We start from the raw sequence: 1,153,433 nt of genomic DNA, 5'->3' as shown, positions 1-1,153,433 counted from the left end.
CACTGTGAATATCTGAAAATACCGTGTTTTCCAAGAGACCTAGCTTAGAAATTATATCAGGCAAAGGATCATTCTTTGAAACAGGAGAGAACATCACAATTTCTAGCAATTATAACAGAAGTTATTGCTTTCTCTTCCCTGTCCGTGCGGTGATGGCATTCATTGTGGGAGATAGTGACGGGTGGCATTCCCATTGAAGGCAGAAGCAGAGATAGCGATGTCTCGACATATCTTGTTTTCGGGGCAGAGTAACGCATGTACTACTGAAAGTACAGATGTAGCTCTTTGAGCTGAAGATATTAGATGCTATCTGGTTCTCATGTATGTCTTTCTAAAAGTTGTTGTTGCACTTATTGTTAACTCATAAATACTGTGTTCCAAAGGAGGCCAGCAACAGTTTTCAACCAGATGAAATTCTAACCACCATATACAGATAATCAAACGATTTCAACAGATGGAATTATGCCCTTGCTGTGCCGTTGTTGTTCTGCTTCATTGTATGCTTCAGTGAGCTTTCGAGTTGATACAGTAGACTAAAGAGCAAACACTGGTTTCAAGAACGCTGGAGTCTTTTGGGTAGTGTGCTTCACCTGACACACCAAAGGATCTATATGTGACTTCACCGTTCACAGTGGTTTCCTATGTTGTTTCTTGGTAATTCATTGTCAATATCTGAAAATACCGTGTTTTCCAAGAGACCTAGCTTAGAAATTATATCAGGCAAAGGATCATTCTTTGAAACAGGAGAGAACATCACAATTTCTAGCAATTATAACAGAAGTTATTGCTTTCTCTTCCCTGTCCATGCGGTGATGGCATTCATTGTGGGAGATAGTGACGGGTGGCATTCCCATTGAAGGCAGAAGCAGAGATAGCGATGTCTCGACATATCTTGTTTTCGGGGCAGAGTAACGCATGTACTACTGAAAGTACAGATGTAGCTCTTTGAACTGAAGATATTAGATGCTATCTGGTTCTCATGTATGTCTTTCTAAAAGTTGTTGTTGCACTTATTGTTAACTCATAAAGACTGTGTTCCGAAGGAGGCCAGCAACAGTTTTCAACCAGATGAAATTCTAACCACCATATACAGATAATCAAACGATTTCAACAGATGGAATTATGCCCTTGCAGTGCCGTTGTTGTTCTGCTTCATTGTATGCTTCAGTGAGCTTTCGAGTTGATACAGTAGACTAAAGAGCAAACACTGGTTTCAAGAACGCTGGAGTCTTTTGGGTAGTGTGCTTCACCTGACACACCAAAGGATCTATATGTGACTTCACCGTTCACAGTGGTTTCCTATGTTGTTTCTTGGTAATTCACTGTGAATATCTGAAAATACCGTGTTTTCCAAGAGACCTAGCTTAGAAATTATATCAGGCAAAGGATCATTCTTTGAAACAGGAGAGAACATCACAATTTCTAGCAATTATAACAGAAGTTATTGCTTTCTCTTCCCTGTCCGTGCGGTGATGGCATTCATTGTGGGAGATAGTGACGGGTGGCATTCCCATTGAAGGCAGAAGCAGCGATAGCGATGTCTCGACATATCTTGTTTTCGGGGCAGAGTAACGCATGTACTACTGAAAGTACAGATGTAGCTCTTTGAGCTGAAGATATTAGATGCTATCTGGTTCTCATGTATGTCTTTCTAAAAGTTGTTGTTGCACTTATTGTTAACTCATAAATACTGTGTTCCAAAAGAGGCCAGCAACAGTTTTCAACCAGATGAAATTCTAACCACCATATACAGATAATCAAACGATTTCAACAGATGGAATTATGCCCTTGCTGTGCCGTTGTTGTTCTGCTTCATTGTATGCTTCAGTGAGCTTTCGAGTTGATACAGTAGACTAAAGAGCAAACACTGGTTTCAAGAACGCTGGAGTCTTTTGGGTAGTGTGCTTCACCTGACACACCAAAGGATCTATATGTGACTTCACCGTTCACAGTGGTTTCCTATGTTGTTTCTTGGTAATTCATTGTCAATATCTGAAAATACCGTGTTTTCCAAGAGACCTAGCTTAGAAATTATATCAGGCAAAGGATCATTCTTTGAAACAGGAGAGAACATCACAATTTCTAGCAATTATAACAGAAGTTATTGCTTTCTCTTCCCTGTCCATGCGGTGATGGCATTCATTGTGGGATATAGTGACGGGTGGCATTCCCATTGAAGGCAGAAGCAGAGATAGCGATGTCTCGACATATCTTGTTTTCGGGGCAGAGTAACGCATGTACTACTGAAAGTACAGATGTAGCTCTTTGAACTGAAGATATTAGATGCTATCTGGTTCTCATGTATGTCTTTCTAAAAGTTGTTGTTGCACTTATTGTTAACTCATAAAGACTGTGTTCCGAAGGAGGCCAGCAACAGTTTTCAACCAGATGAAATTCTAACCACCATATACAGATAATCAAACGATTTCAACAGATGGAATTATGCCCTTGCAGTGCCGTTGTTGTTCTGCTTCATTGTATGCTTCAGTGAGCTTTCGAGTTGATACAGTAGACTAAAGAGCAAACACTGGTTTCAAGAACGCTGGAGTCTTTTGGGTAGTGTGCTTCACCTGACACACCAAAGGATCTATATGTGACTTCACCGTTCACAGTGGTTTCCTATGTTGTTTCTTGGTAATTCACTGTGAATATCTGAAAATACCGTGTTTTCCAAGAGACCTAGCTTAGAAATTATATCAGGCAAAGGATCATTCTTTGAAACAGGAGAGAACATCACAATTTCTAGCAATTATAACAGAAGTTATTGCTTTCTCTTCCCTGTCCGTGCGGTGATGGCATTCATTGTGGGAGATAGTGACGGGTGGCATTCCCATTGAAGGCAGAAGCAGCGATAGCGATGTCTCGACATATCTTGTTTTCGGGGCAGAGTAACGCATGTACTACTGAAAGTACAGATGTAGCTCTTTGAGCTGAAGATATTAGATGCTATCTGGTTCTCATGTATGTCTTTCTAAAAGTTGTTGTTGCACTTATTGTTAACTCATAAATACTGTGTTCCAAAGGAGGCCAGCAACAGTTTTCAACCAGATGAAATTCTAACCACCATATACAGATAATCAAACGATTTCAACAGATGGAATTATGCCCTTGCTGTGCCGTTGTTGTTCTGCTTCATTGTATGCTTCAGTGAGCTTTCGAGTTGATACAGTAGACTAAAGAGCAAACACTGGTTTCAAGAACGCTGGAGTCTTTTGGGTAGTGTGCTTCACCTGACACACCAAAGGATCTATATGTGACTTCACCGTTCACAGTGGTTTCCTATGTTGTTTCTTGGTAATTCACTGTGAATATCTGAAAATACCGTGTTTTCCAAGAGACCTAGCTTAGAAATTATATCAGGCAAAGGATCATTCTTTGAAACAGGAGAGAACATCACAATTTCTAGCAATTATAACAGAAGTTATTGCTTTCTCTTCCCTGTCCGTGCGGTGATGGCATTCATTGTGGGAGATAGTGACGGGTGACATTCCCATTGAAGGCAGAAGCAGAGATAGCGATGTCTCGACATATCTTGTTTTCGGGGCAGAGTAACGCATGTACTACTGAAAGTACAGATGTAGCTCTTTGAGCTGAAGATATTAGATGCTATCTGGTTCTCATGTATGTCTTTCTAAAAGTTGTTGTTGCACTTATTGTTAACTCATAAATACTGTGTTCCAAAGGAGGCCAGCAACAGTTTTCAACCAGATGAAATTCTAACCACCATATACAGATAATAAAACGATTTCAACAGATGGAATTATGCCCTTGCTGTGCCGTTGTTGTTCTGCTTCATTGTATGCTTCAGTGAGCTTTCGAGTTGATACAGTAGACTAAAGAGCAAACACTGGTTTCAAGAACGCTGGAGTCTTTTGGGTAGTGTGCTTCACCTGACACACCAAAGGATCTATATGTGACTTCACCGTTCACAGTGGTTTCCTATGTTGTTTCTTGGTAATTCACTGTCAATATCTGAAAATACCGTGTTTTCAAAGAGACCTAGCTTAGAAATTATATCAGGCAAAGGATCATTCTTTGAAACAGGAGAGAACATCACAATTTCTAGCAATTATAACAGAAGTTATTGCTTTCTCTTCCCTGTCCGTGCGGTGATGGCATTCATTGTGGGAGATAGTGACGGGTGGCATTCCCATTGAAGGCAGAAGCAGAGATAGCGATGTCTCGACATATCTTGTTTTCGGGGCAGAGTAACGCATGTACTACTGAAAGTACAGATGTAGCTCTTTGAACTGAAGATATTAGATGCTATCTGGTTCTCATGTATGTCTTTCTAAAAGTTGTTGTTGCACTTATTGTTAACTCATAAAGACTGTGTTCCGAAGGAGGCCAGCAACAGTTTTCAACCAGATGAAATTCTAACCACCATATACAGATAATCAAACGATTTCAACAGATGGAATTATGCCCTTGCTGTGCCGTTGTTGTTCTGCTTCATTGTATGCTTCAGTGAGCTTTCGAGTTGATACAGTAGACTAAAGAGCAAACACTGGTTTCAAGAACGCTGGAGACTTTTGGGTAGTGTGCTTCACCTGACACACCAAAGGATCTATATGTGACTTCACCGTTCACAGTGGTTTCCTATGATGTTTCTTGGTAATTCACTGTGAATATCTGAAAATACCGTGTTTTCAAAGAGACCTAGCTTAGAAATTATATCAGGCAAAGGATCAATCTTTGAAACAGGAGAGAACATCACAATTTCTAGCAATTATTACAGAAGTTATTGCTTTCTCTTCCCTGTCCGTGCGGTGATGGCATTCATTGTGGGAGATAGTGACGGGTGGCATTCCCATTGAACGCAGAAGCAGAGATAGCGATGTCTCGACATATCTTGTTTTCGGGGCAGAGTAACGAATGTACTACTGAAAGTACAGAAGTAGCTCTTTGAACTGAAGATATTAGATGCTATCTGGTTCTCATGTATGTCTTTCTAAAAGTGGTTGTTGCACTTATTTTTAACTCATAATGACTGTGTTCCGAAGGAGGCCAGCAACAGTTTTCAACCAGATGAAATTCTAACCACCATATACAGATAATCAAACGATTTCAACAGATGGAATTATGCCCTTGCAGTGCCGTTGTTGTTCTGCTTCATTGTATGCTTCAGTGAGCTTTCGAGTTGATACAGTAGACTAAAGAGCAAACACTGGTTTCAAGAACGCTGGAGTCTTTTGGGTAGTGTGCTTCACCTGACACACCAAAGGATCTATATGTGACTTCACCGTTCACAGTGGTTTCCTATGTTGTTTCTTGGTAATTCATTGTCAATATCTGAAAATACCGTGTTTTCCAAGAGACCTAGCTTAGAAATTATATCAGGCAAAGGATCATTCTTTGAAACAGGAGAGAACATCACAATTTCTAGCAATTATAACAGAAGTTATTGCTTTCTCTTCCCTGTCCATGCGGTGATGGCATTCATTGTGGGAGATAGTGACGGGTGGCATTCCCATTGAAGGCAGAAGCAGAGATAGCGATGTCTCGACATATCTTGTTTTCGGGGCAGAGTAACGCATGTACTACTGAAAGTACAGATGTAGCTCTTTGAACTGAAGATATTAGATGCTATCTGGTTCTCATGTATGTCTTTCTAAAAGTTGTTGTTGCACTTATTGTTAACTCATAAAGACTGTGTTCCGAAGGAGGCCAGCAACAGTTTTCAACCAGATGAAATTCTAACCACCATATACAGATAATCAAACGATTTCAACAGATGGAATTATGCCCTTGCAGTGCCGTTGTTGTTCTGCTTCATTGTATGCTTCAGTGAGCTTTCGAGTTGATACAGTAGACTAAAGAGCAAACACTGGTTTCAAGAACGCTGGAGTCTTTTGGGTAGTGTGCTTCACCTGACACACCAAAGGATCTATATGTGACTTCACCGTTCACAGTGGTTTCCTATGTTGTTTCTTGGTAATTCACTGTGAATATCTGAAAATACCGTGTTTTCCAAGAGACCTAGCTTAGAAATTATATCAGGCAAAGGATCATTCTTTGAAACAGGAGAGAACATCACAATTTCTAGCAATTATAACAGAAGTTATTGCTTTCTCTTCCCTGTCCGTGCGGTGATGGCATTCATTGTGGGAGATAGTGACGGGTGACATTCCCATTGAAGGCAGAAGCAGAGATAGCGATGTCTCGACATATCTTGTTTTCGGGGCAGAGTAACGCATGTACTACTGAAAGTACAGATGTAGCTCTTTGAGCTGAAGATATTAGATGCTATCTGGTTCTCATGTATGTCTTTCTAAAAGTTGTTGTTGCACTTATTGTTAACTCATAAATACTGTGTTCCAAAGGAGGCCAGCAACAGTTTTCAACCAGATGAAATTCTAACCACCATATACAGATAATAAAACGATTTCAACAGATGGAATTATGCCCTTGCTGTGCCGTTGTTGTTCTGCTTCATTGTATGCTTCAGTGAGCTTTCGAGTTGATACAGTAGACTAAAGAGCAAACACTGGTTTCAAGAACGCTGGAGTCTTTTGGGTAGTGTGCTTCACCTGACACACCAAAGGATCTATATGTGACTTCACCGTTCACAGTGGTTTCCTATGTTGTTTCTTGGTAATTCACTGTCAATATCTGAAAATACCGTGTTTTCAAAGAGACCTAGCTTAGAAATTATATCAGGCAAAGGATCATTCTTTGAAACAGGAGAGAACATCACAATTTCTAGCAATTATAACAGAAGTTATTGCTTTCTCTTCCCTGTCCGTGCGGTGATGGCATTCATTGTGGGAGATAGTGACGGGTGGCATTCCCATTGAAGGCAGAAGCAGAGATAGCGATGTCTCGACATATCTTGTTTTCGGGGCAGAGTAACGCATGTACTACTGAAAGTACAGATGTAGCTCTTTGAACTGAAGATATTAGATGCTATCTGGTTCTCATGTATGTCTTTCTAAAAGTTGTTGTTGCACTTATTGTTAACTCATAAAGACTGTGTTCCGAAGGAGGCCAGCAACAGTTTTCAACCAGATGAAATTCTAACCACCATATACAGATAATCAAACGATTTCAACAGATGGAATTATGCCCTTGCTGTGCCGTTGTTGTTCTGCTTCATTGTATGCTTCAGTGAGCTTTCGAGTTGATACAGTAGACTAAAGAGCAAACACTGGTTTCAAGAACGCTGGAGACTTTTGGGTAGTGTGCTTCACCTGACACACCAAAGGATCTATATGTGACTTCACCGTTCACAGTGGTTTCCTATGATGTTTCTTGGTAATTCACTGTGAATATCTGAAAATACCGTGTTTTCAAAGAGACCTAGCTTAGAAATTATATCAGGCAAAGGATCAATCTTTGAAACAGGAGAGAACATCACAATTTCTAGCAATTATTACAGAAGTTATTGCTTTCTCTTCCCTGTCCGTGCGGTGATGGCATTCATTGTGGGAGATAGTGACGGGTGGCATTCCCATTGAACGCAGAAGCAGAGATAGCGATGTCTCGACATATTTTGTTTTCGGGGCAGAGTAACGAATGTACTACTGAAAGTACAGAAGTAGCTCTTTGAACTGAAGATATTAGATGCTATCTGGTTCTCATGTATGTCTTTCTAAAAGTGGTTGTTGCACTTATTTTTAACTCATAATGACTGTGTTCCGAAGGAGGCCAGCAACAGTTTTCAACCAGATGAAATTCTAACCACCATATACAGATAATCAAACGATTTCAACAGATGGAATTATGCCCTTGCAGTGCCGTTGTTGTTCTGCTTCATTGTATGCTTCAGTGAGCTTTCGAGTTGATACAGTAGACTAAAGAGCAAACACTGGTTTCAAGAACGCTGGAGTCTTTTGGGTAGTGTGCTTCACCTGACACACCAAAGGATCTATATGTGACTTCACCGTTCACAGTGGTTTCCTATGTTGTTTCTTGGTAATTCATTGTCAATATCTGAAAATACCGTGTTTTCCAAGAGACCTAGCTTAGAAATTATATCAGGCAAAGGATCATTCTTTGAAACAGGAGAGAACATCACAATTTCTAGCAATTATAACAGAAGTTATTGCTTTCTCTTCCCTGTCCATGCGGTGATGGCATTCATTGTGGGAGATAGTGACGGGTGGCATTCCCATTGAAGGCAGAAGCAGAGATAGCGATGTCTCGACATATCTTGTTTTCGGGGCAGAGTAACGCATGTACTACTGAAAGTACAGATGTAGCTCTTTGAACTGAAGATATTAGATGCTATCTGGTTCTCATGTATGTCTTTCTAAAAGTTGTTGTTGCACTTATTGTTAACTCATAAAGACTGTGTTCCGAAGGAGGCCAGCAACAGTTTTCAACCAGATGAAATTCTAACCACCATATACAGATAATCAAACGATTTCAACAGATGGAATTATGCCCTTGCAGTGCCGTTGTTGTTCTGCTTCATTGTATGCTTCAGTGAGCTTTCGAGTTGATACAGTAGACTAAAGAGCAAACACTGGTTTCAAGAACGCTGGAGTCTTTTGGGTAGTGTGCTTCACCTGACACACCAAAGGATCTATATGTGACTTCACCGTTCACAGTGGTTTCCTATGTTGTTTCTTGGTAATTCACTGTGAATATCTGAAAATACCGTGTTTTCCAAGAGACCTAGCTTAGAAATTATATCAGGCAAAGGATCATTCTTTGAAACAGGAGAGAACATCACAATTTCTAGCAATTATAACAGAAGTTATTGCTTTCTCTTCCCTGTCCGTGCGGTGATGGCATTCATTGTGGGAGATAGTGACGGGTGGCATTCCCATTGAAGGCAGAAGCAGCGATAGCGATGTCTCGACATATCTTGTTTTCGGGGCAGAGTAACGCATGTACTACTGAAAGTACAGATGTAGCTCTTTGAGCTGAAGATATTAGATGCTATCTGGTTCTCATGTATGTCTTTCTAAAAGTTGTTGTTGCACTTATTGTTAACTCATAAATACTGTGTTCCAAAGGAGGCCAGCAACAGTTTTCAACCAGATGAAATTCTAACCACCATATACAGATAATCAAACGATTTCAACAGATGGAATTATGCCCTTGCTGTGCCGTTGTTGTTCTGCTTCATTGTATGCTTCAGTGAGCTTTCGAGTTGATACAGTAGACTAAAGAGCAAACACTGGTTTCAAGAACGCTGGAGTCTTTTGGGTAGTGTGCTTCACCTGACACACCAAAGGATCTATATGTGACTTCACCGTTCACAGTGGTTTCCTATGTTGTTTCTTGGTAATTCACTGTCAATATCTGAAAATACCGTGTTTTCCAAGAGACCTAGCTTAGAAATTATATCAGGCAAAGGATCATTCTTTGAAACAGGAGAGAACATCACAATTTCTAGCAATTATAACAGAAGTTATTGCTTTCTCTTCCCTGTCCGTGCGGTGATGGCATTCATTGTGGGAGATAGTGACGGGTGACATTCCCATTGAAGGCAGAAGCAGAGATAGCGATGTCTCGACATATCTTGTTTTCGGGGAAGAGTAACGCATGTACTACTGAAAGTACAGATGTAGCTCTTTGAACTGAAGATATTAGATGCTATCTGGTTCTCATGTATGTCTTTCTAAAAGTTGTTGTTGCACTTATTGTTAACTCATAAAGACTGTGTTCCGAAGGAGGCCAGCAACAGTTTTCAACCAGATGAAATTCTAACCACCATATACAGATAATCAAACGATTTCAACAGATGGAATTATACCCTTGCTGTGCCGTTGTTGTTCTGCTTCATTGTATGCTTCAGTGAGCTTTCGAGTTGATACAGTAGACTAAAGAGCAAACACTGGTTTCAAGAACGCTGGAGTCTTTTGGGTAGTGTGCTTCACCTGACACACCAAAGGATCTATATGTGACTTCACCGTTCACAGTGGTTTCCTATGTTGTTTCTTGGTAATTCACTGTGAATATCTGAAAATACCGTGTTTTCAAAGAGACCTAGCTTAGAAATTATATCAGGCAAAGGATCATTCTTTGAAACAGGAGAGAACATCACAATTTCTAGCAATTATAACAGAAGTTATTGCTTTCCCTTCACTGTCCGTGCGGTGATGGCATTCATTGTGGGAGATAGTTACCGGTGGCATTGCCATTGAATGCAGAAGCAGAGATAGCGATGTCTGGACCTATCTTGTTTTCCGTGCAGAGTAACGCATGTACTTCTGATAGAACAGATGTAGCTCTTTGAACTGAAGATATTAGATGCTATCTGGTTCTCATGTATGTCTTTCTAAAAGTTGTTGTTGCACTTATTGTTAACTCATAAATACTGTGTTCCAAAGGAGGCCAGCAACAGTTTTCAACCAGATGAAATTCTAACCACCATATACAGATAATCAAACGATTTCAACAGATGGAATTATGCCCTTGCAGTGCCGTTGTTGTTCTGCTTCATTGTATGCTTCAGTGAGCTTTCGAGTTGATACAGTAGACTAAAGAGCAAACACTGGTTTCAAGAACGCTGGAGCCTTTTGGGTAGTGTGCTTCACCTGACACACCAAAGGATCTATATGTGACTTCACCGTTCACAGTGGTTTCCTATGTTGTTTCTTGGTAATTCACTGTGAATATCTGAAAATACCGTGTTTTCAAAGAGACCTAGCTTAGAAATTATATCAGGCAAAGGATCATTCTTTGAAACAGGAGAGAACATCACAATTTCTAGCAATTATAACAGAAGTTATTGCTTTCCCTTCACTGTCCGTGCGGTGATGGCATTCATTGTGGGAGATAGTTACCGGTGGCATTGCCATTGAATGCAGAAGCAGAGATAGCGATGTCTGGACATATCTTGTTTTCCGTGCAGAGTAACGCATGTACTTCTCATAGAACAGATATAGCTCTTTGAACTGAAGATATTAGATGCTATCTGGTTCTCATGTATGTCTTTCTAAAAGTTGTTGTTGCACTTATTGTTAACTCATAAATACTGTGTTCCGAAGGAGGCCAGCAACAGTTTTCAACCAGATGAAATTCTAACCTCCATATACAGATAATCAAACGATTTCAACAGATGGAATTATGCCCTTGCAGTGCCGTTGTTGTTCTGCTTCATTGTATGCTTCAGTGAGCTTTCGAGTAGATACAGTAGACTAAAGAGCAAACACTGGTTTCAAGAACGCTGGAGTCTTTTGGGTAGTGTGCTTCACCTGACACACCAAAGGATCTATATGTGACTTCACCGTTCACAGTGGTTTCCTATGTTGTTTCTTGGTAATTCACTGTGAATATCTGAAAATACCGTGTTTTCCAAGAGACCTAGCTTAGAAATTATATCAGGCAAAGGATCATTCTTTGAAACAGGAGAGAACATCACAATTTCTAGCAATTATAACAGAAGTTATTGCTTTCTCTTCCCTGTCCGTGCGGTGATGGCATTCATTGTGGGAGATAGTGACGGGTGGCATTCCCATTGAAGGCAGAAGCAGAGATAGCGATGTCTCGACATATCTTGTTTTCGGGGTAGAGTAACGCATGTACTACTGAAAGTACAGATGTAGCTCTTTGAACTGAAGATATTAGATGCTATCTGGTTCTCATGTATGTCTTTCTAAAAGTTGTTGTTGCACTTATTGTTAACTCATAAAGACTGTGTTCCGAAGGAGGCCAGCAACAGTTTTCAACCAGATGAATTTCTAACCACCATATACAGATAATAAAACGATTTCAACAGATGGAATTATGCCCTTGCTGTGCCGTTGTTGTTCTGCTTCATTGTATGCTTCAGTGAGCTTTCGAGTAGATACAGTAGACTAAAGAGCAAACACTGGTTTCAAGAACGCTGGAGTCTTTTGGGTATTGTGCTTCACCTGACACACCAAAGGATCTATATGTGACTTCACCGTTCACAGTGGTTTCCTATGTTGTTTCTTGGTAATTCACTGTGAATATCTGAAAATACCGTGTTTTCAAAGAGACCTAGCTTAGAAATTATATCAGGCAAAGGATCATTCTTTGAAACAGGAGAGAACATCACAATTTCTAGCAATTATAACAGAAGTTATTGCTTTCTCTTCCCTGTCCGTGCGGTGATGGCATTCATTGTGGGAGATAGTGACGGGTGGCATTCCCATTGAAGGCAGAAGCAGAGATAGCGATGTCTCGACATATCTTGTTTTCGGGGTAGAGTAACGCATGTACTACTGAAAGTACAGATGTAGCTCTTTGAACTGAAGATATTAGATGCTATCTGGTTCTCATGTATGTCTTTCTAAAAGTTGTTGTTGCACTTATTGTTAACTCATAAAGACTGTGTTCCGAAGGAGGCCAGCAACAGTTTTCAACCAGATGAAATTCTAACCTCCATATACAGATAATCAAACGATTTCAACAGATGGAATTATGCCCTTGCAGTGCCGTTGTTGTTCTGCTTCATTGTATGCTTCAGTGAGCTTTCGAGTAGATACAGTAGACTAAAGAGCAAACACTGGTTTCAAGAACGCTGGAGTCTTTTGGGTAGTGTCCTTCACCTGACACACCAAAGGATCTATATGTGACTTCACCGTTCACAGTGGTTTCCTATGTTGTTTCTTGGTAATTCACTGTGAATATCTGAAAATACCGTGTTTTCAAAGAGACCTAGCTTAGAAATTATATCAGGCAAAGGATCATTCTTTGAAACAGGAGAGAACATCACAATTTCTAGCAATTATAACAGAAGTTATTGCTTTCTCTTCCCTGTCCGTGCGGTGATGACATTCATTGTGGGAGATAGTGACGGGTGGCATTCCCATTGAAGGCAGAAGCAGAGATAGCGATGTCTCGACATATCTTGTTTTCGGGGTAGAGTAACGCATGTACTACTGAAAGTACAGATGTAGCTCTTTGAACTAAAGATATTAGATGCTATCTGGTTCTCATGTATGTCTTTCTAAAAGTTGTTGTTGCACTTATTGTTAACTCATAAAGACTGTGTTCCGAAGGAGGCCAGCAACAGTTTTCAACCAGATGAAATTCTAACCACCATATACAGATAATCAAACGATTTCAACAGATGGAATTATGCCCTTGCAGTGCCGTTGTTGTTCTGCTTCATTGTATGCTTCAGTGAGCTTTCGAGTAGATACAGTAGACTAAAGAGCAAACACTGGTTTCAAGAACGCTGGAGTCTTTTGGGTAGTGTGCTTCACCTGACACACCAAAGGATCTATATGTGACTTCACCGTTCACAGTGGTTTCCTATGTTGTTTCTTGGTAATTCACTGTGAATATCTGAAAATACCGTGTTTTCAAAGAGACCTAGCTTAGAAATTATATCAGGCAAAGGATCATTCTTTGAAACAGGAGAGAACATCACAATTTCTAGCAATTATAACAGAAGTTATTGCTTTCCCTTCACTGTCCGTGCGGTGATGGCATTCATTGTGGGAGATAGTTACCGGTTGCATTGCCATTGAATGCAGAAGCAGAGATAGCGATGTCTGGACATATCTTGTTTTCCGTGCAGAGTAACGCATGTACTTCTGATAGAACAGATGTAGCTCTTTGAACTGAAGATATTAGATGCTATCTGGTTCTCATGTATGTCTTTCTAAAAGTTGTTGTTGCACTTATTGTTAACTCATAAATACTGTGTTCCAAAGGAGGCCAGCAACAGTTTTCAACCAGATGAAATTCTAACCTCCATATACAGATAATCAAACGATTTCAACAGATGGAATTATGCCCTTGCAGTGCCGTTGTTGTTCTGCTTCATTGTATGCTTCAGTGAGCTTTCGAGTTGATACAGTAGACTAAAGAGCAAACACTGGTTTCAAGAACGCTGGAGTCTTTTGGGTAGTGTGCTTCACCTGACACACCAAAGGATCTATATGTGACTTCACCGTTCACAGTGGTTTCCTATGTTGTTTCTTGGTAATTCACTGTGAATATCTGAAAATACCGTGTTTTCAAAGAGACCTAGCTTAGAAATTATATCAGGCAAAGGATCATTCTTTGAAACAGGAGAGAACATCACAATTTCTAGCAATTATAACAGAAGTTATTGCTTTCCCTTCACTGTCCGTGCGGTGATGGCATTCATTGTGGGAGATAGTTACCGGTGGCATTGCCATTGAATGCAGAAGCAGAGATAGCGATGTCTGGACATATCTTGTTTTCCGTGCAGAGTAACGCATGTACTTCTGATAGAACAGATGTAGCTCTTTGAACTGAAGATATTAGATGCTATCTGGTTCTCATGTATGTCTTTCTAAAAGTTGTTGTTGCACTTATTGTTAACTCATAAAGACTGTGTTCCGAAGGAGGCCAGCAACAGTTTTCAACCAGATGAAATTCTAACCACCATATACAGATAATCAAACGATTTCAACAGATGGAATTATGCCCTTGCTGTGCCGTTGTTGTTCTGCTTCATTGTATGCTTCAGTGAGCTTTCGAGTTGATACAGTAGACTAAAGAGCAAACACTGGTTTCAAGAACGCTGGAGTCTTTTGGGTAGTGTGCTTCACCTGACACAACAAAGGATCTATATGTGACTTCACCGTTCACAGTGGTTTCCTATGTTGTTTCTTGGTAATTCACTGTGAATATCTGAAAATACCGTGTTTTCAAAGAGACCTAGCTTAGAAATTATATCAGACAAAGGATCAATCTTTGAAACAGGAGAGAACATCACAATTTCTAGCAATTATAACAGAAGTTATTGCTTTCTCTTCCCTGTCCGTGCGGTGATGGCATTCATTGTGGGAGATAGTGACGGGTGGCATTCCCATTGAAGGCAGAAGCAGAGATAGCGATGTCTCGACATATCTTGTTTTCGGGGCAGAGTAACGCATGTACAACTGAAAGTACAGATGTAGCTCTTTGAACTGAAGATATTAGATGCTATCTGGTTCTCATGTATGTCTTTCTAAAAGTTGTTGTTGCACTTATTGTTAACTCATAAAGACTGTGTTCCGAAGGAGGCCAGCAACAGTTTTCAACCAGATGAAATTCTAACCACCATATACAGATAATCAAACGATTTCAACAGATGGAATTATGCCCTTGCAGTGCCGTTGTTGTTCTGCTTCATTGTATGCTTCAGTGACCTTTCGAGTTGATACAGTAGACTAAAGAGCAAACACTGGTTTCAAGAACGCTGGAGTCTTTTGGGTAGTGTGCTTCACCTGACACACCAAAGGATCTATATGTCACTTCACCGTTCACAGTGGTTTCCTATGTTGTTTCTTGGTAATTCACTGTGAATATCTGAATATACCGTGTTTTCAAAGAGACCTAGCTTAGAAATTATATCAGGCAAAGGATCATTCTTTGAAACAGGAGAGAACATCACAATTTCTAGCAATTATAACAGAAGTTATTGCTTTCCCTTCACTGTCCGTGCGGAGATGTCATTAATTGTGGGAGATAGTTACCGGTGGCATTGCCATTGAATGCAGAAGCAGAGATAGCGATGTCTGGACATATCTTGTTTTCCTTGCAGAGTAACGCATGTACTTCTGATAGAACAGATGTAGCTCTTTGAACTGAAGATATTAGATGCTATCTGGTTCTCATGTATGTCTTTCTAAAAGTTGTTGTTGCACTTATTGTTAACTCATAAAGACTGTGTTCCGAAGGAGGCCAGCAACAGTTTTCAACCAGATGAAATTCTAACCACCATATACAGATAATCAAACGATTTCAACAGATGGAATTATGCCCTTGCTGTGCCGTTGTTGTTCTGCTTCATTGTATGCTTCAGTGAGCTTTCGAGTTGATACAGTAGACTAAAAAGCAAACACTGGTTTCAAGAACGCTGGAGTCTTTTGGGTAGTGTGCTTCACCTGACACACCAAAGGATCTATATGTCACTTCACCGTTCACAGTGGTTTCCTATGTTGTTTCTTGGTAATTCACTGTGAATATCTGAAAATACCGTGTTTTCCAAGAGACCTAGCTTAGAAATTATATCAGGCAAAGGATCAATCTTTGAAACAGGAGAGAACATCACAATTTCTAGCAATTATAACAGAAGTTATTGCTTTCTCTTCCCTGTCCGTGCGGTGATGGCATTCATTGTGGGAGATAGTGACGGGTGGCATTCCCATTGAAGGCAGAAGCAGAGATAGCGATGTCTCGACATATCTTGTTTTCGGGGCAGAGTAACGCATGTACTACTGAAAGTACAGATGTAGCTCTTTGAACTGAAGATATTAGATGCTATCTGGTTCTCATGTATGTCTTTCTAAAAGTTGTTGTTGCACTTATTGTTAACTGATAAAGACTATGTTCCGAAGGAGGCCAGCAACAGTTTTCAACCAGATGAAATTCTAACCACCGTATACAGATAATCAAACGATTTCAACAGATGGAATTATGCCCTTGCAGTGCCGTTTTTGTTCTGCTTCATTGTATGCTTCAGTGAGCTTTCGAGTTGATACAGTAGACTAAAGAGCAAACACTGGTTTCAAGAACGCTGGAGTCTTTTGGGTAGTGTGCTTCACCTGACACACCAAAGAATCTATATGTGACTTCACCGTTCACAGTGGTTTCCTATGTTGTTTCTTGGTAATTTACTGTGAATATCTGAAAATACCGTGTTTTCAAAGAGACCTAGCTTAGAAATTATATCAGGCAAAGGATCATTCTTTGAAACAGGAGAGAACATCACAATTTCTAGCAATTATAACAGAAGTTATTGCTTTCTCTTCCCTGTCCGTGCGGTGATGGCATTCATTGTGGGAGATAGTGACGGGTGGCATTCCCATTGAAGGCAGAAGCAGAGATAGCGATGTCTCGACATATCTTGTTTTCGGGGCAGAGTAACGCATGTACAACTGAAAGTACAGATGTAGCTCTTTGAACTGAAGATATTAGATGCTATCTGGTTCTCATGTATGTCTTTCTAAAAGTTGTTGTTGCACTTATTGTTAACTCATAAAGACTGTGTTCCGAAGGAGGCCAGCAACAGTTTTCAACCAGATGAAATTCTAACCACCATATACAGATAATCAAACGATTTCAACAGATGGAATTATGCCCTTGCTGTGCCGTTGTTGTTCTGCTTCATTGTATGCTTCAGTGAGCTTTCGAGTTGATACAGTAGACTAAAGAGCAAACACTGGTTTCAAGAACGCTGGAGTCTTTTGGGTAGTGTGCTTCACCTGACACACCAAAGGATCTATATGTGACTTCACCGTTCACAGTGGTTTCCTATGTTGTTTCTTGGTAATTCACTGTGAATATCTGAAAATACCGTGTTTTCAAAGAGACCTAGCTTAGAAATTATATCAGGCAAAGGATCATTCTTTGAAACAGGAGAGAACATCACAATTTCTAGCAATTATAACAGAAGTTATTGCTTTCCCTTCACTGTCCGTGCGGTGATGGCATTCATTGTGGGAGATAGTTACCGGTGGCATTGCCATTGAATGCAGAAGCAGAGATAGCGATGTCTGGACATATCTTGTTTTCCGTGCAGAGTAACGCATGTACTTCTGATAGAACAGATGTAGCTCTTTGAACTGAAGATATTAGATGCTATCTGGTTCTCATGTATGTCTTTCTAAAAGTTGTTGTTGCACTTATTGTTAACTCATAAATACTGTGTTCCAAAGGAGGCCAGCAACAGTTTTCAACCAGATGAAATTCTAACCACCATATACAGATAATCAAACGATTTCAACAGATGGAATTATGCCCTTGCAGTGCCGTTGTTGTTCTGCTTCATTGTATGCTTCAGTGAGCTTTCGAGTTGATACAGTAGACTAAAGAGCAAACACTGGTTTCAAGAACGCTGGAGCCTTTTGGGTAGTGTGCTTCACCTGACACACCAAAGGATCTATATGTGACTTCACCGTTCACAGTGGTTTCCTATGTTGTTTCTTGGTAATTCACTGTGAATATCTGAAAATACCGTGTTTTCAAAGAGACCTAGCTTAGAAATTATATCAGGCAAAGGATCATTCTTTGAAACAGGAGAGAACATCACAATTTCTAGCAATTATAACAGAAGTTATTGCTTTCCCTTCACTGTCCGTGCGGTGATGGCATTCATTGTGGGAGATAGTTACCGGTGGCATTGCCATTGAATGCAGAAGCAGAGATAGCGATGTCTGGACATATCTTGTTTTCCGTGCAGAGTAACGCATGTACTTCTCATAGAACAGATATAGCTCTTTGAACTGAAGATATTAGATGCTATCTGGTTCTCATGTATGTCTTTCTAAAAGTTGTTGTTGCACTTATTGTTAACTCATAAATACTGTGTTCCGAAGGAGGCCAGCAACAGTTTTCAACCAGATGAAATTCTAACCTCCATATACAGATAATCAAACGATTTCAACAGATGGAATTATGCCCTTGCAGTGCCGTTGTTGTTCTGCTTCATTGTATGCTTCAGTGAGCTTTCGAGTAGATCCAGTAGACTAAAGAGCAAACACTGGTTTCAAGAACGCTGGAGTCTTTTGGGTAGTGTGCTTCACCTGACACACCAAAGGATCTATATGTGACTTCACCGTTCACAGTGGTTTCCTATGTTGTTTCTTGGTAATTCACTGTGAATATCTGAAAATACCGTGTTTTCCAAGAGACCTAGCTTAGAAATTATATCAGGCAAAGGATCATTCTTTGAAACAGGAGAGAACATCACAATTTCTAGCAATTATAACAGAAGTTATTGCTTTCTCTTCCCTGTCCGTGCGGTGATGGCATTCATGGTGGGAGATAGTGACGGGTGGCATTCCCATTGAAGGCAGAAGCAGAGATAGCGATGTCTCGACATATCTTGTTTTCGGGGCAGAGTAACGCATGTACTACTGAAAGTACAGATGTAGCTCTTTGAGCTGAAGATATTAGATGCTATCTGGTTCTCATGTATGTCTTTCTAAAAGTTGTTGTTGCACTTATTGTTAACTCATAAAGACTGTGTTCCGAAGGAGGCCAGCAACAGTTTTCAACCAGATGAATTTCTAACCACCATATACAGATAATCAAACGATTTCAACAGATGGAATTATGCCCTTGCTGTGCCGTTGTTGTTCTGCTTCATTGTATGCTTCAGTGAGCTTTCGAGTAGATACAGTAGACTAAAGAGCAAACACTGGTTTCAAGAACGCTGGAGTCTTTTGGGTATTGTGCTTCACCTGACACACCAAAGGATCTATATGTGACTTCACCGTTCACAGTGGTTTCCTATGTTGTTTCTTGGTAATTCACTGTGAATATCTGAAAATACCGTGTTTTCAAAGAGACCTAGCTTAGAAATTATATCAGGCAAAGGATCATTCTTTGAAACAGGAGAGAACATCACAATTTCTAGCAATTATAACAGAAGTTATTGCTTTCTCTTCCCTGTCCGTGCGGTGATGACATTCATTGTGGGAGATAGTGACGGGTGGCATTCCCATTGAAGGCAGAAGCAGAGATAGCGATGTCTCGACATATCTTGTTTTCGGGGTAGAGTAACGCATGTACTACTGAAAGTACAGATGTAGCTCTTTGAACTAAAGATATTAGATGCTATCTGGTTCTCATGTATGTCTTTCTAAAAGTTGTTGTTGCACTTATTGTTAACTCATAAAGACTGTGTTCCGAAGGAGGCCAGCAACAGTTTTCAACCAGATGAAATTCTAACCACCATATACAGATAATCAAACGATTTCAACAGATGGAATTATGCCCTTGCAGTGCCGTTGTTGTTCTGCTTCATTGTATGCTTCAGTGAGCTTTCGAGTAGATACAGTAGACTAAAGAGCAAACACTGGTTTCAAGAACGCTGGAGTCTTTTGGGTAGTGTGCTTCACCTGACACACCAAAGGATCTATATGTGACTTCACCGTTCACAGTGGTTTCCTATGTTGTTTCTTGGTAATTCACTGTGAATATCTGAAAATACCGTGTTTTCAAAGAGACCTAGCTTAGAAATTATATCAGGCAAAGGATCATTCTTTGAAACAGGAGAGAACATCACAATTTCTAGCAATTATAACAGAAGTTATTGCTTTCCCTTCACTGTCCGTGCGGTGATGGCATTCATTGTGGGAGATAGTTACCGGTGGCATTGCCATTGAATGCAGAAGCAGAGATAGCGATGTCTGGACATATCTTGTTTTCCGTGCAGAGTAACGCATGTACTTCTGATAGAACAGATGTAGCTCTTTGAACTGAAGATATTAGTTGCTATCTGGTTCTCATGTATGTCTTTCTAAAAGTTGTTGTTGCACTTATTGTTAACTCATAAATACTGTGTTCCAAAGGAGGCCAGCAACAGTTTTCAACCAGATGAAATTCTAACCTCCATATACAGATAATCAAACGATTTCAACAGATGGAATTATGCCCTTGCAGTGCCGTTGTTGTTCTGCTTCATTGTATGCTTCAGTGAGCTTTCGAGTTGATACAGTAGACTAAAGAGCAAACACTGGTTTCAAGAACGCTGGAGTCTTTTGGGTAGTGTGCTTCACCTGACACACCAAAGGATCTATATGTGACTTCACCGTTCACAGTGGTTTCCTATGTTGTTTCTTGGTAATTCACTGTGAATATCTGAAAATACCGTGTTTTCAAAGAGACCTAGCTTAGAAATTATATCAGGCAAAGGATCATTCTTTGAAACAGGAGAGAACATCACAATTTCTAGCAATTATAACAGAAGTTATTGCTTTCCCTTTACTGTCCGTGCGGTGATGGCATTCATTGTGGGAGATAGTTACCGGTGGCATTGCCATTGAATGCAGAAGCAGAGATAGCGATGTCTGGACATATCTTGTTTTCCGTGCAGAGTAACGCATGTACTTCTGATAGAACAGATGTAGCTCTTTGAACTGAAGATATTAGATGCTATCTGGTTCTCATGTATGTCTTTCTAAAAGTTGTTGTTGCACTTATTGTTAACTCATAAAGACTGTGTTCCGAAGGAGGCCAGCAACAGTTTTCAACCAGATGAAATTCTAACCACCATATACAGATAATCAAACGATTTCAACAGATGGAATTATGCCCTTGCTGTGCCGTTGTTGTTCTGCTTCATTGTATGCTTCAGTGAGCTTTCGAGTTGATACAGTAGACTAAAGAGCAAACACTGGTTTCAAGAACGCTGGAGTCTTTTGGGTAGTGTGCTTCACCTGACACAACAAAGGATCTATATGTGACTTCACCGTTCACAGTGGTTTCCTATGTTGTTTCTTGGTAATTCACTGTGAATATCTGAAAATACCGTGTTTTCCAAGAGACCTAGCTTAGAAATTATATCAGGCAAAGGATCATTCTTTGAAACAGGAGAGAACATCACAATTTCTAGCAATTATAACAGAAGTTATTGCTTTCCCTTCACTGTCCGTGCGGAGATGTCATTAATTGTGGGAGATAGTTACCGGTGGCATTGCCATTGAATGCAGAAGCAGAGATAGCGATGTCTGGACATATCTTGTTTTCCTTGCAGAGTAACGCATGTACTTCTGATAGAACAGATGTAGCTCTTTGAACTGAAGATATTAGATGCTATCTGGTTCTCATGTATGTCTTTCTAAAAGTTGTTGTTGCACTTATTGTTAACTCATAAAGACTGTGTTCCGAAGGAGGCCAGCAACAGTTTTCAACCAGATGAAATTCTAACCACCATATACAGATAATCAAACGATTTCAACAGATGGAATTATGCCCTTGCTGTGCCGTTGTTGTTCTGCTTCATTGTATGCTTCAGTGAGCTTTCGAGTTGATACAGTAGACTAAAAAGCAAACACTGGTTTCAAGAACGCTGGAGTCTTTTGGGTAGTGTGCTTCACCTGACACACCAAAGGATCTATATGTCACTTCACCGTTCACAGTGGTTTCCTATGTTGTTTCTTGGTAATTCACTGTGAATATCTGAAAATACCGTGTTTTCCAAGAGACCTAGCTTAGAAATTATATCAGGCAAAGGATCAATCTTTGAAACAGGAGAGAACATCACAATTTCTAGCAATTATAACAGAAGTTATTGCTTTCTCTTCCCTGTCCGTGCGGTGATGGCATTCATTGTGGGAGATAGTGACGGGTGGCATTCCCATTGAAGGCAGAAGCAGAGATAGCGATGTCTCGACATATCTTGTTTTCGGGGCAGAGTAACGCATGTACTACTGAAAGTACAGATGTAGCTCTTTGAACTGAAGATATTAGATGCTATCTGGTTCTCATGTATGTCTTTCTAAAAGTTGTTGTTGCACTTATTGTTAACTGATAAAGACTATGTTCCGAAGGAGGCCAGCAACAGTTTTCAACCAGATGAAATTCTAACCACCGTATACAGATAATCAAACGATTTCAACAGATGGAATTATGCCCTTGCAGTGCCGTTTTTGTTCTGCTTCATTGTATGCTTCAGTGAGCTTTCGAGTTGATACAGTAGACTAAAGAGCAAACACTGGTTTCAAGAACGCTGGAGTCTTTTGGGTAGTGTGCTTCACCTGACACACCAAAGAATCTATATGTGACTTCACCGTTCACAGTGGTTTCCTATGTTGTTTCTTGGTAATTTACTGTGAATATCTGAAAATACCGTGTTTTCAAAGAGACCTAGCTTAGAAATTATATCAGGCAAAGGATCATTCTTTGAAACAGGAGAGAACATCACAATTTCTAGCAATTATAACAGAAGTTATTGCTTTCTCTTCCCTGTCCGTGCGGTGATGGCATTCATTGTGGGAGATAGTGACGGGTGGCATTCCCATTGAAGGCAGAAGCAGAGATAGCGATGTCTCGACATATCTTGTTTTCGGGGCAGAGTAACGCATGTACAACTGAAAGTACAGATGTAGCTCTTTGAACTGAAGATATTAGATGCTATCTGGTTCTCATGTATGTCTTTCTAAAAGTTGTTGTTGCACTTATTGTTAACTCATAAAGACTGTGTTCCGAAGGAGGCCAGCAACAGTTTTCAACCAGATGAAATTCTAACCACCATATACAGATAATCAAACGATTTCAACAGATGGAATTATGCCCTTGCTGTGCCGTTGTTGTTCTGCTTCATTGTATGCTTCAGTGAGCTTTCGAGTTGATACAGTAGACTAAAGAGCAAACACTGGTTTCAAGAACGCTGGAGTCTTTTGGGTAGTGTGCTTCACCTGACACACCAAAGGATCTATATGTGACTTCACCGTTCACAGTGGTTTCCTATGTTGTTTCTTGGTAATTCACTGTGAATATCTGAAAATACCGTGTTTTCAAAGAGACCTAGCTTAGAAATTATATCAGGCAAAGGATCATTCTTTGAAACAGGAGAGAACATCACAATTTCTAGCAATTATAACAGAAGTTATTGCTTTCCCTTCACTGTCCGTGCGGTGATGGCATTCATTGTGGGAGATAGTTACCGGTGGCATTGCCATTGAATGCAGAAGCAGAGATAGCGATGTCTGGACATATCTTGTTTTCCGTGCAGAGTAACGCATGTACTTCTGATAGAACAGATGTAGCTCTTTGAACTGAAGATATTAGATGCTATCTGGTTCTCATGTATGTCTTTCTAAAAGTTGTTGTTGCACTTATTGTTAACTCATAAATACTGTGTTCCAAAGGAGGCCAGCAACAGTTTTCAACCAGATGAAATTCTAACCACCATATACAGATAATCAAACGATTTCAACAGATGGAATTATGCCCTTGCAGTGCCGTTGTTGTTCTGCTTCATTGTATGCTTCAGTGAGCTTTCGAGTTGATACAGTAGACTAAAGAGCAAACACTGGTTTCAAGAACGCTGGAGCCTTTTGGGTAGTGTGCTTCACCTGACACACCAAAGGATCTATATGTGACTTCACCGTTCACAGTGGTTTCCTATGTTGTTTCTTGGTAATTCACTGTGAATATCTGAAAATACCGTGTTTTCAAAGAGACCTAGCTTAGAAATTATATCAGGCAAAGGATCATTCTTTGAAACAGGAGAGAACATCACAATTTCTAGCAATTATAACAGAAGTTATTGCTTTCCCTTCACTGTCCGTGCGGTGATGGCATTCATTGTGGGAGATAGTTACCGGTGGCATTGCCATTGAATGCAGAAGCAGAGATAGCGATGTCTGGACATATCTTGTTTTCCGTGCAGAGTAACGCATGTACTTCTCATAGAACAGATATAGCTCTTTGAACTGAAGATATTAGATGCTATCTGGTTCTCATGTATGTCTTTCTAAAAGTTGTTGTTGCACTTATTGTTAACTCATAAATACTGTGTTCCGAAGGAGGCCAGCAACAGTTTTCAACCAGATGAAATTCTAACCTCCATATACAGATAATCAAACGATTTCAACAGATGGAATTATGCCCTTGCAGTGCCGTTGTTGTTCTGCTTCATTGTATGCTTCAGTGAGCTTTCGAGTAGATCCAGTAGACTAAAGAGCAAACACTGGTTTCAAGAACGCTGGAGTCTTTTGGGTAGTGTGCTTCACCTGACACACCAAAGTATCTATATGTGACTTCACCGTTCACAGTGGTTTCCTATGTTGTTTCTTGGTAATTCACTGTGAATATCTGAAAATACCGTGTTTTCCAAGAGACCTAGCTTAGAAATTATATCAGGCAAAGGATCATTCTTTGAAACAGGAGAGAACATCACAATTTCTAGCAATTATAACAGAAGTTATTGCTTTCTCTTCCCTGTCCGTGCGGTGATGGCATTCATTGTGGGAGATAGTGACGGGTGGCATTCCCATTGAAGGCACAAGCAGAGATAGCGATGTCTCGACATATCTTGTTTTCGGGGTAGAGTAACGCATGTACTACTGAAAGTACAGATGTAGCTCTTTGAACTGAAGATATTAGATGCTATCTGGTTCTCATGTATGTCTTTCTAAAAGTTGTTGTTGCACTTATTGTTAACTCATAAAGACTGTGTTCCGAAGGAGGCCAGCAACAGTTTTCAACCAGATGAATTTCTAACCACCATATACAGATAATAAAACGATTTCAACAGATGGAATTATGCCCTTGCTGTGCCGTTGTTGTTCTGCTTCATTGTATGCTTCAGTGAGCTTTCGAGTAGATACAGTAGACTAAAGAGCAAACACTGGTTTCAAGAACGCTGGAGTCTTTTGGGTATTGTGCTTCACCTGACACACCAAAGGATCTATATGTGACTTCACCGTTCACAGTGGTTTCCTATGTTGTTTCTTGGTAATTCACTGTGAATATCTGAAAATACCGTGTTTTCAAAGAGACCTAGCTTAGAAATTATATCAGGCAAAGGATCATTCTTTGAAACAGGAGAGAACATCACAATTTCTAGCAATTATAACAGAAGTTATTGCTTTCTCTTCCCTGTCCGTGCGGTGATGGCATTCATTGTGGGAGATAGTGACGGGTGGCATTCCCATTGAAGGCAGAAGCAGAGATAGCGATGTCTCGACATATCTTGTTTTCGGGGTAGAGTAACGCATGTACTACTGAAAGTACAGATGTAGCTCTTTGAACTGAAGATATTAGATGCTATCTGGTTCTCATGTATGTCTTTCTAAAAGTTGTTGTTGCACTTATTGTTAACTCATAAAGACTGTGTTCCGAAGGAGGCCAGCAACAGTTTTCAACCAGATGAATTTCTAACCACCATATACAGATAATAACACGATTTCAACAGATGGAATTATGCCCTTGCAGTGCCGTTGTTGTTCTGCTTCATTGTATGCTTCAGTGAGCTTTCGAGTAGATACAGTAGACTAAAGAGCAAACACTGGTTTCAAGAACGCTGGAGTCTTTTGGGTAGTGTGCTTCACCTGACACACCAAAGGATCTATATGTGACTTCACCGTTCACAGTGGTTTCCTATGTTGTTTCTTGGTAATTCACTGTCAATATCTGAAAATACCGTGTTTTCAAAGAGACCTAGCTTAGAAATTATATCAGGCAAAGGATCATTCTTTGAAACAGGAGAGAACATCACAATTTCTAGCAATTATAACAGAAGTTATTGCTTTCTCTTCCCTGTCCGTGCGGTGATGACATTCATTGTGGGAGATAGTGACGGGTGGCATTCCCATTGAAGGCAGAAGCAGAGATAGCGATGTCTCGACATATCTTGTTTTCGGGGTAGAGTAACGCATGTACTACTGAAAGTACAGATGTAGCTCTTTGAACTAAAGATATTAGATGCTATCTGGTTCTCATGTATGTCTTTCTAAAAGTTGTTGTTGCACTTATTGTTAACTCATAAAGACTGTGTTCCGAAGGAGGCCAGCAACAGTTTTCAACCAGATGAAATTCTAACCACCATATACAGATAATCAAACGATTTCAACAGATGGAATTATGCCCTTGCTGTGCCGTTGTTGTTCTGCTTCATTGTATGCTTCAGTGAGCTTTCGAGTTGATACAGTAGACTAAAGAGCAAACACTGGTTTCAAGAACGCTGGAGTCTTTTGGGTAGTGTGCTTCACCTGACACACCAAAGGATCTATATGTGACTTCACCGTTCACAGTGGTTTCCTATGTTGTTTCTTGTTAATTCACTGTGAATACCTGAAAATACCGTGTTTTCAAAGAGACCTAGCTTAGAAATTATATCAGGCAAAGGATCATTCTTTGAAACAGGAGAGAACATCACAATTTCTAGCAATTATAACAGAAGTTATTGCTTTCTCTTCCCTGTCCGTTCGGTGATGGCATTCATTGTGGGAGATAGTAACCGGTGGCATTGCCATTGAATGCAGAAGCAGAGATAGCGATGTCTGGACATATCTTGTTTTCCGTGCAGAGTAACGCATGTACTTCTGATAGAACAGATGTAGCTCTTTGAACTGAAGATATTAGATGCTATCTGGTTCTCATGTATGTCTTTCTAAAAGTTGTTGTTGCACTTATTGTTAACTCATAAAGACTGTGTTCCGAAGGAGGCCAGCAACAGTTTTCAACCAGATGAATTTCTAACCACCATATACAGATAATAACACGATTTCAACAGATGGAATTATGCCCTTGCAGTGCCGTTTTTGTTCTGCTTCATTGTATGCTTCAGTGAGCTTTCGAGTAGATACAGTAGACTAAAGAGCAAACACTGGTTTCAAGAACGCTGGAGTCTTTTGGGTAGTGTGCTTCACCTGACACACCAAAGGATCTATATGTGACTTCACCGTTCACAGTGGTTTCCTATGTTGTTTCTTGGTAATTCACTGTCAATATCTGAAAATACCGTGTTTTCAAAGAGACCTAGCTTAGAAATTATATCAGGCAAAGGATCATTCTTTGAAACAGGAGAGAACATCACAATTTCTAGCAATTATAACAGAAGTTATTGCTTTCTCTTCCCTGTCCGTGCGGTGATGACATTCATTGTGGGAGATAGTGACGGGTGGCATTCCCATTGAAGGCAGAAGCAGAGATAGCGATGTCTCGACATATCTTGTTTTCGGGGTAGAGTAACGCATGTACTACTGAAAGTACAGATGTAGCTCTTTGAACTAAAGATATTAGATGCTATCTGGTTCTCATGTATGTCTTTCTAAAAGTTGTTGTTGCACTTATTGTTAACTCATAAAGACTGTGTTCCGAAGGAGGCCAGCAACAGTTTTCAACCAGATGAAATTCTAACCACCATATACAGATAATCAAACGATTTCAACAGATGGAATTATGCCCTTGCTGTGCCGTTGTTGTTCTGCTTCATTGTATGCTTCAGTGAGCTTTCGAGTTGATACAGTAGACTAAAGAGCAAACACTGGTTTCAAGAACGCTGGAGTCTTTTGGGTAGTGTGCTTCACCTGACACACCAAAGGATCTATATGTGACTTCACCGTTCACAGTGGTTTCCTATGTTGTTTCTTGTTAATTCACTGTGAATACCTGAAAATACCGTGTTTTCAAAGAGACCTAGCTTAGAAATTATATCAGGCAAAGGATCATTCTTTGAAACAGGAGAGAACATCACAATTTCTAGCAATTATAACAGAAGTTATTGCTTTCTCTTCCCTGTCCGTTCGGTGATGGCATTCATTGTGGGAGATAGTAACCGGTGGCATTGCCATTGAATGCAGAAGCAGAGATAGCGATGTCTGGACATATCTTGTTTTCCGTGCAGAGTAACGCATGTACTTCTGATAGAACAGATGTAGCTCTTTGAACTGAAGATATTAGATGCTATCTGGTTCTCATGTATGTCTTTCTAAAAGTTGTTGTTGCACTTATTGTTAACTCATAAAGACTGTGTTCCGAAGGAGGCCAGCAACAGTTTTCAACCAGATGAAATTCTAACCTCCATATACAGATAATCAAACGATTTCAACAGATGGAATTATGCCCTTGCAGTGCCGTTGTTGTTCTGCTTCATTGTATGCTTCAGTGAGCTTTCGAGTAGATACAGTAGACTAAAGAGCAAACACTGGTTTCAAGAACGCTGGAGTCTTTTGGGTAGTGTCCTTCACCTGACACACCAAAGGATCTATATGTGACTTCACCGTTCACAGTGGTTTCCTATGTTGTTTCTTGGTAATTCACTGTGAATATCTGAAAATACCGTGTTTTCAAAGAGACCTAGCTTAGAAATTATATCAGGCAAAGGATCATTCTTTGAAACAGGAGAGAACATCACAATTTCTAGCAATTATAACAGAAGTTATTGCTTTCTCTTCCCTGTCCGTGCGGTGATGACATTCATTGTGGGAGATAGTGACGGGTGGCATTCCCATTGAAGGCAGAAGCAGAGATAGCGATGTCTCGACATATCTTGTTTTCGGGGTAGAGTAACGCATGTACTACTGAAAGTACAGATGTAGCTCTTTGAACTAAAGATATTAGATGCTATCTGGTTCTCATGTATGTCTTTCTAAAAGTTGTTGTTGCACTTATTGTTAACTCATAAAGACTGTGTTCCGAAGGAGGCCAGCAACAGTTTTCAACCAGATGAAATTCTAACCACCATATACAGATAATCAAACGATTTCAACAGATGGAATTATGCCCTTGCAGTGCCGTTGTTGTTCTGCTTCATTGTATGCTTCAGTGAGCTTTCGAGTAGATACAGTAGACTAAAGAGCAAACACTGGTTTCAAGAACGCTGGAGTCTTTTGGGTAGTGTGCTTCACCTGACACACCAAAGGATCTATATGTGACTTCACCGTTCACAGTGGTTTCCTATGTTGTTTCTTGGTAATTCACTGTGAATATCTGAAAATACCGTGTTTTCAAAGAGACCTAGCTTAGAAATTATATCAGGCAAAGGATCATTCTTTGAAACAGGAGAGAACATCACAATTTCTAGCAATTATAACAGAAGTTATTGCTTTCCCTTCACTGTCCGTGCGGTGATGGCATTCATTGTGGGAGATAGTTACCGGTGGCATTGCCATTGAATGCAGAAGCAGAGATAGCGATGTCTGGACATATCTTGTTTTCCGTGCAGAGTAACGCATGTACTTCTGATAGAACAGATGTAGCTCTTTGAACTGAAGATATTAGATGCTATCTGGTTCTCATGTATGTCTTTCTAAAAGTTGTTGTTGCACTTATTGTTAACTCATAAATACTGTGTTCCAAAGGAGGCCAGCAACAGTTTTCAACCAGATGAAATTCTAACCTCCATATACAGATAATCAAACGATTTCAACAGATGGAATTATGCCCTTGCAGTGCCGTTGTTGTTCTGCTTCATTGTATGCTTCAGTGAGCTTTCGAGTTGATACAGTAGACTAAAGAGCAAACACTGGTTTCAAGAACGCTGGAGTCTTTTGGGTAGTGTGCTTCACCTCACACACCAAAGGATCTATATGTGACTTCACCGTTCACAGTGGTTTCCTATGTTGTTTCTTGGTAATTCACTGTGAATATCTGAAAATACCGTGTTTTCAAAGAGACCTAGCTTAGAAATTATATCAGGCAAAGGATCATTCTTTGAAACAGGAGAGAACATCACAATTTCTAGCAATTATAACAGAAGTTATTGCTTTCCCTTCACTGTCCGTGCGGTGATGGCATTCATTGTGGGAGATAGTTACCGGTGGCATTGCCATTGAATGCAGAAGCAGAGATAGCGATGTCTGGACATATCTTGTTTTCCGTGCAGAGTAACGCATGTACTTCTGATAGAACAGATGTAGCTCTTTGAACTGAAGATATTAGATGCTATCTGGTTCTCATGTATGTCTTTCTAAAAGTTGTTGTTGCACTTATTGTTAACTCATAAAGACTGTGTTCCGAAGGAGGCCAGCAACAGTTTTCAACCAGATGAAATTCTAACCACCATATACAGATAATCAAACGATTTCAACAGATGGAATTATGCCCTTGCTGTGCCGTTGTTGTTCTGCTTCATTGTATGCTTCAGTGAGCTTTCGAGTTGATACAGTAGACTAAAGAGCAAACACTGGTTTCAAGAACGCTGGAGTCTTTTGGGTAGTGTGCTTCACCTGACACAACAAAGGATCTATATGTGACTTCACCGTTCACAGTGGTTTCCTATGTTGTTTCTTGGTAATTCACTGTGAATATCTGAAAATACCGTGTTTTCAAAGAGACCTAGCTTAGAAATTATATCAGACAAAGGATCAATCTTTGAAACAGGAGAGAACATCACAATTTCTAGCAATTATAACAGAAGTTATTGCTTTCTCTTCCCTGTCCGTGCGGTGATGGCATTCATTGTGGGAGATAGTGACGGGTGGCATTCCCATTGAAGGCAGAAGCAGAGATAGCGATGTCTCGACATATCTTGTTTTCGGGGCAGAGTAACGCATGTACAACTGAAAGTACAGATGTAGCTCTTTGAACTGAAGATATTAGATGCTATCTGGTTCTCATGTATGTCTTTCTAAAAGTTGTTGTTGCACTTATTGTTAACTCATAAAGACTGTGTTCCGAAGGAGGCCAGCAACAGTTTTCAACCAGATGAAATTCTAACCACCATATACAGATAATCAAACGATTTCAACAGATGGAATTATGCCCTTGCAGTGCCGTTGTTGTTCTGCTTCATTGTATGCTTCAGTGACCTTTCGAGTTGATACAGTAGACTAAAGAGCAAACACTGGTTTCAAGAACGCTGGAGTCTTTTGGGTAGTGTGCTTCACCTGACACACCAAAGGATCTATATGTCACTTCACCGTTCACAGTGGTTTCCTATTTTGTTTCTTGGTAATTCACTGTGAATATCTGAATATACCGTGTTTTCAAAGAGACCTAGCTTAGAAATTATATCAGGCAAAGGATCATTCTTTGAAACAGGAGAGAACATCACAATTTCTAGCAATTATAACAGAAGTTATTGCTTTCCCTTCACTGTCGTGCGGAGATGTCATTAATTCTGGGAGATAGTTACCGGTGGCATTGCCATTGAATGCAGAAGCAGAGATAGCGATGTCTGGACATATCTTGTTTTCCTTGCAGAGTAACGCATGTACTTCTGATAGAACAGATGTAGCTCTTTGAACTGAAGATATTAGATGCTATCTGGTTCTCATGTATGTCTTTCTAAAAGTTGTTGTTGCACTTATTGTTAACTCATAAAGACTGTGTTCCGAAGGAGGCCAGCAACAGTTTTCAACCAGATGAAATTCTAACCACCATATACAGATAATCAAACGATTTCAACAGATGGAATTATGCCCTTGCTGTGCCGTTGTTGTTCTGCTTCATTGTATGCTTCAGTGAGCTTTCGAGTTGATACAGTAGACTAAAAAGCAAACACTGGTTTCAAGAACGCTGGAGTCTTTTGGGTAGTGTGCTTCACCTGACACACCAAAGGATCTATATGTCACTTCACCGTTCACAGTGGTTTCCTATGTTGTTTCTTGGTAATTCACTGTGAATATCTGAAAATACCGTGTTTTCCAAGAGACCTAGCTTAGAAATTATATCAGGCAAAGGATCAATCTTTGAAACAGGAGAGAACATCACAATTTCTAGCAATTATAACAGAAGTTATTGCTTTCTCTTCCCTGTCCGTGCGGTGATGGCATTCATTGTGGGAGATAGTGACGGGTGGCATTCCCATTGAAGGCAGAAGCAGAGATAGCGATGTCTCGACATATCTTGTTTTCGGGGCAGAGTAACGCATGTACTACTGAAAGTACAGATGTAGCTCTTTGAACTGAAGATATTAGATGCTATCTGGTTCTCATGTATGTCTTTCTAAAAGTTGTTGTTGCACTTATTGTTAACTGATAAAGACTATGTTCCGAAGGAGGCCAGCAACAGTTTTCAACCAGATGAAATTCTAACCACCGTATACAGATAATCAAACGATTTCAACAGATGGAATTATGCCCTTGCAGTGCCGTTTTTGTTCTGCTTCATTGTATGCTTCAGTGAGCTTTCGAGTTGATACAGTAGACTAAAGAGCAAACACTGGTTTCAAGAACGCTGGAGTCTTTTGGGTAGTGTGCTTCACCTGACACACCAAAGGATCTATATGTGACTTCACCGTTCACAGTGGTTTCCTATGTTGTTTCTTGGTAATTTACTGTGAATATCTGAAAATACCGTGTTTTCAAAGAGACCTAGCTTAGAAATTATATCAGGCAAAGGATCATTCTTTGAAACAGGAGAGAACATCACAATTTCTAGCAATTATAACAGAAGTTATTGCTTTCTCTTCCCTGTCCGTGCGGTGATGGCATTCATTGTGGGAGATAGTGACGGGTGGCATTCCCATTGAAGGCAGAAGCAGAGATAGCGATGTCTCGACATATCTTGTTTTCGGGGCAGAGTAACGCATGTACTACTGAAAGTACAGATGTAGCTCTTTGAACTGAAGATATTAGATGCTATCTGGTTCTCATGTATGTCTTTCTAAAAGTTGTTGTTGCACTTATTGTTAACTCATAAAGACTGTGTTCCGAAGGAGGCCAGCAACAGTTTTCAACCAGATGAAATTCTAACCACCATATACAGATAATCAAATGATTTCAACAGATGGAATTATGCCCTTGCAGTGCCGTTGTTGTTCTGCTTCATTGTATGCTTCAGTGAGCTTTCGAGTTGATACAGTAGACTAAAGAGCAAACACTGGTTTCAAGAACTCTGGAGTCTTTTGGGTAGTGTGCTTCACCTGACACACCAAAGGATCTATATGTGACTTCACCGTTCACAGTGGTTTCCTATGTTGTTTCTTGGTAATTTACTGTGAATATCTGAAAATACCGTGTTTTCAAAGAGACCTAGCTTAGAAATTATATCAGGCAAAGGATCATTCTTTGAAACAGGAGAGAACGTCACAATTTCTAGCAATTATAACAGAAGTTATTGCTTTCCCTTCACTGTCCGGGCGGTCATGGCATTCATTGTGGGAGATAGTTACCGGTGGCATTGCCATTGAATGCAGAAGAAGAGATAGCGATGTCTGGACATATCTTGTTTTCCGTGAAGAGTAACGCATGTACTTCTGATAGAACAGATGTAGCTCTTTGAACTGAAGATATTAGATGCTATCTGGTTCTCATGTATGTCTTTCTAAAAGTTGTTGTTGCACTTATTGTTAACTCATAAAGACTGTGTTCCGAAGGAGGCCAGCAACAGTTTTCAACCAGATGAAATTCTAACCACCATATACAGATAATCAAACGATTTCAACAGATGGAATTATGCCCTTGCTGTGCCGTTGTTGTTCTGCTTCATTGTATGCTTCAGTGAGCTTTCGAGTTGGTACAGTAGACTAAAGAGCAAACACTGGTTTCAAGAACGCTGGAGTCTTTTGGGTAGTGTGCTTCACCTGACACACCAAAGGATCTATATGTCACTTCACCGTTCACAGTGGTTTCCTATGTTGTTTCTTGGTAATTCACTGTGAATATCTGAAAATACCGTGTTTTCCAAGAGACCTAGCTTAGAAATTATATCAGGCAAAGGATCAATCTTTGAAACAGTAGAGAACATCACAATTTCTAGCAATTATAACAGAAGTTATTGCTTTCTATTCCCTCTCCGTGCGGTGATGGCATTCATTGTGGGAGATAGTGACAGGTGGCATTCCCATTGAAGGCAGAAGCAGAGATAGCGATGTCTCGACATATCTTGTTTTCGGGGCAGAGTAACGCATGTACTACTGAAAGTACAGATGTAGCTCTTTGAACTGAAGATATTAGATGCTATCTGGTTCTCATGTATGTCTTTCTAAAAGTTGTTGTTGCACTTATTGTTAACTCATAAATACTGTGTTCCAAAGGAGGCCAGCAACAGTTTTCAACCAGATGAAATTCTAACCTCCATATACAGATAAACAAACGATTTCAACAGATGGAATTATGCCCTTGCAGTGCCGTTGTTGTTCTGCTTCATTGTATGCTTCAGTGAGCTTTCGAGTTGATACAGTAGACTAAAGAGCAAACACTGGTTTCAAGAACGCTGGAGTCTTTTGGGTAGTGTGCTTCACCTGACACACCAAAGGATCTATATGTGACTTCACCGTTCACAGTGGTTTCCTATGTTGTTTCTTGGTAATTCACTGTGAATATCTGAATATACCGTGTTTTCAAAGAGACCTAGCTTAGAAATTATATCAGGCAAAGGATCATTCTTTGAAACAGGAGAGAACATCACAATTTCTAGCAATTATAACAGAAGTTATTGCTTTCCCTTCACTGTCCGTGCGGAGATGTCATTAATTGTGGGAGATAGTTACCGGTGGCATTGCCATTGAATGCAGAAGCAGAGATAGCGATGTCTGGACATATCTTGTTTTCCTTGCAGAGTAACGCATGTACTTCTGATAGAACAGATGTAGCTCTTTGAACTGAAGATATTAGATGCTATCTGGTTCTCATGTATGTCTTTCTAAAAGTTGTTGTTGCACTTATTGTTAACTCATAAAGACTGTGTTCCGAAGGAGGCCAGCAACAGTTTTCAACCAGATGAAATTCTAACCACCATATACAGATAATCAAACGATTTCAACAGATGGAATTATGCCCTTGCAGTGCCGTTGTTGTTCTGCTTCATTGTATGCTTCAGTGAGCTTTCGAGTTGATACAGTAGACTAAAGAGCAAACACTGGTTTCAAGAACGCTGGAGTCTTTTGGGTAGTGTGCTTCACCTCACACACCAAAGGATCTATATGTGACTTCACCGTTCACAGTGGTTTCCTATGTTGTTTCTTGGTAATTCACTGTGAATATCTGAAAATACCGTGTTTTCAAAGAGACCTAGCTTAGAAATTATATCAGGCAAAGGATCATTCTTTGAAACAGGAGAGAACATCACAATTTCTAGCAATTATAACAGAAGTTATTGCTTTCCCTTCACTGTCCGTGCGGTGATGGCATTCATTGTGGGAGATAGTTACCGGTGGCATTGCCATTGAATGCAGAAGCAGAGATAGCGATGTCTGGACATATCTTGTTTTCCGTGCAGAGTAACGCATGTACTTCTGATAGAACAGATGTAGCTCTTTGAACTGAAGATATTAGATGCTATCTGGTTCTCATGTATGTCTTTCTAAAAGTTGTTGTTGCACTTATTGTTAACTCATAAAGACTGTGTTCCGAAGGAGGCCAGCAACAGTTTTCAACCAGATGAAATTCTAACCACCATATACAGATAATCAAACGATTTCAACAGATGGAATTATGCCCTTGCTGTGCCGTTGTTGTTCTGCTTCATTGTATGCTTCAGTGAGCTTTCGAGTTGATACAGTAGACTAAAGAGCAAACACTGGTTTCAAGAACGCTGGAGTCTTTTGGGTAGTGTGCTTCACCTGACACAACAAAGGATCTATATGTGACTTCACCGTTCACAGTGGTTTCCTATGTTGTTTCTTGGTAATTCACTGTGAATATCTGAAAATACCGTGTTTTCAAAGAGACCTAGCTTAGAAATTATATCAGACAAAGGATCAATCTTTGAAACAGGAGAGAACATCACAATTTCTAGCAATTATAACAGAAGTTATTGCTTTCTCTTCCCTGTCCGTGCGGTGATGGCATTCATTGTGGGAGATAGTGACGGGTGGCATTCCCATTGAAGGCAGAAGCAGAGATAGCGATGTCTCGACATATCTTGTTTTCGGGGCAGAGTAACGCATGTACAACTGAAAGTACAGATGTAGCTCTTTGAACTGAAGATATTAGATGCTATCTGGTTCTCATGTATGTCTTTCTAAAAGTTGTTGTTGCACTTATTGTTAACTCATAAAGACTGTGTTCCGAAGGAGGCCAGCAACAGTTTTCAACCAGATGAAATTCTAACCACCATATACAGATAATCAAACGATTTCAACAGATGGAATTATGCCCTTGCAGTGCCGTTGTTGTTCTGCTTCATTGTATGCTTCAGTGACCTTTCGAGTTGATACAGTAGACTAAAGAGCAAACACTGGTTTCAAGAACGCTGGAGTCTTTTGGGTAGTGTGCTTCACCTGACACACCAAAGGATCTATATGTCACTTCACCGTTCACAGTGGTTTCCTATGTTGTTTCTTGGTAATTCACTGTGAATATCTGAATATACCGTGTTTTCAAAGAGACCTAGCTTAGAAATTATATCAGGCAAAGGATCATTCTTTGAAACAGGAGAGAACATCACAATTTCTAGCAATTATAACAGAAGTTATTGCTTTCCCTTCACTGTCGTGCGGAGATGTCATTAATTCTGGGAGATAGTTACCGGTGGCATTGCCATTGAATGCAGAAGCAGAGATAGCGATGTCTGGACATATCTTGTTTTCCTTGCAGAGTAACGCATGTACTTCTGATAGAACAGATGTAGCTCTTTGAACTGAAGATATTAGATGCTATCTGGTTCTCATGTATGTCTTTCTAAAAGTTGTTGTTGCACTTATTGTTAACTCATAAAGACTGTGTTCCGAAGGAGGCCAGCAACAGTTTTCAACCAGATGAAATTCTAACCACCATATACAGATAATCAAACGATTTCAACAGATGGAATTATGCCCTTGCTGTGCCGTTGTTGTTCTGCTTCATTGTATGCTTCAGTGAGCTTTCGAGTTGATACAGTAGACTAAAAAGCAAACACTGGTTTCAAGAACGCTGGAGTCTTTTGGGTAGTGTGCTTCACCTGACACACCAAAGGATCTATATGTCACTTCACCGTTCACAGTGGTTTCCTATGTTGTTTCTTGGTAATTCACTGTGAATATCTGAAAATACCGTGTTTTCCAAGAGACCTAGCTTAGAAATTATATCAGGCAAAGGATCAATCTTTGAAACAGGAGAGAACATCACAATTTCTAGCAATTATAACAGAAGTTATTGCTTTCTCTTCCCTGTCCGTGCGGTGATGGCATTCATTGTGGGAGATAGTGACGGGTGGCATTCCCATTGAAGGCAGAAGCAGAGATAGCGATGTCTCGACATATCTTGTTTTCGGGGCAGAGTAACGCATGTACTACTGAAAGTACAGATGTAGCTCTTTGAACTGAAGATATTAGATGCTATCTGGTTCTCATGTATGTCTTTCTAAAAGTTGTTGTTGCACTTATTGTTAACTGATAAAGACTATGTTCCGAAGGAGGCCAGCAACAGTTTTCAACCAGATGAAATTCTAACCACCGTATACAGATAATCAAACGATTTCAACAGATGGAATTATGCCCTTGCAGTGCCGTTTTTGTTCTGCTTCATTGTATGCTTCAGTGAGCTTTCGAGTTGATACAGTAGACTAAAGAGCAAACACTGGTTTCAAGAACGCTGGAGTCTTTTGGGTAGTGTGCTTCACCTGACACACCAAAGAATCTATATGTGACTTCACCGTTCACAGTGGTTTCCTATGTTGTTTCTTGGTAATTTACTGTGAATATCTGAAAATACCGTGTTTTCAAAGAGACCTAGCTTAGAAATTATATCAGGCAAAGGATCATTCTTTGAAACAGGAGAGAACATCACAATTTCTAGCAATTATAACAGAAGTTATTGCTTTCTCTTCCCTGTCCGTGCGGTGATGGCATTCATTGTGGGAGATAGTGACGGGTGGCATTCCCATTGAAGGCAGAAGCAGAGATAGCGATGTCTCGACATATCTTGTTTTCGGGGCAGAGTAACGCATGTACTACTGAAAGTACAGATGTAGCTCTTTGAACTGAAGATATTAGATGCTATCTGGTTCTCATGTATGTCTTTCTAAAAGTTGTTGTTGCACTTATTGTTAACTCATAAAGACTGTGTTCCGAAGGAGGCCAGCAACAGTTTTCAACCAGATGAAATTCTAACCACCATATACAGATAATCAAATGATTTCAACAGATGGAATTATGCCCTTGCAGTGCCGTTGTTGTTCTGCTTCATTGTATGCTTCAGTGAGCTTTCGAGTTGATACAGTAGACTAAAGAGCAAACACTGGTTTCAAGAACTCTGGAGTCTTTTGGGTAGTGTGCTTCACCTGACACACCAAAGGATCTATATGTGACTTCACCGTTCACAGTGGTTTCCTATGTTGTTTCTTGGTAATTTACTGTGAATATCTGAAAATACCGTGTTTTCAAAGAGACCTAGCTTAGAAATTATATCAGGCAAAGGATCATTCTTTGAAACAGGAGAGAACGTCACAATTTCTAGCAATTATAACAGAAGTTATTGCTTTCCCTTCACTGTCCGGGCGGTCATGGCATTCATTGTGGGAGATAGTTACCGGTGGCATTGCCATTGAATGCAGAAGAAGAGATAGCGATGTCTGGACATATCTTGTTTTCCGTGAAGAGTAACGCATGTACTTCTGATAGAACAGATGTAGCTCTTTGAACTGAAGATATTAGATGCTATCTGGTTCTCATGTATGTCTTTCTAAAAGTTGTTGTTGCACTTATTGTTAACTCATAAAGACTGTGTTCCGAAGGAGGCCAGCAACAGTTTTCAACCAGATGAAATTCTAACCACCATATACAGATAATCAAACGATTTCAACAGATGGAATTATGCCCTTGCTGTGCCGTTGTTGTTCTGCTTCATTGTATGCTTCAGTGAGCTTTCGAGTTGGTACAGTAGACTAAAGAGCAAACACTGGTTTCAAGAACGCTGGAGTCTTTTGGGTAGTGTGCTTCACCTGACACACCAAAGGATCTATATGTCACTTCACCGTTCACAGTGGTTTCCTATGTTGTTTCTTGGTAATTCACTGTGAATATCTGAAAATACCGTGTTTTCCAAGAGACCTAGCTTAGAAATTATATCAGGCAAAGGATCAATCTTTGAAACAGTAGAGAACATCACAATTTCTAGCAATTATAACAGAAGTTATTGCTTTCTATTCCCTCTCCGTGCGGTGATGGCATTCATTGTGGGAGATAGTGACAGGTGGCATTCCCATTGAAGGCAGAAGCAGAGATAGCGATGTCTCGACATATCTTGTTTTCGGGGCAGAGTAACGCATGTACTTCTGATAGAACAGATGTAGCTCTTTGAACTGAAGATATTAGATGCTATCTGGTTCTCATGTATGTCTTTCTAAAAGTTGTTGTTGCACTTATTGTTAACTCATAAAGACTGTGTTCCGAAGGAGGCCAGCAACAGTTTTCAACCAGATGAAATTCTAACCACCATATACAGATAATCAAACGATTTCAACAGATGGAATTATGCCCTTGCTGTGCCGTTGTTGTTCTGCTTCATTGTATGCTTCAGTGAGCTTTCGAGTTGATACAGTAGACTAAAAAGCAAACACTGGTTTCAAGAACGCTGGAGTCTTTTGGGTAGTGTGCTTCACCTGACACACCAAAGGATCTATATGTCACTTCACCGTTCACAGTGGTTTCCTATGTTGTTTCTTGGTAATTCACTGTGAATATCTGAAAATACCGTGTTTTCCAAGAGACCTAGCTTAGAAATTATATCAGGCAAAGGATCAATCTTTGAAACAGGAGAGAACATCACAATTTCTAGCAATTATAACAGAAGTTATTGCTTTCTCTTCCCTGTCCGTGCGGTGATGGCATTCATTGTGGGAGATAGTGACGGGTGGCATTCCCATTGAAGGCAGAAGCAGAGATAGCGATGTCTCGACATATCTTGTTTTCGGGGCAGAGTAACGCATGTACTACTGAAAGTACAGATGTAGCTCTTTGAACTGAAGATATTAGATGCTATCTGGTTCTCATGTATGTCTTTCTAAAAGTTGTTGTTGCACTTATTGTTAACTGATAAAGACTATGTTCCGAAGGAGGCCAGCAACAGTTTTCAACCAGATGAAATTCTAACCACCGTATACAGATAATCAAACGATTTCAACAGATGGAATTATGCCCTTGCAGTGCCGTTTTTGTTCTGCTTCATTGTATGCTTCAGTGAGCTTTCGAGTTGATACAGTAGACTAAAGAGCAAACACTGGTTTCAAGAACGCTGGAGTCTTTTGGGTAGTGTGCTTCACCTGACACACCAAAGAATCTATATGTGACTTCACCGTTCACAGTGGTTTCCTATGTTGTTTCTTGGTAATTTACTGTGAATATCTGAAAATACCGTGTTTTCAAAGAGACCTAGCTTAGAAATTATATCAGGCAAAGGATCATTCTTTGAAACAGGAGAGAACATCACAATTTCTAGCAATTATAACAGAAGTTATTGCTTTCTCTTCCCTGTCCGTGCGGTGATGGCATTCATTGTGGGAGATAGTGACGGGTGGCATTCCCATTGAAGGCAGAAGCAGAGATAGCGATGTCTCGACATATCTTGTTTTCGGGGCAGAGTAACGCATGTACTACTGAAAGTACAGATGTAGCTCTTTGAACTGAAGATATTAGATGCTATCTGGTTCTCATGTATGTCTTTCTAAAAGTTGTTGTTGCACTTATTGTTAACTCATAAAGACTGTGTTCCGAAGGAGGCCAGCAACAGTTTTCAACCAGATGAAATTCTAACCACCATATACAGATAATCAAATGATTTCAACAGATGGAATTATGCCCTTGCAGTGCCGTTGTTGTTCTGCTTCATTGTATGCTTCAGTGAGCTTTCGAGTTGATACAGTAGACTAAAGAGCAAACACTGGTTTCAAGAACTCTGGAGTCTTTTGGGTAGTGTGCTTCACCTGACACACCAAAGGATCTATATGTGACTTCACCGTTCACAGTGGTTTCCTATGTTGTTTCTTGGTAATTTACTGTGAATATCTGAAAATACCGTGTTTTCAAAGAGACCTAGCTTAGAAATTATATCAGGCAAAGGATCATTCTTTGAAACAGGAGAGAACGTCACAATTTCTAGCAATTATAACAGAAGTTATTGCTTTCCCTTCACTGTCCGGGCGGTCATGGCATTCATTGTGGGAGATAGTTACCGGTGGCATTGCCATTGAATGCAGAAGAAGAGATAGCGATGTCTGGACATATCTTGTTTTCCGTGAAGAGTAACGCATGTACTTCTGATAGAACAGATGTAGCTCTTTGAACTGAAGATATTAGATGCTATCTGGTTCTCATGTATGTCTTTCTAAAAGTTGTTGTTGCACTTATTGTTAACTCATAAAGACTGTGTTCCGAAGGAGGCCAGCAACAGTTTTCAACCAGATGAAATTCTAACCACCATATACAGATAATCAAACGATTTCAACAGATGGAATTATGCCCTTGCTGTGCCGTTGTTGTTCTGCTTCATTGTATGCTTCAGTGAGCTTTCGAGTTGGTACAGTAGACTAAAGAGCAAACACTGGTTTCAAGAACGCTGGAGTCTTTTGGGTAGTGTGCTTCACCTGACACACCAAAGGATCTATATGTCACTTCACCGTTCACAGTGGTTTCCTATGTTGTTTCTTGGTAATTCACTGTGAATATCTGAAAATACCGTGTTTTCCAAGAGACCTAGCTTAGAAATTATATCAGGCAAAGGATCAATCTTTGAAACAGTAGAGAACATCACAATTTCTAGCAATTATAACAGAAGTTATTGCTTTCTATTCCCTCTCCGTGCGGTGATGGCATTCATTGTGGGAGATAGTGACAGGTGGCATTCCCATTGAAGGCAGAAGCAGAGATAGCGATGTCTCGACATATCTTGTTTTCGGGGCAGAGTAACGCATGTACTACTGAAAGTACAGATGTAGCTCTTTGAACTGAAGATATTAGATGCTATCTGGTTCTCATGTATGTCTTTCTAAAAGTTGTTGTTGCACTTATTGTTAACTCATAAATACTGTGTTCCAAAGGAGGCCAGCAACAGTTTTCAACCAGATGAAATTCTAACCTCCATATACAGATAAACAAACGATTTCAACAGATGGAATTATGCCCTTGCAGTGCCGTTGTTGTTCTGCTTCATTGTATGCTTCAGTGAGCTTTCGAGTTGATACAGTAGACTAAAGAGCAAACACTGGTTTCAAGAACGCTGGAGTCTTTTGGGTAGTGTGCTTCACCTGACACACCAAAGGATCTATATGTGACTTCACCGTTCACAGTGGTTTCCTATGTTGTTTCTTGGTAATTCACTGTGAATATCTGAATATACCGTGTTTTCAAAGAGACCTAGCTTAGAAATTATATCAGGCAAAGGATCATTCTTTGAAACAGGAGAGAACATCACAATTTCTAGCAATTATAACAGAAGTTATTGCTTTCCCTTCACTGTCCGTGCGGAGATGTCATTAATTGTGGGAGATAGTTACCGGTGGCATTGCCATTGAATGCAGAAGCAGAGATAGCGATGTCTGGACATATCTTGTTTTCCTTGCAGAGTAACGCATGTACTTCTGATAGAACAGATGTAGCTCTTTGAACTGAAGATATTAGATGCTATCTGGTTCTCATGTATGTCTTTCTAAAAGTTGTTGTTGCACTTATTGTTAACTCATAAAGACTGTGTTCCGAAGGAGGCCAGCAACAGTTTTCAACCAGATGAAATTCTAACCACCATATACAGATAATCAAACGATTTCAACAGATGGAATTATGCCCTTGCTGTGCCGTTGTTGTTCTGCTTCATTGTATGCTTCAGTGAGCTTTCGAGTTGATACAGTAGACTAAAAAGCAAACACTGGTTTCAAGAACGCTGGAGTCTTTTGGGTAGTGTGCTTCACCTGACACACCAAAGGATCTATATGTCACTTCACCGTTCACAGTGGTTTCCTATGTTGTTTCTTGGTAATTCACTGTGAATATCTGAAAATACCGTGTTTTCCAAGAGACCTAGCTTAGAAATTATATCAGGCAAAGGATCAATCTTTGAAACAGGAGAGAACATCACAATTTCTAGCAATTATAACAGAAGTTATTGCTTTCTCTTCCCTGTCCGTGCGGTGATGGCATTCATTGTGGGAGATAGTGACGGGTGGCATTCCCATTGAAGGCAGAAGCAGAGATAGCGATGTCTCGACATATCTTGTTTTCGGGGCAGAGTAACGCATGTACTACTGAAAGTACAGATGTAGCTCTTTGAACTGAAGATATTAGATGCTATCTGGTTCTCATGTATGTCTTTCTAAAAGTTGTTGTTGCACTTATTGTTAACTGATAAAGACTATGTTCCGAAGGAGGCCAGCAACAGTTTTCAACCAGATGAAATTCTAACCACCGTATACAGATAATCAAACGATTTCAACAGATGGAATTATGCCCTTGCAGTGCCGTTTTTGTTCTGCTTCATTGTATGCTTCAGTGAGCTTTCGAGTTGATACAGTAGACTAAAGAGCAAACACTGGTTTCAAGAACGCTGGAGTCTTTTGGGTAGTGTGCTTCACCTGACACACCAAAGAATCTATATGTGACTTCACCGTTCACAGTGGTTTCCTATGTTGTTTCTTGGTAATTTACTGTGAATATCTGAAAATACCGTGTTTTCAAAGAGACCTAGCTTAGAAATTATATCAGGCAAAGGATCATTCTTTGAAACAGGAGAGAACATCACAATTTCTAGCAATTATAACAGAAGTTATTGCTTTCTCTTCCCTGTCCGTGCGGTGATGGCATTCATTGTGGGAGATAGTGACGGGTGGCATTCCCATTGAAGGCAGAAGCAGAGATAGCGATGTCTCGACATATCTTGTTTTCGGGGCAGAGTAACGCATGTACTACTGAAAGTACAGATGTAGCTCTTTGAACTGAAGATATTAGATGCTATCTGGTTCTCATGTATGTCTTTCTAAAAGTTGTTGTTGCACTTATTGTTAACTCATAAAGACTGTGTTCCGAAGGAGGCCAGCAACAGTTTTCAACCAGATGAAATTCTAACCACCATATACAGATAATCAAATGATTTCAACAGATGGAATTATGCCCTTGCAGTGCCGTTGTTGTTCTGCTTCATTGTATGCTTCAGTGAGCTTTCGAGTTGATACAGTAGACTAAAGAGCAAACACTGGTTTCAAGAACTCTGGAGTCTTTTGGGTAGTGTGCTTCACCTGACACACCAAAGGATCTATATGTGACTTCACCGTTCACAGTGGTTTCCTATGTTGTTTCTTGGTAATTTACTGTGAATATCTGAAAATACCGTGTTTTCAAAGAGACCTAGCTTAGAAATTATATCAGGCAAAGGATCATTCTTTGAAACAGGAGAGAACGTCACAATTTCTAGCAATTATAACAGAAGTTATTGCTTTCCCTTCACTGTCCGGGCGGTCATGGCATTCATTGTGGGAGATAGTTACCGGTGGCATTGCCATTGAATGCAGAAGAAGAGATAGCGATGTCTGGACATATCTTGTTTTCCGTGAAGAGTAACGCATGTACTTCTGATAGAACAGATGTAGCTCTTTGAACTGAAGATATTAGATGCTATCTGGTTCTCATGTATGTCTTTCTAAAAGTTGTTGTTGCACTTATTGTTAACTCATAAAGACTGTGTTCCGAAGGAGGCCAGCAACAGTTTTCAACCAGATGAAATTCTAACCACCATATACAGATAATCAAACGATTTCAACAGATGGAATTATGCCCTTGCTGTGCCGTTGTTGTTCTGCTTCATTGTATGCTTCAGTGAGCTTTCGAGTTGGTACAGTAGACTAAAGAGCAAACACTGGTTTCAAGAACGCTGGAGTCTTTTGGGTAGTGTGCTTCACCTGACACACCAAAGGATCTATATGTCACTTCACCGTTCACAGTGGTTTCCTATGTTGTTTCTTGGTAATTCACTGTGAATATCTGAAAATACCGTGTTTTCCAAGAGACCTAGCTTAGAAATTATATCAGGCAAAGGATCAATCTTTGAAACAGTAGAGAACATCACAATTTCTAGCAATTATAACAGAAGTTATTGCTTTCTATTCCCTCTCCGTGCGGTGATGGCATTCATTGTGGGAGATAGTGACAGGTGGCATTCCCATTGAAGGCAGAAGCAGAGATAGCGATGTCTCGACATATCTTGTTTTCGGGGCAGAGTAACGCATGTACTACTGAAAGTACAGATGTAGCTCTTTGAACTGAAGATATTAGATGCTATCTGGTTCTCATGTATGTCTTTCTAAAAGTTGTTGTTGCACTTATTGTTAACTCATAAATACTGTGTTCCAAAGGAGGCCAGCAACAGTTTTCAACCAGATGAAATTCTAACCTCCATATACAGATAAACAAACGATTTCAACAGATGGAATTATGCCCTTGCAGTGCCGTTGTTGTTCTGCTTCATTGTATGCTTCAGTGAGCTTTCGAGTTGATACAGTAGACTAAAGAGCAAACACTGGTTTCAAGAACGCTGGAGTCTTTTGGGTAGTGTGCTTCACCTGACACACCAAAGGATCTATATGTGACTTCACCGTTCACAGTGGTTTCCTATGTTGTTTCTTGGTAATTCACTGTGAATATCTGAAAATACCGTGTTTTCAAAGAGACCTAGCTTAGAAATTATATCAGGCAAAGGATCATTCTTTGAAACAGGAGAGAACATCACAATTTCTAGCAATTATAACAGAAGTTATTGCTTTCCCTTCACTGTCCGTGCGGTGATGGCATTCATTGTGGGAGATAGTTACCGGTGGCATTGCCATTGAATGCAGAAGCAGAGATAGCGATGTCTGGACATATCTGGTTTTCCGTGCAGAGTAACGCATGTACTTCTGATAGAACAGATGTAGCTCTTTGAACTGAAGATATTAGATGCTATCTGGTTCTCATGTATGTCTTTCTAAAAGTTGTTGTTGCACTTATTGTTAACTCATAAAGACTGTGTTCCGAAGGAGGCCAGCAACAGTTTTCAACCAGATGAAATTCTAACCACCATATACAGATAATCAAACGATTTCAACAGATGGAATTATGCCCTTGCTGTGCCGTTGTTGTTCTGCTTCATTGTATGCTTCAGTGAGCTTTCGAGTTGATACAGTAGACTAAAAAGCAAACACTGGTTTCAAGAACGCTGGAGTCTTTTGGGTAGTGTGCTTCACCTGACACACCAAAGGATCTATATGTCACTTCACCGTTCACAGTGGTTTCCTATGTTGTTTCTTGGTAATTCACTGTGAATATCTGAAAATACCGTGTTTTCCAAGAGACCTAGCTTAGAAATTATATCAGGCAAAGGATCAATCTTTGAAACAGGAGAGAACATCACAATTTCTAGCAATTATAACAGAAGTTATTGCTTTCTCTTCCCTGTCCGTGCGGTGATGGCATTCATTGTGGGAGATAGTGACGGGTGGCATTCCCATTGAAGGCAGAAGCAGAGATAGCGATGTCTCGACATATCTTGTTTTCGGGGCAGAGTAACGCATGTACTACTGAAAGTACAGATGTAGCTCTTTGAACTGAAGATATTAGATGCTATCTGGTTCTCATGTATGTCTTTCTAAAAGTTGTTGTTGCACTTATTGTTAACTGATAAAGACTATGTTCCGAAGGAGGCCAGCAACAGTTTTCAACCAGATGAAATTCTAACCACCGTATACAGATAATCAAACGATTTCAACAGATGGAATTATGCCCTTGCAGTGCCGTTTTTGTTCTGCTTCATTGTATGCTTCAGTGAGCTTTCGAGTTGATACAGTAGACTAAAGAGCAAACACTGGTTTCAAGAACGCTGGAGTCTTTTGCGTAGTGTGCTTCACCTGACACACCAAAGAATCTATATGTGACTTCACCGTTCACAGTGGTTTCCTATGTTGTTTCTTGGTAATTTACTGTGAATATCTGAAAATACCGTGTTTTCAAAGAGACCTAGCTTAGAAATTATATCAGGCAAAGGATCATTCTTTGAAACAGGAGAGAACATCACAATTTCTAGCAATTATAACAGAAGTTATTGCTTTCTCTTCCCTGTCCGTGCGGTGATGGCATTCATTGTGGGAGATAGTGACGGGTGGCATTCCCATTGAAGGCAGAAGCAGAGATAGCGATGTCTCGACATATCTTGTTTTCGGGGCAGAGTAACGCATGTACTACTGAAAGTACAGATGTAGCTCTTTGAACTGAAGATATTAGATGCTATCTGGTTCTCATGTATGTCTTTCTAAAAGTTGTTGTTGCACTTATTGTTAACTCATAAAGACTGTGTTCCGAAGGAGGCCAGCAACAGTTTTCAACCAGATGAAATTCTAACCACCATATACAGATAATCAAACGATTTCAACAGATGGAATTATGCCCTTGCAGTGCCGTTGTTGTTCTGCTTCATTGTATGCTTCAGTGAGCTTTCGAGTTGATACAGTAGACTAAAGAGCAAACACTGGTTTCAAGAACGCTGGAGTCTTTTGGGTAGTGTGCTTCACCTGACACACCAAAGGATCTATATGTGACTTCACCGTTCACAGTGGTTTCCTATGTTGTTTCTTGGTAATTTACTGTGAATATCTGAAAATACCGTGTTTTCAAAGAGACCTAGCTTAGAAATTATATCAGGCAAAGGATCATTCTTTGAAACAGGAGAGAACGTCACAATTTCTAGCAATTATAACAGAAGTTATTGCTTTCCCTTCACTGTCCGGGCGGTCATGGCATTCATTGTGGGAGATAGTTACCGGTGGCATTGCCATTGAATGCAGAAGAAGAGATAGCGATGTCTGGACATATCTTGTTTTCCGTGAAGAGTAACGCATGTACTTCTGATAGAACAGATGTAGCTCTTTGAACTGAAGATATTAGATGCTATCTGGTTCTCATGTATATCTTTCTAAAAGTTGTTGTTGCACTTATTGTTAACTCATAAAGACTGTGTTCCGAAGGAGGCCAGCAACAGTTTTCAACCAGATGAAATTCTAACCACCATATACAGATAATCAAACGATTTCAACAGATGGAATTATGCCCTTGCTGTGCCGTTGTTGTTCTGCTTCATTGTATGCTTCAGTGAGCTTTCGAGTTGATACAGTAGACTAAAGAGCAAACACTGGTTTCAAGAACGCTGGAGTCTTTTGGGTAGTGTGCTTCACCTGACACACCAAAGGATCTATATGTCACTTCACCGTTCACAGTGGTTTCCTATGTTGTTTCTTGGTAATTCACTGTGAATATCTGAAAATACCGTGTTTTCCAAGAGACCTAGCTTAGAAATTATATCAGGCAAAGGATCAATCTTTGAAACAGGAGAGAACATCACAATTTCTAGCAATTATAACAGAAGTTATTGCTTTCTATTCCCTCTCCGTGCGGTGATGGCATTCATTGTGGGAGATAGTGACAGGTGGCATTCCCATTGAAAGCAGAAGCAGAGATAGCGATGTCTCGACATATCTTGTTTTCGGGGCAGAGTAACGCATGTACTACTGAAAGTACAGATGTAGCTCTTTGAACTGAAGATATTAGATGCTATCTGGTTCTCATGTATGTCTTTCTAAAAGTTGTTGTTGCACTTATTGTTAACTCATAAATACTGTGTTCCAAAGGAGGCCAGCAACAGTTTTCAACCAGATGAAATTCTAACCTCCATATACAGATAATCAAACGATTTCAACAGATGGAATTATGCCCTTGCAGTGCCGTTGTTGTTCTGCTTCATTGTATGCTTCAGTGAGCTTTCGAGTTGATACAGTAGACTAAAGAGCAAACACTGGTTTCAAGAACGCTGGAGTCTTTTGGGTAGTGTGCTTCACCTGACACACCAAAGGATCTATATGTGACTTCACCGTTCACAGTGGTTTCCTATGTTGTTTCTTGGTAATTCACTGTGAATATCTGAAAATACCGTGTTTTCAAAGAGACCTAGCTTAGAAATTATATCAGGCAAAGGATCATTCTTTGAAACAGGAGAGAACATCACAATTTCTAGCAATTATAACAGAAGTTATTGCTTTCCCTTCACTGTCCGTGCGGTGATGGCATTCATTGTGGGAGATAGTTACCGGTGGCATTGCCATTGAATGCAGAAGCAGAGATAGCGATGTCTGGACATATCTTGTTTTCCGTGAAGAGTAACGCATGTACTTCTGATAGAACAGATGTAGCTCTTTGAACTGAAGATATTAGATGCTATCTGGTTCTCATGTATGTCTTTCTAAAAGTTGTTGTTGCACTTATTGTTAACTCATAAAGACTGTGTTCCGAAGGAGGCCAGCAACAGTTTTCAAGCAGATGAAATTCTAACCACCATATACAGATAATCAAACGATTTCAACAGATGGAATTATGCCCTTGCTGTGCCGTTGTTGTTCTGCTTCATTGTATGCTTCAGTGAGCTTTCGAGTTGATACAGTAGACTAAAGAGCAAACACTGGTTTCAAGAACGCTGGAGTCTTTTGGGTAGTGTGCTTCACCTCACACAACAAAGGATCTATATGTGACTTCACCGTTCACAGTGGTTTCCTATGTTGTTTCTTGGTAATTCACTGTGAATATCTTAAAATACCGTGTTTTCAAAGAGACCTAGCTTAGAAATTATATCAGACAAAGGATCAATCTTTGAAACAGGAGAGAACATCACAATTTCTAGCAATTATAACAGAAGTTATTGCTTTCTCTTCCCTGTCCGTGCGGTGATGGCATTCATTGTGGGAGATAGTGACCGGTGGCATTCCCATTGAAGGCAGAAGCAGAGATAGCGATGTCTCGACATATCTTGTTTTCGGGGCAGAGTAACGCATGTACAACTGAAAGTACAGATGTAGCTCTTTGAACTGAAGATATTAGATGCTATCTGGTTCTCATGTATGTCTTTCTAAAAGTTGTTGTTGCACTTATTGTTAACTCATAAAGACTGTGTTCCGAAGGAGGCCAGCAACAGTTTTCAACCAGATGAAATTCTAACCACCATATACAGATAATCAAACGATTTCAACAGATGGAATTATGCCCTTGCAGTGCCGTTGTTGTTCTGCTTCATTGTATGCTTCAGTGACCTTTCGAGTTGATACAGTAGACTAAAGAGCAAACACTGGTTTCAAGAACGCTGGAGTCTTTTGGGTAGTGTGCTTCACCTGACACACCAAAGGATCTATATGTCACTTCACCGTTCACAGTGGTTTCCTATGTTGTTTCTTGGTAATTCACTGTGAATATCTGAATATACCGTGTTTTCAAAGAGACCTAGCTTAGAAATTATATCAGGCAAAGGATCATTCTTTGAAACAGGAGAGAACATCACAATTTCTAGCAATTATAACAGAAGTTATTGCTTTCCCTTCACTGTCCGTGCGGAGATGTCATTAATTGTGGGAGATAGTTACCGGTGGCATTGCCATTGAATGCAGAAGCAGAGATAGCGATGTCTGGACATATCTTGTTTTCCTTGCAGAGTAACGCATGTACTTCTGATAGAACAGATGTAGCTCTTTGAACTGAAGATATTAGATGCTATCTGGTTCTCATGTATGTCTTTCTAAAAGTTGTTGTTGCACTTATTGTTAACTCATAAAGACTGTGTTCCGAAGGAGGCCAGCAACAGTTTTCAACCAGATGAAATTCTAACCACCATATACAGATAATCAAACGATTTCAACAGATGGAATTATGCCCTTGCTGTGCCGTTGTTGTTCTGCTTCATTGTATGCTTCAGTGAGCTTTCGAGTTGATACAGTAGACTAAAAAGCAAACACTGGTTTCAAGAACGCTGGAGTCTTTTGGGTAGTGTGCTTCACCTGACACACCAAAGGATCTATATGTCACTTCACCGTTCACAGTGGTTTCCTATGTTGTTTCTTGGTAATTCACTGTGAATATCTGAAAATACCGTGTTTTCCAAGAGACCTAGCTTAGAAATTATATCAGGCAAAGGATCAATCTTTGAAACAGGAGAGAACATCACAATTTCTAGCAATTATAACAGAAGTTATTGCTTTCTCTTCCCTGTCCGTGCGGTGATGGCATTCATTGTGGGAGATAGTGACGGGTGGCATTCCCATTGAAGGCAGAAGCAGAGATAGCGATGTCTCGACATATCTTGTTTTCGGGGCAGAGTAACGCATGTACTACTGAAAGTACAGATGTAGCTCTTTGAACTGAAGATATTAGATGCTATCTGGTTCTCATGTATGTCTTTCTAAAAGTTGTTGTTGCACTTATTGTTAACTGATAAAGACTATGTTCCGAAGGAGGCCAGCAACAGTTTTCAACCAGATGAAATTCTAACCACCGTATACAGATAATCAAACGATTTCAACAGATGGAATTATGCCCTTGCAGTGCCGTTGTTGTTCTGCTTCATTGTATGCTTCAGTGAGCTTTCGAGTTGATACAGTAGACTAAAGAGCAAACACTGGTTTCAAGAACGCTGGAGTCTTTTGGGTAGTGTGCTTCACCTGACACACCAAAGAATCTATATGTGACTTCACCGTTCACAGTGGTTTCCTATGTTGTTTCTTGGTAATTTACTGTGAATATCTGAAAATACCGTGTTTTCAAAGAGACCTAGCTTAGAAATTATATCAGGCAAAGGATCATTCTTTGAAACAGGAGAGAACATCACAATTTCTAGCAATTATAACAGAAGTTATTGCTTTCTCTTCCCTGTCCGTGCGGTGATGGCATTCATTGTGGGAGATAGTGACGGGTGGCATTCCCATTGAAGGCAGAAGCAGAGATAGCGATGTCTCGACATATCTTGTTTTCGGGGCAGAGTAACGCATGTACTACTGAAAGTACAGATGTAGCTCTTTGAACTGAAGATATTAGATGCTATCTGGTTCTCATGTATGTCTTTCTAAAAGTTGTTGTTGCACTTATTGTTAACTCATAAAGACTGTGTTCCGAAGGAGGCCAGCAACAGTTTTCAACCAGATGAAATTCTAACCACCATATACAGATAATCAAACGATTTCAACAGATGGAATTATGCCCTTGCAGTGCCGTTGTTGTTCTGCTTCATTGTATGCTTCAGTGAGCTTTCGAGTTGATACAGTAGACTAAAGAGCAAACACTGGTTTCAAGAACGCTGGAGTCTTTTGGGTAGTGTGCTTCACCTGACACACCAAAGGATCTATATGTGACTTCACCGTTCACAGTGGTTTCCTATGTTGTTTCTTGGTAATTTACTGTGAATATCTGAAAATACCGTGTTTTCAAAGAGACCTAGCTTAGAAATTATATCAGGCAAAGGATCATTCTTTGAAACAGGAGAGAACGTCACAATTTCTAGCAATTATAACAGAAGTTATTGCTTTCCCTTCACTGTCCGGGCGGTCATGGCATTCATTGTGGGAGATAGTTACCGGTGGCATTGCCATTGAATGCAGAAGAAGAGATAGCGATGTCTGGACATATCTTGTTTTCCGTGAAGAGTAACGCATGTACTTCTGATAGAACAGATGTAGCTCTTTGAACTGAAGATATTAGATGCTATCTGGTTCTCATGTATGTCTTTCTAAAAGTTGTTGTTGCACTTATTGTTAACTCATAAATACTGTGTTCCAAAGGAGGCCAGCAACAGTTTTCAACCAGATGAAATTCTAACCTCCATATACAGATAATCAAACGATTTCAACAGATGGAATTATGCCCTTGCAGTGCCGTTGTTGTTCTGCTTCATTGTATGCTTCAGTGAGCTTTCGAGTTGATACAGTAGACTAAAGAGCAAACACTGGTTTCAAGAACGCTGGAGTCTTTTGGGTAGTGTGCTTCACCTGACACACCAAAGGATCTATATGTGACTTCACCGTTCACAGTGGTTTCCTATGTTGTTTCTTGGTAATTCACTGTGAATATCTGAAAATACCGTGTTTTCAAAGAGACCTAGCTTAGAAATTATATCAGGCAAAGGATCATTCTTTGAAACAGGAGAGAACATCACAATTTCTAGCAATTATAACAGAAGTTATTGCTTTCCCTTCACTGTCCGTGCGGTGATGGCATTCATTGTGGGAGATAGTTACCGGTGGCATTGCCATTGAATGCAGAAGCAGAGATAGCGATGTCTGGACATATCTTGTTTTCCGTGAAGAGTAACGCATGTACTTCTGATAGAACAGATGTAGCTCTTTGAACTGAAGATATTAGATGCTATCTGGTTCTCATGTATGTCTTTCTAAAAGTTGTTGTTGCACTTATTGTTAACTCATAAAGACTGTGTTCCGAAGGAGGCCAGCAACAGTTTTCAAGCAGATGAAATTCTAACCACCATATACAGATAATCAAACGATTTCAACAGATGGAATTATGCCCTTGCTGTGCCGTTGTTGTTCTGCTTCATTGTATGCTTCAGTGAGCTTTCGAGTTGATACAGTAGACTAAAGAGCAAACACTGGTTTCAAGAACGCTGGAGTCTTTTGGGTAGTGTGCTTCACCTCACACAACAAAGGATCTATATGTGACTTCACCGTTCACAGTGGTTTCCTATGTTGTTTCTTGGTAATTCACTGTGAATATCTTAAAATACCGTGTTTTCAAAGAGACCTAGCTTAGAAATTATATCAGACAAAGGATCAATCTTTGAAACAGGAGAGAACATCACAATTTCTAGCAATTATAACAGAAGTTATTGCTTTCTCTTCCCTGTCCGTGCGGTGATGGCATTCATTGTGGGAGATAGTGACCGGTGGCATTCCCATTGAAGGCAGAAGCAGAGATAGCGATGTCTCGACATATCTTGTTTTCGGGGCAGAGTAACGCATGTACAACTGAAAGTACAGATGTAGCTCTTTGAACTGAAGATATTAGATGCTATCTGGTTCTCATGTATGTCTTTCTAAAAGTTGTTGTTGCACTTATTGTTAACTCATAAAGACTGTGTTCCGAAGGAGGCCAGCAACAGTTTTCAACCAGATGAAATTCTAACCACCATATACAGATAATCAAACGATTTCAACAGATGGAATTATGCCCTTGCAGTGCCGTTGTTGTTCTGCTTCATTGTATGCTTCAGTGACCTTTCGAGTTGATACAGTAGACTAAAGAGCAAACACTGGTTTCAAGAACGCTGGAGTCTTTTGGGTAGTGTGCTTCACCTGACACACCAAAGGATCTATATGTCACTTCACCGTTCACAGTGGTTTCCTATGTTGTTTCTTGGTAATTCACTGTGAATATCTGAATATACCGTGTTTTCAAAGAGACCTAGCTTAGAAATTATATCAGGCAAAGGATCATTCTTTGAAACAGGAGAGAACATCACAATTTCTAGCAATTATAACAGAAGTTATTGCTTTCCCTTCACTGTCCGTGCGGAGATGTCATTAATTGTGGGAGATAGTTACCGGTGGCATTGCCATTGAATGCAGAAGCAGAGATAGCGATGTCTGGACATATCTTGTTTTCCTTGCAGAGTAACGCATGTACTTCTGATAGAACAGATGTAGCTCTTTGAACTGAAGATATTAGATGCTATCTGGTTCTCATGTATGTCTTTCTAAAAGTTGTTGTTGCACTTATTGTTAACTCATAAAGACTGTGTTCCGAAGGAGGCCAGCAACAGTTTTCAACCAGATGAAATTCTAACCACCATATACAGATAATCAAACGATTTCAACAGATGGAATTATGCCCTTGCTGTGCCGTTGTTGTTCTGCTTCATTGTATGCTTCAGTGAGCTTTCGAGTTGATACAGTAGACTAAAAAGCAAACACTGGTTTCAAGAACGCTGGAGTCTTTTGGGTAGTGTGCTTCACCTGACACACCAAAGGATCTATATGTCACTTCACCGTTCACAGTGGTTTCCTATGTTGTTTCTTGGTAATTCACTGTGAATATCTGAAAATACCGTGTTTTCCAAGAGACCTAGCTTAGAAATTATATCAGGCAAAGGATCAATCTTTGAAACAGGAGAGAACATCACAATTTCTAGCAATTATAACAGAAGTTATTGCTTTCTCTTCCCTGTCCGTGCGGTGATGGCATTCATTGTGGGAGATAGTGACGGGTGGCATTCCCATTGAAGGCAGAAGCAGAGATAGCGATGTCTCGACATATCTTGTTTTCGGGGCAGAGTAACGCATGTACTACTGAAAGTACAGATGTAGCTCTTTGAACTGAAGATATTAGATGCTATCTGGTTCTCATGTATTTCTTTCTAAAAGTTGTTGTTGCACTTATTGTTAACTGATAAAGACTATGTTCCGAAGGAGGCCAGCAACAGTTTTCAACCAGATGAAATTCTAACCACCGTATACAGATAATCAAACGATTTCAACAGATGGAATTATGCCCTTGCAGTGCCGTTGTTGTTCTGCTTCATTGTATGCTTCAGTGAGCTTTCGAGTTGATACAGTAGACTAAAGAGCAAACACTGGTTTCAAGAACGCTGGAGTCTTTTGGGTAGTGTGCTTCACCTGACACACCAAAGAATCTATATGTGACTTCACCGTTCACAGTGGTTTCCTATGTTGTTTCTTGGTAATTTACTGTGAATATCTGAAAATACCGTGTTTTCAAAGAGACCTAGCTTAGAAATTATATCAGGCAAAGGATCATTCTTTGAAACAGGAGAGAACATCACAATTTCTAGCAATTATAACAGAAGTTATTGCTTTCTCTTCCCTGTCCGTGCGGTGATGGCATTCATTGTGGGAGATAGTGACGGGTGGCATTCCCATTGAAGGCAGAAGCAGAGATAGCGATGTCTCGACATATCTTGTTTTCGGGGCAGAGTAACGCATGTACTACTGAAAGTACAGATGTAGCTCTTTGAACTGAAGATATTAGATGCTATCTGGTTCTCATGTATGTCTTTCTAAAAGTTGTTGTTGCACTTATTGTTAACTCATAAAGACTGTGTTCCGAAGGAGGCCAGCAACAGTTTTCAACCAGATGAAATTCTAACCACCATATACAGATAATCAAACGATTTCAACAGATGGAATTATGCCCTTGCAGTGCCGTTGTTGTTCTGCTTCATTGTATGCTTCAGTGAGCTTTCGAGTTGATACAGTAGACTAAAGAGCAAACACTGGTTTCAAGAACGCTGGAGTCTTTTGGGTAGTGTGCTTCACCTGACACACCAAAGGATCTATATGTGACTTCACCGTTCACAGTGGTTTCCTATGTTGTTTCTTGGTAATTTACTGTGAATATCTGAAAATACCGTGTTTTCAAAGAGACCTAGCTTAGAAATTATATCAGGCAAAGGATCATTCTTTGAAACAGGAGAGAACGTCACAATTTCTAGCAATTATAACAGAAGTTATTGCTTTCCCTTCACTGTCCGGGCGGTCATGGCATTCATTGTGGGAGATAGTTACCGGTGGCATTGCCATTGAATGCAGAAGAAGAGATAGCGATGTCTGGACATATCTTGTTTTCCGTGAAGAGTAACGCATGTACTTCTGATAGAACAGATGTAGCTCTTTGAACTGAAGATATTAGATGCTATCTGGTTCTCATGTATGTCTTTCTAAAAGTTGTTGTTGCACTTATTGTTAACTCATAAAGACTGTGTTCCGAAGGAGGCCAGCAACAGTTTTCAACCAGATGAAATTCTAACCACCATATACAGATAATCAAACGATTTCAACAGATGGAATTATGCCCTTGCTGTGCCGTTGTTGTTCTGCTTCATTGTATGCTTCAGTGAGCTTTCGAGTTGATACAGTAGACTAAAGAGCAAACACTGGTTTCAAGAACGCTGGAGTCTTTTGGGTAGTGTGCTTCACCTGACACACCAAAGGATCTATATGTCACTTCACCGTTCACAGTGGTTTCCTATGTTGTTTCTTGGTAATTCACTGTGAATATCTGAAAATACCGTGTTTTCCAAGAGACCTAGCTTAGAAATTATATCAGGCAAAGGATCAATCTTTGAAACAGGAGAGAACATCACAATTTCTAGCAATTATAACAGAAGTTATTGCTTTCTATTCCCTCTCCGTGCGGTGATGGCATTCATTGTGGGAGATAGTGACAGGTGGCATTCCCATTGAAGGCAGAAGCAGAGATAGCGATGTCTCGACATATCTTGTTTTCGGGGCAGAGTAACGCATGTACTACTGAAAGTACAGATGTAGCTCTTTGAACTGAAGATATTAGATGCTATCTGGTTCTCATGTATGTCTTTCTAAAAGTTGTTGTTGCACTTATTGTTAACTCATAAAGACTGTGTTCCGAAGGAGGCCAGCAACAGTTTTCAACCAGATGAAATTCTAACCACCATATACAGATAATCAAACGATTTCAACAGATAGAATTATGCCCTTGCAGTGCCGTTGTTGTTCTGCTTCATTGTATGCTTCAGTGAGCTTTCGAGTTGATACAGTAGACTAAAGAGCAAACACTGGTTTCAAGAACGCTGGAGTCTTTTGGGTAGTGTGCTTCACCTGACACACCAAAGGATCTATATGTGACTTCACCGTTCACAGTGGTTTCCTATGTTGTTTCTTGGTAATTCACTGTGAATATCTGAAAATACCGTGTTTTCCAAGAGACCTAGCTTAGAAATTATATCACGCAAAGGATCATTCTTTGAAACAGGAGAGAACATCACAATTTCTAGCAATTATAACAGAAGTTATTGCTTTCCCTTCTCTCTCCGTGCGGTGATGGCGTTCATTGTGGGAGATAGTTACCCGTGGCATTGCCATTGAATGCAGAAGCAGAGATAGCGATGTCTGGACATATCTTGTTTTCCGTGCAGAGTAACGCATGTACTTCTGATAGAACAGATGTAGCTCTTTGAACTGAAGATATTAGATGCTATCTGGTTCTCATGTATGTCTTTCTAAAAGTTGTTGTTGCACTTATTGTTAACTGATAAAGACTATGTTCCGAAGGAGGCCAGCAACAGTTTTCAACCAGATGAAATTCTAACCACCATATACAGATAATCAAACGATTTCAACAGATGGAATTATGCCCTTGCAGTGCCGTTGTTGTTCTGCTTCATTGTATGCTTCAGTGAGCTTTTGAGTTGATACAGTAGACTAAAAAGCAAACACTGGTTTCAAGAACGCTGGAGTCTTTTGGGTAGTGTGCTTCACCTGACACACCAAAGGATCTATATGTCACTTCACCGTTCACAGTGGTTTCCTATGTTGTTTCTTGGTAATTCACTGTGAATATCTGAAAATACCGTGTTTTCCAAGAGACCTAGCTTAGAAATTATATCAGGCAAAGGATCAATCTTTCAAACAGGAGAGAACATCACAATTTCTAGCAATTATAACAGAAGTTATTGCTTTCTCTTCCCTGTCCGTGCGGTGATGGCATTCATTGTGGGAGATAGTGACGGGTGGCATTCCCATTGAAGGCAGAAGCAGAGATAGCGATGTCTCGACATATCTTGTTTTCGGGGCAGAGTAACGCATGTACTACTGAAAGTACAGATGTAGCTCTTTGAACTGAAGATATTAGATGCTATCTGGTTCTCATGTATGTCTTTCTAAAAGTTGTTGTTGCACTTATTGTTAACTGATAAAGACTATGTTCCGAAGGAGGCCAGCAACAGTTTTCAACCAGATGAAATTCTAACCACCGTATACAGATAATCAAACGATTTCAACAGATGGAATTATGCCCTTGCAGTGCCGTTGTTGTTCTGCTTCATTGTATGCTTCAGTGAGCTTTCGAGTTGATACAGTAGACTAAAGAGCAAACACTGGTTTCAAGAACGCTGGAGTCTTTTGGGTAGTGTGCTTCACCTGACACACCAAAGAATCTATATGTGACTTCACCGTTCACAGTGGTTTCCTATGTTGTTTCTTGGTAATTTACTGTGAATATCTGAAAATACCGTGTTTTCAAAGAGACATAGCTTAGAAATTATATCAGGCAAAGGATCATTCTTTGAAACAGGAGAGAACATCACAATTTCTAGCAATTATAACAGAAGTTATTGCTTTCTCTTCCCTGTCCGTGCGGTGATGGCATTCATTGTGGGAGATAGTGACGGGTGGCATTCCCATTGAAGGCAGAAGCAGAGATAGCGATGTCTCGACATATCTTGTTTTCGGGGCAGAGTAACGCATGTACTACTGAAAGTACAGATGTAGCTCTTTGAACTGAAGATATTAGATGCTATCTGGTTCTCATGTATGTCTTTCTAAAAGTTGTTGTTGCACTTATTGTTAACTCATAAAGACTGTGTTCCGAAGGAGGCCAGCAACAGTTTTCAACCAGATGAAATTCTAACCACCATATACAGATAATCAAACGATTTCAACAGATGGAATTATGCCCTTGCAGTGCCGTTGTTGTTCTGCTTCATTGTATGCTTCAGTGAGCTTTCGAGTTGATACAGTAGACTAAAGAGCAAACACTGGTTTCAAGAACGCTGGAGTCTTTTGGGTAGTGTGCTTCACCTGACACACCAAAGGATCTATATGTGACTTCACCGTTCACAGTGGTTTCCTATGTTGTTTCTTGGTAATTTACTGTGAATATCTGAAAATACCGTGTTTTCAAAGAGACCTAGCTTAGAAATTATATCAGGCAAAGGATCATTCTTTGAAACAGGAGAGAACGTCACAATTTCTAGCAATTATAACAGAAGTTATTGCTTTCCCTTCACTGTCCGGGCGGTCATGGCATTCATTGTGGGAGATAGTTACCGGTGGCATTGCCATTGAATGCAGAAGAAGAGATAGCGATGTCTGGACATATCTTGTTTTCCGTGAAGAGTAACGCATGTACTTCTGATAGAACAGATGTAGCTCTTTGAACTGAAGATATGAGATGCTATCTGGTTCTCATGTATGTCTTTCTAAAAGTTGTTGTTGCACTTATTGTTAACTCATAAAGACTGTGTTCCGAAGGAGGCCAGCAACAGTTTTCAACCAGATGAAATTCTAACCACCATATACAGATAATCAAACGATTTCAACAGATGGAATTATGCCCTTGCTGTGCCGTTGTTGTTCTGCTTCATTGTATGCTTCAGTGAGCTTTCGAGTTGATACAGTAGACTAAAGAGCAAACACTGGTTTCAAGAACGCTGGAGTCTTTTGGGTAGTGTGCTTCACCTGACACACCAAAGGATCTATATGTCACTTCACCGTTCACAGTGGTTTCCTATGTTGTTTCTTGGTAATTCACTGTGAATATCTGAAAATACCGTGTTTTCCAAGAGACCTAGCTTAGAAATTATATCAGGCAAAGGATCAATCTTTGAAACAGGAGAGAACATCACAATTTCTAGCAATTATAACAGAAGTTATTGCTTTCTATTCCCTCTCCGTGCGGTGATGGCATTCATTGTGGGAGATAGTGACAGGTGGCATTCCCATTGAAGGCAGAAGCAGAGATAGCGATGTCTCGACATATCTTGTTTTCGGGGCAGAGTAACGCATGTACTACTGAAAGTACAGATGTAGCTCTTTGAACTGAAGATATTAGATGCTATCTGGTTCTCATGTATGTCTTTCTAAAAGTTGTTGTTGCACTTATTGTTAACTCATAAAGACTGTGTTCCGAAGGAGGCCAGCAACAGTTTTCAACCAGATGAAATTCTAACCACCATATACAGATAATCAAACGATTTCAACAGATAGAATTATGCCCTTGCAGTGCCGTTGTTGTTCTGCTTCATTGTATGCTTCAGTGAGCTTTCGAGTTGATACAGTAGACTAAAGAGCAAACACTGGTTTCAAGAACGCTGGAGTCTTTTGGGTAGTGTGCTTCACCTGACACACCAAAGGATCTATATGTCACTTCACCGTTCACAGTGGTTTCCTATGTTGTTTCTTGGTAATTCACTGTGAATATCTGAAAATACCGTGTTTTCCAAGAGACCTAGCTTAGAAATTATATCACGCAAAGGATCATTCTTTGAAACAGGAGAGAACATCACAATTTCTTGCAATTATAACAGAAGTTATTGCTTTCCCTTCTCTCTCCGTGCGGTGATGGCGTTCATTGTGGGAGATAGTTACCCGTGGCATTGCCATTGAATGCAGAAGCAGAGATAGCGATGTCTGGACATATCTTGTTTTCCGTGCAGAGTAACGCATGTACTTCTGATAGAACAGATGTAGCTCTTTGAACTGAAGATATTAGATGCTATCTGGTTCTCATGTATGTCTTTCTAAAAGTTGTTGTTGCACTTATTGTTAACTGATAAAGACTATGTTCCGAAGGAGGCCAGCAACAGTTTTCAACCAGATGAAATTCTAACCACCATATACAGATAATCAAACGATTTCAACAGATGGAATTATTCCCTTGCAGTGTCGTTGTTGTTCTGCTTCATTGTATGCTTCAGTGAGCTTTCGAGTAGATACAGTAGACTAAAGAGCAAACATTGGTTTCAAGAACGCTGGAGACTTTTGGGTAGTGTGCTTCACCTGACACACCAAAGGATCTATATGTGACTTCACCGTTCACAGTGGTTTCCTATGTTGTTTCTTGGTAATTCACTGTGAATATCTTAAAATACCGTGTTTTCAAAGAGACCTAGCTTAGAAATTATATCAGACAAAGGATCAATCTTTGAAACAGGAGAGAACATCACAATTTCTAGCAATTATAACAGAAGTTATTGCTTTCTCTTCCCTGTCCGTGCGGTGATGGCATTCATTGTGGGAGAGAGTGACGGGTGGCATTCCCATTGAAGGCAGAAGCAGAGATAGCGATGTCTCGACATATCTTGTTTTCGGGGCAGAGTAACGCATGTACAACTGAAAGTACAGATGTAGCTCTTTGAACTGAAGATATTAGATGCTATCTGGTTCTCATGTATGTCTTTCTAAAAGTTGTTGTTGCACTTATTGTTAACTCATAAAGACTGTGTTCCGAAGGAGGCCAGCAACAGTTTTCAACCAGATGAAATTCTAACCACCATATACAGATAATCAAACGATTTCAACAGATGGAATTATGCCCTTGCAGTGCCGTTGTTGTTCTGCTTCATTGTATGCTTCAGTGACCTTTCGAGTTGATACAGTAGACTAAAGAGCAAACACTGGTTTCAAGAACGCTGGAGTCTTTTGGGTAGTGTGCTTCACCTGACACACCAAAGGATCTATATGTCACTTCACCGTTCACAGTGGTTTCCTATGTTGTTTCTTGGTAATTCACTGTGAATATCTGAATATACCGTGTTTTCAAAGAGACCTAGCTTAGAAATTATATCAGGCAAAGGATCATTCTTTGAAACAGGAGAGAACATCACAATTTCTAGCAATTATAACAGAAGTTATTGCTTTCCCTTCACTGTCCGTGCGGAGATGTCATTAATTGTGGGAGATAGTTACCGGTGGCATTGCCATTGAATGCAGAAGCAGAGATAGCGATGTCTGGACATATCTTGTTTTCCGTGAAGAGTAACGCATGTACTTCTGATAGAACAGATGTAGCTCTTTGAACTGAAGATATTAGATGCTATCTGGTTCTCATGTATGTCTTTCTAAAAGTTGTTGTTGCACTTATTGTTAACTCATAAAGACTGTGTTCCGAAGGAGGCCAGCAACAGTTTTCAACCAGATGAAATTCTAACCACAATATACAGATAATCAAACGATTTCAACAGATGGAATTATGCCCTTGCTGTGCCGTTGTTGTTCTGCTTCATTGTATGCTTCAGTGAGCTTTCGAGTTGATACAGTAGACTAAAAAGCAAACACTGGTTTCAAGAACGCTGGAGTCTTTTGGGTAGTGTGCTTCACCTGACACACCAAAGGATCTATATGTCACTTCACCGTTCACAGTGGTTTCCTATGTTGTTTCTTGGTAATTCACTGTGAATATCTGAAAATACCGTGTTTTCCAAGAGACCTAGCTTAGAAATTATATCAGGCAAAGGATCAATCTTTGAAACAGGAGAGAACATCACAATTTCTAGCAATTATAACAGAAGTTATTGCTTTCTCTTCCCTGTCCGTGCGGTGATGGCATTCATTGTGGGAGATAGTGACGGGTGGCATTCCCATTGAAGGCAGAAGCAGAGATAGCGATGTCTCGACATATCTTGTTTTCGGGGCAGAGTAACGCATGTACTACTGAAAGTACAGATGTAGCTCTTTGAACTGAAGATATTAGATGCTATCTGGTTCTCATGTATGTCTTTCTAAAAGTTGTTGTTGCACTTATTGTTAACTCATAAAGACTGTGTTCCGAAGGAGGCCAGCAACAGTTTTCAACCAGATGAAATTCTAACCACCATATACAGATAATCAAACGATTTCAACAGATGGAATTATGCCCTTGCAGTGCCGTTGTTGTTCTGCTTCATTGTATGCTTCAGTGAGCTTTCGAGTTGATACAGTAGACTAAAGAGCAAACACTGGTTTCAAGAACGCTGGAGTCTTTTGGGTAGTGTGCTTCACCTGACACACCAAAGGATCTATATGTGACTTCACCGTTCACAGTGGTTTCCTATGTTGTTTCTTGGTAATTTACTGTGAATATCTGAAAATACCGTGTTTTCAAAGAGACCTAGCTTAGAAATTATATCAGGCAAAGGATCATTCTTTGAAACAGGAGAGAACGTCACAATTTCTAGCAATTATAACAGAAGTTATTGCTTTCCCTTCACTGTCCGGGCGGTCATGGCATTCATTGTGGGAGATAGTTACCGGTGGCATTGCCATTGAATGCAGAAGAAGAGATAGCGATGTCTGGACATATCTTGTTTTCCGTGAAGAGTAACGCATGTACTTCTGATAGAACAGATGTAGCTCTTTGAACTGAAGATATGAGATGCTATCTGGTTCTCATGTATGTCTTTCTAAAAGTTGTTGTTGCACTTATTGTTAACTCATAAAGACTGTGTTCCGAAGGAGGCCAGCAACAGTTTTCAACCAGATGAAATTCTAACCACCATATACAGATAATCAAACGATTTCAACAGATGGAATTATGCCCTTGCTGTGCCGTTGTTGTTCTGCTTCATTGTATGCTTCAGTGAGCTTTCGAGTTGATACAGTAGACTAAAGAGCAAACACTGGTTTCAAGAACGCTGGAGTCTTTTGGGTAGTGTGCTTCACCTGACACACCAAAGGATCTATATGTCACTTCACCGTTCACAGTGGTTTCCTATGTTGTTTCTTGGTAATTCACTGTGAATATCTGAAAATACCGTGTTTTCCAAGAGACCTAGCTTAGAAATTATATCACGCAAAGGATCAATCTTTGAAACAGGAGAGAACATCACAATTTCTTGCAATTATAACAGAAGTTATTGCTTTCCCTTCTCTCTCCGTTCGGTGATGGCGTTCATTGTGGGAGATAGTTACCCGTGGCATTGCCATTGAATGCAGAAGCAGAGATAGCGATGTCTGGACATATCTTGTTTTCCGTGCAGAGTAACGCATGTACTTCTGATAGAACAGATGTAGCTCTTTGAACTGAAGATATTAGATGCTATCTGGTTCTCATGTATGTCTTTCTAAAAGTTGTTGTTGCACTTATTGTTAACTGATAAAGACTATGTTCCGAAGGAGGCCAGCAACAGTTTTCAACCAGATGAAATTCTAACCACCATATACAGATAATCAAACGATTTCAACAGATGGAATTATTCCCTTGCAGTGTCGTTGTTGTTCTGCTTCATTGTATGCTTCAGTGAGCTTTCGAGTAGATACAGTAGACTAAAGAGCAAACATTGGTTTCAAGAACGCTGGAGACTTTTGGGTAGTGTGCTTCACCTGACACACCAAAGGATCTATATGTGACTTCACCGTTCACAGTGGTTTCCTATGTTGTTTCTTGGTAATTCACTGTGAATATCTTAAAATACCGTGTTTTCAAAGAGACCTAGCTTAGAAATTATATCAGACAAAGGATCAATCTTTGAAACAGGAGAGAACATCACAATTTCTAGCAATTATAACAGAAGTTATTGCTTTCTCTTCCCTGTCCGTGCGGTGATGGCATTCATTGTGGGAGAGAGTGACGGGTGGCATTCCCATTGAAGGCAGAAGCAGAGATAGCGATGTCTCGACATATCTTGTTTTCGGGGCAGAGTAACGCATGTACAACTGAAAGTACAGATGTAGCTCTTTGAACTGAAGATATTAGATGCTATCTGGTTCTCATGTATGTCTTTCTAAAAGTTGTTGTTGCACTTATTGTTAACTCATAAAGACTGTGTTCCGAAGGAGGCCAGCAACAGTTTTCAACCAGATGAAATTCTAACCACCATATACAGATAATCAAACGATTTCAACAGATGGAATTATGCCCTTGCAGTGCCGTTGTTGTTCTGCTTCATTGTATGCTTCAGTGACCTTTCGAGTTGATACAGTAGACTAAAGAGCAAACACTGGTTTCAAGAACGCTGGAGTCTTTTGGGTAGTGTGCTTCACCTGACACACCAAAGGATCTATATGTCACTTCACCGTTCACAGTGGTTTCCTATGTTGTTTCTTGGTAATTCACTGTGAATATCTGAATATACCGTGTTTTCAAAGAGACCTAGCTTAGAAATTATATCAGGCAAAGGATCATTCTTTGAAACAGGAGAGAACATCACAATTTCTAGCAATTATAACAGAAGTTATTGCTTTCCCTTCACTGTCCGTGCGGAGATGTCATTAATTGTGGGAGATAGTTACCGGTGGCATTGCCATTGAATGCAGAAGCAGAGATAGCGATGTCTGGACATATCTTGTTTTCCTTTCAGAGTAACGCATGTACTTCTGATAGAACAGATGTAGCTCTTTGAACTGAAGATATTAGATGCTATCTGGTTCTCATGTATGTCTTTCTAAAAGTTGTTGTTGCACTTATTGTTAACTCATAAAGACTGTGTTCCGAAGGAGGCCAGCAACAGTTTTCAACCAGATGAAATTCTAACCACAATATACAGATAATCAAACGATTTCAACAGATGGAATTATGCCCTTGCTGTGCCGTTGTTGTTCTGCTTCATTGTATGCTTCAGTGAGCTTTCGAGTTGATACAGTAGACTAAAAAGCAAACACTGGTTTCAAGAACGCTGGAGTCTTTTGGGTAGTGTGCTTCACCTGACACACCAAAGGATCTATATGTCACTTCACCGTTCACAGTGGTTTCCTATGTTGTTTCTTGGTAATTCACTGTGAATATCTGAAAATACCGTGTTTTCCAAGAGACCTAGCTTAGAAATTATATCAGGCAAAGGATCAATCTTTGAAACAGGAGAGAACATCACAATTTCTAGCAATTATAACAGAAGTTATTGCTTTCTCTTCCCTGTCCGTGCGGTGATGGCATTCATTGTGGGAGATAGTGACGGGTGGCATTCCCATTGAAGGCAGAAGCAGAGATAGCGATGTCTCGACATATCTTGTTTTCGGGGCAGAGTAACGCATGTACTACTGAAAGTACAGATGTAGCTCTTTGAACTGAAGATATTAGATGCTATCTGGTTCTCATGTATGTCTTTCTAAAAGTTGTTGTTGCACTTATTGTTAACTGATAAAGACTATGTTCCGAAGGAGGCCAGCAACAGTTTTCAACCAGATGAAATTCTAACCAACGTATACAGATAATCAAACGATTTCAACAGATGGAATTATGCCCTTGCAGTGCCGTTGTTGTTCTGCTTCATTGTATGCTTCAGTGAGCTTTCGAGTTGATACAGTAGACTAAAGAGCAAACACTGGTTTCAAGAACGCTGGAGTCTTTTGGGTAGTGTGCTTCACCTGACACACCAAAGGATCTATATGTGACTTCACCGTTCACAGTGGTTTCCTATGTTGTTTCTTGGTAATTTACTGTGAATATCTGAAAATACCGTGTTTTCAAAGAGACCTAGCTTAGAAATTATATCAGGCAAAGGATCATTCTTTGAAACAGGAGAGAACGTCACAATTTCTAGCAATTATAACAGAAGTTATTGCTTTCCCTTCACTGTCCGGGCGGTCATGGCATTCATTGTGGGAGATAGTTACCGGTGGCATTGCCATTGAATGCAGAAGAAGAGATAGCGATGTCTGGACATATCTTGTTTTCCGTGAAGAGTAACGCATGTACTTCTGATAGAACAGATGTAGCTCTTTGAACTGAAGATATTAGATGCTATCTGGTTCTCATGTATGTCTTTCTAAAAGTTGTTGTTGCACTTATTGTTAACTCATAAAGACTGTGTTCCGAAGGAGGCCAGCAACAGTTTTCAACCAGATGAAATTCTAACCACCATATACAGATAATCAAACGATTTCAACAGATGGAATTATGCCCTTGCTGTGCCGTTGTTGTTCTGCTTCATTGTATGCTTCAGTGAGCTTTCGAGTTGATACAGTAGACTAAAGAGCAAACACTGGTTTCAAGAACGCTGGAGTCTTTTGGGTAGTGTGCTTCACCTGACACACCAAAGGATCTATATGTCACTTCACCGTTCACAGTGGTTTCCTATGTTGTTTCTTGGTAATTCACTGTGAATATCTGAAAATACCGTGTTTTCCAAGAGACCTAGCTTAGAAATTATATCAGGCAAAGGATCAATCTTTGAAACAGGAGAGAACATCACAATTTCTAGCAATTATAACAGAAGTTATTGCTTTCTATTCCCTCTCCGTGCGGTGATGGCATTCATTGTGGGAGATAGTGACAGGTGGCATTCCCATTGAAGGCAGAAGCAGAGATAGCGATGTCTCGACATATCTTGTTTTCGGGGCAGAGTAACGCATGTACTACTGAAAGTACAGATGTAGCTCTTTGAACTGAAGATATTAGATGCTATCTGGTTCTCATGTATGTCTTTCTAAAAGTTGTTGTTGCACTTATTGTTAACTCATAAAGACTGTGTTCCGAAGGAGGCCAGCAACAGTTTTCAACCAGATGAAATTCTAACCACCATATACAGATAATCAAACGATTTCAACAGATAGAATTATGCCCTTGCAGTGCCGTTGTTGTTCTGCTTCATTGTATGCTTCAGTGAGCTTTCGAGTTGATACAGTAGACTAAAGAGCAAACACTGGTTTCAAGAACGCTGGAGTCTTTTGGGTAGTGTGCTTCACCTGACACACCAAAGGATCTATATGTCACTTCACCGTTCACAGTGGTTTCCTATGTTGTTTCTTGGTAATTCACTGTGAATATCTGAAAATACCGTGTTTTCCAAGAGACCTAGCTTAGAAATTATATCACGCAAAGGATCATTCTTTGAAACAGGAGAGAACATCACAATTTCTTGCAATTATAACAGAAGTTATTGCTTTCCCTTCTCTCTCCGTGCGGTGATGGCGTTCATTGTGGGAGATAGTTACCGTGGCATTGCCATTGAATGCAGAAGCAGAGATAGCGATGTCTGGACATATCTTGTTTTCCGTGCAGAGTAACGCATGTACTTCTGATAGAACAGATGTAGCTCTTTGAACTGAAGATATTAGATGCTATCTGGTTCTCATGTATGTCTTTCTAAAAGTTGTTGTTGCACTTATTGTTAACTGATAAAGACTATGTTCCGAAGGAGGCCAGCAACAGTTTTCAACCAGATGAAATTCTAACCACCATATACAGATAATCAAACGATTTCAACAGATGGAATTATGCCCTTGCAGTGTCGTTGTTGTTCTGCTTCATTGTATGCTTCAGTGAGCTTTCGAGTTGATACAGTAGACTAAAGAGCAAACACTGGTTTCAAGAACGCTGGAGTCTTTTGGGTAGTGTGCTTCACCTGACACACCAAAGGATCTATATGTGACTTCACGGTTCACAGTGGTTTCCTATGTTGTTTCTTGGTAATTCACTGTGAATATCTGAAAATACCGTGTTTTCCAAGAGACCTAGCTTAGAAATTATATCAGGCAAAGGATCATTCTTTGAAACAGGAGAGAACATCACAATTTCTAGCAATTATAACAGAAGTTATTGCTTTCTCTTCCCTGTCCGTGCGGTGATGGCATTCATTGTGGGAGATAGTGACGGGTGGCATTCCCATTGAAGGCAGAAGCAGAGATAGCGATGTCTCGACATATCTTGTTTTCGGGGCAGAGTAACGCATGTACTACTGAAAGTACAGATGTAGCTCTTTGAACTGAAGATATTAGATGCTATCTGGTTCTCATGTATGTCTTTCTAAAAGTTGTTGTTGCACTTATTGTTAACTCATAAATACTGTGTTCCGAAGGAGGCCAGCAACAGTTTTCAACCAGATGAAATTCTAACCACCATATACAGATAATCAAACGATTTCAAAAGATGGAATTATGCCCTTGCAGTGCCGTTGTTGTTCTGCTTCATTGTATGCTTCAGTGAGCTTTCGAGTAGATACAGTAGACTAAAGAGCAAACATTGGTTTCAAGAACGCTGGAGACTTTTGGGTAGTGTGCTTCACCTGACACACCAAAGGATCTATATGTGACTTCACCGTTCACAGTGGTTTCCTATGTTGTTTCTTGGTAATTCACTGTGAATATCTTAAAATACCGTGTTTTCAAAGAGACCTAGCTTAGAAATTATATCAGACAAAGGATCAATTTTTGAAACAGGAGAGAACATCACAATATCTAGCAATTATAACAGAAGTTATTGCTTTCTCTTCCCTGTCCGTGCGGTGATGGCATTCATTGTGGGAGATAGTGACGGGTGGCATTCCCATTGAAGGCAGAAGCAGAGATAGCGATGTCTCGACATATCTTGTTTTCGGGGCAGAGTAACGCATGTACAACTGAAAGTACAGATGTAGCTCTTTGAACTGAAGATATTAGATGCTATCTGGTTCTCATGTATGTCTTTCTAAAAGTTGTTGTTGCACTTATTGTTAACTCATAAAGACTGTGTTCCGAAGGAGGCCAGCAACAGTTTTCAACCAGATGAAATTCTAACCACCATATACAGATAATCAAACGATTTCAACAGATGGAATTATGCCCTTGCAGTGCCGTTGTTGTTCTGCTTCATTGTATGCTTCAGTGACCTTTCGAGTTGATACAGTAGACTAAAGAGCAAACACTGGTTTCAAGAACGCTGGAGTCTTTTGGGTAGTGTGCTTCACCTGACACACCAAAGGATCTATATGTCACTTCACCGTTCACAGTGGTTTCCTATGTTGTTTCTTGGTAATTCACTGTGAATATCTGAATATACCGTGTTTTCAAAGAGACCTAGCTTAGAAATTATATCAGGCAAAGGATCATTCTTTGAAACAGGAGAGAACATTACAATTTCTAGCAATTATAACAGAAGTTATTGCTTTCCCTTCACTGTCCGTGCGGAGATGTCATTAATTGTGGGAGATAGTTACCGGTGGCATTGCCATTGAATGCAGAAGCAGAGATAGCGATGTCTGGACATATCTTGTTTTCCTTGCAGAGTAACGCATGTACTTCTGATAGAACAGATGTAGCTCTTTGAACTGAAGATATTAGATGCTATCTGGTTCTCATGTATGTCTTTCTAAAAGTTGTTGTTGCACTTATTGTTAACTCATAAAGACTGTGTTCCGAAGGAGGCCAGCAACAGTTTTCAACCAGATGAAATTCTAACCACCATATACAGATAATCAAACGATTTCAACAGATGGAATTATGCCCTTGCTGTGCCGTTGTTGTTCTGCTTCATTGTATGCTTCAGTGAGCTTTCGAGTTGATACAGTAGACTAAAGAGCAAACACTGGTTTCAAGAACGCTGGAGTCTTTTGGGTAGTGTGCTTCACCTGACACACCAAAGGATCTATATGTCACTTCACCGTTCACAGTGGTTTCCTATGTTGTTTCTTGGTAATTCACTGTGAATATCTGAAAATACCGTGTTTTCCAAGAGACCTAGCTTAGAAATTATATCACGCAAAGGATCATTCTTTGAAACAGGAGAGAACATCACAATTTCTTGCAATTATAACAGAAGTTATTGCTTTCCCTTCTCTCTCCGTGCGGTGATGGCGTTCATTGTGGGAGATAGTTACCGTGGCATTGCCATTGAATGCAGAAGCAGAGATAGCGATGTCTGGACATATCTTGTTTTCCGTGCAGAGTAACGCATGTACTTCTGATAGAACAGATGTAGCTCTTTGAACTGAAGATATTAGATGCTATCTGGTTCTCATGTATGTCTTTCTAAAAGTTGTTGTTGCACTTATTGTTAACTGATAAAGACTATGTTCCGAAGGAGGCCAGCAACAGTTTTCAACCAGATGAAATTCTAACCACCATATACAGATAATCAAACGATTTCAACAGATGGAATTATGCCCTTGCAGTGTCGTTGTTGTTCTGCTTCATTGTATGCTTCAGTGAGCTTTCGAGTTGATACAGTAGACTAAAGAGCAAACACTGGTTTCAAGAACGCTGGAGTCTTTTGGGTAGTGTGCTTCACCTGACACACCAAAGGATCTATATGTGACTTCACGGTTCACAGTGGTTTCCTATGTTGTTTCTTGGTAATTCACTGTGAATATCTGAAAATACCGTGTTTTCCAAGAGACCTAGCTTAGAAATTATATCAGGCAAAGGATCATTCTTTGAAACAGGAGAGAACATCACAATTTCTAGCAATTATAACAGAAGTTATTGCTTTCTCTTCCCTGTCCGTGCGGTGATGGCATTCATTGTGGGAGATAGTGACGGGTGGCATTCCCATTGAAGGCAGAAGCAGAGATAGCGATGTCTCGACATATCTTGTTTTCGGGGCAGAGTAACGCATGTACTACTGAAAGTACAGATGTAGCTCTTTGAACTGAAGATATTAGATGCTATCTGGTTCTCATGTATGTCTTTCTAAAAGTTGTTGTTGCACTTATTGTTAACTCATAAATACTGTGTTCCGAAGGAGGCCAGCAACAGTTTTCAACCAGATGAAATTCTAACCACCATATACAGATAATCAAACGATTTCAAAAGATGGAATTATGCCCTTGCAGTGCCGTTGTTGTTCTGCTTCATTGTATGCTTCAGTGAGCTTTCGAGTAGATACAGTAGACTAAAGAGCAAACATTGGTTTCAAGAACGCTGGAGACTTTTGGGTAGTGTGCTTCACCTGACACACCAAAGGATCTATATGTGACTTCACCGTTCACAGTGGTTTCCTATGTTGTTTCTTGGTAATTCACTGTGAATATCTTAAAATACCGTGTTTTCAAAGAGACCTAGCTTAGAAATTATATCAGACAAAGGATCAATTTTTGAAACAGGAGAGAACATCACAATATCTAGCAATTATAACAGAAGTTATTGCTTTCTCTTCCCTGTCCGTGCGGTGATGGCATTCATTGTGGGAGATAGTGACGGGTGGCATTCCCATTGAAGGCAGAAGCAGAGATAGCGATGTCTCGACATATCTTGTTTTCGGGGCAGAGTAACGCATGTACAACTGAAAGTACAGATGTAGCTCTTTGAACTGAAGATATTAGATGCTATCTGGTTCTCATGTATGTCTTTCTAAAAGTTGTTGTTGCACTTATTGTTAACTCATAAAGACTGTGTTCCGAAGGAGGCCAGCAACAGTTTTCAACCAGATGAAATTCTAACCACCATATACAGATAATCAAACGATTTCAACAGATGGAATTATGCCCTTGCAGTGCCGTTGTTGTTCTGCTTCATTGTATGCTTCAGTGACCTTTCGAGTTGATACAGTAGACTAAAGAGCAAACACTGGTTTCAAGAACGCTGGAGTCTTTTGGGTAGTGTGCTTCACCTGACACACCAAAGGATCTATATGTCACTTCACCGTTCACAGTGGTTTCCTATGTTGTTTCTTGGTAATTCACTGTGAATATCTGAATATACCGTGTTTTCAAAGAGACCTAGCTTAGAAATTATATCAGGCAAAGGATCATTCTTTGAAACAGGAGAGAACATTACAATTTCTAGCAATTATAACAGAAGTTATTGCTTTCCCTTCACTGTCCGTGCGGAGATGTCATTAATTGTGGGAGATAGTTACCGGTGGCATTGCCATTGAATGCAGAAGCAGAGATAGCGATGTCTGGACATATCTTGTTTTCCTTGCAGAGTAACGCATGTACTTCTGATAGAACAGATGTAGCTCTTTGAACTGAAGATATTAGATGCTATCTGGTTCTCATGTATGTCTTTCTAAAAGTTGTTGTTGCACTTATTGTTAACTCATAAAGACTGTGTTCCGAAGGAGGCCAGCAACAGTTTTCAACCAGATGAAATTCTAACCACCATATACAGATAATCAAACGATTTCAACAGATGGAATTATGCCCTTGCTGTGCCGTTGTTGTTCTGCTTCATTGTATGCTTCAGTGAGCTTTCGAGTTGATACAGTAGACTAAAGAGCAAACACTGGTTTCAAGAACGCTGGAGTCTTTTGGGTAGTGTGCTTCACCTGACACACCAAAGGATCTATATGTCACTTCACCGTTCACAGTGGTTTCCTATGTTGTTTCTTGGTAATTCACTGTGAATATCTGAAAATACCGTGTTTTCAAAGAGACCTAGCTTAGAAATTATATCAGGCAAAGGATCAATCTTTGAAACAGGAGAGAACATCACAATTTCTAGCAATTATAACAGAAGTTATTGCTTTCTCTTCCCTGTCCGTGCGGTGATGGCATTCATTGTGGGAGATAGTGACGGGTGGCATTCCCATTGAAGGCAGAAGCAGAGATAGCGATGTCTCGACATATCTTGTTTTCGGGGCAGAGTAACGCATGTACTACTGAAAGTACAGATGTAGCTCTTTGAACTGAAGATATTAGATGCTATCTGGTTCTCATGTATGTCTTTCTAAAAGTTGTTGTTGCACTTATTGTTAACTGATAAAGACTATGTTCCGAAGGAGGCCAGCAACAGTTTTCAACCAGATGAAATTCTAACCACCGTATACAGATAATCAAACGATTTCAACAGATGGAATTATGCCCTTGCAGTGCCGTTGTTGTTCTGCTTCATTGTATGCTTCAGTGAGCTTTCGAGTTGATACAGTAGACTAAAGAGCAAACACTGGTTTCAAGAACGCTGGAGTCTTTTGGGTAGTGTGCTTCACCTGACACACCAAAGAATCTATATGTGACTTCACCGTTCACAGTGGTTTCCTATGTTGTTTCTTGGTAATTTACTGTGAATATCTGAAAATACCGTGTTTTCAAAGAGACCTAGCTTAGAAATTATATCAGGCAAAGGATCATTCTTTGAAACAGGAGAGAACATCACAATTTCTAGCAATTATAACAGAAGTTATTGCTTTCTCTTCCCTGTCCGTGCGGTGATGGCATTCATTGTGGGAGATAGTGACGGGTGGCATTCCCATTGAAGGCAGAAGCAGAGATAGCGATGTCTCGACATATCTTGTTTTCGGGGCAGAGTAACGCATGTACTACTGAAAGTACAGATGTAGCTCTTTGAACTGAAGATATTAGATGCTATCTGGTTCTCATGTATGTCTTTCTAAAAGTTGTTGTTGCACTTATTGTTAACTCATAAAGACTGTGTTCCGAAGGAGGCCAGCAACAGTTTTCAACCAGATGAAATTCTAACCACCATATACAGATAATCAAACGATTTCAACAGATGGAATTATGCCCTTGCAGTGCCGTTGTTGTTCTGCTTCATTGTATGCTTCAGTGAGCTTTCGAGTTGATACAGTAGACTAAAGAGCAAACACTGGTTTCAAGAACGCTGGAGTCTTTTGGGTAGTGTGCTTCACCTGACACACCAAAGGATCTATATGTGACTTCACCGTTCACAGTGGTTTCCTATGTTGTTTCTTGGTAATTTACTGTGAATATCTGAAAATACCGTGTTTTCAAAGAGACCTAGCTTAGAAATTATATCAGGCAAAGGATCATTCTTTGAAACAGGAGAGAACGTCACAATTTCTAGCAATTATAACAGAAGTTATTGCTTTCCCTTCACTGTCCGGGCGGTCATGGCATTCATTGTGGGAGATAGTTACCGGTGGCATTGCCATTGAATGCAGAAGAAGAGATAGCGATGTCTGGACATATCTTGTTTTCCGTGAAGAGTAACGCATGTACTTCTGATAGAACAGATGTAGCTCTTTGAACTGAAGATATTAGATGCTATCTGGTTCTCATGTATGTCTTTCTAAAAGTTGTTGTTGCACTTATTGTTAACTCATAAAGACTGTGTTCCGAAGGAGGCCAGCAACAGTTTTCAACCAGATGAAATTCTAACCACCATATACAGATAATCAAACGATTTCAACAGATGGAATTATGCCCTTGCTGTGCCGTTGTTGTTCTGCTTCATTGTATGCTTCAGTGAGCTTTCGAGTTGATACAGTAGACTAAAGAGCAAACACTGGTTTCAAGAACGCTGGAGTCTTTTGGGTAGTGTGCTTCACCTGACACACCAAAGGATCTATATGTCACTTCACCGTTCACAGTGGTTTCCTATGTTGTTTCTTGGTAATTCACTGTGAATATCTGAAAATACCGTGTTTTCCAAGAGACCTAGCTTAGAAATTATATCAGGCAAAGGATCAATCTTTGAAACAGGAGAGAACATCACAATTTCTAGCAATTATAACAGAAGTTATTGCTTTCTATTCCCTCTCCGTGCGGTGATGGCATTCATTGTGGGAGATAGTGACAGGTGGCATTCCCATTGAAGGCAGAAGCAGAGATAGCGATGTCTCGACATATCTTGTTTTCGGGGCAGAGTAACGCATGTACTACTGAAAGTACAGATGTAGCTCTTTGAACTGAAGATATTAGATGCTATCTGGTTCTCATGTATGTCTTTCTAAAAGTTGTTGTTGCACTTATTGTTAACTCATAAAGACTGTGTTCCGAAGGAGGCCAGCAACAGTTTTCAACCAGATGAAATTCTAACCACCATATACAGATAATCAAACGATTTCAACAGATAGAATTATGCCCTTGCAGTGCCGTTGTTGTTCTGCTTCATTGTATGCTTCAGTGAGCTTTCGAGTTGATACAGTAGACTAAAGAGCAAACACTGGTTTCAAGAACGCTGGAGTCTTTTGGGTAGTGTGCTTCACCTGACACACCAAAGGATCTATATGTGACTTCACCGTTCACAGTGGTTTCCTATGTTGTTTCTTGGTAATTCACTGTGAATATCTGAAAATACCGTGTTTTCCAAGAGACCTAGCTTAGAAATTATATCACGCAAAGGATCATTCTTTGAAACAGGAGAGAACATCACAATTTCTAGCAATTATAACAGAAGTTATTGCTTTCCCTTCTCTCTCCGTGCGGTGATGGCGTTCATTGTGGGAGATAGTTACCCGTGGCATTGCCATTGAATGCAGAAGCAGAGATAGCGATGTCTGGACATATCTTGTTTTCCGTGCAGAGTAACGCATGTACTTCTGATAGAACAGATGTAGCTCTTTGAACTGAAGATATTAGATGCTATCTGGTTCTCATGTATGTCTTTCTAAAAGTTGTTGTTGCACTTATTGTTAACTGATAAAGACTATGTTCCGAAGGAGGCCAGCAACAGTTTTCAACCAGATGAAATTCTAACCACCATATACAGATAATCAAACGATTTCAACAGATGGAATTATGCCCTTGCTGTGCCGTTGTTGTTCTGCTTCATTGTATGCTTCAGTGAGCTTTCGAGTTGATACAGTAGACTAAAGAGCAAACACTGGTTTCAAGAACGCTGGAGTCTTTTGGGTAGTGTGCTTCACCTGACACACCAAAGGATCTATATGTGACTTCACCGTTCACAGTGGTTTCCTATGTTGTTTCTTGGTAATTCACTGTGAATATCTGAAAATACCGTGTTTTCCAAGAGACCTAGCTTAGAAATTATATCACGCAAAGGATCATTCTTTGAAACAGGAGAGAACATCACAATTTCTAGCAATTATAACAGAAGTTATTGCTTTCTCTTCCCTGTCCGTGCGGTGATGGCATTCATTGTGGGAGATAGTGACGGGTGGCATTCCCATTGAAGGCAGAAGCAGAGATAGCGATGTCTCGACATATCTTGTTTTCGGGGCAGAGTAACGCATGTACTACTGAAAGTACAGATGTAGCTCTTTGAACTGAAGATATTAGATGCTATCTGGTTCTCATGTATGTCTTTCTAAAAGTTGTTGTTGCACTTATTGTTAACTCATAAAGACTGTGTTCCGAAGGAGGCCAGCAACAGTTTTCAACCAGATGAAATTCTAACCACCATATACAGATAATCAAACGATTTCAACAGATGGAATTATGCCCTTGCAGTGCCGTTGTTGTTCTGCTTCATTGTATGCTTCAGTGAGCTTTCGAGTTGATACAGTAGACTAAAGAGCAAACACTGGTTTCAAGAACGCTGGAGTCTTTTGGGTAGTGTGCTTCACCTGACACACCAAAGGATCTATATGTGACTTCACCGTTCACAGTGGTTTCCTATGTTGTTTCTTGGTAATTTACTGTGAATATCTGAAAATACCGTGTTTTCAAAGAGACCTAGCTTAGAAATTATATCAGGCAAAGGATCATTCTTTGAAACAGGAGAGAACGTCACAATTTCTAGCAATTATAACAGAAGTTATTGGTTTCCCTTCACTGTCCGGGCGGTCATGGCATTCATTGTGGGAGATAGTTACCGGTGGCATTGCCATTGAATGCAGAAGAAGAGATAGCGATGTCTGGACATATCTTGTTTTCCGTGAAGAGTAACGCATGTACTTCTGATAGAACAGATGTAGCTCTTTGAACTGAAGATATTAGATGCTATCTGGTTCTCATGTATGTCTTTCTAAAAGTTGTTGTTGCACTTATTGTTAACTCATAAAGACTGTGTTCCGAAGGAGGCCAGCAACAGTTTTCAACCAGATGAAATTCTAACCACCATATACAGATAATCAAACGATTTCAACAGATGGAATTATGCCCTTGCTGTGCCGTTGTTGTTCTGCTTCATTGTATGCTTCAGTGAGCTTTCGAGTTGATACAGTAGACTAAAGAGCAAACACTGGTTTCAAGAACGCTGGAGTCTTTTGGGTAGTGTGCTTCACCTGACACACCAAAGGATCTATATGTCACTTCACCGTTCACAGTGGTTTCCTATGTTGTTTCTTGGTAATTCACTGTGAATATCTGAAAATACCGTGTTTTCCAAGAGACCTAGCTTAGAAATTATATCAGGCAAAGGATCAATCTTTGAAACAGGAGAGAACATCACAATTTCTAGCAATTATAACAGAAGTTATTGCTTTCTATTCCCTCTCCGTGCGGTGATGGCATTCATTGTGGGAGATAGTGACAGGTGGCATTCCCATTGAAGGCAGAAGCAGAGATAGCGATGTCTCGACATATCTTGTTTTCGGGGCAGAGTAACGCATGTACTACTGAAAGTACAGATGTAGCTCTTTGAACTGAAGATATTAGATGCTATCTGGTTCTCATGTATGTCTTTCTAAAAGTTGTTGTTGCACTTATTGTTAACTCATAAAGACTGTGTTCCGAAGGAGGCCAGCAACAGTTTTCAACCAGATGAAATTCTAACCACCATATACAGATAATCAAACGATTTCAACAGATAGAATTATGCCCTTGCAGTGCCGTTGTTGTTCTGCTTCATTGTATGCTTCAGTGAGCTTTCGAGTTGATACAGTAGACTAAAGAGCAAACACTGGTTTCAAGAACGCTGGAGTCTTTTGGGTAGTGTGCTTCACCTGACACACCAAAGGATCTATATGTGACTTCACCGTTCACAGTGGTTTCCTATGTTGTTTCTTGGTAATTCACTGTGAATATCTGAAAATACCGTGTTTTCCAAGAGACCTAGCTTAGAAATTATATCACGCAAAGGATCATTCTTTGAAACAGGAGAGAACATCACAATTTCTTGCAATTATAACAGAAGTTATTGCTTTCCCTTCTCTCTCCGTGCGGTGATGGCATTCATTGTGGGAGATAGTTACCCGTGGCATTGCCATTGAATGCAGAAGCAGAGATAGCGATGTCTGGACATATCTTGTTTTCCGTGCAGAGTAACGCATGTACTTCTGATAGAACACATGTAGCTCTTTGAACTGAAGATATTAGATGCTATCTGGTTCTCATGTATGTCTTTCTAAAAGTTGTTGTTGCACTTATTGTTAACTGATAAAGACTATGTTCCGAAGGAGGCCAGCAACAGTTTTCAACCAGATGAAATTCTAACCACCGTATACAGATAATCAAACGATTTCAACAGATGGAATTATGCCCTTGCTGTGCCGTTGTTGTTCTGCTTCATTGTATGCTTCAGTGAGCTTTCGAGTTGATACAGTAGACTAAAAAGCAAACACTGGTTTCAAGAACGCTGGAGTCTTTTGGGTAGTGGGCTTCACCTGACACACCAAAGGATCTATATGTCACTTCACCGTTCACAGTGGTTTCCTATGTTGTTTCTTGGTAATTCACTGTGAATATCTGAAAATACCGTGTTTTCCAAGAGACCTAGCTTAGAAATTATATCAGGCAAAGGATCAATCTTTGAAACAGGAGAGAACATCACAATTTCTAGCAATTATAACAGAAGTTATTGCTTTCTCTTCCCTGTCCGTGCGGTGATGGCATTCATTGTGGGAGATAGTGACGGGTGGCATTCCCATTGAAGGCAGAAGCAGAGATAGCGATGTCTCGACATATCTTGTTTTCGGGGCAGAGTAACGCATGTACTACTGAAAGTACAGATGTAGCTCTTTGAACTGAAGATATTAGATGCTATCTGGTTCTCATGTATGTCTTTCTAAAAGTTGTTGTTGCACTTATTGTTAACTGATAAAGACTATGTTCCGAAGGAGGCCAGCAACAGTTTTCAACCAGATGAAATTCTAACCACCGTATACAGATAATCAAACGATTTCAACAGATGGAATTATGCCCTTGCAGTGCCGTTGTTGTTCTGCTTCATTGTATGCTTCAGTGAGCTTTCGAGTTGATACAGTAGACTAAAGAGCAAACACTGGTTTCAAGAACGCTGGAGTCTTTTGGGTAGTGTGCTTCACCTGACACACCAAAGAATCTATATGTGACTTCACCGTTCACAGTGGTTTCCTATGTTGTTTCTTGGTAATTTACTGTGAATATCTGAAAATACCGTGTTTTCAAAGAGACCTAGCTTAGAAATTATATCAGGCAAAGGACCATTCTTTGAAACAGGAGAGAACATCACAATTTCTAGCAATTATAACAGAAGTTATTGCTTTCTCTTCCCTGTCCGTGCGGTGATGGCATTCATTGTGGGAGATAGTGACGGGTGGCATTCCCATTGAAGGCAGAAGCAGAGATAGCGATGTCTCGACATATCTTGTTTTCGGGGCAGAGTAACGCATGTACTACTGAAAGTACAGATGTAGCTCTTTGAACTGAAGATATTAGATGCTATCTGGTTCTCATGTATGTCTTTCTAAAAGTTGTTGTTGCACTTATTGTTAACTCATAAATACTGTGTTCCGAAGGAGGCCAGCAACAGTTTTCAACCAGATGAAATTCTAACCACCATATACAGATAATCAAACGATTTCAACAGATGGAATTATGCCCTTGCAGTGCCGTTGTTGTTCTGCTTCATTGTATGCTTCAGTGAGCTTTCGAGTTGATACAGTAGACTAAAGAGCAAACACTGGTTTCAAGAACGCTGGAGTCTTTTGGGTAGTGTGCTTCACCTGACACACCAAAGGATCTATATGTGACTTCACCGTTCACAGTGGTTTCCTATGTTGTTTCTTGGTAATTTACTGTGAATATCTGAAAATACCGTGTTTTCAAAGAGACCTAGCTTAGAAATTATATCAGGCAAAGGATCATTCTTTGAAACAGGAGAGAACGTCACAATTTCTAGCAATTATAACAGAAGTTATTGCTTTCCCTTCACTGTCCGTGCGGTGATGGCATTCATTGTGGGAGATAGTGACGGGTGGCATTCCCATTGAAGGCAGAAGCAGAGATAGCGATGTCTCGACATATCTTGTTTTCGGGGCAGAGTAACGCATGTACTACTGAAAGTACAGATGTAGCTCTTTGAACTGAAGATATTAGATGCTATCTGGTTCTCATGTATGTCTTTCTAAAAGTTGTTGTTGCACTTATTGTTAACTCATAAAGACTGTGTTCCGAAGGAGGCCAGCAACAGTTTTCAACCAGATGAAATTCTAACCACCATATACAGATAATCAAACGATTTCAACAGATGGAATTATGCCCTTGCAGTGCCGTTGTTGTTCTGCTTCATTGTATGCTTCAGTGAGCTTTCGAGTTGATACAGTAGACTAAAGAGCAAACACTGGTTTCAAGAACGCTGGAGTCTTTTGGGTAGTGTGCTTCACCTGACACACCAAAGGATCTATATGTGACTTCACCGTTCACAGTGGTTTCCTATGTTGTTTCTTGGTAATTTACTGTGAATATCTGAAAATACCGTGTTTTCAAAGAGACCTAGCTTAGAAATTATATCAGGCAAAGGATCATTCTTTGAAACAGGAGAGAACGTCACAATTTCTAGCAATTATAACAGAAGTTATTGCTTTCCCTTCACTGTCCGGGCGGTCATGGCATTCATTGTGGGAGATAGTTACCGGTGGCATTGCCATTGAATGCAGAAGAAGAGATAGCGATGTCTGGACATATCTTGTTTTCCGTGAAGAGTAACGCATGTACTTCTGATAGAACAGATGTAGCTCTTTGAACTGAAGATATTAGATGCTATCTGGTTCTCATGTATGTCTTTCTAAAAGTTGTTGTTGCACTTATTGTTAACTCATAAAGACTGTGTTCCGAAGGAGGCCAGCAACAGTTTTCAACCAGATGAAATTCTAACCACCATATACAGATAATCAAACGATTTCAACAGATGGAATTATGCCCTTGCTGTGCCGTTGTTGTTCTGCTTCATTGTATGCTTCAGTGAGCTTTCGAGTTGATACAGTAGACTAAAGAGCAAACACTGGTTTCAAGAACGCTGGAGTCTTTTGGGTAGTGTGCTTCACCTGACACACCAAAGGATCTATATGTCACTTCACCGTTCACAGTGGTTTCCTATGTTGTTTCTTGGTAATTCACTGTGAATATCTGAAAATACCGTGTTTTCCAAGAGACCTAGCTTAGAAATTATATCAGGCAAAGGATCAATCTTTGAAACAGGAGAGAACATCACAATTTCTAGCAATTATAACAGAAGTTATTGCTTTCTATTCCCTCTCCGTGCGGTGATGGCATTCATTGTGGGAGATAGTGACAGGTGGCATTCCCATTGAAGGCAGAAGCAGAGATAGCGATGTCTCGACATATCTTGTTTTCGGGGCAGAGTAACGCATGTACTACTGAAAGTACAGATGTAGCTCTTTGAACTGAAGATATTAGATGCTATCTGGTTCTCATGTATGTCTTTCTAAAAGTTGTTGTTGCACTTATTGTTAACTCATAAAGACTGTGTTCCGAAGGAGGCCAGCAACAGTTTTCAACCAGATGAAATTCTAACCACCATATACAGATAATCAAACGATTTCAACAGATAGAATTATGCCCTTGCAGTGCCGTTGTTGTTCTGCTTCATTGTATGCTTCAGTGAGCTTTCGAGTTGATACAGTAGACTAAAGAGCAAACACTGGTTTCAAGAACGCTGGAGTCTTTTGGGTAGTGTGCTTCACCTGACACACCAAAGGATCTATATGTGACTTCACCGTTCACAGTGGTTTCCTATGTTGTTTCTTGGTAATTCACTGTGAATATCTGAAAATACCGTGTTTTCCAAGAGACCTAGCTTAGAAATTATATCACGCAAAGGATCATTCTTTGAAACAGGAGAGAACATCACAATTTCTTGCAATTATAACAGAAGTTATTGCTTTCCCTTCTCTCTCCGTGCGGTGATGGCATTCATTGTGGGAGATAGTTACCCGTGGCATTGCCATTGAATGCAGAAGCAGAGATAGCGATGTCTGGACATATCTTGTTTTCCGTGCAGAGTAACGCATGTACTTCTGATAGAACACATGTAGCTCTTTGAACTGAAGATATTAGATGCTATCTGGTTCTCATGTATGTCTTTCTAAAAGTTGTTGTTGCACTTATTGTTAACTCATAAAGACTGTGTTCCGAAGGAGGCCAGCAACAGTTTTCAACCAGATGAAATTCTAACCACCATATACAGATAATCAAACGATTTCAACAGATGGAATTATGCACTTGCTGTGCCATTGTTGTTCTGCTCTATTATATGCTTCAGTGATCTTTCGAGTTGATACAGTAGACTAAAGAGCAAACACTGGTTTCAAGAACGCTGGAGTCTTTTGGGTAGTGTGCTTCACCTGACACACCAAAGGATCTATATGTGACTTCACCGTTCACAGTGGTTTCCTATGTTGTTTCTTGGTAATTCACTGTGAATATCTGAAAATACCGTGTTTTTAAAGAGACCTAGCTTAGAAATTATATCAGGCAAAGGATAATTCTTTGAAACAGGAGAGAACGTCACAATTTCTAGCAATTATAACAGAAGTTATTGCTTTCCCTTCACTGTCCGGGCGGTCATGGCATTCATTGTGGGAGATAGTTACCGGTGGCATTGCCATTGAATGCAGAAGCAGAGATAGCGATTTCTGGACATATCTTGTTTTCCGTGCACAGTAACGCATGTACTTCTGATAGAACAGATGTAGCTCTTTGAACTGAAGATATTAGATGCTATCTGGTTCTCATGTATGTCTTTCTAAAAGTTGTTGTTGCACTTATTGTTAACTGATAAAGACTGTGTTCCGAAGGAGGCCAGCAACAGTTTTCAACCAGATGAAATTCTAACCACCATATACAGATAATCAAACGATTTCAACAAATGGAATTATGCCCTTGCTGTGCCGTTGTTGTTATGCTTCATTGTATGCTTCAGTGAGCTTTCGAGTTGATACAGTAGACTAAAAAGCAAACACTGGTTTCAAGAACGCTGGAGTCTTTTGGGTAGTGTGCTTCACCTGACACACCAAAGTATCTATATGTCACTTCACCGTTCACAGTGGTTTCCTATGTTGTTTCTTGGTAATTCACTGTGAATATCTGAAAATACCGTGTTTTCCAAGAGACCTAGCTTAGAAATTATATCAGGCAAAGGATCAATCTTTGAAACAGGAGAGAACATCACAATTTCTAGCAATTATAACAGAAGTTATTGCTTTCTCTTCCCTGTCCGTGCGGTGATGGCATTCATTGTGGGAGATAGTGACGGGTGGCATTCCCATTGAAGGCAGAAGCAGAGATAGCGATGTCTCGACATATCTTGTTTTCGGGGCAGAGTAACGCATGTACTACTGAAAGTACAGATGTAGCTCTTTGAACTGAAGATATTAGATGCTATCTGGTTCTCATGTATGTCTTTCTAAAAGTTGTTGTTGCACTTATTGTTAACTGATAAAGACTATGTTCCGAAGGAGGCCAGCAACAGTTTTCAACCAGATGAAATTCTAACCACCGTATACAGATAATCAAACGATTTCAACAGATGGAATTATGCCCTTGCAGTGCCGTTGTTGTTCTGCTTCATTGTATGCTTCAGTGAGCTTTCGAGTTGATACAGTAGACTAAAGAGCAAACACTGGTTTCAAGAACGCTGGAGTCTTTTGGGTAGTGTGCTTCACCTGACACACCAAAGAATCTATATGTGACTTCACCGTTCACAGTGGTTTCCTATGTTGTTTCTTGGTAATTTACTGTGAATATCTGAAAATACCGTGTTTTCAAAGAGACCTAGCTTAGAAATTATATCAGGCAAAGGATCATTCTTTGAAACAGGAGAGAACATCACAATTTCTAGCAATTATAACAGAAGTTATTGCTTTCTCTTCCCTGTCCGTGCGGTGATGGCATTCATTGTGGGAGATAGTGACGGGTGGCATTCCCATTGAAGGCAGAAGCAGAGATAGCGATGTCTCGACATATCTTGTTTTCGGGGCAGAGTAACGCATGTACTACTGAAAGTACAGATGTAGCTCTTTGAACTGAAGATATTAGATGCTATCTGGTTCTCATGTATGTCTTTCTAAAAGTTGTTGTTGCACTTATTGTTAACTCATAAAGACTGTGTTCCGAAGGAGGCCAGCAACAGTTTTCAACCAGATGAAATTCTAACCACCATATACAGATAATCAAACGATTTCAACAGATGGAATTATGCCCTTGCAGTGCCGTTGTTGTTCTGCTTCATTGTATGCTTCAGTGAGCTTTCGAGTTGATACAGTAGACTAAAGAGCAAACACTGGTTTCAAGAACGCTGGAGTCTTTTGGGTAGTGTGCTTCACCTGACACACCAAAGGATCTATATGTGACTTCACCGTTCACAGTGGTTTCCTATGTTGTTTCTTGGTAATTTACTGTGAATATCTGAAAATACCGTGTTTTCAAAGAGACCTAGCTTAGAAATTATATCAGGCAAAGGATCATTCTTTGAAACAGGAGAGAACGTCACAATTTCTAGCAATTATAACAAAAGTTATTGCTTTCCCTTCACTGTCCGGGCGGTCATGGCATTCATTGTGGGAGATAGTTACCGGTGGCATTGCCATTGAATGCAGAAGAAGAGATAGCGATGTCTGGACATATCTTGTTTTCCGTGAAGAGTAACGCATGTACTTCTGATAGAACAGATGTAGCTCTTTGAACTGAAGATATTAGATGCTATCTGGTTCTCATGTATGTCTTTCTAAAAGTTGTTGTTGCACTTATTGTTAACTCATAAAGACTGTGTTCCGAAGGAGGCCAGCAACAGTTTTCAACCAGATGAAATTCTAACCACCATATACAGATAATCAAACGATTTCAACAGATGGAATTATGCCCTTGCTGTGCCGTTGTTGTTCTGCTTCATTGTATGCTTCAGTGAGCTTTCGAGTTGATACAGTAGACTAAAGAGCAAACACTGGTTTCAAGAACGCTGGAGTCTTTTGGGTAGTGTGCTTCACCTGACACACCAAAGGATCTATATGTCACTTCACCGTTCACAGTGGTTTCCTATGTTGTTTCTTGGTAATTCACTGTGAATATCTGAAAATACCGTGTTTTCCAAGAGACCTAGCTTAGAAATTATATCAGGCAAAGGATCAATCTTTGAAACAGGAGAGAACATCACAATTTCTAGCAATTATAACAGAAGTTATTGCTTTCTCTTCCCTGTCCGTGCGGTGATGGCATTCATTGTGGGAGATAGTGACAGGTGGCATTCCCATTGAAGGCAGAAGCAGAGATAGCGATGTCTCGACATATCTTGTTTTCGGGGCAGAGTAACGCATGTACTACTGAAAGTACAGATGTAGCTCTTTGAACTGAAGATATTAGATGCTATCTGGTTCTCATGTATGTCTTTCTAAAAGTTGTTGTTGCACTTATTGTTAACTCATAAAGACTGTGTTCCGAAGGAGGCCAGCAACAGTTTTCAACCAGATGAAATTCTAACCACCATATACAGATAATCAAACGATTTCAACAGATGGAATTATGCCCTTGCAGTGCCGTTGTTGTTCTGCTTCATTGTATGCTTCAGTGAGCTTTCGAGTTGATACAGTAGACTAAAGAGCAAACACTGGTTTCAAGAACGCTGGAGTCTTTTGGGTAGTGTGCTTCACCTGACACACCAAAGGATCTATATGTGACTTCACCGTTCACAGTGGTTTCCTATGTTGTTTCTTGGTAATTTACTGTGAATATCTGAAAATACCGTGTTTTCAAAGAGACCTAGCTTAGAAATTATATCAGGCAAAGGATCATTCTTTGAAACAGGAGAGAACGTCACAATTTCTAGCAATTATAACAGAAGTTATTGCTTTCCCTTCACTGTCCGTGCGGTGATGGCATTCATTGTGGGAGATAGTGACGGGTGGCATTCCCATTGAAGGCAGAAGCAGAGATAGCGATGTCTCGACATATCTTGTTTTCGGGGCAGAGTAACGCATGTACTACTGAAAGTACAGATGTAGCTCTTTGAACTGAAGATATTAGATGCTATCTGGTTCTCATGTATGTCTTTCTAAAAGTTGTTGTTGCACTTATTGTTAACTCATAAAGACTGTGTTCCGAAGGAGGCCAGCAACAGTTTTCAACCAGATGAAATTCTAACCACCATATACAGATAATCAAACGATTTCAACAGATGGAATTATGCCCTTGCAGTGCCGTTGTTGTTCTGCTTCATTGTATGCTTCAGTGAGCTTTCGAGTTGATACAGTAGACTAAAGAGCAAACACTGGTTTCAAGAACGCTGGAGTCTTTTGGGTAGTGTGCTTCACCTGACACACCAAAGGATCTATATGTGACTTCACCGTTCACAGTGGTTTCCTATGTTGTTTCTTGGTAATTTACTGTGAATATCTGAAAATACCGTGTTTTCAAAGAGACCTAGCTTAGAAATTATATCAGGCAAAGGATCATTCTTTGAAACAGGAGAGAACGTCACAATTTCTAGCAATTATAACAGAAGTTATTGCTTTCCCTTCACTGTCCGGGCGGTCATGGCATTCATTGTGGGAGATAGTTACCGGTGGCATTGCCATTGAATGCAGAAGAAGAGACAGCGATGTCTGGACATATCTTGTTTTCCGTGAAGAGTAACGCATGTACTTCTGATAGAACAGATGTAGCTCTTTGAACTGAAGATATTAGATGCTATCTGGTTCTCATGTATGTCTTTCTAAAAGTTGTTGTTGCACTTATTGTTAACTCATAAAGACTGTGTTCCGAAGGAGGCCAGCAACAGTTTTCAACCAGATGAAATTCTAACCACCATATACAGATAATCAAACGATTTCAACAGATGGAATTATGCCCTTGCAGTGCCGTTGTTGTTCTGCTTCATTGTATGCTTCAGTGAGCTTTCGAGTTGATACAGTAGACTAAAGAGCAAACACTGGTTTCAAGAACGCTGGAGTCTTTTGGGTAGTGTGCTTCACCTGACACACCAAAGGATCTATATGTGACTTCACCGTTCACAGTGGTTTCCTATGTTGTTTCTTGGTAATTCACTGTGAATATCTGAAAATACCGTGTTTTCCAAGAGACCTAGCTTAGAAATTATATCAGGCAAAGGATCAATCTTTGAAACAGGAGAGAACATCACAATTTCTAGCAATTATAACAGAAGTTATTGCTTTCTATTCCCTCTCCGTGCGGTGATGGCATTCATTGTGGGAGATAGTGACAGGTGGCATTCCCATTGAAGGCAGAAGCAGAGATAGCGATGTCTCGACATATCTTGTTTTCGGGGCAGAGTAACGCATGTACTACTGAAAGTACAGATGTAGCTCTTTGAACTGAAGATATTAGATGCTATCTGGTTCTCATGTATGTCTTTCTAAAAGTTGTTGTTGCACTTATTGTTAACTCATAAAGACTGTGTTCCGAAGGAGGCCAGCAACAGTTTTCAACCAGATGAAATTCTAACCACCATATACAGATAATCAAACGATTTCAACAGATAGAATTATGCCCTTGCAGTGCCGTTGTTGTTCTGCTTCATTGTATGCTTCAGTGAGCTTTCGAGTTGATACAGTAGACTAAAGAGCAAACACTGGTTTCAAGAACGCTGGAGTCTTTTGGGTAGTGTGCTTCACCTGACACACCAAAGGATCTATATGTGACTTCACCGTTCACAGTGGTTTCCTATGTTGTTTCTTGGTAATTCACTGTGAATATCTGAAAATACCGTGTTTTCCAAGAGACCTAGCTTAGAAATTATATCACGCAAAGGATCATTCTTTGAAACAGGAGAGAACATCACAATTTCTTGCAATTATAACAGAAGTTATTGCTTTCCCTTCTCTCTCCGTGCGGTGATGGCATTCATTGTGGGAGATAGTTACCCGTGGCATTGCCATTGAATGCAGAAGCAGAGATAGCGATGTCTGGACATATCTTGTTTTCCGTGCAGAGTAACGCATGTACTTCTGATAGAACACATGTAGCTCTTTGAACTGAAGATATTAGATGCTATCTGGTTCTCATGTATGTCTTTCTAAAAGTTGTTGTTGCACTTATTGTTAACTCATAAAGACTGTGTTCCGAAGGAGGCCAGCAACAGTTTTCAACCAGATGAAATTCTAACCACCATATACAGATAATCAAACGATTTCAACAGATGGAATTATGCACTTGCTGTGCCATTGTTGTTCTGCTCTATTATATGCTTCAGTGATCTTTCGAGTTGATACAGTAGACTAAAGAGCAAACACTGGTTTCAAGAACGCTGGAGTCTTTTGGGTAGTGTGCTTCACCTGACACACCAAAGGATCTATATGTGACTTCACCGTTCACAGTGGTTTCCTATGTTGTTTCTTGGTAATTCACTGTGAATATCTGAAAATACCGTGTTTTCAAAGAGACCTAGCTTAGAAATTATATCAGGCAAAGGATAATTCTTTGAAACAGGAGAGAACGTCACAATTTCTAGCAATTATAACAGAAGTTATTGCTTTCCCTTCACTGTCCGGGCGGTCATGGCATTCATTGTGGGAGATAGTTACCGGTGGCATTGCCATTGAATGCAGAAGCAGAGATAGCGATGTCTGGACATATCTTGTTTTCCGTGCAGAGTAACGCATGTACTTCTGATAGAACAGATGTAGCTCTTTGAACTGAAGATATTAGATGCTATCTGGTTCTCATGTATGTCTTTCTAAAAGTTGTTGTTGCACTTATTGTTAACTGATAAAGACTGTGTTCCGAAGGAGGCCAGCAACAGTTTTCAACCAGATGAAATTCTAACCACCATATACAGATAATCAAACGATTTCAACAAATGGAATTATGCCCTTGCTGTGCCGTTGTTGTTATGCTTCATTGTATGCTTCAGTGAGCTTTCGAGTTGATACAGTAGACTAAAAAGCAAACACTGGTTTCAAGAACGCTGGAGTCTTTTGGGTAGTGTGCTTCACCTGACACACCAAAGTATCTATATGTCACTTCACCGTTCACAGTGGTTTCCTATGTTGTTTCTTGGTAATTCACTGTGAATATCTGAAAATACCGTGTTTTCCAAGAGACCTAGCTTAGAAATTATATCAGGCAAAGGATCAATCTTTGAAACAGGAGAGAACATCACAATTTCTAGCAATTATAACAGAAGTTATTGCTTTCTCTTCCCTGTCCGTGCGGTGATGGCATTCATTGTGGGAGATAGTGACGGGTGGCATTCCCATTGAAGGCAGAAGCAGAGATAGCGATGTCTCGACATATCTTGTTTTCGGGGCAGAGTAACGCATGTACTACTGAAAGTACAGATGTAGCTCTTTGAACTGAAGATATTAGATGCTATCTGGTTCTCATGTATGTCTTTCTAAAAGTTGTTGTTGCACTTATTGTTAACTGATAAAGACTATGTTCCGAAGGAGGCCAGCAACAGTTTTCAACCAGATGAAATTCTAACCACCGTATACAGATAATCAAACGATTTCAACAGATGGAATTATGCCCTTGCAGTGCCGTTGTTGTTCTGCTTCATTGTATGCTTCAGTGAGCTTTCGAGTTGATACAGTAGACTAAAGAGCAAACACTGGTTTCAAGAACGCTGGAGTCTTTTGGGTAGTGTGCTTCACCTGACACACCAAAGAATCTATATGTGACTTCACCGTTCACAGTGGTTTCCTATGTTGTTTCTTGGTAATTTACTGTGAATATCTGAAAATACCGTGTTTTCAAAGAGACCTAGCTTAGAAATTATATCAGGCAAAGGATCATTCTTTGAAACAGGAGAGAACATCACAATTTCTAGCAATTATAACAGAAGTTATTGCTTTCTCTTCCCTGTCCGTGCGGTGATGGCATTCATTGTGGGAGATAGTGACGGGTGGCATTCCCATTGAAGGCAGAAGCAGAGATAGCGATGTCTCGACATATCTTGTTTTCGGGGCAGAGTAACGCATGTACTACTGAAAGTACAGATGTAGCTCTTTGAACTGAAGATATTAGATGCTATCTGGTTCTCATGTATGTCTTTCTAAAAGTTGTTGTTGCACTTATTGTTAACTCATAAAGACTGTGTTCCGAAGGAGGCCAGCAACAGTTTTCAACCAGATGAAATTCTAACCACCATATACAGATAATCAAACGATTTCAACAGATGGAATTATGCCCTTGCAGTGCCGTTGTTGTTCTGCTTCATTGTATGCTTCAGTGAGCTTTCGAGTTGATACAGTAGACTAAAGAGCAAACACTGGTTTCAAGAACGCTGGAGTCTTTTGGGTAGTGTGCTTCACCTGACACACCAAAGGATCTATATGTGACTTCACCGTTCACAGTGGTTTCCTATGTTGTTTCTTGGTAATTTACTGTGAATATCTGAAAATACCGTGTTTTCAAAGAGACCTAGCTTAGAAATTATATCAGGCAAAGGATCATTCTTTGAAACAGGAGAGAACGTCACAATTTCTAGCAATTATAACAAAAGTTATTGCTTTCCCTTCACTGTCCGGGCGGTCATGGCATTCATTGTGGGAGATAGTTACCGGTGGCATTGCCATTGAATGCAGAAGAAGAGATAGCGATGTCTGGACATATCTTGTTTTCCGTGAAGAGTAACGCATGTACTTCTGATAGAACAGATGTAGCTCTTTGAACTGAAGATATTAGATGCTATCTGGTTCTCATGTATGTCTTTCTAAAAGTTGTTGTTGCACTTATTGTTAACTCATAAAGACTGTGTTCCGAAGGAGGCCAGCAACAGTTTTCAACCAGATGAAATTCTAACCACCATATACAGATAATCAAACGATTTCAACAGATGGAATTATGCCCTTGCTGTGCCGTTGTTGTTCTGCTTCATTGTATGCTTCAGTGAGCTTTCGAGTTGATACAGTAGACTAAAGAGCAAACACTGGTTTCAAGAACGCTGGAGTCTTTTGGGTAGTGTGCTTCACCTGACACACCAAAGGATCTATATGTCACTTCACCGTTCACAGTGGTTTCCTATGTTGTTTCTTGGTAATTCACTGTGAATATCTGAAAATACCGTGTTTTCCAAGAGACCTAGCTTAGAAATTATATCAGGCAAAGGATCAATCTTTGAAACAGGAGAGAACATCACAATTTCTAGCAATTATAACAGAAGTTATTGCTTTCTATTCCCTCTCCGTGCGGTGATGGCATTCATTGTGGGAGATAGTGACAGGTGGCATTCCCATTGAAGGCAGAAGCAGAGATAGCGATGTCTCGACATATCTTGTTTTCGGGGCAGAGTAACGCATGTACTACTGAAAGTACAGATGTAGCTCTTTGAACTGAAGATATTAGATGCTATCTGGTTCTCATGTATGTCTTTCTAAAAGTTGTTGTTGCACTTATTGTTAACTCATAAAGACTGTGTTCCGAAGGAGGCCAGCAACAGTTTTCAACCAGATGAAATTCTAACCACCATATACAGATAATCAAACGATTTCAACAGATAGAATTATGCCCTTGCAGTGCCGTTGTTGTTCTGCTTCATTGTATGCTTCAGTGAGCTTTCGAGTTGATACAGTAGACTAAAGAGCAAACACTGGTTTCAAGAACGCTGGAGTCTTTTGGGTAGTGTGCTTCACCTGACACACCAAAGGATCTATATGTGACTTCACCGTTCACAGTGGTTTCCTATGTTGTTTCTTGGTAATTCACTGTGAATATCTGAAAATACCGTGTTTTCCAAGAGACCTAGCTTAGAAATTATATCACGCAAAGGATCATTCTTTGAAACAGGAGAGAACATCACAATTTCTTGCAATTATAACAGAAGTTATTGCTTTCCCTTCTCTCTCCGTGCGGTGATGGCATTCATTGTGGGAGATAGTTACCCGTGGCATTGCCATTGAATGCAGAAGCAGAGATAGCGATGTCTGGACATATCTTGTTTTCCGTGCAGAGTAACGCATGTACTTCTGATAGAACAGATGTAGCTCTTTGAACTGAAGATATTAGATGCTATCTGGTTCTCATGTATGTCTTTCTAAAAGTTGTTGTTGCACTTATTGTTAACTGATAAAGACTATGTTCCGAAGGAGGCCAGCAACAGTTTTCAACCAGATGAAATTCTAACCACCATATACAGATAATCAAACGATTTCAACAGATGGAATTATGCCCTTGCAGTGCCGTTGTTGTTCTGCTTCATTGTATGCTTCAGTGAGCTTTTGAGTTGATACAGTAGACTAAAGAGCAAACACTGGTTTCAAGAACGCTGGAGTCTTTTGGGTAGTGTGCTTCACCTGACACACCAAAGGATCTATATGTGACTTCACCGTTCACAGTGGTTTCCTATGTTGTTTCTTGGTAATTCACTGTGAATATCTGAAAATACCGTGTTTTCAAAGAGACCTAGCTTAGAAATTATATCAGGCAAAGGATCATTCTTTGAAACAGGAGAGAACATCACAATTTCTAGCAATTATAACAGAAGTTATTGCTTTCTCTTCCCTGTCCGTGCGGTGATGGCATTCATTGTGGGAGATAGTGACGGGTGGCATTCCCATTGAAGGCAGAAGCAGAGATAGCGATGTCTCGACATATCTTGTTTTCGGGGCAGAGTAACGCATGTACTACTGAAAGTACAGATGTAGCTCTTTGAACTGAAGATATTAGATGCTATCTGGTTCTCATGTATGTCTTTCTAAAAGTTGTTGTTGCACTTATTGTTAACTCATAAATACTGTGTTCCGAAGGAGGCCAGCAACAGTTTTCAACCAGATGAAATTCTAACCACCATATACAGATAATCAAACGATTTCAAAAGATGGAATTATGCCCTTGCAGTGCCGTTGTTGTTCTGCTTCATTGTATGCTTCAGTGAGCTTTCGAGTAGATACAGTAGACTAAAGAGCAAACATTGGTTTCAAGAACGCTGGAGACTTTTGGGTAGTGTGCTTCACCTGACACACCAAAGGATCTATATGTGACTTCACCGTTCACAGTGGTTTCCTATGTTGTTTCTTGGTAATTCACTGTGAATATCTGAAAATACCGTGTTTTCAAAGAGACCTAGCTTAGAAATTATATCAGGCAAAGGATCATTCTTTGAAACAGGAGAGAACATCACAATTTCTAGCAATTATAACAGAAGTTATTGCTTTCTATTCCCTGTCCGTGCGGTGATGGCATTCATTGTGGGAGATAGTGACGGGTGGCATTCACATTGAAGGCAGAAGCAGAGATAGCGGTGTCTCGACATATCTTGTTTTCGGGGCAGAGTAACGCATGTACTACTGAAAGTACAGATGTAGCTCTTTGAACTGAAGATATTAGATGCTATCTGGTTCTCATGTATGTCTTTCTAAAAGTTGTTGTTGCACTTATTGTTAACTCATAAAGACTGTGTTCCGAAGGAGGCCAGCAACAGTTTTCAACCAGATGAAATTCTAACCACCATATACAGATAATCAAACGATTTCAACAGATGGAATTATGCACTTGCTGTGCCATTGTTGTTCTGCTCTATTATATGCTTCAGTGATCTTTCGAGTTGATACAGTAGACTAAAGAGCAAACACTGGTTTCAAGAACGCTGGAGTCTTTTGGGTAGTGTGCTTCACCTGACACACCAAAGGATCTATATGTGACTTCACCGTTCACAGTGGTTTCCTATGTTGTTTCTTGGTAATTCACTGTGAATATCTGAAAATACCGTGTTTTCAAAGAGACCTAGCTTAGAAATTATATCAGGCAACGGATAATTCTTTGAAACAGGAGAGAACGTCACAATTTCTAGCAATTATAACAGAAGTTATTGCTTTCCCTTCACTGTCCGGGCGGTCATGGCATTCATTGTGGGAGATAGTTACCGGTGGCATTGCCATTGAATGCAGAAGCAGAGATAGCGATGTCTGGACATATCTTGTTTTCCGTGCAGAGTAACGCATGTACTTCTGATAGAACAGATGTAGCTCTTTGAACTGAAGATATTAGATGCTATCTGGTTCTCATGTATGTCTTTCTAAAAGTTGTTGTTGCACTTATTGTTAACTGATAAAGACTGTGTTCCGAAGGAGGCCAGCAACAGTTTTCAACCAGATGAAATTCTAACCACCATATACAGATAATCAAACGATTTCAACAGATGGAATTATGCCCTTGCTGTGCCGTTGTTGTTCTGCTTCATTGTATGCTTCAGTGAGCTTTCGAGTTGATACAGTAGACTAAAGAGCAAACACTGGTTTCAAGAACGCTGGAGTCTTTTGGGTAGTGTGCTTCACCTGACACACCAAAGGATCTATATGTCACTTCACCGTTCACAGTGGTTTCCTATGTTGTTTCTTGGTAATTCACTGTGAGTATCTGAAAATACCGTGTTTTCAAAGAGACCTAGCTTAGAAATTATATCAGGCAAAGGATCATTCTTTGAAACAGGAGAGAACATCACAATTTCTAGCAATTATAACAGAAGTTATTGCTTTCTATTCCCTCTCCGTGCGGTGATGGCATTCATTGTGGGAGATAGTGACAGGTGGCATTCCCATTGAAGGCAGAAGCAGAGATAGCGATGTCTCGACATATCTTGTTTTCGGGGCAGAGTAACGCATGTACTACTGAAAGTACAGATGTAGCTCTTTGAACTGAAGATATTAGATGCTATCTGGTTCTCATGTATGTCTTTCTAAAAGTTGTTGTTGCACTTATTGTTAACTCATAAAGACTGTGTTCCGAAGGAGGCCAGCAACAGTTTTCAACCAGATGAAATTCTAACCACCATATACAGATAATCAAACGATTTCAACAGATAGAATTATGCCCTTGCAGTGCCGTTGTTGTTCTGCTTCATTGTATGCTTCAGTGAGCTTTCGAGTTGATACAGTAGACTAAAGAGCAAACACTGGTTTCAAAAACGCTGGAGTCTTTTGGGTACTGTGCTTCACCTGACACACCAAAGGATCTATATGTGACTTCACCGTTCACAGTGGTTTCCTATGTTGTTTCTTGGTAATTCACTGTGAATATCTGAAAATACCGTGTTTTCCAAGAGACCTAGCTTAGAAATTATATCACGCAAAGGATCATTCTTTGAAACAGGAGAGAACATCACAATTTCTTGCAATTATAACAGAAGTTATTGCTTTCCCTTCTCTCTCCGTGCGGTGATGGCATTCATTGTGGGAGATAGTTACCCGTGGCATTGCCATTGAATGCAGAAGCAGAGATAGCGATGTCTGGACATATCTTGTTTTCCGTGCAGAGTAACGCATGTACTTCTGATAGAACAGATGTAGCTCTTTGAACTGAAGATATTAGATGCTATCTGGTTCTCATGTATGTCTTTCTAAAAGTTGTTGTTGCACTTATTGTTAACTGATAAAGACTATGTTCCGAAGGAGGCCAGCAACAGTTTTCAACCAGATGAAATTCTAACCACCATATACAGATAATCAAACGATTTCAACAGATGGAATTATGCCTTTGCAGTGCCGTTGTTGTTCTGCTTCATTGTATGCTTCAGTGAGCTTTTGAGTTGATACAGTAGACTAAAGAGCAAACACTGGTTTCAAGAACGCTGGAGTCTTTTGGGTAGTGTGCTTCACCTGACACACCAAAGGATCTATATGTGACTTCACCGTTCACAGTGGTTTCCTATGTTGTTTCTTGGTAATTCACTGTGAATATCTGAAAATACCGTGTTTTCAAAGAGACCTAGCTTAGAAATTATATCAGGCAAAGGATCATTCTTTGAAACAGGAGAGAACATCACAATTTCTAGCAATTATAACAGAAGTTATTGCTTTCTCTTCCCTGTCCGTGCGGTGATGGCATTCATTGTGGGAGATAGTGACGGGTGGCATTCCCATTGAAGGCAGAAGCAGAGATAGCGATGTCTCGACATATCTTGTTTTCGGGGCAGAGTAACGCATGTACTACTGAAAGTACAGATGTAGCTCTTTGAACTGAAGATATTAGATGCTATCTGGTTCTCATGTATGTCTTTCTAAAAGTTGTTGTTGCACTTATTGTTAACTCATAAATACTGTGTTCCGAAGGAGGCCAGCAACAGTTTTCAACCAGATGAAATTCTAACCACCATATACAGATAATCAAACGATTTCAAAAGATGGAATTATGCCCTTGCAGTGCCGTTGTTGTTCTGCTTCATTGTATGCTTCAGTGAGCTTTCGAGTAGATACAGTAGACTAAAGAGCAAACATTGGTTTCAAGAACGCTGGAGACTTTTGGGTAGTGTGCTTCACCTGACACACCAAAGGATCTATATGTGACTTCACCGTTCACAGTGGTTTCCTATGTTGTTTCTTGGTAATTCACTGTGAATATCTGAAAATACCGTGTTTTCAAAGAGACCTAGCTTAGAAATTATATCAGGCAAAGGATCATTCTTTGAAACAGGAGAGAACATCACAATTTCTAGCAATTATAACAGAAGTTATTGCTTTCTATTCCCTGTCCGTGCGGTGATGGCATTCATTGTGGGAGATAGTGACGGGTGGCATTCACATTGAAGGCAGAAGCAGAGATAGCGGTGTCTCGACATATCTTGTTTTCGGGGCAGAGTAACGCATGTACTACTGAAAGTACAGATGTAGCTCTTTGAACTGAAGATATTAGATGCTATCTGGTTCTCATGTATGTCTTTCTAAAAGTTGTTGTTGCACTTATTGTTAACTCATAAAGACTGTGTTCCGAAGGAGGCCAGCAACAGTTTTCAACCAGATGAAATTCTAACCACCATATACAGATAATCAAACGATTTCAACAGATGGAATTATGCACTTGCTGTGCCATTGTTGTTCTGCTCTATTATATGCTTCAGTGATCTTTCGAGTTGATACAGTAGACTAAAGAGCAAACACTGGTTTCAAGAACGCTGGAGTCTTTTGGGTAGTGTGCTTCACCTGACACACCAAAGGATCTATATGTGACTTCACCGTTCACAGTGGTTTCCTATGTTGTTTCTTGGTAATTCACTGTGAATATCTGAAAATACCGTGTTTTCAAAGAGACCTAGCTTAGAAATTATATCAGGCAAAGGATAATTCTTTGAAACAGGAGAGAACGTCACAATTTCTAGCAATTATAACAGAAGTTATTGCTTTCCCTTCACTGTCCGGGCGGTCATGGCATTCATTGTGGGAGATAGTTACCGGTGGCATTGCCATTGAATGCAGAAGCAGAGATAGCGATGTCTGGACATATCTTGTTTTCCGTGCAGAGTAACGCATGTACTTCTGATAGAACAGATGTAGCTCTTTGAACTGAAGATATTAGATGCTATCTGGTTCTCATGTATGTCTTTCTAAAAGTTGTTGTTGCACTTATTGTTAACTGATAAAGACTGTGTTCCGAAGGAGGCCAGCAACAGTTTTCAACCAGATGAAATTCTAACCACCATATACAGATAATCAAACGATTTCAACAGATGGAATTATGCCCTTGCTGTGCCGTTGTTGTTCTGCTTCATTGTATGCTTCAGTGAGCTTTCGAGTTGATACAGTAGACTAAAGAGCAAACACTGGTTTCAAGAACGCTGGAGTCTTTTGGGTAGTGTGCTTCACCTGACACACCAAAGGATCTATATGTCACTTCACCGTTCACAGTGGTTTCCTATGTTGTTTCTTGGTAATTCACTGTGAGTATCTGAAAATACCGTGTTTTCAAAGAGACCTAGCTTAGAAATTATATCAGGCAAAGGATCATTCTTTGAAACAGGAGAGAACATCACAATTTCTAGCAATTATAACAGAAGTTATTGCTTTCCCTTCACTGTCTGTGCGGTGATGGCATTCATTGTGCGAGATAGTTACCGGTGGCATTGCCATTGAATGCAGAAGCAGAGATAGCGATGTCTGGACATATCTTGTTTTTCGTGCAGAGTAACGCATGTACTTCTGATAGAACAGATGTAGCTCTTTGAACTGAAGATATTAGATGCTATCTGATTCTCATGTATGTCTTTCTAAAAGTTGTTGTTGCACTTATTGTTAACTCATAAAGACTGTGTTCCGAAGGAGGCCAGCAACAGTTTTCAACCAGATGAAATTCTAACCACCATATACAGATAATCAAACGATTTCAACAGATGGAATTATGCCCTTGCAGAGCCGTTGTTGTTCTGCTTCATTGTATGCTTCAGTGAGCTTTCGAGTAGATACAGTAGACTAAAGAGCAAACACTGGTTTCAAGAACGCTGGAGTCTTTTGGGTAGTGTGCTTCACCTGACACACCAAAGGATCTATATGTGACTTCACCGTTCACAGTGGTTTCCTATGTTGTTTCTTGGTAATTCACTGTGAATATCTGAAAATACCGTGTTTTCCAAGAGACCTAGCTTAGAAATTATATCAGGCAAAGGATCATTCTTTGAAACAGGAGAGAACATCACAATTTCTAGCAATTATAACAGAAGTTATTGCTTTCCCTTCACTGTCCGTGTGGTGATGGCATTCATTGTGGGAGATAGTTACCGGTGGCATTGCCATTGAATGCAGAAGCAGAGATAGCGATGTCTGGACATATCTTGTTTTCGGGGCAGAGTAACGCATGTACTACTGAAAGTACAGATGTAGGTCTTTGAACTGAAGATATTAGATGCTATCTGGTTCTCATGTATGTCTTTCTAAAAGTTGTTGTTGCACTTATTGTTAACTCATAAAGACTGTGTTCCGAAGGAGGCCAGCAACAGTTTTCAACCAGATGAAATTCTAACCACCATATACAGATAATCAAACGATTTCAACAGATGGAATTATGCACTTGCTGTGCCGTTGTTGTTCTGCTTCATTATATGCTTCAGTGAGCTTTTGAGTTGATACAGTAGACTAAAGAGCAAACAATGGTTTCAAGAACGCTGGAGTCTTTTGGGTAGTGTGCTTCACCTGACACACCAAAGGATCTATATGTGACTTCACCGTTCACAGTGGTTTCCTTTGTTGTTTCTTGGTAATTCACTGTGAATATCTGAAAATACCGTGTTTTCCAAGAGACCTAGCTTAGAAATTATATCAGGCAAAGGATCAATCTTTGAAACAGGAGAGAACATCACAATTTCTAGCAATTATAACAGAAGTTATTGCTTTCTCTTCCCTGTCCGTGCGGTGATGGCATTCATTGTGGGAGATAGTGACGGGTGGCATTCCCATTGAAGGCAGAAGCAGAGATAGCGATGTCTCGACATATCTTGTTTTCGGGGCAGAGTAACGCATGTACTACTGAAAGTACAGATGTAGCTCTTTGAACTGAAGATATTAGATGCTATCTGGTTCTCATGTATGTCTTTCTAAAAGTTGTTGTTGCACTTATTGTTAACTGATAAAGACTGTGTTCCGAAGGAGGCCAGCAACAGTTTTCAACCAGATGAAATTCTAACCACCATATACAGATAATCAAACGATTTCAACAGATGGAATTATGCCCTTGCTGTGCCGTTGTTGTTCTGCTTCATTGTATGCTTCAGTGAGCTTTCGAGTTGATACAGTAGACTAAAGAGCAAACACTGGTTTCAAGAACGCTGGAGTCTTTTGGGTAGTGTGCTTCACCTGACACACCAAAGGATCTATATGTGACTTCACCGTTCACAGTGGTTTCCTATGTTGTTTCTTGTTAATTCACTGTGAATATCTGAAAATACCGTGTTTTCAAAGAGACCTAGATTAGAAATTATATCAGGCAAAGGATCATTCTTTCAAACAGGAGAGAACATCACAATTTCTAGCAATTATAACAGAAGTTATTGCTTTCCCTTCACTGTCCGTGCGGTGATGGCATTCATTGTGGTAGATAGTTACCGGTGGCATTGCCATTGAATGCAGAAGCAGAGATAGCGATGTCTGGACATATCTTGTTTTCCGTGCAGAGTAACGCATGTACTTCTGATAGAACAGATGTAGCTCTTTGAACTGAAGATATTAGATGCTATCTGGTTCTCATGTATGTCTTTCTAAAAGTTGTTGTTGCACTTATTGTTAACTCATAAGTACTGTGTTCCGAAGGAGGCCAGCAACAGTTTTCAACCAGATGAAATTCTAACCTCCATATACAGATAATCAAACGATTTCAACAGATGGAATTATGCCCTTGCAGTGCCGTTGTTGTTCTGCTTCATTGTATGCTTCAGTGAGCTTTCGAGTAGATACAGTAGACTAAAGAGCAAACACTGGTTTCAAGAACGCTGGAGTCTTTTGGGTAGTGTGCTTCACCTGACACACCAAAGGATCTATATGTGACTTCACCGTTCACAGTGGTTTCCTATGTTGTTTCTTGGTAATTCACTGTGAATATCTGAAAATACCGTGTTTTCAAAGAGACCTAGCTTAGAAATTATATCAGGCAAAGGATCATTCTTTGAAACAGGAGAGAACATCACAATTTCTAGCAATTATAACAGAAGTTATTGCTTTCTCTTCCCTGTCCGTGCGGTGATGGCATTCATTATGGGAGATAGTGACGGGTGGCATTCCCATTGAAGGCAGAAGCAGAGATAGCGATGTCTCGACATATCTTGTTTATGGGGTAGAGTAACGCATGTACTACTGAAAGTACAGATGTAGCTCTTTGAACTGAAGATATGAGATGCTATCTGGTTCTCATGTATGTCTTTCTAAAAGTTGTTGTTGCACTTATTGTTAACTCATAAATACTGTGTTCCAAAGGAGGCCAGCAACAGTTTTCAACCAGATGAAATTCTAACCACCATATACAGATAATCAAACGATTTCAACAGATGGAATTATGCCCTTGCCGTGCCGTTGTTGTTCTGCTTCATTGTATGCTTCAGTGAGCTTTCGAGTTGATACAGTAGACTAAAGAGCAAACACTGGTTTCAAGAACGCTGGAGTCTTTTGGGTAGTGTGCTTCACCTGACACACCAAAGGATCTATATGTGACTTCACCGTTCACAGTGGTTTCCTATGTTGTTTCTTGTTAATTCACTGTCAATATCTGAAAATACCGTGTTTTCCAAGAGACCTAGCTTAGAAATTATATCAGGCAAAGGATCATTCTTTGAAACAGGAGAGAACATCACAATTTCTAGCAATTATAACAGCAGTTATTGCTTTCTCTTCCCTGTCCGTGCGGTGATGGCATTCATTGTGGGAGATAGTGACGGGTGGCATTCCCATTGAAGGCAGAATCAGAGATAGCGATGTCTCGACATATCTTGTTTTCGGGGCAGAGTAACGCATGTACTACTGAAAGTACAGATGTAGCTCTTTGAGCTGAAGATATTAGATGCTATCTGGTTCTCATGTATGTCTTTCTAAAAGTTGTTGTTGCACTTATTGTTAACTCATAAAGACTGTGTTCCGAAGGAGGCCAGCAACAGTTTTCAACCAGATGAAATTCTAACCACCATATACAGATAATCAAACGATTTCAACAGATGGAATTATGCCCTTGCTGTGCCGTTGTTGTTCTGCTTCATTGTATGCTTCAGTGAGCTTTCGAGTTGATACAGTAGACTAAAGAGCAAACACTGGTTTCAAGAACGCTGGAGTCTTTTGGGTAGTGTGCTTCACCTGACACACCAAAGGATCTATATGTGACTTCACCGTTCCCAGTGGTTTCCTATGTTGTTTCTTGGTAATTCACTGTGAATATCTGAAAATACCGTGTTTTCAAAGAGACCTAGCTTAGAAATTATATCAGGCAAAGGATCAATCTTTGAAACAGGAGAGAACATCACAATTTCTAGCAATTATAACAGAAGTTATTGCTTTCTCTTCCCTGTCCGTGCGGTGATGGCATTCATTGTGGGAGATAGTGACGGGTGGCATTCCCATTGAAGGCAGAAGCAGAGATAGCGATGTCTCGACATATCTTGTTTTCGGGGTAGAGTAACGCATGTACTACTGAAAGTACAGATGTAGCTCTTTGAACTGAAGATATTAGATGCTATCTGGTTCTCATGTATGTCTTTCTAAAAGTTGTTGTTGCACTTATTGTTAACTCATAAAGACTGTGTTCCGAAGGAGGCCAGCAACAGTTTTCAACCAGATGAAATTCTAACCACCATATACAGATAATCAAACGATTTCAACAGATGGAATTATGCCCTTGCTGTGCCGTTGTTGTTCTGCTTCATTGTATGCTTCAGTGAGCTTTCGAGTTGATACAGTAGACTAAAGAGCAAACACTGGTTTCAAGAACGCTGGAGTCTTTTGTGTAGTGTGCTTCACCTGACACACCAAAGGATCTATATGTGACTTCACCGTTCCCAGTGGTTTCCTATGTTGTTTCTTGGTAATTCACTGTGAAACTCTGAAAATACCGTGTTTTCAAAGAGACCTAGCTTAGAAATTATATCAGGCAAAGGATCATTCTTTGAAACAGGAGAGAACATCACAATTTCTAGCAATTATAACAGAAGTTATTGCTTTCTCTTCCCTGTCCGTGCGGTGATGGCATTCATTGTGGGAGATAGTGACCGCTGGCATTTCCATTGAAGGCAGAATCAGAGATAGCGATGTCTGGACATATCTTGTTTACCGTGCAGAGTAACGCATGTACTACTGAAAGTACAGATGTAGCTCTTTGAACTGAAGATATTAGATGCTATCTGGTTCTCATGTATGTCTTTCTAAAAGTTGTTGTTGCACTTATTGTTAACTCATAAAGACTGTGTTCCGAAGGAGGCCAGCAACAGTTTTCAACCAGATGAAATTCTAACCACCATATACAGATAATCAAACGATTTCAACAGATGGAATTATGCCCTTGCTGTGCCGTTGTTGTTCTGCTTCATTGTATGCTTCAGTGAGCTTTCGAGTTGATACAGTAGACTAAAGAGCAAACACTGGTTTCAAGAACGCTGGAGTCTTTTGGGTAGTGTGCTTCACCTGACACACCAAAGGATCTATATGTGACTTCACCGTTCCCAGTGGTTTCCTATGTTGTTTCTTGGTAATTCACTGTGAAACTCTGAAAATACCGTGTTTTCAAAGAGACCTAGCTTAGAAATTATATCAGGCAAAGGATCATTCTTTGAAACAGGAGAGAACATCACAATTTCTAGCAATTATAACAGCAGTTATTGCTTTCTCTTCCCTGTCCGTGCGGTGATGGCATTCATTGTGGGAGATAGTGACGGGTGGCATTCCCATTGAAGGCAGAATCAGAGATAGCGATGTCTCGACATATCTTGTTTTCGGGGCAGAGTAACGCATGTACTACTGAAAGTACAGATGTAGCTCTTTGAGCTGAAGATATTAGATGCTATCTGGTTCTCATGTATGTCTTTCTAAAAGTTGTTGTTGCACTTATTGTTAACTCATAAAGACTGTGTTCCGAAGGAGGCCAGCAACAGTTTTCAACCAGATGAAATTCTAACCACCATATACAGATAATCAAACGATTTCAACAGATGGAATTATGCCCTTGCTGTGCCGTTGTTGTTCTGCTTCATTGTATGCTTCAGTGAGCTTTCGAGTTGATACAGTAGACTAAAGAGCAAACACTGGTTTCAAGAACGCTGGAGTCTTTTGGGTAGTGTGCTTCACCTGACACACCAAAGGATCTATATGTGACTTCACCGTTCCCAGTGGTTTCCTATGTTGTTTCTTGGTAATTCACTGTGAATATCTGAAAATACCGTGTTTTCAAAGAGACCTAGCTTAGAAATTATATCAGGCAAAGGATCAATCTTTGAAACAGGAGAGAACATCACAATTTCTAGCAATTATAACAGAAGTTATTGCTTTCTCTTCCCTGTCCGTGCGGTGATGGCATTCATTGTGGGAGATAGTGACGGGTGGCATTCCCATTGAAGGCAGAAGCAGAGATAGCGATGTCTCGACATATCTTGTTTTCGGGGTAGAGTAACGCATGTACTACTGAAAGTACAGATGTAGCTCTTTGAACTGAAGATATTAGATGCTATCTGGTTCTCATGTATGTCTTTCTAAAAGTTGTTGTTGCACTTATTGTTAACTCATAAAGACTGTGTTCCGAAGGAGGCCAGCAACAGTTTTCAACCAGATGAAATTCTAACCACCATATACAGATAATCAAACGATTTCAACAGATGGAATTATGCCCTTGCTGTGCCGTTGTTGTTCTGCTTCATTGTATGCTTCAGTGAGCTTTCGAGTTGATACAGTAGACTAAAGAGCAAACACTGGTTTCAAGAACGCTGGAGTCTTTTGTGTAGTGTGCTTCACCTGACACACCAAAGGATCTATATGTGACTTCACCGTTCCCAGTGGTTTCCTATGTTGTTTCTTGGTAATTCACTGTGAAACTCTGAAAATACCGTGTTTTCAAAGAGACCTAGCTTAGAAATTATATCAGGCAAAGGATCATTCTTTGAAACAGGAGAGAACATCACAATTTCTAGCAATTATAACAGAAGTTATTGCTTTCTCTTCCCTGTCCGTGCGGTGATGGCATTCATTGTGGGAGATAGTGACCGCTGGCATTTCCATTGAAGGCAGAATCAGAGATAGCGATGTCTGGACATATCTTGTTTACCGTGCAGAGTAACGCATGTACTACTGAAAGTACAGATGTAGCTCTTTGAACTGAAGATATTAGATGCTATCTGGTTCTCATGTATGTCTTTCTAAAAGTTGTTGTTGCACTTATTGTTAACTCATAAAGACTGTGTTCCGAAGGAGGCCAGCAACAGTTTTCAACCAGATGAAATTCTAACCACCATATACAGATAATCAAACGATTTCAACAGATGGAATTATGCCCTTGCTGTGCCGTTGTTGTTCTGCTTCATTGTATGCTTCAGTGAGCTTTCGAGTTGATACAGTAGACTAAAGAGCAAACACTGGTTTCAAGAACGCTGGAGTCTTTTGGGTAGTGTGCTTCACCTGACACACCAAAGGATCTATATGTGACTTCACCGTTCCCAGTGGTTTCCTATGTTGTTTCTTGGTAATTCACTGTGAAACTCTGAAAATACCGTGTTTTCAAAGAGACCTAGCTTAGAAATTATATCAGGCAAAGCATCATTCTTTGAAACAGGAGAGAACATCACAATTTCTAGCAATTATAACAGAAGTTATTGCTTTCTCTTCCCTGTCCGTGCGGTGATGGCATTCATTGTGGGAGATAGTGACCGCTGGCATTTCCATTGAAGGCAAAATCAGAGATAGCGATGTCTGGACATATCTTGTTTACCGTGCAGAGTAACGCATGTACTACTGAAAGTACAGATGTAGCTCTTTGAACTGAAGATATTAGATGCTATCTGGTTCTCATGTATGTCTTTCTAAAACTTGTTGTTGCACTTATTGTTAACTCATAAAGACTGTGTTCCGAAGGAGGCCAGCAACAGTTTTCAACCAGATGAAATTCTAACCACCATATACAGATAATCAAACGATTTCAACAGCTGGAATTATGCCCTTGCTGTGCCGTTGTTGTTCTGCTTCATTGTATGCTTCAGTGAGCTTTCGAGTTGATACAGTAGACTAAAGAGCAAACACTGGTTTCAAGAACGCTGGAGTATTTTGGGTAGTGTGCTTCACCTGACACACCAAAGGATCTATAAGTGACTTCACCGTTCCCAGTGGTTTCCTATGTTGTTTCTTGGTAATTCACTGTGAAACTCTGAAAATACCGTGTTTTCAAAGAGACCTAGCTTAGAAATTATATCAGGCAAAGCATCATTCTTTGAAACAGGAGAGAACATCACAATTTCTAGCAATTATAACAGAAGTTATTGCTTTCTCTTCCCTGTCCGTGCGGTGATGGCATTCATTGTGGGAGATAGTGACCGGTGGCATTGCCTTGAAGGCAGAATCAGAGATAGCGATGTCTCGACATATCTTGTTTTCCGTGCAGAGTAACGCATGTACTACTGAAAGTACAGATGTAGCTCTTTGAACTGAAGATATTAGATGCTATCTGGTTCTCATGTATGTCTCTCTAAAAGTTGTTGTTGAACTTATTGTTAACTCATAAAGACTGTGTTCCGAAGGAGGCCAGCAACAGTTTTCAACCAGATGAAATTCTAACCACCATATACAGATAATCAAACGATTTCAACAGATGGAATTATGCCCTTGCTGTGCCGTTGTTGTTCTGCTTCATTGTATGCTTCAGTGAGCTTTCGAGTTGATACAGTAGACTAAAGAGCAAACACTGGTTTCAAGAACGCTGGAGTCTTTTGGGTAGTGTGCTTCACCTGACACACCAAAGGATCTATATGTGACTTCACCGTTCCCAGTGGTTTCCTATGTTGTTTCTTGGTAATTCACTGTGAAACTCTGAAAATACCGTGTTTTCAAAGAGACCTAGCTTAGAAATTATATCAGGCAAAGCATCATTCTTTGAAACAGGAGAGAACATCACAATTTCTAGCAATTATAACAGAAGTTATTGCTTTCTCTTCCCTGTCCGTGCGGTGATGGCATTCATTGTGGGAGATAGTGACCGCTGGCATTTCCATTGAAGGCAGAATCAGAGATAGCGATGTCTGGACATATCTTGTTTACCGTGCAGAGTAACGCATGTACTACTGAAAGTACAGATGTAGCTCTTTGAACTGAAGATATTAGATGCTATCTGGTTCTCATGTATGTCTTTCTAAAAGTTGTTGTTGCACTTATTGTTAACTCATAAAGACTGTGTTCCGAAGGAGGCCAGCAACAGTTTTCAACCAGATGAAATTCTAACCACCATATACAGATAATCAAACGATTTCAACAGATGGAATTATGCCCTTGTTGTGCCGTTGTTGTTCTGCTTCATTGTATGCTTCAGTGAGCTTTCGAGTTGATACAGTAGACTAAAGAGCAAACACTGGTTTCAAGAACGCTGGAGTATTTTGGGTAGTGTGCTTCACCTGACACACCAAAGGATCTATAAGTGACTTCACCGTTCCCAGTGGTTTCCTATGTTGTTTCTTGGTAATTCACTGTGAAACTCTGAAAATACCGTGTTTTCAAAGAGACCTAGCTTAGAAATTATATCAGGCAAAGCATAATTCTTTGAAACAGGAGAGAACATCACAATTTCTAGCAATTATAACAGAAGTTATTGCTTTCTCTTCCCTGTCCGTGCGGTGATGGCATTCATTGTGGGAGATAGTGACCGCTGGCATTGCCATTGAAGGCAGAATCAGAGATAGCGATGTCTGGACATATCTTGTTTACCGTGCAGAGTAACGCATGTACTACTGAAAGTACAGATGTAGCTCTTTGAACTGAAGATATTAGATGCTATCTGGTTCTCATGTATGTCTTTCTAAAAGTTGTTGTTGCACTTATTGTTAACTCATAAAGTCTGTGTTCCGAAGGAGGCCAGCAACAGTTTTCAACCAGAAGAAATTCTAACCACCATATATAGATAATCAAACGATTTCAACAGATGGAATTATGCCCTTGCTGTGCCGTTGTTGTTCTGCTTCATTGTATGCTTCAGTGAGCTTTCGAGTTGATACAGTAGACTAAAGAGCAAACACTGGTTTCAAGAACGCTGGAGTCTTTTGGGTAGTGTGTTTCACCTGACACACCAAAGGATCTATATGTGACTTCACCGTTCCCAGTGGTTTCCTATGTTGTTTCTTGGTAATTCACTGTGAAACTCTGAAAATACCGTGTTTTCAAAGAGACCTAGCTTAGAAATTATATCAGGCAAAGGATCATTCTTTGAAACAGGAGAGAACATCACAATTTCTAGCAATTATAACAGAAGTTATTGCTTTCTCTTCCCTGTCCGTGCGGTGATGGCATTCATTGTGGGAGATAGTGACCGCTGGCATTGCCTTGAAGGCAGAATCAGAGATAGCGATGTCTCGACATATCTTGTTTTCCGTGCAGAGTAACGCATGTACTACTGAAAGTACAGATGTAGCTCTTTGAACTGAAGATATTAGATGCTATCTGGTTCTCATGTATGTCTTTCTAAAAGTTGTTGTTGCACTTATTGTTAACTCATAACGTCTGTGTTCCGAAGGAGGCCAGCAACAGTTTTCAACCAGAAGAAATTCTAACCACCATATATAGATAATCAAACGATTTCAACAGATGGAATTATGCCCTTGCTGTGCCGTTGTTGTTCTGCTTCATTGTATGCTTCAGTGAGCTTTCGAGTTGATACAGTAGACTAAAGAGCAAACACTGGTTTCAAGAACGCTGGAGTCTTCTGGGTAGTGTGCTTCACCTGACACACCAAAGGATCTATATGTGACTTCACCGTTCCCAGTGGTTTCCTATGTTGTTTCTTGGTAATTCACTGTGAAACTCTGAAAATACCGTGTTTTCAAAGAGACCTAGCTTAGAAATTATATCAGGCAAAGCATCATTCTTTGAAACAGGAGAGAACATCACAATTTCTAGCAATTATAACAGAAGTTATTGCTTTCCCTTCCCTGTCCGTGCGGTGATGGCATTCATTGTGGGAGATAGTGACCGGTGGCATTGCCATTGAAGGCAGAATCAGAGATAGCGATGTCTCGACATATCTTGTTTTCCGTGCAGAGTAACGCATGTACTACTGAAAGTACAGATGTAGCTTTTTGAACTGAAGATATTAGATGCTATCTGGTTTTCATGTATGTCTTTCTAAAAGTTGTTGTTGCACTTATTGTTAACTCATAAAGACTGTGTTCCGAAGGAGGCCAGCAACAGTTTTCAACCAGAAGAAATTCTAACCACCATATACAGATAATCAAACGATTTCAACAGATGGAATTATGCCCTTGCTGTGCCGTTGTTGTTCTGCTTCATTGTATGCTTCAGTGAGATTTAGAGTTGATACAGTAGACTAAAGAGCAAACACTGGTTTCAAGTACGCTGGAGTCTTTTGGGTAGTGTGTTTCACCTGACACACCAAAGGATCTATATGTGACTTCACCGTTCCCAGTGGTTTCCTATGTTGTTTCTTGGTAATTCACTGTGAAACTCTGAAAATACCGTGTTTTCAAAGAGACCTAGCTTAGAAATTATATCAGGCAAAGCACCATTCTTTGAAACAGGAGAGAACATCACAATTTCTAGCAATTATAACAGAAGTTATTGCTTTCTCTTCCCTGTCCGTGCGGTGATGGCATTCATTGTGGGAGATAGTGACGGGTGGCATTCCCATTGAAGGCAGAAGCAGAGATAGCGATGTCTCGACATATCTTGTTTTCGGGGCAGAGTAACGCATGTACTACTGAAAGTACAGATGTAGCTCTTTGAACTGAAGATATTAGATGCTATCTGGTTCTCATGTATGTCTTTCTAAAAGTTGTTGTTGCACTTATTGTTAACTGATAAAGACTATGTTCCGAAGGAGGCCAGCAACAGTTTTCAACCAGATGAAATTCTAACCACCGTATACAGATAATCAAACGATTTCAACAGATGGAATTATGCCCTTGCAGTGCCGTTGTTGTTCTGCTTCATTGTATGCTTCAGTGAGCTTTCGAGTTGATACAGTAGACTAAAGAGCAAACACTGGTTTCAAGAACGCTGGAGTCTTTTGGGTAGTGTGCTTCACCTGACACACCAAAGAATCTATATGTGACTTCACCGTTCACAGTGGTTTCCTATGTTGTTTCTTGGTAATTTACTGTGAATATCTGAAAATACCGTGTTTTCAAAGAGACCTAGCTTAGAAATTATATCAGGCAAAGGATCATTCTTTGAAACAGGAGAGAACATCACAATTTCTAGCAATTATAACAGAAGTTATTGCTTTCTCTTCCCTGTCCGTGCGGTGATGGCATTCATTGTGGGAGATATTGACCGCTGGCATTTCCATTGAAGGCAGAATCAGAGATAGCGATGTCTGGACATATCTTGTTTACCGTGCAGAGTAACGCATGTACTACTGAAAGTACAGATGTAGCTCTTTGAACTGAAGATATTAGATGCTATCTGGTTCTCATGTATGTCTTTCTAAAAGTTGTTGTTGCACTTATTGTTAACTCATAAAGACTGTGTTCCGAAGGAGGCCAGCAACAGTTTTCAACCAGATGAAATTCTAACCACCATATACAGATAATCAAACGATTTCAACAGATGGAATTATGCCCTTGTTGTGCCGTTGTTGTTCTGCTTCATTGTATGCTTCAGTGAGCTTTCGAGTTGATACAGTAGACTAAAGAGCAAACACTGGTTTCAAGAACGCTGGAGTCTTTTGGGTAGTGTGCTTCACCTGACACACCAAAGGATCTATATGTGACTTCACCGTTCCCAGTGGTTTCCTATGTTGTTTCTTGGTAATTCACTGTGAAACTCTGAAAATACCGTGTTTTCAAAGAGACCTAGCTTAGAAATTATATCAGGCAAAGCATCATTCTTTGAAACAGGAGAGAACATCACAATTTCTAGCAATTATAACAGAAGTTATTGCTTTCTCTTCCCTGTCCGTGCGGTGATGGCATTCATTGTGGGAGATAGTGACCGCTGGCATTGCCATTGAAGGCAGAATCAGAGATAGCGATGTCTGGACATATCTTGTTTACCGTGCAGAGTAACGCATGTACTACTGAAAGTACAGATGTAGCTCTTTGAACTGAAGATATTAGATGCTATCTGGTTCTCATGTATGTCTTTCTAAAAGTTGTTGTTGCACTTATTGTTAACTCATAAAGACTGTGTTCCGAAGGAGGCCAGCAACAGTTTTCAACCAGATGAAATTCTAACCACCATATACAGATAATCAAACGATTTCAACAGATGGAATTATGCCCTTGTTGTGCCGTTGTTGTTCTGCTTCATTGTATGCTTCAGTGAGCTTTCGAGTTGATACAGTAGACTAAAGAGCAAACACTGGTTTCAAGAACGCTGGAGTATTTTGGGTAGTGTGCTTCACCTGACACACCAAAGGATCTATAAGTGACTTCACCGTTCCCAGTGGTTTCCTATGTTGTTTCTTGGTAATTCACTGTGAAACTCTGAAAATACCGTGTTTTCAAAGAGACCTAGCTTAGAAATTATATCAGGCAAAGCATAATTCTTTGAAACAGGAGAGAACATCACAATTTCTAGCAATTATAACAGAAGTTATTGCTTTCTCTTCCCTGTCCGTGCGGTGATGGCATTCATTGTGGGAGATAGTGACCGCTGGCATTGCCATTGAAGGCAGAATCAGAGATAGCGATGTCTGGACATATCTTGTTTACCGTGCAGAGTAACGCATGTACTACTGAAAGTACAGATGTAGCTCTTTGAACTGAAGATATTAGATGCTATCTGGTTCTCATGTATGTCTTTCTAAAAGTTGTTGTTGCACTTATTGTTAACTCATAAAGTCTGTGTTCCGAAGGAGGCCAGCAACAGTTTTCAACCAGAAGAAATTCTAACCACCATATATAGATAATCAAACGATTTCAACAGATGGAATTATGCCCTTGCTGTGCCGTTGTTGTTCTGCTTCATTGTATGCTTCAGTGAGCTTTCGAGTTGATACAGTAGACTAAAGAGCAAACACTGGTTTCAAGAACGCTGGAGTCTTTTGGGTAGTGTGTTTCACCTGACACACCAAAGGATCTATATGTGACTTCACCGTTCCCAGTGGTTTCCTATGTTGTTTCTTGGTAATTCACTGTGAAACTCTGAAAATACCGTGTTTTCAAAGAGACCTAGCTTAGAAATTATATCAGGCAAAGGATCATTCTTTGAAACAGGAGAGAACATCACAATTTCTAGCAATTATAACAGAAGTTATTGCTTTCTCTTCCCTGTCCGTGCGGTGATGGCATTCATTGTGGGAGATAGTGACCGCTGGCATTGCCTTGAAGGCAGAATCAGAGATAGCGATGTCTCGACATATCTTGTTTTCCGTGCAGAGTAACGCATGTACTACTGAAAGTACAGATGTAGCTCTTTGAACTGAAGATATTAGATGCTATCTGGTTCTCATGTATGTCTTTCTAAAAGTTGTTGTTGCACTTATTGTTAACTCATAAAGACTGTGTTCCGAAGGAGGCCAGCAATAGTTTTCAACCAGATGAAATTCTAACCACCATATACAGATAATCAAACGATTTCAACAGATGGAATTATGCCCTTGCTGTGCCGTTGTTGTTCTGCTTCATTGTATGCTTCAGTGAGCTTTCGAGTTGATACAGTAGACTAAAGAGCAAACACTGGTTTCAAGAACGCTGGAGTCTTTTGGGTAGTGTGCTTCACCTGACACACCAAAGGATCTATATGTGACTTCACCGTTCCCAGTGGTTTCCTATGTTGTTTCTTGGTAATTCACTGTGAAACTCTGAAAATACCGTGTTTTCAAAGAGACCTAGCTTAGAAATTATATCAGGCAAAGCATCATTCTTTGAAACAGGAGAGAACATCACAATTTCTAGCAATTATAACAGAAGTTATTGCTTTCTCTTCCCTGTCCGTGCGGTGATGGCATTCATTGTGGGAGATAGTGACCGCTGGCATTTCCATTGAAGGCAGAATCAGAGATAGCGATGTCTGGACATATCTTGTTTACCGTGCAGAGTAACGCATGTACTACTGAAAGTACAGATGTAGCTCTTTGAACTGAAGATATTAGATGCTATCTGGTTCTCATGTATGTCTTTCTAAAAGTTGTTGTTGCACTTATTGTTAACTCATAAAGACTGTGTTCCGAAGGAGGCCAGCAACAGTTTTCAACCAGATGAAATTCTAACCACCATATACAGATAATCAAACGATTTCAACAGATGGAATTATGCCCTTGTTGTGCCGTTGTTGTTCTGCTTCATTGTATGCTTCAGTGAGCTTTCGAGTTGATACAGTAGACTAAAGAGCAAACACTGGTTTCAAGAACGCTGGAGTATTTTGGGTAGTGTGCTTCACCTGACACACCAAAGGATCTATAAGTGACTTCACCGTTCCCAGTGGTTTCCTATGTTGTTTCTTGGTAATTCACTGTGAAACTCTGAAAATACCGTGTTTTCAAAGAGACCTAGCTTAGAAATTATATCAGGCAAAGCATAATTCTTTGAAACAGGAGAGAACATCACAATTTCTAGCAATTATAACAGAAGTTATTGCTTTCTCTTCCCTGTCCGTGCGGTGATGGCATTCATTGTGGGAGATAGTGACCGCTGGCATTGCCATTGAAGGCAGAATCAGAGATAGCGATGTCTGGACATATCTTGTTTACCGTGCAGAGTAACGCATGTACTACTGAAAGTACAGATGTAGCTCTTTGAACTGAAGATATTAGATGCTATCTGGTTCTCATGTATGTCTTTCTAAAAGTTGTTGTTGCACTTATTGTTAACTCATAAAGTCTGTGTTCCGAAGGAGGCCAGCAACAGTTTTCAACCAGAAGAAATTCTAACCACCATATATAGATAATCAAACGATTTCAACAGATGGAATTATGCCCTTGCTGTGCCGTTGTTGTTCTGCTTCATTGTATGCTTCAGTGAGCTTTCGAGTTGATACAGTAGACTAAAGAGCAAACACTGGTTTCAAGAACGCTGGAGTCTTTTGGGTAGTGTGTTTCACCTGACACACCAAAGGATCTATATGTGACTTCACCGTTCCCAGTGGTTTCCTATGTTGTTTCTTGGTAATTCACTGTGAAACTCTGAAAATACCGTGTTTTCAAAGAGACCTAGCTTAGAAATTATATCAGGCAAAGGATCATTCTTTGAAACAGGAGAGAACATCACAATTTCTAGCAATTATAACAGAAGTTATTGCTTTCTCTTCCCTGTCCGTGCGGTGATGGCATTCATTGTGGGAGATAGTGACCGCTGGCATTGCCTTGAAGGCAGAATCAGAGATAGCGATGTCTCGACATATCTTGTTTTCTGTGCAGAGTAACGCATGTACTACTGAAAGTACAGATGTAGCTCTTTGAACTGAAGATATTAGATGCTATCTGGTTCTCATGTATGTCTTTCTAAAAGTTGTTGTTGCACTTATTGTTAACTCATAAAGACTGTGTTCCGAAGGAGGCCAGCAACAGTTTTCAACCAGATGAAATTCTAACCACCATATACAGATAATCAAACGATTTCAACAGCTGGAATTATGCCCTTGCTGTGCCGTTGTTGTTCTGCTTCATTGTATGCTTCAGTGAGCTTTCGAGTTGATACAGTAGACTAAAGAGCAAACACTGGTTTCAAGAACGCTGGAGTCTTTTGGGTAGTGTGCTTCACCTGACACACCAAAGGATCTATATGTGACTTCACCGTTCCCAGTGGTTTCCTATGTTGTTTCTTGGTAATTCACTGTGAAACTCTGAAAATACCGTGTTTTCAAAGAGACCTAGCTTAGAAATTATATCAGGCAAAGCATCATTCTTTGAAACAGGAGAGAACATCACAATTTCTAGCAATTATAACAGAAGTTATTGCTTTCTCTTCCCTGTCCGTGCGGTGATGGCATTCATTGTGGGAGATAGTGACCGCTGGCATTTCCATTGAAGGCAAATCAGAGATAGCGATGTCTGGACATATCTTGTTTACCGTGCAGAGTAACGCATGTACTACTGAAAGTACAGATGTAGCTCTTTGATCTGAAGATATTAGATGCTATCTGGTTCTCATGTATGTCTTTCTAAAAGTTGTTGTTGCACTTATTGTTAACTCATAAAGACTGTGTTCCGAAGGAGGCCAGCAACAGTTTTCAACCAGATGAAATTCTAACCACCATATACAGATAATCAAACGATTTCAACAGATGGAATTATGCCCTTGCTGTGCCGTTGTTGTTCTGCTTCATTGTATGCTTCAGTGAGCTTTCGAGTTGATACAGTAGACTAAAGAGCAAACACTGGTTTCAAGAACGCTGGAGTATTTTGGGTAGTGAGCTTCACCTGACACACCAAAGGATCTATAAGTGACTTCACCGTTCCCATTGGTTTCCTATGTTGTTTCTTGGTAATTCACTGTGAAACTCTGAAAATACCGTGTTTTCAAAGAGACCTAGCTTAGAAATTATATCAGGCAAAGCATCATTCTTTGAAACAGGAGAGAACATCACAATTTCTAGCAATTATAACAGAAGGTATTGCTTTCTCTTCCCTGTCCGTGCGGTGATGGCATTCATTGTGGGAGATAGTGACCGCTGGCATTGCCATTGAAGGCAGAATCAGAGATAGCGATGTCTGGACATATCTTGTTTACCGTGCAGAGTAACGCATGTACTACTGAAAGTACAGATGTAGCTCTTTGAACTGAAGATATTAGATGCTATCTGGTTCTCATGTATGTCTTTCTAAAAGTTGTTGTTGCACTTATTGTTAACTCATAACGTCTGTGTTCCGAAGGAGGCCAGCAACAGTTTTCAACCAGAAGAAATTCTAACCACCATATATAGATAATCAAACGATTTCAACAGATGGAATTATGCCCTTGCTGTGCCGTTGTTGTTCTGCTTCATTGTATGCTTCAGTGAGCTTTCGAGTTGATACAGTAGACTAAAGAGCAAACACTGGTTTCAAGAACGCTGGAGTCTTTTGGGTAGTGTGCTTCACCTGACACACCAAAGGATCTATATGTGACTTCACCGTTCCCAGTGGTTTCCTATGTTGTTTCTTGGTAATTCACTGTGAAACTCTGAAAATACCGTGTTTTCAAAGAGACCTAGCTTAGAAATTATATCAGGCAAAGCATCATTCTTTGAAACAGGAGAGAACATCACAATTTCTAGCAATTATAACAGAAGTTATTGCTTTCCCTTCCCTGTCCGTGCGGTGATGGCATTCATTGTGGGAGATAGTGACCGGTGGCATTGCCATTGAAGGCAGAATCAGAGATAGCGATGTCTCGACATATCTTGTTTTCCGTGCAGAGTAACGCATGTACTACTGAAAGTACAGATGTAGCTTTTTGAACTGAAGATATTAGATGCTATCTGGTTTTCATGTATGTCTTTCTAAAAGTTGTTGTTGCACTTATTGTTAACTCATAAAGACTGTGTTCCGAAGGAGGCCAGCAACAGTTTTCAACCAGAAGAAATTCTAACCACCATATACAGATAATCAAACGATTTCAACAGATGGAATTATGCCCTTGCTGTGCCGTTGTTGTTCTGCTTCATTGTATGCTTCAGTGAGATTTAGAGTTGATACAGTAGACTAAAGAGCAAACACTGGTTTCAAGTACGCTGGAGTCTTTTGGGTAGTGTGTTTCACCTGACACACCAAAGGATCTATATGTGACTTCACCGTTCCCAGTGGTTTCCTATGTTGTTTCTTGGTAATTCACTGTGAAACTCTGAAAATACCGTGTTTTCAAAGAGACCTAGCTTAGAAATTATATCAGGCAAAGCACCATTCTTTGAAACAGGAGAGAACATCACAATTTCTAGCAATTATAACAGAAGTTATTGCTTTCTCTTCCCTGTCCGTGCGGTGATGGCATTCATTGTGGGAGATAGTGACGGGTGGCATTCCCATTGAAGGCAGAAGCAGAGATAGCGATGTCTCGACATATCTTGTTTTCGGGGCAGAGTAACGCATGTACTACTGAAAGTACAGATGTAGCTCTTTGAACTGAAGATATTAGATGCTATCTGGTTCTCATGTATGTCTTTCTAAAAGTTGTTGTTGCACTTATTGTTAACTGATAAAGACTATGTTCCGAAGGAGGCCAGCAACAGTTTTCAACCAGATGAAATTCTAACCACCGTATACAGATAATCAAACGATTTCAACAGATGGAATTATGCCCTTGCAGTGCCGTTGTTGTTCTGCTTCATTGTATGCTTCAGTGAGCTTTCGAGTTGATACAGTAGACTAAAGAGCAAACACTGGTTTCAAGAACGCTGGAGTCTTTTGGGTAGTGTGCTTCACCTGACACACCAAAGAATCTATATGTGACTTCACCGTTCACAGTGGTTTCCTATGTTGTTTCTTGGTAATTTACTGTGAATATCTGAAAATACCGTGTTTTCAAAGAGACCTAGCTTAGAAATTATATCAGGCAAAGGATCATTCTTTGAAACAGGAGAGAACATCACAATTTCTAGCAATTATAACAGAAGTTATTGCTTTCTCTTCCCTGTCCGTGCGGTGATGGCATTCATTGTGGGAGATAGTGACGGGTGGCATTCCCATTGAAGGCAGAAGCAGAGATAGCGATGTCTCGACATATCTTGTTTTCGGGGCAGAGTAACGCATGTACTACTGAAAGTACAGATGTAGCTCTTTGAACTGAAGATATTAGATGCTATCTGGTTCTCATGTATGTCTTTCTAAAAGTTGTTGTTGCACTTATTGTTAACTCATAAAGACTGTGTTCCGAAGGAGGCCAGCAACAGTTTTCAACCAGATGAAATTCTAACCACCATATACAGATAATCAAACGATTTCAACAGATGGAATTATGCCCTTGCAGTGCCGTTGTTGTTCTGCTTCATTGTATGCTTCAGTGAGCTTTCGAGTTGATACAGTAGACTAAAGAGCAAACACTGGTTTCAAGAACGCTGGAGTCTTTTGGGTAGTGTGCTTCACCTGACACACCAAATGATCTATATGTGACTTCACCGTTCACAGTGGTTTCCTATGTTGTTTCTTGGTAATTCACTGTGAAACTCTGAAAATACCGTGTTTTCAAAGAGACCTAGCTTAGAAATTATATCAGGCAAAGCATCATTCTTTGAAACAGGAGAGAACATCACAATTTCTAGCAATTATAACAGAAGTTATTGCTTTCTCTTCCCTGTCCGTGCGGTGATGGCATTCATTGTGGGAGATAGTGACCGCTGGCATTTCCATTGAAGGCAGAATCAGAGATAGCGATGTCTGGACATATCTTGTTTACCGTGCAGAGTAACGCATGTACTACTGAAAGTACAGATGTAGCTCTTTGAACTGAAGATATTAGATGCTATCTGGTTCTCATGTATGTCTTTCTAAAAGTTGTTGTTGCACTTATTGTTAACTCATAAAGACTGTGTTCCGAAGGAGGCCAGCAACAGTTTTCAACCAGATGAAATTCTAACCACCATATACAGATAATCAAACGATTTCAACAGATGGAATTATGCCCTTGTTGTGCCGTTGTTGTTCTGCTTCATTGTATGCTTCAGTGAGCTTTCGAGTTGATACAGTAGACTAAAGAGCAAACACTGGTTTCAAGAACGCTGGAGTCTTTTGGGTAGTGTGCTTCACCTGACACACCAAAGGATCTATATGTGACTTCACCGTTCCCAGTGGTTTCCTATGTTGTTTCTTGGTAATTCACTGTGAAACTCTGAAAATACCGTGTTTTCAAAGAGACCTAGCTTAGAAATTATATCAGGCAAAGCATCATTCTTTGAAACAGGAGAGAACATCACAATTTCTAGCAATTATAACAGAAGTTATTGCTTTCTCTTCCCTGTCCGTGCGGTGATGGCATTCATTGTGGGAGATAGTGACCGCTGGCATTGCCATTGAAGGCAGAATCAGAGATAGCGATGTCTGGACATATCTTGTTTACCGTGCAGAGTAACGCATGTACTACTGAAAGTACAGATGTAGCTCTTTGAACTGAAGATATTAGATGCTATCTGGTTCTCATGTATGTCTTTCTAAAAGTTGTTGTTGCACTTATTGTTAACTCATAAAGACTGTGTTCCGAAGGAGGCCAGCAACAGTTTTCAACCAGATGAAATTCTAACCACCATATACAGATAATCAAACGATTTCAACAGATGGAATTATGCCCTTGTTGTGCCGTTGTTGTTCTGCTTCATTGTATGCTTCAGTGAGCTTTCGAGTTGATACAGTAGACTAAAGAGCAAACACTGGTTTCAAGAACGCTGGAGTATTTTGGGTAGTGTGCTTCACCTGACACACCAAAGGATCTATAAGTGACTTCACCGTTCCCAGTGGTTTCCTATGTTGTTTCTTGGTAATTCACTGTGAAACTCTGAAAATACCGTGTTTTCAAAGAGACCTAGCTTAGAAATTATATCAGGCAAAGCATAATTCTTTGAAACAGGAGAGAACATCACAATTTCTAGCAATTATAACAGAAGTTATTGCTTTCTCTTCCCTGTCCGTGCGGTGATGGCATTCATTGTGGGAGATAGTGACCGCTGGCATTGCCATTGAAGGCAGAATCAGAGATAGCGATGTCTGGACATATCTTGTTTACCGTGCAGAGTAACGCATGTACTACTGAAAGTACAGATGTAGCTCTTTGAACTGAAGATATTAGATGCTATCTGGTTCTCATGTATGTCTTTCTAAAAGTTGTTGTTGCACTTATTGTTAACTCATAAAGTCTGTGTTCCGAAGGAGGCCAGCAACAGTTTTCAACCAGAAGAAATTCTAACCACCATATATAGATAATCAAACGATTTCAACAGATGGAATTATGCCCTTGCTGTGCCGTTGTTGTTCTGCTTCATTGTATGCTTCAGTGAGCTTTCGAGTTGATACAGTAGACTAAAGAGCAAACACTGGTTTCAAGAACGCTGGAGTCTTTTGGGTAGTGTGTTTCACCTGACACACCAAAGGATCTATATGTGACTTCACCGTTCCCAGTGGTTTCCTATGTTGTTTCTTGGTAATTCACTGTGAAACTCTGAAAATACCGTGTTTTCAAAGAGACCTAGCTTAGAAATTATATCAGGCAAAGGATCATTCTTTGAAACAGGAGAGAACATCACAATTTCTAGCAATTATAACAGAAGTTATTGCTTTCTCTTCCCTGTCCGTGCGGTGATGGCATTCATTGTGGGAGATAGTGACCGCTGGCATTGCCTTGAAGGCAGAATCAGAGATAGCGATGTCTGGACATATCTTGTTTACCGTGCAGAGTAACGCATGTACTACTGAAAGTACAGATGTAGCTCTTTGAACTGAAGATATTAGATGCTATCTGGTTCTCATGTATGTCTTTCTAAAAGTTGTTGTTGCACTTATTGTTAACTCATAAAGACTGTGTTCCGAAGGAGGCCAGCAACAGTTTTCAACCAGATGAAATTCTAACCACCATATACAGATAATCAAACGATTTCAACAGCTGGAATTATGCCCTTGCTGTGCCGTTGTTGTTCTGCTTCATTGTATGCTTCAGTGAGCTTTCGAGTTGATACAGTAGACTAAAGAGCAAACACTGGTTTCAAGAACGCTGGAGTCTTTTGGGTAGTGTGCTTCACCTGACACACCAAAGGATCTATATGTGACTTCACCGTTCCCAGTGGTTTCCTATGTTGTTTCTTGGTAATTCACTGTGAAACTCTGAAAATACCGTGTTTTCAAAGAGACCTAGCTTAGAAATTATATCAGGCAAAGCATCATTCTTTGAAACAGGAGAGAACATCACAATTTCTAGCAATTATAACAGAAGTTATTGCTTTCTCTTCCCTGTCCGTGCGGTGATGGCATTCATTGTGGGAGATAGTGACCGCTGGCATTTCCATTGAAGGCAAATCAGAGATAGCGATGTCTGGACATATCTTGTTTACCGTGCAGAGTAACGCATGTACTACTGAAAGTACAGATGTAGCTCTTTGATCTGAAGATATTAGATGCTATCTGGTTCTCATGTATGTCTTTCTAAAAGTTGTTGTTGCACTTATTGTTAACTCATAAAGACTGTGTTCCGAAGGAGGCCAGCAACAGTTTTCAACCAGATGAAATTCTAACCACCATATACAGATAATCAAACGATTTCAACAGCTGGAATTATGCCCTTGCTGTGCCGTTGTTGTTCTGCTTCATTGTATGCTTCAGTGAGCTTTCGAGTTGATACAGTAGACTAAAGAGCAAACACTGGTTTCAAGAACGCTGGAGTCTTTTGGGTAGTGTGCTTCACCTGACACACCAAAGGATCTATATGTGACTTCACCGTTCCCAGTGTTTTCCTATGTTGTTTCTTGGTAATTCACTGTGAAACTCTGAAAATACCGTGTTTTCCAAGAGACCTAGCTTAGAAATTATATCAGGCAAAGCATCATTCTTTGAAACAGGAGAGAACATCACAATTTCTAGCAATTATAACAGAAGTTATTGCTTTCTCTTCCCTGTCCGTGCGGTGATGGCATTCATTGTGGGAGATAGTGACCGCTGGCATTTCCATTGAAGGCAAATCAGAGATAGCGATGTCTGGACATATCTTGTTTACCGTGCAGAGTAACGCATGTACTACTGAAAGTACAGATGTAGCTCTTTGATCTGAAGATATTAGATGCTATCTGGTTCTCATGTATGTCTTTCTAAAAGTTGTTGTTGCACTTATTGTTAACTCATAAAGACTGTGTTCCGAAGGAGGCCAGCAACAGTTTTCAACCAGATGAAATTCTAACCACCATATACAGATAATCAAACGATTTCAACAGATGGAATTATGCCCTTGCTGTGCCGTTGTTGTTCTGCTTCATTGTATGCTTCAGTGAGCTTTCGAGTTGATACAGTAGACTAAAGAGCAAACACTGGTTTCAAGAACGCTGGAGTATTTTGGGTAGTGAGCTTCACCTGACACACCAAAGGATCTATAAGTGACTTCACCGTTCCCATTGGTTTCCTATGTTGTTTCTTGGTAATTCACTGTGAAACTCTGAAAATACCGTGTTTTCAAAGAGACCTAGCTTAGAAATTATATCAGGCAAAGCATCATTCTTTGAAACAGGAGAGAACATCACAATTTCTAGCAATTATAACAGAAGGTATTGCTTTCTCTTCCCTGTCCGTGCGGTGATGGCATTCATTGTGGGAGATAGTGACCGCTGGCATTGCCATTGAAGGCAGAATCAGAGATAGCGATGTCTCGACATATCTTGTTTTCCGTGCAGAGTAACGCATGTACTACTGAAAGTACAGATGTAGCTTTTTGAACTGAAGATATTAGATGCTATCTGGTTTTCATGTATGTCTTTCTAAAAGTTGTTGTTGCACTTATTGTTAACTCATAAAGACTGTGTTCCGAAGGAGGCCAGCAACAGTTTTCAACCAGATGAAATTCTAACCACCATATACAGATAATCAAACGATTTCAACAGATGGAATTATGCCCTTGCTGTGCCGTTGTTGTTCTGCTTCATTGTATGCTTCAGTGAGATTTAGAGTTGATACAGTAGACTAAAGAGCAAACACTGGTTTCAAGTACGCTGGAGTCTTTTGGGTAGTGTGTTTCACCTGACACACCAAAGGATCTATATGTGACTTCACCGTTCCCAGTGGTTTCCTATGTTGTTTCTTGGTAATTCACTGTGAAACTCTGAAAATACCGTGTTTTCAAAGAGACCTAGCTTAGAAATTATATCAGGCAAAGCACCATTCTTTGAAACAGGAGAGAACATCACAATTTCTAGCAATTATAACAGAAGTTATTGCTTTCTCTTCCCTGTCCGTGCGGTGATGGCATTCATTGTGGGAGATAGTGACCGGTGGCATTGCCTTGAAGGCAGAATCAGAGATAGCGATGTCTCGACATATCTTGTTTTCTGTGCAGAGTAACGCATGTACTACTGAAAGTACAGATGTAGCTCTTTGAACTGAAGATATTAGATGCTATCTGGTTCTCATGTATGTCTTTCTAAAAGTTGTTGTTGCACTTATTGTTAACTCATAAAGACTGTGTTCCGAAGGAGGCCAGCAACAGTTTTCAACCAGATGAAATTCTAACCACCATATACAGATAATCAAACGATTTCAACAGATGGAATTATGCCCTTGCTGTGCCGTTGTTGTTCTGCTTCATTGTGTGCTTCAGTGAGCTTTCGAGTTGATACAGTAGACTAAAGAGCAAACACTGGTTTCAAGAACGCTGGAGTCTTTTGGGTAGTGTGCTTCACCTGACACACCAAAGGACCTATATGTGACTTCACCGTTCCCAATGGTTTCCTATGTTGTTTCTTGGTAATTCACTGTGAAACTCTGAAAATACCGTGTTTTCAAAGAGACCTAGCTTAGAAATTATATCAGGCAAAGCATCATTCTTTGAAACAGGAGAGAACATCACAATTTCTAGCAATTATAACAGAAGTTATTGCTTTCTCTTCCCTGTCCGTGCGGTGATGGCATTCATTGTGGGAGATAGTGACCCGTGGCATTGCCATTGAAGGCACAATCAGAGATAGCGATGTCTCGACATATCTTGTTTTCTGTGCAGAGTAACGCATATACTACTGAAAGTACAGATGTAGCTCTTTGAACTGAAGATATTAGATGCTATCTGGTTCTCATGTATGTCTTTCTAAAAGTTGTTGTTGCACTTATTGTTAACTCATAAAGACTGTGTTCCGAAGGAGGCCAGCAACAGTTTTCAATCAGATGAAATTCTAACCACCATATACAGATAATCAAACGATTTCAACAGATGGAATTATGCCCTTGCTGTGCCGTTGTTGTTCTGCTTCATTGTATGCTTCAGTGAGCTTTCGAGTTGATACAGTAGACTAAAGAGCAAACACTGGTTTCAAGAACGCTGGAATCTTTTGGGTAGTGTGTTTCACCTGACACACCAAAGGATCTATATGTGACTTCACCGTTCCCAGAGGTTTCCTATGTTGTTTCTTGGTAATTCACTGTGAAACTCTGAAAATACCGTGTTTTCAAAGAGACCTAGCTTAGAAATTATATCAGGCAAAGGATCATTCTTTGAAACAGGAGAGAACATCACAATTTCTAGCAATTATAACAGAAGTTATTGCTTTCTCTTCCCTGTCCGTGCGGTGATGGCATTCATTGTGGGAGATAGTGACCGGTGGCATTGCCATTGAAGGCAGAATCAGAGATAGCGATGTCTGGACATATCTTGTTTTCCGTGCAGAGTAACGTATGTACTACTGAAAGTACAGATGTAGCTCTTTGAACTGAAGATATGAGATGCTATCTGGTTCTCATGTATGTCTTTCTAAAAGTTGTTGTTGCACTTATTGTTAACTCATAAAGACTGTGTTCCGAAGGAGGCCAGCAACAGTTTTCAACCAGATGAAATTCTAACCACCATATACAGATAATCAAACGATTTCAACAGATGGAATTATGCCCTTGCTGTGCCGTTGTTGTTCTGCTTCATTGTATGCTTCAGTGAGCTTTCGAGTTGATACAGTAGACTAAAGAGCAAACACTGGTTTCAAGAACGCTGGAGTCTTTTGGGTAGTGTGCTTCACCTGACACACCAAAGGATCTATATGTGACTTCACCGTTCCCAGTGGTTTCCTATGTTTTTTCTTGGTAATTCACTGTGAAACTCTGAAAATACCGTGTTTTCAAAGAGACCTAGCTTAGAATTTATATCAGGCAAAGCATCATTCTTTGAAACAGGAGAGAACATCACAATTTCTAGCAATTATAACAGAAGTTATTGCTTTCTCTTCCCTGTCCGTGCGGTGATGGCATTCATTGTGGGAGATAGTGACCCGTGGAATTGCCATTGAAGGCAGAATCAGAGATAGCGATGTCTGGACATATCTTGTTTTCCTTGCAGAGTAACGCATGTACTACTGAAAGTACAGATGTAGCTCTTTGAACTGAAGATATTAGATGCTATCTGGTTCTCATGTATGTCTTTCTAAAAGTTGTTGTTGCACTTATTGTTAACTCATAAAGACTGTGTTCCGAAGGAGGCCAGCAACAGTTTTCAACCAGATGAAATTCTAACCACCATATACAGATAATCAAACGATTTCAACAGATGGAATTATGCCCTTGCTGTGCCGTTGTTGTTCTGCTTCATTGTATGCTTCAGTGAGCTTTCGAGTTGATACAGTAGACTAAAGAGCAAACACTGGTTTCAAGAACGCTGGAGTCTTTTGGGTAGTGTGTTTCACCTGACACACCAAAGGATCTATATGTGACTTCACCGTTCCCAGTGGTTTCCTATGTTGTTTCCTGGTAATTCACTGTGAAACTCTGAAAATACCGTGTTTTCAAAGAGACCTAGCTTAGAAATTTTATCAGGCAAAGCACCATTCTTTGAAACAGGAGAGAACATCACAATTTCTAGCAATTATAACAGAAGTTATTGCTTTCTCTTCCCTGTCCGTGCGGTGATGGCATTCATTGTGGGAGATAGTGACCGGTGGCATTGCCTTGAAGGCAGAATCAGAGATAGCGATGTCTCGACATATCTTGTTTTCCGTGCAGAGTAACGCATGTACTACTGAAAGTACAGATGTAGCTCTTTGAACTGAAGATATTAGATGCTATCTGGTTCTCATGTATGTCTTTCTAAAAGTTGTTGTTGCACTTATTGTTAACTCATAAAGACTGTGTTCCGAAGGAGGCCAGCAACAGTTTTCAACCAGATGAAATTCTAACCACCATATACAGATAATCAAACGATTTCAACAGATGGAATTATGCCCTTGCTGTGCCGTTGTTGTTCTGCTTCATTGTGTGCTTCAGTGAGCTTTCGAGTTGATACAGTAGACTAAAGAGCAAACACTGGTTTCAAGAACGCTGGAGTCTTTTGGGTAGTGTGCTTCACCTGACACACCAAATGACCTATATGTGACTTCACCGTTCCCAGTGGTTTCCTATGTTGTTTCTTGGTAATTCACTGTGAAACTCTGAAAATACCGTGTTTTCAAAGAGACCTAGCTTAGAAATTATATCAGGCAAAGCATCATTCTTTGAAACAGGAGAGAACATCACAATTTCTAGCAATTATAACAGAAGTTATTGCTTTCTCTTCCCTGTCCGTGCGGTGATGGCATTCATTGTGGGAGATAGTGACCGGTGGCATTGCCATTGAAGGCAGAATCAGAGATAGCGATGTCTGGACATATCTTGTTTTCCGTGCAGAGTAACACATGTACTACTGAAAGTACAGATGTAGCTCTTTGAACTGAAGATATTAGATGCTATCTGGTTCTCATGTATGTCTTTCTAAAAGTTGTTGTTGCACTTATTGTTAACTCATAAAGTCTGTGTTCAGAAGGAGGCCAGCAACAGTTTTCAACCAGAAGAAATTCTAACCACCATATATAGATAATCAAACGATTTCAACAGATGGAATTATGCCCTTGCTGTGCCGTTGTTGTTCTGCTTCATTGTATGCTTCAGTGAGCTTTCGAGTTGATACAGTAGACTAAAGAGCAAACACTGGTTTCAAGAACGCTGGAGTCTTTTGGGTAGTGTGCTTCACCTGACACACCAAAGGATCTATATGTGACTTCACCGTTCCCAGTGGTTTCCTATGTTGTTTCTTGGTAATTCACTGTGAAACTCTGAAAATACCGTGTTTTCAAAGAGTCCTAGCTTAGAAATTATATCAGGCAAAGGATCATTCTTTGAAACAGGAGAGAACATCACAATTTCTAGCAATTATAACAGAAGTTATTGCTTTCTCTTCCCTGTCCGTGCGGTGATGGTATTCATTGTGGGAGATAGTGACCGGTGGCATTGCCATTGAAGGCAGAATCAGAGATAGCGATGTCTGGACATATCTTGTTTTCCGTGCAGAGTAACGTATGTACTACTGAAAGTACAGATGTAGCTCTTTGAACTGAAGATATGAGATGCTATCTGGTTCTCATGTATGTCTTTCTAAAAGTTGTTGTTGCACTTATTGTTAACTCATAAAGACTGTGTTCCGAAGGAGGCCAGCAACAGTTTTCAACCAGATGAAATTCTAACCACCATATACAGATAATCAAACGATTTCAACAGATGGAATTATGCCCTTGCTGTGCCGTTGTTGTTCTGCTTCATTGTATGCTTCAGTGAGCTTTCGAGTTGATACAGTAGACTAAAGAGCAAACACTGGTTTCAAGAACGCTGGAGTCTTTTGGGTAGTGTGCTTCACCTGACACACCAAAGGATCTATATGTGACTTCACCGTTCCCAGTGGTTTCCTATGTTGTTTCTTGGTAATTCACTGTGAAACTCTGAAAATACCGTGTTTTCAAAGAGACCTAGCTTAGAATTTATATCAGGCAAAGCATCATTCTTTGAAACAGGAGAGAACATCACAATTTCTAGCAATTATAACAGAAGTTATTGCTTTCTCTTCCCTGTCCGTGCAGTGATGGCATTCATTGTGGGAGATAGTGACCGGTGGCATTGCCATTGAAGGCAGAATCAGAGATAGCGATGTCTGGATATATCTTGTTTTCCGTGCAGAGTAACGCATGTTCTACTGAAAGTACAGATGTAGCTCTTTGAACTGAAGATATTAGATGCTATCTGGTTCTCATGTATGTCTTTCTAAAAGTTGTTGTTGCACTTATTGTTAACTCATAAAGACTGTGTTCCAAAGGAGGCCAGCAACAGTTTTCAACCAGATGAAATTCTAACCACCATATACAGATAATCAAACGATTTCAACAGATGGAATTATGCCCTTGCTGTGCCGTTGTTGTTCTGCTTCATTGTATGCTTCAGTGAGCTTTCGAGTTGATACAGTAGACTAAAGAGCAAACACTGGTTTCAAGAACGCTGGAGTCTTTTGGGTAGTGTGTTTCACCTGACACACCAAAGGATCTATATGTGACTTCACCGTTCCCAGTGGTTTCCTATGTTGTTTCTTGGTAATTCACTGTGAAACTCTGAAAATACCGTGTTTTCAAAGAGACCTAGCTTAGAAATTATATCAGGCAAAGCACCATTCTTTGAAACAGGAGAGAACATCACAATTTCTAGCAATTATAACAGAAGTTATTGCTTTCTCTTCCCTGTCCGTGCGGTGATGGCATTCATTGTGGGAGATAGTGACCGGTGGCATTGCCTTGAAGGCAGAATCAGAGATAGCGATGTCTCGACATATCTTGTTTTCCGTCCAGAGTAACGCATGTACTACTGAAAGTACAGATGTAGCTCTTTGAACTGAAGATATTAGATGCTATCTGGTTCTCATGTATGTCTTTCTAAAAGTTGTTGTTGCACTTATTGTTAACTCATAAAGACTGTGTTCCGAAGGAGGCCAGCAACAGTTTTCAACCAGATGAAATTCTAACCACCATATACAGATAATCAAACGATTTCAACAGATGGAATTATGCCCTTGCTGTGCCGTTGTTGTTCTGCTTCATTGTGTGCTTCAGTGAGCTTTCGAGTTGATACAGTAGACTAAAGAGCAAACACTGGTTTCAAGAACGCTGGAGTCTTTTGGGTAGTGTGCTTCACCTGACACACCAAATGACCTATATGTGACTTCACCGTTCCCAGTGGTTTCCTATGTTGTTTCTTGGTAATTCACTGTGAAACTCTGAAAATACCGTGTTTTCAAAGAGACCTAGCTTAGAAATTATATCAGGCAAAGCATCATTCTTTGAAACAGGAGAGAACATCACAATTTCTAGCAATTATAACAGAAGTTATTGCTTTCTCTTCCCTGTCCGTGCGGTGATGGCATTCATTGTGGGAGATAGTGACCGGTGGCATTGCCATTGAAGGCAGAATCAGAGATAGCGATGTCTCGACATATCTTGTTTTCCGTGCAGAGTAACACATGTACTACTGAAAGTACAGATGTAGCTCTTTGAACTGAAGATATTAGATGCTATCTGGTTCTCATGTATGTCTTTCTAAAAGTTGTTGTTGCACTTATTGTTAACTCATAAAGTCTGTGTTCAGAAGGAGGCCAGCAACAGTTTTCAACCAGAAGAAATTCTAACCACCATATATAGATAATCAAACGATTTCAACAGATGGAATTATGCACTTGCTGTGCCGTTGTTGTTCTGCTTCATTGTATGCTTCAGTGAGCTTTCGAGTTGATACAGTAGACTAAAGAGCAAACACTGGTTTCAAGAACGCTGGAGTCTTTTGGGTAGTGTGCTTCACCTGACACACCAAAGGATCTATATGTGACTTCACCGTTCACAGTGGTTTCCTATGTTGTTTCTTGGTAATTCACTGTGAAACTCTGAAAATACCGTGTTTTCAAAGAGACCTAGCTTAGAATTTATATCAGGCAAAGCATCATTCTTTGAAACAGGAGAGAACATCACAATTTCTAGCAATTATAACAGAAGTTATTGCTTTCTCTTCCCTGTCCGTGCGGTGATGGCATTCATTGTGGGAGATAGTGACCGGTGGCATTGCCATTGAAGGCAGAATCAGAGATAGCGATGTCTGGACATATCTTGTTTTCCGTGCAGTGTAACGCATGTTCTACTGAAAGTACAGATGTAGCTCTTTGAACTGAAGATATTAGATGCTATCTGGTTCTCATGTATGTCTTTCTAAAAGTTGTTGTTGCACTTATTGTTAACTCATAAAGTCTGTGTTCCGAAGGAGGCCAGCAACAGTTTTCAACCAGAAGAAATTCTAACCACCATATATAGATAATCAAACGATTTCAACAGATGGAATTATGCCCTTGCTGTGCCGTTGTTGTTCTGCTTCATTGTATGCTTCAGTGAGCTTTCGAGTTGATACAGTAGACTAAAGAGCAAACACTGGTTTCAAGAACGCTGGAGTCTTTTGGGTAGTGTGCTTCACCTGACACACCAAAGGATCTATATGTGACTTCACCGTTCCCAGTGGTTTCCTATGTTGTTTCTTGGTAATTCACTGTGAAACTCTGAAAATACCGTGTTTTCAAAGAGACCTAGCTTAGAAATTATATCAGGCAAAGCATCATTCTTTGAAACAGGAGAGAACATCACAATTTCTAGCAATTATAACAGAAGTTATTGCTTTCTCTTCCCTGTCCGTGCGGTGATGGCATTCATTGTGGGAGATAGTGACCGCTGGCATTGCCATTGAAGGCAGAATCAGAGATAGCGATGTCTGGACATATCTTGTTTACCGTGCAGAGTAACGCATGTACTACTGAAAGTACAGATGTAGCTCTTTGAACTGAAGATATTAGATGCTATCTGGTTCTCATGTATGTCTTTCTAAAAGTTGTTGTTGCACTTATTGTTAACTCATAAAGACTGTGTTCCGAAGGAGGCCAGCAACAGTTTTCAACCAGATGAAATTCTAACCACCATATACAGATAATCAAACGATTTCAACAGATGGAATTATGCCCTTGTTGTGCCGTTGTTGTTCTGCTTCATTGTATGCTTCAGTGAGCTTTCGAGTTGATACAGTAGACTAAAGAGCAAACACTGGTTTCAAGAACGCTGGAGTATTTTGGGTAGTGTGCTTCACCTGACACACCAAAGGATCTATAAGTGACTTCACCGTTCCCAGTGGTTTCCTATGTTGTTTCTTGGTAATTCACTGTGAAACTCTGAAAATACCGTGTTTTCAAAGAGACCTAGCTTAGAAATTATATCAGGCAAAGCATAATTCTTTGAAACAGGAGAGAACATCACAATTTCTAGCAATTATAACAGAAGTTATTGCTTTCTCTTCCCTGTCCGTGCGGTGATGGCATTCATTGTGGGAGATAGTGACCGCTGGCATTGCCATTGAAGGCAGAATCAGAGATAGCGATGTCTGGACATATCTTGTTTACCGTGCAGAGTAACGCATGTACTACTGAAAGTACAGATGTAGCTCTTTGAACTGAAGATATTAGATGCTATCTGGTTCTCATGTATGTCTTTCTAAAAGTTGTTGTTGCACTTATTGTTAACTCATAAAGTCTGTGTTCCGAAGGAGGCCAGCAACAGTTTTCAACCAGAAGAAATTCTAACCACCATATATAGATAATCAAACGATTTCAACAGATGGAATTATGCCCTTGCTGTGCCGTTGTTGTTCTGCTTCATTGTATGCTTCAGTGAGCTTTCGAGTTGATACAGTAGACTAAAGAGCAAACACTGGTTTCAAGAACGCTGGAGTCTTTTGGGTAGTGTGTTTCACCTGACACACCAAAGGATCTATATGTGACTTCACCGTTCCCAGTGGTTTCCTATGTTGTTTCTTGGTAATTCACTGTGAAACTCTGAAAATACCGTGTTTTCAAAGAGACCTAGCTTAGAAATTATATCAGGCAAAGGATCATTCTTTGAAACAGGAGAGAACATCACAATTTCTAGCAATTATAACAGAAGTTATTGCTTTCTCTTCCCTGTCCGTGCGGTGATGGCATTCATTGTGGGAGATAGTGACCGCTGGCATTGCCTTGAAGGCAGAATCAGAGATAGCGATGTCTCGACATATCTTGTTTTCCGTGCAGAGTAACGCATGTACTACTGAAAGTACAGATGTAGCTCTTTGAACTGAAGATATTAGATGCTATCTGGTTCTCATGTATGTCTTTCTAAAAGTTGTTGTTGCACTTATTGTTAACTCATAAAGACTGTGTTCCGAAGGAGGCCAGCAACAGTTTTCAACCAGATGAAATTCTAACCACCATATACAGATAATCAAACGATTTCAACAGCTGGAATTATGCCCTTGCTGTGCCGTTGTTGTTCTGCTTCATTGTATGCTTCAGTGAGCTTTCGAGTTGATACAGTAGACTAAAGAGCAAACACTGGTTTCAAGAACGCTGGAGTCTTTTGGGTAGTGTGCTTCACCTGACACACCAAAGGATCTATATGTGACTTCACCGTTCCCAGTGTTTTCCTATGTTGTTTCTTGGTAATTCACTGTGAAACTCTGAAAATACCGTGTTTTCCAAGAGACCTAGCTTAGAAATTATATCAGGCAAAGCATCATTCTTTGAAACAGGAGAGAACATCACAATTTCTAGCAATTATAACAGAAGTTATTGCTTTCTCTTCCCTGTCCGTGCGGTGATGGCATTCATTGTGGGAGATAGTGACCGCTGGCATTTCCATTGAAGGCAAATCAGAGATAGCGATGTCTGGACATATCTTGTTTACCGTGCAGAGTAACGCATGTACTACTGAAAGTACAGATGTAGCTCTTTGATCTGAAGATATTAGATGCTATCTGGTTCTCATGTATGTCTTTCTAAAAGTTGTTGTTGCACTTATTGTTAACTCATAAAGACTGTGTTCCGAAGGAGGCCAGCAACAGTTTTCAACCAGATGAAATTCTAACCACCATATACAGATAATCAAACGATTTCAACAGATGGAATTATGCCCTTGCTGTGCCGTTGTTGTTCTGCTTCATTGTATGCTTCAGTGAGCTTTCGAGTTGATACAGTAGACTAAAGAGCAAACACTGGTTTCAAGAACGCTGGAGTATTTTGGGTAGTGAGCTTCACCTGACACACCAAAGGATCTATAAGTGACTTCACCGTTCCCATTGGTTTCCTATGTTGTTTCTTGGTAATTCACTGTGAAACTCTGAAAATACAGTGTTTTCAAAGAGACCTAGCTTAGAAATTATATCAGGCAAAGCATCATTCTTTGAAACAGGAGAGAACATCACAATTTCTAGCAATTATAACAGAAGGTATTGCTTTCTCTTCCCTGTCCGTGCGGTGATGGCATTCATTGTGGGAGATAGTGACCGCTGGCATTGCCATTGAAGGCAGAATCAGAGATAGCGATGTCTCGACATATCTTGTTTTCCGTGCAGAGTAACGCATGTACTACTGAAAGTACAGATGTAGCTTTTTGAACTGAAGATATTAGATGCTATCTGGTTTTCATGTATGTCTTTCTAAAAGTTGTTGTTGCACTTATTGTTAACTCATAAAGACTGTGTTCCGAAGGAGGCCAGCAACAGTTTTCAACCAGATGAAATTCTAACCACCATATACAGATAATCAAACGATTTCAACAGATGGAATTATGCCCTTGCTGTGCCGTTGTTGTTCTGCTTCATTGTATGCTTCAGTGAGATTTAGAGTTGATACAGTAGACTAAAGAGCAAACACTGGTTTCAAGTACGCTGGAGTCTTTTGGGTAGTGTGTTTCACCTGACACACCAAAGGATCTATATGTGACTTCACCGTTCCCAGTGGTTTCCTATGTTGTTTCTTGGTAATTCACTGTGAAACTCTGAAAATACCGTGTTTTCAAAGAGACCTAGCTTAGAAATTATATCAGGCAAAGCACCATTCTTTGAAACAGGAGAGAACATCACAATTTCTAGCAATTATAACAGAAGTTATTGCTTTCTCTTCCCTGTCCGTGCGGTGATGGCATTCATTGTGGGAGATAGTGACCGGTGGCATTGCCTTGAAGGCAGAATCAGAGATAGCGATGTCTCGACATATCTTGTTTTCTGTGCAGAGTAACGCATGTACTACTGAAAGTACAGATGTAGCTCTTTGAACTGAAGATATTAGATGCTATCTGGTTCTCATGTATGTCTTTCTAAAAGTTGTTGTTGCACTTATTGTTAACTCATAAAGACTGTGTTCCGAAGGAGGCCAGCAACAGTTTTCAACCAGATGAAATTCTAACCACCATATACAGATAATCAAACGATTTCAACAGATGGAATTATGCCCTTGCTGTGCCGTTGTTGTTCTGCTTCATTGTGTGCTTCAGTGAGCTTTCGAGTTGATACAGTAGACTAAAGAGCAAACACTGGTTTCAAGAACGCTGGAGTCTTTTGGGTAGTGTGCTTCACCTGACACACCAAAGGACCTATATGTGACTTCACCGTTCCCAATGGTTTCCTATGTTGTTTCTTGGTAATTCACTGTGAAACTCTGAAAATACCGTGTTTTCAAAGAGACCTAGCTTAGAAATTATATCAGGCAAAGCATCATTCTTTGAAACAGGAGAGAACATCACAATTTCTAGCAATTATAACAGAAGTTATTGCTTTCTCTTCCCTGTCCGTGCGGTGATGGCATTCATTGTGGGAGATAGTGACCGGTGGCATTGCCATTGAAGGCAGAATCAGAGATAGCGATGTCTGGACATATCTTGTTTTCCGTGCAGAGTAACACATGTACTACTGAAAGTACAGATGTAGCTCTTTGAACTGAAGATATTAGATGCTATCTGGTTCTCATGTATGTCTTTCTAAAAGTTGTTGTTGCACTTATTGTTAACTCATAAAGTCTGTGTTCAGAAGGAGGCCAGCAACAGTTTTCAACCAGAAGAAATTCTAACCACCATATATAGATAATCAAACGATTTCAACAGATGGAATTATGCCCTTGCTGTGCCGTTGTTGTTCTGCTTCATTGTATGCTTCAGTGAGCTTTCGAGTTGATACAGTAGACTAAAGAGCAAACACTGGTTTCAAGAACGCTGGAGTCTTTTGGGTAGTGTGCTTCACCTGACACACCAAAGGATCTATATGTGACTTCACCGTTCCCAGTGGTTTCCTATGTTGTTTCTTGGTAATTCACTGTGAAACTCTGAAAATACCGTGTTTTCAAAGAGTCCTAGCTTAGAAATTATATCAGGCAAAGGATCATTCTTTGAAACAGGAGAGAACATCACAATTTCTAGCAATTATAACAGAAGTTATTGCTTTCTCTTCCCTGTCCGTGCGGTGATGGTATTCATTGTGGGAGATAGTGACCGGTGGCATTGCCATTGAAGGCAGAATCAGAGATAGCGATGTCTGGACATATCTTGTTTTCCGTGCAGAGTAACGTATGTACTACTGAAAGTACAGATGTAGCTCTTTGAACTGAAGATATGAGATGCTATCTGGTTCTCATGTATGTCTTTCTAAAAGTTGTTGTTGCACTTATTGTTAACTCATAAAGACTGTGTTCCGAAGGAGGCCAGCAACAGTTTTCAACCAGATGAAATTCTAACCACCATATACAGATAATCAAACGATTTCAACAGATGGAATTATGCCCTTGCTGTGCCGTTGTTGTTCTGCTTCATTGTATGCTTCAGTGAGCTTTCGAGTTGATACAGTAGACTAAAGAGCAAACACTGGTTTCAAGAACGCTGGAGTCTTTTGGGTAGTGTGCTTCACCTGACACACCAAAGGATCTATATGTGACTTCACCGTTCCCAGTGGTTTCCTATGTTGTTTCTTGGTAATTCACTGTGAAACTCTGAAAATACCGTGTTTTCAAAGAGACCTAGCTTAGAATTTATATCAGGCAAAGCATCATTCTTTGAAACAGGAGAGAACATCACAATTTCTAGCAATTATAACAGAAGTTATTGCTTTCTCTTCCCTGTCCGTGCAGTGATGGCATTCATTGTGGGAGATAGTGACCGGTGGCATTGCCATTGAAGGCAGAATCAGAGATAGCGATGTCTGGATATATCTTGTTTTCCGTGCAGAGTAACGCATGTTCTACTGAAAGTACAGATGTAGCTCTTTGAACTGAAGATATTAGATGCTATCTGGTTCTCATGTATGTCTTTCTAAAAGTTGTTGTTGCACTTATTGTTAACTCATAAAGACTGTGTTCCAAAGGAGGCCAGCAACAGTTTTCAACCAGATGAAATTCTAACCACCATATACAGATAATCAAACGATTTCAACAGATGGAATTATGCCCTTGCTGTGCCGTTGTTGTTCTGCTTCATTGTATGCTTCAGTGAGCTTTCGAGTTGATACAGTAGACTAAAGAGCAAACACTGGTTTCAAGAACGCTGGAGTCTTTTGGGTAGTGTGTTTCACCTGACACACCAAAGGATCTATATGTGACTTCACCGTTCCCAGTGGTTTCCTATGTTGTTTCTTGGTAATTCACTGTGAAACTCTGAAAATACCGTGTTTTCAAAGAGACCTAGCTTAGAAATTATATCAGGCAAAGCACCATTCTTTGAAACAGGAGAGAACATCACAATTTCTAGCAATTATAACAGAAGTTATTGCTTTCTCTTCCCTGTCCGTGCGGTGATGGCATTCATTGTGGGAGATAGTGACCGGTGGCATTGCCTTGAAGGCAGAATCAGAGATAGCGATGTCTCGACATATCTTGTTTTCCGTCCAGAGTAACGCATGTACTACTGAAAGTACAGATGTAGCTCTTTGAACTGAAGATATTAGATGCTATCTGGTTCTCATGTATGTCTTTCTAAAAGTTGTTGTTGCACTTATTGTTAACTCATAAAGACTGTGTTCCGAAGGAGGCCAGCAACAGTTTTCAACCAGATGAAATTCTAACCACCATATACAGATAATCAAACGATTTCAACAGATGGAATTATGCCCTTGCTGTGCCGTTGTTGTTCTGCTTCATTGTGTGCTTCAGTGAGCTTTCGAGTTGATACAGTAGACTAAAGAGCAAACACTGGTTTCAAGAACGCTGGAGTCTTTTGGGTAGTGTGCTTCACCTGACACACCAAATGACCTATATGTGACTTCACCGTTCCCAGTGGTTTCCTATGTTGTTTCTTGGTAATTCACTGTGAAACTCTGAAAATACCGTGTTTTCAAAGAGACCTAGCTTAGAAATTATATCAGGCAAAGCATCATTCTTTGAAACAGGAGAGAACATCACAATTTCTAGCAATTATAACAGAAGTTATTGCTTTCTCTTCCCTGTCCGTGCGGTGATGGCATTCATTGTGGGAGATAGTGACCGGTGGCATTGCCATTGAAGGCAGAATCAGAGATAGCGATGTCTCGACATATCTTGTTTTCCGTGCAGAGTAACACATGTACTACTGAAAGTACAGATGTAGCTCTTTGAACTGAAGATATTAGATGCTATCTGGTTCTCATGTATGTCTTTCTAAAAGTTGTTGTTGCACTTATTGTTAACTCATAAAGTCTGTGTTCAGAAGGAGGCCAGCAACAGTTTTCAACCAGAAGAAATTCTAACCACCATATATAGAAAATCAAACGATTTCAACAGATGGAATTATGCACTTGCTGTGCCGTTGTTGTTCTGCTTCATTGTATGCTTCAGTGAGCTTTCGAGTTGATACAGTAGACTAAAGAGCAAACACTGGTTTCAAGAACGCTGGAGTCTTTTGGGTAGTGTGCTTCACCTGACACACCAAAGGATCTATATGTGACTTCACCGTTCACAGTGGTTTCCTATGTTGTTTCTTGGTAATTCACTGTGAAACTCTGAAAATACCGTGTTTTCAAAGAGACCTAGCTTAGAATTTATATCAGGCAAAGCATCATTCTTTGAAACAGGAGAGAACATCACAATTTCTAGCAATTATAACAGAAGTTATTGCTTTCTCTTCCCTGTCCGTGCAGTGATGGCATTCATTGTGGGAGATAGTGACCGGTGGCATTGCCATTGAAGGCAGAATCAGAGATAGCGATGTCTGGATATATCTTGTTTTCCGTGCAGAGTAACGCATGTTCTACTGAAAGTACAGATGTAGCTCTTTGAACTGAAGATATTAGATGCTATCTGGTTCTCATGTATGTCTTTCTAAAAGTTGTTGTTGCACTTATTGTTAACTCATAAAGACTGTGTTCCAAAGGAGGCCAGCAACAGTTTTCAACCAGATGAAATTCTAACCACCATATACAGATAATCAAACGATTTCAACAGATGGAATTATGCCCTTGCTGTGCCGTTGTTGTTCTGCTTCATTGTATGCTTCAGTGAGCTTTCGAGTTGATACAGTAGACTAAAGAGCAAACACTGGTTTCAAGAACGCTGGAGTCTTTTGGGTAGTGTGTTTCACCTGACACACCAAAGGATCTATATGTGACTTCACCGTTCCCAGTGGTTTCCTATGTTGTTTCTTGGTAATTCACTGTGAAACTCTGAAAATACCGTGTTTTCAAAGAGACCTAGCTTAGAAATTATATCAGGCAAAGCACCATTCTTTGAAACAGGAGAGAACATCACAATTTCTAGCAATTATAACAGAAGTTATTGCTTTCTCTTCCCTGTCCGTGCGGTGATGGCATTCATTGTGGGAGATAGTGACCGGTGGCATTGCCTTGAAGGCAGAATCAGAGATAGCGATGTCTCGACATATCTTGTTTTCCGTCCAGAGTAACGCATGTACTACTGAAAGTACAGATGTAGCTCTTTGAACTGAAGATATTAGATGCTATCTGGTTCTCATGTATGTCTTTCTAAAAGTTGTTGTTGCACTTATTGTTAACTCATAAAGACTGTGTTCCGAAGGAGGCCAGCAACAGTTTTCAACCAGATGAAATTCTAACCACCATATACAGATAATCAAACGATTTCAACAGATGGAATTATGCCCTTGCTGTGCCGTTGTTGTTCTGCTTCATTGTGTGCTTCAGTGAGCTTTCGAGTTGATACAGTAGACTAAAGAGCAAACACTGGTTTCAAGAACGCTGGAGTCTTTTGGGTAGTGTGCTTCACCTGACACACCAAATGACCTATATGTGACTTCACCGTTCCCAGTGGTTTCCTATGTTGTTTCTTGGTAATTCACTGTGAAACTCTGAAAATACCGTGTTTTCAAAGAGACCTAGCTTAGAAATTATATCAGGCAAAGCATCATTCTTTGAAACAGGAGAGAACATCACAATTTCTAGCAATTATAACAGAAGTTATTGCTTTCTCTTCCCTGTCCGTGCGGTGATGGCATTCATTGTGGGAGATAGTGACCGGTGGCATTGCCATTGAAGGCAGAATCAGAGATAGCGATGTCTCGACATATCTTGTTTTCCGTGCAGAGTAACACATGTACTACTGAAAGTACAGATGTAGCTCTTTGAACTGAAGATATTAGATGCTATCTGGTTCTCATGTATGTCTTTCTAAAAGTTGTTGTTGCACTTATTGTTAACTCATAAAGTCTGTGTTCAGAAGGAGGCCAGCAACAGTTTTCAACCAGAAGAAATTCTAACCACCATATATAGAAAATCAAACGATTTCAACAGATGGAATTATGCACTTGCTGTGCCGTTGTTGTTCTGCTTCATTGTATGCTTCAGTGAGCTTTCGAGTTGATACAGTAGACTAAAGAGCAAACACTGGTTTCAAGAACGCTGGAGTCTTTTGGGTAGTGTGCTTCACCTGACACACCAAAGGATCTATATGTGACTTCACCGTTCACAGTGGTTTCCTATGTTGTTTCTTGGTAATTCACTGTGAAACTCTGAAAATACCGTGTTTTCAAAGAGACCTAGCTTAGAATTTATATCAGGCAAAGCATCATTCTTTGAAACAGGAGAGAACATCACAATTTCTAGCAATTATAACAGAAGTTATTGCTTTCTCTTCCCTGTCCGTGCGGTGATGGCATTCATTGTGGGAGATAGTGACCGGTGGCATTGCCATTGAAGGCAGAATCAGAGATAGCGATGTCTGGACATATCTTGTTTTCCGTGCAGTGTAACGCATGTTCTACTGAAAGTACAGATGTAGCTCTTTGAACTGAAGATATTAGATGCTATCTGGTTCTCATGTATGTCTTTCTAAAAGTTGTTGTTGCACTTATTGTTAACTCATAAAGTCTGTGTTCCGAAGGAGGCCAGCAACAGTTTTCAACCAGAAGAAATTCTAACCACCATATATAGATAATCAAACGATTTCAACAGATGGAATTATGCCCTTGCTGTGCCGTTGTTGTTCTGCTTCATTGTATGCTTCAGTGAGCTTTCGAGTTGATACAGTAGACTAAAGAGCAAACACTGGTTTCAAGAACGCTGGAGTCTTTTGGGTAGTGTGCATCACCTGACACACCAAAGGATCTATATGTGACTTCACCGTTCCCAGTGGTTTCCTATGTTGTTTCTTGGTAATTCACTGTGAAACTCTGAAAATACCGTGTTTTCAAAGAGTCCTAGCTTAGAAATTATATCAGGCAAAGGATCATTCTTTGAAACAGGAGAGAACATCACAATTTCTAGCAATTATAACAGAAGTTATTGCTTTCTCTTCCCTGTCCGTGCGGTGATGGTATTCATTGTGGGAGATAGTGACCGCTGGCATTGCCATTGAAGGCAGAATCAGAGATAGCGATGTCTGGACATATCTTGTTTTCTGTGCAGAGTAACGCATGTTCTACTGAAAGTACAGATGTAGCTCTTTGAACTGAAGATATTAGATGCTACCTGGTTCTCATGTATGTCTTTCTAAAAGTTGTTGTTGCACTTATTGTTAACTCATAAAGACTGTGTTCCGAAGGAGGCCAGCAACAGTTTTCAACCAGATGAAATTCTAACCACCATATACAGATAATCAAACGATTTCAACAGATGGAATTATGCCCTTGCTGTGCCGTTGTTGTTCTGCTTCATTGTATGCTTCAGTGAGCTTTCGAGTTGATACAGTAGACTAAAGAGCAAACACTGGTTTCAAGAACGCTGGAGTCTTTTGGGTAGTGTGTTTCACCTGACACACCAAAGGATCTATATGTGACTTCACCGTTCCCAGTGGTTTCCTATTTTGTTTCTTGGTAATTCACTGTGAAACTCTGAAAATACCGTGTTTTCAAAGAGACCTAGCTTAGAAATTATATCAGGCAAAGCACCATTCTTTGAAACAGGAGAGAACATCACAATTTCTAGCAATTATAACAGAAGTTATTGCTTTCTCTTCCCTGTCCGTGCGGTGATGGCATTCATTGTGGGAGATAGTGACCGGTGGCATTGCCTTGAAGGCAGAATCAGAGATAGCGATGTCTCGACATATCTTGTTTTCCGTGCAGAGTAACACATGTACTACTGAAAGTACAGATGTAGCTCTTTGAACTGAAGATATTAGATGCTATCTGGTTCTCATGTATGTCTTTCTAAAAGTTGTTGTTGCACTTATTGTTAACTCATAAAGACTGTGTTCCGAAGGAGGCCAGCAACAGTTTTCAACCAGATGAAATTCTAACCACCATATACAGATAATCAAACGATTTCAACAGATGGAATTATGCCCTTGCTGTGCCGTTGTTGTTCTGCTTCATTGTGTGCTTCAGTGAGCTTTCGAGTTGATACAGTAGACTAAAGAGCAAACACTGGTTTCAAGAACGCTGGAGTCTTTTGGGTAGTGTGCTTCACCTGACACACCAAAGGACCTATATGTGACTTCACCGTTCCCAGTGGTTTCCTATGTTGTTTCTTGGTAATTCACTGTGAAACTCTGAAAATACCGTGTTTTCAAAGAGACCTAGCTTAGAAATTATATCAGGTAAAGGATCATTCTTTGAAACAGGAGAGAACATCACAATTTCTAGCAATTATAACAGAAGTTATTGCTTTCTCTTCCCTGTCCGTGCGGTGATGGCATTCATTGTGGGAGATAGTGACCGCTGGCATTGCCATTGAAGGCAGAATCAGAGATAGCGATGTCTGGACATATCTTGTTTTCCGTGCAGAGTAACACATGTACTACTGAAAGTACAGATGTAGCTCTTTGAACTGAAGATATTAGATGCTATCTGGTTCTCATGTATGTCTTTCTAAAAGTTGTTGTTGCACTTATTGTTAACTCATAAAGACTGTGTTCCGAAGGAGGCCAGCAACAGTTTTCAACCAGATGAAATTCTAACCACCATATACAGATAATCAAACGATTTCAACAGATGGAATTATGCCCTTGCTGTGCCGTTGTTGTTCTGCTTCATTGTATGCTTCAGTGAGCTTTCGAGTTGATACAGTAGACTAAAGAGCAAACACTGGTTTCAAGAACGCTGGAGTCTTTTGGGTAGTGTGCTTCACCTGACACACCAAAGGATCTATATGTGACTTCACCGTTCCCAGTGGTTTCCTATGTTGTTTCTTGGTAATTCACTGTGAAACTCTGAAAATACCGTGTTTTCCAAGAGACCTAGCTTAGAATTTATATCAGGCAAAGCATCATTCTTTGAAACAGGAGAGAACATCACAATTTCTAGCAATTATAACAGAAGTTATTGCTTTCTCTTCCCTGTCCGTGCGGTGATGGCATTCATTGTGGGAGATAGTGACCGGTGGCATTGCCTTGAAGGCAGAATCAGAGATAGCGATGTCTCGACATATCTTGTTTTCCGTGCAGAGTAACGCATGTACTACTGAAAGTACAGATGTAGCTCTTTGAACTGAAGATATTAGATGCTATCTGGTTCTCATGTATGTCTTTCTAAAAGTTGTTGTTGCACTTATTGTTAACTCATAAAGACTGTGTTCCGAAGGAGGCCAGCAACAGTTTTCAACCAGATGAAATTCTAACCACCATATACAGATAATCAAACGATTTCAACAGATGGAATTATGCCCTTGCTGTGCCGTTGTTGTTCTGCTTCATTGTATGCTTCAGTGAGCTTTCGAGTTGATACAGTAGACTAAAGAGCAAACACTGGTTTCAAGAACGCTGGAGTCTTTTGGGTAGTGTGCTTCACCTGACACACCAAATGACCTATATGTGACTTCACCGTTCCCAGTGGTTTCCTATGTTGTTTCTTGGTAATTCACTGTGAAACTCTGAAAATACCGTGTTTTCAAAGAGACCTAGCTTAGAAATTATATCAGGCAAAGCATCATTCTTTGAAACAGGAGAGAACATCACAATTTCTAGCAATTATAACAGAAGTTATTGCTTTCTCTTCCCTGTCCGTGCGGTGATGGCATTCATTGTGGGAGATAGTGACCGGTGGCATTGCCATTGAAGGCAGAATCAGAGATAGCGATGTCTGGACATATCTTGTTTTCCGTGCAGAGTAACACATGTACTACTGAAAGTACAGATGTAGCTCTTTGAACTGAAGATATTAGATGCTATCTGGTTCTCATGTATGTCTTTCTAAAAGTTGTTGTTGCACTTATTGTTAACTCATAAAGTCTGTGTTCCGAAGGAGGCCAGCAACAGTTTTCAACCAGAAGAATTTCTAACCACCATATATAGATAATCAAACGATTTCAACAGATGGAATTATGCCCTTGCTGTGCCGTTGTTGTTCTGCTTCATTGTATGCTTCAGTGAGCTTTCGAGTTGATACAGTAGACTAAAGAGCAAACACTGGTTTCAAGAACGCTGGAGTCTTTTGGGTAGTGTGCTTCACCTGACACACCAAAGGATCTATATGTGACTTCACCGTTCCCAGTGGTTTCCTATGTTGTTTCTTGGTAATTCACTGTGAAACTCTGAAAATACCGTGTTTTCAAAGAGACCTAGCTTAGAAATTATATCAGGCAAAGGATCATTCTTTGAAACAGGAGAGAACATCACAATTTCTAGCAATTATAACAGAAGTTATTGCTTTCTCTTCCCTGTCCGTGCGGTGATGGTATTCATTGTGGGAGATAGTGACCGGTGGCATTGCCATTGAAGGCAGAATCAGAGATAGCGATGTCTGGACATATCTTGTTTTCCGTGCAGAGTAACGTATGTACTACTGAAAGTACAGATGTAGCTCTTTGAACTGAAGATATGAGATGCTATCTGGTTCTCATGTATGTCTTTCTAAAAGTTGTTGTTGCACTTATTGTTAACTCATAAAGACTGTGTTCCGAAGGAGGCCAGCAACAGTTTTCAACCAGATGAAATTCTAACCACCATATACAGATAATCAAACGATTTCAACAGATGGAATTATGCCCTTGCTGTGCCGTTGTTGTTCTGCTTCATTGTATGCTTCAGTGAGCTTTCGAGTTGATACAGTAGACTAAAGAGCAAACACTGGTTTCAAGAACGCTGGAGTCTTTTGGGTAGTGTGCTTCACCTGACACACCAAAGGATCTATATGTGACTTCACCGTTCACAGTGGTTTCCTATGTTGTTTCTTGGTAATTCACTGTGAAACTCTGAAAATACCGTGTTTTCAAAGAGACCTAGCTTAGAATTTATATCAGGCAAAGCATCATTCTTTGAAACAGGAGAGAACATCACAATTTCTAGCAATTATAACAGAAGTTATTGCTTTCTCTTCCCTGTCCGTGCGGTGATGGCATTCATTGTGGGAGATAGTGACCGCTGGCATTGCCATTGAAGGCAGAATCAGAGATAGCGATGTCTGGACATATCTTGTTTTCCGTGCAGAGTAACGCATGTTCTACTGAAAGTACAGATGTAGCTCTTTGAACTGAAGATATTAGATGCTATCTGGTTCTCATGTATGTCTTTCTAAAAGTTGTTGTTGCACTTATTGTTAACTCATAAAGACTGTGTTCCGAAGGAGGCCAGCAACAGTTTTCAACCAGATGAAATTCTAACCACCATATACAGATAATCAAACGATTTCAACAGATGGAATTATGCCCTTGCTGTGCCGTTGTTGTTCTGCTTCATTGTATGCTTCAGTGAGCTTTCGAGTTGATACAGTAGACTAAAGAGCAAACACTGGTTTCAAGAACGCTGGAGTCTTTTGGGTAGTGTGTTTCACCTGACACACCAAAGGATCTATATGTGACTTCACCGTTCCCAGTGGTTTCCTATGTTGTTTCTTGGTAATTCACTGTGAAACTCTGAAAATACCGTGTTTTCAAAGAGACCTAGCTTAGAAATTATATCAGGCCAAGCATCATTCTTTGAAACAGGAGAGAACATCACAATTTCTAGCAATTATAACAGAAGTTATTGCTTTCTCTTCCCTTTCCGTTCGGTGATAGCATTCATTGTGGGAGATAGTGACCGGTGGCATTGCCATTGAAGGCAGAATCAGAGATAGCGATGTCTCGACATATCTTGTTTTCCGTGCAGAGTAACGCATGTACTACTGAAAGTACAGATGTAGCTTTTTGAACTGAAGATATTAGATGCTATCTGGTTATCATGTATGTCTTTCTAAAAGTTGTTGTTGCACTTATTGTTAACTCATAAAGACTGTGTTCCGAAGGAGGCCAGCAACAGTTTTCAACCAGATGAAATTCTAACCACCATATACAGATAATCAAACGATTTCAACAGATGGAATTATGCCCTTGCTGTGCCGTTGTTGTTCTGCTTCATTGTGTGCTTCAGTGAGCTTTCGAGTTGATACAGTAGACTAAAGAGCAAACACTGGTTTCAAGAACGCTGGAGTCTTTTGGGTAGTGTGCTTCACCTGACACACCAAAGGATCTATATGTGACTTCACCGTTCACAGTGGTTTCCTATGTTGTTTCTTGGTAATTCACTGTGAAACTCTGAAAATACCGTGTTTTCAAAGAGACCTAGCTTAGAAATTATATCAGGCAAAGCATCATTCTTTGAAACAGGAGAGAACATCACAATTTCTAGCAATTATAACAGAAGTTATTGCTTTCTCTTCCTTGTCCGTGCGGTGATGGCATTCATTGTGGGAGATAGTGACCGCTGGCATTGCCATTGAAGGCAGAATCAGAGATAGCGATGTCTGGACATATCTTGTTTTCCGTGCAGAGTAACGTATGTTCTACTGAAAGTACAGATGTAGCTCTTTGAACTGAAGATATTAGATGCTATCTGGTTCTCATGTATGTCTTTCTAAAAGTTGTTGTTGCACTTATTGTTAACTCATAAAGACTGTGTTCCGAAGGAGGCCAGCAACAGTTTTCAAGCAGATGAAATTCTAACCACCATATACAGATAATCAAACGATTTCAACAGATGGAATTATGCCCTTGCTGTGCCGTTGTTGTTCTGCTTCATTGTGTGCTTCAGTGAGCTTTCGAGTTGATACAGTAGACTAAAGAGCAAACACTGGTTTCAAGAACGCTGGAGTCTTTTGGGTAGTGTGCTTCACCTGACACACCAAAGGACCTATATGTGACTTCACCGTTCCCAGTGGTTTCCTATGTTGTTTCTTGGTAATTCACTGTGAAACTCTGAAAATACCGTGTTTTCAAAGAGACCTAGCTTAGAAATTATATCAGGCAAAGCATCATTCTTTGAAACAGGAGAGAACATCACAATTTCTAGCAATTATAACAGAAGTTATTGCTTTCTCTTCCCTGTCCGTGCGGTGATGGCATTCATTGTGGGAGATAGTGACCGCTGGCATTGCCATTGAAGGCAGAATCAGAGATAGCGATGTCTGGACATATCTTGTTTACCGTGCAGAGTAACGCATGTACTACTGAAAGTACAGATGTAGCTCTTTGAACTGAAGATATTAGATGCTATCTGGTTCTCATGTATGTCTTTCTAAAAGTTGTTGTTGCACTTATTGTTAACTCATAAAGACTGTGTTCCGAAGGAGGCCAGCAACAGTTTTCAAGCAGATGAAATTCTAACCACCATATACAGATAATCAAACGATTTCAACAGATGGAATTATGCCCTTGCTGTGCCGTTGTTGTTCTGCTTCATTGTATGCTTCAGTGAGCTTTCGAGTTGATACAGTAGACTAAAGAGCAAACACTGGTTTCAAGAACGCTGGAGTCTTTTGGGTAGTGTGCTTCACCTGACACACCAAAGGATCTATATGTGACTTCACCGTTCCCAGTGGTTTCCTACGTTGTTTCTTAGTAATTCACTGTGAAACTCTGAAAATACCGTGTTTTCAAAGAGACCCAGCTTAGAAATTATATCAGGCCAAGCATCATTCTTTGAAACAGGAGAGAACATCACAATTTCTAGCAATTATAACAGAAGTTATTGCTTTCTCTTCCCTTTCCGTTCGGTGATAGCATTCATTGTGGGAGATAGTGACCGGTGGCATTGCCATTGAAGGCAGAATCAGAGATAGCGATGTCTCGACATATCTTGTTTTCCGTGCAGAGTAACGCATGTACTACTGAAAGTACAGATGTAGCTTTTTGAACTGAAGATATTAGATGCTATCTGGTTATCATGTATGTCTTTCTAAAAGTTGTTGTTGCACTTATTGTTAACTCATAAAGACTGTGTTCCGAAGGAGGCCAGCAACAGTTTTCAACCAGAAGAATTTCTAACCACCATATATAGATAATCAAACGATTTCAACAGATGGAATTATGCCCTTGCTGTGCCGTTGTTGTTCTGCTTCATTGTATGCTTCAGTGAGCTTTCGAGTTGATACAGTAGACTAAAGAGCAAACACTGGTTTCAAGAACGCTGGAGTCTTTTGGGTAGTGTGCTTCACCTGACACACCAAAGGATCTATATGTGACTTCACCGTTCCCAGTGGTTTCCTATGTTGTTTCTTGGTAATTCACTGTGAAACTCTGAAAATACCGTGTTTTCAAAGAGACCTAGCTTAGAAATTATATCAGGCAAAGGATCATTCTTTGAAACAGGAGAGAACATCACAATTTCTAGCAATTATAACAGAAGTTATTGCTTTCTCTTCCCTGTCCGTGCGGTGATGGTATTCATTGTGGGAGATAGTGACCGGTGGCATTGCCATTGAAGGCAGAATCAGAGATAGCGATGTCTGGACATATCTTGTTTTCCGTGCAGAGTAACGTATGTACTACTGAAAGTACAGATGTAGCTCTTTGAACTGAAGATATGAGATGCTATCTGGTTCTCATGTATGTCTTTCTAAAAGTTGTTGTTGCACTTATTGTTAACTCATAAAGACTGTGTTCCGAAGGAGGCCAGCAACAGTTTTCAACCAGATGAAATTCTAACCACCATATACAGATAATCAAACGATTTCAACAGATGGAATTATGCCCTTGCTGTGCCGTTGTTGTTCTGCTTCATTGTATGCTTCAGTGAGCTTTCGAGTTGATACAGTAGACTAAAGAGCAAACACTGGTTTCAAGAACGCTGGAGTCTTTTGGGTAGTGTGCTTCACCTGACACACCAAAGGATCTATATGTGACTTCACCGTTCACAGTGGTTTCCTATGTTGTTTCTTGGTAATTCACTGTGAAACTCTGAAAATACCGTGTTTTCAAAGAGACCTAGCTTAGAATTTATATCAGGCAAAGCATCATTCTTTGAAACAGGAGAGAACATCACAATTTCTAGCAATTATAACAGAAGTTATTGCTTTCTCTTCCCTGTCCGTGCGGTGATGGCATTCATTGTGGGAGATAGTGACCGCTGGCATTGCCATTGAAGGCAGAATCAGAGATAGCGATGTCTGGACATATCTTGTTTTCCGTGCAGAGTAACGCATGTTCTACTGAAAGTACAGATGTAGCTCTTTGAACTGAAGATATTAGATGCTATCTGGTTCTCATGTATGTCTTTCTAAAAGTTGTTGTTGCACTTATTGTTAACTCATAAAGACTGTGTTCCGAAGGAGGCCAGCAACAGTTTTCAACCAGATGAAATTCTAACCACCATATACAGATAATCAAACGATTTCAACAGATGGAATTATGCCCTTGCTGTGCCGTTGTTGTTCTGCTTCATTGTATGCTTCAGTGAGCTTTCGAGTTGATACAGTAGACTAAAGAGCAAACACTGGTTTCAAGAACGCTGGAGTCTTTTGGGTAGTGTGTTTCACCTGACACACCAAAGGATCTATATGTGACTTCACCGTTCCCAGTGGTTTCCTATGTTGTTTCTTGGTAATTCACTGTGAAACTCTGAAAATACCGTGTTTTCAAAGAGACCTAGCTTAGAAATTATATCAGGCCAAGCATCATTCTTTGAAACAGGAGAGAACATCACAATTTCTAGCAATTATAACAGAAGTTATTGCTTTCTCTTCCCTTTCCGTTCGGTGATAGCATTCATTGTGGGAGATAGTGACCGGTGGCATTGCCATTGAAGGCAGAATCAGAGATAGCGATGTCTCGACATATCTTGTTTTCCGTGCAGAGTAACGCATGTACTACTGAAAGTACAGATGTAGCTTTTTGAACTGAAGATATTAGATGCTATCTGGTTATCATGTATGTCTTTCTAAAAGTTGTTGTTGCACTTATTGTTAACTCATAAAGACTGTGTTCCGAAGGAGGCCAGCAACAGTTTTCAACCAGATGAAATTCTAACCACCATATACAGATAATCAAACGATTTCAACAGATGGAATTATGCCCTTGCTGTGCCGTTGTTGTTCTGCTTCATTGTGTGCTTCAGTGAGCTTTCGAGTTGATACAGTAGACTAAAGAGCAAACACTGGTTTCAAGAACGCTGGAGTCTTTTGGGTAGTGTGCTTCACCTGACACACCAAAGGATCTATATGTGACTTCACCGTTCACAGTGGTTTCCTATGTTGTTTCTTGGTAATTCACTGTGAAACTCTGAAAATACCGTGTTTTCAAAGAGACCTAGCTTAGAAATTATATCAGGCAAAGCATCATTCTTTGAAACAGGAGAGAACATCACAATTTCTAGCAATTATAACAGAAGTTATTGCTTTCTCTTCCTTGTCCGTGCGGTGATGGCATTCATTGTGGGAGATAGTGACCGCTGGCATTGCCATTGAAGGCAGAATCAGAGATAGCGATGTCTGGACATATCTTGTTTTCCGTGCAGAGTAACGCATGTTCTACTGAAAGTACAGATGTAGCTCTTTGAACTGAAGATATTAGATGCTATCTGGTTCTCATGTATGTCTTTCTAAAAGTTGTTGTTGCACTTATTGTTAACTCATAAAGACTGTGTTCCGAAGGAGGCCAGCAACAGTTTTCAAGCAGATGAAATTCTAACCACCATATACAGATAATCAAACGATTTCAACAGATGGAATTATGCCCTTGCTGTGCCGTTGTTGTTCTGCTTCATTGTGTGCTTCAGTGAGCTTTCGAGTTGATACAGTAGACTAAAGAGCAAACACTGGTTTCAAGAACGCTGGAGTCTTTTGGGTAGTGTGCTTCACCTGACACACCAAAGGACCTATATGTGACTTCACCGTTCCCAGTGGTTTCCTATGTTGTTTCTTGGTAATTCACTGTGAAACTCTGAAAATACCGTGTTTTCAAAGAGACCTAGCTTAGAAATTATATCAGGCAAAGCATCATTCTTTGAAACAGGAGAGAACATCACAATTTCTAGCAATTATAACAGAAGTTATTGCTTTCTCTTCCCTGTCCGTGCGGTGATGGCATTCATTGTGGGAGATAGTGACCGCTGGCATTTCCATTGAAGGCAGAATCAGAGATAGCGATGTCTGGACATATCTTGTTTACCGTGCAGAGTAACGCATGTACTACTGAAAGTACAGATGTAGCTCTTTGAACTGAAGATATTAGATGCTATCTGGTTCTCATGTATGTCTTTCTAAAAGTTGTTGTTGCACTTATTGTTAACTCATAAAGACTGTGTTCCGAAGGAGGCCAGCAACAGTTTTCAAGCAGATGAAATTCTAACCACCATATACAGATAATCAAACGATTTCAACAGATGGAATTATGCCCTTGCTGTGCCGTTGTTGTTCTGCTTCATTGTATGCTTCAGTGAGCTTTCGAGTTGATACAGTAGACTAAAGAGCAAACACTGGTTTCAAGAACGCTGGAGTCTTTTGGGTAGTGTGCTTCACCTGACACACCAAAGGATCTATATGTGACTTCACCGTTCCCAGTGGTTTCCTACGTTGTTTCTTAGTAATTCACTGTGAAACTCTGAAAATACCGTGTTTTCAAAGAGACCCAGCTTAGAAATTATATCAGGCCAAGCATCATTCTTTGAAACAGGAGAGAACATCACAATTTCTAGCAATTATAACAGAAGTTATTGCTTTCTCTTCCCTTTCCGTTCGGTGATAGCATTCATTGTGGGAGATAGTGACCGGTGGCATTGCCATTGAAGGCAGAATCAGAGATAGCGATGTCTCGACATATCTTGTTTTCCGTGCAGAGTAACGCATGTACTACTGAAAGTACAGATGTAGCTTTTTGAACTGAAGATATTAGATGCTATCTGGTTATCATGTATGTCTTTCTAAAAGTTGTTGTTGCACTTATTGTTAACTCATAAAGACTGTGTTCCGAAGGAGGCCAGCAACAGTTTTCAACCAGATGAAATTCTAACCACCATATACAGATAATCAAACGATTTCAACAGATGGAATTATGCCCTTGCTGTGCCGTTGTTGTTCTGCTTCATTGTGTGCTTCAGTGAGCTTTCGAGTTGATACAGTAGACTAAAGAGCAAACACTGGTTTCAAGAACGCTGGAGTCTTTTGGGTAGTGTGCTTCACCTGACACACCAAAGGATCTATATGTGACTTCACCGTTCACAGTGGTTTCCTATGTTGTTTCTTGGTAATTCACTGTGAAACTCTGAAAATACCGTGTTTTCAAAGAGACCTAGCTTAGAAATTATATCAGGCAAAGCATCATTCTTTGAAACAGGAGAGAACATCACAATTTCTAGCAATTATAACAGAAGTTATTGCTTTCTCTTCCCTGTCCGTGCGGTGATGGCATTCATTGTGGGAGATAGTGACCGCTGGCATTGCCATTGAAGGCAGAATCAGAGATAGCGATGTCTGGACATATCTTGTTTACCGTGCAGAGTAACGCAAGTACTACTGAAAGTACAGATGTAGCTCTTTGAACTGAAGATATTAGATGCTATCTGGTTCTCATGTATGTCTTTCTAAAAGTTGTTGTTGCACTTATTGTTAACTCATAAAGACTGTGTTCCGAAGGAGGCCAGCAACAGTTTTCAAGCAGATGAAATTCTAACCACCATATACAGATAATCAAACGATTTCAACAGATGGAATTATGCCCTTGCTGTGCCGTTGTTGTTCTGCTTCATTGTATGCTTCAGTGAGCTTTCGAGTTGATACAGTAGACTAAAGAGCAAACACTGGTTTCAAGAACGCTGGAGTCTTTTGGGTAGTGTGCTTCACCTGACACACCAAAGGATCTATATGTGACTTCACCGTTCCCAGTGGTTTCCTACGTTGTTTCTTAGTAATTCACTGTGAAACTCTGAAAATACCGTGTTTTCAAAGAGACCCAGCTTAGAAATTATATCAGGCCAAGCATCATTCTTTGAAACAGGAGAGAACATCACAATTTCTAGCAATTATAACAGAAGTTATTGCTTTCTCTTCCCTTTCCGTTCGGTGATAGCATTCATTGTGGGAGATAGTGACCGGTGGCATTGCCATTGAAGGCAGAATCAGAGATAGCGATGTCTCGACATATCTTGTTTTCCGTGCAGAGTAACGCATGTACTACTGAAAGTACAGATGTAGCTTTTTGAACTGAAGATATTAGATGCTATCTGGTTATCATGTATGTCTTTCTAAAAGTTGTTGTTGCACTTATTGTTAACTCATAAAGACTGTGTTCCGAAGGAGGCCAGCAACAGTTTTCAACCAGATGAAATTCTAACCACCATATACAGATAATCAAACGATTTCAACAGATGGAATTATGCCCTTGCTGTGCCGTTGTTGTTCTGCTTCATTGTGTGCTTCAGTGAGCTTTCGAGTTGATACAGTAGACTAAAGAGCAAACACTGGTTTCAAGAACGCTGGAGTCTTTTGGGTAGTGTGCTTCACCTGACACACCAAAGGATCTATATGTGACTTCACCGTTCACAGTGGTTTCCTATGTTGTTTCTTGGTAATTCACTGTGAAACTCTGAAAATACCGTGTTTTCAAAGAGACCTAGCTTAGAAATTATATCAGGCAAAGCATCATTCTTTGAAACAGGAGAGAACATCACAATTTCTAGCAATTATAACAGAAGTTATTGCTTTCTCTTCCCTGTCCGTGCGGTGATGGCATTCATTGTGGGAGATAGTGACCGCTGGCATTGCCATTGAAGGCAGAATCAGAGATAGCGATGTCTGGACATATCTTGTTTACCGTGCAGAGTAACGCATGTACTACTGAAAGTACAGATGTAGCTCTTTGAACTGAAGATATTAGATGCTATCTGGTTCTCATGTATGTCTTTCTAAAAGTTGTTGTTGCACTTATTGTTAACTCATAAAGACTGTGTTCCGAAGGAGGCCAGCAACAGTTTTCAAGCAGATGAAATTCTAACCACCATATACAGATAATCAAACGATTTCAACAGATGGAATTATGCCCTTGCTGTGCCGTTGTTGTTCTGCTTCATTGTATGCTTCAGTGAGCTTTCGAGTTGATACAGTAGACTAAAGAGCAAACACTGGTTTCAAGAACGCTGGAGTCTTTTGGGTAGTGTGCTTCACCTGACACACCAAAGGATCTATATGTGACTTCACCGTTCCCAGTGGTTTCCTACGTTGTTTCTTAGTAATTCACTGTGAAACTCTGAAAATACCGTGTTTTCAAAGAGACCCAGCTTAGAAATTATATCAGGCCAAGCATCATTCTTTGAAACAGGAGAGAACATCACAATTTCTAGCAATTATAACAGAAGTTATTGCTTTCTCTTCCCTGTCCGTGCGGTGATGGCATTCATTGTGGGAGATAGTGACCGGTGGCATTGCCATTGAAGGCAGAATCAGAGATAGGGATGTCTGGACATATCTTGTTTTCCGTGCAGAGTAACGCATGTTCTACTGAAAGTACAGATGTAGCTCTTTGAACTGAAGATATTAGATGCTATCTGGTTCTCATGTATGTCTTTCTAAAAGTTGTTGTTGCACTTATTGTTAACTCATAAAGTCTGTGTTCCGAAGGAGGCCAGCAACAGTTTTCAACCAGAAGAAATTCTAACCACCATATATAGATAATCAAACGATTTCAACAGATGGAATTATGCCCTTGCTGTGCCGTTGTTGTTCTGCTTCATTGTATGCTTCAGTGAGCTTTCGAGTTGATACAGTAGACTAAAGAGCAAACACTGGTTTAAAGAACGCTGGAGTCTTTTGGGTAGTGTGCATCACCTGACACACCAAAGGATCTATATGTGACTTCACCGTTCCCAGTGGTTTCCTATGTTTTTTCTTGGTAATTCACTATGAAACTCTGAAAATACCGTGTTTTCAAAGAGACCTAGCTTAGAATTTATATCAGGCAAAGCATCATTCTTTGAAACAGGAGAGAACATCACAATTTCTAGCAATTATAACAGAAGTTATTGCTTTCTCTTCCTTGTCCGTGCGGTGATGGCATTCATTGTGGGAGATAGTGACCGCTGGCATTGCCATTGAAGGCAGAATCAGAGATAGCGATGTCTGGACATATCTTGTTTTCCGTGCAGAGTAACGCATGTTCTACTGAAAGTACAGATGTAGCTCTTTGAACTGAAGATATTAGATGCTATCTGGTTCTCATGTATGTCTTTCTAAAAGTTGTTGTTGCACTTATTGTTAACTCATAAAGACTGTGTTCCGAAGGAGGCCAGCAACAGTTTTCAAGCAGATGAAATTCTAACCACCATATACAGATAATCAAACGATTTCAACAGATGGAATTATGCCCTTGCTGTGCCGTTGTTGTTCTGCTTCATTGTGTGCTTCAGTGAGCTTTCGAGTTGATACAGTAGACTAAAGAGCAAACACTGGTTTCAAGAACGCTGGAGTCTTTTGGGTAGTGTGCTTCACCTGACACACCAAAGGACCTATATGTGACTTCACCGTTCCCAGTGGTTTCCTATGTTGTTTCTTGGTAATTCACTGTGAAACTCTGAAAATACCGTGTTTTCAAAGAGACCTAGCTTAGAAATTATATCAGGCAAAGCATCATTCTTTGAAACAGGAGAGAACATCACAATTTCTAGCAATTATAACAGAAGTTATTGCTTTCTCTTCCCTGTCCGTGCGGTGATGGCATTCATTGTGGGAGATAGTGACCGCTGGCATTGCCATTGAAGGCAGAATCAGAGATAGCGATGTCTGGACATATCTTGTTTACCGTGCAGAGTAACGCATGTACTACTGAAAGTACAGATGTAGCTCTTTGAACTGAAGATATTAGATGCTATCTGGTTCTCATGTATGTCTTTCTAAAAGTTGTTGTTGCACTTATTGTTAACTCATAAAGACTGTGTTCCGAAGGAGGCCAGCAACAGTTTTCAAGCAGATGAAATTCTAACCACCATATACAGATAATCAAACGATTTCAACAGATGGAATTATGCCCTTGCTGTGCCGTTGTTGTTCTGCTTCATTGTATGCTTCAGTGAGCTTTCGAGTTGATACAGTAGACTAAAGAGCAAACACTGGTTTCAAGAACGCTGGAGTCTTTTGGGTAGTGTGCTTCACCTGACACACCAAAGGATCTATATGTGACTTCACCGTTCCCAGTGGTTTCCTACGTTGTTTCTTAGTAATTCACTGTGAAACTCTGAAAATACCGTGTTTTCAAAGAGACCCAGCTTAGAAATTATATCAGGCCAAGCATCATTCTTTGAAACAGGAGAGAACATCACAATTTCTAGCAATTATAACAGAAGTTATTGCTTTCTCTTCCCTTTCCGTTCGGTGATAGCATTCATTGTGGGAGATAGTGACCGGTGGCATTGCCATTGAAGGCAGAATCAGAGATAGCGATGTCTCGACATATCTTGTTTTCCGTGCAGAGTAACGCATGTACTACTGAAAGTACAGATGTAGCTTTTTGAACTGAAGATATTAGATGCTATCTGGTTATCATGTATGTCTTTCTAAAAGTTGTTGTTGCACTTATTGTTAACTCATAAAGACTGTGTTCCGAAGGAGGCCAGCAACAGTTTTCAACCAGATGAAATTCTAACCACCATATACAGATAATCAAACGATTTCAACAGATGGAATTATGCCCTTGCTGTGCCGTTGTTGTTCTGCTTCATTGTGTGCTTCAGTGAGCTTTCGAGTTGATACAGTAGACTAAAGAGCAAACACTGGTTTCAAGAACGCTGGAGTCTTTTGGGTAGTGTGCTTCACCTGACACACCAAAGGATCTATATGTGACTTCACCGTTCACAGTGGTTTCCTATGTTGTTTCTTGGTAATTCACTGTGAAACTCTGAAAATACCGTGTTTTCAAAGAGACCTAGCTTAGAAATTATATCAGGCAAAGCATCATTCTTTGAAACAGGAGAGAACATCACAATTTCTAGCAATTATAACAGAAGTTATTGCTTTCTCTTCCCTGTCCGTGCGGTGATGGCATTCATTGTGGGAGATAGTGACCGCTGGCATTGCCATTGAAGGCAGAATCAGAGATAGCGATGTCTGGACATATCTTGTTTACCGTGCAGAGTAACGCATGTACTACTGAAAGTACAGATGTAGCTCTTTGAACTGAAGATATTAGATGCTATCTGGTTCTCATGTATGTCTTTCTAAAAGTTGTTGTTGCACTTATTGTTAACTCATAAAGACTGTGTTCCGAAGGAGGCCAGCAACAGTTTTCAAGCAGATGAAATTCTAACCACCATATACAGATAATCAAACGATTTCAACAGATGGAATTATGCCCTTGCTGTGCCGTTGTTGTTCTGCTTCATTGTATGCTTCAGTGAGCTTTCGAGTTGATACAGTAGACTAAAGAGCAAACACTGGTTTCAAGAACGCTGGAGTCTTTTGGGTAGTGTGCTTCACCTGACACACCAAAGGATCTATATGTGACTTCACCGTTCCCAGTGGTTTCCTACGTTGTTTCTTAGTAATTCACTGTGAAACTCTGAAAATACCGTGTTTTCAAAGAGACCCAGCTTAGAAATTATATCAGGCCAAGCATCATTCTTTGAAACAGGAGAGAACATCACAATTTCTAGCAATTATAACAGAAGTTATTGCTTTCTCTTCCCTGTCCGTGCGGTGATGGCATTCATTGTGGGAGATAGTGACCGGTGGCATTGCCATTGAAGGCAGAATCAGAGATAGCGATGTCTGGACATATCTTGTTTTCCGTGCAGAGTAACGCATGTTCTACTGAAAGTACAGATGTAGCTCTTTGAACTGAAGATATTAGATGCTATCTGGTTCTCATGTATGTCTTTCTAAAAGTTGTTGTTGCACTTATTGTTAACTCATAAAGTCTGTGTTCCGAAGGAGGCCAGCAACAGTTTTCAACCAGAAGAAATTCTAACCACCATATATAGATAATCAAACGATTTCAACAGATGGAATTATGCCCTTGCTGTGCCGTTGTTGTTCTGCTTCATTGTATGCTTCAGTGAGCTTTCGAGTTGATACAGTAGACTAAAGAGCAAACACTGGTTTAAAGAACGCTGGAGTCTTTTGGGTAGTGTGCATCACCTGACACACCAAAGGATCTATATGTGACTTCACCGTTCCCAGTGGTTTCCTATGTTTTTTCTTGGTAATTCACTATGAAACTCTGAAAATACCGTGTTTTCAAAGAGACCTAGCTTAGAATTTATATCAGGCAAAGCATCATTCTTTGAAACAGGAGAGAACATCACAATTTCTAGCAATTATAACAGAAGTTATTGCTTTCTCTTCCTTGTCCGTGCGGTGATGGCATTCATTGTGGGAGATAGTGACCGCTGGCATTGCCATTGAAGGCAGAATCAGAGATAGCGATGTCTGGACATATCTTGTTTTCCGTGCAGAGTAACGCATGTTCTACTGAAAGTACAGATGTAGCTCTTTGAACTGAAGATATTAGATGCTATCTGGTTCTCATGTATGTCTTTCTAAAAGTTGTTGTTGCACTTATTGTTAACTCATAAAGACTGTGTTCCGAAGGAGGCCAGCAACAGTTTTCAAGCAGATGAAATTCTAACCACCATATACAGATAATCAAACGATTTCAACAGATGGAATTATGCCCTTGCTGTGCCGTTGTTGTTCTGCTTCATTGTGTGCTTCAGTGAGCTTTCGAGTTGATACAGTAGACTAAAGAGCAAACACTGGTTTCAAGAACGCTGGAGTCTTTTGGGTAGTGTGCTTCACCTGACACACCAAAGGACCTATATGTGACTTCACCGTTCCCAGTGGTTTCCTATGTTGTTTCTTGGTAATTCACTGTGAAACTCTGAAAATACCGTGTTTTCAAAGAGACCTAGCTTAGAAATTATATCAGGCAAAGCATCATTCTTTGAAACAGGAGAGAACATCACAATTTCTAGCAATTATAACAGAAGTTATTGCTTTCTCTTCCCTGTCCGTGCGGTGATGGCATTCATTGTGGGAGATAGTGACCGCTGGCATTGCCATTGAAGGCAGAATCAGAGATAGCGATGTCTGGACATATCTTGTTTACCGTGCAGAGTAACGCATGTACTACTGAAAGTACAGATGTAGCTCTTTGAACTGAAGATATTAGATGCTATCTGGTTCTCATGTATGTCTTTCTAAAAGTTGTTGTTGCACTTATTGTTAACTCATAAAGACTGTGTTCCGAAGGAGGCCAGCAACAGTTTTCAAGCAGATGAAATTCTAACCACCATATACAGATAATCAAACGATTTCAACAGATGGAATTATGCCCTTGCTGTGCCGTTGTTGTTCTGCTTCATTGTATGCTTCAGTGAGCTTTCGAGTTGATACAGTAGACTAAAGAGCAAACACTGGTTTCAAGAACGCTGGAGTCTTTTGGGTAGTGTGCTTCACCTGACACACCAAAGGATCTATATGTGACTTCACCGTTCCCAGTGGTTTCCTACGTTGTTTCTTAGTAATTCACTGTGAAACTCTGAAAATACCGTGTTTTCAAAGAGACCCAGCTTAGAAATTATATCAGGCCAAGCATCATTCTTTGAAACAGGAGAGAACATCACAATTTCTAGCAATTATAACAGAAGTTATTGCTTTCTCTTCCCTTTCCGTTCGGTGATAGCATTCATTGTGGGAGATAGTGACCGGTGGCATTGCCATTGAAGGCAGAATCAGAGATAGCGATGTCTCGACATATCTTGTTTTCCGTGCAGAGTAACGCATGTACTACTGAAAGTACAGATGTAGCTTTTTGAACTGAAGATATTAGATGCTATCTGGTTATCATGTATGTCTTTCTAAAAGTTGTTGTTGCACTTATTGTTAACTCATAAAGACTGTGTTCCGAAGGAGGCCAGCAACAGTTTTCAACCAGATGAAATTCTAACCACCATATACAGATAATCAAACGATTTCAACAGATGGAATTATGCCCTTGCTGTGCCGTTGTTGTTCTGCTTCATTGTGTGCTTCAGTGAGCTTTCGAGTTGATACAGTAGACTAAAGAGCAAACACTGGTTTCAAGAACGCTGGAGTCTTTTGGGTAGTGTGCTTCACCTGACACACCAAAGGATCTATATGTGACTTCACCGTTCACAGTGGTTTCCTATGTTGTTTCTTGGTAATTCACTGTGAAACTCTGAAAATACCGTGTTTTCAAAGAGACCTAGCTTAGAATTTATATCAGGCAAAGCATCATTCTTTGAAACAGGAGAGAACATCACAATTTCTAGCAATTATAACAGAAGTTATTGCTTTCTCTTCCCTGTCCGTGCGGTGATGGCATTCATTGTGGGAGATAGTGACCGGTGGCATTGCCATTGAAGGCAGAATCAGAGATAGCGATGTCTGGACATATCTTGTTTTCCGTGCAGAGTAACGCATGTTCTACTGAAAGTACAGATGTAGCTCTTTGAACTGAAGATATTAGATGCTATCTGGTTCTCATGTATGTCTTTCTAAAAGTTGTTGTTGCACTTATTGTTAACTCATAAAGTCTGTGTTCCGAAGGAGGCCAGCAACAGTTTTCAACCAGAAGAAATTCTAACCACCATATATAGATAATCAAACGATTTCAACAGATGGAATTATGCCCTTGCTGTGCCGTTGTTGTTCTGCTTCATTGTATGCTTCAGTGAGCTTTCGAGTTGATACAGTAGACTAAAGAGCAAACACTGGTTTAAAGAACGCTGGAGTCTTTTGGGTAGTGTGCATCACCTGACACACCAAAGGATCTATATGTGACTTCACCGTTCCCAGTGGTTTCCTATGTTTTTTCTTGGTAATTCACTATGAAACTCTGAAAATACCGTGTTTTCAAAGAGACCTAGCTTAGAATTTATATCAGGCAAAGCATCATTCTTTGAAACAGGAGAGAACATCACAATTTCTAGCAATTATAACAGAAGTTATTGCTTTCTCTTCCCTGTCCGTGCGGTGATGGCATTCATTGTGGGAGATAGTGACCGCTGGCATTGCCATTGAAGGCAGAATCAGAGATAGCGATGTCTGGACATATCTTGTTTTCCGTGCAGAGTAACGCATGTTCTACTGAAAGTACAGATGTAGCTCTTTGAACTGAAGATATTAGATGCTATCTGGTTCTCATGTATGTCTTTCTAAAAGTTGTTGTTGCACTTATTGTTAACTCATAAAGACTGTGTTCCGAAGGAGGCCAGCAACAGTTTTCAACCAGATGAAATTCTAACCACCATATACAGATAATCAAACGATTTCAACAGATGGAATTATGCCCTTGCTGTGCCGTTGTTGTTCTGCTTCATTGTATGCTTCAGTGAGCTTTCGAGTTGATACAGTAGACTAAAGAGCAAACACTGGTTTCAAGAACGCTGGAGTCTTTTGGGTAGTGTGCTTCACCTGACACACCAAAGGACCTATATGTGACTTCACCGTTCCCAGTGGTTTCCTATGTTGTTTCTTGGTAATTCACTGTGAAACTCTGAAAATACCGTGTTTTCAAAGAGACCTAGCTTAGAAATTATATCAGGCAAAGGATCATTCTTTGAAACAGGAGAGAACATCACAATTTCTAGCAATTATAACAGAAGTTATTGCTTTCTCTTCCCTGTCCGTGCGGTGATGGCATTCATTGTGGGAGATAGTGACCGGTGGCATTGCCATTGAAGGCAGAATCAGAGATAGCGATGTCTGGACATATCTTGTTTTCCGTGCAGAGTAACGCATGTTCTACTGAAAGTACAGATGTAGCTCTTTGAACTGAAGATATTAGATGCTATCTGGTTCTCATGTATGTCTTTCTAAAAGTTGTTGTTGCACTTATTGTTAACTCATAAAGTCTGTGTTCCGAAGGAGGCCAGCAACAGTTTTCAACCAGAAGAAATTCTAACCACCATATATAGATAATCAAACGATTTCAACAGATGGAATTATGCCCTTGCTGTGCCGTTGTTGTTCTGCTTCATTGTATGCTTCAGTGAGCTTTCGAGTTGATACAGTAGACTAAAGAGCAAACACTGGTTTAAAGAACGCTGGAGTCTTTTGGGTAGTGTGCATCACCTGACACACCAAAGGATCTATATGTGACTTCACCGTTCCCAGTGGTTTCCTATGTTTTTTCTTGGTAATTCACTATGAAACTCTGAAAATACCGTGTTTTCAAAGAGACCTAGCTTAGAATTTATATCAGGCAAAGCATCATTCTTTGAAACAGGAGAGAACATCACAATTTCTAGCAATTATAACAGAAGTTATTGCTTTCTCTTCCCTGTCCGTGCGGTGATGGCATTCATTGTGGGAGATAGTGACCGCTGGCATTGCCATTGAAGGCAGAATCAGAGATAGCGATGTCTGGACATATCTTGTTTTCCGTGCAGAGTAACGCATGTTCTACTGAAAGTACAGATGTAGCTCTTTGAACTGAAGATATTAGATGCTATCTGGTTCTCATGTATGTCTTTCTAAAAGTTGTTGTTGCACTTATTGTTAACTCATAAAGACTGTGTTCCGAAGGAGGCCAGCAACAGTTTTCAACCAGATGAAATTCTAACCACCATATACAGATAATCAAACGATTTCAACAGATGGAATTATGCCCTTGCTGTGCCGTTGTTGTTCTGCTTCATTGTATGCTTCAGTGAGCTTTCGAGTTGATACAGTAGACTAAAGAGCAAACACTGGTTTCAAGAACGCTGGAGTCTTTTGGGTAGTGTGCTTCACCTGACACACCAAAGGACCTATATGTGACTTCACCGTTCCCAGTGGTTTCCTATGTTGTTTCTTGGTAATTCACTGTGAAACTCTGAAAATACCGTGTTTTCAAAGAGACCTAGCTTAGAAATTATATCAGGCAAAGGATCATTCTTTGAAACAGGAGAGAACATCACAATTTCTAGCAATTATAACAGAAGTTATTGCTTTCTCTTCACTGTCCGTGCGGTGATGGTATTCATTGTGGGAGATTGTGACCGGTGGCATTGCCATTGAAGGCAGAATCAGAGATAGCGATGTCTGGACATATCTTGTTTTCCGTGCAGAGTAACGTATGTACTACTGAAAGTACAGATGTAGCTCTTTGAACTGAAGATATGAGATGCTATCTGGTTCTCATGTATGTCTTTCTAAAAGTTGTTGTTGCACTTATTGTTAACTCATAAAGACTGTGTTCCGAAGGAGGCCAGCAACAGTTTTCAACCAGATGAAATTGTAACCACCATATACAGATAATCAAACGATTTCAACAGATGGAATTATGCCCTTGCTGTGCCGTTGTTGTTCTGCTTCATTGTATGCTTCAGTGAGCTTTCGAGTTGATACAGTAGAGTAAAGAGCAAACACTGGTTTCAAGAACGCTGGAGTCTTTTGGGTAGTGTGCTTCACCTGACACACCAAAGGATCTATATGTGACTTCACCGTTCCCAGTGGTTTCCTATGTTGTTTCTTGGTAATTCACTGTGAAACTCTGAAAATACCGTGTTTTCAAAGAGACCTAGCTTAGAAATTATATCAGGCAAAGCATCATTCTTTGAAACAGGAGAGAACATCACAATTTCTAGCAATTATAACAGAAGTTATTGCTTTCTCTTCCCTGTCCGTGCGGTGATGGCATTCATTGTGGGAGATAGTGACCGCTGGCATTGCCATTGAAGGCAGAATCAGAGATAGCGATGTCTGGACATATCTTGTTTACCGTGCAGAGTAACGCATGTACTACTGAAAGTACAGATGTAGCTCTTTGAACTGAAGATATTAGATGCTATCTGGTTCTCATGTATTTCTTTCTAAAAGTTGTTGTTGCACTTATTGTTAACTCATAAAGACTGTGTTCCGAAGGAGGCCAGCAACAGTTTTCAAGCAGATGAAATTCTAACCACCATATACAGATAATCAAACGATTTCAACAGATGGAATTATGCCCTTGCTGTGCCGTTGTTTTTCTGCTTCATTGTATGCTTCAGTGAGCTTTCGAGTTGATACAGTAGACTAAAGAGCAAACACTGGTTTCAAGAACGCTGGAGTCTTTTGGGTAGTGTGCTTCACCTGACACACCAAAGGACCTATATGTGACTTCACCGTTCCCAGTGGTTTCCTACGTTGTTTCTTGGTAATTCACTGTGAAACTCTGAAAATACCGTGTTTTCAAAGAGACCTAGCTTAGAAAATATATCAGGCAAAGGATCATTCTTTGAAACAGGAGAGAACATCACAATTTCTAGCAATTATAACAGAAGTTATTGCTTTCTCTTCCCTGTCCGTGCGGTGATGGTATTCATTGTGGGAGATTGTGACCGGTGGCATTGCCATTGAAGGCAGAATCAGAGATAGCTATGTCTGGACATATCTTGTTTTCCGTACAGAGTAACGTATGTACTACTGAAAGTACAGATGTAGCTCTTTGAACTGAAGATATGAGATGCTATCTGGTTCTCATGTATGTCTTTCTAAAAGTTGTTGTTGCACTTATTGTTAACTCATAAAGACTGTGTTCCGAAGGAGGCCAGCAACAGTTTTCAACCAGATGAAATTCTAACCACCATATACAGATAATCAAACGATTTCAACAGATGGAATTATGCCCTTGCTGTGCCGTTGTTGTTCTGCTTCATTGTATGCTTCAGTGAGCTTTCGAGTTGATACAGTAGACTAAAGAGCAAACACTGGTTTCAAGAACGCTGGAGTCTTTTGGGTAGTGTGCTTCACCTGACACACCAAAGGATCTATATGTGACTTCACCGTTCCCAGTGGTTTCCTATGTTGTTTCTTGGTAATTCACTGTGAAACTCTGAAAATACCGTGTTTTCAAAGAGACCTAGCTTAGAAATTATATCAGGCAAAGCATCAGTCTTTGAAACAGGAGAGAACATCACAATTTCTAGCAATTATAACAGAAGTTATTGCTTTCTCTTCCCTGTCCGTGCGGTGATGGCATTCATTGTGGGAGATAGTGACCGCTGGCATTGCCATTGAAGGCAGAATCAGAGATAGCGATGTCTGGACATATCTTGTTTACCGTGCAGAGTAACGCATGTACTACTGAAAGTACAGATGTAGCTCTTTGAACTGAAGATATTAGATGCTATCTGGTTCTCATGTATGTCTTTCTAAAAGTTGTTGTTGCACTTATTGTTAACTCATAAAGACTGTGTTCCGAAGGAGGCCAGCAACAGTTTTCAAGCAGATGAAATTCTAACCACCATATACAGATAATCAAACGATTTCAACAGATGGAATTATGCCCTTGCTGTGCCGTTGTTGTTCTGCTTCATTGTATGCTTCAGTGAGCTTTCGAGTTGATACAGTAGACTAAAGAGCAAACACTGGTTTCAAGAACGCTGGAGTCTTTTGGGTAGTGTGCTTCACCTGACACACCAAAGGATCTATAAGTGACTTCACCGTTCCCAGTGGTTTCCTATGTTGTTTCTTGGTAATTCACTGTGAAACTCTGAAAATACCGTGTTTTCAAAGAGACCTAGCTTAGAAATTATATCAGGCAAAGCATCATTCTTTGAAACAGGAGAGAACATCACAATTTCTAGCAATTATAACAGAAGTTATTGCTTTCTCTTCCCTGTCCGTGCGGTGATGGCATTCATTGTGGGAGATAGTGACCGCTGGCATTGCCATTGAAGGCAGAATCAGAGATAGCGATGTCTGGACATATCTTGTTTACCGTGCAGAGTAACGCATGTACTACTGAAAGTACAGATGTAGCTCTTTGAACTGAAGATATTAGATGCTATCTGGTTCTCATGTATGTCTTTCTAAAAGTTGTTGTTGCACTTATTGTTAACTCATAAAGACTGTGTTCCGAAGGAGGCCAGCAACAGTTTTCAACCAGATGAAATTCTAACCACCATATACAGATAATCAAACGATTTCAACAGATGGAATTATGCCCTTGCTGTGCCGTTGTTGTTCTGCTTCATTGTATGCTTCAGTGAGCTTTCGAGTTGATACAGTAGACTAAAGAGCAAACACTGGTTTCAAGAACGCTGGAGTCTTTTGGGTAGTGTGCTTCACCTGACACACCAAAGGATCTATATGTGACTTCACCGTTCCCAGTGGTTTCCTATGTTGTTTCTTGGTAATTCACTGTGAAACTCTGAAAATACCGTGTTTTCAAAGAGACCTAGCTTAGAAATTATATCAGGCAAAGCATCAGTCTTTGAAACAGGAGAGAACATCACAATTTCTAGCAATTATAACAGAAGTTATTGCTTTCTCTTCCCTGTCCGTGCGGTGATGGCATTCATTGTGGGAGATAGTGACCGCTGGCATTGCCATTGAAGGCAGAATCAGAGATAGCGATGTCTGGACATATCTTGTTTACCGTGCAGAGTAACGCATGTACTACTGAAAGTACAGATGTAGCTCTTTGAACTGAAGATATTAGATGCTATCTGGTTCTCATGTATGTCTTTCTAAAAGTTGTTGTTGCACTTATTGTTAACTCATAAAGACTGTGTTCCGAAGGAGGCCAGCAACAGTTTTCAAGCAGATGAAATTCTAACCACCATATACAGATAATCAAACGATTTCAACAGATGGAATTATGCCCTTGCTGTGCCGTTGTTGTTCTGCTTCATTGTATGCTTCAGTGAGCTTTCGAGTTGATACAGTAGACTAAAGAGCAAACACTGGTTTCAAGAACGCTGGAGTCTTTTGGGTAGTGTGCTTCACCTGACACACCAAAGGATCTATAAGTGACTTCACCGTTCCCAGTGGTTTCCTATGTTGTTTCTTGGTAATTCACTGTGAAACTCTGAAAATACCGTGTTTTCAAAGAGACCTAGCTTAGAAATTATATCAGGCAAAGCATCATTCTTTGAAACAGGAGAGAACATCACAATTTCTAGCAATTATAACAGAAGTTATTGCTTTCTCTTCCCTGTCCGTGCGGTGATGGCATTCATTGTGGGAGATAGTGACCGCTGGCATTGCCATTGAAGGCAGAATCAGAGATAGCGATGTCTGGACATATCTTGTTTTCCGTGCAGAGTAACGTATGTACTACTGAAAGTACAGATGTAGCTCTTTGAACTGAAGATATTAGATGCTATCTGGTTCTCATGTATGTCTTTCTAAAAGTTGTTGTTGCACTTATTGTTAACTCATAAAGACTGTGTTCCGAAGGAGGCCAGCAACAGTTTTCAACCAGATGAAATTCTAACCACCATATACAGATAATCAAACGATTTCAACAGATGGAATTATGCCCTTGCTGTGCCGTTGTTGTTCTGCTTCATTGTATGCTTCAGTGAGCTTTCGAGTTGATACAGTAGACTAAAGAGCAAACACTGGTTTCAAGAACGCTGGAGTCTTTTGGGTAGTGTGCTTCACCTGACACACCAAAGGATCTATATGTGACTTCACCGTTCACAGTGGTTTCCTATGTTGTTTCTTGGTAATTCACTGTGAAACTCTGAAAATACCGTGTTTTCAAAGAGACCTAGCTTAGAAATTATATCAGGCAAAGCATCATTCTTTGAAACAGGAGAGAACATCACAATTTCTAGCAATTATAACAGAAGTTATTGCTTTCTCTTCCCTGTCCGTGCGGTGATGGCATTCATTGTGGGAGATAGTGACCGCTGGCATTGCCATTGAAGGCAGAATCAGAGATAGCGATGTCTGGACATATCTTGTTTACCATGCAGAGTAACGCATGTACTACTGAAAGTACAGATGTAGCTCTTTGAACTGAAGATATTAGATGCTATCTGGTTCTCATGTATGTCTTTCTAAAAGTTGTTGTTGCACTGATTGTTAACTCATAAAGACTGTGTTCCGAAGGAGGCCAGCAACAGTTTTCAACCAGATGAAATTCTAACCACCATATACAGATAATCAAACGATTTCAACAGATGGAATTAGGCCCTTGCTGTGCCGTTGTTGTTCTGCTTCATTGTATGCTTCAGTGAGCTTTCGAGTTGATACAGTAGACTAAAGAGCAAACACTGGTTTCAAGAACGCTGGAGTCTTTTGGGTAGTGTGCTTCACCTGACACACCAAAGGATCTATAAGTGACTTCACCGTTCCCAGTGGTTTCCTATGTTGTTTCTTGGTAATTCACTGTGAAACTCTGAAAATACCGTGTTTTCAAAGAGACCTAGCTTAGAAATTATATCAGGCAAAGGATCATTCTTTGAAACAGGAGAGAACATCACAATTTCTAGCAATTATAACAGAAGTTATTGCTTTCTCTTCCCTGTCCGTGCGGTGATGGTATTCATTGTGGGAGATAGTAACCGGTGGCATTGCCATTGAAGGCAGAAGCAGAGATAGCGATGTCTCGACATATCTTGTTTTCCATGCAGAGTAACGTATGTACTACTGAAAGTACAGATGTAGCTCTTTGAACTGAAGATATGAGATGCTATCTGGTTCTCATGTATGTCTTTCTAAAAGTTGATGTTGCACTTATTGTTAACTCATAAAGACTGTGTTCCGAAGAAGGCCAGCAACAGTTTTCAACCAGATGAAATTCTAACCACCATATACAGATAATCAAACGATTTCAACAGATGGAATTATGCCCTTGCTGTGCCGTTGTTGTTCTGCTTCATTGTATGCTTCAGTGAGCTTTCGAGTTGATACAGTAGACTAAAGAGCAAACACTGGTTTCAAGAACGCTGGAGTCTTTTGGGTAGTGTGCTTCACCTGACACACCAAAGGACCTATATGTGACTTCACCGTTCCCAGTGGTTTCCTATGTTTTTTCTTGGTAATTCACTGTGAAACTCTGAAAATACCGTGTTTTCAAAGAGACCTAGCTTAGAAATTATATCAGGCAAAGGATCATTCTTTGAAACAGGAGAGAACATCACAATTTCTAGCAATTATAACAGAAGTTATTGCTTTCTCTTCACTGTCCGTGCGGTGATGGTATTCATTGTGGGAGATTGTGACCGGTGGCATTGCCATTGAAGGCAGAATCAGAGATAGCGATGTCTGGACATATCTTGTTTTCCGTGCAGAGTAACTTATGTACTACTGAAAGTACAGATGTAGCTCTTTGAACTGAAGATATGAGATGCTATCTGGTTCTCATGTATGTCTTTCTAAAAGTTGTTGTTGCACTTATTGTTAACTCATAAAGACTGTGTTCCGAAGGAGGCCAGCAACAGTTTTCAAGCAGATGAAATTCTAACCACCATATACAGATAATCAAACGATTTCAACAGATGGAATTATGCCCTTGCTGTGCCGTTGTTGTTCTGCTTCATTGTATGCTTCAGTGAGCTTTCGAGTTGATACAGTAGACTAAAGAGCAAACACTGGTTTCAAGAACGCTGGAGTCTTTTGGGTAGTGTGCTTCACCTGACACACCAAAGGCCCTATATGTGACTTCACCGTTCCCAGTGGTTTCCTATGTTGTTTCTTGGTAATTCACTGTGAAACTCTGAAAATACCGTGTTTTCAAAGAGACCTAGCTTAGAAATTATATCAGGCAAAGGATCATTCTTTGAAACAGGAGAGAACATCACAATTTCTAGCAATTATAACAGAAGTTATTGCTTTCTCTTCACTGTCCGTGCGGTGATGGTATTCATTGTGGGAGATTGTGACCGGTGGCATTGCCATTGAAGGCAGAATCAGAGATAGCGATGTCTGGACATATCTTGTTTTCCGTGCAGAGTAACGTATGTACTACTGAAAGTACAGATGTAGCTCTTTGAACTGAAGATATGAGATGCTATCTGGTTCTCATGTATGTCTTTCTAAAAGTTGTTGTTGCACTTATTGTTAACTCATAAAGACTGTGTTCCGAAGGAGGCCAGCAACAGTTTTCAACCAGATGAAATTCTAACCACCATATACAGATAATCAAACGATTTCAACAGATGGAATTATGCCCTTGCTGTGCCGTTGTTGTTCTGCTTCATTGTATGCTTCAGTGAGCTTTCGAGTTGATACAGTAGACTAAAGAGCAAACACTGGTTTCAAGAACGCTGGAGTCTTTTGGGTAGTGTGCTTCACCTGACACACCAAAGGATCTATATGTGACTTCACCGTTCCCAGTGGTTTCCTATGTTGTTTCTTGGTAATTCACTGTGAAACTCTGAAAATACCGTGTTTTCAAAGAGACCTAGCTTAGAAATTATATCAGGCAAAGCATCAGTCTTTGAAACAGGAGAGAACATCACAATTTCTAGCAATTATAACAGAAGTTATTGCTTTCTCTTCCCTGTCCGTGCGGTGATGGCATTCATTGTGGGAGATAGTGACCGCTGGCATTGCCATTGAAGGCAGAATCAGAGATAGCGATGTCTGGACATATCTTGTTTACCGTGCAGAGTAACGCATGTACTACTGAAAGTACAGATGTAACTCTTTGAACTGAAGATATTAGATGCTATCTGGTTCTCATGTATGTCTTTCTAAAAGTTGTTGTTGCACTTATTGTTAACTCATAAAGACTGTGTTCCGAAGGAGGCCAGCAACAGTTTTCAAGCAGATGAAATTCTAACCACCATATACAGATAATCAAACGATTTCAACAGATGGAATTATGCCCTTGCTGTGCCGTTGTTGTTCTGCTTCATTGTATGCTTCAGTGAGCTTTCGAGTTGATACAGTAGACTAAAGAGCAAACACTGGTTTCAAGAACGCTGGAGTCTTTTGGGTAGTGTGCTTCACCTGACACACCAAAGGATCTATAAGTGACTTCACCGTTCCCAGTGGTTTCCTATGTTGTTTCTTGGTAATTCACTGTGAAACTCTGAAAATACCGTGTTTTCAAAGAGACCTAGCTTAGAAATTATATCAGGCAAAGCATCATTCTTTGAAACAGGAGAGAACATCACAATTTCTAGCAATTATAACAGAAGTTATTGCTTTCTCTTCCCTGTCCGTGCGGTGATGGCATTCATTGTGGGAGATAGTGACCGCTGGCATTGCCATTGAAGGCAGAATCAGAGATAGCGATGTCTGGACATATCTTGTTTACCGTGCAGAGTAACGCATGTACTACTGAAAGTACAGATGTAGCTCTTTGAACTGAAGATATTAGATGCTATCTGGTTCTCATGTATGTCTTTCTAAAAGTTGTTGTTGCACTTATTGTTAACTCATAAAGACTGTGTTCCGAAGGAGGCCAGCAACAGTTTTCAAGCAGATGAAATTCTAACCACCATATACAGATAATCAAACGATTTCCACAGATGGAATTATGCCCTTGCTGTGCCGTTGTTGTTCTGCTTCATTGTATGCTTCAGTGAGCTTTCGAGTTGATACAGTAGACTAAAGAGCAAACACTGGTTTCAAGAACGCTGGAGTCTTTTGGGTAGTGTGCTTCACCTGACACACCAAAGGATCTATAAGTGACTTCACCGTTCCCAGTGGTTTCCTATGTTGTTTCTTGGTAATTCACTGTGAAACTCTGAAAATACCGTGTTTTCACAGAGACCTAGCTTAGAAATTATATCAGGCAAAGCATCATTCTTTGAAACAGGAGAGAACATCACAATTTCTAGCAATTATAACAGAAGTTATTGCTTTCTCTTCCCTGTCCGTGCGGTGATGGCATTCATTGTGGGAGATAGTGACCGCTGGCATTGCCATTGAAGGCAGAATCAGAGATAGCGATGTCTGGACATATCTTGTTTACCGTGCAGAGTAACGCATGTACTACTGAAAGTACAGATGTAGCTCTTTGAACTGAAGATATTAGATGCTATCTGGTTCTCATGTATGTCTTTCTAAAAGTTGTTGTTGCACTTATTGTTAACTCATAAAGACTGTGTTCCGAAGGAGGCCAGCAACAGTTTTCAACCAGATGAAATTCTAACCACCATATACAGATAATCAAACGATTTCAACAGATGGAATTAGGCCCTTGCTGTGCCGTTGTTGTTCTGCTTCATTGTATGCTTCAGTGAGCTTTCGAGTTGATACAGTAGACTAAAGAGCAAACACTGGTTTCAAGAACGCTGGAGTCTTTTGGGTAGTGTGCTTCACCTGACACACCAAAGGATCTATAAGTGACTTCACCGTTCCCAGTGGTTTCCTATGTTGTTTCTTGGTAATTCACTGTGAAACTCTGAAAATACCGTGTTTTCAAAGAGACCTAGCTTAGAAATTATATCAGGCAAAGGATCATTCTTTGAAACAGGAGAGAACATCACAATTTCTAGCAATTATAACAGAAGTTATTGCTTTCTCTTCCCTGTCCGTGCGGTGATGGTATTCATTGTGGGAGATAGTGACCGGTGGCATTGCCATTGAAGGCAGAAGCAGAGATAGCGATGTCTCGACATATCTTGTTTTCCATGCAGAGTAACGTATGTACTACTGAAAGTACAGATGTAGCTCTTTGAACTGAAGATATGAGATGCTATCTGGTTCTCATGTATGTCTTTCTAAAAGTTGATGTTGCACTTATTGTTAACTCATAAAGACTGTGTTCCGAAGAAGGCCAGCAACAGTTTTCAACCAGATGAAATTCTAACCACCATATACAGATAATCAAACGATTTCAACAGATGGAATTATGCCCTTGCTGTGCCGTTGTTGTTCTGCTTCATTGTATGCTTCAGTGAGCTTTCGAGTTGATACAGTAGACTAAAGAGCAAACACTGGTTTCAAGAACGCTGGAGTCTTTTGGGTAGTGTGCTTCACCTGACACACCAAAGGATCTATATGTGACTTCACCGTTACCAGTGGTTTCCTACGTTGTTTCTTAGTAATTCACTGTGAAACTCTGAAAATACCGTGTTTTCAAAGAGACCCAGCTTAGAAATTATATCAGGCAAAGCATCATTCTTTGAAACAGGAGAGAACATCACAATTTCTAGCAATTATAACAGAAGTTATTGCTTTCTCTTCCCTTTCCCTTCGGTGATAGCATTCATTGTGGGAGATAGTGACCGGTGGCATTGCCATTGAAGGCAGAATCAGAGATAGCGATGTCTCGACATATCTTGTTTTCCGTGCAGAGTAACGCATGTACTACTGAAAGTACAGATGTAGCTTTTTGAACTGAAGATATTAGATGCTATCTGGTTCTCATGTATGTCTTTCTAAAAGTTGTTGTTGCACTTATTGTTAACTCATAAAGACTGTGTTCCGAAGGAGGCCAGCAACAGTTTTCAACCAGATGAAATTCTAACCACCATATACAGATAATCAAACGATTTCAACAGATGGAATTAGGCCCTTGCTGTGCCGTTGTTGTTCTGCTTCATTGTATGCTTCAGTGAGCTTTCGAGTTGATACAGTAGACTAAAGAGCAAACACTGGTTTCAAGAACGCTGGAGTCTTTTGGGTAGTGTGTTTCACCTGACACACCAAAGGATCTATATGTGACTTCACCGTTCCCAGTGGTTTCCTATGTTGTTTCTTGGTAATTCACTGTGAAACTCTGAAAATACCGTGTTTTCAAAGAGACCTAGCTTAGAAATTATATCAGGCAAAGCACCATTCTTTGAAACAGGAGAGAACATCACAATTTCTAGCAATTATAACAGAAGTTATTGCTTTCTCTTCCCTCTCCGTGCGGTGATGGCATTCATTGTGGGAGATAGTGACCGGTGGCATTGCCTTGAAGGCAGAATCAGAGATAGCGATGTCTCGACATATCTTGTTTTCCGTGCAGAGTAACGCATGTACTACTGAAAGTACAGATGTAGCTCTTTGAACTGAAGATATTAGATGCTATCTGGTTCTCATGTATGTCTTTCTAAAAGTTGTTGTTGCACTTATTGTTAACTCATAAAGACTGTGTTCCGAAGGAGGCCAGCAACAGTTTTCAACCAGATGAAATTCTAACCACCATATACAGATAATCAAACGATTTCAACAGATGGAATTATGCCCTTGCAGTGCCGTTGTTGTTCTGCTTCATTGTGTGCTTCAGTGAGCTTTCGAGTTGATACAGTAGACTAAAGAGCAAACACTGGTTTCAAGAACGCTGGAGTCTTTTGGGTAGTGTGCTTCACCTGACACACCAAAGGATCTATATGTGACTTCACCGTTCCCAGTGGTTTCCTATGTTGTTTCTTGGTAATTCACTGTGAAACTCTGAAAATACCGTGTTTTCAAAGAGACCTAGCTTAGAAATTATATCAGGCAAAGCATCATTCTTTGAAACAGGAGAGAACATCACAATTTCTAGCAATTATAACAGAAGTTATTGCTTTCTCTTCCCTTTCCGTTCGGTGATAGCATTCATTGTGGGAGATAGTGACCGGTGGCATTGCCATTGAAGGCAGAATCAGAGATAGCGATGTCTCGACATATCTTGTTTTCCGTGCAGAGTAACGCATGTACTACTGAAAGTACAGATGTAGCTTTTTGAACTGAAGATATTAGATGCTATCTGGTTCTCATGTATGTCTTTCTAAAAGTTGTTGTTGCACTTATTGTTAACTCATAAAGACTGTGTTCGAAGGAGGCCAGCAACAGTTTTCAACCAGATGAAATTCTAACCACCATATACAGATAATCAAACGATTTCAACAGATGGAATTAGGCCCTTGCTGTGCCGTTGTTGTTCTGCTTCATTGTATGCTTCAGTGAGCTTTCGAGTTGATACAGTAGACTAAAGAGCAAACACTGGTTTCAAGAACGCTGGAGTCTTTTGGGTAGTGTGTTTCACCTGACACACCAAAGGATCTATATGTGACTTCACCGTTCCCAGTGGTTTCCTATGTTGTTTCTTGGTAATTCACTGTGAAACTCTGAAAATACCGTGTTTTCAAAGAGACCTAGCTTAGAAATTATATCAGGCAAAGCACCATTCTTTGAAACAGGAGAGAACATCACAATTTCTAGCAATTATAACAGAAGTTATTGCTTTCTCTTCCCTGTCCGTGCGGTGATGGCATTCATTGTGGGAGATAGTGACCGTTGGCATTGCCTTGAAGGCAGAATCAGAGATAGCGATGTCTCGACATATCTTGTTTTCCGTGCAGAGTAACGCATGTACTACTGAAAGTACAGATGTAGCTCTTTGAACTGAAGATATTAGATGCTATCTGGTTCTCATGTATGTCTTTCTAAAAGTTGTTGTTGCACTTATTGTTAACTCATAAAGACTGTGTTCCGAAGGAGGCCAGCAACAGTTTTCAACCAGATGAAATTCTAACCACCATATACAGATAATCAAACGATTTCAACAGATGGAATTATGCCCTTGCTGTGCCGTTGTTGTTCTGCTTCATTGTATGCTTCAGTGAGCTTTCGAGTTGATACAGTAGACTAAAGAGCAAACACTGGTTTCAAGAACGCTGGAATCTTTTGGGTAGTGTGTTTCACCTGACACACCAAAGGATCTATATGTGACTTCACCGTTCCCAGTGGTTTCCTATGTTGTTTCTTCGTAATTCACTGTGAAACTCTGAAAATACCGTGTTTTCAAAGAGACCTAGCTTAGAAATTATATCAGGCAAAGGATCATTCTTTGAAACAGGAGAGAACATCACAATTTCTAGCAATTATAACAGAAGTTATTGCTTTCTCTTCCCTGTCCGTGCGGTGATGGTATTCATTGTGGGAGATAGTGACCGGTGGCATTGCCATTGAAGGCAGAATCAGAGATAGCGATGTCTGGACATATCTTGTTTTCCGTGCAGAGTAACGTATGTACTACTGAAAGTACAGATGTAGCTCTTTGAACTGAAGATATTAGATGCTATCTGGTTCTCATGTATGTCTTTCTAAAAGTTGTTGTTGCACTTATTGTTAACTCATAAAGTCTGTGTTCAGATGGAGGCCAGCAACAGTTTTCAACCAGAAGAAATTCTAACCACCATATATAGATAATCAAACGATTTCAACAGATGGAATTATGCCCTTGCTGTGCCGTTGTTGTTCTGCTTCATTGTATGCTTCAGTGAGCTTTCCAGTTGATACAGTAGACTAAAGAGCAAACACTGGTTTCAAGAACGCTGGAGTCTTTTGGGTAGTGTGCTTCACCTGACACACCAAAGGATCTATATGTGACTTCACCGTTCCCAGTGGTTTCCTATGTTGTTTCTTGGTAATTCACTGTGAAACTCTGAAAATACCGTGTTTTCAAAGAGACCTAGCTTAGAAATTATATCAGGCAAAGCACCATTCTTTGAAACAGGAGAGAACATCACAATTTCTAGCAATTATAACAGAAGTTATTGCTTTCTCTTCCCTGTCCGTGCGGTGATGGCATTCATTGTGGGAGATAGTGACCGGTGGCATTGCCTTGAAGGCAGAATCAGAGATAGCGATGTCTCGACATATCTTGTTTTCCGTGCAGAGTAACGCATGTACTACTGAAAGTACAGATGTAGCTCTTTGAACTGAAGATATTAGATGCTATCTGGTTCTCATGTATGTCTTTCTAAAAGTTGTTGTTGCACTTATTGTTAACTCATAAAGACTGTGTTCCGAAGGAGGCCAGCAACAGTTTTCAACCAGATGAAATTCTAACCACCATATACAGATAATCAAACGATTTCAACAGATGGAATTATGCCCTTGCTGTGCCGTTGTTGTTCTGCTTCATTGTGTGCTTCAGTGAGCTTTCGAGTTGATACAGTAGACTAAAGAGCAAACACTGGTTTCAAGAACGCTGGAGTCTTTTGGGTAGTGTGCTTCACCTGACACACCAAAGGACCTATATGTGACTTCACCGTTCCCAGTGGTTTCCTATGTTGTTTCTTGGTAATTCACTGTGAAACTCTGAAAATACCGTGTTTTCAAAGAGACCTAGCTTAGAAATTATATCAGGCAAAGCATCATTCTTTGAAACAGGAGAGAACATCACAATTTCTAGCAATTATAACAGAAGTTATTGCTTTCTCTTCCCTGTCCGTGCGGTGATGGCATTCATTGTGGGAGATAGTGACCCGTGGCATTGCCATTGAAGGCAGAATCAGAGATAGCGATGTCTGGACATATCTTGTTTTCCGTGCAGAGTAACGCATGTACTACTGAAAGTACAGATGCAGCTTTTTGAACTGAAGATATTAGATGCTATCTGGTTCTCATGTATGTCTTTCTAAAAGTTGTTGTTGCACTTATTGTTAACTCATAAAGACTGTGTACGAAGGAGGCCAGCAACAGTTTTCAACCAGATGAAATTCTAACCACCATATACAGATAATCAAACGATTTCAACAGATGGAATTAGGCCCTTGCTGTGCCGTTGTTGTTCTGCTTCATTGTATGCTTCAGTGAGCTTTCGAGTTGATACAGTAGACTAAAGAGCAAACACTGGTTTCAAGAACGCTGGAGTCTTTTGGGTAGTGTGTTTCACCTGACACACCAAAGGATCTATATGTGACTTCACCGTTCCCAGTGGTTTCCTATGTTGTTTCTTGGTAATTCACTGTGAAACTCTGAAAATACCGTGTTTTCAAAGAGACCTAGCTTAGAAATTATATCAGGCAAAGCACCATTCTTTGAAACAGGAGAGAACATCACAATTTCTAGCAATTATAACAGAAGTTATTGCTTTCTCTTCCCTGTCCGTGCGGTGATGGCATTCATTGTGGGAGATAGTGACCGGTGGCATTGCCTTGAAGGCAGAATCAGAGATAGCGATGTCTGGACATATCTTGTTTTCCCTGCAGAGTAACGCATGTACTACTGAAAGTACAGATGTAGCTCTTTGAACTGAAGATATTAGATGCTATCTGGTTCTCATGTATGTCTTTCTAAAAGTTGTTGTTGCACTTATTGTTAACTCATAAAGACTGTGTTCCGAAGGAGGCCAGCAACAGTTTTCAACCAGATGAAATTCTAACCACCATATACAGATAATCAAACGATTTCAACAGATGGAATTATGCCCTTGCTGTGCCGTTGTTGTTCTGCTTCATTGTATGCTTCAGTGAGCTTTCGAGTTGATACAGTAGACTAAAGAGCAAACACTGGTTTCAAGAACGCTGGAATCTTTTGGGTAGTGTGTTTCACCTGACACACCAAAGGATCTATATGTGACTTCACCGTTCCCAGTGGTTTCCTATGTTGTTTCTTCGTAATTCACTGTGAAACTCTGAAAATACCGTGTTTTCAAAGAGACCTAGCTTAGAAATTATATCAGGCAAAGGATCATTCTTTGAAACAGGAGAGAACATCACAATTTCTAGCAATTATAACAGAAGTTATTGCTTTCTCTTCCCTGTCCGTGCGGTGATGGTATTCATTGTGGGAGATAGTGACCGGTGGCATTGCCATTGAAGGCAGAATCAGAGATAGCGATGTCTGGACATATCTTGTTTACCGTGCAGAGTAACGCATGTACTACTGAAAGTACAGATGTAGCTCTTTGAACTGAAGATATTAGATGCTATCTGGTTCTCATGTATGTCTTTCTAAAAGTTGTTGTTGCACTTATTGTTAACTCATAAAGACTGTGTTCCGAAGGAGGCCAGCAACAGTTTTCAAGCAGATGAAATTCTAACCACCATATACAGATAATCAAACGATTTCAACAGATGGAATTATGCCCTTGCTGTGCCGTTGTTGTTCTGCTTCATTGTATGCTTCAGTGAGCTTTCGAGTTGATACAGTAGACTAAAGAGCAAACACTGGTTTCAAGAACGCTGGAGTCTTTTGGGTAGTGTGCTTCACCTGACACACCAAAGGATCTATAAGTGACTTCACCGTTCCCAGTGGTTTCCTATGTTGTTTCTTGGTAATTCACTGTGAAACTCTGAAAATACCGTGTTTTCAAAGAGACCTAGCTTAGAAATTATATCAGGCAAAGCATCATTCTTTGAAACAGGAGAGAACATCACAATTTCTAGCAATTATAACAGAAGGTATTGCTTTCTCTTCCCTGTCCGTGCGGTGATGGCATTCATTGTGGGAGATAGTGACCGCTGGCATTGCCATTGAAGGCAGAATCAGAGATAGCGATGTCTGGACATATCTTGTTTACCGTGCAGAGTAACACATGTACTACTGAAAGTACAGATGTAGCTCTTTGAACTGAAGATATTAGATGCTATCTGGTTCTCATGTATGTCTTTCTAAAAGTTGTTGTTGCACTTATTGTTAACTCATAAAGTCTGTGTTCAGATGGAGGCCAGCAACAGTTTTCAACCAGAAGAAATTCTAACCACCATATATAGATAATCAAACGATTTCAACAGATGGAATTATGCCCTTGCTGTGCCGTTGTTGTTCTGCTTCATTGTATGCTTCAGTGAGCTTTCGAGTTGATACAGTAGACTAAAGAGCAAACACTGGTTTCAAGAACGCTGGATTCTTTTGGGTAGTGTGCTTCACCTGACACACCAAAGGATCTATATGTGACTTCACCGTTCCCAGTGGTTTCCTATGTTGTTTCTTGGTAATTCACTGTGAAACTCTGAAAATACCGTGTTTTCAAAGAGACCTAGCTTAGAAATTATATCAGGCAAAGCATCAGTCTTTGAAACAGGAGAGAACATCACAATTTCTAGCAATTATAACAGAAGGTATTGCTTTCTCTTCCCTGTCCGTGCGGTGATGGCATTCATTGTGGGAGATAGTGACCGCTGGCATTGCCATTGAAGGCAGAATCAGAGATAGCGATGTCTGGACATATCTTGTTTACCGTGCAGAGTAACACATGTACTACTGAAAGTACAGATGTAGCTCTTTGAACTGAAGATATTAGATGCTATCTGGTTCTCATGTATGTCTTTCTAAAAGTTGTTGTTGCACTTATTGTTAACTCATAAAGTCTGTGTTCAGATGGAGGCCAGCAACAGTTTTCAACCAGATGAAATTCTAACCACCATATACAGATAATCAAACGATTTCAACAGATGGAATTATGCCCTTGCTGTGCCGTTGTTGTTCTGCTTCATTGTATGCTTCAGTGAGCTTTCGAGTTGATACAGTAGACTAAAGAGCAAACACTGGTTTCAAGAACGCTGGAATCTTTTGGGTAGTGTGTTTCACCTGACACACCAAAGGATCTATATGTGACTTCACCGTTCCCAGTGGTTTCCTATGTTGTTTCTTCGTAATTCACTGTGAAACTCTGAAAATACCGTGTTTTCAAAGAGACCTAGCTTAGAAATTATATCAGGCAAAGGATCATTCTTTGAAACAGGAGAGAACATCACAATTTCTAGCAATTATAACAGAAGTTATTGCTTTCTCTTCCCTGTCCGTGCGGTGATGGTATTCATTGTGGGAGATAGTGACCGGTGGCATTGCCATTGAAGGCAGAATCAGAGATAGCGATGTCTGGACATATCTTGTTTACCGTGCAGAGTAACGCATGTACTACTGAAAGTACAGATGTAGCTCTTTGAACTGAAGATATTAGATGCTATCTGGTTCTCATGTATGTCTTTCTAAAAGTTGTTGTTGCACTTATTGTTAACTCATAAAGACTGTGTTCCGAAGGAGGCCAGCAACAGTTTTCAAGCAGATGAAATTCTAACCACCATATACAGATAATCAAACGATTTCAACAGATGGAATTATGCCCTTGCTGTGCCGTTGTTGTTCTGCTTCATTGTATGCTTCAGTGAGCTTTCGAGTTGATACAGTAGACTAAAGAGCAAACACTGGTTTCAAGAACGCTGGAGTCTTTTGGGTAGTGTGCTTCACCTGACACACCAAAGGATCTATAAGTGACTTCACCGTTCCCAGTGGTTTCCTATGTTGTTTCTTGGTAATTCACTGTGAAACTCTGAAAATACCGTGTTTTCAAAGAGACCTAGCTTAGAAATTATATCAGGCAAAGCATCATTCTTTGAAACAGGAGAGAACATCACAATTTCTAGCAATTATAACAGAAGGTATTGCTTTCTCTTCCCTGTCCGTGCGGTGATGGCATTCATTGTGGGAGATAGTGACCGCTGGCATTGCCATTGAAGGCAGAATCAGAGATAGCGATGTCTGGACATATCTTGTTTACCGTGCAGAGTAACACATGTACTACTGAAAGTACAGATGTAGCTCTTTGAACTGAAGATATTAGATGCTATCTGGTTCTCATGTATGTCTTTCTAAAAGTTGTTGTTGCACTTATTGTTAACTCATAAAGTCTGTGTTCAGATGGAGGCCAGCAACAGTTTTCAACCAGAAGAAATTCTAACCACCATATATAGATAATCAAACGATTTCAACAGATGGAATTATGCCCTTGCTGTGCCGTTGTTGTTCTGCTTCATTGTATGCTTCAGTGAGCTTTCGAGTTGATACAGTAGACTAAAGAGCAAACACTGGTTTCAAGAACGCTGGATTCTTTTGGGTAGTGTGCTTCACCTGACACACCAAAGGATCTATATGTGACTTCACCGTTCCCAGTGGTTTCCTATGTTGTTTCTTGGTAATTCACTGTGAAACTCTGAAAATACCGTGTTTTCAAAGAGACCTAGCTTAGAAATTATATCAGGCAAAGCATCATTCTTTGAAACAGGAGAGAACATCACAATTTCTAGCAATTATAACAGAAGGTATTGCTTTCTCTTCCCTGTCCGTGCGGTGATGGCATTCATTGTGGGAGATAGTGACCGCTGGCATTGCCATTGAAGGCAGAATCAGAGATAGCGATGTCTGGACATATCTTGTTTACCGTGCAGAGTAACACATGTACTACTGAAAGTACAGATGTAGCTCTTTGAACTGAAGATATTAGATGCTATCTGGTTCTCATGTATGTCTTTCTAAAAGTTGTTGTTGCACTTATTGTTAACTCATAAAGTCTGTGTTCAGATGGAGGCCAGCAACAGTTTTCAACCAGATGAAATTCTAACCACCATATACAGATAATCAAACGATTTCAACAGATGGAATTATGCCCTTGCTGTGCCGTTGTTGTTCTGCTTCATTGTATGCTTCAGTGAGCTTTCGAGTTGATACAGTAGACTAAAGAGCAAACACTGGTTTCAAGAACGCTGGAATCTTTTGGGTAGTGTGTTTCACCTGACACACCAAAGGATCTATATGTGACTTCACCGTTCCCAGTGGTTTCCTATGTTGTTTCTTCGTAATTCACTGTGAAACTCTGAAAATACCGTGTTTTCAAAGAGACCTAGCTTAGAAATTATATCAGGCAAAGGATCATTCTTTGAAACAGGAGAGAACATCACAATTTCTAGCAATTATAACAGAAGTTATTGCTTTCTCTTCCCTGTCCGTGCGGTGATGGTATTCATTGTGGGAGATAGTGACCGGTGGCATTGCCATTGAAGGCAGAATCAGAGATAGCGATGTCTGGACATATCTTGTTTACCGTGCAGAGTAACGCATGTACTACTGAAAGTACAGATGTAGCTCTTTGAACTGAAGATATTAGATGCTATCTGGTTCTCATGTATGTCTTTCTAAAAGTTGTTGTTGCACTTATTGTTAACTCATAAAGACTGTGTTCCGAAGGAGGCCAGCAACAGTTTTCAAGCAGATGAAATTCTAACCACCATATACAGATAATCAAACGATTTCAACAGATGGAATTATGCCCTTGCTGTGCCGTTGTTGTTCTGCTTCATTGTATGCTTCAGTGAGCTTTCGAGTTGATACAGTAGACTAAAGAGCAAACACTGGTTTCAAGAACGCTGGAGTCTTTTGGGTAGTGTGCTTCACCTGACACACCAAAGGATCTATAAGTGACTTCACCGTTCCCAGTGGTTTCCTATGTTGTTTCTTGGTAATTCACTGTGAAACTCTGAAAATACCGTGTTTTCAAAGAGACCTAGCTTAGAAATTATATCAGGCAAAGCATCATTCTTTGAAACAGGAGAGAACATCACAATTTCTAGCAATTATAACAGAAGGTATTGCTTTCTCTTCCCTGTCCGTGCGGTGATGGCATTCATTGTGGGAGATAGTGACCGCTGGCATTGCCATTGAAGGCAGAATCAGAGATAGCGATGTCTGGACATATCTTGTTTACCGTGCAGAGTAACACATGTACTACTGAAAGTACAGATGTAGCTCTTTGAACTGAAGATATTAGATGCTATCTGGTTCTCATGTATGTCTTTCTAAAAGTTGTTGTTGCACTTATTGTTAACTCATAAAGTCTGTGTTCAGATGGAGGCCAGCAACAGTTTTCAACCAGAAGAAATTCTAACCACCATATATAGATAATCAAACGATTTCAACAGATGGAATTATGCCCTTGCTGTGCTGTTGTTGTTCTGCTTCATTGTATGCTTCAGTGAGCTTTCGAGTTGATACAGTAGACTAAAGAGCAAACACTGGTTTCAAGAACGCTGGAGTCTTTTGGGTAGTGTGCTTCACCTGACACACCAAAGGATCTATATGTGACTTCACCGTTCCCAGTGGTTTCCTATGTTGTTTCTTGGTAATTCACTGTGAAACTCTGAAAATACCGTGTTTTCAAAGAGACCTAGCTTAGAAATTATATCAGGCAAAGCATCATTCTTTGAAACAGGAGAGAACATCACAATTTCTAGCAATTATAACAGAAGGTATTGCTTTCTCTTCCCTGTCCGTGCGGTGATGGCATTCATTGTGGGAGATAGTGACCGCTGGCATTGCCATTGAAGGCAGAATCAGAGATAGCGATGTCTGGACATATCTTGTTTACCGTGCAGAGTAACACATGTACTACTGAAAGTACAGATGTAGCTCTTTGAACTGAAGATATTAGATGCTATCTGGTTCTCATGTATGTCTTTCTAAAAGTTGTTGTTGCACTTATTGTTAACTCATAAAGTCTGTGTTCAGATGGAGGCCAGCAACAGTTTTCAACCAGATGAAATTCTAACCACCATATACAGATAATCAAACGATTTCAACAGATGGAATTATGCCCTTGCTGTGCCGTTGTTGTTGTGCTTCATTGTATGCTTCAGTGAGCTTTCGAGTTGATACAGTAGACTAAAGAGCAAACACTGGTTTCAAGAACGCTGGAGTCTTTTGGGTAGTGTGTTTCACCTGACACACCAAAGGATCTATATGTGACTTCACCGTTCCCAGTGGTTTCCTATGTTGTTTCTTGGTAATTCACTGTGAAACTCTGAAAATACCGTGTTTTCAAAGAGACCTAGCTTAGAAATTATATCAGGCAAAGCATCAGTCTTTGAAACAGGAGAGAACATCACAATTTCTAGCAATTATAACAGAAGTTATTGCTTTCTCTTCCCTGTCCGTGCGGTGATGGCATTCATTGTGGGAGATAGTGACCCGTGGCATTGCCATTGAAGGCAGAATCAGAGATAGCGATGTCTCGACATATCTTGTTTTCCGTGCAGAGTAACGCATGTACAACTGAAAGTACAGATGTAGCTCTTTGAACTGAAGATATTAGATGCTATCTGGTTCTCATGTATGTCTTTCTAAAAGTTGTTGTTGCACTTATTGTTAACTCATAAAGACTGTGTTCCGAAGGAGGCCAGCAACAGTTTTCAACCAGATGAAATTCTAACCACCATATACAGATAATCAAACGATTTCAACAGATGGAATTATGCCCTTGCTGTGCCGTTGTTGTTCTGCTTCATTGTGTGCTTCAGTGAGCTTTCGAGTTGATACAGTAGACTAAAGAGCAAACACTGGTTTCAAGAACGCTGGAGTCTTTTGGGTAGTGTGCTTCACCTGACACACCAAAGGACCTATATGTGACTTCACCGTTCCCAGTGGTTTCCTATGTTGTTTCTTGGTAATTCACTGTGAAACTCTGAAAATACCGTGTTTTCAAAGAGACCTAGCTTAGAAATTATATCAGGCAAAGCATCATTCTTTGAAACAGGAGAGAACATCACAATTTCTAGCAATTATAACAGAAGGTATTGCTTTCTCTTCCCTGTCCGTGCGGTGATGGCATTCATTGTGGGAGATAGTGACCGCTGGCATTGCCATTGAAGGCAGAATCAGAGATAGCGATGTCTGGACATATCTTGTTTACCGTGCAGAGTAACACATGTACTACTGAAAGTACAGATGTAGCTCTTTGAACTGAAGATATTAGATGCTATCTGGTTCTCATGTATGTCTTTCTAAAAGTTGTTGTTGCACTTATTGTTAACTCATAAAGTCTGTGTTCAGATGGAGGCCAGCAACAGTTTTCAACCAGATGAAATTCTAACCACCATATACAGATAATCAAACGATTTCAACAGATGGAATTATGCCCTTGCTGTGCCGTTGTTGTTCTGCTTCATTGTATGCTTCAGTGAGCTTTCGAGTTGATACAGTAGACTAAAGAGCAAACACTGGTTTCAAGAACGCTGGAATCTTTTGGGTAGTGTGTTTCACCTGACACACCAAAGGATCTATATGTGACTTCACCGTTCCCAGTGGTTTCCTATGTTGTTTCTTCGTAATTCACTGTGAAACTCTGAAAATACCGTGTTTTCAAAGAGACCTAGCTTAGAAATTATATCAGGCAAAGGATCATTCTTTGAAACAGGAGAGAACATCACAATTTCTAGCAATTATAACAGAAGTTATTGCTTTCTCTTCCCTGTCCGTGCGGTGATGGTATTCATTGTGGGAGATAGTGACCGGTGGCATTGCCATTGAAGGCAGAATCAGAGATAGCGATGTCTGGACATATCTTGTTTACCGTGCAGAGTAACGCATGTACTACTGAAAGTACAGATGTAGCTCTTTGAACTGAAGATATTAGATGCTATCTGGTTCTCATGTATGTCTTTCTAAAAGTTGTTGTTGCACTTATTGTTAACTCATAAAGACTGTGTTCCGAAGGAGGCCAGCAACAGTTTTCAAGCAGATGAAATTCTAACCACCATATACAGATAATCAAACGATTTCAACAGATGGAATTATGCCCTTGCTGTGCCGTTGTTGTTCTGCTTCATTGTATGCTTCAGTGAGCTTTCGAGTTGATACAGTAGACTAAAGAGCAAACACTGGTTTCAAGAACGCTGGAGTCTTTTGGGTAGTGTGCTTCACCTGACACACCAAAGGATCTATAAGTGACTTCACCGTTCCCAGTGGTTTCCTATGTTGTTTCTTGGTAATTCACTGTGAAACTCTGAAAATACCGTGTTTTCAAAGAGACCTAGCTTAGAAATTATATCAGGCAAAGCATCATTCTTTGAAACAGGAGAGAACATCACAATTTCTAGCAATTATAACAGAAGGTATTGCTTTCTCTTCCCTGTCCGTGCGGTGATGGCATTCATTGTGGGAGATAGTGACCGCTGGCATTGCCATTGAAGGCAGAATCAGAGATAGCGATGTCTGGACATATCTTGTTTACCGTGCAGAGTAACACATGTACTACTGAAAGTACAGATGTAGCTCTTTGAACTGAAGATATTAGATGCTATCTGGTTCTCATGTATGTCTTTCTAAAAGTTGTTGTTGCACTTATTGTTAACTCATAAAGTCTGTGTTCAGATGGAGGCCAGCAACAGTTTTCAACCAGAAGAAATTCTAACCACCATATATAGATAATCAAACGATTTCAACAGATGGAATTATGCCCTTGCTGTGCCGTTGTTGTTCTGCTTCATTGTATGCTTCAGTGAGCTTTCGAGTTGATACAGTAGACTAAAGAGCAAACACTGGTTTCAAGAACGCTGGATTCTTTTGGGTAGTGTGCTTCACCTGACACACCAAAGGATCTATATGTGACTTCACCGTTCCCAGTGGTTTCCTATGTTGTTTCTTGGTAATTCACTGTGAAACTCTGAAAATACCGTGTTTTCAAAGAGACCTAGCTTAGAAATTATATCAGGCAAAGCATCATTCTTTGAAACAGGAGAGAACATCACAATTTCTAGCAATTATAACAGAAGGTATTGCTTTCTCTTCCCTGTCCGTGCGGTGATGGCATTCATTGTGGGAGATAGTGACCGCTGGCATTGCCATTGAAGGCAGAATCAGAGATAGCGATGTCTGGACATATCTTGTTTACCGTGCAGAGTAACACATGTACTACTGAAAGTACAGATGTAGCTCTTTGAACTGAAGATATTAGATGCTATCTGGTTCTCATGTATGTCTTTCTAAAAGTTGTTGTTGCACTTATTGTTAACTCATAAAGTCTGTGTTCAGATGGAGGCCAGCAACAGTTTTCAACCAGATGAAATTCTAACCACCATATACAGATAATCAAACGATTTCAACAGATGGAATTATGCCCTTGCTGTGCCGTTGTTGTTCTGCTTCATTGTATGCTTCAGTGAGCTTTCGAGTTGATACAGTAGACTAAAGAGCAAACACTGGTTTCAAGAACGCTGGAATCTTTTGGGTAGTGTGTTTCACCTGACACACCAAAGGATCTATATGTGACTTCACCGTTCCCAGTGGTTTCCTATGTTGTTTCTTCGTAATTCACTGTGAAACTCTGAAAATACCGTGTTTTCAAAGAGACCTAGCTTAGAAATTATATCAGGCAAAGGATCATTCTTTGAAACAGGAGAGAACATCACAATTTCTAGCAATTATAACAGAAGTTATTGCTTTCTCTTCCCTGTCCGTGCGGTGATGGTATTCATTGTGGGAGATAGTGACCGGTGGCATTGCCATTGAAGGCAGAATCAGAGATAGCGATGTCTGGACATATCTTGTTTACCGTGCAGAGTAACGCATGTACTACTGAAAGTACAGATGTAGCTCTTTGAACTGAAGATATTAGATGCTATCTGGTTCTCATGTATGTCTTTCTAAAAGTTGTTGTTGCACTTATTGTTAACTCATAAAGACTGTGTTCCGAAGGAGGCCAGCAACAGTTTTCAAGCAGATGAAATTCTAACCACCATATACAGATAATCAAACGATTTCAACAGATGGAATTATGCCCTTGCTGTGCCGTTGTTGTTCTGCTTCATTGTATGCTTCAGTGAGCTTTCGAGTTGATACAGTAGACTAAAGAGCAAACACTGGTTTCAAGAACGCTGGAGTCTTTTGGGTAGTGTGCTTCACCTGACACACCAAAGGTTCTATAAGTGACTTCACCGTTCCCAGTGGTTTCCTATGTTGTTTCTTGGTAATTCACTGTGAAACTCTGAAAATACCGTGTTTTCAAAGAGACCTAGCTTAGAAATTATATCAGGCAAAGCATCATTCTTTGAAACAGGAGAGAACATCACAATTTCTAGCAATTATAACAGAAGGTATTGCTTTCTCTTCCCTGTCCGTGCGGTGATGGCATTCATTGTGGGAGATAGTGACCGCTGGCATTGCCATTGAAGGCAGAATCAGAGATAGCGATGTCTGGACATATCTTGTTTACCGTGCAGAGTAACACATGTACTACTGAAAGTACAGATGTAGCTCTTTGAACTGAAGATATTAGATGCTATCTGGTTCTCATGTATGTCTTTCTAAAAGTTGTTGTTGCACTTATTGTTAACTCATAAAGTCTGTGTTCAGATGGAGGCCAGCAACAGTTTTCAACCAGAAGAAATTCTAACCACCATATATAGATAATCAAACGATTTCAACAGATGGAATTATGCCCTTGCTGTGCTGTTGTTGTTCTGCTTCATTGTATGCTTCAGTGAGCTTTCGAGTTGATACAGTAGACTAAAGAGCAAACACTGGTTTCAAGAACGCTGGAGTCTTTTGGGTAGTGTGCTTCACCTGACACACCAAAGGATCTATATGTGACTTCACCGTTCCCAGTGGTTTCCTATGTTGTTTCTTGGTAATTCACTGTGAAACTCTGAAAATACCGTGTTTTCAAAGAGACCTAGCTTAGAAATTATATCAGGCAAAGCATCATTCTTTGAAACAGGAGAGAACATCACAATTTCTAGCAATTATAACAGAAGGTATTGCTTTCTCTTCCCTGTCCGTGCGGTGATGGCATTCATTGTGGGAGATAGTGACCGCTGGCATTGCCATTGAAGGCAGAATCAGAGATAGCGATGTCTGGACATATCTTGTTTACCGTGCAGAGTAACACATGTACTACTGAAAGTACAGATGTAGCTCTTTGAACTGAAGATATTAGATGCTATCTGGTTCTCATGTATGTCTTTCTAAAAGTTGTTGTTGCACTTATTGTTAACTCATAAAGTCTGTGTTCAGATGGAGGCCAGCAACAGTTTTCAACCAGATGAAATTCTAACCACCATATACAGATAATCAAACGATTTCAACAGATGGAATTATGCCCTTGCTGTGCCGTTGTTGTTGTGCTTCATTGTATGCTTCAGTGAGCTTTCGAGTTGATACAGTAGACTAAAGAGCAAACACTGGTTTCAAGAACGCTGGAGTCTTTTGGGTAGTGTGTTTCACCTGACACACCAAAGGATCTATATGTGACTTCACCGTTCCCAGTGGTTTCCTATGTTGTTTCTTGGTAATTCACTGTGAAACTCTGAAAATACCGTGTTTTCAAAGAGACCTAGCTTAGAAATTATATCAGGCAAAGCATCAGTCTTTGAAACAGGAGAGAACATCACAATTTCTAGCAATTATAACAGAAGTTATTGCTTTCTCTTCCCTGTCCGTGCGGTGATGGCATTCATTGTGGGAGATAGTGACCCGTGGCATTGCCATTGAAGGCAGAATCAGAGATAGCGATGTCTCGACATATCTTGTTTTCCGTGCAGAGTAACGCATGTACAACTGAAAGTACAGATGTAGCTCTTTGAACTGAAGATATTAGATGCTATCTGGTTCTCATGTATGTCTTTCTAAAAGTTGTTGTTGCACTTATTGTTAACTCATAAAGACTGTGTTCCGAAGGAGGCCAGCAACAGTTTTCAACCAGATGAAATTCTAACCACCATATACAGATAATCAAACGATTTCAACAGATGGAATTATGCCCTTGCTGTGCCGTTGTTGTTCTGCTTCATTGTGTGCTTCAGTGAGCTTTCGAGTTGATACAGTAGACTAAAGAGCAAACACTGGTTTCAAGAACGCTGGAGTCTTTTGGGTAGTGTGCTTCACCTGACACACCAAAGGACCTATATGTGACTTCACCGTTCCCAGTGGTTTCCTATGTTGTTTCTTGGTAATTCACTGTGAAACTCTGAAAATACCGTGTTTTCAAAGAGACCTAGCTTAGAAATTATATCAGGCAAAGCATCAGTCTTTGAAACAGGAGAGAACATCACAATTTCTAGCAATTATAACAGAAGTTATTGCTTTCTCTTCCCTGTCCGTGCGGTGATGGCATTCATTGTGGGAGATAGTGACCCGTGGCATTGCCATTGAAGGCAGAATCAGAGATAGCGATGTCTCGACATATCTTGTTTTCCGTGCAGAGTAACGCATGTACTACTGAAAGTACAGATGTAGCTCTTTGAACTGAAGATATTAGATGCTATCTGGTTCTCATGTATGTCTTTCTAAAAGTTGTTGTTGCACTTATTGTTAACTCATAAAGACTGTGTTCCGAAGGAGGCCAGCAACAGTTTTCAACCAGATGAAATTCTAACCACCATATACAGATAATCAAACGATTTCAACAGATGGAATTATGCCCTTGCTGTGCCGTTGTTGTTCTGCTTCATTGTGTGCTTCAGTGAGCTTTCGAGTTGATACAGTAGACTAAAGAGCAAACACTGGTTTCAAGAACGCTGGAGTCTTTTGGGTAGTGTGCTTCACCTGACACACCAAAGGACCTATATGTGACTTCACCGTTCCCAGTGGTTTCCTATGTTGTTTCTTGGTAATTCACTGTGAAACTCTGAAAATACCGTGTTTTCAAAGAGACCTAGCTTAGAAATTATATCAGGCAAAGCATCAGTCTTTGAAACAGGAGAGAACATCACAATTTCTAGCAATTATAACAGAAGTTATTGCTTTCTCTTCCCTGTCCGTGCGGTGATGGCATTCATTGTGGGAGATAGTGACCCGTGGCATTGCCATTGAAGGCAGAATCAGAGATAGCGATGTCTCGACATATCTTGTTTTCCGTGCAGAGTAACGCATGTACTACTGAAAGTACAGATGTAGCTCTTTGAACTGAAGATATTAGATGCTATCTGGTTCTCATGTATGTCTTTCTAAAAGTTGTTGTTGCACTTATTGTTAACTCATAAAGACTGTGTTCCGAAGGAGGCCAGCAACAGTTTTCAACCAGATGAAATTCTAACCACCATATACAGATAATCAAACGATTTCAACAGATGGAATTATGCCCTTGCTGTGCCGTTGTTGTTCTGCTTCATTGTATGCTTCAGTGAGCTTTCGAGTTGATACAGTAGACTAAAGAGCAAACACTGGTTTCAAGAACGCTGGAGTCTTTTGGGTAGTGTGCTTCACCTGACACACCAAAGGATCTATATGTGACTTCACCGTTCCCAGTGGTTTCCTATGTTGTTTCTTGGTAATTCACTGTGAAACTCTGAAAATACCGTGTTTTCAAAGAGACCTAGCTTAGAAATTATATCAGGCAAAGCATCATTCTTTGAAACAGGAGAGAACATCACAATTTCTAGCAATTATAACAGAAGTTATTGCTTTCTCTTCCCTGTCCGTGCGGTGATGGCATTCATTGTGGGAGATAGTGACCCGTGGCATTGCCATTGAAGGCACAATCAGAGATAGCGATGTCTCGACATATCTTGTTTTCCGTGCAGAGTAACGCATGTACTACTGAAAGTACAGATGTAGCTCTTTGAACTGAAGATATTAGATGCTATCTGGTTCTCATGTATGTCTTTCTAAAAGTTGTTGTTGCACTTATTGTTAACTCATAAAGACTGTGTTCCGAAGGAGGCCAGCAACAGTTTTCAACCAGATGAAATTGTAACCACCATATACAGATAATCAAACGATTTCAACAGATGGAATTATGCCCTTGCTGTGCCGTTGTTGTTCTGCTTCATTGTATGCTTCAGTGAGCTTTCGAGTTGATACAGTAGACTAAAGAGCAAACACTGGTTTCAAGAACGCTGGAGTTTTTTGGGTAGTGTGCTTCACCTGACACACCAAAGGATCTATATGTGACTTCACCGTTCCCAGTGGTTTCCTATGTTGTTTCTTGGTAATTCACTGTGAAACTCTGAAAATACCGTGTTTTCAAAGAGACCTAGCTTAGAAATTATATCAGGCAAAGCATCATTCTTTGAAACAGGAGAGAACATCACAATTTCTAGCAATTATAACAGAAGTTATTGCTTTCTCTTCCCTGTCCGTGCGGTGATGGTATTCATTGTGGGAGATAGTGACCGGTGGCATTGCCATTGAAGGCAGAATCAGAGATAGCGATGTCTGGACATATCTTGTTTTCCGTGCAGAGTAACGTATGTACTACTGAAAGTACAGATGTAGCTCTTTGAACTGAAGATATGAGATGCTATCTGGTTCTCATGTATGTCTTTCTAAAAGTTGTTGTTGCACTTATTGTTAACTCATAAAGACTGTGTTCCGAAGGAGGCCAGCAACAGTTTTCAAGCAGATGAAATTCTAACCACCATATACAGATAATCAAACGATTTCAACAGATGGAATTATGCCCTTGCTGTGCCGTTGTTGTTCTGCTTCATTGTATGCTTCAGTGAGCTTTCGAGTTGATACAGTAGACTAAAGAGCAAACACTGGTTTCAAGAACGCTGGAGTCTTTTGGGTAGTGTGCTTCACCTGACACACCAAAGGATCTATATGTGACTTCACCGTTCCCAGTGGTTTCCTATGTTGTTTCTTCGTAATTCACTGTGAAACTCTGAAAATACCTTGTTTTCAAAGAGACCTTGCTTAGAAATTATATCAGGCAAAGAATCATTCTTTGAAACAGGAGAGAACATCACAATTTCTAGCATTATAACAGAAGTTATTGCTTTCTCTTCCCTGTCCGTGCGGTGATGGTATTCATTGTGGGAGACAGTGACCGGTGGCATTGCCATTGAAGGCAGAATCAGAGATAGCGATGTCTGGACATATCTTGTTTTCCATGCAGAGTAACGTATGTACTACTGAAAGTACAGATGTAGCTCTTTGAACTGAAGATATGAGATGCTATCTGGTTCTCATGTATGTCTTTCTAAAAGTTGATGTTGCACTTATTGTTAACTCATAAAGACTGTGTTCCGAAGGAGGCCAGCAACAGTTTTCAACCAGATGAAATTCTAACCACCATATACAGATAATCAAACGATTTCAACAGATGGAATTATGCCCTTGCTGTGCCGTTGTTGTTCTGCTTCATTGTATGCTTCAGTGAGCTTTCGAGTTGATACAGTAGACTAAAGAGCAAACACTGGTTTCAAGAACGCTGGAGTCTTTTGGGTAGTGTGCTTCACCTGACACACCAAAGGACCTATATGTGACTTCACCGTTCCCAGTGGTTTCCTATGTTGTTTCTTGGTAATTCACTGTGAAACTCTGAAAATACCGTGTTTTCAAAGAGACCTAGCTTAGAAATTATATCAGGCAAAGCATCAGTCTTTGAAACAGGAGAGAACATCACAATTTCTAGCAATTATAACAGAAGTTATTGCTTTCTCTTCCCTGTCCGTGCGGTGATGGCATTCATTGTGGGAGATAGTGACCCGTGGCATTGCCATTGAAGGCAGAATCAGAGATAGCGATGTCTCGACATATCTTGTTTTCCGTGCAGAGTAACGCATGTACAACTGAAAGTACAGATGTAGCTCTTTGAACTGAAGATATTAGATGCTATCTGGTTCTCATGTATGTCTTTCTAAAAGTTGTTGTTGCACTTATTGTTAACTCATAAAGACTGTGTTCCGAAGGAGGCCAGCAACAGTTTTCAACCAGATGAAATTGTAACCACCATATACAGATAATCAAACGATTTCAACAGATGGAATTATGCCCTTGCTGTGCCGTTGTTGTTCTGCTTCATTGTATGCTTCAGTGAGCTTTCGAGTTGATACAGTAGACTAAAGAGCAAACACTGGTTTCAAGAACGCTGGAGTCTTTTGGGTAGTGTGCTTCACCTGACACACCAAAGGATCTATATGTGACTTCACCGTTCCCAGTGGTTTCCTATGTTGTTTCTTGGTAATTCACTGTGAAACTCTGAAAATACCGTGTTTTCAAAGAGACCTAGCTTAGAAATTATATCAGGCAAAGCATCATTCTTTGAAACAGGAGAGAACATCACAATTTCTAGCAATTATAACAGAAGTTATTGCTTTCTCTTCCCTGTCCGTGCGGTGATGGCATTCATTGTGGGAGATAGTGACCCGTGGCATTGCCATTGAAGGCAGAATCAGAGATAGCGATGTCTCGACATATCTTGTTTTCCGTGCAAAGTAACGCATGTACTACTGAAAGTACAGATGTAGCTCTTTGAACTGAAGATATTAGATGCTATCTGGTTCTCATGTATGTCTTTCTAAAAGTCCTTGTTGCACTTATTGTTAACTCATAAAGACTGTGTTCCGAAGGAGGCCAGCAACAGTTTTCAACCAGATGAAATTGTAACCACCATATACAGATAATCAAACGATTTCAACAGATGGAATTATGCCCTTGCTGTGCCGTTGTTGTTCTGCTTCATTGTATGCTTCAGTGAGCTTTCGAGTTGATACAGTAGACTAAAGAGCAAACACTGGTTTCAAGAACGCTGGAGTTTTTTGGGTAGTGTGCTTCACCTGACACACCAAAGGATCTATATGTGACTTCACCGTTCCCAGTGGTTTCCTATGTTGTTTCTTGGTAATTCACTGTGAAACTCTGAAAATACCGTGTTTTCAAGAGACCTAGCTTAGAAATTATATCAGGCAAAGCATCATTCTTTGAAACAGGAGAGAACATCACAATTTCTAGCAATTATAACAGAAGTTATTGCTTTCTCTTCCCTGTCCGTGCGGTGATGGTATTCATTGTGGGAGATAGTGACCGGTGGCATTGCCATTGAAGGCAGAATCAGAGATAGCGATGTCTGGACATATCTTGTTTTCCGTGCAGAGTAACGTATGTACTACTGAAAGTACAGATGTAGCTCTTTGAACTGAAGATATGAGATGCTATCTGGTTCTCATGTATGTCTTTCTAAAAGTTGTTGTTGCACTTATTGTTAACTCATAAAGACTGTGTTCCGAAGGAGGCCAGCAACAGTTTTCAACCAGATGAAATTCTAACCACCATATACAGATAATCAAACGATTTCAACAGATGGAATTATGCCCTTGCTGTGCCGTTGTTGTTCTGCTTCATTGTGTGCTTCAGTGAGCTTTCGAGTTGATACAGTAGACTAAAGAGCAAACACTGGTTTCAAGAACGCTGGAGTCTTTTGGGTAGTGTGCTTCACCTGACACACCAAAGGACCTATATGTGACTTCACCGTTCCCAGTGGTTTCCTATGTTGTTTCTTGGTAATTCACTGTGAAACTCTGAAAATACCGTGTTTTCAAAGAGACCTAGCTTAGAAATTATATCAGGCAAAGCATCAGTCTTTGAAACAGGAGAGAACATCACAATTTCTAGCAATTATAACAGAAGTTATTGCTTTCTCTTCCCTGTCCGTGCGGTGATGGCATTCATTGTGGGAGATAGTGACCCGTGGCATTGCCATTGAAGGCAGAATCAGAGATAGCGATGTCTCGACATATCTTGTTTTCCGTGCAGAGTAACGCATGTACTACTGAAAGTACAGATGTAGCTCTTTGAACTGAAGATATTAGATGCTATCTGGTTCTCATGTATGTCTTTCTAAAAGTTGTTGTTGCACTTATTGTTAACTCATAAAGACTGTGTTCCGAAGGAGGCCAGCAACAGTTTTCAACCAGATGAAATTGTAACCACCATATACAGATAATCAAACGATTTCAACAGATGGAATTATGCCCTTGCTGTGCCGTTGTTGTTCTGCTTCATTGTATGCTTCAGTGAGCTTTCGAGTTGATACAGTAGACTAAAGAGCAAACACTGGTTTCAAGAACGCTGGAGTCTTTTGGGTAGTGTGCTTCACCTGACACACCAAAGGATCTATATGTGACTTCACCGTTCCCAGTGGTTTCCTATGTTGTTTCTTGGTAATTCACTGTGAAACTCTGAAAATACCGTGTTTTCAAAGAGACCTAGCTTAGAAATTATATCAGGCAAAGCATCATTCTTTGAAACAGGAGAGAACATCACAATTTCTAGCAATTATAACAGAAGTTATTGCTTTCTCTTCCCTGTCCGTGCGGTGATGGCATTCATTGTGGGAGATAGTGACCCGTGGCATTGCCATTGAAGGCAGAATCAGAGATAGCGATGTCTCGACATATCTTGTTTTCCGTGCAGAGTAACGCATGTACTACTGAAAGTACAGATGTAGCTCTTTGAACTGAAGATATTAGATGCTATCTGGTTCTCATGTATGTCTTTCTAAAAGTTGTTGTTGCACTTATTGTTAACTCATAAAGACTGTGTTCCGAAGGAGGCCAGCAACAGTTTTCAACCAGATGAAATTGTAACCACCATATACAGATAATCAAACGATTTCAACAGATGGAATTATGCCCTTGCTGTGCCGTTGTTGTTCTGCTTCATTGTATGCTTCAGTGAGCTTTCGAGTTGATACAGTAGACTAAAGAGCAAACACTGGTTTCAAGAACGCTGGAGTTTTTTGGGTAGTGTGCTTCACCTGACACACCAAAGGATCTATATGTGACTTCACCGTTCCCAGTGGTTTCCTATGTTGTTTCTTGGTAATTCACTGTGAAACTCTGAAAATACCGTGTTTTCAAAGAGACCTAGCTTAGAAATTATATCAGGCAAAGCATCATTCTTTGAAACAGGAGAGAACATCACAATTTCTAGCAATTATAACAGAAGTTATTGCTTTCTCTTCCCTGTCCGTGCGGTGATGGTATTCATTGTGGGAGATAGTGACCGGTGGCATTGCCATTGAAGGCAGAATCAGAGATAGCGATGTCTGGACATATCTTGTTTTCCGTGCAGAGTAACGTATGTACTACTGAAAGTACAGATGTAGCTCTTTGAACTGAAGATATGAGATGCTATCTGGTTCTCATGTATGTCTTTCTAAAAGTTGTTGTTGCACTTATTGTTAACTCATAAAAACTGTGTTCCGAAGGAGGCCAGCAACAGTTTTCAACCAGATGAAATTCTAACCACCATATACAGATAATCAAACGATTTCAACAGATGGAATTATGCCCTTGCTGTGCCGTTGTTGTTCTGCTTCATTGTATGCTTCAGTGAGCTTTCGAGTTGATACAGTAGACTAAAGAGCAAACACTGGTTTCAAGAACGCTGGAGTCTTTTGGGTAGTGTGCTTCACCTGACACACCAAAGGATCTATATGTGACTTCACCGTTCCCAGTGGTTTCCTATGTTGTTTCTTGGTAATTCACTGTGAAACTCTGAAAATACCGTGTTTTCAAAGAGACCTTGCTTAGAAATTATATCAGGCAAAGAATCATTCTTTGAAACAGGAGAGAACATCACAATTTCTAGCATTATAACAGAAGTTATTGCTTTCTCTTCCCTGTCCGTGCGGTGATGGTATTCATTGTGGGAGACAGTGACCGGTGGCATTGCCATTGAAGGCAGAATCAGAGATAGCGATGTCTGGACATATCTTGTTTTCCATGCAGAGTAACGTATGTACTACTGAAAGTACAGATGTAGCTCTTTGAACTGAAGATATGAGATGCTATCTGGTTCTCATGTATGTCTTTCTAAAAGTTGATGTTGCACTTATTGTTAACTCATAAAGACTGTGTTCCGAAGGAGGCCAGCAACAGTTTTCAACCAGATGAAATTCTAACCACCATATACAGATAATCAAACGATTTCAACAGATGGAATTATGCCCTTGCTGTGCCGTTGTTGTTCTGCTTCATTGTATGCTTCAGTGAGCTTTCGAGTTGATACAGTAGACTAAAGAGCAAACACTGGTTTCAAGAACGCTGGAGTCTTTTGGGTAGTGTGCTTCACCTGACACACCAAAGGATCTATATGTGACTTCACCGTTCCCAGTGGTTTCCTACGTTGTTTCTTAGTAATTCACTGTGAAACTCTGAAAATAGCGTGTTTTCAAAGAGACCCAGCTTAGAAATTATATCAGGCAAAGCATCATTCTTTGAAACAGGAGAGAACATCACAATTTCTAGCAATTATAACAGAAGTTATTGCTTTCTCTTCACTGTCCGTTCGGTGATGGTATTCATTGTGGGAGATTGTGACCGGTGGCATTGCCATTGAAGGCAGAATCAGAGATAGCGATGTCTGGACATATCTTGTTTTCCGTGCAGAGTAACGTATGTACTACTGAAAGTACAGATGTAGCTCTTTGAACTGAAGATATGAGATGCTATCTGGTTCTCATGTATGTCTTTCTAAAAGTTGTTGTTGCACTTATTGTTAACTCATAAAGACTGTGTTCCGAAGGAGGCCAGCAACAGTTTTCAACCAGATGAAATTCTAACCACCATATACAGATAATCAAACGATTTCAACAGATGGAATTATGCCCTTGCTGTGCCGTTGTTGTTCTGCTTCATTGTATGCTTCAGTGAGCTTTCGAGTTGATACAGTAGACTAAAGAGCAAACACTGGTTTCAAGAACGCTGGAGTCTTTTGGGTAGTGTGCTTCACCTGACACACCAAAGGATCTATATGTGACTTCACCGTTCACAGTGGTTTCCTATGTTGTTTCTTGGTAATTCACTGTGAAACTCTGAAAATACCGTGTTTTCAAAGAGACCTAGCTTAGAAATTATATCAGGCAAAGCATCAGTCTTTGAAACAGGAGAGAACATCACAATTTCTAGCAATTATAACAGAAGTTATTGCTTTCTCTTCCCTGTCCGTGCGGTGATGGCATTCATTGTGGGAGATAGTGACCGCTGGCATTGCCATTGAAGGCAGAATCAGAGATAGCGATGTCTGGACATATCTTGTTTACCGTGCAGAGTAACGCATGTACTACTGAAAGTACAGATGTAGCTCTTTGAACTGAAGATATTAGATGCTATCTGGTTCTCATGTATGTCTTTCTAAAAGTTGTTGTTGCACTTATTGTTAACTCATAAAGACTGTGTTCCGAAGGAGGCCAGCAACAGTTTTCAACCAGATGAAATTCTAACCACCATATACAGATAATCAAACGATTTCCACAGATGGAATTATGCCCTTGCTGTGCCGTTGTTGTTCTGCTTCATTGTATGCTTCAGTGAGCTTTCGAGTTGATACAGTAGACTAAAGAGCAAACACTGGTTTCAAGAACGCTGGAGTCTTTTGGGTAGTGTGCTTCACCTGACACACCAAAGGATCTATAAGTGACTTCACCGTTCCCAGTGGTTTCCTATGTTGTTTCTTGGTAATTCACTGTGAAACTCTGAAAATACCGTGTTTTCAAAGAGACCTAGCTTAGAAATTATATCAGGCAAAGCATCATTCTTTGAAACAGGAGAGAACATCACAATTTCTAGCAATTATAACAGAAGTTATTGCTTTCTCTTCCCTGTCCGTGCGGTGATGGCATTCATTGTGGGAGATAGTGACCGCTGGCATTGCCATTGAAGGCAGAATCAGAGATAGCGATGTCTGGACATATCTTGTTTTCCGTGCAGAGTAACGTATGTACTACTGAAAGTACAGATGTAGCTCTTTGAACTGAAGATATGAGATGCTATCTGGTTCTCATGTATGTCTTTCTAAAAGTTGTTGTTGCACTTATTGTTAACTCATAAAGACTGTGTTCCGAAGGAGGCCAGCAACAGTTTTCAACCAGATGAAATTCTAACCACCATATACAGATAATCAAACGATTTCAACAGATGGAATTATGCCCTTGCAGTGCCGTTGTTGTTCTCCTTCATTGTATGCTTCAGTGAGCTTTCGAGTTGATACAGTAGACTAAAGAGCAAACACTGGTTTCAAGAACGCTGGAGTCTTTTGGGTAGTGTGCTTCACCTGACACACCAAAGGATCTATATGTGACTTCACCGTTCCCAGTGGTTTCCTATGTTGTTTCTTGGTAATTCACTGTGAAACTCTGAAAATACCGTGTTTTCAAAGAGACCTAGCTTAGAAATTATATCAGGCAAAGCATCATTCTTTGAAACAGGAGAGAACATCACAATTTCTAGCAATTATAACAGAAGTTATTGCTTTCTCTTCCCTGTCCGTGCGGTGATGGCATTCATTGTGGGAGATAGTGACCGCTGGCATTGCCATTGAAGGCAGAATCAGAGATAGCGATGTCTGGACATATCTTGTTTTCCATGCAGAGTAACGTATGTACTACTGAAAGTACAGATGTAGCTCTTTGAACTGAAGATATGAGATGCTATCTGGTTCTCATGTATGTCTTTCTAAAAGTTGATGTTGCACTTATTGTTAACTCATAAAGACTGTGTTCCGAAGGAGGCCAGCAACAGTTTTCAACCAGATGAAATTCTAACCACCATATACAGATAATCAAACGATTTCAACAGATGGAATTATGCCCTTGCTGTGCCGTTGTTGTTCTGCTTCATTGTATGCTTCAGTGAGCTTTCGAGTTGATACAGTAGACTAAAGAGCAAACACTGGTTTCAAGAACGCTGGAGTCTTTTGGGTAGTGTGCTTCACCTGACACACCAAAGGATCTATATGTGACTTCACCGTTCCCAGTGGTTTCCTACGTTGTTTCTTAGTAATTCACTGTGAAACTCTGAAAATAGCGTGTTTTCAAAGAGACCCAGCTTAGAAATTATATCAGGCAAAGCATCATTCTTTGAAACAGGAGAGAACATCACAATTTCTAGCAATTATAACAGAAGTTATTGCTTTCTCTTCCCTTTCCGTTCGGTGATAGCATTCATTGTGGGAGATAGTGACCGGTGGCATTGCCACTGAAGGCAGAATCAGAGATAGCGATGTCTCGACATATCTTGTTTTCCGTGCAGAGTAACGCATGTACTACTGAAAGTACAGATGTAGCTTTTTGAACTGAAGATATTAGATGCTATCTGGTTCTCATGTATGTCTTTCTAAAAGTTGTTGTTGCACTTATTGTTAACTCATAAAGACTGTGTTCGAAGGAGGCCAGCAACAGTTTTCAACCAGATGAAATTCTAACCACCATATACAGATAATCAAACGATTTCAACAGATGGAATTAGGCCCTTGCTGTGCCGTTGTTGTTCTGCTTCATTGTATGCTTCAGTGAGCTTTCGAGTTGATACAGTAGACTAAAGAGCAAACACTGGTTTCAAGAACGCTGGAGTCTTTTGGGTAGTGTGTTTCACCTGACACACCAAAGAATCTATATGTGACTTCACCGTTCCCAGTGGTTTCCTATGTTGTTTCTTGGTAATTCACTGTGAAACTCTGAAAATACCGTGTTTTCAAAGAGACCTAGCTTAGAAATTATATCAGGCAAAGCACCATTCTTTGAAACAGGAGAGAACATCACAATTTCTAGCAATTATAACAGAAGTTATTGCTTTCTCTTCCCTGTCCGTGCGGTGATGGTATTCATTGTGGGAGATAGTGACCGGTGGCATTGCCATTGAAGGCAGAATCAGAGATAGCGATGTCTGGACATATCTTGTTTTCCGTGCAGAGTAACATATGTACTACTGAATGTACATATGTAGCTCTTTGAACTGAAGATATGAGATGCTATCTGGTTCTCATGTATGTCTTTCTAAAAGTTGTTGTTGCACTTATTGTTAACTCATAAAGACTGTGTTCCGAAGGAGGCCAGCAACAGTTTTCAACCAGACGAAATTCTAACCACCATATACAGATAATCAAACGATTTCAACAGATGGAATTATGCCCTTGCTGTGCCGTTGTTGTTCTGCTTCATTGTATGCTTCAGTGAGCTTTCGAGTTGATACAGTAGACTAAAGAGCAAACACTGGTTTTAAGAACGCTGGAGTCTTTTGGGTAGTGTGCTTCACCTGACACACCAAAGGATCTATATGTGACTTCACCGTTCCCAGTGGTTTCCTATGGTGTTTCTTGGTAATTCACTGTGAAACTCTGAAAATACCGTGTTTTCAAAGAGACCTAGCTTAGAAATTATATCAGGCAAAGCATCATTCTTTGAAACAGGAGAGAACATCACAATTTCTAGCAATTATAACAGAAGTTATTGCTTTCTCTTCCCTGTCCGTGCGGTGATGGCATTCATTGTGGGAGATAGTGACCGCTGGCATTGCCATTGAAGGCAGAATCAGAGATAGCGATGTCTGGACATATCTTGTTTACCGTGCAGAGTAACGCATGTACTACTGAAAGTACAGATGTAGCTCTTTGAACTGAAGATATTAGATGCTATCTGGTTCTCATGTATGTCTTTCTAAAAGTTGTTGTTGCACTTATTGTTAACTCATAAAGACTGTGTTCCGAAGGAGGCCAGCAACAGTTTTCAAGCAGATGAAATTCTAACCACCATATACAGATAATCAAACGATTTCAACAGATGGAATTATGCCCTTGCTGTGCCGTTGTTGTTCTGCTTCATTGTATGCTTCAGTGAGCTTTCGAGTTGATACAGTAGACTAAAGAGCAAACACTGGTTTCAAGAACGCTGGAGTCTTTTGGGTAGTGTGCTTCACCTGACACACCAAAGGATCTATAAGTGACTTCAACGTTCCCAGTGGTTTCCTATGTTGTTTCTTGGTAATTCACTGTGAAACTCTGAAAATACCGTGTTTTCAAAGAGACCTAGCTTAGAAATTATATCAGGCAAAGCATCATTCTTTGAAACAGGAGAGAACATCACAATTTCTAGCAATTATAACAGAAGTTATTGCTTTCTCTTCCCTGTCCGTGCGGTGATGGCATTCATTGTGGGAGATAGTGACCGCTGGCATTGCCATTGAAGGCAGAATCAGAGATAGCGATGTCTGGACATATCTTGTTTACCGTGCAGAGTAACACATGTACTACTGAAAGTACAGATGTAGCTCTTTGAACTGAAGATATTAGATGCTATCTGGTTCTCATGTATGTCTTTCTAAAAGTTGTTGTTGCACTTATTGTTAACTCATAAAGACTGTGTTCCGAAGGAGGCCAGCAACAGTTTTCAACCAGATGAAATTCTAACCACCATATACAGATAATCAAACGATTTCAACAGATGGAATTATGCCCTTGCTGTGCCGTTGTTGTTCTGCTTCATTGTATGCTTCAGTGAGCTTTCGAGTTGATACAGTAGACTAAAGAGCAAACACTGGTTTCAAGAACGCTGGAGTCTTTTGGGTAGTGTGCTTCACCTGACACACCAAAGGATCTATATGTGACTTCACCGTTCCCAGTGGTTTCCTATGTTGTTTCTTGGTAATTCACTGTGAAACTCTGAAAATACCGTGTTTTCAAAGAGACCTTGCTTAGAAATTATATCAGGCAAAGAATCATTCTTTGAAACAGGAGAGAACATCACAATTTCTAGCATTATAACAGAAGTTATTGCTTTCTCTTCCCTGTCCGTGCGGTGATGGTATTCATTGTGGGAGACAGTGACCGGTGGCATTGCCATTGAAGGCAGAATCAGAGATAGCGATGTCTGGACATATCTTGTTTTCCATGCAGAGTAACGTATGTACTACTGAAAGTACAGATGTAGCTCTTTGAACTGAAGATATGAGATGCTATCTGGTTCTCATGTATGTCTTTCTAAAAGTTGATGTTGCACTTATTGTTAACTCATAAAGACTGTGTTCCGAAGGAGGCCAGCAACAGTTTTCAACCAGATGAAATTCTAACCACCATATACAGATAATCAAACGATTTCAACAGATGGAATTATGCCCTTGCTGTGCCGTTGTTGTTCTGCTTCATTGTATGCTTCAGTGAGCTTTCGAGTTGATACAGTAGACTAAAGAGCAAACACTGGTTTCAAGAACGCTGGAGTCTTTTGGGTAGTGTGCTTCACCTGACACACCAAAGGATCTATATGTGACTTCACCGTTCCCAGTGGTTTCCTACGTTGTTTCTTAGTAATTCACTGTGAAACTCTGAAAATAGCGTGTTTTCAAAGAGACCCAGCTTAGAAATTATATCAGGCAAAGCATCATTCTTTGAAACAGGAGAGAACATCACAATTTCTAGCAATTATAACAGAAGTTATTGCTTTCTCTTCACTGTCCGTGCGGTGATGGTATTCATTGTGGGAGATTGTGACCGGTGGCATTGCCATTGAAGGCAGAATCAGAGATAGCGATGTCTGGACATATCTTGTTTTCCGTGCAGAGTAACGTATGTACTACTGAAAGTACAGATGTAGCTCTTTGAACTGAAGATATGAGATGCTATCTGGTTCTCATGTATGTCTTTCTAAAAGTTGTTGTTGCACTTATTGTTAACTCATAAAGACTGTGTTCCGAAGGAGGCCAGCAACAGTTTTCAACCAGATGAAATTCTAACCACCATATACAGATAATCAAACGATTTCAACAGATGGAATTATGCCCTTGCTGTGCCGTTGTTGTTCTGCTTCATTGTATGCTTCAGTGAGCTTTCGAGTTGATACAGTAGACTAAAGAGCAAACACTGGTTTCAAGAACGCTGGAGTCTTTTGGGTAGTGTGCTTCACCTGACACACCAAAGGATCTATATGTGACTTCACCGTTCCCAGTGGTTTCCTATGTTGTTTCTTGGTAATTCACTGTGAAACTCTGAAAATACCGTGTTTTCAAAGAGACCTAGCTTAGAAATTATATCAGGCAAAGCATCAGTCTTTGAAACAGGAGAGAACATCACAATTTCTAGCAATTATAACAGAAGTTATTGCTTTCTCTTCCCTGTCCGTGCGGTGATGGCATTCATTGTGGGAGATAGTGACCGCTGGCATTGCCATTGAAGGCAGAATCAGAGATAGCGATGTCTGGACATATCTTGTTTACCGTGCAGAGTAACGCATGTACTACTGAAAGTACAGATGTAGCTCTTTGAACTGAAGATATTAGATGCTATCTGGTTCTCATGTATGTCTTTCTAAAAGTTGTTGTTGCACTTATTGTTAACTCATAAAGACTGTGTTCCGAAGGAGGCCAGCAACAGTTTTCAACCAGATGAAATTCTAACCACCATATACAGATAATCAAACGATTTCCACAGATGGAATTATGCCCTTGCTGTGCCGTTGTTGTTCTGCTTCATTGTATGCTTCAGTGAGCTTTCGAGTTGATACAGTAGACTAAAGAGCAAACACTGGTTTCAAGAACGCTGGAGTCTTTTGGGTAGTGTGCTTCACCTGACACACCAAAGGATCTATAAGTGACTTCACCGTTCCCAGTGGTTTCCTATGTTGTTTCTTGGTAATTCACTGTGAAACTCTGAAAATACCGTGTTTTCAAAGAGACCTAGCTTAGAAATTATATCAGGCAAAGCATCATTCTTTGAAACAGGAGAGAACATCACAATTTCTAGCAATTATAACAGAAGTTATTGCTTTCTCTTCCCTGTCCGTGCGGTGATGGCATTCATTGTGGGAGATAGTGACCGCTGGCATTGCCATTGAAGGCAGAATCAGAGATAGCGATGTCTGGACATATCTTGTTTTCCGTGCAGAGTAACGTATGTACTACTGAAAGTACAGATGTAGCTCTTTGAACTGAAGATATGAGATGCTATCTGGTTCTCATGTATGTCTTTCTAAAAGTTGTTGTTGCACTTATTGTTAACTCATAAAGACTGTGTTCCGAAGGAGGCCAGCAACAGTTTTCAACCAGATGAAATTCTAACCACCATATACAGATAATCAAACGATTTCAACAGATGGAATTATGCCCTTGCAGTGCCGTTGTTGTTCTGCTTCATTGTATGCTTCAGTGAGCTTTCGAGTTGATACAGTAGACTAAAGAGCAAACACTGGTTTCAAGAACGCTGGAGTCTTTTGGGTAGTGTGCTTCACCTGACACACCAAAGGATCTATATGTGACTTCACCGTTCCCAGTGGTTTCCTATGTTGTTTCTTGGTAATTCACTGTGAAACTCTGAAAATACCGTGTTTTCAAAGAGACCTAGCTTAGAAATTATATCAGGCAAAGCATCATTCTTTGAAACAGGAGAGAACATCACAATTTCTAGCAATTATAACAGAAGTTATTGCTTTCTCTTCCCTGTCCGTGCGGTGATGGCATTCATTGTGGGAGATAGTGACCGCTGGCATTGCCATTGAAGGCAGAATCAGAGATAGCGATGTCTGGACATATCTTGTTTTCCATGCAGAGTAACGTATGTACTACTGAAAGTACAGATGTAGCTCTTTGAACTGAAGATATGAGATGCTATCTGGTTCTCATGTATGTCTTTCTAAAAGTTGATGTTGCACTTATTGTTAACTCATAAAGACTGTGTTCCGAAGGAGGCCAGCAACAGTTTTCAACCAGATGAAATTCTAACCACCATATACAGATAATCAAACGATTTCAACAGATGGAATTATGCCCTTGCTGTGCCGTTGTTGTTCTGCTTCATTGTATGCTTCAGTGAGCTTTCGAGTTGATACAGTAGACTAAAGAGCAAACACTGGTTTTAAGAACGCTGGAGTCTTTTGGGTAGTGTGCTTCACCTGACACACCAAAGGATCTATATGTGACTTCACCGTTCCCAGTGGTTTCCTACGTTGTTTCTTAGTAATTCACTGTGAAACTCTGAAAATAGCGTGTTTTCAAAGAGACCCAGCTTAGAAATTATATCAGGCAAAGCATCATTCTTTGAAACAGGAGAGAACATCACAATTTCTAGCAATTATAACAGAAGTTATTGCTTTCTCTTCCCTTTCCGTTCGGTGATAGCATTCATTGTGGGAGATAGTGACCGGTGGCATTGCCACTGAAGGCAGAATCAGAGATAGCGATGTCTCGACATATCTTGTTTTCCGTGCAGAGTAACGCATGTACTACTGAAAGTACAGATGTAGCTTTTTGAACTGAAGATATTAGATGCTATCTGGTTCTCATGTATGTCTTTCTAAAAGTTGTTGTTGCACTTATTGTTAACTCATAAAGACTGTGTTCGAAGGAGGCCAGCAACAGTTTTCAACCAGATGAAATTCTAACCACCATATACAGATAATCAAACGATTTCAACAGATGGAATTAGGCCCTTGCTGTGCCGTTGTTGTTCTGCTTCATTGTATGCTTCAGTGAGCTTTCGAGTTGATACAGTAGACTAAAGAGCAAACACTGGTTTCAAGAACGCTGGAGTCTTTTGGGTAGTGTGTTTCACCTGACACACCAAAGAATCTATATGTGACTTCACCGTTCCCAGTGGTTTCCTATGTTGTTTCTTGGTAATTCACTGTGAAACTCTGAAAATACCGTGTTTTCAAAGAGACCTAGCTTAGAAATTATATCAGGCAAAGCACCATTCTTTGAAACAGGAGAGAACATCACAATTTCTAGCAATTATAACAGAAGTTATTGCTTTCTCTTCCCTGTCCGTGCGGTGATGGTATTCATTGTGGGAGATAGTGACCGGTGGCATTGCCATTGAAGGCAGAATCAGAGATAGCGATGTCTGGACATATCTTGTTTTCCGTGCAGAGTAACGTATGTACTACTGAATGTACATATGTAGCTCTTTGAACTGAAGATATGAGATGCTATCTGGTTCTCATGTATGTCTTTCTAAAAGTTGTTGTTGCACTTATTGTTAACTCATAAAGACTGTGTTCCGAAGGAGGCCAGCAACAGTTTTCAACCAGACGAAATTCTAACCACCATATACAGATAATCAAACGATTTCAACAGATGGAATTATGCCCTTGCTGTGCCGTTGTTGTTCTGCTTCATTGTATGCTTCAGTGAGCTTTCGAGTTGATACAGTAGACTAAAGAGCAAACACTGGTTTTAAGAACGCTGGAGTCTTTTGGGTAGTGTGCTTCACCTGACACACCAAAGGATCTATATGTGACTTCACCGTTCCCAGTGGTTTCCTATGGTGTTTCTTGGTAATTCACTGTGAAACTCTGAAAATACCGTGTTTTCAAAGAGACCTAGCTTAGAAATTATATCAGGCAAAGCATCATTCTTTGAAACAGGAGAGAACATCACAATTTCTAGCAATTATAACAGAAGTTATTGCTTTCTCTTCCCTGTCCGTGCGGTGATGGCATTCATTGTGGGAGATAGTGACCGCTGGCATTGCCATTGAAGGCAGAATCAGAGATAGCGATGTCTGGACATATCTTGTTTACCGTGCAGAGTAACGCATGTACTACTGAAAGTACAGATGTAGCTCTTTGAACTGAAGATATTAGATGCTATCTGGTTCTCATGTATGTCTTTCTAAAAGTTGTTGTTGCACTTATTGTTAACTCATAAAGACTGTGTTCCGAAGGAGGCCAGCAACAGTTTTCAAGCAGATGAAATTCTAACCACCATATACAGATAATCAAACGATTTCAACAGATGGAATTATGCCCTTGCTGTGCCGTTGTTGTTCTGCTTCATTTTATGCTTCAGTGAGCTTTCGAGTTGATACAGTAGACTAAAGAGCAAACACTGGTTTCAAGAACGCTGGAGTCTTTTGGGTAGTGTGCTTCACCTGACACACCAAAGGATCTATAAGTGACTTCAACGTTCCCAGTGGTTTCCTATGTTGTTTCTTGGTAATTCACTGTGAAACTCTGAAAATACCGTGTTTTCAAAGAGACCTAGCTTAGAAATTATATCAGGCAAAGCATCATTCTTTGAAACAGGAGAGAACATCACAATTTCTAGCAATTATAACAGAAGTTATTGCTTTCTCTTCCCTGTCCGTGCGGTGATGGCATTCATTGTGGGAGATAGTGACCGCTGGCATTGCCATTGAAGGCAGAATCAGAGATAGCGATGTCTGGACATATCTTGTTTACCGTGCAGAGTAACACATGTACTACTGAAAGTACAGATGTAGCTCTTTGAACTGAAGATATTAGATGCTATCTGGTTCTCATGTATGTCTTTCTAAAAGTTGTTGTTGCACTTATTGTTAACTCATAAAGTCTGTGTTCAGATGGAGGCCATCAACAGTTTTCAACCAGAAGAAATTCTAACCACCATATATAGATAATCAAACGATTTCAACAGATGGAATTATGCCCTTGCTGTGCCGTTGTTGTTCTGCTTCATTGTATGCTTCAGTGAGCTTTCGAGTTGATACAGTAGACTAAAGAGCAAACACTGGTTTCAAGAACGCTGGAGTCTTTTGGGTAGTGTGCTTCACCTGACACACCAAAGGATCTATATGTGACTTCACTGTTCCCAGTTGTTTCCTATGTTTTTTCTTGGTAATTCACTGTGAAACTCTGAAAATACCGTGTTTTCAAAGAGACCTAGCTTAGAAATTATATCAGGCAAAGCACCATTCTTTGAAACAGGAGAGAACATCACAATTTCTAGCAATTATAACAGAAGTTATTGCTTTCTCTTCCCTGTCCGTGCGGTGATGGCATTCATTGTGGGAGATAGAGACCGGTGGCATTGCCTTGAAGGCAGAATCAGAGATAGCGATGTCTCGACATATCTTGTTTTCCCTGCAGAGTAACGCATGTACTACTGAAAGTACAGATGTAGCTCTTTGAACTGAAGATATTAGATGCTATCTGGTTCTCATGTATGTCTTTCTAAAAGTTGTTGTTGCACTTATTGTTAACTCATAAAGACTGTGTTCCGAAGGAGGCCAGCAACAGTTTTCAACCAGATGAAATTCTAACCACCATATACAGATAATCAAACGATTTCAACAGATGGAATTATGCCCTTGCTGTGCCGTTGTTGTTCTGCTTCATTGTGTGCTTCAGTGAGCTTTCGAGTTGATACAGTAGACTAAAGAGCAAACACTGGTTTCAAGAACGCTGGAGTCTTTTGGGTAGTGTGCTTCACCTGACACACCAAAGGACCTATATGTGACTTCACCGTTCCCAGTGGTTTCCTATGTTGTTTCTTGGTAATTCACTCTGAAACTCTGAAAATACCGTGTTTTCAAAGAGACCTAGCTTAGAAATTATATCAGGCAAAGCATCATTCTTTGAAACAGGAGAGAACATCACAATTTCTAGCAATTATAACAGAAGTTATTGCTTTCTCTTCCCTGTCCGTGCGGTGATGGCATTCATTGTGGGAGATAGTGACCCGTGGCATTGCCATTGAAGGCAGAATCAGAGATAGCGATGTCTCGACATATCTTGTTTTCCGTGCAGAGTAACGCATGTACTACTGAAAGTACAGATGTAGCTCTTTGAACTGAAGATATTAGATGCTATCTGGTTCTCATGTATGTCTTTCTAAAAGTTGTTGTTGCACTTATTGTTAACTCATAAAGACTGTGTTCCGAAGGAGGCCAGCAACAGTTTTCAACCAGATGAAATTGTAACCACCATATACAGATAATCAAACGATTTCAACAGATGGAATTATGCCCTTGCTGTGCCGTTGTTGTTCTGCTTCATTGTATGCTTCAGTGAGCTTTCGAGTTGATACAGTAGACTAAAGAGCAAACACTGGTTTCAAGAACGCTGGAGTCTTTTGGGTAGTGTGCTTCACCTGACACACCAAAGGATCTATATGTGACTTCACCGTTCCCAGTGGTTTCCTATGTTGTTTCTTGGTAATTCACTGTGAAACTCTGAAAATACCGTGTTTTCAAAGAGACCTAGCTTAGAAATTATATCAGGCAAAGCATCATTCTTTGAAACAGGAGAGAACATCACAATTTCTAGCAATTATAACAGAAGTTATTGCTTTCTCTTCCCTGTCCGTGCGGTGATGGTATTCATTGTGGGAGATAGTGACCGGTGGCATTGCCATTGAAGGCAGAATCAGAGATAGCGATGTCTGGACATATCTTGTTTTCCGTGCAGAGTAACGTATGTACTACTGAAAATACAGATGTAGCTCTTTGAACTGAAGATATGAGATGCTATCTGGTTCTCATGTATGTCTTTCTAAAAGTTGTTGTTGCACTTATTGTTAACTCATAAAGACTGTGTTCCGAAGGAGGCCAGCAACAGTTTTCAACCAGATGAAATTCTAACCACCATATACAGATAATCAAACGATTTCAACAGATGGAATTATGCCCTTGCTGTGCCGTTGTTGTTCTGCTTCATTGTATGCTTCAGTGAGCTTTCGAGTTGATACAGTAGACTAAAGAGCAAACACTGGTTTCAAGAACGCTGGAGTCTTTTGGGTAGTGTGCTTCACCTGACACACCAAAGGATCTATATGTGACTTCACCGTTCCCAGTGGTTTCCTATGTTGTTTCTTGGTAATTCACTGTGAAACTCTGAAAATACCGTGTTTTCAAAGAGACCTAGCTTAGAAATTATATCAGGCAAAGAATCATTCTTTGAAACAGGAGAGAACATCACAATTTCTAGCAATTATAACAGAAGTTATTGCTTTCTCTTCCCTGTCCGTGCGGTGATGGTATTCATTGTGGGAGACAGTGACCGGTGGCATTGCCATTGAAGGCAGAATCAGAGATAGCGATGTCTGGACATATCTTGTTTTCCATGCAGAGTAACGTATGTACTACTGAAAGTACAGATGTAGCTCTTTGAACTGAAGATATGAGATGCTATCTGGTTCTCATGTATGTCTTTCTAAAAGTTGATGTTGCACTTATTGTTAACTCATAAAGACTGTGTTCCGAAGGAGGCCAGCAACAGTTTTCAACCAGATGAAATTCTAACCACCATATACAGATAATCAAACGATTTCAACAGATGGAATTATGCCCTTGCTGTGCCGTTGTTGTTCTGCTTCATTGTATGCTTCAGTGAGCTTTCGAGTTGATACAGTAGACTAAAGAGCAAACACTGGTTTCAAGAACGCTGGAGTCTTTTGGGTAGTGTGCTTCACCTGACACACCAAAGGATCTATATGTGACTTCACCGTTCCCAGTGGTTTCCTACGTTGTTTCTTAGTAATTCACTGTGAAACTCTGAAAATAGCGTGTTTTCAAAGAGACCCAGCTTAGAAATTATATCAGGCAAAGCATCATTCTTTGAAACAGGAGAGAACATCACAATTTCTAGCAATTATAACAGAAGTTATTGCTTTCTCTTCCCTTTCCGTTCGGTGATAGCATTCATTGTGGGAGATAGTGACCGGTGGCATTGCCACTGAAGGCAGAATCAGAGATAGCGATGTCTCGACATATCTTGTTTTCCGTGCAGAGTAACGCATGTACTACTGAAAGTACAGATGTAGCTCTTTGAACTGAAGATATTAGATGCTATCTGGTTCTCATGTATGTCTTTCTAAAAGTTGTTGTTGCACTTATTGTTAACTCATAAAGACTGTGTTCGAAGGAGGCCAGCAACAGTTTTCAACCAGATGAAATTCTAACCACCATATACAGATAATCAAACGATTTCAACAGATGGAATTAGGCCCTTGCTGTGCCGTTGTTGTTCTGCTTCATTGTATGCTTCAGTGAGCTTTCGAGTTGATACAGTAGACTAAAGAGCAAACACTGGTTTCAAGAACGCTGGAGTCTTTTGGGTAGTGTGTTTCACCTGACACACCAAAGGATCTATATGTGACTTCACCGTTCCCAGTGGTTTCCTATGTTGTTTCTTGGTAATTCACTGTGAAACTCTGAAAATACCGTGTTTTCAAAGAGACCTAGCTTAGAAATTATATCAGGCAAAGCACCATTCTTTGAAACAGGAGAGAACATCACAATTTCTAGCAATTATAACAGAAGTTATTGCTTTCTCTTCCCTGTCCGTGCGGTGATGGCATTCATTGTGGGAGATAGTGACCGGTGGCATTGCCTTGAAGGCAGAATCAGAGATAGCGATGTCTCGACATATCTTGTTTTCCCTGCAGAGTAACGCATGTACTACTGAAAGTACAGATGTAGCTCTTTGAACTGAAGATATTAGATGCTATCTGGTTCTCATGTATGTCTTTCTAAAAGTTGTTGTTGCACTTATTGTTAACTCATAAAGACTGTGTTCCGAAGGAGGCCAGCAACAGTTTTCAACCAGATGAAATTCTAACCACCATATACAGATAATCAAACGATTTCAACAGATGGAATTATGCCCTTGCTGTGCCGTTGTTGTTCTGCTTCATTGTGTGCTTCAGTGAGCTTTCGAGTTGATACAGTAGACTAAAGAGCAAACACTGGTTTCAAGAACGCTGGAGTCTTTTGGGTAGTGTGCTTCACCTGACACACCAAAGGACCTATATGTGACTTCACCGTTCCCAGTGGTTTCCTATGTTGTTTCTTGGTAATTCACTGTGAAACTCTGAAAATACCGTGTTTTCAAAGAGACCTAGCTTAGAAATTATATCAGGCAAAGCATCATTCTTTGAAACAGGAGAGAACATCACAATTTCTAGCAATTATAACAGAAGTTATTGCTTTCTCTTCCCTGTCCGTGCGGTGATGGCATTCATTGTGGGGGATAGTGACCCGTGGCATTGCCATTGAAGGCAGAATCAGAGATAGCGATGTCTCGACATATCTTGTTTTCCGTGCAGAGTAACGCATGTACTACTGAAAGTACAGATGTAGCACTTTGAACTGAAGATATGAGATGCTATCTGGTTCTCATGTATGTCTTTCTAAAAGTTGTTGTTGCACTTATTGTTAACTCATAAAGACTGTGTTCCGAAGGAGGCCAGCAACAGTTTTCAACCAGATGAAATTGTAACCACCATATACAGATAATCAAACGATTTCAACAGATGGAATTATGCCCTTGCTGTGCCGTTGTTGTTCTGCTTCATTGTATGCTTCAGTGAGCTTTCGAGTTGATACAGTAGACTAAAGAGCAAACACTGGTTTCAAGAACGCTGGAGTCTTTTGGGTAGTGTGCTTCACCTGACACACCAAAGGATCTATATGTGACTTCACCGTTCCCAGTGGTTTCCTATGTTGTTTCTTGGTAATTCACTGTGAAACTCTGAAAATACCGTGTTTTCAAAGAGACCTAGCTTAGAAATTATATCAGGCAAAGCATCATTCTTTGAAACAGGAGAGAACATCACAATTTCTAGCAATTATAACAGAAGTTATTGCTTTCTCTTCCCTGTCCGTGCGGTGATGGTATTCATTGTGGGAGATAGTGACCGGTGGCATTGCCATTGAAGGCAGAATCAGAGATAGCGATGTCTGGACATATCTTGTTTTCCGTGCAGAGTAACGTATGTACTACTGAAAGTACAGATGTAGCTCTTTGAACTGAAGATATGAGATGCTATCTGGTTCTCATGTATGTCTTTCTAAAAGTTGTTGTTGCACTTATTGTTAACTCATAAAGACTGTGTTCCGAAGGAGGCCAGCAACAGTTTTCAACCAGATGAAATTCTAACCACCATATACAGATAATCAAACGATTTCAACAGATGGAATTATGCCCTTGCTGTGCCGTTGTTGTTCTGCTTCATTGTATGCTTCAGTGAGCTTTCGAGTTGATACAGTAGACTAAAGAGCAAACACTGGTTTCAAGAACGCTGGAGTCTTTTGGGTAGTGTGCTTCACCTGACACACCAAAGGATCTATATGTGACTTCACCGTTCCCAGTGGTTTCCTATGTTGTTTCTTGGTAATTCACTGTGAAACTCTGAAAATACCGTGTTTTCAAAGAGACCTAGCTTAGAAATTATATCAGGCAAAGAATCATTCTTTGAAACAGGAGAGAACATCACAATTTCTAGCAATTATAACAGAAGTTATTGCTTTCTCTTCCCTGTCCGTGCGGTGATGGTATTCATTGTGGGAGACAGTGACCGGTGGCATTGCCATTGAAGGCAGAATCAGAGATAGCGATGTCTGGACATATCTTGTTTTCCATGCAGAGTAACGTATGTACTACTGAAAGTACAGATGTAGCTCTTTGAACTGAAGATATGAGATGCTATCTGGTTCTCATGTATGTCTTTCTAAAAGTTGATGTTGCACTTATTGTTAACTCATAAAGACTGTGTTCCGAAGGAGGCCAGCAACAGTTTTCAACCAGATGAAATTCTAACCACCATATACAGATAATCAAACGATTTCAACAGATGGAATTATGCCCTTGCTGTGCCGTTGTTGTTCTGCTTCATTGTATGCTTCAGTGAGCTTTCGAGTTGATACAGTAGACTAAAGAGCAAACACTGGTTTCAAGAACGCTGGAGTCTTTTGGGTAGTGTGCTTCACCTGACACACCAAAGGATCTATATGTGACTTCACCGTTCCCAGTGGTTTCCTACGTTGTTTCTTAGTAATTCACTGTGAAACTCTGAAAATAGCGTGTTTTCAAAGAGACCCAGCTTAGAAATTATATCAGGCAAAGCATCATTCTTTGAAACAGGAGAGAACATCACAATTTCTAGCAATTATAACAGAAGTTATTGCTTTCTCTTCCCTGTCCGTGCGGTGATGGCATTCATTGTGGGAGATAGTGACCCGTGGCATTGCCATTGAAGGCAGAATCAGAGATAGCGATGTCTCGACATATCTTGTTTTCCGTGCAGAGTAACGCATGTACTACTGAAAGTACAGATGTAGCTCTTTGAACTGAAGATATTAGATGCTATCTGGTTCTCATGTATGTCTTTCTAAAAGTTGTTGTTGCACTTATTGTTAACTCATAAAGACTGTGTTCCGAAGGAGGCCAGCAACAGTTTTCAACCAGATGAAATTGTAACCACCATATACAGATAATCAAACGATTTCAACAGATGGAATTATGCCCTTGCTGTGCCGTTGTTGTTCTGCTTCATTGTATGCTTCAGTGAGCTTTCGAGTTGATACAGTAGACTAAAGAGCAAACACTGGTTTCAAGAACGCTGGAGTCTTTTGGGTAGTGTGCTTCACCTGACACACCAAAGGATCTATATGTGACTTCACCGTTCCCAGTGGTTTCCTATGTTGTTTCTTGGTAATTCACTGTGAAACTCTGAAAATACCGTGTTTTCAAAGAGACCTAGCTTAGAAATTATATCAGGCAAAGCATCATTCTTTGAAACAGGAGAGAACATCACAATTTCTAGCAATTATAACAGAAGTTATTGCTTTCTCTTCCCTGTCCGTGCGGTGATGGTATTCATTGTGGGAGATAGTGACCGGTGGCATTGCCATTGAAGGCAGAATCAGAGATAGCGATGTCTGGACATATCTTGTTTTCCGTGCAGAGTAACGTATGTACTACTGAAAGTACAGATGTAGCTCTTTGAACTGAAGATATGAGATGCTATCTGGTTCTCATGTATGTCTTTCTAAAAGTTGTTGTTGCACTTATTGTTAACTCATAAAGACTGTGTTCCGAAGGAGGCCAGCAACAGTTTTCAACCAGATGAAATTCTAACCACCATATACAGATAATCAAACGATTTCAACAGATGGAATTATGCCCTTGCTGTGCCGTTGTTGTTCTGCTTCATTGTATGCTTCAGTGAGCTTTCGAGTTGATACAGTAGACTAAAGAGCAAACACTGGTTTCAAGAACGCTGGAGTCTTTTGGGTAGTGTGCTTCACCTGACACACCAAAGGATCTATATGTGACTTCACCGTTCCCAGTGGTTTCCTATGTTGTTTCTTGGTAATTCACTGTTAAACTCTGAAAATACCGTGTTTTCAAAGAGACCTAGCTTAGAAATTATATCAGGCAAAGAATCATTCTTTGAAACAGGAGAGAACATCACAATTTCTAGCAATTATAACAGAAGTTATTGCTTTCTCTTCCCTGTCCGTGCGGTGATGGTATTCATTGTGGGAGACAGTGACCGGTGGCATTGCCATTGAAGGCAGAATCAGAGATAGCGATGTCTGGACATATCTTGTTTTCCATGCAGAGTAACGTATGTACTACTGAAAGTACAGATGTAGCTCTTTGAACTGAAGATATGAGATGCTATCTGGTTCTCATGTATGTCTTTCTAAAAGTTGATGTTGCACTTATTGTTAACTCATAAAGACTGTGTTCCGAAGGAGGCCAGCAACAGTTTTCAACCAGATGAAATTCTAACCACCATATACAGATAATCAAACGATTTCAACAGATGGAATTATGCCCTTGCTGTGCCGTTGTTGTTCTGCTTCATTGTATGCTTCAGTGAGCTTTCGAGTTGATACAGTAGACTAAAGAGCAAACACTGGTTTCAAGAACGCTGGAGTCTTTTGGGTAGTGTGCTTCACCTGACACACCAAAGGATCTATATGTGACTTCACCGTTCCCAGTGGTTTCCTCTGTTGTTTCTTAGTAATTCACTGTGAAACTCTGAAAATAGCGTGTTTTCAAAGAGACCCAGCTTAGAAATTATATCAGGCAAAGCATCATTCTTTGAAACAGGAGAGAACATCACAATTTCTAGCAATTATAACAGAAGTTATTGCTTTCTCTTCCCTTTCCGTTCGGTGATAGCATTCATTGTGGGAGATAGTGACCGGTGGCATTGCCACTGAAGGCAGAATCAGAGATAGCGATGTCTCGACATATCTTGTTTTCCGTGCAGAGTAACGCATGTACTACTGAAAGTACAGATGTAGCTTTTTGAACTGAAGATATTAGATGCTATCTGGTTCTCATGTATGTCTTTCTAAAAGTTGTTGTTGCACTTATTGTTAACTCATAAAGACTGTGTTCGAAGGAGGCCAGCAACAGTTTTCAACCAGATGAAATTCTAACCACCATATACAGATAATCAAACGATTTCAACAGATGGAATTAGGCCCTTGCTGTGCCGTTGTTGTTCTGCTTCATTGTATGCTTCAGTGAGCTTTCGAGTTGATACAGTAGACTAAAGAGCAAACACTGGTTTCAAGAACGCTGGAGTCTTTTGGGTAGTGTGTTTCACCTGACACACCAAAGGATCTATATGTGACTTCACCGTTCCCAGTGGTTTCCTATGTTGTTTCTTGGTAATTCACTGTGAAACTCTGAAAATACCGTGTTTTCAAAGAGACCTAGCTCAGAAATTATATCAGGCAAAGCACCATTCTTTGAAACAGGAGAGAACATCACAATTTCTAGCAATTATAACAGAAGTTATTGCTTTCTCTTCCCTGTCCGTGCGGTGATGGCATTCATTGTGGGAGATAGTGACCGGTGGCATTGCCTTGAAGGCAGAATCAGAGATAGCGATGTCTCGACATATCTTGTTTTCCGTGCAGAGTAACGCATGTACTACTGAAAGTACAGATGTAGCTCTTTGAACTGAAGATATTAGATGCTATCTGGTTCTCATGTATGTCTTTCTAAAAGTTGTTGTTGCACTTATTGTTAACTCATAAAGACTGTGTTCCGAAGGAGGCCAGCAACAGTTTTCAACCAGATGAAATTCTAACCACCATATACAGATAATCAAACGATTTCAACAGATGGAATTATGCCCTTGCTGTGCAGTTGTTGTTCTGCTTCATTGTATGCTTCAGTGAGCTTTCGAGTTGATACAGTAGACTAAAGAGCAAACACTGGTTTCAAGAACGCTGGAATCTTTTGGGTAGTGTGTTTCACCTGACACACCAAAGGATCTATATGTGACTTCACCGTTCCCAGTGGTTTCCTATGTTGTTTCTTGGTAATTCACTGTGAAACTCTGAAAATACCGTGTTTTCAAAGAGACCTAGCTTAGAAATTATATCAGGCAAAGGATCATTCTTTGAAACAGGAGAGAACATCACAATTTCTAGCAATTATAACAGAAGTTATTGCTTTCTCTTCCCTGTCCGTGCGGTGATGGTATTCATTGTGGGAGATAGTGACCGGTGGCATTGCCATTGAAGGCAGAATCAGAGATAGCGATGTCTGGACATATCTTGTTTTCCGTGCAGATTAACGTATGTACGACTGAAAGTACAGATGTAGCTCTTTGAACTGAAGATATGAGATGCTATCTGGTTCTCATGTATGTCTTTCTAAAAGTTGTTGTTGCACTTATTGTTAACTCATAAAGACTGTGTTCCGAAGGAGGCCAGCAACAGTTTTCAACCAGATGAAATTCTAACCACCATATACAGATAATCAAACGATTTCAACAGATGGAATTATGCCCTTGCTGTGCCGTCGTTGTTCTGCTTCATTGTATGCTTCAGTGAGCTTTCGAGTTGATACAGTAGACTAAAGAGCAAACACTGGTTTTAAGAACGCTGGAGTCTTTTGGGTAGTGTGCTTCACCTGACACACCAAAGGATCTATATGTGACTTCACCGTTCCCAGTGGTTTCCTATGTTGTTTCTTGGTAATTCACTGTGAAACTCTGAAAATACCGTGTTTTCAAAGAGACCTAGCTTAGAAATTATATCAGGCAAAGCATCATTCTTTGAAACAGGAGAGAACATCACAATTTCTAGCAATTATAACAGAAGTTATTGCTTTCTCTTCCCTGTCCGTGCGGTGATGGCATTCATTGTGGTAGATAGTGACCGCTGGCATTGCCATTGAAGGCAGAATCAGAGATAGCGATGACTGGACATATCTTGTTTACCGTGCAGAGTAACGCATGTACTACTGAAAGTACAGATGTAGCTCTTTGAACTGAAGATATTAGATGCTATCTGGTTCTCATGTATGTCTTTCTAAAAGTTGTTGTTGCACTTATTGTTAACTCATAAAGACTGTGTTCCGAAGGAGGCCAGCAACAGTTTTCAAGCAGATGAAATTCTAACCACCATATACAGATAATCAAACGATTTCAACAGATGGAATTATGCCCTTGCTGTGCCGTTGTTGTTCTGCTTCATTGTATGCTTCAGTGAGCTTTCGAGTTGATACAGTAGACTAAAGAGCAAACACTGGTTTCAAGAACGCTGGAGTCTTTTGGGTAGTGTGCTTCACCTGACACACCAAAGGATCTATAAGTGACTTCACCGTTCCCAGTGGTTTCCTATGTTGTTTCTTGGTAATTCACTGTGAAACTCTGAAAATACCGTGTTTTCAAAGAGACCTAGCTTAGAAATTATATCAGGCAAAGCATCATTCTTTGAAACAGGAGAGAACATCACAATTTCTAGCAATTATAACAGAAGGTATTGCTTTCTCTTCCCTGTCCGTGCGGTGATGGCATTCATTGTGGGAGATAGTGACCGCTGGCATTGCCATTGAAGGCAGAATCAGAGATAGCGATGTCTGGACATATCTTGTTTACCGTGCAGAGTAACACATGTACTACTGAAAGTACAGATGTAGCTCTTTGAACTGAAGATATTAGATGCTATCTGGTTCTCATGTATGTCTTTCTAAAAGTTGTTGTTGCACTTATTGTTAACTCATAAAGTCTGTGTTCAGATGGAGGCCAGCAACAGTTTTCAACCAGAAGAAATTCTAACCACCATATACAGATAATCAAACGATTTCAACAGATGGAATTATGCCCTTGCTGTGCCGTTGTTGTTCTGCTTCATTGTATGCTTCAGTGAGCTTTCGAGTTGATACAGTAGACTAAAGAGCAAACACTGGTTTCAAGAACGCTGGAGTCTTTTGGGTAGTGTGCTTCACCTGACACACCAAAGGATCTATATGTGACTTCACCGTTCCCAGTGGTTTCCTATGTTTTTTCTTGGTAATTCACTGTGAAACTCTGAAAATACCGTGTTTTCAAAGAGACCTAGCTTAGAATTTATATCAGGCAAAGCATCATTCTTTGAAACAGGAGAGAACATCACAATTTCTAGCAATTCTAACAGAAGTTATTGCTTTCTCTTCCCTGTCCGTGTGGTGATGGCATTCATTGTGGGAGATAGTGACCGGTGGCATTGCCATTGAAGGCAGAATCAGAGATAGCGATGTCTGGACATATCTTGTTTTCCGTGCAGAGTAACGCATGTTCTACTGAAAGTACAGATGTAGCTCTTTGAACTGAAGATATTAGATGCTATCTGGTTCTCATGTATGTCTTTCTAAAAGTTGTTGTTGCACTTATTGTTAACTCATAAAGACTGTGTTCCGAAGGAGGCCAGCAACAGTTTTCAACCAGATGAAATTCTAACCACCATATACAGATAATCAAACGATTTCAACAGATGGAATTATGCCCTTGCTGTGCCGTTGTTGTTCTGCTTCATTGTATGCTTCAGTGAGCTTTCGAGTTGATACAGTAGACTAAAGAGCAAACACTGGTTTCAAGAACGCTGGAGTCTTTTGGGTAGTGTGTTTCACCTGACACACCAAAGGATCTATATGTGACTTCACCGTTCCCAGTGGTTTCCTATGTTGTTTCTTGGTAATTCACTGTGAAACTCTGAAAATACCGTGTTTTCAAAGAGACCTAGCTTAGAAATTATATCAGGCAAAGCATCATTCTTTGAAACAGGAGAGAACATCACAATTTCTAGCAATTATAACAGAAGTTATTGCTTTCTCTTCCCTGTCCGTGCGGTGATGGCATTCATTGTGGGAGATAGTGACCGGTGGCATTGCCTTGAAGGCAGAATCAGAGATAGCGATGTCTCGACATATCTTGTTTTCCGTGCAGAGTAACGCATGTACTACTGAAAGTACAGATGTAGCTCTTTGAACTGAAGATATTAGATGCTATCTGGTTCTCATGTATGTCTTTCTAAAAGTTGTTGTTGCACTTATTGTTAACTCATAAAGACTGTGTTCCGAAGGAGGCCAGCAACAGTTTTCAACCAGATGAAATTCTAACCACCATATACAGATAATCAAACGATTTCAACAGATGGAATTATGCCCTTGCTGTGCCGTTGTTGTTCTGCTTCATTGTGTGCTTCAGTGAGCTTTCGAGTTGATACAGTAGACTAAAGAGCAAACACTAGTTTCAAGAACGCTGGAGTCTTTTGGGTAGTGTGCTTCACCTGACACACCAAAGGACCTATATGTGACTTCACCGTTCCCAGTGGTTTCCTATGTTGTTTCTTGGTAATTCACTGTGAAACTCTGAAAATACCGTGTTTTCAAAGAGACCTAGCTTAGAAATTATATCAGGCAAAGCATCATTCTTTGAAACAGGAGAGAACATCACAATTTCTAGCAATTATAACAGAAGTTATTGCTTTCTCTTCCCTGTCCGTGCGGTGATGGCATTCATTGTGGGAGATAGTGACCCGTGGCATTGCCATTGAAGGCAGAATCAGAGATAGCGATGTCTCGACATATCTTGTTTTCCGTGCAGAGTAACGCATGTACTACTGAAAGTACAGATGTAGCTCTTTGAACTGAAGATATTAGATGCTATCTGGTTCTCATGTATGTCTTTCTAAAAGTTGTTGTTGCACTTATTGTTAACTCATAAAGACTGTGTTCCGAAGGAGGCCAGCAACAGTTTTCAACCAGATGAAATTGTAACCACCATATACAGATAATCAAACGATTTCAACAGATGGAATTATGCCCTTGCTGTGCCGTTGTTGTTCTGCTTCATTGTATGCTTCAGTGAGCTTTCGAGTTGATACAGTAGACTAAAGAGCAAACACTGGTTTCAAGAACGCTGGAGTCTTTTGGGTAGTGTGCTTCACCTGACACACCAAAGGATCTATATGTGACTTCACCGTTCCCAGTGGTTTCCTATGTTGTTTCTTGGTAATTCACTGTGAAACTCTGAAAATACCGTGTTTTCAAAGAGACCTAGCTTAGAAATTATATCAGGCAAAGAATCATTCTTTGAAACAGGAGAGAACATCACAATTTCTAGCAATTATAACAGAAGTTATTGCTTTCTCTTCCCTGTCCGTGCGGTGATGGTATTCATTGTGGGAGACAGTGACCGGTGGCATTGCCATTGAAGGCAGAATCAGAGATAGCGATGTCTGGACATATCTTGCTTTCCGTGCAGAGTAACGTATGTACTACTGAAAGTACAGATGTAGCTCTTTGAACTGAAGATATGAGATGCTATCTGGTTCTCATGTATGTCTTTCTAAAAGTTGTTGTTGCACTTATTGTTAACTCATAAAGACTGTGTTCCGAAGGAGGCCAGCAACAGTTTTCAACCAGATGAAATTCTAACCACCATATACAGATAATCAAACGATTTCAACAAATGGAATTATGCCCTTGCTGTGCCGTTGTTGTTCTGCTTCATTGTATGCTTCAGTGAGCTTTCGAGTTGATACAGTAGACTAAAGAGCAAACACTGGTTTCAAGAACGCTGGAGTCTTTTGGGTAGTGTGCTTCACCTGACACACCAAAGGATCTATATGTGACTTCACCGTTCCCAGTGGTTTCCTATGTTGTTTCTTGGTAATTCACTGTGAAACTCTGAAAATACCGTGTTTTCAAAGAGACCTAGCTTAGAAATTATATCAGGCAAAGCACCATTCTTTGAAACAGGAGAGAACATCACAATTTCTAGCAATTATAACAGAAGTTATTGCTTTCTCTTCCCTGTCCGTGCGGTGATGGTATTCATTGTGGGAGACAGTGACCGGTGGCATTGCCATTGAAGGCAGAATCAGAGATAGCGATGTCTGGACATATCTTGTTTTCCATGCAGAGTAACGTATGTACTACTGAAAGTACAGATGTAGCTCTTTGAACTGAAGATATGAGATGCTATCTGGTTCTCATGTATGTCTTTCTAAAAGTTGATGTTGCACTTATTGTTAACTCATAAAGACTCTGTTCCGAAGGAGGCCAGCAACAGTTTTCAACCAGATGAAATTCTAACCACCATATACAGATAATCAAACGATTTCAACAGATGGAATTATGCCCTTGCTGTGCCGTTGTTGTTCTGCTTCATTGTATGCTTCAGTGAGCTTTCGAGTTGATACAGTAGACTAAAGAGCAAACACTGGTTTCAAGAACGCTGGAATCTTTTGGGTAGTGTGTTTCACCTGACACACCAAAGGATCTATATGTGACTTCACCGTTCCCAGTGGTTTCCTATGTTGTTTCTTGGTAATTCACTGTGAAACTCTGAAAATACCGTGTTTTCAAAGAGACCTAGCTTAGAAATTATATCAGGCAAAGGATCATTCTTTGAAACAGGAGAGAACATCACAATTTCTAGCAATTATAACAGAAGTTATTGCTTTCTCTTCCCTGTCCGTGCGGTGATGGTATTCATTGTGGGAGATAGTGACCGGTGGCATTGCCATTGAAGGCAGAATCAGAGATAGCGATGTCTGGACATATCTTGTTTTCCGTGCAGAGTAACGTATGTACGACTGAAAGTACAGATGTAGCTCTTTGAACTGAAGATATGAGATGCTATCTGGTTCTCATGTATGTCTTTCTAAAAGTTGTTGTTGCACTTATTGTTAACTCATAAAGACTGTGTTCCGAAGGAGGCCAGCAACAGTTTTCAACCAGATGAAATTCTAACCACCATATACAGATAATCAAACGATTTCAACAGATGGAATTATGCCCTTGCTGTGCCGTCGTTGTTCTGCTTCATTGTATGCTTCAGTGAGCTTTCGAGTTGATACAGTAGACTAAAGAGCAAACACTGGTTTTAAGAACGCTGGAGTCTTTTGGGTAGTGTGCTTCACCTGACACACCAAAGGATCTATATGTGACTTCACCGTTCCCAGTGGTTTCCTATGTTGTTTCTTGGTAATTCACTGTGAAACTCTGAAAATACCGTGTTTTCAAAGAGACCTAGCTTAGAAATTATATCAGGCAAAGCACCATTCTTTGAAACAGGAGAGAACATCACAATTTCTAGCAATTATAACAGAAGTTATTGCTTTCTCTTCCCTGTCCGTGCGGTGATGGCATTCATTGTGGGAGATAGTGACCGTTGGCATTGCCTTGAAGGCAGAATCAGAGATAGCGATGTCTCGACATATCTTGTTTTCCGTGCAGAGTAACGCATGTACTACTAAAAGTACAGATGTAGCTCTTTGAACTGAAGATATTAGATGCTATCTGGTTCTCATGTATGTCTTTCTAAAAGTTGTTGTTGCACTTATTGTTAACTCATAAAGACTGTGTTCCGAAGGAGGCCAGCAACAGTTTTCAACCAGATGAAATTCTAACCACCATATACAGATAATCAAACGATTTCAACAGATGGAATTATGCCCTTGCTGTGCCGTTGTTGTTCTGCTTCATTGTATGCTTCAGTGAGCTTTCGAGTTGATACAGTAGACTAAAGAGCAAACACTGGTTTCAAGAACGCTGGAATCTTTTGGGTAGTGTGTTTCACCTGACACACCAAAGGATCTATATGTGACTTCACCGTTCCCAGTGGTTTCCTATGTTGTTTCTTGGTAATTCACTGTGAAACTCTGAAAATACCGTGTTTTCAAAGAGACCTAGCTTAGAAATTATATCAGGCAAAGGATCATTCTTTGAAACAGGAGAGAACATCACAATTTCTAGCAATTATAACAGAAGTTATTGCTTTCTCTTCCCTGTCCGTGCGGTGATGGTATTCATTGTGGGAGATAGTGACCGGTGGCATTGCCATTGAAGGCAGAATCAGAGATAGCGATGTCTGGACATATCTTGTTTTCCGTGCAGAGTAACCTATGTACGACTGAAAGTACAGATGTAGCTCTTTGAACTGAAGATATGAGATGCTATCTGGTTCTCATGTATGTCTTTCTAAAAGTTGTTGTTGCACTTATTGTTAACTCATAAAGACTGTGTTCCGAAGGAGGCCAGCAACAGTTTTCAACCAGATGAAATTCTAACCACCATATACAGATAATCAAACGATTTCAACAGATGGAATTATGCCCTTGCTGTGCCGTCGTTGTTCTGCTTCATTGTATGCTTCAGTGAGCTTTCGAGTTGATACAGTAGACTAAAGAGCAAACACTGGTTTCAAGAACGCTGGAGTCTTTTGGGTAGTGTGCTTCACCTGACACACCAAAGGATCTATATGTGACTTCACCGTTCCCAGTGGTTTCCTATGTTTTTTCTTGGTAATTCACTGTGAAACTCTGAAAATACCGTGTTTTCAAAGAGACCTAGCTTAGAATTTATATCAGGCAAAGCATCATTCTTTGAAACAGGAGAGAACATCACAATTTCTAGCAATTATAACAGAAGTTATTGCTTTCTCTTCCCTGTCCGTGTGGTGATGGCATTCATTGTGGGAGATAGTGACCGGTGGCATTGCCATTGAAGGCAGAATCAGAGATAGCGATGTCTGGACATATCTTGTTTTCCGTGCAGAGTAACGCATGTTCTACTGAAAGTACAGATGTAGCTCTTTGAACTGAAGATATTAGATGCTATCTGGTTCTCATGTATGTCTTTCTAAAAGTTGTTGTTGCACTTATTGTTAACTCATAAAGACTGTGTTCCGAAGGAGGCCAGCAACAGTTTTCAACCAGATGAAATTCTAACCACCATATACAGATAATCAAACGATTTCAACAGATGGAATTATGCCCTTGCTGTGCCGTTGTTGTTCTGCTTCATTGTGTGCTTCAGTGAGCTTTCGAGTTGATACAGTAGACTAAAGAGCAAACACTGGTTTCAAGAACGCTGGAGTCTTTTGGGTAGTGTGCTTCACCTGACACACCAAAGGACCTATATGTGACTTCACCGTTCCCAGTGGTTTCCTATGTTGTTTCTTGGTAATTCACTGTGAAACTCTGAAAATACCGTGTTTTCAAAGAGACCTAGCTTAGAAATTATATCAGGCAAAGCATCATTCTTTGAAACAGGAGAGAACATCACAATTTCTAGCAATTATAACAGAAGTTATTGCTTTCTCTTCCCTGTCCGTGCGGTGATGGCATTCATTGTGGGAGATAGTGACCCGTGGCATTGCCATTGAAGGCACAATCAGAGATAGCGATGTCTCGACATATCTTGTTTTCCGTGCAGAGTAACGCATGTACTACTGAAAGTACAGATGTAGCTCTTTGAACTGAAGATATTAGATGCTATCTGGTTCTCATGTATGTCTTTCTAAAAGTTGTTGTTGCACTTATTGTTAACTCATAAAGACTGTGTTCCGAAGGAGGCCAGCAACAGTTTTCAAGCAGATGAAATTGTAACCACCATATACAGATAATCAAACGATTTCAACAGATGGAATTATGCCCTTGCTGTGCCGTTGTTGTTCTGCTTCATTGTATGCTTCAGTGAGCTTTCGAGTTGATACAGTAGACTAAAGAGCAAACACTGGTTTCAAGAACGCTGGAGTCTTTTGGGTAGTGTGCTTCACCTGACACACCAAAGGATCTATATGTGACTTCACCGTTCCCAGTGGTTTCCTATGTTGTTTCTTGGTAATTCACTGTGAAACTCTGAAAATACCGTGTTTTCAAAGAGACCTAGCTTAGAAATTATATCAGGCAAAGCATCATTCTTTGAAACAGGAGAGAACATCACAATTTCTAGCAATTATAACAGAAGTTATTGCTTTCTCTTCCCTGTCCGTGCGGTGATGGCATTCATTGTGGGAGATAGTGACCCGTGGCATTGCCATTGAAGGCAGAATCAGAGATAGCGATGTCTCGACATATCTTGTTTTCCGTGCAGAGTAACGCATGTACTACTGAAAGTACAGATGTAGCTCTTTGAACTGAAGATATTAGATGCTATCTGGTTCTCATGTATGTCTTTCTAAAAGTTGTTGTTGCACTTATTGTTAACTCATAAAGACTGTGTTCCGAAGGAGGCCAGCAACAGTTTTCAACCAGATGAAATTGTAACCACCATATACAGATAATCAAACGATTTCAACAGATGGAATTATGCCCTTGCTGTGCCGTTGTTGTTCTGCTTCATTGTATGCTTCAGTGAGCTTTCGAGTTGATACAGTAGACTAAAGAGCAAACACTGGTTTCAAGAACGCTGGAGTCTTTTGGGTAGTGTGCTTCACCTGACACACCAAAGGATCTATATGTGACTTCACCGTTCCCAGTGGTTTCCTATGTTGTTTCTTGGTAATTCACTGTGAAACTCTGAAAATACCGTGTTTTCAAAGAGACCTAGCTTAGAAATTATATCAGGCAAAGCATCATTCTTTGAAACAGGAGAGAACATCACAATTTCTAGCAATTATAACAGAAGTTATTGCTTTCTCTTCCCTGTCCGTGCGGTGATGGCATTCATTGTGGGAGATAGTGACCCGTGGCATTGCCATTGAAGGCAGAATCAGAGATAGCGATGTCTCGACATATCTTGTTTTCCGTGCAGAGTAACGCATGTACTACTGAAAGTACAGATGTAGCTCTTTGAACTGAAGATATTAGATGCTATCTGGTTCTCATGTATGTCTTTCTAAAAGTTGTTGTTGCACTTATTGTTAACTCATAAAGACTGTGTTCCGAAGGAGGCCAGCAACAGTTTTCAAGCAGATGAAATTGTAACCACCATATACAGATAATCAAACGATTTCAACAGATGGAATTATGCCCTTGCTGTGCCGTTGTTGTTCTGCTTCATTGTATGCTTCAGTGAGCTTTCGAGTTGATACAGTAGACTAAAGAGCAAACACTGGTTTCAAGAACGCTGGAGTCTTTTGGGTAGTGTGCTTCACCTGACACACCAAAGGATCTATATGTGACTTCACCGTTCCCAGTGGTTTCCTATGTTGTTTCTTGGTAATTCACTGTGAAACTCTGAAAATACCGTGTTTTCAAAGAGACCTAGCTTAGAAATTATATCAGGCAAAGCATCATTCTTTGAAACAGGAGAGAACATCACAATTTCTAGCAATTATAACAGAAGTTATTGCTTTCTCTTCCCTGTCCGTGCGGTGATGGCATTCATTGTGGGAGATAGTGACCCGTGGCATTGCCATTGAAGGCAGAATCAGAGATAGCGATGTCTCGACATATCTTGTTTTCCGTGCAGAGTAACGCATGTACTACTGAAAGTACAGATGTAGCTCTTTGAACTGAAGATATTAGATGCTATCTGGTTCTCATGTATGTCTTTCTAAAAGTTGTTGTTGCACTTATTGTTAACTCATAAAAACTGTGTTCCGAAGGAGGCCAGCAACAGTTTTCAACCAGATGAAATTGTAACCACCATATACAGATAATCAAACGATTTCAACAGATGGAATTATGCCCTTGCTGTGCCGTTGTTGTTCTGCTTCATTGTATGCTTCAGTGAGCTTTCGAGTTGATACAGTAGACTAAAGAGCAAACACTGGTTTCAAGAACGCTGGAGTCTTTTGGGTAGTGTGCTTCACCTGACACACCAAAGGATCTATATGTGACTTCACCGTTCCCAGTGGTTTCCTATGTTGTTTCTTGGTAATTCACTGTGAAACTCTGAAAATACCGTGTTTTCAAAGAGACCTAGCTTAGAAATTATATCAGGCAAAGCATCATTCTTTGAAACAGGAGAGAACATCACAATTTCTAGCAATTATAACAGAAGTTATTGCTTTCTCTTCCCTGTCCGTGCGGTGATGGCATTCATTGTGGGAGATAGTGACCCGTGGCATTGCCATTGAAGGCAGAATCAGAGATAGCGATGTCTCGACATATCTTGTTTTCCGTGCAGAGTAACGCATGTACTACTGAAAGTACAGATGTAGCTCTTTGAACTGAAGATATTAGATGCTATCTGGTTCTCATGTATGTCTTTCTAAAAGTTGTTGTTGCACTTATTGTTAACTCATAAAGACTGTGTTCCGAAGGAGGCCAGCAACAGTTTTCAACCAGATGAAATTGTAACCACCATATACAGATAATCAAACGATTTCAACAGATGGAATTATGCCCTTGCTGTGCCGTTGTTGTTCTGCTTCATTGTATGCTTCAGTGAGCTTTCGAGTTGATACAGTAGACTAAAGAGCAAACACTGGTTTCAAGAACGCTGGAGTCTTTTGGGTAGTGTGCTTCACCTGACACACCAAAGGATCTATATGTGACTTCACCGTTCCCAGTGGTTTCCTATGTTGTTTCTTGGTAATTCACTGTGAAACTCTGAAAATACCGTGTTTTCAAAGAGACCTAGCTTAGAAATTATATCAGGCAAAGCATCATTCTTTGAAACAGGAGAGAACATCACAATTTCTAGCAATTATAACAGAAGTTATTGCTTTCTCTTCCCTGTCCGTGCGGTGATGGTATTCATTGTGGGAGATAGTGACCGGTGGCATTGCCATTGAAGGCAGAATCAGAGATAGCGATGTCTGGACATATCTTGTTTTCCGTGCAGAGTAACGTATGTACTACTGAAAGTACAGATGTAGCTCTTTGAACTGAAGATATGAGATGCTATCTGGTTCTCATGTATGTCTTTCTAAAAGTTGTTGTTGCACTTATTGTTAACTCATAAAGACTGTGTTCCGAAGGAGGCCAGCAACAGTTTTCAACCAGATGAAATTCTAACCACCATATACAGATAATCAAACGATTTCAACAGATGGAATTATGCCCTTGCTGTGCCGTTGTTGTTCTGCTTCATTGTATGCTTCAGTGAGCTTTCGAGTTGATACAGTAGACTAAAGAGCAAACACTGGTTTCAAGAACGCTGGAGTCTTTTGGGTAGTGTGCTTCACCTGACACACCAAAGGATCTATATGTGACTTCACCGTTCCCAGTGGTTTCCTATGTTGTTTCTTGGTAATTCACTGTGAATATCTGAAAATACCGTGTTTTCAAAGAGACCTAGCTTAGAAATTATATCAGGCAAAGAATCATTCTTTGAAACAGGAGAGAACATCACAATTTCTAGCAATTATAACAGAAGTTATTGCTTTCTCTTCACTGTCCGTGCGGTGATGGTATTCATTGTGGGAGACAGTGACCGGTGGCATTGCCATTGAAGGCAGAATCAGAGATAGCGATGTCTGGACATATCTTGTTTTCCATGCAGAGTAACGTATGTACTACTGAAAGTACAGATGTAGCTCTTTGAACTGAAGATATGAGATGCTATCTGGTTCTCATGTATGTCTTTCTAAAAGTTGATGTTGCACTTATTGTTAACTCATAAAGACTGTGTTCCGAAGGAGGCCAGCAACAGTTTTCAACCAGATGAAATTCTAACCACCATATACAGATAATCAAACGATTTCAACAGATGGAATTATGCCCTTGCTGTGCCGTTGTTGTTCTGCTTCATTGTATGCTTCAGTGAGCTTTCGAGTTGATACAGTAGACTAAAGAGCAAACACTGGTTTTAAGAACGCTGGAGTCTTTTGGGTAGTGTGCTTCACCTGACACACCAAAGGATCTATATGTGACTTCACCGTTCCCAGTGGTTTCCTACGTTGTTTCTTAGTAATTCACTGTGAAACTCTGAAAATAGCGTGTTTTCAAAGAGACCCAGCTTAGAAATTATATCAGGCAAAGCATCATTCTTTGAAACAGGAGAGAACATCACAATTTCTAGCAATTATAACAGAAGTTATTGCTTTCTCTTCCCTTTCCGTTCGGTGATAGCATTCATTGTGGGAGATAGTGACCGGTGGCATTGCCATTGAAGGCAGAATCAGAGATAGCGATGTCTCGACATATCTTGTTTTCCGTGCAGAGTAACGCATGTACTACTGAAAGTACAGATGTAGCTTTTTGAACTGAAGATATTAGATGCTATCTGGTTCTCATGTATGTCTTTCTAAAAGTTGTTGTTGCACTTATTGTTAACTCATAAAGACTGTGTTCCGAAGGAGGCCAGCAACAGTTTTCAACCAGATGAAATTCTAACCACCATATACAGATAATCAAACGATTTCAACAGATGGAATTATGCCCTTGCTTTGCCGTTGTTGTTCTGCTTCATTGTATGCTTCAGTGAGCTTTCGAGTTGATACAGTAGACTAAAGAGCAAACACTGGTTTCAAGAACGCTGGAGTCTTTTGGGTAGTGTGCTTCACCTGACACACCAAAGGATCTATAAGTGACTTCACCGTTCCCAGTGGTTTCCTATGTTGTTTCTTGGTAATTCACTGTGAAACTCTGAAAATACCGTGTTTTCAAAGAGACCTAGCTTAGAAATTATATCAGGCAAAGCATCATTCTTTGAAACAGGAGAGAACATCACAATTTCTAGCAATTATAACAGAAGTTATTGCTTTCTCTTCCCTGTCCGTGCGGTGATGGCATTCATTGTGGGAGATAGTGACCCGTGGCATTGCCATTGAAGGCAGAATCAGAGATAGCGATGTCTCGACATATCTTGTTTTCCGTGCAGAGTAACGCATGTACTACTGAAAGTACAGATGTAGCTCTTTGAACTGAAGATATTAGATGCTATCTGGTTCTCATGTATGTCTTTCTAAAAGTTGTTGTTGCACTTATTGTTAACTCATAAAGACTGTGTTCCGAAGGAGGCCAGCAACAGTTTTCAACCAGATGAAATTCTAACCACCATATACAGATAATCAAACGATTTCAACAGATGGAATTATGCCCTTGCTGTGCCGTTGTTGTTCTGCTTCATTGTATGCTTCAGTGAGCTTTCGAGTTGATACAGTAGACTAAAGAGCAAACACTGGTTTCAAGAACGCTGGAGTCTTTTGGGTAGTGTGCTTCACCTGACACACCAAAGGATCTATATGTGACTTCACCGTTCCCAGTGGTTTCCTATGTTGTTTCTTGGTAATTCACTGTGAAACTCTGAAAATACCGTGTTTTCAAAGAGACCTAGCTTAGAAATTATATCAGGCAAAGCATCATTCTTTGAAACAGGAGAGAACATCACAATTTCTAGCAATTATAACAGAAGTTATTGCTTTCTCTTCCCTGTCCGTGCGGTGATGGTATTCATTGTGGGAGACAGTGACCGGTGGCATTGCCATTGAAGGCAGAATCAGAGATAGCGATGTCTGGACATATCTTGTTTTCCATGCAGAGTAACGTATGTACTACTGAAAGTACAGATGTAGCTCTTTGAACTGAAGATATGAGATGCTATCTGGTTCTCATGTATGTCTTTCTAAAAGTTGATGTTGCACTTATTGTTAACTCATAAAGACTGTGTTCCGAAGGAGGCCAGCAACAGTTTTCAACCAGATGAAATTCTAACCACCATATACAGATAATCAAACGATTTCAACAGATGGAATTATGCCCTTGCTGTGCCGTTGTTGTTCTGCTTCATTGTATGCTTCAGTGAGCTTTCGAGTTGATACAGTAGACTAAAGAGCAAACACTGGTTTCAAGAACGCTGGAGTCTTTTGGGTAGTGTGCTTCACCTGACACACCAAAGGATCTATATGTGACTTCACCGTTCCCAGTGGTTTCCTACGTTGTTTCTTAGTAATTCACTGTGAAACTCTGAAAATAGCGTGTTTTCAAAGAGACCCAGCTTAGAAATTATATCAGGCAAAGCATCATTCTTTGAAACAGGAGAGAACATCACAATTTCTAGCAATTATAACAGAAGTTATTGCTTTCTCTTCCCTTTCCGTTCGGTGATAGCATTCATTGTGGGAGATAGTGACCGGTGGCATTGCCATTGAAGGCAGAATCAGAGATAGCGATGTCTCGACATATCTTGTTTTCCGTGCAGAGTAACGCATGTACTACTGAAAGTACAGATGTAGCTTTTTGAACTGAAGATATTAGATGCTATCTGGTTCTCATGTATGTCTTTCTAAAAGTTGTTGTTGCACTTATTGTTAACTCATAAAGACTGTGTTCGAAGGAGGCCAGCAACAGTTTTCAACCAGATGAAATTCTAACCACCATATACAGATAATCAAACGATTTCAACAGATGGAATTATGCCCTTGCTGTGCCGTTGTTGTTCTGCTTCATTGTATGCTTCAGTGAGCTTTCGAGTTGATACAGTAGACTAAAGAGCAAACACTGGTTTCAAGAACGCTGGAGTCTTTTGGGTAGTGTGTTTCACCTGACACACCAAAGGATCTATATGTGACTTCACCGTTCCCAGTGGTTTCCTATGTTGTTTCTTGGTAATTCACTGTGAAACTCTGAAAATACCGTGTTTTCAAAGAGACCTAGCTTAGAAATTATATCAGGCAAAGCACCATTCTTTGAAACAGGAGAGAACATCACAATTTCTAGCAATTATAACAGAAGTTATTGCTTTCTCTTCCCTGTCCGTGCGGTGATGGCATTCATTGTGGGAGATAGTGACCGTTGGCATTGCCTTGAAGGCAGAATCAGAGATAGCGATGTCTCGACATATCTTGTTTTCCGTGCAGAGTAACGTATGTACGACTGAAAGTACAGATGTAGCTCTTTGAACTGAAGATATGAGATGCTATCTGGTTCTCATGTATGTCTTTCTAAAAGTTGTTGTTGCACTTATTGTTAACTCATAAAGACTGTGTTCCGAAGGAGGCCAGCAACAGTTTTCAACCAGATGAAATTCTAACCACCATATACAGATAATCAAACGATTTCAACAGATGGAATTATGCCCTTGCTGTGCCGTTGTTGTTCTGCTTCATTGTATGCTTCAGTGAGCTTTCGAGTTGATACAGTAGACTAAAGAGCAAACACTGGTTTCAAGAACGCTGGAGTCTTTTGGGTAGTGTGCTTCACCTGACACACCAAAGGATCTATATGTGACTTCACCGTTCCCAGTGGTTTCCTATGTTGTTTCTTGGTAATTCACTGTGAAACTCTGAAAATACCGTGTTTTCAAAGAGACCTAGCTTAGAAATTATATCAGGCAAAGCATCATTCTTTGAAACAGGAGAGAACATCACAATTTCTAGCAATTATAACAGAAGTTATTGCTTTCTCTTCCCTGTCCGTGCGGTGATGGCATTCATTGTGGGAGATAGTGACCCGTGGCATTGCCATTGAAGGCAGAATCAGAGATAGCGATGTCTCGACATATCTTGTTTTCCGTGCAGAGTAACGCATGTACTACTGAAAGTACAGATGTAGCTCTTTGAACTGAAGATATTAGATGCTATCTGGTTCTCATGTATGTCTTTCTAAAAGTTGTTGTTGCACTTATTGTTAACTCATAAAGACTGTGTTCCGAAGGAGGCCAGCAACAGTTTTCAACCAGATGAAATTCTAACCACCATATACAGATAATCAAACGATTTCAACAGATGGAATTATGCCCTTGCTGTGCCGTTGTTGTTCTGCTTCATTGTGTGCTTCAGTGAGCTTTCGAGTTGATACAGTAGACTAAAGAGCAAACACTGGTTTCAAGAACGCTGGAGTCTTTTGGGTAGTGTGCTTCACCTGACACACCAAAGGATCTATATGTGACTTCACCGTTCCCAGTGGTTTCCTATGTTGTTTCTTGGTAATTCACTGTGAAACTCTGAAAATACCGTGTTTTCAAAGAGACCTAGCTTAGAAATTATATCAGGCAAAGCATCATTCTTTGAAACAGGAGAGAACATCACAATTTCTAGCAATTATAACAGAAGTTATTGCTTTCTCTTCCCTGTCCGTGCGGTGATGGTATTCATTGTGGGAGATAGTGACCGGTGGCATTGCCATTGAAGGCAGAATCAGAGATAGCGATGTCTGGACATATCTTGTTTTCCGTGCAGAGTAACGTATGTACTACTGAAAGTACAGATGTAGCTCTTTGAACTGAAGATATGAGATGCTATCTGGTTCTCATGTATGTCTTTCTAAAAGTTGTTGTTGCACTTATTGTTAACTCATAAAGACTGTGTTCCGAAGGAGGCCAGCAACAGTTTTCAACCAGATGAAATTCTAACCACCATATACAGATAATCAAACGATTTCAACAGATGGAATTATGCCCTTGCTGTGCCGTTGTTGTTCTGCTTCATTGTATGCTTCAGTGAGCTTTCGAGTTGATACAGTAGACTAAAGAGCAAACACTGGTTTCAAGAACGCTGGAGTCTTTTGGGTAGTGTGCTTCACCTGACACACCAAAGGATCTATATGTGACTTCACCGTTCCCAGTGGTTTCCTATGTTGTTTCTTGGTAATTCACTGTGAAACTCTGAAAATACCGTGTTTTCAAAGAGACCTAGCTTAGAAATTATATCAGGCAAAGAATCATTCTTTGAAACAGGAGAGAACATCACAATTTCTAGCAATTATAACAGAAGTTATTGCTTTCTCTTCCCTGTCCGTGCGGTGATGGTATTCATTGTGGGAGACAGTGACCGGTGGCATTGCCATTGAAGGCAGAATCAGAGATAGCGATGTCTGGACATATCTTGTTTTCCATGCAGAGTAACGTATGTACTACTGAAAGTACAGATGTAGCTCTTTGAACTGAAGATATGAGATGCTATCTGGTTCTCATGTATGTCTTTCTAAAAGTTGATGTTGCACTTATTGTTAACTCATAAAGACTGTGTTCCGAAGGAGGCCAGCAACAGTTTTCAACCAGATGAAATTCTAACCACCATATACAGATAATCAAACGATTTCAACGGATGGAATTATGCCCTTGCTGTGCCGTTGTTGTTCTGCTTCATTGTATGCTTCAGTGAGCTTTCGAGTTGATACAGTAGACTAAAGAGCAAACACTGGTTTCAAGAACGCTGGAGTCTTTTGGGTAGTGTGCTTCACCTGACACACCAAAGGATCTATATGTGACTTCACCGTTCCCAGTGGTTTCCTACGTTGTTTCTTAGTAATTCACTGTGAAACTCTGAAAATAGCGTGTTTTCAAAGAGACCCAGCTTAGAAATTATATCAGGCAAAGCATCATTCTTTGAAACAGGAGAGAACATCACAATTTCTAGCAATTATAACAGAAGTTATTGCTTTCTCTTCCCTTTCCGTTCGGTGATAGCATTCATTGTGGGAGATAGTGACCGGTGGCATTGCCATTGAAGGCAGAATCAGAGATAGCGATGTCTCGACATATCTTGTTTTCCGTGCAGAGTAACGCATGTACTACTGAAAGTACAGATGTAGCTTTTTGAACTGAAGATATTAGATGCTATCTGGTTCTCATGTATGTCTTTCTAAAAGTTGTTGTTGCACTTATTGTTAACTCATAAAGACTGTGTTCGAAGGAGGCCAGCAACAGTTTTCAACCAGATGAAATTCTAACCACCATATACAGATAATCAAACGATTTCAACAGATGGAATTATGCCCTTGCTGTGCCGTTGTTGTTCTGCTTCATTGTATGCTTCAGTGAGCTTTCGAGTTGATACAGTAGACTAAAGAGCAAACACTGGTTTCAAGAACGCTGGAGTCTTTTGGGTAGTGTGTTTCACCTGACACACCAAAGGATCTATATGTGACTTCACCGTTCCCAGTGGTTTCCTATGTTGTTTCTTGGTAATTCACTGTGAAACTCTGAAAATACCGTGTTTTCAAAGAGACCTAGCTTAGAAATTATATCAGGCAAAGCACCATTCTTTGAAACAGGAGAGAACATCACAATTTCTAGCAATTATAACAGAAGTTATTGCTTTCTCTTCCCTGTCCGTGCGGTGATGGCATTCATTGTGGGAGATAGTGACCGTTGGCATTGCCTTGAAGGCAGAATCAGAGATAGCGATGTCTCGACATATCTTGTTTTCCGTGCAGAGTAACGTATGTACGACTGAAAGTACAGATGTAGCTCTTTGAACTGAAGATATGAGATGCTATCTGGTTCTCATGTATGTCTTTCTAAAAGTTGTTGTTGCACTTATTGTTAACTCATAAAGACTGTGTTCCGAAGGAGGCCAGCAACAGTTTTCAACCAGATGAAATTCTAACCACCATATACAGATAATCAAACGATTTCAACAGATGGAATTATGCCCTTGCTGTGCCGTTGTTGTTCTGCTTCATTGTATGCTTCAGTGAGCTTTCGAGTTGATACAGTAGACTAAAGAGCAAACACTGGTTTCAAGAACGCTGGAGTCTTTTGGGTAGTGTGCTTCACCTGACACACCAAAGGATCTATATGTGACTTCACCGTTCCCAGTGGTTTCCTATGTTGTTTCTTGGTAATTCACTGTGAAACTCTGAAAATACCGTGTTTTCAAAGAGACCTAGCTTAGAAATTATATCAGGCAAAGCATCATTCTTTGAAACAGGAGAGAACATCACAATTTCTAGCAATTATAACAGAAGTTATTGCTTTCTCTTCCCTGTCCGTGCGGTGATGGCATTCATTGTGGGAGATAGTGACCCGTGGCATTGCCATTGAAGGCAGAATCAGAGATAGCGATGTCTCGACATATCTTGTTTTCCGTGCAGAGTAACGCATGTACTACTGAAAGTACAGATGTAGCTCTTTGAACTGAAGATATTAGATGCTATCTGGTTCTCATGTATGTCTTTCTAAAAGTTGTTGTTGCACTTATTGTTAACTCATAAAGACTGTGTTCCGAAGGAGGCCAGCAACAGTTTTCAACCAGATGAAATTGTAACCACCATATACAGATAATCAAACGATTTCAACAGATGGAATTATGCCCTTGCTGTGCCGTTGTTGTTCTGCTTCATTGTGTGCTTCAGTGAGCTTTCGAGTTGATACAGTAGACTAAAGAGCAAACACTGGTTTCAAGAACGCTGGAGTCTTTTGGGTAGTGTGCTTCACCTGACACACCAAAGGATCTATATGTGACTTCACCGTTCCCAGTGGTTTCCTATGTTGTTTCTTGGTAATTCACTGTGAAACTCTGAAAATACCGTGTTTTCAAAGAGACCTAGCTTAGAAATTATATCAGGCAAAGCATCATTCTTTGAAACAGGAGAGAACATCACAATTTCTAGCAATTATAACAGAAGTTATTGCTTTCTCTTCCCTGTCCGTGCGGTGATGGTATTCATTGTGGGAGATAGTGACCGGTGGCATTGCCATTGAAGGCAGAATCAGAGATAGCGATGTCTGGACATATCTTGTTTTCCGTGCAGAGTAACGTATGTACTACTGAAAGTACAGATGTAGCTCTTTGAACTGAAGATATGAGATGCTATCTGGTTCTCATGTATGTCTTTCTAAAAGTTGTTGTTGCACTTATTGTTAACTCATAAAGACTGTGTTCCGAAGGAGGCCAGCAACAGTTTTCAACCAGATGAAATTCTAACCACCATATACAGATAATCAAACGATTTCAACAGATGGAATTATGCCCTTGCTGTGCCGTTGTTGTTCTGCTTCATTGTATGCTTCAGTGAGCTTTCGAGTTGATACAGTAGACTAAAGAGCAAACACTGGTTTCAAGAACGCTGGAGTCTTTTGGGTAGTGTGCTTCACCTGACACACCAAAGGATCTATATGTGACTTCACCGTTCCCAGTGGTTTCCTATGTTGTTTCTTGGTAATTCACTGTGAAACTCTGAAAATACCGTGTTTTCAAAGAGACCTAGCTTAGAAATTATATCAGGCAAAGAATCATTCTTTGAAACAGGAGAGAACATCACAATTTCTAGCAATTATAACAGAAGTTATTGCTTTCTCTTCCCTGTCCGTGCGGTGATGGTATTCATTGTGGGAGACAGTGACCGGTGGCATTGCCATTGAAGGCAGAATCAGAGATAGCGATGTCTGGACATATCTTGTTTTCCATGCAGAGTAACGTATGTACTACTGAAAGTACAGATGTAGCTCTTTGAACTGAAGATATGAGATGCTATCTGGTTCTCATGTATGTCTTTCTAAAAGTTGATGTTGCACTTATTGTTAACTCATAAAGACTGTGTTCCGAAGGAGGCCAGCAACAGTTTTCAACCAGATGAAATTCTAACCACCATATACAGATAATCAAACGATTTCAACAGATGGAATTATGCCCTTGCTGTGCCGTTGTTGTTCTGCTTCATTGTATGCTTCAGTGAGCTTTCGAGTTGATACAGTAGACTAAAGAGCAAACACTGGTTTCAAGAACGCTGGAGTCTTTTGGGTAGTGTGCTTCAGCTGACACACCAAAGGATCTATATGTGACTTCACCGTTCCCAGTGGTTTCCTACGTTGTTTCTTAGTAATTCACTGTGAAACTCTGAAAATAGCGTGTTTTCAAAGAGACCCAGCTTAGAAATTATATCAGGCAAAGCATCATTCTTTGAAACAGGAGAGAACATCACAATTTCTAGCAATTATAACAGAAGTTATTGCTTTCTCTTCCCTTTCCGTTCGGTGATAGCATTCATTGTGGGAGATAGTGACCGGTGGCATTGCCATTGAAGGCAGAATCAGAGATAGCGATGTCTCGACATATCTTGTTTTCCGTGCAGAGTAACGCATGTACTACTGAAAGTACAGATGTAGCTTTTTGAACTGAAGATATTAGATGCTATCTGGTTCTCATGTATGTCTTTCTAAAAGTTGTTGTTGCACTTATTGTTAACTCATAAAGACTGTGTTCGAAGGAGGCCAGCAACAGTTTTCAACCAGATGAAATTCTAACCACCATATACAGATAATCAAACGATTTCAACAGATGGAATTAGGCCCTTGCTGTGCCGTTGTTGTTCTGCTTCATTGTATGCTTCAGTGAGCTTTCGAGTTGATACAGTAGACTAAAGAGCAAACACTGGTTTCAAGAACGCTGGAGTCTTTTGGGTAGTGTGTTTCACCTGACACACCAAAGGATCTATATGTGACTTCACCGTTCCCAGTGGTTTCCTATGTTGTTTCTTGGTAATTCACTGTGAAACTCTGAAAATACCGTGTTTTCAAAGAGACCTAGCTTAGAAATTATATCAGGCAAAGCACCATTCTTTGAAACAGGAGAGAACATCACAATTTCTAGCAATTATAACAGAAGTTATTGCTTTCTCTTCCCTGTCCGTGCGGTGATGGCATTCATTGTGGGAGATAGTGACCGTTGGCATTGCCTTGAAGGCAGAATCAGAGATAGCGATGTCTCGACATATCTTGTTTTCCGTGCAGAGTAACGTATGTACGACTGAAAGTACAGATGTAGCTCTTTGAACTGAAGATATGAGATGCTATCTGGTTCTCATGTATGTCTTTCTAAAAGTTGTTGTTGCACTTATTGTTAACTCATAAAGACTGTGTTCCGAAGGAGGCCAGCAACAGTTTTCAACCAGATGAAATTCTAACCACCATATACAGATAATCAAACGATTTCAACAGATGGAATTATGCCCTTGCTGTGCCGTTGTTGTTCTGCTTCATTGTATGCTTCAGTGAGCTTTCGAGTTGATACAGTAGACTAAAGAGCAAACACTGGTTTCAAGAACGCTGGAGTCTTTTGGGTAGTGTGCTTCACCTGACACACCAAAGGATCTATATGTGACTTCACCGTTCCCAGTGGTTTCCTATGTTGTTTCTTGGTAATTCACTGTGAAACTCTGAAAATACCGTGTTTTCAAAGAGACCTAGCTTAGAAATTATATCAGGCAAAGCATCATTCTTTGAAACAGGAGAGAACATCACAATTTCTAGCAATTATAACAGAAGTTATTGCTTTCTCTTCCCTGTCCGTGCGGTGATGGCATTCATTGTGGGAGATAGTGACCCGTGGCATTGCCATTGAAGGCAGAATCAGAGATAGCGATGTCTCGACATATCTTGTTTTCCGTGCAGAGTAACGCATGTACTACTGAAAGTACAGATGTAGCTCTTTGAACTGAAGATATTAGATGCTATCTGGTTCTCATGTATGTCTTTCTAAAAGTTGTTGTTGCACTTATTGTTAACTCATAAAGACTGTGTTCCGAAGGAGGCCAGCAACAGTTTTCAACCAGATGAAATTCTAACCACCATATACAGATAATCAAACGATTTCAACAGATGGAATTATGCCCTTGCTGTGCCGTTGTTGTTCTGCTTCATTGTGTGCTTCAGTGAGCTTTCGAGTTGATACAGTAGACTAAAGAGCAAACACTGGTTTCAAGAACGCTGGAGTCTTTTGGGTAGTGTGCTTCACCTGACACACCAAAGGATCTATATGTGACTTCACCGTTCCCAGTGGTTTCCTATGTTGTTTCTTGGTAATTCACTGTGAAACTCTGAAAATACCGTGTTTTCAAAGAGACCTAGCTTAGAAATTATATCAGGCAAAGCATCATTCTTTGAAACAGGAGAGAACATCACAATTTCTAGCAATTATAACAGAAGTTATTGCTTTCTCTTCCCTGTCCGTGCGGTGATGGTATTCATTGTGGGAGATAGTGACCGGTGGCATTGCCATTGAAGGCAGAATCAGAGATAGCGATGTCTGGACATATCTTGTTTTCCGTGCAGAGTAACGTATGTACTACTGAAAGTACAGATGTAGCTCTTTGAACTGAAGATATGAGATGCTATCTGGTTCTCATGTATGTCTTTCTAAAAGTTGTTGTTGCACTTATTGTTAACTCATAAAGACTGTGTTCCGAAGGAGGCCAGCAACAGTTTTCAACCAGATGAAATTCTAACCACCATATACAGATAATCAAACGATTTCAACAGATGGAATTATGCCCTTGCTGTGCCGTTGTTGTTCTGCTTCATTGTATGCTTCAGTGAGCTTTCGAGTTGATACAGTAGACTAAAGAGCAAACACTGGTTTCAAGAACGCTGGAGTCTTTTGGGTAGTGTGCTTCACCTGACACACCAAAGGATCTATATGTGACTTCACCGTTCCCAGTGGTTTCCTATGTTGTTTCTTGGTAATTCACTGTGAAACTCTGAAAATACCGTGTTTTCAAAGAGACCTAGCTTAGAAATTATATCAGGCAAAGAATCATTCTTTGAAACAGGAGAGAACATCACAATTTCTAGCAATTATAACAGAAGTTATTGCTTTCTCTTCCCTGTCCGTGCGGTGATGGTATTCATTGTGGGAGACAGTGACCGGTGGCATTGCCATTGAAGGCAGAATCAGAGATAGCGATGTCTGGACATATCTTGTTTTCCATGCAGAGTAACGTATGTACTACTGAAAGTACAGATGTAGCTCTTTGAACTGAAGATATGAGATGCTATCTGGTTCTCATGTATGTCTTTCTAAAAGTTGATGTTGCACTTATTGTTAACTCATAAAGACTGTGTTCCGAAGGAGGCCAGCAACAGTTTTCAACCAGATGAAATTCTAACCACCATATACAGATAATCAAACGATTTCAACAGATGGAATTATGCCCTTGCTGTGCCGTTGTTGTTCTGCTTCATTGTATGCTTCAGTGAGCTTTCGAGTTGATACAGTAGACTAAAGAGCAAACACTGGTTTCAAGAACGCTGGAGTCTTTTGGGTAGTGTGCTTCACCTGACACACCAAAGGATCTATATGTGACTTCACCGTTCCCAGTGGTTTCCTACGTTGTTTCTTAGTAATTCACTGTGAAACTCTGAAAATAGCGTGTTTTCAAAGAGACCCAGCTTAGAAATTATATCAGGCAAAGCATCATTCTTTGAAACAGGAGAGAACATCACAATTTCTAGCAATTATAACAGAAGTTATTGCTTTCTCTTCCCTTTCCGTTCGGTGATAGCATTCATTGTGGGAGATAGTGACCGGTGGCATTGCCATTGAAGGCAGAATCAGAGATAGCGATGTCTCGACATATCTTGTTTTCCGTGCAGAGTAACGCATGTACTACTGAAAGTACAGATGTAGCTTTTTGAACTGAAGATATTAGATGCTATCTGGTTCTCATGTATGTCTTTCTAAAAGTTGTTGTTGCACTTATTGTTAACTCATAAAGACTGTGTTCGAAGGAGGCCAGCAACAGTTTTCAACCAGATGAAATTCTAACCACCATATACAGATAATCAAACGATTTCAACAGATGGAATTATGCCCTTGCTGTGCCGTTGTTGTTCTGCTTCATTGTATGCTTCAGTGAGCTTTCGAGTTGATACAGTAGACTAAAGAGCAAACACTGGTTTCAAGAACGCTGGAGTCTTTTGGGTAGTGTGTTTCACCTGACACACCAAAGGATCTATATGTGACTTCACCGTTCCCAGTGGTTTCCTATGTTGTTTCTTGGTAATTCACTGTGAAACTCTGAAAATACCGTGTTTTCAAAGAGACCTAGCTTAGAAATTATATCAGGCAAAGCACCATTCTTTGAAACAGGAGAGAACATCACAATTTCTAGCAATTATAACAGAAGTTATTGCTTTCTCTTCCCTGTCCGTGCGGTGATGGCATTCATTGTGGGAGATAGTGACCGTTGGCATTGCCTTGAAGGCAGAATCAGAGATAGCGATGTCTCGACATATCTTGTTTTCCGTGCAGAGTAACGTATGTACGACTGAAAGTACAGATGTAGCTCTTTGAACTGAAGATATGAGATGCTATCTGGTTCTCATGTATGTCTTTCTAAAAGTTGTTGTTGCACTTATTGTTAACTCATAAAGACTGTGTTCCGAAGGAGGCCAGCAACAGTTTTCAACCAGATGAAATTCTAACCACCATATACAGATAATCAAACGATTTCAACAGATGGAATTATGCCCTTGCTGTGCCGTTGTTGTTCTGCTTCATTGTGTGCTTCAGTGAGCTTTCGAGTTGATACAGTAGACTAAAGAGCAAACACTGGTTTCAAGAACGCTGGAGTCTTTTGGGTAGTGTGCTTCACCTGACACACCAAAGGATCTATATGTGACTTCACCGTTCCCAGTGGTTTCCTATGTTGTTTCTTGGTAATTCACTGTGAAACTCTGAAAATACCGTGTTTTCAAAGAGACCTAGCTTAGAAATTATATCAGGCAAAGAATCATTCTTTGAAACAGGAGAGAACATCACAATTTCTAGCAATTATAACAGAAGTTATTGCTTTCTCTTCCCTGTCCGTGCGGTGATGGTATTCATTGTGGGAGACAGTGACCGGTGGCATTGCCATTGAAGGCAGAATCAGAGATAGCGATGTCTGGACATATCTTGTTTTCCATGCAGAGTAACGTATGTACTACTGAAAGTACAGATGTAGCTCTTTGAACTGAAGATATGAGATGCTATCTGGTTCTCATGTATGTCTTTCTAAAAGTTGATGTTGCACTTATTGTTAACTCATAAAGACTGTGTTCCGAAGGAGGCCAGCAACAGTTTTCAACCAGATGAAATTCTAACCACCATATACAGATAATCAAACGATTTCAACAGATGGAATTATGCCCTTGCTGTGCCGTTGTTGTTCTGCTTCATTGTATGCTTCAGTGAGCTTTCGAGTTGATACAGTAGACTAAAGAGCAAACACTGGTTTCAAGAACGCTGGAGTCTTTTGGGTAGTGTGCTTCACCTGACACACCAAAGGATCTATATGTGACTTCACCGTTCCCAGTGGTTTCCTACGTTGTTTCTTAGTAATTCACTGTGAAACTCTGAAAATAGCGTGTTTTCAAAGAGACCCAGCTTAGAAATTATATCAGGCAAAGCATCATTCTTTGAAACAGGAGAGAACATCACAATTTCTAGCAATTATAACAGAAGTTATTGCTTTCTCTTCCCTTTCCGTTCGGTGATAGCATTCATTGTGGGAGATAGTGACCGGTGGCATTGCCATTGAAGGCAGAATCAGAGATAGCGATGTCTCGACATATCTTGTTTTCCGTGCAGAGTAACGCATGTACTACTGAAAGTACAGATGTAGCTTTTTGAACTGAAGATATTAGATGCTATCTGGTTCTCATGTATGTCTTTCTAAAAGTTGTTGTTGCACTTATTGTTAACTCATAAAGACTGTGTTCGAAGGAGGCCAGCAACAGTTTTCAACCAGATGAAATTCTAACCACCATATACAGATAATCAAACGATTTCAACAGATGGAATTATGCCCTTGCTGTGCCGTTGTTGTTCTGCTTCATTGTATGCTTCAGTGAGCTTTCGAGTTGATACAGTAGACTAAAGAGCAAACACTGGTTTCAAGAACGCTGGAGTCTTTTGGGTAGTGTGTTTCACCTGACACACCAAAGGATCTATATGTGACTTCACCGTTCCCAGTGGTTTCCTATGTTGTTTCTTGGTAATTCACTGTGAAACTCTGAAAATACCGTGTTTTCAAAGAGACCTAGCTTAGAAATTATATCAGGCAAAGCACCATTCTTTGAAACAGGAGAGAACATCACAATTTCTAGCAATTATAACAGAAGTTATTGCTTTCTCTTCCCTGTCCGTGCGGTGATGGCATTCATTGTGGGAGATAGTGACCGTTGGCATTGCCTTGAAGGCAGAATCAGAGATAGCGATGTCTCGACATATCTTGTTTTCCGTGCAGAGTAACGTATGTACGACTGAAAGTACAGATGTAGCTCTTTGAACTGAAGATATGAGATGCTATCTGGTTCTCATGTATGTCTTTCTAAAAGTTGTTGTTGCACTTATTGTTAACTCATAAAGACTGTGTTCCGAAGGAGGCCAGCAACAGTTTTCAACCAGATGAAATTCTAACCACCATATACAGATAATCAAACGATTTCAACAGATGGAATTATGCCCTTGCTGTGCCGTTGTTGTTCTGCTTCATTGTGTGCTTCAGTGAGCTTTCGAGTTGATACAGTAGACTAAAGAGCAAACACTGGTTTCAAGAACGCTGGAGTCTTTTGGGTAGTGTGCTTCACCTGACACACCAAAGGATCTATATGTGACTTCACCGTTCCCAGTGGTTTCCTATGTTGTTTCTTGGTAATTCACTGTGAAACTCTGAAAATACCGTGTTTTCAAAGAGACCTAGCTTAGAAATTATATCAGGCAAAGCATCATTCTTTGAAACAGGAGAGAACATCACAATTTCTAGCAATTATAACAGAAGTTATTGCTTTCTCTTCCCTGTCCGTGCGGTGATGGTATTCATTGTGGGAGATAGTGACCGGTGGCATTGCCATTGAAGGCAGAATCAGAGATAGCGATGTCTGGACATATCTTGTTTTCCGTGCAGAGTAACGTATGTACTACTGAAAGTACAGATGTAGCTCTTTGAACTGAAGATATGAGATGCTATCTGGTTCTCATGTATGTCTTTCTAAAAGTTGTTGTTGCACTTATTGTTAACTCATAAAGACTGTGTTCCGAAGGAGGCCAGCAACAGTTTTCAACCAGATGAAATTCTAACCACCATATACAGATAATCAAACGATTTCAACACATGGAATTATGCCCTTGCTGTGCCGTTGTTGTTCTGCTTCATTGTATGCTTCAGTGAGCTTTCGAGTTGATACAGTAGACTAAAGAGCAAACACTGGTTTCAAGAACGCTGGAGTCTTTTGGGTAGTGTGCTTCACCTGACACACCAAAGGATCTATATGTGACTTCACCGTTCCCAGTGGTTTCCTATGTTGTTTCTTGGTAATTCACTGTGAAACTCTGAAAATACCGTGTTTTCAAAGAGACCTAGCTTAGAAATTATATCAGGCAAAGAATCATTCTTTGAAACAGGAGAGAACATCACAATTTCTAGCAATTATAACAGAAGTTATTGCTTTCTCTTCCCTGTCCGTGCGGTGATGGTATTCATTGTGGGAGACAGTGACCGGTGGCATTGCCATTGAAGGCAGAATCAGAGATAGCGATGTCTGGACATATCTTGTTTTCCATGCAGAGTAACGTATGTACTACTGAAAGTACAGATGTAGCTCTTTGAACTGAAGATATGAGATGCTATCTGGTTCTCATGTATGTCTTTCTAAAAGTTGATGTTGCACTTATTGTTAACTCATAAAGACTGTGTTCCGAAGGAGGCCAGCAACAGTTTTCAACCAGATGAAATTCTAACCACCATATACAGATAATCAAACGATTTCAACAGATGGAATTATGCCCTTGCTGTGCCGTTGTTGTTCTGCTTCATTGTATGCTTCAGTGAGCTTTCGAGTTGATACAGTAGACTAAAGAGCAAACACTGGTTTCAAGAACGCTGGAGTCTTTTGGGTAGTGTGCTTCAGCTGACACACCAAAGGATCTATATGTGACTTCACCGTTCCCAGTGGTTTCCTACGTTGTTTCTTAGTAATTCACTGTGAAACTCTGAAAATAGCGTGTTTTCAAAGAGACCCAGCTTAGAAATTATATCAGGCAAAGCATCATTCTTTGAAACAGGAGAGAACATCACAATTTCTAGCAATTATAACAGAAGTTATTGCTTTCTCTTCCCTTTCCGTTCGGTGATAGCATTCATTGTGGGAGATAGTGACCGGTGGCATTGCCATTGAAGGCAGAATCAGAGATAGCGATGTCTCGACATATCTTGTTTTCCGTGCAGAGTAACGCATGTACTACTGAAAGTACAGATGTAGCTTTTTGAACTGAAGATATTAGATGCTATCTGGTTCTCATGTATGTCTTTCTAAAAGTTGTTGTTGCACTTATTGTTAACTCATAAAGACTGTGTTCGAAGGAGGCCAGCAACAGTTTTCAACCAGATGAAATTCTAACCACCATATACAGATAATCAAACGATTTCAACAGATGGAATTAGGCCCTTGCTGTGCCGTTGTTGTTCTGCTTCATTGTATGCTTCAGTGAGCTTTCGAGTTGATACAGTAGACTAAAGAGCAAACACTGGTTTCAAGAACGCTGGAGTCTTTTGGGTAGTGTGTTTCACCTGACACACCAAAGGATCTATATGTGACTTCACCGTTCCCAGTGGTTTCCTATGTTGTTTCTTGGTAATTCACTGTGAAACTCTGAAAATACCGTGTTTTCAAAGAGACCTAGCTTAGAAATTATATCAGGCAAAGCACCATTCTTTGAAACAGGAGAGAACATCACAATTTCTAGCAATTATAACAGAAGTTATTGCTTTCTCTTCCCTGTCCGTGCGGTGATGGCATTCATTGTGGGAGATAGTGACCGTTGGCATTGCCTTGAAGGCAGAATCAGAGATAGCGATGTCTCGACATATCTTGTTTTCCGTGCAGAGTAACGTATGTACGACTGAAAGTACAGATGTAGCTCTTTGAACTGAAGATATGAGATGCTATCTGGTTCTCATGTATGTCTTTCTAAAAGTTGTTGTTGCACTTATTGTTAACTCATAAAGACTGTGTTCCGAAGGAGGCCAGCAACAGTTTTCAACCAGATGAAATTCTAACCACCATATACAGATAATCAAACGATTTCAACAGATGGAATTATGCCCTTGCTGTGCCGTCGTTGTTCTGCTTCATTGTATGCTTCAGTGAGCTTTCGAGTTGATACAGTAGACTAAAGAGCAAACACTGGTTTTAAGAACGCTGGAGTCTTTTGGGTAGTGTGCTTCACCTGACACACCAAAGGATCTATATGTGACTTCACCGTTCCCAGTGGTTTCCTATGTTGTTTCTTGGTAATTCACTGTGAAACTCTGAAAATACCGTGTTTTCAAAGAGACCTAGCTTAGAAATTATATCAGGCAAAGCATCATTCTTTGAAACAGGAGAGAACATCACAATTTCTAGCAATTATAACAGAAGTTATTGCTTTCTCTTCCCTGTCCGTGCGGTGATGGCATTCATTGTGGGAGATAGTGACCGCTGGCATTGCCATTGAAGGCAGAATCAGAGATAGCGATGACTGGACATATCTTGTTTACCGTGCAGAGTAACGCATGTACTACTGAAAGTACAGATGTAGCTCTTTGAACTGAAGATATGAGATGCTATCTGGTTCTCATGTATGTCTTTCTAAAAGTTGTTGTTGCACTTATTGTTAACTCATAAAGACTGTGTTCCGAAGGAGGCCAGCAACAGTTTTCAACCAGATGAAATTCTAACCACCATATACAGATAATCAAACGATTTCAACAGATGGAATTATGCCCTTGCTGTGCCGTTGTTGTTCTGCTTCATTGTATGCTTCAGTGAGCTTTCGAGTTGATACAGTAGACTAAAGAGCAAACACTGGTTTCAAGAACGCTGGAGTCTTTTGGGTAGTGTGTTTCACCTGACACACCAAAGGATCTATAAGTGACTTCACCGTTCCCAGTGGTTTCCTATGTTGTTTCTTGGTAATTCACTGTGAAACTCTGAAAATACCGTGTTTTCAAAGAGACCTAGCTTAGAAATTATATCAGGCAAAGCATCATTCTTTGAAACAGGAGAGAACATCACAATTTCTAGCAATTATAACAGAAGGTATTGCTTTCTCTTCCCTGTCCGTGCGGTGATGGCATTCATTGTGGGAGATAGTGACCGCTGGCATTGCCATTGAAGGCAGAATCAGAGATAGCGATGTCTGGACATATCTTGTTTACCGTGCAGAGTAACACATGTACTACTGAAAGTACAGATGTAGCTCTTTGAACTGAAGATATTAGATGCTATCTGGTTCTCATGTATGTCTTTCTAAAAGTTGTTGTTGCACTTATTGTTAACTCATAAAGTCTGTGTTCAGATGGAGGCCAGCAACAGTTTTCAACCAGATGAAATTCTAACCACCATATATAGATAATCAAACGATTTCAACAGATGGAATTATGCCCTTGCTGTGCCCTTGTTGTTCTGCTTCATTGTATGCTTCAGTGAGCTTTCGAGTTGATACAGTAGACTAAAGAGCAAACACTGGTTTCAAGAACGCTGGAGTCTTTTGGGTAGTGTGCTTCACCTGACACACCAAAGGATCTATATGTGACTTCACCGTTCCCAGTGGTTTCCTATGTTTTTTCTTGGTAATTCACTGTGAAACTCTGAAAATACCGTGTTTTCAAAGAGACCTAGCTTAGAATTTATATCAGGCAAAGCATCATTCTTTGAAACAGGAGAGAACATCACAATTTCTAGCAATTATAACAGAAGTTATTGCTTTCTCTTCCCTGTCCGTGCGGTGATGGCATTCATTGTGGGAGATAGTGACCCGTGGCATTGCCATTGAAGGCAGAATCAGAGATAGCGATGTCTCGACATATCTTGTTTTCCGTGCAGAGTAACGCATGTACTACTGAAAGTACAGATGTAGCTCTTTGAACTGAAGATATTAGATGCTATCTGGTTCTCATGTATGTCTTTCTAAAAGTTGTTGTTGCACTTATTGTTAACTCATAAAGACTGTGTTCCGAAGGAGGCCAGCAACAGTTTTCAACCAGATGAAATTGTAACCACCATATACAGATAAACAAACGATTTCAACAGATGGAATTATGCCCTTGCTGTGCCGTTGTTGTTCTGCTTCATTGTATGCTTCAGTGAGCTTTCGAGTTGATACAGTAGACTAAAGAGCAAACACTGGTTTCAAGAACGCTGGAGTCTTTTGGGTAGTGTGCTTCACCTGACACACCAAAGGATCTATATGTGACTTCACCGTTCCCAGTGGTTTCCTATGTTGTTTCTTGGTAATTCACTGTGAAACTCTGAAAATACCGTGTTTTCAAAGAGACCTAGCTTAGAAATTATATCAGGCAAAGCATCATTCTTTGAAACAGGAGAGAACATCACAATTTCTAGCAATTATAACAGAAGTTATTGCTTTCTCTTCCCTGTCCGTGCGGTGATGGTATTCATTGTGGGAGATAGTGACCGGTGGCATTGCCATTGAAGGCAGAATCAGAGATAGCGATGTCTGGACATATCTTGTTTTCCGTGCAGAGTAACGTATGTACTACTGAAAGTACAGATGTAGCTCTTTGAACTGAAGATATGAGATGCTATCTGGTTCTCATGTATGTCTTTCTAAAAGTTGTTGTTGCACTTATTGTTAACTCATAAAGACTGTGTTCCGAAGGAGGCCAGCAACAGTTTTCAACCAGATGAAATTCTAACCACCATATACAGATAATCAAACGATTTCAACAGATGGAATTATGCCCTTGCTGTGCCGTTGTTGTTCTGCTTCATTGTATGCTTCAGTGAGCTTTCGAGTTGATACAGTAGACTAAAGAGCAAACACTGGTTTCAAGAACGCTGGAGTCTTTTGGGTAGTGTGCTTCACCTGACACACCAAAGGATCTATATGTGACTTCACCGTTCCCAGTGGTTTCCTATGTTGTTTCTTGGTAATTCACTGTGAAACTCTGAAAATACCGTGTTTTCAAAGAGACCTAGCTTAGAAATTATATCAGGCAAAGGATCATTCTTTGAAACAGGAGAGAACATCACAATTTCTAGCAATTATAACAGAAGTTATTGCTTTCTCTTCCCTGTCCGTGCGGTGATGGTATTCATTGTGGGAGATAGTGACCGGTGGCATTGCCATTGAAGGCAGAATCAGAGATAGCGATGTCTGGACATATCTTGTTTTCCATGCAGAGTAACGTATGTACTACAGAAAGTACAGATGTAGCTCTTTGAACTGAAGATATGAGATGCTATCTGGTTCTCATGTATGTCTTTCTAAAAGTTGTTGTTGCACTTATTGTTAACTCATAAAGACTGTGTTCCGAAGGAGGCCAGCAACAGTTTTCAACCAGATGAAATTCTAACCACCATATACAGATAATCAAACGATTTCAACAGATGGAATTATGCCCTTGCTGTGCCGTTGTTGTTCTGCTTCATTGTATGCTTCAGTGAGCTTTCGAGTTGATACAGTAGACTAAAGAGCAAACACTGGTTTCAAGAACGCTGGAGTCTTTTGGGTAGTGTTCTTCACCTGACACACCAAAGGATCTATATGTGACTTCACCGTTCCCAGTGGTTTCCTACGTTGTTTCTTGGTAATTCACTGTGAAACTCTGAAAATACCGTGTTTTCAAAGAGACCTAGCTTAGAAATTATATCAGGCAAAGCATCATTCTTTGAAACAGGAGAGAACATCACAATTTCTAGCAATTATAACAGAAGTTATTGCTTTCTCTTCCCTTTCCGTTCGGTGATAGCATTCATTGTGGGAGATAGTGACCGGTGGCATTGCCATTGAAGGCAGAATCAGAGATAGCGATGTCTCGACATATCTTGTTTTCCGTGCAGAGTAACGCATGTACTACTGAAAGTACAGATGTAGCTCTTTGAACTGAAGATATTAGATGCTATCTGGTTCTCATGTATGTCTTTCTAAAAGTTGTTGTTGCACTTATTGTTAACTCATAAAGACTGTGTTCCGAAGGAGGCCAGCAACAGTTTTCAACCAGATGAAATTCTAACCACCATATACAGATAATCAAACGATTTCAACAGATGGAATTATGCCCTTGCTGTGCCGTTGTTGTTGTGCTTCATTGTATGCTTCAGTGAGCTTTCGAGTTGAAACAGTAGACTAAAGAGCAAACACTGGTTTAAAGAACGCTGGAGTCTTTTGGGTAGTGTGTTTCACCTGACACACCAAAGGATCTATATGTGACTTCACCGTTCCCAGTGGTTTCCTATGTTGTTTCTTGGTAATTCACTGTGAAACTCTGAAAATACCGTGTTTTCAAAGAGACCTAGCTTAGAAATTATATCAGGCAAAGCACCATTCTTTGAAACAGGAGAGAACATCACAATTTCTAGCAATTATAACAGAAGTTATTGCTTTCTCTTCCCTGTCCGTGCGGTGATGGCATTCATTGTGGGAGATAGTGACCCGTGGCATTGCCATTGAAGGCACAATCAGAGATAGCGATGTCTCGACATATCTTGTTTTCCGTGCAGAGTAACGCATGTACTACTGAAAGTACAGATGTAGCTCTTTGAACTGAAGATATTAGATGCTATCTGGTTCTCATATATGTCTTTCTAAAAGTTGTTGTTGCACTTATTGTTAACTCATAAAGACTGTGTTCCGAAGGAGGCCAGCAACAGTTTTCAAGCAGATGAAATTCTAACCACCATATACAGATAATCAAACGATTTCAACAGATGGAATTATGCCCTTGCTGTGCCGTTGTTGTTCTGCTTCATTGTATGCTTCAGTGAGCTTTCGAGTTGATACAGTAGACTAAAGAGCAAACACTGGTTTCAAGAACGCTGGAGTCTTTTGGGTAGTGTGCTTCACCTGACACACCAAAGGATCTATATGTGACTTCACCGTTCCCAGTGGTTTCCTATGTTGTTTCTTGGTAATTCACTGTGAAACTCTGAAAATACCGTGTTTTCAAAGAGACCTAGCTTAGAAATTATATCAGGCAAAGGATCATTCTTTGAAACAGGAGAGAACATCACAATATCTAGCAATTATAACAGAAGTTATTGCTTTCTCTTCCCTGTCCGTGCGGTGATGGTATTCATTGTGGGAGATAGTGACCGGTGGCATTGCCATTGAAGGCAGAATCAGAGATAGCGATGTCTGGACATATCTTGTTTTCCATGCAGAGTAACGTATGTACTACAGAAAGTACAGATGTAGCTCTTTGAACTGAAGATATGAGATGCTATCTGGTTCTCATGTATGTCTTTCTAAAAGTTGTTGTTGCACTTATTGTTAACTCATAAAGACTGTGTTCCGAAGGAGGCCAGCAACAGTTTTCAACCAGATGAAATTCTAACCACCATATACAGATAATCAAACGATTTCAACAGATGGAATTATGCCCTTGCTGTGCCGTTGTTGTTCTGCTTCATTGTATGCTTCAGTGAGCTTTCGAGTTGATACAGTAGACTAAAGAGCAAACACTGGTTTCAAGAACGCTGGAGTCTTTTGGGTAGTGTGCTTCACCTGACACACCAAAGGATCTATATGTGACTTCACCATTCCCAGTGGTTTCCTACGTTGTTTCTTGGTAATTCACTGTGAAACTCTGAAAATACCGTGTTTTCAAAGAGACCTAGCTTAGAAATTATATCAGGCAAAGCATCATTCTTTGAAACAGGAGAGAACATCACAATTTCTAGCAATTATAACAGAAGTTATTGCTTTCTCTTCCCTTTCCGTTCGGTGATAGCATTCATTGTGGGAGATAGTGACCGGTGGCATTGCCATTGAAGGCAGAATCAGAGATAGCGATGTCTCGACATATCTTGTTTTCCGTGCAGAGTAACGCATGTACTACTGAAAGTACAGATGTAGCTCTTTGAACTGAAGATATTAGATGCTATCTGGTTCTCATGTATGTCTTTCTAAAAGTTGTTGTTGCACTTATTGTTAACTCATAAAGACTGTGTTCCGAAGGAGGCCAGGAACAGTTTTCAACCAGATGAAATTCTAACCACCATATACAGATAATCAAACGATTTCAACAGATGGAATTATGCCCTTGCTGTGCCGTTGTTGTTCTGCTTCATTGTATGCTTCAGTGAGCTTTCGAGTTGAAACAGTAGACTAAAGAGCAAACACTGGTTTAAAGAACGCTGGAGTCTTTTGGGTAGTGTGTTTCACCTGACACACCAAAGGATCTATATGTGACTTCACCGTTCCCAGTGGTTTCCTATGTTGTTTCTTGGTAATTCACTGTGAAACTCTGAAAATACCGTGTTTTCAAAGAGACCTAGCTTAGAAATTATATCAGGCAAAGCACCATTCTTTGAAACAGGAGAGAACATCACAATTTCTAGCAATTATAACAGAAGTTATTGCTTTCTCTTCCCTGTCCGTGCGGTGATGGCATTCATTGTGGGAGATAGTGACCCGTGGCATTGCCATTGAAGGCACAATCAGAGATAGCGATGTCTCGACATATCTTGTTTTCCGTGCAGAGTAACGCATGTACTACTGAAAGTACAGATGTAGCTCTTTGAACTGAAGATATTAGATGCTATCTGGTTCTCATGTATGTCTTTCTAAAAGTTGTTGTTGCACTTATTGTTAACTCATAAAGACTGTGTTCCGAAGGAGGCCAGCAACAGTTTTCAAGCAGATGAAATTCTAACCACCATATACAGATAATCAAACGATTTCAACAGATGGAATTATGCCCTTGCTGTGCCGTTGTTGTTCTGCTTCATTGTATGCTTCAGTGAGCTTTCGAGTTGATACAGTAGACTAAAGAGCAAACACTGGTTTCAAGAACGCTGGAGTCTTTTGGGTAGTGTGCTTCACCTGACACACCAAAGGATCTATAAGTGACTTCACCGTTCCCAGTGGTTTCCTATGTTGTTTCTTGGTAATTCACTGTGAAACTCTGAAAATACCGTGTTTTCAAAGAGACCTAGCTTAGAATTTATATCAGGCAAAGCATCATTCTTTGAAACAGGAGAGAACATCACAATTTCTAGCAATTATAACAGAAGTTATTGCTTTCTCTTCCCTTTCCGTTCGGTGATAGCATTCATTGTGGGAGATAGTGACCGGTGGCATTGCCATTGAAGGCAGAATCAGAGATAGCGATGTCTCGACATATCTTGTTTTCCGTGCAGAGTAACGCATGTACTACTGAAAGTACAGATGTAGCTCTTTGAACTGAAGATATTAGATGCTATCTGGTTCTCATGTATGTCTTTCTAAAAGTTGTTGTTGCACTTATTGTTAACTCATAAAGACTGTGTTCTGAAGGAGGCCAGCAACAGTTTTCAACCAGATGAAATTCTAACCACCATATACAGATAATCAAACGATTTCAACAGATGGAATTATGCCCTTGCTGTGCCGTTGTTGTTCTGCTTCATTGTATACTTCAGTGAGATTTAGAGTTGATACAGTAGACTAAAGAGCAAACACTGGTTTCAAGAACGCTGGAGTCTTTTGGGTAGTGTGTTTCACCTGACACACCAAAGGATCTATATGTGACTTCACCGTTCCCAGTGGTTTCCTATGTTTTTTCTTGGTAATTCACTGTGAAACTCTGAAAATACCGTGTTTTCAAAGAGACCTAGCTTAGAATTTATATCACGCAAAGCATCATTCTTTGAAACAGGAGAGAACATCACAATTTCTAGCAATTATAACAGAAGTTATTGCTTTCTCTTCCCTGTCCGTGCGGTGATGGCATTCATTATGGGAGATAGTGACCGGTGGCATTGCCATTGAAGGCAGAATCAGAGATAGCGATGTCTGGACATATCTTGTTTTCCGTGCAGAGTAACGCATGTTCTACTGAAAGTACAGATTTAGCTCTTTGAACTGAAGATATTAGATGCTATCTGGTTCTCATGTATGTCTTTCTAAAAGTTGTTGTTGCACTTATTGTTAACTCATAAAGACTGTGTTCCGAAGGAGGCCAGCAACAGTTTTCAACCAGATGAAATTCTAACCACCATATACAGATAATCAAACGATTTCAACAGATGGAATTATGCCCTTGCTGTGCCGTTGTTGTTGTGCTTCATTGTATGCTTCAGTGAGCTTTCGAGTTGAAACAGTAGACTAAAGAGCAAACACTGGTTTAAAGAACGCTGGAGTCTTTTGGGTAGTGTGTTTCACCTGACACACCAAAGGATCTATATGTGACTTCACCGTTCCCAGTGGTTTCCTATGTTGTTTCTTGGTAATTCACTGTGAAACTCTGAAAATACCGTGTTTTCAAAGAGACCTAGCTTAGAAATTATATCAGGCAAAGCACCATTCTTTGAAACAGGAGAGAACATCACAATTTCTAGCAATTATAACAGAAGTTATTGCTTTCTCTTCCCTGTCCGTGCGGTGATGGCATTCATTGTGGGAGATAGTGACCCGTGGCATTGCCATTGAAGGCACAATCAGAGATAGCGATGTCTGGACATATCTTGTTTACCGTGCAGAGTAACGCATGTACTACTGAAAGTACAGATGTAGCTCTTTGAACTGAAGATATTAGATGCTATCTGGTTCTCATGTATGTCTTTCTAAAAGTTGTTGTTGCACTTATTGTTAACTCATAAAGACTGTGTTCCGAAGGAGGCCAGCAACAGTTTTCAACCAGATGAAATTCTAACCACCATATACAGATAATCAAACGATTTCAACAGATGGAATTATGCCCTTGCTGTGCCGTTGTTGTTCTGCTTCATTGTATGCTTCAGTGAGCTTTCGAGTTGATACAGTAGACTAAAGAGCAAACACTGGTTTCAAGAACGCTGGAGTCTTTTGGGTAGTGTGCTTCACCTGACACACCAAAGGATCTATAAGTGACTTCACCGTTCCCAGTGGTTTCCTATGTTGTTTCTTGGTAATTCACTGTGAAACTCTGAAAATACCGTGTTTTCAAAGAGACCTAGCTTAGAAATTATATCAGGCAAAGCATCATTCTTTGAAACAGGAGAGAACATCACAATTTCTAGCAATTATAACAGAAGTTATTGCTTTCTCTTCCCTGTCCGTGCGGTGATGGCATTCATTGTGGGAGATAGTGACCGCTGGCATTGCCATTGAAGGCAGAATCAGAGATAGCGATGTCTGGACATATCTTGTTTACCGTGCAGAGTAACACATGTACTACTGAAAGTACAGATGTAGCTCTTTGAACTGAAGATATTAGATGCTATCTGGTTCTCATGTATGTCTTTCTAAAAGTTGTTGTTGCACTTATTGTTAACTCATAAAGTCTGTGTTCAGATGGAGGCCAGCAACAGTTTGCAACCAGAAGAAATTCTAACCACCATATATAGATAATCAAACGATTTCAACAGATGGAATTATGCCCTTGCTGTGCCGTTGTTGTTCTGCTTCATTGTATGCTTCAGTGAGCTTTCGAGTTGATACAGTAGACTAAAGAGCAAACACTGGTTTCAAGAACGCTGGAGTCTTTTGGGTAGTGTGCTTCACCTGACACACCAAAGGATCTATATGTGACTTCACCGTTCCCAGTGGTTTCCTATGTTTTTTCTTGGTAATTCACTGTGAAACTCTGAAAATACCGTGTTTTCAAAGAGACCTAGCTTAGAATTTATATCAGGCAAAGCATCATTCTTTGAAACAGGAGAGAACATCACAATTTCTAGCAATTATAACAAAAGTTATTGCTTTCTCTTCCCTGTCCGTGTGGTGATGGCATTCATTGTGGGAGATAGTGACCGGTGGCATTGCCATTGAAGGCAGAATCAGAGATAGCGATGTCTGGACATATCTTGTTTTCCGTGCAGAGTAACGCATGTTCTACTGAAAGTACAGATGTAGCTCTTTGAACTGAAGATATTAGATGCTATCTGGTTCTCATGTATGTCTTTCTAAAAGTTGTTGTTGCACTTATTGTTAACTCATAAAGACTGTGTTCCGAAGGAGGCCAGCAACAGTTTTCAACCAGATGAAATTCTAACCACCATATACAGATAATCAAACGATTTCAACAGATGGTATTATGCCCTTGCTGTGCCGTTGTTGTTCTGCTTCATTGTATGCTTCAGTGAGCTTTCGAGTTGATACAGTAGACTAAAGAGCAAACACTGGTTTCAAGAACGCTGGAGTCTTTTGGGTAGTGTGTTTCACCTGACACACCAAAGGATCTATATGTGACTTCACCGTTCCCAGTGGTTTCCTATGTTGTTTCTTGGTAATTCACTGTGAAACTCTGAAAATACCGTGTTTTCAAAGAGACCTAGGTTAGAAATTATATCAGGCAAAGCATCATTCTTTGAAACAGGAGAGAACATCACAATTTCTAGCAATTATAACAGAAGTTATTGCTTTCTCTTCCCTGTCCGTGCGGTGATGGCATTCATTGTGGGAGATAGTGACCGGTGGCATTGCCTTGAAGGCAGAATCAGAGATAGCGATGTCTCGACATATCTTGTTTTCCGTGCAGAGTAACGCATGTACTACTGAAAGTACAGATGTAGCTCTTTGAACTGAAGATATTAGATGCTATCTGGTTCTCATGTATGTCTTTCTAAAAGTTGTTGTTGCACTGATTGTTAACTCATAAAGACTGTGTTCCGAAGGAGGCCAGCAACAGTTTTCAACCAGATGAAATTCTAACCACCATATACAGATAATCAAACGATTTCAACAGATGGAATTATGCCCTTGCTGTGCCGTTGTTGTTCTGCTTCATTGTGTGCTTCAGTGAGCTTTCGAGTTGATACAGTAGACTAAAGAGCAAACACTGGTTTGAAGAACGCTGGAGTCTTTTGGGTAGTGTGCTTCACCTGACACACCAAAGGACCTATATGTGACTTCACCGTTCCCAGTGGTTTCCTACGTTGTTTCTTAGTAATTCACTGTGAAACTCTGAAAATAGCGTGTTTTCAAAGAGACCCAGCTTAGAAATTATATCAGGCAAAGCATCATTCTTTGAAACAGGAGAGAACATCACAATTTCTAGCAATTATAACAGAAGTTATTGCTTTCTCTTCCCTTTCCGTTCGGTGATAGCATTCATTGTGGGAGATAGTGACCGGTGGCATTGCCATTGAAGGCAGAATCAGAGATAGCGATGTCTCGACATATCTTGTTTTCCGTGCAGAGTAACGCATGTACTACTGAAAGTACAGATGTAGCTTTTTGAACTGAAGATATTAGATGCTATCTGGTTCTCATGTATGTCTTTCTAAAAGTTGTTGTTGCACTTATTGTTAACTCATAAAGACTGTGTTCGAAGGAGGCCAGCAACAGTTTTCAACCAGATGAAATTCTAACCACCATATACAGATAATCAAACGATTTCAACAGATGGAATTAGGCCCTTGCTGTGCCGTTGTTGTTCTGCTTCATTGTATGCTTCAGTGAGCTTTCGAGTTGATACAGTAGACTAAAGAGCAAACACTGGTTTCAAGAACGCTGGAGTCTTTTGGGTAGTGTGTTTCACCTGACACACCAAAGGATCTATATGTGACTTCACCGTTCCCAGTGGTTTCCTATGTTGTTTCTTGGTAATTCACTGTGAAACTCTGAAAATACCGTGTTTTCAAAGAGACCTAGCTTAGAAATTATATCAGGCAAAGCACCATTCTTTGAAACAGGAGAGAACATCACAATTTCTAGCAATTATAACAGAAGTTATTGCTTTCTCTTCCCTGTCCGTGCGGTGATGGCATTCATTGTGGGAGATAGTGACCGTTGGCATTGCCTTGAAGGCAGAATCAGAGATAGCGATGTCTCGACATATCTTGTTTTCCGTGCAGAGTAACGTATGTACGACTGAAAGTACAGATGTAGCTCTTTGAACTGAAGATATGAGATGCTATCTGGTTCTCATGTATGTCTTTCTAAAAGTTGTTGTTGCACTTATTGTTAACTCATAAAGACTGTGTTCCGAAGGAGGCCAGCAACAGTTTTCAACCAGATGAAATTCTAACCACCATATACAGATAATCAAACGATTTCAACAGATGGAATTATGCCCTTGCTGTGCCGTCGTTGTTCTGCTTCATTGTATGCTTCAGTGAGCTTTCGAGTTGATACAGTAGACTAAAGAGCAAACACTGGTTTTAAGAACGCTGGAGTCTTTTGGGTAGTGTGCTTCACCTGACACACCAAAGGATCTATATGTGACTTCACCGTTCCCAGTGGTTTCCTATGTTGTTTCTTGGTAATTCACTGTGAAACTCTGAAAATACCGTGTTTTCAAAGAGACCTAGCTTAGAAATTATATCAGGCAAAGCATCATTCTTTGAAACAGGAGAGAACATCACAATTTCTAGCAATTATAACAGAAGTTATTGCTTTCTCTTCCCTGTCCGTGCGGTGATGGCATTCATTGTGGGAGATAGTGACCGCTGGCATTGCCATTGAAGGCAGAATCAGAGATAGCGATGACTGGACATATCTTGTTTACCGTGCAGAGTAACGCATGTACTACTGAAAGTACAGATGTAGCTCTTTGAACTGAAGATATGAGATGCTATCTGGTTCTCATGTATGTCTTTCTAAAAGTTGTTGTTGCACTTATTGTTAACTCATAAAGACTGTGTTCCGAAGGAGGCCAGCAACAGTTTTCAACCAGATGAAATTCTAACCACCATATACAGATAATCAAACGATTTCAACAGATGGAATTATGCCCTTGCTGTGCCGTTGTTGTTCTGCTTCATTGTATGCTTCAGTGAGCTTTCGAGTTGATACAGTAGACTAAAGAGCAAACACTGGTTTCAAGAACGCTGGAGTCTTTTGGGTAGTGTGTTTCACCTGACACACCAAAGGATCTATAAGTGACTTCACCGTTCCCAGTGGTTTCCTATGTTGTTTCTTGGTAATTCACTGTGAAACTCTGAAAATACCGTGTTTTCAAAGAGACCTAGCTTAGAAATTATATCAGGCAAAGCATCATTCTTTGAAACAGGAGAGAACATCACAATTTCTAGCAATTATAACAGAAGGTATTGCTTTCTCTTCCCTGTCCGTGCGGTGATGGCATTCATTGTGGGAGATAGTGACCGCTGGCATTGCCATTGAAGGCAGAATCAGAGATAGCGATGTCTGGACATATCTTGTTTACCGTGCAGAGTAACACATGTACTACTGAAAGTACAGATGTAGCTCTTTGAACTGAAGATATTAGATGCTATCTGGTTCTCATGTATGTCTTTCTAAAAGTTGTTGTTGCACTTATTGTTAACTCATAAAGTCTGTGTTCAGATGGAGGCCAGCAACAGTTTTCAACCAGATGAAATTCTAACCACCATATATAGATAATCAAACGATTTCAACAGATGGAATTATGCCCTTGCTGTGCCCTTGTTGTTCTGCTTCATTGTATGCTTCAGTGAGCTTTCGAGTTGATACAGTAGACTAAAGAGCAAACACTGGTTTCAAGAACGCTGGAGTCTTTTGGGTAGTGTGCTTCACCTGACACACCAAAGGATCTATATGTGACTTCACCGTTCCCAGTGGTTTCCTATGTTTTTTCTTGGTAATTCACTGTGAAACTCTGAAAATACCGTGTTTTCAAAGAGACCTAGCTTAGAATTTATATCAGGCAAAGCATCATTCTTTGAAACAGGAGAGAACATCACAATTTCTAGCAATTATAACAGAAGTTATTGCTTTCTCTTCCCTGTCCGTGCGGTGATGGCATTCATTGTGGGAGATAGTGACCCGTGGCATTGCCATTGAAGGCAGAATCAGAGATAGCGATGTCTCGACATATCTTGTTTTCCGTGCAGAGTAACGCATGTACTACTGAAAGTACAGATGTAGCTCTTTGAACTGAAGATATTAGATGCTATCTGGTTCTCATGTATGTCTTTCTAAAAGTTGTTGTTGCACTTATTGTTAACTCATAAAGACTGTGTTCCGAAGGAGGCCAGCAACAGTTTTCAACCAGATGAAATTGTAACCACCATATACAGATAAACAAACGATTTCAACAGATGGAATTATGCCCTTGCTGTGCCGTTGTTGTTCTGCTTCATTGTATGCTTCAGTGAGCTTTCGAGTTGATACAGTAGACTAAAGAGCAAACACTGGTTTCAAGAACGCTGGAGTCTTTTGGGTAGTGTGCTTCACCTGACACACCAAAGGATCTATATGTGACTTCACCGTTCCCAGTGGTTTCCTATGTTGTTTCTTGGTAATTCACTGTGAAACTCTGAAAATACCGTGTTTTCAAAGAGACCTAGCTTAGAAATTATATCAGGCAAAGCATCATTCTTTGAAACAGGAGAGAACATCACAATTTCTAGCAATTATAACAGAAGTTATTGCTTTCTCTTCCCTGTCCGTGCGGTGATGGTATTCATTGTGGGAGATAGTGACCGGTGGCATTGCCATTGAAGGCAGAATCAGAGATAGCGATGTCTGGACATATCTTGTTTTCCGTGCAGAGTAACGTATGTACTACTGAAAGTACAGATGTAGCTCTTTGAACTGAAGATATGAGATGCTATCTGGTTCTCATGTATGTCTTTCTAAAAGTTGTTGTTGCACTTATTGTTAACTCATAAAGACTGTGTTCCGAAGGAGGCCAGCAACAGTTTTCAACCAGATGAAATTCTAACCACCATATACAGATAATCAAACGATTTCAACAGATGGAATTATGCCCTTGCTGTGCCGTTGTTGTTCTGCTTCATTGTATGCTTCAGTGAGCTTTCGAGTTGATACAGTAGACTAAAGAGCAAACACTGGTTTCAAGAACGCTGGAGTCTTTTGGGTAGTGTGCTTCACCTGACACACCAAAGGATCTATATGTGACTTCACCGTTCCCAGTGGTTTCCTATGTTGTTTCTTGGTAATTCACTGTGAAACTCTGAAAATACCGTGTTTTCAAAGAGACCTAGCTTAGAAATTATATCAGGCAAAGGATCATTCTTTGAAACAGGAGAGAACATCACAATTTCTAGCAATTATAACAGAAGTTATTGCTTTCTCTTCCCTGTCCGTGCGGTGATGGTATTCATTGTGGGAGATAGTGACCGGTGGCATTGCCATTGAAGGCAGAATCAGAGATAGCGATGTCTGGACATATCTTGTTTTCCATGCAGAGTAACGTATGTACTACAGAAAGTACAGATGTAGCTCTTTGAACTGAAGATATGAGATGCTATCTGGTTCTCATGTATGTCTTTCTAAAAGTTGTTGTTGCACTTATTGTTAACTCATAAAGACTGTGTTCCGAAGGAGGCCAGCAACAGTTTTCAACCAGATGAAATTCTAACCACCATATACAGATAATCAAACGATTTCAACAGATGGAATTATGCCCTTGCTGTGCCGTTGTTGTTCTGCTTCATTGTATGCTTCAGTGAGCTTTCGAGTTGATACAGTAGACTAAAGAGCAAACACTGGTTTCAAGAACGCTGGAGTCTTTTGGGTAGTGTTCTTCACCTGACACACCAAAGGATCTATATGTGACTTCACCGTTCCCAGTGGTTTCCTACGTTGTTTCTTGGTAATTCACTGTGAAACTCTGAAAATACCGTGTTTTCAAAGAGACCTAGCTTAGAAATTATATCAGGCAAAGCATCATTCTTTGAAACAGGAGAGAACATCACAATTTCTAGCAATTATAACAGAAGTTATTGCTTTCTCTTCCCTTTCCGTTCGGTGATAGCATTCATTGTGGGAGATAGTGACCGGTGGCATTGCCATTGAAGGCAGAATCAGAGATAGCGATGTCTCGACATATCTTGTTTTCCGTGCAGAGTAACGCATGTACTACTGAAAGTACAGATGTAGCTCTTTGAACTGAAGATATTAGATGCTATCTGGTTCTCATGTATGTCTTTCTAAAAGTTGTTGTTGCACTTATTGTTAACTCATAAAGACTGTGTTCCGAAGGAGGCCAGCAACAGTTTTCAACCAGATGAAATTCTAACCACCATATACAGATAATCAAACGATTTCAACAGATGGAATTATGCCCTTGCTGTGCCGTTGTTGTTGTGCTTCATTGTATGCTTCAGTGAGCTTTCGAGTTGAAACAGTAGACTAAAGAGCAAACACTGGTTTAAAGAACGCTGGAGTCTTTTGGGTAGTGTGTTTCACCTGACACACCAAAGGATCTATATGTGACTTCACCGTTCCCAGTGGTTTCCTATGTTGTTTCTTGGTAATTCACTGTGAAACTCTGAAAATACCGTGTTTTCAAAGAGACCTAGCTTAGAAATTATATCAGGCAAAGCACCATTCTTTGAAACAGGAGAGAACATCACAATTTCTAGCAATTATAACAGAAGTTATTGCTTTCTCTTCCCTGTCCGTGCGGTGATGGCATTCATTGTGGGAGATAGTGACCCGTGGCATTGCCATTGAAGGCACAATCAGAGATAGCGATGTCTCGACATATCTTGTTTTCCGTGCAGAGTAACGCATGTACTACTGAAAGTACAGATGTAGCTCTTTGAACTGAAGATATTAGATGCTATCTGGTTCTCATATATGTCTTTCTAAAAGTTGTTGTTGCACTTATTGTTAACTCATAAAGACTGTGTTCCGAAGGAGGCCAGCAACAGTTTTCAAGCAGATGAAATTCTAACCACCATATACAGATAATCAAACGATTTCAACAGATGGAATTATGCCCTTGCTGTGCCGTTGTTGTTCTGCTTCATTGTATGCTTCAGTGAGCTTTCGAGTTGATACAGTAGACTAAAGAGCAAACACTGGTTTCAAGAACGCTGGAGTCTTTTGGGTAGTGTGCTTCACCTGACACACCAAAGGATCTATATGTGACTTCACCGTTCCCAGTGGTTTCCTATGTTGTTTCTTGGTAATTCACTGTGAAACTCTGAAAATACCGTGTTTTCAAAGAGACCTAGCTTAGAAATTATATCAGGCAAAGGATCATTCTTTGAAACAGGAGAGAACATCACAATATCTAGCAATTATAACAGAAGTTATTGCTTTCTCTTCCCTGTCCGTGCGGTGATGGTATTCATTGTGGGAGATAGTGACCGGTGGCATTGCCATTGAAGGCAGAATCAGAGATAGCGATGTCTGGACATATCTTGTTTTCCATGCAGAGTAACGTATGTACTACAGAAAGTACAGATGTAGCTCTTTGAACTGAAGATATGAGATGCTATCTGGTTCTCATGTATGTCTTTCTAAAAGTTGTTGTTGCACTTATTGTTAACTCATAAAGACTGTGTTCCGAAGGAGGCCAGCAACAGTTTTCAACCAGATGAAATTCTAACCACCATATACAGATAATCAAACGATTTCAACAGATGGAATTATGCCCTTGCTGTGCCGTTGTTGTTCTGCTTCATTGTATGCTTCAGTGAGCTTTCGAGTTGATACAGTAGACTAAAGAGCAAACACTGGTTTCAAGAACGCTGGAGTCTTTTGGGTAGTGTGCTTCACCTGACACACCAAAGGATCTATATGTGACTTCACCATTCCCAGTGGTTTCCTACGTTGTTTCTTGGTAATTCACTGTGAAACTCTGAAAATACCGTGTTTTCAAAGAGACCTAGCTTAGAAATTATATCAGGCAAAGCATCATTCTTTGAAACAGGAGAGAACATCACAATTTCTAGCAATTATAACAGAAGTTATTGCTTTCTCTTCCCTTTCCGTTCGGTGATAGCATTCATTGTGGGAGATAGTGACCGGTGGCATTGCCATTGAAGGCAGAATCAGAGATAGCGATGTCTCGACATATCTTGTTTTCCGTGCAGAGTAACGCATGTACTACTGAAAGTACAGATGTAGCTCTTTGAACTGAAGATATTAGATGCTATCTGGTTCTCATGTATGTCTTTCTAAAAGTTGTTGTTGCACTTATTGTTAACTCATAAAGACTGTGTTCCGAAGGAGGCCAGGAACAGTTTTCAACCAGATGAAATTCTAACCACCATATACAGATAATCAAACGATTTCAACAGATGGAATTATGCCCTTGCTGTGCCGTTGTTGTTCTGCTTCATTGTATGCTTCAGTGAGCTTTCGAGTTGAAACAGTAGACTAAAGAGCAAACACTGGTTTAAAGAACGCTGGAGTCTTTTGGGTAGTGTGTTTCACCTGACACACCAAAGGATCTATATGTGACTTCACCGTTCCCAGTGGTTTCCTATGTTGTTTCTTGGTAATTCACTGTGAAACTCTGAAAATACCGTGTTTTCAAAGAGACCTAGCTTAGAAATTATATCAGGCAAAGCACCATTCTTTGAAACAGGAGAGAACATCACAATTTCTAGCAATTATAACAGAAGTTATTGCTTTCTCTTCCCTGTCCGTGCGGTGATGGCATTCATTGTGGGAGATAGTGACCCGTGGCATTGCCATTGAAGGCACAATCAGAGATAGCGATGTCTCGACATATCTTGTTTTCCGTGCAGAGTAACGCATGTACTACTGAAAGTACAGATGTAGCTCTTTGAACTGAAGATATTAGATGCTATCTGGTTCTCATGTATGTCTTTCTAAAAGTTGTTGTTGCACTTATTGTTAACTCATAAAGACTGTGTTCCGAAGGAGGCCAGCAACAGTTTTCAAGCAGATGAAATTCTAACCACCATATACAGATAATCAAACGATTTCAACAGATGGAATTATGCCCTTGCTGTGCCGTTGTTGTTCTGCTTCATTGTATGCTTCAGTGAGCTTTCGAGTTGATACAGTAGACTAAAGAGCAAACACTGGTTTCAAGAACGCTGGAGTCTTTTGGGTAGTGTGCTTCACCTGACACACCAAAGGATCTATAAGTGACTTCACCGTTCCCAGTGGTTTCCTATGTTGTTTCTTGGTAATTCACTGTGAAACTCTGAAAATACCGTGTTTTCAAAGAGACCTAGCTTAGAATTTATATCAGGCAAAGCATCATTCTTTGAAACAGGAGAGAACATCACAATTTCTAGCAATTATAACAGAAGTTATTGCTTTCTCTTCCCTTTCCGTTCGGTGATAGCATTCATTGTGGGAGATAGTGACCGGTGGCATTGCCATTGAAGGCAGAATCAGAGATAGCGATGTCTCGACATATCTTGTTTTCCGTGCAGAGTAACGCATGTACTACTGAAAGTACAGATGTAGCTCTTTGAACTGAAGATATTAGATGCTATCTGGTTCTCATGTATGTCTTTCTAAAAGTTGTTGTTGCACTTATTGTTAACTCATAAAGACTGTGTTCTGAAGGAGGCCAGCAACAGTTTTCAACCAGATGAAATTCTAACCACCATATACAGATAATCAAACGATTTCAACAGATGGAATTATGCCCTTGCTGTGCCGTTGTTGTTCTGCTTCATTGTATACTTCAGTGAGATTTAGAGTTGATACAGTAGACTAAAGAGCAAACACTGGTTTCAAGAACGCTGGAGTCTTTTGGGTAGTGTGTTTCACCTGACACACCAAAGGATCTATATGTGACTTCACCGTTCCCAGTGGTTTCCTATGTTTTTTCTTGGTAATTCACTGTGAAACTCTGAAAATACCGTGTTTTCAAAGAGACCTAGCTTAGAATTTATATCACGCAAAGCATCATTCTTTGAAACAGGAGAGAACATCACAATTTCTAGCAATTATAACAGAAGTTATTGCTTTCTCTTCCCTGTCCGTGCGGTGATGGCATTCATTATGGGAGATAGTGACCGGTGGCATTGCCATTGAAGGCAGAATCAGAGATAGCGATGTCTGGACATATCTTGTTTTCCGTGCAGAGTAACGCATGTTCTACTGAAAGTACAGATTTAGCTCTTTGAACTGAAGATATTAGATGCTATCTGGTTCTCATGTATGTCTTTCTAAAAGTTGTTGTTGCACTTATTGTTAACTCATAAAGACTGTGTTCCGAAGGAGGCCAGCAACAGTTTTCAACCAGATGAAATTCTAACCACCATATACAGATAATCAAACGATTTCAACAGATGGAATTATGCCCTTGCTGTGCCGTTGTTGTTGTGCTTCATTGTATGCTTCAGTGAGCTTTCGAGTTGAAACAGTAGACTAAAGAGCAAACACTGGTTTAAAGAACGCTGGAGTCTTTTGGGTAGTGTGTTTCACCTGACACACCAAAGGATCTATATGTGACTTCACCGTTCCCAGTGGTTTCCTATGTTGTTTCTTGGTAATTCACTGTGAAACTCTGAAAATACCGTGTTTTCAAAGAGACCTAGCTTAGAAATTATATCAGGCAAAGCACCATTCTTTGAAACAGGAGAGAACATCACAATTTCTAGCAATTATAACAGAAGTTATTGCTTTCTCTTCCCTGTCCGTGCGGTGATGGCATTCATTGTGGGAGATAGTGACCCGTGGCATTGCCATTGAAGGCACAATCAGAGATAGCGATGTCTGGACATATCTTGTTTACCGTGCAGAGTAACGCATGTACTACTGAAAGTACAGATGTAGCTCTTTGAACTGAAGATATTAGATGCTATCTGGTTCTCATGTATGTCTTTCTAAAAGTTGTTGTTGCACTTATTGTTAACTCATAAAGACTGTGTTCCGAAGGAGGCCAGCAACAGTTTTCAACCAGATGAAATTCTAACCACCATATACAGATAATCAAACGATTTCAACAGATGGAATTATGCCCTTGCTGTGCCGTTGTTGTTCTGCTTCATTGTATGCTTCAGTGAGCTTTCGAGTTGATACAGTAGACTAAAGAGCAAACACTGGTTTCAAGAACGCTGGAGTCTTTTGGGTAGTGTGCTTCACCTGACACACCAAAGGATCTATAAGTGACTTCACCGTTCCCAGTGGTTTCCTATGTTGTTTCTTGGTAATTCACTGTGAAACTCTGAAAATACCGTGTTTTCAAAGAGACCTAGCTTAGAAATTATATCAGGCAAAGCATCATTCTTTGAAACAGGAGAGAACATCACAATTTCTAGCAATTATAACAGAAGTTATTGCTTTCTCTTCCCTGTCCGTGCGGTGATGGCATTCATTGTGGGAGATAGTGACCGCTGGCATTGCCATTGAAGGCAGAATCAGAGATAGCGATGTCTGGACATATCTTGTTTACCGTGCAGAGTAACACATGTACTACTGAAAGTACAGATGTAGCTCTTTGAACTGAAGATATTAGATGCTATCTGGTTCTCATGTATGTCTTTCTAAAAGTTGTTGTTGCACTTATTGTTAACTCATAAAGTCTGTGTTCAGATGGAGGCCAGCAACAGTTTGCAACCAGAAGAAATTCTAACCACCATATATAGATAATCAAACGATTTCAACAGATGGAATTATGCCCTTGCTGTGCCGTTGTTGTTCTGCTTCATTGTATGCTTCAGTGAGCTTTCGAGTTGATACAGTAGACTAAAGAGCAAACACTGGTTTCAAGAACGCTGGAGTCTTTTGGGTAGTGTGCTTCACCTGACACACCAAAGGATCTATATGTGACTTCACCGTTCCCAGTGGTTTCCTATGTTTTTTCTTGGTAATTCACTGTGAAACTCTGAAAATACCGTGTTTTCAAAGAGACCTAGCTTAGAATTTATATCAGGCAAAGCATCATTCTTTGAAACAGGAGAGAACATCACAATTTCTAGCAATTATAACAAAAGTTATTGCTTTCTCTTCCCTGTCCGTGTGGTGATGGCATTCATTGTGGGAGATAGTGACCGGTGGCATTGCCATTGAAGGCAGAATCAGAGATAGCGATGTCTGGACATATCTTGTTTTCCGTGCAGAGTAACGCATGTTCTACTGAAAGTACAGATGTAGCTCTTTGAACTGAAGATATTAGATGCTATCTGGTTCTCATGTATGTCTTTCTAAAAGTTGTTGTTGCACTTATTGTTAACTCATAAAGACTGTGTTCCGAAGGAGGCCAGCAACAGTTTTCAACCAGATGAAATTCTAACCACCATATACAGATAATCAAACGATTTCAACAGATGGTATTATGCCCTTGCTGTGCCGTTGTTGTTCTGCTTCATTGTATGCTTCAGTGAGCTTTCGAGTTGATACAGTAGACTAAAGAGCAAACACTGGTTTCAAGAACGCTGGAGTCTTTTGGGTAGTGTGTTTCACCTGACACACCAAAGGATCTATATGTGACTTCACCGTTCCCAGTGGTTTCCTATGTTGTTTCTTGGTAATTCACTGTGAAACTCTGAAAATACCGTGTTTTCAAAGAGACCTAGCTTAGAAATTATATCAGGCAAAGCATCATTCTTTGAAACAGGAGAGAACATCACAATTTCTAGCAATTATAACAGAAGTTATTGCTTTCTCTTCCCTGTCCGTGCGGTGATGGCATTCATTGTGGGAGATAGTGACCGGTGGCATTGCCTTGAAGGCAGAATCAGAGATAGCGATGTCTCGACATATCTTGTTTTCCGTGCAGAGTAACGCATGTACTACTGAAAGTACAGATGTAGCTCTTTGAACTGAAGATATTAGATGCTATCTGGTTCTCATGTATGTCTTTCTAAAAGTTGTTGTTGCACTGATTGTTAACTCATAAAGACTGTGTTCCGAAGGAGGCCAGCAACAGTTTTCAACCAGATGAAATTCTAACCACCATATACAGATAATCAAACGATTTCAACAGATGGAATTATGCCCTTGCTGTGCCGTTGTTGTTCTGCTTCATTGTGTGCTTCAGTGAGCTTTCGAGTTGATACAGTAGACTAAAGAGCAAACACTGGTTTGAAGAACGCTGGAGTCTTTTGGGTAGTGTGCTTCACCTGACACACCAAAGGACCTATATGTGACTTCACCGTTCCCAGTGGTTTCCTATGTTGTTTCTTGGTAATTCACTGTGAAACTCTGAAAATACCGTGTTTTCAAATAGACCTAGCTTAGAAATTATATCAGGCAAAGGATCATTCTTTGAAACAGGAGAGAACATCACAATTTCTAGCAATTATAACAGAAGTTATTGCTTTCTCTTCCCTGTCCGTGCGGTGATGGTATTCATTGTGGGAGATAGTTACCGGTGGCATTGCCATTGAAGGCAGAATCAGAGATAGCGATGTCTGGACATATCTTGTTTTCCATGCAGAGTAACGTATGTACTACAGAAAGTACAGATGTAGCTCTTTGAACTGAAGATATGAGATGCTATCTGGTTCTCATGTATGTCTTTCTAAAAGTTGTTGTTGCACTTATTGTTAACTCATAAAGACTGTGTTCCGAAGGAGGCCAGCAACAGTTTTCAACCAGATGAAATTCTAACCACCATATACAGATAATCAAACGATTTCAACAGATGGAATTATGCCCTTGCTGTGCCGTTGTTGTTCTGCTTCATTGTATGCTTCAGTGAGCTTTCGAGTTGATACAGTAGACTAAAGAGCAAACACTGGTTTCAAGAACGCTGGAGTCTTTTGGGTAGTGTGCTTCACCTGACACACCAAAGGATCTATATGTGACTTCACCGTTCCCAGTGGTTTCCTACGTTGTTTCTTGGTAATTCACTGTGAAACTCTGAAAATACCGTGTTTTCAAAGAGACCTAGCTTAGAAATTATATCAGGCAAAGCATCATTCTTTGAAACAGGAGAGAACATCACAATTTCTAGCAATTATAACAGAAGTTATTGCTTTCTCTTCCCTTTCCGTTCGGTGATAGCATTCATTGTGGGAGATAGTGACCGGTGGCATTGCCATTGAAGGCAGAATCAGAGATAGCGATGTCTCGACATATCTTGTTTTCCGTGCAGAGTAACGCATGTACTACTGAAAGTACAGATGTAGCTCTTTGAACTGAAGATATTAGATGCTATCTGGTTCTCATGTATGTCTTTCTAAAAGTTGTTGTTGCACTTATTGTTAACTCATAAAGACTGTGTTCCGAAGGAGGCCAGCAACAGTTTTCAACCAGATGAAATTCTAACCACCATATACAGATAATCAAACGATTTCAACAGATGGAATTATGCCCTTGCTGTGCCGTTGTTGTTCTGCTTCATTGTATGCTTCAGTGAGCTTTCGAGTTGATACAGTAGACTAAAGAGCAAACACTGGTTTCAAGAACGCTGGAGTCTTTTGGGTAGTGTGCTTCACCTGACACACCAAAGGATCTATATGTGACTTCACCGTTCCCAGTGGTTTCCTATGTTGTTTCTTGGTAATTCACTGTGAAACTCTGAAAATACCGTGTTTTCAAATAGACCTAGCTTAGAAATTATATCAGGCAAAGGATCATTCTTTGAAACAGGAGAGAACATCACAATTTCTAGCAATTATAACAGAAGTTATTGCTTTCTCTTCCCTGTCCGTGCGGTGATGGTATTCATTGTGGGAGATAGTGACCGGTGGCATTGCCATTGAAGGCAGAATCAGAGATAGCGATGTCTGGACATATCTTGTTTTCCATGCAGAGTAACGTATGTACTACAGAAAGTACAGATATAGCTCTTTGAACTGAAGATATGAGATGCTATCTGGTTCTCATGTATGTCTTTCTAAAAGTTGTTGTTGCACTTATTGTTAACTCATAAAGACTGTGTTCCGAAGGAGGCCAGCAACAGTTTTCAACCAGATGAAATTCTAACCACCATATACAGATAATCAAACGATTTCAACAGATGGAATTATGCCCTTGCTGTGCCGTTGTTGTTCTGCTTCATTGTATGCTTCAGTGAGCTTTCGAGTTGATACAGTAGACTAAAGAGCAAACACTGGTTTCAAGAACGCTGGAGTCTTTTGGGTAGTGTGCTTCACCTGACACACCAAAAGATCTATATGTGACTTCACCGTTCCCAGTGGTTTCCTACGTTGTTTCTTGGTAATTCACTGTGAAACTCTGAAAATACCGTGTTTTCAAAGAGACCTAGCTTAGAAATTATATCAGGCAAAGCATCATTCTTTGAAACAGGAGAGAACATCACAATTTCTAGCAATTATAACAGAAGTTATTGCTTTCTCTTCCCTTTCCGTTCGGTGATAGCATTCATTGTGGGAGATAGTGACCGGTGGCATTGCCATTGAAGGCAGAATCAGAGATAGCGATGTCTCGACATATCTTGTTTTCCGTGCAGAGTAACGCATGTACTACTGAAAGTACAGATGTAGCTCTTTGAACTGAAGATATTAGATGCTATCTGGTTCTCATGTATGTCTTTCTAAAAGTTGTTGTTGCACTTATTGTTAACTCATAAAGACTGTGTTCCGAAGGAGGCCAGCAACAGTTTTCAAGCAGATGAAATTCTAACCACCATATACAGATAATCAAACGATTTCAACAGATGGAATTATGCCCTTGCTGTGCCGTTGTTGTTCTGCTTCATTGTATGCTTCAGTGAGCTTTCGAGTTGATACAGTAGACTAAAGAGCAAACACTGGTTTCAAGAACGCTGGAGTCTTTTGGGTAGTGTGCTTCACCTGACACACCAAAGGATCTATATGTGACTTCACCGTTCCCAGTGGTTTCCTCTGTTGTTTCTTGGTAATTCACTGTGAAACTCTGAAAATACCGTGTTTTCAAAGAGACCTAGCTTAGAAATTATATCAGGCAAAGCATCATTCTTTGAAACAGGAGAGAACATCACAATTTCTAGCAATTATAACAGAAGTTATTGCTTTCTCTTCCCTGTCCGTGCGGTGATGGTATTCATTGTGGGAGATAGTGACCGGTGGCATTGCCATTGAAGGCAGAATCAGAGATAGCGATGTCTGGACATATCTTGTTTTCCGTGCAGAGTAACGTATGTACTACTGTAAGTACAGATGTAGCTCTTTGAACTGAAGATATGAGATGCTATCTGGTTCTCATGTATGTCTTTCTAAAAGTTGTTGTTGCACTTATTGTTAACTCATAAAGACTGTGTTCCGAAGGAGGCCAGGAACAGTTTTCAACCAGATGAAATTCTAACCACCATATACAGATAATCAAACGATTTCAACAGATGGAATTATGCCCTTGCTGTGCCGTTGTTGTTGTGCTTCATTGTATGCTTCAGTGAGCTTTCGAGTTGAAACAGTAGACTAAAGAGCAAACACTGGTTTAAAGAACGCTGGAGTCTTTTGGGTAGTGTGTTTCACCTGACACACCAAAGGATCTATATGTGACTTCACCGTTCCCAGTGGTTTCCTATGTTGTTTCTTGGTAATTCACTGTGAAACTCTGAAAATACCGTGTTTTCAAAGAGACCTAGCTTAGAAATTATATCAGGCAAAGCACCATTCTTTGAAACAGGAGAGAACATCACAATTTCTAGCAATTATAACAGAAGTTATTGCTTTCTCTTCCCTGTCCGTGCGGTGATGGCATTCATTGTGGGAGATAGTGACCCGTGGCATTGCCATTGAAGGCACAATCAGAGATAGCGATGTCTCGACATATCTTGTTTTCCGTGCAGAGTAACGCATGTACTACTGAAAGTACAGATGTAGCTCTTTGAACTGAAGATATTAGATGCTATCTGGTTCTCATGTATGTCTTTCTAAAAGTTGTTGTTGCACTTATTGTTAACTCATAAAGACTGTGTTCCGAAGGAGGCCAGCAACAGTTTTCAAGCAGATGAAATTCTAACCACCATATACAGATAATCAAACGATTTCAACAGATGGAATTATGCCCTTGCTGTGCCGTTGTTGTTCTGCTTCATTGTATGCTTCAGTGAGCTTTCGAGTTGATACAGTAGACTAAAGAGCAAACACTGGTTTCAAGAACGCTGGAGTCTTTTGGGTAGTGTGCTTCACCTGACACACCAAAGGATCTATAAGTGACTTCACCGTTCCCAGTGGTTTCCTATGTTGTTTCTTGGTAATTCACTGTGAAACTCTGAAAATACCGTGTTTTCAAAGAGACCTAGCTTAGAAATTATATCAGGCAAAGCATCATTCTTTGAAACAGGAGAGAACATCACAATTTCTAGCAATTATAACAGAAGTTATTGCTTTCTCTTCCCTTTCCGTTCGGTGATAGCATTCATTGTGGGAGATAGTGACCGGTGGCATTGCCATTGAAGGCAGAATCAGAGATAGCGATGTCTCGACATATCTTGTTTTCCGTGCAGAGTAACGCATGTACTACTGAAAGTACAGATGTAGCTCTTTGAACTGAAGATATTAGATGCTATCTGGTTCTCATGTATGTCTTTCTAAAAGTTGTTGTTGCACTTATTGTTAACTCATAAAGACTGTGTTCTGAAGGAGGCCAGCAACAGTTTTCAACCAGATGAAATTCTAACCACCATATACAGATAATCAAACGATTTCAACAGATGGAATTATGCCCTTGCTGTGCCGTTGTTGTTCTGCTTCATTGTATACTTCAGTGAGATTTAGAGTTGATACAGTAGACTAAAGAGCAAACACTGGTTTCAAGAACGCGGGAGTCTTTTGGGTAGTGTGTTTCACCTGACACACCAAAGGATCTATATGTGACTTCACCGTTCCCAGTGGTTTCCTATGTTTTTTCTTGGTAATTCACTGTGAAACTCTGAAAATACCGTGTTTTCAAAGAGACCTAGCTTAGAATTTATATCACGCAAAGCATCATTCTTTGAAACAGGAGAGAACATCACAATTTCTAGCAATTATAACAGAAGTTATTGCTTTCTCTTCCCTGTCCGTGCGGTGATGGCATTCATTATGGGAGATAGTGACCGGTGGCATTGCCATTGAAGGCAGAATCAGAGATAGCGATGTCTGGACATATCTTGTTTTCCGTGCAGAGTAACGCATGTTCTACTGAAAGTACAGATTTAGCTCTTTGAACTGAAGATATTAGATGCTATCTGGTTCTCATGTATGTCTTTCTAAAAGTTGTTGTTGCACTTATTGTTAACTCATAAAGACTGTGTTCCGAAGGAGGCCAGCAACAGTTTTCAACCAGATGAAATTCTAACCACCATATACAGATAATCAAACGATTTCAACAGATGGAATTATGCCCTTGCTGTGCCGTTGTTGTTGTGCTTCATTGTATGCTTCAGTGAGCTTTCGAGTTGAAACAGTAGACTAAAGAGCAAACACTGGTTTAAAGAACGCTGGAGTCTTTTGGGTAGTGTGTTTCACCTGACACACCAAAGGATCTATATGTGACTTCACCGTTCCCAGTGGTTTCCTATGTTGTTTCTTGGTAATTCACTGTGAAACTCTGAAAATACCGTGTTTTCAAAGAGACCTAGCTTAGAAATTATATCAGGCAAAGCACCATTCTTTGAAACAGGAGAGAACATCACAATTTCTAGCAATTATAACAGAAGTTATTGCTTTCTCTTCCCTGTCCGTGCGGTGATGGCATTCATTGTGGGAGATAGTGACCCGTGGCATTGCCATTGAAGGCACAATCAGAGATAGCGATGTCTCGACATATCTTGTTTACCGTGCAGAGTAACGCATGTACTACTGAAAGTACAGATGTAGCTCTTTGAACTGAAGATATTAGATGCTATCTGGTTCTCATGTATGTCTTTCTAAAAGTTGTTGTTGCACTTATTGTTAACTCATAAAGACTGTGTTCCGAAGGAGGCCAGCAACAGTTTTCAACCAGATGAAATTCTAACCACCATATACAGATAATCAAACGATTTCAACAGATGGAATTATGCCCTTGCTGTGCCGTTGTTGTTCTGCTTCATTGTATGCTTCAGTGAGCTTTCGAGTTGATACAGTAGACTAAAGAGCAAACACTGGTTTCAAGAACGCTGGAGTCTTTTGGGTAGTGTGCTTCACCTGACACACCAAAGGATCTATAAGTGACTTCACCGTTCCCAGAGGTTTCCTATGTTGTTTCTTGGTAATTCACTGTGAAACTCTGAAAATACCGTGTTTTCAAAGAGACCTAGCTTAGAAATTATATCAGGCAAAGCACCATTCTTTGAAACAGGAGAGAACATCACAATTTCTAGCAATTATAACAGAAGTTATTGCTTTCTCTTCCCTGTCCGTGCGGTGATGGCATTCATTGTGGGAGATAGTGACCCGTGGCATTGCCATTGAAGGCACAATCAGAGATAGCGATGTCTCGACATATCTTGTTTTCCGTGCAGAGTAACGCATGTACTACTGAAAGTACAGATGTAGCTCTTTGAACTGAAGATATTAGATGCTATCTGGTTCTCATGTATGTCTTTCTAAAAGTTGTTGTTGCACTTATTGTTAACTCATAAAGACTGTGTTCCGAAGGAGGCCAGCAACAGTTTTCAAGCAGATGAAATTCTAACCACCATATACAGATAATCAAACGATTTCAACAGATGGAATTATGCCCTTGCTGTGCCGTTGTTGTTCTGCTTCATTGTATGCTTCAGTGAGCTTTCGAGTTGATACAGTAGACTAAAGAGCAAACACTGGTTTCAAGAACGCTGGAGTCTTTTGGGTAGTGTGCTTCACCTGACACACCAAAGGATCTATAAGTGACTTCACCGTTCCCAGTGGTTTCCTATGTTGTTTCTTGGTAATTCACTGTGAAACTCTGAAAATACCGTGTTTTCAAAGAGACCTAGCTTAGAAATTATATCAGGCAAAGCATCATTCTTTGAAACAGGAGAGAACATCACAATTTCTAGCAATTATAACAGAAGTTATTGCTTTCTCTTCCCTTTCCGTTCGGTGATAGCATTCATTGTGGGAGATAGTGACCGGTGGCATTGCCATTGAAGGCAGAATCAGAGATAGCGATGTCTCGACATATCTTGTTTTCCGTGCAGAGTAACGCATGTACTACTGAAAGTACAGATGTAGCTCTTTGAACTGAAGATATTAGATGCTATCTGGTTCTCATGTATGTCTTTCTAAAAGTTGTTGTTGCACTTATTGTTAACTCATAAAGACTGTGTTCTGAAGGAGGCCAGCAACAGTTTTCAACCAGATGAAATTCTAACCACCATATACAGATAATCAAACGATTTCAACAGATGGAATTATGCCCTTGCTGTGCCGTTGTTGTTCTGCTTCATTGTATACTTCAGTGAGATTTAGAGTTGATACAGTAGACTAAAGAGCAAACACTGGTTTCAAGAACGCTGGAGTCTTTTGGGTAGTGTGTTTCACCTGACACACCAAAGGATCTATATGTGACTTCACCGTTCCCAGTGGTTTCCTATGTTTTTTCTTGGTAATTCACTGTGAAACTCTGAAAATACCGTGTTTTCAAAGAGACCTAGCTTAGAATTTATATCACGCAAAGCATCATTCTTTGAAACAGGAGAGAACATCACAATTTCTAGCAATTAAAACAGAAGTTATTGCTTTCTCTTCCCTGTCCGTGCGGTGATGGCATTCATTATGGGAGATAGTGACCGGTGGCATTGCCATTGAAGGCAGAATCAGAGATAGCGATGTCTGGACATATCTTGTTTTCCGTGCAGAGTAACGCATGTTCTACTGAAAGTACAGATTTAGCTCTTTGAACTGAAGATATTAGATGCTATCTGGTTCTCATGTATGTCTTTCTAAAAGTTGTTGTTGCACTTATTGTTAACTCATAAAGACTGTGTTCCGAAGGAGGCCAGCAACAGTTTTCAACCAGATGAAATTCTAACCACCATATACAGATAATCAAACGATTTCAACAGATGGAATTATGCCCTTGCTGTGCCGTTGTTGTTGTGCTTCATTGTATGCTTCAGTGAGCTTTCGAGTTGAAACAGTAGACTAAAGAGCAAACACTGGTTTAAAGAACGCTGGAGTCTTTTGGGTAGTGTGTTTCACCTGACACACCAAAGGATCTATATGTGACTTCACCGTTCCCAGTGGTTTCCTATGTTGTTTCTTGGTAATTCACTGTGAAACTCTGAAAATACCGTGTTTTCAAAGAGACCTAGCTTAGAAATTATATCAGGCAAAGCACCATTCTTTGAAACAGGAGAGAACATCACAATTTCTAGCAATTATAACAGAAGTTATTGCTTTCTCTTCCCTGTCCGTGCGGTGATGGCATTCATTGTGGGAGATAGTGACCCGTGGCATTGCCATTGAAGGCACAATCAGAGATAGCGATGTCTCGACATATCTTGTTTACCGTGCAGAGTAACGCATGTACTACTGAAAGTACAGATGTAGCTCTTTGAACTGAAGATATTAGATGCTATCTGGTTCTCATGTATGTCTTTCTAAAAGTTGTTGTTGCACTTATTGTTAACTCATAAAGACTGTGTTCCGAAGGAGGCCAGCAACAGTTTTCAACCAGATGAAATTCTAACCACCATATACAGATAATCAAACGATTTCAACAGATGGAATTATGCCCTTGCTGTGCCGTTGTTGTTCTGCTTCATTGTATGCTTCAGTGAGCTTTCGAGTTGATACAGTAGACTAAAGAGCAAACACTGGTTTCAAGAACGCTGGAGTCTTTTGGGTAGTGTGCTTCACCTGACACACCAAAGGATCTATAAGTGACTTCACCGTTCCCAGAGGTTTCCTATGTTGTTTCTTGGTAATTCACTGTGAAACTCTGAAAATACCGTGTTTTCAAAGAGACCTAGCTTAGAAATTATATCAGGCAAAGCATCATTCTTTGAAACAGGAGAGAACATCACAATTTCTAGCAATTATAACAGAAGTTATTGCTTTCTCTTCCCTGTCCGTGCGGTGATGGCATTCATTGTGGGAGATAGTGACCGCTGGCATTGCCATTGAAGGCAGAATCAGAGATAGCGATGTCTGGACATATCTTGTTTACCGTGCAGAGTAACACATGTACTACTGAAAGTACAGATGTAGCTCTTTGAACTGAAGATATTAGATGCTATCTGGTTCTCATGTATGTCTTTCTAAAAGTTGTTGTTGCACTTATTGTTAACTCATAAAGTCTGTGTTCAGATGGAGGCCAGCAACAGTTTTCAACCAGAAGAAATTCTAACCACCATATATAGATAATCAAACGATTTCAACAGATGGAATTATGCCCTTGCTGTGCCGTTGTTGTTCTGCTTCATTGTATGCTTCAGTGAGCTTTCGAGTTGATACAGTAGACTAAAGAGCAAACACTGGTTTCAAGAACGCTGGAGTCTTTTGGGTAGTGTGCTTCACCTGACACACCAAAGGATCTATATGTGACTTCACCGTTCCCAGTGGTTTCCTATGTTGTTTCTTGGTAATTCACTGTGAAACTCTGAAAATACCGTGTTTTCAAAGAGACCTAGCTTAGAATTTATATCAGGCAAAGCATCATTCTTTGAAACAGGAGAGAACATCACAATTTCTAGCAATTATAACAGAAGTTATTGCTTTCTCTTCCCTGTCCGTGTGGTGATGGCATTCATTGTGGGAGATAGTGACCGGTGGCATTGCCATTGAAGGCAGAATCAGAGATAGCGATGTCTGGACATATCTTGTTTTCCGTGCAGAGTAACGCATGTTCTACTGAAAGTACAGATGTAGCTCTTTGAACTGAAGATATTAGATGCTATCTGGTTCTCATGTATGTCTTTCTAAAAGTTGTTGTTGCACTTATTGTTAACTCATAAAGACTGTGTTCCGAAGGAGGCCAGCAACAGTTTTCAACCAGATGAAATTCTAACCACCATATACAGATAATCAAACGATTTCAACAGATGGAATTATGCCCTTGCTGTGCCGTTGTTGTTCTGCTTCATTGTATGCTTCAGTGAGCTTTCGAGTTGATACAGTAGACTAAAGAGCAAACACTGGTTTCAAGAACGCTGGAGTCTTTTGGGTAGTGTGTTTCACCTGACACACCAAAGGATCTATATGTGACTTCACCGTTCCCAGTGGTTTCCTATGTTGTTTCTTGGTAATTCACTGTGAAACTCTGAAAATACCGTGTTTTCAAAGAGACCTAGCTTAGAAATTATATCAGGCAAAGCATCATTCTTTGAAACAGGAGAGAACATCACAATTTCTAGCAATTATAACAGAAGTTATTGCTTTCTCTTCCCTGTCCGTGCGGTGATGGCATTCATTGTGGGAGATAGTGACCGGTGGCATTGCCTTGAAGGCAGAATCAGAGATAGCGATGTCTCGACATATCTTGTTTTCCGTGCAGAGTAACGCATGTACTACTGAAAGTACAGATGTAGCTCTTTGAACTGAAGATATTAGATGCTATCTGGTTCTCATGTATGTCTTTCTAAAAGTTGTTGTTGCACTGATTGTTAACTCATAAAGACTGTGTTCCGAAGGAGGCCAGCAACAGTTTTCAACCAGATGAAATTCTAACCACCATATACAGATAATCAAACGATTTCAACAGATGGAATTATGCCCTTGCTGTGCCGTTGTTGTTCTGCTTCATTGTGTGCTTCAGTGAGCTTTCGAGTTGATACAGTAGACTAAAGAGCAAACACTGGTTTCAAGAACGCTGGAGTCTTTTGGGTAGTGTGCTTCACCTGACACACCAAAGGATCTATATGTGACTTCACCGTTCCCAGTGGTTTCCTATGTTGTTTCTTGGTAATTCACTGTGAAACTCTGAAAATACCGTGTTTTCAAAGAGACCTAGCTTAGAAATTATATCAGGCAAAGCATCATTCTTTGAAACAGGAGAGAACATCACAATTTCTAGCAATTATAACAGAAGTTATTGCTTTCTCTTCCCTGTCCGTGCGGTGATGGCATTCATTGTGGGAGATAGTGACCCGTGGCATTGCCATTGAAGGCAGAATCAGAGATAGCGATGTCTCGACATATCTTGTTTTCCGTGCAGAGTAACGCATGTACTACTGAAAGTACAGATGTAGCTCTTTGAACTGAAGATATGAGATGCTATCTGGTTCTCATGTATGTCTTTCTAAAAGTTGTTGTTGCACTTATTGTTAACTCATAAAGACTGTGTTCCGAAGGAGGCCAGCAACAGTTTTCAACCAGATGAAATTCTAACCACCATATACAGATAATCAAACGATTTCAAGAGATGGAATTACGCCCTTGCTGTGCCGTTGTTGTTCTGCTTCATTGTATGCTTCAGTGAGCTTTCGAGTTGATACAGTAGACTAAAGAGCAAACACTGGTTTCAAGAACGCTGGAGTCTTTTGGGTAGTGTGCTTCACCTGACACACCAAAGGATCTATAAGTGACTTCACCGTTCCCAGTGGTTTCCTATGTTGTTTCTTGGTAATTCACTGTGAAACTCTGAAAATACCGTGTTTTCAAATAGACCTAGCTTAGAAATTATATCAGGCAAAGGATCATTCTTTGAAACAGGAGAGAACATCACAATTTCTAGCAATTATAACAGAAGTTATTGCTTTCTCTTCCCTGTCCGTGCGGTGATGGTATTCATTGTGGGAGATAGTTACCGGTGGCATTGCCATTGAAGGCAGAATCAGAGATAGCGATGTCTGGACATATCTTGTTTTCCATGCAGAGTAACGTATGTACTACAGAAAGTACAGATGTAGCTCTTTGAACTGAAGATATGAGATGCTATCTGGTTCTCATGTATGTCTTTCTAAAAGTTGTTGTTGCACTTATTGTTAACTCATAAAGACTGTGTTCCGAAGGAGGCCAGCAACAGTTTTCAACCAGATGAAATTCTAACCACCATATACAGATAATCAAACGATTTCAACAGATGGAATTATGCCCTTGCTGTGCCGTTGTTGTTCTGCTTCATTGTATGCTTCAGTGAGCTTTCGAGTTGATACAGTAGACTAAAGAGCAAACACTGGTTTCAAGAACGCTGGAGTCTTTTGGGTAGTGTGCTTCACCTGACACACCAAAGGATCTATATGTGACTTCACCGTTCCCAGTGGTTTCCTACGTTGTTTCTTGGTAATTCACTGTGAAACTCTGAAAATACCGTGTTTTCAAAGAGACCTAGCTTAGAAATTATATCAGGCAAAGCATCATTCTTTGAAACAGGAGAGAACATCACAATTTCTAGCAATTATAACAGAAGTTATTGCTTTCTCTTCCCTTTCCGTTCGGTGATAGCATTCATTGTGGGAGATAGTGACCGGTGGCATTGCCATTGAAGGCAGAATCAGAGATAGCGATGTCTCGACATATCTTTTTTTCCGTGCAGAGTAACGCATGTACTACTGAAAGTACAGATGTAGCTCTTTGAACTGAAGATATTAGATGCTATCTGGTTCTCATGTATGTCTTTCTAAAAGTTGTTGTTGCACTTATTGTTAACTCATAAAGACTGTGTTCCGAAGGAGGCCAGCAACAGTTTTCAACCAGATGAAATTCTAACCACCATATACAGATAATCAAACGATTTCAACAGATGGAATTATGCCCTTGCTGTGCCGTTGTTGTTCTGCTTCATTGTATGCTTCAGTGAGCTTTCGAGTTGATACAGTAGACTAAAGAGCAAACACTGGTTTCAAGAACGCTGGAGTCTTTTGGGTAGTGTGCTTCACCTGACACACCAAAGGATCTATATGTGACTTCACCGTTCCCAGTGGTTTCCTATGTTGTTTCTTGGTAATTCACTGTGAAACTCTGAAAATACCGTGTTTTCAAAGAGACCTAGCTTAGAAATTATATCAGGCAAAGCATCATTCTTTGAAACAGGAGAGAACATCACAATTTCTAGCAATTATAACAGAAGTTATTGCTTTCTCTTCCCTGTCCGTGCGGTGATGGCATTCATTGTGGGAGATAGTGACCCGTGGCATTGCCATTGAAGGCAGAATCAGAGATAGCGATGTCTCGACATATCTTGTTTTCCGTGCAGAGTAACGCATGTACTACTGAAAGTACAGATGTAGCTCTTTGAACTGAAGATATGAGATGCTATCTGGTTCTCATGTATGTCTTTCTAAAAGTTGTTGTTGCACTTATTGTTAACTCATAAAGACTGTGTTCCGAAGGAGGCCAGCAACAGTTTTCAACCAGATGAAATTCTAACCACCATATACAGATAATCAAACGATTTCAAGAGATGGAATTACGCCCTTGCTGTGCCGTTGTTGTTCTGCTTCATTGTATGCTTCAGTGAGCTTTCGAGTTGATACAGTAGACTAAAGAGCAAACACTGGTTTCAAGAACGCTGGAGTCTTTTGGGTAGTGTGCTTCACCTGACACACCAAAGGATCTATAAGTGACTTCACCGTTCCCAGTGGTTTCCTATGTTGTTTCTTGGTAATTCACTGTGAAACTCTGAAAATACCGTGTTTTCAAATAGACCTAGCTTAGAAATTATATCAGGCAAAGGATCATTCTTTGAAACAGGAGAGAACATCACAATTTCTAGCAATTATAACAGAAGTTATTGCTTTCTCTTCCCTGTCCGTGCGGTGATGGTATTCATTGTGGGAGATAGTTACCGGTGGCATTGCCATTGAAGGCAGAATCAGAGATAGCGATGTCTGGACATATCTTGTTTTCCATGCAGAGTAACGTATGTACTACAGAAAGTACAGATGTAGCTCTTTGAACTGAAGATATGAGATGCTATCTGGTTCTCATGTATGTCTTTCTAAAAGTTGTTGTTGCACTTATTGTTAACTCATAAAGACTGTGTTCCGAAGGAGGCCAGCAACAGTTTTCAACCAGATGAAATTCTAACCACCATATACAGATAATCAAACGATTTCAACAGATGGAATTATGCCCTTGCTGTGCCGTTGTTGTTCTGCTTCATTGTATGCTTCAGTGAGCTTTCGAGTTGATACAGTAGACTAAAGAGCAAACACTGGTTTCAAGAACGCTGGAGTCTTTTGGGTAGTGTGCTTCACCTGACACACCAAAGGATCTATATGTGACTTCACCGTTCCCAGTGGTTTCCTACGTTGTTTCTTGGTAATTCACTGTGAAACTCTGAAAATACCGTGTTTTCAAAGAGACCTAGCTTAGAAATTATATCAGGCAAAGCATCATTCTTTGAAACAGGAGAGAACATCACAATTTCTAGCAATTATAACAGAAGTTATTGCTTTCTCTTCCCTTTCCGTTCGGTGATAGCATTCATTGTGGGAGATAGTGACCGGTGGCATTGCCATTGAAGGCAGAATCAGAGATAGCGATGTCTCGACATATCTTTTTTTCCGTGCAGAGTAACGCATGTACTACTGAAAGTACAGATGTAGCTCTTTGAACTGAAGATATTAGATGCTATCTGGTTCTCATGTATGTCTTTCTAAAAGTTGTTGTTGCACTTATTGTTAACTCATAAAGACTGTGTTCCGAAGGAGGCCAGCAACAGTTTTCAACCAGATGAAATTCTAACCACCATATACAGATAATCAAACGATTTCAACAGATGGAATTATGCCCTTGCTGTGCCGTTGTTGTTCTGCTTCATTGTATGCTTCAGTGAGCTTTCGAGTTGATACAGTAGACTAAAGAGCAAACACTGGTTTCAAGAACGCTGGAGTCTTTTGGGTAGTGTGCTTCACCTGACACACCAAAGGATCTATATGTGACTTCACCGTTCCCAGTGGTTTCCTATGTTGTTTCTTGGTAATTCACTGTGAAACTCTGAAAATACCGTGTTTTCAAAGAGACCTAGCTTAGAAATTATATCAGGCAAAGCATCATTCTTTGAAACAGGAGAGAACATCACAATTTCTAGCAATTATAACAGAAGTTATTGCTTTCTCTTCCCTGTCCGTGCGGTGATGGTATTCATTGTGGGAGATAGTGACCGGTGGCATTGCCATTGAAGGCAGAATCAGAGATAGCGATGTCTGGACATATCTTGTTTTCCATGCAGAGTAACGTATGTACTACAGAAAGTACAGATATAGCTCTTTGAACTGAAGATATGAGATGCTATCTGGTTCTCATGTATGTCTTTCTAAAAGTTGTTGTTGCACTTATTGTTAACTCATAAAGACTGTGTTCCGAAGGAGGCCAGCAACAGTTTTCAACCAGATGAAATTCTAACCACCATATACAGATAATCAAACGATTTCAACAGATGGAATTATGCCCTTGCTGTGCCGTTGTTGTTCTGCTTCATTGTATGCTTCAGTGAGCTTTCGAGTTGATACAGTAGACTAAAGAGCAAACACTGGTTTCAAGAACGCTGGAGTCTTTTGGGTAGTGTGCTTCACCTGACACACCAAAAGATCTATATGTGACTTCACCGTTCCCAGTGGTTTCCTACGTTGTTTCTTGGTAATTCACTGTGAAACTCTGAAAATACCGTGTTTTCAAAGAGACCTAGCTTAGAAATTATATCAGGCAAAGCATCATTCTTTGAAACAGGAGAGAACATCACAATTTCTAGCAATTATAACAGAAGTTATTGCTTTCTCTTCCCTTTCCGTTCGGTGATAGCATTCATTGTGGGAGATAGTGACCGGTGGCATTGCCATTGAAGGCAGAATCAGAGATAGCGATGTCTCGACATATCTTGTTTTCCGTGCAGAGTAACGCATGTACTACTGAAAGTACAGATGTAGCTCTTTGAACTGAAGATATTAGATGCTATCTGGTTCTCATGTATGTCTTTCTAAAAGTTGTTGTTGCACTTATTGTTAACTCATAAAGACTGTGTTCCGAAGGAGGCCAGCAACAGTTTTCAACCAGATGAAATTCTAACCACCATATACAGATAATCAAACGATTTCAACAGATGGAATTATGCCCTTGCTGTGCCGTTGTTGTTCTGCTTCATTGTATGCTTCAGTGAGCTTTCGAGTTGATACAGTAGACTAAAGAGCAAACACTGGTTTCAAGAACGCTGGAGTCTTTTGGGTAGTGTGCTTCACCTGACACACCAAAGGATCTATATGTGACTTCACCGTTCCCAGTGGTTTCCTCTGTTGTTTCTTGGTAATTCACTGTGAAACTCTGAAAATACCGTGTTTTCAAAGAGACCTAGCTTAGAAATTATATCAGGCAAAGGATCATTCTTTGAAACAGGAGAGAACATCACAATTTCTAGCAATTATAACAGAAGTTATTGCTTTCTCTTCCCTGTCCGTGCGGTGATGGCATTCATTGTGGGAGATAGTGACCGGTGGCATTGCCATTGAAGGCACAATCAGAGATAGCGATGTCTCGACATATCTTGTTTTCCGTGCAGAGTAACGCATGTACTACTGAAAGTACAGATGTAGCTCTTTGAACTGAAGATATTAGATGCTATCTGGTTCTCATGTATGTCTTTCTAAAAGTTGTTGTTGCACTTATTGTTAACTCATAAAGACTGTGTTCCGAAGGAGGCCAGCAACAGTTTTCAACCAGATGAAATTCTAACCACCATATACAGATAATCAAACGATTTCAACAGATGGAATTATGCCCTTGCTGTGCCGTTGTTGTTCTGCTTCATTGTATGCTTCAGTGAGCTTTCGAGTTGATACAGTAGACTAAAGAGCAAACACTGGTTTCAAGAACGCTGGAGTCTTTTGGGTAGTGTGCTTCACCTGACACACCAAAGGACCTATATGTGACTTCACCGTTCCCAGTGGTTTCCTACGTTGTTTCTTGGTAATTCACTGTGAAACTCTGAAAATACCGTGTTTTCAAAGAGACCTAGCTTAGAAATTATATCAGGCAAAGCATCATTCTTTGAAACAGGAGAGAACATCACAATTTCTAGCAATTATAACAGAAGTTATTGCTTTCTCTTCCCTTTCCGTTCGGTGATAGCATTCATTGTGGGAGATAGTGACCGGTGGCATTGCCATTGAAGGCAGAATCAGAGATAGCGATGTCTCGACATATCTTGTTTTCCGTGCAGAGTAACGCATGTACTACTGAAAGTACAGATGTAGCTCTTTGAACTGAAGATATTAGATGCTATCTGGTTCTCATGTATGTCTTTCTAAAAGTTGTTGTTGCACTTATTGTTAACTCATAAAGACTGTGTTCCGAAGGAGGCCAGGAACAGTTTTCAACCAGATGAAATTCTAACCACCATATACAGATAATCAAACGATTTCAACAGATGGAATTATGCCCTTGCTGTGCCGTTGTTGTTGTGCTTCATTGTATGCTTCAGTGAGCTTTCGAGTTGAAACAGTAGACTAAAGAGCAAACACTGGTTTAAAGAACGCTGGAGTCTTTTGGGTAGTGTGTTTCACCTGACACACCAAAGGATCTATATGTGACTTCACCGTTCCCAGTGGTTTCCTATGTTGTTTCTTGGTAATTCACTGTGAAACTCTGAAAATACCGTGTTTTCAAAGAGACCTAGCTTAGAAATTATATCAGGCAAAGCACCATTCTTTGAAACAGGAGAGAACATCACAATTTCTAGCAATTATAACAGAAGTTATTGCTTTCTCTTCCCTGTCCGTGCGGTGATGGCATTCATTGTGGGAGATAGTGACCCGTGGCATTGCCATTGAAGGCACAATCAGAGATAGCGATGTCTCGACATATCTTGTTTTCCGTGCAGAGTAACGCATGTACTACTGAAAGTACAGATGTAGCTCTTTGAACTGAAGATATTAGATGCTATCTGGTTCTCATGTATGTCTTTCTAAAAGTTGTTGTTGCACTTATTGTTAACTCATAAAGACTGTGTTCCGAAGGAGGCCAGCAACAGTTTTCAACCAGATGAAATTCTAACCACCATATACAGATAATCAAACGATTTCAACAGATGGAATTATGCCCTTGCTGTGCCGTTGTTGTTCTGCTTCATTGTATGCTTCAGTGAGCTTTCGAGTTGATACAGTAGACTAAAGAGCAAACACTGGTTTCAAGAACGCTGGAGTCTTTTGGGTAGTGTGCTTCACCTGACACACCAAAGGATCTATAAGTGACTTCACCGTTCCCAGTGGTTTCCTATGTTGTTTCTTGGTAATTCACTGTGAAACTCTGAAAATACCGTGTTTTCAAAGAGACCTAGCTTAGAAATTATATCAGGCAAAGCATCATTCTTTGAAACAGGAGAGAACATCACAATTTCTAGCAATTATAACAGAAGTTATTGCTTTCTCTTCCCTTTCCGTTCGGTGATAGCATTCATTGTGGGAGATAGTGACCGGTGGCATTGCCATTGAAGGCAGAATCAGAGATAACGATGTCTCGACATATCTTGTTTTCCGTGCAGAGTAACGCATGTACTACTGAAAGTACAGATGTAGCTCTTTGAACTGAAGATATTAGATGCTATCTGGTTCTCATGTATGTCTTTCTAAAAGTTGTTGTTGCACTTATTGTTAACTCATAAAGACTGTGTTCTGAAGGAGGCCAGCAACAGTTTTCAACCAGATGAAATTCTAACCACCATATACAGATAATCAAACGATTTCAACAGATGGAATTATGCCCTTGCTGTGCCGTTGTTGTTCTGCTTCATTGTATACTTCAGTGAGATTTAGAGTTGATACAGTAGACTAAAGAGCAAACACTGGTTTCAAGAACGCTGGAGTCTTTTGGGTAGTGTGTTTCACCTGACACACCAAAGGATCTATATGTGACTTCACCGTTCCCAGTGGTTTCCTATGTTTTTTCTTGGTAATTCACTGTGAAACTCTGAAAATACCGTGTTTTCAAAGAGACCTAGCTTAGAATTTATATCACGCAAAGCATCATTCTTTGAAACAGGAGAGAACATCACAATTTCTAGCAATTATAACAGAAGTTATTGCTTTCTCTTCCCTGTCCGTGCGGTGATGGCATTCATTATGGGAGATAGTGACCGGTGGCATTGCCATTGAAGGCAGAATCAGAGATAGCGATGTCTGGACATATCTTGTTTTCCGTGCAGAGTAACGCATGTTCTACTGAAAGTACAGATTTAGCTCTTTGAACTGAAGATATTAGATGCTATCTGGTTCTCATGTATGTCTTTCTAAAAGTTGTTGTTGCACTTATTGTTAACTCATAAAGACTGTGTTCCGAAGGAGGCCAGCAACAGTTTTCAACCAGATGAAATTCTAACCACCATATACAGATAATCAAACGATTTCAACAGATGGAATTATGCCCTTGCTGTGCCGTTGTTGTTGTGCTTCATTGTATGCTTCAGTGAGCTTTCGAGTTGAAACAGTAGACTAAAGAGCAAACACTGGTTTAAAGAACGCTGGAGTCTTTTGGGTAGTGTGTTTCACCTGACACACCAAAGGATCTATATGTGACTTCACCGTTCCCAGTGGTTTCCTATGTTGTTTCTTGGTAATTCACTGTGAAACTCTGAAAATACCGTGTTTTCAAAGAGACCTAGCTTAGAATTTATATCACGCAAAGCATCATTCTTTGAAACAGGAGAGAACATCACAATTTCTAGCAATTATAACAGAAGTTATTGCTTTCTCTTCCCTGTCCGTGCGGTGATGGCATTCATTGTGGGAGATAGTGACCGGTGGCATTGCCATTGAAGGCACAATCAGAGATAGCGATGTCTCGACATATCTTGTTTTCCGTGCAGAGTAACGCATGTACTACTGAAAGTACAGATGTAGCTCTTTGAACTGAAGATATTAGATGCTATCTGGTTCTCATGTATGTCTTTCTAAAAGTTGTTGTTGCACTTATTGTTAACTCATAAAGACTGTGTTCCGAAGGAGGCCAGCAACAGTTTTCAAGCAGATGAAATTCTAACCACCATATACAGATAATCAAACGATTTCAACAGATGGAATTATGCCCTTGCTGTGCCGTTGTTGTTCTGCTTCATTGTATGCTTCAGTGAACTTTCGAGTTGATACAGTAGACTAAAGAGCAAACACTGGTTTCAAGAACGCTGGAGTCTTTTGGGTAGTGTGCTTCACCTGACACACCAAAGGATCTATAAGTGACTTCACCGTTCCCAGTGGTTTCCTATGTTGTTTCTTGGTAATTCACTGTGAAACTCTGAAAATACCGTGTTTTCAAAGAGACCTAGCTTAGAAATTATATCAGGCAAAGCATCATTCTTTGAAACAGGAGAGAACATCACAATTTCTAGCAATTATAACAGAAGTTATTGCTTTCTCTTCCCTGTCCGTGCGGTGATGGCATTCATTGTGGGAGATAGTGACCGCTGGCATTGCCATTGAAGGCAGAATCAGAGATAGCGATGTCTGGACATATCTTGTTTACCGTTCAGAGTAACGCATGTACTACTGAAAGTACAGATGTAGCTCTTTGAACTGAAGATATTAGATGCTATCTGGTTCTCATGTATGTCTTTCTAAAAGTTGTTGTTGCACTTATTGTTAACTCATAAAGACTGTGTTCCGAAGGAGGCCAGCAACAGTTTTCAACCAGATGAAATTCTAACCACCATATACAGATAATCAAACGATTTCAACAGATGGAATTATGCCCTTGCTGTGCCGTTGTTGTTCTGCTTCATTGTATACTTCAGTGAGATTTAGAGTTGATACAGTAGACTAAAGAGCAAACACTGGTTTCAAGAACGCTGGAGTCTTTTGGGTAGTGTGTTTCACCTGACACACCAAAGGATCTATATGTGACTTCACCGTTCCCAGTGGTTTCCTATGTTTTTTCTTGGTAATTCACTGTGAAACTCTGAAAATACCGTGTTTTCAAAGAGACCTAGCTTAGAATTTATATCACGGAAAGCATCATTCTTTGAAACAGGAGAGAACATCACAATTTCTAGCAATTATAACAGAAGTTATTGCTTTCTCTTCCCTGTCCGTGCGGTGATGGCATTCATTGTGGGAGATAGTGACCGGTGGCATTGCCATTGAAGGCACAATCAGAGATAGCGATGTCTCGACATATCTTGTTTTCCGTGCAGAGTAACGCATGTACTACTGAAAGTACAGATGTAGCTCTTTGAACTGAAGATATTAGATGCTATCTGGTTCTCATGTATGTCTTTCTAAAAGTTGTTGTTGCACTTATTGTTAACTCATAAAGACTGTGTTCCGAAGGAGGCCAGCAACAGTTTTCAACCAGATGAAATTCTAACCACCATATACAGATAATCAAACGATTTCAACAGATGGAATTATGCCCTTGCTGTGCCGTTGTTGTTCTGCTTCATTGTATGCTTCAGTGAGCTTTCGAGTTGATACAGTAGACTAAAGAGCAAACACTGGTTTCAAGAACGCTGGAGTCTTTTGGGTAGTGTGCTTCACCTGACACACCAAAGGATCTATATGTGACTTCACCGTTCCCAGTGGTTTCCTATGTTGTTTCTTGGTAATTCACTGTGAAACTCTGAAAATACCGTGTTTTCAAAGAGACCTAGCTTAGAAATTATATCAGGCAAAGCATCATTCTTTGAAACAGGAGAGAACATCACAATTTCTAGCAATTATAACAGAAGTTATTGCTTTCTCTTCCCTTTACGTTCGGTGATAGCATTCATTGTGGGAGATAGTGACCGGTGGCATTGCCATTGAAGGCAGAATCAGAGATAGCGATGTCTCGACATATCTTGTTTTCCGTGCAGAGTAACGCATGTACTACTGAAAGTACAGATGTAGCTCTTTGAACTGAAGATATTAGATGCTATCTGGTTCTCATGTATGTCTTTCTAAAAGTTGTTGTTGCACTTAATGTTAACTCATAAAGACTGTGTTCCGAAGGAGGCCAGGAACAGTTTTCAACCAGATGAAATTCTAACCACCATATACAGATAATCAAACGATTTCAACAGATGGAATTATGCCCTTGCTGTGCCGTTGTTGTTGTGCTTCATTGTATGCTTCAGTGAGCTTTCGAGTTGAAACAGTAGACTAAAGAGCAAACACTGGTTTAAAGAACGCTGGAGTCTTTTGGGTAGTGTGTTTCACCTGACACACCAAAGGATCTATATGTGACTTCACCGTTCCCAGTGGTTTCCTATGTTGTTTCTTGGTAATTCACTGTGAAACTCTGAAAATACCGTGTTTTCAAAGAGACCTAGCTTAGAAATTATATCAGGCAAAGCACCATTCTTTGAAACAGGAGAGAACATCACAATTTCTAGCAATTATAACAGAAGTTATTGCTTTCTCTTCCCTGTCCGTGCGGTGATGGCATTCATTGTGGGAGATAGTGACCCGTGGCATTGCCATTGAAGGCACAATCAGAGATAGCGATGTCTCGACATATCTTGTTTTCCGTGCAGAGTAACGCATGTACTACTGAAAGTACAGATGTAGCTCTTTGAACTGAAGATATTAGATGCTATCTGGTTCTCATGTATGTCTTTCTAAAAGTTGTTGTTGCACTTATTGTTAACTCATAAAGACTGTGTTCTGAAGGAGGCCAGCAACAGTTTTCAACCAGATGAAATTCTAACCACCATATACAGATAATCAAACGATTTCAACAGATGGAATTATGCCCTTGCTGTGCCGTTGTTGTTCTGCTTCATTGTATACTTCAGTGAGATTTAGAGTTGATACAGTAGACTAAAGAGCAAACACTGGTTTCAAGAACGCTGGAGTCTTTTGGGTAGTGTGTTTCACCTGACACACCAAAGGATCTATAAGTGACTTCACCGTTCCCAGTGGTTTCCTATGTTGTTTCTTGGTAATTCACTGTGAAACTCTGAAAATACCGTGTTTTCAAAGAGACCTAGCTTAGAAATTATATCAGGCAAAGCATCATTCTTTGAAACAGGAGAGAACATCACAATTTCTAGCAATTATAACAGAAGTTATTGCTTTCTCTTCCCTTTCCGTTCGGTGATAGCATTCATTGTGGGAGATAGTGACCGGTGGCATTGCCATTGAAGGCAGAATCAGAGATAGCGATGTCTGGACATATCTTGTTTTCCGTGCAGAGTAACGCATGTTCTACTGAAAGTACAGATTTAGCTCTTTGAACTGAAGATATTAGATGCTATCTGGTTCTCATGTATGTCTTTCTAAAAGTTGTTGTTGCACTTATTGTTAACTCATAAAGACTGTGTTCCGAAGGAGGCCAGCAACAGTTTTCAACCAGATGAAATTCTAACCACCATATACAGATAATCAAACGATTTCAACAGATGGAATTATGCCCTTGCTGTGCCGTTGTTGTTGTGCTTCATTGTATGCTTCAGTGAGCTTTCGAGTTGAAACAGTAGACTAAAGAGCAAACACTGGTTTAAAGAACGCTGGAGTCTTTTGGGTAGTGTGTTTCACCTGACACACCAAAGGATCTATATGTGACTTCACCGTTCCCAGTGGTTTCCTATGTTGTTTCTTGGTAATTCACTGTGAAACTCTGAAAATACCGTGTTTTCAAAGAGACCTAGCTTAGAAATTATATCAGGCAAAGCACCATTCTTTGAAACAGGGGAGAACATCACAATTTCTAGCAATTATAACAGAAGTTATTGCTTTCTCTTCCCTGTCCGTGCGGTGATGGCATTCATTGTGGGAGATAGTGACCCGTGGCATTGCCATTGAAGGCACAATCAGAGATAGCGATGTCTCGACATATCTTGTTTACCGTGCAGAGTAACGCATGTACTACTGAAAGTACAGATGTAGCTCTTTGAACTGAAGATATTAGATGCTATCTGGTTCTCATGTATGTCTTTCTAAAAGTTGTTGTTGCACTTATTGTTAACTCATAAAGACTGTGTTCCGAAGGAGGCCAGCAACAGTTTTCAAGCAGATGAAATTCTAACCACCATATACAGATAATCAAACGATTTCAACAGATGGAATTATGCCCTTGCTGTGCCGTTGTTGTTCTGCTTCATTGTATGCTTCAGTGAGCTTTCGAGTTGATACAGTAGACTAAAGAGCAAACACTGGTTTCAAGAACGCTGGAGTCTTTTGGGTAGTGTGCTTCACCTGACACACCAAAGGATCTATAAGTGACTTCACCGTTCCCAGTGGTTTCCTATGTTGTTTCTTGGTAATTCACTGTGAAACTCTGAAAATACCGTGTTTTCAAAGAGACCTAGCTTAGAAATTATATCAGGCAAAGCATCATTCTTTGAAACAGGAGAGAACATCACAATTTCTAGCAATTATAACAGAAGTTATTGCTTTCTCTTCCCTGTCCGTGCGGTGATGGCATTCATTGTGGGAGATAGTGACCGCTGGCATTGCCATTGAAGGCAGAATCAGAGATAGCGATGTCTGGACATATCTTGTTTACCGTGCAGAGTAACACATGTACTACTGAAAGTACAGATGTAGCTCTTTGAACTGAAGATATTAGATGCTATCTGGTTCTCATGTATGTCTTTCTAAAAGTTGTTGTTGCACTTATTGTTAACTCATAAAGTCTGTGTTCAGATGGAGGCCAGCAACAGTTTTCAACCAGAAGAAATTCTAACCACCATATATAGATAATCAAACGATTTCAACAGATGGAATTATGCCCTTGCTGTGCCGTTGTTTTTCTGCTTCATTGTATGCTTCAGTGAGCTTTCGAGTTGATACAGTAGACTAAAGAGCAAACACTGGTTTCAAGAACGCTGGAGTCTTTTGGGTAGTGTGCTTCACCTGACACACCAAAGGATCTATATGTGACTTCACCGTTCCCAGTGGTTTCCTATGTTTTTTCTTGGTAATTCACTGTGAAACTCTGAAAATACCGTGTTTTCAAAGAGACCTAGCTTAGAATTTATATCAGGCAAAGCATCATTCTTTGAAACAGGAGAGAACATCACAATTTCTAGCAATTATAACAGAAGTTATTGCTTTCTCTTCCCTGTCCGTGCGGTGATGGCATTCATTGTGGGAGATAGTGACCGGTGGCATTGCCATTGAAGGCAGAATCAGAGATAGCGATGTCTGGACATATCTTGTTTTCCGTGCAGAGTAACGCATGTTCTACTGAAAGTACAGATGTAGCTCTTTGAACTGAAGATATTAGATGCTATCTGGTTCTCATGTATGTCTTTCTAAAAGTTGTTGTTGCACTTATTGTTAACTCATAAAGACTGTGTTCCGAAGGAGGCCAGCAACAGTTTTCAACCAGATGAAATTCTAACCACCATATACAGATAATCAAACGATTTCAACAGATGGAATTATGCCCTTGCTGTGCCGTTGTTGTTCTGCTTCATTGTATGCTTCAGTGAGCTTTCGAGTTGATACAGTAGACTAAAGAGCAAACACTGGTTTCAAGAACGCTGGAGTCTTTTGGGTAGTGTGTTTCACCTGACACACCAAAGGATCTATATGTGACTTCACCGTTCCCAGTGGTTTCCTATGTTGTTTCTTGGTAATTCACTGTGAAACTCTGAAAATACCGTGTTTTCAAAGAGACCTAGCTTAGAAATTATATCAGGCAAAGCATCATTCTTTGAAACAGGAGAGAACATCACAATTTCTAGCAATTATAACAGAAGTTATTGCTTTCTCTTCCCTGTCCGTGCGGTGATGGCATTCATTGTGGGAGATAGTGACCGGTGGCATTGCCTTGAAGGCAGAATCAGAGATAGCGATGTCTCGACATATCTTGTTTTCCGTGCAGAGTAACGCATGTACTACTGAAAGTACAGATGTAGCTCTTTGAACTGAAGATATTAGATGCTATCTGGTTCTCATGTATGTCTTTCTAAAAGTTGTTGTTGCACTGATTGTTAACTCATAAAGACTGTGTTCCGAAGGAGGCCAGCAACAGTTTTCAACCAGATGAAATTCTAACCACCATATACAGATAATCAAACGATTTCAACAGATGGAATTATGCCCTTGCTGTGCCGTTGTTGTTCTGCTTCATTGTGTGCTTCAGTGAGCTTTCGAGTTGATACAGTAGACTAAAGAGCAAACACTGGTTTCAAGAACGCTGGAGTCTTTTGGGTAGAGTGCTTCACCTGACACACCAAAGGACCTATATGTGACTTCACCGTTCCCAGTGGTTTCCTATGTTGTTTCTTGGTAATTCACTGTGAAACTCTGAAAATACCGTGTTTTCAAAGAGACCTAGCTTAGAAATTATATCAGGCAAAGCATCATTCTTTGAAACAGGAGAGAACATCACAATTTCTAGCAATTATAACAGAAGTTATTGCTTTCTCTTCCCTGTCCGTGCGGTGATGGCATTCATTGTGGGAGATAGTGACCCGTGGCATTGCCATTGAAGGCAGAATCAGAGATAGCGATGTCTCGACATATCTTGTTTTCCGTGCAGAGTAACGCATGTACTACTGAAAGTACAGATGTAGCTCTTTGAACTGAAGATATGAGATGCTATCTGGTTCTCATGTATGTCTTTCTAAAAGTTGTTGTTGCACTTATTGTTAACTCATAAAGACTGTGTTCCGAAGGAGGCCAGCAACAGTTTTCAACCAGATGAAATTCTAACCACCATATACAGATAATCAAACGATTTCAACAGATGGAATTACGCCCTTGCTGTGCCGTTGTTGTTCTGCTTCATTGTATGCTTCAGTGAGCTTTCGAGTTGATACAGTAGACTAAAGAGCAAACACTGGTTTCAAGAACGCTGGAGTCTTTTGGGTAGTGTGCTTCACCTGACACACCAAAGGATCTATAAGTGACTTCACCGTTCCCAGTGGTTTCCTATGTTGTTTCTTGGTAATTCACTGTGAAAATCTGAAAATACCGTGTTTTCAAATAGACCTAGCTTAGAAATTATATCAGGCAAAGGATCATTCTTTGAAACAGGAGAGAACATCACAATTTCTAGCAATTATAACAGAAGTTATTGCTTTCTCTTCCCTGTCCGTGCGGTGATGGTATTCATTGTGGGAGATAGTTACCGGTGGCATTGCCATTGAAGGCAGAATCAGAGATAGCGATGTCTGGACATATCTTGTTTTCCATGCAGAGTAACGTATGTACTACAGAAAGTACAGATGTAGCTCTTTGAACTGAAGATATGAGATGCTATCTGGTTCTCATGTATGTCTTTCTAAAAGTTGTTGTTGCACTTATTGTTAACTCATAAAGACTGTGTTCCGAAGGAGGCCAGCAACAGTTTTCAACCAGATGAAATTCTAACCACCATATACAGATAATCAAACGATTTCAACAGATGGAATTATGCCCTTGCTGTGCCGTTGTTGTTCTGCTTCATTGTATGCTTCAGTGAGCTTTCGAGTTGATACAGTAGACTAAAGAGCAAACACTGGTTTCAAGAACGCTGGAGTCTTTTGGGTAGTGTGCTTCACCTGACACACCAAAGGATCTATATGTGACTTCACCGTTCCCAGTGGTTTCCTACGTTGTTTCTTGGTAATTCACTGTGAAACTCTGAAAATACCGTGTTTTCAAAGAGACCTAGCTTAGAAATTATATCAGGCAAAGCATCATTCTTTGAAACAGGAGAGAACATCACAATTTCTAGCAATTATAACAGAAGTTATTGCTTTCTCTTCCCTTTCCGTTCGGTGATAGCATTCATTGTGGGAGATAGTGACCGGTGGCATTGCCATTGAAGGCAGAATCAGAGATAGCGATGTCTCGACATATCTTGTTTTCCGTGCAGAGTAACGCATGTACTACTGAAAGTACAGATGTAGCTCTTTGAACTGAAGATATTAGATGCTATCTGGTTCTCATGTATGTCTTTCTAAAAGTTGTTGTTGCACTTATTGTTAACTCATAAAGACTGTGTTCCGAAGGAGGCCAGCAACAGTTTTCAACCAGATGAAATTCTAACCACCATATACAGATAATCAAACGATTTCAACAGATGGAATTATGCCCTTGCTGTGCCGTTGTTGTTCTGCTTCATTGTATGCTTCAGTGAGCTTTCGAGTTGATACAGTAGACTAAAGAGCAAACACTGGTTTCAAGAACGCTGGAGTCTTTTGGGTAGTGTGCTTCACCTGACACACCAAAGGATCTATATGTGACTTCACCGTTCCCAGTGGTTTCCTATGTTGTTTCTTGGTAATTCACTGTGAAACTCTGAAAATACCGTGTTTTCAAATAGACCTAGCTTAGAAATTATATCAGGCAAAGGATCATTCTTTGAAACAGGAGAGAACATCACAATTTCTAGCAATTATAACAGAAGTTATTGCTTTCTCTTCCCTGTCCGTGCGGTGATGGTATTCATTGTGGGAGATAGTGACCGGTGGCATTGCCATTGAAGGCAGAATCAGAGATAGCGATGTCTGGACATATCTTGTTTTCCATGCAGAGTAACGTATGTACTACAGAAAGTACAGATATAGCTCTTTGAACTGAAGATATGAGATGCTATCTGGTTCTCATGTATGTCTTTCTAAAAGTTGTTGTTGCACTTATTGTTAACTCATAAAGACTGTGTTCCGAAGGAGGCCAGCAACAGTTTTCAACCAGATGAAATTCTAACCACCATATACAGATAATCAAACGATTTCAACAGATGGAATTATGCCCTTGCTGTGCCGTTGTTGTTCTGCTTCATTGTATGCTTCAGTGAGCTTTCGAGTTGATACAGTAGACTAAAGAGCAAACACTGGTTTCAAGAACGCTGGAGTCTTTTGGGTAGTGTGCTTCACCTGACACACCAAAGGATCTATATGTGACTTCACCGTTCCCAGTGGTTTCCTACGTTGTTTCTTGGTAATTCACTGTGAAACTCTGAAAATACCGTGTTTTCAAAGAGACCTAGCTTAGAAATTATATCAGGCAAAGCATCATTCTTTGAAACAGGAGAGAACATCACAATTTCTAGCAATTATAACAGAAGTTATTGCTTTCTCTTCCCTTTCCGTTCGGTGATAGCATTCATTGTGGGAGATAGTGACCGGTGGCATTGCCATTGAAGGCAGAATCAGAGATAGCGATGTCTCGACATATCTTGTTTTCCGTGCAGAGTAACGCATGTACTACTGAAAGTACAGATGTAGCTCTTTGAACTGAAGATATTAGATGCTATCTGGTTCTCATGTATGTCTTTCTAAAAGTTGTTGTTGCACTTATTGTTAACTCATAAAGACTGTGTTCCGAAGGAGGCCAGCAACAGTTTTCAACCAGATGAAATTCTAACCACCATATACAGATAATCAAACGATTTCAACAGATGGAATTATGCCCTTGCTGTGCCGTTGTTGTTCTGCTTCATTGTATGCTTCAGTGAGCTTTCGAGTTGATACAGTAGACTAAAGAGCAAACACTGGTTTCAAGAACGCTGGAGTCTTTTGGGTAGTGTGCTTCACCTGACACACCAAAGGATCTATATGTGACTTCACCGTTCCCAGTGGTTTCCTATGTTGTTTCTTGGTAATTCACTGTGAAACTCTGAAAATACCGTGTTTTCAAAGAGACCTAGCTTAGAAATTATATCAGGCAAAGCATCATTCTTTGAAACAGGAGAGAACATCACAATTTCTAGCAATTATAACAGAAGTTATTGCTTTCTCTTCCCTGTCCGTGCGGTGATGGTATTCATTGTGGGAGATAGTGACCGGTGGCATTGCCATTGAAGGCAGAATCAGAGATAGCGATGTCTGGACATATCTTGTTTTCCGTGCAGAGTAACGTATGTACTACTGTAAGTACAGATGTAGCTCTTTGAACTGAAGATATGAGATGCTATCTGGTTCTCATGTATGTCTTTCTAAAAGTTGTTGTTGCACTTATTGTTAACTCATAAAGACTGTGTTCCGAAGGAGGCCAGCAACAGTTTTCAACCAGATGAAATTCTAACCACCATATACAGATAATCAAACGATTTCAACAGATGGAATTATGCCCTTGCTGTGCCGTTGTTGTTCTGCTTCATTGTATGCTTCAGTGAGCTTTCAAGTTGATACAGTAGACTAAAGAGCAAACACTGGTTTCAAGAACGCTGGAGTCTTTTGGGTAGTGTGCTTCACCTGACACACCAAAGGATCTATAAGTGACTTCACCGTTCCCAGTGGTTTCCTATGTTGTTTCTTGGTAATTCACTGTGAAACTCTGAAAATACCGTGTTTTCAAAGAGACCTAGCTTAGAATTTATATCAGGCAAAGCATCATTCTTTGAAACAGGAGAGAACATCACAATTTCTAGCAATTATAACAGAAGTTATTGCTTTCTCTTCCCTGTCCGTGCGGTGATGGCATTCATTGTGGGAGATAGTGACCGGTGGCATTGCCATTGAAGGCACAATCAGAGATAGCGATGTCTCGACATATCTTGTTTTCCGTGCAGAGTAACGCATGTACTACTGAAAGTACAGATGTAGCTCTTTGAACTGAAGATATTAGATGCTATCTGGTTCTCATGTATGTCTTTCTAAAAGTTGTTGTTGCACTTATTGTTAACTCATAAAGACTGTGTTCCGAAGGAGTCCAGCAACAGTTTTCAAGCAGATGAAATTCTAACCACCATATACAGATAATCAAACGATTTCAACAGATGGAATTATGCCCTTGCTGTGCCGTTGTTGTTCTGCTTCATTGTATGCTTCAGTGAACTTTCGAGTTGATACAGTAGACTAAAGAGCAAACACTGGTTTCAAGAACGCTGGAGTCTTTTGGGTAGTGTGCTTCACCTGACACACCAAAGGATCTATAAGTGACTTCACCGTTCCCAGTGGTTTCCTATGTTGTTTCTTGGTAATTCACTGTGAAACTCTGAAAATACGGTGTTTTCAAAGAGACCTAGCTTAGAAATTATATCAGGCAAAGCATCATTCTTTGAAACAGGAGAGAACATCACAATTTCTAGCAATTATAACAGAAGTTATTGCTTTCTCTTCCCTGTCCGTGCGGTGATGGCATTCATTGTGGGAGATAGTGACCGCTGGCATTGCCATTGAAGGCAGAATCAGAGATAGCGATGTCTGGACATATCTTGTTTACCGTTCAGAGTAACGCATGTACTACTGAAAGTACAGATGTAGCTCTTTGAACTGAAGATATTAGATGCTATCTGGTTCTCATGTATGTCTTTCTAAAAGTTGTTGTTGCACTTATTGTTAACTCATAAAGACTGTGTTCCGAAGGAGGCCAGCAACAGTTTTCAACCAGATGAAATTCTAACCACCATATACAGATAATCAAACGATTTCAACAGATGGAATTATGCCCTTGCTGTGCCGTTGTTGTTCTGCTTCATTGTATACTTCAGTGAGATTTAGAGTTGATACAGTAGACTAAAGAGCAAACACTGGTTTCAAGAACGCTGGAGTCTTTTGGGTAGTGTGTTTCACCTGACACACCAAAGGATCTATATGTGACTTCACCGTTCCCAGTGGTTTCCTATGTTTTTTCTTGGTAATTCACTGTGAAACTCTGAAAATACCGTGTTTTCAAAGAGACCTAGCTTAGAATTTATATCACGCAAAGCATCATTCTTTGAAACAGGAGAGAACATCACAATTTCTAGCAATTATAACAGAAGTTATTGCTTTCTCTTCCCTGTCCGTGCGGTGATGGCATTCATTGTGGGAGATAGTGACCGGTGGCATTGCCATTGAAGGCACAATCAGAGATAGCGATGTCTCGACATATCTTGTTTTCCGTGCAGAGTAACGCATGTACTACTGAAAGTACAGATGTAGCTCTTTGAACTGAAGATATTAGATGCTATCTGGTTCTCATGTATGTCTTTCTAAAAGTTGTTGTTGCACTTATTGTTAACTCATAAAGACTGTGTTCCGAAGGAGGCCAGCAACAGTTTTCAACCAGATGAAATTCTAACCACCATATACAGATAATCAAACGATTTCAACAGATGGAATTATGCCCTTGCTGTGCCGTTGTTGTTCTGCTTCATTGTATGCTTCAGTGAGCTTTCGAGTTGATACAGTAGACTAAAGAGCAAACACTGGTTTCAAGAACGCTGGAGTCTTTTGGGTAGTGTGCTTCACCTGACACACCAAAGGATCTATATGTGACTTCACCGTTCCCAGTGGTTTCCTACGTTGTTTCTTGGTAATTCACTGTGAAACTCTGAAAATACCGTGTTTTCAAAGAGACCTAGCTTAGAAATTATATCAGGCAAAGCATCATTCTTTGAAACAGGAGAGAACATCACAATTTCTAGCAATTATAACAGAAGTTATTGCTTTCTCTTCCCTTTCCGTTCGGTGATAGCATTCATTGTGGGAGATAGTGACCGGTGGCATTGCCATTGAAGGCAGAATCAGAGATAGCGATGTCTCGACATATCTTGTTTTCCGTGCAGAGTAACGCATGTACTACTGAAAGTACAGATGTAGCTCTTTGAACTGAAGATATTAGATGCTATCTGGTTCTCATGTATGTCTTTCTAAAAGTTGTTGTTGCACTTATTGTTAACTCATAAAGACTGTGTTCCGAAGGAGGCCAGGAACAGTTTTCAACCAGATGAAATTCTAACCACCATATACAGATAATCAAACGATTTCAACAGATGGAATTATGCCCTTGCTGTGCCGTTGTTGTTGTGCTTCATTGTATGCTTCAGTGAGCTTTCGAGTTGAAACAGTAGACTAAAGAGCAAACACTGGTTTAAAGAACGCTGGAGTCTTTTGGGTAGTGTGTTTCACCTGACACACCAAAGGATCTATATGTGACTTCACCGTTCCCAGTGGTTTCCTATGTTGTTTCTTGGTAATTCACTGTGAAACTCTGAAAATACCGTGTTTTCAAAGAGACCTAGCTTAGAAATTATATCAGGCAAAGCACCATTCTTTGAAACAGGAGAGAACATCACAATTTCTAGCAATTATAACAGAAGTTATTGCTTTCTCTTCCCTGTCCGTGCGGTGATGGCATTCATTGTGGGAGATAGTGACCCGTGGCATTGCCATTGAAGGCACAATCAGAGATAGCGATGTCTCGACATATCTTGTTTTCCGTGCAGAGTAACGCATGTACTACTGAAAGTACAGATGTAGCTCTTTGAACTGAAGATATTAGATGCTATCTGGTTCTCATGTATGTCTTTCTAAAAGTTGTTGTTGCACTTATTGTTAACTCATAAAGACTGTGTTCCGAAGGAGGCCAGCAACAGTTTTCAAGCAGATGAAATTCTAACCACCATATACAGATAATCAAACGATTTCAACAGATGGAATTATGCCCTTGCTGTGCCGTTGTTGTTCTGCTTCATTGTATGCTTCAGTGAGCTTTCGAGTTGATACAGTAGACTAAAGAGCAAACACTGGTTTCAAGAACGCTGGAGTCTTTTGGGTAGTGTGCTTCACCTGACACACCAAAGGATCTATAAGTGACTTCACCGTTCCCAGTGGTTTCCTATGTTGTTTCTTGGTAATTCACTGTGAAACTCTGAAAATACCGTGTTTTCAAAGAGACCTAGCTTAGAAATTATATCAGGCAAAGCATCATTCTTTGAAACAGGAGAGAACATCACAATTTCTAGTAATTATAACAGAAGTTATTGCTTTCTCTTCCCTTTCCGTTCGGTGATAGCATTCATTGTGGGAGATAGTGACCGGTGGCATTGCCATTGAAGGCAGAATCAGAGATAGCGATGTCTCGACATATCTTGTTTTCCGTGCAGAGTAACGCATGTACTACTGAAAGTACAGATGTAGCTCTTTGAACTGAAGATATTAGATGCTATCTGGTTCTCATGTATGTCTTTCTAAAAGTTGTTGTTGCACTTATTGTTAACTCATAAAGACTGTGTTCTGAAGGAGGCCAGCAACAGTTTTCAACCAGATGAAATTCTAACCACCATATACAGATAATCAAACGATTTCAACAGATGGAATTATGCCCTTGCTGTGCCGTTGTTGTTCTGCTTCATTGTATACTTCAGTGAGATTTAGAGTTGATACAGTAGACTAAAGAGCAAACACTGGTTTCAAGAACGCTGGAGTCTTTTGGGTAGTGTGTTTCACCTGACACACCAAAGGATCTATATGTGACTTCACCGTTCCCAGTGGTTTCCTATGTTTTTTCTTGGTAATTCACTGTGAAACTCTGAAAATACCGTGTTTTCAAAGAGACCTAGCTTAGAATTTATATCACGCAAAGCATCATTCTTTGAAACAGGAGAGAACATCACAATTTCTAGCAATTATAACAGAAGTTATTGCTTTCTCTTCCCTGTCCGTGCGGTGATGGCATTCATTATGGGAGATAGTGACCGGTGGCATTGCCATTGAAGGCAGAATCAGAGATAGCGATGTCTGGACATATCTTGTTTTCCGTGCAGAGTAACGCATGTTCTACTGAAAGTACAGATTTAGCTCTTTGAACTGAAGATATTAGATGCTATCTGGTTCTCATGTATGTCTTTCTAAAAGTTGTTGTTGCACTTATTGTTAACTCATAAAGACTGTGTTCCGAAGGAGGCCAGCAACAGTTTTCAACCAGATGAAATTCTAACCACCATATACAGATAATCAAACGATTTCAACAGATGGAATTATGCCCTTGCTGTGCCGTTGTTGTTGTGCTTCATTGTATGCTTCAGTGAGCTTTCGAGTTGAAACAGTAGACTAAAGAGCAAACACTGGTTTAAAGAACGCTGGAGTCTTTTGGGTAGTGTGTTTCACCTGACACACCAAAGGATCTATATGTGACTTCACCGTTCCCAGTGGTTTCCTATGTTGTTTCTTGGTAATTCACTGTGAAACTCTGAAAATACCGTGTTTTCAAAGAGACCTAGCTTAGAAATTATATCAGGCAAAGCACCATTCTTTGAAACAGGAGAGAACATCACAATTTCTAGCAATTATAACAGAAGTTATTGCTTTCTCTTCCCTGTCCGTGCGGTGATGGCATTCATTGTGGGAGATAGTGACCCGTGGCATTGCCATTGAAGGCACAATCAGAGATAGCGATGTCTCGACATATCTTGTTTACCGTGCAGAGTAACGCATGTACTACTGAAAGTACAGATGTAGCTCTTTGAACTGAAGATATTAGATGCTATCTGGTTCTCATGTATGTCTTTCTAAAAGTTGTTGTTGCACTTATTGTTAACTCATAAAGACTGTGTTCCGAAGGAGGCCAGCAACAGTTTTCAAGCAGATGAAATTCTAACCACCATATACAGATAATCAAACGATTTCAACAGATGGAATTATGCCCTTGCTGTGCCGTTGTTGTTCTGCTTCATTGTATGCTTCAGTGAGCTTTCGAGTTGATACAGTAGACTAAAGAGCAAACACTGGTTTCAAGAACGCTGGAATCTTTTGGGTAGTGTGCTTCACCTGACACACCAAAGGATCTATAAGTGACTTCACCGTTCCCAGTGGTTTCCTATGTTGTTTCTTGGTAATTCACTGTGAAACACTGAAAATACCGTGTTTTCAAAGAGACCTAGCTTAGAAATTATATCAGGAAAGCATCATTCTTTGAAACAGGAGAGAACATCACAATTTCTAGCAATTATAACAGAAGTTATTGCTTTCTCTTCCCTGTCCGTGCGGTGATGGCATTCATTGTGGGAGATAGTGACCGCTGGCATTGCCATTGAAGGCAGAATCAGAGATAGCGATGTCTGGACATATCTTGTTTACCGTGCAGAGTAACACATGTACTACTGAAAGTACAGATGTAGCTCTTTGAACTGAAGATATTAGATGCTATCTGGTTCTCATGTATGTCTTTCTAAAAGTTGTTGTTGCACTTATTGTTAACTCATAAAGTCTGTGTTCAGATGGAGGCCAGCAACAGTTTTCAACCAGAAGAAATTCTAACCACCATATATAGATAATCAAACGATTTCAGCAGATGGAATTATGCCCTTGCTGTGCCGTTGTTGTTCTGCTTCATTGTATGCTTCAGTGAGCTTTCGAGTTGATACAGTAGACTAAAGAGCAAACACTGGTTTCAAGAACGCTGGAGTCTTTTGGGTAGTGTGCTTCACCTGACACACCAAAGGATCTATATGTGACTTCACCGTTCCCAGTGGTTTCCTATGTTTTTTCTTGGTAATTCACTGTGAAACTCTGAAAATACCGTGTTTTCAAAGAGACCTAGCTTAGAATTTATATCAGGCAAAGCATCATTCTTTGAAACAGGAGAGAACATCACAATTTCTAGCAATTATAACAGAAGTTATTGCTTTCTCTTCCCTGTCCGTGTGGTGATGGCATTCATTGTGGGAGATAGTGACCGGTGGCATTGCCATTGAAGGCAGAATCAGAGATAGCGATGTCTGGACATATCTTGTTTTCCGTGCAGAGTAACGCATGTTCTACTGAAAGTACAGATGTAGCTCTTTGAACTGAAGATATTAGATGCTATCTGGTTCTCATGTATGTCTTTCTAAAAGTTGTTGTTGCACTTATTGTTAACTCATAAAGACTGTGTTCCGAAGGAGGCCAGCAACAGTTTTCAACCAGATGAAATTCTAACCACCATATACAGATAATCAAACGATTTCAACAGATGGAATTATGCCCTTGCTGTGCCGTTGTTGTTCTGCTTCATTGTATGCTTCAGTGAGCTTTCGAGTTGATACAGTAGACTAAAGAGCAAACACTGGTTTCAAGAACGCTGGAGTCTTTTGGGTAGTGTGTTTCACCTGACACACCAAAGGATCTATATGTGACTTCACCGTTCCCAGTGGTTTCCTATGTTGTTTCTTGGTAATTCACTGTGAAACTCTGAAAATACCGTGTTTTCAAAGAGACCTAGCTTAGAAATTATATCAGGCAAAGCATCATTCTTTGAAACAGGAGAGAACATCACAATTTCTAGCAATTATAACAGAAGTTATTGCTTTCTCTTCCCTGTCCGTGCGGTGATGGCATTCATTGTGGGAGATAGTGACCGGTGGCATTGCCTTGAAGGCAGAATCAGAGATAGCGATGTCTCGACATATCTTGTTTTCCGTGCAGAGTAACGCATGTACTACTGAAAGTACAGATGTAGCTCTTTGAACTGAAGATATTAGATGCTATCTGGTTCTCATGTATGTCTTTCTAAAAGTTGTTGTTGCACTGATTGTTAACTCATAAAGACTGTGTTCCGAAGGAGGCCAGCAACAGTTTTCAACCAGATGAAATTCTAACCACCATATACAGATAATCAAACGATTTCAACAGATGGAATTATGCCCTTGCTGTGCCGTTGTTGTTCTGCTTCATTGTGTGCTTCAGTGAGCTTTCGAGTTGATACAGTAGACTAAAGAGCAAACACTGGTTTCAAGAACGCTGGAGTCTTTTGGGTAGTGTGCTTCACCTGACACACCAAAGGACCTATATGTGACTTCACCGTTCCCAGTGGTTTCCTATGTTGTTTCTTGGTAATTCACTGTGAAACTCTGAAAATACCGTGTTTTCAAAGAGACCTAGCTTAGAAATTATATCAGGCAAAGCATCATTCTTTGAAACAGGAGAGAACATCACAATTTCTAGCAATTATAACAGAAGTTATTGCTTTCTCTTCCCTGTCCGTGCGGTGATGGCATTCATTGTGGGAGATAGTGACCCGTGGCATTGCCATTGAAGGCAGAATCAGAGATAGCGATGTCTCGACATATCTTGTTTTCCGTGCAGAGTAACGCATGTACTACTGAAAGTACAGATGTAGCTCTTTGAACTGAAGATATGAGATGCTATCTGGTTCTCATGTATGTCTTTCTAAAAGTTGTTGTTGCACTTATTGTTAACTCATAAAGACTGTGTTCCGAAGGAGGCCAGCAACAGTTTTCAACCAGATGAAATTCTAACCACCATATACAGATAATCAAACGATTTCAACAGATGGAATTACGCCCTTGCTGTGCCGTTGTTGTTCTGCTTCATTGTATGCTTCAGTGAGCTTTCGAGTTGATACAGTAGACTAAAGAGCAAACACTGGTTTCAAGAACGCTGGAGTCTTTTGGGTAGTGTGCTTCACCTGACACACCAAAGGATCTATAAGTGACTTCACCGTTCCCAGTGGTTTCCTCTGTTGTTTCTTGGTAATTCACTGTGAAACTCTGAAAATACCGTGTTTTCAAATAGACCTAGCTTAGAAATTATATCAGGCAAAGGATCATTCTTTGAAACAGGAGAGAACATCACAATTTCTAGCAATTATAACAGAAGTTATTGCTTTCTCTTCCCTGTCCGTGCGGTGATGGTATTCATTGTGGGAGATAGTTACCGGTGGCATTGCCATTGAAGGCAGAATCAGAGATAGCGATGTCTGGACATATCTTGTTTTCCATGCAGAGTAACGTATGTACTACAGAAAGTACAGATGTAGCTCTTTGAACTGAAGATATGAGATGCTATCTGGTTCTCATGTATGTCTTTCTAAAAGTTGTTGTTGCACTTATTGTTAACTCATAAAGACTGTGTTCCGAAGGAGGCCAGCAACAGTTTTCAACCAGATGAAATTCTAACCACCATATACAGATAATCAAACGATTTCAACAGATGGAATTATGCCCTTGCTGTGCCGTTGTTGTTCTGCTTCATTGTATGCTTCAGTGAGCTTTCGAGTTGATACAGTAGACTAAAGAGCAAACACTGGTTTCAAGAACGCTGGAGTCTTTTGGGTAGTGTGCTTCACCTGACACACCAAAGGATCTATATGTGACTTCACCGTTCCCAGTGGTTTCCTACGTTGTTTCTTGGTAATTCACTGTGAAACTCTGAAAATACCGTGTTTTCAAAGAGACCTAGCTTAGAAATTATATCAGGCAAAGCATCATTCTTTGAAACAGGAGAGAACATCACAATTTCTAGCAATTATAACAGAAGTTATTGCTTTCTCTTCCCTGTCCGTGCGGTGATGGCATTCATTGTGGGAGATAGTGACCGGTGGCATTGCCATTGAAGGCAGAATCAGAGATAGCGATGTCTGGACATATCTTGTTTTCCGTGCAGAGTAACGCATGTTCTACTGAAAGTACAGATGTAGCTCTTTGAACTGAAGATATTAGATGCTATCTGGTTCTCATGTATGTCTTTCTAAAAGTTGTTGTTGCACTTATTGTTAACTCATAAAGACTGTGTTCCGAAGGAGGCCAGCAACAGTTTACAACCAGATGAAATTCTAACCACCATATACAGATAATCAAACGATTTCAACAGATGGAATTATGCCCTTGCTGTGCCGTTGTTGTTGTGCTTCATTGTATGCTTCAGTGAGCTTTCGAGTTGAAACAGTAGACTAAAGAGCAAACACTGGTTTAAAGAACGCTGGAGTCTTTTGGGTAGTGTGTTTCACCTGACACACCAAAGGATCTATATGTGACTTCACCGTTCCCAGTGGTTTCCTATGTTGTTTCTTGGTAATTCACTGTGAAACTCTGAAAATACCGTGTTTTCAAAGAGACCTAGCTTAGAAATTATATCAGGCAAAGCACCATTCTTTGAAACAGGAGAGAACATCACAATTTCTAGCAATTATAACAGAAGTTATTGCTTTCTCTTCCCTGTCCGTGCGGTGATGGCATTCATTGTGGGAGATAGTGACCCGTGGCATTGCCATTGAAGTCACAATCAGAGATAGCGATGTCTCGACATATCTTGTTTTCCGTGCAGAGTAACGCATGTACTACTGAAAGTACAGATGTAGCTCTTTGAACTGAAGATATTAGATGCTATCTGGTTCTCATGTATGTCTTTCTAAAAGTTGTTGTTGCACTTATTGTTAACTCATAAAGACTGTGTTCCGAAGGAGGCCAGCAACAGTTTTCAACCAGATGAAATTCTAACCACCATATACAGATAATCAAACGATTTCAACAGATGGAATTATGCCCTTGCTGTGCCGTTGTTGTTCTGCTTCATTGTATGCTTCAGTGAACTTTCGAGTTGATACAGTAGACTAAAGAGCAAACACTGGTTTCAAGAACGCTGGAGTCTTTTGGGTAGTGTGCTTCACCTGACACACCAAAGGATCTATATGTGACTTCACCGTTCCCAGTGGTTTCCTATGTTGTTTCTTGGTAATTCACTGTGAAACTCTGAAAATACCGTGTTTTCTAAGAGACCTAGCTTAGAAATTATATCAGGCAAAGGATCATTCTTTGAAACAGGAGAGAACATCACAATTTCTAGCAATTATAACAGAAGTTATTGCTTTCTCTTCCCTGTCCGTGCGGTGATGGTATTCATTGTGGGAGATAGTGACCGGTGGCATTGCCATTGAAGGCAGAATCAGAGATAGTGATGTCTGGACATATCTTGTTTTCCGTGCAGAGTAACGTATGTACTACTGAAAGTACAGATGTAGCTCTTTGAACTGAAGATATGAGATGCTATCTGGTTCTCATGTATGTCTTTCTAAAAGTTGTTGTTGCACTTATTGTTAACTCATAAAGACTGTGTTCCGAAGGAGGCCTGCAAGTTTTCAACCAGATGAAATTCTAACGACCATATACAGATAATCAAACGATTTCAACAGATGGAATTATGCCCTTGCTGTGCCGTTGTTGTTCTGCTTCATTGTATGCTTCAGTGAGATTTCGAGTTGATACAGTAGACTAAAGAGCAAACACTGGTTTCAAGAACGCTGGAGTCTTTTGGGTAGTGTGTTTCACCTGACACACCAAAGGATCTATATGTGACTTCACCGTTCCCAGTGGTTTCCTATGTTGTTTCTTGGTAATTCACTGTGAAACTCTGAAAATACCGTGTTTTCAAATAGACCTAGCTTAGAAATTATATAAGGCAAAGGATCATTCTTTGAAACAGGAGAGAACATCACAATTTCTAGCAATTATAACAGAAGTTATTGCTTTCTCTTCCCTGTCCGTTCGGTGATGGTATTCATTGTGGGAGATAGTGACCGGTGGCATTGCCATTGAAGGCAGAATCAGAGATAGAGATGTCTGGACATATCTTGTTTTCCATGCAGAGTAACGTATGTACTACTGAAAGTACAGATGTAGCTCTTTGAACTGAAGATATGAGATGCTATCTGGTTCTCATGTATGTCTTTCTAAAAGTTGTTGTTGCACTTATTGTTAACTCATAAAGACTGTGTTCCGAAGGAGGCCAGCAACAGTTTTCAACCAGATGAAATTCTAACCACCATATACAGATAATCAAACGATTTCAACAGATGGAATTATGCCCTTGCTGTGCCGTTGTTGTTCTGCTTCATTGTATGCTTCAGTGAGATTTCGAGTTGATACAGTAGACTAAAGAGCAAACACTGGTTTCAAGAACGCTGGAGTCTTTTGGGTAGTGTGCTTCACCTGACACACCAAAGGATCTATATGTGACTTCACCGTTCCCAGTGGTTTCCTACGTTGTTTCTTGGTAATTCACTGTGAAACTCTGAAAATACCGTGTTTTCAAAGAGACCTAGCTTAGAAATTATATCAGGCAAAGCATCATTCTTTGAAACAGGAGAGAACATCACAATTTCTAGCAATTATAACAGAAGTTATTGCTTTCTCTTCCCTTTCCGTTCGGTGATATCATTCATTGTGGGAGATAGTGACCGGTGGCATTGCCATTGAAGGCAGAATCAGAGATAGCGATGTCTCGACATATCTTGTTTTCCGTGCAGAGTAACGCATGTACTACTGAAAGTACAGATGTAGCTCTTTGAACTGAAGATATTAGATGCTATCTGGTTCTCATGTATGTCTTTCTAAAAGTTGTTGTTGCACTTATTGTTAACTCATAAAGACTGTGTTCCGAAGGAGGCCAGCAACAGTTTTCAACCAGATGAAATTCTAACCACCATATACAGATAATCAAACGATTTCAACAGATGGAATTATGCCCTTGCTGTGCCGTTGTTGTTCTGCTTCATTGTATGCTTCAGTGAGCTTTCGAGTTGATACAGTAGACTAAAGAGCAAACACTGGTTTAAAGAACGCTGGAGTCTTTTGGGTAGTGTGCTTCACCTGACACACCAAAGGATCTATATGTGACTTCACCGTTCCCAGTGGTTTCCTATGTTGTTTCTTGGTAATTCACTGTGAAACTCTGAAAATACCGTGTTTTCAAAGAGACCTAGCTTAGAAATTATATCAGGCAAAGCACCATTCTTTGAAACAGGAGAGAACATCACAATTTCTAGCAATTATAACAGAAGTTATTGCTTTCTCTTCCCTGTCCGTGCGGTGATGGCATTCATTGTGGGAGATAGTGACCGCTGGCATTGCCATTGAAGGCAGAATCAGAGATAGCGATGTCTGGACATATCTTGTTTACCGTGCAGAGTAACGCATGTACTACTGAAAGTACAGATGTAGCTCTTTGAACTGAAGATATTAGATGCTATCTGGTTCTCATGTATGTCTTTCTAAAAGTTGTTGTTGCACTTATTGTTAACTCATAAAGACTGTGTTCCGAAGGAGGCCAGCAACAGTTTTCAAGCAGATGAAATTCTAACCACCATATACAGATAATCAAACGATTTCAACAGATGGAATTATGCCCTTGCTGTGCCGTTGTTGTTCTGCTTCATAGTATGCTTCAGTGAGCTTTCGAGTTGATACAGTAGACTAAAGAGCAAACACTGGTTTCAAGAACGCTGGAGTCTTTTGGGTAGTGTGCTTCACCTGACACACCAAAGGATCTATAAGTGACTTCACCGTTCCCAGTGGTTTCCTATGTTGTTTCTTGGTAATTCACTGTGAATATCTGAAAATACCGTGTTTTCAAAGAGACCTAGCTTAGAAATTATATCAGGCAAAGCATCATTCTTTGAAACAGGAGAGAACATCACAATTTCTAGCAATTATAACAGAAGTTATTGCTTTCTCTTCCCTGTCCGTGCGGTGATGGCATTCATTGTGGGAGATAGTGACCGCTGGCATTGCCATTGAAGGCAGAATCAGAGATAGCGATGTCTGGACATATCTTGATTACCGTGCAGAGTAACACATGTACTACTGAAAGTACAGATGTAGCTCTTTGAACTGAAGATATGAGATGCTATCTGGTTCTCATGTATGTCTTTCTAAAAGTTGTTGTTGCACTTATTGTTAACTCATAAAGACTGTGTTCCGAAGGAGGCCAGCAACAGTTTTCAACCAGATGAAATTCTAACCACCATATACAGATAATCAAACGATTTCAACAGATGGAATTATGCCCTTGCTGTGCCGTTGTTGTTCTGCTTCATTGTATACTTCAGTGAGATTTAGAGTTGATACAGTAGACTAAAGAGCAAACACTGGTTTCAAGAACGCTGGAGTCTTTTGGGTAGTGTGTTTCACCTGACACACCAAAGGATCTATATGTGACTTCACCGTTCCCAGTGGTTTCCTATGTTTTTTCTTGGTAATTCACTGTGAAACTCTGAAAATACCGTGTTTTCAAAGAGACCTAGCTTAGAATTTATATCACGCAAAGCATCATTCTTTGAAACAGGAGAGAACATCACAATTTCTAGCAATTATAACAGAAGTTATTGCTTTCTCTTCCCTGTCCGTGCGGTGATGGCATTCATTGTGGGAGATAGTGACCGGTGGCATTGCCATTGAAGGCACAATCAGAGATAGCGATGTCTCGACATATCTTGTTTTCCGTGCAGAGTAACGCATGTACTACTGAAAGTACAGATGTAGCTCTTTGAACTGAAGATATTAGATGCTATCTGGTTCTCATGTATGTCTTTCTAAAAGTTGTTGTTGCACTTATTGTTAACTCATAAAGACTGTGTTCCGAAGGAGTCCAGCAACAGTTTTCAAGCAGATGAAATTCTAACCACCATATACAGATAATCAAACGATTTCAACAGATGGAATTATGCCCTTGCTGTGCCGTTGTTGTTCTGCTTCATTGTATGCTTCAGTGAACTTTCGAGTTGATACAGTAGACTAAAGAGCAAACACTGGTTTCAAGAACGCTGGAGTCTTTTGGGTAGTGTGCTTCACCTGACACACCAAAGGATCTATAAGTGACTTCACCGTTCCCAGTGGTTTCCTATGTTGTTTCTTGGTAATTCACTGTGAAACTCTGAAAATACGGTGTTTTCAAAGAGACCTAGCTTAGAAATTATATCAGGCAAAGCATCATTCTTTGAAACAGGAGAGAACATCACAATTTCTAGCAATTATAACAGAAGTTATTGCTTTCTCTTCCCTGTCCGTGCGGTGATGGCATTCATTGTGGGAGATAGTGACCGCTGGCATTGCCATTGAAGGCAGAATCAGAGATAGCGATGTCTGGACATATCTTGTTTACCGTTCAGAGTAACGCATGTACTACTGAAAGTACAGATGTAGCTCTTTGAACTGAAGATATTAGATGCTATCTGGTTCTCATGTATGTCTTTCTAAAAGTTGTTGTTGCACTTATTGTTAACTCATAAAGACTGTGTTCCGAAGGAGGCCAGCAACAGTTTTCAACCAGATGAAATTCTAACCACCATATACAGATAATCAAACGATTTCAACAGATGGAATTATGCCCTTGCTGTGCCGTTGTTGTTCTGCTTCATTGTATACTTCAGTGAGATTTAGAGTTGATACAGTAGACTAAAGAGCAAACACTGGTTTCAAGAACGCTGGAGTCTTTTGGGTAGTGTGTTTCACCTGACACACCAAAGGATCTATATGTGACTTCACCGTTCCCAGTGGTTTCCTATGTTTTTTCTTGGTAATTCACTGTGAAACTCTGAAAATACCGTGTTTTCAAAGAGACCTAGCTTAGAATTTATATCACGCAAAGCATCATTCTTTGAAACAGGAGAGAACATCACAATTTCTAGCAATTATAACAGAAGTTATTGCTTTCTCTTCCCTGTCCGTGCGGTGATGGCATTCATTGTGGGAGATAGTGACCGGTGGCATTGCCATTGAAGGCACAATCAGAGATAGCGATGTCTCGACATATCTTGTTTTCCGTGCAGAGTAACGCATGTACTACTGAAAGTACAGATGTAGCTCTTTGAACTGAAGATATTAGATGCTATCTGGTTCTCATGTATGTCTTTCTAAAAGTTGTTGTTGCACTTATTGTTAACTCATAAAGACTGTGTTCCGAAGGAGGCCAGCAACAGTTTTCAACCAGATGAAATTCTAACCACCATATACAGATAATCAAACGATTTCAACAGATGGAATTATGCCCTTGCTGTGCCGTTGTTGTTCTGCTTCATTGTATGCTTCAGTGAGCTTTCGAGTTGATACAGTAGACTAAAGAGCAAACACTGGTTTCAAGAACGCTGGAGTCTTTTGGGTAGTGTGCTTCACCTGACACACCAAAGGATCTATATGTGACTTCACCGTTCCCAGTGGTTTCCTATGTTGTTTCTTGGTAATTCACTGTGAAACTCTGAAAATACCGTGTTTTCTAAGAGACCTAGCTTAGAAATTATATCAGGCAAAGGATCATTCTTTGAAACAGGAGAGAACATCACAATTTCTAGCAATTATAACAGAAGTTATTGCTTTCTCTTCCCTGTCCGTGCGGTGATGGTATTCATTGTGGGAGATAGTGACCGGTGGCATTGCCATTGAAGGCAGAATCAGAGATAGTGATGTCTGGACATATCTTGTTTTCCGTGCAGAGTAACGTATGTACTACTGAAAGTACAGATGTAGCTCTTTGAACTGAAGATATGAGATGCTATCTGGTTCTCATGTATGTCTTTCTAAAAGTTGTTGTTGCACTTATTGTTAACTCATAAAGACTGTGTTCCGAAGGAGGCCTGCAAGTTTTCAACCAGATGAAATTCTAACGACCATATACAGATAATCAAACGATTTCAACAGATGGAATTATGCCCTTGCTGTGCCGTTGTTGTTCTGCTTCATTGTATGCTTCAGTGAGATTTCGAGTTGATACAGTAGACTAAAGAGCAAACACTGGTTTCAAGAACGCTGGAGTCTTTTGGGTAGTGTGTTTCACCTGACACACCAAAGGATCTATATGTGACTTCACCGTTCCCAGTGGTTTCCTATGTTGTTTCTTGGTAATTCACTGTGAAACTCTGAAAATACCGTGTTTTCAAATAGACCTAGCTTAGAAATTATATAAGGCAAAGGATCATTCTTTGAAACAGGAGAGAACATCACAATTTCTAGCAATTATAACAGAAGTTATTGCTTTCTCTTCCCTGTCCGTTCGGTGATGGTATTCATTGTGGGAGATAGTGACCGGTGGCATTGCCATTGAAGGCAGAATCAGAGATAGCGATGTCTGGACATATCTTGTTTTCCATGCAGAGTAACGTATGTACTACTGAAAGTACAGATGTAGCTCTTTGAACTGAAGATATGAGATGCTATCTGGTTCTCATGTATGTCTTTCTAAAAGTTGTTGTTGCACTTATTGTTAACTCATAAAGACTGTGTTCCGAAGGAGGCCAGCAACAGTTTTCAACCAGATGAAATTCTAACCACCATATACAGATAATCAAACGATTTCAACAGATGGAATTATGCCCTTGCTGTGCCGTTGTTGTTCTGCTTCATTGTATGCTTCAGTGAGATTTCGAGTTGATACAGTAGACTAAAGAGCAAACACTGGTTTCAAGAACGCTGGAGTCTTTTGGGTAGTGTGCTTCACCTGACACACCAAAGGATCTATATGTGACTTCACCGTTCCCAGTGGTTTCCTACGTTGTTTCTTGGTAATTCACTGTGAAACTCTGAAAATACCGTGTTTTCAAAGAGACCTAGCTTAGAAATTATATCAGGCAAAGCATCATTCTTTGAAACAGGAGAGAACATCACAATTTCTAGCAATTATAACAGAAGTTATTGCTTTCTCTTCCCTTTCCGTTCGGTGATATCATTCATTGTGGGAGATAGTGACCGGTGGCATTGCCATTGAAGGCAGAATCAGAGATAGCGATGTCTCGACATATCTTGTTTTCCGTGCAGAGTAACGCATGTACTACTGAAAGTACAGATGTAGCTCTTTGAACTGAAGATATTAGATGCTATCTGGTTCTCATGTATGTCTTTCTAAAAGTTGTTGTTGCACTTATTGTTAACTCATAAAGACTGTGTTCCGAAGGAGGCCAGCAACAGTTTTCAACCAGATGAAATTCTAACCACCATATACAGATAATCAAACGATTTCAACAGATGGAATTATGCCCTTGCTGTGCCGTTGTTGTTCTGCTTCATTGTATGCTTCAGTGAGCTTTCGAGTTGATACAGTAGACTAAAGAGCAAACACTGGTTTAAAGAACGCTGGAGTCTTTTGGGTAGTGTGCTTCACCTGACACACCAAAGGATCTATATGTGACTTCACCGTTCCCAGTGGTTTCCTATGTTGTTTCTTGGTAATTCACTGTGAAACTCTGAAAATACCGTGTTTTCAAAGAGACCTAGCTTAGAAATTATATCAGGCAAAGCACCATTCTTTGAAACAGGAGAGAACATCACAATTTCTAGCAATTATAACAGAAGTTATTGCTTTCTCTTCCCTGTCCGTGCGGTGATGGCATTCATTGTGGGAGATAGTGACCGCTGGCATTGCCATTGAAGGCAGAATCAGAGATAGCGATGTCTGGACATATCTTGTTTACCGTGCAGAGTAACGCATGTACTACTGAAAGTACAGATGTAGCTCTTTGAACTGAAGATATTAGATGCTATCTGGTTCTCATGTATGTCTTTCTAAAAGTTGTTGTTGCACTTATTGTTAACTCATAAAGACTGTGTTCCGAAGGAGGCCAGCAACAGTTTTCAAGCAGATGAAATTCTAACCACCATATACAGATAATCAAACGATTTCAACAGATGGAATTATGCCCTTGCTGTGCCGTTGTTGTTCTGCTTCATAGTATGCTTCAGTGAGCTTTCGAGTTGATACAGTAGACTAAAGAGCAAACACTGGTTTCAAGAACGCTGGAGTCTTTTGGGTAGTGTGCTTCACCTGACACACCAAAGGATCTATAAGTGACTTCACCGTTCCCAGTGGTTTCCTATGTTGTTTCTTGGTAATTCACTGTGAATATCTGAAAATACCGTGTTTTCAAAGAGACCTAGCTTAGAAATTATATCAGGCAAAGCATCATTCTTTGAAACAGGAGAGAACATCACAATTTCTAGCAATTATAACAGAAGTTATTGCTTTCTCTTCCCTGTCCGTGCGGTGATGGCATTCATTGTGGGAGATAGTGACCGCTGGCATTGCCATTGAAGGCAGAATCAGAGATAGCGATGTCTGGACATATCTTGATTACCGTGCAGAGTAACACATGTACTACTGAAAGTACAGATGTAGCTCTTTGAACTGAAGATATTAGATGCTATCTGGTTCTCATGTATGTCTTTCTAAAAGTTGTTGTTGCACTTATTGTTAACTCATAAAGACTGTGTTCCGAAGGAGGCCAGCAACAGTTTTCAACCAGATGAAATTCTAACCACCATATACAGATAATCAAACGATTTCAACAGATGGAATTATGCCCTTGCTGTGCCGTTGTTGTTCTGCTTCATTGTATACTTCAGTGAGATTTAGAGTTGATACAGTAGACTAAAGAGCAAACACTGGTTTCAAGAACGCTGGAGTCTTTTGGGTAGTGTGTTTCACCTGACACACCAAAGGATCTATATGTGACTTCACCGTTCCCAGTGGTTTCCTATGTTTTTTCTTGGTAATTCACTGTGAAACTCTGAAAATACCGTGTTTTCAAAGAGACCTAGCTTAGAATTTATATCACGCAAAGCATCATTCTTTGAAACAGGAGAGAACATCACAATTTCTAGCAATTATAACAGAAGTTATTGCTTTCTCTTCCCTGTCCGTGCGGTGATGGCATTCATTGTGGGAGATAGTGACCGGTGGCATTGCCATTGAAGGCACAATCAGAGATAGCGATGTCTCGACATATCTTGTTTTCCGTGCAGAGTAACGCATGTACTACTGAAAGTACAGATGTAGCTCTTTGAACTGAAGATATTAGATGCTATCTGGTTCTCATGTATGTCTTTCTAAAAGTTGTTGTTGCACTTATTGTTAACTCATAAAGACTGTGTTCCGAAGGAGTCCAGCAACAGTTTTCAAGCAGATGAAATTCTAACCACCATATACAGATAATCAAACGATTTCAACAGATGGAATTATGCCCTTGCTGTGCCGTTGTTGTTCTGCTTCATTGTATGCTTCAGTGAACTTTCGAGTTGATACAGTAGACTAAAGAGCAAACACTGGTTTCAAGAACGCTGGAGTCTTTTGGGTAGTGTGCTTCACCTGACACACCAAAGGATCTATAAGTGACTTCACCGTTCCCAGTGGTTTCCTATGTTGTTTCTTGGTAATTCACTGTGAAACTCTGAAAATACGGTGTTTTCAAAGAGACCTAGCTTAGAAATTATATCAGGCAAAGCATCATTCTTTGAAACAGGAGAGAACATCACAATTTCTAGCAATTATAACAGAAGTTATTGCTTTCTCTTCCCTGTCCGTGCGGTGATGGCATTCATTGTGGGAGATAGTGACCGCTGGCATTGCCATTGAAGGCAGAATCAGAGATAGCGATGTCTGGACATATCTTGTTTACCGTTCAGAGTAACGCATGTACTACTGAAAGTACAGATGTAGCTCTTTGAACTGAAGATATTAGATGCTATCTGGTTCTCATGTATGTCTTTCTAAAAGTTGTTGTTGCACTTATTGTTAACTCATAAAGACTGTGTTCCGAAGGAGGCCAGCAACAGTTTTCAACCAGATGAAATTCTAACCACCATATACAGATAATCAAACGATTTCAACAGATGGAATTATGCCCTTGCTGTGCCGTTGTTGTTCTGCTTCATTGTATACTTCAGTGAGATTTAGAGTTGATACAGTAGACTAAAGAGCAAACACTGGTTTCAAGAACGCTGGAGTCTTTTGGGTAGTGTGTTTCACCTGACACACCAAAGGATCTATATGTGACTTCACCGTTCCCAGTGGTTTCCTATGTTTTTTCTTGGTAATTCACTGTGAAACTCTGAAAATACCGTGTTTTCAAAGAGACCTAGCTTAGAATTTATATCACGCAAAGCATCATTCTTTGAAACAGGAGAGAACATCACAATTTCTAGCAATTATAACAGAAGTTATTGCTTTCTCTTCCCTGTCCGTGCGGTGATGGCATTCATTGTGGGAGATAGTGACCGGTGGCATTGCCATTGAAGGCACAATCAGAGATAGCGATGTCTCGACATATCTTGTTTTCCGTGCAGAGTAACGCATGTACTACTGAAAGTACAGATGTAGCTCTTTGAACTGAAGATATTAGATGCTATCTGGTTCTCATGTATGTCTTTCTAAAAGTTGTTGTTGCACTTATTGTTAACTCATAAAGACTGTGTTCCGAAGGAGGCCAGCAACAGTTTTCAACCAGATGAAATTCTAACCACCATATACAGATAATCAAACGATTTCAACAGATGGAATTATGCCCTTGCTGTGCCGTTGTTGTTCTGCTTCATTGTATGCTTCAGTGAGCTTTCGAGTTGATACAGTAGACTAAAGAGCAAACACTGGTTTCAAGAACGCTGGAGTCTTTTGGGTAGTGTGCTTCACCTGACACACCAAAGGATCTATATGTGACTTCACCGTTCCCAGTGGTTTCCTACGTTGTTTCTTGGTAATTCACTGTGAAACTCTGAAAATACCGTGTTTTCAAAGAGACCTAGCTTAGAAATTATATCAGGCAAAGCATCATTCTTTGAAACAGGAGAGAACATCACAATTTCTAGCAATTATAACAGAAGTTATTGCTTTCTCTTCCCTTTCCGTTCGGTGATAGCATTCATTGTGGGAGATAGTGACCGGTGGCATTGCCATTGAAGGCAGAATCAGAGATAGCGATGTCTCGACATATCTTGTTTTCCGTGCAGAGTAACGCATGTACTACTGAAAGTACAGATGTAGCTCTTTGAACTGAAGATATTAGATGCTATCTGGTTCTCATGTATGTCTTTCTAAAAGTTGTTGTTGCACTTATTGTTAACTCATAAAGACTGTGTTCCGAAGGAGGCCAGCAACAGTTTTCAACCAGATGAAATTCTAACCACCATATACAGATAATCAAACGATTTCAACAGATGGAATTATGCCCTTGCTGTGCCGTTGTTGTTGTGCTTCATTGTATGCTTCAGTGAGCTTTCGAGTTGAAACAGTAGACTAAAGAGCAAACACTGGTTTAAAGAACGCTGGAGTCTTTTGGGTAGTGTGTTTCACCTGACACACCAAAGGATCTATATGTGACTTCACCGTTCCCAGTGGTTTCCTATGTTGTTTCTTGGTAATTCACTGTGAAACTCTGAAAATACCGTGTTTTCAAAGAGACCTAGCTTAGAAATTATATCAGGCAAAGCACCATTCTTTGAAACAGGAGAGAACATCACAATTTCTAGCAATTATAACAGAAGTTATTGCTTTCTCTTCCCTGTCCGTGCGGTGATGGCATTCATTGTGGGAGATAGTGACCCGTGGCATTGCCATTGAAGGCACAATCAGAGATAGCGATGTCTCGACATATCTTGTTTTCCGTGCAGAGTAACGCATGTACTACTGAAAGTACAGATGTAGCTCTTTGAACTGAAGATATGAGATGCTATCTGGTTCTCATGTATGTCTTTCTAAAAGTTGTTGTTGCACTTATTGTTAACTCATAAAGACTGTGTTCCGAAGGAGGCCAGCAACAGTTTTCAACCAGATGAAATTCTAACCACCATATACAGATAATCAAACGATTTCAACAGATGGAATTATGCCCTTGCTGTGCCGTTGTTGTTCTGCTTCATTGTATGCTTCAGTGAGCTTTCGAGTTGATACAGTAGACTAAAGAGCAAACACTGGTTTCAAGAACGCTGGAGTCTTTTGGGTAGTGTGCTTCACCTGACACACCAAAGGATCTATAAGTGACTTCACCGTTCCCAGTGGTTTCCTATGTTGTTTCTTGGTAATTCACTGTGAAACTCTGAAAATACCGTGTTTTCAAAGAGACCTAGCTTAGAAATTATATCAGGCAAAGCATCATTCTTTGAAACAGGAGAGAACATCACAATTTCTAGCAATTATAACAGAAGTTATTGCTTTCTCTTCCCTTTCCGTTCGGTGATAGCATTCATTGTGGGAGATAGTGACCGGTGGCATTGCCATTGAAGGCAGAATCAGAGATAGCGATGTCTCGACATATCTTGTTTTCCGTGCAGAGTAACGCATGTACTACTGAAAGTACAGATGTAGCTCTTTGAACTGAAGATATTAGATGCTATCTGGTTCTCATGTATGTCTTTCTAAAAGTTGTTGTTGCACTTATTGTTAACTCATAAAGACTGTGTTCTGAAGGAGGCCAGCAACAGTTTTCAACCAGATGAAATTCTAACCACCATATACAGATAATCAAACGATTTCAACAGATGGAATTATGCCCTTGCTGTGCCGTTGTTGTTCTGCTTCATTGTATACTTCAGTGAGATTTAGAGTTGATACAGTAGACTAAAGAGCAAACACTGGTTTCAAGAACGCTGGAGTCTTTTGGGTAGTGTGTTTCACCTGACACACCAAAGGATCTATATGTGACTTCACCGTTCCCAGTGGTTTCCTATGTTTTTTCTTGGTAATTCACTGTGAAACTCTGAAAATACCGTGTTTTCAAAGAGACCTAGCTTAGAATTTATATCACGCAAAGCATCATTCTTTGAAACAGGAGAGAACATCACAATTTCTAGCAATTATAACAGAAGTTATTGCTTTCTCTTCCCTGTCCGTGCGGTGATGGCATTCATTATGGGAGATAGTGACCGGTGGCATTGCCATTGAAGGCAGAATCAGAGATAGCGATGTCTGGACATATCTTGTTTTCCGTGCAGAGTAACGCATGTTCTACTGAAAGTACAGATTTAGCTCTTTGAACTGAAGATATTAGATGCTATCTGGTTCTCATGTATGTCTTTCTAAAAGTTGTTGTTGCACTTATTGTTAACTCATAAAGACTGTGTTCCGAAGGAGGCCAGCAACAGTTTTCAACCAGATGAAATTCTAACCACCATATACAGATAATCAAACGATTTCAACAGATGGAATTATGCCCTTGCTGTGCCGTTGTTGTTGTGCTTCATTGTATGCTTCAGTGAGCTTTCGAGTTGAAACAGTAGACTAAAGAGCAAACACTGGTTTAAAGAACGCTGGAGTCTTTTGGGTAGTGTGTTTCACCTGACACACCAAAGGATCTATATGTGACTTCACCGTTCCCAGTGGTTTCCTATGTTGTTTCTTGGTAATTCACTGTGAAACTCTGAAAATACCGTGTTTTCAAAGAGACCTAGCTTAGAAATTATATCAGGCAAAGCACCATTCTTTGAAACAGGGGAGAACATCACAATTTCTAGCAATTATAACAGAAGTTATTGCTTTCTCTTCCCTGTCCGTGCGGTGATGGCATTCATTGTGGGAGATAGTGACCCGTGGCATTGCCATTGAAGGCACAATCAGAGATAGCGATGTCTCGACATATCTTGTTTACCGTGCAGAGTAACGCATGTACTACTGAAAGTACAGATGTAGCTCTTTGAACTGAAGATATTAGATGCTATCTGGTTCTCATGTATGTCTTTCTAAAAGTTGTTGTTGCACTTATTGTTAACTCATAAAGACTGTGTTCCGAAGGAGGCCAGCAACAGTTTTCAAGCAGATGAAATTCTAACCACCATATACAGATAATCAAACGATTTCAACAGATGGAATTATGCCCTTGCTGTGCCGTTGTTGTTCTGCTTCATTGTATGCTTCAGTGAGCTTTCGAGTTGATACAGTAGACTAAAGAGCAAACACTGGTTTCAAGAACGCTGGAATCTTTTGGGTAGTGTGCTTCACCTGACACACCAAAGGATCTATAAGTGACTTCACCGTTCCCAGTGGTTTCCTATGTTGTTTCTTGGTAATTCACTGTGAAACTCTGAAAATACCGTGTTTTCAAAGAGACCTAGCTTAGAAATTATATCAGGAAAGCATCATTCTTTGAAACAGGAGAGAACATCACAATTTCTAGCAATTATAACAGAAGTTATTGCTTTCTCTTCCCTGTCCGTGCGGTGATGGCATTCATTGTGGGAGATAGTGACCGCTGGCATTGCCATTGAAGGCAGAATCAGAGATAGCGATGTCTGGACATATCTTGTTTACCGTGCAGAGTAACACATGTACTACTGAAAGTACAGATGTAGCTCTTTGAACTGAAGATATTAGATGCTATCTGGTTCTCATGTATGTCTTTCTAAAAGTTGTTGTTGCACTTATTGTTAACTCATAAAGTCTGTGTTCAGATGGAGGCCAGCAACAGTTTTCAACCAGAAGAAATTCTAACCACCATATATAGATAATCAAACGATTTCAACAGATGGAATTATGCCCTTGCTGTGCCGTTGTTGTTCTGCTTCATTGTATGCTTCAGTGAGCTTTCGAGTTGATACAGTAGACTAAAGAGCAAACACTGGTTTCAAGAACGCTGGAGTCTTTTGGGTAGTGTGCTTCACCTGACACACCAAAGGATCTATATGTGACTTCACCGTTCCCAGTGGTTTCCTATGTTTTTTCTTGGTAATTCACTGTGAAACTCTGAAAATACCGTGTTTTCAAAGAGACCTAGCTTAGAATTTATATCAGGCAAAGCATCATTCTTTGAAACAGGAGAGAACATCACAATTTCTAGCAATTATAACAGAAGTTATTGCTTTCTCTTCCCTGTCCGTGTGGTGATGGCATTCATTGTGGGAGATAGTGACCGGTGGCATTGCCATTGAAGGCAGAATCAGAGATAGCGATGTCTGGACATATCTTGTTTTCCGTGCAGAGTAACGCATGTTCTACTGAAAGTACAGATGTAGCTCTTTGAACTGAAGATATTAGATGCTATCTGGTTCTCATGTATGTCTTTCTAAAAGTTGTTGTTGCACTTATTGTTAACTCATAAAGACTGTGTTCCGAAGGAGGCCAGCAACAGTTTTCAACCAGATGAAATTCTAACCACCATATACAGATAATCAAACGATTTCAACAGATGGAATTATGCCCTTGCTGTGCCGTTGTTGTTCTGCTTCATTGTATGCTTCAGTGAGCTTTCGAGTTGATACAGTAGACTAAAGAGCAAACACTGGTTTCAAGAACGCTGGAGTCTTTTGGGTAGTGTGTTTCACCTGACACACCAAAGGATCTATATGTGACTTCACCGTTCCCAGTGGTTTCCTATGTTGTTTCTTGGTAATTCACTGTGAAACTCTGAAAATACCGTGTTTTCAAAGAGACCTAGCTTAGAAATTATATCAGGCAAAGCATCATTCTTTGAAACAGGAGAGAACATCACAATTTCTAGCAATTATAACAGAAGTTATTGCTTTCTCTTCCCTGTCCGTGCGGTGATGGCATTCATTGTGGGAGATAGTGACCGGTGGCATTGCCTTGAAGGCAGAATCAGAGATAGCGATGTCTCGACATATCTTGTTTTCCGTGCAGAGTAACGCATGTACTACTGAAAGTACAGATGTAGCTCTTTGAACTGAAGATATTAGATGCTATCTGGTTCTCATGTATGTCTTTCTAAAAGTTGTTGTTGCACTGATTGTTAACTCATAAAGACTGTGTTCCGAAGGAGGCCAGCAACAGTTTTCAACCAGATGAAATTCTAACCACCATATACAGATAATCAAACGATTTCAACAGATGGAATTATGCCCTTGCTGTGCCGTTGTTGTTCTGCTTCATTGTGTGCTTCAGTGAGCTTTCGAGTTGATACAGTAGACTAAAGAGCAAACACTGGTTTCAAGAACGCTGGAGTCTTTTGGGTAGTGTGCTTCACCTGACACACCAAAGGATCTATAAGTGACTTCACCGTTCCCAGTGGTTTCCTATGTTGTTTCTTGGTAATTCACTGTGAAACTCTGAAAATACCGTGTTTTCAAATAGACCTAGCTTAGAAATTATATCAGGCAAAGGATCATTCTTTGAAACAGGAGAGAACATCACAATTTCTAGCAATTATAACAGAAGTTATTGCTTTCTCTTCCCTGTCCGTGCGGTGATGGTATTCATTGTGGGAGATAGTTACCGGTGGCATTGCCATTGAAGGCAGAATCAGAGATAGCGATGTCTGGACATATCTTGTTTTCCATGCAGAGTAACGTATGTACTACAGAAAGTACAGATGTAGCTCTTTGAACTGAAGATATGAGATGCTATCTGGTTCTCATGTATGTCTTTCTAAAAGTTGTTGTTGCACTTATTGTTAACTCATAAAGACTGTGTTCCGAAGGAGGCCAGCAACAGTTTTCAACCAGATGAAATTCTAACCACCATATACAGATAATCAAACGATTTCAACAGATGGAATTATGCCCTTGCTGTGCCGTTGTTGTTCTGCTTCATTGTATGCTTCAGTGAGCTTTCGAGTTGATACAGTAGACTAAAGAGCAAACACTGGTTTCAAGAACGCTGGAGTCTTTTGGGTAGTGTGCTTCACCTGACACACCAAAGGATCTATATGTGACTTCACCGTTCCCAGTGGTTTCCTACGTTGTTTCTTGGTAATTCACTGTGAAACTCTGAAAATACCGTGTTTTCAAAGAGACCTAGCTTAGAAATTATATCAGGCAAAGCATCATTCTTTGAAACAGGAGAGAACATCACAATTTCTAGCAATTATAACAGAAGTTATTGCTTTCTCTTCCCTGTCCGTGCGGTGATGGCATTCATTGTGGGAGATAGTGACCGGTGGCATTGCCATTGAAGGCAGAATCAGAGATAGCGATGTCTGGACATATCTTGTTTTCCGTGCAGAGTAACGCATGTTCTACTGAAAGTACAGATGTAGCTCTTTGAACTGAAGATATTAGATGCTATCTGGTTCTCATGTATGTCTTTCTAAAAGTTGTTGTTGCACTTATTGTTAACTCATAAAGACTGTGTTCCGAAGGAGGCCAGCAACAGTTTACAACCAGATGAAATTCTAACCACCATATACAGATAATCAAACGATTTCAACAGATGGAATTATGCCCTTGCTGTGCCGTTGTTGTTGTGCTTCATTGTATGCTTCAGTGAGCTTTCGAGTTGAAACAGTAGACTAAAGAGCAAACACTGGTTTAAAGAACGCTGGAGTCTTTTGGGTAGTGTGTTTCACCTGACACACCAAAGGATCTATATGTGACTTCACCGTTCCCAGTGGTTTCCTATGTTGTTTCTTGGTAATTCACTGTGAAACTCTGAAAATACCGTGTTTTCAAAGAGACCTAGCTTAGAAATTATATCAGGCAAAGCACCATTCTTTGAAACAGGAGAGAACATCACAATTTCTAGCAATTATAACAGAAGTTATTGCTTTCTCTTCCCTGTCCGTGCGGTGATGGCATTCATTGTGGGAGATAGTGACCCGTGGCATTGCCATTGAAGGCACAATCAGAGATAGCGATGTCTCGACATATCTTGTTTTCCGTGCAGAGTAACGCATGTACTACTGAAAGTACAGATGTAGCTCTTTGAACTGAAGATATTAGATGCTATCTGGTTCTCATGTATGTCTTTCTAAAAGTTGTTGTTGCACTTATTGTTAACTCATAAAGACTGTGTTCCGAAGGAGGCCAGCAACAGTTTTCAACCAGATGAAATTCTAACCACCATATACAGATAATCAAACGATTTCAACAGATGGAATTATGCCCTTGCTGTGCCGTTGTTGTTCTGCTTCATTGTATGCTTCAGTGAACTTTCGAGTTGATACAGTAGACTAAAGAGCAAACACTGGTTTCAAGAACGCTGGAGTCTTTTGGGTAGTGTGCTTCACCTGACACACCAAAGGATCTATATGTGACTTCACCGTTCCCAGTGGTTTCCTATGTTGTTTCTTGGTAATTCACTGTGAAACTCTGAAAATACCGTGTTTTCTAAGAGACCTAGCTTAGAAATTATATCAGGCAAAGGATCATTCTTTGAAACAGGAGAGAACATCACAATTTCTAGCAATTATAACAGAAGTTATTGCTTTCTCTTCCCTGTCCGTGCGGTGATGGTATTCATTGTGGGAGATAGTGACCGGTGGCATTGCCATTGAAGGCAGAATCAGAGATAGTGATGTCTGGACATATCTTGTTTTCCGTGCAGAGTAACGTATGTACTACTGAAAGTACAGATGTAGCTCTTTGAACTGAAGATATGAGATGCTATCTGGTTCTCATGTATGTCTTTCTAAAAGTTGTTGTTGCACTTATTGTTAACTCATAAAGACTGTGTTCCGAAGGAGGCCTGCAAGTTTTCAACCAGATGAAATTCTAACGACCATATACAGATAATCAAACGATTTCAACAGATGGAATTATGCCCTTGCTGTGCCGTTGTTGTTCTGCTTCATTGTATGCTTCAGTGAGCTTTCGAGTTGATACAGTAGACTAAAGAGCAAACACTGGTTTAAAGAACGCTGGAGTCTTTTGGGTAGTGTGCTTCACCTGACACACCAAAGGATCTATATGTGACTTCACCGTTCCCAGTGGTTTCCTATGTTGTTTCTTGGTAATTCACTGTGAAACTCTGAAAATACCGTGTTTTCAAAGAGACCTAGCTTAGAAATTATATCAGGCAAAGCACCATTCTTTGAAACAGGAGAGAACATCACAATTTCTAGCAATTATAACAGAAGTTATTGCTTTCTCTTCCCTGTCCGTGCGGTGATGGCATTCATTGTGGGAGATAGTGACCGCTGGCATTGCCATTGAAGGCAGAATCAGAGATAGCGATGTCTGGACATATCTTGTTTACCGTGCAGAGTAACGCATGTACTACTGAAAGTACAGATGTAGCTCTTTGAACTGAAGATATTAGATGCTATCTGGTTCTCATGTATGTCTTTCTAAAAGTTGTTGTTGCACTTATTGTTAACTCATAAAGACTGTGTTCCGAAGGAGGCCAGCAACAGTTTTCAACCAGATGAAATTCTAACCACCATATACAGATAATCAAACGATTTCAACAGATGGAATTATGCCCTTGCTGTGCCGTTGTTGTTCTGCTTCATAGTATGCTTCAGTGAGCTTTCGAGTTGATACAGTAGACTAAAGAGCAAACACTGGTTTCAAGAACGCTGGAGTCTTTTGGGTAGTGTGCTTCACCTGACACACCAAAGGATCTATAAGTGACTTCACCGTTCCCAGTGGTTTCCTATGTTGTTTCTTGGTAATTCACTGTGAATATCTGAAAATACCGTGTTTTCAAAGAGACCTAGCTTAGAAATTATATCAGGCAAAGCATCATTCTTTGAAACAGGAGAGAACATCACAATTTCTAGCAATTATAACAGAAGTTATTGCTTTCTCTTCCCTGTCCGTGCGGTGATGGCATTCATTGTGGGAGATAGTGACCGCTGGCATTGCCATTGAAGGCAGAATCAGAGATAGCGATGTCTGGACATATCTTGATTACCGTGCAGAGTAACACATGTACTACTGAAAGTACAGATGTAGCTCTTTGAACTGAAGATATTAGATGCTATCTGGTTCTCATGTATGTCTTTCTAAAAGTTGTTGTTGCACTTATTGTTAACTCATAAAGTCTGTTTTCAGATGGAGGCCAGCAACAGTTTTCAACCAGAAGAAATTCTAACCATCATATATAGATAATCAAACGATTTCAAGAGATGGAATTATGCCCTTGCTGTGCCGTTGTTGTTCTGCTTCATTGTATGCTTCAGTGAGCTTTCGAGTTGATACAGTAGACTAAAGAGCAAACACTGGTTTCAAGAACGCTGGAGTCTTTTGGGTAGTGTGCTTCACCTGACACACCAAAGGATCTATATGTGACTTCACCGTTCCCAGTGGTTTCCTATGTTTTTTCTTGGTAATTCACTGTGAAACTCTGAAAATACCGTGTTTTCAAAGAGACCTAGCTTAGAAATTATATCAGGCAAAGCATCATTCTTTGAAACAGGAGAGAACATCACAATTTCTAGCAATTATAACAGAAGTTATTGCTTTCTCTTCCCTGTCCGTGCAGTGATGGCATTCATTGTGGGAGATAGTGACCGGTGGCATTGCCATTGAAGGCAGAATCAGAGATAGCGATGTCTGGACATATCTTGTTTTCCGTGCAGAGTAACGCATGTTCTACTGAAAGTACAGATGTAGCTCTTTGAACTGAAGATATTAGATGCTATCTGGTTCTCATGTATGTCTTTCTAAAAGTTGTTGTTGCACTTATTGTTAACTCATAAAGACTGTGTTCCGAAGGAGGCCAGCAACAGTTTTCAACCAGATGAAATTGTAAAAACCATATACAGATAATCAAACGATTTCAACAGATGGAATTATGCCCTTGCTGTGCCGTTGTTGTTCTGCTTCATTGTATGCTTCAGTGAGCTTTCGAGTTGATACAGTAGACTAAAGAGCAAACACTGGTTTCAAGAACGCTGGAGTCTTTTGGGTAGTGTGTTTCACCTGACACACCAAAGGATCTATATGTGACTTCACCGTTCCCAGTGGTTTCCTATGTTGTTTCTTGGTAATTCACTGTGAAACTCTGAAAATACCGTGTTTTCAAAGAGACCTAGCTTAGAAATTATATCAGGCAAAGCACCATTCTTTGAAACAGGAGAGAACATCACAATTTCTAGCAATTATAACAGAAGTTATTGCTTTCTCTTCCCTGTCCTTGCGGTGATGGCATTCATTGTGGGAGATAGTGACCGGTGGCATTGCCTTGAAGGCAGAATCAGAGATAGCGATGTCTCGACATATCTTGTTTTCCGTGCAGAGTAACGCATGTACTACTGAAAGTACAGATGTAGCTCTTTAAACTGAAGATATTAGATGCTATCTGGTTCTCATGTATGTCTTTCTAAAAGTTTTTGTTGCACTTATTGTTAACTCATAAAGACTGTGTTCCGAAGGAGGCCAGCAACAGTTTTCAACCAGATGAAATTCTAACCACCATATACAGATAATCAAACGATTTCAACAGATGGAATTATGCCCTTGCTGTGCCGTTGTTGTTCTGCTTCATTGTATACTTCAGTGAGATTTAGAGTTGATACAGTAGACTAAAGAGCAAACACTGGTTTCAAGAACGCTGGAGTCTTTTGGGTAGTGTGTTTCACCTGACACACCAAAGGATCTATATGTGACTTCACCGTTCCCAGTGGTTTCCTATGTTTTTTCTTGGTAATTCACTGTGAAACTCTGAAAATACCGTGTTTTCAAAGAGACCTAGCTTAGAATTTATATCACGCAAAGCATCATTCTTTGAAACAGGAGAGAACATCACAATTTCTAGCAATTATAACAGAAGTTATTGCTTTCTCTTCCCTGTCCGTGCGGTGATGGCATTCATTGTGGGAGATAGTGACCGGTGGCATTGCCATTGAAGGCAGAATCAGAGATAGCGATGTCTGGACATATCTTGTTTTCCGTGCAGAGTAACGCATGTTCTACTGAAAGTACAGATGTAGCTCTTTGAACTGAAGATATTAGATGCTATCTGGTTCTCATGTATGTCTTTCTAAAAGTTGTTGTTGCACTTATTGTTAACTCATAAAGACTGTGTTCCGAAGGAGGCCAGCAACAGTTTTCAACCAGATGAAATTCTAACCACCATATACAGATAATCAAACGATTTCAACAGATGGAATTATGCCCTTGCTGTGCCGTTGTTGTTGTGCTTCATTGTATGCTTCAGTGAGCTTTCGAGTTGATACAGTAGACTAAAGAGCAAACACTGGTTTAAAGAACGCTGGAGTCTTTTGGGTAGTGTGTTTCACCTGACACACCAAAGGATCTATATGTGACTTCACCGTTCCCAGTGGTTTCCTATGTTGTTTCTTGGTAATTCACTGTGAAACTCTGAAAATACCGTGTTTTCAAAGAGACCTAGCTTAGAAATTATATCAGGCAAAGCACCATTCTTTGAAACAGGAGAGAACATCACAATTTCTAGCAATTATAACAGAAGTTATTGCTTTCTCTTCCCTGTCCGTGCGGTGATGGTATTCATTTTGGGAGATAGTGACCGGTGGCATTGCCATTGAAGGCAGAATCAGAGATAGCGATGTCTGGACATATCTTGTTTTCCATGAAGAGTGACGTATGTACTACAGAAAGTACAGATGTAGCTCTTTGAACTGAAGATATGAGATGCTATCTGGTTCTCATGTATGTCTTTCTAAAAGTTGTTGTTGCACTTATTGTTAACTCATAAAGACTGTGTTCCGAAGGAGGCCAGCAACAGTTTTCAACCAGATGAAATTCTAACCACCATATACAGATAATCAAACGATTTCAACAGATGGAATTATGCCCTTGCTGTGCCGTTGTTGTTCTGCTTCATTGTATGCTTCAGTGAGCTTTCGAGTTGATACAGTAGACTAAAGAGCAAACACTGGTTTCAAGAACGCTGGAGTCTTTTGGGTAGTGTGCTTCACCTGACACACCAAAGGATCTATATGTGACTTCACCGTTCCCAGTGGTTTCCTACGTTGTTTCTTGGTAATTCACTGTGAAACTCTGAAAATACCGTGTTTTCAAAGAGACCTAGCTTAGAAATTATATCAGGCAAAGCATCATTCTTTGAAACAGGAGAGAACATCACAATTTCTAGCAATTATAACAGAAGTTATTGCTTTCTCTTCCCTTTCCGTTCGGTGATAGCATTCATTGTGGGAGATAGTGACCGGTGGCATTGCCATTGAAGGCAGAATCAGAGATAGCGATGTCTCGACATATCTTGTTTTCCGTGCAGAGTAACGCATGTACTACTGAAAGTACAGATGTAGCTCTTTGAACTGAAGATATTAGATGCTATCTGGTTCTCATGTATGTCTTTCTAAAAGTTGTTGTTGCACTTATTGTTAACTCATAAAGACTGTGTTCCGAAGGAGGCCAGCAACAGTTTTCAACCAGATGAAATTCTAACCACCATATACAGATAATCAAACGATTTCAACAGATGGAATTATGCCCTTGCTGTGCCGTTGTTGTTCTGCTTCATTGTATACTTCAGTGAGATTTAGAGTTGATACAGTAGACTAAAGAGCAAACACTGGTTTCAAGAACGCTGGAGTCTTTTGGGTAGTGTGTTTCACCTGACACACCAAAGGATCTATATGTGACTTCACCGTTCCCAGTGGTTTCCTATGTTTTTTCTTGGTAATTCACTGTGAAACTCTGAAAATACCGTGTTTTCAAAGAGACCTAGCTTAGAATTTATATCACGCAAAGCATCATTCTTTGAAACAGGAGAGAACATCACAATTTCTAGCAATTATAACAGAAGTTATTGCTTTCTCTTCCCTGTCCGTGCGGTGATGGCATTCATTGTGGGAGATAGTGACCGGTGGCATTGCCATTGAAGGCAGAATCAGAGATAGCGATGTCTGGACATATCTTGTTTTCCGTGCAGAGTAACGCATGTTCTACTGAAAGTACAGATGTAGCTCTTTGAACTGAAGATATTAGATGCTATCTGGTTCTCATGTATGTCTTTCTAAAAGTTGTTGTTGCACTTATTGTTAACTCATAAAGACTGTGTTCCGAAGGAGGCCAGCAACAGTTTTCAACCAGATGAAATTCTAACCACCATATACAGATAATCAAACGATTTCAACAGATGGAATTATGCCCTTGCTGTGCCGTTGTTGTTCTGCTTCATTGTATGCTTCAGTGAGCTTTCGAGTTGATACAGTAGACTAAAGAGCAAACACTGGTTTAAAGAACGCTGGAGTCTTTTGGGTAGTGTGTTTCACCTGACACACCAAAGGATCTATATGTGACTTCACCGTTCCCAGTGGTTTCCTATGTTGTTTCTTGGTAATTCACTGTGAAACTCTGAAAATACCGTGTTTTCAAAGAGACCTAGCTTAGAAATTATATCAGGCAAAGCACCATTCTTTGAAACAGGAGAGAACATCACAATTTCTAGCAATTATAACAGAAGTTATTGCTTTCTCTTCCGTGTCCGTGCGGTGATGGCATTCATTGTGGGAGATAGTGACCCGTGGCATTGCCATTGAAGGCACAATCAGAGATAGCGATGTCTCGACATATCTTGTTTTCCGTGCAGAGTAACGCATGTACTACTGAAAGTACAGATGTAGCTCTTTGAACTGAAGATATTAGATGCTATCTGGTTCTCATGTATGTCTTTCTAAAAGTTGTTGTTGCACTTATTGTTAACTCATAAAGACTGTGTTCCGAAGGAGGCCAGCAACAGTTTTCAACCAGATGAAATTCTAACCACCATATACAGATAATCAAACGATTTCAACAGATGGAATTATGCCCTTGCTGTGCCGTTGTTGTTCTGCTTCATTGTATACTTCAGTGAGATTTAGAGTTGATACAGTAGACTAAAGAGCAAACACTGGTTTCAAGAACGCTGGAGTCTTTTGGGTAGTGTGCTACACCTGACACACCAAAGGATCTATATGTGACTTCACCGTTCCCAGTGGTTTCCTACGTTGTTTCTTGGTAATTCACTGTGAAACTCTGAAAATACCGTGTTTTCAAAGAGACCTAGCTTAGAAATTATATCAGGCAAAGCATCATTCTTTGAAACAGGAGAGAACATCACAATTTCTAGCAATTATAACAGAAGTTATTGCTTTCTCTTCCCTTTCCGTTCGGTGATAGCATTCATTGTGGGAGATAGTGACCGGTGGCATTGCCATTGAAGGCAGAATCAGAGATAGCGATGTCTCGACATATCTTGTTTTCCGTGCAGAGTAACGCATGTACTACTGAAAGTACAGATGTAGCTCTTTGAACTGAAGATATTAGATGCTATCTGGTTCTCATGTATGTCTTTCTAAAAGTTGTTGTTGCACTTATTGTTAACTCATAAAGACTGTGTTCCGAAGGAGGCCAGCAACAGTTTTCAACCAGATGAAATTCTAACCACCATATACAGATAATCAAACGATTTCAACAGATGGAATTATGCCCTTGCTGTGCCGTTGTTGTTCTGCTTCATTGTATACTTCAGTGAGATTTAGAGTTGATACAGTAGACTAAAGAGCAAACACTGGTTTCAAGAACGCTGGAGTCTTTTGGGTAGTGTGTTTCACCTGACACACCAAAGGATCTATATGTGACTTCACCGTTCCCAGTGGTTTCCTATGTTGTTTCTTGGTAATTCACTGTGAAACTCTGAAAATACCGTGTTTTCAAAGAGACCTATCTTAGAAATTATATCAGGCAAAGCACCATTCTTTGAAACAGGAGAGAACATCACAATTTCTAGCAATTATAACAGAAATTATTGCTTTCTCTTCCCTGTCCGTGCGGTGATGGCATTCATTGTTGGATATAGTGACCGGTGGCATTGCCTTGAAGGCAGAATCAAAGATAGCGATGTCTCGACATATCTTGTTTTCCGTGCAGAGTAACGCATGTACTACTGAAAGTACAGATGTAGCTCTTTGAACTGAAGATATTAGATGCTATCTGGTTCTCATGTATGTCTTTCTAAAAGTTGTTGTTGCACTTATTGTTAACTCATAAAGACTGTGTTCCGAAGGAGGCCAGCAACAGTTTTCAAGCAGATGAAATTCTAACCACCATATACAGATAATCAAACGATTTCAACAGATGGAATTATGCCCTTGCTGTGCCGTTGTTGTTCTGCTTCATTGTATGCTTCAGTGAGCTTTCGAGTTGATACAGTAGACTAAAGAGCAAACACTGGTTTCAAGAACGCTGGAGTCTTTTGGGTAGTGTGCTTCACCTGACACACCAAAGGATCTATAAGTGACATCACCGTTCCCAGTGGTTTCCTATGTTGTTTCTTGGTAATTCACTGTGAAACTCTGAAAATACCGTGTTTTCAAAGAGACCTAGCTTAGAAATTATATCAGGCAAAGCATCATTCTTTGAAACAGGAGAGAACATCACAATTTCTAGCAATTATAACAGAAGTTATTGCTTTCTCTTCCCTGTCCGTGCGGTGATGGCATTCATTGTGGGAGATAGTGACCCGTGGCATTGCCATTGAAGGCAGAATCAGAGATAGCGATGTCTCGACATATCTTGTTTTCCGTGCAGAGTAACGCATGTACTACTGAAAGTACAGATGTAGCTCTTTGAACTGAAGATATTAGATGCTATCTGGTTCTCATGTATGTCTTTCTAAAAGTTGTTGTTGCACTTATTGTTAACTCATAAAGACTGTGTTCCGAAGGAGGCCAGCAACAGTTTTCAACCAGATGAAATTCTAACCACCATATACAGATAATCAAACGATTTCAACAGATGGAATTATGCCCTTGCTGTGCCTTTGTTGTTCTGCTTCATTGTATGCTTCAGTGAGCTTTCGAGTTGATACAGTAGACTAAAGAGCAAACACTGGTTTCAAGAACGCTGGAGTCTTTTGGGTAGTGTGCTTCACCTGACACACCAAAGGATCTATATGTGACTTCACCGTTCCCAGTGGTTTCCTATGTTGTTTCTTGGTAATTCACTGTGAAACTCTGAAAATACCGTGTTTTCAAAGAGACCTAGCTTAGAAATTATATCAGGCAAAGCACCATTCTTTGAAACAGGAGAGAACATCACAATTTCTAGCAATTATAACAGAAGTTATTGCTTTCTCTTCCCTGTCCGTGCAGTGATGGCATTCATTGTGGGAGATAGTGACCGGTGGCATTGCCTTGAAGGCAGAATCAGAGATAGCGATGTCTCGACATATCTTGTTTTCCGTGCAGAGTAACGCATGTACTACTGAAAGTACAGATGTAGCTCTTTGAACTGAAGATATTAGATGCTATCTGGTTCTCATGTATGTCTTTCTAAAAGTTGTTGTTGCACTTATTGTTAACTCATAAAGACTGTGTTCCGAAGGAGGCCAGCAACAGTTTTCAACCAGATGAAATTCTAACCACCATATACAGATAATCAAACGATTTCAACAGATGGAATTATGCCCTTGCTGTGCCGTTGTTGTTCTGCTTCATTGTGTGCTTCAGTGAGCTTTCGAGTTGATACAGTAGACTAAAGAGCAAACACTGGTTTAAAGAACGCTGGAGTCTTTTGGGTAGTGTGCTTCACCTGACACACCAAAGGACCTATATGTGACTTCACCGTTCCCAGTGGTTTCCTATGTTGTTTCTTGGTAATTCACTGTGAAACTCTGAAAATACCGTGTTTTCAAAGAGACCTAGCTTAGAAATTATATCAGGCAAAGGATCATTCTTTGAAACAGGAGAGAACATCACAATTTCTAGCAATTATAACAGAAGTTATTGCTTTCTCTTCCCTGTCCGTGCGGTGATGGCATTCATTGTGGGAGATAGTGACCCGTGGCATTGCCATTGAAGGCAGAATCAGAGATAGCGATGTCTCGACATATCTTGTTTTCCGTGCAGAGTAACACATGTACTACTGAAAGTACAGATGTAGCTCTTTGAACTGAAGATATTAGATGCTATCTGGTTCTCATGTATGTCTTTCTAAAAGTTGTTGTTGCACTTATTTTTAACTCATAAAGTCTGTGTTCAGAAGGAGGCCAGCAACAGTTTTCAACCAGAAGAAATTCTAACCACCATATATAGATAATCAAACGATTTCAACAGATGGAATTATGCCCTTGCTGTGCCGTTGTTGTTCTGCTTCATTGTATGCTTCAGTGAGCTTTCGAGTTGATACAGTAGACTAAAGAGCAAACACTGGTTTCAAGAACGATGGAGTCTTTTGGGTAGTGTGCTTCACCTGACACACCAAAGGATCTATATGTGACTTCACCGTTCCCAGTGGTTTCCTATGTTGTTTCTTGGTAATTCACTGTGAAACTCTGAAAATACCGTGTTTTCAAAGAGACCTAGCTTAGAAATTATATCAGGCAAAGGATCATTCTTTGAAACAGGAGAGAACATCACAATTTCTAGCAATTATAACAGAAGTTATTGCTTTCTCTTCCCTGTCCGTGTGGTGATGGTATTCATTGTGGGAGATAGTGACCGGTGGCATTGCCATTGAAGGCAGAATCAGAGATAGCGATGTCTGGACATATCTTGTTTTCCATGCAGAGTAACGTATGTACTACTGAGAGTACAGATGTAGCTCTTTGAACAGAAGATATGAGATGCTATCTGGTTCTCATGTATGTCTTTCTAAAAGTTGATGTTGCACTTATTGTTAACTCATAAAGACTGTGTTCCGAAGGAGGCCAGCAACAGTTTTCAACCAGATGAAATTCTAACCACCATATACAGATAATCAAACGATTTCAACAGATGGAATTATGCCCTTGCTGTGCCGTTGTTGTTCTGCTTCATTGTATGCTTCAGTGAGCTTTCGAGTTGATACAGTAGACTAAAGAGCAAACACTGGTTTCAAGAACGCTGGAGTCTTTTGGGTAGTGTGCTTCACCTGACACACCAAAGGATCTATATGTGACTTCACCGTTCCCAGTGGTTTCCTACGTTGTTTCTTAGTAATTCACTGTGAAACTCTGAAAATACCGTGTTTTCAAAGAGACCCAGCTTAGAAATTATATCAGGCCAAGCATCATTCTTTGAAACAGGAGAGAACATCACAATTTCTAGCAATTATAACAGAAGTTATTGCTTTCTCTTCCCTTTCCGTTCGGTGATAGCATTCATTGTGGGAGATAGTGACCGGTGGCATTGCCATTGAAGGCAGAATCAGAGATAGCGATGTCTCGACATATCTTGTTTTCCGTGCAGAGTAACGCATGTACTACTGAAAGTACAGATGTAGCTTTTTGAACTGAAGATATTAGATGCTATCTGGTTCTCATGTATGTCTTTCTAAAAGTTGTTGTTGCACTTATTGTTAACTCATAAAGACTGTGTTCCGAAGGAGGCCAGCAACAGTTTTCAACCAGATGAAATTCTAACCACCATATACAGATAATCAAACGATTTCAACAGATGGAATTATGCCCTTGCTGTGCCGTTGTTGTTCTGCTTCATTGTGTGCTTCAGTGAGCTTTCGAGTTGATACAGTAGACTAAAGAGCAAACACTGGTTTCAAGAACGCTGGAGTCTTTTGGGTAGTGTGCTTCACCTGACACACCAAAGGACCTATATGTGACTTCACCGTTCCCAATGGTTTCCTATGTTGTTTCTTGGTAATTCACTGTGAAACTCTGAAAATACCGTGTTTTCAAAGAGACCTAGCTTAGAAATTATATCAGGCAAAGCATCATTCTTTGAAACAGGAGAGAACATCACAATTTCTAGCAATTATAACAGAAGTTATTGCTTTCTCTTCCCTGTCCGTGCGGTGATGGCATTCATTGTGGGAGATAGTGACCCGTGGCATTGCCATTGAAGGCACAATCAGAGATAGCGATGTCTCGACATATCTTGTTTTCCGTGCAGAGTAACGCATGTACTACTGAAAGTACAGATGTAGCTCTTTGAACTGAAGATATTAGATGCTATCTGGTTCTCATGTATGTCTTTCTAAAAGTTGTTGTTGCACTTATTGTTAACTCATAAAGACTGTGTTCCGAAGGAGGCCAGCAACAGTTTTCAACCAGATGAAATTCTAACCACCATATACAGATAATCAAACGATTTCAACAGATGGAATTATGCCCTTGCTGTGCCGTTGTTGTTCTGCTTCATTGTATGCTTCAGTGAGCTTTCGAGTTGATACAGTAGACTAAAGAGCAAACACTGGTTTCAAGAACGCTGGAATCTTTTGGGTAGTGTGTTTCACCTGACACACCAAAGGATCTATATGTGACTTCACCGTTCCCAGTGGTTTCCTATGTTGTTTCTTGGTAATTCACTGTGAAACTCTGAAAATACCGTGTTTTCAAAGAGACCTAGCTTAGAAATTATATCAGGCAAAGCATCATTCTTTGAAACAGGAGAGAACATCACAATTTCTAGCAATTATAACAGAAGTTATTGCTTTCTCTTCCCTGTCCGTGCGGTGATGGCATTCATTGTGGGAGATAGTGACCGCTGGCATTGCCATTGAAGGCACAATCAGAGATAGCGATGTCTGGACATATCTTGTTTACCGTGCAGAGTAACGCATGTACTACTGAAAGTACAGATGTAGCTCTTTGAAGTGAAGATATTAGATGCTATCTGGTTCTCATGTATGTCTTTCTAAAAGTTGTTGTTGCACTTATTGTTAACTCATAAAGACTGTGTTCCGAAGGAGGCCAGCAACAGTTTTCAACCAGATGAAATTCTAACCACCATATACAGATAATCAAACGATTTCAACAGATGGAATTATGCCCTTGCTGTGCCGTTGTTGTTCTGCTTCATTGTATGCTTCAGTGAGCTTTCGAGTTGATACAGTAGACTAAAGAGCAAACACTGGTTTCAAGAACGCTGGAGTCTTTTGGGTAGTGTGCTTCACCTGACACACCAAAGGATCTATATGTGACTTCACCGTTCCCAGTGGTTTCCTATGTTGTTTCTTGGTAATTCACTGTGAAACTCTGAAAATACCGTGTTTTCAAAGAGACCTAGCTTAGAAATTATATCAGGCAAAGCATCATTCTTTGAAACAGGAGAGAACATCACAATTTCTAGCAATTATAACAGAAGTTATTGCTTTCTCTTCCCTGTCCGTGCGGTGATGGCATTCATTGTGGGAGATAGTGACCGCTGGCATTGCCATTGAAGGCAGAATCAGAGATAGCGATGTCTGGACATATCCTGTTTACCGTGCAGAGTAAAGCATGTACTACTGAAAGTACAGATGTAGCTCTTTGAACTGAAGATATTAGATGCTATCTGGTTCTCATGTATGTCTTTCTAAAAGTTGTTGTTGCACTTATTGTTAACTCATAAAGACTGTGTTCCGAAGGAGGCCAGCAACAGTTTTCAACCAGATGAAATTCTAACCACCATATACAGATAATCAAACGATTTCAACAGATGGAATTATGCCCTTGCTGTGCCGTTGTTGTTCTGCTTCATTGTATGCTTCAGTGAGCTTTTGAGTTGATACAGTAGACTAAAGAGCAAACACTGGTTTCAAGAACGCTGGAGTCTTTTGGGTAGTGTGCTTCACCTGACACACCAAAGGACCTATATGTGACTTCACCGTTCCCAGTGGTTTCCTATGTTGTTTCTTGGTAATTCACTGTGAAACTCTGAAAATACCGTGTTTTCAAAGAGACCTAGCTTAGAAATTATATCAGGCAAAGGATCATTCTTTGAAACAGGAGAGAACATCACAATTTCTAGCAATTATAACAGAAGTTATTGCTTTCTCTTCCCTGTCCGTGTGGTGATGGTATTCATTGTGGGAGATAGTGACCGGTGGCATTGCCATTGAAGGCAGAATCAGAGATAGCGATGTCTGGACATATCTTGTTTTCCATGCAGAGTAACGTATGTACTACTGAGAGTACAGATGTAGCTCTTTGAACAGAAGATATGAGATGCTATCTGGTTCTCATGTATATCTTTCTAAAAGTTGATGTTGCACTTATTGTTAACTCATAAAGACTGTGTTCCGAAGGAGGCCAGCAACAGTTTTCAACCAGATGAAATTCTAACCACCATATACAGATAATCAAACGATTTCAACAGATGGAATTATGCCCTTGCTGTGCCGTTGTTGTTCTGCTTCATTGTATGCTTCAGTGAGCTTTCGAGTTGATACAGTAGACTAAAGAGCAAACACTGGTTTCAAGAACGCTGGAGTCTTTTGGGTAGTGTGCTTCACCTGACACACCAAAGGATCTATATGTGACTTCACCGTTCCCAGTGGTTTCCTACGTTGTTTCTTAGTAATTCACTGTGAAACTCTGAAAATACCGTGTTTTCAAAGAGACCCAGCTTAGAAATTATATCAGGCCAAGCATCATTCTTTGAAACAGGAGAGAACATCACAATTTCTAGCAATTATAACAGAAGTTATTGCTTTCTCTTCCCTTTCCGTTCGGTGATAGCATTCATTGTGGGAGATAGTGACCGGTGGCATTGCCATTGAAGGCAGAATCAGAGATAGCGATGTCTCGACATATCTTGTTTTCCGTGCAGAGTAACGCATGTACTACTGAAAGTACAGATGTAGCTTTTTGAACTGAAGATATTAGATGCTATCTGGTTCTCATGTATGTCTTTCTAAAAGTTGTTGTTGCACTTATTGTTAACTCATAAAGACTGTGTTCCGAAGGAGGCCAGCAACAGTTTTCAACCAGATGAAATTCTAACCACCATATACAGATAATCAAACGATTTCAACAGATGGAATTATGCCCTTGCTGTGCCGTTGTTGTTCTGCTTCATTGTGTGCTTCAGTGAGCTTTCGAGTTGATACAGTAGACTAAAGAGCAAACACTGGTTTCAAGAACGCTGGAGTCTTTTGGGTAGTGTGCTTCACCTGACACACCAAAGGACCTATATGTGACTTCACCGTTCCCAATGGTTTCCTATGTTGTTTCTTGGTAATTCACTGTGAAACTCTGAAAATACCGTGTTTTCAAAGAGACCTAGCTTAGAAATTATATCAGGCAAAGCATCATTCTTTGAAACAGGAGAGAACATCACAATTTCTAGCAATTATAACAGAAGTTATTGCTTTCTCTTCCCTGTCCGTGCGGTGATGGCATTCATTGTGGGAGATAGTGACCCGTGGCATTGCCATTGAAGGCACAATCAGAGATAGCGATGTCTCGACATATCTTGTTTTCCGTGCAGAGTAACGCATGTACTACTGAAAGTACAGATGTAGCTCTTTGAACTGAAGATATTAGATGCTATCTGGTTCTCATGTATGTCTTTCTAAAAGTTGTTGTTGCACTTATTGTTAACTCATAAAGACTGTGTTCCGAAGGAGGCCAGCAACAGTTTTCAACCAGATGAAATTCTAACCACCATATACAGATAATCAAACGATTTCAACAGATGGAATTATGCCCTTGCTGTGCCGTTGTTGTTCTGCTTCATTGTATGCTTCAGTGAGCTTTCGAGTTGATACAGTAGACTAAAGAGCAAACACTGGTTTCAAGAACGCTGGAATCTTTTGGGTAGTGTGTTTCACCTGACACACCAAAGGATCTATATGTGACTTCACCGTTCCCAGTGGTTTCCTATGTTGTTTCTTGGTAATTCACTGTGAAACTCTGAAAATACCGTGTTTTCAAAGAGACCTAGCTTAGAAATTATATCAGGCAAAGCATCATTCTTTGAAACAGGAGAGAACATCACAATTTCTAGCAATTATAACAGAAGTTATTGCTTTCTCTTCCCTGTCCGTGCGGTGATGGCATTCATTGTGGGAGATAGTGACCGCTGGCATTGCCATTGAAGGCACAATCAGAGATAGCGATGTCTGGACATATCTTGTTTACCGTGCAGAGTAACGCATGTACTACTGAAAGTACAGATGTAGCTCTTTGAACTGAAGATATGAGATGCTATCTGGTTCTCATGTATGTCTTTCTAAAAGTTGTTGTTGCACTTATTGTTAACTCATAAAGACTGTGTTCCGAAGGAGGCCAGCAACAGTTTTCAACCAGATGAAATTCTAACCACCATATACAGATAATCAAACGATTTCAACAGATGGAATTATGCCCTTGCTGTGCCGTTGTTGTTCTGCTTCATTGTATGCTTCAGTGAGCTTTCGAGTTGATACAGTAGACTAAAGAGCAAACACTGGTTTCAAGAACGCTGGAGTCTTTTGGGTAGTGTGCTTCACCTGACACACCAAAGGATCTATATGTGACTTCACCGTTCCCAGTGGTTTCCTATGTTGTTTCTTGGTAATTCACTGTGAAACTCTGAAAATACCGTGTTTTCAAAGAGACCTAGCTTAGAAATTATATCAGGCAAAGCATCATTCTTTGAAACAGGAGAGAACATCACAATTTCTAGCAATTATAACAGAAGTTATTGCTTTCTCTTCCCTGTCCGTGCGGTGTTGGCATTCATTGTGGGAGATAGTGACCGCTGGCATTGCCATTGAAGGCAGAATCAGAGATAGCGATGTCTGGACATATCCTGTTTACCGTGCAGAGTAACGCATGTACTACTGAAAGTACAGATGTAGCTCTTTGAACTGAAGATATTAGATGCTATCTGGTTCTCATGTATGTCTTTCTAAAAGTTGTTGTTGCACTTATTGTTAACTCATAAAGACTGTGTTCCGAAGGAGGCCAGCAACAGTTTTCAACCAGATGAAATTCTAACCACCATATACAGATAATCAAACGATTTCAACAGATGGAATTATGCCCTTGCTGTGCCGTTGTTGTTCTGCTTCATTGTATGCTTCAGTGAGCTTTTGAGTTGATACAGTAGACTAAAGAGCAAACACTGGTTTCAAGAACGCTGGAGTCTTTTGGGTAGTGTGCTTCACCTGACACACCAAAGGACCTATATGTGACTTCACCGTTCCCAGTGGTTTCCTATGTTGTTTCTTGGTAATTCACTGTGAAACTCTGAAAATACCGTGTTTTCAAAGAGACCTAGCTTAGAAATTATATCAGGCAAAGGATCATTCTTTGAAACAGGAGAGAACATCACAATTTCTAGCAATTATAACAGAAGTTATTGCTTTCTCTTCCCTGTCCGTGCGGTGATGGTATTCATTGTGGGAGATTGTGACCGGTGGCATTGCCATTGAAGGCAGAATCAGAGATAGCGATGTCTGGACATATCTTGTTTTCCGTGCAGAGTAACGTATGTACTACTGAAAGTACAGATGTAGCTCTTTGAACTGAAGATATGAGATGCTATCTGGTTCTCATGTATGTCTTTCTAAAAGTTGTTGTTGCACTTATTGTTAACTCATAAAGACTGTGTTCCGAAGGAGGCCAGCAACAGTTTTCAACCAGATGAAATTCTAACCACCATATACAGATAATCAAACGATTTCAACAGATGGAATTATGCCCTTGCTGTGCCGTTGTTGTTCTGCTTCATTGTATGCTTCAGTGAGCTTTCGAGTTGATACAGTAGACTAAAGAGCAAACACTGGTTTCAAGAACGCTGGAGTCTTTTGGGTAGTGTGCTTCACCTGACACACCAAAGGATCTATATGTGACTTCACCGTTCCCAGTGGTTTCCTATGTTGTTTCTTGGTAATTCACTGTGAAACTCTGAAAATACCGTGTTTTCAAAGAGACCTAGCTTAGAAATTATATCAGGCAAAGCATCATTCTTTGAAACAGGAGAGAACATCACAATTTCTAGCAATTATAACAGAAGTTATTGCTTTCTCTTCCCTGTCCGTGCGGTGATGGCATTCATTGTGGGAGATAGTGACCGCTGGCATTGCCATTGAAGGCAGAATCAGAGATAGCGATGTCTGGACATATCTTGTTTACCGTGCAGAGTAACGCATGTACTACTGAAAGTACAGATGTAGCTCTTTGAACTGAAGATATTAGATGCTATCTGGTTCTCATGTATGTCTTTCTAAAAGTTGTTGTTGCACTTATTGTTAACTCATAAAGACTGTGTTCCGAAGGAGGCCAGCAACAGTTTTCAACCAGATGAAATTCTAACCACCATATACAGATAATCAAACGATTTCCACAGATGGAATTAGGCCCTTGCTGTGCCGTTGTTGTTCTGCTTCATTGTATGCTTCAGTGAGCTTTCGAGTTGATACAGTAGACTAAAGAGCAAACACTGGTTTCAAGAACGCTGGAGTCTTTTGGGTAGTGTGCTTCACCTGACACACCAAAGGATCTATAAGTGACTTCACCGTTCCCAGTGGTTTCCTATGTTGTTTCTTGGTAATTCACTGTGAAACTCTGAAAATACCGTGTTTTCAAAGAGACCTAGCTTAGAAATTATATCAGGCAAAGCATCATTCTTTGAAACAGGAGAGAACATCACAATTTCTAGCAATTATAACAGAAGTTATTGCTTTCTCTTCCCTGTCCGTGCGGTGATGGCATTCATTGTGGGAGATAGTGACCGGTGGCATTGCCATTGAAGGCAGAATCAGAGATAGCGATGTCTGGACATATCTTGTTTTCCGTGCAGAGTAACGTATGTACTACTGAAAGTACAGATGTAGCTCTTTGAACTGAAGATATGAGATGCTATCTGGTTCTCATGTATGTCTTTCTAAAAGTTGTTGTTGCACTTATTGTTAACTCATAAAGACTGTGTTCCGAAGGAGGCCAGCAACAGTTTTCAAACAGATGAAATTCTAACCACCATATACAGATAATCAAACGATTTCAACAGATGGAATTATGCCCTTGCTGTGCCGTTGTTGTTCTGCTTCATTGTATGCTTCAGTGAGCTTTCGAGTTGATACAGTAGACTAAAGAGCAAACACTGGTTTCAAGAACGCTGGAGTCTTTTGGGTAGTGTGCTTCACCTGACACACCAAAGGATCTATATGTGACTTCACCGTTCCCAGTGGTTTCCTATGTTGTTTCTTGATAATTCACTGTGAAACTCTGAAAATACCGTGTTTTCAAAGAGACCTAGCTTAGAAATTATATCAGGCAAAGCATCATTCTTTGAAACAGGAGAGAACATCACAATTTCTAGCAATTATAACAGAAGTTATTGCTTTCTCTTCCCTGTCCGTGCGGTGATGGCATTCATTGTGGGAGATAGTGACCGCTGGCATTGCCATTGAAGGCAGAATCAGAGATAGCGATGTCTGGACATATCTTGTTTACCGTGCAGAGTAACGCATGTACTACTGAAAGTACAGATGTAGCTCTTTGAACTGAAGATATTAGATGCTATCTGGTTCTCATGTATGTCTTTCTAAAAGTTGTTGTTGCACTTATTGTTAACTCATAAAGACTGTGTTCCGAAGGAGGCCAGCAACAGTTTTCAACCAGATGAAATTCTAACCACCATATACAGATAATCAAACGATTTCCACAGATGGAATTAGGCCCTTGCTGTGCCGTTGTTGTTCTGCTTCATTGTATGCTTCAGTGAGCTTTCGAGTTGATACAGTAGACTAAAGAGCAAACACTGGTTTCAAGAACGCTGGAGTCTTTTGGGTAGTGTGCTTCACCTGACACACCAAAGGATCTATAAGTGACTTCACCGTTCCCAGTGGTTTCCTATGTTGTTTCTTGGTAATTCACTGTGAAACTCTGAAAATACCGTGTTTTCAAAGAGACCTAGCTTAGAAATTATATCAGGCAAAGCATCATTCTTTGAAACAGGAGAGAACATCACAATTTCTAGCAATTATAACAGAAGTTATTGCTTTCTCTTCCCTGTCCGTGCGGTGATGGCATTCATTGTGGGAGATAGTGACCGCTGGCATTGCCATTGAAGGCAGAATCAGAGATAGCGATGTCTGGACATATCTTGTTTTCCGTGCAGAGTAACGTATGTACTACTGAAAGTACAGATGTAGCTCTTTGAACTGAAGATATGAGATGCTATCTGGTTCTCATGTATGTCTTTCTAAAAGTTGTTGTTGCACTTATTGTTAACTCATAAAGACTGTGTTCCGAAGGAGGCCAGCAACAGTTTTCAACCAGATGAAATTCTAACCACCATATACAGATAATCAAACGATTTCAACAGATGGAATTATGCCCTTGCTGTGCCGTTGTTGTTCTGCTTCATTGTATGCTTCAGTGAGCTTTCGAGTTGATACAGTAGACTAAAGAGCAAACACTGGTTTCAAGAACGCTGGAGTCTTTTGGGTAGTGTGCTTCACCTGACACACCAAAGGATCTATATGTGACTTCACCGTTCCCAGTGGTTTCCTATGTTGTTTCTTGGTAATTCACTGTGAAACTGAAAATACCGTGTTTTCAAAGAGACCTAGCTTAGAAATTATATCAGGCAAAGCATCATTCTTTGAAACAGGAGAGAACATCACAATTTCTAGCAATTATAACAGAAGTTATTGCTTTCTCTTCCCTGTCCGTGCGGTGATGGCATTCATTGTGGGAGATAGTGACCGCTGGCATTGCCATTGAAGGCAGAATCAGAGATAGCGATGTCTGGACATATCTTGTTTACCGTGCAGAGTAACGCATGTACTACTGAAAGTACAGATGTAGCTCTTTGAAGTGAAGATATTAGATGCTATCTGGTTCTCATGTATGTCTTTCTAAAAGTTGTTGTTGCACTTATTGTTAACTCATAAAGACTGTGTTCCGAAGGAGGCCAGCAACAGTTTTCAACCAGATGAAATTCTAACCACCATATACAGATAATCAAACGATTTCCACAGATGGAATTATGCCCTTGCTGTGCCGTTGTTGTTCTGCTTCATTGTATGCTTCAGTGAGCTTTCGAGTTGATACAGTAGACTAAAGAGCAAACACTGGTTTCAAGAACGCTGGAGTCTTTTGGGTAGTGTGCTTCACCTGACACACCAAAGGATCTATAAGTGACTTCACCGTTCCCAGTGGTTTCCTATGTTGTTTCTTGGTAATTCACTGTGAAACTCTGAAAATACCGTGTTTTCAAAGAGACCTAGCTTAGAAATTATATCAGGCAAAGCATCATTCTTTGAAACAGGAGAGAACATCACAATTTCTAGCAATTATAACAGAAGTTATTGCTTTCTCTTCCCTGTCCATGCGGTGATGGCATTCATTGTGGGAGATAGTGACCGCTGGCATTGCCATTGAAGGCAGAATCAGAGATAGCGATGTCTGGACATATCTTGTTTTCCGTGCAGAGTAACGTATGTACTACTGAAAGTACAGATGTAGCTCTTTGAACTGAAGATATGAGATGCTATCTGGTTCTCATGTATGTCTTTCTAAAAGTTGTTGTTGCACTTATTGTTAACTCATAAAGACTGTGTTCCGAAGGAGGCCAGCAACAGTTTTCAACCAGATGAAATTCTAACCACCATATACAGATAATCAAACGATTTCAACAGATGGAATTATGCCCTTGCTGTGCCGTTGTTGTTCTGCTTCATTGTATGCTTCAGTGAGCTTTCGAGTTGATACAGTAGACTAAAGAGCAAACACTGGTTTCAAGAACGCTGGAGTCTTTTGGGTAGTGTGCTTCACCTGACACACCAAAGGATCTATATGTGACTTCACCGTTCCCAGTGGTTTCCTATGTTGTTTCTTGGTAATTCACTGTGAAACTCAGAAAATACCGTGTTTTCAAAGAGACCTAGCTCAGAAATTATATCAGGCAAAGCATCATTCTTTGAAACAGGAGAGAACATCACAATTTCTAGCAATTATAACAGAAGTTATTGCTTTCTCTTCCCTGTCCGTGCGGTGATGGCATTCATTGTGGGAGATAGTGACCGCTGGCATTGCCATTGAAGGCAGAATCAGAGATAGCGATGTCTGGACATATCTTGTTTACCGTGCAGAGTAACGCATGTACTACTGAAAGTACAGATGTAGCTCTTTGAAGTGAAGATATTAGATGCTATCTGGTTCTCATGTATGTCTTTCTAAAAGTTGTTGTTGCACTTATTGTTAACTCATAAAGACTGTGTTCCGAAGGAGGCCAGCAACAGTTTTCAACCAGATGAAATTCTAACCACCATATACAGATAATCAAACGATTTCCACAGATGGAATTATGCCCTTGCTGTGCCGTTGTTGTTCTGCTTCATTGTATGCTTCAGTGAGCTTTCGAGTTGATACAGTAGACTAAAGAGCAAACACTGGTTTCAAGAACGCTGGAGTCTTTTGGGTAGTGTGCTTCACCTGACACACCAAAGGATCTATAAGTGACTTCACCGTTCCCAGTGGTTTCCTATGTTGTTTCTTGGTAATTCACTGTGAAACTCTGAAAATACCGTGTTTTCAAAGAGACCTAGCTTAGAAATTATATCAGGCAAAGCATCATTCTTTGAAACAGGAGAGAACATCACAATTTCTAGCAATTATAACAGAAGTTATTGCTTTCTCTTCCCTGTCCGTGCGGTGATGGCATTCATTGTGGGAGATAGTGACCGCTGGCATTGCCATTGAAGGCAGAATCAGAGATAGCGATGTCTGGACATATCTTGTTTTCCGTGCAGAGTAACGTATGTACTACTGAAAGTACAGATGTAGCTCTTTGAACTGAAGATATGAGATGCTATCTGGTTCTCATGTATGTCTTTCTAAAAGTTGTTGTTGCACTTATTGTTAACTCATAAAGACTGTGTTCCGAAGGAGGCCAGCAACAGTTTTCAACCAGATGAAATTCTAACCACCATATACAGATAATCAAACGATTTCAACAGATGGAATTATGCCCTTGCTGTGCCGTTGTTGTTCTGCTTCATTGTATGCTTCAGTGAGCTTTCGAGTTGATACAGTAGACTAAAGAGCAAACACTGGTTTCAAGAACGCTGGAGTCTTTTGGGTAGTGTGCTTCACCTGACACACCAAAGGATCTATATGTGACTTCACCGTTCACAGTGGTTTCCTATGTTGTTTCTTGGTAATTCACTGTGAAACTCTGAAAATACCGTGTTTTCAAAGAGACCTAGCTTAGAAATTATATCAGGCAAAGCATCATTCTTTGAAACAGGAGAGAACATCACAATTTCTAGCAATTATAACAGAAGTTATTGCTTTCTCTTCCCTGTCCGTGCGGTGATGGCATTCATTGTGGGAGATAGTGACCGCTGGCATTGCCATTGAAGGCAGAATCAGAGATAGCGATGTCTGGACATATCTTGTTTACCGTGCAGAGTAACGCATGTACTACTGAAAGTACAGATGTAGCTCTTTGAACTGAAGATATTAGATGCTATCTGGTTCTCATGTATGTCTTTCTAAAAGTTGTTGTTGCACTTATTGTTAACTCATAAAGACTGTGTTCCGAAGGAGGCCAGCAACAGTTTTCAACCAGATGAAATTCTAACCACCATATACAGATAATCAAACGATTTCAACAGATGGAATTAGGCCCTTGCTGTGCCGTTGTTGTTCTGCTTCATTGTATGCTTCAGTGAGCTTTCGAGTTGATACAGTAGACTAAAGAGCAAACACTGGTTTCAAGAACGCTGGAGTCTTTTGGGTAGTGTGCTTCACCTGACACACCAAAGGATCTATAAGTGACTTCACCGTTCCCAGTGGTTTCCTATGTTGTTTCTTGGTAATTCACTGTGAAACTCTGAAAATACCGTGTTTTCAAAGAGACCTAGCTTAGAAATTATATCAGGCAAAGGATCATTCTTTGAAACAGGAGAGAACATCACAATTTCTAGCAATTATAACAGAAGTTATTGCTTTCTCTTCCCTGTCCGTGCGGTGATGGTATTCATTGTGGGAGATAGTGACCGGTGGCATTGCCATTGAAGGCAGAAGCAGAGATAGCGATGTCTCGACATATCTTGTTTTCCATGCAGAGTAACCTATGTACTACTGAAAGTACAGATGTAGCTCTTTGAACTGAAGATATGAGATGCTATCTGGTTCTCATGTATGTCTTTCTAAAAGTTGATGTTGCACTTATTGTTAACTCATAAAGACTGTGTTCCGAAGGAGGCCAGCAACAGTTTTCAAGCAGATGAAATTCTAACCACCATATACAGATAATCAAACGATTTCAACAGATGGAATTATGCCCTTGCTGTGCCGTTGTTGTTCTGCTTCATTGTGTGCTTCAGTGAGCTTTCGAGTTGATACAGTAGACTAAAGAGCAAACACTGGTTTCAAGAACGCTGGAGTCTTTTGGGTAGTGTGCTTCACCTGACACACCAAAGGACCTATATGTGACTTCACCGTTCCCAATGGTTTCCTATGTTGTTTCTTGGTAATTCACTGTGAAACTCTGAAAATACCGTGTTTTCAAAGAGACCTAGCTTAGAAATTATATCAGGCAAAGCATCATTCTTTGAAACAGGAGAGAACATCACAATTTCTAGCAATTATAACAGAAGTTATTGCTTTCTCTTCCCTGTCCGTGCGGTGATGGCATTCATTGTGGGAGATAGTGACCCGTGGCATTGCCATTGAAGGCACAATCCGAGATAGCGATGTCCCGACATATCTTGTTTTCCGTGCAGAGTAACGCATGTACTACTGAAAGTACAGATGTAGCTCTTTGAACTGAAGATATTAGATGCTATCTGGTTCTCATGTATGTCTTTCTAAAAGTTGTTGTTGCACTTATTGTTAACTCATAAAGACTGTGTTCCGAAGGAGGCCAGCAACAGTTTTCAACCAGATGAAATTCTAACCACCATATACAGATAATCAAACGATTTCAACAGATGGAATTAGGCCCTTGCTGTGCCGTTGTTGTTCTGCTTCATTGTATGCTTCAGTGAGCTTTCGAGTTGATACAGTAGACTAAAGAGCAAACACTGGTTTCAAGAACGCTGGAATCTTTTGGGTAGTGTGCTTCACCTGACACACCAAAGGATCTATATGTGACTTCACCGTTCCCAGTGGTTTCCTATGTTGTTTCTTGGTAATTCACTGTGAAACTCTGAAAATACCGTGTTTTCAAAGAGACCTAGCTTAGAAATTATATCAGGCAAAGCATCATTCTTTGAAACAGGAGAGAACATCACAATTTCTAGCAATTATAACAGAAGTTATTGCTTTCTCTTCCCTGTCCGTGCGGTGATGGTATTCATTGTGGGAGATAGTGACCGGTGGCATTGCCATTGAAGGCAGAATCAGAGATAGCGATGTCTGGACATATCTTGTTTTCCGTGCAGAGTAACGTATGTACTACTGAAAGTACAGATGTAGCTCTTTGAACTGAAGATATGAGATGCTATCTGGTTCTCATGTATGTCTTTCTAAAAGTTGTTGTTGCACTTATTGTTAACTCATAAAGACTGTGTTCCGAAGGAGCCCAGCAACAGTTTTCAACCAGATGAAATTCTAACCACCATATACAGATAATCAAACGATTTCAACAGATGGAATTATGCCCTTGCTGTGCCGTTGTTGTTCTGCTTCATTGTATGCTTCAGTGAGCTTTCGAGTTGATACAGTAGACTAAAGAGCAAACACTGGTTTCAAGAACGCTGGAGTCTTTTGGGTAGTGTGCTTCACCTGACACACCAAAGGATCTATATGTGACTTCACCGTTCCCAGTGGTTTCCTATGTTGTTTCTTGGTAATTCACTGTGAAACTCTGAAAATACCGTGTTTTCAAAGAGACCTAGCTTAGAAATTATATCAGGCAAAGAATCATTCTTTGAAACAGGAGAGAACATCACAATTTCTAGCAATTATAACAGAAGTTATTGCTTTCTCTTCCCTGTCCGTGCGGTGATGGTATTCATTGTGGGAGACAGTGACCGGTGGCATTGCCATTGAAGGCAGAATCAGAGATAGCGATGTCTGGACATATCTTGTTTTCCATGCAGAGTAACGTATGTACTACTGAAAGTACAGATGTAGCTCTTTGAACTGAAGATATGAGATGCTATCTGGTTCTCATGTATGTCTTTCTAAAAGTTGATGTTGCACTTATTGTTAACTCATAAAGACTGTGTTCCGAAGGAGGCCAGCAACAGTTTTCAACCAGATGAAATTCTAACCACCATATACAGATAATCAAACGATTTCAACAGATGGAATTATGCCCTTGCTGTGCCGTTGTTGTTCTGCTTCATTGTATGCTTCAGTGAGCTTTCGAGTTGATACAGTAGACTAAAGAGCAAACACTGGTTTCAAGAACGCTGGAGTCTTTTGGGTAGTGTGCTTCACCTGACACACCAAAGGATCTATATGTGACTTCACCGTTCCCAGTGGTTTCCTACGTTGTTTCTTAGTAATTCACTGTGAAACTCTGAAAATACCGTGTTTTCAAAGAGACCCAGCTTAGAAATTATATCAGGCAAAGCATCATTCTTTGAAACAGGAGAGAACATCACAATTTCTAGCAATTATAACAGAAGTTATTGCTTTCTCTTCCCTTTCCGTTCGGTGATAGCATTCATTGTGGGAGATAGTGACCGGTGGCATTGCCATTGAAGGCAGAATCAGAGATAGCGATGTCTCGACATATCTTGTTTTCCGTGCAGAGTAACGCATGTACTACTGAAAGTACAGATGTAGCTTTTTGAACTGAAGATATTAGATGCTATCTGGTTCTCATGTATGTCTTTCTAAAAGTTGTTGTTGCACTTATTGTTAACTCATAAAGACTGTGTTCGAAGGAGGCCAGCAACAGTTTTCAACCAGATGAAATTCTAACCACCATATACAGATAATCAAACGATTTCAACAGATGGAATTAGGCCCTTGCTGTGCCGTTGTTGTTCTGCTTCATTGTATGCTTCAGTGAGCTTTCGAGTTGATACAGTAGACTAAAGAGCAAACACTGGTTTCAAGAACGCTGGAGTCTTTTGGGTAGTGTGTTTCACCTGACACACCAAAGGATCTATATGTGACTTCACCGTTCCCAGTGGTTTCCTATGTTGTTTCTTGGTAATTCACTGTGAAACTCTGAAAATACCGTGTTTTCAAAGAGACCTAGCTTAGAAATTATATCAGGCAAAGCACCATTCTTTGAAACAGGAGAGAACATCACAATTTCTAGCAATTATAACAGAAGTTATTGCTTTCTCTTCCCTGTCCGTGCGGTGATGGCATTCATTGTTGGAGATAGTGACCGGTGGCATTGCCTTGAAGGCAGAATCAGAGATAGCGATGTCTCGACATATCTTGTTTTCCGTGCAGAGTAACGCATGTACTACTGAAAGTACAGATGTACCTCTTTGAACTGAAGATATTAGATGCTATCTGGTTCTCATGTATGTCTTTCTAAAAGTTGTTGTTGCACTTATTGTTAACTCATAAAGACTGTGTTCCGAAGGAGGCCAGCAACAGTTTTCAACCAGATGAAATTCTAACCACCATATACAGATAATCAAACGATTTCAACAGATGGAATTATGCCCTTGCTGTGCCGTTGTTGTTCTGCTTCATTGTATGCTTCAGTGAGCTTTCGAGTTGATACAGTAGACTAAAGAGCAAACACTGGTTTCAAGAACGCTGGAATCTTTTGGGTAGTGTGTTTCACCTGACACACCAAAGGATCTATATGTGACTTCACCGTTCCCAGTGGTTTCCTATGTTGTTTCTTGGTAATTCACTGTGAAACTCTGAAAATACCGTGTTTTCAAAGAGACCTAGCTTAGAAATTATATCAGGCAAAGGATCATTCTTTGAAACAGGAGAGAACATCACAATTTCTAGCAATTATAACAGAAGTTATTGCTTTCTCTTCCCTGTCCGTGCGGTGATGGTATTCATTGTGGGAGATAGTGACCGGTGGCATTGCCATTGAAGGCAGAATCAGAGATAGCGATGTCTGGACATATCTTGTTTTCCGTGCAGAGTAACGTATGTACTACTGAAAGTACAGATGTAGCTCTTTGAACTGAAGATATGAGATGCTATCTGGTTCTCATGTATGTCTTTCTAAAAGTTGTTGTTGCACTTATTGTTAACTCATAAAGACTGTGTTCCGAAGGAGGCCAGCAACAGTTTTCAACCAGATGAAATTCTAACGACCATATACAGATAATCAAACGATTTCAACAGATGGAATTATGCCCTTGCTGTGCCGTTGTTGTTCTGCTTCATTGTATGCTTCAGTGAGCTTTCGAGTTGATACAGTAGACTAAAGAGCAAACACTGGTTTTAAGAACGCTGGAGTCTTTTGGGTAGTGTGCTTCACCTGACACACCAAAGGATCTATATGTGACTTCACCGTTCCCAGTGGTTTCCTATGGTGTTTCTTGGTAATTCACTGTGAAACTCTGAAAATACCGTGTTTTCAAAGAGACCTAGCTTAGAAATTATATCAGGCAAAGCATCATTCTTTGAAACAGGAGAGAACATCACAATTTCTAGCAATTATAACAGAAGTTATTGCTTTCTCTTCCCTGTCCGTGCGGTGATGGCATTCATTGTGGGAGATAGTGACCGCTGGCATTGCCATTGAAGGCAGAATCAGAGATAGCGATGTCTGGACATATCTTGTTTACCGTGCAGAGTAACGCATGTACTACTGAAAGTACAGATGTAGCTCTTTGAACTGAAGATATTAGATGCTATCTGGTTCTCATGTATGTCTTTCTAAAAGTTGTTGTTGCACTTATTGTTAACTCATAAAGACTGTGTTCCGAAGGAGGCCAGCAACAGTTTTCAAGCAGATGAAATTCTAACCACCATATACAGATAATCAAACGATTTCAACAGATGGAATTATGCCCTTGCTGTGCCGTTGTTGTTGTGCTTCATTGTATGCTTCAGTGAGCTTTCGAGTTGATACAGTAGACTAAAGAGCAAACACTGGTTTCAAGAACGCTGGAGTCTTTTGGGTAGTGTGCTTCACCTGACACACCAAAGGATCTATAAGTGACTTCACCGTTCCCAGTGGTTTCCTATGTTGTTTCTTGGTAATTCACTGTGAAACTCTGAAAATACCGTGTTTTCAAAGAGACCTAGCTTAGAAATTATATCAGGCAAAGCATCATTCTTTGAAACAGGAGAGAACATCACAATTTCTAGCAATTATAACAGAAGTTATTGCTTTCTCTTCCCTGTCCGTGCGGTGATGGCATTCATTGTGGGAGATAGTGACCGCTGGCATTGCCATTGAAGGCAGAATCAGAGATAGCGATGTCTGGACATATCTTGTTTACCGTGCAGAGTAACACATGTACTACTGAAAGTACAGATGTAGCTCTTTGAACTGAAGATATTAGATGCTATCTGGTTCTCATGTATGTCTTTCTAAAAGTTGTTGTTGCACTTATTGTTAACTCATAAAGTCTGTGTTCAGATGGAGGCCAGCAACAGTTTTCAACCAGAAGAAATTCTAACCACCATATATAGATAATCAAACGATTTCAACAGATGGAATTATGCCCTTGCTGTGCCGTTGTTGTTCTGCTTCATTGTATGCTTCAGTGAGCTTTCGAGTTGATACAGTAGACTAAAGAGCAAACACTGGTTTCAAGAACGCTGGAGTCTTTTGGGTAGTGTGCTTCACCTGACACACCAAAGGATCTATATGTGACTTCACCGTTCCCAGTGGTTTCCTATGTTTTTTCTTGGTAATTCACTGTGAAACTCTGAAAATACCGTGTTTTCAAAGAGACCTAGCTTAGAATTTATATCAGGCAAAGCATCATTCTTTGAAACAGGAGAGAACATCACAATTTCTAGCAATTATAACAGAAGTTATTGCTTTCTCTTCCCTGTCCGTGCGGTGATGGCATTCATTGTGGGAGATAGTGACCGGTGGCATTGCCATTGAAGGCAGAATCAGAGATAGCGATGTCTGGACATATCTTGTTTTCCGTGCAGAGTAACGCATGTACTACTGAAAGTACAGATGTAGCTCTTTGAACTGAAGATATTAGATGCTATCTGGTTCTCATGTATGTCTTTCTAAAAGTTGTTGTTGCACTTATTGTTAACTCATAAAGACTGTGTTCCGAAGGAGGCCAGCAACAGTTTTCAACCAGATGAAATTCTAACCACCATATACAGATAATCAAACGATTTCAACAGATGGAATTATGCCCTTGCTGTGCCGTTGTTGTTGTGCTTCATTGTATGCTTCAGTGAGCTTTCGAGTTGATACAGTATACTAAAGAGCAAACACTGGTTTCAAGAACGCTGGAGTCTTTTGGGTAGTGTGTTTCACCTGACACACCAAAGGATCTATATGTGACTTCACCGTTCCCAGTGGTTTCCTATGTTGTTTCTTGGTAATTCACTGTGAAACTCTGAAAATACCGTGTTTTCAAAGAGACCTAGCTTAGAAATTATATCAGGCAAAGCACCATTCTTTGAAACAGGAGAGAACATCACAATTTCTAGCAATTATAACAGAAGTTATTGCTTTCTCTTCCCTGTCCGTGCGGTGATGGCATTCATTGTGGGAGATAGTGACCGGTGGCATTGCCTTGAAGGCAGAATCAGAGATAGCGATGTCTCGACATATCTTGTTTTCCCTGCAGAGTAACGCATGTACTACTGAAAGTACAGATGTAGCTCTTTGAACTGAAGATATTAGATGCTATCTGGTTCTCATGTATGTCTTTCTAAAAGTTGTTGTTGCACTTATTGTTAACTCATAAAGACTGTGTTCCGAAGGAGGCCAGCAACAGTTTTCAACCAGATGAAATTCTAACCACCATATACAGATAATCAAACGATTTCAACAGATGGAATTATGCCCTTGCTGTGCCGTTGTTGTTCTGCTTCATTGTATGCTTCAGTGAGCTTTCGAGTTGATACAGTAGACTAAAGAGCAAACACTGGTTTCAAGAACGCTGGAGTCTTTTGGGTAGTGTGCTTCACCTGACACACCAAAGGACCTATATGTGACTTCACCGTTCCCAGTGGTTTCCTATGTTGTTTCTTGGTAATTCACTGTGAAACTCTGAAAATACCGTGTTTTCAAAGAGACCTAGCTTAGAAATTATATTAGGCAAAGCATCATTCTTTGAAACAGGAGAGAACATCACAATTTCTAGCAATTATAACAGAAGTTATTGCTTTCTCTTCCCTGTCCGTGCGGTGATGGTATTCATTGTGGGAGACAGTGACCGGTGGCATTGCCATTGAAGGCAGAATCAGAGATAGCGATGTCTGGACATATCTTGTTTTCCATGCAGAGTAACGTATGTACTACTGAAAGTACAGATGTAGCTCTTTGAACTGAAGATATGAGATGCTATCTGGTTCTCATGTATGTCTTTCTAAAAGTTGATGTTGCACTTATTGTTAACTCATAAAGACTGTGTTCCGAAGGAGGCCAGCAACAGTTTTCAACCAGATGAAATTCTAACCACCATATACAGATAATCAAACGATTTCAACAGATGGAATTATGCCCTTGCTGTGCCGTTGTTGTTCTGCTTCATTGTATGCTTCAGTGAGCTTTCGAGTTGATACAGTAGACTAAAGAGCAAACACTGGTTTCAAGAACGCTGGAGTCTTTTGGGTAGTGTGCTTCACCTGACACACCAAAGGATCTATATGTGACTTCACCGTTCCCAGTGGTTTCCTACGTTGTTTCTTAGTAATTCACTGTGAAACTCTGAAAATAGCGTGTTTTCAAAGAGACCCAGCTTAGAAATTATATCAGGCAAAGCATCATTCTTTGAAACAGGAGAGAACATCACAATTTCTAGCAATTATAACAGAAGTTATTGCTTTCTCTTCCCTTTCCGTTCGGTGATAGCATTCATTGTGGGAGATAGTGACCGGTGGCATTGCCATTGAAGGCAGAATCAGAGATAGCGATGTCTCGACATATCTTGTTTTCCGTGCAGAGTAACGCATGTACTACTGAAAGTACAGATGTAGCTTTTTGAACTGAAGATATTAGATGCTATCTGGTTCTCATGCATGTCTTTCTAAAAGTTGTTGTTGCACTTATTGTTAACTCATAAAGACTGTGTTCGAAGGAGGCCAGCAACAGTTTTCAACCAGATGAAATTCTAACCACCATATACAGATAATCAAACGATTTCAACAGATGGAATTAGGCCCTTGCTGTGCCTTTGTTGTTCTGCTTCATTGTATGCTTCAGTGAGCTTTCGAGTTGATACAGTAGACTAAAGAGCAAACACTGGTTTCAAGAACGCTGGAGTCTTTTGGGTAGTGTGTTTCACCTGACACACCAAAGGATCTATATGTGACTTCACCGTTCCCAGTGGTTTCCTATGTTGTTTCTTGGTAATTCACTGTGAAACTCTGAAAATACCGTGTTTTCAAAGAGACCTAGCTTAGAAATTATATCAGGCAAAGCACCATTCTTTGAAACAGGAGAGAACATCACAATTTCTAGCAATTATAACAGAAGTTATTGCTTTCTCTTCCCTGTCCGTTCGGTGATGGCATTCATTGTGGGAGATAGTGACCGTTGGCATTGCCTTGAAGGCAGAATCAGAGATAGCGATGTCTCGACATATCTTGTTTTCCGTGCAGAGTAACGCATGTACTACTGAAAGTACAGATGTAGCTCTTTGAACTGAAGATATTAGATGCTATCTGGTTCTCATGTATGTCTTTCTAAAAGTTGTTGTTGCACTTATTGTTAACTCATAAAGACTGTGTTCCGAAGGAGGCCAGCAACAGTTTTCAACCAGATGAAATTCAAACCACCATATACAGATAATCAAACGATTTCAACAGATGGAATTATGCCCTTGCTGTGCCGTTGTTGTTCTGCTTCATTGTATGCTTCAGTGAGCTTTCGAGTTGATACAGTAGACTAAAGAGCAAACACTGGTTTCAAGAACGCTGGAATCTTTTGGGTAGTGTGTTTCACCTGACACACCAAAGGATCTATATGTGACTTCACCATTCCCAGTGGTTTCCTATGTTGTTTCTTGGTAATTCACTGTGAAACTCTGAAAATACCGTGTTTTCAAAGAGACCTAGCTTAGAAATTATATCAGGCAAAGGATCATTCTTTGAAACAGGAGAGAACATCACAATTTCTAGCAATTATAACAGAAGTTATTGCTTTCTCTTCCCTGTCCGTGCGGTGATGGTATTCATTGTGGGAGATAGTGACCGGTGGCATTGCCATTGAAGGCAGAATCAGAGATAGCGATGTCTGGACATATCTTGTTTTCCGTGCAGAGTAACGTATGTACGACTGAAAGTACAGATGTAGCTCTTTGAACTGAAGATATGAGATGCTATCTGGTTCTCATGTATGTCTTTCTAAAAGTTGTTGTTGCACTTATTGTTAACTCATAAAGACTGTGTTCCGAAGGAGGCCAGCAACAGTTTTCAACCAGATGAAATTCTAACCACCATATACAGATAATCAAACGATTTCAACAGATGGAATTATGCCCTTGCTGTGCCGTCGTTGTTCTGCTTCATTGTATGCTTCAGTGAGCTTTCGAGTTGATACAGTAGACTAAAGAGCAAACACTGGTTTTAAGAACGCTGGAGTCTTTTGGGTAGTGTGCTTCACCTGACACACCAAAGGATCTATATGTGACTTCACCGTTCCCAGTGGTTTCCTATGTTGTTTCTTGGTAATTCACTGTGAAACTCTGAAAATACCGTGTTTTCAAAGAGACCTAGCTTAGAAATTATATCAGGCAAAGCATCATTCTTTGAAACAGGAGAGAACATCACAATTTCTAGCAATTATAACAGAAGTTATTGCTTTCTCTTCCCTGTCCGTGCGGTGATGGCATTCATTGTGGGAGACAGTGACCGCTGGCATTGCCATTGAAGGCAGAATCAGAGATAGCGATGACTGGACATATCTTGTTTACCGTGCAGAGTAACGCATGTACTACTGAAAGTACAGATGTAGCTCTTTGAACTGAAGATATTAGATGCTATCTGGTTCTCATGTATGTCTTTCTAAAAGTTGTTGTTGCACTTATTGTTAACTCATAAAGACTGTGTTCCGAAGGACGCCAGCAACAGTTTTCAAGCAGATGAAATTCTAACCACCATATACAGATAATCAAACGATTTCAACAGATGGAATTATGCCCTTGCTGTGCCGTTGTTGTTCTGGTTCATTGTATGCTTCAGTGAGCTTTCGAGTTGATACAGTAGACTAAAGAGCAAACACTGGTTTCAAGAACGCTGGAGTCTTTTGGGTAGTGTGCTTCACCTGACACACCAAAGGATCTATAAGTGACTTCACCGTTCCCAGTGGTTTCCTATGTTGTTTCTTGGTAATTCACTGTGAAACTCTGAAAATACCGTGTTTTCAAAGAGACCTAGCTTAGAAATTATATCAGGCAAAGCATCATTCTTTGAAACAGGAGAGAACATCACAATTTCTAGCAATTATAACAGAAGTTATTGCTTTCTCTTCCCTGTCCGTGCGGTGATGGCATTCATTGTGGGAGATAGTGACCGCTGGCATTGCCATTGAAGGCAGAATCAGAGATAGCGATGTCTGGACATATCTTGTTTACCGTGCAGAGTAACACATGTACTACTGAAAGTACAGATGTAGCTCTTTGAACTGAAGATATTAGATGCTATCTGGTTCTCATGTATGTCTTTCTAAAAGTTGTTGTTGCACTTATTGTTAACTCATAAAGTCTGTGTTCAGATGGAGGCCAGCAACAGTTTTCAACCAGAAGAAATTCTAACCACCATATATAGATAATCAAACGATTTCAACAGATGGAATTATGCCCTTGCTGTGCCGTTGTTGTTCTGCTTCATTGTATGCTTCAGTGAGCTTTCGAGTTGATACAGTAGACTAAAGAGCAAACACTGGTTTCAAGAACGCTGGAGTCTTTTGGGTAGTGTGCTTCACCTGACACACCAAAGGATCTATATGTGACTTCACCGTTCCCAGTGGTTTCCTATGTTGTTTCTTGGTAATTCACTGTGAAACTCTGAAAATACCGTGTTTTCAAAGAGACCTAGCTTAGAATTTATATCACGCAAAGCATCATTCTTTGAAACAGGAGAGAACATCACAATTTCTAGCAATTATAACAGAAGTTATTGCTTTCTCTTCCCTGTCCGTGCGGTGATGGCATTCATTGTGGGAGATAGTGACCGGTGGCATTGCCATTGAAGGCAGAATCAGAGATAGCGATGTCTGGACATATCTTGTTTTCCGTGCAGAGTAACGTATGTACTACTGAAAGTACAGATGTAGCTCTTTGAACTGAAGATATGAGATGCTATCTGGTTCTCATGTATGTCTTTCTAAAAGTTGTTGTTGCACTTATTGTTAACTCATAAAGACTGTGTTCTGAAGGAGGCCAGCAACAGTTTTCAACCAGATGAAATTCTAAACACCATATACAGATAATCAAACGATTTCAACAGATGGAATTATGCCCTTGCTGTGCCGTTGTTGTTCTGCTTCATTGTATGCTTCAGTGAGCTTTCGAGTTGATACAGTAGACTAAAGAGCAAACACTGGTTTCAAGAACGCTGGAGTCTTTTGGGTAGTGTGCTTCACCTGACACACCAAAGGATTTATAAGTGACTTCACCGTTCCCAGTGGTTTCCTATGTTGTTTCTTGGTAATTCACTGTGAAACTCTGAAAATACCGTGTTTTCAAAGAGACCTAGCTTAGAAATTATATCAGGCAAAGGATCATTCTTTGAAACAGGAGAGAACATCACAATTTCTAGCAATTATAACAGAAGTTATTGCTTTCTCTTCCCTGTCCGTGCGGTGATGGTATTCATTGTGGGAGATAGTGACCGGTGGCATTGCCATTGAAGGCAGAATCAGAGATAGCGATGTCTGGACATATCTTGTTTTCCATGCAGAGTAACGTATGTACTACAGAAAGTACAGATGTAGCTCTTTGAACTGAAGATATGAGATGCTATCTGGTTCTCATGTATGTCTTTCTAAAAGTTGTTGTTGCACTTATTGTTAACTCATAAAGACTGTGTTCCGAAGGAGGCCAGCAACAGTTTTCAACCAGATGAAATTCTAACCACCATATACAGATAATCAAACGATTTCAACAGATGGAATTATGCCCTTGCTGTGCCGTTGTTGTTCTGCTTCATTGTATACTTCAGTGAGATTTAGAGTTGATACAGTAGACTAAAGAGCAAACACTGGTTTCAAGAACGCTGGAGTCTTTTGGGTAGTGTGTTTCACCTGACACACCAAAGGATCTATATGTGACTTCACCGTTCCCAGTGGTTTCCTATGTTTTTTCTTGGTAATTCACTGTGAAACTCTGAAAATACCGTGTTTTCAAAGAGACCTAGCTTAGAATTTATATCACGCAAAGCATCATTCTTTGAAACTGGAGAGAACATCACAATTTCTAGCAATTATAACAGAAGTTATTGCTTTCTCTTCCCTGTCCGTGCGGTGATGGCATTCATTGTGGGAGATAGTGACCGGTGGCATTGCCATTGAAGGCAGAATCAGAGATAGCGATGTCTGGACATATCTTGTTTTCCGTGCAGAGTAACGCATGTTCTACTGAAAGTACAGATGTAGCTCTTTGAACTGAAGATATTAGATGCTATCTGGTTCTCATGTATGTCTTTCTAAAAGTTGTTGTTGCACTTATTGTTAACTCATAAAGACTGTGTTCCGAAGGAGGCCAGCAACAGTTTTCAACCAGATGAAATTCTAACCACCATATACAGATAATCAAACGATTTCAACAGATGGAATTATGCCCTTGCTGTGCCGTTGTTGTTCTGCTTCATTGTATGCTTCAGTGAGCTTTCGAGTTGAAACAGTAGACTAAAGAGCAAACACTGGTTTAAAGAACGCTGGAGTCTTTTGGGTAGTGTGTTTCACCTGACACACCAAAGGATCTATATGTGACTTCACCGTTCCCAGTGGTTTCCTATGTTGTTTCTTGGTAATTCACTGTGAAACTCTGAAAATACCGTGTTTTCAAAGAGACCTAGCTTAGAAATTATATCAGGCAAAGCACCATTCTTTGAAACAGGAGAGAACATCACAATTTCTAGCAATTATAACAGAAGTTATTGCTTTCTCTTCCCTGTCCGTGCGGTGATGGCATTCATTGTGGGAGATAGTGACCGGTGGCATTGCCATTGAAGGCACAATCAGAGATAGCGATGTCTCGACATATCTTGTTTTCCGTGCAGAGTAACGCATGTACTACTGAAAGTACAGATGTAGCTCTTTGAACTGAAGATATTAGATGCTATCTGGTTCTCATGTATGTCTTTCTAAAAGTTGTTGTTGCACTTATTGTTAACTCATAAAGACTGTGTTCCGAAGGAGGCCAGCAACAGTTTTCAACCAGATGAAATTCTAACCACCATATACAGATAATCAAACGATTTCAACAGATGGAATTATGCCCTTGCTGTGCCGTTGTTGTTCTGCTTCATTGTATGCTTCAGTGAGCTTTCGAGTTGATACAGTAGACTAAAGAGCAAACACTGGTTTCAAGAACGCTGGAGTCTTTTGGGTAGTGTGCTTCACCTGACACACCAAAGGATCTATATGTGACTTCACCGTTCCCAGTGGTTTCCTATGTTGTTTCTTGGTAATTCACTGTGAAACTCTGAAAATACCGTGTTTTCAAAGAGACCTAGCTTAGAATTTATATCACGCAAAGCATCATTCTTTGAAACAGGAGAGAACATCACAATTTCTAGCAATTATAACAGAAGTTATTGCTTTCTCTTCCCTGTCCGTGCGGTGATGGCATTCATTGTGGGAGATAGTGACCGGTGGCATTGCCATTGAAGGCAGAATCAGAGATAGCGATGTCTGGACATATCTTGTTTTCCGTGCAGAGTAACGTATGTACTACTGAAAGTACAGATGTAGCTCTTTGAACTGAAGATATGAGATGCTATCTGGTTCTCATGTATGTCTTTCTAAAAGTTGTTGTTGCACTTATTGTTAACTCATAAAGACTGTGTTCTGAAGGAGGCCAGCAACAGTTTTCAACCAGATGAAATTCTAAACACCATATACAGATAATCAAACGATTTCAACAGATGGAATTATGCCCTTGCTGTGCCGTTGTTGTTCTGCTTCATTGTATGCTTCAGTGAGCTTTCGAGTTGATACAGTAGACTAAAGAGCAAACACTGGTTTCAAGAACGCTGGAGTCTTTTGGGTAGTGTGCTTCACCTGACACACCAAAGGATTTATAAGTGACTTCACCGTTCCCAGTGGTTTCCTATGTTGTTTCTTGGTAATTCACTGTGAAACTCTGAAAATACCGTGTTTTCAAAGAGACCTAGCTTAGAAATTATATCAGGCAAAGGATCATTCTTTGAAACAGGAGAGAACATCACAATTTCTAGCAATTATAACAGAAGTTATTGCTTTCTCTTCCCTGTCCGTGCGGTGATGGTATTCATTGTGGGAGATAGTGACCGGTGGCATTGCCATTGAAGGCAGAATCAGAGATAGCGATGTCTGGACATATCTTGTTTTCCATGCAGAGTAACGTATGTACTACAGAAAGTACAGATGTAGCTCTTTGAACTGAAGATATGAGATGCTATCTGGTTCTCATGTATGTCTTTCTAAAAGTTGTTGTTGCACTTATTGTTAACTCATAAAGACTGTGTTCCAAAGGAGGCCAGCAACAGTTTTCAACCAGATGAAATTCTAACCACCATATACAGATAATCAAACGATTTCAACAGATGGAATTATGCCCTTGCTGTGCCGTTGTTGTTCTGCTTCATTGTATACTTCAGTGAGATTTAGAGTTGATACAGTAGACTAAAGAGCAAACACTGGTTTCAAGAACGCTGGAGTCTTTTGAGTAGTGTGTTTCACCTGACACACCAAAGGATCTATATGTGACTTCACCGTTCCCAGTGGTTTCCTATGTTTTTTCTTGGTAATTCACTGTGAAACTCTGAAAATACCGTGTTTTCAAAGAGACCTAGCTTAGAATTTATATCACGCAAAGCATCATTCTTTGAAACAGGAGAGAACATCACAATTTCTAGCAATTATAACAGAAGTTATTGCTTTCTCTTCCCTGTCCGTGCGGTGATGGCATTCATTGTGGGAGATAGTGACCGGTGGCATTGCCATTGAAGGCAGAATCAGAGATAGCGATGTCTGGACATATCTTGTTTTCCGTGCAGAGTAACGCATGTTCTACTGAAAGTACAGATGTAGCTCTTTGAACTGAAGATATTAGATGCTATCTGGTTCTCATGTATGTCTTTCTAAAAGTTGTTGTTGCACTTATTGTTAACTCATAAAGACTGTGTTCCGAAGGAGGCCAGCAACAGTTTTCAACCAGATGAAATTCTAACCACCATATACAGATAATCAAACGATTTCAACAGATGGAATTATGCCCTTGCTGTGCCGTTGTTGTTCTGCTTCATTGTATGCTTCAGTGAGCTTTCGAGTTGAAACAGTAGACTAAAGAGCAAACACTGGTTTAAAGAACGCTGGAGTCTTTTGGGTAGTGTGTTTCACCTGACACACCAAAGGATCTATATGTGACTTCACCGTTCCCAGTGGTTTCCTATGTTGTTTCTTGGTAATTCACTGTGAAACTCTGAAAATACCGTGTTTTCAAAGAGACCTAGCTTAGAAATTATATCAGGCAAAGCACCATTCTTTGAAACAGGAGAGAACATCACAATTTCTAGCAATTATAACAGAAGTTATTGCTTTCTCTTCCCTGTCCGTGCGGTGATGGCATTCATTGTGGGAGATAGTGACCGGTGGCATTGCCATTGAAGGCACAATCAGAGATAGCGATGTCTCGACATATCTTGTTTTCCGTGCAGAGTAACGCATGTACTACTGAAAGTACAGATGTAGCTCTTTGAACTGAAGATATTAGATGCTATCTGGTTCTCATGTATGTCTTTCTAAAAGTTGTTGTTGCACTTATTGTTAACTCATAAAGACTGTGTTCCGAAGGAGGCCAGCAACAGTTTTCAACCAGATGAAATTCTAACCACCATATACAGATAATCAAACGATTTCAACAGATGGAATTATGCCCTTGCTGTGCCGTTGTTGTTCTGCTTCATTGTATGCTTCAGTGAGCTTTCGAGTTGATACAGTAGACTAAAGAGCAAACACTGGTTTCAAGAACGCTGGAGTCTTTTGGGTAGTGTGCTTCACCTGACACACCAAAGGATCTATAAGTGACTTCACCGTTCCCAGTGGTTTCCTATGTTGTTTCTTGGTAATTCACTGTGAAACTCTGAAAATACTGTGTTTTCAAAGAGACCTAGCTTAGAATTTATATCAGGCAAAGCATCATTCTTTGAAACAGGAGAGAACATCACAATTTCTAGCAATTATAACAGAAGTTATTGCTTTCTCTTCCCTGTCCGTGTGGTGATGGCATTCATTGTGGGAGATAGTGACCGGTGGCATTGCCATTGAAGGCAGAATCAGAGATAGCGATGTCTGGACATATCTTGTTTTCCGTGCAGAGTAACGCATGTTCTACTGAAAGTACAGATGTAGCTCTTTGAACTGAAGATATTAGATGCTATCTGGTTCTCATGTACGTCTTTCTAAAAGTTGTTGTTGCACTTATTGTTAACTCATAAAGACTGTGTTCCGAAGGAGGCCAGCAACAGTTTTCAACCAGATGAAATTCTAACCACCATATACAGATAATCAAACGATTTCAACAGATGGAATTATGCCCTTGCTGTGCCGTTGTTGTTCTGCTTCATTGTGTGCTTCAGTGAGCTTTCGAGTTGATACAGTAGACTAAAGAGCAAACACTGGTTTCAAGAACGCTGGAGTCTTTTGGGTAGTGTGTTTCACCTGACACACCAAAGGATCTATATGTGACTTCACCGTTCCCAGTGGTTTCCTATGTTGTTTCTTGGTAATTCACTGTGAAACTCTGAAAATACCGTGTTTTCAAAGAGACCTAGCTTAGAAATTATATCAGGCAAAGCATCATTCTTTGAAACAGGAGAGAACATCACAATTTCTAGCAATTATAACAGAAGTTATTGCTTTCTCTTCCCTGTCCGTGCGGTGATGGCATTCATTGTGGGAGATAGTGACCGGTGGCATTGCCTTGAAGGCAGAATCAGAGATAGCGATGTCTCGACATATCTTGTTTTCCGTGCAGAGTAACGCATGTACTACTGAAAGTACAGATGTAGCTCTTTGAACTGAAGATATTAGATGCTATCTGGTTCTCATGTATGTCTTTCTAAAAGTTGTTGTTGCACTTATTGTTAACTCATAAAGACTGTGTTCCGAAGGAGGCCAGCAACAGTTTTCAACCAGATGAAATTCTAACCACCATATACAGATAATCAAACGATTTCAACAGATGGAATTATGCCCTTGCTGTGCCGTTGTTGTTCTGCTTCATTGTGTGCTTCAGTGAGCTTTCGAGTTGATACAGTAGACTAAAGAGCAAACACTGGTTTCAAGAACGCTGGAGTCTTTTGGGTAGTGTGCTTCACCTGACACACCAAAGGACCTATATGTGACTTCACCGTTCCCAGTGGTTTCCTATGTTGTTTCTTGGTAATTCACTGTGAAACTCTGAAAATACCGTGTTTTCAAAGAGACCTAGCTTAGAATTTATATCAGGCAAAGCATCATTCTTTGAAACAGGAGAGAACATCACAATTTCTAGCAATTATAACAGAAGTTATTGCTTTCTCTTCCCTGTCCGTGCGGTGATGGTATTCATTGTGGGAGATAGTGACCGGTGGCATTGCCATTGAAGGCAGAATCAGAGATAGCGATGTCTGGACATATCTTGTTTTCCATGCAGAGTAACGTATGTACTACAGAAAGTACAGATGTAGCTCTTTGAACTGAAGATATTAGATGCTATCTGGTTCTCATGTACGTCTTTCTAAAAGTTGTTGTTGCACTTATTGTTAACTCATAAAGACTGTGTTCCGAAGGAGGCCAGCAACAGTTTTCAACCAGATGAAATTCTAACCACCATATACAGATAATCAAACGATTTCAACAGATGGAATTATGCCCTTGCTGTGCCGTTGTTGTTCTGCTTCATTGTATGCTTCAGTGAGCTTTCGAGTTGATACAGTAGACTAAAGAGCAAACACTGGTTTCAAGAACGCTGGAGTCTTTTGGGTAGTGTGTTTCACCTGACACACCAAAGGATCTATATGTGTCTTCACCGTTCCCAGTGGTTTCCTATGTTGTTTCTTGGTAATTCACTGTGAAACTCTGAAAATACCGTGTTTTCAAAGAGACCTAGCTTAGAAATTATATCAGGCAAAGCATCATTCTTTGAAACAGGAGAGAACATCACAATTTCTAGCAATTATAACAGAAGTTATTGCTTTCTCTTCCCTGTCCGTGCGGTGATGGCATTCATTGTGGGAGATAGTGACCGTTGGCATTGCCTTGAAGGCAGAATCAGAGATAGCGATGTCTCGACATATCTTGTTTTCCGTGCAGAGTAACGCATGTACTACTGAAAGTACAGATGTAGCTCTTTGAACTGAAGATATTAGATGCTATCTGGTTCTCATGTATGTCTTTCTAAAAGTTGTTGTTGCACTTATTGTTAACTCATAAAGACTGTGTTCCGAAGGAGGCCAGCAACAGTTTTCAACCAGATGAAATTCTAACCACCATATACAGATAATCAAACGATTTCAACAGATGGAATTATGCCCTTGCTGTGCCGTTGTTGTTCTGCTTCATTGTGTGCTTCAGTGAGCTTTCGAGTTGATACAGTAGACTAAAGAGCAAACACTGGTTTCAAGAACGCTGGAGTCTTTTGGGTAGTGTGCTTCACCTGACACACCAAAGGACCTATATGTGACTTCACCGTTCCCAGTGGTTTCCTATGTTGTTTCTTGGTAATTCACTGTGAAACTCTGAAAATACCGTGTTTTCAAAGAGACCTAGCTTAGAAATTATATCAGGCAAAGCATCATTCTTTGAAACAGGAGAGAACATCACAATTTCTAGCAATTATAACAGAAGTTATTGCTTTCTCTTCCCTGTCCGTGCGGTGATGGCATTCATTGTGGGAGATAGTGACCCGTGGCATTGCCATTGAAGGCAGAATCAGAGATAGCGATGTCTCGACATATCTTGTTTTCCGTGCAGAGTAACGCATGTACTACTGAAAGTACAGATGTAGCTCTTTGAACTGAAGATATTAGATGCTATCTGGTTCTCATGTATGTCTTTCTAAAAGTTGTTGTTGCACTTATTGTTAACTCATAAAGACTGTGTTCCGAAGGAGGCCAGCAACAGTTTTCAACCAGATGAAATTGTAACCACCATATACAGATAATCAAACGATTTCAACAGATGGAATTATGCCCTTGCTGTGCCGTTGTTGTTCTGCCTCATTGTATGCTTCAGTGAGCTTTCGAGTTGATACAGTAGACTAAAGAGCAAACACTGGTTTCAAGAACGCTGGAGTCTTTTGGGTAGTGTGCTTCACCTGACACACCAAAGGATCTATATGTGACTTCACCGTTCCCAGTGGTTTCCTATGTTGTTTCTTGGTAATTCACTGTGAAACTCTGAAAATACCGTGTTTTCAAAGAGACCTAGCTTAGAAATTATATCAGGCAAAGCATCATTCTTTGAAACAGGAGAGAACATCACAATTTCTAGCAATTATAACAGAAGTTATTGCTTTCTCTTCCCTGTCCGTGCGGTGATGGTATTCATTGTGGGAGATAGTGACCGGTGGCATTGCCATTGAAGGCAGAATCAGAGATAGCGATGTCTGGACATATCTTGTTTTCCATGCAGAGTAACGTATGTACTACAGAAAGTACAGATGTAGCTCTTTGAACTGAAGATATTAGATGCTATCTGGTTCTCATGTACGTCTTTCTAAAAGTTGTTGTTGCACTTATTGTTAACTCATAAAGACTGTGTTCCGAAGGAGGCCAGCAACAGTTTTCAACCAGATGAAATTCTAACCACCATATACAGATAATCAAACGATTTCAACAGATGGAATTATGCCCTTGCTGTGCCGTTGTTGTTCTGCTTCATTGTATGCTTCAGTGAGCTTTCGAGTTGATACAGTAGACTAAAGAGCAAACACTGGTTTCAAGAACGCTGGAGTCTTTTGGGTAGTGTGCTTCACCTGACACACCAAAGGATCTATATGTGACTTCACCGTTCCCAGTGGTTTCCTACGTTGTTTCTTGGTAATTCACTGTGAAACTCTGAAAATACCGTGTTTTGAAAGAGACCTAGCTTAGAAATTATATCAGGGAAAGCATCATTCTTTGAAACAGGAGAGAACATCACAATTTCTAGCAATTATAACAGAAGTTATTGCTTTCTCTTCCCTTTCCGTTCGGTGATAGCATTCATTGTGGGAGATAGTGACCGGTGGCATTGCCATTGAAGGCAGAATCAGAGATAGCGATGTCTCGACATATCTTGTTTTCCGTGCAGAGTAACGCATGTACTACTGAAAGTACAGATGTAGCTCTTTGAACTGAAGATATTAGATGCTATCTGGTTCTCATGTATGTCTTTCTAAAAGTTGTTGTTGCACTTATTGTTAACTCATAAAGACTGTGTTCCGAAGGAGGCCAGCAACAGTTTTCAACCAGATGAAATTCTAACCACCATATACAGATAATCAAACGATTTCAACAGATGGAATTATGCCCTTGCTGTGCCGTTGTTGTTCTGCTTCATTGTATACTTCAGTGAGATTTAGAGTTGATACAGTAGACTAAAGAGCAAACACTGGTTTCAAGAACGCTGGAGTCTTTTGGGTAGTGTGTTTCACCTGACACACCAAAGGATCTATATGTGACTTCACCGTTCCCAGTGGTTTCCTATGTTTTTTCTTGGTAATTCACTGTGAAACTCTGAAAATACCGTGTTTTCAAAGAGACCTAGCTTAGAATTTATATCAGGCAAAGCATCATTCTTTGAAACAGGAGAGAACATCACAATTTCTAGCAATTATAACAGAAGTTATTGCTTTCTCTTCCCTGTCCGTGCGGTGATGGCATTCATTGTGGGAGATAGTGACCGGTGGCATTGCCATTGAAGGCAGAATCAGAGATAGCGATGTCTGGACATATCTTGTTTTCCGTGCAGAGTAACGTATGTACTACTGAAAGTACAGATGTAGCTCTTTGAACTGAAGATATGAGATGCTATCTGGTTCTCATGTATGTCTTTCTAAAAGTTGTTGTTGCACTTATTGTTAACTCATAAAGACTGTGTTCTGAAGGAGGCCAGCAACAGTTTTCAACCAGATGAAATTCTAAACACCATATACAGATAATCAAACGATTTCAACAGATGGAATTATGCCCTTGCTGTGCCGTTGTTGTTCTGCTTCATTGTATGCTTCAGTGAGCTTTCGAGTTGATACAGTAGACTAAAGAGCAAACACTGGTTTCAAGAACGCTGGAGTCTTTTGGGTAGTGTGCTTCACCTGACACACCAAAGGATTTATAAGTGACTTCACCGTTCCCAGTGGTTTCCTATGTTGTTTCTTGGTAATTCACTGTGAAACTCTGAAAATACCGTGTTTTCAAAGAGACCTAGCTTAGAAATTATATCAGGCAAAGGATCATTCTTTGAAACAGGAGAGAACATCACAATTTCTAGCAATTATAACAGAAGTTATTGCTTTCTCTTCCCTGTCCGTGCGGTGATGGTATTCATTGTGGGAGATAGTGACCGGTGGCATTGCCATTGAAGGCAGAATCAGAGATAGCGATGTCTGGACATATCTTGTTTTCCATGCAGAGTAACGTATGTACTACAGAAAGTACAGATGTAGCTCTTTGAACTGAAGATATGAGATGCTATCTGGTTCTCATGTATGTCTTTCTAAAAGTTGTTGTTGCACTTATTGTTAACTCATAAAGACTGTGTTCCGAAGGAGGCCAGCAACAGTTTTCAACCAGATGAAATTCTAACCACCATATACAGATAATCAAACGATTTCAACAGATGGAATTATGCCCTTGCTGTGCCGTTGTTGTTCTGCTTCATTGTATACTTCAGTGAGATTTAGAGTTGATACAGTAGACTAAAGAGCAAACACTGGTTTCAAGAACGCTGGAGTCTTTTGGGTAGTGTGTTTCACCTGACACACCAAAGGATCTATATGTGACTTCACCGTTCCCAGTGGTTTCCTATGTTTTTTCTTGGTAATTCACTGTGAAACTCTGAAAATACCGTGTTTTCAAAGAGACCTAGCTTAGAATTTATATCACGCAAAGCATCATTCTTTGAAACAGGAGAGAACATCACAATTTCTAGCAATTATAACAGAAGTTATTGCTTTCTCTTCCCTGTCCGTGCGGTGATGGCATTCATTGTGGGAGATAGTGACCGGTGGCATTGCCATTGAAGGCAGAATCAGAGATAGCGATGTCTGGACATATCTTGTTTTCCGTGCAGAGTAACGCATGTTCTACTGAAAGTACAGATGTAGCTCTTTGAACTGAAGATATTAGATGCTATCTGGTTCTCATGTATGTCTTTCTAAAAGTTGTTGTTGCACTTATTGTTAACTCATAAAGACTGTGTTCCGAAGGAGGCCAGCAACAGTTTTCAACCAGATGAAATTCTAACCACCATATACAGATAATCAAACGATTTCAACAGATGGAATTATGCCCTTGCTGTGCCGTTGTTGTTCTGCTTCATTGTATGCTTCAGTGAGCTTTCGAGTTGAAACAGTAGACTAAAGAGCAAACACTGGTTTAAAGAACGCTGGAGTCTTTTGGGTAGTGTGTTTCACCTGACACACCAAAGGATCTATATGTGACTTCACCGTTCCCAGTGGTTTCCTATGTTGTTTCTTGGTAATTCACTGTGAAACTCTGAAAATACCGTGTTTTCAAAGAGACCTAGCTTAGAAATTATATCAGGCAAAGCACCATTCTTTGAAACAGGAGAGAACATCACAATTTCTAGCAATTATAACAGAAGTTATTGCTTTCTCTTCCCTGTCCGTGCGGTGATGGCATTCATTGTGGGAGATAGTGACCCGTGGCATTGCCATTGAAGGCACAATCAGAGATAGCGATGTCTCGACATATCTTGTTTTCCGTGCAGAGTAACGCATGTACTACTGAAAGTACAGATGTAGCTCTTTGAACTGAAGATATTAGATGCTATCTGGTTCTCATGTATGTCTTTCTAAAAGTTGTTGTTGCACTTATTGTTAACTCATAAAGACTGTGTTCCGAAGGAGGCCAGCAACAGTTTTCAACCAGATGAAATTCTAACCACCATATACAGATAATCAAACGATTTCAACAGATGGAATTATGCCCTTGCTGTGCCGTTGTTGTTCTGCTTCATTGTATGCTTCAGTGAGCTTTCGAGTTGATACAGTAGACTAAAGAGCAAACACTGGTTTCAAGAACGCTGGAGTCTTTTGGGTAGTGTGCTTCACCTGACACACCAAAGGATCTATAAGTGACTTCACCGTTCCCAGTGGTTTCCTATGTTGTTTCTTGGTAATTCACTGTGAAACTCTGAAAATACCGTGTTTTCAAAGAGACCTAGCTTAGAAATTATATCAGGCAAAGCATCATTCTTTGAAACAGGAGAGAACATCACAATTTCTAGCAATTATAACAGAAGTTATTGCTTTCTCTTCCCTGTCCGTGCGGTGATGGCATTCATTGTGGGAGATAGTGACGGGTGGCATTCCCATTGAAGGCAGAATCAGAGATAGCGATGTCTGGACATATCTTGTTTACCGTGCAGAGTAACACATGTACTACTGAAAGTACAGATGTAGCTCTTTGACCTGAAGATATTAGATGCTATCTGGTTCTCATGTATGTCTTTCTAAAAGTTGTTGTTGCACTTATTGTTAACTCATAAAGTCTGTGTTCAGATGGAGGCCAGCAACAGTTTTGAACCAGAAGAAATTCTAACCACCATATATAGATAATCAAACGATTTCAACAGATGGAATTATGCCCTTGCTGTGCCGTTGTTGTTCTGCTTCATTGTATGCTTCAGTGAGCTTTCGAGTTGATACAGTAGACTAAAGAGCAAACACTGGTTTCAAGAACGCTGGAGTCTTTTGGGTAGTGTGCTTCACCTGACACACCAAAGGATCTATATGTGACTTCACCGTTCCCAGTGGTTTCCTATGTTTTTTCTTGGTAATTCACTGTGAAACTCTGAAAATACCGTGTTTTCAAAGAGACCTAGCTTAGAATTTATATCAGGCAAAGCATCATTCTTTGAAACAGGAGAGAACATCACAATTTCTAGCAATTATAACAGAAGTTATTGCTTTCTCTTCCCTGTCCGTGTGGTGATGGCATTCATTGTGGGAGATAGTGACCGGTGGCATTGCCATTGAAGGCAGAATCAGAGATAGCGATGTCTGGACATATCTTGTTTTCCGTGCAGAGTAACGCATGTTCTACTGAAAGTACAGATGTAGCTCTTTGAACTGAAGATATTAGATGCTATCTGGTTCTCATGTACGTCTTTCTAAAAGTTGTTGTTGCACTTATTGTTAACTCATAAAGACTGTGTTCCGAAGGAGGCCAGCAACAGTTTTCAAACAGATGAAATTCTAACCACCATATACAGATAATCAAACGATTTCAACAGATGGAATTATGCCCTTGCTGTGCCGTTGTTGTTCTGCTTCATTGTGTGCTTCAGTGAGCTTTCGAGTTGATACAGTAGACTAAAGAGCAAACACTGGTTTCAAGAACGCTGGAGTCTTTTGGGTAGTGTGTTTCACCTGACACACCAAAGGATCTATATGTGACTTCACCGTTCCCAGTGGTTTCCTATGTTGTTTCTTGGTAATTCACTGTGAAACTCTGAAAATACCGTGTTTTCAAAGAGACCTAGCTTAGAAATTATATCAGGCAAAGCATCATTCTTTGAAACAGGAGAGAACATCACAATTTCTAGCAATTATAACAGAAGTTATTGCTTTCTCTTCCCTGTCCGTGCGGTGATGGCATTCATTGTGGGAGATAGTGACCGGTGGCATTGCCTTGAAGGCAGAATCAGAGATAGCGATGTCTCGACATATCTTGTTTTCCGTGCAGAGTAACGCATGTACTACTGAAAGTACAGATGTAGCTCTTTGAACTGAAGATATTAGATGCTATCTGGTTCTCATGTATGTCTTTCTAAAAGTTGTTGTTGCACTTATTGTTAACTCATAAAGACTGTGTTCCGAAGGAGGCCAGCAACAGTTTTCAACCAGATGAAATTCTAACCACCATATACAGATAATCAAACGATTTCAACAGATGGAATTATGCCCTTGCTGTGCCGTTGTTGTTCTGCTTCATTGTGTGCTTCAGTGAGCTTTCGAGTTGATACAGTAGACTAAAGAGCAAACACTGGTTTCAAGAACGCTGGAGTCTTTTGGGTAGTGTGCTTCACCTGACACACCAAAGGACCTATATGTGACTTCACCGTTCCCAGTGGTTTCCTATGTTGTTTCTTGGTAATTCACTGTGAAACTCTGAAAATACCGTGTTTTCAAAGAGACCTAGCTTAGAAATTATATCAGGCAAAGCATCATTCTTTGAAACAGGAGAGAACATCACAATTTCTAGCAATTATAACAGAAGTTATTGCTTTCTCTTCCCTGTCCGTGCGGTGATGGTATTCATTGTGGGAGATAGTGACCGGTGGCATTGCCATTGAAGGCAGAATCAGAGATAGCGATGTCTGGACATATCTTGTTTTCCGTGCAGAGTAACGTATGTACTACTGAAAGTACAGATGTAGCTCTTTGAACTGAAGATATGAGATGCTATCTGGTTCTCATGTATGTCTTTCTAAAAGTTGTTGTTGCACTTATTGTTAACTCATAAAGACTGTGTTCCGAAGGAGGCCAGCAACAGTTTTCAACCAGATGAAATTCTAACCACCATATACAGATAATCAAACGATTTCAACAGATGGAATTATGCCCTTGCTGTGCCGTTGTTGTTCTGCTTCATTGTATGCTTCAGTGAGCTTTCGAGTTGATACAGTAGACTAAAGAGCAAACACTGGTTTCAAGAACGCTGGAGTCTTTTGGGTAGTGTGCTTCACCTGACACACCAAAGGATCTATAAGTGACTTCACCGTTCCCATTGGTTTCCTATGTTGTTTCTTGGTAATTCACTGTGAAACTCTGAAAATACCGTGTTTTCAAAGAGACCTAGCTTAGAAATTATATCAGGCAAAGGATCATTCTTTGAAACAGGAGAGAACATCACAATTTCTAGCAATTATAACAGAAGTTATTGCTTTCTCTTCCATGTCCGTGCGGTGATGGTATTCATTGTGGGAGATAGTGACCGGTGGCATTGCCATTGAAGGCAGAATCAGAGATAGCGATGTCTGGACATATCTTGTTTTCCATGCAGAGTAACGTATGTACTACAGAAAGTACAGATGTAGCTCTTTGAACTGAAGATATTAGATGCTATCTGGTTCTCATGTATGTCTTTCTAAAAGTTGTTGTTGCACTTATTGTTAACTCATAAAGTCTGTGTTCATAAGGAGGCCAGCAACAGTTTTCAACCAGAAGAAATTCTAACGACCATATACAGATAATCAAACGATTTCAACAGATGGAATTATGCCCTTGCTGTGCCGTTGTTGTTCTGCTTCATTGTATGCTTCAGTGAGCTTTCGAGTTGATACAGTAGACTAAAGAGCAAACACTGGTTTCAAGAACGCTGGAGTCTTTTGGGTAGTGTGCTTCACCTGACACACCAAAGGATCTATATGTGACTTCACCGTTCCCAGTGGTTTCCTACGTTGTTTCTTGGTAATTCACTGTGAAACTCTGAAAATACCGTGTTTTCAAAGAGACCTAGCTTAGAAATTATATCAGGCAAAGCATCATTCTTTGAAACAGGAGAGAACATCACAATTTCTAGCAATTATAACAGAAGTTATTGCTTTCTCTTCCCTTTCCGTTCGGTGATAGCATTCATTGTGGGAGATAGTGACCGGTGGCATTGCCTTTGAAGGCAGAATCAGAGATAGCGATGTCTCGACATATCTTGTTTTCCGTGCAGAGTAACGCATGTACTACTGAAAGTACAGATGTAGCTCTTTGAACTGAAGATATTAGATGCTATCTGGTTCTCATGTATGTCTTTCTAAAAGTTGTTGTTGCACTTATTGTTAACTCATAAAGACTGTGTTCCGAAGGAGGCCAGCAACAGTTTTCAACCAGATGAAATTCTAACCACCATATACAGATAATCAAACGATTTCAACAGATGGAATTATGCCCTTGCTGTGCCGTTGTTGTTCTGCTTCATTTTATACTTCAGTGAGATTTAGAGTTGATACAGTAGACTAAAGAGCAAACACTGGTTTCAAGAACGCTGGAGTCTTTTGGGTAGTGTGTTTCACCTGACACACCAAAGGATCTATATGTGACTTCACCGTTCCCAGTGGTTTCCTATGTTTTTTCTTGGTAATTCACTGTGAAACTCTGAAAATACCGTGTTTTCAAAGAGACCTAGCTTAGAATTTATATCACGCAAAGCATCATTCTTTGAAACAGGAGAGAACATCACAATTTCTAGCAATTATAACAGAAGTTATTGCTTTCTCTTCCCTGTCCGTGCGGTGATGGCATTCATTGTGGGAGATAGTGACCGGTGGCATTGCCATTGAAGGCAGAATCAGAGATAGCGATGTCTGGACATATCTTGTTTTCCGTGCAGAGTAACGTATGTACTACTGAAAGTACAGATGTAGCTCTTTGAACTGAAGATATGAGATGCTATCTGGTTCTCATGTATGTCTTTCTAAAAGTTGTTGTTGCACTTATTGTTAACTCATAAAGACTGTGTTCCGAAGGAGGCCAGCAACAGTTTTCAACCAGATGAAATTCTAACCACCATATACAGATAATCAAACGATTTCAACAGATGGAATTATGCCCTTGCTGTGCCGTTGTTGTTCTGCTTCATTGTATGCTTCAGTGAGCTTTCGAGTTGATACAGTAGACTAAAGAGCAAACACTGGTTTCAAGAACGCTGGAGTCTTTTGGGTAGTGTGCTTCACCTGACACACCAAAGGATCTATAAGTGACTTCACCGTTCCCAGTGGTTTCCTATGTTGTTTCTTGGTAATTCACTGTGAAACTCTGAAAATACCGTGTTTTCAAAGAGACCTAGCTTAGAAATTATATCAGGCAAAGCATCATTCTTTGAAACAGGAGAGAACATCACAATTTCTAGCAATTATAACAGAAGTTATTGCTTTCTCTTCCCTGTCCGTGCGGTGATGGCATTCATTGTGGGAGATAGTGACCGCTGGCATTGCCATTGAAGGCAGAATCAGAGATAGCGATGTCCGGACATATCTTGTTTACCGTGCAGAGTAACACATGTACTACTGAAAGTACAGATGTAGCTCTTTGAACTGAAGATATTAGATGCTATCTGGTTCTCATGTATGTCTTTCTAAAAGTTGTTGTTGCACTTATTGTTAACTCATAAAGTCTGTGTTCATAAGGAGGCCAGCAACAGTTTTCAACCAGAAGAAATTCTAACGACCATATACAGATAATCAAACGATTTCAACAGATGGAATTATGCCCTTGCTGTGCCATTGTTGTTCTGCTTCATTGTATACTTCAGTGAGATTTAGAGTTGATACAGTAGACTAAAGAGCAAACACTGGTTTCAAGAACGCTGGAGTCTTTTGGGTAGTGTGTTTCACCTGACACACCAAAGGATCTATATGTGACTTCACCGTTCCCAGTGGTTTCCTATGTTGTTTCTTGGTAATTCACTGTGAAACTCTGAAAATACCGTGTTTTCAAATAGACCTAGCTTAGAAATTATATCAGGCAAAGGATCATTCTTTGAAACAGGAGAGAACATCACAATTTCTAGCAATTATAACAGAAGTTATTGCTTTCTCTTCCCTGTCCGTGCGGTGATGGTATTCATTGTGGGAGATAGTGACCGGTGGCATTGCCATTGAAGGCAGAATCAGAGATAGCGATGTCTGGACATATCTTGTTTTCCATGCAGAGTAACGTATGTACTACAGAAAGTACAGATGTAGCTCTTTGAACTGAAGATATGAGATGCTATCTGGTTCTCATGTATGTCTTTCTAAAAGTTGTTGTTGCACTTATTGTTATCTCATAAAGACTGTGTTCCGAAGGAGGCCAGCAACAGTTTTCAACCAGATGAAATTCTAACCACCATATACAGATAATCAAACGATTTCAACAGATGGAATTATGCCCTTGCTGTGCCGTTGTTGTTCTGCTTCATTGTATGCTTCAGTGAGCTTTCGAGTTGATACAGTAGACTAAAGAGCAAACACTGGTTTCAAGAACGCTGGAGTCTTTTGGGTAGTGTGTTTCACCTGACACACCAAAGGATCTATATGTGACTTCACCGTTCCCAGTGGTTTCCTATGTTTTTTCTTGGTAATTCACTGTGAAACTCTGAAAATACCGTGTTTTCAAAGAGACCTAGCTTAGAAATTATATCAGGCAAAGCATCATTCTTTGAAACAGGAGAGAACATCACAATTTCTAGCAATTATAACAGAATTTATTGCTTTCTCTTCCCTGTCCGTGCCGTGATGGCATTCATTGTGGGAGATAGTGACCGCTGGCATTGCCATTGAAGGCAGAATCAGAGATAGCGATGTCTGGACATATCTTGTTTTCCGTGCAGAGTAACGCATGTTCTACTGAAAGTACAGATGTAGCTCTTTGAACTGAAGATATTAGATGCTATCTGGTTCTCATGTATGTCTTTCTAAAAGTTGTTGTTGCACTTATTGTTAACTCATAAAGACTGTGTTCCGAAGGAGGCCAGCAACAGTTTTCAACCAGATGAAATTCTAACCACCATATACAGATAATCAAACGATTTCAACAGATGGAATTATGCCCTTGCTGTGCCGTTGTTGTTCTGCTTCATTGTATGCTTCAGTGAGCTTTCGAGTTGATACAGTAGACTAAAGAGCAAACACTGGTTTCAAGAACGCTGGAATCTTTTGGGTAGTGTGTTTCACCTGACACACCAAAGGATCTATATGTGACTTCACCGTTCCCAGTGGTTTCCTATGTTGTTTCTTGGTAATTCACTGTGAAACTCTGAAAATACCGTGTTTTCAAAGAGACCTATCTTAGAAATTATATCAGGCAAAGCACCATTCTTTGAAACAGGAGAGAACATCACAATTTCTAGCAATTATAACAGAAATTATTGCTTTCTCTTCCCTGTCCGTGCGGTGATGGCATTCATTGTTGGATATAGTGACCGGTGGCATTGCCTTGAAGGCAGAATCAAAGATAGCGATGTCTCGACATATCTTGTTTTCCGTGCAGAGTAACGCATGTACTACTGAAAGTACAGATGTAGCTCTTTGAACTGAAGATATTAGATGCTATCTGGTTCTCATGTATGTCTTTCTAAAAGTTGTTGTTGCACTTATTGTTAACTCATAAAGACTGTGTTCCGAAGGAGGCCAGCAACAGTTTTCAACCAGATGAAATTCTAACCACCATATACAGATAATCAAACGATTTCAACAGATGGAATTATGCCCTTGCTGTGCCGTTGTTGTTCTGCTTCATTGTATGCTTCAGTGAGCTTTCGAGTTGATACAGTAGACTAAAGAGCAAACACTGGTTTCAAGAACGCTGGAGTCTTTTGGGTAGTGTGCTTCACCTGACACACCAAAGGATCTATAAGTGACTTCACCGTTCCCAGTGGTTTCCTATGTTGTTTCTTGGTAATTCACTGTGAAACTCTGAAAATACCGTGTTTTCAAAGAGACCTAGCTTAGAAATTATATCAGGCAAAGCATCATTCTTTGAAACAGGAGAGAACATCACAATTTCTAGCAATTATAACAGAAGTTATTGCTTTCTCTTCCCTGTCCGTGCGGTGATGGCATTCATTGTGGGAGATAGTGACCGCTGGCATTGCCATTGAAGGCAGAATCAGAGATAGCGATGTCTGGACATATCTTGTTTACCGTGCAGAGTAACACATGTACTACTGAAAGTACAGATGTAGCTCTTTGAACTGAAGATATTAGATGCTATCTGGTTCTCATGTATGTCTTTCTAAAAGTTGTTGTTGCACTTATTGTTAACTCATAAAGTCTGTGTTCATAAGGAGGCCAGCAACAGTTTTCAACCAGAAGAAATTCTAACGACCATATACAGATAATCAAACGATTTCAACAGATGGAATTATGCCCTTGCTGTGCCGTTGTTGTTCTGCTTCATTGTATACTTCAGTGAGATTTAGAGTTGATACAGTAGACTAAAGAGCAAACACTGGTTTCAAGAACGCTGGAGTCTTTTGGGTAGTGTGTTTCACCTGACACACCAAAGGATCTATATGTGACTTCACCGTTCCCAGTGGTTTCCTATGTTGTTTCTTGGTAATTCACTGTGAAACTCTGAAAATACCGTGTTTTCAAATAGACCTAGCTTAGAAATTATATCAGGCAAAGGATCATTCTTTGAAACAGGAGAGAACATCACAATTTCTAGCAATTATAACAGAAGTTATTGCTTTCTCTTCCCTGTCCGTGCGGTGATGGTATTCATTGTGGGAGATAGTGACCGGTGGCATTGCCATTGAAGGCAGAATCAGAGATAGCGATGTCTGGACATATCTTGTTTTCCATGCAGAGTAACGTATGTACTACAGAAAGTACAGATGTAGCTCTTTGAACTGAAGATATGAGATGCTATCTGGTTCTCATGTATGTCTTTCTAAAAGTTGTTGTTGCACTTATTGTTAACTCATAAAGACTGTGTTCCGAAGGAGGCCAGCAACAGTTTTCAACCAGATGAAATTCTAACCACCATATACAGATAATCAAACGATTTCAACAGATGGAATTATGCCCTTGCTGTGCCGTTGTTGTTCTGCTTCATTGTATGCTTCAGTGAGCTTTCGAGTTGATACAGTAGACTAAAGAGCAAACACTGGTTTCAAGAACGCTGGAGTCTTTTGGGTAGTGTGTTTCACCTGACACACCAAAGGATCTATATGTGACTTCACCGTTCCCAGTGGTTTCCTATGTTTTTTCTTGGTAATTCACTGTGAAACTCTGAAAATACCGTGTTTTCAAAGAGACCTAGCTTAGAAATTATATCAGGCAAAGCATCATTCTTTGAAACAGGAGAGAACATCACAATTTCTAGCAATTATAACAGAATTTATTGCTTTCTCTTCCCTGTCCGTGCCGTGATGGCATTCATTGTGGGAGATAGTGACCGCTGGCATTGCCATTGAAGGCAGAATCAGAGATAGCGATGTCTGGACATATCTTGTTTTCCGTGCAGAGTAACGCATGTTCTACTGAAAGTACAGATGTAGCTCTTTGAACTGAAGATATTAGATGCTATCTGGTTCTCATGTATGTCTTTCTAAAAGTTGTTGTTGCACTTATTGTTAACTCATAAAGACTGTGTTCCGAAGGAGGCCAGCAACAGTTTTCAACCAGATGAAATTCTAACCACCATATACAGATAATCAAACGATTTCAACAGATGGAATTATGCCCTTGCTGTGCCGTTGTTGTTCTGCTTCATTGTATGCTTCAGTGAGCTTTCGAGTTGATACAGTAGACTAAAGAGCAAACACTGGTTTCAAGAACGCTGGAATCTTTTGGGTAGTGTGTTTCACCTGACACACCAAAGGATCTATATGTGACTTCACCGTTCCCAGTGGTTTCCTATGTTGTTTCTTGGTAATTCACTGTGAAACTCTGAAAATACCGTGTTTTCAAAGAGACCTATCTTAGAAATTATATCAGGCAAAGCACCATTCTTTGAAACAGGAGAGAACATCACAATTTCTAGCAATTATAACAGAAATTATTGCTTTCTCTTCCCTGTCCGTGCGGTGATGGCATTCATTGTTGGATATAGTGACCGGTGGCATTGCCTTGAAGGCAGAATCAAAGATAGCGATGTCTCGACATATCTTGTTTTCCGTGCAGAGTAACGCATGTACTACTGAAAGTACAGATGTAGCTCTTTGAACTGAAGATATTAGATGCTATCTGGTTCTCATGTATGTCTTTCTAAAAGTTGTTGTTGCACTTATTGTTAACTCATAAAGACTGTGTTCCGAAGGAGGCCAGCAACAGTTTTCAACCAGATGAAATTCTAACCACCATATACAGATAATCAAACGATTTCAACAGATGGAATTATGCCCTTGCTGTGCCGTTGTTGTTCTGCTTCATTGTATGCTTCAGTGAGCTTTCGAGTTGATACAGTAGACTAAAGAGCAAACACTGGTTTCAAGAACGCTGGAGTCTTTTGGGTAGTGTGCTTCACCTGACACACCAAAGGATCTATAAGTGACTTCACCGTTCCCAGTGGTTTCCTATGTTGTTTCTTGGTAATTCACTGTGAAACTCTGAAAATACCGTGTTTTCAAAGAGACCTAGCTTAGAAATTATATCAGGCAAAGCATCATTCTTTGAAACAGGAGAGAACATCACAATTTCTAGCAATTATAACAGAAGTTATTGCTTTCTCTTCCCTGTCCGTGCGGTGATGGCATTCATTGTGGGAGATAGTGACCGCTGGCATTGCCATTGAAGGCAGAATCAGAGATAGCGATGTCTGGACATATCTTGTTTACCGTGCAGAGTAACACATGTACTACTGAAAGTACAGATGTAGCTCTTTGAACTGAAGATATTAGATGCTATCTGGTTCTCATGTATGTCTTTCTAAAAGTTGTTGTTGCACTTATTGTTAACTCATAAAGTCTGTGTTCATAAGGAGGCCAGCAACAGTTTTCAACCAGAAGAAATTCTAACCACCATATATAGATAATCAAACGATTTCAACAGATGGAATTATGCCCTTGCTGTGCCGTTGTTGTTCTGCTTCATTGTATGCTTCAGTGAACTTTCGAGTTGATACAGTAGACTAAAGAGCAAACACTGGTTTCAAGAACGCTGGAGTCTTTTGGGTAGTGTGCTTCACCTGACACACCAAAGGATCTATATGTGACTTCACCGTTCCCAGTGGTTTCCTATGTTGTTTCTTGGTAATTCACTGTGAAACTCTGAAAATACCGTGTTTTCTAAGAGACCTAGCTTAGAAATTATATCAGGCAAAGGATCATTCTTTGAAACAGGAGAGAACATCACAATTTCTAGCAATTATAACAGAAGTTATTGCTTTCTCTTCCCTGTCCGTGCGGTGATGGTATTCATTGTGGGAGATAGTGACCGGTGGCATTGCCATTGAAGGCAGAATCAGAGATAGTGATGTCTGGACATATCTTGTTTTCCGTGCAGAGTAACGTATGTACTACTGAAAGTACAGATGTAGCTCTTTGAACTGAAGATATGAGATGCTATCTGGTTCTCATGTATGTCTTTCTAAAAGTTGTTGTTGCACTTATTGTTAACTCATAAAGACTGTGTTCCGAAGGAGGCCTGCAAGTTTTCAACCAGATGAAATTCTAACGACCATATACAGATAATCAAACGATTTCAACAGATGGAATTATGCCCTTGCTGTGCCGTTGTTGTTCTGCTTCATTGTATGCTTCAGTGAGATTTCGAGTTGATACAGTAGACTAAAGAGCAAACACTGGTTTCAAGAACGCTGGAGTCTTTTGGGTAGTGTGTTTCACCTGACACACCAAAGGATCTATATGTGTCTTCACCGTTCCCAGTGGTTTCCTATGTTGTTTCTTGGTAATTCACTGTGAAACTCTGAAAATACCGTGTTTTCAAATAGACCTAGCTTAGAAATTATATCAGGCAAAGGATCATTCTTTGAAACAGGAGAGAACATCACAATTTCTAGCAATTATAACAGAAGTTATTGCTTTCTCTTCCCTGTCCGTGCGGTGATGGTATTCATTGTGGGAGATAGTGACCGGTGGCATTGCCATTGAAGGCAGAATCAGAGATAGCGATGTCTGGACATATCTTGTTTTCCATGCAGAGTAACGTATGTACTACTGAAAGTACAGATGTAGCTCTTTGAACTGAAGATATGAGATGCTATCTGGTTCTCATGTATGTCTTTCTAAAAGTTGTTGTTGCACTTATTGTTAACTCATAAAGACTGTGTTCCGAAGGAGGCCAGCAACAGTTTTCAACCAGATGAAATTCTAACCACCATATACAGATAATCAAACGATTTCAACAGATGGAATTATGCCCTTGCTGTGCCGTTGTTGTTCTGCTTCATTGTATGCTTCAGTGAGCTTTCGAGTTGATACAGTAGACTAAAGAGCAAACACTGGTTTCAAGAACGCTGGAGTCTTTTGGGTAGTGTGCTTCACCTGACACACCAAAGGATCTATATGTGACTTCACCGTTCCCAGTGGTTTCCTACGTTGTTTCTTGGTAATTCACTGTGAAACTCTGAAAATACCGTGTTTTCAAAGAGACCTAGCTTAGAAATTATATCAGGCAAAGCATCATTCTTTGAAACATGAGAGAACATCACAATTTCTAGCAATTATAACAGAAGTTATTGCTTTCTCTTCCCTTTCCGTTCGGTGATAGCATTCATTGTGGGAGATAGTGACCGGTGGCATTGCCTTTGAAGGCAGAATCAGAGATAGCGATGTCTCGACATATCTTGTTTTCCGTGCAGAGTAACGCATGTACTACTGAAAGTACAGATGTAGCTCTTTGAACTGAAGATATTAGATGCTATCTGGTTCTCATGTATGTCTTTCTAAAAGTTGTTGTTGCACTTATTGTTAACTCATAAAGACTGTGTTCCGAAGGAGGCCAGCAACAGTTTTCAACCAGATGAAATTCTAACCACCATATACAGATAATCAAACGATTTCAACAGATGGAATTATGCCCTTGCTGTGCCGTTGTTGTTCTGCTTCATTGTATACTTCAGTGAGATTTAGAGTTGATACAGTAGACTAAAGAGCAAACACTGGTTTCAAGAACGCTGGAGTCTTTTGGGTAGTGTGTTTCACCTGACACACCAAAGGATCTATATGTGACTTCACCGTTCCCAGTGGTTTCCTATGTTTTTTCTTGGTAATTCACTGTGAAACTCTGAAAATACCGTGTTTTCAAAGAGACCTAGCTTAGAAATTATATCAGGCAAAGCATCATTCTTTGAAACAGGAGAGAACATCACAATTTCTAGCAATTATAACAGAAGTTATTGCTTTCTCTTCCCTGTCCGTGCCGTGATGGCATTCATTGTGGGAGATAGTGACCGCTGGCATTGCCATTGAAGGCAGAATCAGAGATAGCGATGTCTGGACATATCTTGTTTTCCGTGCAGAGTAACGCATGTTCTACTGAAAGTACAGATGTAGCTCTTTGAACTGAAGATATTAGATGCTATCTGGTTCTCATGTATGTCTTTCTAAAAGTTGTTGTTGCACTTATTGTTAACTCATAAAGACTGTGTTCCGAAGGAGGCCAGCAACAGTTTTCAACCTGATGAAATTCTAACCACCATATACAGATAATCAAACGATTTCAACAGATGGAATTATGCCCTTGCTGTGCCGTTGTTGTTCTGCTTCATTGTATGCTTCAGTGAGATTTCGAGTTGATACAGTAGACTAAAGAGCAAACACTGGTTTCAAGAACGCTGGAGTCTTTTGGGTAGTGTGTTTCACCTGACACACCAAAGGATCTATATGTGTCTTCACCGTTCCCAGTGGTTTCCTATGTTGTTTCTTGGTAATTCACTGTGAAACTCTGAAAATACCGTGTTTTCAAATAGACCTAGCTTAGAAATTATATCAGGCAAAGGATCATTCTTTGAAACAGGAGAGAACATCACAATTTCTAGCAATTATAACAGAAGTTATTGCTTTCTCTTCCCTGTCCGTGCGGTGATGGTATTCATTGTGGGAGATAGTGACCGGTGGCATTGCCATTGAAGGCAGAATCAGAGATAGCGATGTCTGGACATATCTTGTTTTCCATGCAGAGTAACGTATGTACTACTGAAAGTACAGATGTAGCTCTTTGAACTGAAGATATGAGATGCTATCTGGTTCTCATGTATGTCTTTCTAAAAGTTGTTGTTGCACTTATTGTTAACTCATAAAGACTGTGTTCCGAAGGAGGCCAGCAACAGTTTTCAACCAGATGAAATTCTAACCACCATATACAGATAATCAAACGATTTCAACAGATGGAATTATGCCCTTGCTGTGCCGTTGTTGTTCTGCTTCATTGTATGCTTCAGTGAGCTTTCGAGTTGATACAGTAGACTAAAGAGCAAACACTGGTTTCAAGAACGCTGGAGTCTTTTGGGTAGTGTGCTTCACCTGACACACCAAAGGATCTATATGTGACTTCACCGTTCCCAGTGGTTTCCTACGTTGTTTCTTGGTAATTCACTGTGAAACTCTGAAAATACCGTGTTTTCAAAGAGACCTAGCTTAGAAATTATATCAGGCAAAGCATCATTCTTTGAAACATGAGAGAACATCACAATTTCTAGCAATTATAACAGAAGTTATTGCTTTCTCTTCCCTTTCCGTTCGGTGATAGCATTCATTGTGGGAGATAGTGACCGGTGGCATTGCCTTTGAAGGCAGAATCAGAGATAGCGATGTCTCGACATATCTTGTTTTCCGTGCAGAGTAACGCATGTACTACTGAAAGTACAGATGTAGCTCTTTGAACTGAAGATATTAGATGCTATCTGGTTCTCATGTATGTCTTTCTAAAAGTTGTTGTTGCACTTATTGTTAACTCATAAAGACTGTGTTCCGAAGGAGGCCAGCAACAGTTTTCAACCAGATGAAATTCTAACCACCATATACAGATAATCAAACGATTTCAACAGATGGAATTATGCCCTTGCTGTGCCGTTGTTGTTCTGCTTCATTGTATACTTCAGTGAGATTTAGAGTTGATACAGTAGACTAAAGAGCAAACACTGGTTTCAAGAACGCTGGAGTCTTTTGGGTAGTGTGTTTCACCTGACACACCAAAGGATCTATATGTGACTTCACCGTTCCCAGTGGTTTCCTATGTTTTTTCTTGGTAATTCACTGTGAAACTCTGAAAATACCGTGTTTTCAAAGAGACCTAGCTTAGAAATTATATCAGGCAAAGCATCATTCTTTGAAACAGGAGAGAACATCACAATTTCTAGCAATTATAACAGAAGTTATTGCTTTCTCTTCCCTGTCCGTGCCGTGATGGCATTCATTGTGGGAGATAGTGACCGCTGGCATTGCCATTGAAGGCAGAATCAGAGATAGCGATGTCTGGACATATCTTGTTTTCCGTGCAGAGTAACGCATGTTCTACTGAAAGTACAGATGTAGCTCTTTGAACTGAAGATATTAGATGCTATCTGGTTCTCATGTATGTCTTTCTAAAAGTTGTTGTTGCACTTATTGTTAACTCATAAAGACTGTGTTCCGAAGGAGGCCAGCAACAGTTTTCAACCTGATGAAATTCTAACCACCATATACAGATAATCAAACGATTTCAACAGATGGAATTATGCCCTTGCTGTGCCGTTGTTGTTGTGCTTCATTGTATGCTTCAGTGAGCTTTCGAGTTGAAACAGTAGACTAAAGAGCAAACACTGGTTTCAAGAACGCTGGAGTCTTTTGGGTAGTGTGCTTCACCTGACACACCAAAGGATCTATAAGTGACTTCACCGTTCCCAGTGGTTTCCTATGTTGTTTCTTGGTAATTCACTGTGAAACTCTGAAAATACCGTGTTTTCAAAGAGACCTAGCTTAGAAATTATATCAGGCAAAGCATCATTCTTTGAAACAGGAGAGAACATCACAATTTCTAGCAATTATAACAGAAGTTATTGCTTTCTCTTCCCTGTCCGTGCGGTGATGGCATTCATTGTGGGAGATAGTGACCGCTGGCATTGCCATTGAAGGCAGAATCAGAGATAGCGATGTCTGGACATATCTTGTTTACCGTGCAGAGTAACACATGTACTACTGAAAGTACAGATGTAGCTCTTTGAACTGAAGATATTAGATGCTATCTGGTTCTCATGTATGTCTTTCTAAAAGTTGTTGTTGCACTTATTGTTAACTCATAAAGTCTGTGTTCATAAGGAGGCCAGCAACAGTTTTCAACCAGAAGAAATTCTAACCACCATATATAGATAATCAAACGATTTCAACAGATGGAATTATGCCCTTGCTGTGCCGTTGTTGTTCTGCTTCATTGTATGCTTCAGTGAACTTTCGAGTTGATACAGTAGACTAAAGAGCAAACACTGGTTTCAAGAACGCTGGAGTCTTTTGGGTAGTGTGCTTCACCTGACACACCAAAGGATCTATATGTGACTTCACCGTTCCCAGTGGTTTCCTATGTTGTTTCTTGGTAATTCACTGTGAAACTCTGAAAATACCGTGTTTTCTAAGAGACCTAGCTTAGAAATTATATCAGGCAAAGGATCATTCTTTGAAACAGGAGAGAACATCACAATTTCTAGCAATTATAACAGAAGTTATTGCTTTCTCTTCCCTGTCCGTGCGGTGATGGTATTCATTGTGGGAGATAGTGACCGGTGGCATTGCCATTGAAGGCAGAATCAGAGATAGTGATGTCTGGACATATCTTGTTTTCCGTGCAGAGTAACGTATGTACTACTGAAAGTACAGATGTAGCTCTTTGAACTGAAGATATGAGATGCTATCTGGTTCTCATGTATGTCTTTCTAAAAGTTGTTGTTGCACTTATTGTTAACTCATAAAGACTGTGTTCCGAAGGAGGCCTGCAAGTTTTCAACCAGATGAAATTCTAACGACCATATACAGATAATCAAACGATTTCAACAGATGGAATTATGCCCTTGCTGTGCCGTTGTTGTTCTGCTTCATTGTATGCTTCAGTGAGATTTCGAGTTGATACAGTAGACTAAAGAGCAAACACTGGTTTCAAGAACGCTGGAGTCTTTTGGGTAGTGTGTTTCACCTGACACACCAAAGGATCTATATGTGACTTCACCGTTCCCAGTGGTTTCCTATGTTGTTTCTTGGTAATTCACTGTGAAACTCTGAAAATACCGTGTTTTCAAATAGACCTAGCTTAGAAATTATATCAGGCAAAGGATCATTCTTTGAAACAGGAGAGAACATCACAATTTCTAGCAATTATAACAGAAGTTATTGCTTTCTCTTCCCTGTCCGTGCGGTGATGGTATTCATTGTGGGAGATAGTGACCGGTGGCATTGCCATTGAAGGCAGAATCAGAGATAGCGATGTCTGGACATATCTTGTTTTCCATGCAGAGTAACGTATGTACTACTGAAAGTACAGATGTAGCTCTTTGAACTGAAGATATGAGATGCTATCTGGTTCTCATGTATGTCTTTCTAAAAGTTGTTGTTGCACTTATTGTTAACTCATAAAGACTGTGTTCCGAAGGAGGCCAGCAACAGTTTTCAACCAGATGAAATTCTAACCACCATATACAGATAATCAAACGATTTCAACAGATGGAATTATGCCCTTGCTGTGCCGTTGTTGTTCTGCTTCATTGTATGCTTCAGTTAGCTTTCGAGTTGATACAGTAGACTAAAGAGCAAACACTGGTTTCAAGAACGCTGGAGTCTTTTGGGTAGTGTGCTTCACCTGACACACCAAAGGATCTATATGTGACTTCACCGTTCCCAGTGGTTTCCTACGTTGTTTCTTGGTAATTCACTGTGAAACTCTGAAAATACCGTGTTTTCAAAGAGACCTAGCTTAGAAATTATATCAGGCAAAGCATCATTCTTTGAAACAGGAGAGAACATCACAATTTCTAGCAATTATAACAGAAGTTATTGCTTTCTCTTCCCTTTCCGTTCGGTGATAGCATTCATTGTGGGAGATAGTGACCGGTGGCATTGCCATTGAAGGCAGAATCAGAGATAGCGATGTCTCGACATATCTTGTTTTCCGTGCAGAGTAACGCATGTACTACTGAAAGTACAGATGTAGCTCTTTGAACTGAAGATATTAGATGCTATCTGGTTCTCATGTATGTCTTTCTAAAAGTTGTTGTTGCACTTATTGTTAACTCATAAAGACTGTGTTCCGAAGGAGGCCAGCAACAGTTTTCAACCAGATGAAATTCTAACCACCATATACAGATAATCAAACGATTTCAACAGATGGAATTATGCCCTTGCTGTGCCGTTGTTGTTCTGCTTCATTGTATACTTCAGTGAGATTTAGAGTTGATACAGTAGACTAAAGAGCAAACACTGGTTTCAAGAACGCTGGAGTCTTTTGGGTAGTGTGTTTCACCTGACACACCAAAGGATCTATATGTGACTTCACCGTTCCCAGTGGTTTCCTATGTTTTTTCTTGGTAATTCACTGTGAAACTCTGAAAATACCGTGTTTTCAAAGAGACCTAGCTTAGAATTTATATCACGCAAAGCATCATTCTTTGAAACAGGAGAGAACATCACAATTTCTAGCAATTATAACAGAAGTTATTGCTTTCTCTTCCCTGTCCGTGCGGTGATGGCATTCATTGTGGGAGATAGTGACCGGTGGCATTGCCATTGAAGGCAGAATCAGAGATAGCGATGTCTGGACATATCTTGTTTTCCGTGCAGAGTAACGCATGTTCTACTGAAAGTACAGATGTAGCTCTTTGAACTGAAGATATTAGATGCTATCTGGTTCTCATGTATGTCTTTCTAAAAGTTGTTGTTGCACTTATTGTTAACTCATAAAGACTGTGTTCCGAAGGAGGCCAGCAACAGTTTTCAACCAGATGAAATTCTAACCACCATATACAGATAATCAAACGATTTCAACAGATGGAATTATGCCCTTGCTGTGCCGTTGTTGTTCTGCTTCATTGTATGCTTCAGTGAGCTTTCGAGTTGAAACAGTAGACTAAAGAGCAAACACTGGTTTAAAGAACGCTGGAGTCTTTTGGGTAGTGTGTTTCACCTGACACACCAAAGGATCTATATGTGACTTCACCGTTCCCAGTGGTTTCCTATGTTGTTTCTTGGTAATTCACTGTGAAACTCTGAAAATACCGTGTTTTCAAAGAGACCTACCTTAGAAATTATATCAGGCAAAGCACCATTCTTTGAAACAGGAGAGAACATCACAATTTCTAGCAATTATAACAGAAGTTATTGCTTTCTCTTCCCTGTCCGTGCGGTGATGGCATTCATTGTGGGAGATAGTGACCCGTGGCATTGCCATTGAAGGCACAATCAGAGATAGCGATGTCTCGACATATCTTGTTTTCCGTGCAGAGTAACGCATGTACTACTGAAAGTACAGATGTAGCTCTTTGAACTGAAGATATTAGATGCTATCTGGTTCTCATGTATGTCTTTCTAAAAGTTGTTGTTGCACTTATTGTTAACTCATAAAGACTGTGTTCCGAAGGAGGCCAGCAACAGTTTTCAACCAGATGAAATTCTAACCACCATATACAGATAATCAAACGATTTCAACAGATGGAATTATGCCCTTGCTGTGCCGTTGTTGTTCTGCTTCATTGTATGCTTCAGTGAGCTTTCGAGTTGATACAGTAGACTAAAGAGCAAACACTGGTTTCAAGAACGCTGGAGTCTTTTGGGTAGTGTGCTTCACCTGACACACCAAAGGATCTATAAGTGACTTCACCGTTCCCAGTGGTTTCCTATGTTGTTTCTTGGTAATTCACTGTGAAACTCTGAAAATACCGTGTTTTCAAAGAGACCTAGCTTAGAAATTATATCAGGCAAAGCATCATTCTTTGAAACAGGAGAGAACATCACAATTTCTAGCAATTATAACAGAAGTTATTGCTTTCTCTTCCCTGTCCGTGCGGTGATGGCATTCATTGTGGGAGATAGTGACGGGTGGCATTCCCATTGAAGGCAGAATCAGAGATAGCGATGTCTGGACATATCTTGTTTACCGTGCAGAGTAACACATGTACTACTGAAAGTACAGATGTAGCTCTTTGACCTGAAGATATTAGATGCTATCTGGTTCTCATGTATGTCTTTCTAAAAGTTGTTGTTGCACTTATTGTTAACTCATAAAGTCTGTGTTCAGATGGAGGCCAGCAACAGTTTTGAACCAGAAGAAATTCTAACCACCATATATAGATAATCAAACGATTTCAACAGATGGAATTATGCCCTTGCTGTGCCGTTGTTGTTCTGCTTCATTGTATGCTTCAGTGAGCTTTCGAGTTGATACAGTAGACTAAAGAGCAAACACTGGTTTCAAGAACGCTGGAGTCTTTTGGGTAGTGTGCTTCACCTGACACACCAAAGGATCTATATGTGACTTCACCGTTCCCAGTGGTTTCCTATGTTTTTTCTTGGTAATTCACTGTGAAACTCTGAAAATACCGTGTTTTCAAAGAGACGTAGCTTAGAATTTATATCAGGCAAAGCATCATTCTTTGAAACAGGAGAGAACATCACAATTTCTAGCAATTATAACAGAAGTTATTGCTTTCTCTTCCCTGTCCGTGTGGTGATGGCATTCATTGTGGGAGATAGTGACCGGTGGCATTGCCATTGAAGGCAGAATCAGAGATAGCGATGTCTGGACATATCTTGTTTTCCGTGCAGAGTAACGCATGTTCTACTGAAAGTACAGATGTAGCTCTTTGAACTGAAGATATTAGATGTTATCTGGTTCTCATGTACGTCTTTCTAAAAGTTGTTGTTGCACTTATTGTTAACTCATAAAGACTGTGTTCCGAAGGAGGCCAGCAACAGTTTTCAAACAGATGAAATTCTAACCACCATATACAGATAATCAAACGATTTCAACAGATGGAATTATGCCCTTGCTGTGCCGTTGTTGTTCTGCTTCATTGTGTGCTTCAGTGAGCTTTCGAGTTGATACAGTAGACTAAAGAGCAAACACTGGTTTCAAGAACGCTGGAGTCTTTTGGGTAGTGTGTTTCACCTGACACACCAAAGGATCTATATGTGACTTCACCGTTCCCAGTGGTTTCCTATGTTGTTTCTTGGTAATTCACTGTGAAACTCTGAAAATACCGTGTTTTCAAAGAGACCTAGCTTAGAAATTATATCAGGCAAAGCATCATTCTTTGAAACAGGAGAGAACATCACAATTTCTAGCAATTATAACAGAAGTTATTGCTTTCTCTTCCCTGTCCGTGCGGTGATGGCATTCATTGTGGGAGATAGTGACCGGTGGCATTGCCTTGAAGGCAGAATCAGAGATAGCGATGTCTCGACATATCTTGTTTTCCGTGCAGAGTAACGCATGTACTACTGAAAGTACAGATGTAGCTCTTTGAACTGAAGATATTAGATGCTATCTGGTTCTCATGTATGTCTTTCTAAAAGTTGTTGTTGCACTTATTGTTAACTCATAAAGACTGTGTTCCGAAGGAGGCCAGCAACAGTTTTCAACCAGATGAAATTCTAACCACCATATACAGATAATCAAACGATTTCAACAGATGGAATTATGCCCTTGCTGTGCCGTTGTTGTTCTGCTTCATTGTGTGCTTCAGTGAGCTTTCGAGTTGATACAGTAGACTAAAGAGCAAACACTGGTTTCAAGAACGCTGGAGTCTTTTGGGTAGTGTGCTTCACCTGACACACCAAAGGACCTATATGTGACTTCACCGTTCCCAGTGGTTTCCTATGTTGTTTCTTGGTAATTCACTGTGAAACTCTGAAAATACCGTGTTTTCAAAGAGACCTAGCTTAGAAATTATATCAGGCAAAGCATCATTCTTTGAAACAGGAGAGAACATCACAATTTCTAGCAATTATAACAGAAGTTATTGCTTTCTCTTCCCTGTCCGTGCGGTGATGGTATTCATTGTGGGAGATAGTGACCGGTGGCATTGCCATTGAAGGCAGAATCAGAGATAGCGATGTCTGGACATATCTTGTTTTCCGTGCAGAGTAACGTATGTACTACTGAAAGTACAGATGTAGCTCTTTGAACTGAAGATATGAGATGCTATCTGGTTCTCATGTATGTCTTTCTAAAAGTTGTTGTTGCACTTATTGTTAACTCATAAAGACTGTGTTCCGAAGGAGGCCAGCAACAGTTTTCAACCAGATGAAATTCTAACCACCATATACAGATAATCAAACGATTTCAACAGATGGAATTATGCCCTTGCTGTGCCGTTGTTGTTCTGCTTCATTGTATGCTTCAGTGAGCTTTCGAGTTGATACAGTAGACTAAAGAGCAAACACTGGTTTCAAGAACGCTGGAGTCTTTTGGGTAGTGTGCTTCACCTGACACACCAAAGGATCTATAAGTGACTTCACCGTTCCCATTGGTTTCCTATGTTGTTTCTTGGTAATTCACTGTGAAACTCTGAAAATACCGTGTTTTCAAAGAGACCTAGCTTAGAAATTATATCAGGCAAAGGATCATTCTTTGAAACAGGAGAGAACATCACAATTTCTAGCAATTATAACAGAAGTTATTGCTTTCTCTTCCATGTCCGTGCGGTGATGGTATTCATTGTGGGAGATAGTGACCGGTGGCATTGCCATTGAAGGCAGAATCAGAGATAGCGATGTCTGGACATATCTTGTTTTCCATGCAGAGTAACGTATGTACTACAGAAAGTACAGATGTAGCTCTTTGAACTGAAGATATTAGATGCTATCTGGTTCTCATGTATGTCTTTCTAAAAGTTGTTGTTGCACTTATTGTTAACTCATAAAGTCTGTGTTCATAAGGAGGCCAGCAACAGTTTTCAACCAGAAGAAATTCTAACGACCATATACAGATAATCAAACGATTTCAACAGATGGAATTATGCCCTTGCTGTGCCGTTGTTGTTCTGCTTCATTGTATACTTCAGTGAGATTTCGAGTTGATACAGTAGACTAAAGAGCAAACACTGGTTTCAAGAACGCTGGAGTCTTTTGGGTAGTGTGTTTCACCTGACACACCAAAGGATCTATATGTGACTTCACCGTTCCCAGTGGTTTCCTATGTTGTTTCTTGGTAATTCACTGTGAAACTCTGAAAATACCGTGTTTTCAAATAGACCTAGCTTAGAAATTATATCAGGCAAAGGATCATTCTTTGAAACAGGAGAGAACATCACAATTTCTAGCAATTATAACAGAAGTTATTGCTTTCTCTTCCCTGTCCGTGCGGTGATGGTATTCATTGTGGGAGATAGTGACCGGTGGCATTGCCATTGAAGGCAGAATCAGAGATAGCGATGTCTGGACATATCTTGTTTTCCATGCAGAGTAACGTATGTACTACAGAAAGTACAGATGTAGCTCTTTGAACTGAAGATATGAGATGCTATCTGGTTCTCATGTATGTCTTTCTAAAAGTTGTTGTTGCACTTATTGTTAACTCATAAAGACTGTGTTCCGAAGGAGGCCAGCAACAGTTTTCAACCAGATGAAATTCTAACCACCATATACAGATAATCAAACGATTTCAACAGATGGAATTATGCCCTTGCTGTGCCGTTGTTGTTCTGCTTCATTGTATGCTTCAGTGAGCTTTCGAGTTGATACAGTAGACTAAAGAGCAAACACTGGTTTCAAGAACGCTGGAGTCTTTTGGGTAGTGTGCTTCACCTGACACACCAAAGGATCTATATGTGACTTCACCGTTCCCAGTGGTTTCCTACGTTGTTTCTTGGTAATTCACTGTGAAACTCTGAAAATACCGTGTTTTCAAAGAGACCTAGCTTAGAAATTATATCAGGCAAAGCATCATTCTTTGAAACAGGAGAGAACATCACAATTTCTAGCAATTATAACAGAAGTTATTGCTTTCTCTTCCCTTTCCGTTCGGTGATAGCATTCATTGTGGGAGATAGTGACCGGTGGCATTGCCTTTGAAGGCAGAATCAGAGATAGCGATGTCTCGACATATCTTGTTTTCCGTGCAGAGTAACGCATGTACTACTGAAAGTACAGATGTAGCTCTTTGAACTGAAGATATTAGATGCTATCTGGTTCTCATGTATGTCTTTCTAAAAGTTGTTGTTGCACTTATTGTTAACTCATAAAGACTGTGTTCCGAAGGAGGCCAGCAACAGTTTTCAACCAGATGAAATTCTAACCACCATATACAGATAATCAAACGATTTCAACAGATGGAATTATGCCCTTGCTGTGCCGTTGTTGTTCTGCTTCATTGTATACTTCAGTGAGATTTAGAGTTGATACAGTAGACTAAAGAGCAAACACTGGTTTCAAGAACGCTGGAGTCTTTTGGGTAGTGTGTTTCACCTGACACACCAAAGGATCTATATGTGACTTCACCGTTCCCAGTGGTTTCCTATGTTTTTTCTTGGTAATTCACTGTGAAACTCTGAAAATACCGTGTTTTCAAAGAGACCTAGCTTAGAATTTATATCACGCAAAGCATCATTCTTTGAAACAGGAGAGAACATCACAATTTCTAGCAATTATAACAGAAGTTATTGCTTTCTCTTCCCTGTCCGTGCGGTGATGGCATTCATTGTGGGAGATAGTGACCGGTGGCATTGCCATTGAAGGCAGAATCAGAGATAGCGATGTCTGGACATATCTTGTTTTCCGTGCAGAGTAACGTATGTACTACTGAAAGTACAGATGTAGCTCTTTGAACTGAAGATATGAGATGCTATCTGGTTCTCATGTATGTCTTTCTAAAAGTTGTTGTTGCACTTATTGTTAACTCATAAAGACTGTGTTCCGAAGGAGGCCAGCAACAGTTTTCAACCAGATGAAATTCTAACCACCATATACAGATAATCAAACGATTTCAACAGATGGAATTATGCCCTTGCTGTGCCGTTGTTGTTCTGCTTCATTGTATGCTTCAGTGAGCTTTCGAGTTGATACAGTAGACTAAAGAGCAAACACTGGTTTCAAGAACGCTGGAGTCTTTTGGGTAGTGTGCTTCACCTGACACACCAAAGGATCTATAAGTGACTTCACCGTTCCCAGTGGTTTCCTATGTTGTTTCTTGGTAATTCACTGTGAAACTCTGAAAATACCGTGTTTTCAAAGAGACCTAGCTTAGAAATTATATCAGGCAAAGCATCATTCTTTGAAACAGGAGAGAACATCACAATTTCTAGCAATTATAACAGAAGTTATTGCTTTCTCTTCCCTGTCCGTGCGGTGATGGCATTCATTGTGGGAGATAGTGACCGCTGGCATTGCCATTGAAGGCAGAATCAGAGATAGCGATGTCTGGACATATCTTGTTTACCGTGCAGAGTAACACATGTACTACTGAAAGTACAGATGTAGCTCTTTGAACTGAAGATATTAGATGCTATCTGGTTCTCATGTATGTCTTTCTAAAAGTTGTTGTTGCACTTATTGTTAACTCATAAAGTCTGTGTTCATAAGGAGGCCAGCAACAGTTTTCAACCAGAAGAAATTCTAACGACCATATACAGATAATCAAACGATTTCAACAGATGGAATTATGCCCTTGCTGTGCCGTTGTTGTTCTGCTTCATTGTATACTTCAGTGAGATTTAGAGTTGATACAGTAGACTAAAGAGCAAACACTGGTTTCAAGAACGCTGGAGTCTTTTGGGTAGTGTGTTTCACCTGACACACCAAAGGATCTATATGTGACTTCACCGTTCCCAGTGGTTTCCTATGTTGTTTCTTGGTAATTCACTGTGAAACTCTGAAAATACCGTGTTTTCAAATAGACCTAGCTTAGAAATTATATCAGGCAAAGGATCATTCTTTGAAACAGGAGAGAACATCACAATTTCTAGCAATTATAACAGAAGTTATTGCTTTCTCTTCCCTGTCCGTGCGGTGATGGTATTCATTGTGGGAGATAGTGACCGGTGGCATTGCCATTGAAGGCAGAATCAGAGATAGCGATGTCTGGACATATCTTGTTTTCCATGCAGAGTAACGTATGTACTACAGAAAGTACAGATGTAGCTCTTTGAACTGAAGATATGAGATGCTATCTGGTTCTCATGTATGTCTTTCTAAAAGTTGTTGTTGCACTTATTGTTAACTCATAAAGACTGTGTTCCGAAGGAGGCCAGCAACAGTTTTCAACCAGATGAAATTCTAACCACCATATACAGATAATCAAACGATTTCAACAGATGGAATTATGCCCTTGCTGTGCCGTTGTTGTTCTGCTTCATTGTATGCTTCAGTGAGCTTTCGAGTTGATACAGTAGACTAAAGAGCAAACACTGGTTTCAAGAACGCTGGAGTCTTTTGGGTAGTGTGTTTCACCTGACACACCAAAGGATCTATATGTGACTTCACCGTTCCCAGTGGTTTCCTATGTTTTTTCTTGGTAATTCACTGTGAAACTCTGAAAATACCGTGTTTTCAAAGAGACCTAGCTTAGAAATTATATCAGGCAAAGCATCATTCTTTGAAACAGGAGAGAACATCACAATTTCTAGCAATTATAACAGAATTTATTGCTTTCTCTTCCCTGTCCGTGCCGTGATGGCATTCATTGTGGGAGATAGTGACCGCTGGCATTGCCATTGAAGGCAGAATCAGAGATAGCGATGTCTGGACATATCTTGTTTTCCGTGCAGAGTAACGCATGTTCTACTGAAAGTACAGATGTAGCTCTTTGAACTGAAGATATTAGATGCTATCTGGTTCTCATGTATGTCTTTCTAAAAGTTGTTGTTGCACTTATTGTTAACTCATAAAGACTGTGTTCCGAAGGAGGCCAGCAACAGTTTTCAACCAGATGAAATTCTAACCACCATATACAGATAATCAAACGATTTCAACAGATGGAATTATGCCCTTGCTGTGCCGTTGTTGTTCTGCTTCATTGTATGCTTCAGTGAGCTTTCGAGTTGATACAGTAGACTAAAGAGCAAACACTGGTTTCAAGAACGCTGGAATCTTTTGGGTAGTGTGTTTCACCTGACACACCAAAGGATCTATATGTGACTTCACCGTTCCCAGTGGTTTCCTATGTTGTTTCTTGGTAATTCACTGTGAAACTCTGAAAATACCGTGTTTTCAAAGAGACCTATCTTAGAAATTATATCAGGCAAAGCACCATTCTTTGAAACAGGAGAGAACATCACAATTTCTAGCAATTATAACAGAAATTATTGCTTTCTCTTCCCTGTCCGTGCGGTGATGGCATTCATTGTTGGATATAGTGACCGGTGGCATTGCCTTGAAGGCAGAATCAAAGATAGCGATGTCTCGACATATCTTGTTTTCCGTGCAGAGTAACGCATGTACTACTGAAAGTACAGATGTAGCTCTTTGAACTGAAGATATTAGATGCTATCTGGTTCTCATGTATGTCTTTCTAAAAGTTGTTGTTGCACTTATTGTTAACTCATAAAGACTGTGTTCCGAAGGAGGCCAGCAACAGTTTTCAACCAGATGAAATTCTAACCACCATATACAGATAATCAAACGATTTCAACAGATGGAATTATGCCCTTGCTGTGCCGTTGTTGTTCTGCTTCATTGTATGCTTCAGTGAGCTTTCGAGTTGATACAGTAGACTAAAGAGCAAACACTGGTTTCAAGAACGCTGGAGTCTTTTGGGTAGTGTGCTTCACCTGACACACCAAAGGATCTATAAGTGACTTCACCGTTCCCAGTGGTTTCCTATGTTGTTTCTTGGTAATTCACTGTGAAACTCTGAAAATACCGTGTTTTCAAAGAGACCTAGCTTAGAAATTATATCAGGCAAAGCATCATTCTTTGAAACAGGAGAGAACATCACAATTTCTAGCAATTATAACAGAAGTTATTGCTTTCTCTTCCCTGTCCATGCGGTGATGGCATTCATTGTGGGAGATAGTGACCGCTGGCATTGCCATTGAAGGCAGAATCAGAGATAGCGATGTCTGGACATATCTTGTTTACCGTGCAGAGTAACACATGTACTACTTAAAGTACAGATGTAGCTCTTTGAACTGAAGATATTAGATGCTATCTGGTTCTCATGTATGTCTTTCTAAAAGTTGTTGTTGCACTTATTGTTAACTCATAAAGTCTGTGTTCATAAGGAGGCCAGCAACAGTTTTCAACCAGAAGAAATTCTAACCACCATATATAGATAATCAAACGATTTCAACAGATGGAATTATGCCCTTGCTGTGCCGTTGTTGTTCTGCTTCATTGTATGCTTCAGTGAACTTTCGAGTTGATACAGTAGACTAAAGAGCAAACACTGGTTTCAAGAACGCTGGAGTCTTTTGGGTAGTGTGCTTCACCTGACACACCAAAGGATCTATATGTGACTTCACCGTTCCCAGTGGTTTCCTATGTTGTTTCTTGGTAATTCACTGTGAAACTCTGAAAATACCGTGTTTTCTAAGAGACCTAGCTTAGAAATTATATCAGGCAAAGGATCATTCTTTGAAACAGGAGAGAACATCACAATTTCTAGCAATTATAACAGAAGTTATTGCTTTCTCTTCCCTGTCCGTGCGGTGATGGTATTCATTGTGGGAGATAGTGACCGGTGGCATTGCCATTGAAGGCAGAATCAGAGATAGTGATGTCTGGACATATCTTGTTTTCCGTGCAGAGTAACGTATGTACTACTGAAAGTACAGATGTAGCTCTTTGAACTGAAGATATGAGATGCTATCTGGTTCTCATGTATGTCTTTCTAAAAGTTGTTGTTGCACTTATTGTTAACTCATAAAGACTGTGTTCCGAAGGAGGCCTGCAAGTTTTCAACCAGATGAAATTCTAACGACCATATACAGATAATCAAACGATTTCAACAGATGGAATTATGCCCTTGCTGTGCCGTTGTTGTTCTGCTTCATTGTATGCTTCAGTGAGATTTCGAGTTGATACAGTAGACTAAAGAGCAAACACTGGTTTCAAGAACGCTGGAGTCTTTTGGGTAGTGTGTTTCACCTGACACACCAAAGGATCTATATGTGTCTTCACCGTTCCCAGTGGTTTCCTATGTTGTTTCTTGGTAATTCACTGTGAAACTCTGAAAATACCGTGTTTTCAAATAGACCTAGCTTAGAAATTATATCAGGCAAAGGATCATTCTTTGAAACAGGAGAGAACATCACAATTTCTAGCAATTATAACAGAAGTTATTGCTTTCTCTTCCCTGTCCGTGCGGTGATGGTATTCATTGTGGGAGATAGTGACCGGTGGCATTGCCATTGAAGGCAGAATCAGAGATAGCGATGTCTGGACATATCTTGTTTTCCATGCAGAGTAACGTATGTACTACTGAAAGTACAGATGTAGCTCTTTGAACTGAAGATATGAGATGCTATCTGGTTCTCATGTATGTCTTTCTAAAAGTTGTTGTTGCACTTATTGTTAACTCATAAAGACTGTGTTCCGAAGGAGGCCAGCAACAGTTTTCAACCAGATGAAATTCTAACCACCATATACAGATAATCAAACGATTTCAACAGATGGAATTATGCCCTTGCTGTGCCGTTGTTGTTCTGCTTCATTGTATGCTTCAGTGAGCTTTCGAGTTGATACAGTAGACTAAAGAGCAAACACTGGTTTCAAGAACGCTGGAGTCTTTTGGGTAGTGTGCTTCACCTGACACACCAAAGGATCTATATGTGACTTCACCGTTCCCAGTGGTTTCCTACGTTGTTTCTTGGTAATTCACTGTGAAACTCTGAAAATACCGTGTTTTCAAAGAGACCTAGCTTAGAAATTATATCAGGCAAAGCATCATTCTTTGAAACATGAGAGAACATCACAATTTCTAGCAATTATAACAGAAGTTATTGCTTTCTCTTCCCTTTCCGTTCGGTGATAGCATTCATTGTGGGAGATAGTGACCGGTGGCATTGCCTTTGAAGGCAGAATCAGAGATAGCGATGTCTCGACATATCTTGTTTTTCGTGCAGAGTAACGCATGTACTACTGAAAGTACAGATGTAGCTCTTTGAACTGAAGATATTAGATGCTATCTGGTTCTCATGTATGTCTTTCTAAAAGTTGTTGTTGCACTTATTGTTAACTCATAAAGACTGTGTTCCGAAGGAGGCCAGCAACAGTTTTCAACCAGATGAAATTCTAACCACCATATACAGATAATCAAACGATTTCAACAGATGGAATTATGCCCTTGCTGTGCCGTTGTTGTTCTGCTTCATTGTATACTTCAGTGAGATTTAGAGTTGATACAGTAGACTAAAGAGCAAACACTGGTTTCAAGAACGCTGGAGTCTTTTGGGTAGTGTGTTTCACCTGACACACCAAAGGATCTATATGTGACTTCACCGTTCCCAGTGGTTTCCTATGTTTTTTCTTGGTAATTCACTGTGAAACTCTGAAAATACCGTGTTTTCAAAGAGACCTAGCTTAGAAATTATATCAGGCAAAGCATCATTCTTTGAAACAGGAGAGAACATCACAATTTCTAGCAATTATAACAGAAGTTATTGCTTTCTCTTCCCTGTCCGTGCCGTGATGGCATTCATTGTGGGAGATAGTGACCGCTGGCATTGCCATTGAAGGCAGAATCAGAGATAGCGATGTCTGGACATATCTTGTTTTCCGTGCAGAGTAACGCATGTTCTACTGAAAGTACAGATGTAGCTCTTTGAACTGAAGATATTAGATGCTATCTGGTTCTCATGTATGTCTTTCTAAAAGTTGTTGTTGCACTTATTGTTAACTCATAAAGACTGTGTTCCGAAGGAGGCCAGCAACAGTTTTCAACCTGATGAAATTCTAACCACCATATACAGATAATCAAACGATTTCAACAGATGGAATTATGCCCTTGCTGTGCCGTTGTTGTTGTGCTTCATTGTATGCTTCAGTGAGCTTTCGAGTTGAAACAGTAGACTAAAGAGCAAACACTGGTTTCAAGAACGCTGGAGTCTTTTGGGTAGTGTGCTTCACCTGACACACCAAAGGATCTATAAGTGACTTCACCGTTCCCAGTGGTTTCCTATGTTGTTTCTTGGTAATTCACTGTGAAACTCTGAAAATACCGTGTTTTCAAAGAGACCTAGCTTAGAAATTATATCAGGCAAAGCATCATTCTTTGAAACAGGAGAGAACATCACAATTTCTAGCAATTATAACAGAAGTTATTGCTTTCTCTTCCCTGTCCGTGCGGTGATGGCATTCATTGTGGGAGATAGTGACCGCTGGCATTGCCATTGAAGGCAGAATCAGAGATAGCGATGTCTGGACATATCTTGTTTACCGTGCAGAGTAACACATGTACTACTGAAAGTACAGATGTAGCTCTTTGAACTGAAGATATTAGATGCTATCTGGTTCTCATGTATGTCTTTCTAAAAGTTGTTGTTGCACTTATTGTTAACTCATAAAGTCTGTGTTCATAAGGAGGCCAGCAACAGTTTTCAACCAGAAGAAATTCTAACCACCATATATAGATAATCAAACGATTTCAACAGATGGAATTATGCCCTTGCTGTGCCGTTGTTGTTCTGCTTCATTGTATGCTTCAGTGAACTTTCGAGTTGATACAGTAGACTAAAGAGCAAACACTGGTTTCAAGAACGCTGGAGTCTTTTGGGTAGTGTGCTTCACCTGACACACCAAAGGATGTATATGTGACTTCACCGTTCCCAGTGGTTTCCTATGTTGTTTCTTGGTAATTCACTGTGAAACTCTGAAAATACCGTGTTTTCTAAGAGACCTAGCTTAGAAATTATATCAGGCAAAGGATCATTCTTTGAAACAGGAGAGAACATCACAATTTCTAGCAATTATATCAGAAGTTATTGCTTTCTCTTCCCTGTCCGTGCGGTGATGGTATTCATTGTGGGAGATAGTGACCGGTGGCATTGCCATTGAAGGCAGAATCAGAGATAGTGATGTCTGGACATATCTTGTTTTCCGTGCAGAGTAACGTATGTACTACTGAAAGTACAGATGTAGCTCTTTGAACTGAAGATATGAGATGCTATCTGGTTCTCATGTATGTCTTTCTAAAAGTTGTTGTTGCACTTATTGTTAACTCATAAAGACTGTGTTCCGAAGGAGGCCTGCAAGTTTTCAACCAGATGAAATTCTAACGACCATATACAGATAATCAAACGATTTCAACAGATGGAATTATGCCCTTGCTGTGCCGTTGTTGTTCTGCTTCATTGTATGCTTCAGTGAGATTTCGAGTTGATACAGTAGACTAAAGAGCAAACACTGGTTTCAAGAACGCTGGAGTCTTTTGGGTAGTGTGTTTCACCTGACACACCAAAGGATCTATATGTGACTTCACCGTTCCCAGTGGTTTCCTATGTTGTTTCTTGGTAATTCACTGTGAAACTCTGAAAATACCGTGTTTTCAAATAGACCTAGCTTAGAAATTATATCAGGCAAAGGATCATTCTTTGAAACAGGAGAGAACATCACAATTTCTAGCAATTATAACAGAAGTTATTGCTTTCTCTTCCCTGTCCGTGCGGTGATGGTATTCATTGTGGGAGATAGTGACCGGTGGCATTGCCATTGAAGGCAGAATCAGAGATAGCGATGTCTGGACATATCTTGTTTTCCATGCAGAGTAACGTATGTACTACTGAAAGTACAGATGTAGCTCTTTGAACTGAAGATATGAGATGCTATCTGGTTCTCATGTATGTCTTTCTAAAAGTTGTTGTTGCACTTATTGTTAACTCATAAAGACTGTGTTCCGAAGGAGGCCAGCAACAGTTTTCAACCAGATGAAATTCTAACCACCATATACAGATAATCAAACGATTTCAACAGATGGAATTATGCCCTTGCTGTGCCGTTGTTGTTCTGCTTCATTGTATGCTTCAGTGAGCTTTCGAGTTGATACAGTAGACTAAAGAGCAAACACTGGTTTCAAGAACGCTGGAGTCTTTTGGGTAGTGTGCTTCACCTTACACACCAAAGGATCTATATGTGACTTCACCGTTCCCAGTGGTTTCCTACGTTGTTTCTTGGTAATTCACTGTGAAACTCTGAAAATACCGTGTTTTCAAAGAGACCTAGCTTAGAAATTATATCAGGCAAAGCATCATTCTTTGAAACAGGAGAGAACATCACAATTTCTAGCAATTATAACAGAAGTTATTGCTTTCTCTTCCCTTTCCGTTCGGTGATAGCATTCATTGTGGGAGATAGTGACCGGTGGCATTGCCTTTGAAGGCAGAATCAGAGATAGCGATGTCTCGACATATCTTGTTTTCCGTGCAGAGTAACGCATGTACTACTGAAAGTACAGATGTAGCTCTTTGAACTGAAGATATTAGATGCTATCTGGTTCTCATGTATGTCTTTCTAAAAGTTGTTGTTGCACTTATTGTTAACTCATAAAGACTGTGTTCCGAAGGAGGCCAGCAACAGTTTTCAACCAGATGAAATTCTAACCACCATATACAGATAATCAAACGATTTCAACAGATGGAATTATGCCCTTGCTGTGCCGTTGTTGTTCTGCTTCATTGTATACTTCAGTGAGATTTAGAGTTGATACAGTAGACTAAAGAGCAAACACTGGTTTCAAGAACGCTGGAGTCTTTTGGGTAGTGTGTTTCACCTGACACACCAAAGGATCTATATGTGACTTCACCGTTCCCAGTGGTTTCCTATGTTGTTTCTTGGTAATTCACTGTGAAACTCTGAAAATACCGTGTTTTCAAAGAGACCTAGCTTAGAAATTATATCAGGCAAAGCACCATTCTTTGAAACAGGAGAGAACATCACAATTTCTAGCAATTATAACAGAAGTTATTGCTTTCTCTTCCCTGTCCGTGCGGTGATGGCATTCATTGTGGGAGATAGTGACCGGTGGCATTGCCTTTGAAGGCAGAATCAGAGATAGCGATGTCTCGACATATCTTGTTTTCCGTGCAGAGTAACGCATGTACTACTGAAAGTACAGATGTAGCTCTTTGAACTGAAGATATTAGATGCTATCTGGTTCTCATGTATGTCTTTCTAAAAGTTGTTGTTGCACTAATTGTTAACTCATAAAGACTGTGTTCCGAAGGAGGCCAGCAACAGTTTTCAACCAGATGAAATTCTAACCACCATATACAGATAATCAAACGATTTCAACAGATGGAATTATGCCCTTGCTGTGCCGTTGTTGTTCTGCTTCATTGTATGCTTCAGTGAGCTTTCGAGTTGATACAGTAGACTAAAGAGCAAACACTGGTTTCAAGAACGCTGGAATCTTTTGGGTAGTGTGTTTCACCTGACACACCAAAGGATCTATATGTGACTTCACCGTTCCCAGTGGTTTCCTATGTTGTTTCTTGGTAATTCACTGTGAAACTCTGAAAATACCGTGTTTTCAAAGAGACCTACCTTAGAAATTATATCAGGCAAAGCACCATTCTTTGAAACAGGAGAGAACATCACAATTTCTAGCAATTATAACAGAAATTATTGCTTTCTCTTCCCTGTCCGTGCGGTGATGGCATTCATTGTTGGATATAGTGACCGGTGGCATTGCCTTGAAGGCAGAATCAAAGATAGCGATGTCTCGACATATCTTGTTTTCCGTGCAGAGTAACGCATGTACTACTGAAAGTACAGATGTAGCTCTTTGAACTGAAGATATTAGATGCTATCTGGTTCTCATGTATGTCTTTCTAAAAGTTGTTGTTGCACTTATTGTTAACTCATAAAGACTGTGTTCCGAAGGAGGCCAGCAACAGTTTTCAACCAGATGAAATTCTAACCACCATATACAGATAATCAAACGATTTCAACAGATGGAATTATGCCCTTGCTGTGCCGTTGTTGTTCTGCTTCATTGTATGCTTCAGTGAGATTTCGAGTTGATACAGTAGACTAAAGAGCAAACACTGGTTTCAAGAACGCTGGAGTCTTTTGGGTAGTGTGTTTCACCTGACACACCAAAGGATCTATATGTGACTTCACCGTTCCCAGTGGTTTCCTATGTTGTTTCTTGGTAATTCACTGTGAAACTCTGAAAATACCGTGTTTTCAAATAGACCTAGCTTAGAAATTATATCAGGCAAAGGATCATTCTTTGAAACAGGAGAGAACATCACAATTTCTAGCAATTATAACAGAAGTTATTGCTTTCTCTTCCCTGTCCGTGCGGTGATGGTATTCATTGTGGGAGATAGTGACCGGTGGCATTGCCATTGAAGGCAGAATCAGAGATAGCGATGTCTGGACATATCTTGTTTTCCATGCAGAGTAACGTATGTACTACTGAAAGTACAGATGTAGCTCTTTGAACTGAAGATATGAGATGCTATCTGGTTCTCATGTATGTCTTTCTAAAAGTTGTTGTTGCACTTATTGTTAACTCATAAAGACTGTGTTCCGAAGGAGGCCAGCAACAGTTTTCAACCAGATGAAATTCTAACCACCATATAGAGATAATCAAACGATTTCAACAGATGGAATTATGCCCTTGCTGTGCCGTTGTTGTTCTGCTTCATTGTATGCTTCAGTGAGCTTCCGAGTTGATACAGTAGACTAAAGAGCAAACACTGGTTTCAAGAACGCTGGAGTCTTTTGGGTAGTGTGCTTCACCTGACACACCAAAGGATCTATATGTGACTTCACCGTTCCCAGTGGTTTCCTACGTTGTTTCTTGGTAATTCACTGTGAAACTCTGAAAATACCGTGTTTTCAAAGAGACCTAGCTTAGAAATTATATCAGGCAAAGCATCATTCTTTGAAACAGGAGAGAACATCACAATTTCTAGCAATTATAACAGAAGTTATTGCTTTCTCTTCCCTTTCCGTTCGGTGATAGCATTCATTGTGGGAGATAGTGACCGGTGGCATTGCCTTTGAAGGCAGAATCAGAGATAGCGATGTCTCGACATATCTTGTTTTCCGTGCAGAGTAACGCATGTACTACTGAAAGTACAGATGTAGCTCTTTGAACTGAAGATATTAGATGCTATCTGGTTCTCATGTATGTCTTTCTAAAAGTTGTTGTTGCACTTATTGTTAACTCATAAAGACTGTGTTCCGAAGGAGGCCAGCAACAGTTTTCAACCAGATGAAATTCTAACCACCATATACAGATAATCAAACGATTTCAACAGATGGAATTATGCCCTTGCTGTGCCGTTGTTGTTCTGCTTCATTGTACACTTCAGTGAGATTTAGAGTTGATACAGTAGACTAAAGAGCAAACACTGGTTTCAAGAACGCTGGAGTCTTTTGGGTAGTGTGTTTCACCTGACACACCAAAGGATCTATATGTGACTTCACCGTTCCCAGTGGTTTCCTATGTTTTTTCTTGGTAATTCACTGTGAAACTCTGAAAATACCGTGTTTTCAAAGAGACCTAGCTTAGAAATTATATCAGGCAAAGCATCATTCTTTGAAACAGGAGAGAACATCACAATTTCTAGCAATTATAACAGAAGTTATTGCTTTCTCTTCCCTGTCCGTGCCGTGATGGCATTCATTGTGGGAGATAGTGACCGCTGGCATTGCCATTGAAGGCAGAATCAGAGATAGCGATGTCTGGACATATCTTGTTTTCCGTGCAGAGTAACGCATGTTCTCCTGAAAGTACAGATGTAGCTCTTTGAACTGAAGATATTAGATGCTATCTGGTTCTCATGTATGTCTTTCTAAAAGTTGTTGTTGCACTTATTGTTAACTCATAAAGACTGTGTTCCGAAGGAGGCCAGCAACAGTTTTCAACCAGATGAAATTCTAACCACCATATACAGATAATCAAACGATTTCAACAGATGGAATTATGCCCTTGCTGTGCCGTTGTTGTTGTGCTTCATTGTATGCTTCAGTGAGCTTTCGAGTTGAAACAGTAGACTAAAGAGCAAACACTGGTTTAAAGAACGCTGGAGTCTTTTGGGTAGTGTGTTTCACCTGACACACCAAAGGATCTATATGTGACTTCACCGTTCCCAGTGGTTTCCTATGTTGTTTCTTGGTAATTCACTGTGAAACTCTGAAAATACCGTGTTTTCAAAGAGACCTAGCTTAGAAATTATATCAGGCAAAGCACCATTCTTTGAAACAGGAGAGAACATCACAATTTCTAGCAATTATAACAGAAGTTATTGCTTTCTCTTCCCTGTCCGTGCGGTGATGGCATTCATTGTGGGAGATAGTGACCGGTGGCATTGCCTTTGAAGGCAGAATCAGAGATAGCGATGTCTCGACATATCTTGTTTTCCGTGCAGAGTAACGCATGTACTACTGAAAGTACAGATGTAGCTCTTTGAACTGAAGATATTAGATGCTATCTGGTTCTCATGTATGTCTTTCTAAAAGTTGTTGTTGCACTTATTGTTAACTCATAAAGACTGTGTTCCGAAGGAGGCCAGCAACAGTTTTCAACCAGATGAAATTCTAACCACCATATACAGATAATCAAACGATTTCAACAGATGGAATTATGCCCTTGCTGTGCCGTTGTTGTTCTGCTTCATTGTATGCTTCAGTGAGCTTTCGAGTTGATACAGTAGACTAAAGAGCAAACACTGGTTTCAAGAACGCTGGAATCTTTTGGGTAGTGTGTTTCACCTGACACACCAAAGGATCTATATGTGACTTCACCGTTCCCAGTGGTTTCCTATGTTGTTTCTTGGTAATTCACTGTGAAACTCTGAAAATACCGTGTTTTCAAAGAGACCTATCTTAGAAATTATATCAGGCAAAGCACCATTCTTTGAAACAGGAGAGAACATCACAATTTCTAGCAATTATAACAGAAATTATTGCTTTCTCTTCCCTGTCCGTGCGGTGATGGCATTCATTGTTGGATATAGTGACCGGTGGCATTGCCTTGAAGGCAGAATCAAAGATAGCGATGTCTCGACATATCTTGTTTTCCGTGCAGAGTAACGCATGTACTACTGAAAGTACAGATGTAGCTCTTTGAACTGAAGATATTAGATGCTATCTGGTTCTCATGTATGTCTTTCTAAAAGTTGTTGTTGCACTTATTGTTAACTCATAAAGACTGTGTTCCGAAGGAGGCCAGCAACAGTTTTCAACCAGATGAAATTCTAACCACCATATACAGATAATCAAACGATTTCAACAGATGGAATTATGCCCTTGCTGTGCCGTTGTTGTTCTGCTTCATTGTATGCTTCAGTGAGCTTTCGAGTTGATACAGTAGACTAAAGAGCAAACACTGGTTTCAAGAACGCTGGAGTCTTTTGGGTAGTGTGCTTCACCTGACACACCAAAGGATCTATAAGTGACTTCACCGTTCCCAGTGGTTTCCTATGTTGTTTCTTGGTAATTCACTGTTAAACTCTGAAAATACCGTGTTTTCAAAGAGACCTAGCTTAGAAATTATATCAGGCAAAGCATCATTCTTTGAAACAGGAGAGAACATCACAATTTCTAGCAATTATAACAGAAGTTATTGCTTTCTCTTCCCTGTCCGTGCGGTGATGGCATTCATTGTGGGAGATAGTGACCGCTGGCATTGCCATTGAAGGCAGAATCAGAGATAGCGATGTCTGGACATATCTTGTTTACCGTACAGAGTAACACATGTACTACTGAAAGTACAGATGTAGCTCTTTGAACTGAAGATATTAGATGCTATCTGGTTCTCATGTATGTCTTTCTAAAAGTTGTTGTTGCACTTATTGTTAACTCATAAAGTCTGTGTTCATAAGGAGGCCAGCAACAGTTTTCAAACAGAAGAAATTCTAACCACCATATATAGATAATCAAACGATTTCAACAGATGGAATTATGCCCTTGCTGTGCCGTTGTTGTTCTGCTTCATTGTATGCTTCAGTGAACTTTCGAGTTGATACAGTAGACTAAAGAGCAAACACTGGTTTCAAGAATGCTGGAGTCTTTTGGGTAGTGTGCTTCACCTGACACACCAAAGGATCTATATGTGACTTCACCGTTCCCAGTGGTTTCCTACGTTGTTTCTTGGTAATTCACTGTGAAACTCTGAAAATACCGTGTTTTCAAAGAGACCTAGCTTAGAAATTATATCAGGCAAAGCATCATTCTTTGAAACAGGAGAGAACATCACAATTTCTAGCAATTATAACAGAAGTTATTGCTTTCTCTTCCCTTTCCGTTCGGTGATAGCATTCATTGTGGGAGATAGTGACCGGTGGCATTGCCTTTGAAGGCAGAATCAGAGATAGCGATGTCTCGACATATCTTGTTTTCCGTGCAGAGTAACGCATGTACTACTGAAAGTACAGATGTAGCTCTTTGAACTGAAGATATTAGATGCTATCTGGTTCTCATGTATGTCTTTCTAAAAGTTGTTGTTGCACTTATTGTTAACTCATAAAGACTGTGTTCCGAAGGAGGCCAGCAACAGTTTTCAACCAGATGAAATTCTAACCACCATATACAGATAATCAAACGATTTCAACAGATGGAATTATGCCCTTGCTGTGCCGTTGTTGTTCTGCTTCATTGTACACTTCAGTGAGATTTAGAGTTGATACAGTAGACTAAAGAGCAAACACTGGTTTCAAGAACGCTGGAGTCTTTTGGGTAGTGTGTTTCACCTGACACACCAAAGGATCTATATGTGACTTCACCGTTCCCAGTGGTTTCCTATGTTGTTTCTTGGTAATTCACTGTGAAACTCTGAAAATACCGTGTTTTCAAAGAGACCTATCTTAGAAATTATATCAGGCAAAGCACCATTCTTTGAAACAGGAGAGAACATCACAATTTCTAGCAATTATAACAGAAATTATTGCTTTCTCTTCCCTGTCCGTGCGGTGATGGCATTCATTGTTGGATATAGTGACCGGTGGCATTGCCTTGAAGGCAGAATCAAAGATAGCGATGTCTCGACATATCTTGTTTTCCGTGCAGAGTAACGCATGTACTACTGAAAGTACAGATGTAGCTCTTTGAACTGAAGATATTAGATGCTATCTGGTTCTCATGTATGTCTTTCTAAAAGTTGTTGTTGCACTTATTGTTAACTCATAAAGACTGTGTTCCGAAGGAGGCCAGCAACAGTTTTCAACCAGATGAAATTCTAACCACCATATACAGATAATCAAACGATTTCAACAGATGGAATTATGCCCTTGCTGTGCCGTTGTTGTTCTGCTTCATTGTATGCTTCAGTGAGCTTTCGAGTTGATACAGTAGACTAAAGAGCAAACACTGGTTTCAAGAACGCTGGAGTCTTTTGGGTAGTGTGCTTCACCTGACACACCAAAGGATCTATAAGTGACTTCACCGTTCCCAGTGGTTTCCTATGTTGTTTCTTGGTAATTCACTGTTAAACTCTGAAAATACCGTGTTTTCAAAGAGACCTAGCTTAGAAATTATATCAGGCAAAGCATCATTCTTTGAAACAGGAGAGAACATCACAATTTCTAGCAATTATAACAGAAGTTATTGCTTTCTCTTCCCTGTCCGTGCGGTGATGGCATTCATTGTGGGAGATAGTGACCGCTGGCATTGCCATTGAAGGCAGAATCAGAGATAGCGATGTCTGGACATATCTTGTTTACCGTACAGAGTAACACATGTACTACTGAAAGTACAGATGTAGCTCTTTGAACTGAAGATATTAGATGCTATCTGGTTCTCATGTATGTCTTTCTAAAAGTTGTTGTTGCACTTATTGTTAACTCATAAAGTCTGTGTTCATAAGGAGGCCAGCAACAGTTTTCAAACAGAAGAAATTCTAACCACCATATATAGATAATCAAACGATTTCAACAGATGGAATTATGCCCTTGCTGTGCCGTTGTTGTTCTGCTTCATTGTATGCTTCAGTGAACTTTCGAGTTGATACAGTAGACTAAAGAGCAAACACTGGTTTCAAGAATGCTGGAGTCTTTTGGGTAGTGTGCTTCACCTGACACACCAAAGGATCTATATGTGACTTCACCGTTCCCAGTGGTTTCCTACGTTGTTTCTTGGTAATTCACTGTGAAACTCTGAAAATACCGTGTTTTCAAAGAGACCTAGCTTAGAAATTATATCAGGCAAAGCATCATTCTTTGAAACAGGAGAGAACATCACAATTTCTAGCAATTATAACAGAAGTTATTGCTTTCTCTTCCCTTTCCGTTCGGTGATAGCATTCATTGTGGGAGATAGTGACCGGTGGCATTGCCTTTGAAGGCAGAATCAGAGATAGCGATGTCTCGACATATCTTGTTTTCCGTGCAGAGTAACGCATGTACTACTGAAAGTACAGATGTAGCTCTTTGAACTGAAGATATTAGATGCTATCTGGTTCTCATGTATGTCTTTCTAAAAGTTGTTGTTGCACTTATTGTTAACTCATAAAGACTGTGTTCCGAAGGAGGCCAGCAACAGTTTTCAACCAGATGAAATTCTAACCACCATATACAGATAATCAAACGATTTCAACAGATGGAATTATGCCCTTGCTGTGCCGTTGTTGTTCTGCTTCATTGTACACTTCAGTGAGATTTAGAGTTGATACAGTAGACTAAAGAGCAAACACTGGTTTCAAGAACGCTGGAGTCTTTTGGGTAGTGTGTTTCACCTGACACACCAAAGGATCTATATGTGACTTCACCGTTCCCAGTGGTTTCCTATGTTTTTTCTTGGTAATTCACTGTGAAACTCTGAAAATACCGTGTTTTCAAAGAGACCTAGCTTAGAAATTATATCAGGCAAAGCATCATTCTTTGAAACAGGAGAGAACATCACAATTTCTAGCAATTATAACAGAAGTTATTGCTTTCTCTTCCCTGTCCGTGCCGTGATGGCATTCATTGTGGGAGATAGTGACCGCTGGCATTGCCATTGAAGGCAGAATCAGAGATAGCGATGTCTGGACATATCTTGTTTTCCGTGCAGAGTAACGCATGTTCTCCTGAAAGTACAGATGTAGCTCTTTGAACTGAAGATATTAGATGCTATCTGGTTCTCATGTATGTCTTTCTAAAAGTTGTTGTTGCACTTATTGTTAACTCATAAAGACTGTGTTCCGAAGGAGGCCAGCAACAGTTTTCAACCAGATGAAATTCTAACCACCATATACAGATAATCAAACGATTTCAACAGATGGAATTATGCCCTTGCTGTGCCGTTGTTGTTGTGCTTCATTGTATGCTTCAGTGAGCTTTCGAGTTGAAACAGTAGACTAAAGAGCAAACACTGGTTTAAAGAACGCTGGAGTCTTTTGGGTAGTGTGTTTCACCTGACACACCAAAGGATCTATATGTGACTTCACCGTTCCCAGTGGTTTCCTATGTTGTTTCTTGGTAATTCACTGTGAAACTCTGAAAATACCGTGTTTTCAAAGAGACCTAGCTTAGAAATTATATCAGGCAAAGCACCATTCTTTGAAACAGGAGAGAACATCACAATTTCTAGCAATTATAACAGAAGTTATTGCTTTCTCTTCCCTGTCCGTGCGGTGATGGCATTCATTGTGGGAGATAGTGACCGGTGGCATTGCCTTTGAAGGCAGAATCAGAGATAGCGATGTCTCGACATATCTTGTTTTCCGTGCAGAGTAACGCATGTACTACTGAAAGTACAGATGTAGCTCTTTGAACTGAAGATATGAGATGCTATCTGGTTCTCATGTATGTCTTTCTAAAAGTTGTTGTTGCACTTATTGTTAACTCATAAAGACTGTGTTCCGAAGGAGGCCAGCAACAGTTTTCAACCAGATGAAATTCTAACCACCATATACAGATAATCAAACGATTTCAACAGATGGAATTATGCCCTTGCTGTGCCGTTGTTGTTCTGCTTCATTGTATGCTTCAGTGAGCTTTCGAGTTGATACAGTAGACTAAAGAGCAAACACTGGTTTCAAGAACGCTGGAATCTTTTGGGTAGTGTGTTTCACCTGACACACCAAAGGATCTATATGTGACTTCACCGTTCCCAGTGGTTTCCTATGTTGTTTCTTGGTAATTCACTGTGAAACTCTGAAAATACCGTGTTTTCAAAGAGACCTATCTTAGAAATTATATCAGGCAAAGCACCATTCTTTGAAACAGGAGAGAACATCACAATTTCTAGCAATTATAACAGAAATTATTGCTTTCTCTTCCCTGTCCGTGCGGTGATGGCATTCATTGTTGGATATAGTGACCGGTGGCATTGCCTTGAAGGCAGAATCAAAGATAGCGATGTCTCGACATATCTTGTTTTCCGTGCAGAGTAACGCATGTACTACTGAAAGTACAGATGTAGCTCTTTGAACTGAAGATATTAGATGCTATCTGGTTCTCATGTATGTCTTTCTAAAAGTTGTTGTTGCACTTATTGTTAACTCATAAAGACTGTGTTCCGAAGGAGGCCAGCAACAGTTTTCAACCAGATGAAATTCTAACCACCATATACAGATAATCAAACGATTTCAACAGATGGAATTATGCCCTTGCTGTGCCGTTGTTGTTCTGCTTCATTGTATGCTTCAGTGAGCTTTCGAGTTGATACAGTAGACTAAAGAGCAAACACTGGTTTCAAGAACGCTGGAGTCTTTTGGGTAGTGTGCTTCACCTGACACACCAAAGGATCTATAAGTGACTTCACCGTTCCCAGTGGTTTCCTATGTTGTTTCTTGGTAATTCACTGTTAAACTCTGAAAATACCGTGTTTTCAAAGAGACCTAGCTTAGAAATTATATCAGGCAAAGCATCATTCTTTGAAACAGGAGAGAACATCACAATTTCTAGCAATTATAACAGAAGTTATTGCTTTCTCTTCCCTGTCCGTGCGGTGATGGCATTCATTGTGGGAGATAGTGACCGCTGGCATTGCCATTGAAGGCAGAATCAGAGATAGCGATGTCTGGACATATCTTGTTTACCGTACAGAGTAACACATGTACTACTGAAAGTACAGATGTAGCTCTTTGAACTGAAGATATTAGATGCTATCTGGTTCTCATGTATGTCTTTCTAAAAGTTGTTGTTGCACTTATTGTTAACTCATAAAGTCTGTGTTCATAAGGAGGCCAGCAACAGTTTTCAAACAGAAGAAATTCTAACCACCATATATAGATAATCAAACGATTTCAACAGATGGAATTATGCCCTTGCTGTGCCGTTGTTGTTCTGCTTCATTGTATGCTTCAGTGAACTTTCGAGTTGATACAGTAGACTAAAGAGCAAACACTGGTTTCAAGAATGCTGGAGTCTTTTGGGTAGTGTGCTTCACCTGACACACCAAAGGATCTATATGTGACTTCACCGTTCCCAGTGGTTTCCTACGTTGTTTCTTGGTAATTCACTGTGAAACTCTGAAAATACCGTGTTTTCAAAGAGACCTAGCTTAGAAATTATATCAGGCAAAGCATCATTCTTTGAAACAGGAGAGAACATCACAATTTCTAGCAATTATAACAGAAGTTATTGCTTTCTCTTCCCTTTCCGTTCGGTGATAGCATTCATTGTGGGAGATAGTGACCGGTGGCATTGCCTTTGAAGGCAGAATCAGAGATAGCGATGTCTCGACATATCTTGTTTTCCGTGCAGAGTAACGCATGTACTACTGAAAGTACAGATGTAGCTCTTTGAACTGAAGATATTAGATGCTATCTGGTTCTCATGTATGTCTTTCTAAAAGTTGTTGTTGCACTTATTGTTAACTCATAAAGACTGTGTTCCGAAGGAGGCCAGCAACAGTTTTCAACCAGATGAAATTCTAACCACCATATACAGATAATCAAACGATTTCAACAGATGGAATTATGCCCTTGCTGTGCCGTTGTTGTTCTGCTTCATTGTACACTTCAGTGAGATTTAGAGTTGATACAGTAGACTAAAGAGCAAACACTGGTTTCAAGAACGCTGGAGTCTTTTGGGTAGTGTGTTTCACCTGACACACCAAAGGATCTATATGTGACTTCACCGTTCCCAGTGGTTTCCTATGTTTTTTCTTGGTAATTCACTGTGAAACTCTGAAAATACCGTGTTTTCAAAGAGACCTAGCTTAGAAATTATATCAGGCAAAGCATCATTCTTTGAAACAGGAGAGAACATCACAATTTCTAGCAATTATAACAGAAGTTATTGCTTTCTCTTCCCTGTCCGTGCCGTGATGGCATTCATTGTGGGAGATAGTGACCGCTGGCATTGCCATTGAAGGCAGAATCAGAGATAGCGATGTCTGGACATATCTTGTTTTCCGTGCAGAGTAACGCATGTTCTACTGAAAGTACAGATGTAGCTCTTTGAACTGAAGATATTAGATGCTATCTGGTTCTCATGTATGTCTTTCTAAAAGTTGTTGTTGCACTTATTGTTAACTCATAAAGACTGTGTTCCGAAGGAGGCCAGCAACAGTTTTCAACCAGATGAAATTCTAACCACCATATACAGATAATCAAACGATTTCAACAGATGGAATTATGCCCTTGCTGTGCCGTTGTTGTTGTGCTTCATTGTATGCTTCAGTGAGCTTTCGAGTTGAAACAGTAGACTAAAGAGCAAACACTGGTTTAAAGAACGCTGGAGTCTTTTGGGTAGTGTGTTTCACCTGACACACCAAAGGATCTATATGTGACTTCACCGTTCCCAGTGGTTTCCTATGTTGTTTCTTGGTAATTCACTGTGAAACTCTGAAAATACCGTGTTTTCAAAGAGACCTAGCTTAGAAATTATATCAGGCAAAGCACCATTCTTTGAAACAGGAGAGAACATCACAATTTCTAGCAATTATAACAGAAGTTATTGCTTTCTCTTCCCTGTCCGTGCGGTGATGGCATTCATTGTGGGAGATAGTGACCGGTGGCATTGCCTTTGAAGGCAGAATCAGAGATAGCGATGTCTCGACATATCTTGTTTTCCGTGCAGAGTAACGCATGTACTACTGAAAGTACAGATGTAGCTCTTTGAACTGAAGATATGAGATGCTATCTGGTTCTCATGTATGTCTTTCTAAAAGTTGTTGTTGCACTTATTGTTAACTCATAAAGACTGTGTTCCGAAGGAGGCCAGCAACAGTTTTCAACCAGATGAAATTCTAACCACCATATACAGATAATCAAACGATTTCAACAGATGGAATTATGCCCTTGCTGTGCCGTTGTTGTTCTGCTTCATTGTATGCTTCAGTGAGCTTTCGAGTTGATACAGTAGACTAAAGAGCAAACACTGGTTTCAAGAACGCTGGAATCTTTTGGGTAGTGTGTTTCACCTGACACACCAAAGGATCTATATGTGACTTCACCGTTCCCAGTGGTTTCCTATGTTGTTTCTTGGTAATTCACTGTGAAACTCTGAAAATACCGTGTTTTCAAAGAGACCTATCTTAGAAATTATATCAGGCAAAGCACCATTCTTTGAAACAGGAGAGAACATCACAATTTCTAGCAATTATAACAGAAATTATTGCTTTCTCTTCCCTGTCCGTGCGGTGATGGCATTCATTGTTGGATATAGTGACCGGTGGCATTGCCTTGAAGGCAGAATCAAAGATAGCGATGTCTCGACATATCTTGTTTTCCGTGCAGAGTAACGCATGTACTACTGAAAGTACAGATGTAGCTCTTTGAACTGAAGATATTAGATGCTATCTGGTTCTCATGTATGTCTTTCTAAAAGTTGTTGTTGCACTTATTGTTAACTCATAAAGACTGTGTTCCGAAGGAGGCCAGCAACAGTTTTCAACCAGATGAAATTCTAACCACCATATACAGATAATCAAACGATTTCAACAGATGGAATTATGCCCTTGCTGTGCCGTTGTTGTTCTGCTTCATTGTATGCTTCAGTGAGCTTTCGAGTTGATACAGTAGACTAAAGAGCAAACACTGGTTTCAAGAACGCTGGAGTCTTTTGGGTAGTGTGCTTCACCTGACACACCAAAGGATCTATAAGTGACTTCACCGTTCCCAGTGGTTTCCTATGTTTTTTCTTGGTAATTCACTGTGAAACTCTGAAAATACCGTGTTTTCAAAGAGACCTAGCTTAGAAATTATATCAGGCAAAGCATCATTCTTTGAAACAGGAGAGAACATCACAATTTCTAGCAATTATAACAGAAGTTATTGCTTTCTCTTCCCTGTCCGTGCCGTGATGGCATTCATTGTGGGAGATAGTGACCGCTGGCATTGCCATTGAAGGCAGAATCAGAGATAGCGATGTCTGGACATATCTTGTTTTCCGTGCAGAGTAACGCATGTTCTCCTGAAAGTACAGATGTAGCTCTTTGAACTGAAGATATTAGATGCTATCTGGTTCTCATGTATGTCTTTCTAAAAGTTGTTGTTGCACTTATTGTTAACTCATAAAGACTGTGTTCCGAAGGAGGCCAGCAACAGTTTTCAACCAGATGAAATTCTAACCACCATATACAGATAATCAAACGATTTCAACAGATGGAATTATGCCCTTGCTGTGCCGTTGTTGTTGTGCTTCATTGTATGCTTCAGTGAGCTTTCGAGTTGAAACAGTAGACTAAAGAGCAAACACTGGTTTAAAGAACGCTGGAGTCTTTTGGGTAGTGTGTTTCACCTGACACACCAAAGGATCTATATGTGACTTCACCGTTCCCAGTGGTTTCCTATGTTGTTTCTTGGTAATTCACTGTGAAACTCTGAAAATACCGTGTTTTCAAAGAGACCTAGCTTAGAAATTATATCAGGCAAAGCAGCATTCTTTGAAACAGGAGAGAACATCACAATTTCTAGCAATTATAACAGAAGTTATTGCTTTCTCTTCCCTGTCCGTGCGGTGATGGCATTCATTGTGGGAGATAGTGACCGGTGGCATTGCCTTTGAAGGCAGAATCAGAGATAGCGATGTCTCGACATATCTTGTTTTCCGTGCAGAGTAACGCATGTACTACTGAAAGTACAGATGTAGCTCTTTGAACTGAAGATATGAGATGCTATCTGGTTCTCATGTATGTCTTTCTAAAAGTTGTTGTTGCACTTATTGTTAACTCATAAAGACTGTGTTCCGAAGGAGGCCAGCAACAGTTTTCAACCAGATGAAATTCTAACCACCATATACAGATAATCAAACGATTTCAACAGATGGAATTATGCCCTTGCTGTGCCGTTGTTGTTCTGCTTCATTGTATGCTTCAGTGAGCTTTCGAGTTGATACAGTAGACTAAAGAGCAAACACTGGTTTCAAGAACGCTGGAATCTTTTGGGTAGTGTGTTTCACCTGACACACCAAAGGATCTATATGTGACTTCACCGTTCCCAGTGGTTTCCTATGTTGTTTCTTGGTAATTCACTGTGAAACTCTGAAAATACCGTGTTTTCAAAGAGACCTATCTTAGAAATTATATCAGGCAAAGCACCATTCTTTGAAACAGGAGAGAACATCACAATTTCTAGCAATTATAACAGAAATTATTGCTTTCTCTTCCCTGTCCGTGCGGTGATGGCATTCATTGTTGGATATAGTGACCGGTGGCATTGCCTTGAAGGCAGAATCAAAGATAGCGATGTCTCGACATATCTTGTTTTCCGTGCAGAGTAACGCATGTACTACTGAAAGTACAGATGTAGCTCTTTGAACTGAAGATATTAGATGCTATCTGGTTCTCATGTATGTCTTTCTAAAAGTTGTTGTTGCACTTATTGTTAACTCATAAAGACTGTGTTCCGAAGGAGGCCAGCAACAGTTTTCAACCAGATGAAATTCTAACCACCATATACAGATAATCAAACGATTTCAACAGATGGAATTATGCCCTTGCTGTGCCGTTGTTGTTCTGCTTCATTGTATGCTTCAGTGAGCTTTCGAGTTGATACAGTAGACTAAAGAGCAAACACTGGTTTCAAGAACGCTGGAGTCTTTTGGGTAGTGTGCTTCACCTGACACACCAAAGGATCTATAAGTGACTTCACCGTTCCCAGTGGTTTCCTATGTTGTTTCTTGGTAATTCACTGTTAAACTCTGAAAATACCGTGTTTTCAAAGAGACCTAGCTTAGAAATTATATCAGGCAAAGCATCATTCTTTGAAACAGGAGAGAACATCACAATTTCTAGCAATTATAACAGAAGTTATTGCTTTCTCTTCCCTGTCCGTGCGGTGATGGCATTCATTGTGGGAGATAGTGACCGCTGGCATTGCCATTGAAGGCAGAATCAGAGATAGCGATGTCTGGACATATCTTGTTTACCGTACAGAGTAACACATGTACTACTGAAAGTACAGATGTAGCTCTTTGAACTGAAGATATTAGATGCTATCTGGTTCTCATGTATGTCTTTCTAAAAGTTGTTGTTGCACTTATTGTTAACTCATAAAGTCTGTGTTCATAAGGAGGCCAGCAACAGTTTTCAAACAGAAGAAATTCTAACCACCATATATAGATAATCAAACGATTTCAACAGATGGAATTATGCCCTTGCTGTGCCGTTGTTGTTCTGCTTCATTGTATGCTTCAGTGAACTTTCGAGTTGATACAGTAGACTAAAGAGCAAACACTGGTTTCAAGAATGCTGGAGTCTTTTGGGTAGTGTGCTTCACCTGACACACCAAAGGATCTATATGTGACTTCACCGTTCCCAGTGGTTTCCTACGTTGTTTCTTGGTAATTCACTGTGAAACTCTGAAAATACCGTGTTTTCAAAGAGACCTAGCTTAGAAATTATATCAGGCAAAGCATCATTCTTTGAAACAGGAGAGAACATCACAATTTCTAGCAATTATAACAGAAGTTATTGCTTTCTCTTCCCTTTCCGTTCGGTGATAGCATTCATTGTGGGAGATAGTGACCGGTGGCATTGCCTTTGAAGGCAGAATCAGAGATAGCGATGTCTCGACATATCTTGTTTTCCGTGCAGAGTAACGCATGTACTACTGAAAGTACAGATGTAGCTCTTTGAACTGAAGATATTAGATGCTATCTGGTTCTCATGTATGTCTTTCTAAAAGTTGTTGTTGCACTTATTGTTAACTCATAAAGACTGTGTTCCGAAGGAGGCCAGCAACAGTTTTCAACCAGATGAAATTCTAACCACCATATACAGATAATCAAACGATTTCAACAGATGGAATTATGCCCTTGCTGTGCCGTTGTTGTTCTGCTTCATTGTACACTTCAGTGAGATTTAGAGTTGATACAGTAGACTAAAGAGCAAACACTGGTTTCAAGAACGCTGGAGTCTTTTGGGTAGTGTGTTTCACCTGACACACCAAAGGATCTATATGTGACTTCACCGTTCCCAGTGGTTTCCTATGTTTTTTCTTGGTAATTCACTGTGAAACTCTGAAAATACCGTGTTTTCAAAGAGACCTAGCTTAGAAATTATATCAGGCAAAGCATCATTCTTTGAAACAGGAGAGAACATCACAATTTCTAGCAATTATAACAGAAGTTATTGCTTTCTCTTCCCTGTCCGTGCCGTGATGGCATTCATTGTGGGAGATAGTGACCGCTGGCATTGCCATTGAAGGCAGAATCAGAGATAGCGATGTCTGGACATATCTTGTTTTCCGTGCAGAGTAACGCATGTTCTACTGAAAGTACAGATGTAGCTCTTTGAACTGAAGATATTAGATGCTATCTGGTTCTCATGTATGTCTTTCTAAAAGTTGTTGTTGCACTTATTGTTAACTCATAAAGACTGTGTTCCGAAGGAGGCCAGCAACAGTTTTCAACCAGATGAAATTCTAACCACCATATACAGATAATCAAACGATTTCAACAGATGGAATTATGCCCTTGCTGTGCCGTTGTTGTTGTGCTTCATTGTATGCTTCAGTGAGCTTTCGAGTTGAAACAGTAGACTAAAGAGCAAACACTGGTTTAAAGAACGCTGGAGTCTTTTGGGTAGTGTGTTTCACCTGACACACCAAAGGATCTATATGTGACTTCACCGTTCCCAGTGGTTTCCTATGTTGTTTCTTGGTAATTCACTGTGAAACTCTGAAAATACCGTGTTTTCAAAGAGACCTAGCTTAGAAATTATATCAGGCAAAGCACCATTCTTTGAAACAGGAGAGAACATCACAATTTCTAGCAATTATAACAGAAGTTATTGCTTTCTCTTCCCTGTCCGTGCGGTGATGGCATTCATTGTGGGAGATAGTGACCGGTGGCATTGCCTTTGAAGGCAGAATCAGAGATAGCGATGTCTCGACATATCTTGTTTTCCGTGCAGAGTAACGCATGTACTACTGAAAGTACAGATGTAGCTCTTTGAACTGAAGATATGAGATGCTATCTGGTTCTCATGTATGTCTTTCTAAAAGTTGTTGTTGCACTTATTGTTAACTCATAAAGACTGTGTTCCGAAGGAGGCCAGCAACAGTTTTCAACCAGATGAAATTCTAACCACCATATACAGATAATCAAACGATTTCAACAGATGGAATTATGCCCTTGCTGTGCCGTTGTTGTTCTGCTTCATTGTATGCTTCAGTGAGCTTTCGAGTTGATACAGTAGACTAAAGAGCAAACACTGGTTTCAAGAACGCTGGAATCTTTTGGGTAGTGTGTTTCACCTGACACACCAAAGGATCTATATGTGACTTCACCGTTCCCAGTGGTTTCCTATGTTGTTTCTTGGTAATTCACTGTGAAACTCTGAAAATACCGTGTTTTCAAAGAGACCTATCTTAGAAATTATATCAGGCAAAGCACCATTCTTTGAAACAGGAGAGAACATCACAATTTCTAGCAATTATAACAGAAATTATTGCTTTCTCTTCCCTGTCCGTGCGGTGATGGCATTCATTGTTGGATATAGTGACCGGTGGCATTGCCTTGAAGGCAGAATCAAAGATAGCGATGTCTCGACATATCTTGTTTTCCGTGCAGAGTAACGCATGTACTACTGAAAGTACAGATGTAGCTCTTTGAACTGAAGATATTAGATGCTATCTGGTTCTCATGTATGTCTTTCTAAAAGTTGTTGTTGCACTTATTGTTAACTCATAAAGACTGTGTTCCGAAGGAGGCCAGCAACAGTTTTCAACCAGATGAAATTCTAACCACCATATACAGATAATCAAACGATTTCAACAGATGGAATTATGCCCTTGCTGTGCCGTTGTTGTTCTGCTTCATTGTATGCTTCAGTGAGCTTTCGAGTTGATACAGTAGACTAAAGAGCAAACACTGGTTTCAAGAACGCTGGAGTCTTTTGGGTAGTGTGCTTCACCTGACACACCAAAGGATCTATAAGTGACTTCACCGTTCCCAGTGGTTTCCTATGTTTTTTCTTGGTAATTCACTGTGAAACTCTGAAAATACCGTGTTTTCAAAGAGACCTAGCTTAGAAATTATATCAGGCAAAGCATCATTCTTTGAAACAGGAGAGAACATCACAATTTCTAGCAATTATAACAGAAGTTATTGCTTTCTCTTCCCTGTCCGTGCGGTGATGGCATTCATTGTGGGAGATAGTGACCGCTGGCATTGCCATTGAAGGCAGAATCAGAGATAGCGATGTCTGGACATATCTTGTTTTCCGTGCAGAGTAACGCATGTACTACTGAAAGTACAGATGTAGCTCTTTGAACTGAAGATATTAGATGCTATCTGGTTCTCATGTATGTCTTTCTAAAAGTTGTTGTTGCACTTATTGTTAACTCATAAAGTCTGTGTTCATAAGGAGGCCAGCAACAGTTTTCAAACAGAAGAAATTCTAACCACCATATATAGATAATCAAACGATTTCAACAGATGGAATTATGCCCTTGCTGTGCCGTTGTTGTTCTGCTTCATTGTATGCTTCAGTGAGCTTTCGAGTTGATACAGTAGACTAAAGAGCAAACACTGGTTTCAAGAACGCTGGAGTCTTTTGGGTAGTGTGCTTCACCTGACACACCAAAGGATCTATATGTGACTTCACCGTTCCCAGTGGTTTCCTATGTTGTTTCTTGGTAATTCACTGTGAAACTCTGAAAATACCGTGTTTTCTAAGAGACCTAGCTTAGAAATTATATCAGGCAAAGGATCATTCTTTGAAACAGGAGAGAACATCACAATTTCTAGCAATTATAACAGAAGTTATTGCTTTCTCTTCCCTGTCCGTGCGGTGATGGTATTCATTGTGGGAGATAGTGACCGGTGGCATTGCCATTGAAGGCAGAATCAGAGATAGTGATGTCTGGACATATCTTGTTTTCCGTGCAGAGTAACGTATGTACTACTGAAAGTACAGATGTAGCTCTTTGAACTGAAGATATGAGATGCTATCTGGTTCTCATGTATGTCTTTCTAAAAGTTGTTGTTGCACTTATTGTTAACTCATAAAGACTGTGTTCCGAAGGAGGCCTGCAAGTTTTCAACCAGATGAAATTCTAACGACCATATACAGATAATCAAACGATTTCAACAGATGGAATTATGCCCTTGCTGTGCCGTTGTTGTTCTGCTTCATTGTATGCTTCAGTGAGATTTCTAGTTGATACAGTAGACTAAAGAGCAAACACTGGTTTCAAGAACGCTGGAGTCTTTTGGGTAGTGTGTTTCACCTGACACACCAAAGGATCTATATGTGACTTCACCGTTCCCAGTGGTTTCCTATGTTGTTTCTTGGTAATTCACTGTGAAACTCTGAAAATACCGTGTTTTCAAATAGACCTAGCTTAGAAATTATATCAGGCAAAGGATCATTCTTTGAAACAGGAGAGAACATCACAATTTCTAGCAATTATAACAGAAGTTATTGCTTTCTCTTCCCTGTCCGTGCGGTGATGGTATTCATTGTGGGAGATAGTGACCGGTGGCATTGCCATTGAAGGCAGAATCAGAGATAGCGATGTCTGGACATATCTTGTTTTCCATGCAGAGTAACGTATGTACTACTGAAAGTACAGATGTAGCTCTTTGAACTGAAGATATGAGATGCTATCTGGTTCTCATGTATGTCTTTCTAAAAGTTGTTGTTGCACTTATTGTTAACTCATAAAGACTGTGTTCCGAAGGAGGCCAGCAACAGTTTTCAACCAGATGAAATTCTAACCACCATATACAGATAATCAAACGATTTCAACAGATGGAATTATGCCCTTGCTGTGCCGTTGTTGTTCTGCTTCATTGTATGCTTCAGTGAGCTTTCGAGTTGATACAGTAGACTAAAGAGCAAACACTGGTTTCAAGAACGCTGGAGTCTTTTGGGTAGTGTGCTTCACCTGACACACCAAAGGATCTATATGTGACTTCACCGTTCCCAGTGGTTTCCTACGTTGTTTCTTGGTAATTCACTGTGAAACTCTGAAAATACCGTGTTTTCAAAGAGACCTAGCTTAGAAATTATATCAGGCAAAGCATCATTCTTTGAAACAGGAGAGAACATCACAATTTCTAGCAATTATAACAGAAGTTATTGCTTTCTCTTCCCTTTCCGTTCGGTGATATCATTCATTGTGGGAGATAGTGACCGGTGGCATTGCCATTGAAGGCAGAATCAGAGATAGCGATGTCTGGACATATCTTGTTTTCCGTGCAGAGTAACGCATGTACTACTGAAAGTACAGATGTAGCTCTTTGAACTGAAGATATTAGATGCTATCTGGTTCTCATGTATGTCTTTCTAAAAGTTGTTGTTGCACTTATTGTTAACTCATAAAGACTGTGTTCCGAAGGAGGCCTGCAAGTTTTCAACCAGATGAAATTCTAACCACCATATACAGATAATCAAACGATTTCAACAGATGGAATTATGCCCTTGCTGTGCCGTTGTTGTTCTGCTTCATTGTATGCTTCAGTGAGATTTCTAGTTGATACAGTAGACTAAAGAGCAAACACTGGTTTCAAGAACGCTGGAGTCTTTTGGGTAGTGTGTTTCACCTGACACACCAAAGGATCTATATGTGACTTCACCGTTCCCAGTGGTTTCCTATGTTGTTTCTTGGTAATTCACTGTGAAACTCTGAAAATACCGTGTTTTCAAATAGACCTAGCTTAGAAATTATATCAGGCAAAGGATCATTCTTTGAAACAGGAGAGAACATCACAATTTCTAGCAATTATAACAGAAGTTATTGCTTTCTCTTCCCTGTCCGTGCGGTGATGGTATTCATTGTGGGAGATAGTGACCGGTGGCATTGCCATTGAAGGCAGAATCAGAGATAGCGATGTCTGGACATATCTTGTTTTCCATGCAGAGTAACGTATGTACTACTGAAAGTACAGATGTAGCTCTTTGAACTGAAGATATGAGATGCTATCTGGTTCTCATGTATGTCTTTCTAAAAGTTGTTGTTGCACTTATTGTTAACTCATAAAGACTGTGTTCCGAAGGAGGCCAGCAACAGTTTTCAACCAGATGAAATTCTAACCACCATATACAGATAATCAAACGATTTCAACAGATGGAATTATGCCCTTGCTGTGCCGTTGTTGTTCTGCTTCATTGTATGCTTCAGTGAGCTTTCGAGTTGATACAGTAGACTAAAGAGCAAACACTGGTTTCAAGAACGCTGGAGTCTTTTGGGTAGTGTGCTTCACCTGACACACCAAAGGATCTATATGTGACTTCACCGTTCCCAGTGGTTTCCTACGTTGTTTCTTGGTAATTCACTGTGAAACTCTGAAAATACCGTGTTTTCAAAGAGACCTAGCTTAGAAATTATATCAGGCAAAGCATCATTCTTTGAAACAGGAGAGAACATCACAATTTCTAGCAATTATAACAGAAGTTATTGCTTTCTCTTCCCTTTCCGTTCGGTGATATCATTCATTGTGGGAGATAGTGACCGGTGGCATTGCCATTGAAGGCAGAATCAGAGATAGCGATGTCTCGACATATCTTGTTTTCCGTGCAGAGTAACGCATGTACTACTGAAAGTACAGATGTAGCTCTTTGAACTGAAGATATTAGATGCTATCTGGTTCTCATGTATGTCTTTCTAAAAGTTGTTGTTGCACTTATTGTTAACTCATAAAGACTGTGTTCCGAAGGAGGCCAGCAACAGTTTTCAACCAGATGAAATTCTAACCACCATATACAGATAATCAAACGATTTCAACAGATGGAATTATGCCCTTGCTGTGCCGTTGTTGTTCTGCTTCATTGTATGCTTCAGTGAGCTTTCGAGTTGATACAGTAGACTAAAGAGCAAACACTGGTTTCAAGAACGCTGGAGTCTTTTGGGTAGTGTGCTTCACCTGACACACCAAAGGATCTATAAGTGACTTCACCGTTCCCAGTGGTTTCCTATGTTTTTTCTTGGTAATTCACTGTGAAACTCTGAAAATACCGTGTTTTCAAAGAGACCTAGCTTAGAAATTATATCAGGCAAAGCATCATTCTTTGAAACAGGAGAGAACATCACAATTTCTAGCAATTATAACAGAAGTTATTGCTTTCTCTTCCCTGTCCGTGCGGTGATGGCATTCATTGTGGGAGATAGTGACCGCTGGCATTGCCATTGAAGGCAGAATCAGAGATAGCGATGTCTGGACATATCTTGTTTACCGTGCAGAGTAACACATGTACTACTGAAAGTACAGATGTAGCTCTTTGAACTGAAGATATTAGATGCTATCTGGTTCTCATGTATGTCTTTCTAAAAGTTGTTGTTGCACTTATTGTTAACTCATAAAGTCTGTGTTCATAAGGAGGCCAGCAACAGTTTTCAAACAGAAGAAATTCTAACCACCATATATAGATAATCAAACGATTTCAACAGATGGAATTATGCCCTTGCTGTGCCGTTGTTGTTCTGCTTCATTGTATGCTTCAGTGAGCTTTCGAGTTGATACAGTAGACTAAAGAGCAAACACTGGTTTCAAGAACGCTGGAGTCTTTTGGGTAGTGTGCTTCACCTGACACACCAAAGGATCTATATGTGACTTCACCGTTCCCAGTGGTTTCCTATGTTGTTTCTTGGTAATTCACTGTGAAACTCTGAAAATACCGTGTTTTCTAAGAGACCTAGCTTAGAAATTATATCAGGCAAAGGATCATTCTTTGAAACAGGAGAGAACATCACAATTTCTAGCAATTATAACAGAAGTTATTGCTTTCTCTTCCCTGTCCGTGCGGTGATGGTATTCATTGTGGGAGATAGTGACCGGTGGCATTGCCATTGAAGGCAGAATCAGAGATAGTGATGTCTGGACATATCTTGTTTTCCGTGCAGAGTAACGTATGTACTACTGAAAGTACAGATGTAGCTCTTTGAACTGAAGATATGAGATGCTATCTGGTTCTCATGTATGTCTTTCTAAAAGTTGTTGTTGCACTTATTGTTAACTCATAAAGACTGTGTTCCGAAGGAGGCCTGCAAGTTTTCAACCAGATGAAATTCTAACGACCATATACAGATAATCAAACGATTTCAACAGATGGAATTATGCCCTTGCTGTGCCGTTGTTGTTCTGCTTCATTGTATGCTTCAGTGAGATTTCTAGTTGATACAGTAGACTAAAGAGCAAACACTGGTTTCAAGAACGCTGGAGTCTTTTGGGTAGTGTGTTTCACCTGACACACCAAAGGATCTATATGTGACTTCACCGTTCCCAGTGGTTTCCTATGTTGTTTCTTGGTAATTCACTGTGAAACTCTGAAAATACCGTGTTTTCAAATAGACCTAGCTTAGAAATTATATCAGGCAAAGGATCATTCTTTGAAACAGGAGAGAACATCACAATTTCTAGCAATTATAACAGAAGTTATTGCTTTCTCTTCCCTGTCCGTGCGGTGATGGTATTCATTGTGGGAGATAGTGACCGGTGGCATTGCCATTGAAGGCAGAATCAGAGATAGCGATGTCTGGACATATCTTGTTTTCCATGCAGAGTAACGTATGTACTACTGAAAGTACAGATGTAGCTCTTTGAACTGAAGATATGAGATGCTATCTGGTTCTCATGTATGTCTTTCTAAAAGTTGTTGTTGCACTTATTGTTAACTCATAAAGACTGTGTTCCGAAGGAGGCCAGCAACAGTTTTCAACCAGATGAAATTCTAACCACCATATACAGATAATCAAACGATTTCAACAGATGGAATTATGCCCTTGCTGTGCCGTTGTTGTTCTGCTTCATTGTATGCTTCAGTGAGCTTTCGAGTTGATACAGTAGACTAAAGAGCAAACACTGGTTTCAAGAACGCTGGAGTCTTTTGGGTAGTGTGCTTCACCTGACACACCAAAGGATCTATATGTGACTTCACCGTTCCCAGTGGTTTCCTACGTTGTTTCTTGGTAATTCACTGTGAAACTCTGAAAATACCGTGTTTTCAAAGAGACCTAGCTTAGAAATTATATCAGGCAAAGCATCATTCTTTGAAACAGGAGAGAACATCACAATTTCTAGCAATTATAACAGAAGTTATTGCTTTCTCTTCCCTTTCCGTTCGGTGATATCATTCATTGTGGGAGATAGTGACCGGTGGCATTGCCATTGAAGGCAGAATCAGAGATAGCGATGTCTGGACATATCTTGTTTTCCGTGCAGAGTAACGCATGTACTACTGAAAGTACAGATGTAGCTCTTTGAACTGAAGATATTAGATGCTATCTGGTTCTCATGTATGTCTTTCTAAAAGTTGTTGTTGCACTTATTGTTAACTCATAAAGACTGTGTTCCGAAGGAGGCCTGCAAGTTTTCAACCAGATGAAATTCTAACCACCATATACAGATAATCAAACGATTTCAACAGATGGAATTATGCCCTTGCTGTGCCGTTGTTGTTCTGCTTCATTGTATGCTTCAGTGAGATTTCTAGTTGATACAGTAGACTAAAGAGCAAACACTGGTTTCAAGAACGCTGGAGTCTTTTGGGTAGTGTGTTTCACCTGACACACCAAAGGATCTATATGTGACTTCACCGTTCCCAGTGGTTTCCTATGTTGTTTCTTGGTAATTCACTGTGAAACTCTGAAAATACCGTGTTTTCAAATAGACCTAGCTTAGAAATTATATCAGGCAAAGGATCATTCTTTGAAACAGGAGAGAACATCACAATTTCTAGCAATTATAACAGAAGTTATTGCTTTCTCTTCCCTGTCCGTGCGGTGATGGTATTCATTGTGGGAGATAGTGACCGGTGGCATTGCCATTGAAGGCAGAATCAGAGATAGCGATGTCTGGACATATCTTGTTTTCCATGCAGAGTAACGTATGTACTACTGAAAGTACAGATGTAGCTCTTTGAACTGAAGATATGAGATGCTATCTGGTTCTCATGTATGTCTTTCTAAAAGTTGTTGTTGCACTTATTGTTAACTCATAAAGACTGTGTTCCGAAGGAGGCCAGCAACAGTTTTCAACCAGATGAAATTCTAACCACCATATACAGATAATCAAACGATTTCAACAGATGGAATTATGCCCTTGCTGTGCCGTTGTTGTTCTGCTTCATTGTATGCTTCAGTGAGCTTTCGAGTTGATACAGTAGACTAAAGAGCAAACACTGGTTTCAAGAACGCTGGAGTCTTTTGGGTAGTGTGCTTCACCTGACACACCAAAGGATCTATATGTGACTTCACCGTTCCCAGTGGTTTCCTACGTTGTTTCTTGGTAATTCACTGTGAAACTCTGAAAATACCGTGTTTTCAAAGAGACCTAGCTTAGAAATTATATCAGGCAAAGCATCATTCTTTGAAACAGGAGAGAACATCACAATTTCTAGCAATTATAACAGAAGTTATTGCTTTCTCTTCCCTTTCCGTTCGGTGATATCATTCATTGTGGGAGATAGTGACCGGTGGCATTGCCATTGAAGGCAGAATCAGAGATAGCGATGTCTGGACATATCTTGTTTTCCGTGCAGAGTAACGCATGTACTACTGAAAGTACAGATGTAGCTCTTTGAACTGAAGATATTAGATGCTATCTGGTTCTCATGTATGTCTTTCTAAAAGTTGTTGTTGCACTTATTGTTAACTCATAAAGACTGTGTTCCGAAGGAGGCCAGCAACAGTTTTCAACCAGATGAAATTCTAACCACCATATACAGATAATCAAACGATTTCAACAGATGGAATTATGCCCTTGCTGTGCCGTTGTTGTTCTGCTTCATTGTATGCTTCAGTGAGCTTTCGAGTTGATACAGTAGACTAAAGAGCAAACACTGGTTTCAAGAACGCTGGAGTCTTTTGGGTAGTGTGCTTCACCTGACACACCAAAGATCTATATGTGACTTCACCGTTCCCAGTGGTTTCCTATGTTGTTTCTTGGTAATTCACTGTGAAACTCTGAAAATACCGTGTTTTCAAAGAGACCTAGCTTAGAAATTATATCAGGCAAAGCATCATTCTTTGAAACAGGAGAGAACATCACAATTTCTAGCAATTATAACAGAAGTTATTGCTTTCTCTTCCCTGTCCGTGCGGTGATGGCATTCATTGTGGGAGATAGTGACCGCTGGCATTGCCATTGAAGGCAGAATCAGAGATAGCGATGTCTGGACATATCTTGTTTACCGTGCAGAGTAACACATGTACTACTGAAAGTACAGATGTAGCTCTTTGAACTGAAGATATTAGATGCTATCTGGTTCTCATGTATGTCTTTCTAAAAGTTGTTGTTGCACTTATTGTTAACTCATAAAGTCTGTGTTCATAAGGAGGCCAGCAACAGTTTTCAACCAGAAGAAATTCTAACCACCATATATAGATAATCAAACGATTTCAACAGATGGAATTATGCCCTTGCTGTGCCGTTGTTGTTCTGCTTCATTGTATGCTTCAGTGAACTTTCGAGTTGATACAGTAGACTAAAGAGCAAACACTGGTTTCAAGAACGCTGGAGTCTTTTGGGTAGTGTGCTTCACCTGACACACCAAAGGATCTATATGTGACTTCACCGTTCCCACTGGTTTCCTATGTTGTTTCTTGGTAATTCACTGTGAAACTCTGAAAATACCGTGTTTTCTAAGAGACCTAGCTTAGAAATTATATCAGGCAAAGGATCATTCTTTGAAACAGGAGAGAACATCACAATTTCTAGCAATTATAACAGAAGTTATTGCTTTCTCTTCCCTGTCCGTGCGGTGATGGTATTCATTGTGGGAGATAGTGACCGGTGGCATTGCCATTGAAGGCAGAATCAGAGATAGTGATGTCTGGACATATCTTGTTTTCCGTGCAGAGTAACGTATGTACTACTGAAAGTACAGATGTAGCTCTTTGAACTGAAGATATGAGATGCTATCTGGTTCTCATGTATGTCTTTCTAAAAGTTGTTGTTGCACTTATTGTTAACTCATAAAGACTGTGTTCCGAAGGAGGCCTGCAAGTTTTCAACCAGATGAAATTCTAACGACCATATACAGATAATCAAACGATTTCAACAGATGGAATTATGCCCTTGCTGTGCCGTTGTTGTTCTGCTTCATTGTATGCTTCAGTGAGATTTCGAGTTGATACAGTAGACTAAAGAGCAAACACTGGTTTCAAGAACGCTGGAGTCTTTTGGGTAGTGTGTTTCACCTGACACACCAAAGGATCTATATGTGACTTCACCGTTCCCAGTGGTTTCCTATGTTGTTTCTTGGTAATTCACTGTGAAACTCTGAAAATACCGTGTTTTCAAATAGACCTAGCTTAGAAATTATATCAGGCAAAGGATCATTCTTTGAAACAGGAGAGAACATCACAATTTCTAGCAATTATAACAGAAGTTATTGCTTTCTCTTCCCTGTCCGTGCGGTGATGGTATTCATTGTGGGAGATAGTGACCGGTGGCATTGCCATTGAAGGCAGAATCAGAGATAGCGATGTCTGGACATATCTTGTTTTCCATGCAGAGTAACGTATGTACTACTGAAAGTACAGATGTAGCTCTTTGAACTGAAGATATGAGATGCTATCTGGTTCTCATGTATGTCTTTCTAAAAGTTGTTGTTGCACTTATTGTTAACTCATAAAGACTGTGTTCCGAAGGAGGCCAGCAACAGTTTTCAACCAGATGAAATTCTAACCACCATATACAGATAATCAAACGATTTCAACAGATGGAATTATGCCCTTGCTGTGCCGTTGTTGTTCTGCTTCATTGTATGCTTCAGTGAGCTTTCGAGTTGAAACAGTAGACTAAAGAGCAAACACTGGTTTCAAGAACGCTGGAGTCTTTTGGGTAGTGTGCTTCACCTGACACACCAAAGGATCTATATGTGACTTCACCGTTCCCAGTGGTTTCCTACGTTGTTTCTTGGTAATTCACTGTGAAACTCTGAAAATACCGTGTTTTCAAAGAGACCTAGCTTAGAAATTATATCAGGCAAAGCATCATTCTTTGAAACAGGAGAGAACATCACAATTTCTAGCAATTATAACAGAAGTTATTGCTTTCTCTTCCCTTTCCGTTCGGTGATATCATTCATTGTGGGAGATAGTGACCGGTGGCATTGCCATTGAAGGCAGAATCAGAGATAGCGATGTCTCGACATATCTTGTTTTCCGTGCAGAGTAACGCATGTACTACTGAAAGTACAGATGTAGCTCTTTGAACTGAAGATATTAGATGCTATCTGGTTCTCATGTATGTCTTTCTAAAAGTTGTTGTTGCACTTATTGTTAACTCATAAAGACTGTGTTCCGAAGGAGGCCAGCAACAGTTTTCAACCAGATGAAATTCTAACCACCATATACAGATAATCAAACGATTTCAACAGATGGAATTATGCCCTTGCTGTGCCGTTGTTGTTCTGCTTCATTGTATGCTTCAGTGAGCTTTCGAGTTGATACAGTAGACTAAAGAGCAAACACTGGTTTCAAGAACGCTGGAGTCTTTTGGGTAGTGTGCTTCACCTGACACACCAAAGGACCTATATGTGACTTCACCGTTCCCAGTGGTTTCCTATGTTGTTTCTTGGTAATTCACTGTGAAACTCTGAAAATACCGTGTTTTCAAAGAGACCTAGCTTAGAAATTATATCAGGCAAAGCATCATTCTTTGAAACAGGAGAGAACATCACAATTTCTAGCAATTATAACAGAAGTTATTGCTTTCTCTTCCCTGTCCGTGCGGTGATGGCATTCATTGTGGGAGATAGTGACCGGTGGCATTGCCATTGAAGGCAGAATCAGAGATAGCGATGTCTGGACATATCTTGTTTACCGTGCAGAGTAACGCATGTACTACTGAAAGTACAGATGTAGCTCTTTGAACTGAAGATATGAGATGCTATCTGGTTCTCATGTATGTCTTTCTAAAAGTTGTTGTTGCACTTATTGTTAACTCATAAAGACTGTGTTCCGAAGGAGGCCAGCAACAGTTTTCAACCAGATGAAATTCTAACCACCATATACAGATAATCAAATGATTTCAACAGATGGAATTATGCCCTTGCTGTGCCGTTGTTGTTCTGCTTCATTGTATGCTTCAGTGAGCTTTCGAGTTGATACAGTAGACTAAAGAGCAAACACTGGTTTCAAGAACGCTGGAGTCTTTTGGGTAGTGTGCTTCACCTGAAACACCAAAGGATCTATAAGTGACTTCACCGTTCCCAGTGGTTTCCTATGTTTTTTCTTGGTAATTCACTGTGAAACTCTGAAAATACCGTGTTTTCAAAGAGACCTAGCTTAGAATTTATATCACGCAAAGCATCATTCTTTGAAACAGGAGAGAACATCACAATTTCTAGCAATTATAACAGAAGTTATTGCTTTCTCTTCCCTGTCCGTGCGGTGATGGCATTCATTGTGGGAGATAGTGACCGGTGGCATTGCCTTGAAGGCAGAATCAGAGATAGCGATGTCTCGACATATCTTGTTTTCCGTGCAGAGTAACGCATGTACTACTGAAAGTACAGATGTAGCTCTTTGAACTGAAGATATTAGATGCTATCTGGTTCTCATGTATGTCTTTCTAAAAGTTGTTGTTGCACTTATTGTTAACTCATAAAGACTGTGTTCCGAAGGAGGCCAGCAACAGTTTTCAACCAGATGAAATTCTAACCACCATATACAGATAATCAAACGATTTCAACAGATGGAATTATGCCCTTGCTGTGCCGTTGTTGTTCTGCTTCATTGTATGCTTCAGTGAGCTTTCGAGTTGATACAGTAGACTAAAGAGCAAACACTGGTTTCAAGAACGCTGGAGTCTTTTGGGTAGTGTGTTTCACCTGACACACCAAAGGATCTATATGTGACTTCACCGTTCCCAGTGGTTTCCTATGTTGTTTCTTGGTAATTCACTGTGAAACTCTGAAAATACCGTGTTTTCAAATAGACCTAGCTTAGAAATTATATCAGGCAAAGGATCATTCTTTGAAACAGGAGAGAACATCACAATTTCTAGCAATTATAACAGAAGTTATTGCTTTCTCTTCCCTGTCCGTGCGGTGATGGTATTCATTGTGGGAGATAGTGACCGGTGGCATTGCCATTGAAGGCAGAATCAGAGATAGCGATGTCTGGACATATCTTGTTTTCCATGCAGAGTAACGTATGTACTACTGAAAGTACAGATGTAGCTCTTTGAACTGAAGATATGAGATGCTATCTGGTTCTCATGTATGTCTTTCTAAAAGTTGTTGTTGCACTTATTGTTAACTCATAAAGACTGTGTTCCGAAGGAGGCCAGCAACAGTTTTCAACCAGATGAAATTCTAACCACCATATACAGATAATCAAACGATTTCAACAGATGGAATTATGCCCTTGCTGTGCCGTTGTTGTTCTGCTTCATTGTATGCTTCAGTGAGCTTTCGAGTTGAAACAGTAGACTAAAGAGCAAACACTGGTTTCAAGAACGCTGGAGTCTTTTGGGTAGTGTGCTTCACCTGACACACCAAAGGATCTATATGTGACTTCACCGTTCCCAGTGGTTTCCTACGTTGTTTCTTGGTAATTCACTGTGAAACTCTGAAAATACCGTGTTTTCAAAGAGACCTAGCTTAGAAATTATATCAGGCAAAGCATCATTCTTTGAAACAGGAGAGAACATCACAATTTCTAGCAATTATAACAGAAGTTATTGCTTTCTCTTCCCTTTCCGTTCGGTGATATCATTCATTGTGGGAGATAGTGACCGGTGGCATTGCCATTGAAGGCAGAATCAGAGATAGCGATGTCTCGACATATCTTGTTTTCCGTGCAGAGTAACGCATGTACTACTGAAAGTACAGATGTAGCTCTTTGAACTGAAGATATTAGATGCTATCTGGTTCTCATGTATGTCTTTCTAAAAGTTGTTGTTGCACTTATTGTTAACTCATAAAGACTGTGTTCCGAAGGAGGCCAGCAACAGTTTTCAACCAGATGAAATTCTAACCACCATATACAGATAATCAAACGATTTCAACAGATGGAATTATGCCCTTGCTGTGCCGTTGTTGTTCTGCTTCATTGTATGCTTCAGTGAGCTTTCGAGTTGATACAGTAGACTAAAGAGCAAACACTGGTTTCAAGAACGCTGGAGTCTTTTGGGTAGTGTGCTTCACCTGACACACCAAAGGACCTATATGTGACTTCACCGTTCCCAGTGGTTTCCTATGTTGTTTCTTGGTAATTCACTGTGAAACTCTGAAAATACCGTGTTTTCAAAGAGACCTAGCTTAGAAATTATATCAGGCAAAGCATCATTCTTTGAAACAGGAGAGAACATCACAATTTCTAGCAATTATAACAGAAGTTATTGCTTTCTCTTCCCTGTCCGTGCGGTGATGGCATTCATTGTGGGAGATAGTGACCGGTGGCATTGCCATTGAAGGCAGAATCAGAGATAGCGATGTCTGGACATATCTTGTTTACCGTGCAGAGTAACGCATGTACTACTGAAAGTACAGATGTAGCTCTTTGAACTGAAGATATGAGATGCTATCTGGTTCTCATGTATGTCTTTCTAAAAGTTGTTGTTGCACTTATTGTTAACTCATAAAGACTGTGTTCCGAAGGAGGCCAGCAACAGTTTTCAACCAGATGAAATTCTAACCACCATATACAGATAATCAAATGATTTCAACAGATGGAATTATGCCCTTGCTGTGCCGTTGTTGTTCTGCTTCATTGTATGCTTCAGTGAGCTTTCGAGTTGATACAGTAGACTAAAGAGCAAACACTGGTTTCAAGAACGCTGGAGTCTTTTGGGTAGTGTGCTTCACCTGAAACACCAAAGGATCTATAAGTGACTTCACCGTTCCCAGTGGTTTCCTATGTTTTTTCTTGGTAATTCACTGTGAAACTCTGAAAATACCGTGTTTTCAAAGAGACCTAGCTTAGAATTTATATCACGCAAAGCATCATTCTTTGAAACAGGAGAGAACATCACAATTTCTAGCAATTATAACAGAAGTTATTGCTTTCTCTTCCCTGTCCGTGCGGTGATGGCATTCATTGTGGGAGATAGTGACCGGTGGCATTGCCTTGAAGGCAGAATCAGAGATAGCGATGTCTCGACATATCTTGTTTTCCGTGCAGAGTAACGCATGTACTACTGAAAGTACAGATGTAGCTCTTTGAACTGAAGATATTAGATGCTATCTGGTTCTCATGTATGTCTTTCTAAAAGTTGTTGTTGCACTTATTGTTAACTCATAAAGACTGTGTTCCGAAGGAGGCCAGCAACAGTTTTCAACCAGATGAAATTCTAACCACCATATACAGATAATCAAACGATTTCAACAGATGGAATTATGCCCTTGCTGTGCCGTTGTTGTTCTGCTTCATTGTATGCTTCAGTGAGCTTTCGAGTTGATACAGTAGACTAAAGAGCAAACACTGGTTTCAAGAACGCTGGAGTCTTTTGGGTAGTGTGCTTCACCTGACACACCAAAGGACCTATATGTGACTTCACCGTTCCCAGTGGTTTCCTATGTTGTTTCTTGGTAATTCACTGTGAAACTCTGAAAATACCGTGTTTTCAAAGAGACCTAGCTTAGAAATTATATCAGGCAAAGCATCATTCTTTGAAACAGGAGAGAACATCACAATTTCTAGCAATTATAACAGAAGTTATTGCTTTCTCTTCCCTGTCCGTGCGGTGATGGCATTCATTGTGGGAGATAGTGACCCGTGGCATTGCCATTGAAGGCACAATCAGAGATAGCGATGTCTCGACATATCTTGTTTTCCGTGCATTGTAACGCATGTACTACTGAAAGTACAGATGTAGCTCTTTGAACTGAAGATATTAGATGCTATCTGGTTCTCATGTATGTCTTTCTAAAAGTTGTTGTTGCACTTATTGTTAACTCATAAAGACTGTGTTCCGAAGGAGGCCAGCAACAGTTTTCAACCAGATGAAATTCTAACCACCATATACAGATAATCAAACGATTTCAACAGATGGAATTATGCCCTTGCTGTGCCGTTGTTGTTCTGCTTCATTGTATGCTTCAGTGAGATTTCGAGTTGATACAGTAGACTAAAGAGCAAACACTGGTTTCAAGAACGCTGGAGTCTTTTGGGTAGTGTGCTTCACCTGACACACCAAAGGATCTATATGTGACTTCACCGTTCCCAGTGGTTTCCTATGTTGTTTCTTGGTAATTCACTGTGAAACTCTGAAAATACCGTGTTTTCCAAGAGACCTAGCTTAGAAATTATATCAGGCAAAGGATCATTCTTTGAAACAGGAGAGAACATCACAATTTCTAGCAATTATAACAGAAGTTATTGCTTTCTCTTCCCTGTCCGTGCGGTGATGGTATTCATTGTGGGAGATAGTGACCGGTGGCATTGCCATTGAAGGCAGAATCAGAGATAGCGATGTCTGGACATATCTTGTTTTCCGTGCAGAGTAACGTATGTACTACTGAAAGTACAGATGTAGCTCTTTGAACTGAAGATATGAGATGCTATCTGGTTCTCATGTATGTCTTTCTAAAAGTTGTTGTTGCACTTATTGTTAACTCATAAAGACTGTGTTCCGAAGGAGGCCAGCAACAGTTTTCAACCAGATGAAATTCTAACCACCATATACAGATAATCAAACGATTTCAACAGATGGAATTATGCCCTTGCTGTGCCGTTGTTGTTCTGCTTCATTGTATGCTTCAGTGAGCTTTCGAGTTGATACAGTAGACTAAAGAGCAAACACTGGTTTCAAGAACGCTGGAGTCTTTTGGGTAGTGTGCTTCACCTGACACACCAAAGGATCTATATGTGACTTCACCGTTCCCAGTGGTTTCCTACGTTGTTTCTTGGTAATTCACTGTGAAACTCTGAAAATACCGTGTTTTCAAAGAGACCTAGCTTATAAATTATATCAGGCAAAGCATCATTCTTTGAAACAGGAGAGAACATCACAATTTCTAGCAATTATAACAGAAGTTATTGCTTTCTCTTCCCTTTCCGTTCGGTGATAGCATTCATTGTGGGAGATAGTGACCGGTGGCATTGCCATTGAAGGCAGAATCAGAGATAGCGATGTCTCGACATATCTTGTTTTCCGTGCAGAGTAACGCATGTACTACTGAAAGTACAGATGTAGCTCTTTGAACTGAAGATATTAGATGCTATCTGGTTCTCATGTATGTCTTTCTAAAAGTTGTTGTTGCACTTATTGTTAACTCATAAAGACTGTGTTCCGAAGGAGGCCAGCAACAGTTTTCAACCAGATGAAATTCTAACCACCATATACAGATAATCAAACGATTTCAACAGATGGAATTATGCCCTTGCTGTGCCGTTGTTGTTCTGCTTCATTGTATACTTCAGTGAGATTTAGAGTTGATACAGTAGACTAAAGAGCAAACACTGGTTTCAAGAACGCTGGAGTCTTTTGGGTAGTGTGTTTCACCTGACACACCAAAGGATCTATATGTGACTTCACCGTTCCCAGTGGTTTCCTATGTTTTTTCTTGGTAATTCACTGTGAAACTCTGAAAATACCGTGTTTTCAAAGAGACCTAGCTTAGAATTTATATCACGCAAAGCATCATTCTTTGAAACAGGAGAGAACATCACAATTTCTAGCAATTATAACAGAAGTTATTGCTTTCTCTTCCCTGTCCGTGCGGTGATGGCATTCATTGTGGGAGATAGTGACCGGTGGCATTGCCATTGAAGGCAGAATCAGAGATAGCGATGTCTGGACATATCTTGTTTTCCGTGCAGAGTAACGCATGTTCTACTGAAAGTACAGATGTAGCTCTTTGAACTGAAGATATTAGATGCTATCTGGTTCTCATGTATGTCTTTCTAAAAGTTGTTGTTGCACTTATTGTTAACTCATAAAGACTGTGTTCCGAAGGAGGCCAGCAACAGTTTTCAACCAGATGAAATTCTAACCACCATATACAGATAATCAAACGATTTCAACAGATGGAATTATGCCCTTGCTGTGCCGTTGTTGTTGTGCTTCATTGTATGCTTCAGTGAGCTTTCGAGTTGATACAGTAGACTAAAGAGCAAACACTGGTTTAAAGAACGCTGGAGTCTTTTGGGTAGTGTGTTTCACCTGACACACCAAAGGATCTATATGTGACTTCACCGTTCCCAGTGGTTTCCTATGTTGTTTCTTGGTAATTCACTGTGAAACTCTGAAAATACCGTGTTTTCAAAGAGACCTAGCTTAGAAATTATATCAGGCAAAGCACCATTCTTTGAAACAGGAGAGAACATCACAATTTCTAGCAATTATAACAGAAGTTATTGCTTTCTCTTCCCTGTCCGTGCGGTGATGGCATTCATTGTGGGAGATAGTGACCCATGGCATTGCCATTGAAGGCACAATCAGAGATAGCGATGTCTCGACATATCTTGTTTTCCGTGCAGAGTAACGCATGTACTACTGAAAGTACAGATGTAGCTCTTTGAACTGAAGATATTAGATGCTATCTGGTTCTCATGTATGTCTTTCTAAAAGTTGTTGTTGCACTTATTGTTAACTCATAAAGACTGTGTTCCGAAGGAGGCCAGCAACAGTTTTCAACCAGATGAAATTCTAACCACCATATACAGATAATCAAACGATTTCAACAGATGGAATTATGCCCTTGCTGTGCCGTTGTTGTTCTGCTTCATTGTATGCTTCAGTGAGCTTTCGAGTTGATACAGTAGACTAAAGAGCAAACACTGGTTGCAAGAACGCTGGAGTCTTTTGGGTAGTGTGTTTCACCTGACACACCAAAGGATCTATATGTGACTTCACCGTTCCCAGTGGTTTCCTATGTTGTTTCTTGGTAATTCACTGTGAAACTCTGAAAATAAAGTGTTTTCAAATAGACCTAGCTTAGAAATTATATCAGGCAAAGGATCATTCTTTGAAACAGGAGAGAACATCACAATTTCTAGCAATTATAACAGAAGTTATTGCTTTCTCTTCCCTGTCCGTGCGGTGATGGTATTCATTGTGGGAGATAGTGACCGGTGGCATTGCCATTGAAGGCAGAATCAGAGATAGCGATGTCTGGACATATCTTGTTTTCCATGCAGAGTAACGTATGTACTACTGAAAGTACAGATGTAGCTCTTTGAACTGAAGATATGAGATGCTATCTGGTTCTCATGTATGTCTTTCTAAAAGTTGTTGTTGCACTTATTGTTAACTCATAAAGACTGTGTTCCGAAGGAGGCCAGCAACAGTTTTCAACCAGATGAAATTCTAACCACCATATACAGATAATCAAACGATTTCAACAGATGGAATTATGCCCTTGCTGTGCCGTTGTTGTTCTGCTTCATTGTATGCTTCAGTGAGCTTTCGAGTTGATACAGTAGACTAAAGAGCAAACACTGGTTTCAAGAACGCTGGAGTCTTTTGGGTAGTGTGCTTCACCTGACACACCAAAGGATCTATATGTGACTTCACCGTTCCCAGTGGTTTCCTACGTTGTTTCTTGGTAATTCACTGTGAAACTCTGAAAATACCGTGTTTTCAAAGAGACCTAGCTTATAAATTATATCAGGCAAAGCATCATTCTTTGAAACAGGAGAGAACATCACAATTTCTAGCAATTATAACAGAAGTTATTGCTTTCTCTTCCCTTTCCGTTCGGTGATAGCATTCATTGTGGGAGATAGTGACCGGTGGCATTGCCATTGAAGGCAGAATCAGAGATAGCGATGTCTCGACATATCTTGTTTTCCGTGCAGAGTAACGCATGTACTACTGAAAGTACAGATGTAGCTCTTTGAACTGAAGATATTAGATGCTATCTGGTTCTCATGTATGTCTTTCTAAAAGTTGTTGTTGCACTTATTGTTAACTCATAAAGACTGTGTTCCGAAGGAGGCCAGCAACAGTTTTCAACCAGATGAAATTCTAACCACCATATACAGATAATCAAACGATATCAACAGATGGAATTATGCCCTTGCTGTGCCGTTGTTGTTCTGCTTCATTGTATACTTCAGTGAGATTTAGAGTTGATACAGTAGACTAAAGAGCAAACACTGGTTTCAAGAACGCTGGAGTCTTTTGGGTAGTGTGCTTCACCTGACACACCAAAGGATCTATATGTGACTTCACCGTTCCCAGTGGTTTCCTATGTTTTTTCTTGGTAATTCACTGTGAAACTCTGAAAATACCGTGTTTTCAAAGAGACCTAGCTTAGAAATTATATCAGGCAAAGCATCATTCTTTGAAACAGGAGAGAACATCACAATTTCTAGCAATTATAACAGAAGTTATTGCTTTCTCTTCCCTGTCCGTGCGGTGATGGCATTCATTGTGGGAGATAGTGACCGGTGGCATTGCCTTGAAGGGAGAATCAGAGATAGCGATGTCTCGACATATCTTGTTTTCCGTGCAGAGTAACGCATGTACTACTGAAAGTACAGATGTAGCTCTTTGAACTGAAGATATTAGATGCTATCTGGTTCTCATGTATGTCTTTCTAAAAGTTGTTGTTGCACTTATTGTTAACTCATAAAGTCTGTGTTCATAAGGAGGCCAGCAACAGTTTTCAACCAGAAGAAATTCTAACCACCATACATAGATAATCAAACGATTTCAACAGATGGAATTATGCCCTTGCTGTGCCGTTGTTGTTCTGCTTCATTGTATGCTTCAGTGAGCTTTCGAGTTGATACAGTAGACTAAAGAGCAAACACTGGTTTCAAGAACGCTGGAGTCTTTTGGGTAGTGTGCTTCACCTGACACACCAAAGGATCTATATGTGACTTCACCGTTCCCAGTGGTTTCCTACGTTGTTTCTTGGTAATTCACTGTGAAACTCTGAAAATACCGTGTTTTCTAAGAGACCTAGCTTAGAAATTATATCAGGCAAAGGATCATTCTTTGAAACAGGAGATAACATCACAATTTCTAGCAATTATAACAGAAGTTATTGCTTTCTCTTCCCTGTCCGTGCGGTGATGGTATTCATTGTGGGAGATAGTGACCGGTGGCATTGCCATTGAAGGCAGAATCAGAGATAGTGATGTCTGGACATATCTTGTTTTCCGTGCAGAGTAACGTATGTACTACTGAAAGTACAGATGTAGCTCTTTGAACTGAAGATATGAGATGCTATCTGGTTCTCATGTATGTCTTTCTAAAAGTTGTTGTTGCACTTATTGTTAACTCATAAAGACTGTGTTCCGAAGGAGGCCAGCAAGTTTTCAACCAGATGAAATTCTAACGACCATATACAGATAATCAAACGATTTCAACAGATGGAATTATGCCCTTGCTGTGCCGTTGTTGTTCTGCTTCATTGTATGCTTCAGTGAGATTTCGAGTTGATACAGTAGACTAAAGAGCAAACACTGGTTTCAAGAACGCTGGAGACTTTTGGGTAGTGTGTTTCACCTGACACACCAAAGGATCTATATGTGACTTCACCGTTCCCAGTGGTTTCCTATGTTGTTTCTTGGTAATTCACTGTGAAACTCTGAAAATAACGTGTTTTCAAATAGACCTAGCTTAGAAATTATATCAGGCAAAGGATCATTCTTTGAAACAGGAGAGAACATCACAATTTCTAGCAATTATAACAGAAGTTATTGCTTTCTCTTCCCTGTCCGTGCGGTGATGGTATTCATTGTGGGAGATAGTGACCGGTGGCATTGCCATTGAAGGCAGAATCAGAGATAGCGATGTCTGGACATATCTTGTTTTCCATGCAGAGTAACGTATGTACTACTGAAAGTACAGATGTAGCTCTTTGAACTGAAGATATGAGATTCTATCTGGTTCTCATGTATGTCTTTCTAAAAGTTGTTGTTGCACTTATTGTTAACTCATAAAGACTGTGTTCCGAAGGAGGCCAGCAACAGTTTTCAACCAGATGAAATTCTAACCACCATATACAGATAATCAAACGATTTCAACAGATGGAATTATGCCCTTGCTGTGCCGTTGTTGTTCTGCTTCATTGTATGCTTCAGTGAGCTTTCGAGTTGATACAGTAGACTAAAGAGCAAACACTGGTTTCAAGAACGCTGGAGTCTTTTCGGTAGTGTGCTTCACCTGACACACCAAAGGATCTATATGTGACTTCACCGTTCCCAGTGGTTTCCTACGTTGTTTCTTGGTAATTCACTGTGAAACTCTGAAAATACCATGTTTTCAAAGAGACCTAGCTTATAAATTATATCAGGCAAAGCATCATTCTTTGAAACAGGAGAGAACATCACAATTTCTAGCAATTATAACAGAAGTTATTGCTTTCTCTTCCCTTTCCGTTCGGTGATAGCATTCATTGTGGGAGATAGTGACCGGTGGCATTGCCATTGAAGGCAGAATCAGAGATAGCGATGTCTCGACATATCTTGTTTTCCGTGCAGAGTAACGCATTTACTACTGAAAGTACAGATGTAGCTCTTTGAACTGAAGATATTAGATGCTATCTGGTTCTCATGTATGTCTTTCTAAAAGTTGTTGTTGCACTTATTGTTAACTCATAAAGACTGTGTTCCGAAGGAGGCCAGCAACAGTTTTCAACCAGATGAAATTCTAACGACCATATACAGATAATCAAACGATTTCAACAGATGGAATTATGCCCTTGCTGTGCCGTTGTTGTTCTGCTTCATTGTATGCTTCAGTGAGATTTCGAGTTGATACAGTAGACTAAAGAGCAAACACTGGTTTCAAGAACGCTGGAGTCTTTTGGGTAGTGTGTTTCACCTGACACACCAAAGGATCTATATGTGACTTCACCGTTCCCAGTGGTTTCCTATGTTGTTTCTTGGTAATTCACTGTGAAACTCTGAAAATAAAGTGTTTTCAAATAGACCTAGCTTAGAAATTATATCAGGCAAAGGATCATTCTTTGAAACAGGAGAGAATATCACAATTTCTAGCAATTATAACAGAAGTTATTGCTTTCTCTTCCCTGTCCGTGCGGTGATGGTATTCATTGTGGGAGATAGTGACCGGTGGCATTGCCATTGAAGGCAGAATCAGAGATAGCGATGTCTGGACATATCTTGTTTTCCATGCAGAGTAACGTATGTACTACTGAAAGTACAGATGTAGCTCTTTGAACTGAAGATATGAGATGCTATCTGGTTCTCATGTATGTCTTTCTAAAAGTTGTTGTTGCACTTATTGTTAACTCATAAAGACTGTGTTCCGAAGGAGGCCAGCAACAGTTTTCAACCAGATGAAATTCTAACCACCATATACAGATAATCAAACGATTTCAACAGATGGAATTATGCCCTTGCTGTGCCGTTGTTGTTCTGCTTCATTGTATGCTTCAGTGAGCTTTCGAGTTGATACAGTAGACTAAAGAGCAAACACTGGTTTCAAGAACGCTGGAGTCTTTTGGGTAGTGTGCTTCACCTGACACACCAAAGGATCTATATGTGACTTCACCGTTCCCAGTGGTTTCCTACGTTGTTTCTTGGTAATTCACTGTCAAACTCTGAAAATACCATGTTTTCAAAGAGACCTAGCTTATAAATTATATCAGGCAAAGCATCATTCTTTGAAACAGGAGAGAACATCACAATTTCTAGCAATTATAACAGAAGTTATTGCTTTCTCTTCCCTTTCCGTTCGGTGATAGCATTCATTGTGGGAGATAGTGACCGGTGGCATTGCCATTGAAGGCAGAATCAGAGATAGCGATGTCTCGACATATCTTGTTTTCCGTGCAGAGTAACGCATTTACTACTGAAAGTACAGATGTAGCTCTTTGAACTGAAGATATTAGATGCTATCTGGTTCTCATGTATGTCTTTCTAAAAGTTGTTGTTGCACTTATTGTTAACTCATAAAGACTGTGTTCCGAAGGAGGCCAGCAACAGTTTTCAACCAGATGAAATTCTAACCACCATATACAGATAATCAAACGATTTCAACAGATGGAATTATGCCCTTGCTGTGCCGTTGTTGTTCTGCTTCATTGTATACTTCAGTGAGATTTAGAGTTGATACAGTAGACTAAAGAGCAAACACTGGTTTCAAGAACGCTGGAGTCTTTTGGGTAGTGTGCTTCACCTGACACACCAAAGGATCTATATGTGACTTCACCGTTCCCAGTGGTTTCCTATGTTTTTTCTTGGTAATTCACTGTGAAACTCTGAAAATACCGTGTTTTCAAAGAGACCTAGCTTAGAAATTATATCAGGCAAAGGATCATTCTTTGAAACAGGAGAGAACATCACAATTTCTAGCAATTATAACAGAAGTTATTGCTTTCTCTTCCCTGTCCGTGCGGTGATGGCATTCATTGTGGGAGATAGTGACCGGTGGCATTGCCTTGAAGGGAGAATCAGAGATAGCGATGTCTCGACATATCTTGTTTTCCGTGCAGAGTAACGCATGTACTACTGAAAGTACAGATGTAGCTCTTTGAACTGAAGATATTAGATGCTATCTGGTTCTCATGTATGTCTTTCTAAAAGTTGTTGTTGCACTTATTGTTAACTCATAAAGACTGTGTTCCGAAGGAGGCCAGCAACAGTTTTCAACCAGATGAAATTCTAACCACCATATACAGATAATCAAACGATTTCAACAGATGGAATTATGCCCTTGCTGTGCCGTTGTTGTTCTGCTTCATTGTGTGCTTCAGTGAGCTTTCGAGTTGATACAGTAGACTAAAGAGCAAACACTGGTTTCAAGAACGCTGGAGTCTTTTGGGTAGTGTGCTTCACCTGACACACCAAAGGACCTATATGTGACTTCACCGTTCCCAGTGGTTTCCTATGTTGTTTCTTGGTAATTCACTGTGAAACTCTGAAAATACCGTGTTTTCAAAGAGACCTAGCTTAGAAATTATATCAGGCAAAGCATCATTCTTTGAAACAGGAGAGAACATCACAATTTCTAGCAATTATAACAGAAGTTATTGCTTTCTCTTCCCTGTCCTTGCGGTGATGGCATTCATTGTGGGAGATAGTGACCCGTGGCATTGCCATTGAAGGCACAATCAGAGATAGCGATGTCTCGACATATCTTGTTTTCCGTGCAGAGTAACGCATGTACTACTGAAAGTACAGATGTAGCTCTTTGAACTGAAGATATTAGATGCTATCTGGTTCTCATGTATGTCTTTCTAAAAGTTGTTGTTGCACTTATTGTTAACTCATAAAGACTGTGTTCCGAAGGAGGCCAGCAACAGTTTTCAACCAGATGAAATTCTAACCACCATATACAGATAATCAAACGATTTCAACAGATGGAATTATGCCCTTGCTGTGCCGTTGTTGTTCTGCTTCATTGTATGCTTCAGTGAGCTTTCGAGTTGATACAGTAGACTAAAGAGCAAACACTGGTTTCAAGAACGCTGGAGTCTTTTGGGTAGTGTGTTTCACCTGACACACCAAAGGATCTATATGTGACTTCACCGTTCCCAGTGGTTTCCTATGTTGTTTCTTGGTAATTCACTGTGAAACTCTGAAAATACCGTGTTTTCAAAGAGACCTATCTTAGAAATTATATCAGGCAAAGCACCATTCTTTGAAACAGGAGAGAACATCACAATTTCTAGCAATTATAACAGAAGTTATTGCTTTCTCTTCCCTGTCCGTGCGGTGATGGCATTCATTGTGGGAGATAGTGACCGCTGGCATTGCCATTGAAGGCAGAATCAGAGATAGCGATGTCTGGACATATCTTGTTTACCGTGCAGAGTAACGCATGTACTACTGAAAGTACAGATGTAGCTCTTTGAACTGAAAATATGAGATGCTATCTGTTTCTCTTGTATGTCTTTCTAAAAGTTGTTGTTGCACTTATTGTTAACTCATAAAGACTGTGTTCCGAAGGAGGCCAGCAAGTTTTCAACCAGATGAAATTCTAACCACCATATACAGATAATCAAACGATTTCAACAGATGGAATTATGCCCTTGCTGTGCCGTTGTTGTTCTGCTTCATTGTTTGCTTCAGTGAGCTTTCGAGTTGATACAGTAGACTAAAGAGCAAACACTGGTTTCAAGAACGCTGGAGTCTTTTGGGTAGTGTGCTTCACCTGACACACCAAAGGATCTATATGTGACTTCACCGTTCCCAGTGGTTTCCTACGTTGTTTCTTGGTAATTCACTGTGAAACTCTGAAAATACCGTGTTTTCAAAGAGACCTAGCTTAGAAATTATATCAGGCAAAGCATCATTCTTTGAAACAGGAGAGAACATCACAATTTCTAGCAATTATAAGAGAAGTTATTGCTTTCTCTTCCCTTTCCGTTCGGTGATAGCATTCATTGTGGGAGATAGTTTCCGGTGGCATTGCCATTGAAGGCAGAATCAGAGATAGCGATGTCTCGACATATCTTGTTTTCCATGCAGAGTAACGCATGTACTACTGAAAGTACAGATGTAGCTCTTTGAACTGAAGATATTAGATGCTATCTGGTTCTCATGTATGTCTTTCTAAAAGTTGTTGTTGCACTTATTGTTAACTCATAAAGACTGTGTTCCAAAGGAGGCCAGCAACAGTTTTCAACCAGATGAAAATCTAACCGCCATATACAGATAATCAAACGATTTCAACAGATGGAATTATGCCCTTGCTGTGCCGTTGTTGTTCTGCTTCATTTTGTGCTTCAGTGAGCTTTCGAGTTGATACAGTAGACTAAAGAGCAAACACTGGTTTCAAGAACGCTGGAGTCTTTTGGGTAGTGTGCTTCACCTGACACACCAAAGGACCTATATGTGACTTCACCGTTCCCAGTGGTTTCCTATGTTGTTTCTTGGTAATTCACTGTGAAACTCTGAAAATACCGTGTTTTCAAAGAGACCTAGCTTAGAAATTATATCAGGCAAAGCATCATTCTTTGAAACAGGAGAGAACATCACAATTTCTAGCAATTATAACAGAAGTTATTGCTTTCTCTTCCCTGTCCGTGCGGTGATGGCATTCATTGTGGGAGATAGTGACCCGTGGCATTGCCATTGAAGGCACAATCAGAGATAGCGATGTCTCGACATATCTTGTTTTCCGTGCAGAGTAACGCATGTACTACTGAAAGTACAGATGTAGCTCTTTGAACTGAAGATATTAGATGCTATCTGGTTCTCATGTATGTCTTTCTAAAAGTTGTTGTTGCACTTATTGTTAACTCATAAAGACTGTGTTCCGAAGGAGGCCAGCAACAGTTTTCAACCAGATGAAATTCTAACCGCCATATACAGATAATCAAACGATTTCAACAGATGGAATTATGCCCTTGCTGTGCCGTTGTTGTTCTGCTTCATTGTATGCTTCAGTGAGCTTTCGAGTTGATACAGTAGACTAAAGAGCAAACACTGGTTTCAAGAACGCTGGAGTCTTTTGGGTAGTGTGCTTCACCTGACACACCAAAGGATCTATAAGTGACTTCACCGTTCCCAGTGGTTTCCTATGTTGTTTCTTGGTAATTCACTGTGAAACTCTGAAAATACCGTGTTTTCAAAGAGACCTAGCTTAGAAATTATATCAGGCAAAGCATCATTCTTTGAAACAGGAGAGAACATCACAATTTCTAGCAATTATAACAGAAGTTATTGCTTTCTCTTCCCTGTCCGTGCGGTGATGGCATTCATTGTGGGAGATAGTGACCGCTGGCATTGCCATTGAAGGCAGAATCAGAGATAGCGATGTCTGGACATATCTTGTTTACCGTGCAGAGTAAAGCATGTACTACTGAAAGTACAGATGTAGCTCTTTGAACTGAAAATATGAGATGCTATCTGGTTCTCTTGTATGTCTTTCTAAAAGTTGTTGTTGCACTTATTGTTGACTCATAAAGACTGTGTTCCGAAGGAAGCCAGCAAGTTTTCAACCAGATGAAATTCTAACCACCATATACAGATAATCAAACGATTTCAACAGATGGAATTATGCCCTTGCTGTGCCGTTGTTGTTCTGCTTCATTGTATGCTTCAGTGAGCTTTCAAGTTGATACAGTAGACTAAAGAGCAAACACTGGTTTCAAGAACGCTGGAGTCTTTTGGGTAGTGTGCTTCACCTGACACACCAAAGGATCTATATGTGACTTCACCGTTCCCAGTGGTTTCCTACGTTGTTTCTTGGTAATTCACTGTGAAACTCTGAAAATACCGTGTTTTCAAAGAGACCTAGCTTAGAAATTATATCAGGCAAAGCATCATTCTTTGAAACAGGAGAGAACATCACAATTTCTAGCAATTATAAGAGAAGTTATTGCTTTCTCTTCCCTTTCCGTTCGGTGATAGCATTCATTGTGGGAGATAGTTTCCGGTGGCATTGCCATTGAAGGCAGAATCAGAGATAGCGATGTCTCGACATATCTTGTTTTCCATGCAGAGTAACGCATGTACTACTGAAAGTACAGATGTAGCTCTTTGAACTGAAGATATTAGATGCTATCTGGTTCTCATGTATGTCTTTCTAAAAGTTGTTGTTGCACTTATTGTTAACTCATAAAGACTGTGTTCCGAAGGAGGCCAGCAACAGTTTTCAACCAGATGAAATTCTAACCACCATATACAGATAATCAAACGATTTCAACAGATGGAATTATGCCCTTGCTGTGCCGTTGTTGTTCTGCTTCATTGTATGCTTCAGTGAGCTTTCGAGTTGATACAGTAGACTAAAGAGCAAACACTGGTTTAAAGAACGCTGGAGTCTTTGGGGTAGTGTGTTTCACCTGACACACCAAAGGATCTATATGTGACTTCACCGTTCCCAGTGGTTTCCTATGTTGTTTCTTGGTAATTCACTGTGAAACTCTGAAAATACCGTGTTTTCAAAGAGACCTAGCTTAGAAATTATATCAGGCAAAGCATCATTCTTTGAAACAGGAGAGAACATCACAATTTCTAGCAATTATAACAGAAGTTATTGCTTTCTCTTCCCTGTCCGTGCGGTGATGGCATTCATTGTGGGAGATAGTGACCCGTGGCATTGCCATTGAAGGCAGAATCAGAGATAGCGATGTCTCGACATATCTTGTTTTCCGTGCAGAGTAACGCATGTACTACTGAAAGTACAGATGTAGCTCTTTGAACTGAAGATATTAGATGCTATCTGGTTCTCATGTATGTCTTTCTAAAAGTTGTTGTTGCACTTATTGTTAACTCATAAAGACTGTGTTCCGAAGGAGGCCAGCAACAGTTTTCAACCAGATGAAATTCTAACCACCATATACAGATAATCAAACGATTTCAACAGATGGAATTATGCCCTTGCTGTGCCGTTGTTGTTCTGCTTCATTGTGTGCTTCAGTGAGCTTTCGAGTTGATACAGTAGACTAAAGAGCAAACACTGGTTTCAAGAACGCTGGAGTCTTTTGGGTAGTGTGCTTCACCTGACACACCAAAGGACCTATATGTGACTTCACCGTTCCCAGTGGTTTCCTATGTTGTTTCTTGGTAATTCACTGTGAAACTCTGAAAATACCGTGTTTTCAAAGAGACCTAGCTTAGAAATTATATCAGGCAAAGCATCATTCTTTGAAACAGGAGAGAACATCACAATTTCTAGCAATTATAACAGAAGTTATTGCTTTCTCTTCCCTGTCCGTGCGGTGATGGCATTCATTGTGGGAGATAGTGACCCGTGGCATTGCCATTGAAGGCAGAATCAGAGATAGCGATGTCTCGACATATCTTGTTTTCCGTGCAGAGTAACGCATGTACTACTGAAAGTACAGATGTAGCTCTTTGAACTGAAGATATTAGATGCTATCTGGTTCTCATGTATGTCTTTCTAAAAGTTGTTGTTGCACTTATTGTTAACTCATAAAGACTGTGTTCCGAAGGAGGCCAGCAACAGTTTTCAACCAGATGAAATTCTAACCACCATATACAGATAATCAAACGATTTCAACAGATGGAATTATGCCCTTGCTGTGCCGTTGTTGTTCTGCTTCATTGTGTGCTTCAGTGAGCTTTCGAGTTGATACAGTAGACTAAAGAGCAAACACTGGTTTCAAGAACGCTGGAGTCTTTTGGGTAGTGTGCTTCACCTGACACACCAAAGGACCTATATGTGACTTCACCGTTCCCAGTGGTTTCCTATGTTGTTTCTTGGTAATTCACTGTGAAACTCTGAAAATACCGTGTTTTCAAAGAGACCTAGCTTAGAAATTATATCAGGCAAAGCATCATTCTTTGAAACAGGAGAGAACATCACAATTTCTAGCAATTATAACAGAAGTTATTGCTTTCTCTTCCCTGTCCGTGCGGTGATGGCATTCATTGTGGGAGATAGTGACCCGTGGCATTGCCATTAAAGGCACAATCAGAGATAGGGATGTCTCGACATATCTTGTTTTCCGTGCAGAGTAACGCATGTACTACTGAAAGTACAGATGTAGCTCTTTGAACTGAAGATATTAGATGCTATCTGGTTCTCATGTATGTCTTTCTAAAAGTTGTTGTTGCACTTATTGTTAACTCATAAAGACTGTGTTCCAAAGGAGGCCAGCAACAGTTTTCAACCAGATGAAATTCTAACCGCCATATACAGATAATCAAACGATTTCAACAGATGGAATTATGCCCTTGCTGTGCCGTTGTTGTTCTGCTTCATTGTATGCTTCAGTGAGCTTTCGAGTTGATACAGTAGACTAAAGAGCAAACACTGGTTTCAAGAACGCTGGAGTCTTTTGGGTAGTGTGCTTCACCTGACACACCAAAGGATCTATAAGTGACTTCACCGTTCCCAGTGGTTTCCTATGTTGTTTCTTGGTAATTCACTGTGAAACTCTGAAAATACCGTGTTTTCAAAGAGACCTAGCTTAGAAATTATATCAGGCAAAGCATCATTCTTTGAAACAGGAGAGAACATCACAATTTCTAGCAATTATAACAGAAGTTATTGCTTTCTCTTCCCTGTCCGTGCGGTGATGGCATTCATTGTGGGAGATAGTGACCCGTGGCATTGCCATTGAAGGCAGAATCAGAGATAGCGATGTCTCGACATATCTTGTTTTCCGTGCAGAGTAACGCATGTACTACTGAAAGTACAGATGTAGCTCTTTGAACTGAAGATATTAGATGCTATCTGGTTCTCATGTATGTCTTTCTAAAAGTTGTTGTTGCACTTATTGTTAACTCATAAAGACTGTGTTCCGAAGGAGGCCAGCAACAGTTTTCAACCAGATGAAATTCTAACCACCATATACAGATAATCAAACGATTTCAACAGATGGAATTATGCCCTTGCTGTGCCGTTGTTGTTCTGCTTCATTGTGTGCTTCAGTGAGCTTTCGAGTTGATACAGTAGACTAAAGAGCAAACACTGGTTTCAAGAACGCTGGAGTCTTTTGGGTAGTGTGCTTCACCTGACACACCAAAGGACCTATATGTGACTTCACCGTTCCCAGTGGTTTCCTATGTTGTTTCTTGGTAATTCACTGTGAAACTCTGAAAATACCGTGTTTTCAAAGAGACCTAGCTTAGAAATTATATCAGGCAAAGCATCATTCTTTGAAACAGGAGAGAACATCACAATTTCTAGCAATTATAACAGAAGTTATTGCTTTCTCTTCCCTGTCCGTGCGGTGATGGCATTCATTGTGGGAGATAGTGACCCGTGGCATTGCCATTGAAGGCAGAATCAGAGATAGCGATGTCTCGACATATCTTGTTTTCCGTGCAGAGTAACGCATGTACTACTGAAAGTACAGATGTAGCTCTTTGAACTGAAGATATTAGATGCTATCTGGTTCTCATGTATGTCTTTCTAAAAGTTGTTGTTGCACTTATTGTTAACTCATAAAGACTGTGTTCCGAAGGAGGCCAGCAACAGTTTTCAACCAGATGAAATTCTAACCACCATATACAGATAATCAAACGATTTCAACAGATGGAATTATGCCCTTGCTGTGCCGTTGTTGTTCTGCTTCATTGTGTGCTTCAGTGAGCTTTCGAGTTGATACAGTAGACTAAAGAGCAAACACTGGTTTCAAGAACGCTGGAGTCTTTTGGGTAGTGTGCTTCACCTGACACACCAAAGGACCTATATGTGACTTCACCGTTCCCAGTGGTTTCCTATGTTGTTTCTTGGTAATTCACTGTGAAACTCTGAAAATACCGTGTTTTCAAAGAGACCTAGCTTAGAAATTATATCAGGCAAAGCATCATTCTTTGAAACAGGAGAGAACATCACAATTTCTAGCAATTATAACAGAAGTTATTGCTTTCTCTTCCCTGTCCGTGCGGTGATGGCATTCATTGTGGGAGATAGTGACCCGTGGCATTGCCATTAAAGGCACAATCAGAGATAGGGATGTCTCGACATATCTTGTTTTCCGTGCAGAGTAACGCATGTACTACTGAAAGTACAGATGTAGCTCTTTGAACTGAAGATATTAGATGCTATCTGGTTCTCATGTATGTCTTTCTAAAAGTTGTTGTTGCACTTATTGTTAACTCATAAAGACTGTGTTCCAAAGGAGGCCAGCAACAGTTTTCAACCAGATGAAATTCTAACCGCCATATACAGATAATCAAACGATTTCAACAGATGGAATTATGCCCTTGCTGTGCCGTTGTTGTTCTGCTTCATTGTATGCTTCAGTGAGCTTTCGAGTTGATACAGTAGACTAAAGAGCAAACACTGGTTTCAAGAACGCTGGAGTCTTTTGGGTAGTGTGCTTCACCTGACACACCAAAGGATCTATAAGTGACTTCACCGTTCCCAGTGGTTTCCTATGTTGTTTCTTGGTAATTCACTGTGAAACTCTGAAAATACCGTGTTTTCAAAGAGACCTAGCTTAGAAATTATATCAGGCAAAGCATCATTCTTTGAAACAGGAGAGAACATCACAATTTCTAGCAATTATAACAGAAGTTATTGCTTTCTCTTCCCTGTCCGTGCGGTGATGGCATTCATTGTGGGAGATAGTGACCGCTGGCATTGCCATTGAAGGCAGAATCAGAGATAGCGATGTCTGGACATATCTTGTTTACCGTGCAGAGTAAAGCATGTACTACTGAAAGTACAGATGTAGGTCTTTGAACTGAAAATATGAGATGCTATCTGGTTCTCTTGTATGTCTTTCTAAAAGTTGTTGTTGCACTTATTGTTAACTCATAAAGACTGTGTTCCGAAGGAGGCCAGCAAGTTTTCAACCAGATGAAATTCAACCCACCATATACAGATAATCAAACGATTTCAACAGATGGAATTATGCCCTTGCTGTGCCGTTGTTGTTCTGCTTCATTGTATGCTTCAGTGAGCTTTCGAGTTGATACAGTAGACTAAAGAGCAAACACTGGTTTCAAGAACGCTGGAGTCTTTTGGGTAGTGTGCTTCACCTGACACACCAAAGGATCTATATGTGACTTCACCGTTCCCAGTGGTTTCCTACGTTGTTTCTTGGTAATTCACTGTGAAACTCTGAAAATACCGTGTTTTCAAAGAGACCTAGCTTAGAAATTATATCAGGCAAAGCATCATTCTTTGAAACAGGAGAGAACATCACAATTTCTAGCAATTATAAGAGAAGTTATTGCTTTCTCTTCCCTTTCCGTTCGGTGATAGCATTCATTGTGGGAGATAGTTTCCGGTGGCATTGCCATTGAAGGCAGAATCAGAGATAGCGATGTCTCGACATATCTTGTTTTCCATGCAGAGTAACGCATGTACTACTGAAAGTACAGATGTAGCTCTTTGAACTGAAGATATTAGATGCTATCTGGTTCTCATGTATGTCTTTCTAAAAGTTGTTGTTGCACTTATTGTTAACTCATAAAGACTGTGTTCCGAAGGAGGCCAGCAACAGTTTTCAACCAGATGAAATTCTAACCACCATATACAGATAATCAAACGATTTCAACAGATGGAATTATGCCCTTGCTGTGCCGTTGTTGTTCTGCTTCATTGTATGCTTCAGTGAGCTTTCGAGTTGATACAGTAGACTAAAGAGCAAACACTGGTTTCAAGAACGCTGGAGTCTTTTGGGTAGTGTGTTTCACCTGACACACCAAAGGATCTATATGTGACTTCACCGTTCCCAGTGGTTTCCTATGTTGTTTCTTGGTAATTCACTGTGAAACTCTGAAAATACCGTGTTTTCAAAGAGACCTAGCTTAGAAATTATATCAGGCAAAGCATCATTCTTTGAAACAGGAGAGAACATCACAATTTCTAGCAATTATAACAGAAGTTATTGCTTTCTCTTCCCTGTCCGTGCGGTGATGGCATTCATTGTGGGAGATAGTGACCCGTGGCATTGCCATTGAAGGCAGAATCAGAGATAGCGATGTCTGGACATATCTTGTTTTCCGTGCAGAGTAACGCATGTACTACTGAAAGTACAGATGTAGCTCTTTGAACTGAAGATATTAGATGCTATCTGGTTCTCATGTATGTCTTTCTAAAAGTTGTTGTTGCACTTATTGTTAACTCATAAAGACTGTGTTCCGAAGGAGGCCAGCAACAGTTTTCAACCAGATGAAATTCTAACCACCATATACAGATAATCAAACGATTTCAACAGATGGAATTATGCCCTTGCTGTGCCGTTGTTGTTCTGCTTCATTGTGTGCTTCAGTGAGCTTTCGAGTTGATACAGTAGACTAAAGAGCAAACACTGGTTTCAAGAACGCTGGAGTCTTTTGGGTAGTGTGCTTCACCTGACACACCAAAGGACCTATATGTGACTTCACCGTTCCCAGTGGTTTCCTATGTTGTTTCTTGGTAATTCACTGTGAAACTCTGAAAATACCGTGTTTTCAAAGAGACCTAGCTTAGAAATTATATCAGGCAAAGCATCATTCTTTGAAACAGGAGAGAACATCACAATTTCTAGCAATTATAACAGAAGTTATTGCTTTCTCTTCCCTGTCCGTGCGGTGATGGCATTCATTGTGGGAGATAGTGACCCGTGGCATTGCCATTGAAGGCACAATCAGAGATAGGGATGTCTCGACATATCTTGTTTTCCGTGCAGAGTAACGCATGTACTACTGAAAGTACAGATGTAGCTCTTTGAACTGAAGATATTAGATGCTATCTGGTTCTCATGTATGTCTTTCTAAAAGTTGTTGTTGCACTTATTGTTAACTCATAAAGACTGTGTTCCAAAGGAGGCCAGCAACAGTTTTCAACCAGATGAAATTCTAACCGCCATATACAGATAATCAAACGATTTCAACAGATGGAATTATGCCCTTGCTGTGCCGTTGTTGTTCTGCTTCATTGTATGCTTCAGTGAGCTTTCGAGTTGATACAGTAGACTAAAGAGCAAACACTGGTTTCAAGAACGCTGGAGTCTTTTGGGTAGTGTGTTTCACCTGACACACCAAAGGATCTATATGTGACTTCACCGTTCCCAGTGGTTTCCTATGTTGTTTCTTGGTAATTCACTGTGAAACTCTGAAAATACCGTGTTTTCAAAGAGACCTAGCTTAGAAATTATATCAGGCAAAGGATCATTCTTTGAAACAGGAGAGAACATCACAATTTCTAGCAATTATAACAGAAGTTATTGCTTTCTCTTCCCTGTCCGTGCGGTGATGGTATTCATTGTGGGAGATAGTGACCGGTGGCATTGCGATTGAAGGCAGAATCAGAGATAGCGATGTCTGGACATATCTTGTTTTCCATGCAGAGTAACGTATGTACTACTGAAAGTACAGATGTAGCTCTTTGAACTGAAGATATGAGATGCTATCTGGTTCTCATGTATGTCTTTCTAAAAGTTGTTGTTGCACTTATTGTTAACTCATAAAGACTGTGTTCCGAAGGAGGCCAGCAACAGTTTTCAACCAGATGAAATTCTAACCACCATATACAGATAATCAAACGATTTCAACAGATGGAATTAGGCCCTTGCTGTGCCGTTGTTGTTCTGCTTCATTGTATGCTTCAGTGAGCTTTCGAGTTGAAACAGTAGACTAAAGAGCAAACACTGGTTTCAAGAACGCTGGAGTCTTTTGGGTAGTGTGCTTCACCTGACACACCAAAGGATCTATATGTGACTTCACCGTTCCCAGTGGTTTCCTACGTTGTTTCTTGGTAATTCACTGTGAAACTCTGAAAATACCGTGTTTTCAAAGAGACCTAGCTTAGAAATTATATCAGGCAAAGCATCATTCTTTGAAACAGGAGAGAACATCACAATTTCTAGCAATTATAACAGAAGTTATTGCTTTCTCTTCCCTGTCCGTGCGGTGATGGCATTCATTGTGGGAGATAGTGACCCGTGGCATTGCCATTGAAGGCAGAATCAGAGATAGCGATGTCTCGACATATCTTGTTTTCCGTGCAGAGTAACGCATGTACTACTGAAAGTACAGATGTAGCTCTTTGAACTGAAGATATTAGATGCTATCTGGTTCTCATGTATGTCTTTCTAAAAGTTGTTGTTGCACTTATTGTTAACTCATAAAGACTGTGTTCCGAAGGAGGCCAGCAACAGTTTTCAACCAGATGAAATTCTAACCACCATATACAGATAATCAAACGATTTCAACAGATGGAATTATGCCCTTGCTGTGCCGTTGTTGTTCTGCTTCATTGTGTGCTTCAGTGAGCTTTCGAGTTGATACAGTAGACTAAAGAGCAAACACTGGTTTCAAGAACGCTGGAGTCTTTTGGGTAGTGTGCTTCACCTGACACACCAAAGGACCTATATGTGACTTCACCGTTCCCAGTGGTTTCCTATGTTGTTTCTTGGTAATTCACTGTGAAACTCTGAAAATACCGTGTTTTCAAAGAGACCTAGCTTAGAAATTATATCAGGCAAAGCATCATTCTTTGAAACAGGAGAGAACATCACAATTTCTAGCAATTATAACAGAAGTTATTGCTTTCTCTTCCCTGTCCGTGCGGTGATGGCATTCATTGTGGGAGATAGTGACCCGTGGCATTGCCATTGAAGGCACAATCAGAGATAGGGATGTCTCGACATATCTTGTTTTCCGTGCAGAGTAACGCATGTACTACTGAAAGTACAGATGTAGCTCTTTGAACTGAAGATATTAGATGCTATCTGGTTCTCATGTATGTCTTTCTAAAAGTTGTTGTTGCACTTATTGTTAACTCATAAAGACTGTGTTCCAAAGGAGGCCAGCAACAGTTTTCAACCAGATGAAATTCTAACCGCCATATACAGATAATCAAACGATTTCAACAGATGGAATTATGCCCTTGCTGTGCCGTTGTTGTTCTGCTTCATTGTATGCTTCAGTGAGCTTTCGAGTTGATACAGTAGACTAAAGAGCAAACACTGGTTTCAAGAACGCTGGAGTCTTTTGGGTAGTGTGCTTCACCTGACACACCAAAGGATCTATAAGTGACTTCACCGTTCCCAGTGGTTTCCTATGTTGTTTCTTGGTAATTCACTGTGAAACTCTGAAAATACCGTGTTTTCAAAGAGACCTAGCTTAGAAATTATATCAGGCAAAGCATCATTCTTTGAAACAGGAGAGAACATCACAATTTCTAGCAATTATAACAGAAGTTATTGCTTTCTCTTCCCTGTCCGTGCGGTGATGGCATTCATTGTGGGAGATAGTGACCGCTGGCATTGCCATTGAAGGCAGAATCAGAGATAGCGATGTCTGGACATATCTTGTTTACCGTGCAGAGTAAAGCATGTACTACTGAAAGTACAGATGTAGGTCTTTGAACTGAAAATATGAGATGCTATCTGGTTCTCTTGTATGTCTTTCTAAAAGTTGTTGTTGCACTTATTGTTAACTCATAAAGACTGTGTTCCGAAGGAGGCCAGCAAGTTTTCAACCAGATGAAATTCAACCCACCATATACAGATAATCAAACGATTTCAACAGATGGAATTATGCCCTTGCTGTGCCGTTGTTGTTCTGCTTCATTGTATGCTTCAGTGAGCTTTCGAGTTGATACAGTAGACTAAAGAGCAAACACTGGTTTCAAGAACGCTGGAGTCTTTTGGGTAGTGTGCTTCACCTGACACACCAAAGGATCTATATGTGACTTCACCGTTCCCAGTGGTTTCCTACGTTGTTTCTTGGTAATTCACTGTGAAACTCTGAAAATACCGTGTTTTCAAAGAGACCTAGCTTAGAAATTATATCAGGCAAAGCATCATTCTTTGAAACAGGAGAGAACATCACAATTTCTAGCAATTATAAGAGAAGTTATTGCTTTCTCTTCCCTTTCCGTTCGGTGATAGCATTCATTGTGGGAGATAGTTTCCGGTGGCATTGCCATTGAAGGCAGAATCAGAGATAGCGATGTCTCGACATATCTTGTTTTCCATGCAGAGTAACGCATGTACTACTGAAAGTACAGATGTAGCTCTTTGAACTGAAGATATTAGATGCTATCTGGTTCTCATGTATGTCTTTCTAAAAGTTGTTGTTGCACTTATTGTTAACTCATAAAGACTGTGTTCCGAAGGAGGCCAGCAACAGTTTTCAACCAGATGAAATTCTAACCACCATATACAGATAATCAAACGATTTCAACAGATGGAATTATGCCCTTGCTGTGCCGTTGTTGTTCTGCTTCATTGTATGCTTCAGTGAGCTTTCGAGTTGATACAGTAGACTAAAGAGCAAACACTGGTTTAAAGAACGCTGGAGTCTTTGGGGTAGTGTGTTTCACCTGACACACCAAAGGATCTATATGTGACTTCACCGTTCCCAGTGGTTTCCTATGTTGTTTCTTGGTAATTCACTGTGAAACTCTGAAAATACCGTGTTTTCAAAGAGACCTAGCTTAGAAATTATATCAGGCAAAGCATCATTCTTTGAAACAGGAGAGAACATCACAATTTCTAGCAATTATAACAGAAGTTATTGCTTTCTCTTCCCTGTCCGTGCGGTGATGGCATTCATTGTGGGAGATAGTGACCCGTGGCATTGCCATTGAAGGCAGAATCAGAGATAGCGATGTCTCGACATATCTTGTTTTCCGTGCAGAGTAACGCATGTACTACTGAAAGTACAGATGTAGCTCTTTGAACTGAAGATATTAGATGCTATCTGGTTCTCATGTATGTCTTTCTAAAAGTTGTTGTTGCACTTATTGTTAACTCATAAAGACTGTGTTCCGAAGGAGGCCAGCAACAGTTTTCAACCAGATGAAATTCTAACCACCATATACAGATAATCAAACGATTTCAACAGATGGAATTATGCCCTTGCTGTGCCGTTGTTGTTCTGCTTCATTGTGTGCTTCAGTGAGCTTTCGAGTTGATACAGTAGACTAAAGAGCAAACACTGGTTTCAAGAACGCTGGAGTCTTTTGGGTAGTGTGCTTCACCTGACACACCAAAGGACCTATATGTGACTTCACCGTTCCCAGTGGTTTCCTATGTTGTTTCTTGGTAATTCACTGTGAAACTCTGAAAATACCGTGTTTTCAAAGAGACCTAGCTTAGAAATTATATCAGGCAAAGCATCATTCTTTGAAACAGGAGAGAACATCACAATTTCTAGCAATTATAACAGAAGTTATTGCTTTCTCTTCCCTGTCCGTGCGGTGATGGCATTCATTGTGGGAGATAGTGACCCGTGGCATTGCCATTGAAGGCAGAATCAGAGATAGCGATGTCTCGACATATCTTGTTTTCCGTGCATTGTAACGCATGTACTACTGAAAGTACAGATGTAGCTCTTTGAACTGAAGATATTAGATGCTATCTGGTTCTCATGTATGTCTTTCTAAAAGTTGTTGTTGCACTTATTGTTAACTCATAAAGACTGTGTTCCGAAGGAGGCCAGCAACAGTTTTCAACCAGATGAAATTCTAACCACCATATACAGATAATCAAACGATTTCAACAGATGGAATTATGCCCTTGCTGTGCCGTTGTTGTTCTGCTTCATTGTGTGCTTCAGTGAGCTTTCGAGTTGATACAGTAGACTAAAGAGCAAACACTGGTTTCAAGAACGCTGGAGTCTTTTGGGTAGTGTGCTTCACCTGACACACCAAAGGACCTATATGTGACTTCACCGTTCCCAGTGGTTTCCTATGTTGTTTCTTGGTAATTCACTGTGAAACTCTGAAAATACCGTGTTTTCAAAGAGACCTAGCTTAGAAATTATATCAGGCAAAGCATCATTCTTTGAAACAGGAGAGAACATCACAATTTCTAGCAATTATAACAGAAGTTATTGCTTTCTCTTCCCTGTCCGTGCGGTGATGGCATTCATTGTGGGAGATAGTGACCCGTGGCATTGCCATTGAAGGCACAATCAGAGATAGGGATGTCTCGACATATCTTGTTTTCCGTGCAGAGTAACGCATGTACTACTGAAAGTACAGATGTAGCTCTTTGAACTGAAGATATTAGATGCTATCTGGTTCTCATGTATGTCTTTCTAAAAGTTGTTGTTGCACTTATTGTTAACTCATAAAGACTGTGTTCCAAAGGAGGCCAGCAACAGTTTTCAACCAGATGAAATTCTAACCGCCATATACAGATAATCAAACGATTTCAACAGATGGAATTATGCCCTTGCTGTGCCGTTGTTGTTCTGCTTCATTGTATGCTTCAGTGAGCTTTCGAGTTGATACAGTAGACTAAAGAGCAAACACTGGTTTCAAGAACGCTGGAGTCTTTTGGGTAGTGTGCTTCACCTGACACACCAAAGGATCTATAAGTGACTTCACCGTTCCCAGTGGTTTCCTATGTTGTTTCTTGGTAATTCACTGTGAAACTCTGAAAATACCGTGTTTTCAAAGAGACCTAGCTTAGAAATTATATCAGGCAAAGCATCATTCTTTGAAACAGGAGAGAACATCACAATTTCTAGCAATTATAACAGAAGTTATTGCTTTCTCTTCCCTGTCCGTGCGGTGATGGCATTCATTGTGGGAGATAGTGACCGCTGGCATTGCCATTGAAGGCAGAATCAGAGATAGCGATGTCTGGACATATCTTGTTTACCGTGCAGAGTAAAGCATGTACTACTGAAAGTACAGATGTAGGTCTTTGAACTGAAAATATGAGATGCTATCTGGTTCTCTTGTATGTCTTTCTAAAAGTTGTTGTTGCACTTATTGTTAACTCATAAAGACTGTGTTCCGAAGGAGGCCAGCAAGTTTTCAACCAGATGAAATTCAACCCACCATATACAGATAATCAAACGATTTCAACAGATGGAATTATGCCCTTGCTGTGCCGTTGTTGTTCTGCTTCATTGTATGCTTCAGTGAGCTTTCGAGTTGATACAGTAGACTAAAGAGCAAACACTGGTTTCAAGAACGCTGGAGTCTTTTGGGTAGTGTGCTTCACCTGACACACCAAAGGATCTATATGTGACTTCACCGTTCCCAGTGGTTTCCTACGTTGTTTCTTGGTAATTCACTGTGAAACTCTGAAAATACCGTGTTTTCAAAGAGACCTAGCTTAGAAATTATATCAGGCAAAGCATCATTCTTTGAAACAGGAGAGAACATCACAATTTCTAGCAATTATAAGAGAAGTTATTGCTTTCTCTTCCCTTTCCGTTCGGTGATAGCATTCATTGTGGGAGATAGTTTCCGGTGGCATTGCCATTGAAGGCAGAATCAGAGATAGCGATGTCTCGACATATCTTGTTTTCCATGCAGAGTAACGCATGTACTACTGAAAGTACAGATGTAGCTCTTTGAACTGAAGATATTAGATGCTATCTGGTTCTCATGTATGTCTTTCTAAAAGTTGTTGTTGCACTTATTGTTAACTCATAAAGACTGTGTTCCGAAGGAGGCCAGCAACAGTTTTCAACCAGATGAAATTCTAACCACCATATACAGATAATCAAACGATTTCAACAGATGGAATTATGCCCTTGCTGTGCCGTTGTTGTTCTGCTTCATTGTATGCTTCAGTGAGCTTTCGAGTTGATACAGTAGACTAAAGAGCAAACACTGGTTTAAAGAACGCTGGAGTCTTTTGGGTAGTGTGTTTCACCTGACACACCAAAGGATCTATATGTGACTTCACCGTTCCCAGTGGTTTCCTATGTTGTTTCTTGGTAATTCACTGTGAAACTCTGAAAATACCGTGTTTTCAAAGAGACCTAGCTTAGAAATTATATCAGGCAAAGCATCATTCTTTGAAACAGGAGAGAACATCACAATTTCTAGCAATTATAACAGAAGTTATTGCTTTCTCTTCCCTGTCCGTGCGGTGATGGTATTCATTGTGGGAGATAGTGACCGGTGGCATTGCGATTGAAGGCAGAATCAGAGATAGCGATGTCTGGACATATCTTGTTTTCCATGCAGAGTAACGTATGTACTACTGAAAGTACAGATGTAGCTCTTTGAACTGAAGATATGAGATGCTATCTGGTTCTCATGTATGTCTTTCTAAAAGTTGTTGTTGCACTTATTGTTAACTCATAAAGACTGTGTTCCGAAGGAGGCCAGCAACAGTTTTCAACCAGATGAAATTCTAACCACCATATACAGATAATCAAACGATTTCAACAGATGGAATTAGGCCCTTGCTGTGCCGTTGTTGTTCTGCTTCATTGTATGCTTCAGTGAGCTTTCGAGTTGAAACAGTAGACTAAAGAGCAAACACTGGTTTCAAGAACGCTGGAGTCTTTTGGGTAGTGTGCTTCACCTGACACACCAAAGGATCTATATGTGACTTCACCGTTCCCAGTGGTTTCCTACGTTGTTTCTTGGTAATTCACTGTGAAACTCTGAAAATACCGTGTTTTCAAAGAGACCTAGCTTAGAAATTATATCAGGCAAAGCATCATTCTTTGAAACAGGAGAGAACATCACAATTTCTAGCAATTATAACAGAAGTTATTGCTTTCTCTTCCCTGTCCGTGCGGTGATGGCATTCATTGTGGGAGATAGTGACCCGTGGCATTGCCATTGAAGGCAGAATCAGAGATAGCGATGTCTCGACATATCTTGTTTTCCGTGCAGAGTAACGCATGTACTACTGAAAGTACAGATGTAGCTCTTTGAACTGAAGATATTAGATGCTATCTGGTTCTCATGTATGTCTTTCTAAAAGTTGTTGTTGCACTTATTGTTAACTCATAAAGACTGTGTTCCGAAGGAGGCCAGCAACAGTTTTCAACCAGATGAAATTCTAACCACCATATACAGATAATCAAACGATTTCAACAGATGGAATTATGCCCTTGCTGTGCCGTTGTTGTTCTGCTTCATTGTGTGCTTCAGTGAGCTTTCGAGTTGATACAGTAGACTAAAGAGCAAACACTGGTTTCAAGAACGCTGGAGTCTTTTGGGTAGTGTGCTTCACCTGACACACCAAAGGACCTATATGTGACTTCACCGTTCCCAGTGGTTTCCTATGTTGTTTCTTGGTAATTCACTGTGAAACTCTGAAAATACCGTGTTTTCAAAGAGACCTAGCTTAGAAATTATATCAGGCAAAGCATCATTCTTTGAAACAGGAGAGAACATCACAATTTCTAGCAATTATAACAGAAGTTATTGCTTTCTCTTCCCTGTCCGTGCGGTGATGGCATTCATTGTGGGAGATAGTGACCCGTGGCATTGCCATTGAAGGCACAATCAGAGATAGGGATGTCTCGACATATCTTGTTTTCCGTGCAGAGTAACGCATGTACTACTGAAAGTACAGATGTAGCTCTTTGAACTGAAGATATTAGATGCTATCTGGTTCTCATGTATGTCTTTCTAAAAGTTGTTGTTGCACTTATTGTTAACTCATAAAGACTGTGTTCCAAAGGAGGCCAGCAACAGTTTTCAACCAGATGAAATTCTAACCGCCATATACAGATAATCAAACGATTTCAACAGATGGAATTATGCCCTTGCTGTGCCGTTGTTGTTCTGCTTCATTGTATGCTTCAGTGAGCTTTCGAGTTGATACAGTAGACTAAAGAGCAAACACTGGTTTCAAGAACGCTGGAGTCTTTTGGGTAGTGTGCTTCACCTGACACACCAAAGGATCTATAAGTGACTTCACCGTTCCCAGTGGTTTCCTATGTTGTTTCTTGGTAATTCACTGTGAAACTCTGAAAATACCGTGTTTTCAAAGAGACCTAGCTTAGAAATTATATCAGGCAAAGCATCATTCTTTGAAACAGGAGAGAACATCACAATTTCTAGCAATTATAACAGAAGTTATTGCTTTCTCTTCCCTGTCCGTGCGGTGATGGCATTCATTGTGGGAGATAGTGACCGCTGGCATTGCCATTGAAGGCAGAATCAGAGATAGCGATGTCTGGACATATCTTGTTTACCGTGCAGAGTAAAGCATGTACTACTGAAAGTACAGATGTAGGTCTTTGAACTGAAAATATGAGATGCTATCTGGTTCTCTTGTATGTCTTTCTAAAAGTTGTTGTTGCACTTATTGTTAACTCATAAAGACTGTGTTCCGAAGGAGGCCAGCAAGTTTTCAACCAGATGAAATTCAACCCACCATATACAGATAATCAAACGATTTCAACAGATGGAATTATGCCCTTGCTGTGCCGTTGTTGTTCTGCTTCATTGTATGCTTCAGTGAGCTTTCGAGTTGATACAGTAGACTAAAGAGCAAACACTGGTTTCAAGAACGCTGGAGTCTTTTGGGTAGTGTGCTTCACCTGACACACCAAAGGATCTATATGTGACTTCACCGTTCCCAGTGGTTTCCTACGTTGTTTCTTGGTAATTCACTGTGAAACTCTGAAAATACCGTGTTTTCAAAGAGACCTAGCTTAGAAATTATATCAGGCAAAGCATCATTCTTTGAAACAGGAGAGAACATCACAATTTCTAGCAATTATAAGAGAAGTTATTGCTTTCTCTTCCCTTTCCGTTCGGTGATAGCATTCATTGTGGGAGATAGTTTCCGGTGGCATTGCCATTGAAGGCAGAATCAGAGATAGCGATGTCTCGACATATCTTGTTTTCCATGCAGAGTAACGCATGTACTACTGAAAGTACAGATGTAGCTCTTTGAACTGAAGATATTAGATGCTATCTGGTTCTCATGTATGTCTTTCTAAAAGTTGTTGTTGCACTTATTGTTAACTCATAAAGACTGTGTTCCGAAGGAGGCCAGCAACAGTTTTCAACCAGATGAAATTCTAACCACCATATACAGATAATCAAACGATTTCAACAGATGGAATTATGCCCTTGCTGTGCCGTTGTTGTTCTGCTTCATTGTATGCTTCAGTGAGCTTTCGAGTTGATACAGTAGACTAAAGAGCAAACACTGGTTTAAAGAACGCTGGAGTCTTTGGGGTAGTGTGTTTCACCTGACACACCAAAGGATCTATATGTGACTTCACCGTTCCCAGTGGTTTCCTATGTTGTTTCTTGGTAATTCACTGTGAAACTCTGAAAATACCGTGTTTTCAAAGAGACCTAGCTTAGAAATTATATCAGGCAAAGCATCATTCTTTGAAACAGGAGAGAACATCACAATTTCTAGCAATTATAACAGAAGTTATTGCTTTCTCTTCCCTGTCCGTGCGGTGATGGCATTCATTGTGGGAGATAGTGACCCGTGGCATTGCCATTGAAGGCAGAATCAGAGATAGCGATGTCTCGACATATCTTGTTTTCCGTGCAGAGTAACGCATGTACTACTGAAAGTACAGATGTAGCTCTTTGAACTGAAGATATTAGATGCTATCTGGTTCTCATGTATGTCTTTCTAAAAGTTGTTGTTGCACTTATTGTTAACTCATAAAGACTGTGTTCCGAAGGAGGCCAGCAACAGTTTTCAACCAGATGAAATTCTAACCACCATATACAGATAATCAAACGATTTCAACAGATGGAATTATGCCCTTGCTGTGCCGTTGTTGTTCTGCTTCATTGTGTGCTTCAGTGAGCTTTCGAGTTGATACAGTAGACTAAAGAGCAAACACTGGTTTCAAGAACGCTGGAGTCTTTTGGGTAGTGTGCTTCACCTGACACACCAAAGGACCTATATGTGACTTCACCGTTCCCAGTGGTTTCCTATGTTGTTTCTTGGTAATTCACTGTGAAACTCTGAAAATACCGTGTTTTCAAAGAGACCTAGCTTAGAAATTATATCAGGCAAAGCATCATTCTTTGAAACAGGAGAGAACATCACAATTTCTAGCAATTATAACAGAAGTTATTGCTTTCTCTTCCCTGTCCGTGCGGTGATGGCATTCATTGTGGGAGATAGTGACCCGTGGCATTGCCATTGAAGGCAGAATCAGAGATAGCGATGTCTCGACATATCTTGTTTTCCGTGCAGAGTAACGCATGTACTACTGAAAGTACAGATGTAGCTCTTTGAACTGAAGATATTAGATGCTATCTGGTTCTCATGTATGTCTTTCTAAAAGTTGTTGTTGCACTTATTGTTAACTCATAAAGACTGTGTTCCGAAGGAGGCCAGCAACAGTTTTCAACCAGATGAAATTCTAACCACCATATACAGATAATCAAACGATTTCAACAGATGGAATTATGCCCTTGCTGTGCCGTTGTTGTTCTGCTTCATTGTGTGCTTCAGTGAGCTTTCGAGTTGATACAGTAGACTAAAGAGCAAACACTGGTTTCAAGAACGCTGGAGTCTTTTGGGTAGTGTGCTTCACCTGACACACCAAAGGACCTATATGTGACTTCACCGTTCCCAGTGGTTTCCTATGTTGTTTCTTGGTAATTCACTGTGAAACTCTGAAAATACCGTGTTTTCAAAGAGACCTAGCTTAGAAATTATATCAGGCAAAGCATCATTCTTTGAAACAGGAGAGAACATCACAATTTCTAGCAATTATAACAGAAGTTATTGCTTTCTCTTCCCTGTCCGTGCGGTGATGGCATTCATTGTGGGAGATAGTGACCCGTGGCATTGCCATTGAAGGCACAATCAGAGATAGGGATGTCTCGACATATCTTGTTTTCCGTGCAGAGTAACGCATGTACTACTGAAAGTACAGATGTAGCTCTTTGAACTGAAGATATTAGATGCTATCTGGTTCTCATGTATGTCTTTCTAAAAGTTGTTGTTGCACTTATTGTTAACTCATAAAGACTGTGTTCCAAAGGAGGCCAGCAACAGTTTTCAACCAGATGAAATTCTAACCGCCATATACAGATAATCAAACGATTTCAACAGATGGAATTATGCCCTTGCTGTGCCGTTGTTGTTCTGCTTCATTGTATGCTTCAGTGAGCTTTCGAGTTGATACAGTAGACTAAAGAGCAAACACTGGTTTCAAGAACGCTGGAGTCTTTTGGGTAGTGTGCTTCACCTGACACACCAAAGGATCTATAAGTGACTTCACCGTTCCCAGTGGTTTCCTATGTTGTTTCTTGGTAATTCACTGTGAAACTCTGAAAATACCGTGTTTTCAAAGAGACCTAGCTTAGAAATTATATCAGGCAAAGCATCATTCTTTGAAACAGGAGAGAACATCACAATTTCTAGCAATTATAACAGAAGTTATTGCTTTCTCTTCCCTGTCCGTGCGGTGATGGCATTCATTGTGGGAGATAGTGACCGCTGGCATTGCCATTGAAGGCAGAATCAGAGATAGCGATGTCTGGACATATCTTGTTTACCGTGCAGAGTAAAGCATGTACTACTGAAAGTACAGATCTAGGTCTTTGAACTGAAAATATGAGATGCTATCTGGTTCTCTTGTATGTCTTTCTAAAAGTTGTTGTTGCACTTATTGTTAACTCATAAAGACTGTGTTCCGAAGGAGGCCAGCAAGTTTTCAACCAGATGAAATTCAACCCACCATATACAGATAATCAAACGATTTCAACAGATGGAATTATGCCCTTGCTGTGCCGTTGTTGTTCTGCTTCATTGTATGCTTCAGTGAGCTTTCGAGTTGATACAGTAGACTAAAGAGCAAACACTGGTTTCAAGAACGCTGGAGTCTTTTGGGTAGTGTGCTTCACCTGACACACCAAAGGATCTATATGTGACTTCACCGTTCCCAGTGGTTTCCTACGTTGTTTCTTGGTAATTCACTGTGAAACTCTGAAAATACCGTGTTTTCAAAGAGACCTAGCTTAGAAATTATATCAGGCAAAGCATCATTCTTTGAAACAGGAGAGAACATCACAATTTCTAGCAATTATAAGAGAAGTTATTGCTTTCTCTTCCCTTTCCGTTCGGTGATAGCATTCATTGTGGGAGATAGTTTCCGGTGGCATTGCCATTGAAGGCAGAATCAGAGATAGCGATGTCTCGACATATCTTGTTTTCCATGCAGAGTAACGCATGTACTACTGAAAGTACAGATGTAGCTCTTTGAACTGAAGATATTAGATGCTATCTGGTTCTCATGTATGTCTTTCTAAAAGTTGTTGTTGCACTTATTGTTAACTCATAAAGACTGTGTTCCGAAGGAGGCCAGCAACAGTTTTCAACCAGATGAAATTCTAACCACCATATACAGATAATCAAACGATTTCAACAGATGGAATTATGCCCTTGCTGTGCCGTTGTTGTTCTGCTTCATTGTATGCTTCAGTGAGCTTTCGAGTTGATACAGTAGACTAAAGAGCAAACACTGGTTTAAAGAACGCTGGAGTCTTTGGGGTAGTGTGTTTCACCTGACACACCAAAGGATCTATATGTGACTTCACCGTTCCCAGTGGTTTCCTATGTTGTTTCTTGGTAATTCACTGTGAAACTCTGAAAATACCGTGTTTTCAAAGAGACCTAGCTTAGAAATTATATCAGGCAAAGCATCATTCTTTGAAACAGGAGAGAACATCACAATTTCTAGCAATTATAACAGAAGTTATTGCTTTCTCTTCCCTGTCCGTGCGGTGATGGCATTCATTGTGGGAGATAGTGACCCGTGGCATTGCCATTGAAGGCAGAATCAGAGATAGCGATGTCTCGACATATCTTGTTTTCCGTGCAGAGTAACGCATGTACTACTGAAAGTACAGATGTAGCTCTTTGAACTGAAGATATTAGATGCTATCTGGTTCTCATGTATGTCTTTCTAAAAGTTGTTGTTGCACTTATTGTTAACTCATAAAGACTGTGTTCCGAAGGAGGCCAGCAACAGTTTTCAACCAGATGAAATTCTAACCACCATATACAGATAATCAAACGATTTCAACAGATGGAATTATGCCCTTGCTGTGCCGTTGTTGTTCTGCTTCATTGTGTGCTTCAGTGAGCTTTCGAGTTGATACAGTAGACTAAAGAGCAAACACTGGTTTCAAGAACGCTGGAGTCTTTTGGGTAGTGTGCTTCACCTGACACACCAAAGGACCTATATGTGACTTCACCGTTCCCAGTGGTTTCCTATGTTGTTTCTTGGTAATTCACTGTGAAACTCTGAAAATACCGTGTTTTCAAAGAGACCTAGCTTAGAAATTATATCAGGCAAAGCATCATTCTTTGAAACAGGAGAGAACATCACAATTTCTAGCAATTATAACAGAAGTTATTGCTTTCTCTTCCCTGTCCGTGCGGTGATGGCATTCATTGTGGGAGATAGTGACCCGTGGCATTGCCATTGAAGGCACAATCAGAGATAGGGATGTCTCGACATATCTTGTTTTCCGTGCAGAGTAACGCATGTACTACTGAAAGTACAGATGTAGCTCTTTGAACTGAAGATATTAGATGCTATCTGGTTCTCATGTATGTCTTTCTAAAAGTTGTTGTTGCACTTATTGTTAACTCATAAAGACTGTGTTCCAAAGGAGGCCAGCAACAGTTTTCAACCAGATGAAATTCTAACCGCCATATACAGATAATCAAACGATTTCAACAGATGGAATTATGCCCTTGCTGTGCCGTTGTTGTTCTGCTTCATTGTATGCTTCAGTGAGCTTTCGAGTTGATACAGTAGACTAAAGAGCAAACACTGGTTTCAAGAACGCTGGAGTCTTTTGGGTAGTGTGTTTCACCTGACACACCAAAGGATCTATATGTGACTTCACCGTTCCCAGTGGTTTCCTATGTTGTTTCTTGGTAATTCACTGTGAAACTCTGAAAATACCGTGTTTTCAAAGAGACCTAGCTTAGAAATTATATCAGGCAAAGCATCATTCTTTGAAACAGGAGAGAACATCACAATTTCTAGCAATTATAACAGAAGTTATTGCTTTCTCTTCCCTGTCCGTGCGGTGATGGCATTCATTGTGGGAGATAGTGACCCGTGGCATTGCCATTGAAGGCAGAATCAGAGATAGCGATGTCTCGACATATCTTGTTTTCCGTGCAGAGTAACGCATGTACTACTGAAAGTACAGATGTAGCTCTTTGAACTGAAGATATTAGATGCTATCTGGTTCTCATGTATGTCTTTCTAAAAGTTGTTGTTGCACTTATTGTTAACTCATAAAGACTGTGTTCCGAAGGAGGCCAGCAACAGTTTTCAACCAGATGAAATTCTAACCACCATATACAGATAATCAAACGATTTCAACAGATGGAATTATGCCCTTGCTGTGCCGTTGTTGTTCTGCTTCATTGTGTGCTTCAGTGAGCTTTCGAGTTGATACAGTAGACTAAAGAGCAAACACTGGTTTCAAGAACGCTGGAGTCTTTTGGGTAGTGTGCTTCACCTGACACACCAAAGGACCTATATGTGACTTCACCGTTCCCAGTGGTTTCCTATGTTGTTTCTTGGTAATTCACTGTGAAACTCTGAAAATACCGTGTTTTCAAAGAGACCTAGCTTAGAAATTATATCAGGCAAAGCATCATTCTTTGAAACAGGAGAGAGCATCACAATTTCTAGCAATTATAACAGAAGTTATTGCTTTCTCTTCCCTGTCCGTGCGGTGATGGCATTCATTGTGGGAGATAGTGACCCGTGGCATTGCCATTGAAGGCACAATCAGAGATAGGGATGTCTCGACATATCTTGTTTTCCGTGCAGAGTAACGCATGTACTACTGAAAGTACAGATGTAGCTCTTTGAACTGAAGATATTAGATGCTATCTGGTTCTCATGTATGTCTTTCTAAAAGTTGTTGTTGCACTTATTGTTAACTCATAAAGACTGTGTTCCAAAGGAGGCCAGCAACAGTTTTCAACCAGATGAAATTCTAACCGCCATATACAGATAATCAAACGATTTCAACAGATGGAATTATGCCCTTGCTGTGCCGTTGTTGTTCTGCTTCATTGTATGCTTCAGTGAGCTTTCGAGTTGATACAGTAGACTAAAGAGCAAACACTGGTTTCAAGAACGCTGGAGTCTTTTGGGTAGTGTGTTTCACCTGACACACCAAAGGATCTATATGTGACTTCACCGTTCCCAGTGGTTTCCTATGTTGTTTCTTGGTAATTCACTGTGAAACTCTGAAAATACCGTGTTTTCAAAGAGACCTAGCTTAGAAATTATATCAGGCAAAGCATCATTCTTTGAAACAGGAGAGAACATCACAATTTCTAGCAATTATAACAGAAGTTATTGCTTTCTCTTCCCTGTCCGTGCGGTGATGGTATTCATTGTGGGAGATAGTGACCGGTGGCATTGCGATTGAAGGCAGAATCAGAGATAGCGATGTCTGGACATATCTTGTTTTCCATGCAGAGTAACGTATGTACTACTGAAAGTACAGATGTAGCTCTTTGAACTGAAGATATGAGATGCTATCTGGTTCTCATGTATGTCTTTCTAAAAGTTGTTGTTGCACTTATTGTTAACTCATAAAGACTGTGTTCCGAAGGAGGCCAGCAACAGTTTTCAACCAGATGAAATTCTAACCACCATATACAGATAATCAAACGATTTCAACAGATGGAATTATGCCCTTGCTGTGCCGTTGTTGTTCTGCTTCATTGTATGCTTCAGTGAGCTTTCGAGTTGAAACAGTAGACTAAAGAGCAAACACTGGTTTCAAGAACGCTGGAGTCTTTTGGGTAGTGTGCTTCACCTGACACACCAAAGGATCTATATGTGACTTCACCGTTCCCAGTGGTTTCCTACGTTGTTTCTTGGTAATTCACTGTGAAACTCTGAAAATACCGTGTTTTCAAAGAGACCTAGCTTAGAAATTATATCAGGCAAAGCATCATTCTTTGAAACAGGAGAGAACATCACAATTTCTAGCAATTATAACAGAAGTTATTGCTTTCTCTTCCCTTTCCGTTCGGTGATAGCATTCATTGTGGGAGATAGTGACCAGTGGCATTGCCATTGAAGGCAGAATCAGAGATAGCGATGTCTCGACATATCTTGTTTTCCGTGCAGAGTAACGCATGTACTACTGAAAGTACAGATGTAGCTCTTTGAACTGAAGATATTAGATGCTATCTGGTTCTCATGTATGTCTTTCTAAAAGTTGTTGTTGCACTTATTGTTAACTCATAAAGACTGTGTTCCGAAGGAGGCCAGCAACAGTTTTCAACCAGATGAAATTCTAACCACCATATACAGATAATCAAACGATTTCAACAGATGGAATTATGCCCTTGCTGTGCCGTTGTTGTTCTGCTTCATTGTATACTTCAGTGAGATTTAGAGTTGATACAGTAGACTAAAGAGCAAACACTGGTTTCAAGAACGCTGGAGTCTTTTGGGTAGTGTGTTTCACCTGACACACCAAAGGATCTATATGTGACTTCACCGTTCCCAGTGGTTTCCTATGTTGTTTCTTGGTAATTCACTGTGAAACTCTGAAAATACCGTGTTTTCAAAGAGACCTAGCTTAGAATTTATATCAGGCAAAGCATCATTCTTTGAAACAGGAGAGAACATCACAATTTCTAGCAATTATAACAGAAGTTATTGCTTTCTCTTCCCTGTCCGTGCGGTGATGGCATTCATTGTGGGAGATAGTGACCGGTGGCATTGCCATTGAAGGCAGAATCAGAGATAGCGATGTCTGGACATATCTTGTTTTCCGTGCAGAGTAACGCATGTTCTACTGAAAGTACAGATGTAGCTCTTTGAACTGAAGATATTAGATGCTATCTGGTTCTCATGTATGTCTTTCTAAAAGTTGTTGTTGCACTTATTGTTAACTCATAAAGACTGTGTTCCGAAGGAGGCCAGCAACAGTTTTCAACCAGATGAAATTCTAACCACCATATACAGATAATCAAACGATTTCAACAGATGGAATTATGCCCTTGCTGTGCCGTTGTTGTTCTGCTTCATTGTATGCTTCAGTGAGCTTTCGAGTTGATACAGTAGACTAAAGAGCAAACACTGGTTTAAAGAACGCTGGAGTCTTTGGGGTAGTGTGTTTCACCTGACACACCAAAGGATCTATATGTGACTTCACCGTTCCCAGTGGTTTCCTATGTTGTTTCTTGGTAATTCACTGTGAAACTCTGAAAATACCGTGTTTTCAAAGAGACCTAGCTTAGAAATTATATCAGGCAAAGCATCATTCTTTGAAACAGGAGAGAACATCACAATTTCTAGCAATTATAACAGAAGTTATTGCTTTCTCTTCCCTGTCCGTGCGGTGATGGCATTCATTGTGGGAGATAGTGACCCGTGGCATTGCCATTGAAGGCAGAATCAGAGATAGCGATGTCTCGACATATCTTGTTTTCCGTGCAGAGTAACGCATGTACTACTGAAAGTACAGATGTAGCTCTTTGAACTGAAGATATTAGATGCTATCTGGTTCTCATGTATGTCTTTCTAAAAGTTGTTGTTGCACTTATTGTTAACTCATAAAGACTGTGTTCCGAAGGAGGCCAGCAACAGTTTTCAACCAGATGAAATTCTAACCACCATATACAGATAATCAAACGATTTCAACAGATGGAATTATGCCCTTGCTGTGCCGTTGTTGTTCTGCTTCATTGTGTGCTTCAGTGAGCTTTCGAGTTGATACAGTAGACTAAAGAGCAAACACTGGTTTCAAGAACGCTGGAGTCTTTTGGGTAGTGTGCTTCACCCTACACACCAAAGGACCTATATGTGACTTCACCGTTCCCAGTGGTTTCCTATGTTGTTTCTTGGTAATTCACTGTGAAACTCTGAAAATACCGTGTTTTCAAAGAGACCTAGCTTAGAAATTATATCAGGCAAAGCATCATTCTTTGAAACAGGAGAGAACATCACAATTTCTAGCAATTATAACAGAAGTTATTGCTTTCTCTTCCCTGTCCGTGCGGTGATGGCATTCATTGTGGGAGATAGTGACCCGTGGCATTGCCATTGAAGGCACAATCAGAGATAGGGATGTCTCGACATATCTTGTTTTCCGTGCAGAGTAACGCATGTACTACTGAAAGTACAGATGTAGCTCTTTGAACTGAAGATATTAGATGCTATCTGGTTCTCATGTATGTCTTTCTAAAAGTTGTTGTTGCACTTATTGTTAACTCATAAAGACTGTGTTCCAAAGGAGGCCAGCAACAGTTTTCAACCAGATGAAATTCTAACCGCCATATACAGATAATCAAACGATTTCAACAGATGGAATTATGCCCTTGCTGTGCCGTTGTTGTTCTGCTTCATTGTATGCTTCAGTGAGCTTTCGAGTTGATACAGTAGACTAAAGAGCAAACACTGGTTTCAAGAACGCTGGAGTCTTTTGGGTAGTGTGTTTCACCTGACACACCAAAGGATCTATATGTGACTTCACCGTTCCCAGTGGTTTCCTATGTTGTTTCTTGGTAATTCACTGTGAAACTCTGAAAATACCGTGTTTTCAAAGAGACCTAGCTTAGAAATTATATCAGGCAAAGGATCATTCTTTGAAACAGGAGAGAACATCACAATTTCTAGCAATTATAACAGAAGTTATTGCTTTCTCTTCCCTGTCCGTGCGGTGATGGTATTCATTGTGGGAGATAGTGACCGGTGGCATTGCGATTGAAGGCAGAATCAGAGATAGCGATGTCTGGACATATCTTGTTTTCCATGCAGAGTAACGTATGTATTACTGAAAGTACAGATGTAGCTCTTTGAACTGAAGATATGAGATGCTATCTGGTTCTCATGTATGTCTTTCTAAAAGTTGTTGTTGCACTTATTGTTAACTCATAAAGACTGTGTTCCGAAGGAGGCCAGCAACAGTTTTCAACCAGATGAAATTCTAACCACCATATACAGATAATCAAACGATTTCAACAGATGGAATTAGGCCCTTGCTGTGCCGTTGTTGTTCTGCTTCATTGTATGCTTCAGTGAGCTTTCGAGTTGAAACAGTAGACTAAAGAGCAAACACTGGTTTCAAGAACGCTGGAGTCTTTTGGGTAGTGTGCTTCACCTGACACACCAAAGGATCTATATGTGACTTCACCGTTCCCAGTGGTTTCCTACGTTGTTTCTTGGTAATTCACTGTGAAACTCTGAAAATACCGTGTTTTGAAAGAGACCTAGCTTAGAAATTATATCAGGCAAAGCATCATTCTTTGAAACAGGAGAGAACATCACAATTTCTAGCAATTATAACAGAAGTTATTGCTTTCTCTTCCCTTTCCGTTCGGTGATAGCATTCATTGTGGGAGATAGTGACCCGTGGCATTGCCATTGAAGGCAGAATCAGAGATAGCGATGTCTCGACATATCTTGTTTTCCGTGCAGAGTAACGCATGTACTACTGAAAGTACAGATGTAGCTCTTTGAACTGAAGATATTAGATGCTATCTGGTTCTCATGTATGTCTTTCTAAAAGTTGTTGTTGCACTTATTGTTAACTCATAAAGACTGTGTTCCAAAGGAGGCCAGCAACAGTTTTCAACCAGATGAAATTCTAACCACCATATACAGATAATCAAACGATTGCAACAGATGGAATTATGCCCTTGCTGTGCCGTTGTTGTTCTGCTTCATTGTATACTTCAGTGAGATTTAGAGTTGATACAGTAGACTAAAGAGCAAACACTGGTTTCAAGAACGCTGGAGTCTTTTGGGTAGTGTGTTTCACCTGACACACCAAAGGATCTATATGTGACTTCACCGTTCCCAGTGGTTTCCTATGTTGTTTCTTGGTAATTCACTGTGAAACTCTGAAAATACCGTGTTTTCAAAGAGACCTAGCTTAGAATTTATATCAGGCAAAGCATCATTCTTTGAAACAGGAGAGAACATCACAATTTCTAGCAATTATAACAGAAGTTATTGCTTTCTCTTCCCTGTCCGTGCGGTGATGGCATTCATTGTGGGAGATAGTGACCGGTGGCATTGCCATTGAAGGCAGAATCAGAGATAGCGATGTCTGGACATATCTTGTTTTCCGTGCAGAGTAACGCATGTTCTACTGAAAGTACAGATGTAGCTCTTTGAACTGAAGATATTAGATGCTATCTGGTTCTCATGTATGTCTTTCTAAAAGTTGTTGTTGCACTTATTGTTAACTCATAAAGACTGTGTTCCGAAGGAGGCCAGCAACAGTTTTCAACCAGATGAAATTCTAACCACCATATACAGATAATCAAACGATTTCAACAGATGGAATTATGCCCTTGCTGTGCCGTTGTTGTTCTGCTTCATTGTATGCTTCAGTGAGCTTTCGAGTTGATACAGTAGACTAAAGAGCAAACACTGGTTTCAAGAACGCTGGAGTCTTTTGGGTAGTGTGTTTCACCTGACACACCAAAGGATCTATATGTGACTTCACCGTTCCCAGTGGTTTCCTATGTTGTTTCTTGGTAATTCACTGTGAAACTCTGAAAATACCGTGTTTTCAAAGAGACCTAGCTTAGAAATTATATCAGGCAAAGCACCATTCTTTGAAACAGGAGAGAACATCACAATTTCTAGCAATTATAACAGAAGTTATTGCTTTCTCTTCCCTGTCCGTGCGGTGATGGCATTCATTGTGGGAGATAGTGACCGGTGGCATTGCCTTGAAGGCAGAATCAGAGATAGCGATGTCTCGACATATCTTGTTTTCCGTGCAGAGTAACGCATGTACTACTGAAAGTACAGATGTAGCTCTTTGAACTGAAGATATTAGATGCTATCTGGTTCTCATGTATGTCTTTCTAAAAGTTGTTGTTGCACTTATTGTTAACTCATAAAGACTGTGTTCCGAAGGAGGCCAGCAACAGTTTTCAACCAGATGAAATTCTAACCACCATATACAGATAATCAAACGATTTCAACAGATGGAATTATGCCCTTGCTGTGCCGTTGTTGTACTGCTTCATTGTGTGCTTCAGTGAGCTTTCGAGTTGATACAGTAGACTAAAGAGCAAACACTGGTTTCAAGAACGCTGGAGTCTTTTGGGTAGTGTGCTTCACCTGACACACCAAAGGACCTATATGTGACTTCACCGTTCCCAGTGGTTTCCTACGTTGTTTCTTGGTAATTCACTGTGAAACTCTGAAAATACCGTGTTTTCAAAGAGACCTAGCTTAGAAATTATATCAGGCAAAGCATCATTCTTTGAAACAGGAGAGAACATCACAATTTCTAGCAATTATAACAGAAGTTATTGCTTTCTCTTCCCTGTCCGTGCGGTGATGGCATTCATTGTGGGAGATAGTGACCGGTGGCATTGCCATTGAAGGCACAATCAGAGATAGCGATGTCTCGACATATCTTGTTTTCCATGCATTGTAACGCATGTACTACTGAAAGTACAGATGTAGCTCTTTGAACTGAAGATATTAGATGCTATCTGGTTCTCATGTACGTCTTTCTAAAAGTTGTTGTTGCACTTATTGTTAACTCATAAAGACTGTGATCCGAAGGAGGCCAGCAACAGTTTTCAACCAGATGAAATTCTAACCACCATATACAGATAATCAAACGATTTCAACAGATGGAATTATGCCCTTGCTGTGCCGTTGTTGTTCTGCTTCATTGTATGCTTCAGTGAGCTTTCGAGTTGATACAGTAGACTAAAGAGCAAACACTGGTTTCAAGAACGCTGGAGTCTTTTGGGTAGTGTGGTTCACCTGACACACCAAAGGATCTTTATGTGACTTCACCGTTCCCAGTGCTTTCCTATGTTGTTTCTTGGTAATTCACTGTGAAACTCTGAAAATACCGTGTTTTCAAAGAGACCTAGCTTAGAAATTATATCAGGCAAAGCATCATTCTTTGAAACAGGAGAGAACATCACAATTTCTAGCAATTATAACAGAAATTATTGCTTTCTCTTCCCTGTCTGTGTGGTGATGGCATTCATTGTGGGAGATAGTGACCGCTGGCATTGCCTTTGAAGGCAGAATCAGAGATAGCGATGTCTGGACATATCTTGTTTACCGTGCAGAGTAAAGCATGTACTACTGAAAGTACAGATGTAGGTCTTTGAACTGAAAATATGAGATGCTATCTGGTTCTCTTGTATGTCTTTCTAAAAGTTGTTGTTGCACTTATTGTTAACTCATAAAGACTGTGTTCCGAAGGAGGCCAGCAAGTTTTCAACCAGATGAAATTCAACCCACCATATACAGATAATCAAACGATTTCAACAGATGGAATTATGCCCTTGCTGTGCCGTTGTTGTTCTGCTTCATTGTATGCTTCAGTGAGCTTTCGAGTTGATACAGTAGACTAAAGAGCAAACACTGGTTTCAAGAACGCTGGAGTCTTTTGGGTAGTGTGCTTCACCTGACACACCAAAGGATCTATATGTGACTTCACCGTTCCCAGTGGTTTCCTACGTTGTTTCTTGGTAATTCACTGTGAAACTCTGAAAATACCGTGTTTTCAAAGAGACCTAGCTTAGAAATTATATCAGGCAAAGCATCATTCTTTGAAACAGGAGAGAACATCACAATTTCTAGCAATTATAAGAGAAGTTATTGCTTTCTCTTCCCTTTCCGTTCGGTGATAGCATTCATTGTGGGAGATAGTTTCCGGTGGCATTGCCATTGAAGGCAGAATCAGAGATAGCGATGTCTCGACATATCTTGTTTTCCATGCAGAGTAACGCATGTACTACTGAAAGTACAGATGTAGCTCTTTGAACTGAAGATATTAGATGCTATCTGGTTCTCATGTATGTCTTTCTAAAAGTTGTTGTTGCACTTATTGTTAACTCATAAAGACTGTGTTCCGAAGGAGGCCAGCAACAGTTTTCAACCAGATGAAATTCTAACCACCATATACAGATAATCAAACGATTTCAACAGATGGAATTATGCCCTTGCTGTGCCGTTGTTGTTCTGCTTCATTGTATGCTTCAGTGAGCTTTCGAGTTGATACAGTAGACTAAAGAGCAAACACTGGTTTCAAGAACGCTGGAGTCTTTGGGGTAGTGTGTTTCACCTGACACACCAAAGGATCTATATGTGACTTCACCGTTCCCAGTGGTTTCCTATGTTGTTTCTTGGTAATTCACTGTGAAACTCTGAAAATACCGTGTTTTCAAAGAGACCTAGCTTAGAAATTATATCAGGCAAAGCATCATTCTTTGAAACAGGAGAGAACATCACAATTTCTAGCAATTATAACAGAAGTTATTGCTTTCTCTTCCCTGTCCGTGCGGTGATGGCATTCATTGTGGGAGATAGTGACCCGTGGCATTGCCATTGAAGGCAGAATCAGAGATAGCGATGTCTCGACATATCTTGTTTTCCGTGCAGAGTAACGCATGTACTACTGAAAGTACAGATGTAGCTCTTTGAACTGAAGATATTAGATGCTATCTGGTTCTCATGTATGTCTTTCTAAAAGTTGTTGTTGCACTTATTGTTAACTCATAAAGACTGTGTTCCGAAGGAGGCCAGCAACAGTTTTCAACCAGATGAAATTCTAACCACCATATACAGATAATCAAACGATTTCAACAGATGGAATTATGCCCTTGCTGTGCCGTTGTTGTTCTGCTTCATTGTGTGCTTCAGTGAGCTTTCGAGTTGATACAGTAGACTAAAGAGCAAACACTGGTTTCAAGAACGCTGGAGTCTTTTGGGTAGTGTGCTTCACCTGACACACCAAAGGACCTATATGTGACTTCACCGTTCCCAGTGGTTTCCTATGTTGTTTCTTGGTAATTCACTGTGAAACTCTGAAAATACCGTGTTTTCAAAGAGACCTAGCTTAGAAATTATATCAGGCAAAGCATCATTCTTTGAAACAGGAGAGAACATCACAATTTCTAGCAATTATAACAGAAGTTATTGCTTTCTCTTCCCTGTCCGTGCGGTGATGGCATTCATTGTGGGAGATAGTGACCCGTGGCATTGCCATTGAAGGCACAATCAGAGATAGGGATGTCTCGACATATCTTGTTTTCCGTGCAGAGTAACGCATGTACTACTGAAAGTACAGATGTAGCTCTTTGAACTGAAGATATTAGATGCTATCTGGTTCTCATGTATGTCTTTCTAAAAGTTGTTGTTGCACTTATTGTTAACTCATAAAGACTGTGTTCCAAAGGAGGCCAGCAACAGTTTTCAACCAGATGAAATTCTAACCGCCATATACAGATAATCAAACGATTTCAACAGATGGAATTATGCCCTTGCTGTGCCGTTGTTGTTCTGCTTCATTGTATGCTTCAGTGAGCTTTCGAGTTGATACAGTAGACTAAAGAGCAAACACTGGTTTCAAGAACGCTGGAGTCTTTTGGGTAGTGTGTTTCACCTGACACACCAAAGGATCTATATGTGACTTCACCGTTCCCAGTGGTTTCCTATGTTGTTTCTTGGTAATTCACTCTGAAACTCTGAAAATACCGTGTTTTCAAAGAGACCTAGCTTAGAAATTATATCAGGCAAAGGATCATTCTTTGAAACAGGAGAGAACATCACAATTTCTAGCAATTATAACAGAAGTTATTGCTTTCTCTTCCCTGTCCGTGCGGTGATGGTATTCATTGTGGGAGATAGTGACCGGCGGCATTGCGATTGAAGGCAGAATCAGAGATAGCGATGTCTGGACATATCTTGTTTTCCATGCAGAGTAACGTATGTACTACTGAAAGTACAGATGTAGCTCTTTGAACTGAAGATATGAGATGCTATCTGGTTCTCATGTATGTCTTTCTAAAAGTTGTTGTTGCACTTATTGTTAACTCATAAAGACTGTGTTCCGAAGGAGGCCAGCAACAGTTTTCAACCAGATGAAATTCTAACCACCATATACAGATAATCAAACGATTTCAACAGATGGAATTAGGCCCTTGCTGTGCCGTTGTTGTTCTGCTTCATTGTATGCTTCAGTGAGCTTTCGAGTTGAAACAGTAGACTAAAGAGCAAACACTGGTTTCAAGAACGCTGGAGTCTTTTGGGTAGTGTGCTTCACCTGACACACCAAAGGATCTATATGTGACTTCACCGTTCCCAGTGGTTTCCTACGTTGTTTCTTGGTAATTCACTGTGAAACTCTGAAAATACCGTGTTTTCAAAGAGACCTAGCTTAGAAATTATATCAGGCAAAGCATCATTCTTTGAAACAGGAGAGAACATCACAATTTCTAGCAATTATAACAGAAGTTATTGCTTTCTCTTCCCTTTCCGTTCGGTGATAGCATTCATTGTGGGAGATAGTGACCAGTGGCATTGCCATTGAAGGCAGAATCAGAGATAGCGATGTCTCGACATATCTTGTTTTCCGTGCAGAGTAACGCATGTACTACTGAAAGTACAGATGTAGCTCTTTGAACTGAAGATATTAGATGCTATCTGGTTCTCATGTATGTCTTTCTAAAAGTTGTTGTTGCACTTATTGTTAACTCATAAAGACTGTGTTCCGAAGGAGGCCAGCAACAGTTTTCAACCAGATGAAATTCTAACCACCATATACAGATAATCAAACGATTTCAACAGATGGAATTATGCCCTTGCTGTGCCGTTGTTGTTCTGCTTCATTGTATACTTCAGTGAGATTTAGAGTTGATACAGTAGACTAAAGAGCAAACACTGGTTTCAAGAACGCTGGAGTCTTTTGGGTAGTGTGTTTCACCTGACACACCAAAGGATCTATATGTGACTTCACCGTTCCCAGTGGTTTCCTATGTTGTTTCTTGGTAATTCACTGTGAAACTCTGAAAATACCGTGTTTTCAAAGAGACCTAGCTTAGAATTTATATCAGGCAAAGCATCATTCTTTGAAACAGGAGAGAACATCACAATTTCTAGCAATTATAACAGAAGTTATTGCTTTCTCTTCCCTGTCCGTGCGGTGATGGCATTCATTGTGGGAGATAGTGACCGGTGGCATTGCCATTGAAGGCAGAATCAGAGATAGCGATGTCTGGACATATCTTGTTTTCCGTGCAGAGTAACGCATGTTCTACTGAAAGTACAGATGTAGCTCTTTGAACTGAAGATATTAGATGCTATCTGGTTCTCATGTATGTCTTTCTAAAAGTTGTTGTTGCACTTATTGTTAACTCATAAAGACTGTGTTCCGAAGGAGGCCAGCAACAGTTTTCAACCAGATGAAATTCTAACCACCATATACAGATAATCAAACGATTTCAACAGATGGAATTATGCCCTTGCTGTGCCGTTGTTGTTCTGCTTCATTGTATGCTTCAGTGAGCTTTCGAGTTGATACAGTAGACTAAAGAGCAAACACTGGTTTCAAGAACGCTGGAGTCTTTTGGGTAGTGTGTTTCACCTGACACACCAAAGGATCTATATGTGACTTCACCGTTCCCAGTGGTTTCCTATGTTGTTTCTTGGTAATTCACTGTGAAACTCTGAAAATACCGTGTTTTCAAAGAGACCTAGCTTAGAAATTATATCAGGCAAAGCACCATTCTTTGAAACAGGAGAGAACATCACAATTTCTAGCAATTATAACAGAAGTTATTGCTTTCTCTTCCCTGTCCGTGCGGTGATGGCATTCATTGTGGGAGATAGTGACCGGTGGCATTGCCTTGAAGGCAGAATCAGAGATAGCGATGTCTCGACATATCTTGTTTTCCGTGCAGAGTAACGCATGTACTACTGAAAGTACAGATGTAGCTCTTTGAACTGAAGATATTAGATGCTATCTGGTTCTCATGTATGTCTTTCTAAAAGTTGTTGTTGCACTTATTGTTAACTCATAAAGACTGTGTTCCGAAGGAGGCCAGCAACAGTTTTCAACCAGATGAAATTCTAACCACCATATACAGATAATCAAACGATTTCAACAGATGGAATTATGCCCTTGCTGTGCCGTTGTTGTACTGCTTCATTGTGTGCTTCAGTGAGCTTTCGAGTTGATACAGTAGACTAAAGAGCAAACACTGGTTTCAAGAACGCTGGAGTCTTTTGGGTAGTGTGCTTCACCTGACACACCAAAGGACCTATATGTGACTTCACCGTTCCCAGTGGTTTCCTACGTTGTTTCTTGGTAATTCACTGTGAAACTCTGAAAATACCGTGTTTTCAAAGAGACCTAGCTTAGAAATTATATCAGGCAAAGCATCATTCTTTGAAACAGGAGAGAACATCACAATTTCTAGCAATTATAACAGAAGTTATTGCTTTCTCTTCCCTGTCCGTGCGGTGATGGCATTCATTGTGGGAGATAGTGACCGGTGGCATTGCCATTGAAGGCACAATCAGAGATAGCGATGTCTCGACATATCTTGTTTTCCATGCATTGTAACGCATGTGCTACTGAAAGTACAGATGTAGCTCTTTGAACTGAAGATATTAGATGCTATCTGGTTCTCATGTACGTCTTTATAAAAGTTGTTGTTGCACTTATTGTTAACTCATAAAGACTGTGATCCGAAGGAGGCCAGCAACAGTTTTCAACCAGATGAAATTCTAACCACCATATACAGATAATCAAACGATTTCAACAGATGGAATTATGCCCTTGCTGTGCCGTTGTTGTTCTGCTTCATTGTATGCTTCAGTGAGCTTTCGAGTTGATACAGTAGACTAAAGAGCAAACACTGGTTTCAAGAACGCTGGAGTCTTTTGGGTAGTGTGGTTCACCTGACACACCAAAGGATCTTTATGTGACTTCACCGTTCCCAGTGCTTTCCTATGTTGTTTCTTGGTAATTCACTGTGAAACTCTGAAAATACCGTGTTTTCAAAGAGACCTAGCTTAGAAATTATATCAGGCAAAGCATCATTCTTTGAAACAGGAGAGAACATCACAATTTCTAGCAATTATAACAGAAATTATTGCTTTCTCTTCCCTGTCTGTGTGGTGATGGCATTCATTGTGGGAGATAGTGACCGCTGGCATTGCCTTTGAAGGCAGAATCAGAGATAGCGATGTCTGGACATATCTTGTTTACCATGCAGAGTAACGCATGTACTACTGAAAGTACAGATGTAGCTCTTTGAACTGAAGATATTAGATGCTATCTGGTTCTCATGTATGTCTTTCTAAAAGTTGTTGTTGCACTTATTGTTAACTCATAAAGACTGTGTTCCGAAGGAGTCCGGCAACAGTTTTCAACCAGATGAAATTCTAACCACCATATACAGATAATCAAACGATTTCAACAGATGGAATTATGCCCTTGCTGTGCCGTTGTTGTTCTGCTTCATTATATGCTTCAGTGAGCTTTCGAGTTGATACAGTAGACTAAAGAGCAAACACTGGTTTCAAGAACGCTGGAGTCTTTTGGGTAGTGTGCTTCACCTGACACACCAAAGGATCTATAAGTGACTTCACCGTTCCCAGTGGTTTCCTATGTTGTTTCTTGGTAATTCACTGTGAAACTCTGAAAATACCGTGTTTTCAAAGAGACCTAGCTTAGAAATTATATCAGGCAAAGCATCATTCTTTGAAACAGGAGAGAACATCACAATTTCTAGCAATTATAACAGAAGTTATTGCTTTCTCTTCCCTGTCCGTGCGGTGATGGCATTCATTGTGGGAGATAGTGACCGCTGGCATTGCCATTGAAGGCACAATCAGAGATAGCGATGTCTCGACATATCTTGTTTTCCGTGCAGAGTAACGCATGTACTACTGAAAGTACAGATGTAGCTCTTTGAACTGAAGATATTAGATGCTATCTGGTTCTCATGTATGTCTTTCTAAAAGTTGTTGTTGCACTTATTGTTAACTCATAAAGACTGTGTTCCGAAGGAGGCCAGCAACAGTTTTCAACCAGATGAAATTCTAACCACCATATACAGATAATCAAACGATTTCAACAGATGGAATTATGCCCTTGCTGTGCCGTTGTTGTTCTGCTTCATTGTATGCTTCAGTGAGCTTTCGAGTTGATACAGTAGACTAAAGAGCAAACACTGGTTTCAAGAACGCTGGAGTCTTTTGGGTAGTGTGCTTCACCTGACACACCAAAGGATCTATATGTGACTTCACCGTTCCCAGTGGTTTCCTATGTTGTTTCTTGGTAATTCACTGTGAAACTCTGAAAATACCGTGTTTTCAAAGAGACCTAGCTTAGAAATTATATCAGGCAAAGCACCATTCTTTGAAACAGGAGAGAACATCACAATTTCTAGCAATTATAACAGAAGTTATTGCTTTCTCTTCCCTGTCCGTGCGGTGATGGCATTCATTGTGGGAGATAGTGACCGGTGGCATTGCCTTGAAGGCAGAATCAGAGATAGCGATGTCTCGACATATCTTGTTTTCCGTGCAGAGTAACGCATGTACTACTGAAAGTACAGATGTAGCTCTTTGAACTGAAGATATTAGATGCTATCTGGTTCTCATGTATGTCTTTCTAAAAGTTGTTGTTGCACTTATTGTTAACTCATAAAGACTGTGTTCCAAAGGAGGCCAGCAACAGTTTTCAACCAGATGAAATTCTAACCGCCATATACAGATAATCAAACGATTTGAACAGATGGAATTATGCCCTTGCTGTGCCGTTGTTGTTCTGCTTCATTGTATGCTTCAGTGAGCTTTCGAGTTGATACAGTAGACTAAAGAGCAAACACTGGTTTCAAGAACGCTGGAGTCTTTTGGGTAGTGTGTTTCACCTGACACACCAAAGGATCTATATGTGATTTCACCGTTCCCAGTGGTTTCCTATGTTGTTTCTTGGTTATTCACTGTGAAACTCTGAAAATACCGTGTTTTCAAAGAGACCTAGCTTAGAAATTATATCAGGCAAAGCATCATTCTTTGAAACAGGAGAGAACATCACAATTTCTAGCAATTATAACAGAAGTTATTGCTTTCTCTTCCCTGTCCGTGCGGTGATGGCATTCATTGTGGGAGATAGTGACCCGTGGCATTGCCATTGAAGGCACAATCAGAGATAGCGATGTCTCGACATATCTTGTTTTCCGTGCAGAGTAACGCATGTACTACTGAAAGTACAGATGTAGCTCTTTGAACTGAAGATATGAGATGCTATCTGGTTCTCATGTATGTCTTTCTAAAAGTTGTTGTTGCACTTATTGTTAACTCATAAAGACTGTGTTCCGAAGGAGGCCAGCAACAGTTTTCAACCAGATGAAATTCTAACCACCATATACAGATAATCAAACGATTTCAACAGATGGAATTATGCCCTTGCTGTGCCGTTGTTGTTCTGCTTCATTGTATGCTTCAGTGAGCTTTCGAGTTGATACAGTAGACTAAAGAGCAAACACTGGTTTCAAGAACGCTGGAGTCTTTTGGGTAGTGTGCTTCACCTGACACACCAAAGGATCTATATGTGACTTCACCGTTCCCAGTGGTTTCCTACGTTGTTTCTTGGTAATTCACTGTGAAACTCTGAAAATACCGTGTTTTCAAAGAGACCTAGCTTAGAAATTATATCAGGCAAAGGATCATTCTTTGAAACAGGAGAGAACATCACAATTTCTAGCAATTATAACAGAAGTTATTGCTTTCTCTTCCCTTTCCGTTCGGTGATAGCATTCATTGTGGGAGATAGTGACCGGTGGCATTGCCATTGAAGGCAGAATCAGAGATAGCGATGTCTCGACATATCTTGTTTTCCGTGCAGAGTAACGCATGTACTACTGAAAGTACAGATGTAGCTCTTTGAACTGAAGATATTAGATGCTATCTTGTTCTCATGTATGTCTTTCTAAAAGTTGTTGTTGCACTTATTGTTAACTCATAAAGACTGTGTTCCGAAGGAGGCCAGCAACAGTTTTCAACCAGATGAAATTCTAACCACCATATACAGATAATCAAACGATTTCAACATATGGAATTATGCCCTTGCTGTGCCGTTGTTGTTCTGCTTCATTGTATGCTTCAGTGAGCTTTCGAGTTGATACAGTAGACTAAAGAGCAAACACTGGTTTCAAGAACGCTGGAGTCTTTTGGGTAGTGTGTTTCACCTGACACACCAAAGGATCTATATGTGACTTCACCGTTCCCAGTGGTTTCCTATGTTGTTTCTTGGTAATTCACTGTGAAACTCTGAAAATACCGTGTTTTCAAAGAGACCTAGCTTAGAAATTATATCAGGCAAAGCACAATTCTTTGAAACAGGAGAGAACCTCACAATTTCTAACAATTATAACAGAAGTTATTGCTTTCTCTTCCCTGTCCGTGCGGTGATGGCATTCATTGTGGGAGATAGTGACCGGTGGCATTGCCTTGAAGGCAGAATCAGAGATAGCGATGTCTCGACATATCTTGTTTTCCGTGCAGAGTAACGCATGTACTACTGAAAGTACAGATGTAGCTCTTTGAACTGAAGATATTAGATGCTATCTGGTTCTCATGTATGTCTTTCTAAAAGTTGTTGTTGCACTTATTGTTAACTCATAAAGACTGTGTTCCGAAGGAGGCCAGCAACAGTTTTCAACCAGATGAAATTCTAACCACCATATACAGATAATCAAACGATTTCAACAGATGGAATTATGCCCTTGCTGTGCCGTTGTTGTACTGCTTCATTGTGTGCTTCAGTGAGCTTTCGAGTTGATACAGTAGACTAAAGAGCAAACACTGGTTTCAAGAACGCTGGAGTCTTTTGGGTAGTGTGCTTCACCTGACACACCAAAGGACCTATATGTGACTTCACCGTTCCCAGTGGTTTCCTATGTTGTTTCTTGGTAATTCACTGTGAAACTCTGAAAATACCGTGTTGCCAAAGAGACCTAGCTTAGAAATTATATCAGGCAAAGCATCATTCTTTGAAACAGGAGAGAACATCACAATTTCTAGCAATTATAACAGAAGTTATTGCTTTCTCTTCCCTGTCCGTGCGGTGATGGCATTCATTGTGGGAGATAGTGACCGCTGGTATTGCCATTGAAGGCACAATCAGAGATAGCGATGTCTCGACATATCTTGTTTTCCGTGCAGAGTAACGCATGTACTACTGAAAGTACAGATGTAGCTCTTTGAACTGAAGATATTAGATGCTATCTGGTTCTCATGTATGTCTTTCTAAAAGTTGTTGTTGCACTTATTGTTAACTCATAAAGACTGTGTTCCGAAGGAGGCCAGCAACAGTTTTCAACCAGATGAAATTCTAACCACCATATACAGATAATCAAACGATTTCAACAGATGGAATTATGCCCTTGCTGTGCCGTTGTTGTTCTGCTTCATTGTATGCTTCAGTGAGCTTTCGAGTTGATACAGTAGACTAAAGAGCAAACACTGGTTTCAAGAACGCTGGAGTCTTTTGGGTAGTGTGCTTCACCTGACACACCAAAGGATCTATATGTGACTTCACCGTTCCCAGTGGTTTCCTATGTTGTTTCTTGGTAATTCACTGTGAAACTCTGAAAATACCGTGTTTTCAAAGAGACCTAGCTTAGAAATTATATCAGGCAAAGCACCATTCTTTGAAACAGGAGAGAACATCACAATTTCTAGCAATTATAACAGAAGTTATTGCTTTCTCTTCCCTGTCCGTGCGGTGATGGCATTCATTGTGGGAGATAGTGACCGGTGGCATTGCCTTGAAGGCAGAATCAGAGATAGCGATGTCTCGACATATCTTGTTTTCCATGCAGAGTAACGCATGTACTACTGAAAGTACAGATGTAGCTCTTTGAACTGAAGATATTAGATGCTATCTGGTTCTCATGTATGTCTTTCTAAAAGTTGTTGTTGCACTTATTGTTAACTCATAAAGACTGTGTTCCAAAGGAGGCCAGCAACAGTTTTCAACCAGATGAAATTCTAACCGCCATATACAGATAATCAAACGATTTCAACAGATGGAATTATGCCCTTGCTGTGCCGTTGTTGTTCTGCTTCATTGTATGCTTCAGTGAGCTTTCGAGTTGATACAGTAGACTAAAGAGCAAACACTGGTTTCAAGAACGCTGGAGTCTTTTGGGTAGTGTGTTTCACCTGACACACCAAAGGATCTATATGTGACTTCACCGTTCCCAGTGGTTTCCTATGTTGTTTCTTGGTTATTCACTGTGAAACTCTGAAAATACCGTGTTTTCAAAGAGACCTTGCTTAGAAATTATATCAGGCAAAGGATCATTCTTTGAAACAGGAGAGAACATCACAATTTCTAGCAATTATAACAGAAGTTATTGCTTTCTCTTCCCTGTCCGTGCGGTGATGGTATTCATTGTGGGAGATAGTGACCGGTGGCATTGCCATTGAAGGCAGAATCAGAGATAGCGATGTCTGGACATATCTTGTTTTCCATGCAGAGTAACGTATGTACTACTGAAAGTACAGATGTAGCTCTTTGAACTGAAGATATGAGATGCTATCTGGTTCTCATGTATGTCTTTCTAAAAGTTGTTGTTGCACTTATTGTTAACTCATAAAGACTGTGTTCCGAAGGAGGCCAGCAACAGTTTTCAACCAGATGAAATTCTAACCACCATATACAGATAATCAAACGATTTCAACAGATGGAATTATGCCCTTGCTGTGCCGTTGTTGTTCTGCTTCATTGTATGCTTCAGTGAGCTTTCGAGTTGATACAGTAGACTAAAGAGCAAACACTGGTTTCAAGAACGCTGGAGTCTTTTGGGTAGTGTGCTTCACCTGACACACCAAAGGATCTATATGTGACTTCACCGTTCCCAGTGGTTTCCTATGTTGTTTCTTGGTAATTCACTGTGAAACTCTGAAAATACCGTGTTTTCAAAGAGACCTAGCTTAGAAATTATATCAGGCAAAGCACCATTCTTTGAAACAGGAGAGAACATCACAATTTCTAGCAATTATAACAGAAGTTATTGCTTTCTCTTCCCTGTCCGTGCGGTGATGGCATTCATTGTGGGAGATAGTGACCGGTGGCATTGCCTTGAAGGCAGAATCAGAGATAGCGATGTCTCGACATATCTTGTTTTCCGTGCAGAGTAACGCATGTACTACTGAAAGTACAGATGTAGCTCTTTGAACTGAAGATATTAGATGCTATCTGGTTCTCATGTATGTCTTTCTAAAAGTTGTTGTTGCACTTATTGTTAACTCATAAAGACTGTGTTCCAAAGGAGGCCAGCAACAGTTTTCAACCAGATGAAATTCTAACCGCCATATACAGATAATCAAACGATTTGAACAGATGGAATTATGCCCTTGCTGTGCCGTTGTTGTTCTGCTTCATTGTATGCTTCAGTGAGCTTTCGAGTTGATACAGTAGACTAAAGAGCAAACACTGGTTTCAAGAACGCTGGAGTCTTTTGGGTAGTGTGTTTCACCTGACACACCAAAGGATCTATATGTGATTTCACCGTTCCCAGTGGTTTCCTATGTTGTTTCTTGGTTATTCACTGTGAAACTCTGAAAATACCGTGTTTTCAAAGAGACCTAGCTTAGAAATTATATCAGGCAAAGCATCATTCTTTGAAACAGGAGAGAACATCACAATTTCTAGCAATTATAACAGAAGTTATTGCTTTCTCTTCCCTGTCCGTGCGGTGATGGCATTCATTGTGGGAGATAGTGACCCGTGGCATTGCCATTGAAGGCACAATCAGAGATAGCGATGTCTCGACATATCTTGTTTTCCGTGCAGAGTAACGCATGTACTACTGAAAGTACAGATGTAGCTCTTTGAACTGAAGATATGAGATGCTATCTGGTTCTCATGTATGTCTTTCTAAAAGTTGTTGTTGCACTTATTGTTAACTCATAAAGACTGTGTTCCGAAGGAGGCCAGCAACAGTTTTCAACCAGATGAAATTCTAACCACCATATACAGATAATCAAACGATTTCAACAGATGGAATTATGCCCTTGCTGTGCCGTTGTTGTTCTGCTTCATTGTATGCTTCAGTGAGCTTTCGAGTTGATACAGTAGACTAAAGAGCAAACACTGGTTTCAAGAACGCTGGAGTCTTTTGGGTAGTGTGCTTCACCTGACACACCAAAGGATCTATATGTGACTTCACCGTTCCCAGTGGTTTCCTACGTTGTTTCTTGGTAATTCACTGTGAAACTCTGAAAATACCGTGTTTTCAAAGAGACCTAGCTTAGAAATTATATCAGGCAAAGCATCATTCTTTGAAACAGGAGAGAACATCACAATTTCTAGCAATTATAACAGAAGTTATTGCTTTCTCTTCCCTTTCCGTTCGGTGATAGCATTCATTGTGGGAGATAGTGACCGGTGGCATTGCCATTGAAGGCAGAATCAGAGATAGCGATGTCTCGACATATCTTGTTTTCCGTGCAGAGTAACGCATGTACTACTGAAAGTACAGATGTAGCTCTTTGAACTGAAGATATTAGATGCTATCTTGTTCTCATGTATGTCTTTCTAAAAGTTGTTGTTGCACTTATTGTTAACTCATAAAGACTGTGTTCCGAAGGAGGCCAGCAACAGTTTTCAACCAGATGAAATTCTAACCACCATATACAGATAATCAAACGATTTCAACATATGGAATTATGCCCTTGCTGTGCCGTTGTTGTTCTGCTTCATTGTATGCTTCAGTGAGCTTTCGAGTTGATACAGTAGACTAAAGAGCAAACACTGGTTTCAAGAACGCTGGAGTCTTTTGGGTAGTGTGTTTCACCTGACACACCAAAGGATCTATATGTGACTTCACCGTTCCCAGTGGTTTCCTATGTTGTTTCTTGGTAATTCACTGTGAAACTCTGAAAATACCGTGTTTTCAAAGAGACCTAGCTTAGAAATTATATCAGGCAAAGCACAATTCTTTGAAACAGGAGAGAACCTCACAATTTCTAACAATTATAACAGAAGTTATTGCTTTCTCTTCCCTGTCCGTGCGGTGATGGCATTCATTGTGGGAGATAGTGACCGGTGGCATTGCCTTGAAGGCAGAATCAGAGATAGCGATGTCTCGACATATCTTGTTTTCCGTGCAGAGTAACGCATGTACTACTGAAAGTACAGATGTAGCTCTTTGAACTGAAGATATTAGATGCTATCTGGTTCTCATGTATGTCTTTCTAAAAGTTGTTGTTGCACTTATTGTTAACTCATAAAGACTGTGTTCCGAAGGAGGCCAGCAACAGTTTTCAACCAGATGAAATTCTAACCACCATATACAGATAATCAAACGATTTCAACAGATGGAATTATGCCCTTGCTGTGCCGTTGTTGTACTGCTTCATTGTGTGCTTCAGTGAGCTTTCGAGTTGATACAGTAGACTAAAGAGCAAACACTGGTTTCAAGAACGCTGGAGTCTTTTGGGTAGTGTGCTTCACCTGACACACCAAAGGACCTATATGTGACTTCACCGTTCCCAGTGGTTTCCTATGTTGTTTCTTGGTAATTCACTGTGAAACTCTGAAAATACCGTGTTGCCAAAGAGACCTAGCTTAGAAATTATATCAGGCAAAGCATCATTCTTTGAAACAGGAGAGAACATCACAATTTCTAGCAATTATAACAGAAGTTATTGCTTTCTCTTCCCTGTCCGTGCGGTGATGGCATTCATTGTGGGAGATAGTGACCGCTGGTATTGCCATTGAAGGCACAATCAGAGATAGCGATGTCTCGACATATCTTGTTTTCCGTGCAGAGTAACGCATGTACTACTGAAAGTACAGATGTAGCTCTTTGAACTGAAGATATTAGATGCTATCTGGTTCTCATGTATGTCTTTCTAAAAGTTGTTGTTGCACTTATTGTTAACTCATAAAGACTGTGTTCCGAAGGAGGCCAGCAACAGTTTTCAACCAGATGAAATTCTAACCACCATATACAGATAATCAAACGATTTCAACAGATGGAATTATGCCCTTGCTGTGCCGTTGTTGTTCTGCTTCATTGTATGCTTCAGTGAGCTTTCGAGTTGATACAGTAGACTAAAGAGCAAACACTGGTTTCAAGAACGCTGGAGTCTTTTGGGTAGTGTGCTTCACCTGACACACCAAAGGATCTATATGTGACTTCACCGTTCCCAGTGGTTTCCTATGTTGTTTCTTGGTAATTCACTGTGAAACTCTGAAAATACCGTGTTTTCAAAGAGAGCTAGCTTAGAAATTATATCAGGCAAAGCACCATTCTTTGAAACAGGAGAGAACATCACAATTTCTAGCAATTATAACAGAAGTTATTGCTTTCTCTTCCCTGTCCGTGCGGTGATGGCATTCATTGTGGGAGATAGTGACCGGTGGCATTGCCTTGAAGGCAGAATCAGAGATAGCGATGTCTCGACATATCTTGTTTTCCATGCAGAGTAACGCATGTACTACTGAAAGTACAGATGTAGCTCTTTGAACTGAAGATATTAGATGCTATCTGGTTCTCATGTATGTCTTTCTAAAAGTTGTTGTTGCACTTATTGTTAACTCATAAAGACTGTGTTCCAAAGGAGGCCAGCAACAGTTTTCAACCAGATGAAATTCTAACCGCCATATACAGATAATCAAACGATTTCAACAGATGGAATTATGCCCTTGCTGTGCCGTTGTTGTTCTGCTTCATTGTATGCTTCAGTGAGCTTTCGAGTTGATACAGTAGACTAAAGAGCAAACACTGGTTTCAAGAACGCTGGAGTCTTTTGGGTAGTGTGTTTCACCTGACACACCAAAGGATCTATATGTGACTTCACCGTTCCCAGTGGTTTCCTATGTTGTTTCTTGGTTATTCACTGTGAAACTCTGAAAATACCGTGTTTTCAAAGAGACCTTGCTTAGAAATTATATCAGGCAAAGGATCATTCTTTGAAACAGGAGAGAACATCACAATTTCTAGCAATTATAACAGAAGTTATTGCTTTCTCTTCCCTGTCCGTGCGGTGATGGTATTCATTGTGGGAGATAGTGACCGGTGGCATTGCCATTGAAGGCAGAATCAGAGATAGCGATGTCTGGACATATCTTGTTTTCCATGCAGAGTAACGTATGTACTACTGAAAGTACAGATGTAGCTCTTTGAACTGAAGATATGAGATGCTATCTGGTTCTCATGTATGTCTTTCTAAAAGTTGTTGTTGCACTTATTGTTAACTCATAAAGACTGTGTTCCGAAGGAGGCCAGCAACAGTTTTCAACCAGATGAAATTCTAACCACCATATACAGATAATCAAACGATTTCAACAGATGGAATTATGCCCTTGCTGTGCCGTTGTTGTTCTGCTTCATTGTATGCTTCAGTGAGCTTTCGAGTTGATACAGTAGACTAAAGAGCAAACACTGGTTTCAAGAACGCTGGAGTCTTTTGGGTAGTGTGCTTCACCTGACACACCAAAGGATCTATATGTGACTTCACCGTTCCCAGTGGTTTCCTATGTTGTTTCTTGGTAATTCACTGTGAAACTCTGAAAATACCGTGTTTTCAAAGAGACCTAGCTTAGAAATTATATCAGGCAAAGCACAATTCTTTGAAACAGGAGAGAACCTCACAATTTCTAACAATTATAACAGAAGTTATTGCTTTCTCTTCCCTGTCCGTGCGGTGATGGCATTCATTGTGGGAGATAGTGACCGGTGGCATTGCCTTGAAGGCAGAATCAGAGATAGCGATGTCTCGACATATCTTGTTTTCCGTGCAGAGTAACGCATGTACTACTGAAAGTACAGATGTAGCTCTTTGAACTGAAGATATTAGATGCTATCTGGTTCTCATGTATGTCTTTCTAAAAGTTGTTGTTGCACTTATTGTTAACTCATAAAGACTGTGTTCCGAAGGAGGCCAGCAACAGTTTTAAACCAGATGAAATTCTAACCACCATATACAGATAATCAAACGATTTCAACAGATGGAATTATGCCCTTGCTGTGCCGTTGTTGTACTGCTTCATTGTGTGCTTCAGTGAGCTTTCGAGTTGATACAGTAGACTAAAGAGCAAACACTGGTTTCAAGAACGCTGGAGTCTTTTGGGTAGTGTGCTTCACCTGACACACCAAAGGACCTATATGTGACTTCACCGTTCCCAGTGGTTTCCTATGTTGTTTCTTGGTAATTCACTGTGAAACTCTGAAAATACCGTGTTTTCAAAGAGACCTAGCTTAGAAATTATATCAGGCAAAGCATCATTCTTTGAAACAGGAGAGAACATCACAATTTCTAGCAATTATAACAGAAGTTATTGCTTTCTCTTCCCTGTCCGTGCGGTGATGGCATTCATTGTGGGAGATAGTGACCCGTGGCATTGCCATTGAAGGCACAATCAGAGATAGCGATGTCTCGACATATCTTGTTTTCCGTGCATTGTAACGCATGTACTACTGAAAGTACAGATGTAGCTCTTTGAACTGAAGATATTAGATGCTATCTGGTTCTCATGTATGTCTTTCTAAAAGTTGTTGTTGCACTTATTGTTAACTCATAAAGACTGTGATCCGAAGGAGGCCAGCAACAGTTTTCAACCAGATGAAATTCTAACCACCATATACAGATAATCAAACGATTTCAACAGATGGAATTATGCCCTTGCTGTGCCGTTGTTGTTCTGCTTCATTGTATGCTTCAGTGAGCTTTCGAGTTGATACAGTAGACTAAAGAGCAAACACTGGTTTCAAGAACGCTGGAGTCTTTTGGGTAGTGTGCTTCACCTGACACACCAAAGGATCTATATGTGACTTCACCGTTCCCAGTGGTTTCCTATGTTGTTTCTTGGTAATTCACTGGGAAACTCTGAAAATACCGTGTTTTCAAAGAGACCTAGCTTAGAAATTATATCAGGCAAAGCATCATTCTTTGAAACAGGAGAGAACATCACAATTTCTAGCAATTATAACAGAAGTTATTGCTTTCTCTTCCCTGTCTGTGTGGTGATGGAATTCATTGTGGGAGATAGTGACCGCTGGCATTGCCTTTGAAGGCAGAATCAGAGATAGCGATGTCTGGACATATCTTGTTTACCATGCAGAGTAACGCATGTACTACTGAAAGTACAGATGTAGCTCTTTGAACTGAAGATATTAGATGCTATCTGGTTCTCATGTATGTCTTTCTAAAAGTTGTTGTTGCACTTATTGTTAACTCATAAAGACTGTGTTCCGAAGGAGGCCGGCAACAGTTTTCAACCAGATAAAATTCTAACCACCATATACAGATAATCAAACGATTTCAACAGATGGAATTATGCCCTTGCTGTGCCGTTGTTGTTCTGCTTCATTGTATGCTTCAGTGAGCTTTCGAGTTGATACAGTAGACTAAAGAGCAAACACTGGTTTCAAGAACGCTGGAGTCTTTTGGGTAGTGTGCTTCACCTGACACACCAAAGGATCTATAAGTGACTTCACCGTTCCCAGTGGTTTCCTATGTTGTTTCTTGGTAATTCACTGTGAAACTCTGAAAATACCGTGTTTTCAAAGAGACCTAGCTTAGAAATTATATCAGGCAAAGCATCATTCTTTGAAACAGGAGAGAACATCACAATTTCTAGCAATTATAACAGAAGTTATTGCTTTCTCTTCCCTGTCCGTGCGATGATGGCATTCATTGTGGGAGATAGTGACCGCTGGCATTGCCATTGAAGGCACAATCAGAGATAGCGATGTCTCGACATATCTTGTTTTCCGTGCAGAGTAACGCATGTACTACTGAAAGTACAGATGTAGCTCTTTGAACTGAAGATATTAGATGCTATCTGGTTCTCATGTATGTCTTTCTAAAAGTTGTTGTTGCACTTATTGTTAACTCATAAAGACTGTGTTCCGAAGGAGGCCAGCAACAGTTTTCAACCAGATGAAATTCTAACCACCATATACAGATAATCAAACGATTTCAACAGATGGAATTATGCCCTTGCTGTGCCGTTGTTGTTCTGCTTCATTGTATGCTTCAGTGAGCTTTCGAGTTGATACAGTAGACTAAAGAGCAAACACTGGTTTCAAGAACGCTGGAGTCTTTTGGGTAGTGTGCTTCACCTGACACACCAAAGGATCTATATGTGACTTCACCGTTCCCAGTGGTTTCCTATGTTGTTTCTTGGTAATTCACTGGGAAACTCTGAAAATACCGTGTTTTCAAAGAGACCTAGCTTAGAAATTATATCAGGCAAAGCATCATTCTTTGAAACAGGAGAGAACATCACAATTTCTAGCAATTATAACAGAAGTTATTGCTTTCTCTTCCCTGTCTGTGTGGTGATGGAATTCATTGTGGGAGATAGTGACCGCTGGCATTGCCTTTGAAGGCAGAATCAGAGATAGCGATGTCTGGACATATCTTGTTTACCATGCAGAGTAACGCATGTACTACTGAAAGTACAGATGTAGCTCTTTGAACTGAAGATATTAGATGCTATCTGGTTCTCATGTATGTCTTTCTAAAAGTTGTTGTTGCACTTATTGTTAACTCATAAAGACTGTGTTCCGAAGGAGGCCGGCAACAGTTTTCAACCAGATAAAATTCTAACCACCATATACAGATAATCAAACGATTTCAACAGATGGAATTATGCCCTTGCTGTGCCGTTGTTGTTCTGCTTCATTGTATGCTTCAGTGAGCTTTCGAGTTGATACAGTAGACTAAAGAGCAAACACTGGTTTCAAGAACGCTGGAGTCTTTTGGGTAGTGTGCTTCACCTGACACACCAAAGGATCTATATGTGACTTCACTGTTCACAGTGGTTTCCTATGTTGTTTCTTGGTAATTCACTGTGAAACTCTGAAAATACCGTGTTTTCAAAGAGACCTATCTTAGAAATTATATCAGGCAAAGGATCAATCTTTGAAACAGGAGAGAACATCACAATTTCCAGCAATTATAACAGAAGTTATTGCTTTCTCTTCCCTGTCCTGCGGTGATGGCATTCATTGTGGGAGATAGTGACGGGTGGCATTCCCATTGAAGGCAGAAGCAGAGATAGCGATGTCTCGACATATCTTGTTTTCGGGGCAGAGTAACGCATGTACTACTGAAAGTACAGATGTAGCTCTTTAAACTGAAGATATTAGATGCTATCTGGTTCTCATGTATGTCTTTCTAAAAGTTGTTGTTGCACTTATTGTTAACACATAAAGACTGTGTTCCGAAGGAGGCCAGCAACAGTTTTCAACCAGATGAAATTCTAACCACCATATACAGATAATCAAACGAGTTCAACAGATGGAATTATACACTTGCTGTGCCGTTGTTGTTCTGCTTCATTATATGCTTCAGTGAGCTTTCGAGTTGATACAGTAGACTAAAGAGCAAACACTGGTTTCAAGAACGCTGGAGTCTTTTGGGTAGTGTGCTTCACCTGACACACCAAAGGATCTATATGTGACTTCACCGTTCACAGTGGTTTCCTATGTTGTTTCTTGGTAATTCACTGTGAATATCTGTAAATACCGTGTTTTCAAAGAGACCTAGCTTAGAAATTATATCAGGCAAAGCATCATTCTTTGAAACAGGAGAGAACATCACAATTTCTAGCAATTATAACAGAAGTTATTGCTTTCTCTTCCCTGTCCGTGCGGTGATGGCATTCATTATTGGAGATAGTGACGGGTGGCATTCCCATTGAAGGCAGAAGCAGAGATAGCGATGTCTCGACATATCTTGTTTTCGGGGCAGAGTAACGCATGTACTACTGAAAGTACAGATGTAGCTCTTTGAACTGAAGATATTAGATGCTATCTGGTTCTCATGTATGTCTTTCTAAAAGTTGTTGTTGCACTTATTGTTAACTCATAAAGACTGTGTTCCGAAGGAGGCCAGCAACAGTTTTCAACCAGATGAAATTCTAACCACCATATACAGATAATCAAACGATTTCAACAGATGGAATTATGCCCTTGCTGTGCCGTTGTTGTTCTGCTTCATTGTATGCTTCAGTGAGCTTTCGAGTTGATACAGTAGACTAAAGAGCAAACACTGGTTTCAAGAACGCTGGAGTCTTTTGGGTAGTGTGCTTCACCTGACACACCAAAGGATCTATATGTGACTTCACCGTTCACAGTGGTTTCCTATGTTGTTTCTTGGTAATTCACTGTGAATATCTGAAAATACCGTGTTTTCAAAGAGACCTAGCTTAGAAATTATATCAGGCAAAGGATCAATCTTTGAAACAGGAGAGAACATCACAATTTCTAGCAATTATAACAGAAGTTATTGCTTTCTCTTCCCTGTCCGTGCGGTGATGGCATTCATTGTGGGAGATAGTGACGGGTGTCATTCCCATTGAAGGCAGAAGCAGAGATAGCGATGTCTCGACATATCTTGTTTTCGGGGCAGAGTAACGCATGTACTACTGAAAGTACAGATGTAGCTCTTTGAACTGAAGATATTAGATGCTATCTGGTTCTCATGTATGTCTTTCTAAAAGTTGTTGTTGCACTTATTGTTAACTCATAAAGACTGTGTTCCGAAGGAGGCCAGCAACAGTTTTCAACCAGATGAAATTCTAACCACCATATACAGATAATCAAACGATTTCAACAGATGGAATTATGCCCTTGCTGTGCCGTTGTTGTTCTGCTTCATTGTATGCTTCAGTGAGCTTTCGAGTTGATACAGTAGACTAAAGAGCAAACACTGGTTTCAAGAACGCTGGAGTCTTTTGGGTAGTGTGCTTCACCTGACACACCAAAGGATCTATATGTGACTTCACCGTTCCCAGTGGTTTCCTATGTTGTTTCTTGGTAATTCACTGTGAATATCTGAAAATACCGTGTTTTCAAAGAGACCTAGCTTAGAAATTATATCAGGCAAAGGATCAATCTTTGAAACAGGAGAGAACATCAAAATTTCTAGCAATTATAACAGAAGTTATTGCTTTCTCTTCCCTGTCCGTGCGGTGATGGCATTCATTGTGGGAGATAGTGACGGGTGGCATTCCCATTGAAGGCAGAAGCAGAGATAGCGATGTCTCGACATATCTTGTTTTCGGGGCAGAGTAACGCATGTACTACTGAAAGTACAGATGTAGCTCTTTGAACTGAAGATATTAGATGCTATCTGGTTCTCATGTATGTCTTTCTAAAAGTTGTTGTTGCACTTATTGTTAACTCATAAAGACTGTGTTCCGAAGGAGGCCAGCAACAGTTTTCAACCAGATGAAATTCTAACCACCATATACAGATAATCAAACGATTTCAACAGATGGAATTATGCCCTTGCTGTGCCGTTGTTGTTCTGCTTCATTGTATGCTTCAGTGAGTTTTCGAGTTGATACAGTAGACTAAAGAGCAAACACTGGTTTCAAGAACGCTGGAGTCTTTTGGGTAGTGTGCTTCACCTGACACACCAAAGGATCTATATGTGACTTCACCGTTCACAGTGGTTTCCTATGTTGTTTCTTGGTAATTCACTGTGAATATCTGTAAATACCGTGTTTTCAAAGAGACCTAGCTTAGAAATTATATCAGGCAAAGCATCATTCTTTGAAACAGGAGAGAACATCACAATTTCTAGCAATTATAACAGAAGTTATTGCTTTCTCTTCCCTGTCCGTGCGGTGATGGCATTCATTATTGGAGATAGTGACGGGTGGCATTCCCATTGAAGGCAGAAGCAGAGATAGCGATGTCTCGACATATCTTGTTTTCGGGGCAGAGTAACGCATGTACTACTGAAAGTACAGATGTAGCTCTTTGAACTGAAGATATTAGATGCTATCTGGTTCTCATGTATGTCTTTCTAAAAGTTGTTGTTGCACTTATTGTTAACACATAAAGACTGTGTTCCGAAGGAGGCCAGCAACAGTTTTCAACCAGATGAAATTCTAACCACCATATACAGATAATCAAACGAGTTCAACAGATGGAATTATACACTTGCTGTGCCGTTGTTGTTCTGCTTCATTATATGCTTCAGTGAGCTTTCGAGTTGATACAGTAGACTAAAGAGCAAACACTGGTTTCAAGAACGCTGGAGTCTTTTGGGTAGTGTGCTTCACCTGACACACCAAAGGATCTATATGTGACTTCACCGTTCACAGTGGTTTCCTATGTTGTTTCTTGGTAATTCACTGTGAATATCTGTAAATACCGTGTTTTCAAAGAGACCTAGCTTAGAAATTATATCAGGCAAAGCATCATTCTTTGAAACAGGAGAGAACATCACAATTTCTAGCAATTATAACAGAAGTTATTGCTTTCTCTTCCCTGTCCGTGCGGTGATGGCATTCATTATTGGAGATAGTGACGGGTGGCATTCCCATTGAAGGCAGAAGCAGAGATAGCGATGTCTCGACATATCTTGTTTTCGGGGCAGAGTAACGCATGTACTACTGAAAGTACAGATGTAGCTCTTTGAACTGAAGATATTAGATGCTATCTGGTTCTCATGTATGTCTTTCTAAAAGTTGTTGTTGCACTTATTGTTAACTCATAAAGACTGTGTTCCGAAGGAGGCCAGCAACAGTTTTCAACCAGATGAAATTCTAACCACCATATACAGATAATCAAACGATTTCAACAGATGGAATTATGCCCTTGCTGTGCCGTTGTTGTTCTGCTTCATTGTATGCTTCAGTGAGCTTTCGAGTTGATACAGTAGACTAAAGAGCAAACACTGGTTTCAAGAACGCTGGAGTCTTTTGGGTAGTGTGCTTCACCTGACACACCAAAGGATCTATATGTGACTTCACCGTTCACAGTGGTTTCCTATGTTGTTTCTTGGTAATTCACTGTGAATATCTGAAAATACCGTGTTTTCAAAGAGACCTAGCTTAGAAATTATATCAGGCAAAGGATCAATCTTTGAAACAGGAGAGAACATCACAATTTCTAGCAATTATAACAGAAGTTATTGCTTTCTCTTCCCTGTCCGTGCGGTGATGGCATTCATTGTGGGAGATAGTGACGGGTGTCATTCCCATTGAAGGCAGAAGCAGAGATAGCGATGTCTCGACATATCTTGTTTTCGGGGCAGAGTAACGCATGTACTACTGAAAGTACAGATGTAGCTCTTTGAACTGAAGATATTAGATGCTATCTGGTTCTCATGTATGTCTTTCTAAAAGTTGTTGTTGCACTTATTGTTAACTCATAAAGACTGTGTTCCGAAGGAGGCCAGCAACAGTTTTCAACCAGATGAAATTCTAACCACCATATACAGATAATCAAACGATTTCAACAGATGGAATTATGCCCTTGCTGTGCCGTTGTTGTTCTGCTTCATTGTATGCTTCAGTGAGCTTTCGAGTTGATACAGTAGACTAAAGAGCAAACACTGGTTTCAAGAACGCTGGAGTCTTTTGGGTAGTGTGCTTCACCTGACACACCAAAGGATCTATATGTGACTTCACCGTTCCCAGTGGTTTCCTATGTTGTTTCTTGGTAATTCACTGTGAATATCTGAAAATACCGTGTTTTCAAAGAGACCTAGCTTAGAAATTATATCAGGCAAAGGATCAATCTTTGAAACAGGAGAGAACATCAAAATTTCTAGCAATTATAACAGAAGTTATTGCTTTCTCTTCCCTGTCCGTGCGGTGATGGCATTCATTGTGGGAGATAGTGACGGGTGGCATTCCCATTGAAGGCAGAAGCAGAGATAGCGATGTCTCGACATATCTTGTTTTCGGGGCAGAGTAACGCATGTACTACTGAAAGTACAGATGTAGCTCTTTGAACTGAAGATATTAGATGCTATCTGGTTCTCATGTATGTCTTTCTAAAAGTTGTTGTTGCACTTATTGTTAACTCATAAAGACTGTGTTCCGAAGGAGGCCAGCAACAGTTTTCAACCAGATGAAATTCTAACCACCATATACAGATAATCAAACGATTTCAACAGATGGAATTATGCCCTTGCTGTGCCGTTGTTGTTCTGCTTCATTGTATGCTTCAGTGAGCTTTCGAGTTGATACAGTAGACTAAAGAGCAAACACTGGTTTCAAGAACGCTGGAGTCTTTTGGGTAGTGTGCTTCACCTGACACACCAAAGGATCTATATGTGACTTCACCGTTCACAGTGGTTTCCTATGTTGTTTCTTGGTAATTCACTGTGAATATCTGTAAATACCGTGTTTTCAAAGAGACCTAGCTTAGAAATTATATCAGGCAAAGCATCATTCTTTGAAACAGGAGAGAACATCACAATTTCTAGCAATTATAACAGAAGTTATTGCTTTCTCTTCCCTGTCCGTGCGGTGATGGCATTCATTATTGGAGATAGTGACGGGTGGCATTCCCATTGAAGGCAGAAGCAGAGATAGCGATGTCTCGACATATCTTGTTTTCGGGGCAGAGTAACGCATGTACTACTGAAAGTACAGATGTAGCTCTTTGAACTGAAGATATTAGATGCTATCTGGTTCTCATGTATGTCTTTCTAAAAGTTGTTGTTGCACTTATTGTTAACACATAAAGACTGTGTTCCGAAGGAGGCCAGCAACAGTTTTCAACCAGATGAAATTCTAACCACCATATACAGATAATCAAACGAGTTCAACAGATGGAATTATACACTTGCTGTGCCGTTGTTGTTCTGCTTCATTATATGCTTCAGTGAGCTTTCGAGTTGATACAGTAGACTAAAGAGCAAACACTGGTTTCAAGAACGCTGGAGTCTTTTGGGTAGTGTGCTTCACCTGACACACCAAAGGATCTATATGTGACTTCACCGTTCACAGTGGTTTCCTATGTTGTTTCTTGGTAATTCACTGTGAATATCTGTAAATACCGTGTTTTCAAAGAGACCTAGCTTAGAAATTATATCAGGCAAAGCATCATTCTTTGAAACAGGAGAGAACATCACAATTTCTAGCAATTATAACAGAAGTTATTGCTTTCTCTTCCCTGTCCGTGCGGTGATGGCATTCATTATTGGAGATAGTGACGGGTGGCATTCCCATTGAAGGCAGAAGCAGAGATAGCGATGTCTCGACATATCTTGTTTTCGGGGCAGAGTAACGCATGTACTACTGAAAGTACAGATGTAGCTCTTTGAACTGAAGATATTAGATGCTATCTGGTTCTCATGTATGTCTTTCTAAAAGTTGTTGTTGCACTTATTGTTAACTCATAAAGACTGTGTTCCGAAGGAGGCCAGCAACAGTTTTCAACCAGATGAAATTCTAACCACCATATACAGATAATCAAACGATTTCAACAGATGGAATTATGCCCTTGCTGTGCCGTTGTTGTTCTGCTTCATTGTATGCTTCAGTGAGCTTTCGAGTTGATACAGTAGACTAAAGAGCAAACACTGGTTTCAAGAACGCTGGAGTCTTTTGGGTAGTGTGCTTCACCTGACACACCAAAGGATCTATATGTGACTTCACCGTTCACAGTGGTTTCCTATGTTGTTTCTTGGTAATTCACTGTGAATATCTGAAAATACCGTGTTTTCAAAGAGACCTAGCTTAGAAATTATATCAGGCAAAGGATCAATCTTTGAAACAGGAGAGAACATCACAATTTCTAGCAATTATAACAGAAGTTATTGCTTTCTCTTCCCTGTCCGTGCGGTGATGGCATTCATTGTGGGAGATAGTGACGGGTGTCATTCCCATTGAAGGCAGAAGCAGAGATAGCGATGTCTCGACATATCTTGTTTTCGGGGCAGAGTAACGCATGTACTACTGAAAGTACAGATGTAGCTCTTTGAACTGAAGATATTAGATGCTATCTGGTTCTCATGTATGTCTTTCTAAAAGTTGTTGTTGCACTTATTGTTAACTCATAAAGACTGTGTTCCGAAGGAGGCCAGCAACAGTTTTCAACCAGATGAAATTCTAACCACCATATACAGATAATCAAACGATTTCAACAGATGGAATTATGCCCTTGCTGTGCCGTTGTTGTTCTGCTTCATTGTATGCTTCAGTGAGCTTTCGAGTTGATACAGTAGACTAAAGAGCAAACACTGGTTTCAAGAACGCTGGAGTCTTTTGGGTAGTGTGCTTCACCTGACACACCAAAGGATCTATATGTGACTTCACCGTTCCCAGTGGTTTCCTATGTTGTTTCTTGGTAATTCACTGTGAATATCTGAAAATACCGTGTTTTCAAAGAGACCTAGCTTAGAAATTATATCAGGCAAAGGATCAATCTTTGAAACAGGAGAGAACATCAAAATTTCTAGCAATTATAACAGAAGTTATTGCTTTCTCTTCCCTGTCCGTGCGGTGATGGCATTCATTGTGGGAGATAGTGACGGGTGGCATTCCCATTGAAGGCAGAAGCAGAGATAGCGATGTCTCGACATATCTTGTTTTCGGGGCAGAGTAACGCATGTACTACTGAAAGTACAGATGTAGCTCTTTGAACTGAAGATATTAGATGCTATCTGGTTCTCATGTATGTCTTTCTAAAAGTTGTTGTTGCACTTATTGTTAACTCATAAAGACTGTGTTCCGAAGGAGGCCAGCAACAGTTTTCAACCAGATGAAATTCTAACCACCATATACAGATAATCAAACGATTTCAACAGATGGAATTATGCCCTTGCTGTGCCGTTGTTGTTCTGCTTCATTGTATGCTTCAGTGAGCTTTCGAGTTGATACAGTAGACTAAAGAGCAAACACTGGTTTCAAGAACGCTGGAGTCTTTTGGGTAGTGTGCTTCACCTGACACACCAAAGGATCTATATGTGACTTCACCGTTCACAGTGGTTTCCTATGTTGTTTCTTGGTAATTCACTGTGAATATCTGTAAATACCGTGTTTTCAAAGAGACCTAGCTTAGAAATTATATCAGGCAAAGCATCATTCTTTGAAACAGGAGAGAACATCACAATTTCTAGCAATTATAACAGAAGTTATTGCTTTCTCTTCCCTGTCCGTGCGGTGATGGCATTCATTATTGGAGATAGTGACGGGTGGCATTCCCATTGAAGGCAGAAGCAGAGATAGCGATGTCTCGACATATCTTGTTTTCGGGGCAGAGTAACGCATGTACTACTGAAAGTACAGATGTAGCTCTTTGAACTGAAGATATTAGATGCTATCTGGTTCTCATGTATGTCTTTCTAAAAGTTGTTGTTGCACTTATTGTTAACTCATAAAGACTGTGTTCCGAAGGAGGCCAGCAACAGTTTTCAACCAGATGAAATTCTAACCACCATATACAGATAATCAAACGATTTCAACAGATGGAATTATGCCCTTGCTGTGCCGTTGTTGTTCTGCTTCATTGTATGCTTCAGTGAGCTTTCGAGTTGATACAGTAGACTAAAGAGCAAACACTGGTTTCAAGAACGCTGGAGTCTTTTGGGTAGTGTGCTTCACCTGACACACCAAAGGATCTATATGTGACTTCACCGTTCCCAGTGGTTTCCTATGTTGTTTCTTGGTAATTCACTGTGAAACTCTGAAAATACCGTGTTTTCAAAGAGACCTATCTTAGAAATTATATCAGGCAAAGGATCAATCTTTGAAACAGGAGAGAACATCACAATTTCCAGCAATTATAACAGAAGTTATTGCTTTCTCTTCCCTGTCCTGCGGTGATGGCATTCATTGTGGGAGATAGTGACGGGTGGCATTCCCATTGAAGGCAGAAGCAGAGATAGCGATGTCTCGACATATCTTGTTTTCGGGGCAGAGTAACGCATGTACTACTGAAAGTACAGATGTAGCTCTTTGAACTGAAGATATTAGATGCTATCTGGTTCTCATGTATGTCTTTCTAAAAGTTGTTGTTGCACTTATTGTTAACACATAAAGACTGTGTTCCGAAGGAGGCCAGCAACAGTTTTCAACCAGATGAAATTCTAACCACCATATACAGATAATCAAACGAGTTCAACAGATGGAATTATACACTTGCTGTGCCGTTGTTGTTCTGCTTCATTATATGCTTCAGTGAGCTTTCGAGTTGATACAGTAGACTAAAGAGCAAACACTGGTTTCAAGAACGCTGGAGTCTTTTGGGTAGTGTGCTTCACCTGACACACCAAAGGATCTATATGTGACTTCACCGTTCACAGTGGTTTCCTATGTTGTTTCTTGGTAATTCACTGTGAATATCTGTAAATACCGTGTTTTCAAAGAGACCTAGCTTAGAAATTATATCAGGCAAAGCATCATTCTTTGAAACAGGAGAGAACATCACAATTTCTAGCAATTATAACAGAAGTTATTGCTTTCTCTTCCCTGTCCGTGCGGTGATGGCATTCATTATTGGAGATAGTGACGGGTGGCATTCCCATTGAAGGCAGAAGCAGAGATAGCGATGTCTCGACATATCTTGTTTTCGGGGCAGAGTAACGCATGTACTACTGAAAGTACAGATGTAGCTCTTTGAACTGAAGATATTAGATGCTATCTGGTTCTCATGTATGTCTTTCTAAAAGTTGTTGTTGCACTTATTGTTAACTCATAAAGACTGTGTTCCGAAGGAGGCCAGCAACAGTTTTCAACCAGATGAAATTCTAACCACCATATACAGATAATCAAACGATTTCAACAGATGGAATTATGCCCTTGCTGTGCCGTTGTTGTTCTGCTTCATTGTATGCTTCAGTGAGCTTTCGAGTTGATACAGTAGACTAAAGAGCAAACACTGGTTTCAAGAACGCTGGAGTCTTTTGGGTAGTGTGCTTCACCTGACACACCAAAGGATCTATATGTGACTTCACCGTTCCCAGTGGTTTCCTATGTTGTTTCTTGGTAATTCACTGTGAAACTCTGAAAATACCGTGTTTTCAAAGAGACCTATCTTAGAAATTATATCAGGCAAAGGATCAATCTTTGAAACAGGAGAGAACATCACAATTTCCAGCAATTATAACAGAAGTTATTGCTTTCTCTTCCCTGTCCGTGCGGTGATGGCATTCATTGTGGGAGATAGTGACGGGTGGCATTCCCATTGAAGGCAGAAGCAGAGATAGCGATGTCTCGACATATCTTGTTTTCGGGGCAGAGTAACGCATGTACTACTGAAACTACAGATGTAGCTCTTTGAACTGAAGATATTAGATGCTATCTGGTTCTCATGTATGTCTTTCTAAAAGTTGTTGTTGCACTTATTGTTAACACATAAAGACTGTGTTCCGAAGGAGGCCAGCAACAGTTTTCAACCAGATGAAATTCTAACCACCATATACAGATAATCAAACGAGTTCAACAGATGGAATTATACACTTGCTGTGCCGTTGTTGTTCTGCTTCATTATATGCTTCAGTGAGCTTTCGAGTTGATACAGTAGACTAAAGAGCAAACACTGGTTTCAAGAACGCTGGAGTCTTTTGGGTAGTGTGCTTCACCTGACACACCAAAGGATCTATATGTGACTTCACCGTTCACAGTGGTTTCCTATGTTGTTTCTTGGTAATTCACTGTGAATATCTGTAAATACCGTGTTTTCAAAGAGACCTAGCTTAGAAATTATATCAGGCAAAGCATCATTCTTTGAAACAGGAGAGAACATCACAATTTCTAGCAATTATAACAGAAGTTATTGCTTTCTCTTCCCTGTCCGTGCGGTGATGGCATTCATTATTGGAGATAGTGACGGGTGGCATTCCCATTGAAGGCAGAAGAAGAGATAGCGATGTCTCGACATATCTTGTTTTCGGGGCAGAGTAACGCATGTACTACTGAAAGTACAGATGTAGCTCTTTGAACTGAAGATATGAGATGCTATCTGGTTCTCATGTATGTCTTTCTAAAAGTTGTTGTTGCACTTATTGTTAACTCATAAAGACTGTGTTCCGAAGGAGGCCAGCAACAGTTTTCAACCAGATGAAATTCTAACCACCATATACAGATAATCAAACGATTTCAACAGATGGAATTATGCCCTTGCTGTGCCGTTGTTGTTCTGCTTCATTGTATGCTTCAGTGAGCTTTCGAGTTGATACAGTAGACTAAAGAGCAAACACTGGTTTCAAGAACGCTGGAGTCTTTTGGGTAGTGTGCTTCACCTGACACACCAAAGGATCTATATGTGACTTCACCGTTCCCAGTGGTTTCCTATGTTGTTTCTTGGTAATTCACTGTGAAACTCTGAAAATACCGTGTTTTCAAAGAGACCTATCTTAGAAATTATATCAGGCAAAGGATCAATCTTTGAAACAGGAGAGAACATCACAATTTCCAGCAATTATAACAGAAGTTATTGCTTTCTCTTCCCTGTCCGTGCGGTGATGGCATTCATTGTGGGAGATAGTGACGGGTGGCATTCCCATTGAAGGCAGAAGCAGAGATAGCGATGTCTCGACATATCTTGTTTTCGGGGCAGAGTAACGCATGTACTACTGAAAGTACAGATGTAGCTCTTTGAACTGAAGATATTAGATGCTATCTGGTTCTCATGTATGTCTTTCTAAAAGTTGTTGTTGCACTTATTGTTAACACATAAAGACTGTGTTCCGAAGGAGGCCAGCAACAGTTTTCAACCAGATGAAATTCTAACCACCATATACAGATAATCAAACGAGTTCAACAGATGGAATTATACACTTGCTGTGCCGTTGTTGTTCTGCTTCATTATATGCTTCAGTGAGCTTTCGAGTTGATACAGTAGACTAAAGAGCAAACACTGGTTTCAAGAACGCTGGAGTCTTTTGGGTAGTGTGCTTCACCTGACACACCAAAGGATCTATATGTGACTTCACCGTTCACAGTGGTTTCCTATGTTGTTTCTTGGTAATTCACTGTGAATATCTGTAAATACCGTGTTTTCAAAGAGACCTAGCTTAGAAATTATATCAGGCAAAGCATCATTCTTTGAAACAGGAGAGAACATCACAATTTCTAGCAATTATAACAGAAGTTATTGCTTTCTCTTCCCTGTCCGTTCGGTGATGGCATTCATTGTGGGAGATAGTGACGGGTGGCATTCCCATTGAAGGCAGAAGCAGAGATAGCGATGTCTCGACATATCTTGTTTTCGGGGCAGAGTAACGCATGTACTACTGAAAGTACAGATGTAGCTCTTTGAACTGAAGATATTAGATGCTATCTGGTTCTCATGTATGTCTTTCTAAAAGTTGTTGTTGCACTTATTGTTAACACATAAAGATTGTGTTCCGAAGGAGGCCAGCAACAGTTTTCAACCAGATGAAATTCTAACCACCATATACAGATAATCAAACGAGTTCAACAGATGGAATTATACACTTGCTGTGTCGTTGTTGTTCTGCTTCATTATATGCTTCAGTGAGCTTTCGAGTTGATACAGTAGACTAAAGAGCAAACACTGGTTTCAAGAACGCTGGAGTCTTTTGGGTAGTGTGCTTCACCTGACACACCAAAGGATCTATATGTGACTTCACCGTTCCCAGTGGTTTCCTATGTTGTTTCTTGGTAATTCACTGTGAATATCTGAAAATACCGTGTTTTCAAAGAGACCTAGCTTAGAAATTATATCAGGCAAAGGATCAATCTTTGAAACAGGAGAGAACATCACAATTTCTAGCAATTATAACAGAAGTTATTGCTTTCTCTTCCCTGTCCGTGCGGTGATGGCATTCATTGTGGGAGATAGTGACGGGTGGCATTCCCATTGAAGGCAGAAGCAGAGATAGCGATGTCTCGACATATCTTGTTTTCGGGGCAGAGTAACGCATGTACTACTGAAAGTACAGATGTAGCTCTTTGAACTGAAGATATTAGATGCTATCTGGTTCTCATGTATGTCTTTCTAAAAGTTGTTGTTGCACTTATTGTTAACTCATAAAGACTGTGTTCCGAAGGAGGCCAGCAACAGTTTTCAACCAGATGAAATTCTAACCACCATAAACAGATAATCAAACGATTTCAACAGATGGAATTATGCCCTTGCTGTGCCGTTGTTGTTCTGCTTCATTGTATGCTTCAGTGAGCTTTCGAGTTGATACAGTAGACTAAAGAGCAAACACTGGTTTCAAGAACGCTGGAGTCTTTTGGGTAGTGTGCTTCACCTGACACACCAAAGGATCTATATGTGACTTCACCGTTCACAGTGGTTTCCTATGTTGTTTCTTGGTAATTCACTGTGAATATCTGAAAATACCGTGTTTTCAAAGAGACCTAGCTTAGAAATTATATCAGGCAAAGGATCAATCTTTGAAACAGGAGAGAACATCACAATTTCTAGCAATTATAACAGAAGTTATTGCTTTCTCTTCCCTGTCCGTGCGGTGATGGCATTCATTGTGGGAGATAGTGACGGGTGGCATTCCCATTGAAGGCAGAAGCAGAGATAGCGATGTCTCGACATATCTTGTTTTCGGGGCAGAGTAACGCATGTACTACTGAAAGTACAGATGTAGCTCTTTGAACTGAAGATATTAGATGCTATCTGGTTCTTATGTATGTCTTTCTAAAAGTTGTTGTTGCACTTATTGTTAACTCATAAAGACTGTGTTCCGAAGGAGGCCAGCAACAGTTTTCAACCAGATGAAATTCTAACCACCATATACAGATAATAAAACGATTTCAACAGATGGAATTATGCCCTTGCTGTGCCGTTGTTGTTCTGCTTCATTGTATGCTTCAGTGAGCTTTTGAGTTGATACAGTAGACTAAAGAGCAAACACTGGTTTCAAGAACGCTGGAGACTTTTGGGTAGTGTGCTTCACCTGACACACCAAAGGATCTATATGTGACTTCACCGTTCACAGTGGTTTCCTATGTTGTTTCTTGGTAATTCACTGTGAATATCTGAAAATACCGTGTTTTCAAAGAGACCTAGCTTAGAAATTATATCAGGCAAAGGATCAATCTTTGAAACAGGAGAGAACATCACAATTTCTAGCAATTATTACAGAAGTTATTGCTTTCTCTTCCCTGTCCGTGCGGTGATGGCATTCATTGTGGGAGATAGTGACGGGTGGCATTCCCATTGAAGGCAGAAGCAGAGATAGCGATGTCTCGACATATCTTGTTTTCGGGGCAGAGTAACGCATGTACTACTGAAAGTACAGATGTAGCTCTTTGAACTGAAGATATTAGATGCTATCTGGTTCTCATGTATGTCTTTCTAAAAGTTGTTGTTGCGCTTATTTTTAACTCCTAATGACTGTGTTCCGAAGGAGGCCAGCAACAGTTTTCAACCAGATGAAATTCTAACCACCATATACAGATAATCAAAAGATTTCAACAGATGGAATTATGCCCTTGCAGTGCCGTTGTAGTTCTGCTTCATTGTATGCTTCAGTGAGCTTTCGAGTTGATACAGTAGACTAAAGAGCAAACACTGGTTTCAAGAACGCTGGAGTCTTTTGGGTAGTGTGCTTCACCTGACACACCAAAGGATCTTTATGTGACTTCACCGTTCACAGTGGTTTCCTATGTTGTTTCTTGGTAATTCACTGTGAATATCTGAAAATACCGTGTTTTCAAAGAGACCTAGCTTAGAAATTATATCAGGCAAAGGATCAATCTTTGAAACAGGAGAGAACATCACAATTTCTAGCAATTATTACAGAAGTTATTGCTTTCTCTTCCCTGTCCGTGCGGTGATGGCATTCATTGTGGGAGATAGTGACGGGTGGCATTCCCATTGAAGGCAGAAGCAGAGATAGCGATGTCTCGACATATCTTGTTTTCGGGGCAGAGTAACGCATGTACTACTGAAAGTACAGATGTAGCTCTTTGAACTGAAGATATTAGATGCTATCTGGTTCTCATGTATGTCTTTCTAAAAGTTGTTGTTGCGCTTATTTTTAACTCCTAATGACTGTGTTCCGAAGGAGGCCAGCAACAGTTTTCAACCAGATGAAATTCTAACCACCATATACAGATAATCAAACGATTTCAACAGATGGAATTATGCCCTTGCAGTGCCGTTGTAGTTCTGCTTCATTGTATGCTTCAGTGAGCTTTCGAGTTGATACAGTAGACTAAAGAGCAAACACTGGTTTCAAGAACGCTGGAGTCTTTTGGGTAGTGTGCTTCACCTGACACACCAAAGGATCTATATTTGACTTCACTGTTCACAGTGGTTTCCTATGTTGTTTCTTGGTAATTCACTGTGAAACTCTGAAAATACCGTGTTTTCAAAGAGACCTAGCTTATAAATTATATCAGGCAAAGGATCAATCTTTGAAACAGGAGAGAACATCACAATTTCTAGCAATTATAACAGAAGTTATTGCTTTCTCTTCCCTGTCCGTGCGGTGATGGCATTCATTGTGGGAGATAGTAACGGGTGGCATTCCCATTGAAGGCAGAAGCAGAGATAGCGATGTCTCGACATATCTTGTTTTCGGGGCAGAGTAACGCATGTACTACTGAAAGTACAGATGTAGCTCTTTGAACTGAAGATATTAGATGCTATCTGGTTCTCATGTATGTCTTTCTAAAAGTTGTTGTTGCACTTATTGTTAACTCATAAAGACTGTGTTCCGAAGGAGGCCAGCAACAGTTTTCAACCAGATGAAATTCTAACCACCATATACAGATAATCAAACGATTTCAACAGATGGAATTATGCCCTTGCTGTGCCGTTGTTGTTCTGCTTCATTGTATGCTTCAGTGAGCTTTCGAGTTGATACAGTAGACTAAAGAGCAAACACTGGTTTCAAGAACGCTGGAGTCTTTTGGGTAGTGTGCTTCACCTGACACACCAAAGGATCTATATGTGACTTCACCGTTCACAGTGGTTTCCTATGTTGTTTCTTGGTAATTCACTGTGAATATCTGAAAATACCGTGTTTTCAAAGAGACCTAGCTTAGAAATTATATCAGGCAAAGGATCATTCTTTGAAACAGGAGAGAACATCACAATTTCTAGCAATTATAACAGAAGTTATTGCTTTCTCTTCCCTGTCCGTGCGGTGATGGCATTCATTGAGGGAGATAGTGACGGGTGGCATTCCCATTGAAGGCAGAAGCAGAGATAGCGATGTCTCGACATATCTTGTTTTCGGGGCAGAGTAACGCATGTACTACTGAAAGTACAGATGTAGCTCTTTGAACTGAAGATATTAGATGCTATCTGGTTCTCATGTATGTCTTTCTAAAAGTTGTTGTTGCACTTATTGTTAACACATAAAGACTGTGTTCCGAAGGAGGCCAGCAACAGTTTTCAACCAGATGAAATTCTAACCACCATATACAGATAATCAAACGAGTTCAACAGATGGAATTATACACTTGCTGTGCCGTTGTTGTTCTGCTTCATTATATGCTTCAGTGAGCTTTCGAGTTGATACAGTAGACTAAAGAGCAAACACTGGTTTCAAGAACGCTGGAGTCTTTTGGGTAGTGTGCTTCACCTGACACACCAAAGGATCTATATGTGACTTCACCGTTCACAGTGGTTTCCTATGTTGTTTCTTGGTAATTCACTGTGAATATCTGTAAATACCGTGTTTTCAAAGAGACCTAGCTTAGAAATTATATCAGGCAAAGCATCATTCTTTGAAACAGGAGAGAACATCACAATTTCTAGCAATTATAACAGAAGTTATTGCTTTCTCTTCCCTGTCCGTTCGGTGATGGCATTCATTGTGGGAGATAGTGACGGGTGGCATTCCCATTGAAGGCAGAAGCAGAGATAGCGATGTCTCGACATATCTTGTTTTCGGGGCAGAGTAACGCATGTACTACTGAAAGTACAGATGTAGCTCTTTGAACTGAAGATATTAGATGCTATCTGGTTCTCATGTATGTCTTTCTAAAAGTTGTTGTTGCACTTATTGTTAACACATAAAGATTGTGTTCCGAAGGAGGCCAGCAACAGTTTTCAACCAGATGAAATTCTAACCACCATATACAGATAATCAAACGAGTTCAACAGATGGAATTATACACTTGCTGTGTCGTTGTTGTTCTGCTTCATTATATGCTTCAGTGAGCTTTCGAGTTGATACAGTAGACTAAAGAGCAAACACTGGTTTCAAGAACGCTGGAGTCTTTTGGGTAGTGTGCTTCACCTGACACACCAAAGGATCTATATGTGACTTCACCGTTCCCAGTGGTTTCCTATGTTGTTTCTTGGTAATTCACTGTGAATATCTGAAAATACCGTGTTTTCAAAGAGACCTAGCTTAGAAATTATATCAGGCAAAGGATCAATCTTTGAAACAGGAGAGAACATCACAATTTCTAGCAATTATAACAGAAGTTATTGCTTTCTCTTCCCTGTCCGTGCGGTGATGGCATTCATTGTGGGAGATAGTGACGGGTGGCATTCCCATTGAAGGCAGAAGCAGAGATAGCGATGTCTCGACATATCTTGTTTTCGGGGCAGAGTAACGCATGTACTACTGAAAGTACAGATGTAGCTCTTTGAACTGAAGATATTAGATGCTATCTGGTTCTCATGTATGTCTTTCTAAAAGTTGTTGTTGCACTTATTGTTAACTCATAAAGACTGTGTTCCGAAGGAGGCCAGCAACAGTTTTCAACCAGATGAAATTCTAACCACCATAAACAGATAATCAAACGATTTCAACAGATGGAATTATGCCCTTGCTGTGCCGTTGTTGTTCTGCTTCATTGTATGCTTCAGTGAGCTTTCGAGTTGATACAGTAGACTAAAGAGCAAACACTGGTTTCAAGAACGCTGGAGTCTTTTGGGTAGTGTGCTTCACCTGACACACCAAAGGATCTATATGTGACTTCACCGTTCACAGTGGTTTCCTATGTTGTTTCTTGGTAATTCACTGTGAATATCTGAAAATACCGTGTTTTCAAAGAGACCTAGCTTAGAAATTATATCAGGCAAAGGATCAATCTTTGAAACAGGAGAGAACATCACAATTTCTAGCAATTATAACAGAAGTTATTGCTTTCTCTTCCCTGTCCGTGCGGTGATGGCATTCATTGTGGGAGATAGTGACGGGTGGCATTCCCATTGAAGGCAGAAGCAGAGATAGCGATGTCTCGACATATCTTGTTTTCGGGGCAGAGTAACGCATGTACTACTGAAAGTACAGATGTAGCTCTTTGAACTGAAGATATTAGATGCTATCTGGTTCTTATGTATGTCTTTCTAAAAGTTGTTGTTGCACTTATTGTTAACTCATAAAGACTGTGTTCCGAAGGAGGCCAGCAACAGTTTTCAACCAGATGAAATTCTAACCACCATATACAGATAATAAAACGATTTCAACAGATGGAATTATGCCCTTGCTGTGCCGTTGTTGTTCTGCTTCATTGTATGCTTCAGTGAGCTTTTGAGTTGATACAGTAGACTAAAGAGCAAACACTGGTTTCAAGAACGCTGGAGACTTTTGGGTAGTGTGCTTCACCTGACACACCAAAGGATCTATATGTGACTTCACCGTTCACAGTGGTTTCCTATGTTGTTTCTTGGTAATTCACTGTGAATATCTGAAAATACCGTGTTTTCAAAGAGACCTAGCTTAGAAATTATATCAGGCAAAGGATCAATCTTTGAAACAGGAGAGAACATCACAATTTCTAGCAATTATTACAGAAGTTATTGCTTTCTCTTCCCTGTCCGTGCGGTGATGGCATTCATTGTGGGAGATAGTGACGGGTGGCATTCCCATTGAAGGCAGAAGCAGAGATAGCGATGTCTCGACATATCTTGTTTTCGGGGCAGAGTAACGCATGTACTACTGAAAGTACAGATGTAGCTCTTTGAACTGAAGATATTAGATGCTATCTGGTTCTCATGTATGTCTTTCTAAAAGTTGTTGTTGCGCTTATTTTTAACTCCTAATGACTGTGTTCCGAAGGAGGCCAGCAACAGTTTTCAACCAGATGAAATTCTAACCACCATATACAGATAATCAAACGATTTCAACAGATGGAATTATGCCCTTGCAGTGCCGTTGTAGTTCTGCTTCATTGTATGCTTCAGTGAGCTTTCGAGTTGATACAGTAGACTAAAGAGCAAACACTGGTTTCAAGAACGCTGGAGTCTTTTGGGTAGTGTGCTTCACCTGACACACCAAAGGATCTTTATGTGACTTCACCGTTCACAGTGGTTTCCTATGTTGTTTCTTGGTAATTCACTGTGAATATCTGAAAATACCGTGTTTTCAAAGAGACCTAGCTTAGAAATTATATCAGGCAAAGGATCAATCTTTGAAACAGGAGAGAACATCACAATTTCTAGCAATTATTACAGAAGTTATTGCTTTCTCTTCCCTGTCCGTGCGGTGATGGCATTCATTGTGGGAGATAGTGACGGGTGGCATTCCCATTGAAGGCAGAAGCAGAGATAGCGATGTCTCGACATATCTTGTTTTCGGGGCAGAGTAACGCATGTACTACTGAAAGTACAGATGTAGCTCTTTGAACTGAAGATATTAGATGCTATCTGGTTCTCATGTATGTCTTTCTAAAAGTTGTTGTTGCGCTTATTTTTAACTCCTAATGACTGTGTTCCGAAGGAGGCCAGCAACAGTTTTCAACCAGATGAAATTCTAACCACCATATACAGATAATCAAACGATTTCAACAGATGGAATTATGCCCTTGCAGTGCCGTTGTAGTTCTGCTTCATTGTATGCTTCAGTGAGCTTTCGAGTTGATACAGTAGACTAAAGAGCAAACACTGGTTTCAAGAACGCTGGAGTCTTTTGGGTAGTGTGCTTCACCTGACACACCAAAGGATCTATATGTGACTTCACTGTTCACAGTGGTTTCCTATGTTGTTTCTTGGTAATTCACTGTGAAACTCTGAAAATACCGTGTTTTCAAAGAGACCTAGCTTATAAATTATATCAGGCAAAGGATCAATCTTTGAAACAGGAGAGAACATCACAATTTCTAGCAATTATAACAGAAGTTATTGCTTTCTCTTCCCTGTCCGTGCGGTGATGGCATTCATTGTGGGAGATAGTAACGGGTGGCATTCCCATTGAAGGCAGAAGCAGAGATAGCGATGTCTCGACATATCTTGTTTTCGGGGCAGAGTAACGCATGTACTACTGAAAGTACAGATGTAGCTCTTTGAACTGAAGATATTAGATGCTATCTGGTTCTCATGTATGTCTTTCTAAAAGTTGTTGTTGCACTTATTGTTAACTCATAAAGACTGTGTTCCGAAGGAGGCCAGCAACAGTTTTCAACCAGATGAAATTCTAACCACCATATACAGATAATCAAACGATTTCAACAGATGGAATTATGCCCTTGCTGTGCCGTTGTTGTTCTGCTTCATTGTATGCTTCAGTGAGCTTTCGAGTTGATACAGTAGACTAAAGAGCAAACACTGGTTTCAAGAACGCTGGAGTCTTTTGGGTAGTGTGCTTCACCTGACACACCAAAGGATCTATATGTGACTTCACCGTTCACAGTGGTTTCCTATGTTGTTTCTTGGTAATTCACTGTGAATATCTGAAAATACCGTGTTTTCAAAGAGACCTAGCTTAGAAATTATATCAGGCAAAGGATCATTCTTTGAAACAGGAGAGAACATCACAATTTCTAGCAATTATAACAGAAGTTATTGCTTTCTCTTCCCTGTCCGTGCGGTGATGGCATTCATTGAGGGAGATAGTGACGGGTGGCATTCCCATTGAAGGCAGAAGCAGAGATAGCGATGTCTCGACATATCTTGTTTTCGGGGCAGAGTAACGCATGTACTACTGAAAGTACAGATGTAGCTCTTTGAACTGAAGATATTAGATGCTATCTGGTTCTCATGTATGTCTTTCTAAAAGTTGTTTTTGCACTTATTGTTAACTCATAAAGACTGTGTTCCGAAGGAGGCCAGCAACAGTTTTCAACCAGATGAAATTCTAACCACCATATACAGATAATCAAACGAGTTCAACAGAAGGAATTATGCACTTGCTGTGCCGTTGTTGTTCTGCTTCATTATATACTTCAGTGAGCTTTCGAGTTGATACAGTAGACTAAAGAGCAAACACTGGTTTCAAGAACGCTGGAGTCTTTTGGGTAGTGTGCTTCACCTGACACACCAAAGGATCTATATGTGACTTCACCGTTCCCAGTGGTTTCCTATGTTGTTTCTTGGTAATTCACTGTGAATATCTGAAAATACCGTGTTTTCAAAGAGACCTAGCTTAGAAATTATATCAGGCAAAGGATCAATCTTTGAAACAGGAGAGCACATCACAATTTCTAGCAATTATAACAGAAGTTATTGCTTTCTCTTCCCTGTCCGTGCGGTGATGGCATTCATTGTGGGAGATAGTGACGGGTGGCATTCCCATTGAAGGCAGAAGCAGAGACAGCGATGTCTCGACATATCTGGTTTTCGGGGCAGAGTAACGCATGTACTACTGAAAGTACAGATGTAGCTCTTTGAACTGAAGATATTAGATGCTACCTGGTTCTCATGTATGTCTTTCTAAAAGTTGTTGTTGCACTTATTGTTAACTCATAAAGACTGTGTTCCGAAGGAGGCCAGCAACAGTTTTCAACCAGATGAAATTCTAACCACCATATACAGATAATCAAACGATTTCAACAGATGGAATTATGCCCTTGCTGTGCCGTTGTTGTTCTGCTTCATTGTATGCTTCAGTGAGCTTTCGAGTAGATACAGTAGACTAAAGAGCAAACACTGGTTTCAAGAACGCTGGAGTCTTTTGGGTAGTGTACTTCACCTGACACACCAAAGGATCTATATGTGACTTCACCGTTCACAGTGGTTTCCTATGTTGTTTCTTGGTAATTCACTGTGAATATCTGAAAATACCGTGTTTTCAAAGAGACCTAGCTTAGAAATTATATCAGGCAAAGTATCAATCTTTGAAACAGGAGAGAACATCACAATTTCTAGCAATTATAACAGAAGTTATTGCTTTCTCTTCCCTGTCCGTGCGGTGATGGCATTCATTGTGGGAGATAGTGACGGGTGGCATTCCCATTGAAGGCAGAAGCAGAGATAGCGATGTCTCGACATATCTTGTTTTCGGGGCAGAGTAACGCATGTACTACTGAAAGTACAGATGTAGCTCTTTGAACTGAAGATATTAGATGCTATCTGGTTCTCATGTATGTCTTTCTAAAAGTTGTTGTTGCACTTATTGTTAACTCATAAAGACTGTGTTCCGAAGGAGGCCAGCAACAGTTTTCAACCAGATGAAATTCTAACCACCATATACAGATCATCAAACGAGTTCAACAGAAGGAATTATGCACTTGCTGTGCCATTGTTGTTCTGCTTCATTATATGCTTCAGTGAGCTTTCGAGTTGATACAGTAGACTAAAGAGCAAACACTGGTTTCAAGAACGCTGGAGTCTTTTGGGTAGTGTGCTTCACCTGACACACCAAAGGATCTATATGTGACTTCACCGTTCACAGTGGTTTCCTACGTTGTTTCTTGGTAATTCACTGTGAATATCTGAAAATACCGTGTTTTCAAAGAGACCTAGCTTAGAAATTATATCAGGCAAAGTATCAATCTTTGAAACAGGAGAGAACATCACAATTTCTAGCAATTATAACAGAAGTTATTGCTTTCTCTTCCCTGTCCGTGCGGTGATGGCATTCATTGTGGGAGATAGTGACGGGTGGCATTCCCATTGAAGGCAGAAGCAGAGATAGCGATGTCTCGACATATCTGGTTTTCGGGGCAGAGTAACGCATGTACTACTGAAAGTACAGATGTAGCTCTTTGAACTGAAGATATTAGATGCTACCTGGTTCTCATGTATGTCTTTCTAAAAGTTGTTGTTGCACTTATTGTTAACTCATAAAGACTGTGTTCCGAAGGAGGCCAGCAACAGTTTTCAACCAGATGAAATTCTAACCACCATATACAGATAATCAAACGAGTTCAACAGAAGGAATTATGCACTTGCTGTGCCGTTGTTGTTCTGCTTCATTGTATGCTTCAGTGAGCTTTCGAGTTGATACAGTAGACTAAAGAGCAAACACTGGTTTCAAGAACGCTGGAGTCTTTTGGGTAGTGTGCTTCACCTGACACACCAAAGGATCTATATGTGACTTCACCGTTCACAGTGGTTTCCTATGTTGTTTCTTGGTAATTCACTGTGAATATCTGAAAATACCGTGTTTTCAAAGAGACCTAGCTTAGAAATTATATCAGGCAAAGGATCAATCTTTGAAACAGGAGAGCACATCACAATTTCTAGCAATTATAACAGAAGTTATTGCTTTCTCTTCCCTGTCCGTGCGGTGATGGCATTCATTGTGGGAGATAGTGACGGGTGGCATTCCCATTGAAGGCAGAAGCAGAGATAGCGATGTCTCAACATATCTGGTTTTCGGGGCAGAGTAACGCATGTACTACTGAAAGTACAGATGTAGCTCTTTGAACTGAAGATATTAGATGCTACCTGGTTCTCATGTATGTCTTTCTAAAAGTTGTTGTTGCACTTATTGTTAACTCATAAAGACTGTGTTCCGAAGGAGGCCAGCAACAGTTTTCAACCAGATGAAATTCTAACCACCATATACAGATAATCAAACGATTTCAACAGATGGAATTATGCCCTTGCTGTGCCGTTGTTGTTCTGCTTCATTGTATGCTTCAGTGAGCTTTCGAGTAGATACAGTAGACTAAAGAGCAAACACTGGTTTCAAGAACGCTGGAGTCTTTTGGGTAGTGTGCTTCACCTGACACCAAAGGATCTATATGTGACTTCACCGTTCACAGTGGTTTCCTATGTTGTTTCTTGGTAATTCACTGTGAATATCTGAAAATACCGTGTTTTCAAAGAGACCTAGCTTAGAAATTATATCAGGCAAAGTATCAATCTTTGAAACAGGAGAGAACATCACAATTTCTAGCAATTATAACAGAAGTTATTGCTTTCTCTTCCCTGTCCGTGCGGTGATGGCATTCATTGTGGGAGATAGTGACGGGTGGCATTCCCATTGAAGGCAGAAGCAGAGATAGCGATGTCTCGACATATCTTGTTTTCGGGGCAGAGTAACGCATGTACTACTGAAAGTACAGATGTAGCTCTTTGAACTGAAGATATTAGATGCTATCTGGTTCTCATGTATGTCTTTCTAAAAGTTGTTGTTGCACTTATTGTTAACTCATAAAGACTGTGTTCCGAAGGAGGCCAGCAACAGTTTTCAACCAGATGAAATTCTAACCACCATATACAGATAATCAAACGAGTTCAACAGAAGGAATTATGCACTTGCTGTGCCATTGTTGTTCTGCTTCATTATATGCTTCAGTGAGCTTTCGAGTTGATACAGTAGACTAAAGAGCAAACACTGGTTTCAAGAACGCTGGAGTCTTTTGTGTAGTGTGCTTCACCTGACACACCAAAGGATCTATATGTGACTTCACCGTTCACAGTGGTTTCCTACGTTGTTTCTTGGTAATTCACTGTGAATATCTGAAAATACCGTGTTTTCAAAGAGACCTAGCTTAGAAATTATATCAGGCAAAGTATCAATCTTTGAAACAGAAGAGAACATCACAATTTCTAGCAATTATAACAGAAGTTATTGCTTTCTCTTCCCTGTCCGTGCGGTGATGGCATTCATTGTGGGAGATAGTGACGGGTGGCATTCCCATTGAAGGCAGAAGCAGAGATAGCGATGTCTCGACATATCTTGTTTTCGGGGCAGAGTAACGCATGTACTACTGAAAGTACAGATGTAGCTCTTTGAACTGAAGATATTAGATGCTATCTGGTTCTCATGTATGTCTTTCTAAAAGTTGTTGTTGCACTTATTGTTAACTCATAAAGACTGTGTTCCGAAGGAGGCCAGCAACAGTTTTCAACCAGATGAAATTCTAACCACCATATACAGATAATCAAACGAGTTCAACAGAAGGAATTATGCACTTGCTGTGCCGTTGTTGTTCTGCTTCATTATATGCTTCAGTGAGCTTTCGAGTTGATACAGTAGACTAAAGAGCAAACACTGGTTTCAAGAACGCTGGAGTCTCTTGGGTAGTGTGCTTCACCTGACACACCAAAGGATCTATATGTGACTTCACCGTTCACAGTGGTTTCCTATGTTGTTTCTTTGTAATTCACTGTGAATATCTGAAAATACCGTGTTTTCAAAGAGACCTAGCTTAGAAATTATATCAGGCAAAGGATCAATCTTTGAAACAGGAGAGCACATCACAATTTCTAGCAATTATAACAGAAGTTATTGCTTTCTCTTCCCTGTCCGTGCGGTGATGGCATTCATTGTGGGAGATAGTGACGGGTGGCATTCCCATTGAAGGCAGAAGCAGAGATAGCGATGTCTCGACATATCTGGTTTTCGGGGCAGAGTAACGCATGTACTACTGAAAGTACAGATGTAGCTCTTTGAACTGAAGATATTAGATGCTACCTGGTTCTCATGTATGTCTTTCTAAAAGTTGTTGTTGCACTTATTGTTAACTCATAAAGACTGTGTTCCGAAGGAGGCCAGCAACAGTTTTCAACCAGATGAAATTCTAACCACCATATACAGATAATCAAACGATTTCAACAGATGGAATTATGCCCTTGCTGTGCCGTTGTTGTTCTGCTTCATTGTATGCTTCAGTGAGCTTTCGAGTTGATACAGTAGACTAAAGAGCAAACACTGGTTTCAAGAACGCTGGAGTCTTTTGGGTAGTGTGCTTCACCTGACACCAAAGGATCTATATGTGACTTCACCGTTCACAGTGGTTTCCTATGTTGTTTCTTGGTAATTCACTGTGAATATCTGAAAATACCGTGTTTTCAAAGAGACCTAGCTTAGAAATTATATCAGGCAAAGTATCAATCTTTGAAACAGGAGAGAACATCACAATTTCTAGCAATTATAACAGAAGTTATTGCTTTCTCTTCCCTGTCCGTGCGGTGATGGCATTCATTGTGGGAGATAGTGACGGGTGGCATTCCCATTGAAGGCAGAAGCAGAGATAGCGATGTCTCGACATATCTTGTTTTCGGGGCAGAGTAACGCATGTACTACTGAAAGTACAGATGTAGCTCTTTGAACTGAAGATATTAGATGCTACCTGGTTCTCATGTATGTCTTTCTAAAAGTTGTTCTTGCACTTATTGTTAACTCATAAAGACTGTGTTCCGAAGGAGGCCAGCAACAGTTTTCAACCAGATGAAATTCTAACCACCATATACAGATAATCAAACGAGTTCAACAGAAGGAATTATGCACATGCTGTGCCGTTGTTCTTCTGCTTCATTATATGCTTCAGTGAGCTTTCGAGTTGATACAGTAGACTAAAGAGCAAACACTGGTTTCAAGAACGCTGGAGTCTTTTGGGTAGTGTGCTTCACCTGACACACCAAAGATCTATATGTGACTTCACCGTTCACAGTGGTTTCCTATGTTGTTTCTTGGTAATTCACTGTGAATATCTGAAAATACCGTGTTTTCAAAGAGACCTAGCTTAGAAATTATATCAGGCAAAGGATCAATCTTTGAAACAGGAGAGAACATCACAATTTCTAGCAATTATAACAGAAGTTATTGCTTTCTCTTCCCTGTCCGTGCGGTGATGGCATTCATTGTGGGAGATAGTGACGGGTGGCATTCCCATTGAAGGCAGAAGCAGAGATAGCGATGTCTCGACATATCTTGTTTTCGGGGCAGAGTAACGCATGTACTACTTAAAGTACAGATGTAGCTCTTTGAACTGAAGATATTAGATGCTACCTGGTTCTCATGTATTTCTTTCTAAAAGTTTTTGTTGCACTTATTGTTAACTGATAAAGACTGTGTTCCAAAGGAGGCCAGCAACAGTTTTCAACCAGATGAAATTCTAACCACCATATACAGATAATCAAACGATTTCAACAGATGGAATTATGCCCTTGCTGTGCCGTTGTTGTTCTGCTTCATTGTATGCTTCAGTGAGCTTTCGAGTTGATACAGTAGACTAAAGAGCAAACACTGGTTTCAAGAACGCTGGAGTCTTTTGGGTAGTGTGCTTCACCTGACACACCAAAGGATCTATATGTGACTTCACCGTTCACAGTGGTTTCCTATGTTGTTTCTTGGTAATTCACTGTGAATATCTGAAAATACCGTGTTTTCAAAGAGACCTAGCTTAGAAATTATATCAGGCAAAGGATCAATCTTTGAAACAGGAGAGAACATCACAATTTCTAGCAATTATAACAGAAGTTATTGCTTTCTCTTCCCTGTCCGTGCGGTGATGGCATTCATTGTGGGAGATAGTGACGGGTGGCATTCCCATTGAAGGCAGAAGCAGAGATAGCGATGTCTCGACATATCTTGTTTTCCATGCAGAGTAACGCATGTACGTCTGATAGAACAGATGTAGCTCTTTGAACTGAAGATATTAGATGCTATCTGGTTCTCATGTATGTCTTTCTAAAAGTTGTTGTTGCACTTATTGTTAACTCATAAAGACTGTGTTCCGAAGGAGGCCAGCAACAGTTTTCAACCAGATGAAATTCTAACCACCATATACAGATAATCAAACGATTTCAACAGATGAAATTATGCCCTTGCTGTGCCGTTGTTGTTCTGCTTCATTGTATGCTTCAGTGAGCTTTCGAGTAGATACAGTAGACTAAAGAGCAAACACTGGTTTCAAGAACGCTGGAGTCTTTTGGGTAGTGTGCTTCACCTGACACACCAAAGGATCTATATGTGACTTCACCGTTCACAGTGGTTTCCTATGTTGTTTCTTGGTAATTCACTGTGAATATCTGAAAATACCGTGTTTTCAAAGAGACCTAGCTTAGAAATTATATCAGGCAAAGGATCATTCTTTGAAACAGGAGAGAACATCACAATTTCTAGCAATTATAACAGAAGTTATTGCTTTCTCTTCCCTGTCCGTGCGGTGATGGCATTCATTGTGGGAGATAGTGACGGGTGGCATTCCCATTGAAGGCAGAAGCAGAGATAGCGATGTCTCGACATATCTGGTTTTCGGGGCAGAGTAACGCATGTACTACTGAAAGTACAGATGTAGCTCTTTGAACTGAAGATATTAGATGCTACCTGGTTCTCATGTATGTCTTTCTAAAAGTTGTTGTTGCACTTATTGTTAACTCATAAAGACTGTGTTCCGAAGGAGGCCAGCAACAGTTTTCAACCAGATGAAATTCTAACCACCATATACAGATAATCAAACGATTTCAACAGATGAAATTATGCCCTTGCTGTGCCGTTGTTGTTCTGCTTCATTGTATGCTTCAGTGAGCTTTCGAGTAGATACAGTAGACTAAAGAGCAAACACTGGTTTCAAGAACGCTGGAGTCTTTTGGGTAGTGTGCTTCACCTGACACACCAAAGGATCTATATGTGACTTCACCGTTCACAGTGGTTTCCTATGTTGTTTCTTGGTAATTCACTGTGAATATCTGAAAATACCGTGTTTTCAAAGAGACCTAGCTTAGAAATTATATCAGGCAAAGGATCATTCTTTGAAACAGGAGAGAACATCACAATTTCTAGCAATTATAACAGAAGTTATTGCTTTCTCTTCCCTGTCCGTGCGGTGATGGCATTCATTGTGGGAGATAGTGACGGGTGGCATTCCCATTGAAGGCAGAAGCAGAGATAGCGATGTCTCGACATATCTTGTTTTCGGGGCAGAGTAACGCATGTACTACTGAAAGTACAGATGTAGCTCTTTGAACTGAAGATATTAGATGCTACCTGGTTCTCATGTATTTCTTTCTAAAAGTTTTTGTTGCACTTATTGTTAACTGATAAAGACTGTGTTCCAAAGGAGGCCAGCAACAGTTTTCAACCAGATGAAATTCTAACCACCATATACAGATAATCAAACGATTTCAACAGATGGAATTATGCCCTTGCAGTGCCGTTGTTGTTCTGCTTCATTGTATGCTTCAGTGAGCTTTCGAGTTGATACAGTAGACTAAAGAGCAAACACTGGTTTCAAGAACGCTGGAGTCTTTTGGGTAGTGTGCTTCACCTGACACACCAAAGGATCTATATGTGACTTCACCGTTCACAGTGGTTTCCTATGTTGTTTCTTGGTAATTCACTGTGAATATCTGAAAATACCGTGTTTTCAAAGAGACCTAGCTTAGAAATTATATCAGGCAAAGGATCATTCTTTGAAACAGGAGAGAACATCACAATTTCTAGCAATTATAACAGAAGTTATTGCTTTCTCTTCCCTGTCCGTGCGGTGATGGCATTCATTGTGGGAGATAGTGACGGGTGGCATTCCCATTGAAGGCAGAAGCAGAGATAGCGATGTCTCGACATATCTGGTTTTCGGGGCAGAGTAACGCATGTACTACTGAAAGTACAGATGTAGCTCTTTGAACTGAAGATATTAGATGCTACCTGGTTCTCATGTATGTCTTTCTAAAAGTTGTTGTTGCACTTATTGTTAACTCATAAAGACTGTGTTCCGAAGGAGGCCAGCAACAGTTTTCAACCAGATGAAATTCTAACCACCATATACAGATAATCAAACGATTTCAACAGATGAAATTATGCCCTTGCTGTGCCGTTGTTGTTCTGCTTCATTGTATGCTTCAGTGAGCTTTCGAGTAGATACAGTAGACTAAAGAGCAAACACTGGTTTCAAGAACGCTGGAGTCTTTTGGGTAGTGTGCTTCACCTGACACACCAAAGGATCTATATGTGACTTCACCGTTCACAGTGGTTTCCTATGTTGTTTCTTGGTAATTCACTGTGAATATCTGAAAATACCGTGTTTTCAAAGAGACCTAGCTTAGAAATTATATCAGGCAAAGGATCATTCTTTGAAACAGGAGAGAACATCACAATTTCTAGCAATTATAACAGAAGTTATTGCTTTCTCTTCCCTGTCCGTGCGGTGATGGCATTCATTGTGGGAGATAGTGACGGGTGGCATTCCCATTGAAGGCAGAAGCAGAGATAGCGATGTCTCGACATATCTGGTTTTCGGGGCAGAGTAACGCATGTACTACTGAAAGTACAGATGTAGCTCTTTGAACTGAAGATATTAGATGCTACCTGGTTCTCATGTATGTCTTTCTAAAAGTTGTTGTTGCACTTATTGTTAACTCATAAAGACTGTGTTCCGAAGGAGGCCAGCAACAGTTTTCAACCAGATGAAATTCTAACCACCATATACAGATAATCAAACGATTTCAACAGATGAAATTATGCCCTTGCTGTGCCGTTGTTGTTCTGCTTCATTGTATGCTTCAGTGAGCTTTCGAGTAGATACAGTAGACTAAAGAGCAAACACTGGTTTCAAGAACGCTGGAGTCTTTTGGGTAGTGTGCTTCACCTGACACACCAAAGGATCTATATGTGACTTCACCGTTCACAGTGGTTTCCTATGTTGTTTCTTGGTAATTCACTGTGAATATCTGAAAATACCGTGTTTTCAAAGAGACCTAGCTTAGAAATTATATCAGGCAAAGGATCATTCTTTGAAACAGGAGAGAACATCACAATTTCTAGCAATTATAACAGAAGTTATTGCTTTCTCTTCCCTGTCCGTGCGGTGATGGCATTCATTGTGGGAGATAGTGACGGGTGGCATTCCCATTGAAGGCAGAAGCAGAGATAGCGATGTCTCGACATATCTTGTTTTCGGGGCAGAGTAACGCATGTACTACTGAAAGTACAGATGTAGCTCTTTGAACTGAAGATATTAGATGCTACCTGGTTCTCATGTATTTCTTTCTAAAAGTTTTTGTTGCACTTATTGTTAACTGATAAAGACTGTGTTCCAAAGGAGGCCAGCAACAGTTTTCAACCAGATGAAATTCTAACCACCATATACAGATAATCAAACGATTTCAACAGATGGAATTATGCCCTTGCAGTGCCGTTGTTGTTCTGCTTCATTGTATGCTTCAGTGAGCTTTCGAGTTGATACAGTAGACTAAAGAGCAAACACTGGTTTCAAGAACGCTGGAGTCTTTTGGGTAGTGTGCTTCACCTGACACACCAAAGGATCTATATGTGACTTCACCGTTCACAGTGGTTTCCTATGTTGTTTCTTGGTAATTCACTGTGAATATCTGAAAATACCGTGTTTTCAAAGAGACCTAGCTTAGAAATTATATCAGGCAAAGGATCATTCTTTGAAACAGGAGAGAACATCACAATTTCTAGCAATTATAACAGAAGTTATTGCTTTCTCTTCCCTGTCCGTGCGGTGATGGCATTCATTGTGGGAGATAGTGACGGGTGGCATTCCCATTGAAGGCAGAAGCAGAGATAGCGATGTCTCGACATATCTGGTTTTCGGGGCAGAGTAACGCATGTACTACTGAAAGTACAGATGTAGCTCTTTGAACTGAAGATATTAGATGCTACCTGGTTCTCATGTATGTCTTTCTAAAAGTTGTTGTTGCACTTATTGTTAACTGATAAAGACTGTGTTCCAAAGGAGGCCAGCAACAGTTTTCAACCAGATGAAATTCTAACCACCATATACAGATAATCAAACGATTTCAACAGATGGAATTATGCCCTTGCAGTGCCGTTGTTGTTCTGCTTCATTGTATGCTTCAGTGAGCTTTCGAGTTGATACAGTAGACTAAAGAGCAAACACTGGTTTCAAGAACGCTGGAGTCTTTTGGGTAGTGTGCTTCACCTGACACACCAAAGGATCTATATGTGACTTCACCGTTCACAGTGGTTTCCTATGTTGTTTCTTGGTAATTCACTGTGAATATCTGAAAATACCGTGTTTTCAAAGAGACCTAGCTTAGAAATTATATCAGGCAAAGGATCATTCTTTGAAACAGGAGAGAACATCACAATTTCTAGCAATTATAACAGAAGTTATTGCTTTCTCTTCCCTGTCCGTGCGGTGATGGCATTCATTGTGGGAGATAGTGACGGGTGGCATTCCCATTGAAGGCAGAAGCAGAGATAGCGATGTCTCAACATATCTGGTTTTCGGGGCAGAGTAACGCATGTACTACTGAAAGTACAGATGTAGCTCTTTGAACTGAAGATATTAGATGCTACCTGGTTCTCATGTATGTCTTTCTAAAAGTTGTTGTTGCACTTATTGTTAACTCATAAAGACTGTGTTCCGAAGGAGGCCAGCAACAGTTTTCAACCAGATGAAATTCTAACCACCATATACAGATAATCAAACGATTTCAACAGATGAAATTATGCCCTTGCTGTGCCGTTGTTGTTCTGCTTCATTGTATGCTTCAGTGAGCTTTCGAGTTGATACAGTAGACTAAAGAGCAAACACTGGTTTCAAGAACGCTGGAGTCTTTTGGGTAGTGTGCTTCACCTGACACACCAAAGGATCTATATGTGACTTCACCGTTCACAGTGGTTTCCTATGTTGTTTCTTGGTAATTCACTGTGAATATCTGAAAATACCGTGTTTTCAAAGAGACCTAGCTTAGAAATTATATCAGGCAAAGGATCATTCTTTGAAACAGGAGAGAACATCACAATTTCTAGCAATTATAACAGAAGTTATTGCTTTCTCTTCCCTGTCCGTGCGGTGATGGCATTCATTGTGGGAGATAGTGACGGGTGGCATTCCCATTGAAGGCAGAAGCAGAGATAGCGATGTCTCGACATATCTGGTTTTCGGGGCAGAGTAACGCATGTACTACTGAAAGTACAGATGTAGCTCTTTGAACTGAAGATATTAGATGCTACCTGGTTCTCATGTATGTCTTTCTAAAAGTTGTTGTTGCACTTATTGTTAACTCATAAAGACTGTGTTCCGAAGGAGGCCAGCAACAGTTTTCAACCAGATGAATTTCTAACCACCATATACAGATAATCAAACGATTTCAACAGATGAAATTATGCCCTTGCTGTGCCGTTGTTGTTCTGCTTCATTGTATGCTTCAGTGAGCTTTCGAGTAGATACAGTAGACTAAAGAGCAAACACTGGTTTCAAGAACGCTGGAGTCTTTTGGGTAGTGTGCTTCACCTGACACACCAAAGGATCTATATGTGACTTCACCGTTCACAGTGGTTTCCTATGTTGTTTCTTGGTAATTCACTGTGAATATCTGAAAATACCGTGTTTTCAAAGAGACCTAGCTTAGAAATTATATCAGGCAAAGGATCATTCTTTGAAACAGGAGAGAACATCACAATTTCTAGCAATTATAACAGAAGTTATTGCTTTCTCTTCCCTGTCCGTGCGGTGATGGCATTCATTGTGGGAGATAGTGACGGGTGGCATTCCCATTGAAGGCAGAAGCAGAGATAGCGATGTCTCGACATATCTGGTTTTCGGGGCAGAGTAACGCATGTACTACTGAAAGTACAGATGTAGCTCTTTGAACTGAAGATATTAGATGCTACCTGGTTCTCATGTATGTCTTTCTAAAAGTTGTTGTTGCACTTATTGTTAACTCATAAAGACTGTGTTCCGAAGGAGGCCAGCAACAGTTTTCAACCAGATGAAATTCTAACCACCATATACAGATAATCAAACGATTTCAACAGATGAAATTATGCCCTTGCTGTGCCGTTGTTGTTCTGCTTCATTGTATGCTTCAGTGAGCTTTCGAGTAGATACAGTAGACTAAAGAGCAAACACTGGTTTCAAGAACGCTGGAGTCTTTTGGGTAGTGTGCTTCACCTGACACACCAAAGGATCTATATGTGACTTCACCGTTCACAGTGGTTTCCTATGTTGTTTCTTGGTAATTCACTGTGAATATCTGAAAATACCGTGTTTTCAAAGAGACCTAGCTTAGAAATTATATCAGGCAAAGGATCATTCTTTGAAACAGGAGAGAACATCACAATTTCTAGCAATTATAACAGAAGTTATTGCTTTCTCTTCCCTGTCCGTGCGGTGATGGCATTCATTGTGGGAGATAGTGACGGGTGGCATTCCCATTGAAGGCAGAAGCAGAGATAGCGATGTCTCGACATATCTTGTTTTCGGGGCAGAGTAACGCATGTACTACTGAAAGTACAGATGTAGCTCTTTGAACTGAAGATATTAGATGCTACCTGGTTCTCATGTATTTCTTTCTAAAAGTTTTTGTTGCACTTATTGTTAACTGATAAAGACTGTGTTCCAAAGGAGGCCAGCAACAGTTTTCAACCAGATGAAATTCTAACCACCATATACAGATAATCAAACGATTTCAACAGATGGAATTATGCCCTTGCAGTGCCGTTGTTGTTCTGCTTCATTGTATGCTTCAGTGAGCTTTCGAGTTGATACAGTAGACTAAAGAGCAAACACTGGTTTCAAGAACGCTGGAGTCTTTTGGGTAGTGTGCTTCACCTGACACACCAAAGGATCTATATGTGACTTCACCGTTCACAGTGGTTTCCTATGTTGTTTCTTGGTAATTCACTGTGAATATCTGAAAATACCGTGTTTTCAAAGAGACCTAGCTTAGAAATTATATCAGGCAAAGGATCATTCTTTGAAACAGGAGAGAACATCACAATTTCTAGCAATTATAACAGAAGTTATTGCTTTCTCTTCCCTGTCCGTGCGGTGATGGCATTCATTGTGGGAGATAGTGACGGGTGGCATTCCCATTGAAGGCAGAAGCAGAGATAGCGATGTCTCGACATATCTGGTTTTCGGGGCAGAGTAACGCATGTACTACTGAAAGTACAGATGTAGCTCTTTGAACTGGAGATATTAGATGCTACCTGGTTCTCATGTATGTCTTTCTAAAAGTTGTTGTTGCACTTATTGTTAACTCATAAAGACTGTGTTCCGAAGGAGGCCAGCAACAGTTTTCAACCAGATGAAATTCTAACCACCATATACAGATAATCAAACGATTTCAACAGATGAAATTATGCCCTTGCTGTGCCGTTGTTGTTCTGCTTCATTGTATGCTTCAGTGAGCTTTCGAGTAGATACAGTAGACTAAAGAGCAAACACTGGTTTCAAGAACGCTGGAGTCTTTTGGGTAGTGTGCTTCACCTGACACACCAAAGGATCTATATGTGACTTCACCGTTCACAGTGGTTTCCTATGTTGTTTCTTGGTAATTCACTGTGAATATCTGAAAATACCGTGTTTTCAAAGAGACCTAGCTTAGAAATTATATCAGGCAAAGGATCATTCTTTGAAACAGGAGAGAACATCACAATTTCTAGCAATTATAACAGAAGTTATTGCTTTCTCTTCCCTGTCCGTGCGGTGATGGCATTCATTGTGGGAGATAGTGACGGGTGGCATTCCCATTGAAGGCAGAAGCAGAGATAGCGATGTCTCGACATATCTTGTTTTCGGGGCAGAGTAACGCATGTACTACTGAAAGTACAGATGTAGCTCTTTGAACTGAAGATATTAGATGCTACCTGGTTCTCATGTATTTCTTTCTAAAAGTTTTTGTTGCACTTATTGTTAACTGATAAAGACTGTGTTCCAAAGGAGGCCAGCAACAGTTTTCAACCAGATGAAATTCTAACCACCATATACAGATAATCAAACGATTTCAACAGATGGAATTATGCCCTTGCAGTGCCGTTGTTGTTCTGCTTCATTGTATGCTTCAGTGAGCTTTCGAGTTGATACAGTAGACTAAAGAGCAAACACTGGTTTCAAGAACGCTGGAGTCTTTTGGGTAGTGTGCTTCACCTGACACACCAAAGGATCTATATGTGACTTCACCGTTCACAGTGGTTTCCTATGTTGTTTCTTGGTAATTCACTGTGAATATCTGAAAATACCGTGTTTTCAAAGAGACCTAGCTTAGAAATTATATCAGGCAAAGGATCATTCTTTGAAACAGGAGAGAACATCACAATTTCTAGCAATTATAACAGAAGTTATTGCTTTCTCTTCCCTGTCCGTGCGGTGATGGCATTCATTGTGGGAGATAGTGACGGGTGGCATTCCCATTGAAGGCAGAAGCAGAGATAGCGATGTCTCGACATATCTGGTTTTCGGGGCAGAGTAACGCATGTACTACTGAAAGTACAGATGTAGCTCTTTGAACTGAAGATATTAGATGCTACCTGGTTCTCATGTATGTCTTTCTAAAAGTTGTTGTTGCACTTATTGTTAACTCATAAAGACTGTGTTCCGAAGGAGGCCAGCAACAGTTTTCAACCAGATGAAATTCTAACCGCCATATACAGATAATCAAACGATTTCAACAGATGAAATTATGCCCTTGCTGTGCCGTTGTTGTTCTGCTTCATTGTATGCTTCAGTGAGCTTTCGAGTTGATACAGTAGACTAAAGAGCAAACACTGGTTTCAAGAACGCTGGAGTCTTTTGGGTAGTGTGCTTCACCTGACACACCAAAGGATCTATATGTGACTTCACCGTTCACAGTGGTTTCCTATGTTGTTTCTTGGTCATTCACTGTGAATATCTGAAAATACCGTGTTTTCAAAGAGACCTAGCTTAGAAATTATATCAGGCAAAGGATCATTCTTTGAAACAGGAGAGAACATCACAATTTCTAGCAATTATAACAGAAGTTATTGCTTTCTCTTCCCTGTCCGTGCGGTGATGGCATTCATTGTGGGAGATAGTGACGGGTGGCATTCCCATTGAAGGCAGAAGCAGAGATAGCGATGTCTCGACATATCTGGTTTTCGGGGCAGAGTAACGCATGTACTACTGAAAGTACAGATGTAGCTCTTTGAACTGAAGATATTAGATGCTACCTGGTTCTCATGTATGTCTTTCTAAAAGTTGTTGTTGCACTTATTGTTAACTCATAAAGACTGTGTTCCGAAGGAGGCCAGCAACAGTTTTCAACCAGATGAAATTCTAACCACCATATACAGATAATCAAACGATTTCAACAGATGAAATTATGCCCTTGCTGTGCCGTTGTTGTTCTGCTTCATTGTATGCTTCAGTGAGCTTTCGAGTAGATACAGTAGACTAAAGAGCAAACACTGGTTTCAAGAACGCTGGAGTCTTTTGGGTAGTGTGCTTCACCTGACACACCAAAGGATCTATATGTGACTTCACCGTTCACAGTGGTTTCCTATGTTGTTTCTTGGTAATTCACTGTGAATATCTGAAAATACCGTGTTTTCAAAGAGACCTAGCTTAGAAATTATATCAGGCAAAGGATCATTCTTTGAAACAGGAGAGAACATCACAATTTCTAGCAATTATAACAGAAGTTATTGCTTTCTCTTCCCTGTCCGTGCGGTGATGGCATTCATTGTGGGAGATAGTGACGGGTGGCATTCCCATTGAAGGCAGAAGCAGAGATAGCGATGTCTCGACATATCTTGTTTTCGGGGCAGAGTAACGCATGTACTACTGAAAGTACAGATGTAGCTCTTTGAACTGAAGATATTAGATGCTACCTGGTTCTCATGTATTTCTTTCTAAAAGTTTTTGTTGCACTTATTGTTAACTGATAAAGACTGTGTTCCAAAGGAGGCCAGCAACAGTTTTCAACCAGATGAAATTCTAACCACCATATACAGATAATCAAACGATTTCAACAGATGGAATTATGCCCTTGCAGTGCCGTTGTTGTTCTGCTTCATTGTATGCTTCAGTGAGCTTTCGAGTTGATACAGTAGACTAAAGAGCAAACACTGGTTTCAAGAACGCTGGAGTCTTTTGGGTAGTGTGCTTCACCTGACACACCAAAGGATCTATATGTGACTTCACCGTTCACAGTGGTTTCCTATGTTGTTTCTTGGTAATTCACTGTGAATATCTGAAAATACCGTGTTTTCAAAGAGACCTAGCTTAGAAATTATATCAGGCAAAGGATCATTCTTTGAAACAGGAGAGAACATCACAATTTCTAGCAATTATAACAGAAGTTATTGCTTTCTCTTCCCTGTCCGTGCGGTGATGGCATTCATTGTGGGAGATAGTGACGGGTGGCATTCCCATTGAAGGCAGAAGCAGAGATAGCGATGTCTCGACATATCTGGTTTTCGGGGCAGAGTAACGCATGTACTACTGAAAGTACAGATGTAGCTCTTTGAACTGAAGATATTAGATGCTACCTGGTTCTCATGTATGTCTTTCTAAAAGTTGTTGTTGCACTTATTGTTAACTCATAAAGACTGTGTTCCGAAGGAGGCCAGCAACAGTTTTCAACCAGATGAAATTCTAACCACCATATACAGATAATCAAACGATTTCAACAGATGAAATTATGCCCTTGCTGTGCCGTTGTTGTTCTGCTTCATTGTATGCTTCAGTGAGCTTTCGAGTTGATACAGTAGACTAAAGAGCAAACACTGGTTTCAAGAACGCTGGAGTCTTTTGGGTAGTGTGCTTCACCTGACACACCAAAGGATCTATATGTGACTTCACCGTTCACAGTGGTTTCCTATGTTGTTTCTTGGTCATTCACTGTGAATATCTGAAAATACCGTGTTTTCAAAGAGACCTAGCTTAGAAATTATATCAGGCAAAGGATCATTCTTTGAAACAGGAGAGAACATCACAATTTCTAGCAATTATAACAGAAGTTATTGCTTTCTCTTCCCTGTCCGTGCGGTGATGGCATTCATTGTGGGAGATAGTGACGGGTGGCATTCCCATTGAAGGCAGAAGCAGAGATAGCGATGTCTCGACATATCTGGTTTTCGGGGCAGAGTAACGCATGTACTACTGAAAGTACAGATGTAGCTCTTTGAACTGAAGATATTAGATGCTACCTGGTTCTCATGTATGTCTTTCTAAAAGTTGTTGTTGCACTTATTGTTAACTCATAAAGACTGTGTTCCGAAGGAGGCCAGCAACAGTTTTCAACCAGATGAAATTCTAACCACCATATACAGATAATCAAACGATTTCAACAGATGAAATTATGCCCTTGCTGTGCCGTTGTTGTTCTGCTTCATTGTATGCTTCAGTGAGCTTTCGAGTAGATACAGTAGACTAAAGAGCAAACACTGGTTTCAAGAACGCTGGAGTCTTTTGGGTAGTGTGCTTCACCTGACACACCAAAGGATCTATATGTGACTTCACCGTTCACAGTGGTTTCCTATGTTGTTTCTTGGTAATTCACTGTGAATATCTGAAAATACCGTGTTTTCAAAGAGACCTAGCTTAGAAATTATATCAGGCAAAGGATCATTCTTTGAAACAGGAGAGAACATCACAATTTCTAGCAATTATAACAGAAGTTATTGCTTTCTCTTCCCTGTCCGTGCGGTGATGGCATTCATTGTGGGAGATAGTGACGGGTGGCATTCCCATTGAAGGCAGAAGCAGAGATAGCGATGTCTCGACATATCTTGTTTTCGGGGCAGAGTAACGCATGTACTACTGAAAGTACAGATGTAGCTCTTTGAACTGAAGATATTAGATGCTACCTGGTTCTCATGTATTTCTTTCTAAAAGTTTTTGTTGCACTTATTGTTAACTGATAAAGACTGTGTTCCAAAGGAGGCCAGCAACAGTTTTCAACCAGATGAAATTCTAACCACCATATACAGATAATCAAACGATTTCAACAGATGGAATTATGCCCTTGCAGTGCCGTTGTTGTTCTGCTTCATTGTATGCTTCAGTGAGCTTTCGAGTTGATACAGTAGACTAAAGAGCAAACACTGGTTTTAAGAACGCTGGAGTCTTTTGGGTAGTGTGCTTCACCTGACACACCAAAGGATCTATATGTGACTTCACCGTTCACAGTGGTTTCCTATGTTGTTTCTTGGTAATTCACTGTGAATATCTGAAAATACCGTGTTTTCAAAGAGACCTAGCTTAGAAATTATATCAGGCAAAGGATCATTCTTTGAAACAGGAGAGAACATCACAATTTCTAGCAATTATAACAGAAGTTATTGCTTTCTCTTCCCTGTCCGTGCGGTGATGGCATTCATTGTGGGAGATAGTGACGGGTGGCATTCCCATTGAAGGCAGAAGCAGAGATAGCGATGTCTCGACATATCTGGTTTTCGGGGCAGAGTAACGCATGTACTACTGAAAGTACAGATGTAGCTCTTTGAACTGAAGATATTAGATGCTACCTGGTTCTCATGTATGTCTTTCTAAAAGTTGTTGTTGCACTTATTGTTAACTCATAAAGACTGTGTTCCGAAGGAGGCCAGCAACAGTTTTCAACCAGATGAAATTCTAACCACCATATACAGATAATCAAACGATTTCAACAGATGAAATTATGCCCTTGCTGTGCCGTTGTTGTTCTGCTTCATTGTATGCTTCAGTGAGCTTTCGAGTTGATACAGTAGACTAAAGAGCAAACACTGGTTTCAAGAACGCTGGAGTCTTTTGGGTAGTGTGCTTCACCTGACACACCAAAGGATCTATATGTGACTTCACCGTTCACAGTGGTTTCCTATGTTGTTTCTTGGTCATTCACTGTGAATATCTGAAAATACCGTGTTTTCAAAGAGACCTAGCTTAGAAATTATATCAGGCAAAGGATCATTCTTTGAAACAGGAGAGAACATCACAATTTCTAGCAATTATAACAGAAGTTATTGCTTTCTCTTCCCTGTCCGTGCGGTGATGGCATTCATTGTGGGAGATAGTGACGGGTGGCATTCCCATTGAAGGCAGAAGCAGAGATAGCGATGTCTCGACATATCTGGTTTTCGGGGCAGAGTAACGCATGTACTACTGAAAGTACAGATGTAGCTCTTTGAACTGAAGATATTAGATGCTACCTGGTTCTCATGTATGTCTTTCTAAAAGTTGTTGTTGCACTTATTGTTAACTCATAAAGACTGTGTTCCGAAGGAGGCCAGCAACAGTTTTCAACCAGATGAAATTCTAACCACCATATACAGATAATCAAACGATTTCAACAGATGAAATTATGCCCTTGCTGTGCCGTTGTTGTTCTGCTTCATTGTATGCTTCAGTGAGCTTTCGAGTAGATACAGTAGACTAAAGAGCAAACACTGGTTTCAAGAACGCTGGAGTCTTTTGGGTAGTGTGCTTCACCTGACACACCAAAGGATCTATATGTGACTTCACCGTTCACAGTGGTTTCCTATGTTGTTTCTTGGTAATTCACTGTGAATATCTGAAAATACCGTGTTTTCAAAGAGACCTAGCTTAGAAATTATATCAGGCAAAGGATCATTCTTTGAAACAGGAGAGAACATCACAATTTCTAGCAATTATAACAGAAGTTATTGCTTTCTCTTCCCTGTCCGTGCGGTGATGGCATTCATTGTGGGAGATAGTGACGGGTGGCATTCCCATTGAAGGCAGAAGCAGAGATAGCGATGTCTCGACATATCTTGTTTTCGGGGCAGAGTAACGCATGTACTACTGAAAGTACAGATGTAGCTCTTTGAACTGAAGATATTAGATGCTACCTGGTTCTCATGTATTTCTTTCTAAAAGTTTTTGTTGCACTTATTGTTAACTGATAAAGACTGTGTTCCAAAGGAGGCCAGCAACAGTTTTCAACCAGATGAAATTCTAACCACCATATACAGATAATCAAACGATTTCAACAGATGGAATTATGCCCTTGCAGTGCCGTTGTTGTTCTGCTTCATTGTATGCTTCAGTGAGCTTTCGAGTTGATACAGTAGACTAAAGAGCAAACACTGGTTTCAAGAACGCTGGAGTCTTTTGGGTAGTGTGCTTCACCTGACACACCAAAGGATCTATATGTGACTTCACCGTTCACAGTGGTTTCCTATGTTGTTTCTTGGTAATTCACTGTGAATATCTGAAAATACCGTGTTTTCAAAGAGACCTAGCTTAGAAATTATATCAGGCAAAGGATCATTCTTTGAAACAGGAGAGAACATCACAATTTCTAGCAATTATAACAGAAGTTATTGCTTTCTCTTCCCTGTCCGTGCGGTGATGGCATTCATTGTGGGAGATAGTGACGGGTGGCATTCCCATTGAAGGCAGAAGCAGAGATAGCGATGTCTCGACATATCTGGTTTTCGGGGCAGAGTAACGCATGTACTACTGAAAGTACAGATGTAGCTCTTTGAACTGAAGATATTAGATGCTACCTGGTTCTCATGTATGTCTTTCTAAAAGTTGTTGTTGCACTTATTGTTAACTCATAAAGACTGTGTTCCGAAGGAGGCCAGCAACAGTTTTCAACCAGATGAAATTCTAACCACCATATACAGATAATCAAACGATTTCAACAGATGAAATTATGCCCTTGCTGTGCCGTTGTTGTTCTGCTTCATTGTATGCTTCAGTGAGCTTTCGAGTTGATACAGTAGACTAAAGAGCAAACACTGGTTTCAAGAACGCTGGAGTCTTTTGGGTAGTGTGCTTCACCTGACACACCAAAGGATCTATATGTGACTTCACCGTTCACAGTGGTTTCCTATGTTGTTTCTTGGTCATTCACTGTGAATATCTGAAAATACCGTGTTTTCAAAGAGACCTAGCTTAGAAATTATATCAGGCAAAGGATCATTCTTTGAAACAGGAGAGAACATCACAATTTCTAGCAATTATAACAGAAGTTATTGCTTTCTCTTCCCTGTCCGTGCGGTGATGGCATTCATTGTGGGAGATAGTGACGGGTGGCATTCCCATTGAAGGCAGAAGCAGAGATAGCGATGTCTCGACATATCTGGTTTTCGGGGCAGAGTAACGCATGTACTACTGAAAGTACAGATGTAGCTCTTTGAACTGAAGATATTAGATGCTACCTGGTTCTCATGTATGTCTTTCTAAAAGTTGTTGTTGCACTTATTGTTAACTCATAAAGACTGTGTTCCGAAGGAGGCCAGCAACAGTTTTCAACCAGATGAAATTCTAACCACCATATACAGATAATCAAACGATTTCAACAGATGAAATTATGCCCTTGCTGTGCCGTTGTTGTTCTGCTTCATTGTATGCTTCAGTGAGCTTTCGAGTAGATACAGTAGACTAAAGAGCAAACACTGGTTTCAAGAACGCTGGAGTCTTTTGGGTAGTGTGCTTCACCTGACACACCAAAGGATCTATATGTGACTTCACCGTTCACAGTGGTTTCCTATGTTGTTTCTTGGTAATTCACTGTGAATATCTGAAAATACCGTGTTTTCAAAGAGACCTAGCTTAGAAATTATATCAGGCAAAGGATCATTCTTTGAAACAGGAGAGAACATCACAATTTCTAGCAATTATAACAGAAGTTATTGCTTTCTCTTCCCTGTCCGTGCGGTGATGGCATTCATTGTGGGAGATAGTGACGGGTGGCATTCCCATTGAAGGCAGAAGCAGAGATAGCGATGTCTCGACATATCTGGTTTTCGGGGCAGAGTAACGCATGTACTACTGAAAGTACAGATGTAGCTCTTTGAACTGAAGATATTAGATGCTACCTGGTTCTCATGTATGTCTTTCTAAAAGTTGTTGTTGCACTTATTGTTAACTCATAAAGACTGTGTTCCGAAGGAGGCCAGCAACAGATTTCAACCAGATGAAATTCTAACCACCATATACAGATAATCAAACGATTTCAACAGATGAAATTATGCCCTTGCTGTGCCGTTGTTGTTCTGCTTCATTGTATGCTTCAGTGAGCTTTCGAGTTGATACAGTAGACTAAAGAGCAAACACTGGTTTCAAGAACGCTGGAGTCTTTTGGGTAGTGTGCTTCACCTGACACACCAAAGGATCTATATGTGACTTCACCGTTCACAGTGGTTTCCTATGTTGTTTCTTGGTAATTCACTGTGAATATCTGAAAATACCGTGTTTTCAAAGAGACCTAGCTTAGAAATTATATCAGGCAAAGGATCATTCTTTGAAACAGGAGAGAACATCACAATTTCTAGCAATTATAACAGAAGTTATTGCTTTCTCTTCCCTGTCCGTGCGGTGATGGCATTCATTGTGGGAGATAGTGACGGGTGGCATTCCCATTGAAGGCAGAAGCAGAGATAGCGATGTCTCGACATATCTGGTTTTCGGGGCAGAGTAACGCATGTACTACTGAAAGTACAGATGTAGCTCTTTGAACTGAAGATATTAGATGCTACCTGGTTCTCATGTATGTCTTTCTAAAAGTTGTTGTTGCACTTATTGTTAACTCATAAAGACTGTGTTCCGAAGGAGGCCAGCAACAGTTTTCAACCAGATGAAATTCTAACCACCATATACAGATAATCAAACGATTTCAACAGATGAAATTATGCCCTTGCTGTGCCGTTGTTGTTCTGCTTCATTGTATGCTTCAGTGAGCTTTCGAGTAGATACAGTAGACTAAAGAGCAAACACTGGTTTCAAGAACGCTGGAGTCTTTTGGGTAGTGTGCTTCACCTGACACACCAAAGGATCTATATGTGACTTCACCGTTCACAGTGGTTTCCTATGTTGTTTCTTGGTAATTCACTGTGAATATCTGAAAATACCGTGTTTTCAAAGAGACCTAGCTTAGAAATTATATCAGGCAAAGGATCATTCTTTGAAACAGGAGAGAACATCACAATTTCTAGCAATTATAACAGAAGTTATTGCTTTCTCTTCCCTGTCCGTGCGGTGATGGCATTCATTGTGGGAGATAGTGACGGGTGGCATTCCCATTGAAGGCAGAAGCAGAGATAGCGATGTCTCGACATATCTGGTTTTCGGGGCAGAGTAACGCATGTACTACTGAAAGTACAGATGTAGCTCTTTGAACTGAAGATATTAGATGCTACCTGGTTCTCATGTATGTCTTTCTAAAAGTTGTTGTTGCACTTATTGTTAACTCATAAAGACTGTGTTCCGAAGGAGGCCAGCAACAGTTTTCAACCAGATGAAATTCTAACCACCATATACAGACAATCAAACGATTTCAACAGATGAAATTATGCCCTTGCTGTGCCGTTGTTGTTCTGCTTCATTGTATGCTTCAGTGAGCTTTCGAGTTGATACAGTAGACTAAAGAGCAAACACTGGTTTCAAGAACGCTGGAGTCTTTTGGGTAGTGTGCTTCACCTGACACACCAAAGGATCTATATGTGACTTCACCGTTCACAGTGGTTTCCTATGTTGTTTCTTGGTAATTCACTGTGAATATCTGAAAATACCGTGTTTTCAAAGAGACCTAGCTTAGAAATTATATCAGGCAAAGGATCATTCTTTGAAACAGGAGAGAACATCACAATTTCTAGCAATTATAACAGAAGTTATTGCTTTCTCTTCCCTGTCCGTGCGGTGATGGCATTCATTGTGGGAGATAGTGACGGGTGGCATTCCCATTGAAGGCAGAAGCAGAGATAGCGATGTCTCGACATATCTGGTTTTCGGGGCAGAGTAACGCATGTACTACTGAAAGTACAGATGTAGCTCTTTGAACTGAAGATATTAGATGCTACCTGGTTCTCATGTATGTCTTTCTAAAAGTTGTTGTTGCACTTATTGTTAACTCATAAAGACTGTGTTCCGAAGGAGGCCAGCAACAGTTTTCAACCAGATGAAATTCTAACCACCATATACAGATAATCAAACGATTTCAACAGATGAAATTATGTCCTTGCTGTGCCGTTGTTGTTCTGCTTCATTGTATGCTTCAGTGAGCTTTCGAGTTGATACAGTAGACTAAAGAGCAAACACTGGTTTCAAGAACGCTGGAGTCTTTTGGGTAGTGTGCTTCACCTGACACACCAAAGGATCTATATGTGACTTCACCGTTCACAGTGGTTTCCTATGTTGTTTCTTGGTCATTCACTGTGAATATCTGAAAATACCGTGTTTTCAAAGAGACCTAGCTTAGAAATTATATCAGGCAAAGGATCATTCTTTGAAACAGGAGAGAACATCACAATTTCTAGCAATTATAACAGAAGTTATTGCTTTCTCTTCCCTGTCCGTGCGGTGATGGCATTCATTGTGGGAGATAGTGACGGGTGGCATTCCCATTGAAGGCAGAAGCAGAGATAGCGATGTCTCGACATATCTGGTTTTCGGGGCATAGTAACGCATGTACTACTGAAAGTACAGATGTAGCTCTTTGAACTGAAGATATTAGATGCTACCTGGTTCTCATGTATGTCTTTCTAAAAGTTGTTGTTGCACTTATTGTTAACTCATAAAGACTGTGTTCCGAAGGAGGCCAGCAACAGTTTTCAACCAGATGAAATTCTAACCACCATATACAGATAATCAAACGATTTCAACAGATGAAATTATGCCCTTGCTGTGCCGTTGTTGTTCTGCTTCATTGTATGCTTCAGTGAGCTTTCGAGTAGATACAGTAGACTAAAGAGCAAACACTGGTTTCAAGAACGCTGGAGTCTTTTGGGTAGTGTGCTTCACCTGACACACCAAAGGATCTATATGTGACTTCACCGTTCACAGTGGTTTCCTATGTTGTTTCTTGGTAATTCACTGTGAATATCTGAAAATACCGTGTTTTCAAAGAGACCTAGCTTAGAAATTATATCAGGCAAAGGATCATTCTTTGAAACAGGAGAGAACATCACAATTTCTAGCAATTATAACAGAAGTTATTGCTTTCTCTTCCCTGTCCGTGCGGTGATGGCATTCATTGTGGGAGATAGTGACGGGTGGCATTCCCATTGAAGGCAGAAGCAGAGATAGCGATGTCTCGACATATCTGGTTTTCGGGGCAGAGTAACGCATGTACTACTGAAAGTACAGATGTAGCTCTTTGAACTGAAGATATTAGATGCTACCTGGTTCTCATGTATGTCTTTCTAAAAGTTGTTGTTGCACTTATTGTTAACTCATAAAGACTGTGTTCCGAAGGAGGCCAGCAACAGTTTTCAACCAGATGAAATTCTAACCACCATATACAGATAATCAAACGATTTCAACAGATGAAATTATGCCCTTGCTGTGCCGTTGTTGTTCTGCTTCATTGTATGCTTCAGTGAGCTTTCGAGTAGATACAGTAGACTAAAGAGCAAACACTGGTTTCAAGAACGCTGGAGTCTTTTGGGTAGTGTGCTTCACCTGACACACCAAAGGATCTATATGTGACTTCACCATTCACAGTGGTTTCCTATGTTGTTTCTTGGTAATTCACTGTGAATATCTGAAAATACCGTGTTTTCAAAGAGACCTAGCTTAGAAATTATATCAGGCAAAGGATCATTCTTTGAAACAGGAGAGAACATCACAATTTCTAGCAATTATAACAGAAGTTATTGCTTTCTCTTCCCTGTCCGTGCGGTGATGGCATTCATTGTGGGAGATAGTGACGGGTGGCATTCCCATTGAAGGCAGAAGCAGAGATAGCGATGTCTCGACATATCTGGTTTTCGGGGCAGAGTAACGCATGTACTACTGAAAGTACAGATGTAGCTCTTTGAACTGAAGATATTAGATGCTACCTGGTTCTCATGTATGTCTTTCTAAAAGTTGTTGTTGCACTTATTGTTAACTCATAAAGACTGTGTTCCGAAGGAGGCCAGCAACAGTTTTCAACCAGATGAAATTCTAACCACCATATACAGATAATCAAACGATTTCAACAGATGAAATTATGCCCTTGCTGTGCCGTTGTTGTTCTGCTTCATTGTATGCTTCAGTGAGCTTTCGAGTAGATACAGTAGACTAAAGAGCAAACACTGGTTTCAAGAACGCTGGAGTCTTTTGGGTAGTGTGCTTCACCTGACACACCAAAGGATCTATATGTGACTTCACCGTTCACAGTGGTTTCCTATGTTGTTTCTTGGTAATTCACTGTGAATATCTGAAAATACCGTGTTTTCAAAGAGACCTAGCTTAGAAATTATATCAGGCAAAGGATCATTCTTTGAAACAGGAGAGAACATCACAATTTCTAGCAATTATAACAGAAGTTATTGCTTTCTCTTCCCTGTCCGTGCGGTGATGGCATTCATTGTGGGAGATAGTGACGGGTGGCATTCCCATTGAAGGCAGAAGCAGAGATAGCGATGTCTCGACATATCTGGTTTTCGGGGCAGAGTAACGCATGTACTACTGAAAGTACAGATGTAGCTCTTTGAACTGAAGATATTAGATGCTACCTGGTTCTCATGTATGTCTTTCTAAAAGTTGTTGTTGCACTTATTGTTAACTCATAAAGACTGTGTTCCGAAGGAGGCCAGCAACAGTTTTCAACCAGATGAAATTCTAACCACCATATACAGATAATCAAACGATTTCAACAGATGGAATTATGCCCTTGCTGTGCCGTTGTTGTTCTGCTTCATTGTATGCTTCAGTGAGCTTTCGAGTTGATACAGTAGACTAAAGAGCAAACACTGGTTTCAAGAACGCTGGAGTCTTTTGGGTAGTGTGCTTCACCTGACACACCAAAGGATCTATATGTGACTTCACCGTTCCCAGTGGTTTCCTATGTTGTTTCTTGGTAATTCACTGTGAAACTCTGAAAATACCGTGTTTTCAAAGAGACCTAGCTTAGAAATTATATCAGGCAAAGGATCATTCTTTGAAACAGGAGAGAACATCACAATTTCTAGCAATTATAACAGAAGTTATTGCTTTCTCTTCCCTGTCCGTGCGGTGATGGCATTCATTGTGGGAGATAGTGACCGCTGGAATTGCCATTGAAGGCAGAATCAGAGATAGCGATGTCTGGACATATCTTGTTTACCGTGCAGAGTAACACATGTACTACTGAAAGTACAGATGTAGCTCTTTGAACTGAAGTTATTAGATGCTATCTGGTTCTCATGTATGTCTTTCTAAAAGTTGTTGTTGCACTTATTGTTAACTGATAAAGTCTGTTTTCAGATGGAGGCCAGCAACAGTTTTCAACCAGAAGAAATTCTAACCACCATATATAGATAATCAAACGATTTCAACAGATGGAATTATGCCCTTGCTGTGCCGTTGTTGTTCTGCTTCATTGTATGCTTCAGTGAGCTTTCGAGTTGATACAGTAGACTAAAGAGCAAACACTGGTTTCAAGAACGCTGGAGTCTTTTGGGTAGTGTGCTTCACCTGACACACCAAAGGATCTATATGTGACTTCACCGTTCCCAGTGGTTTCCTATGTTTTTTCTTGGTAATTCACTGTGAAACTCTGAAAATACCGTGTTTTCAAAGAGACCTAGCTTAGAATTTATATCAGGCAAAGCATCATTCTTTGAAACAGGAGAGAACATAACAATTTCTAGCAATTATAACAGAAGTTATTGCTTTCTCTTCCCTGTCCGTGCGGTGATGGCATTCATTGTGGGAGATAGTGACCGGTGGCATTGCCATTGAAGGCAGAATCAGAGATAGCGATGTCTGGACATATCTTGTTTTCCGTGCAGAGTAACGCATGTTCTACTGAAAGTACAGATGTAGCTCTTTGAACTGAAGATATTAGATGCTATCTGGTTCTCATGTATGTCTTTCTAAAAGTTGTTGTTGCACTTATTGTTAACTCATAAAGACTGTGTTCCGAAGGAGGCCAGCAACAGTTTTCAACCAGATGAAATTCTAACCACCATATACAGATAATCAAACGATTTCAACAGATGGAATTATGCCCTTGCTGTGCCGTTGTTGTTCTGCTTCATTGTATGCTTCAGTGAGCTTTCGAGTTGATACAGTAGACTAAAGAGCAAACACTGGTTTCAAGAACGCTGGAGTCTTTTGGGTAGTGTGCTTCACCTGACACACCAAAGGACCTATATGTGACTTCACCGTTCCCAGTGGTTTCCTATGTTGTTTCTTGGTAATTCACTGTGAAACTCTGAAAATACCGTGTTTTCAAAGAGACCTAGCTTAGAAATTATATCAGGCAAAGCATCATTCTTTGAAACAGGAGAGAACATCACAATTTCTAGCAATTATAACAGAAGTTATTGCTTTCTCTTCCCTGTCCGTGCGGTGATGGCATTCATTGTGGGAGATAGTGACCCGTGGCATTGCCATTGAAGGCAGAATCAGAGATAGCGATGTCTCGACATATCTTGTTTTCCGTGCAGAGTAACGCATGTACTACTGAAAGTACAGATGTAGCTCTTTGAACTGAAGATATTAGATGCTATCTGGTTCTCATGTATGTCTTTCTAAAAGTTGTTGTTGCACTTATTGTTAACTCATAAAGACTGTGTTCCGAAGGAGGCCAGCAACAGTTTTCAACCAGATGAAATTCTAACCACCATATACAGATAATCAAACGATTTCAACAGATGGAATTATGCCCTTGCTGTGCCGTTGTTGTTCTGCTTCATTGTATGCTTCAGTGAGCTTTCGAGTTGATACAGTAGACTAAAGAGCAAACACTGGTTTCAAGAACGCTGGAGTCTTTTGGGTAGTGTGCTTCACCTGACACACCAAAGGATCTATAAGTGACTTCACCGTTCCCAGTGGTTTCCTATGTTGTTTCTTGGTAATTCACTGTGAAACTCTGAAAATACCGTGTTTTCAAAGAGACCTAGCTTAGAAATTATATCAGGCAAAGGATCATTCTTTGAAACAGGAGAGAACATCACAATTTCTAGCAATTATAACAGAAGTTATTGCTTTCTCTTCCCTGTCCGTGCGGTGATGGTATTCATTGTGGGAGATAGTGACCGGTGGCATTGCCATTGAAGGCAGAATCAGAGATAGCGATGTCTGGACATATCTTGTTTTCCATGAAGAGTAACGTATGTACTACAGAAAGTCCAGATGTAGCTCTTTGAACTGATGATATGAGATGCTATCTGGTTCTCATGTATGTCTTTCTAAAAGTTGTTGTTGCACTTATTGTTAACTCATAAAGACTGTGTTCCGAAGGAGGCCAGCAACAGTTTTCAACCAGATGAAATTCTAACCACCATATACAGATAATCAAACGATTTCAACAGATGGAATTATGCCCTTGCTGTGCCGTTGTTGTTCTGCTTCATTGTATGCTTCAGTGAGCTTTCGAGTTGATACAGTAGACTAAAGAGCAAACACTGGTTTCAAGAACGCTGGAGTCTTTTGGGTAGTGTGCTTCACCTGACACACCAAAGGATCTATATGTGACTTCACCGTTCCCAGTGGTTTCCTACGTTGTATCTTGGTAATTCACTGTGAAACTCTGAAAATACCGTGTTTTCAAAGACACCTAGCTTAGAAATTATATCAGGCAAAGCATCATTCTTTGAAACAGGAGAGAACATCACAATTTCTAGCAATTATAACAGAAGTTATTGCTTTCTCTTCCCTGTCCGTGCGGTGATAGCATTCATTGTGGGAGATAGTGACCGGTGGCATTGCCATTGAAGGCAGAATCAGAGATAGCGATGTCTCGACATATCTTGTTTTCCGTGCAGAGTAACGCATGTACTACTGAAAGTACAGATGTAGCTCTTTGAACTGAAGATATTAGATGCTATCTGGTTCTCATGTATGTCTTTCTAAAAGTTGTTGTTGCACTTATTGTTAACTCATAAAGACTGTGTTCCGAATGAGGCCAGCAACAGTTTTCAACCAGATGAAATTCTAACCACCATATACAGATAATCAAACGATTTCAACAGATGGAATTATGCCCTTGCTGTGCCGTTGTTGTTCTGCTTCATTGTATACTTCAGTGAGATTTAGAGTTGATACAGTAGACTAAAGAGCAAACACTGGTTTCAAGAACGCTGGAGTCTTTTGGGTAGTGTGTTTCACCTGACACACCAAAGGATCTATATGTGACTTCACCGTTCCCAGTGGTTTCCTATGTTTTTTCTTGGTAATTCACTGTGAAACTCTGAAAATACCGTGTTTTCAAAGAGACCTAGCTTAGAATTTATATCACGCAAAGCATCATTCTTTGAAACAGGAGAGAACATCACAATTTCTAGCAATTATAACAGAAGTTATTGCTTTCTCTTCCCTGTCCGTGCGGTGATGGCATTCATTGTGGGAGATAGTGACCGGTGGCATTGCCATTGAAGGCAGAATCAGAGATAGCGATGTCTGGACATATCTTGTTTTCCGTGCAGAGTAACGCATGTTCTACTGAAAGTACAGATGTAGCTCTTTGAACTGAAGATATTAGATGCTATCTGGTTCTCATGTATGTCTTTCTAAAAGTTGTTGTTGCACTTATTGTTAACTCATAAAGACTGTGTTCCGAAGGAGGCCAGCAACAGTTTTCAACCAGATGAAATTCTAACCACCATATACAGATAATCAAACGATTTCAACAGATGGAATTATGCCCTTGCTGTGCCGTTGTTGTTCTGCTTCATTGTATGCTTCAGTGAGCTTTCGAGTTGATACAGTAGACTAAAGAGCAAACACTGGTTTCAAGAACGCTGGAGTGTTTTGGGTAGTGTGTTTCACCTGACACACCAAAGGATCTATATGTGACTTCACCGTTCCCAGTGGTTTCCTATGTTGTTTCTTGGTAATTCACTGTGAAACTCTGAAAATACCGTGTTTTCAAAGAGACCTAGCTTAGAAATTATATCAGGCAAAGCACCATTCTTTGAAACAGGAGAGAACATCACAATTTCTAGCAATTATAACAGAAGTTATTGCTTTCTCTTCCCTGTCCGTGCGGTGATGGCATTCATTGTGGGAGATAGTGACCGGTGGCCTTGCCTTGAAGGCAGAATCAGAGATAGCGATGTCTCGACATATCTTGTTTTCCGTGCAGAGTAACGCATGTACTACTGAAAGTACAGATGTAGCTCTTTGAACTGAAGATATTAGATGCTATCTGGTTCTCATGTATGTCTTTCTAAAAGTTGTTGTTGCACTTATTGTTAACTCATAAAGACTGTGTTCCAAAGGAGGCCAGCAACAGTTTTCAACCAGATGAAATTCTAACCACCATATACAGATAATCAAACGATTTCAACAGATGGAATTATGCCCTTGCTGTGCCGTTGTTGTTCTGCTTCATTGTGTGCTTCAGTGAGCTTTCGAGTTGATACAGTAGACTAAAGAGCAAACACTGGTTTCAAGAACGCTGGAGTCTTTTGGGTAGTGTGCTTCACCTGACACACCAAAGGACCTATATGTGACTTCACCGTTCCCAGTGGTTTCCTATGTTGTTTCTTGGTAATTCACTGTGAAACTCTGAAAATACCGTGTTTTCAAAGAGACCTAGCTTAGAAATTATATCAGGCAAAGCATCATTCTTTGAAACAGGAGAGAACATCACAATTTCTAGCAATTATAACAGAAGTTATTGCTTTCTCTTCCCTGTCCGTGCGGTGATGGCATTCATTGTGGGAGATAGTGACCCGTGGCATTGCCATTGAAGGCAGAATCAGAGATAGCGATGTCTCGACATATCTTGTTTTCCGTGCAGAGTAACGCATGTACTACTGAAAGTACAGATGTAGCTCTTTGAACTGAAGATATTAGATGCTATCTGGTTCTCATGTATGTCTTTCTAAAAGTTGTTGTTGCACTTATTGTTAACTCATAAAGACTGTGTTCCGAATGAGGCCAGCAACAGTTTTCAACCAGATGAAATTCTAACCACCATATACAGATAATCAAACGATTTCAACAGATGGAATTATGCCCTTGCTGTGCCGTTGTTGTTCTGCTTCATTGTATACTTCAGTGAGATTTAGAGTTGATACAGTAGACTAAAGAGCAAACACTGGTTTCAAGAACGCTGGAGTCTTTTGGGTAGTGTGTTTCACATGACACACCAAAAGATCTATATGTGACTTCACCGTTCCCAGTGGTTTCCTATGTTGTTTCTTGGTAATTCACTGTGAAACTCTGAAAATACCGTGTTTTCAAAGAGACCTAGCTTAGAAATTATATCAGGCAAAGCACCATTCTTTGAAACAGGAGAGAACATCAAAATTTCTAGCAATTATAACAGAAGTTATTGCTTTCTCTTCCCTGTCCGTGCGGTGATGGCATTCATTGTGGGAGATAGTGACCGGTGGCATTGCCATTGAAGGCAGAATCAGAGATAGCGATGTCTGGACATATCTTGTTTTCCGTGCAGAGTAACGCATGTTCTACTGAAAGTACAGATGTAGCTCTTTGAACTGAAGATATTAGATGCTATCTGGTTCTCATGTATGACTTTCTAAAAGTTGTTGTTGCACTTATTGTTAACTCATAAAGACTGTGTTCCGAAGGAGGCCAGCAACAGTTTTCAACCAGATGAAATTCTAACCACCATATACAGATAATCAAACGATTTCAACAGATGGAATTATGCCCTTGCTGTGCCGTTGTTGTTCTGCTTCATTGTATGCTTCAGTGAGCTTTCGAGTTGATACAGTAGACTAAAGAGCAAACACTGGTTTCAAGAACGCTGGAGTCTTTTGGGTAGTGTGTTTCACCTGACACACCAAAGGATCTATATGTGACTTCACCGTTCCCAGTGGTTTCCTATGTTGTTTCTTGGTAATTCACTGTGAAACTCTGAAAATACCGTGTTTTCAAAGAGACCTAGCTTAGAAATTATATCAGGCAAAGCACCATTCTTTGAAACAGGAGAGAACATCACAATTTCTAGCAATTATAACAGAAGTTATTGCTTTCTCTTCCCTGTCCGTGCGGTGATGGCATTCATTGTGGGAGATAGTGACCGGTGGCCTTGCCTTGAAGGCAGAATCAGAGATAGCGATGTCTCGACATATCTTGTTTTCCGTGCAGAGTAACGCATGTACTACTGAAAGTACAGATGTAGCTCTTTGAACTGAAGATATTAGATGCTATCTGGTTCTCATGTATGTCTTTCTAAAAGTTGTTGTTGCACTTATTGTTAACTCATAAAGACTGTGTTCCAAAGGAGGCCAGCAACAGTTTTCAACCAGATGAAATTCTAACCACCATATACAGATAATCAAACGATTTCAACAGATGGAATTATGCCCTTGCTGTGCCGTTGTTGTTCTGCTTCATTGTGTGCTTCAGTGAGCTTTCGAGTTGATACAGTAGACTAAAGAGCAAACACTGGTTTCAAGAACGCTGGAGTCTTTTGGGTAGTGTGCTTCACCTGACACACCAAAGGACCTATATGTGACTTCACCGTTCCCAGTGGTTTCCTATGTTGTTTCTTGGTAATTCACTGTGAAACTCTGAAAATACCGTGTTTTCAAAGAGACCTAGCTTAGAAATTATATCAGGCAAAGCATCATTCTTTGAAACAGGAGAGAACATCACAATTTCTAGCAATTATAACAGAAGTTATTGCTTTCTCTTCCCTGTCCGTGCGGTGATGGCATTCATTGTGGGAGATAGTGACCCGTGGCATTGCCATTGAAGGCAGAATCAGAGATAGCGATGTCTCGACATATCTTGTTTTCCGTGCAGAGTAACGCATGTACTACTGAAAGTACAGATGTAGCTCTTTGAACTGAAGATATTAGATGCTATCTGGTTCTCATGTATGTCTTTCTAAAAGTTGTTGTTGCACTTATTGTTAACTCATAAAGACTGTGTTCCGAAGGAGGCCAGCAACAGTTTTCAACCAGATGAAATTCTAACCACCATATACAGATAATCAAACGATTTCAACAGATGGAATTATGCCCTTGCTGTGCCGTTGTTGTTCTGCTTCATTGTATACTTCAGTGAGATTTAGAGTTGATACAGTAGACTAAAGAGCAAACACTGGTTTCAAGAACGCTGGAGTCTTTTGGGTAGTGTGTTTCACCAGACACACCAAAGGATCTATATGTGACTTCACCGTTCCCAGTGGTTTCCTATGTTTTTTCTTGGTAATTCACTGTGAAACTCTGAAAATACCGTGTTTTCAAAGAGACCTAGCTTAGAATTTATATCACGCAAAGCATCATTCTTTGAAACAGGAGAGAACATCACAATTTCTAGCAATTATAACAGAAGTTATTGCTTTCTCTTCCCTGTCCGTGCGGTGATGGCATTCATTGTGGGAGATAGTGACCGGTGGCATTGCCATTGAAGGCAGAATCAGAGATAGCGATGTCTGGACATATCTTGTTTTCCGTGCAGAGTAACGCATGTTCTACTGAAAGTACAGATGTAGCTCTTTGAACTGAAGATATTAGATGCTATCTGGTTCTCATGTATGTCTTTCTAAAAGTTGTTGTTGCACTTATTGTTAACTCATAAAGACTGTGTTCCGAAGGAGGCCAGCAACAGTTTTCAACCAGATGAAATTCTAACCACCATATACAGATAATCAAACGATTTCAACAGATGGAATTATGCCCTTGCTGTGCCGTTGTTGTTCTGCTTCATTGTATGCTTCAGTGAGCTTTCGAGTTGATACAGTAGACTAAAGAGCAAACACTGGTTTCAAGAATGCTGGAGTCTTTTGGGTAGTGTGCTTCACCTGACACACCAAAGGATCTATAAGTGACTTCACCGTTCCCAGTGGTTTCCTATGTTGTTTCTTGGTAATTCACTGTGAAACTCTGAAAATACCGTGTTTTCAAAGAGACCTAGCTTAGAAATTATATCAGGCAAAGCATCATTCTTTGAAACAGGAGAGAACATCACAATTTCTAGCAATTATAACAGAAGTTATTGCTTTCTCTTCCCTGTCCGTGCGGTGATGGCATTCATTGTGGGAGATAGTGACCGCTGGCTTTGCCATTGAAGGCAGAATCAGAGATAGCGATGTCTGGACATATCTTGTTTACCGTGCAGAGTAACACATGTACTACTGAAAGTACAGATGTAGCTCTTTGAACTGAAGATATTAGATGCTACCTGGTTCTCATGTATGTCTTTCTAAAAGTTGTTGTTGCACTTATTGTTAACTCATAAAGACTGTGTTCCGAAGGAGGCCAGCAACAGTTTTCAACCAGATGAAATTCTAACCACCATATACAGATAATCAAACGATTTCAACAGATGGAATTATGCCCTTGCAGTGCCGTTGTAGTTCTGCTTCATTGTATGCTTCAGTGAGCTTTCGAGTTGATACAGTAGACTAAAGAGCAAACACTGGTTTCAAGAACGCTGGAGTCTTTTGGGTAGTGTGCTTCACCTGACACACCAAAGGACCTATATGTGACTTCACCGTTCCCAGTGGTTTCCTATGTTGTTTCTTGGTAATTCACTGTGAAACTCTGAAAATACCGTGTTTTCAAAGAGACCTAGCTTAGAAATTATATCAGGCAAAGCATCATTCTTTGAAACAGGAGAGAACATCACAATTTCTAGCAATTATAACAGAAGTTATTGCTTTCTCTTCCCTGTCCGTGCGGTGATGGTATTCATTGTGGGAGATAGTGACCCGTGGCATTGCCATTGAAGGCACAATCAGAGATAGCGATGTCTCGACATATCTTGTTTTCCGTGCAGAGTAACGCATGTACTACTGAAAGTACAGATGTAGCTCTTTGAACTGAAGATATTAGATGCTATCTGGTTCTCATGTATGTCTTTCTAAAAGTTGTTGTTGCACTTATTGTTAACTCATAAAGACTGTGTTCCGAAGGAGGCCAGCAACAGTTTTCAACCAGATGAAATTCTAACCACCATATACAGATAATCAAACGATTTCAACAGATGGAATTATGCCCTTGCTGTGCCGTTGTTGTTCTGCTTCATTGTATGCTTCAGTGAGCTTTCGAGTTGATACAGTAGACTAAAGAGCAAACACTGGTTTCAAGAACGCTGGAATCTTTTGGGTAGTGTGTTTCACCTGACACACCAAAGGATCTATATGTGACTTCACCGTTCCCAGTGGTTTCCTATGTTGTATCTTGGTAATTCACTGTGAAACTCTGAAAATACCGTGTTTTCAAAGAGACCTATCTTAGAAATTATATCAGGCAAAGCACCATTCTTTGAAACAGGAGAGAACATCACAATTTCTAGCAATTATAACAGAAATTATTGCTTTCTCTTCCCTGTCCGTGCGGTGATGGCATTCATTGTTGGATATAGTGACCGGTGGCATTGCCTTGAAGGCAGAATCAGAGATAGCGATGTCTCGACATATCTTGTTTTCCGTGCAGAGTAACGCATGTACTACTGAAAGTACAGATGTAGCTCTTTGAACTGAAGATATTAGATGCTATCTGGTTCTCATGTATGTCTTTCTAAAAGTTGTTGTTGCACTTATTGTTAACTCATAAAGACTGTGTTCCGAAGGAGGCCAGCAACAGTTTTCAACCAGATGAAATTCTAACCACCATATACAGATAATCAAACGATTTCAACAGATGGAATTATGCCCTTGCTGTGCCGTTGTTGTTCTGCTTCATTGTATGCTTCAGTGAGCTTTCGAGTTGATACAGTAGACTAAAGAGCAAACACTGGTTTCAAGAACGCTGGAGTCTTTTGGGTAGTGTGTTTCACCTGACACACCAAAGGATCTATATGTGACTTCACCGTTCCCAGTGGTTTCCTATGTTGTTTCTTGGTAATTCACTGTGAAACTCTGAAAATACCGTGTTTTCAAAGAGACCTAGCTTAGAAATTATATCAGGCAAAGCATCATTCTTTGAAACAGGAGAGAACATCACAATTTCTAGCAATTATAACAGAAGTTATTGCTTTCTCTTTCCTGTCCGTGCGGTGATGGCATTCATTGTGGGAGATAGTGACCGGTGGCATTGCCTTGAAGGCAGAATCAGAGATAGCGATGTCTCGACATATCTTGTTTTCCGTGCAGAGTAACGCATGTACTACTGAAAGTACAGATGTAGCTCTTTGAACTGAAGATATTAGATGCTATCTGGTTCTCATGTATGTCTTTCTAAAAGTTGTTGTTGCACTTATTGTTAACTCATAAAGACTGTGTTCCGAAGGAGGCCAGCAACAGTTTTCAACCAGATGAAATTCTAACCACCATATACAGATAATCAAACGATTTCAACAGATGGAATTATGCCCTTGCTGTGCCGTTGTTGTTCTGCTTCATTGTATGCTTCAGTGAGCTTTCGAGTTGATACAGTAGACTAAAAAGCAAACACTGGTTTCAAGAACGCTGGAGTCTTTTGGGTAGTGTGCTTCACCTGACACACCAAAGGATCTATAAGTGACTTCACCGTTCCCAGTGGTTTCCTATGTTGTTTCTTGGTAATTCACTGTGAAACTCTGAAAATACCGTGTTTTCAAAGAGACCTAGCTTAGAAATTATATCAGGCAAAGCATCATTCTTTGAAACAGGAGAGAACATCACAATTTCTAGCAATTATAACAGAAGTTATTGCTTTCTCTTCCCTGTCCGTGCGGTGATGGCATTCATTGTGGGAGATAGTGACCGCTGGCTTTGCCATTGAAGGCAGAATCAGAGATAGCGATGTCTGGACATATCTTGTTTACCGTGCAGAGTAACACATGTACTACTGAAAGTACAGATGTAGCTCTTTGAACTGAAGATATTAGATGCTACCTGGTTCTCATGTATGTCTTTCTAAAAGTTGTTGTTGCACTTATTGTTAACTCATAAAGACTGTGTTCCGAAGGAGGCCAGCAACAGTTTTCAACCAGATGAAATTCTAACCACCATATACAGATAATCAAACGATTTCAACAGATGGAATTATGCCCTTGCTGTGCCGTTGTTGTTCTGCTTCATTGTATGCTTCAGTGAGCTTTCGAGTAGATACAGTAGACTAAAGAGCAAACACTGGTTTCAAGAACGCTGGAGTCTTTTGGGTAGTGTGCTTCACCTGACACACCAAAGGACCTATATGTGACTTCACCGTTCCCAGTGGTTTCCTATGTTGTTTCTTGGTAATTCACTGTGAAACTCTGAAAATACCGTGTTTTCAAAGAGACCTAGCTTAGAAATTATATCAGGCAAAGCATCATTCTTTGAAACAGGAGAGAACATCACAATTTCTAGCAATTATAACAGAAGTTATTGCTTTCTCTTCCCTGTCCGTGCGGTGATGGCATTCATTGTGGGAGATAGTGACCCGTGGCATTGCCATTGAAGGCAGAATCAGAGATAGCGATGTCTCGACATATCTTGTTTTCCGTGCAGAGTAACGCATGTACTACTGAAAGTACAGATGTAGCTCTTTGAACTGAAGATATTAGATGCTATCTGGTTCTCATGTATGTCTTTCTAAAAGTTGTTGTTGCACTTATTGTTAACTCATAAAGACTGTGTTCCGAAGGAGGCCAGCAACAGTTTTCAACCAGATGAAATTCTAACCACCATATACAGATAATCAAACGATTTCAACAGATGGAATTATGCCCTTGCTGTGCCGTTGTTGTTCTGCTTCATTGTATGCTTCAGTGAGCTTTCGAGTTGATACAGTAGACTAAAGAGCAAACACTGGTTTCAAGAACGCTGGAGTCTTTTGGGTAGTGTGCTTCACCTGACACACCAAAGGATCTATAAGTGACTTCACCGTTCCCAGTGGTTTCCTATGTTGTTTCTTGGTAATTCACTGTGAAACTCTGAAAATACCGTGTTTTCAAAGAGACCTAGCTTAGAAATTATATCAGGCAAAGGATCATTCTTTGAAACAGGAGAGAACATCACAATTTCTAGCAATTATAACAGAAGTTATTGCTTTCTCTTCCCTGTCCGTGCGGTGATGGTATTCATTGTGGGAGATAGTGACCGGTGGCATTGCCATTGAAGGCAGAATCAGAGATAGCGATGTCTGGACATATCTTGTTTTCCATGAAGAGTAACGTATGTACTACAGAAAGTCCAGATGTAGCTCTTTGAACTGATGATATGAGATGCTATCTGGTTCTCATGTATGTCTTTCTAAAAGTTGTTGTTGCACTTATTGTTAACTCATAAAGACTGTGTTCCGAAGGAGGCCAGCAACAGTTTTCAACCAGATGAAATTCTAACCACCATATACAGATAATCAAACGATTTCAACAGATGGAATTATGCCCTTGCTGTGCCGTTGTTGTTCTGCTTCATTGTATGCTTCAGTGAGCTTTCGAGTTGATACAGTAGACTAAAGAGCAAACACTGGTTTCAAGAACGCTGGAGTCTTTTGGGTAGTGTGTTTCACCTGACACACCAAAGGATCTATATGTGACTTCACCGTTCCCAGTGGTTTCCTATGTTGTTTCTTGGTAATTCACTGTGAAACTCTGAAAATACCGTGTTTTCAAAGAGACCTAGCTTAGAAATTATATCAGGCAAAGCACCATTCTTTGAAACAGGAGAGAACATCACAATTTCTAGCAATTATAACAGAAGTTATTGCTTTCTCTTCCCTGTCCGTGCGGTGATGGCATTCATTGTGGGAGATAGTGACCGGTGGCCTTGCCTTGAAGGCAGAATCAGAGATAGCGATGTCTCGACATATCTTGTTTTCCGTGCAGAGTAACGCATGTACTACTGAAAGTACAGATGTAGCTCTTTGAACTGAAGATATTAGATGCTATCTGGTTCTCATGTATGTCTTTCTAAAAGTTGTTGTTGCACTTATTGTTAACTCATAAAGACTGTGTTCCAAAGGAGGCCAGCAACAGTTTTCAACCAGATGAAATTCTAACCACCATATACAGATAATCAAACGATTTCAACAGATGGAATTATGCCCTTGCTGTGCCGTTGTTGTTCTGCTTCATTGTGTGCTTCAGTGAGCTTTCGAGTTGATACAGTAGACTAAAGAGCAAACACTGGTTTCAAGAACGCTGGAGTCTTTTGGGTAGTGTGCTTCACCTGACACACCAAAGGACCTATATGTGACTTCACCGTTCCCAGTGGTTTCCTATGTTGTTTCTTGGTAATTCACTGTGAAACTCTGAAAATACCGTGTTTTCAAAGAGACCTAGCTTAGAAATTATATCAGGCAAAGCATCATTCTTTGAAACAGGAGAGAACATCACAATTTCTAGCAATTATAACAGAAGTTATTGCTTTCTCTTCCCTGTCCGTGCGGTGATGGCATTCATTGTGGGAGATAGTGACCCGTGGCATTGCCATTGAAGGCAGAATCAGAGATAGCGATGTCTCGACATATCTTGTTTTCCGTGCAGAGTAACGCATGTACTACTGAAAGTACAGATGTAGCTCTTTGAACTGAAGATATTAGATGCTATCTGGTTCTCATGTATGTCTTTCTAAAAGTTGTTGTTGCACTTATTGTTAACTCATAAAGACTGTGTTCCGAATGAGGCCAGCAACAGTTTTCAACCAGATGAAATTCTAACCACCATATACAGATAATCAAACGATTTCAACAGATGGAATTATGCCCTTGCTGTGCCGTTGTTGTTCTGCTTCATTGTATACTTCAGTGAGATTTAGAGTTGATACAGTAGACTAAAGAGCAAACACTGGTTTCAAGAACGCTGGAGTCTTTTGGGTAGTGTGTTTCACCAGACACACCAAAGGATCTATATGTGACTTCACCGTTCCCAGTGGTTTCCTATGTTTTTTCTTGGTAATTCACTGTGAAACTCTGAAAATACCGTGTTTTCAAAGAGACCTAGCTTAGAATTTATATCACGCAAAGCATCATTCTTTGAAACAGGAGAGAACATCACAATTTCTAGCAATTATAACAGAAGTTATTGCTTTCTCTTCCCTGTCCGTGCGGTGATGGCATTCATTGTGGGAGATAGTGACCGGTGGCATTGCCATTGAAGGCAGAATCAGAGATAGCGATGTCTGGACATATCTTGTTTTCCGTGCAGAGTAACGCATGTTCTACTGAAAGTACAGATGTAGCTCTTTGAACTGAAGATATTAGATGCTACCTGGTTCTCATGTATGTCTTTCTAAAAGTTGTTGTTGCACTTATTGTTAACTCATAAAGACTGTGTTCCGAAGGAGGCCAGCAACAGTTTTCAACCAGATGAAATTCTAACCACCATATACAGATAATCAAACGATTTCAACAGATGGAATTATGCCCTTGCAGTGCCGTTGTAGTTCTGCTTCATTGTATGCTTCAGTGAGCTTTCGAGTTGATACAGTAGACTAAAGAGCAAACACTGGTTTCAAGAACGCTGGAGTCTTTTGGGTAGTGTGCTTCACCTGACACACCAAAGGACCTATATGTGACTTCACCGTTCCCAGTGGTTTCCTATGTTGTTTCTTGGTAATTCACTGTGAAACTCTGAAAATACCGTGTTTTCAAAGAGACCTAGCTTAGAAATTATATCAGGCAAAGCATCATTCTTTGAAACAGGAGAGAACATCACAATTTCTAGCAATTATAACAGAAGTTATTGCTTTCTCTTCCCTGTCCGTGCGGTGATGGTATTCATTGTGGGAGATAGTGACCCGTGGCATTGCCATTGAAGGCACAATCAGAGATAGCGATGTCTCGACATATCTTGTTTTCCGTGCAGAGTAACGCATGTACTACTGAAAGTACAGATGTAGCTCTTTGAACTGAAGATATTAGATGCTATCTGGTTCTCATGTATGTCTTTCTAAAAGTTGTTGTTGCACTTATTGTTAACTCATAAAGACTGTGTTCCGAAGGAGGCCAGCAACAGTTTTCAACCAGATGAAATTCTAACCACCATATACAGATAATCAAACGATTTCAACAGATGGAATTATGCCCTTGCTGTGCCGTTGTTGTTCTGCTTCATTGTATGCTTCAGTGAGCTTTCGAGTTGATACAGTAGACTAAAGAGCAAACACTGGTTTCAAGAACGCTGGAATCTTTTGGGTAGTGTGTTTCACCTGACACACCAAAGGATCTATATGTGACTTCACCGTTCCCAGTGGTTTCCTATGTTGTTTCTTGGTAATTCACTGTGAAACTCTGAAAATACCGTGTTTTCAAAGAGACCTATCTTAGAAATTATATCAGGCAAAGCACCATTCTTTGAAACAGGAGAGAACATCACAATTTCTAGCAATTATAACAGAAATTATTGCTTTCTCTTCCCTGTCCGTGCGGTGATGGCATTCATTGTTGGATATAGTGACCGGTGGCATTGCCTTGAAGGCAGAATCAGAGATAGCGATGTCTCGACATATCTTGTTTTCCGTGCAGAGTAACGCATGTACTACTGAAAGTACAGATGTAGCTCTTTGAACTGAAGATATTAGATGCTATCTGGTTCTCATGTATGTCTTTCTAAAAGTTGTTGTTGCACTTATTGTTAACTCATAAAGACTGTGTTCCGAAGGAGGCCAGCAACAGTTTTCAACCAGATGAAATTCTAACCACCATATACAGATAATCAAACGATTTCAACAGATGGAATTATGCCCTTGCTGTGCCGTTGTTGTTCTGCTTCATTGTATGCTTCAGTGAGCTTTCGAGTTGATACAGTAGACTAAAGAGCAAACACTGGTTTCAAGAACGCTGGAGTCTTTTGGGTAGTGTGTTTCACCTGACACACCAAAGGATCTATATGTGACTTCACCGTTCCCAGTGGTTTCCTATGTTGTTTCTTGGTAATTCACTGTGAAACTCTGAAAATACCGTGTTTTCAAAGAGACCTAGCTTAGAAATTATATCAGGCAAAGCATCATTCTTTGAAACAGGAGAGAACATCACAATTTCTAGCAATTATAACAGAAGTTATTGCTTTCTCTTTCCTGTCCGTGCGGTGATGGCATTCATTGTGGGAGATAGTGACCGGTGGCATTGCCTTGAAGGCAGAATCAGAGATAGCGATGTCTCGACATATCTTGTTTTCCGTGCAGAGTAACGCATGTACTACTGAAAGTACAGATGTAGCTCTTTGAACTGAAGATATTAGATGCTATCTGGTTCTCATGTATGTCTTTCTAAAAGTTGTTGTTGCACTTATTGTTAACTCATAAAGACTGTGTTCCGAAGGAGGCCAGCAACAGTTTTCAACCAGATGAAATTCTAACCACCATATACAGATAATCAAACGATTTCAACAGATGGAATTATGCCCTTGCTGTGCCGTTGTTGTTCTGCTTCATTGTATGCTTCAGTGAGCTTTCGAGTTGATACAGTAGACTAAAAAGCAAACACTGGTTTCAAGAACGCTGGAGTCTTTTGGGTAGTGTGCTTCACCTGACACACCAAAGGATCTATAAGTGACTTCACCGTTCCCAGTGGTTTCCTATGTTGTTTCTTGGTAATTCACTGTGAAACTCTGAAAATACCGTGTTTTCAAAGAGACCTAGCTTAGAAATTATATCAGGCAAAGCATCATTCTTTGAAACAGGAGAGAACATCACAATTTCTAGCAATTATAACAGAAGTTATTGCTTTCTCTTCCCTGTCCGTGCGGTGATGGCATTCATTGTGGGAGATAGTGACCGCTGGCTTTGCCATTGAAGGCAGAATCAGAGATAGCGATGTCTGGACATATCTTGTTTACCGTGCAGAGTAACACATGTACTACTGAAAGTACAGATGTAGCTCTTTGAACTGAAGATATTAGATGCTACCTGGTTCTCATGTATGTCTTTCTAAAAGTTGTTGTTGCACTTATTGTTAACTCATAAAGACTGTGTTCCGAAGGAGGCCAGCAACAGTTTTCAACCAGATGAAATTCTAACCACCATATACAGATAATCAAACGATTTCAACAGATGGAATTATGCCCTTGCAGTGCCGTTGTAGTTCCGCTTCATTGTATGCTTCAGTGAGCTTTCGAGTTGATACAGTAGACTAAAGAGCAAACACTGGTTTCAAGAACGCTGGAGTCTTTTGGGTAGTGTGCTTCACCTGACACACCAAAGGATCTATATGTCACTTCACCGTTCACAGTGGTTTCCTATGTTGTTTCTTGGTAATTCACTGTGAAACTCTGAAAATACCGTGTTTTCAAAGAGATCTAGCTTAGAAATTATATCAGGCAAAGGATCATTCTTTGAAACAGGAGAGAACATCACAATTTCTAGCAATTATAACAGAAGTTATTGCTTTCCCTTCACTGTCCGTGCGGTGATGGCATTCATTGTGGGAGATAGTTACCGGTGGCATTGCCATTGAATGCAGAAGCAGAGATAGCGATGTCTGGACATATCTTGTTCTCCGTGCAGAGTAACGCATGTACTTCTGATAGAACAGATGTAGCTCTTTGAACTGAAGATATTAGATGCTATCTGGTTCTCATGTATGTCTTTCTAAAAGTTGTTGTTGCACTTATTGTTAACTCATAAATACTGTGTTCCGAAGGAGGCCAGCAACAGTTTTCAACCAGATGAAATTCTAACCACCATATACAGATAATCAAACGATTTCAACAGATGAAATTATGCCCTTGCTGTGCCGTTGTTGTTCTGCTTCATTGTATGCTTCAGTGAGCTTTCGAGTAGATACAGTAGACTAAAGAGCAAACACTGGTTTCAAGAACGCTGGAGTCTTTTGGGTAGTGTGCTTCACCTGACACACCAAAGGATCTATATGTGACTTCACCGTTCACAGTGGTTTCCTATGTTGTTTCTTGGTAATTCACTGTGAATATCTGAAAATACCGTGTTTTCAAAGAGACCTAGCTTAGAAATTATATCAGGCAAAGGATCATTCTTTGAAACAGGAGAGAACATCACAATTTCTAGCAATTATAACAGAAGTTATTGCTTTCTCTTCCCTGTCCGTGCCGTGATGGCATTCATTGTGGGAGATAGTGACCGCTGGCATTGCCATTGAAGGCAGAATCAGAGATAGCGAAGTCTGGACATATCTTGTTTACCGTGCAGAGTAACGCATGTACTACTGAAAGTACAGATGTAGCTCTTTGAACTGAAGATATTAGATGCTATCTGGTTCTCATGTATGTCTTTCTAAAAGTTGTTGTTGCACTTATTGTTAACTCATAAAGACTGTGTTCCGAAGGAGGCCAGCAACAGTTTTCAACCAGATGAAATTCTAACCACCATATACAGATAATCAAACGATTTCAACAGATGGAATTATGCCCTTGCAGTGCCGTTGTAGTTCTGCTTCATTGTATGCTTCAGTGAGCTTTCGAGTTGATACAGTAGACTAAAGAGCAAACACTGGTTTCAAGAACGCTGGAGTCTTTTGGGTAGTGTGCTTCACCTGACACACCAAAGGATCTATATGTCACTTCACCGTTCACAGTGGTTTCCTATGTTGTTTCTTGGTAATTCACTGTGAAACTCTGAAAATACCGTGTTTTCAAAGAGACCTAGCTTAGAAATTATATCAGGCAAAGGATCATTCTTTGAAACAGGAGAGAACATCACAATTTCTAGCAATTATAACAGAAGATATTGCTTTCCCTTCACTGTCCGTGCGGTGATGGCATTCATTGTGGGAGATAGTTACCGGTGGCATTGCCATTGAATGCAGAAGCAGAGATAGCGATGTCTGGACATATCTTGTTCTCCGTGCAGAGTAACGCATGTACTTCTGATAGAACAGATGTAGCTCTTTGAACTGAAGATATTAGATGCTATCTGGTTCTCATGTATGTCTTTCTAAAAGTTGTTGTTGCACTTATTGTTAACTCATAAATACTGTGTTCCGAAGGAGGCCAGCAACAGTTTTCAACCAGATGAAATTCTAACCACCATATACAGATAATCAAACGATTTCAACAGATGAAATTATGCCCTTGCTGTGCCGTTGTTGTTCTGCTTCATTGTATGCTTCAGTGAGCTTTCGAGTAGATACAGTAGACTAAAGAGCAAACACTGGTTTCAAGAACGCTGGAGTCTTTTGGGTAGTGTGCTTCACCTGACACACCAAAGGATCTATATGTGACTTCACCGTTCACAGTGGTTTCCTATGTTGTTTCTTGGTAATTCACTGTGAATATCTGAAAATACCGTGTTTTCAAAGAGACCTAGCTTAGAAATTATATCAGGCAAAGGATCATTCTTTGAAACAGGAGAGAACATCACAATTTCTAGCAATTATAACAGAAGTTATTGCTTTCTCTTCCCTGTCCGTGCGGTGATGGCATTCATTGTGGGAGATAGTGACCGCTGGCATTGCCATTGAAGGGAGAATCAGAGATAGCGATGTCTGGACATATCTTGTTTACCGTGCAGAGTAACACATGTATTACTGAAAGTACAGATGTAGCTCTTTGAACTGAAGATATTAGATGCTATCTGGTTCTCATGTATGTCTTTCTAAAAGTTGTTGTTGCACTTATTGTTAACTCATAAAGTCTGTTTTCAGATGGAGGCCAGCAACAGTTTTCAACCAGAAGAAATTCTAACCACCATATATAGATAATCAAACGATTTCAACAGATGGAATTATGCCCTTGCTGTGCCGTTGTTGTTCTGCTTCATTGTATGCTTCAGTGAGCTTTCGAGTTGATACAGTAGACTAAAGAGCAAACACTGGTTTCAAGAACGCTGGAGTCTTTTGGGTAGTGTGCTTCACCTGACACACCAAAGGATCTATATGTGACTTCACCGTTCACAGTGGTTTCCTATGTTTTTTCTTGGTAATTCACTGTGAAACTCTGAAAATACCGTGTTTTCAAAGAGACCTAGCTTAGAATTTATATCACGCAAAGCATCATTCTTTGAAACAGGAGAGAACATCACAATTTCTAGCAATTATAACAGAAGTTATTGCTTTCTCTTCCCTGTCCGTGCGGTGATGGCATTCATTGTGGGAGATAGTGACCGGTGGCATTGCCTTGAAGGGAGAATCAGAGATAGCGATGTCTGGACATATCTTGTTTTCCGTGCAGAGTAACGCATGTTCTACTGAAAGTACAGATGTAGCTCTTTGAACTGAAGATATTAGATGCTATCTGGTTCTCATGTATGTCTTTCTAAAAGTTGTTGTTGCACTTATTGTTAACTCATAAAGACTGTGTTCCGAAGGAGGCCAGCAACAGTTTTCAACCAGATGAAATTGTAACCACCATATACAGATAATCAAACGATTTCAACAGATGGAATTATGCCCTTGCTGTGCCGTTGTTGTTCTGCTTCATTGTATGCTTCAGTGAGCTTTCGAGTTGATACAGTAGACTAAAGAGCAAACACTGGTTTCAAGAACGCTGGAGTCTTTTGGGTAGTGTGTTTCACCTGACACACCAAAGGATCTATATGTGACTTCACCGTTCCCAGTGGTTTCCTATGTTGTTTCTTGGTAATTCACTGTGAAACTCTGAAAATACCGTGTTTTCAAAGAGACCTAGCTTAGAAATTATATCAGGCAAAGCACCATTCTTTGAAACAGGAGAGAACATCACAATTTCTAGCAATTATAACAGAAGTTATTGCTTTCTCTTCCCTGTCCGTGCGGTGATGGCATTCATTGTGGGAGATAGTGACCGGTGGCATTGCCTTGAAGGCAGAATCAGAGATAGCGATGTCTCGACATATCTTGTTTTCCGTGCAGAGTAACGCATGTACTACTGAAAGTACAGATGTAGCTCTTTGAACTGAAGATATGAGATGCTATCTGGTTCTCATGTATGTCTTTCTAAAAGTTGTTGTTGCACTTATTGTTAACTCATAAAGACTGTGTTCCGAAGGAGGCCAGCAACAGTTTTCAACAGATGAAATTCTAACCACCATATACAGATAATCAAACGATTTCAACAGATGGAATTATGCCCTTGCTGAGCCGTTGTTGTTCTGCTTCATTGTGTGCTTCAGTGAGCTTTCGAGTTGATACAGTAGACTAAAGAGCAAACACTGGTTTCAAGAACGCTGGAGTCTTTTGGGTAGTGTGCTTCACCTGACACACCAAAGGATCTATATGTCACTTCACCGTTCACAGTGGTTTCCTATGTTGTTTCTTGGTAATTCACTGTGAAACTCTGAAAATACCGTGTTTTCAAAGAGACCTAGCTTAGAAATTATATCAGGCAAAGGATCATTCTTTGAAACAGGAGAGAACATCACAATTTCTAGCAATTATAACAGAAGATATTGCTTTCCCTTCACTGTCCGTGCGGTGATGGCATTCATTGTGGGAGATAGTTACCGGTGGCATTGCCATTGAATGCAGAAGCAGAGATAGCGATGTCTGGACATATCTTGTTCTCCGTGCAGAGTAACGCATGTACTTCTGATAGAACAGATGTAGCTCTTTGAACTGAAGATATTAGATGCTATCTGGTTCTCATGTATGTCTTTCTAAAAGTTGTTGTTGCACTTATTGTTAACTCATAAATACTGTGTTCCGAAGGAGGCCAGCAACAGTTTTCAACCAGATGAAATTCTAACCACCATATACAGATAATCAAACGATTTCAACAGATGAAATTATGCCCTTGCTGTGCCGTTGTTGTTCTGCTTCATTGTATGCTTCAGTGAGCTTTCGAGTAGATACAGTAGACTAAAGAGCAAACACTGGTTTCAAGAACGCTGGAGTCTTTTGGGTAGTGTGCTTCACCTGACACACCAAAGGATCTATATGTGACTTCACCGTTCACAGTGGTTTCCTATGTTGTTTCTTGGTAATTCACTGTGAATATCTGAAAATACCGTGTTTTCAAAGAGACCTAGCTTAGAAATTATATCAGGCAAAGGATCATTCTTTGAAACAGGAGAGAACATCACAATTTCTAGCAATTATAACAGAAGTTATTGCTTTCTCTTCCCTGTCCGTGCGGTGATGGCATTCATTGTGGGAGATAGTGACCGCTGGCATTGCCATTGAAGGGAGAATCAGAGATAGCGATGTCTGGACATATCTTGTTTACCGTGCAGAGTAACACATGTATTACTGAAAGTACAGATGTAGCTCTTTGAACTGAAGATATTAGATGCTATCTGGTTCTCATGTATGTCTTTCTAAAAGTTGTTGTTGCACTTATTGTTAACTCATAAAGTCTGTTTTCAGATGGAGGCCAGCAACAGTTTTCAACCAGAAGAAATTCTGACCACCATATATAGATAACCAAACGATTTCAACAGATGGAATTATGCCCTTGCTGTGCCGTTGTTGTTCTGCTTCATTGTATGCTTCAGTGAGCTTTCGAGTTGATACAGTAGACTAAAGAGCAAACACTGGTTTCAAGAACGCTGGAGTCTTTTGGGTAGTGTGCTTCACCTGACACACCAAAGGATCTATATGTGACTTCACCGTTCACAGTGGTTTCCTATGTTTTTTCTTGGTAATTCACTGTGAAACTCTGAAAATACCGTGTTTTCAAAGAGACCTAGCTTAGAATTTATATCACGCAAAGCATCATTCTTTGAAACAGGAGAGAACATCACAATTTCTAGCAATTATAACAGAAGTTATTGCTTTCTCTTCCCTGTCCGTGCGGTGATGGCATTCATTGTGGGAGATAGTGACCGGTGGCATTGCCTTGAAGGGAGAATCAGAGATAGCGATGTCTGGACATATCTTGTTTTCCGTGCAGAGTAACGCATGTTCTACTGAAAGTACAGATGTAGCTCTTTGAACTGAAGATATTAGATGCTATCTGGTTCTCATGTATGTCTTTCTAAAAGTTGTTGTTGCACTTATTGTTAACTCATAAAGACTGTGTTCCGAAGGAGGCCAGCAACAGTTTTCAACCAGATGAAATTGTAACCACCATATACAGATAATCAAACGATTTCAACAGATGGAATTATGCCCTTGCTGTGCCGTTGTTGTTCTGCTTCATTGTATGCTTCAGTGAGCTTTCGAGTTGATACAGTAGACTAAAGAGCAAACACTGGTTTCAAGAACGCTGGAGTCTTTTGGGTAGTGTGTTTCACCTGACACACCAAAGGATCTATATGTGACTTCACCGTTCCCAGTGGTTTCCTATGTTGTTTCTTGGTAATTCACTGTGAAACTCTGAAAATACCGTGTTTTCAAAGAGACCTAGCTTAGAAATTATATCAGGCAAAGCACCATTCTTTGAAACAGGAGAGAACATCACAATTTCTAGCAATTATAACAGAAGTTATTGCTTTCTCTTCCCTGTCCGTGCGGTGATGGCATTCATTGTGGGAGATAGTGACCGGTGGCATTGCCTTGAAGGCAGAATCAGAGATAGCGATGTCTCGACATATCTTGTTTTCCGTGCAGAGTAACGCATGTACTACTGAAAGTACAGATGTAGCTCTTTGAACTGAAGATATGAGATGCTATCTGGTTCTCATGTATGTCTTTCTAAAAGTTGTTGTTGCACTTATTGTTAACTCATAAAGACTGTGTTCCGAAGGAGGCCAGCAACAGTTTTCAACCAGATGAAATTCTAACCACCATATACAGATAATCAAACGATTTCAACAGATGGAATTATGCCCTTGCTGAGCCGTTGTTGTTCTGCTTCATTGTGTGCTTCAGTGAGCTTTCTAGTTGATACAGTAGACTAAAGAGCAAACACTGGTTTCAAGAACGCTGGAGTCTTTTGGGTAGTGTGCTTCACCTGACACACCAAAGGACCTATATGTGACTTCACCGTTCCCAGTGGTTTCCTATGTTGTTTCTTGGTAATTCACTGTGAAACTCTGAAAATACCGTGTTTTCAAAGAGACCTAGCTTAGAAATTATATCAGGCAAAGCATCATTCTTTGAAACAGGAGAGAACATCACAATTTCTAGCAATTATAACAGAAGTTATTGCTTTCTCTTCCCTGTCCGTGCGGTGATGGCATTCATTGTGGGAGATAGTGACCCGTGGCATTGCCATTGAAGGCAGAATCAGAGATAGCGATGTCTCGACATATCTTGTTTTCCGTGCAGAGTAACGCATGTACTACTGAAAGTACAGATGTAGCTCTTTGAACTGAAGATATTAGATGCTATCTGGTTCTCATGTATGTCTTTCTAAAAGTTGTTGTTGCACTTATTGTTAACTCATAAAGACTGTGTTCCGAAGGAGGCCAGCAACAGTTTTCAACCAGATGAAATTGTAACCACCATATACAGATAATCAAACGATTTCAACAGATGGAATTATGCCCTTGCTGTGCCGTTGTTGTTCTGCTTCATTGTATGCTTCAGTGAGCTTTCGAGTTGATACAGTAGACTAAAGAGCAAACACTGGTTTCAAGAACGCTGGAGTCTTTTGGGTAGTGTGCTTCACCTGACACACCAAAGGATCTATATGTGACTTCACCGTTCCCAGTGGTTTCCTATGTTGTTTCTTGGTAATTCACTGTGAAACTCTGAAAATACCGTGTTTTCAAAGAGACCTAGCTTAGAAATTATATCAGGCAAAGGATCATTCTTTGAAACAGGAGAGAACATCACAATTTCTAGCAATTATAACAGAAGTTATTGCTTTCTCTTCCCTGTCCGTGCGGTGATGGTATTCATTGTGGGAGATAGTGACCGGTGGCATTGCCATTGAAGGCAGAATCAGAGATAGCGATGTCTGGACATATTTTGTTTTCCGTGCAGAGTAACGTATGTACTACTGAAAGTACAGATGTAGCTCTTTGAACTGAAGATATGAGATGCTATCTGGTTCTCATGTATGTCTTTCTAAAAGTTGTTGTTGCATTTATTGTTAACTCATAAAAACTGTGTTCCGAATGAGGCCAGCAACAGTTTTCAACCAGATGAAATTCTAACCACCATATACAGATAATCAAACGATTTCAACAGATGGAATTATGCCCTTGCTGTGCCGTTGTTGTTCTGCTTCATTGTATGCTTCAGTGAGCTTTCGAGTTGATACAGTAGACTAAAGAGCAAACACTGGTTTCAAGAACGCTGGAGTCTTTTGGGTAGTGTGCTTCACCTGACACACCAAAGGATCTATATGTGACTTCACCGTTCACAGTGGTTTCCTATGTTTTTTCTTGGTAATTCACTGTGAAACTCTGAAAATACCGTGTTTTCAAAGAGACCTAGCTTAGAATTTATATCACGCAAAGCATCATTCTTTGAAACAGGAGAGAACATCACAATTTCTAGCAATTATAACAGAAGTTATTGCTTTCTCTTCCCTGTCCGTGCGGTGATGGCATTCATTGTGGGAGATAGTGACCGGTGGCATTGCCTTGAAGGGAGAATCAGAGATAGCGATGTCTGGACATATCTTGTTTTCCGTGCAGAGTAACGCATGTTCTACTGAAAGTACAGATGTAGCTCTTTGAACTGAAGATATTAGATGCTATCTGGTTCTCATGTATGTCTTTCTAAAAGTTGTTGTTGCACTTATTGTTAACTCATAAAGACTGTGTTCCGAAGGAGGCCAGCAACAGTTTTCAACCAGATGAAATTGTAACCACCATATACAGATAATCAAACGATTTCAACAGATGGAATTATGCCCTTGCTGTGCCGTTGTTGTTCTGCTTCATTGTATGCTTCAGTGAGCTTTCGAGTTGATACAGTAGACTAAAGAGCAAACACTGGTTTCAAGAACGCTGGAGTCTTTTGGGTAGTGTGTTTCACCTGACACACCAAAGGATCTATATGTGACTTCACCGTTCCCAGTGGTTTCCTATGTTGTTTCTTGGTAATTCACTGTGAAACTCTGAAAATACCGTGTTTTCAAAGAGACCTAGCTTAGAAATTATATCAGGCAAAGCACCATTCTTTGAAACAGGAGAGAACATCACAATTTCTAGCAATTATAACAGAAGTTATTGCTTTCTCTTCCCTGTCCGTGCGGTGATGGCATTCATTGTGGGAGATAGTGACCGGTGGCATTGCCTTGAAGGCAGAATCAGAGATAGCGATGTCTCGACATATCTTGTTTTCCGTGCAGAGTAACGCATGTACTACTGAAAGTACAGATGTAGCTCTTTGAACTGAAGATATGAGATGCTATCTGGTTCTCATGTATGTCTTTCTAAAAGTTGTTGTTGCACTTATTGTTAACTCATAAAGACTGTGTTCCGAAGGAGGCCAGCAACAGTTTTCAACCAGATGAAATTCTAACCACCATATACAGATAATCAAACGATTTCAACAGATGGAATTATGCCCTTGCTGAGCCGTTGTTGTTCTGCTTCATTGTGTGCTTCAGTGAGCTTTCGAGTTGATACAGTAGACTAAAGAGCAAACACTGGTTTCAAGAACGCTGGAGTCTTTTGGGTAGTGTGCTTCACCTGACACACCAAAGGACCTATATGTGACTTCACCGTTCCCAGTGGTTTCCTATGTTGTTTCTTGGTAATTCACTGTGAAACTCTGAAAATACCGTGTTTTCAAAGAGACCTAGCTTAGAAATTATATCAGGCAAAGCATCATTCTTTGAAACAGGAGAGAACATCACAATTTCTAGCAATTATAACAGAAGTTATTGCTTTCTCTTCCCTGTCCGTGCGGTGATGGCATTCATTGTGGGAGATAGTGACCCGTGGCATTGCCATTGAAGGCAGAATCAGAGATAGCGATGTCTCGACATATCTTGTTTTCCGTGCAGAGTAACGCATGTACTACTGAAAGTACAGATGTAGCTCTTTGAACTGAAGATATTAGATGCTATCTGGTTCTCATGTATGTCTTTCTAAAAGTTGTTGTTGCACTTATTGTTAACTCATAAAGACTGTGTTCCGAAGGAGGCCAGCAACAGTTTTCAACCAGATGAAATTGTAACCACCATATACAGATAATCAAACGATTTCAACAGATGGAATTATGCCCTTGCTGTGCCGTTGTTGTTCTGCTTCATTGTATGCTTCAGTGAGCTTTCGAGTTGATACAGTAGACTAAAGAGCAAACACTGGTTTCAAGAACGCTGGAGTCTTTTGGGTAGTGTGCTTCACCTGACACACCAAAGGATCTATATGTGACTTCACCGTTCCCAGTGGTTTCCTATGTTGTTTCTTGGTAATTCACTGTGAAACTCTGAAAATACCGTGTTTTCAAAGAGACCTAGCTTAGAAATTATATCAGGCAAAGGATCATTCTTTGAAACAGGAGAGAACATCACAATTTCTAGCAATTATAACAGAAGTTATTGCTTTCTCTTCCCTGTCCGTGCGGTGATGGTATTCATTGTGGGAGATAGTGACCGGTGGCATTGCCATTGAAGGCAGAATCAGAGATAGCGATGTCTGGACATATTTTGTTTTCCGTGCAGAGTAACGTATGTACTACTGAAAGTACAGATGTAGCTCTTTGAACTGAAGATATGAGATGCTATCTGGTTCTCATGTATGTCTTTCTAAAAGTTGTTGTTGCATTTATTGTTAACTCATAAAAACTGTGTTCCGAATGAGGCCAGCAACAGTTTTCAACCAGATGAAATTCTAACCACCATATACAGATAATCAAACGATTTCAACAGATGGAATTATGCCCTTGCTGTGCCGTTGTTGTTCTGCTTCATTGTATGCTTCAGTGAGCTTTCGAGTTGATACAGTAGACTAAAGAGCAAACACTGGTTTCAAGAACGCTGGAGTCTTTTGGGTAGTGTGCTTCACCTGACACACCAAAGGATCTATAAGTGACTTCACCGTTCCCAGTGGTTTCCTATGTTGTTTCTTGGTAATTCACTGTGAAACTCTGAAAATACCGTGTTTTCAAATAGACCTAGCTTAGAAATTATATCAGGCAAAGGATCATTCTTTGAAACAGGAGAGAACATCACAATTTCTAGCAATTATAACAGAAGTTATTGCTTTCTCTTCCCTGTCCGTGCGGTGATGGTATTCATTGTGGGAGATAGTGACCGGTGGCATTGCCATTGAAGGCAGAATCAGAGATAGCGATGTCTGGACATATCTTGTTTTCCATGAAGAGTAACGTATGTACTACAGAAAGTACAGATGTAGCTCTTTGAACTGAAGATATGAGATGCTATCTGGTTCTCATGTATGTCTTTCTAAAAGTTGTTGTTGCACTTATTGTTAACTCATAAAGACTGTGTTCCGAAGGAGGCCAGCAACAGTTTTCAACCAGATGAAATTCTAACCACCATATACAGATAATCAAACGATTTCAACAGATGGAATTATGCCCTTGCTGAGCCGTTGTTGTTCTGCTTCATTGTGTGCTTCAGTGAGCTTTCTAGTTGATACAGTAGACTAAAGAGCAAACACTGGTTTCAAGAACGCTGGAGTCTTTTGGGTAGTGTGCTTCACCTGACACACCAAAGGACCTATATGTGACTTCACCGTTCCCAGTGGTTTCCTATGTTGTTTCTTGGTAATTCACTGTGAAACTCTGAAAATACCGTGTTTTCAAAGAGACCTAGCTTAGAAATTATATCAGGCAAAGCATCATTCTTTGAAACAGGAGAGAACATCACAATTTCTAGCAATTATAACAGAAGTTATTGCTTTCTCTTCCCTGTCCGTGCGGTGATGGCATTCATTGTGGGAGATAGTGACCCGTGGCATTGCCATTGAAGGCAGAATCAGAGATAGCGATGTCTCGACATATCTTGTTTTCCGTGCAGAGTAACGCATGTACTACTGAAAGTACAGATGTAGCTCTTTGAACTGAAGATATTAGATGCTATCTGGTTCTCATGTACGTCTTTCTAAAAGTTGTTGTTGCACTTATTGTTAACTCATAAAGACTGTGTTCCGAAGGAGGCCAGCAACAGTTTTCAACCAGATGAAATTGTAACCACCATATACAGATAATCAAACGATTTCAACAGATGGAATTATGCCCTTGCTGTGCCGTTGTTGTTCTGCTTCATTGTATGCTTCAGTGAGCTTTCGAGTTGATACAGTAGACTAAAGAGCAAACACTGGTTTCAAGAACGCTGGAGTCTTTTGGGTAGTGTGCTTCACCTGACACACCAAAGGATCTATATGTGACTTCACCGTTCCCAGTGGTTTCCTATGTTGTTTCTTGGTAATTCACTGTGAAACTCTGAAAATACCGTGTTTTCAAAGAGACCTAGCTTAGAAATTATATCAGGCAAAGGATCATTCTTTGAAACAGGAGAGAACATCACAATTTCTAGCAATTATAACAGAAGTTATTGCTTTCTCTTCCCTGTCCGTGCGGTGATGGTATTCATTGTGGGAGATAGTGACCGGTGGCATTGCCATTGAAGGCAGAATCAGAGATAGCGATGTCTGGACATATCTTGTTTTCCATGAAGAGTAACGTATGTACTACAGAAAGTACAGATGTAGCTCTTTGAACTGAAGATATGAGATGCTATCTGGTTCTCATGTATGTCTTTCTAAAAGTTGTTGTTGCACTTATTGTTAACTCATAAAGACTGTGTTCCGAAGGAGGCCAGCAACAGTTTTCAACCAGATGAAATTCTAACCACCATATACAGATAATCAAACGATTTCAACAGATGGAATTATGCCCTTGCTGTGCCGTTGTTGTTCTGCTTCATTGTATGCTTCAGTGAGCTTTCGAGTTGATACAGTAGACTAAAGAGCAAACACTGGTTTCAAGAACGCTGGAGTCTTTTGGGTAGTGTGCTTCACCTGACACACCAAAGGATCTATATGTGACTTCACCGTTCCCAGTGGTTTCCTATGTTGTTTCTTGGTAATTCACTGTGAAACTCTGAAAATACCGTGTTTTCAAAGAGACCTAGCTTAGAAATTATATCAGGCAAAGCATCATTCTTTGAAACAGGAGAGAACATCACAATTTCTAGCAAATATAACAGAAGTTATTGCTTTCTCTTCCCTGTCCGTGCGGTGATGGCATTCATTGTGGGAGATAGTGACCCGTGGCATTGCCATTGAAGGCAGAATCAGAGATAGCGATGTCTCGACATATCTTGTTTTCCGTGCAGAGTAACGCATGTACTACTGAAAGTACAGATGTAGCTCTTTGAACTGAAGATATTAGATGCTATCTGGTTCTCATGTACGTCTTTCTAAAAGTTGTTGTTGCACTTATTGTTAACTCATAAAGACTGTGTTCCGAAGGAGGCCAGCAACAGTTTTCAACCAGATGAAATTGTAACCACCATATACAGATAATCAAACGATTTCAACAGATGGAATTATGCCCTTGCTGTGCCGTTGTTGTTCTGCTTCATTGTATGCTTCAGTGAGCTTTCGAGTTGATACAGTAGACTAAAGAGCAAACACTGGTTTCAAGAACGCTGGAGTCTTTTGGGTAGTGTGCTTCACCTGACACACCAAAGGATCTATATGTGACTTCACCGTTCACAGTGGTTTCCTATGTTGTTTCTTGGTAATTCACTGTGAAACTCTGAAAATACCGTGTTTTCAAAGAGACCTAGCTTAGAAATTATATCAGGCAAAGGATCATTCTTTGAAACAGGAGAGAACATCACAATTTCTAGCAATTATAACAGAAGTTATTGCTTTCTCTTCCCTGTCCGTGCGGTGATGGTATTCATTGTGTGAGATAGTGACCGGTGGCATTGCCATTGAAGGCAGAATCAGAGATAGCGATGTCTGGACATATTTTGTTTTCCGTGCAGAGTAACGTATGTACTACTGAAAGTACAGATGTAGCTCTTTGAACTGAAGATATTAGATGCTATCTGGTTCTCATGTATGTCTTTCTAAAAGTTGTTGTTGCATTTATTGTTAACTCATAAAAACTGTGTTCCGAAGGAGGCCAGCAACAGTTTTCAACCAGATGAAATTCTAACCACCATATACAGATAATCAAACGATTTCAACAGATGGAATTATGCCCTTGCTGTGCCGTTGTTGTTCTGCTTCATTGTATGCTTCAGTGAGCTTTCGAGTTGATACAGTAGACTAAAGAGCAAACACTGGTTTCAAGAACGCTGGAGTCTTTTGGGTAGTGTGCTTCACCTGACACACCAAAGGATCTATAAGTGACTTCACCGTTCCCAGTGGTTTCCTATGTTGTTTCTTGGTAATTCACTGTGAAACTCTGAAAATACCGTGTTTTCAAATAGACCTAGCTTAGAAATTATATCAGGCAAAGGATCATTCTTTGAAACAGGAGAGAACATCACAATTTCTAGCAATTATAACAGAAGTTATTGCTTTCCCTTCCCTGTCCGTGCGGTGATGGTATTCATTGTGGGAGATAGTGACCGGTGGCATTGCCATTGAAGGCAGAATCAGAGATAGCGATGTCTGGACATATCTTGTTTTCCATGAAGAGTAACGTATGTACTACAGAAAGTACAGATGTAGCTCTTTGAACTGAAGATATGAGATGCTATCTGGTTCTCATGTATGTCTTTCTAAAAGTTGTTGTTGCACTTATTGTTAACTCATAAAGACTGTGTTCCGAAGGAGGCCAGCAACAGTTTTCAACCAGATGAAATTCTAACCACCATATACAGATAATCAAACGATTTCAACAGATGGAATTATGCCCTTGCTGTGCCGTTGTTGTTCTGCTTCATTGTATGCTTCAGTGAGCTTTCGAGTTGATACAGTAGACTAAAGAGCAAACACTGGTTTCAAGAACGCTGGAGTCTTTTGGGTAGTGTGTTTCACCTGACACAACAAAGGATCTATAAGTGACTTCACCGTTCCCAGTGGTTTCCTATGTTGTTTCTTGGTAATTCACTGTGAAACTCTGAAAATACCGTGTTTTCAAATAGACCTAGCTTAGAAATTATATCAGGCAAAGGATCATTCTTTGAAACAGGAGAGAACATCACAATTTCTAGCAATTATAACAGAAGTTATTGCTTTCTCTTCCCTGTCCGTGCGGTGATGGCATTCATTGTGGGAGATAGTGACCGGTGGCATTGCCATTGAAGGCAGAATCAGAGATAGCGATGTCTGGACATATCTTGTTTTCCGTGCAGAGTAACGCATGTTCTACTGAAAGTACAGATGTAGCTCTTTGAACTGAAGATATTAGATGCTATCTGGTTCTCATGTATGTCTTTCTAAAAGTTGTTGTTGCACTTATTGTTAACTCATAAAGACTGTGTTCCGAAGGAGGCCAGCAACAGTTTTCAACCAGATGAAATTCTAACCACCATATACAGATAATCAAACGATTTCAACAGATGGAATTATGCCCTTGCTGTGCCGTTGTTGTTCTGCTTCATTGTATGCTTCAGTGAGCTTTCGAGTTGATACAGTAGACTAAAGAGCAAACACTGGTTTCAAGAACGCTGGAGTCTTTTGGGTAGTGTGCTTCACCTGACACACCAAAGGATCTATAAGTGACTTCACCGTTCCCAGTGGTTTCCTATGTTGTTTCTTGGTAATTCACTGTGAAACTCTGAAAATACCGTGTTTTCAAATAGACCTAGCTTAGAAATTATATCAGGCAAAGGATCATTCTTTGAAACAGGAGAGAACATCACAATTTCTAGCAATTATAACAGAAGTTATTGCTTTCCCTTCCCTGTCCGTGCGGTGATGGTATTCATTGTGGGAGATAGTGACCGGTGGCATTGCCATTGAAGGCAGAATCAGAGATAGCGATGTCTGGACATATCTTGTTTTCCATGAAGAGTAACGTATGTACTACAGAAAGTACAGATGTAGCTCTTTGAACTGAAGATATGAGATGCTATCTGGTTCTCATGTATGTCTTTCTAAAAGTTGTTGTTGCACTTATTGTTAACTCATAAAGACTGTGTTCCGAAGGAGGCCAGCAACAGTTTTCAACCAGATGAAATTCTAACCACCATATACAGATAATCAAACGATTTCAACAGATGGAATTATGCCCTTGCTGTGCCGTTGTTGTTCTGCTTCATTGTATGCTTCAGTGAGCTTTCGAGTTGATACAGTAGACTAAAGAGCAAACACTGGTTTCAAGAACGCTGGAGTCTTTTGGGTAGTGTGCTTCACCTGACACACCAAAGGATCTATAAGTGACTTCACCGTTCCCAGTGGTTTCCTATGTTGTTTCTTGGTAATTCACTGTGAAACTCTGAAAATACCGTGTTTTCAAATAGACCTAGCTTAGAAATTATATCAGGCAAAGGATCATTCTTTGAAACAGGAGAGAACATCACAATTTCTAGCAATTATAACAGAAGTTATTGCTTTCTCTTCCCTGTCCGTGCGGTGATGGCATTCATTGTGGGAGATAGTGACCGGTGGCATTGCCATTGAAGGCAGAATCAGAGATAGCGATGTCTGGACATATCTTGTTTTCCGTGCAGAGTAACGCATGTTCTACTGAAAGTACAGATGTAGCTCTTTGAACTGAAGATATTAGATGCTATCTGGTTCTCATGTATGTCTTTCTAAAAGTTGTTGTTGCACTTATTGTTAACTCATAAAGACTGTGTTCCGAAGGAGGCCAGCAACAGTTTTCAACCAGATGAAATTCTAACCACCATATACAGATAATCAAACGATTTCAACAGATGGAATTATGCCCTTGCTGTGCCGTTGTTGTTCTGCTTCATTGTATGCTTCAGTGAGCTTTCGAGTTGATACAGTAGACTAAAGAGCAAACACTGGTTTAAAGAACGCTGGAGTCTTTTGGGTAGTGTGTTTCACCTGACACACCAAAGGATCTATATGTGACTTCACCGTTCCCAGTGGTTTCCTATGTTGTTTCTTGGTAATTCACTGTGAAACTCTGAAAATACCGTGTTTTCAAAGAGACCTAGCTTAGAAATTATATCAGGCAAAGGATCAATCTTTGAAACAGGAGAGAACATCACAATTTCTAGCAATTATAACAGAAGTTATTGCTTTCTCTTCCCTGTCCGTGCGGTGATGGCATTCATTGTGGGAGATAGTGACCGGTGGCATTGCCTTGAAGGCAGAATCAGAGATAGCGATGTCTCGACATATCTTGTTTTCCGTGCAGAGTAACGCATGTACTACTGAAAGTACAGATGTAGCTCTTTGAACTGAAGATATTAGATGCTATCTGGTTCTCATGTATGTCTTTCTAAAAGTTGTTGTTGCACTTATTGTTAACTCATAAAGACTGTGTTCCGAAGGAGGCCAGCAACAGTTTTCAACCAGATGAAATTCTAACCACCATATACAGATAATCAAACGATTTCAACAGATGGAATTATGCCCTTGCTGTGCCGTTGTTGTTCTGCTTCATTGTATGCTTCAGTGAGCTTTCGAGTTGATACAGTAGACTAAAGAGCAAACACTGGTTTCAAGAACGCTGGAGTCTTTTGGGTAGTGTGCTTCACCTGACACACCAAAGGATCTATATGTGACTTCACCGTTCCCAGTGGTTTCCTATGTTGTTTCTTGGTAATTCACTGTGAAACTCTGAAAATACCGTGTTTTCAAAGAGACCTAGCTTAGAAATTATATCAGGCAAAGCATCATTCTTTGAAACAGGAGAGAACATCACAATTTCTAGCAATTATAACAGAAGTTATTGCTTTCTCTTCCCTGTCCGTGCGGTGATGGCATTCATTGTGGGAGATAGTGACCGCTGGCATTGCCATTGAAGGCAGAATCAGAGATAGCGATGTCTGGACATATCTTGTTTACCGTGCAGAGTAACACATGTACTACTGAAAGTACAGATGTAGCTCTTTGAACTGAAGATATTAGATGCTATCTGGTTCTCATGTATGTCTTTCTAAAAGTTGTTGTTGCACTTATTGTTAACTCATAAAGTCTGTGTTCATAAGGAGGCCAGCAACAGTTTTCAACCAGAAGAAATTCTAACCACCATATATAGATAATCAAACGATTTCAACAGATGGAATTATGCCCTTGCTGTGCCGTTGTTGTTCTGCTTCATTGTATGCTTCAGTGAGCTTTCGAGTTGATACAGTAGACTAAAGAGCAAACACTGGTTTCAAGAACGCTGGAGTCTTTTGGGTAGTGTGCTTCACCTGACACACCAAAGGATCTATATGTGACTTCACCGTTCCCAGTGGTTTCCTATGTTGTTTCTTGGTAATTCACTGTGAAACTCTGAAAATACCGTGTTTTCTAAGAGACCTAGCTTAGAAATTATATCAGGCAAAGGATCATTCTTTGAAACAGGAGATAACATCACAATTTCTAGCAATTATAACAGAAGTTATTGCTTTCTCTTCCCTGTCCGTGCGGTGATGGTATTCATTGTGGGAGATAGTGACCGGTGGCATTGCCATTGAAGGCAGAATCAGAGATAGTGATGTCTGGACATATCTTGTTTTCCGTGCAGAGTAACGTATGTACTACTGAAAGTACAGATGTAGCTCTTTGAACTGAAGATATGAGATGCTATCTGGTTCTCATGTATGTCTTTCTAAAAGTTGTTGTTGCACTTATTGTTAACTCAGAAAGACTGTGTTCCGAAGGAGGCCAGCAAGTTTTCAACCAGATGAAATTCTAACGACCATATACAGATAATCAAACGATTTCAACAGATGGAATTATTCCCTTGCTGTGCCGTTGTTGTTCTGCTTCATTGTATGCTTCAGTGAGATTTCGAGTTGATACAGTAGACTAAAGAGCAAACACTGGTTTCAAGAACGCTGGAGTCTTTTGGGTAGTGTGTTTCACCTGACACACCAAAGGATCTATATGTGACTTCACCGTTCCCAGTGGTTTCCTATGTTGTTTCTTGGTAATTCACTGTGAAACTCTGAAAATAACGTGTTTTCAAATAGACCTAGCTTAGAAATTATATCAGGCAAAGGATCATTCTTTGAAACAGGAGAGAACATCACAATTTCTAGCAATTATAACAGAAGTTATTGCTTTCTCTTCCCTGTCCGTGCGGTGATGGTATTCATTGTGGGAGATAGTGACCGGTGGCATTGCCATTGAAGGCAGAATCAGAGATAGCGATGTCTGGACATATCTTGTTTTCCATGCAGAGTAACGTATGTACTACTGAAAGTACAGATGTAGCTCTTTGAACTGAAGATATGAGATGCTATCTGGTTCTCATGTATGTCTTTCTAAAAGTTGTTGTTGCACTTATTGTTAACTCATAAAGACTGTGTTCCGAAGGAGGCCAGCAACAGTTTTCAACCAGATGAAATTCTAACCACCATATACAGATAATCAAACGATTTCAACAGATGGAATTATGCCCTTGCTGTGCCGTTGTTGTTCTGCTTCATTGTATACTTCAGTGAGATTTAGAGTTGATACAGTAGACTAAAGAGCAAACACTGGTTTCAAGAACGCTGGAGTCTTTTGGGTAGTGTGTTTCACCTGACACACCAAAGGATCTATATGTGACTTCACCGTTCCCAGTGGTTTCCTATGTTTTTTCTTGGTAATTCACTGTGAAACTCTGAAAATACCGTGTTTTCAAAGAGACCTAGCTTAGAATTTATATCACGCAAAGCATCATTCTTTGAAACAGGAGAGAACATCACAATTTCTAGCAATTATAACAGAAGTTATTGCTTTCTCTTCCCTGTCCGTGCGGTGATGGCATTCATTGTGGGAGATAGTGACCGGTGGCATTGCCATTGAAGGCAGAATCAGAGATAGCGATGTCTCGACATATCTTGTTTTCTGTGCAGAGTAACGCATGTTCTACTGAAAGTACAGATGTAGCTCTTTGAACTGAAGATATTAGATGCTATCTGGTTCTCATGTATGTCTTTCTAAAAGTTGTTGTTGCACTTATTGTTAACTCATAAAGACTGTGTTCCGAAGGAGGCCAGCAACAGTTTTCAACCAGATGAAATTCTAACCACCATATACAGATAATCAAACGATTTCAACAGATGGAATTATGCCCTTGCTGTGCCGTTGTTGTTCTGCTTCATTGTATGCTTCAGTGAGCTTTCGAGTTGATACAGTAGACTAAAGAGCAAACACTGGTTTAAAGAACGCTGGAGTCTTTTGGGTAGTGTGTTTCACCTGACACACCAAAGGATCTATATGTGACTTCACCGTTCCCAGTGGTTTCCTATGTTGTTTCTTGGTAATTCACTGTGAAACTCTGAAAATACCGTGTTTTCAAAGAGACCTAGCTTAGAAATTATATCAGGCAAAGGATCAATCTTTGAAACAGGAGAGAACATCACAATTTCTAGCAATTATAACAGAAGTTATTGCTTTCTCTTCCCTGTCCGTGCGGTGATGGCATTCATTGTGGGAGATAGTGACCGGTGGCATTGCCTTGAAGGCAGAATCAGAGATAGCGATGTCTCGACATATCTTGTTTTCCGTGCAGAGTAACGCATGTACTACTGAAAGTACAGATGTAGCTCTTTGAACTGAAGATATTAGATGCTATCTGGTTCTCATGTATGTCTTTCTAAAAGTTGTTGTTGCACTTATTGTTAACTCATAAAGACTGTGTTCCGAAGGAGGCCAGCAACAGTTTTCAACCAGATGAAATTCTAACCACCATATACAGATAATCAAACGATTTCAACAGATGGAATTATGCCCTTGCTGTGCCGTTGTTGTTCTGCTTCATTGTATGCTTCAGTGAGCTTTCGAGTTGATACAGTAGACTAAAGAGCAAACACTGGTTTCAAGAACGCTGGAGTCTTTTGGGTAGTGTGCTTCACCTGACACACCAAAGGATCTATATGTGACTTCACCGTTCCCAGTGGTTTCCTATGTTGTTTCTTGGTAATTCACTGTGAAACTCTGAAAATACCGTGTTTTCAAAGAGACCTAGCTTAGAAATTATATCAGGCAAAGCATCATTCTTTGAAACAGGAGAGAACATCACAATTTCTAGCAATTATAACAGAAGTTATTGCTTTCTCTTCCCTGTCCGTGCGGTGATGGCATTCATTGTGGGAGATAGTGACCGCTGGCATTGCCATTGAAGGCAGAATCAGAGATAGCGATGTCTGGACATATCTTGTTTACCGTGCAGAGTAACACATGTACTACTGAAAGTACAGATGTAGCTCTTTGAACTGAAGATATTAGATGCTATCTGGTTCTCATGTATGTCTTTCTAAAAGTTGTTGTTGCACTTATTGTTAACTCATAAAGTCTGTGTTCATAAGGAGGCCAGCAACAGTTTTCAACCAGAAGAAATTCTAACCACCATATATAGATAATCAAACGATTTCAACAGATGGAATTATGCCCTTGCTGTGCCGTTGTTGTTCTGCTTCATTGTATGCTTCAGTGAGCTTTCGAGTTGATACAGTAGACTAAAGAGCAAACACTGGTTTCAAGAACGCTGGAGTCTTTTGGGTAGTGTGCTTCACCTGACACACCAAAGGATCTATATGTGACTTCACCGTTCCCAGTGGTTTCCTATGTTGTTTCTTGGTAATTCACTGTGAAACTCTGAAAATACCGTGTTTTCTAAGAGACCTAGCTTAGAAATTATATCAGGCAAAGGATCATTCTTTGAAACAGGAGATAACATCACAATTTCTAGCAATTATAACAGAAGTTATTGCTTTCTCTTCCCTGTCCGTGCGGTGATGGTATTCATTGTGGGAGATAGTGACCGGTGGCATTGCCATTGAAGGCAGAATCAGAGATAGTGATGTCTGGACATATCTTGTTTTCCGTGCAGAGTAACGTATGTACTACTGAAAGTACAGATGTAGCTCTTTGAACTGAAGATATGAGATGCTATCTGGTTCTCATGTATGTCTTTCTAAAAGTTGTTGTTGCACTTATTGTTAACTCAGAAAGACTGTGTTCCGAAGGAGGCCAGCAAGTTTTCAACCAGATGAAATTCTAACGACCATATACAGATAATCAAACGATTTCAACAGATGGAATTATTCCCTTGCTGTGCCGTTGTTGTTCTGCTTCATTGTATGCTTCAGTGAGATTTCGAGTTGATACAGTAGACTAAAGAGCAAACACTGGTTTCAAGAACGCTGGAGTCTTTTGGGTAGTGTGTTTCACCTGACACACCAAAGGATCTATATGTGACTTCACCGTTCCCAGTGGTTTCCTATGTTGTTTCTTGGTAATTCACTGTGAAACTCTGAAAATAACGTGTTTTCAAATAGACCTAGCTTAGAAATTATATCAGGCAAAGGATCATTCTTTGAAACAGGAGAGAACATCACAATTTCTAGCAATTATAACAGAAGTTATTGCTTTCTCTTCCCTGTCCGTGCGGTGATGGTATTCATTGTGGGAGATAGTGACCGGTGGCATTGCCATTGAAGGCAGAATCAGAGATAGCGATGTCTGGACATATCTTGTTTTCCATGCAGAGTAACGTATGTACTACTGAAAGTACAGATGTAGCTCTTTGAACTGAAGATATGAGATGCTATCTGGTTCTCATGTATGTCTTTCTAAAAGTTGTTGTTGCACTTATTGTTAACTCATAAAGACTGTGTTCCGAAGGAGGCCAGCAACAGTTTTCAACCAGATGAAATTCTAACCACCATATACAGATAATCAAACGATTTCAACAGATGGAATTATGCCCTTGCTGTGCCGTTGTTGTTCTGCTTCATTGTATACTTCAGTGAGATTTAGAGTTGATACAGTAGACTAAAGAGCAAACACTGGTTTCAAGAACGCTGGAGTCTTTTGGGTAGTGTGTTTCACCTGACACACCAAAGGATCTATATGTGACTTCACCGTTCCCAGTGGTTTCCTATGTTTTTTCTTGGTAATTCACTGTGAAACTCTGAAAATACCGTGTTTTCAAAGAGACCTAGCTTAGAATTTATATCACGCAAAGCATCATTCTTTGAAACAGGAGAGAACATCACAATTTCTAGCAATTATAACAGAAGTTATTGCTTTCTCTTCCCTGTCCGTGCGGTGATGGCATTCATTGTGGGAGATAGTGACCGGTGGCATTGCCATTGAAGGCAGAATCAGAGATAGCGATGTCTCGACATATCTTGTTTTCCGTGCAGAGTAACGCATGTTCTACTGAAAGTACAGATGTAGCTCTTTGAACTGAAGATATTAGATGCTATCTGGTTCTCATGTATGTCTTTCTAAAAGTTGTTGTTGCACTTATTGTTAACTCATAAAGACTGTGTTCCGAAGGAGGCCAGCAACAGTTTTCAACCAGATGAAATTCTAACCACCATATACAGATAATCAAACGATTTCAACAGATGGAATTATGCCCTTGCTGTGCCGTTGTTGTTCTGCTTCATTGTATGCTTCAGTGAGCTTTCGAGTTGATACAGTAGACTAAAGAGCAAACACTGGTTTAAAGAACGCTGGAGTCTTTTGGGTAGTGTGTTTCACCTGACACACCAAAGGATCTATATGTGACTTCACCGTTCCCAGTGGTTTCCTATGTTGTTTCTTGGTAATTCACTGTGAAACTCTGAAAATACCGTGTTTTCAAAGAGACCTAGCTTAGAAATTATATCAGGCAAAGGATCAATCTTTGAAACAGGAGATAACATCACAATTTCTAGCAATTATAACAGAAGTTATTGCTTTCTCTTCCCTGTCCGTGCGGTGATGGTATTCATTGTGGGAGATAGTGACCGGTGGCATTGCCATTGAAGGCAGAATCAGAGATAGTGATGTCTGGACATATCTTGTTTTCCGTGCAGAGTAACGTATGTACTACTGAAAGTACAGATGTAGCTCTTTGAACTGAAGATATGAGATGCTATCTGGTTCTCATGTATGTCTTTCTAAAAGTTGTTGTTGCACTTATTGTTAACTCATAAAGACTGTGTTCCGAAGGAGGCCAGCAAGTTTTCAACCAGATGAAATTCTAACGACCATATACAGATAATCAAACGATTTCAACAGATGGAATTATGCCCTTGCTGTGCCGTTGTTGTTCTGCTTCATTGTATGCTTCAGTGAGCTTTCGAGTTGATACAGTAGACTAAAGATCAAACACTGGTTTCAAGAACGCTGGAGTCTTTTGGGTAGTGTGCTTCACCTGACACACCAAAGGATCTATATGTGACTTCACCGTTCCCAGTGGTTTCCTATGTTGTTTCTTGGTAATTCCCGGTGAAACTCTGAAAATACCGTGTTTTCAAAGAGACCTAGCTTAGAAATTATATCAGGCAAAGCATCATTCTTTGAAACAGGAGAGAACATCACAATTTCTAGCAATTATAACAGAAGTTATTGCTTTCTCTTCCCTGTCCGTGCGGTGATGGCATTCATTGTGGGAGATAGTGACCGCTGGCATTGCCATTGAAGGCAGAATCAGAGATAGCGATGTCTGGACATATCTTGTTTACCGTGCAGAGTAACACATGTACTACTGAAAGTACAGATGTAGCTCTTTGAACTGAAGATATTAGATGCTATCTGGTTCTCATGTATGTCTTTCTAAACGTTGTTGTTGCACTTATTGTTAACTCATAAAGTCTGTGTTCATAAGGAGGCCAGCAACAGTTTTCAACCAGAAGAAATTCTAACCACCATATATAGATAATCAAACGATTTCAACAGATGGAATTATGCCCTTGCTGTGCCGTTGTTGTTCTGCTTCATTGTATGCTTCAGTGAGCTTTCGAGTTGATACAGTAGACTAAAGAGCAAACACTGGTTTCAAGAACGCTGGAGTCTTTTGGGTAGTGTGCTTCACCTGACACACCAAAGGATCTATATGTGACTTCACCGTTCCCAGTGGTTTCCTATGTTGTTTCTTGGTAATTCACTGTGAAACTCTGAAAATACCGTGTTTTCTAAGAGACCTAGCTTAGAAATTATATCAGGCAAAGGATCATTCTTTGAAACAGGAGATAACATCACAATTTCTAGCAATTATAACAGAAGTTATTGCTTTCTCTTCCCTGTCCGTGCGGTGATGGTATTCATTGTGGGAGATAGTGACCGGTGGCATTGCCATTGAAGGCAGAATCAGAGATAGTGATGTCTGGACATATCTTGTTTTCCGTGCATAGTAACGTATGTACTACTGAAAGTACAGATGTAGCTCTTTGAACTGAAGATATGAGATGCTATCTGGTTCTCATGTATGTCTTTCTAAAAGTTGTTGTTGCACTTATTGTTAACTCATAAAGACTGTGTTCCGAAGGAGGCCAGCAAGTTTTCAACCAGATGAAATTCTAACGACCATATACAGATAATCAAACGATTTCAACAGATGGAATTATTCCCTTGCTGTGCCGTTGTTGTTCTGCTTCATTGTATGCTTCAGTGAGATTTCGAGTTGATACAGTAGACTAAAGAGCAAACACTGGTTTCAAGAACGCTGGAGTCTTTTGGGTAGTGTGTTTCACCTGACACACCAAAGGATCTATATGTGACTTCACCGTTCCCAGTGGTTTCCTATCTTGTTTCTTGGTAATTCACTGTGAAACTCTGAAAATAACGTGTTTTCAAATAGACCTAGCTTAGAAATTATATCAGGCAAAGGATCATTCTTTGAAACAGGAGAGAACATCACAATTTCTAGCAATTATAACAGAAGTTATTGCTTTCTCTTCCCTGTCCGTGCGGTGATGGTATTCATTGTGGGAGATAGTGACCGGTGGCATTGCCATTGAAGGCAGAATCAGAGATAGCGATGTCTGGACATATCTTGTTTTCCATGCAGAGTAACGTATGTACTACTGAAAGTACAGATGTAGCTCTTTGAACTGAAGATATGAGATGCTATCTGGTTCTCATGTATGTCTTTCTAAAAGTTGTTGTTGCACTTATTGTTAACTCATAAAGACTGTGTTCCGAAGGAGGCCAGCAACAGTTTTCAACCAGATGAAATTCTAACCACCATATACAGATAATCAAACGATTTCAACAGATGGAATTATGCCCTTGCTGTGCCGTTGTTGTTCTGCTTCATTGTATACTTCAGTGAGATTTAGAGTTGATACAGTAGACTAAAGAGCAAACACTGGTTTCAAGAACGCTGGAGTCTTTTGGGTAGTGTGTTTCACCTGACACACCAAAGGATCTATATGTGACTTCACCGTTCCCAGTGGTTTCCTATGTTTTTTCTTGGTAATTCACTGTGAAACTCTGAAAATACCGTGTTTTCAAAGAGACCTAGCTTAGAATTTATATCACGCAAAGCATCATTCTTTGAAACAGGAGAGAACATCACAATTTCTAGCAATTATAACAGAAGTTATTGCTTTCTCTTCCCTGTCCGTGCGGTGATGGCATTCATTGTGGGAGATAGTGACCGGTGGCATTGCCATTGAAGGCAGAATCAGAGATAGCGATGTCTGGACATATCTTGTTTTCCGTGCAGAGTAACGCATGTTCTACTGAAAGTACAGATGTAGCTCTTTGAACTGAAGATATTAGATGCTATCTGGTTCTCATGTATGTCTTTCTAAAAGTTGTTGTTGCACTTATTGTTAACTCATAAAGACTGTGTTCCGAAGGAGGCCAGCAACAGTTTTCAACCAGATGAAATTCTAACCACCATATACAGATAATCAAACGATTTCAACAGATGGAATTATGCCCTTGCTGTGCCGTTGTTGTTGTGCTTCATTGTATGCTTCAGTGAGCTTTCGAGTTGATACAGTAGACTAAAGAGCAAACACTGGTTTAAAGAACGCTGGAGTCTTTTGGGTAGTGTGTTTCACCTGACACACCAAAGGATCTATATGTGACTTCACCGTTCCCAGTGGTTTCCTATGTTGTTTCTTGGTAATTCACTGTGAAACTCTGAAAATACCGTGTTTTCAAAGAGACCTATCTTAGAAATTTTATCAGGCAAAGCACCATTCTTTGAAACAGGAGAGAACATCACAATTTCTAGCAATTATAACAGAAGTCATTGCTTTCTCTTCCCTTTCCGTTCGGTGATAGCATTCATTGTGGGAGATAGTGACCGGTGGCATTGCCATTGAAGGCAGAATCAGAGATAGCGATGTCTCGACATATCTTGTTTTCCGTGCAGAGTAACGCATGTACTACTGAAAGTACAGATGTAGCTCTTTGAACTGAAGATATTAGATGCTATCTGGTTCTCATGTATGTCTTTCTAAAAGTTGTTGTTGCACTTATTGTTAACTCATAAAGACTGTGTTCCGAAGGAGGCCAGCAACAGTTTTCAACCAGATGAAATTCTAACCACCATATACAGATAATCAAACGATTTCAACAGATGGAATTATGCCCTTGCTGTGCCGTTGTTGTTCTGCTTCATTGTATACTTCAGTGAGATTTAGAGTTGATACAGTAGACTAAAGAGCAAACACTGGTTTCAAGAACGCTGGAGTCTTTTGGGTAGTGTGCTTCACCTGACACACCAAAGGATCTATATGTGACTTCACCGTTCCCAGTGGTTTCCTATGTTGTTTCTTGGTAATTCACTGTGAAACTCTGAAAATACCGTGTTTTCAAAGAGACCTATCTTAGAAATTTTATCAGGCAAAGCACCATTCTTTGAAACAGGAGAGAACATCACAATTTCTAGCAATTATAACAGAAGTCATTGCTTTCTCTTCCCTTTCCGTTCGGTGATAGCATTCATTGTGGGAGATAGTGACCGGTGGCATTGCCATTGAAGGCAGAATCAGAGATAGCGATGTCTCGACATATCTTGTTTTCCGTGCAGAGTAACGCATGTACTACTGAAAGTACAGATGTAGCTCTTTGAACTGAAGATATTAGATGCTATCTGGTTCTCATGTATGTCTTTCTAAAAGTTGTTGTTGCACTTATTGTTAACTCATAAAGACTGTGTTCCGAAGGAGGCCAGCAACAGTTTTCAACCAGATGAAATTCTAACCACCATATACAGATAATCAAACGATTTCAACAGATGGAATTATGCCCTTGCTGTGCCGTTGTTGTTCTGCTTCATTGTATACTTCAGTGAGATTTAGAGTTGATACAGTAGACTAAAGAGCAAACACTGGTTTCAAGAACGCTGGAGTCTTTTGGGTAGTGTGCTTCACCTGACACACCAAAGGATCTATATGTGACTTCACCGTTCCCAGTGGTTTCCTATGTTTTTTCTTGGTAATTTACTGTGAAACTCTGAAAATACCGTGTTTTCAAAGAGACCTAGCTTAGAAATTATATCAGGCAAAGGATCATTCTTTGATACAGGAGAGAACATCACAATTTCTAGCAATTATAACAGAAGTTATTGCTTTCTCTTCCCTGTCCGTGCGGTGATGGCATTCATTGTGGGAGATAGTGACCGGTGGCATTGCCTTGAAGGGAGAATCAGAGATAGCGATGTCTCGACATATCTTGTTTTCCGTGCAGAGTAACGCATGTACTACTGAAAGTACAGATGTAGCTCTTTGAACTGAAGATATTAGATGCTATCTGGTTCTCATGTATGTCTTTCTAAAAGTTGTTGTTGCACTTATTGTTAACTCATAAAGACTGTGTTCCGAAGGAGGCCAGCAACAGTTTTCAACCAGATGAAATTCTAACCACCATATACAGATAATCAAACGATTTCAACAGATGGAATTATGCCCTTGCTGTGCCGTTGTTGTTCTGCTTCATTGTATACTTCAGTGAGATTTAGAGTTGATACAGTAGACTAAAGAGCAAACACTGGTTTCAAGAACGCTGGAGTCTTTTGGGTAGTGTGTTTCACCTGACACACCAAAGGATCTATATGTGACTTCACCGTTCCCAGTGGTTTCCTATGTTTTTTCTTGGTAATTCACTGTGAAACTCTGAAAATACCGTGTTTTCAAAGAGACCTAGCTTAGAATTTATATCACGCAAAGCATCATTCTTTGAAACAGGAGAGAACATCACAATTTCTAGCAATTATAACAGAAGTTATTGCTTTCTCTTCCCTGTCCGTGCGGTGATGGCATTCATTGTGGGAGATAGTGACCGGTGGCATTGCCATTGAAGGCAGAATCAGAGATAGCGATGTCTGGACATATCTTGTTTTCCGTGCAGAGTAACGCATGTTCTACTGAAAGTACAGATGTAGCTCTTTGAACTGAAGATATTAGATGCTATCTGGTTCTCATGTATGTCTTTCTAAAAGTTGTTGTTGCACTTATTGTTAACTCATAAAGACTGTGTTCCGAAGGAGGCCAGCAACAGTTTTCAACCAGATGAAATTCTAACCACCATATACAGATAATCAAACGATTTCAACAGATGGAATTATGCCCTTGCTGTGCCGTTGTTGTTCTGCTTCATTGTATGCTTCAGTGAGCTTTCGAGTTGATACAGTAGACTAAAGAGCAAACACTGGTTTCAAGAACGCTGGAGTGTTTTGGGTAGTGTGTTTCACCTGACACACCAAAGGATCTATATGTGACTTCACCGTTCCCAGTGGTTTCCTATGTTGTTTCTTGGTAATTCACTGTGAAACTCTGAAAATACCGTGTTTTCAAAGAGACCTAGCTTAGAAATTATATCAGGCAAAGCACCATTCTTTGAAACAGGAGAGAACATCACAATTTCTAGCAATTATAACAGAAGTTATTGCTTTCTCTTCCCTGTCCGTGCGGTGATGGCATTCATTGTGGGAGATAGTGACCGGTGGCCTTGCCTTGAAGGCAGAATCAGAGATAGCGATGTCTCGACATATCTTGTTTTCCGTGCAGAGTAACGCATGTACTACTGAAAGTACAGATGTAGCTCTTTGAACTGAAGATATTAGATGCTATCTGGTTCTCATGTATGTCTTTCTAAAAGTTGTTGTTGCACTTATTGTTAACTCATAAAGACTGTGTTCCAAAGGAGGCCAGCAACAGTTTTCAACCAGATGAAATTCTAACCACCATATACAGATAATCAAACGATTTCAACAGATGGAATTATGCCCTTGCTGTGCCGTTGTTGTTCTGCTTCATTGTGTGCTTCAGTGAGCTTTCGAGTTGATACAGTAGACTAAAGAGCAAACACTGGTTTCAAGAACGCTGGAGTCTTTTGGGTAGTGTGCTTCACCTGACACACCAAAGGACCTATATGTGACTTCACCGTTCCCAGTGGTTTCCTATGTTGTTTCTTGGTAATTCACTGTGAAACTCTGAAAATACCGTGTTTTCAAAGAGACCTAGCTTAGAAATTATATCAGGCAAAGCATCATTCTTTGAAACAGGAGAGAACATCACAATTTCTAGCAATTATAACAGAAGTTATTGCTTTCTCTTCCCTGTCCGTGCGGTGATGGCATTCATTGTGGGAGATAGTGACCCGTGGCATTGCCATTGAAGGCAGAATCAGAGATAGCGATGTCTCGACATATCTTGTTTTCCGTGCAGAGTAACGCATGTACTACTGAAAGTACAGATGTAGCTCTTTGAACTGAAGATATTAGATGCTATCTGGTTCTCATGTATGTCTTTCTAAAAGTTGTTGTTGCACTTATTGTTAACTCATAAAGACTGTGTTCCGAATGAGGCCAGCAACAGTTTTCAACCAGATGAAATTCTAACCACCATATACAGATAATCAAACGATTTCAACAGATGGAATTATGCCCTTGCTGTGCCGTTGTTGTTCTGCTTCATTGTATACTTCAGTGAGATTTAGAGTTGATACAGTAGACTAAAGAGCAAACACTGGTTTCAAGAACGCTGGAGTCTTTTGGGTAGTGTGTTTCACATGACACACCAAAAGATCTATATGTGACTTCACCGTTCCCAGTGGTTTCCTATGTTGTTTCTTGGTAATTCACTGTGAAACTCTGAAAATACCGTGTTTTCAAAGAGACCTAGCTTAGAAATTATATCAGGCAAAGCACCATTCTTTGAAACAGGAGAGAACATCAAAATTTCTAGCAATTATAACAGAAGTTATTGCTTTCTCTTCCCTGTCCGTGCGGTGATGGCATTCATTGTGGGAGATAGTGACCGGTGGCATTGCCATTGAAGGCAGAATCAGAGATAGCGATGTCTGGACATATCTTGTTTTCCGTGCAGAGTAACGCATGTTCTACTGAAAGTACAGATGTAGCTCTTTGAACTGAAGATATTAGATGCTATCTGGTTCTCATGTATGTCTTTCTAAAAGTTGTTGTTGCACTTATTGTTAACTCATAAAGACTGTGTTCCGAAGGAGGCCAGCAACAGTTTTCAACCAGATGAAATTCTAACCACCATATACAGATAATCAAACGATTTCAACAGATGGAATTATGCCCTTGCTGTGCCGTTGTTGTTCTGCTTCATTGTATGCTTCAGTGAGCTTTCGAGTTGATACAGTAGACTAAAGAGCAAACACTGGTTTCAAGAACGCTGGAGTCTTTTGGGTAGTGTGTTTCACCTGACACACCAAAGGATCTATATGTGACTTCACCGTTCCCAGTGGTTTCCTATGTTGTTTCTTGGTAATTCACTGTGAAACTCTGAAAATACCGTGTTTTCAAAGAGACCTAGCTTAGAAATTATATCAGGCAAAGCACCATTCTTTGAAACAGGAGAGAACATCACAATTTCTAGCAATTATAACAGAAGTTATTGCTTTCTCTTCCCTGTCCGTGCGGTGATGGCATTCATTGTGGGAGATAGTGACCGGTGGCCTTGCCTTGAAGGCAGAATCAGAGATAGCGATGTCTCGACATATCTTGTTTTCCGTGCAGAGTAACGCATGTACTACTGAAAGTACAGATGTAGCTCTTTGAACTGAAGATATTAGATGCTATCTGGTTCTCATGTATGTCTTTCTAAAAGTTGTTGTTGCACTTATTGTTAACTCATAAAGACTGTGTTCCAAAGGAGGCCAGCAACAGTTTTCAACCAGATGAAATTCTAACCACCATATACAGATAATCAAACGATTTCAACAGATGGAATTATGCCCTTGCTGTGCCGTTGTTGTTCTGCTTCATTGTGTGCTTCAGTGAGCTTTCGAGTTGATACAGTAGACTAAAGAGCAAACACTGGTTTCAAGAACGCTGGAGTCTTTTGGGTAGTGTGCTTCACCTGACACACCAAAGGACCTATATGTGACTTCACCGTTCCCAGTGGTTTCCTATGTTGTTTCTTGGTAATTCACTGTGAAACTCTGAAAATACCGTGTTTTCAAAGAGACCTAGCTTAGAAATTATATCAGGCAAAGCATCATTCTTTGAAACAGGAGAGAACATCACAATTTCTAGCAATTATAACAGAAGTTATTGCTTTCTCTTCCCTGTCCGTGCGGTGATGGCATTCATTGTGGGAGATAGTGACCCGTGGCATTGCCATTGAAGGCAGAATCAGAGATAGCGATGTCTCGACATATCTTGTTTTCCGTGCAGAGTAACGCATGTACTACTGAAAGTACAGATGTAGCTCTTTGAACTGAAGATATTAGATGCTATCTGGTTCTCATGTATGTCTTTCTAAAAGTTGTTGTTGCACTTATTGTTAACTCATAAAGACTGTGTTCCGAATGAGGCCAGCAACAGTTTTCAACCAGATGAAATTCTAACCACCATATACAGATAATCAAACGATTTCAACAGATGGAATTATGCCCTTGCTGTGCCGTTGTTGTTCTGCTTCATTGTATACTTCAGTGAGATTTAGAGTTGATACAGTAGACTAAAGAGCAAACACTGGTTTCAAGAACGCTGGAGTCTTTTGGGTAGTGTGTTTCACCAGACACACCAAAGGATCTATATGTGACTTCACCGTTCCCAGTGGTTTCCTATGTTTTTTCTTGGTAATTCACTGTGAAACTCTGAAAATACCGTGTTTTCAAAGAGACCTAGCTTAGAATTTATATCACGCAAAGCATCATTCTTTGAAACAGGAGAGAACATCACAATTTCTAGCAATTATAACAGAAGTTATTGCTTTCTCTTCCCTGTCCGTGCGGTGATGGCATTCATTGTGGGAGATAGTGACCGGTGGCATTGCCATTGAAGGCAGAATCAGAGATAGCGATGTCTGGACATATCTTGTTTTCCGTGCAGAGTAACGCATGTTCTACTGAAAGTACAGATGTAGCTCTTTGAACTGAAGATATTAGATGCTATCTGGTTCTCATGTATGTCTTTCTAAAAGTTGTTGTTGCACTTATTGTTAACTCATAAAGACTGTGTTCCGAAGGAGGCCAGCAACAGTTTTCAACCAGATGAAATTCTAACCACCATATACAGATAATCAAACGATTTCAACAGATGGAATTATGCCCTTGCTGTGCCGTTGTTGTTCTGCTTCATTGTATGCTTCAGTGAGCTTTCGAGTTGATACAGTAGACTAAAGAGCAAACACTGGTTTCAAGAACGCTGGAGTCTTTTGGGTAGTGTGCTTCACCTGACACACCAAAGGATCTATATGTGACTTCACCGTTCCCAGTGGTTTCCTATGTTGTTTCTTGGTAATTCACTGTGAAACTCTGAAAATACCGTGTTTTCAAAGAGACCTAGCTTAGAAATTATATCAGGCAAAGCATCATTCTTTGAAACAGGAGAGAACATCACAATTTCTAGCAATTATAACAGAAGTTATTGCTTTCTCTTCCCTGTCCGTGCGGTGATGGCATTCATTGTGGGAGATAGTGACCGCTGGCTTTGCCATTGAAGGCAGAATCAGAGATAGCGATGTCTGGACATATCTTGTTTACCGTGCAGAGTAACACATGTACTACTGAAAGTACAGATGTAGCTCTTTGAACTGAAGATATTAGATGCTACCTGGTTCTCATGTATGTCTTTCTAAAAGTTGTTGTTGCACTTATTGTTAACTCATAAAGACTGTGTTCCGAAGGAGGCCAGCAACAGTTTTCAACCAGATGAAATTCTAACCACCATATACAGATAATCAAACGATTTCAACAGATGGAATTATGCCCTTGCAGTGCCGTTGTAGTTCTGCTTCATTGTATGCTTCAGTGAGCTTTCGAGTTGATACAGTAGACTAAAGAGCAAACACTGGTTTCAAGAACGCTGGAGTCTTTTGGGTAGTGTGCTTCACCTGACACACCAAAGGACCTATATGTGACTTCACCGTTCCCAGTGGTTTCCTATGTTGTTTCTTGGTAATTCACTGTGAAACTCTGAAAATACCGTGTTTTCAAAGAGACCTAGCTTAGAAATTATATCAGGCAAAGCATCATTCTTTGAAACAGGAGAGAACATCACAATTTCTAGCAATTATAACAGAAGTTATTGCTTTCTCTTCCCTGTCCGTGCGGTGATGGTATTCATTGTGGGAGATAGTGACCCGTGGCATTGCCATTGAAGGCACAATCAGAGATAGCGATGTCTCGACATATCTTGTTTTCCGTGCAGAGTAACGCATGTACTACTGAAAGTACAGATGTAGCTCTTTGAACTGAAGATATTAGATGCTATCTGGTTCTCATGTATGTCTTTCTAAAAGTTGTTGTTGCACTTATTGTTAACTCATAAAGACTGTGTTCCGAAGGAGGCCAGCAACAGTTTTCAACCAGATGAAATTCTAACCACCATATACAGATAATCAAACGATTTCAACAGATGGAATTATGCCCTTGCTGTGCCGTTGTTGTTCTGCTTCATTGTATGCTTCAGTGAGCTTTCGAGTTGATACAGTAGACTAAAGAGCAAACACTGGTTTCAAGAACGCTGGAATCTTTTGGGTAGTGTGTTTCACCTGACACACCAAAGGATCTATATGTGACTTCACCGTTCCCAGTGGTTTCCTATGTTGTTTCTTGGTAATTCACTGTGAAACTCTGAAAATACCGTGTTTTCAAAGAGACCTAGCTTAGAAATTATATCAGGCAAAGGATCAATCTTTGAAACAGGAGATAACATCACAATTTCTAGCAATTATAACAGAAGTTATTGCTTTCTCTTCCCTGTCCGTGCGGTGATGGTATTCATTGTGGGAGATAGTGACCGGTGGCATTGCCATTGAAGGCAGAATCAGAGATAGTGATGTCTGGACATATCTTGTTTTCCGTGCAGAGTAACGTATGTACTACTGAAAGTACAGATGTAGCTCTTTGAACTGAAGATATGAGATGCTATCTGGTTCTCATGTATGTCTTTCTAAAAGTTGTTGTTGCACTTATTGTTAACTCATAAAGACTGTGTTCCGAAGGAGGCCAGCAAGTTTTCAACCAGATGAAATTCTAACGACCATATACAGATAATCAAACGATTTCAACAGATGGAATTATGCCCTTGCTGTGCCGTTGTTGTTCTGCTTCATTGTATGCTTCAGTGAGCTTTCGAGTTGATACAGTAGACTAAAGAGCAAACACTGGTTTCAAGAACGCTGGAGTCTTTTGGGTAGTGTGCTTCACCTGACACACCAAAGGATCTATATGTGACTTCACCGTTCCCAGTGGTTTCCTATGTTGTTTCTTGGTAATTCCCGGTGAAACTCTGAAAATACCGTGTTTTCAAAGAGACCTAGCTTAGAAATTATATCAGGCAAAGCATCATTCTTTGAAACAGGAGAGAACATCACAATTTCTAGCAATTATAACAGAAGTTATTGCTTTCTCTTCCCTGTCCGTGCGGTGATGGCATTCATTGTGGGAGATAGTGACCGCTGGCATTGCTATTGAAGGCAGAATCAGAGATAGCGATGTCTGGACATATCTTGTTTACCGTGCAGAGTAACACATGTACTACTGAAAGTACAGATGTAGCTCTTTGAACTGAAGATATTAGATGCTATCTGGTTCTCATGTATGTCTTTCTAAACGTTGTTGTTGCACTTATTGTTAACTCATAAAGTCTGTGTTCATAAGGAGGCCAGCAACAGTTTTCAACCAGAAGAAATTCTAACCACCATATATAGATAATCAAACGATTTCAACAGATGGAATTATGCCCTTGCTGTGCCGTTGTTGTTCTGCTTCATTGTATGCTTCAGTGAGCTTTCGAGTTGATACAGTAGACTAAAGAGCAAACACTGGTTTCAAGAACGCTGGAGTCTTTTGGGTAGTGTGCTTCACCTGACACACCAAAGGATCTATATGTGACTTCACCGTTCCCAGTGGTTTCCTATGTTGTTTCTTGGTAATTCACTGTGAAACTCTGAAAATACCGTGTTTTCTAAGAGACCTAGCTTAGAAATTATATCAGGCAAAGGATCATTCTTTGAAACAGGAGATAACATCACAATTTCTAGCAATTATAACAGAAGTTATTGCTTTCTCTTCCCTGTCCGTGCGGTGATGGTATTCATTGTGGGAGATAGTGACCGGTGGCATTGCCATTGAAGGCAGAATCAGAGATAGTGATGTCTGGACATATCTTGTTTTCCGTGCAGAGTAACGTATGTACTACTGAAAGTACAGATGTAGCTCTTTGAACTGAAGATATGAGATGCTATCTGGTTCTCATGTATGTCTTTCTAAAAGTTGTTGTTGCACTTATTGTTAACTCATAAAGACTGTGTTCCGAAGGAGGCCAGCAAGTTTTCAACCAGATGAAATTCTAACGACCATATACAGATAATCAAACGATTTCAACAGATGGAATTATTCCCTTGCTGTGCCGTTGTTGTTCTGCTTCATTGTATGCTTCAGTGAGATTTCGAGTTGATACAGTAGACTAAAGAGCAAACACTGGTTTCAAGAACGCTGGAGTCTTTTGGGTAGTGTGTTTCACCTGACACACCAAAGGATCTATATGTGACTTCACCGTTCCCAGTGGTTTCCTATGTTGTTTCTTGGTAATTCACTGTGAAACTCTGAAAATAACGTGTTTTCAAATAGACCTAGCTTAGAAATTATATCAGGCAAAGGATCATTCTTTGAAACAGGAGAGAACATCACAATTTCTAGCAATTATAACAGAAGTTATTGCTTTCTCTTCCCTGTCCGTGCGGTGATGGTATTCATTGTGGGAGATAGTGACCGGTGGCATTGCCATTGAAGGCAGAATCAGAGATAGCGATGTCTGGACATATCTTGTTTTCCATGCAGAGTAACGTATGTACTACTGAAAGTACAGATGTAGCTCTTTGAACTGAAGATATGAGATGCTATCTGGTTCTCATGTATGTCTTTCTAAAAGTTGTTGTTGCACTTATTGTTAACTCATAAAGACTGTGTTCCGAAGGAGGCCAGCAACAGTTTTCAACCAGATGAAATTCTAACCACCATATACAGATAATCAAACGATTTCAACAGATGGAATTATGCCCTTGCTGTGCCGTTGTTGTTCTGCTTCATTGTATACTTCAGTGAGATTTAGAGTTGATACAGTAGACTAAAGAGCAAACACTGGTTTAAAGAACGCTGGAGTCTTTGGGGTAGTGTGTTTCACCTGACACACCAAAGGATCTATATGTGACTTCACCGTTCCCAGTGGTTTCCTATGTTTTTTCTTGGTAATTCACTGTGAAACTCTGAAAATACCGTGTTTTCAAAGAGACCTAGCTTAGAATTTATATCACGCAAAGCATCATTCTTTGAAACAGGAGAGAACATCACAATTTCTAGCAATTATAACAGAAGTTATTGCTTTCTCTTCCCTGTCCGTGCGGTGATGGCATTCATTGTGGGAGATAGTGACCGGTGGCATTGCCATTGAAGGCAGAATCAGAGATAGCGATGTCTGGACATATCTTGTTTTCCGTGCAGAGTAACGCATGTTCTACTGAAAGTACAGATGTAGCTCTTTGAACTGAAGATATTAGATGCTATCTGGTTCTCATGTATGTCTTTCTAAAAGTTGTTGTTGCACTTATTGTTAACTCATAAAGACTGTGTTCCGAAGGAGGCCAGCAACAGTTTTCAACCAGATGAAATTCTAACCACCATATACAGATAATCAAACGATTTCAACAGATGGAATTATGCCCTTGCTGTGCCGTTGTTGTTGTGCTTCATTGTATGCTTCAGTGAGCTTTCGAGTTGATACAGTAGACTAAAGAGCAAACACTGGTTTAAAGAACGCTGGAGTCTTTTGGGTAGTGTGTTTCACCTGACACACCAAAGGATCTATATGTGACTTCACCGTTCCCAGTGGTTTCCTATGTTGTTTCTTGGTAATTCACTGTGAAACTCTGAAAATACCGTGTTTTCAAAGAGACCTAGCTTAGAAATTATATCAGGCAAAGGATCAATCTTTGAAACAGGAGAGAACATCACAATTTCTAGCAATTATAACAGAAGTTATTGCTTTCTCTTCCCTGTCCGTGCGGTGATGGCATTCATTGTGGGAGATAGTGACCCATGGCATTGCCATTGAAGGAACAATCAGAGATAGCGATGTCTCGACATATCTTGTTTTCCGTGCAGAGTAACGCATGTACTACTGAAAGTACAGATGTAGCTCTTTGAACTGAAGATATTAGATGCTATCTGGTTCTCATGTATGTCTTTCTAAAAGTTGTTGTTGCACTTATTGTTAACTCATAAAGACTGTGTTCCGAAGGAGGCCAGCAACAGTTTTCAACCAGATGAAATTCTAACCACCATATACAGATAATCAAACGATTTCAACAGATGGAATTATGCCCTTGCTGTGCCGTTGTTGTTCTGCTTCATTGTATGCTTCAGTGAGCTTTCGAGTTGATACAGTAGACTAAAGAGCAAACACTGGTTTCAACAACGCTGGAATCTTTTGGGTAGTGTGTTTCACCTGACACACCAAAGGATCTATATGTGACTTCACCGTTCCCAGTGGTTTCCTATGTTGTTTCTTGGTAATTCACTGTGAAACTCTGAAAATACCGTGTTTTCAAAGAGACCTATCTTAGAAATTATATCAGGCAAAGCACCATTCTTTGAAACAGGAGAGAACATCACAATTTCTAGCAATTATAACAGAAGTCATTGCTTTCTCTTCCCTTTCCGTTCGGTGATAGCATTCATTGTGGGAGATAGTGACCGGTGGCATTGCCATTGAAGGCAGAATCAGAGATAGCGATGTCTCGACATATCTTGTTTTCCGTGCAGAGTAACGCATGTACTACTGAAAGTACAGATGTAGCTCTTTGAACTGAAGATATTAGATGCTATCTGGTTCTCATGTATGTCTTTCTAAAAGTTGTTGTTGCACTTATTGTTAACTCATAAAGACTGTGTTCCGAAGGAGGCCAGCAACAGTTTTCAACCAGATGAAATTCTAACCACCATATACAGATAATCAAACGATTTCAACAGATGGAATTATGCCCTTGCTGTGCCGTTGTTGTTCTGCTTCATTGTATACTTCAGTGAGATTTAGAGTTGATACAGTAGACTAAAGAGCAAACACTGGTTTCAAGAACGCTGGAGTCTTTTGGGTAGTGTGCTTCACCTGACACACCAAAGGATCTATATGTGACTTCACCGTTCCCAGTGGTTTCCTATGTTTTTTCTTGGTAATTTACTGTGAAACTCTGAAAATACCGTGTTTTCAAAGAGACCTAGCTTAGAAATTATATCAGGCAAAGGATCATTCTTTGAAACAGGAGAGAACATCACAATTTCTAGCAATTATAACAGAAGTTATTGCTTTCTCTTCCCTGTCCGTGCGGTGATGGCATTCATTGTGGGAGATAGTGACCGGTGGCATTGCCTTGAAGGGAGAATCAGAGATAGCGATGTCTCGACATATCTTGTTTTCCGTGCAGAGTAACGCATGTACTACTGAAAGTACAGATGTAGCTCTTTGAACTGAAGATATTAGATGCTATCTGGTTCTCATGTATGTCTTTCTAAAAGTTGTTGTTGCACTTATTGTTAACTCATAAAGACTGTGTTCCGAAGGAGGCCAGCAACAGTTTTCAACCAGATGAAATTCTAACCACCATATACAGATAATCAAACGATTTCAACAGATGGAATTATGCCCTTGCTGTGCCGTTGTTGTTCTGCTTCATTGTGTGCTTCAGTGAGCTTTCGAGTTGATACAGTAGACTAAAGAGCAAACACTGGTTTCAAGAACGCTGGAGTCTTTTGGGTAGTGTGCTTCACCTGACACACCAAAGGACCTATATGTGACTTCACCGTTCCCAGTGGTTTCCTATGTTGTTTCTTGGTAATTCACTGTGAAACTCTGAAAATACCGTGTTTTCAAAGAGACCTAGCTTAGAAATTATATCAGGCAAAGGATCATTCTTTGAAACAGGAGAGAACATCACAATTTCTAGCAATTATAACAGAAGTTATTGCTTTCTCTTCCCTGTCCGTGCGGTGATGGTATTCATTGTGGGAGATAGTGACCGGTGGCATTGCCATTGAAGGCAGAATCAGAGATAGCGATGTCTGGACATATCTTGTTTTCCATGCAGAGTAACGTATGTACTACTGAAAGTACAGATGTAGCTCTTTGAACTGAAGATATGAGATGCTATCTGGTTCTCATGTATGTCTTTCTAAAAGTTGTTGTTGCACTTATTGTTAACTCATAAAGACTGTGTTCCGAAGGAGGCCAGCAACAGTTTTCAACCAGATGAAATTCTAACCACCATATACAGATAATCAAACGATTTCAACAGATGGAATTATGCCCTTGCTGTGCCGTTGTTGTTCTGCTTCATTGTATGCTTCAGTGAGCTTTCGAGTTGATACAGTAGACTAAAGAGCAAACACTGGTTTCAAGAACGCTGGAGTCTTTTGGGTAGTGTGCTTCACCTGACACACCAAAGGATCTATATGTGACTTCACCGTTCCCAGTGGTTTCCTATGTTGTTTCTTGGTAATTCACTGTGAAACTCTGAAAATACCGTGTTTTCAAAGAGACCTAGCTTATAAATTATATCAGGCAAAGCATCATTCTTTGAAACAGGAGAGAACATCACAATTTCTAGCAATTATAACAGAAGTCATTGCTTTCTCTTCCCTTTCCGTTCGGTGATAGCATTCATTGTGGGAGATAGTGACCGGTGGCATTGCCATTGAAGGCAGAATCAGAGATAGCGATGTCTCGACATATCTTGTTTTCCGTGCAGAGTAACGCATGTACTACTGAAAGTACAGATGTAGCTCTTTGAACTGAAGATATTAGATGCTATCTGGTTCTCATGTATGTCTTTCTAAAAGTTGTTGTTGCACTTATTGTTAACTCATAAAGACTGTGTTCCGAAGGAGGCCAGCAACAGTTTTCAACCAGATGAAATTCTAACCACCATATACAGATAATCAAACGATTTCAACAGATGGAATTATGCCCTTGCTGTGCCGTTGTTGTTCTGCTTCATTGTATGCTTCAGTGAGCTTTCGAGTTGATACAGTAGACTAAAGAGCAAACACTGGTTTCAAGAACGCTGGAGTCTTTTGGGTAGTGTGCTTCACCTGACACACCAAAGGATCTATAAGTGACTTCACCGTTCCCAGTGGTTTCCTATGTTGTTTCTTGGTAATTCACTGTGAAACTCTGAAAATACCGTGTTTTCAAAGAGACCTAGCTTAGAAATTATATCAGGCAAAGCATCATTCTTTGAAACAGGAGAGAACATCACAATTTCTAGCAATTATAACAGAAGTTATTGCTTTCTCTTCCCTGTCCGTGCGGTGATGGCATTCATTGTGGGAGATAGTGACCGCTGGCATTGCCATTGAAGGCAGAATCAGAGATAGCGATGTCTGGACATATCTTGTTTACCGTGCAGAGTAACACATGTACTACTGAAAGTACAGATGTAGCTCTTTGAACTGAAGATATGAGATGCTATCTGGTTCTCATGTATGTCTTTCTAAAAGTTGTTGTTGCACTTATTGTTAACTCATAAAGACTGTGTTCCGAAGGAGGCCAGCAAGTTTTCAACCAGATGAAATTCTAACGACCATATACAGATAATCAAACGATTTCAACAGATGGAATTATTCCCTTGCTGTGCCGTTGTTGTTCTGCTTCATTGTATGCTTCAGTGAGATTTCGAGTTGATACAGTAGACTAAAGAGCAAACACTGGTTTCAAGAACGCTGGAGTCTTTTGGGTAGTGTGTTTCACCTGACACACCAAAGGATCTATATGTGACTTCACCGTTCCCAGTGGTTTCCTATGTTGTTTCTTGGTAATTCACTGTGAAACTCTGAAAATAACGTGTTTTCAAATAGACCTAGCTTAGAAATTATATCAGGCAAAGGATCATTCTTTGAAACAGGAGAGAACATCACAATTTCTAGCAATTATAACAGAAGTTATTGCTTTCTCTTCCCTGTCCGTGCGGTGATGGTATTCATTGTGGGAGATAGTGACCGGTGGCATTGCCATTGAAGGCAGAATCAGAGATAGCGATGTCTGGACATATCTTGTTTTCCATGCAGAGTAACGTATGTACTACTGAAAGTACAGATGTAGCTCTTTGAACTGAAGATATGAGATGCTATCTGGTTCTCATGTATGTCTTTCTAAAAGTTGTTGTTGCACTTATTGTTAACTCATAAAGACTGTGTTCCGAAGGAGGCCAGCAACAGTTTTCAACCAGATGAAATTCTAACCACCATATACAGATAATCAAACGATTTCAACAGATGGAATTATGCCCTTGCTGTGCCGTTGTTGTTCTGCTTCATTGTATGCTTCAGTGAGCTTTCGAGTTGATACAGTAGACTAAAGAGCAAACACTGGTTTCAAGAACGCTGGAGTCTTTTGGGTAGTGTGCTTCACCTGACACACCAAAGGATCTATATGTGACTTCACCGTTCCCAGTGGTTTCCTATGTTGTTTCTTGGTAATTCACTGTGAAACTCTGAAAATACCGTGTTTTCAAAGAGACCTAGCTTATAAATTATATCAGGCAAAGCATCATTCTTTGAAACAGGAGAGAACATCACAATTTCTAGCAATTATAACAGAAGTCATTGCTTTCTCTTCCCTTTCCGTTCGGTGATAGCATTCATTGTGGGAGATAGTGACCGGTGGCATTGCCATTGAAGGCAGAATCAGAGATAGCGATGTCTCGACATATCTTGTTTTCCGTGCAGAGTAACGCATGTACTACTGAAAGTACAGATGTAGCTCTTTGAACTGAAGATATTAGATGCTATCTGGTTCTCATGTATGTCTTTCTAAAAGTTGTTGTTGCACTTATTGTTAACTCATAAAGACTGTGTTCCGAAGGAGGCCAGCAACAGTTTTCAACCAGATGAAATTCTAACCACCATATACAGATAATCAAACGATTTCAACAGATGGAATTATGCCCTTGCTGTGCCGTTGTTGTTCTGCTTCATTGTGTGCTTCAGTGAGCTTTCGAGTTGATACAGTAGACTAAAGAGCAAACACTGGTTTCAAGAACGCTGGAGTCTTTTGGGTAGTGTGCTTCACCTGACACACCAAAGGACCTATATGTGACTTCACCGTTCCCAGTGGTTTCCTATGTTGTTTCTTGGTAATTCACTGTGAAACTCTGAAAATACCGTGTTTTCAAAGAGACCTAGCTTAGAAATTATATCAGGCAAAGGATCATTCTTTGAAACAGGAGAGAACATCACAATTTCTAGCAATTATAACAGAAGTTATTGCTTTCTCTTCCCTGTCCGTGCGGTGATGGTATTCATTGTGGGAGATAGTGACCGGTGGCATTGCCATTGAAGGCAGAATCAGAGATAGCGATGTCTGGACATATCTTGTTTTCCATGCAGAGTAACGTATGTACTACTGAAAGTACAGATGTAGCTCTTTGAACTGAAGATATGAGATGCTATCTGGTTCTCATGTATGTCTTTCTAAAAGTTGTTGTTGCACTTATTGTTAACTCATAAAGACTGTGTTCCGAAGGAGGCCAGCAACAGTTTTCAACCAGATGAAATTCTAACCACCATATACAGATAATCAAACGATTTCAACAGATGGAATTATGCCCTTGCTGTGCCGTTGTTGTTCTGCTTCATTGTATACTTCAGTGAGATTTAGAGTTGATACAGTAGACTAAAGAGCAAACACTGGTTTCAAGAACGCTGGAGTCTTTTGGGTAGTGTGCTTCACCTGACACACCAAAGGATCTATATGTGACTTCACCGTTCCCAGTGGTTTCCTATGTTTTTTCTTGGTAATTTACTGTGAAACTCTGAAAATACCGTGTTTTCAAAGAGACCTAGCTTAGAAATTATATCAGGCAAAGGATCATTCTTTGAAACAGGAGAGAACATCACAATTTCTAGCAATTATAACAGAAGTTATTGCTTTCTCTTCCCTGTCCGTGCGGTGATGGCATTCATTGTGGGAGATAGTGACCGGTGGCATTGCCGTGAAGGGAGAATCAGAGATAGCGATGTCTCGACATATCTTGTTTTCCATGCAGAGTAACGCATGTACTACTGAAAGTACAGATGTAGCTCTTTGAACTGAAGATATTAGATGCTATCTGGTTCTCATGTATGTCTTTCTAAAAGTTGTTGTTGCACTTATTGTTAACTCATAAAGACTGTGTTCCGAAGGAGGCCAGCAACAGTTTTCAACCAGATGAAATTCTAACCACCATATACAGATAATCAAACGATTTCAACAGATGGAATTATGCCCTTGCTGTGCCGTTGTTGTTCTGCTTCATTGTGTGCTTCAGTGAGCTTTCGAGTTGATACAGTAGACTAAAGAGCAAACACTGGTTTCAAGAACGCTGGAGTCTTTTGGGTAGTGTGCTTCACCTGACACACCAAAGGACCTATATGTGACTTCACCGTTCCCAGTGGTTTCCTATGTTGTTTCTTGGTAATTCACTGTGAAACTCTGAAAATACCGTGTTTTCAAAGAGACCTAGCTTAGAAATTATATCAGGCAAAGGATCATTCTTTGAAACAGGAGAGAACATCACAATTTCTAGCAATTATAACAGAAGTTATTGCTTTCTCTTCCCTGTCCGTGCGGTGATGGTATTCATTGTGGGAGATAGTGACCGGTGGCATTGCCATTGAAGGCAGAATCAGAGATAGCGATGTCTGGACATATCTTGTTTTCCGTGCAGAGTAACGTATGTACTACTGAAAGTACAGATGTAGCTCTTTGAACTGAAGATATGAGATGCTATCTGGTTCTCATGTATGTCTTTCTAAAAGTTGTTGTTGCACTTATTGTTAACTCATAAAAACTGTGTTCCGAAGGAGGCCGGCAACAGTTTTCAACCAGATGAAATTCTAACCACCATATACAGATAATCAAACGATTTCAACAGATGGAATTATGCCCTTGCTGTGCCGTTGTTGTTCTGCTTCATTGTATGCTTCAGTGAGCTTTCGAGTTGATACAGTAGACTAAAGAGCAAACACTGGTTTCAAGAACGCTGGAGTCTTTTGGGTAGTGTGCTTCACCTGACACACCAAAGGATCTATAAGTGACTTCACCGTTCCCAGTGGTTTCCTATGTTGTTTCTTGGTAATTCACTGTGAAACTCTGAAAATACCGTGTTTTCAAATAGACCTAGCTTAGAAATTATATCAGGCAAAGGATCATTCTTTGAAACAGGAGAGAACATCACAATTTCTAGCAATTATAACAGAAGTTATTGCTTTCTCTTCCCTGTCCGTGCGGTGATGGTATTCATTGTGGGAGATAGTGACCGGTGGCATTGCCATTGAAGGCAGAATCAGAGATAGCGATGTCTGGACATATCTTGTTTTCCGTGCAGAGTAACGCATGTACTACTGAAAGTACAGATGTAGCTCTTTGAACTGAAGATATTAGATGCTATCTGGTTCTCATGTATGTCTTTCTAAAAGTTGTTGTTGCACTTATTGTTAACTCATAAAGACTGTGTTCCGAAGGAGGCCAGCAACAGTTTTCAACCAGATGAAATTCTAACCACCATATACAGATAATCAAACGATTTCAACAGATGGAATTATGCCCTTGCTGTGCCGTTGTTGTTCTGCTTCATTGTATACTTCAGTGAGATTTAGAGTTGATACAGTAGACTAAAGAGCAAACACTGGTTTCAAGAACGCTGGAGTCTTTTGGGTAGTGTGCTTCACCTGACACACCAAAGGACCTATATGTGACTTCACCGTTCCCAGTGGTTTCCTATGTTGTTTCTTGGTAATTCACTGTGAAACTCTGAAAATACCGTGTTTTCAAAGAGACCTAGCTTAGAAATTATATCAGGCAAAGGATCATTCTTTGAAACAGGAGAGAACATCACAATTTCTAGCAATTATAACAGAAGTTATTGCTTTCTCTTCCCTGTCCGTGCGGTGATGGTATTCATTGTGGGAGATAGTGACCGGTGGCATTGCCATTGAAGGCAGAATCAGAGATAGCGATGTCTGGACATATCTTGTTTTCCATGCAGAGTAACGTATGTACTACTGAAAGTACAGATGTAGCTCTTTGAACTGAAGATATGAGATGCTATCTGGTTCTCATGTATGTCTTTCTAAAAGTTGTTGTTGCACTTATTGTTAACTCATAAAGACTGTGTTCCGAAGGAGGCCAGCAACAGTTTTCAACCAGATGAAATTCTAACCACCATATACAGATAATCAAACGATTTCAACAGATGGAATTATGCCCTTGCTGTGCCGTTGTTGTTCTGCTTCATTGTATGCTTCAGTGAGCTTTCGAGTTGATACAGTAGACTAAAGAGCAAACACTGGTTTCAAGAACGCTGGAGTCTTTTGGGTAGTGTGCTTCACCTGACACACCAAAGGATCTATATGTGACTTCACCGTTCCCAGTGGTTTCCTATGTTGTTTCTTGGTAATTCACTGTGAAACTCTGAAAATACCGTGTTTTCAAAGAGACCTAGCTTATAAATTATATCAGGCAAAGCATCATTCTTTGAAACAGGAGAGAACATCACAATTTCTAGCAATTATAACAGAAGTCATTGCTTTCTCTTCCCTTTCCGTTCGGTGATAGCATTCATAGTGGGAGATAGTGACCGGTGGCATTGCCATTGAAGGCAGAATCAGAGATAGCGATGTCTCGACATGTCTTGTTTTCCGTGCAGAGTAACGCATGTACTACTGAAAGTACAGATGTAGCTCTTTGAACTGAAGATATTAGATGCTATCTGGTTCTCATGTATGTCTTTCTAAAAGTTGTTGTTGCACTTATTGTTAACTCATAAAGACTGTGTTCCGAAGGAGGCCAGCAACAGTTTTCAACCAGATGAAATTCTAACCACCATATACAGATAATCAAACGATTTCAACAGATGGAATTATGCCCTTGCTGTGCCGTTGTTGTTCTGCTTCATTGTATGCTTCAGTGAGCTTTCGAGTTGATACAGTAGACTAAAGAGCAAACACTGGTTTCAAGAACGCTGGAGTCTTTTGGGTAGTGTGCTTCACCTGACACACCAAAGGATCTATAAGTGACTTCACCGTTCCCAGTGGTTTCCTATGTTGTTTCTTGGTAATTCACTGTGAAACTCTGAAAATACCGTGTTTTCAAAGAGACCTAGCTTAGAAATTATATCAGGCAAAGCATCATTCTTTGAAACAGGAGAGAACATCACAATTTCTAGCAATTATAACAGAAGTTATTGCTTTCTCTTCCCTGTCCGTGCGGTGATGGCATTCATTGTGGGAGATAGTGACCGCTGGCATTGCCATTGAAGGCAGAATCAGAGATAGCGATGTCTGGACATATCTTGTTTACCGTGCAGAGTAACACATGTACTACTGAAAGTACAGATGTAGCTCTTTGAACTGAAGATATGAGATGCTATCTGGTTCTCATGTATGTCTTTCTAAAAGTTGTTGTTGCACTTATTGTTAACTCATAAAGACTGTGTTCCGAAGGAGGCCAGCAAGTTTTCAACCAGATGAAATTCTAACGACCATATACAGATAATCAAACGATTTCAACAGATGGAATTATTCCCTTGCTGTGCCGTTGTTGTTCTGCTTCATTGTATGCTTCAGTGAGATTTCGAGTTGATACAGTAGACTAAAGAGCAAACACTGGTTTCAAGAACGCTGGAGTCTTTTGGGTAGTGTGTTTCACCTGACACACCAAAGGATCTATATGTGACTTCACCGTTCCCAGTGGTTTCCTATGTTGTTTCTTGGTAATTCACTGTGAAACTCTGAAAATAACGTGTTTTCAAATAGACCTAGCTTAGAAATTATATCAGGCAAAGGATCATTCTTTGAAACAGGAGAGAACATCACAATTTCTAGCAATTATAACAGAAGTTATTGCTTTCTCTTCCCTGTCCGTGCGGTGATGGTATTCATTGTGGGAGATAGTGACCGGTGGCATTGCCATTGAAGGCAGAATCAGAGATAGCGATGTCTGGACATATCTTGTTTTCCATGCAGAGTAACGTATGTACTACTGAAAGTACAGATGTAGCTCTTTGAACTGAAGATATGAGATGCTATCTGGTTCTCATGTATGTCTTTCTAAAAGTTGTTGTTGCACTTATTGTTAACTCATAAAGACTGTGTTCCGAAGGAGGCCAGCAACAGTTTTCAACCAGATGAAATTCTAACCACCATATACAGATAATCAAACGATTTCAACAGATGGAATTATGCCCTTGCTGTGCCGTTGTTGTTCTGCTTCATTGTATGCTTCAGTGAGCTTTCGAGTTGATACAGTAGACTAAAGAGCAAACACTGGTTTCAAGAACGCTGGAGTCTTTTGGGTAGTGTGCTTCACCTGACACACCAAAGGATCTATATGTGACTTCACCGTTCCCAGTGGTTTCCTATGTTGTTTCTTGGTAATTCACTGTGAAACTCTGAAAATACCGTGTTTTCAAAGAGACCTAGCTTATAAATTATATCAGGCAAAGCATCATTCTTTGAAACAGGAGAGAACATCACAATTTCTAGCAATTATAACAGAAGTCATTGCTTTCTCTTCCCTTTCCGTTCGGTGATAGCATTCATTGTGGGAGATAGTGACCGGTGGCATTGCCATTGAAGGCAGAATCAGAGATAGCGATGTCTCGACATATCTTGTTTTCCGTGCAGAGTAACGCATGTACTACTGAAAGTACAGATGTAGCTCTTTGAACTGAAGATATTAGATGCTATCTGGTTCTCATGTATGTCTTTCTAAAAGTTGTTGTTGCACTTATTGTTAACTCATAAAGACTGTGTTCCGAAGGAGGCCAGCAACAGTTTTCAACCAGATGAAATTCTAACCACCATATACAGATAATCAAACGATTTCAACAGATGGAATTATGCCCTTGCTGTGCCGTTGTTGTTCTGCTTCATTGTGTGCTTCAGTGAGCTTTCGAGTTGATACAGTAGACTAAAGAGCAAACACTGGTTTCAAGAACGCTGGAGTCTTTTGGGTAGTGTGCTTCACCTGACACACCAAAGGACCTATATGTGACTTCACCGTTCCCAGTGGTTTCCTATGTTGTTTCTTGGTAATTCACTGTGAAACTCTGAAAATACCGTGTTTTCAAAGAGACCTAGCTTAGAAATTATATCAGGCAAAGGATCATTCTTTGAAACAGGAGAGAACATCACAATTTCTAGCAATTATAACAGAAGTTATTGCTTTCTCTTCCCTGTCCGTGCGGTGATGGTATTCATTGTGGGAGATAGTGACCGGTGGCATTGCCATTGAAGGCAGAATCAGAGATAGCGATGTCTGGACATATCTTGTTTTCCATGCAGAGTAACGTATGTACTACTGAAAGTACAGATGTAGCTCTTTGAACTGAAGATATGAGATGCTATCTGGTTCTCATGTATGTCTTTCTAAAAGTTGTTGTTGCACTTATTGTTAACTCATAAAGACTGTGTTCCGAAGGAGGCCAGCAACAGTTTTCAACCAGATGAAATTCTAACCACCATATACAGATAATCAAACGATTTCAACAGATGGAATTATGCCCTTGCTGTGCCGTTGTTGTTCTGCTTCATTGTATACTTCAGTGAGATTTAGAGTTGATACAGTAGACTAAAGAGCAAACACTGGTTTCAAGAACGCTGGAGTCTTTTGGGTAGTGTGCTTCACCTGACACACCAAAGGATCTATATGTGACTTCACCGTTCCCAGTGGTTTCCTATGTTTTTTCTTGGTAATTTACTGTGAAACTCTGAAAATACCGTGTTTTCAAAGAGACCTAGCTTAGAAATTATATCAGGCAAAGGATCATTCTTTGAAACAGGAGAGAACATCACAATTTCTAGCAATTATAACAGAAGTTATTGCTTTCTCTTCCCTGTCCGTGCGGTGATGGCATTCATTGTGGGAGATAGTGACCGGTGGCATTGCCGTGAAGGGAGAATCAGAGATAGCGATGTCTCGACATATCTTGTTTTCCATGCAGAGTAACGCATGTACTACTGAAAGTACAGATGTAGCTCTTTGAACTGAAGATATTAGATGCTATCTGGTTCTCATGTATGTCTTTCTAAAAGTTGTTGTTGCACTTATTGTTAACTCATAAAGACTGTGTTCCGAAGGAGGCCAGCAACAGTTTTCAACCAGATGAAATTCTAACCACCATATACAGATAATCAAACGATTTCAACAGATGGAATTATGCCCTTGCTGTGCCGTTGTTGTTCTGCTTCATTGTGTGCTTCAGTGAGCTTTCGAGTTGATACAGTAGACTAAAGAGCAAACACTGGTTTCAAGAACGCTGGAGTCTTTTGGGTAGTGTGCTTCACCTGACACACCAAAGGACCTATATGTGACTTCACCGTTCCCAGTGGTTTCCTATGTTGTTTCTTGGTAATTCACTGTGAAACTCTGAAAATACCGTGTTTTCAAAGAGACCTAGCTTAGAAATTATATCAGGCAAAGGATCATTCTTTGAAACAGGAGAGAACATCACAATTTCTAGCAATTATAACAGAAGTTATTGCTTTCTCTTCCCTGTCCGTGCGGTGATGGTATTCATTGTGGGAGATAGTGACCGGTGGCATTGCCATTGAAGGCAGAATCAGAGATAGCGATGTCTGGACATATCTTGTTTTCCGTGCAGAGTAACGTATGTACTACTGAAAGTACAGATGTAGCTCTTTGAACTGAAGATATGAGATGCTATCTGGTTCTCATGTATGTCTTTCTAAAAGTTGTTGTTGCACTTATTGTTAACTCATAAAAACTGTGTTCCGAAGGAGGCCGGCAACAGTTTTCAACCAGATGAAATTCTAACCACCATATACAGATAATCAAACGATTTCAACAGATGGAATTATGCCCTTGCTGTGCCGTTGTTGTTCTGCTTCATTGTATGCTTCAGTGAGCTTTCGAGTTGATACAGTAGACTAAAGAGCAAACACTGGTTTCAAGAACGCTGGAGTCTTTTGGGTAGTGTGCTTCACCTGACACACCAAAGGATCTATAAGTGACTTCACCGTTCCCAGTGGTTTCCTATGTTGTTTCTTGGTAATTCACTGTGAAACTCTGAAAATACCGTGTTTTCAAATAGACCTAGCTTAGAAATTATATCAGGCAAAGGATCATTCTTTGAAACAGGAGAGAACATCACAATTTCTAGCAATTATAACAGAAGTTATTGCTTTCTCTTCCCTGTCCGTGCGGTGATGGTATTCATTGTGGGAGATAGTGACCGGTGGCATTGCCATTGAAGGCAGAATCAGAGATAGCGATGTCTGGACATATCTTGTTTTCCATGAAGAGTAACGTATGTACTACAGAAAGTACAGATGTAGCTCTTTGAACTGAAGATATGAGATGCTATCTGGTTCTCATGTATGTCTTTCTAAAAGTTGTTGTTGCACTTATTGTTAACTCATAAAGACTGTGTTCCGAAGGAGGCCAGCAACAGTTTTCAACCAGATGAAATTCTAACCACCATATACAGATAATCAAACGATTTCAACAGATGGAATTATGCCCTTGCTGTGCCGTTGTTGTTCTGCTTCATTGTATGCTTCAGTGAGCTTTCGAGTTGATACAGTAGACTAAAGAGCAAACACTGGTTTCAAGAACGCTGGAGTCTTTTGGGTAGTGTGCTTCACCTGACACACCAAAGGATCTATATGTGACTTCACCGTTCCCAGTGGTTTCCTATGTTGTTTCTTGGTAATTCACTGTGAAACTCTGAAAATACCGTGTTTTCAAAGAGACCTAGCTTATAAATTATATCAGGCAAAGCATCATTCTTTGAAACAGGAGAGAACATCACAATTTCTAGCAATTATAACAGAAGTCATTGCTTTCTCTTCCCTTTCCGTTCGGTGATAGCATTCATAGTGGGAGATAGTGACCGGTGGCATTGCCATTGAAGGCAGAATCAGAGATAGCGATGTCTGGACATATCTTGTTTTCCGTGCAGAGTAACGCATGTACTACTGAAAGTACAGATGTAGCTCTTTGAACTGAAGATATTAGATGCTATCTGGTTCTCATGTATGTCTTTCTAAAAGTTGTTGTTGCACTTATTGTTAACTCATAAAGACTGTGTTCCGAAGGAGGCCAGCAACAGTTTTCAACCAGATGAAATTCTAACCACCATATACAGATAATCAAACGATTTCAACAGATGGAATTATGCCCTTGCTGTGCCGTTGTTGTTCTGCTTCATTGTATACTTCAGTGAGATTTAGAGTTGATACAGTAGACTAAAGAGCAAACACTGGTTTCAAGAACGCTGGAGTCTTTTGGGTAGTGTGCTTCACCTGACACACCAAAGGACCTATATGTGACTTCACCGTTCCCAGTGGTTTCCTATGTTGTTTCTTGGTAATTCACTGTGAAACTCTGAAAATACCGTGTTTTCAAAGAGACCTAGCTTAGAAATTATATCAGGCAAAGGATCATTCTTTGAAACAGGAGAGAACATCACAATTTCTAGCAATTATAACAGAAGTTATTGCTTTCTCTTCCCTGTCCGTGCGGTGATGGTATTCATTGTGGGAGATAGTGACCGGTGGCATTGCCATTGAAGGCAGAATCAGAGATAGCGATGTCTGGACATATCTTGTTTTCCATGCAGAGTAACGTATGTACTACTGAAAGTACAGATGTAGCTCTTTGAACTGAAGATATGAGATGCTATCTGGTTCTCATGTATGTCTTTCTAAAAGTTGTTGTTGCACTTATTGTTAACTCATAAAGACTGTGTTCCGAAGGAGGCCAGCAACAGTTTTCAACCAGATGAAATTCTAACCACCATATACAGATAATCAAACGATTTCAACAGATGGAATTATGCCCTTGCTGTGCCGTTGTTGTTCTGCTTCATTGTATGCTTCAGTGAGCTTTCGAGTTGATACAGTAGACTAAAGAGCAAACACTGGTTTCAAGAACGCTGGAGTCTTTTGGGTAGTGTGCTTCACCTGACACACCAAAGGATCTATATGTGACTTCACCGTTCCCAGTGGTTTCCTATGTTGTTTCTTGGTAATTCACTGTGAAACTCTGAAAATACCGTGTTTTCAAAGAGACCTAGCTTATAAATTATATCAGGCAAAGCATCATTCTTTGAAACAGGAGAGAACATCACAATTTCTAGCAATTATAACAGAAGTCATTGCTTTCTCTTCCCTTTCCGTTCGGTGATAGCATTCATAGTGGGAGATAGTGACCGGTGGCATTGCCATTGAAGGCAGAATCAGAGATAGCGATGTCTCGACATGTCTTGTTTTCCGTGCAGAGTAACGCATGTACTACTGAAAGTACAGATGTAGCTCTTTGAACTGAAGATATTAGATGCTATCTGGTTCTCATGTATGTCTTTCTAAAAGTTGTTGTTGCACTTATTGTTAACTCATAAAGACTGTGTTCCGAAGGAGGCCAGCAACAGTTTTCAACCAGATGAAATTCTAACCACCATATACAGATAATCAAACGATTTCAACAGATGGAATTATGCCCTTGCTGTGCCGTTGTTGTTCTGCTTCATTGTATGCTTCAGTGAGCTTTCGAGTTGATACAGTAGACTAAAGAGCAAACACTGGTTTCAAGAACGCTGGAGTCTTTTGGGTAGTGTGCTTCACCTGACACACCAAAGGATCTATAAGTGACTTCACCGTTCCCAGTGGTTTCCTATGTTGTTTCTTGGTAATTCACTGTGAAACTCTGAAAATACCGTGTTTTCAAAGAGACCTAGCTTAGAAATTATATCAGGCAAAGCATCATTCTTTGAAACAGGAGAGAACATCACAATTTCTAGCAATTATAACAGAAGTTATTGCTTTCTCTTCCCTGTCCGTGCGGTGATGGCATTCATTGTGGGAGATAGTGACCGCTGGCATTGCCATTGAAGGCAGAATCAGAGATAGCGATGTCTGGACATATCTTGTTTACCGTGCAGAGTAACACATGTACTACTGAAAGTACAGATGTAGCTCTTTGAACTGAAGATATGAGATGCTATCTGGTTCTCATGTATGTCTTTCTAAAAGTTGTTGTTGCACTTATTGTTAACTCATAAAGACTGTGTTCCGAAGGAGGCCAGCAAGTTTTCAACCAGATGAAATTCTAACGACCATATACAGATAATCAAACGATTTCAACAGATGGAATTATTCCCTTGCTGTGCCGTTGTTGTTCTGCTTCATTGTATGCTTCAGTGAGATTTCGAGTTGATACAGTAGACTAAAGAGCAAACACTGGTTTCAAGAACGCTGGAGTCTTTTGGGTAGTGTGTTTCACCTGACACACCAAAGGATCTATATGTGACTTCACCGTTCCCAGTGGTTTCCTATGTTGTTTCTTGGTAATTCACTGTGAAACTCTGAAAATAACGTGTTTTCAAATAGACCTAGCTTAGAAATTATATCAGGCAAAGGATCATTCTTTGAAACAGGAGAGAACATCACAATTTCTAGCAATTATAACAGAAGTTATTGCTTTCTCTTCCCTGTCCGTGCGGTGATGGTATTCATTGTGGGAGATAGTGACCGGTGGCATTGCCATTGAAGGCAGAATCAGAGATAGCGATGTCTGGACATATCTTGTTTTCCATGCAGAGTAACGTATGTACTACTGAAAGTACAGATGTAGCTCTTTGAACTGAAGATATGAGATGCTATCTGGTTCTCATGTATGTCTTTCTAAAAGTTGTTGTTGCACTTATTGTTAACTCATAAAGACTGTGTTCCGAAGGAGGCCAGCAACAGTTTTCAACCAGATGAAATTCTAACCACCATATACAGATAATCAAACGATTTCAACAGATGGAATTATGCCCTTGCTGTGCCGTTGTTGTTCTGCTTCATTGTATGCTTCAGTGAGCTTTCGAGTTGATACAGTAGACTAAAGAGCAAACACTGGTTTCAAGAACGCTGGAGTCTTTTGGGTAGTGTGCTTCACCTGACACACCAAAGGATCTATATGTGACTTCACCGTTCCCAGTGGTTTCCTATGTTGTTTCTTGGTAATTCACTGTGAAACTCTGAAAATACCGTGTTTTCAAAGAGACCTAGCTTATAAATTATATCAGGCAAAGCATCATTCTTTGAAACAGGAGAGAACATCACAATTTCTAGCAATTATAACAGAAGTCATTGCTTTCTCTTCCCTTTCCGTTCGGTGATAGCATTCATTGTGGGAGATAGTGACCGGTGGCATTGCCATTGAAGGCAGAATCAGAGATAGCGATGTCTCGACATATCTTGTTTTCCGTGCAGAGTAACGCATGTACTACTGAAAGTACAGATGTAGCTCTTTGAACTGAAGATATTAGATGCTATCTGGTTCTCATGTATGTCTTTCTAAAAGTTGTTGTTGCACTTATTGTTAACTCATAAAGACTGTGTTCCGAAGGAGGCCAGCAACAGTTTTCAACCAGATGAAATTCTAACCACCATATACAGATAATCAAACGATTTCAACAGATGGAATTATGCCCTTGCTGTGCCGTTGTTGTTCTGCTTCATTGTGTGCTTCAGTGAGCTTTCGAGTTGATACAGTAGACTAAAGAGCAAACACTGGTTTCAAGAACGCTGGAGTCTTTTGGGTAGTGTGCTTCACCTGACACACCAAAGGACCTATATGTGACTTCACCGTTCCCAGTGGTTTCCTATGTTGTTTCTTGGTAATTCACTGTGAAACTCTGAAAATACCGTGTTTTCAAAGAGACCTAGCTTAGAAATTATATCAGGCAAAGGATCATTCTTTGAAACAGGAGAGAACATCACAATTTCTAGCAATTATAACAGAAGTTATTGCTTTCTCTTCCCTGTCCGTGCGGTGATGGTATTCATTGTGGGAGATAGTGACCGGTGGCATTGCCATTGAAGGCAGAATCAGAGATAGCGATGTCTGGACATATCTTGTTTTCCATGCAGAGTAACGTATGTACTACTGAAAGTACAGATGTAGCTCTTTGAACTGAAGATATGAGATGCTATCTGGTTCTCATGTATGTCTTTCTAAAAGTTGTTGTTGCACTTATTGTTAACTCATAAAGACTGTGTTCCGAAGGAGGCCAGCAACAGTTTTCAACCAGATGAAATTCTAACCACCATATACAGATAATCAAACGATTTCAACAGATGGAATTATGCCCTTGCTGTGCCGTTGTTGTTCTGCTTCATTGTATGCTTCAGTGAGCTTTCGAGTTGATACAGTAGACTAAAGAGCAAACACTGGTTTCAAGAACGCTGGAGTCTTTTGGGTAGTGTGCTTCACCTGACACACCAAAGGATCTATATGTGACTTCACCGTTCCCAGTGGTTTCCTATGTTGTTTCTTGGTAATTCACTGTGAAACTCTGAAAATACCGTGTTTTCAAAGAGACCTAGCTTATAAATTATATCAGGCAAAGCATCATTCTTTGAAACAGGAGAGAACATCACAATTTCTAGCAATTATAACAGAAGTCATTGCTTTCTCTTCCCTTTCCGTTCGGTGATAGCATTCATTGTGGGAGATAGTGACCGGTGGCATTGCCATTGAAGGCAGAATCAGAGATAGCGATGTCTCGACATATCTTGTTTTCCGTGCAGAGTAACGCATGTACTACTGAAAGTACAGATGTAGCTCTTTGAACTGAAGATATTAGATGCTATCTGGTTCTCATGTATGTCTTTCTAAAAGTTGTTGTTGCACTTATTGTTAACTCATAAAGACTGTGTTCCGAAGGAGGCCAGCAACAGTTTTCAACCAGATGAAATTCTAACCACCATATACAGATAATCAAACGATTTCAACAGATGGAATTATGCCCTTGCTGTGCCGTTGTTGTTCTGCTTCATTGTGTGCTTCAGTGAGCTTTCGAGTTGATACAGTAGACTAAAGAGCAAACACTGGTTTCAAGAACGCTGGAGTCTTTTGGGTAGTGTGCTTCACCTGACACACCAAAGGACCTATATGTGACTTCACCGTTCCCAGTGGTTTCCTATGTTGTTTCTTGGTAATTCACTGTGAAACTCTGAAAATACCGTGTTTTCAAAGAGACCTAGCTTAGAAATTATATCAGGCAAAGGATCATTCTTTGAAACAGGAGAGAACATCACAATTTCTAGCAATTATAACAGAAGTTATTGCTTTCTCTTCCCTGTCCGTGCGGTGATGGTATTCATTGTGGGAGATAGTGACCGGTGGCATTGCCATTGAAGGCAGAATCAGAGATAGCGATGTCTGGACATATCTTGTTTTCCATGCAGAGTAACGTATGTACTACTGAAAGTACAGATGTAGCTCTTTGAACTGAAGATATGAGATGCTATCTGGTTCTCATGTATGTCTTTCTAAAAGTTGTTGTTGCACTTATTGTTAACTCATAAAGACTGTGTTCCGAAGGAGGCCAGCAACAGTTTTCAACCAGATGAAATTCTAACCACCATATACAGATAATCAAACGATTTCAACAGATGGAATTATGCCCTTGCTGTGCCGTTGTTGTTCTGCTTCATTGTATGCTTCAGTGAGCTTTCGAGTTGATACAGTAGACTAAAGAGCAAACACTGGTTTCAAGAACGCTGGAGTCTTTTGGGTAGTGTGCTTCACCTGACACACCAAAGGATCTATATGTGACTTCACCGTTCCCAGTGGTTTCCTATGTTGTTTCTTGGTAATTCACTGTGAAACTCTGAAAATACCGTGTTTTCAAAGAGACCTAGCTTATAAATTATATCAGGCAAAGCATCATTCTTTGAAACAGGAGAGAACATCACAATTTCTAGCAATTATAACAGAAGTCATTGCTTTCTCTTCCCTTTCCGTTCGGTGATAGCATTCATTGTGGGAGATAGTGACTGGTGGCATTGCCATTGAAGGCAGAATCAGAGATAGCGATGTCTCGACATATCTTGTTTTCCGTGCAGAGTAACGCATGTACTACTGAAAGTACAGATGTAGCTCTTTGAACTGAAGATATTAGATGCTATCTGGTTCTCATGTATGTCTTTCTAAAAGTTGTTGTTGCACTTATTGTTAACTCATAAAGACTGTGTTCCGAAGGAGGCCAGCAACAGTTTTCAACCAGATGAAATTCTAACCACCATATACAGATAATCAAACGATTTCAACAGATGGAATTATGCCCTTGCTGTGCCGTTGTTGTTCTGCTTCATTGTATACTTCAGTGAGATTTAGAGTTGATACAGTAGACTAAAGAGCAAACACTGGTTTCAAGAACGCTGGAGTCTTTTGGGTAGTGTGCTTCACCTGACACACCAAAGGATCTATATGTGACTTCACCGTTCCCAGTGGTTTCCTATGTTTTTTCTTGGTAATTTACTGTGAAACTCTGAAAATACCGTGTTTTCAAAGAGACCTAGCTTAGAAATTATATCAGGCAAAGGATCATTCTTTGAAACAGGAGAGAACATCACAATTTCTAGCAATTATAACAGAAGTTATTGCTTTCTCTTCCCTGTCCGTGCGGTGATGGCATTCATTGTGGGAGATAGTGACCGGTGGCATTGCCTTGAAGGGAGAATCAGAGATAGCGATGTCTCGACATATCTTGTTTTCCGTGCAGAGTAACGCATGTACTACTGAAAGTACAGATGTAGCTCTTTGAACTGAAGATATTAGATGCTATCTGGTTCTCATGTATGTCTTTCTAAAAGTTGTTGTTGCACTTATTGTTAACTCATAAAGACTGTGTTCCGAAGGAGGCCAGCAACAGTTTTCAACCAGATGAAATTCTAACCACCATATACAGATAATCAAACGATTTCAACAGATGGAATTATGCCCTTGCTGTGCCGTTGTTGTTCTGCTTCATTGTGTGCTTCAGTGAGCTTTCGAGTTGATACAGTAGACTAAAGAGCAAACACTGGTTTCAAGAACGCTGGAGTCTTTTGGGTAGTGTGCTTCACCTGACACACCAAAGGACCTATATGTGACTTCACCGTTCCCAGTGGTTTCCTATGTTGTTTCTTGGTAATTCACTGTGAAACTCTGAAAATACCGTGTTTTCAAAGAGACCTAGCTTAGAAATTATATCAGGCAAAGGATCATTCTTTGAAACAGGAGAGAACATCACAATTTCTAGCAATTATAACAGAAGTTATTGCTTTCTCTTCCCTGTCCGTGCGGTGATGGTATTCATTGTGGGAGATAGTGACCGGTGGCATTGCCATTGAAGGCAGAATCAGAGATAGCGATGTCTGGACATATCTTGTTTTCCATGCAGAGTAACGTATGTACTACTGAAAGTACAGATGTAGCTCTTTGAACTGAAGATATGAGATGCTATCTGGTTCTCATGTATGTCTTTCTAAAAGTTGTTGTTGCACTTATTGTTAACTCATAAAGACTGTGTTCCGAAGGAGGCCAGCAACAGTTTTCAACCAGATGAAATTCTAACCACCATATACAGATAATCAAACGATTTCAACAGATGGAATTATGCCCTTGCTGTGCCGTTGTTGTTCTGCTTCATTGTATGCTTCAGTGAGCTTTCGAGTTGATACAGTAGACTAAAGAGCAAACACTGGTTTCAAGAACGCTGGAGTCTTTTGGGTAGTGTGCTTCACCTGACACACCAAAGGATCTATATGTGACTTCACCGTTCCCAGTGGTTTCCTATGTTGTTTCTTGGTAATTCACTGTGAAACTCTGAAAATACCGTGTTTTCAAAGAGACCTAGCTTATAAATTATATCAGGCAAAGCATCATTCTTTGAAACAGGAGAGAACATCACAATTTCTAGCAATTATAACAGAAGTCATTGCTTTCTCTTCCCTTTCCGTTCGGTGATAGCATTCATAGTGGGAGATAGTGACCGGTGGCATTGCCATTGAAGGCAGAATCAGAGATAGCGATGTCTCGACATGTCTTGTTTTCCGTGCAGAGTAACGCATGTACTACTGAAAGTACAGATGTAGCTCTTTGAACTGAAGATATTAGATGCTATCTGGTTCTCATGTATGTCTTTCTAAAAGTTGTTGTTGCACTTATTGTTAACTCATAAAGACTGTGTTCCGAAGGAGGCCAGCAACAGTTTTCAACCAGATGAAATTCTAACCACCATATACAGATAATCAAACGATTTCAACAGATGGAATTATGCCCTTGCTGTGCCGTTGTTGTTCTGCTTCATTGTATACTTCAGTGAGATTTAGAGTTGATACAGTAGACTAAAGAGCAAACACTGGTTTCAAGAACGCTGGAGTCTTTTGGGTAGTGTGCTTCACCTGACACACCAAAGGATCTATATGTGACTTCACCGTTCCCAGTGGTTTCCTATGTTTTTTCTTGGTAATTTACTGTGAAACTCTGAAAATACCGTGTTTTCAAAGAGACCTAGCTTAGAAATTATATCAGGCAAAGGATCATTCTTTGAAACAGGAGAGAACATCACAATTTCTAGCAATTATAACAGAAGTTATTGCTTTCTCTTCCCTGTCCGTGCGGTGATGGCATTCATTGTGGGAGATAGTGACCGGTGGCATTGCCGTGAAGGGAGAATCAGAGATAGCGATGTCTCGACATATCTTGTTTTCCATGCAGAGTAACGCATGTACTACTGAAAGTACAGATGTAGCTCTTTGAACTGAAGATATTAGATGCTATCTGGTTCTCATGTATGTCTTTCTAAAAGTTGTTGTTGCACTTATTGTTAACTCATAAAGACTGTGTTCCGAAGGAGGCCAGCAACAGTTTTCAACCAGATGAAATTCTAACCACCATATACAGATAATCAAACGATTTCAACAGATGGAATTATGCCCTTGCTGTGCCGTTGTTGTTCTGCTTCATTGTGTGCTTCAGTGAGCTTTCGAGTTGATACAGTAGACTAAAGAGCAAACACTGGTTTCAAGAACGCTGGAGTCTTTTGGGTAGTGTGCTTCACCTGACACACCAAAGGACCTATATGTGACTTCACCGTTCCCAGTGGTTTCCTATGTTGTTTCTTGGTAATTCACTGTGAAACTCTGAAAATACCGTGTTTTCAAAGAGACCTAGCTTAGAAATTATATCAGGCAAAGGATCATTCTTTGAAACAGGAGAGAACATCACAATTTCTAGCAATTATAACAGAAGTTATTGCTTTCTCTTCCCTGTCCGTGCGGTGATGGTATTCATTGTGGGAGATAGTGACCGGTGGCATTGCCATTGAAGGCAGAATCAGAGATAGCGATGTCTGGACATATCTTGTTTTCCGTGCAGAGTAACGTATGTACTACTGAAAGTACAGATGTAGCTCTTTGAACTGAAGATATGAGATGCTATCTGGTTCTCATGTATGTCTTTCTAAAAGTTGTTGTTGCACTTATTGTTAACTCATAAAAACTGTGTTCCGAAGGAGGCCGGCAACAGTTTTCAACCAGATGAAATTCTAACCACCATATACAGATAATCAAACGATTTCAACAGATGGAATTATGCCCTTGCTGTGCCGTTGTTGTTCTGCTTCATTGTATGCTTCAGTGAGCTTTCGAGTTGATACAGTAGACTAAAGAGCAAACACTGGTTTCAAGAACGCTGGAGTCTTTTGGGTAGTGTGCTTCACCTGACACACCAAAGGATCTATAAGTGACTTCACCGTTCCCAGTGGTTTCCTATGTTGTTTCTTGGTAATTCACTGTGAAACTCTGAAAATACCGTGTTTTCAAATAGACCTAGCTTAGAAATTATATCAGGCAAAGGATCATTCTTTGAAACAGGAGAGAACATCACAATTTCTAGCAATTATAACAGAAGTTATTGCTTTCTCTTCCCTGTCCGTGCGGTGATGGTATTCATTGTGGGAGATAGTGACCGGTGGCATTGCCATTGAAGGCAGAATCAGAGATAGCGATGTCTGGACATATCTTGTTTTCCATGAAGAGTAACGTATGTACTACAGAAAGTACAGATGTAGCTCTTTGAACTGAAGATATGAGATGCTATCTGGTTCTCATGTATGTCTTTCTAAAAGTTGTTGTTGCACTTATTGTTAACTCATAAAGACTGTGTTCCGAAGGAGGCCAGCAACAGTTTTCAACCAGATGAAATTCTAACCACCATATACAGATAATCAAACGATTTCAACAGATGGAATTATGCCCTTGCTGTGCCGTTGTTGTTCTGCTTCATTGTATGCTTCAGTGAGCTTTCGAGTTGATACAGTAGACTAAAGAGCAAACACTGGTTTCAAGAACGCTGGAGTCTTTTGGGTAGTGTGCTTCACCTGACACACCAAAGGATCTATATGTGACTTCACCGTTCCCAGTGGTTTCCTATGTTGTTTCTTGGTAATTCACTGTGAAACTCTGAAAATACCGTGTTTTCAAAGAGACCTAGCTTATAAATTATATCAGGCAAAGCATCATTCTTTGAAACAGGAGAGAACATCACAATTTCTAGCAATTATAACAGAAGTCATTGCTTTCTCTTCCCTTTCCGTTCGGTGATAGCATTCATAGTGGGAGATAGTGACCGGTGGCATTGCCATTGAAGGCAGAATCAGAGATAGCGATGTCTCGACATATCTTGTTTTCCGTGCAGAGTAACGCATGTACTACTGAAAGTACAGATGTAGCTCTTTGAACTGAAGATATTAGATGCTATCTGGTTCTCATGTATGTCTTTCTAAAAGTTGTTGTTGCACTTATTGTTAACTCATAAAGACTGTGTTCCGAAGGAGGCCAGCAACAGTTTTCAACCAGATGAAATTCTAACCACCATATACAGATAATCAAACGATTTCAACAGATGGAATTATGCCCTTGCTGTGCCGTTGTTGTTCTGCTTCATTGTATACTTCAGTGAGATTTAGAGTTGATACAGTAGACTAAAGAGCAAACACTGGTTTCAAGAACGCTGGAGTCTTTTGGGTAGTGTGCTTCACCTGACACACCAAAGGACCTATATGTGACTTCACCGTTCCCAGTGGTTTCCTATGTTGTTTCTTGGTAATTCACTGTGAAACTCTGAAAATACCGTGTTTTCAAAGAGACCTAGCTTAGAAATTATATCAGGCAAAGGATCATTCTTTGAAACAGGAGAGAACATCACAATTTCTAGCAATTATAACAGAAGTTATTGCTTTCTCTTCCCTGTCCGTGCGGTGATGGTATTCATTGTGGGAGATAGTGACCGGTGGCATTGCCATTGAAGGCAGAATCAGAGATAGCGATGTCTGGACATATCTTGTTTTCCATGCAGAGTAACGTATGTACTACTGAAAGTACAGATGTAGCTCTTTGAACTGAAGATATGAGATGCTATCTGGTTCTCATGTATGTCTTTCTAAAAGTTGTTGTTGCACTTATTGTTAACTCATAAAGACTGTGTTCCGAAGGAGGCCAGCAACAGTTTTCAACCAGATGAAATTCTAACCACCATATACAGATAATCAAACGATTTCAACAGATGGAATTATGCCCTTGCTGTGCCGTTGTTGTTCTGCTTCATTGTATGCTTCAGTGAGCTTTCGAGTTGATACAGTAGACTAAAGAGCAAACACTGGTTTCAAGAACGCTGGAGTCTTTTGGGTAGTGTGCTTCACCTGACACACCAAAGGATCTATATGTGACTTCACCGTTCCCAGTGGTTTCCTATGTTGTTTCTTGGTAATTCACTGTGAAACTCTGAAAATACCGTGTTTTCAAAGAGACCTAGCTTATAAATTATATCAGGCAAAGCATCATTCTTTGAAACAGGAGAGAACATCACAATTTCTAGCAATTATAACAGAAGTCATTGCTTTCTCTTCCCTTTCCGTTCGGTGATAGCATTCATAGTGGGAGATAGTGACCGGTGGCATTGCCATTGAAGGCAGAATCAGAGATAGCGATGTCTCGACATGTCTTGTTTTCCGTGCAGAGTAACGCATGTACTACTGAAAGTACAGATGTAGCTCTTTGAACTGAAGATATTAGATGCTATCTGGTTCTCATGTATGTCTTTCTAAAAGTTGTTGTTGCACTTATTGTTAACTCATAAAGACTGTGTTCCGAAGGAGGCCAGCAACAGTTTTCAACCAGATGAAATTCTAACCACCATATACAGATAATCAAACGATTTCAACAGATGGAATTATGCCCTTGCTGTGCCGTTGTTGTTCTGCTTCATTGTATACTTCAGTGAGATTTAGAGTTGATACAGTAGACTAAAGAGCAAACACTGGTTTCAAGAACGCTGGAGTCTTTTGGGTAGTGTGTTTCACCTGACACACCAAAGGATCTATATGTGACTTCACCGTTCCCAGTGGTTTCCTATGTTTTTTCTTGGTAATTTACTGTGAAACTCTGAAAATACCGTGTTTTCAAAGAGACCTAGCTTAGAAATTATATCAGGCAAAGGATCATTCTTTGAAAGAGGAGAGAACATCACAATTTCTAGCAATTATAACAGAAGTTATTGCTTTCTCTTCCCTGTCCGTGCGGTGATGGCATTCATTGTGGGAGATAGTGACCGGTGGCATTGCCGTGAAGGGAGAATCAGAGATAGCGATGTCTCGACATATCTTGTTTTCCATGCAGAGTAACGCATGTACTACTGAAAGTACAGATGTAGCTCTTTGAACTGAAGATATTAGATGCTATCTGGTTCTCATGTATGTCTTTCTAAAAGTTGTTGTTGCACTTATTGTTAACTCATAAAGACTGTGTTCCGAAGGAGGCCAGCAACAGTTTTCAACCAGATGAAATTCTAACCACCATATACAGATAATCAAACGATTTCAACAGATGGAATTATGCCCTTGCTGTGCCGTTGTTGTTCTGCTTCATTGTGTGCTTCAGTGAGCTTTCGAGTTGATACAGTAGACTAAAGAGCAAACACTGGTTTCAAGAACGCTGGAGTCTTTTGGGTAGTGTGCTTCACCTGACACACCAAAGGACCTATATGTGACTTCACCGTTCCCAGTGGTTTCCTATGTTGTTTCTTGGTAATTCACTGTGAAACTCTGAAAATACCGTGTTTTCAAAGAGACCTAGCTTAGAAATTATATCAGGCAAAGGATCATTCTTTGAAACAGGAGAGAACATCACAATTTCTAGCAATTATAACAGAAGTTATTGCTTTCTCTTCCCTGTCCGTGCGGTGATGGTATTCATTGTGGGAGATAGTGACCGGTGGCATTGCCATTGAAGGCAGAATCAGAGATAGCGATGTCTGGACATATCTTGTTTTCCGTGCAGAGTAACGTATGTACTACTGAAAGTACAGATGTAGCTCTTTGAACTGAAGATATGAGATGCTATCTGGTTCTCATGTATGTCTTTCTAAAAGTTGTTGTTGCACTTATTGTTAACTCATAAAGACTGTGTTCCGAAGGAGGCCAGCAACAGTTTTCAACCAGATGAAATTCTAACCACCATATACAGATAATCAAACGATTTCAACAGATGGAATTATGCCCTTGCTGTGCCGTTGTTGTTCTGCTTCATTGTATACTTCAGTGAGATTTAGAGTTGATACAGTAGACTAAAGAGCAAACACTGGTTTCAAGAACGCTGGAGTCTTTTGGGTAGTGTGCTTCACCTGACACACCAAAGGATCTATATGTGACTTCACCGTTCCCAGTGGTTTCCTATGTTTTTTCTTGGTAATTTACTGTGAAACTCTGAAAATACCGTGTTTTCAAAGAGACCTAGCTTAGAAATTATATCAGGCAAAGGATCATTCTTTGAAACAGGAGAGAACATCACAATTTCTAGCAATTATAACAGAAGTTATTGCTTTCTCTTCCCTGTCCGTGCGGTGATGGCATTCATTGTGGGAGATAGTGACCGGTGGCATTGCCTTGAAGGGAGAATCAGAGATAGCGATGTCTCGACATATCTTGTTTTCCGTGCAGAGTAACGCATGTACTACTGAAAGTACAGATGTAGCTCTTTGAACTGAAGATATTAGATGCTATCTGGTTCTCATGTATGTCTTTCTAAAAGTTGTTGTTGCACTTATTGTTAACTCATAAAGACTGTGTTCCGAAGGAGGCCAGCAACAGTTTTCAACCAGATGAAATTCTAACCACCATATACAGATAATCAAACGATTTCAACAGATGGAATTATGCCCTTGCTGTGCCGTTGTTGTTCTGCTTCATTGTGTGCTTCAGTGAGCTTTCGAGTTGATACAGTAGACTAAAGAGCAAACACTGGTTTCAAGAACGCTGGAGTCTTTTGGGTAGTGTGCTTCACCTGACACACCAAAGGACCTATATGTGACTTCACCGTTCCCAGTGGTTTCCTATGTTGTTTCTTGGTAATTCACTGTGAAACTCTGAAAATACCGTGTTTTCAAAGAGACCTAGCTTAGAAATTATATCAGGCAAAGGATCATTCTTTGAAACAGGAGAGAACATCACAATTTCTAGCAATTATAACAGAAGTTATTGCTTTCTCTTCCCTGTCCGTGCGGTGATGGTATTCATTGTGGGAGATAGTGACCGGTGGCATTGCCATTGAAGGCAGAATCAGAGATAGCGATGTCTGGACATATCTTGTTTTCCATGCAGAGTAACGTATGTACTACTGAAAGTACAGATGTAGCTCTTTGAACTGAAGATATGAGATGCTATCTGGTTCTCATGTATGTCTTTCTAAAAGTTGTTGTTGCACTTATTGTTAACTCATAAAAACTGTGTTCCGAAGGAGGCCGGCAACAGTTTTCAACCAGATGAAATTCTAACCACCATATACAGATAATCAAACGATTTCAACAGATGGAATTATGCCCTTGCTGTGCCGTTGTTGTTCTGCTTCATTGTATGCTTCAGTGAGCTTTCGAGTTGATACAGTAGACTAAAGAGCAAACACTGGTTTCAAGAACGCTGGAGTCTTTTGGGTAGTGTGCTTCACCTGACACACCAAAGGATCTATAAGTGACTTCACCGTTCCCAGTGGTTTCCTATGTTGTTTCTTGGTAATTCACTGTGAAACTCTGAAAATACCGTGTTTTCAAATAGACCTAGCTTAGAAATTATATCAGGCAAAGGATCATTCTTTGAAACAGGAGAGAACATCACAATTTCTAGCAATTATAACAGAAGTTATTGCTTTCTCTTCCCTGTCCGTGCGGTGATGGTATTCATTGTGGGAGATAGTGACCGGTGGCATTGCCATTGAAGGCAGAATCAGAGATAGCGATGTCTGGACATATCTTGTTTTCCATGAAGAGTAACGTATGTACTACAGAAAGTACAGATGTAGCTCTTTGAACTGAAGATATGAGATGCTATCTGGTTCTCATGTATGTCTTTCTAAAAGTTGTTGTTGCACTTATTGTTAACTCATAAAGACTGTGTTCCGAAGGAGGCCAGCAACAGTTTTCAACCAGATGAAATTCTAACCACCATATACAGATAATCAAACGATTTCAACAGATGGCATTATGCCCTTGCTGTGCCGTTGTTGTTCTGCTTCATTGTATACTTCAGTGAGATTTAGAGTTGATACAGTAGACTAAAGAGCAAACACTGGTTTCAAGAACGCTGGAGTCTTTTGGGTAGTGTGTTTCACCTGACACACCAAAGGATCTATATGTGACTTCACCGTTCCCAGTGGTTTCCTATGTTTTTTCTTGGTAATTCACTGTGAAACTCTGAAAATACCGTGTTTTCAAAGAGACCTAGCTTAGAATTTATATCACGTAAAGCATCATTCTTTGAAACAGGAGAGAACATCACAATTTCTAGCAATTATAACAGAAGTTATTGCTTTCTCTTCCCTGTCCGTGCGGTGATGGCATTCATTGTGGGAGATAGTGACCGGTGGCATTGCCATTGAAGGAACAATCAGAGATAGCGATGTCTCGACATATCTTGTTTTCCGTGCAGAGTAACGCATGTTCTACTGAAAGTACAGATGTAGCTCTTTGAACTGAAGATATTAGATGCTATCTGGTTCTCATGTATGTCTTTCTAAAAGTTGTTGTTGCACTTATTGTTAACTCATAAAGACTGTGTTCCGAAGGAGGCCAGCAACAGTTTTCAACCAGATGAAATTCTAACCACCATATACAGATAATCAAACGATTTCAACAGATGGAATTATGCCCTTGCTGTGCCGTTGTTGTTCTGCTTCATTGTATGCTTCAGTGAGCTTTCGAGTTGATACAGTAGACTAAAGAGCAAACACTGGTTTCAAGAACGCTGGAGTCTTTTGGGTAGTGTGTTTCACCTGACACACCAAAGGATCTATATGTGACTTCACCGTTCCCAGTGGTTTCCTATGTTGTTTCTTGGTAATTCACTGTGAAACTCTGAAAATACCGTGTTTTCAAAGAGACCTAGCTTAGAAATTATATCAGGCAAAGCACCATTCTTTGAAACAGGAGAGAACATCACAATTTCTAGCAATTATAACAGAAGTTATTGCTTTCTCTTCCCTGTCCGTGCGGTGATGGCATTCATTGTGGGAGATAGTGACCCATGGCATTGCCATTGAAGGCACAATCAGAGATAGCGATGTCTCGACATATCTTGTTTTCCGTGCAGAGTAACGCATGTACTACTGAAAGTACAGATGTAGCTCTTTGAACTGAAGATATTAGATGCTATCTGGTTCTCATGTATGTCTTTCTAAAAGTTGTTGTTGCACTTATTGTTAACTCATAAAGACTGTGTTCCGAAGGAGGCCAGCAACAGTTTTCAACCAGATGAAATTCTAACCACCATATACAGATAATCAAACGATTTCAACAGATGGAATTATGCCCTTGCTGTGCCGTTGTTGTTCTGCTTCATTGTATGCTTCAGTGAGCTTTCGAGTTGATACAGTAGACTAAAGAGCAAACACTGGTTTCAAGAACGCTGGAATCTTTTGGGTAGTGTGTTTCACCTGACACACCAAAGGATCTATATGTGACTTCACCGTTCCCAGTGGTTTCCTATGTTGTTTCTTGGTAATTCACTGTGAAACTCTGAAAATACCGTGTTTTCAAAGAGACCTATCTTAGAAATTATATCAGGCAAAGCACCATTCTTTGAAACAGGAGAGAACATCACAATTTCTAGCAATTATAACAGAAATTATTGCTTTCTCTTCCCTGTCCGTGCGGTGATGGCATTCATTGTGGGAGATAGTGACCGGTGGCATTGCCTTGAAGGCAGAATCAGAGATAGCGATGTCTCGACATATTTTGTTTTCCGTGCAGAGTAACGCATGTACTACTGAAAGTACAGATGTAGCTCTTTGAACTGAAGATATTAGATGCTATCTGGTTCTCATGTATGTCTTTCTAAAAGTTGTTGTTGCACTTATTGTTAACTCATAAAGACTGTGTTCCGAAGGAGGCCAGCAACAGTTTTCAACCAGATGAAATTCTAACCACCATATACAGATAATCAAACGATTTCAACAGATGGAATTATGCCCTTGCTGTGCCGTTGTTGTTCTGCTTCATTGTATGCTTCAGTGAGCTTTCGAGTTGATACAGTAGACTAAAGAGCAAACACTGGTTTCAAGAACGCTGGAGTCTTTTGGGTAGTGTGCTTCACCTGACACACCAAAGGATCTATAAGTGACTTCACCGTTCCCAGTGGTTTCCTATGTTGTTTCTTGGTAATTCACTGTGAAACTCTGAAAATACCGTGTTTTCAAAGAGACCTAGCTTAGAAATTATATCAGGCAAAGCATCATTCTTTGAAACAGGAGAGAACATCACAATTTCTAGCAATTATAACAGAAGTTATTGCTTTCTCTTCCCTGTCCGTGCGGTGATGGCATTCATTGTGGGAGAAAGTGACCGCTGGCATTGCCATTGAAGGCAGAATCAGAGATAGCGATGTCTGGACATATCTTGTTTACCGTGCAGAGTAACACATGTACTACTGAAAGTACAGATGTAGCTCTTTGAACTGAAGATATTAGATGCTATCTGGTTCTCATGTATGTCTTTCTAAAAGTTGTTGTTGCACTTATTGTTAACTCATAAAGTCTGTGTTCATAAGGAGGCCAGCAACAGTTTTCAACCAGAAGAAATTCTAACCACCATATATAGATAATCAAACGATTTCAACAGATGGAATTATGCCCTTGCTGTGCCGTTGTTGTTCTGGTTCATTGTATGCTTCAGTGAGCTTTCGAGTTGATACAGTAGACTAAAGAGCAAACACTGGTTTCAAGAACGCTGGAGTCTTTTGGGTAGTGTGCTTCACCTGACACACCAAAGGATCTATATGTGACTTCACCGTTCCCAGTGGTTTCCTATGTTGTTTCTTGGTAATTCACTGTGAAACTCTGAAAATACCGTGTTTTCTAAGAGACCTAGCTTAGAAATTATATCAGGCAAAGGATCATTCTTTGAAACAGGAGATAACATCACAATTTCTAGCAATTATAACAGAAGTTATTGCTTTCTCTTCCCTGTCCGTGCGGTGATGGTATTCATTGTGGGAGATAGTGACCGGTGGCATTGCCATTGAAGGCAGCATCAGAGATAGTGATGTCTGGACATATCTTGTTTTCCGTGCAGAGTAACGTATGTACTACTGAAAGTACAGATGTAGCTCTTTGAACTGAAGATATGAGATGCTATCTGGTTCTCATGTATGTCTTTCTAAAAGTTGTTGTTGCACTTATTGTTAACTCATAAAGACTGTGTTCCGAAGGAGGCCAGCAAGTTTTCAACCAGATGAAATTCTAACGACCATATACAGATAATCAAACGATTTCAACAGATGGAATTATGCCCTTGCTGTGCCGTTGTTGTTCTGCTTCATTGTATGCTTCAGTGAGATTTCGAGTTGATACAGTAGACTAAAGAGCAAACACTGGTTTCAAGAACGCTGGAGTCTTTTGTGTAGTGTGCTTCACCTGACACACCAAAGGATCTATATGTGACTTCACCGTTCCCAGTGGTTTCCTATGTTTTTTCTTGGTAATTCACTGTGAAACTCTGAAAATACCGTGTTTTCAAAGAGACCTAGCTTAGAAATTATATCAGGCAAAGGATCATTCTTTGAAACAGGAGAGAACATCACAATTTCTAGCAATTATAACAGAAGTTATTGCTTTCTCTTCCCTGTCCGTGCGGTGATGGCATTCATTTTGGGAGATAGTGACCGGTGGCATTGCCTTGAAGGGAGAATCAGAGATAGCGATGTCTCGACATATCTTGTTTTCCGTGCAGAGTAACGCATGTACTACTGAAAGTACAGATGTAGCTCTTTGAACTGAAGATATTAGATGCTATCTGGTTCTCATGTATGTCTTTCTAAAAGTTGTTGTTGCACTTATTGTTAACTCATAAAGACTGTGTTCCGAAGGAGGCCAGCAACAGTTTTCAACCAGATGAAATTCTAACCACCATATACAGATAATCAAACGATTTCAACAGATGGAATTATGCCCTTGCTGTGCCGTTGTTGTTCTGCTTCATTGTGTGCTTCAGTGAGCTTTCGAGTTGATACAGTAGACTAAAGAGCAAACACTGGTTTCAAGAACGCTGGAGTCTTTTGGGTAGTGTGCTTCACCTGACACACCAAAGGACCTATATGTGACTTCACCGTTCCCAGTGGTTTCCTATGTTGTTTCTTGGTAATTCACTGTGAAACTCTGAAAATACCGTGTTTTCAAAGAGACCTAGCTTAGAAATTATATCAGGCAAAGCATCATTCTTTGAAACAGGAGAGAACATCACAATTTCTAGCAATTATAACAGAAGTTATTGCTTTCTCTTCCCTGTCCGTGCGGTGATGGCATTCATTGTGGGAGATAGTGACCCGTGGCATTGCCATTGAAGGCACAATCAGAGATAGCGATGTCTCGACATATCTTGTTTTCCGTGCAGAGTAACGCATGTACTACTGAAAGTACAGATGTAGCTCTTTGAACTGAAGATATTAGATGCTATCTGGTTCTCATGTATGTCTTTCTAAAAGTTGTTGTTGCACTTATTGTTAACTCATAAAGACTGTGTTCCGAAGGAGGCCAGCAACAGTTTTCAACCAGATGAAATTCTAACCACCATATACAGATAATCAAATGATTTCAACAGATGGAATTATGCCCTTGCTGTGCCGTTGTTGTTCTGCTTCATTGTATGCTTCAGTGAGCTTTCGAGTTGATACAGTAGACTAAAGAGCAAACACTGGTTTCAAGAACGCTGGAATCTTTTGGGTAGTGTGTTTCAACTGACACACCAAAGGATCTATATGTGACTTCACCGTTCCCAGTGGTTTCCTATGTTGTTTCTTGGTAATTCACTGTGAAACTCTGAAAATACCGTGTTTTCAAAGAGACCTATCTTAGAAATTATATCAGGCAAAGCACCATTCTTTGAAACAGGAGAGAACATCACAATTTCTAGCAATTATAACAGAAATTATTGCTTTCTCTTCCCTGTCCGTGCGGTGATGGCATTCATTGTTGGATATAGTGACCGGTGGCATTGCCTTGAAGGCAGAATCAGAGATAGCGATGTCTCGACATATCTTGTTTTCCGTGCAGAGTAACGCATGTACTACTGAAAGTACAGATGTAGCTCTTTGAACTGAAGATATTAGATGCTATCTGGTTCTCATGTATGTCTTTCTAAAAGTTGTTGTTGCACTTATTGTTAACTCATAAAGACTGTGTTCCGAAGGAGGCCAGCAACAGTTTTCAACCAGATGAAATTCTAACCACCATATACAGATAATCAAACGATTTCAACAGATGGAATTATGCCCTTGCTGTGCCGTTGTTGTTCTGCTTCATTGTATGCTTCAGTGAGCTTTCGAGTTGATACAGTAGACTAAAGAGCAAACACTGGTTTCAAGAACGCTGGAGTCTTTTGGGTAGTGTGTTTCACCTGACACACCAAAGGATCTATATGTGACTTCACCGTTCCCAGTGGTTTCCTATGTTGTTTCTTGGTAATTCACTGTGAAACTCTGAAAATACCGTGTTTTCAAAGAGACCTAGCTTAGAAATTATATCAGGCAAAGCATCATTCTTTGAAACAGGAGAGAACATCACAATTTCTAGCAATTATAACAGAAGTTATTGCTTTCTCTTTCCTGTCCGTGCGGTGATGGCATTCATTGTGGGAGATAGTGACCGGTGGCATTGCCTTGAAGGCAGAATCAGAGATAGCGATGTCTCGACATATCTTGTTTTCCGTGCAGAGTAACGCATGTACTACTGAAAGTACAGATGTAGCTCTTTGAACTGAAGATATTAGATGCTATCTGGTTCTCATGTATGTCTTTCTAAAAGTTGTTGTTGCACTTATTGTTAACTCATAAAGACTGTGTTCCGAAGGAGGCCAGCAACAGTTTTCAACCAGATGAAATTCTAACCACCATATACAGATAATCAAACGATTTCAACAGATGGAATTATGCCCTTGCTGTGCCGTTGTTGTTCTGCTTCATTGTATGCTTCAGTGAGCTTTCGAGTTGATACAGTAGACTAAAGAGCAAACACTGGTTTCAAGAACGCTGGAGTCTTTTGGGTAGTGTGCTTCACCTGACACACCAAAGGATCTATAAGTGACTTCACCGTTCCCAGTGGTTTCTTATGTTGTTTCTTGGTAATTCACTGTGAAACTCTGAAAATACCGTGTTTTCAAAGAGACCTAGCTTAGAAATTATATCAGGCAAAGCATCATTCTTTGAAACAGGAGAGAACATCACAATTTCTAGCAATTATAACAGAAGTTATTGCTTTCTCTTCCCTGTCCGTGCGGTGATGGCATTCATTGTGGGAGATAGTGACCGCTGGCTTTGCCATTGAAGGCAGAATCAGAGATAGCGATGTCTGGACATATCTTGTTTACCGTGCAGAGTAACACATGTACTACTTAAAGTACAGATGTAGCTCTTTGAACTGAAGATATTAGATGCTATCTGGTTCTCATGTATGTCTTTCTAAAAGTTGTTGTTGCACTTATTGTTAACTCATAAAGACTGTGTTCCGAAGGAGGCCAGCAACAGTTTTCAACCAGATGAAATTCTAACCACCATATACAGATAATCAAACGATTTCAACAGATGGAATTATGCCCTTGCTGTGCCGTTGTTGTTCTGCTTCATTGTGTGCTTCAGTGAGCTTTCGAGTTGATACAGTAGACTAAAGAGCAAACACTGGTTTCAAGAACGCTGGAGTCTTTTGGGTAGTGTGCTTCACCTGACACACCAAAGGACCTATATGTGACTTCACCGTTCCCAGTGGTTTCCTATGTTGTTTCTTGGTAATTCACTGTGAAACTCTGAAAATACCGTGTTTTCAAAGAGACCTAGCTTAGAAATTATATCAGGCAAAGCATCATTCTTTGAAACAGGAGAGAACATCACAATTTCTAGCAATTATAACAGAAGTTATTGCTTTCTCTTCCCTGTCCGTGCGGTGATGGCATTCATTGTGGGAGATAGTGACCCGTGGCATTGCCATTGAAGGCACAATCAGAGATAGCGATGTCTCGACATATCTTGTTTTCCGTGCAGAGTAACGCATGTACTACTGAAAGTACAGATGTAGCTCTTTGAACTGAAGATATTAGATGCTATCTGGTTCTCATGTATGTCTTTCTAAAAGTTGTTGTTGCACTTATTGTTAACTCATAAAGACTGTGTTCCGAAGGAGGCCAGCAACAGTTTTCAACCAGATGAAATTCTAACCACCATATACAGATAATCAAACGATTTCAACAGATGGAATTATGCCCTTGCTGTGCCGTTGTTGTTCTGCTTCATTGTATGCTTCAGTGAGCTTTCGAGTTGATACAGTAGACTAAAGAGCAAACACTGGTTTCAAGAACGCTGGAATCTTTTGGGTAGTGTGTTTCAACTGACACACCAAAGGATCTATATGTGACTTCACCGTTCCCAGTGGTTTCCTATGTTGTTTCTTGGTAATTCACTGTGAAACTCTGAAAATACCGTGTTTTCAAAGAGACCTATCTTAGAAATTATATCAGGCAAAGCACCATTCTTTGAAACAGGAGAGAACATCACAATTTCTAGCAATTATAACAGAAATTATTGCTTTCTCTTCCCTGTCCGTGCGGTGATGGCATTCATTGTTGGATATAGTGACCGGTGGCATTGCCTTGAAGGCAGAATCAGAGATAGCGATGTCTCGACATATCTTGTTTTCCGTGCAGAGTAACGCATGTACTACTGAAAGTACAGATGTAGCTCTTTGAACTGAAGATATTAGATGCTATCTGGTTCTCATGTATGTCTTTCTAAAAGTTGTTGTTGCACTTATTGTTAACTCATAAAGACTGTGTTCCGAAGGAGGCCAGCAACAGTTTTCAACCAGATGAAATTCTAACCACCATATACAGATAATCAAACGATTTCAACAGATGGAATTATGCCCTTGCTGTGCCGTTGTTGTTCTGCTTCATTGTATGCTTCAGTGAGCTTTCGAGTTGATACAGTAGACTAAAGAGCAAACACTGGTTTCAAGAACGCTGGAATCTTTTGGGTAGTGTGTTTCACCTGACACACCAAAGGATCTATATGTGACTTCACCGTTCCCAGTGGTTTCCTATGTTGTTTCTTGGTAATTCACTGTGAAACTCTGAAAATACCGTGTTTTCAAAGAGACCTAGCTTAGAAATTATATCAGGCAAAGCATCATTCTTTGAAACAGGAGAGAACATCACAATTTCTAGCAATTATAACAGAAGTTATTGCTTTCTCTTTCCTGTCCGTGCGGTGATGGCATTCATTGTGGGAGATAGTGACCGGTGGCATTGCCTTGAAGGCAGAATCAGAGATAGCGATGTCTCGACATATCTTGTTTTCCGTGCAGAGTAACGCATGTACTACTGAAAGTACAGATGTAGCTCTTTGAACTGAAGATATTAGATGCTATCTGGTTCTCATGTATGTCTTTCTAAAAGTTGTTGTTGCACTTATTGTTAACTCATAAAGACTGTGTTCCGAAGGAGGCCAGCAACAGTTTTCAACCAGATGAAATTCTAACCACCATATACAGATAATCAAACGATTTCAACAGATGGAATTATGCCCTTGCTGTGCCGTTGTTGTTCTGCTTCATTGTATGCTTCAGTGAGCTTTCGAGTTGATACAGTAGACTAAAGAGCAAACACTGGTTTCAAGAACGCTGGAGTCTTTTGGGTAGTGTGCTTCACCTGACACACCAAAGGATCTATAAGTGACTTCACCGTTCCCAGTGGTTTCTTATGTTGTTTCTTGGTAATTCACTGTGAAACTCTGAAAATACCGTGTTTTCAAAGAGACCTAGCTTAGAAATTATATCAGGCAAAGCATCATTCTTTGAAACAGGAGAGAACATCACAATTTCTAGCAATTATAACAGAAGTTATTGCTTTCTCTTCCCTGTCCGTGCGGTGATGGCATTCATTGTGGGAGATAGTGACCGCTGGCTTTGCCATTGAAGGCAGAATCAGAGATAGCGATGTCTGGACATATCTTGTTTACCGTGCAGAGTAACACATGTACTACTTAAAGTACAGATGTAGCTCTTTGAACTGAAGATATTAGATGCTATCTGGTTCTCATGTATGTCTTTCTAAAAGTTGTTGTTGCACTTATTGTTAACTCATAAAGACTGTGTTCCGAAGGAGGCCAGCAAGTTTTCAACCAGATGAAATTCTAACCACCATATACAGATAATCAAACGATTTCAAAAGATGGAATTATGCCCTTGCTGTGCCGTTGTTGTTCTGCTTCATTGTATGCTTCAGTGAGATTTCGAGTTGATACAGTAGACTAAAGAGCAAACACTGGTTTCAAGAACGCTGGAGTCTTTTGGGTAGTGTGTTTCACCTGACACACCAAAGGATCTATATGTGACTTCACCGTTCCCAGTGGTTTCCTATGTTGTTTCTTGGTAATTCACTGTGAAACTCTGAAAATACCGTGTTTTCAAAGAGACCTAGCTTAGAAATTATATCAGGCAAAGGATCATTCTTTGAAACAGGAGAGAACATCACAATTTCTAGCAATTATAACAGAAGTTATTGCTTTCTCTTCCCTGTCCGTGCGGTGATGGCATTCATTGTGGGAGATAGTGACCGGTGGCATTGCCTTGAAGGGAGAATCAGAGATAGCGATGTCTCGACATATCTTGTTTTCCGTGCAGAGTAACGCATGTACTACTGAAAGTACAGATGTAGCTCTTTGAACTGAAGATATTAGATGCTATCTGGTTCTCATGTATGTCTTTCTAAAAGTTGTTGTTGCACTTATTGTTAACTCATAAAGACTGTGTTCCGAAGGAGGCCAGCAACAGTTTTCAACCAGATGAAATTCTAACCACCATATACAGATAATCAAACGATTTCAACAGATGGAATTATGCCCTTGCTGTGCCGTTGTTGTTCTGCTTCATTGTGTGCTTCAGTGAGCTTTCGAGTTGATACAGTAGACTAAAGAGCAAACACTGGTTTCAAGAACGCTGGAGTCTTTTGGGTAGTGTGCTTCACCTGACACACCAAAGGACCTATATGTGACTTCACCGTTCCCAGTGGTTTCCTATGTTGTTTCTTGGTAATTCACTGTGAAACTCTGAAAATACCGTGTTTTCAAAGAGACCTAGCTTAGAAATTATATCAGGCAAAGCATCATTCTTTGAAACAGGAGAGAACATCACAATTTCTAGCAATTATAACAGAAGTTATTGCTTTCTCTTCCCTGTCCGTGCGGTGATGGCATTCATTGTGGGAGATAGTGACCCGTGGCATTGCCATTGAAGGCACAATCAGAGATAGCGATGTCTCGACATATCTTGTTTTCCGTGCAGAGTAACGCATGTACTACTGAAAGTACAGATGTAGCTCTTTGAACTGAAGATATTAGATGCTATCTGGTTCTCATGTATGTCTTTCTAAAAGTTGTTGTTGCACTTATTGTTAACTCATAAAGACTGTGTTCCGAAGGAGGCCAGCAACAGTTTTCAACCAGATGAAATTCTAACCACCATATACAGATAATCAAACGATTTGAACAGATGGAATTATGCCCTTGCTGTGCCGTTGTTGTTCTGCTTCATTGTATGCTTCAGTGAGCTTTCGAGTTGATACAGTAGACTAAAGAGCAAACATTGGTTTCAAGAACGCTGGAATCTTTTGGGTAGTGTGTTTCACCTGACACACCAAAGGATCTATATGTGACTTCACCGTTCCCAGTGGTTTCCTATGTTGTTTCTTGGTAATTCACTGTGAAACTCTGAAAATACCGTGTTTTCAAAGAGACCTATCTTAGAAATTATATCAGGCAAAGCACCATTCTTTGAAACAGGAGAGAACATCACAATTTCTAGCAATTATAACAGAAATTATTGCTTTCTCTTCCCTGTCCGTGCGGTGATGGCATTCATTGTTGGATATAGTGACCGGTGGCATTGCCTTGAAGGCAGAATCAGAGATAGCGATGTCTCGACATATCTTGTTTTCCGTGCAGAGTAACGCATGTACTACTGAAAGTACAGATGTAGCTCTTTGAACTGAAGATATTAGATGCTATCTGGTTCTCATGTATGTCTTTCTAAAAGTTGTTGTTGCACTTATTGTTAACTCATAAAGACTGTGTTCCGAAGGAGGCCAGCAACAGTTTTCAACCAGATGAAATTCTAACCACCATATACAGATAATCAAACGATTTCAACAGATGGAATTATGCCCTTGCTGTGCCGTTGTTGTTCTGCTTCATTGTGTGCTTCAGTGAGCTTTCGAGTTGATACAGTAGACTAAAGAGCAAACACTGGTTTCAAGAACGCTGGAGTCTTTTGGGTAGTGTGCTTCACCTGACACACCAAAGGACCTATATGTGACTTCACCGTTCCCAGTGGTTTCCTATGTTGTTTCTTGGTAATTCACTGTGAAACTCTGAAAATACCGTGTTTTCAAAGAGACCTAGCTTAGAAATTATATCAGGCAAAGCATCATTCTTTGAAACAGGAGAGAACATCACAATTTCTAGCAATTATAACAGAAGTTATTGCTTTCTCTTCCCTGTCCGTGCGGTGATGGCATTCATTGTGGGAGATAGTGACCCGTGGCATTGCCATTGAAGGCACAATCAGAGATAGCGATGTCTCGACATATCTTGTTTTCCGTGCAGAGTAACGCATGTACTACTGAAAGTACAGATGTAGCTCTTTGAACTGAAGATATTAGATGCTATCTGGTTCTCATGTATGTCTTTCTAAAAGTTGTTGTTGCACTTATTGTTAACTCATAAAGACTGTGTTCCGAAGGAGGCCAGCAACAGTTTTCAACCAGATGAAATTCTAACCACCATATACAGATAATCAAACGATTTCAACAGATGGAATTATGCCCTTGCTGTGCCGTTGTTGTTCTGCTTCATTGTATGCTTCAGTGAGCTTTCGAGTTGATACAGTAGACTAAAGAGCAAACATTGGTTTCAAGAACGCTGGAATCTTTTGGGTAGTGTGTTTCACCTGACACACCAAAGGATCTATATGTGACTTCACCGTTCCCAGTGGTTTCCTATGTTGTTTCTTGGTAATTCACTGTGAAACTCTGAAAATACCGTGTTTTCAAAGAGACCTATCTTAGAAATTATATCAGGCAAAGCACCATTCTTTGAAACAGGAGAGAACATCACAATTTCTAGCAATTATAACAGAAATTATTGCTTTCTCTTCCCTGTCCGTGCGGTGATGGCATTCATTGTTGGATATAGTGACCGGTGGCATTGCCTTGAAGGCAGAATCAGAGATAGCGATGTCTCGACATATCTTGTTTTCCGTGCAGAGTAACGCATGTACTACTGAAAGTACAGATGTAGCTCTTTGAACTGAAGATATTAGATGCTATCTGGTTCTCATGTATGTCTTTCTAAAAGTTGTTGTTGCACTTATTGTTAACTCATAAAGACTGTGTTCCGAAGGAGGCCAGCAACAGTTTTCAACCAGATGAAATTCTAACCACCATATACAGATAATCAAACGATTTCAACAGATGGAATTATGCCCTTGCTGTGCCGTTGTTGTTCTGCTTCATTGTATGCTTCAGTGAGCTTTCGAGTTGATACAGTAGACTAAAGAGCAAACACTGGTTTCAAGAACGCTGGAGTCTTTTGGGTAGTGTGTTTCACCTGACACACCAAAGGATCTATATGTGACTTCACCGTTCCCAGTGGTTTCCTATGTTGTTTCTTGGTAATTCACTGTGAAACACTGAAAATACCGTGTTTTCAAAGAGACCTAGCTTAGAAATTATATCAGGCAAAGCATCATTCTTTGAAACAGGAGAGAACATCACAATTTCTAGCAATTATAACAGAAGTTATTGCTTTCTCTTTCCTGTCCGTGCGGTGATGGCATTCATTGTGGGAGATAGTGACCGGTGGCATTGCCTTGAAGGCAGAATCAGAGATAGCGATGTCTCGACATATCTTGTTTTCCGTGCAGAGTAACGCATGTACTACTGAAAGTACAGATGTAGCTCTTTGAACTGAAGATATTAGATGCTATCTGGTTCTCATGTATGTCTTTCTAAAAGTTGTTGTTGCACTTATTGTTAACTCATAAAGACTGTGTTCCGAAGGAGGCCAGCAACAGTTTTCAACCAGATGAAATTCTAACGACCATATACAGATAATCAAACGATTTCAACAGATGGAATTATGCCCTTGCTGTGCCGTTGTTGTTCTGCTTCATTGTATGCTTCAGTGAGCTTTCGAGTTGATACAGTAGACTAAAGAGCAAACACTGGTTTCAAGAACGCTGGAGTCTTTTGGGTAGTGTGCTTCACCTGACACACCAAAGGATCTATAAGTGACTTCACCGTTCCCAGTGGTTTCCTATGTTGTTTCTTGGTAAGTCACTGTGAAACTCTGAAAATACCGTGTTTTCAAAGAGACCTAGCTTAGAAATTATATCAGGCAAAGCATCATTCTTTGAAACAGGAGAGAACATCACAATTTCTAGCAATTATAACAGAAGTTATTGCTTTCTCTTCCCTGTCCGTGCGGTGATGGCATTCATTGTGGGAGAAAGTGACCGCTGGCATTGCCATTGAAGGCAGAATCAGAGATAGCGATGTCTGGACATATCTTGTTTACCGTGCAGAGTAACACATGTACTACTGAAAGTACAGATGTAGCTCTTTGAACTGAAGATATTAGATGCTATCTGGTTCTCATGTATGTCTTTCTAAAAGTTGTTGTTGCACTTATTGTTAACTCATAAAGTCTGGTTCATAAGGAGGCCAGCAACAGTTTTCAACCAGAAGAAATTCTAACCACCATATATAGATAATCAAACGATTTCAACAGATGGAATTATGCCCTTGCTGTGCCGTTGTTGTTCTGGTTCATTGTATGCTTCAGTGAGCTTTCGAGTTGATACAGTAGACTAAAGAGCAAACACTGGTTTCAAGAACGCTGGAGTCTTTTGAGTAGTGTGCTTCACCTGACACACCAAAGGATCTATATGTGACTTCACCGTTCCCAGTGGTTTCCTATGTTGTTTCTTGGTAATTCACTGTGAAACTCTGAAAATACCGTGTTTTCTAAGAGACCTAGCTTAGAAATTATATCAGGCAAAGGATCATTCTTTGAAACAGGAGATAACATCACAATTTCTAGCAATTATAACAGAAGTTATTGCTTTCTCTTCCCTGTCCGTGCGGTGATGGTATTCATTGTGGGAGATAGTGACCGGTGGCATTGCCATTGAAGGCAGAATCAGAGATAGTGATGTCTGGACATATCTTGTTTTCCGTGCAGAGTAACGTATGTACTACTGAAAGTACAGATGTAGCTCTTTGAACTGAAGATATGAGATGCTATCTGGTTCTCATGTATGTCTTTCTAAAAGTTGTTGTTGCACTTATTGTTAACTCATAAAGACTGTGTTCCGAAGGAGGCCAGCAAGTTTTCAACCAGATGAAATTCTAACGACCATATACAGATAATCAAACGATTTCAACAGATGGAATTATGCCCTTGCTGTGCCGTTGTTGTTCTGCTTCATTGTATGCTTCAGTGAGATTTCGAGTTGATACAGTAGACTAAAGAGCAAACACTGGTTTCAAGAACGCTGGAGTCTTTTGGGTAGTGTGTTTCACCTGACACACCAAAGGATCTATATGTGACTTCACCGTTCCCAGTGGTTTCCTATGTTGTTTCTTGGTAATTCACTGTGAAACTCTGAAAATAACGTGTTTTCAAATAGACCTAGCTTAGAAATTATATCAGGCAAAGGATCATTCTTTGAAACAGGAGAGAACATCACAATTTCTAGCAATTATAACAGAAGTTATTGCTTTCTCTTCCCTGTCCGTGCGGTGATGGTATTCATTGTGGGAGATAGTGACCGGTGGCATTGCCATTGAAGGCAGAATCAGAGATAGCGATGTCTGGACATATCTTGTTTTCCATGCAGAGTAACGTATGTACTACTGAAAGTACAGATGTAGCTCTTTGAACTGAAGATATGAGATGCTATCTGGTTCTCATGTATGTCTTTCTAAAAGTTGTTGTTGCACTTATTGTTAACTCATAAAGACTGTGTTCCGAAGGAGGCCAGCAACAGTTTTCAACCAGATGAAATTCTAACCACCATATACAGATAATCAAACGATTTCAACAGATGGAATTATGCCCTTGCTGTGCCGTTGTTGTTCTGCTTCATTGTATACTTCAGTGAGATTTAGAGTTGATACAGTAGACTAAAGAGCAAACACTGGTTTCAAGAACGCTGGAGTCTTTTGGGTAGTGTGCTTCACCTGACACACCAAAGGATCTATATGTGACTTCACCGTTCCCAGTGGTTTCCTATGTTTTTTCTTGGTAATTCACTGTGAAACTCTGAAAATACCGTGTTTTCAAAGAGACCTAGCTTAGAAATTATATCAGGCAAAGGATCATTCTTTGAAACAGGAGAGAACATCACAATTTCTAGCAATTATAACAGAAGTTATTGCTTTCTCTTCCCTGTCCGTGCGGTGATGGCATTCATTGTGGGAGATAGTGACCGGTGGCATTGCCTTGAAGGGAGAATCAGAGATAGCGATGTCTCGACATATCTTGTTTTCCGTGCAGAGTAACGCATGTACTACTGAAAGTACAGATGTAGCTCTTTGAACTGAAGATATTAGATGCTATCTGGTTCTCATGTATGTCTTTCTAAAAGTTGTTGTTGCACTTATTGTTAACTCATAAAGACTGTGTTCCGAAGGAGGCCAGCAACAGTTTTCAACCAGATGAAATTCTAACCACCATATACAGATAATCAAACGATTTCAACAGATGGAATTATGCCCTTGCTGTGCCGTTGTTGTTCTGCTTCATTGTGTGCTTCAGTGAGCTTTCGAGTTGATACAGTAGACTAAAGAGCAAACACTGGTTTCAAGAACGCTGGAGTCTTTTGGGTAGTGTGCTTCACCTGACACACCAAAGGACCTATATGTGACTTCACCGTTCCCAGTGGTTTCCTATGTTGTTTCTTGGTAATTCACTGTGAAACTCTGAAAATACCGTGTTTTCAAAGAGACCTAGCTTAGAAATTATATCAGGCAAAGCATCATTCTTTGAAACAGGAGAGAACATCACAATTTCTAGCAATTATAACAGAAGTTATTGCTTTCTCTTCCCTGTCCGTGCGGTGATGGCATTCATTGTGGGAGATAGTGACCCGTGGCATTGCCATTGAAGGCACAATCAGAGATAGCGATGTCTCGACATATCTTGTTTTCCGTGCAGAGTAACGCATGTACTACTGAAAGTACAGATGTAGCTCTTTGAACTGAAGATATTAGATGCTATCTGGTTCTCATGTATGTCTTTCTAAAAGTTGTTGTTGCACTTATTGTTAACTCATAAAGTCTGGTTCATAAGGAGGCCAGCAACAGTTTTCAACCAGAAGAAATTCTAACCACCATATATAGATAATCAAACGATTTCAACAGATGGAATTATGCCCTTGCTGTGCCGTTGTTGTTCTGGTTCATTGTATGCTTCAGTGAGCTTTCGAGTTGATACAGTAGACTAAAGAGCAAACACTGGTTTCAAGAACGCTGGAGTCTTTTGAGTAGTGTGCTTCACCTGACACACCAAAGGATCTATATGTGACTTCACCGTTCCCAGTGGTTTCCTATGTTGTTTCTTGGTAATTCACTGTGAAACTCTGAAAATACCGTGTTTTCTAAGAGACCTAGCTTAGAAATTATATCAGGCAAAGGATCATTCTTTGAAACAGGAGATAACATCACAATTTCTAGCAATTATAACAGAAGTTATTGCTTTCTCTTCCCTGTCCGTGCGGTGATGGTATTCATTGTGGGAGATAGTGACCGGTGGCATTGCCATTGAAGGCAGAATCAGAGATAGCGATGTCTGGACATATCTTGTTTTCCATGCAGAGTAACGTATGTACTACTGAAAGTACAGATGTAGCTCTTTGAACTGAAGATATGAGATGCTATCTGGTTCTCATGTATGTCTTTCTAAAAGTTGTTGTTGCACTTATTGTTAACTCATAAAGACTGTGTTCCGAAGGAGGCCAGCAAGTTTTCAACCAGATGAAATTCTAACGACCATATACAGATAATCAAACGATTTCAACAGATGGAATTATGCCCTTGCTGTGCCGTTGTTGTTCTGCTTCATTGTATGCTTCAGTGAGATTTCGAGTTGATACAGTAGACTAAAGAGCAAACACTGGTTTCAAGAACGCTGGAGTCTTTTGGGTAGTGTGTTTCACCTGACACACCAAAGGATCTATATGTGACTTCACCGTTCCCAGTGGTTTCCTATGTTGTTTCTTGGTAATTCACTGTGAAACTCTGAAAATAACGTGTTTTCAAATAGACCTAGCTTAGAAATTATATCAGGCAAAGGATCATTCTTTGAAACAGGAGAGAACATCACAATTTCTAGCAATTATAACAGAAGTTATTGCTTTCTCTTCCCTGTCCGTGCGGTGATGGTATTCATTGTGGGAGATAGTGACCGGTGGCATTGCCATTGAAGGCAGAATCAGAGATAGCGATGTCTGGACATATCTTGTTTTCCATGCAGAGTAACGTATGTACTACTGAAAGTACAGATGTAGCTCTTTGAACTGAAGATATGAGATGCTATCTGGTTCTCATGTATGTCTTTCTAAAAGTTGTTGTTGCACTTATTGTTAACTCATAAAGACTGTGTTCCGAAGGAGGCCAGCAACAGTTTTCAACCAGATGAAATTCTAACCACCATATACAGATAATCAAACGATTTCAACAGATGGAATTATGCCCTTGCTGTGCCGTTGTTGTTCTGCTTCATTGTATACTTCAGTGAGATTTAGAGTTGATACAGTAGACTAAAGAGCAAACACTGGTTTCAAGAACGCTGGAGTCTTTTGGGTAGTGTGCTTCACCTGACACACCAAAGGATCTATATGTGACTTCAACGTTCCCAGTGGTTTCCTATGTTTTTTCTTGGTAATTCACTGTGAAACTCTGAAAATACCGTGTTTTCAAAGAGACCTATCTTAGAAATTATATCAGGCAAAGCACCATTCTTTGAAACAGGAGAGAACATCACAATTTCTAGCAATTATAACAGAAATTATTGCTTTCTCTTCCCTGTCCGTGCGGTGATGGCATTCATTGTTGGATATAGTGACCGGTGGCATTGCCTTGAAGGCAGAATCAGAGATAGCGATGTCTCGACATATCTTGTTTTCCGTGCAGAGTAACGCATGTACTACTGAAAGTACAGATGTAGCTCTTTGAACTGAAGATATTAGATGCTATCTGGTTCTCATGTATGTCTTTCTAAAAGTTGTTGTTGCACTTATTGTTAACTCATAAAGTCTGTGTTCCGAAGGAGGCCAGCAACAGTTTTCAACCAGATGAAATTCTAACCATCATATACAGATAATCAAACGATTTCAACAGATGGAATTATGCCCTTGCTGTGCCGTTGTTGTTCTGCTTCATTGTATGCTTCAGTGAGCTTTCGAGTTGATACAGTAGACTAAAGAGCAAACACTGGTTTCAAGAACGCTGGAGTCTTTTGGGTAGTGTGTTTCACCTGACACACCAAAGGATCTATATGTGACTTCACCGTTCCCAGTGGTTTCCTATGTTGTTTCTTGGTAATTCACTGTGAAACTCTGAAAATACCGTGTTTTCAAAGAGACCTAGCTTAGAAATTATATTAGGCAAAGCATCATTCTTTGAAACAGGAGAGAACATCACAATTTCTAGCAATTATAACAGAAGTTATTGCTTTCTCTTTCCTGTCCGTGCGGTGATGGCATTCATTGTGGGAGATAGTGACCGGTGGCATTGCCTTGAAGGCAGAATCAGAGATAGCGATGTCTCGACATATCTTGTTTTCCGTGCAGAGTAACGCATGTACTACTGAAAGTACAGATGTAGCTCTTTGAACTGAAGATATTAGATGCTATCTGGTTCTCATGTATGTCTTTCTAAAAGTTGTTGTTGCACTTATTGTTAACTCATAAAGACTGTGTTCCGAAGGAGGCCAGCAAGTTTTCAACCAGATGAAATTCTAACCACCATATACAGATAATCAAACGATTTCAACAGATGGAATTATGCCCTTGCTGTGCCGTTGTTGTTCTGCTTCATTGTATGCTTCAGTGAGATTTCGAGTTGATACAGTAGACTAAAGAGCAAACACTGGTTTCAAGAACGCTGGAGTCTTTTGGGTAGTGTGTTTCACCTGACACACCAAAGGATCTATATGTGACTTCACCGTTCCCAGTGGTTTCCTATGTTGTTTCTTGGTCATTCACTGTGAAACTCTGAAAATACCGTGTTTTCAAAGAGACCTAGCTTAGAAATTATATCAGGCAAAGGATCATTCTTTGAAACAGGAGAGAACATCACAATTTCTAGCAATTATAACAGAAGTTATTGCTTTCTCTTCCCTGTCCGTGCGGTGATGGCATTCATTGTGGGAGATAGTGACCGGTGGCATTGCCTTGAAGGGAGAATCAGAGATAGCGATGTCTCGACATATCTTGTTTTCCGTGCAGAGTAACGCATGTACTACTGAAAGTACAGATGTAGCTCTTTGAACTGAAGATATTAGATGCTATCTGGTTCTCATGTATGTCTTTCTAAAAGTTGTTGTTGCACTTATTGTTAACTCATAAAGACTGTGTTCCGAAGGAGGCCAGCAACAGTTTTCAACCAGATGAAATTCTAACCACCATATACAGATAATCAAACGATTTCAACAGATGGAATTATGCCCTTGCTGTGCCGTTGTTGTTCTGCTTCATTGTGTGCTTCAGTGAGCTTTCGAGTTGATACAGTAGACTAAAGAGCAAACACTGGTTTCAAGAACGCTGGAGTCTTTTGGGTAGTGTGCTTCACCTGACACACCAAAGGACCTATATGTGACTTCACCGTTCCCAGTGGTTTCCTATGTTGTTTCTTGGTAATTCACTGTGAAACTCTGAAAATACCGTGTTTTCAAAGAGACCTAGCTTAGAAATTATATCAGGCAAAGCACCATTCTTTGAAACAGGAGAGAACATCACAATTTCTAGCAATTATAACAGAAGTTATTGCTTTCTCTTCCCTGTCCGTGCGGTGATGGCATTCATTGTGGGAGATAGTGACCCGTGGCATTGCCATTGAAGGCACAATCAGAGATAGCGATGTCTCGACATATCTTGTTTTCCGTGCAGAGTAACGCATGTACTACTGAAAGTACAGATGTAGCTCTTTGAACTGAAGATATTAGATGCTATCTGGTTCTCATGTATGTCTTTCTAAAAGTTGTTGTTGCACTTATTGTTAACTCATAAAGACTGTGTTCCGAAGGAGGCCAGCAACAGTTTTCAACCAGATGAAATTCTAACCACCATATACAGATAATCAAACGATTTCAACAGATGGAATTATGCCCTTGCTGTGCCGTTGTTGTTCTGCTTCATTGTATGCTTCAGTGAGCTTTCGAGTTGATACAGTAGACTAAAGAGCAAACACTGGTTTCAAGAACGCTGGAATCTTTTGGGTAGTGTGTTTCACCTGACACACCAAAGGATCTATATGTGACTTCACCGTTCCCAGTGGTTTCCTATGTTGTTTCTTGGTAATTCACTGTGAAACTCTGAAAATACCGTGTTTTCAAAGAGACCTATCTTAGAAATTATATCAGGCAAAGCACCATTCTTTGAAACAGGAGAGAACATCACAATTTCTAGCAATTATAACAGAAATTATTGCTTTCTCTTCCCTGTCCGTGCGGTGATGGCATTCATTGTTGGATATAGTGACCGGTGGCATTGCCTTGAAGGCAGAATCAGAGATAGCGATGTCTCGACATATCTTGTTTTCCGTGCAGAGTAACGCATGTACTACTGAAAGTACAGATGTAGCTCTTTGAACTGAAGATATTAGATGCTATCTGGTTCTCATGTATGTCTTTCTAAAAGTTGTTGTTGCACTTATTGTTAACTCATAAAGACTGTGTTCCGAAGGAGGCCAGCAACAGTTTTCAACCAGATGAAATTCTAACCACCATATACAGATAATCAAACGATTTCAACAGATGGAATTATGCCCTTGCTGTGCCGTTGTTGTTCTGCTTCATTGTATGCTTCAGTGAGCTTTCGAGTTGATACAGTAGACTAAAGAGCAAACACTGGTTTCAAGAACGCTGGAGTCTTTTGGGTAGTGTGTTTCACCTGACACACCAAAGGATCTATATGTGACTTCACCGTTCCCAGTGGTTTCCTATGTTGTTTCTTGGTAATTCACTGTGAAACTCTGAAAATACCGTGTTTTCAAAGAGACCTAGCTTAGAAATTATATCAGGCAAAGCATCATTCTTTGAAACAGGAGAGAACATCACAATTTCTAGCAATTATAACAGAAGTTATTGCTTTCTCTTCCCTGTCCGTGCGGTGATGGCATTCATTGTGGGAGATAGTGACCGGTGGCATTGCCATTGAAGGCAGAATCAGAGATAGCGATGTCTGGACATATCTTGTTTTCCGTGCAGAGTAACGCATGTTCTACTGAAATTACAGATGTAGCTCTTTGAACTGAAGATATTAGATGCTATCTGGTTCTCATGTATGTCTTTCTAAAAGTTGTTGTTGCACTTATTGTTAACTCATAAAGACTGTGTTCCGAAGGAGGCCAGCAACAGTTTTCAACCAGATGAAATTCTAACCACCATATACAGATAATCAAACGATTTCAACAGATGGAATTATGCCCTTGCTGTGCCGTTGTTGTTCTGCTTCATTGTATGCTTCAGTGAGCTTTCGAGTTGATACAGTAGACTAAAGAGCAAACACTGGTTTAAAGAACGCTGGAGTCTTTGGGGTAGTGTGTTTCACCTGACACACCAAAGGATCTATATGTGACTTCACCGTTCCCAGTGGTTTCCTATGTTGTTTCTTGGTAATTCACTGTGAAACTCTGAAAATACCGTGTTTTCAAAGAGACCTAGCTTAGAAATTATATCAGGCAAAGCATCATTCTTTGAAACAGGAGAGAACATCACAATTTCTAGCAATTATAACAGAAGTTATTGCTTTCTCTTCCCTGTCCGTGCGGTGATGGCATTCATTGTGGGAGATAGTGACCCGTGGCATTGCCATTGAAGGCACAATCAGAGATAGCGATGTCTCGACATATCTTGTATTCCGTGCAGAGTAACGCATGTACTACTGAAAGTACAGATGTAGCTCTTTGAACTGAAGATATTAGATGCTATCTGGTTCTCATGTATGTCTTTCTAAAAGTTGTTGTTGCACATATTGTTAACTCATAAAGACTGTGTTCCGAAGGAGGCCAGCAACAGTTTTCAACCAGATGAAATTCTAACCACCATATACAGATAATCAAACGATTTCAACAGATGGAATTATGCCCTTGCTGTGCCGTTGTTGTTCTGCTTCATTGTGTGCTTCAGTGAGCTTTCGAGTTGATACAGTAGACTAAAGAGCAAACACTGGTTTCAAGAACGCTGGAGTCTTTTGGGTAGTGTGTTTCACCTGACACACCAAAGGACCTATATGTGACTTCACCGTTCCCAGTGCTTTCCTATGTTGTTTCTTGGTAATTCACTGTGAAACTCTGAAAATACCGTGTTTTCAAAGAGACCTAGCTTAGAAATTATATCAGGCAAAGCATCATTCTTTGAAACAGGAGAGAACATCACAATTTCTAGCAATTATAACAGAAGTTATTGCTTTCTCTTCCCTGTCCGTGCGGTGATGGCATTCATTGTGGGAGATAGTGACCCGTGGCATTGCCATTGAAGGCACAATCAGAGATAGCGATGTCTCGACATATCTTGTTTTCCGTGCAGAGTAACGCATGTACTACTGAAAGTACAGATGTAGCTCTTTGAACTGAAGATATTAGATGCTATCTGGTTCTCATGTATGTCTTTCTAAAAGTTGTTGTTGCACTTATTGTTAACTCATAAAGACTGTGTTCCGAAGGAGGCCAGCAACAGTTTTCAACCAGATGAAATTCTAACCACCATATACAGATAATCAAACGATTTCAACAGATGGAATTATGCCCTTGCTGTGCCGTTGTTGTTCTGCTTCATTGTATGCTTCAGTGAGCTTTCGAGTTGATACAGTAGACTAAAGAGCAAACACTGGTTTCAAGAACGCTGGAGTCTTTTGGGTAGTGTGCTTCACCTGACACACCAAAGGATCTATATGTGACTTCACCGTTCCCAGTGGTTTCCTACGTTGTTTCTTGGTAATTCACTGAGAAACTCTGAAAATACCGTGTTTTCAAAGAGACCTAGCTTAGAAATTATATCAGGCAAAGCATCATTCTTTGAAACAGGAGAGAACATCACAATTTCTAGCAATTATAAGAGAAGTTATTGCTTTCTCTTCCCTTTCCGTTCGGTGATAGCATTCATTGTGGGAGATAGTTTCCGGTGGCATTGCCATTGAAGGCAGAATCAGAGATAGCGATGTCTGGACATATCTTGTTTTCCATGCAGAGTAACGTATGTACTACTGAAAGTACAGATGTAGCTCTTTGAACTGAAGATATGAGATGCTATCTGGTTCTCATGTATGTCTTTCTAAAAGTTGTTGTTGCACTTATTGTTAACTCATAAAGACTGTGTTCCGAAGGAGGCCAGCAACAGTTTTCAACCAGATGAAATTCTAACCACCATATACAGATAATCAAACGATTTCAACAGATGGAATTATGCCCTTGCTGTGCCGTTGTTGTTCTGCTTCATTGTATGCTTCAGTGAGCTTTCGAGTTGATACAGTAGACTAAAGAGCAAACACTGGTTTAAAGAACGCTGGAGTCTTTGGGGTAGTGTGTTTCACCTGACACACCAAAGGATCTATATGTGACTTCACCATTCCCAGTGGTTTCCTATGTTGTTTCTTGGTAATTCACTGTGAAACTCTGAAAATACCGTGTTTTCAAAGAGACCTAGCTTAGAAATTATATCAGGCAAAGCATCATTCTTTGAAACAGGAGAGAACATCACAATTTCTAGCAATTATAACAGAAGTTATTGCTTTCTCTTCCCTGTCCGTGCGGTGATGGCATTCATTGTGGGAGATAGTGACCCGTGGCATTGCCATTGAAGGCAGAATCAGAGATAGCGATGTCTCGACATATCTTGTTTTCCGTGCAGAGTAACGCATGTACTACTGAAAGTACAGATGTAGCTCTTTGAACTGAAGATATTAGATGCTATCTGGTTCTCATGTATGTCTTTCTAAAAGTTGTTGTTGCACTTATTGTTAACTCATAAAGACTGTGTTCCGAAGGAGGCCAGCAACAGTTTTCAACCAGATGAAATTCTAACCACCATATACAGATAATCAAACGATTTCAACAGATGGAATTATGCCCTTGCTGTGCCGTTGTTGTTCTGCTTCATTGTGTGCTTCAGTGAGCTTTCGAGTTGATACAGTAGACTAAAGAGCAAACACTGGTTTCAAGAACGCTGGAGTCTTTTGGGTAGTGTGCTTCACCTGACACACCAAAGGACCTATATGTGACTTCACCGTTCCCAGTGGTTTCCTATGTTGTTTCTTGGTAATTCACTGTGAAACTCTGAAAATACCGTGTTTTCAAAGAGACCTAGCTTAGAAATTATATCAGGCAAAGCATCATTCTTTGAAACAGGAGAGAACATCACAATTTCTAGCAATTATAACAGAAGTTATTGCTTTCTCTTCCCTGTCCGTGCGGTGATGGCATTCATTGTGGGAGATAGTGACCCGTGGCATTGCCATTGAAGGCACAATCAGAGATAGGGATGTCTCGACATATCTTGTTTTCCGTGCAGAGTAACGCATGTACTACTGAAAGTACAGATGTAGCTCTTTGAACTGAAGATATTAGATGCTATCTGGTTCTCATGTATGTCTTTCTAAATGTTGTTGTTGCACTTATTGTTAACTCATAAAGACTGTGTTCCGAAGGAGGCCAGCAACAGTTTTCAACCAGATGAAATTCTAACCACCATATACAGATAATCAAACGATTTCAACAGATGGAATTATGCCCTTGCTGTGCCGTTGTTGTTCTGCTTCATTGTATGCTTCAGTGAGCTTTCGAGTTGATACAGTAGACTAAAGAGCAAACACTGGTTTCAAGAACGCTGGAGTCTTTTGGGTAGTGTGCTTCACCTGACACACCAAAGGATCTATAAGTGACTTCACCGTTCCCAGTGGTTTCCTATGTTGTTTCTTGGTAATTCACTGTGAAACTCTGAAAATACCGTGTTTTCAAAGAGACCTAGCTTAGAAATTATATCAGGCAAAGCATCATTCTTTGAAACAGGAGAGAACATCACAATTTCTAGCAATTATAACAGAAGTTATTGCTTTCTCTTCCCTGTCCGTGCGGTGATGGCATTCATTGTGGGAGATAGTGACCGCTGGCATTGCCATTGAAGGCAGAATCAGAGATAGCGATGTCTGGACATATCTTGTTTACCGTGTAGAGTAACGCATGTACTACTGAAAGTACAGATGTAGCTCTTTGAACTGAAGATATGAGATGCTATCTGGTTCTCTTGTATGTCTTTCTAAAAGTTGTTGTTGCACTTATTGTTAACTCATAAAGACTGTGTTCCGAAGGAGGCCAGCAAGTTATCAACCAGATGAAATTCTAACCACCATATACAGATAATCAAACGATTTCAACAGATGGAATTATGCCCTTGCTGTGCCGTTGTTGTTCTGCTTCATTGTATGCTTCAGTGAGCTTTCGAGTTGATACAGTAGACTAAAGAGCAAACACTGGTTTCAAGAACGCTGGAGTCTTTTGGGTAGTGTGCTTCACCTGACACACCAAAGGATCTATATGTGACTTCACCGTTCCCAGTGGTTTCCTACGTTGTTTCTTGGTAATTCACTGTGAAACTCTGAAAATACCGTGTTTTCAAAGAGACCTAGCTTAGAAATTATATCAGGCAAAGCATCATTCTTTGAAACAGGAGAGAACATCACAATTTCTAGCAATTATAAGAGAAGTTATTGCTTTCTCTTCCCTTTCCGTTCGGTGATAGCATTCATTGTGGGAGATAGTTTCCGGTGGCATTGCCATTGAAGGCAGAATCAGAGATAGCGATGTCTCGACATATCTTGTTTTCCATGCAGAGTAACGCATGTACTACTGAAAGTACAGATGTAGCTCTTTGAACTGAAGATATTAGATGCTATCTGGTTCTCATGTATGTCTTTCTAAAAGTTGTTGTTGCACTTATTGTTAACTCATAAAGACTGTGTTCCAAAGGAGGCCAGCAACAGTTTTCAACCAGATGAAATTCTAACCGCCATATACAGATAATCAAACGATTTCAACAGATGGAATTATGCCCTTGCTGTGCCGTTGTTGTTCTGCTTCATTGTATGCTTCAGTGAGCTTTCGAGTTGATACAGTAGACTAAAGAGCAAACACTGGTTTCAAGAACGCTGGAGTCTTTTGGGTAGTGTGTTTCACCTGACACACCAAAGGATCTATATGTGACTTCACCGTTCCCAGTGGTTTCCTATGTTGTTTCTTGGTAATTCACTGTGAAACTCTGAAAATACCGTGTTTTCAAAGAGACCTAGCTTAGAAATTATATCAGGCAAAGGATCATTCTTTGAAACAGGAGAGAACATCACAATTTCTAGCAATTATAACAGAAGTTATTGCTTTCTCTTCCCTTTCCGTTCGGTGATAGCATTCATTGTGGGAGATAGTGACCGGTGGCATTGCCATTGAAGGCAGAATCAGAGATAGCGATGTCTCGACATATCTTGTTTTCCGTGCAGAGTAACGCATGTACTACTGAAAGTACAGATGTAGCTCTTTGAACTGAAGATATTAGATGCTATCTGGTTCTCATGTATGTCTTTCTAAAAGTTGTTGTTGCACTTATTGTTAACTCATAAAGACTGTGTTCCGAAGGAGGCCAGCAACAGTTTTCAACCAGATGAAATTCTAACCACCATATACAAATAATCAAACGATTTCAACAGATGGAATTATGCCCTTGCTGTGCCGTTGTTGTTCTGCTTCATTGTATACTTCAGTGAGATTTAGAGTTGATACAGTAGACTAAAGAGCAAACACTGGTTTCAAGAACGCTGGAATCTTTTGGGTAGTGTGTTTCACCTGACACACCAAAGGATCTATATGTGACTTCACCGTTCCCAGTGGTTTCCTATGTTGTTTCTTGGTCATTCACTGTGAAACTCTGAAAATACCGTGTTTTCAAAGAGACCTAGCTTAGAAATTATATCAGGCAAAGCATCATTCTTTGAAACAGGAGAGAACATCACAATTTCTAGCAATTATAACAGAAGTTATTGCTTTCTCTTCCCTGTCCGTGCGGTGATGGCATTCATTGTGGGAGATAGTGACCCGTGGCATTGCCATTGAAGGCAGAATCAGAGATAGCGATGTCTCGACATATCTTGTTTTCCGTGCAGAGTAACGCATGTACTACTGAAAGTACAGATGTAGCTCTTTGAACTGAAGATATTAGATGCTATCTGGTTCTCATGTATGTCTTTCTAAAAGTTGTTGTTGCACTTTTTGTTAACTCATAAAGACTGTGTTCCGAAGGAGGCCAGCAACAGTTTTCAACCAGATGAAATTCTAACCACCATATACAGATAATCAAATGATTTCAACAGATGGAATTATGCCCTTGCTGTGCCGTTGTTGTTCTGCTTCATTGTGTGCTTCAGTGAGCTTTCGAGTTGATACAGTAGACTAAAGAGCAAACACTGGTTTCAAGAACGCTGGAGTCTTTTGGGTAGTGTGCTTCACCTGACACACCAAAGGACCTATATGTGACTTCACCGTTCCCAGTGGTTTCCTATGTTGTTTCTTGGTAATTCACTGTGAAACTCTGAAAATACCGTGTTTTCAAAGAGACCTAGCTTAGAAATTATATCAGGCAAAGCATCATTCTTTGAAACAGGAGAGAACATCACAATTTCTAGCAATTATAACAGAAGTTATTGCTTTCTCTTCCCTGTCCGTGCGGTGATGGCATTCATTGTGGGAGATAGTGACCCGTGGCATTGCCATTGAAGGCAGAATCAGAGATAGCGATGTCTGGACATATCTTGTTTTCCATGCAGAGTAACGCATGTACTACTGAAAGTACAGATGTAGCTCTTTGAACTGAAGATATTAGATGCTATCTGGTTCTCATGTATGTCTTTCTAAAAGTTGTTGTTGCACTTATTGTTAACTCATAAAGACTGTGTTCCGAAGGAGGCCAGCAACAGTTTTCAACCAGATGAAATTCTAACCACCATATACAGATAATCAAACGATTTCAACAGATGGAATTATGCCCTTGCTGTGCCGTTGTTGTTCTGCTTCATTGTATACTTCAGTGAGATTTAGAGTTGATACAGTAGACTAAAGAGCAAACACTGGTTTCAAGAACGCTGGAGTCTTTTGGGTAGTGTGCTTCACCTGACACACCAAAGGATCTATATGTGACTTCACCGTTCCCAGTGGTTTCCTATGTTTTTTCTTGGTAATTCACTGTGAAACTCTGAAAATACCGTGTTTTCAAAGAGACCTAGCTTAGAAATTATATCAGGCAAAGGATCATTCTTTGAAACAGGAGAGAACATCACAATTTCTAGCAATTATAACAGAAGTTATTGCTTTCTCTTCCCTGTCCGTGCGGTGATGGCATTCATTTTGGGAGATAGTGACCGGTGGCATTGCCTTGAAGGGAGAATCAGAGATAGCGATGTCTCGACATATCTTGTTTTCCGTGCAGAGTAACGCATGTACTACTGAAAGTACAGATGTAGCTCTTTGAACTGAAGATATTAGATGCTATCTGGTTCTCATGTATGTCTTTCTAAAAGTTGTTGTTGCACTTATTGTTAACTCATAAAGACTGTGTTCCGAAGGAGGCCAGCAACAGTTTTCAACCAGATGAAATTCTAACCACCATATACAGATAATCAAACGATTTCAACAGATGGAATTATGCCCTTGCTGTGCCGTTGTTGTTCTGCTTCATTGTGTGCTTCAGTGAGCTTTCGAGTTGATACAGTAGACTAAAGAGCAAACACTGGTTTCAAGAACGCTGGAGTCTTTTGGGTAGTGTGCTTCACCTGACACACCAAAGGACCTATATGTGACTTCACCGTTCCCAGTGGTTTCCTATGTTGTTTCTTGGTAATTCACTGTGAAACTCTGAAAATACCGTGTTTTCAAAGAGACCTAGCTTAGAAATTATATCAGGCAAAGCATCATTCTTTGAAACAGGAGAGAACATCACAATTTCTAGCAATTATAACAGAAGTTATTGCTTTCTCTTCCCTGTCCGTGCGGTGATGGCATTCATTGTGGGAGATAGTGACCCGTGGCATTGCCATTGAAGGCACAATCAGAGATAGCGATGTCTCGACATATCTTGTTTTCCGTGCAGAGTAACGCATGTACTACTGAAAGTACAGATGTAGCTCTTTGAACTGAAGATATTAGATGCTATCTGGTTCTCATGTATGTCTTTCTAAAAGTTGTTGTTGCACTTATTGTTAACTCATAAAGACTGTGTTCCGAAGGAGGCCAGCAACAGTTTTCAACCAGATGAAATTCTAACCACCATATACAGATAATCAAACGATTTCAACAGATGGAATTATGCCCTTGCTGTGCCGTTGTTGTTCTGCTTCATTGTATGCTTCAGTGAGCTTTCGAGTTGATACAGTAGACTAAAGAGCAAACACTGGTTTCAAGAACGCTGGAATCTTTTGGGTAGTGTGTTTCAACTGACACACCAAAGGATCTATATGTGACTTCACCGTTCCCAGTGGTTTCCTATGTTGTTTCTTGGTAATTCACTGTGAAACTCTGAAAATACCGTGTTTTCAAAGAGACCTATCTTAGAAATTATATCAGGCAAAGCACCATTCTTTGAAACAGGAGAGAACATCACAATTTCTAGCAATTATAACAGAAATTATTGCTTTCTCTTCCCTGTCCGTGCGGTGATGGCATTCATTGTTGGATATAGTGACCGGTGGCATTGCCTTGAAGGCAGAATCAGAGATAGCGATGTCTCGACATATCTTGTTTTCCGTGCAGAGTAACGCATGTACTACTGAAAGTACAGATGTAGCTCTTTGAACTGAAGATATTAGATGCTATCTGGTTCTCATGTATGTCTTTCTAAAAGTTGTTGTTGCACTTATTGTTAACTCATAAAGACTGTGTTCCGAAGGAGGCCAGCAACAGTTTTCAACCAGATGAAATTCTAACCACCATATACAGATAATCAAACGATTTCAACAGATGGAATTATGCCCTTGCTGTGCCGTTGTTGTTCTGCTTCATTGTATGCTTCAGTGAGCTTTCGAGTTGATACAGTAGACTAAAGAGCAAACACTGGTTTCAAGAACGCTGGAGTCTTTTGGGTAGTGTGTTTCACCTGACACACCAAAGGATCTATATGTGACTTCACCGTTCCCAGTGGTTTCCTATGTTGTTTCTTGGTAATTCACTGTGAAACTCTGAAAATACCGTGTTTTCAAAGAGACCTAGCTTAGAAATTATATCAGGCAAAGCATCATTCTTTGAAACAGGAGAGAACATCACAATTTCTAGCAATTATAACAGAAGTTATTGCTTTCTCTTTCCTGTCCGTGCGGTGATGGCATTCATTGTGGGAGATAGTGACCGGTGGCATTGCCTTGAAGGCAGAATCAGAGATAGCGATGTCTCGACATATCTTGTTTTCCGTGCAGAGTAACGCATGTACTACTGAAAGTACAGATGTAGCTCTTTGAACTGAAGATATTAGATGCTATCTGGTTCTCATGTATGTCTTTCTAAAAGTTGTTGTTGCACTTATTGTTAACTCATAAAGACTGTGTTCCGAAGGAGGCCAGCAACAGTTTTCAACCAGATGAAATTCTAACCACCATATACAGATAATCAAACGATTTCAACAGATGGAATTATGCCCTTGCTGTGCCGTTGTTGTTCTGCTTCATTGTATGCTTCAGTGAGCTTTCGAGTTGATACAGTAGACTAAAGAGCAAACACTGGTTTCAAGAACGCTGGAGTCTTTTGGGTAGTGTGCTTCACCTGACACACCAAAGGATCTATAAGTGACTTCACCGTTCCCAGTGGTTTCTTATGTTGTTTCTTGGTAATTCACTGTGAAACTCTGAAAATACCGTGTTTTCAAAGAGACCTAGCTTAGAAATTATATCAGGCAAAGCATCATTCTTTGAAACAGGAGAGAACATCACAATTTCTAGCAATTATAACAGAAGTTATTGCTTTCTCTTCCCTGTCCGTGCGGTGATGGCATTCATTGTGGGAGATAGTGACCGCTGGCTTTGCCATTGAAGGCAGAATCAGAGATAGCGATGTCTGGACATATCTTGTTTACCGTGCAGAGTAACACATGTACTACTTAAAGTACAGATGTAGCTCTTTGAACTGAAGATATTAGATGCTATCTGGTTCTCATGTATGTCTTTCTAAAAGTTGTTGTTGCACTTATTGTTAACTCATAAAGACTGTGTTCCGAAGGAGGCCAGCAAGTTTTCAACCAGATGAAATTCTAACCACCATATACAGATAATCAAACGATTTCAAAAGATGGAATTATGCCCTTGCTGTGCCGTTGTTGTTCTGCTTCATTGTATGCTTCAGTGAGATTTCGAGTTGATACAGTAGACTAAAGAGCAAACACTGGTTTCAAGAACGCTGGAGTCTTTTGGGTAGTGTGTTTCACCTGACACACCAAAGGATCTATATGTGACTTCACCGTTCCCAGTGGTTTCCTATGTTGTTTCTTGGTAATTCACTGTGAAACTCTGAAAATACCGTGTTTTCAAAGAGACCTAGCTTAGAAATTATATCAGGCAAAGGATCATTCTTTGAAACAGGAGAGAACATCACAATTTCTAGCAATTATAACAGAAGTTATTGCTTTCTCTTCCCTGTCCGTGCGGTGATGGCATTCATTGTGGGAGATAGTGACCGGTGGCATTGCCTTGAAGGGAGAATCAGAGATAGCGATGTCTCGACATATCTTGTTTTCCGTGCAGAGTAACGCATGTACTACTGAAAGTACAGATGTAGCTCTTTGAACTGAAGATATTAGATGCTATCTGGTTCTCATGTATGTCTTTCTAAAAGTTGTTGTTGCACTTATTGTTAACTCATAAAGACTGTGTTCCGAAGGAGGCCAGCAACAGTTTTCAACCAGATGAAATTCTAACCACCATATACAGATAATCAAACGATTTCAACAGATGGAATTATGCCCTTGCTGTGCCGTTGTTGTTCTGCTTCATTGTGTGCTTCAGTGAGCTTTCGAGTTGATACAGTAGACTAAAGAGCAAACACTGGTTTCAAGAACGCTGGAGTCTTTTGGGTAGTGTGCTTCACCTGACACACCAAAGGACCTATATGTGACTTCACCGTTCCCAGTGGTTTCCTATGTTGTTTCTTGGTAATTCACTGTGAAACTCTGAAAATACCGTGTTTTCAAAGAGACCTAGCTTAGAAATTATATCAGGCAAAGCATCATTCTTTGAAACAGGAGAGAACATCACAATTTCTAGCAATTATAACAGAAGTTATTGCTTTCTCTTCCCTGTCCGTGCGGTGATGGCATTCATTGTGGGAGATAGTGACCCGTGGCATTGCCATTGAAGGCACAATCAGAGATAGCGATGTCTCGACATATCTTGTTTTCCGTGCAGAGTAACGCATGTACTACTGAAAGTACAGATGTAGCTCTTTGAACTGAAGATATTAGATGCTATCTGGTTCTCATGTATGTCTTTCTAAAAGTTGTTGTTGCACTTATTGTTAACTCATAAAGACTGTGTTCCGAAGGAGGCCAGCAACAGTTTTCAACCAGATGAAATTCTAACCACCATATACAGATAATCAAACGATTTGAACAGATGGAATTATGCCCTTGCTGTGCCGTTGTTGTTCTGCTTCATTGTATGCTTCAGTGAGCTTTCGAGTTGATACAGTAGACTAAAGAGCAAACATTGGTTTCAAGAACGCTGGAATCTTTTGGGTAGTGTGTTTCACCTGACACACCAAAGGATCTATATGTGACTTCACCGTTCCCAGTGGTTTCCTATGTTGTTTCTTGGTAATTCACTGTGAAACTCTGAAAATACCGTGTTTTCAAAGAGACCTATCTTAGAAATTATATCAGGCAAAGCACCATTCTTTGAAACAGGAGAGAACATCACAATTTCTAGCAATTATAACAGAAATTATTGCTTTCTCTTCCCTGTCCGTGCGGTGATGGCATTCATTGTTGGATATAGTGACCGGTGGCATTGCCTTGAAGGCAGAATCAGAGATAGCGATGTCTCGACATATCTTGTTTTCCGTGCAGAGTAACGCATGTACTACTGAAAGTACAGATGTAGCTCTTTGAACTGAAGATATTAGATGCTATCTGGTTCTCATGTATGTCTTTCTAAAAGTTGTTGTTGCACTTATTGTTAACTCATAAAGACTGTGTTCCGAAGGAGGCCAGCAACAGTTTTCAACCAGATGAAATTCTAACCACCATATACAGATAATCAAACGATTTCAACAGATGGAATTATGCCCTTGCTGTGCCGTTGTTGTTCTGCTTCATTGTGTGCTTCAGTGAGCTTTCGAGTTGATACAGTAGACTAAAGAGCAAACACTGGTTTCAAGAACGCTGGAGTCTTTTGGGTAGTGTGCTTCACCTGACACACCAAAGGACCTATATGTGACTTCACCGTTCCCAGTGGTTTCCTATGTTGTTTCTTGGTAATTCACTGTGAAACTCTGAAAATACCGTGTTTTCAAAGAGACCTAGCTTAGAAATTATATCAGGCAAAGCATCATTCTTTGAAACAGGAGAGAACATCACAATTTCTAGCAATTATAACAGAAGTTATTGCTTTCTCTTCCCTGTCCGTGCGGTGATGGCATTCATTGTGGGAGATAGTGACCCGTGGCATTGCCATTGAAGGCACAATCAGAGATAGCGATGTCTCGACATATCTTGTTTTCCGTGCAGAGTAACGCATGTACTACTGAAAGTACAGATGTAGCTCTTTGAACTGAAGATATTAGATGCTATCTGGTTCTCATGTATGTCTTTCTAAAAGTTGTTGTTGCACTTATTGTTAACTCATAAAGACTGTGTTCCGAAGGAGGCCAGCAACAGTTTTCAACCAGATGAAATTCTAACCACCATATACAGATAATCAAACGATTTCAACAGATGGAATTATGCCCTTGCTGTGCCGTTGTTGTTCTGCTTCATTGTATGCTTCAGTGAGCTTTCGAGTTGATACAGTAGACTAAAGAGCAAACATTGGTTTCAAGAACGCTGGAATCTTTTGGGTAGTGTGTTTCACCTGACACACCAAAGGATCTATATGTGACTTCACCGTTCCCAGTGGTTTCCTATGTTGTTTCTTGGTAATTCACTGTGAAACTCTGAAAATACCGTGTTTTCAAAGAGACCTATCTTAGAAATTATATCAGGCAAAGCATCATTCTTTGAAACAGGAGAGAACATCACAATTTCTAGCAATTATAACAGAAGTTATTGCTTTCTCTTCCCTGTCCGTGCGGTGATGGCATTCATTGTGGGAGATAGTGACCGCTGGCTTTGCCATTGAAGGCAGAATCAGAGATAGCGATGTCTGGACATATCTTGTTTACCGTGCAGAGTAACACATGTACTACTTAAAGTACAGATGTAGCTCTTTGAACTGAAGATATTAGATGCTATCTGGTTCTCATGTATGTCTTTCTAAAAGTTGTTGTTGCACTTATTGTTAACTCATAAAGACTGTGTTCCGAAGGAGGCCAGCAAGTTTTCAACCAGATGAAATTCTAACCACCATATACAGATAATCAAACGATTTCAAAAGATGGAATTATGCCCTTGCTGTGCCGTTGTTGTTCTGCTTCATTGTATGCTTCAGTGAGATTTCGAGTTGATACAGTAGACTAAAGAGCAAACACTGGTTTCAAGAACGCTGGAGTCTTTTGGGTAGTGTGTTTCACCTGACACACCAAAGGATCTATATGTGACTTCACCGTTCCCAGTGGTTTCCTATGTTGTTTCTTGGTAATTCACTGTGAAACTCTGAAAATACCGTGTTTTCAAAGAGACCTAGCTTAGAAATTATATCAGGCAAAGGATCATTCTTTGAAACAGGAGAGAACATCACAATTTCTAGCAATTATAACAGAAGTTATTGCTTTCTCTTCCCTGTCCGTGCGGTGATGGCATTCATTGTGGGAGATAGTGACCGGTGGCATTGCCTTGAAGGGAGAATCAGAGATAGCGATGTCTCGACATATCTTGTTTTCCGTGCAGAGTAACGCATGTACTACTGAAAGTACAGATGTAGCTCTTTGAACTGAAGATATTAGATGCTATCTGGTTCTCATGTATGTCTTTCTAAAAGTTGTTGTTGCACTTATTGTTAACTCATAAAGACTGTGTTCCGAAGGAGGCCAGCAACAGTTTTCAACCAGATGAAATTCTAACCACCATATACAGATAATCAAACGATTTCAACAGATGGAATTATGCCCTTGCTGTGCCGTTGTTGTTCTGCTTCATTGTGTGCTTCAGTGAGCTTTCGAGTTGATACAGTAGACTAAAGAGCAAACACTGGTTTCAAGAACGCTGGAGTCTTTTGGGTAGTGTGCTTCACCTGACACACCAAAGGACCTATATGTGACTTCACCGTTCCCAGTGGTTTCCTATGTTGTTTCTTGGTAATTCACTGTGAAACTCTGAAAATACCGTGTTTTCAAAGAGACCTAGCTTAGAAATTATATCAGGCAAAGCATCATTCTTTGAAACAGGAGAGAACATCACAATTTCTAGCAATTATAACAGAAGTTATTGCTTTCTCTTCCCTGTCCGTGCGGTGATGGCATTCATTGTGGGAGATAGTGACCCGTGGCATTGCCATTGAAGGCACAATCAGAGATAGCGATGTCTCGACATATCTTGTTTTCCGTGCAGAGTAACGCATGTACTACTGAAAGTACAGATGTAGCTCTTTGAACTGAAGATATTAGATGCTATCTGGTTCTCATGTATGTCTTTCTAAAAGTTGTTGTTGCACTTATTGTTAACTCATAAAGACTGTGTTCCGAAGGAGGCCAGCAACAGTTTTCAACCAGATGAAATTCTAACCACCATATACAGATAATCAAACGATTTGAACAGATGGAATTATGCCCTTGCTGTGCCGTTGTTGTTCTGCTTCATTGTATGCTTCAGTGAGCTTTCGAGTTGATACAGTAGACTAAAGAGCAAACATTGGTTTCAAGAACGCTGGAATCTTTTGGGTAGTGTGTTTCACCTGACACACCAAAGGATCTATATGTGACTTCACCGTTCCCAGTGGTTTCCTATGTTGTTTCTTGGTAATTCACTGTGAAACTCTGAAAATACCGTGTTTTCAAAGAGACCTATCTTAGAAATTATATCAGGCAAAGCACCATTCTTTGAAACAGGAGAGAACATCACAATTTCTAGCAATTATAACAGAAATTATTGCTTTCTCTTCCCTGTCCGTGCGGTGATGGCATTCATTGTTGGATATAGTGACCGGTGGCATTGCCTTGAAGGCAGAATCAGAGATAGCGATGTCTCGACATATCTTGTTTTCCGTGCAGAGTAACGCATGTACTACTGAAAGTACAGATGTAGCTCTTTGAACTGAAGATATTAGATGCTATCTGGTTCTCATGTATGTCTTTCTAAAAGTTGTTGTTGCACTTATTGTTAACTCATAAAGACTGTGTTCCGAAGGAGGCCAGCAACAGTTTTCAACCAGATGAAATTCTAACCACCATATACAGATAATCAAACGATTTCAACAGATGGAATTATGCCCTTGCTGTGCCGTTGTTGTTCTGCTTCATTGTGTGCTTCAGTGAGCTTTCGAGTTGATACAGTAGACTAAAGAGCAAACACTGGTTTCAAGAACGCTGGAGTCTTTTGGGTAGTGTGCTTCACCTGACACACCAAAGGACCTATATGTGACTTCACCGTTCCCAGTGGTTTCCTATGTTGTTTCTTGGTAATTCACTGTGAAACTCTGAAAATACCGTGTTTTCAAAGAGACCTAGCTTAGAAATTATATCAGGCAAAGCATCATTCTTTGAAACAGGAGAGAACATCACAATTTCTAGCAATTATAACAGAAGTTATTGCTTTCTCTTCCCTGTCCGTGCGGTGATGGCATTCATTGTGGGAGATAGTGACCCGTGGCATTGCCATTGAAGGCACAATCAGAGATAGCGATGTCTCGACATATCTTGTTTTCCGTGCAGAGTAACGCATGTACTACTGAAAGTACAGATGTAGCTCTTTGAACTGAAGATATTAGATGCTATCTGGTTCTCATGTATGTCTTTCTAAAAGTTGTTGTTGCACTTATTGTTAACTCATAAAGACTGTGTTCCGAAGGAGGCCAGCAACAGTTTTCAACCAGATGAAATTCTAACCACCATATACAGATAATCAAACGATTTCAACAGATGGAATTATGCCCTTGCTGTGCCGTTGTTGTTCTGCTTCATTGTATGCTTCAGTGAGCTTTCGAGTTGATACAGTAGACTAAAGAGCAAACATTGGTTTCAAGAACGCTGGAATCTTTTGGGTAGTGTGTTTCACCTGACACACCAAAGGATCTATATGTGACTTCACCGTTCCCAGTGGTTTCCTATGTTGTTTCTTGGTAATTCACTGTGAAACTCTGAAAATACCGTGTTTTCAAAGAGACCTATCTTAGAAATTATATCAGGCAAAGCACCATTCTTTGAAACAGGAGAGAACATCACAATTTCTAGCAATTATAACAGAAATTATTGCTTTCTCTTCCCTGTCCGTGCGGTGATGGCATTCATTGTTGGATATAGTGACCGGTGGCATTGCCTTGAAGGCAGAATCAGAGATAGCGATGTCTCGACATATCTTGTTTTCCGTGCAGAGTAACGCATGTACTACTGAAAGTACAGATGTAGCTCTTTGAACTGAAGATATTAGATGCTATCTGGTTCTCATGTATGTCTTTCTAAAAGTTGTTGTTGCACTTATTGTTAACTCATAAAGACTGTGTTCCGAAGGAGGCCAGCAACAGTTTTCAACCAGATGAAATTCTAACCACCATATACAGATAATCAAACGATTTCAACAGATGGAATTATGCCCTTGCTGTGCCGTTGTTGTTCTGCTTCATTGTATGCTTCAGTGAGCTTTCGAGTTGATACAGTAGACTAAAGAGCAAACACTGGTTTCAAGAACGCTGGAGTCTTTTGGGTAGTGTGTTTCACCTGACACACCAAAGGATCTATATGTGACTTCACCGTTCCCAGTGGTTTCCTATGTTGTTTCTTGGTAATTCACTGTGAAACACTGAAAATACCGTGTTTTCAAAGAGACCTAGCTTAGAAATTATATCAGGCAAAGCATCATTCTTTGAAACAGGAGAGAACATCACAATTTCTAGCAATTATAACAGAAGTTATTGCTTTCTCTTTCCTGTCCGTGCGGTGATGGCATTCATTGTGGGAGATAGTGACCGGTGGCATTGCCTTGAAGGCAGAATCAGAGATAGCGATGTCTCGACATATCTTGTTTTCCGTGCAGAGTAACGCATGTACTACTGAAAGTACAGATGTAGCTCTTTGAACTGAAGATATTAGATGCTATCTGGTTCTCATGTATGTCTTTCTAAAAGTTGTTGTTGCACTTATTGTTAACTCATAAAGACTGTGTTCCGAAGGAGGCCAGCAACAGTTTTCAACCAGATGAAATTCTAACGACCATATACAGATAATCAAACGATTTCAACAGATGGAATTATGCCCTTGCTGTGCCGTTGTTGTTCTGCTTCATTGTATGCTTCAGTGAGCTTTCGAGTTGATACAGTAGACTAAAGAGCAAACACTGGTTTCAAGAACGCTGGAGTCTTTTGGGTAGTGTGCTTCACCTGACACACCAAAGGATCTATAAGTGACTTCACCGTTCCCAGTGGTTTCCTATGTTGTTTCTTGGTAAGTCACTGTGAAACTCTGAAAATACCGTGTTTTCAAAGAGACCTAGCTTAGAAATTATATCAGGCAAAGCATCATTCTTTGAAACAGGAGAGAACATCACAATTTCTAGCAATTATAACAGAAGTTATTGCTTTCTCTTCCCTGTCCGTGCGGTGATGGCATTCATTGTGGGAGAAAGTGACCGCTGGCATTGCCATTGAAGGCAGAATCAGAGATAGCGATGTCTGGACATATCTTGTTTACCGTGCAGAGTAACACATGTACTACTGAAAGTACAGATGTAGCTCTTTGAACTGAAGATATTAGATGCTATCTGGTTCTCATGTATGTCTTTCTAAAAGTTGTTGTTGCACTTATTGTTAACTCATAAAGTCTGGTTCATAAGGAGGCCAGCAACAGTTTTCAACCAGAAGAAATTCTAACCACCATATATAGATAATCAAACGATTTCAACAGATGGAATTATGCCCTTGCTGTGCCGTTGTTGTTCTGGTTCATTGTATGCTTCAGTGAGCTTTCGAGTTGATACAGTAGACTAAAGAGCAAACACTGGTTTCAAGAACGCTGGAGTCTTTTGAGTAGTGTGCTTCACCTGACACACCAAAGGATCTATATGTGACTTCACCGTTCCCAGTGGTTTCCTATGTTGTTTCTTGGTAATTCACTGTGAAACTCTGAAAATACCGTGTTTTCTAAGAGACCTAGCTTAGAAATTATATCAGGCAAAGGATCATTCTTTGAAACAGGAGATAACATCACAATTTCTAGCAATTATAACAGAAGTTATTGCTTTCTCTTCCCTGTCCGTGCGGTGATGGTATTCATTGTGGGAGATAGTGACCGGTGGCATTGCCATTGAAGGCAGAATCAGAGATAGTGATGTCTGGACATATCTTGTTTTCCGTGCAGAGTAACGTATGTACTACTGAAAGTACAGATGTAGCTCTTTGAACTGAAGATATGAGATGCTATCTGGTTCTCATGTATGTCTTTCTAAAAGTTGTTGTTGCACTTATTGTTAACTCATAAAGACTGTGTTCCGAAGGAGGCCAGCAAGTTTTCAACCAGATGAAATTCTAACGACCATATACAGATAATCAAACGATTTCAACAGATGGAATTATGCCCTTGCTGTGCCGTTGTTGTTCTGCTTCATTGTATGCTTCAGTGAGATTTCGAGTTGATACAGTAGACTAAAGAGCAAACACTGGTTTCAAGAACGCTGGAGTCTTTTGGGTAGTGTGTTTCACCTGACACACCAAAGGATCTATATGTGACTTCACCGTTCCCAGTGGTTTCCTATGTTGTTTCTTGGTAATTCACTGTGAAACTCTGAAAATAACGTGTTTTCAAATAGACCTAGCTTAGAAATTATATCAGGCAAAGGATCATTCTTTGAAACAGGAGAGAACATCACAATTTCTAGCAATTATAACAGAAGTTATTGCTTTCTCTTCCCTGTCCGTGCGGTGATGGTATTCATTGTGGGAGATAGTGACCGGTGGCATTGCCATTGAAGGCAGAATCAGAGATAGCGATGTCTGGACATATCTTGTTTTCCATGCAGAGTAACGTATGTACTACTGAAAGTACAGATGTAGCTCTTTGAACTGAAGATATGAGATGCTATCTGGTTCTCATGTATGTCTTTCTAAAAGTTGTTGTTGCACTTATTGTTAACTCATAAAGACTGTGTTCCGAAGGAGGCCAGCAACAGTTTTCAACCAGATGAAATTCTAACCACCATATACAGATAATCAAACGATTTCAACAGATGGAATTATGCCCTTGCTGTGCCGTTGTTGTTCTGCTTCATTGTATACTTCAGTGAGATTTAGAGTTGATACAGTAGACTAAAGAGCAAACACTGGTTTCAAGAACGCTGGAGTCTTTTGGGTAGTGTGCTTCACCTGACACACCAAAGGATCTATATGTGACTTCACCGTTCCCAGTGGTTTCCTATGTTTTTTCTTGGTAATTCACTGTGAAACTCTGAAAATACCGTGTTTTCAAAGAGACCTAGCTTAGAAATTATATCAGGCAAAGGATCATTCTTTGAAACAGGAGAGAACATCACAATTTCTAGCAATTATAACAGAAGTTATTGCTTTCTCTTCCCTGTCCGTGCGGTGATGGCATTCATTGTGGGAGATAGTGACCGGTGGCATTGCCTTGAAGGGAGAATCAGAGATAGCGATGTCTCGACATATCTTGTTTTCCGTGCAGAGTAACGCATGTACTACTGAAAGTACAGATGTAGCTCTTTGAACTGAAGATATTAGATGCTATCTGGTTCTCATGTATGTCTTTCTAAAAGTTGTTGTTGCACTTATTGTTAACTCATAAAGACTGTGTTCCGAAGGAGGCCAGCAACAGTTTTCAACCAGATGAAATTCTAACCACCATATACAGATAATCAAACGATTTCAACAGATGGAATTATGCCCTTGCTGTGCCGTTGTTGTTCTGCTTCATTGTGTGCTTCAGTGAGCTTTCGAGTTGATACAGTAGACTAAAGAGCAAACACTGGTTTCAAGAACGCTGGAGTCTTTTGGGTAGTGTGCTTCACCTGACACACCAAAGGACCTATATGTGACTTCACCGTTCCCAGTGGTTTCCTATGTTGTTTCTTGGTAATTCACTGTGAAACTCTGAAAATACCGTGTTTTCAAAGAGACCTAGCTTAGAAATTATATCAGGCAAAGCATCATTCTTTGAAACAGGAGAGAACATCACAATTTCTAGCAATTATAACAGAAGTTATTGCTTTCTCTTCCCTGTCCGTGCGGTGATGGCATTCATTGTGGGAGATAGTGACCCGTGGCATTGCCATTGAAGGCACAATCAGAGATAGCGATGTCTCGACATATCTTGTTTTCCGTGCAGAGTAACGCATGTACTACTGAAAGTACAGATGTAGCTCTTTGAACTGAAGATATTAGATGCTATCTGGTTCTCATGTATGTCTTTCTAAAAGTTGTTGTTGCACTTATTGTTAACTCATAAAGTCTGGTTCATAAGGAGGCCAGCAACAGTTTTCAACCAGAAGAAATTCTAACCACCATATATAGATAATCAAACGATTTCAACAGATGGAATTATGCCCTTGCTGTGCCGTTGTTGTTCTGGTTCATTGTATGCTTCAGTGAGCTTTCGAGTTGATACAGTAGACTAAAGAGCAAACACTGGTTTCAAGAACGCTGGAGTCTTTTGAGTAGTGTGCTTCACCTGACACACCAAAGGATCTATATGTGACTTCACCGTTCCCAGTGGTTTCCTATGTTGTTTCTTGGTAATTCACTGTGAAACTCTGAAAATACCGTGTTTTCTAAGAGACCTAGCTTAGAAATTATATCAGGCAAAGGATCATTCTTTGAAACAGGAGATAACATCACAATTTCTAGCAATTATAACAGAAGTTATTGCTTTCTCTTCCCTGTCCGTGCGGTGATGGTATTCATTGTGGGAGATAGTGACCGGTGGCATTGCCATTGAAGGCAGAATCAGAGATAGTGATGTCTGGACATATCTTGTTTTCCGTGCAGAGTAACGTATGTACTACTGAAAGTACAGATGTAGCTCTTTGAACTGAAGATATGAGATGCTATCTGGTTCTCATGTATGTCTTTCTAAAAGTTGTTGTTGCACTTATTGTTAACTCATAAAGACTGTGTTCCGAAGGAGGCCAGCAAGTTTTCAACCAGATGAAATTCTAACGACCATATACAGATAATCAAACGATTTCAACAGATGGAATTATGCCCTTGCTGTGCCGTTGTTGTTCTGCTTCATTGTATGCTTCAGTGAGATTTCGAGTTGATACAGTAGACTAAAGAGCAAACACTGGTTTCAAGAACGCTGGAGTCTTTTGTGTAGTGTGTTTCACCTGACACACCAAAGGATCTATATGTGACTTCACCGTTCCCAGTGGTTTCCTATGTTGTTTCTTGGTAATTCACTGTGAAACTCTGAAAATAACGTGTTTTCAAATAGACCTAGCTTAGAAATTATATCAGGCAAAGGATCATTCTTTGAAACAGGAGAGAACATCACAATTTCTAGCAATTATAACAGAAGTTATTGCTTTCTCTTCCCTGTCCGTGCGGTGATGGTATTCATTGTGGGAGATAGTGACCGGTGGCATTGCCATTGAAGGCAGAATCAGAGATAGCGATGTCTGGACATATCTTGTTTTCCATGCAGAGTAACGTATGTACTACTGAAAGTACAGATGTAGCTCTTTGAACTGAAGATATGAGATGCTATCTGGTTCTCATGTATGTCTTTCTAAAAGTTGTTGTTGCACTTATTGTTAACTCATAAAGACTGTGTTCCGAAGGAGGCCAGCAACAGTTTTCAACCAGATGAAATTCTAACCACCATATACAGATAATCAAACGATTTCAACAGATGGAATTATGCCCTTGCTGTGCCGTTGTTGTTCTGCTTCATTGTATACTTCAGTGAGATTTAGAGTTGATACAGTAGACTAAAGAGCAAACACTGGTTTCAAGAACGCTGGAGTCTTTTGGGTAGTGTGCTTCACCTGACACACCAAAGGATCTATATGTGACTTCAACGTTCCCAGTGGTTTCCTATGTTTTTTCTTGGTAATTCACTGTGAAACTCTGAAAATACCGTGTTTTCAAAGAGACCTAGCTTAGAAATTATATCAGGCAAAGGATCATTCTTTGAAACAGGAGAGAACATCACAATTTCTAGCAATTATAACAGAAGTTATTGCTTTCTCTTCCCTGTCCGTGCGGTGATGGCATTCATTGTGGGAGATAGTGACCGGTGGCATTGCCTTGAAGGGAGAATCAGAGATAGCGATGTCTCGACATATCTTGTTTTCCGTGCAGAGTAACGCATGTACTACTGAAAGTACAGATGTAGCTCTTTGAACTGAAGATATTAGATGCTATCTGGTTCTCATGTATGTCTTTCTAAAAGTTGTTGTTGCACTTATTGTTAACTCATAAAGACTGTGTTCCGAAGGAGGCCAGCAACAGTTTTCAACCAGATGAAATTCTAACCACCATATACAGATAATCAAACGATTTCAACAGATGGAATTATGCCCTTGCTGTGCCGTTGTTGTTCTGCTTCATTGTGTGCTTCAGTGAGCTTTCGAGTTGATACAGTAGACTAAAGAGCAAACACTGGTTTCAAGAACGCTGGAGTCTTTTGGGTAGTGTGCTTCACCTGACACACCAAAGGACCTATATGTGACTTCACCGTTCCCAGTGGTTTCCTATGTTGTTTCTTGGTAATTCACTGTGAAACTCTGAAAATACCGTGTTTTCAAAGAGACCTAGCTTAGAAATTATATCAGGCAAAGCATCATTCTTTGAAACAGGAGAGAACATCACAATTTCTAGCAATTATAACAGAAGTTATTGCTTTCTCTTCCCTGTCCGTGCGGTGATGGCATTCATTGTGGGAGATAGTGACCCGTGGCATTGCCATTGAAGGCACAATCAGAGATAGCGATGTCTCGACATATCTTGTTTTCCGTGCAGAGTAACGCATGTACTACTGAAAGTACAGATGTAGCTCTTTGAACTGAAGATATTAGATGCTATCTGGTTCTCATGTATGTCTTTCTAAAAGTTGTTGTTGCACTTATTGTTAACTCATAAAGACTGTGTTCCGAAGGAGGCCAGCAACAGTTTTCAACCAGATGAAATTCTAACCACCATATACAGATAATCAAACGATTTCAACAGATGGAATTATGCCCTTGCTGTGCCGTTGTTGTTCTGCTTCATTGTATGCTTCAGTGAGCTTTCGAGTTGATACAGTAGACTAAAGAGCAAACACTGGTTTCAAGAACGCTGGAATCTTTTGGGTAGTGTGTTTCACCTGACACACCAAAGGATCTATATGTGACTTCACCGTTCCCAGTGGTTTCCTATGTTGTTTCTTGGTAATTCACTGTGAAACTCTGAAAATACCGTGTTTTCAAAGAGACCTATCTTAGAAATTATATCAGGCAAAGCACCATTCTTTGAAACAGGAGAGAACATCACAATTTCTAGCAATTATAACAGAAATTATTGCTTTCTCTTCCCTGTCCGTGCGGTGATGGCATTCATTGTTGGATATAGTGACCGGTGGCATTGCCTTGAAGGCAGAATCAGAGATAGCGATGTCTCGACATATCTTGTTTTCCGTGCAGAGTAACGCATGTACTACTGAAAGTACAGATGTAGCTCTTTGAACTGAAGATATTAGATGCTATCTGGTTCTCATGTATGTCTTTCTAAAAGTTGTTGTTGCACTTATTGTTAACTCATAAAGTCTGTGTTCCGAAGGAGGCCAGCAACAGTTTTCAACCAGATGAAATTCTAACCATCATATACAGATAATCAAACGATTTCAACAGATGGAATTATGCCCTTGCTGTGCCGTTGTTGTTCTGCTTCATTGTATGCTTCAGTGAGCTTTCGAGTTGATACAGTAGACTAAAGAGCAAACACTGGTTTCAAGAACGCTGGAGTCTTTTGGGTAGTGTGTTTCACCTGACACACCAAAGGATCTATATGTGACTTCACCGTTCCCAGTGGTTTCCTATGTTGTTTCTTGGTAATTCACTGTGAAACTCTGAAAATACCGTGTTTTCAAAGAGACCTAGCTTAGAAATTATATTAGGCAAAGCATCATTCTTTGAAACAGGAGAGAACATCACAATTTCTAGCAATTATAACAGAAGTTATTGCTTTCTCTTTCCTGTCCGTGCGGTGATGGCATTCATTGTGGGAGATAGTGACCGGTGGCATTGCCTTGAAGGCAGAATCAGAGATAGCGATGTCTCGACATATCTTGTTTTCCGTGCAGAGTAACGCATGTACTACTGAAAGTACAGATGTAGCTCTTTGAACTGAAGATATTAGATGCTATCTGGTTCTCATGTATGTCTTTCTAAAAGTTGTTGTTGCACTTATTGTTAACTCATAAAGACTGTGTTCCGAAGGAGGCCAGCAAGTTTTCAACCAGATGAAATTCTAACCACCATATACAGATAATCAAACGATTTCAACAGATGGAATTATGCCCTTGCTGTGCCGTTGTTGTTCTGCTTCATTGTATGCTTCAGTGAGATTTCGAGTTGATACAGTAGACTAAAGAGCAAACACTGGTTTCAAGAACGCTGGAGTCTTTTGGGTAGTGTGTTTCACCTGACACACCAAAGGATCTATATGTGACTTCACCGTTCCCAGTGGTTTCCTATGTTGTTTCTTGGTCATTCACTGTGAAACTCTGAAAATACCGTGTTTTCAAAGAGACCTAGCTTAGAAATTATATCAGGCAAAGGATCATTCTTTGAAACAGGAGAGAACATCACAATTTCTAGCAATTATAACAGAAGTTATTGCTTTCTCTTCCCTGTCCGTGCGGTGATGGCATTCATTGTGGGAGATAGTGACCGGTGGCATTGCCTTGAAGGGAGAATCAGAGATAGCGATGTCTCGACATATCTTGTTTTCCGTGCAGAGTAACGCATGTACTACTGAAAGTACAGATGTAGCTCTTTGAACTGAAGATATTAGATGCTATCTGGTTCTCATGTATGTCTTTCTAAAAGTTGTTGTTGCACTTATTGTTAACTCATAAAGACTGTGTTCCGAAGGAGGCCAGCAACAGTTTTCAACCAGATGAAATTCTAACCACCATATACAGATAATCAAACGATTTCAACAGATGGAATTATGCCCTTGCTGTGCCGTTGTTGTTCTGCTTCATTGTGTGCTTCAGTGAGCTTTCGAGTTGATACAGTAGACTAAAGAGCAAACACTGGTTTCAAGAACGCTGGAGTCTTTTGGGTAGTGTGCTTCACCTGACACACCAAAGGACCTATATGTGACTTCACCGTTCCCAGTGGTTTCCTATGTTGTTTCTTGGTAATTCACTGTGAAACTCTGAAAATACCGTGTTTTCAAAGAGACCTAGCTTAGAAATTATATCAGGCAAAGCACCATTCTTTGAAACAGGAGAGAACATCACAATTTCTAGCAATTATAACAGAAGTTATTGCTTTCTCTTCCCTGTCCGTGCGGTGATGGCATTCATTGTGGGAGATAGTGACCCGTGGCATTGCCATTGAAGGCACAATCAGAGATAGCGATGTCTCGACATATCTTGTTTTCCGTGCAGAGTAACGCATGTACTACTGAAAGTACAGATGTAGCTCTTTGAACTGAAGATATTAGATGCTATCTGGTTCTCATGTATGTCTTTCTAAAAGTTGTTGTTGCACTTATTGTTAACTCATAAAGACTGTGTTCCGAAGGAGGCCAGCAACAGTTTTCAACCAGATGAAATTCTAACCACCATATACAGATAATCAAACGATTTCAACAGATGGAATTATGCCCTTGCTGTGCCGTTGTTGTTCTGCTTCATTGTATGCTTCAGTGAGCTTTCGAGTTGATACAGTAGACTAAAGAGCAAACACTGGTTTCAAGAACGCTGGAGTCTTTTGGGTAGTGTGCTTCACCTGACACACCAAAGGATCTATATGTGACTTCACCGTTCCCAGTGGTTTCCTACGTTGTTTCTTGGTAATTCACTGAGAAACTCTGAAAATACCGTGTTTTCAAAGAGACCTAGCTTAGAAATTATATCAGGCAAAGCATCATTCTTTGAAACAGGAGAGAACATCACAATTTCTAGCAATTATAAGAGAAGTTATTGCTTTCTCTTCCCTTTCCGTTCGGTGATAGCATTCATTGTGGGAGATAGTTTCCGGTGGCATTGCCATTGAAGGCAGAATCAGAGATAGCGATGTCTGGACATATCTTGTTTTCCATGCAGAGTAACGTATGTACTACTGAAAGTACAGATGTAGCTCTTTGAACTGAAGATATGAGATGCTATCTGGTTCTCATGTATGTCTTTCTAAAAGTTGTTGTTGCACTTATTGTTAACTCATAAAGACTGTGTTCCGAAGGAGGCCAGCAACAGTTTTCAACCAGATGAAATTCTAACCACCATATACAGATAATCAAACGATTTCAACAGATGGAATTATGCCCTTGCTGTGCCGTTGTTGTTCTGCTTCATTGTATGCTTCAGTGAGCTTTCGAGTTGATACAGTAGACTAAAGAGCAAACACTGGTTTAAAGAACGCTGGAGTCTTTGGGGTAGTGTGTTTCACCTGACACACCAAAGGATCTATATGTGACTTCACCATTCCCAGTGGTTTCCTATGTTGTTTCTTGGTAATTCACTGTGAAACTCTGAAAATACCGTGTTTTCAAAGAGACCTAGCTTAGAAATTATATCAGGCAAAGCATCATTCTTTGAAACAGGAGAGAACATCACAATTTCTAGCAATTATAACAGAAGTTATTGCTTTCTCTTCCCTGTCCGTGCGGTGATGGCATTCATTGTGGGAGATAGTGACCCGTGGCATTGCCATTGAAGGCAGAATCAGAGATAGCGATGTCTCGACATATCTTGTTTTCCGTGCAGAGTAACGCATGTACTACTGAAAGTACAGATGTAGCTCTTTGAACTGAAGATATTAGATGCTATCTGGTTCTCATGTATGTCTTTCTAAAAGTTGTTGTTGCACTTATTGTTAACTCATAAAGACTGTGTTCCGAAGGAGGCCAGCAACAGTTTTCAACCAGATGAAATTCTAACCACCATATACAGATAATCAAACGATTTCAACAGATGGAATTATGCCCTTGCTGTGCCGTTGTTGTTCTGCTTCATTGTGTGCTTCAGTGAGCTTTCGAGTTGATACAGTAGACTAAAGAGCAAACACTGGTTTCAAGAACGCTGGAGTCTTTTGGGTAGTGTGCTTCACCTGACACACCAAAGGACCTATATGTGACTTCACCGTTCCCAGTGGTTTCCTATGTTGTTTCTTGGTAATTCACTGTGAAACTCTGAAAATACCGTGTTTTCAAAGAGACCTAGCTTAGAAATTATATCAGGCAAAGCATCATTCTTTGAAACAGGAGAGAACATCACAATTTCTAGCAATTATAACAGAAGTTATTGCTTTCTCTTCCCTGTCCGTGCGGTGATGGCATTCATTGTGGGAGATAGTGACCCGTGGCATTGCCATTGAAGGCACAATCAGAGATAGGGATGTCTCGACATATCTTGTTTTCCGTGCAGAGTAACGCATGTACTACTGAAAGTACAGATGTAGCTCTTTGAACTGAAGATATTAGATGCTATCTGGTTCTCATGTATGTCTTTCTAAATGTTGTTGTTGCACTTATTGTTAACTCATAAAGACTGTGTTCCGAAGGAGGCCAGCAACAGTTTTCAACCAGATGAAATTCTAACCACCATATACAGATAATCAAACGATTTCAACAGATGGAATTATGCCCTTGCTGTGCCGTTGTTGTTCTGCTTCATTGTATGCTTCAGTGAGCTTTCGAGTTGATACAGTAGACTAAAGAGCAAACACTGGTTTCAAGAACGCTGGAGTCTTTTGGGTAGTGTGCTTCACCTGACACACCAAAGGATCTATAAGTGACTTCACCGTTCCCAGTGGTTTCCTATGTTGTTTCTTGGTAATTCACTGTGAAACTCTGAAAATACCGTGTTTTCAAAGAGACCTAGCTTAGAAATTATATCAGGCAAAGCATCATTCTTTGAAACAGGAGAGAACATCACAATTTCTAGCAATTATAACAGAAGTTATTGCTTTCTCTTCCCTGTCCGTGCGGTGATGGCATTCATTGTGGGAGATAGTGACCGCTGGCATTGCCATTGAAGGCAGAATCAGAGATAGCGATGTCTGGACATATCTTGTTTACCGTGTAGAGTAACGCATGTACTACTGAAAGTACAGATGTAGCTCTTTGAACTGAAGATATGAGATGCTATCTGGTTCTCTTGTATGTCTTTCTAAAAGTTGTTGTTGCACTTATTGTTAACTCATAAAGACTGTGTTCCGAAGGAGGCCAGCAAGTTATCAACCAGATGAAATTCTAACCACCATATACAGATAATCAAACGATTTCAACAGATGGAATTATGCCCTTGCTGTGCCGTTGTTGTTCTGCTTCATTGTATGCTTCAGTGAGCTTTCGAGTTGATACAGTAGACTAAAGAGCAAACACTGGTTTCAAGAACGCTGGAGTCTTTTGGGTAGTGTGCTTCACCTGACACACCAAAGGATCTATATGTGACTTCACCGTTCCCAGTGGTTTCCTACGTTGTTTCTTGGTAATTCACTGTGAAACTCTGAAAATACCGTGTTTTCAAAGAGACCTAGCTTAGAAATTATATCAGGCAAAGCATCATTCTTTGAAACAGGAGAGAACATCACAATTTCTAGCAATTATAAGAGAAGTTATTGCTTTCTCTTCCCTTTCCGTTCGGTGATAGCATTCATTGTGGGAGATAGTTTCCGGTGGCATTGCCATTGAAGGCAGAATCAGAGATAGCGATGTCTCGACATATCTTGTTTTCCATGCAGAGTAACGCATGTACTACTGAAAGTACAGATGTAGCTCTTTGAACTGAAGATATTAGATGCTATCTGGTTCTCATGTATGTCTTTCTAAAAGTTGTTGTTGCACTTATTGTTAACTCATAAAGACTGTGTTCCAAAGGAGGCCAGCAACAGTTTTCAACCAGATGAAATTCTAACCGCCATATACAGATAATCAAACGATTTCAACAGATGGAATTATGCCCTTGCTGTGCCGTTGTTGTTCTGCTTCATTGTATGCTTCAGTGAGCTTTCGAGTTGATACAGTAGACTAAAGAGCAAACACTGGTTTCAAGAACGCTGGAGTCTTTTGGGTAGTGTGTTTCACCTGACACACCAAAGGATCTATATGTGACTTCACCGTTCCCAGTGGTTTCCTATGTTGTTTCTTGGTAATTCACTGTGAAACTCTGAAAATACCGTGTTTTCAAAGAGACCTAGCTTAGAAATTATATCAGGCAAAGGATCATTCTTTGAAACAGGAGAGAACATCACAATTTCTAGCAATTATAACAGAAGTTATTGCTTTCTCTTCCCTTTCCGTTCGGTGATAGCATTCATTGTGGGAGATAGTGACCGGTGGCATTGCCATTGAAGGCAGAATCAGAGATAGCGATGTCTCGACATATCTTGTTTTCCGTGCAGAGTAACGCATGTACTACTGAAAGTACAGATGTAGCTCTTTGAACTGAAGATATTAGATGCTATCTGGTTCTCATGTATGTCTTTCTAAAAGTTGTTGTTGCACTTATTGTTAACTCATAAAGACTGTGTTCCGAAGGAGGCCAGCAACAGTTTTCAACCAGATGAAATTCTAACCACCATATACAAATAATCAAACGATTTCAACAGATGGAATTATGCCCTTGCTGTGCCGTTGTTGTTCTGCTTCATTGTATACTTCAGTGAGATTTAGAGTTGATACAGTAGACTAAAGAGCAAACACTGGTTTCAAGAACGCTGGAATCTTTTGGGTAGTGTGTTTCACCTGACACACCAAAGGATCTATATGTGACTTCACCGTTCCCAGTGGTTTCCTATGTTGTTTCTTGGTCATTCACTGTGAAACTCTGAAAATACCGTGTTTTCAAAGAGACCTAGCTTAGAAATTATATCAGGCAAAGCATCATTCTTTGAAACAGGAGAGAACATCACAATTTCTAGCAATTATAACAGAAGTTATTGCTTTCTCTTCCCTGTCCGTGCGGTGATGGCATTCATTGTGGGAGATAGTGACCCGTGGCATTGCCATTGAAGGCAGAATCAGAGATAGCGATGTCTCGACATATCTTGTTTTCCGTGCAGAGTAACGCATGTACTACTGAAAGTACAGATGTAGCTCTTTGAACTGAAGATATTAGATGCTATCTGGTTCTCATGTATGTCTTTCTAAAAGTTGTTGTTGCACTTATTGTTAACTCATAAAGACTGTGTTCCGAAGGAGGCCAGCAACAGTTTTCAACCAGATGAAATTCTAACCACCATATACAGATAATCAAACGATTTCAACAGATGGAATTATGCCCTTGCTGTGCCGTTGTTGTTCTGCTTCATTGTGTGCTTCAGTGAGCTTTCGAGTTGATACAGTAGACTAAAGAGCAAACACTGGTTTCAAGAACGCTGGAGTCTTTTGGGTAGTGTGCTTCACCTGACACACCAAAGGACCTATATGTGACTTCACCGTTCCCAGTGGTTTCCTATGTTGTTTCTTGGTAATTCACTGTGAAACTCTGAAAATACCGTGTTTTCAAAGAGACCTAGCTTAGAAATTATATCAGGCAAAGCATCATTCTTTGAAACAGGAGAGAACATCACAATTTCTAGCAATTATAACAGAAGTTATTGCTTTCTCTTCCCTGTCCGTGCGGTGATGGCATTCATTGTGGGAGATAGTGACCCGTGGCATTGCCATTGAAGGCAGAATCAGAGATAGCGATGTCTGGACATATCTTGTTTTCCATGCAGAGTAACGCATGTACTACTGAAAGTACAGATGTAGCTCTTTGAACTGAAGATATTAGATGCTATCTGGTTCTCATGTATGTCTTTCTAAAAGTTGTTGTTGCACTTATTGTTAACTCATAAAGACTGTGTTCCGAAGGAGGCCAGCAACAGTTTTCAACCAGATGAAATTCTAACCACCATATACAGATAATCAAACGATTTCAACAGATGGAATTATGCCCTTGCTGTGCCGTTGTTGTTCTGCTTCATTGTATACTTCAGTGAGATTTAGAGTTGATACAGTAGACTAAAGAGCAAACACTGGTTTCAAGAACGCTGGAGTCTTTTGGGTAGTGTGCTTCACCTGACACACCAAAGGATCTATATGTGACTTCACCGTTCCCAGTGGTTTCCTATGTTTTTTCTTGGTAATTCACTGTGAAACTCTGAAAATACCGTGTTTTCAAAGAGACCTAGCTTAGAAATTATATCAGGCAAAGGATCATTCTTTGAAACAGGAGAGAACATCACAATTTCTAGCAATTATAACAGAAGTTATTGCTTTCTCTTCCCTGTCCGTGCGGTGATGGCATTCATTGTGGGAGATAGTGACCGGTGGCATTGCCTTGAAGGGAGAATCAGAGATAGCGATGTCTCGACATATCTTGTTTTCCGTGCAGAGTAACGCATGTACTACTGAAAGTACAGATGTAGCTCTTTGAACTGAAGATATTAGATGCTATCTGGTTCTCATGTATGTCTTTCTAAAAGTTGTTGTTGCACTTATTGTTAACTCATAAAGACTGTGTTCCGAAGGAGGCCAGCAACAGTTTTCAACCAGATGAAATTCTAACCACCATATACAGATAATCAAACGATTTCAACAGATGGAATTATGCCCTTGCTGTGCCGTTGTTGTTCTGCTTCATTGTGTGCTTCAGTGAGCTTTCGAGTTGATACAGTAGACTAAAGAGCAAACACTGGTTTCAAGAACGCTGGAGTCTTTTGGGTAGTGTGCTTCACCTGACACACCAAAGGACCTATATGTGACTTCACCGTTCCCAGTGGTTTCCTATGTTGTTTCTTGGTAATTCACTGTGAAACTCTGAAAATACCGTGTTTTCAAAGAGACCTAGCTTAGAAATTATATCAGGCAAAGCATCATTCTTTGAAACAGGAGAGAACATCACAATTTCTAGCAATTATAACAGAAGTTATTGCTTTCTCTTCCCTGTCCGTGCGGTGATGGCATTCATTGTGGGAGATAGTGACCCGTGGCATTGCCATTGAAGGCACAATCAGAGATAGCGATGTCTCGACATATCTTGTTTTCCGTGCAGAGTAACGCATGTACTACTGAAAGTACAGATGTAGCTCTTTGAACTGAAGATATTAGATGCTATCTGGTTCTCATGTATGTCTTTCTAAAAGTTGTTGTTGCACTTATTGTTAACTCATAAAGACTGTGTTCCGAAGGAGGCCAGCAACAGTTTTCAACCAGATGAAATTCTAACCACCATATACAGATAATCAAACGATTTCAACAGATGGAATTATGCCCTTGCTGTGCCGTTGTTGTTCTGCTTCATTGTGTGCTTCAGTGAGCTTTCGAGTTGATACAGTAGACTAAAGAGCAAACACTGGTTTCAAGAACGCTGGAGTCTTTTGGGTAGTGTGCTTCACCTGACACACCAAAGGACCTATATGTGACTTCACCGTTCCCAGTGGTTTCCTATGTTGTTTCTTGGTAATTCACTGTGAAACTCTGAAAATACCGTGTTTTCAAAGAGACCTAGCTTAGAAATTATATCAGGCAAAGCACCATTCTTTGAAACAGGAGAGAACATCACAATTTCTAGCAATTATAACAGAAGTTATTGCTTTCTCTTCCCTGTCCGTGCGGTGATGGCATTCATTGTGGGAGATAGTGACCCGTGGCATTGCCATTGAAGGCACAATCAGAGATAGCGATGTCTCGACATATCTTGTTTTCCGTGCAGAGTAACGCATGTACTACTGAAAGTACAGATGTAGCTCTTTGAACTGAAGATATTAGATGCTATCTGGTTCTCATGTATGTCTTTCTAAAAGTTGTTGTTGCACTTATTGTTAACTCATAAAGACTGTGTTCCGAAGGAGGCCAGCAACAGTTTTCAACCAGATGAAATTCTAACCACCATATACAGATAATCAAACGATTTCAACAGATGGAATTATGCCCTTGCTGTGCCGTTGTTGTTCTGCTTCATTGTATGCTTCAGTGAGCTTTCGAGTTGATACAGTAGACTAAAGAGCAAACACTGGTTTCAAGAACGCTGGAATCTTTTGGGTAGTGTGTTTCACCTGACACACCAAAGGATCTATATGTGACTTCACCGTTCCCAGTGGTTTCCTATGTTGTTTCTTGGTAATTCACTGTGAAACTCTGAAAATACCGTGTTTTCAAAGAGACCTATCTTAGAAATTATATCAGGCAAAGCACCATTCTTTGAAACAGGAGAGAACATCACAATTTCTAGCAATTATAACAGAAATTATTGCTTTCTCTTCCCTGTCCGTGCGGTGATGGCATTCATTGTTGGATATAGTGACCGGTGGCATTGCCTTGAAGGCAGAATCAGAGATAGCGATGTCTCGACATATCTTGTTTTCCGTGCAGAGTAACGCATGTACTACTGAAAGTACAGATGTAGCTCTTTGAACTGAAGATATTAGATGCTATCTGGTTCTCATGTATGTCTTTCTAAAAGTTGTTGTTGCACTTATTGTTAACTCATAAAGACTGTGTTCCGAAGGAGGCCAGCAACAGTTTTCAACCAGATGAAATTCTAACCACCATATACAGATAATCAAACGATTTCAACAGATGGAATTATGCCCTTGCTGTGCCGTTGTTGTTCTGCTTCATTGTATGCTTCAGTGAGCTTTCGAGTTGATACAGTAGACTAAAGAGCAAACACTGGTTTCAAGAACGCTGGAGTCTTTTGGGTAGTGTGTTTCACCTGACACACCAAAGGATCTATATGTGACTTCACCGTTCCCAGTGGTTTCCTATGTTGTTTCTTGGTAATTCACTGTGAAACTCTGAAAATACCGTGTTTTCAAAGAGACCTAGCTTAGAAATTATATCAGGCAAAGCATCATTCTTTGAAACAGGAGAGAACATCACAATTTCTAGCAATTATAACAGAAGTTATTGCTTTCTCTTCCCTGTCCGTGCGGTGATGGCATTCATTGTGGGAGATAGTGACCGGTGGCATTGCCATTGAAGGCAGAATCAGAGATAGCGATGTCTGGACATATCTTGTTTTCCGTGCAGAGTAACGCATGTTCTACTGAAATTACAGATGTAGCTCTTTGAACTGAAGATATTAGATGCTATCTGGTTCTCATGTATGTCTTTCTAAAAGTTGTTGTTGCACTTATTGTTAACTCATAAAGACTGTGTTCCGAAGGAGGCCAGCAACAGTTTTCAACCAGATGAAATTCTAACCACCATATACAGATAATCAAACGATTTCAACAGATGGAATTATGCCCTTGCTGTGCCGTTGTTGTTCTGCTTCATTGTATGCTTCAGTGAGCTTTCGAGTTGATACAGTAGACTAAAGAGCAAACACTGGTTTAAAGAACGCTGGAGTCTTTGGGGTAGTGTGTTTCACCTGACACACCAAAGGATCTATATGTGACTTCACCGTTCCCAGTGGTTTCCTATGTTGTTTCTTGGTAATTCACTGTGAAACTCTGAAAATACCGTGTTTTCAAAGAGACCTAGCTTAGAAATTATATCAGGCAAAGCATCATTCTTTGAAACAGGAGAGAACATCACAATTTCTAGCAATTATAACAGAAGTTATTGCTTTCTCTTCCCTGTCCGTGCGGTGATGGCATTCATTGTGGGAGATAGTGACCCGTGGCATTGCCATTGAAGGCACAATCAGAGATAGCGATGTCTCGACATATCTTGTATTCCGTGCAGAGTAACGCATGTACTACTGAAAGTACAGATGTAGCTCTTTGAACTGAAGATATTAGATGCTATCTGGTTCTCATGTATGTCTTTCTAAAAGTTGTTGTTGCACATATTGTTAACTCATAAAGACTGTGTTCCGAAGGAGGCCAGCAACAGTTTTCAACCAGATGAAATTCTAACCACCATATACAGATAATCAAACGATTTCAACAGATGGAATTATGCCCTTGCTGTGCCGTTGTTGTTCTGCTTCATTGTGTGCTTCAGTGAGCTTTCGAGTTGATACAGTAGACTAAAGAGCAAACACTGGTTTCAAGAACGCTGGAGTCTTTTGGGTAGTGTGTTTCACCTGACACACCAAAGGACCTATATGTGACTTCACCGTTCCCAGTGCTTTCCTATGTTGTTTCTTGGTAATTCACTGTGAAACTCTGAAAATACCGTGTTTTCAAAGAGACCTAGCTTAGAAATTATATCAGGCAAAGCATCATTCTTTGAAACAGGAGAGAACATCACAATTTCTAGCAATTATAACAGAAGTTATTGCTTTCTCTTCCCTGTCCGTGCGGTGATGGCATTCATTGTGGGAGATAGTGACCCGTGGCATTGCCATTGAAGGCACAATCAGAGATAGCGATGTCTCGACATATCTTGTTTTCCGTGCAGAGTAACGCATGTACTACTGAAAGTACAGATGTAGCTCTTTGAACTGAAGATATTAGATGCTATCTGGTTCTCATGTATGTCTTTCTAAAAGTTGTTGTTGCACTTATTGTTAACTCATAAAGACTGTGTTCCGAAGGAGGCCAGCAACAGTTTTCAACCAGATGAAATTCTAACCACCATATACAGATAATCAAACGATTTCAACAGATGGAATTATGCCCTTGCTGTGCCGTTGTTGTTCTGCTTCATTGTATGCTTCAGTGAGCTTTCGAGTTGATACAGTAGACTAAAGAGCAAACACTGGTTTCAAGAACGCTGGAGTCTTTTGGGTAGTGTGCTTCACCTGACACACCAAAGGATCTATATGTGACTTCACCGTTCCCAGTGGTTTCCTACGTTGTTTCTTGGTAATTCACTGAGAAACTCTGAAAATACCGTGTTTTCAAAGAGACCTAGCTTAGAAATTATATCAGGCAAAGCATCATTCTTTGAAACAGGAGAGAACATCACAATTTCTAGCAATTATAAGAGAAGTTATTGCTTTCTCTTCCCTTTCCGTTCGGTGATAGCATTCATTGTGGGAGATAGTTTCCGGTGGCATTGCCATTGAAGGCAGAATCAGAGATAGCGATGTCTGGACATATCTTGTTTTCCATGCAGAGTAACGTATGTACTACTGAAAGTACAGATGTAGCTCTTTGAACTGAAGATATGAGATGCTATCTGGTTCTCATGTATGTCTTTCTAAAAGTTGTTGTTGCACTTATTGTTAACTCATAAAGACTGTGTTCCGAAGGAGGCCAGCAACAGTTTTCAACCAGATGAAATTCTAACCACCATATACAGATAATCAAACGATTTCAACAGATGGAATTATGCCCTTGCTGTGCCGTTGTTGTTCTGCTTCATTGTATGCTTCAGTGAGCTTTCGAGTTGATACAGTAGACTAAAGAGCAAACACTGGTTTAAAGAACGCTGGAGTCTTTGGGGTAGTGTGTTTCACCTGACACACCAAAGGATCTATATGTGACTTCACCATTCCCAGTGGTTTCCTATGTTGTTTCTTGGTAATTCACTGTGAAACTCTGAAAATACCGTGTTTTCAAAGAGACCTAGCTTAGAAATTATATCAGGCAAAGCATCATTCTTTGAAACAGGAGAGAACATCACAATTTCTAGCAATTATAACAGAAGTTATTGCTTTCTCTTCCCTGTCCGTGCGGTGATGGCATTCATTGTGGGAGATAGTGACCCGTGGCATTGCCATTGAAGGCAGAATCAGAGATAGCGATGTCTCGACATATCTTGTTTTCCGTGCAGAGTAACGCATGTACTACTGAAAGTACAGATGTAGCTCTTTGAACTGAAGATATTAGATGCTATCTGGTTCTCATGTATGTCTTTCTAAAAGTTGTTGTTGCACTTATTGTTAACTCATAAAGACTGTGTTCCGAAGGAGGCCAGCAACAGTTTTCAACCAGATGAAATTCTAACCACCATATACAGATAATCAAACGATTTCAACAGATGGAATTATGCCCTTGCTGTGCCGTTGTTGTTCTGCTTCATTGTGTGCTTCAGTGAGCTTTCGAGTTGATACAGTAGACTAAAGAGCAAACACTGGTTTCAAGAACGCTGGAGTCTTTTGGGTAGTGTGCTTCACCTGACACACCAAAGGACCTATATGTGACTTCACCGTTCCCAGTGGTTTCCTATGTTGTTTCTTGGTAATTCACTGTGAAACTCTGAAAATACCGTGTTTTCAAAGAGACCTAGCTTAGAAATTATATCAGGCAAAGCATCATTCTTTGAAACAGGAGATAACATCACAATTTCTAGCAATTATAACAGAAGTTATTGCTTTCTCTTCCCTGTCCGTGCGGTGATGGCATTCATTGTGGGAGATAGTGACCCGTGGCATTGCCATTGAAGGCACAATCAGAGATAGGGATGTCTCGACATATCTTGTTTTCCGTGCAGAGTAACGCATGTACTACTGAAAGTACAGATGTAGCTCTTTGAACTGAAGATATTAGATGCTATCTGGTTCTCATGTATGTCTTTCTAAATGTTGTTGTTGCACTTATTGTTAACTCATAAAGACTGTGTTCCGAAGGAGGCCAGCAACAGTTTTCAACCAGATGAAATTCTAACCACCATATACAGATAATCAAACGATTTCAACAGATGGAATTATGCCCTTGCTGTGCCGTTGTTGTTCTGCTTCATTGTATGCTTCAGTGAGCTTTCGAGTTGATACAGTAGACTAAAGAGCAAACACTGGTTTCAAGAACGCTGGAGTCTTTTGGGTAGTGTGCTTCACCTGACACACCAAAGGATCTATAAGTGACTTCACCGTTCCCAGTGGTTTCCTATGTTGTTTCTTGGTAATTCACTGTGAAACTCTGAAAATACCGTGTTTTCAAAGAGACCTAGCTTAGAAATTATATCAGGCAAAGCATCATTCTTTGAAACAGGAGAGAACATCACAATTTCTAGCAATTATAACAGAAGTTATTGCTTTCTCTTCCCTGTCCGTGCGGTGATGGCATTCATTGTGGGAGATAGTGACCGCTGGCATTGCCATTGAAGGCAGAATCAGAGATAGCGATGTCTGGACATATCTTGTTTACCGTGTAGAGTAACGCATGTACTACTGAAAGTACAGATGTAGCTCTTTGAACTGAAGATATGAGATGCTATCTGGTTCTCTTGTATGTCTTTCTAAAAGTTGTTGTTGCACTTATTGTTAACTCATAAAGACTGTGTTCCGAAGGAGGCCAGCAAGTTATCAACCAGATGAAATTCTAACCACCATATACAGATAATCAAACGATTTCAACAGATGGAATTATGCCCTTGCTGTGCCGTTGTTGTTCTGCTTCATTGTATGCTTCAGTGAGCTTTCGAGTTGATACAGTAGACTAAAGAGCAAACACTGGTTTCAAGAACGCTGGAGTCTTTTGGGTAGTGTGCTTCACCTGACACACCAAAGGATCTATATGTGACTTCACCGTTCCCAGTGGTTTCCTACGTTGTTTCTTGGTAATTCACTGTGAAACTCTGAAAATACCGTGTTTTCAAAGAGACCTAGCTTAGAAATTATATCAGGCAAAGCATCATTCTTTGAAACAGGAGAGAACATCACAATTTCTAGCAATTATAAGAGAAGTTATTGCTTTCTCTTCCCTTTCCGTTCGGTGATAGCATTCATTGTGGGAGATAGTTTCCGGTGGCATTGCCATTGAAGGCAGAATCAGAGATAGCGATGTCTCGACATATCTTGTTTTCCATGCAGAGTAACGCATGTACTACTGAAAGTACAGATGTAGCTCTTTGAACTGAAGATATTAGATGCTATCTGGTTCTCATGTATGTCTTTCTAAAAGTTGTTGTTGCACTTATTGTTAACTCATAAAGACTGTGTTCCAAAGGAGGCCAGCAACAGTTTTCAACCAGATGAAATTCTAACCGCCATATACAGATAATCAAACGATTTCAACAGATGGAATTATGCCCTTGCTGTGCCGTTGTTGTTCTGCTTCATTGTATGCTTCAGTGAGCTTTCGAGTTGATACAGTAGACTAAAGAGCAAACACTGGTTTCAAGAACGCTGGAGTCTTTTGGGTAGTGTGTTTCACCTGACACACCAAAGGATCTATATGTGACTTCACCGTTCCCAGTGGTTTCCTATGTTGTTTCTTGGTAATTCACTGTGAAACTCTGAAAATACCGTGTTTTCAAAGAGACCTAGCTTAGAAATTATATCAGGCAAAGGATCATTCTTTGAAACAGGAGAGAACATCACAATTTCTAGCAATTATAACAGAAGTTATTGCTTTCTCTTCCCTTTCCGTTCGGTGATAGCATTCATTGTGGGAGATAGTGACCGGTGGCATTGCCATTGAAGGCAGAATCAGAGATAGCGATGTCTCGACATATCTTGTTTTCCGTGCAGAGTAACGCATGTACTACTGAAAGTACAGATGTAGCTCTTTGAACTGAAGATATTAGATGCTATCTGGTTCTCATGTATGTCTTTCTAAAAGTTGTTGTTGCACTTATTGTTAACTCATAAAGACTGTGTTCCGAAGGAGGCCAGCAACAGTTTTCAACCAGATGAAATTCTAACCACCATATACAAATAATCAAACGATTTCAACAGATGGAATTATGCCCTTGCTGTGCCGTTGTTGTTCAGCTTCATTGTATACTTCAGTGAGATTTAGAGTTGATACAGTAGACTAAAGAGCAAACACTGGTTTCAAGAACGCTGGAATCTTTTGGGTAGTGTGTTTCACCTGACACACCAAAGGATCTATATGTGACTTCACCGTTCCCAGTGGTTTCCTATGTTGTTTCTTGGTCATTCACTGTGAAACTCTGAAAATACCGTGTTTTCAAAGAGACCTAGCTTAGAAATTATATCAGGCAAAGCATCATTCTTTGAAACAGGAGAGAACATCACAATTTCTAGCAATTATAACAGAAGTTATTGCTTTCTCTTCCCTGTCCGTGCGGTGATGGCATTCATTGTGGGAGATAGTGACCCGTGGCATTGCCATTGAAGGCAGAATCAGAGATAGCGATGTCTCGACATATCTTGTTTTCCGTGCAGAGTAACGCATGTACTACTGAAAGTACAGATGTAGCTCTTTGAACTGAAGATATTAGATGCTATCTGGTTCTCATGTATGTCTTTCTAAAAGTTGTTGTTGCACTTATTGTTAACTCATAAAGACTGTGTTCCGAAGGAGGCCAGCAACAGTTTTCAACCAGATGAAATTCTAACCACCATATACAGATAATCAAACGATTTCAACAGATGGAATTATGCCCTTGCTGTGCCGTTGTTGTTCTGCTTCATTGTGTGCTTCAGTGAGCTTTCGAGTTGATACAGTAGACTAAAGAGCAAACACTGGTTTCAAGAACGCTGGAGTCTTTTGGGTAGTGTGCTTCACCTGACACACCAAAGGACCTATATGTGACTTCACCGTTCCCAGTGGTTTCCTATGTTGTTTCTTGGTAATTCACTGTGAAACTCTGAAAATACCGTGTTTTCAAAGAGACCTAGCTTAGAAATTATATCAGGCAAAGCATCATTCTTTGAAACAGGAGAGAACATCACAATTTCTAGCAATTATAACAGAAGTTATTGCTTTCTCTTCCCTGTCCGTGCGGTGATGGCATTCATTGTGGGAGATAGTGACCCGTGGCATTGCCATTGAAGGCAGAATCAGAGATAGCGATGTCTGGACATATCTTGTTTTCCATGCAGAGTAACGCATGTACTACTGAAAGTACAGATGTAGCTCTTTGAACTGAAGATATTAGATGCTATCTGGTTCTCATGTATGTCTTTCTAAAAGTTGTTGTTGCACTTATTGTTAACTCATAAAGACTGTGTTCCGAAGGAGGCCAGCAACAGTTTTCAACCAGATGAAATTCTAACCACCATATACAGATAATCAAACGATTTCAACAGATGGAATTATGCCCTTGCTGTGCCGTTGTTGTTCTGCTTCATTGTATACTTCAGTGAGATTTAGAGTTGATACAGTAGACTAAAGAGCAAACACTGGTTTCAAGAACGCTGGAGTCTTTTGGGTAGTGTGCTTCACCTGACACACCAAAGGATCTATATGTGACTTCACCGTTCCCAGTGGTTTCCTATGTTTTTTCTTGGTAATTCACTGTGAAACTCTGAAAATACCGTGTTTTCAAAGAGACCTAGCTTAGAAATTATATCAGGCAAAGGATCATTCTTTGAAACAGGAGAGAACATCACAATTTCTAGCAATTATAACAGAAGTTATTGCTTTCTCTTCCCTGTCCGTGCGGTGATGGCATTCATTGTGGGAGATAGTGACCGGTGGCATTGCCTTGAAGGGAGAATCAGAGATAGCGATGTCTCGACATATCTTGTTTTCCGTGCAGAGTAACGCATGTACTACTGAAAGTACAGATGTAGCTCTTTGAACTGAAGATATTAGATGCTATCTGGTTCTCATGTATGTCTTTCTAAAAGTTGTTGTTGCACTTATTGTTAACTCATAAAGACTGTGTTCCGAAGGAGGCCAGCAACAGTTTTCAACCAGATGAAATTCTAACCACCATATACAGATAATCAAACGATTTCAACAGATGGAATTATGCCCTTGCTGTGCCGTTGTTGTTCTGCTTCATTGTGTGCTTCAGTGAGCTTTCGAGTTGATACAGTAGACTAAAGAGCAAACACTGGTTTCAAGAACGCTGGAGTCTTTTGGGTAGTGTGCTTCACCTGACACACCAAAGGACCTATATGTGACTTCACCGTTCCCAGTGGTTTCCTATGTTGTTTCTTGGTAATTCACTGTGAAACTCTGAAAATACCGTGTTTTCAAAGAGACCTAGCTTAGAAATTATATCAGGCAAAGCATCATTCTTTGAAACAGGAGAGAACATCACAATTTCTAGCAATTATAACAGAAGTTATTGCTTTCTCTTCCCTGTCCGTGCGGTGATGGCATTCATTGTGGGAGATAGTGACCCGTGGCATTGCCATTGAAGGCACAATCAGAGATAGCGATGTCTCGACATATCTTGTTTTCCGTGCAGAGTAACGCATGTACTACTGAAAGTACAGATGTAGCTCTTTGAACTGAAGATATTAGATGCTATCTGGTTCTCATGTATGTCTTTCTAAAAGTTGTTGTTGCACTTATTGTTAACTCATAAAGACTGTGTTCCGAAGGAGGCCAGCAACAGTTTTCAACCAGATGAAATTCTAACCACCATATACAGATAATCAAACGATTTCAACAGATGGAATTATGCCCTTGCTGTGCCGTTGTTGTTCTGCTTCATTGTATGCTTCAGTGAGCTTTCGAGTTGATACAGTAGACTAAAGAGCAAACACTGGTTTCAAGAACGCTGGAATCTTTTGGGTAGTGTGTTTCACCTGACACACCAAAGGATCTATATGTGACTTCACCGTTCCCAGTGGTTTCCTATGTTGTTTCTTGGTAATTCACTGTGAAACTCTGAAAATACCGTGTTTTCAAAGAGACCTATCTTAGAAATTATATCAGGCAAAGCACCATTCTTTGAAACAGGAGAGAACATCACAATTTCTAGCAATTATAACAGAAATTATTGCTTTCTCTTCCCTGTCCGTGCGGTGATGGCATTCATTGTTGGATATAGTGACCGGTGGCATTGCCTTGAAGGCAGAATCAGAGATAGCGATGTCTCGACATATCTTGTTTTCCGTGCAGAGTAACGCATGTACTACTGAAAGTACAGATGTAGCTCTTTGAACTGAAGATATTAGATGCTATCTGGTTCTCATGTATGTCTTTCTAAAAGTTGTTGTTGCACTTATTGTTAACTCATAAAGTCTGTGTTCCGAAGGAGGCCAGCAACAGTTTTCAACCAGATGAAATTCTAACCATCATATACAGATAATCAAACGATTTCAACAGATGGAATTATGCCCTTGCTGTGCCGTTGTTGTTCTGCTTCATTGTATGCTTCAGTGAGATTTCGAGTTGATACAGTAGACTAAAGAGCAAACACTGGTTTCAAGAACGCTGGAGTCTTTTGGGTAGTGTGTTTCACCTGACACACCAAAGGATCTATATGTGACTTCACCGTTCCCAGTGGTTTCCTATGTTGTTTCTTGGTAATTCACTGTGAAACTCTGAAAATACCGTGTTTTCAAAGAGACCTAGCTTAGAAATTATATTAGGCAAAGCATCATTCTTTGAAACAGGAGAGAACATCACAATTTCTAGCAATTATAACAGAAGTTATTGCTTTCTCTTTCCTGTCCGTGCGGTGATGGCATTCATTGTGGGAGATAGTGACCGGTGGCATTGCCTTGAAGGCAGAATCAGAGATAGCGATGTCTCGACATATCTTGTTTTCCGTGCAGAGTAACGCATGTACTACTGAAAGTACAGATGTAGCTCTTTGAACTGAAGATATTAGATGCTATCTGGTTCTCATGTATGTCTTTCTAAAAGTTGTTGTTGCACTTATTGTTAACTCATAAAGACTGTGTTCCGAAGGAGGCCAGCAAGTTTTCAACCAGATGAAATTCTAACCACCATATACAGATAATCAAACGATTTCAACAGATGGAATTATGCCCTTGCTGTGCCGTTGTTGTTCTGCTTCATTGTATGCTTCAGTGAGATTTCGAGTTGATACAGTAGACTAAAGAGCAAACACTGGTTTCAAGAACGCTGGAGTCTTTTGGGTAGTGTGTTTCACCTGACACACCAAAGGATCTATATGTGACTTCACCGTTCCCAGTGGTTTCCTATGTTGTTTCTTGGTCATTCACTGTGAAACTCTGAAAATACCGTGTTTTCAAAGAGACCTAGCTTAGAAATTATATCAGGCAAAGGATCATTCTTTGAAACAGGAGAGAACATCACAATTTCTAGCAATTATAACAGAAGTTATTGCTTTCTCTTCCCTGTCCGTGCGGTGATGGCATTCATTGTGGGAGATAGTGACCGGTGGCATTGCCTTGAAGGGAGAATCAGAGATAGCGATGTCTCGACATATCTTGTTTTCCGTGCAGAGTAACGCATGTACTACTGAAAGTACAGATGTAGCTCTTTGAACTGAAGATATTAGATGCTATCTGGTTCTCATGTATGTCTTTCTAAAAGTTGTTGTTGCACTTATTGTTAACTCATAAAGACTGTGTTCCGAAGGAGGCCAGCAACAGTTTTCAACCAGATGAAATTCTAACCACCATATACAGATAATCAAACGATTTCAACAGATGGAATTATGCCCTTGCTGTGCCGTTGTTGTTCTGCTTCATTGTGTGCTTCAGTGAGCTTTCGAGTTGATACAGTAGACTAAAGAGCAAACACTGGTTTCAAGAACGCTGGAGTCTTTTGGGTAGTGTGCTTCACCTGACACACCAAAGGACCTATATGTGACTTCACCGTTCCCAGTGGTTTCCTATGTTGTTTCTTGGTAATTCACTGTGAAACTCTGAAAATACCGTGTTTTCAAAGAGACCTAGCTTAGAAATTATATCAGGCAAAGCACCATTCTTTGAAACAGGAGAGAACATCACAATTTCTAGCAATTATAACAGAAGTTATTGCTTTCTCTTCCCTGTCCGTGCGGTGATGGCATTCATTGTGGGAGATAGTGACCCGTGGCATTGCCATTGAAGGCACAATCAGAGATAGCGATGTCTCGACATATCTTGTTTTCCGTGCAGAGTAACGCATGTACTACTGAAAGTACAGATGTAGCTCTTTGAACTGAAGATATTAGATGCTATCTGGTTCTCATGTATGTCTTTCTAAAAGTTGTTGTTGCACTTATTGTTAACTCATAAAGACTGTGTTCCGAAGGAGGCCAGCAACAGTTTTCAACCAGATGAAATTCTAACCACCATATACAGATAATCAAACGATTTCAACAGATGGAATTATGCCCTTGCTGTGCCGTTGTTGTTCTGCTTCATTGTATGCTTCAGTGAGCTTTCGAGTTGATACAGTAGACTAAAGAGCAAACACTGGTTTCAAGAACGCTGGAATCTTTTGGGTAGTGTGTTTCAACTGACACACCAAAGGATCTATATGTGACTTCACCGTTCCCAGTGGTTTCCTATGTTGTTTCTTGGTAATTCACTGTGAAACTCTGAAAATACCGTGTTTTCAAAGAGACCTATCTTAGAAATTATATCAGGCAAAGCACCATTCTTTGAAACAGGAGAGAACATCACAATTTCTAGCAATTATAACAGAAATTATTGCTTTCTCTTCCCTGTCCGTGCGGTGATGGCATTCATTGTTGGATATAGTGACCGGTGGCATTGCCTTGAAGGCAGAATCAGAGATAGCGATGTCTCGACATATCTTGTTTTCCGTGCAGAGTAACGCATGTACTACTGAAAGTACAGATGTAGCTCTTTGAACTGAAGATATTAGATGCTATCTGGTTCTCATGTATGTCTTTCTAAAAGTTGTTGTTGCACTTATTGTTAACTCATAAAGACTGTGTTCCGAAGGAGGCCAGCAACAGTTTTCAACCAGATGAAATTCTAACCACCATATACAGATAATCAAACGATTTCAACAGATGGAATTATGCCCTTGCTGTGCCGTTGTTGTTCTGCTTCATTGTATGCTTCAGTGAGCTTTCGAGTTGATACAGTAGACTAAAGAGCAAACACTGGTTTCAAGAACGCTGGAGTCTTTTGGGTAGTGTGTTTCACCTGACACACCAAAGGATCTATATGTGACTTCACCGTTCCCAGTGGTTTCCTATGTTGTTTCTTGGTAATTCACTGTGAAACTCTGAAAATACCGTGTTTTCAAAGAGACCTAGCTTAGAAATTATATCAGGCAAAGCATCATTCTTTGAAACAGGAGAGAACATCACAATTTCTAGCAATTATAACAGAAGTTATTGCTTTCTCTTCCCTGTCCGTGCGGTGATGGCATTCATTGTGGGAGATAGTGACCGGTGGCATTGCCATTGAAGGCAGAATCAGAGATAGCGATGTCTGGACATATCTTGTTTTCCGTGCAGAGTAACGCATGTTCTACTGAAATTACAGATGTAGCTCTTTGAACTGAAGATATTAGATGCTATCTGGTTCTCATGTATGTCTTTCTAAAAGTTGTTGTTGCACTTATTGTTAACTCATAAAGACTGTGTTCCGAAGGAGGCCAGCAACAGTTTTCAACCAGATGAAATTCTAACCACCATATACAGATAATCAAACGATTTCAACAGATGGAATTATGCCCTTGCTGTGCCGTTGTTGTTCTGCTTCATTGTATGCTTCAGTGAGCTTTCGAGTTGATACAGTAGACTAAAGAGCAAACACTGGTTTAAAGAACGCTGGAGTCTTTGGGGTAGTGTGTTTCACCTGACACACCAAAGGATCTATATGTGACTTCACCGTTCCCAGTGGTTTCCTATGTTGTTTCTTGGTAATTCACTGTGAAACTCTGAAAATACCGTGTTTTCAAAGAGACCTAGCTTAGAAATTATATCAGGCAAAGCATCATTCTTTGAAACAGGAGAGAACATCACAATTTCTAGCAATTATAACAGAAGTTATTGCTTTCTCTTCCCTGTCCGTGCGGTGATGGCATTCATTGTGGGAGATAGTGACCCGTGGCATTGCCATTGAAGGCACAATCAGAGATAGCGATGTCTCGACATATCTTGTATTCCGTGCAGAGTAACGCATGTACTACTGAAAGTACAGATGTAGCTCTTTGAACTGAAGATATTAGATGCTATCTGGTTCTCATGTATGTCTTTCTAAAAGTTGTTGTTGCACATATTGTTAACTCATAAAGACTGTGTTCCGAAGGAGGCCAGCAACAGTTTTCAACCAGATGAAATTCTAACCACCATATACAGATAATCAAACGATTTCAACAGATGGAATTATGCCCTTGCTGTGCCGTTGTTGTTCTGCTTCATTGTGTGCTTCAGTGAGCTTTCGAGTTGATACAGTAGACTAAAGAGCAAACACTGGTTTCAAGAACGCTGGAGTCTTTTGGGTAGTGTGTTTCACCTGACACACCAAAGGACCTATATGTGACTTCACCGTTCCCAGTGCTTTCCTATGTTGTTTCTTGGTAATTCACTGTGAAACTCTGAAAATACCGTGTTTTCAAAGAGACCTAGCTTAGAAATTATATCAGGCAAAGCATCATTCTTTGAAACAGGAGAGAACATCACAATTTCTAGCAATTATAACAGAAGTTATTGCTTTCTCTTCCCTGTCCGTGCGGTGATGGCATTCATTGTGGGAGATAGTGACCCGTGGCATTGCCATTGAAGGCACAATCAGAGATAGCGATGTCTCGACATATCTTGTTTTCCGTGCAGAGTAACGCATGTACTACTGAAAGTACAGATGTAGCTCTTTGAACTGAAGATATTAGATGCTATCTGGTTCTCATGTATGTCTTTCTAAAAGTTGTTGTTGCACTTATTGTTAACTCATAAAGACTGTGTTCCGAAGGAGGCCAGCAACAGTTTTCAACCAGATGAAATTCTAACCACCATATACAGATAATCAAACGATTTCAACAGATGGAATTATGCCCTTGCTGTGCCGTTGTTGTTCTGCTTCATTGTATGCTTCAGTGAGCTTTCGAGTTGATACAGTAGACTAAAGAGCAAACACTGGTTTCAAGAACGCTGGAGTCTTTTGGGTAGTGTGCTTCACCTGACACACCAAAGGATCTATATGTGACTTCACCGTTCCCAGTGGTTTCCTACGTTGTTTCTTGGTAATTCACTGAGAAACTCTGAAAATACCGTGTTTTCAAAGAGACCTAGCTTAGAAATTATATCAGGCAAAGCATCATTCTTTGAAACAGGAGAGAACATCACAATTTCTAGCAATTATAACAGAAGTTATTGCTTTCTCTTCCCTTTCCGTTCGGTGATAGCATTCATTGTGGGAGATAGTTTCCGGTGGCATTGCCATTGAAGGCAGAATCAGAGATAGCGATGTCTGGACATATCTTGTTTTCCATGCAGAGTAACGTATGTACTACTGAAAGTACAGATGTAGCTCTTTGAACTGAAGATATGAGATGCTATCTGGTTCTCATGTATGTCTTTCTAAAAGTTGTTGTTGCACTTATTGTTAACTCATAAAGACTGTGTTCCGAAGGAGGCCAGCAACAGTTTTCAACCAGATGAAATTCTAACCACCATATACAGATAATCAAACGATTTCAACAGATGGAATTATGCCCTTGCTGTGCCGTTGTTGTTCTGCTTCATTGTATGCTTCAGTGAGCTTTCGAGTTGATACAGTAGACTAAAGAGCAAACACTGGTTTAAAGAACGCTGGAGTCTTTGGGGTAGTGTGTTTCACCTGACACACCAAAGGATCTATATGTGACTTCACCATTCCCAGTGGTTTCCTATGTTGTTTCTTGGTAATTCACTGTGAAACTCTGAAAATACCGTGTTTTCAAAGAGACCTAGCTTAGAAATTATATCAGGCAAAGCATCATTCTTTGAAACAGGAGAGAACATCACAATTTCTAGCAATTATAACAGAAGTTATTGCTTTCTCTTCCCTGTCCGTGCGGTGATGGCATTCATTGTGGGAGATAGTGACCCGTGGCATTGCCATTGAAGGCAGAATCAGAGATAGCGATGTCTCGACATATCTTGTTTTCCGTGCAGAGTAACGCATGTACTACTGAAAGTACAGATGTAGCTCTTTGAACTGAAGATATTAGATGCTATCTGGTTCTCATGTATGTCTTTCTAAAAGTTGTTGTTGCACTTATTGTTAACTCATAAAGACTGTGTTCCGAAGGAGGCCAGCAACAGTTTTCAACCAGATGAAATTCTAACCACCATATACAGATAATCAAACGATTTCAACAGATGGAATTATGCCCTTGCTGTGCCGTTGTTGTTCTGCTTCATTGTGTGCTTCAGTGAGCTTTCGAGTTGATACAGTAGACTAAAGAGCAAACACTGGTTTCAAGAACGCTGGAGTCTTTTGGGTAGTGTGCTTCACCTGACACACCAAAGGACCTATATGTGACTTCACCGTTCCCAGTGGTTTCCTATGTTGTTTCTTGGTAATTCACTGTGAAACTCTGAAAATACCGTGTTTTCAAAGAGACCTAGCTTAGAAATTATATCAGGCAAAGCATCATTCTTTGAAACAGGAGAGAACATCACAATTTCTAGCAATTATAACAGAAGTTATTGCTTTCTCTTCCCTGTCCGTGCGGTGATGGCATTCATTGTGGGAGATAGTGACCCGTGGCATTGCCATTGAAGGCACAATCAGAGATAGGGATGTCTCGACATATCTTGTTTTCCGTGCAGAGTAACGCATGTACTACTGAAAGTACAGATGTAGCTCTTTGAACTGAAGATATTAGATGCTATCTGGTTCTCATGTATGTCTTTCTAAATGTTGTTGTTGCACTTATTGTTAACTCATAAAGACTGTGTTCCGAAGGAGGCCAGCAACAGTTTTCAACCAGATGAAATTCTAACCACCATATACAGATAATCAAACGATTTCAACAGATGGAATTATGCCCTTGCTGTGCCGTTGTTGTTCTGCTTCATTGTATGCTTCAGTGAGCTTTCGAGTTGATACAGTAGACTAAAGAGCAAACACTGGTTTCAAGAACGCTGGAGTCTTTTGGGTAGTGTGCTTCACCTGACACACCAAAGGATCTATAAGTGACTTCACCGTTCCCAGTGGTTTCCTATGTTGTTTCTTGGTAATTCACTGTGAAACTCTGAAAATACCGTGTTTTCAAAGAGACCTAGCTTAGAAATTATATCAGGCAAAGCATCATTCTTTGAAACAGGAGAGAACATCACAATTTCTAGCAATTATAACAGAAGTTATTGCTTTCTCTTCCCTGTCCGTGCGGTGATGGCATTCATTGTGGGAGATAGTGACCGCTGGCATTGCCATTGAAGGCAGAATCAGAGATAGCGATGTCTGGACATATCTTGTTTACCGTGTAGAGTAACGCATGTACTACTGAAAGTACAGATGTAGCTCTTTGAACTGAAGATATGAGATGCTATCTGGTTCTCTTGTATGTCTTTCTGAAAGTTGTTGTTGCACTTATTGTTAACTCATAAAGACTGTGTTCCGAAGGAGGCCAGCAAGTTTTCAACCAGATGAAATTCTAACCACCATATACAGATAATCAAACGATTTCAACAGATGGAATTATGCCCTTGCTGTGCCGTTGTTGTTCTGCTTCATTGTATGCTTCAGTGAGCTTTCGAGTTGATACAGTAGACTAAAGAGCAAACACTGGTTTCAAGAACGCTGGAGTCTTTTGGGTAGTGTGCTTCACCTGACACACCAAAGGATCTATATGTGACTTCACCGTTCACAGTGGTTTCCTACGTTGTTTCTTGGTAATTCACTGTGAAACTCTGAAAATACCGTGTTTTCAAAGAGACCTAGCTTAGAAATTATATCAGGCAAAGCATCATTCTTTGAAACAGGAGAGAACATCACAATTTCTAGCAATTATAACAGAAGTTATTGCTTTCTCTTCCCTTTCCGTTCGGTGATAGCATTCATTGTGGGAGATAGTTTCCGGTGGCATTGCCATTGAAGGCAGAATCAGAGATAGCGATGTCTCGACATATCTTGTTTTCCATGCAGAGTAACGCATGTACTACTGAAAGTACAGATGTAGCTCTTTGAACTGAAGATATTAGATGCTATCTGGTTCTCATGTATGTCTTTCTAAAAGTTGTTGTTGCACTTATTGTTAACTCATAAAGACTGTGTTCCAAAGGAGGCCAGCAACAGTTTTCAACCAGATGAAATTCTAACCGCCATATACAGATAATCAAACGATTTCAACAGATGGAATTATGCCCTTGCTGTGCCGTTGTTGTTCTGCTTCATTGTATGCTTCAGTGAGCTTTCGAGTTGATACAGTAGACTAAAGAGCAAACACTGGTTTCAAGAACGCTGGAGTCTTTTGGGTAGTGTGTTTCACCTGACACACCAAAGGATCTATATGTGACTTCACCGTTCCCAGTGATTTCCTATGTTGTTTCTTGGTAATTCACTGTGAAACTCTGAAAATACCGTGTTTTCAAAGAGACCTAGCTTAGAAATTATATCAGGCAAAGGATCATTCTTTGAAACAGGAGAGAACATCACAATTTCTAGCAATTATAACAGAAGTTATTGCTTTCTCTTCCCTGTCCGTGCGGTGATGGTATTCATTGTGGGAGATAGTGACCGGTGGCATTGCGATTGAAGGCAGAATCAGAGATAGCGATGTCTGGACATATCTTGTTTTCCATGCAGAGTAACGTATGTACTACTGAAAGTACAGATGTAGCTCTTTGTACTGAAGATATGAGATGCTATCTGGTTCTCATGTATGTCTTTCTAAAAGTTGTTGTTGCACTTATTGTTAACTCATAAAGACTGTGTTCCGAAGGAGGCCAGCAACAGTTTTCAACCAGATGAAATTCTAACCACCATATACAGATAATCAAACGATTTCAACAGATGGAATTATGCCCTTGCTGTGCCGTTGTTGTTCTGCTTCATTGTATGCTTCAGTGAGCTTTCGAGTTGATACAGTAGACTAAAGAGCAAACACTGGTTTCAAGAACGCTGGAGTCTTTTGGGTAGTGTGCTTCACCTGACACACCAAAGGATCTATATGTGACTTCACCGTTCCCAGTGGATTCCTACGTTGTTTCTTGGTAATTCACTGTGAAACTCTGAAAATACCGTGTTTTGAAAGAGACCTAGCTTAGAAATTATATCAGGCAAAGCATCATTCTTTGAAACAGGAGAGAACATCACAATTTCTAGCAATTATAACAGAAGTTATTGCTTTCTCTTCCCTTTCCGTTCGGTGATAGCATTCATTGTGGGAGATAGTGACCGGTGGCATTGCCATTGAAGGCAGAATCAGAGATAGCGATGTCTCGACATATCTTGTTTTCCGTGCAGAGTAACGCATGTACTACTGAAAGTACAGATGTAGCTCTTTGAACTGAAGATATTAGATGCTATCTGGTTCTCATGTATGTCTTTCTAAAAGTTGTTGTTGCACTTATTGTTAACTCATAAAGACTGTGTTCCGAAGGAGGCCAGCAACAGTTTTCAACCAGATGAAATTCTAACCACCATATACAGATAATCAAACGATTTCAACAGATGGAATTATGCCCTTGCTGTGCCGTTGTTGTTCTGCTTCATTGTGTGCTTCAGTGAGCTTTCGAGTTGATACAGTAGACTAAAGAGCAAACACTGGTTTCAAGAACGCTGGAGTCTTTTGGGTAGTGTGCTTCACCTGACACACCAAAGGACCTATATGTGACTTCACCGTTCCCAGTGGTTTCCTATGTTGTTTCTTGGTAATTCACTGTGAAACTCTGAAAATACCGTGTTTTCAAAGAGACCTAGCTTAGAAATTATATCAGGCAAAGCATCATTCTTTGAAACAGGAGAGAACATCACAATTTCTAGCAATTATAACAGAAGTTATTGCTTTCTCTTCCCTGTCCGTGCGGTGATGGCATTCATTGTGGGAGATAGTGACCCGTGGCATTGCCATTGAAGGCACAATCAGAGATAGGGATGTCTCGACATATCTTGTTTTCCGTGCAGAGTAACGCATGTACTACTGAAAGTACAGATGTAGCTCTTTGAACTGAAGATATTAGATGCTATCTGGTTCTCATGTATGTCTTTCTAAATGTTGTTGTTGCACTTATTGTTAACTCATAAAGACTGTGTTCCGAAGGAGGCCAGCAACAGTTTTCAACCAGATGAAATTCTAACCACCATATACAGATAATCAAACGATTTCAACAGATGGAATTATGCCCTTGCTGTGCCGTTGTTGTTCTGCTTCATTGTATGCTTCAGTGAGCTTTCGAGTTGATACAGTAGACTAAAGAGCAAACACTGGTTTCAAGAACGCTGGAGTCTTTTGGGTAGTGTGCTTCACCTGACACACCAAAGGATCTATAAGTGACTTCACCGTTCCCAGTGGTTTCCTATGTTTTTTCTTGGTAATTCACTGTGAAACTCTGAAAATACCGTGTTTTCAAAGAGACCTAGCTTAGAAATTATATCAGGCAAAGCATCATTCTTTGAAACAGGAGAGAACATCACAATTTCTAGCAATTGTAACAGAAGTTATTGCTTTCTCTTCCCTGTCCGTGCGGTGATGGCATTCATTGTGGGAGATAGTGACCGCTGGCATTGCCATTGAAGGCAGAATCAGAGATAGCGATGTCTGGACATATCTTGTTTACCGTGTAGAGTAACGCATGTACTACTGAAAGTACAGATGTAGCTCTTTGAACTGAAGATATGAGATGCTATCTGGTTCTCTTGTATGTCTTTCTAAAAGTTGTTGTTGCACTTATTGTTAACTCATAAAGACTGTGTTCCGAAGGAGGCCAGCAAGTTTTCAACCAGATGAAATTCTAACCACCATATACAGATAATCAAACGATTTCAACAGATGGAATTATGCCCTTGCTGTGCCGTTGTTGTTCTGCTTCATTGTATGCTTCAGTGAGCTTTCGAGTTGATACAGTAGACTAAAGAGCAAACACTGGTTTCAAGAACGCTGGAGTCTTTTGGGTAGTGTGCTTCACCTGACACACCAAAGGATCTATATGTGACTTCACCGTTCCCAGTGGTTTCCTACGTTGTTTCTTGGTAATTCACTGTGAAACTCTGAAAATACCGTGTTTTCAAAGAGACCTAGCTTAGAAATTATATCAGGCAAAGCATCATTCTTTGAAACAGGAGAGAACATCACAATTTCTAGCAATTATAAGAGAAGTTATTGCTTTCTCTTCCCTTTCCGTTCGGTGATAGCATTCATTGTGGGAGATAGTTTCCGGTGGCATTGCCATTGAAGGCAGAATCAGAGATAGCGATGTCTCGACATATCTTGTTTTCCATGCAGAGTAACGCATGTACTACTGAAAGTACAGATGTAGCTCTTTGAACTGAAGATATTAGATGCTATCTGGTTCTCATGTATGTCTTTCTAAAAGTTGTTGTTGCACTTATTGTTAACTCATAAAGTCTGGTTCATAAGGAGGCCAGCAACAGTTTTCAACCAGAAGAAATTCTAACCACCATATATAGATAATCAAACGATTTCAACAGATGGAATTATGCCCTTGCTGTGCCGTTGTTGTTCTGGTTCATTGTATGCTTCAGTGAGCTTTCGAGTTGATACAGTAGACTAAAGAGCAAACACTGGTTTCAAGAACGCTGGAGTCTTTTGAGTAGTGTGCTTCACCTGACACACCAAAGGATCTATATGTGACTTCACCGTTCCCAGTGGTTTCCTATGTTGTTTCTTGGTAATTCACTGTGAAACTCTGAAAATACCGTGTTTTCTAAGAGACCTAGCTTAGAAATTATATCAGGCAAAGGATCATTCTTTGAAACAGGAGATAACATCACAATTTCTAGCAATTATAACAGAAGTTATTGCTTTCTCTTCCCTGTCCGTGCGGTGATGGTATTCATTGTGGGAGATAGTGACCGGTGGCATTGCCATTGAAGGCAGAATCAGAGATAGTGATGTCTGGACATATCTTGTTTTCCGTGCAGAGTAACGTATGTACTACTGAAAGTACAGATGTAGCTCTTTGAACTGAAGATATGAGATGCTATCTGGTTCTCATGTATGTCTTTCTAAAAGTTGTTGTTGCACTTATTGTTAACTCATAAAGACTGTGTTCCGAAGGAGGCCAGCAAGTTTTCAACCAGATGAAATTCTAACCACCATATACAGATAATCAAACGATTTCAACAGATGGAATTATGCCCTTGCTGTGCCGTTGTTGTTCTGCTTCATTGTATGCTTCAGTGAGATTTCGAGTTGATACAGTAGACTAAAGAGCAAACACTGGTTTCAAGAACGCTGGAGTCTTTTGGGTAGTGTGCTTCACCTGACACACCAAAGGATCTATAAGTGACTTCACCGTTCCCAGTGGTTTCCTATGTTGTTTCTTGGTAATTCACTGTGAAACTCTGAAAATACCGTGTTTTCAAAGAGACCTAGCTTAGAAATTATATCAGGCAAAGCATCATTCTTTGAAACAGGAGAGAACATCACAATTTCTAGCAATTGTAACAGAAGTTATTGCTTTCTCTTCCCTGTCCGTGCGGTGATGGCATTCATTGTGGGAGATAGTGACCGCTGGCATTGCCATTGAAGGCAGAATCAGAGATAGCGATGTCTGGACATATCTTGTTTACCGTGTAGAGTAACGCATGTACTACTGAAAGTACAGATGTAGCTCTTTGAACTGAAGATATGAGATGCTATCTGGTTCTCTTGTATGTCTTTCTAAAAGTTGTTGTTGCACTTATTGTTAACTCATAAAGACTGTGTTCCGAAGGAGGCCAGCAAGTTATCAACCAGATGAAATTCTAACCACCATATACAGATAATCAAACGATTTCAACAGATGGAATTATGCCCTTGCTGTGCCGTTGTTGTTCTGCTTCATTGTATGCTTCAGTGAGCTTTCGAGTTGATACAGTAGACTAAAGAGCAAACACTGGTTTCAAGAACGCTGGAGTCTTTTGGGTAGTGTGCTTCACCTGACACACCAAAGGATCTATATGTGACTTCACCGTTCCCAGTGGTTTCCTACGTTGTTTCTTGGTAATTCACTGTGAAACTCTGAAAATACCGTGTTTTCAAAGAGACCTAGCTTAGAAATTATATCAGGCAAAGCATCATTCTTTGAAACAGGAGAGAACATCACAATTTCTAGCAATTATAAGAGAAGTTATTGCTTTCTCTTCCCTTTCCGTTCGGTGATAGCATTCATTGTGGGAGATAGTTTCCGGTGGCATTGCCATTGAAGGCAGAATCAGAGATAGCGATGTCTCGACATATCTTGTTTTCCATGCAGAGTAACGCATGTACTACTGAAAGTACAGATGTAGCTCTTTGAACTGAAGATATTAGATGCTATCTGGTTCTCATGTATGTCTTTCTAAAAGTTGTTGTTGCACTTATTGTTAACTCATAAAGACTGTGTTCCAAAGGAGGCCAGCAACAGTTTTCAACCAGATGAAATTCTAACCGCCATATACAGATAATCAAACGATTTCAACAGATGGAATTATGCCCTTGCTGTGCCGTTGTTGTTCTGCTTCATTGTATGCTTCAGTGAGCTTTCGAGTTGATACAGTAGACTAAAGAGCAAACACTGGTTTCAAGAACGCTGGAGTCTTTTGGGTAGTGTGTTTCACCTGACACACCAAAGGATCTATATGTGACTTCACCGTTCCCAGTGGTTTCCTATGTTGTTTCTTGGTAATTCACTGTGAAACTCTGAAAATACCGTGTTTTCAAAGAGACCTAGCTTAGAAATTATATCAGGCAAAGGATCATTCTTTGAAACAGGAGAGAACATCACAATTTCTAGCAATTATAACAGAAGTTATTGCTTTCTCTTCCCTTTCCGTTCGGTGATAGCATTCATTGTGGGAGATAGTGACCGGTGGCATTGCCATTGAAGGCAGAATCAGAGATAGCGATGTCTCGACATATCTTGTTTTCCGTGCAGAGTAACGCATGTACTACTGAAAGTACAGATGTAGCTCTTTGAACTGAAGATATTAGATGCTATCTGGTTCTCATGTATGTCTTTCTAAAAGTTGTTGTTGCACTTATTGTTAACTCATAAAGACTGTGTTCCGAAGGAGGCCAGCAACAGTTTTCAACCAGATGAAATTCTAACCACCATATACAAATAATCAAACGATTTCAACAGATGGAATTATGCCCTTGCTGTGCCGTTGTTGTTCTGCTTCATTGTATACTTCAGTGAGATTTAGAGTTGATACAGTAGACTAAAGAGCAAACACTGGTTTCAAGAACGCTGGAATCTTTTGGGTAGTGTGTTTCACCTGACACACCAAAGGATCTATATGTGACTTCACCGTTCCCAGTGGTTTCCTATGTTGTTTCTTGGTCATTCACTGTGAAACTCTGAAAATACCGTGTTTTCAAAGAGACCTAGCTTAGAAATTATATCAGGCAAAGCATCATTCTTTGAAACAGGAGAGAACATCACAATTTCTAGCAATTATAACAGAAGTTATTGCTTTCTCTTCCCTGTCCGTGCGGTGATGGCATTCATTGTGGGAGATAGTGACCCGTGGCATTGCCATTGAAGGCAGAATCAGAGATAGCGATGTCTCGACATATCTTGTTTTCCGTGCAGAGTAACGCATGTACTACTGAAAGTACAGATGTAGCTCTTTGAACTGAAGATATTAGATGCTATCTGGTTCTCATGTATGTCTTTCTAAAAGTTGTTGTTGCACTTATTGTTAACTCATAAAGACTGTGTTCCGAAGGAGGCCAGCAACAGTTTTCAACCAGATGAAATTCTAACCACCATATACAGATAATCAAACGATTTCAACAGATGGAATTATGCCCTTGCTGTGCCGTTGTTGTTCTGCTTCATTGTGTGCTTCAGTGAGCTTTCGAGTTGATACAGTAGACTAAAGAGCAAACACTGGTTTCAAGAACGCTGGAGTCTTTTGGGTAGTGTGCTTCACCTGACACACCAAAGGACCTATATGTGACTTCACCGTTCCCAGTGGTTTCCTATGTTGTTTCTTGGTAATTCACTGTGAAACTCTGAAAATACCGTGTTTTCAAAGAGACCTAGCTTAGAAATTATATCAGGCAAAGCATCATTCTTTGAAACAGGAGAGAACATCACAATTTCTAGCAATTATAACAGAAGTTATTGCTTTCTCTTCCCTGTCCGTGCGGTGATGGCATTCATTGTGGGAGATAGTGACCCGTGGCATTGCCATTGAAGGCACAATCAGAGATAGGGATGTCTCGACATATCTTGTTTTCCGTGCAGAGTAACGCATGTACTACTGAAAGTACAGATGTAGCTCTTTGAACTGAAGATATTAGATGCTATCTGGTTCTCATGTATGTCTTTCTAAATGTTGTTGTTGCACTTATTGTTAACTCATAAAGACTGTGTTCCGAAGGAGGCCAGCAACAGTTTTCAACCAGATGAAATTCTAACCACCATATACAGATAATCAAACGATTTCAACAGATGGAATTATGCCCTTGCTGTGCCGTTGTTGTTCTGCTTCATTGTATGCTTCAGTGAGCTTTCGAGTTGATACAGTAGACTAAAGAGCAAACACTGGTTTCAAGAACGCTGGAGTCTTTTGGGTAGTGTGCTTCACCTGACACACCAAAGGATCTATAAGTGACTTCACCGTTCCCAGTGGTTTCCTATGTTTTTTCTTGGTAATTCACTGTGAAACTCTGAAAATACCGTGTTTTCAAAGAGACCTAGCTTAGAAATTATATCAGGCAAAGCATCATTCTTTGAAACAGGAGAGAACATCACAATTTCTAGCAATTGTAACAGAAGTTATTGCTTTCTCTTCCCTGTCCGTGCGGTGATGGCATTCATTGTGGGAGATAGTGACCGCTGGCATTGCCATTGAAGGCAGAATCAGAGATAGCGATGTCTGGACATATCTTGTTTACCGTGTAGAGTAACGCATGTACTACTGAAAGTACAGATGTAGCTCTTTGAACTGAAGATATGAGATGCTATCTGGTTCTCTTGTATGTCTTTCTAAAAGTTGTTGTTGCACTTATTGTTAACTCATAAAGACTGTGTTCCGAAGGAGGCCAGCAAGTTTTCAACCAGATGAAATTCTAACCACCATATACAGATAATCAAACGATTTCAACAGATGGAATTATGCCCTTGCTGTGCCGTTGTTGTTCTGCTTCATTGTATGCTTCAGTGAGCTTTCGAGTTGATACAGTAGACTAAAGAGCAAACACTGGTTTCAAGAACGCTGGAGTCTTTTGGGTAGTGTGCTTCACCTGACACACCAAAGGATCTATATGTGACTTCACCGTTCCCAGTGGTTTCCTACGTTGTTTCTTGGTAATTCACTGTGAAACTCTGAAAATACCGTGTTTTCAAAGAGACCTAGCTTAGAAATTATATCAGGCAAAGCATCATTCTTTGAAACAGGAGAGAACATCACAATTTCTAGCAATTATAAGAGAAGTTATTGCTTTCTCTTCCCTTTCCGTTCGGTGATAGCATTCATTGTGGGAGATAGTTTCCGGTGGCATTGCCATTGAAGGCAGAATCAGAGATAGCGATGTCTCGACATATCTTGTTTTCCATGCAGAGTAACGCATGTACTACTGAAAGTACAGATGTAGCTCTTTGAACTGAAGATATTAGATGCTATCTGGTTCTCATGTATGTCTTTCTAAAAGTTGTTGTTGCACTTATTGTTAACTCATAAAGTCTGGTTCATAAGGAGGCCAGCAACAGTTTTCAACCAGAAGAAATTCTAACCACCATATATAGATAATCAAACGATTTCAACAGATGGAATTATGCCCTTGCTGTGCCGTTGTTGTTCTGGTTCATTGTATGCTTCAGTGAGCTTTCGAGTTGATACAGTAGACTAAAGAGCAAACACTGGTTTCAAGAACGCTGGAGTCTTTTGAGTAGTGTGCTTCACCTGACACACCAAAGGATCTATATGTGACTTCACCGTTCCCAGTGGTTTCCTATGTTGTTTCTTGGTAATTCACTGTGAAACTCTGAAAATACCGTGTTTTCTAAGAGACCTAGCTTAGAAATTATATCAGGCAAAGGATCATTCTTTGAAACAGGAGATAACATCACAATTTCTAGCAATTATAACAGAAGTTATTGCTTTCTCTTCCCTGTCCGTGCGGTGATGGTATTCATTGTGGGAGATAGTGACCGGTGGCATTGCCATTGAAGGCAGAATCAGAGATAGTGATGTCTGGACATATCTTGTTTTCCGTGCAGAGTAACGTATGTACTACTGAAAGTACAGATGTAGCTCTTTGAACTGAAGATATGAGATGCTATCTGGTTCTCATGTATGTCTTTCTAAAAGTTGTTGTTGCACTTATTGTTAACTCATAAAGACTGTGTTCCGAAGGAGGCCAGCAAGTTTTCAACCAGATGAAATTCTAACGACCATATACAGATAATCAAACGATTTCAACAGATGGAATTATGCCCTTGCTGTGCCGTTGTTGTTCTGCTTCATTGTATGCTTCAGTGAGATTTCGAGTTGATACAGTAGACTAAAGAGCAAACACTGGTTTCAAGAACGCTGGAGTCTTTTGGGTAGTGTGTTTCACCTGACACACCAAAGGATCTATATGTGACTTCACCGTTCCCAGTGGTTTCCTATGTTGTTTCTTGGTAATTCACTGTGAAACTCTGAAAATAACGTGTTTTCAAATAGACCTAGCTTAGAAATTATATCAGGCAAAGGATCATTCTTTGAAACAGGAGAGAACATCACAATTTCTAGCAATTATAACAGAAGTTATTGCTTTCTCTTCCCTGTCCGTGCGGTGATGGTATTCATTGTGGGAGATAGTGACCGGTGGCATTGCCATTGAAGGCAGAATCAGAGATAGCGATGTCTGGACATATCTTGTTTTCCATGCAGAGTAACGTATGTACTACTGAAAGTACAGATGTAGCTCTTTGAACTGAAGATATGAGATGCTATCTGGTTCTCATGTATGTCTTTCTAAAAGTTGTTGTTGCACTTATTGTTAACTCATAAAGACTGTGTTCCGAAGGAGGCCAGCAACAGTTTTCAACCAGATGAAATTCTAACCACCATATACAGATAATCAAACGATTTCAACAGATGGAATTATGCCCTTGCTGTGCCGTTGTTGTTCTGCTTCATTGTATACTTCAGTGAGATTTAGAGTTGATACAGTAGACTAAAGAGCAAACACTGGTTTCAAGAACGCTGGAGTCTTTTGGGTAGTGTGTTTCACCTGACACACCAAAGGATCTATATGTGACTTCACCGTTCCCAGTGGTTTCCTATGTTTTTTCTTGGTAATTCACTGTGAAACTCTGAAAATACCGTGTTTTCAAAGAGACCTAGCTTAGAAATTATATCAGGCAAAGGATCATTCTTTGAAACAGGAGAGAACATCACAATTTCTAGCAATTATAACAGAAGTTATTGCTTTCTCTTCCCTGTCCGTGCGGTGATGGCATTCATTGTGGGAGATAGTGACCGGTGGCATTGCCTTGAAGGGAGAATCAGAGATAGCGATGTCTCGACATATCTTGTTTTCCGTGCAGAGTAACGCATGTACTACTGAAAGTACAGATGTAGCTCTTTGAACTGAAGATATTAGATGCTATCTGGTTCTCATGTATGTCTTTCTAAAAGTTGTTGTTGCACTTATTGTTAACTCATAAAGACTGTGTTCCGAAGGAGGCCAGCAACAGTTTTCAACCAGATGAAATTCTAACCACCATATACAGATAATCAAACGATTTCAACAGATGGAATTATGCCCTTGCTGTGCCGTTGTTGTTCTGCTTCATTGTGTGCTTCAGTGAGCTTTCGAGTTGATACAGTAGACTAAAGAGCAAACACTGGTTTCAAGAACGCTGGAGTCTTTTGGGTAGTGTGCTTCACCTGACACACCAAAGGACCTATATGTGACTTCACCGTTCCCAGTGGTTTCCTATGTTGTTTCTTGGTAATTCACTGTGAAACTCTGAAAATACCGTGTTTTCAAAGAGACCTAGCTTAGAAATTATATCAGGCAAAGCATCATTCTTTGAAACAGGAGAGAACATCACAATTTCTAGCAATTATAACAGAAGTTATTGCTTTCTCTTCCCTGTCCGTGCGGTGATGGCATTCATTGTGGGAGATAGTGACCCGTGGCATTGCCATTGAAGGCACAATCAGAGATAGCGATGTCTCGACATATCTTGTTTTCCGTGCAGAGTAACGCATGTACTACTGAAAGTACAGATGTAGCTCTTTGAACTGAAGATATTAGATGCTATCTGGTTCTCATGTATGTCTTTCTAAAAGTTGTTGTTGCACTTATTGTTAACTCATAAAGACTGTGTTCCGAAGGAGGCCAGCAACAGTTTTCAACCAGATGAAATTCTAACCACCATATACAGATAATCAAACGATTTCAACAGATGGAATTATGCCCTTGCTGTGCCGTTGTTGTTCTGCTTCATTGTATGCTTCAGTGAGCTTTCGAGTTGATACAGTAGACTAAAGAGCAAACACTGGTTTCAAGAACGCTGGAATCTTTTGGGTAGTGTGTTTCACCTGACACACCAAAGGATCTATATGTGACTTCACCGTTCCCAGTGGTTTCCTATGTTGTTTCTTGGTAATTCACTGTGAAACTCTGAAAATACCGTGTTTTCAAAGAGACCTATCTTAGAAATTATATCAGGCAAAGCACCATTCTTTGAAACAGGAGAGAACATCACAATTTCTAGCAATTATAACAGAAATTATTGCTTTCTCTTCCCTGTCCGTGCGGTGATGGCATTCATTGTTGGATATAGTGACCGGTGGCATTGCCTTGAAGGCAGAATCAGAGATAGCGATGTCTCGACATATCTTGTTTTCCGTGCAGAGTAACGCATGTACTACTGAAAGTACAGATGTAGCTCTTTGAACTGAAGATATTAGATGCTATCTGGTTCTCATGTATGTCTTTCTAAAAGTTGTTGTTGCACTTATTGTTAACTCATAAAGTCTGTGTTCCGAAGGAGGCCAGCAACAGTTTTCAACCAGATGAAATTCTAACCATCATATACAGATAATCAAACGATTTCAACAGATGGAATTATGCCCTTGCTGTGCCGTTGTTGTTCTGCTTCATTGTATGCTTCAGTGAGCTTTCGAGTTGATACAGTAGACTAAAGAGCAAACACTGGTTTCAAGAACGCTGGAGTCTTTTGGGTAGTGTGTTTCACCTGACACACCAAAGGATCTATATGTGACTTCACCGTTCCCAGTGGTTTCCTATGTTGTTTCTTGGTAATTCACTGTGAAACTCTGAAAATACCGTGTTTTCAAAGAGACCTAGCTTAGAAATTATATTAGGCAAAGCATCATTCTTTGAAACAGGAGAGAACATCACAATTTCTAGCAATTATAACAGAAGTTATTGCTTTCTCTTTCCTGTCCGTGCGGTGATGGCATTCATTGTGGGAGATAGTGACCGGTGGCATTGCCTTGAAGGCAGAATCAGAGATAGCGATGTCTCGACATATCTTGTTTTCCGTGCAGAGTAACGCATGTACTACTGAAAGTACAGATGTAGCTCTTTGAACTGAAGATATTAGATGCTATCTGGTTCTCATGTATGTCTTTCTAAAAGTTGTTGTTGCACTTATTGTTAACTCATAAAGACTGTGTTCCGAAGGAGGCCAGCAAGTTTTCAACCAGATGAAATTCTAACCACCATATACAGATAATCAAACGATTTCAACAGATGGAATTATGCCCTTGCTGTGCCGTTGTTGTTCTGCTTCATTGTATGCTTCAGTGAGATTTCGAGTTGATACAGTAGACTAAAGAGCAAACACTGGTTTCAAGAACGCTGGAGTCTTTTGGGTAGTGTGTTTCACCTGACACACCAAAGGATCTATATGTGACTTCACCGTTCCCAGTGGTTTCCTATGTTGTTTCTTGGTCATTCACTGTGAAACTCTGAAAATACCGTGTTTTCAAAGAGACCTAGCTTAGAAATTATATCAGGCAAAGGATCATTCTTTGAAACAGGAGAGAACATCACAATTTCTAGCAATTATAACAGAAGTTATTGCTTTCTCTTCCCTGTCCGTGCGGTGATGGCATTCATTGTGGGAGATAGTGACCGGTGGCATTGCCTTGAAGGGAGAATCAGAGATAGCGATGTCTCGACATATCTTGTTTTCCGTGCAGAGTAACGCATGTACTACTGAAAGTACAGATGTAGCTCTTTGAACTGAAGATATTAGATGCTATCTGGTTCTCATGTATGTCTTTCTAAAAGTTGTTGTTGCACTTATTGTTAACTCATAAAGACTGTGTTCCGAAGGAGGCCAGCAACAGTTTTCAACCAGATGAAATTCTAACCACCATATACAGATAATCAAACGATTTCAACAGATGGAATTATGCCCTTGCTGTGCCGTTGTTGTTCTGCTTCATTGTGTGCTTCAGTGAGCTTTCGAGTTGATACAGTAGACTAAAGAGCAAACACTGGTTTCAAGAACGCTGGAGTCTTTTGGGTAGTGTGCTTCACCTGACACACCAAAGGACCTATATGTGACTTCACCGTTCCCAGTGGTTTCCTATGTTGTTTCTTGGTAATTCACTGTGAAACTCTGAAAATACCGTGTTTTCAAAGAGACCTAGCTTAGAAATTATATCAGGCAAAGCACCATTCTTTGAAACAGGAGAGAACATCACAATTTCTAGCAATTATAACAGAAGTTATTGCTTTCTCTTCCCTGTCCGTGCGGTGATGGCATTCATTGTGGGAGATAGTGACCCGTGGCATTGCCATTGAAGGCACAATCAGAGATAGCGATGTCTCGACATATCTTGTTTTCCGTGCAGAGTAACGCATGTACTACTGAAAGTACAGATGTAGCTCTTTGAACTGAAGATATTAGATGCTATCTGGTTCTCATGTATGTCTTTCTAAAAGTTGTTGTTGCACTTATTGTTAACTCATAAAGACTGTGTTCCGAAGGAGGCCAGCAACAGTTTTCAACCAGATGAAATTCTAACCACCATATACAGATAATCAAACGATTTCAACAGATGGAATTATGCCCTTGCTGTGCCGTTGTTGTTCTGCTTCATTGTATGCTTCAGTGAGCTTTCGAGTTGATACAGTAGACTAAAGAGCAAACACTGGTTTCAAGAACGCTGGAATCTTTTGGGTAGTGTGTTTCACCTGACACACCAAAGGATCTATATGTGACTTCACCGTTCCCAGTGGTTTCCTATGTTGTTTCTTGGTAATTCACTGTGAAACTCTGAAAATACCGTGTTTTCAAAGAGACCTATCTTAGAAATTATATCAGGCAAAGCACCATTCTTTGAAACAGGAGAGAACATCACAATTTCTAGCAATTATAACAGAAATTATTGCTTTCTCTTCCCTGTCCGTGCGGTGATGGCATTCATTGTTGGATATAGTGACCGGTGGCATTGCCTTGAAGGCAGAATCAGAGATAGCGATGTCTCGACATATCTTGTTTTCCGTGCAGAGTAACGCATGTACTACTGAAAGTACAGATGTAGCTCTTTGAACTGAAGATATTAGATGCTATCTGGTTCTCATGTATGTCTTTCTAAAAGTTGTTGTTGCACTTATTGTTAACTCATAAAGACTGTGTTCCGAAGGAGGCCAGCAACAGTTTTCAACCAGATGAAATTCTAACCACCATATACAGATAATCAAACGATTTCAACAGATGGAATTATGCCCTTGCTGTGCCGTTGTTGTTCTGCTTCATTGTATGCTTCAGTGAGCTTTCGAGTTGATACAGTAGACTAAAGAGCAAACACTGGTTTCAAGAACGCTGGAGTCTTTTGGGTAGTGTGTTTCACCTGACACACCAAAGGATCTATATGTGACTTCACCGTTCCCAGTGGTTTCCTATGTTGTTTCTTGGTAATTCACTGTGAAACTCTGAAAATACCGTGTTTTCAAAGAGACCTAGCTTAGAAATTATATCAGGCAAAGCATCATTCTTTGAAACAGGAGAGAACATCACAATTTCTAGCAATTATAACAGAAGTTATTGCTTTCTCTTCCCTGTCCGTGCGGTGATGGCATTCATTGTGGGAGATAGTGACCGGTGGCATTGCCATTGAAGGCAGAATCAGAGATAGCGATGTCTGGACATATCTTGTTTTCCGTGCAGAGTAACGCATGTTCTACTGAAATTACAGATGTAGCTCTTTGAACTGAAGATATTAGATGCTATCTGGTTCTCATGTATGTCTTTCTAAAAGTTGTTGTTGCACTTATTGTTAACTCATAAAGACTGTGTTCCGAAGGAGGCCAGCAACAGTTTTCAACCAGATGAAATTCTAACCACCATATACAGATAATCAAACGATTTCAACAGATGGAATTATGCCCTTGCTGTGCCGTTGTTGTTCTGCTTCATTGTATGCTTCAGTGAGCTTTCGAGTTGATACAGTAGACTAAAGAGCAAACACTGGTTTAAAGAACGCTGGAGTCTTTGGGGTAGTGTGTTTCACCTGACACACCAAAGGATCTATATGTGACTTCACCGTTCCCAGTGGTTTCCTATGTTGTTTCTTGGTAATTCACTGTGAAACTCTGAAAATACCGTGTTTTCAAAGAGACCTAGCTTAGAAATTATATCAGGCAAAGCATCATTCTTTGAAACAGGAGAGAACATCACAATTTCTAGCAATTATAACAGAAGTTATTGCTTTCTCTTCCCTGTCCGTGCGGTGATGGCATTCATTGTGGGAGATAGTGACCCGTGGCATTGCCATTGAAGGCACAATCAGAGATAGCGATGTCTCGACATATCTTGTATTCCGTGCAGAGTAACGCATGTACTACTGAAAGTACAGATGTAGCTCTTTGAACTGAAGATATTAGATGCTATCTGGTTCTCATGTATGTCTTTCTAAAAGTTGTTGTTGCACTTATTGTTAACTCATAAAGACTGTGTTCCGAAGGAGGCCAGCAACAGTTTTCAACCAGATGAAATTCTAACCACCATATACAGATAATCAAACGATTTCAACAGATGGAATTATGCCCTTGCTGTGCCGTTGTTGTTCTGCTTCATTGTGTGCTTCAGTGAGCTTTCGAGTTGATACAGTAGACTAAAGAGCAAACACTGGTTTCAAGAACGCTGGAGTCTTTTGGGTAGTGTGTTTCACCTGACACACCAAAGGACCTATATGTGACTTCACCGTTCCCAGTGCTTTCCTATGTTGTTTCTTGGTAATTCACTGTGAAACTCTGAAAATACCGTGTTTTCAAAGAGACCTAGCTTAGAAATTATATCAGGCAAAGCATCATTCTTTGAAACAGGAGAGAACATCACAATTTCTAGCAATTATAACAGAAGTTATTGCTTTCTCTTCCCTGTCCGTGCGGTGATGGCATTCATTGTGGGAGATAGTGACCCGTGGCATTGCCATTGAAGGCACAATCAGAGATAGCGATGTCTCGACATATCTTGTTTTCCGTGCAGAGTAACGCATGTACTACTGAAAGTACAGATGTAGCTCTTTGAACTGAAGATATTAGATGCTATCTGGTTCTCATGTATGTCTTTCTAAAAGTTGTTGTTGCACTTATTGTTAACTCATAAAGACTGTGTTCCGAAGGAGGCCAGCAACAGTTTTCAACCAGATGAAATTCTAACCACCATATACAGATAATCAAACGATTTCAACAGATGGAATTATGCCCTTGCTGTGCCGTTGTTGTTCTGCTTCATTGTATGCTTCAGTGAGCTTTCGAGTTGATACAGTAGACTAAAGAGCAAACACTGGTTTCAAGAACGCTGGAGTCTTTTGGGTAGTGTGCTTCACCTGACACACCAAAGGATCTATATGTGACTTCACCGTTCCCAGTGGTTTCCTACGTTGTTTCTTGGTAATTCACTGAGAAACTCTGAAAATACCGTGTTTTCAAAGAGACCTAGCTTAGAAATTATATCAGGCAAAGCATCATTCTTTGAAACAGGAGAGAACATCACAATTTCTAGCAATTATAAGAGAAGTTATTGCTTTCTCTTCCCTTTCCGTTCGGTGATAGCATTCATTGTGGGAGATAGTTTCCGGTGGCATTGCCATTGAAGGCAGAATCAGAGATAGCGATGTCTGGACATATCTTGTTTTCCATGCAGAGTAACGTATGTACTACTGAAAGTACAGATGTAGCTCTTTGAACTGAAGATATGAGATGCTATCTGGTTCTCATGTATGTCTTTCTAAAAGTTGTTGTTGCACTTATTGTTAACTCATAAAGACTGTGTTCCGAAGGAGGCCAGCAACAGTTTTCAACCAGATGAAATTCTAACCACCATATACAGATAATCAAACGATTTCAACAGATGGAATTATGCCCTTGCTGTGCCGTTGTTGTTCTGCTTCATTGTATGCTTCAGTGAGCTTTCGAGTTGATACAGTAGACTAAAGAGCAAACACTGGTTTAAAGAACGCTGGAGTCTTTGGGGTAGTGTGTTTCACCTGACACACCAAAGGATCTATATGTGACTTCACCATTCCCAGTGGTTTCCTATGTTGTTTCTTGGTAATTCACTGTGAAACTCTGAAAATACCGTGTTTTCAAAGAGACCTAGCTTAGAAATTATATCAGGCAAAGCATCATTCTTTGAAACAGGAGAGAACATCACAATTTCTAGCAATTATAACAGAAGTTATTGCTTTCTCTTCCCTGTCCGTGCGGTGATGGCATTCATTGTGGGAGATAGTGACCCGTGGCATTGCCATTGAAGGCAGAATCAGAGATAGCGATGTCTCGACATATCTTGTTTTCCGTGCAGAGTAACGCATGTACTACTGAAAGTACAGATGTAGCTCTTTGAACTGAAGATATTAGATGCTATCTGGTTCTCATGTATGTCTTTCTAAAAGTTGTTGTTGCACTTATTGTTAACTCATAAAGACTGTGTTCCGAAGGAGGCCAGCAACAGTTTTCAACCAGATGAAATTCTAACCACCATATACAGATAATCAAACGATTTCAACAGATGGCATTATGCCCTTGCTGTGCCGTTGTTGTTCTGCTTCATTGTGTGTTTCAGTGAGCTTTCGAGTTGATACAGTAGACTAAAGAGCAAACACTGGTTTCAAGAACGCTGGAGTCTTTTGGGTAGTGTGCTTCACCTGACACACCAAAGGACCTATATGTGACTTCACCGTTCCCAGTGGTTTCCTATGTTGTTTCTTGGTAATTCACTGTGAAACTCTGAAAATACCGTGTTTTCAAAGAGACCTAGCTTAGAAATTATATCAGGCAAAGCATCATTCTTTGAAACAGGAGAGAACATCACAATTTCTAGCAATTATAACAGAAGTTATTGCTTTCTCTTCCCTGTCCGTGCGGTGATGGCATTCATTGTGGGAGATAGTGACCCGTGGCATTGCCATTGAAGGCACAATCAGAGATAGGGATGTCTCGACATATCTTGTTTTCCGTGCAGAGTAACGCATGTACTACTGAAAGTACAGATGTAGCTCTTTGAACTGAAGATATTAGATGCTATCTGGTTCTCATGTATGTCTTTCTAAATGTTGTTGTTGCACTTATTGTTAACTCATAAAGACTGTGTTCCGAAGGAGGCCAGCAACAGTTTTCAACCAGATGAAATTCTAACCACCATATACAGATAATCAAACGATTTCAACAGATGGAATTATGCCCTTGCTGTGCCGTTGTTGTTCTGCTTCATTGTATGCTTCAGTGAGCTTTCGAGTTGATACAGTAGACTAAAGAGCAAACACTGGTTTCAAGAACGCTGGAGTCTTTTGGGTAGTGTGCTTCACCTGACACACCAAAGGATCTATAAGTGACTTCACCGTTCCCAGTGGTTTCCTATGTTGTTTCTTGGTAATTCACTGTGAAACTCTGAAAATACCGTGTTTTCAAAGAGACCTAGCTTAGAAATTATATCAGGCAAAGCATCATTCTTTGAAACAGGAGAGAACATCACAATTTCTAGCAATTATAACAGAAGTTATTGCTTTCTCTTCCCTGTCCGTGCGGTGATGGCATTCATTGTGGGAGATAGTGACCGCTGGCATTGCCATTGAAGGCAGAATCAGAGATAGCGATGTCTGGACATATCTTGTTTACCGTGTAGAGTAACGCATGTACTACTGAAAGTACAGATGTAGCTCTTTGAACTGAAGATATGAGATGCTATCTGGTTCTCTTGTATGTCTTTCTGAAAGTTGTTGTTGCACTTATTGTTAACTCATAAAGACTGTGTTCCGAAGGAGGCCAGCAAGTTTTCAACCAGATGAAATTCTAACCACCATATACAGATAATCAAACGATTTCAACAGATGGAATTATGCCCTTGCTGTGCCGTTGTTGTTCTGCTTCATTGTATGCTTCAGTGAGCTTTCGAGTTGATACAGTAGACTAAAGAGCAAACACTGGTTTCAAGAACGCTGGAGTCTTTTGGGTAGTGTGCTTCACCTGACACACCAAAGGATCTATATGTGACTTCACCGTTCACAGTGGTTTCCTACGTTGTTTCTTGGTAATTCACTGTGAAACTCTGAAAATACCGTGTTTTCAAAGAGACCTAGCTTAGAAATTATATCAGGCAAAGCATCATTCTTTGAAACAGGAGAGAACATCACAATTTCTAGCAATTATAACAGAAGTTATTGCTTTCTCTTCCCTTTCCGTTCGGTGATAGCATTCATTGTGGGAGATAGTTTCCGGTGGCATTGCCATTGAAGGCAGAATCAGAGATAGCGATGTCTCGACATATCTTGTTTTCCATGCAGAGTAACGCATGTACTACTGAAAGTACAGATGTAGCTCTTTGAACTGAAGATATTAGATGCTATCTGGTTCTCATGTATGTCTTTCTAAAAGTTGTTGTTGCACTTATTGTTAACTCATAAAGACTGTGTTCCAAAGGAGGCCAGCAACAGTTTTCAACCAGATGAAATTCTAACCGCCATATACAGATAATCAAACGATTTCAACAGATGGAATTATGCCCTTGCTGTGCCGTTGTTGTTCTGCTTCATTGTATGCTTCAGTGAGCTTTCGAGTTGATACAGTAGACTAAAGAGCAAACACTGGTTTCAAGAACGCTGGAGTCTTTTGGGTAGTGTGTTTCACCTGACACACCAAAGGATCTATATGTGACTTCACCGTTCCCAGTGGTTTCCTATGTTGTTTCTTGGTAATTCACTGTGAAACTCTGAAAATACCGTGTTTTCAAAGAGACCTAGCTTAGAAATTATATCAGGCAAAGGATCATTCTTTGAAACAGGAGAGAACATCACAATTTCTAGCAATTATAACAGAAGTTATTGCTTTCTCTTCCCTTTCCGTTCGGTGATAGCATTCATTGTGGGAGATAGTGACCGGTGGCATTGCCATTGAAGGCAGAATCAGAGATAGCGATGTCTCGACATATCTTGTTTTCCGTGCAGAGTAACGCATGTACTACTGAAAGTACAGATGTAGCTCTTTGAACTGAAGATATTAGATGCTATCTGGTTCTCATGTATGTCTTTCTAAAAGTTGTTGTTGCACTTATTGTTAACTCATAAAGACTGTGTTCCGAAGGAGGCCAGCAACAGTTTTCAACCAGATGAAATTCTAACCACCATATACAAATAATCAAACGATTTCAACAGATGGAATTATGCCCTTGCTGTGCCGTTGTTGTTCTGCTTCATTGTATACTTCAGTGAGATTTAGAGTTGATACAGTAGACTAAAGAGCAAACACTGGTTTCAAGAACGCTGGAATCTTTTGGGTAGTGTGTTTCACCTGACACACCAAAGGATCTATATGTGACTTCACCGTTCCCAGTGGTTTCCTATGTTGTTTCTTGGTCATTCACTGTGAAACTCTGAAAATACCGTGTTTTCAAAGAGACCTAGCTTAGAAATTATATCAGGCAAAGCATCATTCTTTGAAACAGGAGAGAACATCACAATTTCTAGCAATTATAACAGAAGTTATTGCTTTCTCTTCCCTGTCCGTGCGGTGATGGCATTCATTGTGGGAGATAGTGACCCGTGGCATTGCCATTGAAGGCAGAATCAGAGATAGCGATGTCTCGACATATCTTGTTTTCCGTGCATAGTAACGCATGTACTACTGAAAGTACAGATGTAGCTCTTTGAACTGAAGATATTAGATGCTATCTGGTTCTCATGTATGTCTTTCTAAAAGTTGTTGTTGCACTTATTGTTAACTCATAAAGACTGTGTTCCGAAGGAGGCCAGCAACAGTTTTCAACCAGATGAAATTCTAACCACCATATACAGATAATCAAACGATTTCAACAGATGGAATTATGCCCTTGCTGTGCCGTTGTTGTTCTGCTTCATTGTGTGCTTCAGTGAGCTTTCGAGTTGATACAGTAGACTAAAGAGCAAACACTGGTTTCAAGAACGCTGGAGTCTTTTGGGTAGTGTGCTTCACCTGACACACCAAAGGACCTATATGTGACTTCACCGTTCCCAGTGGTTTCCTATGTTGTTTCTTGGTAATTCACTGTGAAACTCTGAAAATACCGTGTTTTCAAAGAGACCTAGCTTAGAAATTATATCAGGCAAAGCATCATTCTTTGAAACAGGAGAGAACATCACAATTTCTAGCAATTATAACAGAAGTTATTGCTTTCTCTTCCTTGTCCGTGCGGTGATGGCATTCATTGTGGGAGATAGTGACCCGTGGCATTGCCATTGAAGGCACAATCAGAGATAGGGATGTCTCGACATATCTTGTTTTCCGTGCAGAGTAACGCATGTACTACTGAAAGTACAGATGTAGCTCTTTGAACTGAAGATATTAGATGCTATCTGGTTCTCATGTATGTCTTTCTAAATGTTGTTGTTGCACTTATTGTTAACTCATAAAGACTGTGTTCCGAAGGAGGCCAGCAACAGTTTTCAACCAGATGAAATTCTAACCACCATATACAGATAATCAAACGATTTCAACAGATGGAATTATGCCCTTGCTGTGCCGTTGTTGTTCTGCTTCATTGTATGCTTCAGTGAGCTTTCGAGTTGATACAGTAGACTAAAGAGCAAACACTGGTTTCAAGAACGCTGGAGTCTTTTGGGTAGTGTGCTTCACCTGACACACCAAAGGATCTATAAGTGACTTCACCGTTCCCAGTGGTTTCCTATGTTTTTTCTTGGTAATTCACTGTGAAACTCTGAAAATACCGTGTTTTCAAAGAGACCTAGCTTAGAAATTATATCAGGCAAAGCATCATTCTTTGAAACAGGAGAGAACATCACAATTTCTAGCAATTGTAACAGAAGTTATTGCTTTCTCTTCCCTGTCCGTGCGGTGATGGCATTCATTGTGGGAGATAGTGACCGCTGGCATTGCCATTGAAGGCAGAATCAGAGATAGCGATGTCTGGACATATCTTGTTTACCGTGTAGAGTAACGCATGTACTACTGAAAGTACAGATGTAGCTCTTTGAACTGAAGATATGAGATGCTATCTGGTTCTCTTGTATGTCTTTCTAAAAGTTGTTGTTGCACTTATTGTTAACTCATAAAGACTGTGTTCCGAAGGAGGCCAGCAAGTTTTCAACCAGATGAAATTCTAACCACCATATACAGATAATCAAACGATTTCAACAGATGGAATTATGCCCTTGCTGTGCCGTTGTTGTTCTGCTTCATTGTATGCTTCAGTGAGCTTTCGAGTTGATACAGTAGACTAAAGAGCAAACACTGGTTTCAAGAACGCTGGAGTCTTTTGGGTAGTGTGCTTCACCTGACACACCAAAGGATCTATATGTGACTTCACCGTTCCCAGTGGTTTCCTACGTTGTTTCTTGGTAATTCACTGTGAAACTCTGAAAATACCGTGTTTTCAAAGAGACCTAGCTTAGAAATTATATCAGGCAAAGCATCATTCTTTGAAACAGGAGAGAACATCACAATTTCTAGCAATTATAAGAGAAGTTATTGCTTTCTCTTCCCTTTCCGTTCGGTGATAGCATTCATTGTGGGAGATAGTTTCCGGTGGCATTGCCATTGAAGGCAGAATCAGAGATAGCGATGTCTCGACATATCTTGTTTTCCATGCAGAGTAACGCATGTACTACTGAAAGTACAGATGTAGCTCTTTGAACTGAAGATATTAGATGCTATCTGGTTCTCATGTATGTCTTTCTAAAAGTTGTTGTTGCACTTATTGTTAACTCATAAAGTCTGGTTCATAAGGAGGCCAGCAACAGTTTTCAACCAGAAGAAATTCTAACCACCATATATAGATAATCAAACGATTTCAACAGATGGAATTATGCCCTTGCTGTGCCGTTGTTGTTCTGGTTCATTGTATGCTTCAGTGAGCTTTCGAGTTGATACAGTAGACTAAAGAGCAAACACTGGTTTCAAGAACGCTGGAGTCTTTTGAGTAGTGTGCTTCACCTGACACACCAAAGGATCTATATGTGACTTCACCGTTCCCAGTGGTTTCCTATGTTGTTTCTTGGTAATTCACTGTGAAACTCTGAAAATACCGTGTTTTCTAAGAGACCTAGCTTAGAAATTATATCAGGCAAAGGATCATTCTTTGAAACAGGAGATAACATCACAATTTCTAGCAATTATAACAGAAGTTATTGCTTTCTCTTCCCTGTCCGTGCGGTGATGGTATTCATTGTGGGAGATAGTGACCGGTGGCATTGCCATTGAAGGCAGAATCAGAGATAGTGATGTCTGGACATATCTTGTTTTCCGTGCAGAGTAACGTATGTACTACTGAAAGTACAGATGTAGCTCTTTGAACTGAAGATATGAGATGCTATCTGGTTCTCATGTATGTCTTTCTAAAAGTTGTTGTTGCACTTATTGTTAACTCATAAAGACTGTGTTCCGAAGGAGGCCAGCAAGTTTTCAACCAGATGAAATTCTAACGACCATATACAGATAATCAAACGATTTCAACAGATGGAATTATGCCCTTGCTGTGCCGTTGTTGTTCTGCTTCATTGTATGCTTCAGTGAGATTTCGAGTTGATACAGTAGACTAAAGAGCAAACACTGGTTTCAAGAACGCTGGAGTCTTTTGGGTAGTGTGTTTCACCTGACACACCAAAGGATCTATATGTGACTTCACCGTTCCCAGTGGTTTCCTATGTTGTTTCTTGGTAATTCACTGTGAAACTCTGAAAATAACGTGTTTTCAAATAGACCTAGCTTAGAAATTATATCAGGCAAAGGATCATTCTTTGAAACAGGAGAGAACATCACAATTTCTAGCAATTATAACAGAAGTTATTGCTTTCTCTTCCCTGTCCGTGCGGTGATGGTATTCATTGTGGGAGATAGTGACCGGTGGCATTGCCATTGAAGGCAGAATCAGAGATAGCGATGTCTGGACATATCTTGTTTTCCATGCAGAGTAACGTATGTACTACTGAAAGTACAGATGTAGCTCTTTGAACTGAAGATATGAGATGCTATCTGGTTCTCATGTATGTCTTTCTAAAAGTTGTTGTTGCACTTATTGTTAACTCATAAAGACTGTGTTCCGAAGGAGGCCAGCAACAGTTTTCAACCAGATGAAATTCTAACCACCATATACAGATAATCAAACGATTTCAACAGATGGAATTATGCCCTTGCTGTGCCGTTGTTGTTCTGCTTCATTGTATACTTCAGTGAGATTTAGAGTTGATACAGTAGACTAAAGAGCAAACACTGGTTTCAAGAACGCTGGAGTCTTTTGGGTAGTGTGCTTCACCTGACACACCAAAGGATCTATATGTGACTTCACCGTTCCCAGTGGTTTCCTATGTTTTTTCTTGGTAATTCACTGTGAAACTCTGAAAATACCGTGTTTTCAAAGAGACCTAGCTTAGAAATTATATCAGGCAAAGGATCATTCTTTGAAACAGGAGAGAACATCACAATTTCTAGCAATTATAACAGAAGTTATTGCTTTCTCTTCCCTGTCCGTGCGGTGATGGCATTCATTGTGGGAGATAGTGACCGGTGGCATTGCCTTGAAGGGAGAATCAGAGATAGCGATGTCTCGACATATCTTGTTTTCCGTGCAGAGTAACGCATGTACTACTGAAAGTACAGATGTAGCTCTTTGAACTGAAGATATTAGATGCTATCTGGTTCTCATGTATGTCTTTCTAAAAGTTGTTGTTGCACTTATTGTTAACTCATAAAGACTGTGTTCCGAAGGAGGCCAGCAACAGTTTTCAACCAGATGAAATTCTAACCACCATATACAGATAATCAAACGATTTCAACAGATGGAATTATGCCCTTGCTGTGCCGTTGTTGTTCTGCTTCATTGTGTGCTTCAGTGAGCTTTCGAGTTGATACAGTAGACTAAAGAGCAAACACTGGTTTCAAGAACGCTGGAGTCTTTTGGGTAGTGTGCTTCACCTGACACACCAAAGGACCTATATGTGACTTCACCGTTCCCAGTGGTTTCCTATGTTGTTTCTTGGTAATTCACTGTGAAACTCTGAAAATACCGTGTTTTCAAAGAGACCTAGCTTAGAAATTATATCAGGCAAAGCATCATTCTTTGAAACAGGAGAGAACATCACAATTTCTAGCAATTATAACAGAAGTTATTGCTTTCTCTTCCCTGTCCGTGCGGTGATGGCATTCATTGTGGGAGATAGTGACCCGTGGCATTGCCATTGAAGGCACAATCAGAGATAGCGATGTCTCGACATATCTTGTTTTCCGTGCAGAGTAACGCATGTACTACTGAAAGTACAGATGTAGCTCTTTGAACTGAAGATATTAGATGCTATCTGGTTCTCATGTATGTCTTTCTAAAAGTTGTTGTTGCACTTATTGTTAACTCATAAAGACTGTGTTCCGAAGGAGGCCAGCAACAGTTTTCAACCAGATGAAATTCTAACCACCATATACAGATAATCAAACGATTTCAACAGATGGAATTATGCCCTTGCTGTGCCGTTGTTGTTCTGCTTCATTGTATGCTTCAGTGAGCTTTCGAGTTGATACAGTAGACTAAAGAGCAAACACTGGTTTCAAGAACGCTGGAATCTTTTGGGTAGTGTGTTTCACCTGACACACCAAAGGATCTATATGTGACTTCACCGTTCCCAGTGGTTTCCTATGTTGTTTCTTGGTAATTCACTGTGAAACTCTGAAAATACCGTGTTTTCAAAGAGACCTATCTTAGAAATTATATCAGGCAAAGCACCATTCTTTGAAACAGGAGAGAACATCACAATTTCTAGCAATTATAACAGAAATTATTGCTTTCTCTTCCCTGTCCGTGCGGTGATGGCATTCATTGTTGGATATAGTGACCGGTGGCATTGCCTTGAAGGCAGAATCAGAGATAGCGATGTCTCGACATATCTTGTTTTCCGTGCAGAGTAACGCATGTACTACTGAAAGTACAGATGTAGCTCTTTGAACTGAAGATATTAGATGCTATCTGGTTCTCATGTATGTCTTTCTAAAAGTTGTTGTTGCACTTATTGTTAACTCATAAAGTCTGTGTTCCGAAGGAGGCCAGCAACAGTTTTCAACCAGATGAAATTCTAACCATCATATACAGATAATCAAACGATTTCAACAGATGGAATTATGCCCTTGCTGTGCCGTTGTTGTTCTGCTTCATTGTATGCTTCAGTGAGCTTTCGAGTTGATACAGTAGACTAAAGAGCAAACACTGGTTTCAAGAACGCTGGAGTCTTTTGGGTAGTGTGTTTCACCTGACACACCAAAGGATCTATATGTGACTTCACCGTTCCCAGTGGTTTCCTATGTTGTTTCTTGGTAATTCACTGTGAAACTCTGAAAATACCGTGTTTTCAAAGAGACCTAGCTTAGAAATTATATTAGGCAAAGCATCATTCTTTGAAACAGGAGAGAACATCACAATTTCTAGCAATTATAACAGAAGTTATTGCTTTCTCTTTCCTGTCCGTGCGGTGATGGCATTCATTGTGGGAGATAGTGACCGGTGGCATTGCCTTGAAGGCAGAATCAGAGATAGCGATGTCTCGACATATCTTGTTTTCCGTGCAGAGTAACGCATGTACTACTGAAAGTACAGATGTAGCTCTTTGAACTGAAGATATTAGATGCTATCTGGTTCTCATGTATGTCTTTCTAAAAGTTGTTGTTGCACTTATTGTTAACTCATAAAGACTGTGTTCCGAAGGAGGCCAGCAAGTTTTCAACCAGATGAAATTCTAACCACCATATACAGATAATCAAACGATTTCAACAGATGGAATTATGCCCTTGCTGTGCCGTTGTTGTTCTGCTTCATTGTATGCTTCAGTGAGCTTTCGAGTTGATACAGTAGACTAAAGAGCAAACACTGGTTTCAAGAACGCTGGAGTCTTTTGGGTAGTGTGCTTCACCTGACACACCAAAGGATCTATATGTGACTTCACCGTTCCCAGTGGTTTCCTACGTTGTTTCTTGGTAATTCACTGTGAAACTCTGAAAATACCGTGTTTTCAAAGAGACCTAGCTTAGAAATTATATCAGGCAAAGCATCATTCTTTGAAACAGGAGAGAACATCACAATTTCTAGCAATTATAAGAGAAGTTATTGCTTTCTCTTCCCTTTCCGTTCGGTGATAGCATTCATTGTGGGAGATAGTTTCCGGTGGCATTGCCATTGAAGGCAGAATCAGAGATAGCGATGTCTCGACATATCTTGTTTTCCATGCAGAGTAACGCATGTACTACTGAAAGTACAGATGTAGCTCTTTGAACTGAAGATATTAGATGCTATCTGGTTCTCATGTATGTCTTTCTAAAAGTTGTTGTTGCACTTATTGTTAACTCATAAAGTCTGGTTCATAAGGAGGCCAGCAACAGTTTTCAACCAGAAGAAATTCTAACCACCATATATAGATAATCAAACGATTTCAACAGATGGAATTATGCCCTTGCTGTGCCGTTGTTGTTCTGGTTCATTGTATGCTTCAGTGAGCTTTCGAGTTGATACAGTAGACTAAAGAGCAAACACTGGTTTCAAGAACGCTGGAGTCTTTTGAGTAGTGTGCTTCACCTGACACACCAAAGGATCTATATGTGACTTCACCGTTCCCAGTGGTTTCCTATGTTGTTTCTTGGTAATTCACTGTGAAACTCTGAAAATACCGTGTTTTCTAAGAGACCTAGCTTAGAAATTATATCAGGCAAAGGATCATTCTTTGAAACAGGAGATAACATCACAATTTCTAGCAATTATAACAGAAGTTATTGCTTTCTCTTCCCTGTCCGTGCGGTGATGGTATTCATTGTGGGAGATAGTGACCGGTGGCATTGCCATTGAAGGCAGAATCAGAGATAGTGATGTCTGGACATATCTTGTTTTCCGTGCAGAGTAACGTATGTACTACTGAAAGTACAGATGTAGCTCTTTGAACTGAAGATATGAGATGCTATCTGGTTCTCATGTATGTCTTTCTAAAAGTTGTTGTTGCACTTATTGTTAACTCATAAAGACTGTGTTCCGAAGGAGGCCAGCAAGTTTTCAACCAGATGAAATTCTAACGACCATATACAGATAATCAAACGATTTCAACAGATGGAATTATGCCCTTGCTGTGCCGTTGTTGTTCTGCTTCATTGTATGCTTCAGTGAGATTTCGAGTTGATACAGTAGACTAAAGAGCAAACACTGGTTTCAAGAACGCTGGAGTCTTTTGGGTAGTGTGTTTCACCTGACACACCAAAGGATCTATATGTGACTTCACCGTTCCCAGTGGTTTCCTATGTTGTTTCTTGGTAATTCACTGTGAAACTCTGAAAATAACGTGTTTTCAAATAGACCTAGCTTAGAAATTATATCAGGCAAAGGATCATTCTTTGAAACAGGAGAGAACATCACAATTTCTAGCAATTATAACAGAAGTTATTGCTTTCTCTTCCCTGTCCGTGCGGTGATGGTATTCATTGTGGGAGATAGTGACCGGTGGCATTGCCATTGAAGGCAGAATCAGAGATAGCGATGTCTGGACATATCTTGTTTTCCATGCAGAGTAACGTATGTACTACTGAAAGTACAGATGTAGCTCTTTGAACTGAAGATATGAGATGCTATCTGGTTCTCATGTATGTCTTTCTAAAAGTTGTTGTTGCACTTATTGTTAACTCATAAAGACTGTGTTCCGAAGGAGGCCAGCAACAGTTTTCAACCAGATGAAATTCTAACCACCATATACAGATAATCAAACGATTTCAACAGATGGAATTATGCCCTTGCTGTGCCGTTGTTGTTCTGCTTCATTGTATACTTCAGTGAGATTTAGAGTTGATACAGTAGACTAAAGAGCAAACACTGGTTTCAAGAACGCTGGAGTCTTTTGGGTAGTGTGCTTCACCTGACACACCAAAGGATCTATATGTGACTTCACCGTTCCCAGTGGTTTCCTATGTTTTTTCTTGGTAATTCACTGTGAAACTCTGAAAATACCGTGTTTTCAAAGAGACCTAGCTTAGAAATTATATCAGGCAAAGGATCATTCTTTGAAACAGGAGAGAACATCACAATTTCTAGCAATTATAACAGAAGTTATTGCTTTCTCTTCCCTGTCCGTGCGGTGATGGCATTCATTGTGGGAGATAGTGACCGGTGGCATTGCCTTGAAGGGAGAATCAGAGATAGCGATGTCTCGACATATCTTGTTTTCCGTGCAGAGTAACGCATGTACTACTGAAAGTACAGATGTAGCTCTTTGAACTGAAGATATTAGATGCTATCTGGTTCTCATGTATGTCTTTCTAAAAGTTGTTGTTGCACTTATTGTTAACTCATAAAGACTGTGTTCCGAAGGAGGCCAGCAACAGTTTTCAACCAGATGAAATTCTAACCACCATATACAGATAATCAAACGATTTCAACAGATGGAATTATGCCCTTGCTGTGCCGTTGTTGTTCTGCTTCATTGTGTGCTTCAGTGAGCTTTCGAGTTGATACAGTAGACTAAAGAGCAAACACTGGTTTCAAGAACGCTGGAGTCTTTTGGGTAGTGTGCTTCACCTGACACACCAAAGGACCTATATGTGACTTCACCGTTCCCAGTGGTTTCCTATGTTGTTTCTTGGTAATTCACTGTGAAACTCTGAAAATACCGTGTTTTCAAAGAGACCTAGCTTAGAAATTATATCAGGCAAAGCATCATTCTTTGAAACAGGAGAGAACATCACAATTTCTAGCAATTATAACAGAAGTTATTGCTTTCTCTTCCCTGTCCGTGCGGTGATGGCATTCATTGTGGGAGATAGTGACGGGTGGCATTCCCATTGAAGGCACAATCAGAGATAGGGATGTCTCGACATATCTTGTTTTCCGTGCAGAGTAACGCATGTACTACTGAAAGTACAGATGTAGCTCTTTGAACTGAAGATATTAGATGCTATCTGGTTCTCATGTATGTCTTTCTAAATGTTGTTGTTGCACTTATTGTTAACTCATAAAGACTGTGTTCCGAAGGAGGCCAGCAACAGTTTTCAACCAGATGAAATTCTAACCACCATATACAGATAATCAAACGATTTCAACAGATGGAATTATGCCCTTGCTGTGCCGTTGTTGTTCTGCTTCATTGTATGCTTCAGTGAGCTTTCGAGTTGATACAGTAGACTAAAGAGCAAACACTGGTTTCAAGAACGCTGGAGTCTTTTGGGTAGTGTGCTTCACCTGACACACCAAAGGATCTATAAGTGACTTCACCGTTCCCAGTGGTTTCCTATGTTGTTTCTTGGTAATTCACTGTGAAACTCTGAAAATACCGTGTTTTCAAAGAGACCTAGCTTAGAAATTATATCAGGCAAAGCATCATTCTTTGAAACAGGAGAGAACATCACAATTTCTAGCAATTGTAACAGAAGTTATTGCTTTCTCTTCCCTGTCCGTGCGGTGATGGCATTCATTGTGGGAGATAGTGACCGCTGGCATTGCCATTGAAGGCAGAATCAGAGATAGCGATGTCTGGACATATCTTGTTTACCGTGTAGAGTAACGCATGTACTACTGAAAGTACAGATGTAGCTCTTTGAACTGAAGATATGAGATGCTATCTGGTTCTCTTGTATGTCTTTCTAAAAGTTGTTGTTGCACTTATTGTTAACTCATAAAGACTGTGTTCCGAAGGAGGCCAGCAAGTTATCAACCAGATGAAATTCTAACCACCATATACAGATAATCAAACGATTTCAACAGATGGAATTATGCCCTTGCTGTGCCGTTGTTGTTCTGCTTCATTGTATGCTTCAGTGAGCTTTCGAGTTGATACAGTAGACTAAAGAGCAAACACTGGTTTCAAGAACGCTGGAGTCTTTTGGGTAGTGTGCTTCACCTGACACACCAAAGGATCTATATGTGACTTCACCGTTCCCAGTGATTTCCTACGTTGTTTCTTGGTAATTCACTGTGAAACTCTGAAAATACCGTGTTTTCAAAGAGACCTAGCTTAGAAATTATATCAGGCAAAGCATCATTCTTTGAAACAGGAGAGAACATCACAATTTCTAGCAATTATAAGAGAAGTTATTGCTTTCTCTTCCCTTTCCGTTCGGTGATAGCATTCATTGTGGGAGATAGTTTCCGGTGGCATTGCCATTGAAGGCAGAATCAGAGATAGCGATGTCTCGACATATCTTGTTTTCCATGCAGAGTAACGCATGTACTACTGAAAGTACAGATGTAGCTCTTTGAACTGAAGATATTAGATGCTATCTGGTTCTCATGTATGTCTTTCTAAAAGTTGTTGTTGCACTTATTGTTAACTCATAAAGACTGTGTTCCAAAGGAGGCCAGCAACAGTTTTCAACCAGATGAAATTCTAACCGCCATATACAGATAATCAAACGATTTCAACAGATGGAATTATGCCCTTGCTGTGCCGTTGTTGTTCTGCTTCATTGTATGCTTCAGTGAGCTTTCGAGTTGATACAGTAGACTAAAGAGCAAACACTGGTTTCAAGAACGCTGGAGTCTTTTGGGTAGTGTGTTTCACCTGACACACCAAAGGATCTATATGTGACTTCACCGTTCCCAGTGGTTTCCTATGTTGTTTCTTGGTAATTCACTGTGAAACTCTGAAAATACCGTGTTTTCAAAGAGACCTAGCTTAGAAATTATATCAGGCAAAGGATCATTCTTTGAAACAGGAGAGAACATCACAATTTCTAGCAATTATAACAGAAGTTATTGCTTTCTCTTCCCTTTCCGTTCGGTGATAGCATTCATTGTGGGAGATAGTGACCGGTGGCATTGCCATTGAAGGCAGAATCAGAGATAGCGATGTCTCGACATATCTTGTTTTCCGTGCAGAGTAACGCATGTACTACTGAAAGTACAGATGTAGCTCTTTGAACTGAAGATATTAGATGCTATCTGGTTCTCATGTATGTCTTTCTAAAAGTTGTTGTTGCACTTATTGTTAACTCATAAAGACTGTGTTCCGAAGGAGGCCAGCAACAGTTTTCAACCAGATGAAATTCTAACCACCATATACAAATAATCAAACGATTTCAACAGATGGAATTATGCCCTTGCTGTGCCGTTGTTGTTCTGCTTCATTGTATACTTCAGTGAGATTTAGAGTTGATACAGTAGACTAAAGAGCAAACACTGGTTTCAAGAACGCTGGAATCTTTTGGGTAGTGTGTTTCACCTGACACACCAAAGGATCTATATGTGACTTCACCGTTCCCAGTGGTTTCCTATGTTGTTTCTTGGTCATTCACTGTGAAACTCTGAAAATACCGTGTTTTCAAAGAGACCTAGCTTAGAAATTATATCAGGCAAAGCATCATTCTTTGAAACAGGAGAGAACATCACAATTTCTAGCAATTATAACAGAAGTTATTGCTTTCTCTTCCCTGTCCGTGCGGTGATGGCATTCATTGTGGGAGATAGTGACCCGTGGCATTGCCATTGAAGGCAGAATCAGAGATAGCGATGTCTCGACATATCTTGTTTTCCGTGCAGAGTAACGCATGTACTACTGAAAGTACAGATGTAGCTCTTTGAACTGAAGATATTAGATGCTATCTGGTTCTCATGTATGTCTTTCTAAAAGTTGTTGTTGCACTTATTGTTAACTCATAAAGACTGTGTTCCGAAGGAGGCCAGCAACAGTTTTCAACCAGATGAAATTCTAACCACCATATACAGATAATCAAACGATTTCAACAGATGGAATTATGCCCTTGCTGTGCCGTTGTTGTTCTGCTTCATTGTGTGCTTCAGTGAGCTTTCGAGTTGATACAGTAGACTAAAGAGCAAACACTGGTTTCAAGAACGCTGGAGTCTTTTGGGTAGTGTGCTTCACCTGACACACCAAAGGACCTATATGTGACTTCACCGTTCCCAGTGGTTTCCTATGTTGTTTCTTGGTAATTCACTGTGAAACTCTGAAAATACCGTGTTTTCAAAGAGACCTAGCTTAGAAATTATATCAGGCAAAGCATCATTCTTTGAAACAGGAGAGAACATCACAATTTCTAGCAATTATAACAGAAGTTATTGCTTTCTCTTCCCTGTCCGTGCGGTGATGGCATTCATTGTGGGAGATAGTGACCCGTGGCATTGCCATTGAAGGCACAATCAGAGATAGGGATGTCTCGACATATCTTGTTTTCCGTGCAGAGTAACGCATGTACTACTGAAAGTACAGATGTAGCTCTTTGAACTGAAGATATTAGATGCTATCTGGTTCTCATGTATGTCTTTCTAAATGTTGTTGTTGCACTTATTGTTAACTCATAAAGACTGTGTTCCGAAGGAGGCCAGCAACAGTTTTCAACCAGATGAAATTCTAACCACCATATACAGATAATCAAACGATTTCAACAGATGGAATTATGCCCTTGCTGTGCCGTTGTTGTTCTGCTTCATTGTATGCTTCAGTGAGCTTTCGAGTTGATACAGTAGACTAAAGAGCAAACACTGGTTTCAAGAACGCTGGAGTCTTTTGGGTAGTGTGCTTCACCTGACACACCAAAGGATCTATAAGTGACTTCACCGTTCCCAGTGGTTTCCTATGTTTTTTCTTGGTAATTCACTGTGAAACTCTGAAAATACCGTGTTTTCAAAGAGACCTAGCTTAGAAATTATATCAGGCAAAGCATCATTCTTTGAAACAGGAGAGAACATCACAATTTCTAGCAATTGTAACAGAAGTTATTGCTTTCTCTTCCCTGTCCGTGCGGTGATGGCATTCATTGTGGGAGATAGTGACCGCTGGCATTGCCATTGAAGGCAGAATCAGAGATAGCGATGTCTGGACATATCTTGTTTACCGTGTAGAGTAACGCATGTACTACTGAAAGTACAGATGTAGCTCTTTGAACTGAAGATATGAGATGCTATCTGGTTCTCTTGTATGTCTTTCTAAAAGTTGTTGTTGCACTTATTGTTAACTCATAAAGACTGTGTTCCGAAGGAGGCCAGCAAGTTTTCAACCAGATGAAATTCTAACCACCATATACAGATAATCAAACGATTTCAACAGATGGAATTATGCCCTTGCTGTGCCGTTGTTGTTCTGCTTCATTGTATGCTTCAGTGAGCTTTCGAGTTGATACAGTAGACTAAAGAGCAAACACTGGTTTCAAGAACGCTGGAGTCTTTTGGGTAGTGTGCTTCACCTGACACACCAAAGGATCTATATGTGACTTCACCGTTCCCAGTGGTTTCCTACGTTGTTTCTTGGTAATTCACTGTGAAACTCTGAAAATACCGTGTTTTCAAAGAGACCTAGCTTAGAAATTATATCAGGCAAAGCATCATTCTTTGAAACAGGAGAGAACATCACAATTTCTAGCAATTATAAGAGAAGTTATTGCTTTCTCTTCCCTTTCCGTTCGGTGATAGCATTCATTGTGGGAGATAGTTTCCGGTGGCATTGCCATTGAAGGCAGAATCAGAGATAGCGATGTCTCGACATATCTTGTTTTCCATGCAGAGTAACGCATGTACTACTGAAAGTACAGATGTAGCTCTTTGAACTGAAGATATTAGATGCTATCTGGTTCTCATGTATGTCTTTCTAAAAGTTGTTGTTGCACTTATTGTTAACTCATAAAGTCTGGTTCATAAGGAGGCCAGCAACAGTTTTCAACCAGAAGAAATTCTAACCACCATATATAGATAATCAAACGATTTCAACAGATGGAATTATGCCCTTGCTGTGCCGTTGTTGTTCTGGTTCATTGTATGCTTCAGTGAGCTTTCGAGTTGATACAGTAGACTAAAGAGCAAACACTGGTTTCAAGAACGCTGGAGTCTTTTGAGTAGTGTGCTTCACCTGACACACCAAAGGATCTATATGTGACTTCACCGTTCCCAGTGGTTTCCTATGTTGTTTCTTGGTAATTCACTGTGAAACTCTGAAAATACCGTGTTTTCTAAGAGACCTAGCTTAGAAATTATATCAGGCAAAGGATCATTCTTTGAAACAGGAGATAACATCACAATTTCTAGCAATTATAACAGAAGTTATTGCTTTCTCTTCCCTGTCCGTGCGGTGATGGTATTCATTGTGGGAGATAGTGACCGGTGGCATTGCCATTGAAGGCAGAATCAGAGATAGTGATGTCTGGACATATCTTGTTTTCCGTGCAGAGTAACGTATGTACTACTGAAAGTACAGATGTAGCTCTTTGAACTGAAGATATGAGATGCTATCTGGTTCTCATGTATGTCTTTCTAAAAGTTGTTGTTGCACTTATTGTTAACTCATAAAGACTGTGTTCCGAAGGAGGCCAGCAAGTTTTCAACCAGATGAAATTCTAACGACCATATACAGATAATCAAACGATTTCAACAGATGGAATTATGCCCTTGCTGTGCCGTTGTTGTTCTGCTTCATTGTATGCTTCAGTGAGATTTCGAGTTGATACAGTAGACTAAAGAGCAAACACTGGTTTCAAGAACGCTGGAGTCTTTTGGGTAGTGTGTTTCACCTGACACACCAAAGGATCTATATGTGACTTCACCGTTCCCAGTGGTTTCCTATGTTGTTTCTTGGTAATTCACTGTGAAACTCTGAAAATAACGTGTTTTCAAATAGACCTAGCTTAGAAATTATATCAGGCAAAGGATCATTCTTTGAAACAGGAGAGAACATCACAATTTCTAGCAATTATAACAGAAGTTATTGCTTTCTCTTCCCTGTCCGTGCGGTGATGGTATTCATTGTGGGAGATAGTGACCGGTGGCATTGCCATTGAAGGCAGAATCAGAGATAGCGATGTCTGGACATATCTTGTTTTCCATGCAGAGTAACGTATGTACTACTGAAAGTACAGATGTAGCTCTTTGAACTGAAGATATGAGATGCTATCTGGTTCTCATGTATGTCTTTCTAAAAGTTGTTGTTGCACTTATTGTTAACTCATAAAGACTGTGTTCCGAAGGAGGCCAGCAACAGTTTTCAACCAGATGAAATTCTAACCACCATATACAGATAATCAAACGATTTCAACAGATGGAATTATGCCCTTGCTGTGCCGTTGTTGTTCTGCTTCATTGTATACTTCAGTGAGATTTAGAGTTGATACAGTAGACTAAAGAGCAAACACTGGTTTCAAGAACGCTGGAGTCTTTTGGGTAGTGTGCTTCACCTGACACACCAAAGGATCTATATGTGACTTCACCGTTCCCAGTGGTTTCCTATGTTTTTTCTTGGTAATTCACTGTGAAACTCTGAAAATACCGTGTTTTCAAAGAGACCTAGCTTAGAAATTATATCAGGCAAAGGATCATTCTTTGAAACAGGAGAGAACATCACAATTTCTAGCAATTATAACAGAAGTTATTGCTTTCTCTTCCCTGTCCGTGCGGTGATGGCATTCATTGTGGGAGATAGTGACCGGTGGCATTGCCTTGAAGGGAGAATCAGAGATAGCGATGTCTCGACATATCTTGTTTTCCGTGCAGAGTAACGCATGTACTACTGAAAGTACAGATGTAGCTCTTTTAACTGAAGATATTAGATGCTATCTGGTTCTCATGTATGTCTTTCTAAAAGTTGTTGTTGCACTTATTGTTAACTCATAAAGACTGTGTTCCGAAGGAGGCCAGCAACAGTTTTCAACCAGATGAAATTCTAACCACCATATACAGATAATCAAACGATTTCAACAGATGGAATTATGCCCTTGCTGTGCCGTTGTTGTTCTGCTTCATTGTGTGCTTCAGTGAGCTTTCGAGTTGATACAGTAGACTAAAGAGCAAACACTGGTTTCAAGAACGCTGGAGTCTTTTGGGTAGTGTGCTTCACCTGACACACCAAAGGACCTATATGTGACTTCACCGTTCCCAGTGGTTTCCTATGTTGTTTCTTGGTAATTCACTGTGAAACTCTGAAAATACCGTGTTTTCAAAGAGACCTAGCTTAGAAATTATATCAGGCAAAGCATCATTCTTTGAAACAGGAGAGAACATCACAATTTCTAGCAATTATAACAGAAGTTATTGCTTTCTCTTCCCTGTCCGTGCGGTGATGGCATTCATTGTGGGAGATAGTGACCCGTGGCATTGCCATTGAAGGCACAATCAGAGATAGCGATGTCTCGACATATCTTGTTTTCCGTGCAGAGTAACGCATGTACTACTGAAAGTACAGATGTAGCTCTTTGAACTGAAGATATTAGATGCTATCTGGTTCTCATGTATGTCTTTCTAAAAGTTGTTGTTGCACTTATTGTTAACTCATAAAGACTGTGTTCCGAAGGAGGCCAGCAACAGTTTTCAACCAGATGAAATTCTAACCACCATATACAGATAATCAAACGATTTCAACAGATGGAATTATGCCCTTGCTGTGCCGTTGTTGTTCTGCTTCATTGTATGCTTCAGTGAGCTTTCGAGTTGATACAGTAGACTAAAGAGCAAACACTGGTTTCAAGAACGCTGGAGTCTTTTGGGTAGTGTGCTTCACCTGACACACCAAAGGATCTATATGTGACTTCACCGTTCCCAGTGGTTTCCTATGTTTTTTCTTGGTAATTCACTGTGAAACTCTGAAAATACCGTGTTTTCAAAGAGACCTAGCTTAGAAATTATATCAGGCAAAGGATCATTCTTTGAAACAGGAGAGAACATCACAATTTCTAGCAATTATAACAGAAGTTATTGCTTTCTCTTCCCTGTCCGTGCGGTGATGGCATTCATTGTGGGAGATAGTGACCGGTGGCATTGCCTTGAAGGGAGAATCAGAGATAGCGATGTCTCGACATATCTTGTTTTCCGTGCAGAGTAACGCATGTACTACTGAAAGTACAGATGTAGCTCTTTTAACTGAAGATATTAGATGCTATCTGGTTCTCATGTATGTCTTTCTAAAAGTTGTTGTTGCACTTATTGTTAACTCATAAAGACTGTGTTCCGAAGGAGGCCAGCAACAGTTTTCAACCAGATGAAATTCTAACCACCATATACAGATAATCAAACGATTTCAACAGATGGAATTATGCCCTTGCTGTGCCGTTGTTGTTCTGCTTCATTGTGTGCTTCAGTGAGCTTTCGAGTTGATACAGTAGACTAAAGAGCAAACACTGGTTTCAAGAACGCTGGAGTCTTTTGGGTAGTGTGCTTCACCTGACACACCAAAGGACCTATATGTGACTTCACCGTTCCCAGTGGTTTCCTATGTTGTTTCTTGGTAATTCACTGTGAAACTCTGAAAATACCGTGTTTTCAAAGAGACCTAGCTTAGAAATTATATCAGGCAAAGCATCATTCTTTGAAACAGGAGAGAACATCACAATTTCTAGCAATTATAACAGAAGTTATTGCTTTCTCTTCCCTGTCCGTGCGGTGATGGCATTCATTGTGGGAGATAGTGACCCGTGGCATTGCCATTGAAGGCACAATCAGAGATAGCGATGTCTCGACATATCTTGTTTTCCGTGCAGAGTAACGCATGTACTACTGAAAGTACAGATGTAGCTCTTTGAACTGAAGATATTAGATGCTATCTGGTTCTCATGTATGTCTTTCTAAAAGTTGTTGTTGCACTTATTGTTAACTCATAAAGACTGTGTTCCGAAGGAGGCCAGCAACAGTTTTCAACCAGATGAAATTCTAACCACCATATACAGATAATCAAACGATTTCAACAGATGGAATTATGCCCTTGCTGTGCCGTTGTTGTTCTGCTTCATTGTATGCTTCAGTGAGCTTTCGAGTTGATACAGTAGACTAAAGAGCAAACACTGGTTTCAAGAACGCTGGAATCTTTTGGGTAGTGTGTTTCACCTGACACACCAAAGGATCTATATGTGACTTCACCGTTCCCAGTGGTTTCCTATGTTGTTTCTTGGTAATTCACTGTGAAACTCTGAAAATACCGTGTTTTCAAAGAGACCTATCTTAGAAATTATATCAGGCAAAGCACCATTCTTTGAAACAGGAGAGAACATCACAATTTCTAGCAATTATAACAGAAATTATTGCTTTCTCTTCCCTGTCCGTGCGGTGATGGCATTCATTGTTGGATATAGTGACCGGTGGCATTGCCTTGAAGGCAGAATCAGAGATAGCGATGTCTCGACATATCTTGTTTTCCGTGCAGAGTAACGCATGTACTACTGAAAGTACAGATGTAGCTCTTTGAACTGAAGATATTAGATGCTATCTGGTTCTCATGTATGTCTTTCTAAAAGTTGTTGTTGCACTTATTGTTAACTCATAAAGTCTGTGTTCCGAAGGAGGCCAGCAACAGTTTTCAACCAGATGAAATTCTAACCATCATATACAGATAATCAAACGATTTCAACAGATGGAATTATGCCCTTGCTGTGCCGTTGTTGTTCTGCTTCATTGTATGCTTCAGTGAGCTTTCGAGTTGATACAGTAGACTAAAGAGCAAACACTGGTTTCAAGAACGCTGGAGTCTTTTGGGTAGTGTGTTTCACCTGACACACCAAAGGATCTATATGTGACTTCACCGTTCCCAGTGGTTTCCTATGTTGTTTCTTGGTAATTCACTGTGAAACTCTGAAAATACCGTGTTTTCAAAGAGACCTAGCTTAGAAATTATATTAGGCAAAGCATCATTCTTTGAAACAGGAGAGAACATCACAATTTCTAGCAATTATAACAGAAGTTATTGCTTTCTCTTTCCTGTCCGTGCGGTGATGGCATTCATTGTGGGAGATAGTGACCGGTGGCATTGCCTTGAAGGCAGAATCAGAGATAGCGATGTCTCGACATATCTTGTTTTCCGTGCAGAGTAACGCATGTACTACTGAAAGTACAGATGTAGCTCTTTGAACTGAAGATATTAGATGCTATCTGGTTCTCATGTATGTCTTTCTAAAAGTTGTTGTTGCACTTATTGTTAACTCATAAAGACTGTGTTCCGAAGGAGGCCAGCAACAGTTTTCAACCAGATGAAATTCTAACCACCATATACAGATAATCAAACGATTTCAACAGATGGAATTATGCCCTTGCTGTGCCGTTGTTGTTCTGCTTCATTGTGTGCTTCAGTGAGCTTTCGAGTTGATACAGTAGACTAAAGAGCAAACACTGGTTTCAAGAACGCTGGAGTCTTTTGGGTAGTGTGCTTCACCTGACACACCAAAGGACCTATATGTGACTTCACCGTTCCCAGTGGTTTCCTATGTTGTTTCTTGGTAATTCACTGTGAAACTCTGAAAATACCGTGTTTTCAAAGAGACCTAGCTTAGAAATTATATCAGGCAAAGCATCATTCTTTGAAACAGGAGAGAACATCACAATTTCTAGCAATTATAAGAGAAGTTATTGCTTTCTCTTCCCTTTCCGTTCGGTGATAGCATTCATTGTGGGAGATAGTTTCCGGTGGCATTGCCATTGAAGGCAGAATCAGAGATAGCGATGTCTCGACATATCTTGTTTTCCATGCAGAGTAACGCATGTACTACTGAAAGTACAGATGTAGCTCTTTGAACTGAAGATATTAGATGCTATCTGGTTCTCATGTATGTCTTTCTAAAAGTTGTTGTTGCACTTATTGTTAACTCATAAAGTCTGGTTCATAAGGAGGCCAGCAACAGTTTTCAACCAGAAGAAATTCTAACCACCATATATAGATAATCAAACGATTTCAACAGATGGAATTATGCCCTTGCTGTGCCGTTGTTGTTCTGGTTCATTGTATGCTTCAGTGAGCTTTCGAGTTGATACAGTAGACTAAAGAGCAAACACTGGTTTCAAGAACGCTGGAGTCTTTTGAGTAGTGTGCTTCACCTGACACACCAAAGGATCTATATGTGACTTCACCGTTCCCAGTGGTTTCCTATGTTGTTTCTTGGTAATTCACTGTGAAACTCTGAAAATACCGTGTTTTCTAAGAGACCTAGCTTAGAAATTATATCAGGCAAAGGATCATTCTTTGAAACAGGAGATAACATCACAATTTCTAGCAATTATAACAGAAGTTATTGCTTTCTCTTCCCTGTCCGTGCGGTGATGGTATTCATTGTGGGAGATAGTGACCGGTGGCATTGCCATTGAAGGCAGAATCAGAGATAGTGATGTCTGGACATATCTTGTTTTCCGTGCAGAGTAACGTATGTACTACTGAAAGTACAGATGTAGCTCTTTGAACTGAAGATATGAGATGCTATCTGGTTCTCATGTATGTCTTTCTAAAAGTTGTTGTTGCACTTATTGTTAACTCATAAAGACTGTGTTCCGAAGGAGGCCAGCAAGTTTTCAACCAGATGAAATTCTAACGACCATATACAGATAATCAAACGATTTCAACAGATGGAATTATGCCCTTGCTGTGCCGTTGTTGTTCTGCTTCATTGTATGCTTCAGTGAGATTTCGAGTTGATACAGTAGACTAAAGAGCAAACACTGGTTTCAAGAACGCTGGAGTCTTTTGGGTAGTGTGTTTCACCTGACACACCAAAGGATCTATATGTGACTTCACCGTTCCCAGTGGTTTCCTATGTTGTTTCTTGGTAATTCACTGTGAAACTCTGAAAATAACGTGTTTTCAAATAGACCTAGCTTAGAAATTATATCAGGCAAAGGATCATTCTTTGAAACAGGAGAGAACATCACAATTTCTAGCAATTATAACAGAAGTTATTGCTTTCTCTTCCCTGTCCGTGCGGTGATGGTATTCATTGTGGGAGATAGTGACCGGTGGCATTGCCATTGAAGGCAGAATCAGAGATAGCGATGTCTGGACATATCTTGTTTTCCATGCAGAGTAACGTATGTACTACTGAAAGTACAGATGTAGCTCTTTGAACTGAAGATATGAGATGCTATCTGGTTCTCATGTATGTCTTTCTAAAAGTTGTTGTTGCACTTATTGTTAACTCATAAAGACTGTGTTCCGAAGGAGGCCAGCAACAGTTTTCAACCAGATGAAATTCTAACCACCATATACAGATAATCAAACGATTTCAACAGATGGAATTATGCCCTTGCTGTGCCGTTGTTGTTCTGCTTCATTGTATACTTCAGTGAGATTTAGAGTTGATACAGTAGACTAAAGAGCAAACACTGGTTTCAAGAACGCTGGAGTCTTTTGGGTAGTGTGCTTCACCTGACACACCAAAGGATCTATATGTGACTTCACCGTTCCCAGTGGTTTCCTATGTTTTTTCTTGGTAATTCACTGTGAAACTCTGAAAATACCGTGTTTTCAAAGAGACCTAGCTTAGAAATTATATCAGGCAAAGGATCATTCTTTGAAACAGGAGAGAACATCACAATTTCTAGCAATTATAACAGAAGTTATTGCTTTCTCTTCCCTGTCCGTGCGGTGATGGCATTCATTGTGGGAGATAGTGACCGGTGGCATTGCCTTGAAGGGAGAATCAGAGATAGCGATGTCTCGACATATCTTGTTTTCCGTGCAGAGTAACGCATGTACTACTGAAAGTACAGATGTAGCTCTTTTAACTGAAGATATTAGATGCTATCTGGTTCTCATGTATGTCTTTCTAAAAGTTGTTGTTGCACTTATTGTTAACTCATAAAGACTGTGTTCCGAAGGAGGCCAGCAACAGTTTTCAACCAGATGAAATTCTAACCACCATATACAGATAATCAAACGATTTCAACAGATGGAATTATGCCCTTGCTGTGCCGTTGTTGTTCTGCTTCATTGTGTGCTTCAGTGAGCTTTCGAGTTGATACAGTAGACTAAAGAGCAAACACTGGTTTCAAGAACGCTGGAGTCTTTTGGGTAGTGTGCTTCACCTGACACACCAAAGGACCTATATGTGACTTCACCGTTCCCAGTGGTTTCCTATGTTGTTTCTTGGTAATTCACTGTGAAACTCTGAAAATACCGTGTTTTCAAAGAGACCTAGCTTAGAAATTATATCAGGCAAAGCATCATTCTTTGAAACAGGAGAGAACATCACAATTTCTAGCAATTATAACAGAAGTTATTGCTTTCTCTTCCCTGTCCGTGCGGTGATGGCATTCATTGTGGGAGATAGTGACCCGTGGCATTGCCATTGAAGGCACAATCAGAGATAGCGATGTCTCGACATATCTTGTTTTCCGTGCAGAGTAACGCATGTACTACTGAAAGTACAGATGTAGCTCTTTGAACTGAAGATATTAGATGCTATCTGGTTCTCATGTATGTCTTTCTAAAAGTTGTTGTTGCACTTATTGTTAACTCATAAAGACTGTGTTCCGAAGGAGGCCAGCAACAGTTTTCAACCAGATGAAATTCTAACCACCATATACAGATAATCAAACGATTTCAACAGATGGAATTATGCCCTTGCTGTGCCGTTGTTGTTCTGCTTCATTGTATGCTTCAGTGAGCTTTCGAGTTGATACAGTAGACTAAAGAGCAAACACTGGTTTCAAGAACGCTGGAATCTTTTGGGTAGTGTGTTTCACCTGACACACCAAAGGATCTATATGTGACTTCACCGTTCCCAGTGGTTTCCTATGTTGTTTCTTGGTAATTCACTGTGAAACTCTGAAAATACCGTGTTTTCAAAGAGACCTATCTTAGAAATTATATCAGGCAAAGCACCATTCTTTGAAACAGGAGAGAACATCACAATTTCTAGCAATTATAACAGAAATTATTGCTTTCTCTTCCCTGTCCGTGCGGTGATGGCATTCATTGTTGGATATAGTGACCGGTGGCATTGCCTTGAAGGCAGAATCAGAGATAGCGATGTCTCGACATATCTTGTTTTCCGTGCAGAGTAACGCATGTACTACTGAAAGTACAGATGTAGCTCTTTGAACTGAAGATATTAGATGCTATCTGGTTCTCATGTATGTCTTTCTAAAAGTTGTTGTTGCACTTATTGTTAACTCATAAAGTCTGTGTTCCGAAGGAGGCCAGCAACAGTTTTCAACCAGATGAAATTCTAACCATCATATACAGATAATCAAACGATTTCAACAGATGGAATTATGCCCTTGCTGTGCCGTTGTTGTTCTGCTTCATTGTATGCTTCAGTGAGCTTTCGAGTTGATACAGTAGACTAAAGAGCAAACACTGGTTTCAAGAACGCTGGAGTCTTTTGGGTAGTGTGTTTCACCTGACACACCAAAGGATCTATATGTGACTTCACCGTTCCCAGTGGTTTCCTATGTTGTTTCTTGGTAATTCACTGTGAAACTCTGAAAATACCGTGTTTTCAAAGAGACCTAGCTTAGAAATTATATTAGGCAAAGCATCATTCTTTGAAACAGGAGAGAACATCACAATTTCTAGCAATTATAACAGAAGTTATTGCTTTCTCTTTCCTGTCCGTGCGGTGATGGCATTCATTGTGGGAGATAGTGACCGGTGGCATTGCCTTGAAGGCAGAATCAGAGATAGCGATGTCTCGACATATCTTGTTTTCCGTGCAGAGTAACGCATGTACTACTGAAAGTACAGATGTAGCTCTTTGAACTGAAGATATTAGATGCTATCTGGTTCTCATGTATGTCTTTCTAAAAGTTGTTGTTGCACTTATTGTTAACTCATAAAGACTGTGTTCCGAAGGAGGCCAGCAAGTTTTCAACCAGATGAAATTCTAACCACCATATACAGATAATCAAACGATTTCAACAGATGGAATTATGCCCTTGCTGTGCCGTTGTTGTTCTGCTTCATTGTATGCTTCAGTGAGATTTCGAGTTGATACAGTAGACTAAAGAGCAAACACTGGTTTCAAGAACGCTGGAGTCTTTTGGGTAGTGTGTTTCACCTGACACACCAAAGGATCTATATGTGACTTCACCGTTCCCAGTGGTTTCCTATGTTGTTTCTTGGTCATTCACTGTGAAACTCTGAAAATACCGTGTTTTCAAAGAGACCTAGCTTAGAAATTATATCAGGCAAAGGATCATTCTTTTAAACAGGAGAGAACATCACAATTTCTAGCAATTATAACAGAAGTTATTGCTTTCTCTTCCCTGTCCGTGCGGTGATGGCATTCATTGTGGGAGATAGTGACCGGTGGCATTGCCTTGAAGGGAGAATCAGAGATAGCGATGTCTCGACATATCTTGTTTTCCGTGCAGAGTAACGCATGTACTACTGAAAGTACAGATGTAGCTCTTTGAACTGAAGATATTAGATGCTATCTGGTTCTCATGTATGTCTTTCTAAAAGTTGTTGTTGCACTTATTGTTAACTCATAAAGACTGTGTTCCGAAGGAGGCCAGCAACAGTTTTCAACCAGATGAAATTCTAACCACCATATACAGATAATCAAACGATTTCAACAGATGGAATTATGCCCTTGCTGTGCCGTTGTTGTTCTGCTTCATTGTGTGCTTCAGTGAGCTTTCGAGTTGATACAGTAGACTAAAGAGCAAACACTGGTTTCAAGAACGCTGGAGTCTTTTGGGTAGTGTGCTTCACCTGACACACCAAAGGACCTATATGTGACTTCACCGTTCCCAGTGGTTTCCTATGTTGTTTCTTGGTAATTCACTGTGAAACTCTGAAAATACCGTGTTTTCAAAGAGACCTAGCTTAGAAATTATATCAGGCAAAGCACCATTCTTTGAAACAGGAGAGAACATCACAATTTCTAGCAATTATAACAGAAGTTATTGCTTTCTCTTCCCTGTCCGTGCGGTGATGGCATTCATTGTGGGAGATAGTGACCCGTGGCATTGCCATTGAAGGCACAATCAGAGATAGCGATGTCTCGACATATCTTGTTTTCCGTGCAGAGTAACGCATGTACTACTGAAAGTACAGATGTAGCTCTTTGAACTGAAGATATTAGATGCTATCTGGTTCTCATGTATGTCTTTCTAAAAGTTGTTGTTGCACTTATTGTTAACTCATAAAGACTGTGTTCCGAAGGAGGCCAGCAACAGTTTTCAACCAGATGAAATTCTAACCACCATATACAGATAATCAAACGATTTCAACAGATGGAATTATGCCCTTGCTGTGCCGTTGTTGTTCTGCTTCATTGTATGCTTCAGTGAGCTTTCGAGTTGATACAGTAGACTAAAGAGCAAACACTGGTTTCAAGAACGCTGGAATCTTTTGGGTAGTGTGTTTCACCTGACACACCAAAGGATCTATATGTGACTTCACCGTTCCCAGTGGTTTCCTATGTTGTTTCTTGGTAATTCACTGTGAAACTCTGAAAATACCGTGTTTTCAAAGAGACCTATCTTAGAAATTATATCAGGCAAAGCACCATTCTTTGAAACAGGAGAGAACATCACAATTTCTAGCAATTATAACAGAAATTATTGCTTTCTCTTCCCTGTCCGTGCGGTGATGGCATTCATTGTTGGATATAGTGACCGGTGGCATTGCCTTGAAGGCAGAATCAGAGATAGCGATGTCTCGACATATCTTGTTTTCCGTGCAGAGTAACGCATGTACTACTGAAAGTACAGATGTAGCTCTTTGAACTGAAGATATTAGATGCTATCTGGTTCTCATGTATGTCTTTCTAAAAGTTGTTGTTGCACTTATTGTTAACTCATAAAGACTGTGTTCCGAAGGAGGCCAGCAACAGTTTTCAACCAGATGAAATTCTAACCACCATATACAGATAATCAAACGATTTCAACAGATGGAATTATGCCCTTGCTGTGCCGTTGTTGTTCTGCTTCATTGTATGCTTCAGTGAGCTTTCGAGTTGATACAGTAGACTAAAGAGCAAACACTGGTTTCAAGAACGCTGGAGTCTTTTGGGTAGTGTGTTTCACCTGACACACCAAAGGATCTATATGTGACTTCACCGTTCCCAGTGGTTTCCTATGTTGTTTCTTGGTAATTCACTGTGAAACTCTGAAAATACCGTGTTTTCAAAGAGACCTAGCTTAGAAATTATATCAGGCAAAGCATCATTCTTTGAAACAGGAGAGAACATCACAATTTCTAGCAATTATAACAGAAGTTATTGCTTTCTCTTCCCTGTCCGTGCGGTGATGGCATTCATTGTGGGAGATAGTGACCGGTGGCATTGCCATTGAAGGCAGAATCAGAGATAGCGATGTCTGGACATATCTTGTTTTCCGTGCAGAGTAACGCATGTTCTACTGAAATTACAGATGTAGCTCTTTGAACTGAAGATATTAGATGCTATCTGGTTCTCATGTATGTCTTTCTAAAAGTTGTTGTTGCACTTATTGTTAACTCATAAAGACTGTGTTCCGAAGGAGGCCAGCAACAGTTTTCAACCAGATGAAATTCTAACCACCATATACAGATAATCAAACGATTTCAACAGATGGAATTATGCCCTTGCTGTGCCGTTGTTGTTCTGCTTCATTGTATGCTTCAGTGAGCTTTCGAGTTGATACAGTAGACTAAAGAGCAAACACTGGTTTAAAGAACGCTGGAGTCTTTGGGGTAGTGTGTTTCACCTGACACACCAAAGGATCTATATGTGACTTCACCGTTCCCAGTGGTTTCCTATGTTGTTTCTTGGTAATTCACTGTGAAACTCTGAAAATACCGTGTTTTCAAAGAGACCTAGCTTAGAAATTATATCAGGCAAAGCATCATTCTTTGAAACAGGAGAGAACATCACAATTTCTAGCAATTATAACAGAAGTTATTGCTTTCTCTTCCCTGTCCGTGCGGTGATGGCATTCATTGTGGGAGATAGTGACCCGTGGCATTGCCATTGAAGGCACAATCAGAGATAGCGATGTCTCGACATATCTTGTATTCCGTGCAGAGTAACGCATGTACTACTGAAAGTACAGATGTAGCTCTTTGAACTGAAGATATTAGATGCTATCTGGTTCTCATGTATGTCTTTCTAAAAGTTGTTGTTGCACTTATTGTTAACTCATAAAGACTGTGTTCCGAAGGAGGCCAGCAACAGTTTTCAACCAGATGAAATTCTAACCACCATATACAGATAATCAAACGATTTCAACAGATGGAATTATGCCCTTGCTGTGCCGTTGTTGTTCTGCTTCATTGTGTGCTTCAGTGAGCTTTCGAGTTGATACAGTAGACTAAAGAGCAAACACTGGTTTCAAGAACGCTGGAGTCTTTTGGGTAGTGTGTTTCACCTGACACACCAAAGGACCTATATGTGACTTCACCGTTCCCAGTGCTTTCCTATGTTGTTTCTTGGTAATTCACTGTGAAACTCTGAAAATACCGTGTTTTCAAAGAGACCTAGCTTAGAAATTATATCAGGCAAAGCATCATTCTTTGAAACAGGAGAGAACATCACAATTTCTAGCAATTATAACAGAAGTTATTGCTTTCTCTTCCCTGTCCGTGCGGTGATGGCATTCATTGTGGGAGATAGTGACCCGTGGCATTGCCATTGAAGGCAGAATCAGAGATAGCGATGTCTCGACATATCTTGTTTTCCGTGCAGAGTAACGCATGTACTACTGAAAGTACAGATGTAGCTCTTTGAACTGAAGATATTAGATGCTATCTGGTTCTCATGTATGTCTTTCTAAAAGTTGTTGTTGCACTTATTGTTAACTCATAAAGACTGTGTTCCGAAGGAGGCCAGCAACAGTTTTCAACCAGATGAAATTCTAACCACCATATACAGATAATCAAACGATTTCAACAGATGGAATTATGCCCTTGCTGTGCCGTTGTTGTTCTGCTTCATTGTATGCTTCAGTGAGCTTTCGAGTTGATACAGTAGACTAAAGAGCAAACACTGGTTTCAAGAACGCTGGAGTCTTTTGGGTAGTGTGCTTCACCTGACACACCAAAGGATCTATATGTGACTTCACCGTTCCCAGTGGTTTCCTACGTTGTTTCTTGGTAATTCACTGAGAAACTCTGAAAATACCGTGTTTTCAAAGAGACCTAGCTTAGAAATTATATCAGGCAAAGCATCATTCTTTGAAACAGGAGAGAACATCACAATTTCTAGCAATTATAAGAGAAGTTATTGCTTTCTCTTCCCTTTCCGTTCGGTGATAGCATTCATTGTGGGAGATAGTTTCCGGTGGCATTGCCATTGAAGGCAGAATCAGAGATAGCGATGTCTGGACATATCTTGTTTTCCATGCAGAGTAACGTATGTACTACTGAAAGTACAGATGTAGCTCTTTGAACTGAAGATATGAGATGCTATCTGGTTCTCATGTATGTCTTTCTAAAAGTTGTTGTTGCACTTATTGTTAACTCATAAAGACTGTGTTCCGAAGGAGGCCAGCAACAGTTTTCAACCAGATGAAATTCTAACCACCATATACAGATAATCAAACGATTTCAACAGATGGAATTATGCCCTTGCTGTGCCGTTGTTGTTCTGCTTCATTGTATGCTTCAGTGAGCTTTCGAGTTGATACAGTAGACTAAAGAGCAAACACTGGTTTAAAGAACGCTGGAGTCTTTGGGGTAGTGTGTTTCACCTGACACACCAAAGGATCTATATGTGACTTCACCATTCCCAGTGGTTTCCTATGTTGTTTCTTGGTAATTCACTGTGAAACTCTGAAAATACCGTGTTTTCAAAGAGACCTAGCTTAGAAATTATATCAGGCAAAGCATCATTCTTTGAAACAGGAGAGAACATCACAATTTCTAGCAATTATAACAGAAGTTATTGCTTTCTCTTCCCTGTCCGTGCGGTGATGGCATTCATTGTGGGAGATAGTGACCCGTGGCATTGCCATTGAAGGCAGAATCAGAGATAGCGATGTCTCGACATATCTTGTTTTCCGTGCAGAGTAACGCATGTACTACTGAAAGTACAGATGTAGCTCTTTGAACTGAAGATATTAGATGCTATCTGGTTCTCATGTATGTCTTTCTAAAAGTTGTTGTTGCACTTATTGTTAACTCATAAAGACTGTGTTCCGAAGGAGGCCAGCAACAGTTTTCAACCAGATGAAATTCTAACCACCATATACAGATAATCAAACGATTTCAACAGATGGAATTATGCCCTTGCTGTGCCGTTGTTGTTCTGCTTCATTGTGTGCTTCAGTGAGCTTTCGAGTTGATACAGTAGACTAAAGAGCAAACACTGGTTTCAAGAACGCTGGAGTCTTTTGGGTAGTGTGCTTCACCTGACACACCAAAGGACCTATATGTGACTTCACCGTTCCCAGTGGTTTCCTATGTTGTTTCTTGGTAATTCACTGTGAAACTCTGAAAATACCGTGTTTTCAAAGAGACCTAGCTTAGAAATTATATCAGGCAAAGCATCATTCTTTGAAACAGGAGAGAACATCACAATTTCTAGCAATTATAACAGAAGTTATTGCTTTCTCTTCCCTGTCCGTGCGGTGATGGCATTCATTGTGGGAGATAGTGACCCGTGGCATTGCCATTGAAGGCACAATCAGAGATAGGGATGTCTCGACATATCTTGTTTTCCGTGCAGAGTAACGCATGTACTACTGAAAGTACAGATGTAGCTCTTTGAACTGAAGATATTAGATGCTATCTGGTTCTCATGTATGTCTTTCTAAATGTTGTTGTTGCACTTATTGTTAACTCATAAAGACTGTGTTCCGAAGGAGGCCAGCAACAGTTTTCAACCAGATGAAATTCTAACCACCATATACAGATAATCAAACGATTTCAACAGATGGAATTATGCCCTTGCTGTGCCGTTGTTGTTCTGCTTCATTGTATGCTTCAGTGAGCTTTCGAGTTGATACAGTAGACTAAAGAGCAAACACTGGTTTCAAGAACGCTGGAGTCTTTTGGGTAGTGTGCTTCACCTGACACACCAAAGGATCTATAAGTGACTTCACCGTTCCCAGTGGTTTCCTATGTTGTTTCTTGGTAATTCACTGTGAAACTCTGAAAATACCGTGTTTTCAAAGAGACCTAGCTTAGAAATTATATCAGGCAAAGCATCATTCTTTGAAACAGGAGAGAACATCACAATTTCTAGCAATTATAACAGAAGTTATTGCTTTCTCTTCCCTGTCCGTGCGGTGATGGCATTCATTGTGGGAGATAGTGACCGCTGGCATTGCCATTGAAGGCAGAATCAGAGATAGCGATGTCTGGACATATCTTGTTTACCGTGTAGAATAACGCATGTACTACTGAAAGTACAGATGTAGCTCTTTGAACTGAAGATATGAGATGCTATCTGGTTCTCTTGTATGTCTTTCTGAAAGTTGTTGTTGCACTTATTGTTAACTCATAAAGACTGTGTTCCGAAGGAGGCCAGCAAGTTTTCAACCAGATGAAATTCTAACCACCATATACAGATAATCAAACGATTTCAACAGATGGAATTATGCCCTTGCTGTGCCGTTGTTGTTCTGCTTCATTGTATGCTTCAGTGAGCTTTCGAGTTGATACAGTAGACTAAAGAGCAAACACTGGTTTCAAGAACGCTGGAGTCTTTTGGGTAGTGTGCTTCACCTGACACACCAAAGGATCTATATGTGACTTCACCGTTCACAGTGGTTTCCTACGTTGTTTCTTGGTAATTCACTGTGAAACTCTGAAAATACCGTGTTTTCAAAGAGACCTAGCTTAGAAATTATATCAGGCAAAGCATCATTCTTTGAAACAGGAGAGAACATCACAATTTCTAGCAATTATAACAGAAGTTATTGCTTTCTCTTCCCTTTCCGTTCGGTGATAGCATTCATTGTGGGAGATAGTTTCCGGTGGCATTGCCATTGAAGGCAGAATCAGAGATAGCGATGTCTCGACATATCTTGTTTTCCATGCAGAGTAACGCATGTACTACTGAAAGTACAGATGTAGCTCTTTGAACTGAAGATATTAGATGCTATCTGGTTCTCATGTATGTCTTTCTAAAAGTTGTTGTTGCACTTATTGTTAACTCATAAAGACTGTGTTCCAAAGGAGGCCAGCAACAGTTTTCAACCAGATGAAATTCTAACCGCCATATACAGATAATCAAACGATTTCAACAGATGGAATTATGCCCTTGCTGTGCCGTTGTTGTTCTGCTTCATTGTATGCTTCAGTGAGCTTTCGAGTTGATACAGTAGACTAAAGAGCAAACACTGGTTTCAAGAACGCTGGAGTCTTTTGGGTAGTGTGTTTCACCTGACACACCAAAGGATCTATATGTGACTTCACCGTTCCCAGTGATTTCCTATGTTGTTTCTTGGTAATTCACTGTGAAACTCTGAAAATACCGTGTTTTCAAAGAGACCTAGCTTAGAAATTATATCAGGCAAAGGATCATTCTTTGAAACAGGAGAGAACATCACAATTTCTAGCAATTATAACAGAAGTTATTGCTTTCTCTTCCCTGTCCGTGCGGTGATGGTATTCATTGTGGGAGATAGTGACCGGTGGCATTGCGATTGAAGGCAGAATCAGAGATAGCGATGTCTGGACATATCTTGTTTTCCATGCAGAGTAACGTATGTACTACTGAAAGTACAGATGTAGCTCTTTGAACTGAAGATATGAGATGCTATCTGGTTCTCATGTATGTCTTTCTAAAAGTTGTTGTTGCACTTATTGTTAACTCATAAAGACTGTGTTCCGAAGGAGGCCAGCAACAGTTTTCAACCAGATGAAATTCTAACCACCATATACAGATAATCAAACGATTTCAACAGATGGAATTATGCCCTTGCTGTGCCGTTGTTGTTCTGCTTCATTGTATGCTTCAGTGAGCTTTCGAGTTGATACAGTAGACTAAAGAGCAAACACTGGTTTCAAGAACGCTGGAGTCTTTTGGGTAGTGTGCTTCACCTGACACACCAAAGGATCTATATGTGACTTCACCGTTCCCAGTGGATTCCTACGTTGTTTCTTGGTAATTCACTGTGAAACTCTGAAAATACCGTGTTTTGAAAGAGACCTAGCTTAGAAATTATATCAGGCAAAGCATCATTCTTTGAAACAGGAGAGAACATCACAATTTCTAGCAATTATAACAGAAGTTATTGCTTTCTCTTCCCTGTCCGTGCGGTGATGGCATTCATTGTGGGAGATAGTGACCCGTGGCATTGCCATTGAAGGCACAATCAGAGATAGCGATGTCTCGACATATCTTGTATTCCGTGCAGAGTAACGCATGTACTACTGAAAGTACAGATGTAGCTCTTTGAACTGAAGATATTAGATGCTATCTGGTTCTCATGTATGTCTTTCTAAAAGTTGTTGTTGCACTTATTGTTAACTCATAAAGACTGTGTTCCGAAGGAGGCCAGCAACAGTTTTCAACCAGATGAAATTCTAACCACCATATACAGATAATCAAACGATTTCAACAGATGGAATTATGCCCTTGCTGTGCCGTTGTTGTTCTGCTTCATTGTGTGCTTCAGTGAGCTTTCGAGTTGATACAGTAGACTAAAGAGCAAACACTGGTTTCAAGAACGCTGGAGTCTTTTGGGTAGTGTGTTTCACCTGACACACCAAAGGACCTATATGTGACTTCACCGTTCCCAGTGCTTTCCTATGTTGTTTCTTGGTAATTCACTGTGAAACTCTGAAAATACCGTGTTTTCAAAGAGACCTAGCTTAGAAATTATATCAGGCAAAGCATCATTCTTTGAAACAGGAGAGAACATCACAATTTCTAGCAATTATAACAGAAGTTATTGCTTTCTCTTCCCTGTCCGTGCGGTGATGGCATTCATTGTGGGAGATAGTGACCCGTGGCATTGCCATTGAAGGCAGAATCAGAGATAGCGATGTCTCGACATATCTTGTTTTCCGTGCAGAGTAACGCATGTACTACTGAAAGTACAGATGTAGCTCTTTGAACTGAAGATATTAGATGCTATCTGGTTCTCATGTATGTCTTTCTAAAAGTTGTTGTTGCACTTATTGTTAACTCATAAAGACTGTGTTCCGAAGGAGGCCAGCAACAGTTTTCAACCAGATGAAATTCTAACCACCATATACAGATAATCAAACGATTTCAACAGATGGAATTATGCCCTTGCTGTGCCGTTGTTGTTCTGCTTCATTGTATGCTTCAGTGAGCTTTCGAGTTGATACAGTAGACTAAAGAGCAAACACTGGTTTCAAGAACGCTGGAGTCTTTTGGGTAGTGTGCTTCACCTGACACACCAAAGGATCTATATGTGACTTCACCGTTCCCAGTGGTTTCCTACGTTGTTTCTTGGTAATTCACTGAGAAACTCTGAAAATACCGTGTTTTCAAAGAGACCTAGCTTAGAAATTATATCAGGCAAAGCATCATTCTTTGAAACAGGAGAGAACATCACAATTTCTAGCAATTATAAGAGAAGTTATTGCTTTCTCTTCCCTTTCCGTTCGGTGATAGCATTCATTGTGGGAGATAGTTTCCGGTGGCATTGCCATTGAAGGCAGAATCAGAGATAGCGATGTCTGGACATATCTTGTTTTCCATGCAGAGTAACGTATGTACTACTGAAAGTACAGATGTAGCTCTTTGAACTGAAGATATGAGATGCTATCTGGTTCTCATGTATGTCTTTCTAAAAGTTGTTGTTGCACTTATTGTTAACTCATAAAGACTGTGTTCCGAAGGAGGCCAGCAACAGTTTTCAACCAGATGAAATTCTAACCACCATATACAGATAATCAAACGATTTCAACAGATGGAATTATGCCCTTGCTGTGCCGTTGTTGTTCTGCTTCATTGTATGCTTCAGTGAGCTTTCGAGTTGATACAGTAGACTAAAGAGCAAACACTGGTTTAAAGAACGCTGGAGTCTTTGGGGTAGTGTGTTTCACCTGACACACCAAAGGATCTATATGTGACTTCACCATTCCCAGTGGTTTCCTATGTTGTTTCTTGGTAATTCACTGTGAAACTCTGAAAATACCGTGTTTTCAAAGAGACCTAGCTTAGAAATTATATCAGGCAAAGCATCATTCTTTGAAACAGGAGAGAACATCACAATTTCTAGCAATTATAACAGAAGTTATTGCTTTCTCTTCCCTGTCCGTGCGGTGATGGCATTCATTGTGGGAGATAGTGACCCGTGGCATTGCCATTGAAGGCAGAATCAGAGATAGCGATGTCTCGACATATCTTGTTTTCCGTGCAGAGTAACGCATGTACTACTGAAAGTACAGATGTAGCTCTTTGAACTGAAGATATTAGATGCTATCTGGTTCTCATGTATGTCTTTCTAAAAGTTGTTGTTGCACTTATTGTTAACTCATAAAGACTGTGTTCCGAAGGAGGCCAGCAACAGTTTTCAACCAGATGAAATTCTAACCACCATATACAGATAATCAAACGATTTCAACAGATGGAATTATGCCCTTGCTGTGCCGTTGTTGTTCTGCTTCATTGTGTGCTTCAGTGAGCTTTCGAGTTGATACAGTAGACTAAAGAGCAAACACTGGTTTCAAGAACGCTGGAGTCTTTTGGGTAGTGTGCTTCACCTGACACACCAAAGGACCTATATGTGACTTCACCGTTCCCAGTGGTTTCCTATGTTGTTTCTTGGTAATTCACTGTGAAACTCTGAAAATACCGTGTTTTCAAAGAGACCTAGCTTAGAAATTATATCAGGCAAAGCATCATTCTTTGAAACAGGAGAGAACATCACAATTTCTAGCAATTATAACAGAAGTTATTGCTTTCTCTTCCCTGTCCGTGCGGTGATGGCATTCATTGTGGGAGATAGTGACCCGTGGCATTGCCATTGAAGGCACAATCAGAGATAGGGATGTCTCGACATATCTTGTTTTCCGTGCAGAGTAACGCATGTACTACTGAAAGTACAGATGTAGCTCTTTGAACTGAAGATATTAGATGCTATCTGGTTCTCATGTATGTCTTTCTAAATGTTGTTGTTGCACTTATTGTTAACTCATAAAGACTGTGTTCCGAAGGAGGCCAGCAACAGTTTTCAACCAGATGAAATTCTAACCACCATATACAGATAATCAAACGATTTCAACAGATGGAATTATGCCCTTGCTGTGCCGTTGTTGTTCTGCTTCATTGTATGCTTCAGTGAGCTTTCGAGTTGATACAGTAGACTAAAGAGCAAACACTGGTTTCAAGAACGCTGGAGTCTTTTGGGTAGTGTGCTTCACCTGACACACCAAAGGATCTATAAGTGACTTCACCGTTCCCAGTGGTTTCCTATGTTGTTTCTTGGTAATTCACTGTGAAACTCTGAAAATACCGTGTTTTCAAAGAGACCTAGCTTAGAAATTATATCAGGCAAAGCATCATTCTTTGAAACAGGAGAGAACATCACAATTTCTAGCAATTATAACAGAAGTTATTGCTTTCTCTTCCCTGTCCGTGCGGTGATGGCATTCATTGTGGGAGATAGTGACCGCTGGCATTGCCATTGAAGGCAGAATCAGAGATAGCGATGTCTGGACATATCTTGTTTACCGTGTAGAATAACGCATGTACTACTGAAAGTACAGATGTAGCTCTTTGAACTGAAGATATGAGATGCTATCTGGTTCTCTTGTATGTCTTTCTGAAAGTTGTTGTTGCACTTATTGTTAACTCATAAAGACTGTGTTCCGAAGGAGGCCAGCAAGTTTTCAACCAGATGAAATTCTAACCACCATATACAGATAATCAAACGATTTCAACAGATGGAATTATGCCCTTGCTGTGCCGTTGTTGTTCTGCTTCATTGTATGCTTCAGTGAGCTTTCGAGTTGATACAGTAGACTAAAGAGCAAACACTGGTTTCAAGAACGCTGGAGTCTTTTGGGTAGTGTGCTTCACCTGACACACCAAAGGATCTATATGTGACTTCACCGTTCACAGTGGTTTCCTACGTTGTTTCTTGGTAATTCACTGTGAAACTCTGAAAATACCGTGTTTTCAAAGAGACCTAGCTTAGAAATTATATCAGGCAAAGCATCATTCTTTGAAACAGGAGAGAACATCACAATTTCTAGCAATTATAACAGAAGTTATTGCTTTCTCTTCCCTTTCCGTTCGGTGATAGCATTCATTGTGGGAGATAGTTTCCGGTGGCATTGCCATTGAAGGCAGAATCAGAGATAGCGATGTCTCGACATATCTTGTTTTCCATGCAGAGTAACGCATGTACTACTGAAAGTACAGATGTAGCTCTTTGAACTGAAGATATTAGATGCTATCTGGTTCTCATGTATGTCTTTCTAAAAGTTGTTGTTGCACTTATTGTTAACTCATAAAGACTGTGTTCCAAAGGAGGCCAGCAACAGTTTTCAACCAGATGAAATTCTAACCGCCATATACAGATAATCAAACGATTTCAACAGATGGAATTATGCCCTTGCTGTGCCGTTGTTGTTCTGCTTCATTGTATGCTTCAGTGAGCTTTCGAGTTGATACAGTAGACTAAAGAGCAAACACTGGTTTCAAGAACGCTGGAGTCTTTTGGGTAGTGTGTTTCACCTGACACACCAAAGGATCTATATGTGACTTCACCGTTCCCAGTGATTTCCTATGTTGTTTCTTGGTAATTCACTGTGAAACTCTGAAAATACCGTGTTTTCAAAGAGACCTAGCTTAGAAATTATATCAGGCAAAGGATCATTCTTTGAAACAGGAGAGAACATCACAATTTCTAGCAATTATAACAGAAGTTATTGCTTTCTCTTCCCTGTCCGTGCGGTGATGGTATTCATTGTGGGAGATAGTGACCGGTGGCATTGCGATTGAAGGCAGAATCAGAGATAGCGATGTCTGGACATATCTTGTTTTCCATGCAGAGTAACGTATGTACTACTGAAAGTACAGATGTAGCTCTTTGAACTGAAGATATGAGATGCTATCTGGTTCTCATGTATGTCTTTCTAAAAGTTGTTGTTGCACTTATTGTTAACTCATAAAGACTGTGTTCCGAAGGAGGCCAGCAACAGTTTTCAACCAGATGAAATTCTAACCACCATATACAGATAATCAAACGATTTCAACAGATGGAATTATGCCCTTGCTGTGCCGTTGTTGTTCTGCTTCATTGTATGCTTCAGTGAGCTTTCGAGTTGATACAGTAGACTAAAGAGCAAACACTGGTTTCAAGAACGCTGGAGTCTTTTGGGTAGTGTGCTTCACCTGACACACCAAAGGATCTATATGTGACTTCACCGTTCCCAGTGGATTCCTACGTTGTTTCTTGGTAATTCACTGTGAAACTCTGAAAATACCGTGTTTTGAAAGAGACCTAGCTTAGAAATTATATCAGGCAAAGCATCATTCTTTGAAACAGGAGAGAACATCACAATTTCTAGCAATTATAACAGAAGTTATTGCTTTCTCTTCCCTTTCCGTTCGGTGATAGCATTCATTGTGGGAGATAGTGACCGGTGGCATTGCCATTGAAGGCAGAATCAGAGATAGCGATGTCTCGACATATCTTGTTTTCCGTGCAGAGTAACGCATGTACTACTGAAAGTACAGATGTAGCTCTTTGAACTGAAGATATTAGATGCTATCTGGTTCTCATGTATGTCTTTCTAAAAGTTGTTGTTGCACTTATTGTTAACTCATAAAGACTGTGTTCCGAAGGAGGCCAGCAACAGTTTTCAACCAGATGAAATTCTAACCACCATATACAGATAATCAAACGATTTCAACAGATGGAATTATGCCCTTGCTGTGCCGTTGTTGTTCTGCTTCATTGTGTGCTTCAGTGAGCTTTCGAGTTGATACAGTAGACTAAAGAGCAAACACTGGTTTCAAGAACGCTGGAGTCTTTTGGGTAGTGTGCTTCACCTGACACACCAAAGGACCTATATGTGACTTCACCGTTCCCAGTGGTTTCCTATGTTGTTTCTTGGTAATTCACTGTGAAACTCTGAAAATACCGTGTTTTCAAAGAGACCTAGCTTAGAAATTATATCAGGCAAAGCATCATTCTTTGAAACAGGAGAGAACATCACAATTTCTAGCAATTATAACAGAAGTTATTGCTTTCTCTTCCCTGTCCGTGCGGTGATGGCATTCATTGTGGGAGATAGTGACGGGTGGCATTCCCATTGAAGGCACAATCAGAGATAGGGATGTCTCGACATATCTTGTTTTCCGTGCAGAGTAACGCATGTACTACTGAAAGTACAGATGTAGCTCTTTGAACTGAAGATATTAGATGCTATCTGGTTCTCATGTATGTCTTTCTAAATGTTGTTGTTGCACTTATTGTTAACTCATAAAGACTGTGTTCCGAAGGAGGCCAGCAACAGTTTTCAACCAGATGAAATTCTAACCACCATATACAGATAATCAAACGATTTCAACAGATGGAATTATGCCCTTGCTGTGCCGTTGTTGTTCTGCTTCATTGTATGCTTCAGTGAGCTTTCGAGTTGATACAGTAGACTAAAGAGCAAACACTGGTTTCAAGAACGCTGGAGTCTTTTGGGTAGTGTGCTTCACCTGACACACCAAAGGATCTATAAGTGACTTCACCGTTCCCAGTGGTTTCCTATGTTGTTTCTTGGTAATTCACTGTGAAACTCTGAAAATACCGTGTTTTCAAAGAGACCTAGCTTAGAAATTATATCAGGCAAAGCATCATTCTTTGAAACAGGAGAGAACATCACAATTTCTAGCAATTGTAACAGAAGTTATTGCTTTCTCTTCCCTGTCCGTGCGGTGATGGCATTCATTGTGGGAGATAGTGACCGCTGGCATTGCCATTGAAGGCAGAATCAGAGATAGCGATGTCTGGACATATCTTGTTTACCGTGTAGAGTAACGCATGTACTACTGAAAGTACAGATGTAGCTCTTTGAACTGAAGATATGAGATGCTATCTGGTTCTCTTGTATGTCTTTCTAAAAGTTGTTGTTGCACTTATTGTTAACTCATAAAGACTGTGTTCCGAAGGAGGCCAGCAAGTTATCAACCAGATGAAATTCTAACCACCATATACAGATAATCAAACGATTTCAACAGATGGAATTATGCCCTTGCTGTGCCGTTGTTGTTCTGCTTCATTGTATGCTTCAGTGAGCTTTCGAGTTGATACAGTAGACTAAAGAGCAAACACTGGTTTCAAGAACGCTGGAGTCTTTTGGGTAGTGTGCTTCACCTGACACACCAAAGGATCTATATGTGACTTCACCGTTCCCAGTGGTTTCCTACGTTGTTTCTTGGTAATTCACTGTGAAACTCTGAAAATACCGTGTTTTCAAAGAGACCTAGCTTAGAAATTATATCAGGCAAAGCATCATTCTTTGAAACAGGAGAGAACATCACAATTTCTAGCAATTATAAGAGAAGTTATTGCTTTCTCTTCCCTTTCCGTTCGGTGATAGCATTCATTGTGGGAGATAGTTTCCGGTGGCATTGCCATTGAAGGCAGAATCAGAGATAGCGATGTCTCGACATATCTTGTTTTCCATGCAGAGTAACGCATGTACTACTGAAAGTACAGATGTAGCTCTTTGAACTGAAGATATTAGATGCTATCTGGTTCTCATGTATGTCTTTCTAAAAGTTGTTGTTGCACTTATTGTTAACTCATAAAGACTGTGTTCCAAAGGAGGCCAGCAACAGTTTTCAACCAGATGAAATTCTAACCGCCATATACAGATAATCAAACGATTTCAACAGATGGAATTATGCCCTTGCTGTGCCGTTGTTGTTCTGCTTCATTGTATGCTTCAGTGAGCTTTCGAGTTGATACAGTAGACTAAAGAGCAAACACTGGTTTCAAGAACGCTGGAGTCTTTGGGGTAGTGTGTTTCACCTGACACACCAAAGGATCTATATGTGACTTCACCGTTCCCAGTGGTTTCCTATGTTGTTTCTTGGTAATTCACTGTGAAACTCTGAAAATACCGTGTTTTCAAAGAGACCTAGCTTAGAAATTATATCAGGCAAAGCATCATTCTTTGAAACAGGAGAGAACATCACAATTTCTAGCAATTATAACAGAAGTTATTGCTTTCTCTTCCCTGTCCGTGCGGTGATGGCATTCATTGTGGGAGATAGTGACCCGTGGCATTGCCATTGAAGGCACAATCAGAGATAGCGATGTCTCGACATATCTTGTATTCCGTGCAGAGTAACGCATGTACTACTGAAAGTACAGATGTAGCTCTTTGAACTGAAGATATTAGATGCTATCTGGTTCTCATGTATGTCTTTCTAAAAGTTGTTGTTGCACTTATTGTTAACTCATAAAGACTGTGTTCCGAAGGAGGCCAGCAACAGTTTTCAACCAGATGAAATTCTAACCACCATATACAGATAATCAAACGATTTCAACAGATGGAATTATGCCCTTGCTGTGCCGTTGTTGTTCTGCTTCATTGTGTGCTTCAGTGAGCTTTCGAGTTGATACAGTAGACTAAAGAGCAAACACTGGTTTCAAGAACGCTGGAGTCTTTTGGGTAGTGTGTTTCACCTGACACACCAAAGGACCTATATGTGACTTCACCGTTCCCAGTGCTTTCCTATGTTGTTTCTTGGTAATTCACTGTGAAACTCTGAAAATACCGTGTTTTCAAAGAGACCTAGCTTAGAAATTATATCAGGCAAAGCATCATTCTTTGAAACAGGAGAGAACATCACAATTTCTAGCAATTATAACAGAAGTTATTGCTTTCTCTTCCCTGTCCGTGCGGTGATGGCATTCATTGTGGGAGATAGTGACCCGTGGCATTGCCATTGAAGGCACAATCAGAGATAGCGATGTCTCGACATATCTTGTTTTCCGTGCAGAGTAACGCATGTACTACTGAAAGTACAGATGTAGCTCTTTGAACTGAAGATATTAGATGCTATCTGGTTCTCATGTATGTCTTTCTAAAAGTTGTTGTTGCACTTATTGTTAACTCATAAAGACTGTGTTCCGAAGGAGGCCAGCAACAGTTTTCAACCAGATGAAATTCTAACCACCATATACAGATAATCAAACGATTTCAACAGATGGAATTATGCCCTTGCTGTGCCGTTGTTGTTCTGCTTCATTGTATGCTTCAGTGAGCTTTCGAGTTGATACAGTAGACTAAAGAGCAAACACTGGTTTCAAGAACGCTGGAGTCTTTTGGGTAGTGTGCTTCACCTGACACACCAAAGGATCTATATGTGACTTCACCGTTCCCAGTGGTTTCCTACGTTGTTTCTTGGTAATTCACTGAGAAACTCTGAAAATACCGTGTTTTCAAAGAGACCTAGCTTAGAAATTATATCAGGCAAAGCATCATTCTTTGAAACAGGAGAGAACATCACAATTTCTAGCAATTATAAGAGAAGTTATTGCTTTCTCTTCCCTTTCCGTTCGGTGATAGCATTCATTGTGGGAGATAGTTTCCGGTGGCATTGCCATTGAAGGCAGAATCAGAGATAGCGATGTCTGGACATATCTTGTTTTCCATGCAGAGTAACGTATGTACTACTGAAAGTACAGATGTAGCTCTTTGAACTGAAGATATGAGATGCTATCTGGTTCTCATGTATGTCTTTCTAAAAGTTGTTGTTGCACTTATTGTTAACTCATAAAGACTGTGTTCCGAAGGAGGCCAGCAACAGTTTTCAACCAGATGAAATTCTAACCACCATATACAGATAATCAAACGATTTCAACAGATGGAATTATGCCCTTGCTGTGCCGTTGTTGTTCTGCTTCATTGTATGCTTCAGTGAGCTTTCGAGTTGATACAGTAGACTAAAGAGCAAACACTGGTTTAAAGAACGCTGGAGTCTTTGGGGTAGTGTGTTTCACCTGACACACCAAAGGATCTATATGTGACTTCACCATTCCCAGTGGTTTCCTATGTTGTTTCTTGGTAATTCACTGTGAAACTCTGAAAATACCGTGTTTTCAAAGAGACCTAGCTTAGAAATTATATCAGGCAAAGCATCATTCTTTGAAACAGGAGAGAACATCACAATTTCTAGCAATTATAACAGAAGTTATTGCTTTCTCTTCCCTGTCCGTGCGGTGATGGCATTCATTGTGGGAGATAGTGACCCGTGGCATTGCCATTGAAGGCAGAATCAGAGATAGCGATGTCTCGACATATCTTGTTTTCCGTGCAGAGTAACGCATGTACTACTGAAAGTACAGATGTAGCTCTTTGAACTGAAGATATTAGATGCTATCTGGTTCTCATGTATGTCTTTCTAAAAGTTGTTGTTGCACTTATTGTTAACTCATAAAGACTGTGTTCCGAAGGAGGCCAGCAACAGTTTTCAACCAGATGAAATTCTAACCACCATATACAGATAATCAAACGATTTCAACAGATGGAATTATGCCCTTGCTGTGCCGTTGTTGTTCTGCTTCATTGTGTGCTTCAGTGAGCTTTCGAGTTGATACAGTAGACTAAAGAGCAAACACTGGTTTCAAGAACGCTGGAGTCTTTTGGGTAGTGTGCTTCACCTGACACACCAAAGGACCTATATGTGACTTCACCGTTCCCAGTGGTTTCCTATGTTGTTTCTTGGTAATTCACTGTGAAACTCTGAAAATACCGTGTTTTCAAAGAGACCTAGCTTAGAAATTATATCAGGCAAAGCATCATTCTTTGAAACAGGAGAGAACATCACAATTTCTAGCAATTATAACAGAAGTTATTGCTTTCTCTTCCCTGTCCGTGCGGTGATGGCATTCATTGTGGGAGATAGTGACCCGTGGCATTGCCATTGAAGGCACAATCAGAGATAGGGATGTCTCGACATATCTTGTTTTCCGTGCAGAGTAACGCATGTACTACTGAAAGTACAGATGTAGCTCTTTGAACTGAAGATATTAGATGCTATCTGGTTCTCATGTATGTCTTTCTAAATGTTGTTGTTGCACTTATTGTTAACTCATAAAGACTGTGTTCCGAAGGAGGCCAGCAACAGTTTTCAACCAGATGAAATTCTAACCACCATATACAGATAATCAAACGATTTCAACAGATGGAATTATGCCCTTGCTGTGCCGTTGTTGTTCTGCTTCATTGTATGCTTCAGTGAGCTTTCGAGTTGATACAGTAGACTAAAGAGCAAACACTGGTTTCAAGAACGCTGGAGTCTTTTGGGTAGTGTGCTTCACCTGACACACCAAAGGATCTATAAGTGACTTCACCGTTCCCAGTGGTTTCCTATGTTGTTTCTTGGTAATTCACTGTGAAACTCTGAAAATACCGTGTTTTCAAAGAGACCTAGCTTAGAAATTATATCAGGCAAAGCATCATTCTTTGAAACAGGAGAGAACATCACAATTTCTAGCAATTATAACAGAAGTTATTGCTTTCTCTTCCCTGTCCGTGCGGTGATGGCATTCATTGTGGGAGATAGTGACCGCTGGCATTGCCATTGAAGGCAGAATCAGAGATAGCGATGTCTGGACATATCTTGTTTACCGTGTAGAATAACGCATGTACTACTGAAAGTACAGATGTAGCTCTTTGAACTGAAGATATGAGATGCTATCTGGTTCTCTTGTATGTCTTTCTGAAAGTTGTTGTTGCACTTATTGTTAACTCATAAAGACTGTGTTCCGAAGGAGGCCAGCAAGTTTTCAACCAGATGAAATTCTAACCACCATATACAGATAATCAAACGATTTCAACAGATGGAATTATGCCCTTGCTGTGCCGTTGTTGTTCTGCTTCATTGTATGCTTCAGTGAGCTTTCGAGTTGATACAGTAGACTAAAGAGCAAACACTGGTTTCAAGAACGCTGGAGTCTTTTGGGTAGTGTGCTTCACCTGACACACCAAAGGATCTATATGTGACTTCACCGTTCCCAGTGGTTTCCTACGTTGTTTCTTGGTAATTCACTGTGAAACTCTGAAAATACCGTGTTTTCAAAGAGACCTAGCTTAGAAATTATATCAGGCAAAGCATCATTCTTTGAAACAGGAGAGAACATCACAATTTCTAGCAATTATAAGAGAAGTTATTGCTTTCTCTTCCCTTTCCGTTCGGTGATAGCATTCATTGTGGGAGATAGTTTCCGGTGGCATTGCCATTGAAGGCAGAATCAGAGATAGCGATGTCTCGACATATCTTGTTTTCCATGCAGAGTAACGCATGTACTACTGAAAGTACAGATGTAGCTCTTTGAACTGAAGATATTAGATGCTATCTGGTTCTCATGTATGTCTTTCTAAAAGTTGTTGTTGCACTTATTGTTAACTCATAAAGACTGTGTTCCAAAGGAGGCCAGCAACAGTTTTCAACCAGATGAAATTCTAACCGCCATATACAGATAATCAAACGATTTCAACAGATGGAATTATGCCCTTGCTGTGCCGTTGTTGTTCTGCTTCATTGTATGCTTCAGTGAGCTTTCGAGTTGATACAGTAGACTAAAGAGCAAACACTGGTTTCAAGAACGCTGGAGTCTTTTGGGTAGTGTGTTTCACCTGACACACCAAAGGATCTATATGTGACTTCACCGTTCCCAGTGATTTCCTATGTTGTTTCTTGGTAATTCACTGTGAAACTCTGAAAATACCGTGTTTTCAAAGAGACCTAGCTTAGAAATTATATCAGGCAAAGGATCATTCTTTGAAACAGGAGAGAACATCACAATTTCTAGCAATTATAACAGAAGTTATTGCTTTCTCTTCCCTGTCCGTGCGGTGATGGTATTCATTGTGGGAGATAGTGACCGGTGGCATTGCGATTGAAGGCAGAATCAGAGATAGCGATGTCTGGACATATCTTGTTTTCCATGCAGAGTAACGTATGTACTACTGAAAGTACAGATGTAGCTCTTTGAACTGAAGATATGAGATGCTATCTGGTTCTCATGTATGTCTTTCTAAAAGTTGTTGTTGCACTTATTGTTAACTCATAAAGACTGTGTTCCGAAGGAGGCCAGCAACAGTTTTCAACCAGATGAAATTCTAACCACCATATACAGATAATCAAACGATTTCAACAGATGGAATTATGCCCTTGCTGTGCCGTTGTTGTTCTGCTTCATTGTATGCTTCAGTGAGCTTTCGAGTTGATACAGTAGACTAAAGAGCAAACACTGGTTTCAAGAACGCTGGAGTCTTTTGGGTAGTGTGCTTCACCTGACACACCAAAGGATCTATATGTGACTTCACCGTTCCCAGTGGATTCCTACGTTGTTTCTTGGTAATTCACTGTGAAACTCTGAAAATACCGTGTTTTGAAAGAGACCTAGCTTAGAAATTATATCAGGCAAAGCATCATTCTTTGAAACAGGAGAGAACATCACAATTTCTAGCAATTATAACAGAAGTTATTGCTTTCTCTTCCCTTTCCGTTCGGTGATAGCATTCATTGTGGGAGATAGTGACCGGTGGCATTGCCATTGAAGGCAGAATCAGAGATAGCGATGTCTCGACATATCTTGTTTTCCGTGCAGAGTAACGCATGTACTACTGAAAGTACAGATGTAGCTCTTTGAACTGAAGATATTAGATGCTATCTGGTTCTCATGTATGTCTTTCTAAAAGTTGTTGTTGCACTTATTGTTAACTCATAAAGACTGTGTTCCGAAGGAGGCCAGCAACAGTTTTCAACCAGATGAAATTCTAACCACCATATACAGATAATCAAACGATTTCAACAGATGGAATTATGCCCTTGCTGTGCCGTTGTTGTTCTGCTTCATTGTGTGCTTCAGTGAGCTTTCGAGTTGATACAGTAGACTAAAGAGCAAACACTGGTTTCAAGAACGCTGGAGTCTTTTGGGTAGTGTGCTTCACCTGACACACCAAAGGACCTATATGTGACTTCACCGTTCCCAGTGGTTTCCTATGTTGTTTCTTGGTAATTCACTGTGAAACTCTGAAAATACCGTGTTTTCAAAGAGACCTAGCTTAGAAATTATATCAGGCAAAGCATCATTCTTTGAAACAGGAGAGAACATCACAATTTCTAGCAATTATAACAGAAGTTATTGCTTTCTCTTCCCTGTCCGTGCGGTGATGGCATTCATTGTGGGAGATAGTGACGGGTGGCATTCCCATTGAAGGCACAATCAGAGATAGGGATGTCTCGACATATCTTGTTTTCCGTGCAGAGTAACGCATGTACTACTGAAAGTACAGATGTAGCTCTTTGAACTGAAGATATTAGATGCTATCTGGTTCTCATGTATGTCTTTCTAAATGTTGTTGTTGCACTTATTGTTAACTCATAAAGACTGTGTTCCGAAGGAGGCCAGCAACAGTTTTCAACCAGATGAAATTCTAACCACCATATACAGATAATCAAACGATTTCAACAGATGGAATTATGCCCTTGCTGTGCCGTTGTTGTTCTGCTTCATTGTATGCTTCAGTGAGCTTTCGAGTTGATACAGTAGACTAAAGAGCAAACACTGGTTTCAAGAACGCTGGAGTCTTTTGGGTAGTGTGCTTCACCTGACACACCAAAGGATCTATAAGTGACTTCACCGTTCCCAGTGGTTTCCTATGTTGTTTCTTGGTAATTCACTGTGAAACTCTGAAAATACCGTGTTTTCAAAGAGACCTAGCTTAGAAATTATATCAGGCAAAGCATCATTCTTTGAAACAGGAGAGAACATCACAATTTCTAGCAATTGTAACAGAAGTTATTGCTTTCTCTTCCCTGTCCGTGCGGTGATGGCATTCATTGTGGGAGATAGTGACCGCTGGCATTGCCATTGAAGGCAGAATCAGATAGCGATGTCTGGACATATCTTGTTTACCGTGTAGAGTAACGCATGTACTACTGAAAGTACAGATGTAGCTCTTTGAACTGAAGATATGAGATGCTATCTGGTTCTCTTGTATGTCTTTCTAAAAGTTGTTGTTGCACTTATTGTTAACTCATAAAGACTGTGTTCCGAAGGAGGCCAGCAAGTTATCAACCAGATGAAATTCTAACCACCATATACAGATAATCAAACGATTTCAACAGATGGAATTATGCCCTTGCTGTGCCGTTGTTGTTCTGCTTCATTGTATGCTTCAGTGAGCTTTCGAGTTGATACAGTAGACTAAAGAGCAAACACTGGTTTCAAGAACGCTGGAGTCTTTTGGGTAGTGTGCTTCACCTGACACACCAAAGGATCTATATGTGACTTCACCGTTCCCAGTGGTTTCCTACGTTGTTTCTTGGTAATTCACTGTGAAACTCTGAAAATACCGTGTTTTCAAAGAGACCTAGCTTAGAAATTATATCAGGCAAAGCATCATTCTTTGAAACAGGAGAGAACATCACAATTTCTAGCAATTATAAGAGAAGTTATTGCTTTCTCTTCCCTTTCCGTTCGGTGATAGCATTCATTGTGGGAGATAGTTTCCGGTGGCATTGCCATTGAAGGCAGAATCAGAGATAGCGATGTCTCGACATATCTTGTTTTCCATGCAGAGTAACGCATGTACTACTGAAAGTACAGATGTAGCTCTTTGAACTGAAGATATTAGATGCTATCTGGTTCTCATGTATGTCTTTCTAAAAGTTGTTGTTGCACTTATTGTTAACTCATAAAGACTGTGTTCCAAAGGAGGCCAGCAACAGTTTTCAACCAGATGAAATTCTAACCGCCATATACAGATAATCAAACGATTTCAACAGATGGAATTATGCCCTTGCTGTGCCGTTGTTGTTCTGCTTCATTGTATGCTTCAGTGAGCTTTCGAGTTGATACAGTAGACTAAAGAGCAAACACTGGTTTCAAGAACGCTGGAGTCTTTTGGGTAGTGTGTTTCACCTGACACACCAAAGGATCTATATGTGACTTCACCGTTCCCAGTGGTTTCCTATGTTGTTTCTTGGTAATTCACTGTGAAACTCTGAAAATACCGTGTTTTCAAAGAGACCTAGCTTAGAAATTATATCAGGCAAAGGATCATTCTTTGAAACAGGAGAGAACATCACAATTTCTAGCAATTATAACAGAAGTTATTGCTTTCTCTTCCCTTTCCGTTCGGTGATAGCATTCATTGTGGGAGATAGTGACCGGTGGCATTGCCATTGAAGGCAGAATCAGAGATAGCGATGTCTCGACATATCTTGTTTTCCGTGCAGAGTAACGCATGTACTACTGAAAGTACAGATGTAGCTCTTTGAACTGAAGATATTAGATGCTATCTGGTTCTCATGTATGTCTTTCTAAAAGTTGTTGTTGCACTTATTGTTAACTCATAAAGACTGTGTTCCGAAGGAGGCCAGCAACAGTTTTCAACCAGATGAAATTCTAACCACCATATACAAATAATCAAACGATTTCAACAGATGGAATTATGCCCTTGCTGTGCCGTTGTTGTTCTGCTTCATTGTATACTTCAGTGAGATTTAGAGTTGATACAGTAGACTAAAGAGCAAACACTGGTTTCAAGAACGCTGGAATCTTTTGGGTAGTGTGTTTCACCTGACACACCAAAGGATCTATATGTGACTTCACCGTTCCCAGTGGTTTCCTATGTTGTTTCTTGGTCATTCACTGTGAAACTCTGAAAATACCGTGTTTTCAAAGAGACCTAGCTTAGAAATTATATCAGGCAAAGCATCATTCTTTGAAACAGGAGAGAACATCACAATTTCTAGCAATTATAACAGAAGTTATTGCTTTCTCTTCCCTGTCCGTGCGGTGATGGCATTCATTGTGGGAGATAGTGACCCGTGGCATTGCCATTGAAGGCAGAATCAGAGATAGCGATGTCTCGACATATCTTGTTTTCCGTGCAGAGTAACGCATGTACTACTGAAAGTACAGATGTAGCTCTTTGAACTGAAGATATTAGATGCTATCTGGTTCTCATGTATGTCTTTCTAAAAGTTGTTGTTGCACTTATTGTTAACTCATAAAGACTGTGTTCCGAAGGAGGCCAGCAACAGTTTTCAACCAGATGAAATTCTAACCACCATATACAGATAATCAAACGATTTCAACAGATGGAATTATGCCCTTGCTGTGCCGTTGTTGTTCTGCTTCATTGTGTGCTTCAGTGAGCTTTCGAGTTGATACAGTAGACTAAAGAGCAAACACTGGTTTCAAGAACGCTGGAGTCTTTTGGGTAGTGTGCTTCACCTGACACACCAAAGGACCTATATGTGACTTCACCGTTCCCAGTGGTTTCCTATGTTGTTTCTTGGTAATTCACTGTGAAACTCTGAAAATACCGTGTTTTCAAAGAGACCTAGCTTAGAAATTATATCAGGCAAAGCATCATTCTTTGAAACAGGAGAGAACATCACAATTTCTAGCAATTATAACAGAAGTTATTGCTTTCTCTTCCCTGTCCGTGCGGTGATGGCATTCATTGTGGGAGATAGTGACCCGTGGCATTGCCATTGAAGGCACAATCAGAGATAGGGATGTCTCGACATATCTTGTTTTCCGTGCAGAGTAACGCATGTACTACTGAAAGTACAGATGTAGCTCTTTGAACTGAAGATATTAGATGCTATCTGGTTCTCATGTATGTCTTTCTAAATGTTGTTGTTGCACTTATTGTTAACTCATAAAGACTGTGTTCCGAAGGAGGCCAGCAACAGTTTTCAACCAGATGAAATTCTAACCACCATATACAGATAATCAAACGATTTCAACAGATGGAATTATGCCCTTGCTGTGCCGTTGTTGTTCTGCTTCATTGTATGCTTCAGTGAGCTTTCGAGTTGATACAGTAGACTAAAGAGCAAACACTGGTTTCAAGAACGCTGGAGTCTTTTGGGTAGTGTGCTTCACCTGACACACCAAAGGATCTATAAGTGACTTCACCGTTCCCAGTGGTTTCCTATGTTTTTTCTTGGTAATTCACTGTGAAACTCTGAAAATACCGTGTTTTCAAAGAGACCTAGCTTAGAAATTATATCAGGCAAAGCATCATTCTTTGAAACAGGAGAGAACATCACAATTTCTAGCAATTGTAACAGAAGTTATTGCTTTCTCTTCCCTGTCCGTGCGGTGATGGCATTCATTGTGGGAGATAGTGACCGCTGGCATTGCCATTGAAGGCAGAATCAGAGATAGCGATGTCTGGACATATCTTGTTTACCGTGTAGAGTAACGCATGTACTACTGAAAGTACAGATGTAGCTCTTTGAACTGAAGATATGAGATGCTATCTGGTTCTCTTGTATGTCTTTCTAAAAGTTGTTGTTGCACTTATTGTTAACTCATAAAGACTGTGTTCCGAAGGAGGCCAGCAAGTTTTCAACCAGATGAAATTCTAACCACCATATACAGATAATCAAACGATTTCAACAGATGGAATTATGCCCTTGCTGTGCCGTTGTTGTTCTGCTTCATTGTATGCTTCAGTGAGCTTTCGAGTTGATACAGTAGACTAAAGAGCAAACACTGGTTTCAAGAACGCTGGAGTCTTTTGGGTAGTGTGCTTCACCTGACACACCAAAGGATCTATATGTGACTTCACCGTTCCCAGTGGTTTCCTACGTTGTTTCTTGGTAATTCACTGTGAAACTCTGAAAATACCGTGTTTTCAAAGAGACCTAGCTTAGAAATTATATCAGGCAAAGCATCATTCTTTGAAACAGGAGAGAACATCACAATTTCTAGCAATTATAAGAGAAGTTATTGCTTTCTCTTCCCTTTCCGTTCGGTGATAGCATTCATTGTGGGAGATAGTTTCCGGTGGCATTGCCATTGAAGGCAGAATCAGAGATAGCGATGTCTCGACATATCTTGTTTTCCATGCAGAGTAACGCATGTACTACTGAAAGTACAGATGTAGCTCTTTGAACTGAAGATATTAGATGCTATCTGGTTCTCATGTATGTCTTTCTAAAAGTTGTTGTTGCACTTATTGTTAACTCATAAAGACTGTGTTCCAAAGGAGGCCAGCAACAGTTTTCAACCAGATGAAATTCTAACCGCCATATACAGATAATCAAACGATTTCAACAGATGGAATTATGCCCTTGCTGTGCCGTTGTTGTTCTGCTTCATTGTATGCTTCAGTGAGCTTTCGAGTTGATACAGTAGACTAAAGAGCAAACACTGGTTTCAAGAACGCTGGAGTCTTTTGGGTAGTGTGTTTCACCTGACACACCAAAGGATCTATATGTGACTTCACCGTTCCCAGTGGTTTCCTATGTTGTTTCTTGGTAATTCACTGTGAAACTCTGAAAATACCGTGTTTTCAAAGAGACCCAGCTTAGAATTTATATCAGGCAAAGCATCATTCTTTGAAACAGGAGAGAACATCACAATTTCTAGCAATTATAACAGAAGTTATTGCTTTCTCTTCCCTGTCCGTGCGGTGATGGCATTCATTGTGGGAGATAGTGACCGGTGGCATTGCCATTGAAGGCAGAATCAGAGATAGCGATGTCTGGACATATCTTGTTTTCCGTGCAGAGTAACGCATGTTCTACTGAAAGTACAGATGTAGCTCTTTGAACTGAAGATATTAGATGCTATCTGGTTCTCATGTATGTCTTTCTAAAAGTTGTTGTTGCACTTATTGTTAACTCATAAAGACTGTGTTCCGAAGGAGGCCAGCAACAGTTTTCAACCAGATGAAATTCTAACCACCATATACAGATAATCAAACGATTTCAACAGATGGAATTATGCCCTTGCTGTGCCGTTGTTGTTCTGCTTCATTGTATGCTTCAGTGAGCTTTCGAGTTGATACAGTAGACTAAAGAGCAAACACTGGTTTCAAGAACGCTGGAGTCTTTTGGGTAGTGTGTTTCACCTGACACACCAAAGGATCTATATGTGACTTCACCGTTCCCAGTGGTTTCCTATGTTGTTTCTTGGTAATTCACTGTGAAACTCTGAAAATACCGTGTTTTCAAAGAGACCTAGCTTAGAAATTATATCAGGCAAAGCACCATTCTTTGAAACAGGAGAGAACATCAAAATTTCTAGCAATTATAACAGAAGTTATTGCTTTCTCTTCCCTGTCCGTGCGGTGATGGCATTCATTGTGGGAGATAGTAACCGGTGGCATTGCCTTGAAGGCAGAATCAGAGATAGCGATGTCTCGACATATCTTGTTTTCCGTGCAGAGTAACGCATGTACTACTGAAAGTACAGATGTAGCTCTTTGAACTGAAGATATTAGATGCTATCTGGTTCTCATGTATGTCTTTCTAAAAGTTGTTGTTGCACTTATTGTTAACTCATAAAGACTGTGTTCCGAAGGAGTCCAGCAACAGTTTTCAACCAGATGAAATTCTAACCACCATATACAGATAATCAAACGATTTCAACAGATGGAATTATGCCCTTGCTGTGCCGTTGTTGTACTGCTTCATTGTGTGCTTCAGTGAGCTTTCGAGTTGATACAGTAGACTAAAGAGCAAACACTGGTTTCAAGAACGCTGGAGTCTTTTGGGTAGTGTGCTTCACCTGACACACCAAAGGACCTATATGTGACTTCACCGTTCCCAGTGGTTTCCTATGTTGTTTCTTGGTAATTCACTGTGAAACTCTGAAAATACCGTGTTTTCAAAGAGACCTAGCTTAGAAATTATATGAGGCAAAGCATCATTCTTTGAAACAGGAGAGAACATCACAATTTCTAGCAATTATAACAGAAGTTATTGCTTTTTCTTCCCTGTCTGTGTGGTGATGGCATTCATTGTGGGAGATAGTGACCGCTGGCATTGCCTTTGAAGGCAGAATCAGAGATAGCGATGTCTGGACATATCTTGTTTACCATGCAGAGTAACGCATGTACTACTGAAAGTACAGATGTAGCTCTTTGAACTGAAGATATTAGATGCTATCTGGTTCTCATGTATGTCTTTCTAAAAGTTGTTGTTGCACTTATTGTTAACTCATAAAGACTGTGTTCCGAAGGAGGCCAGCAACAGTTTTCAACCAGATGAAATTCTAACCACCATATACAGATAATCAAACGATTTCAACAGATGGAATTATGCCCTTGCTGTGCCGTTGTTGTTCTGCTTCATTGTATGCTTCAGTGAGCTTTCGAGTTGATGCAGTAGACTAAAGAGCAAACACTGGTTTCAAGAACGCTGGAGTCTTTTGGGTAGTGTGCTTCACCTGACACACCAAAGGATCTATAAGTGACTTCACCGTTCCCAGTGGTTTCCTATGTTGTTTCTTGGTAATTCACTGTGAAACTCTGAAAATACCGTGTTTTCAAAGAGACATAGCTTAGAAATTATATCAGGCAAAGCATCATTCTTTGAAACAGGAGAGAACATCACAATTTCTAGCAATTATAACAGAAGTTATTGCTTTCTCTTCCCTGTCCGTGCGGTGATGGCATTCATTGTGGGAGATAGTGACCGCTGGCATTGCCATTGAAGGCACAATCAGAGATAGCGATGTCTCGACATATCTTGTTTTCCGTGCAGAGTAACGCATGTACTACTGAAAGTACAGATGTAGCTCTTTGAACTGAAGATATTAGATGCTATCTGGTTCTCATGTATGTCTTTCTAAAAGTTGTTGTTGCACTTATTGTTAACTCATAAAGACTGTGTTCCGAAGGAGGCCAGCAACAGTTTTCAACCAGATGAAATTCTAACCACCATATACAGATAATCAAACGATTTCAACAGATGGAATTATGCCCTTGCTGTGCCGTTGTTGTTCTGCTTCATTGTATGCTTCAGTGAGCTTTCGAGTTGATACAGTAGACTAAAGAGCAAACACTGGTTTCAAGAACGCTGGAGTCTTTTGGGTAGTGTGCTTCACCTGACACACCAAAGGATCTATATGTGACTTCACCGTTCCCAGTGGTTTCCTATGTTGTTTCTTGGTAATTCACTGTGAAACTCTGAAAATACCGTGTTTTCAAAGAGACCTAGCTTAGAAATTATATCAGGCAAAGCACCATTCTTTGAAACAGGAGAGAACATCACAATTTCTAGCAATTATAACAGAAGTTATTGCTTTCTCTTCCCTGTCCGTGCGGTGATGGCATTCATTGTGGGAGATAGTGACCGGTGGCATTGCCTTGAAGGCAGAATCAGAGATAGCGATGTCTCGACATATCTTGTTTTCCATGCAGAGTAACGCATGTACTACTGAAAGTACAGATGTAGCTCTTTGAACTGAAGATATTAGATGCTATCTGGTTCTCATGTATGTCTTTCTAAAAGTTGTTGTTGCACTTATTGTTAACTCATAAAGACTGTGTTCCAAAGGAGGCCAGCAACAGTTTTCAACCAGATGAAATTCTAACCGCCATATACAGATAATCAAACGATTTCAACAGATGGAATTATGCCCTTGCTGTGCCGTTGTTGTTCTGCTTCATTGTATGCTTCAGTGAGCTTTCGAGTTGATACAGTAGACTAAAGAGCAAACACTGGTTTCAAGAACGCTGGAGTCTTTTGGGTAGTGTGTTTCACCTGACACACCAAAGGATCTATATGTGACTTCACCGTTCCCAGTGGTTTCCTATGTTGTTTCTTGGTTATTCACTGTGAAACTTTGAAAATACCGTGTTTTCAAAGAGACCTAGCTTAGAAATTATATCAGGCAAAGGATCATTCTTTGAAACAGGAGAGAACATCACAATTTCTAGCAATTATAACAGAAGTTATTGCTTTCTCTTCCCTGTCCGTGCGGTGATGGTATTCATTGTGGGAGATAGTGACCGGTGGCATTGCGATTGAAGGCAGAATCAGAGATAGCGATGTCTGGACATATCTTGTTTTCCATGCAGAGTAACGTATGTACTACTGAAAGTACAGATGTAGCTCTTTGAACTGAAAATATGAGATGCTATCTGGTTCTCATGTATGTCTTTCTAAAAGTTGTTGTTGCACTTATTGTTAACTCATAAAGACTGTGTTCCGAAGGAGGCCAGCAACAGTTTTCAACCAGATGAAATTCTAACCACCATATACAGATAATCAAACGATTTCAACAGATGGAATTATGCCCTTGCTGTGCCGTTGTTGTTCTGCTTCATTGTATGCTTCAGTGAGCTTTCGAGTTGATACAGTAGACTAAAGAGCAAACACTGGTTTCAAGAACGCTGGAGTCTTTTGGGTAGTGTGCTTCACCTGACACACCAAAGGATCTATATGTGACTTCACCGTTCCCAGTGGTTTCCTACGTTGTTTCTTGGTAATTCACTGTGAAACTCTGAAAATACCGTGTTTTCAAAGAGACCTAGCTTAGAAATTATATCAGGCAAAGCATCATTCTTTGAAACAGGAGAGAACATCACAATTTCTAGCAATTATAACAGAAGTTATTGCTTTCTCTTCCCTTTCCGTTCGGTGATAGCAATCATTGTGGGAGATAGTGACCGGTGGCATTGCCATTGAAGGCAGAATCAGAGATAGCGATGTCTCGACATATCTTGTTTTCCGTGCAGAGTAACGCATGTACTACTGAAAGTATAGATGTAGCTCTTTGAACTGAAGATATTAGATGCTATCTGGTTCTCATGTATGTCTTTCTAAAAGTTGTTGTTGCACTTATTGTTAACTCATAAAGACTGTGTTCCGAAGGAGGCCAGCAACAGTTTTCAACCAGATGAAATTCTAACCGCCATATACAGATAATCAAACGATTTCAACAGATGGAATTATGCCCTTGCTGTGCCGTTGTTGTTCTGCTTCATTGTATACTTCAGTGAGATTTAGAGTTGATACAGTAGACTAAAGAGCAAACACTGGTTTCAAGAACGCTGGAGTCTTTTGGGTAGTGTGTTTCACCTGACACACCAAAGGATCTATATGTGACTTCACCGTTCCCAGTGGTTTCCTATGTTGTTTCTTGGTAATTCACTGTGAAACTCTGAAAATACCGTGTTTTCAAAGAGACCTAGCTTAGAATTTATATCAGGCAAAGCATCATTCTTTGAAACAGGAGAGAACATCACAATTTCTAGCAATTATAACAGAAGTTATTGCTTTCTCTTCCCTGTCCGTGCGGTGATGGCATTCATTGTGGGAGATAGTGACCGGTGGCATTGCCATTGAAGGCAGAATCAGAGATAGCGATGTCTGGACATATCTTGTTTTCCGTGCAGAGTAACGCATGTTCTACTGAAAGTACAGATGTAGCTCTTTGAACTGAAGATATTAGATGCTATCTGGTTCTCATGTATGTCTTTCTAAAAGTTGTTGTTGCACTTATTGTTAACTCATAAAGACTGTGTTCCGAAGGAGGCCAGCAACAGTTTTCAACCAGATGAAATTCTAACCACCATATACAGATAATCAAACGATTTCAACAGATGGAATTATGCCCTTGCTGTGCCGTTGTTGTTCTGCTTCATTGTATGCTTCAGTGAGCTTTCGAGTTGATACAGTAGACTAAAGAGCAAACACTGGTTTCAAGAACGCTGGAGTCTTTTGGGTAGTGTGTTTCACCTGACACACCAAAGGATCTATATGTGACTTCACCGTTCACAGTGGTTTCCTATGTTGTTTCTTGGTAATTCACTGTGAAACTCTGAAAATACCGTGTTTTCAAAGAGACCTAGCTTAGAAATTATATCAGGCAAAGCACCATTCTTTGAAACAGGAGAGAACATCACAATTTCTAGCAATTATAACAGAAGTTATTGCTTTCTCTTCCCTGTCCGTGCGGTGATGGCATTCATTGTGGGAGATAGTGACCGGTGGCATTGCCTTGAAGGCAGAATCAGAGATAGCGATGTCTCGACATATCTTGTTTTCCGTGCAGAGTAACGCATGTACTACTGAAAGTACAGATGTAGCTCTTTGAACTGAAGATATTAGATGCTATCTGGTTCTCATGTATGTCTTTCTAAAAGTTGTTGTTGCACTTATTGTTAACTCATAAAGACTGTGTTCCGAAGGAGGCCAGCAACAGTTTTCAACCAGATGAAATTCTAACCACCATATACAGATAATCAAACGATTTCAACAGATGGAATTATGCCCTTGCTGTGCCGTTGTTGTACTGCTTCATTGTGTGCTTCAGTGAGCTTTCGAGTTGATACAGTAGACTAAAGAGCAAACACTGGTTTCAAGAACGCTGGAGTCTTTTGGGTAGTGTGCTTCACCTGACACACCAAAGGACCTATATGTGACTTCACCGTTCCCAGTGGTTTCCTATGTTGTTTCTTGGTAATTCACTGTGAAACTCTGAAAATACCGTGTTTTCAAAGAGACCTAGCTTAGAAATTATATCAGGCAAAGCATCATTCTTTGAAACAGGAGAGAAGATCACAATTTCTAGCAATTATAACAGAAGTTATTGCTTTCTCTTCCCTGTCCGTGCTTTGATGGCATTCATTGTGGGAGATAGTGACCCGTGGCATTGCCATTGAAGGCACAATCAGAGATAGCGATGTCTCGACATATCTTGTTTTCCGTGCATTGTAACGCATGTACTACTGAAAGTACAGATGTAGCTCTTTGAACTGAAGATATTAGATGCTATCTGGTTCTCATGTATGTCTTTCTAAAAGTTGTTGTTGCACTTATTGTTAACTGATAAAGACTGTGATCCGAAGGAGGCCAGCAACAGTTTTCAACCAGATGAAATTCTAACCACCATATACAGATAATCAAACGATTTCAACAGATGGAATTATGCCCTTGCTGTGCCGTTGTTGTTCTGCTTCATTGTATGCTTCAGTGAGCTTTCGAGTTGATACAGTAGACTAAAGAGCAAACACTGGTTTCAAGAACGCTGGAGTCTTTTGGGTAGTGTGCTTCACCTGACACACCAAAGGATCTATATGTGACTTCACCGTTCCCAGTGGTTTCCTATGTTGTTTCTTGGTAATTCACTGTGAAACTCTGAAAATACCGTGTTTTCAAAGAGACCTAGCTTAGAAATTATATCAGGCAAAGCATCATTCTTTGAAACAGGAGAGAACATCACAATTTCTAGCAATTATAACAGAAGTTATTGCTTTCTCTTCCCTGTCTGTGTGGTGATGGAATTCATTGTGGGAGATAGTGACCGCTGGCATTGCCTTTGAAGGCAGAATCAGAGATAGCGATGTCTGGACATATCTTGTTTACCATGCAGAGTAACGCATGTACTACTGAAAGTACAGATGTAGCTCTTTGAACTGAAGATATTAGATGCTATCTGGTTCTCATGTATGTCTTTCTAAAAGTTGTTGTTGCACTTATTGTTAACACATAAAGACTGTGTTCCGAAGGAGGCCAGCAACAGTTTTCAACCAGATGAAATTCTAACCACCATATACAGATAATCAAACGAGTTCAACAGATGGAATTATACACTTGCTGTGCCGTTGTTGTTCTGCTTCATTATATGCTTCAGTGAGCTTTCGAGTTGATACAGTAGACTAAAGAGCAAACACTGGTTTCAAGAACGCTGGAGTCTTTTGGGTAGTGTGCTTCACCTGACACACCAAAGGATCTATATGTGACTTCACCGTTCACAGTGGTTTCCTATGTTGTTTCTTGGTAATTCACTGTGAATATCTGTAAATACCGTGTTTTCAAAGAGACCTAGCTTAGAAATTATATCAGGCAAAGCATCATTCTTTGAAACAGGAGAGAACATCACAATTTCTAGCAATTATAACAGAAGTTATTGCTTTCTCTTCCCTGTCCGTGCGGTGATGGTATTCATTGTGGGAGATAGTGACGGGTGGCATTCCCATTGAAGGCCGAAGCAGAGATAGCGATGTCTCGACATATCTTGTTTTCGGGGCAGAGTAACGCATGTACTACTGAAAGTACAGATGTAGCTCTTTGAACTGAAGATATTAGATGCTATCTGGTTCTCATGTATGTCTTTCTAAAAGTTGTTGTTGCACTTATTGTTAACTCATAAAGACTGTGTTCCGAAGGAGGCCAGCAACAGTTTTCAACCAGATGAAATTCTAACCACCATATACAGATAATCAAACGATTTCAACAGATGGAATTATGCCCTTGCTGTGCCGTTGTTGTTCTGCTTCATTGTATGCTTCAGTGAGCTTTCGAGTTGATACAGTAGACTAAAGAGCAAACACTGGTTTCAAGAACGCTGGAGCCTTTTGGGTAGTGTGCTTCACCTGACACACCAAAGGATCTATATGTGACTTCACCGTTCACAGTGGTTTCCTATGTTGTTTCTTGGTAATTCACTGTGAATATCTGAAAATACCGTGTTTTCAAAGAGACCTAGCTTAGAAATTATATCAGGCAAAGGATCAATCTTTGAAACAGGAGAGAACATCACAATTTCTAGCAATTATAACAGAAGTTATTGCTTTCTCTTCCCTGTCCGTGCGGTGATGGCATTCATTGTGGGAGATAGTGACGGGTGGCATTCCCATTGAAGGCAGAAGCAGAGATAGCGATGTCTCGACATATCTTGTTTTCCGTGCAGAGTAACGCATGTACTACTGAAAGTACAGATGTAGCTCTTTGAACTGAAGATATTAGATGCTATCTGGTTCTCATGTATGTCTTTCTAAAAGTTGTTGTTGCACTTATTGTTAACTCATAAAGACTGTGTTCCGAAGGAGGCCAGCAACAGTTTTCAACCAGATGAAATTCTAACCACCATATACAGATAATCAAACGATTTCAACAGATGGAATTATGCCCTTGCTGTGCCGTTGTTGTTCTGCTTCATTGTATGCTTCAGTGAGCTTTCGAGTTGATACAGTAGACTAAAGAGCAAACACTGGTTTCAAGAACGCTGGAGTCTTTTGGGTAGTGTGCTTCACCTGACACACCAAAGGATCTATATGTGACTTCACCGTTCCCAGTGGTTTCCTATGTTGTTTCTTGGTAATTCACTGTGAATATCTGAAAATACCGTGTTTTCAAAGAGACCTAGCTTAGAAATTATATCAGGCAAAGGATCAATCTTTGAAACAGGAGAGAACATCACAATTTCCAGCAATTATAACAGAAGTTATTGCTTTCTCTTCCCTGTCCGTGCGGTGATGGCATTCATTGTGGGAGATAGTGACGGGTGGCATTCCCATTGAAGGCAGAAGCAGAGATAGCGATGTCTCGACATATCTTGTTTTCGGGGCAGAGTAACGCATGTACTACTGAAAGTACAGATGTAGCTCTTTGAACTGAAGATATTAGATGCTATCTGGTTCTCATGTATGTCTTTCTAAAAGTTGTTGTTGCACTTATTGTTAACTCATAAAGACTGTGTTCCGAAGGAGGCCGGCAACAGTTTTCAACCAGATGAAATTCTAACCACCATATACAGATAATCAAACGATTTCAACAGATGGAATTATGCCCTTGCTGTGCCGTTGTTGTTCTGCTTCATTGTATGCTTCAGTGAGCTTTCGAGTTGATACAGTAGACTAAAGAGCAAACACTGGTTTCAAGAACGCTGGAGTCTTTTGGGTAGTGTGCTTCACCTGACACACCAAAGGATCTATAAGTGACTTCACCGTTCCCAGTGGTTTCCTATGTTGTTTCTTGGTAATTCACTGTGAAACTCTGAAAATACCGTGTTTTCAAAGAGACCTAGCTTAGAAATTATATCAGGCAAAGCATCATTCTTTGAAACAGGAGAGAACATCACAATTTCTAGCAATTATAACAGAAGTTATTGCTTTCTCTTCCCTGTCCGTGCGGTGATGGCATTCATTGTGGGAGATAGTGACGGGTGGCATTCCCATTGAAGGCAGAAGCAGAGATAGCGATGTCTCGACATATCTTGTTTTCGGGGCAGAGTAACGCATGTACTACTGAAAGTACAGATGTAGCTCTTTGAACTGAAGATATTAGATGCTATCTGGTTCTCATGTATGTCTTTCTAAAAGTTGTTGTTGCACTTATTGTTAACACATAAAGACTGTGTTCCGAAGGAGGCCAGCAACAGTTTTCAACCAGATGAAATTCTAACCACCATATACAGATAATCAAACGAGTTCAACAGATGGAATTATACACTTGCTGTGCCGTTGTTGTTCTGCTTCATTATATGCTTCAGTGAGCTTTCGAGTTGATACAGTAGACTAAAGAGCAAACACTGGTTTCAAGAACGCTGGAGTCTTTTGGGTAGTGTGCTTCACCTGACACACCAAAGGATCTATATGTGACTTCACCGTTCACAGTGGTTTCCTATGTTGTTTCTTGGTAATTCACTGTGAATATCTGTAAATACCGTGTTTTCAAAGAGACCTAGCTTAGAAATTATATCAGGCAAAGCATCATTCTTTGAAACAGGAGAGAACATCACAATTTCTAGCAATTATAACAGAAGTTATTGCTTTCTCTTCCCTGTCCGTGCGGTGATGGCATTCATTGTGGGAGATAGTGACGGGTGGCATTCCCATTGAAGGCAGAAGCAGAGATAGCGATGTCTCGACATATCTTGTTTTCGGGGCAGAGTAGCGCATGTACTACTGAAAGTACAGATGTAGCTCTTTGAACTGAAGATATTAGATGCTATCTGGTTCTCATGTATGTCTTTCTAAAAGTTGTTGTTGCACTTATTGTTAACTCATAAAGACTGTGTTCCGAAGGAGGCCAGCAACAGTTTTCAACCAGATGAAATTCTAACCACCATATACAGATAATCAAACGATTTCAACAGATGGAATTATGCCCTTGCTGTGCCGTTGTTGTTCTGCTTCATTGTATGCTTCAGTGAGCTTTCGAGTTGATACAGTAGACTAAAGAGCAAACACTGGTTTCAAGAACGCTGGAGCCTTTTGGGTAGTGTGCTTCACCTGACACACCAAAGGATCTATATGTGACTTCACCGTTCACAGTGGTTTCCTATGTTGTTTCTTGGTAATTCACTGTGAATATCTGAAAATACCGTGTTTTCAAAGAGACCTAGCTTAGAAATTATATCAGGCAAAGGATCAATCTTTGAAACAGGAGAGAACATCACAATTTCTAGCAATTATAACAGAAGTTATTGCTTTCTCTTCCCTGTCCGTGCGGTGATGGCATTCATTGTGGGAGATAGTGACGGGTGGCATTCCCATTGAAGGAAGAAGCAGAGATAGCGATGTCTCGACATATCTTGTTTTCGGGGCAGAGTAACGCATGTACTACTGAAAGTACAGATGTAGCTCTTTGAACTGAAGATATTAGATGCTATCTGGTTCTCATGTATGTCTTTCTAAAAGTTGTTGTTGCACTTATTGTTAACTCATAAAGACTGTGTTCCGAAGGAGGCCAGCAACAGTTTTCAACCAGATGAAATTCTAACCACCATATACAGATAATCAAACGATTTCAACAGATGGAATTATGCCCTTGCTGTGCCGTTGTTGTTCTGCTTCATTGTATGCTTCAGTGAGCTTTCGAGTTGATACAGTAGACTAAAGAGCAAACACTGGTTTCAAGAACGCTGGAGTCTTTTGGGTAGTGTGCTTCACCTGACACACCAAAGGATCTATATGTGACTTCACCGTTCACAGTGGTTTCCTATGTTGTTTCTTGGTAATTCACTGTGAATATCTGAAAATACCGTGTTTTCAAAGAGACCTAGCTTAGAAATTATATCAGGCAAAGGATCAATCTTTGATACAGGAGAGAACATCACAATTTCTAGCAATTATAACAGAAGTTATTGCTTTCTCTTCCCTGTCCGTGCGGTGATGGCATTCATTGTGGGAGATAGTGACGGGTGGCATTCCCATTGAAGGCAGAAGCAGAGATAGCGATGTCTCGACATATCTTGTTTTCCGTGCAGAGTAACGCATGTACTACTGAAAGTACAGATGTAGCTCTTTGAACTGAAGATATTAGATGCTATCTGGTTCTCATGTATGTCTTTCTAAAAGTTGTTGTTGCACTTATTGTTAACTCATAAAGACTGTGTTCCGAAGGAGGCCAGCAACAGTTTTCAACCAGATGAAATTCTAACCACCATATACAGATAATCAAACGATTTCAACAGATGGAATTATGCCCTTGCTGTGCCGTTGTTGTTCTGCTTCATTGTATGCTTCAGTGAGCTTTCGAGTTGATACAGTAGACTAAAGAGCAAACACTGGTTTCAAGAACGCTGGAGTCTTTTGGGTAGTGTGCTTCACCTGACACACCAAAGGATCTATATGTGACTTCACCGTTCCCAGTGGTTTCCTATGTTGTTTCTTGGTAATTCACTGTGAATATCTGAAAATACCGTGTTTTCAAAGAGACCTAGCTTAGAAATTATATCAGGCAAAGCATCATTCTTTGAAACAGGAGAGAACATCACAATTTCTAGCAATTATAACAGAAGTTATTGCTTTCTCTTCCCTGTCCGTGCGGTGATGGCATTCATTGTGGGAGATAGTGACGGGTGGCATTCCCATTGAAGGCAGAAGCAGAGATAGCGATGTCTCGACATACCTTGTTTTCGGGGCAGAGTAACGCATGTACTACTGAAAGTACAGATGTAGCTCTTTGAACTGAAGATATTAGATGCTATCTGGTTCTCATGTATGTCTTTCTAAAAGTTGTTGTTGCACTTATTGTTAACTCATAAAGACTGTGTTCCGAAGGAGGCCAGCAACAGTTTTCAACCAGATGAAATTCTAACCACCATATACAGATAATCAAACGATTTCAACAGATGGAATTATGCCCTTGCTGTGCCGTTGTTGTTCTGCTTCATTTTATGCTTCAGTGAGCTTTCGAGTTGATACAGTAGACTAAAGAGCAAACACTGGTTTCAAGAACGCTGGAGTCTTTTGGGTAGTGTGCTTCACCTGACACACCAAAGGATCTATATGTGACTTCACCGTTCACAGTGGTTTCCTATGTTGTTTCTTGGTAATTCACTGTGAATATCTGAAAATACCGTGTTTTCAAAGAGACCTAGCTTAGAAATTATATCAGGCAAAGGATCAATCTTTGAAACAGGAGAGAACATCACAATTTCTAGCAATTATAACAGAAGTTATTGCTTTCTCTTCCCTGTCCGTGCGGTGATGGCATTCATTGTGGGAGATAGTGACGGGTGGCATTCCCATTGAAGGCAGAAGCAGAGATAGCGATGTCTCGACATATCTTGTTTTCCGTGCAGAGTAAGGCATGTACTACTGAAAGTACAGATGTAGCTCTTTGAACTGAAGATATTAGATGCTATCTGGTTCTCATGTATGTCTTTCTAAAAGTTGTTGTTGCACTTATTGTTAACTCATAAAGACTGTGTTCCGAAGGAGGCCAGCAACAGTTTTCAACCAGATGAAATTCTAACCACCATATACAGATAATCAAACGATTTCAACAGATGGAATTATGCCCTTGCTGTGCTGTTGTTGTTCTGCTACATTGTATGCTTCAGTGAGCTTTCGAGTTGATACAGTAGACTAAAGAGCAAACACTGGTTTCAAGAACGCTGGAGTCTTTTGGGTAGTGTGCTTCACCTGACACACCAAAGGATCTATATGTGACTTCACCGTTCCCAGTGGTTTCCTATGTTGTTTCTTGGTAATTCACTGTGAATATCTGAAAATACCGTGTTTTCAAAGAGACCTAGCTTAGAAATTATATCAGGCAAAGGATCAATCTTTGAAACAGGAGAGAACATCACAATTTCTAGCAATTATAACAGAAGTTATTGCTTTCTCTTCCCTGTCCGTGCGGTGATGGCATTCATTGTGGGAGATAGTGACGGGTGGCATTCCCATTGAAGGCAGAAGCAGAGATAGCGATGTCTCGACATATCTTGTTTTCGGGGCAGAGTAACGCATGTACTACTGAAAGTACAGATGTAGCTCTTTGAACTGAAGATATTAGATGCTATCTGGTTCTCATGTATGTCTTTCTAAAAGTTGTTGTTGCACTTATTGTTAACACATAAAGACTGTGTTCCGAAGGAGGCCAGCAACAGTTTTCAACCAGATGAAATTCTAACCACCATATACAGATAATCAAACGAGTTCAACAGATGGAATTATACACTTGCTGTGCCGTTGTTGTTCTGCTTCATTGTATGCTTCAGTGAGCTTTCGAGTTGATACAGTAGACTAAAGAGCAAACACTGGTTTCAAGAACGCTGGAGTCTTTTGGGTAGTGTGCTTCACCTGACACACCAAAGGATCTATATGTGACTTCACCGTTCACAGTGGTTTCCTATGTTGTTTCTTGGTAATTCACTGTGAATATCTGAAAATACCGTGTTTTCAAAGAGACCTAGCTTAGAAATTATATCAGGCAAAGGATCAATCTTTGAAACAGGAGAGAACATCACAATTTCTAGCAATTATAACAGAAGTTATTGCTTTCTCTTCCCTGTCCGTGCGGTGATGGCATTCATTGTGGGAGATAGTGACGGGTGGCATTCCCATTGAAGGCAGAAGCAGAGATAGCGATGTCTCGACATATCTTGTTTTCGGGGCAGAGTAACGCATGTACTACTGAAAGTACAGATGTAGCTCTTTGAACTGAAGATATTAGATGCTATCTGGTTCTCATGTATGTCTTTCTAAAAGTTGTTGTTGCACTTATTGTTAACTCATAAAGACTGTGTTCCGAAGGAGGCCAGCAACAGTTTTCAACCAGATGAAATTCTAACCACCATATACAGATAATAAAACGATTTCAACAGATGGAATTATGCCCTTGCTGTGCCGTTGTTGTTCTGCTTCATTGTATGCTTCAGTGAGCTTTTGAGTTGATACAGTAGACTAAAGAGCAAACACTGGTTTCAAGAACGCTGGAGACTTTTGGGTAGTGTGCTTCACCTGACACACCAAAGGATCTATATGTGACTTCACCGTTCACAGTGGTTTCCTATGATGTTTCTTGGTAATTCACTGTGAATATCTGAAAATACCGTGTTTTCAAAGAGACCTAGCTTAGAAATTATATCAGGCAAAGGATCAATCTTTGAAACAGGAGAGAACATCACAATTTCTAGCAATTATTACAGAAGTTATTGCTTTCTCTTCCCTGTCCGTGCGGTGATGGCATTCATTGTGGGAGATAGTGACGGGTGGCATTCCCATTGAAGGCAGAAGCAGAGATAGCGATGTCTCGACATATCTGGTTTTCGGGGCAGAGTAACGCATGTACTACTGAAAGTACAGATGTAGCTCTTTGAACTGAAGATATTAGATGCTATCTGGTTCTCATGTATGTCTTTCTAAAAGTTGTTGTTGCGCTTATTTTTAACTCCTAATGACTGTGTTCCGAAGGAGGCCAGCAACAGTTTTCAACCAGATGAAATTCTAACCACCATATACAGATAATCAAATGATTTCAACAGATGGAATTATGCCCTTGCAGTGCCGTTGTAGTTCTGCTTCATTGTATGCTTCAGTGAGCTTTCGAGTTGATACAGTAGACTAAAGAGCAAACACTGGTTTCAAGAACGCTGGAGTCTTTTGGGTAGTGTGCTTCACCTGACACACCAAAGGATCTATATGTCACTTCACCGTTCACAGTGGTTTCCTATGTTGTTTCTTGGTAATTCACTGTGAAACTCTGAAAATACCGTGTTTTCAAAGAGACCTAGCTTATAAATTATATCAGGCAAAGGATCAATCTTTGAAACAGGAGAGAACATCACAATTTCTAGCAATTATAACAGAAGTTATTGCTTTCTCTTCCCTGTCCGTGCGGTGATGGCATTCATTGTGGGAGATAGTAACGGGTGGCATTCCCATTGAAGGCAGAAGCAGAGATAGCGATGTCTCGACATATCTTGTTTTCGGGGCAGAGTAACGCATGTACTACTGAAAGTACAGATGTAGCTCTTTGAACTGAAGATATTGGATGCTATCTGGTTCTCATGTATGTCTTTCTAAAAGTTGTTGTTGCACTTATTGTTAACTCATAAAGACTGTGTTCCGAAGGAGGCCAGCAACAGTTTTCAACCAGATGAAATTCTAACCACCATATACAGATAATCAAACGATTTCAACAGATGGAATTATGCCCTTGCTGTGCCGTTGTTGTTCTGCTTCATTGTATGCTTCAGTGAGCTTTCGAGTTGATACAGTAGACTAAAGAGCAAACACTGGTTTCAAGAACGCTGGATTCTTTTGGGTAGTGTGCTTCACCTGACACACCAAAGGATCTATATGTGACTTCACCGTTCCCAGTGGTTTCCTACGTTGTTTCTTGGTAATTCACTGTGAAACTCTGAAAATACCGTGTTTTCAAAGAGACCTAGCTTAGAAATTATATCAGGCAAAGCACCATTCTTTGAAACAGGAGAGAACATCACAATTTCTAGCAATTATAACAGAAGTTATTGCTTTCTCTTCCCTGTCCGTGCGGTGATGGCATTCATTGTGGGAGATAGTGACCGGTGGCATTGCCTTGAAGGCAGAATCAGAGATAGCGATGTCTCGACATATCTTGTTTTCCGTGCAGAGTAACGCATGTACTACTGAAAGTACAGATGTAGCTCTTTGAACGGAAGATATTAGATGCTATCTGGTTCTCATGTATGTCTTTCTAAAAGTTGTTTTTGCACTTATTGTTAACTCATAAAGACTGTGTTCCGAAGGAGGCCAGCAACAGTTTTCAACCAGATGAAATTCTAACCACCATATACAGATAATCAAACGATTTCAACAGATGGAATTATGCCCTTGCTGTGCCGTTGTTGTACTGCTTCATTGTGTGCTTCAGTGAGCTTTCGAGTTGATACAGTAGACTAAAGAGCAAACACTGGTTTCAATAACGCTGGAGTCTTTTGGGTAGTGTGCTTCACCTGACACACCAAAGGACCTATATGTGACTTCACCGTTCCCAGTCGTTTCCTATGTTGTTTCTTGGTAATTCACTGTGAAACTCTGAAAATACCGTGTTTTCAAAGAGACCTAGCTTAGAAATTATATCAGGCAAAGCATCATTCTTTGAAACAGGAGAGAAGATCACAATTTCTAGCAATTATAACAGAAGTTATTGCTTTCTCTTCCCTGTCCGTGCGGTGATGGCATTCATTGTGGGAGATAGTGACCCGTGGCATTGCCATTGAAGGCACAATCAGAGATAGCGATGTCTCGACATATCTTGTTTTCCGTGCATTGTAACGCATGTACTACTGAAAGTACAGATGTAGCTCTTTGAACTGAAGATATTAGATGCTATCTGGTTCTCATGTATGTCTTTCTAAAAGTTGTTGTTGCACTTATTGTTAACTCATAAAGACTGTGTTCCGAAGGAGGCCGGCAACAGTTTTCAACCAGATGAAATTCTAACCACCATATACAGATAATCAAACGATTTCAACAGATGGAATTATGCCCTTGCTGTGCCGTTGTTGTTCTGCTTCATTGTATGCTTCAGTGAGCTTTCGAGTTGATACAGTAGACTAAAGAGCAAACACTGGTTTCAAGAACGCTGGAGTCTTTTGGGTAGTGTGCTTCACCTGACACACCAAAGGATCTATAAGTGACTTCACCGTTCCCAGTGGTTTCCTATGTTGTTTCTTGGTAATTCACTGTGAAACTCTGAAAATACCGTGTTTTCAAAGAGACCTAGCTTAGAAATTATATCAGGCAAAGCATCATTCTTTGAAACAGGAGAGAACATCACAATTTCTAGCAATTATAACAGAAGTTATTGCTTTCTCTTCCCTGTCCGTGCGATGATGGCATTCATTGTGGGAGATAGTGACCGCTGGCATTGCCATTGAAGGCACAATCAGAGATAGCGATGTCTCGACATATCTTGTTTTCCGTGCAGAGTAACGCATGTACTACTGAAAGTACAGATGTAGCTCTTTGAACTGAAGATATTAGATGCTATCTGGTTCTCATGTATGTCTTTCTAAAAGTTGTTGTTGCACTTATTGTTAACTCATAAAGACTGTGTTCCGAAGGAGGCCAGCAACAGTTTTCAACCAGATGAAATTCTAACCACCATATACAGATAATCAAACGATTTCAACAGATGGAATTATGCCCTTGCTGTGCCGTTGTTGTTCTGCTTCATTGTATGCTTCAGTGAGCTTTCGAGTTGATACAGTAGACTAAAGAGCAAACACTGGTTTCAAGAACGCTGGAGTCTTTTGGGTAGTGTGCTTCACCTGACACACCAAAGGATCTATATGTGACTTCACCGTTCACAGTGGTTTCCTATGTTGTTTCTTGGTAATTCACTGTGAATATCTGAAAATACCGTGTTTTCAAAGAGACCTAGCTTAGAAATTATATCAGGCAAAGGATCAATCTTTGAAACAGGAGAGAACATCACAATTTCTAGCAATTATAACAGAAGTTATTGCTTTCTCTTCCCTGTCCGTGCGGTGATGGCATTCATTGTGGGAGATAGTGACGGGTGGCATTCCCATTGAAGGCAGAAGCAGAGATAGCGATGTCTCGACATATCTTGTTTTCCGTGCAGAGTAACGCATGTACTACTGAAAGTACAGATGTAGCTCTTTGAACTGAAGATATTAGATGCTATCTGGTTCTCATGTATGTCTTTCTAAAAGTTGTTGTTGCACTTATTGTTAACTCATAAAGACTGTGTTCCGAAGGAGGCCAGCAACAGTTTTCAACCAGATGAAATTCTAACCACCATATACAGATAATCAAACGATTTCAACAGATGGAATTATGCCCTTGCTGTGCCGTTGTTGTTCTGCTTCATTGTATGCTTCAGTGAGCTTTCGAGATGATACAGTAGACTAAAGAGCAAACACTGGTTTCAAGAACGCTGGAGTCTTTTGGGTAGTGTGCTTCACCTGACACACCAAAGGATCTATATGTGACTTCACCGTTCCCAGTGGTTTCCTATGTTGTTTCTTGGTAATTCACTGTGAATATCTGAAAATACCGTGTTTTCAAAGAGACCTAGCTTAGAAATTATATCAGGCAAAGCATCATTCTTTGAAACAGGAGAGAACATCACAATTTCTAGCAATTATAACAGAAGTTATTGCTTTCTCTTCCCTGTCCGTGCGGTGATGGCATTCATTGTGGGAGATAGTGACGGGTGGCATTCCCATTGAAGGCAGAAGCAGAGATAGCGATGTCTCTACATATCTTGTTTTCGGGGCAGAGTAACGCATGTACTACTGAAAGTACAGATGTAGCTCTTTGAACTGAAGATATTAGATGCTATCTGGTTCTCATGTATGTCTTTCTAAAAGTTGTTGTTGCACTTATTGTTAACTCATAAAGACTGTGTTCCGAAGGAGGCCAGCAACAGTTTTCAACCAGATGAAATTCTAACCACCATATACAGATAATCAAACGATTTCAACAGATGGAATTATGCCCTTGCTGTGCCGTTGTTGTTCTGCTTCATTGTGTGCTTCAGTGAGCTTTCGAGTTGATACAGTAGACTAAAGAGCAAACACTGGTTTCAAGAACGCTGGAGTCTTTTGGGTAGTGTGCTTCACCTGACACACCAAAGGACCTATATGTGACTTCACCGTTCCCAGTGGTTTCCTATGTTGTTTCTTGGTAATTGACTGTGAAACTCTGAAAATACCGTGTTTTCAAAGAGACCTAGCTTAGAAATTATATCAGGCAAAGCATCATTCTTTGAAACAGGAGAGAACATCACAATTTCTAGCAATTATAACAGAAGTTATTGCTTTCTCTTCCCTGTCCGTGCGGTGATGGCATTCATTGTGGGAGATAGTGACCCGTGGCATTGCCATTGAAGGCACAATCAGAGATAGGGATGTCTCGACATATCTTGTTTTCCGTGCAGAGTAACGCATGTACTACTGAAAGTACAGATGTAGCTCTTTGAACTGAAGATATTAGATGCTATCTGGTTCTCATGTATGTCTTTCTAAATGTTGTTGTTGCACTTATTGTTAACTCATAAAGACTGTGTTCCGAAGGAGGCCAGCAACAGTTTTCAACGAGATGAAATTCTAACCACCATATACAGATAATCAAACGATTTCAACAGATGGAATTATGCCCTTGCTGTGCCGTTGTTGTTCTGCTTCATTGTATGCTTCAGTGAGCTTTCGAGTTGATACAGTAGACTAAAGAGCAAACACTGGTTTCAAGAACGCTGGAGTCTTTTGGGTAGTGTGCTTCACCTGACACACCAAAGGATCTATAAGTGACTTCACCGTTCCCAGTGGTTTCCTATGTTGTTTCTTGGTAATTCACTGTGAAACTCTGAAAATACCGTGTTTTCAAAGAGACCTAGCTTAGAAATTATATCAGGCAAAGCATCATTCTTTGAAACAGGAGAGAACATCACAATTTCTAGCAATTATAACAGAAGTTATTGCTTTCTCTTCCCTGTCCGTGCGGTGATGGCATTCATTGTGGGAGATAGTGACCGCTGGCATTGCCATTGAAGGCAGAATCAGAGATAGCGATGTCTGGACATATCTTGTTTACCGTGTAGAGTAACGCATGTACTACTGAAAGTACAGATGTAGCTCTTTGAACTGAAGATATGAGATGCTATCTGGTTCTCTTGTATGTCTTTCTGAAAGTTGTTGTTGCACTTATTGTTAACTCATAAAGACTGTGTTCCGAAGGAGGCCAGCAAGTTTTCAACCAGATGAAATTCTAACCACCATATACAGATAATCAAACGATTTCAACAGATGGAATTATGCCCTTGCTGTGCCGTTGTTGTTCTGCTTCATTGTATGCTTCAGTGAGCTTTCGAGTTGATACAGTAGACTAAAGAGCAAACACTGGTTTCAAGAACGCTGGAATCTTTTGGGTAGTGTGTTTCACCTGACACACCAAAGGATCTATATGTGACTTCACCGTTCCCAGTGGTTTCCTATGTTGTTTCTTGGTAATTCACTGTGAAACTCTGAAAATACCGTGTTTTCAAAGAGACCTATCTTAGAAATTATATCAGGCAAAGCACCATTCTTTGAAACAGGAGAGAACATCACAATTTCTAGCAATTATAACAGAAATTATTGCTTTCTCTTCCCTGTCCGTGCGGTGATGGCATTCATTGTTGGATATAGTGACCGGTGGCATTGCCTTGAAGGCAGAATCAGAGATAGCGATGTCTCGACATATCTTGTTTTCCGTGCAGAGTAACGCATGTACTACTGAAAGTACAGATGTAGCTCTTTGAACTGAAGATATTAGATGCTATCTGGTTCTCATGTATGTCTTTCTAAAAGTTGTTGTTGCACTTATTGTTAACTCATAAAGACTGTGTTCCGAAGGAGGCCAGCAACAGTTTTCAACCAGATGAAATTCTAACCACCATATACAGATAATCAAACGATTTCAACAGATGGAATTATGCCCTTGCTGTGCCGTTGTTGTTCTGCTTCATTGTATGCTTCAGTGAGCTTTCGAGTTGATACAGTAGACTAAAGAGCAAACACTGGTTTCAAGAACGCTGGAGTCTTTTGGGTAGTGTGTTTCACCTGACACACCAAAGGATCTATATGTGACTTCACCGTTCCCAGTGGTTTCCTATGTTGTTTCTTGGTAATTCACTGTGAAACTCTGAAAATACCGTGTTTTCAAAGAGACCTAGCTTAGAAATTATATCAGGCAAAGCATCATTCTTTGAAACAGGAGAGAACATCACAATTTCTAGCAATTATAACAGAAGTTATTGCTTTCTCTTCCCTGTCCGTGCGGTGATGGCATTCATTGTGGGAGATAGTGACCGGTGGCATTGCCATTGAAGGCAGAATCAGAGATAGCGATGTCTGGACATATCTTGTTTTCCGTGCAGAGTAACGCATGTTCTACTGAAATTACAGATGTAGCTCTTTGAACTGAAGATATTAGATGCTATCTGGTTCTCATGTATGTCTTTCTAAAAGTTGTTGTTGCACTTATTGTTAACTCATAAAGACTGTGTTCCGAAGGAGGCCAGCAACAGTTTTCAACCAGATGAAATTCTAACCACCATATACAGATAATCAAACGATTTCAACAGATGGAATTATGCCCTTGCTGTGCCGTTGTTGTTCTGCTTCATTGTATGCTTCAGTGAGCTTTCGAGTTGATACAGTAGACTAAAGAGCAAACACTGGTTTAAAGAACGCTGGAGTCTTTGGGGTAGTGTGTTTCACCTGACACACCAAAGGATCTATATGTGACTTCACCGTTCCCAGTGGTTTCCTATGTTGTTTCTTGGTAATTCACTGTGAAACTCTGAAAATACCGTGTTTTCAAAGAGACCTAGCTTAGAAATTATATCAGGCAAAGCATCATTCTTTGAAACAGGAGAGAACATCACAATTTCTAGCAATTATAACAGAAGTTATTGCTTTCTCTTCCCTGTCCGTGCGGTGATGGCATTCATTGTGGGAGATAGTGACCCGTGGCATTGCCATTGAAGGCACAATCAGAGATAGCGATGTCTCGACATATCTTGTATTCCGTGCAGAGTAACGCATGTACTACTGAAAGTACAGATGTAGCTCTTTGAACTGAAGATATTAGATGCTATCTGGTTCTCATGTATGTCTTTCTAAAAGTTGTTGTTGCACATATTGTTAACTCATAAAGACTGTGTTCCGAAGGAGGCCAGCAACAGTTTTCAACCAGATGAAATTCTAACCACCATATACAGATAATCAAACGATTTCAACAGATGGAATTATGCCCTTGCTGTGCCGTTGTTGTTCTGCTTCATTGTGTGCTTCAGTGAGCTTTCGAGTTGATACAGTAGACTAAAGAGCAAACACTGGTTTCAAGAACGCTGGAGTCTTTTGGGTAGTGTGTTTCACCTGACACACCAAAGGACCTATATGTGACTTCACCGTTCCCAGTGCTTTCCTATGTTGTTTCTTGGTAATTCACTGTGAAACTCTGAAAATACCGTGTTTTCAAAGAGACCTAGCTTAGAAATTATATCAGGCAAAGCATCATTCTTTGAAACAGGAGAGAACATCACAATTTCTAGCAATTATAACAGAAGTTATTGCTTTCTCTTCCCTGTCCGTGCGGTGATGGCATTCATTGTGGGAGATAGTGACCCGTGGCATTGCCATTGAAGGCACAATCAGAGATAGCGATGTCTCGACATATCTTGTTTTCCGTGCAGAGTAACGCATGTACTACTGAAAGTACAGATGTAGCTCTTTGAACTGAAGATATTAGATGCTATCTGGTTCTCATGTATGTCTTTCTAAAAGTTGTTGTTGCACTTATTGTTAACTCATAAAGACTGTGTTCCGAAGGAGGCCAGCAACAGTTTTCAACCAGATGAAATTCTAACCACCATATACAGATAATCAAACGATTTCAACAGATGGAATTATGCCCTTGCTGTGCCGTTGTTGTTCTGCTTCATTGTATGCTTCAGTGAGCTTTCGAGTTGATACAGTAGACTAAAGAGCAAACACTGGTTTCAAGAACGCTGGAGTCTTTTGGGTAGTGTGCTTCACCTGACACACCAAAGGATCTATATGTGACTTCACCGTTCCCAGTGGTTTCCTACGTTGTTTCTTGGTAATTCACTGAGAAACTCTGAAAATACCGTGTTTTCAAAGAGACCTAGCTTAGAAATTATATCAGGCAAAGCATCATTCTTTGAAACAGGAGAGAACATCACAATTTCTAGCAATTATAAGAGAAGTTATTGCTTTCTCTTCCCTTTCCGTTCGGTGATAGCATTCATTGTGGGAGATAGTTTCCGGTGGCATTGCCATTGAAGGCAGAATCAGAGATAGCGATGTCTGGACATATCTTGTTTTCCATGCAGAGTAACGTATGTACTACTGAAAGTACAGATGTAGCTCTTTGAACTGAAGATATGAGATGCTATCTGGTTCTCATGTATGTCTTTCTAAAAGTTGTTGTTGCACTTATTGTTAACTCATAAAGACTGTGTTCCGAAGGAGGCCAGCAACAGTTTTCAACCAGATGAAATTCTAACCACCATATACAGATAATCAAACGATTTCAACAGATGGAATTATGCCCTTGCTGTGCCGTTGTTGTTCTGCTTCATTGTATGCTTCAGTGAGCTTTCGAGTTGATACAGTAGACTAAAGAGCAAACACTGGTTTAAAGAACGCTGGAGTCTTTGGGGTAGTGTGTTTCACCTGACACACCAAAGGATCTATATGTGACTTCACCATTCCCAGTGGTTTCCTATGTTGTTTCTTGGTAATTCACTGTGAAACTCTGAAAATACCGTGTTTTCAAAGAGACCTAGCTTAGAAATTATATCAGGCAAAGCATCATTCTTTGAAACAGGAGAGAACATCACAATTTCTAGCAATTATAACAGAAGTTATTGCTTTCTCTTCCCTGTCCGTGCGGTGATGGCATTCATTGTGGGAGATAGTGACCCGTGGCATTGCCATTGAAGGCAGAATCAGAGATAGCGATGTCTCGACATATCTTGTTTTCCGTGCAGAGTAACGCATGTACTACTGAAAGTACAGATGTAGCTCTTTGAACTGAAGATATTAGATGCTATCTGGTTCTCATGTATGTCTTTCTAAAAGTTGTTGTTGCACTTATTGTTAACTCATAAAGACTGTGTTCCGAAGGAGGCCAGCAACAGTTTTCAACCAGATGAAATTCTAACCACCATATACAGATAATCAAACGATTTCAACAGATGGAATTATGCCCTTGCTGTGCCGTTGTTGTTCTGCTTCATTGTGTGCTTCAGTGAGCTTTCGAGTTGATACAGTAGACTAAAGAGCAAACACTGGTTTCAAGAACGCTGGAGTCTTTTGGGTAGTGTGCTTCACCTGACACACCAAAGGACCTATATGTGACTTCACCGTTCCCAGTGGTTTCCTATGTTGTTTCTTGGTAATTCACTGTGAAACTCTGAAAATACCGTGTTTTCAAAGAGACCTAGCTTAGAAATTATATCAGGCAAAGCATCATTCTTTGAAACAGGAGAGAACATCACAATTTCTAGCAATTATAACAGAAGTTATTGCTTTCTCTTCCCTGTCCGTGCGGTGATGGCATTCATTGTGGGAGATAGTGACCCGTGGCATTGCCATTGAAGGCACAATCAGAGATAGGGATGTCTCGACATATCTTGTTTTCCGTGCAGAGTAACGCATGTACTACTGAAAGTACAGATGTAGCTCTTTGAACTGAAGATATTAGATGCTATCTGGTTCTCATGTATGTCTTTCTAAATGTTGTTGTTGCACTTATTGTTAACTCATAAAGACTGTGTTCCGAAGGAGGCCAGCAACAGTTTTCAACCAGATGAAATTCTAACCACCATATACAGATAATCAAACGATTTCAACAGATGGAATTATGCCCTTGCTGTGCCGTTGTTGTTCTGCTTCATTGTATGCTTCAGTGAGCTTTCGAGTTGATACAGTAGACTAAAGAGCAAACACTGGTTTCAAGAACGCTGGAGTCTTTTGGGTAGTGTGCTTCACCTGACACACCAAAGGATCTATAAGTGACTTCACCGTTCCCAGTGGTTTCCTATGTTGTTTCTTGGTAATTCACTGTGAAACTCTGAAAATACCGTGTTTTCAAAGAGACCTAGCTTAGAAATTATATCAGGCAAAGCATCATTCTTTGAAACAGGAGAGAACATCACAATTTCTAGCAATTATAACAGAAGTTATTGCTTTCTCTTCCCTGTCCGTGCGGTGATGGCATTCATTGTGGGAGATAGTGACCGCTGGCATTGCCATTGAAGGCAGAATCAGAGATAGCGATGTCTGGACATATCTTGTTTACCGTGTAGAGTAACGCATGTACTACTGAAAGTACAGATGTAGCTCTTTGAACTGAAGATATGAGATGCTATCTGGTTCTCTTGTATGTCTTTCTAAAAGTTGTTGTTGCACTTATTGTTAACTCATAAAGACTGTGTTCCGAAGGAGGCCAGCAAGTTATCAACCAGATGAAATTCTAACCACCATATACAGATAATCAAACGATTTCAACAGATGGAATTATGCCCTTGCTGTGCCGTTGTTGTTCTGCTTCATTGTATGCTTCAGTGAGCTTTCGAGTTGATACAGTAGACTAAAGAGCAAACACTGGTTTCAAGAACGCTGGAGTCTTTTGGGTAGTGTGCTTCACCTGACACACCAAAGGATCTATATGTGACTTCACCGTTCCCAGTGGTTTCCTACGTTGTTTCTTGGTAATTCACTGTGAAACTCTGAAAATACCGTGTTTTCAAAGAGACCTAGCTTAGAAATTATATCAGGCAAAGCATCATTCTTTGAAACAGGAGAGAACATCACAATTTCTAGCAATTATAAGAGAAGTTATTGCTTTCTCTTCCCTTTCCGTTCGGTGATAGCATTCATTGTGGGAGATAGTTTCCGGTGGCATTGCCATTGAAGGCAGAATCAGAGATAGCGATGTCTCGACATATCTTGTTTTCCATGCAGAGTAACGCATGTACTACTGAAAGTACAGATGTAGCTCTTTGAACTGAAGATATTAGATGCTATCTGGTTCTCATGTATGTCTTTCTAAAAGTTGTTGTTGCACTTATTGTTAACTCATAAAGACTGTGTTCCAAAGGAGGCCAGCAACAGTTTTCAACCAGATGAAATTCTAACCGCCATATACAGATAATCAAACGATTTCAACAGATGGAATTATGCCCTTGCTGTGCCGTTGTTGTTCTGCTTCATTGTATGCTTCAGTGAGCTTTCGAGTTGATACAGTAGACTAAAGAGCAAACACTGGTTTCAAGAACGCTGGAGTCTTTTGGGTAGTGTGTTTCACCTGACACACCAAAGGATCTATATGTGACTTCACCGTTCCCAGTGGTTTCCTATGTTGTTTCTTGGTAATTCACTGTGAAACTCTGAAAATACCGTGTTTTCAAAGAGACCTAGCTTAGAAATTATATCAGGCAAAGGATCATTCTTTGAAACAGGAGAGAACATCACAATTTCTAGCAATTATAACAGAAGTTATTGCTTTCTCTTCCCTTTCCGTTCGGTGATAGCATTCATTGTGGGAGATAGTGACCGGTGGCATTGCCATTGAAGGCAGAATCAGAGATAGCGATGTCTCGACATATCTTGTTTTCCGTGCAGAGTAACGCATGTACTACTGAAAGTACAGATGTAGCTCTTTGAACTGAAGATATTAGATGCTATCTGGTTCTCATGTATGTCTTTCTAAAAGTTGTTGTTGCACTTATTGTTAACTCATAAAGACTGTGTTCCGAAGGAGGCCAGCAACAGTTTTCAACCAGATGAAATTCTAACCACCATATACAAATAATCAAACGATTTCAACAGATGGAATTATGCCCTTGCTGTGCCGTTGTTGTTCTGCTTCATTGTATACTTCAGTGAGATTTAGAGTTGATACAGTAGACTAAAGAGCAAACACTGGTTTCAAGAACGCTGGAATCTTTTGGGTAGTGTGTTTCACCTGACACACCAAAGGATCTATATGTGACTTCACCGTTCCCAGTGGTTTCCTATGTTGTTTCTTGGTCATTCACTGTGAAACTCTGAAAATACCGTGTTTTCAAAGAGACCTAGCTTAGAAATTATATCAGGCAAAGCATCATTCTTTGAAACAGGAGAGAACATCACAATTTCTAGCAATTATAACAGAAGTTATTGCTTTCTCTTCCCTGTCCGTGCGGTGATGGCATTCATTGTGGGAGATAGTGACCCGTGGCATTGCCATTGAAGGCAGAATCAGAGATAGCGATGTCTCGACATATCTTGTTTTCCGTGCAGAGTAACGCATGTACTACTGAAAGTACAGATGTAGCTCTTTGAACTGAAGATATTAGATGCTATCTGGTTCTCATGTATGTCTTTCTAAAAGTTGTTGTTGCACTTATTGTTAACTCATAAAGACTGTGTTCCGAAGGAGGCCAGCAACAGTTTTCAACCAGATGAAATTCTAACCACCATATACAGATAATCAAACGATTTCAACAGATGGAATTATGCCCTTGCTGTGCCGTTGTTGTTCTGCTTCATTGTGTGCTTCAGTGAGCTTTCGAGTTGATACAGTAGACTAAAGAGCAAACACTGGTTTCAAGAACGCTGGAGTCTTTTGGGTAGTGTGCTTCACCTGACACACCAAAGGACCTATATGTGACTTCACCGTTCCCAGTGGTTTCCTATGTTGTTTCTTGGTAATTCACTGTGAAACTCTGAAAATACCGTGTTTTCAAAGAGACCTAGCTTAGAAATTATATCAGGCAAAGCATCATTCTTTGAAACAGGAGAGAACATCACAATTTCTAGCAATTATAACAGAAGTTATTGCTTTCTCTTCCCTGTCCGTGCGGTGATGGCATTCATTGTGGGAGATAGTGACCCGTGGCATTGCCATTGAAGGCAGAATCAGAGATAGCGATGTCTGGACATATCTTGTTTTCCATGCAGAGTAACGCATGTACTACTGAAAGTACAGATGTAGCTCTTTGAACTGAAGATATTAGATGCTATCTGGTTCTCATGTATGTCTTTCTAAAAGTTGTTGTTGCACTTATTGTTAACTCATAAAGACTGTGTTCCGAAGGAGGCCAGCAACAGTTTTCAACCAGATGAAATTCTAACCACCATATACAGATAATCAAACGATTTCAACAGATGGAATTATGCCCTTGCTGTGCCGTTGTTGTTCTGCTTCATTGTATACTTCAGTGAGATTTAGAGTTGATACAGTAGACTAAAGAGCAAACACTGGTTTCAAGAACGCTGGAGTCTTTTGGGTAGTGTGCTTCACCTGACACACCAAAGGATCTATATGTGACTTCACCGTTCCCAGTGGTTTCCTATGTTTTTTCTTGGTAATTCACTGTGAAACTCTGAAAATACCGTGTTTTCAAAGAGACCTAGCTTAGAAATTATATCAGGCAAAGGATCATTCTTTGAAACAGGAGAGAACATCACAATTTCTAGCAATTATAACAGAAGTTATTGCTTTCTCTTCCCTGTCCGTGCGGTGATGGCATTCATTGTGGGAGATAGTGACCGGTGGCATTGCCTTGAAGGGAGAATCAGAGATAGCGATGTCTCGACATATCTTGTTTTCCGTGCAGAGTAACGCATGTACTACTGAAAGTACAGATGTAGCTCTTTGAACTGAAGATATTAGATGCTATCTGGTTCTCATGTATGTCTTTCTAAAAGTTGTTGTTGCACTTATTGTTAACTCATAAAGACTGTGTTCCGAAGGAGGCCAGCAACAGTTTTCAACCAGATGAAATTCTAACCACCATATACAGATAATCAAACGATTTCAACAGATGGAATTATGCCCTTGCTGTGCCGTTGTTGTTCTGCTTCATTGTGTGCTTCAGTGAGCTTTCGAGTTGATACAGTAGACTAAAGAGCAAACACTGGTTTCAAGAACGCTGGAGTCTTTTGGGTAGTGTGCTTCACCTGACACACCAAAGGACCTATATGTGACTTCACCGTTCCCAGTGGTTTCCTATGTTGTTTCTTGGTAATTCACTGTGAAACTCTGAAAATACCGTGTTTTCAAAGAGACCTAGCTTAGAAATTATATCAGGCAAAGCATCATTCTTTGAAACAGGAGAGAACATCACAATTTCTAGCAATTATAACAGAAGTTATTGCTTTCTCTTCCCTGTCCGTGCGGTGATGGCATTCATTGTGGGAGATAGTGACCCGTGGCATTGCCATTGAAGGCACAATCAGAGATAGCGATGTCTCGACATATCTTGTTTTCCGTGCAGAGTAACGCATGTACTACTGAAAGTACAGATGTAGCTCTTTGAACTGAAGATATTAGATGCTATCTGGTTCTCATGTATGTCTTTCTAAAAGTTGTTGTTGCACTTATTGTTAACTCATAAAGACTGTGTTCCGAAGGAGGCCAGCAACAGTTTTCAACCAGATGAAATTCTAACCACCATATACAGATAATCAAACGATTTCAACAGATGGAATTATGCCCTTGCTGTGCCGTTGTTGTTCTGCTTCATTGTATGCTTCAGTGAGCTTTCGAGTTGATACAGTAGACTAAAGAGCAAACACTGGTTTCAAGAACGCTGGAATCTTTTGGGTAGTGTGTTTCACCTGACACACCAAAGGATCTATATGTGACTTCACCGTTCCCAGTGGTTTCCTATGTTGTTTCTTGGTAATTCACTGTGAAACTCTGAAAATACCGTGTTTTCAAAGAGACCTATCTTAGAAATTATATCAGGCAAAGCACCATTCTTTGAAACAGGAGAGAACATCACAATTTCTAGCAATTATAACAGAAATTATTGCTTTCTCTTCCCTGTCCGTGCGGTGATGGCATTCATTGTTGGATATAGTGACCGGTGGCATTGCCTTGAAGGCAGAATCAGAGATAGCGATGTCTCGACATATCTTGTTTTCCGTGCAGAGTAACGCATGTACTACTGAAAGTACAGATGTAGCTCTTTGAACTGAAGATATTAGATGCTATCTGGTTCTCATGTATGTCTTTCTAAAAGTTGTTGTTGCACTTATTGTTAACTCATAAAGTCTGTGTTCCGAAGGAGGCCAGCAACAGTTTTCAACCAGATGAAATTCTAACCATCATATACAGATAATCAAACGATTTCAACAGATGGAATTATGCCCTTGCTGTGCCGTTGTTGTTCTGCTTCATTGTATGCTTCAGTGAGCTTTCGAGTTGATACAGTAGACTAAAGAGCAAACACTGGTTTCAAGAACGCTGGAGTCTTTTGGGTAGTGTGTTTCACCTGACACACCAAAGGATCTATATGTGACTTCACCGTTCCCAGTGGTTTCCTATGTTGTTTCTTGGTAATTCACTGTGAAACTCTGAAAATACCGTGTTTTCAAAGAGACCTAGCTTAGAAATTATATTAGGCAAAGCATCATTCTTTGAAACAGGAGAGAACATCACAATTTCTAGCAATTATAACAGAAGTTATTGCTTTCTCTTTCCTGTCCGTGCGGTGATGGCATTCATTGTGGGAGATAGTGACCGGTGGCATTGCCTTGAAGGCAGAATCAGAGATAGCGATGTCTCGACATATCTTGTTTTCCGTGCAGAGTAACGCATGTACTACTGAAAGTACAGATGTAGCTCTTTGAACTGAAGATATTAGATGCTATCTGGTTCTCATGTATGTCTTTCTAAAAGTTGTTGTTGCACTTATTGTTAACTCATAAAGACTGTGTTCCGAAGGAGGCCAGCAAGTTTTCAACCAGATGAAATTCTAACCACCATATACAGATAATCAAACGATTTCAACAGATGGAATTATGCCCTTGCTGTGCCGTTGTTGTTCTGCTTCATTGTATGCTTCAGTGAGATTTCGAGTTGATACAGTAGACTAAAGAGCAAACACTGGTTTCAAGAACGCTGGAGTCTTTTGGGTAGTGTGTTTCACCTGACACACCAAAGGATCTATATGTGACTTCACCGTTCCCAGTGGTTTCCTATGTTGTTTCTTGGTCATTCACTGTGAAACTCTGAAAATACCGTGTTTTCAAAGAGACCTAGCTTAGAAATTATATCAGGCAAAGCACCATTCTTTGAAACAGGAGAGAACATCACAATTTCTAGCAATTATAACAGAAGTTATTGCTTTCTCTTCCCTGTCCGTGCGGTGATGGCATTCATTGTGGGAGATAGTGACCCGTGGCATTGCCATTGAAGGCACAATCAGAGATAGCGATGTCTCGACATATCTTGTTTTCCGTGCAGAGTAACGCATGTACTACTGAAAGTACAGATGTAGCTCTTTGAACTGAAGATATTAGATGCTATCTGGTTCTCATGTATGTCTTTCTAAAAGTTGTTGTTGCACTTATTGTTAACTCATAAAGACTGTGTTCCGAAGGAGGCCAGCAACAGTTTTCAACCAGATGAAATTCTAACCACCATATACAGATAATCAAACGATTTCAACAGATGGAATTATGCCCTTGCTGTGCCGTTGTTGTTCTGCTTCATTGTATGCTTCAGTGAGCTTTCGAGTTGATACAGTAGACTAAAGAGCAAACACTGGTTTCAAGAACGCTGGAATCTTTTGGGTAGTGTGTTTCACCTGACACACCAAAGGATCTATATGTGACTTCACCGTTCCCAGTGGTTTCCTATGTTGTTTCTTGGTAATTCACTGTGAAACTCTGAAAATACCGTGTTTTCAAAGAGACCTATCTTAGAAATTATATCAGGCAAAGCACCATTCTTTGAAACAGGAGAGAACATCACAATTTCTAGCAATTATAACAGAAATTATTGCTTTCTCTTCCCTGTCCGTGCGGTGATGGCATTCATTGTTGGATATAGTGACCGGTGGCATTGCCTTGAAGGCAGAATCAGAGATAGCGATGTCTCGACATATCTTGTTTTCCGTGCAGAGTAACGCATGTACTACTGAAAGTACAGATGTAGCTCTTTGAACTGAAGATATTAGATGCTATCTGGTTCTCATGTATGTCTTTCTAAAAGTTGTTGTTGCACTTATTGTTAACTCATAAAGACTGTGTTCCGAAGGAGGCCAGCAACAGTTTTCAACCAGATGAAATTCTAACCACCATATACAGATAATCAAACGATTTCAACAGATGGAATTATGCCCTTGCTGTGCCGTTGTTGTTCTGCTTCATTGTATGCTTCAGTGAGATTTCGAGTTGATACAGTAGACTAAAGAGCAAACACTGGTTTCAAGAACGCTGGAGTCTTTTGGTAGTGTGTTTCACCTGACACACCAAAGGATCTATATGTGACTTCACCGTTCCCAGTGGTTTCCTATGTTGTTTCTTGGTAATTCACTGTGAAACTCTGAAAATACCGTGTTTTCAAAGAGACCTAGCTTAGAAATTATATCAGGCAAAGCATCATTCTTTGAAACAGGAGAGAACATCACAATTTCTAGCAATTATAACAGAAGTTATTGCTTTCTCTTCCCTGTCCGTGCGGTGATGGCATTCATTGTGGGAGATAGTGACCCGTGGCATTGCCATTGAAGGCAGAATCAGAGATAGCGATGTCTGGACATATCTTGTTTTCCGTGCAGAGTAACGCATGTTCTACTGAAATTACAGATGTAGCTCTTTGAACTGAAGATATTAGATGCTATCTGGTTCTCATGTATGTCTTTCTAAAAGTTGTTGTTGCACTTATTGTTAACTCATAAAGACTGTGTTCCGAAGGAGGCCAGCAACAGTTTTCAACCAGATGAAATTCTAACCACCATATACAGATAATCAAACGATTTCAACAGATGGAATTATGCCCTTGCTGTGCCGTTGTTGTTCTGCTTCATTGTATGCTTCAGTGAGCTTTCGAGTTGATACAGTAGACTAAAGAGCAAACACTGGTTTAAAGAACGCTGGAGTCTTTGGGGTAGTGTGTTTCACCTGACACACCAAAGGATCTATATGTGACTTCACCGTTCCCAGTGGTTTCCTATGTTGTTTCTTGGTAATTCACTGTGAAACTCTGAAAATACCGTGTTTTCAAAGAGACCTAGCTTAGAAATTATATCAGGCAAAGCATCATTCTTTGAAACAGGAGAGAACATCACAATTTCTAGCAATTATAACAGAAGTTATTGCTTTCTCTTCCCTGTCCGTGCGGTGATGGCATTCATTGTGGGAGATAGTGACCCGTGGCATTGCCATTGAAGGCACAATCAGAGATAGCGATGTCTCGACATATCTTGTATTCCGTGCAGAGTAACGCATGTACTACTGAAAGTACAGATGTAGCTCTTTGAACTGAAGATATTAGATGCTATCTGGTTCTCATGTATGTCTTTCTAAAAGTTGTTGTTGCACATATTGTTAACTCATAAAGACTGTGTTCCGAAGGAGGCCAGCAACAGTTTTCAACCAGATGAAATTCTAACCACCATATACAGATAATCAAACGATTTCAACAGATGGAATTATGCCCTTGCTGTGCCGTTGTTGTTCTGCTTCATTGTGTGCTTCAGTGAGCTTTCGAGTTGATACAGTAGACTAAAGAGCAAACACTGGTTTCAAGAACGCTGGAGTCTTTTGGGTAGTGTGTTTCACCTGACACACCAAAGGACCTATATGTGACTTCACCGTTCCCAGTGCTTTCCTATGTTGTTTCTTGGTAATTCACTGTGAAACTCTGAAAATACCGTGTTTTCAAAGAGACCTAGCTTAGAAATTATATCAGGCAAAGCATCATTCTTTGAAACAGGAGAGAACATCACAATTTCTAGCAATTATAACAGAAGTTATTGCTTTCTCTTCCCTGTCCGTGCGGTGATGGCATTCATTGTGGGAGATAGTGACCCGTGGCATTGCCATTGAAGGCACAATCAGAGATAGCGATGTCTCGACATATCTTGTTTTCCGTGCAGAGTAACGCATGTACTACTGAAAGTACAGATGTAGCTCTTTGAACTGAAGATATTAGATGCTATCTGGTTCTCATGTATGTCTTTCTAAAAGTTGTTGTTGCACTTATTGTTAACTCATAAAGACTGTGTTCCGAAGGAGGCCAGCAACAGTTTTCAACCAGATGAAATTCTAACCACCATATACAGATAATCAAACGATTTCAACAGATGGAATTATGCCCTTGCTGTGCCGTTGTTGTTCTGCTTCATTGTATGCTTCAGTGAGCTTTCGAGTTGATACAGTAGACTAAAGAGCAAACACTGGTTTCAAGAACGCTGGAGTCTTTTGGGTAGTGTGCTTCACCTGACACACCAAAGGATCTATATGTGACTTCACCGTTCCCAGTGGTTTCCTACGTTGTTTCTTGGTAATTCACTGAGAAACTCTGAAAATACCGTGTTTTCAAAGAGACCTAGCTTAGAAATTATATCAGGCAAAGCATCATTCTTTGAAACAGGAGAGAACATCACAATTTCTAGCAATTATAAGAGAAGTTATTGCTTTCTCTTCCCTTTCCGTTCGGTGATAGCATTCATTGTGGGAGATAGTTTCCGGTGGCATTGCCATTGAAGGCAGAATCAGAGATAGCGATGTCTGGACATATCTTGTTTTCCATGCAGAGTAACGTATGTACTACTGAAAGTACAGATGTAGCTCTTTGAACTGAAGATATGAGATGCTATCTGGTTCTCATGTATGTCTTTCTAAAAGTTGTTGTTGCACTTATTGTTAACTCATAAAGACTGTGTTCCGAAGGAGGCCAGCAACAGTTTTAAACCAGATGAAATTCTAACCACCATATACAGATAATCAAACGATTTCAACAGATGGAATTATGCCCTTGCTGTGCCGTTGTTGTTCTGCTTCATTGTATGCTTCAGTGAGCTTTCGAGTTGATACAGTAGACTAAAGAGCAAACACTGGTTTAAAGAACGCTGGAGTCTTTGGGGTAGTGTGTTTCACCTGACACACCAAAGGATCTATATGTGACTTCACCATTCCCAGTGGTTTCCTATGTTGTTTCTTGGTAATTCACTGTGAAACTCTGAAAATACCGTGTTTTCAAAGAGACCTAGCTTAGAAATTATATCAGGCAAAGCATCATTCTTTGAAACAGGAGAGAACATCACAATTTCTAGCAATTATAACAGAAGTTATTGCTTTCTCTTCCCTGTCCGTGCGGTGATGGCATTCATTGTGGGAGATAGTGACCCGTGGCATTGCCATTGAAGGCAGAATCAGAGATAGCGATGTCTCGACATATCTTGTTTTCCGTGCAGAGTAACGCATGTACTACTGAAAGTACAGATGTAGCTCTTTGAACTGAAGATATTAGATGCTATCTGGTTCTCATGTATGTCTTTCTAAAAGTTGTTGTTGCACTTATTGTTAACTCATAAAGACTGTGTTCCGAAGGAGGCCAGCAACAGTTTTCAACCAGATGAAATTCTAACCACCATATACAGATAATCAAACGATTTCAACAGATGGAATTATGCCCTTGCTGTGCCGTTGTTGTTCTGCTTCATTGTGTGCTTCAGTGAGCTTTCGAGTTGATACAGTAGACTAAAGAGCAAACACTGGTTTCAAGAACGCTGGAGTCTTTTGGGTAGTGTGCTTCACCTGACACACCAAAGGACCTATATGTGACTTCACCGTTCCCAGTGGTTTCCTATGTTGTTTCTTGGTAATTCACTGTGAAACTCTGAAAATACCGTGTTTTCAAAGAGACCTAGCTTAGAAATTATATCAGGCAAAGCATCATTCTTTGAAACAGGAGAGAACATCACAATTTCTAGCAATTATAACAGAAGTTATTGCTTTCTCTTCCCTGTCCGTGCGGTGATGGCATTCATTGTGGGAGATAGTGACCCGTGGCATTGCCATTGAAGGCACAATCAGAGATAGGGATGTCTCGACATATCTTGTTTTCCGTGCAGAGTAACGCATGTACTACTGAAAGTACAGATGTAGCTCTTTGAACTGAAGATATTAGATGCTATCTGGTTCTCATGTATGTCTTTCTAAATGTTGTTGTTGCACTTATTGTTAACTCATAAAGACTGTGTTCCGAAGGAGGCCAGCAACAGTTTTCAACCAGATGAAATTCTAACCACCATATACAGATAATCAAACGATTTCAACAGATGGAATTATGCCCTTGCTGTGCCGTTGTTGTTCTGCTTCATTGTATGCTTCAGTGAGCTTTCGAGTTGATACAGTAGACTAAAGAGCAAACACTGGTTTCAAGAACGCTGGAGTCTTTTGGGTAGTGTGCTTCACCTGACACACCAAAGGATCTATAAGTGACTTCACCGTTCCCAGTGGTTTCCTATGTTGTTTCTTGGTAATTCACTGTGAAACTCTGAAAATACCGTGTTTTCAAAGAGACCTAGCTTAGAAATTATATCAGGCAAAGCATCATTCTTTGAAACAGGAGAGAACATCACAATTTCTAGCAATTATAACAGAAGTTATTGCTTTCTCTTCCCTGTCCGTGCGGTGATGGCATTCATTGTGGGAGATAGTGACCGCTGGCATTGCCATTGAAGGCAGAATCAGAGATAGCGATGTCTGGACATATCTTGTTTACCGTGTAGAGTAACGCATGTACTACTGAAAGTACAGATGTAGCTCTTTGAACTGAAGATATGAGATGCTATCTGGTTCTCTTGTATGTCTTTCTGAAAGTTGTTGTTGCACTTATTGTTAACTCATAAAGACTGTGTTCCGAAGGAGGCCAGCAAGTTTTCAACCAGATGAAATTCTAACCACCATATACAGATAATCAAACGATTTCAACAGATGGAATTATGCCCTTGCTGTGCCGTTGTTGTTCTGCTTCATTGTATGCTTCAGTGAGCTTTCGAGTTGATACAGTAGACTAAAGAGCAAACACTGGTTTCAAGAACGCTGGAGTCTTTTGGGTAGTGTGCTTCACCTGACACACCAAAGGATCTATATGTGACTTCACCGTTCACAGTGGTTTCCTACGTTGTTTCTTGGTAATTCACTGTGAAACTCTGAAAATACCGTGTTTTCAAAGAGACCTAGCTTAGAAATTATATCAGGCAAAGCATCATTCTTTGAAACAGGAGAGAACATCACAATTTCTAGCAATTATAACAGAAGTTATTGCTTTCTCTTCCCTTTCCGTTCGGTGATAGCATTCATTGTGGGAGATAGTTTCCGGTGGCATTGCCATTGAAGGCAGAATCAGAGATAGCGATGTCTCGACATATCTTGTTTTCCATGCAGAGTAACGCATGTACTACTGAAAGTACAGATGTAGCTCTTTGAACTGAAGATATTAGATGCTATCTGGTTCTCATGTATGTCTTTCTAAAAGTTGTTGTTGCACTTATTGTTAACTCATAAAGACTGTGTTCCAAAGGAGGCCAGCAACAGTTTTCAACCAGATGAAATTCTAACCGCCATATACAGATAATCAAACGATTTCAACAGATGGAATTATGCCCTTGCTGTGCCGTTGTTGTTCTGCTTCATTGTATGCTTCAGTGAGCTTTCGAGTTGATACAGTAGACTAAAGAGCAAACACTGGTTTCAAGAACGCTGGAGTCTTTTGGGTAGTGTGTTTCACCTGACACACCAAAGGATCTATATGTGACTTCACCGTTCCCAGTGATTTCCTATGTTGTTTCTTGGTAATTCACTGTGAAACTCTGAAAATACCGTGTTTTCAAAGAGACCTAGCTTAGAAATTATATCAGGCAAAGGATCATTCTTTGAAACAGGAGAGAACATCACAATTTCTAGCAATTATAACAGAAGTTATTGCTTTCTCTTCCCTGTCCGTGCGGTGATGGTATTCATTGTGGGAGATAGTGACCGGTGGCATTGCGATTGAAGGCAGAATCAGAGATAGCGATGTCTGGACATATCTTGTTTTCCATGCAGAGTAACGTATGTACTACTGAAAGTACAGATGTAGCTCTTTGTACTGAAGATATGAGATGCTATCTGGTTCTCATGTATGTCTTTCTAAAAGTTGTTGTTGCACTTATTGTTAACTCATAAAGACTGTGTTCCGAAGGAGGCCAGCAACAGTTTTCAACCAGATGAAATTCTAACCACCATATACAGATAATCAAACGATTTCAACAGATGGAATTATGCCCTTGCTGTGCCGTTGTTGTTCTGCTTCATTGTATGCTTCAGTGAGCTTTCGAGTTGATACAGTAGACTAAAGAGCAAACACTGGTTTCAAGAACGCTGGAGTCTTTTGGGTAGTGTGCTTCACCTGACACACCAAAGGATCTATATGTGACTTCACCGTTCCCAGTGGATTCCTACGTTGTTTCTTGGTAATTCACTGTGAAACTCTGAAAATACCGTGTTTTGAAAGAGACCTAGCTTAGAAATTATATCAGGCAAAGCATCATTCTTTGAAACAGGAGAGAACATCACAATTTCTAGCAATTATAACAGAAGTTATTGCTTTCTCTTCCCTTTCCGTTCGGTGATAGCATTCATTGTGGGAGATAGTGACCGGTGGCATTGCCATTGAAGGCAGAATCAGAGATAGCGATGTCTCGACATATCTTGTTTTCCGTGCAGAGTAACGCATGTACTACTGAAAGTACAGATGTAGCTCTTTGAACTGAAGATATTAGATGCTATCTGGTTCTCATGTATGTCTTTCTAAAAGTTGTTGTTGCACTTATTGTTAACTCATAAAGACTGTGTTCCGAAGGAGGCCAGCAACAGTTTTCAACCAGATGAAATTCTAACCACCATATACAGATAATCAAACGATTTCAACAGATGGAATTATGCCCTTGCTGTGCCGTTGTTGTTCTGCTTCATTGTGTGCTTCAGTGAGCTTTCGAGTTGATACAGTAGACTAAAGAGCAAACACTGGTTTCAAGAACGCTGGAGTCTTTTGGGTAGTGTGCTTCACCTGACACACCAAAGGACCTATATGTGACTTCACCGTTCCCAGTGGTTTCCTATGTTGTTTCTTGGTAATTCACTGTGAAACTCTGAAAATACCGTGTTTTCAAAGAGACCTAGCTTAGAAATTATATCAGGCAAAGCATCATTCTTTGAAACAGGAGAGAACATCACAATTTCTAGCAATTATAACAGAAGTTATTGCTTTCTCTTCCCTGTCCGTGCGGTGATGGCATTCATTGTGGGAGATAGTGACGGGTGGCATTCCCATTGAAGGCACAATCAGAGATAGGGATGTCTCGACATATCTTGTTTTCCGTGCAGAGTAACGCATGTACTACTGAAAGTACAGATGTAGCTCTTTGAACTGAAGATATTAGATGCTATCTGGTTCTCATGTATGTCTTTCTAAATGTTGTTGTTGCACTTATTGTTAACTCATAAAGACTGTGTTCCGAAGGAGGCCAGCAACAGTTTTCAACCAGATGAAATTCTAACCACCATATACAGATAATCAAACGATTTCAACAGATGGAATTATGCCCTTGCTGTGCCGTTGTTGTTCTGCTTCATTGTATGCTTCAGTGAGCTTTCGAGTTGATACAGTAGACTAAAGAGCAAACACTGGTTTCAAGAACGCTGGAGTCTTTTGGGTAGTGTGCTTCACCTGACACACCAAAGGATCTATAAGTGACTTCACCGTTCCCAGTGGTTTCCTATGTTGTTTCTTGGTAATTCACTGTGAAACTCTGAAAATACCGTGTTTTCAAAGAGACCTAGCTTAGAAATTATATCAGGCAAAGCATCATTCTTTGAAACAGGAGAGAACATCACAATTTCTAGCAATTGTAACAGAAGTTATTGCTTTCTCTTCCCTGTCCGTGCGGTGATGGCATTCATTGTGGGAGATAGTGACCGCTGGCATTGCCATTGAAGGCAGAATCAGAGATAGCGATGTCTGGACATATCTTGTTTACCGTGTAGAGTAACGCATGTACTACTGAAAGTACAGATGTAGCTCTTTGAACTGAAGATATGAGATGCTATCTGGTTCTCTTGTATGTCTTTCTAAAAGTTGTTGTTGCACTTATTGTTAACTCATAAAGACTGTGTTCCGAAGGAGGCCAGCAAGTTATCAACCAGATGAAATTCTAACCACCATATACAGATAATCAAACGATTTCAACAGATGGAATTATGCCCTTGCTGTGCCGTTGTTGTTCTGCTTCATTGTATGCTTCAGTGAGCTTTCGAGTTGATACAGTAGACTAAAGAGCAAACACTGGTTTCAAGAACGCTGGAGTCTTTTGGGTAGTGTGCTTCACCTGACACACCAAAGGATCTATATGTGACTTCACCGTTCCCAGTGGTTTCCTACGTTGTTTCTTGGTAATTCACTGTGAAACTCTGAAAATACCGTGTTTTCAAAGAGACCTAGCTTAGAAATTATATCAGGCAAAGCATCATTCTTTGAAACAGGAGAGAACATCACAATTTCTAGCAATTATAAGAGAAGTTATTGCTTTCTCTTCCCTTTCCGTTCGGTGATAGCATTCATTGTGGGAGATAGTTTCCGGTGGCATTGCCATTGAAGGCAGAATCAGAGATAGCGATGTCTCGACATATCTTGTTTTCCATGCAGAGTAACGCATGTACTACTGAAAGTACAGATGTAGCTCTTTGAACTGAAGATATTAGATGCTATCTGGTTCTCATGTATGTCTTTCTAAAAGTTGTTGTTGCACTTATTGTTAACTCATAAAGACTGTGTTCCAAAGGAGGCCAGCAACAGTTTTCAACCAGATGAAATTCTAACCGCCATATACAGATAATCAAACGATTTCAACAGATGGAATTATGCCCTTGCTGTGCCGTTGTTGTTCTGCTTCATTGTATGCTTCAGTGAGCTTTCGAGTTGATACAGTAGACTAAAGAGCAAACACTGGTTTCAAGAACGCTGGAGTCTTTTGGGTAGTGTGTTTCACCTGACACACCAAAGGATCTATATGTGACTTCACCGTTCCCAGTGGTTTCCTATGTTGTTTCTTGGTAATTCACTGTGAAACTCTGAAAATACCGTGTTTTCAAAGAGACCTAGCTTAGAAATTATATCAGGCAAAGGATCATTCTTTGAAACAGGAGAGAACATCACAATTTCTAGCAATTATAACAGAAGTTATTGCTTTCTCTTCCCTTTCCGTTCGGTGATAGCATTCATTGTGGGAGATAGTGACCGGTGGCATTGCCATTGAAGGCAGAATCAGAGATAGCGATGTCTCGACATATCTTGTTTTCCGTGCAGAGTAACGCATGTACTACTGAAAGTACAGATGTAGCTCTTTGAACTGAAGATATTAGATGCTATCTGGTTCTCATGTATGTCTTTCTAAAAGTTGTTGTTGCACTTATTGTTAACTCATAAAGACTGTGTTCCGAAGGAGGCCAGCAACAGTTTTCAACCAGATGAAATTCTAACCACCATATACAAATAATCAAACGATTTCAACAGATGGAATTATGCCCTTGCTGTGCCGTTGTTGTTCTGCTTCATTGTATACTTCAGTGAGATTTAGAGTTGATACAGTAGACTAAAGAGCAAACACTGGTTTCAAGAACGCTGGAATCTTTTGGGTAGTGTGTTTCACCTGACACACCAAAGGATCTATATGTGACTTCACCGTTCCCAGTGGTTTCCTATGTTGTTTCTTGGTCATTCACTGTGAAACTCTGAAAATACCGTGTTTTCAAAGAGACCTAGCTTAGAAATTATATCAGGCAAAGCATCATTCTTTGAAACAGGAGAGAACATCACAATTTCTAGCAATTATAACAGAAGTTATTGCTTTCTCTTCCCTGTCCGTGCGGTGATGGCATTCATTGTGGGAGATAGTGACCCGTGGCATTGCCATTGAAGGCAGAATCAGAGATAGCGATGTCTCGACATATCTTGTTTTCCGTGCAGAGTAACGCATGTACTACTGAAAGTACAGATGTAGCTCTTTGAACTGAAGATATTAGATGCTATCTGGTTCTCATGTATGTCTTTCTAAAAGTTGTTGTTGCACTTATTGTTAACTCATAAAGACTGTGTTCCGAAGGAGGCCAGCAACAGTTTTCAACCAGATGAAATTCTAACCACCATATACAGATAATCAAACGATTTCAACAGATGGAATTATGCCCTTGCTGTGCCGTTGTTGTTCTGCTTCATTGTGTGCTTCAGTGAGCTTTCGAGTTGATACAGTAGACTAAAGAGCAAACACTGGTTTCAAGAACGCTGGAGTCTTTTGGGTAGTGTGCTTCACCTGACACACCAAAGGACCTATATGTGACTTCACCGTTCCCAGTGGTTTCCTATGTTGTTTCTTGGTAATTCACTGTGAAACTCTGAAAATACCGTGTTTTCAAAGAGACCTAGCTTAGAAATTATATCAGGCAAAGCATCATTCTTTGAAACAGGAGAGAACATCACAATTTCTAGCAATTATAACAGAAGTTATTGCTTTCTCTTCCCTGTCCGTGCGGTGATGGCATTCATTGTGGGAGATAGTGACCCGTGGCATTGCCATTGAAGGCACAATCAGAGATAGGGATGTCTCGACATATCTTGTTTTCCGTGCAGAGTAACGCATGTACTACTGAAAGTACAGATGTAGCTCTTTGAACTGAAGATATTAGATGCTATCTGGTTCTCATGTATGTCTTTCTAAATGTTGTTGTTGCACTTATTGTTAACTCATAAAGACTGTGTTCCGAAGGAGGCCAGCAACAGTTTTCAACCAGATGAAATTCTAACCACCATATACAGATAATCAAACGATTTCAACAGATGGAATTATGCCCTTGCTGTGCCGTTGTTGTTCTGCTTCATTGTATGCTTCAGTGAGCTTTCGAGTTGATACAGTAGACTAAAGAGCAAACACTGGTTTCAAGAACGCTGGAGTCTTTTGGGTAGTGTGCTTCACCTGACACACCAAAGGATCTATAAGTGACTTCACCGTTCCCAGTGGTTTCCTATGTTTTTTCTTGGTAATTCACTGTGAAACTCTGAAAATACCGTGTTTTCAAAGAGACCTAGCTTAGAAATTATATCAGGCAAAGCATCATTCTTTGAAACAGGAGAGAACATCACAATTTCTAGCAATTGTAACAGAAGTTATTGCTTTCTCTTCCCTGTCCGTGCGGTGATGGCATTCATTGTGGGAGATAGTGACCGCTGGCATTGCGATTGAAGGCAGAATCAGAGATAGCGATGTCTGGACATATCTTGTTTACCGTGTAGAGTAACGCATGTACTACTGAAAGTACAGATGTAGCTCTTTGAACTGAAGATATGAGATGCTATCTGGTTCTCTTGTATGTCTTTCTAAAAGTTGTTGTTGCACTTATTGTTAACTCATAAAGACTGTGTTCCGAAGGAGGCCAGCAAGTTTTCAACCAGATGAAATTCTAACCACCATATACAGATAATCAAACGATTTCAACAGATGGAATTATGCCCTTGCTGTGCCGTTGTTGTTCTGCTTCATTGTATGCTTCAGTGAGCTTTCGAGTTGATACAGTAGACTAAAGAGCAAACACTGGTTTCAAGAACGCTGGAGTCTTTTGGGTAGTGTGCTTCACCTGACACACCAAAGGATCTATATGTGACTTCACCGTTCCCAGTGGTTTCCTACGTTGTTTCTTGGTAATTCACTGTGAAACTCTGAAAATACCGTGTTTTCAAAGAGACCTAGCTTAGAAATTATATCAGGCAAAGCATCATTCTTTGAAACAGGAGAGAACATCACAATTTCTAGCAATTATAAGAGAAGTTATTGCTTTCTCTTCCCTTTCCGTTCGGTGATAGCATTCATTGTGGGAGATAGTTTCCGGTGGCATTGCCATTGAAGGCAGAATCAGAGATAGCGATGTCTCGACATATCTTGTTTTCCATGCAGAGTAACGCATGTACTACTGAAAGTACAGATGTAGCTCTTTGAACTGAAGATATTAGATGCTATCTGGTTCTCATGTATGTCTTTCTAAAAGTTGTTGTTGCACTTATTGTTAACTCATAAAGTCTGGTTCATAAGGAGGCCAGCAACAGTTTTCAACCAGAAGAAATTCTAACCACCATATATAGATAATCAAACGATTTCAACAGATGGAATTATGCCCTTGCTGTGCCGTTGTTGTTCTGGTTCATTGTATGCTTCAGTGAGCTTTCGAGTTGATACAGTAGACTAAAGAGCAAACACTGGTTTCAAGAACGCTGGAGTCTTTTGAGTAGTGTGCTTCACCTGACACACCAAAGGATCTATATGTGACTTCACCGTTCCCAGTGGTTTCCTATGTTGTTTCTTGGTAATTCACTGTGAAACTCTGAAAATACCGTGTTTTCTAAGAGACCTAGCTTAGAAATTATATCAGGCAAAGGATCATTCTTTGAAACAGGAGATAACATCACAATTTCTAGCAATTATAACAGAAGTTATTGCTTTCTCTTCCCTGTCCGTGCGGTGATGGTATACATTGTGGGAGATAGTGACCGGTGGCATTGCCATTGAAGGCAGAATCAGAGATAGTGATGTCTGGACATATCTTGTTTTCCGTGCAGAGTAACGTATGTACTACTGAAAGTACAGATGTAGCTCTTTGAACTGAAGATATGAGATGCTATCTGGTTCTCATGTATATCTTTCTAAAAGTTGTTGTTGCACTTATTGTTAACTCATAAAGACTGTGTTCCGAAGGAGGCCAGCAAGTTTTCAACCAGATGAAATTCTAACGACCATATACAGATAATCAAACGATTTCAACAGATGGAATTATGCCCTTGCTGTGCCGTTGTTGTTCTGCTTCATTGTATGCTTCAGTGAGATTTCGAGTTGATACAGTAGACTAAAGAGCAAACACTGGTTTCAAGAACGCTGGAGTCTTTTGGGTAGTGTGTTTCACCTGACACACCAAAGGATCTATATGTGACTTCACCGTTCCCAGTGGTTTCCTATGTTGTTTCTTGGTAATTCACTGTGAAACTCTGAAAATAACGTGTTTTCAAATAGACCTAGCTTAGAAATTATATCAGGCAAAGGATCATTCTTTGAAACAGGAGAGAACATCACAATTTCTAGCAATTATAACAGAAGTTATTGCTTTCTCTTCCCTGTCCGTGCGGTGATGGTATTCATTGTGGGAGATAGTGACCGGTGGCATTGCCATTGAAGGCAGAATCAGAGATAGCGATGTCTGGACATATCTTGTTTTCCATGCAGAGTAACGTATGTACTACTGAAAGTACAGATGTAGCTCTTTGAACTGAAGATATGAGATGCTATCTGGTTCTCATGTATGTCTTTCTAAAAGTTGTTGTTGCACTTATTGTTAACTCATAAAGACTGTGTTCCGAAGGAGGCCAGCAACAGTTTTCAACCAGATGAAATTCTAACCACCATATACAGATAATCAAACGATTTCAACAGATGGAATTATGCCCTTGCTGTGCCGTTGTTGTTCTGCTTCATTGTATACTTCAGTGAGATTTAGAGTTGATACAGTAGACTAAAGAGCAAACACTGGTTTCAAGAACGCTGGAGTCTTTTGGGTAGTGTGTTTCACCTGACACACCAAAGGATCTATATGTGACTTCACCGTTCCCAGTGGTTTCCTATGTTTTTTCTTGGTAATTCACTGTGAAACTCTGAAAATACCGTGTTTTCAAAGAGACCTAGCTTAGAAATTATATCAGGCAAAGGATCATTCTTTGAAACAGGAGAGAACATCACAATTTCTAGCAATTATAACAGAAGTTATTGCTTTCTCTTCCCTGTCCGTGCGGTGATGGCATTCATTGTGGGAGATAGTGACCGGTGGCATTGCCTTGAAGGGAGAATCAGAGATAGCGATGTCTCGACATATCTTGTTTTCCGTGCAGAGTAACGCATGTACTACTGAAAGTACAGATGTAGCTCTTTGAACTGAAGATATTAGATGCTATCTGGTTCTCATGTATGTCTTTCTAAAAGTTGTTGTTGCACTTATTGTTAACTCATAAAGACTGTGTTCCGAAGGAGGCCAGCAACAGTTTTCAACCAGATGAAATTCTAACCACCATATACAGATAATCAAACGATTTCAACAGATGGAATTATGCCCTTGCTGTGCCGTTGTTGTTCTGCTTCATTGTGTGCTTCAGTGAGCTTTCGAGTTGATACAGTAGACTAAAGAGCAAACACTGGTTTCAAGAACGCTGGAGTCTTTTGGGTAGTGTGCTTCACCTGACACACCAAAGGACCTATATGTGACTTCACCGTTCCCAGTGGTTTCCTATGTTGTTTCTTGGTAATTCACTGTGAAACTCTGAAAATACCGTGTTTTCAAAGAGACCTAGCTTAGAAATTATATCAGGCAAAGCATCATTCTTTGAAACAGGAGAGAACATCACAATTTCTAGCAATTATAACAGAAGTTATTGCTTTCTCTTCCCTGTCCGTGCGGTGATGGCATTCATTGTGGGAGATAGTGACCGGTGGCATTGCCTTGAAGGCAGAATCAGAGATAGCGATGTCTCGACATATCTTGTTTTCCGTGCAGAGTAACGCATGTACTACTGAAAGTACAGATGTAGCTCTTTGAACTGAAGATATTAGATGCTATCTGGTTCTCATGTATGTCTTTCTAAAAGTTGTTGTTGCACTTATTGTTAACTCATAAAGACTGTGTTCCGAAGGAGGCCAGCAAGTTTTCAACCAGATGAAATTCTAACCACCATATACAGATAATCAAACGATTTCAACAGATGGAATTATGCCCTTGCTGTGCCGTTGTTGTTCTGCTTCATTGTGTGCTTCAGTGAGCTTTCGAGTTGATACAGTAGACTAAAGAGCAAACACTGGTTTCAAGAACGCTGGAGTCTTTTGGGTAGTGTGCTTCACCTGACACACCAAAGGACCTATATGTGACTTCACCGTTCCCAGTGGTTTCCTATGTTGTTTCTTGGTAATTCACTGTGAAACTCTGAAAATACCGTGTTTTCAAAGAGACCTAGCTTAGAAATTATATCAGGCAAAGCACCATTCTTTGAAACAGGAGAGAACATCACAATTTCTAGCAATTATAACAGAAGTTATTGCTTTCTCTTCCCTGTCCGTGCGGTGATGGCATTCATTGTGGGAGATAGTGACCCGTGGCATTGCCATTGAAGGCACAATCAGAGATAGCGATGTCTCGACATATCTTGTTTTCCGTGCAGAGTAACGCATGTACTACTGAAAGTACAGATGTAGCTCTTTGAACTGAAGATATTAGATGCTATCTGGTTCTCATGTATGTCTTTCTAAAAGTTGTTGTTGCACTTATTGTTAACTCATAAAGACTGTGTTCCGAAGGAGGCCAGCAACAGTTTTCAACCAGATGAAATTCTAACCACCATATACAGATAATCAAACGATTTCAACAGATGGAATTATGCCCTTGCTGTGCCGTTGTTGTTCTGCTTCATTGTATGCTTCAGTGAGCTTTCGAGTTGATACAGTAGACTAAAGAGCAAACACTGGTTTCAAGAACGCTGGAATCTTTTGGGTAGTGTGTTTCACCTGACACACCAAAGGATCTATATGTGACTTCACCGTTCCCAGTGGTTTCCTATGTTGTTTCTTGGTAATTCACTGTGAAACTCTGAAAATACCGTGTTTTCAAAGAGACCTATCTTAGAAATTATATCAGGCAAAGCACCATTCTTTGAAACAGGAGAGAACATCACAATTTCTAGCAATTATAACAGAAATTATTGCTTTCTCTTCCCTGTCCGTGCGGTGATGGCATTCATTGTTGGATATAGTGACCGGTGGCATTGCCTTGAAGGCAGAATCAGAGATAGCGATGTCTCGACATATCTTGTTTTCCGTGCAGAGTAACGCATGTACTACTGAAAGTACAGATGTAGCTCTTTGAACTGAAGATATTAGATGCTATCTGGTTCTCATGTATGTCTTTCTAAAAGTTGTTGTTGCACTTATTGTTAACTCATAAAGACTGTGTTCCGAAGGAGGCCAGCAACAGTTTTCAACCAGATGAAATTCTAACCACCATATACAGATAATCAAACGATTTCAACAGATGGAATTATGCCCTTGCTGTGCCGTTGTTGTTCTGCTTCATTGTATGCTTCAGTGAGCTTTCGAGTTGATACAGTAGACTAAAGAGCAAACACTGGTTTCAAGAACGCTGGAGTCTTTTGGGTAGTGTGTTTCACCTGACACACCAAAGGATCTATATGTGACTTCACCGTTCCCAGTGGTTTCCTATGTTGTTTCTTGGTAATTCACTGTGAAACTCTGAAAATACCGTGTTTTCAAAGAGACCTAGCTTAGAAATTATATCAGGCAAAGCATCATTCTTTGAAACAGGAGAGAACATCACAATTTCTAGCAATTATAACAGAAGTTATTGCTTTCTCTTCCCTGTCCGTGCGGTGATGGCATTCATTGTGGGAGATAGTGACCGGTGGCATTGCCATTGAAGGCAGAATCAGAGATAGCGATGTCTGGACATATCTTGTTTTCCGTGCAGAGTAACGCATGTTCTACTGAAATTACAGATGTAGCTCTTTGAACTGAAGATATTAGATGCTATCTGGTTCTCATGTATGTCTTTCTAAAAGTTGTTGTTGCACTTATTGTTAACTCATAAAGACTGTGTTCCGAAGGAGGCCAGCAACAGTTTTCAACCAGATGAAATTCTAACCACCATATACAGATAATCAAACGATTTCAACAGATGGAATTATGCCCTTGCTGTGCCGTTGTTGTTCTGCTTCATTGTATGCTTCAGTGAGCTTTCGAGTTGATACAGTAGACTAAAGAGCAAACACTGGTTTAAAGAACGCTGGAGTCTTTGGGGTAGTGTGTTTCACCTGACACACCAAAGGATCTATATGTGACTTCACCGTTCCCAGTGGTTTCCTATGTTGTTTCTTGGTAATTCACTGTGAAACTCTGAAAATACCGTGTTTTCAAAGAGACCTAGCTTAGAAATTATATCAGGCAAAGCATCATTCTTTGAAACAGGAGAGAACATCACAATTTCTAGCAATTATAACAGAAGTTATTGCTTTCTCTTCCCTGTCCGTGCGGTGATGGCATTCATTGTGGGAGATAGTGACCCGTGGCATTGCCATTGAAGGCACAATCAGAGATAGCGATGTCTCGACATATCTTGTATTCCGTGCAGAGTAACGCATGTACTACTGAAAGTACAGATGTAGCTCTTTGAACTGAAGATATTAGATGCTATCTGGTTCTCATGTATGTCTTTCTAAAAGTTGTTGTTGCACTTATTGTTAACTCATAAAGACTGTGTTCCGAAGGAGGCCAGCAACAGTTTTCAACCAGATGAAATTCTAACCACCATATACAGATAATCAAACGATTTCAACAGATGGAATTATGCCCTTGCTGTGCCGTTGTTGTTCTGCTTCATTGTGTGCTTCAGTGAGCTTTCGAGTTGATACAGTAGACTAAAGAGCAAACACTGGTTTCAAGAACGCTGGAGTCTTTTGGGTAGTGTGTTTCACCTGACACACCAAAGGACCTATATGTGACTTCACCGTTCCCAGTGCTTTCCTATGTTGTTTCTTGGTAATTCACTGTGAAACTCTGAAAATACCGTGTTTTCAAAGAGACCTAGCTTAGAAATTATATCAGGCAAAGCATCATTCTTTGAAACAGGAGAGAACATCACAATTTCTAGCAATTATAACAGAAGTTATTGCTTTCTCTTCCCTGTCCGTGCGGTGATGGCATTCATTGTGGGAGATAGTGACCCGTGGCATTGCCATTGAAGGCACAATCAGAGATAGCGATGTCTCGACATATCTTGTTTTCCGTGCAGAGTAACGCATGTACTACTGAAAGTACAGATGTAGCTCTTTGAACTGAAGATATTAGATGCTATCTGGTTCTCATGTATGTCTTTCTAAAAGTTGTTGTTGCACTTATTGTTAACTCATAAAGACTGTGTTCCGAAGGAGGCCAGCAACAGTTTTCAACCAGATGAAATTCTAACCACCATATACAGATAATCAAACGATTTCAACAGATGGAATTATGCCCTTGCTGTGCCGTTGTTGTTCTGCTTCATTGTATGCTTCAGTGAGCTTTCGAGTTGATACAGTAGACTAAAGAGCAAACACTGGTTTCAAGAACGCTGGAGTCTTTTGGGTAGTGTGCTTCACCTGACACACCAAAGGATCTATATGTGACTTCACCGTTCCCAGTGGTTTCCTACGTTGTTTCTTGGTAATTCACTGAGAAACTCTGAAAATACCGTGTTTTCAAAGAGACCTAGCTTAGAAATTATATCAGGCAAAGCATCATTCTTTGAAACAGGAGAGAACATCACAATTTCTAGCAATTATAAGAGAAGTTATTGCTTTCTCTTCCCTTTCCGTTCGGTGATAGCATTCATTGTGGGAGATAGTTTCCGGTGGCATTGCCATTGAAGGCAGAATCAGAGATAGCGATGTCTGGACATATCTTGTTTTCCATGCAGAGTAACGCATGTACTACTGAAAGTACAGATGTAGCTCTTTGAACTGAAGATATTAGATGCTATCTGGTTCTCATGTATGTCTTTCTAAAAGTTGTTGTTGCACTTATTGTTAACTCATAAAGACTGTGTTCCGAAGGAGGCCAGCAACAGTTTTCAACCAGATGAAATTCTAACCACCATATACAGATAATCAAACGATTTCAACAGATGGAATTATGCCCTTGCTGTGCCGTTGTTGTTCTGCTTCATTGTATGCTTCAGTGAGCTTTCGAGTTGATACAGTAGACTAAAGAGCAAACACTGGTTTCAAGAACGCTGGAATCTTTTGGGTAGTGTGTTTCACCTGACACACCAAAGGATCTATATGTGACTTCACCGTTCCCAGTGGTTTCCTATGTTGTTTCTTGGTAATTCACTGTGAAACTCTGAAAATACCGTGTTTTCAAAGAGACCTATCTTAGAAATTATATCAGGCAAAGCACCATTCTTTGAAACAGGAGAGAACATCACAATTTCTAGCAATTATAACAGAAATTATTGCTTTCTCTTCCCTGTCCGTGCGGTGATGGCATTCATTGTTGGATATAGTGACCGGTGGCATTGCCTTGAAGGCAGAATCAGAGATAGCGATGTCTCGACATATCTTGTTTTCCGTGCAGAGTAACGCATGTACTACTGAAAGTACAGATGTAGCTCTTTGAACTGAAGATATTAGATGCTATCTGGTTCTCATGTATGTCTTTCTAAAAGTTGTTGTTGCACTTATTGTTAACTCATAAAGACTGTGTTCCGAAGGAGGCCAGCAACAGTTTTCAACCAGATGAAATTCTAACCACCATATACAGATAATCAAACGATTTCAACAGATGGAATTATGCCCTTGCTGTGCCGTTGTTGTTCTGCTTCATTGTATGCTTCAGTGAGCTTTCGAGTTGATACAGTAGACTAAAGAGCAAACACTGGTTTCAAGAACGCTGGAGTCTTTTGGGTAGTGTGTTTCACCTGACACACCAAAGGATCTATATGTGACTTCACCGTTCCCAGTGGTTTCCTATGTTGTTTCTTGGTAATTCACTGTGAAACTCTGAAAATACCGTGTTTTCAAAGAGACCTAGCTTAGAAATTATATCAGGCAAAGCATCATTCTTTGAAACAGGAGAGAACATCACAATTTCTAGCAATTATAACAGAAGTTATTGCTTTCTCTTCCCTGTCCGTGCGGTGATGGCATTCATTGTGGGAGATAGTGACCGGTGGCATTGCCATTGAAGGCAGAATCAGAGATAGCGATGTCTGGACATATCTTGTTTTCCGTGCAGAGTAACGCATGTTCTACTGAAATTACAGATGTAGCTCTTTGAACTGAAGATATTAGATGCTATCTGGTTCTCATGTATGTCTTTCTAAAAGTTGTTGTTGCACTTATTGTTAACTCATAAAGACTGTGTTCCGAAGGAGGCCAGCAACAGTTTTCAACCAGATGAAATTCTAACCACCATATACAGATAATCAAACGATTTCAACAGATGGAATTATGCCCTTGCTGTGCCGTTGTTGTTCTGCTTCATTGTATGCTTCAGTGAGCTTTCGAGTTGATACAGTAGACTAAAGAGCAAACACTGGTTTAAAGAACGCTGGAGTCTTTGGGGTAGTGTGTTTCACCTGACACACCAAAGGATCTATATGTGACTTCACCGTTCCCAGTGGTTTCCTATGTTGTTTCTTGGTAATTCACTGTGAAACTCTGAAAATACCGTGTTTTCAAAGAGACCTAGCTTAGAAATTATATCAGGCAAAGCATCATTCTTTGAAACAGGAGAGAACATCACAATTTCTAGCAATTATAACAGAAGTTATTGCTTTCTCTTCCCTGTCCGTGCGGTGATGGCATTCATTGTGGGAGATAGTGACCCGTGGCATTGCCATTGAAGGCACAATCAGAGATAGCGATGTCTCGACATATCTTGTATTCCGTGCAGAGTAACGCATGTACTACTGAAAGTACAGATGTAGCTCTTTGAACTGAAGATATTAGATGCTATCTGGTTCTCATGTATGTCTTTCTAAAAGTTGTTGTTGCACTTATTGTTAACTCATAAAGACTGTGTTCCGAAGGAGGCCAGCAACAGTTTTCAACCAGATGAAATTCTAACCACCATATACAGATAATCAAACGATTTCAACAGATGGAATTATGCCCTTGCTGTGCCGTTGTTGTTCTGCTTCATTGTGTGCTTCAGTGAGCTTTCGAGTTGATACAGTAGACTAAAGAGCAAACACTGGTTTCAAGAACGCTGGAGTCTTTTGGGTAGTGTGTTTCACCTGACACACCAAAGGACCTATATGTGACTTCACCGTTCCCAGTGCTTTCCTATGTTGTTTCTTGGTAATTCACTGTGAAACTCTGAAAATACCGTGTTTTCAAAGAGACCTAGCTTAGAAATTATATCAGGCAAAGCATCATTCTTTGAAACAGGAGAGAACATCACAATTTCTAGCAATTATAACAGAAGTTATTGCTTTCTCTTCCCTGTCCGTGCGGTGATGGCATTCATTGTGGGAGATAGTGACCCGTGGCATTGCCATTGAAGGCACAATCAGAGATAGCGATGTCTCGACATATCTTGTTTTCCGTGCAGAGTAACGCATGTACTACTGAAAGTACAGATGTAGCTCTTTGAACTGAAGATATTAGATGCTATCTGGTTCTCATGTATGTCTTTCTAAAAGTTGTTGTTGCACTTATTGTTAACTCATAAAGACTGTGTTCCGAAGGAGGCCAGCAACAGTTTTCAACCAGATGAAATTCTAACCACCATATACAGATAATCAAACGATTTCAACAGATGGAATTATGCCCTTGCTGTGCCGTTGTTGTTCTGCTTCATTGTATGCTTCAGTGAGCTTTCGAGTTGATACAGTAGACTAAAGAGCAAACACTGGTTTCAAGAACGCTGGAGTCTTTTGGGTAGTGTGCTTCACCTGACACACCAAAGGATCTATATGTGACTTCACCGTTCCCAGTGGTTTCCTACGTTGTTTCTTGGTAATTCACTGAGAAACTCTGAAAATACCGTGTTTTCAAAGAGACCTAGCTTAGAAATTATATCAGGCAAAGCATCATTCTTTGAAACAGGAGAGAACATCACAATTTCTAGCAATTATAAGAGAAGTTATTGCTTTCTCTTCCCTTTCCGTTCGGTGATAGCATTCATTGTGGGAGATAGTTTCCGGTGGCATTGCCATTGAAGGCAGAATCAGAGATAGCGATGTCTGGACATATCTTGTTTTCCATGCAGAGTAACGTATGTACTACTGAAAGTACAGATGTAGCTCTTTGAACTGAAGATATGAGATGCTATCTGGTTCTCATGTATGTCTTTCTAAAAGTTGTTGTTGCACTTATTGTTAACTCATAAAGACTGTGTTCCGAAGGAGGCCAGCAACAGTTTTCAACCAGATGAAATTCTAACCACCATATACAGATAATCAAACGATTTCAACAGATGGAATTATGCCCTTGCTGTGCCGTTGTTGTTCTGCTTCATTGTATGCTTCAGTGAGCTTTCGAGTTGATACAGTAGACTAAAGAGCAAACACTGGTTTAAAGAACGCTGGAGTCTTTGGGGTAGTGTGTTTCACCTGACACACCAAAGGATCTATATGTGACTTCACCATTCCCAGTGGTTTCCTATGTTGTTTCTTGGTAATTCACTGTGAAACTCTGAAAATACCGTGTTTTCAAAGAGACCTAGCTTAGAAATTATATCAGGCAAAGCATCATTCTTTGAAACAGGAGAGAACATCACAATTTCTAGCAATTATAACAGAAGTTATTGCTTTCTCTTCCCTGTCCGTGCGGTGATGGCATTCATTGTGGGAGATAGTGACCCGTGGCATTGCCATTGAAGGCAGAATCAGAGATAGCGATGTCTCGACATATCTTGTTTTCCGTGCAGAGTAACGCATGTACTACTGAAAGTACAGATGTAGCTCTTTGAACTGAAGATATTAGATGCTATCTGGTTCTCATGTATGTCTTTCTAAAAGTTGTTGTTGCACTTATTGTTAACTCATAAAGACTGTGTTCCGAAGGAGGCCAGCAACAGTTTTCAACCAGATGAAATTCTAACCACCATATACAGATAATCAAACGATTTCAACAGATGGAATTATGCCCTTGCTGTGCCGTTGTTGTTCTGCTTCATTGTGTGTTTCAGTGAGCTTTCGAGTTGATACAGTAGACTAAAGAGCAAACACTGGTTTCAAGAACGCTGGAGTCTTTTGGGTAGTGTGCTTCACCTGACACACCAAAGGACCTATATGTGACTTCACCGTTCCCAGTGGTTTCCTATGTTGTTTCTTGGTAATTCACTGTGAAACTCTGAAAATACCGTGTTTTCAAAGAGACCTAGCTTAGAAATTATATCAGGCAAAGCATCATTCTTTGAAACAGGAGAGAACATCACAATTTCTAGCAATTATAACAGAAGTTATTGCTTTCTCTTCCCTGTCCGTGCGGTGATGGCATTCATTGTGGGAGATAGTGACCCGTGGCATTGCCATTGAAGGCACAATCAGAGATAGGGATGTCTCGACATATCTTGTTTTCCGTGCAGAGTAACGCATGTACTACTGAAAGTACAGATGTAGCTCTTTGAACTGAAGATATTAGATGCTATCTGGTTCTCATGTATGTCTTTCTAAATGTTGTTGTTGCACTTATTGTTAACTCATAAAGACTGTGTTCCGAAGGAGGCCAGCAACAGTTTTCAACCAGATGAAATTCTAACCACCATATACAGATAATCAAACGATTTCAACAGATGGAATTATGCCCTTGCTGTGCCGTTGTTGTTCTGCTTCATTGTATGCTTCAGTGAGCTTTCGAGTTGATACAGTAGACTAAAGAGCAAACACTGGTTTCAAGAACGCTGGAGTCTTTTGGGTAGTGTGCTTCACCTGACACACCAAAGGATCTATAAGTGACTTCACCGTTCCCAGTGGTTTCCTATGTTGTTTCTTGGTAATTCACTGTGAAACTCTGAAAATACCGTGTTTTCAAAGAGACCTAGCTTAGAAATTATATCAGGCAAAGCATCATTCTTTGAAACAGGAGAGAACATCACAATTTCTAGCAATTATAACAGAAGTTATTGCTTTCTCTTCCCTGTCCGTGCGGTGATGGCATTCATTGTGGGAGATAGTGACCGCTGGCATTGCCATTGAAGGCAGAATCAGAGATAGCGATGTCTGGACATATCTTGTTTACCGTGTAGAGTAACGCATGTACTACTGAAAGTACAGATGTAGCTCTTTGAACTGAAGATATGAGATGCTATCTGGTTCTCTTGTATGTCTTTCTGAAAGTTGTTGTTGCACTTATTGTTAACTCATAAAGACTGTGTTCCGAAGGAGGCCAGCAAGTTTTCAACCAGATGAAATTCTAACCACCATATACAGATAATCAAACGATTTCAACAGATGGAATTATGCCCTTGCTGTGCCGTTGTTGTTCTGCTTCATTGTATGCTTCAGTGAGCTTTCGAGTTGATACAGTAGACTAAAGAGCAAACACTGGTTTCAAGAACGCTGGAGTCTTTTGGGTAGTGTGCTTCACCTGACACACCAAAGGATCTATATGTGACTTCACCGTTCACAGTGGTTTCCTACGTTGTTTCTTGGTAATTCACTGTGAAACTCTGAAAATACCGTGTTTTCAAAGAGACCTAGCTTAGAAATTATATCAGGCAAAGCATCATTCTTTGAAACAGGAGAGAACATCACAATTTCTAGCAATTATAACAGAAGTTATTGCTTTCTCTTCCCTTTCCGTTCGGTGATAGCATTCATTGTGGGAGATAGTTTCCGGTGGCATTGCCATTGAAGGCAGAATCAGAGATAGCGATGTCTCGACATATCTTGTTTTCCATGCAGATTAACGCATGTACTACTGAAAGTACAGATGTAGCTCTTTGAACTGAAGATATTAGATGCTATCTGGTTCTCATGTATGTCTTTCTAAAAGTTGTTGTTGCACTTATTGTTAACTCATAAAGACTGTGTTCCAAAGGAGGCCAGCAACAGTTTTCAACCAGATGAAATTCTAACCGCCATATACAGATAATCAAACGATTTCAACAGATGGAATTATGCCCTTGCTGTGCCGTTGTTGTTCTGCTTCATTGTATGCTTCAGTGAGCTTTCGAGTTGATACAGTAGACTAAAGAGCAAACACTGGTTTCAAGAACGCTGGAGTCTTTTGGGTAGTGTGTTTCACCTGACACACCAAAGGATCTATATGTGACTTCACCGTTCCCAGTGATTTCCTATGTTGTTTCTTGGTAATTCACTGTGAAACTCTGAAAATACCGTGTTTTCAAAGAGACCTAGCTTAGAAATTATATCAGCAAAGGATCATTCTTTGAAACAGGAGAGAACATCACAATTTCTAGCAATTATAACAGAAGTTATTGCTTTCTCTTCCCTGTCCGTGCGGTGATGGTATTCATTGTGGGAGATAGTGACCGGTGGCATTGCGATTGAAGGCAGAATCAGAGATAGCGATGTCTGGACATATCTTGTTTTCCATGCAGAGTAACGTATGTACTACTGAAAGTACAGATGTAGCTCTTTGTACTGAAGATATGAGATGCTATCTGGTTCTCATGTATGTCTTTCTAAAAGTTGTTGTTGCACTTATTGTTAACTCATAAAGACTGTGTTCCGAAGGAGGCCAGCAACAGTTTTCAACCAGATGAAATTCTAACCACCATATACAGATAATCAAACGATTTCAACAGATGGAATTATGCCCTTGCTGTGCCGTTGTTGTTCTGCTTCATTGTATGCTTCAGTGAGCTTTCGAGTTGATACAGTAGACTAAAGAGCAAACACTGGTTTCAAGAACGCTGGAGTCTTTTGGGTAGTGTGCTTCACCTGACACACCAAAGGATCTATATGTGACTTCACCGTTCCCAGTGGATTCCTACGTTGTTTCTTGGTAATTCACTGTGAAACTCTGAAAATACCGTGTTTTGAAAGAGACCTAGCTTAGAAATTATATCAGGCAAAGCATCATTCTTTGAAACAGGAGAGAACATCACAATTTCTAGCAATTATAACAGAAGTTATTGCTTTCTCTTCCCTTTCCGTTCGGTGATAGCATTCATTGTGGGAGATAGTGACCGGTGGCATTGCCATTGAAGGCAGAATCAGAGATAGCGATGTCTCGACATATCTTGTTTTCCGTGCAGAGTAACGCATGTACTACTGAAAGTACAGATGTAGCTCTTTGAACTGAAGATATTAGATGCTATCTGGTTCTCATGTATGTCTTTCTAAAAGTTGTTGTTGCACTTATTGTTAACTCATAAAGACTGTGTTCCGAAGGAGGCCAGCAACAGTTTTCAACCAGATGAAATTCTAACCACCATATACAGATAATCAAACGATTTCAACAGATGGAATTATGCCCTTGCTGTGCCGTTGTTGTTCTGCTTCATTGTGTGCTTCAGTGAGCTTTCGAGTTGATACAGTAGACTAAAGAGCAAACACTGGTTTCAAGAACGCTGGAGTCTTTTGGGTAGTGTGCTTCACCTGACACACCAAAGGACCTATATGTGACTTCACCGTTCCCAGTGGTTTCCTATGTTGTTTCTTGGTAATTCACTGTGAAACTCTGAAAATACCGTGTTTTCAAAGAGACCTAGCTTAGAAATTATATCAGGCAAAGCATCATTCTTTGAAACAGGAGAGAACATCACAATTTCTAGCAATTATAACAGAAGTTATTGCTTTCTCTTCCCTGTCCGTGCGGTGATGGCATTCATTGTGGGAGATAGTGACGGGTGGCATTCCCATTGAAGGCACAATCAGAGATAGGGATGTCTCGACATATCTTGTTTTCCGTGCAGAGTAACGCATGTACTACTGAAAGTACAGATGTAGCTCTTTGAACTGAAGATATTAGATGCTATCTGGTTCTCATGTATGTCTTTCTAAATGTTGTTGTTGCACTTATTGTTAACTCATAAAGACTGTGTTCCGAAGGAGGCCAGCAACAGTTTTCAACCAGATGAAATTCTAACCACCATATACAGATAATCAAACGATTTCAACAGATGGAATTATGCCCTTGCTGTGCCGTTGTTGTTCTGCTTCATTGTATGCTTCAGTGAGCTTTCGAGTTGATACAGTAGACTAAAGAGCAAACACTGGTTTCAAGAACGCTGGAGTCTTTTGGGTAGTGTGCTTCACCTGACACACCAAAGGATCTATAAGTGACTTCACCGTTCCCAGTGGTTTCCTATGTTGTTTCTTGGTAATTCACTGTGAAACTCTGAAAATACCGTGTTTTCAAAGAGACCTAGCTTAGAAATTATATCAGGCAAAGCATCATTCTTTGAAACAGGAGAGAACATCACAATTTCTAGCAATTGTAACAGAAGTTATTGCTTTCTCTTCCCTGTCCGTGCGGTGATGGCATTCATTGTGGGAGATAGTGACCGCTGGCATTGCCATTGAAGGCAGAATCAGAGATAGCGATGTCTGGACATATCTTGTTTACCGTGTAGAGTAACGCATGTACTACTGAAAGTACAGATGTAGCTCTTTGAACTGAAGATATGAGATGCTATCTGGTTCTCTTGTATGTCTTTCTAAAAGTTGTTGTTGCACTTATTGTTAACTCATAAAGACTGTGTTCCGAAGGAGGCCAGCAAGTTATCAACCAGATGAAATTCTAACCACCATATACAGATAATCAAACGATTTCAACAGATGGAATTATGCCCTTGCTGTGCCGTTGTTGTTCTGCTTCATTGTATGCTTCAGTGAGCTTTCGAGTTGATACAGTAGACTAAAGAGCAAACACTGGTTTCAAGAACGCTGGAGTCTTTTGGGTAGTGTGCTTCACCTGACACACCAAAGGATCTATATGTGACTTCACCGTTCCCAGTGGTTTCCTACGTTGTTTCTTGGTAATTCACTGTGAAACTCTGAAAATACCGTGTTTTCAAAGAGACCTAGCTTAGAAATTATATCAGGCAAAGCATCATTCTTTGAAACAGGAGAGAACATCACAATTTCTAGCAATTATAAGAGAAGTTATTGCTTTCTCTTCCCTTTCCGTTCGGTGATAGCATTCATTGTGGGAGATAGTTTCCGGTGGCATTGCCATTGAAGGCAGAATCAGAGATAGCGATGTCTCGACATATCTTGTTTTCCATGCAGAGTAACGCATGTACTACTGAAAGTACAGATGTAGCTCTTTGAACTGAAGATATTAGATGCTATCTGGTTCTCATGTATGTCTTTCTAAAAGTTGTTGTTGCACTTATTGTTAACTCATAAAGACTGTGTTCCAAAGGAGGCCAGCAACAGTTTTCAACCAGATGAAATTCTAACCGCCATATACAGATAATCAAACGATTTCAACAGATGGAATTATGCCCTTGCTGTGCCGTTGTTGTTCTGCTTCATTGTATGCTTCAGTGAGCTTTCGAGTTGATACAGTAGACTAAAGAGCAAACACTGGTTTCAAGAACGCTGGAGTCTTTTGGGTAGTGTGTTTCACCTGACACACCAAAGGATCTATATGTGACTTCACCGTTCCCAGTGGTTTCCTATGTTGTTTCTTGGTAATTCACTGTGAAACTCTGAAAATACCGTGTTTTCAAAGAGACCTAGCTTAGAAATTATATCAGGCAAAGGATCATTCTTTGAAACAGGAGAGAACATCACAATTTCTAGCAATTATAACAGAAGTTATTGCTTTCTCTTCCCTTTCCGTTCGGTGATAGCATTCATTGTGGGAGATAGTGACCGGTGGCATTGCCATTGAAGGCAGAATCAGAGATAGCGATGTCTCGACATATCTTGTTTTCCGTGCAGAGTAACGCATGTACTACTGAAAGTACAGATGTAGCTCTTTGAACTGAAGATATTAGATGCTATCTGGTTCTCATGTATGTCTTTCTAAAAGTTGTTGTTGCACTTATTGTTAACTCATAAAGACTGTGTTCCGAAGGAGGCCAGCAACAGTTTTCAACCAGATGAAATTCTAACCACCATATACAAATAATCAAACGATTTCAACAGATGGAATTATGCCCTTGCTGTGCCGTTGTTGTTCTGCTTCATTGTATACTTCAGTGAGATTTAGAGTTGATACAGTAGACTAAAGAGCAAACACTGGTTTCAAGAACGCTGGAATCTTTTGGGTAGTGTGTTTCACCTGACACACCAAAGGATCTATATGTGACTTCACCGTTCCCAGTGGTTTCCTATGTTGTTTCTTGGTCATTCACTGTGAAACTCTGAAAATACCGTGTTTTCAAAGAGACCTAGCTTAGAAATTATATCAGGCAAAGCATCATTCTTTGAAACAGGAGAGAACATCACAATTTCTAGCAATTATAACAGAAGTTATTGCTTTCTCTTCCCTGTCCGTGCGGTGATGGCATTCATTGTGGGAGATAGTGACCCGTGGCATTGCCATTGAAGGCAGAATCAGAGATAGCGATGTCTCGACATATCTTGTTTTCCGTGCAGAGTAACGCATGTACTACTGAAAGTACAGATGTAGCTCTTTGAACTGAAGATATTAGATGCTATCTGGTTCTCATGTATGTCTTTCTAAAAGTTGTTGTTGCACTTATTGTTAACTCATAAAGACTGTGTTCCGAAGGAGGCCAGCAACAGTTTTCAACCAGATGAAATTCTAACCACCATATACAGATAATCAAACGATTTCAACAGATGGAATTATGCCCTTGCTGTGCCGTTGTTGTTCTGCTTCATTGTGTGCTTCAGTGAGCTTTCGAGTTGATACAGTAGACTAAAGAGCAAACACTGGTTTCAAGAACGCTGGAGTCTTTTGGGTAGTGTGCTTCACCTGACACACCAAAGGACCTATATGTGACTTCACCGTTCCCAGTGGTTTCCTATGTTGTTTCTTGGTAATTCACTGTGAAACTCTGAAAATACCGTGTTTTCAAAGAGACCTAGCTTAGAAATTATATCAGGCAAAGCATCATTCTTTGAAACAGGAGAGAACATCACAATTTCTAGCAATTATAACAGAAGTTATTGCTTTCTCTTCCCTGTCCGTGCGGTGATGGCATTCATTGTGGGAGATAGTGACCCGTGGCATTGCCATTGAAGGCACAATCAGAGATAGGGATGTCTCGACATATCTTGTTTTCCGTGCAGAGTAACGCATGTACTACTGAAAGTACAGATGTAGCTCTTTGAACTGAAGATATTAGATGCTATCTGGTTCTCATGTATGTCTTTCTAAATGTTGTTGTTGCACTTATTGTTAACTCATAAAGACTGTGTTCCGAAGGAGGCCAGCAACAGTTTTCAACCAGATGAAATTCTAACCACCATATACAGATAATCAAACGATTTCAACAGATGGAATTATGCCCTTGCTGTGCCATTGTTGTTCTGCTTCATTGTATGCTTCAGTGAGCTTTCGAGTTGATACAGTAGACTAAAGAGCAAACACTGGTTTCAAGAACGCTGGAGTCTTTTGGGTAGTGTGCTTCACCTGACACACCAAAGGATCTATAAGTGACTTCACCGTTCCCAGTGGTTTCCTATGTTTTTTCTTGGTAATTCACTGTGAAACTCTGAAAATACCGTGTTTTCAAAGAGACCTAGCTTAGAAATTATATCAGGCAAAGCATCATTCTTTGAAACAGGAGAGAACATCACAATTTCTAGCAATTGTAACAGAAGTTATTGCTTTCTCTTCCCTGTCCGTGCGGTGATGGCATTCATTGTGGGAGATAGTGACCGCTGGCATTGCCATTGAAGGCAGAATCAGAGATAGCGATGTCTGGACATATCTTGTTTACCGTGTAGAGTAACGCATGTACTACTGAAAGTACAGATGTAGCTCTTTGAACTGAAGATATGAGATGCTATCTGGTTCTCTTGTATGTCTTTCTAAAAGTTGTTGTTGCACTTATTGTTAACTCATAAAGACTGTGTTCCGAAGGAGGCCAGCAAGTTTTCAACCAGATGAAATTCTAACCACCATATACAGATAATCAAACGATTTCAACAGATGGAATTATGCCCTTGCTGTGCCGTTGTTGTTCTGCTTCATTGTATGCTTCAGTGAGCTTTCGAGTTGATACAGTAGACTAAAGAGCAAACACTGGTTTCAAGAACGCTGGAGTCTTTTGGGTAGTGTGCTTCACCTGACACACCAAAGGATCTATATGTGACTTCACCGTTCCCAGTGGTTTCCTACGTTGTTTCTTGGTAATTCACTGTGAAACTCTGAAAATACCGTGTTTTCAAAGAGACCTAGCTTAGAAATTATATCAGGCAAAGCATCATTCTTTGAAACAGGAGAGAACATCACAATTTCTAGCAATTATAAGAGAAGTTATTGCTTTCTCTTCCCTTTCCGTTCGGTGATAGCATTCATTGTGGGAGATAGTTTCCGGTGGCATTGCCATTGAAGGCAGAATCAGAGATAGCGATGTCTCGACATATCTTGTTTTCCATGCAGAGTAACGCATGTACTACTGAAAGTACAGATGTAGCTCTTTGAACTGAAGATATTAGATGCTATCTGGTTCTCATGTATGTCTTTCTAAAAGTTGTTGTTGCACTTATTGTTAACTCATAAAGTCTGGTTCATAAGGAGGCCAGCAACAGTTTTCAACCAGAAGAAATTCTAACCACCATATATAGATAATCAAACGATTTCAACAGATGGAATTATGCCCTTGCTGTGCCGTTGTTGTTCTGGTTCATTGTATGCTTCAGTGAGCTTTCGAGTTGATACAGTAGACTAAAGAGCAAACACTGGTTTCAAGAACGCTGGAGTCTTTTGAGTAGTGTGCTTCACCTGACACACCAAAGGATCTATATGTGACTTCACCGTTCCCAGTGGTTTCCTATGTTGTTTCTTGGTAATTCACTGTGAAACTCTGAAAATACCGTGTTTTCTAAGAGACCTAGCTTAGAAATTATATCAGGCAAAGGATCATTCTTTGAAACAGGAGATAACATCACAATTTCTAGCAATTATAACAGAAGTTATTGCTTTCTCTTCCCTGTCCGTGCGGTGATGGTATTCATTGTGGGAGATAGTGACCGGTGGCATTGCCATTGAAGGCAGAATCAGAGATAGTGATGTCTGGACATATCTTGTTTTCCGTGCAGAGTAACGTATGTACTACTGAAAGTACAGATGTAGCTCTTTGAACTGAAGATATGAGATGCTATCTGGTTCTCATGTATGTCTTTCTAAAAGTTGTTGTTGCACTTATTGTTAACTCATAAAGACTGTGTTCCGAAGGAGGCCAGCAAGTTTTCAACCAGATGAAATTCTAACGACCATATACAGATAATCAAACGATTTCAACAGATGGAATTATGCCCTTGCTGTGCCGTTGTTGTTCTGCTTCATTGTATGCTTCAGTGAGATTTCGAGTTGATACAGTAGACTAAAGAGCAAACACTGGTTTCAAGAACGCTGGAGTCTTTTGGGTAGTGTGTTTCACCTGACACACCAAAGGATCTATATGTGACTTCACCGTTCCCAGTGGTTTCCTATGTTGTTTCTTGGTAATTCACTGTGAAACTCTGAAAATAACGTGTTTTCAAATAGACCTAGCTTAGAAATTATATCAGGCAAAGGATCATTCTTTGAAACAGGAGAGAACATCACAATTTCTAGCAATTATAACAGAAGTTATTGCTTTCTCTTCCCTGTCCGTGCGGTGATGGTATTCATTGTGGGAGATAGTGACCGGTGGCATTGCCATTGAAGGCAGAATCAGAGATAGCGATGTCTGGACATATCTTGTTTTCCATGCAGAGTAACGTATGTACTACTGAAAGTACAGATGTAGCTCTTTGAACTGAAGATATGAGATGCTATCTGGTTCTCATGTATGTCTTTCTAAAAGTTGTTGTTGCACTTATTGTTAACTCATAAAGACTGTGTTCCGAAGGAGGCCAGCAACAGTTTTCAACCAGATGAAATTCTAACCACCATATACAGATAATCAAACGATTTCAACAGATGGAATTATGCCCTTGCTGTGCCGTTGTTGTTCTGCTTCATTGTATACTTCAGTGAGATTTAGAGTTGATACAGTAGACTAAAGAGCAAACACTGGTTTCAAGAACGCTGGAGTCTTTTGGGTAGTGTGCTTCACCTGACACACCAAAGGATCTATATGTGACTTCACCGTTCCCAGTGGTTTCCTATGTTTTTTCTTGGTAATTCACTGTGAAACTCTGAAAATACCGTGTTTTCAAAGAGACCTAGCTTAGAAATTATATCAGGCAAAGGATCATTCTTTGAAACAGGAGAGAACATCACAATTTCTAGCAATTATAACAGAAGTTATTGCTTTCTCTTCCCTGTCCGTGCGGTGATGGCATTCATTGTGGGAGATAGTGACCGGTGGCATTGCCTTGAAGGGAGAATCAGAGATAGCGATGTCTCGACATATCTTGTTTTCCGTGCAGAGTAACGCATGTACTACTGAAAGTACAGATGTAGCTCTTTGAACTGAAGATATTAGATGCTATCTGGTTCTCATGTATGTCTTTCTAAAAGTTGTTGTTGCACTTATTGTTAACTCATAAAGACTGTGTTCCGAAGGAGGCCAGCAACAGTTTTCAACCAGATGAAATTCTAACCACCATATACAGATAATCAAACGATTTCAACAGATGGAATTATGCCCTTGCTGTGCCGTTGTTGTTCTGCTTCATTGTGTGCTTCAGTGAGCTTTCGAGTTGATACAGTAGACTAAAGAGCAAACACTGGTTTCAAGAACGCTGGAGTCTTTTGGGTAGTGTGCTTCACCTGACACACCAAAGGACCTATATGTGACTTCACCGTTCCCAGTGGTTTCCTATGTTGTTTCTTGGTAATTCACTGTGAAACTCTGAAAATACCGTGTTTTCAAAGAGACCTAGCTTAGAAATTATATCAGGCAAAGCATCATTCTTTGAAACAGGAGAGAACATCACAATTTCTAGCAATTATAACAGAAGTTATTGCTTTCTCTTCCCTGTCCGTGCGGTGATGGCATTCATTGTGGGAGATAGTGACCCGTGGCATTGCCATTGAAGGCACAATCAGAGATAGCGATGTCTCGACATATCTTGTTTTCCGTGCAGAGTAACGCATGTACTACTGAAAGTACAGATGTAGCTCTTTGAACTGAAGATATTAGATGCTATCTGGTTCTCATGTATGTCTTTCTAAAAGTTGTTGTTGCACTTATTGTTAACTCATAAAGACTGTGTTCCGAAGGAGGCCAGCAACAGTTTTCAACCAGATGAAATTCTAACCACCATATACAGATAATCAAACGATTTCAACAGATGGAATTATGCCCTTGCTGTGCCGTTGTTGTTCTGCTTCATTGTATGCTTCAGTGAGCTTTCGAGTTGATACAGTAGACTAAAGAGCAAACACTGGTTTCAAGAACGCTGGAATCTTTTGGGTAGTGTGTTTCACCTGACACACCAAAGGATCTATATGTGACTTCACCGTTCCCAGTGTTTTCCTATGTTGTTTCTTGGTAATTCACTGTGAAACTCTGAAAATACCGTGTTTTCAAAGAGACCTATCTTAGAAATTATATCAGGCAAAGCACCATTCTTTGAAACAGGAGAGAACATCACAATTTCTAGCAATTATAACAGAAATTATTGCTTTCTCTTCCCTGTCCGTGCGGTGATGGCATTCATTGTTGGATATAGTGACCGGTGGCATTGCCTTGAAGGCAGAATCAGAGATAGCGATGTCTCGACATATCTTGTTTTCCGTGCAGAGTAACGCATGTACTACTGAAAGTACAGATGTAGCTCTTTGAACTGAAGATATTAGATGCTATCTGGTTCTCATGTATGTCTTTCTAAAAGTTGTTGTTGCACTTATTGTTAACTCATAAAGTCTGTGTTCCGAAGGAGGCCAGCAACAGTTTTCAACCAGATGAAATTCTAACCATCATATACAGATAATCAAACGATTTCAACAGATGGAATTATGCCCTTGCTGTGCCGTTGTTGTTCTGCTTCATTGTATGCTTCAGTGAGCTTTCGAGTTGATACAGTAGACTAAAGAGCAAACACTGGTTTCAAGAACGCTGGAGTCTTTTGGGTAGTGTGTTTCACCTGACACACCAAAGGATCTATATGTGACTTCACCGTTCCCAGTGGTTTCCTATGTTGTTTCTTGGTAATTCACTGTGAAACTCTGAAAATACCGTGTTTTCAAAGAGACCTAGCTTAGAAATTATATTAGGCAAAGCATCATTCTTTGAAACAGGAGAGAACATCACAATTTCTAGCAATTATAACAGAAGTTATTGCTTTCTCTTTCCTGTCCGTGCGGTGATGGCATTCATTGTGGGAGATAGTGACCGGTGGCATTGCCTTGAAGGCAGAATCAGAGATAGCGATGTCTCGACATATCTTGTTTTCCGTGCAGAGTAACGCATGTACTACTGAAAGTACAGATGTAGCTCTTTGAACTGAAGATATTAGATGCTATCTGGTTCTCATGTATGTCTTTCTAAAAGTTGTTGTTGCACTTATTGTTAACTCATAAAGACTGTGTTCCGAAGGAGGCCAGCAAGTTTTCAACCAGATGAAATTCTAACCACCATATACAGATAATCAAACGATTTCAACAGATGGAATTATGCCCTTGCTGTGCCGTTGTTGTTCTGCTTCATTGTATGCTTCAGTGAGCTTTCGAGTTGATACAGTAGACTAAAGAGCAAACACTGGTTTCAAGAACGCTGGAGTCTTTTGGGTAGTGTGCTTCACCTGACACACCAAAGGATCTATATGTGACTTCACCGTTCCCAGTGGTTTCCTACGTTGTTTCTTGGTAATTCACTGTGAAACTCTGAAAATACCGTGTTTTCAAAGAGACCTAGCTTAGAAATTATATCAGGCAAAGCATCATTCTTTGAAACAGGAGAGAACATCACAATTTCTAGCAATTATAAGAGAAGTTATTGCTTTCTCTTCCCTTTCCGTTCGGTGATAGCATTCATTGTGGGAGATAGTTTCCGGTGGCATTGCCATTGAAGGCAGAATCAGAGATAGCGATGTCTCGACATATCTTGTTTTCCATGCAGAGTAACGCATGTACTACTGAAAGTACAGATGTAGCTCTTTGAACTGAAGATATTAGATGCTATCTGGTTCTCATGTATGTCTTTCTAAAAGTTGTTGTTGCACTTATTGTTAACTCATAAAGTCTGGTTCATAAGGAGGCCAGCAACAGTTTTCAACCAGAAGAAATTCTAACCACCATATATAGATAATCAAACGATTTCAACAGATGGAATTATGCCCTTGCTGTGCCGTTGTTGTTCTGGTTCATTGTATGCTTCAGTGAGCTTTCGAGTTGATACAGTAGACTAAAGAGCAAACACTGGTTTCAAGAACGCTGGAGTCTTTTGAGTAGTGTGCTTCACCTGACACACCAAAGGATCTATATGTGACTTCACCGTTCCCAGTGGTTTCCTATGTTGTTTCTTGGTAATTCACTGTGAAACTCTGAAAATACCGTGTTTTCTAAGAGACCTAGCTTAGAAATTATATCAGGCAAAGGATCATTCTTTGAAACAGGAGATAACATCACAATTTCTAGCAATTATAACAGAAGTTATTGCTTTCTCTTCCCTGTCCGTGCGGTGATGGTATTCATTGTGGGAGATAGTGACCGGTGGCATTGCCATTGAAGGCAGAATCAGAGATAGTGATGTCTGGACATATCTTGTTTTCCGTGCAGAGTAACGTATGTATTACTGAAAGTACAGATGTAGCTCTTTGAACTGAAGATATGAGATGCTATCTGGTTCTCATGTATGTCTTTCTAAAAGTTGTTGTTGCACTTATTGTTAACTCATAAAGACTGTGTTCCGAAGGAGGCCAGCAAGTTTTCAACCAGATGAAATTCTAACGACCATATACAGATAATCAAACGATTTCAACAGATGGAATTATGCCCTTGCTGTGCCGTTGTTGTTCTGCTTCATTGTATGCTTCAGTGAGATTTCGAGTTGATACAGTAGACTAAAGAGCAAACACTGGTTTCAAGAACGCTGGAGTCTTTTGGGTAGTGTGTTTCACCTGACACACCAAAGGATCTATATGTGACTTCACCGTTCCCAGTGGTTTCCTATGTTGTTTCTTGGTAATTCACTGTGAAACTCTGAAAATAACGTGTTTTCAAATAGACCTAGCTTAGAAATTATATCAGGCAAAGGATCATTCTTTGAAACAGGAGAGAACATCACAATTTCTAGCAATTATAACAGAAGTTATTGCTTTCTCTTCCCTGTCCGTGCGGTGATGGTATTCATTGTGGGAGATAGTGACCGGTGGCATTGCCATTGAAGGCAGAATCAGAGATAGCGATGTCTGGACATATCTTGTTTTCCATGCAGAGTAACGTATGTACTACTGAAAGTACAGATGTAGCTCTTTGAACTGAAGATATGAGATGCTATCTGGTTCTCATGTATGTCTTTCTAAAAGTTGTTGTTGCACTTATTGTTAACTCATAAAGACTGTGTTCCGAAGGAGGCCAGCAACAGTTTTCAACCAGATGAAATTCTAACCACCATATACAGATAATCAAACGATTTCAACAGATGGAATTATGCCCTTGCTGTGCCGTTGTTGTTCTGCTTCATTGTATACTTCAGTGAGATTTAGAGTTGATACAGTAGACTAAAGAGCAAACACTGGTTTCAAGAACGCTGGAGTCTTTTGGGTAGTGTGCTTCACCTGACACACCAAAGGATCTATATGTGACTTCACCGTTCCCAGTGGTTTCCTATGTTTTTTCTTGGTAATTCACTGTGAAACTCTGAAAATACCGTGTTTTCAAAGAGACCTAGCTTAGAAATTATATCAGGCAAAGGATCATTCTTTGAAACAGGAGAGAACATCACAATTTCTAGCAATTATAACAGAAGTTATTGCTTTCTCTTCCCTGTCCGTGCGGTGATGGCATTCATTGTGGGAGATAGTGACCGGTGGCATTGCCTTGAAGGCAGAATCAGAGATAGCGATGTCTCGACATATCTTGTTTTCCGTGCAGAGTAACGCATGTACTACTGAAAGTACAGATGTAGCTCTTTGAACTGAAGATATTAGATGCTATCTGGTTCTCATGTATGTCTTTCTAAAAGTTGTTGTTGCACTTATTGTTAACTCATAAAGACTGTGTTCCGAAGGAGGCCAGCAACAGTTTTCAACCAGATGAAATTCTAACCACCATATACAGATAATCAAACGATTTCAACAGATGGAATTATGCCCTTGCTGTGCCGTTGTTGTTCTGCTTCATTGTGTGCTTCAGTGAGCTTTCGAGTTGATACAGTAGACTAAAGAGCAAACACTGGTTTCAAGAACGCTGGAGTCTTTTGGGTAGTGTGCTTCACCTGACACACCAAAGGACCTATATGTGACTTCACCGTTCCCAGTGGTTTCCTATGTTGTTTCTTGGTAATTCACTGTGAAACTCTGAAAATACCGTGTTTTCAAAGAGACCTAGCTTAGAAATTATATCAGGCAAAGCATCATTCTTTGAAACAGGAGAGAACATCACAATTTCTAGCAATTATAACAGAAGTTATTGCTTTCTCTTCCCTGTCCGTGCGGTGATGGCATTCATTGTGGGAGATAGTGACGGGTGGCATTCCCATTGAAGGCACAATCAGAGATAGGGATGTCTCGACATATCTTGTTTTCCGTGCAGAGTAACGCATGTACTACTGAAAGTACAGATGTAGCTCTTTGAACTGAAGATATTAGATGCTATCTGGTTCTCATGTATGTCTTTCTAAATGTTGTTGTTGCACTTATTGTTAACTCATAAAGACTGTGTTCCGAAGGAGGCCAGCAACAGTTTTCAACCAGATGAAATTCTAACCACCATATACAGATAATCAAACGATTTCAACAGATGGAATTATGCCCTTGCTGTGCCGTTGTTGTTCTGCTTCATTGTATGCTTCAGTGAGCTTTCGAGTTGATACAGTAGACTAAAGAGCAAACACTGGTTTCAAGAACGCTGGAGTCTTTTGGGTAGTGTGCTTCACCTGACACACCAAAGGATCTATAAGTGACTTCACCGTTCCCAGTGGTTTCCTATGTTGTTTCTTGGTAATTCACTGTGAAACTCTGAAAATACCGTGTTTTCAAAGAGACCTAGCTTAGAAATTATATCAGGCAAAGCATCATTCTTTGAAACAGGAGAGAACATCACAATTTCTAGCAATTGTAACAGAAGTTATTGCTTTCTCTTCCCTGTCCGTGCGGTGATGGCATTCATTGTGGGAGATAGTGACCGCTGGCATTGCCATTGAAGGCAGAATCAGAGATAGCGATGTCTGGACATATCTTGTTTACCGTGTAGAGTAACGCATGTACTACTGAAAGTACAGATGTAGCTCTTTGAACTGAAGATATGAGATGCTATCTGGTTCTCTTGTATGTCTTTCTAAAAGTTGTTGTTGCACTTATTGTTAACTCATAAAGACTGTGTTCCGAAGGAGGCCAGCAAGTTATCAACCAGATGAAATTCTAACCACCATATACAGATAATCAAACGATTTCAACAGATGGAATTATGCCCTTGCTGTGCCGTTGTTGTTCTGCTTCATTGTATGCTTCAGTGAGCTTTCGAGTTGATACAGTAGACTAAAGAGCAAACACTGGTTTCAAGAACGCTGGAGTCTTTTGGGTAGTGTGCTTCACCTGACACACCAAAGGATCTATATGTGACTTCACCGTTCCCAGTGATTTCCTACGTTGTTTCTTGGTAATTCACTGTGAAACTCTGAAAATACCGTGTTTTCAAAGAGACCTAGCTTAGAAATTATATCAGGCAAAGCATCATTCTTTGAAACAGGAGAGAACATCACAATTTCTAGCAATTATAAGAGAAGTTATTGCTTTCTCTTCCCTTTCCGTTCGGTGATAGCATTCATTGTGGGAGATAGTTTCCGGTGGCATTGCCATTGAAGGCAGAATCAGAGATAGCGATGTCTCGACATATCTTGTTTTCCATGCAGAGTAACGCATGTACTACTGAAAGTACAGATGTAGCTCTTTGAACTGAAGATATTAGATGCTATCTGGTTCTCATGTATGTCTTTCTAAAAGTTGTTGTTGCACTTATTGTTAACTCATAAAGACTGTGTTCCAAAGGAGGCCAGCAACAGTTTTCAACCAGATGAAATTCTAACCGCCATATACAGATAATCAAACGATTTCAACAGATGGAATTATGCCCTTGCTGTGCCGTTGTTGTTCTGCTTCATTGTATGCTTCAGTGAGCTTTCGAGTTGATACAGTAGACTAAAGAGCAAACACTGGTTTCAAGAACGCTGGAGTCTTTTGGGTAGTGTGTTTCACCTGACACACCAAAGGATCTATATGTGACTTCACCGTTCCCAGTGGTTTCCTATGTTGTTTCTTGGTAATTCACTGTGAAACTCTGAAAATACCGTGTTTTCAAAGAGACCTAGCTTAGAAATTATATCAGGCAAAGCATCATTCTTTGAAACAGGAGAGAACATCACAATTTCTAGCAATTATAAGAGAAGTTATTGCTTTCTCTTCCCTTTCCGTTCGGTGATAGCATTCATTGTGGGAGATAGTTTCCGGTGGCATTGCCATTGAAGGCAGAATCAGAGATAGCGATGTCTCGACATATCTTGTTTTCCATGCAGAGTAACGCATGTACTACTGAAAGTACAGATGTAGCTCTTTGAACTGAAGATATTAGATGCTATCTGGTTCTCATGTATGTCTTTCTAAAAGTTGTTGTTGCACTTATTGTTAACTCATAAAGACTGTGTTCCAAAGGAGGCCAGCAACAGTTTTCAACCAGATGAAATTCTAACCGCCATATACAGATAATCAAACGATTTCAACAGATGGAATTATGCCCTTGCTGTGCCGTTGTTGTTCTGCTTCATTGTATGCTTCAGTGAGCTTTCGAGTTGATACAGTAGACTAAAGAGCAAACACTGGTTTCAAGAACGCTGGAGTCTTTTGGGTAGTGTGTTTCACCTGACACACCAAAGGATCTATATGTGACTTCACCGTTCCCAGTGGTTTCCTATGTTGTTTCTTGGTAATTCACTGTGAAACTCTGAAAATACCGTGTTTTCAAAGAGACCTAGCTTAGAAATTATATCAGGCAAAGGATCATTCTTTGAAACAGGAGAGAACATCACAATTTCTAGCAATTATAACAGAAGTTATTGCTTTCTCTTCCCTTTCCGTTCGGTGATAGCATTCATTGTGGGAGATAGTGACCGGTGGCATTGCCATTGAAGGCAGAATCAGAGATAGCGATGTCTCGACATATCTTGTTTTCCGTGCAGAGTAACGCATGTACTACTGAAAGTACAGATGTAGCTCTTTGAACTGAAGATATTAGATGCTATCTGGTTCTCATGTATGTCTTTCTAAAAGTTGTTGTTGCACTTATTGTTAACTCATAAAGACTGTGTTCCGAAGGAGGCCAGCAACAGTTTTCAACCAGATGAAATTCTAACCACCATATACAAATAATCAAACGATTTCAACAGATGGAATTATGCCCTTGCTGTGCCGTTGTTGTTCTGCTTCATTGTATACTTCAGTGAGATTTAGAGTTGATACAGTAGACTAAAGAGCAAACACTGGTTTCAAGAACGCTGGAATCTTTTGGGTAGTGTGTTTCACCTGACACACCAAAGGATCTATATGTGACTTCACCGTTCCCAGTGGTTTCCTATGTTGTTTCTTGGTCATTCACTGTGAAACTCTGAAAATACCGTGTTTTCAAAGAGACCTAGCTTAGAAATTATATCAGGCAAAGCATCATTCTTTGAAACAGGAGAGAACATCACAATTTCTAGCAATTATAACAGAAGTTATTGCTTTCTCTTCCCTGTCCGTGCGGTGATGGCATTCATTGTGGGAGATAGTGACCCGTGGCATTGCCATTGAAGGCAGAATCAGAGATAGCGATGTCTCGACATATCTTGTTTTCCGTGCAGAGTAACGCATGTACTACTGAAAGTACAGATGTAGCTCTTTGAACTGAAGATATTAGATGCTATCTGGTTCTCATGTATGTCTTTCTAAAAGTTGTTGTTGCACTTATTGTTAACTCATAAAGACTGTGTTCCGAAGGAGGCCAGCAACAGTTTTCAACCAGATGAAATTCTAACCACCATATACAGATAATCAAACGATTTCAACAGATGGAATTATGCCCTTGCTGTGCCGTTGTTGTTCTGCTTCATTGTGTGCTTCAGTGAGCTTTCGAGTTGATACAGTAGACTAAAGAGCAAACACTGGTTTCAAGAACGCTGGAGTCTTTTGGGTAGTGTGCTTCACCTGACACACCAAAGGACCTATATGTGACTTCACCGTTCCCAGTGGTTTCCTATGTTGTTTCTTGGTAATTCACTGTGAAACTCTGAAAATACCGTGTTTTCAAAGAGACCTAGCTTAGAAATTATATCAGGCAAAGCATCATTCTTTGAAACAGGAGAGAACATCACAATTTCTAGCAATTATAACAGAAGTTATTGCTTTCTCTTCCCTGTCCGTGCGGTGATGGCATTCATTGTGGGAGATAGTGACCCGTGGCATTGCCATTGAAGGCACAATCAGAGATAGGGATGTCTCGACATATCTTGTTTTCCGTGCAGAGTAACGCATGTACTACTGAAAGTACAGATGTAGCTCTTTGAACTGAAGATATTAGATGCTATCTGGTTCTCATGTATGTCTTTCTAAATGTTGTTGTTGCACTTATTGTTAACTCATAAAGACTGTGTTCCGAAGGAGGCCAGCAACAGTTTTCAACCAGATGAAATTCTAACCACCATATACAGATAATCAAACGATTTCAACAGATGGAATTATGCCCTTGCTGTGCCGTTGTTGTTCTGCTTCATTGTATGCTTCAGTGAGCTTTCGAGTTGATACAGTAGACTAAAGAGCAAACACTGGTTTCAAGAACGCTGGAGTCTTTTGGGTAGTGTGCTTCACCTGACACACCAAAGGATCTATAAGTGACTTCACCGTTCCCAGTGGTTTCCTATGTTTTTTCTTGGTAATTCACTGTGAAACTCTGAAAATACCGTGTTTTCAAAGAGACCTAGCTTAGAAATTATATCAGGCAAAGCATCATTCTTTGAAACAGGAGAGAACATCACAATTTCTAGCAATTGTAACAGAAGTTATTGCTTTCTCTTCCCTGTCCGTGCGGTGATGGCATTCATTGTGGGAGATAGTGACCGCTGGCATTGCCATTGAAGGCAGAATCAGAGATAGCGATGTCTGGACATATCTTGTTTACCGTGTAGAGTAACGCATGTACTACTGAAAGTACAGATGTAGCTCTTTGAACTGAAGATATGAGATGCTATCTGGTTCTCTTGTATGTCTTTCTAAAAGTTGTTGTTGCACTTATTGTTAACTCATAAAGACTGTGTTCCGAAGGAGGCCAGCAAGTTTTCAACCAGATGAAATTCTAACCACCATATACAGATAATCAAACGATTTCAACAGATGGAATTATGCCCTTGCTGTGCCGTTGTTGTTCTGCTTCATTGTATGCTTCAGTGAGCTTTCGAGTTGATACAGTAGACTAAAGAGCAAACACTGGTTTCAAGAACGCTGGAGTCTTTTGGGTAGTGTGCTTCACCTGACACACCAAAGGATCTATATGTGACTTCACCGTTCCCAGTGGTTTCCTACGTTGTTTCTTGGTAATTCACTGTGAAACTCTGAAAATACCGTGTTTTCAAAGAGACCTAGCTTAGAAATTATATCAGGCAAAGCATCATTCTTTGAAACAGGAGAGAACATCACAATTTCTAGCAATTATAAGAGAAGTTATTGCTTTCTCTTCCCTTTCCGTTCGGTGAGAGCATTCATTGTGGGAGATAGTTTCCGGTGGCATTGCCATTGAAGGCAGAATCAGAGATAGCGATGTCTCGACATATCTTGTTTTCCATGCAGAGTAACGCATGTACTACTGAAAGTACAGATGTAGCTCTTTGAACTGAAGATATTAGATGCTATCTGGTTCTCATGTATGTCTTTCTAAAAGTTGTTGTTGCACTTATTGTTAACTCATAAAGTCTGGTTCATAAGGAGGCCAGCAACAGTTTTCAACCAGAAGAAATTCTAACCACCATATATAGATAATCAAACGATTTCAACAGATGGAATTATGCCCTTGCTGTGCCGTTGTTGTTCTGGTTCATTGTATGCTTCAGTGAGCTTTCGAGTTGATACAGTAGACTAAAGAGCAAACACTGGTTTCAAGAACGCTGGAGTCTTTTGAGTAGTGTGCTTCACCTGACACACCAAAGGATCTATATGTGACTTCACCGTTCCCAGTGGTTTCCTATGTTGTTTCTTGGTAATTCACTGTGAAACTCTGAAAATACCGTGTTTTCTAAGAGACCTAGCTTAGAAATTATATCAGGCAAAGGATCATTCTTTGAAACAGGAGATAACATCACAATTTCTAGCAATTATAACAGAAGTTATTGCTTTCTCTTCCCTGTCCGTGCGGTGATGGTATTCATTGTGGGAGATAGTGACCGGTGGCATTGCCATTGAAGGCAGAATCAGAGATAGTGATGTCTGGACATATCTTGTTTTCCGTGCAGAGTAACGTATGTACTACTGAAAGTACAGATGTAGCTCTTTGAACTGAAGATATGAGATGCTATCTGGTTCTCATGTATGTCTTTCTAAAAGTTGTTGTTGCACTTATTGTTAACTCATAAAGACTGTGTTCCGAAGGAGGCCAGCAAGTTTTCAACCAGATGAAATTCTAACGACCATATACAGATAATCAAACGATTTCAACAGATGGAATTATGCCCTTGCTGTGCCGTTGTTGTTCTGCTTCATTGTATGCTTCAGTGAGATTTCGAGTTGATACAGTAGACTAAAGAGCAAACACTGGTTTCAAGAACGCTGGAGTCTTTTGGGTAGTGTGTTTCACCTGACACACCAAAGGATCTATATGTGACTTCACCGTTCCCAGTGGTTTCCTATGTTGTTTCTTGGTAATTCACTGTGAAACTCTGAAAATAACGTGTTTTCAAATAGACCTAGCTTAGAAATTATATCAGGCAAAGGATCATTCTTTGAAACAGGAGAGAACATCACAATTTCTAGCAATTATAACAGAAGTTATTGCTTTCTCTTCCCTGTCCGTGCGGTGATGGTATTCATTGTGGGAGATAGTGACCGGTGGCATTGCCATTGAAGGCAGAATCAGAGATAGCGATGTCTGGACATATCTTGTTTTCCATGCAGAGTAACGTATGTACTACTGAAAGTACAGATGTAGCTCTTTGAACTGAAGATATGAGATGCTATCTGGTTCTCATGTATGTCTTTCTAAAAGTTGTTGTTGCACTTATTGTTAACTCATAAAGACTGTGTTCCGAAGGAGGCCAGCAACAGTTTTCAACCAGATGAAATTCTAACCACCATATACAGATAATCAAACGATTTCAACAGATGGAATTATGCCCTTGCTGTGCCGTTGTTGTTCTGCTTCATTGTATACTTCAGTGAGATTTAGAGTTGATACAGTAGACTAAAGAGGAAACACTGGTTTCAAGAACGCTGGAGTCTTTTGGGTAGTGTGCTTCACCTGACACACCAAAGGATCTATATGTGACTTCACCGTTCCCAGTGGTTTCCTATGTTTTTTCTTGGTAATTCACTGTGAAACTCTGAAAATACCGTGTTTTCAAAGAGACCTAGCTTAGAAATTATATCAGGCAAAGGATCATTCTTTGAAACAGGAGAGAACATCACAATTTCTAGCAATTATAACAGAAGTTATTGCTTTCTCTTCCCTGTCCGTGCGGTGATGGCATTCATTGTGGGAGATAGTGACCGGTGGCATTGCCTTGAAGGGAGAATCAGAGATAGCGATGTCTCGACATATCTTGTTTTCCGTGCAGAGTAACGCATGTACTACTGAAAGTACAGATGTAGCTCTTTTAACTGAAGATATTAGATGCTATCTGGTTCTCATGTATGTCTTTCTAAAAGTTGTTGTTGCACTTATTGTTAACTCATAAAGACTGTGTTCCGAAGGAGGCCAGCAACAGTTTTCAACCAGATGAAATTCTAACCACCATATACAGATAATCAAACGATTTCAACAGATGGAATTATGCCCTTGCTGTGCCGTTGTTGTTCTGCTTCATTGTGTGCTTCAGTGAGCTTTCGAGTTGATACAGTAGACTAAAGAGCAAACACTGGTTTCAAGAACGCTGGAGTCTTTTGGGTAGTGTGCTTCACCTGACACACCAAAGGACCTATATGTGACTTCACCGTTCCCAGTGGTTTCCTATGTTGTTTCTTGGTAATTCACTGTGAAACTCTGAAAATACCGTGTTTTCAAAGAGACCTAGCTTAGAAATTATATCAGGCAAAGCATCATTCTTTGAAACAGGAGAGAACATCACAATTTCTAGCAATTATAACAGAAGTTATTGCTTTCTCTTCCCTGTCCGTGCGGTGATGGCATTCATTGTGGGAGATAGTGACCCGTGGCATTGCCATTGAAGGCACAATCAGAGATAGCGATGTCTCGACATATCTTGTTTTCCGTGCAGAGTAACGCATGTACTACTGAAAGTACAGATGTAGCTCTTTGAACTGAAGATATTAGATGCTATCTGGTTCTCATGTATGTCTTTCTAAAAGTTGTTGTTGCACTTATTGTTAACTCATAAAGACTGTGTTCCGAAGGAGGCCAGCAACAGTTTTCAACCAGATGAAATTCTAACCACCATATACAGATAATCAAACGATTTCAACAGATGGAATTATGCCCTTGCTGTGCCGTTGTTGTTCTGCTTCATTGTATGCTTCAGTGAGCTTTCGAGTTGATACAGTAGACTAAAGAGCAAACACTGGTTTCAAGAACGCTGGAATCTTTTGGGTAGTGTGTTTCACCTGACACACCAAAGGATCTATATGTGACTTCACCGTTCCCAGTGGTTTCCTATGTTGTTTCTTGGTAATTCACTGTGAAACTCTGAAAATACCGTGTTTTCAAAGAGACCTATCGTAGAAATTATATCAGGCAAAGCACCATTCTTTGAAACAGGAGAGAACATCACAATTTCTAGCAATTATAACAGAAATTATTGCTTTCTCTTCCCTGTCCGTGCGGTGATGGCATTCATTGTTGGATATAGTGACCGGTGGCATTGCCTTGAAGGCAGAATCAGAGATAGCGATGTCTCGACATATCTTGTTTTCCGTGCAGAGTAACGCATGTACTACTGAAAGTACAGATGTAGCTCTTTGAACTGAAGATATTAGATGCTATCTGGTTCTCATGTATGTCTTTCTAAAAGTTGTTGTTGCACTTATTGTTAACTCATAAAGTCTGTGTTCCGAAGGAGGCCAGCAACAGTTTTCAACCAGATGAAATTCTAACCATCATATACAGATAATCAAACGATTTCAACAGATGGAATTATGCCCTTGCTGTGCCGTTGTTGTTCTGCTTCATTGTATGCTTCAGTGAGCTTTCGAGTTGATACAGTAGACTAAAGAGCAAACACTGGTTTCAAGAACGCTGGAGTCTTTTGGGTAGTGTGTTTCACCTGACACACCAAAGGATCTATATGTGACTTCACCGTTCCCAGTGGTTTCCTATGTTGTTTCTTGGTAATTCACTGTGAAACTCTGAAAATACCGTGTTTTCAAAGAGACCTAGCTTAGAAATTATATTAGGCAAAGCATCATTCTTTGAAACAGGAGAGAACATCACAATTTCTAGCAATTATAACAGAAGTTATTGCTTTCTCTTTCCTGTCCGTGCGGTGATGGCATTCATTGTGGGAGATAGTGACCGGTGGCATTGCCTTGAAGGCAGAATCAGAGATAGCGATGTCTCGACATATCTTGTTTTCCGTGCAGAGTAACGCATGTACTACTGAAAGTACAGATGTAGCTCTTTGAACTGAAGATATTAGATGCTATCTGGTTCTCATGTATGTCTTTCTAAAAGTTGTTGTTGCACTTATTGTTAACTCATAAAGACTGTGTTCCGAAGGAGGCCAGCAAGTTTTCAACCAGATGAAATTCTAACCACCATATACAGATAATCAAACGATTTCAACAGATGGAATTATGCCCTTGCTGTGCCGTTGTTGTTCTGCTTCATTGTATGCTTCAGTGAGCTTTCGAGTTGATACAGTAGACTAAAGAGCAAACACTGGTTTCAAGAACGCTGGAGTCTTTTGGGTAGTGTGCTTCACCTGACACACCAAAGGATCTATATGTGACTTCACCGTTCCCAGTGGTTTCCTACGTTGTTTCTTGGTAATTCACTGTGAAACTCTGAAAATACCGTGTTTTCAAAGAGACCTAGCTTAGAAATTATATCAGGCAAAGCATCATTCTTTGAAACAGGAGAGAACATCACAATTTCTAGCAATTATAAGAGAAGTTATTGCTTTCTCTTCCCTTTCCGTTCGGTGATAGCATTCATTGTGGGAGATAGTTTCCGGTGGCATTGCCATTGAAGGCAGAATCAGAGATAGCGATGTCTCGACATATCTTGTTTTCCATGCAGAGTAACGCATGTACTACTGAAAGTACAGATGTAGCTCTTTGAACTGAAGATATTAGATGCTATCTGGTTCTCATGTATGTCTTTCTAAAAGTTGTTGTTGCACTTATTGTTAACTCATAAAGTCTGGTTCATAAGGAGGCCAGCAACAGTTTTCAACCAGAAGAAATTCTAACCACCATATATAGATAATCAAACGATTTCAACAGATGGAATTATGCCCTTGCTGTGCCGTTGTTGTTCTGGTTCATTGTATGCTTCAGTGAGCTTTCGAGTTGATACAGTAGACTAAAGAGCAAACACTGGTTTCAAGAACGCTGGAGTCTTTTGAGTAGTGTGCTTCACCTGACACACCAAAGGATCTATATGTGACTTCACCGTTCCCAGTGGTTTCCTATGTTGTTTCTTGGTAATTCACTGTGAAACTCTGAAAATACCGTGTTTTCTAAGAGACCTAGCTTAGAAATTATATCAGGCAAAGGATCATTCTTTGAAACAGGAGATAACATCACAATTTCTAGCAATTATAACAGAAGTTATTGCTTTCTCTTCCCTGTCCGTGCGGTGATGGTATTCATTGTGGGAGATAGTGACCGGTGGCATTGCCATTGAAGGCAGAATCAGAGATAGTGATGTCTGGACATATCTTGTTTTCCGTGCAGAGTAACGTATGTACTACTGAAAGTACAGATGTAGCTCTTTGAACTGAAGATATGAGATGCTATCTGGTTCTCATGTATGTCTTTCTAAAAGTTGTTGTTGCACTTATTGTTAACTCATAAAGACTGTGTTCCGAAGGAGGCCAGCAAGTTTTCAACCAGATGAAATTCTAACGACCATATACAGATAATCAAACGATTTCAACAGATGGAATTATGCCCTTGCTGTGCCGTTGTTGTTCTGCTTCATTGTATGCTTCAGTGAGATTTCGAGTTGATACAGTAGACTAAAGAGCAAACACTGGTTTCAAGAACGCTGGAGTCTTTTGGGTAGTGTGTTTCACCTGACACACCAAAGGATCTATATGTGACTTCACCGTTCCCAGTGGTTTCCTATGTTGTTTCTTGGTAATTCACTGTGAAACTCTGAAAATAACGTGTTTTCAAATAGACCTAGCTTAGAAATTATATCAGGCAAAGGATCATTCTTTGAAACAGGAGAGAACATCACAATTTCTAGCAATTATAACAGAAGTTATTGCTTTCTCTTCCCTGTCCGTGCGGTGATGGTATTCATTGTGGGAGATAGTGACCGGTGGCATTGCCATTGAAGGCAGAATCAGAGATAGCGATGTCTGGACATATCTTGTTTTCCATGCAGAGTAACGTATGTACTACTGAAAGTACAGATGTAGCTCTTTGAACTGAAGATATGAGATGCTATCTGGTTCTCATGTATGTCTTTCTAAAAGTTGTTGTTGCACTTATTGTTAACTCATAAAGACTGTGTTCCGAAGGAGGCCAGCAACAGTTTTCAACCAGATGAAATTCTAACCACCATATACAGATAATCAAACGATTTCAACAGATGGAATTATGCCCTTGCTGTGCCGTTGTTGTTCTGCTTCATTGTATACTTCAGTGAGATTTAGAGTTGATACAGTAGACTAAAGAGCAAACACTGGTTTCAAGAACGCTGGAGTCTTTTGGGTAGTGTGCTTCACCTGACACACCAAAGGATCTATATGTGACTTCACCGTTCCCAGTGGTTTCCTATGTTTTTTCTTGGTAATTCACTGTGAAACTCTGAAAATACCGTGTTTTCAAAGAGACCTAGCTTAGAAATTATATCAGGCAAAGGATCATTCTTTGAAACAGGAGAGAACATCACAATTTCTAGCAATTATAACAGAAGTTATTGCTTTCTCTTCCCTGTCCGTGCGGTGATGGCATTCATTGTGGGAGATAGTGACCGGTGGCATTGCCTTGAAGGGAGAATCAGAGATAGCGATGTCTCGACATATCTTGTTTTCCGTGCAGAGTAACGCATGTACTACTGAAAGTACAGATGTAGCTCTTTGAACTGAAGATATTAGATGCTATCTGGTTCTCATGTATGTCTTTCTAAAAGTTGTTGTTGCACTTATTGTTAACTCATAAAGACTGTGTTCCGAAGGAGGCCAGCAACAGTTTTCAACCAGATGAAATTCTAACCACCATATACAGATAATCAAACGATTTCAACAGATGGAATTATGCCCTTGCTGTGCCGTTGTTGTTCTGCTTCATTGTGTGCTTCAGTGAGCTTTCGAGTTGATACAGTAGACTAAAGAGCAAACACTGGTTTCAAGAACGCTGGAGTCTTTTGGGTAGTGTGCTTCACCTGACACACCAAAGGACCTATATGTGACTTCACCGTTCCCAGTGGTTTCCTATGTTGTTTCTTGGTAATTCACTGTGAAACTCTGAAAATACCGTGTTTTCAAAGAGACCTAGCTTAGAAATTATATCAGGCAAAGCATCATTCTTTGAAACAGGAGAGAACATCACAATTTCTAGCAATTATAACAGAAGTTATTGCTTTCTCTTCCCTGTCCGTGCGGTGATGGCATTCATTGTGGGAGATAGTGACCCGTGGCATTGCCATTGAAGGCACAATCAGAGATAGCGATGTCTCGACATATCTTGTTTTCCGTGCAGAGTAACGCATGTACTACTGAAAGTACAGATGTAGCTCTTTGAACTGAAGATATTAGATGCTATCTGGTTCTCATGTATGTCTTTCTAAAAGTTGTTGTTGCACTTATTGTTAACTCATAAAGACTGTGTTCCGAAGGAGGCCAGCAACAGTTTTCAACCAGATGAAATTCTAACCACCATATACAGATAATCAAACGATTTCAACAGATGGAATTATGCCCTTGCTGTGCCGTTGTTGTTCTGCTTCATTGTATGCTTCAGTGAGCTTTCGAGTTGATACAGTAGACTAAAGAGCAAACACTGGTTTCAAGAACGCTGGAATCTTTTGGGTAGTGTGTTTCACCTGACACACCAAAGGATCTATATGTGACTTCACCGTTCCCAGTGGTTTCCTATGTTGTTTCTTGGTAATTCACTGTGAAACTCTGAAAATACCGTGTTTTCAAAGAGACCTATCTTAGAAATTATATCAGGCAAAGCACCATTCTTTGAAACAGGAGAGAACATCACAATTTCTAGCAATTATAACAGAAATTATTGCTTTCTCTTCCCTGTCCGTGCGGTGATGGCATTCATTGTTGGATATAGTGACCGGTGGCATTGCCTTGAAGGCAGAATCAGAGATAGCGATGTCTCGACATATCTTGTTTTCCGTGCAGAGTAACGCATGTACTACTGAAAGTACAGATGTAGCTCTTTGAACTGAAGATATTAGATGCTATCTGGTTCTCATGTATGTCTTTCTAAAAGTTGTTGTTGCACTTATTGTTAACTCATAAAGTCTGTGTTCCGAAGGAGGCCAGCAACAGTTTTCAACCAGATGAAATTCTAACCATCATATACAGATAATCAAACGATTTCAACAGATGGAATTATGCCCTTGCTGTGCCGTTGTTGTTCTGCTTCATTGTATGCTTCAGTGAGCTTTCGAGTTGATACAGTAGACTAAAGAGCAAACACTGGTTTCAAGAACGCTGGAGTCTTTTGGGTAGTGTGTTTCACCTGACACACCAAAGGATCTATATGTGACTTCACCGTTCCCAGTGGTTTCCTATGTTGTTTCTTGGTAATTCACTGTGAAACTCTGAAAATACCGTGTTTTCAAAGAGACCTAGCTTAGAAATTATATTAGGCAAAGCATCATTCTTTGAAACAGGAGAGAACATCACAATTTCTAGCAATTATAACAGAAGTTATTGCTTTCTCTTTCCTGTCCGTGCGGTGATGGCATTCATTGTGGGAGATAGTGACCGGTGGCATTGCCTTGAAGGCAGAATCAGAGATAGCGATGTCTCGACATATCTTGTTTTCCGTGCAGAGTAACGCATGTACTACTGAAAGTACAGATGTAGCTCTTTGAACTGAAGATATTAGATGCTATCTGGTTCTCATGTATGTCTTTCTAAAAGTTGTTGTTGCACTTATTGTTAACTCATAAAGACTGTGTTCCGAAGGAGGCCAGCAAGTTTTCAACCAGATGAAATTCTAACCACCATATACAGATAATCAAACGATTTCAACAGATGGAATTATGCCCTTGCTGTGCCGTTGTTGTTCTGCTTCATTGTATGCTTCAGTGAGATTTCGAGTTGATACAGTAGACTAAAGAGCAAACACTGGTTTCAAGAACGCTGGAGTCTTTTGGGTAGTGTGTTTCACCTGACACACCAAAGGATCTATATGTGACTTCACCGTTCCCAGTGGTTTCCTATGTTGTTTCTTGGTCATTCACTGTGAAACTCTGAAAATACCGTGTTTTCAAAGAGACCTAGCTTAGAAATTATATCAGGCAAAGGATCATTCTTTGAAACAGGAGAGAACATCACAATTTCTAGCAATTATAACAGAAGTTATTGCTTTCTCTTCCCTGTCCGTGCGGTGATGGCATTCATTGTGGGAGATAGTGACCGGTGGCATTGCCTTGAAGGGAGAATCAGAGATAGCGATGTCTCGACATATCTTGTTTTCCGTGCAGAGTAACGCATGTACTACTGAAAGTACAGATGTAGCTCTTTGAACTGAAGATATTAGATGCTATCTGGTTCTCATGTATGTCTTTCTAAAAGTTGTTGTTGCACTTATTGTTAACTCATAAAGACTGTGTTCCGAAGGAGGCCAGCAACAGTTTTCAACCAGATGAAATTCTAACCACCATATACAGATAATCAAACGATTTCAACAGATGGAATTATGCCCTTGCTGTGCCGTTGTTGTTCTGCTTCATTGTGTGCTTCAGTGAGCTTTCGAGTTGATACAGTAGACTAAAGAGCAAACACTGGTTTCAAGAACGCTGGAGTCTTTTGGGTAGTGTGCTTCACCTGACACACCAAAGGACCTATATGTGACTTCACCGTTCCCAGTGGTTTCCTATGTTGTTTCTTGGTAATTCACTGTGAAACTCTGAAAATACCGTGTTTTCAAAGAGACCTAGCTTAGAAATTATATCAGGCAAAGCACCATTCTTTGAAACAGGAGAGAACATCACAATTTCTAGCAATTATAACAGAAGTTATTGCTTTCTCTTCCCTGTCCGTGCGGTGATGGCATTCATTGTGGGAGATAGTGACCCGTGGCATTGCCATTGAAGGCACAATCAGAGATAGCGATGTCTCGACATATCTTGTTTTCCGTGCAGAGTAACGCATGTACTACTGAAAGTACAGATGTAGCTCTTTGAACTGAAGATATTAGATGCTATCTGGTTCTCATGTATGTCTTTCTAAAAGTTGTTGTTGCACTTATTGTTAACTCATAAAGACTGTGTTCCGAAGGAGGCCAGCAACAGTTTTCAACCAGATGAAATTCTAACCACCATATACAGATAATCAAACGATTTCAACAGATGGAATTATGCCCTTGCTGTGCCGTTGTTGTTCTGCTTCATTGTATGCTTCAGTGAGCTTTCGAGTTGATACAGTAGACTAAAGAGCAAACACTGGTTTCAAGAACGCTGGAATCTTTTGGGTAGTGTGTTTCACCTGACACACCAAAGGATCTATATGTGACTTCACCGTTCCCAGTGGTTTCCTATGTTGTTTCTTGGTAATTCACTGTGAAACTCTGAAAATACCGTGTTTTCAAAGAGACCTATCTTAGAAATTATATCAGGCAAAGCACCATTCTTTGAAACAGGAGAGAACATCACAATTTCTAGCAATTATAACAGAAATTATTGCTTTCTCTTCCCTGTCCGTGCGGTGATGGCATTCATTGTTGGATATAGTGACCGGTGGCATTGCCTTGAAGGCAGAATCAGAGATAGCGATGTCTCGACATATCTTGTTTTCCGTGCAGAGTAACGCATGTACTACTGAAAGTACAGATGTAGCTCTTTGAACTGAAGATATTAGATGCTATCTGGTTCTCATGTATGTCTTTCTAAAAGTTGTTGTTGCACTTATTGTTAACTCATAAAGACTGTGTTCCGAAGGAGGCCAGCAACAGTTTTCAACCAGATGAAATTCTAACCACCATATACAGATAATCAAACGATTTCAACAGATGGAATTATGCCCTTGCTGTGCCGTTGTTGTTCTGCTTCATTGTATGCTTCAGTGAGCTTTCGAGTTGATACAGTAGACTAAAGAGCAAACACTGGTTTCAAGAACGCTGGAGTCTTTTGGGTAGTGTGTTTCACCTGACACACCAAAGGATCTATATGTGACTTCACCGTTCCCAGTGGTTTCCTATGTTGTTTCTTGGTAATTCACTGTGAAACTCTGAAAATACCGTGTTTTCAAAGAGACCTAGCTTAGAAATTATATCAGGCAAAGCATCATTCTTTGAAACAGGAGAGAACATCACAATTTCTAGCAATTATAACAGAAGTTATTGCTTTCTCTTCCCTGTCCGTGCGGTGATGGCATTCATTGTGGGAGATAGTGACCGGTGGCATTGCCATTGAAGGCAGAATCAGAGATAGCGATGTCTGGACATATCTTGTTTTCCGTGCAGAGTAACGCATGTTCTACTGAAATTACAGATGTAGCTCTTTGAACTGAAGATATTAGATGCTATCTGGTTCTCATGTATGTCTTTCTAAAAGTTGTTGTTGCACTTATTGTTAACTCATAAAGACTGTGTTCCGAAGGAGGCCAGCAACAGTTTTCAACCAGATGAAATTCTAACCACCATATACAGATAATCAAACGATTTCAACAGATGGAATTATGCCCTTGCTGTGCCGTTGTTGTTCTGCTTCATTGTATGCTTCAGTGAGCTTTCGAGTTGATACAGTAGACTAAAGAGCAAACACTGGTTTAAAGAACGCTGGAGTCTTTGGGGTAGTGTGTTTCACCTGACACACCAAAGGATCTATACGTGACTTCACCGTTCCCAGTGGTTTCCTATGTTGTTTCTTGGTAATTCACTGTGAAACTCTGAAAATACCGTGTTTTCAAAGAGACCTAGCTTAGAAATTATATCAGGCAAAGCATCATTCTTTGAAACAGGAGAGAACATCACAATTTCTAGCAATTATAACAGAAGTTATTGCTTTCTCTTCCCTGTCCGTGCGGTGATGGCATTCATTGTGGGAGATAGTGACCCGTGGCATTGCCATTGAAGGCACAATCAGAGATAGCGATGTCTCGACATATCTTGTATTCCGTGCAGAGTAACGCATGTACTACTGAAAGTACAGATGTAGCTCTTTGAACTGAAGATATTAGATGCTATCTGGTTCTCATGTATGTCTTTCTAAAAGTTGTTGTTGCACTTATTGTTAACTCATAAAGACTGTGTTCCGAAGGAGGCCAGCAACAGTTTTCAACCAGATGAAATTCTAACCACCATATACAGATAATCAAACGATTTCAACAGATGGAATTATGCCCTTGCTGTGCCGTTGTTGTTCTGCTTCATTGTGTGCTTCAGTGAGCTTTCGAGTTGATACAGTAGACTAAAGAGCAAACACTGGTTTCAAGAACGCTGGAGTCTTTTGGGTAGTGTGTTTCACCTGACACACCAAAGGACCTATATGTGACTTCACCGTTCCCAGTGCTTTCCTATGTTGTTTCTTGGTAATTCACTGTGAAACTCTGAAAATACCGTGTTTTCAAAGAGACCTAGCTTAGAAATTATATCAGGCAAAGCATCATTCTTTGAAACAGGAGAGAACATCACAATTTCTAGCAATTATAACAGAAGTTATTGCTTTCTCTTCCCTGTCCGTGCGGTGATGGCATTCATTGTGGGAGATAGTGACCCGTGGCATTGCCATTGAAGGCACAATCAGAGATAGCGATGTCTCGACATATCTTGTTTTCCGTGCAGAGTAACGCATGTACTACTGAAAGTACAGATGTAGCTCTTTGAACTGAAGATATTAGATGCTATCTGGTTCTCATGTATGTCTTTCTAAAAGTTGTTGTTGCACTTATTGTTAACTCATAAAGACTGTGTTCCGAAGGAGGCCAGCAACAGTTTTCAACCAGATGAAATTCTAACCACCATATACAGATAATCAAACGATTTCAACAGATGGAATTATGCCCTTGCTGTGCCGTTGTTGTTCTGCTTCATTGTATGCTTCAGTGAGCTTTCGAGTTGATACAGTAGACTAAAGAGCAAACACTGGTTTCAAGAACGCTGGAGTCTTTTGGGTAGTGTGCTTCACCTGACACACCAAAGGATCTATATGTGACTTCACCGTTCCCAGTGGTTTCCTACGTTGTTTCTTGGTAATTCACTGAGAAACTCTGAAAATACCGTGTTTTCAAAGAGACCTAGCTTAGAAATTATATCAGGCAAAGCATCATTCTTTGAAACAGGAGAGAACATCACAATTTCTAGCAATTATAACAGAAGTTATTGCTTTCTCTTTCCTGTCCGTGCGGTGATGGCATTCATTGTGGGAGATAGTGACCGGTGGCATTGCCTTGAAGGCAGAATCAGAGATAGCGATGTCTGGACATATCTTGTTTTCCATGCAGAGTAACGTATGTACTACTGAAAGTACAGATGTAGCTCTTTGAACTGAAGATATTAGATGCTATCTGGTTCTCATGTATGTCTTTCTAAAAGTTGTTGTTGCACTTATTGTTAACTCATAAAGACTGTGTTCCGAAGGAGGCCAGCAAGTTTTCAACCAGATGAAATTCTAACCACCATATACAGATAATCAAACGATTTCAACAGATGGAATTATGCCCTTGCTGTGCCGTTGTTGTTCTGCTTCATTGTATGCTTCAGTGAGATTTCGAGTTGATACAGTAGACTAAAGAGCAAACACTGGTTTCAAGAACGCTGGAGTCTTTTGGGTAGTGTGTTTCACCTGACACACCAAAGGATCTATATGTGACTTCACCGTTCCCAGTGGTTTCCTATGTTGTTTCTTGGTCATTCACTGTGAAACTCTGAAAATACCGTGTTTTCAAAGAGACCTAGCTTAGAAATTATATCAGGCAAAGGATCATTCTTTGAAACAGGAGAGAACATCACAATTTCTAGCAATTATAACAGAAGTTATTGCTTTCTCTTCCCTGTCCGTGCGGTGATGGCATTCATTGTGGGAGATAGTGACCGGTGGCATTGCCTTGAAGGGAGAATCAGAGATAGCGATGTCTCGACATATCTTGTTTTCCGTGCAGAGTAACGCATGTACTACTGAAAGTACAGATGTAGCTCTTTGAACTGAAGATATTAGATGCTATCTGGTTCTCATGTATGTCTTTCTAAAAGTTGTTGTTGCACTTATTGTTAACTCATAAAGACTGTGTTCCGAAGGAGGCCAGCAACAGTTTTCAACCAGATGAAATTCTAACCACCATATACAGATAATCAAACGATTTCAACAGATGGAATTATGCCCTTGCTGTGCCGTTGTTGTTCTGCTTCATTGTGTGCTTCAGTGAGCTTTCGAGTTGATACAGTAGACTAAAGAGCAAACACTGGTTTCAAGAACGCTGGAGTCTTTTGGGTAGTGTGCTTCACCTGACACACCAAAGGACCTATATGTGACTTCACCGTTCCCAGTGGTTTCCTATGTTGTTTCTTGGTAATTCACTGTGAAACTCTGAAAATACCGTGTTTTCAAAGAGACCTAGCTTAGAAATTATATCAGGCAAAGCACCATTCTTTGAAACAGGAGAGAACATCACAATTTCTAGCAATTATAACAGAAGTTATTGCTTTCTCTTCCCTGTCCGTGCGGTGATGGCATTCATTGTGGGAGATAGTGACCCGTGGCATTGCCATTGAAGGCACAATCAGAGATAGCGATGTCTCGACATATCTTGTTTTCCGTGCAGAGTAACGCATGTACTACTGAAAGTACAGATGTAGCTCTTTGAACTGAAGATATTAGATGCTATCTGGTTCTCATGTATGTCTTTCTAAAAGTTGTTGTTGCACTTATTGTTAACTCATAAAGACTGTGTTCCGAAGGAGGCCAGCAACAGTTTTCAACCAGATGAAATTCTAACCACCATATACAGATAATCAAACGATTTCAACAGATGGAATTATGCCCTTGCTGTGCCGTTGTTGTTCTGCTTCATTGTATGCTTCAGTGAGCTTTCGAGTTGATACAGTAGACTAAAGAGCAAACACTGGTTTCAAGAACGCTGGAATCTTTTGGGTAGTGTGTTTCACCTGACACACCAAAGGATCTATATGTGACTTCACCGTTCCCAGTGGTTTCCTATGTTGTTTCTTGGTAATTCACTGTGAAACTCTGAAAATACCGTGTTTTCAAAGAGACCTATCTTAGAAATTATATCAGGCAAAGCACCATTCTTTGAAACAGGAGAGAACATCACAATTTCTAGCAATTATAACAGAAATTATTGCTTTCTCTTCCCTGTCCGTGCGGTGATGGCATTCATTGTTGGATATAGTGACCGGTGGCATTGCCTTGAAGGCAGAATCAGAGATAGCGATGTCTCGACATATCTTGTTTTCCGTGCAGAGTAACGCATGTACTACTGAAAGTACAGATGTAGCTCTTTGAACTGAAGATATTAGATGCTATCTGGTTCTCATGTATGTCTTTCTAAAAGTTGTTGTTGCACTTATTGTTAACTCATAAAGACTGTGTTCCGAAGGAGGCCAGCAACAGTTTTCAACCAGATGAAATTCTAACCACCATATACAGATAATCAAACGATTTCAACAGATGGAATTATGCCCTTGCTGTGCCGTTGTTGTTCTGCTTCATTGTATGCTTCAGTGAGCTTTCGAGTTGATACAGTAGACTAAAGAGCAAACACTGGTTTCAAGAACGCTGGAGTCTTTTGGGTAGTGTGTTTCACCTGACACACCAAAGGATCTATATGTGACTTCACCGTTCCCAGTGGTTTCCTATGTTGTTTCTTGGTAATTCACTGTGAAACTCTGAAAATACCGTGTTTTCAAAGAGACCTAGCTTAGAAATTATATCAGGCAAAGCATCATTCTTTGAAACAGGAGAGAACATCACAATTTCTAGCAATTATAACAGAAGTTATTGCTTTCTCTTCCCTGTCCGTGCGGTGATGGCATTCATTGTGGGAGATAGTGACCGGTGGCATTGCCATTGAAGGCAGAATCAGAGATAGCGATGTCTGGACATATCTTGTTTTCCGTGCAGAGTAACGCATGTTCTACTGAAATTACAGATGTAGCTCTTTGAACTGAAGATATTAGATGCTATCTGGTTCTCATGTATGTCTTTCTAAAAGTTGTTGTTGCACTTATTGTTAACTCATAAAGACTGTGTTCCGAAGGAGGCCAGCAACAGTTTTCAACCAGATGAAATTCTAACCACCATATACAGATAATCAAACGATTTCAACAGATGGAATTATGCCCTTGCTGTGCCGTTGTTGTTCTGCTTCATTGTATGCTTCAGTGAGCTTTCGAGTTGATACAGTAGACTAAAGAGCAAACACTGGTTTAAAGAACGCTGGAGTCTTTGGGGTAGTGTGTTTCACCTGACACACCAAAGGATCTATATGTGACTTCACCGTTCCCAGTGGTTTCCTATGTTGTTTCTTGGTAATTCACTGTGAAACTCTGAAAATACCGTGTTTTCAAAGAGACCTAGCTTAGAAATTATATCAGGCAAAGCATCATTCTTTGAAACAGGAGAGAACATCACAATTTCTAGCAATTATAACAGAAGTTATTGCTTTCTCTTCCCTGTCCGTGCGGTGATGGCATTCATTGTGGGAGATAGTGACCCGTGGCATTGCCATTGAAGGCACAATCAGAGATAGCGATGTCTCGACATATCTTGTATTCCGTGCAGAGTAACGCATGTACTACTGAAAGTACAGATGTAGCTCTTTGAACTGAAGATATTAGATGCTATCTGGTTCTCATGTATGTCTTTCTAAAAGTTGTTGTTGCACTTATTGTTAACTCATAAAGACTGTGTTCCGAAGGAGGCCAGCAACAGTTTTCAACCAGATGAAATTCTAACCACCATATACAGATAATCAAACGATTTCAACAGATGGAATTATGCCCTTGCTGTGCCGTTGTTGTTCTGCTTCATTGTGTGCTTCAGTGAGCTTTCGAGTTGATACAGTAGACTAAAGAGCAAACACTGGTTTCAAGAACGCTGGAGTCTTTTGGGTAGTGTGTTTCACCTGACACACCAAAGGACCTATATGTGACTTCACCGTTCCCAGTGCTTTCCTATGTTGTTTCTTGGTAATTCACTGTGAAACTCTGAAAATACCGTGTTTTCAAAGAGACCTAGCTTAGAAATTATATCAGGCAAAGCATCATTCTTTGAAACAGGAGAGAACATCACAATTTCTAGCAATTATAACAGAAGTTATTGCTTTCTCTTCCCTGTCCGTGCGGTGATGGCATTCATTGTGGGAGATAGTGACCCGTGGCATTGCCATTGAAGGCACAATCAGAGATAGCGATGTCTCGACATATCTTGTTTTCCGTGCAGAGTAACGCATGTACTACTGAAAGTACAGATGTAGCTCTTTGAACTGAAGATATTAGATGCTATCTGGTTCTCATGTATGTCTTTCTAAAAGTTGTTGTTGCACTTATTGTTAACTCATAAAGACTGTGTTCCGAAGGAGGCCAGCAACAGTTTTCAACCAGATGAAATTCTAACCACCATATACAGATAATCAAACGATTTCAACAGATGGAATTATGCCCTTGCTGTGCCGTTGTTGTTCTGCTTCATTGTATGCTTCAGTGAGCTTTCGAGTTGATACAGTAGACTAAAGAGCAAACACTGGTTTCAAGAACGCTGGAGTCTTTTGGGTAGTGTGCTTCACCTGACACACCAAAGGATCTATATGTGACTTCACCGTTCCCAGTGGTTTCCTACGTTGTTTCTTGGTAATTCACTGAGAAACTCTGAAAATACCGTGTTTTCAAAGAGACCTAGCTTAGAAATTATATCAGGCAAAGCATCATTCTTTGAAACAGGAGAGAACATCACAATTTCTAGCAATTATAACAGAAGTTATTGCTTTCTCTTCCCTGTCCGTGCGGTGATGGCATTCATTGTGGGAGATAGTGACCCGTGGCATTGCCATTGAAGGCAGAATCAGAGATAGCGATGTCTCGACATATCTTGTTTTCCGTGCAGAGTAACGCATGTACTACTGAAAGTACAGATGTAGCTCTTTGAACTGAAGATATTAGATGCTATCTGGTTCTCATGTATGTCTTTCTAAAAGTTGTTGTTGCACTTATTGTTAACTCATAAAGACTGTGTTCCGAAGGAGGCCAGCAACAGTTTTCAACCAGATGAAATTCTAACCACCATATACAGATAATCAAACGATTTCAACAGATGGAATTATGCCCTTGCTGTGCCGTTGTTGTTCTGCTTCATTGTGTGCTTCAGTGAGCTTTCGAGTTGATACAGTAGACTAAAGAGCAAACACTGGTTTCAAGAACGCTGGAGTCTTTTGGGTAGTGTGCTTCACCTGACACACCAAAGGACCTATATGTGACTTCACCGTTCCCAGTGGTTTCCTATGTTGTTTCTTGGTAATTCACTGTGAAACTCTGAAAATACCGTGTTTTCAAAGAGACCTAGCTTAGAAATTATATCAGGCAAAGCATCATTCTTTGAAACAGGAGAGAACATCACAATTTCTAGCAATTATAACAGAAGTTATTGCTTTCTCTTCCCTGTCCGTGCGGTGATGGCATTCATTGTGGGAGATAGTGACCCGTGGCATTGCCATTGAAGGCACAATCAGAGATAGGGATGTCTCGACATATCTTGTTTTCCGTGCAGAGTAACGCATGTACTACTGAAAGTACAGATGTAGCTCTTTGAACTGAAGATATTAGATGCTATCTGGTTCTCATGTATGTCTTTCTAAATGTTGTTGTTGCACTTATTGTTAACTCATAAAGACTGTGTTCCGAAGGAGGCCAGCAACAGTTTTCAACCAGATGAAATTCTAACCACCATATAGAGATAATCAAACGATTTCAACAGATGGAATTATGCCCTTGCTGTGCCGTTGTTGTTCTGCTTCATTGTATGCTTCAGTGAGCTTTCGAGTTGATACAGTAGACTAAAGAGCAAACACTGGTTTCAAGAACGCTGGAGTCTTTTGGGTAGTGTGCTTCACCTGACACACCAAAGGATCTATAAGTGACTTCACCGTTCCCAGTGGTTTCCTATGTTGTTTCTTGGTAATTCACTGTGAAACTCTGAAAATACCGTGTTTTCAAAGAGACCTAGCTTAGAAATTATATCAGGCAAAGCATCATTCTTTGAAACAGGAGAGAACATCACAATTTCTAGCAATTATAACAGAAGTTATTGCTTTCTCTTCCCTGTCCGTGCGGTGATGGCATTCATTGTGGGAGATAGTGACCGCTGGCATTGCCATTGAAGGCAGAATCAGAGATAGCGATGTCTGGACATATCTTGTTTACCGTGTAGAATAACGCATGTACTACTGAAAGTACAGATGTAGCTCTTTGAACTGAAGATATGAGATGCTATCTGGTTCTCTTGTATGTCTTTCTGAAAGTTGTTGTTGCACTTATTGTTAACTCATAAAGACTGTGTTCCGAAGGAGGCCAGCAAGTTTTCAACCAGATGAAATTCTAACCACCATATACAGATAATCAAACGATTTCAACAGATGGAATTATGCCCTTGCTGTGCCGTTGTTGTTCTGCTTCATTGTATGCTTCAGTGAGCTTTCGAGTTGATACAGTAGACTAAAGAGCAAACACTGGTTTCAAGAACGCTGGAGTCTTTTGGGTAGTGTGCTTCACCTGACACACCAAAGGATCTATATGTGACTTCACCGTTCACAGTGGTTTCCTACGTTGTTTCTTGGTAATTCACTGTGAAACTCTGAAAATACCGTGTTTTCAAAGAGACCTAGCTTAGAAATTATATCAGGCAAAGCATCATTCTTTGAAACAGGAGAGAACATCACAATTTCTAGCAATTATAACAGAAGTTATTGCTTTCTCTTCCCTTTCCGTTCGGTGATAGCATTCATTGTGGGAGATAGTTTCCGGTGGCATTGCCATTGAAGGCAGAATCAGAGATAGCGATGTCTCGACATATCTTGTTTTCCATGCAGAGTAACGCATGTACTACTGAAAGTACAGATGTAGCTCTTTGAACTGAAGATATTAGATGCTATCTGGTTCTCATGTATGTCTTTCTAAAAGTTGTTGTTGCACTTATTGTTAACTCATAAAGACTGTGTTCCAAAGGAGGCCAGCAACAGTTTTCAACCAGATGAAATTCTAACCGCCATATACAGATAATCAAACGATTTCAACAGATGGAATTATGCCCTTGCTGTGCCGTTGTTGTTCTGCTTCATTGTATGCTTCAGTGAGCTTTCGAGTTGATACAGTAGACTAAAGAGCAAACACTGGTTTCAAGAACGCTGGAGTCTTTTGGGTAGTGTGTTTCACCTGACACACCAAAGGATCTATATGTGACTTCACCGTTCCCAGTGATTTCCTATGTTGTTTCTTGGTAATTCACTGTGAAACTCTGAAAATACCGTGTTTTCAAAGAGACCTAGCTTAGAAATTATATCAGGCAAAGGATCATTCTTTGAAACAGGAGAGAACATCACAATTTCTAGCAATTATAACAGAAGTTATTGCTTTCTCTTCCCTGTCCGTGCGGTGATGGTATTCATTGTGGGAGATAGTGACCGGTGGCATTGCGATTGAAGGCAGAATCAGAGATAGCGATGTCTGGACATATCTTGTTTTCCATGCAGAGTAACGTATGTACTACTGAAAGTACAGATGTAGCTCTTTGAACTGAAGATATGAGATGCTATCTGGTTCTCATGTATGTCTTTCTAAAAGTTGTTGTTGCACTTATTGTTAACTCATAAAGACTGTGTTCCGAAGGAGGCCAGCAACAGTTTTCAACCAGATGAAATTCTAACCACCATATACAGATAATCAAACGATTTCAACAGATGGAATTATGCCCTTGCTGTGCCGTTGTTGTTCTGCTTCATTGTATGCTTCAGTGAGCTTTCGAGTTGATACAGTAGACTAAAGAGCAAACACTGGTTTCAAGAACGCTGGAGTCTTTTGGGTAGTGTGCTTCACCTGACACACCAAAGGATCTATATGTGACTTCACCGTTCCCAGTGGATTCCTACGTTGTTTCTTGGTAATTCACTGTGAAACTCTGAAAATACCGTGTTTTGAAAGAGACCTAGCTTAGAAATTATATCAGGCAAAGCATCATTCTTTGAAACAGGAGAGAACATCACAATTTCTAGCAATTATAACAGAAGTTATTGCTTTCTCTTCCCTTTCCGTTCGGTGATAGCATTCATTGTGGGAGATAGTGACCGGTGGCATTGCCATTGAAGGCAGAATCAGAGATAGCGATGTCTCGACATATCTTGTTTTCCGTGCAGAGTAACGCATGTACTACTGAAAGTACAGATGTAGCTCTTTGAACTGAAGATATTAGATGCTATCTGGTTCTCATGTATGTCTTTCTAAAAGTTGTTGTTGCACTTATTGTTAACTCATAAAGACTGTGTTCCGAAGGAGGCCAGCAACAGTTTTCAACCAGATGAAATTCTAACCACCATATACAGATAATCAAACGATTTCAACAGATGGAATTATGCCCTTGCTGTGCCGTTGTTGTTCTGCTTCATTGTGTGCTTCAGTGAGCTTTCGAGTTGATACAGTAGACTAAAGAGCAAACACTGGTTTCAAGAACGCTGGAGTCTTTTGGGTAGTGTGCTTCACCTGACACACCAAAGGACCTATATGTGACTTCACCGTTCCCAGTGGTTTCCTATGTTGTTTCTTGGTAATTCACTGTGAAACTCTGAAAATACCGTGTTTTCAAAGAGACCTAGCTTAGAAATTATATCAGGCAAAGCATCATTCTTTGAAACAGGAGAGAACATCACAATTTCTAGCAATTATAACAGAAGTTATTGCTTTCTCTTCCCTGTCCGTGCGGTGATGGCATTCATTGTGGGAGATAGTGACGGGTGGCATTCCCATTGAAGGCACAATCAGAGATAGGGATGTCTCGACATATCTTGTTTTCCGTGCAGAGTAACGCATGTACTACTGAAAGTACAGATGTAGCTCTTTGAACTGAAGATATTAGATGCTATCTGGTTCTCATGTATGTCTTTCTAAATGTTGTTGTTGCACTTATTGTTAACTCATAAAGACTGTGTTCCGAAGGAGGCCAGCAACAGTTTTCAACCAGATGAAATTCTAACCACCATATACAGATAATCAAACGATTTCAACAGATGGAATTATGCCCTTGCTGTGCCGTTGTTGTTCTGCTTCATTGTATGCTTCAGTGAGCTTTCGAGTTGATACAGTAGACTAAAGAGCAAACACTGGTTTCAAGAACGCTGGAGTCTTTTGGGTAGTGTGCTTCACCTGACACACCAAAGGATCTATAAGTGACTTCACCGTTCCCAGTGGTTTCCTATGTTGTTTCTTGGTAATTCACTGTGAAACTCTGAAAATACCGTGTTTTCAAAGAGACCTAGCTTAGAAATTATATCAGGCAAAGCATCATTCTTTGAAACAGGAGAGAACATCACAATTTCTAGCAATTGTAACAGAAGTTATTGCTTTCTCTTCCCTGTCCGTGCGGTGATGGCATTCATTGTGGGAGATAGTGACCGCTGGCATTGCCATTGAAGGCAGAATCAGAGATAGCGATGTCTGGACATATCTTGTTTACCGTGTAGAGTAACGCATGTACTACTGAAAGTACAGATGTAGCTCTTTGAACTGAAGATATGAGATGCTATCTGGTTCTCTTGTATGTCTTTCTAAAAGTTGTTGTTGCACTTATTGTTAACTCATAAAGACTGTGTTCCGAAGGAGGCCAGCAAGTTATCAACCAGATGAAATTCTAACCACCATATACAGATAATCAAACGATTTCAACAGATGGAATTATGCCCTTGCTGTGCCGTTGTTGTTCTGCTTCATTGTATGCTTCAGTGAGCTTTCGAGTTGATACAGTAGACTAAAGAGCAAACACTGGTTTCAAGAACGCTGGAGTCTTTTGGGTAGTGTGCTTCACCTGACACACCAAAGGATCTATATGTGACTTCACCGTTCCCAGTGGTTTCCTACGTTGTTTCTTGGTAATTCACTGTGAAACTCTGAAAATACCGTGTTTTCAAAGAGACCTAGCTTAGAAATTATATCAGGCAAAGCATCATTCTTTGAAACAGGAGAGAACATCACAATTTCTAGCAATTATAAGAGAAGTTATTGCTTTCTCTTCCCTTTCCGTTCGGTGATAGCATTCATTGTGGGAGATAGTTTCCGGTGGCATTGCCATTGAAGGCAGAATCAGAGATAGCGATGTCTCGACATATCTTGTTTTCCATGCAGAGTAACGCATGTACTACTGAAAGTACAGATGTAGCTCTTTGAACTGAAGATATTAGATGCTATCTGGTTCTCATGTATGTCTTTCTAAAAGTTGTTGTTGCACTTATTGTTAACTCATAAAGACTGTGTTCCAAAGGAGGCCAGCAACAGTTTTCAACCAGATGAAATTCTAACCGCCATATACAGATAATCAAACGATTTCAACAGATGGAATTATGCCCTTGCTGTGCCGTTGTTGTTCTGCTTCATTGTATGCTTCAGTGAGCTTTCGAGTTGATACAGTAGACTAAAGAGCAAACACTGGTTTCAAGAACGCTGGAGTCTTTGGGGTAGTGTGTTTCACCTGACACACCAAAGGATCTATATGTGACTTCACCGTTCCCAGTGGTTTCCTATGTTGTTTCTTGGTAATTCACTGTGAAACTCTGAAAATACCGTGTTTTCAAAGAGACCTAGCTTAGAAATTATATCAGGCAAAGCATCATTCTTTGAAACAGGAGAGAACATCACAATTTCTAGCAATTATAACAGAAGTTATTGCTTTCTCTTCCCTGTCCGTGCGGTGATGGCATTCATTGTGGGAGATAGTGACCCGTGGCATTGCCATTGAAGGCACAATCAGAGATAGCGATGTCTCGACATATCTTGTATTCCGTGCAGAGTAACGCATGTACTACTGAAAGTACAGATGTAGCTCTTTGAACTGAAGATATTAGATGCTATCTGGTTCTCATGTATGTCTTTCTAAAAGTTGTTGTTGCACTTATTGTTAACTCATAAAGACTGTGTTCCGAAGGAGGCCAGCAACAGTTTTCAACCAGATGAAATTCTAACCACCATATACAGATAATCAAACGATTTCAACAGATGGAATTATGCCCTTGCTGTGCCGTTGTTGTTCTGCTTCATTGTGTGCTTCAGTGAGCTTTCGAGTTGATACAGTAGACTAAAGAGCAAACACTGGTTTCAAGAACGCTGGAGTCTTTTGGGTAGTGTGCTTCACCTGACACACCAAAGGATCTATATGTGACTTCACCGTTCCCAGTGGTTTCCTACGTTGTTTCTTGGTAATTCACTGAGAAACTCTGAAAATACCGTGTTTTCAAAGAGACCTAGCTTAGAAATTATATCAGGCAAAGCATCATTCTTTGAAACAGGAGAGAACATCACAATTTCTAGCAATTATAACAGAAGTTATTGCTTTCTCTTCCCTGTCCGTGCGGTGATGGCATTCATTGTGGGAGATAGTGACCCGTGGCATTGCCATTGAAGGCACAATCAGAGATAGGGATGTCTCGACATATCTTGTTTTCCGTGCAGAGTAACGCATGTACTACTGAAAGTACAGATGTAGCTCTTTGAACTGAAGATATTAGATGCTATCTGGTTCTCATGTATGTCTTTCTAAATGTTGTTGTTGCACTTATTGTTAACTCATAAAGACTGTGTTCCGAAGGAGGCCAGCAACAGTTTTCAACCAGATGAAATTCTAACCACCATATACAGATAATCAAACGATTTCAACAGATGGAATTATGCCCTTGCTGTGCCGTTGTTGTTCTGCTTCATTGTATGCTTCAGTGAGCTTTCGAGTTGATACAGTAGACTAAAGAGCAAACACTGGTTTCAAGAACGCTGGAGTCTTTTGGGTAGTGTGCTTCACCTGACACACCAAAGGATCTATAAGTGACTTCACCGTTCCCAGTGGTTTCCTATGTTGTTTCTTGGTAATTCACTGTGAAACTCTGAAAATACCGTGTTTTCAAAGAGACCTAGCTTAGAAATTATATCAGGCAAAGCATCATTCTTTGAAACAGGAGAGAACATCACAATTTCTAGCAATTATAACAGAAGTTATTGCTTTCTCTTCCCTGTCCGTGCGGTGATGGCATTCATTGTGGGAGATAGTGACCGCTGGCATTGCCATTGAAGGCAGAATCAGAGATAGCGATGTCTGGACATATCTTGTTTACCGTGTAGAATAACGCATGTACTACTGAAAGTACAGATGTAGCTCTTTGAACTGAAGATATGAGATGCTATCTGGTTCTCTTGTATGTCTTTCTGAAAGTTGTTGTTGCACTTATTGTTAACTCATAAAGACTGTGTTCCGAAGGAGGCCAGCAAGTTTTCAACCAGATGAAATTCTAACCACCATATACAGATAATCAAACGATTTCAACAGATGGAATTATGCCCTTGCTGTGCCGTTGTTGTTCTGCTTCATTGTATGCTTCAGTGAGCTTTCGAGTTGATACAGTAGACTAAAGAGCAAACACTGGTTTCAAGAACGCTGGAGTCTTTTGGGTAGTGTGCTTCACCTGACACACCAAAGGATCTATATGTGACTTCACCGTTCACAGTGGTTTCCTACGTTGTTTCTTGGTAATTCACTGTGAAACTCTGAAAATACCGTGTTTTCAAAGAGACCTAGCTTAGAAATTATATCAGGCAAAGCATCATTCTTTGAAACAGGAGAGAACATCACAATTTCTAGCAATTATAACAGAAGTTATTGCTTTCTCTTCCCTTTCCGTTCGGTGATAGCATTCATTGTGGGAGATAGTTTCCGGTGGCATTGCCATTGAAGGCAGAATCAGAGATAGCGATGTCTCGACATATCTTGTTTTCCATGCAGAGTAACGCATGTACTACTGAAAGTACAGATGTAGCTCTTTGAACTGAAGATATTAGATGCTATCTGGTTCTCATGTATGTCTTTCTAAAAGTTGTTGTTGCACTTATTGTTAACTCATAAAGACTGTGTTCCAAAGGAGGCCAGCAACAGTTTTCAACCAGATGAAATTCTAACCGCCATATACAGATAATCAAACGATTTCAACAGATGGAATTATGCCCTTGCTGTGCCGTTGTTGTTCTGCTTCATTGTATGCTTCAGTGAGCTTTCGAGTTGATACAGTAGACTAAAGAGCAAACACTGGTTTCAAGAACGCTGGAGTCTTTTGGGTAGTGTGTTTCACCTGACACACCAAAGGATCTATATGTGACTTCACCGTTCCCAGTGATTTCCTATGTTGTTTCTTGGTAATTCACTGTGAAACTCTGAAAATACCGTGTTTTCAAAGAGACCTAGCTTAGAAATTATATCAGGCAAAGGATCATTCTTTGAAACAGGAGAGAACATCACAATTTCTAGCAATTATAACAGAAGTTATTGCTTTCTCTTCCCTGTCCGTGCGGTGATGGTATTCATTGTGGGAGATAGTGACCGGTGGCATTGCGATTGAAGGCAGAATCAGAGATAGCGATGTCTGGACATATCTTGTTTTCCATGCAGAGTAACGTATGTACTACTGAAAGTACAGATGTAGCTCTTTGAACTGAAGATATGAGATGCTATCTGGTTCTCATGTATGTCTTTCTAAAAGTTGTTGTTGCACTTATTGTTAACTCATAAAGACTGTGTTCCGAAGGAGGCCAGCAACAGTTTTCAACCAGATGAAATTCTAACCACCATATACAGATAATCAAACGATTTCAACAGATGGAATTATGCCCTTGCTGTGCCGTTGTTGTTCTGCTTCATTGTATGCTTCAGTGAGCTTTCGAGTTGATACAGTAGACTAAAGAGCAAACACTGGTTTCAAGAACGCTGGAGTCTTTTGGGTAGTGTGCTTCACCTGACACACCAAAGGATCTATATGTGACTTCACCGTTCCCAGTGGATTCCTACGTTGTTTCTTGGTAATTCACTGTGAAACTCTGAAAATACCGTGTTTTGAAAGAGACCTAGCTTAGAAATTATATCAGGCAAAGCATCATTCTTTGAAACAGGAGAGAACATCACAATTTCTAGCAATTATAACAGAAGTTATTGCTTTCTCTTCCCTTTCCGTTCGGTGATAGCATTCATTGTGGGAGATAGTGACCGGTGGCATTGCCATTGAAGGCAGAATCAGAGATAGCGATGTCTCGACATATCTTGTTTTCCGTGCAGAGTAACGCATGTACTACTGAAAGTACAGATGTAGCTCTTTGAACTGAAGATATTAGATGCTATCTGGTTCTCATGTATGTCTTTCTAAAAGTTGTTGTTGCACTTATTGTTAACTCATAAAGACTGTGTTCCGAAGGAGGCCAGCAACAGTTTTCAACCAGATGAAATTCTAACCACCATATACAGATAATCAAACGATTTCAACAGATGGAATTATGCCCTTGCTGTGCCGTTGTTGTTCTGCTTCATTGTGTGCTTCAGTGAGCTTTCGAGTTGATACAGTAGACTAAAGAGCAAACACTGGTTTCAAGAACGCTGGAGTCTTTTGGGTAGTGTGCTTCACCTGACACACCAAAGGACCTATATGTGACTTCACCGTTCCCAGTGGTTTCCTATGTTGTTTCTTGGTAATTCACTGTGAAACTCTGAAAATACCGTGTTTTCAAAGAGACCTAGCTTAGAAATTATATCAGGCAAAGCATCATTCTTTGAAACAGGAGAGAACATCACAATTTCTAGCAATTATAACAGAAGTTATTGCTTTCTCTTCCCTGTCCGTGCGGTGATGGCATTCATTGTGGGAGATAGTGACGGGTGGCATTCCCATTGAAGGCACAATCAGAGATAGGGATGTCTCGACATATCTTGTTTTCCGTGCAGAGTAACGCATGTACTACTGAAAGTACAGATGTAGCTCTTTGAACTGAAGATATTAGATGCTATCTGGTTCTCATGTATGTCTTTCTAAATGTTGTTGTTGCACTTATTGTTAACTCATAAAGACTGTGTTCCGAAGGAGGCCAGCAACAGTTTTCAACCAGATGAAATTCTAACCACCATATACAGATAATCAAACGATTTCAACAGATGGAATTATGCCCTTGCTGTGCCGTTGTTGTTCTGCTTCATTGTATGCTTCAGTGAGCTTTCGAGTTGATACAGTAGACTAAAGAGCAAACACTGGTTTCAAGAACGCTGGAGTCTTTTGGGTAGTGTGCTTCACCTGACACACCAAAGGATCTATAAGTGACTTCACCGTTCCCAGTGGTTTCCTATGTTGTTTCTTGGTAATTCACTGTGAAACTCTGAAAATACCGTGTTTTCAAAGAGACCTAGCTTAGAAATTATATCAGGCAAAGCATCATTCTTTGAAACAGGAGAGAACATCACAATTTCTAGCAATTGTAACAGAAGTTATTGCTTTCTCTTCCCTGTCCGTGCGGTGATGGCATTCATTGTGGGAGATAGTGACCGCTGGCATTGCCATTGAAGGCAGAATCAGAGATAGCGATGTCTGGACATATCTTGTTTACCGTGTAGAGTAACGCATGTACTACTGAAAGTACAGATGTAGCTCTTTGAACTGAAGATATGAGATGCTATCTGGTTCTCTTGTATGTCTTTCTAAAAGTTGTTGTTGCACTTATTGTTAACTCATAAAGACTGTGTTCCGAAGGAGGCCAGCAAGTTATCAACCAGATGAAATTCTAACCACCATATACAGATAATCAAACGATTTCAACAGATGGAATTATGCCCTTGCTGTGCCGTTGTTGTTCTGCTTCATTGTATGCTTCAGTGAGCTTTCGAGTTGATACAGTAGACTAAAGAGCAAACACTGGTTTCAAGAACGCTGGAGTCTTTTGGGTAGTGTGCTTCACCTGACACACCAAAGGATCTATATGTGACTTCACCGTTCCCAGTGGTTTCCTACGTTGTTTCTTGGTAATTCACTGTGAAACTCTGAAAATACCGTGTTTTCAAAGAGACCTAGCTTAGAAATTATATCAGGCAAAGCATCATTCTTTGAAACAGGAGAGAACATCACAATTTCTAGCAATTATAAGAGAAGTTATTGCTTTCTCTTCCCTTTCCGTTCGGTGATAGCATTCATTGTGGGAGATAGTTTCCGGTGGCATTGCCATTGAAGGCAGAATCAGAGATAGCGATGTCTCGACATATCTTGTTTTCCATGCAGAGTAACGCATGTACTACTGAAAGTACAGATGTAGCTCTTTGAACTGAAGATATTAGATGCTATCTGGTTCTCATGTATGTCTTTCTAAAAGTTGTTGTTGCACTTATTGTTAACTCATAAAGACTGTGTTCCAAAGGAGGCCAGCAACAGTTTTCAACCAGATGAAATTCTAACCGCCATATACAGATAATCAAACGATTTCAACAGATGGAATTATGCCCTTGCTGTGCCGTTGTTGTTCTGCTTCATTGTATGCTTCAGTGAGCTTTCGAGTTGATACAGTAGACTAAAGAGCAAACACTGGTTTCAAGAACGCTGGAGTCTTTTGGGTAGTGTGTTTCACCTGACACACCAAAGGATCTATATGTGACTTCACCGTTCCCAGTGGTTTCCTATGTTGTTTCTTGGTAATTCACTGTGAAACTCTGAAAATACCGTGTTTTCAAAGAGACCTAGCTTAGAAATTATATCAGGCAAAGGATCATTCTTTGAAACAGGAGAGAACATCACAATTTCTAGCAATTATAACAGAAGTTATTGCTTTCTCTTCCCTTTCCGTTCGGTGATAGCATTCATTGTGGGAGATAGTGACCGGTGGCATTGCCATTGAAGGCAGAATCAGAGATAGCGATGTCTCGACATATCTTGTTTTCCGTGCAGAGTAACGCATGTACTACTGAAAGTACAGATGTAGCTCTTTGAACTGAAGATATTAGATGCTATCTGGTTCTCATGTATGTCTTTCTAAAAGTTGTTGTTGCACTTATTGTTAACTCATAAAGACTGTGTTCCGAAGGAGGCCAGCAACAGTTTTCAACCAGATGAAATTCTAACCACCATATACAAATAATCAAACGATTTCAACAGATGGAATTATGCCCTTGCTGTGCCGTTGTTGTTCTGCTTCATTGTATACTTCAGTGAGATTTAGAGTTGATACAGTAGACTAAAGAGCAAACACTGGTTTCAAGAACGCTGGAATCTTTTGGGTAGTGTGTTTCACCTGACACACCAAAGGATCTATATGTGACTTCACCGTTCCCAGTGGTTTCCTATGTTGTTTCTTGGTCATTCACTGTGAAACTCTGAAAATACCGTGTTTTCAAAGAGACCTAGCTTAGAAATTATATCAGGCAAAGCATCATTCTTTGAAACAGGAGAGAACATCACAATTTCTAGCAATTATAACAGAAGTTATTGCTTTCTCTTCCCTGTCCGTGCGGTGATGGCATTCATTGTGGGAGATAGTGACCCGTGGCATTGCCATTGAAGGCAGAATCAGAGATAGCGATGTCTCGACATATCTTGTTTTCCGTGCAGAGTAACGCATGTACTACTGAAAGTACAGATGTAGCTCTTTGAACTGAAGATATTAGATGCTATCTGGTTCTCATGTATGTCTTTCTAAAAGTTGTTGTTGCACTTATTGTTAACTCATAAAGACTGTGTTCCGAAGGAGGCCAGCAACAGTTTTCAACCAGATGAAATTCTAACCACCATATACAGATAATCAAACGATTTCAACAGATGGAATTATGCCCTTGCTGTGCCGTTGTTGTTCTGCTTCATTGTGTGCTTCAGTGAGCTTTCGAGTTGATACAGTAGACTAAAGAGCAAACACTGGTTTCAAGAACGCTGGAGTCTTTTGGGTAGTGTGCTTCACCTGACACACCAAAGGACCTATATGTGACTTCACCGTTCCCAGTGGTTTCCTATGTTGTTTCTTGGTAATTCACTGTGAAACTCTGAAAATACCGTGTTTTCAAAGAGACCTAGCTTAGAAATTATATCAGGCAAAGCATCATTCTTTGAAACAGGAGAGAACATCACAATTTCTAGCAATTATAACAGAAGTTATTGCTTTCTCTTCCCTGTCCGTGCGGTGATGGCATTCATTGTGGGAGATAGTGACGGGTGGCATTCCCATTGAAGGCACAATCAGAGATAGGGATGTCTCGACATATCTTGTTTTCCGTGCAGAGTAACGCATGTACTACTGAAAGTACAGATGTAGCTCTTTGAACTGAAGATATTAGATGCTATCTGGTTCTCATGTATGTCTTTCTAAATGTTGTTGTTGCACTTATTGTTAACTCATAAAGACTGTGTTCCGAAGGAGGCCAGCAACAGTTTTCAACCAGATGAAATTCTAACCACCATATACAGATAATCAAACGATTTCAACAGATGGAATTATGCCCTTGCTGTGCCGTTGTTGTTCTGCTTCATTGTATGCTTCAGTGAGCTTTCGAGTTGATACAGTAGACTAAAGAGCAAACACTGGTTTCAAGAACGCTGGAGTCTTTTGGGTAGTGTGCTTCACCTGACACACCAAAGGATCTATAAGTGACTTCACCGTTCCCAGTGGTTTCCTATGTTGTTTCTTGGTAATTCACTGTGAAACTCTGAAAATACCGTGTTTTCAAAGAGACCTAGCTTAGAAATTATATCAGGCAAAGCATCATTCTTTGAAACAGGAGAGAACATCACAATTTCTAGCAATTGTAACAGAAGTTATTGCTTTCTCTTCCCTGTCCGTGCGGTGATGGCATTCATTGTGGGAGATAGTGACCGCTGGCATTGCCATTGAAGGCAGAATCAGAGATAGCGATGTCTGGACATATCTTGTTTACCGTGTAGAGTAACGCATGTACTACTGAAAGTACAGATGTAGCTCTTTGAACTGAAGATATGAGATGCTATCTGGTTCTCTTGTATGTCTTTCTAAAAGTTGTTGTTGCACTTATTGTTAACTCATAAAGACTGTGTTCCGAAGGAGGCCAGCAAGTTATCAACCAGATGAAATTCTAACCACCATATACAGATAATCAAACGATTTCAACAGATGGAATTATGCCCTTGCTGTGCCGTTGTTGTTCTGCTTCATTGTATGCTTCAGTGAGCTTTCGAGTTGATACAGTAGACTAAAGAGCAAACACTGGTTTCAAGAACGCTGGAGTCTTTTGGGTAGTGTGCTTCACCTGACACACCAAAGGATCTATATGTGACTTCACCGTTCCCAGTGGTTTCCTACGTTGTTTCTTGGTAATTCACTGTGAAACTCTGAAAATACCGTGTTTTCAAAGAGACCTAGCTTAGAAATTATATCAGGCAAAGCATCATTCTTTGAAACAGGAGAGAACATCACAATTTCTAGCAATTATAACAGAAGTTATTGCTTTCTCTTCCCTTTCCGTTCGGTGATAGCATTCATTGTGGGAGATAGTTTCCGGTGGCATTGCCATTGAAGGCAGAATCAGAGATAGCGATGTCTCGACATATCTTGTTTTCCATGCAGAGTAACGCATGTACTACTGAAAGTACAGATGTAGCTCTTTGAACTGAAGATATTAGATGCTATCTGGTTCTCATGTATGTCTTTCTAAAAGTTGTTGTTGCACTTATTGTTAACTCATAAAGACTGTGTTCCAAAGGAGGCCAGCAACAGTTTTCAACCAGATGAAATTCTAACCGCCATATACAGATAATCAAACGATTTCAACAGATGGAATTATGCCCTTGCTGTGCCGTTGTTGTTCTGCTTCATTGTATGCTTCAGTGAGCTTTCGAGTTGATACAGTAGACTAAAGAGCAAACACTGGTTTCAAGAACGCTGGAGTCTTTTGGGTAGTGTGTTTCACCTGACACACCAAAGGATCTATATGTGACTTCACCGTTCCCAGTGGTTTTCTATGTTGTTTCTTGGTAATTCACTGTGAAACTCTGAAAATACCGTGTTTTCAAAGAGACCTAGCTTAGAAATTATATCAGGCAAAGGATCATTCTTTGAAACAGGAGAGAACATCACAATTTCTAGCAATTATAACAGAAGTTATTGCTTTCTCTTCCCTTTCCGTTCGGTGATAGCATTCATTGTGGGAGATAGTGACCGGTGGCATTGCCATTGAAGGCAGAATCAGAGATAGCGATGTCTCGACATATCTTGTTTTCCGTGCAGAGTAACGCATGTACTACTGAAAGTACAGATGTAGCTCTTTGAACTGAAGATATTAGATGCTATCTGGTTCTCATGTATGTCTTTCTAAAAGTTGTTGTTGCACTTATTGTTAACTCATAAAGACTGTGTTCCGAAGGAGGCCAGCAACAGTTTTCAACCAGATGAAATTCTAACCACCATATACAAATAATCAAACGATTTCAACAGATGGAATTATGCCCTTGCTGTGCCGTTGTTGTTCTGCTTCATTGTATACTTCAGTGAGATTTAGAGTTGATACAGTAGACTAAAGAGCAAACACTGGTTTCAAGAACGCTGGAATCTTTTGGGTAGTGTGTTTCACCTGACACACCAAAGGATCTATATGTGACTTCACCGTTCCCAGTGGTTTCCTATGTTGTTTCTTGGTCATTCACTGTGAAACTCTGAAAATACCGTGTTTTCAAAGAGACCTAGCTTAGAAATTATATCAGGCAAAGCATCATTCTTTGAAACAGGAGAGAACATCACAATTTCTAGCAATTATAACAGAAGTTATTGCTTTCTCTTCCCTGTCCGTGCGGTGATGGCATTCATTGTGGGAGATAGTGACCCGTGGCATTGCCATTGAAGGCAGAATCAGAGATAGCGATGTCTCGACATATCTTGTTTTCCGTGCAGAGTAACGCATGTACTACTGAAAGTACAGATGTAGCTCTTTGAACTGAAGATATTAGATGCTATCTGGTTCTCATGTATGTCTTTCTAAAAGTTGTTGTTGCACTTATTGTTAACTCATAAAGACTGTGTTCCGAAGGAGGCCAGCAACAGTTTTCAACCAGATGAAATTCTAACCACCATATACAGATAATCAAACGATTTCAACAGATGGAATTATGCCCTTGCTGTGCCGTTGTTGTTCTGCTTCATTGTGTGCTTCAGTGAGCTTTCGAGTTGATACAGTAGACTAAAGAGCAAACACTGGTTTCAAGAACGCTGGAGTCTTTTGGGTAGTGTGCTTCACCTGACACACCAAAGGACCTATATGTGACTTCACCGTTCCCAGTGGTTTCCTATGTTGTTTCTTGGTAATTCACTGTGAAACTCTGAAAATACCGTGTTTTCAAAGAGACCTAGCTTAGAAATTATATCAGGCAAAGCATCATTCTTTGAAACAGGAGAGAACATCACAATTTCTAGCAATTATAACAGAAGTTATTGCTTTCTCTTCCCTGTCCGTGCGGTGATGGCATTCATTGTGGGAGATAGTGACCCGTGGCATTGCCATTGAAGGCACAATCAGAGATAGGGATGTCTCGACATATCTTGTTTTCCGTGCAGAGTAACGCATGTACTACTGAAAGTACAGATGTAGCTCTTTGAACTGAAGATATTAGATGCTATCTGGTTCTCATGTATGTCTTTCTAAATGTTGTTGTTGCACTTATTGTTAACTCATAAAGACTGTGTTCCGAAGGAGGCCAGCAACAGTTTTCAACCAGATGAAATTCTAACCACCATATACAGATAATCAAACGATTTCAACAGATGGAATTATGCCCTTGCTGTGCCGTTGTTGTTCTGCTTCATTGTATGCTTCAGTGAGCTTTCGAGTTGATACAGTAGACTAAAGAGCAAACACTGGTTTCAAGAACGCTGGAGTCTTTTGGGTAGTGTGCTTCACCTGACACACCAAAGGATCTATAAGTGACTTCACCGTTCCCAGTGGTTTCCTATGTTTTTTCTTGGTAATTCACTGTGAAACTCTGAAAATACCGTGTTTTCAAAGAGACCTAGCTTAGAAATTATATCAGGCAAAGCATCATTCTTTGAAACAGGAGAGAACATCACAATTTCTAGCAATTGTAACAGAAGTTATTGCTTTCTCTTCCCTGTCCGTGCGGTGATGGCATTCATTGTGGGAGATAGTGACCGCTGGCATTGCCATTGAAGGCAGAATCAGAGATAGCGATGTCTGGACATATCTTGTTTACCGTGTAGAGTAACGCATGTACTACTGAAAGTACAGATGTAGCTCTTTGAACTGAAGATATGAGATGCTATCTGGTTCTCTTGTATGTCTTTCTAAAAGTTGTTGTTGCACTTATTGTTAACTCATAAAGACTGTGTTCCGAAGGAGGCCAGCAAGTTTTCAACCAGATGAAATTCTAACCACCATATACAGATAATCAAACGATTTCAACAGATGGAATTATGCCCTTGCTGTGCCGTTGTTGTTCTGCTTCATTGTATGCTTCAGTGAGCTTTCGAGTTGATACAGTAGACTAAAGAGCAAACACTGGTTTCAAGAACGCTGGAGTCTTTTGGGTAGTGTGCTTCACCTGACACACCAAAGGATCTATATGTGACTTCACCGTTCCCAGTGGTTTCCTACGTTGTTTCTTGGTAATTCACTGTGAAACTCTGAAAATACCGTGTTTTCAAAGAGACCTAGCTTAGAAATTATATCAGGCAAAGCATCATTCTTTGAAACAGGAGAGAACATCACAATTTCTAGCAATTATAAGAGAAGTTATTGCTTTCTCTTCCCTTTCCGTTCGGTGATAGCATTCATTGTGGGAGATAGTTTCCGGTGGCATTGCCATTGAAGGCAGAATCAGAGATAGCGATGTCTCGACATATCTTGTTTTCCATGCAGAGTAACGCATGTACTACTGAAAGTACAGATGTAGCTCTTTGAACTGAAGATATTAGATGCTATCTGGTTCTCATGTATGTCTTTCTAAAAGTTGTTGTTGCACTTATTGTTAACTCATAAAGACTGTGTTCCAAAGGAGGCCAGCAACAGTTTTCAACCAGATGAAATTCTAACCGCCATATACAGATAATCAAACGATTTCAACAGATGGAATTATGCCCTTGCTGTGCCGTTGTTGTTCTGCTTCATTGTATGCTTCAGTGAGCTTTCGAGTTGATACAGTAGACTAAAGAGCAAACACTGGTTTCAAGAACGCTGGAGTCTTTTGGGTAGTGTGTTTCACCTGACACACCAAAGGATCTATATGTGACTTCACCGTTCCCAGTGGTTTCCTATGTTGTTTCTTGGTAATTCACTGTGAAACTCTGAAAATACCGTGTTTTCAAAGAGACCCAGCTTAGAATTTATATCAGGCAAAGCATCATTCTTTGAAACAGGAGAGAACATCACAATTTCTAGCAATTATAACAGAAGTTATTGCTTTCTCTTCCCTGTCCGTGCGGTGATGGCATTCATTGTGGGAGATAGTGACCGGTGGCATTGCCATTGAAGGCAGAATCAGAGATAGCGATGTCTGGACATATCTTGTTTTCCGTGCAGAGTAACGCATGTTCTACTGAAAGTACAGATGTAGCTCTTTGAACTGAAGATATTAGATGCTATCTGGTTCTCATGTATGTCTTTCTAAAAGTTGTTGTTGCACTTATTGTTAACTCATAAAGACTGTGTTCCGAAGGAGGCCAGCAACAGTTTTCAACCAGATGAAATTCTAACCACCATATACAGATAATCAAACGATTTCAACAGATGGAATTATGCCCTTGCTGTGCCGTTGTTGTTCTGCTTCATTGTATGCTTCAGTGAGCTTTCGAGTTGATACAGTAGACTAAAGAGCAAACACTGGTTTCAAGAACGCTGGAGTCTTTTGGGTAGTGTGTTTCACCTGACACACCAAAGGATCTATATGTGACTTCACCGTTCCCAGTGGTTTCCTATGTTGTTTCTTGGTAATTCACTGTGAAACTCTGAAAATACCGTGTTTTCAAAGAGACCTAGCTTAGAAATTATATCAGGCAAAGCACCATTCTTTGAAACAGGAGAGAACATCAAAATTTCTAGCAATTATAACAGAAGTTATTGCTTTCTCTTCCCTGTCCGTGCGGTGATGGCATTCATTGTGGGAGATAGTAACCGGTGGCATTGCCTTGAAGGCAGAATCAGAGATAGCGATGTCTCGACATATCTTGTTTTCCGTGCAGAGTAACGCATGTACTACTGAAAGTACAGATGTAGCTCTTTGAACTGAAGATATTAGATGCTATCTGGTTCTCATGTATGTCTTTCTAAAAGTTGTTGTTGCACTTATTGTTAACTCATAAAGACTGTGTTCCGAAGGAGTCCAGCAACAGTTTTCAACCAGATGAAATTCTAACCACCATATACAGATAATCAAACGATTTCAACAGATGGAATTATGCCCTTGCTGTGCCGTTGTTGTACTGCTTCATTGTGTGCTTCAGTGAGCTTTCGAGTTGATACAGTAGACTAAAGAGCAAACACTGGTTTCAAGAACGCTGGAGTCTTTTGGGTAGTGTGCTTCACCTGACACACCAAAGGACCTATATGTGACTTCACCGTTCCCAGTGGTTTCCTATGTTGTTTCTTGGTAATTCACTGTGAAACTCTGAAAATACCGTGTTTTCAAAGAGACCTAGCTTAGAAATTATATGAGGCAAAGCATCATTCTTTGAAACAGGAGAGAACATCACAATTTCTAGCAATTATAACAGAAGTTATTGCTTTTTCTTCCCTGTCTGTGTGGTGATGGCATTCATTGTGGGAGATAGTGACCGCTGGCATTGCCTTTGAAGGCAGAATCAGAGATAGCGATGTCTGGACATATCTTGTTTACCATGCAGAGTAACGCATGTACTACTGAAAGTACAGATGTAGCTCTTTGAACTGAAGATATTAGATGCTATCTGGTTCTCATGTATGTCTTTCTAAAAGTTGTTGTTGCACTTATTGTTAACTCATAAAGACTGTGTTCCGAAGGAGGCCAGCAACAGTTTTCAACCAGATGAAATTCTAACCACCATATACAGATAATCAAACGATTTCAACAGATGGAATTATGCCCTTGCTGTGCCGTTGTTGTTCTGCTTCATTGTATGCTTCAGTGAGCTTTCGAGTTGATGCAGTAGACTAAAGAGCAAACACTGGTTTCAAGAACGCTGGAGTCTTTTGGGTAGTGTGCTTCACCTGACACACCAAAGGATCTATAAGTGACTTCACCGTTCCCAGTGGTTTCCTATGTTGTTTCTTGGTAATTCACTGTGAAACTCTGAAAATACCGTGTTTTCAAAGAGACATAGCTTAGAAATTATATCAGGCAAAGCATCATTCTTTGAAACAGGAGAGAACATCACAATTTCTAGCAATTATAACAGAAGTTATTGCTTTCTCTTCCCTGTCCGTGCGGTGATGGCATTCATTGTGGGAGATAGTGACCGCTGGCATTGCCATTGAAGGCACAATCACAGATAGCGATGTCTCGACATATCTTGTTTTCCGTGCAGAGTAACGCATGTTCTACTGAAAGTACAGATGTAGCTCTTTGAACTGAAGATATTAGATGCTATCTGGTTCTCATGTATGTCTTTCTAAAAGTTGTTGTTGCACTTATTGTTAACTCATAAAGACTGTGTTCCGAAGGAGGCCAGCAACAGTTTTCAACCAGATGAAATTCTAACCACCATATACAGATAATCAAACGATTTCAACAGATGGAATTATGCCCTTGCTGTGCCGTTGTTGTTCTGCTTCATTGTATGCTTCAGTGAGCTTTCGAGTTGATACAGTAGACTAAAGAGCAAACACTGGTTTCAAGAACGCTGGAGTCTTTTGGGTAGTGTGTTTCACCTGACACACCAAAGGATCTATATGTGACTTCACCGTTCCCAGTGGTTTCCTATGTTGTTTCTTGGTAATTCACTGTGAAACTCTGAAAATACCGTGTTTTCAAAGAGACCTAGCTTAGAAATTATATCAGGCAAAGCACCATTCTTTGAAACAGGAGAGAACATCAAAATTTCTAGCAATTATAACAGAAGTTATTGCTTTCTCTTCCCTGTCCGTGCGGTGATGGCATTCATTGTGGGAGATAGTAACCGGTGGCATTGCCTTGAAGGCAGAATCAGAGATAGCGATGTCTCGACATATCTTGTTTTCCGTGCAGAGTAACGCATGTACTACTGAAAGTACAGATGTAGCTCTTTGAACTGAAGATATTAGATGCTATCTGGTTCTCATGTATGTCTTTCTAAAAGTTGTTGTTGCACTTATTGTTAACTCATAAAGACTGTGTTCCGAAGGAGTCCAGCAACAGTTTTCAACCAGATGAAATTCTAACCACCATATACAGATAATCAAACGATTTCAACAGATGGAATTATGCCCTTGCTGTGCCGTTGTTGTACTGCTTCATTGTGTGCTTCAGTGAGCTTTCGAGTTGATACAGTAGACTAAAGAGCAAACACTGGTTTCAAGAACGCTGGAGTCTTTTGGGTAGTGTGCTTCACCTGACACACCAAAGGACCTATATGTGACTTCACCGTTCCCAGTGGTTTCCTATGTTGTTTCTTGGTAATTCACTGTGAAACTCTGAAAATACCGTGTTTTCAAAGAGACCTAGCTTAGAAATTATATGAGGCAAAGCATCATTCTTTGAAACAGGAGAGAACATCACAATTTCTAGCAATTATAACAGAAGTTATTGCTTTTTCTTCCCTGTCTGTGTGGTGATGGCATTCATTGTGGGAGATAGTGACCGCTGGCATTGCCTTTGAAGGCAGAATCAGAGATAGCGATGTCTGGACATATCTTGTTTACCATGCAGAGTAACGCATGTACTACTGAAAGTACAGATGTAGCTCTTTGAACTGAAGATATTAGATGCTATCTGGTTCTCATGTATGTCTTTCTAAAAGTTGTTGTTGCACTTATTGTTAACTCATAAAGACTGTGTTCCGAAGGAGGCCAGCAACAGTTTTCAACCAGATGAAATTCTAACCACCATATACAGATAATCAAACGATTTCAACAGATGGAATTATGCCCTTGCTGTGCCGTTGTTGTTCTGCTTCATTGTATGCTTCAGTGAGCTTTCGAGTTGATGCAGTAGACTAAAGAGCAAACACTGGTTTCAAGAACGCTGGAGTCTTTTGGGTAGTGTGCTTCACCTGACACACCAAAGGATCTATAAGTGACTTCACCGTTCCCAGTGGTTTCCTATGTTGTTTCTTGGTAATTCACTGTGAAACTCTGAAAATACCGTGTTTTCAAAGAGACATAGCTTAGAAATTATATCAGGCAAAGCATCATTCTTTGAAACAGGAGAGAACATCACAATTTCTAGCAATTATAACAGAAGTTATTGCTTTCTCTTCCCTGTCCGTGCGGTGATGGCATTCATTGTGGGAGATAGTGACCGCTGGCATTGCCATTGAAGGCACAATCAGAGATAGCGATGTCTGGACATATCTTGTTTTCCGTGCAGAGTAACGCATGTTCTACTGAAAGTACAGATGTAGCTCTTTGAACTGAAGATATTAGATGCTATCTGGTTCTCATGTATGTCTTTCTAAAAGTTGTTGTTGCACTTATTGTTAACTCATAAAGACTGTGTTCCGAAGGAGGCCAGCAACAGTTTTCAACCAGATGAAATTCTAACCACCATATACAGATAATCAAACGATTTCAACAGATGGAATTATGCCCTTGCTGTGCCGTTGTTGTTCTGCTTCATTGTATGCTTCAGTGAGCTTTCGAGTTGATACAGTAGACTAAAGAGCAAACACTGGTTTCAAGAACGCTGGAGTCTTTTGGGTAGTGTGTTTCACCTGACACACCAAAGGATCTATATGTGACTTCACCGTTCCCAGTGGTTTCCTATGTTGTTTCTTGGTAATTCACTGTGAAACTCTGAAAATACCGTGTTTTCAAAGAGACCTAGCTTAGAAATTATATCAGGCAAAGCACCATTCTTTGAAACAGGAGAGAACATCAAAATTTCTAGCAATTATAACAGAAGTTATTGCTTTCTCTTCCCTGTCCGTGCGGTGATGGCATTCATTGTGGGAGATAGTAACCGGTGGCATTGCCTTGAAGGCAGAATCAGAGATAGCGATGTCTCGACATATCTTGTTTTCCGTGCAGAGTAACGCATGTACTACTGAAAGTACAGATGTAGCTCTTTGAACTGAAGATATTAGATGCTATCTGGTTCTCATGTATGTCTTTCTAAAAGTTGTTGTTGCACTTATTGTTAACTCATAAAGACTGTGTTCCGAAGGAGTCCAGCAACAGTTTTCAACCAGATGAAATTCTAACCACCATATACAGATAATCAAACGATTTCAACAGATGGAATTATGCCCTTGCTGTGCCGTTGTTGTACTGCTTCATTGTGTGCTTCAGTGAGCTTTCGAGTTGATACAGTAGACTAAAGAGCAAACACTGGTTTCAAGAACGCTGGAGTCTTTTGGGTAGTGTGTTTCACCTGACACACCAAAGGATCTATATGTGACTTCACCGTTCCCAGTGGTTTCCTATGTTGTTTCTTGGTTATTCACTGTGAAACTTTGAAAATACCGTGTTTTCAAAGAGACCTAGCTTAGAAATTATATCAGGCAAAGGATCATTCTTTGAAACAGGAGAGAACATCACAATTTCTAGCAATTATAACAGAAGTTATTGCTTTCTCTTCCCTGTCCGTGCGGTGATGGTATTCATTGTGGGAGATAGTGACCGGTGGCATTGCGATTGAAGGCAGAATCAGAGATAGCGATGTCTGGACATATCTTGTTTTCCATGCAGAGTAACGTATGTACTACTGAAAGTACAGATGTAGCTCTTTGAACTGAAAATATGAGATGCTATCTGGTTCTCATGTATGTCTTTCTAAAAGTTGTTGTTGCACTTATTGTTAACTCATAAAGACTGTGTTCCGAAGGAGGCCAGCAACAGTTTTCAACCAGATGAAATTCTAACCACCATATACAGATAATCAAACGATTTCAACAGATGGAATTATGCCCTTGCTGTGCCGTTGTTGTTCTGCTTCATTGTATGCTTCAGTGAGCTTTCGAGTTGATACAGTAGACTAAAGAGCAAACACTGGTTTCAAGAACGCTGGAGTCTTTTGGGTAGTGTGCTTCACCTGACACACCAAAGGATCTATATGTGACTTCACCGTTCCCAGTGGTTTCCTACGTTGTTTCTTGGTAATTCACTGTGAAACTCTGAAAATACCGTGTTTTCAAAGAGACCTAGCTTAGAAATTATATCAGGCAAAGCATCATTCTTTGAAACAGGAGAGAACATCACAATTTCTAGCAATTATAACAGAAGTTATTGCTTTCTCTTCCCTTTCCGTTCGGTGATAGCAATCATTGTGGGAGATAGTGACCGGTGGCATTGCCATTGAAGGCAGAATCAGAGATAGCGATGTCTCGACATATCTTGTTTTCCGTGCAGAGTAACGCATGTACTACTGAAAGTATAGATGTAGCTCTTTGAACTGAAGATATTAGATGCTATCTGGTTCTCATGTATGTCTTTCTAAAAGTTGTTGTTGCACTTATTGTTAACTCATAAAGACTGTGTTCCGAAGGAGGCCAGCAACAGTTTTCAACCAGATGAAATTCTAACCGCCATATACAGATAATCAAACGATTTCAACAGATGGAATTATGCCCTTGCTGTGCCGTTGTTGTTCTGCTTCATTGTATACTTCAGTGAGATTTAGAGTTGATACAGTAGACTAAAGAGCAAACACTGGTTTCAAGAACGCTGGAGTCTTTTGGGTAGTGTGTTTCACCTGACACACCAAAGGATCTATATGTGACTTCACCGTTCCCAGTGGTTTCCTATGTTGTTTCTTGGTAATTCACTGTGAAACTCTGAAAATACCGTGTTTTCAAAGAGACCTAGCTTAGAATTTATATCAGGCAAAGCATCATTCTTTGAAACAGGAGAGAACATCACAATTTCTAGCAATTATAACAGAAGTTATTGCTTTCTCTTCCCTGTCCGTGCGGTGATGGCATTCATTGTGGGAGATAGTGACCGGTGGCATTGCCATTGAAGGCAGAATCAGAGATAGCGATGTCTGGACATATCTTGTTTTCCGTGCAGAGTAACGCATGTTCTACTGAAAGTACAGATGTAGCTCTTTGAACTGAAGATATTAGATGCTATCTGGTTCTCATGTATGTCTTTCTAAAAGTTGTTGTTGCACTTATTGTTAACTCATAAAGACTGTGTTCCGAAGGAGGCCAGCAACAGTTTTCAACCAGATGAAATTCTAACCACCATATACAGATAATCAAACGATTTCAACAGATGGAATTATGCCCTTGCTGTGCCGTTGTTGTTCTGCTTCATTGTATGCTTCAGTGAGCTTTCGAGTTGATACAGTAGACTAAAGAGCAAACACTGGTTTCAAGAACGCTGGAGTCTTTTGGGTAGTGTGTTTCACCTGACACACCAAAGGATCTATATGTGACTTCACCGTTCACAGTGGTTTCCTATGTTGTTTCTTGGTAATTCACTGTGAAACTCTGAAAATACCGTGTTTTCAAAGAGACCTAGCTTAGAAATTATATCAGGCAAAGCACCATTCTTTGAAACAGGAGAGAACATCACAATTTCTAGCAATTATAACAGAAGTTATTGCTTTCTCTTCCCTGTCCGTGCGGTGATGGCATTCATTGTGGGAGATAGTGACCGGTGGCATTGCCTTGAAGGCAGAATCAGAGATAGCGATGTCTCGACATATCTTGTTTTCCGTGCAGAGTAACGCATGTACTACTGAAAGTACAGATGTAGCTCTTTGAACTGAAGATATTAGATGCTATCTGGTTCTCATGTATGTCTTTCTAAAAGTTGTTGTTGCACTTATTGTTAACTCATAAAGACTGTGTTCCGAAGGAGGCCAGCAACAGTTTTCAACCAGATGAAATTCTAACCACCATATACAGATAATCAAACGATTTCAACAGATGGAATTATGCCCTTGCTGTGCCGTTGTTGTACTGCTTCATTGTGTGCTTCAGTGAGCTTTCGAGTTGATACAGTAGACTAAAGAGCAAACACTGGTTTCAAGAACGCTGGAGTCTTTTGGGTAGTGTGCTTCACCTGACACACCAAAGGACCTATATGTGACTTCACCGTTCCCAGTGGTTTCCTATGTTGTTTCTTGGTAATTCACTGTGAAACTCTGAAAATACCGTGTTTTCAAAGAGACCTAGCTTAGAAATTATATCAGGCAAAGCATCATTCTTTGAAACAGGAGAGAAGATCACAATTTCTAGCAATTATAACAGAAGTTATTGCTTTCTCTTCCCTGTCCGTGCTTTGATGGCATTCATTGTGGGAGATAGTGACCCGTGGCATTGCCATTGAAGGCACAATCAGAGATAGCGATGTCTCGACATATCTTGTTTTCCGTGCATTGTAACGCATGTACTACTGAAAGTACAGATGTAGCTCTTTGAACTGAAGATATTAGATGCTATCTGGTTCTCATGTATGTCTTTCTAAAAGTTGTTGTTGCACTTATTGTTAACTGATAAAGACTGTGATCCGAAGGAGGCCAGCAACAGTTTTCAACCAGATGAAATTCTAACCACCATATACAGATAATCAAACGATTTCAACAGATGGAATTATGCCCTTGCTGTGCCGTTGTTGTTCTGCTTCATTGTATGCTTCAGTGAGCTTTCGAGTTGATACAGTAGACTAAAGAGCAAACACTGGTTTCAAGAACGCTGGAGTCTTTTGGGTAGTGTGCTTCACCTGACACACCAAAGGATCTATATGTGACTTCACCGTTCCCAGTGGTTTCCTATGTTGTTTCTTGGTAATTCACTGTGAAACTCTGAAAATACCGTGTTTTCAAAGAGACCTAGCTTAGAAATTATATCAGGCAAAGCATCATTCTTTGAAACAGGAGAGAACATCACAATTTCTAGCAATTATAACAGAAGTTATTGCTTTCTCTTCCCTGTCTGTGTGGTGATGGAATTCATTGTGGGAGATAGTGACCGCTGGCATTGCCTTTGAAGGCAGAATCAGAGATAGCGATGTCTGGACATATCTTGTTTACCATGCAGAGTAACGCATGTACTACTGAAAGTACAGATGTAGCTCTTTGAACTGAAGATATTAGATGCTATCTGGTTCTCATGTATGTCTTTCTAAAAGTTGTTGTTGCACTTATTGTTAACACATAAAGACTGTGTTCCGAAGGAGGCCAGCAACAGTTTTCAACCAGATGAAATTCTAACCACCATATACAGATAATCAAACGAGTTCAACAGATGGAATTATACACTTGCTGTGCCGTTGTTGTTCTGCTTCATTATATGCTTCAGTGAGCTTTCGAGTTGATACAGTAGACTAAAGAGCAAACACTGGTTTCAAGAACGCTGGAGTCTTTTGGGTAGTGTGCTTCACCTGACACACCAAAGGATCTATATGTGACTTCACCGTTCACAGTGGTTTCCTATGTTGTTTCTTGGTAATTCACTGTGAATATCTGTAAATACCGTGTTTTCAAAGAGACCTAGCTTAGAAATTATATCAGGCAAAGCATCATTCTTTGAAACAGGAGAGAACATCACAATTTCTAGCAATTATAACAGAAGTTATTGCTTTCTCTTCCCTGTCCGTGCGGTGATGGTATTCATTGTGGGAGATAGTGACGGGTGGCATTCCCATTGAAGGCCGAAGCAGAGATAGCGATGTCTCGACATATCTTGTTTTCGGGGCAGAGTAACGCATGTACTACTGAAAGTACAGATGTAGCTCTTTGAACTGAAGATATTAGATGCTATCTGGTTCTCATGTATGTCTTTCTAAAAGTTGTTGTTGCACTTATTGTTAACTCATAAAGACTGTGTTCCGAAGGAGGCCAGCAACAGTTTTCAACCAGATGAAATTCTAACCACCATATACAGATAATCAAACGATTTCAACAGATGGAATTATGCCCTTGCTGTGCCGTTGTTGTTCTGCTTCATTGTATGCTTCAGTGAGCTTTCGAGTTGATACAGTAGACTAAAGAGCAAACACTGGTTTCAAGAACGCTGGAGCCTTTTGGGTAGTGTGCTTCACCTGACACACCAAAGGATCTATATGTGACTTCACCGTTCACAGTGGTTTCCTATGTTGTTTCTTGGTAATTCACTGTGAATATCTGAAAATACCGTGTTTTCAAAGAGACCTAGCTTAGAAATTATATCAGGCAAAGGATCAATCTTTGAAACAGGAGAGAACATCACAATTTCTAGCAATTATAACAGAAGTTATTGCTTTCTCTTCCCTGTCCGTGCGGTGATGGCATTCATTGTGGGAGATAGTGACGGGTGGCATTCCCATTGAAGGCAGAAGCAGAGATAGCGATGTCTCGACATATCTTGTTTTCCGTGCAGAGTAACGCATGTACTACTGAAAGTACAGATGTAGCTCTTTGAACTGAAGATATTAGATGCTATCTGGTTCTCATGTATGTCTTTCTAAAAGTTGTTGTTGCACTTATTGTTAACTCATAAAGACTGTGTTCCGAAGGAGGCCAGCAACAGTTTTCAACCAGATGAAATTCTAACCACCATATACAGATAATCAAACGATTTCAACAGATGGAATTATGCCCTTGCTGTGCCGTTGTTGTTCTGCTTCATTGTATGCTTCAGTGAGCTTTCGAGTTGATACAGTAGACTAAAGAGCAAACACTGGTTTCAAGAACGCTGGAGTCTTTTGGGTAGTGTGCTTCACCTGACACACCAAAGGATCTATATGTGACTTCACCGTTCCCAGTGGTTTCCTATGTTGTTTCTTGGTAATTCACTGTGAATATCTGAAAATACCGTGTTTTCAAAGAGACCTAGCTTAGAAATTATATCAGGCAAAGGATCAATCTTTGAAACAGGAGAGAACATCACAATTTCCAGCAATTATAACAGAAGTTATTGCTTTCTCTTCCCTGTCCGTGCGGTGATGGCATTCATTGTGGGAGATAGTGACGGGTGGCATTCCCATTGAAGGCAGAAGCAGAGATAGCGATGTCTCGACATATCTTGTTTTCGGGGCAGAGTAACGCATGTACTACTGAAAGTACAGATGTAGCTCTTTGAACTGAAGATATTAGATGCTATCTGGTTCTCATGTATGTCTTTCTAAAAGTTGTTGTTGCACTTATTGTTAACTCATAAAGACTGTGTTCCGAAGGAGGCCGGCAACAGTTTTCAACCAGATGAAATTCTAACCACCATATACAGATAATCAAACGATTTCAACAGATGGAATTATGCCCTTGCTGTGCCGTTGTTGTTCTGCTTCATTGTATGCTTCAGTGAGCTTTCGAGTTGATACAGTAGACTAAAGAGCAAACACTGGTTTCAAGAACGCTGGAGTCTTTTGGGTAGTGTGCTTCACCTGACACACCAAAGGATCTATAAGTGACTTCACCGTTCCCAGTGGTTTCCTATGTTGTTTCTTGGTAATTCACTGTGAAACTCTGAAAATACCGTGTTTTCAAAGAGACCTAGCTTAGAAATTATATCAGGCAAAGCATCATTCTTTGAAACAGGAGAGAACATCACAATTTCTAGCAATTATAACAGAAGTTATTGCTTTCTCTTCCCTGTCCGTGCGGTGATGGCATTCATTGTGGGAGATAGTGACGGGTGGCATTCCCATTGAAGGCAGAAGCAGAGATAGCGATGTCTCGACATATCTTGTTTTCGGGGCAGAGTAACGCATGTACTACTGAAAGTACAGATGTAGCTCTTTGAACTGAAGATATTAGATGCTATCTGGTTCTCATGTATGTCTTTCTAAAAGTTGTTGTTGCACTTATTGTTAACACATAAAGACTGTGTTCCGAAGGAGGCCAGCAACAGTTTTCAACCAGATGAAATTCTAACCACCATATACAGATAATCAAACGAGTTCAACAGATGGAATTATACACTTGCTGTGCCGTTGTTGTTCTGCTTCATTATATGCTTCAGTGAGCTTTCGAGTTGATACAGTAGACTAAAGAGCAAACACTGGTTTCAAGAACGCTGGAGTCTTTTGGGTAGTGTGCTTCACCTGACACACCAAAGGATCTATATGTGACTTCACCGTTCACAGTGGTTTCCTATGTTGTTTCTTGGTAATTCACTGTGAATATCTGTAAATACCGTGTTTTCAAAGAGACCTAGCTTAGAAATTATATCAGGCAAAGCATCATTCTTTGAAACAGGAGAGAACATCACAATTTCTAGCAATTATAACAGAAGTTATTGCTTTCTCTTCCCTGTCCGTGCGGTGATGGCATTCATTGTGGGAGATAGTGACGGGTGGCATTCCCATTGAAGGCAGAAGCAGAGATAGCGATGTCTCGACATATCTTGTTTTCGGGGCAGAGTAGCGCATGTACTACTGAAAGTACAGATGTAGCTCTTTGAACTGAAGATATTAGATGCTATCTGGTTCTCATGTATGTCTTTCTAAAAGTTGTTGTTGCACTTATTGTTAACTCATAAAGACTGTGTTCCGAAGGAGGCCAGCAACAGTTTTCAACCAGATGAAATTCTAACCACCATATACAGATAATCAAACGATTTCAACAGATGGAATTATGCCCTTGCTGTGCCGTTGTTGTTCTGCTTCATTGTATGCTTCAGTGAGCTTTCGAGTTGATACAGTAGACTAAAGAGCAAACACTGGTTTCAAGAACGCTGGAGCCTTTTGGGTAGTGTGCTTCACCTGACACACCAAAGGATCTATATGTGACTTCACCGTTCACAGTGGTTTCCTATGTTGTTTCTTGGTAATTCACTGTGAATATCTGAAAATACCGTGTTTTCAAAGAGACCTAGCTTAGAAATTATATCAGGCAAAGGATCAATCTTTGAAACAGGAGAGAACATCACAATTTCTAGCAATTATAACAGAAGTTATTGCTTTCTCTTCCCTGTCCGTGCGGTGATGGCATTCATTGTGGGAGATAGTGACGGGTGGCATTCCCATTGAAGGAAGAAGCAGAGATAGCGATGTCTCGACATATCTTGTTTTCGGGGCAGAGTAACGCATGTACTACTGAAAGTACAGATGTAGCTCTTTGAACTGAAGATATTAGATGCTATCTGGTTCTCATGTATGTCTTTCTAAAAGTTGTTGTTGCACTTATTGTTAACTCATAAAGACTGTGTTCCGAAGGAGGCCAGCAACAGTTTTCAACCAGATGAAATTCTAACCACCATATACAGATAATCAAACGATTTCAACAGATGGAATTATGCCCTTGCTGTGCCGTTGTTGTTCTGCTTCATTGTATGCTTCAGTGAGCTTTCGAGTTGATACAGTAGACTAAAGAGCAAACACTGGTTTCAAGAACGCTGGAGTCTTTTGGGTAGTGTGCTTCACCTGACACACCAAAGGATCTATATGTGACTTCACCGTTCACAGTGGTTTCCTATGTTGTTTCTTGGTAATTCACTGTGAATATCTGAAAATACCGTGTTTTCAAAGAGACCTAGCTTAGAAATTATATCAGGCAAAGGATCAATCTTTGATACAGGAGAGAACATCACAATTTCTAGCAATTATAACAGAAGTTATTGCTTTCTCTTCCCTGTCCGTGCGGTGATGGCATTCATTGTGGGAGATAGTGACGGGTGGCATTCCCATTGAAGGCAGAAGCAGAGATAGCGATGTCTCGACATATCTTGTTTTCCGTGCAGAGTAACGCATGTACTACTGAAAGTACAGATGTAGCTCTTTGAACTGAAGATATTAGATGCTATCTGGTTCTCATGTATGTCTTTCTAAAAGTTGTTGTTGCACTTATTGTTAACTCATAAAGACTGTGTTCCGAAGGAGGCCAGCAACAGTTTTCAACCAGATGAAATTCTAACCACCATATACAGATAATCAAACGATTTCAACAGATGGAATTATGCCCTTGCTGTGCCGTTGTTGTTCTGCTTCATTGTATGCTTCAGTGAGCTTTCGAGTTGATACAGTAGACTAAAGAGCAAACACTGGTTTCAAGAACGCTGGAGTCTTTTGGGTAGTGTGCTTCACCTGACACACCAAAGGATCTATATGTGACTTCACCGTTCCCAGTGGTTTCCTATGTTGTTTCTTGGTAATTCACTGTGAATATCTGAAAATACCGTGTTTTCAAAGAGACCTAGCTTAGAAATTATATCAGGCAAAGCATCATTCTTTGAAACAGGAGAGAACATCACAATTTCTAGCAATTATAACAGAAGTTATTGCTTTCTCTTCCCTGTCCGTGCGGTGATGGCATTCATTGTGGGAGATAGTGACGGGTGGCATTCCCATTGAAGGCAGAAGCAGAGATAGCGATGTCTCGACATACCTTGTTTTCGGGGCAGAGTAACGCATGTACTACTGAAAGTACAGATGTAGCTCTTTGAACTGAAGATATTAGATGCTATCTGGTTCTCATGTATGTCTTTCTAAAAGTTGTTGTTGCACTTATTGTTAACTCATAAAGACTGTGTTCCGAAGGAGGCCAGCAACAGTTTTCAACCAGATGAAATTCTAACCACCATATACAGATAATCAAACGATTTCAACAGATGGAATTATGCCCTTGCTGTGCCGTTGTTGTTCTGCTTCATTTTATGCTTCAGTGAGCTTTCGAGTTGATACAGTAGACTAAAGAGCAAACACTGGTTTCAAGAACGCTGGAGTCTTTTGGGTAGTGTGCTTCACCTGACACACCAAAGGATCTATATGTGACTTCACCGTTCACAGTGGTTTCCTATGTTGTTTCTTGGTAATTCACTGTGAATATCTGAAAATACCGTGTTTTCAAAGAGACCTAGCTTAGAAATTATATCAGGCAAAGGATCAATCTTTGAAACAGGAGAGAACATCACAATTTCTAGCAATTATAACAGAAGTTATTGCTTTCTCTTCCCTGTCCGTGCGGTGATGGCATTCATTGTGGGAGATAGTGACGGGTGGCATTCCCATTGAAGGCAGAAGCAGAGATAGCGATGTCTCGACATATCTTGTTTTCCGTGCAGAGTAAGGCATGTACTACTGAAAGTACAGATGTAGCTCTTTGAACTGAAGATATTAGATGCTATCTGGTTCTCATGTATGTCTTTCTAAAAGTTGTTGTTGCACTTATTGTTAACTCATAAAGACTGTGTTCCGAAGGAGGCCAGCAACAGTTTTCAACCAGATGAAATTCTAACCACCATATACAGATAATCAAACGATTTCAACAGATGGAATTATGCCCTTGCTGTGCCGTTGTTGTTCTGCTACATTGTATGCTTCAGTGAGCTTTCGAGTTGATACAGTAGACTAAAGAGCAAACACTGGTTTCAAGAACGCTGGAGTCTTTTGGGTAGTGTGCTTCACCTGACACACCAAAGGATCTATATGTGACTTCACCGTTCCCAGTGGTTTCCTATGTTGTTTCTTGGTAATTCACTGTGAATATCTGAAAATACCGTGTTTTCAAAGAGACCTAGCTTAGAAATTATATCAGGCAAAGGATCAATCTTTGAAACAGGAGAGAACATCACAATTTCTAGCAATTATAACAGAAGTTATTGCTTTCTCTTCCCTGTCCGTGCGGTGATGGCATTCATTGTGGGAGATAGTGACGGGTGGCATTCCCATTGAAGGCAGAAGCAGAGATAGCGATGTCTCGACATATCTTGTTTTCGGGGCAGAGTAACGCATGTACTACTGAAAGTACAGATGTAGCTCTTTGAACTGAAGATATTAGATGCTATCTGGTTCTCATGTATGTCTTTCTAAAAGTTGTTGTTGCACTTATTGTTAACACATAAAGACTGTGTTCCGAAGGAGGCCAGCAACAGTTTTCAACCAGATGAAATTCTAACCACCATATACAGATAATCAAACGAGTTCAACAGATGGAATTATACACTTGCTGTGCCGTTGTTGTTCTGCTTCATTGTATGCTTCAGTGAGCTTTCGAGTTGATACAGTAGACTAAAGAGCAAACACTGGTTTCAAGAACGCTGGAGTCTTTTGGGTAGTGTGCTTCACCTGACACACCAAAGGATCTATATGTGACTTCACCGTTCACAGTGGTTTCCTATGTTGTTTCTTGGTAATTCACTGTGAATATCTGAAAATACCGTGTTTTCAAAGAGACCTAGCTTAGAAATTATATCAGGCAAAGGATCAATCTTTGAAACAGGAGAGAACATCACAATTTCTAGCAATTATAACAGAAGTTATTGCTTTCTCTTCCCTGTCCGTGCGGTGATGGCATTCATTGTGGGAGATAGTGACGGGTGGCATTCCCATTGAAGGCAGAAGCAGAGATAGCGATGTCTCGACATATCTTGTTTTCGGGGCAGAGTAACGCATGTACTACTGAAAGTACAGATGTAGCTCTTTGAACTGAAGATATTAGATGCTATCTGGTTCTCATGTATGTCTTTCTAAAAGTTGTTGTTGCACTTATTGTTAACTCATAAAGACTGTGTTCCGAAGGAGGCCAGCAACAGTTTTCAACCAGATGAAATTCTAACCACCATATACAGATAATAAAACGATTTCAACAGATGGAATTATGCCCTTGCTGTGCCGTTGTTGTTCTGCTTCATTGTATGCTTCAGTGAGCTTTTGAGTTGATACAGTAGACTAAAGAGCAAACACTGGTTTCAAGAACGCTGGAGACTTTTGGGTAGTGTGCTTCACCTGACACACCAAAGGATCTATATGTGACTTCACCGTTCACAGTGGTTTCCTATGATGTTTCTTGGTAATTCACTGTGAATATCTGAAAATACCGTGTTTTCAAAGAGACCTAGCTTAGAAATTATATCAGGCAAAGGATCAATCTTTGAAACAGGAGAGAACATCACAATTTCTAGCAATTATTACAGAAGTTATTGCTTTCTCTTCCCTGTCCGTGCGGTGATGGCATTCATTGTGGGAGATAGTGACGGGTGGCATTCCCATTGAAGGCAGAAGCAGAGATAGCGATGTCTCGACATATCTGGTTTTCGGGGCAGAGTAACGCATGTACTACTGAAAGTACAGATGTAGCTCTTTGAACTGAAGATATTAGATGCTATCTGGTTCTCATGTATGTCTTTCTAAAAGTTGTTGTTGCGCTTATTTTTAACTCCTAATGACTGTGTTCCGAAGGAGGCCAGCAACAGTTTTCAACCAGATGAAATTCTAACCACCATATACAGATAATCAAATGATTTCAACAGATGGAATTATGCCCTTGCAGTGCCGTTGTAGTTCTGCTTCATTGTATGCTTCAGTGAGCTTTCGAGTTGATACAGTAGACTAAAGAGCAAACACTGGTTTCAAGAACGCTGGAGTCTTTTGGGTAGTGTGCTTCACCTGACACACCAAAGGATCTATATGTCACTTCACCGTTCACAGTGGTTTCCTATGTTGTTTCTTGGTAATTCACTGTGAAACTCTGAAAATACCGTGTTTTCAAAGAGACCTAGCTTATAAATTATATCAGGCAAAGGATCAATCTTTGAAACAGGAGAGAACATCACAATTTCTAGCAATTATAACAGAAGTTATTGCTTTCTCTTCCCTGTCCGTGCGGTGATGGCATTCATTGTGGGAGATAGTAACGGGTGGCATTCCCATTGAAGGCAGAAGCAGAGATAGCGATGTCTCGACATATCTTGTTTTCGGGGCAGAGTAACGCATGTACTACTGAAAGTACAGATGTAGCTCTTTGAACTGAAGATATTGGATGCTATCTGGTTCTCATGTATGTCTTTCTAAAAGTTGTTGTTGCACTTATTGTTAACTCATAAAGACTGTGTTCCGAAGGAGGCCAGCAACAGTTTTCAACCAGATGAAATTCTAACCACCATATACAGATAATCAAACGATTTCAACAGATGGAATTATGCCCTTGCTGTGCCGTTGTTGTTCTGCTTCATTGTATGCTTCAGTGAGCTTTCGAGTTGATACAGTAGACTAAAGAGCAAACACTGGTTTCAAGAACGCTGGAGTCTTTTGGGTAGTGTGCTTCACCTGACACACCAAAGGATCTATATGTGACTTCACCGTTCCCAGTGGTTTCCTACGTTGTTTCTTGGTAATTCACTGTGAAACTCTGAAAATACCGTGTTTTCAAAGAGACCTAGCTTAGAAATTATATCAGGCAAAGCACCATTCTTTGAAACAGGAGAGAACATCACAATTTCTAGCAATTATAACAGAAGTTATTGCTTTCTCTTCCCTGTCCGTGCGGTGATGGCATTCATTGTGGGAGATAGTGACCGGTGGCATTGCCTTGAAGGCAGAATCAGAGATAGCGATGTCTCGACATATCTTGTTTTCCGTGCAGAGTAACGCATGTACTACTGAAAGTACAGATGTAGCTCTTTGAACGGAAGATATTAGATGCTATCTGGTTCTCATGTATGTCTTTCTAAAAGTTGTTTTTGCACTTATTGTTAACTCATAAAGACTGTGTTCCGAAGGAGGCCAGCAACAGTTTTCAACCAGATGAAATTCTAACCACCATATACAGATAATCAAACGATTTCAACAGATGGAATTATGCCCTTGCTGTGCCGTTGTTGTACTGCTTCATTGTGTGCTTCAGTGAGCTTTCGAGTTGATACAGTAGACTAAAGAGCAAACACTGGTTTCAATAACGCTGGAGTCTTTTGGGTAGTGTGCTTCACCTGACACACCAAAGGACCTATATGTGACTTCACCGTTCCCAGTGGTTTCCTATGTTGTTTCTTGGTAATTCACTGTGAAACTCTGAAAATACCGTGTTTTCAAAGAGACCTAGCTTAGAAATTATATCAGGCAAAGCATCATTCTTTGAAACAGGAGAGAAGATCACAATTTCTAGCAATTATAACAGAAGTTATTGCTTTCTCTTCCCTGTCCGTGCGGTGATGGCATTCATTGTGGGAGATAGTGACCCGTGGCATTGCCATTGAAGGCACAATCAGAGATAGCGATGTCTCGACATATCTTGTTTTCCGTGCATTGTAACGCATGTACTACTGAAAGTACAGATGTAGCTCTTTGAACTGAAGATATTAGATGCTATCTGGTTCTCATGTATGTCTTTCTAAAAGTTGTTGTTGCACTTATTGTTAACTCATAAAGACTGTGTTCCGAAGGAGGCCGGCAACAGTTTTCAACCAGATGAAATTCTAACCACCATATACAGATAATCAAACGATTTCAACAGATGGAATTATGCCCTTGCTGTGCCGTTGTTGTTCTGCTTCATTGTATGCTTCAGTGAGCTTTCGAGTTGATACAGTAGACTAAAGAGCAAACACTGGTTTCAAGAACGCTGGAGTCTTTTGGGTAGTGTGCTTCACCTGACACACCAAAGGATCTATAAGTGACTTCACCGTTCCCAGTGGTTTCCTATGTTGTTTCTTGGTAATTCACTGTGAAACTCTGAAAATACCGTGTTTTCAAAGAGACCTAGCTTAGAAATTATATCAGGCAAAGCATCATTCTTTGAAACAGGAGAGAACATCACAATTTCTAGCAATTATAACAGAAGTTATTGCTTTCTCTTCCCTGTCCGTGCGATGATGGCATTCATTGTGGGAGATAGTGACCGCTGGCATTGCCATTGAAGGCACAATCAGAGATAGCGATGTCTCGACATATCTTGTTTTCCGTGCAGAGTAACGCATGTACTACTGAAAGTACAGATGTAGCTCTTTGAACTGAAGATATTAGATGCTATCTGGTTCTCATGTATGTCTTTCTAAAAGTTGTTGTTGCACTTATTGTTAACTCATAAAGACTGTGTTCCGAAGGAGGCCAGCAACAGTTTTCAACCAGATGAAATTCTAACCACCATATACAGATAATCAAACGATTTCAACAGATGGAATTATGCCCTTGCTGTGCCGTTGTTGTTCTGCTTCATTGTATGCTTCAGTGAGCTTTCGAGTTGATACAGTAGACTAAAGAGCAAACACTGGTTTCAAGAACGCTGGAGTCTTTTGGGTAGTGTGCTTCACCTGACACACCAAAGGATCTATATGTGACTTCACCGTTCACAGTGGTTTCCTATGTTGTTTCTTGGTAATTCACTGTGAATATCTGAAAATACCGTGTTTTCAAAGAGACCTAGCTTAGAAATTATATCAGGCAAAGGATCAATCTTTGAAACAGGAGAGAACATCACAATTTCTAGCAATTATAACAGAAGTTATTGCTTTCTCTTCCCTGTCCGTGCGGTGATGGCATTCATTGTGGGAGATAGTGACGGGTGGCATTCCCATTGAAGGCAGAAGCAGAGATAGCGATGTCTCGACATATCTTGTTTTCCGTGCAGAGTAACGCATGTACTACTGAAAGTACAGATGTAGCTCTTTGAACTGAAGATATTAGATGCTATCTGGTTCTCATGTATGTCTTTCTAAAAGTTGTTGTTGCACTTATTGTTAACTCATAAAGACTGTGTTCCGAAGGAGGCCAGCAACAGTTTTCAACCAGATGAAATTCTAACCACCATATACAGATAATCAAACGATTTCAACAGATGGAATTATGCCCTTGCTGTGCCGTTGTTGTTCTGCTTCATTGTATGCTTCAGTGAGCTTTCGAGATGATACAGTAGACTAAAGAGCAAACACTGGTTTCAAGAACGCTGGAGTCTTTTGGGTAGTGTGCTTCACCTGACACACCAAAGGATCTATATGTGACTTCACCGTTCCCAGTGGTTTCCTATGTTGTTTCTTGGTAATTCACTGTGAATATCTGAAAATACCGTGTTTTCAAAGAGACCTAGCTTAGAAATTATATCAGGCAAAGCATCATTCTTTGAAACAGGAGAGAACATCACAATTTCTAGCAATTATAACAGAAGTTATTGCTTTCTCTTCCCTGTCCGTGCGGTGATGGCATTCATTGTGGGAGATAGTGACGGGTGGCATTCCCATTGAAGGCAGAAGCAGAGATAGCGATGTCTCTACATATCTTGTTTTCGGGGCAGAGTAACGCATGTACTACTGAAAGTACAGATGTAGCTCTTTGAACTGAAGATATTAGATGCTATCTGGTTCTCATGTATGTCTTTCTAAAAGTTGTTGTTGCACTTATTGTTAACTCATAAAGACTGTGTTCCGAAGGAGGCCAGCAACAGTTTTCAACCAGATGAAATTCTAACCACCATATACAGATAATCAAACGATTTCAACAGATGGAATTATGCCCTTGCTGTGCCGTTGTTGTTCTGCTTCATTGTGTGCTTCAGTGAGCTTTCGAGTTGATACAGTAGACTAAAGAGCAAACACTGGTTTCAAGAACGCTGGAGTCTTTTGGGTAGTGTGCTTCACCTGACACACCAAAGGACCTATATGTGACTTCACCGTTCCCAGTGGTTTCCTATGTTGTTTCTTGGTAATTCACTGTGAAACTCTGAAAATACCGTGTTTTCAAAGAGACCTAGCTTAGAAATTATATCAGGCAAAGCATCATTCTTTGAAACAGGAGAGAACATCACAATTTCTAGCAATTATAACAGAAGTTATTGCTTTCTCTTCCCTGTCCGTGCGGTGATGGCATTCATTGTGGGAGATAGTGACCCGTGGCATTGCCATTGAAGGCACAATCAGAGATAGGGATGTCTCGACATATCTTGTTTTCCGTGCAGAGTAACGCATGTACTACTGAAAGTACAGATGTAGCTCTTTGAACTGAAGATATTAGATGCTATCTGGTTCTCATGTATGTCTTTCTAAATGTTGTTGTTGCACTTATTGTTAACTCATAAAGACTGTGTTCCGAAGGAGGCCAGCAACAGTTTTCAACGAGATGAAATTCTAACCACCATATACAGATAATCAAACGATTTCAACAGATGGAATTATGCCCTTGCTGTGCCGTTGTTGTTCTGCTTCATTGTATGCTTCAGTGAGCTTTCGAGTTGATACAGTAGACTAAAGAGCAAACACTGGTTTCAAGAACGCTGGAGTCTTTTGGGTAGTGTGCTTCACCTGACACACCAAAGGATCTATAAGTGACTTCACCGTTCCCAGTGGTTTCCTATGTTGTTTCTTGGTAATTCACTGTGAAACTCTGAAAATACCGTGTTTTCAAAGAGACCTAGCTTAGAAATTATATCAGGCAAAGCATCATTCTTTGAAACAGGAGAGAACATCACAATTTCTAGCAATTATAACAGAAGTTATTGCTTTCTCTTCCCTGTCCGTGCGGTGATGGCATTCATTGTGGGAGATAGTGACCGCTGGCATTGCCATTGAAGGCAGAATCAGAGATAGCGATGTCTGGACATATCTTGTTTACCGTGTAGAGTAACGCATGTACTACTGAAAGTACAGATGTAGCTCTTTGAACTGAAGATATGAGATGCTATCTGGTTCTCTTGTATGTCTTTCTGAAAGTTGTTGTTGCACTTATTGTTAACTCATAAAGACTGTGTTCCGAAGGAGGCCAGCAAGTTTTCAACCAGATGAAATTCTAACCACCATATACAGATAATCAAACGATTTCAACAGATGGAATTATGCCCTTGCTGTGCCGTTGTTGTTCTGCTTCATTGTATGCTTCAGTGAGCTTTCGAGTTGATACAGTAGACTAAAGAGCAAACACTGGTTTCAAGAACGCTGGAGTCTTTTGGGTAGTGTGCTTCACCTGACACACCAAAGGATCTATATGTGACTTCACCGTTCACAGTGGTTTCCTACGTTGTTTCTTGGTAATTCACTGTGAAACTCTGAAAATACCGTGTTTTCAAAGAGACCTAGCTTAGAAATTATATCAGGCAAAGCATCATTCTTTGAAACAGGAGAGAACATCACAATTTCTAGCAATTATAACAGAAGTTATTGCTTTCTCTTCCCTTTCCGTTCGGTGATAGCATTCATTGTGGGAGATAGTTTCCGGTGGCATTGCCATTGAAGGCAGAATCAGAGATAGCGATGTCTCGACATATCTTGTTTTCCATGCAGAGTAACGCATGTACTACTGAAAGTACAGATGTAGCTCTTTGAACTGAAGATATTAGATGCTATCTGGTTCTCATGTATGTCTTTCTAAAAGTTGTTGTTGCACTTATTGTTAACTCATAAAGACTGTGTTCCAAAGGAGGCCAGCAACAGTTTTCAACCAGATGAAATTCTAACCGCCATATACAGATAATCAAACGATTTCAACAGATGGAATTATGCCCTTGCTGTGCCGTTGTTGTTCTGCTTCATTGTATGCTTCAGTGAGCTTTCGAGTTGATACAGTAGACTAAAGAGCAAACACTGGTTTCAAGAACGCTGGAGTCTTTTGGGTAGTGTGTTTCACCTGACACACCAAAGGATCTATATGTGACTTCACCGTTCCCAGTGATTTCCTATGTTGTTTCTTGGTAATTCACTGTGAAACTCTGAAAATACCGTGTTTTCAAAGAGACCTAGCTTAGAAATTATATCAGGCAAAGGATCATTCTTTGAAACAGGAGAGAACATCACAATTTCTAGCAATTATAACAGAAGTTATTGCTTTCTCTTCCCTGTCCGTGCGGTGATGGTATTCATTGTGGGAGATAGTGACCGGTGGCATTGCGATTGAAGGCAGAATCAGAGATAGCGATGTCTGGACATATCTTGTTTTCCATGCAGAGTAACGTATGTACTACTGAAAGTACAGATGTAGCTCTTTGAACTGAAGATATGAGATGCTATCTGGTTCTCATGTATGTCTTTCTAAAAGTTGTTGTTGCACTTATTGTTAACTCATAAAGACTGTGTTCCGAAGGAGGCCAGCAACAGTTTTCAACCAGATGAAATTCTAACCACCATATACAGATAATCAAACGATTTCAACAGATGGAATTATGCCCTTGCTGTGCCGTTGTTGTTCTGCTTCATTGTATGCTTCAGTGAGCTTTCGAGTTGATACAGTAGACTAAAGAGCAAACACTGGTTTCAAGAACGCTGGAGTCTTTTGGGTAGTGTGCTTCACCTGACACACCAAAGGATCTATATGTGACTTCACCGTTCCCAGTGGATTCCTACGTTGTTTCTTGGTAATTCACTGTGAAACTCTGAAAATACCGTGTTTTGAAAGAGACCTAGCTTAGAAATTATATCAGGCAAAGCATCATTCTTTGAAACAGGAGAGAACATCACAATTTCTAGCAATTATAACAGAAGTTATTGCTTTCTCTTCCCTTTCCGTTCGGTGATAGCATTCATTGTGGGAGATAGTGACCGGTGGCATTGCCATTGAAGGCAGAATCAGAGATAGCGATGTCTCGACATATCTTGTTTTCCGTGCAGAGTAACGCATGTACTACTGAAAGTACAGATGTAGCTCTTTGAACTGAAGATATTAGATGCTATCTGGTTCTCATGTATGTCTTTCTAAAAGTTGTTGTTGCACTTATTGTTAACTCATAAAGACTGTGTTCCGAAGGAGGCCAGCAACAGTTTTCAACCAGATGAAATTCTAACCACCATATACAAATAATCAAACGATTTCAACAGATGGAATTATGCCCTTGCTGTGCCGTTGTTGTTCTGCTTCATTGTATACTTCAGTGAGATTTAGAGTTGATACAGTAGACTAAAGAGCAAACACTGGTTTCAAGAACGCTGGAATCTTTTGGGTAGTGTGTTTCACCTGACACACCAAAGGATCTATATGTGACTTCACCGTTCCCAGTGGTTTCCTATGTTGTTTCTTGGTCATTCACTGTGAAACTCTGAAAATACCGTGTTTTCAAAGAGACCTAGCTTAGAAATTATATCAGGCAAAGCATCATTCTTTGAAACAGGAGAGAACATCACAATTTCTAGCAATTATAACAGAAGTTATTGCTTTCTCTTCCCTGTCCGTGCGGTGATGGCATTCATTGTGGGAGATAGTGACCCGTGGCATTGCCATTGAAGGCAGAATCAGAGATAGCGATGTCTCGACATATCTTGTTTTCCGTGCAGAGTAACGCATGTACTACTGAAAGTACAGATGTAGCTCTTTGAACTGAAGATATTAGATGCTATCTGGTTCTCATGTATGTCTTTCTAAAAGTTGTTGTTGCACTTATTGTTAACTCATAAAGACTGTGTTCCGAAGGAGGCCAGCAACAGTTTTCAACCAGATGAAATTCTAACCACCATATACAGATAATCAAACGATTTCAACAGATGGAATTATGCCCTTGCTGTGCCGTTGTTGTTCTGCTTCATTGTGTGCTTCAGTGAGCTTTCGAGTTGATACAGTAGACTAAAGAGCAAACACTGGTTTCAAGAACGCTGGAGTCTTTTGGGTAGTGTGCTTCACCTGACACACCAAAGGACCTATATGTGACTTCACCGTTCCCAGTGGTTTCCTATGTTGTTTCTTGGTAATTCACTGTGAAACTCTGAAAATACCGTGTTTTCAAAGAGACCTAGCTTAGAAATTATATCAGGCAAAGCATCATTCTTTGAAACAGGAGAGAACATCACAATTTCTAGCAATTATAACAGAAGTTATTGCTTTCTCTTCCCTGTCCGTGCGGTGATGGCATTCATTGTGGGAGATAGTGACGGGTGGCATTCCCATTGAAGGCACAATCAGAGATAGGGATGTCTCGACATATCTTGTTTTCCGTGCAGAGTAACGCATGTACTACTGAAAGTACAGATGTAGCTCTTTGAACTGAAGATATTAGATGCTATCTGGTTCTCATGTATGTCTTTCTAAATGTTGTTGTTGCACTTATTGTTAACTCATAAAGACTGTGTTCCGAAGGAGGCCAGCAACAGTTTTCAACCAGATGAAATTCTAACCACCATATACAGATAATCAAACGATTTCAACAGATGGAATTATGCCCTTGCTGTGCCGTTGTTGTTCTGCTTCATTGTATGCTTCAGTGAGCTTTCGAGTTGATACAGTAGACTAAAGAGCAAACACTGGTTTCAAGAACGCTGGAGTCTTTTGGGTAGTGTGCTTCACCTGACACACCAAAGGATCTATAAGTGACTTCACCGTTCCCAGTGGTTTCCTATGTTGTTTCTTGGTAATTCACTGTGAAACTCTGAAAATACCGTGTTTTCAAAGAGACCTAGCTTAGAAATTATATCAGGCAAAGCATCATTCTTTGAAACAGGAGAGAACATCACAATTTCTAGCAATTGTAACAGAAGTTATTGCTTTCTCTTCCCTGTCCGTGCGGTGATGGCATTCATTGTGGGAGATAGTGACCGCTGGCATTGCCATTGAAGGCAGAATCAGAGATAGCGATGTCTGGACATATCTTGTTTACCGTGTAGAGTAACGCATGTACTACTGAAAGTACAGATGTAGCTCTTTGAACTGAAGATATGAGATGCTATCTGGTTCTCTTGTATGTCTTTCTAAAAGTTGTTGTTGCACTTATTGTTAACTCATAAAGACTGTGTTCCGAAGGAGGCCAGCAAGTTATCAACCAGATGAAATTCTAACCACCATATACAGATAATCAAACGATTTCAACAGATGGAATTATGCCCTTGCTGTGCCGTTGTTGTTCTGCTTCATTGTATGCTTCAGTGAGCTTTCGAGTTGATACAGTAGACTAAAGAGCAAACACTGGTTTCAAGAACGCTGGAGTCTTTTGGGTAGTGTGCTTCACCTGACACACCAAAGGATCTATATGTGACTTCACCGTTCCCAGTGGTTTCCTACGTTGTTTCTTGGTAATTCACTGTGAAACTCTGAAAATACCGTGTTTTCAAAGAGACCTAGCTTAGAAATTATATCAGGCAAAGCATCATTCTTTGAAACAGGAGAGAACATCACAATTTCTAGCAATTATAAGAGAAGTTATTGCTTTCTCTTCCCTTTCCGTTCGGTGATAGCATTCATTGTGGGAGATAGTTTCCGGTGGCATTGCCATTGAAGGCAGAATCAGAGATAGCGATGTCTCGACATATCTTGTTTTCCATGCAGAGTAACGCATGTACTACTGAAAGTACAGATGTAGCTCTTTGAACTGAAGATATTAGATGCTATCTGGTTCTCATGTATGTCTTTCTAAAAGTTGTTGTTGCACTTATTGTTAACTCATAAAGACTGTGTTCCAAAGGAGGCCAGCAACAGTTTTCAACCAGATGAAATTCTAACCGCCATATACAGATAATCAAACGATTTCAACAGATGGAATTATGCCCTTGCTGTGCCGTTGTTGTTCTGCTTCATTGTATGCTTCAGTGAGCTTTCGAGTTGATACAGTAGACTAAAGAGCAAACACTGGTTTCAAGAACGCTGGAGTCTTTTGGGTAGTGTGTTTCACCTGACACACCAAAGGATCTATATGTGACTTCACCGTTCCCAGTGGTTTCCTATGTTGTTTCTTGGTAATTCACTGTGAAACTCTGAAAATACCGTGTTTTCAAAGAGACCTAGCTTAGAAATTATATCAGGCAAAGGATCATTCTTTGAAACAGGAGAGAACATCACAATTTCTAGCAATTATAACAGAAGTTATTGCTTTCTCTTCCCTTTCCGTTCGGTGATAGCATTCATTGTGGGAGATAGTGACCGGTGGCATTGCCATTGAAGGCAGAATCAGAGATAGCGATGTCTCGACATATCTTGTTTTCCGTGCAGAGTAACGCATGTACTACTGAAAGTACAGATGTAGCTCTTTGAACTGAAGATATTAGATGCTATCTGGTTCTCATGTATGTCTTTCTAAAAGTTGTTGTTGCACTTATTGTTAACTCATAAAGACTGTGTTCCGAAGGAGGCCAGCAACAGTTTTCAACCAGATGAAATTCTAACCACCATATACAAATAATCAAACGATTTCAACAGATGGAATTATGCCCTTGCTGTGCCGTTGTTGTTCTGCTTCATTGTATACTTCAGTGAGATTTAGAGTTGATACAGTAGACTAAAGAGCAAACACTGGTTTCAAGAACGCTGGAATCTTTTGGGTAGTGTGTTTCACCTGACACACCAAAGGATCTATATGTGACTTCACCGTTCCCAGTGGTTTCCTATGTTGTTTCTTGGTCATTCACTGTGAAACTCTGAAAATACCGTGTTTTCAAAGAGACCTAGCTTAGAAATTATATCAGGCAAAGCATCATTCTTTGAAACAGGAGAGAACATCACAATTTCTAGCAATTATAACAGAAGTTATTGCTTTCTCTTCCCTGTCCGTGCGGTGATGGCATTCATTGTGGGAGATAGTGACCCGTGGCATTGCCATTGAAGGCAGAATCAGAGATAGCGATGTCTCGACATATCTTGTTTTCCGTGCAGAGTAACGCATGTACTACTGAAAGTACAGATGTAGCTCTTTGAACTGAAGATATTAGATGCTATCTGGTTCTCATGTATGTCTTTCTAAAAGTTGTTGTTGCACTTATTGTTAACTCATAAAGACTGTGTTCCGAAGGAGGCCAGCAACAGTTTTCAACCAGATGAAATTCTAACCACCATATACAGATAATCAAACGATTTCAACAGATGGAATTATGCCCTTGCTGTGCCGTTGTTGTTCTGCTTCATTGTGTGCTTCAGTGAGCTTTCGAGTTGATACAGTAGACTAAAGAGCAAACACTGGTTTCAAGAACGCTGGAGTCTTTTGGGTAGTGTGCTTCACCTGACACACCAAAGGACCTATATGTGACTTCACCGTTCCCAGTGGTTTCCTATGTTGTTTCTTGGTAATTCACTGTGAAACTCTGAAAATACCGTGTTTTCAAAGAGACCTAGCTTAGAAATTATATCAGGCAAAGCATCATTCTTTGAAACAGGAGAGAACATCACAATTTCTAGCAATTATAACAGAAGTTATTGCTTTCTCTTCCCTGTCCGTGCGGTGATGGCATTCATTGTGGGAGATAGTGACCCGTGGCATTGCCATTGAAGGCACAATCAGAGATAGGGATGTCTCGACATATCTTGTTTTCCGTGCAGAGTAACGCATGTACTACTGAAAGTACAGATGTAGCTCTTTGAACTGAAGATATTAGATGCTATCTGGTTCTCATGTATGTCTTTCTAAATGTTGTTGTTGCACTTATTGTTAACTCATAAAGACTGTGTTCCGAAGGAGGCCAGCAACAGTTTTCAACCAGATGAAATTCTAACCACCATATACAGATAATCAAACGATTTCAACAGATGGAATTATGCCCTTGCTGTGCCGTTGTTGTTCTGCTTCATTGTATGCTTCAGTGAGCTTTCGAGTTGATACAGTAGACTAAAGAGCAAACACTGGTTTCAAGAACGCTGGAGTCTTTTGGGTAGTGTGCTTCACCTGACACACCAAAGGATCTATAAGTGACTTCACCGTTCCCAGTGGTTTCCTATGTTTTTTCTTGGTAATTCACTGTGAAACTCTGAAAATACCGTGTTTTCAAAGAGACCTAGCTTAGAAATTATATCAGGCAAAGCATCATTCTTTGAAACAGGAGAGAACATCACAATTTCTAGCAATTGTAACAGAAGTTATTGCTTTCTCTTCCCTGTCCGTGCGGTGATGGCATTCATTGTGGGAGATAGTGACCGCTGGCATTGCCATTGAAGGCAGAATCAGAGATAGCGATGTCTGGACATATCTTGTTTACCGTGTAGAGTAACGCATGTACTACTGAAAGTACAGATGTAGCTCTTTGAACTGAAGATATGAGATGCTATCTGGTTCTCTTGTATGTCTTTCTAAAAGTTGTTGTTGCACTTATTGTTAACTCATAAAGACTGTGTTCCGAAGGAGGCCAGCAAGTTTTCAACCAGATGAAATTCTAACCACCATATACAGATAATCAAACGATTTCAACAGATGGAATTATGCCCTTGCTGTGCCGTTGTTGTTCTGCTTCATTGTATGCTTCAGTGAGCTTTCGAGTTGATACAGTAGACTAAAGAGCAAACACTGGTTTCAAGAACGCTGGAGTCTTTTGGGTAGTGTGCTTCACCTGACACACCAAAGGATCTATATGTGACTTCACCGTTCCCAGTGGTTTCCTACGTTGTTTCTTGGTAATTCACTGTGAAACTCTGAAAATACCGTGTTTTCAAAGAGACCTAGCTTAGAAATTATATCAGGCAAAGCATCATTCTTTGAAACAGGAGAGAACATCACAATTTCTAGCAATTATAAGAGAAGTTATTGCTTTCTCTTCCCTTTCCGTTCGGTGATAGCATTCATTGTGGGAGATAGTTTCCGGTGGCATTGCCATTGAAGGCAGAATCAGAGATAGCGATGTCTCGACATATCTTGTTTTCCATGCAGAGTAACGCATGTACTACTGAAAGTACAGATGTAGCTCTTTGAACTGAAGATATTAGATGCTATCTGGTTCTCATGTATGTCTTTCTAAAAGTTGTTGTTGCACTTATTGTTAACTCATAAAGACTGTGTTCCAAAGGAGGCCAGCAACAGTTTTCAACCAGATGAAATTCTAACCGCCATATACAGATAATCAAACGATTTCAACAGATGGAATTATGCCCTTGCTGTGCCGTTGTTGTTCTGCTTCATTGTATGCTTCAGTGAGCTTTCGAGTTGATACAGTAGACTAAAGAGCAAACACTGGTTTCAAGAACGCTGGAGTCTTTTGGGTAGTGTGTTTCACCTGACACACCAAAGGATCTATATGTGACTTCACCGTTCCCAGTGGTTTCCTATGTTGTTTCTTGGTAATTCACTGTGAAACTCTGAAAATACCGTGTTTTCAAAGAGACCTAGCTTAGAAATTATATCAGGCAAAGCATCATTCTTTGAAACAGGAGAGAACATCACAATTTCTAGCAATTATAACAGAAGTTATTGCTTTCTCTTCCATTTCCGTTCGGTGATAGCATTCATTGTGGGAGATAGTGACCGGTGGCATTGCCATTGAAGGCAGAATCAGAGATAGCGATGTCTCGACATATCTTGTTTTCCGTGCAGAGTAACGCATGTACTACTGAAAGTACAGATGTAGCTCTTTGAACTGAAGATATTAGATGCTATCTGGTTCTCATGTATGTCTTTCTAAAAGTTGTTGTTGCACTTATTGTTAACTCATAAAGACTGTGTTCCGAAGGAGGCCAGCAACAGTTTTCAACCAGATGAAATTCTAACCACCATATACAAATAATCAAACGATTTCAACAGATGGAATTATGCCCTTGCTGTGCCGTTGTTGTTCTGCTTCATTGTATACTTCAGTGAGATTTAGAGTTGATACAGTAGACTAAAGAGCAAACACTGGTTTCAAGAACGCTGGAATCTTTTGGGTAGTGTGTTTCACCTGACACACCAAAGGATCTATATGTGACTTCACCGTTCCCAGTGGTTTCCTATGTTGTTTCTTGGTCATTCACTGTGAAACTCTGAAAATACCGTGTTTTCAAAGAGACCTAGCTTAGAAATTATATCAGGCAAAGCATCATTCTTTGAAACAGGAGAGAACATCACAATTTCTAGCAATTATAACAGAAGTTATTGCTTTCTCTTCCCTGTCCGTGCGGTGATGGCATTCATTGTGGGAGATAGTGACCCGTGGCATTGCCATTGAAGGCAGAATCAGAGATAGCGATGTCTCGACATATCTTGTTTTCCGTGCAGAGTAACGCATGTACTACTGAAAGTACAGATGTAGCTCTTTGAACTGAAGATATTAGATGCTATCTGGTTCTCATGTATGTCTTTCTAAAAGTTGTTGTTGCACTTATTGTTAACTCATAAAGACTGTGTTCCGAAGGAGGCCAGCAACAGTTTTCAACCAGATGAAATTCTAACCACCATATACAGATAATCAAACGATTTCAACAGATGGAATTATGCCCTTGCTGTGCCGTTGTTGTTCTGCTTCATTGTGTGCTTCAGTGAGCTTTCGAGTTGATACAGTAGACTAAAGAGCAAACACTGGTTTCAAGAACGCTGGAGTCTTTTGGGTAGTGTGCTTCACCTGACACACCAAAGGACCTATATGTGACTTCACCGTTCCCAGTGGTTTCCTATGTTGTTTCTTGGTAATTCACTGTGAAACTCTGAAAATACCGTGTTTTCAAAGAGACCTAGCTTAGAAATTATATCAGGCAAAGCATCATTCTTTGAAACAGGAGAGAACATCACAATTTCTAGCAATTATAACAGAAGTTATTGCTTTCTCTTCCCTGTCCGTGCGGTGATGGCATTCATTGTGGGAGATAGTGACCCGTGGCATTGCCATTGAAGGCACAATCAGAGATAGGGATGTCTCGACATATCTTGTTTTCCGTGCAGAGTAACGCATGTACTACTGAAAGTACAGATGTAGCTCTTTGAACTGAAGATATTAGATGCTATCTGGTTCTCATGTATGTCTTTCTAAATGTTGTTGTTGCACTTATTGTTAACTCATAAAGACTGTGTTCCGAAGGAGGCCAGCAACAGTTTTCAACCAGATGAAATTCTAACCACCATATACAGATAATCAAACGATTTCAACAGATGGAATTATGCCCTTGCTGTGCCGTTGTTGTTCTGCTTCATTGTATGCTTCAGTGAGCTTTCGAGTTGATACAGTAGACTAAAGAGCAAACACTGGTTTCAAGAACGCTGGAGTCTTTTGGGTAGTGTGCTTCACCTGACACACCAAAGGATCTATAAGTGACTTCACCGTTCCCAGTGGTTTCCTATGTTTTTTCTTGGTAATTCACTGTGAAACTCTGAAAATACCGTGTTTTCAAAGAGACCTAGCTTAGAAATTATATCAGGCAAAGCATCATTCTTTGAAACAGGAGAGAACATCACAATTTCTAGCAATTGTAACAGAAGTTATTGCTTTCTCTTCCCTGTCCGTGCGGTGATGGCATTCATTGTGGGAGATAGTGACCGCTGGCATTGCCATTGAAGGCAGAATCAGAGATAGCGATGTCTGGACATATCTTGTTTACCGTGTAGAGTAACGCATGTACTACTGAAAGTACAGATGTAGCTCTTTGAACTGAAGATATGAGATGCTATCTGGTTCTCTTGTATGTCTTTCTAAAAGTTGTTGTTGCACTTATTGTTAACTCATAAAGACTGTGTTCCGAAGGAGGCCAGCAAGTTTTCAACCAGATGAAATTCTAACCACCATATACAGATAATCAAACGATTTCAACAGATGGAATTATGCCCTTGCTGTGCCGTTGTTGTTCTGCTTCATTGTATGCTTCAGTGAGCTTTCGAGTTGATACAGTAGACTAAAGAGCAAACACTGGTTTCAAGAACGCTGGAGTCTTTTGGGTAGTGTGCTTCACCTGACACACCAAAGGATCTATATGTGACTTCACCGTTCCCAGTGGTTTCCTACGTTGTTTCTTGGTAATTCACTGTGAAACTCTGAAAATACCGTGTTTTCAAAGAGACCTAGCTTAGAAATTATATCAGGCAAAGCATCATTCTTTGAAACAGGAGAGAACATCACAATTTCTAGCAATTATAAGAGAAGTTATTGCTTTCTCTTCCCTTTCCGTTCGGTGATAGCATTCATTGTGGGAGATAGTTTCCGGTGGCATTGCCATTGAAGGCAGAATCAGAGATAGCGATGTCTCGACATATCTTGTTTTCCATGCAGAGTAACGCATGTACTACTGAAAGTACAGATGTAGCTCTTTGAACTGAAGATATTAGATGCTATCTGGTTCTCATGTATGTCTTTCTAAAAGTTGTTGTTGCACTTATTGTTAACTCATAAAGACTGTGTTCCAAAGGAGGCCAGCAACAGTTTTCAACCAGATGAAATTCTAACCGCCATATACAGATAATCAAACGATTTCAACAGATGGAATTATGCCCTTGCTGTGCCGTTGTTGTTCTGCTTCATTGTATGCTTCAGTGAGCTTTCGAGTTGATACAGTAGACTAAAGAGCAAACACTGGTTTCAAGAACGCTGGAGTCTTTTGGGTAGTGTGTTTCACCTGACACACCAAAGGATCTATATGTGACTTCACCGTTCCCAGTGGTTTCCTATGTTGTTTCTTGGTAATTCACTGTGAAACTCTGAAAATACCGTGTTTTCAAAGAGACCCAGCTTAGAATTTATATCAGGCAAAGCATCATTCTTTGAAACAGGAGAGAACATCACAATTTCTAGCAATTATAACAGAAGTTATTGCTTTCTCTTCCCTGTCCGTGCGGTGATGGCATTCATTGTGGGAGATAGTGACCGGTGGCATTGCCATTGAAGGCAGAATCAGAGATAGCGATGTCTGGACATATCTTGTTTTCCGTGCAGAGTAACGCATGTTCTACTGAAAGTACAGATGTAGCTCTTTGAACTGAAGATATTAGATGCTATCTGGTTCTCATGTATGTCTTTCTAAAAGTTGTTGTTGCACTTATTGTTAACTCATAAAGACTGTGTTCCGAAGGAGGCCAGCAACAGTTTTCAACCAGATGAAATTCTAACCACCATATACAGATAATCAAACGATTTCAACAGATGGAATTATGCCCTTGCTGTGCCGTTGTTGTTCTGCTTCATTGTATGCTTCAGTGAGCTTTCGAGTTGATACAGTAGACTAAAGAGCAAACACTGGTTTCAAGAACGCTGGAGTCTTTTGGGTAGTGTGTTTCACCTGACACACCAAAGGATCTATATGTGACTTCACCGTTCCCAGTGGTTTCCTATGTTGTTTCTTGGTAATTCACTGTGAAACTCTGAAAATACCGTGTTTTCAAAGAGACCTAGCTTAGAAATTATATCAGGCAAAGCACCATTCTTTGAAACAGGAGAGAACATCAAAATTTCTAGCAATTATAACAGAAGTTATTGCTTTCTCTTCCCTGTCCGTGCGGTGATGGCATTCATTGTGGGAGATAGTAACCGGTGGCATTGCCTTGAAGGCAGAATCAGAGATAGCGATGTCTCGACATATCTTGTTTTCCGTGCAGAGTAACGCATGTACTACTGAAAGTACAGATGTAGCTCTTTGAACTGAAGATATTAGATGCTATCTGGTTCTCATGTATGTCTTTCTAAAAGTTGTTGTTGCACTTATTGTTAACTCATAAAGACTGTGTTCCGAAGGAGGCCAGCAACAGTTTTCAACCAGATGAAATTCTAACCACCATATACAGATAATCAAACGATTTCAACAGATGGAATTATGCCCTTGCTGTGCCGTTGTTGTTCTGCTTCATTGTATGCTTCAGTGAGCTTTCGAGTTGATACAGTAGACTAAAGAGCAAACACTGGTTTCAAGAACGCTGGAGTCTTTTGGGTAGTGTGCTTCACCTGACACACCAAAGGATCTATATGTGACTTCACCGTTCCCAGTGGTTTCCTATGTTGTTTCTTGGTAATTCACTGTGAAACTCTGAAAATACCGTGTTTTCAAAGAGACCTAGCTTAGAAATTATATCAGGCAAAGCACCATTCTTTGAAACAGGAGAGAACATCACAATTTCTAGCAATTATAACAGAAGTTATTGCTTTCTCTTCCCTGTCCGTGCGGTGATGGCATTCATTGTGGGAGATAGTGACCGGTGGCATTGCCTTGAAGGCAGAATCAGAGATAGCGATGTCTCGACATATCTTGTTTTCCATGCAGAGTAACGCATGTACTACTGAAAGTACAGATGTAGCTCTTTGAACTGAAGATATTAGATGCTATCTGGTTCTCATGTATGTCTTTCTAAAAGTTGTTGTTGCACTTATTGTTAACTCATAAAGACTGTGTTCCAAAGGAGGCCAGCAACAGTTTTCAACCAGATGAAATTCTAACCGCCATATACAGATAATCAAACGATTTCAACAGATGGAATTATGCCCTTGCTGTGCCGTTGTTGTTCTGCTTCATTGTATGCTTCAGTGAGCTTTCGAGTTGATACAGTAGACTAAAGAGCAAACACTGGTTTCAAGAACGCTGGAGTCTTTTGGGTAGTGTGTTTCACCTGACACACCAAAGGATCTATATGTGACTTCACCGTTCCCAGTGGTTTCCTATGTTGTTTCTTGGTTATTCACTGTGAAACTTTGAAAATACCGTGTTTTCAAAGAGACCTAGCTTAGAAATTATATCAGGCAAAGGATCATTCTTTGAAACAGGAGAGAACATCACAATTTCTAGCAATTATAACAGAAGTTATTGCTTTCTCTTCCCTGTCCGTGCGGTGATGGTATTCATTGTGGGAGATAGTGACCGGTGGCATTGCGATTGAAGGCAGAATCAGAGATAGCGATGTCTGGACATATCTTGTTTTCCATGCAAAGTAACGTATGTACTACTGAAAGTACAGATGTAGCTCTTTGAACTGAAAATATGAGATGCTATCTGGTTCTCATGTATGTCTTTCTAAAAGTTGTTGTTGCACTTATTGTTAACTCATAAAGACTGTGTTCCGAAGGAGGCCAGCAACAGTTTTCAACCAGATGAAATTCTAACCACCATATACAGATAATCAAACGATTTCAACAGATGGAATTATGCCCTTGCTGTGCCGTTGTTGTTCTGCTTCATTGTATGCTTCAGTGAGCTTTCGAGTTGATACAGTAGACTAAAGAGCAAACACTGGTTTCAAGAACGCTGGAGTCTTTTGGGTAGTGTGCTTCACCTGACACACCAAAGGATCTATATGTGACTTCACCGTTCCCAGTGGTTTCCTACGTTGTTTCTTGGTAATTCACTGTGAAACTCTGAAAATACCGTGTTTTCAAAGAGACCTAGCTTAGAAATTATATCAGGCAAAGCATCATTCTTTGAAACAGGAGAGAACATCACAATTTCTAGCAATTATAACAGAAGTTATTGCTTTCTCTTCCCTTTCCGTTCGGTGATAGCATTCATTGTGGGAGATAGTGACCGGTGGCATTGCCATTGAAGGCAGAATCAGAGATAGCGATGTCTCGACATATCTTGTTTTCCGTGCAGAGTAACGCATGTACTACTGAAAGTATAGATGTAGCTCTTTGAACTGAAGATATTAGATGCTATCTGGTTCTCATGTATGTCTTTCTAAAAGTTGTTGTTGCACTTATTGTTAACTCATAAAGACTGTGTTCCGAAGGAGGCCAGCAACAGTTTTCAACCAGATGAAATTCTAACCGCCATATACAGATAATCAAACGATTTCAACAGATGGAATTATGCCCTTGCTGTGCCGTTGTTGTTCTGCTTCATTGTATACTTCAGTGAGATTTAGAGTTGATACAGTAGACTAAAGAGCAAACACTGGTTTCAAGAACGCTGGAGTCTTTTGGGTAGTGTGTTTCACCTGACACACCAAAGGATCTATATGTGACTTCACCGTTCCCAGTGGTTTCCTATGTTGTTTCTTGGTAATTCACTGTGAAACTCTGAAAATACCGTGTTTTCAAAGAGACCTAGCTTAGAATTTATATCAGGCAAAGCATCATTCTTTGAAACAGGAGAGAACATCACAATTTCTAGCAATTATAACAGAAGTTATTGCTTTCTCTTCCCTGTCCGTGCGGTGATGGCATTCATTGTGGGAGATAGTGACCGGTGGCATTGCCATTGAAGGCAGAATCAGAGATAGCGATGTCTCGACATATCTTGTTTTCCGTGCAGAGTAACGCATGTTCTACTGAAAGTACAGATGTAGCTCTTTGAACTGAAGATATTAGATGCTATCTGGTTCTCATGTATGTCTTTCTAAAAGTTGTTGTTGCACTTATTGTTAACTCATAAAGACTGTGTTCCGAAGGAGGCCAGCAACAGTTTTCAACCAGATGAAATTCTAACCACCATATACAGATAATCAAACGATTTCAACAGATGGAATTATGCCCTTGCTGTGCCGTTGTTGTTCTGCTTCATTGTATGCTTCAGTGAGCTTTCGAGTTGATACAGTAGACTAAAGAGCAAACACTGGTTTCAAGAACGCTGGAGTCTTTTGGGTAGTGTGTTTCACCTGACACACCAAAGGATCTATATGTGACTTCACCGTTCACAGTGGTTTCCTATGTTGTTTCTTGGTAATTCACTGTGAAACTCTGAAAATACCGTGTTTTCAAAGAGACCTAGCTTAGAAATTATATCAGGCAAAGCACCATTCTTTGAAACAGGAGAGAACATCACAATTTCTAGCAATTATAACAGAAGTTATTGCTTTCTCTTCCCTGTCCGTGCGGTGATGGCATTCATTGTGGGAGATAGTGACCGGTGGCATTGCCTTGAAGGCAGAATCAGAGATAGCGATGTCTCGACATATCTTGTTTTCCGTGCAGAGTAACGCATGTACTACTGAAAGTACAGATGTAGCTCTTTGAACTGAAGATATTAGATGCTATCTGGTTCTCATGTATGTCTTTCTAAAAGTTGTTGTTGCACTTATTGTTAACTCATAAAGACTGTGTTCCGAAGGAGGCCAGCAACAGTTTTCAACCAGATGAAATTCTAACCACCATATACAGATAATCAAACGATTTCAACAGATGGAATTATGCCCTTGCTGTGCCGTTGTTGTACTGCTTCATTGTGTGCTTCAGTGAGCTTTCGAGTTGATACAGTAGACTAAAGAGCAAACACTGGTTTCAAGAACGCTGGAGTCTTTTGGGTAGTGTGCTTCACCTGACACACCAAAGGACCTATATGTGACTTCACCGTTCCCAGTGGTTTCCTATGTTGTTTCTTGGTAATTCACTGTGAAACTCTGAAAATACCGTGTTTTCAAAGAGACCTAGCTTAGAAATTATATCAGGCAAAGCATCATTCTTTGAAACAGGAGAGAAGATCACAATTTCTAGCAATTATAACAGAAGTTATTGCTTTCTCTTCCCTGTCCGTGCGGTGATGGCATTCATTGTGGGAGATAGTGACCCGTGGCATTGCCATTGAAGGCACAATCAGAGATAGCGATGTCTCGACATATCTTGTTTTCCGTGCATTGTAACGCATGTACTACTGAAAGTACAGATGTAGCTCTTTGAACTGAAGATATTAGATGCTATCTGGTTCTCATGTATGTCTTTCTAAAAGTTGTTGTTGCACTTATTGTTAACTGATAAAGACTGTGATCCGAAGGAGGCCAGCAACAGTTTTCAACCAGATGAAATTCTAACCACCATATACAGATAATCAAACGATTTCAACAGATGGAATTATGCCCTTGCTGTGCCGTTGTTGTTCTGCTTCATTGTATGCTTCAGTGAGCTTTCGAGTTGATACAGTAGACTAAAGAGCAAACACTGGTTTCAAGAACGCTGGAGTCTTTTGGGTAGTGTGCTTCACCTGACACACCAAAGGATCTATATGTGACTTCACCGTTCCCAGTGGTTTCCTATGTTGTTTCTTGGTAATTCACTGTGAAACTCTGAAAATACCGTGTTTTCAAAGAGACCTAGCTTAGAAATTATATCAGGCAAAGCATCATTCTTTGAAACAGGAGAGAACATCACAATTTCTAGCAATTATAACAGAAGTTATTGCTTTCTCTTCCCTGTCTGTGTGGTGATGGAATTCATTGTGGGAGATAGTGACCGCTGGCATTGCCTTTGAAGGCAGAATCAGAGATAGCGATGTCTGGACATATCTTGTTTACCATGCAGAGTAACGCATGTACTACTGAAAGTACAGATGTAGCTCTTTGAACTGAAGATATTAGATGCTATCTGGTTCTCATGTATGTCTTTCTAAAAGTTGTTGTTGCACTTATTGTTAACACATAAAGACTGTGTTCCGAAGGAGGCCAGCAACAGTTTTCAACCAGATGAAATTCTAACCACCATATACAGATAATCAAACGAGTTCAACAGATGGAATTATACACTTGCTGTGCCGTTGTTGTTCTGCTTCATTATATGCTTCAGTGAGCTTTCGAGTTGATACAGTAGACTAAAGAGCAAACACTGGTTTCAAGAACGCTGGAGTCTTTTGGGTAGTGTGCTTCACCTGACACACCAAAGGATCTATATGTGACTTCACCGTTCACAGTGGTTTCCTATGTTGTTTCTTGGTAATTCACTGTGAATATCTGTAAATACCGTGTTTTCAAAGAGACCTAGCTTAGAAATTATATCAGGCAAAGCATCATTCTTTGAAACAGGAGAGAACATCACAATTTCTAGCAATTATAACAGAAGTTATTGCTTTCTCTTCCCTGTCCGTGCGGTGATGGTATTCATTGTGGGAGATAGTGACGGGTGGCATTCCCATTGAAGGCCGAAGCAGAGATAGCGATGTCTCGACATATCTTGTTTTCGGGGCAGAGTAACGCATGTACTACTGAAAGTACAGATGTAGCTCTTTGAACTGAAGATATTAGATGCTATCTGGTTCTCATGTATGTCTTTCTAAAAGTTGTTGTTGCACTTATTGTTAACTCATAAAGACTGTGTTCCGAAGGAGGCCAGCAACAGTTTTCAACCAGATGAAATTCTAACCACCATATACAGATAATCAAACGATTTCAACAGATGGAATTATGCCCTTGCTGTGCCGTTGTTGTTCTGCTTCATTGTATGCTTCAGTGAGCTTTCGAGTTGATACAGTAGACTAAAGAGCAAACACTGGTTTCAAGAACGCTGGAGCCTTTTGGGTAGTGTGCTTCACCTGACACACCAAAGGATCTATATGTGACTTCACCGTTCACAGTGGTTTCCTATGTTGTTTCTTGGTAATTCACTGTGAATATCTGAAAATACCGTGTTTTCAAAGAGACCTAGCTTAGAAATTATATCAGGCAAAGGATCAATCTTTGAAACAGGAGAGAACATCACAATTTCTAGCAATTATAACAGAAGTTATTGCTTTCTCTTCCCTGTCCGTGCGGTGATGGCATTCATTGTGGGAGATAGTGACGGGTGGCATTCCCATTGAAGGCAGAAGCAGAGATAGCGATGTCTCGACATATCTTGTTTTCCGTGCAGAGTAACGCATGTACTACTGAAAGTACAGATGTAGCTCTTTGAACTGAAGATATTAGATGCTATCTGGTTCTCATGTATGTCTTTCTAAAAGTTGTTGTTGCACTTATTGTTAACTCATAAAGACTGTGTTCCGAAGGAGGCCAGCAACAGTTTTCAACCAGATGAAATTCTAACCACCATATACAGATAATCAAACGATTTCAACAGATGGAATTATGCCCTTGCTGTGCCGTTGTTGTTCTGCTTCATTGTATGCTTCAGTGAGCTTTCGAGTTGATACAGTAGACTAAAGAGCAAACACTGGTTTCAAGAACGCTGGAGTCTTTTGGGTAGTGTGCTTCACCTGACACACCAAAGGATCTATATGTGACTTCACCGTTCCCAGTGGTTTCCTATGTTGTTTCTTGGTAATTCACTGTGAATATCTGAAAATACCGTGTTTTCAAAGAGACCTAGCTTAGAAATTATATCAGGCAAAGGATCAATCTTTGAAACAGGAGAGAACATCACAATTTCCAGCAATTATAACAGAAGTTATTGCTTTCTCTTCCCTGTCCGTGCGGTGATGGCATTCATTGTGGGAGATAGTGACGGGTGGCATTCCCATTGAAGGCAGAAGCAGAGATAGCGATGTCTCGACATATCTTGTTTTCGGGGCAGAGTAACGCATGTACTACTGAAAGTACAGATGTAGCTCTTTGAACTGAAGATATTAGATGCTATCTGGTTCTCATGTATGTCTTTCTAAAAGTTGTTGTTGCACTTATTGTTAACTCATAAAGACTGTGTTCCGAAGGAGGCCGGCAACAGTTTTCAACCAGATGAAATTCTAACCACCATATACAGATAATCAAACGATTTCAACAGATGGAATTATGCCCTTGCTGTGCCGTTGTTGTTCTGCTTCATTGTATGCTTCAGTGAGCTTTCGAGTTGATACAGTAGACTAAAGAGCAAACACTGGTTTCAAGAACGCTGGAGTCTTTTGGGTAGTGTGCTTCACCTGACACACCAAAGGATCTATAAGTGACTTCACCGTTCCCAGTGGTTTCCTATGTTGTTTCTTGGTAATTCACTGTGAAACTCTGAAAATACCGTGTTTTCAAAGAGACCTAGCTTAGAAATTATATCAGGCAAAGCATCATTCTTTGAAACAGGAGAGAACATCACAATTTCTAGCAATTATAACAGAAGTTATTGCTTTCTCTTCCCTGTCCGTGCGGTGATGGCATTCATTGTGGGAGATAGTGACGGGTGGCATTCCCATTGAAGGCAGAAGCAGAGATAGCGATGTCTCGACATATCTTGTTTTCGGGGCAGAGTAACGCATGTACTACTGAAAGTACAGATGTAGCTCTTTGAACTGAAGATATTAGATGCTATCTGGTTCTCATGTATGTCTTTCTAAAAGTTGTTGTTGCACTTATTGTTAACTCATAAAGACTGTGTTCCGAAGGAGGCCAGCAACAGTTTTCAACCAGATGAAATTCTAACCACCATATACAGATAATCAAACGATTTCAACAGATGGAATTATGCCCTTGCTGTGCCGTTGTTGTTCTGCTTCATTGTATGCTTCAGTGAGCTTTCGAGTTGATACAGTAGACTAAAGAGCAAACACTGGTTTCAAGAACGCTGGAGTCTTTTGGGTAGTGTGCTTCACCTGACACACCAAAGGATCTATATGTGACTTCACCGTTCCCAGTGGTTTCCTACGTTGTTTCTTGGTAATTCACTGTGAAACTCTGAAAATACCGTGTTTTCAAAGAGACCTAGCTTAGAAATTATATCAGGCAAAGCATCATTCTTTGAAACAGGAGAGAACATCACAATTTCTAGCAATTATAACAGAAGTTATTGCTTTCTCTTCCCTTTCCGTTCGGTGATAGCATTCATTGTGGGAGATAGTGACCGGTGGCATTGCCATTGAAGGCAGAATCAGAGATAGCGATGTCTCGACATATCTTGTTTTCCGTGCAGAGTAACGCATGTACTACTGAAAGTATAGATGTAGCTCTTTGAACTGAAGATATTAGATGCTATCTGGTTCTCATGTATGTCTTTCTAAAAGTTGTTGTTGCACTTATTGTTAACTCATAAAGACTGTGTTCCGAAGGAGGCCAGCAACAGTTTTCAACCAGATGAAATTCTAACCGCCATATACAGATAATCAAACGATTTCAACAGATGGAATTATGCCCTTGCTGTGCCGTTGTTGTTCTGCTTCATTGTATACTTCAGTGAGATTTAGAGTTGATACAGTAGACTAAAGAGCAAACACTGGTTTCAAGAACGCTGGAGTCTTTTGGGTAGTGTGTTTCACCTGACACACCAAAGGATCTATATGTGACTTCACCGTTCCCAGTGGTTTCCTATGTTGTTTCTTGGTAATTCACTGTGAAACTCTGAAAATACCGTGTTTTCAAAGAGACCTAGCTTAGAATTTATATCAGGCAAAGCATCATTCTTTGAAACAGGAGAGAACATCACAATTTCTAGCAATTATAACAGAAGTTATTGCTTTCTCTTCCCTGTCCGTGCGGTGATGGCATTCATTGTGGGAGATAGTGACCGGTGGCATTGCCATTGAAGGCAGAATCAGAGATAGCGATGTCTCGACATATCTTGTTTTCCGTGCAGAGTAACGCATGTTCTACTGAAAGTACAGATGTAGCTCTTTGAACTGAAGATATTAGATGCTATCTGGTTCTCATGTATGTCTTTCTAAAAGTTGTTGTTGCACTTATTGTTAACTCATAAAGACTGTGTTCCGAAGGAGGCCAGCAACAGTTTTCAACCAGATGAAATTCTAACCACCATATACAGATAATCAAACGATTTCAACAGATGGAATTATGCCCTTGCTGTGCCGTTGTTGTTCTGCTTCATTGTATGCTTCAGTGAGCTTTCGAGTTGATACAGTAGACTAAAGAGCAAACACTGGTTTCAAGAACGCTGGAGTCTTTTGGGTAGTGTGTTTCACCTGACACACCAAAGGATCTATATGTGACTTCACCGTTCACAGTGGTTTCCTATGTTGTTTCTTGGTAATTCACTGTGAAACTCTGAAAATACCGTGTTTTCAAAGAGACCTAGCTTAGAAATTATATCAGGCAAAGCACCATTCTTTGAAACAGGAGAGAACATCACAATTTCTAGCAATTATAACAGAAGTTATTGCTTTCTCTTCCCTGTCCGTGCGGTGATGGCATTCATTGTGGGAGATAGTGACCGGTGGCATTGCCTTGAAGGCAGAATCAGAGATAGCGATGTCTCGACATATCTTGTTTTCCGTGCAGAGTAACGCATGTACTACTGAAAGTACAGATGTAGCTCTTTGAACTGAAGATATTAGATGCTATCTGGTTCTCATGTATGTCTTTCTAAAAGTTGTTGTTGCACTTATTGTTAACTCATAAAGACTGTGTTCCGAAGGAGGCCAGCAACAGTTTTCAACCAGATGAAATTCTAACCACCATATACAGATAATCAAACGATTTCAACAGATGGAATTATGCCCTTGCTGTGCCGTTGTTGTACTGCTTCATTGTGTGCTTCAGTGAGCTTTCGAGTTGATACAGTAGACTAAAGAGCAAACACTGGTTTCAAGAACGCTGGAGTCTTTTGGGTAGTGTGCTTCACCTGACACACCAAAGGACCTATATGTGACTTCACCGTTCCCAGTGGTTTCCTATGTTGTTTCTTGGTAATTCACTGTGAAACTCTGAAAATACCGTGTTTTCAAAGAGACCTAGCTTAGAAATTATATCAGGCAAAGCATCATTCTTTGAAACAGGAGAGAAGATCACAATTTCTAGCAATTATAACAGAAGTTATTGCTTTCTCTTCCCTGTCCGTGCGGTGATGGCATTCATTGTGGGAGATAGTGACCCGTGGCATTGCCATTGAAGGCACAATCAGAGATAGCGATGTCTCGACATATCTTGTTTTCCGTGCATTGTAACGCATGTACTACTGAAAGTACAGATGTAGCTCTTTGAACTGAAGATATTAGATGCTATCTGGTTCTCATGTATGTCTTTCTAAAAGTTGTTGTTGCACTTATTGTTAACTGATAAAGACTGTGATCCGAAGGAGGCCAGCAACAGTTTTCAACCAGATGAAATTCTAACCACCATATACAGATAATCAAACGATTTCAACAGATGGAATTATGCCCTTGCTGTGCCGTTGTTGTTCTGCTTCATTGTATGCTTCAGTGAGCTTTCGAGTTGATACAGTAGACTAAAGAGCAAACACTGGTTTCAAGAACGCTGGAGTCTTTTGGGTAGTGTGCTTCACCTGACACACCAAAGGATCTATATGTGACTTCACCGTTCCCAGTGGTTTCCTATGTTGTTTCTTGGTAATTCACTGTGAAACTCTGAAAATACCGTGTTTTCAAAGAGACCTAGCTTAGAAATTATATCAGGCAAAGCATCATTCTTTGAAACAGGAGAGAACATCACAATTTCTAGCAATTATAACAGAAGTTATTGCTTTCTCTTCCCTGTCTGTGTGGTGATGGAATTCATTGTGGGAGATAGTGACCGCTGGCATTGCCTTTGAAGGCAGAATCAGAGATAGCGATGTCTGGACATATCTTGTTTACCATGCAGAGTAACGCATGTACTACTGAAAGTACAGATGTAGCTCTTTGAACTGAAGATATTAGATGCTATCTGGTTCTCATGTATGTCTTTCTAAAAGTTGTTGTTGCACTTATTGTTAACACATAAAGACTGTGTTCCGAAGGAGGCCAGCAACAGTTTTCAACCAGATGAAATTCTAACCACCATATACAGATAATCAAACGAGTTCAACAGATGGAATTATACACTTGCTGTGCCGTTGTTGTTCTGCTTCATTATATGCTTCAGTGAGCTTTCGAGTTGATACAGTAGACTAAAGAGCAAACACTGGTTTCAAGAACGCTGGAGTCTTTTGGGTAGTGTGCTTCACCTGACACACCAAAGGATCTATATGTGACTTCACCGTTCACAGTGGTTTCCTATGTTGTTTCTTGGTAATTCACTGTGAATATCTGTAAATACCGTGTTTTCAAAGAGACCTAGCTTAGAAATTATATCAGGCAAAGCATCATTCTTTGAAACAGGAGAGAACATCACAATTTCTAGCAATTATAACAGAAGTTATTGCTTTCTCTTCCCTGTCCGTGCGGTGATGGTATTCATTGTGGGAGATAGTGACGGGTGGCATTCCCATTGAAGGCCGAAGCAGAGATAGCGATGTCTCGACATATCTTGTTTTCGGGGCAGAGTAACGCATGTACTACTGAAAGTACAGATGTAGCTCTTTGAACTGAAGATATTAGATGCTATCTGGTTCTCATGTATGTCTTTCTAAAAGTTGTTGTTGCACTTATTGTTAACTCATAAAGACTGTGTTCCGAAGGAGGCCAGCAACAGTTTTCAACCAGATGAAATTCTAACCACCATATACAGATAATCAAACGATTTCAACAGATGGAATTATGCCCTTGCTGTGCCGTTGTTGTTCTGCTTCATTGTATGCTTCAGTGAGCTTTCGAGTTGATACAGTAGACTAAAGAGCAAACACTGGTTTCAAGAACGCTGGAGCCTTTTGGGTAGTGTGCTTCACCTGACACACCAAAGGATCTATATGTGACTTCACCGTTCACAGTGGTTTCCTATGTTGTTTCTTGGTAATTCACTGTGAATATCTGAAAATACCGTGTTTTCAAAGAGACCTAGCTTAGAAATTATATCAGGCAAAGGATCAATCTTTGAAACAGGAGAGAACATCACAATTTCTAGCAATTATAACAGAAGTTATTGCTTTCTCTTCCCTGTCCGTGCGGTGATGGCATTCATTGTGGGAGATAGTGACGGGTGGCATTCCCATTGAAGGCAGAAGCAGAGATAGCGATGTCTCGACATATCTTGTTTTCCGTGCAGAGTAACGCATGTACTACTGAAAGTACAGATGTAGCTCTTTGAACTGAAGATATTAGATGCTATCTGGTTCTCATGTATGTCTTTCTAAAAGTTGTTGTTGCACTTATTGTTAACTCATAAAGACTGTGTTCCGAAGGAGGCCAGCAACAGTTTTCAACCAGATGAAATTCTAACCACCATATACAGATAATCAAACGATTTCAACAGATGGAATTATGCCCTTGCTGTGCCGTTGTTGTTCTGCTTCATTGTATGCTTCAGTGAGCTTTCGAGTTGATACAGTAGACTAAAGAGCAAACACTGGTTTCAAGAACGCTGGAGTCTTTTGGGTAGTGTGCTTCACCTGACACACCAAAGGATCTATATGTGACTTCACCGTTCCCAGTGGTTTCCTATGTTGTTTCTTGGTAATTCACTGTGAATATCTGAAAATACCGTGTTTTCAAAGAGACCTAGCTTAGAAATTATATCAGGCAAAGGATCAATCTTTGAAACAGGAGAGAACATCACAATTTCCAGCAATTATAACAGAAGTTATTGCTTTCTCTTCCCTGTCCGTGCGGTGATGGCATTCATTGTGGGAGATAGTGACGGGTGGCATTCCCATTGAAGGCAGAAGCAGAGATAGCGATGTCTCGACATATCTTGTTTTCGGGGCAGAGTAACGCATGTACTACTGAAAGTACAGATGTAGCTCTTTGAACTGAAGATATTAGATGCTATCTGGTTCTCATGTATGTCTTTCTAAAAGTTGTTGTTGCACTTATTGTTAACTCATAAAGACTGTGTTCCGAAGGAGGCCGGCAACAGTTTTCAACCAGATGAAATTCTAACCACCATATACAGATAATCAAACGATTTCAACAGATGGAATTATGCCCTTGCTGTGCCGTTGTTGTTCTGCTTCATTGTATGCTTCAGTGAGCTTTCGAGTTGATACAGTAGACTAAAGAGCAAACACTGGTTTCAAGAACGCTGGAGTCTTTTGGGTAGTGTGCTTCACCTGACACACCAAAGGATCTATAAGTGACTTCACCGTTCCCAGTGGTTTCCTATGTTGTTTCTTGGTAATTCACTGTGAAACTCTGAAAATACCGTGTTTTCAAAGAGACCTAGCTTAGAAATTATATCAGGCAAAGCATCATTCTTTGAAACAGGAGAGAACATCACAATTTCTAGCAATTATAACAGAAGTTATTGCTTTCTCTTCCCTGTCCGTGCGGTGATGGCATTCATTGTGGGAGATAGTGACGGGTGGCATTCCCATTGAAGGCAGAAGCAGAGATAGCGATGTCTCGACATATCTTGTTTTCGGGGCAGAGTAACGCATGTACTACTGAAAGTACAGATGTAGCTCTTTGAACTGAAGATATTAGATGCTATCTGGTTCTCATGTATGTCTTTCTAAAAGTTGTTGTTGCACTTATTGTTAACACATAAAGACTGTGTTCCGAAGGAGGCCAGCAACAGTTTTCAACCAGATGAAATTCTAACCACCATATACAGATAATCAAACGAGTTCAACAGATGGAATTATACACTTGCTGTGCCGTTGTTGTTCTGCTTCATTATATGCTTCAGTGAGCTTTCGAGTTGATACAGTAGACTAAAGAGCAAACACTGGTTTCAAGAACGCTGGAGTCTTTTGGGTAGTGTGCTTCACCTGACACACCAAAGGATCTATATGTGACTTCACCGTTCACAGTGGTTTCCTATGTTGTTTCTTGGTAATTCACTGTGAATATCTGTAAATACCGTGTTTTCAAAGAGACCTAGCTTAGAAATTATATCAGGCAAAGCATCATTCTTTGAAACAGGAGAGAACATCACAATTTCTAGCAATTATAACAGAAGTTATTGCTTTCTCTTCCCTGTCCGTGCGGTGATGGCATTCATTGTGGGAGATAGTGACGGGTGGCATTCCCATTGAAGGCAGAAGCAGAGATAGCGATGTCTCGACATATCTTGTTTTCGGGGCAGAGTAACGCATGTACTACTGAAAGTACAGATGTAGCTCTTTGAACTGAAGATATTAGATGCTATCTGGTTCTCATGTATGTCTTTCTAAAAGTTGTTGTTGCACTTATTGTTAACTCATAAAGACTGTGTTCCGAAGGAGGCCAGCAACAGTTTTCAACCAGATGAAATTCTAACCACCATATACAGATAATCAAACGATTTCAACAGATGGAATTATGCCCTTGCTGTGCCGTTGTTGTTCTGCTTCATTGTATGCTTCAGTGAGCTTTCGAGTTGATACAGTAGACTAAAGAGCAAACACTGGTTTCAAGAACGCTGGAGCCTTTTGGGTAGTGTGCTTCACCTGACACACCAAAGGATCTATATGTGACTTCACCGTTCACAGTGGTTTCCTATGTTGTTTCTTGGTAATTCACTGTGAATATCTGAAAATACCGTGTTTTCAAAGAGACCTAGCTTAGAAATTATATCAGGCAAAGGATCAATCTTTGAAACAGGAGAGAACATCACAATTTCTAGCAATTATAACAGAAGTTATTGCTTTCTCTTCCCTGTCCGTGCGGTGATGGCATTCATTGTGGGAGATAGTGACGGGTGGCATTCCCATTGAAGGAAGAAGCAGAGATTGCGATGTCTCGACATATCTTGTTTTCGGGGCAGAGTAACGCATGTACTACTGAAAGTACAGATGTAGCTCTTTGAACTGAAGATATTAGATGCTATCTGGTTCTCATGTATGTCTTTCTAAAAGTTGTTGTTGCACTTATTGTTAACTCATAAAGACTGTGTTCCGAAGGAGGCCAGCAACAGTTTTCAACCAGATGAAATTCTAACCACCATATACAGATAATCAAACGATTTCAACAGATGGAATTATGCCCTTGCTGTGCCGTTGTTGTTCTGCTTCATTGTATGCTTCAGTGAGCTTTCGAGTTGATACAGTAGACTAAAGAGCAAACACTGGTTTCAAGAACGCTGGAGTCTTTTGGGTAGTGTGCTTCACCTGACACACCAAAGGATCTATATGTGACTTCACCGTTCACAGTGGTTTCCTATGTTGTTTCTTGGTAATTCACTGTGAATATCTGAAAATACCGTGTTTTCAAAGAGACCTAGCTTAGAAATTATATCAGGCAAAGGATCAATCTTTGAAACAGGAGAGAACATCACAATTTCTAGCAATTATAACAGAAGTTATTGCTTTCTCTTCCCTGTCCGTGCGGTGATGGCATTCATTGTGGGAGATAGTGACGGGTGGCATTCCCATTGAAGGCAGAAGCAGAGATAGCGATGTCTCGACATATCTTGTTTTCCGTGCAGAGTAACGCATGTACTACTGAAAGTACAGATGTAGCTCTTTGAACTGAAGATATTAGATGCTATCTGGTTCTCATGTATGTCTTTCTAAAAGTTGTTGTTGCACTTATTGTTAACTCATAAAGACTGTGTTCCGAAGGAGGCCAGCAACAGTTTTCAACCAGATGAAATTCTAACCACCATATACAGATAATCAAACGATTTCAACAGATGGAATTATGCCCTTGCTGTGCCGTTGTTGTTCTGCTACATTGTATGCTTCAGTGAGCTTTCGAGTTGATACAGTAGACTAAAGAGCAAACACTGGTTTCAAGAACGCTGGAGTCTTTTGGGTAGTGTGCTTCACCTGACACACCAAAGGATCTATATGTGACTTCACCGTTCCCAGTGGTTTCCTATGTTGTTTCTTGGTAATTCACTGTGAATATCTGAAAATACCGTGTTTTCAAAGAGACCTAGCTTAGAAATTATATCAGGCAAAGGATCAATCTTTGAAACAGGAGAGAACATCAAAATTTCTAGCAATTATAACAGAAGTTATTGCTTTCTCTTCCCTGTCCGTGCGGTGATGGCATTCATTGTGGGAGATAGTGACGGGTGGCATTCCCATTGAAGGCAGAAGCAGAGATAGCGATGTCTCGACATATCTTGTTTTCGGGGCAGAGTAACGCATGTACTACTGAAAGTACAGATGTAGCTCTTTGAACTGAAGATATTAGATGCTATCTGGTTCTCATGTATGTCTTTCTAAAAGTTGTTGTTGCACTTATTGTTAACACATAAAGACTGTGTTCCGAAGGAGGCCAGCAACAGTTTTCAACCAGATGAAATTCTAACCACCATATACAGATAATCAAACGAGTTCAACAGATGGAATTATACACTTGCTGTGCCGTTGTTGTTCTGCTTCATTGTATGCTTCAGTGAGCTTTCGAGTTGATACAGTAGACTAAAGAGCAAACACTGGTTTCAAGAACGCTGGAGTCTTTTGGGTAGTGTGCTTCACCTGACACACCAAAGGATCTATATGTGACTTCACCGTTCACAGTGGTTTCCTATGTTGTTTCTTGGTAATTCACTGTGAATATCTGAAAATACCGTGTTTTCAAAGAGACCTAGCTTAGAAATTATATCAGGCAAAGGATCAATCTTTGAAACAGGAGAGAACATCACAATTTCTAGCAATTATAACAGAAGTTATTGCTTTCTCTTCCCTGTCCGTGCGGTGATGGCATTCATTGTGGGAGATAGTGACGGGTGGCATTCCCATTGAAGGCAGAAGCAGAGATAGCGATGTCTCGACATATCTTGTTTTCGGGGCAGAGTAACGCATGTACTACTGAAAGTACAGATGTAGCTCTTTGAACTGAAGATATTAGATGCTATCTGGTTCTCATGTATGTCTTTCTAAAAGTTGTTGTTGCACTTATTGTTAACTCATAAAGACTGTGTTCCGAAGGAGGCCAGCAACAGTTTTCAACCAGATGAAATTCTAACCACCATATACAGATAATCAAACGATTTCAACAGATGGAATTATGCCCTTGCTGTGCCGTTGTTGTTCTGCTTCATTGTATGCTTCAGTGAGCTTTTGAGTTGATACAGTAGACTAAAGAGAAAACACTGGTTTCAAGAACGCTGGAGACTTTTGGGTAGTGTGCTTCACCTGACACACCAAAGGATCTATATGTGACTTCACCGTTCACAGTGGTTTCCTATGATGTTTCTTGGTAATTCACTGTGAATATCTGAAAATACCGTGTTTTCAAAGAGACCTAGCTTAGAAATTATATCAGGCAAAGGATCAATCTTTGAAACAGGAGAGAACATCACAATTTCTAGCAATTATTACAGAAGTTATTGCTTTCTCTTCCCTGTCCGTGCGGTGATGGCATTCATTGTGGGAGATAGTGACGGGTGGCATTCCCATTGAAGGCAGAAGCAGAGATAGCGATGTCTCGACATATCTTGTTTTCGGGGCAGAGTAACGCATGTACTACTGAAAGTACAGATGTAGCTCTTTGAACTGAAGATATTAGATGCTATCTGGTTCTCATGTATGTCTTTCTAAAAGTTGTTGTTGCGCTTATTTTTAACTCCTAATGACTGTGTTCCGAAGGAGGCCAGCAACAGTTTTCAACCAGATGAAATTCTAACCACCATATACAGATAATCAAATGATTTCAACAGATGGAATTATGCCCTTGCAGTGCCGTTGTAGTTCTGCTTCATTGTATGCTTCAGTGAGCTTTCGAGTTGATACAGTAGACTAAAGAGCAAACACTGGTTTCAAGAACGCTGGAGTCTTTTGGGTAGTGTGCTTCACCTGACACACCAAAGGATCTATATGTCACTTCACCGTTCACAGTGGTTTCCTATGTTGTTTCTTGGTAATTCACTGTGAAACTCTGAAAATACCGTGTTTTCAAAGAGACCTAGCTTAGAAATTATATCAGGCAAAGGATCAATCTTTGAAACAGGAGAGAACATCACAATTTCTAGCAATTATAACAGAAGTTATTGCTTTCTCTTCCCTGTCCGTGCGGTGATGGCATTCATTGTGGGAGATAGTAACGGGTGGCATTCCCATTGAAGGCAGAAGCAGAGATAGCGATGTCTCGACATATCTTGTTTTCGGGGCAGAGTAACGCATGTACTACTGAAAGTACAGATGTAGCTCTTTGAACTGAAGATATTGGATGCTATCTGGTTCTCATGTATGTCTTTCTAAAAGTTGTTGTTGCACTTATTGTTAACTCATAAAGACTGTGTTCCGAAGGAGGCCAGCAACAGTTTTCAACCAGATGAAATTCTAACCACCATATACAGATAATCAAACGATTTCAACAGATGGAATTATGCCCTTGCTGTGCCGTTGTTGTTCTGCTTCATTGTATGCTTCAGTGAGCTTTCGAGTTGATACAGTAGACTAAAGAGCAAACACTGGTTTCAAGAACGCTGGAGTCTTTTGGGTAGTGTGCTTCACCTGACACACCAAAGGATCTATATGTGACTTCACCGTTCCCAGTGGTTTCCTACGTTGTTTCTTGGTAATTCACTGTGAAACTCTGAAAATACCGTGTTTTCAAAGAGACCTAGCTTAGAAATTATATCAGGCAAAGCACCATTCTTTGAAACAGGAGAGAACATCACAATTTCTAGCAATTATAACAGAAGTTATTGCTTTCTCTTCCCTGTCCGTGCGGTGATGGCATTCATTGTGGGAGATAGTGACCGGTGGCATTGCCTTGAAGGCAGAATCAGAGATAGCGATGTCTCGACATATCTTGTTTTCCGTGCAGAGTAACGCATGTACTACTGAAAGTACAGATGTAGCTCTTTGAACGGAAGATATTAGATGCTATCTGGTTCTCATGTATGTCTTTCTAAAAGTTGTTGTTGCACTTATTGTTAACTCATAAAGACTGTGTTCCGAAGGAGGCCGGCAACAGTTTTCAACCAGATGAAATTCTAACCACCATATACAGATAATCAAACGATTTCAACAGATGGAATTATGCCCTTGCTGTGCCGTTGTTGTTCTGCTTCATTGTATGCTTCAGTGAGCTTTCGAGTTGATACAGTAGACTAAAGAGCAAACACTGGTTTCAAGAACGCTGGAGTCTTTTGGGTAGTGTGCTTCACCTGACACACCAAAGGATCTATAAGTGACTTCACCGTTCCCAGTGGTTTCCTATGTTGTTTCTTGGTAATTCACTGTGAAACTCTGAAAATACCGTGTTTTCAAAGAGACCTAGCTTAGAAATTATATCAGGCAAAGCATCATTCTTTGAAACAGGAGAGAACATCACAATTTCTAGCAATTATAACAGAAGTTATTGCTTTCTCTTCCCTGTCCGTGCGATGATGGCATTCATTGTGGGAGATAGTGACCGCTGGCATTGCCATTGAAGGCACAATCAGAGATAGCGATGTCTCGACATATCTTGTTTTCCGTGCAGAGTAACGCATGTACTACTGAAAGTACAGATGTAGCTCTTTGAACTGAAGATATTAGATGCTATCTGGTTCTCATGTATGTCTTTCTAAAAGTTGTTGTTGCACTTATTGTTAACTCATAAAGACTGTGTTCCGAAGGAGGCCAGCAACAGTTTTCAACCAGATGAAATTCTAACCACCATATACAGATAATCAAACGATTTCAACAGATGGAATTATGCCCTTGCTGTGCCGTTGTTGTTCTGCTTCATTGTATGCTTCAGTGAGCTTTCGAGATGATACAGTAGACTAAAGAGCAAACACTGGTTTCAAGAACGCTGGAGTCTTTTGGGTAGTGTGCTTCACCTGACACACCAAAGGATCTATATGTGACTTCACCGTTCACAGTGGTTTCCTATGTTGTTTCTTGGTAATTCACTGTGAAACTCTGAAAATACCGTGTTTTCAAAGAGACCTAGCTTAGAAATTATATCAGGCAAAGGATCAATCTTTGAAACAGGAGAGAACATCACAATTTCTAGCAATTATAACAGAAGTTATTGCTTTCTCTTCCCTGTCCGTGCGGTGATGGCATTCATTGTGGGAGATAGTGACCCGTGGCATTGCCATTGAAGGCACAATCAGAGATAGGGATGTCTCGACATATCTTGTTTTCCGTGCAGAGTAACGCATGTACTACTGAAAGTACAGATGTAGCTCTTTGAACTGAAGATATTAGATGCTATCTGGTTCTCATGTATGTCTTTCTAAATGTTGTTGTTGCACTTATTGTTAACTCATAAAGACTGTGTTCCGAAGGAGGCCAGCAACAGTTTTCAACGAGATGAAATTCTAACCACCATATACAGATAATCAAACGATTTCAACAGATGGAATTATGCCCTTGCTGTGCCGTTGTTGTTCTGCTTCATTGTATGCTTCAGTGAGCTTTCGAGTTGATACAGTAGACTAAAGAGCAAACACTGGTTTCAAGAACGCTGGAGTCTTTTGGGTAGTGTGCTTCACCTGACACACCAAAGGATCTATAAGTGACTTCACCGTTCCCAGTGGTTTCCTATGTTGTTTCTTGGTAATTCACTGTGAAACTCTGAAAATACCGTGTTTTCAAAGAGACCTAGCTTAGAAATTATATCAGGCAAAGCATCATTCTTTGAAACAGGAGAGAACATCACAATTTCTAGCAATTATAACAGAAGTTATTGCTTTCTCTTCCCTGTCCGTGCGGTGATGGCATTCATTGTGGGAGATAGTGACCGCTGGCATTGCCATTGAAGGCAGAATCAGAGATAGCGATGTCTGGACATATCTTGTTTACCGTGTAGAGTAACGCATGTACTACTGAAAGTACAGATGTAGCTCTTTGAACTGAAGATATGAGATGCTATCTGGTTCTCTTGTATGTCTTTCTGAAAGTTGTTGTTGCACTTATTGTTAACTCATAAAGACTGTGTTCCGAAGGAGGCCAGCAAGTTTTCAACCAGATGAAATTCTAACCACCATATACAGATAATCAAACGATTTCAACAGATGGAATTATGCCCTTGCTGTGCCGTTGTTGTTCTGCTTCATTGTATGCTTCAGTGAGCTTTCGAGTTGATACAGTAGACTAAAGAGCAAACACTGGTTTCAAGAACGCTGGAGTCTTTTGGGTAGTGTGCTTCACCTGACACACCAAAGGATCTATATGTGACTTCACCGTTCACAGTGGTTTCCTACATTGTTTCTTGGTAATTCACTGTGAAACTCTGAAAATACCGTGTTTTCAAAGAGACCTAGCTTAGAAATTATATCAGGCAAAGCATCATTCTTTGAAACAGGAGAGAACATCACAATTTCTAGCAATTATAACAGAAGTTATTGCTTTCTCTTCCCTTTCCGTTCGGTGATAGCATTCATTGTGGGAGATAGTTTCCGGTGGCATTGCCATTGAAGGCAGAATCAGAGATAGCGATGTCTCGACATATCTTGTTTTCCATGCAGAGTAACGCATGTACTACTGAAAGTACAGATGTAGCTCTTTGAACTGAAGATATTAGATGCTATCTGGTTCTCATGTATGTCTTTCTAAAAGTTGTTGTTGCACTTATTGTTAACTCATAAAGACTGTGTTCCAAAGGAGGCCAGCAACAGTTTTCAACCAGATGAAATTCTAACCGCCATATACAGATAATCAAACGATTTCAACAGATGGAATTATGCCCTTGCTGTGCCGTTGTTGTTCTGCTTCATTGTATGCTTCAGTGAGCTTTCGAGTTGATACAGTAGACTAAAGAGCAAACACTGGTTTCAAGAACGCTGGAGTCTTTTGGGTAGTGTGTTTCACCTGACACACCAAAGGATCTATATGTGACTTCACCGTTCCCAGTGATTTTCTATGTTGTTTCTTGGTAATTCACTGTGAAACTCTGAAAATACCGTGTTTTCAAAGAGACCTAGCTTAGAAATTATATCAGGCAAAGGATCATTCTTTGAAACAGGAGAGAACATCACAATTTCTAGCAATTATAACAGAAGTTATTGCTTTCTCTTCCCTGTCCGTGCGGTGATGGTATTCATTGTGGGAGATAGTGACCGGTGGCATTGCGATTGAAGGCAGAATCAGAGATAGCGATGTCTGGACATATCTTGTTTTCCATGCAGAGTAACGTATGTACTACTGAAAGTACAGATGTAGCTCTTTGAACTGAAGATATGAGATGCTATCTGGTTCTCATGTATGTCTTTCTAAAAGTTGTTGTTGCACTTATTGTTAACTCATAAAGACTGTGTTCCGAAGGAGGCCAGCAACAGTTTTCAACCAGATGAAATTCTAACCACCATATACAGATAATCAAACGATTTCAACAGATGGAATTATGCCCTTGCTGTGCCGTTGTTGTTCTGCTTCATTGTATGCTTCAGTGAGCTTTCGAGTTGATACAGTAGACTAAAGAGCAAACACTGGTTTCAAGAACGCTGGAGTCTTTTGGGTAGTGTGCTTCACCTGACACACCAAAGGATCTATATGTGACTTCACCGTTCCCAGTGGATTCCTACGTTGTTTCTTGGTAATTCACTGTGAAACTCTGAAAATACCGTGTTTTGAAAGAGACCTAGCTTAGAAATTATATCAGGCAAAGCATCATTCTTTGAAACAGGAGAGAACATCACAATTTCTAGCAATTATAACAGAAGTTATTGCTTTCTCTTCCCTTTCCGTTCGGTGATAGCATTCATTGTGGGAGATAGTGACCGGTGGCATTGCCATTGAAGGCAGAATCAGAGATAGCGATGTCTCGACATATCTTGTTTTCCGTGCAGAGTAACGCATGTACTACTGAAAGTACAGATGTAGCTCTTTGAACTGAAGATATTAGATGCTATCTGGTTCTCATGTATGTCTTTCTAAAAGTTGTTGTTGCACTTATTGTTAACTCATAAAGACTGTGTTCCGAAGGAGGCCAGCAACAGTTTTCAACCAGATGAAATTCTAACCACCATATACAAATAATCAAACGATTTCAACAGATGGAATTATGCCCTTGCTGTGCCGTTGTTGTTCTGCTTCATTGTATACTTCAGTGAGATTTAGAGTTGATACAGTAGACTAAAGAGCAAACACTGGTTTCAAGAACGCTGGAATCTTTTGGGTAGTGTGTTTCACCTGACACACCAAAGGATCTATATGTGACTTCACCGTTCCCAGTGGTTTCCTATGTTGTTTCTTGGTCATTCACTGTGAAACTCTGAAAATACCGTGTTTTCAAAGAGACCTAGCTTAGAAATTATATCAGGCAAAGCATCATTCTTTGAAACAGGAGAGAACATCACAATTTCTAGCAATTATAACAGAAGTTATTGCTTTCTCTTCCCTGTCCGTGCGGTGATGGCATTCATTGTGGGAGATAGTGACCCGTGGCATTGCCATTGAAGGCAGAATCAGAGATAGCGATGTCTCGACATATCTTGTTTTCCGTGCAGAGTAACGCATGTACTACTGAAAGTACAGATGTAGCTCTTTGAACTGAAGATATTAGATGCTATCTGGTTCTCATGTATGTCTTTCTAAAAGTTGTTGTTGCACTTATTGTTAACTCATAAAGACTGTGTTCCGAAGGAGGCCAGCAACAGTTTTCAACCAGATGAAATTCTAACCACCATATACAGATAATCAAACGATTTCAACAGATGGAATTATGCCCTTGCTGTGCCGTTGTTGTTCTGCTTCATTGTGTGCTTCAGTGAGCTTTCGAGTTGATACAGTAGACTAAAGAGCAAACACTGGTTTCAAGAACGCTGGAGTCTTTTGGGTAGTGTGCTTCACCTGACACACCAAAGGACCTATATGTGACTTCACCGTTCCCAGTGGTTTCCTATGTTGTTTCTTGGTAATTCACTGTGAAACTCTGAAAATACCGTGTTTTCAAAGAGACCTAGCTTAGAAATTATATCAGGCAAAGCATCATTCTTTGAAACAGGAGAGAACATCACAATTTCTAGCAATTATAACAGAAGTTATTGCTTTCTCTTCCCTGTCCGTGCGGTGATGGCATTCATTGTGGGAGATAGTGACGGGTGGCATTCCCATTGAAGGCACAATCAGAGATAGGGATGTCTCGACATATCTTGTTTTCCGTGCAGAGTAACGCATGTACTACTGAAAGTACAGATGTAGCTCTTTGAACTGAAGATATTAGATGCTATCTGGTTCTCATGTATGTCTTTCTAAATGTTGTTGTTGCACTTATTGTTAACTCATAAAGACTGTGTTCCGAAGGAGGCCAGCAACAGTTTTCAACCAGATGAAATTCTAACCACCATATACAGATAATCAAACGATTTCAACAGATGGAATTATGCCCTTGCTGTGCCGTTGTTGTTCTGCTTCATTGTATGCTTCAGTGAGCTTTCGAGTTGATACAGTAGACTAAAGAGCAAACACTGGTTTCAAGAACGCTGGAGTCTTTTGGGTAGTGTGCTTCACCTGACACACCAAAGGATCTATAAGTGACTTCACCGTTCCCAGTGGTTTCCTATGTTGTTTCTTGGTAATTCACTGTGAAACTCTGAAAATACCGTGTTTTCAAAGAGACCTAGCTTAGAAATTATATCAGGCAAAGCATCATTCTTTGAAACAGGAGAGAACATCACAATTTCTAGCAATTGTAACAGAAGTTATTGCTTTCTCTTCCCTGTCCGTGCGGTGATGGCATTCATTGTGGGAGATAGTGACCGCTGGCATTGCCATTGAAGGCAGAATCAGAGATAGCGATGTCTGGACATATCTTGTTTACCGTGTAGAGTAACGCATGTACTACTGAAAGTACAGATGTAGCTCTTTGAACTGAAGATATGAGATGCTATCTGGTTCTCTTGTATGTCTTTCTAAAAGTTGTTGTTGCACTTATTGTTAACTCATAAAGACTGTGTTCCGAAGGAGGCCAGCAAGTTATCAACCAGATGAAATTCTAACCACCATATACAGATAATCAAACGATTTCAACAGATGGAATTATGCCCTTGCTGTGCCGTTGTTGTTCTGCTTCATTGTATGCTTCAGTGAGCTTTCGAGTTGATACAGTAGACTAAAGAGCAAACACTGGTTTCAAGAACGCTGGAGTCTTTTGGGTAGTGTGCTTCACCTGACACACCAAAGGATCTATATGTGACTTCACCGTTCCCAGTGGTTTCCTACGTTGTTTCTTGGTAATTCACTGTGAAACTCTGAAAATACCGTGTTTTCAAAGAGACCTAGCTTAGAAATTATATCAGGCAAAGCATCATTCTTTGAAACAGGAGAGAACATCACAATTTCTAGCAATTATAAGAGAAGTTATTGCTTTCTCTTCCCTTTCCGTTCGGTGATAGCATTCATTGTGGGAGATAGTTTCCGGTGGCATTGCCATTGAAGGCAGAATCAGAGATAGCGATGTCTCGACATATCTTGTTTTCCATGCAGAGTAACGCATGTACTACTGAAAGTACAGATGTAGCTCTTTGAACTGAAGATATTAGATGCTATCTGGTTCTCATGTATGTCTTTCTAAAAGTTGTTGTTGCACTTATTGTTAACTCATAAAGACTGTGTTCCAAAGGAGGCCAGCAACAGTTTTCAACCAGATGAAATTCTAACCGCCATATACAGATAATCAAACGATTTCAACAGATGGAATTATGCCCTTGCTGTGCCGTTGTTGTTCTGCTTCATTGTATGCTTCAGTGAGCTTTCGAGTTGATACAGTAGACTAAAGAGCAAACACTGGTTTCAAGAACGCTGGAGTCTTTTGGGTAGTGTGTTTCACCTGACACACCAAAGGATCTATATGTGACTTCACCGTTCCCAGTGGTTTCCTATGTTGTTTCTTGGTAATTCACTGTGAAACTCTGAAAATACCGTGTTTTCAAAGAGACCTAGCTTAGAAATTATATCAGGCAAAGGATCATTCTTTGAAACAGGAGAGAACATCACAATTTCTAGCAATTATAACAGAAGTTATTGCTTTCTCTTCCCTTTCCGTTCGGTGATAGCATTCATTGTGGGAGATAGTGACCGGTGGCATTGCCATTGAAGGCAGAATCAGAGATAGCGATGTCTCGACATATCTTGTTTTCCGTGCAGAGTAACGCATGTACTACTGAAAGTACAGATGTAGCTCTTTGAACTGAAGATATTAGATGCTATCTGGTTCTCATGTATGTCTTTCTAAAAGTTGTTGTTGCACTTATTGTTAACTCATAAAGACTGTGTTCCGAAGGAGGCCAGCAACAGTTTTCAACCAGATGAAATTCTAACCACCATATACAAATAATCAAACGATTTCAACAGATGGAATTATGCCCTTGCTGTGCCGTTGTTGTTCTGCTTCATTGTATACTTCAGTGAGATTTAGAGTTGATACAGTAGACTAAAGAGCAAACACTGGTTTCAAGAACGCTGGAATCTTTTGGGTAGTGTGTTTCACCTGACACACCAAAGGATCTATATGTGACTTCACCGTTCCCAGTGGTTTCCTATGTTGTTTCTTGGTCATTCACTGTGAAACTCTGAAAATACCGTGTTTTCAAAGAGACCTAGCTTAGAAATTATATCAGGCAAAGCATCATTCTTTGAAACAGGAGAGAACATCACAATTTCTAGCAATTATAACAGAAGTTATTGCTTTCTCTTCCCTGTCCGTGCGGTGATGGCATTCATTGTGGGAGATAGTGACCCGTGGCATTGCCATTGAAGGCAGAATCAGAGATAGCGATGTCTCGACATATCTTGTTTTCCGTGCAGAGTAACGCATGTACTACTGAAAGTACAGATGTAGCTCTTTGAACTGAAGATATTAGATGCTATCTGGTTCTCATGTATGTCTTTCTAAAAGTTGTTGTTGCACTTATTGTTAACTCATAAAGACTGTGTTCCGAAGGAGGCCAGCAACAGTTTTCAACCAGATGAAATTCTAACCACCATATACAGATAATCAAACGATTTCAACAGATGGAATTATGCCCTTGCTGTGCCGTTGTTGTTCTGCTTCATTGTGTGCTTCAGTGAGCTTTCGAGTTGATACAGTAGACTAAAGAGCAAACACTGGTTTCAAGAACGCTGGAGTCTTTTGGGTAGTGTGCTTCACCTGACACACCAAAGGACCTATATGTGACTTCACCGTTCCCAGTGGTTTCCTATGTTGTTTCTTGGTAATTCACTGTGAAACTCTGAAAATACCGTGTTTTCAAAGAGACCTAGCTTAGAAATTATATCAGGCAAAGCATCATTCTTTGAAACAGGAGAGAACATCACAATTTCTAGCAATTATAACAGAAGTTATTGCTTTCTCTTCCCTGTCCGTGCGGTGATGGCATTCATTGTGGGAGATAGTGACCCGTGGCATTGCCATTGAAGGCACAATCAGAGATAGGGATGTCTCGACATATCTTGTTTTCCGTGCAGAGTAACGCATGTACTACTGAAAGTACAGATGTAGCTCTTTGAACTGAAGATATTAGATGCTATCTGGTTCTCATGTATGTCTTTCTAAATGTTGTTGTTGCACTTATTGTTAACTCATAAAGACTGTGTTCCGAAGGAGGCCAGCAACAGTTTTCAACCAGATGAAATTCTAACCACCATATACAGATAATCAAACGATTTCAACAGATGGAATTATGCCCTTGCTGTGCCGTTGTTGTTCTGCTTCATTGTATGCTTCAGTGAGCTTTCGAGTTGATACAGTAGACTAAAGAGCAAACACTGGTTTCAAGAACGCTGGAGTCTTTTGGGTAGTGTGCTTCACCTGACACACCAAAGGATCTATAAGTGACTTCACCGTTCCCAGTGGTTTCCTATGTTTTTTCTTGGTAATTCACTGTGAAACTCTGAAAATACCGTGTTTTCAAAGAGACCTAGCTTAGAAATTATATCAGGCAAAGCATCATTCTTTGAAACAGGAGAGAACATCACAATTTCTAGCAATTGTAACAGAAGTTATTGCTTTCTCTTCCCTGTCCGTGCGGTGATGGCATTCATTGTGGGAGATAGTGACCGCTGGCATTGCCATTGAAGGCAGAATCAGAGATAGCGATGTCTGGACATATCTTGTTTACCGTGTAGAGTAACGCATGTACTACTGAAAGTACAGATGTAGCTCTTTGAACTGAAGATATGAGATGCTATCTGGTTCTCTTGTATGTCTTTCTAAAAGTTGTTGTTGCACTTATTGTTAACTCATAAAGACTGTGTTCCGAAGGAGGCCAGCAAGTTTTCAACCAGATGAAATTCTAACCACCATATACAGATAATCAAACGATTTCAACAGATGGAATTATGCCCTTGCTGTGCCGTTGTTGTTCTGCTTCATTGTATGCTTCAGTGAGCTTTCGAGTTGATACAGTAGACTAAAGAGCAAACACTGGTTTCAAGAACGCTGGAGTCTTTTGGGTAGTGTGCTTCACCTGACACACCAAAGGATCTATATGTGACTTCACCGTTCCCAGTGGTTTCCTACGTTGTTTCTTGGTAATTCACTGTGAAACTCTGAAAATACCGTGTTTTCAAAGAGACCTAGCTTAGAAATTATATCAGGCAAAGCATCATTCTTTGAAACAGGAGAGAACATCACAATTTCTAGCAATTATAAGAGAAGTTATTGCTTTCTCTTCCCTTTCCGTTCGGTGATAGCATTCATTGTGGGAGATAGTTTCCGGTGGCATTGCCATTGAAGGCAGAATCAGAGATAGCGATGTCTCGACATATCTTGTTTTCCATGCAGAGTAACGCATGTACTACTGAAAGTACAGATGTAGCTCTTTGAACTGAAGATATTAGATGCTATCTGGTTCTCATGTATGTCTTTCTAAAAGTTGTTGTTGCACTTATTGTTAACTCATAAAGACTGTGTTCCAAAGGAGGCCAGCAACAGTTTTCAACCAGATGAAATTCTAACCGCCATATACAGATAATCAAACGATTTCAACAGATGGAATTATGCCCTTGCTGTGCCGTTGTTGTTCTGCTTCATTGTATGCTTCAGTGAGCTTTCGAGTTGATACAGTAGACTAAAGAGCAAACACTGGTTTCAAGAACGCTGGAGTCTTTTGGGTAGTGTGTTTCACCTGACACACCAAAGGATCTATATGTGACTTCACCGTTCCCAGTGGTTTCCTATGTTGTTTCTTGGTAATTCACTGTGAAACTCTGAAAATACCGTGTTTTCAAAGAGACCTAGCTTAGAAATTATATCAGGCAAAGGATCATTCTTTGAAACAGGAGAGAACATCACAATTTCTAGCAATTATAACAGAAGTTATTGCTTTCTCTTCCCTTTCCGTTCGGTGATAGCATTCATTGTGGGAGATAGTGACCGGTGGCATTGCCATTGAAGGCAGAATCAGAGATAGCGATGTCTCGACATATCTTGTTTTCCGTGCAGAGTAACGCATGTACTACTGAAAGTACAGATGTAGCTCTTTGAACTGAAGATATTAGATGCTATCTGGTTCTCATGTATGTCTTTCTAAAAGTTGTTGTTGCACTTATTGTTAACTCATAAAGACTGTGTTCCGAAGGAGGCCAGCAACAGTTTTCAACCAGATGAAATTCTAACCACCATATACAAATAATCAAACGATTTCAACAGATGGAATTATGCCCTTGCTGTGCCGTTGTTGTTCTGCTTCATTGTATACTTCAGTGAGATTTAGAGTTGATACAGTAGACTAAAGAGCAAACACTGGTTTCAAGAACGCTGGAATCTTTTGGGTAGTGTGTTTCACCTGACACACCAAAGGATCTATATGTGACTTCACCGTTCCCAGTGGTTTCCTATGTTGTTTCTTGGTCATTCACTGTGAAACTCTGAAAATACCGTGTTTTCAAAGAGACCTAGCTTAGAAATTATATCAGGCAAAGCATCATTCTTTGAAACAGGAGAGAACATCACAATTTCTAGCAATTATAACAGAAGTTATTGCTTTCTCTTCCCTGTCCGTGCGGTGATGGCATTCATTGTGGGAGATAGTGACCCGTGGCATTGCCATTGAAGGCAGAATCAGAGATAGCGATGTCTCGACATATCTTGTTTTCCGTGCAGAGTAACGCATGTACTACTGAAAGTACAGATGTAGCTCTTTGAACTGAAGATATTAGATGCTATCTGGTTCTCATGTATGTCTTTCTAAAAGTTGTTGTTGCACTTATTGTTAACTCATAAAGACTGTGTTCCGAAGGAGGCCAGCAACAGTTTTCAACCAGATGAAATTCTAACCACCATATACAGATAATCAAACGATTTCAACAGATGGAATTATGCCCTTGCTGTGCCGTTGTTGTTCTGCTTCATTGTGTGCTTCAGTGAGCTTTCGAGTTGATACAGTAGACTAAAGAGCAAACACTGGTTTCAAGAACGCTGGAGTCTTTTGGGTAGTGTGCTTCACCTGACACACCAAAGGACCTATATGTGACTTCACCGTTCCCAGTGGTTTCCTATGTTGTTTCTTGGTAATTCACTGTGAAACTCTGAAAATACCGTGTTTTCAAAGAGACCTAGCTTAGAAATTATATCAGGCAAAGCATCATTCTTTGAAACAGGAGAGAACATCACAATTTCTAGCAATTATAACAGAAGTTATTGCTTTCTCTTCCCTGTCCGTGCGGTGATGGCATTCATTGTGGGAGATAGTGACCCGTGGCATTGCCATTGAAGGCACAATCAGAGATAGGGATGTCTCGACATATCTTGTTTTCCGTGCAGAGTAACGCATGTACTACTGAAAGTACAGATGTAGCTCTTTGAACTGAAGATATTAGATGCTATCTGGTTCTCATGTATGTCTTTCTAAATGTTGTTGTTGCACTTATTGTTAACTCATAAAGACTGTGTTCCGAAGGAGGCCAGCAACAGTTTTCAACCAGATGAAATTCTAACCACCATATACAGATAATCAAACGATTTCAACAGATGGAATTATGCCCTTGCTGTGCCGTTGTTGTTCTGCTTCATTGTATGCTTCAGTGAGCTTTCGAGTTGATACAGTAGACTAAAGAGCAAACACTGGTTTCAAGAACGCTGGAGTCTTTTGGGTAGTGTGCTTCACCTGACACACCAAAGGATCTATAAGTGACTTCACCGTTCCCAGTGGTTTCCTATGTTTTTTCTTGGTAATTCACTGTGAAACTCTGAAAATACCGTGTTTTCAAAGAGACCTAGCTTAGAAATTATATCAGGCAAAGCATCATTCTTTGAAACAGGAGAGAACATCACAATTTCTAGCAATTGTAACAGAAGTTATTGCTTTCTCTTCCCTGTCCGTGCGGTGATGGCATTCATTGTGGGAGATAGTGACCGCTGGCATTGCCATTGAAGGCAGAATCAGAGATAGCGATGTCTGGACATATCTTGTTTACCGTGTAGAGTAACGCATGTACTACTGAAAGTACAGATGTAGCTCTTTGAACTGAAGATATGAGATGCTATCTGGTTCTCTTGTATGTCTTTCTAAAAGTTGTTGTTGCACTTATTGTTAACTCATAAAGACTGTGTTCCGAAGGAGGCCAGCAAGTTTTCAACCAGATGAAATTCTAACCACCATATACAGATAATCAAACGATTTCAACAGATGGAATTATGCCCTTGCTGTGCCGTTGTTGTTCTGCTTCATTGTATGCTTCAGTGAGCTTTCGAGTTGATACAGTAGACTAAAGAGCAAACACTGGTTTCAAGAACGCTGGAGTCTTTTGGGTAGTGTGCTTCACCTGACACACCAAAGGATCTATATGTGACTTCACCGTTCCCAGTGGTTTCCTACGTTGTTTCTTGGTAATTCACTGTGAAACTCTGAAAATACCGTGTTTTCAAAGAGACCTAGCTTAGAAATTATATCAGGCAAAGCATCATTCTTTGAAACAGGAGAGAACATCACAATTTCTAGCAATTATAAGAGAAGTTATTGCTTTCTCTTCCCTTTCCGTTCGGTGATAGCATTCATTGTGGGAGATAGTTTCCGGTGGCATTGCCATTGAAGGCAGAATCAGAGATAGCGATGTCTCGACATATCTTGTTTTCCATGCAGAGTAACGCATGTACTACTGAAAGTACAGATGTAGCTCTTTGAACTGAAGATATTAGATGCTATCTGGTTCTCATGTATGTCTTTCTAAAAGTTGTTGTTGCACTTATTGTTAACTCATAAAGACTGTGTTCCAAAGGAGGCCAGCAACAGTTTTCAACCAGATGAAATTCTAACCGCCATATACAGATAATCAAACGATTTCAACAGATGGAATTATGCCCTTGCTGTGCCGTTGTTGTTCTGCTTCATTGTATGCTTCAGTGAGCTTTCGAGTTGATACAGTAGACTAAAGAGCAAACACTGGTTTCAAGAACGCTGGAGTCTTTTGGGTAGTGTGTTTCACCTGACACACCAAAGGATCTATATGTGACTTCACCGTTCCCAGTGGTTTCCTATGTTGTTTCTTGGTAATTCACTGTGAAACTCTGAAAATACCGTGTTTTCAAAGAGACCCAGCTTAGAATTTATATCAGGCAAAGCATCATTCTTTGAAACAGGAGAGAACATCACAATTTCTAGCAATTATAACAGAAGTTATTGCTTTCTCTTCCCTGTCCGTGCGGTGATGGCATTCATTGTGGGAGATAGTGACCGGTGGCATTGCCATTGAAGGCAGAATCAGAGATAGCGATGTCTGGACATATCTTGTTTTCCGTGCAGAGTAACGCATGTTCTACTGAAAGTACAGATGTAGCTCTTTGAACTGAAGATATTAGATGCTATCTGGTTCTCATGTATGTCTTTCTAAAAGTTGTTGTTGCACTTATTGTTAACTCATAAAGACTGTGTTCCGAAGGAGGCCAGCAACAGTTTTCAACCAGATGAAATTCTAACCACCATATACAGATAATCAAACGATTTCAACAGATGGAATTATGCCCTTGCTGTGCCGTTGTTGTTCTGCTTCATTGTATGCTTCAGTGAGCTTTCGAGTTGATACAGTAGACTAAAGAGCAAACACTGGTTTCAAGAACGCTGGAGTCTTTTGGGTAGTGTGTTTCACCTGACACACCAAAGGATCTATATGTGACTTCACCGTTCCCAGTGGTTTCCTATGTTGTTTCTTGGTAATTCACTGTGAAACTCTGAAAATACCGTGTTTTCAAAGAGACCTAGCTTAGAAATTATATCAGGCAAAGCACCATTCTTTGAAACAGGAGAGAACATCAAAATTTCTAGCAATTATAACAGAAGTTATTGCTTTCTCTTCCCTGTCCGTGCGGTGATGGCATTCATTGTGGGAGATAGTAACCGGTGGCATTGCCTTGAAGGCAGAATCAGAGATAGCGATGTCTCGACATATCTTGTTTTCCGTGCAGAGTAACGCATGTACTACTGAAAGTACAGATGTAGCTCTTTGAACTGAAGATATTAGATGCTATCTGGTTCTCATGTATGTCTTTCTAAAAGTTGTTGTTGCACTTATTGTTAACTCATAAAGACTGTGTTCCGAAGGAGTCCAGCAACAGTTTTCAACCAGATGAAATTCTAACCACCATATACAGATAATCAAACGATTTCAACAGATGGAATTATGCCCTTGCTGTGCCGTTGTTGTACTGCTTCATTGTGTGCTTCAGTGAGCTTTCGAGTTGATACAGTAGACTAAAGAGCAAACACTGGTTTCAAGAACGCTGGAGTCTTTTGGGTAGTGTGCTTCACCTGACACACCAAAGGACCTATATGTGACTTCACCGTTCCCAGTGGTTTCCTATGTTGTTTCTTGGTAATTCACTGTGAAACTCTGAAAATACCGTGTTTTCAAAGAGACCTAGCTTAGAAATTATATCAGGCAAAGCATCATTCTTTGAAACAGGAGAGAACATCACAATTTCTAGCAATTATAACAGAAGTTATTGCTTTCTCTTCCCTGTCCGTGCGGTGATGGCATTCATTGTGGGAGATAGTGACCCGTGGCATTGCCATTGAAGGCAGAATCAGAGATAACGATGTCTCGACATATCTTGTTTTCCGTGCATTGTAACGCATGTACTACTGAAAGTACAGATGTAGCTCTTTGAACTGAAGATATTAGATGCTATCTGGTTCTCATGTACGTCTTTCTAAAAGTTGTTGTTGCACTTATTGTTAACTCATAAAGACTGTGATCCGAAGGAGGCCAGCAACAGTTTTCAACCAGATGAAATTCTAACCACCATATACAGATATTCAAACGATTTCAACAGATGGAATTATGCCCTTGCTGTGCCGTTGTTGTTCTGCTTCATTGTATGCTTCAGTGAGCTTTCGAGTTGATACAGTAGACTAAAGAGCAAACACTGGTTTCAAGAACGCTGGAGTCTTTTGGGTAGTGTGCTTCACCTGACACACCAAAGGATCTATATGTGACTTCACCGTTCCCAGTGGTTTCCTATGTTGTTTCTTGGTAATTCACTGTGAAACTCTGAAAATACCGTGTTTTCAAAGAGACCTAGCTTAGAAATTATATGAGGCAAAGCATCATTCTTTGAAACAGGAGAGAACATCACAATTTCTAGCAATTATAACAGAAGTTATTGCTTTTTCTTCCCTGTCTGTGTGGTGATGGCATTCATTGTGGGAGATAGTGACCGCTGGCATTGCCTTTGAAGGCAGAATCAGAGATAGCGATGTCTGGACATATCTTGTTTACCATGCAGAGTAACGCATGTACTACTGAAAGTACAGATGTAGCTCTTTGAACTGAAGATATTAGATGCTATCTGGTTCTCATGTATGTCTTTCTAAAAGTTGTTGTTGCACTTATTGTTAACTCATAAAGACTGTGTTCCGAAGGAGGCCAGCAACAGTTTTCAACCAGATGAAATTCTAACCACCATATACAGATAATCAAACGATTTCAACAGATGGAATTATGCCCTTGCTGTGCCGTTGTTGTTCTGCTTCATTGTATGCTTCAGTGAGCTTTCGAGTTGATGCAGTAGACTAAAGAGCAAACACTGGTTTCAAGAACGCTGGAGTCTTTTGGGTAGTGTGCTTCACCTGACACACCAAAGGATCTATAAGTGACTTCACCGTTCCCAGTGGTTTCCTATGTTGTTTCTTGGTAATTCACTGTGAAACTCTGAAAATACCGTGTTTTCAAAGAGACATAGCTTAGAAATTATATCAGGCAAAGCATCATTCTTTGAAACAGGAGAGAACATCACAATTTCTAGCAATTATAACAGAAGTTATTGCTTTCTCTTCCCTGTCCGTGCGGTGATGGCATTCATTGTGGGAGATAGTGACCGCTGGCATTGCCATTGAAGGCACAATCAGAGATAGCGATGTCTCGACATATCTTGTTTTCCGTGCAGAGTAACGCATGTACTACTGAAAGTACAGATGTAGCTCTTTGAACTGAAGATATTAGATGCTATCTGGTTCTCATGTATGTCTTTCTAAAAGTTGTTGTTGCACTTATTGTTAACTCATAAAGACTGTGTTCCGAAGGAGGCCAGCAACAGTTTTCAACCAGATGAAATTCTAACCACCATATACAGATAATCAAACGATTTCAACAGATGGAATTATGCCCTTGCTGTGCCGTTGTTGTTCTGCTTCATTGTATGCTTCAGTGAGCTTTCGAGTTGATACAGTAGACTAAAGAGCAAACACTGGTTTCAAGAACGCTGGAGTCTTTTGGGTAGTGTGCTTCACCTGACACACCAAAGGATCTATATGTGACTTCACCGTTCCCAGTGGTTTCCTATGTTGTTTCTTGGTAATTCACTGTGAAACTCTGAAAATACCGTGTTTTCAAAGAGACCTAGCTTAGAAATTATATCAGGCAAAGCACCATTCTTTGAAACAGGAGAGAACATCACAATTTCTAGCAATTATAACAGAAGTTATTGCTTTCTCTTCCCTGTCCGTGCGGTGATGGCATTCATTGTGGGAGATAGTGACCGGTGGCATTGCCTTGAAGGCAGAATCAGAGATAGCGATGTCTCGACATATCTTGTTTTCCATGCAGAGTAACGCATGTACTACTGAAAGTACAGATGTAGCTCTTTGAACTGAAGATATTAGATGCTATCTGGTTCTCATGTATGTCTTTCTAAAAGTTGTTGTTGCACTTATTGTTAACTCATAAAGACTGTGTTCCAAAGGAGGCCAGCAACAGTTTTCAACCAGATGAAATTCTAACCGCCATATACAGATAATCAAACGATTTCAACAGATGGAATTATGCCCTTGCTGTGCCGTTGTTGTTCTGCTTCATTGTATGCTTCAGTGAGCTTTCGAGTTGATACAGTAGACTAAAGAGCAAACACTGGTTTCAAGAACGCTGGAGTCTTTTGGGTAGTGTGTTTCACCTGACACACCAAAGGATCTATATGTGACTTCACCGTTCCCAGTGGTTTCCTATGTTGTTTCTTGGTTATTCACTGTGAAACTTTGAAAATACCGTGTTTTCAAAGAGACCTAGCTTAGAAATTATATCAGGCAAAGGATCATTCTTTGAAACAGGAGAGAACATCACAATTTCTAGCAATTATAACAGAAGTTATTGCTTTCTCTTCCCTGTCCGTGCGGTGATGGTATTCATTGTGGGAGATAGTGACCGGTGGCATTGCGATTGAAGGCAGAATCAGAGATAGCGATGTCTGGACATATCTTGTTTTCCATGCAGAGTAACGTATGTACTACTGAAAGTACAGATGTAGCTCTTTGAACTGAAAATATGAGATGCTATCTGGTTCTCATGTATGTCTTTCTAAAAGTTGTTGTTGCACTTATTGTTAACTCATAAAGACTGTGTTCCGAAGGAGGCCAGCAACAGTTTTCAACCAGATGAAATTCTAACCACCATATACAGATAATCAAACGATTTCAACAGATGGAATTATGCCCTTGCTGTGCCGTTGTTGTTCTGCTTCATTGTATGCTTCAGTGAGCTTTCGAGTTGATACAGTAGACTAAAGAGCAAACACTGGTTTCAAGAACGCTGGAGTCTTTTGGGTAGTGTGCTTCACCTGACACACCAAAGGATCTATATGTGACTTCACCGTTCCCAGTGGTTTCCTACGTTGTTTCTTGGTAATTCACTGTGAAACTCTGAAAATACCGTGTTTTCAAAGAGACCTAGCTTAGAAATTATATCAGGCAAAGCATCATTCTTTGAAACAGGAGAGAACATCACAATTTCTAGCAATTATAACAGAAGTTATTGCTTTCTCTTCCCTTTCCGTTCGGTGATAGCATTCATTGTGGGAGATAGTGACCGGTGGCATTGCCATTGAAGGCAGAATCAGAGATAGCGATGTCTCGACATATCTTGTTTTCCGTGCAGAGTAACGCATGTACTACTGAAAGTATAGATGTAGCTCTTTGAACTGAAGATATTAGATGCTATCTGGTTCTCATGTATGTCTTTCTAAAAGTTGTTGTTGCACTTATTGTTAACTCATAAAGACTGTGTTCCGAAGGAGGCCAGCAACAGTTTTCAACCAGATGAAATTCTAACCGCCATATACAGATAATCAAACGATTTCAACAGATGGAATTATGCCCTTGCTGTGCCGTTGTTGTTCTGCTTCATTGTATACTTCAGTGAGATTTAGAGTTGATACAGTAGACTAAAGAGCAAACACTGGTTTCAAGAACGCTGGAGTCTTTTGGGTAGTGTGTTTCACCTGACACACCAAAGGATCTATATGTGACTTCACCGTTCCCAGTGGTTTCCTATGTTGTTTCTTGGTAATTCACTGTGAAACTCTGAAAATACCGTGTTTTCAAAGAGACCTAGCTTAGAATTTATATCAGGCAAAGCATCATTCTTTGAAACAGGAGAGAACATCACAATTTCTAGCAATTATAACAGAAGTTATTGCTTTCTCTTCCCTGTCCGTGCGGTGATGGCATTCATTGTGGGAGATAGTGACCGGTGGCATTGCCATTGAAGGCAGAATCAGAGATAGCGATGTCTGGACATATCTTGTTTTCCGTGCAGAGTAACGCATGTTCTACTGAAAGTACAGATGTAGCTCTTTGAACTGAAGATATTAGATGCTATCTGGTTCTCATGTATGTCTTTCTAAAAGTTGTTGTTGCACTTATTGTTAACTCATAAAGACTGTGTTCCGAAGGAGGCCAGCAACAGTTTTCAACCAGATGAAATTCTAACCACCATATACAGATAATCAAACGATTTCAACAGATGGAATTATGCCCTTGCTGTGCCGTTGTTGTTCTGCTTCATTGTATGCTTCAGTGAGCTTTCGAGTTGATACAGTAGACTAAAGAGCAAACACTGGTTTCAAGAACGCTGGAGTCTTTTGGGTAGTGTGTTTCACCTGACACACCAAAGGATCTATATGTGACTTCACCGTTCACAGTGGTTTCCTATGTTGTTTCTTGGTAATTCACTGTGAAACTCTGAAAATACCGTGTTTTCAAAGAGACCTAGCTTAGAAATTATATCAGGCAAAGCACCATTCTTTGAAACAGGAGAGAACATCACAATTTCTAGCAATTATAACAGAAGTTATTGCTTTCTCTTCCCTGTCCGTGCGGTGATGGCATTCATTGTGGGAGATAGTGACCGGTGGCATTGCCTTGAAGGCAGAATCAGAGATAGCGATGTCTCGACATATCTTGTTTTCCGTGCAGAGTAACGCATGTACTACTGAAAGTACAGATGTAGCTCTTTGAACTGAAGATATTAGATGCTATCTGGTTCTCATGTATGTCTTTCTAAAAGTTGTTGTTGCACTTATTGTTAACTCATAAAGACTGTGTTCCGAAGGAGGCCAGCAACAGTTTTCAACCAGATGAAATTCTAACCACCATATACAGATAATCAAACGATTTCAACAGATGGAATTATGCCCTTGCTGTGCCGTTGTTGTACTGCTTCATTGTGTGCTTCAGTGAGCTTTCGAGTTGATACAGTAGACTAAAGAGCAAACACTGGTTTCAAGAACGCTGGAGTCTTTTGGGTAGTGTGCTTCACCTGACACACCAAAGGACCTATATGTGACTTCACCGTTCCCAGTGGTTTCCTATGTTGTTTCTTGGTAATTCACTGTGAAACTCTGAAAATACCGTGTTTTCAAAGAGACCTAGCTTAGAAATTATATCAGGCAAAGCATCATTCTTTGAAACAGGAGAGAAGATCACAATTTCTAGCAATTATAACAGAAGTTATTGCTTTCTCTTCCCTGTCCGTGCGGTGATGGCATTCATTGTGGGAGATAGTGACCCGTGGCATTGCCATTGAAGGCACAATCAGAGATAGCGATGTCTCGACATATCTTGTTTTCCGTGCATTGTAACGCATGTACTACTGAAAGTACAGATGTAGCTCTTTGAACTGAAGATATTAGATGCTATCTGGTTCTCATGTATGTCTTTCTAAAAGTTGTTGTTGCACTTATTGTTAACTGATAAAGACTGTGATCCGAAGGAGGCCAGCAACAGTTTTCAACCAGATGAAATTCTAACCACCATATACAGATAATCAAACGATTTCAACAGATGGAATTATGCCCTTGCTGTGCCGTTGTTGTTCTGCTTCATTGTATGCTTCAGTGAGCTTTCGAGTTGATACAGTAGACTAAAGAGCAAACACTGGTTTCAAGAACGCTGGAGTCTTTTGGGTAGTGTGCTTCACCTGACACACCAAAGGATCTATATGTGACTTCACCGTTCCCAGTGGTTTCCTATGTTGTTTCTTGGTAATTCACTGTGAAACTCTGAAAATACCGTGTTTTCAAAGAGACCTAGCTTAGAAATTATATCAGGCAAAGCATCATTCTTTGAAACAGGAGAGAACATCACAATTTCTAGCAATTATAACAGAAGTTATTGCTTTCTCTTCCCTGTCTGTGTGGTGATGGAATTCATTGTGGGAGATAGTGACCGCTGGCATTGCCTTTGAAGGCAGAATCAGAGATAGCGATGTCTGGACATATCTTGTTTACCATGCAGAGTAACGCATGTACTACTGAAAGTACAGATGTAGCTCTTTGAACTGAAGATATTAGATGCTATCTGGTTCTCATGTATGTCTTTCTAAAAGTTGTTGTTGCACTTATTGTTAACACATAAAGACTGTGTTCCGAAGGAGGCCAGCAACAGTTTTCAACCAGATGAAATTCTAACCACCATATACAGATAATCAAACGAGTTCAACAGATGGAATTATACACTTGCTGTGCCGTTGTTGTTCTGCTTCATTATATGCTTCAGTGAGCTTTCGAGTTGATACAGTAGACTAAAGAGCAAACACTGGTTTCAAGAACGCTGGAGTCTTTTGGGTAGTGTGCTTCACCTGACACACCAAAGGATCTATATGTGACTTCACCGTTCACAGTGGTTTCCTATGTTGTTTCTTGGTAATTCACTGTGAATATCTGTAAATACCGTGTTTTCAAAGAGACCTAGCTTAGAAATTATATCAGGCAAAGCATCATTCTTTGAAACAGGAGAGAACATCACAATTTCTAGCAATTATAACAGAAGTTATTGCTTTCTCTTCCCTGTCCGTGCGGTGATGGTATTCATTGTGGGAGATAGTGACGGGTGGCATTCCCATTGAAGGCCGAAGCAGAGATAGCGATGTCTCGACATATCTTGTTTTCGGGGCAGAGTAACGCATGTACTACTGAAAGTACAGATGTAGCTCTTTGAACTGAAGATATTAGATGCTATCTGGTTCTCATGTATGTCTTTCTAAAAGTTGTTGTTGCACTTATTGTTAACTCATAAAGACTGTGTTCCGAAGGAGGCCAGCAACAGTTTTCAACCAGATGAAATTCTAACCACCATATACAGATAATCAAACGATTTCAACAGATGGAATTATGCCCTTGCTGTGCCGTTGTTGTTCTGCTTCATTGTATGCTTCAGTGAGCTTTCGAGTTGATACAGTAGACTAAAGAGCAAACACTGGTTTCAAGAACGCTGGAGCCTTTTGGGTAGTGTGCTTCACCTGACACACCAAAGGATCTATATGTGACTTCACCGTTCACAGTGGTTTCCTATGTTGTTTCTTGGTAATTCACTGTGAATATCTGAAAATACCGTGTTTTCAAAGAGACCTAGCTTAGAAATTATATCAGGCAAAGGATCAATCTTTGAAACAGGAGAGAACATCACAATTTCTAGCAATTATAACAGAAGTTATTGCTTTCTCTTCCCTGTCCGTGCGGTGATGGCATTCATTGTGGGAGATAGTGACGGGTGGCATTCCCATTGAAGGCAGAAGCAGAGATAGCGATGTCTCGACATATCTTGTTTTCCGTGCAGAGTAACGCATGTACTACTGAAAGTACAGATGTAGCTCTTTGAACTGAAGATATTAGATGCTATCTGGTTCTCATGTATGTCTTTCTAAAAGTTGTTGTTGCACTTATTGTTAACTCATAAAGACTGTGTTCCGAAGGAGGCCAGCAACAGTTTTCAACCAGATGAAATTCTAACCACCATATACAGATAATCAAACGATTTCAACAGATGGAATTATGCCCTTGCTGTGCCGTTGTTGTTCTGCTTCATTGTATGCTTCAGTGAGCTTTCGAGTTGATACAGTAGACTAAAGAGCAAACACTGGTTTCAAGAACGCTGGAGTCTTTTGGGTAGTGTGCTTCACCTGACACACCAAAGGATCTATATGTGACTTCACCGTTCCCAGTGGTTTCCTATGTTGTTTCTTGGTAATTCACTGTGAATATCTGAAAATACCGTGTTTTCAAAGAGACCTAGCTTAGAAATTATATCAGGCAAAGGATCAATCTTTGAAACAGGAGAGAACATCACAATTTCCAGCAATTATAACAGAAGTTATTGCTTTCTCTTCCCTGTCCGTGCGGTGATGGCATTCATTGTGGGAGATAGTGACGGGTGGCATTCCCATTGAAGGCAGAAGCAGAGATAGCGATGTCTCGACATATCTTGTTTTCGGGGCAGAGTAACGCATGTACTACTGAAAGTACAGATGTAGCTCTTTGAACTGAAGATATTAGATGCTATCTGGTTCTCATGTATGTCTTTCTAAAAGTTGTTGTTGCACTTATTGTTAACTCATAAAGACTGTGTTCCGAAGGAGGCCGGCAACAGTTTTCAACCAGATGAAATTCTAACCACCATATACAGATAATCAAACGATTTCAACAGATGGAATTATGCCCTTGCTGTGCCGTTGTTGTTCTGCTTCATTGTATGCTTCAGTGAGCTTTCGAGTTGATACAGTAGACTAAAGAGCAAACACTGGTTTCAAGAACGCTGGAGTCTTTTGGGTAGTGTGCTTCACCTGACACACCAAAGGATCTATAAGTGACTTCACCGTTCCCAGTGGTTTCCTATGTTGTTTCTTGGTAATTCACTGTGAAACTCTGAAAATACCGTGTTTTCAAAGAGACCTAGCTTAGAAATTATATCAGGCAAAGCATCATTCTTTGAAACAGGAGAGAACATCACAATTTCTAGCAATTATAACAGAAGTTATTGCTTTCTCTTCCCTGTCCGTGCGGTGATGGCATTCATTGTGGGAGATAGTGACGGGTGGCATTCCCATTGAAGGCAGAAGCAGAGATAGCGATGTCTCGACATATCTTGTTTTCGGGGCAGAGTAACGCATGTACTACTGAAAGTACAGATGTAGCTCTTTGAACTGAAGATATTAGATGCTATCTGGTTCTCATGTATGTCTTTCTAAAAGTTGTTGTTGCACTTATTGTTAACACATAAAGACTGTGTTCCGAAGGAGGCCAGCAACAGTTTTCAACCAGATGAAATTCTAACCACCATATACAGATAATCAAACGAGTTCAACAGATGGAATTATACACTTGCTGTGCCGTTGTTGTTCTGCTTCATTATATGCTTCAGTGAGCTTTCGAGTTGATACAGTAGACTAAAGAGCAAACACTGGTTTCAAGAACGCTGGAGTCTTTTGGGTAGTGTGCTTCACCTGACACACCAAAGGATCTATATGTGACTTCACCGTTCACAGTGGTTTCCTATGTTGTTTCTTGGTAATTCACTGTGAATATCTGTAAATACCGTGTTTTCAAAGAGACCTAGCTTAGAAATTATATCAGGCAAAGCATCATTCTTTGAAACAGGAGAGAACATCACAATTTCTAGCAATTATAACAGAAGTTATTGCTTTCTCTTCCCTGTCCGTGCGGTGATGGCATTCATTGTGGGAGATAGTGACGGGTGTCATTCCCATTGAAGGCAGAAGCAGAGATAGCGATGTCTCGACATATCTTGTTTTCGGGGCAGAGTAACGCATGTACTACTGAAAGTACAGATGTAGCTCTTTGAACTGAAGATATTAGATGCTATCTGGTTCTCATGTATGTCTTTCTAAAAGTTGTTGTTGCACTTATTGTTAACTCATAAAGACTGTGTTCCGAAGGAGGCCAGCAACAGTTTTCAACCAGATGAAATTCTAACCACCATATACAGATAATCAAACGATTTCAACAGATGGAATTATGCCCTTGCTGTGCCGTTGTTGTTCTGCTTCATTGTATGCTTCAGTGAGCTTTCGAGTTGATACAGTAGACTAAAGAGCAAACACTGGTTTCAAGAACGCTGGAGCCTTTTGGGTAGTGTGCTTCACCTGACACACCAAAGGATCTATATGTGACTTCACCGTTCACAGTGGTTTCCTATGTTGTTTCTTGGTAATTCACTGTGAATATCTGAAAATACCGTGTTTTCAAAGAGACCTAGCTTAGAAATTATATCAGGCAAAGGATCAATCTTTGAAACAGGAGAGAACATCACAATTTCTAGCAATTATAACAGAAGTTATTGCTTTCTCTTCCCTGTCCGTGCGGTGATGGCATTCATTGTGGGAGATAGTGACGGGTGGCATTCCCATTGAAGGAAGAAGCAGAGATAGCGATGTCTCGACATATCTTGTTTTCGGGGCAGAGTAACGCATGTACTACTGAAAGTACAGATGTAGCTCTTTGAACTGAAGATATTAGATGCTATCTGGTTCTCATGTATGTCTTTCTAAAAGTTGTTGTTGCACTTATTGTTAACTCATAAAGACTGTGTTCCGAAGGAGGCCAGCAACAGTTTTCAACCAGATGAAATTCTAACCACCATATACAGATAATCAAACGATTTCAACAGATGGAATTATGCCCTTGCTGTGCCGTTGTTGTTCTGCTTCATTGTATGCTTCAGTGAGCTTTCGAGTTGATACAGTAGACTAAAGAGCAAACACTGGTTTCAAGAACGCTGGAGTCTTTTGGGTAGTGTGCTTCACCTGACACACCAAAGGATCTATATGTGACTTCACCGTTCACAGTGGTTTCCTATGTTGTTTCTTGGTAATTCACTGTGAATATCTGAAAATACCGTGTTTTCAAAGAGACCTAGCTTAGAAATTATATCAGGCAAAGGATCAATCTTTGATACAGGAGAGAACATCACAATTTCTAGCAATTATAACAGAAGTTATTGCTTTCTCTTCCCTGTCCGTGCGGTGATGGCATTCATTGTGGGAGATAGTGACGGGTGGCATTCCCATTGAAGGCAGAAGCAGAGATAGCGATGTCTCGACATATCTTGTTTTCCGTGCAGAGTAACGCATGTACTACTGAAAGTACAGATGTAGCTCTTTGAACTGAAGATATTAGATGCTATCTGGTTCTCATGTATGTCTTTCTAAAAGTTGTTGTTGCACTTATTGTTAACTCATAAAGACTGTGTTCCGAAGGAGGCCAGCAACAGTTTTCAACCAGATGAAATTCTAACCACCATATACAGATAATCAAACGATTTCAACAGATGGAATTATGCCCTTGCTGTGCCGTTGTTGTTCTGCTTCATTGTATGCTTCAGTGAGCTTTCGAGTTGATACAGTAGACTAAAGAGCAAACACTGGTTTCAAGAACGCTGGAGTCTTTTGGGTAGTGTGCTTCACCTGACACACCAAAGGATCTATATGTGACTTCACCGTTCCCAGTGGTTTCCTATGTTGTTTCTTGGTAATTCACTGTGAATATCTGAAAATACCGTGTTTTCAAAGAGACCTAGCTTAGAAATTATATCAGGCAAAGCATCATTCTTTGAAACAGGAGAGAACATCACAATTTCTAGCAATTATAACAGAAGTTATTGCTTTCTCTTCCCTGTCCGTGTGGTGATGGCATTCATTGTGGGAGATAGTGACGGGTGGCATTCCCATTGAAGGCAGAAGCAGAGATAGCGATGTCTCGACATATCTTGTTTTCGGGGCAGAGTAACGCATGTACTACTGAAAGTACAGATGTAGCTCTTTGAACTGAAGATATTAGATGCTATCTGGTTCTCATGTATGTCTTTCTAAAAGTTGTTGTTGCACTTATTGTTAACTCATAAAGACTGTGTTCCGAAGGAGGCCAGCAACAGTTTTCAACCAGATGAAATTCTAACCACCATATACAGATAATCAAACGATTTCAACAGATGGAATTATGCCCTTGCTGTGCCGTTGTTGTTCTGCTTCATTTTATGCTTCAGTGAGCTTTCGAGTTGATACAGTAGACTAAAGAGCAAACACTGGTTTCAAGAACGCTGGAGTCTTTTGGGTAGTGTGCTTCACCTGACACACCAAAGGATCTATATGTGACTTCACCGTTCACAGTGGTTTCCTATGTTGTTTCTTGGTAATTCACTGTGAATATCTGAAAATACCGTGTTTTCAAAGAGACCTAGCTTAGAAATTATATCAGGCAAAGGATCAATCTTTGAAACAGGAGAGAACATCACAATTTCTAGCAATTATAACAGAAGTTATTGCTTTCTCTTCCCTGTCCGTGCGGTGATGGCATTCATTGTGGGAGATAGTGACGGGTGGCATTCCCATTGAAGGCAGAAGCAGAGATAGCGATGTCTCGACATATCTTGTTTTCCGTGCAGAGTAACGCATGTACTACTGAAAGTACAGATGTAGCTCTTTGAACTGAAGATATTAGATGCTATCTGGTTCTCATGTATGTCTTTCTAAAAGTTGTTGTTGCACTTATTGTTAACTCATAAAGACTGTGTTCCGAAGGAGGCCAGCAACAGTTTTCAACCAGATGAAATTCTAACCACCATATACAGATAATCAAACGATTTCAACAGATGGAATTATGCCCTTGCTGTGCCGTTGTTGTTCTGCTACATTGTATGCTTCAGTGAGCTTTCGAGTTGATACAGTAGACTAAAGAGCAAACACTGGTTTCAAGAACGCTGGAGTCTTTTGGGTAGTGTGCTTCACCTGACACACCAAAGGATCTATATGTGACTTCACCGTTCCCAGTGGTTTCCTATGTTGTTTCTTGGTAATTCACTGTGAATATCTGAAAATACCGTGTTTTCAAAGAGACCTAGCTTAGAAATTATATCAGGCAAAGGATCAATCTTTGAAACAGGAGAGAACATCAAAATTTCTAGCAATTATAACAGAAGTTATTGCTTTCTCTTCCCTGTCCGTGCGGTGATGGCATTCATTGTGGGAGATAGTGACGGGTGGCATTCCCATTGAAGGCAGAAGCAGAGATAGCGATGTCTCGACATATCTTGTTTTCGGGGCAGAGTAACGCATGTACTACTGAAAGTACAGATGTAGCTCTTTGAACTGAAGATATTAGATGCTATCTGGTTCTCATGTATGTCTTTCTAAAAGTTGTTGTTGCACTTATTGTTAACACATAAAGACTGTGTTCCGAAGGAGGCCAGCAACAGTTTTCAACCAGATGAAATTCTAACCACCATATACAGATAATCAAACGAGTTCAACAGATGGAATTATACACTTGCTGTGCCGTTGTTGTTCTGCTTCATTGTATGCTTCAGTGAGCTTTCGAGTTGATACAGTAGACTAAAGAGCAAACACTGGTTTCAAGAACGCTGGAGTCTTTTGGGTAGTGTGCTTCACCTGACACACCAAAGGATCTATATGTGACTTCACCGTTCACAGTGGTTTCCTATGTTGTTTCTTGGTAATTCACTGTGAATATCTGAAAATACCGTGTTTTCAAAGAGACCTAGCTTAGAAATTATATCAGGCAAAGGATCAATCTTTGAAACAGGAGAGAACATCACAATTTCTAGCAATTATAACAGAAGTTATTGCTTTCTCTTCCCTGTCCGTGCGGTGATGGCATTCATTGTGGGAGATAGTGACGGGTGGCATTCCCATTGAAGGCAGAAGCAGAGATAGCGATGTCTCGACATATCTTGTTTTCGGGGCAGAGTAACGCATGTACTACTGAAAGTACAGATGTAGCTCTTTGAACTGAAGATATTAGATGCTATCTGGTTCTCATGTATGTCTTTCTAAAAGTTGTTGTTGCACTTATTGTTAACTCATAAAGACTGTGTTCCGAAGGAGGCCAGCAACAGTTTTCAACCAGATGAAATTCTAACCACCATATACAGATAATAAAACGATTTCAACAGATGGAATTATGCCCTTGCTGTGCCGTTGTTGTTCTGCTTCATTGTATGCTTCAGTGAGCTTTTGAGTTGATACAGTAGACTAAAGAGAAAACACTGGTTTCAAGAACGCTGGAGACTTTTGGGTAGTGTGCTTCACCTGACACACCAAAGGATCTATATGTGACTTCACCGTTCACAGTGGTTTCCTATGATGTTTCTTGGTAATTCACTGTGAATATCTGAAAATACCGTGTTTTCAAAGAGACCTAGCTTAGAAATTATATCAGGCAAAGGATCAATCTTTGAAACAGGAGAGAACATCACAATTTCTAGCAATTATTACAGAAGTTATTGCTTTCTCTTCCCTGTCCGTGCGGTGATGGCATTCATTGTGGGAGATAGTGACGGGTGGCATTCCCATTGAAGGCAGAAGCAGAGATAGCGATGTCTCGACATATCTTGTTTTCGGGGCAGAGTAACGCATGTACTACTGAAAGTACAGATGTAGCTCTTTGAACTGAAGATATTAGATGCTATCTGGTTCTCATGTATGTCTTTCTAAAAGTTGTTGTTGCGCTTATTTTTAACTCCTAATGACTGTGTTCCGAAGGAGGCCAGCAACAGTTTTCAACCAGATGAAATTCTAACCACCATATACAGATAATCAAACGAGTTCAACAGATGGAATTATACACTTGCTGTGCCGTTGTTGTTCTGCTTCATTATATGCTTCAGTGAGCTTTCGAGTTGATACAGTAGACTAAAGAGCAAACACTGGTTTCAAGAACGCTGGAGTCTTTTGGGTAGTGTGCTTCACCTGACACACCAAAGGATCTATATGTGACTTCACCGTTCACAGTGGTTTCCTATGTTGTTTCTTGGTAATTCACTGTGAATATCTGTAAATACCGTGTTTTCAAAGAGACCTAGCTTAGAAACTATATCAGGCAAAGCATCATTCTTTGAAACAGGAGAGAACATCACAATTTCTAGCAATTATAACAGAAGTTATTGCTTTCTCTTCCCTGTCCGTGCGGTGATGGCATTCATTGTGGGAGATAGTGACGGGTGGCATTCCCATTGAAGGCAGAAGCAGAGATAGCGATGTCTCGACATATCTTGTTTTCGGGGCAGAGTAACGCATGTACTACTGAAAGTACAGATGTAGCTCTTTGAACTGAAGATATTAGATGCTATCTGGTTCTCATGTATGTCTTTCTAAAAGTTGTTGTTGCACTTATTGTTAACTCATAAAGACTGTGTTCCGAAGGAGGCCAGCAACAGTTTTCAACCAGATGAAATTCTAACCACCATATACAGATAATCAAACGATTTCAACAGATGGAATTATGCCCTTGCTGTGCCGTTGTTGTTCTGCTTCATTGTATGCTTCAGTGAGCTTTCGAGTTGATACAGTAGACTAAAGAGCAAACACTGGTTTCAAGAACGCTGGAGCCTTTTGGGTAGTGTGCTTCACCTGACACACCAAAGGATCTATATGTGACTTCACCGTTCACAGTGGTTTCCTATGTTGTTTCTTGGTAATTCACTGTGAATATCTGAAAATACCGTGTTTTCAAAGAGACCTAGCTTAGAAATTATATCAGGCAAAGGATCAATCTTTGAAACAGGAGAGAACATCACAATTTCTAGCAATTATAACAGAAGTTATTGCTTTCTCTTCCCTGTCCGTGCGGTGATGGCATTCATTGTGGGAGATAGTGACGGGTGGCATTCCCATTGAAGGAAGAAGCAGAGATAGCGATGTCTCGACATATCTTGTTTTCGGGGCAGAGTAACGCATGTACTACTGAAAGTACAGATGTAGCTCTTTGAACTGAAGATATTAGATGCTATCTGGTTCTCATGTATGTCTTTCTAAAAGTTGTTGTTGCACTTATTGTTAACTCATAAAGACTGTGTTCCGAAGGAGGCCAGCAACAGTTTTCAACCAGATGAAATTCTAACCACCATATACAGATAATCAAACGATTTCAACAGATGGAATTATGCCCTTGCTGTGCCGTTGTTGTTCTGCTTCATTGTATGCTTCAGTGAGCTTTCGAGTTGATACAGTAGACTAAAGAGCAAACACTGGTTTCAAGAACGCTGGAGTCTTTTGGGTAGTGTGCTTCACCTGACACACCAAAGGATCTATATGTGACTTCACCGTTCACAGTGGTTTCCTATGTTGTTTCTTGGTAATTCACTGTGAATATCTGAAAATACCGTGTTTTCAAAGAGACCTAGCTTAGAAATTATATCAGGCAAAGGATCAATCTTTGATACAGGAGAGAACATCACAATTTCTAGCAATTATAACAGAAGTTATTGCTTTCTCTTCCCTGTCCGTGCGGTGATGGCATTCATTGTGGGAGATAGTGACGGGTGGCATTCCCATTGAAGGCAGAAGCAGAGATAGCGATGTCTCGACATATCTTGTTTTCCGTGCAGAGTAACGCATGTACTACTGAAAGTACAGATGTAGCTCTTTGAACTGAAGATATTAGATGCTATCTGGTTCTCATGTATGTCTTTCTAAAAGTTGTTGTTGCACTTATTGTTAACTCATAAAGACTGTGTTCCGAAGGAGGCCAGCAACAGTTTTCAACCAGATGAAATTCTAACCACCATATACAGATAATCAAACGATTTCAACAGATGGAATTATGCCCTTGCTGTGCCGTTGTTGTTCTGCTTCATTGTATGCTTCAGTGAGCTTTCGAGTTGATACAGTAGACTAAAGAGCAAACACTGGTTTCAAGAACGCTGGAGTCTTTTGGGTAGTGTGCTTCACCTGACACACCAAAGGATCTATATGTGACTTCACCGTTCCCAGTGGTTTCCTATGTTGTTTCTTGGTAATTCACTGTGAATATCTGAAAATACCGTGTTTTCAAAGAGACCTAGCTTAGAAATTATATCAGGCAAAGCATCATTCTTTGAAACAGGAGAGAACATCACAATTTCTAGCAATTATAACAGAAGTTATTGCTTTCTCTTCCCTGTCCGTGTGGTGATGGCATTCATTGTGGGAGATAGTGACGGGTGGCATTCCCATTGAAGGCAGAAGCAGAGATAGCGATGTCTCGACATATCTTGTTTTCGGGGCAGAGTAACGCATGTACTACTGAAAGTACAGATGTAGCTCTTTGAACTGAAGATATTAGATGCTATCTGGTTCTCATGTATGTCTTTCTAAAAGTTGTTGTTGCACTTATTGTTAACTCATAAAGACTGTGTTCCGAAGGAGGCCAGCAACAGTTTTCAACCAGATGAAATTCTAACCACCATATACAGATAATCAAACGATTTCAACAGATGGAATTATGCCCTTGCTGTGCCGTTGTTGTTCTGCTTCATTTTATGCTTCAGTGAGCTTTCGAGTTGATACAGTAGACTAAAGAGCAAACACTGGTTTCAAGAACGCTGGAGTCTTTTGGGTAGTGTGCTTCACCTGACACACCAAAGGATCTATATGTGACTTCACCGTTCACAGTGGTTTCCTATGTTGTTTCTTGGTAATTCACTGTGAATATCTGAAAATACCGTGTTTTCAAAGAGACCTAGCTTAGAAATTATATCAGGCAAAGGATCAATCTTTGAAACAGGAGAGAACATCACAATTTCTAGCAATTATAACAGAAGTTATTGCTTTCTCTTCCCTGTCCGTGCGGTGATGGCATTCATTGTGGGAGATAGTGACGGGTGGCATTCCCATTGAAGGCAGAAGCAGAGATAGCGATGTCTCGACATATCTTGTTTTCCGTGCAGAGTAACGCATGTACTACTGAAAGTACAGATGTAGCTCTTTGAACTGAAGATATTAGATGCTATCTGGTTCTCATGTATGTCTTTCTAAAAGTTGTTGTTGCACTTATTGTTAACTCATAAAGACTGTGTTCCGAAGGAGGCCAGCAACAGTTTTCAACCAGATGAAATTCTAAAAACCATATACAGATAATCAAACGATTTCAACAGATGGAATTATGCCCTTGCTGTGCCGTTGTTGTTCTGCTACATTGTATGCTTCAGTGAGCTTTCGAGTTGATACAGTAGACTAAAGAGCAAACACTGGTTTCAAGAACGCTGGAGTCTTTTGGGTAGTGTGCTTCACCTGACACACCAAAGGATCTATATGTGACTTCACCGTTCCCAGTGGTTTCCTATGTTGTTTCTTGGTAATTCACTGTGTATATCTGAAAATACCGTGTTTTCAAAGAGACCTAGCTTAGAAATTATATCAGGCAAAGGATCAATCTTTGAAACAGGAGAGAACATCAAAATTTCTAGCAATTATAACAGAAGTTATTGCTTTCTCTTCCCTGTCCGTGCGGTGATGGCATTCATTGTGGGAGATAGTGACGGGTGGCATTCCCATTGAAGGCAGAAGCAGAGATAGCGATGTCTCGACATATCTTGTTTTCGGGGCAGAGTAACGCATGTACTACTGAAAGTACAGATGTAGCTCTTTGAACTGAAGATATTAGATGCTATCTGGTTCTCATGTATGTCTTTCTAAAAGTTGTTGTTGCACTTATTGTTAACACATAAAGACTGTGTTCCTAAGGAGGCCAGCAACAGTTTTCAACCAGATGAAATTCTAACCACCATATACAGATAATCAAACGAGTTCAACAGATGGAATTATACACTTGCTGTGCCGTTGTTGTTCTGCTTCATTGTATGCTTCAGTGAGCTTTCGAGTTGATACAGTAGACTAAAGAGCAAACACTGGTTTCAAGAACGCTGGAGTCTTTTGGGTAGTGTGCTTCACCTGACACACCAAAGGATCTATATGTGACTTCACCGTTCACAGTGGTTTCCTATGTTGTTTCTTGGTAATTCACTGTGAATATCTGAAAATACCGTGTTTTCAAAGAGACCTAGCTTAGAAATTATATCAGGCAAAGGATCAATCTTTGAAACAGGAGAGAACATCACAATTTCTAGCAATTATAACAGAAGTTATTGCTTTCTCTTCCCTGTCCGTGCGGTGATGGCATTCATTGTGGGAGATAGTGACGGGTGGCATTCCCATTGAAGGCAGAAGCAGAGATAGCGATGTCTCGACATATCTTGTTTTCGGGGCAGAGTAACGCATGTACTACTGAAAGTACAGATGTAGCTCTTTGAACTGAAGATATTAGATGCTATCTGGTTCTCATGTATGTCTTTCTAAAAGTTGTTGTTGCACTTATTGTTAACTCATAAAGACTGTGTTCCGAAGGAGGCCAGCAACAGTTTTCAACCAGATGAAATTCTAACCACCATATACAGATAATAAAACGATTTCAACAGATGGAATTATGCCCTTGCTGTGCCGTTGTTGTTCTGCTTCATTGTATGCTTCAGTGAGCTTTTGAGTTGATACAGTAGACTAAAGAGAAAACACTAGTTTCAAGAACGCTGGAGACTTTTGGGTAGTGTGCTTCACCTGACACACCAAAGGATCTATATGTGACTTCACCGTTCACAGTGGTTTCCTATGATGTTTCTTGGTAATTCACTGTGAATATCTGAAAATACCGTGTTTTCAAAGAGACCTAGCTTAGAAATTATATCAGGCAAAGGATCAATCTTTGAAACAGGAGAGAACATCACAATTTCTAGCAATTATTACAGAAGTTATTGCTTTCTCTTCCCTGTCCGTGCGGTGATGGCATTCATTGTGGGAGATAGTGACGGGTGGCATTCCCATTGAAGGCAGAAGCAGAGATAGCGATGTCTCGACATATCTTGTTTTCGGGGCAGAGTAACGCATGTACTACTGAAAGTACAGATGTAGCTCTTTGAACTGAAGATATTAGATGCTATCTGGTTCTCATGTATGTCTTTCTAAAAGTTGTTGTTGCGCTTATTTTTAACTCCTAATGACTGTGTTCCGAAGGAGGCCAGCAACAGTTTTCAACCAGATGAAATTCTAACCACCATATACAGATAATCAAATGATTTCAACAGATGGAATTATGCCCTTGCAGTGCCGTTGTAGTTCTGCTTCATTGTATGCTTCAGTGAGCTTTCGAGTTGATACAGTAGACTAAAGAGCAAACACTGGTTTCAAGAACGCTGGAGTCTTTTGGGTAGTGTGCTTCACCTGACACACCAAAGGATCTATATGTCACTTCACCGTTCACAGTGGTTTCCTATGTTGTTTCTTGGTAATTCACTGTGAAACTCTGAAAATACCGTGTTTTCAAAGAGACCTAGCTTATAAATTATATCAGGCAAAGGATCAATCTTTGAAACAGGAGAGAACATCACAATTTCTAGCAATTATAACAGAAGTTATTGCTTTCTCTTCCCTGTCCGTGCGGTGATGGCATTCATTGTGGGAGATAGTAACGGGTGGCATTCCCATTGAAGGCAGAAGCAGAGATAGCGATGTCTCGACATATCTTGTTTTCGGGGCAGAGTAACGCATGTACTACTGAAAGTACAGATGTAGCTCTTTGAACTGAAGATATTGGATGCTATCTGGTTCTCATGTATGTCTTTCTAAAAGTTGTTGTTGCACTTATTGTTAACTCATAAAGACTGTGTTCCGAAGGAGGCCAGCAACAGTTTTCAACCAGATGAAATTCTAACCACCATATACAGATAATCAAACGATTTCAACAGATGGAATTATGCCCTTGCTGTGCCGTTGTTGTTCTGCTTCATTGTATGCTTCAGTGAGCTTTCGAGTTGATACAGTAGACTAAAGAGCAAACACTGGTTTCAAGAACGCTGGAGTCTTTTGGGTAGTGTGCTTCACCTGACACACCAAAGGATCTATATGTGACTTCACCGTTCCCAGTGGTTTCCTACGTTGTTTCTTGGTAATTCACTGTGAAACTCTGAAAATACCGTGTTTTCAAAGAGACCTAGCTTAGAAATTATATCAGGCAAAGCACCATTCTTTGAAACAGGAGAGAACATCACAATTTCTAGCAATTATAACAGAAGTTATTGCTTTCTCTTCCCTGTCCGTGCGGTGATGGCATTCATTGTGGGAGATAGTGACCGGTGGCATTGCCTTGAAGGCAGAATCAGAGATAGCGATGTCTCGACATATCTTGTTTTCCGTGCAGAGTAACGCATGTACTACTGAAAGTACAGATGTAGCTCTTTGAACGGAAGATATTAGATGCTATCTGGTTCTCATGTATGTCTTTCTAAAAGTTGTTTTTGCACTTATTGTTAACTCATAAAGACTGTGTTCCGAAGGAGGCCAGCAACAGTTTTCAACCAGATGAAATTCTAACCACCATATACAGATAATCAAACGATTTCAACAGATGGAATTATGCCCTTGCTGTGCCGTTGTTGTACTGCTTCATTGTGTGCTTCAGTGAGCTTTCGAGTTGATACAGTAGACTAAAGAGCAAACACTGGTTTCAATAACGCTGGAGTCTTTTGGGTAGTGTGCTTCACCTGACACACCAAAGGACCTATATGTGACTTCACCGTTCCCAGTGGTTTCCTATGTTGTTTCTTGGTAATTCACTGTGAAACTCTGAAAATACCGTGTTTTCAAAGAGACCTAGCTTAGAAATTATATCAGGCAAAGCATCATTCTTTGAAACAGGAGAGAAGATCACAATTTCTAGCAATTATAACAGAAGTTATTGCTTTCTCTTCCCTGTCCGTGCGGTGATGGCATTCATTGTGGGAGATAGTGACCCGTGGCATTGCCATTGAAGGCACAATCAGAGATAGCGATGTCTCGACATATCTTGTTTTCCGTGCATTGTAACGCATGTACTACTGAAAGTACAGATGTAGCTCTTTGAACTGAAGATATTAGATGCTATCTGGTTCTCATGTATGTCTTTCTAAAAGTTGTTGTTGCACTTATTGTTAACTCATAAAGACTGTGTTCCGAAGGAGGCCGGCAACAGTTTTCAACCAGATGAAATTCTAACCACCATATACAGATAATCAAACGATTTCAACAGATGGAATTATGCCCTTGCTGTGCCGTTGTTGTTCTGCTTCATTGTATGCTTCAGTGAGCTTTCGAGTTGATACAGTAGACTAAAGAGCAAACACTGGTTTCAAGAACGCTGGAGTCTTTTGGGTAGTGTGCTTCACCTGACACACCAAAGGATCTATAAGTGACTTCACCGTTCCCAGTGGTTTCCTATGTTGTTTCTTGGTAATTCACTGTGAAACTCTGAAAATACCGTGTTTTCAAAGAGACCTAGCTTAGAAATTATATCAGGCAAAGCATCATTCTTTGAAACAGGAGAGAACATCACAATTTCTAGCAATTATAACAGAAGTTATTGCTTTCTCTTCCCTGTCCGTGCGATGATGGCATTCATTGTGGGAGATAGTGACCGCTGGCATTGCCATTGAAGGCACAATCAGAGATAGCGATGTCTCGACATATCTTGTTTTCCGTGCAGAGTAACGCATGTACTACTGAAAGTACAGATGTAGCTCTTTGAACTGAAGATATTAGATGCTATCTGGTTCTCATGTATGTCTTTCTAAAAGTTGTTGTTGCACTTATTGTTAACTCATAAAGACTGTGTTCCGAAGGAGGCCAGCAACAGTTTTCAACCAGATGAAATTCTAACCACCATATACAGATAATCAAACGATTTCAACAGATGGAATTATGCCCTTGCTGTGCCGTTGTTGTTCTGCTTCATTGTATGCTTCAGTGAGCTTTCGAGATGATACAGTAGACTAAAGAGCAAACACTGGTTTCAAGAACGCTGGAGTCTTTTGGGTAGTGTGCTTCACCTGACACACCAAAGGATCTATATGTGACTTCACCGTTCACAGTGGTTTCCTATGTTGTTTCTTGGTAATTCACTGGGAATATCTGAAAATACCGTGTTTTCAAAGAGACCTAGCTTAGAAATTATATCAGGCAAAGGATCAATCTTTGAAACAGGAGAGAACATCACAATTTCTAGCAATTATAACAGAAGTTATTGCTTTCTCTTCCCTGTCCGTGCGGTGATGGCATTCATTGTGGGAGATAGTGACGGGTGGCATTCCCATTGAAGGCAGAAGCAGAGATAGCGATGTCTCGACATATCTTGTTTTCCGTGCAGAGTAACGCATGTACTACTGAAAGTACAGATGTAGCTCTTTGAACTGAAGATATTAGATGCTATCTGGTTCTCATGTATGTCTTTCTAAAAGTTGTTGTTGCACTTATTGTTAACTCATAAAGACTGTGTTCCGAAGGAGGCCAGCAACAGTTTTCAACCAGATGAAATTCTAACCACCATATACAGATAATCAAACGATTTCAACAGATGGAATTATGCCCTTGCTGTGCCGTTGTTGTTCTGCTACATTGTATGCTTCAGTGAGCTTTCGAGTTGATACAGTAGACTAAAGAGCAAACACTGGTTTCAAGAACGCTGGAGTCTTTTGGGTAGTGTGCTTCACCTGACACACCAAAGGATCTATATGTGACTTCACCGTTCCCAGTGGTTTCCTATGTTGTTTCTTGGTAATTCACTGTGAATATCTGAAAATACCGTGTTTTCAAAGAGACCTAGCTTAGAAATTATATCAGGCAAAGGATCAATCTTTGAAACAGGAGAGAACATCAAAATTTCTAGCAATTATAACAGAAGTTATTGCTTTCTCTTCCCTGTCCGTGCGGTGATGGCATTCATTGTGGGAGATAGTGACGGGTGGCATTCCCATTGAAGGCAGAAGCAGAGATAGCGATGTCTCGACATATCTTGTTTTCGGGGCAGAGTAACGCATGTACTACTGAAAGTACAGATGTAGCTCTTTGAACTGAAGATATTAGATGCTATCTGGTTCTCATGTATGTCTTTCTAAAAGTTGTTGTTGCACTTATTGTTAACACATAAAGACTGTGTTCCGAAGGAGGCCAGCAACAGTTTTCAACCAGATGAAATTCTAACCACCATATACAGATAATCAAACGAGTTCAACAGATGGAATTATACACTTGCTGTGCCGTTGTTGTTCTGCTTCATTGTATGCTTCAGTGAGCTTTCGAGTTGATACAGTAGACTAAAGAGCAAACACTGGTTTCAAGAACGCTGGAGTCTTTTGGGTAGTGTGCTTCACCTGACACACCAAAGGATCTATATGTGACTTCACCGTTCACAGTGGTTTCCTATGTTGTTTCTTGGTAATTCACTGTGAATATCTGAAAATACCGTGTTTTCAAAGAGACCTAGCTTAGAAATTATATCAGGCAAAGGATCAATCTTTGAAACAGGAGAGAACATCACAATTTCTAGCAATTATAACAGAAGTTATTGCTTTCTCTTCCCTGTCCGTGCGGTGATGGCATTCATTGTGGGAGATAGTGACGGGTGGCATTCCCATTGAAGGCAGAAGCAGAGATAGCGATGTCTCGACATATCTTGTTTTCGGGGCAGAGTAACGCATGTACTACTGAAAGTACAGATGTAGCTCTTTGAACTGAAGATATTAGATGCTATCTGGTTCTCATGTATGTCTTTCTAAAAGTTGTTGTTGCACTTATTGTTAACTCAAAAAGACTGTGTTCCGAAGGAGGCCAGCAACAGTTTTCAACCAGATGAAATTCTAACCACCATATACAGATAATAAAACGATTTCAACAGATGGAATTATGCCCTTGCTGTGCCGTTGTTGTTCTGCTTCATTGTATGCTTCAGTGAGCTTTTGAGTTGATACAGTAGACTAAAGAGAAAACACTGGTTTCAAGAACGCTGGAGACTTTTGGGTAGTGTGCTTCACCTGACACACCAAAGGATCTATATGTGACTTCACCGTTCACAGTGGTTTCCTATGATGTTTCTTGGTAATTCACTGTGAATATCTGAAAATACCGTGTTTTCAAAGAGACCTAGCTTAGAAATTATATCAGGCAAAGGATCAATCTTTGAAACAGGAGAGAACATCACAATTTCTAGCAATTATTACAGAAGTTATTGCTTTCTCTTCCCTGTCCGTGCGGTGATGGCATTCATTGTGGGAGATAGTGACGGGTGGCATTCCCATTGAAGGCAGAAGCAGAGATAGCGATGTCTCGACATATCTTGTTTTCGGGGCAGAGTAACGCATGTACTACTGAAAGTACAGATGTAGCTCTTTGAACTGAAGATATTAGATGCTATCTGGTTCTCATGTATGTCTTTCTAAAAGTTGTTGTTGCGCTTATTTTTAACTCCTAATGACTGTGTTCCGAAGGAGGCCAGCAACAGTTTTCAACCAGATGAAATTCTAACCACCATATACAGATAATCAAATGATTTCAACAGATGGAATTATGCCCTTGCAGTGCCGTTGTAGTTCTGCTTCATTGTATGCTTCAGTGAGCTTTCGAGTTGATACAGTAGACTAAAGAGCAAACACTGGTTTCAAGAACGCTGGAGTCTTTTGGGTAGTGTGCTTCACCTGACACACCAAAGGATCTATATGTCACTTCACCGTTCACAGTGGTTTCCTATGTTGTTTCTTGGTAATTCACTGTGAAACTCTGAAAATACCGTGTTTTCAAAGAGACCTAGCTTATAAATTATATCAGGCAAAGGATCAATCTTTGAAACAGGAGAGAACATCACAATTTCTAGCAATTATAACAGAAGTTATTGCTTTCTCTTCCCTGTCCGTGCGGTGATGGCATTCATTGTGGGAGATAGTAACGGGTGGCATTCCCATTGAAGGCAGAAGCAGAGATAGCGATGTCTCGACATATCTTGTTTTCGGGGCAGAGTAACGCATGTACTACTGAAAGTACAGATGTAGCTCTTTGAACTGAAGATATTGGATGCTATCTGGTTCTCATGTATGTCTTTCTAAAAGTTGTTGTTGCACTTATTGTTAACTCATAAAGACTGTGTTCCGAAGGAGGCCAGCAACAGTTTTCAACCAGATGAAATTCTAACCACCATATACAGATAATCAAACGATTTCAACAGATGGAATTATGCCCTTGCTGTGCCGTTGTTGTTCTGCTTCATTGTATGCTTCAGTGAGCTTTCGAGTTGATACAGTAGACTAAAGAGCAAACACTGGTTTCAAGAACGCTGGAGTCTTTTGGGTAGTGTGCTTCACCTGACACACCAAAGGATCTATATGTGACTTCACCGTTCCCAGTGGTTTCCTACGTTGTTTCTTGGTAATTCACTGTGAAACTCTGAAAATACCGTGTTTTCAAAGAGACCTAGCTTAGAAATTATATCAGGCAAAGCACCATTCTTTGAAACAGGAGAGAACATCACAATTTCTAGCAATTATAACAGAAGTTATTGCTTTCTCTTCCCTGTCCGTGCGGTGATGGCATTCATTGTGGGAGATAGTGACCGGTGGCATTGCCTTGAAGGCAGAATCAGAGATAGCGATGTCTCGACATATCTTGTTTTCCGTGCAGAGTAACGCATGTACTACTGAAAGTACAGATGTAGCTCTTTGAACGGAAGATATTAGATGCTATCTGGTTCTCATGTATGTCTTTCTAAAAGTTGTTTTTGCACTTATTGTTAACTCATAAAGACTGTGTTCCGAAGGAGGCCAGCAACAGTTTTCAACCAGATGAAATTCTAACCACCATATACAGATAATCAAACGATTTCAACAGATGGAATTATGCCCTTGCTGTGCCGTTGTTGTACTGCTTCATTGTGTGCTTCAGTGAGCTTTCGAGTTGATACAGTAGACTAAAGAGCAAACACTGGTTTCAATAACGCTGGAGTCTTTTGGGTAGTGTGCTTCACCTGACACACCAAAGGACCTATATGTGACTTCACCGTTCCCAGTGGTTTCCTATGTTGTTTCTTGGTAATTCACTGTGAAACTCTGAAAATACCGTGTTTTCAAAGAGACCTAGCTTAGAAATTATATCAGGCAAAGCATCATTCTTTGAAACAGGAGAGAAGATCACAATTTCTAGCAATTATAACAGAAGTTATTGCTTTCTCTTCCCTGTCCGTGCGGTGATGGCATTCATTGTGGGAGATAGTGACCCGTGGCATTGCCATTGAAGGCACAATCAGAGATAGCGATGTCTCGACATATCTTGTTTTCCGTGCATTGTAACGCATGTACTACTGAAAGTACAGATGTAGCTCTTTGAACTGAAGATATTAGATGCTATCTGGTTCTCATGTATGTCTTTCTAAAAGTTGTTGTTGCACTTATTGTTAACTCATAAAGACTGTGTTCCGAAGGAGGCCGGCAACAGTTTTCAACCAGATGAAATTCTAACCACCATATACAGATAATCAAACGATTTCAACAGATGGAATTATGCCCTTGCTGTGCCGTTGTTGTTCTGCTTCATTGTATGCTTCAGTGAGCTTTCGAGTTGATACAGTAGACTAAAGAGCAAACACTGGTTTCAAGAACGCTGGAGTCTTTTGGGTAGTGTGCTTCACCTGACACACCAAAGGATCTATAAGTGACTTCACCGTTCCCAGTGGTTTCCTATGTTGTTTCTTGGTAATTCACTGTGAAACTCTGAAAATACCGTGTTTTCAAAGAGACCTAGCTTAGAAATTATATCAGGCAAAGCATCATTCTTTGAAACAGGAGAGAACATCACAATTTCTAGCAATTATAACAGAAGTTATTGCTTTCTCTTCCCTGTCCGTGCGATGATGGCATTCATTGTGGGAGATAGTGACCGCTGGCATTGCCATTGAAGGCACAATCAGAGATAGCGATGTCTCGACATATCTTGTTTTCCGTGCAGAGTAACGCATGTACTACTGAAAGTACAGATGTAGCTCTTTGAACTGAAGATATTAGATGCTATCTGGTTCTCATGTATGTCTTTCTAAAAGTTGTTGTTGCACTTATTGTTAACTCATAAAGACTGTGTTCCGAAGGAGGCCAGCAACAGTTTTCAACCAGATGAAATTCTAACCACCATATACAGATAATCAAACGATTTCAACAGATGGAATTATGCCCTTGCTGTGCCGTTGTTGTTCTGCTTCATTGTATGCTTCAGTGAGCTTTCGAGTTGATACAGTAGACTAAAGAGCAAACACTGGTTTCAAGAACGCTGGAGTCTTTTGGGTAGTGTGCTTCACCTGACACACCAAAGGATCTATATGTGACTTCACCGTTCACAGTGGTTTCCTATGTTGTTTCTTGGTAATTCACTGTGAATATCTGAAAATACCGTGTTTTCAAAGAGACCTAGCTTAGAAATTATATCAGGCAAAGGATCAATCTTTGAAACAGGAGAGAACATCACAATTTCTAGCAATTATAACAGAAGTTATTGCTTTCTCTTCCCTGTCCGTGCGGTGATGGCATTCATTGTGGGAGATAGTGACGGGTGGCATTCCCATTGAAGGCAGAAGCAGAGATAGCGATGTCTCGACATATCTTGTTTTCCGTGCAGAGTAACGCATGTACTACTGAAAGTACAGATGTAGCTCTTTGAACTGAAGATATTAGATGCTATCTGGTTCTCATGTATGTCTTTCTAAAAGTTGTTGTTGCACTTATTGTTAACTCATAAAGACTGTGTTCCGAAGGAGGCCAGCAACAGTTTTCAACCAGATGAAATTCTAACCACCATATACAGATAATCAAACGATTTCAACAGATGGAATTATGCCCTTGCTGTGCCGTTGTTGTTCTGCTTCACTGTATGCTTCAGTGAGCTTTCGAGATGATACAGTAGACTAAAGAGCAAACACTGGTTTCAAGAACGCTGGAGTCTTTTGGGTAGTGTGCTTCACCTGACACACCAAAGGATCTATATGTGACTTCACCGTTCCCAGTGGTTTCCTATGTTGTTTCTTGGTAATTCACTGTGAATATCTGAAAATACCGTGTTTTCAAAGAGACCTAGCTTAGAAATTATATCAGGCAAAGCATCATTCTTTGAAACAGGAGAGAACATCACAATTTCTAGCAATTATAACAGAAGTTATTGCTTTCTCTTCCCTGTCCGTGCGGTGATGGCATTCATTGTGGGAGATAGTGACGGGTGGCATTCCCATTGAAGGCAGAAGCAGAGATAGCGATGTCTCGACATATCTTGTTTTCGGGGCAGAGTAACGCATGTACTACTGAAAGTACAGATGTAGCTCTTTGAACTGAAGATATTAGATGCTATCTGGTTCTCATGTATGTCTTTCTAAAAGTTGTTGTTGCACTTATTGTTAACTCATAAAGACTGTGTTCCGAAGGAGGCCAGCAACAGTTTTCAACCAGATGAAATTCTAACCACCATATACAGATAATCAAACGATTTCAACAGATGGAATTATGCCCTTGCTGTGCCGTTGTTGTTCTGCTTCATTGTATGCTTCAGTGAGCTTTCGAGTTGATACAGTAGACTAAAGAGCAAACACTGGTTTCAAGAACGCTGGAGTCTTTTGGGTAGTGTGCTTCACCTGACACACCAAAGGATCTATATGTGACTTCACCGTTCACAGTGGTTTCCTATGTTGTTTCTTGGTAATTCACTGTGAATATCTGAAAATACCGTGTTTTCAAAGAGACCTAGCTTAGAAATTATATCAGGCAAAGGATCAATCTTTGAAACAGGAGAGAACATCACAATTTCTAGCAATTATAACAGAAGTTATTGCTTTCTCTTCCCTGTCCGTGCGGTGATGGCATTCATTGTGGGAGATAGTGACGGGTGGCATTCCCATTGAAGGCAGAAGCAGAGATAGCGATGTCTCGACATATCTTGTTTTCGGGGCAGAGTAACGCATGTACTACTGAAAGTACAGATGTAGCTCTTTGAACTGAAGATATTAGATGCTATCTGGTTCTCATGTATGTCTTTCTAAAAGTTGTTGTTGCACTTATTGTTAACACATAAAGACTGTGTTCCGAAGGAGGCCAGCAACAGTTTTCAACCAGATGAAATTCTAACCACCATATACAGATAATCAAACGAGTTCAACAGATGGAATTATACACTTGCTGTGCCGTTGTTGTTCTGCTTCATTGTATGCTTCAGTGAGCTTTCGAGTTGATACAGTAGACTAAAGAGCAAACACTGGTTTCAAGAACGCTGGAGTCTTTTGGGTAGTGTGCTTCACCTGACACACCAAAGGATCTATATGTGACTTCACCGTTCACAGTGGTTTCCTATGTTGTTTCTTGGTAATTCACTGTGAATATCTGAAAATACCGTGTTTTCAAAGAGACCTAGCTTAGAAATTATATCAGGCAAAGGATCAATCTTTGAAACAGGAGAGAACATCACAATTTCTAGCAATTATAACAGAAGTTATTGCTTTCTCTTCCCTGTCCGTGTGGTGATGGCATTCATTGTGGGAGATAGTGACGGGTGGCATTCCCATTGAAGGCAGAAGCAGAGATAGCGATGTCTCGACATATCTTGTTTTCGGGGCAGAGTAACGCATGTACTACTGAAAGTACAGATGTAGCTCTTTGAACTGAAGATATTAGATGCTATCTGGTTCTCATGTATGTCTTTCTAAAAGTTGTTGTTGCGCTTATTTTTAACTCCTAATGACTGTGTTCCGAAGGAGGCCAGCAACAGTTTTCAACCAGATGAAATTCTAACCACCATATACAGATAATCAAATGATTTCAACAGATGGAATTATGCCCTTGCAGTGCCGTTGTAGTTCTGCTTCATTGTATGCTTCAGTGAGCTTTCGAGTTGATACAGTAGACTAAAGAGCAAACACTGGTTTCAAGAACGCTGGAGTCTTTTGGGTAGTGTGCTTCACCTGACACACCAAAGGATCTATATGTCACTTCACCGTTCACAGTGGTTTCCTATGTTGTTTCTTGGTAATTCACTGTGAAACTCTGAAAATACCGTGTTTTCAAAGAGACCTAGCTTATAAATTATATCAGGCAAAGGATCAATCTTTGAAACAGGAGAGAACATCACAATTTCTAGCAATTATAACAGAAGTTATTGCTTTCTCTTCCCTGTCCGTGCGGTGATGGCATTCATTGTGGGAGATAGTAACGGGTGGCATTCCCATTGAAGGCAGAAGCAGAGATAGCGATGTCTCGACATATCTTGTTTTCGGGGCAGAGTAACGCATGTACTACTGAAAGTACAGATGTAGCTCTTTGAACTGAAGATATTGGATGCTATCTGGTTCTCATGTATGTCTTTCTAAAAGTTGTTGTTGCACTTATTGTTAACTCATAAAGACTGTGTTCCGAAGGAGGCCAGCAACAGTTTTCAACCAGATGAAATTCTAACCACCATATACAGATAATCAAACGATTTCAACAGATGGAATTATGCCCTTGCTGTGCCGTTGTTGTTCTGCTTCATTGTATGCTTCAGTGAGCTTTCGAGTTGATACAGTAGACTAAAGAGCAAACACTGGTTTCAAGAACGCTGGAGTCTTTTGGGTAGTGTGCTTCACCTGACACACCAAAGGATCTATATGTGACTTCACCGTTCCCAGTGGTTTCCTACGTTGTTTCTTGGTAATTCACTGTGAAACTCTGAAAATACCGTGTTTTCAAAGAGACCTAGCTTAGAAATTATATCAGGCAAAGCACCATTCTTTGAAACAGGAGAGAACATCACAATTTCTAGCAATTATAACAGAAGTTATTGCTTTCTCTTCCCTGTCCGTGCGGTGATGGCATTCATTGTGGGAGATAGTGACCGGTGGCATTGCCTTGAAGGCAGAATCAGAGATAGCGATGTCTCGACATATCTTGTTTTCCGTGCAGAGTAACGCATGTACTACTGAAAGTACAGATGTAGCTCTTTGAACTGAAGATATTAGATGCTATCTGGTTCTCATGTATGTCTTTCTAAAAGTTGTTGTTGCACTTATTGTTAACTCATAAAGACTGTGTTCCGAAGGAGGCCAGCAACAGTTTTCAACCAGATGAAATTCTAACCACCATATACAGATAATCAAACGATTTCAACAGATGGAATTATGCCCTTGCTGTGCCGTTGTTGTTCTGCTTCATTGTATGCTTCAGTGAGCTTTCGAGTTGATACAGTAGACTAAAGAGCAAACACTGGTTTCAAGAACGCTGGAGTCTTTTGGGTAGTGTGCTTCACCTGACACACCAAAGGATCTATATGTGACTTCACCGTTCACAGTGGTTTCCTATGTTGTTTCTTGGTAATTCACTGTGAATATCTGAAAATACCGTGTTTTCAAAGAGACCTAGCTTAGAAATTATATCAGGCAAAGGATCAATCTTTGAAACAGGAGAGAACATCACAATTTCTAGCAATTATAACAGAAGTTATTGCTTTCTCTTCCCTGTCCGTGCGGTGATGGCATTCATTGTGGGAGATAGTGACGGGTGGCATTCCCATTGAAGGCAGAAGCAGAGATAGCGATGTCTCGACATATCTTGTTTTCGGGGCAGAGTAACGCATGTACTACTGAAAGTACAGATGTAGCTCTTTGAACTGAAGATATTAGATGCTATCTGGTTCTCATGTATGTCTTTCTAAAAGTTGTTGTTGCACTTATTGTTAACACATAAAGACTGTGTTCCGAAGGAGGCCAGCAACAGTTTTCAACCAGATGAAATTCTAACCACCATATACAGATAATCAAACGAGTTCAACAGATGGAATTATACACTTGCTGTGCCGTTGTTGTTCTGCTTCATTGTATGCTTCAGTGAGCTTTCGAGTTGATACAGTAGACTAAAGAGCAAACACTGGTTTCAAGAACGCTGGAGTCTTTTGGGTAGTGTGCTTCACCTGACACACCAAAGGATCTATATGTGACTTCACCGTTCACAGTGGTTTCCTATGTTGTTTCTTGGTAATTCACTGTGAATATCTGAAAATACCGTGTTTTCAAAGAGACCTAGCTTAGAAATTATATCAGGCAAAGGATCAATCTTTGAAACAGGAGAGAACATCACAATTTCTAGCAATTATAACAGAAGTTATTGCTTTCTCTTCCCTGTCCGTGCGGTGATGGCATTCATTGTGGGAGATAGTGACGGGTGGCATTCCCATTGAAGGCAGAAGCAGAGATAGCGATGTCTCGACATATCTTGTTTTCGGGGCAGAGTAACGCATGTACTACTGAAAGTACAGATGTAGCTCTTTGAACTGAAGATATTAGATGCTATCTGGTTCTCATGTATGTCTTTCTAAAAGTTGTTGTTGCACTTATTGTTAACTCATAAAGACTGTGTTCCGAAGGAGGCCAGCAACAGTTTTCAACCAGATGAAATTCTAACCACCATATACAGATAATCAAACGATTTCAACAGATGGAATTATGCCCTTGCTGTGCCGTTGTTGTTCTGCTTCATTGTATGCTTCAGTGAGCTTTTGAGTTGATACAGTAGACTAAAGAGCAAACACTGGTTTCAAGAACGCTGGAGACTTTTGGGTAGTGTGCTTCACCTGACACACCAAAGGATCTATATGTGACTTCACCGTTCACAGTGGTTTCCTATGATGTTTCTTGGTAATTCACTGTGAATATCTGAAAATACCGTGTTTTCAAAGAGACCTAGCTTAGAAATTATATCAGGCAAAGGATCAATCTTTGAAACAGGAGAGAACATCACAATTTCTAGCAATTATTACAGAAGTTATTGCTTTCTCTTCCCTGTCCGTGCGGTGATGGCATTCATTGTGGGAGATAGTGACGGGTGGCATTCCCATTGAAGGCAGAAGCAGAGATAGCGATGTCTCGACATATCTTGTTTTCGGGGCAGAGTAACGCATGTACTACTGAAAGTACAGATGTAGCTCTTTGAACTGAAGATATTAGATGCTATCTGGTTCTCATGTATGTCTTTCTAAAAGTTGTTGTTGCGCTTATTTTTAACTCCTAATGACTGTGTTCCGAAGGAGGCCAGCAACAGTTTTCAACCAGATGAAATTCTAACCACCATATACAGATAATCAAATGATTTCAACAGATGGAATTATGCCCTTGCAGTGCCGTTGTAGTTCTGCTTCATTGTATGCTTCAGTGAGCTTTCGAGTTGATACAGTAGACTAAAGAGCAAACACTGGTTTCAAGAACGCTGGAGTCTTTTGGGTAGTGTGCTTCACCTGACACACCAAAGGATCTATATGTCACTTCACCGTTCACAGTGGTTTCCTATGTTGTTTCTTGGTAATTCACTGTGAAACTCTGAAAATACCGTGTTTTCAAAGAGACCTAGCTTATAAATTATATCAGGCAAAGGATCAATCTTTGAAACAGGAGAGAACATCACAATTTCTATCAATTATAACAGAAGTTATTGCTTTCTCTTCCCTGTCCGTGCGGTGATGGCATTCATTGTGGGAGATAGTAACGGGTGGCATTCCCATTGAAGGCAGAAGCAGAGATAGCGATGTCTCGACATATCTTGTTTTCGGGGCAGAGTAACGCATGTACTACTGAAAGTACAGATGTAGCTCTTTGAACTGAAGATATTGGATGCTATCTGGTTCTCATGTATGTCTTTCTAAAAGTTGTTGTTGCACTTATTGTTAACTCATAAAGACTGTGTTCCGAAGGAGGCCAGCAACAGTTTTCAACCAGATGAAATTCTAACCACCATATACAGATAATCAAACGATTTCAACAGATGGAATTATGCCCTTGCTGTGCCGTTGTTGTTCTGCTTCATTGTATGCTTCAGTGAGCTTTCGAGTTGATACAGTAGACTAAAGAGCAAACACTGGTTTCAAGAACGCTGGAGTCTTTTTGGTAGTGTGCTTCACCTGACACACCAAAGGATCTATATGTGACTTCACCGTTCCCAGTGGTTTCCTACGTTGTTTCTTGGTAATTCACTGTGAAACTCTGAAAATACCGTGTTTTCAAAGAGACCTAGCTTAGAAATTATATCAGGCAAAGCACCATTCTTTGAAACAGGAGAGAACATCACAATTTCTAGCAATTATAACAGAAGTTATTGCTTTCTCTTCCCTGTCCGTGCGGTGATGGCATTCATTGTGGGAGATAGTGACCGGTGGCATTGCCTTGAAGGCAGAATCAGAGATAGCGATGTCTCGACATATCTTGTTTTCCGTGCAGAGTAACGCATGTACTACTGAAAGTACAGATGTAGCTCTTTGAACTGAAGATATTAGATGCTATCTGGTTCTCATGTATGTCTTTCTAAAAGTTGTTGTTGCACTTATTGTTAACTCATAAAGACTGTGTTCCGAAGGAGGCCAGCAACAGTTTTCAACCAGATGAAATTCTAACCACCATATACAGATAATCAAACGATTTCAACAGATGGAATTATGCCCTTGCTGTGCCGTTGTTGTACTGCTTCATTGTGTGCTTCAGTGAGCTTTCGAGTTGATACAGTAGACTAAAGAGCAAACACTGGTTTCAATAACGCTGGAGTCTTTTGGGTAGTGTGCTTCACCTGACACACCAAAGGACCTATATGTGACTTCACCGTTCCCAGTGGTTTCCTATGATGTTTCTTGGTAATTCACTGTGAAACTCTGAAAATACCGTGTTTTCAAAGAGACCTAGCTTAGAAATTATATCAGGCAAAGCATCATTCTTTGAAACAGGAGAGAAGATCACAATTTCTAGCAATTATAACAGAAGTTATTGCTTTCTCTTCCCTGTCCGTGCGGTGATGGCATTCATTGTGGGAGATAGTGACCCGTGGCATTGCCATTGAAGGCACAATCAGAGATAGCGATGTCTCGACATATCTTGTTTTCCGTGCATTGTAACGCATGTACTACTGAAAGTACAGATGTAGCTCTTTGAACTGAAGATATTAGATGCTATCTGGTTCTCATGTATGTCTTTCTAAAAGTTGTTGTTGCACTTATTGTTAACTCATAAAGACTGTGTTCCGAAGGAGGCCGGCAACAGTTTTCAACCAGATGAAATTCTAACCACCATATACAGATAATCAAACGATTTCAACAGATGGAATTATGCCCTTGCTGTGCCGTTGTTGTTCTGCTTCATTGTATGCTTCAGTGAGCTTTCGAGTTGATACAGTAGACTAAAGAGCAAACACTGGTTTCAAGAACGCTGGAGTCTTTTGGGTAGTGTGCTTCACCTGACACACCAAAGGATCTATATGTGACTTCACCGTTCACAGTGGTTTCCTATGTTGTTTCTTGGTAATTCACTGTGAATATCTGAAAATACCGTGTTTTCAAAGAGACCTAGCTTAGAAATTATATCAGGCAAAGGATCAATCTTTGAAACAGGAGAGAACATCACAATTTCTAGCAATTATAACAGAAGTTATTGCTTTCTCTTCCCTGTCCGTGCGGTGATGGCATTCATTGTGGGAGATAGTGACGGGTGGCATTCCCATTGAAGGCAGAAGCAGAGATAGCGATGTCTCGACATATCTTGTTTTCCGTGCAGAGTAACGCATGTACTACTGAAAGTACAGATGTAGCTCTTTGAACTGAAGATATTAGATGCTATCTGGTTCTCATGTATGTCTTTCTAAAAGTTGTTGTTGCACTTATTGTTAACTCATAAAGACTGTGTTCCGAAGGAGGCCAGCAACAGTTTTCAACCAGATGAAATTCTAACCACCATATACAGATAATCAAACGATTTCAACAGATGGAATTATGCCCTTGCTGTGCCGTTGTTGTTCTGCTTCATTGTATGCTTCAGTGAGCTTTCGAGATGATACAGTAGACTAAAGAGCAAACACTGGTTTCAAGAACGCTGGAGTCTTTTGGGTAGTGTGCTTCACCTGACACACCAAAGGATCTATATGTGACTTCACCGTTCCCAGTGGTTTCCTATGTTGTTTCTTGGTAATTCACTGTGAATATCTGAAAATACCGTGTTTTCAAAGAGACCTAGCTTAGAAATTATATCAGGCAAAGCATCATTCTTTGAAACAGGAGAGAACATCACAATTTCTAGCAATTATAACAGAAGTTATTGCTTTCTCTTCCCTGTCCGTGCGGTGATGGCATTCATTGTGGGAGATAGTGACGGGTGGCATTCCCATTGAAGGCAGAAGCAGAGATAGCGATGTCTCGACATATCTTGTTTTCGGGGCAGAGTAACGCATGTACTACTGAAAGTACAGATGTAGCTCTTTGAACTGAAGATATTAGATGCTATCTGGTTCTCATGTATGTCTTTCTAAAAGTTGTTGTTGCACTTATTGTTAACACATAAAGACTGTGTTCCGAAGGAGGCCAGCAACAGTTTTCAACCAGATGAAATTCTAACCACCATATACAGATAATCAAACGAGTTCAACAGATGGAATTATACACTTGCTGTGCCGTTGTTGTTCTGCTTCATTGTATGCTTCAGTGAGCTTTCGAGTTGATACAGTAGACTAAAGAGCAAACACTGGTTTCAAGAACGCTGGAGTCTTTTGGGTAGTGTGCTTCACCTGACACACCAAAGGATCTATATGTGACTTCACCGTTCACAGTGGTTTCCTATGTTGTTTCTTGGTAATTCACTGTGAATATCTGAAAATACCGTGTTTTCAAAGAGACCTAGCTTAGAAATTATATCAGGCAAAGGATCAATCTTTGAAACAGGAGAGAACATCACAATTTCTAGCAATTATAACAGAAGTTATTGCTTTCTCTTCCCTGTCCGTGCGGTGATGGCATTCATTGTGGGAGATAGTGACGGGTGGCATTCCCATTGAAGGCAGAAGCAGAGATAGCGATGTCTCGACATATCTTGTTTTCGGGGCAGAGTAACGCATGTACTACTGAAAGTACAGATGTAGCTCTTTGAACTGAAGATATTAGATGCTATCTGGTTCTCATGTATGTCTTTCTAAAAGTTGTTGTTGCACTTATTGTTAACTCATAAAGACTGTGTTCCGAAGGAGGCCAGCAACAGTTTTCAACCAGATGAAATTCTAACCACCATATACAGATAATAAAACGATTTCAACAGATGGAATTATGCCCTTGCTGTGCCGTTGTTGTTCTGCTTCATTGTATGCTTCAGTGAGCTTTTGAGTTGATACAGTAGACTAAAGAGCAAACACTGGTTTCAAGAACGCTGGAGACTTTTGGGTAGTGTGCTTCACCTGACACACCAAAGGATCTATATGTGACTTCACCGTTCACAGTGGTTTCCTATGATGTTTCTTGGTAATTCACTGTGAATATCTGAAAATACCGTGTTTTCAAAGAGACCTAGCTTAGAAATTATATCAGGCAAAGGATCAATCTTTGAAACAGGAGAGAACATCACAATTTCTAGCAATTATTACAGAAGTTATTGCTTTCTCTTCCCTGTCCGTGCGGTGATGGCATTCATTGTGGGAGATAGTGACGGGTGGCATTCCCATTGAAGGCAGAAGCAGAGATAGCGATGTCTCGACATATCTTGTTTTCGGGGCAGAGTAACGCATGTACTACTGAAAGTACAGATGTAGCTCTTTGAACTGAAGATATTAGATGCTATCTGGTTCTCATGTATGTCTTTCTAAAAGTTGTTGTTGCGCTTATTTTTAACTCCTAATGACTGTGTTCCGAAGGAGGCCAGCAACAGTTTTCAACCAGATGAAATTCTAACCACCATATACAGATAATCAAATGATTTCAACAGATGGAATTATGCCCTTGCAGTGCCGTTGTAGTTCTGCTTCATTGTATGCTTCAGTGAGCTTTCGAGTTGATACAGTAGACTAAAGAGCAAACACTGGTTTCAAGAACGCTGGAGTCTTTTGGGTAGTGTGCTTCACCTGACACACCAAAGGATCTATATGTCACTTCACCGTTCACAGTGGTTTCCTATGTTGTTTCTTGGTAATTCACTGTGAAACTCTGAAAATACCGTGTTTTCAAAGAGACCTAGCTTATAAATTATATCAGGCAAAGGATCAATCTTTGAAACAGGAGAGAACATCACAATTTCTAGCAATTATAACAGAAGTTATTGCTTTCTCTTCCCTGTCCGTGCGGTGATGGCATTCATTGTGGGAGATAGTAACGGGTGGCATTCCCATTGAAGGCAGAAGCAGAGATAGCGATGTCTCGACATATCTTGTTTTCGGGGCAGAGTAACGCATGTACTACTGAAAGTACAGATGTAGCTCTTTGAACTGAAGATATTGGATGCTATCTGGTTCTCATGTATGTCTTTCTAAAAGTTGTTGTTGCACTTATTGTTAACTCATAAAGACTGTGTTCCGAAGGAGGCCAGCAACAGTTTTCAACCAGATGAAATTCTAACCACCATATACAGATAATCAAACGATTTCAACAGATGGAATTATGCCCTTGCTGTGCCGTTGTTGTTCTGCTTCATTGTATGCTTCAGTGAGCTTTCGAGTTGATACAGTAGACTAAAGAGCAAACACTGGTTTCAAGAACGCTGGAGTCTTTTGGGTAGTGTGCTTCACCTGACACACCAAAGGATCTATATGTGACTTCACCGTTCCCAGTGGTTTCCTACGTTGTTTCTTGGTAATTCACTGTGAAACTCTGAAAATACCGTGTTTTCAAAGAGACCTAGCTTAGAAATTATATCAGGCAAAGCACCATTCTTTGAAACAGGAGAGAACATCACAATTTCTAGCAATTATAACAGAAGTTATTGCTTTCTCTTCCCTGTCCGTGCGGTGATGGCATTCATTGTGGGAGATAGTGACCGGTGGCATTGCCTTGAAGGCAGAATCAGAGATAGCGATGTCTCGACATATCTTGTTTTCCGTGCAGAGTAACGCATGTACTACTGAAAGTACAGATGTAGCTCTTTGAACTGAAGATATTAGATGCTATCTGGTTCTCATGTATGTCTTTCTAAAAGTTGTTGTTGCACTTATTGTTAACTCATAAAGACTGTGTTCCGAAGGAGGCCAGCAACAGTTTTCAACCAGATGAAATTCTAACCACCATATACAGATAATCAAACGATTTCAACAGATGGAATTATGCCCTTGCTGTGCCGTTGTTGTACTGCTTCATTGTGTGCTTCAGTGAGCTTTCGAGTTGATACAGTAGACTAAAGAGCAAACACTGGTTTCAATAACGCTGGAGTCTTTTGGGTAGTGTGCTTCACCTGACACACCAAAGGACCTATATGTGACTTCACCGTTCCCAGTGGTTTCCTATGTTGTTTCTTGGTAATTCACTGTGAAACTCTGAAAATACCGTGTTTTCAAAGAGACCTAGCTTAGAAATTATATCAGGCAAAGCATCATTCTTTGAAACAGGAGAGAAGATCACAATTTCTAGCAATTATAACAGAAGTTATTGCTTTCTCTTCCCTGTCCGTGCGGTGATGGCATTCATTGTGGGAGATAGTGACCCGTGGCATTGCCATTGAAGGCACAATCAGAGATAGCGATGTCTCGACATATCTTGTTTTCCGTGCATTGTAACGCATGTACTACTGAAAGTACAGATGTAGCTCTTTGAACTGAAGATATTAGATGCTTTCTGGTTCTCATGTATGTCTTTCTAAAAGTTGTTGTTGCACTTATTGTTAACTCATAAAGACTGTGTTCCGAAGGAGGCCGGCAACAGTTTTCAACCAGATGAAATTCTAACCACCATATACAGATAATCAAACGATTTCAACAGATGGAATTATGCCCTTGCTGTGCCGTTGTTGTTCTGCTTCATTGTATGCTTCAGTGAGCTTTCGAGTTGATACAGTAGACTAAAGAGCAAACACTGGTTTCAAGAACGCTGGAGTCTTTTGGGTAGTGTGCTTCACCTGACACACCAAAGGATCTATAAGTGACTTCACCGTTCCCAGTGGTTTCCTATGTTGTTTCTTGGTAATTCACTGTGAAACTCTGAAAATACCGTGTTTTCAAAGAGACCTAGCTTAGAAATTATATCAGGCAAAGCATCATTCTTTGAAACAGGAGAGAACATCACAATTTCTAGCAATTATAACAGAAGTTATTGCTTTCTCTTCCCTGTCCGTGCGATGATGGCATTCATTGTGGGAGATAGTGACCGCTGGCATTGCCATTGAAGGCACAATCAGAGATAGCGATGTCTCGACATATCTTGTTTTCCGTGCAGAGTAACGCATGTACTACTGAAAGTACAGATGTAGCTCTTTGAACTGAAGATATTAGATGCTATCTGGTTCTCATGTATGTCTTTCTAAAAGTTGTTGTTGCACTTATTGTTAACTCATAAAGACTGTGTTCCGAAGGAGGCCAGCAACAGTTTTCAACCAGATGAAATTCTAACCACCATATACAGATAATCAAACGATTTCAACAGATGGAATTATGCCCTTGCTGTGCCGTTGTTGTTCTGCTTCATTGTATGCTTCAGTGAGCTTTCGAGTTGATACAGTAGACTAAAGAGCAAACACTGGTTTCAAGAACGCTGGAGTCTTTTGGGTAGTGTGCTTCACCTGACACACCAAAGGATCTATATGTGACTTCACCGTTCACAGTGGTTTCCTATGTTGTTTCTTGGTAATTCACTGTGAATATCTGAAAATACCGTGTTTTCAAAGAGACCTAGCTTAGAAATTATATCAGGCAAAGGATCAATCTTTGAAACAGGAGAGAACATCACAATTTCTAGCAATTATAACAGAAGTTATTGCTTTCTCTTCCCTGTCCGTGCGGTGATGGCATTCATTGTGGGAGATAGTGACGGGTGGCATTCCCATTGAAGGCAGAAGCAGAGATAGCGATGTCTCGACATATCTTGTTTTCGGGGCAGAGTAACGCATGTACTACTGAAAGTACAGATGTAGCTCTTTGAACTGAAGATATTAGATGCTATCTGGTTCTCATGTATGTCTTTCTAAAAGTTGTTGTTGCACTTATTGTTAACTCATAAAGACTGTGTTCCGAAGGAGGCCAGCAACAGTTTTCAACCAGATGAAATTCTAACCACCATATACAGATAATCAAACGATTTCAACAGATGGAATTATGCCCTTGCTGTGCCGTTGTTGTTCTGCTTCATTGTATGCTTCAGTGAGCTTTCGAGATGATACAGTAGACTAAAGAGCAAACACTGGTTTCAAGAACGCTGGAGTCTTTTGGGTAGTGTGCTTCACCTGACACACCAAAGGATCTATATGTGACTTCACCGTTCCCAGTGGTTTCCTATGTTGTTTCTTGGTAATTCACTGTGAATATCTGAAAATACCGTGTTTTCAAAGAGACCTAGCTTAGAAATTATATCAGGCAAAGCATCATTCTTTGAAACAGGAGAGAACATCACAATTTCTAGCAATTATAACAGAAGTTATTGCTTTCTCTTCCCTGTCCGTGCGGTGATGGCATTCATTGTGGGAGATAGTGACGGGTGGCATTCCCATTGAAGGCAGAAGCAGAGATAGCGATGTCTCGACATATCTTGTTTTCGGGGCAGAGTAACGCATGTACTACTGAAAGTACAGATGTAGCTCTTTGAACTGAAGATATTAGATGCTATCTGGTTCTCATGTATGTCTTTCTAAAAGTTGTTGTTGCACTTATTGTTAACTCATAAAGACTGTGTTCCGAAGGAGGCCAGCAACAGTTTTCAACCAGATGAAATTCTAACCACCATATACAGATAATCAAACGATTTCAACAGATGGAATTATGCCCTTGCTGTGCCGTTGTTGTTCTGCTTCATTGTATGCTTCAGTGAGCTTTCGAGTTGATACAGTAGACTAAAGAGCAAACACTGGTTTCAAGAACGCTGGAGTCTTTTGGGTAGTGTGCTTCACCTGACACACCAAAGGATCTATATGTGACTTCACCGTTCACAGTGGTTTCCTATGTTGTTTCTTGGTAATTCACTGTGAATATCTGAAAATACCGTGTTTTCAAAGAGACCTAGCTTAGAAATTATATCAGGCAAAGGATCAATCTTTGAAACAGGAGAGAACATCACAATTTCTAGCAATTATAACAGAAGTTATTGCTTTCTCTTCCCTGTCCGTGCGGTGATGGCATTCATTGTGGGAGATAGTGACGGGTGGCATTCCCATTGAAGGCAGAAGCAGAGATAGCGATGTCTCGACATATCTTGTTTTCCGTGCAGAGTAACGCATGTACTACTGAAAGTACAGATGTAGCTCTTTGAACTGAAGATATTAGATGCTATCTGGTTCTCATGTATGTCTTTCTAAAAGTTGTTGTTGCACTTATTGTTAACTCATAAAGACTGTGTTCCGAAGGAGGCCAGCAACAGTTTTCAACCAGATGAAATTCTAACCACCATATACAGATAATCAAACGATTTCAACAGATGGAATTATGCCCTTGCTGTGCCGTTGTTGTTCTGCTTCATTGTATGCTTCAGTGAGCTTTCGAGTTGATACAGTAGACTAAAGAGCAAACACTGGTTTCAAGAACGCTGGAGTCTTTTGGGTAGTGTGCTTCACCTGACACACCAAAGGATCTATATGTGACTTCACCGTTCACAGTGGTTTCCTATGTTGTTTCTTGGTAATTCACTGTGAATATCTGAAAATACCGTGTTTTCAAAGAGACCTAGCTTAGAAATTATATCAGGCAAAGGATCAATCTTTGAAACAGGAGAGAACATCACAATTTCTAGCAATTATAACAGAAGTTATTGCTTTCTCTTCCCTGTCCGTGCGGTGATGGCATTCATTGTGGGAGATAGTGACGGGTGGCATTCCCATTGAAGGCAGAAGCAGAGATAGCGATGTCTCGACATATCTTGTTTTCGGGGCAGAGTAACGCATGTACTACTGAAAGTACAGATGTAGCTCTTTGAACTGAAGATATTAGATGCTATCTGGTTCTCATGTATGTCTTTCTAAAAGTTGTTGTTGCACTTATTGTTAACTCATAAAGACTGTGTTCCGAAGGAGGCCAGCAACAGTTTTCAACCAGATGAAATTCTAACCACCATATACAGATAATCAAACGAGTTCAACAGATGGAATTATACACTTGCTGTGCCGTTGTTGTTCTGCTTCATTGTATGCTTCAGTGAGCTTTCGAGTTGATACAGTAGACTAAAGAGCAAACACTGGTTTCAAGAACGCTGGAGTCTTTTGGGTAGTGTGCTTCACCTGACACACCAAAGGATCTATATGTGACTTCACCGTTCCCAGTGGTTTCCTACGTTGTTTCTTGGTAATTCACTGTGAAACTCTGAAAATACCGTGTTTTCAAAGAGACCTAGCTTAGAAATTATATCAGGCAAAGCATCATTCTTTGAAACAGGAGAGAACATCACAATTTCTAGCAATTATAAGAGAAGTTATTGCTTTCTCTTCCCTTTCCGTTCGGTGATAGCATTCATTGTGGGAGATAGTTTCCGGTGGCATTGCCATTGAAGGCAGAATCAGAGATAGCGATGTCTCGACATATCTTGTTTTCCATGCAGAGTAACGCATGTACTACTGAAAGTACAGATGTAGCTCTTTGAACTGAAGATATTAGATGCTATCTGGTTCTCATGTATGTCTTTCTAAAAGTTGTTGTTGCACTTATTGTTAACTCATAAAGACTGTGTTCCAAAGGAGGCCAGCAACAGTTTTCAACCAGATGAAATTCTAACCGCCATATACAGATAATCAAACGATTTCAACAGATGGAATTATGCCCTTGCTGTGCCGTTGTTGTTCTGCTTCATTGTATGCTTCAGTGAGCTTTCGAGTTGATACAGTAGACTAAAGAGCAAACACTGGTTTCAAGAACGCTGGAGTCTTTTGGGTAGTGTGTTTCACCTGACACACCAAAGGATCTATATGTGACTTCACCGTTCCCAGTGGTTTCCTATGTTGTTTCTTGGTAATTCACTGTGAAACTCTGAAAATACCGTGTTTTCAAAGAGACCTAGCTTAGAAATTATATCAGGCAAAGGATCATTCTTTGAAACAGGAGAGAACATCACAATTTCTAGCAATTATAACAGAAGTTATTGCTTTCTCTTCCCTGTCCGTGCGGTGATGGTATTCATTGTGGGAGATAGTGACCGGTGGCATTGCGATTGAAGGCAGAATCAGAGATAGCGATGTCTCGACATATCTTGTTTTCCGTGCAGAGTAACGCATGTACTACTGAAAGTACAGATGTAGCTCTTTGAACTGAAGATATTAGATGCTATCTGGTTCTCATGTATGTCTTTCTAAAAGTTGTTGTTGCACTTATTGTTAACTCATAAAGACTGTGTTCCGAAGGAGGCCAGCAACAGTTTTCAACCAGATGAAATTCTAACCACCATATACAGATAATCAAACGATTTCAACAGATGGAATTATGCCCTTGCTGTGCCGTTGTTGTTCTGCTTCATTGTATGCTTCAGTGAGCTTTCGAGTTGATACAGTAGACTAAAGAGCAAACACTGGTTTCAAGAACGCTGGAGTCTTTTGGGTAGTGTGCTTCACCTGACACACCAAAGGATCTATATGTGACTTCACCGTTCCCAGTGGTTTCCTATGTTGTTTCTTGGTAATTCACTGTGAAACTCTGAAAATACCGTGTTTTCAAAGAGACCTAGCTTAGAAATTATATCAGGCAAAGCACCATTCTTTGAAACAGGAGAGAACATCACAATTTCTAGCAATTATAACAGAAGTTATTGCTTTCTCTTCCCTGTCCGTGCGGTGATGGCATTCATTGTGGGAGATAGTGACCGGTGGCATTGCCTTGAAGGCAGAATCAGAGATAGCGATGTCTCGACATATCTTGTTTTCCGTGCAGAGTAACGCATGTACTACTGAAAGTACAGATGTAGCTCTTTGAACTGAAGATATTAGATGCTATCTGGTTCTCATGTATGTCTTTCTAAAAGTTGTTGTTGCACTTATTGTTAACTCATAAAGACTGTGTTCCGAAGGAGGCCAGCAACAGTTTTCAACCAGATGAAATTCTAACCACCATATACAGATAATCAAACGATTTCAACAGATGGAATTATGCCCTTGCTGTGCCGTTGTTGTACTGCTTCATTGTGTGCTTCAGTGAGCTTTCGAGTTGATACAGTAGACTAAAGAGCAAACACTGGTTTCAAGAACGCTGGAGTCTTTTGGGTAGTGTGCTTCACCTGACACACCAAAGGACCTATATGTGACTTCACCGTTCCCAGTGGTTTCCTATGTTGTTTCTTGGTAATTCACTGTGAAACTCTGAAAATACCGTGTTTTCAAAGAGACCTAGCTTAGAAATTATATCAGGCAAAGCATCATTCTTTGAAACAGGAGAGAACATCACAATTTCTAGCAATTATAACAGAAGTTATTGCTTTCTCTTCCCTGTCCGTGCGGTGATGGCATTCATTGTGGGAGATAGTGACCCGTGGCATTGCCATTGAAGGCAGAATCAGAGATAACGATGTCTCGACATATCTTGTTTTCCGTGCATTGTAACGCATGTACTACTGAAAGTACAGATGTAGCTCTTTGAACTGAAGATATTAGATGCTATCTGGTTCTCATGTACGTCTTTCTAAAAGTTGTTGTTGCACTTATTGTTAACTCATAAAGACTGTGATCCGAAGGAGGCCAGCAACAGTTTTCAACCAGATGAAATTCTAACCACCATATACAGATAATCAAACGATTTCAACAGATGGAATTATGCCCTTGCTGTGCCGTTGTTGTTCTGCTTCATTGTATGCTTCAGTGAGCTTTCGAGTTGATACAGTAGACTAAAGAGCAAACACTGGTTTCAAGAACGCTGGAGTCTTTTGGGTAGTGTGCTTCACCTGACACACCAAAGGATCTATATGTGACTTCACCGTTCCCAGTGGTTTCCTATGTTGTTTCTTGGTAATTCACTGTGAAACTCTGAAAATACCGTGTTTTCAAAGAGACCTAGCTTAGAAATTATATCAGGCAAAGCATCATTCTTTGAAACAGGAGAGAACATCACAATTTCTAGCAATTATAACAGAAGTTATTGCTTTCTCTTCCCTGTCTGTGTGGTGATGGCATTCATTGTGGGAGATAGTGACCGCTGGCATTGCCTTTGAAGGCAGAATCAAAGATAGCGATGTCTGGACATATCTTGTTTACCATGCAGAGTAACGCATGTACTACTGAAAGTACAGATGTAGCTCTTTGAACTGAAGATATTAGATGCTATCTGGTTCTCATGTATGTCTTTCTAAAAGTTGTTGTTGCACTTATTGTTAACTCATAAAGACTGTGTTCCGAAGGAGGCCGGCAACAGTTTTCAACCAGATGAAATTCTAACCACCATATACAGATAATCAAACGATTTCAACAGATGGAATTATGCCCTTGCTGTGCCGTTGTTGTTCTGCTTCATTGTATGCTTCAGTGAGCTTTCGAGTTGATGCAGTAGACTAAAGAGCAAACACTGGTTTCAAGAACGCTGGAGTCTTTTGGGTAGTGTGCTTCACCTGACACACCAAAGGATCTATAAGTGACTTCACCGTTCCCAGTGGTTTCCTATGTTGTTTCTTGGTAATTCACTGTGAAACTCTGAAAATACCGTGTTTTCAAAGAGACCTAGCTTAGAAATTATATCAGGCAAAGCATCATTCTTTGAAACAGGAGAGAACATCACAATTTCTAGCAATTATAACAGAAGTTATTGCTTTCTCTTCCCTGTCCGTGCGGTGATGGCATTCATTGTGGGAGATAGTGACCGCTGGCATTGCCATTGAAGGCACAATCAGAGATAGCGATGTCTCGACATATCTTGTTTTCCGTGCAGAGTAACGCATGTACTACTGAAAGTACAGATGTAGCTCTTTGAACTGAAGATATTAGATGCTATCTGGTTCTCATGTATGTCTTTCTAAAAGTTGTTGTTGCACTTATTGTTAACTCATAAAGACTGTGTTCCGAAGGAGGCCAGCAACAGTTTTCAACCAGATGAAATTCTAACCACCATATACAGATAATCAAACAATTTCAACAGATGGAATTATGCCCTTGCTGTGCCGTTGTTGTTCTGCTTCATTGTATGCTTCAGTGAGCTTTCGAGTTTATACAGTAGACTAAAGAGCAAACACTGGTTTCAAGAACGCTGGAGTCTTTTGGGTAGTGTGCTTCACCTGACACACCAAAGGATCTATATGTGACTTCACCGTTCCCAGTGGTTTCCTATGTTGTTTCTTGGTAATTCACTGTGAAACTCTGAAAATACCGTGTTTTCAAAGAGACCTAGCTTAGAAATTATATCAGGCAAAGCACCATTCTTTGAAACAGGAGAGAACATCACAATTTCTAGCAATTATAACAGAAGTTATTGCTTTCTCTTCCCTGTCCGTGCGGTGATGGCATTCATTGTGGGAGATAGTGACCGGTGGCATTGCCTTGAAGGCAGAATCAGAGATAGCGATGTCTCGACATATCTTGTTTTCCATGCAGAGTAACGCATGTACTACTGAAAGTACAGATGTAGCTCTTTGAACTGAAGATATTAGATGCTATCTGGTTCTCATGTATGTCTTTCTAAAAGTTGTTGTTGCACTTATTGTTAACTCATAAAGACTGTGTTCCAAAGGAGGCCAGCAACAGTTTTCAACCAGATGAAATTCTAACCGCCATATACAGATAATCAAACGATTTCAACAGATGGAATTATGCCCTTGCTGTGCCGTTGTTGTTCTGCTTCATTGTATGCTTCAGTGAGCTTTCGAGTTGATACAGTAGACTAAAGAGCAAACACTGGTTTCAAGAACGCTGGAGTCTTTTGGGTAGTGTGTTTCACCTGACACACCAAAGGATCTATATGTGACTTCACCGTTCCCAGTGGTTTCCTATGTTGTTTCTTGGTTATTCACTGTGAAACTCTGAAAATACCGTGTTTTCAAAGAGACCTAGCTTAGAAATTATATCAGGCAAAGGATCATTCTTTGAAACAGGAGAGAACATCACAATTTCTAGCAATTATAACAGAAGTTATTGCTTTCTCTTCCCTGTCCGTGCGGTGATGGTATTCATTGTGGGAGATAGTGACCGGTGGCATTGCGATTGAAGGCAGAATCAGAGATAGCGATGTCTGGACATATCTTGTTTTCCATGCAGAGTAACGTATGTACTACTGAAAGTACAGATGTAGCTCTTTGAACTGAAGATATGAGATGCTATCTGGTTCTCATGTATGTCTTTCTAAAAGTTGTTGTTGCACTTATTGTTAACTCATAAAGACTGTGTTCCGAAGGAGGCCAGCAACAGTTTTCAACCAGATGAAATTCTAACCACCATATACAGATAATCAAACGATTTCAACAGATGGAATTATGCCCTTGCTGTGCCGTTGTTGTTATGCTTCATTGTATGCTTCAGTGAGCTTTCGAGTTGATACAGTAGACTAAAGAGCAAACACTGGTTTCAAGAACGCTGGAGTCTTTTGGGTAGTGTGCTTCACCTGACACACCAAAGGATCTATATGTGACTTCACCGTTCCCAGTGGTTTCCTATGTTGTTTCTTGGTAATTCACTGTGAAACTCTGAAAATACCGTGTTTTCAAAGAGACCTAGCTTAGAAATTATATCAGGCAAAGCATCATTCTTTGAAACAGGAGAGAACATCACAATTTCTAGCAATTATAACAGAAGTTATTGCTTTCTCTTCCCTGTCCGTGCGGTGATGGCATTCATTGTGGGAGATAGTGACCGCTGGCATTGCCATTGAAGGCACAATCAGAGATAGCGATGTCTCGACATATCTTGTTTTCCGTGCAGAGTAACGCATGTACTACTGAAAGTACAGATGTAGCTCTTTGAACTGAAGATATTAGATGCTATCTGGTTCTCATGTATGTCTTTCTAAAAGTTGTTGTTGCACTTATTGTTAACTCATAAAGACTGTGTTCCGAAGGAGGCCAGCAACAGTTTTCAACCAGATGAAATTCTAACCACCATATACAGATAATCAAACGATTTCAACAGATGGAATTATGCCCTTGCTGTGCCGTTGTTGTTCTGCTTCATTGTATGCTTCAGTGAGCTTTCGAGTTGATACAGTAGACTAAAGAGCAAACACTGGTTTCAAGAACGCTGGAGTCTTTTGGGTAGTGTGCTTCACCTGACACACCAAAGGATCTATATGTGACTTCACCGTTCCCAGTGGTTTCCTATGTTGTTTCTTGGTAATTCACTGTGAAACTCTGAAAATACCGTGTTTTCAAAGAGACCTATCTTAGAAATTATATCAGGCAAAGCACCATTCTTTGAAACAGGAGAGAACATCACAATTTCTAGCAATTATAACAGAAGTTATTACTTTCTCTTCCCTGTCCGTGCGGTGATGGCATTCATTGTGGGAGATAGTGACCGGTGGCATTGCCTTGAAGGCAGAATCAGAGATAGCGATGTCTCGACATATCTTGTTTTCCGTGCAGAGTAACGCATGTACTACTGAAAGTACAGATGTAGCTCTTTGAACTGAAGATATTAGATGCTATCTGGTTCTCATGTATGTCTTTCTAAAAGTTGTTGTTGCACTTATTGTTAACTCATAAAGACTGTGTTCCGAAGGAGTCCAGCAACAGTTTTCAACCAGATGAAATTCTAACCACCATATACAGATAATCAAACGATTTCAACAGATGGAATTATGCCCTTGCTGTGCCGTTGTTGTACTGCTTCATTGTGTGCTTCAGTGAGCTTTCGAGTTGATACAGTAGACTAAAGAGCAAACACTGGTTTCAAGAACGCTGGAGTCTTTTGGGTAGTGTGCTTCACCTGACACACCAAAGGACCTATATGTGACTTCACCGTTCCCAGTGGTTTCCTATGTTGTTTCTTGGTAATTCACTGTGAAACTCTGAAAATACCGTGTTTTCAAAGAGACCTAGCTTAGAAATTATATCAGGCAAAGCATCATTCTTTGAAACAGGAGAGAACATCACAATTTCTAGCAATTATAACAGAAGTTATTGCTTTCTCTTCCCTGTCCGTGCGGTGATGGCATTCATTGTGGGAGATAGTGACCCGTGGCATTGCCATTGAAGGCAGAATCAGAGATAACGATGTCTCGACATATCTTGTTTTCCGTGCATTGTAACGCATGTACTACTGAAAGTACAGATGTAGCTCTTTGAACTCAAGATATTAGATGCTATCTGGTTCTCATGTACGTCTTTCTAAAAGTTGTTGTTGCACTTATTGTTAACTCATAAAGACTGTGATCCGAAGGAGGCCAGCAACAGTTTTCAACCAGATGAAATTCTAACCACCATATACAGATAATCAAACGATTTCAACAGATGGAATTATGCCCTTGCTGTGCCGTTGTTGTTCTGCTTCATTGTATGCTTCAGTGAGCTTTCGAGTTGATACAGTAGACTAAAGAGCAAACACTGGTTTCAAGAACGCTGGAGTCTTTTGGGTAGTGTGCTTCACCTGACACACCAAAGGATCTATATGTGACTTCACCGTTCCCAGTGGTTTCCTATGTTGTTTCTTGGTAATTCACTGTGAAACTCTGAAAATACCGTGTTTTCAAAGAGACCTATCTTAGAAATTATATCAGGCAAAGCACCATTCTTTGAAACAGGAGAGAACATCACAATTTCTAGCAATTATAACAGAAGTTATTACTTTCTCTTCCCTGTCCGTGCGGTGATGGCATTCATTGTGGGAGATAGTGACCGGTGGCATTGCCTTGAAGGCAGAATCAGAGATAGCGATGTCTCGACATATCTTGTTTTCCGTGCAGAGTAACGCATGTACTACTGAAAGTACAGATGTAGCTCTTTGAACTGAAGATATTAGATGCTATCTGGTTCTCATGTATGTCTTTCTAAAAGTTGTTGTTGCACTTATTGTTAACTCATAAAGACTGTGTTCCGAAGGAGTCCAGCAACAGTTTTCAACCAGATGAAATTCTAACCACCATATACAGATAATCAAACGATTTCAACAGATGGAATTATGCCCTTGCTGTGCCGTTGTTGTACTGCTTCATTGTGTGCTTCAGTGAGCTTTCGAGTTGATACAGTAGACTAAAGAGCAAACACTGGTTTCAAGAACGCTGGAGTCTTTTGGGTAGTGTGCTTCACCTGACACACCAAAGGACCTATATGTGACTTCACCGTTCCCAGTGGTTTCCTATGTTGTTTCTTGGTAATTCACTGTGAAACTCTGAAAATACCGTGTTTTCAAAGAGACCTAGCTTAGAAATTATATCAGGCAAAGCATCATTCTTTGAAACAGGAGAGAACATCACAATTTCTAGCAATTATAACAGAAGTTATTGCTTTCTCTTCCCTGTCCGTGCGGTGATGGCATTCATTGTGGGAGATAGTGACCCGTGGCATTGCCATTGAAGGCAGAATCAGAGATAACGATGTCTCGACATATCTTGTTTTCCGTGCATTGTAACGCATGTACTACTGAAAGTACAGATGTAGCTCTTTGAACTCAAGATATTAGATGCTATCTGGTTCTCATGTACGTCTTTCTAAAAGTTGTTGTTGCACTTATTGTTAACTCATAAAGACTGTGATCCGAAGGAGGCCAGCAACAGTTTTCAACCAGATGAAATTCTAACCACCATATACAGATAATCAAACGATTTCAACAGATGGAATTATGCCCTTGCTGTGCCGTTGTTGTTCTGCTTCATTGTATGCTTCAGTGAGCTTTCGAGTTGATACAGTAGACTAAAGAGCAAACACTGGTTTCAAGAACGCTGGAGTCTTTTGGGTAGTGTGCTTCACCTGACACACCAAAGGATCTATATGTGACTTCACCGTTCCCAGTGGTTTCCTATGTTGTTTCTTGGTAATTCACTGTGAAACTCTGAAAATACCGTGTTTTCAAAGAGACCTAGCTTAGAAATTATATCAGGCAAAGCATCATTCTTTGAAACAGGAGAGAACATCACAATTTCTAGCAATTATAACAGAAGTTATTGCTTTCTCTTCCCTGTCTGTGTGGTGATGGCATTCATTGTGGGAGATAGTGACCGCTGGCATTGCCTTTGAAGGCAGAATCAGAGATAGCGATGTCTGGACATATCTTGTTTACCATGCAGAGTAACGCATGTACTACTGAAAGTACAGATGTAGCTCTTTGAACTGAAGATATTAGATGCTATCTGGTTCTCATGTATGTCTTTCTAAAAGTTGTTGTTGCACTTATTGTTAACTCATAAAGACTGTGTTCCGAAGGAGGCCGGCAACAGTTTTCAACCAGATGAAATTCTAACCACCATATACAGATAATCAAACGATTTCAACAGATGGAATTATGCCCTTGCTGTGCCGTTGTTGTTCTGCTTCAATGTATGCTTCAGTGAGCTTTCGAGTTGATGCAGTAGACTAAAGAGCAAACACTGGTTTCAAGAACGCTGGAGTCTTTTGGGTAGTGTGCTTCACCTGACACACCAAAGGATCTATAAGTGACTTCACCGTTCCCAGTGGTTTCCTATGTTGTTTCTTGGTAATTCACTGTGAAACTCTGAAAATACCGTGTTTTCAAAGAGACCTAGCTTAGAAATTATATCAGGCAAAGCATCATTCTTTGAAACAGGAGAGAACATCACAATTTCTAGCAATTATAACAGAAGTTATTGCTTTCTCTTCCCTGTCCGTGCGGTGATGGCATTCATTGTGGGAGATAGTGACCGCTGGCATTGCCATTGAAGGCACAATCAGAGATAGCGATGTCTCGACATATCTTGTTTTCCGTGCAGAGTAACGCATGTACTACTGAAAGTACAGATGTAGCTCTTTGAACTGAAGATATTAGATGCTATCTGGTTCTCATGTATGTCTTTCTAAAAGTTGTTGTTGCACTTATTGTTAACTCATAAAGACTGTGTTCCGAAGGAGGCCAGCAACAGTTTTCAACCAGATGAAATTCTAACCACCATATACAGATAATCAAACGATTTCAACAGATGGAATTATGCCCTTGCTGTGCCGTTGTTGTTCTGCTTCATTGTATGCTTCAGTGAGCTTTCGAGTTGATACAGTAGACTAAAGAGCAAACACTGGTTTCAAGAACGCTGGAGTCTTTTGGGTAGTGTGCTTCACCTGACACACCAAAGGATCTATATGTGACTTCACCGTTCCCAGTGGTTTCCTATGTTGTTTCTTGGTAATTCACTGTGAAACTCTGAAAATACCGTGTTTTCAAAGAGACCTAGCTTAGAAATTATATCAGGCAAAGCACCATTCTTTGAAACAGGAGAGAACATCACAATTTCTAGCAATTATAACAGAAGTTATTGCTTTCTCTTCCCTGTCCGTGCGGTGATGGCATTCATTGTGGGAGATAGTGACCGGTGGCATTGCCTTGAAGGCAGAATCAGAGATAGCGATGTCTCGACATATCTTGTTTTCCATGCAGAGTAACGCATGTACTACTGAAAGTACAGATGTAGCTCTTTGAACTGAAGATATTAGATGCTATCTGGTTCTCATGTATGTCTTTCTAAAAGTTGTTGTTGCACTTATTGTTAACTCATAAAGACTGTGTTCCAAAGGAGGCCAGCAACAGTTTTCAACCAGATGAAATTCTAACCGCCATATATAGATAATCAAACGATTTCAACAGATGGAATTATGCCCTTGCTGTGCCGTTGTTGTTCTGCTTCATTGTATGCTTCAGTGAGCTTTCGAGTTGATACAGTAGACTAAAGAGCAAACACTGGTTTCAAGAACGCTGGAGTCTTTTGGGTAGTGTGTTTCACCTGACACACCAAAGGATCTATATGTGACTTCACCGTTCCCAGTGGTTTCCTATGTTGTTTCTTGGTTATTCACTGTGAAACTCTGAAAATACCGTGTTTTCAAAGAGACCTAGCTTAGAAATTATATCAGGCAAAGGATCATTCTTTGAAACAGGAGAGAACATCACAATTTCTAGCAATTATAACAGAAGTTATTGCTTTCTCTTCCCTGTCCGTGCGGTGATGGTATTCATTGTGGGAGATAGTGACCGGTGGCATTGCGATTGAAGGCAGAATCAGAGATAGCGATGTCTGGACATATCTTGTTTTCCATGCAGAGTAACGTATGTACTACTGAAAGTACAGATGTAGCTCTTTGAACTGAAGATATGAGATGCTATCTGGTTCTCATGTATGTCTTTCTAAAAGTTGTTGTTGCACTTATTGTTAACTCATAAAGACTGTGTTCCGAAGGAGGCCAGCAACAGTTTTCAACCAGATGAAATTCTAACCACCATATACAGATAATCAAACGATTTCAACAGATGGAATTATGCCCTTGCTGTGCCGTTGTTGTTATGCTTCATTGTATGCTTCAGTGAGCTTTCGAGTTGATACAGTAGACTAAAGAGCAAACACTGGTTTCAAGAACGCTGGAGTCTTTTGGGTAGTGTGCTTCACCTGACACACCAAAGGATCTATATGTGACTTCACCGTTCCCAGTGGTTTCCTACGTTGTTTCTTGGTAATTCACTGTGAAACTCTGAAAATACCGTGTTTTCAAAGAGACCTAGCTTAGAAATTATATCAGGCAAAGCATCATTCTTTGAAACAGGAGAGAACATCACAATTTCTAGCAATTATAACAGAAGTTATTGCTTTCTCTTCCCTGTCTGTGTGGTGATGGCATTCATTGTGGGAGATAGTGATCGCTGGCATTGCCTTTGAAGGCAGAATCAGAGATAGCGATGTCTGGACATATCTTGTTTACCATGCAGAGTAACGCATGTACTACTGAAAGTACAGATGTAGCTCTTTGAACTGAAGATATTAGATGCTATCTGGTTCTCATGTATGTCTTTCTAAAAGTTGTTGTTGCACTTATTGTTAACTCATAAAGAATGTGTTCCGAAGGAGGCCGGCAACAGTTTTCAACCAGATGAAATTCTAACCACCATATACAGATAATCAAACGATTTCAACAGATGGAATTATGCCCTTGCTGTGCCGTTGTTGTTCTGCTTCATTGTATGCTTCAGTGAGCTTTCGAGTTGATGCAGTAGACTAAAGAGCAAACACTGGTTTCAAGAACGCTGGAGTCTTTTGGGTAGTGTGCTTCACCTGACACACCAAAGGATCTATAAGTGACTTCACCGTTCCCAGTGGTTTCCTATGTTGTTTCTTGGTAATTCACTGTGAAACTCTGAAAATACCGTGTTTTCAAAGAGACCTAGCTTAGAAATTATATCAGGCAAAGCATCATTCTTTGAAACAGGAGAGAACATCACAATTTCTAGCAATTATAACAGAAGTTATTGCTTTCTTTTCCCTGTCCGTGCGGTGATGGCATTCATTGTGGGAGATAGTGACCGCTGGCATTGCCATTGAAGGCACAATCAGAGATAGCGATGTCTCGACATATCTTGTTTTCCGTGCAGAGTAACGCATGTACTACTGAAAGTACAGATGTAGCTCTTTGAACTGAAGATATTAGATGCTATCTGGTTCTCATGTATGTCTTTCTAAAAGTTGTTGTTGCACTTATTGTTAACTCATAAAGACTGTGTTCCGAAGGAGGCCAGCAACAGTTTTCAACCAGATGAAATTCTAACCACCATATACAGATAATCAAACGATTTCAACAGATGGAATTATGCCCTTGCTGTGCCGTTGTTGTTCTGCTTCATTGTATGCTTCAGTGAGCTTTCGAGTTGATACAGTAGACTAAAGAGCAAACACTGGTTTCAAGAACGCTGGAGTCTTTTGGGTAGTGTGCTTCACCTGACACACCAAAGGATCTATATGTGACTTCACCGTTCCCAGTGGTTTCCTATGTTGTTTCTTGGTAATTCACTGTGAAACTCTGAAAATACCGTGTTTTCAAAGAGACCTAGCTTAGAAATTATATCAGGCAAAGCACCATTCTTTGAAACAGGAGAGAACATCACAATTTCTAGCAATTATAACAGAAGTTATTGCTTTCTCTTCCCTGTCCGTGCGGTGATGGCATTCATTGTGGGAGATAGTGACCGGTGGCATTGCCTTGAAGGCAGAATCAGAGATAGCGATGTCTCGACATATCTTGTTTTCCATGCAGAGTAACGCATGTACTACTGAAAGTACAGATGTAGCTCTTTGAACTGAAGATATTAGATGCTATCTGGTTCTCATGTATGTCTTTCTAAAAGTTGTTGTTGCACTTATTGTTAACTCATAAAGACTGTGTTCCAAAGGAGGCCAGCAACAGTTTTCAACCAGATGAAATTCTAACCGCCATATACAGATAATCAAACGATTTCAACAGATGGAATTATGCCCTTGCTGTGCCGTTGTTGTTCTGCTTCATTGTATGCTTCAGTGAGCTTTCGAGTTGATACAGTAGACTAAAGAGCAAACACTGGTTTCAAGAACGCTGGAGTCTTTTGGGTAGTGTGTTTCACCTGACACACCAAAGGATCTATATGTGACTTCACCGTTCCCAGTGGTTTCCTATGTTGTTTCTTGGTTATTCACTGTGAAACTCTGAAAATACCGTGTTTTCAAAGAGACCTAGCTTAGAAATTATATCAGGCAAAGGATCATTCTTTGAAACAGGAGAGAACATCACAATTTCTAGCAATTATAACAGAAGTTATTGCTTTCTCTTCCCTGTCCGTGCGGTGATGGTATTCATTGTGGGAGATAGTGACCGGTGGCATTGCGATTGAAGGCAGAATCAGAGATAGCGATGTCTGGACATATCTTGTTTACCATGCAGAGTAACGCATGTACTACTGAAAGTACAGATGTAGCTCTTTGAACTGAAGATATTAGATGCTATCTGGTTCTCATGTATGTCTTTCTAAAAGTTGTTGTTGCACTTATTGTTAACTCATAAAGACTGTGTTCCGAAGGAGGCCGGCAACAGTTTTCAACCAGATGAAATTCTAACCACCATATACAGATAATCAAACGATTTCAACAGATGGAATTATGCCCTTGCTGTGCCGTTGTTGTTCTGCTTCATTGTATGCTTCAGTGAGCTTTCGAGTTGATGCAGTAGACTAAAGAGCAAACACTGGTTTCAAGAACGCTGGAGTCTTTTGGGTAGTGTGCTTCACCTGACACACCAAAGGATCTATAAGTGACTTCACCGTTCCCAGTGGTTTCCTATGTTGTTTCTTGGTAATTCACTGTGAAACTCTGAAAATACCGTGTTTTCAAAGAGACCTAGCTTAGAAATTATATCAGGCAAAGCATCATTCTTTGAAACAGGAGAGAACATCACAATTTCTAGCAATTATAACAGAAGTTATTGCTTTCTCTTCCCTGTCCGTGCGGTGATGGCATTCATTGTGGGAGATAGTGACCGCTGGCATTGCCATTGAAGGCACAATCAGAGATAGCGATGTCTCGACATATCTTGTTTTCCGTGCAGAGTAACGCATGTACTACTGAAAGTACAGATGTAGCTCTTTGAACTGAAGATATTAGATGCTATCTGGTTCTCATGTATGTCTTTCTAAAAGTTGTTGTTGCACTTATTGTTAACTCATAAAGACTGTGTTCCGAAGGAGGCCAGCAACAGTTTTCAACCAGATGAAATTCTAACCACCATATACAGATAATCAAACGATTTCAACAGATGGAATTATGCCCTTGCTGTGCCGTTGTTGTTCTGCTTCATTGTATGCTTCAGTGAGCTTTCGAGTTGATACAGTAGACTAAAGAGCAAACACTGGTTTCAAGAACGCTGGAGTCTTTTGGGTAGTGTGCTTCACCTGACACACCAAAGGATCTATATGTGACTTCACCGTTCCCAGTGGTTTCCTATGTTGTTTCTTGGTAATTCACTGTGAAACTCTGAAAATACCGTGTTTTCAAAGAGACCTAGCTTAGAAATTATATCAGGCAAAGCACCATTCTTTGAAACAGGAGAGAACATCACAATTTCTAGCAATTATAACAGAAGTTATTGCTTTCTCTTCCCTGTCCGTGCGGTGATGGCATTCATTGTGGGAGATAGTGACCGGTGGCATTGCCTTGAAGGCAGAATCAGAGATAGCGATGTCTCGACATATCTTGTTTTCCATGCAGAGTAACGCATGTACTACTGAAAGTACAGATGTAGCTCTTTGAACTGAAGATATTAGATGCTATCTGGTTCTCATGTATGTCTTTCTAAAAGTTGTTGTTGCACTTATTGTTAACTCATAAAGACTGTGTTCCAAAGGAGGCCAGCAACAGTTTTCAACCAGATGAAATTCTAACCGCCATATATAGATAATCAAACGATTTCAACAGATGGAATTATGCCCTTGCTGTGCCGTTGTTGTTCTGCTTCATTGTATGCTTCAGTGAGCTTTCGAGTTGATACAGTAGACTAAAGAGCAAACACTGGTTTCAAGAACGCTGGAGTCTTTTGGGTAGTGTGTTTCACCTGACACACCAAAGGATCTATATGTGACTTCACCGTTCCCAGTGGTTTCCTATGTTGTTTCTTGGTTATTCACTGTGAAACTCTGAAAATACCGTGTTTTCAAAGAGACCTAGCTTAGAAATTATATCAGGCAAAGGATCATTCTTTGAAACAGGAGAGAACATCACAATTTCTAGCAATTATAACAGAAGTTATTGCTTTCTCTTCCCTGTCCGTGCGGTGATGGTATTCATTGTGGGAGATAGTGACCGGTGGCATTGCGATTGAAGGCAGAATCAGAGATAGCGATGTCTGGACATATCTTGTTTTCCATGCAGAGTAACGTATGTACTACTGAAAGTACAGATGTAGCTCTTTGAACTGAAGATATGAGATGCTATCTGGTTCTCATGTATGTCTTTCTAAAAGTTGTTGTTGCACTTATTGTTAACTCATAAAGACTGTGTTCCGAAGGAGGCCAGCAACAGTTTTCAACCAGATGAAATTCTAACCACCATATACAGATAATCAAACGATTTCAACAGATGGAATTATGCCCTTGCTGTGCCGTTGTTGTTATGCTTCATTGTATGCTTCAGTGAGCTTTCGAGTTGATACAGTAGACTAAAGAGCAAACACTGGTTTCAAGAACGCTGGAGTCTTTTGGGTAGTGTGCTTCACCTGACACACCAAAGGATCTATATGTGACTTCACCGTTCCCAGTGGTTTCCTACGTTGTTTCTTGGTAATTCACTGTGAAACTCTGAAAATACCGTGTTTTCAAAGAGACCTAGCTTAGAAATTATATCAGGCAAAGCATCATTCTTTGAAACAGGAGAGAACATCACAATTTCTAGCAATTATAACAGAAGTTATTGCTTTCTCTTCCCTGTCTGTGTGGTGATGGCATTCATTGTGGGAGATAGTGATCGCTGGCATTGCCTTTGAAGGCAGAATCAGAGATAGCGATGTCTGGACATATCTTGTTTACCATGCAGAGTAACGCATGTACTACTGAAAGTACAGATGTAGCTCTTTGAACTGAAGATATTAGATGCTATCTGGTTCTCATGTATGTCTTTCTAAAAGTTGTTGTTGCACTTATTGTTAACTCATAAAGAATGTGTTCCGAAGGAGGCCGGCAACAGTTTTCAACCAGATGAAATTCTAACCACCATATACAGATAATCAAACGATTTCAACAGATGGAATTATGCCCTTGCTGTGCCGTTGTTGTTCTGCTTCATTGTATGCTTCAGTGAGCTTTCGAGTTGATGCAGTAGACTAAAGAGCAAACACTGGTTTCAAGAACGCTGGAGTCTTTTGGGTAGTGTGCTTCACCTGACACACCAAAGGATCTATAAGTGACTTCACCGTTCCCAGTGGTTTCCTATGTTGTTTCTTGGTAATTCACTGTGAAACTCTGAAAATACCGTGTTTTCAAAGAGACCTAGCTTAGAAATTATATCAGGCAAAGCATCATTCTTTGAAACAGGAGAGAACATCACAATTTCTAGCAATTATAACAGAAGTTATTGCTTTCTTTTCCCTGTCCGTGCGGTGATGGCATTCATTGTGGGAGATAGTGACCGCTGGCATTGCCATTGAAGGCACAATCAGAGATAGCGATGTCTCGACATATCTTGTTTTCCGTGCAGAGTAACGCATGTACTACTGAAAGTACAGATGTAGCTCTTTGAACTGAAGATATTAGATGCTATCTGGTTCTCATGTATGTCTTTCTAAAAGTTGTTGTTGCACTTATTGTTAACTCATAAAGACTGTGTTCCGAAGGAGGCCAGCAACAGTTTTCAACCAGATGAAATTCTAACCACCATATACAGATAATCAAACGATTTCAACAGATGGAATTATGCCCTTGCTGTGCCGTTGTTGTTCTGCTTCATTGTATGCTTCAGTGAGCTTTCGAGTTGATACAGTAGACTAAAGAGCAAACACTGGTTTCAAGAACGCTGGAGTCTTTTGGGTAGTGTGCTTCACCTGACACACCAAAGGATCTATATGTGACTTCACCGTTCCCAGTGGTTTCCTATGTTGTTTCTTGGTAATTCACTGTGAAACTCTGAAAATACCGTGTTTTCAAAGAGACCTAGCTTAGAAATTATATCAGGCAAAGCACCATTCTTTGAAACAGGAGAGAACATCACAATTTCTAGCAATTATAACAGAAGTTATTGCTTTCTCTTCCCTGTCCGTGCGGTGATGGCATTCATTGTGGGAGATAGTGACCGGTGGCATTGCCTTGAAGGCAGAATCAGAGATAGCGATGTCTCGACATATCTTGTTTTCCATGCAGAGTAACGCATGTACTACTGAAAGTACAGATGTAGCTCTTTGAACTGAAGATATTAGATGCTATCTGGTTCTCATGTATGTCTTTCTAAAAGTTGTTGTTGCACTTATTGTTAACTCATAAAGACTGTGTTCCAAAGGAGGCCAGCAACAGTTTTCAACCAGATGAAATTCTAACCGCCATATACAGATAATCAAACGATTTCAACAGATGGAATTATGCCCTTGCTGTGCCGTTGTTGTTCTGCTTCATTGTATGCTTCAGTGAGCTTTCGAGTTGATACAGTAGACTAAAGAGCAAACACTGGTTTCAAGAACGCTGGAGTCTTTTGGGTAGTGTGTTTCACCTGACACACCAAAGGATCTATATGTGACTTCACCGTTCCCAGTGGTTTCCTATGTTGTTTCTTGGTTATTCACTGTGAAACTCTGAAAATACCGTGTTTTCAAAGAGACCTAGCTTAGAAATTATATCAGGCAAAGGATCATTCTTTGAAACAGGAGAGAACATCACAATTTCTAGCAATTATAACAGAAGTTATTGCTTTCTCTTCCCTGTCCGTGCGGTGATGGTATTCATTGTGGGAGATAGTGACCGGTGGCATTGCGATTGAAGGCTGAATCAGAGATAGCGATGTCTGGACATATCTTGTTTTCCATGCAGAGTAACGTATGTACTACTGAAAGTACAGATGTAGCTCTTTGAACTGAAGATATGAGATGCTATCTGGTTCTCATGTATGTCTTTCTAAAAGTTGTTGTTGCACTTATTGTTAACTCATAAAGACTGTGTTCCGAAGGAGGCCAGCAACAGTTTTCAACCAGATGAAATTCTAACCACCATATACAGATAATCAAACGATTTCAACAGATGGAATTATGCCCTTGCTGTGCCGTTGTTGTTCTGCTTCATTGTATGCTTCAGTGAGCTTTCGAGTTGATACAGTAGACTAAAGAGCAAACACTGGTTTCAAGAACGCTGGAGTCTTTTGGGTAGTGTGCTTCACCTGACACACCAAAGGATCTATATGTGACTTCACCGTTCCCAGTGGTTTCCTACGTTGTTTCTTGGTAATTCACTGTGAAACTCTGAAAATACCGTGTTTTCAAAGAGACCTAGCTTAGAAATTATATCAGGCAAAGCATCATTCTTTGAAACAGGAGAGAACATCACAATTTCTAGCAATTATAACAGAAGTTATTGCTTTCTCTTCCCTTTCCGTTCGGTGATAGCATTCATTGTGGGAGATAGTGACCGGTGGCATTGCCATTGAAGGCAGAATCAGAGATAGCGATGTCTCGACATATCTTGTTTTCCGTGCAGAGTAACGCATATACTACTGAAAGTATAGATGTAGCTCTTTGAACTGAAGATATTAGATGCTATCTGGTTCTCATGTATGTCTTTCTAAAAGTTATTGTTGCACTTATTGTTAACTCATAAAGACTGTGTTCCGAAGGAGGCCAGCAACAGTTTTCAACCAGATGAAATTCTAACCACCATATACAGATAATCAAACGATTTCAACAGATGGAATTATGCCCTTGCTGTGCCGTTGTTGTTCTGCTTTATTGTATACTTCAGTGAGATTTAGAGTTGATACAGTAGACTAAAGAGCAAACACTGGTTTCAAGAACGCTGGAGTCTTTTGGGTAGTGTGTTTCACCTGACACACCAAAGGATCTATATGTGACTTCACCGTTCCCAGTGGTTTCCTATGTTGTTTCTTGGTAATTCACTGTGAAACTCTGAAAATACCGTGTTTTCAAAGAGACCTAGCTTAGAATTTATATCAGGCAAAGCATCATTCTTTGAAACAGGAGAGAACATCACAATTTCTAGCAATTATAACAGAAGTTATTGCTTTCTCTTCCCTGTCCGTGCGGTGATGGCATTCATTGTGGGAAATAGTGACCGGTGGCATTGCCATTGAAGGCAGAATCAGAGATAGCGATGTCTGGACATATCTTGTTTTCCGTGCAGAGTAACGCATGTTCTACTGAAAGTACAGATGTAGCTCTTTGAACTGAAGATATTAGATGCTATCTGGTTCTCATGTATGTCTTTCTAAAAGTTGTTGTTGCACTTATTGTTAACTCATAAAGACTGTGTTCCGAAGGAGGCCAGCAACAGTTTTCAACCAGATGAAATTCTAACCACCATATACAGATAATCAAACGATTTCAACAGATGGAATTATGCCCTTGCTGTGCCGTTGTTGTTCTGCTTCATTGTATGCTTCAGTGAGCTTTCGAGTTGATACAGTAGACTAAAGAGCAAACACTGGTTTCAAGAACGCTGGAGTCTTTTGGGTAGTGTGTTTCACCTGACACACCAAAGGATCTATATGTGACTTCACCGTTCCCAGTGGTTTCCTATGTTGTTTCTTGGTAATTCACTGTGAAACTCTGAAAATACCGTGTTTTCAAAGAGACCTAGCTTAGAAATTATATCAGGCAAAGCACCATTCTTTGAAACAGGAGAGAACATCACAATTTCTAGCAATTATAACAGAAGTTATTGCTTTCTCTTCCCTGTCCGTGCGGTGATGGCATTCATTGTGGGAGATAGTGACCGGTGGCATTGCCTTGAAGGCAGAATCAGAGATAGCGATGTCTCGACATATCTTGTTTTCCGTGCAGAGTAACGCATGTACTACTGAAAGTACAGATGTAGCTCTTTGAACTGAAGATATTAGATGCTATCTGGTTCTCATGTATGTCTTTCTAAAAGTTGTTGTTGCACTTATTGTTAACTCATAAAGACTGTGTTCCGAAGGAGGCCAGCAACAGTTTTCAACCAGATGAAATTCTAACCACCATATACAGATAATCAAACGATTTCAACAGATGGAATTATGCCCTTGCTGTGCCGTTGTTGTACTGCTTCATTGTGTGCTTCAGTGAGCTTTCGAGTTGATACAGTAGACTAAAGAGCAAACACTGGTTTCAAGAACGCTGGAGTCTTTTGGGTAGTGTGCTTCACCTGACACACCAAAGGACCTATATGTGACTTCACCGTTCCCAGTGGTTTCCTATGTTGTTTCTTGGTAATTCACTGTGAAACTCTGAAAATACCGTGTTTTCAAAGAGACCTAGCTTAGAAATTATATCAGGCAAAGCATCATTCTTTGAAACAGGAGAGAAGATCACAATTTCTAGCAATTATAACAGAAGTTATTGCTTTCTCTTCCCTGTCCGTGCGGTGATGGCATTCATTGTGGGAGATAGTGACCCGTGGCATTGCCATTGAAGGCACAATCAGAGATAGCGATGTCTCGACATATCTTGTTTTCCGTGCATTGTAACGCATGTACTACTGAAAGTACAGATGTAGCTCTTTGAACTGAAGATATTAGATGCTATCTGGTTCTCATGTATGTCTTTCTAAAAGTTGTTGTTGCACTTATTGTTAACTGATAAAGACTGTGATCCGAAGGAGGCCAGCAACAGTTTTCAACCAGATGAAATTCTAACCACCATATACAGATAATCAAACGATTTCAACAGATGGAATTATGCCCTTGCTGTGCCGTTGTTGTTCTGCTTCATTGTATGCTTCAGTGAGCTTTCGAGTTGATACAGTAGACTAAAGAGCAAACACTGGTTTCAAGAACGCTGGAGTCTTTTGGGTAGTGTGCTTCACCTGACACACCAAAGGATCTATATGTGACTTCACCGTTCCCAGTGGTTTCCTATGTTGTTTCTTGGTAATTCACTGTGAAACTCTGAAAATACCGTGTTTTCAAAGAGACCTAGCTTAGAAATTATATCAGGCAAAGCATCATTCTTTGAAACAGGAGAGAACATCACAATTTCTAGCAATTATAACAGAAGTTATTGCTTTCTCTTCCCTGTCTGTGTGGTGATGGAATTCATTGTGGGAGATAGTGACCGCTGGCATTGCCTTTGAAGGCAGAATCAGAGATAGCGATGTCTGGACATATCTTGTTTACCATGCAGAGTAACGCATGTACTACTGAAAGTACAGATGTAGCTCTTTGAACTGAAGATATTAGATGCTATCTGGTTCTCATGTATGTCTTTCTAAAAGTTGTTGTTGCACTTATTGTTAACTCATAAAGACTGTGTTCCGAAGGAGGCCGGCAACAGTTTTCAACCAGATGAAATTCTAACCACCATATACAGATAATCAAACGATTTCAACAGATGGAATTATGCCCTTGCTGTGCCGTTGTTGTTCTGCTTCATTGTATGCTTCAGTGAGCTTTCGAGTTGATACAGTAGACTAAAGAGCAAACACTGGTTTCAAGAACGCTGGAGTCTTTTGGGTAGTGTGCTTCACCTGACACACCAAAGGATCTATAAGTGACTTCACCGTTCCCAGTGGTTTCCTATGTTGTTTCTTGGTAATTCACTGTGAAACTCTGAAAATACCGTGTTTTCAAAGAGACCTAGCTTAGAAATTATATCAGGCAAAGCATCATTCTTTGAAACAGGAGAGAACATCACAATTTCTAGCAATTATAACAGAAGTTATTGCTTTCTCTTCCCTGTCCGTGCGATGATGGCATTCATTGTGGGAGATACTGACCGCTGGCATTGCCATTGAAGGCACAATCAGAGATAGCGATGTCTCGACATATCTTGTTTTCCGTGCAGAGTAACGCATGTACTACTGAAAGTACAGATGTAGCTCTTTGAACTGAAGATATTAGATGCTATCTGGTTCTCATGTATGTCTTTCTAAAAGTTGTTGTTGCACTTATTGTTAACTAATAAAGACTGTGTTCCGAAGGAGGCCAGCAACAGTTTTCAACCAGATGAAATTCTAACCACCATATACAGATAATCAAACGATTTCAACAGATGGAATTATGCCCTTGCTGTGCCGTTGTTGTTCTGCTTCATTGTATGCTTCAGTGAGCTTTCGAGTTGATACAGTAGACTAAAGAGCAAACACTGGTTTCAAGAACGCTGGAGTCTTTTGGGTAGTGTGCTTCACCTGACACACCAAAGGATCTATATGTGACTTCACCGTTCCCAGTGGTTTCCTATGTTGTTTCTTGGTAATTCACTGTGAAACTCTGAAAATACCGTGTTTTCAAAGAGACCTAGCTTAGAAATTATATCAGGCAAAGGATCAATCTTTGAAACAGGAGAGAACATCACAATTTCCAGCAATTATAACAGAAGTTATTGCTTTCTCTTCCCTGTCCGTGCGGTGATGGCATTCATTGTGGGAGATAGTGACGGGTGGCATTCCCATTGAAGGCAGAAGCAGAGATAGCGATGTCTCGACATATCTTGTTTTCGGGGCAGAGTAACGCATGTACTACTGAAAGTACAGATGTAGCTCTTTGAACGGAAGTTATTAGATGCTATCTGGTTCTCATGTATGTCTTTCTAAAAGTTGTTGTTGCACTTATTGTTAACACATAAAGACTGTGTTCCGAAGGAGGCCAGCAACAGTTTTCAACCAGATGAAATTCTAACCACCATATACAGATAATCAAACGAGTTCAACAGATGGAATTATACACTTGCTGTGCCGTTGTTGTTCTGCTTCATTATATGCTTCAGTGAGCTTTCGAGTTGATACAGTAGACTAAAGAGCAAACACTGGTTTCAAGAACGCTGGAGTCTTTTGGGTAGTGTGCTTCACCTGACACACCAAAGGATCTATATGTGACTTCACCGTTCCCAGTGGTTTCCTATGTTGTTTCTTCGTAATTCACTGTGAATATCTGTAAATACCGTGTTTTCAAAGAGACCTAGCTTAGAAATTATATCAGGCAAAGCATCATTCTTTGAAACAGGAGAGAACATCACAATTTCTAGCAATTATAACAGAAGTTATTGCTTTCTCTTCCCTGTCCGTGCGGTGATGGCATTCATTGTGGGAGATAGTGACGGGTGGCATTCCCATTGAAGGCAGAAGCAGAGATAGCGATGTCTCGACATATCTTGTTTTCGGGGCAGAGTAACGCATGTACTACTGAAAGTACAGATGTAGCTCTTTGAACTGAAGATATTAGATGCTATCTGGTTCTCATGTATGTCTTTCTAAAAGTTGTTGTTGCACTTATTGTTAACTCATAAAGACTGTGTTCCGAAGGAGGCCAGCAACAGTTTTCAACCAGATGAAATTCTAACCACCATATACAGATAATCAAACGATTTCAACAGATGGAATTATGCCCTTGCTGTGCCGTTGTTGTTCTGCTTCATTGTATGCTTCAGTGAGCTTTCGAGTTGATACAGTAGACTAAAGAGCAAACACTGGTTTCAAGAACGCTAGAGTCTTTTGGGTAGTGTGCTTCACCTGACACACCAAAGGATCTATATGTGACTTCACCGTTCACAGTGGTTTCCTATGTTGTTTCTTGGTAATTCACTGTGAATATCTGAAAATACCGTGTTTTCAAAGAGACCTAGCTTAGAAATTATATCAGGCAAAGGATCAATCTTTGAAACAGGAGAGAACATCACAATTTCTAGCAATTATAACAGAAGTTATTGCTTTCTCTTCCCTGTCCGTGCGGTGATGGCATTCATTGTGGGAGATAGTGACGGGTGGCATTCCCATTGAAGGCAGAAGCAGAGATAGCGATGTCTCGACATATCTTGTTTTCCGTGCAGAGTAACGCATGTACTACTGAAAGTACAGATGTAGCTCTTTGAACTGAAGATATTAGATGCTATCTGGTTCTCATGTATGTCTTTCTAAAAGTTGTTGTTGCACTTATTGTTAACTCATAAAGACTGTGTTCCGAAGGAGGCCAGCAACAGTTTTCAACCAGATGAAATTCTAACCACCATATACAGATAATCAAACGATTTCAACAGATGGAATTATGCCCTTGCTGTGCCGTTGTTGTTCTGCTACATTGTATGCTTCAGTGAGCTTTCGAGTTGATACAGTAGACTAAAGAGCAAACACTGGTTTCAAGAACGCTGGAGTCTTTTGGGTAGTGTGCTTCACCTGACACACCAAAGGATCTATATGTGACTTCACCGTTCCCAGTGGTTTCCTATGTTGTTTCTTGGTAATTCACTGTGAATATCTGAAAATACCGTGTTTTCAAAGAGACCTAGCTTAGAAATTATATCAGGCAAAGGATCAATCTTTGAAACAGGAGAGAACATCAAAATTTCTAGCAATTATAACAGAAGTTATTGCTTTCTCTTCCCTGTCCGTGCGGTGATGGCATTCATTGTGGGAGATAGTGACGGGTGGCATTCCCATTGAAGGCAGAAGCAGAGATAGCGATGTCTCGACATATCTTGTTTTCGGGGCAGAGTAACGCATGTACTACTGAAAGTACAGATGTAGCTCTTTGAACTGAAGATATTAGATGCTATCTGGTTCTCATGTATGTCTTTCTAAAAGTTGTTGTTGCACTTATTGTTAACTCATAAAGACTGTGTTCCGAAGGAGGCCAGCAACAGTTTTCAACCAGATGAAATTCTAACCACCATATACAGATAATCAAACGAGTTCAACAGATGGAATTATACACTTGCTGTGCCGTTGTTGTTCTGCTTCATTGTATGCTTCAGTGAGCTTTCGAGTTGATACAGTAGACTAAAGAGCAAACACTGGTTTCAAGAACGCTGGAGTCTTTTGGGTAGTGTGCTTCACCTGACACACCAAAGGATCTATATGTGACTTCACCGTTCCCAGTGGTTTCCTATGTTGTTTCTTGGTAATTCACTGTGAATATCTGAAAATACCGTGTTTTCAAAGAGACCTAGCTTAGAAATTATATCAGGCAAAGGATCAATCTTTGAAACAGGAGAGAACATCACAATTTCTAGCAATTATAACAGAAGTTATTGCTTTCTCTTCCCTGTCCGTTCGGTGATGGCATTCATTGTGGGAGATAGTGACGGGTGGCATTCCCATTGAAGGCAGAAGCAGAGATAGCGATGTCTCGACATATCTTGTTTTCGGGGCAGAGTAACGCATGTACTACTGAAAGTACAGATGTAGCTCTTTGAACTGAAGATATTAGATGCTATCTGGTTCTCATGTATGTCTTTCTAAAAGTTGTTGTTGCACTTATTGTTAACACATAAAGACTGTGTTCCGAAGGAGGCCAGCAACAGTTTTCAACCAGATGAAATTCTAACCACCATATACAGATAATCAAACGAGTTCAACAGATGGAATTATACACTTGCTGTGCCGTTGTTGTTCTGCTTCATTGTATGCTTCAGTGAGCTTTCGAGTTGATACAGTAGACTAAAGAGCAAACACTGGTTTCAAGAACGCTGGAGTCTTTTGGGTAGTGTGCTTCACCTGACACACCAAAGGATCTATATGTGACTTCACCGTTCACAGTGGTTTCCTATGTTGTTTCTTGGTAATTCACTGTGAATATCTGAAAATACCGTGTTTTCAAAGAGACCTAGCTTAGAAATTATATCAGGCAAAGGATCAATCTTTGAAACAGGAGAGAACATCACAATTTCTAGCAATTATAACAGAAGTTATTGCTTTCTCTTCCCTGTCCGTGCGGTGATGGCATTCATTGTGGGAGATAGTGACGGGTGGCATTCCCATTGAAGGCAGAAGCAGAGATAGCGATGTCTCGACATATCTTGTTTTCGGGGCAGAGTAACGCATGTACTACTGAAAGTACAGATGTAGCTCTTTGAACTGAAGATATTAGATGCTATCTGGTTCTCATGTATGTCTTTCTAAAAGTTGTTGTTGCACTTATTGTTAACTCATAAAGACTGTGTTCCGAAGGAGGCCAGCAACAATTTTCAACCAGATGAAATTCTAACCACCATATACAGATAATCAAACGATTTCAACAGATGGAATTATGCCCTTGCTGTGCCGTTGTTGTTCTGCTTCATTGTATGCTTCAGTGAGCTTTTGAGTTGATACAGTAGACTAAAGAGCAAACACTGGTTTCAAGAACGCTGGAGACTTTTGGGTAGTGTGCTTCACCTGACACACCAAAGGATCTATATGTGACTTCACCGTTCACAGTGGTTTCCTATGATGTTTCTTGGTAATTCACTGTGAATATCTGAAAATACCGTGTTTTCAAAGAGACCTAGCTTAGAAATTATATCAGGCAAAGGATCAATCTTTGAAACAGGAGAGAACATCACAATTTCTAGCAATTATTACAGAAGTTATTGCTTTCTCTTCCCTGTCCGTGCGGTGATGGCATTCATTGTGGGAGATAGTGACGGGTGGCATTCCCATTGAAGGCAGAAGCAGAGATAGCGATGTCTCGACATATCTTGTTTTCGGGGCAGAGTAACGCATGTACTACTGAAAGTACAGATGTAGCTCTTTGAACTGAAGATATTAGATGCTATCTGGTTCTCATGTATGTCTTTCTAAAAGTTGTTGTTGCGCTTATTTTTAACTCCTAATGACTGTGTTCCGAAGGAGGCCAGCAACAGTTTTCAACCAGATGAAATTCTAACCACCATATACAGATAATCAAATGATTTCAACAGATGGAATTATGCCCTTGCAGTGCCGTTGTAGTTCTGCTTCATTGTATGCTTCAGTGAGCTTTCGAGTTGATACAGTAGACTAAAGAGCAAACACTGGTTTCAAGAACGCTGGAGTCTTTTGGGTAGTGTGCTTCACCTGACACACCAAAGGATCTATATGTGACTTCACCGTTCCCAGTGGTTTCCTACGTTGTTTCTTGGTAATTCACTGTGAAACTCTGAAAATACCGTGTTTTCAAAGAGACCTAGCTTAGAAATTATATCAGGCAAAGCACCATTCTTTGAAACAGGAGAGAACATCACAATTTCTAGCAATTATAACAGAAGTTATTGCTTTCTCTTCCCTGTCCGTGCGGTGATGGCATTCATTGTGGGAGATAGTGACGGGTGGCATTCCCATTGAAGGCAGAAGCAGAGATAGCGATGTCTCGACATATCTTGTTTTCGGGGCAGAGTAACGCATGTACTACTGAAAGTACAGATGTAGCTCTTTGAACTGAAGATATTAGATGCTATCTGGTTCTCATGTATGTCTTTCTAAAAGTTGTTGTTGCACTTATTGTTAACTCATAAAGACTGTGTTCCGAAGGAGGCCAGCAACAATTTTCAACCAGATGAAATTCTAACCACTATATACAGATAATCAAACGATTTCAACAGATGGAATTATGCCCTTGCTGTGCCGTTGTTGTTCTGCTTCATTGTATGCTTCAGTGAGCTTTTGAGTTGATACAGTAGACTAAAGAGCAAACACTGGTTTCAAGAACGCTGGAGACTTTTGGGTAGTGTGCTTCACCTGACACACCAAAGGATCTATATGTGACTTCACCGTTCACAGTGGTTTCCTATGATGTTTCTTGGTAATTCACTGTGAATATCTGAAAATACCGTGTTTTCAAAGAGACCTAGCTTAGAAATTATATCAGGCAAAGGATCAATCTTTGAAACAGGAGAGAACATCACAATTTCTAGCAATTATTACAGAAGTTATTGCTTTCTCTTCCCTGTCCGTGCGGTGATGGCATTCATTGTGGGAGATAGTGACGGGTGGCATTCCCATTGAAGGCAGAAGCAGAGATAGCGATGTCTCGACATATCTTGTTTTCGGGGCAGAGTAACGCATGTACTACTGAAAGTACAGATGTAGCTCTTTGAACTGAAGATATTAGATGCTATCTGGTTCTCATGTATGTCTTTCTAAAAGTTGTTGTTGCGCTTATTTTTAACTCCTAATGACTGTGTTCCGAAGGAGGCCAGCAACAGTTTTCAACCAGATGAAATTCTAACCACCATATACAGATAATCAAATGATTTCAACAGATGGAATTATGCCCTTGCAGTGCCGTTGTAGTTCTGCTTCATTGTATGCTTCAGTGAGCTTTCGAGTTGATACAGTAGACTAAAGAGCAAACACTGGTTTCAAGAACGCTGGAGTCTTTTGGGTAGTGTGCTTCACCTGACACACCAAAGGATCTATATGTGACTTCACCGTTCCCAGTGGTTTCCTACGTTGTTTCTTGGTAATTCACTGTGAAACTCTGAAAATACCGTGTTTTCAAAGAGACCTAGCTTAGAAATTATATCAGGCAAAGGATCAATCTTTGAAACAGGAGAGAACATCACAATTTCTAGCAATTATAACAGAAGTTATTGCTTTCTCTTCCCTGTCCGTGCGGTGATGGCATTCATTGTGGGAGATAGTAACGGGTGGCATTCCCATTGAAGGCAGAAGCAGAGATAGCGATGTCTCGACATATCTTGTTTTCGGGGCAGAGTAACGCATGTACTACTGAAAGTACAGATGTAGCTCTTTGAACTGAAGATATTAGATGCTATCTGGTTCTCATGTATGTCTTTCTAAAAGTTGTTGTTGCACTTATTGTTAACTGATAAAGACTGTGTTCCGAAGGAGGCCAGCAACAGTTTTCAACCAGATGAAATTCTAACCACCATATACAGATAATCAAACGATTTCAACAGATGGAATTATGCCCTTGCAGTGCCGTTGTTGTTCTGCTTCATTGTATGCTTCAGTGAGCTTTCGAGTTGATACAGTAGACTAAAGAGCAAACACTGGTTTCAAGAACGCTGGAGTCTTTTGGGTAGTGTGCTTCACCTGACACACCAAAGGATCTATATGTGACTTCACCGTTCCCAGTGGTTTCCTACGTTGTTTCTTGGTAATTCACTGTGAAACTCTGAAAATACCGTGTTTTCAAAGAGACCTAGCTTAGAAATTATATCAGGCAAAGGATCAATCTTTGAAACAGGAGAGAACATCACAATTTCTAGCAATTATTACAGAAGTTATTGCTTTCTCTTCCCTGTCCGTGCGGTGATGGCATTCATTGTGGGAGATAGTGACGGGTGGCATTCCCATTGAAGGCAGAAGCAGAGATAGCGATGTCTCGACATATCTTGTTTTCGGGGCAGAGTAACGCATGTACTACTGAAAGTACAGATGTAGCTCTTTGAACTGAAGATATTAGATGCTATCTGGTTCTCATGTATGTCTTTCTAAAAGTTGTTGTTGCGCTTATTTTTAACTCCTAATGACTGTGTTCCGAAGGAGGCCAGCAACAGTTTTCAACCAGATGAAATTCTAACCACCATATACAGATAATCAAATGATTTCAACAGATGGAATTATGCCCTTGCAGTGCCGTTGTAGTTCTGCTTCATTGTATGCTTCAGTGAGCTTTCGAGTTGATACAGTAGACTAAAGAGCAAACACTGGTTTCAAGAACGCTGGAGTCTTTTGGGTAGTGTGCTTCACCTGACACACCAAAGGATCTATATGTGACTTCACCGTTCCCAGTGGTTTCCTACGTTGTTTCTTGGTAATTCACTGTGAAACTCTGAAAATACCGTGTTTTCAAAGAGACCTAGCTTAGAAATTATATCAGGCAAAGCACCATTCTTTGAAACAGGAGAGAACATCACAATTTCTAGCAATTATAACAGAAGTTATTGCTTTCTCTTCCCTGTCCGTGCGGTGATGGCATTCATTGTGGGAGATAGTGACGGGTGGCATTCCCATTGAAGGCAGAAGCAGAGATAGCGATGTCTCGACATATCTTGTTTTCGGGGCAGAGTAACGCATGTACTACTGAAAGTACAGATGTAGCTCTTTGAACTGAAGATATTAGATGCTATCTGGTTCTCATGTATGTCTTTCTAAAAGTTGTTGTTGCACTTATTGTTAACTCATAAAGACTGTGTTCCGAAGGAGGCCAGCAACAATTTTCAACCAGATGAAATTCTAACCACTATATACAGATAATCAAACGATTTCAACAGATGGAATTATGCCCTTGCTGTGCCGTTGTTGTTCTGCTTCATTGTATGCTTCAGTGAGCTTTTGAGTTGATACAGTAGACTAAAGAGCAAACACTGGTTTCAAGAACGCTGGAGACTTTTGGGTAGTGTGCTTCACCTGACACACCAAAGGATCTATATGTGACTTCACCGTTCACAGTGGTTTCCTATGATGTTTCTTGGTAATTCACTGTGAATATCTGAAAATACCGTGTTTTCAAAGAGACCTAGCTTAGAAATTATATCAGGCAAAGGATCAATCTTTGAAACAGGAGAGAACATCACAATTTCTAGCAATTATTACAGAAGTTATTGCTTTCTCTTCCCTGTCCGTGCGGTGATGGCATTCATTGTGGGAGATAGTGACGGGTGGCATTCCCATTGAAGGCAGAAGCAGAGATAGCGATGTCTCGACATATCTTGTTTTCGGGGCAGAGTAACGCATGTACTACTGAAAGTACAGATGTAGCTCTTTGAACTGAAGATATTAGATGCTATCTGGTTCTCATGTATGTCTTTCTAAAAGTTGTTGTTGCGCTTATTTTTAACTCCTAATGACTGTGTTCCGAAGGAGGCCAGCAACAGTTTTCAACCAGATGAAATTCTAACCACCATATACAGATAATCAAATGATTTCAACAGATGGAATTATGCCCTTGCAGTGCCGTTGTAGTTCTGCTTCATTGTATGCTTCAGTGAGCTTTCGAGTTGATACAGTAGACTAAAGAGCAAACACTGGTTTCAAGAACGCTGGAGTCTTTTGGGTAGTGTGCTTCACCTGACACACCAAAGGATCTATATGTGACTTCACCGTTCCCAGTGGTTTCCTACGTTGTTTCTTGGTAATTCACTGTGAAACTCTGAAAATACCGTGTTTTCAAAGAGACCTAGCTTATAAATTATATCAGGCAAAGGATCAATCTTTGAAACAGGAGAGAACATCACAATTTCTAGCAATTATAACAGAAGTTATTGCTTTCTCTTCCCTGTCCGTGCGGTGATGGCATTCATTGTGGGAGATAGTGACGGGTGGCATTCCCATTGAAGGCAGAAGCAGAGATAGCGATGTCTCGACATATCTTGTTTTCGGGGCAGAGTAACGCATGTACTACTGAAAGTACAGATGTAGCTCTTTGAACTGAAGATATTAGATGCTATCTGGTTCTCATGTATGTCTTTCTAAAAGTTGTTGTTGCACTTATTGTTAACTCATAAAGACTGTGTTCCGAAGGAGGCCAGCAACAATTTTCAACCAGATGAAATTCTAACCACTATATACAGATAATCAAACGATTTCAACAGATGGAATTATGCCCTTGCTGTGCCGTTGTTGTTCTGCTTCATTGTATGCTTCAGTGAGCTTTTGAGTTGATACAGTAGACTAAAGAGCAAACACTGGTTTCAAGAACGCTGGAGACTTTTGGGTAGTGTGCTTCACCTGACACACCAAAGGATCTATATGTGACTTCACCGTTCACAGTGGTTTCCTATGATGTTTCTTGGTAATTCACTGTGAATATCTGAAAATACCGTGTTTTCAAAGAGACCTAGCTTAGAAATTATATCAGGCAAAGGATCAATCTTTGAAACAGGAGAGAACATCACAATTTCTAGCAATTATTACAGAAGTTATTGCTTTCTCTTCCCTGTCCGTGCGGTGATGGCATTCATTGTGGGAGATAGTGACGGGTGGCATTCCCATTGAAGGCAGAAGCAGAGATAGCGATGTCTCGACATATCTTGTTTTCGGGGCAGAGTAACGCATGTACTACTGAAAGTACAGATGTAGCTCTTTGAACTGAAGATATTAGATGCTATCTGGTTCTCATGTATGTCTTTCTAAAAGTTGTTGTTGCGCTTATTTTTAACTCCTAATGACTGTGTTCCGAAGGAGGCCAGCAACAGTTTTCAACCAGATGAAATTCTAACCACCATATACAGATAATCAAATGATTTCAACAGATGGAATTATGCCCTTGCAGTGCCGTTGTAGTTCTGCTTCATTGTATGCTTCAGTGAGCTTTCGAGTTGATACAGTAGACTAAAGAGCAAACACTGGTTTCAAGAACGCTGGAGTCTTTTGGGTAGTGTGCTTCACCTGACACACCAAAGGATCTATATGTGACTTCACCGTTCCCAGTGGTTTCCTACGTTGTTTCTTGGTAATTCACTGTGAAACTCTGAAAATACCGTGTTTTCAAAGAGACCTAGCTTAGAAATTATATCAGGCAAAGGATCAATCTTTGAAACAGGAGAGAACATCACAATTTCTAGCAATTATAACAGAAGTTATTGCTTTCTCTTCCCTGTCCGTGCGGTGATGGCATTCATTGTGGGAGATAGTAACGGGTGGCATTCCCATTGAAGGCAGAAGCAGAGATAGCGATGTCTCGACATATCTTGTTTTCGGGGCAGAGTAACGCATGTACTACTGAAAGTACAGATGTAGCTCTTTGAACTGAAGATATTAGATGCTATCTGGTTCTCATGTATGTCTTTCTAAAAGTTGTTGTTGCACTTATTGTTAACTGATAAAGACTGTGTTCCGAAGGAGGCCAGCAACAGTTTTCAACCAGATGAAATTCTAACCACCATATACAGATAATCAAACGATTTCAACAGATGGAATTATGCCCTTGCTGTGCCGTTGTTGTTCTGCTTCATTGTATGCTTCAGTGAGCTTTCGAGTTGATACAGTAGACTAAAGAGCAAACACTGGTTTCAAGAACGCTGGAGTCTTTTGGGTAGTGTGCTTCACCTGACACACCAAAGGATCTATATGTGACTTCACCGTTCCCAGTGGTTTCCTACGTTGTTTCTTGGTAATTCACTGTGAAACTCTGAAAATACCGTGTTTTCAAAGAGACCTAGCTTAGAAATTATATCAGGCAAAGGATCAATCTTTGAAACAGGAGAGAACATCACAATTTCTAGCAATTATTACAGAAGTTATTGCTTTCTCTTCCCTGTCCGTGCGGTGATGGCATTCATTGTGGGAGATAGTGACGGGTGGCATTCCCATTGAAGGCAGAAGCAGAGATAGCGATGTCTCGACATATCTTGTTTTCGGGGCAGAGTAACGCATGTACTACTGAAAGTACAGATGTAGCTCTTTGAACTGAAGATATTAGATGCTATCTGGTTCTCATGTATGTCTTTCTAAAAGTTGTTGTTGCGCTTATTTTTAACTCCTAATGACTGTGTTCCGAAGGAGGCCAGCAACAGTTTTCAACCAGATGAAATTCTAACCACCATATACAGATAATCAAATGATTTCAACAGATGGAATTATGCCCTTGCAGTGCCGTTGTAGTTCTGCTTCATTGTATGCTTCAGTGAGCTTTCGAGTTGATACAGTAGACTAAAGAGCAAACACTGGTTTCAAGAACGCTGGAGTCTTTTGGGTAGTGTGCTTCACCTGACACACCAAAGGATCTATATGTGACTTCACCGTTCCCAGTGGTTTCCTACGTTGTTTCTTGGTAATTCACTGTGAAACTCTGAAAATACCGTGTTTTCAAAGAGACCTAGCTTAGAAATTATATCAGGCAAAGCACCATTCTTTGAAACAGGAGAGAACATCACAATTTCTAGCAATTATAACAGAAGTTATTGCTTTCTCTTCCCTGTCCGTGCGGTGATGGCATTCATTGTGGGAGATAGTGACGGGTGGCATTCCCATTGAAGGCAGAAGCAGAGATAGCGATGTCTCGACATATCTTGTTTTCGGGGCAGAGTAACGCATGTACTACTGAAAGTACAGATGTAGCTCTTTGAACTGAAGATATTAGATGCTATCTGGTTCTCATGTATGTCTTTCTAAAAGTTGTTGTTGCACTTATTGTTAACTCATAAAGACTGTGTTCCGAAGGAGGCCAGCAACAATTTTCAACCAGATGAAATTCTAACCACTATATACAGATAATCAAACGATTTCAACAGATGGAATTATGCCCTTGCTGTGCCGTTGTTGTTCTGCTTCATTGTATGCTTCAGTGAGCTTTTGAGTTGATACAGTAGACTAAAGAGCAAACACTGGTTTCAAGAACGCTGGAGACTTTTGGGTAGTGTGCTTCACCTGACACACCAAAGGATCTATATGTGACTTCACCGTTCACAGTGGTTTCCTATGATGTTTCTTGGTAATTCACTGTGAATATCTGAAAATACCGTGTTTTCAAAGAGACCTAGCTTAGAAATTATATCAGGCAAAGGATCAATCTTTGAAACAGGAGAGAACATCACAATTTCTAGCAATTATTACAGAAGTTATTGCTTTCTCTTCCCTGTCCGTGCGGTGATGGCATTCATTGTGGGAGATAGTGACGGGTGGCATTCCCATTGAAGGCAGAAGCAGAGATAGCGATGTCTCGACATATCTTGTTTTCGGGGCAGAGTAACGCATGTACTACTGAAAGTACAGATGTAGCTCTTTGAACTGAAGATATTAGATGCTATCTGGTTCTCATGTATGTCTTTCTAAAAGTTGTTGTTGCGCTTATTTTTAACTCCTAATGACTGTGTTCCGAAGGAGGCCAGCAACAGTTTTCAACCAGATGAAATTCTAACCACCATATACAGATAATCAAATGATTTCAACAGATGGAATTATGCCCTTGCAGTGCCGTTGTAGTTCTGCTTCATTGTATGCTTCAGTGAGCTTTCGAGTTGATACAGTAGACTAAAGAGCAAACACTGGTTTCAAGAACGCTGGAGTCTTTTGGGTAGTGTGCTTCACCTGATACACCAAAGGATCTATATGTGACTTCACCGTTCCCAGTGGTTTCCTACGTTGTTTCTTGGTAATTCACTGTGAAACTCTGAAAATACCGTGTTTTCAAAGAGACCTAGCTTATAAATTATATCAGGCAAAGGATCAATCTTTGAAACAGGAGAGAACATCACAATTTCTAGCAATTATAACAGAAGTTATTGCTTTCTCTTCCCTGTCCGTGCGGTGATGGCATTCATTGTGGGAGATAGTAACGGGTGGCATTCCCATTGAAGGCAGAAGCAGAGATAGCGATGTCTCGACATATCTTGTTTTCGGGGCAGAGTAACGCATGTACTACTGAAAGTACAGATGTAGCTCTTTGAACTGAAGATATTAGATGCTATCTGGTTCTCATGTATGTCTTTCTAAAAGTTGTTGTTGCACTTATTGTTAACTGATAAAGACTGTGTTCCGAAGGAGGCCAGCAACAGTTTTCAACCAGATGAAATTCTAACCACCATATACAGATAATCAAACGATTTCAACAGATGGAATTATGCCCTTGCTGTGCCGTTGTTGTTCTGCTTCATTGTATGCTTCAGTGAGCTTTCGAGTTGATACAGTAGACTAAAGAGCAAACACTGGTTTCAAGAACGCTGGAGTCTTTTGGGTAGTGTGCTTCACCTGACACACCAAAGGATCTATATGTGACTTCACCGTTCCCAGTGGTTTCCTACGTTGTTTCTTGGTAATTCACTGTGAAACTCTGAAAATACCGTGTTTTCAAAGAGACCTAGCTTAGAAATTATATCAGGCAAAGCACCATTCTTTGAAACAGGAGAGAACATCACAATTTCTAGCAATTATAACAGAAGTTATTGCTTTCTCTTCCCTGTCCGTGCGGTGATGGCATTCATTGTGGGAGATAGTGACCGGTGGCATTGCCTTGAAGGCAGAATCAGAGATAGCGATGTCTCGACATATCTTGTTTTCCGTGCAGAGTAACGCATGTACTACTGAAAGTACAGATGTAGCTCTTTGAACTGAAGATATTAGATGCTATCTGGTTCTCATGTATGTCTTTCTAAAAGTTATTGTTGCACTTATTGTTAACTCATAAAGACTGTGTTCCGAAGGAGGCCAGCAACAGTTTTCAACCAGATGAAATTCTAACCACCATATACAGATAATCAAACGAGTTCAACAGATGGAATTATACACTTGCTGTGCCGTTGTTGTTCTGCTTCATTGTATGCTTCAGTGAGCTTTCGAGTTGATACAGTAGACTAAAGAGCAAACACTGGTTTCAAGAACGCTGGAGTCTTTTGGGTAGTGTGCTTCACCTGACACACCAAAGGATCTATATGTGACTTCACCGTTCACAGTGGTTTCCTATGTTGTTTCTTGGTAATTCACTGTGAATATCTGAAAATACCGTGTTTTCAAAGAGACCTAGCTTAGAAATTATATCAGGCAAAGGATCAATCTTTGAAACAGGAGAGAACATCACAATTTCTAGCAATTATAACAGAAGTTATTGCTTTCTCTTCCCTGTCCGTGCGGTGATGGCATTCATTGTGGGAGATAGTGACGGGTGGCATTCCCATTGAAGGCAGAAGCAGAGATAGCGATGTCTCGACATATCTTGTTTTCGGGGCAGAGTAACGCATGTACTACTGAAAGTACAGATGTAGCTCTTTGAACTGAAGATATTAGATGCTATCTGGTTCTCATGTATGTCTTTCTAAAAGTTGTTGTTGCACTTATTGTTAACTCATAAAGACTGTGTTCCGAAGGAGGCCAGCAACAGTTTTCAACCAGATGAAATTCTAACCACCATATACAGATAATCAAACGATTTCAACAGATGGAATTATGCCCTTGCTGTGCCGTTGTTGTTCTGCTTCATTGTATGCTTCAGTGAGCTTTTGAGTTGATACAGTAGACTAAAGAGCAAACACTGGTTTCAAGAACGCTGGAGACTTTTGGGTAGTGTGCTTCACCTGACACACCAAAGGATCTATATGTGACTTCACCGTTCACAGTGGTTTCCTATGATGTTTCTTGGTAATTCACTGTGAATATCTGAAAATACCGTGTTTTCAAAGAGACCTAGCTTAGAAATTATATCAGGCAAAGGATCAATCTTTGAAACAGGAGAGAACATCACAATTTCTAGCAATTATTACAGAAGTTATTGCTTTCTCTTCCCTGTCCGTGCGGTGATGGCATTCATTGTGGGAGATAGTGACGGGTGGCATTCCCATTGAAGGCAGAAGCAGAGATAGCGATGTCTCGACATATCTTGTTTTCGGGGCAGAGTAACGCATGTACTACTGAAAGTACAGATGTAGCTCTTTGAACTGAAGATATTAGATGCTATCTGGTTCTCATGTATGTCTTTCTAAAAGTTGTTGTTGCGCTTATTTTTAACTCCTAATGACTGTGTTCCGAAGGAGGCCAGCAACAGTTTTCAACCAGATGAAATTCTAACCACCATATACAGATAATCAAATGATTTCAACAGATGGAATTATGCCCTTGCAGTGCCGTTGTAGTTCTGCTTCATTGTATGCTTCAGTGAGCTTTCGAGTTGATACAGTAGACTAAAGAGCAAACACTGGTTTCAAGAACGCTGGAGTCTTTTGGGTAGTGTGCTTCACCTGACACACCAAAGGATCTATATGTGACTTCACCGTTCCCAGTGGTTTCCTACGTTGTTTCTTGGTAATTCACTGTGAAACTCTGAAAATACCGTGTTTTCAAAGAGACCTAGCTTATAAATTATATCAGGCAAAGGATCAATCTTTGAAACAGGAGAGAACATCACAATTTCTAGCAATTATAACAGAAGTTATTGCTTTCTCTTCCCTGTCCGTGCGGTGATGGCATTCATTGTGGGAGATAGTAACGGGTGGCATTCCCATTGAAGGCAGAAGCAGAGATAGCGATGTCTCGACATATCTTGTTTTCGGGGCAGAGTAACGCATGTACTACTGAAAGTACAGATGTAGCTCTTTGAACTGAAGATATTAGATGCTATCTGGTTCTCATGTATGTCTTTCTAAAAGTTGTTGTTGCACTTATTGTTAACTGATAAAGACTGTGTTCCGAAGGAGGCCAGCAACAGTTTTCAACCAGATGAAATTCTAACCACCATATACAGATAATCAAACGATTTCAACAGATGGAATTATGCCCTTGCTGTGCCGTTGTTGTTCTGCTTCATTGTATGCTTCAGTGAGCTTTCGAGTTGATACAGTAGACTAAAGAGCAAACACTGGTTTCAAGAACGCTGGAGTCTTTTGGGTAGTGTGCTTCACCTGACACACCAAAGGATCTATATGTGACTTCACCGTTCCCAGTGGTTTCCTACGTTGTTTCTTGGTAATTCACTGTGAAACTCTGAAAATACCGTGTTTTCAAAGAGACCTAGCTTAGAAATTATATCAGGCAAAGCACCATTCTTTGAAACAGGAGAGAACATCACAATTTCTAGCAATTATAACAGAAGTTATTGCTTTCTCTTCCCTGTCCGTGCGGTGATGGCATTCATTGTGGGAGATAGTGACCGGTGGCATTGCCTTGAAGGCAGAATCAGAGATAGCGATGTCTCGACATATCTTGTTTTCCGTGCAGAGTAACGCATGTACTACTGAAAGTACAGATGTAGCTCTTTGAACTGAAGATATTAGATGCTATCTGGTTCTCATGTATGTCTTTCTAAAAGTTATTGTTGCACTTATTGTTAACTCATAAAGACTGTGTTCCGAAGGAGGCCAGCAACAGTTTTCAACCAGATGAAATTCTAACCACCATATACAGATAATCAAACGAGTTCAACAGATGGAATTATACACTTGCTGTGCCGTTGTTGTTCTGCTTCATTGTATGCTTCAGTGAGCTTTCGAGTTGATACAGTAGACTAAAGAGCAAACACTGGTTTCAAGAACGCTGGAGTCTTTTGGGTAGTGTGCTTCACCTGACACACCAAAGGATCTATATGTGACTTCACCGTTCACAGTGGTTTCCTATGTTGTTTCTTGGTAATTCACTGTGAATATCTGAAAATACCGTGTTTTCAAAGAGACCTAGCTTAGAAATTATATCAGGCAAAGGATCAATCTTTGAAACAGGAGAGAACATCACAATTTCTAGCAATTATAACAGAAGTTATTGCTTTCTCTTCCCTGTCCGTGCGGTGATGGCATTCATTGTGGGAGATAGTGACGGGTGGCATTCCCATTGAAGGCAGAAGCAGAGATAGCGATGTCTCGACATATCTTGTTTTCGGGGCAGAGTAACGCATGTACTACTGAAAGTACAGATGTAGCTCTTTGAACTGAAGATATTAGATGCTATCTGGTTCTCATGTATGTCTTTCTAAAAGTTGTTGTTGCACTTATTGTTAACTCATAAAGACTGTGTTCCGAAGGAGGCCAGCAACAGTTTTCAACCAGATGAAATTCTAACCACCATATACAGATAATCAAACGATTTCAACAGATGGAATTATGCCCTTGCTGTGCCGTTGTTGTTCTGCTTCATTGTATGCTTCAGTGAGCTTTTGAGTTGATACAGTAGACTAAAGAGCAAACACTGGTTTCAAGAACGCTGGAGACTTTTGGGTAGTGTGCTTCACCTGACACACCAAAGGATCTATATGTGACTTCACCGTTCACAGTGGTTTCCTATGATGTTTCTTGGTAATTCACTGTGAATATCTGAAAATACCGTGTTTTCAAAGAGACCTAGCTTAGAAATTATATCAGGCAAAGGATCAATCTTTGAAACAGGAGAGAACATCACAATTTCTAGCAATTATTACAGAAGTTATTGCTTTCTCTTCCCTGTCCGTGCGGTGATGGCATTCATTGTGGGAGATAGTGACGGGTGGCATTCCCATTGAAGGCAGAAGCAGAGATAGCGATGTCTCGACATATCTTGTTTTCGGGGCAGAGTAACGCATGTACTACTGAAAGTACAGATGTAGCTCTTTGAACTGAAGATATTAGATGCTATCTGGTTCTCATGTATGTCTTTCTAAAAGTTGTTGTTGCGCTTATTTTTAACTCCTAATGACTGTGTTCCGAAGGCGGCCAGCAACAGTTTTCAACCAGATGAAATTCTAACCACCATATACAGATAATCAAATGATTTCAACAGATGGAATTATGCCCTTGCAGTGCCGTTGTAGTTCTGCTTCATTGTATGCTTCAGTGAGCTTTCGAGTTGATACAGTAGACTAAAGAGCAAACACTGGTTTCAAGAACGCTGGAGTCTTTTGGGTAGTGTGCTTCACCTGACACACCAAAGGATCTATATGTCACTTCACCGTTCACAGTGGTTTCCTACGTTGTTTCTTGGTAATTCACTGTGAAACTCTGAAAATACCGTGTTTTCAAAGAGACCTAGCTTATAAATTATATCAGGCAAAGGATCAATCTTTGAAACAGGAGAGAACATCACAATTTCTAGCAATTATAACAGAAGTTATTGCTTTCTCTTCCCTGTCCGTGCGGTGATGGCATTCATTGTGGGAGATAGTGACCGGTGGCATTGCCTTGAAGGCAGAATCAGAGATAGCGATGTCTCGACATATCTTGTTTTCGGGGCAGAGTAACGCATGTACTACTGAAAGTACAGATGTAGCTCTTTGAACTGAAGATATTAGATGCTATCTGGTTCTCATGTATGTCTTTCTAAAAGTTGTTGTTGCACTTATTGTTAACTCATAAAGACTGTGTTCCAAAGGAGGCCAGCAACAGTTTTCAACCAGATGAAATTCTAACCGCCATATATAGATAATCAAACGATTTCAACAGATGGAATTATGCCCTTGCTGTGCCGTTGTTGTTCTGCTTCATTGTATGCTTCAGTGAGCTTTCGAGTTGATACAGTAGACTAAAGAGCAAACACTGGTTTCAAGAACGCTGGAGTCTTTTGGGTAGTGTGTTTCACCTGACACACCAAAGGATCTATATGTGACTTCACCGTTCCCAGTGGTTTCCTATGTTGTTTCTTGGTTATTCACTGTGAAACTCTGAAAATACCGTGTTTTCAAAGAGACCTAGCTTAGAAATTATATCAGGCAAAGGATCATTCTTTGAAACAGGAGAGAACATCACAATTTCTAGCAATTATAACAGAAGTTATTGCTTTCTCTTCCCTGTCCGTGCGGTGATGGTATTCATTGTGGTAGATAGTGACCGGTGGCATTGCGATTGAAGGCAGAATCAGAGATAGCGATGTCTGGACATATCTTGTTTTCCATGCAGAGTAACGTATGTACTACTGAAAGTACAGATGTAGCTCTTTGAACTGAAGATATGAGATGCTATCTGGTTCTCATGTATGTCTTTCTAAAAGTTGTTGTTGCACTTATTGTTAACTCATAAAGACTGTGTTCCGAAGGAGGCCAGCAACAGTTTTCAACCAGATGAAATTCTAACCACCATATACAGATAATCAAACGATTTCAACAGATGGAATTATGCCCTTGCTGTGCCGTTGTTGTTATGCTTCATTGTATGCTTCAGTGAGCTTTCGAGTTGATACAGTAGACTAAAGAGCAAACACTGGTTTCAAGAACGCTGGAGTCTTTTGGGTAGTGTGCTTCACCTGACACACCAAAGGATCTATATGTGACTTCACCGTTCCCAGTGGTTTCCTACGTTGTTTCTTGGTAATTCACTGTGAAACTCTGAAAATACCGTGTTTTCAAAGAGACCTAGCTTAGAAATTATATCAGGCAAAGCATCATTCTTTGAAACAGGAGAGAACATCACAATTTCTAGCAATTATAACAGAAGTTATTGCTTTCTCTTCCCTGTCTGTGTGGTGATGGCATTCATTGTGGGAGATAGTGATCGCTGGCATTGCCTTTGAAGGCAGAATCAGAGATAGCGATGTCTGGACATATCTTGTTTACCATGCAGAGTAACGCATGTACTACTGAAAGTACAGATGTAGCTCTTTGAACTGAAGATATTAGATGCTATCTGGTTCTCATGTATGTCTTTCTAAAAGTTGTTGTTGCACTTATTGTTAACTCATAAAGAATGTGTTCCGAAGGAGGCCGGCAACAGTTTTCAACCAGATGAAATTCTAACCACCATATACAGATAATCAAACGATTTCAACAGATGGAATTATGCCCTTGCTGTGCCGTTGTTGTTCTGCTTCATTGTATGCTTCAGTGAGCTTTCGAGTTGATGCAGTAGACTAAAGAGCAAACACTGGTTTCAAGAACGCTGGAGTCTTTTGGGTAGTGTGCTTCACCTGACACACCAAAGGATCTATAAGTGACTTCACCGTTCCCAGTGGTTTCCTATGTTGTTTCTTGGTAATTCACTGTGAAACTCTGAAAATACCGTGTTTTCAAAGAGACCTAGCTTAGAAATTATATCAGGCAAAGCATCATTCTTTGAAACAGGAGAGAACATCACAATTTCTAGCAATTATAACAGAAGTTATTGCTTTCTCTTCCCTGTCCGTGCGGTGATGGCATTCATTGTGGGAGATAGTGACCGCTGGCATTGCCATTGAAGGCACAATCAGAGATAGCGATGTCTCGACATATCTTGTTTTCCGTGCAGAGTAACGCATGTACTACTGAAAGTACAGATGTAGCTCTTTGAACTGAAGATATTAGATGCTATCTGGTTCTCATGTATGTCTTTCTAAAAGTTGTTGTTGCACTTATTGTTAACTCATAAAGACTGTGTTCCAAAGGAGGCCAGCAACAGTTTTCAACCAGATGAAATTCTAACCGCCATATACAGATAATCAAACGATTTCAACAGATGGAATTATGCCCTTGCTGTGCCGTTGTTGTTCTGCTTCATTGTATGCTTCAGTGAGCTTTCGAGTTGATACAGTAGACTAAAGAGCAAACACTGGTTTCAAGAACGCTGGAGTCTTTTGGGTAGTGTGTTTCACCTGACACACCAAAGGATCTATATGTGACTTCACCGTTCCCAGTGGTTTCCTATGTTGTTTCTTGGTTATTCACTGTGAAACTCTGAAAATACCGTGTTTTCAAAGAGACCTAGCTTAGAAATTATATCAGGCAAAGGATCATTCTTTGAAACAGGAGAGAACATCACAATTTCTAGCAATTATAACAGAAGTTATTGCTTTCTCTTCCCTGTCCGTGCGGTGATGGTATTCATTGTGGGAGATAGTGACCGGTGGCATTGCGATTGAAGGCTGAATCAGAGATAGCGATGTCTGGACATATCTTGTTTTCCATGCAGAGTAACGTATGTACTACTGAAAGTACAGATGTAGCTCTTTGAACTGAAGATATGAGATGCTATCTGGTTCTCATGTATGTCTTTCTAAAAGTTGTTGTTGCACTTATTGTTAACTCATAAAGACTGTGTTCCGAAGGAGGCCAGCAACAGTTTTCAACCAGATGAAATTCTAACCACCATATACAGATAATCAAACGATTTCAACAGATGGAATTATGCCCTTGCTGTGCCGTTGTTGTTCTGCTTCATTGTATGCTTCAGTGAGCTTTCGAGTTGATACAGTAGACTAAAGAGCAAACACTGGTTTCAAGAACGCTGGAGTCTTTTGGGTAGTGTGCTTCACCTGACACACCAAAGGATCTATATGTGACTTCACCGTTCCCAGTGGTTTCCTACGTTGTTTCTTGGTAATTCACTGTGAAACTCTGAAAATACCGTGTTTTCAAAGAGACCTAGCTTAGAAATTATATCAGGCAAAGCATCATTCTTTGAAACAGGAGAGAACATCACAATTTCTAGCAATTATAACAGAAGTTATTGCTTTCTCTTCCCTTTCCGTTCGGTGATAGCATTCATTGTGGGAGATAGTGACCGGTGGCATTGCCATTGAAGGCAGAATCAGAGATAGCGATGTCTCGACATATCTTGTTTTCCGTGCAGAGTAACGCATATACTACTGAAAGTATAGATGTAGCTCTTTGAACTGAAGATATTAGATGCTATCTGGTTCTCATGTATGTCTTTCTAAAAGTTATTGTTGCACTTATTGTTAACTCATAAAGACTGTGTTCCGAAGGAGGCCAGCAACAGTTTTCAACCAGATGAAATTCTAACCACCATATACAGATAATCAAACGATTTCAACAGATGGAATTATGCCCTTGCTGTGCCGTTGTTGTTCTGCTTTATTGTATACTTCAGTGAGATTTAGAGTTGATACAGTAGACTAAAGAGCAAACACTGGTTTCAAGAACGCTGGAGTCTTTTGGGTAGTGTGTTTCACCTGACACACCAAAGGATCTATATGTGACTTCACCGTTCCCAGTGGTTTCCTATGTTGTTTCTTGGTAATTCACTGTGAAACTCTGAAAATACCGTGTTTTCAAAGAGACCTAGCTTAGAATTTATATCAGGCAAAGCATCATTCTTTGAAACAGGAGAGAACATCACAATTTCTAGCAATTATAACAGAAGTTATTGCTTTCTCTTCCCTGTCCGTGCGGTGATGGCATTCATTGTGGGAAATAGTGACCGGTGGCATTGCCATTGAAGGCAGAATCAGAGATAGCGATGTCTGGACATATCTTGTTTTCCGTGCAGAGTAACGCATGTTCTACTGAAAGTACAGATGTAGCTCTTTGAACTGAAGATATTAGATGCTATCTGGTTCTCATGTATGTCTTTCTAAAAGTTGTTGTTGCACTTATTGTTAACTCATAAAGACTGTGTTCCGAAGGAGGCCAGCAACAGTTTTCAACCAGATGAAATTCTAACCACCATATACAGATAATCAAACGATTTCAACAGATGGAATTATGCCCTTGCTGTGCCGTTGTTGTACTGCTTCATTGTGTGCTTCAGTGAGCTTTCGAGTTGATACAGTAGACTAAAGAGCAAACACTGGTTTCAAGAACGCTGGAGTCTTTTGGGTAGTGTGCTTCACCTGACACACCAAAGGACCTATATGTGACTTCACCGTTCCCAGTGGTTTCCTATGTTGTTTCTTGGTAATTCACTGTGAAACTCTGAAAATACCGTGTTTTCAAAGAGACCTAGCTTAGAAATTATATCAGGCAAAGCATCATTCTTTGAAACAGGAGAGAAGATCACAATTTCTAGCAATTATAACAGAAGTTATTGCTTTCTCTTCCCTGTCCGTGCGGTGATGGCATTCATTGTGGGAGATAGTGACCCGTGGCATTGCCATTGAAGGCACAATCAGAGATAGCGATGTCTCGACATATCTTGTTTTCCGTGCATTGTAACGCATGTACTACTGAAAGTACAGATGTAGCTCTTTGAACTGAAGATATTAGATGCTATCTGGTTCTCATGTATGTCTTTCTAAAAGTTGTTGTTGCACTTATTGTTAACTGATAAAGACTGTGATCCGAAGGAGGCCAGCAACAGTTTTCAACCAGATGAAATTCTAACCACCATATACAGATAATCAAACGATTTCAACAGATGGAATTATGCCCTTGCTGTGCCGTTGTTGTTCTGCTTCATTGTATGCTTCAGTGAGCTTTCGAGTTGATACAGTAGACTAAAGAGCAAACACTGGTTTCAAGAACGCTGGAGTCTTTTGGGTAGTGTGCTTCACCTGACACACCAAAGGATCTATATGTGACTTCACCGTTCCCAGTGGTTTCCTATGTTGTTTCTTGGTAATTCACTGTGAAACTCTGAAAATACCGTGTTTTCAAAGAGACCTAGCTTAGAAATTATATCAGGCAAAGCATCATTCTTTGAAACAGGAGAGAACATCACAATTTCTAGCAATTATAACAGAAGTTATTGCTTTCTCTTCCCTGTCTGTGTGGTGATGGAATTCATTGTGGGAGATAGTGACCGCTGGCATTGCCTTTGAAGGCAGAATCAGAGATAGCGATGTCTGGACATATCTTGTTTACCATGCAGAGTAACGCATGTACTACTGAAAGTACAGATGTAGCTCTTTGAACTGAAGATATTAGATGCTATCTGGTTCTCATGTATGTCTTTCTAAAAGTTGTTGTTGCACTTATTGTTAACTCATAAAGACTGTGTTCCGAAGGAGGCCGGCAACAGTTTTCAACCAGATGAAATTCTAACCACCATATACAGATAATCAAACGATTTCAACAGATGGAATTATGCCCTTGCTGTGCCGTTGTTGTTCTGCTTCATTGTATGCTTCAGTGAGCTTTCGAGTTGATACAGTAGACTAAAGAGCAAACACTGGTTTCAAGAACGCTGGAGTCTTTTGGGTAGTGTGCTTCACCTGACACACCAAAGGATCTATAAGTGACTTCACCGTTCCCAGTGGTTTCCTATGTTGTTTCTTGGTAATTCACTGTGAAACTCTGAAAATACCGTGTTTTCAAAGAGACCTAGCTTAGAAATTATATCAGGCAAAGCATCATTCTTTGAAACAGGAGAGAACATCACAATTTCTAGCAATTATAACAGAAGTTATTGCTTTCTCTTCCCTGTCCGTGCGATGATGGCATTCATTGTGGGAGATACTGACCGCTGGCATTGCCATTGAAGGCACAATCAGAAATAGCGATGTCTCGACATATCTTGTTTTCCGTGCAGAGTAACGCATGTACTACTGAAAGTACAGATGTAGCTCTTTGAACTGAAGATATTAGATGCTATCTGGTTCTCATGTATGTCTTTCTAAAAGTTGTTGTTGCACTTATTGTTAACTCATAAAGACTGTGTTCCGAAGGAGGCCAGCAACAGTTTTCAACCAGATGAAATTCTAACCACCATATACAGATAATCAAACGATTTCAACAGATGGAATTATGCCCTTGCTGTGCCGTTGTTGTTCTGCTTCATTGTATGCTTCAGTGAGCTTTCGAGTTGATACAGTAGACTAAAGAGCAAACACTGGTTTCAAGAACGCTGGAGTCTTTTGGGTAGTGTGCTTCACCTGACACACCAAAGGATCTATATGTGACTTCACCGTTCCCAGTGGTTTCCTATGTTGTTTCTTGGTAATTCACTGTGAAACTCTGAAAATACCGTGTTTTCAAAGAGACCTAGCTTAGAAATTATATCAGGCAAAGCATCATTCTTTGAAACAGGAGAGAACATCACAATTTCTAGCAATTATAACAGAAGTTATTGCTTTCTCTTCCCTGTCTGTGTGGTGATGGAATTCATTGTGGGAGATAGTGACCGCTGGCATTGCCTTTGAAGGCAGAATCAGAGATAGCGATGTCTGGACATATCTTGTTTACCATGCAGAGTAACGCATGTACTACTGAAAGTACAGATGTAGCTCTTTGAACTGAAGATATTAGATGCTATCTGGTTCTCATGTATGTCTTTCTAAAAGTTGTTGTTGCACTTATTGTTAACTCATAAAGACTGTGTTCCGAAGGAGGCCGGCAACAGTTTTCAACCAGATGAAATTCTAACCACCATATACAGATAATCAAACGATTTCAACAGATGGAATTATGCCCTTGCTGTGCCGTTGTTGTTCTGCTTCATTGTATGCTTCAGTGAGCTTTCGAGTTGATACAGTAGACTAAAGAGCAAACACTGGTTTCAAGAACGCTGGAGTCTTTTGGGTAGTGTGCTTCACCTGACACACCAAAGGATCTATAAGTGACTTCACCGTTCCCAGTGGTTTCCTATGTTGTTTCTTGGTAATTCACTGTGAAACTCTGAAAATACCGTGTTTTCAAAGAGACCTAGCTTAGAAATTATATCAGGCAAAGCATCATTCTTTGAAACAGGAGAGAACATCACAATTTCTAGCAATTATAACAGAAGTTATTGCTTTCTCTTCCCTGTCCGTGCGATGATGGCATTCATTGTGGGAGATACTGACCGCTGGCATTGCCATTGAAGGCACAATCAGAAATAGCGATGTCTCGACATATCTTGTTTTCCGTGCAGAGTAACGCATGTACTACTGAAAGTACAGATGTAGCTCTTTGAACTGAAGATATTAGATGCTATCTGGTTCTCATGTATGTCTTTCTAAAAGTTGTTGTTGCACTTATTGTTAACTCATAAAGACTGTGTTCCGAAGGAGGCCAGCAACAGTTTTCAACCAGATGAAATTCTAACCACCATATACAGATAATCAAACGATTTCAACAGATGGAATTATGCCCTTGCTGTGCCGTTGTTGTTCTGCTTCATTGTATGTTTCAGTGAGCTTTCGAGTTGATACAGTAGACTAAAGAGCAAACACTGGTTTCAAGAACGCTGGAGTCTTTTGGGTAGTGTGCTTCACCTGACACACCAAAGGATCTATATGTGACTTCACCGTTCCCAGTGGTTTCCTATGTTGTTTCTTGGTAATTCACTGTGAATATCTGAAAATACCGTGTTTTCAAAGAGACCTAGCTTAGAAATTATATCAGGCAAAGCATCATTCTTTGAAACAGGAGAGAACATCACAATTTCTAGCAATTATAACAGAAGTTATTGCTTTCTCTTCCCTGTCCGTGCGGTGATGGCATTCATTGTGGGAGATAGTGACGGGTGGCATTCCCATTGAAGGCAGAAGCAGAGATAGCGATGTCTCGACATATCTTGTTTTCGGGGCAGAGTAACGCATGTACTACTGAAAGTACAGATGTAGCTCTTTGAACTGAAGATATTAGATGCTATCTGGTTCTCATGTATGTCTTTCTAAAAGTTGTTGTTGCACTTATTGTTAACTCATAAAGACTGTGTTCCGAAGGAGGCCAGCAACAGTTTTCAACCAGATGAAATTCTAACCACCATATACAGATAATCAAACGATTTCAACAGATGGAATTATGCCCTTGCTGTGCCGTTGTTGTTCTGCTTCATTGTATGCTTCAGTGAGCTTTCGAGTTGATACAGTAGACTAAAGAGCAAACACTGGTTTCAAGAACGCTAGAGTCTTTTGGGTAGTGTGCTTCACCTGACACACCAAAGGATCTATATGTGACTTCACCGTTCACAGTGGTTTCCTATGTTGTTTCTTGGTAATTCACTGTGAATATCTGAAAATACCGTGTTTTCAAAGAGACCTAGCTTAGAAATTATATCAGGCAAAGGATCAATCTTTGAAACAGGAGAGAACATCACAATTTCTAGCAATTATAACAGAAGTTATTGCTTTCTCTTCCCTGTCCGTGCGGTGATGGCATTCATTGTGGGAGATAGTGACGGGTGGCATTCCCATTGAAGGCAGAAGCAGAGATAGCGATGTCTCGACATATCTTGTTTTCCGTGCAGAGTAACGCATGTACTACTGAAAGTACAGATGTAGCTCTTTGAACTGAAGATATTAGATGCTATCTGGTTCTCATGTATGTCTTTCTAAAAGTTGTTGTTGCACTTATTGTTAACTCATAAAGACTGTGTTCCGAAGGAGGCCAGCAACAGTTTTCAACCAGATGAAATTCTAACCACCATATACAGATAATCAAACGATTTCAACAGATGGAATTATGCCCTTGCTGTGCCGTTGTTGTTCTGCTACATTGTATGCTTCAGTGAGCTTTCGAGTTGATACAGTAGACTAAAGAGCAAACACTGGTTTCGAGAACGCTGGAGTCTTTTGGGTAGTGTGCTTCACCTGACACACCAAAGGATCTATATGTGACTTCACCGTTCCCAGTGGTTTCCTATGTTGTTTCTTGGTAATTCACTGTGAATATCTGAAAATACCGTGTTTTCAAAGAGACCTAGCTTAGAAATTATATCAGGCAAAGGATCAATCTTTGAAACAGGAGAGAACATCAAAATTTCTAGCAATTATAACAGAAGTTATTGCTTTCTCTTCCCTGTCCGTGCGGTGATGGCATTCATTGTGGGAGATAGTGACGGGTGGCATTCCCATTGAAGGCAGAAGCAGAGATAGCGATGTCTCGACATATCTTGTTTTCGGGGCAGAGTAACGCATGTACTACTGAAAGTACAGATGTAGCTCTTTGAACTGAAGATATTAGATGCTATCTGGTTCTCATGTATGTCTTTCTAAAAGTTGTTGTTGCACTTATTGTTAACTCATAAAGACTGTGTTCCGAAGGAGGCCAGCAACAGTTTTCAACCAGATGAAATTCTAACCACCATATACAGATAATCAAACGAGTTCAACAGATGGAATTATACACTTGTTGTGCCGTTGTTGTTCTGCTTCATTGTATGCTTCAGTGAGCTTTCGAGTTGATACAGTAGACTAAAGAGCAAACACTGGTTTCAAGAACGCTGGAGTCTTTTGGGTAGTGTGCTTCACCTGACACACCAAAGGATCTATATGTGACTTCACCGTTCCCAGTGGTTTCCTATGTTGTTTCTTGGTAATTCACTGTGAATATCTGAAAATACCGTGTTTTCAAAGAGACCTAGCTTAGAAATTATATCAGGCAAAGGATCAATCTTTGAAACAGGAGAGAACATCACAATTTCTAGCAATTATAACAGAAGTTATTGCTTTCTCTTCCCTGTCCGTTCGGTGATGGCATTCATTGTGGGAGATAGTGACGGGTGGCATTCCCATTGAAGGCAGAAGCAGAGATAGCGATGTCTCGACATATCTTGTTTTCGGGGCAGAGTAACGCATGTACTACTGAAAGTACAGATGTAGCTCTTTGAACTGAAGATATTAGATGCTATCTGGTTCTCATGTATGTCTTTCTAAAAGTTGTTGTTGCACTTATTGTTAACACATAAAGACTGTGTTCCGAAGGAGGCCAGCAACAGTTTTCAACCAGATGAAATTCTAACCACCATATACAGATAATCAAACGAGTTCAACAGATGGAATTATACACTTGCTGTGCCGTTGTTGTTCTGCTTCATTGTATGCTTCAGTGAGCTTTCGAGTTGATACAGTAGACTAAAGAGCAAACACTGGTTTCAAGAACGCTGGAGTCTTTTGGGTAGTGTGCTTCACCTGACACACCAAAGGATCTATATGTGACTTCACCGTTCACAGTGGTTTCCTATGTTGTTTCTTGGTAATTCACTGTGAATATCTGAAAATACCGTGTTTTCAAAGAGACCTAGCTTAGAAATTATATCAGGCAAAGGATCAATCTTTGAAACAGGAGAGAACATCACAATTTCTAGCAATTATAACAGAAGTTATTGCTTTCTCTTCCCTGTCCGTGCGGTGATGGCATTCATTGTGGGAGATAGTGACGGGTGGCATTCCCATTGAAGGCAGAAGCAGAGATAGCGATGTCTCGACATATCTTGTTTTCGGGGCAGAGTAACGCATGTACTACTGAAAGTACAGATGTAGCTCTTTGAACTGAAGATATTAGATGCTATCTGGTTCTCATGTATGTCTTTCTAAAAGTTGTTGTTGCACTTATTGTTAACTCATAAAGACTGTGTTCCGAAGGAGGCCAGCAACAATTTTCAACCAGATGAAATTCTAACCACCATATACAGATAATCAAACGATTTCAACAGATGGAATTATGCCCTTGCTGTGCCGTTGTTGTTCTGCTTCATTGTATGCTTCAGTGAGCTTTTGAGTTGATACAGTAGACTAAAGAGCAAACACTGGTTTCAAGAACGCTGGAGACTTTTGGGTAGTGTGCTTCACCTGACACACCAAAGGATCTATATGTGACTTCACCGTTCACAGTGGTTTCCTATGATGTTTCTTGGTAATTCACTGTGAATATCTGAAAATACCGTGTTTTCAAAGAGACCTAGCTTAGAAATTATATCAGGCAAAGGATCAATCTTTGAAACAGGAGAGAACATCACAATTTCTAGCAATTATTACAGAAGTTATTGCTTTCTCTTCCCTGTCCGTGCGGTGATGGCATTCATTGTGGGAGATAGTGACGGGTGGCATTCCCATTGAAGGCAGAAGCAGAGATAGCGATGTCTCGACATATCTTGTTTTCGGGGCAGAGTAACGCATGTACTACTGAAAGTACAGATGTAGCTCTTTGAACTGAAGATATTAGATGCTATCTGGTTCTCATGTATGTCTTTCTAAAAGTTGTTGTTGCGCTTATTTTTAACTCCTAATGACTGTGTTCCGAAGGAGGCCAGCAACAGTTTTCAACCAGATGAAATTCTAACCACCATATACAGATAATCAAATGATTTCAACAGATGGAATTATGCCCTTGCAGTGCCGTTGTAGTTCTGCTTCATTGTATGCTTCAGTGAGCTTTCGAGTTGATACAGTAGACTAAAGAGCAAACACTGGTTTCAAGAACGCTGGAGTCTTTTGGGTAGTGTGCTTCACCTGACACACCAAAGGATCTATATGTGACTTCACCGTTCCCAGTGGTTTCCTACGTTGTTTCTTGGTAATTCACTGTGAAACTCTGAAAATACCGTGTTTTCAAAGAGACCTAGCTTAGAAATTATATCAGGCAAAGCACCATTCTTTGAAACAGGAGAGAACATCACAATTTCTAGCAATTATAACAGAAGTTATTGCTTTCTCTTCCCTGTCCGTGCGGTGATGGCATTCATTGTGGGAGATAGTGACGGGTGGCATTCCCATTGAAGGCAGAAGCAGAGATAGCGATGTCTCGACATATCTTGTTTTCGGGGCAGAGTAACGCATGTACTACTGAAAGTACAGATGTAGCTCTTTGAACTGAAGATATTAGATGCTATCTGGTTCTCATGTATGTCTTTCTAAAAGTTGTTGTTGCACTTATTGTTAACACATAAAGACTGTGTTCCGAAGGAGGCCAGCAACAGTTTTCAACCAGATGAAATTCTAACCACCATATACAGATAATCAAACGAGTTCAACAGATGGAATTATACACTTGCTGTGCCGTTGTTGTTCTGCTTCATTGTATGCTTCAGTGAGCTTTCGAGTTGATACAGTAGACTAAAGAGCAAACACTGGTTTCAAGAACGCTGGAGTCTTTTGGGTAGTGTGCTTCACCTGACACACCAAAGGATCTATATGTGACTTCACCGTTCACAGTGGTTTCCTATGTTGTTTCTTGGTAATTCACTGTGAATATCTGAAAATACCGTGTTTTCAAAGAGACCTAGCTTAGAAATTATATCAGGCAAAGGATCAATCTTTGAAACAGGAGAGAACATCACAATTTCTAGCAATTATAACAGAAGTTATTGCTTTCTCTTCCCTGTCCGTGCGGTGATGGCATTCATTGTGGGAGATAGTGACGGGTGGCATTCCCATTGAAGGCAGAAGCAGAGATAGCGATGTCTCGACATATCTTGTTTTCGGGGCAGAGTAACGCATGTACTACTGAAAGTACAGATGTAGCTCTTTGAACTGAAGATATTAGATGCTATCTGGTTCTCATGTATGTCTTTCTAAAAGTTGTTGTTGCACTTATTGTTAACTCATAAAGACTGTGTTCCGAAGGAGGCCAGCAACAATTTTCAACCAGATGAAATTCTAACCACCATATACAGATAATCAAACGATTTCAACAGATGGAATTATGCCCTTGCAGTGCCGTTGTAGTTCTGCTTCATTGTATGCTTCAGTGAGCTTTCGAGTTGATACAGTAGACTAAAGAGCAAACACTGGTTTCAAGAACGCTGGAGTCTTTTGGGTAGTGTGCTTCACCTGACACACCAAAGGATCTATATGTGACTTCACCGTTCCCAGTGGTTTCCTACGTTGTTTCTTGGTAATTCACTGTGAAACTCTGAAAATACCGTGTTTTCAAAGAGACCTAGCTTAGAAATTATATCAGGCAAAGCACCATTCTTTGAAACAGGAGAGAACATCACAATTTCTAGCAATTATAACAGAAGTTATTGCTTTCTCTTCCCTGTCCGTGCGGTGATGGCATTCATTGTGGGAGATAGTGACGGGTGGCATTCCCATTGAAGGCAGAAGCAGAGATAGCGATGTCTCGACATATCTTGTTTTCGGGGCAGAGTAACGCATGTACTACTGAAAGTACAGATGTAGCTCTTTGAACTGAAGATATTAGATGCTATCTGGTTCTCATGTATGTCTTTCTAAAAGTTGTTGTTGCACTTATTGTTAACTCATAAAGACTGTGTTCCGAAGGAGGCCAGCAACAATTTTCAACCAGATGAAATTCTAACCACTATATACAGATAATCAAACGATTTCAACAGATGGAATTATGCCCTTGCTGTGCCGTTGTTGTTCTGCTTCATTGTATGCTTCAGTGAGCTTTTGAGTTGATACAGTAGACTAAAGAGCAAACACTGGTTTCAAGAACGCTGGAGACTTTTGGGTAGTGTGCTTCACCTGACACACCAAAGGATCTATATGTGACTTCACCGTTCACAGTGGTTTCCTATGATGTTTCTTGGTAATTCACTGTGAATATCTGAAAATACCGTGTTTTCAAAGAGACCTAGCTTAGAAATTATATCAGGCAAAGGATCAATCTTTGAAACAGGAGAGAACATCACAATTTCTAGCAATTATTACAGAAGTTATTGCTTTCTCTTCCCTGTCCGTGCGGTGATGGCATTCATTGTGGGAGATAGTGACGGGTGGCATTCCCATTGAAGGCAGAAGCAGAGATAGCGATGTCTCGACATATCTTGTTTTCGGGGCAGAGTAACGCATGTACTACTGAAAGTACAGATGTAGCTCTTTGAACTGAAGATATTAGATGCTATCTGGTTCTCATGTATGTCTTTCTAAAAGTTGTTGTTGCGCTTATTTTTAACTCCTAATGACTGTGTTCCGAAGGAGGCCAGCAACAGTTTTCAACCAGATGAAATTCTAACCACCATATACAGATAATCAAATGATTTCAACAGATGGAATTATGCCCTTGCAGTGCCGTTGTAGTTCTGCTTCATTGTATGCTTCAGTGAGCTTTCGAGTTGATACAGTAGACTAAAGAGCAAACACTGGTTTCAAGAACGCTGGAGTCTTTTGGGTAGTGTGCTTCACCTGACACACCAAAGGATCTATATGTGACTTCACCGTTCCCAGTGGTTTCCTACGTTGTTTCTTGGTAATTCACTGTGAAACTCTGAAAATACCGTGTTTTCAAAGAGACCTAGCTTATAAATTATATCAGGCAAAGGATCAATCTTTGAAACAGGAGAGAACATCACAATTTCTAGCAATTATAACAGAAGTTATTGCTTTCTCTTCCCTGTCCGTGCGGTGATGGCATTCATTGTGGGAGATAGTAACGGGTGGCATTCCCATTGAAGGCAGAAGCAGAGATAGCGATGTCTCGACATATCTTGTTTTCGGGGCAGAGTAACGCATGTACTACTGAAAGTACAGATGTAGCTCTTTGAACTGAAGATATTAGATGCTATCTGGTTCTCATGTATGAATTTCTAAAAGTTGTTGTTGCACTTATTGTTAACTGATAAAGACTGTGTTCCGAAGGAGGCCAGCAACAGTTTTCAACCAGATGAAATTCTAACCACCATATACAGATAATCAAACGATTTCAACAGATGGAATTATGCCCTTGCTGTGCCGTTGTTGTTCTGCTTCATTGTATGCTTCAGTGAGCTTTCGAGTTGATACAGTAGACTAAAGAGCAAACACTGGTTTCAAGAACGCTGGAGTCTTTTGGGTAGTGTGCTTCACCTGACACACCAAAGGATCTATATGTGACTTCACCGTTCCCAGTGGTTTCCTACGTTGTTTCTTGGTAATTCACTGTGAAACTCTGAAAATACCGTGTTTTCAAAGAGACCTAGCTTAGAAATTATATCAGGCAAAGCACCATTCTTTGAAACAGGAGAGAACATCACAATTTCTAGCAATTATAACAGAAGTTATTGCTTTCTCTTCCCTGTCCGTGCGGTGATGGCATTCATTGTGGGAGATAGTGACCGGTGGCATTGCCTTGAAGGCAGAATCAGAGATAGCGATGTCTCGACATATCTTGTTTTCCGTGCAGAGTAACGCATGTACTACTGAAAGTACAGATGTAGCTCTTTGAACTGAAGATATTAGATGCTATCTGGTTCTCATGTATGTCTTTCTAAAAGTTGTTGTTGCACTTATTGTTAACTCATAAAGACTGTGTTCCGAAGGAGGCCAGCAACAGTTTTCAACCAGATGAAATTCTAACCACCATATACAGATAATCAAACGATTTCAACAGATGGAATTATGCCCTTGCTGTGCCGTTGTTGTACTGCTTCATTGTGTGCTTCAGTGAGCTTTCGAGTTGATACAGTAGACTAAAGAGCAAACACTGGTTTCAAGAACGCTGGAGTCTTTTGGGTAGTGTGCTTCACCTGACACACCAAAGGACCTATATGTGACTTCACCGTTCCCAGTGGTTTCCTATGTTGTTTCTTGGTAATTCACTGTGAAACTCTGAAAATACCGTGTTTTCAAAGAGACCTAGCTTAGAAATTATATCAGGCAAAGCATCATTCTTTGAAACAGGAGAGAAGATCACAATTTCTAGCAATTATAACAGAAGTTATTGCTTTCTCTTCCCTGTCCGTGCGGTGATGGCATTCATTGTGGGAGATAGTGACCCGTGGCATTGCCATTGAAGGCACAATCAGAGATAGCGATGTCTCGACATATCTTGTTTTCCGTGCATTGTAACGCATGTACTACTGAAAGTACAGATGTAGCTCTTTGAACTGAAGATATTAGATGCTATCTGGTTCTCATGTATGTCTTTCTAAAAGTTGTTGTTGCACTTATTGTTAACTCATAAAGACTGTGTTCCGAAGGAGGCCGGCAACAGTTTTCAACCAGATGAAATTCTAACCACCATATACAGATAATCAAACGATTTCAACAGATGGAATTATGCCCTTGCTGTGCCGTTGTTGTTCTGCTTCATTGTATGCTTCAGTGAGCTTTCGAGTTGATACAGTAGACTAAAGAGCAAACACTGGTTTCAAGAACGCTGGAGTCTTTTGGGTAGTGTGCTTCACCTGACACACCAAAGGATCTATAAGTGACTTCACCGTTCCCAGTGGTTTCCTATGTTGTTTCTTGGTAATTCACTGTGAAACTCTGAAAATACCGTGTTTTCAAAGAGACCTAGCTTAGAAATTATATCAGGCAAAGCATCATTCTTTGAAACAGGAGAGAACATCACAATTTCTAGCAATTATAACAGAAGTTATTGCTTTCTCTTCCCTGTCCGTGCGATGATGGCATTCATTGTGGGAGATAGTGACCGCTGGCATTGCCATTGAAGGCACAATCAGAGATAGCGATGTCTCGACATATCTTGTTTTCGGTGCAGAGTAACGCATGTACTACTGAAAGTACAGATGTAGCTCTTTGAACTGAAGATATTAGATGCTATCTGGTTCTCATGTATGTCTTTCTAAAAGTTGTTGTTGCACTTATTGTTAACTCATAAAGACTGTGTTCCGAAGGAGGCCAGCAACAGTTTTCAACCAGATGAAATTCTAACCACCATATACAGATAATCATACGATTTCAACAGATGGAATTATGCCCTTGCTGTGCCGTTGTTGTTCTGCTTCATTGTATGCTTCAGTGAGCTTTCGAGTTGATACAGTAGACTAAAGAGCAAACACTGGTTTCAAGAACGCTGGAGTCTTTTGGGTAGTGTGCTTCACCTGACACACCAAAGGATCTATATGTGACTTCACCGTTCCCAGTGGTTTCCTATGTTGTTTCTTGGTAATTCACTGTGAAACTCTGAAAATACCGTGTTTTCAAAGAGACCTAGCTTAGAAATTATATCAGGCAAAGGATCAATCTTTGAAACAGGAGAGAACATCACAATTTCCAGCAATTATAACAGAAGTTATTGCTTTCTCTTCCCTGTCCGTGCGGTGATGGCATTCATTGTGGGAGATAGTTACGGGTGTCATTCCCATTGAAGGCAGAAGCAGAGATAGCGATGTCTCGACATATCTTGTTTTCGGGGCAGAGTAACGCATGTACTACTGAAAGTACAGATGTAGCTCTTTGAACTGAAGATATTAGATGCTATCTGGTTCTCATGTATGTCTTTCTAAAAGTTGTTGTTGCACTTATTGTTAACACATAAAGACTGTGTTCCGAAGGAGGCCAGCAACAGTTTTCAACCAGATGAAATTCTAACCACCATATACAGATAATCAAACGAGTTCAACAGATGGAATTATACACTTGCTGTGCCGTTGTTGTTCTGCTTCATTATATGCTTCAGTGAGCTTTCGAGTTGATACAGTAGACTAAAGAGCAAACACTGGTTTCAAGAACGCTGGAGTCTTTTGGGTAGTGTGCTTCACCTGACACACCAAAGGATCTATATGTGACTTCACCGTTCACAGTGGTTTCCTATGTTGTTTCTTGGTAATTCACTGTGAATATCTGTAAATACCGTGTTTTCAAAGAGACCTAGCTTAGAAATTATATCAGGCAAAGCATCATTCTTTGAAACAGGAGAGAACATCACAATTTCTAGCAATTATAACAGAAGTTATTGCTTTCTCTTCCCTGTCCGTGCGGTGATGGCATTCATTGTGGGAGATAGTGACGGGTGGCATTCCCATTGAAGGCAGAAGCAGAGATAGCGATGTCTCGACATATCTTGTTTTCGGGGCAGAGTAACGCATGTACTACTGAAAGTACAGATGTAGCTCTTTGAACTGAAGATATTAGATGCTATCTGGTTCTCATGTATGTCTTTCTAAAAGTTGTTGTTGCACTTATTGTTAACTCATAAAGACTGTGTTCCGAAGGAGGCCAGCAACAGTTTTCAACCAGATGAAATTCTAACCACCATATACAGATAATCAAACGATTTCAACAGATGGAATTATGCCCTTGCTGTGCCGTTGTTGTTCTGCTTCATTGTATGCTTCAGTGAGCTTTCGAGTTGATACAGTAGACTAAAGAGCAAACACTGGTTTCAAGAACGCTGGAGTCTTTTGGGTAGTGTGCTTCACCTGACACACCAAAGGATCTCTATGTGACTTCACCGTTCACAGTGGTTTCCTATGTTGTTTCTTGGTAATTCACTGTGAATATCTGAAAATACCGTGTTTTCAAAGAGACCTAGCTTAGAAATTATATCAGGCAAAGGATCAATCTTTGAAACAGGAGAGAACATCACAATTTCTAGCAATTATAACAGAAGTTATTGCTTTCTCTTCCCTGTCCGTGCGGTGATGGCATTCATTGTGGGAGATAGTGACGGGTGGCATTCCCATTGAAGGCAGAAGCAGAGATAGCGATGTCTCGACATATCTTGTTTTCCGTGCAGAGTAACGCATGTACTACTGAAAGTACAGATGTAGCTCTTTGAACTGAAGATATTAGATGCTATCTGGTTCTCATGTATGTCTTTCTAAAAGTTGTTGTTGCACTTATTGTTAACTCATAAAGACTGTGTTCCGAAGGAGGCCAGCAACAGTTTTCAACCAGATGAAATTCTAACCACCATATACAGATAATCAAACGATTTCAACAGATGGAATTATGCCCTTGCTGTGCCGTTGTTGTTCTGCTTCATTGTATGCTTCAGTGAGCTTTCGAGTTGATACAGTAGACTAAAGAGCAAACACTGGTTTCAAGAACGCTGGAGTCTTTTGGGTAGTGTGCTTCACCTGACACACCAAAGGATCTATATGTGACTTCACCGTTCCCAGTGGTTTCCTATGTTGTTTCTTGGTAATTCACTGTGAATATCTGAAAATACCGTGTTTTCAAAGAGACCTAGCTTAGAAATTATATCAGGCAAAGCATCATTCTTTGAAACAGGAGAGAACATCACAATTTCTAGCAATTATAACAGAAGTTATTGCTTTCTCTTCCCTGTCCGTGCGGTGATGGCATTCATTGTGGGAGATAGTGACGGGTGGCATTCCCATTGAAGGCAGAAGCAGAGATAGCGATGTCTCGACATATCTTGTTTTCGGGGCAGAGTAACGCATGTACTACTGAAAGTACAGATGTAGCTCTTTGAACTGAAGATATTAGATGCTATCTGGTTCTCATGTATGTCTTTCTAAAAGTTGTTGTTGCACTTATTGTTAACTCATAAAGACTGTGATCCGAAGGAGGCCAGCAACAGTTTTCAACCAGATGAAATTCTAACCACCATATACATATAATCAAACGATTTCAACAGATGGAATTATGCCCTTGCTGTGCCGTTGTTGTTCTGCTTCATTGTATGCTTCAGTGAGCTTTCGAGTTGATACAGTAGACTAAAGAGCAAACACTGGTTTCAAGAACGCTGGAGTCTTTTGGGTAGTGTGCTTCACCTGACACACCAAAGGATCTATATGTGACTTCACCGTTCCCAGTGGTTTCCTATGTTGTTTCTTGGTAATTCACTGTGAATATCTGAAAATACCGTGTTTTCAAAGAGACCTAGCTTAGAAATTATATCAGGCAAAGGATCAATCTTTGAAACAGGAGAGCACATCACAATTTCTAGCAATTATAACAGAAGTTATTGCTTTCTCTTCCCTGTCCGTGCGGTGATGGCATTCATTGTGGGAGATAGTGACGGGTGGCATTCCCATTGAAGGCAGAAGCAGAGATAGCGATGTCTCGACATATCTTGTTTTCCGTGCAGAGTAACGCATGTACTACTGAAAGTACAGATGTAGCTCTTTGAACTGAAGATATTAGATGCTATCTGGTTCTCATGTATGTCTTTCTAAAAGTTGTTGTTGCACTTATTGTTAACTCATAAAGACTGTGTTCCGAAGGAGGCCAGCAACAGTTTTCAACCAGATGAAATTCTAACCACCATATACAGATAATCAAACGATTTCAACAGATGGAATTATGCCCTTGCTGTGCCGTTGTTGTTCTGCTTCATTGTATGCTTCAGTGAGCTTTCGAGTTGATACAGTAGACTAAAGAGCAAACACTGGTTTCAAGAACGCTGGAGTCTTTTGGGTAGTGTGCTTCACCTGACACACCAAAGGATCTATATGTGACTTCACCGTTCCCAGTGGTTTCCTATGTTGTTTCTTGGTAATTCACTGTGAATATCTGAAAATACCGTGTTTTCAAAGAGACCTAGCTTAGAAATTATATCAGGCAAAGGATCATTCTTTGAAACAGGAGAGAACATCAAAATTTCTAGCAATTATAACAGAAGTTATTGCTTTCTCTTCCCTGTCCGTGCGGTGATGGCATTCATTGTGGGAGATAGTGACGGGTGGCATTCCCATTGAAGGCAGAAGCAGAGATAGCGATGTCTCGACATATCTTGTTTTCGGGGCAGAGTAACGCATGTACTACTGAAAGTACAGATGTAGCTCTTTGAACTGAAGATATTAGATGCTATCTGGTTCTCATGTATGTCTTTCTAAAAGTTGTTGTTGCACTTATTGTTAACTCATAAAGACTGTGTTCCGAAGGAGGCCAGCAACAGTTTTCAACCAGATGAAATTCTAACCACCATATACAGATAATCAAACGAGTTCAACAGATGGAATTATGCCCTTGCTGTGCCGTTGTTGTTCTGCTTCATTGTATGCTTCAGTGAGCTTTCGAGTTGATACAGTAGACTAAAGAGCAAACACTGGTTTCAAGAACGCTGGAGTCTTTTGGGTAGTGTGCTTCACCTGACACACCAAAGGATCTATATGTGACTTCACCGTTCCCAGTGGTTTCCTATGTTGTTTCTTGGTAATTAACTGTGAATATCTGAAAATACCGTGTTTTCAAAGAGACCTAGCTTAGAAATTATATCAGGCAAAGGATCAATCTTTGAAACAGGAGAGAACATCACAATTTCTAGCAATTATAACAGAAGTTATTGCTTTCTCTTCCCTGTCCGTTCGGTGATGGCATTCATTGTGGGAGATAGTGACGGGTGGCATTCCCATTGAAGGCAGAAGCAGAGATAGCGATGTCTCGACATATCTTGTTTTCGGGGCAGAGTAACGCATGTACTACTGAAAGTACAGATGTAGCTCTTTGAACTGAAGATATTAGATGCTATCTGGTTCTCATGTATGTCTTTCTAAAAGTTGTTGTTGCACTTATTGTTAACACATAAAGACTGTGTTCCGAAGGAGGCCAGCAACAGTTTTCAACCAGATGAAATTCTAACCACCATATACAGATAATCAAACGAGTTCAACAGATGGAATTATACACTTGCTGTGCCGTTGTTGTTCTGCTTCATTATATGCTTCAGTGAGCTTTCGAGTTGATACAGTAGACTAAAGAGCAAACACTGGTTTCAAGAACGCTGGAGTCTTTTGGGTCGTGTGCTTCACCTGACACACCAAAGGATCTATATGTGACTTCACCGTTCACAGTGGTTTCCTATGTTGTTTCTTGGTAATTCACTGTGAAAATCTGAAAATACCGTGTTTTCAAAGAGACCTAGCTTAGAAATAATATCAGGTAAAGGATCATTCTTTGAAACAGGAGAGAACATCACAATTTCCAGCAATTATAACAGAAGTTATTGCTTCCTCTTCCCTGTCCGTGCGGTGATGGCATTCATTGTGGGAGATAGTGACGGGTGGCATTCCCATTGAAGGCAGAAACAGGGATAGCGATGTCTCGACATATCTTGTTTTCCGGGCAGAGTAACGCATGTACTACTGAAAGTACAGATGTAGCTCTTTGAACTGAAGATATTAGATGCTCTCTGCTTCTAATGTATGTCTTTTTAAAAGTTGTTGTTGCACTTATTGTTAACTCATAAAGACTGTGTTCCGAAGGAGGCCAGCAACAGTTTTCAACCAGATGAAATTCTAACCACCATATACAGATAATCAAAAGATTTCAACAGATGGAATTATGCCCTTGCAGTGCCGTTGTTGTTCTGCTTCATTGAATGCTTCATTGAGCTTTCGAGTTGATACAGTAGACTAAAGAGCAAACACTGGTTTCAAGAACGCTGGAGTCTTTTGGGTAGTGTGCTTCACCTGACACACCAAAGGATCTATATGTGACTTCACCGTTCACAGTGGTTTCCTATGTTGTTTCTTGGTAATTCCCTGTGAAAATCTGAAAATGCCGTGTTTTCAAAGAGACCTAGCTTAGAAATTATATCAGGTAAAGGATCATTCTTTGAAACAGGAGAGAACATCACAATTTCTAGCAATTATAACAGAAGGTATTGCTTTCTCTTCCCTGTCCGTGCGGTGATGGCATTCATTGTGGGAGATAGTGACGGGTGGCATTCCCATTGAAGACAGAAGAAGAGATAGCGATGTCTGGACATATCTTGTTTTCCGGGCAGAGTAACGCATGTACTACTGAAAGTACAGATGTAGCTCTTTGAACTGAAGATATTAGATGCTATCTGGTTCTCATGTATGTCTTTCTAAAAGTTGTTGTTGCACTTATTGTTAACTCATAAAGACCGTGTTCCGAAGGAGGCCAGCAACAGTTTTCAACCTGATGAAATTCTAACCACCATATACAGATAATCAAACGATTTCAACAGATGGAATTATGCCCTTGCTGTGCCGTTGTTGTTCTGCTTCATTGTATGCTTCAGTGAGCTTTTGAGTTGATACAGTAGACTAAAGAGCAAACACTGGTTTCAAGAACGCTGGAGTCTTTTGGGTAGTGTGCTTCACCTGACACACCAAAGGATCTATATGTGATTTCACCGTTCACAGTGGTTTCCTATGTTGTTTCTTGGTAATTCACTGTGAAAATCTGAAAATACCGTGTTTTCAAAGAGACCTAGCTTAGAAATTATATCATGTAAAGGATCATTCTTTAAAACAGGAGAGAACATCACAATTTCTAGCAATTATAACAGAAGTTATTGATTTCTCTTCCCTGTCCGTGCGGTGATGGCATTCATTGTGGGAGATAGTGACCGGTGGCATTGCCATTGAATGCAGAAGCAATGAAAGCGATGTCTGGACATATCTTGTTTTCCGTGCAGAGTAACGCATGTACTTCTGAAAGTATAGACGTAGCTCTTTCAACTGAAGATATTAGATGCTATCTGGTTCTCATGTATGTCTTTCTAAAAGTTGTTGTTGCCCTTATTTTTAACTAATAAAGACTGTGTTCCGAAGGAGGCCAGCAACAGATTTCAACCAGATGAAATTCTAACCACCATATACAGATAATCAAACGATTTCAACAGATGGAATTATGCCCTTGCCGTGCCGTTGTTCTTCTGCTTCATTGTATGCTTCAGTGAGCTTTCGAGTTGATACAGTAGACTAAAGAGCAAACACTGGTTTCAAGAACGCTGGAGTCTTTTGGGTAGTGTGCTTAACCTGACATACCAAAGGATCTATATGTGACTTCACCGTTCACAGTGGTTTCCTATGTTGTTTCTTGGTAATTCACTGTGAAAATCTGAAAATACAGTGTTTTCAAAGAGACCTAGCTTAGAAATTATATCAGGTAAAGGATCATTCTTTGAAACAGGAGAGAACATCACAATTTCTAGCAATTATAACAGAAGGTATTGCTTTCTCTTCCCTGTCCGTGCGGCGATGGCATTCATTGTGGGAGATAGTGACGGGTGGCATTCCCATTGAAGGCAGAAGCAGAGATAGCGATGTCTGGACATATCTTGTTTTCCGGGCAGAGTAACGCATGTACTACTGAAAGTACACATGTAGCTCTTTGAACTGAAGATATTAGATGCTCTCTGGTTCTCATGTATGTCTTTCTAAAAGTTGTTGTTGCACTTGTTGTTAACTCATAAAGACTGTGTTCCGAAGGAGGCCAGCAACAGTTTTCAACCAGATGAAATTCTAACCACCATATACAGATAATAAAACGATTTCAACAAATGGAATTATGCCCTTGCCGTGCCGTTGTTATTCTGCTTCATTGTATGCTTCAGTGAGCTTTCGAGTTGATACAGTAGACTAAAGAGCAAACACTGGTTTCAAGAACGCTGGAGTCTTTTGGGTAGTGTGCTTCACCTGACACACCAAAGGATCTATATGTGACTTCACCGTTCACAGTGGTTTCCTATGTTGTTTCTTGGTAATTCACTGTGAATATCTGAAAATACCGTATTTTCAAAGAGACCTAGCTTAGAAATTATATCAGGTAAAGGATCATTCTTTGAAACAGGAGAGAACATCACAATTTCTAGCAATTATAACAGAAGGTATTGCTTTCTCTTCCCTGTCCGTGCGGCGATGGCATTCATTGTGGGAGATAGTGACGGGTGGCATTCCCATTGAAGGCAGAAGCAGAGATAGCGATGTCTGGACATATCTTGTTTTCCGGGCAGAGTAACGCATGTACTACTGAAAGTACAGATGTAGCTCTTTGAACTGAAGATATTAGATGCTCTCTGGTTCTCATGTATGTCTTTCTAAAAGTTGTTGTTGCACTTATTGTTAACTCATAAAGACTGTGTTCCGAAGGAGGCCAGCAACAGTTTTCAACCAGATGAAATTCTAACCACCATATACAGATAATCAAAAGATTTCAACAGATGGAACTATGCCCTTGCAGTGCCGTTGTTGTTCTGCTTCATTGTATGCTTCAGTGAGCTTTCGAGTTGATACAGTAGACTAAAGAGCAAACACTGGTTTCAAGAACGCTGGAGTCTTTTGGGTAGTGTGCTTCACCTGACACACCAAAGGATCTATATGTGACTTCACCGTTCACAGTGGTTTCCTATGTTGTTTCTTGGTAATTCACTGTGAAAATCTGAAAATACCGTGTTTTCAAAGAGACCTAGCTTAGAAATTATATCAGGTAAAGGAACATTCTTTGAAACAGGAGAGAACATCACAATTTCTAGCAATTATAACAGAAGTTATTGCTTTCTCTTCCCTGTCCGTGCGGTGATGGCATTCATTGTGGGAGATAGTGACCGGTGGCATTGCCATTTAAGGCAGAAGCAGAGATAGCGATGTCTGGACATATCTTGTTTTCCGGGCAGAGTAACGCATGTACTACTGAAAGTACAGATGTAGCTCTTTGAACTGAAGATATTAGATGCTATCTGGTTCTCATGTATGTCTTTCTAAAAGTTGTTGTTGCACTTACTGTTAACTCATAAAGACCGTGTTCCGAAGGAGGCCAGCAACAGTTTTCAACCAGATGAAATTCTAACCACCATATACAGATAATAAAACGATTTCAACAAATGGAATTATGCCCTTGCCGTGCCGTTGTTGTTCTGCTTCATTGTATGCTTCAGTGAGCTTTCGAGTTGATACAGTAGACTAAAGAGCAAACACTGGTTTCAAGAACGCTGGAGTCTTTTGGGTAGTGTGCTTCACCTGACACACCAAAGGATCTATATGTGACTTCACCGTTCACAGTGGTTTCCTATGTTGTTTCTTGGTAATTCACTGTGAAAATCTGAAAATACCGTGTTTTCAAAGAGACCTAGCTTAGAAATTATATCAGGTAAAGGAACATTCTTTGAAACAGGAGAGAACATCACAATTTCTAGCAATTATACCAGAAGTTATTGCTTTCTCTTCCCTGTCCGTGGGGTGATGGCATTCGTTGTGGGAGACAGTGACCGTTGGCATTGCCATTGAAGGCAGAAGCAGAGATAGCGATGTCTGGACATATCTTGTTTTCCGGGCAGAGTAACGCATGTACTACTGAAAGTACAGATGTAGCTCTTTGAACTGAAGATATTAGATGCTATCTGGTTCTCATGTATGTCTTTCTAAAAGTTGTTGTTGCACTTACTGTTAACTCATAAAGACCGTGTTCCGAAGGAGGCCAGCAACAGTTTTCAACTAGATGAAATTCTAACCACCATATACAGATAATAAAACGATTTCAACAAATGGAATTATGCCCTTGCCGTGCCGTTGTTATTCTGCTTCATTGTATGCTTCAGTGAGCTTTCGAGTTGATACAGTAGACTAAAGAGCAAACACTGGTTTCAAGAACGCTGGAGTCTTTTGGGTAGTGTGATTCACCTGACACACCAAAGGATCTATATGTGACTTCACCGTTCACAGTGGTTTCCTATGTTGTTTCTTGGTAATTCACTGTGAAAATCTGAAAATACCGTGTTTTCAAAGAGACTTAGCTTAGAAATTATATCAGGTAAAGGATCATTCTTTGAAACAGGAGAGAACATCACAATTTCTAGCAATTATAACAGAAGTTATTGCTTTCTCTTCCCTGTCCGTGTGGTGATGGCATTCATTGTGGGAGATAGTGACCGGTGGCATTGCCATTGAAGGCAGAATCAGAGATAGCGATGTCTGGACTTATCTTGTTTTCCGTGCAGAGTAACGCATGTACTACTGAAAGTACAGATGTAGCTCTTTGAACTGAAAATATTAGATGCTCTCTGGTTCTCATGTATGTCTTTCTAAAAGATGTCGTTGCACTTATTTTTAACTCTTAAAGACTGTGTTCCGAAGGAGGCCAGCAACAGTTTTCAACCAGATGAAATTCTAACCACCATATACAGATAATCAAACGATTTCAACACATGGAATTATGCCCTTGCAGTGCCGTTGTTGTTCTGCTTCATTGTATGCTTCAGTGAGCTTTCGAGTTGATACAGTAGACTAAAGAGCAAACACTGGTTTCAAGAACGCTGGAGTCTTTTGGGTCGTGTGCTTCACCTGACACACCAAAGGATCTATATGTGACTTCACCGTTCACAGTGGTTTCCTATGTTGTTTCTTGGTAATTCACTGTGAAAATCTGAAAATACCGTGTTTTCAAAGAGACCTAGCTTAGAAATTATATCAGGTAAAGGAACATTCTTTGAAACAGGAGAGAACATCACAATTTCTAGCAATTATAACAGAAGTTATTGCTTTCTCTTCCCTGTCCGTGGGGTGATGGCATTCGTTGTGGGAGACAGTGACCGTTGGCATTGCCATTGAAGGCAGAAGCAGAGATAGCGATGTCTGGACATATCTTGTTTTCCGGGCAGAGTAACGCATGTACTACTGAAAGTACAGATGTAGCTCTTTGAACTGAAGATATTAGATGCTATCTGGTTCTCATGTATGTCTTTCTAAAAGTTGTTGTTGCACTTACTGTTAACTCATAAAGACCGTGTTCCGAAGGAGGCCAGCAACAGTTTTCAACTAGATGAAATTCTAACCACCATATACAGATAATAAAACGATTTCAACAAATGGAATTATGCCCTTGCCGTGCCGTTGTTATTCTGCTTCATTGTATGCTTCAGTGAGCTTTCGAGTTGATACAGTAGACTAAAGAGCAAACACTGGTTTCAAGAACGCTGGAGTCTTTTGGGTAGTGTGCTTCACCTGACACACCAAAGGATCTATATGTGACTTCACCGTTCACAGTGGTTTCCTATGTTGTTTCTTGGTAATTCACTGTGAAAATCTGAAAATACCGTGTTTTCAAAGAGACTTAGCTTAGAAATTATATCAGGTAAAGGATCATTCTTTGAAACAGGAGAGAACATCACAATTTCTAGCAATTATAACAGAAGTTATTGCTTTCTCTTCCCTGTCCGTGTGGTGATGGCATTCATTGTGGGAGATAGTGACCGGTGGCATTGCCATTGAAGGCAGAATCAGAGATAGCGATGTCTGGACTTATCTTGTTTTCCGTGCAGAGTAACGCATGTACTACTGAAAGTACAGATGTAGCTCTTTGAACTGAAAATATTAGATGCTCTCTGGTTCTCATGTATGTCTTTCTAAAAGTTGTCGTTGCACTTATTTTTAACTCTTAAAGACTGTGTTCCGAAGGAGGCCAGCAACAGTTTTCAACCAGATGAAATTCTAACCACCATATACAGATAATCAAACGATTTCAACACATGGAATTATGCCCTTGCAGTGCCGTTGTTGTTCTGCTTCATTGTATGCTTCAGTGAGCTTTCGAGTTGATACAGTAGACTAAAGAGCAAACACTGGTTTCAAGAACGCTGGAGTCTTTTGGGTCGTGTGCTTCACCTGACACACCAAAGGATCTATATGTGACTTCACCGTTCACAGTGGTTTCCTATGTTGTTTCTTGGTAATTCACTGTGAAAATCTGAAAATACCGTGTTTTCAAAGAGACCTAGCTTAGAAATTATATCAGGTAAAGGATCATTCTTTGAAACAGGAGAGAACATCACAATTTCTATCAATTATAACAGAAGTTATTGCTTTCTCTACCCTTTCCGTGCGGTGATGACATTCATTGTGGGAGATAGTGACGGGTGGCATTCCCATTGAAGGCAGAAGCAGGGATAGCGATGTCTCGACATATCTTGTTTTCCGGGCAGAGTAACGCATGTACTAATGAAAGTACAGATGTAGCTCTTTGAAGTGAAGGTATTAGATGCTATCTGGTTCACATGTATGTCTTTCTAAAAGTTGCTGTTGCACTTATTGTTAACTCATAAAGACCGTGTTCCGAAGGAGGCCAGCAACAGTTTTCAACCAGATGAAATTCTAACCACCATATACAAATAATAAAACGATTTCAACAAATGGAATTATGCCCTTGCCGTGCCGTTGTTGTTCTGCTTCATTGTATGCTTCAGTGAGCTTTCGAGTTGATACAGTACACTAAAGAGCAAACACTGGTTTCAAGAACGCTGGAGTCTTTTGGGTAGTGTGCTTCACCTGACACACCAAAGGATCTATATGTGACTTCACCGTTCACAGTGGTTTCCTATGTTGTTTCTTGGTAATTCACTGTGAAAATCTGAAAATACCGTGTTTTCAAAGAGACCTAGCTTAGAAATTATATCAGGTAAAGGAACATTCTTTGAAACAGGAGAGAACATCACAATTTCTAGCAATTATACCAGAAGTTATTGCTTTCTCTTCCCTGTCCGTGGGGTGATGGCATTCGTTGTGGGAGACAGTGACCGTTGGCATTGCCATTGAAGGCAGAAGCAGAGATAGCGATGTCTGGACATATCTTGTTTTCCGGGCAGAGTAACGCATGTACTACTGAAAGTACAGATGTAGCTCTTTGAACTGAAGATATTAGATGCTATCTGGTTCTCATGTATGTCTTTCTAAAAGTTGTTGTTGCACTTACTGTTAACTCATAAAGACCGTGTTCCGAAGGAGGCCAGCAACAGTTTTCAACTAGATGAAATTCTAACCACCATATACAGATAATAAAACGATTTCAACAAATGGAATTATGCCCTTGCCGTGCCGTTGTTATTCTGCTTCATTGTATGCTTCAGTGAGCTTTCGAGTTGATACAGTAGACTAAAGAGCAAACACTGGTTTCAAGAACGCTGGAGTCTTTTGGGTAGTGTGCTTCACCTGACACACCAAAGGATCTATATGTGACTTCACCGTTCACAGTGGTTTCCTATGTTGTTTCTTGGTAATTCACTGTGAAAATCTGAAAATACCGTGTTTTCAAAGAGACTTAGCTTAGAAATTATATCAGGTAAAGGATCATTCTTTGAAACAGGAGAGAACATCACAATTTCTAGCAATTATAACAGAAGTTATTGCTTTCTCTTCCCTGTCCGTGTGGTGATGGCATTCATTGTGGGAGATAGTGACCGGTGGCATTGCCATTGAAGGCAGAATCAGAGATAGCGATGTCTGGACTTATCTTGTTTTCCGTGCAGAGTAACGCATGTACTACTGAAAGTACAGATGTAGCTCTTTGAACTGAAAATATTAGATGCTCTCTGGTTCTCATGTATGTCTTTCTAAAAGTTGTCGTTGCACTTATTTTTAACTCATAAAGACTGTGTTCCGAAGGAGGCCAGCAACAGTTTTCAACCAGATGAAATTCTAACCACCATATACAGATAATCAAACGATTTCAACACATGGAATTATGCCCTTGCAGTGCCGTTGTTGTTCTGCTTCATTGTATGCTTCAGTGAGCTTTCGAGTTGATACAGTAGACTAAAGAGCAAACACTGGTTTCAAGAACGCTGGAGTCTTTTGCGTCGTGTGCTTCACCTGACACACCAAAGGATCTATATGTGACTTCACCGTTCACAGTGGTTTCCTATGTTGTTTCTTGGTAATTCACTGTGAAAATCTGAAAATACCGTGTTTTCAAAGAGACCTAGCTTAGAAATTATATCAGGTAAAGGATCATTCTTTGAAACAGGAGAGAACATCACAATTTCTATCAATTATAACAGAAGTTATTGCTTTCTCTACCCTTTCCGTGCGGTGATGACATTCATTGTGGGAGATAGTGACGGGTGGCATTCCCATTGAAGGCAGAAGCAGGGATAGCGATGTCTCGACATATCTTGTTTTCCGGGCAGAGTAACGCATGTACTAATGAAAGTACAGATGTAGCTCTTTGAAGTGAAGGTATTAGATGCTATCTGGTTCACATGTATGTCTTTCTAAAAGTTGCTGTTGCACTTATTGTTAACTCATAAAGACCGTGTTCCGAAGGAGGCCAGCAACAGTTTTCAACCAGATGAAATTCTAACCACCATATACAAATAATAAAACGATTTCAACAAATGGAATTATGCCCTTGCCGTGCCGTTGTTGTTCTGCTTCATTGTATGCTTCAGTGAGCTTTCGAGTTGATACAGTACACTAAAGAGCAAACACTGGTTTCAAGAACGCTGGAGTCTTTTGGGTAGTGTGCTTCACCTGACACACCAAAGGATCTATATGTGACTTCACCGTTCACAGTGGTTTCCTATGTTGTTTCTTGGTAATTCACTGTGAAAATCTGAAAATACCGTGTTTTCAAAGAGACCTAGCTTAGAAATTATATCAGGTAAAGGAACATTCTTTGAAACAGGAGAGAACATCACAATTTCTAGCAATTATACCAGAAGTTATTGCTTTCTCTTCCCTGTCCGTGGGGTGATGGCATTCGTTGTGGGAGACAGTGACCGTTGGCATTGCCATTGAAGGCAGAAGCAGAGATAGCGATGTCTGGACATATCTTGTTTTCCGGGCAGAGTAACGCATGTACTACTGAAAGTACAGATGTAGCTCTTTGAACTGAAGATATTAGATGCTATCTGGTTCTCATGTATGTCTTTCTAAAAGTTGTTGTTGCACTTACTGTTAACTCATAAAGACCGTGTTCCGAAGGAGGCCAGCAACAGTTTTCAACTAGATGAAATTCTAACCACCATATACAGATAATAAAACGATTTCAACAAATGGAATTATGCCCTTGCCGTGCCGTTGTTATTCTGCTTCATTGTATGCTTCAGTGAGCTTTCGAGTTGATACAGTAGACTAAAGAGCAAACACTGGTTTCAAGAACGCTGGAGTCTTTTGGGTAGTGTGCTTCACCTGACACACCAAAGGATCTATATGTGACTTCACCGTTCACAGTGGTTTCCTATGTTGTTTCTTGGTAATTCACTGTGAAAATCTGAAAATACCGTGTTTTCAAAGAGACTTAGCTTAGAAATTATATCAGGTAAAGGATCATTCTTTGAAACAGGAGAGAACATCACAATTTCTAGCAATTATAACAGAAGTTATTGCTTTCTCTTCCCTGTCCGTGTGGTGATGGCATTCATTGTGGGAGATAGTGACCGGTGGCATTGCCATTGAAGGCAGAATCAGAGATAGCGATGTCTGGACTTATCTTGTTTTCCGTGCAGAGTAACGCATGTACTACTGAAAGTACAGATGTAGCTCTTTGAACTGAAAATATTAGATGCTCTCTGGTTCTCATGTATGTCTTTCTAAAAGTTGTCGTTGCACTTATTTTTAACTCTTAAAGACTGTGTTCCGAAGGAGGCCAGCAACAGTTTTCAACCAGATGAAATTCTAACCACCATATACAGATAATCAAACGATTTCAACACATGGAATTATGCCCTTGCAGTGCCGTTGTTGTTCTGCTTCATTGTATGCTTCAGTGAGCTTTCGAGTTGATACAGTAGACTAAAGAGCAAACACTGGTTTCAAGAACGCTGGAGTCTTTTGCGTCGTGTGCTTCACCTGACACACCAAAGGATCTATATGTGACTTCACCGTTCACAGTGGTTTCCTATGTTGTTTCTTGGTAATTCACTGTGAAAATCTGAAAATACCGTGTTTTCAAAGAGACCTAGCTTAGAAATTATATCAGGTAAAGGATCATTCTTTGAAACAGGAGAGAACATCACAATTTCTATCAATTATAACAGAAGTTATTGCTTTCTCTACCCTTTCCGTGCGGTGATGACATTCATTGTGGGAGATAGTGACGGGTGGCATTCCCATTGAAGGCAGAAGCAGGGATAGCGATGTCTCGACATATCTTGTTTTCCGGGCAGAGTAACGCATGTACTAATGAAAGTACAGATGTAGCTCTTTGAAGTGAAGGTATTAGATGCTATCTGGTTCACATGTATGTCTTTCTAAAAGTTGCTGTTGCACTTATTGTTAACTCATAAAGACCGTGTTCCGAAGGAGGCCAGCAACAGTTTTCAACCAGATGAAATTCTAACCACCATATACAAATAATAAAACGATTTCAACAAATGGAATTATGCCCTTGCCGTGCCGTTGTTGTTCTGCTTCATTGTATGCTTCAGTGAGCTTTCGAGTTGATACAGTACACTAAAGAGCAAACACTGGTTTCAAGAACGCTGGAGTCTTTTGGGTAGTGTGCTTCACCTGACACACCAAAGGATCTATATGTGACTTCACCGTTCACAGTGGTTTCCTATGTTGTTTCTTGGTAATTCACTGTGAAAATCTGAAAATACCGTGTTTTCAAAGAGACCTAGCTTAGAAATTATATCAGGTAAAGGAACATTCTTTGAAACAGGAGAGAACATCACAATTTCTAGCAATTATACCAGAAGTTATTGCTTTCTCTTCCCTGTCCGTGGGGTGATGGCATTCGTTGTGGGAGACAGTGACCGTTGGCATTGCCATTGAAGGCAGAAGCAGAGATAGCGATGTCTGGACATATCTTGTTTTCCGGGCAGAGTAACGCATGTACTACTGAAAGTACAGATGTAGCTCTTTGAACTGAAGATATTAGATGCTATCTGGTTCTCATGTATGTCTTTCTAAAAGTTGTTGTTGCACTTACTGTTAACTCATAAAGACCGTGTTCCGAAGGAGGCCAGCAACAGTTTTCAACTAGATGAAATTCTAACCACCATATACAGATAATAAAACGATTTCAACAAATGGAATTATGCCCTTGCCGTGCCGTTGTTATTCTGCTTCATTGTATGCTTCAGTGAGCTTTCGAGTTGATACAGTAGACTAAAGAGCAAACACTGGTTTCAAGAACGCTGGAGTCTTTTGGGTAGTGTGCTTCACCTGACACACCAAAGGATCTATATGTGACTTCACCGTTCACAGTGGTTTCCTATGTTGTTTCTTGGTAATTCACTGTGAAAATCTGAAAATACCGTGTTTTCAAAGAGACTTAGCTTAGAAATTATATCAGGTAAAGGATCATTCTTTGAAACAGGAGAGAACATCACAATTTCTAGCAATTATAACAGAAGTTATTGCTTTCTCTTCCCTGTCCGTGTGGTGATGGCATTCATTGTGGGAGATAGTGACCGGTGGCATTGCCATTGAAGGCAGAATCAGAGATAGCGATGTCTGGACTTATCTTGTTTTCCGTGCAGAGTAACGCATGTACTACTGAAAGTACAGATGTAGCTCTTTGAACTGAAAATATTAGATGCTCTCTGGTTCTCATGTATGTCTTTCTAAAAGTTGTCGTTGCACTTATTTTTAACTCTTAAAGACTGTGTTCCGAAGGAGGCCAGCAACAGTTTTCAACCAGATGAAATTCTAACCACCATATACAGATAATCAAACGATTTCAACACATGGAATTATGCCCTTGCAGTGCCGTTGTTGTTCTGCTTCATTGTATGCTTCAGTGAGCTTTCGAGTTGATACAGTAGACTAAAGAGCAAACACTGGTTTCAAGAACGCTGGAGTCTTTTGGGTCGTGTGCTTCACCTGACACACCAAAGGATCTATATGTGACTTCACCGTTCACAGTGGTTTCCTATGTTGTTTCTTGGTAATTCACTGTGAAAATCTGAAAATACCGTGTTTTCAAAGAGACCTAGCTTAGAAATTATATCAGGTAAAGGATCATTCTTTGAAACAGGAGAGAACATCACAATTTCTATCAATTATAACAGAAGTTATTGCTTTCTCTACCCTTTCCGTGCGGTGATGACATTCATTGTGGGAGATAGTGACGGGTGGCATTCCCATTGAAGGCAGAAGCAGGGATAGCGATGTCTCGACATATCTTGTTTTCCGGGCAGAGTAACGCATGTACTAATGAAAGTACAGATGTAGCTCTTTGAAGTGAATGTATTAGATGCTATCTGGTTCACATGTATGTCTTTCTAAAAGTTGCTGTTGCACTTATTGTTAACTCATAAAGACCGTGTTCCGAAGGAGGCCAGCAACAGTTTTCAACCAGATGAAATTCTAACCACCATATACAAATAATAAAACGATTTCAACAAATGGAATTATGCCCTTGCCGTGCCGTTGTTGTTCTGCTTAATTGTATGCTTCAGTGAGCTTTCGAGTTGATACAGTAGACTAAAGAGCAAACACTGGTTTCAAGAACGCTGGAGTCTTTTGGGTAGTGTGATTCACCTGACACACCAAAGGATCTATATGTGACTTCACCGTTCACAGTGGTTTCCTATGTTGTTTCTTGGTAATTCACTGTGAAAATCTGAAAATACCGTGTTTTCAAAGAGACCTAGCTTAGAAATTATATCAGGTAAAGGATCATTCTTTAAAACAGGAGAGAACATCAAAATTTCTAGCAATTATAACAGAAGTTATTGCTTTCTCTTCCCTGTCCGTGCGGTGATGGCATTCATTGTGGGAGATAGTGACCGGTGGCATTGCCATTGAATGCAGAAGCAATGAAAGCGATGTCTGGACATATCTTGTTTTCCGTGCAGAGTAACGCATGTACTTCTGAAAGTATAGACGTAGCTCTTTCAACTGAAGATATTAGATGCTATCTGGTTCTCATGTATGTCTTTCTAAAAGTTGTTGTTGCCCTTATTTTTAACTCATAAAGACTGTGTTCCGAAGGAGGCCAGCAACAGATTTCAACCAGATGAAATTCTAACCACCATATACAGATAATCAAACGATTTCAACAGATGGAATTATGCCCTTGCTGTGCCGTTGTTGTTCGGCTTCATTGTATGCTTCAGTGAGCTTTCGAGTTGATACAGTAGACTAAAGAGCAAACACTGGTTTCAAGAACGCTGGAGTCTTTTGGGTAGTGTGCTTCACCTGACACACCAAAGGATCTATATGTGACTTCACCGTTCACAGTGGTTTCCTATGTTGTTTCTTGGTAATTCACTGTGAAAATCTGAAAATACCGTGTTTTCAAAGAGACCTAGCTTACAAATTATATCAGGTAAAGGATCATTCTTTGAAACAGGAGAGAACATCACAATTTCTAGCAATTATAACAGAAGGTATTGCTTTCTCTTCCCTGTCCGTGCGGCGATGGCATACATTGTGGGAGATAGTGACGGGTGGCATTCCCATTGAAGGCAGAAGCAGAGATAGCGATGTCTGGATATATCTTGTTTTCCGGGCAGAGTAACGCATGTACTACTGAAAGTACAGATGTAGCTCTTTGAACTGAAGATATTAGATGCTATCTGGTTCTCATGTATGTCTTTCTAAAAGTTGTTGTTGCACTTACTGTTAACTCATAAAGACCGTGTTCCGAAGGAGGCCAGCAACAGTTTTCAACCAGATGAAATTCTAACCACCATATACAGATAATGAAACGATTTCAACAAATGGAATTATGCCCTTGCCGTGCCGTTGTTGTTCTGCTTCATTGTATGCTTCAGTGAGCTTTCGAGTTGATACAGTAGACTAAAGAGCAAACACTGGTTTCAAGAACGCTGGAGTCTTTTGGGTAGTGTGCTTCACCTGACACACCAAAGGATCTATATGTGACTTCACCGTTCACAGTGGTTTCCTATGTTGTTTCTTGGTAATTCACTGTGAAAATCTGAAAATACCGTGTTTTCAAAGAGACCTAGCTTAGAAATTATATCAGGTAAAGGAACATTCTTTGAAACAGGAGAGAACATCACAATTTCTAGCAATTATAACAGAAGTTATTGCTTTCTCTTCCCTGTCCGTGCGGTGATGGCATTCATTGTGGGAGATAGTGACCGGTGGCATTGCCATTGAAGGCAGAAGCAGAGATAGCGATGTCTGGACATATCTTGTTTTCCGGGCAGAGTAACGCATGTACTACTGAAAGTACAGATGTAGCTCTTTGAACTGAAGATATTAGATGCTATCTGGTTCTCATGTATGTCTTTCTAAAAGTTGTTGTTGCACTTACTGTTAACTCATAAAGACTGTGTTCCGAAGGAGGCCAGCAACAGTTTTCAACCAGATGAAATTCTAACCACCATATAAAGATAATAAAACGATTTCAACAAATGGAATTATGCCCTTGCCGTGCCGTTGTTGTTCTGCTTCATTGTATGCTTCAGTGAGCTTTCGAGTTGATACAGTAGACTAAAGAGCAAACACTGGTTTCAAGAACGCTGGAGTCTTTTGGGTAGTGTGCTTCACCTGACACACCAAAGGATCTATATGTGACTTCACCGTTCACAGTGGTTTCCTATGTTGTTTCTTGGTAATTCACTGTGAAAATCTGAAAATACCGTGTTTTCAAAGAGACCTAGCTTAGAAATTATATCAGGTAAAGGAACATTCTTTGAAACAGGAGAGAACATCACAATTTCTAGCAATTACAACAGAAGTTATTGCTTTCTCTTCCCTGTCCGTGGGGTGATGGCATTCGTTGTGGGAGACAGTGACCGTTGGCATTGCCATTGAAGGCAGAAGCAGAGATAGCGATGTCTGGACATATCTTGTTTTCCGGGCAGAGTAACGCATGTACTACTGAAAGTACAGATGTAGCTCTTTGAACTGAAGATATTAGATGCTATCTGGTTCTCATGTATGTCTTTCTAAAAGTTGTTGTTGCACTTACTGTTAACTCATAAAGACCGTGTTCCGAAGGAGGCCAGCAACAGTTTTCAACTAGATGAAATTCTAACCACCATATACAGATAATAAAACGATTTCAACAAATGGAATTATGCCCTTGCCGTGCCATTGTTATTCTGCTTCATTGTATGCTTCAGTGAGCTTTCGAGTTGATACAGTAGACTAAAGAGCAAACACTGGTTTCAAGAACGCTGGAGTCTTTTGGGTAGTGTGCTTCACCTGACACACCAAAGGATCTATATGTGACTTCACCGTTCACAGTGGTTTCCTATGTTGTTTCTTGGTAATTCACTGTGAAAATCTGAAAATACCGTGTTTTCAAAGAGACCTAGCTTAGAAATTATATCAGGTAAAGGATCATTCTTTGAAACAGGAGAGAACATCACAATTTCTAGCAATTATAACAGAAGTTATTGCTTTCTCTTCCCTGTCCGTGTGGTGATGGCATTCATTGTGGGAGATAGTGACCGGTGGCATTGCCATTGAAGGCAGAATCAGAGATAGCGATGTCTGGACTTATCTTGTTTTCCGTGCAGAGTAACGCATGTACTACTGAAAGTACAGATGTAGCTCTTTGAACTGAAAATATTAGATGCTCTCTGGTTCTCATGTATGTCTTTCTAAAAGTTGTCGTTGCACTTATTTTTAACTCATAAAGACTGTGTTCCGAAGGAGGCCAGCAACAGTTTTCAACCAGATGAAATTCTAACCACCATATACAGATAATCAAACGATTTCAACAGATGGAATTATGCCCTTGCAGTGCCGTTGTTGTTCTGCTTCATTGTATGCTTCAGTGAGCTTTCGAGTTGATACAGTAGACTAAAGAGCAAACACTGGTTTCAAGAACGCTGGAGTCTTTTGGGTCGTGTGCTTCACCTGACACACCAAAGGATCTATATGTGACTTCACCGTTCACAGTGGTTTCCTATGTTGTTTCTTGGTAATTCACTGTGAAAATCTGAAAATACCGTGTTTTCAAAGAGACCTAGCTTAGAAATTATATCAGGTAAAGGAACATTCTTTGAAACAGGAGAGAACATCACAATTTCTAGCAATTACAACAGAAGTTATTGCTTTCTCTTCCCTGTCCGTGGGGTGATGGCATTCGTTGTGGGCGACAGTGACCGTTGGCATTGCCATTGAAGGCAGAAGCAGAGATAGCGATGTCTGGACATATCTTGTTTTCCGGGCAGAGTAACGCATGTACTACTGAAAGTACAGATGTAGCTCTTTGAACTGAAGATATTAGATGCTATCTGGTTCTCATGTATGTCTTTCTAAAAGTTGTTGTTGCACTTACTGTTAACTCATAAAGACCGTGTTCCGAAGGAGGCCAGCAACAGTTTTCAACTAGATGAAATTCTAACCACCATATACAGATAATAAAACGATTTCAACAAATGGAATTATGCCCTTGCCGTGCCATTGTTATTCTGCTTCATTGTATGCTTCAGTGAGCTTTCGAGTTGATACAGTAGACTAAAGAGCAAACACTGGTTTCAAGAACGCTGGAGTCTTTTGGGTAGTGTGCTTCACCTGACACACCAAAGGATCTATATGTGACTTCACCGTTCACAGTGGTTTCCTATGTTGTTTCTTGGTAATTCACTGTGAAAATCTGAAAATACCGTGTTTTCAAAGAGACCTAGCTTAGAAATTATATCAGGTAAAGGATCATTCTTTGAAACAGGAGAGAACATCACAATTTCTAGCAATTATAACAGAAGTTATTGCTTTCTCTTCCCTGTCCGTGTGGTGATGGCATTCATTGTGGGAGATAGTGACCGGTGGCATTGCCATTGAAGGCAGAATCAGAGATAGCGATGTCTGGACTTATCTTGTTTTCCGTGCAGAGTAACGCATGTACTACTGAAAGTACAGATGTAGCTCTTTGAACTGAAAATATTAGATGCTCTCTGGTTCTCATGTATGTCTTTCTAAAAGTTGTCGTTGCACTTATTTTTAACTCATAAAGACTGTGTTACGAAGGAGGCCAGCAACAGTTTTCAACCAGATGAAATTCTAACCACCATATACAGATAATCAAACGATTTCAACAGATGGAATTATGCCCTTGCAGTGCCGTTGTTGTTCTGCTTCATTGTATGCTTCAGTGAGCTTTCGAGTTGATACAGTAGACTAAAGAGCAAACACTGGTTTCAAGAACGCTGGAGTCTTTTGGGTCGTGTGCTTCACCTGACACACCAAAGGATCTATATGTGACTTCACCGTTCACAGTGGTTTCCTATGTTGTTTCTTGGTAATTCACTGTGAAAATCTGAAAATACCGTGTTTTCAAAGAGACCTAGCTTAGAAATTATATCAGGTAAAGGATCATTCTTTGAAACAGGAGAGAACATCACAATTTCTATCAATTATAACAGAAGTTATTGCTTTCTCTACCCTGTCCGTGCGGTGATGACATTCATTGTGGGAGATAGTGACCGGTGGCATTGCCATTGAAGGCAGAAGCAGAGATAGCGATGTCTGGACATATCTTGTTTTCCGGGCAGAGTAACGCATGTACTACTGAAAGTACAGATGTAGCTCTTTGAACTGAAGATATTAGATGCTATCTGGTTCTCATGTATGTCTTTCTAAAAGTTGTTGTTGCACTTACTGTTAACTCATAAAGACCGTGTTCCGAAGGAGGCCAGCAACAGTTTTCAACCAGATGAAATTCTAACCACCATATACAGATAATAAAACGATTTCAACAAATGGAATTATGCCCTTGCCGTGCCGTTGTTGTTCTGCTTCATTGTATGCTTCAGTGAGCTTTCGAGTTGATACAGTAGACTAAAGAGCAAACACTGGTTTCAAGAACGCTGGAGTCTTTTGGGTAGTGTGCTTCACCTGACACACCAAAGGATCTATATGTGACTTCACCGTTCACAGTGGTTTCCTATGTTGTTTCTTGGTAATTCACTGTGAAAATCTGAAAATACCGTGTTTTCAAAGAGACCTAGCTTAGAAATTATATCAGGTAAAGGAACATTCTTTGAAACAGGAGAGAACATCACAATTTCTAGCAATTATACCAGAAGTTATTGCTTTCTCTTCCCTGTCCGTGGGGTGATGGCATTCGTTGTGGGAGACAGTGACCGTTGGCATTGCCATTGAAGGCAGAAGCAGAGATAGCGATGTCTGGACATATCTTGTTTTCCGGGCAGAGTAACGCATGTACTACTGAAAGTACAGATGTAGCTCTTTGAACTGAAGATATTAGATGCTATCTGGTTCTCATGTATGTCTTTCTAAAAGTTGTTGTTGCACTTACTGTTAACTCATAAAGACCGTGTTCCGAAGGAGGCCAGCAACAGTTTTCAACTAGATGAAATTCTAACCACCATATACAGATAATAAAACGATTTCAACAAATGGAATTATGCCCTTGCCGTGCCGTTGTTATTCTGCTTCATTGTATGCTTCAGTGAGCTTTCGAGTTGATACAGTAGACTAAAGAGCAAACACTGGTTTCAAGAACGCTGGAGTCTTTTGGGTAGTGTGCTTCACCTGACACACCAAAGGATCTATATGTGACTTCACCGTTCACAGTGGTTTCCTATGTTGTTTCTTGGTAATTCACTGTGAAAATCTGAAAATACCGTGTTTTCAAAGAGACTTAGCTTAGAAATTATATCAGGTAAAGGATCATTCTTTGAAACAGGAGAGAACATCACAATTTCTAGCAATTATAACAGAAGTTATTGCTTTCTCTTCCCTGTCCGTGTCGTGATGGCATTCATTGTGGGAGATAGTGACCGGTGGCATTGCCATTGAAGGCAGAATCAGAGATAGCGATGTCTGGACTTATCTTGTTTTCCGTGCAGAGTAACGCATGTACTACTGAAAGTACAGATGTAGCTCTTTGAACTGAAAATATTAGATGCTCTCTGGTTCTCATGTATGTCTTTCTAAAAGTTGTCGTTGCACTTATTTTTAACTCTTAAAGACTGTGTTCCGAAGGAGGCCAGCAACAGTTTTCAACCAGATGAAATTCTAACCACCATATACAGATAATCAAACGATTTCAACACATGGAATTATGCCCTTGCAGTGCCGTTGTTGTTCTGCTTCATTGTATGCTTCAGTGAGCTTTCGAGTTGATACAGTAGACTAAAGAGCAAACACTGGTTTCAAGAACGCTGGAGTCTTTTGGGTCGTGTGCTTCACCTGACACACCAAAGGATCTATATGTGACTTCACCGTTCACAGTGGTTTCCTATGTTGTTTCTTGGTAATTCACTGTGAAAATCTGAAAATACCGTGTTTTCAAAGAGACCTAGCTTAGAAATTATATCAGGTAAAGGATCATTCTTTGAAACAGGAGAGAACATCACAATTTCTATCAATTATAACAGAAGTTATTGCTTTCTCTACCCTTTCCGTGCGGTGATGACATTCATTGTGGGAGATAGTGACGGGTGGCATTCCCATTGAAGGCAGAAGCAGGGATAGCGATGTCTCGACATATCTTGTTTTCCGGGCAGAGTAACGCATGTACTAATGAAAGTACAGATGTAGCTCTTTGAAGTGAAGGTATTAGATGCTATCTGGTTCACATGTATGTCTTTCTAAAAGTTGCTGTTGCACTTATTGTTAACTCATAAAGACCGTGTTCCGAAGGAGGCCAGCAACAGTTTTCAACCAGATGAAATTCTAACCACCATATACAAATAATAAAACGATTTCAACAAATGGAATTATGCCCTTGCCGTGCCGTTGTTGTTCTGCTTCATTGTATGCTTCAGTGAGCTTTCGAGTTGATACAGTAGACTAAAGAGCAAACACTGGTTTCAAGAACGCTGGAGTCTTTTGGGTCGTGTGCTTCACCTGACACACCAAAGGATCTATATGTGACTTCACCGTTCACAGTGGTTTCCTATGTTGTTTCTTGGTAATTCACTGTGAAAATCTGAAAATACCGTGTTTTCAAAGAGACCTAGCTTAGAAATTATATCAGGTAAAGGAACATTCTTTGAAACAGGAGAGAACATCACAATTTCTAGCAATTATACCAGAAGTTATTGCTTTCTCTTCCCTGTCCGTGGGGTGATGGCATTCGTTGTGGGAGACAGTGACCGTTGGCATTGCCATTGAAGGCAGAAGCAGAGATAGCGATGTCTGGACATATCTTGTTTTCCGGGCAGAGTAACGCATGTACTACTGAAAGTACAGATGTAGCTCTTTGAACTGAAGATATTAGATGCTATCTGGTTCTCATGTATGTCTTTCTAAAAGTTGTTGTTGCACTTACTGTTAACTCATAAAGACCGTGTTCCGAAGGAGGCCAGCAACAGTTTTCAACTAGATGAAATTCTAACCACCATATACAGATAATAAAACGATTTCAACAAATGGAATTATGCCCTTGCCGTGCCGTTGTTATTCTGCTTCATTGTATGCTTCAGTGAGCTTTCGAGTTGATACAGTAGACTAAAGAGCAAACACTGGTTTCAAGAACGCTGGAGTCTTTTGGGTAGTGTGCTTCACCTGACACACCAAAGGATCTATATGTGACTTCACCGTTCACAGTGGTTTCCTATGTTGTTTCTTGGTAATTCACTGTGAAAATCTGAAAATACCGTGTTTTCAAAGAGACTTAGCTTAGAAATTATATCAGGTAAAGGATCATTCTTTGAAACAGGAGAGAACATCACAATTTCTAGCAATTATAACAGAAGTTATTGCTTTCTCTTCCCTGTCCGTGTGGTGATGGCATTCATTGTGGGAGATAGTGACCGGTGGCATTGCCATTGAAGGCAGAATCAGAGATAGCGATGTCTGGACTTATCTTGTTTTCCGTGCAGAGTAACGCATGTACTACTGAAAGTACAGATGTAGCTCTTTGAACTGAAAATATTAGATGCTCTCTGGTTCTCATGTATGTCTTTCTAAAAGTTGTCGTTGCACTTATTTTTAACTCATAAAGACTGTGTTCCGAAGGAGGCCAGCAACAGTTTTCAACCAGATGAAATTCTAACCACCATATACAGATAATCAAACGATTTCAACACATGGAATTATGCCCTTGCAGTGCCGTTGTTGTTCTGCTTCATTGTATGCTTCAGTGAGCTTTCGAGTTGATACAGTAGACTAAAGAGCAAACACTGGTTTCAAGAACGCTGGAGTCTTTTGGGTCGTGTGCTTCACCTGACACACCAAAGGATCTATATGTGACTTCACCGTTCACAGTGGTTTCCTATGTTGTTTCTTGGTAATTCACTGTGAAAATCTGAAAATACCGTGTTTTCAAAGAGACCTAGCTTAGAAATTATATCAGGTAAAGGATCATTCTTTGAAACAGGAGAGAACATCACAATTTCTATCAATTATAACAGAAGTTATTGCTTTCTCTACCCTGTCCGTGCGGTGATGACATTCATTGTGGGAGATAGTGACCGGTGGCATTGCCATTGAAGGCAGAAGCAGAGATAGCGATGTCTGGACATATCTTGTTTTCCGGGCAGAGTAACGCATGTACTACTGAAAGTACAGATGTAGCTCTTTGAACTGAAGATATTAGATGCTATCTGGTTCTCATGTATGTCTTTCTAAAAGTTGTTGTTGCACTTACTGTTAACTCATAAAGACCGTGTTCCGAAGGAGGCCAGCAACAGTTTTCAACCAGATGAAATTCTAACCACCATATACAGATAATAAAACGATTTCAACAAATGGAATTATGCCCTTGCCGTGCCGTTGTTGTTCTGCTTCATTGTATGCTTCAGTGAGCTTTCGAGTTGATACAGTAGACTAAAGAGCAAACACTGGTTTCAAGAACGCTGGAGTCTTTTGGGTAGTGTGCTTCACCTGACACACCAAAGGATCTATATGTGACTTCACCGTTCACAGTGGTTTCCTATGTTGTTTCTTGGTAATTCACTGTGAAAATCTGAAAATACCGTGTTTTCAAAGAGACCTAGCTTAGAAATTATATCAGGTAAAGGAACATTCTTTGAAACAGGAGAGAACATCACAATTTCTAGCAATTATACCAGAAGTTATTGCTTTCTCTTCCCTGTCCGTGGGGTGATGGCATTCGTTGTGGGAGACAGTGACCGTTGGCATTGCCATTGAAGGCAGAAGCAGAGATAGCGATGTCTGGACATATCTTGTTTTCCGGGCAGAGTAACGCATGTACTACTGAAAGTACAGATGTAGCTCTTTGAACTGAAGATATTAGATGCTATCTGGTTCTCATGTATGTCTTTCTAAAAGTTGTTGTTGCACTTACTGTTAACTCATAAAGACCGTGTTCCGAAGGAGGCCAGCAACAGTTTTCAACTAGATGAAATTCTAACCACCATATACAGATAATAAAACGATTTCAACAAATGGAATTATGCCCTTGCCGTGCCGTTGTTATTCTGCTTCATTGTATGCTTCAGTGAGCTTTCGAGTTGATACAGTAGACTAAAGAGCAAACACTGGTTTCAAGAACGCTGGAGTCTTTTGGGTAGTGTGCTTCACCTGACACACCAAAGGATCTATATGTGACTTCACCGTTCACAGTGGTTTCCTATGTTGTTTCTTGGTAATTCACTGTGAAAATCTGAAAATACCGTGTTTTCAAAGAGACTTAGCTTAGAAATTATATCAGGTAAAGGATCATTCTTTGAAACAGGAGAGAACATCACAATTTCTAGCAATTATAACAGAAGTTATTGCTTTCTCTTCCCTGTCCGTGTGGTGATGGCATTCATTGTGGGAGATAGTGACCGGTGGCATTGCCATTGAAGGCAGAATCAGAGATAGCGATGTCTGGACTTATCTTGTTTTCCGTGCAGAGTAACGCATGTACTACTGAAAGTACAGATGTAGCTCTTTGAACTGAAAATATTAGATGCTCTCTGGTTCTCATGTATGTCTTTCTAAAAGTTGTCGTTGCACTTATTTTTAACTCTTAAAGACTGTGTTCCGAAGGAGGCCAGCAACAGTTTTCAACCAGATGAAATTCTAACCACCATATACAGATAATCAAACGATTTCAACACATGGAATTATGCCCTTGCAGTGCCGTTGTTGTTCTGCTTCATTGTATGCTTCAGTGAGCTTTCGAGTTGATACAGTAGACTAAAGAGCAAACACTGGTTTCAAGAACGCTGGAGTCTTTTGGGTCGTGTGCTTCACCTGACACACCAAAGGATCTATATGTGACTTCACCGTTCACAGTGGTTTCCTATGTTGTTTCTTGGTAATTCACTGTGAAAATCTGAAAATACCGTGTTTTCAAAGAGACCTAGCTTAGAAATTATATCAGGTAAAGGATCATTCTTTGAAACAGGAGAGAACATCACAATTTCTATCAATTATAACAGAAGTTATTGCTTTCTCTACCCTTTCCGTGCGGTGATGACATTCATTGTGGGAGATAGTGACGGGTGGCATTCCCATTGAAGGCAGAAGCAGGGATAGCGATGTCTCGACATATCTTGTTTTCCGGGCAGAGTAACGCATGTACTAATGAAAGTACAGATGTAGCTCTTTGAAGTGAAGGTATTAGATGCTATCTGGTTCACATGTATGTCTTTCTAAAAGTTGCTGTTGCACTTATTGTTAACTCATAAAGACCGTGTTCCGAAGGAGGCCAGCAACAGTTTTCAACCAGATGAAATTCTAACCACCATATACAAATAATAAAACGATTTCAACAAATGGAATTATGCCCTTGCCGTGCCGTTGTTGTTCTGCTTAATTGTATGCTTCAGTGAGCTTTCGAGTTGATACAGTAGACTAAAGAGCAAACACTGGTTTCAAGAACGCTGGAGTCTTTTGGGTAGTGTGATTCACCTGACACACCAAAGGATCTATATGTGACTTCACCGTTCACAGTGGTTTCCTATGTTGTTTCTTGGTAATTCACTGTGAAAATCTGAAAATACCGTGTTTTCAAAGAGACCTAGCTTAGAAATTATATCAGGTAAAGGATCATTCTTTAAAACAGGAGAGAACATCAAAATTTCTAGCAATTATAACAGAAGTTATTGCTTTCTCTTCCCTGTCCGTGCGGTGATGGCATTCATTGTGGGAGATAGTGACCGGTGGCATTGCCATTGAATGCAGAAGCAATGAAAGCGATGTCTGGACATATCTTGTTTTCCGTACAGAGTAACGCATGTACTTCTGAAAGTATAGACGTAGCTCTTTCAACTGAAGATATTAGATGCTATCTGGTTCTCATGTATGTCTTTCTAAAAGTTGTTGTTGCCCTTATTTTTAACTCATAAAGACTGTGTTCCGAAGGAGGCCAGCAACAGATTTCAACCAGATGAAATTCTAACCACCATATACAGATAATCAAACGATTTCAACACATGGAATTATGCCCTTGCTGTGCCGTTGTTGTTCGGCTTCATTGTATGCTTCAGTGAGCTTTCGAGTTGATACAGTAGACTAAAGAGCAAACACTGGTTTCAAGAACGCTGGAGTCTTTTGGGTAGTGTGCTTCACCTGACACACCAAAGGATCTATATGTGACTTCACCGTTCACAGTGGTTTCCTATGTTGTTTCTTGGTAATTCACTGTGAAAATCTGAAAATACCGTGTTTTCAAAGAGACCTAGCTTACAAATTATATCAGGTAAAGGATCATTCTTTGAAACAGGAGAGAACATCACAATTTCTAGCAATTATAACAGAAGGTATTGCTTTCTCTTCCCTGTCCGTGCGGCGATGGCATACATTGTGGGAGATAGTGACGGGTGGCATTCCCATTGAAGGCAGAAGCAGAGATAGCGATGTCTGGACATATCTTGTTTTCCGGGCAGAGTAACGCATGTACTACTGAAAGTACAGATGTAGCTCTTTGAACTGAAGATATTAGATGCTATCTGGTTCTCATGTATGTCTTTCTAAAAGTTGTTGTTGCACTTACTGTTAACTCATAAAGACCGTGTTCCGAAGGAGGCCAGCAACAGTTTTCAACCAGATGAAATTCTAACCACCATATACAGATAATGAAACGATTTCAACAAATGGAATTATGCCCTTGCCGTGCCGTTGTTGTTCTGCTTCATTGTATGCTTCAGTGAGCTTTCGAGTTGATACAGTAGACTAAAGAGCAAACACTGGTTTCAAGAACGCTGGAGTCTTTTGGGTAGTGTGCTTCACCTGACACACCAAAGGATCTATATGTGACTTCACCGTTCACAGTGGTTTCCTATGTTGTTTCTTGGTAATTCACTGTGAAAATCTGAAAATACCGTGTTTTCAAAGAGACCTAGCTTAGAAATTATATCAGGTAAAGGAACATTCTTTGAAACAGGAGAGAACATCACAATTTCTAGCAATTATAACAGAAGTTATTGCTTTCTCTTCCCTGTCCGTGCGGTGATGGCATTCATTGTGGGAGATAGTGACCGGTGGCATTGCCATTGAAGGCAGAAGCAGAGATAGCGATGTCTGGACATATCTTGTTTTCCGGGCAGAGTAACGCATGTACTACTGAAAGTACAGATGTAGCTCTTTGAACTGAAGATATTAGATGCTATCTGGTTCTCATGTATGTCTTTCTAAAAGTTGTTGTTGCACTTACTGTTAACTCATAAAGACTGTGTTCCGAAGGAGGCCAGCAACAGTTTTCAACCAGATGAAATTCTAACCACCATATAAAGATAATAAAACGATTTCAACAAATGGAATTATGCCCTTGCCGTGCCGTTGTTGTTCTGCTTCATTGTATGCTTCAGTGAGCTTTCGAGTTGATACAGTAGACTAAAGAGCAAACACTGGTTTCAAGAACGCTGGAGTCTTTTGGGTAGTGTGCTTCACCTGACACACCAAAGGATCTATATGTGACTTCACCGTTCACAGTGGTTTCCTATGTTGTTTCTTGGTAATTCACTGTGAAAATCTGAAAATACCGTGTTTTCAAAAAGACCTAGCTTAGAAATTATATCAGGTAAAGGAACATTCTTTGAAACAGGAGAGAACATCACAATTTCTAGCAATTATAACAGAAGTTATTGCTTTCTCTTCCCTGTCCGTGGGGTGATGGCATTCGTTGTGGGAGACAGTGACCGTTGGCATTGCCATTGAAGGCAGAAGCAGAGATAGCGATGTCTGGACATATCTTGTTTTCCGGGCAGAGTAACGCATGTACTACTGAAAGTACAGATGTAGCTCTTTGAACTGAAGATATTAGATGCTATCTGGTTCTCATGTATGTCTTTCTAAAAGTTGTTGTTGCACTTACTGTTAACTCATAAAGACCGTGTTCCGAAGGAGGCCAGCAACAGTTTTCAACTAGATGAAATTCTAACCACCATATACAGATAATAAAACGATTTCAACAAATGGAATTATGCCCTTGCCGTGCCGTTGTTATTCTGCTTCATTTTATGCTTCAGTGAGCTTTCGAGTTGATACAGTAGACTAAAGAGCAAACACTGGTTTCAAGAACGCTGGAGTCTTTTGGGTAGTGTGCTTCACCTGACACACCAAAGGATCTATATGTGACTTCACCGTTCACAGTGGTTTCCTATGTTGTTTCTTGGTAATTCACTGTGAAAATCTGAAAATACCGTGTTTTCAAAGAGACCTAGCTTAGAAATTATATCAGGTAAAGGATCATTCTTTGAAACAGGAGAGAACATCACAATTTCTAGCAATTATAACAGAAGTTATTGCTTTCTCTTCCCTGTCCGTGTGGTGATGGCATTCATTGTGGGAGATAGTGACCGGTGGCATTGCCATTGAAGGCAGAATCAGAGATAGCGATGTCTGGACTTATCTTGTTTTCCGTGCAGAGTAACGCATGTACTACTGAAAGTACAGATGTAGCTCTTTGAACTGAAAATATTAGATGCTCTCTGGTTCTCATGTATGTCTTTCTAAAAGTTGTCGTTGCACTTATTTTTAACTCATAAAGACTGTGTTCCGAAGGAGGCCAGCAACAGTTTTCAACCAGATGAAATTCTAACCACCATATACAGATAATCAAACGATTTCAACAGATGGAATTATGCCCTTGCAGTGCCGTTGTTGTTCTGCTTCATTGTATGCTTCAGTGAGCTTTCGAGTTGATACAGTAGACTAAAGAGCAAACACTGGTTTCAAGAACGCTGGAGTCTTTTGGGTCGTGTGCTTCACCTGACACACCAAAGGATCTATATGTGACTTCACGGTTCACAGTGGTTTCCTATGTTGTTTCTTGGTAATTCACTGTGAAAATCTGAAAATACCGTGTTTTCAAAGAGACCTAGCTTAGAAATTATATCAGGTAAAGGATCATTCTTTGAAACAGGAGAGAACATCACAATTTCTATCAATTATAACAGAAGTTATTGCTTTCTCTACCCTGTCCGTGCGGTGATGACATTCATTGTGGGAGATAGTGACGGGTGGCATTCCCATTGAAGGCAGAAGCAGGGATAGCGATGTCTCGACATATCTTGTTTTCCGGGCATAGTAACGCATGTACTAATGAAAGTACAGATGTAGCTCTTTGAAGTGAAGGTATTAGATGCTATCTGGTTCACATGTATGTCTTTCTAAAAGTTGCTGTTGCACTTATTGTTAACTCATAAAGACCGTGTTCCGAAGGAGGCCAGCAACAGTTTTCAACCAGATGAAATTCTAACCACCATATACAAATAATAAAACGATTTCAACAAATGGAATTATGCCCTTGCCGTGCCGTTGTTGTTCTGCTTAATTGTATGCTTCAGTTAGCTTTCGAGTTGATACAGTAGACTAAAGAGCAAACACTGGTTTCAAGAACGCTGGAGTCTTTTGGGTAGTGTGCTTCACCTGACACACCAAAGGATCTATATGTGACTTCACCGTTCACAGTGGTTTCCTATGTTGTTTCTTGGTAATTCACTGTGAAAATCTGAAAATACCGTGTTTTCAAAGAGACCTAGCTTAGAAATTATATCAGGTAAAGGATCATTCTTTAAAACAGGAGAGAACATCACAATTTCTAGTAATTATAACAGAAGTTATTGCTTTCTCTTCCCTGTCCGTGCGGTGATGGCATTCATTGTGGGAGATAGTGACCGGTGGCATTGCCATTGAATGCAGAAGCAATGAAAGCGATGTCTGGACATATCTTGTTTTCCGTGCAGAGTAACGCATGTACTTCTGAAAGTATAGACGTAGCTCTTTCAACTGAAGATATTAGATGCTATCTGGTTCTCATGTATGTCTTTCTAAAAGTTGTTGTTGCCCTTATTTTTAACTCATAAAGACTGTGTTCCGAAGGAGGCCAGCAACAGATTTCAACCAGATGAAATTCTAACCACCATATACAGATAATCAAACGATTTCAACAGATGGAATTATGCCCTTGCTGTGTCGTTGTTGTTCGGCTTCATTGTATGCTTCAGTGAGCTTTCGAGTTGATACAGTAGACTAAAGAGCAAACACTGGTTTCAAGAACGCTGGAGTCTTTTGGGTAGTGTGCTTCACCTGACACACCAAAGGATCTATATGTGACTTCACCGTTCACAGTGGTTTCCTATGTTGTTTCTTGGTAATTCACTGTGAAAATCTGAAAATACCGTGTTTTCAAAGAGACCTAGCTTAGAAATTATATCAGGTAAAGGATCATTCTTTGAAACAGGAGAGAACATCACAATTTCTAGCAATTATAACAGAAGGTATTGCTTTCTCTTCCCTGTCCGTGCGGCGATGGCATTCATTGTGGGAGATAGTGACGGGTGGCATTCCCATTGAAGGCAGAAGCAGAGATAGCGATGTCTGGACATATCTTGTTTTCCGGGCAGAGTAACGCATGTACTACTGAAAGTACAGATGTAGCTCTTTGAACTGAAGATATTAGATGCTATCTGGTTCTCATGTATGTCTTTCTAAAAGTTGTTGTTGCACTTACTGTTAACTCATAAAGACCGTGTTCCGAAGGAGGCCAGCAACAGTTTTCAACCAGATGAAATTCTAACCACCATATACAGATAATGAAACGATTTCAACAAATGGAATTATGCCCTTGCAGTGCCGTTGTTGTTCTGCTTCATTGTATGCTTCAGTGAGCTTTCGAGTTGATACAGTAGACTAAAGAGCAAACACTGGTTTCAAGAACGCTGGAGTCTTTTGGGTAGTGTGCTTCACCTGACACACCAAAGGATCTATATGTGACTTCACCGTTCACAGTGGTTTCCTATGTTGTTTCTTGGTAATTCACTGTGAAAATCTGAAAATACCGTGTTTTCAAAGAGACCTAGCTTAGAAATTATATCAGGTAAAGGAACATTCTTTGAAACAGGAGAGAACATCACAATTTCTAGCAATTATAACAGAAGTTATTGCTTTCTCTTCCCTGTCCGTGCGGTGATGGCATTCATTGTGGGAGATAGTGACCGGTGGCATTGCCATTGAAGGCAGAAGCAGAGATAGCGATGTCTGGACATATCTTGTTTTCCGGGCAGAGTAACGCATGTACTACTGAAAGTACAGATGTAGCTCTTTGAACTGAAGATATTAGATGCTATCTGGTTCTCATGTATGTCTTTCTAAAAGTTGTTGTTGCACTTACTGTTAACTCATAAAGACCGTGTTCCGAAGGAGGCCAGCAACAGTTTTCAACCAGATGAAATTCTAACCACCATATACAGATAATAAAACGATTTCAACAAATGGAATTATGCCCTTGCCGTGCCGTTGTTGTTCTGCTTCATTGTATGCTTCAGTGAGCTTTCGAGTTGCTACAGTAGACTAAAGAGCAAACACTGGTTTCAAGAACGCTGGAGTCTTTTGGGTAGTGTGCTTCACCTGACACACCAAAGGATCTATATGTGACTTCACCGTTCACAGTGGTTTCCTATGTTGTTTCTTGGTAATTCACTGTGAAAATCTGAAAATACCGTGTTTTCAAAGAGACCTAGCTTACAAATTATATCAGGTAAAGGAACATTCTTTGAAACAGGAGAGAACATCACAATTTCTAGCAATTATAACAGAAGTTATTGCTTTCTCTTCCCTGTCCGTGGGGTGATGGCATTCGTTGTGGGAGACAGTGACCGTTGGCATTGCCATTGAAGGCAGAAGCAGAGATAGCGATGTCTGGACATATCTTGTTTTCCGGGCAGAGTAACGCATGTACTACTGAAAGTACAGATGTAGCTCTTTGAACTGAAGATATTAGATGCTATCTGGTTCTCATGTATGTCTTTCTAAAAGTTGTTGTTGCACTTACTGTTAACTCATAAAGACCGTGTTCCGAAGGAGGCCAGCAACAGTTTTCAACTAGATGAAATTCTAACCACCATATACAGATAATAAAACGATTTCAACAAATGGAATTATGCCCTTGCCGTGCCGTTGTTATTCTGCTTCATTGTATGCTTCAGTGAGCTTTCGAGTTGATACAGTAGACTAAAGAGCAAACACTGGTTTCAAGAACGCTGGAGTCTTTTGGGTAGTGTGCTTCACCTGACACACCAAAGGATCTATATGTGACTTCACCGTTCACAGTGGTTTCCTATGTTGTTTCTTGGTAATTCACTGTGAAAATCTGAAAATACCGTGTTTTCAAAGAGACTTAGCTTAGAAATTATATCAGGTAAAGGATCATTCTTTGAAACAGGAGAGAACATCACAATTTCTAGCAATTATAACAGAAGTTATTGCTTTCTCTTCCCTGTCCGTGTGGTGATGGCATTCATTGTGGGAGATAGTGACCGGTGGCATTGCCATTGAAGGCAGAATCAGAGATAGCGATGTCTGGACTTATCTTGTTTTCCGTGCAGAGTAACGCATGTACTACTGAAAGTACAGATGTAGCTCTTTGAACTGAAAATATTAGATGCTCTCTGGTTCTCATGTATGTCTTTCTAAAAGTTGTCGTTGCACTTATTTTTAACTCTTAAAGACTGTGTTCCGAAGGAGGCCAGCAACAGTTTTCAACCAGATGAAATTCTAACCACCATATACAGATAATCAAACGATTTCAACAGATGGAATTATGCCCTTGCAGTGCCGTTGTTGTTCTGCTTCATTGTATGCTTCAGTGAGCTTTCGAGTTGATACAGTAGACTAAAGAGCAAACACTGGTTTCAAGAACGCTGGAGTCTTTTGGGTCGTGTGCTTCACCTGACACACCAAAGTATCTATATGTGACTTCACCGTTCACAGTGGTTTCCTATGTTGTTTCTTGGTAATTCACTGTGAAAATCTGAAAATACCGTGTTTTCAAAGAGACCTAGCTTAGAAATTATATCAGGTAAAGGATCGTTCTTTGAAACAGGAGAGAACATCACAATTTCTATCAATTATAACAGAAGTTATTGCTTTCTCTACCCTGTCCGTGCGGTGATGACATTCATTGTGGGAGATAGTGACGGGTGGCATTCCCATTGAAGGCAGAAGCAGGGATAGCGATGTCTCGACATATCTTGTTTTCCGGGCAGAGTAACGCATGTACTAATGAAAGTACAGATGTAGCTCTTTGAAGTGAAGGTATTAGATGCTATCTGGTTCACATGTATGTCTTTCTAAAAGTTGCTGTTGCACTTATTGTTAACTCATAAAGACCGTGTTCCGAAGGAGGCCAGCAACAGTTTTCAACCAGATGAAATTCTAACCACCATATACAAATAATAAAACGATTTCAACAAATGGAATTATGCCCTTGCCGTGCCGTTGTTGTTCTGCTTAATTGTATGCTTCAGTGAGCTTTCGAGTTGATACAGTAGACTAAAGAGCAAACACTGGTTTCAAGAACGCTGGAGTCTTTTGGGTAGTGTGCTTCACCTGACACACCAAAGGATCTATATGTGACTTCACCGTTCACAGTGGTTTCCTATGTTGTTTCTTGGTAATTCACTGTGAAAATCTGAAAATACCGTGTTTTCAAAGAGACCTAGCTTAGAAATTATATCAGGTAAAGGATCATTCTTTAAAACAGGAGAGAACATCAAAATTTCTAGCAATTATAACAGAAGTTATTGCTTTCTCTTCCCTGTCCGTGCGGTGATGGCATTCATTGTGGGAGATAGTGACCGGTGGCATTGCCATTGAATGCAGAAGCAATGAAAGCGATGTCTGGACATATCTTGTTTTCCGTGCAGAGTAACGCATGTACTTCTGAAAGTATAGACGTAGCTCTTTCAACTGAAGATATTAGATGCTATCTGGTTCTCATGTATGTCTTTCTAAAAGTTGTTGTTGCCCTTATTTTTAACTCATAAAGACTGTGTTCCGAAGGAGGCCAGCAACAGATTTCAACCAGATGAAATTCTAACCACCATATACAGATAATCAAACGATTTCAACAGATGGAATTATGCCCTTGCTGTGCCGTTGTTGTTCGGCTTCATTGTATGCTTCAGTGAGCTTTCGAGTTGATACAGTAGACTAAAGAGCAAACACTGGTTTCAAGAACGCTGGAGTCTTTTGGGTAGTGTGCTTCACCTGACACACCAAAGGATCTATATGTGACTTCACCGTTCACAGTGGTTTCCTATGTTGTTTCTTGGTAATTCACTGTGAAAATCTGAAAATACCGTGTTTTCAAAGAGACCTAGCTTACAAATTATATCAGGTAAAGGATCATTCTTTGAAACAGGAGAGAACATCACAATTTCTAGCAATTATAACAGAAGGTATTGCTTTCTCTTCCCTGTCCGTGCGGTGATGGCATTCATTGTGGGAGATAGTGACCGGTGGCATTGCCATTGAATGCAGAAGCAATGAAAGCGATGTCTGGACATATCTTGTTTTCCGTGCAGAGTAACGCATGTACTTCTGAAAGTATAGACGTAGCTCTTTCAACTGAAGATATTAGATGCTATCTGGTTCTCATGTATGTCTTTCTAAAAGTTGTTGTTGCCCTTATTTTTAACTCATAAAGACTGTGTTCCGAAGGAGGCCAGCAACAGATTTCAACCAGATGAAATTCTAACCACCATATACAGATAATCAAACGATTTCAACAGATGGAATTATGCCCTTGCTGTGCCGTTGTTGTTCGGCTTCATTGTATGCTTCAGTGAGCTTTCGAGTTGATACAGTAGACTAAAGAGCAAACACTGGTTTCAAGAACGCTGGAGTCTTTTGGGTAGTGTGCTTCACCTGACACACCAAAGGATCTATATGTGACTTCACCGTTCACAGTGGTTTCCTATGTTGTTTCTTGGTAATTCACTGTGAAAATCTGAAAATACCGTGTTTTCAAAGAGACCTAGCTTAGAAATTATATCAGGTAAAGGATCATTCTTTGAAACAGGAGAGAACATCACAATTTCTAGCAATTATAACAGAAGGTATTGCTTTCTCTTCCCTGTCCGTGCGGCGATGGCATTCATTGTGGGAGATAGTGACGGGTGGCATTCCCATTGAAGGCAGAAGCAGAGATAGCGATGTCTGGACATATCTTGTTTTCCGGGCAGAGTAACGCATGTACTACTGAAAGTACAGATGTAGCTCTTTGAACTGAAGATATTAGATGCTATCTGGTTCTCATGTATGTCTTTCTAAAAGTTGTTGTTGCACTTACTGTTAACTCATAAAGACCGTGTTCCGAAGGAGGCCAGCAACAGTTTTCAACCAGATGAAATTCTAACCACCATATACAGATAATGAAACGATTTCAACAGATGGAATTATGCCCTTGCCGTGCCGTTGTTGTTCTGCTTCATTGTATGCTTCAGTGAGCTTTCGAGTTGATACAGTAGACTAAAGAGCAAACACTGGTTTCAAGAACGCTGGAGTCTTTTGGGTAGTGTGCTTCACCTGACACACCAAAGGATCTATATGTGACTTCACCGTTCACAGTGGTTTCCTATGTTGTTTCTTGGTAATTCACTGTGAAAATCTGAAAATACCGTGTTTTCAAAGAGACCTAGCTTAGAAATTATATCAGGTAAAGGAACATTCTTTGAAACAGGAGAGAACATCACAATTTCTAGCAATTATAACAGAAGTTATTGCTTTCTCTTCCCTGTCCGTGCGGTGATGGCATTCATTGTGGGAGATAGTGACCGGTGGCATTGCCATTGAAGGCAGAAGCAGAGATAGCGATGTCTGGACATATCTTGTTTTCCGGGCAGAGTAACGCATGTACTACTGAAAGTACAGATGTAGCTCTTTGAACTGAAGATATTAGATGCTATCTGGTTCTCATGTATGTCTTTCTAAAAGTTGTTGTTGCACTTACTGTTAACTCATAAAGACCGTGTTCCGAAGGAGGCCAGCAACAGTTTTCAACCAGATGAAATTCTAACCACCATATACAGATAATAAAACGATTTCAACAAATGGAATTATGCCCTTGCCGTGCCGTTGTTGTTCTGCTTCATTGTATGCTTCAGTGAGCTTTCGAGTTGATACAGTAGACTAAAGAGCAAACACTGGTTTCAAGAACGCTGGAGTCTTTTGGGTAGTGTGCTTCACCTGACACACCAAAGGATCTATATGTGACTTCACCGTTCACAGTGGTTTCCTATGTTGTTTCTTGGTAATTCACTGTGAAAATCTGAAAATACCGTGTTTTCAAAGAGACCTAGCTTAGAAATTATATCAGGTAAAGGAACATTCTTTGAAACAGGAGAGAACATCACAATTTCTACCAATTATAACAGAAGTTATTGCTTTCTCTTCCCTGTCCGTGGGGTGATGGCATTCGTTGTGGGAGACAGTGACCGTTGGCATTGCCATTGAAGGCAGAAGCAGAGATAGCGATGTCTAGACATATCTTGTTTTCCGGGCAGAGTAACGCATGTACTACTGAAAGTACAGATGTAGCTCTTTGAACTGAAGATATTAGATGCTATCTGGTTCTCATGTATGTCTTTCTAAAAGTTGTTGTTGCACTTACTGTTAACTCATAAAGACCGTGTTCCGAAGGAGGCCAGCAACAGTTTTCAACCAGATGAAATTCTAACCACCATATACAGATAATAAAACGATTTCAACAAATGGAATTATGCCCTTGCCGTGCCGTTGTTATTCTGCTTCATTGTATGCTTCAGTGAGCTTTCGAGTTGATACAGTAGACTAAAGAGCAAACACTGGTTTCAAGAACGCTGGAGTCTTTTGGGTAGTGTGCTTCACCTGACACACCAAAGGATCTATATGTGACTTCACCGTTCCCAGTGCTTTCCTATGTTGTTTCTTGGTAATTCACTGTGAAAATCTGAAAATACCGTGTTTTCAAAGAGACCTAGCTTAGAAATTATATCAGGTAAAGGATCATTCTTTGAAACAGGAGAGAACATCACAATTTCTAGCAATTATAACAGAAGGTATTGCTTTCTCTTCCCTGTCCGTGCGGCGATGGCATTCATTGTGGGAGATAGTGACGGGTGGCATTCCCATTGAAGGCAGAAGCAGAGATAGCGATGTCTGGACATATCTTGTTTTCCGGGCAGAGTAACGCATGTACTACTGAAAGTACAGATGTAGCTCTTTGAACTGAAGATATTAGATGCTCTCTGGTTCTCATGTATGTCTTTCTAAAAGTTGTCGTTGCACTTATTTTTAACTCATAAAGACTGTGTTCCGAAGGAGGCCAGCAACAGTTTTCAACCAGATGAAATTCTAACCACCATATACAGATAATCAAACGATTTCAACAGATGGAATTATGCCCTTGCAGTGCCGTTGTTGTTCTGCTTCATTGTATGCTTCAGTGAGCTTTCGAGTTGATACAGTAGACTAAAGAGCAAACACTGGTTTCAAGAACGCTGGAGTCTTTTGGGTCGTGTGCTTCACCTGACACACCAAAGGATCTATATGTGACTTCACCGTTCACAGTGGTTTCCTATGTTGTTTCTTGGTAATTCACTGTGAAAATCTGAAAATACCGTGTTTTCCAAGAGACCTAGCTTAGAAATTATATCAGGTAAAGGATCATTCTTTGAAACAGGAGAGAACATCACAATTTCTATCAATTATAACAGAAGTTATTGCTTTCTCTACCCTGTCCGTGCGGTGATGACATTCATTGTGGGAGATAGTGACGGGTGGCATTCCCATTGAAGGCAGAAGCAGGGATAGCGATGTCTCGACATATCTTGTTTTCCGGGCATAGTAACGCATGTACTAATGAAAGTACAGATGTAGCTCTTTGAAGTGAAGGTATTAGATGCTATCTGGTTCACATGTATGTCTTTCTAAAAGTTGCTGTTGCACTTATTGCTAACTCATAAAGACCGTGTTCCGAAGGAGGCCAGCAACAGTTTTCAACCAGATGAAATTCTAACCACCATATACAAATAATAAAACGATTTCAACAAATGGAATTATGCCCTTGCCGTGCCGTTGTTGTTCTGCTTAATTGTATGCTTCAGTGAGCTTTCGAGTTGATACAGTAGACTAAAGAGCAAACACTGGTTTCAAGAACGCTGGAGTCTTTTGGGTAGTGTGCTTCACCTGACACACCAAAGGATCTATATGTGACTTCACCGTTCACAGTGGTTTCCTATGTTGTTTCTTGGTAATTCACTGTGAAAATCTGAAAATACCGTGTTTTCAAAGAGACCTAGCTTAGAAATTATATCAGGTAAAGGATCATTCTTTAAAACAGGAGAGAACATCAAAATTTCTAGCAATTATAACAGAAGTTATTGCTTTCTCTTCCCTGTCCGTGCGGTGATGGCATTCATTGTGGGAGATAGTGACCGGTGGCATTGCCATTGAATGCAGAAGCAATGAAAGCGATGTCTGGACATATCTTGTTTTCCGTGCAGAGTAACGCATGTACTTCTGAAAGTATAGACGTAGCTCTTTCAACTGAAGATATTAGATGCTATCTGGTTCTCATGTATGTCTTTCTAAAAGTTGTTGTTGCCCTTATTTTTAACTCATAAAGACTGTGTTCCGAAGGAGGCCAGCAACAGATTTCAACCAGATGAAATTCTAACCACCATATACAGATAATCAAACGATTTCAACAGATGGAATTATGCCCTTGCTGTGCCGTTGTTGTTCGGCTTCATTGTATGCTTCAGTGAGCTTTCGAGTTGATACAGTAGACTAAAGAGCAAACACTGGTTTCAAGAACGCTGGAGTCTTTTGGGTAGTGTGCTTCACCTGACACACCAAAGGATCTATATGTGACTTCACCGTTCACAGTGGTTTCCTATGTTGTTTCTTGGTAATTCACTGTGAAAATCTGAAAATACCGTGTTTTCAAAGAGACCTAGCTTAGAAATTATATCAGGTAAAGGATCATTCTTTGAAACAGGAGAGAACATCACAATTTCTAGCAATTATAACAGAAGGTATTGCTTTCTCTTCCCTGTCCGTGCGGCGATGGCATTCATTGTGGGAGATAGTGACGGGTGGCATTCCCATTGAAGGCAGAAGCAGAGATAGCGATGTCTGGACATATCTTGTTTTCCGGGCAGAGTAACGCATGTACTACTGAAAGTACAGATGTAGCTCTTTGAACTGAAGATATTAGATGCTATCTGGTTCTCATGTATGTCTTTCTAAAAGTTGTTGTTGCACTTACTGTTAACTCATAAAGACCGTGTTCCGAAGGAGGCCAGCAACAGTTTTCAACCAGATGAAATTCTAACCACCATATACAGATAATGAAACGATTTCAACAAATGAAATTATGCCCTTGCAGTGCCGTTGTTGTTCTGCTTCATTGTATGCTTCAGTGAGCTTTCGAGTTGATACAGTAGACTAAAGAGCAAACACTGGTTTCAAGAACGCTGGAGTCTTTTGGGTAGTGTGCTTCACCTGACACACCAAAGGATCTATATGTGACTTCACCGTTCACAGTGGTTTCCTATGTTGTTTCTTGGTAATTCACTGTGAAAATCTGAAAATACCGTGTTTTCAAAGAGACCTAGCTTAGAAATTATATCAGGTAAAGGAACATTCTTTGAAACAGGAGAGAACATCACAATTTTTAGCAATTATAACAGAAGTTATTGCTTTCTCTTCCCTGTCCGTGCGGTGATGGCATTCATTGTGGGAGATAGTGACCGGTGGCATTGCCATTGAAGGCAGAAGCAGAGATAGCGATGTCTGGACATATCTTGTTTTCCGGGCAGAGTAACTCATGTACTACTGAAAGTACAGATGTAGCTCTTTGAACTGAAGATATTAGATGCTATCTGGTTCTCATGTATGTCTTTCTAAAAGTTGTTGTTGCACTTACTGTTAACTCATAAAGACCGTGTTCCGAAGGAGGCCAGCAACAGTTTTCAACCAGATGAAATTCTAACCACCATATACAGATAATAAAACGATTTCAACAAATGGAATTATGCCCTTGCCGTGCCGTTGTTGTTCTGCTTCATTGTATGCTTCAGTGAGCTTTCGAGTTGATACAGTAGACTAAAGAGCAAACACTGGTTTCAAGAACGCTGGAGTCTTTTGGGTAGTGTGCTTCACCTGACACACCAAAGGATCTATATGTGACTTCACCGTTCACAGTGGTTTCCTATGTTGTTTCTTGGTAATTCACTGTGAAAATCTGAAAATACCGTGTTTTCAAAGAGACCTAGCTTAGAAATTATATCAGGTAAAGGAACATTCTTTGAAACAGGAGAGAACATCACAATTTCTAGCAATTATAACAGAAGTTATTGCTTTCTCTTCCCTGTCCGTGGGGTGATGGCATTCGTTGTGGGAGACAGTGACCGTTGGCATTGCCATTGAAGGCAGAAGCAGAGATAGCGATGTCTGGACATATCTTGTTTTCCGGGCAGAGTAACGCATGTACTACTGAAAGTACAGATGTAGCTCTTTGAACTGAAGATATAAGATGCTATCTGGTTCTCATGTATGTCTTTCTAAAAGTTGTTGTTGCACTTACTGTTAACTCATAAAGACCGTGTTCCGAAGGAGGCCAGCAACAGTTTTCAACTAGATGAAATTCTAACCACCATATACAGATAATAAAACGATTTCAACAAATGGAATTATGCCCTTGCCGTGCCGTTGTTATTCTGCTTCATTGTATGCTTCAGTGAGCTTTCGAGTTGATACAGTAGACTAAAGAGCAAACACTGGTTTCAAGAACGCTGGAGTCTTTTGGGTAGTGTGCTTCACCTGACACACCAAAGGATCTATATGTGACTTCACCGTTCACAGTGGTTTCCTATGTTGTTTCTTGGTAATTCACTGTGAAAATCTGAAAATACCGTGTTTTCAAAGAGACTTAGCTTAGAAATTATATCAGGTAAAGGATCATTCTTTGAAACAGGAGAGAACATCACAATTTCTAGCAATTATAACAGAAGTTATTGCTTTCTCTTCCCTGTCCGTGTGGTGATGGCATTCATTGTGGGAGATAGTGACCGGTGGCATTGCCATTGAAGGCAGAATCAGAGATAGCGATGTCTGGACTTATCTTGTTTTCCGTGCAGAGTAACGCATGTACTACTGAAAGTACAGATGTAGCTCTTTGAACTGAAAATATTAGATGCTCTCTGGTTCTCATGTATGTCTTTCTAAAAGTTGTCGTTGCACTTATTTTTAACTCTTAAAGACTGTGTTCCGAAGGAGGCCAGCAACAGTTTTCAACCAGATGAAATTCTAACCACCATATACAGATAATCAAACGATTTCAACAGATGGAATTATGCCCTTGCAGTGCCGTTGTTGTTCTGCTTCATTGTATGCTTCAGTGAGCTTTCGAGTTGATACAGTAGACTAAAGAGCAAACACTGGTTTCAAGAACGCTGGAGTCTTTTGGGTCGTGTGCTTCACCTGACACACCAAAGGATCTATATGTGACTTCACCGTTCACAGTGGTTTCCTATGTTGTTTCTTGGTAATTCACTGTGAAAATCTGAAAATACCGTGTTTTCAAAGAGACCTAGCTTAGAAATTATATCAGGTAAAGGATCATTCTTTGAAACAGGAGAGAACATCACAATTTCTATCAATTATAACAGAAGTTATTGCTTTCTCTACCCTGTCCGTGCGGTGATGACATTCATTGTGGGAGATAGTGACGGGTGGCATTGCCATTGAAGGCAGAAGCAGAGATAGCGATGTCTGGACATATCTTGTTTTCCGGGCAGAGTAACGCATGTACTACTGAAAGTACAGATGTAGCTCTTTGAACTGAAGATATTAGATGCTATCTGGTTCTCATGTATGTCTTTCTAAAAGTTGTTGTTGCACTTACTGTTAACTCATAAAGACCGTGTTCCGAAGGAGGCCAGCAACAGTTTTCAACCAGATGAAATTCTAACCACCATATACAGATAATAAAACGATTTCAACAAATGGAATTATGCCCTTGCCGTGCCGTTGTTGTTCTGCTTCATTGTATGCTTCAGTGAGCTTTCGAGTTGATACAGTAGACTAAAGAGCAAACACTGGTTTCAAGAACGCTGGAGTCTTTTGGGTAGTGTGCTTCACCTGACACACCAAAGGATCTATATGTGACTTCACCGTTCACAGTGGTTTCCTATGTTGTTTCTTGGTAATTCACTGTGAAAATCTGAAAATACCGTGTTTTCAAAGAGACCTAGCTTACAAATTATATCAGGTAAAGGATCATTCTTTGAAACAGGAGAGAACATCACAATTTCTAGCAATTATAACAGAAGGTATTGCTTTCTCTTCCCTGTCCGTGCGGTGATGGCATTCATTGTGGGAGATAGTGACCGGTGGCATTGCCATTGAATGCAGAAGCAATGAAAGCGATGTCTGGACATATCTTGTTTTCCGTGCAGAGTAACGCATGTACTTCTGAAAGTATAGACGTAGCTCTTTCAACTGAAGATACTAGATGCTATCTGGTTCTCATGTATGTCTTTCTAAAAGTTGTTGTTGCCCTTATTTTTAACTCATAAAGACTGTGTTCCGAAGGAGGCCAGCAACAGATTTCAACCAGATGAAATTCTAACCACCATATACAGATAATCAAACGATTTCAACAGATGGAATTATGCCCTTGCTGTGCCGTTGTTGTTCGGCTTCATTGTATGCTTCAGTGAGCTTTCGAGTTGATACAGTAGACTAAAGAGCAAACACTGGTTTCAAGAACGCTGGAGTCTTTTGGGTAGTGTGCTTCACCTGACACACCAAAGGATCTATATGTGACTTCACCGTTCACAGTGGTTTCCTATGTTGTTTCTTGGTAATTCACTGTGAAAATCTGAAAATACCGTGTTTTCAAAGAGACCTAGCTTAGAAATTATATCAGGTAAAGGATCATTCTTTGAAACAGGAGAGAACATCACAATTTCTAGCAATTATAACAGAAGGTATTGCTTTCTCTTCCCTGTCCGTGCGGCGATGGCATTCATTGTGGGAGATAGTGACGGGTGGCATTCCCATTGAAGGCAGAAGCAGAGATAGCGATGTCTGGACATATCTTGTTTTCCGGGCAGAGTAACGCATGTACTACTGAAAGTACAGATGTAGCTCTTTGAACTGAAGATATTAGATGCTATCTGGTTCTCATGTATGTCTTTCTAAAAGTTGTTGTTGCACTTACTGTTAACTCATAAAGACCGTGTTCCGAAGGAGGCCAGCAACAGTTTTCAACCAGATGAAATTCTAACCACCATATACAGATAATGAAACGATTTCAACAGATGGAATTATGCCCTTGCCGTGCCGTTGTTGTTCTGCTTCATTGTATGCTTCAGTGAGCTTTCGAGTTGATACAGTAGACTAAAGAGCAAACACTGGTTTCAAGAACGCTGGAGTCTTTTGGGTAGTGTGCTTCACCTGACACACCAAAGGATCTATATGTGACTTCACCGTTCACAGTGGTTTCCTATGTTGTTTCTTGGTAATTCACTGTGAAAATCTGAAAATACCGTGTTTTCAAAGAGACCTAGCTTAGAAATTATATCAGGTAAAGGAACATTCTTTGAAACAGGAGAGAACATCACAATTTCTAGCAATTATAACAGAAGTTATTGCTTTCTCTTCCCTGTCCGTGCGGTGATGGCATTCATTGTGGGAGATAGTGACCGGTGGCATTGCCATTGAAGGCAGAAGCAGAGATAGCGATGTCTGGACATATCTTGTTTTCCGGGCAGAGTAACGCATGTACTACTGAAAGTACAGATGTAGCTCTTTGAACTGAAGATATTAGATGCTATCTGGTTCTCATGTATGTCTTTCTAAAAGTTGTTGTTGCACTTACTGTTAACTCATAAAGACCGTGTTCCGAAGGAGGCCAGCAACAGTTTTCAACCAGATGAAATTCTAACCACCATATACAGATAATAAAACGATTTCAACAAATGGAATTATGCCCTTGCCGTGCCGTTGTTGTTCTGCTTCATTGTATGCTTCAGTGAGCTTTCGAGTTGATACAGTAGACTAAAGAGCAAACACTGGTTTCAAGAACGCTGGAGTCTTTTGGGTAGTGTGCTTCACCTGACACACCAAAGGATCTATAAGTGACTTCACCGTTCACAGTGGTTTCCTATGTTGTTTCTTGGTAATTCACTGTGAAAATCTGAAAATACCGTGTTTTCAAAGAGACCTAGCTTAGAAATTATATCAGGTAAAGGAACATTCTTTGAAACAGGAGAGAACATCACAATTTCTACCAATTATAACAGAAGTTATTGCTTTCTCTTCCCTGTCCGTGGGGTGATGGCATTCGTTGTGGGAGACAGTGACCGTTGGCATTGCCATTGAAGGCAGAAGCAGAGATAGCGATGTCTAGACATATCTTGTTTTCCGGGCAGAGTAACGCATGTACTACTGAAAGTACAGATGTAGCTCTTTGAACTGAAGATATTAGATGCTATCTGGTTCTCATGTATGTCTTTCTAAAAGTTGTTGTTGCACTTACTGTTAACTCATAAAGACCGTGTTCCGAAGGAGGCCAGCAACAGTTTTCAACCAGATGAAATTCTAACCACCATATACAGATAATAAAACGATTTCAACAAATGGAATTATGCCCTTGCCGTGCCGTTGTTATTCTGCTTCATTGTATGCTTCAGTGAGCTTTCGAGTTGATACAGTAGACTAAAGAGCAAACACTGGTTTCAAGAACGCTGGAGTCTTTTGGGTAGTGTGCTTCACCTGACACACCAAAGGATCTATATGTGACTTCACCGTTCACAGTGGTTTCCTATGTTGTTTCTTGGTAATTCACTGTGAAAATCTGAAAATACCGTGTTTTCAAAGAGACCTAGCTTAGAAATTATATCAGGTAAAGGATCATTCTTTGAAACAGGAGAGAACATCACAATTTCTAGCAATTATAACAGAAGGTATTGCTTTCTCTTCCCTGTCCGTGCGGCGATGGCATTCATTGTGGGAGATAGTGACGGGTGGCATTCCCATTGAAGGCAGAAGCAGAGATAGCGATGTCTGGACATATCTTGTTTTCCGGGCAGAGTAACGCATGTACTACTGAAAGTACAGATGTAGCTCTTTGAACTGAAGATATTAGATGCTCTCTGGTTCTCATGTATGTCTTTCTAAAAGTTGTTGTTGCACTTATTGTTAACTCATAAAGACTGTGTTCCGAAGGAGGCCAGCAACAGTTTTCAACCAGATGAAATTCTAACCACCATATACAGATAATCAAAAGATTTCAACAGATGGAATTATGCCCTTGCAGTGCCGTTGTTGTTCTGCTTCATTGTATGCTTCAGTGAGCTTTCGAGTTGATACAGTAGACTAAAGAGCAAACACTGGTTTCAAGAACGCTGGAGTCTTTTGGGTAGTGTGCTTCACCTGACACACCAAAGGATCTATATGTGACTTCACCGTTCACAGTGGTTTCCTATGTTGTTTCTTGGTAATTCACTGTGAAAATCTGAAAATACCGTGTTTTCAAAGAGACCTAGCTTAGAAATTATATCAGGTAAAGGAACATTCTTTGAAACAGGAGAGAACATTACAATTTCTAGCGATTATAACAGAAGTTATTGCTTTCTCTTCCCTGTCCGTGCGGTGATGGCATTCATTGTGGGAGATAGTGACCGTTTGCATTGCCATTGAAGGCAGAAGCAGAGATAGCGATGTCTGGACATATCTTGTTTTCCGGGCAGAGTAACGCATGTACTACTGAAAGTACAGATGTAGCTCTTTGAACTGAAGATATTAGATGCTATCTGGTTCTCATGTATGTCTTTCTAAAAGTTGTTGTTGCACTTACTGTTAACTCATAAAGACCGTGTTCCGAAGGAGGCCAGCAACAGTTTTCAACCAGATGAAATTCTAACCACCATATACAGATAATGAAACGATTTCAACAAATGGAATTATGCCCTTGCCGTGCCGTTGTTGTTCTGCTTCATTGTATGCTTCAGTGAGCTTTCGAGTTGATACAGTAGACTAAAGAGCAAACACTGGTTTCAAGAACGCTGGAGTCTTTTGGGTAGTGTGCTTCACCTGACACACCAAAGGATCTATATGTGACTTCACCGTTCACAGTGGTTTCCTATGTTGTTTCTTGGTAATTCACTGTGAAAATCTGAAAATACCGTGTTTTCAAAGAGACCTAGCTTAGAAATTATATCAGGTAAAGGAACATTCTTTGAAACAGGAGAGAACATCACAATTTCTAGCGATTATAACAGAAGTTATTGCTTTCTCTTCCCTGTCCGTGCGGTGATGGCATTCATTGTGGGAGATAGTGACCGTTGGCATTGCCATTGAAGGCAGAAGCAGAGATAGCGATGTCTGGACATATCTTGTTTTCCGGGCAGAGTAACGCATGTACTACTGAAAGTACAGATGTAGCTCTTTGAACTGAAGATATTAGATGCTATCTGGTTCTCATGTATGTCTTTCTAAAAGTTGTTGTTGCACTTACTGTTAACTCATAAAGACCGTGTTCCGAAGGAGGCCAGCAACAGTTTTCAACCAGATGAAATTCTAACCACCATATACAGATAATGAAACGATTTCAACAAATGGAATTATGCCCTTGCCGTGCCGTTGTTGTTCTTCTTCATTGTATGCTTCAGTGAGCTTTCGAGTTGATACAGTAGACTAAAGAGCAAACACTGGTTTCAAGAACGCTGGAGTCTTTTGGGTAGTGTGCTTCACCTGACACACCAAAGGATCTATATGTGACTTCACCGTTCACAGTGGTTTCCTATGTTGTTTCTTGGTAATTCACTGTGAAAATCTGAAAATACCGTGTTTTCAAAGAGACCTAGCTTAGAAATTATATCAGGTAAAGGAACATTCTTTGAAACAGGAGAGAACATTACAATTTCTAGCAATTATAACAGAAGTTATTGCTTTCTCTTCCCTGTCCGTGCGGTGATGGCATTCATTGTGGGAGATAGTGACCGGTGGCATTGCCATTGAAGGCAGAAGCAGAGATAGCGATGTCTGGACATATCTTGTTTTCCGGGCAGAGTAACGCATGTACTACTGAAAGTACAGATGTAGCTCTTTGAACTGAAGATATTAGATGCTATCTGGTTCTCATGTATGTCTTTCTAAAAGTTGTTTTTGCACTTACTGTTAACTCATAAAGACCGTGTTCCGAAGGAGGCCAGCAACAGTTTTCAACCAGATGAAATTCTAACCACCATATACAGATAATAAAACGATTTCAACAAATGGAATTATGCCCTTGCCGTGCCGTTGTTGTTCTGCTTCATTGTATGCTTCAGTGAGCTTTCGAGTTGATGCAGTAGACTAAAGAGCAAACACTGGTTTCAAGAACGCTGGAGTCTTTTGGGTAGTGTGCTTCACCTGACACACCAAAGGATCTATATGTGACTTCACCGTTCACAGTGGTTTCCTATGTTGTTTCTTGGTAATTCACTGTGAAAATCTGAAAATACCGTGTTTTCAAAGAGACCTAGCTTAGAAATTATATCAGGTAAAGGAACATTCTTTGAAACAGGAGAGAACATCACAATTTCTAGCAATTATAACAGAAGTTATTGCTTTCTCTTCCCTGTCCGTGGGGTGATGGCATTCGTTGTGGGAGACAGTGACCGTTGGCATTGCCATTGAAGGCAGAAGCAGAGATAGCGATGTCTGGACATATCTTGTTTTCCGGGCAGAGTAACGCATGTACTACTGAAAGTACAGATGTAGCTCTTTGAACTGAAGATATTAGATGCTATCTGGTTCTCATGTATGTCTTTCTAAAAGTTGTTGTTGCACTTACTGTTAACTCATAAAGACCGTGTTCCGAAGGAGGCCAGCAACAGTTTTCAACCAGATGAAATTCTAACCACCATATACAGATAATAAAACGATTTCAACAAATGGAATTATGCCCTTGCCGTGCCGTTGTTATTCTGCTTCATTGTATGCTTCAGTGAGCTTTCGAGTTGATACAGTAGACTAAAGAGCAAACACTGGTTTCAAGAACGCTGGAGTCTTTTGGGTAGTGTGCTTCACCTGACACACCAAAGGATCTATATGTGACTTCACCGTTCACAGTGGTTTCCTATGTTGTTTCTTGGTAATTCACTGTGAAAATCTGAAAATACCGTGTTTTCAAAGAGACCTAGCTTAGAAATTATATCAGGTAAAGGATCATTCTTTGAAACAGGAGAGAACATCACAATTTCTAGCGATTATAACAGAAGGTATTGCTTTCTCTTCCCTGTCCGTGCGGCGATGGCATTCATTGTGGGAGATAGGGACGGGTGGCATTCCCATTGAAGGCAGAAGCAGAGATAGCGATGTCTGGACATATCTTGTTTTCCGGGCAGAGTAACGCATGTACTACTGAAAGTACAGATGTAGCTCTTTGAACTGAAGATATTAGATGCTCTCTGGTTCTCATGTATGTCTTTCTAAAAGTTGTTGTTGCACTTATTGTTAACTCATAAAGACTGTGTTCCGAAGGAGGCCAGCAACAGTTTTCAACCAGATGAAATTCTAACCACCATATACAGATAATCAAAAGATTTCAACAGATGGAATTATGCCCTTGCAGTGCCGTTGTTGTTCTGCTTCATTGTATGCTTCAGTGAGCTTTCGAGTTGATACAGTAGACTAAAGAGCAAACACTGGTTTCAAGAACGCTGGAGTCTTTTGGGTAGTGTGCTTCACCTGACACACCAAAGGATCTATATGTGACTTCACCGTTCACAGTGGTTTCCTATGTTGTTTCTTGGTAATTCACTGTGAAAATCTGAAAATACCGTGTTTTCAAAGAGACCTAGCTTAGAAATTATATCAGGTAAAGGAACATTCTTTGAAACAGGAGAGAACATCACAATTTCTAGCGATTATAACAGAAGTTATTGCTTTCTCTTCCCTGTCCGTGCGGTGATGGCATTCATTGTGGGAGATAGTGACCGTTGGCATTGCCATTGAAGGCAGAAGCAGAGATAGCGATGTCTGGACATATCTTGTTTTCCGGGCAGAGTAACGCATGTACTACTGAAAGTACAGATGTAGCTCTTTGAACTGAAGATATTAGATGCTATCTGGTTCTCATGTATGTCTTTCTAAAAGTTGTTGTTGCACTTACTGTTAACTCATAAAGACCGTGTTCCGAAGGAGGCCAGCAACAGTTTTCAACCAGATGAAATTCTAACCACCATATACAGATAATGAAACGATTTCAACAAATGGAATTATGCCCTTGCCGTGCCGTTGTTGTTCTGCTTCATTGTATGCTTCAGTGAGCTTTCGAGTTGATACAGTAGACTAAAGAGCAAACACTGGTTTCAAGAACGCTGGAGTCTTTTGGGTAGTGTGCTTCACCTGACACACCAAAGGATCTATATGTGACTTCACCGTTCACAGTGGTTTCCTATGTTGTTTCTTGGTAATTCACTGTGAAAATCTGAAAATACCGTGTTTTCAAAGAGACCTAGCTTAGAAATTATATCAGGTAAAGGAACATTCTTTGAAACAGGAGAGAACATTACAATTTCTAGCAATTATAACAGAAGTTATTGCTTTCTCTTCCCTGTCCGTGCGGTGATGGCATTCATTGTGGGAGATAGTGACCGGTGGCATTGCCATTGAAGGCAGAAGCAGAGATAGCGATGTCTGGACATATCTTGTTTTCCGGGCAGAGTAACGCATGTACTACTGAAAGTACAGATGTAGCTCTTTGAACTGAAGATATTAGATGCTATCTGGTTCTCATGTATGTCTTTCTAAAAGTTGTTTTTGCACTTACTGTTAACTCATAAAGACCGTGTTCCGAAGGAGGCCAGCAACAGTTTTCAACCAGATGAAATTCTAACCACCATATACAGATAATAAAACGATTTCAACAAATGGAATTATGCCCTTGCAGTGCCGTTGTTGTTCTGCTTCATTGTATGCTTCAGTGAGCTTTCGAGTTGATACAGTAGACTAAAGAGCAAACACTGGTTTCAAGAACGCTGGAGTCTTTTGGGTAGTGTGCTTCACCTGACACACCAAAGGATCTATATGTGACTTCACCGTTCACAGTGGTTTCCTATGTTGTTTCTTGGTAATTCACTGTGAAAATCTGAAAATACCGTGTTTTCAAAGAGACCTAGCTTAGAAATTATATCAGGTAAAGGAACATTCTTTGAAACAGGAGAGAACATCACAATTTCTTGCAATTATAACAGAAGTTATTGCTTTCTCTTCCCTGTCCGTGCGGTGATGGCATTCATTGTGGGAGATAGTGACCGTTGGCATTGCCATTGAAGGCAGAAGCAGAGATAGCGATGTCTGGACATATCTTGTTTTCCGGGCAGAGTAACGCATGTACTACTGAAAGTACAGATGTAGCTCTTTGAACTGAAGATATTAGATGCTATCTGGTTCTCATGTATGTCTTTCTAAAAATTGTTGTTGCACTTACTGTTAACTCATAAAGACCGTGTTCCGAAGGAGGCCAGCAACAGTTTTCAACCAGATGAAATTCTAACCACCATATACAGATAATGAAACGATTTCAACAAATGGAATTATGCCCTTGCCGTGCCGTTGTTGTTCTGCTTCATTGTATGCTTCAGTGAGCTTTCGAGTTGATACAGTAGACTAAAGAGCAAACACTGGTTTCAAGAACGCTGGAGTCTTTTGGGTAGTGTGCTTCACCTGACACACCAAAGGATCTATATGTGACTTCACCGTTCACAGTGGTTTCCTATGTTGTTTCTTGGTAATTCACTGTGAAAATCTGAAAATACCGTGTTTTCAAAGAGACCTAGCTTAGAAATTATATCAGGTAAAGGAACATTCTTTGAAACAGGAGAGAACATCACAATTTCTAGCAATTATAACAGAAGTTATTGCTTTCTCTTCCCTGTCCGTGGGGTGATGGCATTCGTTGTGGGAGACAGTGACCGTTGGCATTGCCATTGAAGGCAGAAGCAGAGATAGCGATGTCTGGACATATCTTGTTTTCCGGGCAGAGTAACGCATGTACTACTGAAAGTACAGATGTAGCTCTTTGAACTGAAGATATTAGATGCTATCTGGTTCTCATGTATGTCTTTCTAAAAGTTGTTGTTGCACTTACTGTTAACTCATAAAGACCGTGTTCCGAAGGAGGCCAGCAACAGTTTTCAACCAGATGAAATTCTAACCACCATATACAGATAATAAAACGATTTCAACAAATGGAATTATGCCCTTGCCGTGCCGTTGTTATTCTGCTTCATTGTATGCTTCAGTGAGCTTTCGAGTTGATACAGTAGACTAAAGAGCAAACACTGGTTTCAAGAACGCTGGAGTCTTTTGGGTAGTGTGCTTCACCTGACACACCAAAGGATCTATATGTGACTTCACCGTTCACAGTGGTTTCCTATGTTGTTTCTTGGTAATTCACTGTGAAAATCTGAAAATACCGTGTTTTCAAAGAGACCTAGCTTAGAAATTATATCAGGTAAAGGATCATTCTTTGAAACAGGAGAGAACATCACAATTTCTAGCAATTATAAGAGAAGGTATTGCTTTCTCTTCCCTGTCCGTGCGGCGATGGCATTCATTGTGGGAGATAGTGACGGGTGGCATTCCCATTGAAGGCAGAAGCAGAGATAGCGATGTCCGGACATATCTTGTTTTCCGGGCAGAGTAACGCATGTACTACTGAAAGTACAGATGTAGCTCTTTGAACTGAAGATATTAGATGCTCTCTGGTTCTCATGTATGTCTTTCTAAAAGTTGTTGTTGCACTTATTGTTAACTCATAAAGACTGTGTTCCGAAGGAGGCCAGCAACAGTTTTCAACCAGATGAAATTCTAACCACCATATACAGATAATCAAAAGATTTCAACAGATGGAAATATGCCCTTGCAGTGCCGTTGTTGTTCTGCTTCATTGTATGCTTCAGTGAGCTTTCGAGTTGATACAGTAGACTAAAGAGCAAACACTGGTTTCAAGAACGCTGGAGTCTTTTGGGTAGTGTGCTTCACCTGACACACCAAAGGATCTATATGTGACTTCACCGTTCACAGTGGTTTCCTATGTTGTTTCTTGGTAATTCACTGTGAAAATCTGAAAATACCGTGTTTTCAAAGAGACCTAGCTTAGAAATTATATCAGGTAAAGGAACATTCTTTGAAACAGGAGAGAACATCACAATTTCTAGCGATTATAACAGAAGTTATTGCTTTCTCTTCCCTGTCCGTGCGGTGATGGCATTCATTGTGGGAGATAGTGACCGTTGGCATTGCCATTGAAGGCAGAAGCAGAGATAGCGATGTCTGGACATATCTTGTTTTCCGGGCAGAGTAACGCATGTACTACTGAAAGTACAGATGTAGCTCTTTGAACTGAAGATATTAGATGCTATCTGGTTCTCATGTATGTCTTTCTAAAAGTTGTGTTGCACTTACTGTTAACTCATAAAGACCGTGTTCCGAAGGAGGCCAGCAAGAGTTTTCAACCAGATGAAATTCTAACCACCATATACAGATAATGAAACGATTTCAACAAATGGAATTATGCCCTTGCCGTGCCGTTGTTGTTCTGCTTCATTGTATGCTTCAGTGAGCTTTCGAGTTGATACAGTAGACTAAAGAGCAAACACTGGTTTCAAGAACGCTGGAGTCTTTTGGGTAGTGTGCTTCACCTGACACACCAAAGGATCTATATGTGACTTCACCGTTCACAGTGGTTTCCTATGTTGTTTCTTGGTAATTCACTGTGAAAATCTGAAAATACCGTGTTTTCAAAGAGACCTAGCTTAGAAATTATATCAGGTAAAGGAACATTCTTTGAAACAGGAGAGAACATCACAATTTCTAGCAATTATAACAGAAGTTATTGCTTTCTCTTCCCTGTCCGTGCGGTGATGGCATTCATTGTGGGAGATAGTGACCGTTGGCATTGCCATTGAAGGCAGAAGCAGAGATAGCGATGTCTGGACATATCTTGTTTTCCGGGCAGAGTAACGCATGTACTACTGAAAGTACAGATGTAGCTCTTTGAACTGAAGATATTAGATGCTATCTGGTTCTCATGTATGTCTTTCTAAAAGTTGTTGTTGCACTTACTGTTAACTCATAAAGACCGTGTTCCGAAGGAGGCCAGCAACAGTTTTCAACCAGATGAAATTCTAACCACCATATACAGATAATGAAACGATTTCAACAAATGGAATTATGCCCTTGCCGTGCCGTTGTTGTTCTGCTTCATTGTATGCTTCAGTGAGCTTTCGAGTTGATACAGTAGACTAAAGAGCAAACACTGGTTTCAAGAACGCTGGAGTCTTTTGGGTAGTGTGCTTCACCTGACACACCAAAGGATCTATATATGACTTCACCGTTCACAGTGGTTTCCTATGTTGTTTCTTGGTAATTCACTGTGAAAATCTGAAAATACCGTGTTTTCAAAGAGACCTAGCTTAGAAATTATATCAGGTAAAGGAACATTCTTTGAAACAGGAGAGAACATTACAATTTCTAGCAATTATAACAGAAGTTATTGCTTTCTCTTCCCTGTCCGTGCGGTGATGGCATTCATTGTGGGAGATAGTGACCGGTGGCATTGCCATTGAAGGCAGAAGCAGAGATAGCGATGTCTGGACATATCTTGTTTTCCGGGCAGAGTAACGCATGTACTACTGAAAGTACAGATGTAGCTCTTTGATCTGAAGATATTAGATGCTATCTGGTTCTCATGTATGTCTTTCTAAAAGTTGTTTTTGCACTTACTGTTAACTCATAAAGACCGTGTTCCGAAGGAGGCCAGCAACAGTTTTCAACCAGATGAAATTCTAACCACCATATACAGATAATAAAACGATTTCAACAAATGGAATTATGCCCTTGCCGTGCCGTTGTTGTTCTGCTTCATTGTATGCTTCAGTGAGCTTTCGAGTTGATACAGTAGACTAAAGAGCAAACACTGGTTTCAAGAACGCTGGAGTCTTTTGGGTAGTGTGCTTCACCTGACACACCAAAGGATCTATATGTGACTTCACCGTTCACAGTGGTTTCCTATGTTGTTTCTTGGTAATTCACTGTGAAAATCTGAAAATACCGTGTTTTCAAAGAGACCTAGCTTAGAAATTATATCAGGTAAAGGAACATTCTTTGAAACAGGAGAGAACATCACAATTTCTAGCAATTATAACAGAAGTTATTGCTTTCTCTTCCCTGTCCGTGGGGTGATGGCATTCGTTGTGGGAGACAGTGACCGTTGGCATTGCCATTGAAGGCAGAAGCAGAGATAGCGATGTCTGGACATATCTTGTTTTCCGGGCAGAGTAACGCATGTACTACTGAAAGTACAGATGTAGCTCTTTGAACTGAAGATATTAGATGCTATCTGGTTCTCATGTATGTCTTTCTAAAAGTTGTTGTTGCACTTACTGTTAGCTCATAAAGACCGTGTTCCGAAGGAGGCCAGCAACAGTTTTCAACCAGATGAAATTCTAACCACCATATACAGATAATAAAACGATTTCAACAAATGGAATTATGCCCTTGCCGTGCCGTTGTTATTCTGCTTCATTGTATGCTTCAGTGAGCTTTCGAGTTGATACAGTAGACTAAAGAGCAAACACTGGTTTCAAGAACGCTGGAGTCTTTTGGGTACTGTGCTTCACCTGACACACCAAAGGATCTATATGTGACTTCACCGTTCACAGTGGTTTCCTATGTTGTTTCTTGGTAATTCACTGTGAAAATCTGAAAATACCGTGTTTTCAAAGAGACCTAGCTTAGAAATTATATCAGGTAAAGGATCATTCTTTGAAACAGGAGAGAACATCACAATTTCTAGCAATTATAACAGAAGGTATTGCTTTCTCTTCCCTGTCCGTGCGGCGATGGCATTCATTGTGGGAGATAGTGACGGGTGGCATTCCCATTGAAGGCAGAAGCAGAGATAGCGATGTCTGGACATATCTTGTTTTCCGGGCAGAGTAACGCATGTACTACTGAAAGTACAGATGTAGCTCTTTGAACTGAAGATATTAGATGCTCTCTGGTTCTCATGTATGTCTTTCTAAAAGTTGTTGTTGCACTTATTGTTAACTCATAAAGACTGTGTTCCGAAGGAGGCCAGCAACAGTTTTCAACCAGATGAAATTCTAACCACCATATACAGATAATCAAAAGATTTCAACAAATGGAATTATGCCCTTGCAGTGCCGTTGTTGTTCTGCTTCATTGTATGCTTCAGTGAGCTTTCGAGTTGATACAGTAGACTAAAGAGCAAACACTGGTTTCAAGAACGCTGGAGTCTTTTGGGTAGTGTGCTTCACCTGACACACCAAAGGATCTATATGTGACTTCACAGTTCACAGTGGTTTCCTATGTTGTTTCTTGGTAATTCACTGTGAAAATCTGAAAATACCGTGTTTTCAAAGAGACCTAGCTTAGAAATTATATCAGGTAAAGGAACATTCTTTGAAACAGGAGAGAACATCACAATTTCTAGCGATTATAACAGAAGTTATTGCTTTCTCTTCCCTGTCCGTGCGGTGATGGCATTCATTGTGGGAGATAGTGACCGTTGGCATTGCCATTGAAGGCAGAAGCAGAGATAGCGATGTCTGGACATATCTTGTTTTCCGGGCAGAGTAACGCATGTACTTCTGAAAGTACAGATGTAGCTCTTTGAACTGAAGATATTAGATGCTATCTGGTTCTCATGTATGTCTTTCTAAAAGTTGTTGTTTCACTTACTGTTAACTCATAAAGACCGTGTTCCGAAGGAGGCCAGCAACAGTTTTGAACCAGATGAAATTCTAACCACCATATACAGATAATGAAACGATTTCAACAAATGGAATTATGCCCTTGCCGTGCCGTTGTTGTTCTGCTTCATTGTATGCTTCAGTGAGCTTTCGAGTTGATACAGTAGACTAAAGAGCAAACACTGGTTTCAAGAACGCTGGAGTCTTTTGGGTAGTGTGCTTCACCTGACACACCAAAGGATCTATATGTGACTTCACCGTTCACAGTGGTTTCCTATGTTGTTTCTTGGTAATTCACTGTGAAAATCTGAAAATACCGTGTTTTCAAAGAGACCTAGCTTAGAAATTATATCAGGTAAAGGAACATTCTTTGAAACAGGAGAGAACATCACAATTTCTAGCGATTATAACGGAAGTTATTGCTTTATCTTCCCTGTCCGTGCGGTGATGGCATTCATTGTGGGAGACAGTGACCGTTGGCATTGCCATTGAAGGCAGAAGCAGAGATAGCGATGTCTGGACATATCTTGTTTTCCGGGCAGAGTAACGCATGTACTACTGAAAGTACAGATGTAGCTCTTTGAACTGAAGATATTAGATGCTATCTGGTTCTCATGTATGTCTTTCTAAAAGTTGTTGTTGCACTTACTGTTAACTCATAAAGACCGTGTTCCGAAGGAGGCCAGCAACAGTTTTCCACCAGATGAAATTCTAACCACCATATACAGATAATGAAACGATTTCAACAAATGGAATTATGCCCTTGCCGTGCCGTTGTTGTTCTGCTTCATTGTATGCTTCAGTGAGCTTTCGAGTTGATACAGTAGACTAAAGAGCAAACACTGGTTTCAAGAACGCTGGAGTCTTTTGGGTAGTGTGCTTCACCTGACACACCAAAGGATCTATATGTGACTTCACCGTTCACAGTGGTTTCCTATGTTGTTTCTTGGTAATTCACTGTGAAAATCTGAAAATACCGTGTTTTCAAAGAGACCTAGCTTAGAAATTATATCAGGTAAAGGAACATTCTTTGAAACAGGAGAGAACATCACAATTTCTACCAATTATAACAGAAGTTATTGCTTTCTCTTCCCTGTCCGTGCGGTGATGGCATTTATTGTGGGAGATAGTGACCGGTGGCATTGCCATTGAAGGCAGAAGCAGAGATAGCGATGTCTGGACATATCTTGTTTTCCGGGCAGAGTAACGCATGTACTACTGAAAGTACAGATGTAGCTCTTTGAACTGAAGATATTAGATGCTATCTGGTTCTCATGTATGTCTTTCTAAAAGTTGTTTTTGCACTTACTGTTAACTCATAAAGACCGTGTTCCGAAGGAGGCCAGCAACAGTTTTCAACCAGATGAAATTCTAACCACCATATACAGATAATAAAACGATTTCAACAAATGGAATTATGCCCTTGCCGTGCCGTTGTTGTTCTGCTTCATTGTATGCTTCAGTGAGCTTTCGAGTTGATACAGTAGACTAAAGAGCAAACACTGGTTTCAAGAACGCTGGAGTCTTTTGGGTAGTGTGCTTCACCTGACACACCAAAGGATCTATATGTGACTTCACCGTTCACAGTGGTTTCCTATGTTGTTTCTTGGTAATTCACTGTGAAAATCTGAAAATACCGTGTTTTCAAAGAGACCTAGCTTAGAAATTATATCAGGTAAAGGAACATTCTTTGAAACAGGAGAGAACATCACAATTTCTAGCAATTATAACAGAAGTTATTGCTTTCTCTTCCCTGTCCGTGGGGTGATGGCATTCGTTGTGGGAGACAGTGACCGTTGGCATTGCCATTGAAGGCAGAAGCAGAGATAGCGATGTCTGGACATATCTTGTTTTCCGGGCAGAGTAACGCATGTACTACTGAAAGTACAGATGTAGCTCTTTGAACTGAAGATATTAGATGCTATCTGGTTCTCATGTATGTCTTTCTAAAAGTTGTTGTTGCACTTACTGTTAGCTCATAAAGACCGTGTTCCGAAGGAGGCCAGCAACAGTTTTCAACCAGATGAAATTCTAACCACCATATACAGATAATAAAACGATTTCAACAAATGGAATTATGCCCTTGCCGTGCCGTTGTTATTCTGCTTCATTGTATGCTTCAGTGAGCTTTCGAGTTGATACAGTAGACTAAAGAGCAAACACTGGTTTCAAGAACGCTGGAGTCTTTTGGGTACTGTGCTTCACCTGACACACCAAAGGATCTATATGTGACTTCACCGTTCACAGTGGTTTCCTATGTTGTTTCTTGGTAATTCACTGTGAAAATCTGAAAATACCGTGTTTTCAAAGAGACCTAGCTTAGAAATTATATCAGGTAAAGGATCATTCTTTGAAACAGGAGAGAACATCACAATTTCTAGCAATTATAACAGAAGGTATTGCTTTCTCTTCCCTGTCCGTGCGGCGATGGCATTCATTGTGGGAGATAGTGACGGGTGGCATTCCCATTGAAGGCAGAAGCAGAGATAGCGATGTCTGGACATATCTTGTTTTCCGGGCAGAGTAACGCATGTACTACTGAAAGTACAGATGTAGCTCTTTGAACTGAAGATATTAGATGCTCTCTGGTTCTCATGTATGTCTTTCTAAAAGTTGTTGTTGCACTTATTGTTAACTCATAAAGACTGTGTTCCGAAGGAGGCCAGCAACAGTTTTCAACCAGATGAAATTCTAACCACCATATACAGATAATCAAAAGATTTCAACAGATGGAATTATGCCCTTGCAGTGCCGTTGTTGTTCTGCTTCATTGTATGCTTCAGTGAGCTTTCGAGTTGATACAGTAGACTAAAGAGCAAACACTGGTTTCAAGAACGCTGGAGTCTTTTGGGTAGTGTGCTTCACCTGACACACCAAAGGATCTATATGTGACTTCACAGTTCACAGTGGTTTCCTATGTTGTTTCTTGGTAATTCACTGTGAAAATCTGAAAATACCGTGTTTTCAAAGAGACCTAGCTTAGAAATTATATCAGGTAAAGGAACATTCTTTGAAACAGGAGAGAACATCACAATTTCTAGCGATTATAACAGAAGTTATTGCTTTCTCTTCCCTGTCCGTGCGGTGATGGCATTCATTGTGGGAGATAGTGACCGTTGGCATTGCCATTGAAGGCAGAAGCAGAGATAGCGATGTCTGGACATATCTTGTTTTCCGGGCAGAGTAACGCATGTACTTCTGAAAGTACAGATGTAGCTCTTTGAACTGAAGATATTAGATGCTATCTGGTTCTCATGTATGTCTTTCTAAAAGTTGTTGTTTCACTTACTGTTAACTCATAAAGACCGTGTTCCGAAGGAGGCCAGCAACAGTTTTGAACCAGATGAAATTCTAACCACCATATACAGATAATGAAACGATTTCAACAAATGGAATTATGCCCTTGCCGTGCCGTTGTTGTTCTGCTTCATTGTATGCTTCAGTGAGCTTTCGAGTTGATACAGTAGACTAAAGAGCAAACACTGGTTTCAAGAACGCTGGAGTCTTTTGGGTAGTGTGCTTCACCTGACACACCAAAGGATCTATATGTGACTTCACCGTTCACAGTGGTTTCCTATGTTGTTTCTTGGTAATTCACTGTGAAAATCTGAAAATACCGTGTTTTCAAAGAGACCTAGCTTAGAAATTATATCAGGTAAAGGAACATTCTTTGAAACAGGAGAGAACATCACAATTTCTAGCGATTATAACGGAAGTTATTGCTTTCTCTTCCCTGTCCGTGCAGTGACGGCATTCATTGTGGGAGACAGTGACCGTTGGCATTGCCATTGAAGGCAGAAGCAGAGATAGCGATGTCTGGACATATCTTGTTTTCCGGGCAGAGTAACGCATGTACTACTGAAAGTACAGATGTAGCTCTTTGAACTGAAGATATTAGATGCTATCTGGTTCTCATGTATGTCTTTCTAAAAGTTCTTGTTGCACTTACTGTTAACTCATAAAGACCGTGTTCCGAAGGAGGCCAGCAACAGTTTTCCACCAGATGAAATTCTAACCACCATATACAGATAATGAAACGATTTCAACAAATGGAATTATGCCCTTGCCGTGCCGTTGTTGTTCTGCTTCATTGTATGCTTCAGTGAGCTTTCGAGTTGATACAGTAGACTAAAGAGCAAACACTGGTTTCAAGAACGCTGGAGTCTTTTGGGTAGTGTGCTTCACCTGACACACCAAAGGATCTATATGTGACTTCACCGTTCACAGTGGTTTCCTATGTTGTTTCTTGGTAATTCACTGTGAAAATCTGAAAATACCGTGTTTTCAAAGAGACCTAGCTTAGAAATTATATCAGGTAAAGGAACATTCTTTGAAACAGGAGAGAACATCACAATTTCTACCAATTATAACAGAAGTTATTGCTTTCTCTTCCCTGTCCGTGCGGTGATGGCATTCATTGTGGGAGATAGTGACCGGTGGCATTGCCATTGAAGGCAGAAGCAGAGATAGCGATGTCTGGACATATCTTGTTTTCCGGGCAGAGTAACGCATGTACTACTGAAAGTACAGATGTAGCTCTTTGAACTGAAGATATTAGATGCTATCTGGTTCTCATGTATGTCTTTCTAAAAGTTGTTTTTGCACTTACTGTTAACTCATAAAGACCGTGTTCCGAAGGAGGCCAGCAACAGTTTTCAACCAGATGAAATTCTAACCACCATATACAGATAATAAAACGATTTCAACAAATGGAATTATGCCCTTGCCGTGCCGTTGTTGTTCTGCTTCATTGTATGCTTCAGTGAGCTTTCGAGTTGATACAGTAGACTAAAGAGCAAACACTGGTTTCAAGAACGCTGGAGTCTTTTGGGTAGTGTGCTTCACCTGACACACCAAAGGATCTATATGTGACTTCACCGTTCACAGTGGTTTCCTATGTTGTTTCTTGGTAATTCACTGTGAAAATCTGAAAATACCGTGTTTTCAAAGAGACCTAGCTTAGAAATTATATCAGGTAAAGGAACATTCTTTGAAACAGGAGAGAACATCACAATTTCTAGCAATTATAACAGAAGTTATTGCTTTCTCTTCCCTGTCCGTGGGGTGATGGCATTCGTTGTGGGATACAGTGACCGTTGGCATTGCCATTGAAGGCAGAAGCAGAGATAGCGATGTCTGGACATATCTTGTTTTCCGGGCAGAGTAACGCATGTACTACTGAAAGTACAGATGTAGCTCTTTGAACTGAAGATATTAGATGCTATCTGGTTCTCATGTATGTCTTTCTAAAAGTTGTTGTTGCACTTACTGTTAGCTCATAAAGACCGTGTTCCGAAGGAGGCCAGCAACAGTTTTCAACCAGATGAAATTCTAACCACCATATACAGATAATAAAACGATTTCAACAAATGGAATTATGCCCTTGCCGTGCCGTTGTTATTCTGCTTCATTGTATGCTTCAGTGAGCTTTCGAGTTGATACAGTAGACTAAAGAGCAAACACTGGTTTCAAGAACGCTGGAGTCTTTTGGGTAGTGTGCTTCACCTGACACACCAAAGGATCTATATGTGACTTCACCGTTCACAGTGGATTCCTATGTTGTTTCTTGGTAATTCACTGTGAAAATCTGAAAATACCGTGTTTTCAAAGAGACCTAGCTTAGAAATTATATCAGGTAAAGGATCATTCTTTGAAACAGGAGAGAACATCACAATTTCTAGCGATTATAACAGAAGGTATTGCTTTCTCTTCCCTGTCCGTGCGGCGATGGCATTCATTGTGGGAGATAGTGCGGGTGGCATTCCCATTGAAGGCAGAAGCAGAGATAGCGATGTCTGGACATATCTTGTTTTCCGGGCAGAGTAACGCATGTACTACTGAAAGTACAGATGTAGCTCTTTGAACTGAAGATATTAGATGCTATCTGGTTCTCATGTATGTCTTTCTAAAAGTTGTTGTTGCACTTATTGTTAACTCATAAAGACTGTGTTCCGAAGGAGGCCAGCAACAGTTTTCAACCAGATGAAATTCTAACCACCATATACAGATAATCAAAAGATTTCAACAGATGGAATTATGCCCTTGCAGTGCCGTTGTTGTTCTGCTTCATTGTATGCTTCAGTGAGCTTTCGAGTTGATACAGTAGACTAAAGAGCAAACACTGGTTTCAACAACGCTGAAGTCTTTTGGGTAGTGTGCTTCACCTGACACACCAAAGGATCTATATGTGACTTCACCGTTCACAGTGGTTTCCTATGTTGTTTCTTGGTAATTCACTGTGAAAATCTGAAAATACCGTGTTTTCAAAGAGACCTATCTTAGAAATTATATCAGGTAAAGGAACATTCTTTGAAACAGGAGAGAACATCACAATTTCTAACAATTATAACAGAAGTTTTTGCTTTCTCTTCCCTGTCCGTGCGGTGATGGCATTCATTGTGGGAGACAGTGACCGTTGGCATTGCCATTGAAGGCAGAAGCAGAGATAGCGATGTCTGGACATATCTTGTTTTCCGGGCAGAGTAACGCATGTACTACTGAAAGTACAGATGTAGCTCTTTGAACTGAAGATATTAGATGCTATCTGGTTCTCATGTATGTCTTTCTAAAAGTTGTTGTTGCACTTACTGTTAACTCATAAAGACCGTGTTCCGAAGGAGGCCAGCAACAGTTTTCAACCAGATGAAATTCTAACCACCATATACAGATAATAAAACGATTTCAACAAATGGAATTATGCCCTTGCCGTGCCGTTGTTGTTCTGCTTCATTGTATGCTTCAGTGAGCTTTCGAGTTGATACAGTAGACTAAAGAGCAAACACTGGTTACAAGAACGCTGGAGTCTTTTGGGTAGTGTGCTTCACCTGACACACCAAAGGATCTATATGTGACTTCACCGTTCACAGTGGTTTCCTATGTTGTTTCTTGGTAATTCACTGTGAAAATCTGAAAATACCGTGTTTTCAAAGAGACCTAGCTTAGAAATTATATCAGGTAAAGGAACATTCTTTGAAACAGGAGAGAACATCACAATTTCTAGCAATTATAACAGAAGTTATTGCTTTCTCTTCCCTGTCCGTGGGGTGATGGCATTCGTTGTGGGAGACAGTGACCGTTGGCATTGCCATTGAAGGCAGGAGCAGAGATAGCGATGTCTGGACATATCTTGTTTTCCGGGCAGAGTAACGCATGTACTACTGAAAGTACAGATGTAGCTCTTTGAACTGAAGATATTAGATGCTATCTGGTTCTCATGTATGTCTTTCTAAAAGTTGTTGTTGCACTTACTGTTAACTCATAAAGACCGTGTTCCGAAGGAGGCCAGCAACAGTTTTCAACCAGATGAAATTCTAACCACCATATACAGATAATAAAACGATTTCAACAAATGGAATTATGCCCTTGCCGTGCCGTTGTTATTCTGCTTCATTGTATGCTTCAGTGAGCTTTCGAGTTGATACAGTAGACTAAAGAGCAAACACTGGTTTCAAGAACGCTGGAGTCTTTTGGGTAGTGTGCTTCACCTGACACACCAAAGGATCTATATGTGACTTCACCGTTCACAGTGGTTTCCTATGTTGTTTCTTGGTAATTCACTGTGAAAATCTGAAAATACCGTGTTTTCAAAGAGACCTAGCTTAGAAATTATATCAGGTAAAGGATCATTCTTTGAAACAGGAGAGAACATCACAATTTCTAGCAATTATAACAGAAGGTATTGCTTTCTCTTCCCTGTCCGTGCGGCGATGGCATTCATTGTGGGAGATAGTGACGGGTGGCATTCCCATTGAAGGCAGAAGCAGAGATAGCGATGTCTGGACATATCTTGTTTTCCGGGCAGAGTAACGCATGTACTACTGAAAGTACAGATGTAGCTCTTTGAACTGAAGATATTAGATGCTCTCTGGTTCTCATGTATGTCTTTCTAAAAGTTGTTGTTGCACTTATTGTTAACTCATAAAGACTGTGTTCCAAAGGAGGCCAGCAACAGTTTTCAACCAGATGAAATTCTAACCACCATATACAGATAATCAAAAGATTTCAACAGATGGAATTATGCCCTTGCAGTGCCGTTGTTGTTCTGCTTCATTGTATGCTTCAGTGAGCTTTCGAGTTGATACAGTAGACTAAAGAGCAAACACTGGTTTCAAGAACGCTGGAGTCTTTTGGGTAGTGTGCTTCACCTGACACACCAAAGGATCTATATGTGACTTCACCGTTCACAGTGGTTTCCTATGTTGTTTCTTGGTAATTCATTGTGAAAATCTGAAAATACCGTGTTTTCAAAGAGACCTAGCTTAGAAATTATATCAGGTAAAGGAACATTCTTTGAAACAGGAGAGAACATCACAATTTCTAGCGATTATAACAGAAGTTATTGCTTTCTCTTCCCTGTCCGTGCAGTGATGGCATTCATTGTGGGAGATAGTGACCGTTGTCATTGCCATTGAAGGCAGAAGCAGAGATAGCGATGTCTGGACATATCTTGTTTTCCGGGCAGAGTAACGCATGCACTACTGAAAGTACAGATGTAGCTCTTTGAACTGAAGATATTAGATGCTATCTGGTTCTCATGTATGTCTTTCTAAAAGTTGTTGTTGCACTTACTGTTAACTCATAAAGACCGTGTTCCGAAGGAGGCCAGCAACAGTTTTCAACCAGATGAAATTCTAACCACCATATACAGATAATAAAACGATTTCAACAAATGGAATTATGCCCTTGCCGTGCCGTTGTTATTCTGCTTCATTGTATGCTTCAGTGAGCTTTCGAGTTGATACAGTAGACTAAAGAGCAAACACTGGTTTCAAGAACGCTGGAGTCTTTTGGGTAGTGTGCTTCACCTGACACACCAAAGGATCTATATGTGACTTCACCGTTCACAGTGGTTTCCTATGTTGTTTCTTGGTAATTCACTGTGAAAATCTGAAAATACCGTGTTTTCAAAGAGACCTAGCTTAGAAATTATATCAGGTAAAGGATCATTCTTTGAAACAGGAGAGAACATCACAATTTCTAGCAATTATAACAGAAGGTATTGCTTTCTCTTCCCTGTCCGTGCGGCGATGGCATTCATTGTGGGAGATAGTGACGGGTGGCATTCCCATTGAAGGCAGAAGCAGAGATAGCGATGTCCGGACATATCTTGTTTTCCGGGCAGAGTAACGCATGTACTACTGAAAGTACAGATGTAGCTCTTTGAACTGAAGATATTAGATGCTCTCTGGTTCTCATGTATGTCTTTCTAAAAGTTGTTGTTGCACTTATTGTTAACTCATAAAGACTGTGTTCCGAAGGAGGCCAGCAACAGTTTTCAACCAGATGAAATTCTAACCACCATATACAGATAATCAAAAGATTTCAACAGATGGAATTATGCCCTTGCAGTGCCGTTGTTGTTCTGCTTCATTGTATGCTTCAGTGAGCTTTCGAGTTGATACAGTAGACTAAAGAGCAAACACTGGTTTCAAGAACGCTGGAGTCTTTTGGGTAGTGTGCTTCACCTGACACACCAAAGGATCTATATGTGACTTCACCGTTCACAGTGGTTTCCTATGTTGTTTCTTGGTAATTCATTGTGAAAATCTGAAAATACCGTGTTTTCAAAGAGACCTAGCTTCGAAATTATATCAGGTAAAGGAACATTCTTTGAAACAGGAGAGAACATCACAATTTCTAGCGATTATAACAGAAGTTATTGCTTTCTCTTCCCTGTCCGTGCGGTGATGGCATTCATTGTGGGAGATAGTGACCGTTGTCATTGCCATTGAAGGCAGAAGCAGAGATAGCGATGTCTGGACATATCTTGTTTTCCGGGCAGAGTAACGCATGTACTACTGAAAGTACAGATGTAGCTCTTTGAACTGAAGATATTAGATGCTATCTGGTTCTCATGTATGTCTTTCTAAAAGTTGTTGTTGCACTTACTGTTAACTCATAAAGACCGTGTTCCGAAGGAGGCCAGCAACAGTTTTCAACCAGATGAAATTCTAACCACCATATACAGATAATGAAACGATTTCAACAAATGGAATTATGCCCTTGCCGTGCCGTTGTTGTTCTGCTTCATTGTATGCTTCAGTGAGCTTTCGAGTTGATACAGTAGACTAAAGAGCAAACACTGGTTTCAAGAACGCTGGAGTCTTTTGGGTAGTGTGCTTCACCTGACACACCAAAGGATCTATATGTGACTTCACCGTTCACAGTGGTTTCCTATGTTGTTTCTTGGTAATTCACTGTGAAAATCTGAAAATACCGTGTTTTCAAAGAGACCTAGCTTAGAAATTATATCAGGTAAAGGAAAATTCTTTGAAACAGGAGAGAACATCACAATTTCTAGCAATTATAACAGAAGTTATTGCTTTCTCTTCCCTGTCCGTGCGGTGATGGCATTCATTGTGGGAGATAGTGACCGGTGGAATTGCCATTGAAGGCAGAAGCAGAGATAGCGATGTCTGGACATATCTTGTTTTCCGGGCAGAGTAACGCATGTACTACTGAAAGTACAGATGTAGCTCTTTGAACTGAAGATATTAGATGCTATCTGGTTCTCATGTATGTCTTTCTAAAAGTTGTTGTTGCACTTACTGTTAACTCATAAAGACCGTGTTCCGAAGGAGGCCAGCAACAGTTTTCAACCAGATGAAATTCTAACCACCATATACAGATAATAAAACGATTTCAACAAATGGAATTATGCCCTTGCCGTGCCGTTGTTGTTCTGCTTAATTGTATGCTTCAGTGAGCTTTCGAGTTGATACAGTAGACTAAAGAGCAAACACTGGTTTCAAGAACGCTGGAGTCTTTTGGGTAGTGTGCTTCACCTGACACACCAAAGGATCTATATGTGACTTCACCGTTCACAGTGGTTTCCTATGTTGTTTCTTGGTAATTCACTGTGAAAATCTGAAAATACCGTGTTTTCAAAGAGACCTAGCTTAGAAATTATATCAGGTAAAGGATCATTCTTTTAAACAGGAGAGAACATCACAATTTCTAGCAATTATAACAGAAGTTATTGCTTTCTCTTCCCTGTCCGTGTGGTGATGGCATTCATTGTGGGAGATAGTGACCGGTGGCATTGCCATTGAAGGCAGAATCAGAGATAGCGATGTCTGGACTTATCTTGTTTTCCGTGCAGAGTAACGCATGTACTACTGAAAGTACAGATGTAGCTCTTTGAACTGAAAATATTAGATGCTCTCTGGTTCTCATGTATGTCTTCCTAAAAGTTGTTGTTGCACTTATTGTTAACTCATAAAGACCGTGTTCCGAAGGAGGCCAGCAACAGTTTTCAACCAGATGAAATTCTAACCACCATATACAGATAATCAAACGATTTCAACAGATGGAATTATGCCCTTGCCGTGCCGTTGTTGTTCTGCTTAATTGTATGCTTCAGTGAGCTTTCGAGTTGATACAGTAGACTAAAGAGCAAACACTGGTTTCAAGAACGCTGGAGTCTTTTGGGTAGTGTGCTTCACCTGACACACCAAAGGATCTATATGTGACTTCACCGTTCACAGTGGTTTCCTATGTTGTTTCTTGGTAATTCACTGTGAAAATCTGAAAATACCGTGTTTTCAAAGAGACCTAGCTTAGAAATTATATCAGGTAAAGGATCATTCTTTGAAACAGGAGAGAACATCACAATTTCTAGCAATTATAACAGAAGTTATTGCTTTCTCTTCCCTGTCCGTGTGGTGATGGCATTCATTGTGGGAGATAGTGACCGGTGGCATTGCCATTGAAGGCAGAATCAGAGATAGCGATGTCTGGACTTATCTTGTTTTCCGTGCAGAGTAACGCATGTACTACTGAAAGTACAGATGTAGCTCTTTGAACTGAAAATATTAGATGCTCTCTGGTTCTCATGTATGTCTTCCTAAAAGTTGTTGTTGCACTTATTGTTAACTCATAAAGACCGTGTTCCGAAGGAGGCCAGCAACAGTTTTCAACCAGATGAAATTCTAACCACCATATACAGATAATGAAACGATTTCAACAAATGGAATTATGCCCTTGCCGTGCCGTTGTTGTTCTGCTTCATTGTATGCTTCAGTGAGCTTTCGAGTTGATACAGTAGACTAAAGAGCAAACACTGGTTTCAAGAACGCTGGAGTCTTTTGGGTAGTGTGCTTCACCTGACACACCAAAGGATCTATATGTGACTTCACCGTTCACAGTGGTTTCCTATGTTGTTTCTTGGTAATTCACTGTGAAAATCTGAAAATACCGTGTTTTCAAAGAGACCTAGCTTAGAAATTATATCAGGTAAAGGAAAATTCTTTGAAACAGGAGAGAACATCACAATTTCTAGCAATTATAACAGAAGTTATTGCTTTCTCTTCCCTGTCCGTGCGGTGATGGCATTCATTGTGGGAGATAGTGACCGGTGGAATTGCCATTGAAGGCAGAAGCAGAGATAGCGATGTCTGGACATATCTTGTTTTCCGGGCAGAGTAACGCATGTACTACTGAAAGTACAGATGTAGCTCTTTGAACTGAAGATATTAGATGCTATCTGGTTCTCATGTATGTCTTTCTAAAAGTTGTTGTTGCACTTACTGTTAACTCATAAAGACCGTGTTCCGAAGGAGGCCAGCAACAGTTTTCAACCAGATGAAATTCTAACCACCATATACAGATAATAAAACGATTTCAACAAATGGAATTATGCCCTTGCCGTGCCGTTGTTGTTCTGCTTAATTGTATGCTTCAGTGAGCTTTCGAGTTGATACAGTAGACTAAAGAGCAAACACTGGTTTCAAGAACGCTGGAGTCTTTTGGGTAGTGTGCTTCACCTGACACACCAAAGGATCTATATGTGACTTCACCGTTCACAGTGGTTTCCTATGTTGTTTCTTGGTAATTCACTGTGAAAATCTGAAAATACCGTGTTTTCAAAGAGACCTAGCTTAGAAATTATATCAGGTAAAGGATCATTCTTTTAAACAGGAGAGAACATCACAATTTCTAGCAATTATAACAGAAGTTATTGCTTTCTCTTCCCTGTCCGTGTGGTGATGGCATTCATTGTGGGAGATAGTGACCGGTGGCATTGCCATTGAAGGCAGAATCAGAGATAGCGATGTCTGGACTTATCTTGTTTTCCGTGCAGAGTAACGCATGTACTACTGAAAGTACAGATGTAGCTCTTTGAACTGAAAATATTAGATGCTCTCTGGTTCTCATGTATGTCTTCCTAAAAGTTGTTGTTGCACTTATTGTTAACTCATAAAGACCGTGTTCCGAAGGAGGCCAGCAACAGTTTTCAACCAGATGAAATTCTAACCACCATATACAGATAATCAAACGATTTCAACAGATGGAATTATGCCCTTGCCGTGCCGTTGTTGTTCTGCTTAATTGTATGCTTCAGTGAGCTTTCGAGTTGATACAGTAGACTAAAGAGCAAACACTGGTTTCAAGAACGCTGGAGTCTTTTGGGTAGTGTGCTTCACCTGACACACCAAAGGATCTATATGTGACTTCACCGTTCACAGTGGTTTCCTATGTTGTTTCTTGGTAATTCACTGTGAAAATCTGAAAATACCGTGTTTTCAAAGAGACCTAGCTTAGAAATTATATCAGGTAAAGGATCATTCTTTGAAACAGGAGAGAACATCACAATTTCTAGCAATTATAACAGAAGTTATTGCTTTCTCTTCCCTGTCCGTGTGGTGATGGCATTCATTGTGGGAGATAGTGACCGGTGGCATTGCCATTGAAGGCAGAATCAGAGATAGCGATGTCTGGACTTATCTTGTTTTCCGTGCAGAGTAACGCATGTACTACTGAAAGTACAGATGTAGCTCTTTGAACTGAAAATATTAGATGCTCTCTGGTTCTCATGTATGTCTTCCTAAAAGTTGTTGTTGCACTTATTGTTAACTCATAAAGACCGTGTTCCGAAGGAGGCCAGCAACAGTTTTCAACCAGATGAAATTCTAACCACCATATACAGATAATCAAACGATTTCAACAGATGGAATTATGCCCTTGCTGTTCCGTTGTTGTTCTGCTTCATTGTATGCTTCAGTGAGCTTTCGAGTTGATACAGTAGACTAAAGAGCAAACACTGGTTTCAAGAACGCTGGAGTCTTTTGGGTAGTGTGCTTCACCTGACACACCAAAGGATCTATATGTGACTTCACCGTTCACAGTGGTTTCCTATGTTGTTTCTTGGTAATTCATTGTGAAAATCTGAAAATACCGTGTTTTCAAAGAGACCTAGCTTAGAAATTATATCAGGTAAAGGAACATTCTTTGAAACAGGAGAGAACATCACAATTTCTAGCGATTATAACAGAAGTTATTGCTTTCTCTTCCCTGTCCGTGCGGTGATGGCATTCATTGTGGGAGATAGTGACCGTTGTCATTTCCATTGAAGGCAGAAGCAGAGATAGCGATGTCTGGACATATCTTGTTTTCCGGGCAGAGTAACGCATGTACTACTGAAAGTACAGATGTAGCTCTTTGAACTGAAGATATTAGATGCTATCTGGTTCTCATGTATGTCTTTCTAAAAGTTGTTGTTGCACTTACTGTTAACTCATAAAGACCGTGTTCCGAAGGAGGCCAGCAAGAGTTTTCAACCAGATGAAATTCTAACCACCATATACAGATAATGAAACGATTTCAACAAATGGAATTATGCCCTTGCCGTGCCGTTGTTGTTCTGCTTCATTGTATGCTTCAGTGAGCTTTCGAGTTGATACAGTAGACTAAAGAGCAAACACTGGTTTCAAGAACGCTGGAGTCTTTTGGGTAGTGTGCTTCACCTGACACACCAAAGGATCTATATGTGACTTCACCGTTCACAGTGGTTTCCTATGTTGTTTCTTGGTAATTCACTGTGAAAATCTGAAAATACCGTGTTTTCAAAGAGACCTAGCTTAGAAATTATATCAGGTAAAGGAAAATTCTTTGAAACAGGAGAGAACATCACAATTTCTAGCAATTATAACAGAAGTTATTGCTTTCTCTTCCCTGTCCGTGCGGTGATGGCATTCATTGTGGGAGATAGTGACCGTTGTCATTGCCATTGAAGGCAGAAGCAGAGATAGCGATGTCTGGACATATCTTGTTTTCCGGGCAGAGTAACGCATGTACTACTGAAAGTACAGATGTAGCTCTTTGAACTGAAGATATTAGATGCTATCTGGTTCTCATGTATGTCTTTCTAAAAGTTGTTGTTGCACTTACTGTTAACTCATAAAGACCGTGTTCCGAAGGAGGCCAGCAACAGTTTTCAACCAGATGAAATTCTAACCACCATATACAGATAATAAAACGATTTCAACAAATGGAATTATGCCCTTGCCGTGCCGTTGTTGTTCTGCTTAATTGTATGCTTCAGTGAGCTTTCGAGTTGATACAGTAGACTAAAGAGCAAACACTGGTTTCAAGAACGCTGGAGTCTTTTGGGTAGTGTGCTTCACCTGACACACCAAAGGATCTATATGTGACTTCACCGTTCACAGTGGTTTCCCATGTTGTTTCTTGGTAATTCACTGTGAAAATCTGAAAATACCGTGTTTTCAAAGAGACCTAGCTTAGAAATTATATCAGGTAAAGGATCATTCTTTTAAACAGGAGAGAACATCACAATTTCTAGCAATTATAACAGAAGTTATTGCTTTCTCTTCCCTGTCCGTGTGGTGATGGCATTCATTGTGGGAGATAGTGACCGGTGGCATTGCCATTGAAGGCAGAATCAGAGATAGCGATGTCTGGACTTATCTTGTTTTCCGTGCAGAGTAACGCATGTACTACTGAAAGTACAGATGTAGCTCTTTGAACTGAAAATATTAGATGCTCTCTGGTTCTCATGTATGTCTTCCTAAAAGTTGTTGTTGCACTTATTGTTAACTCATAAAGACCGTGTTCCGAAGGAGGCCAGCAACAGTTTTCAACCAGATGAAATTCTAACCACCATATACAGATAATCAAACGATTTCAACAGATGGAATTATGCCCTTGCCGTGCCGTTGTTGTTCTGCTTAATTGTATGCTTCAGTGAGCTTTCGAGTTGATACAGTAGACTAAAGAGCAAACACTGGTTTCAAGAACGCTGGAGTCTTTTGGGTAGTGTGCTTCACCTGACACACCAAAGGATCTATATGTGACTTCACCGTTCACAGTGGTTTCCTATGTTGTTTCTTGGTAATTCACTGTGAAAATCTGAAAATACCGTGTTTTCAAAGAGACCTAGCTTAGAAATTATATCAGGTAAAGGATCATTCTTTGAAACAGGAGAGAACATCACAATTTCTAGCAATTATAACAGAAGTTATTGCTTTCTCTTCCCTGTCCGTGTGGTGATGGCATTCATTGTGGGAGATAGTGACCGGTGGCATTGCCATTGAAGGCAGAATCAGAGATAGCGATGTCTGGACTTATCTTGTTTTCCGTGCAGAGTAACGCATGTACTACTGAAAGTACAGATGTAGCTCTTTGAACTGAAAATATTAGATGCTCTCTGGTTCTCATGTATGTCTTTCTAAAAGTTGTTGTTGCACTTACTGTTAACTCATAAAGACCGTGTTCCGAAGGAGGCCAGCAAGAGTTTTCAACCAGATGAAATTCTAACCACCATATACAGATAATGAAACGATTTCAACAAATGGAATTATGCCCTTGCCGTGCCGTTGTTGTTCTGCTTCATTGTATGCTTCAGTGAGCTTTCGAGTTGATACAGTAGACTAAAGAGCAAACACTGGTTTCAAGAACGCTGGAGTCTTTTGGGTAGTGTGCTTCACCTGACACACCAAAGGATCTATATGTGACTTCACCGTTCACAGTGGTTTCCTATGTTGTTTCTTGGTAATTCACTGTGAAAATCTGAAAATACCGTGTTTTCAAAGAGACCTAGCTTAGAAATTATATCAGGTAAAGGAAAATTCTTTGAAACAGGAGAGAACATCACAATTTCTAGCAATTATAACAGAAGTTATTGCTTTCTCTTCCCTGTCCGTGCGGTGATGGCATTCATTGTGGGAGATAGTGACCGTTGTCATTGCCATTGAAGGCAGAAGCAGAGATAGCGATGTCTGGACATATCTTGTTTTCCGGGCAGAGTAACGCATGTACTACTGAAAGTACAGATGTAGCTCTTTGAACTGAAGATATTAGATGCTATCTGGTTCTCATGTATGTCTTTCTAAAAGTTGTTGTTGCACTTACTGTTAACTCATAAAGACCGTGTTCCTAAGGAGGCCAGCAACAGTTTTCAACCAGATGAAATTCTAACCACCATATACAGATAATAAAACGATTTCAACAAATGGAATTATGCCCTTGCCGTGCCGTTGTTGTTCTGCTTAATTGTATGCTTCAGTGAGCTTTCGAGTTGATACAGTAGACTAAAGAGCAAACACTGGTTTCAAGAACGCTGGAGTCTTTTGGGTAGTGTGCTTCACCTGACACACCAAAGGATCTATATGTGACTTCACCGTTCACAGTGGTTTCCCATGTTGTTTCTTGGTAATTCACTGTGAAAATCTGAAAATACCGTGTTTTCAAAGAGACCTAGCTTAGAAATTATATCAGGTAAAGGATCATTCTTTTAAACAGGAGAGAACATCACAATTTCTAGCAATTATAACAGAAGTTATTGCTTTCTCTTCCCTGTCCGTGTGGTGATGGCATTCATTGTGGGAGATAGTGACCGGTGGCATTGCCATTGAAGGCAGAATCAGAGATAGCGATGTCTGGACTTATCTTGTTTTCCGTGCAGAGTAACGCATGTACTACTGAAAGTACAGATGTAGCTCTTTGAACTGAAAATATTAGATGCTCTCTGGTTCTCATGTATGTCTTCCTAAAAGTTGTTGTTGCACTTATTGTTAACTCATAAAGACCGTGTTCCGAAGGAGGCCAGCAACAGTTTTCAACCAGATGAAATTCTAACCACCATATACAGATAATCAAACGATTTCAACAGATGGAATTATGCCCTTGCCGTGCCGTTGTTGTTCTGCTTAATTGTATGCTTCAGTGAGCTTTCGAGTTGATACAGTAGACTAAAGAGCAAACACTGGTTTCAAGAACGCTGGAGTCTTTTGGGTAGTGTGCTTCACCTGACACACCAAAGGATCTATATGTGACTTCACCGTTCACAGTGGTTTCCTATGTTGTTTCTTGGTAATTCACTGTGAAAATCTGAAAATACCGTGTTTTCAAAGAGACCTAGCTTAGAAATTATATCAGGTAAAGGATCATTCTTTGAAACAGGAGAGAACATCACAATTTCTAGCAATTATAACAGAAGTTATTGCTTTCTCTTCCCTGTCCGTGTGGTGATGGCATTCATTGTGGGAGATAGTGACCGGTGGCATTGCCATTGAAGGCAGAATCAGAGATAGCGATGTCTGGACTTATCTTGTTTTCCGTGCAGAGTAACGCATGTACTACTGAAAGTACAGATGTAGCTCTTTGAACTGAAAATATTAGATGCTCTCTGGTTCTCATGTATGTCTTCCTAAAAGTTGTTGTTGCACTTATTGTTAACTCATAAAGACCGTGTTCCGAAGGAGGCCAGCAACAGTTTTCAACCAGATGAAATTCTAACCACCATATACAGATAATCAAACGATTTCAACAGATGGAATTATGCCCTTGCTGTTCCGTTGTTGTTCTGCTTCATTGTATGCTTCAGTGAGCTTTAGAGTTGATACAGTAGACTAAAGAGCAAACACTGGTTTCAAGAACGCTGGAGTCTTTTGGGTAGTGTGCTTCACCTGACACACCAAAGGATCTATATGTGACTTCACCGTTCACAGTGGTTTCCTATGTTGTTTCTTGGTAATTCATTGTGAAAATCTGAAAATACCGTGTTTTCAAAGAGACCTAGCTTAGAAATTATATCAGGTAAAGGAACATTCTTTGAAACAGGAGAGAACATCACAATTTCTAGCGATTATAACAGAAGTTATTGCTTTCTCTTCCCTGTCCGTGCGGTGATGGCATTCATTGTGGGAGATAGTGACCGTTGTCATTGCCATTGAAGGCAGAAGCAGAGATAGCGATGTCTGGACATATCTTGTTTTCCGGGCAGAGTAACGCATGTACTACTGAAAGTACAGATGTAGCTCTTTGAACTGAAGATATTAGATGCTATCTGGTTCTCATGTATGTCTTTCTAAAAGTTGTTGTTGCACTTACTGTTAACTCATAAAGACCGTGTTCCGAAGGAGGCCAGCAAGAGTTTTCAACCAGATGAAATTCTAACCACCATATACAGATAATGAAACGATTTCAACAAATGGAATTATGCCCTTGCCGTGCCGTTGTTGTTCTGCTTCATTGTATGCTTCAGTGAGCTTTCGAGTTGATACAGTAGACTAAAGAGCAAACACTGGTTTCAAGAACGCTGGAGTCTTTTGGGTAGTGTGCTTCACCTGACACACCAAAGGATCTATATGTGACTTCACAGTTCACAGTGGTTTCCTATGTTGTTTCTTGGTAATTCACTGTGAAAATCTGAAAATACCGTGTTTTCAAAGAGACCTAGCTTAGAAATTATATCAGGTAAAGGAAAATTCTTTGAAACAGGAGAGAACATCACAATTTCCAGCAATTATAACAGAAGTTATTGCTTTCTCTTCCCTGTCCGTGCGGTGATGGCATTCATTGTGGGAGATAGTGACCGGTGGAATTGCCATTGAAGGCAGAAGCAGAGATAGCGATGTCTGGACATATCTTGTTTTCCGGGCAGAGTAACGCATGTACTACTGAAAGTACAGATGTAGCTCTTTGAACTGAAGATATTAGATGCTATCTGGTTCTCATGTATGTCTTTCTAAAAGTTGTTGTTGCAATTACTGTTAACTCATAAAGACCGTGTTCCGAAGGAGGCCAGCAACAGTTTTCAACCAGATGAAATTCTAACCACCATATACAGATAATAAAACGATTTCAACAGATGGAATTATGCCCTTGCCGTGCCGTTGTTGTTCTGCTTAATTGTATGCTTCAGTGAGCTTTCGAGTTGATACAGTAGACTAAAGAGCAAACACTGGTTTCAAGAACGCTGGAGTCTTTTGGGTAGTGTGCTTCACCTGACACACCAAAGGATCTATATGTGACTTCACCGTTCACAGTGGTTTCCTATGTTGTTTCTTGGTAATTCACTGTGAAAATCTGAAAATACCGTGTTTTCAAAGAGACCTAGCTTAGAAATTATATCAGGTAAAGGATCATTCTTTGAAACAGGAGAGAACATCACAATTTCTAGCAATTATAACAGAAGTTATTGCTTTCTCTTCCCTGTCCGTGTGGTGATGGCATTCATTGTGGGAGATAGTGACCGGTGGCATTGCCATTGAAGGCAGAATCAGAGATAGCGATGTCTGGACTTATCTTGTTTTCCGTGCAGAGTAACGCATGTACTACTGAAAGTACAGATGTAGCTCTTTGAACTGAAAATATTAGATGCTCTCTGGTTCTCATGTATGTCTTCCTAAAAGTTGTTGTTGCACTTATTGTTAACTCATAAAGACCGTGTTCCGAAGGAGGCCAGCAACAGTTTTCAACCAGATGAAATTCTAACCACCATATACAGATAATCAAACGATTTCAACAGATGGAATTATGCCCTTGCTGTTCCGTTGTTGTTCTGCTTAATTTTATGCTTCAGTGAGCTTTCGAGTTGATACAGTAGACTAAAGAGCAAACACTGGTTTCAAGAACGCTGGAGTCTTTTGGGTAGTGTGCTTCACCTGACACACCAAAGGATCTATATGTGACTTCACCGTTCACAGTGGTTTCCCATGTTGTTTCTTGGTAATTCACTGTGAAAATCTGAAAATACCGTGTTTTCAAAGAGACCTAGCTTAGAAATTATATCAGGTAAAGGATCATTCTTTGAAACAGGAGAGAACATCACAATTTCTAGCAATTATAACAGAAGGTATTGCTTTCTCTTCCCTGTCCGTGCGGCGATGGCATTCATTGTGGGAGATAGTGACGGGTGGCATTCCCATTGAAGGCAGAAGCAGAGATAGCGATGTCTGGACATATCTTGTTTTCCGGGCAGAGTAACGCATGTACTACTGAAAGTACAGATGTAGCTCTTTGAACTGAAGATATTAGATGCTCTCTGGTTCTCATGTATGTCTTTCTAAAAGTTGTTGTTGCACTTATTGTTAACTCATAAAGACTGTGTTCCGAAGGAGGCCAGCAACAGTTTTCAACCAGATGAAATTCTAACCACCATATACAGATAATCAAAAGATTTCAACAGATGGAATTATGCCCTTGCAGTGCCGTTGTTGTTCTGCTTCATTGTATGCTTCAGTGAGCTTTCGAGTTGATACAGTAGACTAAAGAGCAAACACTGGTTTCAAGAACGCTGGAGTCTTTTGGGTAGTGTGCTTCACCTGACACACCAAAGGATCTATATGTGACTTCACCGTTCACAGTGGTTTCCTATGTTGTTTCTTGGTAATTCACTGTGAAAATCTGAAAATACCGTGTTTTCAAAGAGACCTAGCTTAGAAATTATATCAGGTAAAGGAACATTCTTTGAAACAGGAGAGAACATCACAATTTCTAGCAATTATAACAGAAGTTATTGCTTTCTCTTCCCTGTCCGTGCGGTGATGGCATTCATTGTGGGAGATAGTGACCGTTGGCATTGCCATTGAAGGCAGAAGCAGAGATAGCGATGTCTGGACATATCTTGTTTTCCGGGCAGAGTAACGCATGTACTACTGAAAGTACAGATGTAGCTCTTTGAACTGAAGATATTAGATGCTATCTGGTTCTCATGTATGTCTTTCTAAAAGTTGTTGTTGCACTTACTGTTAACTCATAAAGACCGTGTTCCGAAGGAGGCCAGCAACAGTTTTCAACCAGATGAAATTCTAACCACCATATACAGATAATAAAACGATTTCAACAAATGGAATTATGCCCTTGCCGTGCCGTTGTTGTTCTGCTTCATTGTATGCTTCAGTGAGCTTTCGAGTTGATACAGTAGACTAAAGAGCAAACACTGGTTTCAAGAACGCTGGAGTCTTTTGGGTAGTGTGCTTCACCTGACACACCAAAGGATCTATATGTGACTTCACCGTTCACAGTGGTTTCCTATGTTGTTTCTTGGTAATTCACTGTGAAAATCTGAAAATACCGTGTTTTCAAAGAGACCTAGCTTAGAAATTATATCAGGTAAAGGAACATTCTTTGAAACAGGAGAGAACATCACAATTTCTAGCAATTATAACAGAAGTTATTGCTTTCTCTTCCCTGTCCGTGCGGTGATGGCATTCATTGTGGGAGATAGTGACCGGTGGCATTGCCATTGAAGGCAGAAGCAGAGATAGCGATGTCTGGACATATCTTGTTTTCCGGGCAGAGTAATGCATGTACTACTGAAAGTACAGATGTAGCTCTTTGAACTGAAGATATTAGATGCTATCTGGTTCTCATGTATGTCTTTCTAAAAGTTGTTGTTGCACTTACTGTTAACTCATAAAGACCGTGTTCCGAAGGAGGCCAGCAACAGTTTTCAACCAGATGAAATTCTAACCACCCTATACAGATAATAAAACGATTTCAACAAATGGAATTATGCCCTTGCCGTGCCGTTGTTGTTCTGCTTCATTGTATGCTTCAGTGAGCTTTCGAGTTGATACAGTAGACTAAAGAGCAAACACTGGTTTCAAGAACGCTGGAGTCTTTTGGGTAGTGTGCTTCACCTGACACACCAAAGGATCTATATGTGACTTCACCGTTCACAGTGGTTTCCTATGTTGTTTCTTGGTAATTCACTGTGAAAATCTGAAAATACCGTGTTTTCAAAGAGACCTAGCTTAGAAATTATATCAGGTAAAGGAACATTCTTTGAAACAGGAGAGAACATCACAATTTCTAGCAATTATACCAGAAGTTATTGCTTTCTCTTCCCTGTCCGTGGGGTGATGGCATTCGTTGTGGGAGACAGTGACCGTTGGCATTGCCATTGAAGGCAGAAGCAGAGATAGCGATGTCTGGACATATCTTGTTTTCCGGGCAGAGTAACGCATGTACTACTGAAAGTACAGATGTAGCTCTTTGAACTGAAGATATTAGATGCTATCTGGTTCTCATGTATGTCTTTCTAAAAGTTGTTGTTGCACTTACTGTTAACTCATAAAGACCGTGTTCCGAAGGAGGCCAGCAACAGTTTTCAACTAGATGAAATTCTAACCACCATATACAGATAATAAAACGATTTCAACAAATGGAATTATGCCCTTGCCGTGCCGTTGTTATTCTGCTTCATTGTATGCTTCAGTGAGCTTTCGAGTTGATACAGTAGACTAAAGAGCAAACACTGGTTTCAAGAACGCTGGAGTCTTTTGGGTAGTGTGCTTCACCTGACACACCAAAGGATCTATATGTGACTTCACCGTTCACAGTGGTTTCCTATGTTGTTTCTTGGTAATTCACTGTGAAAATCTGAAAATACCGTGTTTTCAAAGAGACTTAGCTTAGAAATTATATCAGGTAAAGGATCATTCTTTGAAACAGGAGAGAACATCACAATTTCTAGCAATTATAACAGAAGTTATTGCTTTCTCTTCCCTGTCCGTGTGGTGATGGCATTCATTGTGGGAGATAGTGACCGGTGGCATTGCCATTGAAGGCAGAATCAGAGATAGCGATGTCTGGACTTATCTTGTTTTCCGTGCAGAGTAACGCATGTACTACTGAAAGTACAGATGTAGCTCTTTGAACTGAAAATATTAGATGCTCTCTGGTTCTCATGTATGTCTTTCTAAAAGTTGTCGTTGCACTTATTTTTAACTCATAAAGACTGTGTTCCGAAGGAGGCCAGCAACAGTTTTCAACCAGATGAAATTCTAACCACCATATACAGATAATCAAACGATTTCAACACATGGAATTATGCCCTTGCAGTGCCGTTGTTGTTCTGCTTCATTGTATGCTTCAGTGAGCTTTCGAGTTGATACAGTAGACTAAAGAGCAAACACTGGTTTCAAGAACGCTGGAGTCTTTTGGGTCGTGTGCTTCACCTGACACACCAAAGGATCTATATGTGACTTCACCGTTCACAGTGGTTTCCTATGTTGTTTCTTGGTAATTCACTGTGAAAATCTGAAAATACCGTGTTTTCAAAGAGACCTAGCTTAGAAATTATATCAGGTAAAGGATCATTCTTTGAAACAGGAGAGAACATCACAATTTCTATCAATTATAACAGAAGTTATTGCTTTCTCTACCCTGTCCGTGCGGTGATGACATTCATTGTGGGAGATAGTGACCGGTGGCATTGCCATTGAAGGCAGAAGCAGAGATAGCGATGTCTGGACATATCTTGTTTTCCGGGCAGAGTAACGCATGTACTACTGAAAGTACAGATGTAGCTCTTTGAACTGAAGATATTAGATGCTATCTGGTTCTCATGTATGTCTTTCTAAAAGTTGTTGTTGCACTTACTGTTAACTCATAAAGACCGTGTTCCGAAGGAGGCCAGCAACAGTTTTCAACCAGATGAAATTCTAACCACCATATACAGATAATAAAACGATTTCAACAAATGGAATTATGCCCTTGCCGTGCCGTTGTTGTTCTGCTTCATTGTATGCTTCAGTGAGCTTTCGAGTTGATACAGTAGACTAAAGAGCAAACACTGGTTTCAAGAACGCTGGAGTCTTTTGGGTAGTGTGCTTCACCTGACACACCAAAGGATCTATATGTGACTTCACCGTTCACAGTGGTTTCCTATGTTGTTTCTTGGTAATTCACTGTGAAAATCTGAAAATACCGTGTTTTCAAAGAGACCTAGCTTAGAAATTATATCAGGTAAAGGAACATTCTTTGAAACAGGAGAGAACATCACAATTTCTAGCAATTATACCAGAAGTTATTGCTTTCTCTTCCCTGTCCGTGGGGTGATGGCATTCGTTGTGGGAGACAGTGACCGTTGGCATTGCCATTGAAGGCAGAAGCAGAGATAGCGATGTCTGGACATATCTTGTTTTCCGGGCAGAGTAACGCATGTACTACTGAAAGTACAGATGTAGCTCTTTGAACTGAAGATATTAGATGCTATCTGGTTCTCATGTATGTCTTTCTAAAAGTTGTTGTTGCACTTACTGTTAACTCATAAAGACCGTGTTCCGAAGGAGGCCAGCAACAGTTTTCAACTAGATGAAATTCTAACCACCATATACAGATAATAAAACGATTTCAACAAATGGAATTATGCCCTTGCCGTGCCGTTGTTATTCTGCTTCATTGTATGCTTCAGTGAGCTTTCGAGTTGATACAGTAGACTAAAGAGCAAACACTGGTTTCAAGAACGCTGGAGTCTTTTGGGTAGTGTGCTTCACCTGACACACCAAAGGATCTATATGTGACTTCACCGTTCACAGTGGTTTCCTATGTTGTTTCTTGGTAATTCACTGTGAAAATCTGAAAATACCGTGTTTTCAAAGAGACTTAGCTTAGAAATTATATCAGGTAAAGGATCATTCTTTGAAACAGGAGAGAACATCACAATTTCTAGCAATTATAACAGAAGTTATTGCTTTCTCTTCCCTGTCCGTGTGGTGATGGCATTCATTGTGGGAGATAGTGACCGGTGGCATTGCCATTGAAGGCAGAATCAGAGATAGCGATGTCTGGACTTATCTTGTTTTCCGTGCAGAGTAACGCATGTACTACTGAAAGTACAGATGTAGCTCTTTGAACTGAAAATATTAGATGCTCTCTGGTTCTCATGTATGTCTTTCTAAAAGTTGTCGTTGCACTTATTTTTAACTCTTAAAGACTGTGTTCCGAAGGAGGCCAGCAACAGTTTTCAACCAGATGAAATTCTAACCACCATATACAGATAATCAAACGATTTCAACACATGGAATTATGCCCTTGCAGTGCCGTTGTTGTTCTGCTTCATTGTATGCTTCAGTGAGCTTTCGAGTTGATACAGTAGACTAAAGAGCAAACACTGGTTTCAAGAACGCTGGAGTCTTTTGGGTCGTGTGCTTCACCTGACACACCAAAGGATCTATATGTGACTTCACCGTTCACAGTGGTTTCCTATGTTGTTTCTTGGTAATTCACTGTGAAAATCTGAAAATACCGTGTTTTCAAAGAGACCTAGCTTAGAAATTATATCAGGTAAAGGATCATTCTTTGAAACAGGAGAGAACATCACAATTTCTATCAATTATAACAGAAGTTATTGCTTTCTCTACCCTTTCCGTGCGGTGATGACATTCATTGTGGGAGATAGTGACGGGTGGCATTCCCATTGAAGGCAGAAGCAGGGATAGCGATGTCTCGACATATCTTGTTTTCCGGGCAGAGTAACGCATGTACTAATGAAAGTACAGATGTAGCTCTTTGAAGTGAAGGTATTAGATGCTATCTGGTTCACATGTATGTCTTTCTAAAAGTTGCTGTTGCACTTATTGTTAACTCATAAAGACCGTGTTCCGAAGGAGGCCAGCAACAGTTTTCAACCAGATGAAATTCTAACCACCATATACAAATAATAAAACGATTTCAACAAATGGAATTATGCCCTTGCCGTGCCGTTGTTGTTCTGCTTAATTGTATGCTTCAGTGAGCTTTCGAGTTGATACAGTAGACTAAAGAGCAAACACTGGTTTCAAGAACGCTGGAGTCTTTTGGGTAGTGTGATTCACCTGACACACCAAAGGATCTATATGTGACTTCACCGTTCACAGTGGTTTCCTATGTTGTTTCTTGGTAATTCACTGTGAAAATCTGAAAATACCGTGTTTTCAAAGAGACCTAGCTTAGAAATTATATCAGGTAAAGGATCATTCTTTAAAACAGGAGAGAACATCAAAATTTCTAGCAATTATAACAGAAGTTATTGCTTTCTCTTCCCTGTCCGTGCGGTGATGGCATTCATTGTGGGAGATAGTGACCGGTGGCATTGCCATTGAATGCAGAAGCAATGAAAGCGATGTCTGGACATATCTTGTTTTCCGTACAGAGTAACGCATGTACTTCTGAAAGTATAGACGTAGCTCTTTCAACTGAAGATATTAGATGCTATCTGGTTCTCATGTATGTCTTTCTAAAAGTTGTTGTTGCCCTTATTTTTAACTCATAAAGACTGTGTTCCGAAGGAGGCCAGCAACAGATTTCAACCAGATGAAATTCTAACCACCATATACAGATAATCAAACGATTTCAACACATGGAATTATGCCCTTGCTGTGCCGTTGTTGTTCGGCTTCATTGTATGCTTCAGTGAGCTTTCGAGTTGATACAGTAGACTAAAGAGCAAACACTGGTTTCAAGAACGCTGGAGTCTTTTGGGTAGTGTGCTTCACCTGACACACCAAAGGATCTATATGTGACTTCACCGTTCACAGTGGTTTCCTATGTTGTTTCTTGGTAATTCACTGTGAAAATCTGAAAATACCGTGTTTTCAAAGAGACCTAGCTTACAAATTATATCAGGTAAAGGATCATTCTTTGAAACAGGAGAGAACATCACAATTTCTAGCAATTATAACAGAAGGTATTGCTTTCTCTTCCCTGTCCGTGCGGCGATGGCATACATTGTGGGAGATAGTGACGGGTGGCATTCCCATTGAAGGCAGAAGCAGAGATAGCGATGTCTGGACATATCTTGTTTTCCGGGCAGAGTAACGCATGTACTACTGAAAGTACAGATGTAGCTCTTTGAACTGAAGATATTAGATGCTATCTGGTTCTCATGTATGTCTTTCTAAAAGTTGTTGTTGCACTTACTGTTAACTCATAAAGACCGTGTTCCGAAGGAGGCCAGCAACAGTTTTCAACCAGATGAAATTCTAACCACCATATACAGATAATGAAACGATTTCAACAAATGGAATTATGCCCTTGCCGTGCCGTTGTTGTTCTGCTTCATTGTATGCTTCAGTGAGCTTTCGAGTTGATACAGTAGACTAAAGAGCAAACACTGGTTTCAAGAACGCTGGAGTCTTTTGGGTAGTGTGCTTCACCTGACACACCAAAGGATCTATATGTGACTTCACCGTTCACAGTGGTTTCCTATGTTGTTTCTTGGTAATTCACTGTGAAAATCTGAAAATACCGTGTTTTCAAAGAGACCTAGCTTAGAAATTATATCAGGTAAAGGAACATTCTTTGAAACAGGAGAGAACATCACAATTTCTAGCAATTATAACAGAAGTTATTGCTTTCTCTTCCCTGTCCGTGCGGTGATGGCATTCATTGTGGGAGATAGTGACCGGTGGCATTGCCATTGAAGGCAGAAGCAGAGATAGCGATGTCTGGACATATCTTGTTTTCCGGGCAGAGTAACGCATGTACTACTGAAAGTACAGATGTAGCTCTTTGAACTGAAGATATTAGATGCTATCTGGTTCTCATGTATGTCTTTCTAAAAGTTGTTGTTGCACTTACTGTTAACTCATAAAGACTGTGTTCCGAAGGAGGCCAGCAACAGTTTTCAACCAGATGAAATTCTAACCACCATATAAAGATAATAAAACGATTTCAACAAATGGAATTATGCCCTTGCCGTGCCGTTGTTGTTCTGCTTCATTGTATGCTTCAGTGAGCTTTCGAGTTGATACAGTAGACTAAAGAGCAAACACTGGTTTCAAGAACGCTGGAGTCTTTTGGGTAGTGTGCTTCACCTGACACACCAAAGGATCTATATGTGACTTCACCGTTCACAGTGGTTTCCTATGTTGTTTCTTGGTAATTCACTGTGAAAATCTGAAAATACCGTGTTTTCAAAAAGACCTAGCTTAGAAATTATATCAGGTAAAGGAACATTCTTTGAAACAGGAGAGAACATCACAATTTCTAGCAATTATAACAGAAGTTATTGCTTTCTCTTCCCTGTCCGTGGGGTGATGGCATTCGTTGTGGGAGACAGTGACCGTTGGCATTGCCATTGAAGGCAGAAGCAGAGATAGCGATGTCTGGACATATCTTGTTTTCCGGGCAGAGTAACGCATGTACTACTGAAAGTACAGATGTAGCTCTTTGAACTGAAGATATTAGATGCTATCTGGTTCTCATGTATGTCTTTCTAAAAGTTGTTGTTGCACTTACTGTTAACTCATAAAGACCGTGTTCCGAAGGAGGCCAGCAACAGTTTTCAACTAGATGAAATTCTAACCACCATATACAGATAATAAAACGATTTCAACAAATGGAATTATGCCCTTGCCGTGCCGTTGTTATTCTGCTTCATTTTATGCTTCAGTGAGCTTTCGAGTTGATACAGTAGACTAAAGAGCAAACACTGGTTTCAAGAACGCTGGAGTCTTTTGGGTAGTGTGCTTCACCTGACACACCAAAGGATCTATATGTGACTTCACCGTTCACAGTGGTTTCCTATGTTGTTTCTTGGTAATTCACTGTGAAAATCTGAAAATACCGTGTTTTCAAAGAGACCTAGCTTAGAAATTATATCAGGTAAAGGATCATTCTTTGAAACAGGAGAGAACATCACAATTTCTAGCAATTATAACAGAAGTTATTGCTTTCTCTTCCCTGTCCGTGTGGTGATGGCATTCATTGTGGGAGATAGTGACCGGTGGCATTGCCATTGAAGGCAGAATCAGAGATAGCGATGTCTGGACTTATCTTGTTTTCCGTGCAGAGTAACGCATGTACTACTGAAAGTACAGATGTAGCTCTTTGAACTGAAAATATTAGATGCTCTCTGGTTCTCATGTATGTCTTTCTAAAAGTTGTCGTTGCACTTATTTTTAACTCATAAAGACTGTGTTCCGAAGGAGGCCAGCAACAGTTTTCAACCAGATGAAATTCTAACCACCATATACAGATAATCAAACGATTTCAACAGATGGAATTATGCCCTTGCAGTGCCGTTGTTGTTCTGCTTCATTGTATGCTTCAGTGAGCTTTCGAGTTGATACAGTAGACTAAAGAGCAAACACTGGTTTCAAGAACGCTGGAGTCTTTTGGGTCGTGTGCTTCACCTGACACACCAAAGGATCTATATGTGACTTCACGGTTCACAGTGGTTTCCTATGTTGTTTCTTGGTAATTCACTGTGAAAATCTGAAAATACCGTGTTTTCAAAGAGACCTAGCTTAGAAATTATATCAGGTAAAGGATCATTCTTTGAAACAGGAGAGAACATCACAATTTCTATCAATTATAACAGAAGTTATTGCTTTCTCTACCCTGTCCGTGCGGTGATGACATTCATTGTGGGAGATAGTGACGGGTGGCATTCCCATTGAAGGCAGAAGCAGGGATAGCGATGTCTCGACATATCTTGTTTTCCGGGCATAGTAACGCATGTACTAATGAAAGTACAGATGTAGCTCTTTGAAGTGAAGGTATTAGATGCTATCTGGTTCACATGTATGTCTTTCTAAAAGTTGCTGTTGCACTTATTGTTAACTCATAAAGACCGTGTTCCGAAGGAGGCCAGCAACAGTTTTCAACCAGATGAAATTCTAACCACCATATACAAATAATAAAACGATTTCAACAAATGGAATTATGCCCTTGCCGTGCCGTTGTTGTTCTGCTTAATTGTATGCTTCAGTTAGCTTTCGAGTTGATACAGTAGACTAAAGAGCAAACACTGGTTTCAAGAACGCTGGAGTCTTTTGGGTAGTGTGCTTCACCTGACACACCAAAGGATCTATATGTGACTTCACCGTTCACAGTGGTTTCCTATGTTGTTTCTTGGTAATTCACTGTGAAAATCTGAAAATACCGTGTTTTCAAAGAGACCTAGCTTAGAAATTATATCAGGTAAAGGATCATTCTTTAAAACAGGAGAGAACATCACAATTTCTAGTAATTATAACAGAAGTTATTGCTTTCTCTTCCCTGTCCGTGCGGTGATGGCATTCATTGTGGGAGATAGTGACCGGTGGCATTGCCATTGAATGCAGAAGCAATGAAAGCGATGTCTGGACATATCTTGTTTTCCGTGCAGAGTAACGCATGTACTTCTGAAAGTATAGACGTAGCTCTTTCAACTGAAGATATTAGATGCTATCTGGTTCTCATGTATGTCTTTCTAAAAGTTGTTGTTGCCCTTATTTTTAACTCATAAAGACTGTGTTCCGAAGGAGGCCAGCAACAGATTTCAACCAGATGAAATTCTAACCACCATATACAGATAATCAAACGATTTCAACAGATGGAATTATGCCCTTGCTGTGTCGTTGTTGTTCGGCTTCATTGTATGCTTCAGTGAGCTTTCGAGTTGATACAGTAGACTAAAGAGCAAACACTGGTTTCAAGAACGCTGGAGTCTTTTGGGTAGTGTGCTTCACCTGACACACCAAAGGATCTATATGTGACTTCACCGTTCACAGTGGTTTCCTATGTTGTTTCTTGGTAATTCACTGTGAAAATCTGAAAATACCGTGTTTTCAAAGAGACCTAGCTTAGAAATTATATCAGGTAAAGGATCATTCTTTGAAACAGGAGAGAACATCACAATTTCTAGCAATTATAACAGAAGGTATTGCTTTCTCTTCCCTGTCCGTGCGGCGATGGCATTCATTGTGGGAGATAGTGACGGGTGGCATTCCCATTGAAGGCAGAAGCAGAGATAGCGATGTCTGGACATATCTTGTTTTCCGGGCAGAGTAACGCATGTACTACTGAAAGTACAGATGTAGCTCTTTGAACTGAAGATATTAGATGCTATCTGGTTCTCATGTATGTCTTTCTAAAAGTTGTTGTTGCACTTACTGTTAACTCATAAAGACCGTGTTCCGAAGGAGGCCAGCAACAGTTTTCAACCAGATGAAATTCTAACCACCATATACAGATAATGAAACGATTTCAACAAATGGAATTATGCCCTTGCAGTGCCGTTGTTGTTCTGCTTCATTGTATGCTTCAGTGAGCTTTCGAGTTGATACAGTAGACTAAAGAGCAAACACTGGTTTCAAGAACGCTGGAGTCTTTTGGGTAGTGTGCTTCACCTGACACACCAAAGGATCTATATGTGACTTCACCGTTCACAGTGGTTTCCTATGTTGTTTCTTGGTAATTCACTGTGAAAATCTGAAAATACCGTGTTTTCAAAGAGACCTAGCTTAGAAATTATATCAGGTAAAGGAACATTCTTTGAAACAGGAGAGAACATCACAATTTCTAGCAATTATAACAGAAGTTATTGCTTTCTCTTCCCTGTCCGTGCGGTGATGGCATTCATTGTGGGAGATAGTGACCGGTGGCATTGCCATTGAAGGCAGAAGCAGAGATAGCGATGTCTGGACATATCTTGTTTTCCGGGCAGAGTAACGCATGTACTACTGAAAGTACAGATGTAGCTCTTTGAACTGAAGATATTAGATGCTATCTGGTTCTCATGTATGTCTTTCTAAAAGTTGTTGTTGCACTTACTGTTAACTCATAAAGACCGTGTTCCGAAGGAGGCCAGCAACAGTTTTCAACCAGATGAAATTCTAACCACCATATACAGATAATAAAACGATTTCAACAAATGGAATTATGCCCTTGCCGTGCCGTTGTTGTTCTGCTTCATTGTATGCTTCAGTGAGCTTTCGAGTTGCTACAGTAGACTAAAGAGCAAACACTGGTTTCAAGAACGCTGGAGTCTTTTGGGTAGTGTGCTTCACCTGACACACCAAAGGATCTATATGTGACTTCACCGTTCACAGTGGTTTCCTATGTTGTTTCTTGGTAATTCACTGTGAAAATCTGAAAATACCGTGTTTTCAAAGAGACCTAGCTTACAAATTATATCAGGTAAAGGAACATTCTTTGAAACAGGAGAGAACATCACAATTTCTAGCAATTATAACAGAAGTTATTGCTTTCTCTTCCCTGTCCGTGGGGTGATGGCATTCGTTGTGGGAGACAGTGACCGTTGGCATTGCCATTGAAGGCAGAAGCAGAGATAGCGATGTCTGGACATATCTTGTTTTCCGGGCAGAGTAACGCATGTACTACTGAAAGTACAGATGTAGCTCTTTGAACTGAAGATATTAGATGCTATCTGGTTCTCATGTATGTCTTTCTAAAAGTTGTTGTTGCACTTACTGTTAACTCATAAAGACCGTGTTCCGAAGGAGGCCAGCAACAGTTTTCAACTAGATGAAATTCTAACCACCATATACAGATAATAAAACGATTTCAACAAATGGAATTATGCCCTTGCCGTGCCGTTGTTATTCTGCTTCATTGTATGCTTCAGTGAGCTTTCGAGTTGATACAGTAGACTAAAGAGCAAACACTGGTTTCAAGAACGCTGGAGTCTTTTGGGTAGTGTGCTTCACCTGACACACCAAAGGATCTATATGTGACTTCACCGTTCACAGTGGTTTCCTATGTTGTTTCTTGGTAATTCACTGTGAAAATCTGAAAATACCGTGTTTTCAAAGAGACTTAGCTTAGAAATTATATCAGGTAAAGGATCATTCTTTGAAACAGGAGAGAACATCACAATTTCTAGCAATTATAACAGAAGTTATTGCTTTCTCTTCCCTGTCCGTGTGGTGATGGCATTCATTGTGGGAGATAGTGACCGGTGGCATTGCCATTGAAGGCAGAATCAGAGATAGCGATGTCTGGACTTATCTTGTTTTCCGTGCAGAGTAACGCATGTACTACTGAAAGTACAGATGTAGCTCTTTGAACTGAAAATATTAGATGCTCTCTGGTTCTCATGTATGTCTTTCTAAAAGTTGTCGTTGCACTTATTTTTAACTCTTAAAGACTGTGTTCCGAAGGAGGCCAGCAACAGTTTTCAACCAGATGAAATTCTAACCACCATATACAGATAATCAAACGATTTCAACAGATGGAATTATGCCCTTGCAGTGCCGTTGTTGTTCTGCTTCATTGTATGCTTCAGTGAGCTTTCGAGTTGATACAGTAGACTAAAGAGCAAACACTGGTTTCAAGAACGCTGGAGTCTTTTGGGTCGTGTGCTTCACCTGACACACCAAAGTATCTATATGTGACTTCACCGTTCACAGTGGTTTCCTATGTTGTTTCTTGGTAATTCACTGTGAAAATCTGAAAATACCGTGTTTTCAAAGAGACCTAGCTTAGAAATTATATCAGGTAAAGGATCGTTCTTTGAAACAGGAGAGAACATCACAATTTCTATCAATTATAACAGAAGTTATTGCTTTCTCTACCCTGTCCGTGCGGTGATGACATTCATTGTGGGAGATAGTGACGGGTGGCATTCCCATTGAAGGCAGAAGCAGGGATAGCGATGTCTCGACATATCTTGTTTTCCGGGCAGAGTAACGCATGTACTAATGAAAGTACAGATGTAGCTCTTTGAAGTGAAGGTATTAGATGCTATCTGGTTCACATGTATGTCTTTCTAAAAGTTGCTGTTGCACTTATTGTTAACTCATAAAGACCGTGTTCCGAAGGAGGCCAGCAACAGTTTTCAACCAGATGAAATTCTAACCACCATATACAAATAATAAAACGATTTCAACAAATGGAATTATGCCCTTGCCGTGCCGTTGTTGTTCTGCTTAATTGTATGCTTCAGTGAGCTTTCGAGTTGATACAGTAGACTAAAGAGCAAACACTGGTTTCAAGAACGCTGGAGTCTTTTGGGTAGTGTGCTTCACCTGACACACCAAAGGATCTATATGTGACTTCACCGTTCACAGTGGTTTCCTATGTTGTTTCTTGGTAATTCACTGTGAAAATCTGAAAATACCGTGTTTTCAAAGAGACCTAGCTTAGAAATTATATCAGGTAAAGGATCATTCTTTAAAACAGGAGAGAACATCAAAATTTCTAGCAATTATAACAGAAGTTATTGCTTTCTCTTCCCTGTCCGTGCGGTGATGGCATTCATTGTGGGAGATAGTGACCGGTGGCATTGCCATTGAATGCAGAAGCAATGAAAGCGATGTCTGG

This window comes from Furipterus horrens, unplaced genomic scaffold (assembly GCF_987537825.1).
Source record: "Furipterus horrens unplaced genomic scaffold, mFurHor1.1.pri manual_scaffold_18, whole genome shotgun sequence".
Taxonomy (NCBI): domain Eukaryota; kingdom Metazoa; phylum Chordata; class Mammalia; order Chiroptera; family Furipteridae; genus Furipterus; species Furipterus horrens.
Note: the sequence above shows the minus strand (reverse complement) of the source record.